Source organism: Sus scrofa, chromosome 4 (genome assembly GCF_054392235.1).
Source record: "Sus scrofa isolate SSC_HxYL_T2T_F1_AM1 chromosome 4, Sscrofa_HxYL_maternal_Yorkshire_Landrace_v2.0, whole genome shotgun sequence".
NCBI lineage: Eukaryota > Metazoa > Chordata > Mammalia > Artiodactyla > Suidae > Sus > Sus scrofa.
The window spans coordinates 120370614-121524046 of NC_139386.1; the positions used below are offsets into that span (position 1 = coordinate 120370614).

Genomic DNA, 1153433 nt, shown 5'->3' on the forward strand with positions numbered 1-1153433 from the left:
AAGATATATTCAAAGATCGAAAAGGGAAAAAAAATTGCTACCTAGAATACTCTACCGAGCAAGATTATCATTTAAAATTTTAAAAAGAAATGAAGAATTTCTTCGATAAACAAAAACTAAAAGAATATAGCAATACTGTTCTAAGAGAAGTACTGAAAGGTCTCCTCCAAGTAAGAAATAAGAAGATATAGGATAGAGGGAACCGCAATTGGAAAATAATCACTTAAACAAGCCAGTATATATATCTAAGAGAAAAAATATCCTATTTGTGAAAGTGATGATAAACACAAGGAATTGCAACAGGATAAATATAAAGAAGTAAAAAAGGACATCAGAACCATAAAATGTGGGGAAGGGGAGTAAGAAAATATAGGCTTTTTTTCCCCTTAGAGTGTGTTTGACCCTATAGGACTATCAGGCTAAAGTAAACAGATACAGGAAGGGGTTAACATACTTGAAAAATGAGCGACCACGAATCAAAACCAAACAATACATTTGCAAAAAACTAAAAAGAAGATGACACAGGATAAAATAAGAGGAAATTATCCAAACAAAAAAGAAAGGAACAAAGGAGAAACATAGAATCAAATAGAAAATAAGATTAAAATGGCAATAAATACATATTTATTGGTAATTACCTTAAGTGTCAATGGACTGAATACTCCAATAAAAAGACATAGAGTGGCAGATTAGATTAAAAAAAAAAAAAACAAAAAAAGACTCGACAATATGCTTCCTACAGAGACTCAATTTAGGGCAAAGGACACATATAATTTGAAAGTAAGGGGATTGAGAAAGATAGCTCATCTGAATGGAAATGATAGGAAAGTGGGAATTGCAATACTCGTACAAGACAAAATAGACTTTAAAACAAAGGCCATAAAAAAAGATAAAGAAGGAAGCTATTTAATGATAAAAGGGTTGTGTCAAGTAGAGGATATTATACTCGTCAAGATATATGCTCCTAAGATAAGAGCACCCAAATACATACAACAAATACTAACAGACATAAAAGGAAAAATTGATAGCAACACAATAACAGTAGGAGAATTTAACACCCCATTTATATCTATGGATAGATTCTCTAGACAGAAAATCAGTAAGGCAACAGAGATCCTAAATGACACAATAGAACAGTTAGACTTAATTGACATTCAGAACATTCCATCCAATAAATAAATAAATAAATAAATAAATAAATATCTGATAAATAAATGGAATATATGTTCTTTTCAAGTACACATGGAACAGTCCCTGGGATTGATAATTGACAACATACTGGGGAACAAAACTAACCTCAACCAATTTGAGTACAGAAGTTATTTCAGTCTTCTTCTGTGATCACGTGGCATGAAACTAGAAATCAACCACAGGAAATAAAATGAGAAAAAAACTGACTATATGGAAACTATGTTACCTAAAAACCAATGGGTCAATGAGTAAATCAAACAGGAAATTAAAGCATAACTTGAGACAAAAGACAATGGATTTAATTTGCTAATATTTTGTTCAGGGCTTTTGCATCTAAGTTCATGACAGACACTGGTCTGTAGTTTTCTATTCTTTAAATTATTTTCAGTTGTATATTATAACCCAGTATGTGGTCTATCTTGGTAAATGTTAACATGCGAGCTTGAGAAAAATATATATTCTGCTGTTGTTGGATAAATGATCTATAGATGCCAATTATATACAGTTGGCCAATGGTGGTGTTGAGTTCAACTATGAAATTATTTTGTACTTGTTGTAGCTATACACTTCTGATACAGGAATAGTAAAGACTCCAACTGTGTTAGAGGAATTCATGTATTACTCCTAGGAGTTCTATCAGTTTTCCTCACATAGTAGGAGCATTCTCTTTTTTTTTTCACTTAAGTGTGTTTTAATTTATTTTTTAAGCATTTTAATTGTGGCTGCTTTAAAATTTTTTCAGTTAATTCTAACATCTCTGTCATTTCATTGTTGACATCTATTGACATTCACAATTTAGCTCTTTCTCATATGGACTATGATGATTGATTTTCAACTGAAACCTGGACATTTTTGTATTATGTATGAGTCTCTGGGTTTTATTTAAATCTTCTGGTGTAACTGGACTTTGCTGACAACACTTTGATAGGAGAAGTGGGAGTTCTACATTGTTACTAATAGGTGGAAAGCATTTGAGCTGAAGCTCAGTGATAATATAGCAGGGTATATTGTACGATTTTTTCTATTTTTGTATATGCTTGGAAATTTTCATATAAAATTAAACAAAATGGAAGAGTATATAATAATTTTTTGAATTATTTGAATAATTTTTGAATAATTTTTGAAAAATTTGAATAATTTTTTTTCTCTTTTTATGGCCACACATGTAGCATATGGAAGTTCTCAGGCTAGGGGTCGAATTGGAGCTGCAGCTGCAGGCCTCTGCCACAGCCATGACAACACTGAATTCAAGCCACATTTTTTGACCTATGCCTTAGCTTGCTGGATCTTTAGCCCTCTGAATGAAGCCAGGGATGAAACTTGCATCCTCATGGACACTGTTGGGTTCTTAAGCTGCTGAGCTACATTGGGAATTCCTGAATAAATATTTTATTTATCAGAGGCTAACCTATTCACTGGACACTAAATGCATAATAAGTAAATAAAATAACATGAAATAAAATACCTATATCACCAAAATATTTATATTGGGATTTTAAGGTGAAACTCAATTCATTTTTAGGCTATGCTGAGCACATTAAGCCTATGTGATAAATCTGGGGCTTCAAAATATGAAATACCATCAATGAGTAACAAAATCTTTTTACATAAAAATTCTCATTCTTTAATTTACTTTTCCATAATTTTTATAAGTGAGGTATGTCAGTGGGATAACACAGTTAAGATATATTTAATGCAAAATGAAATTGTCTGCTTTTGGTTTCTTATTAAAATTTCATATTAATGGCTTGTCACTTTAGGATGTATGCTTTAAAATGACATACTATGGTTTTGAACTTTGGATAAACTCACATTGTGGAACATTTTATTTTTTATTTATAGTTACTTCTGCCCTTCCAAAGAAACAAACTTCCTTCAGGCATATTTAGGGACTTTGGAAGAGACATATATTAGAAACTAGAAGGTACTTTAGCAATCATGTAATTCAAATATTTCATTTTAACAGATAAAATCATTTAGTCCCCACAGAGGATATGAATGTGATTGTTTCTACAACATCCTTTCCTCCAGATTTCCTGAAAACTACATTTCACCTGTTTTATCTACAATGATTTTTTTACTTTCATCTTAATTTATTTCATTTACCCCTGACCACTGTTGATTATTTCAGAAGTTGGTACCTTCACAAAGATTGTTAGATTTTGATAAATTCTAAGTTATAAAATTGTTAGAAGCTGTGTTTTCCATCATTTGGGAAAAAAAACTTCTTGGCAACAAGAGAGAAGGCTGAAACCAACAGAATCAGAGATAAGAGACCCATAAGGACTCAAGTCTCTGACCACTGCATCCCTGAACCTCTGCTCAATGTTTTTTTATTCCACTAGATACCCCAATATCATTCAAATAAATTTCTTCTTCTGCTTTGAAGTATTTGTCATTGCAACACCAAGAACCTTAATCAGTGTTGCTAAGCGACTTATCCATGGCTTCAAAACAAGTTCAAAAGTTGTTTTGGAAGCCAGATATTCTCCCAGCCCAGTAACAGAAACCATTAAATTCTTGTTGAAATCAAATAGATTGCAATGTATCATGTTTTCTAGACATTTTTGATAATTTCATGTATATTTATGACTACTTAATTGCACTGTCTTTAGTAGAAATTTGTCTAAAGTAATGAAATGTGCTATATTTGTAACTTCTGACACAATTGGGAAGTTCTTATAATGGAAATAATGTTGTGTCTGGGATTTTCTTTAAAATACTATAGCACTGGATTTCCCTTCATGGCTCAGTGGTTAACGAATCCAACTAGGAAGCATGAGTTTGCAAGTTCCATCCCTGGCCTCGCTCAGCAGATCAAGGATCTGGTGTTGCTGTGAGCTGCGGTGTAGGTCACAGATACAGCTTGGATCCCATGTTGCTGTGGCTGTGACATAGGCTGGCGGCTACAGCTCCAATTAGATCCATAGACTGGGAAGCTCCATATGCCATGGGTGCGGCCCTAAAAGGATGAAAAGACAATAAAATAAAATAAAATAAAATAAAATAAAATAAAATAAAATAAAATAAAATAAAATAAAATAAAATAAAATAAAATAAAATAAAATACTATAGCACAAAAAATGGGAGGCAGCAATGTATAAAACAAGATTAACAAAATAACAATAATTGATAAAGTTGAGATATGAGTAAATGAAGTTCATTATAATACTTGCTCTTTTGCGTATATTGGAATATTTTCATTACACAAAATTATGAGAAAATTGTATTTGATAATACGGCATATTATAGTCCCTCACTAAATACTGGCTAACTTTAAATAACCCCAATGGCCCAATTTTGGGGAAAAATAGGAAGAAAAGAGAGAAACCAAGAAAGGCAGGGCCATACTTGCTAATGCTGGGTACCTCTGCTTCCTGAATTATGAGATAGAAGGACTTTTAAAGTTCAGATCTTAGTAGCTAGTTTCAAATTGTATCTACTTTTATGTTGTCTTTCACCATTTTCCATTTGACCATTTGACAATTTCTCTGATACTTTTTTTTTTCTTCTTTTTGCCTTTTCTGGGGCCACTCCCACGGCATATGGAGGTTCCCAGGCTAGGGGTCTAATTGGAGCTGTAGCTGCTGGCCAACGCCACAGCCACAGCAACGTGGGATCCAAGCCGTGTCTGCAACCTACACCACAGCTCACTGGCAACGCCAGATCCTTAACCCACTGAGCAAGGGCAGGGATCGAACCCGCAACCTCATGGTTCCTAGTCGGATTCGTTAACCACTGAGCCACGACGGGAATTCCCTCTGATACATTTTTGTGCAATTTCACTTTTTGATTCACAATTCTATAGGTGTAGGAAATGAAAACATTTTATTTGTTAAAGAGGGATTCTTATCACTTGTACTTTGGTACATTGCAAGTTATGCTTTTTTCTTCTCAGCTTTTCTGTTGAGGCTAAATTTAAATGAAACTGGAGAAATTCTCATACTTATTCATTGGAGAAAAAGATAGACAAATGCATATATACAATATATTTTCTTTCTTCCTCAGTGTTTTATTTTACTTTTTTAAAAATGGAAGTAAAATCTCTAATGCTAATGGATATATAGCACGAGGAAATTTTGTTCTATTTATCTATAAAACACAAGCATGCAAAAGGATGTCCCAGGCCATTTGTTATTTAGGTATTTAGGATAGAGACAAGATAAGAAGGTAAATAAAAGGAAAGAGTTGGTTGAAAAGGAAAGGGGGGACATAGAGAAAATAAGTACAAAATAAACATTTTTTATAAAACAACCTCTTTATATGACTACCTACACAAATTTGTGTATATGTTGAGGGAATCTTGCTGAAGAATTATCACTAAATCTTTTACAGTGGTGGTTGTACACCACTACCAAGAATAACATGTAAAGAAAATTGTACATTATTTTAAATTACAAAAAATAAAGTACATGGAGTCTGAAATTAGAATATCCGGATTTTTTTTTTTTTTTTTTTTTTTTTTTTTTTGTCTTGTTGTCTTTTCTAGGGCCACTTCCCACAGTATATGGAGGTTCCCAGGCTAGGGGTCGAATTGGAGCTGTAGCTGCTGGCCTACGCCAGAGCCACAGCAACGCGGGATCCGAGCCATGTCTGCGACCTACACCACAGCTCAAGACAACGCCAGATCCTTAACCCACTGAGCAAAGCCAAGGATTAAACCCGCAACCTCATGGTTCCTAGTTGGATTCGTTAACCACTGTGCCACGACGGGAACTCCTAGAATATCTGGATTCTTATACCAGCTCACTGTGTGGTATTAGACAAATTGCCATATCAGGATCAGTACTGAATCTAATTCTTCCAGTTATCTCTTATAAAGTGGAAATAGGAAAGAGTATCATCAACACAGGGTCAGTAAGACAACTGAATGATATAATCACATATATCTTAGTACTGCATGTTGAAATATCAATAAATATTAACTGTTATACATAATCAATAAACATTGGAGTTCCCCTCATGGCTCAGTGGAAACGAATCTCACCAGCATCCATGAGGACATAGGTTTGAACCTCTGGCCTTGCTGAGCGGGTTAAGGATCTGGCGTTGCAGTGAGCTGTGGTGTAGGTTGCAGATGCAGCTCGAATCTGGAGTTGCTGTGGCTGTGGCCCAGGCCAGCGGCTACAGCTCCGATTTGACCCCTAGCCTGGGAACCCCCAAGTGCAGCGGATTCAGACCTAAAAAGACAAAAAAAGAAATCAATAATATTAATGATTACCATTAGTGTTATTTCAAAAAGGAAAATAATTTTGGTTAGTGAGAGAAGCCCAAGAAAAGTGTCTGCATGTGGTGAGATGCTGGTACATGCCAGGAAGAAAGTGGAGGTTAGTTAGTTATTCAGACTTTTCTTCTTGATTGTTGTATTTTTCTGTTGCAGCATAATAACTTATCATCAATAGGGCTTAACACAATACCTATTTATTACCTCCCAACTAGGTAGATGAGAAATCCAAAATAATGAAGTTGGACTCTCTGCTTAGTGTTTCAAATCAAAACTAAAATCAAGGTTTCTGTTAGGCTTCATGCTCATTTGGAGCTTAAGTCCTCTTCTGAGCTTATGTGACTATGGAAGGATTTAGTCCCTTGGAATAGCAGGACTGAGGTCACTGTTTCCTTGCTGGGTCAGCAAAAGACCCCTCTAAGATACTAGGGGCTTCCTACCTTCCTTGCTTGTGCCCTCCTCCATCTTCAAAGCCAGCAATAGAGAATCTCCCTCACATTAAATTGTTCTTCTTAAGGGGCTCACCTGATAGGTCAGATCTATCTAAGATAACTTTGCTTTCTTAAGTCAACTGTGAAATATAAGATAACTTATTCAGGAGAATAACTATCCTATCATATCCACAGGTCCATATGCAGGGAGAGAGAATCTTGGGGAACCATGTTAGAATTTGACATACCAAAATGATGCTCCATTATCTTAGACTACTTTATTTATTTGAGTCAGATATTCAGATTTCCTATCCCATTAATTCTTTTGGTGGGATCTATACTGCTAACTGGTTTGGGACTTATTAAAGGTTTGATGTGGGGCTTATTAAGCTTATTATAGTCTCTAGAGTGTACACTTGGTCACACTGATTATATCAGTGTACCAGGAGAGGTGGGTGGGAGAAAAGGTAGTTACTTCCAAATAAGCTTAATTGCATGCCTTATATATTGGGTTACATTATCTTCATTGTTTAAGATTACATAATATGGTACCAAAGTATCAACACTAATCTCAAGAAATTGGAAGTTTTCCATATTTCAACATAATTTTACTTCGATTATGTTCTTCCTTTTCTTTCTTACTTCACCCACAAAGAAAAAGGCAGATGTAGAGGGGAAATTTTTCAAAGATAAACATAGATTAACAATGGCAAATATAAGCCTAGTATATAGAAGTGATAGTAAAGTGCTGCCAAAGGCTTGAAAATAAAATAATTTTACCCTTTGAAATTTAAGCACTGTATAATCAGAGGAGCGATACTCTCTGGTAAAATAAGGAAAGACAGGAAAACATTTTTTTCCTTCATTATTTGATACTCTTTAAACATTTTAACATTCTCAAATCTGGATCACCTTACAACTGATAGACACATGTAAAGTCCCTTCTGTCTCTTCAGAAAAAAAAAAAAAAAAAAAAGAACAGCTAATATATTGACAGAGTGCTTTGCAATCAATAGAGAAAATACTAAATAACTCCTAGCCAGCAAGACTGAAGTATTAACATCTCTAAAGAAAAAAGTACCATTTAACGAGATCAGTTTTGTGGGTTTTTGTTTGTTTGTTTGTTTTTTGGGGGGCTGCACTATTTGCATATGGAAGTTCCTGGGGCCAGGGATGGGATCCAAGCCACAGCTGCAACCTGTGCCACAGCTGCAACACAGGATCCTTAACCCACTGCACTGTGTGAGGGATCAAATCCCCACCTCCGCCGGCCGTCTGAGCCACAGAGGCCATCCCAGATCCTTAACCCACTGTACCACAGCATAAAATCCTAAGGTCAATTTTTAATTGAAAAGGAAAAAAATGGGGGAAACAAACTTCAGTTATGTTAAGTGTTTTCCAGGAATACTCTGGTTCAAACTCAATAATGGTAACAGGTCTACTTCTATATAAAGATGGATTTTGCAAATACATTAAATTTTTTCTTTATTCCCCTTCCATTCTCCTCTGTCTCTTCAGCTTGTTGAATCCTGCTCATCTAGGAAGCTTCTCCTAATAAAATTTCCACTAACTCAGGCTCAGATACATACTACTCTTTCAATTACCATACTAACCTATACCCACATCTATCATTGTGCAAGTACCACATTGCACTTATTTATTAGTTTGTCAATAAACTTATTTTTCTGATATTTTTCCCAAGGACATGGCAGAGTATTGGGCACATATGTGGCTGAAATACATAAACGGATGAACATTGGCTTAAATGACTTAAGCCAAGCTGTGTACTCTATTATGCTCTATGTCAGTGATATTTGAAGCCACAGGAGAAAACAGCAAACCAGAGCATCATCTTTTGACAGTAAGAGGGTCAGAACATTATTTTTATTTTAAAATAAATATGAATATATTAAGAAGTAAACTATAAAACATGTAAAGACAGAGTTCCCATTGTGGCTCAGTGGTAACGAACCCAACTAGTATCCATGAGGACATGGGTTCTATCCCCAGCCTTTCTCAGGGGGTTAAGGAACCAGCATTGCTACAAGCTGCAGTGTAGGTCCCAGATGCAGCTCAGATCCTGTGTTGCTATGGCTGTGGTATATGCTGGAAGCTACAGCTCCCATTCAACCCCTAGCCTGGGAACTTCCATATGCTGCTGGTATAGCCCTTAAAAAAAAAATGTGTAAAGATATTTAAGTTACATTCTTCAAATTCAATGGTTGGGAACTCTGCTTAGGCTTAGACTGAAGCTCTCTGTCTCATTTTACCTTTCTGCACTCACCCCCATGAGAGCACTTTGGCTATGGCATTTAGCCAGCTATTCCCAAGAGGCAAGCACACCCCAATTTGAGAAGTTGAGAGTGGACTAAATTATCATTTGGAAAATATTATCTCCAGTAAAAAAGACTGAATAAGGTTGAATGTTTGTATGTCTTAGACTAAAGCCAGACTTAAAAAATGATGAATTTACCAAAATAATGCCACTTGGTGAGTCCCATGGGTAGCCACATCCCAAATATTCTCATTCCTCAAACTTCTACATATTTCTTATTTTTTTCATGTTACATATTAATTAGAGGAAAACAATACTGGACATCCAAGTTTTAGTTGGTTAAAGACAGATTTCAGGCATTGTCTAGTAATAGCACCTAAAATTCATGTTTAATAATATCTACTACAGGTTGCTTATTATTAAGAAAAATGCAATTATATTTCTATTCTATGATGTATGAAAATACATTCATTTATTGAACAAATATTTATTAAGAAATCTATTATGGTGGATACACTGAGGATAAGGCAGTGAACAAAACATGAATCCTGCTATCATGGAGTTTGTAATCTGGTAAGGAAGACAGACAACACAAAAGTCTCTATCTGTCATGTCAGGGCACTGAAGGTAAGAGGTGTGAGTAGTCAAGGAAGGGGCTCTCTAACAAGGTGACGTTAGTGCAGAACTCTCTAACTGTAGGGTTTTGCTTTTTCATTTGGTCTTATTTTCTTCTCCTCTTCCTCTTCCTCTTACTCCTTCTCACTTCCCAGTAACTAACAATTATTCTGAACAATGATTTATTGCGTATTAACTGCAGAAGTTTTACCTACAAGAATAGCATCCTGCCATGTATGCTAGTGTGACCAATCACAAGCTAAATCCACAAACACAGAAGCTATTTATCTATGATGAGCAAGTTCATTCAGGCTTTGAAATATAACTTACCTAGTCCTTAACATATAGTTTGCAAAGCTTAAAAGCTATTGCACTATTCCTTCTAAAACTGTACTTTTAAACTACTTCTTCCCTGACTTCAGACTATGCTACAAAGCTATAGTCATCAAAACCATATGGCACTGGCACAAAGACAGAAATACAGATCAGTGGTACAGGATAGAAAACCCAGAATTCAACCCACGCACCTACAGCCAACTAATGTATGACAAAGGAGGCAAGAATATACAATGGAGAAAGGACAGCTTGTTCAATAAGTGGTGCTGGGAAAACTGGACAGCCACATCGAAAAGAATGAAATGAGAACACTCCCTAACACCATACAAAAAAAAAAAAACTCCAAATGGATTAAAGACCTAGATATAAGACCAGACACTATAAAACTCTTAGAGGAAAACATAGGCCAAACACTCTGACATAAATGACAGCAACATCTTCTCAGATCCACCTCTTATGGTATTAACAATAAAAACAAAAATAAAAAAATGGGACCTACTCAAACTTAAAAGTTTCTGCACAGCAAAGGAAACCCTAAACAGAACAAAAAGACAACCCACAGAATGGGAGAAAATCTTTGCAAGTGAATCAACTGACAAGGGATTAATCTCCAAAATTTATAAACACCTTCTGCAGCTCCATACCAAAAAAAAACAAATAACCCCATCAAAAAATGGGCAGAAGGTCTAAGCAGATGGTTCTCCAAAGATATACAGATGGCCAAAAAACACATGACAAGATGTTCAACATCACTCATTATTAGAGGAATGCAAATCAAAACCACTCTGAGGTACCACCATATACCAGCCAGAATGGCTATCATCCAAAAGTCTACAAACAATAAGTGCTAGAGAGGGTGTGGAGAAAAAGGAACCCTAGCACAGTTGGTGGGAATGTAAGTTGGTGAAACCACTGTGGAAAACAGTATGGGGATTCCTCAGAAAACTAAAAATAGAATTACCATTTGATCCAGCAATCCCACTCCTGGGCATCTATCCAGAGAAAACCGTGACTCGAAAAGACACATGTACTCCCATGTTCATTGCAGCACTACTTTCAATAGCCAAGACATGGAAACAACCTAAATGTCCATCAACAGAGGAGTGGATGAAAAAGATGTGGGAATGTTACTCAGCCATTAAAAGGAACAAAATAATGGCATTTTTAGCAACATGGATCTAGAAATTAGCAACATGGACCTAGAAATTATCATGCTCAGTGAAGACAGTCAGACAATGAGACACCAACATCAAATGCTATCACTTACGTGTAGAATCTAAAAAAAAGGACACAATGAACTTCTTTGCAGAACAGATAATAACTCACAGACTTTGAAAAATTTATGGTTTCCAAATGAGACATGTTGTGGAGTGGGGGGATGCACTGAGGGTTTTGGAATAGAAATGCTATAAAATTTGGTTGTAGCGATTGTTGTACACCTATAAATGTAATAAAATTCATTAAGATAAATAAATAAATAAATAAATAAATAAATAAATAAATAAATTACTTCTATCTCTCTTGGTAACTGCAGGCAGGAAGGTTATTTTTAGTATTATTCTTTTCTCTTTAGGCTTATAAAGGTGATTGCCAATGTTTATTCTTATTAGTCTTTCTAGCCCACTTAATGAGTAGAACCTCTCACTTTAAGGCTTCTGTTGCTCAGATACTTTATTCTGAGGGTATTGCTTTCATGTAAAAAATAAAACTCTGTAAGTAATACTATAGCTATTGAAACTGTGACTGTAGTCAGTGAAAATAAGCCTAAATGGATATTTCTTACAGAGAATATAAGTACTTGATGGTATTTTTCTCGGTTTTGATTTCAACTTTATATACGAGATGTACTTTGATAATAAGTTCTATGACACTGCCTTCTTTCCAAAATACTAATTCCAAGTCTTAAATATTTTCTCTTTCCCATAAATAATAGTAATTACTAACTTGATAGACAAAATTTACTGTCACAACCTAATAATGACATTTATGGAATTCTTTTCTTAACAAGGAACTAAAGAAATTAAGTAAAAAATAGAAGTATTAGGGCCTGAAATATGTCTGTCTGCTTATTTTTCCCCTAAGGGCATTAGATTAGATTAGCATGTCTAAATTCCAACAAGTTGGATGTTTGAGACTGGGAACTTCACAGACTCTGATTTAAAAAAAAAAAAAAAAGAAAAGGAAAGAAGAGAAGAGAAGAGGAAAGAAAAGAAAACTTGCATAAATTATACCCAATAGGTAACACTAATTGTGGATGGTACTTTCTAAAAGTTTATCTGAGAGTTGAGCTCCTTAAGATAGTATGAAATATTTTCAAAATATTTAAAATATTTTAAAAGATCACCCCCAAAAAGAGAAAGGATAGCCTCATATTTGAAACAGCAGTGCCACCTTGTGATGAGTTGTTTCAACATAATTCTGCTCCTTATTTCCTTATTCTTAACCAACTTTATTTACCTATAAACGTATAAAGATAGAATGAGGAAAATAGTACACTTTGATTTTTTTAGGACACTTTAAAATCATTTATTAAAGGGGATAAATGTCAATTTTCCTTTATTTATTAACCATCAGACTAACAATCATCAATGTTTTTAAAGCAGCAACTATATTAAAATATTTTCATAAGCTCAACACAAATTTGTAAACGAAATAGTCATTGGCTCTGACTGCGCTTGAGAAACACATAATAAAATAGAAAAATTTACAAAATTGCGCTCAAGAAACAAACATTTGGTAAGTAAATTAAATAACAGAGAGTGGTTTTGTTTTGTTTTGTTTTGTTTTTTCATAGTACTTCAAACTAGGAAGGCATCCTGGAGAAGAGAGAAAAATTTCTCTTCCCATACAATTCTTTGCTTAGAATGGAATAATTTTTTTTTTCTTTTTATGGCTGCACATGCAGTGTATGGAAGTTCGCAGGCTAAGTGTTGAAACATAGGCCTATGGCACAGCAACACTGTATCTGAGGTACATCTGTGACCTATACCACAGCTTGTGGCAACACCAGATCTTTAACCCACCGAGGCCAGGGATTGAACCCACATCCTCGAAGACACTGTATTGGGTTTTTAAACCCTGAGCCACAATAGGAACTCCTGAAACAAATATTTTAACAGAGCCTAATAAGGACATTCTCTTTATCTTGCCTGATGTTGTTGTTTGTTCTATATTCCTACTCTATTTTTCTAGATATAAAATATGTAAATTTTTAAAATTTAAATTAAAAGCAGGAAAAGGACCAATACAGTGAAATTTTTTTCTGTGCTGGAGGACTACACTAAATAGACACTATAAAAACTTTTTAATGTTTTGTAGCGTATTCTTTTCTTCGGGGTTAGAGGGTGCAAACTATTATATTTAGAATGGGTAAAAAATGAGGTCCTGCTACATAGCACAGGGAACTATATCCAGTCACTTGTGATATAACACGATGGAAGTTAATATGAGAAAACTTATTAAGAAAAAGTTCCTTTGAATACACAGGGGACAATATCCATGATTCTGTAAGAGACCATGATATAAAGTAGGATAAAAAATGTATATATGTGTATGACTTAGTCACTTTGCTGTACAGGAGAAATTACAAAATATTGTCAGTCAACTACACTTTAAATTTAAAAAATATGAAATATTCTTACTGAGATGAAGGAGTATGTATTTAGCTAGAAATAATGATTACCATATTACATACGATATTTCATTTAATACATCAGGCTAAAAAATTAGATATTATTTTCAATTTATGGCTGAGGAAACTGAGGTCAAAGAGGTGATTCAAAAATGTCCTTTATTTGAATTGATTATGAAAATATATAATCGTTTCATGACAAAAAATATTCTTAGTAGTTTCAAAAATCTGAATTGGATCTTGCAGAATTGCAGTTGCAGTTACAGGAAAATAACAGCTACCACCTTTTATTCGTGTGTGAGTGGTACTTTTTGTACCTTCACACTTCCAACGCACCCATTTCTACCCAAAACAGATTATGTTTTGGCTCTTAGCCACACGTTTTTTTGGTGGTTGTTTTTTTCCCCAGAGCTTATGTTCAAGGACAAAAAGAGCAAGCAGACTGTGTATTTGCCCATCTGTCCAATTTCCTGTGGAAGATCTTGAAAGGTCTTTTAATATGTCATTCCCCCCTCCCCTTTTTTTAAGCATTGTTTTTATTGGCACTCTTGAACAATTTCTTCTAAAATTTTATAATTCTCTGCAACAAGTGGTAAGGTGCATCTGATAAATCGACATTATTTTCCCCTTTATTTCTAAAGGAAAGAGACTTTAGAGGAAAGAAGACAGAAGGAAAATTCAGTTAAATAACTTAATTAAACTAACCCTGAATATAAAGACTGAAATTGTTTCCAGTCGATTTCAACTAGATGAAGGAATCTGTTTTTACATATTCATAAAAACAAAGTGCACGTTCTAAAAGTTTTAGTTTAAATAACTAAAGATTTTTTTCATCCTTTGTGAAAGATCACCACACTTAACTCTTCATACCACAAAAAGTAATCTCTTTAGGAATTTGGTTTATTAAACATATGTGTCTTTTCGGAAGCAATAATGACATATTGGCCCAGCATCTGGCTGCACTTTATTTGGAAGCTGAATGATAACCAACGAAGCTAATAATCAGACTATTAAGATGACTCTGCAAAGGCATGAGCTAATGCCCCAATCATTCTCTGTGATCCGTCATGTTCTACCACGATGTTTGCTGGTTCAGGTTTGAGTGATAAATGAGTCTAAGCATACGTCATAATTTTTCAACACAAATAGCTATTTTGCTTTCCGCAAGAAGAGACATAACTCAGTATTCACAGGCAGAATTACTTCTGCAGATAAAATGAAACACCTATATGAAGAAACTGGTAACATGTTATTGCATAGAAGAGTATTAGAAAGCACTATGAACAGAGTAAAAATAAGTTTCCAATTGATTATATCCAGACCAAGTGGCACCATTTCGGCTGTCTTAAGCATACTTGGTTGACATACCAGGGGTATAGTTCACCACAAAGTTGAATGATCTTATGATGTAAAAATCCTGAAAAGTGCTCACCGGGGTAAGAACCTGACTAGTATCCATGAGGATGTGGGTTTGGTTCCTGGCCTGGCTCAGTGGGTTAAACGGTTCAGCGGAGCTGTGAGCTGGGGCAGAGGTCGGAGACATGGCTCAGATCTGGCTTTGCTGTGGCGGTGGCACAGGCCAGCAGCTGCAGCTCCTATTGGATCCCTATCCCAGGAACTTCCATATACCACAGGTGTGACCCTGAAAAGAAGACAAAAATTAAAATTTCAGAAAACAAAACATCCTCAAAACATGATGGAGCTTTGCCAAGATACTTGACTTCCCCACGGCTCTGTTTTCTAGCTTTACTGAGGAATAAGTGACAGATAAAGTTGTGTATATTGAAAATGTACAATGGGATGCGTTGCTATACATAAACACTAGGAAATGCTTGCCACGATCAAGTTAGTTAACATCTTCGTCACCTTGCAGAGTTAACTTTCTTTGCTAACAATTACTAAGACCTTTTCTAAGCAAATTTCAAGTGTCACCCTACTGTGCAATAGATCCTCAGAGTCAACTTATAACTGAAGGTTTGTACCCTGTGTCCCATGACTCTCCGTTTCCTCAGCCCCGAGGCCCTGACAACTACAGATTCTACATGCTGTTTTTATCAGTTTGACTCATTTTTTAAGATATCACATGTAAGTACTACAACAGACTATGTGTTTCTCTTTTCTGGCTTATTTCACTCAGCACAATGCCCTCCAAGTCCCTATGTAACATTATCTTTATCCATTCACTATGGACAGACTTTAAGTTGCTTCCATGTCTTGGCCATTGTGTGTAATGTTGCCATGAACTTGGGGGTGAAGATATCAACTCAAAATATTGATTGCATTCCTTCAGGATATATACCCCGGAGTGGGATTGCTGGGTCCGATAGTCGTTTTACATTTAATTTTTGGAGGAACATCCATACTCTTTCCCACAATTGCTGTACCAATTTACATTCTTAACCACCGTGGACTTGGGTTTTCTATTCCACATCTTTGTCAACACTTGCTGTCTCCTGTCTTTTGGATAATGACATCATAACACACGTGAGGTGATATCTTGTGGTTTTGCTTTGCACTTCCCTGAAGATAAGTGATGCTGAGTATCTTTGCATGTATCTGTTGGCCATTTGTATGTCTTCTTTGAAAACTACTTTCAGGTCCTTTGCCATTTGAAAGTCAGATTCTTTGGGGTTTTTCTCCCGAGTTATAAGAGTTCCTTATATATTTTGAATAGTAGCCCCTTTATCAGAGAATGGTTTGCAAGCATTTCCTCCCATTCCATAAAGGTTGCCTTTTTAATTACATCGACTACTTTCTTGGCTGTGCGGGAGCTTTCAGTTTTTAGTGTGATGTCATCCACTTGTTTATTTGGGGGTTTCTTTGCCTGTGCTTTTGATGCATTATACATGGAAACATTGCGAAGACCAATGTCATAAATATTTTTCCTATTTTCTTCTAGGAGTTTTATGATGACACCTGAGAGGTTCTATATTTAAGTTTTAAATTCTTTTTTTTTTTTTTTTTCACTTTTTTGTCTTTTTAGGGCTGCACCGGCAGCATATGGAGGTAAGTAGGCTAGGGGTCGAATCGGAGCTGTAGCTGTGGGCCTACACAGCAACTGAGGATCTTAGCCCCATCTGTGACCTACACCACAGCTCAGGGCAACATCGGATCCTAACCCCACAGAGCGAGGCCAGGGATTGAACCTGCATCCTCCTGGAGGCTACTCAGATTCATCTCCACTGAGCCACAATGGGAACTCCCTAAATCCATTTCAAATAAATTTTAAAGTGCTATAAAACAGGGGTCCAACTGCATTCTTGTCATGAGGATATCCAGATTTCCCAGTACAATTTGTTGAAGAGACTATCCTTTTCCATTGTCTGAACTCCTTGGCAAAGATAATTTAACCATGTACATAAGGGTTTATTTCTAAGTTCTTTGTTCTGTTCCTTTGCTCTATGCTTTATTTTTATGCCAATACCATACTATTTTGATTACTGCAGTTTCAAACTTTAGTATGAAATAAGGAATTCTCATGTATCCATACTATTCCAATTCAAGAACATGGGACCTTTTTCTGCTTGTTTGTGTCTTCTTCAATTTCTTCCATCAATGTCTTCAGCATAAAGATCTTTCACCTCCTTGGTTAAATTTTTCCTAAGTATTCTTTTCTTTTTGGTGCTGTTGCAAATGGAATTTCTTTCATAGTTTCTCTGATAGTTTGTTGTTTGTGTATGGAAACAAATTTATTTTTTCAGGTTCGTCTTTTATCCTGTAACTTCAGTAATATGCCTTCTCGCCGATTTTTGGTGGCATCCTTAAGAGCTTCCATATATAAGAGCACATCATTTGAATGCAGGAAAAAAAATTCTTCATCTCTGACCTTGATGCCTTTTTATGTCTTTGTCTTGCTTAACTGTTATGGCTAGAGCCTCTTGAATAGAAATGAGGAAAATGGACATTCCTGTGTTTTCCTGAGTTTAAAGGAAAAACTTCCAGCTTTTCATCTTTGAGTAGGATGTTATCTGTGGGCTTGACATACATGACTTCTATAATGTTGAGGTATATTCCTTCTACACTTCATTTCCTGAGAGTTTCTCCCAAGAAGAGATGTGGAACGTTGTCAAATATAGGCATACCACACTCCTTGTTTTGTTGTGCTCTTTATAACCTGAAGGTCTGGGCAACTTTGAATTGAGCAAGTCTATAGGGCATCACCGTTCCAATGGTATGTGCTCATTTGGTCTCTCTGCTACATTTAGGCAATTCTTGCAATATTTCAAAAATTTCCCAAACTTTAGGGCAGTCTGTGATCACTGATCTTTGACGCCACTACTGGAAAAAGATTATGACTCACTGAAGGTTCAAATGAGAGCTTCTTTTCCCAATAAGGTCTTTTTTAGTAAGGTACGCCCATTAGAAAGATATAATGGCACTGCATGCTTAACAGACTATAGTGCATTGTAAATTTAACCTTTAGAGGCACTAGAACACTGAAAAAAAAAAAAAAAACCCACACAGCATGTAACTTGCTTTATTGATGTCTTCACATTATTACAGTGATCTGGAACTAAATCAGCAACATCTCTGAGATACGCTTGTACTTTTTATGCTTCAATGAGACTCCATGACATTTATGACCTGAGATATCAGGGTAATCAGAAGTTAATTAAACTGGGGAAGAATTGAAGAGAGAATGGGAGGAAGATCTCTATTGCTAGGCCTTCCTTTACAAATAAGTTTCCCCTCAAAAAAAATGTGTGTATATATATATATATCTATATATATATATAGATAGATAGATATATATTTCCTTTTCTTCTCTTTCATGATCTCAATTTGTTTAACAAAGAATTATTCAGTTCATAAATCATGTGTGCCAGAGCCTGTCCTGAGACAAAGGATTCAAAAAAGAGCAAAATAGACACAGTCCCACAGTATCATGGTGAGAGCTAAAGAGGCAAGTATTGAAAATCATGGCATAATAGGGAGACTTGACCTAATCCTGAGTAAGTGTCCATGTTGACGTGGCCTTTGAACTAAGATTGAATGATGAATAGGGGTTAATTAGGAAAAGAACCTTCAAAGTATAAGAAGCAGAATTTCCAGAGTTGAACTTGAGGAGATAAAGGGAACTTGGCCAGCTTGATTAACTAAAAAGTTAGCATGGGTAGAGGGGGAAAAAAAAAAAAAAGGTAAGAAGGGAGTTTTGGGAATCCTGTTGTGGCTCAGTGGTTAAGGAACCCAACCAGTAACCATGAGGTTGTGGGTTCGATCCCTGGCCTTGCTCAGTGGGTTAAGCATCTGGCGTTGGGCAAGCTGTGGTGTAGGTCGCAGATACGGCTTAGATGCCACGTTGCTATGGCTGTGGGGCAGACCAGCAGCTGTAGCTCCTGTCCAACCCCTAGCTTGGGAACCTCCATATGCCTTGAATGCAGCCCTAAAAATACAAAAGACAAAATAAATAAATAAATACATACATTAATAAATAAATAAGACAACTTGTGTTAAAAAAAAAAAAAGAAGGGAGTTTTGTGAGGTGACATTTCCGATACAGAAGGATCTTATATACCTGTTAATAATTTGTCCTTTTATTCTAAGGTGAGTGGTAATCCATTGATAGGATTTTGAAAAGGTGCTGGTGCAGGTGATGATGGCAGTGGCCTTCTGATTTGAAAAGATCACTCTGGTCGCACTGTAGAGAATGGAATGATTTAAGGAAGGACTAAAGTAAATGATGCTGCTACAGCCAGCCTCACCAGAATCAACAGAAGATGAAGTTCTTTAGTCAAGTAATTGAATAGCTAAAATTTCAATAGACATTCTTGATGTGTTATGTTCCTAGATAACCTCTTTTACCTTGAACATGCCCCTTGTACTATACAGTTCCATGAGAGCTGTAAATACACCCATATTAGGGGGTTAAGAGGCGGAACAAAGAGCCATGCAATAGCATTAGGTTATAGCCATTAGAAAGGGAAAGTAAAGGAGAAAATAATGTAAAGTAGACTAGTCCTGTGAGCTCCATAAAATTAAGAATTACGGATTGCATTATTTTAGTGTCTTTTATTGTTTTACCTAATAAACCATGAAAGGGCCTATATATTGTGAAAAACACCCAGACCTTATACCTTTGTATGGGACTCATCATAAAAGCAGCTACCCCTACCCAAGGGTTAGAAACACCTTACGGAAGAAATACAGGCACACATGAGAGAGACACAGCTCGGCAGATTGTGTTCATGGCCAAAAAAATACTTGTCAGCATGCTTCTCTGAGTTCGTGGAAACTTTTTTGACAAAGAGGTCAATGTGAGTCTTCTGCCACCTGACAAACTGTTGTTTGCGATCATCTTATAATCATATATGTCATTTTCATGCTTTTCTGAGCTTTCCAAGTTTATTGCTGATGATAGCTTTTACCAAAAACTAATGAATTGTAGGAAGTTATATGTCGCATACATAAAGAAAGGAAACAAACACTTCTTATTGCTCTTGGAAGATGTATTTAATTCAAATTTTACAATTTGGATTCAGCATGAATTGCAATAAATGGATCTTCAGCAGAGTTACTAATAGAAAACTGAGCTGTGCCATCACTGGAAACATAGACTTTAATTCCTGTACAACTGTTACCAACTTTATCTCCAGAGATAACATCACAGTATGTGCCACCAGGAAGACCAGTTTGCAAAGTTGAAGATAATTGCCTGTAAAATAAAAGCTAAGATGTAACTTGAGTTCAACACAATTAAAAGCAGGAACACGGGCCATCTCTAAAACAAGCAGCTTAACTCTGAGCCGTAGAACTCTAAGAACTCTAAGAAGTCGGGGTCTCCGTGCAAAGAAAATATAACACAAGGACCTCTCCAGTGGGTGTAAATCGTTTGCTCAGGGCCAAAACTATTCTTAGAGAAAACACAGCAATTTCCCAGTCAGTAGGGAACATTATTTTTAAAAAATTTAAGGTCGAAGAGTATCATTGCAAATTGGACTGGATCGCCTCGCTTAGAGAAAAGTGCTTCTCATGGTAAACGCAAGTATCTTAAATGTGTCCTCATCTGAGCACAAGAAAATACCGATTACTTCCAAGAATTTAAATTTGATTATTTCCTCAAAAATTTATTCTCTTCAAGAGGAGATAAAAAGTTGCTTGCATTTCTTTGAAGCAGTATATGGTTTTCAAAGGTAAAGCCTCTCATAAATCGATTTTGCTCTACTCATCTACAAACGATAGAAATTAAAGAACCAGCCGTGGATTCTTTGAGCAAGAAAGAGATGAATTTGATTTAGTTTTCATCAGTAAAATACAGTTTGGGCTAGAACGAGCTAAGCATGAGTGGCGGCAGACCCTGCACTGACACATGTCAACTGCTTGCAAAGAGGACTTCTGGGTATGTGAGGGAAGCACTATACCCGAGGTAGAGAATGCAGGTATCACAAATAAAAAGTCAGTAAGGAGAAGTCTCAGAACTAAAACTCAAAAGATCTCCTGAGGTCGATCTTTGAACATAACATACATATTCTTTATATATGTACTTTAAAAGACATTATTTGTCACAGAGAGATTGGAGAGTGAAAACAGAACTAGACAAACTCAAAAGCACTAGAGACCAGAATAGGCCAAAGAGAGAGAGAGAGAGAAAGGTGTTTTAGTCTTGAGGCATAATTTCTCTTGATTTCAACAAAGGCCTGTAAGGAATTCTTCAGGGATTTCACAACTTTTCTGTTAACTACTTTGTGTATTTTGTGTGAAGTGTGTATATGTAAGCATATACACGGGCATCCTATCTATCTGCATATGATACACAACAGTGCACGGAAAGTGGGCCCTTATCTCATCACTATGTTTTCTTAATCCACTGACTTGAGGGTTTTTCAGGTGAAAAATCTGAAAAAATCAGATTTTTTCACCTATGAAAAAATTAGGTGAGCAGAAAGAAAACAGCAATAAACCAAGAACATATAAAAGCATAAACATTATTTCAAATGGGTATCAACTTACCAATCATCATTGTTAAAGACAATGAATCCTCTGTTTCCTCTTCCAAAAGCTACCTGGTTGCTTCCGTTATCCCACCAGTTTGCAAAAGGTTGGCCGTCCACCACGTTACGGAACCAAACCATGTTCCTAAGAGAAAATGCCATGGGAAACGTTGAGGAGTAATTCCATGGCTTCAGATAAAGTCTTCAGAAGGTTTATTATTAGAGGATACCTCTAAACAAGTAGTCTTACCTTATCTGACGCCATCGATGCTCACAGACCCAGTCATTGCCACAGGTAGTATCTGCATTAATAGTAACTTCCTTAATGACCCCGTTATTATTTGGTGGCCCAATCCAATCATTAACATCCTTGATTGGCAAAAAGAAATCATTTTAAAAGACAGCATGTTTAACACAGCATGTTTCCCAAACTCAATCTGTTCTATTGGGGTCTTCATGGTGTCTTCATTTAGAATCCAACTCCTTCATTATTTTTACTTTTCTCCTTCCAAACTTCACCTTCTCTGGGCCCATATTTCAAACAAGGGTATGATTGGTTTTGGTTTTTTTACTCTTTCGTTTGCTTTCCAAGGAATTGCAATGATTTCTTAACATCACTTGTAGATAATGTAATTTCATGGAAACGGCAAGGACTTTTGCGTCAGAAACAGCAGGTTCTATGACAACTGGCCAAGAAAACTTAGATAATATTCATCATTTCTCTGCCTGATTTTGCTCTTCTTAAAATGAAGCTTTTGCTTTGTTGCTATAACATTGAAATAATTTATGTAAAAATGCTTCCAAAAATCTGCTAAATAAATATCACTTTCTTTCATTCCTCCTTGTTGAGTAAGTGCACTAATCAAAACACCACAATAATCTTTACACACCTGACCAAACTTTTAATATTGTGCATTTCTCTTTTAAATGTAGTTCTCTTTTTTCTTCAGTTTTTTAACGGCCACACCCACTGCATGTGGAACTTCTTAGGCAGGGATCAAACCTGAGCCACCGCAGTGACAATGCTGGATCTTTAACTTCTCAGGCATAAGGGAACTCCAATACTGTATTCTTCAGACTGGTATTTTTTAAGATAATCATTAAATAAACAACAGACTATGCCTAGGAAGGTTATCAGAGTGTGTCTTAAAATCATGCCGTATCATAAACAGTGGACAAATCAAAAGTTTCTAGCATGCAGAAGTCCTAAAATGTCTTGGAAATGTTATGGGAAGAGGGAGAATGGACTTATGCCATGACTCCTGCCATCAGAAATAGGGCCAGTTACTGAAAATTATAGGAAATAGGCTCAGGAGAAGGGGACATCTTCCAAATAGTAAAGCTCGCTAAAAACAAAACGAGGTCCTCCACAAAGGAATGAGCTTCCTAACTTGAAAGGGATCTAGGAGAAAGTAGATAAATACCTATCTTGGGTGCAATGAAGACGATTTTCTAATTCAGGTATGAAGTTGCTACTTGAAGCTGCATGTGAAATCCTCCGATTAAAGAGGAAGTTTACCTCTAACTTTCCAAATACTTCAACACTCTATGTCTCAGTTCCTTTTTAAAATTACTGCTCAGATTCATGTCTTTGCCACATTGTCAAAACTTCTCTGCTCTTTCTCCTTCCTAGAACAGACTGCAAACAGCTCTTCTTTAAGACACGCACTTTCCTTCTTCTTCTGTTTTCCCTACTGAACCTCCGTTCGACTAGGCAAATTCTCTGCACGCCAGTACAAAACATTTTAGAAACGGGTTTAACAAATATTTGTTATCCTCCCTGTGCTGAGGGCAGGTACTTTTTAAAGGGGTTGGCAAGTGTGGCTTTTTCATCCTCATATCAGTGCTATGAAGTAGGTCTTTATGAGAAGCATACTTACCTTACTCGCTGTATCCTTATTTTCAAGTGGGTTATTTGGGGGCAGGAAGTAGGCTCACCATATCTGGAAATAGCTGGCCCACTCTGGGTCAATAGAGACCTGTCGTTTTTATTTTTTAATATCCACCGTATTGCTAAAAGAGCCCTGCAACAGGCTGGCCTTCCCTAAATATTTGACAAAATACGTAGTGTATGTCACGGCATCATGTGCAAGTAAAACCTCTTCTCCTTGAGAAAAAGATATTTTTTGGACACCACCAAAACGTACTTGTCCATTCACAAAATTTCTTGCCCAACGGTAGCTTGACATCACTCGTGTGAATCCGTAAGGGTGGGCGAGCATAAATCCAACTGCCACTTTGTACAGTCTAAAAGGCACAGAATACCATCATCACAGAAGAAAACAATATTTTAATGTCATTCAAAGGGAGCTTCAAAATCGGGGAACTGTTTTTCCTACCTAGCGTCCCAGAATGTAAGAATAGATGCTCCCCCTGCTCCATGCCCTCGCTGGTTGTCATGGTTATCAACAAAGACAAGGGCTCTATCAGAGGGCATGAAACCCCAGCCTTCTCCCCAGTTCCTACAAACCAAACAAAAGAACGTTAAATTCAAATAAATGCATTCGTTCATAACAGTTGTAGAATAACCTAACATGTCTTTCCTTCAGTAGAGCACCCTCTAATGAAATTCTCTAACGAAATGATTATTCTGTAGGGCCTTTGAAACATAAATTACATAGATATGTAATCCTCAGACACATTCCATGTGTGTTTATATGTAGGAATACTTCAATTACATTCATGTTACAGGTAGAAGATGTGTGTTACAAAAATTAGTTTCCAATAGTTTGGGTACATTATGATGGAGGTGGATTTCCAAAGGGTGAACGAACATTGATATCACACTCTACAGAATGACAAGTGGGGATAAAAGAAGGCATACATACTGTATTTGTAGAAGATAAAGAGTTTATATTTGAAATTAATTTCTTAATATATCTAAATTCTACAGTACGACCACATTATAGCGACTTCATCCTTAATGAATCTTCTGAATAATAACCTAGCACTAACAGATTATATACCAATATTGGTCAAGGCTAGTAGAGTCCTCTAATACACAGATGCAAATCTCTACGTTTTGGCTTTCTAGACATACTTCCTTGTGACTGACATTCTAAATAAGAAATATAATCAACTGCAGTCTGGGGAATTATAACACAGTATTAGTCAATGAATCCGTGAAAGACATCTGCCTTGAGAAGGTAACCCGTGTTGGGGTATGGCACAAATATGTGTGAAGTAAATCCAAGTATAATTCACATTTCACTTACTTCAAGTAAGACATCTTCTCTCCACTCCACTTGCGCACAACGGTGCCCAGTTTTGCACCGTATTTAAATTCTGTCACGCGGCCATTTCCAAAGTACTCACTGCTTTGAATTGCCTCACCACCCAAATCAATCACCTAGTAGAAATGGAGACGAAACTCTCATGTTAAGGAAGAACTTTAACAAGGTAAACTAACACTACCCAGACAATAGCTTTATACTGTCTGTGTTGCACCAAATGCCCCTAACGGTTTGCCTTATACCAAGATTCCTGTTTCCTTGCTACACCTATGCTAAGAAAGTACAAGTGATGGGACAAAATGACCTGTAGTCCTGTGGAATTACTGGCCTCATGTAGTCTCACATGTCAATGATAAGAGTAGCTCGCGCGTATAGCAGCACTTCATATCTGCATGACGACATTTCTACGTGGTTGATAAATATTAACTCTTTAATCCTTCAAAGACATTACCATGACCCCTTTCGATTAATTTTGGAAAAAAAAAAAATTGCTACCCAGAGAAGTTAGTTAGCCTAAACCAACACAGCTGAGAGTGCTGGAGCCAAGAGTGAGTCACACAGACTAGCTCAGGACAACAACTGCATTACCACCCGTCATCTCAAATGCTCTCTGGGCAGCTGATAAATGCCACAAGCTGTCTGCAGGCTAAGGAGATTCTCCGCGTTTGTATCAAACACCTCTTGTCATACAGCTAGATGTGCTACCTCTGACTCGAAGGGGGTTAAAGAACACCCTGCTGTGTAAATGCTGTAGCCACTAATCTACACAGAAATGGTACTTTCAGTGAAACCCGCTACTGCTTTTCTAACGAATTACATTACAGGGTTTCCCATGCACGTATACACATTGAGGTACCTCCTGGAATATGAAAGGTCGACTTCCGGCAGGGAACCAGTTGGTGTTTAGGTTGTGAAGTTTATCCAAAACTGCTTTTATGTCTCCAGGCCACATGTGCTTAGAAGCATCAATTCGGAACCCTGCTACACCAATGTCAATGAGTTTGTTTAGATAATCAGCAATCATGGAGCGCACATAATCTTTTTCCAGTGCAAGATCAAGAAGACCAACCAGTTGACAATCTCTGACCTATTGAGGCAAAAATGGAGTGACTCATACAGAAAACATCATCTTTCCCTGAGCATTCACCTGACTATGCATTCATTTACTCATTAACAGACATTCCTTCACTGCATTCTAGGCCTTGGTCTCTGAGGAGACTGCCATCCTCATATGCGCATGCCTGGAACATATTTTCTAGTATGAAAATGGAGAAGGTAGGAAGTAAAGAGGATGAGCTTTTTCACTGGGAGAAATTCAATTTGGAAAACACTATTTTAAGCATTGCCCTGAAATTCCTTTTATTTCACTGTGTTTCTTTCCATGGCCCCATCTCTAGCCTTTGGAAGTGCCCAGGCCAGGAGTCCAATCAGAGCTGCAGCTGTGACTGATACCACAGCCTGGGGCGATGCCAGACCCTTACCCCACGAAGCAAGGCCAGGGATCATACCCACATCCTCATGGACACTCTGTCTGGTTACTAACATGCTAAGCCACAGAGGAACTCCAGGTTCTCATTTTAACAGTCAGACTTGGAACCCTGTTTTCCTAAGGAATCTGGACTAATAGCTTTTAAATGGAGAGCAATAAGCTACTTGCTGAGAAGCACAGATAGTTCTTGCTTTTTTAATTTTTTTACTTACTTGATAAGGATCATTATAGCTCTCGATTCCTCCACTTGCAGTTTTACATTTACCATCGTTAAAATCCCAAGCAGAGTATGGGACTGCTGGAAACTCCCTATTTCCAGGGTTGCAATAACTTCCACAAGTGGTGCCCGTTCCTGCAGCTGCACCACTTCCACACATATGATTAATGACAGCATCCACATATATACGCACCTGAAAGTCAAAGGTTCCATTTCAGTTTACCTTCTAAAGAGGCAGAAATTAGAAGACTCCTGATCAAGGTGTACTGCTTGTTAGCAACACTCTAAGATACCTCTTCCTTATCTTATACCTTAGCTTCCCAGAAGAGCAAAGGTCAAGTGTGAGAGGAAATCACTGGGAAGGCCCACAGGCGTTCTAGCCATTTGGCCAACTACCTGCGTGTGGGATACACTGAGAGAACCCCAAACTACCATAACCACGAAAAAAAGCACAGCCTTTTTATGGTGGTCAGTAAGAATCAGCTGAGGCCGGAGCGATTATTGACTTTTGACATGTCCATAGGTCGTCCTTAGAAATAAGCAGCCAGTCTCTACCACCTGTGTAGGGTCAGAAGAAGGAAGAGTAGATATTCTCGCTCATTACACTCCTCCTCAAAGAGAAAATAATTATGGCATTATTTACCATCAAAGGACCTACAGGAAGGAAGACCCCAAAATTATGGGTGGGGACACGAGCCACATTAAGGCAACAGCAAAACCTGTAACTAGAATTCCAATTTCTCACTCCAAAACAAGGTCCCCCAGAAAAAGTCATACGGGGTCAAAGTTGATATTCTGCTTCATCAGTAAGTTCATGGCCTTAAACTCTTACTTATATCTCCTGTAGTAGACAGAGGGCACATACTCAAATGTTTACCAAAGTCGAACATAAGACAACAATTACATTTGAGTTTAGAGCTAAAGCATGCAGTGGACCTGGAAAGTATAGGAAAACTGTTCTTCTCAAGAGGAAATTGAGACAGGAGAGAGAAATGAGTTCTCTACACAAGATTTTTAAAGGAAGCTTTAATTCACTTACGCCAACGTTGTTACATCTAGTCACCATGTCTCTGAATTCATTTTCATTTCCTGATCTGGTACATAACTTGTAACTCACTGGTTGGTATCTCTCCCACCAAGGTCTTGAAGGGTTAGTGACTACTATATTTTCATTGGGGGGGGAGACCTGCAAATAAAACAACCTTAATAAGTATCAATTATGGCTCACTCTGTATCACTGACCATCCTGGAAACTATTCAGTAACACACTATTTTTTTCTTTTCTGAATCTTTGTATATGCTGCCACCGTTCTTTACAACCAGGTAAGAATATCAATATCACAGCGGAAATGTCCTGCTTAAAAAATATGGTATTAGAAATAAAACAGTGAGTTGTCAACAATTTCACGTGTGTTTCTTCTTCAGAAAACTGTTTTACTTCGCCTACTTAACCTGTGAACTAACGTCCCAGCTTCACAGACACAGATCGCAATACCTTTTACTCTAAGCACGGCAAAATCTCCAATTTATACTGCGAACCATACCCACCTGTACCCCTCCAAATCCTTTGGGGCCCAAATACCGCTCACATTCAAGAGCAATGTCAACCCAGCGCCATTCAAACAGATGGACAATAGACGTTCGTCCAGACTGGGTTTGTGGGGCATACTGGGCCCAGCAGAACCCAAAGGCTGAAAGCAGCAGAAACAACTTCATTTTGCTCTGAGGTTGTCAACGGTCTTCCCGGCAAGTATTTATAATCCTGCAAGAAGCATATTTTACAAAGCAAATATTGACATGAATAAATACTTAGAGCACAAACCGTGAATGCATACTCCAAAAATAACTATTGATAATTACACTAAACAGGTGAGGAACATCCCGAAAATCTCCCAGGAATACTATCTAAATGACCTTTTCAGACAATGTTTTCCTTACTGAGGGAACAGCAAGTTTTGAAACATCTGGCATGTTATCTACAGAAAGGCCTTAATCATGTATTGTTTAGGTAGGATTAGATCTTATTTCTGAAGTCCTTCACTGACAGAGGCGGAATTAGAGCCAACTGAATTCACAGTCACAATGGTGCCCTAACTGTCTGTAAACATGTGCAATGTTTCCATTGTAAAAAGACACATGTTATTCAACTCAGTTCAGTTGGTACCTCCTACCCCAGTTGTTAGATACTTGAGATTCTCCACTAAGATTTAGGAAGTTATCTGGAAGTTAAATGACCACGACTTTAGGAGTCAGATTTTTTTTTCCCCACGCTTACATTAACGCATGTGAAAATGCACTGGCTGTAGCAGGAAAGAATGGACTTTTTTTTTCTCCTTCTATCAAAAAGTCTCTTATAATAGCCAGAACACTAAGTTAATGAATCCACATCTATTTTCCTTCGTAAGGTACATGAAATCCTAGTAAAGACATAACTGTACCGGTGGGAAAAACCTAATCCATTCATCCAACAGGTAGTGACCGAGTGCTTTTGCTAAATGCCGGCATGATACTCAGGATACAAGGATGAACAAGACAGACAAGACTCTTGTTCTCAGGCAGCTCACATTCTAGGGGAAGGTAAGGAAAATATAGCAGGAAGGAATGATAACAACAACGATACTAAGTTAAAGAGAGCAGTGAGAACTAGCATGAACCCACGGTGCAGTTAAAGGGAAAAGGACTGACCCATCCGGATATTTTAGACTGGAAATAGTCAGGAAAGCTGTTTCAGAGGGAGTGATTGTCAGCCAGAACCGGAAGGAGTAGAAGGACCCACTTATTTGAAGATCAGAGGAAAAGCAGTCTCCATAGAGGAAAGTGCAATAGCAAAAGCCCAAGGTAGGAACAACCGTGGGATACTCAACTGACACTGAACAAACTTTCAACATCAGTGCAGCTAAACATGTGTGAGTGATAAAGGGGAGAGTAAAATGAGATGAAATCAGAGAGGTAGGCCAGATCATGTAGAACCTTGTAGAACATAAGGAAAGAGAGGGCTTTTGAGGCTGAAAGAGATGAGTGAAGAGATTCTGATTTCCTTTCCAAGAAAACCATTCTTGCTCTGCTGTGAAAAACCGGATTATAGGAGGACACGACTGGGGGCCAAGAGATCAGGTAGGCTTTTGTAGTGGTCCACGAAAGAGGAAAGTGGCTGCTCTAGGGCCCTGATAGAATATATCTCAGAGGTGGAGAAGCAATCGGTTTATCGATAGATTAGCGCCGAAGACTGGGGGAAAGAGAAAAATTGAAGAAACAGGTATCTGATGACACCATTTACTAAGATGAGGAAAAGTGAGGAAGTACTAGCTTTGTGGAGGGGGTTCCGAGAGCACTCTGTGAATCCCAACACTCTCCTTCGGTCCCTCCTCCAGCCCACATCGTGAACATACTCCGTGTCCTATTTTTCTCATTCAGTTCCAGCTGCTGTAACAAGAATGCCATATAGGCTGGATGGCTTAGCACAAATATTTCTTTCTCACATTTCTAGAGGCTGGGAAACCCAAGACTACACTATCAGCAGCTCCAGTGTCTTGCGAAAGCCCCATTCCATGTTCACAGACAGCAAGCTTCTTGTATCCTCACGGAGTGTGGAGCTCAGAGATCTTGATTCTCCCTCTCTTCGTACAAGGACACTAACCCATCATGGGGCCTTCACTCTCATGACATCACTTTAACCTAAGTCCTTCCCAAAGACCCCCACAGCCTAATAGCATACCATTGGGAGTTAGGAGTTCAATATTTCAAATTGTTAGAGGGGCGGAACACAAGTGCAGAGTCTCCAATATCCATCTGCTGCAAAAAATAAAAGTTATCCATATTTGACAAGCAATATTATTCTTGCATGACTTTCCAGGGCTTTTCTTCTTTCTTGTATCACCCTTCAATAGCTAGTAACTACTCCTACTTTCATATGCAGTTGAAAAAATACCTTTATGAAACTTATATTGATATTCCCAGCCATAGTTATGTACTCCTCTGTATGGCAGGTTTTAACCTACGGGATGTTATTAAGTGATATTGGATTAATGTTATAAAAAGTAAGGATTTACATGACTGTCATCCTGGATAAGCCTTATTAAGAGCAGATTTCATATTTAATATTCCTAGAAAAACAAACAGCACGATGGCTCGTTTGACCAATAAATGGTTTTCATAAATAGACTCTAAGTTGCAGGTATCATGCAAGGTACTGGTTCAGCTTATGTCAGGCCTGCATTGATTTTTTTTTTTAAATAAATGAGCACTATGTCAGAAACTATATAATATGTTCAAATCCTTGAAATATCTTTGTATACAAAAAGAAACCAGGGCTCAGAGAGACTGAATGAATTGTCCAAGCTCATATAAGTGATAAAGCCAGAAGTTCACAATCAACCCACCACAAGTCAACCTTCTCTGTACTGTACTAGAATTCTCATAGAATTCTCATGACAGGTTGCCCAACATGGTAACTACAAGCAACACTTCACTATTAAACACTTAAAATGCCATTAGTCTGAACTGAAATGTGCTCTGTGTATAAAAGAACTCCAGTTTTTGAAGAGTGAGGGTGACAAAATGTAAAAAGTTAATTTGTATGATGTTTACACGTTGTGAGAAGTGAAATTTCTTGTTAACATTAAATTTTCCAGGTTTTTTCTTTGTGTGTGTGTGTGTGTTTCTTTTTAACTGGCTACAAATTCTTTTAAAAACATTTATGTGATTTTCATTATATTTCTATTGGACCCCTGATGTGGCACCTTTCCCATGTTAAATCACAGAAAGGACGCATCCACACACAAAGACAAATAACAATAATAAAATGAAGGATATGATCACTATCTTACAAGAGACATGAGGAACGTGCTTTAGTATTTCATTAACAGGAAAATCCCTGGTGATCCATGGTAATAGGTAAAAGTGACCTGAAGAGTGGGTTTGATTTTAACCAAAAGAGATAAGGTGATACGGCTTCTACCTAAGAAAATAATACATCCACTGGGCAAGGAGAACAGCAGGAAATCAATACGCCTTCGAAGAACATTAGTTAGACAGGGAGGACCCATCCTTTTACATAGGGCTTACAGTAGGAAAGCTATACCGGGGGTCTCTCAAAGTCAGGGAGAAGAAACCTTTCTTTTGAAAGCTATGTCCAGCTAGAGAAGGCTTCTATCCATTTGTTTGTTTTTCAGCAGGAAGGTAACATGATTAGAGCTTTTGGAGTAGAGCAAATGGATTGAAAGACGAAGATAAAGGAGACAGAAAAAAGGGAACACCTGTACGGGAGTAAAACAGAGTAGTGATGGAAATGGGAACTAGGGAGACTCGCTGTGGCTCAAGAGGATCAGCAGCATCTCTGTCCTGGCACAGTGGGTTAAGGATGTGGCATTGCCACAGCTGTGGCGTAACTCACAACTGCAGCTTGGATATGAGTCCTGGCCCAGGAACTGCATAGGCCTCTGGGCAGCCAAAAAAGAAAAAGGAAAGAAGAAAGAAAAGGGAAGAAAGTGAAGAAAGGGAAGAAAGGGAAGGAAGGAAGGAAGGAAGGAAGGAAGGAAGGAAGGAAGAAAGAAAAAGAAAGAAAGAAAGAAAGAAAGAAAGAAAGAAAGAAAGGAGGGAGGGAGGGAGGCAGGGAAGGAGGGAAGGAGGGAAGGAAGGAAGGAAGGGAAAAGGAAATCTGAACGAGAGTTCCAGCAATCACAATTAATACTAGGAGACTATATGGTAAAATGGTAACAAGAAGTGCCACCCTATGAATGACACTTGCCAGCATCCCTATGTTTGTGGAATCTCTTCCTACACAGCCTATGGAATTGGTTTATAACTTGTTTGGTCCAGAAGAATGTCAGCAAATAAGACACAATAAACGTCTGACTAGCATCTGCACAGTGGGTCTTGATCTCTTGAAAATCTGCGATGGGAACTGTGACGCTAACTGGGATGCAAGGCCACATGGGGAGCTCTAATTGTCCCAAGCCATCCCAACCATGTGAGCTGATCCTCCAGCTCACTGTGGCTGAATGATTACTCCAGAGGCAAACCAGCAGAAGAACCACCTAGTCAACTTACACACACACGAGACATCATAAATTACTGCTATTCAGCAAGAACTAATTGATACCGAGAGGAGAGAGGCAGTAGATGTAGCGGAGCTAATTCTACAGAAGTAGGGGAATAGAGAAAAGGAAGGGTCAAAAACAACGCTGCAATTTAAAGTTTACTGAGTGGAACAGTGACAACGCTCACAGTGCAATCTAGAGGCAGACTTGGTTTAGGGAAACGGAGGAGCTAATACAGGATATACTGAGCTTGACATATCAAAAAGCATTAGACAAGAAAAAAGACGACAGACAGATTTGGCAGTTTCCAGCAAGAAAATGATGGTTTCAGAAACGGCACACGAAATATTTAACAAACTGTTTTAGGACAGACAGCAGCCAGTCAGAACAGCTGCTATCCATAAGCAACTAGTATGCATGGCCCAAACCACTTGGTGGAATTATCGGGCCTGTAGAGCAGGGCCCTCAGGAGTCGACAAGGTACACACAGAGATGTTGAATCCACCATCACAATTTGGGGCAAAGCCCAGCAGTCCATAGATGGGGCAGGTAGGAGGCAGCATATAAAAAGGTGCCTTCAAAGCAGGGAGAGGAGTTTAATTCCCTCCCTCCCCGCCCCCCTCCCCAAAAAGCTTTTCACAAACAAATAGGAAGAGAAACATTGCAAGGAAGGCAAAAGACTAGCTGCATGTAGATGCGTATTAGAAAGACAATAGAAGACTGACTAGGTAGAGGATGATATTGGACTGATGGTGATAAGGAGTTGAGAATTAGAGAAGAGGGGCATCATTGGAACTTCACACTGACTCATGGTTACAAATGTTAAAATTGTAACGGTTAAGAACACGGCCTTAGGAGTTAACCTCTAAGGTACACCCTGACCCTGCCACTTATCAGCTGTGGGATCCTGGCAAGTACTATCTCTAAATCCACCTGTGAACTAAAACATGGATCGTGTACCTCACAGAGCCCTTATGAAGAGTAAATGGATTAACACAGGCAGAGCTGTTACCACAGTGCAGAGACACAGGAAAAGTTCGAGGCATTTGGTTGCTGTAACGCTGGTGTTATTAAAGTATGGTTATCTTTACCTCTGCTGCTATTCAAACTGCTGCAAACTCAGGTTCTCTTCCCACTTTCACTTATCATCACTTGGACATTCTGTCTTTTCATTCCACTCTTCCCAAATTCTAGTAACACTTTCTCTATCTCGGGAGTATTTTCAATATCCCCCAGAGGAACCTACGGGATATGAAAATGAGAAGGAACCAGGCATGTTTTCCGCCTTCAATTTTTTCCCACATTTTCTTTTCTTTTGCTTTCTTCCTTGCTTGCTCTCTCGCTCTCTTTTTAGAAAATCTTCAGCGCTTTTGGCAAAGTACATGTTAGTGTGAAGTAGCTTCTCAGCATTGCCTCATCAGTTACCTCTGCACTGTTCTTTAAATAACAAGTGTTTTCCACAAAGTGTTTTAAAACTGTGTTAAAGGATCACTTTCGGACAAAATCTGGCAAATTTTATTAGCATCCCAGCATAGATGGAGATATCTAATCATCTAAGCTCCTACCCAAGGATCAACCAAGGATCCACATCTAAAGTGTATTTAGAAGTGTGAAGTAAAATCTGCAAGCACATTCTGACATCTTTGGTATCACAAACAAAACAAAAAAATAAGAACTTGAAATAACTGTTATGTCTACTTCCCATTACAGTTTTCCTACAATGGTTCTCCTCAGAAAAGCTATTCACAGTTAATGATACTTGCATCACTACTCTGTTGCTCACACCACATAGTTCCTGGATTTCCATAAAAGAAACTTTTTTTAAAAATTCAAATATCTAGTGGTTACTATAATGTGCAAAATGAGATGTCTTGGGAATTCCAAAAAAAATTAAATAGGATATTTGATAATATCTCAGCACCAAACAATACTCCTGAGGGAGTGCTTATATTTGAAGTTTTAGCAAAACACCTGCAATGTGAAGAACGAAAAATTTTTTGTTAACTCGGAGCTATCAAAAAGTTTGTTAGTTACTGATATTCTCAAGTGTTTTTTGCTCAATCAGTATTATATAAGAGGCTTTTGTTATTTTATTCACTGTGCCCAATATAAGTGGCACTACAGGGGATAGGCTCTAAGATAAATTCATGATTTCTCTTAACATACTGAATGCCATAAATTTAGTGATTTAGCTTCAAGCCTGATTAAAGCGCACCAAAACTGTGACATAAATAAAATAAAGAAGATCTACTAAAATGTTAGAAAAAAACAGAAGCAGGCAACAAACTTGTATAATTCTATAGCTTCCTTTCTACTTATAGATATAGTAGTTACCTATTTTCAAAGCTCATATCCTCTATCCAAAGTGACTTCACATCTCAGATGTGATTGGGCAGATACAAATATCTTCTAACATGTAAATAAATTAAAGCCAACCAAGAAGAGACAAGTTATCCTCCCTCACCATTTATAGCTACTAGCCCGGATACCTCTTAAATATCTTCATAGCAAATAACATCATAAAATATTTTAATGGAAATACTTTCAATGTCACGGTTACACTCGATATTTTATCACATATTTATCTCCAAGTGTTTTTTTTTTCTTTCTTCCCATTTTGCCAGTTTTCAAGGTTCTAGAGGTTGAGGTAGTGTTATTACTATAGTACTTGGTCGAGTTAGTAGTTTCTTGTACCAAAAAACGCCATAATTTATCTTCTAAATTTGATACTGAATTACGTACAAAATTCTCAAAACAGTATCCTGTCATCCCTGAAAAAAAGGAAACAAAAAGGAAAATAAACTCAAGCTCAGCTTCACAAGTCACATGTGAAGATTAGAGAAGCAAAAGCAAAGATAATCAAGTTTGCATACCAGATTTATGACACATAAATACTTTGAGCCAAAGTCCAGATGCATTGCAAATACAAATAATACGTTTTGCGCTGCTGGAAATTGAAACCTGAGTTGTCAACAAGCCTAAAATAAACTGCCAACAGTTGAACAACAGCAAAGCATACGTCAGAAAACACTTATTTCAAGACACAAAGAGAGGGGGAAGCTATATGACATTCAAAAATACCTTTAAATAACTTACCACATCAACTTCCCTAAGTCAGCAATCTCCCAGACCCAGAGCTCAGTGTTTTCATTTATTAAAAAAGCAGAACCACACAGCTCTGATTTTGCTTTGTCTTCAATTAGGACAAATGCTGACCTTAGATCTTTAGAGATTTCCTAGAATAATTTTCATTTCAATAGGTGTTGTTATGGCCCTGCTTTAATTCTCCAAACCTAATCTGTACAGAGTCTAAACTCCACAACAGCACCAGATTGGCCATTATCACTCCTGCTTCCTAGCAAATCACCGACTTCCCTCTTCTAGCTCAGTTTGCTGCCCTGCCACTTCTTCAAATTACACTGTACCTTTTCAGTTGCTCGCTTTCTCTTTTTCTTCTTCTTTCGTTCTCAGTAGCCTCTCTCACTGCGGGGAGCCGAGAAGATACAAGAAGCTGAGGAAGGGAGCTCGCCTGAACGGTGCAGTTCCAAGGACAATCTCCTAATCAGGAAAAGGGGCCTGTCTGAAGGGTACCATTCCGAGGGCATGTTCCTAAACAAGGGGATGCCGGCCTGTAGGGCACAATTCCGAGGACAGGCCCCAGAAGACAATAAGGCTCGCCTGCTGACATAGGTGGAAAACTAAATTTCCCAGGAAATAATTCCCATTTTGTGTTGCTGCGTGGGGCTTGTCCCATGGATAATTTAGTCTTTTCTGTTATTCACCTGCTATTCAGTTTTCCTCAGTCTTTCCTGATTATTTACTGATTATTCTTATTTCCCATTCTTATCTTCCTGTGGTGATTTGTGATTTAACAAAGTTACAACAGTAATATAGTAAGAATTTCATCCTGAAGGATTTTCCCCTATTTTAATCCAACTTAGTTAAAACATAGTGTTTATCTATTAACTAGTTATGTAGTAAACTTTAGAGTCAGGATTTTATGAGACCCATAGAAGTTAGCCATATATTATCCAAAAAACCTAGCTGTGAGTTTTGTCTTTGATTTTAAAAGCTTTTAAGTGATAGCTAGTTTAGTTAAGTTGGCTTATATTTACTTACACTGTCTCCCTGCCATAACGCTTTGAATAAGCACCAGTCTACAAACAAGATTTGTGAATGCCAAATTCTTGTGTCTGTGAACTCTTCAGATTGTAAAGACTGGCTGGCCATGGGATGATTTGTACTGTCTCCTCCTTTCCACACGATGTATTGTACCTAATTGCCCCTAAATTGTACCCACTAAGTTTAGTTAAGACAGAGATCTTAAAACATGATGTATTGTACCTAACTGCCCCTAAATTGTAGCCACTAAGTTTAGTTAAAACAAAGATCTTAAAACACGATGCATAGCTGCTATACCATGTAATAGTTAACCAATGTACTTTTAACACTGTGATGTAATCTGCAGCAAAAAACTGTCTATATAATCAACCACTGTTGCCAATAAAATTTTGAGCAGTCCAGCGCCCTGAAAGAAGGGACAAAGAGGCTGTCTCCGTAATTGTACATTCGCCGACGCCTTGTCCCTCTCCGATCGGGATGTATACTCCCTGGCCGCCGGAGCTGGCCTCTGGCAACATCCCAGCCTCAACTAGTCTTTTTCCCCTGAACCATTAATACCAATCTATAAGAAAAAAGCTCTTTGCTAAAATAACCTTAAAGACACAGAATATGATGATGTTAAATTAAATAAGTATGACTGGAATGGAAACAGTCTCTAAGCCAAAAATTTAATTTTAAATCCACGTTTTGCCAAAAATTTAATTTTAAATCCAATTTGAACCTCAGAGAAAACATGACGTCTAGAGATTGCATTTAGGTCCTCATTTAGAAAATGGTAAGAGCAATAGTGCTGATGAATATGATAAAAATACATAAATAATTAACAGTAATTAACTCTATGCATTGGGTGTTACTATATGCCATTTCCACGTAGTATCACTTTGATTCCTCACACATATATAAATGCAGAACGGAATGATGATTATACTCAGTCTTCAGATAAGGAAACTCTTCATGCCCATCAACATATTTTAGTAAATGTTGGGGCTGAAATTCAAAACGAAGCAATCTAATTCTAGAGTGAGCTCATAGCTACTATTCTGTCTTTTTTATCTCCCTCACTGGGTTGTTATAAAAAAATAAAATAAAACATTGTATGTGAGGATACTTTGGAATCAGAAAATGCCTCTGTAGCTAATATTAGTATGTGCAGAAGACTGAAGAAATTGTAAGGGTTGTTCTCAAATTTCCTGTTTTTCTAATTTGCACTCTAAATGAAATTCGTTTTGTTGTTAGTTTTTACTCCTCATCTCATACGCACCCACAGAATATATTATTGTTTATAAAGATTTGGTTCTTCTCCCTGCAGGTGAAATATACGCCTCTGTCTTTTTGAATTCAGGAGTGCCCATGTGATTTGCTTTGGCAAGGAAATGCAAGCAGAAGTAATGTTTTACTTGGGGCTTCTCTGATTGTAAAACATGTATCAATATGATGTTTATGGGACAGATTGTAAAATGACTAATGAAAAGTATGCTTTTTGGTCAGAGAGGAACATGAGAAGTAAACTTGGCTACTGTAAGGCAATGAAACTTTTTAGCTCTTTTTCACTGCAGCATAACCTATTCTATCTCCACTGATACAACCAATAAGTTTCCTTACGCGCTCTGATTCACAAAGCAGTCTTTTATGACACTGTCTTTGTCTTACGATATAGGAGGTCAAGGGAACAATAAACCAGAAGATCAGAGGGCTAAGACGGAGAGATCCGATTGGAATAAACTAGTCCAATGGTTTCCAGACTTGAAGTAGAAAACAAAATTTCCAAAAAAGTGTAAAAACATTTTAATATAAAGTTATGGAATTTAGATTTATAAAAAAAAAATCTATCACTAATACATTGTCAGTGTCCCTTGTAATGATCACTTGAAACCACTTACCTAAAAATCTCATCTTAGGTTACTGATACAGAAAACAAGGCCTAAGAACAAGATAAGCCAGCATTTCCATCAGACCAGTCTAAAATGCAACCAAACTGCCATGACATCAGCAACAGGGTGGTATGAGTTGTTCTTTTCTTCCTCCCCCTTTGACTTACAACTAAATAGACATCTATAACCAAACAAAAGTCCTCTTCATTTTATACCAGATCCTCTAGGAGATTGCTACCCACTTGTGCATTCAAAACAGGTGGACAGGACCCCAGCAGGGGTTGCAGAACAACGGGAGTGGATGAGTCTGCCCTCTCCCACTTGCTCCAAATGGGAGAAGGGGAACCAGCAGAGCACACAACTGAGTGGACACACATACGAGATAAGGAAATTTGTGGAGGTGCAGGCAGCCTTGTGGGAGAAGCCAGCATGTCACTGGAGCAGGACACAGAGAAGTCTGGGGGCAGAGGAGGGAGGGAGGAATTTGCTAAGGCAACCTCCTTCCCCACCGTGGCAGCAGAGGTAGCTGCCTGTCTGTAACAAGAGGAGAGAACAAAAGTGGTGAGGGAAAGACTGCCCAGGTACACATGAGCTATATCTAGAAGGTCTCATTTCTCTCCAGCAGTATCTGGAGTTCTGAGGAGGGACCTCCTTGACTGGGGGGATGAGAAGGAAAAGAAAGTGGGCAGACAAGAGTATCAAAGGGCACTGAAGGAACATGTTCCCTGCTCTCTGCTTCAGGGCTCTGGGGTTCCCGACTCTAGGATCTCCCTACCAGGCTATGGTACCCCCCAAAAGTCTCCCTTGCTAAGCCCACTCCCTCCCTGGACTCTGAAGCAAGCTTTTTTTCACACGTGCCCAAGAACAACCCCAAGAACCAGTTTCTACAGACTCTCAAAAATCGAGATATAGCGCCACCTTTGGGAAAACAAAAGAATATTTTCTAATTGTCAGGCTTGAGCTGCACCAGCAAAAATAAACAAATACTTATTGAAGAAAAGCATGTGCTATTTCAAATGCAAAAGCAGAGGCACATATTCCCAAACACAAGAAAAACCAAAGAAATAGGGTATCAAAAAAGAAAATAATCCTCTAGCAACTGAATTCAAAGGTACAGAATATTGAGATCTGACAAAGAATTCAAAGTAGCTATTATTAGAAACGCAGGGAGACGCAGCTGGGATCCTGCGTTGCTGTGGCTCTGGCGTAGGCCGGTGGCTACAGCTCTGATTCAACCCCTAGCCTGGCAACCTCCATATGCCGTGGGAGCGGCCCAAGAAATAGCAACAACAACAACAAAAAAGACAAAAGACAAAAAAAAAAAAAAAAAAAAAAAATTTTTTAAAAAAAGGAAGGGGACAAGATGGCGGAGGAGTAGGAAGACACGCTCGCCCTCTCCCACAAACACAACAAAAAAAGCACATCTGCAGAATAAATGACTCGCACAGAACAGCAACCAATCGCTGGCAGAGGAACCTAAACTCCAATAACGGCAAGAAATTCGTGACATTATTGGGCAGAACAGGAGAAAAGAGGAGAGTGGGAGAAGGTGAATCCGAGTGGGACGGGGGCTCCCGAAAGGGAACTGCGGAGGAGAAAGGGATCCCGCACCCTGGAAAGTCACCTACCGGGCGAGGGATCGGACGAGCCGGGAGGGGGGGGCGGGTCTCCGGATGCAGAGAGGAGTGTGGCGGTGGGTTGGAGTGCGGGGGAGCCGATCGGGAACCCAGCGGACCGTCTGAACTGCGGGCGGAGTCACCGGAAGTTGGGACGCCTGGGTGGGGGCTGAACACCGAGACCTCGCCTCCAAAGATTAATCCCTGAGAAAGGGCCGGGGGACGCCTGGGTGGGGGCTGGGCACCGAGACCTCGGCTCCAGAGATTAGTCCCCGGGCTAGGGGGGCGGGGCAGAGCGGAAACTGCTTGGGAGGTCTAGAAACCAGTTGACGGGGCAGAGACTGCCTGGGAGACTAGAAAACAAAGCTGTCCCAGAGGAAGGGAGCAATACTCCAGGGGTGGGGAAGGGGAAAGCCACATCAGAGGGAACCTGGGAGAAGAGCCTGGTCTGCGCCCGTGCTGGGGAGGGGAGAGAAGAAGGGGTGGGTCCCCATAGAATACCCCCAAGCCACAGCAAGCTTACAGGCCCGCTAGCCAGCTGAAAACTCTGCTTCCCAGTGCATCCCCTCCCCCCACCCCCGCCACGCCCTACGCTCTCAGGGACCTGGGGCTGCCTGCCATCCAGGAGGGCTGGCCTCAACAAATGCCTGAAGCCTACCACCGCAGGGGCTGTCCCTACACAGGCCTGCTTGCCCTTTGGAGGGGCTACACTTCCGCAGAGCAGCACCAAACACCACCAGCCCCCGAGAAAAGGCCTGCAGCCTAGAAAAGCTAGAACAAGCTTAGCCAGGCTGTGAATAGATCGGCCTAATTCTCGGACGGTTTTTCTGAGTCGGGTTGCCCCGGGGAGGAGCCTCTTCGGTTTCCAACGGCCCTGCTACCCGCCCAAGCCCCCAGGGAACGCTCTAGTGGACCAGCTGCATAGGACTGCCAGCTCCAGGCAGGACCCCCTGCAGCCCAGAAAAGCTGCAACAAGCTCAGCCAGACTGTGAAAAGATCCGCCTACATTCTCAGGCTGTCCTTCTGAGTTGGGCTGCCCTAGGGAAGAGCCTATCAGGTTCTCAGTGCCCCAGATAGCTGCTCCAGCCGCCAGGGGGTGATGCACCCCTAAAGAGCAGCTGCCCAACACCGCCAACCCCCTGCAAGAACCCCACAACCTAAAAACACCAGAGCAAGCTCTGCATGACCAAGTGAAATCTGCTACCATCGCGGTGTGGACCTCTCAGTCCTGTCTGCCCTCAGGAAGTCCTCCTTTGCTTCAAAGAAACACTGTTAGCCCCATCAACACTCCAGAAAAGCCACACTGCCTCAAAAAAGATTGACCAACAACGCCAGCCCTCAGGAAATATTCCACGGCAGTGACAAGGCAAACACTGCCCGATCACGGAGAGCACAACTCCCTCAGGAGAAAGAAAACAACAAGCAAGATGAAGAAGCTGAGAAACCACCCCCAGTCAAACCAACAGGAGAACTCACCTAAAACAGTCAACAATGAAACAGATCTCGGCAGTCTGACAGACCTGGAGTTCAAAAGAGAACTAGTGAAAATACTGAAGGAATTAAGAGAAGATATGAACAGTAATGCAGATACCCTCAGAAAGGAACTAGAAAATATAAGGAGGAGCCAAGAAAAACTAGAACATTCATTTGCAGAGATGCAAACTGAACTAGGGGCAGTAAAAACCAGAATGAATAATGCAGAAGAACGAATCAGTGATATGGAAGATAGAATAATGGAAATCACTCAATCTGGTCAACAGACAGAAAACCGAATCAAAAAACTGGAAAGCAATATAAGAGACCTGTGGGATAATATAAAGCGGGCCAATCTACGCATAATAGGAATTCCAGAAGGAGTAGAAAAAGATAAGGGAATGGAAAATATATTTGAAGAAATTATTGCTGGAAACTTCCCAAATCTAAAGGATACTGGATTCAAGATACAAGAAGCACAGAGGGCCCCAAACAAACTGAACCCAAACAGACCCACACCAAGACACATCATAATAAAAATGGCAAAAGTTAGTGATAAAGAGAGGATCCTAAAGGCAGCAAGAGAAAAACAGAATGTTACCTACAAGGGAACCCCCATAAGAGTATCAGCTGATTTCTCTACAGAAACACTACAGGCCAGGAGGGAATGGCAAGAGATATTTAAAGTGCTCAAAGGAAAAAATATGCAACCTAGAATACTCTATCCAGCAAGAATATCATTTAAAATAGAAGGGGAAATAAAAATTTTTCCCAACAAACAAAAACTTAAAGAATACAGCAACACAAAACCCAGGTTAAAGGAAATATTGAAAGGGCTTCTCTAAACCAAAAAGAAAGGAAGGAAAGGGAAGAAAAAAGAAAAGAAAAAAAAAAAGAAGAAGAAGAAGAGGAAGAACTAGGACTGAGGAAACTGCAATCAGAGAGAAGTCACTCAAATAAGCCAGCATACAGATTTAATCATGAACATGCTTCAAACAAAATAAAATTAAAAAGAAAAAAATAAAAAAGAGTCATCAAAACCATAAAATGTGGGCAAGGGATGACAGGAGGTAAATAACCCTTTTTGTTTATATGTATGTCTCTCTTCTTAATTTTAATATAGTAATGAAGTGTTTGAACTTACAGGACCATCAGGCTAAAACACACATTTATGGGAAGGGGTTAGCATACTTAAAAAACAGGGCAATCACAAGCCAAAACCAAATATTGCATTTGCAAAAAATGAAAAAAAAAAACACTCAAGCAGATAATAACAGGAGACCATCCAACCAAAAAAAAAAAAAAAAAATGGAGAACCATAGAATCAACTGGAACACGAGGTTCAAATGGCAATAAATAATCATCTATCAATTATCACCTTAAATGTCAATGGACTGAATGCCCCAATCAAAAGACACAGGGTGGCTGAGTGGATAAAAAGGCAAAAACCTTCAATATGCTGCCTACAAGAAACTCACCTTAGGACAAAAGATACATATAGATTGAAAGTGAAAGGGTGGGGAAAAATATTTCACGCCAATAGACATGACAGAAAAGCAGGAGTCGCAACGCTCATATCAGACAAAATAGACTTTAAAACAAAAGGCATAAAGACAGACAAAGAAGGACACTATTTAATGATTAAGGGATCCATCCAAGGAGAGGATGTTACTATTGTCAACATATATGCTCCAAATACAGGAGCACCCAGATACATACAACAAATATTAACAGACATAAAGGGAGATATTGATGAGAATACAATCATAGTAGGAGACCTAAATACCCCCCTCACATCAATGGACAGATCCTCTAGACAGAAAACCAATAAAGCAACAGAGATCCTAAAGGAAACAATAGAAAAGTTAGACTTCATTGATATCTTCAGGACACTACATCCAAAAAAAGCAGAATACACATTCTTCTCAAATGCACATGGAACATTCTCAAGAATCAACCACATATTGGGACACAAAGCTAACCTCAACAAATTTAGGAACATAGAAATTATCTCAAGTATCTTCTCTGACCACAATGCCATGAAATTAGAAATCAACCATGGGAAAAGAAATGAGAAAAAACCTACTACATGGAGACTAAACAACATGCTACTAAAAAACCAATGGGTCAATGAGGAAATCAAGAAGGAAATTAAAAACTACCTTGAAACAAATGAGAATGAAGACACAACCTCTCAAAATCTATGGGATGCTGCGAAAGCAGTGCTCAGAGGGAAATTTATAGCAATCCAGGCCTTTCTCAAAAAAGAAGAAAGATCCCAAATTGACAACTTAACCCTCCACCTAAACGAATTAGAAAAAGAAGAACAAAAAAGTCCTAAAGTCAGCAGAAGGAAGGAAATTATAAAGATCAAAGAAGAAATCAATAAAATAGAGACTCAAAAAACAATAGAGAAAATTAATAAAACCAAGAGCTGGTTCTTTGAAAAGGTGAACAAAATTGACAAACCCCTGGCCAGACTCACCTAAAAGAGGAGAGAAAGAACCCAAATAACCAAAATTATAAATGAAAAAGGAGAAATCACAACGGATACAGCAGAAATACAAAAAACCATAAGAGAATACTATGAACAACTGTATGGCAACAAGTTTGACAATCTGGAAGAAATGGACAATTTTCTAGAATCTTACAGCCTGCCAAAACTGAATCAAGCAGAAACAGACCAACTGAACAGACCGATCACTAGAAATGAAATTGAAGAGGTCATAAAATCACTCCCTACAAATAAAAGTCCAGGACCAGATGGCTTCACAGGTGAATTTTATCAAACATATAAAGAGGAATTGGTGCCCATCCTCCTTAAACTCTTTCAAAAGGTTGAAGAAGAAGGAATACTCCCAAAGACATTCTATGAGGCCACCATCACCCTCATTCCAAAACCAGACAGAGGTACCACCAAAAAAGAAAACTATCGCCCAATATCATTGATGAATATAGATACAAAAATTCTCAACAAAATCTTAGCCAACCGAATCCAACAACATATCAAAAAAATTATACACCATGACCAGGTCGGGTTCATCCCAGGTTCACAAGGATGGTTCAACATATGCAAATCAATCAGCATCATACACCACATTAACAAAAAAAAGGTCAAAAATCATATGATCATCTCAATAGACGCAGAAAAAGCATTTGACAAAGTTCAACATCCATTCATGATCAAGACCCTCGCCAAAGTGGGTATAGAGGGAACATTCCTGAATATCATCAAAGCCATTTATGATACACCCACAGCAAATATAATCCTCAATGGGGAAAAACTGAAAGCCTTCTCACTCAAATCTGGAACAAGACAGGGATGCCCACTCTCACCACTGCTCTTCAACATAGTTTTGGAAGTCGTAGCCACAGCAATTAGACCAACAAAAGAAATAAAAGGCATCCATATAGGAAGAGAAGAGATCAAACTGTCACTGTATGCAGATGACATGATACTACACCTAGAAAACCCTAAGGACTCAACCCCAAAACTCCTTGAACTGATTAATAAATTCAGCAAAGTGGCAGGATATAAGATTAACATTCAGAAGTCAGTTGCATTTCTGTATACCAGCAATGAAACACTAGAAAAGGAATACAAAAAAAATGATACCTTTTAAAATTGTACCTCACAAAATCAAATACCTCGGAATACACCTGACCAAAGAGGTAAAGGACCTATATGCCGAGAACTATAAAACTTTAATCAAAGAAATCAAAAAAGATGTAAAGAAATGGAAAGATATTCCATGTTCCTGGATTGGAAAAATCAGTATTGTGAAAATGGCCATCCTACCCAAAGCAATCTACAGATTCAATGCAATCCCTATCAAATTACCCATGACATTGTTCACAGAACTAGAACAAACAATCCAAACATTTATATGGAACCACAAAAGACCCAGAATCGCCAAAGCAATCCTGAGAAACAAAAACCAAGCAGGAGGCATAACTCTCCCAGACTTCAAGAAATACTACAAAGCCACAGTCATCAAAACAGTGTGGTACTGGTATCAAAACAGACAGACAGACCAATGGAACAGAATAGAGAATCTGGAAATAATCCCTGACACCTACGGTCAATTAATCTTTGACAAGGGAGGCAAGAACATAAAATGGGAAAAAGAAAGTCTGTTCAGCAAGCATTGATGGGAAACCTGGACAGCTGCATGCAAAGCAATGAAATTAGAACACACCCTCACACCACGCACAAAAATAAACTTCAAATGGCTGAAAGACTTAAACGTAAGACAAGACACCATCAAACTCCTAGAAGAAAACATAGGCAAAACACTCTCTGACATCAACATCATGAATATTTTCTCAGGTCAGTCTCCCAAAGCAGTAGAAATTAGAGCAAAAATAAACCCATGGGACCTCATCAAACTGAAAAGCTTTTGCACAGCAAAGGAAACCCAAAAGAAAATGAAAAGACAACTTACAGAATGGGAGAAAATTGTATCAAATGATGCAACTGACAAGGGCTTAATCTCTAGAATATACAAGCAACTTATACAACTCAACAGCAAAAAACCAATCAACCAATGGAAAAATGGGCAAAAGACCTGAATAGACTGTTCTCCAAGGAAGATATATAGATGGCCAATGAGCACATGAAAAAATGCTCAACATCGCTGATTATAAGAGAAATGCAAATCAAAACTACCATGAGATACCACCTCACACCAGTCAGAATGGCCATCATTAATAAGTCCACAAATAACAAGTGCTGGAGGGGCTGTGGAGAAAAGGGAACCCTCCTGCACTGCTGGTGGGAATGTAAACTGGTACAGCCACTATGGAGAACAGTCTGGAGATACCTTAGAAATCTATACATAGAACTTCCATATGACCCTGCAATCCCACTCTTGGGCATCTATCTGGACAAAGCTCTACTTAAAAGAGACACATGCACCCGCATGTTCATTGCAGCCCTATTCACAATAGCCAGGACATGGAAACAATCCAAATGTCCATCGACAGATGATTGGATTCGGAAGATTTGGTATATATACACAATGGAATACTACTCAGCCATAAAAAAGGATGACATCATGCCATTTGCAGCAACATGGATGGAACTAGAGACTCTCATACTGAGTGAAATGAGCCAGAAAGACAAAGACAAATACCATATGATATCACTTATAACTGGAATCTAATATCCAGCACAAATGAACATCTCCTCAGAAAAGAAGATCATGGACTTGGAGAAGAGACTTGTGGTTGCCTGATGGGAGGGGGAGGGAGTGGGAGGGATCGGGAGCTTGGGCTTATCAGACACAACCTAGAATAGATTTATAAGGAGATCCTGCTGAATAGAATCGAGAACTATGTCTAGATACTCATGTCGCAACAGAAGAAAGGGTGGGGGAAAAAACTGTAACTGCAATGTATACATCTAAGGATGACCTGACCCCCTTGCTGTACAGTGGGAAAATTAAAAAAAAAAAAAAAAAGAAATGCAGGAAGTGACAAGAAAACTCAGAAAGGCCGGCCAATGAACTCAGGAATAAAATTAATGGCCATAAGAGATGCTCTACCAAAGAAAATGATTTTTTTTTTTTTTGTAGGAACCAAACAGAAATTCCGGAACTGAGGAAAACAGGGAATGAAATGAAGAACTCATTGGATATGAGGCTATGAGGTAGAAGAAAGACTAAGTGATTGCGGGGATAGGAATTCAGAAAGGATTCAGTTAGAAAAGGGTAGAAAACAGATATATTTTCTTAAATGAAAAAACCCTATGAACCTTAAGAATGTGAACAGAAAAGCAAATATAAGAGTAAATGTTATATTAGCTGGAGATGAGGAGGAAAAGGGGGCAAGGAATTTGTTTAAAAAATAATAGCTGAGGGAACTTTAAACCTGGGGAACAAATTGGACATACAAGTCCACCAAGCTTATAGAATTTCCTACTATCACAATGCAAAAAATAAGATCATTTCCAAGACACATTATAATGAAACCGTCACAAATTTAACGGCAAAGAAAGAAAACTAAAATTGTCCAAGGAAAAAAAGAAAGTTATCTACAAAGAAACTCTACTAGGTTATCAGTAGATTTCTCATCAAAAGCTTTACAGAACAGGAGAGCATGAAATGACATATTCAAAGTGATAAAAGCTTAAAAATTGCCAGCTGAGAATGCTTTATCCAGCTAAGTTATCCTTCATATATATGGGAGAAATAAAGGCTTTCCCATACAAACAAAACCTGAAGCAGTTCACCACCGTTAGACATGACTTGCAAGGGTGCCAAAAAAGTTCCTCAAGTAGAAAAGCAAAGAAGCTAATTAACAACATAAAAACATGGGAAAGGACACAATACCCTGGTAAAGGTTAAAAATAGACAATCGCAAATAGAAAATTGTTACTCTGTATTAGAGTGGTGTGTTAACCACTTAATGCTAGTATAAAGTTAAAGGAGGAACACATTAAACAAAATTTCAGCTATTACAATTTGGTGATGAATTCACAGCATAGCAATAGGAAAATTGTAACATCAAAAATATAAAAAGAATAAAAGAGTAAAACCACTATAGTTGCAAAAGAAAAGTCGTTATCATGGAAAAAAAAAGGACTATTTTATTCCTATGAGATGCTTTGTGTAGGCCTCATGGTAACCACAAGGCAAATATCTAGAACAGGATCAAAAACCATAAAAATGGGGTACTGAGACAATCGCTAGGGAAAAACCACTCATTTACAAAAATAGACAGAAAGAAACGGGGAAAAAATAAGATAAAAAATAAGAGGAAGGCAATAATTATGAGAGTGATAAGTCCTTATACAGCAACAATCACTCTAAATGTAAACAGATTGGATTCACCAATCAAGTGGCACAGAGTGAGTTTGGGGAAGGAAAAGGAGAAAAGAAAAAAAAAAAAAAACCCAAATATATGCTGCTGAGCAGAGACTTAGTTCAGGTCAAGAGGCATACGTATGCTCAAAGTGAAGGGACAGGAGATCGTCCAAGTGAGTGAAAACCAAAAAAAGCTGGGTTAGTCATACTTAGACAAAACAGACTTCGAGCCAAAAATGGCAGTAAGAGACAAAGACGGTTAGTATATAATGGCCAAGGGGTTAATAGATCAAGAAGATATAAGCAATGGTAAACAGACAAACGCCCAAAAGCAGAGCTCTGAAATATAGTAAGCAAATACTAAAAGACCTGAAGCAAGAAACAGACCACAATACAATAGTACAGGATGTCAGTACACGACTGTCACCAATGGACAGTTCACACAGAAAACGCAACCAGAAAACACTGGATTGGACCACACTTTAGAACAAATGGATCTAAACAATAAAACAGTCCCCATCCAAGGAGCAGATTATACATTCTTCCCAAGTGTACATGGAACAGTTTCCAGCATATATGATGTGACAGGAAATTGTAGCAAATTTAAGAAGATTAACATCATACAACTATCGTTTTTGACCACAATGGTAAGGAACTAGAAATCAACAAGAGGAAAGCTGTAAACTCTATGACTACATGGAAACTAACTAATACAGTTCTGAACAACCAATGGGCTGAAGAAGAAATCAAAATGGAAATAAAAAATTAAATCAAAACAAATGAAAATGTATCCAAACTTATGCTATATGTCAAAAGTAGTTCTGGGAGGAAAGTCTTCAGTGATAAATACAGGAAGTAAGAAGCACAAAAAATTAAAACTAAAAAAATCAAAATTTACCTCTCAAGTAACTAGAAAAAAAGAACAAATTAAACCCAAAGTTAGCAGAAGAAAGGAAATACTAAATATCAGAGAGAAAATGAATGAAATAGAGACAAGAAAACTAAGAGCTGGTTCCTCCAAAAGATGCCTTCTTTCCTTCCTTCTTTCTTTTCTTTTTGTTCCCTTCCTTCCTTCCTTCCTTCCTTCCTTCTTTCTTTCTTTCTAAGGCTGCGTATGTGGCATATGGAAATTTCTGTGGCTGGAGGTCACATAGGAGCTGCAGCTGCTGGCCTACACCACAGCTTCACTGGATCTGACAGCAACACTGGATCTGAGCCGCATCTGAGACCTATACTGCAGCTTATGGCAATGCCACATCCTTGAGCCACTGAGGGAGGCCAGGTATCAAATCCGCATCCTCATGGACACGTATGTTGGGTTTTTAACCGGCTGAGCCACAACAAGAACTCCAAACCAATTTTTGAAGTGACACACCTTTAGTTAGACTAATAAGAAGGCTCAAATAAATAAACTTAGAACATAAAAGACATTAAAATTGCCACTGTAGAAACATATAAACTCATTAACAACGAATTGTGAACAATTACATGACAACAAATTAGACAGAAATACAAACATCTCTAGAAACACACAACCTATCAAGACCGAATCAGGAAGAAATAGAAAATCAGAAAAGACCAATAACAATGTAAGAGATTGAATCAGAAATCAAAATCTCCCAACACAGAAAACCCCCGAACCAGACAGTGTCAGAGGTAAATTCAACCAGGAAAAATAATACCAATCCCTTCTTAAGCGCCTCCAGAAAACTGGAGAAGGGACTACTTCCAGACTCATTCCATGAGGCCTGCTTTACTCTGGTAACAAATCCAGATAAGGGCACCCGAAGAGAAGAAAACTACAGACCAATATCCCTGGTGAATGCAGATATAAAAATTCCCCAAACAATATTAGCCAACTGAATTCAAGAGCACATTAAAATATTTATACATCATGATCAGATGGGATTTATCCCTGGTATGCAAGAATGGTTCAACACACAAATCAATAAATACAATACAGCCCATTAGTAAAACGAAAGATAAATATCATAGAAACAGAAAACGCATTTGGCAAAAGACATCTTTTAGTAATAATAACAATAACAATAATAACAATAATAACAATAAAACCCTTCACAGACTGGGCATAAGGAACACACCTCAACATGATAAAGGCCGTATTCGACAAACACAAAGCTAACATTATACTCAATGGAGAAAAATTGAAAGCTTTTCCTCTGAGATCAGAAACAAGACAAAAATGTCCACTCTTATGCTCTTATTCGATACAGTTCTAGAAGTACTAGATAAGGCAATTAGGTAAGACAAAGAAATAAAAGGCATTCAACTCCAAGAAGCAAAATTGTAACTATCTGCACATGATGTGAGTGTGTATGATGAAAATCCCCACGACTCAACCAAACGTCCTGTGGGTACCAGCCAACAGTTTCACAGAAGTTGCAAAATACAAAATAAACATACAGAAATCAGTTGTATTTCTATACACCAATGGTGGACCATCTAAAAAAGAAAGAAAATGACCCTGCTAAAAATAACACTAAAAACAAAATATTTAGGGATAAATTTTAACCAAGAAAAGTACAGCTCTGTGCAAGAAAAACTATAAGACTGCAGAAAGAAATTGAAGACGACACAAACAAATGGAAAGACATTCTTCTAGGAGTTTTATGGTGATACCTGAGAGGTTCTACCTTTCAGTTATTAAATCCATCAAATAAATTGTTTGAGTGCTGTAAAACAGGGGTCCAATTGCATTCTTTTTCACGTGGGTATCCAGATTTCTCAGCACAATTTGTTGAAGAGACTACCCTTTCCCCATTGACTAGTATTGAACTCCTTATCAAAGATAACCATAAATATAAGGGTTTATTTCTAGGCTCTTTCTTCTGTTCCATTGGTCTATGCATATATTTTTATGCCAATACCATACTATTTTGATTACTGTAGTTTTAAGATTTAGTTTGAAATAAGGAATTCTGATGAAACCAACTTTGGCTTTCTCAAGATTGATTTTCATATTCAAGGGGTGTGTGTGAGTGTGATTCTACATGAATTTTAAGAATACATTTTTATCTCTGTAAAAAATGCCACAGGGAATTTGACAATGACTGCATTAAATGTGTAGATGACTTTGGGTGGCATGGACATTTTACACTATTGACTCTTCTACTCCAAGAATATAGGATATTATACTGCTTCTTTGTGTCTTCTTCAACTTCTCCCATCAATGTCCTCAGCTCCTTGGTTAAATTTATTCCGAAATACTGTTTTATTTTGATGCTGTGCAAATGGAATTTCTTTCTTAGTGTCTCTGATAGTTTCTTGTTAGTGTATGGAAACAAATTTATTTTTTCAGGTTCGTCTTTTATCCTGTAACTTTACTGATTGTTATGCCTTCTTGCCGATTTTTGGTGGCATCCCTAAAAGCTTCCATATATAAGAGCATGTCATTTGAATGCAGGAAAAAAAAATTCTTCATCTCTGACCTTGATGCCTTTTTATGTCTTTGTCTTGCTTAACTGTTATGGCTAGAGCCTCCGATATTATGCTGAATAGAAATGAGGAAAATGGACATTCCTGTGTTTTCCTGAGTTTAAAGGAAAAACTTCCAGCTTTTCATCTTTGAGTAGGATGTTATCTGTGGGCTTGACATACATGACTTCTATAATGTTGAGGTATATTCCTTCTACACTTCATTTCCTGAGAGTTTCTCCCAAGAAGAGATGTGGAACGTTGTCAAATATAGGCATACCTCACTCCTTGTTTTGTTGTGCTCTTTATAACCTGAAGGTCTGGGCAACTTTGAATTGAGCAAGTCTATAGGGCATCACCGTTCCAATGGTATGTGCTCACTTGGTCTCTCTGCTACATTTAGGCAATTCTTGCAATACTTCAAAAATTTCCCAAACTTTAGGGCAGTCTGTGATCACTGATCTTTGACGCCACTACTGGAAAAAGATTATGACTCACTGAGAGCTTCTTTTCCCAATAAGGTCTTTTTAGTAACATATGCACATTTGAAAGCTATAATGCCATTGCATGCTTAACAGACTACAGTGCATTGTAAATTTAACCTTTAGAGGCACTAGAACACTGAAAAAAAAAACACACACACACAACATGTAACTTGCTTTATTGATGTCTACACATTATTGCGGTGAACTGGAACTAAATCAGCAATATCTCTGAGATATGCTTGTACTTTTTATGCTTCAATGAGATTCCTTTTATGACCTGAGATATCAGAGTAATCAGAAATTAATTAAACTGGGGAAGAATTGAAGAGAGAATGGGGAGGAAGATCTCTATTGCTAGGCCTTCCTTTACAAATAAGTTTCCCCTCAAAAAAAAATTATATATATACACACATATTTCCTTTTCTTCTCTTTCATTATCTCAATTTATTCTACAAAGAATTTTTGACTTCATAAATAATATGTGCCAGATCCTGCCTGAGACAAAGGATTCAAAAAAGAGCAGTAGACAGACTCCGACTGTATCATGGTGAGCACTAAAGAGGCAAGTATTGAAGGTCATGGCAATAACAGGGAGACTTGACCTAATCCTAAGTGTCCTTGTCATCGTGGACTTTGAACTAAGATTGAATGATGAATAGGAGTTAATTAAGAAAAGAACCTTCAAAGTTAGAAGAAGCAGAATTTCCTAGAGTTGAACTTGAGGAGATAAAGGAAACTTGGGCAGCTTGAGTAAATAAAAGTTAGTATGTATAGGGAAAGAGAGGGAAAAAAAAGTAAGAATGGAGTTAAAAAAAAGGTAAGAAAATGGTAGGTGATAGGACAAACAGATTGATGTATAGGCAGAAAAGTGGAGATTTCCTAAGTTTTGGTTTCTATTCTCTTATTCAAACATGAAAAACTAAACTGAGAGTGATAAGACCTAGACGACCGTCTTCATAAATTCCACATTTTAAAGTCCAGGTGAAGGAGAATTAACAGTGAGAGTATCATGAGGAAAAAAAAAAAGTGAAGTATACACACCCATATTAGGGGGTTAAGAGGCGGGACAAAGAGCCATGCAATAGCATTAGGTTATAGCCATTAGAAAGGGAAAGTAAAGGAGAAAATAATGTAAAGTAGATGAGTCCTGTGAGCTCCATAAAATTAAGAATTACGGATTGCATTATTTTAGTGTCTTTTATTGTTTTACCTAATAAACCATGAAAGGGCCTATATATTGTGAAAAACACCCAGACCTTATACCTTTCTATGGGACTCATCATAAAAGCTGCTACCCCTACCCAAGGGTTAGAAACACCTTACGGAAGAAATACAGGCACACATGAGAGAGACACAGCTTGGCAGATTGTGTTCATGGCCAAAAAAATACTTGTCAGCATGCTTCTCTGAGTTTGTGGAAACTTTTTTGACAAAGAGGTCAATGTGAGTCTTCTGCCACCTGACAAACTGTTGTTTGCGATCATCTTATAATCATATATGTCATTTTCATGCTTTTCTGAGCTTTCCAAGTTTATTGCTGATGATAGCTTTTACCAAAAACTAATGAATTGTAGGAAGTTATATGTCGCATACATAAAGAAAGGAAACAAACACTTCTTATTGCTCTTGGAAGATGTATTTAATTCAAATTTTACAATTTGGATTCAGCATGAATTGCAATAAATGGATCTTCAGCAGAGTTACTAATAGAAAACTGAGCTGTGCCATCACTGGAAACATAGACTTTAATTCCTGTACAACTGTTACCAACTTTATCTCCAGAGATAACATCACAGTATGTGCCACCAGGAAGACCAGTTTGCAAAGTTGAAGATAATTGCCTGTAAAATAAAAGCTAAGATGTAACTTGAGTTCAACACAATTAAAAGCAGGAACACGGGCCATCTCTGAAACAAGCAGCTTAACTCTGAGCCGTAGAACTCTAAGAAGTCGGGGTCTCCGTGCAAAGAAAACACAACACAAGGACTTCTCCAGTGGGTGTAAATCTTTTTCTCAGGGCCAAAACTATTCTTAGAGAAAACACAGCAATTTCCCAGTCAGTAGGGAACATTATTTTGTAAAAATTTAAGGTCGAAGAGTATCATTGCAAATTGGACTGGATCGCCTCGCTTAGAGAAAAGTGCTTCTCGTGGTAAACGCAGGTATCTTAAATGTGTCCTCATCTGAGCACAAGAAAATACCGATTACTTCCAAGAATTTAAATTTGATTATTTCCTCAAAAATTTATTCTTTTCAAGAGGAGATAAAAAGTCGCTTGCATTTCTATGAAGAAGAATATGGTTTTCAAAGGTAGAGCCTCTCATAAATCGATTTTCCTCTTCTCATCTACAAACGATAGAAATTAAAGAACCAGCCGTGGATTCTTTGATCAAGAAAGAGATGAATTTGATTTAGTTTTCATCAGTAAAATACAGTTTGGGTTACAACGAGCTAAGCATGAGTGGCGGCAGACCCTGGACTGCTTGCAAAGAGGACTTCTGCTATGTGAGGGAATCAATACACCTGAAGCAGAGAATTCAGGGAACACAAATGAAAAGTCAGTAAGGAGAAGTCTCAGAACTAAAACTCAAAAGATCTCCTGAGATCGATCTTTGAATATAACATACATATTCTTTTTACATGTACTTTAAAAAACATTATTTGTCACAGAGAGATAGGACAGTGAAAACAGAACTAGACAAACTCAAAAGCACTAGAGACCAGAATAGGCGAAAAAGAGAGAGAGAGAGAGAAAAGTGTTTTGGTCCTGAGGCAGAATTTATCTTGGTTTCAACAAAGGCTGTAAGTCATTCTTCCAGGGATTTCGCAACTTTTCCATTAACTACTTTGTGTATTTTGTGTGAAGTGTGTATATGTAAGCATATACACGGGCATCCTATCCATCTGCATATGATACACAAAAGTGCACGGAAAGTAATTGCTCAGAACAGAAAGCCCTTAGGAGAGGGCTTATGGGGAGCAGATCAAAAGAATAAAGCTATCTTTTTCTTTGGGCCGTTTTCTCATCACTATGTTTTCTTAATCCACTGACTAGAGGATGTTTCAGGTGAAAAATCTGAAAAAATCAGATTTTTTCACCTATGAAAAAATTAGGTGAGCAGAAAGAAAACAGCAATAAACCAAGAACATATAAAAGCATAAGCATTATTTCAAATGGGTATCAACTTACCAATCATCATTGTTAAAGACAATGAATCCTCTGTTTCCTCTTCCAAAAGCTACCTGGTTGCTTCCGTTATCCCACCAGTTTGCAAAAGGTTGGCCGTCCACCACGTTACGGAACCAAACCATGTTCCTAAGAGAAAATGGCATGGGAAACGTTGAGGAGTAATTCCATGGCTTCAGATAAAGTCTTCAGAAGGTTTATTATTAGAGGATACCTCTAAACAAGTAGTCTTACCTTATCTGACGCCATCGATGCTCACAGACCCAGTCATTGCCACAGGTAGTATCTGCATTAATAGTAACTTCCTTAATGACCCCGTTATTATTTGGTGGCCCAATCCAATCATTAACATCCTTGATTGGCAAAAAGAAATCATTTTAAAAGACGGCATGTTTAACACAGCCTGTTCCCCAAACTCAATCTGTTCTATTGGGGTCTTCATGGTGTCTTCATTTAGAATCCAACTCCTTCATTATTTTTACTTTTCTCCTTCCAAACTTCACCTTCTCTGCGCCCATATTTCAAACAAGGGTATGATTGGTTTTGGTTTTTTTTAACTCTCTCGTTTGCTTTCCAAGGAATTGCAATGATTTCTTAACATCACTTGTAGATAATGTAATTTCGTGGAAACGGCAAGGACTTTTGCGTCAGAAACAGCAGGTTCTATGACAACTGGCCAAGAAAACTTAGATAATATTCATCATTTCTCTGCCTGATTTTGCTCTTCTTAAAATGAAGCTTTTGCTTTGTTGCTATAACATTGAAATAATTTATGTAAAAATGCTTCCAAAAATCTGCTAAATAAATATTACTTTCTTTCATTCCTCCTTGTTGAGTAAGTGCACTAATAAAACACCACAATAATCTTTACACACCTGACCAAACTTTTAATATTGTGCATTTCTTTTTGAAATGCAGTTCTCTTTTTTCTTCAGTTTTTTAACGGCCACACCCACTGCATGTGGAACTCCCTAGCCAGGGATCAAACCTGAGCCACCGCAGTGACAATGCTGGATCTTTAACTTCTCAGGCATAGGGAACTCCAATACTGTATTCTTCCGACTGGTACTTTTAATCATTAAATAAACAACAGACTATGCCTAGGAAGGTTATCAGAGTGTGTCTTAAAATCATGCCGTATCATAAACAGTGGACAAATCAAACGTTTCTAGCATGCAGAAGTCCTAAAAAGTCTTGGAAATGTTATGGGAAGAGGGAGAACGGACTTATGCCATGACTCCTGCCATCAGAAATAGGGCCAGTTACTGAAAATTATAGGAAATAGGCTCAGGAGAAGGGGACATCTTCCAAATAGTAAAGCTCGCTAAAAACAAAACGAGGTCCTCCACAAAGGAATGAGCTTCCTAACTTGGAAGGGATCGAGGAGAAAGTAGATAAATACCTATCTTGGGTGCAATGAAGACGATTTTCTAATTCAGGTGTGAAGTTGCTACTTGAAGCTGCATGTGAAATCCTCCGATTAAAGAGGAAGTTTACCTCTAACTTTCCAAATACTTCAACACTCTATGTCTCAGTTCCTTTTTAAAATTACTGCTCAGATTCATGTCTTTGCCACATTGTCAAAACTTCTCTGCTCTTTCTCCTTCCTAGAACAGACTGCAAACAGCTCTTCTTTAAGACACGCACTTTCCTTCTTCTTCTGTTTTCCCTACTGAACCTCCGTTCGACTAGGCAAATTCTCTGCACGCCAGTACAAACATTTTAGAAACGGATTTAACAAATATTTGTTATCCTCCCTGTGCTGTGGGCAGGTACTTTTTAAAGGGGTTGGCAAGTGTGGCTTTTTCATCCTCATATCAGTGCTATGAAGTAGGTCTTTATGAGAAGCATACTTACCTTACTCGCTGTATCCTTATTTTCAAGTGGGTTATTTGGGGGCAGGAAGTAGGCTCACCATATCTGGAAATAGCTGGCCCACTCTGGGTCAATAGAGACCAGTCGCTTTTATTTTTTAATATCCACCGTATTGCTAAAAGAGCCCTGCAACAGGCTGGCCTTCCCTAAATATTTGACAAAATACGTAGTGTATGTCACGGCATCATGTGCAAGTAAAACCTCTTCTCCTTGAGAAAAAGATATTTTTTGGACAACACCAAAACTTACTTGTCCATTCACAAAATTTCTTGCCCAACGGTAGCTTGACATCACTCGTGTGAATCCGTAAGGGTGGGCGAGCATAAATCCAACTGCCACTTTGTACAGTCTAAAAGGCACAGAATACCATCATCACAGAAGAAAACAATATTTTAATGTCATTCAAAGGGAGCTTCAAAATCGGGGAACTGTGTTTCCTACCTAGCGTCCCAGAATGTAAGAATAGATGCTCCCCCTGCTCCATGCCCTCGCTGGTTGTCATGGTTATCAACAAAGACAAGGGCTCTATCAGAGGGCATGAAACCCCAGCCTTCTCCCCAGTTCCTACAAACCAAACAAAAGAACGTTAAATTCAAATAAATGCATTCGTTCATAACAGTTGTAGAGTAACCTAATATGTCTTTCCTTCAGTAGAGGACCCTCCAATGAAATTCTCTAATGAAATGATTATTGTGTAGGGCCTTTGAAACATAAATTACATAGATATATAATCCTCAGACACATTCCATGTATGCTTATATTTAGGAATACTTCAATTACATTCACGTTACAGGTAGAAGATGTGTGTTACAAAAATTAGTTTCCAATAGTTTGGGTATATGATGATGGAGGTGGATTTCCAAAGGGTGAACGAACATTGATATCACACTCTACAGAATGACAAGTGGGGATGAAAGAAGGCTTACATACTGTATTCGTAGAAGATAAAGAGTTTATATTTGAAATTAATTTCTTAGTATATTTGAATTCTACAGCAGGACCACATTATAGCTACTAAATCTTCTGAATAAGAACCTAGCACTAACAGATTATATACCAATATTGGTCAAGGCTAGTAGAGTCCTCTAATACACAGATGCAAATCTCTACGTTTTGGCTTTCTAGACATACTTCCTTGTGACTGACATTCTAAATAAGAAATATAATCAATTGCAGTCTGGGGAATTATACCACAGTATTAGTCAATGAATCCGTGAAAGACATCTGCCTTGAGAAGGTAACCCGTGTTGGGGTATGGCACAAATATGTGTGAAGTAAATCAAAGTATAATTCACATTTCACTTACTTCAAGTAAGACATCTTCTCTCCACTCCACTTGCGCACAACGGTGCCCAGTTTTGCACCGTATTTAAATTCTGTCACGCGGCCATTTCCAAAGTACTCACTGCTTTTAATTGCCTCACCACCCAAATCAATCACCTAGTAGAAATGGAGACAAAACTTTCATGTTAAGGAAGAACTTTTACAAGGTAAACTAACACTACCCAGAGAATAGCTTTATACCGTCTGTGTTGCACCTAATGCCCCTAACGGTTTTCCTTATAGCAAGATTCCTGTTTCTTTGCTACACCTATGCTTCTATGGAGAACAGTTTGGAGATACCTTAGAAATCTATACATAGAACTTCCATATGACCCTGCAATCCCACTCTTGGGCATCTATCCGGACAAAGCTCTACTTAAAAGAGACACATGCACCCGCATGTTCATTGCAGCACTATTCACAACAGCCAGGACATGGAAACAACCCAAATGTCAATCGACAGATGACTGGATTCGGAAGATGTGGTATATATACACAATGGAATACTACTCAGCCATAAAAAAGGATGACATCATGCCATTTGCAGCAACATGGATGGAACTAGAGAATCTCATACTGAGGTAAATGAGCCAGAAAGACAAAGACAAATACCATATGATATCACTTATAACTGGAATCTAATATCCAGCACAAATGAACATCTCCTCAGAAAAGAAAATTATGGACTTGGAGAAGAGACTTGTGGTTGCCTGATGGGAGGGGGAGGGAGTGGGAGGGATCGGGAGCTTGGGCTTATCAGACACAACCTAGAATAGATTTACAAGGAGATCCTGCTGAATAGCATTGAGAACTATGTCTAGATACTCATGTCTAGAACAGATTTACAAGGAGATCCCGCTGAATAGCATTGAGAACTATGTCTAGATACTGCAATGTATACATCTAAGGATAACCTGACGCCCTTGCTGTACAGTGGGAAAATAAAAAAAAATAAAAAAAAAAGAAAGTACAAGTGATGGGACAAAATGACCTGTACTCCTGTGAAATACTGGCCTCATGTAGTCTCACATGTCAATGATAAGAGTAGCTCACACGTATAGCAGCACTTCATATCTGCATGACGATATTTCTACGTGGTTGATAAATATTAACTCTTTAATCCTTCAAAGACATTACCATGACCCCTTTCGATTAATTTTGGAAAAAAAAAAATTGCTACCCAGAGAAGTTAGTTAGCCTAAACCAACACAGCTGAGAGTGCTAGAGCCAAGAGTGAGTCACACAGACTAGCTCAGGACAACAACTGCATTACCACCCGTCATCTCGAATGCTCTCTGGGCAGCTGATAAATGCCACAAGCTGTCTGCAGGCTAAGGAGATTCTCCGCGTTTGTATCAAACACCCCTTGTGATACAGCTAGATGTGCTACCTCTGACTCGAAGGGGGTTAAAGAACACCCTACTGTGTAAATGCTGTAGCCACTAATCTACACAGAAATGGTACTTTCAGTGAAACCCGCTACTGCTTTTCTAACGAATTACATTACAGGGTTTCCCATGCACGTATACACATTGAGGTACCTCCTGGAATATGAAAGGTCGACTTCCGGCAGGGAACCAGTTGGTGTTTAGGTTGTGAAGTTTATCCAAAACTGCTTTTATGTCTCCAGGCCACATGTGCTTAGAAGCATCAATTCGGAACCCTGCTACACCAATGTCAATGAGTTTGTTTAGATAATCAGCAATCATGGAGCGCACATAATCTTTTTCCAGTGCAAGATCAAGAAGACCAACCAGTTGACAATCTCTGACCTATTGAGGCAAAAATGGAGTGACTCATACAGAAAACATCATCTTTCCCTGAGCATTCACCTGACTATGCATTCATTTACTCATTAACAGACATTCCTTTACTGCATTCTAGGCCTTGGTCTCTGAGGAGACTGCCATCCTCATATGCGCATGCCTGGAACATATTTTCTAGCATGAAAATGGAGAAGGTAGGAAGTAAAGAGGATGAGCTTTTTCACTGGGAGAAATTTAATTTGGAAAACACTATTTTAAGCATTGCCCTGAAATTCCTTTTATTTCACTGTGTTTCTTTTCATGGCCCCATCTCTAGCCTTTGGAAGTGCCCAGGCCAGGAGTCCAATCAGAGCTGCAGCTGTGACTGATACCACAGCCTGGGGCGATGCCAGACCCTTACCCCACGAAGCAAGGCCAGGGATCATACCCACATCCTCATGGACACTCTGTCTGGTTACTAACATGCTAAGCCACAGAGGAACTCCAGGTTCTCATTTTAACAGTCAGACTTGGAACCCTGTTTTCCTAAGGAATCTGGACTAATAGCTTTTAAATGGAGAGCAATAACCTACTTGCTGAGAAGCACAGATAGTTCTTGCTTTTTTAATTTTTTTACTTACTTGATAAGGATCATTATAGCTCTCGATTCCTCCACTTGCAGTTTTACATTTACCATCGTTAAAATCCCAAGCAGAGTATGGGACTGCTGGAAACTCCCTGTTTCCAGGGTTGCAATAACTTCCACAAGTGGTGCCCGTTCCTGCAGCTGCACCACTTCCACACATATGATTAATGACAGCATCCACATAAATACGCACCTGAAAGTCAAAGGTTCCATTTCAGGTTACCTTCTAAAGAGGCAGAAATTAGAAGACTCCTGATCAAGGTGTACCGCATGTTAGCAACACTCTAAGATACCTCTTCCTTATCTTATACCTTAGCTTCCCAGAAGAGCAAAGGTCAAGTGTGAGAGGAAATCACTGGGAAGGCCCACAGGCGTTCTAGCCATTTGGCCAACTACCTGCGTGTGGGATACACTGAGAGAACCCCAAACTACCATAACCACGAAAAAAAGCACAGCCTTTTTATGGTGGTCAGTAAGAATCAGCTGAGGCCGGAGCGATTATTGACTTTTGACATGTCCATAGGTCGTCCTTAGAAATAAGCAGCCAGTCTCTACCACCTGTGTAGGGTCAGAAGAAGGAAGAGTAGATATTCTCGCTCATTACACTCCTCCTCAAAGAGAAAATAATTATGGCATTATTTACCATCAAAGGACCTACAGGAAGGAAGACCCCAAAATTATGGGTGGGGACACGAGCCACATTAAGGCAACAGCAAAACCTGTAACTAGAATTCCAATTTCTCACTCCAAAACAAGGTCCCCCAGAAAAAGTCATACGGGGTCAAAGTTGATATTCTGCTTCATCAGTAAGTTCATGGCCTTAAACTCTTACTTATATCTCCTGTAGTAGACAGAGGGCACATACTCAAATGTTTACCAAAGTCGAACATAAGACAACAATTACATTTGAGTTTAGAGCTAAAGCATGCAGTGGACCTGGAAAGTATAGGAAAACTGTTCTTCTCAAGAGGAAATTGAGACAGGAGAGAGAAATGAGTTCTCTACACAAGATTTTTAAAGGAAGCTTTAATTCACTTACGCCAACGTTGTTACATCTAGTCACCATATCTCTGAATTCATTTTCATTTCCTGATCTGGTACATAACTTGTAACTCACTGGTTGGTATCTCTCCCACCAAGGTCTTGAAGGGTTAGTGACTACTATATTTTCATTGGGGGGGGAGACCTGCAAATAAAACAACCTTAATAAGTATCAATTATGGCTCACTCTGTATCGCTGACCATCCTGGAAACTATTCAGTAACACAGTATTTTTTTCTTTTCTGAATCTTTGTATATGCTGCCACCGTTCTTTACAACCAGGTAAGAATATCAATATCACAGCGGAAATGTCCTGCTTAAAAAATATGGTATTAGAAATAAAACAGTGAGTTGCCAACAATTTCACGTGTGTTTCTTCTTCAGAAAACTGTTTTACTTCGCCTGCTTAACCTGTGAACTAACGTCCCAGCTTCACAGACACAGATCGCAATGCCTTTTACTCTAGGCACGGCAAAATCTCCAATTTATACTGCGAACCATACCCACCTGTACCCCTCCAAATCCTTTGGGGCCCAAATACCGCTCACATTCAAGAGCAATGTCAACCCAGCGCCATTCAAACAGATGGACAATAGACGTTCGTCCAGACTGGGTTTGTGGGGCATACTGGGCCCAGCAGAACCCAAAGGCTGAAAGCAGCAGAAACAACTTCATTTTGCTCTGAGGTTGTCAACGGTCTTCCCGGCAAGTATTTATAATCCTGCAAGAAGCATATTTTACAAAGCAAATATTGACATGAATAAATACTTAGAGCACAAACCGTGAATGCATACTCCAAAAATAACTATTGATAATTACACTAAACAGGTGAGGAACATCCCGAAAATCTCCCAGGAATACTATCTAAATGACCTTTTCAGACAATGTTTTCCTTACTGAGGGAACAGCAAGTTTTGAAACATCTGGCATGTTATCTACAGAAAGGCCTTAATCATGTATTGTTTAGGTAGGATTAGATCTTATTTCTGAAGTCCTTCACTGACAGAGGCGGAATTAGAGCCAACTGAATTCACAGTCACAATGGTGCCCTAACTGTCTGTAAACACGTGCAATGTTTCCATTGTAAAAAGACACATGTTATTCAACTCAGTTCGGTTGGTACCTCCTACCCCAGTTGTTAGATACTTGAGATTCTCCACTAAGATTTAGGAAGTTATCTGGAAGTGAAATGACCACGACTTTAGGAGTCAGATTTTTTTTTCCCCACGCTTACATTAACGCATGTGAAAATGCACTGGCTGTAGCAGGAAAGAATGGACTTTTTTTTTTTTTCTCCTTCTAGCAAAAAGTCCCTTATATGTGCTAAAACACTAAGTTAATGAATCCACATCTATTTTCCTTCGTAAGGTACAAGAAATCCTAGTAAAGACATAACCGTACAGGTGGGAAAAACCTAATCCATTCATCCAACAGGTAGTGGCCGAGTGCTTTTGCTAAATGCCGGCATGATACTCAGGATACAAGGATAAACAAGACAGACAAGACTCTTGTTCTCAGGCAGTCTACATTCTAGGGGAAGGTAAGGAAAATATAGCAGGAAGGAATGATAACAACAAAGATACTAAGTTAAAGAGAGCAATGAGAACTAGCATGAACCCACGGTGCAGTAGAAGGGAAAAGGACTGACCCATCCGGATATTTTAGACTGGAAATAGTCAGGAAAGCTGTTTCAGAGGGAGTGATTGTCAACCAGAACTGGAAGGAGTAGAAGGACCCACTTATTTGAAGATCAGAGGAAAAGCAGTCTCCATAGAGGAAAGTGCAATAGCAAAAGCCCAAGGTAGGAACAACCATGGGATACTCAAGTGACACTGAACAAACTTTCAACATCAGTGCAGCTAAACATGTGTGAGTGACAAAGGGAAGAGTAAAATGAGATGAAATCAGAGAGGTAGGCCAGATCATGTAGAACCTTGTAGAACATAAGGAAAGAGAGGGCTTTTGAGGCTGAAAGAAGATGAGTGAAGAGATTCTGATTTCCTTTCCAAGAAAACCATTCTTGCTCTGCTGTGAAAAACCGGATTATAGGAGGACACGACTGGGGGCCAAGAGATCAGGTAGGCTTTTGTAGTGGTCCACGAAAGAGGAAAGTGGCTGCTCTAGGGCCCTGATAGAATATATCTCAGAGGTGGAGAAGCAATCGGTTTATCGATAGATTAGCACCGAAGACTGGGGGAAAGAGAAAAATTGAAGAAACAGGTATCTGATGACACCATTTACTAAGATGAGGAAAAGTGAGGAAGTACTAGCTTTGTGGAGGGGGTTCCGAGAGCACTCTGTGAATCCCAACACTCTCCTTCGGTCCCTCCTCCAGCCCACGTCGTGAACATACTCCGTGTCCTATTTTTCTCATTCAGTTCCAGCTGCTGTAACAAGAATGCCATATAGGCTGGATGGCTTAGCACAAATATTTCTTTCTCACATTTCTAGAGGCTGGGAAACCCAAGACTACACTATCAGCAGCTCCAGTGTCTTGCGAAAGCCCCATTCCATGTTCACAGACAGCAAGCTTCTTGTATCCTCACGGAGTGTGGAGCTCAGAGATCTTGATTCTCCTTCTCTTCGTACAAGGACACTAACCCATCATGGGGCCTCCACTCTCATGATGTCACTTTGACCTAAGTTGTTCCCAAAGACCCCACAGCCTAATACCATACCATTGGGAGTTGGGAGTTCAATATTTCAAATTGTTAGAGGGGCGGAACACAAGTGCAGAGTCCCCAGTATACATCTCCTGCAAAAAATAAATGTTATCCATATTTGACAAGCAATTTTATTCTTTCATGACTTTCCAGGGCTTTTCTTCTTTCTTGTATCACCCTTCAATAGCTAGTAACTACTCCTACTTTCATATGCAGTTGAAAAAATACCTTTATGAAACTTATATTGATATTCTCAGCCAGAGTTAAGCACTCCTCTGTATGGCAGGTTTTAACCTATGGGATGTTATTGATATTGGATTAATGTTATAAAAAGTAAGGATTTACATGACTGTCATCCTGGATAAGCCTTATTAAGAGCAGATTTCATATTTAATATTCCTAGAAAAACAAACAGCACGATGGTTCATGTGACCAATAAATGGTTTTAATACAATTATTCTGAACAGAAATGTGCTACGTGTGTCAAAGTTACTCTAGTTTTTGAAGAGTGATGGTGAAGAAATGTAAAAAGTTAATTTGTACATTGTTTACTTGTTGTGAGAAATGAAATTTATTATTAACATTAAATTTTCCAGGGGCTTTTTTTTTTTAGTTTATTCTAATCTGGCTACAAATTTTTTAAATAATATTTATGTGGGAGAAGGCAACTTGGCGGAAGAGTAGGGGGACATGCTCGCCCTCTCCCACAAACACACAATAAAAACCCATATCTGTGTGAGGTTAAGCAATTCACACAGAACAGCAATTTGTCGCTGGCAGAAGAACCTAAACTTCAACAACGGCAAGAATCTCATGACATAACTGGGCAAAACAAGAGAAAAGAGGAGAGTGAGAGAAAGGGAATCGGGGCTGGACATGCACTCCCGAAAGGGAACTGTGGAGGAGAAAGGGATCCTACGCCCTGGAAAGTCACCTACCCGATGGAAAGATCAACCAAATGGGAGGAATCTCCAGATGCAGAGAAGTGCACAGTAGTAAGTCTGAGATCTGAAGAGCAGAGTGAGAACTGAACAGATCATCCAAACTACTTGCACAGTCACCAAAAACCAAGAGGCTTCGATGGGGGCTGGACACGAGACCTTGGCTCTGGAGATTAGTCCCGGAAACGGGCTAGGGTGGGCGGTGCAGAGACTGCCTGGGGGACTAGGAACTGGTCAGTCAGACTGGCAGGGCAGAGACCACTCTGGGGGACTAGGAAGCGATCTGTCAGATTGGCGGGGCAGAGACTGCCTGGGAGTCTAGAAAGCTGAGCGTTGCGGGTGGAGGGAGCAATACGTTTAGGGTTGGGGAATGGAAAGCCACCTCAGAGGGAACCTGGGAGAAGAGCTGGATCTGCAGGAGAGACAAGGCACCAGTGTTGGGGAAGGGAGAGGAGGAGGGGTGGGCTGCCACAGCATACTTCCCATGCCACAGCGAGCTCACTTGCCCTCCAGTTATCAGAAAGCTCTGCTTCCCAGTGCATTCCCCTCCAACCCCTACCCCATGCACACGCACTGGACCTGAGACTGCCTGCCATCCTGGAGGGCTGGCCTCACCATTTGTGGGAAGCCGACCACTGCCCGGGCTTTCCCTGCCCTGGCCTGCCTGCCCTCTGAGGGCGGGAGCAGCTAACTGGGCCACTGAGAACCCAAGGGGCTCTTCCCCAGGGCAGCTGGAATTGGAAGGACCACCTCAGAATGGAGGCAGATTTTGCACGGCTGGGCCAAGCTTGTTCTAGCTTTTCTGGGCTGTGGGGGCTCTTGCAGGGGGGCTGGCAGGGCGGGGTAGCTGTTCCATGGGACTGCAGCACCCCCGGAGGGTGGGAGCTGCTAGCTGGGCCGGGGTTGCTGGGTGCTGCCTGGAAAAGGCCCGAGTAGCAATACTCATATCAGACAAAATAGACTTTAAAATAAAAGACATAAAGAAAGACAAAGAAGGACACTATTTAATGATTAAGGGGTCCATCCAAGAAGAGGATATTACTCTCATCAACATATATGCCCCAAACACAGGAGCACCCAGATACATACAACAAATAGTAACAGACATAAAGGGAGAAATTGATGGGAATACAATCATAGTAGGAGACTTTAATACCCCACTCATACCAATGGACAGATCCTCTAGACACAAAACCAATAAAGCAACAGAGATCCTAAAGGAAACAATAGAAAAGTTAGACTTAATTCACATCCTCAGGACACTACATCCAAAAAAACCAGAATACACATTCTTCTCAAGTGCGCATGGAACATTCTCAAGAATCGACCACATATTGGGACACAAAGCTAACCTCAACAAATTTAGGAGCACAGAAATTATTTCATCCATCTTCTCTGACCACAATGGCATGAAACTAGAAATCAACCACAGGAAAATAAATGAGAAAAAATGTACTACATGGAGACTAAACAACATGCTACTGAAAAACCAATGGGTCAATGAGGAAATTAAGAAGGAAATTGAAAAATACCTTGAGACAAATGATCATGAAGACACATCTCAAAAACTATGGGTTGCTGCAAAAGCAGTGCTCAGAGGGAAATTTATAGCAATACAGGCCTTTCTCAAAAAAGAAGAAAGATCCCAAATTGACAACTTAACCCTCCACCTAAACGAATTAGAAAAAGAAGAACAAAAAAGACCTAAAGTCAGCAGAAGGAAGGAAATTATAAAGATCAAAGAGGATATCAATAAACTAGAGATTCAAAAAACAATAGAGAAAATTAATAAAACCAAGAGCTGGTTCTTTGAAAAGGTAAACAAAATTGACAAACCCCTGGCCAGACTCACTAAGAAGAGGAGACAAAGAACCCAGATAAACAAAATTAGAAATGAAAAAGGAGAAATCACAATGGATATTGCCGCAGAAATACAAAAAAACCACAAGAGAATACTATGACCAACTATATGCCAACAAAGTTGACAATTTGGAAGAAATGGACAATTTTCTCGAATCTTACAGCCTGCCAAAACCGAATCAAGAAGAAACAGACCAACTGAACAGACCAATCGCTAGAAATGAAATTGAAGAGGTCATAAAAACACTCCCTGCAAATAAAAGTCCAGGGCCAGACGGCTTCACAGGCGAATTCTACCAAACATATAAAGAGGATCTGGTGCCCATTCTCCTCAAACTTTTTCAAAAGGCTGAAGAAGGAGGAACACGCCCAAAGACATTCTATGACGCCACCACCACCCTAATTCCAAAACCAGACAAAGATGCCACCAAAAAAGAAAACTATAGGCCAATATCTTTGATGAATATAGATGCAAAAATTCTCAACAAAATCTTAGCCAACTGAATCCAACAACATATCAAAAAGATCATACACCATGACCAGGTAGGGTTCATCCCAGGTTCACAAGGATGGTTCAACATATGCAAATCCATCAATGTCACACACAACATGAACAAAAGTCAAAAACCACATGATCATCTCCACAGATGCAGAAAAAGCATTTGACAAAGTCCAACATCCATTCATGATAAAAACTCTCGCCAAAGTGGGTATAGAGGGAACATTCCCGAACATAATCAAAGCCATTTATGACAAACCCACAGCAAATGCAATATTCAATGGAGAAAAATTGAAAGCCTTCTCACTCAAATCTGGAACAAGACAGGGATGCCCACTCTCACCATTGCTATTCAACATAGTTTTGGAAGTCCTAGCCACAGCAATTAGACCAACAAAAGAAATAAAAGGCATCCAAATAGGAAGAGAAGAGATAAAACTATCACTGCATGCAGCCAACATGACACTATACATAGAAAACCCTAAGGACTCAACCCAAAAACTACTTGAACTGATTAATAAATTCAGCAAAGTAGCAGGATATAAGATTAACATTCAGAAATCAGTCACATTTCTGTATACCAACAATGAAATACTAGAAAAGGAATATGAAAATATAATACCTTTTAAAATTGCACCTCACAAAATCAAATACCTCGGAATATACCTGACCAAGGAGGTAAAGGACTTATATGCTGAGAACTATAAAATTTTAATCAAAGAAATCAAAAAAGATGTAAAGAAATGGAAAGATATTCCATGTTCATGGAATGGAAAAATCAATGTTGTAAAAATGGCCATGCTACCCAACGCAATCTACAGATTCAATGCAATCCCTATCAAATTACCCAGGACATTTTTCACAGAACTAGAACAAACAATCCAAACGTTTATATGGAACCACAAAAGACCCAGAATCGCCAAAGCAATCCTGAGAAACAAAAACCAAGCAGGGGGCATAACTCTCCCAGACTTCAAGCAATATTACAAAGCCACGGTCATCAAAACAGTGTGGTACTGGTATCAAAACAGACAGGCAGACCAATGGAACAGAATAGAGAACCCAGAAATATACCCAGACACCTACGGTCAATTAATCTTTGACAAGGGAGGCAAGAACATAAAATGGGAAAAAGAAAGTCTGTTCAGCAAGCATTGATGGGAAACCTGGACAGCTGCATGCAAAGCAATGAAATTAGAACACACCCTCACACCATGCACAAAAATAAACTCCAAATGGCCGAAAGACTTAAATGTAAGACAAGACACCATCAAACTCCTAGAAAAGAACATAGGCAAAACACTCTCTGACATCAACCTCATCAGTATTTTCTCAGGTCAGTCTCCCACAGCAAAAATAAATCAATGGGACCTCATTAAACTGAAAAGCTTTTGCACAGCAAAGGAAACCCAAAAGAAAATGAAAAGACAACTTACAGAATGGGAGAAAATTGTTTCAAACGATGCAATGGACAAGGGCTTAATCTCTAGAATATATAAGCAACTTATACAACTCAACAGCAAAAAAGCCAATCACCTAATGGAAAAATGGGCAAAAGACCTGAATAGACTGTTCTCCAAGGAAGATATATAGATGGCCAATGAGCACATGAAAAAATGCTCAACATCGCTGATTATAAGAGAAATGCAAATCAAAACTACCATGAGATACCGCCTCACACCAGTTAGAATGGCCATCATTAATAAGTCCACAAATAACAAGTGCTGGAGGGGTTGTGGAGAAAAGGGAACCCTCCTACACTGCTGGTGGGAATGTAAACTGGTACAACCACTATGGAGAACAGTTCGAAGATACCTTAGAAATCTATACATAGAACTACCATATGACCCAGCAATCCCACTCTTGGGAAAATATCTGGACAAAACTCTACTTAAAAGAGACACAATCACCTGCAATTTCATAGCAGCACTATTCAAAATAGCCAGGACATGGAAACAAACCAAATGTCCATTGACAGATGATTGGATTCGGAAGATGTGATATATATACAAAATGGAATACTACTCAGCCATAAAAAATAATGACATAATGCCATTTGCAGCAACATGGATGGAAAAAGAGGCTCTCGCACTAGTGAAATGAGTCAGAAAGACAAAGACAAATACCATATGATAACTGGAATCTAATATCCAGCACAAATGAACATTTCCACAGAAAAGAAAATCATGGACTTGGAGAAGAGACTTGTGGCTGCCTGGGGGGAGAGGAAGGAAGTGGGAGGGATCGGGAGCTTGGGCTTTTCGGATACAACTTGGAATGGATTTACAAGGAGATCCTGCTGAGGAGCATCGAGAACTATGTATGGATACTTACATCGCAACTGAACAAAGGGTGGGGAAAAAAATGTATACATGTAAGACTAACTTGGTCCCCATGCTGTACAGCATAAAAAAAATTAAAATAATAATAAAGAAATATTTATGTGGTTTTCATTATATTTCTATTGGACCCCTGATGTGGCACCTTTCCCATGTTAAATCACAGAAAGGACGCATCCACACACAAAGACAAATAACAATAATAAAATGAAGGATATGATCACTATCTTAAAAGAGACATGAGGAACGTGCTTTAGTATTTCATTAACAGGAAAATCCTTGGTGATCCATGGTAATAGGTAAAAGTGACCTGAAGAGTGGGTTTGATTTTAACCAAAAGAGATAAGGTGATATGGCTTCTACCTAAGAAAACAATACATCCACTGGGCAAGGAGAACAGCAGGAAATCAATACACCTTCGAAGAACATTAGTTAGACAGGGAGGACCCATCCTTTTACATAGGGCTTACAGTAGGAAAGCTATACCGGGGGTCTCTCAAAGTCAGGGAGAAGAAAGCTTTCTTTTGAAAGCTATGTCCAGCTAGAGAAGGCTTCTATCCATTTGTTTGTTTTTCAGCAGGAAGGTAACATGATTAGAGCTTTTGGAGTAGACCAAATGGATTGAAAGATGAAGATAAAGGAGACAGAAAAAAAGGAACACCTGTACGGGAGTAAAACAGAGTAGTGATGGAAATGGGAACTAGGGAGACTCGCTGTGGCTCAAGAGGATCAGCAGCATCTCTGTCCTGGCACAGTGGGTTAAGGATGTGGCATTGCCACAGCTGTGGCGTAACTCACAACTGCAGCTTGGATATGAGTCCTGGCCCAGGAACTGCATAGGCCTCTGGGCAGCCAAAAAAGAAAAAGGAAAGAAGAAAGAAAAGGGAAGAAAGGGAAGAAAGGGAGGAAAGGAAGGAAGGAAGGAAGGAAGGAAGGAAGGGAGGGAAAAGGAAATCTGAACGAGAGTTCCAGCAATCACAATTAATACTAGGAGACTATGGTAAAATGGTAACAAGAAGTGCCACCCTAGGAATGACACTTGCCAGCATCCCTATGTTTGTGGAATCTCTTCCTACACAGCCTATGGAATTGGTTTATAACTTGTTTGGTCCAGAAGAATGTCAGCAAATAAGACACAATAAACGTCTGACTAGCATCTGCACAGTGGGTCTTGATCTCTTGAAAATCTGCGATGGGAACTGTGACGCTAACTGGGATGCAAGGCCACATGGGGAGCTCTAATTGTCCCAAGCCATCCCAACCATGTGAGCTGATCCTCCAGCTCACTGTGGCTGAATGATTACTCCAGAGGCAAACCAGCAGAAGAACCACCTAGTCAACTTACACACACGCAAGACATCATAAATTTCTGCTATTCAGCAAGAACTAATTGATACCGAGAGGAGAGAGGCAGTAGATGTAGCGGAGCTAATTCTACAGAAGTAGGGGAATAGAGAAAAGGAAGGGTCAAAAACAACGCTGCAATTTAAAGTTTACTGAGTGGAACAGTGACAACGCTCACAGTGCAATCTAGAGGCAGACTTGGTTTAGGGAAACGGAGGAGCTAATACAGGATATACTGAGCTTGACATATCAAAAAGCATTAGACAAGAAAAAAGACGACAGACAGATTTGGCAGTTTCCAGCAAGAAAATGATGGTTTCAGAAACGGCACACGAAATATTTAACAAACTGTTTTAGGACAGACAGCAGCCAGTCAGAACAGCTGCTATCCATAAGCAACTAGTATGCATGGCCCAAACCACTTGGTGGAATTATCGGGCCTGTAGAGCAGGGCCCTCAGGAGTCGACAAGGTACACACAGAGATGTTGAATCCACCATCACAATTTGGGGCAAAGCCCAGCAGCCAATAGATGGGGCAGGTAGGAGGCAGCATATAAAAAGGTGCCTTCAAAGCAGGGAGAGGAGTTTAATTCCCTCCCTCCCCGCCCCCCTCCCCAAAAAGCTTTTCACAAACAAATAGGAAGAGAAACATTGCAAGGAAGGCAAAAGACTAGCTGCATGTAGATGTGTATTAGAAAGACAATAGAAGACTGACTAGGTAGAGGATGATATTGGACTGATGGTGATAAGGAGTTGAGAATTAGAGAAGAGGGGCATCATTGGAACTTCACACTGACTCATGGTTACAAATGTTAAAATTGTAACGGTTAAGAACACGGCCTTAGGAGTTAACCTCTAAGGTACACCCTGACCCTGCCACTTATCAGCTGTGGGATCCTGGCAAGTACTATCTCTAAATCCACCTGTGAACTAAAACATGGATCGTGTACCTCACAGAGCCCTTATGAAGAGTAAATGGATTAACACAGGCAGAGCTGTTACCACAGTGCAGAGACACAGGAAAAGCTCGAGGCATTTGGTTGCTGTAACGCTGGTGTTATTAAAGTATGGTTATCTTTACCTCTGCTGCTATTCAAACTGCTGCAAACTCAGGTTCTCTTCCCACTTTCACTTATCATCACTTGGACATTCTGTCTTTTCATTCCACTCTTCCCAAATTCTAGTAATACTTTCTCTATCTCGGGGGGAGTATTTTCAATATCCCCCAGAGGAACCTACGGGATATGAAAATGAGAAGGAACCAGCCATGTTTTCCACCTTCAATTTTTTCCCACATTTTCTTTTCTTTTGATTTCTTCCTTGCTTGCTCTCTCGCTCTCTTTTTAGAAAATCTTCAGCGCTTTTGGCAAAGTACATGTTAGTGTGAAGTAGCTTCTCAGCATTGCCTCATCAGTTACCTCTGAACTGTTCTTTAAATAACAAGTGTTTTCCACAAAGTATTTTAAAACTGTGTTAAAGGATCACTTTCAGACAAAATCTGGCAAATTTTATTAGCATCCCAGCATAGATGGAGATATCTAATCATCTAAGCTCCTACCCAAGGATCAACCAAGGATCCACATCTAAAGTGTATTTAAAGGTGTGAAGTAAAATCTGCAAGCACATTCTGACATCTTTGGCATCACAAACAAAACAAAAAAATAAGAACTTGAAATAACTGTTATGTCTACTTCCCATTACAGTTTTCCTACAATGGTTCTCCTCAGAAAAGCTATTCACAGTTAATGATACTTGCATCACTACTCTGTTGCTCACACCACATAGTTCCTGGATTTCCATAAAAGAAACTTTTTTTAAAAATTCAAATATCTAGTGGTTACTATAATGTGCAAAATGAGATGTCTTGGGAATTCCAAAAAAAATTAAATAGGATATTTGATAATATCTCAGCACCAAAGCAATACTCCTGAGGGAGTGCTTCTATTTGAAGTTTTAGCAAAACACCTGCAATGTGAAGAACGAAAAATTTTTTGTTAACTCGGAGCTATCAAAAAGTTTGTTAGTTACTGATATTCTCAAGTGTTTTTTTCTCAATCAGTATTATATAAGAGGCTTTTGTTATTTTATTCACTGTGCCCAATATAAGTGGCACTACAGGGGATAGGCTCTAAGATAAATTCATGATTTCTCTTAACATACTGAATGCCATAAATTTAGTGACTTAGCTTCAAGCCTGATTAAAGTGCACCAAAACGGTGACATAAATAAAATAAAGAAGATCTACTAAAATGTTAGAAAAAAACAGAAGTAGGCAACAAACTTGTATAATTCTATAGCTTCCTTTCTACTTATAGATATAGTAGTTACCTATTTTCAAAGCTCATATCCTCTATCCAAAGTGACTTCACATCTCAGATGTGATTGGGCAGATACAAATATCTTCTAACATGTAAATAAAGTAATGCTAACCAAGAAGAGACAAGTTATCCTCCCTCACCATTTATAGCTACCAGCCCGGATACCTCTTAAATATCTTTATAGCAAATAACATCATAAAATATTTTAATGGAAATACTTTCAATGTCTCGGTTACACTTGGTATTTTATCACATATTTATCTCCAAGTGTTTTTTTTTTCTTTCTTCCCATTTTGCCAGTTTTCAAGGTTCTAGAGGTTGAGGTAGTGTTATTACTATAGTACTTGGTCGAGTTAGTAGTTTCTTGTACCAAAAAACGCCATAATTTATCTTCTAAATTTGATACTGAATTACGTACAAAATTCTCAAAACAGTATCCTGTCATCCCTGAAAAAAAGGAAACAAAAAGGAAAATAAACTCAAGCTCAGCTTCACAAGTCACATGTGAAGATTAGAGAAGCAAAAGCAAAGATAATCAAGTTTGCATACCAGATTTATGACACATAAATACTTTGAGCCAAAGTCCAGATGCATTGCAAATACAAATAATACGTTTTGCGCTGCTGGAAATTGAAACCTGAGTTGTCAACAAGCCTAAAATAAACTGCCAACAGTTGAACAATAGCAAAGCATACGTCAGAAAACACTTATTTCAAGACACAAAGAGAGGGGGGAGCTATATGACATTCAAAAATACCTTTAAATAACTTACCACATCAACTTCCCTAAGTCAGCAATCTCCCAGACCCAGAGCTCAGTGTTTTCATTTATTAAAAAAGCAGAACCACACAGCTCTGATTTTGCTTTGTCTTCAATTAGGACAAATGCTGACCTTAGATCTTTAGAGATTTCCTAGAATAATTTTCATTTCAATAGGTGTTGTTATGGCCCTGCTTTAATTCTCCAAACCTAATCCATACAGAGTCTAATCTAAACACCACAACAGCACCAGATTGGCCATTATCACTCCTGCTTCCTAGCAAATCACCGACTTCCCTCTTCTAGCTCAGTTTGCTGCCCTGCCACTTCTTCAAATTACACTGTACCTTTTCAGTTGCTCGCTTTCTCTTTTTCTTCTTCTTTCGTTCTCAGTAGCCTCTCTCAGTGCGGGGAGCCGAGAAGATACAAGAAGCCGAGGAAGGGAGCTCGCCTGAACGGTGCAGTTCCGAGGGCAGTCTCCTAATCAGGAAAAGCGGCCTGTCTGAATGGTACCATTCTGAGGGCAGGTTCCTAAACAAGGGGATGCCGGCCTGTAGGGCACAATTCCGAGGACAGGCCCCAGAAGACAATAAGGCTCGCCTGCTGACATAGGTGGAAAACTAAATTTCCCAGGATAAATTCCCATTTTGTGTTGCTGCGTGGGGCTTGTCCCATGGATAACTTAGTCTTTTCTGTTATTCACCTGCTATTCAGTTTTCCTCAGTCTTTCCTGATTATTTACTGATTATTCTTATTTCCCATTCTTATCTTCCTGTGGTGATTTGTGATTTAACAAAGTTACAACAGTAATATAGTAAGAATTTCATCCTGAAGGATTTTCCCCTATTTTAATCCAACTTAGTTAAAACATAGTGTTTATCTATTAACTAGTTATGTAGTAAACTTTAGAGTCAGGATTTTATGAGACCCATAGAAGTTAGCCATATATTATCCAAAAAACCTAGCTGTGAGTTTTGTCTTTGATTTTAAAAGCTTTTAAGTGATAGCTAGTTTAGTTAAGTTGGCTTATATTTACTTACACTGTCTCCCTGCCATAACGCTTTGAATAAGCACCAGTCTACAAACAAGATTTGTGAATGCCAAATTCTTGTGTCTGTGAACTCTTCAGATTGTAAAGACTGGCTGGTCATGGGATGATTTGTACTGTCTCCTCCTTTCCACACGATGTATTGTACCTAATTGCCCCTAAATTGTACTCACTAAGTTTAGTTAAGACAGAGATCTTAAAACATGATGTATTGTACCTAACTGCCCCTAAATTGTACCCACTAAGTTTAGTTAAAACAAAGATCTTAAAACACGATGCATAGCTGCTATACCATGTAATAGTTAACCAATGTACTTTTAACACTGTGATGTAATCTGCAGCAAAAAACTGTCTATATAATCAACCACTGTTGCCAATAAAATTTTGAGCAGTCCAGCGCCCTGAAAGAAGGGACAAAGAGGCTGTCTCCGTAATTGTACAATTGTACATTCGCCGACGCCTTGTCCCTCTCCAATCGGGATGTATACTCCCTGGCCGCCAGAGCTGGCCTCTGGCAACATCCCAGCCTCAACTAGTCTTTTTCCCCTGAACCATCAATATCAATCTATAAGAAAAAAGCTCTTTGCTAAAATAACCTTAAAGACACAGAATATGATGATGTCAAATTAAATAAGTATGACTGGAGTGGAAACAGTCTCTAAGCCAAAAATTTAATTTTAAATCCAAGTTTTGCCGTCTACTATGTGAACCTCAGAGAAAACATGAAGTCTAGAGATTGCATTTAGGTCCTCATTTAGAAAATGGTAAGAGCAATAGTGCTGATGAATATGATAAAAATACAAAAATAATTAACAGTAATTAACTCTATGCATTGGGTGTTACTATATGCCATTTCCACGTAGTATCACTTTGATTCCTCACACATATATAAATGCAGAACGGAATGATGATTATACTCAGTCTTCAGATAAGGAAACTCTTCATGCCCATCAACATATTTTAGTAAATGTTGGGGCTGAAATTCAAAACGAAGCAATCTAATTCTAGAGTGAGCTCATAGCTACTATTCTGTCTTTTTTATCTCCCTCACTGGGTTGTTATAAAAAAATAAAATAAAACATTGTATGTGAGGATACTTTGGAATCAGAAAATGCCTCTGTAGCTAATATTAGTATGTGCAGAAGACTGAAGAAATTGTAAGGGTTGTTCTCAAATTTCCTGTTTTTCTAATTTGCACTCTAAATGAAATTCGTTTTGTTGTTAGTTTTTACTCCTCATCTCATACGCACCCACAGAATATATTATTGTTTATAAAGATTTGGTTCTTCTCCCTGCAGGTGAAATATACGCCTCTGTCTTTTTGAATTCAGGAGTGCCCATGTGATTTGCTTTGGCAAGGAAATGCAAGCAGAAGTAATGTTTTACTTGGGGCTTCTCTGATTGTAAAACATGTATCAATATGATGTTTATGGGACAGATTGTAAAATGACTAATGAAAAGTATGCTTTTTGGTCAGAGAGGAACATGAGAAGTAAACTTGGCTACTGTAAGGCAATGAAACTTTTTAGCTCTTTTTCACTGCAGCATAACCTATTCTATCTCCACTGATACAACCAATAAGTTTCCTTACGCGCTCTGATTCACAAAGCAGTCTTTTATGACACTGTCTTTGTCTTACGATATAGGAGGTCAAGGGAACAATAAACCAGAAGATCAGAGGGCTAAGACGGAGAGATCCGATTGGAATAAACTAGTCCAATGGTTTCCAGACTTGAAGTAGAAAATAAAATTTCCAAAAAAGTGTAAAAACATTTTAATATAAAGTTATGGAATTTAGATTTATAAAAAAAAATCTATCACTAATACATTGTCAGTGTCCCTTGTAATGATCACTTGAAACCACTTACCTAAAAATCTCATCTTAGGTTACTGATACAGAAAACAAGGCCTAAGAACAAGATAAGCCAGCATTTCCATCAGACCACTCTAAAATGCAACCAAACTGCCATGACATCAGCAACAGGGTGGTATGAATTGTTCTTTTCTTCCTCCCCCTTTGACTTACAACTAAATAGACATCTATAACCAAACAAAAGTCCTCTTCATTTTATACCAGATCCTCTAGGAGATTGCTACCCACTTGTGCATTCAAAACAGGTGGACAGGACCCCAGCAGGGGTTGCAGAACAACGGGAGTGGATGAGTCTGCCCTCTCCCACTTGCTCCAAATGGGAGAAGGGGAACCAGCAGAGCACACAACTGAGTGGACACACATACGCGATAAGGAAATTTGTGGAGGTGCAGGCAGCCTTGTGGGAGAAGCCAGCATGTCACTGGAGCAGGACACAGAGAAGTCTGGGGGCAGAGGAGGGAGGGAGGAATTTGCTAAGGCAACCTCCTTCCCCACCGTGGCAGCAGAGGTAGCTGCCTGTCTGTAACAAGAGGAGAGAACAAAAGTGGTGAGGGAAAGACTGCCCAGGTACACATGAGCTATATCTAGAAGGTCTCATTTCTCTCCAGCAGTATCTGGAGTTCTGAGGAGGGACCTCCTTGACTGGGGGGATGAGAAGGAAAAGAAAGTGGGCAGACAAGAGTATCAAAGGGCACTGAAGGAACATGTTCCCTGCTCTCTGCTTCAGGGCTCTGGGGTTCCCGACTCTAGGATCTCCCTACCAGGCTATGGTACCCCCCAAAAGTCTCCCTTGCTAAGCCCACTCCCTCCCTGGACTCTGAAGCAAGCTTTTTTTCACACGTGCCCAAGAACAACCCCAAGAACCAGTTTCTACAGACTCTCAAAAATCGAGATATAGCGCCACCTTTGGGAAAACAAAAGAATATTTTCTAATTGTCAGGCTTGAGTTGCACCAGCAAAAATAAACAAATACTTATTGAAGAAAAGCATGTGCTATTTCAAATGCAAAAGCAGAGGCACATATTCCCAAACACAAGAAAAACCAAAGAAATAGGGTATCAAAAAAGAAAATAATCCTCTAGCAACTGAATTCAAAGGTACAGAATATTGAGATCTGACAAAGAATTCAAAGTAGCTATTATTAGAAATGCAGGAAGTGACAAGAAAACTCAGAAAGGCTGGCCAATGAACTCAGGAATAAAATTAATGGCCATAAGAGATTCTCTACCAAAGAAAATGATTTTTTTTTTGTAGAAACCAAACAGAAATTCTGGAACTGAGGAAAACAGGGAATGAAATGAAGAACTCATTGGATATGAGGCTATGAGGTAGAAGAAAGACTAAGTGATTGCGGGGATAGGAATTCAGAAAGGATTCAGTTAGAAAAGGGTAGAAAACAAATATATTTTCTTAAATGAAAAAACCCTATGAACCTTAAGAATGTGAACAGAAAAGCAAATATAAGAGTAAATGTTATATTAGCTGGAGATGAGGAGGAAAAGGGGGCAAGGAATTTATTTAAAAAATAATAGCTGAGGGAACTTTAAACCTGGGGAACAAATTGGACATACAAGTCCACCAAGCTTATAGAATTTCCTACTATCACAATGCAAAAAATAAGATCATTTCCAAGACACATTGTAATGAAACCGTCACAAATTTAATGGTAAAGAAAGAAAACTAAAATTGTCCAAGGAAAAAAAGAAAGTTATCTACAAAGAAACTCTACTAGGTTATCAGTAGATTTCTCATCAAAAGCTTTACAGAACAGGAGAGCATGAAATGACATATTCAAAGTGATAAAAGCTTAAAAATTGCCAGCTGAGAATGCTTTATCCAGCTAAGTTATCCTTCATATATATGGGAGAAATAAAGGCTTTCCCATACAAACAAAACCTGAAGCAGTTCACCACCGTTAGACATGACTTGCAAGGGTGCCAAAAAAGTTCCTCAAGTAGAAAAGCAAAGAAGCTAATTAACAACATAAAAACATGGGAAAGGACACAATACCCTGGTAAAGGTTAAAAATAGACAATCGCAAATAGAAAATTGTTACTCTGTATTAGAGTGGTGTGTTAACCACTTAATGCTAGTATAAAGTTAAAGGAGGAACACATTAAACAAAATTTCAGCTATTACGATTTGGTGATGAATTCACAGCATAGCAATAGGAAAATTGTAACATCAAAAATATAAAAGGAATAAAAGAGTAAAACCATTATAGTTGCAAAAGAAAAGTCGTTATCATGAAAAAAAAAGGACTATTTTATTCCTATGAGATGCTTTGTGTAGGCCTCATGGTAACCACAAGGCAAATATCTAGAACAGGATCAAAAACCATAAAAATGGGGTACTGAGACAATCGCTAGGGAAAAACCACTCATTTACAAAAATAGACAGAAAGAAACGGGGAAAAAATAAGATAAAAAATAAGAGGAAAGTAAATAATGAGAGTGATAAGTCCTTATACAGCAACAATCACTCTAAATGGAAAGAGATTGGATTCACCAATCAAGTGGCACAGAGTGAGTTTGGGGAAGGAAAAGAAAAAAGAAAAAAAAAAAAAAAAAACCCAAATATATGCTGCTGAGCAGAGACTTAGTTCAGGTCAAGAGGCATACGTATGCTCAAAGTGAAGGGACAGGAGATAGTCCAAGTGAGTGAAAACCAAAAAGAGCTGGGTTAGTCATACTTAGACAAAACAGACTTCGAGCCAAAAATGGCAGTAAGAGCCAAAGACGGTTAGTATATAATGGCCAAGGGGTTAATAGATCAAGAAGATATAAGCAATGGTAAATAGACAAACGCCCAAAAGCAGAGCTCTGAAATATAGTAAGCAAATACTAAAAGACCTGAAGCAAGAAATAGACCACAATACAATAGTACAGGATGTCAGTACACGACTGTCACCAATGGACAGTTCACACAGAAAACGCAACCAGAAAACACTGGATTGAACCACACTTTAGAACAAATGGATCTAAACAATAAAACAGTCCCCATCCAAGGAGCAGATTGTACATTCTTCCCAAGTAAGTGTACATGGAACAGTTTCCAGCATATATGATGTGACAGGAAATTGTAGCAAATTTAAGAAGATTAACATCATACAACTATCGTTTTTGACCACAATGGTAAGGAACTAGAAATCAACAAGAGGAAAGCTGTAAACTCTATGACTACATGGAAACTAATACAGTTCTGAACAACCAATGGGCTGAAGAAGAAATCAAAATGGAAATAAAAAATTAAATCAAAACAAATGAAAATGTATCCAAACTTATGCTATATGTCAAAAGTAGTTCTGGGAGGAAAGTCTTCAGTGATAAATACAGGAAGTAAGAAGCACAAAAAATTAAAACTAAAAAAATCAAAATTTACCTCTCAAGTAACTAGAAAAAAAGAACAAATTAAACCCAAAGTTAGCAGAAGAAAGGAAATACTAAATATCAGAGAGAAAATGAATGAAATAGAGACAAGAAAACTAAGAGCTGGTTCTTCCAAAAGATGCCTTCTTTCCTTCCTTCTTTCTTTTCTTTTTGTTCCCTTCCTTCCTTCCTTCCTTCCTTCCTTCCTTCTTTCTTTCTTTCTAAGGCTGCGTATGGGGCATATGGAAATTTCTGTGGCTGGAGGTCACATAGGAGCTGCAGCTGCTGGCCTACACCACAGCTTCACTGGATCTGACAGCAACACTGGATCTGAGCCGCATCTGAGACCTATACTGCAGCTTATGGCAATGCCACATCCTTGAGCCACTGAGGGAGGCCAGGTATCAAATCCGCATCCTCATGGACACGTATGTTGGGTTTTTAACCGGCTGAGCCACAACAAGAACTCCAAACCAATTTTTGAAGTGACACACCTTTAGTTAGACTAATAAGAAGGCTCAAATAAATAAACTTAGAACATAAAAGACATTAAAATTGCCACTATAGAAACATATAAACTCATTAACAAAGAATTATGAACAATTACATGACAACAAATTAGACAGAAATACAAACATCTCTAGAAACACACAACCTATCAAGACTGAATCAGGAAGAAATAGAAAATCAGAAAAGACCAATAACAATGTAAGAGATTGAATCAGAAATCAAAATCTCCCAACACAGAAAACCCCCGAACCAGACAGTGTCAGAGGTAAATTCAACCAAACATTTTCAGGAAAAATAATACCAATCCCTTCTTAAGCGCCTCCAGAAAACTGGAGAAGGGACTACTTCCAGACTCATTCCATGAGGCCTGCTTTACTCTGGTAACAAATCCAGATAAGGGCACCCGAAGAGAAGAAAACGACAGACCAATATCCCTGGTGAATGCAGATATAAAAATTCCCCAAACAATATTAGCCAACTGAATTCAAGAGCACATTAAAATATTTATACATCATGATCAGATGGGATTTATCCCTGGTATGCAAGAATGGTTCAACACACAAATCAATAAATACAATACAGCCCATTAGTAAAACGAAAGATAAATATCATAGAAACAGAAAACGCATTTGGCAAAAGACATCTTTTAGTAATAATAACAATAACAATAATAACAATAATAACAATAAAACCCTTCACAGACTGGGCATAAGGAACACACCTCAACATGAGAAAGGCCGTATTCGACAAACACAAAGCTAACATTATACTCAATGGAGAAAAATTGAACGCTTTTCCTCTGAGACCAGAAACAAGACAAAAATGTCCACTCTTATGCTCTTATTCGATACAGTTCTAGAAGTACTAGATAAGGCAATTAGGTAAGACAAAGAAATAAAAGGCATTCAACTCCAAGAAGCAAAATTGTAACTATCTGCACATGATGTGAGTGTGTATGATGAAAATCCCCACGACTCAACCAAACGTCCTGTGGGTACCAGCCAACAGTTTCACAGAAGTTGCAAAATACAAAATAAACATACAGAAATCAGTTGTATTTCTATACACCAATGGTGGACCATCTAAAAAAGAAAGAAACCTACCCTGCTAAAAATAACACCAAAAACAAAATATTTAGGGATAAATTTTAACCAAGAAAAGTACAGCTCTGTGCAAGAAAAACTATAAGACTGCAGAAAGAAATTGAAGACACAAACAAATGGAAAGACATTCTTCTAGGAGTTTTATGGTGATACCTGAGAGGTTCTACCTTTCAGTTATTAAATCCATCAAATAAATTGTTTGAGTGCTGTAAAACAGGGGTCCAATTGCATTCTTTTTCACGTGGGTATCCAGATTTCTCAGCACAATTTGTTGAAGAGACTACCCTTTCCCCATTGACTAGTATTGAACTCCTTATCAAAGATAACTTAACCATAAATATAAGGGTTTATTTCTAGGCTCTTTCTTCTGTTCCATTGGTCTATGCATACATTTTTATGCCAATACCATACTATTTTGATTACTGTAGTTTTAAGATTTAGTTTGAAATAAGGAATTCTGATGAAACCAACTTTGGCTTTCTCAAGATTGATTTTCATATTCAAGGTGTGTGTGTGAGTGTGATTCTACATGAATTTTAAGAATACATTTTTATCTCTGTGAAAAATGCCACTGGGAATTTGACAATGACTGCATTAAATGTGTAGATGACTTTGGGTGGCATGGACATTTTACACTATTGACTCTTCTACTTCAAGAATATAGGATATTATACTGCTTCTTTGTGTCTTCTTCAACTTCTCCCATCAATGTCCTCAGCTCCTTGGTTAAATTTATTCCGAAATACTGTTTTATTTTGATGCTGTGCAAATGGAATTTCTTTCTTAGTGTCTCTGATAGTTTGTTGTTAGTGTATGGAAACAAATTTATTTTTTCAGGTTCGTCTTTTATCCTGTAACTTTACTGATTTTTATGCCTCCTCACCGATTTTTGGTGGCATCCTTAAGATCTTCCATATATAAGAGCATGTCATTTGCAAGCAGGGAAAAAAAATCCTTCATCTCTGACCTTGATTCCTTTTTATGTCTTTGTCTTGCTTAACTGTTATGGCTAGAGCCTCCGATATTATGCTGAATAGAAATGAGGAAAATGGACATTCCTGTGTTTTCCTGAGTTTAGAGGAAAAACTTCCAGCTTTTCATCTTTGAGTAGGATGTTATCTGTGGGCTTGACATACATGACTTCTATAATGTTGAGGTATATTCCTTCTACACTTCATTTCCTGAGAGTTTCTCCCAAGAAGAGATGTGGAACGTTGTCAAATATAGGCATACCTCACTCCTTGTTTTGTTGTGCTCTTTATAACCTGAAGGTCTGGGCAACTTTGAATTGAGCAAGTCTATAGGGCATCACCGTTCCAATGGTATGTGCTCACTTGGTCTCTCTGCTACATTTAGGCAATTCTTGCAATACTTCAAAAATTTCCCAAACTTTAGGGCAGTCTGTGATCACTGATCTTTGACGCCACTACTGGAAAAAGATTATGACTCACTGAGAGCTTCTTTTCCCAATAAGGTCTTTTTAGTAACATATGCACATTTGAAAGCTATAATGCCATTGCATGCTTAACAGACTACAGTGCATTGTAAATTTAACCTTTAGAGGCACTAGAACACTGAAAAAAAAAAAAAACACACACACACAACATGTAACTTGCTTTATTGATGTCTACACATTTTTGCGGTGAACTGGAACTAAATCAGCAACATCTCTGAGATATGCTTGTACTTTTTATGCTTCAATAAGATTCCATTTATGACCTGAGATATCAGAGTAATCAGAAATTAATTAAACTGGGGAAGAATTGAAGAGAGAATGGGGAGGAAGGTCTCTATTGCTAGGCCTTCCTTTACAAATAAGTTTCCCCTCAAAAAAAAATTATATATATACACACATATTTCCTTTTCTTCTCTTTCATTATCTCAATTTATTTTACAAAGAATTTTTGACTTCATAAATAATATGTGCCAGACCCTGCCTGAGACAAAGGATTCAAAAAAGAGCAATAGAGAGAGTCCAACTGTATCATGGTGAGCACTAAAGATGCAAGTATTGAAGGTCATGGCAATAACAGGGAGACTTGACCTAATCCTAAGTGTCCTTGTCATCGTGGCCTTTGAACTAAGATTGAATGATGAATAGGAGTTAATTAAGAAAAGAACCTTCAAAGTTAGAAGAAGCAGAATTTCCTAGAGTTGAACTTGAGGAGATAAAGGAAACTTGGGCAGCTTGAGTAAATAAAAGTTAGTATGTATAGGGAAAGAGAGAAAAAAAAAAGTAAGAATGGAGTTAAAAAAAAGTAAGAAAATGATAGGTGATAGGACAAACAGATTGATGTATAGGCAGAAAAGTGGAGATTTTCTAAGTTTTGGTTTCTATTTTCTTAATCAAACATGAAAAACTAAACTGAGAGTGATAAGACCTAGACGAGCGTCTTCATAAATTCCACATTTTAAAGTCCAGGTGAAGGAGAATTAACAGTGAGAGTATCATGAGGAAAAAAAAAAAAAAAAGTGAAGTATACACACCGATATTACGGGGTTAAGAGGCGGAACAAAGAGCCATGCAATAGCATTAGGTTATAGCCATTAGAAAGGGAAAGTAAAGGAGAAAATAATGTAAAGTAGACGAGTCCTGTGAGCTCCATAAAATTAAGAATTACGGATTGCATTATTTTAGTGTCTTTTATTGTTTTACCTAATAAACCATGAAAGGGCCTATATATTGTGAAAAACACCCAGACCTTATACCTTTGTATGGGAATCATCATAAAAGCTGCTACCCCTACCCAAGGGTTAGAAACACCTTACGGAAGAAATACAGGCACACATGAGAGAGACACAGCTTGGCAGATTGTGTTCATGGCCAAAAAAATACTTGTCAGCATGCTTCTCTGAGTTCGTGGAAACTTTTTTGACAAAGAGGTCAATGTGAGTCTTCTGCCACCTGACAAACTGTTGTTTGCGATCATCTTATAATCATATATGTCATTTTCATGCTTTTCTGAGTTTTCCAAGTTTATTGCTGATGATAGCTTTTACCAAAAACTAATGAATTGTAGGAAGTTATATGTCGCATACATAAAGAAAGGAAACAAACACTTCTTATTGCTCTTGGAAGATGTATTTAATTCAAATTTTACAATTTGGATTCAGCATGAATTGCAATAAATGGATCTTCGGCAGAGTTACTAATAGAAAACTGAGCTGTGCCATCACTGGAAACATAGACTTTAATTCCTGTACAACTGTTACCAACTTTATCTCCAGAGATAACATCACAGTATGTGCCACCAGGAAGACCAGTTTGCAAAGTTGAAGATAATTGCCTGTAAAATAAAAGCTAAGATGTAACTTGAGTTCAACACAATTAAAAGCAGGAACACGGGCCATCTCTAAAACAAGCAGCTTAACTCTGAGCCGTAGAACTCTAAGAACTCTAAGAAGTCGGGGTCTCCGTGCAAAGAAAATATAACACAAGGACCTCTCCAGTGGGTGTAAATCGTTTGCTCAGGGCCAAAACTATTCTTAGAGAAAACACAGCAATTTCCCAGTCAGTAGGGAACATTATTTTTAAAAAATTTAAGGTCGAAGAGTATCATTGCAAATTGGACTGGATCGCCTCTCTTAGAGAAAAGTGCTTCTTGTGGTAAACGCAAGTATCTTAAATGTGTCCTCATCTGAGCACAAGAAAATACCGATTACTTCCAAGAATTTAAATTTGATTATTTCCTCAAAAATTTATTCTCTTCAAGAGAAGATAAAAAGTTGCTTGCATTTCTTTGAAGCAGTATATGGTTTTCAAAGGTAAAGCCTCTCATAAATCGATTTTGCTCTTCTCATCTACAAACGATAGAAATTAAAGAACCAGCCGTGGATTCTTTGATCAAGAAAGAGATGAATTTGATTTAGTTTTCATCAGTAAAATACAGTTTGGGCTAGAACGAGCTAAGCATGAGTGGCGGCAGACCCTGGACTGCTTGCAAAGAGGACTTCTGGGTATGTGAGGGAATCAACTGCTTGCAAAGAAGACTTCAGGTTATGTGAGGGAATCAATACACCTGAAGCAGAGAATGCAGGGAACACAAATGAAAAGTCAGTAAGGAGAAGTCTCAGAACTAAAACTCAAAAGATCTCCTGAGGTCGATCTTTGAATATAACATACATATTCTTTTTACATGTACTTTAAAAAACATTATTTGTCACAGAGAGATACGACAGTGAAAACAGAACTAGACAAACTCAAAAGCACTAGAGACCAGAATAGGCAAAAAAGAGAGAGAGAGAGAGAAAAGTGTTTTGGTCCTGAGGCAGAATTTATCTTGATTTCAACAAAGGCTGTAGTCATTCTTCCAGGGATTTCGCAACTTTTCTATTAACTACTTTGTGTATTTTGTGTGAAGTGTGTATATGTAAGCATATACACGGGCATCCTATCCATCTGCATATGATACACAAAAGTGCACGGAAAGTAATTGCTCAGAACAGAAAGCCCTTAGGAGAGGGCTTATGGGGAGCAGATCAAAAGAATAAAGCTATCTTTTTCTTTGGGCCCTTTTCTCATCACTATGTTTTCTTAATCCACTGACTAGAGGATGTTTCAGGTGAAAAATCTGAAAAAATCAGATTTTTTCACCTATGAAAAAATTAGGTGAGCAGAAAGAAAACAGCAATAAACCAAGAACATATAAAAGCATAAGCATTATTTCAAATGGGTATCAACTTACCAATCATCATTGTTAAAGACAATGAATCCTCTGTTTCCTCTTCCAAAAGCTACCTGGTTGCTTCCGTTATCCCACCAGTTTGCAAAAGGTTGGCCGTCCACCACGTTACGGAACCAAACCATGTTCCTAAGAGAAAATGGCATGGGAAACGTTGAGGAGTAATTCCATGGCTTCAGATAAAGTCTTCAGAAGGTTTATTATTAGAGGATACCTCTAAACAAGTAGTCTTACCTTATCTGACGCCATCGATGCTCACAGACCCAGTCATTGCCACAGGTAGTATCTGCATTAATAGTAACTTCCTTAATGACCCCGTTATTATTTGGTGGCCCAATCCAATCATTAACATCCTTGATTGGCAAAAAGAAATCATTTTAAAAGACGGCATGTTTAACACAGCCTGTTCCCCAAACTCAATCTGTTCTATTGGGGTCTTCATGGTGTCTTCATTTAGAATCCAACTCCTTCATTATTTTTACTTTTCTCCTTCCAAACTTCACCTCCTCTGGGCCCATATTTCAAACAAGGGTATGATTGGTTTTGGTTTTTTTTAACTCTCTCGTTTGCTTTCCAAGGAATTGCAATGATTTCTTAACATCACTTGTAGATAATGTAATTTCGTGGAAACGGCAAGGACTTTTGCGTCAGAAACAGCAGGTTCTATGACAACTGGCCAAGAAAACTTAGATAATATTCATCATTTCTCTGCCTGATTTTGCTCTTCTTAAAATGAAGCTTTTGCTTTGTTGCTATAACATTGAAATAATTTATGTAAAAATGCTTCAAAAAATCTGCTAAATAAATATTACTTTCTTTCATTCCTCCTTGTTGAGTAAGTGCACTAATCAAAACACCACAATAATCTTTACACACCTGACCAAACTTTTAATATTGTGCGTTTCTCTTTTAAATGTAGTTCTCTTTTTTCTTCAGTTTTTTGAAGCCCACACCCACTGCATGTGGAACTTCCTAGCCAGGGATCAAACCTGAGCCACCACAGTGACAATGCTGGATCTTTAACTTCTCAGGCATAGGGAACTCCAATACTGTATTCTTCCGACTGGTACTTTTAATCATTAAATAAACAACAGACTATGCCTAGGAAGGTTATCAGAGTGTGTCTTAAAATCATGCCGTATCATAAACAGTGGACAAATCAAACGTTTCTAGCATGCAGAAGTCCTAAAAAGTCTTGGAAATGTTATGGGAAGAGGGAGAATGGACTTATGCCATGACTCCTGCCATCAGAAATAGGGCCAGTTACTGAAAATTATAGGAAATAGGCTCAGGAGAAGGGGACATCTTCCAAATAGTAAAGCTCGCTAAAAACAAAACGAGGTCCTCCACAAAGGAATGAGCTTCCTAACTTGAAAGGGATCTAGAAGAAAGTAGATAAATACCTATCTTGGGTGCAATGAAGACGATTTTCTAATTCAGGTGTGAAGTTGCTACTTGAGGCTGCATGTGAAATCTTCCGATTAAAGAGGAAGTTTACCTCTAACTTTCCAAATACTTCAACACTCTATGTCTCAGTTCCTTTTTAAAATTACTGCTCAGATTCATGTCTTTGCCACATTGTCAAAACTTCTCTGCTCTTTCTCCTTCCTAGAACAGACTGCAAACAGCTCTTCTTTTAAGACACGCACTTTCCGTCTTCTTCTGTTTTCCCTACTGAACCTCCATTCGGCTAGGCAAATTCTCTGCACGCCAGTACAAAACATTTTAGAAACGGATTTAACAAATATTTGTTATCCTCCCTGTGCTGTGGGCAGGTACTTTTTAAAGGGGTTGGCAAGTGTGGCTTTTTCATCCTCATATCAATGCTATGAAGTAGGTCTTTATGAGAAGCATACTTATCTTACTCGCTGTATCCTTATTTTCAAGTGGGTTATTTGGGGGCAGGAAGTAGGCTCACCATATCTGGAAATAGCTGGCCCACTCTGGGTCAATAGAGACCTGTCGTTTTTATTTTTTAATATCCACCGTATTGCTAAAAGAGCCCTGCAACAGGCTGGCCTTCCCTAAATATTTGACAAAATACGTAGTGTATGTCACGGCATCATGTGCAAGTAAAACCTCTTCTCCTTGAGAAAAAGATATTTTTTGGACAACACCAAAACTTACTTGTCCATTCACAAAATTTCTTGCCCAACGGTAGCTTGACATCACTCGTGTGAATCCGTAAGGGTGGGCGAGCATAAATCCAACTGCCACTTTGTACAGTCTAAAAGGCACAGAATACCATCATCACAGAAGAAAACAATATTTTAATGTCATTCAAAGGGAGCTTCAAAATCGGGGAACTGTGTTTCCTACCTAGCGTCCCAGAATGTAAGAATAGATGCTCCCCCTGCTCCATGCCCTCGCTGGTTGTCATGGTTATCAACAAAGACAAGGGCTCTATCAGAGGGCATGAAACCCCAGCCTTCTCCCCAGTTCCTACAAAACAAACAAAAGAACGTTAAATTCAAATAAATGCATTCGTTCATAACAGTTGTAGAGTAACCTAACATGTCGTTCCTTCAGTAGAGCACCCTCCAATGAAATTCTCTAATGAAATGATTATTCTGTAGGGCCTTTGAAACATAAATTACATAGATATGTAATCCTCAGACACATTCCAGGTGTGTTTATATGTAGGAATACTTCAAGTACATTCATGTTACAGGTAGAAGATGTGTGTGACAAAAATTAGTTTCCAATAGTTTGGGTATATGATGATGGAGGTGGATTTCCAAAGGGTGAACGAACATTGATATCACACTCTACAGAATGACAAGTGGGGATGAAAGAAGGCTTACATACTGTATTCGTAGAAGATAAAGAGTTTATATATGAAATTAATTTCTTAATATATCTAAATTCTACAGTAGTACCACATTACAGCGACTTCATCCTTAATAGAATCTTCTGAATAAGAACCTAGCACTAACAGATTATATACCAATATTGGTCAAGGCTAGTAGAGTCCTCTAATACACAGATGCAAATCTCTACGTTTTGGCTTTCTAGACATACTTCCTTGTGACTGACATTCTAAATAAGAAATATAATCAATTGCAGTCTGGGGAATTATACCACAGTATTAGTCAATGAATCCGTGAAAGACATCTGCCTTGAGAAGGTAACCCGTGTTGGGGTATGGCACAAATATGTGTGAAGTAAATCAAAGTATAATTCACATTTCACTTACTTCAAGTAAGACATCTTCTCTCCACTCCACTTGCGCACAACGGTGCCCAGTTTTGCACCGTATTTAAATTCTGTCACGCGGCCATTTCCAAAGTACTCACTGCTTTTAATTGCCTCACCACCCAAATCAATCACCTAGTAGAAATGGAGACGAAACTCTCATGTTAAGGAAGAACTTTAACAAGGTAAACTAACACTACCCAGACAATAGCTTTATACTGTCTGTGTTGCACCAAATGCCCCTAACGGTTTTCCTTATAGCAAGATTCCTGTTTCTTTGCTACACCTATGCTTCTATGGAGAACAGTTTGGAGATACCTTAGAAATCTATACATAGAACTTCCATATGACCCTGCAATCCCACTCTTGGGCATCTATCCGGACAAAGCTCTACTTAAAAGAGACACATGCACCCGCATGTTCATTGCAGCACTATTCACAACAGCCAGGACATGGAAACAACCCAAATGTCAATCGACAGATGACTGGATTCGGAAGATGTGGTATATATACACAATGGAATACTACTCAGCCATAAAAAAGGATGACATCATGCCATTTGCAGCAACATGGATGGAACTAGAGAATCTCATACTGAGGTAAATGAGCCAGAAAGACAAAGACAAATACCATATGATATCACTTATAACTGGAATCTAATATCCAGCACAAATGAACATCTCCTCAGAAAAGAAAATTATGGACTTGGAGAAGAGACTTGTGGTTGCCTGATGGGAGGGGGAGGGAGTGGGAGGGATCGGGAGCTTGGGCTTATCAGACACAACCTAGAATAGATTTACAAGGAGATCCTGCTGAATAGCATTGAGAACTATGTCTAGATACTCATGTCTAGAACAGATTTACAAGGAGATCCCGCTGAATAGCATTGAGAACTATGTCTAGATACTGCAATGTATACATCTAAGGATAACCTGACGCCCTTGCTGTACAGTGGGAAAATAAAAAAAAATTAAAAAAAAAGAAAGTACAAGTGATGGGACAAAATGACCTGTACTCCTGTGAAATACTGGCCTCATGTAGTCTCACATGTCAATGATAAGAGTAGCTCACACGTATAGCAGCACTTCATATCTGCATGACGATATTTCTACGTGGTTGATAAATATTAACTCTTTAATCCTTCAAAGACATTACCATGACCCCTTTCGATTAATTTTGGAAAAAAAAAAATTGCTACCCAGAGAAGTTAGTTAGCCTAAACCAACACAGCTGAGAGTGCTAGAGCCAAGAGTGAGTCACACAGACTAGCTCAGGACAACAACTGCATTACCACCCGTCATCTCGAATGCTCTCTGGGCAGCTGATAAATGCCACAAGCTGTCTGCAGGCTAAGGAGATTCTCCGCGTTTGTATCAAACACCCCTTGTGATACAGCTAGATGTGCTACCTCTGACTCGAAGGGGGTTAAAGAACACCCTACTGTGTAAATGCTGTAGCCACTAATCTACACAGAAATGGTACTTTCAGTGAAACCCGCTACTGCTTTTCTAACGAATTACATTACAGGGTTTCCCATGCACGTATACACATTGAGGTACCTCCTGGAATATGAAAGGTCGACTTCCGGCAGGGAACCAGTTGGTGTTTAGGTTGTGAAGTTTATCCAAAACTGCTTTTATGTCTCCAGGCCACATGTGCTTAGAAGCATCAATTCGGAACCCTGCTACACCAATGTCAATGAGTTTGTTTAGATAATCAGCAATCATGGAGCGCACATAATCTTTTTCCAGTGCAAGATCAAGAAGACCAACCAGTTGACAATCTCTGACCTATTGAGGCAAAAATGGAGTGACTCATACAGAAAACATCATCTTTCCCTGAGCATTCACCTGACTATGCATTCATTTACTCATTAACAGACATTCCTTTACTGCATTCTAGGCCTTGGTCTCTGAGGAGACTGCCATCCTCATATGCGCATGCCTGGAACATATTTTCTAGCATGAAAATGGAGAAGGTAGGAAGTAAAGAGGATGAGCTTTTTCACTGGGAGAAATTTAATTTGGAAAACACTATTTTAAGCATTGCCCTGAAATTCCTTTTATTTCACTGTGTTTCTTTTCATGGCCCCATCTCTAGCCTTTGGAAGTGCCCAGGCCAGGAGTCCAATCAGAGCTGCAGCTGTGACTGATACCACAGCCTGGGGCGATGCCAGACCCTTACCCCACGAAGCAAGGCCAGGGATCATACCCACATCCTCATGGACACTCTGTCTGGTTACTAACATGCTAAGCCACAGAGGAACTCCAGGTTCTCATTTTAACAGTCAGACTTGGAACCCTGTTTTCCTAAGGAATCTGGACTAATAGCTTTTAAATGGAGAGCAATAAGCTACTTGCTGAGAAGCACAGATAGTTCTTGCTTTTTTAATTTTTTTACTTACTTGATAAGGATCATTATAGCTCTCGATTCCTCCACTTGCAGTTTTACATTTACCATCGTTAAAATCCCAAGCAGAGTATGGGACTGCTGGAAACTCCCTGTTTCCAGGGTTGCAATAACTTCCACAAGTGGTGCCCGTTCCTGCAGCTGCACCACTTCCACACATATGATTAATGACAGCATCCACATAAATACGCACCTGAAAGTCAAAGGTTCCATTTCAGGTTACCTTCTAAAGAGGCAGAAATTAGAAGACTCCTGATCAAGGTGTACCGCATGTTAGCAACACTCTAAGATACCTCTTCCTTATCTTATACCTTAGCTTCCCAGAAGAGCAAAGGTCAAGTGTGAGAGGAAATCACTGGGAAGGCCCACAGGCGTTCTAGCCATTTGGCCAACTACCTGCGTGTGGGATACACTGAGAGAACCCCAAACTACCATAACCACGAAAAAAAGCACAGCCTTTTTATGGTGGTCAGTAAGAATCAGCTGAGGCCGGAGCGATTATTGACTTTTGACATGTCCATAGGTCGTCCTTAGAAATAAGCAGCCAGTCTCTACCACCTGTGTAGGGTCAGAAGAAGGAAGAGTAGATATTCTCGCTCATTACACTCCTCCTCAAAGAGAAAATAATTATGGCATTATTTACCATCAAAGGACCTACAGGAAGGAAGACCCCAAAATTATGGGTGGGGACACGAGCCACATTAAGGCAACAGCAAAACCTGTAACTAGAATTCCAATTTCTCACTCCAAAACAAGGTCCCCCAGAAAAAGTCATACGGGGTCAAAGTTGATATTCTGCTTCATCAGTAAGTTCATGGCCTTAAACTCTTACTTATATCTCCTGTAGTAGACAGAGGGCACATACTCAAATGTTTACCAAAGTCGAACATAAGACAACAATTACATTTGAGTTTAGAGCTAAAGCATGCAGTGGACCTGGAAAGTATAGGAAAACTGTTCTTCTCAAGAGGAAATTGAGACAGGAGAGAGAAATGAGTTCTCTACACAAGATTTTTAAAGGAAGCTTTAATTCACTTACGCCAACGTTGTTACATCTAGTCACCATATCTCTGAATTCATTTTCATTTCCTGATCTGGTACATAACTTGTAACTCACTGGTTGGTATCTCTCCCACCAAGGTCTTGAAGGGTTAGTGACTACTATATTTTCATTGGGGGGGGAGACCTGCAAATAAAACAACCTTAATAAGTATCAATTATGGCTCACTCTGTATCGCTGACCATCCTGGAAACTATTCAGTAACACAGTATTTTTTTCTTTTCTGAATCTTTGTATATGCTGCCACCGTTCTTTACAACCAGGTAAGAATATCAATATCACAGCGGAAATGTCCTGCTTAAAAAATATGGTATTAGAAATAAAACAGTGAGTTGCCAACAATTTCACGTGTGTTTCTTCTTCAGAAAACTGTTTTACTTCGCCTGCTTAACCTGTGAACTAACGTCCCAGCTTCACAGACACAGATCGCAATGCCTTTTACTCTAGGCACGGCAAAATCTCCAATTTATACTGCGAACCATACCCACCTGTACCCCTCCAAATCCTTTGGGGCCCAAATACCGCTCACATTCAAGAGCAATGTCAACCCAGCGCCATTCAAACAGATGGACAATAGACGTTCGTCCAGACTGGGTTTGTGGGGCATACTGGGCCCAGCAGAACCCAAAGGCTGAAAGCAGCAGAAACAACTTCATTTTGCTCTGAGGTTGTCAACGGTCTTCCCGGCAAGTATTTATAATCCTGCAAGAAGCATATTTTACAAAGCAAATATTGACATGAATAAATACTTAGAGCACAAACCGTGAATGCATACTCCAAAAATAACTATTGATAATTACACTAAACAGGTGAGGAACATCCCGAAAATCTCCCAGGAATACTATCTAAATGACCTTTTCAGACAATGTTTTCCTTACTGAGGGAACAGCAAGTTTTGAAACATCTGGCATGTTATCTACAGAAAGGCCTTAATCATGTATTGTTTAGGTAGGATTAGATCTTATTTCTGAAGTCCTTCACTGACAGAGGCGGAATTAGAGCCAACTGAATTCACAGTCACAATGGTGCCCTAACTGTCTGTAAACACGTGCAATGTTTCCATTGTAAAAAGACACATGTTATTCAACTCAGTTCGGTTGGTACCTCCTACCCCAGTTGTTAGATACTTGAGATTCTCCACTAAGATTTAGGAAGTTATCTGGAAGTGAAATGACCACGACTTTAGGAGTCAGATTTTTTTTTCCCCACGCTTACATTAACGCATGTGAAAATGCACTGGCTGTAGCAGGAAAGAATGGACTTTTTTTTTTTTCTCCTTCTAGCAAAAAGTCCCTTATATGTGCTAAAACACTAAGTTAATGAATCCACATCTATTTTCCTTCGTAAGGTACAAGAAATCCTAGTAAAGACATAACCGTACAGGTGGGAAAAACCTAATCCATTCATCCAACAGGTAGTGGCCGAGTGCTTTTGCTAAATGCCGGCATGATACTCAGGATACAAGGATAAACAAGACAGACAAGACTCTTGTTCTCAGGCAGTCTACATTCTAGGGGAAGGTAAGGAAAATATAGCAGGAAGGAATGATAACAACAATGATACTAAGTTAAAGAGAGCAGTGAGAACTAGCATGAACCCACGGTGCAGTAGAAGGGAAAAGGACTGACCCATCCGGATATTTTAGACTGGAAATAGTCAGGAAAGCTGTTTCAGAGGGAGTGATTGTCAACCAGAACTGGAAGGAGTAGAAGGACCCACTTATTTGAAGATCAGAGGAAAAGCAGTCTCCATAGAGGAAAGTGCAATAGCAAAAGCCCAAGGTAGGAACAACCATGGGATACTCAAGTGACACTGAACAAACTTTCAACATCAGTGCAGCTAAACATGTGTGAGTGACAAAGGGAAGAGTAAAATGAGATGAAATCAGAGAGGTAGGCCAGATCATGTAGAACCTTGTAGAACATAAGGAAAGAGAGGGCTTTTGAGGCTGAAAGAAGATGAGTGAAGAGATTCTGATTTCCTTTCCAAGAAAACCATTCTTGCTCTGCTGTGAAAAACCGGATTATAGGAGGACACGACTGGGGGCCAAGAGATCAGGTAGGCTTTTGTAGTGGTCCACGAAAGAGGAAAGTGGCTGCTCTAGGGCCCTGATAGAATATATCTCAGAGGTGGAGAAGCAATCGGTTTATCGATAGATTAGCACCGAAGACTGGGGGAAAGAGAAAAATTGAAGAAACAGGTATCTGATGACACCATTTACTAAGATGAGGAAAAGTGAGGAAGTACTAGCTTTGTGGAGGGGGTTCCGAGAGCACTCTGTGAATCCCAACACTCTCCTTCGGTCCCTCCTCCAGCCCACATCGTGAACATACTCCGTGTCCTATTTTTCTCATTCAGTTCCAGCTGCTGTAACAAGAATGCCATATAGGCTGGATGGCTTAGCACAAATATTTCTTTCTCACATTTCTAGAGGCTGGGAAACCCAAGACTACACTATCAGCAGCTCCAGTGTCTTGCGAAAGCCCCATTCCATGTTCACAGACAGCAAGCTTCTTGTATCCTCACGGAGTGTGGAGCTCAGAGATCTTGATTCTCCTTCTCTTCGTACAAGGACACTAACCCATCATGGGGCCTCCACTCTCATGATGTCACTTTGACCTAAGTTGTTCCCAAAGACCCCACAGCCTAATACCATACCATTGGGAGTTGGGAGTTCAATATTTCAAATTGTTAGAGGGGCGGAACACAAGTGCAGAGTCCCCAGTATACATCTCCTGCAAAAAATAAATGTTATCCATATTTGACAAGCAATTTTATTCTTTCATGACTTTCCAGGGCTTTTCTTCTTTCTTGTATCACCCTTCAATAGCTAGTAACTACTCCTACTTTCATATGCAGTTGAAAAAATACCTTTATGAAACTTATATTGATATTCTCAGCCAGAGTTAAGCACTCCTCTGTATGGCAGGTTTTAACCTATGGGATGTTATTGATATTGGATTAATGTTATAAAAAGTAAGGATTTACATGACTGTCATCCTGGATAAGCCTTATTAAGAGCAGATTTCATATTTAATATTCCTAGAAAAACAAACAGCACGATGGTTCATGTGACCAATAAATGGTTTTAATACAATTATTCTGAACAGAAATGTGCTACGTGTGTCAAAGTTACTCTAGTTTTTGAAGAGTGATGGTGAAGAAATGTAAAAAGTTAATTTGTACATTGTTTACTTGTTGTGAGAAATGAAATTTATTATTAACATTAAATTTTCCAGGGGCTTTTTTTTTTTAGTTTATTCTAATCTGGCTACAAATTTTTTAAATAATATTTATGTGGGAGAAGGCAACTTGGCGGAAGAGTAGGGGGACATGCTCGCCCTCTCCCACAAACACACAATAAAAACCCATATCTGTGTGAGGTTAAGCAATTCACACAGAACAGCAATTTGTCGCTGGCAGAAGAACCTAAACTTCAACAACGGCAAGAATCTCATGACATAACTGGGCAAAACAAGAGAAAAGAGGAGAGTGAGAGAAAGGGAATCGGGGCTGGACATGCACTCCCGAAAGGGAACTGTGGAGGAGAAAGGGATCCTATGCCCTGGAAAGTCACCTACCCGATGGAAAGATCAACCAAATGGGAGGAATCTCCAGATGCAGAGAAGTGCACAGTAGTAAGTCTGAGATCTGAAGAGCAGAGTGAGAACTGAACAGATCATCCAAACTACTTGCACAGTCACCAAAAACCAAGAGGCTTCGATGGGGGCTGGACACGAGACCTTGGCTCTGGAGATTAGTCCCGGAAACGGGCTAGGGTGGGCGGTGCAGAGACTGCCTGGGGGACTAGGAACTGGTCAGTCAGACTGGCAGGGCAGAGACCACTCTGGGGGACTAGGAAGCGATCTGTCAGATTGGCGGGGCAGAGACTGCCTGGGAGTCTAGAAAGCTGAGCGTTGCGGGTGGAGGGAGCAATACGTTTAGGGTTGGGGAATGGAAAGCCACCTCAGAGGGAACCTGGGAGAAGAGCTGGATCTGCAGGAGAGACAAGGCACCAGTGTTGGGGAAGGGAGAGGAGGAGGGGTGGGCTGCCACAGCATACTTCCCATGCCACAGCGAGCTCACTTGCCCTCCAGTTATCAGAAAGCTCTGCTTCCCAGTGCATTCCCCTCCAACCCCTACCCCATGCACACGCACTGGACCTGAGACTGCCTGCCATCCTGGAGGGCTGGCCTCACCATTTGTGGGAAGCCGACCACTGCCCGGGCTTTCCCTGCCCTGGCCTGCCTGCCCTCTGAGGGCGGGAGCAGCTAACTGGGCCACTGAGAACCCAAGGGGCTCTTCCCCAGGGCAGCTGGAATTGGAAGGACCACCTCAGAATGGAGGCAGATTTTGCACGGCTGGGCCAAGCTTGTTCTAGCTTTTCTGGGCTGTGGGGGCTCTTGCAGGGGGGCTGGCAGGGCGGGGTAGCTGTTCCATGGGACTGCAGCACCCCCGGAGGGTGGGAGCTGCTAGCTGGGCCGGGGTTGCTGGGTGCTGCCTGGAAAAGGCCCGAGTAGCAATACTCATATCAGACAAAATAGACTTTAAAATAAAAGACATAAAGAAAGACAAAGAAGGACACTATTTAATGATTAAGGGGTCCATCCAAGAAGAGGATATTACTCTCATCAACATATATGCCCCAAACACAGGAGCACCCAGATACATACAACAAATAGTAACAGACATAAAGGGAGAAATTGATGGGAATACAATCATAGTAGGAGACTTTAATACCCCACTCATACCAATGGACAGATCCTCTAGACACAAAACCAATAAAGCAACAGAGATCCTAAAGGAAACAATAGAAAAGTTAGACTTAATTCACATCCTCAGGACACTACATCCAAAAAAACCAGAATACACATTCTTCTCAAGTGCGCATGGAACATTCTCAAGAATCGACCACATATTGGGACACAAAGCTAACCTCAACAAATTTAGGAGCACAGAAATTATTTCATCCATCTTCTCTGACCACAATGGCATGAAACTAGAAATCAACCACAGGAAAATAAATGAGAAAAAATGTACTACATGGAGACTAAACAACATGCTACTGAAAAACCAATGGGTCAATGAGGAAATTAAGAAGGAAATTGAAAAATACCTTGAGACAAATGATCATGAAGACACATCTCAAAAACTATGGGTTGCTGCAAAAGCAGTGCTCAGAGGGAAATTTATAGCAATACAGGCCTTTCTCAAAAAAGAAGAAAGATCCCAAATTGACAACTTAACCCTCCACCTAAACGAATTAGAAAAAGAAGAACAAAAAAGACCTAAAGTCAGCAGAAGGAAGGAAATTATAAAGATCAAAGAGGATATCAATAAACTAGAGATTCAAAAAACAATAGAGAAAATTAATAAAACCAAGAGCTGGTTCTTTGAAAAGGTAAACAAAATTGACAAACCCCTGGCCAGACTCACTAAGAAGAGGAGACAAAGAACCCAGATAAACAAAATTAGAAATGAAAAAGGAGAAATCACAATGGATATTGCCGCAGAAATACAAAAAAACCACAAGAGAATACTATGACCAACTATATGCCAACAAAGTTGACAATTTGGAAGAAATGGACAATTTTCTCAAATCTTACAGCCTGCCAAAACCGAATCAAGAAGAAACAGACCAACTGAACAGACCAATCGCTAGAAATGAAATTGAAGAGGTCATAAAAACACTCCCTGCAAATAAAAGTCCAGGGCCAGACGGCTTCACAGGCGAATTCTACCAAACATATAAAGAGGATCTGGTGCCCATTCTCCTCAAACTTTTTCAAAAGGCTGAAGAAGGAGGAACACGCCCAAAGACATTCTATGACGCCACCACCACCCTAATTCCAAAACCAGACAAAGATGCCACCAAAAAAGAAAACTATAGGCCAATATCTTTGATGAATATAGATGCAAAAATTCTCAACAAAATCTTAGCCAACTGAATCCAACAACATATCAAAAAGATCATACACCATGACCAGGTAGGGTTCATCCCAGGTTCACAAGGATGGTTCAACATATGCAAATCCATCAATGTCACACACAACATGAACAAAAGTCAAAAACCACATGATCATCTCCACAGATGCAGAAAAAGCATTTGACAAAGTCCAACATCCATTCATGATAAAAACTCTCGCCAAAGTGGGTATAGAGGGAACATTCCCGAACATAATCAAAGCCATTTATGACAAACCCACAGCAAATGCAATATTCAATGGAGAAAAATTGAAAGCCTTCTCACTCAAATCTGGAACAAGACAGGGATGCCCACTCTCACCATTGCTATTCAACATAGTTTTGGAAGTCCTAGCCACAGCAATTAGACCAACAAAAGAAATAAAAGGCATCCAAATAGGAAGAGAAGAGATAAAACTATCACTGCATGCAGCCAACATGACACTATACATAGAAAACCCTAAGGACTCAACCCAAAAACTACTTGAACTGATTAATAAATTCAGCAAAGTAGCAGGATATAAGATTAACATTCAGAAATCAGTCACATTTCTGTATACCAACAATGAAATACTAGAAAAGGAATATGAAAATATAATACCTTTTAAAATTGCACCTCACAAAATCAAATACCTCGGAATATACCTGACCAAGGAGGTAAAGGACTTATATGCTGAGAACTATAAAATTTTAATCAAAGAAATCAAAAAAGATGTAAAGAAATGGAAAGATATTCCATGTTCATGGAATGGAAAAATCAATGTTGTAAAAATGGCCATGCTACCCAACGCAATCTACAGATTCAATGCAATCCCTATCAAATTACCCAGGACATTTTTCACAGAACTAGAACAAACAATCCAAACGTTTATATGGAACCACAAAAGACCCAGAATCGCCAAAGCAATCCTGAGAAACAAAAACCAAGCAGGGGGCATAACTCTCCCAGACTTCAAGCAATATTACAAAGCCACGGTCATCAAAACAGTGTGGTACTGGTATCAAAACAGACAGGCAGACCAATGGAACAGAATAGAGAACCCAGAAATATACCCAGACACCTACGGTCAATTAATCTTTGACAAGGGAGGCAAGAACATAAAATGGGAAAAAGAAAGTCTGTTCAGCAAGCATTGATGGGAAACCTGGACAGCTGCATGCAAAGCAATGAAATTAGAACACACCCTCACACCATGCACAAAAATAAACTCCAAATGGCCGAAAGACTTAAATGTAAGACAAGACACCATCAAACTCCTAGAAAAGAACATAGGCAAAACACTCTCTGACATCAACCTCATCAGTATTTTCTCAGGTCAGTCTCCCACAGCAAAAATAAATCAATGGGACCTCATTAAACTGAAAAGCTTTTGCACAGCAAAGGAAACCCAAAAGAAAATGAAAAGACAACTTACAGAATGGGAGAAAATTGTTTCAAACGATGCAATGGACAAGGGCTTAATCTCTAGAATATATAAGCAACTTATACAACTCAACAGCAAAAAAGCCAATCACCTAATGGAAAAATGGGCAAAAGACCTGAATAGACTGTTCTCCAAGGAAGATATATAGATGGCCAATGAGCACATGAAAAAATGCTCAACATCGCTGATTATAAGAGAAATGCAAATCAAAACTACCATGAGATACCGCCTCACACCAGTTAGAATGGCCATCATTAATAAGTCCACAAATAACAAGTGCTGGAGGGGTTGTGGAGAAAAGGGAACCCTCCTACACTGCTGGTGGGAATGTAAACTGGTACAACCACTATGGAGAACAGTTCGAAGATACCTTAGAAATCTATACATAGAACTACCATATGACCCAGCAATCCCACTCTTGGGAAAATATCTGGACAAAACTCTACTTAAAAGAGACACAATCACCTGCAATTTCATAGCAGCACTATTCAAAATAGCCAGGACATGGAAACAAACCAAATGTCCATTGACAGATGATTGGATTCGGAAGATGTGATATATATACAAAATGGAATACTACTCAGCCATAAAAAATAATGACATAATGCCATTTGCAGCAACATGGATGGAAAAAGAGACTCTCGCACTAGTGAAATGAGTCAGAAAGACAAAGACAAATACCATATGATAACTGGAATCTAATATCCAGCACAAATGAACATTTCCACAGAAAAGAAAATCATGGACTTGGAGAAGAGACTTGTGGCTGCCTGGGGGGAGAGGAAGGAAGTGGGAGGGATCGGGAGCTTGGGCTTTTCGGATACAACTTGGAATGGATTTACAAGGAGATCCTGCTGAGGAGCATCGAGAACTATGTATGGATACTTACATCGCAACTGAACAAAGGGTGGGGAAAAAAATGTATACATGTAAGACTAACTTGGTCCCCATGCTGTACAGCATAAAAAAAATTAAAATAATAATAAAGAAATATTTATGTGGTTTTCATTATATTTCTATTGGACCCCTGATGTGGCACCTTTCCCATGTTAAATCACAGAAAGGACGCATCCACACACAAAGACAAATAACAATAATAAAATGAAGGATATGATCACTATCTTAAAAGAGACATGAGGAACGTGCTTTAGTATTTCATTAACAGGAAAATCCTTGGTGATCCATGGTAATAGGTAAAAGTGACCTGAAGAGTGGGTTTGATTTTAACCAAAAGAGATAAGGTGATATGGCTTCTACCTAAGAAAACAATACATCCACTGGGCAAGGAGAACAGCAGGAAATCAATACACCTTCGAAGAACATTAGTTAGACAGGGAGGACCCATCCTTTTACATAGGGCTTACAGTAGGAAAGCTATACCGGGGGTCTCTCAAAGTCAGGGAGAAGAAAGCTTTCTTTTGAAAGCTATGTCCAGCTAGAGAAGGCTTCTATCCATTTGTTTGTTTTTCAGCAGGAAGGTAACATGATTAGAGCTTTTGGAGTAGACCAAATGGATTGAAAGATGAAGATAAAGGAGACAGAAAAAAAGGAACACCTGTACGGGAGTAAAACAGAGTAGTGATGGAAATGGGAACTAGGGAGACTCGCTGTGGCTCAAGAGGATCAGCAGCATCTCTGTCCTGGCACAGTGGGTTAAGGATGTGGCATTGCCACAGCTGTGGCGTAACTCACAACTGCAGCTTGGATATGAGTCCTGGCCCAGGAACTGCATAGGCCTCTGGGCAGCCAAAAAAGAAAAAGGAAAGAAGAAAGAAAAGGGAAGAAAGGGAAGAAAGGGAGGAAAGGAAGGAAGGAAGGAAGGAAGGAAGGAAGGGAGGGAAAAGGAAATCTGAACGAGAGTTCCAGCAATCACAATTAATACTAGGAGACTATGGTAAAATGGTAACAAGAAGTGCCACCCTAGGAATGACACTTGCCAGCATCCCTATGTTTGTGGAATCTCTTCCTACACAGCCTATGGAATTGGTTTATAACTTGTTTGGTCCAGAAGAATGTCAGCAAATAAGACACAATAAACGTCTGACTAGCATCTGCACAGTGGGTCTTGATCTCTTGAAAATCTGCGATGGGAACTGTGACGCTAACTGGGATGCAAGGCCACATGGGGAGCTCTAATTGTCCCAAGCCATCCCAACCATGTGAGCTGATCCTCCAGCTGACTGTGGCTGAATGATTACTCCAGAGGCAAACCAGCAGAAGAACCACCTAGTCAACTTACACAAACGCAAGACATCATAAATTTCTGCTATTCAGCAAGAACTAATTGATACCGAGAGGAGAGAGGCAGTAGATGTAGCGGAGCTAATTCTACAGAAGTAGGGGAATAGAGAAAAGGAAGGGTCAAAAACAACGCTGCAATTTAAAGTTTACTGAGTGGAACAGTGACAACGCTCACAGTGCAATCTAGAGGCAGACTTGGTTTAGGGAAACGGAGGAGCTAATACAGGATATACTGAGCTTGACATATCAAAAAGCATTAGACAAGAAAAAAGACGACAGACAGATTTGGCAGTTTCCAGCAAGAAAATGATGGTTTCAGAAACGGCACACGAAATATTTAACAAACTGTTTTAGGACAGACAGCAGCCAGTCAGAACAGCTGCTATCCATAAGCAACTAGTATGCATGGCCCAAACCACTTGGTGGAATTATCGGGCCTGTAGAGCAGGGCCCTCAGGAGTCGACAAGGTACACACAGAGATGTTGAATCCACCATCACAATTTGGGGCAAAGCCCAGCAGCCAATAGATGGGGCAGGTAGGAGGCAGCATATAAAAAGGTGCCTTCAAAGCAGGGAGAGGAGTTTAATTCCCTCCCTCCCCGCCCCCCTCCCCAAAAAGCTTTTCACAAACAAATAGGAAGAGAAACATTGCAAGGAAGGCAAAAGACTAGCTGCATGTAGATGTGTATTAGAAAGACAATAGAAGACTGACTAGGTAGAGGATGATATTGGACTGATGGTGATAAGGAGTTGAGAATTAGAGAAGAGGGGCATCATTGGAACTTCACACTGACTCATGGTTACAAATGTTAAAATTGTAACGGTTAAGAACATGGCCTTAGGAGTTAACCTCTAAGGTACACCCTGACCCTGCCACTTATCAGCTGTGGGATCCTGGCAAGTACTATCTCTAAATCCACCTGTGAACTAAAACATGGATCGTGTACCTCACAGAGCCCTTATGAAGAGTAAATGGATTAACACAGGCAGAGCTGTTACCACAGTGCAGAGACACAGGAAAAGCTCGAGGCATTTGGTTGCTGTAACGCTGGTGTTATTAAAGTATGGTTATCTTTACCTCTGCTGCTATTCAAACTGCTGCAAACTCAGGTTCTCTTCCCACTTTCACTTATCATCACTTGGACATTCTGTCTTTTCATTCCACTCTTCCCAAATTCTAGTAACACTTTCTCTATCTCGGGAGTATTTTCAATATCCCCCAGAGGAACCTACGGGATATGAAAATGAGAAGGAACCAGCCATGTTTTCCACCTTCAATTTTTTCCCACATTTTCTTTTCTTTTGCTTTCTTCCTTGCTTGCTCTCTCGCTCTCTTTTTAGAAAATCTTCAGCGCTTTTGGCAAAGTACATGTTAGTGTGAAGTAGCTTCTCAGCATTGCCTCATCAGTTACCTCTGAACTGTTCTTTAAATAACAAGTGTTTTCCACAAAGTGTTTTAAAATTGTGTTAAAGGATCACTTTCGGACAATATCTGGCAAATTTTATTAGCATCCCAGCATAGATGGAGATATCTAATCATCTAAGCTCCTACCCAAGGATCAACCAAGGATCCACATCTAAAGTGTATTTAGAGGTGTGAAGTAAAATCTGCAAGCACATTCTGACATCTTTGGCATCACAAACAAAACAAAAAAATAAGAACTTGAAATAACTGTTATGTCTACTTCCCATTACAGTTTTCCTACAATGGTTCTCCTCAGAAAAGCTATTCACAGTTAATGATACTTGCATCACTACTCTGTTGCTCACACCACATAGTTCCTGGATTTCCATAAAAGAAACTTTTTTTAAAAATTCAAATATCTAGTGGTTACTATAATGTGCAAAATGAGATGTCTTGGGAATTCCAAAAAAAATTAAATAGGATATTTGATAATATCTCAGCACCAAAGCAATACTCCTGAGGGAGTGCTTCTATTTGAAGTTTTAGCAAAACACCTGCAATGTGAAGAACGAAAAATTTTTTGTTAACTCGGAGCTATCAAAAAGTTTGTTAGTTACTGATATTCTCAAGTGTTTTTTGCTCAATCAGTATTATATAAGAGGCTTTTGTTATTTTATTCACTGTGCCCAATATAAGTGGCACTACAGGGGATAGGCTCTAAGATAAATTCATGATTTCTCTTAACATACTGAATGCCATAAATTTAGTGACTTAGCTTCAAGCCTGATTAAAGTGCACCAAAACGGTGACATAAATAAAATAAAGAAGATCTACTAAAATGTTAGAAAAAAACAGAAGTAGGCAACAAACTTGTATAATTCTATAGCTTCCTTTCTACTTATAGATATAGTAGTTACCTATTTTCAAAGCTCATATCCTCTATCCAAAGTGACTTCACATCTCAGATGTGATTGGGCAGATACAAATATCTTCTAACATGTAAATAAATTAAAGCCAACCAAGAAGAGACAAGTTATCCTCCCTCACCATTTATAGCTACTAGCCCGGATACCTCTTAAATATCTTCATAGCAAATAACATCATAAAATATTTTAATGGAAATACTTTCAATGTCACGGTTACACTCGATATTTTATCACATATTTATCTCCAAGTGTTTTTTTTTTCTTTCTTCCCATTTTGCCAGTTTTCAAGGTTCTAGAGGTTGAGGTAGTGTTATTACTATAGTACTTGGTCGAGTTAGTAGTTTCTTGTACCAAAAAACGCCATAATTTATCTTCTAAATTTGATACTGAATTACGTACAAAATTCTCAAAACAGTATCCTGTCATCCCTGAAAAAAAGGAAACAAAAAGGAAAATAAACTCAAGCTCAGCTTCACAAGTCACATGTGAAGATTAGAGAAGCAAAAGCAAAGATAATCAAGTTTGCATACCAGATTTATGACACATAAATACTTTGAGCCAAAGTCCAGATGCATTGCAAATACAAATAATACGTTTTGCGCTGCTGGAAATTGAAACCTGAGTTGTCAACAAGCCTAAAATAAACTGCCAACAGTTGAACAATAGCAAAGCATACGTCAGAAAACACTTATTTCAAGACACAAAGAGAGGGGGGAGCTATATGACATTCAAAAATACCTTTAAATAACTTACCACATCAACTTCCCTAAGTCAGCAATCTCCCAGACCCAGAGCTCAGTGTTTTCATTTATTAAAAAAGCAGAACCACACAGCTCTGATTTTGCTTTGTCTTCAATTAGGACAAATGCTGACCTTAGATCTTTAGAGATTTCCTAGAATAATTTTCATTTCAATAGGTGTTGTTATGGCCCTGCTTTAATTCTCCAAACCTAATCCATACAGAGTCTAATCTAAACACCACAACAGCACCAGATTGGCCATTATCACTCCTGCTTCCTAGCAAATCACCGACTTCCCTCTTCTAGCTCAGTTTGCTGCCCTGCCACTTCTTCAAATTACACTGTACCTTTTCAGTTGCTCGCTTTCTCTTTTTCTTCTTCTTTCGTTCTCAGTAGCCTCTCTCAGTGCGGGGAGCCGAGAAGATACAAGAAGCCGAGGAAGGGAGCTCGCCTGAACGGTGCAGTTCCGAGGGCAGTCTCCTAATCAGGAAAAGCGGCCTGTCTGAATGGTACCATTCTGAGGGCAGGTTCCTAAACAAGGGGATGCCGGCCTGTAGGGCACAATTCCGAGGACAGGCCCCAGAAGACAATAAGGCTCGCCTGCTGACATAGGTGGAAAACTAAATTTCCCAGGATAAATTCCCATTTTGTGTTGCTGCGTGGGGCTTGTCCCATGGATAACTTAGTCTTTTCTGTTATTCACCTGCTATTCAGTTTTCCTCAGTCTTTCCTGATTATTTACTGATTATTCTTATTTCCCATTCTTATCTTCCTGTGGTGATTTGTGATTTAACAAAGTTACAACAGTAATATAGTAAGAATTTCATCCTGAAGGATTTTCCCCTATTTTAATCCAACTTAGTTAAAACATAGTGTTTATCTATTAACTAGTTATGTAGTAAACTTTAGAGTCAGGATTTTATGAGACCCATAGAAGTTAGCCATATATTATCCAAAAAACCTAGCTGTGAGTTTTGTCTTTGATTTTAAAAGCTTTTAAGTGATAGCTAGTTTAGTTAAGTTGGCTTATATTTACTTACACTGTCTCCCTGCCATAACGCTTTGAATAAGCACCAGTCTACAAACAAGGTTTGTGAATGCCAAATTCTTGTGTCTGTGAACTCTTCAGATTGTAAAGACTGGCTGGTCATGGGATGATTTGTACTGTCTCCTCCTTTCCACACGATGTATTGTACCTAATTGCCCCTAAATTGTACTCACTAAGTTTAGTTAAGACAGAGATCTTAAAACATGATGTATTGTACCTAACTGCCCCTAAATTGTACCCACTAAGTTTAGTTAAAACAAAGATCTTAAAACACGATGCATAGCTGCTATACCATGTAATAGTTAACCAATGTACTTTTAACACTGTGATGTAATCTGCAGCAAAAAACTGTCTATATAATCAACCACTGTTGCCAATAAAATTTTGAGCAGTCCAGCGCCCTGAAAGAAGGGACAAAGAGGCTGTCTCCGTAATTGTACAATTGTACATTCGCCGACACCTTGTCCCTCTCCAATCGGGATGTATACTCCCTGGCCGCCAGAGCTGGCCTCTGGCAACATCCCAGCCTCAACTAGTCTTTTTCCCCTGAACCATCAATATCAATCTATAAGAAAAAAGCTCTTTGCTAAAATAACCTTAAAGACACAGAATATGATGATGTCAAATTAAATAAGTATGACTGGAGTGGAAACAGTCTCTAAGCCAAAAATTTAATTTTAAATCCAAGTTTTGCCGTCTACTATGTGAACCTCAGAGAAAACATGAAGTCTAGAGATTGCATTTAGGTCCTCATTTAGAAAATGGTAAGAGCAATAGTGCTGATGAATATGATAAAAATACAAAAATAATTAACAGTAATTAACTCTATGCATTGGGTGTTACTATATGCCATTTCCACGTAGTATCACTTTGATTCCTCACACATATATAAATGCAGAACGGAATGATGATTATACTCAGTCTTCAGATAAGGAAACTCTTCATGCCCATCAACATATTTTAGTAAATGTTGGGGCTGAAATTCAAAACGAAGCAATCTAATTCTAGAGTGAGCTCATAGCTACTATTCTGTCTTTTTTATCTCCCTCACTGGGTTGTTATAAAAAAATAAAATAAAACATTGTATGTGAGGATACTTTGGAATCAGAAAATGCCTCTGTAGCTAATATTAGTATGTGCAGAAGACTGAAGAAATTGTAAGGGTTGTTCTCAAATTTCCTGTTTTTCTAATTTGCACTCTAAATGAAATTCGTTTTGTTGTTAGTTTTTACTCCTCATCTCATACGCACCCACAGAATATATTATTGTTTATAAAGATTTGGTTCTTCTCCCTGCAGGTGAAATATACGCCTCTGTCTTTTTGAATTCAGGAGTGCCCATGTGATTTGCTTTGGCAAGGAAATGCAAGCAGAAGTAATGTTTTACTTGGGGCTTCTCTGATTGTAAAACATGTATCAATATGATGTTTATGGGACAGATTGTAAAATGACTAATGAAAAGTATGCTTTTTGGTCAGAGAGGAACATGAGAAGTAAACTTGGCTACTGTAAGGCAATGAAACTTTTTAGCTCTTTTTCACTGCAGCATAACCTATTCTATCTCCACTGATACAACCAATAAGTTTCCTTACGCGCTCTGATTCACAAAGCAGTCTTTTATGACACTGTCTTTGTCTTACGATATAGGAGGTCAAGGGAACAATAAACCAGAAGATCAGAGGGCTAAGACGGAGAGATCCGATTGGAATAAACTAGTCCAATGGTTTCCAGACTTGAAGTAGAAAATAAAATTTCCAAAAAAGTGTAAAAACATTTTAATATAAAGTTATGGAATTTAGATTTATAAAAAAAAATCTATCACTAATACATTGTCAGTGTCCCTTGTAATGATCACTTGAAACCACTTACCTAAAAATCTCATCTTAGGTTACTGATACAGAAAACAAGGCCTAAGAACAAGATAAGCCAGCATTTCCATCAGACCAGTCTAAAATGCAACCAAACTGCCATGACATCAGCAACAGGGTGGTATGAATTGTTCTTTTCTTCCTCCCCCTTTGACTTACAACTAAATAGACATCTATAACCAAACAAAAGTCCTCTTCATTTTATACCAGATCCTCTAGGAGATTGCTACCCACTTGTGCATTCAAAACAGGTGGACAGGACCCCAGCAGGGGTTGCAGAACAACGGGAGTGGATGAGTCTGCCCTCTCCCACTTGCTCCAAATGGGAGAAGGGGAACCAGCAGAGCACACAACTGAGTGGACACACATACGCGATAAGGAAATTTGTGGAGGTGCAGGCAGCCTTGTGGGAGAAGCCAGCATGTCACTGGAGCAGGACACAGAGAAGTCTGGGGGCAGAGGAGGGAGGGAGGAATTTGCTAAGGCAACCTCCTTCCCCACCGTGGCAGCAGAGGTAGCTGCCTGTCTGTAACAAGAGGAGAGAACAAAAGTGGTGAGGGAAAGACTGCCCAGGTACACATGAGCTATATCTAGAAGGTCTCATTTCTCTCCAGCAGTATCTGGAGTTCTGAGGAGGGACCTCCTTGACTGGGGGGATGAGAAGGAAAAGAAAGTGGGCAGACAAGAGTATCAAAGGGCACTGAAGGAACATGTTCCCTGCTCTCTGCTTCAGGGCTCTGGGGTTCCCGACTCTAGGATCTCCCTACCAGGCTATGGTACCCCCCAAAAGTCTCCCTTGCTAAGCCCACTCCCTCCCTGGACTCTGAAGCAAGCTTTTTTTCACACGTGCCCAAGAACAACCCCAAGAACCAGTTTCTACAGACTCTCAAAAATCGAGATATAGCGCCACCTTTGGGAAAACAAAAGAATATTTTCTAATTGTCAGGCTTGAGCTGCACCAGCAAAAATAAACAAATACTTATTGAAGAAAAGCATGTGCTATTTCAAATGCAAAAGCAGAGGCACATATTCCCAAACACAAGAAAAACCAAAGAAATAGGGTATCAAAAAAGAAAATAATCCTCTAGCAACTGAATTCAAAGGTACAGAATATTGAGATCTGACAAAGAATTCAAAGTAGCTATTATTAGAAATGCAGGAAGTGACAAGAAAACTCAGAAAGGCTGGCCAATGAACTCAGGAATAAAATTAATGGCCATAAGAGATTCTCTACCAAAGAAAATGATTTTTTTTTTGTAGAAACCAAACAGAAATTCTGGAACTGAGGAAAACAGGGAATGAAATGAAGAACTCATTGGATATGAGGCTATGAGGTAGAAGAAAGACTAAGTGATTGCGGGGATAGGAATTCAGAAAGGATTCAGTTAGAAAAGGGTAGAAAACAAATATATTTTCTTAAATGAAAAAACCCTATGAACCTTAAGAATGTGAACAGAAAAGCAAATATAAGAGTAAATGTTATATTAGCTGGAGATGAGGAGGAAAAGGGGGCAAGGAATTTATTTAAAAAATAATAGCTGAGGGAACTTTAAACCTGGGGAACAAATTGGACATACAAGTCCACCAAGCTTATAGAATTTCCTACTATCACAATGCAAAAAATAAGATCATTTCCAAGACACATTGTAATGAAACCGTCACAAATTTAATGGTAAAGAAAGAAAACTAAAATTGTCCAAGGAAAAAAAGAAAGTTATCTACAAAGAAACTCTACTAGGTTATCAGTAGATTTCTCATCAAAAGCTTTACAGAACAGGAGAGCATGAAATGACATATTCAAAGTGATAAAAGCTTAAAAATTGCCAGCTGAGAATGCTTTATCCAGCTAAGTTATCCTTCATATATATGGGAGAAATAAAGGCTTTCCCATACAAACAAAACCTGAAGCAGTTCACCACCGTTAGACATGACTTGCAAGGGTGCCAAAAAAGTTCCTCTAGTAGAAAAGCAAAGAAGCTAATTAACAACATAAAAACATGGGAAAGGACACAATACCCTGGTAAAGGTTAAAAATAGACAATCGCAAATAGAAAATTGTTACTCTATATTAGAGTGGTGTGTTAACCACTTAATGCTAGTATAAAGTTAAAGGAGGAACACATTAAACAAAATTTCAGCTATTACAATTTGGTGATGAATTCACAGCATAGCAATAGGAAAATTGTAACATCAAAAATATAAAAGGAATAAAAGAGTAAAACCATTATAGTTGCAAAAGAAAAGTCGTTATCATGAAAAAAAAGGACTATTTTATTCCTATGAGATGCTTTGTGTAGGCCTCATGGTAACCACAAGGCAAATATCTAGAACAGGATCAAAAACCATAAAAATGGGGTACTGAGACAATCCTAGGGAAAAACCACTCATTTACAAAAATAGACAGAAAGAAACGGGGAAAAAATAAGATAAAAAATAAGAGGAAAGTAAATAATGAGAGTGATAAGTCCTTATACAGCAACAATCACTCTAAATGGAAAGAGATTGGATTCACCAATCAAGTGGCACAGAGTGAGTTTGGGGAAGGAAAAGAAAAAAAAAAAAAAAAAAACCCAAATATATGCTGCTGAGCAGAGACTTAGTTCAGGTCAAGAGGCATACGTATGCTCAAAGTGAAGGGACAGGAGATAGTCCAAGTGAGTGAAAACCAAAAAGAGCTGGGTTAGTCATACTTAGACAAAACAGACTTCGAGCCAAAAATGGCAGTAAGAGCCAAAGACGGTTAGTATATAATGGCCAAGGGGTTAATAGATCAAGAAGATATAAGCAATGGTAAATAGACAAACGCCCAAAAGCAGAGCTCTGAAATATAGTAAGCAAATACTAAAAGACCTGAAGCAAGAAATAGACCACAATACAATAGTACAGGATGTCAGTACACGACTGTCACCAATGGACAGTTCACACAGAAAACGCAACCAGAAAACACTGGATTGAACCACACTTTAGAACAAATGGATCTAAACAATAAAACAGTCCCCATCCAAGGAGCAGATTGTACATTCTTCCCAAGTAAGTGTACATGGAACAGTTTCCAGCATATATGATGTGACAGGAAATTGTAGCAAATTTAAGAAGATTAACATCATACAACTATCGTTTTTGACCACAATGGTAAGGAACTAGAAATCTACAAGAGGAAAGCTGTAAACTCTATGACTACATGGAAACTAACTAATACAGTTCTGAACAACCAATGGGCTGAAGAAGAAATCAAAATGGAAATAAAAAATTAAATCAAAACAAATGAAAATGTATCCAAACTTATGCTATATGTCAAAAGTAGTTCTGGGAGGAAAGTCTTCAGTGATAAATACAGGAAGTAAGAAGCACAAAAAATTAAAACTAAAAAAATCAAAATTTACCTCTCAAGTAACTAGAAAAAAAGAACAAATTAAACCCAAAGTTAGCAGAAGAAAGGAAATACTAAATATCAGAGAGAAAATGAATGAAATAGAGACAAGAAAACTAAGAGCTGGTTCTTCCAAAAGATGCCTTCTTTCCTTCCTTCTTTCTTTTCTTTTTGTTCCCTTCCTTCCTTCCTTCCTTCCTTCCTTCTTTCTTTCTTTCTAAGGCTGCGTATGGGGCATATGGAAATTTCTGTGGCTGGAGGTCACATAGGAGCTGCAGCTGCTGGCCTACACCACAGCTTCACTGGATCTGACAGCAACACTGGATCTGAGCCGCATCTGAGACCTATACTGCAGCTTATGGCAATGCCACATCCTTGAGCCACTGAGGGAGGCCAGGTATCAAATCCGCATCCTCATGGACACGTATGTTGGGTTTTTAACCGGCTGAGCCACAACAAGAACTCCAAACCAATTTTTGAAGTGACACACCTTTAGTTAGACTAATAAGAAGGCTCAAATAAATAAACTTAGAACATAAAAGACATTAAAATTGCCACTGTAGAAACATATAAACTCATTAACAACGAATTGTGAACAATTACATGACAACAAATTAGACAGAAATACAAACATCTCTAGAAACACACAACCTATCAAGACCGAATCAGGAAGAAATAGAAAATCAGAAAAGACCAATAACAATGTAAGAGATTGAATCAGAAATCAAAATCTCCCAACACAGAAAACCCCCGAACCAGACAGTGTCAGAGGTAAATTCAACCAAACATTTTCAGGAAAAATAATACCAATCCCTTCTTAAGCGCCTCCAGAAAACTGGAGAAGGGACTACTTCCAGACTCATTCCATGAGGCCTGCTTTACTCTGGTAACAAATCCAGATAAGGGCACCCGAAGAGAAGAAAACGACAGACCAATATCCCTGGTGAATGCAGATATAAAAATTCCCCAAACAATATTAGCCAACTGAATTCAAGAGCACATTAAAATATTTATACATCATGATCAGATGGGATTTATCCCTGGTATGCAAGAATGGTTCAACACACAAATCAATAAATACAATACAGCCCATTAGTAAAACGAAAGATAAATATCATAGAAACAGAAAACGCATTTGGCAAAAGACATCTTTTAGTAATAATAACAATAACAATAATAACAATAATAACAATAAAACCCTTCACAGACTGGGCATAAGGAACACACCTCAACATGATAAAGGCCGTATTCGACAAACACAAAGCTAACATTATACTCAATGGAGAAAAATTGAAAGCTTTTCCTCTGAGATCAGAAACAAGACAAAAATGTCCACTCTTATGCTCTTATTCGATACAGTTCTAGAAGTACTAGATAAGGCAATTAGGTAAGACAAAGAAATAAAAGGCATTCAACTCCAAGAAGCAAAATTGTAACTATCTGCACATGATGTGAGTGTGTATGATGAAAATCCCCACGACTCAACCAAACGTCCTGTGGGTACCAGCCAACAGTTTCACAGAAGTTGCAAAATACAAAATAAACATACAGAAATCAGTTGTATTTCTATACACCAATGGTGGACCATCTAAAAAAGAAAGAAAATGACCCTGCTAAAAATAACACTAAAAACAAAATATTTAGGGATAAATTTTAACCAAGAAAAGTACAGCTCTGTGCAAGAAAAACTATAAGACTGCAGAAAGAAATTGAAGACGACACAAACAAATGGAAAGACATTCTTCTAGGAGTTTTATGGTGATACCTGAGAGGTTCTACCTTTCAGTTATTAAATCCATCAAATAAATTGTTTGAGTGCTGTAAAACAGGGGTCCAATTGCATTCTTTTTCACGTGGGTATCCAGATTTCTCAGCACAATTTGTTGAAGAGACTACCCTTTCCCCATTGACTAGTATTGAACTCCTTATCAAAGATAACCATAAATATAAGGGTTTATTTCTAGGCTCTTTCTTCTGTTCCATTGGTCTATGCATATATTTTTATGCCAATACCATACTATTTTGATTACTGTAGTTTTAAGATTTAGTTTGAAATAAGGAATTCTGATGAAACCAACTTTGGCTTTCTCAAGATTGATTTTCATATTCAAGGTGTGTGTGTGAGTGTGATTCTACATGAATTTTAAGAATATTTTTTTACCTCTGTGAAAAATGTCACAAAATGGGAATTTGACAAGGATTGCATTAAATGTGTAGATGACTTTGGGTGGCATGGACATTTTACACTATTGACTCTTCTACTTCAAGAATATAGGATATTATACTGCTTCTTTGTGTCTTCTTCAACTTCTCCCATCAATGTCCTCAGCTCCTTGGTTAAATTTATTCCGAAATACTGTTTTATTTTGATGCTGTGCAAATGGAATTTCTTTCTTAGTGTCTCTGATAGTTTGTTGTTAGTGTATGGAAACAAATTTATTTTTTCAGGTTCGTCTTTTATCCTGTAACTTTACTGATTTTTATGCCTCCTCACCGATTTTTGGTGGCATCCTTAAGATCTTCCATATATAAGAGCATGTCATTTGCAAGCAGGGAAAAAAAATCCTTCATCTCTGACCTTGATTCCTTTTTATGTCTTTGTCTTGCTTAACTGTTATGGCTAGAGCCTCCGATATTATGCTGAATAGAAATGAGGAAAATGGACATTCCTGTGTTTTCCTGAGTTTAGAGGAAAAACTTCCAGCTTTTCATCTTTGAGTAGGATGTTATCTGTGGGCTTGACATACATGACTTCTATAATGTTGAGGTATATTCCTTCTACACTTCATTTCCTGAGAGTTTCTCCCAAGAAGAGATGTGGAACGTTGTCAAATATAGGCATACCTCACTCCTTGTTTTGTTGTGCTCTTTATAACCTGAAGGTCTGGGCAACTTTGAATTGAGCAAGTCTATAGGGCATCACCGTTCCAATGGTATGTGCTCACTTGGTCTCTCTGCTACATTTAGGCAATTCTTGCAATACTTCAAAAATTTCCCAAACTTTAGGGCAGTCTGTGATCACTGATCTTTGACGCCACTACTGGAAAAAGATTATGACTCACTGAGAGCTTCTTTTCCCAATAAGGTCTTTTTAGTAACATATGCACATTTGAAAGCTATAATGCCATTGCATGCTTAACAGACTACAGTGCATTGTAAATTTAACCTTTAGAGGCACTAGAACACTGAAAAAAAAAAAAACACACACACACAACATGTAACTTGCTTTATTGATGTCTACACATTTTTGCGGTGAACTGGAACTAAATCAGCAACATCTCTGAGATATGCTTGTACTTTTTATGCTTCAATAAGATTCCATTTATGACCTGAGATATCAGAGTAATCAGAAATTAATTAAACTGGGGAAGAATTGAAGAGAGAATGGGGAGGAAGGTCTCTATTGCTAGGCCTTCCTTTACAAATAAGTTTCCCCTCAAAAAAAAAATTATATATATACACACATATTTCCTTTTCTTCTCTTTCATTATCTCAATTTATTTTACAAAGAATTTTTGACTTCATAAATAATATGTGCCAGACCCTGCCTGAGACAAAGGATTCAAAAAAGAGCAATAGAGAGAGTCCAACTGTATCATGGTGAGCACTAAAGATGCAAGTATTGAAGGTCATGGCAATAACAGGGAGACTTGACCTAATCCTAAGTGTCCTTGTCATCGTGGCCTTTGAACTAAGATTGAATGATGAATAGGAGTTAATTAAGAAAAGAACCTTCAAAGTTAGAAGAAGCAGAATTTCCTAGAGTTGAACTTGAGGAGATAAAGGAAACTTGGGCAGCTTGAGTAAATAAAAGTTAGTATGTATAGGGAAAGAGAGAAAAAAAAAAGTAAGAATGGAGTTAAAAAAAAGTAAGAAAATGATAGGTGATAGGACAAACAGATTGATGTATAGGCAGAAAAGTGGAGATTTTCTAAGTTTTGGTTTCTATTTTCTTAATCAAACATGAAAAACTAAACTGAGAGTGATAAGACCTAGACGAGCGTCTTCATAAATTCCACATTTTAAAGTCCAGGTGAAGGAGAATTAACAGTGAGAGTATCATGAGGAAAAAAAAAAAAAAGTGAAGTATACACACCGATATTACGGGGTTAAGAGGCGGAACAAAGAGCCATGCAATAGCATTAGGTTATAGCCATTAGAAAGGGAAAGTAAAGGAGAAAATAATGTAAAGTAGACGAGTCCTGTGAGCTCCATAAAATTAAGAATTACGGATTGCATTATTTTAGTGTCTTTTATTGTTTTACCTAATAAACCATGAAAGGGCCTATATATTGTGAAAAACACCCAGACCTTATACCTTTGTATGGGAATCATCATAAAAGCTGCTACCCCTACCCAAGGGTTAGAAACACCTTACGGAAGAAATACAGGCACACATGAGAGAGACACAGCTTGGCAGATTGTGTTCATGGCCAAAAAAATACTTGTCAGCATGCTTCTCTGAGTTCGTGGAAACTTTTTTGACAAAGAGGTCAATGTGAGTCTTCTGCCACCTGACAAACTGTTGTTTGCGATCATCTTATAATCATATATGTCATTTTCATGCTTTTCTGAGCTTTCCAAGTTTATTGCTGATGATAGCTTTTACCAAAAACTAATGAATTGTAGGAAGTTATATGTCGCATACATAAAGAAAGGAAACAAACACTTCTTATTGCTCTTGGAAGATGTATTTAATTCAAATTTTACAATTTGGATTCAGCATGAATTGCAATAAATGGATCTTCGGCAGAGTTACTAATAGAAAACTGAGCTGTGCCATCACTGGAAACATAGACTTTAATTCCTGTACAACTGTTACCAACTTTATCTCCAGAGATAACATCACAGTATGTGCCACCAGGAAGACCAGTTTGCAAAGTTGAAGATAATTGCCTGTAAAATAAAAGTTAAGATGTAACTTGAGTTCAACACAATTAAAAGCAGGAACACGGGCCATCTCTAAAACAAGCAGCTTAACTCTGAGCCGTAGAACTCTAAGAACTCTAAGAAGTCGGGGTCTCCGTGCAAAGAAAATATAACACAAGGACCTCTCCAGTGGGTGTAAATCGTTTGCTCAGGGCCAAAACTATTCTTAGAGAAAACACAGCAATTTCCCAGTCAGTAGGGAACATTATTTTTAAAAAATTTAAGGTCGAAGAGTATCATTGCAAATTGGACTGGATCGCCTCTCTTAGAGAAAAGTGCTTCTCGTGGTAAACGCAAGTATCTTAAATGTGTCCTCATCTGAGCACAAGAAAATACCGATTACTTCCAAGAATTTAAATTTGATTATTTCCTCAAAAATTTATTCTCTTCAAGAGGAGATAAAAAGTTGCTTGCATTTCTGTGAAGCAGTATATGGTTTTCAAAGGTAAAGCCTCTCATAAATCGATTTTGCTCTTCTCATCTACAAACGATAGAAATTAAAGAACCAGCCGTGGATTCTTTGATCAAGAAAGAGATGAATTTGATTTAGTTTTCATCAGTAAAATACAGTTTGGGCTAGAACGAGCTAAGCATGAGTGGCGGCAGACCCTGGACTGCTTGCAAAGAGGACTTCTGGGTATGTGAGGGAATCAACTGCTTGCAAAGAAGACTTCAGGTTATGTGAGGGAATCAATACACCTGAAGCAGAGAATGCAGGGAACACAAATGAAAAGTCAGTAAGGAGAAGTCTCAGAACTAAAACTCAAAAGATCTCCTGAGGTCGGTCTTTGAATATAACATACATATTCTTTTTACATGTACTTTAAAAAACATTATTTGTCACAGAGAGATACGACAGTGAAAACAGAACTAGACAAACTCAAAAGCACTAGAGACCAGAATAGGCAAAAAAGAGAGAGAGAGAGAGAAAAGTGTTTTGGTCCTGAGGCAGAATTTGTCTTGATTTCAACAAAGGCTGTAGTCATTCTTCCAGGGATTTCGCAACTTTTCTATTAACTACTTTGTGTATTTTGTGTGAAGTGTGTATATGTAAGCATATACACGGGCATCCTATCCATCTGCATATGATACACAAAAGTGCACGGAAAGTAATTGCTCAGAACAGAAAGCCCTTAGGAGAGGGCTTATGGGGAGCAGATCAAAAGAATAAAGCTATCTTTTTCTTTGGGCCCTTTTCTCATCACTATGTTTTCTTAATCCACTGACTAGAGGATGTTTCAGGTGAAAAATCTGAAAAAATCAGATTTTTTCACCTATGAAAAAATTAGGTGAGCAGAAAGAAAACAGCAATAAACCAAGAGCATATAAAAGCATAAGCATTATTTCAAATGGGTATCAACTTACCAATCATCATTGTTAAAGACAATGAATCCTCTGTTTCCTCTTCCAAAAGCTACCTGGTTGCTTCCGTTATCCCACCAGTTTGCAAAAGGTTGGCCGTCCACCACGTTACGGAACCAAACCATGTTCCTAAGAGAAAATGGCATGGGAAACGTTGAGGAGTAATTCCATGGCTTCAGATAAAGTCTTCAGAAGGTTTATTATTAGAGGATACCTCTAAACAAGTAGTCTTACCTTATCTGACGCCATCGATGCTCACAGACCCAGTCATTGCCACAGGTAGTATCTGCATTAATAGTAACTTCCTTAATGACCCCGTTATTATTTGGTGGCCCAATCCAATCATTAACATCCTTGATTGGCAAAAAGAAATCATTTTAAAAGACGGCATGTTTAACACAGCCTGTTCCCCAAACTCAATCTGTTCTATTGGGGTCTTCATGGTGTCTTCATTTAGAATCCAACTCCTTCATTATTTTTACTTTTCTCCTTCCAAACTTCACCTTCTCTGGGCCCATATTTCAAACAAGGGTATGATTGGTTTTGGTTTTTTTTAACTCTCTCGTTTGCTTTCCAAGGAATTGCAATGATTTCTTAACATCACTTGTAGATAATGTAATTTCGTGGAAACGGCAAGGACTTTTGCGTCAGAAACAGCAGGTTCTATGACAACTGGCCAAGAAAACTTAGATAATATTCATCATTTCTCTGCCTGATTTTGCTCTTCTTAAAATGAAGCTTTTGCTTTGTTGCTATAACATTGAAATAATTTATGTAAAAATGCTTCAAAAAATCTGCTAAATAAATATTACTTTCTTTCATTCCTCCTTGTTGAGTAAGTGCACTAATCAAAACACCACAATAATCTTTACACACCTGACCAAACTTTTAATATTGTGCGTTTCTCTTTTAAATGTAGTTCTCTTTTTTCTTCAGTTTTTTGAAGCCCACACCCACTGCATGTGGAACTTCCTAGCCAGGGATCAAACCTGAGCCACCGCAGTGACAATGCTGGATCTTTAACTTCTCAGGCATAGGGAACTCCAATACTGTATTCTTCCGACTGGTACTTTTAATCATTAAATAAACAACAGACTATGCCTAGGAAGGTTATCAGAGTGTGTCTTAAAATCATGCCGTATCATAAACAGTGGACAAATCAAACGTTTCTAGCATGCAGAAGTCCTAAAAAGTCTTGGAAATGTTATGGGAAGAGGGAGAATGGACTTATGCCATGACTCCTGCCATCAGAAATAGGGCCAGTTACTGAAAATTATAGGAAATAGGCTCAGGAGAAGGGGACATCTTCCAAATAGTAAAGCTCGCTAAAAACAAAACGAGGTCCTCCACAAAGGAATGAGCTTCCTAACTTGAAAGGGATCTAGAAGAAAGTAGATAAATACCTATCTTGGGTGCAATGAAGACGATTTTCTAATTCAGGTGTGAAGTTGCTACTTGAGGCTGCATGTGAAATCTTCCGATTAAAGAGGAAGTTTACCTCTAACTTTCCAAATACTTCAACACTCTATGTCTCAGTTCCTTTTTAAAATTACTGCTCAGATTCATGTCTTTGCCACATTGTCAAAACTTCTCTGCTCTTTCTCCTTCCTAGAACAGACTGCAAACAGCTCTTCTTTTAAGACACGCACTTTCCGTCTTCTTCTGTTTTCCCTACTGAACCTCCATTCGGCTAGGCAAATTCTCTGCACGCCAGTACAAAACATTTTAGAAACGGATTTAACAAATATTTGTTATCCTCCCTGTGCTGTGGGCAGGTACTTTTTAAAGGGGTTGGCAAGTGTGGCTTTTTCATCCTCATATCAATGCTATGAAGTAGGTCTTTATGAGAAGCATACTTATCTTACTCGCTGTATCCTTATTTTCAAGTGGGTTATTTGGGGGCAGGAAGTAGGCTCACCATATCTGGAAATAGTTGGCCCACTCTGGGTCAATAGAGACCTGTCGTTTTTATTTTTTAATATCCACCGTATTGCTAAAAGAGCCCTGCAACAGGCTGGCCTTCCCTAAATATTTGACAAAATACGTAGTGTATGTCACGGCATCATGTGCAAGTAAAACCTCTTCTCCTTGAGAAAAAGATATTTTTTGGACAACACCAAAACTTACTTGTCCATTCACAAAATTTCTTGCCCAACGGTAGCTTGACATCACTCGTGTGAATCCGTAAGGGTGGGCGAGCATAAATCCAACTGCCACTTTGTACAGTCTAAAAGGCACAGAATACCATCATCACAGAAGAAAACAATATTTTAATGTCATTCAAAGGGAGCTTCAAAATCGGGGAACTGTGTTTCCTACCTAGCGTCCCAGAATGTAAGAATAGATGCTCCCCCTGCTCCATGCCCTCGCTGGTTGTCATGGTTATCAACAAAGACAAGGGCTCTATCAGAGGGCATGAAACCCCAGCCTTCTCCCCAGTTCCTACAAACCAAACAAAAGAACGTTAAATTCAAATAAATGCATTCGTTCATAACAGTTGTAGAGTAACCTAACATGTCGTTCCTTCAGTAGAGCACCCTCCAATGAAATTCTCTAATGAAATGATTATTCTGTAGGGCCTTTGAAACATAAATTACATAGATATGTAATCCTCAGACACATTCCAGGTGTGTTTATATGTAGGAATACTTCAAGTACATTCATGTTACAGGTAGAAGATGTGTGTGACAAAAATTAGTTTCCAATAGTTTGGGTATATGATGATGGAGGTGGATTTCCAAAGGGTGAACGAACATTGATATCACACTCTACAGAATGACAAGTGGGGATGAAAGAAGGCCTACATACTGTATTCGTAGAAGATAAAGAGTTTATATATGAAATTAATTTCTTAATATATCTAAATTCTACAGTACGACCACATTACAGCGACTTCATCCTTAATAGAATCTTCTGAATAAGAACCTAGCACTAACAGATTATATACCAATATTGGTCAAGGCTAGTAGAGTCCTCTAATACACAGATGCAAATCTCTACGTTTTGGCTTTCTAGACATACTTCCTTGTGACTGACATTCTAAATAAGAAATATAATCAATTGCAGTCTGGGGAATTATACCACAGTATTAGTCAATGAATCCGTGAAAGACATCTGCCTTGAGAAGGTAACCCGTGTTGGGGTATGGCACAAATATGTGTGAAGTAAATCAAAGTATAATTCACATTTCACTTACTTCAAGTAAGACATCTTCTCTCCACTCCACTTGCGCACAACGGTGCCCAGTTTTGCACCGTATTTAAATTCTGTCACGCGGCCATTTCCAAAGTACTCACTGCTTTTAATTGCCTCACCACCCAAATCAATCACCTAGTAGAAATGGAGACAAAACTTTCATGTTAAGGAAGAACTTTAACAAGGTAAACTAACACTACCCAGAGAATAGCTTTATACCGTCTGTGTTGCACCTAATGCCCCTAACGGTTTTCCTTATAGCAAGATTCCTGTTTCTTTGCTACACCTATGCTTCTATGGAGAACAGTTTGGAGATACCTTAGAAATCTATACATAGAACTTCCATATGACCCTGCAATCCCACTCTTGGGCATCTATCCGGACAAAGCTCTACTTAAAAGAGACACATGCACCCGCATGTTCATTGCAGCACTATTCACAACAGCCAGGACATGGAAACAACCCAAATGTCAATCGACAGATGACTGGATTCGGAAGATGTGGTATATATACACAATGGAATACTACTCAGCCATAAAAAAGGATGACATCATGCCATTTGCAGCAACATGGATGGAACTAGAGAATCTCATACTGAGGTAAATGAGCCAGAAAGACAAAGACAAATACCATATGATATCACTTATAACTGGAATCTAATATCCAGCACAAATGAACATCTCCTCAGAAAAGAAAATTATGGACTTGGAGAAGAGACTTGTGGTTGCCTGATGGGAGGGGGAGGGAGTGGGAGGGATCGGGAGCTTGGGCTTATCAGACACAACCTAGAATAGATTTACAAGGAGATCCTGCTGAATAGCATTGAGAACTATGTCTAGATACTCATGTCTAGAACAGATTTACAAGGAGATCCCGCTGAATAGCATTGAGAACTATGTCTAGATACTGCAATGTATACATCTAAGGATAACCTGACGCCCTTGCTGTACAGTGGGAAAATAAAAAAAAATAAAAAAAAAAGAAAGTACAAGTGATGGGACAAAATGACCTGTACTCCTGTGAAATACTGGCCTCATGTAGTCTCACATGTCAATGATAAGAGTAGCTCACACGTATAGCAGCACTTCATATCTGCATGACGATATTTCTACGTGGTTGATAAATAACTCATTAATCCTTCAAAGACATTACCATGACCCCTTTCGATTAATTTTGGAAAAAAAAAAATTGCTACCCAGAGAAGTTAGTTAGCCTAAACCAACACAGCTGAGAGTGCTAGAGCCAAGAGTGAGTCACACAGACTAGCTCAGGACAACAACTGCATTACCACCCGTCATCTCGAATGCTCTCTGGGCAGCTGATAAATGCCACAAGCTGTCTGCAGGCTAAGGAGATTCTCCGCGTTTGTATCAAACACCCCTTGTGATACAGCTAGATGTGCTACCTCTGACTCGAAGGGGGTTAAAGAACACCCTGCTGTGTAAATGCTGTAGCCACTAATCTACACAGAAATGGTACTTTCAATGAAACCCGCTACTGCTTTTCTAACGAATTACATTACAGGGTTTCCCATGCACGTATACACATTGAGGTACCTCCTGGAATATGAAAGGTCGACTTCCGGCAGGGAACCAGTTGGTGTTTAGGTTGTGAAGTTTATCCAAAACTGCTTTTATGTCTCCAGGCCACATGTGCTTAGAAGCATCAATTCGGAACCCTGCTACACCAATGTCAATGAGTTTGTTTAGATAATCAGCAATCATGGAGCGCACATAATCTTTTTCCAGTGCAAGATCAAGAAGACCAACCAGTTGACAATCTCTGACCTATTGAGGCAAAAATGGAGTGACTCATACAGAAAACATCATCTTTCCCTGAGCATTCACCTGACTATGCATTCATTTACTCATTAACAGACATTCCTTTACTGCATTCTAGGCCTTGGTCTCTGAGGAGACTGCCATCCTCATATGCGCATGCCTGGAACATATTTTCTAGCATGAAAATGGAGAAGGTAGGAAGTAAAGAGGATGAGCTTTTTCACTGGGAGAAATTCAATTTGGAAAACACTATTTTAAGCATTGCCCTGAAATTCCTTTTATTTCACTGTGTTTCTTTTCATGGCCCCATCTCTAGCCTTTGGAAGTGCCCAGGCCAGGAGTCCAATCAGAGCTGCAGCTGTGACTGATACCACAGCCTGGGGCGATGCCAGACCCTTACCCCACGAAGCAAGGCCAGGGATCATACCCACATCCTCATGGACACTCTGTCTGGTTACTAACATGCTAAGCCACAGAGGAACTCCAGGTTCTCATTTTAACAGTCAGACTTGGAACCCTGTTTTCCTAAGGAATCTGGACTAATAGCTTTTAAATGGAGAGCAATAACCTACTTGCTGAGAAGCACAGATAGTTCTTGCTTTTTTAATTTTTTTACTTACTTGATAAGGATCATTATAGCTCTCGATTCCTCCACTTGCAGTTTTACATTTACCATCGTTAAAATCCCAAGCAGAGTATGGGACTGCTGGAAACTCCCTGTTCCAGGGTTGCAATAACTTCCACAAGTGGTGCCCGTTCCTGCAGCTGCACCACTTCCACACATATGATTAATGACAGCATCCACATAAATACGCACCTGAAAGTCAAAGGTTCCATTTCAGTTTACCTTAAAAGAGGCAGAAATTAGAAGACTCCTGATCAAGGTGTACCGCATGTTAGCAACACTCTAAGATACCTCTTCCTTATCTTATACCTTAGCTTCCCAGAAGAGCAAAGGTCAAGTGTGAGAGGAAATCACTGGGAAGGCCCACAGGCGTTCTAGCCATTTGGCCAACGACCTGCGTGTGGGATACACTGAGAGAACCCCAAACTACCATAACCACGAAAAAAAGCACAGCCTTTTTATGGTGGTCAGTAAGAATCAGTTGAGGCCGGAGTGATTATTGACTTTTGACATGTCCATAGGTCGTCCTTAGAAATAAGCAGCCAGTCTCTACCACCTGTGTAGGGTCAGAAGAAGGAAAAGTAGATATTCTCACTCGTTACGCTCCTCCTCAAAGAGAAAATAATTATGGAATTATTTACCATCAAAGGACCTATAGGAAAGAAGACCCCCCAAAATTATGGGTGGGGACACAAGCCACATTAAGGCAACAGCAAAACCTTTAACCAGAATTCCAATTTCTCACTCTAAAACAATGTCCCCCAGAAAAAGTCATACGGGGTCAAAGTTGATATTCTGCTTCATCAGTAAGTTCATGGCCTTAAACTCTTACTTATATCTCCTGTAGTAGACAGAGGGCACATACACAAATGTTTACCAATGTCGAACATGAGACAACAATCACATTTGAGTTTAGAGCTAAAGCATGCAGTGGACCTCGAAAATATAGGAAAACTGTTCTTCTCAAGAGGAAATTGAGACAGGAGAGAGAAATGAGTTCTCTACACAAGATTTTTAAAGGAAGCTTTAATTCACTTACGCCAACGTTGTTACATCTAGTCACCATGTCTCTGAATTCATTTTCATTTCCTGATCTGGTACATAACTTGTAACTCACTGGTTGGTATCTCTCCCACCAAGGTCTTGAAGGGTTAGTGACTACTAAATTTTCATTGGGGGGGGAGACCTGCAAATAAAACAACCTTAATAAGTATCAAATTATGGCTCACTCTGTATCGCTGACCATCCTGGAAACTATTCAGTAACACACTATTTTTTTCTTTTCTGAATCTTTGTATATGCTGCCACCGTTCTTTACAACCAGGTAAGAATATCAATATCACAGTGGAAATGTCCTGCTTAAAAAATATGGTATTAGAAATAAAACAGTGAGTTGCCAACAATTTCACGTGTGTTTCTTCTTCAGAAAACTGTTTTACTTCGCCTACTTAACCTGTGAACTAACGTCCCAGCTTCACAGACACAGATCGCAATGCCTTTTACTCTAAGCACGGCAAAATCTCCAATTTATACTGCGAACCATACCCACCTGTACCCCTCCAAATCCTTTGGGGCCCAAATACCGCTCACATTCAAGAGCAATGTCAACCCAGCGCCATTCAAACAGATGGACAATAGACGTTCGTCCAGACTGGGTTTGTGGGGCATACTGGGCCCAGCAGAACCCAATGGCTGAAAGCAGCAGAAACAACTTCATTTTGCTCTGAGGTTGTCAACGGTCTTCCCGGCAAGTATTTATAATCCTGCAAGAAGCATATTTTACAAAGCAAATATTGACATGAATAAATACTTAGAGCACAAACCGTGAATGCATACTCCAAAAATAACTATTGATAATTACACTAAACAGGTGAGGAACATCCCGAAAATCTCCCAGGAATACTATCTAAATGACCTTTTCAGACAATGTTTTCCTTACTGAGGGAACAGCAAGTTTTGAAACATCTGGCATGTTATCTACAGAAAGGTCTTAATCATGTATTGTTTAGGTAGGATTAGATCTTATTTCTGAAGTCCTTCACTGACAGAGGCGGAATTAGAGCCAACTGAATTCACAGTCACAATGGTGCCCTAACTGTCTGTAAACACGTGCAATGTTTCCATTGTAAAAAGACACATGTTATTCAACTCAGTTCAGTTGGTACCTCCTACCCCAGTTGTTAGATACTTGAGATTCTCCACTAAGATTTAGGAAGTTATCTGGAAGTGAAATGACCACGACTTTAGGAGTCAGATTTTTTTTTCCCCACGCTTACATTAACGCATGTGAAAATGCACTGGCTGTAGCAGGAAAGAATGGACTTTTTTTTTTTTCTCCTTCTAGCAAAAAGTCCCTTATATGTGCTAAAACACTAAGTTAATGAATCCACATCTATTTTCCTTCGTAAGGTACAAGAAATCCTAGTAAAGACATAACCGTACAGGTGGGAAAAACCTAATCCATTCATCCAACAGGTAGTGGCCGAGTGCTTTTGCTAAATGCCGGCATGATACTCAGGATACAAGGATGAACAAGACAGACAAGACTCTTGTTCTCAGCCTACATTCTAGGGGAAGGTAAGGAAAATATAGCAAGATGGAATGATAACAACAACGATACTAAGTTAAAGAGAGCAGTGAGAACTAGCATGAACCCACGGTGCAGTTAAAGGGAAAAGGACTGAATTTTTCAGGATATTTTAGACTGGAAATAGTCAGGAAAGCTGTTTCAGAGGGAGTGATTGTCAGCCAGAACTGGAAGGAGTAGAAGGACCCACTTATTTGAAGATCAGAGGAAAAGCAGTCTCCATAGAGGAAAGTGCAATAGCAAAAGCCCAAGGTAGGAACAACCGTGGGATACTCAAGTGACACTGAACAAACTTTAAACATCAGTGCAGCTAAACATGTGTGAGTGACAAAGGGAAGAGTAAAATGAGATGAAATCAGAGAGGTAGGCCAGATCATGTAGAACCTTGTAGAACATAAGGAAAGAGAGGGCTTTTGAGGCTGAAAGAAGATGAGTGAAGAGATTCTGATTTCCTTTCCAAGAAAACCATTCTTGCTCTGCTGTGAAAAACCGGATTATAGGAGGACACGACTGGGGGCCAAGAGATCAGGTAGGCTTTTGTAGTGGTCCACGAAAGAGGAAAGTGGCTGCTCTAGGGCCCTGATAGAATATATCTCAGAGGTGGAGAAGCAATCGGTTTATCGATAGATTAGCACCGAAGACTGGGGGAAAGAGAAAAATTGAAGAAACAGGTATCTGATGACACCATTTACTAAGATGAGGAAAAGTGAGGAAGTACTAGCTTTGTGGAGGGGGTTCCGAGAGCACTCTGTGAATCCCAACACTCTCCTTCGGTCCCTCCTCCAGCCCACATCGTGAACATACTCCGTGTCCTATTTTTCTCATTCAGTTCCAGCTGCTGAATGGCTGGATGGCTTAGCACAAATATTTCTTTCTCACATTTCTAGAGGCTGGGAAACCCAAGACTACACTATCAGCAGCTCCAGTGTCTTGCGAAAGCCCCATTCCATGTTCACAGACAGCAAGCTTCTTGTATCCTCACGGAGTGTGGAGCTCAGAGATCTTGATTCTCTTTCTCTTCGTACAAGGACACTAACCCATCATGGGGCCTCCACTCTCATGATGTCACTTTGACCTAAGTTGTTCCCAAAGACCCCACAGCCTAATCGCATACCATTGGGAGTTAGGAGTTCAATATTTCAAATTGTTAGAGGGGCGGAACACAAGTGCAGAGTCCCCAATATCCATCTCCCGCAAAAAATAAACATTTTGCGTATTTGACAAGCAATTTTATTCTTTCATGACTTTCCAGGGCTTTTCTTCTTTCTTGTATCACCCTTCAATAGCTAGTAACTACTCCTACTTTCATATGCAGTTGGAAAAATACCTTTATGAAACTTATATTGATATTCCCAGCCATAGTTATGTACTCCTCTGTATGGCAGGTTTTAACCTCCGGGTTGTTATTAAGTGATATTGGATTAATGTTATAAAAAATAAGGATTTACATGACTGTCATTCTGGATAAACCTTATTAAGAGCAGATTTCATAGTTAATATTCCTAGCAAAAAAACAGCACGATGGCTCATGTGATCAATAAGTGGTTTTTACTTATAGACTCTAAATTGCAGGTATTATGCAAGGCATTGGTTCAGCTTATGTCAGGCCTGCATTGATTTTTTTTTTAAATAAATGAGCACTATGTCAGAAACTATATAATATGTTCAATTCTAATCCTTGTAATATCTTCGTATAACTAACAGAACTCAGGCTAAGAGAGGTTGAATAAATTTCCTAAGCTCATCTAAGTAACAAAGCCAGAATTTGACAATCAACCTACCTAACCATGTCTAATTACAATTTTAAAATAATCTGAAAGGACATTTCCCCCCTAAAGACTGTTACATATAATCCCTTCTCTAGATTCACTGATATTTTAACTCTGAAAATTAAAGTGTGTTTTTCCCTTAGGCTTGATTAAGTGGAAATGAGAGAGATTAAAGAGGAAATGTCTCCTTACATAAGTTGTTAGAAAATAGAAAAAAATTTTCCCCTGGAAATTTGTGCATTGATGAACCACTTCCCCTCTTGACAATAAAAGACATTTATGAGCTGGAATTAGAAAAAAAAAAATATATATATATATAAACTGGAAAGACAGAATGAATGTTCAGAGTCAGGAATTAGGGCTGTCCATAATCATTTCGGTTTGGATTACCCTGGAATTTATTTGTCTGTTTTTAAATTGGTTTTCACTTATATCAGAAAGTATATTTATTTAATATCTATCTCTATTTTGTCAATATAAAAATTAAAATGCAAAAGGACAATGTGTTAAATTTAAAAAAATTAAGGCTAGGATAATACTACAACTTATTCTTAATGTGTTTTAGGAAAGAAATTGGAGAAATACTTATTTTGCAGTTAAAAATTAACAAAGATTTTAGATTTCTATTTCAAAATTTAGCAAGGAGCAATTAGATGTGTCACATATAATCCTTACACATTTTTTCATGGTGAAAATTATAAGAAATGTAGCAACAGTAAGTAAGAGAAAAAATTGGACAAAAACAATATAACAATGTTCTTTTAGTCTTGAATATTCGTTGTGTGACCATTGTAAACATAAAAGAATGTCATGTAATATATATTACCTATCATTGGGTTATATAAATATATCCAATGTAAAGTTAAAGTAAATGAAATTAAAATGAATAATTCTGGGCATACTTGTAATACTAAATAACACTGGTATATAAAACAGTATGTAATCATAATTATAACATAAATAAAACCTTAATTATTAAATAATTATTTTTTTATGAAAAATGTTATTAATAAACATGGAATGGGATCAGTTGAAACTGGCAGAGTTAAATGATGAAACTGAGTCTCAAATGTATCTGAATTATACCCATGCTGGAATCTATCTGGTAAAATCAGTGCTCTGTTTACACATTGCTGATCATCTGCCAGGTCACCTAATGTGGTCCTATTATGAAACAGAATCCAAAGATATCTTATCTTCTACTCCTTGTCATTTCTGCATGTCAACATAACTTTAACCAGCTGAAAAAGGTGGATACTCACTACCAGCTTATCCTCTAGGATATGTCAATGAAATTATATTTTACATTCATGGCGGTATAGTAAACATCTTTTATAATTAAAAGCAGTTATTAACTTCCTATATTCTATCAGAAAAGGAAAGTCACTTTCTAAGTAACATAGTAAAGATGTTAAATAGTGATTAATAAGTTCACTTTAAAAGGCGAGAATTTGGTGGTAAAGTGTGTGAATGTGTGTATACACTTATATAAATATATGTATATTGACTATATATATTTATAAATTACAGGGAGAGATGGTGAGGGTAAACTATTCAGAGAAAATACTTTTTTGGGAAGGTAGTAATGACCTGTGGAGGAAGGCATGACAAACCAAAAGAAGAAAGTAAACCAACACTCTATGCAAGAATCAGTATTTTTCCATATGGGCAAAAAGTCTGCACATTTTCACCAGATTTGTCAATTTTAGGAATTAACACATTTTAACTAAAAATATTAGAAGTTAAGCAATAATTCTAATGTTAATTTTGACCACTGTTGTTAGTGCAAGTTTGGAGGCCCAACACAGAGTGAGGCCAAACAAACTAAAACATTGGAGTTCGGAGCAAAGAAAGGTTTGTTGCAGGCCATGAAATGAGATGGGCGGATTATACCTCCAAAAACCCCTGCACTCCCTGAACAAAATTGTAAACCACTTTTGAAAACCAGGTGAGGGAGTGGGGCGGCAGGACTCCATTTAGACCTACTTTCCCAGGCTCTTTGTTTCCCTTTTTCAAGCTTAAAACAGGCATTTGGAACTAAGATGTTAGACCACATATCTTCCTGCTCTAATCTCCTATGATTCTAGATTCTGCCCTCCCACTCTAGTCAATTTCTTACCAAAATTAAACAGGAAATCACCTAAAATTCGGTAGATAATTTGAGAGCTCTAATTGACCTCTCCGCTACTTAATAAAAATATCTGGCCCTGAAATAAAAAGTTCAACCCTGAAAACCCAGCTCTTTCCTTTTAAGTTTTATCTATAACAAACAGTTGCTAAAATTTTTCCTTTGTGATTTATGCAGAGAGTTTATTTGAATATATCAAATATTCTATTTATATTAGCACCCTATATCTAGCATTCCGTATCTAGGCTGCTAAGCATCCACTCCCTTCTCCACTAACCACTAACTTGTCCAGGTAATAACAGCAAAAAGTAATTTTGAAAGTCATATTTTGTATAATTGAATGTATTCATAGCACTGCTGCAAATCTCTTAAAGTTGTCATAAACCATTCAATTCTAATTCCTTGTGACACTTTATTGAGCATTTAAATGGAAATCAGAGACCCTAAGCTATCTATTTCCATTGAGATGGCTATTCTGCAAAGCCTAAAAATCTAAATGCCACAATACTGTGATAACACAAACTATCAACCATTAATTCAATTAAAATCTATAAAACCTACTTTGTTTTCAAACATTTGCTAATCTCCATGTAAACATACATTTCTTCTACAAAATCATGTACAGTCTACAATGCCCATATTACTCATATTGTCTTCAAATAACATTTATGTCCTGATTCAATTTAAACTTTAGATTTCCAAGCATGGTCATTTGAAATTTTTTTATCTTTCCAGTATGATTCTCAGAGAGGAGGCTTCCATTTGTACCACTCTATTGATATTACCAAGGTAACCAGTGGCAAGGTAATTAGTTGTCTAACATTTCTATCCCTATGTGCTTGCTATGACTCTTTTCCTTTAATTCTTTGGTTTTTGTTACACCAAGTCCTAGTTCTGAACTCTATAGCTATTTCTTATCCCCTTTAAAAGTCATTTTACAACCTTTCACTGTTTCCATCCCCATTTCTTTCTTCCCTTCCTTTCGTTTTTTCACTCTGTAAATATAAATAAAACTCCACATAAAGTGTCAACTACCACTTGTATAGTGAAAACTCCAAAATACATATATACAGCAAAGATTTGTCTTATAAAGCCTGAAGTTATATGTTCAGCTCCCCACTGAACATCACTGCCTGGCAACTGATGTGTTTAATCTGAATTAATTGTTATCTTTATCCCATCTCATTCACATCCAATTATTTATTCTTTTTCAGTTCTTTATTCAACTATTCTAGAGAATAGTTCTATTCTATTCTACTCCAATTCTTCTCCACTTATACTTCACCATGTTCTTTTAGTGATGGCACCACCTATCTACTAAACTAAATCAGAAATTTTAGAGAATATTCTTAAATCATTCTTCTTCACCGTCTATATTCCTTTAATCAGAAAACACTTTGAAAGAGTATCAGAAGAATAGGTATTCATTTTTCTTTTGCTGTATAACAGAATGAGTCAGTGAAGTCATCTGGTCCTGAGCTTATCTGTTTTGAGAGATTTTTGATTACTGATTCAATCTCCTTAACCTGTTATTTTTGGTCTGTTCAGATTTTCTATCTATCTATTTATTTATTTAGGGCTGCACTTGCAGCATAGGGAAGTTCCCAGGCCAGGAGCTGAATCAGAACTGCAGATGCAGCTACTTGCCTACGCCACAGCCACAGCGACACCCGATCCAAGCTGTGTCTGCGACCTACACCACAGCTCACATCAATGCCAGATCAAGCCAATAAGTAGGGCCAGGGATTGAACCCACATCCTCATGGATACTAATCTGATTCATTACCACTGAGCCACAATGGAAACTATGAGATTTTCTATTTTTGAGCCAGTCTTGGTAGGTTGTATGTTTCAAGAAATTTATTGCTTTCCTCTAAGTTATCTAATTTGTTGGCATATAATTGTTCATAGTTATCTCTATGATCCTTTGTATTTTGTGGTGTCAGTTGTAAAGTCCCCTCTTTCATTTTTGCTTTTATTTGGGTCTTAGTTATTCTAGCTAAAACTGTGTCAATTTTGTTTATATTTTCAAAAAAAAAAGTAGCTTAGTTCCATTGATCTTTCTATTGTTTTTCTAGTCTCTATGTCATTTATTTTGTTCTAAATTTTATTGTTTTCTTTCTTCTTTACTTTGGTTTAGTTCATTCCTCCTTTTCTAGTCTCTTGAGGTATGAAGTTAGATTGCTTATTTGAGGTCTTTTTTTTTTAAATAATTTTTTTTTTTATTTTCCCACTGTACAGCAAGGGGGTCAGGTTATTCTTACATGCATACATTACAATCATTACTATACTTCTCCCTGAGGATTGCTTTTGCAGCGTCCTATAAGTTTTGGAATGTTGTCTATCCATTCTCATTTTTACAATTTGTTATTGAGGTAACATTGACTTATAACTTTATATCAGTTTCACATATACAACATTATATTTCTACTTCTCTATACCCTATAATGTGCTCACCATCAAAAATTTATTTTCCATACATCACCATGTATTTGATTCCATCTACCCACTCCACCCTCCATTTTGACTCCCCATATCTACATGTTTGGTTTGGTTTGTTCATATATTTTGTTTTTGTGTTTTCATTTATTTTTTTATATTCCACATATGAATAAAATCCTACGGTATTCATCTTTCTATGTATGACTTATTTTACTTAGCATAATGCCTTAAAGGTGCATCCATATTTTTGCAAATAGCAAAATATCATTTTTTCCTATTTCTGGAAAAAAATTGTCCTTGGGATTTTTATTGGAATTGCATTGAATTTGTAGATTGTTTTAGATAGTAGGGATATTTTGACAATGTTAATTCTTTCAATCCATGAACATATAATATCTTTCCACTTATTTGTGTCTTTAATTTCTTCCAACCATATCTTATAGTTTTCAGTGTACAAATCTATCATTTTCTTGGTTAAATTGATTCCTGGGTATCTTTATTGTAATTATAAACTGGATCATTTCTAACTTTCTCTTTGTGATATATCATTGTTATTGTATAGAAATGAAACAGATTTTGTATATTGATTTTTTATCCTATTACTTTACCATATTTGTTTATTGTTTATAGTATTTTTTTGTGGAGTCTTCAGGGATTTCTATATCTTAAATCATTTCATCTGCAAATAGTGAGTTTTACTTCTTCTTTTCCAATCTGGATGTCTTTTATTTCTTCTTCTTGCCTAATTGCTCTGGCTGGGATTTTCAATTCTGTACTGAATAGGAGTGATGAGAGTGGCATCCTTGTTTTGTTCCTGATCTTAGAGGGATAGCTTTCCATTTTTCAACATTGTGTATGATGTTGGCTATGGGTTTCTTATATATGACTTTTATTATGTTGAAGTACATCCCTCTACGCCCACATTATTAAGCAGATTTATCCTAAATGGGTGTTGCATCTTGTCAAATGCTTTTTCTTCATCTATTGAGATTATCATATTATTTTCAATCTTCATTTTGTTAACATGGTGCATCACATTGATTAATTTATGAATGTCATACTATACTTGCATACCTGGAATGAATACCACTTTATCATGGAGTTTAATCCTTTTAATGCATTCTTGAATTAATTTTGCTGATATTTCATTGAGGAGTTTTGCATTCCTTTTCATCAGAGATCATGGCCTATAACTTTCTTTTTGTGTGTTGTTTTTGTCTGGTTTTGTTATTAAGGTGATGTTGGCCTCATAAAATGAGTTAGGAATAGCAGGGGACTTTAACACTCCACTTACATCAATGGATAGATCATCTAGACTGAAACTCAACAAAGAAAGAGCAGGCTTAAATGAAACATTAGACTAGATGGATTTGATAGAATTGTACATTTTTTTTGGATTGAAGTCTATCTTGTCTGATATGAGTATGGATACATCTCTCTTTTTTTTCTGGCTGATATATGCTTGGAATATTATCTTCCATCCCTTTATTTTTAGCCAATGTTTGTATTTAAAGTTAAGTTGTGCATCCTGGAGGCATCGTATAGTTAAGATAGTTAGGTCTTCCTTCCTTCCTTCCTTCCTTTTCCCCCTTCTCTCTCTCTCTCTCTCTCTCTCTCTCTCTCTCTCTCTCTCTCTCTCTCTCCTTCTCTCTTTTTACAGCCACACCTGTTATGGTATATGGAAGTTACTGGGCTAGGGGTTGAATTGGAGGCACAGCTGCCAGCCTACCCCACAGCCACAGCAACACCAGATCTGAGTTGCATCTGCAACCTATGCCGCAGCTGGCAATGCCAGATACTCAGCCCGCTGAGCGAGGCCAGGGATTGAACACACATCCTTAGGGACACTGTTTTGGGTTCTTAACATGCTGAGCTACAGTGGGAACTCTGGGTCATGTTTTTTTTAATCCACCAAGGCACTGTATATCTTTTGGTTGGTGAATTCAATCCATTTCCATTTAGGGCGATTATTGCTAGGCGAGGACTTTGTACTGACACTTTATCTTTTGTCTTCTGGTTGCTCTACATCGCCATTATTTCTTTTTCCTTATGTTTCTGTCTGCCATTGTGGCTTGGTGTTTTTCTATAATATTTTTCTCAGTTTCCTCTTTTTTGCCTTGTGTCTCTGTTCTATGTTTACTTTGTAGTTACCCTGAGGTTTTCTTAAAATTTCTCATAGATAAAATAGTCCCCTTTCTCCTGATAGCATCTTACCTTCATTTATATATAAAGTTCTATCCTTTTCCTCTTCCCATTTTACGTTTTTTGCCTCAAATTATCCTTTTTTTTTTTTTTCTTTTTGCCTTTTTGCCTTTTCTAGGGCCACTCCCACAGCATATGGAGGTTCCCAGGCTAGGGGTCTCATCGGAGCTGTAGCCGCCGGCCTACGCCAGAGCCACAGAAACGCAGGATCCAAACCACATCTGTGACCTACACCGCAGCTCACTGCAAGGCCAGGTCCTTAACCCACTGAGCAAGGGCAGAGATCAAACCCGCAACCTCATGGTTCCTATTCGGATTCGTTAACCACTGCGCCAAGACGGGAACTCCAAAATTTCTGGTTTTTTTTTTTTTTTTTTTTTTTTTTGTCTTTCTGCCATTGCTTGGGCTGCTCCCACAGCATATGGAGGTTCCCAGGTTAGGGACTGAAGTGAGCTGTAACCACAGGCCGGCCTATGCCAGAACCACAGCAATGCTCATGGCAACACCAGATTTTTTAACCCACTGAGCAAAACCAGGGATCAAACCCCACAACCTCATGGTTCCTAGTCAGATTCATTAAACACCTAGCCATGATGGAAAATCTCAAATTATCTTTTTTATGTTCTGAGTTTTCTAACAAACTTAGCTATAGTTATTTTTTCTGCTTTTTTTCTCCTTTCAAATTTTATACTATAATAAAGTATTTAAAAGCCTATTTAGATAAAGAGGTGCCATTTTCTAGTTCTGTATATTTATTACTTTGTTCAAAGTTTTGTGTATTTTTGTCATTTTGTTTCTGGAAGAATAACTCCTTTGAAAATCTCTCATAAGGCAAGCCTAGTGTTGATGAACTCCTTCCGCTTATGTCTGGGAAAATCTTTTTTCACCTTCATATCTGAATGATAACTTTGCTGGATAGCGTATTCTTGGGTGACAGCTTTTATCTTGCAGTATTTTGGGAATGCCATTTCATTCCCTCCTGGCCTGTAAGGATTCTACTGAGAAATCTGCTGATACTCTAGTCGGGGCTCTTTGTGAATTACCATCATTTTCCCTGGCTGCCCTTAAAATTTTTTTGTCATTGATTTTTGACAATTAATATTATGTATCTTGGATAAAGCTTTTTTTTGCATTAATGTAACTTAGATATTCTTTTAGGTTTATAAACTCATATATCCAGATGCTTCACAAAGTTAGAGAAGTCCTTGGCTATTACATTTCCAAATTATCTCCCTGTTCCCTTCCTTCTCTCTTCTTCCAAGATAACCATTTTTCCAATGTAACCCTTCCTAAAAAGGTTGAATAGCTATTGTTGAATTTCCTAATTTTTCATATCTTTTTTTCTTTCTTGTTCTACTTGTATAATTTCTAGATTTCTATCTTTGAGCTCCCTAATTTTCTCTTCCGTTTGCTTTATTTTCAATGATTTCTAATGCATTACTTACCTCGTTTATTGAGCTCTTTGGCTTCAGGATTTATGCTTAATTATTTCTTAGAATTTCAATCTATATCTTAAAGCATTGTTCTGTTTATTAATTTTAGTCCTGAGTGCATCAAACTGCCTGAGTTTCTTTGTATCTCATTGAGTTTCTTCATTAGAGTTATTTTTAATACTCTATCAGAGAGATAGCAATATTTCATGACTTTTAACTTTGGTTTCTGAAGAACCGTCATTTTGATTTTGTGGTATAGTGTTAGTATGATTGTTTATTTTACTTGATGAATTGCTCCTCTGTCAGTATATTTGAAGTTAAACATTAGAAGTTAGAGTCCTTTCTTTTGTTTTCCAGAAGGTGGCTCTATCATACAAGGTTTTGGTTGCTCTAACCTGAGCTGCCTCTGGTTATATTTGAAAGTTGTCACTCTTGAGCCACAAGCTTTTCTGTTAGAGGTGTGGTTCTGTGCCTTCATTGTTGCTTCTTATACCTCCAGTGTTGTTGCCACCTTTCTTTTGTCAGAGCTCTTATTGCCACTTATTGCTCTTTCCTTGTACCCCTATCCTTTGAGACACAGGCTCTGACCTGGTGGAGAGGATGAGAATTGGGGGAGAATGTAAGTCACATAGGCCCCTCTACTGTGTTCAGTTTTGTAGGGTTTGCAGACTGCACCACTCCTTATCATGAGGTTGTGGAGGGTAGGAGCTGTGGGCCCCTCAATGGCTGGAACTTGGGGTTGCAGGCCTCACTGCCATGTCTGCTCGGTTACCTGTGGACACAGGCACTGTAGTGATCAGGAGGTTGGAGTCCTGTGTACTGCTTCCCCTGCTTCCACTGTTTTCTGAAGTTGTGAGCCCTGGTTTCCTGGTCAGAGGGCTGGGATTGCAGGCACCACCTCCAATATTCCCTTGTTTTGCATCATCTGTGTGTCCAATCCTCTCAACTTAAAGATATACAGGTATGTGGAATTCTCCTGCATCCTGCTGTGTTGGATGGAGGCAGATTTATTGAGTTGTATTTTACTATCTGTAGATTGAAGTGGAGAGACAAAGATAGATTTTTCTCTCCACCATGTTTCTGGTATCACTCCTTGCTATTTTTGTTTGTTTCAAGTTTTTTGTTTGTGTGTGGTTTTTTTTGTTTTGTTTTTTTGTTTTGTTTTGTTTTGTTTGTCTTTTTAGGGCCACACCTGCGGCATATGGAGGTTCCCAGGCTAGGGGTTGAATTGGAGCTATAGCTGCAGGCCTACACAACAGCCACAGCAACGCCAGATCCCAGCTGCATCTGAAATCTATACCACAGCTCATGACAATGATGGATCCTTAACCCACTGAGCAAGTCCAGGGCTCGAACCTGTGTCCTCATGGATGCTAGTCAGATTCGTTTCTGCTGAGCCACAATAGGAATTCCTGTTTCAAGTTATTTTTGATAACCCTTTTGATTTCTTCTTTGACCCACTGTTATGGTATGGAAGCACAAACACCCTAAATAGCCATACCAATCTTGAGAAAGAAGAATAAAATTCACTTCTGAATTTAAAATTACATTACAAAGCTAGAGCAACTAAAACAGTATGGTATTGGCATAAAAATAGGCATACAGACCAATTCAACAGAATAGAAAACCCAGAGATAAACTCACACAAATATTGGCCAATCAACCTTTGACAAAGACTCCAAGAACACCCAGCAGGAAAGTCATAGTCTGTTCAAGAAACTGTGCTAAGAAAACTGGATGTCTATATGCAAAAGAATGAAACTGAACCCCTATCTTACAGCAATCACAAAAAATAATTCAAAATAAATTAAAGACTTGGATGTAGGCCCTGAAAGCATAAAACTCAAGATAAAAAGTGACACTGGTCTTGTTAATGACTTCATGGACATGTCTCCAAAAGCACAGGCCAAAAAAAGCAAAAATAAATGAGGCTTCTGCATAGCAAACAGAAAAAATGAAAAGGCAATCTACATAACAGAAGAAAATGTTTGCCAATTATATATCTGATGAGGGTTTCATATCCAAAAGTATATAAGGAACTACTATAACTCAATAGCAAAAAAAGTATACATGCCCCAATTAAAAAATGAGCAAAGGATGTGAACCAGACATTTTTCAAAAAAGGTGTATGAATGGTCCCTAAGTATGTGAGAAGGTACTGAACATCACTTGTCATTAGGGGAATGTAAATCAAAACTGTAATGAGATATCACTTCATATCTGTTAGAATGTCTATTTTAGACAGGAGATGACAAATATTTGTAAGGATGTGGAGAAAAGAGAACCCTTGTACACTGTTATTAAGAATGTGAATTGGTATAGTCATTATGAAAAACAGCATGGACTTCCTCCAAAGTTTAAAAATAGAACACCAGCAATCCCTCTAGGCATATACCTAAAAGCAATAAAGTCAATACATTGAATTGATATATGCACTCTTATGTTTATTGAAGCATTACTTACTTAGCCAAGATATAGAAATAATCTAAGCGGCCTTCAGTGTATGAAAGGATAAAGAAAACAAGTTGTATCTATGTGTGGAAGTTTAAAAAAAAAAAAAAAAAACGACAGAACTCACAGAAACAGAGAGTAGAATGAGAGTTGCAAAGGGCTGGGGTTGGTGGGGGAAATGAGAAGGCGTTGGTCCAAAGGTGCACACTTTCAGTCATAAGGAAAATAAATTCTGGAACTATAATGTACAGTATGGTGGCTATGGTTAATAATACCGTGTACTTGAAATTTGCTAAGACAGTGAATCTTAAGCATTTTCTCACACTCAAAAAAGAAAAAGGTTAATTAGGTGATAGTTGTGTTAATTAACTTTACCGTGGTAATTACTCCATTGTTTAAGGATCAACACATTCTGCTCTGTTCCATGTATTTCAAACTGCTGGCTCAGTTTGAGAATGGTGATTTAATTCAAGATGTAATGGAATCCAAAGCCTTAGTTCACATGATCCTAGAAGGGCCCCCAAAATGGGGTCAAGATGTCATTTAGGGCTTGCCTGACCTTTGAAAGCTAGATAAGACTTGATAAAACTGGAGTTCCCGTCGTGGTGCAGTGGTTAACGAATCCGACTAGGAACCATGAGGTTGTGGGTTCGGTCCCTGCCCTTGCTTAGTGGGTTAAGGATCCGGCATTGCCATGAGCTGTGGTGTAGGTTGCAGACGAGGCTCGGATCCTGTGTTGCTGTGGCTCTGGTGTAGGCTGGTGGCTACAGTTCCGATTGGACCCCTAGCCTGGGAACCTCCATATGCCGAGGGAGCGGCCCAAGAAATAGCAAAAAGATGAAAAAAAAAAAAAAAAAAAAAAAGACTTGATAAGAACTCCCATACCACTTATTCTGGAAACCCAAAGCCATCAAGATCTCTGTTGAAGGGAGTTCCCTTTATGGCTCAGCAGACCAACTAGGATCCATGAGAATGCAGGTTCAATCTTTGGCCTCACTCAGTGGGTTAATGATCGCAAATTGCTGTGGCTGTGGCGGAGGTCAGGAGCTGTAGCTCCAATATGACCCCTAGCCTAGGAACTTCCATATGCTCTGGGTACAGCCCTAAAAAGAGAAATTTAAGAAAAAAAAAAAAAAAGGATTTCTGTTGATGGATGGTAGGGAGGGAATGAGGGAATGAGTTTATCTTCTCATGGGCATCTTGCAATGTTTCACTGGATTTTCAAACTCTTTTTCCCTCTTTAGTCCCTAATTTTATGTCCTTCCATAGGGGGGAAAAATCCCTTTCTTTCTAGTACAGACCAAGAAAATCATGTTTATAGTCTTGTCTCAAAATCTCACTCTATCTGCCAATGGCTTTTCAAGATATCTTCTTAAAGAGGAGCATTTTATATATGAGAGAATTCAGAGGCCAGATACTAAAGTAATATATTTTTGCTTTCTGATAACTGTCTTATTGCTCAACTTCTATGATGTAGGAATGTATTTCTTATCTGTTAAATAAGATCCATAAAAAGCAGGCCCTTTCAAGTACCTTAGATAACATCTTGTCCAGTTCCTGAGACATGTCGAGGAAAAGTCTTTCCCAGGATCACACTACTAATTACTATCAGAGCCATGGTGCAAATAGAACCTCTGAATTCTCATTCCAGAGTCTTTTCTATCACTCACGCAGCACTGATATTCCAAATAAATGCAAGTATTATTTAGGCAACTTACTGAATTTGCCACAAAGCATTCTCAGACCATTTCAGAACAGGAAACATCTTACTCCTTTGAAGTCAAACAGCTTACCTACCTAAACTTTATTAGGCATAATGTTAAGTATTTTACCTAACAGTAACTATGTTTACTAATGTATCAGGCAGTGCTCTTTTGCTTTCCCAACTACACTCATACTCATGGCGTGAGTAACGTGTTCCAAAGCATCTAAAACAGTGCCATGCACTTAATAAATGTATAGGTTGGGTTGATTGATATGTGCTTTCACTGTAATAAACAGAATTCACTTAATCTTTATTTATGGCACTATAGCACACACAAGGTCATAAGACACAACACTAAGGCTGAGGTTTCTGGCAGAGGCCTTCCTACAGATCCTGTGACCGAGAACCGAATTGGAAATACTAAACTCAAGACAGATTATTTTCTGTCCACTTTTAGCTAATATACGCAGGCTGAACCCGCCAAGATTTCAAATTAGAGGTGAATGTTACTTTCTGCTTCAGTTCAAATGCTTTGTGATTTTCTTTCTTCTTTCAATTAGACTTTAGGAAAGTATCATGTTGCCAGACTTCAGCATTAAAAATATATACAAGAGAATACTACTCAGCTGTAAAAGAGAACAAAATAATGCTATTCACAGCAACGTGGATACAACTAGAGATTATCATAATGAGTGAAATAAGTAAAAAAAGAGAAAGACAATACCACATGATATCGCTTATATGTGGAACCTATAGTATGGCACAAATGAACCTATCTACAGGACAGAAAAGACACACAGATGTGGAGATCAGACTTGTGGTTGCCAAAGAGTACAGGGTAGAAAGTGGGATGGAACGGCAGTTCGGGGTTAGAGGGTGCAAGCTATTATATTTAGAATGGGTAAAAAATGAGGTTCTGCTACATAGCACAGGGAACTATATCCAGTCACTTGTGATATAACACAATGGAAGATAATGTGAGAAAACTGATTAAGAAAAAAGTTCCTATTGCATACACAGGGAACAATATCCATGATTCTGTAAGAGACCATGATACAAAGTAGGATAAAAAATGTATATATGTGTATGACTTAGTCACTTTGCTGTACAGGAGAAATTACAAAATATTGTCAGTCAACTACACTTTAAATTTAAAAAATATGAAATATTCTTACTGAGATGAAGGAGTATGTATTTAGCTAGAAACAATGATTACCATATTACATATGATATTTCATTTAATACATCAGGCTAAAAAATTAGGTATTATTTTCATTTTATGGCTGAGGAAACTGAGGTCAAAGAGGTGATTCAAAAATGTCCTTTATTCGAATTGATTATGAAAATATATAATCGTTTCATGACAAAAAATATTCTTAGTAGTTTCAAAAATCTGAATTGGATCTTGCAGAATTGCAATTGCAGTTACAGGAAAATAACAGCTACCACCTTTTATTCGTGTGTAAGTGTACTTTTTGTACCTTCACACTTCCAATGCACCCATTTCTACCCAAAACAGATTATGTTATGTTTTGGCTCTTAGCCACACGTTTTTTTGGTGGTGGTTGTTGTTGTTTTTTCCCCAGAGCTTATGTTCAAGGACAAAAAGAGCAAGCAGACTGTGTATTTGCCCATCTGTCCAACTTCCTGTGGAAGATCTTGAAAGGTCTTTTAACATGTCATTCCCCCCCCCCTTTTTAAGCATTGTTTTTATTGGCACTCTTGAACAATTTCTTCTAAAATTTTATAATTCTCTGCAACAAGTGGTAAGGTGCATCTGATAAATCGACATTATTTTCCCCTTTATTTCTAAAGGAAAGAGACTTTAGAGGAAAGAAGACAGAAGGAAAATTCAGTTAAATAACTTAATTAAACTAACCCTGAATATAAAGACTGAAATTGTTTCCAGTCGATTTCAACTAGATGAAGGAATCTGTTTTTACATATTCATAAAAACAAAGTGCACGTTCTAAAAGTTTTGGTTTAAATAACTAAAGATTTTTTTTCATCCTTTGTGAAAGATCACCACACTTAACTCTTCATACCACAAAAAGTAATCTCTTTAGGAATTTGGTTTATTAAACATATGTGTCTTTTCAGAAGCAATAATGACATATTGGCCCAGCATCTGGCTGCACTTTATTTGGAAGCTGAATGATAACCAACGAAGCTAATAATCAGACTATTAAGATGACTCTGCAAAGGCATGAGCTAATGCCCCAATCATTCTCTGTGATCCGTCATGTTCTACCACGATGTTTGCTGGTTCAGGTTTGAGTGATAAATGAGTCTAAGCATACGTCATAATTTTTCAACACAAATAGCTATTTTGCTTTCTGCAAGAAGAGACATAACTCAGTATTCACAGGCAGAATTACTTCTGCAGATAAAATGAAACACCTATATGAAGAAACTGGTAACATGTTATTGCATAGAAGAGTATTAGAAAGCACTATGAACAGAGTAAAAATAAGTTTCCAATTGATTATATCCAGACCAAGTGGCACCATTTCGGCTGTCTTAAGCATACTTGGTTGACATACCAGGGGTATAGCTCACCACAAAGTTGAATGATCTTATGATGTAAAAATCCTGAAAAGTGCTCACCGGGGTAAGAACCTGACTAGTATCCATGAGGATGTGGGTTTGGTTCCTGGCCTGGCTCAGTGGGTTAAACGGTTCAGCGGAGCTGTGAGCTGGGGCAGAGGTCGGAGACATGGCTCAGATCTGGCTTTGCTGTGGCGGTGGCACAGGCCAGCAGCTGCAGCTCCTATTGGATCCCTATCCCAGGAACTTCCATATACCACAGGTGTGACCCTGAAAAGAAGACAAAAATTAAAATTTCAGAAAACAAAACATCCTCAAAACATGATGGAGCTTTGCCAAGATACTTGACTTCCCCACAGCTCTGTTTTCTAGCTTTACTGAGGAATAAGTGACAGATAAAGTTGTGTATATTGAAAATGTACAATGGGATGCGTTGCTATACATAAACACTAGGAAATGCTTGCCACGATCAAGTTAGTTAACATCTTCGTCACCTTGCAGAGTTAACTTTCTTTGCTAACAATTACTAAGACCTTTTCTAAGCAAATTTCAAGTGTCACCCTACTGTGCAATAGATCCTCAGAGTCAACTTATAACTGAAGGTTTGTACCCTGTGTCCCATGACTCTCCGTTTCCTCAGCCCCGAGACCCTGACAACTACAGATTCTACGTGCTGTTTCTATCAGTTTGACTCATTTTTAAAGATACCACATGTAAGTACTACAAAAGACTATGTGTTTCTCTTTTCTGGCTTATTTCACTCAGCGCAATGCCCTCCAAGTCCCGCTCCAGCTGGACCAGGGTTTCCCAAAGGATGCGTGGCGTCAGCAAAAGAATGGACACAGAGCCAGCGTTTGTGTGACTGCTCGTTTATTGCTTGTACAGGCATAGCTTATACGCATTTTTTAGTTCCTGCTATTATGTGTCATACATCCTTTGATATTTTTTAACTTTCCAATCCATCAACTATGTCCTCATGATTTTATGTATCAAGGGGACATTCACAATGGTCCTTCTTCTTGTACTTTCCACTTGACTTCTCAGTATTGGATGTACCTATAACCATGACCTAATTCTTATGGAGCAGAAAAGGGCAAGCTTGTTAACTATAGAAATCTCTTTGTTCAGCTCCATTTTTCATTAGCAAAGGTAAGCTATATTATCAAAGGTTACTTAATTCTCATAGAAGTAGAAGCCCTAACATTTACACTCTTTGGGGTTGGGCCGATAGACCTGACATATCAGTTCACAATTGGTTGGCCTTCTGCAGCAGCCCCATATTTCCCAACTGTTTCTAGTTGCTAGGTATAAACTGTACCAGCTTTCCTTGTGTCAATGCCCAGTACCTATTGTATTTATCAATCATTCCCTGGCAGGGAAAACGACTTCCCACACAGAGGTTAAATGGCCTATGTCTTGGCCTATTGTCAAACCTAAAATATTGTTCTCAAAGTAGCACTGGTAATCAGAAAGCATCCTATTGGGGACTTTACTAGAGAGGGGCAGTCCCCAAAGCGGAAGGAGGATAGAGAAACGGGGAAATGTAGGGACTTTGGGGATTTCTGGCAGCTTATGAGTAAGCACTAATCCCCAACGTTTACCCTCTCCTGGGCCTTTTTGGGGGGAGTTTTGATTTGGCAGCAATTCCCCAGCTCCTGCAGTTATTATAAGCAACATAAGCAGACCGAGAAGAAAAAGAAGCAGGACCGTTGTTTTTCCAGACATGCTGTGCAGTCTGTGTCCTTTGGTCTCCTCGACTGTGTAATAAGGCAGACCTTTAGGAACGGCTCCCAGCACCTATATAACATTATCGTTATCCATTCACTATGGACAGACTTTAAGTTGCTTCCATGTCTTGGCTATTGTGTGTAATGTTGCCATGAACTTGGGGGTGAAGATATCAACTCAAAATATTGATTGCATTCCTTCAGGATATATACCCCGGAGTGGGATTGCTGGGTCCGATAGTCGTTCTACTTTTAATTTTTGGAGGAACATCCATACTCTTTCCCACAATTGCTGTACCAATTTACATTCTTAACCACTGTGGACTTGGGTTTTCTATTCCACATCTTTGTCAACACTTGCTATCTCCTGTCTTTTGGATAATGACATCCTAACACACGTGAGGTGATATCCTATGGTTTTGCTTTGCACTTCCCTGAAGATAAGTGATGTTGAGTATCTTTGCATGTATCTGTCAGCCATTTGTATGTCTTCTTTGAAAACTACTTTCAGGTCCTTTGCCATTTGAAAGTCAGATTCTTTGGGGTTTTTCTCCCGAGTTATAAGAGTTCCTTATATATTTTGAATAGTAGCCCTTTATCAGAGAATGGTTTGCAAGCATTTCCTCCCATTCCATAAAGGTTGCCTTTTTAATTACATCGACTACTTTCTTGGCTCTGCGGGAGCTTTCAGTTTTTAGTGTGATGTCATCCACTTGTTTATTTGGGGGTTTCTTTGCCTGTGCTTTTGATGCATTATACATGGAAACATTGCAAAGACCAATGTCATAAAGATTTTTCCTATTTTCTTCTAGGAGTTTTATGATGACACCTGAGAGGTTCTACATTTAAGTTCCTAAATTCTTTTTTTTTTTTTTCACTTTTTCACGCAGCTTATGGAGGTAAGTAGGCTAGGGGTCGAATCGGAGCTGTAGCTGTGGGCCTACACAGAAACTGAGGATCTTAGCCCCATCTGAAACCTACACCACAGCTCAGGGCAACACCGGATCCTTACCCCACAGAGCGAGGCCAGGGATTGAACCTGCATCCTCCTGGAGGCTACTCAGATTCATCTCCACTGAGCCACAATGGGAACTCCCTAAATCCATTTCAAATAAATTTTCAAGTGCTGTAAAACAGGGGTCCAACTGCATTCTTGTCATGAGGATATCCAGATTTCCCAGTACAATTTGTTGAAGAGACTATCCTTTTCCATTGTCTGGACTCCTTGGCAAAGATAATTTAACCATGTACATAAGGGTTTGTTTCTAAGTTCTTTGTTCTGTTCCTTTGCTCTATGCTTTATTTTTATGCCAATACCATACTATTTTGATTACTGCAGTTTCAAACTTTAGTTTGAAATAAGGAATTCTTATGCATGCAGATTATTCCAATTCAAGAACATGGGACCTGTTTCTGCTTGTTTGTGTCTTCTTCAATTTCTTCCACCAATGTCTTCAGCATAAAGATCTTTCACCTCCTTGGTGAAATTTTTCTTAAGTACTCTTTTCTTTTTGCTGCTGTTGCAAATGGAATTTATTTCATAGTTTCTCTGATAGTTTGTTGTTAGTGTATTGAAACAAGTTTATTTTTTCAGGTTGGTCTTTTATCTTGTAACTTTACTGATTTTTATGCCTTCTTGCCAATTTTTGGTGGCATCCTTAAGAGCTTCCATATATAAGAGCATGTCATTTGCAAGCAGGGAAAAAAATTGTTTCTTCATCTCTGACCTTGATGCCTTTTTATGTCTAGAGCCTCCGATATCATGCTGAACAGAAATGAGGAAAACGGACATTCCTGTGTTTTCCTGAGTTTAAAGGAAAAACTTCCAGCTTTTCATCTTTGAGTAGGATGTTATCTGTGGGCTTGACATACATGACTTCTATAATGTTGAGGTATATTCCTTCTACACTTCATTTCCTGAGAGTTTCTCCCAAGAAGAGATGTGGAACGTTGTCAAATATAGGCATACCACACTCCTTGTTTTGTTGTGCTCTTTATAACCTGAAGGTCTGGGCAACTTTGAATTGAGCAAGTCTATAGGGCATCACCGTTCCAATGGTATGTGCTCACTTGGTCTCTCTGCTACATTTAGGCAATTCTTGCAATATTTCAAAAATTTCCCAAACTTTAGGGCAGTCTGTGATCACTGATCTTTGACGCCACTACTGGAAAAAGATTATGACTCACTGAAGGTTCAAATGAGAGCTTCTTTTCCCAATAAGGTCTTTTTTAGTAAGGTACGCACATTAGAAAGATATAATGGCACTGCATGCTTAACAGACTATAGTGCATTGTAAATTTAACCTTTAGAGGCACTAGAACACTGAAAAAAAAAAAACCACAGAGCATGTAACTTGCTTTATTGATGTCTTCACATTATTGCAGTGATCTGGAACTAAATCAGCAACATCTCTGAGATACCCTTGTACTTTTTATGCTTCAATGAGACTCCATGACATTTATGACCTGAGATATCAGGGTAATCAGAAGTTAATTAAACTGGGGAAGAATTGAAGAGAGAATGGGAGGAAGATCTCTATTGCTAGGCCTTCCTTTACAAATAAGTTTCCCCTCAAAAAAAAATTACATATATACACACATATTTCCTTTTCTTCTCTTTCATGATCTCAATTTATTTTACAAAGAATTATTGAGATCATAAAGCATATGTGCCAGAGCCTGTCCTGAGACAAAGGATTCAAAAAAGAGCAAAATAGACACAGTCCCACAGTATCATGGTGAGAGCTAAAGAGGCAAGTATTGAAAGTCATGGCAATAATAGGGAGACTTGACCTAATCCTGAGTAAGTGTCCTTGTCGATGTGGCGTTTGACCTAAGACTGAATGATGAATAGGGGTTAATTAAGAAAAGAATCTTCAAAGTATAAGAAGCAGAATTTCCTAGAGTTGAACTTGAGGAGATAAAGGGATTTTGGCCATCTTGATTAACTAAAAAGTTAGCATGGCTAGAGGGGAAAGGAAAAAAAAAAAAAAGGTAAGAAGGGAATTTTGGGAATCCTGTTGTGGCTCAGTGGTTAAGGAACCCGACCAGTAACCATGAGGTTGTCGGTTTGATCCCTGGCCTTGCTCAGTGGGTTAAGGATCTGGCATTGGACAAGCTGTGGTGTAGGTCGCAGATGCGACTTAGATCCCACGTTGCTATGGCTGTGGGGCAGACCAGCAGCTGTAGCTCCTGTCCAACCCCTAGCCTGGGAATCTCCATATGCCATGAATGCGGCCCTAAAAATACAAAAGACAAATAAATAAATACATACAAAAATAAGAAGACAACTTGTCTTTAAAAAAAAAAAAAAAAGGAGTTTTGTGAGGTGAGGCTTTTGATACAGATGGGTCCAAGAGACCCATTAATAAGTTTGTCTTTTTATTCTAAGGTGAGTGGTAATCCATTGATAGGATTTTGAAAAAGTGCTGGTGCTGGTGACGATGGCAGTGGCCTTCTGATTTGAAAAGATCACTCTGGTCGCACTGTAGAGAATGGAATGATTTAAGGAAGGACTAAAGTAAATGATGCTGCTACAGCCAGCCTCACCAGAATCAACAGAAGATGAAGTTCTCTTAGTCAAGTAATCGAATAGTTAAAATTTCAATAGACATTCTTGATGTGTTACGCTCCTGGATAAGCTCTTTAACCTCAAATATGCTCCCTGTAGGAATACTGTTACGCCACTATAAAATCCCTTTTGAACATCCTTTCTGAAGTTTGCTGGCTTGTGTCTATAATATTCATCTCCTGCTCCTCTGCTGTACATGTGTCTCCATCACTTCCTGATTGGTGTGGATACCCTACTCCCCGGCTAAGCACCAGGATATCCTTAAAGGAGTTCTCTGGGTACAATCTTACATAAAAGAAAGCATGTAATTCTGAATTCTGATATGTTACAAAACAGCTACGGGGTGTTCCCAACCCCTGCCTTGTGATTAGTCTCTCTGCTTCCATTCTGCAGTGTATTTGTGATAAAGTCTGGCTTTACGTTATGAGGCTGTGGTCTTTTCCTCATGATAATGTAGGCAAAATAAGAGAAGTTAGTCTTTAAGAAAAGGATGACCAGATGGTAGGAGCGGACAGGGAAAGGAACACAGTCAAAAAATATTTAGAATGTAAAATAAGAATGTGATACTTGATTCCATCTGGGTCATATCAGAGGAGAGGGTTTCAAAGAGGAGACTAGACTTCTGCTTGCAGAACTGAATGATTGGTGAGGCCTGTCACTGAGTTATGGACCACTTACACAGAACAGGAGCCAGCCGGCGTAGAAACAGAGTTAAGAGCATGCCCCCAAAGGTGGGGAAAACACCCAAAAAAGTCTCCAAGATGAAAAATAACATGACACATTCAAGAAAATGAAGAAAGCCCAGCACGGCTGAAGGTATGGGATTGCCAAGGCAAAGAGCAAGGCTGAGGTTGACAAGCTAGGTTCATGCCTACAACTACAAAGTGTGTAGTTTTGTATGTTATTACTCTAAATGCAATAAAAATTTAGTAGTTTGGGGCATGAATGCTTGTAAATTGACTTAAAAGCTATGAATATTATTTTGTGGTATGTGGTAAAATTGACTGAGGAAGTAACACAGTACAAAAAGGAGACAAGTTGTTTTGGAATGTAGGCAAGAGATAAGGATGGCCTGGATGAAGAGGTGGAAGAAGATACAAAAGAAGAGCAAGGAAGACAGAGGTATTCCAAAGACAAAATTAACAGGCCATGCTAAGGCTTATGTGAGGAGACAGGGAAAGTTCTTAGGAGAAGGAGAAAAGTCAAAGAAATACCCTAGGTTTGTAAGGGAGTGGTGAAACAGAGCACCAGGAAGTACCAAAAGGCTTACTGAAGAACAATTTGAAGGTCACGTTTTAGATATGTGAAGCATGTCTGTGAAATACTAAATACTAAAGTGAGGTGCCAAGCATCTGTTGGAAATATAAGACTGAAGTCTAAGAAAATATCTACATTGGAGATAACAGTTCTCCAGGCCAAAGTATGTGTTTTAAACAAGTGGAAATGTTGCAATCACTTAAAGGTGAGAGCACAGAAAAAGAAGGTAATTCGATTCAAATGCGTTCTTAGGTCAAGCAGAAGGTAAGCCAATAAGAGAATCTGAAAAGGGGCAATTAGTGAGAGAGGAGAAAAATAAGGGAGAGTGGATTCAAAGAGGCCAAAGGAAGAGAGGAGATGAGAGTGTCTTACCTTACTGACTACGGTTGTGAGTTGAGTAAAATGAGGAGGAGCAGTACACTGTATCAGTAACATACATATTTTTAATTATGTTGACAAGAGCAGATCGAAGAGGTGATGATGGAAACTGGACAGTAAGGCAATGAAAAATGACTAGTGTTAAGGATGTGGAGACTGTGTGATGAAACCTCAGAAGGTGAACAAGGAAGGGAAAAACTGAGGGTCATGAATTTCTTAGCTGAAAGATTTGTATGACATGCATGTAATCTGAGGGGACTGATCCGGTAGAAAAAGAAACACTGATAAATCAGAAGAGAAAGGATGGATAATCTAAGAATAAAGTCTTCGAAAAGGAAAAATAGAAGGGTGTTCTTAACACAAACAGAGGAAATGGACTCGGGTAAAATGAAGTACACCTTCTTCATTATGATAGGAGGTAGAAGAAAATGATAGGACAAGTAGAGATTGATTGATAGGTGGAAAAGTGGAGACTTTCTAAGTTTCGGTTTCTATTTTTGTATTCAAACATGAAAAACTAAACTGAGAGTGATAAGACCTAGACGAGCGTCTTCATAAATTCCACATTTTAAAGTCCAGGTGAAGGAGAATTAACAGTGAGAGTATCATGAGGTAAAAAAAAAAAAAAAAGTGAACAATATAGTTCCATAAAAGCTGTAAACACACCCACATTAGGGGTTAAGAGGCAGAACAAAGAGCCATGCAATAGCATTAGGTTATAGCCATTAGAAAGGGAAAGTAAAGGAGAAAATAATGTAAAGTAGACGAGTCCTGTGAGCTACATAAAATTAAGAATTACGGATTGCATTATTTTAGTGTCTTTTATTGTTTTACCTAATAAACCATGAAAGGGCCTATATATTGTGAAAAACACCCAGACCTTATACCTTTGTATGGGAATCATCATAAAAGCAGCTACCCCTACCCAAGGGTTAGAAACACCTTATGGAAGAAATACAGGCACACACGAGAGAGACACAGCTTGGCAGATTGTGTTCATGGCCAAAAAAAATACTTGTCAGCATGCTTCTCTGAGTTTGTGGAAACTTTTTTGACAAAGAGGTTAATGTGAGTTTTCTGCCACGTGACAAACTGTTGTTTGCGATCATCTTATAATCATATATGTCATTTTCATGCTTTTCTGAGTTTTCCCAGTTTATTGCTGATGATAGCTTTTACCAAAAACTAATGAATTGTAGGAAGTTATATGTCGCATACATAAAGAAAGGAAACAAACACTTCTTATTGCTCTTGGAAGATGTATTTAATTCAAATTTTACAATTTGGATTCAGCATGAATTGCAATAAATGGATCTTCGGCAGAGTTACTAATAGAAAACTGAGCTGTGCCATCACTGGAAACATAGACTTTAATTCCTGTACAACTGTCACCAACTTTATCTCCAGAGATAACATCACAGTATGTGCCACCAGGAAGACCAGTTTGCAAAGTTGAAGATAATTGCCTGTAAAATAAAAGCTAAGATGTAACTTGAGTTCAACACAATTAAAAGCAGGAACACGGGCCATCTCTAAAACAAGCAGCTTAACTCTGAGCCATAGAACTCTAAGAAGTCGGGGTCTCCGTGCAAAGAAAATACAACACAAGGACTTCTCCAGTGGGTGTAAATCTTTTCCTCAGGGCCAAAACTATTCTTACATAAAGCACAGCAATTTCCCAGTCAGTAGGGAACATTATTTTGTAAAAATTTAAGGTCGAAGAGTATCATTGCAAATTGGACTGGATCGCCTCGCTTAGAGAAAAGTGCTTCTCATGGTAAACGCAAGTATCTTAAATGTGTCCTCATCTGAGCACAAGAAAATACCGATTACTTCCAAGAATTTAAATTTGATTATTTCCTCAAAAATTTATTCTTTTCAAGAGGAGATAAAAAGTTGCTTGCATTTCTGTGAAGCAGTATATGGTTTTCAAAGGTAAAGCCTCTCATAAATCTATTTTGCTCTTCCCATCTACAAAAGATAGAAATTAAAGAACCAGCCGTGGATTCTTTGATCAAGAAAGAGATGAATTTGTTTTAGTTTTCATCAGTAAAATACAGTTTGGGCTACAACGAGCTAAGCATGAGTAGCGGCAGACCCTGGACTGACACATGTCAACTGCTTGCAAAGAGGACTTCTGGGTATGTGAGGGAATCACTATACCCACGGTAGAGAATGCAGGGAACACAAATGAAAAGTCAGTAAGGAGAAGTCTCAGAACTAAAACTAAAAAGATCTCCTGAGGTCGATCTTTGAATATAACATACATATTCTTTTTACATGTACTTTAAAAAACATTATTTGTCACAGAGAGATAGGACAGTGAAAACAGAACTAGACAAACTCAAAAGCACTAGAGACCAGAATAGGCAAAAAAGAGAGAGAGAGAGAGAAAAGTGTTTTGGTCCTGAAGCAGAATTTGTCTTGATTTCAACAAAGGCTGTAAGTCATTCTTCCAGGGATTTCGCAACTTTTCTATTAACTACTTTGTGTATTTTGTGTGAAGTGTGTATATGTAAGCATATACACGGGCATCCTATCCATCTGCATATGATACACAAAAGTGCACGGAAAGTAATTGCTCAGAACAGAAAGCCCTTAGGAGAGGGCTTATGGGGAGCAGATCAAAAGAATAAAGCTATCTTTTTCTTTGGGCCGTTTTCTCATCACTATGTTTTCTTAATCCACTGACTAGAGGATGTTTCAGGTGAAAAATCTGAAAAAATCAGATTTTTTCACCTATGAAAAAATTAGGTGAGCAGAAAGAAAACAGCAATAAACCAAGAGCATATAAAAGCATAAGCATTATTTCAAATGGGTATCAACTTACCAATCATCATTGTTAAAGACAATGAATCCTCTGTTTCCTCTTCCAAAAGCTACCTGGTTGCTTCCGTTATCCCACCAGTTTGCAAAAGGTTGGCCGTCCACCACGTTACGGAACCAAACCATGTTCCTAAGAGAAAATGGCATGGGAAACGTTGATGAGTAATTCCATGGCTTCAGATAAAGTCTTCAGAAGGTTTATTATTAGAGGATACCTCTAAACAAGTAGTCTTACCTTATCTGACGCCATCGATGCTCACAGACCCAGTCATTGCCACAGGTAGTATCTGCATTAATAGTAACTTCCTTAATGACCCCGTTATTATTTGGTGGCCCAATCCAATCATTAACATCCTTGATTGGCAAAAAGAAATCATTTTAAAAGACGGCATGTTTAACACAGCCTGTTCCCCAAACTCAATCTGTTCTATTGGGGTCTTCATGGTGTCTTCATTTAGAATCCAACTCCTTCATTATTTTTACTTTTCTCCTTCCAAACTTCACCTCCTCTGGGCCCATATTTCAAACAAGGGTATGATTGGTTTTGGTTTTTTTTAACTCTCTCGTTTGCTTTCCAAGGAATTGCAATGATTTCTTAACATCACTTGTAGATAATGTAATTTCGTGGAAACAGCAAGGACATTTGCGAGAGAAACAGCAGGTTCTATGACAACTGGCCAAGAAAACTTAGATAATATTCATCATTTCTCTGCCTGATTTTGCTCTTCTTAAAATGAAGCTTTTGCTTTGCTGCTATAACATTGAAATAATTTATGTAAAAATGCTTCAAAAAATCTGCTAAATATTACTTTCTTTCATTCCTCCTTGTTGAGTAAGTGCACTAATCAAAACACCACAATAATCTTTACACACCTGACCAAACTTTTAATATTGTGCATTTCTTTTTGAAATGCAGTTCTCTTTTTTCTTCAGTTTTTTGAAGCCCACACCCACTGCATGTGGAACTTCCTAGCCAGGGATCAAACCTGAGCCACCGCAGTGACAATGCTGGATCTTTAACTTCTCAGGCATAGGGAACTCCAATACTGTATTCTTCCGACTGGTACTTTTAAGATAATCATTAAATAAACAACAGACTATGCCTAGGAAGGTTATCAGAGTGTGTCTTAGAATCATGCCGTATCATAAACAGTGGACAAATCAAACGTTTCCAGCATGCAGAAGTCCTAAAAAGTCTTGGAAATGTTATGGGAAGAGGGAGAATGGACTTATGCCATGACTCCTGCCATCAGAAATAGGGCCAGTTACTGAAAATTATAGGAAATAGGCTCAGGAGAAGGGGACATCTTCCAAATAGTAAAGCTCGCTAAAAACAAAACGAGGTCCTCCACAAAGGAATGAGCTTCCTAACTTGGAAGGGATCGAGGAGAAAGTAGATAAATACCTATCTTGGGTGCAATGAAGACGATTTTCTAATTCAGGTATGAAGTTGCTACTTGAGGCTGCATGTGAAATCTTCCGATTAAAGACAAAGTTTACCTCTAACTTTCCAAATACTTCAACACTCTATGTCTCAGTTCCTTTTTAAAATTACTGCTCAGATTCATGTCTTTGCCACATTGTCAAAACTTCTCTGCTCTTTCTCCTTCCTAGAACAGACTGCAAACAGCTCTTCTTTAAGACACGCACTTTCCTTCTTCTTCTGTTTTCCCTACTGAACCTCCGTTCAACTAGGCAAATTCTCTGCACGCCAGTACAAAACATTTTAGAAACGGATTTAACAAATATTTGTTATCCTCCCTGTGCTGAGGGCAGGTACTTTTTAAAGGGGTTGGCAAGTGTGGCTTTTTCATCCTCATATCAATGCTATGAAGTAGGTCTTTATGAGAAGCATACTTATCTTACTCGCTGTATCCTTATTTTCAAGTGGGTTATTTGGGGGCAGGAAGTAGGCTCACCATATCTGGAAATAGCTGGCCCACTCTGGGTCAATAGAGACCTGTCGTTTTTATTTTTTAATATCCACCGTATTGCTAAAAGAGCCCTGCAACAGGCTGGCCTTCCCTAAATATTTGACAAAATACGTAGTGTATGTCACGGCATCATGTGAAAGTAAAACCTCTTCTCCTTGAGAAAGAGATATTTTTTGGACACCACCAAAACTTACTTGTCCATTCACAAAATTTCTTGCCCAACGGTAGCTTGACATCACTCGTGTGAATCCGTAAGGGTGGGCGAGCATAAATCCAACTGCCACTTTGTACAGTCTAAAAGGCACAGAATACCATCATCACAGAAGAAAACAATATTTTAACGTCATTCAAAGGGAGCTTCAAAATCAGGGAACTGTGTTTCCTACCTAGCGTCCCAGAATGTAAGAATAGATGCTCCCCCTGCTCCATGCCCTCGCTGGTTGTCATGGTTATCAACAAAGACAAGGGCTCTATCAGAGGGCATGAAACCCCAGCCTTCTCCCCAGTTCCTACAAAACAAACAAAAGAACGTTAAATTCAAATAAATGCATTCGTTCATAACAGTTGTAGAGTAACCTAACATGTCGTTCCTTCAGTAGAGCACCCTCCAATGAAATTCTCTAATGAAATGATTATTCTGTAGGGCCTTTGAAACATAAATTACATAGATATATAATCCTCAGACACATTCCATGTATGTTTATATGTAGGAATACTTCAATTACATTCATGTTACAGGTAGAAGATGTGTGTGACAAAAATTAGTTTCCAATAGTTTGGGTATATGATGATGGAGGTGGATTTCCAAAGGGTGAACGAACATTGATATCACACTCTACAGAATGACAAGTGGGGATGAAAGAAGGCTTACATACTGTATTCGTAGAAGATAAAGAGTTTATATATGAAATTAATTTCTTAATATATCTAAATTCTACAGTAGGACCACATTACACCGACTTCATCCTTAATAGAATCTTCTGAATAATAACTAGCACTAATAGATTATTTACCAGTATTGGTCAAGTCTAGTACAGTCCTCTAATACACAGATGCAAATCTCTATGTTTTGGCTTTCTAGACATACTTCCTTGTGACTGACATTCTAAATAAGAAATATAATCAATTGCAGTCTGGGGAATTATACCACAGTATTAGTCAATGAATCCGTGAAAGACATCTGCCTTGAGAAGGTAACCTGTGTTGGAGTATGGCACAAATACGTGTGAAGTAAATCAAAGTATAATTCACATTTCACTCACTTCAAGTAAGACATCTTCTCTCCACTCCACTTGCGCACAACGGTGCCCAGTTGTGCACCGTATTTAAATTCTGTCACGCGGCCATTTCCAAAGTACTCACTGCTTTGAATTGCCTCACCACCCAAATCAATCACCTAGTAGAAATGGAGACGAAACTCTCATGTTAAGGAAGAACTTTAACAAGGTAAACTAACACTACCCAGAGAATAGCTTTATACCGTCTGTGTTGCACCTAATGCCCCTAACGGTTTTCCTTATAGCAAGATTCCTGTTTCTTTGCTACACCTATGCTAAGAAAGTACAAGTGATGGGACAAAAGGACCTGTAGTCCTGTGGAATTACTGGCCTCATGTAGTCTCACATGTCAATGATAAGAGTAGCTCGCGCGTATAGCAGCACTTAATATCTGCATGACGATATTTCTACGTGGTTGATAAATATTAACTCTTTAATCCTTCAAAGACATTACCATGACCCCTTTCGATTAATTTTGGAGAAAAAAAAAATTGCTACCCAGACAAGTTAGTTAGCCTAAACCAACACAGCTGAGAGTGCTAGAGCCAAGAGTGAGTCACACAGACTAGCTCAGGACAACAACTGCATTACCACCCGTCATCTCGAATGCTCTCTGGGCAGCTGATAAATGCCACAAGCTGTCTGCAAGCTAAGGAGATTCTCCGCGTTTGTATCAAACACCTCTTGTCATACAGCTAGATGTGCTACCTCTGACTCGAAGGGGGTTAAACAACACCCTGCTGTGTAAATGCTGTAGCCACTAATCTACACAGAAATGGTACTTTCAATGAAACCCGCTACTGCTTTTCTAACGAATTACATTACAGGGTTTTCCATGCACGTATACACATTGAGGTACCTCCTGGAATATGAAAGGTTGACTTCCGGCAGGGAACCAGGTGGTGTTTAGGTTGTGAAGTTTATCCAAAACTGCTTTTATGTCTTCAGGCCACATGTGCTTAGAAGCATCAATTCGGAACCCTGCTACACCAATGTCAATGAGTTTGTTTAGATAATCAGCAATCGTGGAGCGCACATAATCTTTTTCCAGTGCAAGATCAAGAAGACCAACCAGTTGACAATCTCTGATCTATTGAGGCAAAAATGGAGTGACTCATACAGAAAACATCATCTTTCCCTGAGCATTCACCTGACTATGCATTCATTTACTCATTAACAGACATTCCTTTACTGCATTCTAGGCCTTGGTCTCTGAGGAGACTGCCATCCTCATATGCGCATGCCTGGAACATATTTTCTAGCATGAAAATGGAGAAGGTAGGAAGTAAAGAGGATGAGCTTTTTCACTGGGAGAAATTTAATTTGGAAAACACTATTTTAAGCATTGCCCTGAAATTCCTTTTATTTCACTGTGTTTCTTTTCATGGCCCCATCTCTAGCCTTTGGAAGTGCCCAGGCCAGGAGTCCAATCAGAGCTGCAGCTGTGACTGATACCACAGCCTGGGGCGATGCCAGACCCTTACCCCACGAAGCAAGGCCAGGGATCATACCCACATCCTCATGGACACTCTGTCTGGTTACTAACATGCTAAGCCACAGAGGAACTCCAGGTTCTCATTTTAACAGTCAGACTTGGAACCCTGTTTTCCTAAGGAATCTAGACTAATAGCTTTTAAATGGAGAGCAATAAGCTACATGCTGAGAAGCACAGATAGTTCTTTTTATTATTATTTTTTTTTACTTACTTCATAAGTATCATTATAGCTCTCAATTTGTCCACTTGCAGTTTTACATTTACCATCGTTAAAATCCCAAGCAGAGTATGGGACTGCTGGAAAATCCCTATTTCCAGGGTTGCAATAACTTCCACAAGTGGTGCCCGTTCCTGCAGCTGCACCACTTCCACACATATGATTAATGACAGCATCCACATAAATACGCACCTGAAAGTCAAAGGTTCCATTTCAGGTTACCTTCTAAAGAGGCAGAAATTAAAAGACTCCTGATCAAGGTGTACCGCATGTTAGCAACACTCTAAGATACCTCTTCCTTATCTTATACCTTAGCTTCCCAGAAGAGCAAAGGTCAAGTGTGAGGGAAAATCACTGGGAAGGCCCACAGGCGTTCTAGCCATTTGGCCAACGACCTGCGTGTGGGATACACTGAGAGAACCCCAAACTACCATAACCACGAAAAAAAACACAGCCTTTTTATGGTGGTCAGTAAGAATCAGTTGAGGCCGGAGTGATTATTGACTTTTGACATGTCCATAGGTCGTCCTTAGAAATAAGCAGCCAGTCTCTACCACCTGTGTAGGGTCAGAAGAAGGAAAAGTAGATATTCTCACTCGTTACGCTCCTCCTCAAAGAGAAAATAATTATGGAATTATTTACCATCAAAGGACCTATAGGAAAGAAGACCCCCCAAAATTATGGGTGGGGACACAAGCCACATTAAGGCAACAGCAAAACCTTTAACCAGAATTCCAATTTCTCACTCTAAAACAATGTCCCCCAGAAAAAGTCATACGGGGTCAAAGTTGATATTCTGCTTCATCAGTAAGTTCATGGCCTTAAACTCTTACTTATATCTCCTGTAGTAGACAGAGGGCACATACACAAATGTTTACCAATGTCGAACATGAGACAACAATTACATTTGAGTTTAGAGCTAAAGCATGCAGTGGACCTCGAAAATATAGGAAAACTGTTCTTCTCAAGAGGAAATTGAGACAGGAGAGAGAAATGAGTTCTCTACACAAGATTTTTAAAGGAAGCTTTAATTCACTTACGCCAACGTTGTTACATCTAGTCACCATGTCTCTGAATTCACTTTCATTTCCTGATCTGGTACATAACTTGTAACTCACTGGTTGGTATCTCTCCCACCAAGGTCTTGAAGGGTTAGTGACTACTAAATTTTCATTGGGGGGGGAGACCTGCAAATAAAACAACCTTAATAAGTATCAAATTATGGCTCACTCTGTATCGCTGACCATCCTGGAAACTATTCAGTAACACAGTATTTTTTTCTTTTCTGAATCTTTGTATATGCTGCCACCGTTCTTTACAACCAGGTAAGAATATCAATATCACAGTGGAAATGTCCTGCTTAAAAAATATGGTATTAGAAATAAAACAGTGAGTTGCCAACAATTTCACGTGTGTTTCTTCTTCAGAAAACTGTTTTACTTCGCCTACTTAACCTGTGAACTAACGTCCCAGCTTCACAGACACAGATCGCAATGCCTTTTACTCTAGGCACGGCAAAATCTCCAATTTATACTGCGAACCATACCCACCTGTACCCCTCCAAATCCTTTGGGGCCCAAATACCGCTCACATTCAAGAGCAATGTCAACCCAGCGCCATTCAAACAGATGGACAATAGACGTTCGTCCAGACTGGGTTTGTGGGGCATACTGGGCCCAGCAGAACCCAAAGGCTGAAAGCAGCAGAAACAACTTCATTTTGCTCTGAGGTTGTCAACGGTCTTCCCGGCAAGTATTTATAATCCTGCAAGAAGCATATTTTACAAAGCAAATATTGACATGAATAAATACTTAGAGCACAAACGGTGATTGCATACTCAGAAAAGAACTATTGATAATTACACTAAACAAGTGAGGAGCATCCCGAAAATCTCCAGGAAATACTATCTAAATGACCTTTTCAGACAATGTTTTCCTTACTGAGGGAACAGCAAGTTTTTAAACATCTGGCATGTTATCTATAGAAAGGCCTTAATCATGTATTGTTTAGGTAGGATTAGATCTTATTTCTGAAGTCCTTCACTGACAGAGGCGGAATTAGAGCCAACTGAATTCACAGTCACAATGGTGCCCTGTCTGTAAACACGTGCAATGTTTCCATTGTAAAAAGACACATGTTATTCAACTCAGTTCAGTTGGTACCTCCTACCCCAGTTGTTAGATACTTGAGATTCTCCACTAAGATTTAGGAAGTTATCTGGAAGTGAAATGACCACGACTTTAGGTGTCAGATTTTTTTTTCCCCACGCTTACATTAACGCATGTGAAAATGCATTGGCTGTAGCAGGAAAGAATGGACTTTTTTTTTCCTCCTTCTAGTAAAAAGTCTCTTATATGTGCTAAAACACTAAGTTAATGAATCCACGTCTATTTTCCTTCGTAAGGTACATGAAATCCTAGTAAAGACATAACCGTACCGGTGGGTAAAACCTAATCCATTCATCCAACAGGTAGTGACTGAGTGCTTTTGCTAAATGCCGGCATGATACTCAGGATACAAGGATGAACAAGACAGACAAGACTCTTGTTCTCAGGCAGCCTACATTCTAGGGGAAGGTAAGGAAAACATAGCAGGAAGGAATGATAACAACAACGATACTAAATTAAAGAGAGCAATGAGAACTAGCATGAACCCACGGTGCAGTTAAAGGGAAAAGGACTGAATTTTTCAGGATATTTTAGACTGGAAATAGTCAGGAAAGCTGTTTCAGAGGGAGTGATTGTCAGCCAGAACTGGAAGGAGTAGAAGGACCCACTTATTTGAAGATCAGAGGAAAAGCAGTCTCCATAGAGGAAAGTGCAATAGCAAAAGCCCAAGGTAGGAACAACCATGGGATACTCAAGTGACACTGAACAAACTTTCAACATCAGTGCAGCTAAACATGTGTGAGTGACAAAGGGAAGAGTAAAATGAGATGAAATCAGAGAGGTAGGCCAGATCATGTAGAACCTTGTAGAACATAAGGAAAGAGAGGGCTTTTGAGGCTGAAAGAAGATGAGTGAAGAGATTCTGATTTCCTTTCCAAGAAAACCATTCTTGCTCTGCTGTGAAAAACCGGATTATAGGAGGACACGACTGGGGGCCAAGAGGCTTTTGTAGTGGTCCACGAAAGAGGAAAGTGGCTGCTCTAGGGCCCTGATAGAATATATCTCAGAGGTGGAGAAGCAATCGGTTTATCGATAGATTAGCACCGAAGACTGGGGGAAAGAGAAAAATTGAAGAAACAGGTATCTGATGACACCATTTACTAAGATGAGGAAAAGTGAGGAAGTACTAGCTTTGTGGAGGGGGTTCCGAGAGCACTCTGTGAATCCCAACACTCTCCTTCGGTCCCTCCTCCAGCCCACGTCGTGAACATACTCCGTGTCCTATTTTTCTCATTCAGTTCCAGCTGCTGTAACAAGAATGCCATATAGGCTGGATGGCTTAGCACAAATATTTCTTTCTCACATTTCTAGAGGCTGGGACACCCAAGACTACACTATCAGCAGCTCCAGTGTCTTGCGAAAGCCCCATTCCATGTTCACAGACAGCAAGCTTCTTGTATCCTCACGGAGTGTGGAGCTCAGAGATCTTGATTCTCCTTCTCTTCGTACAAGGACACTAACCCATCATGGGGCCTCCACTCTCATGACGTCACTTTAACCTAAGTTGTTCCCAAAGACCCCACAGCCTAATACCATACCATTGGGAGTTAGGAGTTCAATATTTCAAATTGTTAGAGGGGCGGAACACAAGTGCAGAGTCTCCAATATCCATCTCTAGCAAAATATAAATGTTATCCATATTTGACAAGCAATTTTATTGTTGCATGACTTTCCAGGGCTTTTCTTCTTTCTTGTATCACCCTTCAATAGCTAGTAACTACTCCTACTTTCATATGCAGTTGAAAAAACGCCTTTATGAAACTTATATTGATATTCCCAGCCATAGTTATGTACTCCTCTGTATGGCAGGTTTTAACCTACGGGATGTTATTAAGTGATATTGGATTAATGTTATAAAAAGTAAGGATTTACATGACTGTCATCCTGGATAAGCCTTATTAAGAGCAGATTTCATAGTTAATATTCCTAGCAAAAAAACAGCACGATGGCTCATGTGATCAATAAGTGGTTTTTACTTATAGACTCTAAATTGCAGGTATTATGCAAGGCATTGGTTCAGCTTATGTCAGGCCTGCATTGATTTTTTTTTTTAAATAAATGAGCACTATGTCAGAAACTATATAATATGTTCAATTCTAATCCTTGAAATATCTTTGTATACAAAAAGAAACCAGGGCTCAGAGAGACTGAATGAATTGTCCAAGCTCATATAAGTGATAAAGCCAGAAGTTCACAATCAACCCACCACAAGTCAACCTTCTCTGTACTATACTAATGTGTCTCATAGAATTCTCATGACGGGTTGCCCAACATGGTAACTACAAGCAACACTTCACTATTAAACACTTAAAATGCCATTAGTCTGAACTGAAATGTGCTCTGTGTATAAAAGATACTCCAGTTTTTGAAGAGTGAGGGTGACAAAATGTAAAAAGTTAATTTGCATGTTGTTTACACATTGTGAGAAGTGAAATTTCTCGTTAACATTAAATTTTCCAGGATTTTTCTTTGTGTGTGTGTGTGTTTCTTTTAAACTGCCTACAAATTTTTTTAAAAACATTTATGTGGTTTTCATTATATTTCTATTGGACGCCTGATGTGGCACCTTTCCCATGTTAAATCACAGAAAGGACGCATCCACACACAAAGACAAATAACAATAATAAAATGAAGGATATGATCACTATCTTACAAGAGACATGAGGAACGTGCTTTAGTATTTCATTAACAGGAAAATCCTTGGTGATCCATGGTAATAGGTAAAAGTGACCTGAAGAGTGGGTTTGGGAGTTCCCGTCGTGGCGCAGTGGTTAACGAATCCGACTGGGAACCATGAGGTTGCGGGTTCGATCCCTGCCCTTGCTCAGTGGGTTAACGATCCGGCGTTGCCGTGAGCTGTGGTGTAGGTCGCAGACGCGGCACGGATCCTGCGTTGCTGTGGCTCTGGCGTAGGTCGGTGGCTACAGCTCCGATTCAACCCCTAGCCTGGGAACCTCCATATGCCGCGGGAGCGGCCCAAGAAATAGCAACAACAACAACAACAAAAAGACAAAAGACAAAAAAAAAAAAAAAAAAAAAAAGAGTGGGTTTGATTTTAACCAAAAGAGATAAGGTGATATGGCTTCTACCTAAGAAAACAATACATCCACTGGGCAAGGAGAACAGCAGGAAATCAATACACCTTCGAAGAACATTAGTTAGACAGGGAGGACCCATCCTTTTACATAGGGCTTACAGTAGGAAAGCTATACCGGGGGTCTCTCAAAGTCAGGGAGAAGAAACCTTTCTTTTGAAAGCTATGTCCAGCTAGAGAAGGCTTCTATCCATTTGTTTGTTTTTCAGCAGGAAGGTAACATGATTAGAGCTTTTGGAGTAGAGCAAATGGATTGAAAGACGAAGATAAAGGAGACAGAAAAAAAGGAACACCTGTACGGGAGTAAAACAGAGTAGTGATGGAAATGGGAACTAGGGAGACTCGCTGTGGCTCAAGAGGATCAGCAGCATCTCTGTCCTGGCACAGTGGGTTAAGGATGTGGCATTGCCACAGCTGTGGCGTAACTCACAACTGCAGCTTGGATATGAGTCCTGGCCCAGGAACTGCATAGGCCTCTGGGCAGCCAAAAAAGAAAAAGGAAAGAAGAAAGAAAAGGGAAGAAAGGGAAGAAAGGGAAGGAAGGAAGGAAGGAAGGGAGAACGTGAAAGAAAGAAAGAACAAAGAAAGAAGAAAGAAAGAAAGAAAGAAAGAAAGAAAGAAAGAAAGAAAGAAAGAAAGAAAGAAAGAAAGAAAGAAAGAAGAAAGAAAGAAAGAAGGGAGGGAGGGAGGGAGGGAGGGAGGGAGGGAGGGAGGGAGGGAAAAGGAAATCTGAAGGAGAGTTCCAGCAATCACAATTAATACTAGGAGACTATGGTAAAATGGTAACAAGAAGTGCCACCCTATGAATGACACTTGCCAGCATCCCTATGTTTGTGGAATCTCTTCCTACACAGTCTATGGAATTGGTTTATAACTTGTCTGGTCCAGAAGAATGTCAGCAAATAAGACACAATAAACGTCTGACTAGCATCTGCACAGTGGGTCTTGATCTCTTGAAAATCTGCGATGGGAACTGTGACGCTAACTGGGATGCAAGGCCACATGGGGAGCTCTAATTGTCCCAAGCCATCCCAACCATGTCAGCCGATCCTCCAGCTGACTGTGGCTGAATGATTACTCCAGAGGCAAACCAGCAGAAGAACCACCTAGTCAACTTACACACACGCGAGACATCATAAATTACTGCTATTCAGCAAGAACTAATTGATACCGAGAGGAGAGAGGCAGTAGATGTAGCGGAGCTAATTCTACAGAAGTAGGGGAATAAAGAAAAGGAAGGGTCAAAAACAACGCTGCAATTTAAAGTTTACTGAGTGGAACAGTGACAATGCTCACAGTGCAATCTAGAGGCAGACTTCGTTTAGGGAAATGGAGGAGCTAATACAGGATATACTGAGCTTGACATATCAAAAAGCATTAGACAAGAAAAAAGACGACAGACAGATTTGGCAGTTTCCAGCAAGAAAATGATGGTTTCAGAAACGGCACACGAAATATTTAACAAACTGTTTTAGGACAGACACCAGCCAGTCAGAACAGCTGCTATCCATAAGCAACTAGTATGCATGGCCCAAACCACTTGGTGGAATTATCGGGCCTGTAGAGCGGGGCCCTCAGGAGTCAACAAGGTACACACAGAGATGTTGAATCCACCATCACAATTTGGGGCAAAGCCCAGCAGTCCATAGATGGGGCAGGTAGGAGGCAGCATATAAAAAGGTGCCTTCAAAGCAGGGAGAGGAGTTTAATTCCCTCCCTCCCCGCCCCCCTCCCCAAAAAGCTTTTCACAAACAAATAGGAAGAGAAACATTGCAAGGAAGGCAAAAGACTAGCTGCATGTAGATGTGTATTAGAAAGACAATAGAAGACTGACTAGGTAGAGGATGATATTGGACTGATGGTGATAAAGAGTTGAGAATTAGAGAAGAGGGGCATCATTGGAACTTCACACTGACTCATGGTTACAAATGTTAAAATTGTAACGGTTAAGAACACGGCCTTGGGAGTTAACCTCTAAGGTACACCCTGACCCTGCCACTTATCAGCTGTGGGATCCTGGCAAGTACTATCTCTAAATCCACCTGTGAACTAAAACATGGAACGTGTACCTCACAGAGCCCTTACGATGAGTAAATGGATTGACACAGGCGGAGCTGTTACCACAGTGCAGAGACACAGGAAAAGCTCGAGGCATTTGGTTGCTGTAACGCTGGTGTTATTAAAGTATGGTTATCTTTACCTCTGCTGCTATTCAAACTGCTGCAAACTCAGGTTCTCTTCCCACTTTCACTTATCATCACTTGGACATTCTGTCTTTTCATTCCACTCTTCCCAAATTCTACTAATACTTTCTCTATCTCTGGAGTATTTTCAATATCCCCCAGAGGAACAGATGGTGATGAGAAGGAACCAGCCATGTTTTCCACCTTCAATTTTTTCCCACATTTTCTTTTCTTTTGATTTCTTCCTTGCTTGCTCTCTCGCTCTCTTTTTAGAAAATCTTCAGCGCTTTTGGCAAAGTACATGTTAGTGTGAAGTAGCTTCTCATCATTGCCTCATCAGTTACCTCTGAACTGTTCTTTAAATAACAAGTGTTTTTCACAAAGTGTTTTAAAATTGTGTTAAAGGATCACTTTCGGACAAAATCTGGCAAATTTTATTAGCATCCCAGCATAGATGGAGATATCTAATCATCTAAGCTCCTACCCAAGGATCAACCAAGGATCCACATCTAAAGTGTATTTTAACGTGTGAAGTAAAATCTGCAAGCACATTCTGACATCTTTGGTATCACAAACAAAACAAAAAAATAAGAACTTGAAATAACTGTTATGTCTACTTCCCATTACAGTTTTCCTACAATGGTTCTCCTCAGAAAAGCTATTCACAGTTAATGATACTTGCATCACTACTCTGTTGCTCACACCACATAGTTCCTGGATTTCCATAAAAGAAACTTTTTTAAAAAATTCAAATATCTAGTGGTTACTATAATGTGCAAAATGAGATGTCTTGGGAATTCCAAAAAAAAATTAAGTAGGATATTTGATAATATCTCAGCACCAAAGCAATACTCCTGAGGGAGTGTTTGTATTTGAAGTTTTAGCAAAACACCTGCAATGCTAAGAACGAAAAATTTTTTGTTAACTCGGAGCTATCAAAAAGTTTGTTAGTTACTGATATTCTCAAGTGTTTTTTTCTCAATCAGTATTATATAAGAGGCTTTTGTTATTTTATTCACTGTGCCCAATATAAGTGGCACTACAGGGGAGAGGCTCTAAGATAAATTCATGATTTCTCTTAACATACTGAATGCCATAAATTTAGTGATTTAGCTTCAAGCCTGATTAAAGTGCACCAAAACTGTGACATAAATAAAAGAAAGGTGATCTACTAAAATGTTAGAAAAAAACAGAAGTAGGCAACAAACTTGTATAATTCTATAGCTTCCTTTCTACTTATAGATATAGTAGTTACCTATTTTCAAAGCTCATATCCTCTATCCAAAGTGACTTCACATCTCAGATGTGATTGGGCAGATACAAATATCTTCTAACATGTAAATAAAGTAATGCTAACCAAGAAGAGACAAGTTATCCTCCCTCACCATTTATAGCTACTAGCCCGGATACCTCTTAAATATCTTTATAGCAAATAACATCATAAAATATTTTAATGGAAATACTTTCAATGTCTCGGTTACACTTGGTATTTTATCACATATTTATCTCCAAGTGTTTTTTTTTTCTTTCTTCCCATTTTGCCAGTTTTCAAGGTTCTAGAGGTTGAGGTAGTGTTATTACTATAGTACTTGGTCGAGTTAGTAGTTTCTTGTACCAAAAAACGCCATAATTTATCTTCTAAATTTGATACTGAATTACGTACAAAATTCTCAAAACAGTATCCTGTCATCCCTGAAAAAAAGGAAACAAAAAGGAAAATAAACTCAAGCTCAGCTTCACAAGTCACATGTGAAGATTAGAGAAGCAAAAGCAAAGATAATCAAGTTTGCATACCAGATTTATGACACATAAATACTTTGAGCCAAAGTCCAGATGCATTGCAAATACAAATAATACGTTTTGCGCTGCTGGAAATTGAAACCTGAGTTGTCAACAAGCCTAAAATAAACTGCCAACAGTTGAACAATAGCAAAGCATACGTCAGAAAACACTTATTTCAAGACACAAAGAGAGGGGGGAGCTATATGACATTCAAAAATACCTTTAAATAACTTACCACATCAACTTCCCTAAGTCAGCAATCTCCCAGACCCAGAGCTCAGTGTTTTCATTTATTAAAAAAGCAAAACCACACAGCTCTGATTTTGCTTTGTCTTCAATTAGGACAAATGCTGACCTTAGATCTTTAGAGATTTCCTAGAATAATTTTCATTTCAATAGGTGTTGTTATGGCCCTGCTTTAATTCTCCAAACCTAATCCATACAGAGTCTAATCTAAACACCACAACAGCACCAGATTGGCCATTATCACTCCTGCTTCCTAGCAAATCACCGACTTCCCTCTTCTAGCTCAGTTTGCTGCCCTGCCACTTCTTCAAATTACACTGTACCTTTTCAGTTGCTCGCTTTCTCTTTTTCTTCTTCTTTCGTTCTCAGTAGCCTCTCTCACTGCGGGGAGCTGAGAAGATACAAGAAGCCAAGGAAGGGAGCTTGCCTGAAAGGGGCAGTTCCAAGGGCAGTCTCCTAAACAGAAAAAGGGGCCTGTCTGTACAGTGCAGTTCCAAGGACAAGCTCCTAATCAGGAAAAGGGGCCTGTCTGAAGGGTACCATTCGGAGGGCAGGTTCCTAAACAAGGGGATGCCGGCCTGTAGGGCACAATTCCGAGGACAGGCCCCAGAAGACAATAAGGCTCGCCTGCTGACATAGGTGGAAAACTAAATTTCCCAGGAAATAATTCCCATTTTGTGTTGCTGCGTGGGGCTTGTTCCATGGATAACTTAGTCTTTTCTGTTATTCACCTGCTATTCAGTTTTCCTCAGTCTTTCCTGATTATTTACTGATTATTCTTATTTCCCATTCTTATCTTCCTGTGGTGATTTGTGATTTAACAAAGTTACAACAATAATATAGTAAGAATTTCATCCTGAAGGACTTTCCCCTATTTTAATCCAACTTAGTTAAAACATAGTGTTTATCTATTAACTAGTTATGTAGTAAACTTTAGAGTCAGGATTTTAATGAGGCCCATAGAAGTTAGCCATATATTATCCAAAAAACCTAGCTGTGAGTTTTGTCTTTGATTTTAAAAGCTTTTAAGTGATAGCTAGTTTAGTTAAGTTGGTTTATATTTACTTACACTATCTCCCTGCCATAATGCTTTGAATAAGCACCAGTCTACAAACAAGGTTTGTGAATGCCAAATTCTTGTGTCTGTGAACTCTTCAGATTGTAAAGACTGGCTGGTCATGGGATGATTTGTACTGTCTCCTCCTTTCCACACGATGTATTGTACCTAATTGCCCTTAAATTGTACTCACTTAGTTTGGTTAAGACAGAGATCTTAAAACATGATGTATTGTACCTAACTGCCCCTAAATTGTACCCACTAAGTTTAGTTAAAACAAAGATCTTAAAACACGATGCATAGCTGCTATACCATGTAATAGTTAACCAATGTACTTTTAACACTGTGATGTAATCTGCAGCAAAAAACTGTCTATATAATCAACCACTGTTGCCAATAAAATTTTGAGCAGTCCAGCGCCCTGAAAGAAGGGACAAAGAGGCTGTCTCCGTAATTGTACATTCGGCGACGCCGTGTCCCTCTCCAATCGGGATGTATACTCCCTGGCCGCCGGAGCTGGCCTCTGGCAACATCCCAGCCTCAACTAGTCTTTTTCCCCTGAACCATCAATATCAATCTATAAGAAAAAAGCTCTTTGCTAAAATAACCTTAAAGACACAGAATACGATGATGTCAAATTAAATAAGTATGACTGGAATGGAAACAGTCTCTAAGCCAAAAATTTAATTTTAAATCCAAGTTTTGCTGTCTACTATGTGAACCTCAGAGAAAACATGAAGTCTAGAGATTGCATTTAGGTCCTCATTTAGAAAATGGTAAGAGCAATAGTGCTGATGAATATGATAAAAATACAAAAATAATTAACAGTAATTAACTCTATGCATTGGGTGTTACTATATGCCATTTCCACGTAGTATCACTTTGATTCCTCACACATATATAAATGCAGAACGGAATGATGATTATACTCAGTCTTCAGATAAGGAAACTCTTCATGCCCATCAACATATTTTAGTAAATGTTGGGGCTGAAATTCAAAACGAAGCAATCTAATTCTAGAGTGAGCTCATAGCTACTATTCTGTCTTTTTTATCTCCCTCACTGGGTTGTTATAAAAAAATAAAATAAAACATTGTATGTGAGGATACTTTGGAATCAGAAAATGCCTCTGTAGCTAATATTAGTATGTGCAGAAGACTGAAGAAATTGTAAGGGTTGTTCTCAAATTTCCTGTTTTTCTAATTTGCACTCTAAATGAAATTCGTTTTGTTGTTAGTTTTTATTCCTCATCTCATACGCACCCACAGAATATGTTATTGTTTATAAAGATTTGGTTCTTCTCCCTGCAGGTGAAATATACGCCTCTGTCTTTTTGAATTCAGGAGTGCCCAAGTGATTTGCTTTGGCAAGGAAATGCAAGCAGAAGTAATGTTTTACTTGGGGCTTCTCTGATTGTAAAACATGTATCAATATGATGTTTATGGGACAGATTGTAAAATGACTAATGAAAAGTATGCTTTTTGGTCAGAGAGGAACATGAGAAGTAAACTTGGCTACTGTAAGGCAATGAAACTTTTTAGCTCTTTTTCACTGCAGCATAACCTATTCTATCTCCACTGATACAACCAATAAGTTTCCTTACGCTCTCTGATTCACAAAGCAGTCTTTTATGACACTGTCTTTGTCTTACGATATAGGAGGTCAAGGGAACAATAAACCAGAAGATCAGAGGGCTAAGACGGAGAGATCCGATTGGAATAAACTAGTCCAATGGTTTCCAGACTTGAAGTAGAAAACAAAATTTCCAAAAAAGTGTAAAAACATTTTAATATAAAGTTATGGAATTTAGATTTATAAAAAAAAAATCTATCACTAATACATTGTCAGTGTCCCTTGTAATGATCACTTGAAACCACTTACCTAAAAATCTCATCTTAGGTTACTGATACAGAAAACAAGGCCTAAGAACAAGATAAGCCAGCATTTCCATCAGACCAGTCTAAAATGCAACCAAACTGCCATGACATCAGCAACAGGGTGGTATGAGTTGTTCTTTTCTTCCTCCCCCTTTGACTTACAACTAAATAGACATCTATAACCAAACAAAAGTCCTCTTCATTTTATACCAGATCCTCTAGGAGATTGCTACCCACTTGTGCATTCAAAACAGGTGGACAGGACCCCAGCAGGGGTTGCAGAACAACGGGAGTGGATGAGTCTGCCCTCTCCCACTTGCTCCAAATGGGAGAAGGGGAACCAGCAGAGCACACAGCTGAGTGGACACACATACGAGATAAGGAAATTTGTGGAGGTGCAGGCAGCCTTGTGGGAGAAGCCAGCATGTCACTGGAGCAGGACACAGAGAAGTCTGGGGGCAGAGGAGGGAGGGAGGAATTTGCTAAGGCAACCTCCTTCCCCACCGTGGCAGCAGAGGTAGCTGCCTGTCTGTAACAAGAGGAGAGAACAAAAGTGGTGAGGGAAAGACTGCCCAGGTACACATGAGCTATATCTAGAAGGTCTCATTTCTCTCCAGCAGTATCTGGAGTTCTGAGGAGGGACCTCCTTGACTGGGGGGATGAGAAGGAAAAGAAAGTGGGCAGACAAGAGTATCAAAGGGCACTGAAGGAACATGTTCCCTGCTCTCTGCTTCAGGGCTCTGGGGTTCCCGACACCAGGATCTCCCTACCAGGCTATGGTACCCCCAAAAAGTCTCCCTTGCTAAGCCCACTCCCTCCCTGGACTCTGAAGCAAGCTTTTTTTCACACATGCCCAAGAACAACCCCAAGAACCAGTTTCTACAGACTCTCAAAAATCGAGATATAGCGCCACCTTTGGGAAAACAAAAGAATATTTTCTAATTGTCAGGCTTGAGCTGCACCAGCAAAAATTAACAAATACTTATTGAAGAAAAGCATGTGCTATTTCAAATGCAAAAGCAGAGGCACATATTCCCAAACACTAAGAAAAACCAAAGAAATAGGGTATCACAAAAAGAAAATAATCCTCTAGCAACTGAATTCAAAGGTACAGAATATTGAGATCTGACAAAGAATTCAAAGTAGCTATTATTAGAAATGCAGGAAGTGACAAGAAAACTCAGAAAGGCCTGCCAATGAACTCAGGAATAAAATTAATGGCCATAAGAGATTCTCTACCAAAGAAAATGATTTTTTTTTTTTGTAGGAACCAAACAGAAATTCTGGAACTGAGGAAAACAGGGAATGAAATGAAGAACTCATTGGATATGAGGCTATGAGGTGGAAGAAAGACTAAGTAATTGCGGGGATAGGAATTCAGAAAGGATTCAGTTAGAAAAGGGTAGAAAACAAATATATTTTCTTAAATGAAAAAACCCTATGAACCTTAAGAATGTGAACAGAAAAGCAAATATAAGAGTAAATGTTATATTAGCTGGAGATGAGGAGGAAAAGGGGGCAAGGAATTTGTTTAAAAAATAATATCTGAGGGATCTTTAAACCTGGGGAACAAATTGGACATACACGTCCACCAAGCTTATAGAATTTCCTACTATCACAATGCAAAAAAAAAAGATCATTTCCGAGACACATTATAATGAAACCGTCACAAATTTAACGGCAAAGAAAGAAAACTAAAATTGTCCAAGGAAAAAAAGAAAGTTATCTACAAAGAAACTCTACTAGGTTATCAGTAGATTTCTCATCAAAAGCTTTACAGAACAGGAGAGCATGAAATGACATATTCAAAGTGATAAAAGCTTAAAAATTGCCAGCTGAGAATGCTTTATCCAGCTAAGTTATCCTTCATATATATGGGAGAAATAAAGGCTTTCCCATACAAACAAAACCTGAAGCAGTTCACCACCGTTAGACATGACTTGCAAGGGTGCCAAAAAAGTTCCTCAAGTAGAAAAGCAAAGAAGCTAATTAACAACATAAAAACATGGGAAAGGACACAATACCCTGGTAAAGGTTAAAAATAGACAATCGCAAATAGAAAATTGTTACTCTATATTAGAGTGGTGTGTTAACCACTTAATGCTAGTATAAAGTTAAAGGAGGAACACATTAAACAAAATTTCAGCTATTACAATTTGGTGATGAATTCACAGCATAGCAATAGGAAAATTGTAACATCAAAAATATAAAAGGAATAAAAGAGTAAAACCATTATAGTTGCAAGAGAAAAGTCGTTATCATGAAAAAAAAGGACTATTTTATTCCTATGAGATGCTTTGTGTAGGCCTCATGGTAACCACAAGGCAAATATCTAGAACAGGATCAAAAACCATAAAAATGGGGTACTGAGACAATCGCTAGGGAAAAACCACTCATTTACAAAAATAGACAGAAAGAAACGGGGGGAAAAAATAAGATAAAAAATAAGAGGAAGGCAAATAATGAGAGTGATAAGTCCTTATACAGCAACAATCACTCTAAATGTAAACAGATTGGATTCACCAATCAAGTGGCACAGAGTGAGTTTGGGGAAGGAAAAGGAGAAAAGAAAAAGAAAAAAAAAAGACCCAAATATATGCTGCTGAGCAGAGACTTATTTCAGGTCAAGAGGCATACGTATGCTCAAAGTGAAGGGACAGGAGATCGTCCAAGTGAGTGAAAACCAAAAAGAGCTGGGTTAGTCATACTTAGACAAAACAGACTTCGAGCCAAAAATGGCAGTAAGAGACAAAGACGGTTAGTATATAATGGCCAAGGGGTTAATAGATCAAGAAGATATAAGCAATGGTAAACAGACAAACGCCCAAAAGCAGAGCTCTGAAATATAGTAAGCAAATACTAAAAGACCTGAAGCAAGAAACAGACCACAATACAATAGTAAAGGATGTCAGTACACTACTGTCACCAATGGACAGTTCACACAGAAAACGCAACCAGAAAACACTGGATTGAACCACACTTTAGAACAAATGGATCTAAACAATAAAACAGTCCCCATCCAAGGAGCAGATTATACATTCTTCCCAAGTGTACATGGAACAGTTTCCAGCATATACGATGTGACAGGAAATTGTAGCAAATTTAAGAAGATTAACATCATACAACTATCGTTTTTGACCACAATGGTAAGGAACTAGAAATCTACAAGAGGAAAGCTGTAAACTCTATGACTACATGGAAACTAACTAATACAGTTCTGAACAACCAATGGGCTGAAGAAGAAATCAAAATGGAAATAAAAAATTAAATCAAAACAAATGAAAATGTATCCAAACTTATGCTATATGTCAAAAGTAGTTCTGGGAGGAAAGTCTTCAGTGATAAATACAGGAAGTAAGAAGCACAAAAAATTAAAACTAAAAAAATCAAAATTTACCTCTCAAGTAACTAGAAAAAAAGAACAAATTAAACCCAAAGTTAGCAGAAGAAAGGAAATACTAAATATCAGAGAGAAAATGAATGAAATAGAGACAAGAAAACTAAGAGCTGGTTCTTCCAAAAGATGCCTTCTTTCCTTCCTTCTTTCTTTTCTTTTTGTTCCCTTCCTTCCTTCCTTCCTTCCTTCCTTCTTTCTTTCTTTCTAAGGCTGCGTATGGGGCATATGGAAATTTCTGTGGCTGGAGGTCACATAGGAGCTGCAGCTGCTGGCCTACACCACAGCTTCACTGGATCTGACAGCAACACTGGATCTGAGCCGCATCTGAGACCTATACTGCAGCTTATGGCAATGCCACATCCTTGAGCCACTGAGGGAGGCCAGGTATCAAATCCGCATCCTCATGGACACGTATGTTGGGTTTTTAACCGGCTGAGCCACAACAAGAACTCCAAACCAATTTTTGAAGTGACACACCTTTAGTTAGACTAATAAGAAGGCTCAAATAAATAAACTTAGAACATAAAAGACATTAAAATTGCCACTATAGAAACATATAAACTCATTAACAACGAATTATGAACAATTACATGACAACAAATTAGACAGAAATACAAACATCTCTAGAAACACACAACCTATCAAGACTGAATCAGGAAGAAATAGAAAATCAGAAAAGACCAATAACAATGTAAGAGATTGAATCAGAAATCAAAATCTCCCAACACAGAAAACCCCCGAACCAGACAGTGTCAGAGGTAAATTCAACCAAACATTTTCAGGAAAAATAATACCAATCCCTTCTTAAGCGCCTCCAGAAAACTGGAGAAGGGACTACTTCCAGACTCATTCCATGAGGCCTGCTTTACTCTGGTAACAAATCCAGATAAGGGCACCCGAAGAGAAGAAAACGACAGACCAATATCCCTGGTGAATGCAGATATAAAAATTCCCCAAACAATATTAGCCAACTGAATTCAAGAGCACATTAAAATATTTATACATCATGATCAGATGGGATTTATCCCTGGTATGCAAGAATGGTTCAACACACAAATCAATAAATACAATACAGCCCATTAGTAAAACGAAAGATAAATATCATAGAAACAGAAAACGCATTTGGCAAAAGACATCTTTTAGTAATAATAACAATAACAATAATAACAATAATAACAATAAAACCCTTCACAGACTGGGCATAAGGAACACACCTCAACATGAGAAAGGCCGTATTCGACAAACACAAAGCTAACATTATACTCAATGGAGAAAAATTGAACGCTTTTCCTCTGAGACCAGAAACAAGACAAAAATGTCCACTCTTATGCTCTTATTCGATACAGTTCTAGAAGTACTAGATAAGGCAATTAGATAAGACAAAGAAATAAAAGGCATTCAACTCCAAGAAGCAAAATTGTAACTATCTGCACATGATGTGAGTGTGTATGATGAAAATCCCCACGACTCAACCAAACGTCCTGTGGGTACCAGCCAACAGTTTCACAGAAGTTGCAAAATACAAAATAAACATACAGAAATCAGTTGTATTTCTATACACCAATGGTGGACCATCTAAAAAAGAAAGAAAATGACCCTGCTAAAAATAACACTAAAAACAAAATATTTAGGGATAAATTTTAACCAAGAAAAGTACAGCTCTGTGCAAGAAAAACTATAAGACTGCAGAAAGAAATTGAAGACGACACAAACAAATGGAAAGACATTCTTCTAGGAGTTTTATGGTGATACCTGAGAGGTTCTACCTTTCAGTTATTAAATCCATCAAATAAATCTTTTGAGTGCTGTAAAACAGGGGTCCAATTGCATTCTTTTTCACGTGGGTATCCAGATTTCTCAGCACAATTTGTTGAAGAGACTACCCTTTCCCCATTGACTAGTATTGAACTCCTTATCAAAGATAACTTAACCATAAACATAAGGGTTTATTTCTAGGCTCTTTCTTCTGTTCCATTGGTCTATGCATACATTTTTATGCCAATACCATACTATTTTGATTACTGTAGTTTTAAGATTTAGTTTGAAATAAGGAATTCTGATGAAACCAACTTTGGCTTTCTCAAGATTGATTTTCATATTCAAGGTGTGTGTGTGAGTGTGATTCTACATGAATTTTAAGAATATTTTTTTATCTCTGTGAAAAATGCCACTGGGAATTTGACAAGGATTGCATTAAATGTGTAGATGACTTTGGGTGGCATGGACATTTTACACTATTGACTCTTCTACTCCAAGTATATAGGATATTATTGTGTCTTCTTCAACTTCTCCCATCAATGTCCTCAGCTCCTCGGTTAAATTTATTCCGAAATACTGTTTTATTTTGATGCTGTGCAAATGGAATTTGTTTCTTAGTGTCTCTGATAGTTTGTTGTTAGTGTATGGAAACAAATTTATTTTTTCAGGTTCGTCTTTTATCTTGTAACTTTACTGACTTTTATGCCTCCTCACCGATTTTTGGTGGCATCCTTAAGAGCTTCCATATATAAGAGCACGTCATGTGCAAGCAGGGAAAAAAATTGTTTCTTCATCTCTGACCTTGATGCCTTTTTATGTCTTTGTCTTGCTTAACTGTTATGGCTAGAGCCTCCGATATTATGCTGAATAGAAATGAGGAAATCGGACATTCCTGTGTTTTCCTGAGTTTAAAGGAAAAACTTCCAGCTTTTCATCTTTGAGTAGGATGTTATCTGTGGGCTTGACATACATGACTTCTATAATGTTGAGTATATTCCTTCTACACTTCATTTCCTGAGAGTTTCTCCCAAGAAGAGATGTGGAACGTTGTCAAATATAGGCATACCTCACTCCTTGTTTTGTTGTGCTCTTTATAACCTGAAGGTCTGGGCAACTTTGAATTGAGCAAGTCTATAGGGCATCACCGTTCCAATGGTATGTGCTCACTTGGTCTCTCTGCTACATTTAGGCAATTCTTGCAATATTTCAAAAATTTCCCAAACTTTAGGGCAGTCTGTGATCACTGATCTTTGACGCCACTACTGGAAAGTGATTATGACTCGCTGAAGGTTCAAATGAGAGCTTCTTTTCCCAATAAGGTCTTTTTTAGTAAGGTACGCACATTAGAAAGATATAATGGCACTGCATGCTTAACAGACTATAGTGCATTGTAAATTTAACCTTTAGAGGCACTAGAACACTGAAAACACACACACACACACATCATGTAACTTGCTTTATTGATGTCTTCACATTATTGTGGTGAACTGGAACTAAATCAGCAACATCTCTGAGATATGCTTGTACTTTTTATGCTTCAATGAGACTCCATGACATTTATGACCTGAGATATCAGGGTAATCAGAAGTTAATTAAACTGGGGAAGAATTGAAGAGAGAATGGGAGGAAGATCTCTATTGCTAGGCCTTCCTTTACAAATAAGTTTCCCCTCAAAAAAAAAATTATATATATACACACATATTTCCTTTTCTTCTCTTTCATGATCTCAATTTACTTTACAAAGAATTTTTGACTTCATAAATAATATATCCCAGACCCTGCCTGAGACAAAGGATTCAAAAAAGAGCAATAAATAGAGTCTGACTCTATCATGGTGAGCACTAAAGAGGCAAGTATTGAAGGTCATGGCAATAACAGGGAGACTTGACCTAATCCTGAGTAAGTGTCCTTGTCATCATGGCCTTTGAACTAAGATTGAATGATGAATAGGAGTTAATTAAGAAAAGAACCTTCAAAGTTAGAAGAAGCAGAATTTCCTAGAGTTGAACTTGAGGAGATAAAGGAAACTTGGGCAGCTTGAGTAAATAAAAAGTCAGTATGTCTAGAGAAAGAGAGAAAAAAAAAAAGAATGGAGTTAAAAAAAAGTAAGAAAATGATAGGTGATAGGACAAACAGATTGATGTATAGGCAGAAAAGTGGAGATTTCCTAAGTTTTGGTTTCTATTTTCTTAATCAAACATGAAAAACTAAACTGAGAGTGATAAGACCTAGACGAGCGTCTTCATAAATTCCACATTTTAAAGTCCAGGTGAAGGAGAATTAACAGTGAGAGTATCATGAGGAAAAAAAAAAAAAGTGAAGTATACACACCGATATTACGGGGTTAAGAGGCGGGACAAAGAGCCATGCAATAGCATTAGGTTATAGCCATTAGAAAGGGAAAGTAAAGGAGAAAATAATGAAAAGTAGACAAGTCCTGTGAGCTCCATAAAATTAAGAATTACGGATTGCATTATTTTAGTGTCTTTTATTGTTTTACCTAATAAACCATGAAAGGGCCTATATATTGTGAAAAACACCCAGACCTTATACCTTTGTATGGGAATCATCATAAAAGCTGCTACCCCTACCCAAGGGTTAGAAACACCTTATGGAAGAAATACAGGCACACATGAGAGAGACACAGCTTGGCAGATTGTGTTCATGGCCAAAAAAATACTTGTCAGCATGCTTCTCTGAGTTCGTGGAAACTTTTTTGACAAAGAGGTCAATGTGAGTCTTCTGCCACCTGACAAACTGTTGTTTGCGATCATCTTATAATCATATATGTCATTTTCATGCTTTTCTGAGTTTTCCCAGTTTATTGCTGATGATAGCTTTTACCAAAAACTAATGAATTGTAGGAAGTTATATGTCGCATACATAAAGAAAGGAAACAAACACTTCTTATTGCTCTTGGAAGATGTATTTAATTCAAATTTTACAATTTGGATTCAGCATGAATTGCAATAAATGGATCTTCGGCAGAGTTACTAATAGAAAACTGAGCTGTGCCATCACTGGAAACATAGACTTTAATTCCTGTACAACTGCTACCAACTTTATCTCCAGAGATAACATCACAGTATGTGCCACCAGGAAGACCAGTTTGCAAAGTTGAAGATAATTGCCTGTAAAATAAAAGCTAAGATGTAACTTGAGTTCAACACAATTAAAAGCAGGAACACGGGCCATCTCTAAAACAAGCAGCTTAACTCTGAGCCATAGAACTCTAAGGAGTCAGGGACTCCCTGCAAAGAAAATACAACACAAAGACTTCTCCAGTGGGTGTAAATCTTTTCCTCAGGGCCAAAACTATTCTTACATAAAGCACAGCAATTTCCCAGTCAGTAGGGAACATTATTTTGTAAAATTTAAGGTCGGAAGAGTATCATTGCAAATTGGACTGGATCGCCTCGCTTAGAGAAAAGTGCTTCTCATGGTAAACGCAAGTATCTTAAACGTGTCCTCATCTGAGCACAAGAAAATACCGATTACTTCCAAGAATTTAAATTTGATTATTTCCTCAAAAATTTATTCTTTTCAAGAGGAGATAAAAAGTTGCTTGCATTTCTGTGAAGCAGTATATGGTTTTCAAAGGTAAAGCCTCTCATAAATCTATTTTGCTCTTCTCATCTACAAACGATAGAAATTAAAGAATCAGCCGTGGATTCTTTGATCAAGAAAGAGATGAATTTGTTTTAGTTTTCATCAGTAAAATACAGTTTGGGCTACAACGAGCTAAGCATGAGTAGCGGCAGACCCTGGACTGACACATGTCAACTGCTTGCAAAGAGGACTTCTGGGTATGTGAGGGAATCAATACACCTGAAGCAGAGAATTCAGGGAACACAAATGAAAAGTCAGTAAGGAGAAGTCTCAGAACTAAAACTCAAAAGATCTCCTGAGATCGATCATTGAACATAACATACATATTCTTTATATACATACTTTAAAAGACATTATTTGTCACAGAGAGATACGACAGTGAAAACAGAACTAGACAAACTCAAAAGCACTAGAGACCAGAATAGGCAAAAAAGAGAGAGAGAGAGAGAAAAGTGTTTTGGTCCTGAGGCAGAATTTGTCTTGATTTCAACAAAGGCTGTAAGTCATTCTTCCAGGGATTTCGCAACTTTTCTATTAACTACTTTGTGTATTTTGTGTGAAGTGTGCATATGTAAGCATATACACGGGCATCCTATCCATCTGCATATGATACACAAAAGTGCACGGAAAGTAATTGCTCAGAACAGAAAGCCCTTAGGAGAGGGCTTATGGGGAGCAGATCAAAAGAATAAAGCTATCTTTTTCTTTGGGCCGTTTTCTCATCACTATGTTTTCTTAATCCACTGACTAGAGGATGTTTCAGGTGAAAAATCTGAAAAAATCAGATTTTTTCACCTATGAAAAAATTAGGTGAGCAGAAAGAAAACAGCAATAAACCAAGAACATATAAAAGCATAAGCATTATTTCAAATGGGTATCAACTTACCAATCATCATTGTTAAAGACAATGAATCCTCTGTTTCCTCTTCCAAAAGCTACCTGGTTGCTTCCGTTATCCCACCAGTTTGCAAAAGGTTGGCCGTCCACCACGTTACGGAACCAAACCATGTTCCTAAGACAAAATGGCATGGGAAACATTGATGAGTAATTCCATGGCTTCAGATAAAGTCTTCAGAAGGTTTATTATTAGAGGATACCTCTAAACAAGTAGTCTTACCTTATCTGACGCCATCGATGCTCACAGACCCAGTCATTGCCACAGGTAGTATCTGCATTAATAGTAACTTCCTTAATGACCCCGTTATTATTTGGTGGCCCAATCCAATCATTAACATCCTTGATTGGCAAAAAGAAATCATTTTAAAAGACGGCATGTTTAACACAGCCTGTTCCCCAAACTCAATCTGTTCTATTGGGGTCTTCATGGTGTCTTCATTTAGAATCCAACTCCTTCATTATTTTTACTTTTCTCCTTCCAAACTTCACCTTCTCTGGGCCCATATTTCAAACAAGGGTATGATTGGTTTTGGTTTTTTTTAACTCTCTCGTTTGCTTTCCAAGGAATTGCAATGATTTCTTAACATCACTTGTAGATAATGTAATTTCATGGAAACGGCAAGGACTTTTGCGTCAGAAACAGCAGGTTCTATGACAACTGGCCAAGAAAACTTAGATAATATTCATCATTTCTCTGCCTGATTTTGCTCTTCTTAAAATGAAGCTTTTGCTTTGTTGCTATAACATTGAAATAATTTATGTAAAAATGCTTCAAAAAATCTGCTAAATAAATATTACTTTCTTTCATTCCTCCTTGTTGAGTAAGTGCACTAATCAAAACACCACAATAATCTTTACACACCTGACCAAACTTTTAATATTGTGCGTTTCTCTTTTAAATGTAGTTCTCTTTTTTCTTCAGTTTTTTGAAGCCCACACCCACTGCATGTGGAACTTCCTAGCCAGGGATCAAACCTGAGCCACCGCAGTGACAATGCTGGATCTTTAACTTCTCAGGCATAGGGAACTCCAATACTGTATTCTTCCGACTGGTACTTTTAATCATTAAATAAACAACAGACTATGCCTAGGAAGGTTATCAGAGTGTGTCTTAGAATCATGCCGTATCATAAACAGTGGACAAATCAAACGTTTCTAGCATGCAGAAGTCCTAAAAAGTCTTGGAAATGTTATGGGAAGAGGGAGAATGGACTTATGCCATGACTCCTGCCATCAGAAATAGGGCCAGTTACTGAAAATTATAGGAAATAGGCTCAGGAGAAGGGGACATCTTCCAAATAGTAAAGCTCGCTAAAAACAAAACGAGGTCCTCCACAAAGGAATGAGCTTCCTAACTTGAAAGGGATCGAGGAGAAAGTAGATAAATACCTATCTTGGGTGCAATGAAGACGATTTTCTAATTCAGGTATGAAGTTGCTACTTGAGGCTGCATGTGAAATCTTCCGATTAAAGACAAAGTTTACCTCTAACTTTCCAAATACTTCAACACTCTATGTCTCAGTTCCTTTTTAAAATTACTGCTCAGATTCATGTCTTTGCCACATTGTCAAAACTTCTCTGCTCTTTCTCCTTCCTAGAACAGACTGCAAACAGCTCTTCTTTAAGACACGCACTTTCCTTCTTCTTCTGTTTTCCCTACTGAACCTCCGTTCAACTAGGCAAATTCTCTGCACGCCAGTACAAAACATTTTAGAAACGGATTTAACAAATATTTGTTATCCTCCCTGTGCTGAGGGCAGGTACTTTTTAAAGGGGTTGGCAAGTGTGGCTTTTTCATCCTCATATCAGTGCTATGAAGTAGGTCTTTATGAGAAGCATACTTATCTTACTCGCTGTATCCTTATTTTCAAGTGGGTTATTTGGGGGCAGGAAGTAGGCTCACCATATCTGGAAATAGCTGGCCCACTCTGGGTCAATAGAAACCTGTCGTTTTTATTTTTTAATATCCACCGTATTGCTAAAAGAGCCCTGCAACAGGCTGGCCTTCCCTAAATATTTGACAAAATACGTAGTGTATGTCACGGCATCATGTGCAAGTAAAACCTCTTCTCCTTGAGAAAGAGATATTTTTTGGACAACACCAAAACTTACTTGTCCATTCACAAAATTTCTTGCCCAACGGTAGCTTGACATCACTCGTGTGAATCCGTAAGGGTGGGCGAGCATAAATCCAACTGCCACTTTGTACAGTCTAAAAGGCACAGAATACCATCATCACAGAAGAAAACAATATTTTAACGTCATTCAAAGGTAGCTTCAAAATCGGGGAACTGTGTTTCCTACCTAGCGTCCCAGAATGTAAGAATAGATGCTCCCCCTGCTCCATGCCCTCGCTGGTTGTCATGGTTATCAACAAAGACAAGGGCTCTATCAGAGGGCATGAAACCCCAGCCTTCTCCCCAGTTCCTACAAAACAAACAATAGAACGTTAAATTCAAATAAATGCATTCGTTCATAACAGTTGTAGAGTAACCTAATATGTCTTTCCTTCAGTAGAGGACCCTCTAATGAAATGATTATTCTGTAGGGCCTTTGAAACATAAATTACATAGATATATAATCCTCAGACACATTCCATGTATGTTTATATGTAGGAATACTTCAATTACATTCATGTTACAGGTAGAAGATGTGTGTGACAAAAATTAGTTTCCAATAGTTTGGGTATATGATGATGGAGGTGGATTTCCAAAGGGTGAACGAACATTGATATCACACTCTACAGAATGACAAGTGGGTATAAAAGAAGGCTTACATACTGTATTCGTAGAAGATAAAGAGTTTATATATGAAATTAATTTCTTAATATATCTAAATTCTACAGTACGACCACATTATAGCGACTAAATCTTCTGAATAATAACTAGCACTAATAGATTATTTACCAGTATTGGTCAAGTCTAGTACAGTCCTCTAATACACAGATGCAAATCTCTATGTTTTGGCTTTCTAGACATACTTCCTTGTGACTGACATTCTAAATAAGAAATATAATCAATTGCAGTCTGGGGAATTATACCACAGTATTAGTCAATGAATCCGTGAAAGACATCTGCCTTGAGAAGGTAACCCGTGTTGGAGTATGGCACAAATATGTGTGAAGTAAATCCAAGTATAATTCACATTTCACTTACTTCAAGTAAGACATCTTCTCTCCACTCCACTTGCGCACAACGGTGCCCAGTTTTGCACCGTATTTAAATTCTGTCACGCGGCCATTTCCAAAGTACTCACTGCTTTGAATTGCCTCACCACCCAAATCAATCACCTAGTAGAAATGGAGACGAAACTCTCATGTTAAGGAAGAACTTTAACAAGGTAAACTAACACTACCCAGACAATAGCTTTATACTGTCTGTGTTGCACCAAATGCCCCTAACGGTTTGCCTTATAGCAAGATTCCTGTTTCTTTGCTACACCTATGCTAAGAAAGTACAAGTGATGGGACAAAAGGACCTGTAGTCCTGTGGAATTACTGGCCTCATGTAGTCTCACATGTCAATGATAAGAGTAGCTCGCGCGTATAGCAGCACTTAATATCTGCATGACGATATTTCTACGTGGTTGATAAATATTAACTCTTTAATCCTTCAAAGACATTACCATGACCCCTTTCGATTAATTTTGGAGAAAAAAAAAATTGCTACCCAGACAAGTTAGTTAGCCTAAACCAACACAGCTGAGAGTGCTAGAGCCAAGAGTGAGTCACACAGACTAGCTCAGGACAACAACTGCATTACCACCCGTCATCTCGAATGCTCTCTGGGCAGCTGATAAATGCTACAAGCTGTCTGCAAGCTAAGGAGATTCTCCGCGTTTGTATCAAACACCTCTTGTCATACAGCTAGATGTGCTACCTCTGACTCGAAGGGGGTTAAACAACACCCTGCTGTGTAAATGCTGTAGCCACTAATCTACACAGAAATGGTACTTTCAGTGAAACCCGCTACTGCTTTTCTAACGAATTACATTACAGGGTTTCCCATGCACGTATACACATTGAGGTACCTCCTGGAATATGAAAGGTCGACTTCCGGCAGGGAACCAGTTGGTGTTTAGGTTGTGAAGTTTATCCAAAACTGCTTTTATGTCTCCAGGCCACATGTGCTTAGAAGCATCAATTCGGAACCCTGCTACACCAATGTCAATGAGTTTGTTTAGATAATCAGCAATCGTGGAGCGCACATAATCTTTTTCCAGTGCAAGATCAAGAAGACCAACCAGTTGACAATCTCTGACCTACTGAGGCAAAAATGGTGTGACTCATACAGAAAACATCATCTTTCCCTGAGCATTCACCTGACTATGCATTCATTTACTCATTAACAGACATTCCTTTACTGCATTCTAGGCCTTGGTCTCTGAGGAGACTGCCATCCTCATATGCGCATGCCTGGACAATATTTTCTAGTACGAAAATGGAGAAGGTAGGAAGTAAAGAGGATGAGCTTTTTCACTGGGAGAAATTCAATTTGGAAAACACTATTTTAAGCATTGCCCTGAAATTCCTTTTATTTCACTGTGTTTCTTTCCATGGCCCCATCTCTAGCATATGGAAGTGCCCAGCCCAGGAGTCCAATCAGAGCTGCAGCTGTGACTGATACCACAGCCTGGGGCGATGCCAGATCCTTACCCCACGAAGCAAGGCCAGGGATCATACCCACATCCTCATGGACACTCTGTCTGGTTACTAACATGCTAAGCCACAGAGGAACTCCAGGTTCTCATTTTAACAGTCAGACTTGGAACCCTGTTTTCCTAAGGAATCTGGACTAATAGCTTTTAAATGGAGAGCAATAAGCTACTTGCTGAGAAGCACAGATAGTTCTTGCTTTTTTAATTTTTTTACTTACTTGATAAGGATCATTATAGCTCTCGATTCCTCCACTTGCAGTTTTACATTTACCATCGTTAAAATCCCAAGCAGAGTATGGGACTGCTGGAAACTCCCTGTTCCAGGGTTGCAATAACTTCCACAAGTGGTGCCCGTTCCTGCAGCTGCACCACTTCCACACATATGATTAATGACAGCATCCACATAAATACGCACCTGAAAGTCAAAGGTTCCATTTCAGGTTACCTTCTAAAGAGGCAGAAATTAGAAGACTCCTGATCAAGGTGTACCGCATGTTAGCAACACTCTAAGATACCTCTTCCTTATCTTATACCTTAGCTTCCCAGAAGAGCAAAGGTCAAGTGTGAGGGAAAATCACTGGGAAGGCCCACAGGCGTTCTAGCCATTTGGCCAACGACCTGCGTGTGGGATACACTGAGAGAACCCCAAACTACCATAACCACGAAAAAAAACACAGCCTTTTTATGGTGGTCAGTAAGAAGCAGTTGAGGCCGGAGCGATTATTGACTTTTGACATGCCCATAGGTCGTCCTTAGAAATAAGCAGCCAATTTCTACCACCTGTGTAGGGTCAGAAGAAGGAAAAGTAGATATTCTCGCTCATTACGCTCCTCCTCTAAGAGAAAATAATTATGGCATTATTTACCATCAAAGGACCTACAGGAAGGAAGACCCCAAAATTATGGGTGGGGACACAAGCCACATTAAGGCAACAGCAAAACCTGTAACCAGAATTCCAATTTCTAACTCCAAAACAATGTCCCCCAGAAAGGTGTAGGGTCATATGGGGTCAAAGTTGATATTCTGCTTCATCAGTAAGTTCATGGCCTTAAACTCTTACTTATATCTCCTGTAGTAGACAGAGGGCACATACACAAATGTTTACCAATGTCGAACATGAGACAACAATCACATTTGAGTTTAGAGCTAAAGCATGCAGTGGACCTCGAAAATATAGGAAAACTGTTCTTCTCAAGAGGAAATTGAGACAGGAGAGAGAAATGAGTTCTCTACACAAGATTTTTAAAGGAAGCTTTAATTCACTTACGCCAACGTTGTTACATCTAGTCACCATGTCTCTGAATTCATTTTCATTTCCTGATCTGGTACATAACTTGTAACTCACTGGTTGGTATCTCTCCCACCAAGGTCTTGAAGGGTTAGTGACTACTATATTTTCATTGGGAGGGGAGACCTGCAAATAAAACAACCTTAATAAGTATCAAATTATGGCTCACTCTGTATCACTGACCATCCTGGAAACTATTCAGTAACACAGTATTTTTTTCTTTTCTGAATCTTTGTATATGCTGCCACCGTTCTTTACAACCAGGTAAGAATATCAATATCATAGCGGAAATGTCCTGCTTAAAAAATATGGTATTAGAAATAAAACAGTGAGTTGCCAACAATTTCACGTGTGTTTCTTCTTCAGAAAACTGTTTTACTTCGCCTACTTAACCTGTGAACTAACGTCCCAGCTTCACAGACACAGATCGCAATACCTTTTACTCTAAGCACGGCAAAATCTCCAATTTATACTGCGAACCATACCCACCTGTACCCCTCCAAATCCTTTGGGGCCCAAATACCGCTCACATTCAAGAGCAATGTCAACCCAGCGCCATTCAAACAGATGGACAATAGACGTTCGTCCAGACTGGGTTTGTGGGGCATACTGAGCCCAGCAGAACCCAATGGCTGAAAGCAGCAGAAACAACTTCATTTTGCTCTGAGGTTGTCAACGGTCTTCCCGGCAAGTATTTATAATCCTGCAAGAAGCATATTTTACAAAGCAAATATTGACATGAATAAATACTTAGAGCACAAACCATGAATGCATACTCCAAAAATAACTATTGATAATTACACTAAACAGGTGAGGAACATCCTGAAAATCTCCCAGGAATACTATCTAAATGACCTTTTCAGACAATGTTTTCCTTACTGAGGGAACAGCAAGTTTTTAAACATCTGGCATGTTATCTATAGAAAGGCCTTAATCATGTATTGTTTAGGTAGGATTAGATCTTATTTCTGAAGTCCTTCACTGACAGAGGCGGAATTAGAGCCAACTGAATTCACAGTCACAATGTTGCCTAACTGTCTGTAAACACGTGCAATGTTTCCATTGTAAAAAGACACATGTTATTCAACTCAGTTCAGTTGGTACCTCCTATCCCAGTTGTTAGATACTTGAGATTCTCCACTAAGATTTAGGAAGTTATCTGGAAGTGAAATGACCACGACTTTAGGAGTCAGATTTTTTTTTTCCCCACGCTTACATTAACGCATGTGAAAATGCACTGGCTGTAGCAGGAAAGAATGGATTTTTTTTTTTTCTCCTTCTAGCAAAAAGTCCCTTATATGTGCTAAAACACTAAGTTAATGAATCCACGTCTATTTTCCTTCGTAAGGTACAAGAAATCCTAGTAAAGACATAACCGTACCGGTGGGAAAAACCTAATCCATTCATCCAACAGGTAGTGACCGAGTGCTTTTGCTAAATGCCGGCATGATACTCAGGATACAAGGATGAACAAGACAGACAAGACTCTTGTTCTCAGGCAGCCTACATTCTAGGGGAAGGTAAGGAAAACATAGCAGGAAGGAATGATAACAACAACGATACTAAGTTAAAGAGAGCAGTGAGAACTAGCATGAACCCACGGTGCAGTAGAAGGGAAAAGGACTGGCCCATCAGGATATTTTAGACTGGAAATAGTCAGGAAAGCTGTTTCAGAGGGAGTGATTGTCAGCCAGAACTGGAAGGAGTAGAAGGACCCACTTATTTGAAGATCAGAGGAACAGCAGTCTCCATAGAGGAAAGTGCAACAGCAAAAGCCCAAGGTAGGAACAACCATGGGATACTCAAGTGACACTGAACAAAATTTAAACATCTGTGCAGCTAAACAATGTGTGAGTGATAAAGGGAAGAGTAAAATGAGATGAAATCAGAGAGGTAGGCCAGATCATGTAGAACCTTGTAGAACATAAGGAAAGAGAGGGCTTTTGAAGCTGAAAGAAGATGAGTGAAGAGATTCTGATTTCCTTTCCAAGAAAACCATTCTTGCTCTGCTGTGAAAAACCGGATTATAGGAGGACACGACTGGGGGCCAAGAGGCTTTTGTAGTGGTCCACGAAAGAGGAAAGTGGCTGCTCTAGGGCCCTGATAGAATATATCTCAGAGGTGGAGAAGCAATCGGTTTATCGATAGATTAGCGCCGAAGACTGGGGGAAAGAGAAAAATTGAAGAAACAGGTATCTGATGACACCATTTACTAAGATGAGGAAAAGTGAGGAAGTACTAGCTTTGTGGAAGGGGTTCCGAGAGCACTCTGTGAATCCCAACACTCTCCTTCGGTCCCTCCTCCAGCCCACGTTGTGAACATACTCTGTGTCCTATTTTTCTCATTCAGTTCCAGCTGCTGTAACAAGAATGCCATATAGGCTGGATGGCTTAGCACAAATATTTCTTTCTCACATTTCTAGAGGCTGGGACACCCAAGACTACACTATCAGCAGCTCCAGTGTCTTGCGAAAGCCCCATTCCATGTTCACAGACAGCAAGCTTCTTGTATCCTCACGGAGTGTGGAGCTCAGAGATCTTGATTCTCCTTCTCTTCGTACAAGGACACTAACCCATCATGGAGCCTCCACTCTCATGACGTCACTTTAACCTAAGTTGTTCCCAAAGACCCCACAGCCTAATAGCATACCATTGGGAGTTAGGAGTTCAATATTTCAAATTGTTAGAGGGGCAGAACACAAGTGCAGAGTCCCCAATATCTATCTCCCGCAAAAAATAAACATTTTGCGTATTTGACAAGCAATTTTATTGTTGCATGACTTTCCAGGGCTTTTCTTCTTTCTTGTATCACCCTTCAATAGCTAGTAACTACTCCTACTTTCATATGCAGTTGAAAAAATACTTTTATGAAACTTATATTGATATTCTCAGCCATAGTTATGTACTCCTCTGTATGGCAGGTGTTAACCTATGGGATGTTATTGATATTGGATTTATGTTATAAAAAGTAAGGATTTACATGACTGTCATCCTGGATAAGCCTTATTAAGAGCAGATTTCATATTTAATATTCCTAGCAAAAAAACGGCACGATGGCTCATTTGACCTCTAAATGGTTTTTAATACCATTAGTCTGAACAGATATGTGCTACGTGTGTCAAAGGTACTCTAGTTTTTGAAGAGTGTTGGTGAAGAAATGTAAAAAGTTAATTTGTACATTGTTTACATGTTGTGACAAATGAAATTTATTATTAACATTAAATTTTCCAGGGGCTTTTTTTTTTTTAGTTTATTCTAATCTGGCTACAAATTTTTTAAAAAAATATTTATGTGGGAGAAGGCAACTTGGAGGAAGAGTAGGGGGAAACGCTTGCCGTCTCCCACAAACACACAATAAAAACCCATATCTGTGTGAGGTTAAACAATTCACACTGAACAGCAATTTGTCGCTGGCAGAAGAACCTAAACTTCAACAACGGCAAGAATCTCATGACATAACTGGGTAAAACAAGAGAAAAGAGGAGAGTGAGAGAAAGGGAACCGGGGCTGGACATGCACTCCCGAAAGGGAACTGTGGAGGAGAAAGGGATCCTACACCCTGGAAAGTCACCTACCCGATGGAAAGATCAACCAAATGGGAGGAATCTCCAGATGCAGAGAAGTGCACAGTAGTAAGTCTGAGATCTGAAGAGCAGAGTGAGAACTGAACAGATCATCCAAACTACTTGCACAGTCACCAAAAACCAAGAGGCTTCGATGGGGGCTGGACACGAGACCTTGGCTCTGGAGATTAGTCCCGGAAACGGGCTAGGGTGGGCGGTGCAGAGACTGCCTGGGGGACTAGGATCTGGTCAGTCAGACTGGCAGGGCAGAGACCATACTGGGGGACTAGGAAGCGGTCTGTCAGATTGGCGGGGCAGAGACTGTCTGGGAGTCTAGAAAGCTGAGCGTTGCGGGTGGAGGGAGCAATACGTTTAGGGCTGGGGAATGGAAAGCCACATCAGAGGGAACCTGGGAGAAGAGCTGGATCTGCAGGAGAGACAAGGCACCAGTGTTGGGGAAGGGAGAGGAGGAGGGGTGGGCTGCCACAGCATACTTCCCATGCCACAGCGAGCTCACTTGCCCTCCAGCTATCAGAAAGCTCTGCTTCCCAGTGCATTCCCCTCCAACCCCTACCCCATGCACACGCACTGGACCTGAGACTGCTTGCCATCCTGGAGGGCTGGCCTCACCATTTGTGGGAAGCTGACCACAGCAGGGGCTTTCCCTGCCCTGGCCTGCCTGCCCTCTGAGGGCGGGAGCAGCTAACTGGGCCACTGAGAACCCAAGGGGCTCTTCCCCAGGGCAGCTGGAATTGGAAGGACCACCTCAGAATGGAGGCAGATTTTGCACGGCTGGGCCAAGCTTGTTCTAGCTTTTCTGGGCTGTGGGGGCTCTTGCAGGGGGGCTGGCAGGGCGGGGTAGCTGTTCCATGGGACTGCAGCACCCCCGGAGGGTGGGAGCTGCTAGCTGGGCCGGGGTTGCTGGGTGCTGCCTGGAAAAGGCCCGAGTAGCAATACTCATATCAGACAAAATAGACTTTAAAATAAAAGACATAAAGAAAGACAAAGAAGGACACTATTTAATGATTAAGGGGTCCATCCAAGAAGAGGATATTACTCTCATCAACATATATGCCCCAAACACAGGAGCACCCAGATACATACAACAAATAGTAACAGACATAAAGGGAGAAATTGATGGGAATACAATCATAGTAGGAGACTTTAATACCCTACTCACACCAATGGACAGATCCTCTAGAAACAAAACCAATAAAGCAACAGAGATCCTAAAGGAAACAATAGAAAAGTTAGACTTAATTCACATCCTCAGGTCACTACATCCAAAAAACCCAGAATACACATTCTTCTCAAGTGCGCATGGAACATCCTCAAGAATCGACCACATATTGGGAAACAAAGCTAACCTCAACAAATTTAGGAGCACAGAAATTATTTCAACCATCTTCTCTGACCACAATGGCATGAAACTAGAAATCAACCACAGGAAAATAAATGGGAAAAAATGTACTACATGGAGACTAAACAACATGCTACTGAAAAACCAATGTGTCAATGAGGAAATTAAGAAGGAAATTGAAAAATACCTTGAGACAAATGATCATGAAGACACATCTCAAAAACTATGGGTTGCTGCAAAAGCAGTGCTCAGAGGGAAATTCACAGTGATACAGGCCTTCCTCAAAAAAGAAGAAAGATCTCAAATTGACAACTTAACACTCCATCTAAAGGAATTACAAAAAGAAGAACAAAAAAGACCTAAAGTCAGCAGAAGGAAGGAAATTATAAAGATCAAAGAGGATATCAATAAACTAGAGATTCAAAAAAACAATAGAGAAAATTAATAAAACCAAGAGCTGGTTCTTTGAAAAGGTAAACAAAATTGACAAACCCCTGGCCAGACTCACTAAGAAGAGGAGACAAAGAACCCAGATAAACAAAATTAGAAATGAAAAAGGAGAAATCACAATGGATATTGCCACAGAAATACAAAAAACCACAAGAGAATACTATGAACAACTATGTGCCAACAAAGTTGACAATTTGGAAGAAATGGACAATTTTCTCGAATCTTACAGCCTGCCAAAACCGAATCAAGAAGAAACGGACCAACTGAACAGACCAATCGCTAGAAATGAAATTGAAGAGGTCATAAAAACACTCCCTGCAAATAAAAGTCCAGGGCCAGACGGCTTCACAGGCGAATTCTACCAAACATATAAAGAGGATCTGGTGCCCATTCTCCTCAAACTTTTTCAAAAGGCTGAAGAAGGAGGAACACGCCCAAAGACATTCTATGACGCCACCACCACCCTAATTCCAAAACCAGACAAAGATGCCACCAAAAAAGAAAACTATAGGCCAATATCTTTGATGAATATAGATGCAAAAATTCTCAACAAAATCTTAGCCAACTGAATCCAACAACATATCAAAAAGATCATACACCATGACCAGGTAGGGTTCATCCCAGGTTCACAAGGATGGTTCAACATATGCAAATCCATCAATGTCACACACAACATGAACAAAAGTCAAAAACCACATGATCATCTCCACAGATGCAGAAAAAGCATTTGACAAAGTCCAACATCCATTCATGATAAAAACTCTCGCCAAAGTGGGTATAGAGGGAACATTCCCGAACATAATCAAAGCCATTTATGACAAACCCACAGCAAATGCAATATTCAATGGAGAAAAATTGAAAGCCTTCTCACTCAAATCTGGAACAAGACAGGGATGCCCACTCTCACCATTGCTATTCAACATAGTTTTAGAAGTCCTAGCCACAGCAATTAGACCAACAAAAGAAATAAAAGGCATCCAAATAGGAAGAGAAGAGATAAAACTATCACTGCATGCAGCCAACATGATACTATACATAGAAAACCCTAAGGATTCAACCCAAAAACTACTTGAACTGATTAATAAATTCAGCAAAGTAGCAGGATATAAGATTAACATTCAGAAATCAGTCACATTTCTGTATACCAACAATGAAATATTAGAAAAGGAATATGAAAATATAATACCTTTTAAAATTGCACCTCACAAAATCAAATACCTCGGAATACACCTGACTAAGGAGGTAAGGACTTAATGCTGAGAACTATAAAATTTTAATCAAAGAAATCAAAGAAGATGTAAAGAAATGGAAAGATACTCCATGTTCATGGAATGGAAAAATCAATGTTGTAAAAATGGCCATGCTACCCAACGCAATCTACAGATTGAATGCAATCCCTATCAAATTACCAAGGACATTTTTCACAGAACTAGAACAAACAATCCAAACGTTTATATGGAACCACAAAAGACCCAGAATTGCCAAAGCAATCCTGAGAAACAAAAACCAAGCAGGGGGCATAACTCTCCCAGACTTCAAGCAATATTACAAAGCCACAGTCATCAAAACAGTGTGGTACTGGTATCAAAACAGACAGGCAGACCAATGGAACAGAATAGAGAATCCGGAAATAAACCCTGACACCTACGGTCAATTAATCTTTGACAAGGGAGGCAAGAACATAAAATGGGAAAAAGAAAGTCTGTTCAGCAAGCATTGATGGGAAACCTGGACAGCTGCATGCAAAGCAATGAAATTAGAACACACCCTCACACCATGCACAAAAATAAACTCCAAATGGCTGAAAGACTTAAATGTAAGACAAGACACCATCAAACTCCTAGAAAAGAACATAAGCAAAACACTCTCTGACATCAACCTCATCAGTATTTTCTCAGGTCAGTCTCCCACAGCAAAAATAAATCAATGGGACCTAATTAAACTGAAAAGCTTTTGCACAGCAAAGGAAACCAAAAAGAAAATGAAAAGACAACTTACAGAATGGGAGAAAATTGTTTCAAATGATGCAACCGACAAGGGCTTAATCTCTAGAATATATAAGCAACTTATACAACTCAACAGCAAAAAAGCCAATCACCCAATGGAAAAATGGGCAAAAGACCTGAATAGACTGTTCTCCAAGGAAGATATATAGATGGCCAATGAGCACATGAAAAAATGCTCAACATCGCTGATTATAAGAGAAATGCAAATCAAAACTACCATGAGATACCGCCTCACACCAGTCAGAATGGCCATCATTCATAAGTCCACAAATAACAAGTGCTGGAGGGGTTGTGGAGAAAAGGGAACCCTCCTACACTGCTGGTGGGAATGTAAACTGGTACAACCACTATGGAGAACAGTTCGGAGATACCTTAGAAATCTATACATAGAACTACCATATGACCCAGCAATCCCACTCTTGGGAAAATATCTGGACAAAACTCTACTTAAAAGAGACACATGCACCCGCATGTTCACAGCAGCGCTATTCAAAATAGCCAGGACATGGAAACAACCCAAATGTCCATTGACAGATGATTGGATTCGGAAGAAGTGGTATATATACACAATGGAATACTACTCAGCCATAAAAAATAACGACATAATGTCATTTGCAGCAACATGGATGGAAAAAGAGACTCTCACACTGAGTGAAATGAGTCAGAAAGACAAAGACAAATACCATATGATAACTGGAATCTAATATCCAGCACAAATGAACATTTCCACAGAAAAGAAAATCATGGACTTGGAGAATAGACTTGTGGCTGCCTGGGGGGAGAGGGAGGAAGTGGGAGGGATCAGGAGCTTGGGGTTATCGGATACAACTTGGAATGGATTTACAAGAAGATCTTGCTGAGGAGCATGGAGAACTATGTCTAGATACTTATATTGCAACAGAACAAAGGGTGGGGAAAAAATGTATACATGTAAGACTAACTTGGTCCCCATGCTGTACAGCATAAAAAAAATTAAAATAATAATAAAGAAATATTTATGTGGTTTTCATTATATTTCTATTGGACACCTGATGTAGCACCTTTCCCATGTTAAATCACAGAAAGGACGCATCCACACACAAAGACAAATAACAATAATAAAATGAAGGATATGATCACTATCTTAAAAGAGACATGAGGAACGTGCTTTAGTATTTCATTAACAGGAAAATCCTTGGTGATCCATGGTAATAGGTAAAAGTGACCTGAAGAGTGGGTTTGATTTTAACCAAAAGAGATAAGGTGATATGGCTTCTACCTAAGAAAACAATACATCCACTGGGCAAGGAGAACAGCAGGAAATCAATACACCTTCGAAGAACATTAGTTAGACAGGGAGGACCCATCCTTTTACATAGGGCTTACAGTAGGAAAGCTATACCGGGGGTCTCTTAAAGTCAGGGAGAAGAAAGCTTTCTTTTGAAAGCTATGTCCAGCTAGAGAAGGCTTCTACCCATTTGTTTGTTTTTCAGCAGGAAGGTAACATGATTAGAGCTTTTGGAGTAGAGCAAATGGATTGAAAGACGAAGATAAAGGAGACAGAAAAAAAGGAACACCTGTACGGGAGTAAAACAGAGTAGTGATGGAAATGGGAAGTAGGGAGACTCGCTGTGGCTCAAGAGGATCAGCAGCATCTCTGTCCTGGCACAGTGGGTTAAGGATGTGGCATTGCCACAGCTGTGGCGTAACTCGCAACTGCAGCTTGGATATGAGTCCTGGCCCAGGAACTGCATAGGCCTCTGGGCAGCCAAAAAAGAAAAAGGAAAGAAGAAAGAAAAGGGAAGAAAGTGAAGAAAGGGAAGGAAGGGAAGGAAGGAAGGAAGGAAGGAAGGAAGGAAGGAAGGAAGGAAGAAAGAAAGAAAGAAAAAGAAAGAAAGAAAGAAAGAAAGAAAGAAAGAAAGAAAGAAAGAAAGAAAGAAAGAAAAGAAAGAAAGAAAGAAAGAAAGAAAAAGAAAGAAACAAAGAAGGGAGGGAGGGAGGGAGGGAGGGAAGGAGGGAAGGAAGGAAGGAAGGGAAAAGGAAATCTGAAGGAGAGTTCCAGCAATCACAATTAATACTAGGAGACTATATGGTAAAATGGTAACAAGAAGTGCCACCCTAGGAATGACACTTGCCAGCATCCCTATGTTTGTGGAATCTCTTCCTACACAGCCTATGGAATTGGTTTATAACTTGTTTGGTCCAGAAGAATGTCAGCAAATAAGACACAATAAACGTCTGACTAGCATCTGCACAGTGGGTCTTGATCTCTTGAAAATCTGCGATGGGAACTGTGACGCTAACTGGGATGCAAGGCCACATGGGGAGCTCTAATTGTCCCAAGCCATCCCAACCATGTGAGCTGATCCTCTAGCTGACTGTGGCTGAATGATTACTCCAGAGGCAAACCAGCAGAAGAACCACCTAGTCAACTTACACACACGCGAGACATCATAAATTACTCCTATTCAGCAAGAACTAATTGATACCGAGAGGAGAGAGGCAGTAGATGTAGCGGAGCTAATTCTACAGAAGTAGGGGAATAGAGAAAAGGAAGGGTCAAAAACAACGCTGCAATTTAAAGTTTACTGAGTGGAACAGTGACAAGGACAATGCTCACAGTGCAATCTAGAGGCAGACTTGGTTTAGGGAAACGGAGGGGCTAATACAGGATATACTGAGCTTGACATATCAAAAAGCATTAGACAAGAAAAAAGACGACAGACAGATTTGGCAGTTTCCAGCAAGAAAATGATGGTTTCAGAAACGGCACACGAAATATTTAACAAACTGTTTTAGGACAGACACCAGCCAGTCAGAACAGCTGCTATCCATAAGCAACTAGTATGCATGGCCCAAACCACTTGGTGGAATTATCGGGCCTGTAGAGCGGGGCCCTCAGGAGTCAACAAGGTACACACAGAGATGTTGAATCCACCATCACAATTTGGGGCAAAGCCCAGCAGTCCATAGATGGGGCAGGTAGGAGGCAGCATATAAAAAGGTGCCTTCAAAGCAGGGAGAGGAGTTTAATTCCCTCCCTCCCCGCCCCCCTCCCCAAAAAGCTTTTCACAAACAAATAGGAAGAGAAACATTGCAAGGAAGGCAAAAGACTAGCTGCATGTAGATGCGTATTAGAAAGACAATAGAAGACTGACTAGGTAGAGGATGATATTGGACTGATGGTGATAAAGAGTTGAGAATTAGAGAAGAGGGGCATCACTGGAACTTCACACTGACTCATGGTTACAAATGTTAAAATTGTAACGGTTAAGAACACGGCCTTGGGAGTTAACCTCTAAGGTACACCCTGACCCTGCCACTTATCAGCTGTGGGATCCTGGCAAGTACTATCTCTAAATCCACCTGTGAACTAAAACATGGAACGTGTACCTCACAGAGCCCTTACGATGAGTAAATGGATTGACACAGGCAGAGCTGTTACCACAGTGCAGAGACACAGGAAAAGCTCGAGGCATTTGGTTGCTGTAACGCTGGTGTTATTAAAGTATGGTTATCTTTACCTCTGCTGCTATTCAAACTGCTGCAAACTCAGGTTCTCTTCCCACTTTCACTTATCATCACTTGGACATTCTGTCTTTTCATTCCACTCTTCCCAAATTCTAGTAATACTTTCTCTATCTCGGGGGGAGTATTTTCAATATCCCCCAGAGGAACCTACGGGATATGAAAATGAGAAGGAACCAGCCATGTTTTCCACCTTCAATTTTTTCCCACATTTTCTTTTCTTTTGATTTCTTCCTTGCTTGCTCTCTCGCTCTCTTTTTAGAAAATCTTCAGCGCTTTTGGCAAAGTACATGTTAGTGTGAAGTAGCTTCTCATCATTGCCTCATCAGTTACCTCTGAACTGTTCTTTAAATAACAAGTGTTTTCCACAAAGTGTTTTAAAACTGTGTTAAAGGATCACTTTCAGACAAAATCTGGCAAATTTTATTAGCATCCCAGCATAGATGGAGATATCTAATCATCTAAGCTCCTACCCAAGGATCAACCAAGGATCCACATCTAAAGTGTATTTAAAGGTGTGAAGTAAAATCTGCAAGCACATTCTGACATCTTTGGCATCAAAAACAAAACAAAAAAATAAGAACTTGAAATAACTGTTATGTCTACTTCCCATTACAGTTTTCCTACAATGGTTCTCCTCAGAAAAGCTATTCACAGTTAATGATAGTTGTATCACTACTCTGTTGCTTACACCTCATATTTCTTTGATTTCTCTAATAAGAACATTTTTATAGAATTTTAAATTTCTAATGTTTAGTATAATGTGCCAAATGAGATGTTTCAGGCCCAAGAAAAACTGTAAGATTTTTCTGAAAGAAACAGAAGAAGACACAAACAAAAGGAAAGATATCCTGTGTTTATGCCTCAAAAGAACTAATATCGTTAAAAGATTCTTATTATCCAAAGCCAGTGATGGATTTGATACAATCTCCATGAAAAATAATGGCATTCTTTACAGAAATAAAAAATAATCCTGGAGTTCCCATTGTGACTCAGTGGGAACGAATCCAACTAGGAACCATGAGGTTGTGGGTTCGATCCCTGGCCTTGCTCAGTGGGTTAAGGATCCTGCGTTGCTGTGAGCTGTGCTGTAGGTCACAGACAGGTTCAGTTCTGGCTTTGCTGTGGCTGTGCCGTAGGCTGGCAGCTACAGCTCCAATTGAACTGTTAGCCTGAGAACTTCCATATGCTGTGGGTGTGGCCTTAAAAAAAAGAAAAAAGAATCCTAATTTTTTTTTTATGGAATCATAAAAGAACCCAAATAGTGAAAGCAATCCTGAGGAAAAAGAATAAAGTAGGAGATAGCAAATTTCCTGATTTTAAACTACACTATAAAGGTATACTAATAAAAATAGTTATGAGACTGGCACAAAAATAGATGTTTGGACCAATGGAACAGAATAGAGAGCCTAGAAGTAAATACCAGAAATATAAAATCAACTATTATTCCATGAGAGAGCAAAGAACACGCAGTAGGGAAAGGATAGCCTCTCCAACAACTGGTGTTTGGAATACTGGATAAACACATGCAGAACAATAAAACTGTCCTCATATGTTACACCCCCTGGGAGGTCCAAATATTTGATTTTAAAAAAGACTATAACGTACAGTATTTCCTTCATACCCCAAAATTCACTTTGTAATCAAATCTACCCTCTTGGCAATCATTCATCAGGTCGCTGTACTATCACTTTTCTTTAGTAATTTCATTAAAAATGTAGTCACATAGTATGTGACTGAGTCAGGCTTCTTTTACTGAATACGAATTATTTAGGATAAATCTATACTGTTCCAGATATCAATTATCAGCATTTTGTATAGATGCACTACAATAGTTGAAGAATGTTTGGGTTGTTTCCATTTTGGAGGATGATATATAAAGCCATTATAATTCTTCACATGCACATTTTTTGTCCAAATTTTTGTGTTGCAGTAAACATATATATCAAAATTTACCATCTTATTTTTTAAACATACAGTTTAGTGATACTAAATATATTCATAATATTGTACCAATATCACCACCGCTGATCTCCGTAGCTCTTTTCATCTTGTTAAATTGAAATTCTGCACCAATTAAACTCCCTATTCTTCCCTGACCTCAGCTCCTGGCAACCATTGCTCTATTTTATGTCCCTATAATTTTGACTACTCCAAGTAACTCATATAAATGAAATTATATTGTATTGGTCTTTTTGTGACTAACGTATTTCATTTAGCATAATGTTTACCCACAAAGTTTATCTCTGTTGTAGTATATTGCAGAATTTCCTTTCTTTTAAAGGCCAAATAATATTCCATTGTATGTATATACTACATGTTGCCTATCCATTCATCTAACAATGGACACATGTACTACTTCTATCTTTCGGCTATTGAGCATATTGCTGCTACAAACATGGGTGAAGTATCACTTTGAGCTCCTGCTTCCACTTCTTTTGTGTATACACCCATGAGTGGAACTGCTGGATCATATGGTTATTTTAAATTCTTTTCATATTATTTTCCAGAGCAGCTATACCATTTTAGATCTCCACCAACAGTTCACAGGCTTCAGTCTCTCTACGTCCTTACCAACACCTGCTGTTTTCTGGTTTTTTTTTTTTTTTTCTTTTTTTTTTTCTCCCCAGCTGCACCCATGGCATATGGAAGTTCCTGGGCCAGGGATCAAACCTGAGCCAAAACTGCAACACAACCCATGCCACGGGTGCAGCGATGCCAGATCCTTAACCCACTGCATTAAGCCAGGGATTGAACCTGTGCCTCAGCATTGAACTGAACCATTGCAGAGACAATGCCAGATCCTAAACCTGTTGCATCACAGTGGGAAACCCCTTCTAGGGTTTTTAGATAGTAGCCATCCTAATGAGTTATGTTGTATCATATTATAGTTTAGCTTTGCATTTTCCTTATGATTAGTGATCAATATCAATAGCATCACTTCATGTGCTTTTAATCTATCTTCTATGGAAAAAAGGCTATTTAAATTATTTGTCAGAGTTCCCGTCGTGGCTCAGTGGTTAACGAATCCAACTAGGAACCATGAGGTTGTGGGTTCGATCCCTGGCCTTGCTCAGTGGGTTGAGGATCTGGCATTGCTGTGAGCTGTGGTGTGAGTAGCAGATGGGGCTCGGATCCTGTGTTGCTGTGGCCGTGGTGTAGGCTGGTGGCTACAGCTCCAATTAGACCCCTAGCCTGGTAACCTCCATATGCCGAGGGAGCAGCCCAAGAAGTGGCAAAAAAAAAAAAAAAAAACTTCTTAAAAAAAAATAAAATTCTTTGTCCATTTTTCAAATGGGTTGTTTTGTTGTTGAGTTCTAGTAGTTCTCTATGTACTTTGGATATTAATTCTTTTTCAGATATATGACTTGCAAATATTTTCTCCCATTCCCATTGAATTTTCTTCTCTAATGATAGTATCTCTTGATGTAGAAATATAAAGTATTTTCTAAAAGTCCAATTTGTCTATTTTTAGTTGTGTTAACTGTGCTTCTGGTGTCATTATCCAAGAAGTCATTGCCAAATAAAATGCTGTGAAGATTTTGTCTTATATTTTCTTCTAAGATTTTATCGTTTTAGTTCTTAAATTTAGGTCTTTCATCTATTTTGAGATAATTTTTAAATTGAGTGTTAGGTATCCAAATTCATTATTACACAGTTATCCAGTTTTTCCAGCAACACTTATTAAAAAAGAATCTTTCCCCATTGAATGGTCTTTTCCATTTTACCTCAATAAATCTCATCAAAAACTATTTGACCATATACGTAAGGGTTTATTTCTGGGCTCTCTATTCTATTTCATTGGTTCATATGTCTTTTTATGACTTTATGTTTTTATGACATACTGTCTTGATTATTGTAGGTTTGTAGTAGAATTGAAATCAGGAAGTGTGCGTACTCCAGTTTTGTTCTTCTTTTGAAAGATTGCTAGGACTGTTTGAGCTCCCTTAGGATTCTATATGACTTTTAGGATGGATTTTTCCATTTCTCAAAAAAGTCATTGGGGTTTTGATAGGGGCTGCATTGAATCTGTAGATTACGTTCCACAGTTTTGACATTTTAATATCATTATGTCTTCCAATCCATGAATATGGGATGTTCCCATTTACTTATGTCTTCATTAATTTCTTTCAGCAAAGTTCTGCAGTTTTCATTGTACAGGTCTCTCATCTCCTTAGTTAATTCCTAAGTATTTTACTCTTTTCCACGCTATTGTAAATGAAATTGTTTTCATAATTTCCTTTTCAGATGTTCATTATTAGCATACAGAAGGCAAAAGATTTTTGTATATTGATTTTGTATCTTGTTACTTTGCTAAAATTTATGACCTCAAATAGTTGTGTGTGTGAAATCTTTAGGAAACTTCGTAAATAAGATCATAGCTACAATTCAAAAGAAAAAAAAGCTCAAATAAAACTAAAAACAGGCAAAGGACACCGTGGGGTGGCCAAAAAAAAAAAAAAATTGTGTGAATATACATTTTTCCAATGAAGACATACAAATGGGCAACAGATACAAGAAAAGCTGTTCAACATCACTAATCATCAGAAAAGTGCAAATCAAAACTACAATTAGATCACCTCACACCTATTAGAATGGCTATCATCAAAAAGACAAGAGATAACAAATGCCAGCAAGTGTGAAGACAATGCTTGAGCACTGTCAGGTGGAGGTAGTCACTATGAAGAACAATATGGAAGACCTTCAGAAAATTAAAACAGATCTACCATTTGGTCCACTAATCCAACTTCTGGATATATATTCAAAATAAAACAAAACCGCTATCTAAAAGAGGTAACTGTACTCTCAGATTCGTTGTAGCATTATTCATAACAGCCAAAGTATGGAAAGAAACTAAAGGGTCATCAACAGATCAATGAACCAAGAAAATGTAATATATGTGGATGTGTGTATACACACATAAACACACACACACACACACAATATTCCATTTGGGATATTGGGGGGGATGGAATAAACCAAAGAGAAAAAGACCAAATACTCATGGTTTCATTGTATTATTTACATGTGGAATCTTTTTTTTTAAAAAATAAATGGAGCTCATATTCAGAGAACAGAAAAGTGGTTGCCAGGGACTAGGTGGTGGGGGAAATAGAGAAAGGTTAGTAAAGGGATAAAAACTTTCAGTTATAAAATAAATAAGGTCTGAGAATCGAATGTATAACATGATGACTATAGCTCATAACAATGTATGGCATAATTTAAATTTTAAGATAGTAGTACTTAAATGTCCTCAAGCACAGAAAAAAGGAAATATGTGATATGATGGATATGTTAAAGGAAAATTAATAGTGTGTGTATATATATATTAAAAATTTTTAAATTTATAATTTTTAAATATATAAAAGAATTTAATATATATATATTATTAAAGGAATTTCCCCTTAACATATGTATACATAAAACGACTGTGTTGTACACTTTATATTAGATTTTTGTCCATTATACCTCAATAAAACTGAAAAAAATCATTGTCATCTAGGAACAGAGACTAATTTTTCTTCTCCCTTTTCTATTTGAATGTTTTTTATTTATTTTTCTTGCCTGATTGTTCTGGCTAGAACTTTCAGCACTATGTTGAACAAAAGTAGAAAAAGTGGGCATCCTTGACTTGTTTCTAATAGTAGAGGGAAATGCTTTGTCTTTCAGTATAGACCATGATGTTCACTGTGGGTTTTTCTTATATGAATTTTATTGTATTGAAGTAGTTTCCATCTGTTTCTAGCTTGTTGTATGTTTCTATTATGAAAGGATTTTATTTTGTCAAATGCTTTTCTGTATTAAAATGAACTTGTGGTTTTTGTCCTTCATGTTGTTAGGGTTTTTTTTATTTTTAAAATTTATTTTTATTTTTTTTTGGCTTTTTTAGGGCTGCACCTGTGGCATATGGAAATTTCCAGGCCAGTAGTTTGAATGGGAGCTGTGGCTGCTGGCCACAGCCAGAGCAACATGGGACCCAAGCTGCTTCTGTGACCTACACCACAGCTCAGCAATGCTGTATCCTTAACACACTGAGCAAGGCCAGGGATTGAACCCACCTCCTCATGTTTACTAGTCAGGTTCGTAACCACTGAGCCACAGTGGGAAGTTCATGATTTTCACATGCTGAACCATCCTTGCATTCCGGTAATAGATCTCTCATGGTCATGATATATGATCATTTTAATACATTGCTGAATTTTTTTTGCTAGTGTTTAATTGAGTTCTGCATTTGTGTTCATAAGGGATATTGGTCTGTATTTTTCTTGCAGTGTCTTTGGCTTTGATATCAGAGTAATGTTGGCCTCATAGAATCAATCAGGAAGTTTTTCTTCCTCTTCAATTTCTGTGAAAATATAAGAATTTATGTTAATTCTTCCTTAAATATTTTCTAGAAATCAAGAGTAAAGCCACTGGCCTCAGGGCTTGTCTTTGTTGGGAGATTTCTGATCACTGATTCAATCTCTCTAGTATTCAATCCAGAATTTCTGTTTCTTTGTAATTTACGCTTAGTAGGTTTGTATTTTTAGGAACTTGTCCATTTCATCCAGCTATCCAATTTGTTCGTGGAAAATTGTTAACAGTACTTTTTATCACTGTAGAATATCCCCATTTTCATTTCTCACTTTAGTAACTTGTCCTTTTTTCTTAGTCCATGGAGCTATAGACTTGTCAATTTTGTTGGTCTTTTTTGAGCAATCAACTTCCGGTTTTATTGTTTTCCCCATGATTTAATTCCCTATTTCATTTACCTCTAATCTTTAATATGCCCTTCCTCTCCTAGCTCTGTGTTTAGTTTGCTCTTTTTCTAGTTCTTTAAGCTGTAAAGCTAGCTGTTGATTTAAAAACTGTTTTTCAATGTTAGTGATTATAAATTCTCCCCTTAGCACCATTTACAATGCATCTGTAGTTTTGTTTTGTTGTTGTTGTTTGTTTCTAAGTATTTTCTAATTTCCCATGTGGTTTCTTCTTTGAACCAATTGTTGTTCAACAGTGTGTTGTTTAATTGCAACAATAGAGTTAATTTTCCAGTTTTCCTTGTTATTGATTTCTAATTTAATCCTATTGTGGTTAGAGAAGCCACTTTGTATATCCCTTTAACAAAATCTACTGAGGAATTCTCTGGTGATTCAGCAGTTAAGTACTCAAGGTGCCACTGCTATGGCTCAGGTCATTGCCGTGGTGTGGTCAGTCCCTGGCCTGGAAATTTCCAGATGTCATGAGTGTGGCCTAAATAGACAGATTAATCAATCAATCAGAAATCTCTTGAAACAATTTGTGGCCTGACATCTATGGTCTTTTTTGGAAAATACTCCATGTGCTCTTGAGATGAATATGTATGCTGTTATTGGCTGGAGCATTCTGTATATGTCTGCTAGATCAAATTGGTTATTGTGTTAAGTACTACATTTCCTCAATTATTTGATTACACTATCCACTATCATAATTACAGTTCTGAAGTCTCCAACTATTTTTTTAGTTATCTATTTATTTCTCCCTTCAACATTATAAGTTTTTGTTCATATATTTTGATGGTCATTCAGTGTATAAATGTTTATAATTGTTGTATCATTTTGCTCTATTGAAACTTTTGTGTTTTTTTTTTTAATCTCTTGTAACTTTTTTTTGACCTAAAGTCTAGTTTTTTGATATTAGTATAGCCACACCTGATCTTTTGGTTTCTATTTACATCAAATATCTTTTCTGACAGTTTCATATTTTATCTTTGAATCTAAAGTGACTCTTTTGTAGACAGCACATAGTTAGATCATGTACTTGAATCCATTCACCCAATCTTGATGTTTTGCTTTGACTGGAGACTTTATACTTAATTACTGAAAAGGAGGGACTTCTGTCATTTTGCTTGTTATCTATATGCCTTCCATCTTTTTTGGGGGGGGGGCTCATTCCATCCATTACTGTTTTCCTTCATATTTAATTTTTTGTACTGAAATGTTTAAATTACTTTCTCATTTCCTTTTGTGTATATTCTATAGCTCTTTTCCTTGTGCTTACATGGAGTTCACATTCAACATCTTATAATTATAACCTTAGAATTTATACTAGCTTAATTTCAAAACATACAAAATTGCTTTACAGCTCTGTCTCCAGTCATCTTGTTTGTTGAGGTCCCCAAATATACCTTTATACACTGCGTGCCCCTAAATAAATATTTTTAAAGCATTAACCCCTTAAATTATGTAGAAAATAACATATGGAATTACAAACCACAGTTACAATACCAGCTTATAGACTCATAATTGTCTTTCCAATGTATTAGTCTGTTAAATCATGCAAACAAGTATAGTAACAAACCACTGTTACAATACTAACTTATAACTGTTCATATATTTCCCTTTATTGAAATCTGTATTTCTCCATATGGCTTTGAGTTACTGCCATGTTTTTTCATTTTACACTTCAAAAATGCCTTTAGCATTTCCTGCAGGGCAGGTATAGTGGTAACAAATTCTTTGCACTTTAAGAAATGTCCTTACTTTTGAAAAATGGTTTTGCCAGATTCTGGAGATATCTGCTGATAATCTTATTGAGAATCCTTTGTCTGTGACAATTCACCTTTATTTTTCTTAAGTTTTATCATGTTTTATTTTTCCTTTTTGGATGGACCCATCACACGTGTAAGTTCCCAGGCTAGGGATCAAACCACCCCACAGCAGCAACCTGAGTTACAGCAGTACAGCTCTGGATCCTTAACCTGCTGGTGCACAAGGGAACTCCTGTTTTATTATGTTTGGATGTGGGTATTTTGAGTCCATCTTACTTGGAATTTGTTGAACTTCTTATATATTAATAGTCATAACTTTTATCAGATTCAGGAAGTTTTCAGCCATTATTTCTTCAAATATCAGCTGTCTTTTCCTTTTTCTCCTTGGACTCCCACAATGTGTATGTTGGTCTGCTTGACAGTTTCCCATAGGACTTTTAAATTGTGTTCACTTTTCTTCAATCTTTTGTCTGTTCCTCGGACTTCATAATTTCCATTGTTGAAAGTTTGCTGATTTTTCATTCTGCATAATCACATCTTCCTGGGAAAACCTCTAGTGAATTTTTCATTTCAGTTACTGTACTTTGCAGCTCCAGGAATTCTTTGGTTTTAGATATTTATAGATATTTCCATTTTATTCACACATTGTTTTGCTTTTACTTCCTCCTTCCACCACATTTCTCCACATTTTCTATTAGTTCCCTGAGCATCTTAAGAACAGTTATTTTAAAGTTTCTGTATAGTATATCTGTCATTAGGTCTTCTTCAGGGATAGTTTCAGTTCATTTTTATTTTCTTATTTATCTTTGAATCACCCACACTTTCTTGTTCCTCTGTATGCCTTGAGATTTTGTTTGTTGAAAACTGGACATTTGAATTTAACATTATGATAACTCTGAAATTCAGATTCTCCCTCTTCCACATGGTTTGCTGGCTTTTTTAAAAAGTATTAGTATTTTTATTGCTTTTTAAAAAAATTGTTTTATGCTGTTTCTGCACCAAGGATCACTAAAGTATAATATCTTAGCTCTTAGATTTTTGTGTCTTTTTCTGAAGTTAGTAGTCAATGTCTAATTTTCCCCATATGAGCAGTTGTTTTTGAATGTCCTAGTCTTTAAGCATGCCTGGCTCCCAAAAGGGGAAAAAGAGAAAAATAAAAAAGGGAAGAAAAATAGGGTGTCTGCCTTATTATTCACCTGGAAGTCCATTCATTAGTTTAGAGGCATGTCTTACAAAAATGGATGTACAACCATGGCTGCCAACCTCTTTGAACCTTTGTGATAGAAAGCAGTAATTAATGATTAGAACATAGATTCCCAATATTTAGAGCTCAGGGTCCTTTTTGCCTACCCTGACTCTAACCAGCTGTGTGAAAGGTGCTCCAGGATACATACATGGCTACCTGCCACATGGCAGAGTTTGATGGATGGGTAGTTGCTACTATGCTAAGAGCTGAAATTGACCTAAATTAACTACAATTTTATTGTCCAAGACTTTCCCTGGAAGTTGCAAGCCTTTACTAGACCCATAAGTTCCAAAACAGTGACATCAGACTGGTACTGCCAGTGCAGTTGTTTCTGTGGGGAGATTGATTCCTGAGACTTCCTACTCTGCCACCTTTCCAAAATTCTCTCATGTATAGTTTTAGAGTGAATGTAATTTTTTTGTTCTTCTTGGACACTTAGAAGTGTGATGGGTAGGTCACTTGTTAAGTGCATGTTTAATCTTTTAACAAACTTTCCAAAATTGTTTTGCACAGCAGATACATCATTTTGTACTTTCACTAGCAATGTATGGGAGCTTAGTTGGACAACTCTTGGTGCTATCAGAATTTATTTTAAGCCATTCTAATAAGTATGTGGTGCCATCTTATTCTGGCTGTATATTTTCCTAATGGTTGATGATGTCCATCTGCTTATTTGCCATCATAAACCTTTGAAGTGCCTTCATATTTACTGTCCATTTTTGGCTTTTTTTGTTGTTGTTGTTACTGAGATATAAGTTCCTTATATATTCTGGTTACTCTCCTTTGTCAAATACATGCTTTACAAAGATTTCTCCCATTCTATGGCTTGCCTCTTCTTTTCTAGCAGTGTCTTCTGAACAAGATTTTTATTTGAAGACCAATTTATCCTTTTTTATATATAAATGGATCAATCTTTTGATGTTATACATATATAAGAACTTAAATAAGTTATATATAAGCGTCTAGGTCCCACAGACATTTTTTTCTTATAATTTTCATAGTTTTAGATTTTATATTTGGGCCTAAAATTTATTTTGAAAATATTTTTGTGTGACAGAAATGTATTGATACCATTTTTTTTGGGGGGAATACATCTCATATTCAAATGACTATCCTTTTTCCACTGAGTTGGCTTATTAATTTACCATACTTGTGTGGGTCTATTTCTAGACTTTCTTGTTCCATTGATTTATGTGTCTATTCTCTGCCAAATATGACACTATTTATTATAACTTTATAGTAAGACTTAGAATTCTGTAGTCTAAGTCATATAATTTTGTCTTGATATTGTGTCAGCTATTCTAGCTCTGTTGCTTTTCCAAAGAAACTTGAAAGTCAACTTGATAATATCAACAAAATATCCTGCTAGAATTTTTTTATTTGAAATCAGTCTATTTGGGAAGAGATGGCATAATAATTGTCTTTTGAACCATGTATACAGTACCTCTCTCCCTTTACTTAAGCCTTCCTCACTTTTTATTATCAAAATTTGGTGGAAGGTTTGCAGCATACAGGTGTAGTACATATTTTGGTAGACTTTATTATTTCTGTTTTGGTACTACTGCAAATGTAATTGTAGACAAAAATTTCAATGTCTAGTTGCTCATTGCTAGTGCACAGATAGACAATTGTATTCTACATATTTATTTTAATCTTACAATCAGTTGTAGGAGTGTTTTAATCCTTTGGAATTTTCAACATAAACACGTCATCTCTGTCAAGGAATAATTTTACCTCATAATTTCCAATTTACAAAGATTTTCTTTTTCGTTTTATGCAATGGCTGTCAGCGAGAAGCTGAATACTAATAGTGAGTGTCTACTTCCTTGCCTAATTTCTCCTTTTCTTAGGAGGAAAACATTTAGCCTTTAATAATGAAGTATTAAGACACCAAGAGGTTTTGTAGACACTTTTAACTTAAGGACGCCCTTTTCTAGTGCTAGCTTGCTGAGCTATTAAGAATGGATGTTCAATTGTCAAATACTTTTTACATTAAGAAAATCATATGCTTTTCCTTCTTTAGTCTGTTGATAAATAACATTTATTCATTTTCAAAGGTTCAACAGCCTGCATTTTGCAGGATAAACTTCATTTGGCCATGATTTATAATCCTTTTTATATATTGCCCGATTCAACTTGCTCATATATTGTTGAGGATTTCTGCATATACACTAATAAGATACAGTGATATGTACTTTTCTCGTCCTTTGTCTTATTTACTATCAAGATAAATTCAGGCCTCTTAAAATGAATTCAGAAGTGTTCTGTTGTATAGAATTGTTGGTTCCTTCATTTAATGTTTGGTAGAATTCATCAGTGAAGTTATCCAGGGCTTCAGGAAGATTTTTTAACCACAAAGTAAACTTATTAGATATAGAATTGTTGAGATTACCTACTTCTCAAGTAAGTTTTACTTGCCACTTTCAAGAAGTTGGCCCATTTCACCAAGGTTAAATTTATGGAAATAACTTAAATATTAGTAAAGGAAACTAAACTTTACAATATCTACTAATATACAGTTGAAGTTCAGCAGGAAACTTCTCCATTCCTCACAAAAGGAAGTGTTCTTATAGGTTGGCAAATGTCAAATAATTACTATATCTAAACAATTAATGCAATGCCTTTTGAATTTTAGGTACTTAATAGGTAGTAATTCCTTTCCCTTACTTCCTTTAGAAGACTTAATCTCTCTTGACATTGATTTTGAAGGAGTGTCATTTGCATAATAAATATTTTTCAAATCATCTAAAATAGCTACTTGAATGGTACTGCTTTTGTTTGGTGATTTACTTAAACAGGATTATGCTGACTCTGTTTATGTTATTAATATAGTAGGAGGCAGCACCAAGACTAGACTGAGAGAAAGAGCTCTTGGATTACTCTGAGAGTTTATGCCTCCTTAAAGTCCACACCCTAGGAGATTCCTTCTCTTTACACTGGTCCCAGCCCTTATGAAAAGAATAAATGGATAACAACCACATGGCAGTAAGAGTTTTATTTATTGTATACTGTAGTAAAACATTTGCTTTTGGCTGCCTAATACCTAAGTTTCTCTTTTGATTTCACAATGCTATGCTTTTCCTTCAAAAAACAAGCCCATTCCTAACTGTCATTTCAAGTGGTTTATATGAAACTTCTCACCTCAGAGGTGACACATGTGATCTACACCTGGCCAGCGTGTCAAATCCCTCCAACAAAAGAAAAAGAAAAATATATTTATTGTTTAAATAGTAACTGAAAAATTTAATGACAGACTAGCTATTAGGGCTTTTGCTATGGGATCAAATTATAAGTACTTCTCCATCTCCACGATGACTTTTTTAAAAAACTCATGGATAATAAGCTATCATCAAGATAATGGTTAGCAGCCTCATCCAGAGCTCTATGAGGGAGGGAGGAGGGCACTGCTGTTTCTGTACAAGCCCTAGAAATCTTTCCGATTATACTTACTTGGGTCACATGCTCAGCTTATGAAGTAATCATTGGGACAGAACATACATTGTCCATAAAAAGGTTAATTCCTAGACACCAAAGATCCTAAACTTGTCAAATAGTCTTGTGCTCCCTAAGTGTGGCATAGAAGCATTCTGGGCATCTCAGTGATAATCAAAGTGGAAAAAAAATGGTTTTACCTAAGACCTCAGAATTTTTTATATTACCTTCACAATTAGAGTGAGCTGAGGAACCACCACAACCACCAAGAGAGCTAACGTTTATTGAAAACTTGAAATTTTATTGAAAACTTTATATATATGTATATATATATAAAACCAGGCTTGTTTTTTAAGTATTATATATTAATCTAATCATCTTTACAACAACCCTAAGGTAAGAACTTTATTATCCTCATGAAAATTGATTTAAAAAAGGTACAGAACTTGCCCAAAGCCATAAAGCAATTAAGCTATAGATACAAGCTTTGAATTTAGAACTTACACTTGTAAAACCACAGTTAACACACTATTTCTCAGTAGACTATTTAGGCTGATTTCCTGTCACTGTGGCAGGGGACAGCTAAGCTTTAAGTTGATTTTTAAAAATATTTTTTTTGTATACCTGACAGACTTAAGTGTTCTAAGTAATTTTACTTTGCTTTTGGCTCAATATGCCTTTTATAATTCTTGATAATTTCAAAATCCACTTAGATGATCCTTTCAACACGGTTTCTCAATTTCTTGAATTCATCTTTCCACGACCCTGCTTTCATTCAACTACCATGTTCACATCCTAAAACTTAGTCACTAATTACTGTACTCTAATATTGTCATTTTCAGTTGCTTACTCTTATTTCAACCTCCCAAATTTCTAGTTTCTACCTCTAGTAATTAACTACAATACAATCTTCAACCACACCACACTGCAATTTCAATGGATTTCATTTATCTACCTACCACCAGCATTTTCTCACTTTGCTCTTAAAAGGATTACTTTCCATGTCTCTCCCTTATAATTGTTTCCTTGATTACATCAACATCTTTCCCCTTCTCCCTCTTTGTTGTATTCACCTGGGAAAATTCCAACTTCAGTTAAATTAGACTCCCTGTGTCTATTAAAGGATAGCACCAAGGTTAAATATAACTGAGGAAAGAGATAAAAACACATTGACTGGTCTCACTTAACTTAACCATGGACCTCAAGCAGACACTTTAAGTACTATTTAACAATCCTTCTAAGAATCTGTTCATTCTCTCATTTTCCTAAATACATATTTTTTTCTTTCATCAATCCAACACATTTCTTCCCAACATATCTTCTTACTTTGTGACCTTGCTTCCTATTTCACTGAGAAAATATAACAAAACTTTTGTAAGTACCTACTATACATCCATACCAAACTAAAAATATCTAGACCTACTTATCTGCCCTTCCTTCCACTTTATTAAATGAGCTGTGTACAGACCCATCTTTAAAACTAATCCTTCTATTTGTACACAATGTCTATGGCTCTAACAATATTGCTCTCCTTCCTGAATCACTGTTTCTGTTTTTTTCTCTACTAGATTAGTCCTATTAACATAAAAAGCTGTTATTTCTTCAATCTTTATAAAACAACAACAAAAGCCTTCTTGATACTATACCCCTCTATATTAATAGGTCATTTCACTATTTCCCTGGAGAGCAAAACTCCTTAATTGTTCCCTTCAGAACTCTTCTTTTTTGCTTCATCCACAGATCTGACCTAACAAATAACCCCTTCCTAGTTGACATTCTTTATCTTGGCTCTATTTCTTGTCATTCTTTAATGTTTTCTTATCTCTTTGCTATCCAAACATTAGCATGTCCCAAGGTTCCTCTAATTCCTATCTTTAAATTTTTCATTCACCTTATTTGAAGAAAGCTATGAGTAAAAAAAGAAACTGTTTCATAGCATTATTCTAGCAAAGACCTAAGTGACTCTAAGGTGAAAACTGTTATTATTATATACTCACAAGGGAGTATCAGAACAAATTAAATGAAACATACCAAGTTTTGCTACTTAAATACAGCTAATTTCGCTAAGGAAACAGAAAAATTTTACATGGGAAACAGTTACACCACTAAGTGACATTCTGATCTGATACATAAAAAATGGAAGACTAAGTAGGCAAGAATATAAGCTTCCTAACCTGCAAAAAAATCCCACACTATTAAAAAAATCAAATTTAACAAAAAAAAAAAATCATTAAAACTCACAGCCAAACAAAATCACTCCTAAAATAATTACAAGATATAAGAAATAAAATTACCCTTAAAAAAGTGTGTTAAATATGTGCATTGATATGCAGGTAGGAATGAAAAAACGGTAATATGTGTAATCATAAAGTAAAATTTATATTTAGTACTGTAAAATTATCTTAGTAAAAAGATTATGTAATTATCAAGTTATGCTTTCCTTAATGCATAAAACAAAGAAAAATTAAGAACATTATTTTATTGGAAAGAAAATAATTTATTTTATGTGAGGAAGATGATTAAAATACATGTGATATATCTCTAATAGCCTGATTTAAATGAGTATAAATTTAATTTTTAAATACACTTTAAAAGCTGTTACGCACAGTTCCATCGTCCAGGTAGTCAATTTCATCTCTCCAAAGCTGGAAAGTACTTGAAAGATATGGAATTCAAAAGGAACCTAAAACACCATAAAAATTAATTAAAAGTAATGATTATAAAACAGTTCAATAGTTTTAAAATAACTAAAAGCTAAAACATTTATATTCAGAAAATTAGTGAATCATGTCAGAACAAAATTTTGTTTAAACAGTTTATACAGAAACTGACCTATAAAAAATATAATATTTTACTTGAGTCTATAGGAAAAAGCAACAGCAATTTCAATATCTATAACTTTTTATACTCAGGGTGATACTAACAGAATTTTGCGTTGTTTTCATGGTACTACTAATAGCAGGATTTGCAAGAAAGAGGTGTAGAGGCTCAAATGCTTTATTTTCCTACTGATAAAAATTTAGATGGCCAGGTTGGTATTCTTGAATCCACCTAACCATTTTAATCTAACTAATCAGTCCTTAGAACTACTAAGGGCCCTTTCAAATCAGATTCTTGGTCCTAATCCCAGATACTCTGATTTATAAGTTCTAGGATAGAGTCCAGGAAACTTGCTCAGAAGTTCTCAACCTTGACTGCATATTAGAATCAAAATTTTGAGATTTAAAAACGCTAATATCTATGTTGAAATCTAGACCAATTAAATCAAAACTCTGAGGAAGAAACACAGGCATAAGTATATTTTTTAGTTTACTACGTCATTTTATATAATCAGTATTTTTAAAAAACTTCCACAGATCATTCCAATATGTAGCCAAGACTGAGAACCACACTGTTTTGTGTGGTTCTTATTATCAAATAGTCTGTAAACCCCTGCACTTACATACCTACCAGATTTGTTTCTTTCCACTTAATGTGCTACCCTGAATCAATGTTATGTCTTCTCTCTGTTACTCTTACTCCTTTTGCTTAGTTTAGAAAAAGAAAGAGGAAAAAAGATACTTCTACTTGCTATCTCAAAGATTTCAATAGTAAAACCTCAGATGTAAGGTCTGCTACTCTTACTTGGAATTTACACTGAAATCCAGTTACTTCACTTTTCAACGTACGTACTTTTTAAAAGGAAAAAATAACAAAAAAACCTTTCCCTGAATTTTACAACACATTATATAGCACACCTAAAACCAGATACATCATGAAACAGAAAGCATTATGTTACTGAATTTTAGGCTTAGAAAATACATGGATTAAAGAAACAAGACTAAAATCTGTATTAAAGTAAATGTATACATTCTCCAAGTAAATAAGTTGACCTGATTCACTAACTTTCCCTGGAAAAATTACATAACCTAAAAGACAGCATAGAAAATTCAACAACAAATCTAAAAACCATGTAAAAGATTTGCTTAATTAACAGATAATTTTAGAAATACTTCATTTCAATGCACTGTAAAAGATTATTGCTTAAGGTGAATTAATGGGTGGAGGAAAGACAAAACATTTCTGGAAAAATCAAAAAACACTGCCCCAAAAAGGATACAACAAGAAAGGATACACTTTGTATGACAGTATTACAGCAGTATTTACGCAGGAATGCTTCTAAAGAAGAACAGCAGAATGCAGTTTAATTTTTTTCTATTTTTGATGTTAGGTTTACAAATAAATGATTTTTTAAAAACACACTGAAAATTGTTTTCATCTGTTCTTCTAAGGTATTTGTAAGCTCTGACTACACCCGTATAGATAATTTACAACAAATATATCCAAATATTCAAGGTACCTCCCAAAAGGAACACTGAAGAAAATTTTCCTTATATAATTTTTTTTCATCAGAAATTCTGGCCCATTTATTTCATGTCATTTCAGTATACTAGGGCAGAGAGATTTAAAATAAAATAAAAAACAAAAGGAATATATTTTCCATGTATCTTTCTTAACAGTATGACATAAACTTTTATGTTTAATGCTTAATTCTACCATTTTTAATCATTATATTAGATATGGATTAAAATTACTTATTTGAAGAAGACTTCATTCCCAAAAAATATGCATATATTTTTAAGAAGTGTACAATCAGTAATTAGGAATGCAAATTCTTAGGTCCCATCAAGGGTAACCAATTTGTCCTGACTCAGCAAACACTTTTTTAGAGTGAGCATTAAGGGCCAATGTCCTGGAAAACCTCTAATTATAGGAAAACTGGGGAGGACTGGCTATCCAAGGCCTAATGTCCCCTGCAGACCTACTGAATCACAAACTCTGAATGGGGCTGAGGCGAAGCCCAGTAATCTGTATATTACCAAATCCTCTATGATTATAATACACATTAAAATTTAAGAATTGGGAGATTTATGAATACTCTATCAAGCTTTTATCCATCCTTAATATCATCTAAATAAGGTCATGTCCTTTAATTATATTATGTCCACACTTACCTTTATTAACTTTTAGCACTTTCTTTTTCCTTCTTTAGAATCTTGTTTTGGTCTAGCAGATCGAGCAAATTGCTAATATTTAAAAATTAAGGTTTCCTTCATATGAAAGCAATCTTTTCTAAATTATTACGTACTTCCTAATGTAGGAGTACAGTTTTTAATCTATTCTTTAAGTTTGTCTTCCTACTCTCAGTCATTTGTGAAGTTTTTGTTGACTGCCTCCTAGCTTCAGGATCTGGAGGAAGAGGTAAAAAGTTTATATTTACCTTTTCTTTTACAACCATTTTTTACACCTGGACCTTTGCTCTTTCATTTATCCCAGTGATCTCTAGTTTGAGGTACATTAACTGCAGAAGGCAGCATGATTAAATGCTGCTGAAAGCAGGCTGGCTAATCAATGATATATTTTGGTTATTAAAATTCTCAAGCATAAATGGGAATTACAATAAAATAAAATATAAAATAATAAACTACAATGAATCTGACCTTTCTTTAATGATTCTAAATGTACTTCTTGACACTGTGGTCTCTTTAGCTTAGCACGAGTATGTATATACTTTTAAGCTGTATTAAGTAAAATGATTAGACTCGGTTAATTTTAATAACCTTATAATGCTTACTTTCTAAGAAAAATCTAAACACTTTCATCTGACTCAATTAAATATATCCATAACTGAGCTAGAATGCCAGCTGCTGAGATTTCTAAAGGGTTATATAAAAAACGGTTTCAATTATACCTTTACTCCTAAAAACCACACAGTCTTATAACAGACTGATTTGAAGGATACAACTACCATAGGTTTTCCAAAAAGAACATATCCATTAGCTTCCTTTAATGCTTTTGCTGCTGCTTTTTCATTTGGAAGTCCAATGAATGCTTGTCCTTTCATGCGACCTTCTTTCATCAAGCGTATATCAAACCTAGAAGTCAAGGAAGAAAGGATGGTTTGGCGTCAAAGAATGTCAAAGCAGGAGTTCCTGTCATGGTTTACGGTAACGAACACAACTAGTATTCATGAGGACAGGGGTTCGATCTCTGGCCTCATTCAGTGGGTTAAGGATCTGGTGGTGGTGTAAGCTGTGGTGTTGGCGGCAGACGTGGCTCTGATCTGGCGCTGCTGTAGCTACAGTGTAGGCTGGCAGCTATAGCTTCAATTCAACCCCTCGCCTGAAAGCTTCCATATGCCAGGTGTGCAGCCCTTAAAAAAAAAGAAAGAAAGAATGTCAAAGAATTCTGATGAATTCTGGGAATGTGTTGAGCAATTTAAAATTTTGTTATTTTGGAGTAAAAATGACTATAATATCTGACTAGTATGTTAATTACTCAGGCTTTCTAAAATTGATTCTATAATAGGTAATGTATGTTTGAATTGGGTTATCTTTTCTTAGGTATTATAAATGCATGTGACTTAAAAATTTTATTATTAGCAACTATAAAAGCAAACTGTTAAAGTTTTTATTTCATAGATTTACTTTTACGAAATGTCATGCACTCAATTCAAAACTACTTACTCGAGTGACAAAAACAAGTATACAAACGAGAATAGATGGGCTGTCATGACAGGAACTACAGAAAAGTAACATGGAATTTCAGATCAGGAAGAGACTTCACTGATCTAGTCAAAATCACCATTTTACAGAGACTGAGTGACTTCTTCATGGTCACACAGACAGCTAAAGTTAGAGGTAAAAACATGAACCAGATTTTTGTATTCCAAGTGTGGTCTTCTATAATCTAGTGTACTCATTCCTCAGCATTTTGAGGGAGAAAACCATACTAAAACTACTTAAAAAAAAGACTGTAATTTACAACTAAAGTACTACCTGCCATTTTGATAGTCTATAAGACTAGCAAAAGCATATAAAGAATTTTATAAGTATCCAAAATGCAGTGAAATTTTTTCCTAAAAAAAATCACATGACCAGTCCCACAGGAAACAATTATTTATTATTTTGATGTGTACAGATTTCTCAATATAGACTTGTTTCCCCCTAAAATTCAAATGGCAGGTAATACTAGAAATAGAAAGGATGCATATTCATACACATTTTTAATATACACACAATACATATAAGGTATATATTTACATGTGATACATATACACATACACACATTCATATTTTTTTTTCTTGTCTTTTTGCTATTTCTTTGGGCCGCTCCCGCGGCATATGGAGGTTCCAGGCTAGGGGTCTCATCGGAGCTGTAGCCACCAGCCTATGCCAGAGCCACAGCAACTCGGGATCTGAGCGGCGTCTGCAACCTACACCACAGCTCACGGCAACGCTGGATCCTTAACCCATTGAGCAAGGGCAGGGACCGAACCCCCAACCTCATGGTTCCTAGTCGGATTCGTTAACCACTGCACCATGACGGGAACTCCCACACATTCATATTTTTAAAGTTTTTATTTTTTCTCCTCATGATCAGGATCCAAAGTCAGCAAGAAGAAAAATGGCCAGTATTTTGCATTACCAGCAAAAGAAACTAAATATTCTTTTAGGAAGAGCTATCTGTCACTAATGAACATAAATGGACAATTTTAAGATATGGTGCTTCTTGTGCATGCCTGTATAAAAAGGTTAACATCCCAGATAAGACTTTAAAAATATTAGTTTCACATGAAGATTAAATCAAAATTACCTATTTAGAGTGACTTCTCTATTTTACCTCCATTCAAAAGCCTCTCTCCTTACATTTTCTAATTTTCTTTACTTCTAATTTATATGGTCATACGTACTCTGGAGTTAATTAATTATAAAATTTTAATCAAATTCTAACTCTAAACATAAATGTTTGTATCATTCACAAATCATATCCCTCCCTTTTGCTTTCATAAAATTAGAAGCCTTGCTTAACTGCAGCACAACCAAAAGAAATTTCTGCCAGATTAGAAATATAAAAAAAATCTGCCAGACTGTCATATATTCCTGGATGAATCATTAAAACACTAGTTTTCAAAATATCATCTTTGGAACGACAGCTTTGGCATCATCCATGAGCTTATTAGAAACACAAATTCATGGACCCTATACCTTAACCTAGAAAACCAGACTATCTAGGGACAGACCAAGGCAATGATTTTACTAAACTTTTATGTAAGTTAAAGTTTGAGAACCACTGATTGAAAGCTAGAGATTGAGGTCAGAATTAAACTTTATTTGTGGCTAAAGTTTTACTGGAATGCAGCTATTAATATTCATTTATGTATTGTTTATGGTTGCTTTCATAAGACAAAACTGAGTAGCTGCAACAGACAGTGTATCGACTGTGATAACATAAAAATATTAAATTTTTATTACCTGCTCATTTAAAGTTTTCTGACATTTGCTCTAAACATCTACAAGACTAATTGTGCAACAGGCAAGAACAATTTCTTCATATAATTTTCCAGAGGGAAAAGATGATAAAGAAAACAGATTAAAAACAAAATGTAATTTGAAAACATAAATTTCACTTACATTATCCGTTGTGTTTCTGACGAAAAGTCAACATATCTTCCAAAAATAAATTTAAGGTCCTAGAATTTCAAACAAGGAAAGACTAATAAGGAAGTCCAGGAAAAAAACACACACACACACACACACACACAAAATAATAAAACCAACTTATATAAATTCAACTTACCTTTTCTTGAACATGTTTAGCTAAATTCTTTACATAAATTCTACAGTTTGGTTCACCAGGTTCATAGCTTCTAAAAACTGAAAGTGTTTCCATTTCTTACATAAAAACAAAACAAAGATATAAAATTAAGACAGGCTCATTAATTTTTCAAAGAAAAACCATAACAAAATTCAAATGTAATTGTTAAATAGACAAAATATGCACAATGAAATTGTTAAAACCAAAAACTAATGGCAAAGTTACTAAGGATAAAAATACCCATTAAAAATCTAAAGTGACATTATGAAAATAAGTGTAAAATTTTCAGGCATGTAAAACAACTAAAATATATTCAATAAAATATTTAGTATTATAATTCTTAAAAGGTTACCTTCAAGATGAGTTATTTTTAAAAAAAATGAAGCAAATTAAGACGCTATAAATTGTGTAACTGTTTTGCTAAAGTCAGTTTCCTAAACTACCAAGCATTAATATATTCAAATATAAGAATGTAATACTCAAACGTAACAATCAGGTATTTCCGACAAACTGTGCATCCTGAATCTCTCTACAGCCACTCCTATATAATGTCCATAATCTGTTCCTGACAACTAGGTCAAAAATAATTCCAATCAAAATTGCTAGTTGGGGAAGTTCCAGTTGTGGCTCAGGGGTAACGAACCTGACAAGTATCCATGAAGATGGGGGTTCGATCCCTGGCTTCACTTAATGGGTTAAGGATCTGGAATTGCTGTGAGCTGTGGTGTAGGTCGCAGATGCAACTCTGATTCAACTCCTAGCCTGGGAACTTTCATATGCTGCAGGTGCAGCCCTAAAATGCAAGAAAAAAAAAAAAAAAAATGTGAGGTGGGGGTCTGGTTCCTATTATTATGGGAAAAAATACAATGTGTTAAATGTCAATCTAAAACCCCTAAATATTTTCCTAAAAAACACTACAACAGGAAAAATCTATGAGAAGTAAAAGAGTATCATGTCAGGATATAAAACTAATAAAGAAAGGCTTTTACTTTTTTGAGACAACTAATTGCTTTGCATACATCTCAGGCAGTATTGGGTGGTCTGTCAATTGTCAGAATATAGAATTCCAGGCTGTGGACCACACTGATTTAGGATGTCACATAAAAGTTTCAGGAATGAAAATAAAACATTTTTCAAATATATACTGGAAACATTTTATTGAGAGATACTTACCTACTTATGAAGTATGGGTAGTAAAAACCAAAAGTGGTGATTAAGAACATTAACTAGAGATGTTCTGAAGTATGTGTTTGAAATAAGGTAAATAACATGAAGAGATTTGTTCTGTTTCTTACAGGGCCAAAGAAATATAAAATGGAGTAAGCGCTGGTTCATTTCATTAAATTACCTTCTCTAGAAATTCTGCCCTTTTCCAACTCCCTTCTAGAAATACATTCTGATGGCATTTCATCAGAGTCTTCTTTAATCTCCTCTGCAATGCTCAAATTTGGTTTGGGGAAGATTTTTCCAAATCCTTTATTGGATGCATCAACTCCAGAAGCAGGTAAATCTAAGAATGAACATTGATACTATTATCCATTGAAAATTCCTACTTCCGGAATAGTTTTTGATTTCCATTTTTAAGATACCTTTTAACATTAAAACTCTTGGGTGTTTTTCTCAATACTTTGAAACAGGGGTAAGCAAACTTTTTCTATAAAGGTTCAAACAGTAAATATTTTAGGCTTTGCAAGACATATGGTTTTCGTCATGACTATTCAGCTCTGTCACTATACATGAAAACCATAACATAAGACACTTGCATTTGAGGATACTAAAAAAAAAAAAATCCATTATACCCCTCTTCATTAAAAAAAAAACACAAAAAACAAAACAAAAAAAACAAAAAGCAAATCAAACCTTGGTCCTATAAGCAGTTAAGGAAAAAAAAAAGTATTTGAACTTAATTATCTATTCATTTGATTAGAAAAATCAAAAACACTGATCTTTTCAAAAAATTTTGAATAGCAGAATAATGGATTTCATTCAGAAAACATGAATTTTAGCTTCAGCAAAAATAAAACTGGTTTAGGGGAGAAAGTTTAGAAGATGGGATTAAACATTCACTAGAAAAAATTTTAGTTATACTACTCAAAAAGCCAAACCAAATTCTAAAATGGCTGTGAAAATGATTCAAATAATATGCCACATTTAGGATTATAAAAGTCTCCTCATAATATAGAACAACTGTTGTACAATCCACAATTTGTATTGTATTGTGGCCTGAAGATATCAGTAAGAGAAAAAACTGTTTTACTTTTTAAACACTTTGAAGAAAAAAAACTTTAAAAATTTCTTTAAAAGATAAACTTTGAAAACATTACTTCAGCATTACATTGATATATTGATATTATACACTGACAGAGAATGGGATGACTTGAGTCAATTAAACTTAAAAAAAAAAAAGTTCATATCAAAGAATGACTAGCCATGAGATTAACAATGAGATCCTGCTGTGTAGCACTGACAACTATGTCTAGATACTTACAACGCAGCATGACAATGGGAGAAAAAATTATGTATACATATATGTATAACTAGGTCCTCATGCTGTACAGTGGAAAAAAAAGTGTTGGGGGAAATAAGAATAAAAAATAAAAAAAAGAAGGAAAACCATTCAAAAAGAAAAATATTAAATATGGAAATCAAAAAGGAGCTGTCTGAAAAGGCAATGCATTCTCACTAACCATCAAAGAGACAGGAATTAAAACCAATTAGTTTTGAACCCAGTACATTCTCAATACTTATTTGAAATCTATCCTATATTCACGTAAGTGCTCAGATATATGTACAAAAATGTGTATTCCAGTATTTTCTGTAAAAATAAAAAAAATGGAAACAACCTCAACTATGAATACAGTACGATTAGATAAAGATTGATGTAACTATTCCATGGAGTATTATGCAGCCATAAAAAGTAACCCATGATGGCCATTTAAAAAAAGAAGGGAAAATAAAATGTTTTTATATAAGAGTAAGATAAAATCTGGAAGGACGATCTTCATATCAAATTACTAAAAATGATTATCTCTAAGTAATGGAATAGGGAACAGTTGGATCTGAGGTGTTAACTTTTTAAAACTTTATGTGCTCCTGTTTCGATTACATTTTCTTTAAGCTGGTATTATTCTGAAATTTAAAAATTAAAGAAGAGATGCCATTATAAAATCATATTAATGTATTAACTATGCAGAAAAAAAACTCATAATTTCAATATATTATCTTTAAGCTAAAGAATAATATCTTGGTAAACAAACTTCCAAATCTTTTAGATAAAAACAAAATTACATAAAATCTACAACTCACAAGGTAATCACATTGCTGTTTTCCTAACATACAATTATGCTAATAAAACCATAAAACATCATATTTAACAAGCACTGAAAAATAAACCAATATAAGAAATTTGTATTTTTAGTGTAAAAATCAGCAAAAAACAGACTAAATTTCACCCTAGAGTTCATTACTAGTAAAAGGTAACAGTGACAATCTTACCATTAAGCACCAATTTTAGTTTTATAAAGAAGTTTGAAATGGGTAGTATTCCATGCCACTAAGGAAGACATAACTGTCTATTTTTTAAAACATAGTTCACAAATACTAAAATATAGAAACATAAACTTTAATTCTAACACAAAGAACTGACTGAGAAGAATTTTTACATAGCATATTAAAGAACTAAAATGTGCTTACCACAATTTTGTTCTTCAGAATTTTGCTCCTTTTCTAAATCATTCTTAAATGCAGCTGGCATGTCAGTAGATATATGGAATTCAATTTTTTTATTACCTACAGGTTGTGGCTGGTCAAATACATCCGAAGGTAACAGCACTGGATGTAAACTGCTGTTTATAAACAATCACAGCGTTACTTTGTAATTGCAAAGAAAATTCTGAGTAAAATATTACTTCATATTTACCTTTAATTTTAAAATCTAAAATACACTATAGGCAGTGTACAAAGTAACTTATATTTAATACTCCAATCAATTCTAGCAAATGCACTAATACGGTTATCATTAAATTCCTAGTTTAGATATATAGGAGTTTGAGGTTAACAGATGTTAAGACATTGCATAAAGTCACTCAGTAAATGATAGAAACAGGATTTTAGGGCTATTGGTTCCAAACTTCAGGATATTTACCCATTATAAAAAAAGTTCATTCTATGTTTAATAAAAGCTTTTATGCACTGTATGCTAGATTCTATATATTGGATAGCTATGCTATAAAGTGGCCAGCCACAAGTCACATGTGGCTAAAGAGGACTTGAAATGTTGCTGTAGTTATGCTCTAAGTAAAAAATATACACCAGAGTTTAACAAGTTTGTGTGAAAAAAGAAATGGAAAATATCTCAATAACTTTTTATATTAATTATATGCTGTAATAATACTTCAGATATAATTATTTAAAAATATATTATTAAACTTTTATCTTTTAATGTGGTTAATGGAAAATTTAATTTGGTTCACATGACAGTTGCTAGGGATCCCACAATGAAGTAGTCAAAAATCTCTATATAACTTTGTAGTCAGCTCTCCAGATCCATGGTTCCTCTGTATTCACAGTTCTATATTCAGGGATTCAAACAACCTCAGATCATGTAGCACTATAGAACTTACTGAAAAAAATCTCTGTGTAAGTGCCCACACAGTTCAAATCTGTGTTAAGGGTCAATTGTATTAATTTTTAATTGTTCAGTGCTGCTATTGAGATTAAAAGTATGGGACTGTGATATCAAGACACACACAGGTGGGAAATACACATATTAGACTTAACATGAAATAATAATGTAAAAAACCCAAAGATTAAAGACTCATTCCTTTAAAAAATGTAAAAAGATCATTTAAAAAAACTCCTTTCTCCACTTATAGTTATAAGCTCAAATTAAATTTACATTGTAGAAAAGTGGAATAAAATTAAAATCACAAATAATGGCAATTTTCACTGATCAAGATATGAATAAAATAAAAAGAATTCCATGGCAGACAGGCAAGTAAAATTTCTGCCACAATTTCAAAAAAAATTATGTTAATGCAAAATGTCAAGTAATCAGTCAAAAAGGAAAGAAAGGACAATATATTTCAAACAAAATACACATCAATGAATACTATTTCTTTGGCAATTTCTCTACTATAAACTAAAGGTTTAAAACATAGTGGGGAGTTCCTGCTGTGGTGTAGAGGGTTGAAGATCTGGCCTTGTCTCTGCAGTGGCACGGGTTTGATACCTGGCTCAGAACAGTGGGTTGCCACAGCTGTGGTACAGGTTGCAGCTGCAGCTTGGATTCCATCCCCAACCCAGGAACTTCCATATGCTGCAGGTGCAGCCAAAAAAAAAAAAAAAGATAAGACAGTGGGAAGTTAACTTGTATCTAATAAACCTATTTCATACCGATAACCCTGAACATCAGCCCAAATCTGCATATTTACTGCAGAATTTATTATAACAAAGTCTGAAACAAATTCTTTATTTTTTAAAAATGGCAATCATATTATAACGGCTCCTTCAATATATTCAAACACCATAATCTAACATTTAAGACAGGTATCTTCACATCCCTTTAGCTTTCCCTTTCATCATTTCTATTCCTACGCAACAAATTTTCCTACGTCTAGAAACATTCACTTTACCATTCACACTAGGTGTCTCTTCCCTTCTCTCATTTTTCAAGCCCAGTTCAAGTGACTCCTCCCTCTTAAAGTCTTTCCAGGTTTCTTAACTGACTGTGACCTCTCCTTTCTTGCAACCTTTCATTCTTAGTTATATCTTTTTCTATGTCGTTTATTTTAATTGCTAATGCAATAGTTGTACCTGCATATGGCTAATTTTCTCATAACACTATTAACTCACTTTTCGAAAAGATGGCATTAAGCTTTGGAAGTATGCTCCAAACTAAACGATATTTAACAGGCAACTTGTCATACATTCAATAAATATTTAAAGGTGGGTCCTGTTTGCTAAGTCATGTGAACTTTGACATGGTGTGGTACTTTGAAGTAAAAAAAATGTTTAACATCAAGTAGTAGATTTAGGAAAAACTAACAAAATTTCATACAAGCACATTGGTGATAGCATTATCAAAACCGTGAAAGCACATGAAGAGAGATAATGAAAGGAAAATAAATGACTTTTGTTTTGGATAATATCTTAAGTGCCTACAAGACACTCTGAGTATGCCACCTGGAAGCTGGAAATGAAGACTTCAGATCTCAGGGGGTTAAATCTAGAGAGGGAGATTTGGAATCTATTAGCTGCAATAGGTGAATGATAAAAATTAATGAGATTAACAATAAATTTAAAACTATGAACAGAAGATGGGGATATATGGGACCAAATCTTTAAAAGAAATAAAAAGCAAGGGAGTGAGTGAGTGAAAAGCACAAAAGAAAGAAAATAAAAAGAGAAATGGAAGAGAGGCAGTAAGCTGAGAAACAAACAAACAAAAAAAAGAAAATATAAAATTAATGGTGGACAATTTCAAAGCCCAGGGTAGCTAATAGTATCAAATGCTGGCAATATCAACTTGGACTGAATTATGAATACTTGTGAATTTGGCAAATAGGAAGTCACTGGTAAATGAAATAAAAGCAGGACTGAGGAATGATGTGAGTTAAGCAGGTAGACAAAGTACATACAGAAACCTTATTTTATAACCCAAAACAAAATTACCTGTGTGAAGCAAATGATGGTGTATTCAACATATCCTTTATTTTTCTCTTTTTTCTCGCATGGCGCTGCTTTATTGTTTTTGGTCTTTTGGGCTGAAGATTTGCTAGTTCCATTAGTTTAGTCATTCTACATTGGAGGAAGGGAAAGTAAAAACTATTCTGTTATGTAGAAACATAAGCTATTCATTACTGTTTCTATTAAGCTTAAATTTCTATTTGGGCTTAAATTATAAAATAATTTATATAACAAGTATAATTTCTAAGTCATTAATTAAGATACAATCAATTTGACAAAAATGCGAGTTATAAATCTCCCTTCTTAGTTTGAAGAAACTGGGAATTCACTACATTGCAATTTGTCAATTTTTAAATACATTATAATAAAATTATTAGTTGCCCCAATAAATGACTAAACATTGATGACAAAAAGTGGAACAGGATACACTAAATATAATCTGTGTAACTTTACTGTTCTTTTCTTGAATAAGCTTAGAGAGAAAATTACTTTGATTCATATTCTAATTATTAAAGAGAGCCCTGAACTTCAGTACTTTAAAAAATATACTGTGCATAATTTTTGGATAGCATCATTCATACAAATAACTTGGGAACAGAGTTTTCAAACACTATACTTTAAAGCAGCTTAATCAATCAATGTGTGACAACTGATACCTTGTACATGGCTTATTTCATTTTGATCATGAATAATATTTAGAATAGATCTTGTCTAGGCTTTCTTCTATCTTCCATAGGATAGGATACAGTGCTTCCAAAGAGCAGAAGTTCAAAAACCACTAATCACTGCTCTACTTCTCCCGGTTAAATTTGTGAAATTTGAAAGCAAAATAAACATGATAAAATGCAGTGAAGGAGGAGAGGGTAGTTAAAATAGGCTGCAAACCTTTTTCCTTGAGGAAAAATTAAAACGTAAGCTATAAATTTTTAAAACCTCTTAACAACCATGGTTTACCAATATTTTTATAAATCCAGTCATACAAAACATGTTATATTCACAAACTGCTCATCTAAAGTACATTAAGCCTTTACAACAGGGCAAGGCACAGTTAGGTAAGCAATCAATAAATATTTTCTGAATAAATAAATAGTAGCAATGTTTTATACTATTTCTGGAAGACAACAGAGAAGTATGAAACCAGAGACTGGTTCATGAAACGGCTTTGTTCTTATGACTCAAGATCAATTAATTGTAGAATTCCACACTGCATCCCTAAACGGAAACCTAAATAAAACAAAAAACAACAAAAGTTTTGGCTAGTCTATGTATTTATTATCATCATTATAAGAAAATGCAATTTAAAGAGGTTAAGTATTTAACTCATTACAATATTCTACACTCTTCTTTGTTTAGCAACAAGTTAAGAAGTTGTCTATCAAGAACTGTCAGTCTTCCTAAATGTCTCTATTCAAAACAGATATTCACTCCCACTGCTGTAGTTTCAGCCCTACCTATGCTTTGATTTCAATTCTTTCCTTAGAAAGAGAATACATATGGAACCACTATTTAAGTAGATGATGACTCAATAACAGCCATGTTGCTGCTGATTACTTGTATATGTTGCCTGGATTCTCTGCTTTGCTTTGACTCATGTCAACCATTCCTCTATCTGGCTATTTCTGTGCATTATATGCCTAAAACTCCCATCATTTGCCAACACAAGTCTTTTAGGGTAGAGGTTGACAAATTACAGCCAAAGGACCAGCTGTAGGTTTTTTTTTTTTTTTTTTAATTCAAAGTTGTGTTGAAAGATGGAAACACTCATTAAGTTGTCATCTATGGCTGTTGTCCCACTATAACAGAATTCTTTGGCCCTATACAGAAAACGTTTAGCAATTCCTGTTCTAGGCTATGCTGTGTATTATATACCTGAACACTACTAACAATTTACTTCTCTTTGTAAAAAACATGGTACCAAATAGACAGTGAAAAAGGCACTTGGTTACAGTATGAGTTGAAACAAGACAGAATTTCACCTTGTTCTACTTCATCTAGGAATAAGCATTGCCAATCAACTAAAATTTTACACGATTCTGCACATGCAGAAGACCAAAACAGCACAGTAATTATTGATTTTGAGGTTACACATAAATTGTAACAAGTAGGCAAATTTGAATATACAGAATTAATAATAAGGATCAATCATATACCATAATCATCAATCCAGAAAATTACTCAGAATAGAAAAAGTTTCCTTTAGGTCTTGTATCTAGTCTCAGGTTTTAATCTATAGCTATTATGTATGCCTCGAGGGGATGGACAAACTAAGGACCCCAAATTGTGAAGAGCTATATGCAAAATAAGAAGACCAAGAGAATCTTTTTCCCATATTTTATGTTTCTTAGAATCTAAACAAGTATTATTTGACATTACAAACCTTTGACGGTCTTCATCATCACTGCTTTCATATTCTGATTCTTTACTAGATAATTCCTCATCTGGCAAAGGGGGTTCCTCTGGTGGCTGAGGAGATGCGGGTGGAAGAGGTGCATGTAATGGCATATAGTCTTCATACTAATTAAAAGAAAAAAGCAAAAATACTGTGTCAATCTATAGTGTTCATAGAATAAAAAACCATTTTCATTCAGATACATGATTTTCACATCTACCTCATGATTTTCTTTTATATATTCAACACATATGATGGAACATGTCTTGGCAGACTGCTAGCTATGGACAAAACCTGTTTCTTATTCCTTTGCAACTAAATGGACTAAATTGCCAAACCTCCCTTGCAATTAGATTTTACCCAAGTTTTAGCCAATGCAATGTTCACAAAAGAAAACTCCCACACATCTTCTCTTTTTCCTTGATCCCAAGGCTCAATGGTAAATCCTCACCAACCTGGGATTGCACACAGTGAATAAAACTTATGTCCTCTGAATAACTCAGTGGAGGAAAACATCATTTTGCCCTGCTTTCCAAATTGATTTGACATGAGTAAAATGTAACTTATGTGACTAAGACTTGAGTTTTATTTGTTAACTACAGCTAGCATATTACATCTAATATAACACCCTTACAATGTGCCAGGCATTGAGGTGTTGTGGTTACAAAGAAAAATTATGAAGCTAATAGTATACACATTAGAAAAGCAGCCAATACACAACAGAAGCAAGTTTTCTATTTAAATGTTAGCCCTCATAATAATTTCTCACTGCTGTTATCTAAAGAAAATACTAAGAGTATTAAGCAAAACAATAACTAAAATTACTCAAGAGCAAACATAGCCTACCATCTAAATTACTGACAGATTTGCATAGTAAATTCTAATTTAAAAATTATCAACGTTTCTTATCTTCTGCTAATGCAGAATATTAACAATAAAATCAAAACAATGGAAATTTTAGGAAATTCAGTTTCTTTCTTTTTTTTTTTTTTTTTTTTTTTTTTTTGACTTTTCTAGGCCACTCCTGCAGCATATGGAGGTTCCCAGGCTAGGGGTCTAATCAGAGCTGTAGCCACCGGCCTACGCCAGAGCCACAGTAATGTGGGATCCGAGCTGCATCTGCAACCTACACCACAGCTCACGGCAACACCGGATCCTTAACCCACTGAGCAAGGCCAGGGGTCAAACCTGCAACTTCATGATTCCTACTTGGATTTGTTAACCACTGAGCCACAATGGGAACTCCGGAAATTCAGGTTCTTAAATGTAACTATCTTATAGAATAACATGATGTTCTAGGTGAAAGAACCGAACAACGCTGGCAGAAATGATGGCCTCTATTACCAAAAGCATTTCTTTAATGTTCTAGCTTTCTCCCACTTTCAGTTCTCCACTTGACTATTACTATGTTAACTTTATATGTGTTCTTTATTTTCAATACACATTAGAGGTCACTGGCATAACACTTGTAAAAATTTAGCCTCAATAATCTCACCTCAGAAAAAAAAATTTTGAATCTTGAAAATTCTAAGGATTTTAAATTTCTAAGAATTTCCAATTTCTTACCATTGGAGGTCGTGCAGTAATTGGTCCAAAAGGCGTGGGCAAATTCATTTTATTCATAAGATGAAGCACCTTAAATAAAGTGGTAAAGCATTTAAAATCAAATAGAAAAACGATGATTCAATTCACAGCTGATATTTTATGTACTTACAAACTTTGCAATAATACTATTGATTAATTTAGTGCAAAGGAAGGCCTATCTCTTGCCGTTATAATCCCAGGATACAACTAAACCAGTGCATCTCTGGCACTGGTACATTACAGAAGATTGGCCTTCCTAAAATGACTGTAAATTCTATAAATGCTATTATTCTCATTAATAAAAAGTCATGTTCTTCCAATGTAAAAACCTGAAATGCTATGTTTTTTCCCTAATTATTGTGAAATTATGAAATAGAGAGTACAATAAATAATCATCATCATCTATACGATGTACTTCAAAGAAGTATCTTTTCTTGTCAATAGTTTCAAGAATTTGCTGAGGGGTCCACTATACCTTTTCCTTTAAGAGAGAAAAGTAAAAAAGAATTACCATAAATTATATTTTCCAAATTAGCTTATATTTATAGTATTATTAATACCAACCATATTAGTACGTTCATGCTGTAGTTTATACAAAGCCTTTAGTTGAATGCAATAATTATTTCATTAGCTTTTGCAATGGACTGAGTGTGTGTGTCCCTCTCCAAAATTCGTTATGTTGAATCCTAACCCTCAATGTGATGGTTTGAGGAGGTGAGGCCTTTGGGAAGTGATTAGGTCAAAAGAGTAGAACCCTCATGAATGGGATTAGTGTCCCTTATAAAAAGCGTAGCAGAGAACTTCCTCACCCTCTTTCAGCTATGTGAGGATAAAAGAGGAAATAGCTATCTGCAACCCAGAAAGGGACCTTCAATGGAACCTAACCATGCTGGCACACTGAAACGATCTCCACTTAATCTCTAGACTATGAGAAATAAAATTTCTATTGTTTAAAAGTCACCTAGTCTATGGCAGTTACAGCAGCCTGAACTAAGACACTTTTAAAATACTGAAATATCATTGCCTATAGGAATGAGTCTAATTAATACTACTATAAAAAAAAGTATGAGAATTAGGATGAAAAATGACCTATCAAGTTATCCTGGTATTAACTCTGAGAGAATGTTTAGAAGACTTACCTGTACATAGAACTTAGGCACACTCGCCAAAGCATTTACTATGTTTGCTAGGATTGTGCTCGAAGGTGGTGGGTACATATACTTGAGGCATGAATTCAGTGGAAAAGTCAGCCTAAAAAATATATATTTAAAATGCTTATTTGGTTTAAAAAGTTTCATATCAATAACTCACTTAGGAAAAACATTAACATGCAAATTACTCAAATGACATGATAAATCTAAGAGTATTTTTTCCCTAATAGATCCAAATGAGTATATTTAAAAAGAAACTTGCCTTCTGATAGCATTATAGAAAAATATGGCATTTCTTATCAGAGCTTATAACTGAACATTTTAATGGGACCAAATTCAGTGACAAACTCTTATAACTCAAAATGTTTAACACGTTAACATTCATATGTAATAAAATAGCCTTTAAAAATTATCTTCTTTGCAATACACACGCCCCCCCCACCTCCAACCCACACTACCCACCCACTTATCCAGAAGAAGACCAAAAGAACAATGAAATAAAAACAAAAAGTGCTGACCCATGGTTTGGTGCAATTCCATTTTCTATGGTTAAACAATCAAGTTCTTTCTTTTCTTTATCATCTTCCACAGGATCATCAGACCTAAGAAATACAGAATCAAAGTTGACCTTATTTTTAGAAATAGAGTGAAAAATTACATACAAAAAGACATCTTTTCAAACATGGCATTATTAAAACAGTTCCATTTCCATAATACGTAAAACTTTCAACTATTTCTTAAGCAAACACCAATTAAGAAGAATATCTACTCCAGATATTATATAAGGCACATCACATTTTCACTTATTTTTCACAGCAACCCTATGAAGATGTTATGATAAATTTCACTGAACAAAGAAAAAAAATTGAAGTTTTCACATGGTATATAAAATTGTGTCACACAGATTTGTTTAATATGCATTCATGAGGGTTTATTAAAACTCAGACTGCTGGAGTCTCATCCTCCTCCCACCCTCAACACTCCAAATTTCTGACTCAGTAGGACTAAATTAAGGCCCAAGAATCTATATCTCAGTCAGGATCCTAGATGATGCAGCTGGAGCAGGGATTATACTTTGAGAACCACTGGTGTAAAGCAATTTTATAAAGGATACGTAACTACAAAAAATTTCAGCTAGGAACCAAATACCAGCCCATGCCTATTCATGACACCTTGCTATCTCTAAAAGAAAGACTTCATACTAGTTACCATCCTTCCACTTAGAGCTAAATACTTTTAGCCTACTCTCTTCCAACTTTACATTGATTAATTCCTAACATAAAATCAAAACAGATTCCTAATGCACAATTAGGAGCAAACAAATACATTGCTTTAATGTCCTAGACTCAGCAGAGATATATAATCATTTATTTTTCTAAATTATTTACTTGCTAGTCTGAAAACAATCTAAGACCAATAAAAATGATTGAAAAAAAATACTTTAAAATGTTAGGAAAATCTAACCATCTACATACCTTTTCTTTTTTTCAGTGCTTGAAGAGGGACATGGTGAATGAACTTGATCTTGCTCTTTCGCAAATTCAACAACTAGAGTATGACCTAAAAGTTTCAGCTGATGGAGTCTTGTCAATGCCTTTAGTTGGAAAAAATAAAAAAAAAATTGATAACTATTCCAAAAATTATTTGTTAGAGACTACATACAAAACAATTAATACATGCTTTTTGTTATTGCTGTTAACATTCCCTTTGTTATTTCTTATTCATTTCTAATCTCAGGCTGCCAAGCTTTCATTATCTGTTAAGGGATTGCTTCCTATCACTTAACAAAACTAAGATCTGGTTCAATCAAACAATGCCTACACTCAGGCAGCTAAAAATGGTTAGAAAAACAAACAATGAATTGGGTTGGTCTTGCGTTAAATTCATAATCACAACCACAAACTTGAGGGTGATTCTTACTGAAGCCATGCAGTTATACATTATATTCTTAGTTCATTTATTTTCTACCAATCTCTACGGAAAAAGTTTCTACTTTTCCTTCCCTCCTCAACTTCACAATAGTCCTATTCCATTCTTTTAGCCTAGGATACTGCTTCCTACTTTGAGAAAAGTGAAGCAAACAGATGAGAACTTTCCTATCCTAACACCTCATCCACCAACATTTGCAGCCACATATTCTACCTTCCATCTGTTATCACATATTAACTATCTATATTTGTATTTAAACCTAGTTGTTTTGGTATGTATACTAAATCCTAGCCTCTCTTCTACTCTCTGGACCTGTACATGGGGTGTTCTTGATTATACTGCTTATGTTCTGTCCTTTATTGGATTATCCACATCAGTATACAAACACACTTATTTTCCCCACCCTAAAAGTATTTTTTTCATCTAGAATCCCACTAATTAGTCCCACTCCCTTTAAATTACTCTTGCAGTAAAACTCCTTAAGAGTTATCAACCCCTCTATGTAAAACTCCTTTCCTCCCATCCATTCTCTAACTTACTCCAATCAGGCTTATGCCTTAATCAGTTCACTGACACTGCTTGCACAAATTCTGTATTGCCGCACCAATGATCAACTCTCAGTCTTCATTTCATTGCATTTAACACAATCACTTCCTCATTAATACACGTTCTTCACTTGAGATATAGACACTATAGTTTTCTACAGTTTTCTTTCTAGCTCATTGGTTTCTACTCCTCAATCACTTTGCCTATGTCATCTTTAACTCTTACAGTTGACATACTTACTCCAAAGGCCTATTACTGATCCTCTCTCTCTAATCCAGCATCTTGAATGCTGGTGCTGATGATTTACCAATTTATAACTTCAGCCCAAACTTCTCCCCTTAAGTCCAGGATGGCTCCCCTGAAGTGTGTCTAACAAACATTTTAAAAACAGCACTTCAGGGAGTTCCCGTCATGGCTCAGTGGAAACGAATCAGACCATCATCCATGAGGACAAAGGTTCAATCCCTGGCCTCTCTCAATGGGTTAAAGATCTGGCACTGCCATGAGCTGTGGTGTAGGTTGTTGCTGTGGCTGTGTCGTAGTCCGGCAGCTACAGCTCCAATTTGACCTCTAGCTTGGGAATCTCCATATGCCACCAGTGCAGCCCTAAAAAGACAAAAAAACAAACCAAAAAAAATTAAAAAAGAAAAAAGAAAAAAAATAAAATCAACACTTCAGAAACAGAGTCACTTCTTTCCCCACTCCCCCTCAAAGGGTCTCTATTTGAAACCTTCCCCATTTCAGTTGATGGGAACTACCTTCCCTCACTTACTTACATCAAAAATCTTGGAATCATCCTTAACACTTCTTTCCCACACTGCATACCCAAGCCAACAAGAAATTGTTTCCTTCCACCTTCAAAATATATCCAGAATCTAACTACTTCTTAGCATCTCCACTATGACTGTCATAATCCAAACCCTTATCTCTTGACTGAATTACCAGTACAAAACAGATTTCCCCGTTTCCACTATTCCCTGCCTTGCATCTGTTCTCAACACAAAGTGATACTTTTAAATTTAAATACCTTACAATACCTACACTTACAATAAATACTCCAGTGGCTCCCAATTTTACTCAGAGTACAGTCTAGGGCCCTTACAACACCTACACTTCTTACTCTTTCTTCTCTGACCTTGAACCCAATTACCGCTCCCATTTTTTCTGCTTTAGACACACTGGCTTCTTTGAACATGACAGGCATGCTCCCACAGAGCCTTCATTCGAGTTATTCCGAATCTTACTGGAATGCACTTCTCCCAGCTATTCCCTTAGCTAATTTCCTTCAACTCCTTCAAAGTATGACCCTAACTACCTTAACTATAGCTTAACTCTCCCAACTCAGCACTCCTGGTGCTACTGTTATTTTTCTTTTTTCCATAGCATTTGCCATTTTCTAAAATATTAAACAACTTATTAAGTTTATTATTTATGGTCTATCTCTGCTTTTGAGAATGTAAGCTTCGATAAGGGCATAAATCATTGTCTTATTCACTAATATATCCCAAGATCAACAGCAGGATCTAGCACACAGCAGGCACTTAATATTTTTTAAACAAATTGAATTTTAGGCCTTAAATGACACTACAATTTTATTCTGCCACTTTTATGCATCCTTATTTGACTCCATTATACAAAGCAAGTTTTTAAATGTTTCAATAATTTTCAAGTCCCTACATCAACTCTAGACCCTCTTCAGTATCAGTGGAGGTTATCTGAAACAGAGTTGAATTGCTTCACCTTTCTTCTTCTCCAAATGGATGTCACATTCTTTTCTTTTCAAAATCATGGCCTTTTATTTTTGAAGACAATGACTGGTCCCATGTCCTCTCCTACAAGTTAATCTCAATGCTAAAACAACATGGTTTTCTGTTAACTATAACTATGCTATATTTCAAAAAGTCTTTACTGAAAAAAAAAATTTCCTGTACCTAAAAAAATACATTAAATACGAGTCTTCTGTTAATCCCATCCTCAGAGGAAAAACATTTATAATTCAATTTGGTGTATAGCTCCACCACATACTGTGCTATGCATAAACTAATATACACAGTTTTCATGTCCCAAAACTCCAGGGTTACATAATAATGTTTTGTAACTTTATTCATGCACTCTATCTAGGCTATACTCCTTATTAACACATATTCTTTTGACTTATTCTCTGATAGTTGTAGTCCAATGTATGGATATACTACAATATAAAGTGTTCCTTCCCCTTACTGATGAAACTTTGGGTCACTTTTATTGTTTCACAATAAAAAGTACTGTGCTCATTCTACATTTTATGTCATCACAGGATCTTGCTTCTCTTTGCACCCATGAGAATTTATTTCCTCGTTCTACTTCCTTTTTAATGTCTCTCACCAGTTGTCTCTGCTGGCTCTTCTTCCCCTGGGCAATCATATTCATGAAGAAACTCTTTTTAAGCTTGCCTCAACACTTGATGTTTATTTTTAATTTTTTTTTACATTTCCATGGAAGTAGCCTAGCGAATCCACAAAGTTAAGAGATGACATGACAATTCATTACCTACTTTTGCCTTCTCTGAATTCTGTCCCTTTCACCTCATGTAATAACCCAGTAACTCAGGCCAAAATTATCCAAGTATTCCCTCTCTTTCAACGACTGAACATCTAAAGGGATCACAAGACAGACAAGCACAATCTCTACCACATGTATAGCTTCCTTTGTCTTCTTACTGCCCTATTCAGATCGTTTCTCTTGCCTTGGCCATTTGAACATTTCTAGTCTTGATTTTGCTTTTGGTCGTTCTACCTCTAATCTTTTCCCACATCCAATCCATTACATGATCTCTACCAGATAACTTTCACAGACCTGATTACAATTATTGGCCAGCTCAAATGTATCAAATGCCTTAGGAATAACTACTGAATAAAATTCAGTCCTGCTCTCACTTCCACCCAAATTTACTCAACCTATCTTCCAAGCCCTATTTCCACTCAACCCTTAGTTTTTGCTTCACTAAGAACTTTCCATGCACCTCAGTTTATTTAGTATTCTTCAAACCTGAAAGGCTCTGCTCTGTTTGTTTTCAAAATTCAACTAATCATTAAAGGTCTATCTTAAAGGCTACCTCCTTTATGAATGATTCCCTAGATTTTTATACATACATAAATGCTTCATATATATGTGTATGTAGACATTCCCTTCAATATTTAAAACACCTTGCCTTGCCACAGTTACACAGATAATTATCAATATTTGCATCCTTTAAGAACTTACTTATAATTACATGAGATTACAATTCAGTTTTAATTCAAATTCCAGTTAATCTACTAGTCATATGTCCAAATACCTAAACATTGGACAAAAACAACTAACAAACCAAGTGTAGACTTTGAGGCAAACTTTGGAAAAACAAAAGCTTTTGCTTTTAAAAACTACATTTTAACACTGTGTTTCATTTTTGAACTAAGATTAGATAAGAGAAAAATTGTAGAAAATTTTAATAGAGAAGAAAAAGCCATACCTTTATAGCTGCTTTTTCATTAGGGAAAGTGGCAAAAGCGGTATGTTTCTGAAAAAGATTTAAGGTACAAATTATTTCAAATATAATTTCAGGAGTTCCTGTTGTGGCTCAGCAGAAACAAATCTGACTAGGAACCATGAAGTTGCACATTCGATCCCTGGCCTTGCTCAGTGGGTTAAGGATCTGGTGTTGCTGTGGCTCTGGCGTAGGCCTGCAGCAACAGCTCCGATTAGACCCCTAGCCTGGGAACCTCCACATGCTACAGGTGTGGCCCTAAAAAGACTACATATATGTACATACATAATTTCAGTTTTTCTTAAGGAAGTCTGATACACCAGTTGACAGTGATTCCACACATTAATAAAATTACAGAAAAGGATGGGACACCATTTAACTACTAATTTCAGTACAATGCTTTTGAATTAGTTTTGGATGGACATCTTTGAGATGAAAGCCTTATAACTTTTTTCCATATAAAAGTGTGGACATACAGCACATTTGACATAGGCTTTCAAATAGTTCAACAGTCCATAAGTTAAAAAACTACTATACCACTCTTAAACCATCCAAAAATATAAAATAGCTTCCATTTATAAAACATCTAAAGCTCTAAACATTTCTCTATATAGCCAAATGCAATTTAAAAATGCTCACCAACAGAAAATTATTTCTGAAGCAAATGTTCCTTTTGTGAGTTTTCCTTAAAATGAAGGTTCAATGGGAGAAGTCTACTTTTAAATATAAACTATATTTAGGTATTTTTAAACTATAAGAGGAAAATAAGTACAAAGTAAATGAATCATTATGCTGAGTTTCTGTAAATGTTAATCAAGACTTTACAAGTTTATTGATTATATACCGCATACCTAATTTTGTCTACTCTATTCAAGATAACCCAATTAAGTGTATTTAAACTGAATCACACAGAATATTTATATTTGCTGGTATACATGACACTGTGCAAAACTGGTTCTTCTTCCAATTCAGTAATTCTCAACCCTGGCTGCATATTAGAATCACCTGGGGAGAGTTAACCACTGATGTTTTGCCCCATTCACAGGCCATCTTTCGGAAACATAACATCACCGTTATTATTTTCATGGCGAGAAATCCACCGGAAACATCTTTAAGTGTAAAAGAAAATAAAGCAACTGTGTATACTCCTGTGTTAGAACTTTTAATAGTCTTAAAATATCGTTTTCTAAAGGAGTCCGTCGGAAACTTTATGAGGAACATCTTCGTCAAAAATCTAGTCGAAACCCTGTAACAAGGTTTCTCCTAATTTACCCTATTTTCTCTTCTATTTTGATGAAAGTTTTAATGCTAGCTTACAAATAAACCAATATTTTAAAAAAAGTAGTGCTTTGTTACTTATTCCTCAGAGTACCCTTGAGTCTAAGAGAATTACTCCCAAATCCAAAGGAGTTTTGAGATTCTCAGCATGAGCGGATATAATGGAATATAACTGAGCTTATTTTCCCTCCTTCTGCTTTGCCCTTCTCACTCGCCCTTTCCCGCAGCGCGGGGAAGAACCCAGGCTCGGGCCAATTAAAACTTGCCTTGGGACGTAAGCTTTCTCGAAAGGAGAGAAAAAGGACTGGCTAGCCCCCACTACGCACGGGCATCTTCCTCGCTCTTTTCCGTCTTTTTTCTGTCAGAACTTCCTCTCCCGGGCCACCAGCCAAAGGCCTTCCCCCGAGGCTCGGGACCGGGCGCCCTTACCAGCCTCCCCTTATCGGACAGGACGCGCACTGACTGTGCCCCGAAATACTTCAGCAAGTCCTCTTTCTCCTCAGCGGTCAGCTCGGCTGGCAGATGCCTCACTAGAAGGGTTCGGTCGCCCCGCGGCGGAGAAAGCGAAGCAGAGCTCTGGCATCCTCTCGACATCGGGATCGGCTGTTCTGGGGCCGCCATTTCCGCTCGAGCACCAGCAACAGAGTAAAGGCGTGAACCCTGCAGTCATCAACCGAAGCTGAGAGAAATGCGTGTTTTTCCACTTCGCGCTAAGGATTATGGAAAACAAGAAAAAACGCGAGAGTTTGCCGTCTTCTCGCGAGACCTACGCCGCGGACCTGTGGTACTTCGAAGACGCTTTTCTCAGACTGCAGGGCGAGGTTCCACAACGATGGGGAAGTAAAATGATTCAAGTTCCAGGTAGCTGCTGAAGGTATTAAAAACAAAAATTCCCCGGAGGAAGGAGTGAGGATTAAAAAAATTGTCAAAGAAAGTAGGAGGGACTTCAGCTACCTTGACGAACGAGGAAATAACCCCAAGGGCAGAAGTCACTTCTGCGCCTGTGCGAGCGAGGAGCGAGTCTGGGCGTGGCGCCAGCGGGGACCCGAGCTGCGCATTATTGGGTTTCCAATCCTGGCGGACTGGAACTTGAGTATGATTGGCAGGTGGGGTCTTGAGGGTGTGCCTACCGTCCGGGGCTGGTAAAGCCTAGACACGGCAAGTTATTAGGCTTAGGGTCGTCCTCGTAGCCAAGCGAGCTCAGTTTAAGGAACAGAAGGTTGAGACATGTTTTGTTTTTTTTGAATCATCAGACTTATAGCAGTCTGATTCGTTCTGCGCACGGTACATTTCACAGAATTGGCGTCCTCTAGAGAAAGATACCCTAATTTAAGTCCCCACAAAAATTCTAAGGGGTAGGTACTCCTCCCCATTTTACAATTAAGGACGCTAATGTACGAGGAGATTTGAGTCACACAGCTAGTAAATGATAGATCAAACAGACTATAAATGATGATAAGAATTTAAAAATCATGGGGAAGCTCCTTCCCAACACACTCATAATGTCATGTGTGTAGAGCCAGGCCTTGGGGGCCCTGTAGGTTAGTTTGGAGTTTTGATTATCAGGAGAGCAATTGGACAGGATTTTTTTAGTAGGGCTTTGTGTGTGTGTATGTGTATATGTATGTAATGATTACATTTTAGATATGAAAATTTCTCTTTGGTTGCATTCTGAAAAAATGGAGTAAAAGCAAAAAGACCAGTTGGGCTACTGGGTAGCCCAGGCAAAAGGCACGGCTAGGGAGTTCCCTTTGTGGCTCAGTGGGTTAAGAACCATGCTAGTATCCACAAGGATGTGGGTTGGACTCCTGGCCTCACACAGTGGGTTAAGGATAAAGGATATGGCATTGGCACAAGCTGCGGCATAGGTCGCAGATGTGACTGTCTGGTGTCTGTGGTGTAGGCCAGCGGCTATGGCTCCAATTCATCCCCTCGCCTGGGAACCTCCATATGCCATGGGTGCAACCCTAAAGAAACAAAGAAAAAGACACTGTTAGAAATAGTTTGGTGACAGTACCTGAAGAAATAGGAATTGAGATGTATCTTGAAATTATAATTGATAAACTTGAAGAAGAGTAATTAAGGAGAAGTTTGGAGGATGATAATGTCATTCACTGAGCATGAGAAGAGTGAAGTATAGCTAGGTTAGGAACTGTAGGGGAGGGAGGAACACATAAAATTTAAAGTACCTCATCAGTATTCATGTTTCAGCTAGGCAGTTGGATGTGTAAGTATGGCGTTCTGGAGAAACATTAACACTGGATACACGTATAGCATCAACACATATGATATTAATATCCAAGGGAGACCAGTGTTGATCCATGGGGGCACCCATTGTTGAGAAATTGAGAGGTGGGAGAACAAGGTGATCCCCTCTTGGCATTTACAGTCTAGTAGTAAGACAGACTCAAACAGGTATGTAAGTAAATGAGTTCCTCTTGGAGAGTAAATAAGTACTTTGAGGGAAAGAAAAAAAGAGAGCCAGGGTAGAGTGATAAACTAGTTGGATAGGGCATGCTACTTTAAACACTGTCCTTTGCAGGCTTTTTCCTGTGTAATATATATATATGATTAGCATATACTAGACATAAAGTCAATGAATGAATGCATGCATGGATTAACTTTAATATTACCACTGCCTGCTATGGTCAAGTATTGCTACATGAATCATCAAGATAAGTTTAATGGTCTTTTCTATAATAGAGACATCACAACTCAATGAGAGGAACATGACAGAATTTCATTTTCTCTTAATGGCTTTTAATTGTACTCAATTAAATCCACCTTAGCCTTCCCTTGATAATAGTTCAGGCAGATTTCATAATATCTTGGTCACTTTCAGTTTACTAACAGTCCAAGTTGGTTTGAAATGTCAACTTCATACTCCATTAAGGTCACATTTCTTACCCACCCTTCATATCAGGCTTGACCTGAGGGATAAGAAGATAAAATTTGCTTTCATGTCTCCCATTTTCAGGTGGAACTGGGTGTGCTTTGCTCTGAGTTGCACCTTTCCCTGTGCTTGGTTTAGCTCGGAGGTTTCCTAACTTTCTCAGCTCATGGTGCCCTCATTGTCTAAGTAATTTTTTCACAACATCCCTAGTTGCCACCATGTTTCCTGTTTCATCTTGATTTTCAAAAGGCACTGCCACCTGAACAGACTGTAAGGTTCAGCAATTATTCCATGTATTCCTCTTCATTTCCCAACTCCCTCGTTAGTTAGAATCATGGGATTCAATCTGGTTAGTGGGCTGTTAAGGAAAGCAACACGTGCCAATTCCAGACTATAGTACAGAAGAGTGATTGTGAAAGAAGTGATCCTGGAGCCCACATATTGAGATCATAGAACTGTAAGGTAAGTACAGCGTAGAATACCAACCTAGTTACCGCATGGATGACAAATGTCCAACAAAGATGCTTGACTCCTTCCAAAATTTGCCTATGTTAGAAATAACTTTTATTAACTTTTTTAATGTAAATGTACTGACCGTTTAGGGTTAACTTATTTTTTTAATTAAAAAACGTTTTTACCATAGCAAAGTCCATTCTACCACCATAAAAAATATAGTTGAGATGGTTCAGTTTGTGTGTCTGGGTGTGTCTTTGAGGGTGCTTCTAGATGAGATTAGCCCTTGAATTGGTGAAGTCAGTAGACTTCCATTACCTGTATGGGTGGGCGTTATACAGTTCATTGAGGTCCAGGATACTACTAAAGTTGGAGAAGCGGAAGAATCACTCCTTTTTTTTCCTGCCTCCCTGATTAACCTGAGACAGCTCATCTTGAGCAATCAGGCTGGGTTTTACACCATCCCCTGGTTCTCAGACTTTCAAATTTGGGCTGGATTGCACCACCAGATTTCCTGGGGCTCAAGCCTGCCGATGACAGATCATGGGACTTACCATTCTATAATCACATGGGCCAATTCCTCAAATAAAAAATTACTTATATATTATATTTATATTTAGTAAAATATATAAACAGTATATAAATGTATAAATAAATATGTAATAGTTTCCATCTATAAATATGTAATACTTTGTTTTTAGAAAATATAAACATAAAATATAAAATATCTTTTTTGCATTTATTCATATATAAAATACATAAAGTACATATGTAATTTTTATTCATTTTTTATTTATAAATTTTAAATTTATTACACATGTAATATTATATTTAATATATTCTTCAATATATTTTTATCACAATAGAGTGAGTCTTTTAAATCTTAAAAACTCTCCGGTGTCTTTTCCTCCCATTTAGACTAAAAGCTTTTGATGTATAAGGGCTTATATGATCTGGTTCTCCCATTAGACTACTTTTCTGACTTCATCTGTTATCCCCCCCAACCTCACACTCTGCCATAGATATACTGGTAACCTTCTATCTATTCTTGAATACCTCAGACCCCATGACTCAGGTCTTTGCACTTGCTAAAACTTTCAAAAATGCTTTTACCACAGATATCAGCATGTTAACTCCCTAACTTCAGGTGCTCAAATGATACCTTTTCACTAAATTGTTCCTTGTGAGTCTACAACCATCTCTGCCTCTTCTATCCTATGTTGCAGCAACGAAAAAACAGGAAACCAGGTATTTCAGCAAAATTTATATATTAGGTATTTCAGCATTTTTGTTGTCTGTTGCTGTGTAGTAAACCACCTCAAAACTTAGTTTAAAACACTAACACTTTTCTTTTTCCCAAGGCAGTATTTATGTCTCCATCTCATTTATTTTTAAAGTAGAAATCATATATAGATTTTTTAATTGAGCGTGTACATAATTTACTTATTTCTGGTACGCTCCTTGAAGATAGGAATTGCTGTATTCATTTCCACGTTTTCCAAGCATTAACATGGTGCCTTACAAGTAGATTAATGGTCACTGAATGTTAAAACATATAAATTAATGTTACAAGAAACTAAAATACATCCTGATGGCAACTAGGGATTGTAAATTCACTGATTTGCACTAAAGAAGATGACTTTAAGAAGGTAGACTAAAGGTTTCATTGCAAAATTATCACGCTAATGGAAGACCAAATGCCAAAATTCTTTGTTGCTTATCGAGAGATGGTTATGTTTGGATCTCACAATAGTCATTTGTAGATTTACTCCCTATGTAAAAACATTTTACATAGACATGAAATCTTATGTTGGTGATATGAGGGCAAATTTTTGTCACAAGCTTTCAGAAAAATAATCCTTATATTGAAGTGAAATATAAACATGCCCTTTAACCCAGCAATTCTGTTTTCAGAATCTATGTTACGTTAGAAGCTTGGGCTGTCTAACAAAATACCATATATTGTGTGGGGAGATAGAGAAAGAATGAGTGTCTGGCTTATCTTTTATAAGAGCATTAATTCTGTCATGAGGGCCCCATCTTCATGAGCTCATCTAAACCTAAGTATCTCCCAAATGCCCCATCTACAGATACCATCAAACTGGGCATTAGATCTTTAACACATGAAATTTAAGGAAACATAATTCAGATCACAGCAGAATCTATCTTATAGAAATAAAAGCATCTGTGTGTAACCAGTTGGCTTGGTGGTTGAACTTACTTGAACCTCATGGACCTACCACCGCGCCCCCCTCTCCCAAAAAAAAAAAACCCTTTATTTTATAGCTTAAAAAATATTTCATTGGACCTCCCTTCCCTGACAGGGATTTGGATTTTAAAAATAAACCACCAGTCCAATTAAAATATTAATCTCACTTCTAAGTTTATACCCTTCTCTAAGGAAACCTGTAGTGGGGAAGCTGGCATTCTCTTTTCTTTCTGTGTTCCTTCACCTTCTGTTTCTGCTTTAAGCTCAGGGAAAAGAGGTCGTTCTCTCTTGGCTGTTCTTTTCCTCTTTCATGGCAATCACTGAAATATATGGGGCACTTTGGTGGTTTTTTAAAATGGCCCTGCAATATATGTACCATATAGTTTCCTGATATTGTTGATGTACTTTCCAGCTGGCTACTAATGATTCCCCTTCATGCTCCTAATCACTTGGAGCCATTCACTCAAGCAAATGATCCTCTTAGTTCGACCTTACCCACATAGAGTCCAGCTCTCTCCTTCAGTGATTTGCTAGCTTGGATTTCATTTACTTTCTGGGAAGGCTCGGAGCTGCTGTAACTATCTCACAAGTGGTCTGAGCAAATGGCAGTTTGTCTCCGCTCACCTCTAAGCTCCTCTGGTCTCCTCATTCATTTATTGCCATTACAGGCGTGCTCCTGCTGCGTAGCCTTCTTAGATTGAACTGTAGCATTTTAAGCAAAACTAGCATTTTAAAATTGTGCTCTAATCAAATCATGTTAAAAGCTATATAGTGTAAAACTGCAAGAAAAACCATTTTTTGTTAATTAACTCTAATGGCATACTTTGCTTTTTGAAGTCATATTAGTGAGATGGGAACATCCCCATATTTCCTGGGGAACTGAGTTATGTGTCCACTTTGAAGTAGCCTCAATTTCTTACTCAAGGTCAAAACTTCAGATAATGTGTTTTCAAACACAAGATTTCACATTCATTTTAACTTTACAGTTTACAAGGAAACAGGGCCCTACACCCACTTCTTAATCCAGCCCTGCTAACACTGCCTGCTTTCATCCTAACAAAGAACTGCTTATTTAAATTTTACTTCAACACCATCTTGCTCCCAAAGCAGTGAGAACACTGGCTCTTCCTTAGTTCGCTCCACAGTTATGCTTTTATAGAATCTCTTACTGTAGCAAATTCATAAACATAATTTTGTCACACTATGGATGTATCACATTTTGATGTTCTTTAAGCAGATTTATTATCATTCTTAACGTTTTTGGTGCCCAGAAATCTTTAAGGGCATTTAAAAAGACATACACCAATCACACTGACAGATGGAAACTGACATAAGTTGTTAGAAGACTACCTGGAAGCTGTGTAAGAAAGTGCAGAGAAGAAAATGAATAAATAGGTTAATACATAAATAAAACAATTTTTATTTCCCTAAATCTTTGAGTCCCTCCATTATTTGACTATAATTCATGTTTTCTTGATCCTCATTTAAAAGTGAACTTCCTTTAATGTCCTGTGTATTTTGTGACCTCTACTATGACACAGTTTCTTTTGTATTATAGTTATTTGTGAGTTCGATATGATTTATTGTTGGACTTTATCACCTCTTTATCATTCTCTCTTACCTGGTAGCCTCCTAAGCAGTTTTCTTATTTTCCACTCTATATACTTTACAGTATACTCCACTCACAGTTGCTAGGGTAAACTTTAGAAAATGTAAATTACTCTCCTATTTGAAACTTTGGCTTCCCAATCACACTTGGAATAAAATATGAAGTTCTTACCATGTCCTCTAAAGCTTTTCTGGATACCGCCGCAATTTCACATCCTACTGTTATGCTTCCTGCACTCCTCATTTTAGTCATTCTTGCTGCAGTGGTGGTTGGGGATGGTTGGTGGAGGCGCCAAAGAAAAATGTAGAATGCCTTCTAATGGCCTTTATGTTTGCTATCACTTTCTCCAGCATTCTTCCAGATGCTCACATCCCTCACATTTATTTAGTCTCTTCTCAAATGTCCTTTCCTCAGAGAGAACTCCACAACTGCTTTGGAAATAGCATGCCTTCCCACCTACCCATCACTAATTACTTATCCTGCCTTGTTACTTTCCTGACGTATAATAGCTAGAAATTATAAATTAATGCTTATGTGTGTATTTATGTGTTCATGCATATGGGTGTTTATGATATAAGCTGCTTGATATATGGTATAAGTTCCTTGATGTGACACAAGCTCCTGGTACACTGTAAGAGCTCAGTAAATATTTGTTGAATGAATGCATGTTGTCCAATAATATGTTTCTCTTTTTCACATATATCACAGTTTCAGTTTTACATTCAGATGCAATGAAAAGCACAGATTTGGGAGTGAAACTGCCTACTCTGCTGTGTGACCTAAGAGAAGTTACTTAACCTATCTATTTCAGTTTTCTGATCCATAAAATGAAAATAATGCCTATATAATAGGCTTGTTGTAAGTAGTAAATGAATTAATCTAGCACAGAGTTGGTGTTCTAGCAGTTGTTATATTCCTTATTTTTACATTTAATTGGTGATTATTTGAATAATGTCTTTTACGCTATACTGTTAGACCAAGTTAATTTTTTTCCAACCATTGTATATCTACATTCAAGCTCATAATAGGAACTCTGTAAATATTTGCAGGGAAAAAAAAAAAAAAAGAATGGTTTACATTTTGAGGTAATGCATGAATTTGTATGCACAGAACTCATGCCCTTATTCTGTAATTACCAGTATTTGTCACTAGATGGCAAGCTGGTCTTTGATAAGGCAAATGTTACCAGCACTAAGCCTGCATAAACTGAAGAATGACGGCTCAAGGTAGGGGAAAACATCATATATTTGTTTCCTAGGTTGATGGGATGATAGGAAGATGAAAGTGTAAGCATAAAATTAAAATTGCATATATTTTATTCGCCTTCATTCCATTGTGTGCTCTAACTAGCTCTTTTACATAGTGATGCACGGTCTTTTGCATAGTGATGCATTTTAGCATTTGCCATTCCACAGAGCCCTTTTCTAATATTTATAATTTCTGCTAAAAAAAAAACAGTGTATAAGAAGGTCTTTTCTAGTATTATTTTTTAACAAGTGTTTCCTAATTGTTTCAACTTCAAATCCTTTACCTGCTGTTTCCACAATGTTATGATTTTAGCAGGGACGTAAGTTTCTCCATATCTGTACCCTCTACTCCTCCCTCTTGCTGCACCTGAAGCATATGATGTTCCCAGGCTAAGGGTCAAATCAGAGCTACAGCTGCCGGCCTACTCCACAGCCACAGCAGTGTGGGATCCGAGCTGCATCTGTGACCTACATCACAGCTCATGGCAACCCTGGAGCCTTAACCCACTGAGCAAGGCCAGGGATCGAACCCACATCCTCACGAATACTGGTTGGATTCGTTACTGCTGAGCCATGATAGGAACTCCCTATTCCTCATTCTTTTTTTTTTTCATCATTATTAAATTATAGTTGATTTACAGTGTTTCTTCAATTTCTGTTGTACAGCAAGTGACCCTATCACATACAGTTCCCTGTGCTGTACAGTAGGGCCCCATTGCCCACCCACTCCAAATATAACTGTTTGCATTGAAAAACCCCAAACTGCCTATCCATCCCATTCCCCATTCCCCGGGAACCACAAGTCTGCTCTCCTTGGCCATGGTCTGTTTCTCTTTTATATATAGGATCATATGTGCCATGTTTAGATTTCCACAGATAAGTGATATCATATGGTATTTGTCTTTTTTTTTTTTTTTTTCTGGCTTACTTCACTTAGTGTGAGAATCTTTAGTTCCATCCATGTTGCTGCAAATGGGCATTAGTTTATTTCTTTATTTTTTATTTTTTTAATTTTTTGCTTTTTAGGGACACATCTGAGGCAAACGGGAGTTCCTGGGCTAGGGGTCAAATCAGAGCTGTAGCTGCCTGCACCACAGCCACAACAACGTGGGATTGAACTGTGTCTGTGACCTACACCGAAGCTCATGGCAATGCCAGATCCCTGACCCACTAAGCAAGGCCAGGAATTGAACCCACATTCTCATGGATACTAGTCAGATTTGTTTCTGTTGCGCCATAACAGGGCCTCCCTAGTTTATCTTTTTATGGCTGAGTAGTACTCCATTGTACATATGTACCACATCTTCTTAATGTACATTCATCTGTCAATGGACATCTAGGTTGTTTCCATGTCTTGGCTATTGTGAATAGTGCTCCAGTGAACATAGGAGTGCATATATCTTTTTGAAGGAAAGTTTTGTCTGGATATATGCCCAGTAGTGGGATAGCTAGATCATGTGGAAGTTTATATTTAGTTTTCTGAGGTACCTCCATACTTTCTTCCATAGTGGTTGTACCAATTTACATTCCCACCATCCGTGAAGGAGGGTACCCTTTTCTCCACACCCTCTCCAGCATTCGTTATTCGTTGACTTGTTAATGATGGCCATTCTGACTGGTGTGAAGGGGTACCTCATTGTATTTTGATTTGCATTTCTCTAATAATTAGTGATATTGAGCATTTTTTCATATGCCTGTTGACCATCTGTATGTCTTCTTTTGGAGAAATGTCTATTTATTGTTTTGCTGTTGATTTCTCCTTTTATGGCTGTCAGCAGTTGCCTTATATATACGTTTATAATTTTTTATTCCACTTTCATTTTTTCTTATTACTGATCACTCAACATTGATGTGAAATGTTTTTTAAAATATATACATTTATTATTTTTTATTCCAGTTTCATTGAAATAAAATTGACATACAGCACTGTATAGGTTTAAGATGTACAATATAATGACTTGACTTAGATACATCATGAAATGATTACCACAGTAAGTTTAGCGAACATCCATCATCTCATGTAGATATAAAATTAAAGAAAAAAAAGATGAAAACTCTTAGGACTTACTCTTTTAAATTTCAAATATAATATACGTTGGTATGAGGTACATCCTTAGTACTTACTTTTGTAACTGAGAGTTTGTACCTTTTGACCACCCATTCAATTCCCCTCCATACTCACCCACAGCAGCTGGTAACAAAAAATCTGATCCCCCTTTTTTTCCTTTTTAGGGCTGCCCTGTGGCATGTGGAAGTTCCCAGGCTAGGGGTTGAATTGTAGCTGCAGCTGCTGGCCTACACCACAGCCATAGCAGTGCCAGATCCAAGCCACATGTGCAACCTATGCTGCAGCTTGCAGTAGCACTCGATCCTTAATCCACTGAGTGAGGCCAGGGAATCAAACCTGCATCCTCATGGCTAGTAGTTAGGTTCTTAACCCACTGAGCCAAAATGGGAACTCCCTGATCCCTTTTTCACCTCCCACATTATGTTAGTTCCAGGTGCACAGCCTAGTGATTTGATAGTTCTGTACAATAAAAAGTGATCACAATTAGTTGCCACCTGTCACCATACAAAGATGTTTTATAACTATTGACTATATTCCCACAATGTTCCTTTCATCCCTCACTTGGTCTGCAACTGGAATTTTGTACATCTTAATTTCTCACCTATTTCACTCATCCCACTACCCTCTTCCTCTTTGGCAACCATGTATTTTTTTCTCTATATCTATGACTCTTTCTGTTCTTTTTTTGGTTCGTTTGTTTTGTTTTTGCTTTTTTTTTTTAGATTCCACCAATAAATGAAATTGTATGGTGTCTGTCTTTCTCTATGTTACTTATTTCACTTAGCATAATGCCCTCTAGGTCCATCCATGTTATTGCAAATGGCTAGATTTCATTCTTTTTTTTTTTTTTTTTTTTTTTTTTTTGGTCTTTTTAGGGCTGCACCCACGGCATATGGAAGTTTCCAGTCTAGGGGTCGAATTGGAGCTATAGCTGCTGGCCTACACCAGAGCCACAGCAATGAGATCTGAGTAATGTCTGCAAATTACACCAACACCACAGCTCATGGCAATGCTGGATCCTTAACTCACTGAGCGAGGCCAGGGATCAAACCTGCATCCTGCATCGAACCTGCATGGATACTAGTTGGGTTTGTTACTGCTGAGCCACAATGGAAACTCCTAGATTTAATTCTTTTTTCTCGATGAGTAGTATTCTAGTGTGTGTGTGTGTGTGTGTGTGTGTGTGTGAGTGATATTTTCTAGTTCAGTTTTGTTTCTAACCTGAGGACAGATCTGGCACTACGTTTTCTTCTTTACGTTAACTTTTTTAATGACATCCAACTTTGTTGCACGTCGTTTACAATCAAAAAAATCTAACCGATTGATTTAGTTTATTTATAGGTGATTTCTTCAGTTCTTTATTCAGATATATATCTTTAGGTTTAGGAACAATTCTAAAAATCTCTGTTTTGTGGTTTTCAAGCACATAACAGAGAATCCAAAATTTGAATGTGAAAGATGGGCAGGCCCACAGTCATGAGTCTGCCATTCAATCAGTCAGGACATATTTATTAAACTTTTCAGACTGAAAGCTTCATGAGAGTTACAGACCATATCATACTTTTAATATCTTTGTCCCCGGTTCCTGTGGTAATTTCTTGTACATTTTCACTGCTCAGTTAACATCTAATGAGTAAATGAATAAAGTAATTAAGGGCATTATTGTTTAGTAGGAAAAATCTGGATTATCATTGCTTGAAATATTTGGTAATTGAAGAAAAGCAGATTTATGTTTAAGATATTAAGCTACAGATAGGCATAAATAGATAAGGAAAAACTCATTATTTTGTGATAATGAGGAATTACTTTACTTCTCTGAACCTCATCTGTAAAATAATTCTAGTATCAAGCTCAAGAATTTCTGTTAGGATTTAATGAGCTAGTCTATATAAAGTGCCTGTCAGAGCTCAAGGAATGTTAGCTGTTAATGGTCACTGTATTTCACTTTATAAAGCCAGTCTACAAAATCAGATTCCATGTTATAGCTACCAAATATGGTCCTGATCATTTAATAAAGGTTTTAATTGATGTATTTATGAATTTATCTTACAAATTAATTCTGTGAAAATATGGAAAAATGACATAAAATTATAACTACATATTAAATACATGTGTTCATTATTATCATTATGGACTATGGAATCAGTGATCATTCCCAGTACTGTAGGAATTAGTGTGGTGTGTATTAATAATACATATTTATTAATGTCCAAACATAACCATACTGCCTGTATGATAAGGACTAAATCACATGAAATGGACTAAATACATATATTTATGTATTTTATATATTCATTTTTTATTTATTGATAGATATAGATTGATAGATCAGTATTTGTAGATAATTGGCTTTTTAGTGATTATTTTACTTGTATTTGTATGATAGGTTGAATTATTTACTTCAGTTCTTTCCCCCTCCATGTAGTCCTTTGCCCTGCAACCTCTCAATTTCTAGCCACACACAATAAAAGGCGTACACTTCCTTCTTAACCCCTTGCTGTTGAGCTCAGTCAGGTGAGTTGCCTTGGTCAGTGGAATCTTAGAAGACAGAACACTGTGCTTATGCTTTCAGGCTGTCCCTCTAGCTCTTTGCTAACCCTGTGAGAAGAATATACCATGGCTTCCTACTGGCTTCAAGTGGAGAAGGAAGAACTTGTGAAGCAGAACCTCCCCAGCAAAACCAAGGATGTGAGTAAAATTCCTCTGAGATTTTTTGGGCAGTTTTAATGCGTGAAAGAAAACTGATAAAATTTAATTCCCTTTCTCCCCATGGGACTTTTTTTTTCTTTCTTTCTTTTTTTTAAATAAGGAAGTTCCCAGGATAAGGGTCGAATCTGAGCTGTAGTCACTGGCCTATGCCACAGCCACAGCAACACCAGATCTGAGCCTCGTCTGTGACCTACACCACAGCTGAAGGCAGTGCTGGATCCTTAGCCCACTGAGCAAGGCCAGGGGTCAAACCTGCCTCCTTGTGGATACTAGTCAGATTCATTTCCACTGAGCCAGGATGGGAATTCCTCCCATGGGATTTTTTAAGACATCTATTCCAGGAAATCTTCTCAATACTCTTCCCATTTCTCTAGGCTGAAAGAGATTCCTCTCCTCATATATGTGTATTATGCTGTCCACATCTTTATCACTGAACTCACATTATACTATAATTGCTTTTAATTTTGTTGTAATCTTTCAGCAGACTAATTTTCTATTAGTCATGGGATCTGTCTTAATTTTTTGGAAAAATGTCTGTGCCTTGCACATAATTGTAGCCAAGTAAGTATTTAACAAATGAATTATATTATAGAAATAAGACTAATACACAAAGTGAAATTACAATCACTTTGGAATAGCACAATATCTTACACTAGACTGACATAGTGGTCTCAATTTTCACTTCCTTATAGTGGTAATATATATCAACACCCTTGCCATGCCTCAAGGTGTCCAGGAGGTAATTCATCAGCCCTTAATTTTGGGCTTGAATTCTTTGCTAGCAATGTCACAAGTGAAAGCCTGAAAAAATAATGCGGTAGTTGAGTCTGCCCACTTGTGCTTCTGTTTTTGTCAAGTGAAGAACATGTCCCAGATAACCCACTAGTCCCACTGATCCAACAGAGACATATGGAGCAGACTTGGGCCTGACATACAGCTTGGAGCCAAGTTCAGTTTAAACCAGGCTGGGAGTTCCCTAGTAGATCAGAGGTTAAGGACCTGGCATTATCACTGCTGTGGCTTAGGTCACTGCTGTGGTGCCGGTTTGAGCCCTGGCCCAGGAACTTCTGCGTGCCATGGGCATGCCTCTCCCCCAAAAAAGAAAATCAACCAACCTCCAGCCAGCACATAGATGGGTGAGCAAGAATAAAATGATTATTGTATATCTCAAAGTTCTGGAGTGGTTTGTTATAAGCACAATTGTGGCAATAGTTGATACTTATTTATAAAGAGATTTTTCCACGTGATTATTAACAAGTAAACCTCATGGTTTGTTTTATATAAATAGAGAAATTTACCAATGCTTACAGATTTTCAGAATCAATCAAAATGAATATAATATGCCTTAAGACATTCAGCAAATTCTTAGTGACAGTTATATCACCCTAATAGCAGATGTATGATTACAGTTTTAATTAATTTCAAGCTATGGATCACACTATCTACTTTTTCCTTTAAATATGTATGTGTGTATACAGGTGTAAATAGTGTACATGCGTACACTCTATCTATAATTATTAAACTCAAGTTTAGACGTGTTGTCGACACTGCTGGTTATTTATGCTCCACCGTCCGTTTCCCTCTTCTTGTAGTACTGATAAGGTCATCTAGACTAAAAAAGATTTCTCAGTTTCCCTTCAAGCTAGTGTGTTTATGTGCTGGACAATGGCATGTGAACATATGTAATTTCTGCCTCCTTTAAGTATAAATACCCTTAAAGGGAAATGCCTTTCCTTCCCTCCTTCCTTTTTCATTACCTAGAATTTGTAGAGGTAATAGTGAGTCATCTAGGAAGACAGAGGTTGACAAACCTCAAGATAGAAGAAGGCTTATCCTCTGATTAGCGTGTATAGCACAACTGCCATATCAGCATAGGCCTTTAACTTGTGTGAGAATAAAATTCTGTCTTAAACCATTGGTAATACTATATTTGAAATACATACCATAAAAATGCATAGTATATATCTTCTTCATCTGAGTTATTCTAATTACATGGCCTAATTTTTAACTACTCTCTGAAATTACAGAATGCGTGTGTGTTAATGCACTCGTACAGGGAGTAAGAAATCAGAAATTCTATCCTCTGACTATTAAGGAATAGTCATCTTAAGAGCTTGCTGGAGTTCCCATTGTAGCTCAGCGGTTAAGGGTCCAACATTGTCCCTGTGAGGATGTGGGTTCTATCTCTGGCCTTGCTCAGTGGATTAAGGATCCAGCATTGCCACAAACTGTGGTGTAAGGTGAAGATGTGGTTTGGATCCCATGTTGCTGCGGCTGTGGTGTAGGCCACAGCTGCAGCTCCTATTTGACCCCTAGCCTGGGAACTACTTGCAGGAGTGGCTGTAAAAAGAGGGGAAAAAAAAAAAAAAGAAAAGAAAAGAGTTTGGTGCTGTTATTGCCCTTGCATGACTGGGCCAGTTGTCATGTCTTTATTCCCTCTTGTGTAAGGTGTTAGATGCCAAACAAACCTCACCAGAGCCGGTGATCACAGGTCCTTGGGCTTGGAGATGGCCAAAGAGAAGAATTGAGAGGAGGGAAGCAGAAGAGAGAGGTGAGTGAGAGGAGGGGAGAAACAGGATAGGCTACTGCCTGCCTGCATTTTGGAATAAGGCTGATATAAGACTAATATTGGTGGCTTTTCTGAGTAGGGGTAGGGGGTAGGGAGTGGGATGGAGGACGAAGACAGGCAGAGTGGCATGCCTTGCATTACAGTTTATTTTTCCAGTGTATAAGTGATTGAAGCGAAGATGGACATCTGACAGTTTTCTCCCTGGTAGACTTTTTACACTCAACTCTATTTCTGACAAGTATCCTTCCAGCCCAATCTTAAAAGTTGCATTGTACTTGATTACAATTAAGAAAGGACATGATGACAATTTTTATGTGTCAATTTGACTGGACTGTGGTGCTCAAACACGTGGTCAAACATTTTAAATGTTTCTGTGAGGGTGTTTTTAGATGAAGTTAATATTTAAATTGGTGAACTTTGAGTAAAGTGGTTTATCCTTTGTAATGTGGATGGGCCTCATCCAATCACGTGGCCTGAATAGAACAAAAAACAGACCTCTCCTGAGTAGGAGGAAATTCTGTAACAGAAGACCTTCAACTTGAACTGCAGCATTGACTCTCCACTGGGTCTTTAGGCACCCAGCCCATCCTGCAGATTTTGGACCTGTCAACCTTCATAATCAGGTAAGCCAATTTCTTAAAACAAATCTTGTCTGTATGTATCCTGTTGATTCTATTTCACTGGAATACCCTGGTCAATACAAAGGCATGACCAAAATTGTTGCTAAATCCTTTCTAGGAGAAATTTCTACTCCACATGAAAATAAAATAATGATAGTGATGATAATGATAATTGCAATATAGCTATACAAATTATATTATCATTTACTTTATTTAAAACATTATGGTGTTATATTGTCCTTAACATATTACCAACCATCCGTCTTGGTCCCTATATGTTGTTTTTTAATTTTTCAAACAAAACTATTGTGTATAGCAAACTAGTTCAACTATAAATCAAATAATTTACTGTGACAAGTAAACAGGAGTGTTTACCCAGTAGGCTTTACCTTAGGTTTGGTCTGCAACCAGTGGAAAATGCCTCCTTGTACTAATGAATGGATTCAGTGAAGCTAGCCAAAGCACCTGCCAAAAATACCTTTAAAATGTTCCTTTTACAGAACCAAAAAAATTGAAAGTGTTCAAAATGTTAATTCAAGGTACTTGGGAACAAGCACATACCTTGTGTTAACCAGTGTTTATATGAAGTGGGAATTCAAATTACTGAGGCTTAATTGTATAAAGATATGTGGGACCTAGTGATAATTTGGAGGTAAGGTGTTTGGATAAGGCACTGCTCAGGCAAGTAAATATCTTTCATTTTTTTAATTCAGTAAAATACCTTTCTAAATTTCTCTTTTTGTGGGGGAAGGGATGCTTTTATAATACACCAAGAAAAACAAAAATATTATTATTATCATCATTATTTTTGTTGCTATCAAACTTGTGGATCAAAATTTAACAGTCTTCACGCTTCAGGTGGAGGCGCACTCAAGCTGGGACACACCAAAAAATATTTTCCTACAGATTTTGTCCTCCATATTGATGCCTTCCTTTACTTATTTATTTATTTTTGTTTTACATGAAAGATCACTGAGACAAATGCCTTCTCTATGCTTTAGAGCCCATCCACTGCCATTTCTTCAACAATATTATTTCACAAATTAACTGTAAGTTCTTTTTCCATAGCTTCATCACTCTTTACTGTTGCATTCTCTTCAGGAAAGAAATATATATATTTGATTTCTCCTATCTTGAAACACTCTTCCTTAGCTCTCTGTACCTTGATTATGCTTACTCCTTTATTTCACAGTCAAACTTCTTATAGAGGATGTTATAGGCTTGCTCTCTCCATTCCTTTACTCAGTAATTCAGAAATATTTCTAAGCCCAAGCTTAGAGCTTGAGCTTTGCACATATCAAATTCTTCACTCTCTGACAGAATATATGCAGATGTCCCCTATATTTGATTTACAGATGAGGAAACTGAGATTAAGAGAAGACAAAGGACCTGCTAAAGAAGCCAGTCTACCATGATAAGGATATTGCCATCCTTCCCTAGAATTATTATCTCATGTTTGTTGACTGAATGCTTATTCTATTAACATTGTATCAGACACTGCTCAAGCTCCTCACCCACTCCACTTTTTCTTGTGTAGTAATTAATGGCATCTCTGTGAAGTGGATGCTCCCATTAATTCCTCAACCTCTATTCATGTTCCAAATTCAAATGAAATGATTTTTAATTTTTTAAATATTTTATTTGTTTATTTTTTTCTTTTTAGGGCTGCACCTGTGGCATATGGAAATTCTCAGACTAGGTGTCGAATTGGAGCTGCAGCTGCTGGCCTTCACCATAGCTACAGCAACATCAGATTCATCCTGTGTCTGCGACTTGCACCACAGCTCACAGAAACACCAGATCCTCAACCCACTGAGCAAGGCCAGGGATCGAACTCACATCCTCATGGATTCTAGTTGGATTCTTAACCCCGTGAGCCCCAGTGGGAACTCCAAAATGATTTTGTAATTTGCGAATAATCTGTTGAATGCCAAATCAAGTGAACACTTCTTTTTCCTTGTTATTTATTTCTCTGTGGAGTTTTAGTACTTCTGCACACTCCTTGTAGATGTCTTCAATAATTTAAGGAGAAAAACAAAAACCCTTGGTTTACACATTTTTGTAGTAGGAAAATTAGAGAATACTAATACAATGGAGGAAAAAACTCAGTAGTAATCCTACCAATCAGAGATGATTATCATTTCACTGTACATACGTTCAAAGTTTTTCTGATGTACACACACACAAAACAACTTCCTGCCCCCTTCTTCATTACTGATTCGCTTGAACGATTCTTTCCTGGTCCTCTCCCTAGTCTTTTTCCTCAGACGCTACTTATCAATCTCCTTTACTGTAGCCTCTTTCTTTCTGAATCCCTTTAATGTTTTTGTTTCCCAAAGATCTGACTTTGCTTTTCTCACTATCTACACTCTTACTAAAATATATTATCTAGGCACATAGTTTCTATTTCTAGTTTCCTATCACAGTTTCATCACATTTTCAGCCTTTGTCAACAATTTCATCTCTGCTTTTCAAGGCTCCATCCTTCACGCAGTCTTTAGGCCAATGCCATTCATTTGCTTTAGATTTTTGATACACCAGACCTCGATTCTCAATACTTTTTTCTATGTCATTTATTTACTACCTAACAAATCATTTGAAAATTTGGTGGCTTAAAACATCACTTTTAAGCAGTTGGGCTGGGCTCACCTGTTATTTTTATGTGGCTATAGTCATCTGAATGCTCAACTGGGGATAGATAGTCCAAGATAGTATTTTAGTTTCTTTTTACTACCGTAATAAATTACTACATATTTAGTGGCTTAAAACACCCAAATTTATTATCTTACAATTTCACAGGTCAGAAGTCTACCTTAGCTCTCAGTTCACTCCTCTGCTCTAGATTTCACAGGGAACAAAAATCAATGTGTTGGTTAGCTGAGTTCTTAAGAGAAGCCTCTAGGGAGAACCACTTCCAAGCTCATTCAGGCTGTTGGTAGGGTCTAATTCCTTATGGTTTTTGGACAGAGATCTTCATTTCCTGTCAGTGGGGGTTTACTTAGTACCTAGAGGAATTTTTTCTTCTGCATATCAGAACCAGCATCAGCATATCCAGAATCCTCCTGTGCTTGGAATCTCTTGGATGTCCCCTTCTGCTAGTCTTTCTGACTCATTCTTCTGCTTTTAAATGAGACTTCAACTAGTCATACAAAAGAAAACATATTAGCTCTGAAGTACAAAATACAGTTGAATTTTATGCTCGCAGGGACACGTTCTCTTCTACCTAATATTCCTGTTCCTTTTTTCCATAGGAAAGGAAGTATATTAAGATGTTCTGCTACATTTTTTTTCATCTACTCTGTCAAATTCTTTTGATTTCAAGGTACAGAAACTAACTTAAACTAGGTCAAGTAAGATATTGTTTATTATAAAACCACTAATGTCTCAGGATCCCAAAGAATGAAAATGATTTATGTTGGACTTTATGGAATATGGGATTGGGGATGTCAGGAACTGAGATCACTCTGTTACTTTCAGAAGCCCTATGGACTCTAAAATCTGCTTTCTACTTTTCTGTCTGCTGCTGATCTACTTCATTTCTCTTTATCTTTTACCACCTTCTTATTCCTGTTGTACAATGCCCAATTATAGCTTTAGCCTTACTCTAGTCTCTCTTTCTTAACAAATAAGATTTATTGAGATACCCAATTAGAAAACTGTCCTGCTTTCTGATAGAACCAAATTCAGGGCATCCCCACTTGCACCCTCCCCCAAATCATCCAACCATATAGCTCTGATCTTATAAGTGTTTTCCAACATCCCCTTACTGCAAACTCCCGCAGTTCTCTGTCATATGCATTCTCTCTCCCAGCACCAAGCAATAAACTTAACTTGTTCAGCTATAGGTGTGTTCCTGGTGGTCTGTGACTAGAAGGCATTGACAGAACATAAAATTTGTCAGCCTACTCACATTTTCTTTACTTTTACCTATCACCAACTGTTATCCATTTTGTTGAACAGTAAGGCCATTTTATAAGTGGCTCACTGTTGGTTCATTAATATTAAAATTTGAAAAATTTTGTACAGTTTTTTTTTTTTTTTTTTTTTTGTCTTTTTGTCTTTTCTAGGGCTGCACCCGAGGCATGTGGAAGTTCCCAGGCCAGGGGTCTAATCAGAGCTGTAGTCACTGGCCTGTGCCACAGCCACAGCGATGCCAGATCGGAGCTGTGTCTGTGGCCTACACCGCAGCCCACGGCAACACCAGATCCTTAACACACTGAGTGAGGCCAGGGATTGAACCTGTGTCCTCATGGATGCTAGTTGGGTTCGCTAACCTCTGAGCCATGATGGGAACTCCTGTACAGCTTTTATAGCTTGAAAAAATTTAGTTCTGCAGGTTGGTGGTTACCAGAGGCAGAGGGTGAGGGTAGGAAAAATGGGTGAAGTTGGTCAAAAAATACAAACTTCTAGATGTAAAACATAAATCTTGGGGATGCAATGTACAGCATGGTCACTGCTGATAAAAATACCCTGATGTATGTTTGAAAGCTGCTAAGAGAACAGATCTTAAAAGTTCTCATCACAAGAAAAAATTATAAGGTGATACCTGTTAATTTAGACTTATTCTGGTGATCATTTTGCAATATATACATATATTGCATCATTATGTTGTACACCAGAAACTAATGTTATATGTTATGTCTCAATATAATTTTTTAAAAAATTCAGTTCTGTTTTTTCATTTACTGATTGCCATACATGTTCTCTTATATTTAATAATATCCCTCAAATACTGTGTTTACCAAACAAATACTCTTAAATACCATTCAGTTCCTTTAAAATAAGTTCATTTAAGAGCTAATTAGAGTCACATTCTGGCTTACAATGCACTATTTAGTAGCATGCTGAGAAAGTTAACGATTTGTGATTGCAGAATACAATGTGAAAACTTAATAATGCTGTACTTTTTAGTAGGATAAAATAAGGCACTAATTTTTATATTGAACTTCTGCCTAGAAGACTTGCTTAATTACTAGTTCTAAGAACAATACTACTTAACAAGATAAACATTTAAGTAAATGAAGCTTTCTAATATTCTGCTATCAATTGCTAATTCAATTTAATAGGGAAAACTTTCTCATGAATTCTTTTTCCACTATCTCATCTAAACCATTTGAACTAGTTTGGGCATTTTTTTTTTCCTAATTCTTATAAAATGTCAGGGGGTGGAAAATAATATTTTTATTTCTACTTCTTACAAATACAGTATTTTATCTAACAAAGATTATGCTTCACTCCTACTTTGTTATAAAACGTATATATAATAGCAATAGGAGATAATCTTTTCGATATTTGTAGTAAGTAATCATCTGGATGGACAATAATATGTTCAGTGGAAGTGCATAAATTTCAAAAAAAGCTAAATTTGTATTTAAGTCAACTAGATCCTTTAACTACTGTAGATCAGCAGTAATAGACCCTATTCAGGGGAAACATAGCAAATAGGATAAATATTCTTTTCTTTAAGATGCTTTTAATTAGACTTAATTTTCTTGAGTTAAAGCTCAAGGATTTATATGCAGGAAAAAAATTGAAAATAATAATAATGGACATTTATTGAGCACTTACCATGAATCTCTGATATGTAAAAATACTCAAAATAGTATTATTGCAAAGATAAAGCAAAATCACTAAAAAATTGTACTTAAAAATGTAATTATAGACCAAATTCCTGCAATACTTTTCCCATTTAGTCTGTTAAGAACTGAGAATGACTTAGTTTGTTAAGGAATATTGTTAAGATTTCAGTTTGATAAATAAATCTTAATCAAAAATTATTTTCTTGTTTCTTATTCTCTAAACTCTATTATCTGTGAGCTCTTGAGCTACTTTAAAAAATATATTGACTTTGGTTGTTTCTGTGTGGTTTATTCAGAGAAAAAGTAGTATTAAAATAGTATTTTAAAATTGGAGTAAAAAAATGTAAAGGTACAGACTTTAAAAGGGTACATGTTAAGATCTTAATGGTTACTTTACAAAAAAAGTATAGTTAATTCCTTTCACTCTGGAGATACAAGAGTCCAGTTGAACTCTAATTCCAAACTTTCCCTAAGTCTTTTCAGTAGCTTTTAGAGGAAAGAGCAAAGGGTTAATGATAAAATGATCACAGCTCTTGAATTTTGCAAAATATCCTTGACTCTCTACTATGAGTCTGACTTGCCATACAGATCCAGACAGAACTGGGCACATTCTTATAATACATTATAGCCTTCAAAATGTTGGATACTTAACTTCAGTGAGGTATGTAGGTCATTTTTTGCTATTAGTCTCTGTTTCTCCTGGTATCCCAGTGCTGGAAGCTTACTATCTTTATTCTAAACCATGAAGTTGGGGGAAATTAAAAATGTTCCTGTTGGGTAAGCAAAGAAAGGGAGGATGAGAAAGCTATGGATAGTGAAGATAGTGATAGTGAGGGTTAGACAGACATGTTTATGTCTTCAGATGAGCAATGTGGTAAGCTATCACATTTTATCCAACTGAAGATGCATTTTATCCCAAATACTAACATATTTCAAAATTAGGATGCACCTTACAACTCCTATCAACTAAATGTCAATTATGGTATGCCTGCACATATACATAGCTATTTCTGTTTTACTCATTTACTGAGTTCTGTATATTGTTGTAATTACAAGTATTGTTACTATGCATTAAAAAGTGCAACTGAAACAATAGAGATTACCAAGTCAATTGAAATATATAAATCAAATTATCTTTAAAGAGACTAGAATGACCAAATTCATAATCACACAAGATATTCTTAAAGCACTGAAACATCGTTTGTTACAAAAAACGAAACAAAACAACTTTGTATTGTTTTTGAACAGAAGCTGCTTAACTTTCAGCAAAATGTAATTCAGCTGAGGAAGAAATAATACTATGAGCTTTCAAATAGAAAAGCTCTAGCATCACAGTTTCCAGAATGGATATCAGAAGCTCAAAAGACAAATCTTAGAGACAACAAAGCAGGGGTCTTTTAAGAAATGCTGTATCACCAACAAAATTTGATGAAATAGAGAATGATATTGTGTTTAAAAACTTGGAAAACGATGACTCCAAGTTGAAAACATGATATACTAGAGTCAGACTTTATGATCAATTTTTTAGAAATAAACTAATTTCTTTTACTAACATTTTAATCATGTGATATATGTTAAAAATCTATAAATAAATATAAAATAATGTTTTAAATAAAAATTATAAGTGAAAAAGCATTTACCTTTATATAACTAGGAGCACTTGCTAATAATATTGTATCATAAAAGATAGTGGGACATTTAATTGATAGCATCTTAGATTAGATAAAATGTCATAATTTATTATAACTTCTCTGATCTGATAATGCAGTATTTTTAAGCACTTAAAAAAAAAAAAAACTTAAGCCCAACTTTAAGGATATGTAATGTTTCAGTGTTAAAATACCCATGTATTTGCTGATCTGTTTTGCTGATCTGGCATTACAAGAGTTTGCACTCTTCACTTCTGTTCTATGCATGGAGATTATATTGCATAGTGATTAAAGCATAGACACAGAAGACTGACTGATTGGGTTAAAATTCCACTCACCACCAACCAGTTTTGTGACTTTAGAAAAATGACCTAACCTCTCTGTTTCAATTGTCTCTGCTGCAAAATGGTGATGAAAATAGTAATAATAGTATTTTCCTCATTAGGATGTTTTAATGACAAGTTAATATATGTAAAACACCTAGAACAATGTCTGGTATGTGATTAGGATTGTCTAAATGTTAGCTAATATTTGTATAATCTCTTATATATTATGATTGGCCGGAAGGGAGATTGTCTGCCTTGAAAGAAAAAAACCTGGTGATCACAGAAAAAACCAATCGGGCTTTTTTTATGTCTCTGCTGCCTACTTTTATTTTTACCAGAATACCATGGAAGATCACTTGTTCAACTTTTATGAGTTTCTCTTTCTTAGCCAGTGTTAATTATATGTCTATTTTATAGGCCAGTTGTGAGGATTAAAAGAGGAATTAATATAAAATATCAAATATGGAGACTCAAAAACAACTTTTAACTCTCCTCTTCCTTTACACCCATCCTCCACGCCAGCCTTTTTCAAAAAGTAGGGCCACTGCTAGGATGTATGGGACACCAGAAGAATATTTCTGGTGTATCTCACTATAGAAATAAGTAAATTGACTTTAAAAACTACAAAATTCATGGGCCGATAGGAGACATAGTGGCTTATTCTGAAGATTTAGAATTGGAGTTAGAGAAGAAGCACATGCATATTTTTTTATTGCTAGCTAGTGCAAATAAAGATTCTTCATAGCATTCAGGCATCATCCCTTCCTGTTTAAGAACTATTTCTTTTCATTATTGTCAAAGGTGTGATTCCAGCTAATGTCATAGCTCCCACCAGAAGAAAAAGATAGCAACGCTTATTTTTAAAATATATTTTTACTGAAACAGTCTCAGTCTTTTTGCCTCTGCATTTCCAATATTATTTAATGTTGGTGTTAAAAGACGAAGTTCAACCAAGTAAAGATCTAATGGACTTTATTCAACGATCAAGAATCGGGCAGCACCCTATCTAGCAAATAGAAAGCTGAGCAAAATGAAAGACTTTATAAGCATAGAGGGTGGGAAAAGGAAGCTCTGGCAAAGGGTAGATTGTTTTAGGCAACATGATCTTTTTATGGGGGAGAGAAGGGGCCTAATGAGCAGATTACCTTATTAGTGCCGAACAAATGATTCCAGATTGACAAAGTTGTATTCCTGGGAGAGTTTAAAACTGCAATGAAGTTAGGTGTTCAGTTTTGGTTTACTGATGTGGAGATTAGTACAAGTGACTCCATTTTGAGCCTGTTGTCTCTTTTTTATTTATTTATTTTTTTCATTTCTTACAATGCTTTATTATCCATTGTGTTGCTGTGAATACTGCCTTACGATGCCTCTCTCAAAGTATATGCTTCATTGTGGTGACATTTATGCAAGTCTTACTCAAAAAATGCAGTAAGCATAATATTTTTCCAATCTTATTAAACTTATTGTTTGGAATTTTGTCGTATAAACATAGAGCAACCCCTTTTTCAACCATGTTGTCTCTTGAACTCTTTAGACCACAGTAACTGCATTCCTAAAAGGTGATCCCATTCAGTGCAGATTCTTGTACTCCTCCCTGTTCTTGGGTGGCTGTCAGGTGAGAATGCTGAACCCTAACCACCTGATGTAGGTCCCCAACTTTGTCCCTTCAGAGAAAGAATTTGGCAAAGAGACTCAGAGTAGTAAGGCAAATAAGTGTTTATTTTTAAAGAGAAGAGAGAGACGATAGGTGTGGAGGAAGCGCAGGCACAGGCAGGCTGGGAGGGGAGTGGGGGAGAGGGAGAGAGAAAGACAGAGACAGAAAGAGCCAGAGAGGAAGAGAGCAACACCTACTTGGAGGTAGTTTAAATCACTTGTGTGGAAGCAGCCCCCTTCCGGGTTTCTCTGGCCAGTCATTTTGCTTCATCTGGCTTTGGTTTGACTCAGGGCCCTCCCCATGTGCACTTGCATCTTTTAGCCACGATGGATTCTAGCACAAGAGGCTTGGGGAGGTTGACAGGACGTAGTATGGTCTGGTTCCCCTCCTTTCTCTGACCTCTGAGGCACCTTTCTGCCAGTGTGTAGTTCCGGAGGTCTCGACCTCAAGGATGAGAAATAGGTGGTCTCTTTCTTTTATCCAAAAGATTCAGCTCCTCCTTGCTCCTGCCATAATCTTTTATCTTGAAGTTATCTGTCCCCAGGGAACAGATTACAGTTGCTCAGCCTGGGACCCATCCATCTCCTGCTTCATATCTACATGCACTGGCATCAGTGGGGAGGAGAGATGAGGGACTTGTGAGCAGTATAAGAGTGGTCCTGTTACAGGCTTCAAGTCCCCTTCTAGGAGATTAAACCCCAAAGCCTCTGGCCATGTCTCATTGTAATGCCCCTTCCCCCACCTTGACCTGCCTGGGCTGCTCACTCCCTGCTAGGCAAGGAATGTCACCCATTCCTCACCTGGCCACCATATAAGCTGTTCCCCATGCAAATAAAACTAACCAGAAGATCAAATTAGGTCTTCATTCAGGTTGCATTGTGGAATATAAAGACTACTGCAGAGTGAGTCAGGCCCTCCTTTTAACCTGCTTGCCCGTGAGTCCTCTCTCTCTCTGAAAATGTACTTTAATAAATTTGTAAAATGTCCGCCATTTCAATGTTTTGTTGTGGTGAAATAGGAACCGAGGACACTGTGATGGTATCAGCCCCATTTGTGCAATGATCATCTGTACCTCACCTGGCAAGGCTTAAAACTTACCTGGAAAAGCATGAAATCACCACATCAATTAAAAGCAAGAGAGGACATTGATTGGAAGAACCCTTCAGCATTACAGAGCAGTTGTTTCAAAAACCCTCAAAGGATATAGGCATGATCACTTTGGGAAAATGGCTTAACATGTAGAACAGAGTCTGCAGAGAGAGTGGCAGGGATTTACAGAACAAAGTCTGCTGCCACCCCTACTTCCCTTGTTGCCCAAAGTTAGCACTCTGGTTACAATAACATGCAAATGATAGCCCATGCATAAGGTCATATATACAGCTGAAGACCAAAGTGTGGTGAGGGCCTAATGTAAGCCATAGCCTGAACGTGGCTTGTGATTGACATGAGTGTGTCATCAAAAATCATCAAATCAGCACCATTTTGGAGGCCAATCTCACAATAGCCTGTTAAAGAAATACTGTTTCAGCCAGCAGAAATTATGCATCTGCTAAACCACCTTCCAGGAACCAGGGCTCAGCCATGGTTTCTCTAGGTACAAATACCAGAACACTCATGCCATCTGGTCAAGAGGATGGAAAGTTGGAGAGTTCTCCAGATGGGAAAAACAGGAACAAAGTTCCTGTGGACAGTGGTCTGGACTGGAGAAACCCTGCTTAGATGGCCTTGACAAGGCAGTCACTCCAAAGTATGGGGCATCTCTCGTGTGGGTCCGGTAGACAAGGACCCTACTTGCCCATGTCTGGGAATTGTTCTGCAATTGTTACTGTTTCTCTGAGATCCTTGTGTTAGTTACTCTTATTTCCAATGTCTTCTGCAAGTTCATTGACATAAGCCATTCTTCAAGTTATCATCAAAGTAGTCATTAGGATTTCTCAAGCCAAGTTGCAACAAGTAAATTTTCTTAAAAGTTTAAATTCTATCTAATTCTGGCATCTTTCCCAGTTACTTCCAAGTTCAACTTCCTCCCATTAACCATAATGGTGTCAATGTTCTTAGAATAGCTGAAAGAATAGGTCAACAAGTGGCTCCTTTGACCAAGATATATTCTTGTCTCTTGACAAACACCTTGGCACCAGAGATATAGTCTCTTCAGTGTTTGGCAAACATAAATATTACACATTAATCCTTATCCCACTTGTAATATGTCACTGTAATCAATTCCAAATGAAAAGAGAGCTAAAAGAATTAAATATTTCTAAGCAGAATATACACTATGTAGTCTTCCAATTCCCACCTTTAAACCCAATTCAATCATCTTAGCTGATTTTCAAAATTCCACTTTAATTCTTCTCATAGCTTTTTAGTTATACCTCTTTATAATTTTTTAGTGCCTACTCTAGTGTTTACAATATGTATCCTTAATTTATCATAGAATATTTTAAGTTGTATTACTTCACATAAAATAAAATAATCCTACAACAAGAAGTAATCTTTATTATTCTGTTAGGTACTTGATGCTGATCTATTACATTTTCAGTAATTTTTTTTTCCAGCTGAAAAAATGGCTTTAATGTGGGTTTGTCCAAACCACTTTGTCCTCATGTTAAAGGAGGTTTGTGGAGTAAACCTATCTGATCACAAAATTTTATTATTTTAAATATATTGGAGGGTACATTTTGGATATATTTTGCTTTAAATTTTGGAATGCATGTTTATGAGTGCTATAAACCAGTCAATTATTTCTTGTACTATCCTTGCCATATTTTTTTAATCAAAATTTTGTCAGCTTCATAAAGGGAAATGTGAGTGCTTACTCTTTTCTTTATCCCTAGAATAGTATTTGTAGAGGATTGTAATTATTTGTTTCCTGAATGTTTGATAGAATTTGCTGACCTAATTTTCTGAGCTTGAAGTTTTCTTTATTGGAAGATTTACCAAGATCCAATTTCTTTCAATTTTTTTTTCTTTTCAGAGCCTCACCTGCAGCATATGGAAGTTCCCAGGCTAAGGGTTGAATCAAAGCTGTAGATGCACTACAGCCACTGGATCCCAGCCATGTCTGTGACCTACACTACAGCTCATGGCAACACCAGATCCTTAACCCACTGAGCAAAAACAGGGATCGAACTGTTGTCTTCATGGATACTAGTCAGGTTCATTACCACTGAACCACAATGGGAACTCTAAGATCCAATTTCTTTAATAGTCATGGAACTTTTCTATTTTTTTAAGTGAGATTCTTCAGATTAAGATGTTTCTAGAGATTTTGTCAATTCTACCTTTTTAAAAGTTATTGGCATAAAATTATTGTTATTTCTTTTATTATAACTTTAATACTAGCAGTGTGTGCAGTTCTATCCCCATTTCATTTCTAATTCTCTTTCAGTCTTCCCTCTTTTGACTCAACAAATATTATATGTTTTATTGATTTCATTAGTTTTTTTTTTTAATCCTTTTTCTATATTGGTCCTCTTTTCTATTGTTCTGTAATTTTTGTTTTTATCTGTATTACTTCTTTCCTTCTACTTTGTATCTAATTGGCTGTTTTACTTTTCTAAATTATTACAGCTATTGATTTTCCATTTTTCTACTATATGCATTTAAGGCTATAACTATTCTTCTATATATGACTTTGACTATACCACACAAGTTTTAATGTAATATTTTTAATCAGTTCAAAAATATTTTCTGATTATAACTGAGATTTCTGCCTTGTCCCATGAAACAACATGAAGTCTTTCTCTTGATTTGCAAACATATAATGATTTTTTAGTTATTTGCAGGTTATTTATTTGTTCAGTTTAATTCCACTGGGATCAGATAATGTGGTATGAATGTTGTCAATATTTTCATAATTTTTGAGACTAGTGTTAAGGCTCAGTATATGGTTACATTTCATCAGTGTGTGATAAAATCTCCCACTATGATAATAAATTTAATATTTTATGTAGTTCTATTGAAAGTACACACACACACACGTGCACGTGCACGCACACACACACACACACACATATAAAGCTATAAAAGTTTGGCTCATTTGTAATAAATTAGCTGACCATATATGCATGGGTTTATTTTGGGCTCTCTATTTAGTTCCATTAAGCTATATGCCTGATATTTGCCAAGGCCATACTGTTTTAATTACTATAATTTTGTAATATTTTTGAGATCAGGACATGTGATACCTCCAGCTTTGTTCTTTTTCCATATTTTTTTGGCTATTTGGATTCTATTTTGGTTACATATACATTTTAGGATTGTTTGTTCTACTTTTGTGAAAAATACCATTGAAATTTTGGGGGATTACATTGAATCTGTGGATTACTTTGAATAGGATGGACATTTTAACTATTAATTCTTCTAACCCATGAGGCGTGGAATGTCTTTCCATTTATTTGTATTTTCTTTGCTTTCTTACCTTAATGTCTTATAGTTTTCAGTGTATAAGTTGTTCATCTCCGTGGTTAAATTCATTCCTAGGTATTTATTCTTTTGATGAAATTGTAAATGGAATTGTTTTCTTAATTCCTCTTTTTTTATATAATGATTTTAACTTTTTTTCCATTATAGCTGGTTTACAGTGTTCTGTCAGTTTTCTACTGTGCAGCATTGTGACCCAGTTACACATACATGTATATCTCTAATTTCTCTGTTTGTACATTATTAATGTATATAAATACAGCTTATTTTTGTATATTGATTTTATATCCTGCACCTTAACTGAATTTGTTTATTAGTTCTAACAGTTTTTTGGTGAAGTCTTTAGGACTTTCTGCATGTGATATCATGTCATCTGAAAATAGTGATAGTTTTACTCCTTTCTTTCCAGCTTGGACACTTCACATTTATGTTTATTGCCTGATTTCTCTGGCTAGGAAAATATATCTACTTTTTTATAATTCTTTTTTATCCTATATTTCAAAGGCTTATTTTTCAAAGTAGTAGGGTTTCTTTTTTTTTAATCAACAAAGCGTATCTTATTATTTTCAAAGATGCTGCCTAGTTTTATTGAGGACTATTTATAGATCCTAAACATATTCTTAAACTATTAAACTCCTCCACTTTAGAGTAAGCCTACAGAAGGCAGACAGGTAGACGCTATTCAGGTTTAGAGTTATGTTTAGCAATGAAATGACATAGGGTCAGTGAGTATAGGATATTGACAAGAGAATGTTTGACGTGTTGGGCTGCGGATAGGGAAAATAAACAAATGTCAGTAAAACAGGGCCCGGTGAGGTAAAGGATAGTGGAAGTAGATGGAAGGATAAGAAGTTGGAGTCAGAAAGTTGCAATACAGTAAATTATAGTTTTTAAGCATTTACTAGAACATATCGTTTAACTAGAGAAAAATAACTAAAACTAGGAAGTCTAGTTATTAGATTAATTAAATTTTTGGCTACTTGAATCAGAAAGAGTTTTACCTTAAAAATTCAAAATGATAAATGTAACTTAAGCAATAATAGAATATTTCCCAATTTATTTATATAGAATTATCAAAATTGATACTGTAAATACACATATTTTCTCTTTTCATGGACTTTTATTATGGCGTCCACAGATACTTTGAGACAAGTTGATTTTTGTCAGGCTTAAAGATTTAAAATATAAATTGGCATTGTGGGTCTAATATAATTTAAATTTAATATTACGATTAAACAACTTCATTGAATAAACCTTTGACTCCAGAGCACCTACCTAGGGATGCTATGTTGTTGATGTAGTTGACCTGTAGAGGTCACTGTTAACAGACAAATTAAAAGCCTTTGGACTTGGAGGAAATATAGTTAAAATTTAAAATCTCTTTGTCCCAAATCACTAGAAAGACCATGGCACCACACCACATTAAGACATTATAGAAATGTAACACAATTTTAAAATCAGTATTTTTAGATAATTATATAATAAAAGTGGGTATTACTACTTGGATAGGTTAGCCAAGTCATATGATTTAAAATTTCCCATCTTTGCAATTACTTAAACTGAAAAAAGCGGGACCTCCCTAAATTGAGTTCTAATAATTTCCTATTACTTAATTATTTTCTCTAATATTTAATATAAGACTATATGGCAAAGAGACAGGAAAACTGGACTTTGAATTTAGTAAACATGAGCTGTATCTCAGGAAATGTAAACTTTACCTCATTAAAAAAAAAAAAAAACCTGAGAAGATAATTCTAGTAAAAAGTTATATGTTACCATTTTTAATGTTTATTTAGTTGGATAGTAATCAAGGGGATATATGTAGGGAAAGATAGCAGGACTAGTCAATAGAAAAACCACCCTTACCATGCGAATGCCAGTAAAACTCGCTTAAAATGAAGTGAATCTGTCATTTTGTATAAATTCTCTTCTGCTTCCATAAACACAGCCGTAATCAATTAAAGACCCACTTGTGAAGGAGCCATTGTTTGCAGTTCCATTCAGACATTGCTGAGTTGTCTTTTAGACTGCCCATGCAGAAACCCTGGTAAGGTGATGAGAAGGTTCAAAGCACATAACTTTTCAATGTAGGTTTTGTTATTGAGACTTCTCTGTATCTTTTTATTCATTTTAAACATTGGAGTGTAGAATGTGTTGATTGTTGGTTCTAGGAACGGGAGGGTACTTAAAAATTGTAACAAAAAATGAGAGTGATCTAATGATACAATTTTGTGTAACTTCCAGATTACAATACCTCATATATTTAAGAGGAATCAGTGTTGAGAATGTTCACTAAGACAAATTGTATTAATTTATCTATCTTTTAGTAGAAAGTAAGAATACTTTCTTCAACACTAGTAAATAATGCATTAATTTTTGTCATGATTGGCATTTTATTTTTGTTTTTAATCTTCCTCTTATACTCTTAATGTAAACTAGACAGTATTATTGGCTCTAAAACGGTCAATATTCAATTTTTGATTGCTGGGTTTGGGATGCTAGTGGAATTTCACTAAAGAGGCAGAGAGAATATTTCACTAAAATATTTCAGAGAGAATTTGGCTTAAATGCTTAAAAGAATTAAGATGATCAAAAATGACTCTGTATTAATTATTTAATGTTATTGATATGCACTAAACTAGAGGAGTAAACAAATTATCCAGCTCACACTTAAGAGTACAAGTTACTTAATAAATGAAAGTAAATCCACATAGAACAAGCCTTAGAAAAATGCGATAAGTTTGGTGTCAGAATGTCACCTTATCAGAATGGGAATCTGACTCTTGGGTCAACTTTGAGTCTTTGCTTTCTAGGCCGAAATGGGCCAAATTTCTTGCCTGACTACCTAAAGAATACTCTGGTCAAGAGGAAGTAACATTCACCCATATTTAGATATTTAAGCCAAATATAAAAGATTTTGGAATGAAACTTAAGGAATGAAACGATGTAAGAAGAACATGTTTCCTTTCCTAAGACTCCTTTGCTTTTCTAGATCAGATGTGGGCAACAAATTTCTCTGGGACTACAGTTTAGTAAAATGACCAAGCCTGTGTCGCTAATATGCCAGCACATAGGCCTCTCTCTTTTCCTTGAGTGATATGTCTCAAGGGGAGGTTATAAGGAAGAGCCTTGGTGCCCAGACCAGCCACTCTACAGATGACTCAGGACACTTTCACTAAATCCATTCATTACACTAGCCCTAGTGGGAGTTACAAGTGAAGCCTGCCAATTAGACGTTGGTAATGTGGACTCTACTTTAGGGAACTGGGCAAGACTGCCAGAATTCATTCCTGAACTTTAGCAGCCACAAAAGAGTATTTTTCTGTCGTCTGTAACTGATTCAAAACCAGGTCTCAAAAGGACAAGCTTCCTTTTGTGCACCATCTTTCCTGAAGTCCAGCGACTAATAATGTTACAACATCAGGTTTTTCACAAGATCACAGGAAACATCAGATGAAGGAGAAGTGAAGAAAAAAAAGTCATTTTTGATTTGATTAGCCTCTGTTTCACTGTTTTCTAATTTGAGAACATTCTTTTTGGAAAATTACTATGTAGTTATTCACCACCAATTATTGGTACCTTATTGTTAAATGAAAGATTAAATCTTTGATGTATCAAGAATCATTTTTAAAAGTTTCTAAAATTTTTAGATATTGAGTAAAGTAATTGATGTCAGTTCATATTCAAAAGTGCTTGCACTTGTCTTGAAAACATATTTCCAAAATCCTATCCTGAATCTGTACTGGCATCACTACTTCTTTCTCTTGCTAGTAATCACGCATAAAGTTAAATGCTTTGCTTTCAAGTTCATTGACATTATTACTGAAATTTTAAAAGATTTTTACATTTAGTCAATTTGAAATCTTGAGGTAATCTTTTGAAATGTTTGAAAGGCAGAGGTAGATTTTCTAATAAAAATTCTGAAGATCTTAAATGTCTTACTATTTGAATAAACAAATCTCAGAAAATTTACAGGTCATTTTGTAGAAACTATCAGAGGTCTAAACAGTAGGAACATTAGATAGCAAAACTCATATAGTCAGTCCCTGTAGACTTTAACAAGAAAGATTTGACTCTGTACCTTTGTTTCAAGTGTTGTTTTTTTGGTTTTTGGTTTTTGTTTCTTTTTTAAAGCAACACACTCTTTTGGCTTCTAGTACTAATTTTACTTTAGAAATTATTTTTAATGTGCTTCAGACAGGGGCCTTCTGTCCAGATCTTGAATACAAGTACTGTATCTTTGTTTTGTATTCTTGTACAAATATATTTTATTGGGAACCTATTTCAGAATGCTTGTTAAATATATGAGCTTATTCACATGAATGCACTCAAGTGCTGTAAACGTAGGAGCAGAAATTGAAACAGAGAAACCTATGTCTCATACTCAGGGCTACAACTCACTGTTTGAGGAGAGAGCTTTTCTTCACCAGCTTCTACTGCCTGTGCACATGCTGCACTACGTACATACTTCTTTCACCTGTGACGCACATGTGCAAACACACACATGCGTGCACACACACACCCGCACACGCCTTTTTAATTTAAGGAAAAAAAATTAGTCATAAAGCTCAGGAGTTGAAAGTAAGAGGGTAAGGCTGGGATAGTAACCATTCAGAACTTGAATGAATTGCCAGTTTTCACTGAGTAACTGGCTGGCCTTCTCAGGCAGGCTCCAAATTCCTGTTGAAATGAAGACTTTCTTTCCTGGACTAGGCCTGGCATTCCTGGGAAACAATGGCCCTTTTCAAATAGGCTCTGAAATTTCACAGGTGAAGGGAGAGGGGCAGTCATTTGATCCCACCCACTAGAAGCCTGTTAGTATTTTAAAAAGTGAAGACAGAGCCTATCATGGAAATGCAGGCAAAGCTGGCTAGTGGCTAAGAGCTGCAATCTAGACCCAGTGTTCTACAGATCTCTGTGAAATATGAATCAATTTCAACGTTCTGTCTTTGACTCACATTACAACACTTTTTCTAGATTTTCTTAAGAGCGGACTACAGAACCACTGAAACAGGTTTTTATTTTTTGTCTTGTGTTATGGAGGAGCAGTATTTAAGTGTTTCTTTAATTAGAAATTGACATTAGAACTATGAAATAAAGGATCCCGTTGCTGATGTGTTTGTGGCTGTGTATGTGTGTGATTTTGCAAGATATACAAAGTAAAAATATTCCATAGATACATAAACACATGTATGTATAGTTACATGTATAATTATATATATATATACATACATTACGTATATACAATACATGTATGTAATAATTTTATAATTCAATAATTTAAAAATTCAAAAATGTTAAGATCAGTTTAGGAGTCTTTTATGAAAGTATAGACCGTATCCAATTTGAAAAAATTTGGGCATATTGATCACCGTGCTTATATGTACAATTAATGTCAGGTCCATTTTGTAGATTTTCTGAAAACTTTTATTCAATAAGGACTTTCAATAATTGAATGAGATAAACTGAGGGTATTAATACTCAGTTTCATGAATGAGAAAAGTAAGGAAACTTCAAATTATGATATTTATCATTAATAAGTAGACAATCTTATTATTCACCCCTTCAACAAGAGACTGAATATTTTTTATTCTTTTTAACAATCGTGACAACTGCCCCAAGATTGATGATGCACCCAGTATGTAATCTAACTTGAAGGCTTATTTTAGATTACTAGAGACTGAGAAAACACTTGTTTTTGACTTAGAAATAAATAATAGAGCTTTTATGATACGGTTTCACTCTAAATTATATAGACTTTCTCTAAGAAACATGATTATCTAATCTTTATGTAGCAATCTGTTATTTTGAAATTTTTTTCTGCTGTTTTGGTTATTGCATGTATTCTTTCCCCTACCCTTACTGGCCCCAATTCCAGCAGCAACCAGGGTGTTCTGAGCTTATGGGTTCTAAGAGGGCTGAAATAGCAGAACAACAATAATAAAACCCAAAATATCAGTGTTCGAATTTCAAATGCAAAAATTAAAAACAAAATTTTTAAAGCACAAAAAAGTAGATAACAGGAGAACAAAATCCAAGGTGCAATAATACGCTAACATGTCATTGATCAAAACCAGTTTTTGCAACCTACAATGAAAAAGTTTTGGGGTGGCAAGGAGAACAAGAAACAGAAGGTAAAGGACATTTAGATATTGGTGCATCACTTGAGATCCTATGTAACTTGTTTCCCCAACTCCTCAGTTTAATAATGGAAAAAAACTCATAAACTTGGGATTCTAGGACTAAAAGACCTGATATATCCAAAATGGAGCTCGTAGAAGTATCTAGCTTTATGTCTGTCTTATTTCTCTACCCTCGCTCGTCCCATCTCCCCTGCATGTGGAGAGAAACAAGAGTGGAGATGAATGAAGTGTTCAAGATGTGGCATTAAGATGACCTCATAGAATCTCTTGCTCCATAAAGTGTAGCCTAAAGAGCAGAAGAATGCTTTTTAAATGAGCTAAGAGCAGCACAGTTATGGTGCAGAAAACCAATAGACTGGAGGAGGGCTTGTGTTGAGGAAGAAGAGGATGCACCTGACATGTGCATAAGCCAGTGATGGAAACCAAGACAAAATATGTACATCACAATAGAAGTCAGTGCGAAGTAACCATTAATAACTGCTTAAAATCTGCTAATTGTTTGGTACCTTCTAAGGTCCTTACAGCTTAGAAACAACTTCAGCGAAGGGTTTCTAGGGAGAAGAGTGAGTAATTGAAATAATTGAGATTACTCTAAATTTACCAAGATTATTTTTATTGCCCAGCAGAATGGACACAGGGAGAGCACAAAATAGAAATTAAGTTTATTAATATAAAAATAAGGTTAGTAATTTTGCACACCTGAATTACAGGTACCAGAAATCAGATCCATTATACTTATTATAAAGAACAAGATTCAAAGAAAACATCCAAAATCCCTGCCAGTTTACCAAAGCCAGTTTTATTGTATTATTTATTCCTCCTGTCTTATAACCTCATTGGAACTCACATTGTGATGTCCAGTTGTCTAGTGGTACCCCAACCCTTGGCAGTTTTCATAGTTTGCTGTAAGCTACTGACTTGATTCTACTTGCTCTAGTTTCTTAAAAGAGCACATATCAGAGTTTGTTGTGAACTTGGTCACTTAAAACACTTGTCTTTATTTTCTATAATTAGGATCTTATCTGTCCATACCTAAATCCCAGATATGTGTTGTGTTGTTGGGGTAAATATCCTTCAGTTCTGATCCAGCATGAATCAATGGAGAAAGAAAACAGAAGAATAAGAAATGGATATTCCAAGTATTTTGCAAGTACTTCTTATCAGTAAAACCATATCTTAGAATAAACCCATTGTACTTCTACTTATACTCATCCCTCTTGCACTTCTCATCCTCCATTACTACAAATATAATTAATTTTGATTCTTAGCTTCTTGGAAATCAGTAACCTATATATAATGAGCTCTGCTAACTTCAAATATCATTGTCAAGGCTATTTCTCAGCAGATTCCCTTTCAAGAAGTAGAAATCTCTAGCTTTATTATTATTATCTTTTATAACTTCTACTGTGTATTAATATTTTCTAATGCAAACTGACCGAACCCAATTTGTTAATACAGCTATTAGGTTCTTTGTGGTAAATATACTTGACTACCCATTTTTAGAGGCAAGTAAGATATATACAACCTTCTATAGTCTTGTTACTAGGTCACCAAAACAACAACAACAAGAACAACAACAAAAACCATATTCTGCTGTACATAGATATGTGTATAAACATACAAAACCATCCCAATCCTTTTCTGTAGGCCGTGAAGTCCCAGCTCTGTCCCATGTGTCTTTATGCAAGAGCATAAAGGTTTACAGGAAGCAAATGAGCAGAGTTTTAACTCTTTAGTCAGTCAGATGATCCACAGTCTTCCAGAATCACTGGCCAAATACAGGTCCATTTAAGAACAAAGCTACAACATCATTTATAAGGGTGAATGGTGCAAGATTTGCTAATTCTTACAACTGGTTGTACAAAGGTGGGGAGGGAATGGCTATTTTAGTTAATCTGCTTATTTAATGTCATCAGTGGAAATTCAATTTAAATTAACTAATTAACAGTAACTGATGTTGATTAGAAGTAAATATAGATGAATCCCATCTAGAGAGTTGCTTTTGAATTAAGTGGTCAGAAACTATCCTGGAGGACAAAAGCTAACTAACTGTTATAGATTATACCATATTGAAAGCAATACAGATTTTACCACATTTTCCATGATTAATAGTGTTAAAAGAAAGTATAAGCCACATAACTTTTTTCCGTTATGAAGATAGTTTACTAGTATTTTCAACCTGAAGGAACATAATAAAATCATTAAAAAATGTATTGACCATTAATATTCTTCATGCAATTCCTACCTTTCTTTCTCATTCCTTCATTTCCTTCTCCTCTCCCTTTCTTCCTTCCTTCGTTTCTCCTTCCCTTCCTCCCCTTCCTCCCTCCCTTCCTTCCTTCCATCTTTCTGTCTTTCTTCCCTTCCTTATCACAAGTATGTAAAGAATAAAGTAACTAACCTCATAATTCAGATAATGAAAGTAAAATTGCTTTTTAATGACTAAATCTTCCAGATAATTGCTTAGTTGTTTAATTATGAACTTATTTATAAAACAAATGTTAGTCTATTTCTATTTGGGGTGAGATTTATTATCGTTCTATAAATATGGGTAATGATTTAATAATTATTATAGTAATAACCAAGCTAACCAAGATTTTTACATAGCTTTTCACTTATTTCTCACTGAAAACTTATGAGAGTGGCTTTATTATCTACACTTTGCAAATGAAAAATCCAAGACTTCGAAAATGTGAACCACAAGTCCAAAGTTATACAACTAGCTGGCAAATGGTAGAGTGTGAATTTAAATCCATGTCTGATTCTCTTTCTTCATGGTTTGATTTTTTAATATTTTTTCATCTTAATTTAGATATTATTGGCAAATAAAAGGTGTATTTTTTTAGGCTACGTAACATAATGTCTGATTGTTAATTGCTTAACTCTTACGTTTTGTTGTATTTCATCAAACCCTAAGCCCTAGTCCTGGCCATCTTTCCCTACTGATCTGTATGAAGGCAACTCAACAGTTGATTACTTAGCAGATCCATATGTCCTAAGGATGATATAGATAAATAAATCACAGTATCTGCTTTTAGGAAGAATACAATTTAATAGGGGACATAAGACCATAATATTTACAAAAATATGTAAAATACAAAGCAGAATGTAATACATGTAGAATAGATTGTTGAAATGAGAATCTTTTTATGTTAGTTTGATTGAAGTAGCAAATGAAGAGATATGATATGAGTATGAGACAGACTTCACCCTTTGCCTGTTTTCTGAACATACAAAGGAAAATCCAGAAACTCAGTTTTCTATTTTTGTAAACCTCAGGGACCTAAAAATCTGTCAGTGGAGAAGGGTCAATGCTTTGAGGAGAATTTCTTTGAAGAAAATGGTGCAGGAAGCCTCACCTTCTCTTTTCAAAAGAGTAAAGTGACTTTTCACCTTGGAAAGAGTAGGCCTCATTTAGGCCCCTCAGACAGCTTTATATGTGTTTCCTGACAATAGGTGACCTTACAGCCTAGAAACAAATGCTCACTTATGCTGTCTAGAGAATGAAGAAAAAAATACTGATTAGCTACTTGGTGTGGAACCAGGAGAGTATTGCTGTTGCTTTGAGAACAGCCAGTTCTCCTAGAACCTTTGGTGAAGGATATGTGAATAGACCAGATATGGGCCATTGTGGGAAGGAGAGCTGGGTAAAAGCCATTTAAAGACTGCCTAAGAGGATCAACAGGCATTGTTGAGGGCACTTGAGATTACCTGAGGGAGCTTTCAGGGAAGTTAGAGGCTGAGTGCGGGGTGTCCAGGCACGAAAGTGAAACACCACAGCTATGAAAATCTCCAAAATCTAAAAAATCATCCCATAGGAGAATAAGCTTTGACCATATATCAGACACAGAGAATATGGCACAATCAGCCAAAGAAAAAACATCATTTTATGCTCTTACTTTTTCTGCTCACTTTGACCTTGGAGAAATATGAGAAAGCTGCTAATCAGTGACTGAGGAGTGAGGCATGTAAAGAAAAAGAGCAAAAGACAGCCAACCATTCTCATTGTGTTGAGGAAGACAACACAAAAGACCTCAGCCTTGGGAAGAAGAGAAGTCTTAACTTAAATGCCTATTGAAACATTGATCAATCACCAGGATTGTATATATTGTAATTATGGAATTGGCCCAATGTTTTGGAACTCAACAGGTCACAGGACTGCTTATTACTTAAGAGTAAGCTGGAAAGTCATGAGACCTAGCTAATACTCTATCCAAAGGAAGGAAAGATTACCCCCCAGTGAATACATTTTAAAGAAGCATTGGAGATAAAACAGAATTGTGATTTTAACTTATCCCGTAGGCCTTGTGTTCAGTATACTAATTGTATATCATATAAAATATACACAAAATGCTGTGCCATCACAGAATGGGTAGACTACTCCTGTGCCTGGATTAGGGAGCAATGTCCTATGGATAAAGATCACTGGATAAGGACTTGCTGGAGTGTTCTTTTATTCTTAGCTCTGTTTTTTGTTTTGTTTGTTTGTTTGTTTTTAATTGGGTCACCTTATGCAAAGTTTCACAATGTTTCTTAATTTCAGCTTCTTCCCACTTGAGAATGAGTAAAAATGTTATAATGCCATGTGAAATCAAATGCGATAGTGTAATGAATACATTTGAATATTAAGGGAAAAACATATGTAGTGTTGTATTGTTAAAAACATGGTAGATATCATGTGTGGAATCTAAAAAAAATGGTACAGGAGTTCCTGTTGTGGCTCAGCATATTAAGAACCCGACTAGTATCAGTAGGATTCTAGTTAGATCCCTAGCCTCGTTCAGTGGGTTCCATGGCATTGTCGTGAGCTAAGACATAAGTCACAGACACAGCTCAGGTCCTATGTTGCTGTGGCTGTGGCCTAGGGCAGCAGCTGCAGCTCCAATTCAACCCCTAGCCAGGGGACTTCCATATGCCTCCCATGCAGCCCCCCACCAAAAAATAAATAAATATTAAAATTAAAAAATGATACAAATGAACTTATTTACAAAACAGAATAGACTCACAGACATAGGAAACAAACTTATGGTTACCAAAGGGGATAGTGGGAGGTCGGAGGAGAGATTTTTAAAAAAAAAAAAATCTCTAAAAAAAAAAAAAAATAGTGGTCATTCTCATAGGGGAAATTATGAACTCAAACTATTTTGTTAAAGAAAAGATTTTAGTATTTTAATTTTTTTGAAAGTTTGTGTTCATTTCCGTTTCAGACTTTTTGAAACACACAACACACACATACTTATAATTTTTCATATTTTATTTATTCATGCTTTTTGATGGCATCTTAAAATGAGACTTTTTGTCTCATTTAAATTTTTAAAAGATTGAGAACAAAATAGATAACAAGTACATAGAGTGTTTGTAGATGTGAATACATACATAAACATAGAAACACTGGTGTGTGTGGGGGTGTGTGTGTGTACATAAGCATATACTGATATATAGTATATACTGATATATAATCTCTATATAGCATATATATGCTCAGCTCTGTGTGTATTTGTTTTTGTATGTATCTGTACTGCTGGATGTGTGCATAGAACTGTGTATAAGCACGTATTTATAGTTTATTTAATTCTCATAATAACCCTATGAAATATATGCCATTATGTACTGTATTTTTCAGGCAGAAGAACTGAGACACACAATGTTTAAATAACTAGGCCAAGGTCACACTTATGGTGAATGATAAAGCCAGGAGTTATACCCAAACAAAATAGCACCAGAATTTGTTCCCTTAAGTATACATTCTATTCCCACCATATAACCTCATATAGGAATAACAAGGCAAGTAATTAATAATTACCTTTTGAAAAGTCAGTGTTTATGTAAGTGAAGATTAATAATTCAACCAGAAAGTAGAAATTGAAAAGAATTGTCAGGGTACTTTTAGTCCCCCATAAATGGAGTAGATGGCTTCCCACCCACCTGATGTCAAGTGAGAGGAACATCAAGAAGAATACAAATCAAACTCAGTAAGAGCTCCTTGCAGCTTGGGATAGAGACATTCACAATGTCTGATTCACATCTAAGAAATCTAAACAGCAAAGTCTGGCTAGATCAGTTTATGGTGGTATATTAGAGGATGCAAGTGGAAATTAACTCTACTCCACCAAGAGTGAATTTAAGATGCATATTTCTTCTGCTTCAAATTTGTCCCATATAATAAAGAGCCTGTTGCAGCTGGCTTAGACCTACTCCAGGAGTCCTATCTAAAAGATAGTGACTGCAGGAGAAAGAGATAATAAGGAGAAGCATCATGATTAACCACGGAGTGGAGATGTATAACTGTCAGTGTTCATAGATTTCCAAAGAATCTACAAAGCACCTTCATGCAACTAACAGCTAAACCATGGACAGAGGAAACCAATACTAAATTACATTGGTACCATTCATGTTATAACTTTCCTGACATACATTTTCACTGCAAATGATCCCAGTTATACTACCTTTATTTCAGTTTCTCAAACGTATCAGGTTTATCTCTACCTCACAATTTTTTTTATTAGCCATCTTTGCCTGGCATATTCTTTCCTGTGATGGTCACAGGGCTTCCCCTCTAGTCAGTCATTTAAATATTAAATTGTATCCCTTCACATAGGGCCTTAAGGATTTTGTTTGGGAGTCTGGTTTTTAATCAAAGTGGAAAATGAAGCCAAAGGAGGGTAAGCCAAAATGATTTTATTTAAAAAATGATTTTTCCTCATGGTCTGTAAAATTTATACACAGAGGTGGGGATCCAGGCTGACCCCTACCTCCCCTATAAATGTAAAATTCTCTTTGTAAAATATAAGTAATATGCCCACCCCCACCAATAACAGGGAGGTAGAGGTGAAGGAGGATGCCAAGAGGAAGGTTAAGATCTACCTCTCTGGGGAGGAAGAGACAGGAGCAGGGCTGGGAGAAAACATGAAGGCACCATTAGCACAGAGAAGCGAAGCAGAAAGAGAGTGATTAAAGGACAGCACCAGAGTGGGTCCTCTTAGGTCAGTGTTTGGGAGTGGATGTGGGGGTGTTCCCAGTGTCTTTGGTAGGAGCTGAAGTCTCCACCTGTGGGGGATGAGGATTGCACAGGAGTCATAAATAGGTGAGAGGGGTGACGTTTTAAAAAGTCATTCTGCTTTATGTGGAAAAAGCACTATAGAGAGAATTAATAGAAAGAAGGTGGCATAAGCAGATTCAGGTTATGTTTTGGAAGTAGAGCTCACAGAATTTCAGGATGGCTTGATTATAGGTTGTGAGGGAGTGAGGTTTTTGGCTTGAACAATTTAGTAATGGGAAGACTCACAGAAAAGAAGTTTCAGTATATGTTGGTGTGGTGAGTAGAATACTAACATGGCCCCCCTATCCCGTTGTGTGCATGCCTTGTACACAATCTTATTGTGTGTCAACGGGGACAATACATAGAATGGGATATCAGCCCAATGATTATAAATCAGTTCACTTTACATTGATAAGAAGGGAAATTATCTTGCATGAGCCTAACCTAACTACGTGAGTCCTTTAAAGGAAGGTGAAGTATCAGAGAGATGCTCTCCTGGAGCCTCAAACAAGCCTCAAACCAAAATGCTGAGGGAGAAAGAGGCCACAAACCAAAGACCTGAGGGCAGCCTCTCTCTAGAAGCTGATAGTTGTCTGTGGTTGATAAGTCACCAAGAAAATGGGGGCCTCAGTAATGCATCCACAATGAACTGAAGTCTGTCGACAATTTGAACGAGTTTGGGTGAGTATGCCAAGCTCCAGATGAGACCACAGTCCCAGCCAGCACTTTGATTTGTGCCTTGTATGATCCTGTGCCTTGTATGGACAAAGAACTCAGCTACTCCATATTTAGGTTTCAGACCCATAGAAACTGTGAGCCAAAAAATGGGTGTTACTTTAAGCTCCTCAGTTTGTTGTGATTTGTTACACAACAATAGAAAACTAATGAAGTTGTCAAGCAAGGGTTCCAACTGCACATATTAGATTTAAAATGCCTACTAGACATTTAGTAGGAAGTGTCAAGTAAGGAGTTTGTTACATCAGTTTGGATTTTAGGGGAGAAATACATGGTGACTTCAATTCAGGATCCTATCTAGGATATAATGATACATTTAATTGTCATGTCTCCTTCGGCTCCTCTTGGTTATGACAGTTTCTCAGACTTTAGTTTTGATGACGTCGACAGTTTAAAGAATATGGTATTTTATAAAATATCCCTCAATTGGAATTGTTCTGATGTTTTTCTCATGTTTACACTCAGATAATTTTTTTTTTGGAGAAATCCATAAAGTGTTATTCTTATTACATCATATTAAAGCTACATATTATCAGTTTGATTTATCATTGTCAATGTTAACCTTGATCCTGGCTTAAGCTCTAGTGTTTGTCAGGTTTCTCCACTGTAAAGTTACTCTCTCCCCCTGCTTTCCACATTAAACTCTTTGGAAGGAGTCATTATGCATAACCCTTGCTTAAGGAGTGAGGAGTTATATGCCTCTTCTGTGAGGGTATATTATCTAAAAACAATTTTTCATTTTAGTAATATACATGTATATATACATGTTAGTGTATAGTTTGATATTTCTATATATTTATATAAATTACTATTCAGAATTATATACATCATATGTTGAAATACATAATAATTCGTCTGTGTAGGAGATTTATTTATTTATGTATTTATTTATTGGTCTTTTTGTCTTTTTGGGGCCACACCAGCGGCATATGGAAGTTCCCAGGCTAGGGGTCAATTCGGAGCTGTAGCCTCTGGCCTATGCCGGAGCCACAGTGCAACTTGGGATCCTTAATGTCTGCGACCTACACCACAGCTCACGGCTACGCTGGATCCTTAACCCACTGAGCGAGGCCAGGGATAGAACCTGCATCTTCATGGGTCCTAGTTGGGTTCGTTAACTGCTGAGCCATGACTGTACTCCTCCATTTATTTATTTTTTAATCATTTGTTTGTATCAGCATGAATTTATGGACTCTGTTTTTTCCTTGGATTGTAATCCAATACAGTTTAGTTTTACTGTTCAAATTGTTCCAAGATTTGGCCATTGGGATCTTTTCACTTGGCTCCTGTATCCTTTTTGTCATGCCACTCATCATTCTGAGGTTTTGTTTTTTATATTCTTTCTTACTTTATACACTACAAGAGGATGTGCACTAGGAGATATTCCAGGCTCATTTTATATATTTCTTGTCCCAGTTCTAGAATCAGCCATTTTTTTAAGAATCCCAGGTTCCTTTTAATGGAGAAGAGTATTAGAAGCCAAGGTTTAGGCATTAAGGGTGCTCTCTCTCTCAAATGACAGAGTGAGATATATATTTATATACATATGTTTGTGTGTGTGTATAATATGTATGTCTGTGTGTATATATCTATATTAGCCAAAACATGGATTTATACTATCTCCAACTCTGAACCATTATCACATGAATCGCTGTAGCCTCCTCTCCTTACTTATCTATAGTCTCTTCAACAAGTGAGAAACTTGACTCCCATCTTCCGCTATGTACTTATTAATTGAGGTATACATGTGTTGTGGTTTCGGAATTGTTCATTTGTACCCTTATTGGGAACAACTTCATCAGGTAGAATACAGTGCTTATGTACAGTTCTTTTTGCCTTTGAGACTAAGTTTCCATTCTTCGTAAAGTCTTAATTCAATACTTTTTTCTTTCACCCCCTTCAATTAGGTTCCTTTAGACATTTGTAATACATTAGGTTCTTTTATAACATTCTATATTCCATCCTGGGATTCTCAGGTCCTCTAAATTATTTTTAAAATTTATATACCTTAAGGTTTATTCTTTTTGCTGCAATATTCACCCAATTTATGTGTACAAGTCCATGGGTTTTAGTATATTTGCAGTTTTTCAATCATCAGGACTTTAATTCTCAATATGACAGCCGTGGGCAAAATGGAAGTTTCTCTGTGTTGTGAGAATGTTTGCTGCTTTAGCCTGATGTATATATATCTGATTTCTACTTAATGAATAAGGACATTTAGGCATGCTGAACTTTATGTTTTGGTGCCTCACAGGTTTTTCAGCTTTGATGGTCAGCTCAAATCACATAAGTACTCATTCCATTATCAGATTTTCAGTCTTGCCCATGTTCCAATAATAAACCAAGAACTGTTTCTTAAAGGAAGACTAGTTACTTGATAAAAAAGGAGGTTGTTTCAAAGGTCATGAGACTGAGCTGTGATTTTCTCAATGTGAATTGCCATAGGCTCCAATCAGCCAGAGACATTTTGTGAATCATTTAATCTGCCTCATCATAAGAGTCATGTTGTGGAGCAATTTTTTCTTCATCTTGAACAGCTGGAGAGAGCACATTTGATTTGGTATATAATACCTCCCCAAAAATGAAAACAAAGATATCCTGCAATGTATCTCACCTTTTTAATAATGTTAGGATGTCCATTACTCAGAGAGGCAAACTAGATTACTGGGTTGGGTTTGGAAATAATGATAGGTTCCGAATTATGGAAAGAAATGATAAATAAACAGCGGCATTAGCCAAGGTCACAGTGAAGTTAGAACGTAGCTTGATGAGGTCAAGAAGTATAGCAAGCAGTCTCTGGGAAGAGGCTGCTAGACATATATCTTAAGATAATGGGAAACTATCTTTATTGTTAAAATTGGACTAAGGTGATTTTTTTTCCCCCGTGGAGTTTCAGAAATTAACACTTAGCTTGAGATTAAAGAGCTAAAGATGTATAGAAACCTTGTCCTTTATTTCCAGGACTGCATAGAATATTTAAATAAATAAATAAATAATTTTAAAATGTTCCTACAACATTAGAGAAATCATCCTCAAAAAATCTCTCCTTCATGTTTAAGCTCTAATTGCAGATATTATTGTATACTAATTAATTTGGTCCCTCTCTATTTGCAATTTGTATCAGTTTCTTAGGTTAAAATCTGAACTTTGTGCTTTTTCTAAATTATAAAAACAAGGAACCACCAAATTCCACCAGTATTTACTATGAAAATGAGGAACTATCACTAATGCTTATTATGGGTTCTATTATGGGCAGCAAAAAGTGGCCACACAGAAATCTACAGAGAAGGTAGTAAGGAAATAGGTAATAAAGTCATAATAGCCAATAATGCATGATCTATCATATTTCAGGTAAAGAAGAAGGCTAATTTAGCCAGACTGAATTTGTCTGGTAAAAAAAAGAAAAAAAAAAATGCCAGAGCAAAGATGAGAGAGTAACTACTTTTTCCATCTTGAAAACTATTTTTGTTCATGTTCTAGTCAACCTGTTAAACCAATCCATGATATGCTAACACTTCTGTGCATTTTAAAACATCTTTCTGTTTTGTCTCTAATGATGAAAATTCCAGGAATGTCCCTAAGGGAAGATATATTTGGCAGGTGGGGCCTCTTGGTATTTCTCAGATCATACCACCTACTCATATGGCCAGTCTTGGGTGCTACTGAAATCTAACTTAGGTATTTTTCGTAGGTGTAACTCTGGAGTTAAGGGGGGGATAAATCACTTAAAGTTGAAGCCCTCTCTCTTAAAATGACTTTTCCCTGATGATTTGAGAGAGCTCTGTTTGTTTTCCTTCAAATCACAATACATGTCAACATATTTGGGGTGAAGCTAAGCTAAAGATAAGGGCCAGGAATACAACTCAGTAGTTATAATCCTACATATTTGTAGTTTAAATCCTATGTATTTACTTACATGGGATTTTTTTCAGTGTGGCTTGTTAAAAATGGTACTAATAATACTATGATGATTAACTTTGTTGGACTATGGTGTGCCCAGATATTTGGTCAAACATTATTTGGGGTGTTATATAGGGCAGTATATCTGTAAGAGTAATATTAGATGAGATCAACATTTAAATTGGTAGACTTTGAGTAAAGCAGATTGAACCCTATAAGTGAGTAGGCTTCATCCAATCAGTTAAAGTACTGAATGAAACAAAAAGACCACTCTCCCCTGAGAAAGAATTCCACGACAGATGGGCTTTGGACTTGAACTGAAACATCAGCTCTCCTGGGTCTCTAGCCTGCCTGCCCACTGTATAGAGGTTGAATTTGCCAGCCTCCGTAGTCTTGTACCAATATTATAATAAATATCTTTATATATTCACATATAAATTTCTTTATATATAATTTATAATATATAACATTTCTATATATAAATATATATATATAAAACATGTTTATGTATCACTTCACATTTAACTTGATAATAGTTTCTAGAGTGACTTTCTGTATAATATTTAATCTCCACAGAATTTCTATAAGAGAGATAGATGTATTATCAATATCCTATTGTTACAGTTAGGAAAAAAAGATTTGGAGAGGTCATCCAAGTTACTCAAAACTCTACAGTCCATAGACAAAAAAAGACTAGATTTGAACTCCGGACTTCAGACTTCAAGTGCAGTTTTGATTTCACTAGACAAGCTGTTTAACTGGAAAACTGTTATTAGTCCCAGTGCTCAGGTTCCACTTCATACAAATTAAATAAGTATGTGAGGGTGGGAGTCAGACATCTGTAATATTTAAATATTCCCAGGTGATTCTGATATTGAACAAAATTTAGCAACTGCTAGTCTTTTCAACCACAATTTGGTCCGAGAATTACTTATTCCTTTTTGGAATACGTTTCTAAGGCACCATTAATACATGGTTTTATTGGTTTCTTACTGTGGATTTTATTCACACAAGTGGTGAATATTATCCCTAAACATAGAAACATAAAATTGAATGTAACTGGTAGGTTTATATCAGTGAAATCACATATGCAAGAAAAATGTGAAAAATAAGTTGGCATTTATATGTCCTACAAGAGAACTGATTAAATTCTTAGCTTCCTAATTGTTTCAACTTAGTTATCAAGAAAAATAAAAATGAAAACAAAAATGCTATTCCTGAAAAACTTTATCTTTCTAAGCCAAAATTCCTGTTTATTTCTTTTGGGAACTGCTTTCAAAGTTAGCTACTTATCTCACTCTCTTATTATCATCTCTACTCCTTTTCTGTTTTTTTCAAAGGAAATTTTGCTAATAAGATCAGAGGAAAACAAGCAACTTTTGCTATCAGTGAATATGAAAGAAGGTCATGGATATCAAATACTCTACTCTGTGCTTTTTGTAAATCAGGAGTCCAGGAGTCCAGGTCTAACTTGGCAGGATTGTCTGTGCCCAGTAGGCCAAGAGAATCTAATTCAGAATACTCCAGGAAGTCTGCCCTTGGAATCAGAGACTAGTATGATAATGCTTTTGTGGTAGTCCAAGTGGAAAATTCAGTCAAATGTCCAGGTTGCCCATCAGGTACAGGTTTTCATCAACAACAAACTTCAGTGGTTCTGGCTCTAGTCAAAGGGATAAGTGTTTTTTAAAAAACAATAATAAAAATAAAAGAATCTTAATGCTTCTGGATAAGTAGGACCTCTGAAAGAGCCAGAAGTTGGTAGCAATGGGTGTAGAATTCTGTGAGTGGCACTATAGCAAGTTAGAATCTTACACATAGCCAACCAGAGAGTAATCCTTTAGAGCAAGAATATGACTGAGGGAGTTCCCTTCAGGGCTCAGCAGTTAACGAACCTGACTAGGATCTATGAAGAAGCTGGTTTGATCCCTGGCCTAGCTCAGTTGGTTAAGGATTCAGCAGTGAGCTATGGTGTAGGTCACAGATGTGGCTTGGATCTCATGTTGCTGCGACTGTGGCGTAGGCTGGCCGTTACAGCTCCAGTTCGACCCTAAAAAGCAAAAAAAAAAAAGAATGCAATTGAGTCTTTACTCATTTCTGATAGGTTCTTTGACTATATGGCCACCGAAGTTCTAAAAGGTAAGGAAATAGCAATAAGAACTCCCAGATGATTTGTGAAAAATGTTTCCCTGATTACTTTCAATGAGGTTTGAGGAGGGGAGGCATTTTTCCTCCTTTTTTGCTCAAGTGAATTTGGGCAGGTCAGTTTCATTATTTTAAGTACAACCAGTAACATTTCAGCATTAAGAAAAACACATCTGTGTCCACAGAAGGTTATCACCTAGCTAATTTGACATGTGAAAACTTACTATACTAGAAAACCTCAGAGAATATGTCGGGATGACCTATAAGGGGAAATCTTCCTTTTAATAAGTGTACAACAAAATTCTCTTGAATGTGATCCAAGATAAATTAGTTTTATAGAATATTCTATTCTAGGGTGACTGGGGATTAGAATTGGCATTTGATTCAGAGTCACAAAATAAATTCTCTTCTGGGCTCTACTGCTGACCAACTGTGCACTTTCAATACTCTGCGTCTCAATTTCCTAATCTGTTTATAAATGGACATGAATGTACTTTCTCTGCCAGACTGCCATAGGTTAATGTAAGGGTCAGATATGAAAGATCTTTGCCAAAAAATAAAGTTGGAGGCATTACTTTTCATCCAGTCTTTCTAAGCATGTACTCTCACCTCTGTGAAAGAATGTAGAAAAATTCACCTATTGCTTTTGCCACGCTTTTAAAACAATGATGTATATATTTTAGGAGATACATTGCAGCATGCTGTAACACCACAGGATAAGTGTAGCATACTTTCACACAGGTCACTGTCACAGGAATGTTTGGGCAAAATTTGATACTTTAAGTAATAAAAATGTCCTTTATTGATCATTAGCATACACATTACTTTTATTTATTTTTTAATGATTTTTATTTTTTCCATTATAGTTGGTTTACAGTGTTCTGTCAATTTCTACTGTAAAGCAAAGTGACCCCCACACACACACACACACACACACACACACACACACACACACACACATTTTTGTCACATTATCCTCCATCATGTTCCATCATAAGTAACTGGATATAGTTCCCTGTGCTATGCAACAGCAGGATCTCATTGCTAATCCACTCCAAAAGCAATAGTTTGCATCTGTTAACCCCAGACTCCCAGCCTATCCCACTCCCTCCCCCTCCCCCTTGGCAACCACAACACGTTACTTTAAAATTTTATTTATTTATTTATCTTTTTGCCTTTTCTAGGGCCACTACTGCAGCATATGGAGATTCCCAGGCTAGGGGTCTAATCGGAGCTATAGCTGCCAGTCTGCGTCAGAGCCACAGCAACACGGAATCCAAGCCACGTCTATAACCTACACCACAACTCACAGCAACACCAGATCCTTAACCTACTGAGCAAGGCCAGGGATCGAACCTTCAACCTCATGGTTTCTAGTCGGATTCGTTAACCACTGAGCCACAATGAGAACTCCTAAAATTTTAAATATAACAAATGAGATTTCAAAGTAATCTTAACTAGTGGCAGGAAGCTTCAAGATACTTCCAGAAGAGAGATCAAATCAAAATTCTAAGTATGGTTTCTACTGAATGTGTATCACTATCATACCATCTTAAAGTCTAAAACTTTTAAGGTGAACCAAATTGTAAATTGAAACATTGTTAAGTCTGGGACTGTCTGTATATAAATATGAAGGAGTAGAGAGAAATTTGTTCAGTTCCCTTCCCCTTCATCTATTCACTTGGACAGAGTTTGCTGCTCTCCCTGTAGTGGCTTAAACTTTCATTCTGTAGAGAAGAAGGATCCCAGGTGGGATTTTCTATTGTTCCACAGCTGGACTGTTCCCCTCCCCCAGATCTGCACCTCAGATTAGACTTTCTATGCATCCCTGCCCTGCACATATGATGAGGTGTGTAAAGAAGACATGAATGGAATGCAAACTCCCTTTGTGTTCCTGGCTCTAAGATACTCCATACTCTCATGCTTTCCTACACTCAGATTTCAGCAGTTTGTTACAAATTTGGCTAAATTATTCATACCCACTTTTGAATGCTAGCTCCGTCTCCTTGCTGTGCTCTGCCCTGGTAAGCAATGCTTTTATCCTTTCTTTGGAAGTGCTTGTCGTTCCTCAGGTAGCAGGCTATTTGATCACCTTGCAACTTCAATTCTCTTATAAGTTCAAGAAAAGTCATGATTTAATAGATCTTCTGGCTTTTTCTAGATGTTAGGTTGGGCACAATACTATTTTCCACTTACTACATACTATGAAGTATGCAAGTTCCAGTTCTTAATAGTGCTTAAAGCATTTAAAACTTGAAAATTTAGCAAATGTAAGAATTTTAGTAAACTCATTTATATCAGTGTTCAAATGTTTGGGAAATTTTAATTTGTTAAATTCGACATTTTTCAACTTTCAATTTGAAAGAATTACAGACTAACAGGAAGTTGCAGGATTAGTGAAGAGAGCCCCATGTACATTTTACTCAGCTTCCCCAATGCTTATATTCCACCTAATAGTTTAATCTCAAAATCAGTAAATTGACCTTGGTACGGTACCCTTATCTAGATTACAGACCTCATTTAGATTTTAGCAGTTTTTACCTATACTCATGTGTGTCTGTGTGTGTAGTCCTATATTATTTTAGTTTATGTGTAGATTCATGTAACTACACAGCAGTACAGAAATTTTTCATTACCACCGAGGAACTCCCTCATGCCAGCCATTACCATCATCCACCTCTACCATCACTATCTTCTGTCAACAGCTACTCTGTTTCCATCTTGAACAGTTTGTTGGAGTTTCCATCGTGGCTCAGCGGGTTAAGGACTCAACATTGTCTTTGTGAGGATGTGGGTTCAATCCCAGGTCTCACTCATTGGGTTAAGGATCCAGCAGCTCAAATTCGCTGTTGGCCTGGTTATGGCATAGGCCTCAGCTGCAGCTCTGATTCGACCTTTGGCCCAGGAACTTCCATATGCTGCAAGTGCAGCCACCAAAGAAAAAAAGAAAGAAAAGTTTGTCATTTTTAAGACCTTACTTTTGCCACTTCAAGAATGTTACACAAACAGGATAATATAGTAGTAAATCTTTTGATATTGGCTTCCTATTTAGTTTCATCCAAGTTGTTGGATGTGTAACTAGGTCTGTTTGTATGTCTGAATAGTATTACATTGTATGAATGCACTACAGTTTGTTTACCCCTTACCCATTGAACTTTTTTTTTTTTTCCCCCATGATATGGGGTTATTTTCAGTAAATCTGCTATAAGCATTTATGTATAGGACTGAATGTGAAAATAAGCTTCTATTTCCATGGGGTAAATGTGTAGGAGTATAGGAGTGCAATTATTTGATCATATGATGAGTTTATATAGTTTTATCAGAAACTACCAAACTAGTTTCCAGGGTAGCTGTACCATTTTACATTCTACCAACAGTGTATTACAAGTTTAGTTTCTTTGTATCTTTATCAGCATTTGATATTTATCACTATTTTTCAATTGTAACCATTTTAGAAAGTTTATAGTAATATTCATTATTGTTTTAATTTTTGTCTCTCTAATGGCTAATGATTTTGAACATCTTTTTGTGTGCTTTTTGCCATCTGTTTATTTTCTTTGGTGAAAGGTCTGTTTACGTCTTTTGCCCAATTTCTAATTGAATCTTTTGGATTTTTTTACTTTTTTAAAAGTATTTTATATAGTCTAAATATGTGGTTTGCAGATATTTTCTTCTGCTTTTTAACTTGCCTATCATACATTTGATAGAGTTTTTTGCATAGAAAAAAACTTTCATGAAGTCCAGTTTATTTCCAGGTTTTATATCAAGATTTATTTATTTATTTTGGCTATGGATTTCTAATTGAAGCAGAATTGTTTGAAACATACACATTTCAGCTGTAGGAATGTTAATTGTTTAATAATTAAACGAATGTTATTTGTTTATAAAATCTGAAAGGGAAAAAAGCTACCAAGTGATCATCTTTTAATTTGGAAAAAGAAATATTTACTTTTAATTGTACTCAAAGGAATACAAATTTAAACCATAGTAGCATACAGTCTTTTCCCACTTATTGATGCTCTTCCTTTCTTTATATAGATATGTTTCTTGTCTATATCAGTTTCCTTTTCTAAAGAACTCTTAATATTTCTTTAAAGGCAGACCTACTGCCAGCAATATTAATATGTTGGTATCTATGATGATACTATTATGAGGAAAAAAAATAATTTATTGAGGAAATATTGCTAAAGAATTATGGCTCTGAAGAAAAGTAGAATGTAAATGAAACAACAATTCTATTATAATTTTAAGGATCATTAATATTTGATTTATAAGATTTCCTTGTAGAACAACACGTATTTCTCAAACAATGCTATTAAAAGTGATTGTTGAATTTCGCTTCTGCTCTTCCTTTTTTTTTTTTTTTTGTCGGGTTCAGTATTTAAATCTTAAGTGGCTATTCTGTTCTTCTTATGCTCCCTCTGTATTAGCATCTTTTGTAACTCAAATATGTAAGGAGGGACTTTCTCACTACTTGGTGTGCTTAAAATATATAAATCACTGCAACAAATTTTTTTTATTATTTTGTGTAAAGTAAAACCTAGAAAGTTGAAATTTTATCCAGTGGAAATGAATTAAATATTAAATTAAATAATGTAAAATCTTCCAGAAATAATCCTAAAGTTTTATATTTTTCATCCAAAGAAATGATATACTATTTAATCAAAATGAAAACATTATTAAGTGAAGCTTTACAACTTAAGATAAATTTACAATTTTAAAAATATTGAATTATTTATATAAAGAGGAGAAAATTGACACCTATTTATTTCTGTTATATATATAAAATGTGTATATATAAATATATTATATATATATATTTTTTTTTGTCTTTTGTCTTTTTTTTTTAGGGCCACATCCGCGGCATATGGAGGTTCCCAGGCTAGGGGTCCAATCAGAGTTGTAGCCACCAGCCTAGCCACAGCCACAGCAACATGGGATCCGAGCCCAGTCCATGACCTACACCACAGCTCACGGCAACGCTGGATCCTTAACCCACTGAGTGAGGCCAGGGATCAAACCCGAATCCTCATGGATGCTAGTTGGGTTCGCTAACCGCTGAGCCAGGACAGGAACTCCTATTTCTGTTACATTTGATATTTAAGTTAAGACTTGCCTAAAAATTAGGTCACCTTAAAGGTATACCTATATTTAGATCTCTAAAAGTAACAGCATTAGAGTTTCCATTGTTGCACAGTGGAAACGAATCTGACTAGGAACCATGAGGTTGCAGGTTCAATCCCTGGCCTTGCTCAGTGTGTTAAGAACCTGGTATTGCCGTGAGCTGTGGTGTAGATTACAGATGCAGCTCAGATCTGGCATTGCTGTGGCCATGGCATAGGCTGGCAGCTGCAGCTCTGATTAGACCCCTAGCCTGGGAACCTCCACATGCCACCAGTGTGGCCCTGAAAAGCAAAATAAATAAATAAATAAATAAATAAAAGTAACAGCATTGAAAGGGAGTATAGTATTTTCACTAAGGTAGAATTAAGCCCTATTATATTAGTAAATGTAACAGATTCAAGAAAATAAGTTTTTGAGTTTTATTGCAGATAGTATGTCTGATATATTGAGGAGTACTTAGTCATTATGAATAAATAGTTTCCTGGGTTACCTACAAGCTGCATTGTGTTCAGAATTATTAAATTGCATTATTCTTAATTTTGAAATAAATCAAGATTTAGAGAGGACTCTAAATTGTCAAATAATAAAGTTTATTGTATTTTTAGAAAGGTTATAAAATAAAGCTATATTTTTAGGACTGATATAGATATATATGTTATTTAGAAAATATGCTTAAAGCTACTTCTCAAATATCCATATTAGAATAAGCAGGTGGTATATATAAATGAACACTTTTACTAACTCCATGACTTTTAACCTTCTTTCTGACAAACTTCTAACCTAAATACTACAAGATGATTTTGCATATTATTTTCTTTGTACCTTTATGTTGAGAGAACAAGGAGAAACAAATTAGCTTTGTCCATCCCTGTGAGCAAATGAGAAAATGAGAACAAATCCTGAGAAGGTGTAGTTCAGAGAAGTACCAATTTAGGAAAAAGAGAAAACCATAAGAGCATTTCTTTGGCAACTTGCCTGTAGCCTCCCTCAGCAATTCTGATCCTCATACACTTACTGCTTCGCTTCATCTATAAAGGAAACTGTCATTCTTCTTTCTTCCAAGCTTATATTTAGGTTTTACCCTTCCAAAAGTGAAAGGACTACTGACCCTGATTGTGCCCTAAAAGCCAAAAAGAAATGTCCACACTTTCTCAAGCAAAGATTGGTATAAACTTCATACCTAATTAGTTCCATGCCTGGAATGAAGTCAGCACTGGTAAAATTGATTTTTCTCTAGGTTTTTCTCCACTGAACCAGCTGGTGTTCAGTGCAGGTGATAAAGTAATCAATGTTACTGATGAAGACTGACCTACTACTCTCTGGTGTATCTAAGGGATATCTAACACTACCTCTTTGTATGTACAGAAGAGATATTTGAGCCCAGAGCCCCACTTACTCTAATGTCTGTGCCCTGGAGTATTTTCAGTGGATCCTCTTCAGCAAGTAGTAAAAAACAACTGGACTGAGAGTTATTCTCCTGCTATTTGTTACTCACTTATGCATGTACTATTGAAGACTTTATTCAACAAGTTATGACAACTTATGGCAAACAAACCACAGGGAAAATCTTCGGTTTAATTTTTTATTTTATTTATTTACTTCGATTTTTTTTAGGCCCACACATGTGTCATATGGAAGTTCCTAGGCTGGGGGTTTAGTTGGAGCTGCAGTTTCAGGCCTACACCACAGTCACAGCAATGCAGCATCTGAGCCATGTCTGCGACCTCCACTGCAGCTCATGACAATGCCAAATCCTTAACCCACTGAGTGAGGCCAGGGATTGAACCCCCATCCTCCTGGATACTAGTCGGGTTCATCACCCACTGAGCCATAATGGGAACTCCCATGTTTTTAAATACTATTTCTCTAAAACTTTGAATATAGACTTATCTTCTTTCTAAAATCAACTCTAGGTAGTCCTATTCTTAGTCACTGTAGAACACAGTAGAATTTGTAAGGAAAAAAATGTTGACAAGGACTTTGTGGTAGGTGCATTGTTATTTCTAATTGATTCCCCCTGTATGTTGAGAGAAAGAATGAATACATTATCGCTTATTGTCATGTGACCTGCAACATTCTTCCTTGAAAGAATGTTGTACTCCTGCATCAGGCCCCCATTACAGCATGGTGATTAAGCCATGTAAGTAGCTCTAACTAGTGGATTATGAGTAGAAATGATGTATAACACTCTTGACTGTAAGTTGTAAGAACATTGCATGGTTACAACATTGCTCTTCCTTTTCTGTCATAAGAGCAAGATAGGGCTATTCTTTTATCTTGGGTCCAGCAGTTAAGACAATATGAGGCAAAGCACAATGAACTCTGAAGAACAAGTAACAAGAACAAGAAATCAGCCTTTATTGTTACAGGCTACTAATATTTGCGGGTTGTTACTGCATAATAACTTTGCAAAGTTATTAGCAAAATTAATATAAATTCAAAATGAGCTAAAGCACTAGTATGAACATTTGGGCTTTTCCACACCAATTCAAACTCTAAGATAAACTTTTCCTTTTCTTCTTTTCTCCCTTTCATTCTGCCTACATTCATGCTGTCTGTGTGTTTGTACATACACATACATAAAAATTTTGTTGTCTGTAGTAAAAGCAAATACGTTTTTAATAATTTTAAGCTGATCATTTAAAACACTGGACACTCTTAAGATGAAACAGAAGCTTGGAAAAACCACTGCAAAGTTAACCTTGAAAAATGAAAGAAACCAATTGAAAAAATGTAGATGGAGTCAGACCACTGGAATTGCTATGGCAAGCAAAATAAAAGTTTTAGTGTCTTTAGTTTGCTAAGTGTTCAGTTTTATTTACTCTCTTCCTCTCTTTCTTTCTCTCTCTCTGTCAGTAAAAAATGAGAGAAACTTTATGTAATCATTATATTTCATTCTTATCACTATTATACATACAGAAATAAGAATAGTAACACAACTGATCAAAGTAGAACAATATATTCTATCTCTGTTCCATGTGTGAGAAGAAAATCAATAATTATCACTGGAGTTGGTGATCTGGTATATTCTATAATATATATGTTACCAGTGATATTTCATATTTCATCCTAGTCAAGGAAGTGTGAAAATCCTTTGCCTAATTAGTCCCATTTTTTGTTTGTTTCTTTTCTTTTTTTTTTTAAACCCACAGCATATGGAAGTTTCTGGGTCTAGATTGAATCCAAGCCTGGCTGTGGCAACGCCAGATCATTTAACCTGCTGATCTGGGCCAGGGATGGAATTCACACCTCTGCAAGGACCCGAACCCCTGCAAGTGGGCTCTTTAACCACTGTGCCACAGAGGGGACTCTCATTTGTTTATTTGCTTGTTTGTTTATCAGTTCTTTTGGTTGCTGAGGGTGAGTTTGTATTTCCTGGACATGATGAGAATACACAACTTATTTCCATCCTGTTTACTGTTGTGCTTGTTCTAATCTAGACTAGGTCCACTCATGAATTCTCACAAATGCAAAATTGATTAAATCCCAAATTATATGCTTCAAAAATGTAAACAATGTTCTCTTTCTGGATTAATACAAAACAATATTTTATAATTCTCTTGGTATTTATTTATATGTGCTAATATATTTTTAATCTCATATGTATTCAGTGGAGCAAATTTATAAATTAAGATCATAAATAATAATCTCTGATCTCATATTTATTCTAGTGAATCAAAGGAAAGTAAAATATTTGTAAAGAATTTGTGTAGCTTTTTTTCTATGTCGCCCTTTTAAACTTCCCTTAGTATTCAAAAGATGGTAGTCTTAGGTACTTAAAATGAATTTATAGCAAGAACTTCCATTTACCCCACACATCTTTCGTTCCCTCTCCCTCTTCCTCTTCCTTACCACACTGTCATTCTCTCCGCACCCCCACCCCACCCACCCACCTCAAATGATGTGGAAACTTATGAGGAAAAAATAAAGCATCTTCTTTCTCCACGTTCACCCCATTCCCTAAAAGTCAGAAATCCTCATTATATTTTTAAAGGTCTGAGTTTCCACAAGTAACACATTCAAGACAGAAATGAACAATATTTTTTTTAGGCTGAATTATCCCAGAGAGGTAGGCAATGAAAGTGAGTTTTCAGTGGGAGTGAAATATGTGGCTAGTCCGAGAGTATGAAGTTACATGAGGTTTACAAAAGGGGCTTTGGCATTTCCGCTTGCTGTGAAAACCTGTGTCCGGATGGCACATGTTACCCCATGTTGGGAATGGGATTGGAGATTGCTGTGTGCTGCCACGTGGGGGCCAGTGGAGAGGACTGGGGTGACATGAATCTCTGAGTTTGACTAAACTCAGAGAGAACCAGTGCCTGAGGGGCAGTCAGCCTCACTGCTCAGTTGCAGCAATGTTAAACTAAAGGAGTCATGGTAAGGTGGAAATAATGATGGGCTGTTTTTCAGACATCACACAAAGTCAGGATTTTTTTTTTTTTTCATGAAGAAGAGTTTTAATACTGACTGAATTGAATTTATTGCCAGCAAGTTATGTAGCACTGTGGAGGAAATTTGATTTAGAAAGATGAATCAACATGAAATTTCTTAGATTTGAATATTATGAGGTAAAAATAATACCAATTATTTATGGGACAAATTGTGGATTATTAAAAAGTTTTGTGCCTACATTTATAAGGAAGACATAATACTGAAAATTGAGGGAAGCTAATTTTGAGATAGTAGACATTGCTGTGTTGGAGAGTTAATGCATAGTGGGCGCTCTCATAAAGCCCTGTTGGTTGTGAGATGAGATTAAATGTGAAGGGAGACTATAGAATATTTTAAGAACTGTGAACAGATATGTAGTGATTGAGAGAATGGTCAGTTAGGGAAGACAGGTTAACCTTTTCAAATTAACTTCTCTATGATTTTTAAGAGATTACAGAGAAGAAGGTGCATAAAAAAGGATATTTAGAAGACAAGTTCCTTGTCTTCTAAATTTCAGAAATAAACATTACCATCTGAAAGAGGAACACAAAGCCAACGTCCTCAGTGTCCTAGAAAAGTGTTTTTTAAATTGCTTTTTTTGTATTCATTAGGGAATTATGAAATTAGTTTAGAGAATCACAACACTAATTGTTTAAAACATCAAATGAAATACAATAGAATAAAATGGAAATATTTGGTAACATCACATATAGTAAGAGTCTGTGTTTTATTTTTATTATATGTATTTAGTATACCTATAAATACATATAAATTTGTGTAATGGATCACAATGAAAACTATTTCTGACTAAAGTTCAGATCAAATGAGTTGGAGACTCCTGTCATATTTTATGGAAAGTTCCATATTCTCCAAACTCAAATATCATTTACACATGGACTGAAATGTTATGACTAGAAGTGGAGAAGACTACTCTTCCAACAAAGAAAGTGATAAACTCTCCCAAACTGAGGATTTTGAAGAGGAAAAAAATTCTGGATTAATTGAGAAAACATTGGAAAGAATTCACTGCTGGAGGAATGGAAATTATTTGAGATCATGGAACACTAACAATGATGAAATGGGACGAAAGTCTCAGAGTTGGAGACTATTTGATTCTCAAAAGTATCCAGTGCTGTGGCTGACTGAGTAGTTTAGAACAAGCTTCTGGTCAGGGCAGCTTTTAAAATGCCAACCAGAGGGCTGGTTAAAAGGTTTCTACTTGTTGATTCTGAGGCTAGACAGTTTGGAGACTTGGCCTTGGTCAGAGGAGACATAAACCCAGGGAATGTGGCTCAGGCCCAGAGTGAACAGGCATGGGGAGGGCCTGCTCTAAGTAAACTCTCCACTGTGAGCTCCACCTGGTAGAAACGGAACCCCTTCTTCCAACTGTTTTCAACTTTAAAAGTTCATTAAAGAAGGGAAGGAGGGGGAAGTGGTTGGTGGTTCATTCAGGAGATGTCGGTCATGAGAAAGGATTTTAGATCCAACTTTGTATTCTACCAGCTTGGACAAATGGGGATTTAATATAACCACTGAAAACTTGATTGTTTTGTCTTTCTTTAAGCCACCTGTGGGTATGCTTCCACAGGTCCCTTGAGATCCCAATTTAGTATCTGGACAACCTCTTTGTCTGCCATTTTGGGGGGGCCTGGGCCATGACACAGAATTGAAGACTCTGAAGAGTTAGATGAATCTGAGTCAAGACCACTGCTTAGCTATAGAGAAGAGAACATTTCTGACAGCAGTCTAAGATTTTAGGAAAACGTAACAGGCATTTACTTTGTCTTGCTGGTAGAGAAGTTGGACATTTCATGCAGACTGTTCCTGCAGTTGTGAATGCTAAAACCTGAACAGCAGTAGGAAAAACTTCTAGGGCTGAGCTTGAGATGAGTGAAGAGGTGTTTAAGAGCCATTTCTAAGTCAGTTCGCTCAAGTAAAACTTTACTTTCCAGATATATGGTAGTTTTCAGAATTCTAAACTAGTATCAACATGGCCAAAAGAGCAATAGTAAAGGTCCTAACGATCATGAAGTACGGACTGGGCACTTTTCCTGGTTCTGTCGCAGAAACCTAGAAATTTTGCATGATTCCATGGAGCTGTTGTGGCGAGGAGACCCCAAAATGACTGAATTTCTCACCAGCTAGGTGGGTAGAAGCACAAACAGATTAGATTTCATGCAAAACAATGATAGAATATGAAAGTTTCTAAGCCCTAGTGTTGTGATGTGAGATCTCACACACACACATACACACACAAATATGTAACAACATATAAGTTTAAAATAAATTTATTTTTTGAATGCATTTAGTTATCATTTCAGGTCAAGTATATTCATATACATGAGGTTCAGTGTAGATAGAGTTTATGTATGTGACTCTTAAGTCAAAGAGCTAGGGCTTTTAATCTCAGCTCTACCATTCATTACCTATGTGATCTTGGACAACTTGTTTACCTTTCTGAGTTTCAATTTCTCACTCATAAAATGGGGATGATAACATTGTCAATCTAACTGTTGTTTTTGAGCACTAAATTTATTAGCAAGTTCTCTGGAACATGACACTTAATAAATATTAGGTCTTTAAATTTCTAGTTATTAAAACTAGTTCTTTAAAAACTAGGTCTTTAAAATTCTAGTTATTCAAACTAGAGTTATTTTCTTTACTATAGCATACATTTGATTTATAATGTTACTTTTTATAAATATTTTAATTTTCTTTTATAAATATGATTTTCTCTCCAAATTGTACTTTGTTCCTGACGTTTCACAAATTAGTTTTCAACCTGTACGTCTGTAGACTTTATTCTTCTATCCATTCCTCTGCTCCCCAAATTCTATGTTCCAGACCTAACCCGGGGCGTGTCTAGTTTTCTCCTCTTCTGATCCCAGTTCTGTATTTCTTTTGAGGCATGGAAATTTGGGGACACAATCCTACTTCTTGCCTTATGGTTGAGACTAAGAATCAAGTTTATACCTTTTCTGCCACTATGTACCTGATTCCCATTCTTGACACTGAATCCAGGCTGCTTAATTTATGCATGCAAACAAATAATTAATCACCTTCTCTGTGCCAAGCTCTGCTGACAACCACCAAGGACCTTCACAGCAAGAGAATCCGTGATTTCCATTGACCCAGCTACAAATCTTGCATTTCCATGGTATTAGCCAAAAATGCCTACTGAACTGAACTGGTTTGAGTAGTATTTCTTTCACTTGTAAAAGAATGTTCTGACTAATATGGGCTTCATCATTTACTTAATCCTTGTATAAAATAGAGCTCTGTTCTCTATCAATATAGTCTACTCCATTGATTAATCCATCCATACCAGTGCTTAACTACATTGTTTTAATTACTGTACTTTCATAATATATTTTAATATGTTACTAAAAGAGTTTTCCCTCACCACACATTCAAACTAAATAATTTTTTTGGATGGTCTATATGCTGATTTTTCCAAGTGAATTTTATATTTAATTTTTAAAAAAGCATAAAAAGGAACAAGAAAAGTGAAATATATGTTGGTCTTTTATTGAGATTATATTAATTTATGTGTTACATTTGAAACAGTGAATCTTTACAATATTGAATTTGACTCTTACAAGAGAAAAATATTTCTTTTTTTTTTTTTTTTTTTGCAAGAGGTAATTTTTTTTTTTTTTTTTTTTTTGGTACCTCCCATGTGTTAGGCATGGCTCTTTTTTTTACAAGTCAATGAATTTTATTACATTTATAGCTGTACAGCTATAAAATTGGGTTGTGATGATCAAAAAATATTTCTTTTAATTTATCCAAACCATTGTTTGCAATACTTAAGTGAATTTTAATGTTTATTCCATATAGTTATATTGATTTCTAGACTAATTTGTAATTAAATATTAATATTTTCTGCTCTTACACATAAAACCTTTTTTTTTTTATATTTCCTAACTGGTTATTGTTTGTCTAAGTGAAAAGTTTTGATTTTTGTACTATTCCCTATTAAAGAATTCTCATTTAAATTTCATCTGTTTTTTTATTATTTGCAGTGCTACAAACTATCACTACTAATAATAAAAAGTTTTGTTCCCTTATTTTCTTGTCTAATTACATTGATGCACTTTTGAAATACTTTAAAATAGTGATGATAATTGTCTTACTCTTGACTTTAATATAAATGCTTATAATGCTATACCATTAAGCATACAATTTTTCTGCTCTTCACGAAAGTACAGTAGATGTATAATTTTTTAAATGCCTTTTTGTATTACATAGAGATCTTTATTTGACTTCTTACTACAAGAATAATTGATACAGCTTTTCTGTATTACCTTTTAATAATTTTTTATCTTTATTTCTGAATCTTCCCAGTAAAATGAATGAGGAAGAATGGCCTGGTTTTATGCTGGATAATATAATTTGGAAATAGTTTTTTTAATATATGATATAGAATAACTTAATTGCAGAAAATTATCTTTCTTCACATAAATATACTTTATGAAGATAGTAACAAGAACTTTTCCCTCATTATTTTAGAAAGAAAATATTATTCTATATTACATATAAACCCTAAGACTTGAACAAATTTCCCAAAATATAACTAAAATATGAACCTATATAGGAGTAACAAACTGTTTGGTTAGGACCTAGTATGTTTAAAACACTGATTTGTGATCTACATACATTTTTATGGTTATTAATAATTAGTTACTTCTTATACAGAAAAATCTTTTCTTCCATTTTAACCACTTTCTCACTTATATGTATAATTTTCTTCAACATTTTCTCAAAAATTTGTGTACTAATTGCACAGCATTAGCAAAAAGCATAGTCATGTTTCAAGCATGGTGGCGGACAAGATACAATGTCAAAGAAAGAGTAACTTGGAGTATGACACTGTCTTGCTGTCTCAGCACCACCCGTATTATATCTATGTGTGATTCTGACAGTCTACCAGTTGTATTTACATTGTAACTTGAGTCTTTTCCTACACTTCATTTTCATAAAAGTATTTTATAAGCATTTGGGGGATGAAAACATAAAATTTTTCCAAATAACTATTGACCAAAATCTTTTTAGGGATTGACAAGTGCATTCTCTGAAATTTGGATTAAAAACTAAGAGGCTTTATCTTGGGAACTATTAAATAAAAAGTTTTTGGGGTATTTATTACTTATTTATTTGTTTAGTTATTGATTATATATTACCTTTCCTAAAGAATTCCCATGTCTCCTGTTTTATATATTACTGTAGGATAAATTTCAGAATGTTTATTATTGACTAAGACATTTTATTCTATTTCATGTATGACAAACATAAAATCTTCAAAAACCATATGTGAAGTGTCAGAGCTTTTAATAACAAATTTCAATTTAATATTTAAATGTTATTAAGAAATCTTTGAATGTTAGGAGTAAAATGCCAATGATAGGATAAAATATTTACATTTAAGATGGTTTTAGTCAAAAATAACAGAAACCAAGAACAAAGTGGAATTTATTGAGACAGTATTGACAACTCATGGGATCTAAAGCCTTACGTAGAAAGGTTTGATACAAGGACACTCCAGAAACTTTAGTAGCAAAGATGTTTGGACATCTTTTAGAATCAAAATTTATCATGTCCCGTCTCAACAAGTTCTCTGTCTTCTACCTCTTAGTTCAAATTCTAAGTTCCATGTTGGAGAGTTTAGACTAACAGTATCAGTTTTCTGCTATTGCTTTGATATCTGATGGCCACTATGAGTTGGTCATCTGATAGCCACTATGAGTTGGTCATCTGATAGAATTGTGGCTGCCATGAACCTATTCCTGTTCTTGAGTGACAATAACCATGGTGAATGGGATTTTTAGCTGCATGCCATATTTCAATTCTGATCTTGCTAGAATTATTTGTTATGTCCACTGTTCCCAATGTTAAACAGAATGATTTTGAATATTTATATTTATTAAAGATTTAATTCTATCTTAGCCACAAGTTTTTCGTGACAAATATCCTTCTTGAGAATTTTTTATATCTTGAGAAAATGAATTAGAAGAGTGTAAAACCAGCCTCTGGAACTTTTTCACAAAGAGTTCCTTTAAAAATCTAATATTAATAACTCTAAGTGAAAAAATAAATTATAAATCTACATGTAAATATATTTTAAAAACATTTATTCAGGTTGTGTGCAAAGCTTTAGGTAGTATGATGCATTCTAAACCTGCATCATCACCTTTAACCAAAATATTCATTTCTAGGGGTTAAAGAACATATAATTCTTTTAACTAGTTACTATGTTAGAGATGAAGAAAAACTTGATGATTTGGTAATGTCCTTATGGAGCCAATGATCTTATTTTGCAAATTGAAAAGAGCAGCACATGAAACAGCGTAGAGTGCTTTTTATTTTATTTTATTTTTTCAATGATTTTTATTTTTTTCCGTTATAGTTGGTTTACAGTGTTCTGTCACTTTTCTACTGTACAGCAAAGTGACCCAGTCACACATATATACAATTCTTTTTCTCACATTATTCTCCATCATGCTCTATCATAAGTGACTAGATATAGTTCCCAGAGCTATACAGCAGGATCTCATTGCTTATCCATTCCAAATGCAATAGTTTGCATCTATTAACCCCAGATTCCTACTCCATCCCACTTCCTCCTCCTCTGCTTTGGCAATAGAGTGCTTTTTAGCTTGGCCTAAGAGTTACAGGGAACAGCAAGGACCATGAAAACTCACATATAGTTCTTCACTATTTATTCATTCTTGCAGTTTTCTGAAAATTACATTAGGTCCTGCTTTTCCTACTTATCTTAAGGAGTAAGTCCATTGGAATAATCCGGTGATTAAAAGAGTTCAATTTTTTTTTTCTGCAGGAAGTGACTCATTTATTAAATTATATCTTACATTTATTAAAGTTTGTTTATGACTTATTTTTTCTATGCCTTTAACTGAGCTACATCAATTTATCTTTAAATCTTATCAACACTTCAAATTTATCTATTTATTAATAATTTATTGTATACCTATTGTATAAGTCAGGATTGAATTTAATTGACAGAAAATTGAACTAAATTAAGCAGAGATATCATTTCCAGAGAAGGAGTCTTATTATCTTTATGTGGGCCACATGCCTGATGCTGAACCAGCTATTGTTGCCAGGTGTGTATGATACTATGATGAGTCCTGACTGGGCTATTTGCCAAATTCAGGAAAGAGGCAGTGAGGGAGAGATTGATGATTCAAATATGAGAAAAAGGTGAAAAGGCTTATCTAGCCTGGAATGTAATTTCCATAGGGACGAAACTTTGCTTTTGTTTTTTATTTACTGTTTTATATGCAGTTCTTGGCTCAAAATAGATGCTTAATAAAGACATCATTGAATGAATAAATGAGTAAATGAATGAATAGGCAATAATATTTCCTAACACAGTGCACTACACCTGTGAGGTACTCTTTTGTTTTCTTATAAATATTTGCTTTATCTGGGGTCAGAGAATGCCAAAAAATTATTAAGTACTATGACTCTGTTTTTCATACTTCTCACCAGTATAAATAAAGTTACTCCATAGTTCTTTAGTATATATTGATTTTCCTAACTGCATTGGAACCTCTTTTGAGAACAAATTTGATCACCTTTGGAGTCCCGGTATGACAAGTAAATGTTTCTTTAGTTGAATCATGTTTGAATACAAAGGTGATGAAGATGAAATCTTACTAATCAAATAAAGGCCTAATTTGGTGAAATAAGCTCTAGTCCTGGTAAAGCTATATTTTTGTTGAATCTGTATTTTTAAATTTGCTACATTCTTGTGTTTATTAATTTACCTTGTATATTATTTCTTCTGTAAGATCTAGAGGTATGATAGTGAATTTAAATGAAATTGCCAAAATCACAGAACACTTATCTAAAACTTCTATTTCATAGGTGATATATTTATATTTTTATTAATTTATTTAGATGATTACAGCAAGTACATTAAACATACAAATGTTAGAACTTATTGTCAGCATCTGTGTTCTTTGAGAGTGAACTGTAGTCTTTAAGAATGTGCTTCCTTGGAGTTCCCGTCGTGGTGCAGTGGTTAACGAATCCGACTGGGAACCATGAGGTTTCGGGTTCAATCCCTGGCCTTGCTCAGTAGGTTAAGGATCCGGCGTTGCCGTGAGCTGTGGTGTAGGTCGCAGGCATGGCTCAGATCCCGCCTTGCTGTGGCTGTTGTGTAGGCCGGTGGCTACAGCTCCGATTCGACCCCTACCCTGGGAACCTCCATATGCCGCGAGAGCGGCCCAAGAAATGGCAAAAAGACAAAAGACAAAAAAAAAAAAAAAAAGAATGTGCTTCCTTTTCTATACTTCTTCTAGTGTTCATCAAACCTCAAGTAGATGAGAATTCAAGTGACACCTGACTTCTATTTATGATGTAACCATGGATTAATTGCACATGTAGATATTAAGTTTGAATTTCTTCATTCGACATTTTTGTGCCTCCCTCCATAATTTTCTTTCTAATCACATTTTAATATTCTATTTTTTAGAATATTTTATAGCAGTCAGATATGATATAACATTATTACTAATTAATGGTTATATTGCATGGTACTAGGTATAAACTTACCTAGTAAGTTTACTAGGTATTCAAGTATTTTTACTTGAATTATACTGCTTTGATTAAAAATATTATCCTAATATTATGAATATTTTATTCTTGAAAAATCTGAATTGCCCGCTTATAAATGGAAACCAGAGTCTTTGGGAGGGAGGCCTTTGGCAAGGCAGTTATTTTACACAAACAACTGAATCCGTGGGAGGGGACCACACGAAGCCTGCATCCCCTTTTGAACCCCCAGTAGGATCCTCCAGGGAAAGTCACTGACTGAAGATTGTTTAAATGACAGCGGTAGGGTGCACAGTAACGCTGCTCCTCAAAGGAAGCATCACCTTATCTGACCTAGTCTTGGAGTAAATCAGGCGCCTGCCTCAGCCACTTGACGATAATGTCTCGAACCATTTCCATTTTTTAGCATTCAGAGCCATTTGAGGACATCTTTTTTTTTTTTTTATCAGATCTTCATAGGGTATATTTTGTTGAAAACTTAATATGAACATGGTCTTTGGTTGGACCTTAGCCTTTGACAATATATGACTCCAAGAATTTCTACTGTTCTGTGATGTATTGGTCCTTGAGGCATACATCAAATACCTCAGTGATGAGATCTCACCATGTGCTCTTATCTGCCTGAACTATTTGGTAGAGTAAAAATTATCTTTTGGTTTTACAATCAGTATTTAAGAGTTCCCTGTTCATTTAATATTTTGTGAGTCATTTTTTTATGTTTTGTTGTTGTTGTTGTTGCTGCTGTTGTTTTTGTAGCTTCTTAATTTAAGGAACTGTGAAGCCCCATTTGTGAAGAGAGCCGTCATGCAGGTCGAAATCTAGGCAATTACTTTGTTCAGTTTGTGCAAAATGATCCTCTTGGTGAAGTGTTGCAAATGTAAAGAGCTATGAAGAACATTGGTTATGATTATACAGCATGTTCAGTTGTGATTCTGTTCATCTCTTCACTGAAAGATCAGTGGTTAAGCGTTTGCTGTTAGCTGCCAGAGTCAACACTCATATTTTTCTTTCCATTCTGTGAGAAGTACTTCAAACATTATTATTCATAAATGCTTTTACTGCAGCCTGTTGGTCTGGACTAAAAACACATTATTCCATGTCCTATTAAGAATTCCAACCTTGAAAGGTCAACAGTTAGGTTTATCACAGTGTTTATGGAGGTGCTGATTATTTACTTAGCATTGTAAAGTAACTGAGATCCTTTTAATTCATAAATTAGAATATATTATTGTTACAGTAATTAGCAGTGTAAAATCATTATGGTTTATCCATTAGAGGATTTTTTTTCTTTTTTATGGTTTTTCATTCATTCTTCTGTATGTAAAAGCAAACTGATGGTCTGAAAAAGTCACAAACACACACAAGTTGGCGAATGATAGTATTCATTTCCCTCATTTGTTTTTGCTTTTATTTTAAAAGATTTGCTTACAGCACATTGAAAATAACTTTTAAGCCAATATATAAATAAATTTCAAAAAGAAAACTCCTGATTGACCATTAATCATGGAGTTCCTACAGTGTCTTATCTAGATTTATAGAAATAAGTAATATATAGAAGGACGTTTTTTCATAACATAAGCCACAATACTTTAGAAATACCTGTTTTTTAATTTTGATTTTATTCAATAATAAATTAATTTAACATGGATAGAGATACTGAACAGAGCAATATACTGTCATAGTATTCAGAGTTAGCTAAACTGCAGAGTGTGAGGATAAAAGACTCTTCACTTCTGACACCAACTAAAAGTTCAGGAGTTTTCCAGATTGCTCAGTTTTGGTAATTTGCTCGAAAGACTCACAGCACTCACTGAAAAGTATTTTATTCATGTTTCTATTTATAGCAGAGAAAGGATAAAGAAAATCAGTCAGAGAAAGAGATGCATAGGGCAAGTTTGGGATGGGTCCAAGCATGGAGCTTTGCTTTCTATGTTGAGTTATAAATGACATTATCATCTCCTGACCACAATATGTGAAAATATGCACAGAGTAATGTTAATCAGAGAAGCTCACCTGAGCCGTTAACATCCAGAGTTGTTACTGGGGTTTGATTACGTACTGCCCGCATGACTGACCTTTGGTTTCTAGCTCTCTTGGAGATCAAGGTAATATATTTAGTCCTCAGTTCTTCCAGAGGTTGGAACTTCTGAATGACCCAAAGTCCCCATTGTACATCAACTGTTAGACTGTCTTGTGGCCAAAGATCCTAGGTAAATAAAAAGCAGAATATTCTAGTAGCTTAGAGATCCCCTCCAATAGCTGAGGGCAAAGACTGGATCTCTGAGTAAGAGTAATTCTTCACTACACACATAGATACCATTTTAATTTTCATTTTGGTCTGAAACGAGGCAGGGCAAATGTAGAAAATACTTAGGTAAAAGAGCTAGAAAGCTAATAAATACCATCTGGTATTTTTTTTTTTTTAATGCCTTGGATTATATAAGGCAAAGGGGATTTAGTAATTAACTAATGGTCCAAGTTCTTTCATTCGCATATGAGAATATTTAGAGAAATAAAAAGGATATCATGGAGCTCCCATCATGTCACAGTGGAAATAAATCCAACTAGGAACCATGAGGTTGTGGGTTTGATCCCTGGCCTCGCTCAGTGGGTTAAGGATCTGGTGTTGCCATGAGCTTGTGGTATAGGTTGAAGACGTGATTCGGATCTGGTGTTGCTGTTGCTGTGGCATATGTCAGTGGCTATGGATCCAGTTTGACCCCTAGCCTTGGGACCTCCATATGCCGTGGGTACAGCCCCCCCCCCCCCAAAAAAAGCACACACACACACACAAAAGAATATCACAATGTTTTTGGTATGTCACAATGTTTACAGAACAGCAGTAGCACCTAGGAGTCAGGTTTTTTTCTTTGTTTATATCTTTATTTAGGGCTATCATTCTTTTTGGGGTAATTTTAACAGCATATGAGGGTATTCTGGATGATATTTTTCTTCTAGTAGCTCAAGTCACTGAGGAGTGCATTCATAAATGTTTATAGGGGAAGAATTCATCTTCACTATGTAACAAAGACTCTAGACAACTTGGAAATAACAATGACAACAACAAAACCCAAGAAGACACTAATGAAACATAAAGATTGTTAGCTCAAGGCTATTAGGATATAAGATAATGTCTTTATATGAAATTCTTTAAATGAATAAATGTTCAATGTATATCATTGGCTGAAATAATGCCTAGCATTCAAAAGACATTAGCTTCAGGAAACCTAAGTTGAAGAATATTTAAAAATCAAAAGGCCCTGGTACCTGTTTTATAAAAAAAATAGTTGTGTAATTGTTGTCAAGTACTTCTCTAAATCTAAGTGACATTAGGAAAAAAATGAGGGGGCTTAAGTATCAGTGGCTCTTACTTTTCTGGAGTTAGAGACTCGTAAGAATTCAGTGAAGTTTTGCATCCTGTAAGAAAATGCACAAGTACACTTATATACACAATTTTTATACACCCTCAGCAAATTCAAAATAATTGACCCACATCCTGAAATCCAGTTTAAGAAAATCTAGGATTTGGTGATCCAAAATATCTTTCAGGCTTAAAATTTGAGATTGTTTTATAACATATTACCTAAGAATCATATGTAAAATTCAGGTTTTTTTAGTCAGATTGATACATACAACAACAATATTCAGTTGTTCTCAGACCACCCAGAAGTATTGATTAAGAAACATTGGAGAGAATCCAGAAATCTAAGTTTTAATGAAGTCTCCAGATGATGCTGATGTGTGCTCAAGTTTGGGAGCCACTGGCTATAAGAATAAAATAAGTAGAATTGAAAATAAAATATATATCTTAGGCTAAACTTGATAGTATATGTAGAACGATAATGCCTTAATGGGGGGGGTACAAGGAAAATAAAGTCACCATCACATATGTTAAATAAATTCAGCTATTTTGTTGGCATAATAATGGTTTATAAATTGTAGTTCATTGGAGTTAACAAATTGCTTTCATATATATACCATATTGGCTTCTCATGTTAACCCTCTGAGTTAAATAATACAAAATTTGTTCCCAGTCTATAAGTGAGAAAACTCAAGATTTTGTCAAAGTTCACCCAATTGGTGATGGTATTTGAACTCCCCTCACCCCAGGGCTCCTTATGACATGCCACAGTATAAGACCCTTAAAAAGTAGACATTAAGGAGTTCCTGTCCTGCCTCAGTGGTTAATGAACCTGACTAGTATCCATGAGGAGGTGGGTTTGATCCCTGGCCTCACTAAGTGGGTTAAGGTTCTGGTATTGCCATGAACTGTGGCGTAGGTTGCAGATGGGGCTTGGATCTGGCGTTGCTGTGGCTGTGGAGTAGGTCAGCAGTTGTAGCTGCAATTTGACCCCTATCTGGGAACGTCCATATGCCATGGGTGTGGCCCTGAAAAGACAAAAAAAAAGACATTAAAATGTGACACATTTTATCATTCTACAACAACATTTCCAACTTTGATTATTACTCCTAATATTAAGTGCAATAGTAAAGCATACTAGAGGAAAGACCTTTACTTGTTAGAACTTTGATGATTTGCCTGGTATGATCTAAGAAAATTAATCTCCTAAAACCACTACATTTAAAATTTACTTATTGTATTGTTGAGGTATTGTTCTGTTGTAAAATTTATCATGAGGTATAGCTATTTCAAGAAAAAAATGCACAATTATTTTAGGGTGTCTAATGGAAAATAGTTGTTCCCTCATTCCTTCGATATTCTTCAGTTTTACAATCTGAGATGATTATTTTCATCTCCTTTGTCTCTTTCTCCTGATATTTATTTGTCCATGGAAAAATAAGATATTTATACTGCTTTTAAAAAATAAATTATTGGTTTTAGATGTTGTAAAGAAAAACTATGTTTTCATTTACATTAAACACAATATTCTCTGAATACTGCTTCACTTCTGACACAAGGTATGTGGGTTTTCTGTATATCAAATAATACTGTGATACCAGCTGGATGTCCTACAATTTAACTCAATTCTGACACTATCTACCTGGAGATAGCATCAGATCCTACAGGTTAATGGTTCAGTCCTATAAAACTCCCCCCCCCCCAGATGCCAGTTGCAAATTAAAATTGTCACCAGTGACTCTGACTGACTATGTAGATTGGTGGTTCCCACACCCCTCTTCTCCAATTCAATTAATTTGCTAGAATGGTTCTCAGGGAAGCACTTTCCTTACTAGATTACTAGTTTATTGTAAAAGGATAGCACTCAGGAACAGCAAGATGGAAGAGATGCCAAAAGCAGGGTATGTAGGAAAAGACAGAGTTTTCATGCCCTCTTTGGGTGAGCCTTCACCCAAACCTGGAAGCCCTTGCAGCCTACCTTTTGGGTGTTTAGTGGAGGCTTCATTACATGGGCGTGATGGATGAAACTTTTGGCTATTGATGATTGATTCAACTCCAGCACTTCACCCATCCTGAGCATGAGGGTGGAGCTAAAATTTCCAAACTTCTAATTTGATTGGTTGCCTGCGGCATATGGAGGTTCTCAGGCTAGGGTCTAATCGGAGCTACAGCTGCCTGCCTACACCAGAGCCTCAGCAAGGTCAGATCCGGGCAGCATCTGCGACCTATACCATAGCTCATGGCAATGCTGGATCCTTAAACCACTGAGCGAGGCCACAATTGCAGCTCAGATCTGATCCTTGGCCTCAGAACTCCATATGCCATGGGGTGGCCAAAAAAAAACAAAGTAAAAAAACAGTGTGTGTATATATATATATACACACACACACACACACACACACACTTATATACATATAAACAAGTACATATATATATATATACACACACATATATAAACAAGTATATATATATACTTATATATATATTTGTATATATAAAATTTGTGTGTGTGTGTGTGTGTGTGTGTGTGGTTGTACCAGTTTATATTCCCACCATCAGTGAAGGAAGGTACCCTTTTCTTCATACCCTTTCCAGCATTTGTTATTTGTTGACTTGTTAATGATGGCCGTTCTTACAGCTGTGAAATGGTACTTCATTGCAGTTCTTATTTGCATTTCTCTAATAATTAGTGATACTGAGCATTTTTTCATGTGCCTACTGCCTAACTGTATGTATTTGGAGAAATATGAATTTAGGTATACTGCCCTTTTTTCAGTTGGGGTGTTTATTTTTTTGTTGTTGAGTTTTATAGGCTGTTTGTATATTTTGGAGATTAGACTCTGTCTGTTACATCATTTGCAAAGATTTTCTCCCATTCTGTGGGTTGTCTTTTCATTTTTTTTTAGTGGTTTCCTTTGCTGCAAAAGCTTTAGAATTTAACTAGGTCCCATTTGTTTATTTTTGTTTTTATCGTCTTTATTCTAGGAAGTGGATCAGACAAGATGTTGCTGTGATATATGTCAGAGTGTTCCCCCTATGTTTTTCTCTAGGGGTTTAATAGTATCTGACCTTACATTTGGTTGGGTCTTTAATCCATTTTTTATAATGATTTTTATTTTTTCTATTTTAGTTGATTTACAGTGTTCTGTCAGTTTTCTACTATACAGCAAAGTGCTTTATGTATGATGCTACAAAGTGTTCTAATTTCGTTCTTTTACATATAGCTGTCCAGTTTTCCCAGCACCACTTTTTGAAGAGACTGCCTTTCCTTCACTGTGTGTTCTTGCCTCCTTTGTTATAGATTAGTTGTTCATAGTTGCTTGGGTTTATTTCTGGGATTTATATCTTGTTCCACTGATCTATGTGTCTATTTTTGTGTCAGTACCTGTCACTGACTTAATCAGTTTCTCCTTGTATTTCTGTCAAGTTTTGTCCTCATATATTTTGTGGATATGTTATCTGGTATATTCACGTTTGTAGTTTTTGCTTCATCCTGGTAGATTAAAATTTTTATCATAATAGATTTTTCCTTTATATTCATAACAGTTTTTTTTGCTCTGAAATGTGTTTGTCTGATAATAATAGATTAGCATGCTCTTCACTTTTACAAGTATGAACTTGGTATATATTTTATTAGTTCTTTACTTTCAAACTTTCTGTGACCTTATGTTTTGGATGTACCTTTCCTAAGTATCCTTTATATAGATTTAGTTTTTAAATATATTATGAGGAGTTCCCGTCATGGTGCATCAGAAACAAATTGAACTAAGAACCATGAGGTTGCTAGTTCGATTCCTGGCCTCGCTCAGTGGGTTGGGGATCCGGCATTGCCCTGAGCTGTGGTGTAGGTCACAGTTGCACCTTGGATCTGGTGTTGCTGTGGCTGTGGCATAAGCCAGAAGCTATAGCTCCAATTCAGCCCCTACCCTAGGAACTTCCATATGCTACAGGTGCAGCCCTAAAAAGACAGAGACAATATATATATATATATATATATATATATATATATATATATAGTGATAAAATTTGACTTAACTGTAACATATTGCCTATTTTACATTTGCTATAATTATCAATATTTTTGTTTCTATTTTTTTCTTTGTGTTTTTCCTAAATTTACTTTCTTTTACTGTCCTTTCTTGCTGTTTTTCAATTGATTTATTTTTTTATCTGTCCACAATGTTCAGTGTTCAATAAATCTCCATTGGTTTTCTTTGGGAAAAGGCAAGAAGAATCACTAGGACACACTTGCATGGTATTTGTGGGTCCTTCCTTATGGGTACCTGGCCTCGACTATATTCATTGGATTCTGAGTCTGAGAAATGGTTTATATTCAGAAACTGGGCAAGGATGAGAAGTTTCCCTTTTTTGGGGAGGGGGTGTTGTATAAACTAAGCCATACACTTTTTGTCCTCATCTATCTTATCTCTAGGAATATCTGGTTTCTACTCAGACCTTCCTGCTATTCATGATAAATAAGCTCATTTTGCTTCTGATAATTAGTATCACCTGGACTCTATTATTTTGAAATCCTATCATCTCTATTGATATTAGGATTCTAGATCTATAACAATCCAGGCTATAGATGACAACTACCACTGAGCTTCTCAACAATGGTTATACCTTCTCAATAAATGGAGCTCTTTCATGGAACAAGCAGATTAGTGAATTTCTTGTATCATGCATTTTATTCACTGTAGCATGCTCAATTTTCTTGAGTCTTTTGATCCCTTCTTCTATCATCTACTATAGTAGTAGCCACCTGGGTGACTTGCCCAAAATCCATTGGCCAAAAGAATAGAGCTTGGGATTGGATGCTTGTGAAGGTTGTGTGTTGTTTTAAGAGACAACATTTTCTGTATGTTCTTAATATGGAAGATACTAGCCTTTAATTGGGAGGAATGAGTTACTTCTGCAGGATGTTTCAGGGGAATCTGGAGATTCAGTGTATTCACTGCATCAATGCAGGGAGTTCAATCCAAATCAGTGCCCTACATCTCTCTAATTAGGAACCTGACCTTGGCATAACAGACTAGCTGAACTTGACAATGCAAACTTCTTTTGAACTCTGCTGCCCTTATAATTAAGTTCTAGGCCTCATCCACAGCATTTTTTCTGCATTCCCATGACAGGAAATTAGACTTTTTATGTGATGCCAAAAAGGCCCTCACTTCACACTTTGCCTTCAACTGATGTTTAATAACCCTTAGCCTTTTATTATCTTCCTCTAATGCATCAATATTGCCCAGAAATACTCTGATTCTGTAGTTCTTACACTTACTACTCCCACTGCATCTCTCATATACCTACTGAAACTGCTGGTGCACCCCTTCATTTGGTACTCTATCCAAGATCATCCACTGGTAAAAATGTTAAAAATAGCACTGATATGACATAACAGGAACCATTACTTGTCTACTTACCACTAGTGATGGTGACCTCATTGCCAGCCAGCCAGTGATGATCCAGCTATGAATCTCTTTTTGGGTCTGCTTCTTAGGATCACACCTCATATCAATTGCCTTACTTTTCTTTCTTAGGATGCAAGCTCTGAAAGGGAGACTGAGCATAAGATATTTATTTTGGAGTGTGGCTTGTGTTGTCTACTGCATAATAAAAAAACCTTAATGGGTTAAGAAAAAACCCATTTTATTGTATCTTATATCCATATTGGTCAGGATTAAGGGCAGAGCTTAACTAAGTGATTCTTTTCTTCTTGTGGTTTTGGTAGTCACTTGAGGGTATAGTCACTTGGCAACTGAACTGGTCTGCAGATCACTCACATGCCTTATGTCTTGGCAGTAAGGATTATAGAAGGCTGTTTAGTTGAGTTCTTATCTCTTTCAGGATAATCCCAGGACTTCTCAAATTTCCTAGTACCCTTAAAAGACTAGTCCTAAACTGGCAGTGTTCCTTCCATTACAGTCTGTTGGTCAAATTAGTCATAGATAGCTCAGGTTCAAGGGGAAGAAACGTAGATCTTACCTCTTGGTGATAAGAATGTCAAAGGATTTGTTGCCATCTTTAACCTGACACAAATACTCTCAGGGACAAGGCATATTTGGGAACAGTGGAAGCAGGATTGTGTAGAGAGAGAGGTTAAACTACAATGCATTTGCAACAAAGGCCTCAACTAGTCCCACTGGGAGTTCTGAAGCTAGAATGGCCATTTGAAGTTGCCCTGAATTATGGCAGGCAGGTCAAGTTTGTTGATGGCTACCTTGGGCCAGACATTTGATATAGACTCTCCCTGAGGAAGGAAGGCGTGTAACTTTTGGTTGAAGAAGCTCTCTTTGGCCTAGGACAATTCTTAGAAATTAAGTTGTAAGCCATTATCAGCCAGCACTCTTGACAATTCCTGACAACTCCTGACAACTCAGCACAGTTGTCATGAAGGGGCCATGTGGGTGGTGCATCACAGCATCCATTACATGTGTCAAGAAAAAATTGAAGATACAACATCAGCCTAAATACATGAAATAAAATAGCAATATTGAACATTAAAATACCGATATGAAGGAAAGGGTTAAGATAAATGCAAAGCATGCATTGTATAAAAGAGATAAAGATGTTAAAGAAGAGATGACTCAGTAAAGTATAATTAGTACTTCTGAAGGCAGAACCCAATCAGTGGAACAGAAAATGATTTATAAAATATATATCAAGATGAAATCAGGAAAGATATTGTTCTGAAGATGAAAAGAGCACATAGTATGCAAGGAATTTAGTCACAGCCTCCTGAACATAAACACGTGTTCATTTTATTTTATTTTATTGATTTATTTTATTTTGTTTTATGCTTTTTAGGGCCATAAAACATACCTGTGGCCAGTGAAAGTTCCCAGGTTGGGGGTCAAATCAGAGCTATAGCTGCTGGCCTGTACCACAGCCACAGCAATGTGGGATCTGAGCCATGTCTGTGACCTATACCACAGCTCACATCAATGCTGGATCCTTAAATCACTGCGTGAGGCCAGGGATGGAACCTACATCCTCATCGATAACAAGTCAGGTTTGTTACCACTGAGCCACCACAGGAACTCCTAAACACATGTTCTTTTTAAACTCTTGTATTTCAAAAGTAAAAATAAAATTCTTTACTTTTACTTCTAGTAAATGTGAGATTGAGTTCTTTCTCATTTTATTCCAAGGTATCTTATAAAAATAACAAGGCAGGAGTTCCCGTTGTGGCTCAGTGGTTAACGAATCCAACTAAGAACCATGAGGTTGCGGGTTTTATTCCCTGGCCTTGCTCAGTGGGTTAAGGATCCGGCTGTGGTGTAGATTGCAGATGAGGCTCGGATCCTGTGTTGCTGTGGCTCTGGTGTAGACCGGCAGCTGCAGCTCTGATTCGACCCCTAGCCTGGGAACCTCCATATGCCGCGGAAGCAGCCCAACCAATGGCAAAAGACAAAAATAAATAAATAAATAAATAAATAAATAAATAAATAAATAATAACAAGGCAAATTAAAAAATAAAAAAATCCTGCAATTTCCTTTTATATTGATGCTAGAAAACAGACATGCCCCATAGATTTTAAGTGTAAAATCTGCTAAATTTAGCTAAGATTGGCACAAAACTGAATGTATTTCAAGGTAGCACAAACCACATGGGAGAAGAGAAATAGGAAAGTCCTTCAGGAGCAACAGGTTTCTGGAAAGACCAACATGAAAAAAGCTCTGTGGAATCTGAAAAAAACAAAACAAATTAAAAAAAAAAAAAAAAAGTCAAGACAAATGAGTTAAAGTGCATGAAAAAATAACGGATCAGTGGTGAAATGTCTTAGATAATCCAGTAAAACCACTTTGTTGAGGAAACTCCTGCAATAGCTAGACAAAGAAAATCTAGTTTATTCCCACAGTAACCAGTAAAATTGGAGCTGGTTCAGCATTAACACAAAACTTACTAGAAAAAAAATTAGAAAAAGATTTTCTCAAAGTCCACCTCACAAAATGAGAAAGAACAGATGAAAATTCCAGCCAGCTATTTTATTATAAACTACAAAGAAAAATGAAATAATCACTTCTATAAAGGGAAACCTCAAAGTGAAAACTGAACATTTTAGGGAAATATAGTGAGAAAGCAGGAAATGTGGAAACGTACATTGGCAAACTAAGGGAAAAAGTAGGAGCAACAAGAACAGCAACAAGAAAGAAACACAGATATGAAGTCAAAATTGACAGCAGATTAAAGCAACATAATCATTAAGAATAATACAGAAAGGAATCTAGACTGTAGAATGATAAAATGACCAAAATAAAATAGAAATACAGTGGAGTTAAAAAGAATTAAAGGGAATGGTTAGATACACAAGAAAGGCAAAGAGATCAAATGCACATAATTGGAGTGCCCCAAGAAGAAAGCCAAAATAATGGAACAGAAGATAGAAACATATAATTCAAGGAAACATTCCTGAAATAAAAGAAGGCTTGGATGTACATTTTTGAAAAGACATGTCATATGCCAAAGCACTTTGAACCAGAATGGTCAATAATGAGATATGTTTTAAAAGCATTGGTCCTTAAAGACAAAGAATCTTTTGCCAAGATAAGGCAAAATATCAAGTTCCTTTGAGGAGGAAAAAAAAAATCAACCAGATTTCATTTTTTCCTTAGCAGTATTCAGCATCAGAAAACAGTAGAACAATATTTATATGATAGGTAAGGTAAAATGTATAAGCCAAGTTTTACATGTCCAGCCAAATTGTGCTTCAAGTGAAAATTCAACAAACTTGTTTTGAACACATCAAAGTACTTAACAATTATTGCTCCTAAAAGTTTTTATTGAGGAAACTACATGCAGGTGAATCTTAAACAAAGGGTAACTGGAAAGTAATGGCAAAGTCATGCATTTTGAATGTATTTTGTTTATTTATTTACTTTTCCTTTTTCTTTTTTTCTTTTTATGGCTGCACTTGTGGCACATGGAAGTTCCTAGGCTAGGGGTCCAATAATTGCTGCAGCTGCTGGCCTACCTCACTAACAGCCAAGGCAACAGCAGATCTGACCTATACTGCAGCTTGCAGCAATGCTGGATACTTAACCCACTGAGCCAGGCCAGGGATCAAATCTGCATCCTCACTGACACTATGTCAAGTTCTTAATCCACTGAGCAAAAACAGGAACTCTGAATATATTTTGTTTAGAACCAAGACTAAAGGAAATATGGAGCTGAGGGTGGCAAACCAAATATAAATTTTCTATGCTCTAAAAATGGAAAAATGTTGACTATTTACAAAGTGAGACAGAGAAAGAGAAGATGAAAAGTAGAGCAAGTCTGTTACTACTTTAGAAATATCTGGAAGTCAAAGAATATCATTTCAAATTTTAAAAATTAAGTAATAGATAAATAAGTATGTGGAATCATAAAAATGTGTATTGGATTATCTGTTGTCAAACTAGCATTACTTTTATTGCCTAAGTCTAAAAATTGTTTCCCAGCATCCTCTTCATTCTGTGATGGCTGAATGAAGAGTTGGTAGAGTTGATCAAATACAAGACCTCCTGGAAGATCTAGAGTACTAGAAGGAAGTAGAAGCCATTTGTTTTGGAAAGTCATGGTGGTCAGACATGATGATAACATGCACACACAGGTGGTAAATCTTAGCTTATTCTTATCATCTTCCTGCTCTTAGTCAAAGTTTTTTCTATACCCTCACTTCTTAACCACTGCTGGCTTAGGGCTCAGCACCAGGGCCATGGCTGTGCACATGCAGAGGTGGTGGTACTGCCGCGTCCAGCACTGCAGGGAAACGGGGAATCCTGGAAGAGGGATGACACGGTATAACAGAACACACGAGAACATTAAAGTGGGGGACCAGGAGGCTCTGTTCCACAGAACAAAGGCAAAGGTGCCTAGGCTTTAGCCCACATGATTTTTATTAAGGAAGGTGATGAGATTATTAAGGGGATTAAGGAAGGTGACAAGATCAGTGGGCAGGGACAAGCATAGGCAATAACCAGATTATCATCTTAGTAATATCAAAGAGGGGGTATCCTTAGGACATAGTGCAGCTGTTTATAGAATAATATGGTTAATGCATAAATCCTTCATCTTGTCTTTGAAGGAGACTCAAAGAACTCTAAGATATTTGCCTTCCGCAGAGTTCTGCTGTTTCCATGGTCTCCAACATGGTACCACAGAGGCAGGAGTTTCCTTTAACTTCCACAAACATCCCCATTGGAGACCACATTGTAGACAGATGTGCATGACTACTTGGTTTTTCTCACAAGTTCAGAATTTTTCCTCTATGCCAGGACTTCAGGCAGCTGTGAATGGTGACTATTTCTCTGATCCTCCAGTTCCCCCTTTCCAGACCTTTACTTCCATAGCTCCACTCACACTGGCATAAATTAATTTCTTTCTCTCTTTCTTTCTTTCTTTCTTTCTTTCTTTCTTTCTTTCTTTCTTTCTTTCTTTCTTTCTTTCTTTCTTTCTTTCCTTCCTTCCTTCCTTCCTTCCTTCCTTCCTTCCTTCCTTCCTTCCTTCCTTCTCTCTCTCTCTCTCTCTCTCTCTCTCTCTCTCTCTCTCTCTCTCTCTCTCTTTCTTTCTTTCGTCTTTTTAGTGCCACACATGAAATATGGAGGTTCCTAGGCTAGGGGTCCAATCTTTTTTTTTTTTTTTTTTTTTTTCCAGGGCTGCACCTGAGACATATGGAAGTTCCCAGGCCAGGGGTCAAATCGGAACTACAGCTGGGGCCTAGACCACAGCCACAGCAATGCAGGATCCAAGCCACCTGTGACCTACACCACAGCTCATCACAACACCTGATCCTTAATCCACTGAAAAGCCAGGGATAGAACCCATGTCCTCATGGATGTTAGTCAGGTTTGCTAACCACTGAGCCATGATGGGAACTCCAAATTCTGATTTCTAAATAAACCTCTTAATGACATAATACTTATAATGGCTTTGATTTATGGCTGATACAAAAAGTAAATGATAAGCAAGGTAACTTTATTAACAAAAATAAACTAGTAAAATACAAATTTAAGAGGAAATAGTAGGAATTTTAGTCTCAATACCATATATATAAGAGATTGTTTTACGTTGTTGGTCTCTTAATTGCAAGTGCAACTCCAGTGTCCTGCGTTTGTACCCTCCTCTTCTCATGATTTCTGATTTTGGTGGCATAATTGCGTGTGGATGATTTTGTATCTTTACTATATATATACCTTTACTGGTGAGTGTTGTCATTGGTAGTATTTTTGTTTCTGGTTGTGGCCTTTGTGTTTCTGCCTAGAGAAGTTCCTTTAGTATTTGTTGTAAGGCTGGTTTAGTGTTGCTAAATTCTCTTAGCTTTTGCTTATCTGTGAAGCTTTTGATTTTTTCTTCAAATCTGAATGAGAGCCTTGCTGGGTAAAGTAATCTTGGTTGGAGGTTTTTTCCTTTCATCACATTAAGTATATCATGCCACTGCCTTCTGGCCTGCAGAGTTTCTGCTGAAAAATCTGCCAATAAACTTTTTGGGGTTCCCTTGTATATTATTTGTTTCTTTTCCCTAGCTGCTTTCAAGATTTTCTCTTTGTCTTTAATTTTGATCATTTTGATTAATATGTGTCTCGGTGTATTCCTGGATTTGAGTGAGTGGTTCCTTTCCCATGTTAGAGAAGTTTTTGGCTATTATCTCTTGGAATATTTTTTCTGTCCCCTTCCCTCTCTCTTCTCCTTCTGGCACCTCTATAATATGGATGTTGGTGCATTTAATGTTGTTCCAGAGTTCTCTGAGACTCTCTTCATTTTTTTTCAATCTTTTTTTCTCTTTTCTGTTCTGCATCCGTGATTTCCACTAATCTGTCCTCCACCTCACTTTTTCGTTCCTCTGCCTCCTGTATTCTGCTGTTGGCTGCTTCTAATGAATTTTTTATTTCAGTTATTGTATTTTGCATCTCTTCTTGTTTAAGTTTGATATCTTGTATCTCTTTGGTCAGTGTTTCCTATAAATTATCCATCTTTGCCTCTGGCTTATCTCCAGTGTCTTGCATCATCTTCAGCATCAACAGTCTTTTTCCTGGAGGCTGAGAATCTCCTCATTGCTTAGCTGATTTTCTGGGGTTTTTCCTTTCTCCCTCATCTGAGTTATAGTTCTCTGTCTTTTCATTTTTATAGGTTTTTGGTGTGGTGACCTTTTTATAGATAATAGAGCTGTAGCCTCTCTTACTTCTGGTGTCTGCCCCCTTGTGGCTGAAGTCAGTATGGGGAGCTTGCTGTAGGCTTCCTGATGGGAGGGGCTGATGCCTGCCCACTTGTAGGTGTAGCTGATTCCTATCCCTCTGGTGGGTGGGGCTTTGTCTCTGGGTGTGATTAGAGGTGGCTGTGTGCCTGGGGTGGGGATGGGGTCTTTAGGCAGCCTGTTTACTGATAGGCAGGGCTGTGATCCCACCTGGATTGTTGTTTGGCCTGGGCCTTCTCAGTGCTGATGGGTGGGGCCAGATTTTCCCAAAATGGCCACCTCAAGGGAAAGGCATGGGCTGCTGAATATTCCCAAGAGTTTTGCTTCCAATGTCCTTCCCCCGCAGCAAGCCACATTCACCCCCATTTTCCCAGGAGGTCCTCCAAGAACTGTGGTCAGGTTTGACCCGGATTCTTATGGAGACTTTGCTTTGCCCTATGGGACCCAGTGCATGTGAAAGTCTGTGCCTTTTAAGAATGGGGTCTCAAAAAAAAAAAAAAAGAATGGGGTCTCAAAAAAAAAAAAAGAATGGGGTCTCCATTTTCCCCAGTCCTGTGGAGCTCCTGTGCACAAGCCTCCACTGGCCTTCAATGCCAGATGCTCTGGGGGCTCATTCTCCTGGTGCCAGATCCCTACATGTGGGAGTTTGATGTGGGGCTCAGAACTCTCACTCCTGTGAGTGAGTCTCTATGAAACAGTTACTTTCCAGTCTGTGGGGCTTCCCATCCGGGAGATATGGGGTTGCTTATATTGTGTAATCGTCCCTCCTACCTCTTGATGTGGCCTCCTCTTTGTCTTCTGGAGTAGGATATCTTTTTGAAAGTTTCCAGTCCATTTGATTGAGGATTGCTCAGCATTTGGTTGTAAATTTCGTTGTTTTTAGGAGAGAAGTTGAGCTTCAGTCCTTCTATTCCATCATCTTAATCCCATCTCCTCAATATCAAATAAATGGAATTCAGACACCAAAGTGTCAAACTAAATGAAGAAGGAAATTTTCTTATGCTAAAAGTTTTTATTTGAAATTAGAGAGTACAATAACAGCATTAACTAATGGTGCTGACATCTTAAATTGTTTTTTATTTCATCAGCAATGATTTCAGTATTTTCCCACTAAGCATAACCGTGGATTTGGATGAGAGTTACAGGTTTCATTTTAAGGAAGTACTAATCTATTACTAATTTATTGTGATTTTATTTTAAAACTCATAAGTGATTGCTGAATTTTGTCAAATGCCTCATTAGCATCTATGATTATATGAATTTTCTCCTTGAAGTTATCACATGATTAATACTGATCCTCCTGTGTATTCCTGAAATAAATCCACAGGGTCATAATTTTCTTAATGTTGTTCTGGCTTCTTATTGTATTTTAGTGTGGAATTTTGCAGCTGTATTCATGGCTATATTTAATCTGTATTTGTTGAAATTTCTGTTGTGTTGAGACCAATTTTGTACTTCTTTCATATACCTTTTTTAGGATTATGGAAATATCTTGAAATTTAAAATAATTGTGTTACCTACTCTTTAAATTTTGAAAATGACTGGATCTTTTGCTTTTTGGAAGGCTAAGAAAAGTCTTTTCTTCTATGGAAATTGATCATTTTATGTTACTTTCTCTTGGAATTTATTTTGTAAAATTTTTTTTTTTTTTAGTAAACCACCAATTTCATCCATACTTCCAAATTTATAATGGAAATATAAAAGATATATTGGAGTGAACAAGTTGAATTGGTTCTAGCTCAGGTTGAAAACCCTAAATTTTGAAGAAGTACAGTATTATGGATGTGTGATTTTTCTGTAGCTATATTGATTCACACAGATATAAGTTTAGAGGAAGAGAAATTGACATTGATGTAAAGTTTGGAGTTTTTAATTAAGACCCTTCCCTATGGAGGTTAAGAGAAATTAGTGCATTTCTATTGAATATTTCCTTAACACCAAGAAAGGCAACAGAAAAGAGAAAATTTAAAGTTTAGTTACTGCCCCGAAGGGACTTTCAATCCAATTGTAAGTTCTTTGAGGATTTAATACCTCAAAGGCTAAAATGTACTATTCAAGGTAATTACAGGTAATGCTAAAAGAATTTATTCATATGGTGACCTTTACAGCATTTCGGAGGCTGAAGAGATCTCTTAGGACTGGGGCAGTCAGAGGCTTAATGGGACAGGCAAATTCTACATGAAAATCAGGATTAAAATTGACAGAGGTTTAGGTCTGGGGATAAGAATAAATGTGCCTTTTGTGACAATATGTAGGTAGCATATAGTAACTGCTCCATTGATATTTGTTGAATGAATAAATATGTGGATTAATATGTGATACTACATAAGTCAAGAGAAAAAGAGAATTTTAAGGAAGAAATGGTTAAAAAGTCCACCACCACGCACAAATCATAAATATGACTGCAAAGCACCCACTGAATTCCCCAGTTAGGAAGGTTTGGAGGTTTGTTTGTTTGTTTTTTTGGTTTTTTTTTTGTCTTTTTGCCATTTCTTGGGCCGCTCCCACGGCATATGGAGATTCCCAGGCTAGGGGTCGAATTGGAGACGTAGCCACTGGCCTTCGCCAGAGCCACAGCAACGTAGGATCCAAGACGTGTCTGCAACCTATGTCACAGCTCACGGCAACGCCGGATCTTTAACCCACTGAGCAAAGCCAGGGATCGAACCCGAAACCTCATGGTTTCTAGTCGGATTTGTTAACCGCTGAGCCACAACTGGAACTCTGGTTTGGAGTTTTTAAATGAGTGTATAGATGTAGATTGAAGGACTGTTTAAAGCAGTAAAATTGGAGGAAAAGGCTTAAAGAAAATAAGAGATATAGAGAAAGAAGGTATGGTAAGAAATGAGCCTATTAATCTCAAAATTTCTGAGGGTGGAGTCTTGTAGATGATAAAAAAGTTTTTTGGAGGTGGTGATTGAAATGTAGTGGAAGTGAAAGTCACTGAAACTAAGGTCAATAAACTGAAGGTAAAGGCTATGGATTATAGAGGAAAAGGTTGCAGATGCTGACATATATCTCTTTATCTGCATGATCCTAAGAAAATTACTTAATTCTTGTGGCCCTCAGTTTCCTAATAAGTAAAATTAAAGTTAAAAAAAAAAAAAAAACAAAGCACACATAAAGAGCCTAGCAGAAAGCCTAGCTTGAAAGAATTGCGTGATTGCATTATTCTGTTGTCGTCATTTTTGCTATTATTGTTATTAAGTAGGTCAGGACATTGGGGTTATCAGATTATCAGTGCAGAAGTGTCAAGTCTGAAAGTTGTCAGTGAATATAAGGGATCGATAACAAGAAGAATGATAGAAAATAGAAATAAGGATTTCTAGAAGTGATGCCATTGGATATCTTGGAATAAAGAAAACTGATTTTTATGTTCTGATGAAATGAAATAAAATTTAAACAATAATTTGTAGCAAGAGAACTGTGACTTTTCTTTCTGCTTTTGTGCCTGGAGAAGCGTAAGATGAAATAACATTTCATGAAGGAGTTGGCAATCTATCGGAAAATACTCAGAGTAGACTGAAATTCCAGAAGGAAAAAATATAAAGGACTTAGGGAGCAGTGAGAGGATGGTTAAGAAGAGAGGAAAGATAGAGCAGTATATTTTCATATGTAAAAAGAGAAAATCAGAAGGGCTAACAACCTAGTTAACAGTGTGGACTGAAGTTTGGCACTTGCCCTCAGCAGCTACACAGAGTGAAACATGAGCCACTGCAGCTGCCAACCCGCAGCACCCCCTGAGGGGAGCTCAGGGTGGAGACCAGGGGTGAGCACTCTGTGCTCAGGGAAAACTGGAAGAACAGGTCTTTAGATAGTTATATATTTTTAGGAGAAGATTTTATGAGCCCAATTCTTGCATCTCCTCATATCTAGGAAAACCCTAAAATCTGTCAGTGATGACTAATGTTGACTAGTAGTAACTTTCACAATGCCAGCAGCAAACCTCTGTAAAATGTGTGCATAGCTGCATGCACCTCCCCCTTCACCTTTCTGACTTATCTTGATACTCCCCCTTTCCTTTTGGGGGCAGCATTTCAGATAGTTGTAGTTAGTGCACAAAACAAAAGATGTCATGGTCATCTGTGAAAACAGCCACTCCTAAGGGTGGGCCAGTGAGCTCTGAGGGAACTCAGGATAGCAAGAAGACTGGCCCACAGTAGAGGTGCCTATCAAAGGAGTGAATCCCGTAAGCCCAGACCTTCCCAAAACCTAGAAATGGTTTTTAGGTTTTCTGTAACTCTTCTTCTGTAAATCCCTTTATCTATAAGTCTTTTGTTCCTACTACTTTCTCTGTGTTGCAAAAACTCATATATCCTAGCTTCCCTCCTCACCTCCTTGGAGTGGTTTCTCAGGGTTACCTGAGATGCTGTCTCCTGGGCTTAAGTCCTAATTTCACCCCAAATAAAACTTAACTCTCAACTCTCAGGCTGTATTTTTTTTTAGTTGATAATAGCAAGGTTGATATGTATGAGATTAGAGTGTGGCACTATATATTCATTGGCCAGATACCAAGTGGACATGAAAGTAAAATTATTTACATGTTGGTGCTTGGTGGTGAAAAAATTGAGCATGCTAGAGACATGATGACACTACATATAAATGATTGAGACAGTGTATAGAATATATTAGATATTTTTAAAGCGTCTTAGGAATGTTAGTATGGCTAAATGTAAATAACTAAAATCACATTTTAAATGTAAGTATGAGATTCTCAATCCTAAGTTTTACTTAATTGCAGAGATTATGAAAGAAAATAATTAAAATAGTATTAGAAACTTGCATTTTTGTTAGAGTAAATTTTTTTTGAGATTTCCATTTGGCTGGCTAAATTTTCTTATAAACCTTCATTTATGTTTTAAAAAAATTAGGCATTCCAAAATCTTAGGCATATAAGTTGCATTTTAATTCTGGAATAATATTTGGAAAAGAATGACAATAATGCAAGCATTGAAACATGAGCTTTTTAGGTATTACTTAAAACTTTCATTAGAAATGTAACCCAGACGGAGGTATTTTCTTTGTCAGCCTTGGAACAACATGTAGGCAGCAGGTTTCATGTGGCTTATAAACACATATGGAGGCTTGCCTTTCACCTGCTTGCTGTGGGGAGTCTTGATGACTGGCAGGAAGCTCTATGCCATCAGAATGAAAATAATAAACCATCATCTGGATATGATAGTCAGTTATTAAAATCTCAGCTATTTGCATTTTCCTCAAAACACAATACTTAAGATATTTATTAGTAACTGGAACATAAATTGTTAAGACTTCTGGAGTGATATAAATAAACCATAATGATTAAATTGTTCATTTGGAACTTATTTTTTAACTAAATTAGTTAGAGGTATAAATTAAATAGATAAATAAGGTCGTTAAAGTAACTTATACATTACGGACTTGGTGTTCAAATTTTTAAATATGATGCTTACTGCTACTGATCAATATACATGCCCTCAAATGTGACAAATTAATGTTTATACCCTTCAAAATTGAGAAATGATTTTATTTCATTTTGTTTAGGGAAGCCAGCTGTTGGTTTAGGTTTTATGCAAATTATCATTTCTGGGCTTTCCTCTCATCCTGTAGACATTATTGTTCTTTACTGCTACAGTGGAGAACAAAGAGAACTGGAGCCAAGCAAGAGTGACTTGATATTTGGCTCAAACACTTAAAAATTTCCCTTAGGCATTATCAAAAGGTTTGAGAACATTTGGTCTGTACAATACATTTAGCCAACAAGAGATTGTTTTCTCCATTTTATAAAGACCCTAGAAAATTTTCCCAGTAACATACCCATCTCATAAAAGTCCACAAACAGTATGATTATCTTGTCAGACAAATGAGTACATCCAAAAGAGAAAAAACAAAACAAAACAAAACAGCACACTGTTGGAAGAAAGAATCATTTAGTGCAGCATTTCATACTTTTTTTTTTCCATTTCATGCCACATCTCTGCAACCATGAAGAACTATATTAAAATATTTTGGATTAAGAAAGAAAGAGAAGATTGTTCCCTGTTCTTTACCCTTTTTCTAATCAAACAACTTTCTATTGGTTTTTTCCTGGTTAAAAAATTACTCATACACCCATGTATACCACACTGCACTACAGATGCCAATCATCACATAAATTCCTTACTCTAACTTCATTTTCTGTATGTTGGTTCAAAAATTAACAAAGTCCATAATTGGAAGCTCCCGTCGTGGCGCAGTGGTTAATGAATCTGACTGAGAACCATGAGGTTGCGGAATATGGAGGTTCCCAGACTAGGGGTCAATACAGAGCTACAGCTGCTGGCCTATGCCACAGCCACAGTAGTGCAGGATCCGAGCCATGTCTGTGACCTGTCACCACAGCTCACAGCAATGCTGGATCCTTAACTCACTGAGCAGGGCCAGCGATTCAACCTGCAACCTCATGGTTACTCGTCGGATTCATTTCTGCTCTGCCACAACGGGAACTGCCTTTAAGAATTTCAAGTGCTAATTTCATTAGCATTGTACAGTACCATTTTCTCTCACTGGACTGTGGCAATAGCTTGATAATTTCTCTCCCTGCTCCCATTCTTCCTCTTCTATGATTTGAAGCATCCAGAGTGAGCTTTCAAAAATAAGTCAGATCATGTCTCATAATCCTCACAGGAACTCTCATCTAACTCAGGATAAAATCCCAAATCCTTACATGGCATGTGGAGTATGCAGAAGACTGGCCCTTACCCCCGACCTCTCACATTTCACTTGCCTTGCTCTGGACACAGTGGCATCCTTGTTTTTTTGAGCATTTAAAACACATTCCCAAATGAGAAAGGTGCTTGTTTTCTGTTCACTTCTGTATCTTCAGTGCCTAGAACAGTTCCCTGAATAAGAATTCTGTCCAATAAATGTTTGTATAAAGTTAGAACTCAGAGGCCCATTTTCAGGATGATAGTTATGGAGGTATCTTCTCACATATCAGAAAAAATTTTAAAGATGTAGTAAGCAGTTATTACTTGTTTACATTTTCATAATTTTTATTTAAATGAGATGATTTTAATAAGAGTCATAGGATTTAAGTTGGGCATGAAGGTATGCTTTTGTGTTTGCTTTAACCTTAAAAAATTAGCATGACACATCAATTTTACAGAATGGGGCAAAAATGTAATAAATGGTTGCAAGCTCAACATTAACTCTTATAAGATCCTGAAAATTTGCCATACTTGCTCCTTATAATTTATTAAAATATTACAGATACAATTAAAATGTCTTCAAATATCTACTGATCCTATTTCTCTAACATATCCCTAGACTGACTATTATCCTAAATTTAGTGTTTGAAATTCCCATGAATTTATATACCATATACATAAGAACATATGGATATTTCCACATAGATTATATATTGTTTTATATTATCTCACACTTTATTTTATGCCATAATTTGAGTTGTGTTCAACTAGCTCCTCCACTATAATACTGTTTATAGGATATTTATCTGCTAATACTGATAGCCCTACTTAATTTTAATTACTGTGTAATATTTAGTGCTATGATTATGCTAAAATGTACTTATTCATTCTCCTCTTGATAAACATTTAGGTTGTCTCTAATTTTTTCCTGTTATATAATGTTATAATTATTTTTTTGTACACCCATCTTTGCAAACATGTGTTAGAGTTTCTCTAATGTACTTAAAAATGTAATTTTTAAATCAAAGCTTTCACACATTTTCAGCTTCATTAGATACTACTGAACTATCCTCCAAAGTCATTATAGTGATGAGTACACATAAAAGCAAGGCTGAGGTTTTTTTCTCCCAATCCTTATTACTAGTTGCTATCGTCAGACTTAAATTTTTCCAATTTGACATGTGTGAAATGGTGTCTAGCAGTTATTTGCATGTCCCTAATTAGTCTTGTGGTTGAGAATCTTTTCATTGTTTGTTGACTCTATGAATTTTCTCTAAATGAATTATTTGTTCAATAGCCTTTAACCATTGTCATCTAGAATATTGGGCTTTTTATGGTAGATTTGTAAATGTTCTTCATAAATTTTGTATATAAAATTTTTGAAAGTTTTTCATAGGGTGACCAAACTAGACCATTTTTAAGAATGCAAGGGTATACCCTTAATAATTATGTCCAGATAATAGAAGAAAATCAGCACTATCCTGGGCAAACTGTGCTGCATACCTAGTTATAATCATTGACATATATAGTTTCTCTTTTAACTTTGTTAATAGGATATCTCAGTGAATAGATAATTTTACTTAGAAGGTAATGAAATTTCACAAATTTTAAGCTTGTCACAAAAAGATAAATGCTGTATGATTATCCTTACATGAGATGCATAGAATAAATTCATGAAAAAAGAAAGTAGGATGGTGGTTGCCAGGGGATGGAAGGAGATAGGAATAAGGAGTTATTGTATAATCAGATTTACAAGATTAAAGGGGTTTTGCAGTTCTCATTGTGGCTCAGTGAGTTAAGGACCTGACATATCTTCCTTGAGGATGCAAGTTCAATGCTTAGCCTCACTCAATGGTTAAGATCCAGTGTTGCTGCAAGCTGCGGTGTAGTAGGTCACAGAAGCAGCTCAGATTCAGTGTTGCCATGGCTGTGTCATAGACCTGCAGCTGCAGCTCCAATTTGACCCCTAGCCTGGGAACTTCGATGTGCCATGGGGTGCGGCCATAAGAAGAAAGAGTTTTGAAGATGGACAGTAGTGATGATTGCACAAAAATGTGAATGTACACACAACTGTATTTAAAAAAGATTAAATTGGTAAATTTAATTTTATGTATTTTTGTCATAATAAAAAGTATAAAATAAAAATCAATAAATCAGTATAAAGAAAAAAATCACTAGTCTTTTAGCAGTTGATTATATTTTCTATATCTCATACACCTTTTTTTTTTTTATGAGAATACCTGAGAGATTTAAAAGGCTGTGTTGTTTGTTTGTTTTAATGACTAAGAATCTTCATTTTGCCCTCACACTTGATGATAGTTTAGCCGGGTATAAAATGTTTAATGAAGGATATTTTTTCTTGGTGCTTTTCTTGTGTTCAGCCTAATGGATGGGTCTTTGTGAGAAATATCTTTTCTTTTTGATATTTTACATTTTCTCTTTTACCATAATATTATACAATTTTATTATAATATTTATTAGTTTAGATTAGTTTAATGGGCTATTAACTACATTTTACTTCAATATGAGGATTTGGGTCTTTTTGTAATCTTGAAAAGTATTCTGCCATTATTTCTTTAAAATAAAATTGATTCTTAGAGTTCCTGCCGTGACACAGTGGGTTAAGAATCTGACCACAGCAGTTCAGGTCACTGTGGAGGCATAGGTTCAATCTCCAGCCCAATGAAGTGGGTTAAAGAATCCATTGTTGGAGTTCCCGTTGTGGCACAGTGGTTAACGAATCCGACTAGGAACCATGAGGTTGCGGGTTCGGTCCCTGGCCTTGCTCAGTGGGTTAACGATCCGGCGTTGCCGTGAGCTGTGGTGTAGGTTGCAGACGCGGCTCGGATCCTGTGTTGCTGTGGCTCTGGCGTAGGCTGGTGGCTACAGCTCCGATTCGACCCCTAGCCTGGGAACCTCCATATGCCGTGGGAGCGGCCCAAGAAATAGCAACAACAACAACAATAACAAAAAAAAAAAAAAAAAAAAAAGAATCCATTGTTGCCACAGCTGAAGTGTAGCTCGGATTCAGTGCCTGTCCCAGGAACTTCCATATGCCAGGGGTATGGCCATGAAATTAAAAAAAAAATTTTCTTTATTAGTTTTTTTATGGAATTCCTATTAGATGATTTGAATCTTCTTAATTGACCCACACTTCTCGTAGTTGCTCCTTGTTTTTCTATTCATTTCTCTATTCAGATAACTGTTTTAATTTTTCAACTAAATTTGCTCTTGATTAGAGATTATAAATTGTGAAGTTTTTTTTTTCAGAGAATAAGCTTTTATTTCCAATATTTCCAGTTTGTTCTTTTACATATTTATGTTTTATTTTTTATGTTAGGTTTTTATTTTTATTTATTTATTTCTTTATTTATTTTTTGGTATTTCCCTGATCCACCTAGGAGTTCTTTTGAAACCTACTTCAGAGTGTTCCATAAGATTATTTTCATCTGGAATGAGTTCATATTTTGACTCTTAACTTTCTTAGTTACCTTTCTGTTCATTTAATTTTTTATTTTTTTACATCTGATGGAATTTTGCTATTTTGGTTTGTTCATCCATGAGGCATGAACAGCTTTTAGTTTTATTTTGTTTTAATCTTCCTTCTCTTTCCAATAAAAGATTTTTGGGGTTTGTGTTTTCCTGCGCTTAATCGATGCTTGGGGACCTTACTTGTGTAATGTTGTTTTGGATTTTCTGTTTTATTGTAACATGAAGGAATCTTAAGATCTGGTCTTATAAATAATGAATAATTGATTCAATTGATGGGTCTTGAGGCTATATATCTTTTTCTTCTCACCATCCTAGATACAAAGATTCCTTTGAAAATCTAGCTAAAAGTGGCGTATCAGCAGCTTTTTTTTTTTTTTTTTTTTTTTTTTTTTCCAAGCCCCTTTGCATGAATACGGCATCCCATACTGGTCCTGGCCTCTGCTAGAGACTTTGGCTTTTGTCTTCTATTTTGTACGGAGAATTTTAATCTTCAATATCATATAGTTATGAAACTATTGTGCAACACTGACTGTTTCCAGTCTTGAAACTCACTGGACCTATGATTTTCTTCTAGATCACAACTTTGTACTTTTATATTAGGTTCATGTTCCTTTGGATTTACCCCTTTGTGTTTTATTGCTATTTTTATGTGTTTTGAGTAAAAATAGTATATCTAACCATGTACTTAATATCTTGATCGGAATCATTCATTAAAACATAATTCAGGAGTTCCCGTCGTGGCGCAGTGGTTAATGAATCCGACTAGGAACCATGAGGTTGCGGGTTCGGTCCCTGGCCTTGCTCAGTGGGTTAACGATCCGGCGTTGCCGTGAGCTGTGGTGTGGGTTGCAGACATGGCTCGGATCCCGCGTTGCTGTGGCTCTGGTGTAGGCCGACAGCAACAGCTCCGATTGGACCCCTAGGTGGGAACCTCCATATGCCGTGGTAGCGGCCCAAGAAATGGCAAAAAGACAAACAAAACAAAACAAAAACTTATAATTCAAAATGGGCATAACACATTATAAAAGGAAATGGAAACAAAGACTGTGATCTTATTACCCAAGGGTTAAAACTATGATGTATGTTTAAGGGCTAACTAAACTTACAAGTGAAGGGATCCATTGACACCTTTTCTTGATTATGAATTCCATCACTGTAATCATTACAGGTTTTTTGACTGCTCCGTCTTCCTCTCTGAAGCCTTTAGTAAAGTGGATATTGGGAGTACTGGTAGATGAGATATAAAGTGAGCTATACCTGTCATTGAGGTGGACATTTTTAAAGAAATTTTTTTTCCATTTAATATATTGGAAATGCACATTAATATTGGGCATTAGACCGTATGTAAATCTTCACACTATGTTGTATCCTGTTTGTACTAAGGAGAATGAAATTGATTTTGAACAAAATATTTGGGCACTTCTCAGAGACATCTCAAAATTCCCACAAAGTTTAACTCTTAGGAAATCATATGACTGTGACAATGAGCCAGTCCATTGCTGCGCTAACTGACCCAGTTTTCCTGCAGTGACATTCATCAAATGGTGAAAATAGATTTTGCTGCTTGTTAATTAATATGAATTTTAGTGAAGTAAGGTGGTATATAAACTAGGAAACTGTTTAGTTAAACTTTAAAAGGTCACTTTTTAGCCTTTGGTGACTTAAACTTTTTTTGTTTGTATATTTTTTTAGTGAATAAAAAATATTCTTTGGGATAGAATGGCTGTGAAAAGTCTGGTATGAAAGATAGATGGCATAGGTTCATAAAGAAGAAAGAAGAGTATGTCTAAGTATGTCTTGCAATTTTCTACTGATCATGCTGTAGCTTACAGTGTTATTTACTTCTACAATAGCTAACGTTTACTGGGTGTTTTTTGTTTGTTTGTTTTTGTCTTTTTGCCATTTCTTGGGCGACTCCCGCGACATATGGAGGTTCTCAGGCTAGGGGTCGAATCGGAGCTGTAGCTGCCAGCCTACTCCAGAGCCACAGCAACGCGGGATCCGAGCTGCGTCTGCGACCTACACCACAGCTCACGGCAACGCCGGATCCTTAACCCACTGAGCAAGGGCAGGGATCGAACCCGCAACCTCATGGTTCCTAATCGGATTAGTTAACCACTGCGCCACGACAGGAACTCCCATTTACTGAGTGTTTAATATCAGGTAATGTGCTAATGCAATTTTTGTATTATCTTACTTAATCTTCAAAACAATCCTAGGATATTTATCTCCATTTTAGAAGAGAGAACACTGAGACTTAAGGAGGATGAATAACTTACCCATGAATGTACAGCTTGTAGATTATAGATCCAGAATTTAATTCAGGTTTGCTTGAGCTTGACCATTATTCTAAATTGTATCTCAATAACTTAATCAGATTGGATAAAAGAACAAATGTGGTTATAGGATTTTTTATTACTCAAGTATTAGGACCATATTAAAAAAATAAAACTTGAGAATAGGAAGTTCTTCAAAACTGATAGAAACATGTCAAAGAAAAGAAGAGTCAGCTTTAAGGAGCTCCCATTAACCAAATGTAGGATCATTTGAGTATCAAGAACTATAATTATAGCTAAAAATGTAGAAAAAGGGAAAGAAGGAAGGAAAGCTCTTCTTCATTGAAAGATGACAGCTAATAAATGCTGAAGGAATGATAGAAATAGAATCACATTTGCAAGCATCATAGTAATAATCTATTCAGGTAAGGGTTATCAATGAATATTAAAATAATTGGTGAAAGATGTTAGGAAGAAGATATTCATACAGGGTTAAAATATTACTCCAGAGATTACTTGTTAATCATAAAAAGAGAAAAGGATCATTTGCAATGGAAAAACTTAATATATAATACCTTAAGCAAATTGTTGAAAGGAATATCACCACTAGTGAGAAAATAGAACTATATATATATATATCTCATTATATATATATAATGATATGATACAGGGAAGTACACAGTATAAATTAAGAAATATTTTTGCCAAAATACTTAATGAGTAGTCAAATAATATAATCAAGATGAAACAATTAAATAAGTCTAGATTGCAAGATTATCTGCAAAATAACTTGGCCAGATTTTAAAAGGTCAGGATTGACAAAAAAAAAAAAAAAAGGAGGAAAAGGAGAAGGAGGAGAATGTGGGAAAGAAGAAAAAGAGTTGACAAGAGGTTCTAGGACAAGAGACATGATAACCTTAATTCAGGGTGATATTTGATAAGATTTCAGATTCAAGTTAAAATGACCACTAAGACATTATTGGGACAATGGAGAAGTTTAAATAGATAATACTTCTGAACCAATGCTGATATCTAGGGTGTGATAGTAGCATTATCAATATGTAGAAAAATATCCTCATTATTAACAGATACATGCTGAAATATGCTCAAATATTTAAGGGTGAAATATCATGATGTTTGTATCTTACTTTTAAATACATCAAAAAAGGTGCATCACGGTAAAGTGTATGTGTGTTCCTTGTACTGTTTCTTTCCCTCATGGGCTTGATTTTGCAAAACCAAAAACAAAAAATGGGAAAAATAACTTCATTTATTTTTAAGCAACTGATTTCATTAATTTATTTGCATTAATTATCAAATATAATAATGCCTGAGGATATGTGGGAAAAAACCCTCTACTTAATTAGTAAAAGCTCATCGGAGCTGCAGCTGCTGCCATAGCAATAGCAACTCAAGATCCAAGCCACACCTGTGACCTACTCCACAGCTCATGGCAACTCCCCATTCTTAACCCACTAAGTGAGGCTAGGGATTGAACTCACAACCTCATGGATGCTAGTCTGATTCATATTCTTAATTTTCTTTTTCTTTTTCATTTCTTTATTCTTTTTCTTTTTTTTTCTCTCTTTTATTCTTTTTTGGGGGAAGATATGTAGATATATTCACTGGCTCAAAGCGAAATAATTCCAGGCTATGTATCACCTTTTTTTCTGGTGACTGGAGAAAGCTTTTCTTTATCTCCCTAGTTAAACTTGGCTAATATCAGGCAATGCTAAAACTTTGACATTTAGACTTGGCAAATGCAGAATTCTCTTAAATATATACTTAGAAATAGCAAATGAAAACTCTATCATTTCTTAGGTTATTCAAAGAGCAGGCCATTTATCATTTAAGGTTTTTTTTTAATACTTTATTTTTTAAAATTAAGAAAAAAATTATTGAAATATAGTTGACTTATAAAGTTGTGTTCATTTCAAGGTTTAATTTTTTAAAAGCTATGGTAAGCCATAGAAACAGTTCCACTGAGGTAAGCACAAATTTTAGTTAGAAAATATTTGTGCTTCATTCTAGTTTAACTTTCCTATTTCCAGTTTAAGTCTTATGCTGAAACAATAATTGCTATCACTTACTGAACATCTATTATGTGTCAAACAGTTTTATAAACCTCATATATTATACTAAGTAAAAAATGGCTACCTAATGTAGGATTATTCCCTCACTTAAAAAATGAGCGGACTCAGGCATGTTAAGTGTCTTTCCCAGGGCTCTATAACTGGATTAGTGTTCAAGTTAGGCCTCAAACCAGGTATCTTTTGCCCCAAAAACCTTTCCCTCCATCACATCACACTGTCTCTTTGATGGAATGTGTCACATCCTATAATATAAAACATATAGTTGCCAAAAGTAAAGATTCTGTACCCATGTAGGTATACAGATATTCATGGCCTGCTATTTGGCGACATCAAGTAAATTAAAAAGTGACTGTATTGTTTATTTAAAACTTCCACATTTGCTTTATTCAAGATAAATAATTAGAGGGTAATGGAAAGATGAATAAAACATTGTGCCCTTCCTTTAATGAAACTTCCAGATAAGTAAGTTGAATTTTAAAGAGTAGAAAGCAGAGATGGCTTCCTGACCAACAGAACTTATTGTTCTCTTTTTGTTATGCAGAATTGCCATGGGGAAATGGTTCCTAGACAAAGACTACAGTTCCCAGTCCCTTTACATCAAGTGTGGCTGAGTTCTCAGCAATGGAAAACTAACAAAATCGATGTGTTTTACTTTTGGGGCATAGCTTTTAAATAATCTTTTTTTTTTTTTCCACACTCTTTTTCTTCTACTGAAATCTTGGTGGTAGAGCACAAAATGAAAAGAGCCTATGGGCCACTGTGCAGAGGAAAGTCACCACAGATCAAGAACACTTATCTCAATCTATTACATGAGAAACATAAACTTCTCTTGGATTAAGGTATTAACATTTTAGCATTTATTTGATACTGCAATTTGTATTGCCCCAGCACTAATAATACAGAAATTAGTAACTTAGAAGTCACCCTGTTGTAACAAAAACACAAAATGTGCATTCCACTTTTTAACATTTTATGTTAAGCAGGGAGAGAACAGATGTTGCAGGCTGAAAATATGAAGACCCCATTATTTGAAATCAAAAGCTTAGACAAATTATTTTCAATTCTGTCAAAACAAACTACCCACAGAACCTGTGACTCTAAGGGAGGAATTAGAGTAAGTTGAAAATTACTGTGTGTTGATTGTTACATGTAACAAGGTACTAGGAAAAGAAATGAGCTCAGATGGAGTAAATGCTTTAAAAAATGAAGACTAGTCAGTGTCTAGGTCAAGCAATAGATAAGGGAATTTATCCCAAGAAGCAGGATATTTGTGCGGATTTTGGAGAAGTCCCACAAAAAAAAGCCCTTAAAATGCCTGACCAGCAAGATCCCATCATGTTTATGAATCACTCGAAACTGAATGGGTCTCTTTTTTTTTCCCCTTAAAGATGGATTTTAATGCATATATTTAACCTTTGTGTCACCACTGTATTTTTGATGAAGATCAAGAGACAAATAATTTGTATTTTTAGTTTATAAATTTAGTGTCTCGTAAGTAATAATATTTGGGCAGCTAGATAGGAGGATAGATCTGTGCGTGAGATCTTGGAGTTTGAGCTGGATAGGTCATTCTCCCTTGAGGAGAAGTAAGTTTGTCTTGTATATGAGAGAAAGGTTCAGAGAGGCATAAGACTGAAAACTATGCTAAACACTCTCTAAATTTTCTGCTTTTCATAGGATAGAGTTTTCATTAGGAAGGATCATTTGTATACATGTATATCAACATTAGATATTATCATTCTTTTTAATACTTGTCAGTCCAATTTGATTATAAATGATATCTCATTGTTCTTTTATAATATGCTACTTTTGCTGATTACTAGTGAACTTGTATATATAACATATGTCCATTGGCCATTTCTAGTTATTTTCTATAAACTGCCTGGATATTATAGCAGATAACATTTATGTGCCACTTCTGAGCCACCTTATCTGATATCTCGTGAGATCTCAGACACTTGTTCTGTCCCAACTACTGCTGAGGTGAACAGCTCTTAGGGGCTCTCACTACTTCATGTAGAGCAGGCACAACATGGCAGTTCTTGACCTCATGGAATCTGTTTGGAACTCATGCCTGTACAACCCAGTATCCTGGGGAAGTTAAAATCCCCTTGGGTAAACCTTCACTAATGTGAGACAGAGTCATAAATAAAGTACTAGGTGTGACTCTATAACATAGAGCCTCAGAATGGGATTTTGGCACCAGATTACTCAGCATTCTGAAGGCAGCCAGAAGTGCACTGTAAGTGGCAAGTTGAATGACCATTATCCCTGGGATGCCCTGGCTTCACAATTGTTAAAGATTTCATCCGTGGTTAATTGGTAAGAGGTAACATTGAGATAGACAATATCTATTGAAATACAATAGACGAGAGGCAATAAAAATTATATATTGTGGCTTCTGTTAAAAAACTATGGGGGAGGGAAGAGAGGGTGAGCAAGAGGGAAAGAGAGAGATTTGGCCAAAAATAAGGCCTAATCTCTTAACTGTAAGGTTGTCAGAGCTGCAGATATATAATGTGCAGCTTCAAAGAGCTTTTTATGTAAAAGTCAGATATTGGTAAGATAGAGAAAGACCTTAAATCTGGGATGGGGATATTTGAAAGAATGAACCAGTGAATATTGAACATACAAATTCCTATGAAACTTCTAGGCTAGCAGAAGGATCTCCCTGCTGCTTATCAGAGAACTGCCTTTCCCTTGCCTGCAGGTTAAGAAATGATCTTACCTGAAAGCAAGTACTTGTAAGATGATGCTTATACCTTGTAGCCCTTAGGCTACAAGGCTTCTAGCCTAGGCTGATAACTAGGATTAAGTCTCAGCATGGTCTAAATAGGAATGTATAGTCCCTGCTCAAGCAGAAATATTCTTTGCCCAACAAGTTGAAGGCCTCATTTACATATGCCAGCAAGGACCAGGGGAGAACATCTGGGGAAAGACACTGAGGAAGTTGAACCAAGGGGGTAGATCTTTATACTGAAAAAAAGCAGGATTTATTTGGGGTTATTCACCTGTGATTCAGAATATGGTCTTTTGGCAAGAATATCTGGAGTTCATCATAGTACTGTATTGAGATGCTTCCTTGAAGCTTAGTATATAATACTAGCCACATACTTTTCACACCCAATTCCCTGCACTACCTAAAAAACTAGAGGCACATAAGGGTTTTTTTTAATGTCTTTTGCCTCAGGTTTCTGTGGAAACCAGGCTAAAATAAGTTATTTCATACTTTGTCATTGCCTGGTAAAAACCAAATTATATTATGAATTTATATTTTGTATTTTTATCACAGGTTGGATTATAATGTACATAAACATATATATTATATATTTTGTATGTTGTAATATATTTATTTAATATATCTATTTTCGCCTTTACTATTTATGTTGCAAATATTCTTTTAAAAAAATTTTTAACTTTGTGGTGTCATTCACCATATAGGCATTTTTAATGCCAATTTTTCTAAAAAAATTCTGATATGTTATATTACTTGAGGTCTTTTCTACTACGAGAAGGAGCTATAGGAGAGCTTGAACTCTGTTTGCTCTGTTCTTTCTCCTATTCATTCACTTGATGGCTGGTGATTTTCATGTAATGTAGTTTGAGATACTCTTTTTCTTTTTTTTTTCTTTTTCAGCCTCACCTGTGGCATATGAAAGTTCCTATCCACAAGCTCCAGAAACTCCAGATCCTTAACCCACTGCACTGGGCTGGGGATCAAACAGATGCCTCCACAGAGATAAGCTGGGTCATTAACACGCTGTGCCACAGCAGAAACCCCTGAGGCACTGTTTTTTGTATTTGTCTTATTAATGATCACATTAACTGATTTACTACTAGTAGTACTAATTTAAAACTTTTTATTCTTAGGGGGGAATAATCTTATTCATAAGGTGGAGAATAATTATATTACTACTGTACTAGATAGAAATTGTTTCCATATTATTTGGATTTTGTAAACATAAATATGATTGATCAGTGGGGGCATGGTAGAGGAGCTCTGCCTTAAGAGTGAGTGTGTTATGTGTGTGTTTATTGAAATATTTGTGAAGTAATGTTTAAGAAACAAGAAGCAGGAAGCTTCTGGAGCTAGACTATCTGGGTTCGAAATTTAAGTTCATTCCTAAGATTTACATGACATTTTTTTTTTTCTTTTTGGCTGTGCTTGCAGCATATAAAAATTCCCAGGCCAGAGATCAAACCCAAGCGACAGCAGCAACCAAACCACTGCAGTGACAATGCTGGATCCTTAACCTGCTGAGCCACAAGGGAAGTCCAAGGTTTAGATGATTTTACAGAAGTAACTTACAATTTCTCTCTCCATTTTGCCATCTGTAAAAATCAAGATAAAATAACAGCTTCTTCAAAGTATTATTATTAGCAATACTTATCAGTCAGAATATTAAAAAACATATTATTTAAAAGTTTTATATAGTGAGTTCTCAATAAATTTTATTGCTTTTCTTCCTATTATTATTACTGCTATTGTCATTATTATTTTCACTATTATTATGCAGGGGTTATACATTCTAGTTGTTCACAAGCTCCATCGTAATCTGCATGACATAATTCAAATATTTATGTATCTTTCTGGCCTTGATTAGGTATTTGTGTTTGAGGTCCTTGATCTCTTTTTTTCTACCATAATTTCGTAGTTGTTTATATGCATTACTAGCTTCATAAATTGAACTGTGTAGTTTTTGAAAACCTTTGTGTATATACTAACAAATTATGTATTTCCTAAAATATTAATAAAATAAACTGAAATGCCTTCCCTGAAGATTTTGGGTGTTTGGTAGATAATTATTTAGTAACTTTATCAGTTTCCTGGTCTTATGTGAATCAAGTTATTTACATATTACCTGACAATCAATATTTTTATAGGGATTATTAGCTTAAAGTAGTAACTATTATGCCTCTTTATTTAAATAGCTCATGTAAATATGTTATGAATTCTGAAAAAAGTTCAGTTTTCTGGAAGACAGAGTTTAGTGTTTCAGAATATTTATTAGGACTACGTTTGAGATAAGTAGCTATGGAAGAGAAGGGGGAGAAGGAGAAATCAAGCTCTGATACTGGCCTGAGAGCCTCAGCTGATGTAATTGAAGTGCATCCTTCATATCATCCCACATTGATAGTGGGACTACCTCCATCAGTCTTTGGAAGTGAGGGAAGGTCATGACCTTGAGGGAACAGTCTGAAGGAACTACCAGTTGAAGGCCATCCACTGGCAGCACTTCCAACAGCTAGCTGGATAGTTTCATTCCTCCAAGGGGGGTATGGATGGTACATCTTCAAGACCACTGCAGATTCTATTTATAATCATTTCTTTCTCTTTCATTTACTTTAAGCAAAATACCAAGATGTTCTCAGTGTTTGTCTATAGCACATTAAAAACCCTCTTAATTACACTTTACTTTTTTCTGATAATATGCTTAGGATATTTATATTTAAAAACTTTTCCATGTAAAGTGCCTCTAAGTTTAAAGCAACAGGTTTAATTTTTAATCTGAGAAAAGTACAAAAATACAATGCAGATTTCAAAAAGCTAGGTGACTCAGGGAGAAAAGTCAACTTTAGTTCAAATTATTTTGTGTAGGGAGACTTTAATATTGATTTCTGAGCTCAAGCAGGTAGATGGCTAAACTCTTATTTTAGATGGTTGTAGCTCAGCTTAGTGTTGATCATGCCCACTGCATATATAAATATGTTTTTGCTGGCTTTATCATTTAATTTTCTTCTTTAGGCAGATGATCTGCCTCTTGTTCAGTGGTTTTAGAATCCTTATCTGTATTTTCTGGGTCAGCAGTAAAGGCTTGAATTTGAATTTCGCAACGGTTTTTAATTAATTTGGTGTGCCAACTTTTGCTGCCGAGACAGATCACCTGGAATGCAAGGCAGATGTCCTCGTTGTTCTGTTACCTCAAAACCCCAAATTTTTAATTAAGTAATGAGGAAATTGATGTATTTTTGGCTTCAAACTTCTCACTACATAGAAGTGGAAGGTTTTGTTAACATCAATTTACAATTTCCCAAATTTAGTTGTTTTGATTGGTTATGCCTTTGATTTGCTTTTCAATGATTATATATTGTCGTTCTCTTCAACTCGATGTTCAGGTAAGCTACCCACCTAAGGAACTCTATGCCAGTTCATAGAGATAAGTGGGTCCTGTGTTTTTGCCTTTGAAGGAATATGACAAAATTGTAAATCTCCAAAATATATCAGAGGAGACCTTTCCAGTATTATTTTCAGGTCCTCAATGTCTATGACCTTATGGTCAAAAATATACATGAACTGCACTTGAATTCAACTGAATGTCCTTTAAATATATCCAAAAAGTTTGGTCTTGATGCGTAGAAGGAATTTGAAAAGAAGTCAGGAGAACACCAAACAGTAAATAGCAAACCTAGCTCAGCAGTGAAACAACCTGATGAAGAGCTTAGGAATTGAAGATTTAAATTGGATGGAAATGATGAATTCACAACTTGAATTTATGGTTATATGAGGTGAGAGATTAGCTTCTTTCTCAGTAAGGTATCAAGTTCTTGTAATATGTACTAGTTATAAAAAAAGGTCAGAAGAAGAATTGAAATCCTATTTATTTTCTGGTTGAATTTTCTCGGCCAAAGTTTCATTTCACCCCGCTAAGACTATACTCCAGAGCTCTTAGTGTAAAGTAATTAGCTCTTTAATATATAAGACCCATAGCCCATAAAAATTAGAAATGAGTGTAGAAGGGTTAAAGTAATGAAAACCTTTAGGATGGCTATTTTCTTGTGTTTGTAATGCTTTAGAAAACTTGGCAATTAAAATATCTAATTATTGGCCAAATAACTCCAATTTAAATATGTGTAATTGAGTACTTCATTTTAAAATTGTGATTATAAATTTAGCATTGTAAGATAAATTGGCAAAATTTTAACTGTATTCTAATCACTAACAATAAATTTTGACTGAATTCTAATAACTGACAAAATGTAATACTCATACTTTTGTTGGTCATGAATGATCTTTACTGGCAAGAATGTATTTGTTAGTGAAGTAATTTAAATAGTTAAAATACAATATTTTGGATTTATAAATGTGATTGCTCTTGTTTACATAGTTTTATTAACTAGGTTTTAAAATGGATGATTTCAAAGATTCCATTGGATTAGTCAAATATTCTCTTGAAAATTGTACTTAAATTTTCCAGATTAATAAGATTTTTAAGTTAGCCTTTGCATTAGTTTTCTGTTGCCAGTGTAACAAATTACCACTAATTCAGTGACTTAAAAGAACGGAGATGAATTATCTTTCAGTTCTCAAGATCAGAAGTCCAAAATGTGTTTTAGAGACCAAATCATAGTGTCAGCAAGGCTGTGCTCTTTCTGGAAGTTCTGGGGAGAATCTATTTCCTTGAGATTTCCAGCTCCTAAAAACCACCTGCATTCCTTGCCTCTTGGCCTCTATCTCCTATCTTCAAGCATCTTCAAATCTCTCTTGGACTACAGTCCATTTTCTGACTCTGACCCTCCCTCTCCCTCTTATTAAGATCATGAGATTACATTGGGCCCACCAGATAATACAGGATAATCTTTTCATTTTAAGATTTTTTTTTAATTTGATCACATTGGCAAAATCCCATTTGCTATGTAATATGACATACTCATAGGTTCCTAGGATTAGGTTGTGCATATTTTTGGGATTACCTAAACTATTACAACCTTAAACATGTCAGGAAAAAAAGGCTTTTGAATTTATAACTTCAATATATTCAATATTAACTTTAGTAACTCAGTTAACTGCAAATTTTCTTTTCGTGCACAAAAGCTATTTTCAAAATCACTAGAAAACTCACTTCAAATTGGGCCTTAGTTCATCAGACACTTGCCTTTCATTTGAATTTTTGATTATCTATATTATTTTCTTTTGCTGGTGCTATTTGTTTATGATATACTTTAGATCCCTTTTCTCTGAGTTCTGTGGTAACTGAAGGATAGGACCATAACATCCAGTAGCTCATCAGAGTGGACAATTACTCTGGATATTCACTGACCTTGCCAAAAACGTACACCTTGTGGTAGGATTCCAAGCCCCTGTCTGCACTGAACATTTTTTTTTTCACCTTGGTTTTTGGGGAATCTAATAGCAGCAAAATAATTGAATTCAATTACCTCATTTTTTTGAAAAGACTGAGGTATAAGTAAGTAAAAACAAAAATGTTAAACTTAGTGTGTGAGTTCTTTTAAGAATAATTAGAGATTTTAATCCTTTGCATATGTTAAAAATAGAAGAGTGTGTTAAGTTGAAGAGTAAAAGCTTAGTTCTATAACTTTATAAGATCCTTTTTTTGTGCTTCTTTGATGTCCTTGGTGTTTGCTAATTTTCATTATCTAGATTTTGCCACTGATAGCCAGCAAGTAGAATCTATTCCGTTTTAAAATTTATTAAAGAAAGTTAATGGGGGATTAGGTCTACATTATGCTTTATAGATTTAGAGATTTCACATTAAAAATTCATAGTTACATCTTCTCTTGATAAACAGTGAAACCTGGCAGCGTGTTGGGCAAAGGTGAGTAGTTTTTTGCTGCTTTGGAAGGACGGGGCACTTTCCAGTTGAACATAATCTGTACCCTTCCCCCTAACCAGCCTATAGTGGCCCGATTTAACCCATTTTGCAATTAGCTTAACTCCATAGGCACTTGAAGATAGGACTCATGTTTTGTCTACTTTTGACTTCAATAGTTACTTGGAATTCAGGCAGTCTGTTTCAAATTCTATTAGTACTTGTCTTTAAGTTTACTAAATGCTTATTTAAACACATATTTCCAAGTACAGTAAGTTTGCCTTCCTCAGGCATAATAGGGAATTTAAAATGTGTCTACTTCTCCTGCAAGACACTGCATTCTTTTCTGGGTTAATATGAGATCATAGAGACAATTACTGTGATGACCTTATAATTGGTCTTCCTGACATCGTAGAGTCTATTACCTATAAAACTGCAAAGTGATCCTTTTTTTCCCCAGCTTTATTGAGATATAATTGACATATAACATTGTATATGTTTAAGGTGTACAAAATAATGATGTGATATGCTTATATATTGTGAAATGATTACCACAGTAGAGTTAATGCTTCCTCACCTCACAATTTACTGTTTCCTTTTTGAGGTGAAAGCATTTACAATCTACTCTCTTAGCAACCTGCAGGTATATATTAACAATATAATGGTATTGTTAACAATAGTCACCATGCTGTGCATTCGATCCTTAGGAAAGAGTCTTCTTAGACGTGGAGGTTTGTGCCCTTTGCTTGACATCTCTCCATTTCTCCCACCCTCAGCCACTGGCAACCACCATTTTACTCCCTGTCCTTTTTAAAGGTAAGATCATAGGACTCCACTGCTTAAATCTCTGCATTGGTTTTCCACCTGCCATAGAATGAAATCTTAAGTCCTTACGTGTACATAAGAATGTCCCAATGCTATGTGGAGCCTGAGAATTTCACCACTGCGTATTTTAATAACTTGCCCTCTCACTGCTGTCTTCTCTCACAGTTGCCTTCCTGCTGATGCTAGAATATGGCAGACTCTCCCATCCCAGGACTTGGAACTTTGTAAAAACTCTTCTCTAAGACTTTTAAATGACTTCTCTCATTTCGGTCAGGGCTTGCTCCTTTAGAGAGGCTTTCTTGAACCCGCCTAAAATTATCTTATCTCCTGATCCTCTTCTGTTTTCTCAGAATGCTGCTCATATCTGAAACTTTTGTTGTTTGTTTCACACCTCCCTCATCTGTTAGAATGTAGCTCCAGCAAGGCAGGGTTCAGCCTATCTTGTTTACTCTTTCTTCCCTTACATTTAAAAGAGTTGTTACACATAGCATGTCCTTAGCACACTTTTGTTGATGTTGTTTGGGTTTGTATTAAATTGTATTAATCTGGAGTTCCCGTCATGGCGCAGTGGTTAACGAATCCGACTAGGAACCATGAGGTTGCAGGTTCGGTCCCTGGCCTTGCTCAGTGGGTTAACGATCTGGCGTTGCCTGAGCTGTGATGTGGGTTGCAGACGTGGCTCGGATCCCGCGTTGCTGTGGCTCTGGCGTAGGCGATTCGACCTCTACCCTGGGAACCTCCATATGCCGCAGGAGCAGCCCAAGAAATAGCAAAAAGACAAAAAAAAATAAAAAATTGTATTAATCTAATGTCTTTAAGTAATTTCAACAATCATCACTAGTATTTTCATTTTGATTTATATTTTTATCGCTTGAATTGTACCATTGATTTTTTTTCTTTTCCAAGAAGAGTACTTGGCTGTAATATTTTCCAAGTCTTTATAACCTAGGAATGTCTTCAGTTGCTTTCATGTTAGAACAATAAATTGGTTGATGTCTAATTCTCAGTTCCCCAAATTTTTCCATTAAAATTCTTTGTTATCCTCTGGCATTCAGTTATACAGAATAGAAATTTGAGGACAACCCAATTTTTCTTCTTTCATAGTCAACTTTTTTCTTTCTGCTTAAGTGCTAATACTTTATTTTGGATTTTTTTTTAATTGCTTCTCTTGATTTCAAAAAAGTTAGTCCTTCTGATTCATATACTTGAATAATATTTCAGTTCAAAAATTTTTTTCTTTTTTTTTCCTTTTTCTTAAGATGAAAACTCTTAAGATCTAATCTCTTGGCAGATTTCAAGCATATAACATAGAATTTTTAATTACAGTCACTATGCTGTACATTAGGTCCTCAGAACTTATTCATCTCATAACTGAAAGTTTGTACCCTTTCAACAATATCTTCCCATCTCCATTTCTCCCACCCCACAACCACTTCTACTCACTGCTTCTATGAATTTGACTTTTTTTTTTTAAGTGATCCACATATAAGATCCACACATCCACATATGTAATACCATACAGTATTCGTCTTTTTTCTCTCTGGCATTTTTCACTTAGCATACAGCCTTCCAAGTTCATCCATGGTGCAAATGATAGGATTTCCTTTGTTGTGACCCAGTAATATTTCATTATACATATACCACGTTTTCTTGATCCATTCATACACCAATGGGCACTAAGTTATTTCTGTATCTTGGTTGTTGTGAATAATGCTATGATTAATGTGAGGACGCAGATACTTCTTCATGATAGTGCCTTCATTTCCTTTGGATGAATACCAAAATGGCAATTGTTGGATCATATGGTAATTCTTTCTTCAGTGGTTTTTTTTGAGGAATCTTCATACTGTTTTCCATTGTGGCTGTAACAATTTATCTCTCCACCAGCACTGTGCAGATTCCCTTTTTGTCACATCCTTGCCAACATGTATTCTGTTTGTCTTTCTAATAATAGACACTATAAAATATGTGAGGTAAGAGTTCCTGTCGTGGCGCAGTGGTTGACAAATCTGACTAGGAACCATGAGGTTTTGGATTCGATCCCTAGCCTTGCTCAGCAGGTTAAGGATCTGGCTTGCCATGAGCTGTGGTGTAGGTCGCAGACATGGCTGGGATCCCGCATTGCTGTGGCTCCGGTGAAGGCCGGCAGTGACAGCTCCAATTCGACCCCTAGCCTGGGAACCTCCATATGCCACGGAAGTGGCCCTAGAAAAGACAAAAAAATAAAAAATAAAAAAAAATATGTGAGATAATATCTGACTGTGTTTTTAATTCACATTTCCCTGATGATTAGTGATGGAGAGAATCTTTTTATAAACATTTTGGTCACTTGTATGTATTCTTTGTGAAAACATTCGGAGTCTGACTCTTTTAAATCATGTTATCTTTTGCTGTTGAGTTATATGTACTCCTTATATATTTTGGATAGTAGCCTCTTATCAGATATATGGTTTGCAAATATTTTCTCCCATTCCATTAGTTGTCTTTTCATTTTGTTGATTGCTTCTCTTTAGGAGAAACCTTTTAGTTTGATGAACTTTTACTTGTTTATTTTTGCTTTTGTTGCCTGTGCTTTTGATGTTATATCTAAAAAGCCCAAGGTCAAGGAGCTTTTCAACTATGTTTTCTTCTAAGAGTTTTATGGTTTTAGGGCTAATATTTAATCCATTTTTAGTTGATTTTTGTGTGTGGTGCAAGATAAAAGTTCAATTCTATTCTTTTGCATGTGGATATCCAGTTTTCCCAGCTCCATTTATTGAAGAGAAAGTCCTTTCCCCATTGTATATTTTTGGTGTCTTTGTCAATAGTTGATTATAGGAGTTCCCTTCATGGCTCAGTGGTTAATGAACCCAACTAGTATCCATGCAGGTTTGATCCCTGGCCCTCTTCAGTGGGTTAAGGATCCAGCATTGCTGTGAGCTGTGGTGTAGGTTACAGATGCACCTCAGATCCAGCATTGCTGTGGCTGTGGTGTAGGCTGGCAGCTACAGCTCCAATTCAACCCCTAGCCTGGGAACCTCCATATGCCGTAGGTGCAGCCCTAAAAAGAACAAAAACACACCAAAAATCATTGATTGTATATGCATGGGTTTATTTCTGGGTTCTCTATTCAGTTCTATTGTTCTGGGTGTCTATTTGGATCAATACCATACTGTTTTGATTATTAAAACTTTATAATATAGTTTGAAATCAAGATGTATGCCTCCACCTTCATTATTTTTGCTCAAGATTTGGAGTCTTTTCTGGCTCCAAACAAATTTAGGATTTTTTTTCTATTTCTATGGGAAGTGTCATTGGAATTTTCATAATATACTGAATCTCTTTGGGTAACATGCACATTTTAACAGTATTAATTCATCTATTTTATGAGCATGAGACATCTATATCTCTATCATCTTCAATGTCTTTCATCAAAGTCTTACAGTTTTCAATGTATAGATTTTCCTCCTTGGTTAAAATTCTTGCCTAACAAAACTTTATTCTTTTTGATGCTATTGTAAGTGGGATAATTTTTTTATTTCTTTTCCAGATAGTTCATTATTAGTATATAGAATCACAACTAATTTTTGTATGTTGATTTTTCTATACTACCACTTTACGAATTTGTTTATTCTAACAATTTTTTGGTGGTGTCTTCAGGGTTTTCTGCAAACAATTTTACTTCTTTTCTGATTTGGATGCTTTTTGTTTCTTTTTCTTGCCTCATTGCTCTATCTAGGTTTCCAGTACTAAGTTAAATAGAAATGGCTTGAGTGGGCAATCTTGTCTTACTTTTAATTTTAGAGAAAAAGCTTTCAGCATTTCACTGTTGAGGATGATGTTAACTATGGATTTGTCATGTATGGCCTTTATTGTGTGGGGATACATTTCTTTCTTTCTTTCCTTTTTTTTTTTTTTGTCTTTTTAGGGCCACACCCATGGCATATGGAAGTTCCCAGACTAGGATTCAAATTGGAGCTGCAGCTGCCAGCTTAATTCACAGCCACAGCCACAGCAACCACAGCTCATGGCAACACCAGATCCCCAACTCACTGAATGGGGCCAGGAATCAAACCTGCATGCTTATGAATACTAGTCTGGTTTGTTATCACTGAGCCACAATGGGAACTCTGAGGTACATTTCTTTTATATCTAATTGGGAGTTTTTATCATGAAAGGATGTTGAATTTTATTAAATGCTCTTTTAACATCTATTGAGATGGTCATGTGATTTTTATTCTTCATTTTGTTACATGGTATATCACATTTATTGATTTGAGCTTGTTGAAGCATCCTTGCATCCCCAGAATAAATCCCATTTGCTTACAGTATATAATCATTAATGTGCCCCTGAATTCATTTCAGATTGCTAATATTTTGTTGAGGATTTTTGAATCTATATTAATCAGGGATATTGGTCTATAATTTTATATTTTTATAGTGTGCTTGCCAGGCTTTGGTATCAGGTTATAGCTGGCCTCTTCAAATGAGTTTAGAAGTATTCCCTGTTTTTCACTTTTTTGGAAGATTTTGAGAAGAATCGATACTAATTCTTTATTTAATGTTTGGAAAGTTTACCAGTGAAGCCATCTGGTCTTGGACCTTTTTTTTGTATTTATTTATTTTTATTTGGGAGATTTTTGATTATCAATTCAGTCTTGATCTTAATTATTGATCTGTTAAGATTTTCTGTTTTTCATTATTCAGTATTGGTAGATTGTGTGTTTCTAGGAATTTATCCATTTCTTCTAAGTTATACAATTCGTTGACATGTAATTGTTCATTACAGTTTGTTATGCTGTTGTATTTCTATGGTATCAGTTGAAACATTTAATTAGACTAAGGAAAAGAGAAGGCTAAGATAAAGTAAAAAAAGTTTTTCCTCTTTAATATTTGTTTTTTATTTACTCTCAGTTTTTCAGATTTCTTACTATGGCATACTCATAAGTCTCAGGCTTAGAAAATGATCTGTCTTCTATAGTACCTTTTTTTATATGATTTTATTCTTTTAAAAAATTACACTTAGAGGAAACCACTAATTCATTTTTCCACAGTGTCAATTCTGCTTCTCTTGTCTCCATATGGATGTTAATTTAGTTATTTAATTAAAATTTAATTTGCCATTAATTTTGTCAATTACACTTTAATTCATTGTCTAAATTAACTTTTTCCTATAAATCCCAGTATCTCTTTCATGGAGGCATATTCTTTGCATATTTTTCAATGGACTTAATAAATATTATCTAGAAAAATTTTTTTCCTATAGGTTATAATTTTCAGAAATATACATTTATTTAGAATGTTTAGAGTAATGTTCCTTTTCCATTATGCTATAAAAACTTGTATAAGGCCTTGCTTTTTTCTTTTTTTAATTCATACTTTTATAAAGAAAAATATGTCCAGAAAAATAGGCCCTACTATTCAATGTAAGTATGGCCTTTAGTCCCTCCAAGCATGTCTTTGTGTTAGATATTTGCTGTTGTTGTTGTTGTTACCATCTTTTTTTTTTTTTTTCTTTCTTTTAGAGACAGCTGGAGGACAAATTGATAGTTATCTGTCCCACTTCAGTAACTATCCCTGTCATGGATTTTTTTTAGGTGACTCTTCTACATTGAGGTTGAGTGATTTTCTTTGCTAAATATAGGGTTCCTTGCTTATAACATAACCAGATAGAATAGCAGTTCTTCATATGTGTTGTATATGAAGAATACAGCTGATGTAGATTTTATTTTTTTGACAATGTATTTCCCCCTAGCCCTACTCATTTGAGAAAATGACAGTTGCTTGAGCCAACAATCCGGGAGTTGTCACTGATTCTTTCCATTACCTCACATTCAATCTACTTTCCTCTTCATTCATTCTGCCAGAGCTTCCTTGGCATTCTTTCTTTATCTTGACCTGGCTAAGGCTATTCCTTAGAACTTTAGGGATGGAATGCTAATGTCTTGCCACAAAGACATTAAAGATTTTAAGAAAGAAGATTTTAAGAAATGTAGTTATATCACAAAGACAATCTGAAAGACAAGATGGAAAAAAAGGTCATATTTTTCTTATTTAATATCCATTAAATTATATAGTCAGACACAAGGGAAAGTAATTAGCAGGCTGATTTACTATTATCACATACAGTAATTTCCAAGCCAATGAAGGGATAAAACTATGAAACCATATGGTCTGTATATTATAAGGTAACCTGTTCCATTCTTCTGAGTTGCTGTTACTGCTTTTGACAGAGCTACAGGAAATAAAAAGGCTACTGGAATGCAGACCAGGAAAAAGTATTCCCACAAGGCTTTGCAAAATGAAAGTTGGAATCCCTGAGTGGAAACATATTTCTAAGAAATAAACTTTCTGTTCTCTGTAGCCAAGATAATTCTTTTAAAAATGAAATACATTTTATGCATTTGATTACATTTTTGTGTTAGTTTTTAAAATATGCTAGAGAAAAAGAATGTTAGCATGGAAATTATAATGCAGTACCTGCAGTCCAATGTGAAAAACAATACCATTATAACAACATAGTGTAGGTGGCCCTTGAGATTGAACTATTTAATTATGTTGCACTTGAGCTACACCATACTATTTTCCTTCTAATTATAAAGGTGAAAAAAAGTTCTGGTTATTCTGGTTATCTACTGATGGGTGACACACTTTCCCAAAAAACAATGTCTTAAAACAATAAAACAATAAATGTTTTATTTGTGCAAGGTTCTGTGAGTCATGAATTCAGACACGGTGGTGGCAGGGAAAGTGTGTCTGCCCCATGCGATATCTCCAGGAATTAGACGATCTAAGATGGCTTCTCTAGTCACGTCTTAACTTCAGCTCAGAAAGCTTAAAAAAGCTGGGCTGGCTAGAACAGTTCAACTAAAGGTTAAACGGCTAGGGTCTCTGTAGTGGCTGTCATTTGGGTTTCTTGGTTGACTTTTATGTAATTTCAAGGCCACTTCCTTTCCACATGACCTAATCTATGATCCTCATTATCTCTCCAGCAGGGTGACTGAACTTCTTCCATGTCACAGGGCGCAATGCTAGGGTTAAGCGTGAAACTGGCACAACATCACTTTTACTGTGGTTAAAGCAATAGGAAAGTCTGATTGGGTACAGATTTAAAGGTAGGGGGCTACATAAGGGTTTGATTCCTATAAGTATGATTTTTTTTTTTTTTTGCCTTTTTGCCATTTCTTGGGCCACTCCCGCGGCATATGGAGGTTCCCAGGCTAGGGGTCCAATCGGAGCTGTAGCCACCGGCCTACTCCAGAGCCACAGCAACGTGGGATCCGAGCCACGTCTGCAACCCACACCACAGCTCAGGGCAATGCCGGATCGTTAACCCACTAAGCAAGGGCAGGGACCGAACCCGCAACCTCATGGTTCCTAGTCGGATTCGTTAACCACTGCGCCACGGCGGGAACTCCTCCTAAGTATGATATTTTTTTGAGGGCATTCAAAGGAATAGTCTTCCACAATTCACCCTCATACTCCTAATAGCTCAGAGTCTACACTCAACCAAAATATACTCTAAGATGCTCAGAGACTCATCCAGTTGTGGCACTAAGCTCAGTCTCATAGTCCAAGATCTCGTCTTCTAAATCTGGTCCAGCTGTGAATAAAAGGCCTTTGGTATAACTTTCTCACTCTGAAGACCTGTGAATTGAAGAGACAAGTTATCTGTCCTCACTTTTGATATACAATGAGGATAGTAAGTTGCAGTATTCAAGTATTGAAGATGTGGTTAAATAAGTATTCAGTATTGAAGATATGGTTAAATAGAGTTAATTATAAGTAGAATTAAGACTGTAGTGGATGCTGAAAGTGCTCCTTCGAGATCTTTTTTACTGAGCTAGGGCCTCCATCTTTAACCTGCTGTGAGTATTCAACTACAGCTTTCCAACAATATTGGGCTAGCATCTCTGGATGGTACAGTATCTATCAGAACCAGTAGATTCATGGTTACGTTTTTGTTTGTTTTGCTTTGTTTTTTAATTTGTCCTTCCTGTCCCTGAAACTATAGGCTTTATGATTTTAGGCTCAGATTCTATAAGAGAAACAGTTTTACCAGGAGACACAGTAGAGTGATAGTGCACTTAAAACCATGACTTTTCCCAGTGACTTGGCTCCTGGTGCCAGTAGAATGAAAGAAACAAAAAGGAATTATTACTGTCAGTAGTAATTGAAACTGATTATCATAAGGGGAAGAGTAGGAATTCTGCAAAATAGGGCAGAGAGGAAGGCCTTTGACACTCAGATATTCCTTTTGGCATCTATTCCCCATTTTGGTTAATAATGGATGAACATAGCAACAAATATCTATAAGGACATGATCTAATAAGGGTATATATTATATGAATATAGTAATCAAGGGCTAAGATCCTTCTGAAAGGAGGGAATGTCTGTATCACTGTAGTAGATGCTATTATTGTCTCTCCCAGATCCTGCTTTCCTCATTTTCCCTTCTCAGGCACTATTTTTAAGGTAAATAAACCAAGAAGCAGGCAAGTCTTGATTTAAGCCCAGTTTTACTCATTAGTTGGATAATTTTGTATAATTCACCAGATTTATATAAGCCTGTTTTGTCATCAGTTTCAGAAGTAATTCTCTTAGAGTTTTTGTGAAGATTAGGGATTTGGTTAAAATAATTTGACTTGCAAAATGGTACAGTTAGAAAAATGGCAGACAGAATAGGTATTCAAAAGTTTTACGTAATATTGTCATTCCTTTTTTTTTCCTCGCCCAGCTATGATGGGCCATGCCTCTTTTGGGGTTACACACTCAAACATTAATTCCGTATAGAATTAGAATTCCTATTGTGGCTCAGCAGGTTAGGAACCCAACATAGTCTCTGTGAGGATGCAGGTTTTGATCCCTGGCCTCACTCAGTGAGTTAAAGATCAAGCATTGCTGCAAGCTGTGGCATAGGTCATTGATGCAGCTTAGATCCAGTGTTGCCTTGGCTGTGGGGTAGGCCAACTTCTACAACTCCAGTTCAACCCCTGGCCTAGGAGCTTCCATATGCCACAGGTGCAGCCTTAAAAATAAATAAATAAATAAATAATTTCACATAGAAGCATTTCTATAAGAAAATATGCTGACGTCGATTCTCTTTCTACATTCAGCCAAAATGCTAGTCTACAAATGAACGCTATATGAGTATTTATTCTTGAGAAATATGTTGTTGTTACTGATATATGCATCTATCTATTCATCAGACTCTAAGCTTCCTTTGTGAAGGAGCCTATGTTATTGACCATTTTAGCTCTAATGTGTGTGTTTGAAATAAAATGCTTCACATGTGTTATATTTGGTATTTATATTTTGGGTTTTGTTTGTCTCTCTAGGTATATATCTCTCTATGGTTGGATATTTGATAGATTAGCTTGCTTATTGAATTATATGATTACTTTTATGTTATTTTATCATAAATTTAGCTATTTGAGCTTGAATTAATCTGTCTCATGTATATGTCAAAGAAGACATACTTTTAAATCTCAATTGGCTCATTATTCTTGAAAAATTTTCCAGTAATGACTTGACATGTGTTCCATATAAAAATTACTACTTAGTAAGTAACTTTTGGGCATAGATAGTTTTGTAGATCACTCTGGAATCAAGTGAAATATTACAAACAGAAATCTTTAGCTAAATAATGGAAATATGGCATAACTATATTTAGCCCATACCCACCACAAGACAGAATTTGGACAAACTTTTATAGAAAGTAATTTAGCCTCTACTCTCACATTCCCGTTTAACCAAAATATTTTTTTAAAGAAATAGGTAAATCTTGCAATAATAATATGCTGAATGAATCATAAGCTATTAAAACTATCTACTAGAAATATGGTAGTTTTTATAGAATGGTCAGTTTTTCCTAGTGTCTAAGCCATTTCTTGGGAGTGTCACTAGATTCTTTTGGAAGCTATAGTGGACTTAATATTAAATCATCACTTTACTGTATCACATGGTATTTACTGTGGCAGTTTTAAAAAATTACATCATAAGGATCTCATCTCATTTATTTGTAAAGAAATAGTACATAAACCAGAAGAAATTGCTCAATGATTAATATTTATTGTAGTTAAATATAATGCACAGTGTTACTTACAATGTATGGTGTGTGCTGATAATTCATATGGTAAATAAATATATATGACTAAATTAAATAAAACTTTATGTAATATGAACAAAATATATATTTTAACGTTTGAAGTTAATGGGATATTCAAAATAAGAGTAGGTGAATAAAGCAGTTGGAATCTTGCAAATGGATAATAAAAAGGTAAACTCAGTAGAAAATTGGCAAAGTATATAAACAGGTAATAAGAGTATCCTAAAAGGGTACCGAACAAAAAGATGTTTCAGTTGTTAGTGAAATGTACGTTAGAATAAAATAATAACATGTTTGCATATTGATTTTGTAAAAAAAATTAAAAGGACAAATATTACTAGAGAATTTTTAGAAAAATGAACACTTTTATACATTGCTGATGGGAATATAAATTGCTTTATTTTAGAGGAAGGTAAAGACAGCATCCATAAAAATTAAAATTTCTGGGCTTCCACTCCCAACTGATACAGTAATTAGTACAGAACTAGACCCCACCATAAACTATAAACTGGGCCATATATATTGAGCAACAATTTATAGACAATGTGAAGCAGACAACTTAATACTTTGATCTCTGAAGACGAAAAGCACACACAGGCTATGCAGATATGATTTCTGCCTAGAAGTAGTTTTTTAGAGCACTATATGCAAAAATGGGGCCCATGTAAAACATAGACATTTTACTGGAGCAGACTTTGTATTGTAGAGCTTCTGGTCCATTGGAATTTATGGGATAGAAAGAAGAGATCTTTAAAGAACCTTAAAAAATCTGCTGTATAAGTGTTTGGCTGAAAGCTAAAACAGTCATTGTGATGACAGAGATGTTGAAATTAACAAACACGGAGTTTAAAACAGCTTTTAAAAGCACCATGTAAGGATTTAAAGGAAAGGTGGACATAATGAATGAAAAGATGAGAACTGCCGGTAAAGAAATGGAATGTAAAAAAAAGAAGGAAATTCTGGAACTGAAAATATAGCAATGTCTGTAATGAAAAAAAACCATGAGTTTTTCATGGGTTAAAAACATGTTGGAATTGGCAAAAAAAAAAAAAAAGTGACTTTAAATTAACGCTTCAGTGGCCTATGACAATATCTGGTAGTCTAAATGATGTATAGTTGGAGTTCCCCTAGAAGAGATTGAAATAATCTAGAGTAGGTATCACTTACTTACAACAAGAAATCTTATCTGAAAAAGTGATTGTATTGTATTTACATTCTAGAAAAATAGGCAGGTAAAATATCTCTAGTTTTGTGGAAAATAAAATAGTTTGTGAAACTGAATTTCACTTTTACATTACCAAAGACTCCAATCATACAGAATACTTGTGGTTTCAAAATTCCCATTTTTATTTCTTGTACCATTTCACATTTTTTCCTTGTCTTCTCAGAGAAACTTATTTGTGTTTCAAGATGCAGTTGTAAATACTGAGTACAAGTTAGGTTGACAAATAAACATGTTTTGATCAATTGCATTATTGAGATAAAGCTTATTAAACATATAACTTTCAATAAAAATCAAAAATTGGCATTTTTATAAATGAACCATTTGTAGGCGGTCATTAGCACAGGATCTTTGGAAGGTTAAAAAAAAAGTAGCTGTAGTGGGATGGGGAGAGCTATGGGTCCATTGGAAGTAATTAACTCTAAAATTTTAAACTCAGCATACCTGGATTATTTTATTTTATTTTACTTTATTTTATTTTATTTTATTTTATTTTATTTTATTTTATTTTATTTTACTGTTGCTTTGCTAAGGGTTAATTACTCACTTGATCAGAATGGGTAAAGAAAAACAGAAAATGAAAATGATAAATAAAATTAAATTTAGGGAAAAGAGCTTAGCCTAAATCTTTCATTTCTTTAAAAAAAAACCCTATAAACCTACTCAAGAAACATATATATATATATATATATATATATATATATTTAAGTAATACCCCCTTTAAAAAATGTTACTTCATGTCTTAAAATTATTTGATAACACATACTTAATTTATGCAGCCTTTTAGAAGAAAAATATTAGAATATTGTGGTATTATTACACTATTGCAGATGACATTCCTCCCCATTCTGCAAAAGTTCCAAAGTATTGACAACAAATTGATTTTCACAAGAAAGAAAATATGGCCCATATTTGAGTCTCAAACCATATATTCAAATGAATGAATTATGAATTCAACTGTCAGTTCAACTCTCTCAATTGCTGCTTTTAGTTTGTCTGGGAGTGTGCTAACTGCGGTATTTATTTTCATATGAAGGGCAAGCTAAATATTCAAACTACTATCATTTCCCAGAAAAAATGAATATGAAATGGTGAATAATGAATAAGAGTCTAAATGCAGCAAACCTTAGGACAGAAACATTTGCTCTCCACAAATAAAGACGGTAAATGTGGTAGAATATGTATATATGGAACAACAGTTCTTTCAAAGTTTGCACAGGTCCCTCTCTCTACTTCCATGAATAGTCCCATTCATTTCAGTGTGACCTGTTTGTATGTGTGCATGTGTGTGTGAGTTCTGGAAAGCAAGCTGTTTTACCCGAGTCCAGCTGCATGTAGCAAATGTTTGGAGATGTCTAAATTTGTATAATTCCATTCAGTACTTTGTAATAAAATAATTCAGCCCAATGTGTGAAAACAGGAATAGAGGGGAAAAAAAAGAGCAAATAAACCATGATAGGATTTCTATTCAAAGTAAAATATAAAATGGCAAGTTAGAGACACACTAAGAGTAGTGTTTTATTCTAATTTTAATTTTAAAAAGTATCACTCTTTAAAACTTCAGATAAGAAAGGTCTGTTGGGAAGTGATCAGATAAACCAGATAGTTCTCAACTCAGATATTCTATCATGAAACTAAAGCTCATGTTCAAACAACCTGATTTATTTCTTCTTTACACTGGATGCATTAGTCATCATACTAAGTTTTGAAATTACCTTTCAATTTTATGATTATATAAAAAGAGCAAACTCTATGGAGATGAACAGAAATATAGGTTAGATTAATTATGCAGTTTAATACAAATAAAATTTTAGCTATTTAAAATTTTACTATTTTATTATTTACATGAAAATAATATTAGAAACTAAAATTTTTAAGCAAGAGTTTTTTTAAAAAATTAAGCATCAGAATTTTGAAGCTTAAATGGGTAGAACTAAGAGTCAGGTCCCCAATTTCTAGTCATAACAGCTACTTATTAATGTAGTGGCCTTTGGTGAGACATTTCTCGTAGTTGGAACTAAGCTTATTTATAAATTGAAGTTATTGGCCCATGTTCCTTAAAGATCTTTTCTATTTTCTATTTCTAACAATTTTAAGGAGAATATGCAAAAATATAGTAGAAAATAAACTTTCAAAAGAAAAGGTCAAGTTTCCAAATATTTAATTCATTTAAATTATGTGTACAGTATTCTAATCAGATTTTTTCCCACAAAATCTGAAAGATAATTCTGTTCCTCTTGCTATTCCAAATTAGTTGAAAGAGGTTCTGTTCCATGATTATCTTGGATTATAATTTAAATTAACAGAAACGCAGTGTTGAATGGATAAGGCAAATTAGGAAATGCATGTATTAGGAGCATTAAAGTTTGTTGCCCTAAAAGATATTCTCTTTGAAATTTATTCACATCATATCTATGTAAGTGAGGCTAGATATGTAGGTGTCAAATTTTATGAGGAATAACTGGTATAAAACTGTTAGAACTCTTTGTAAGGAAAGAGGAACCAGGGGCAGAGGGGTATATCCTTCAGTCTTTTTGTACTTGAACTCACACTAAGAAATATATATATATATATATATATATGTGTGTGTGTGTATATATATGTGTGTGTGTGTGTGTATATATATATATATATGTGTGTGTGTGTGTGTGTGTGTGTGTGTGTGTGTATATATATATATATATATATATATAGTCTTTTTAGGGATGCACCTGCAGCAGATGGAGGTTCCCAGGCTGGGGGTCGAATTGGAGCTGCAGCTGCTGGCCTACACCACAGCCACAGCAGTGAAGGATCTGAGCTGTGTCTGTGACCTACACCACAGCTCAGGGCAATGCCCAGTTCTTAACCCACTGAGCAAGGCCAGGGATCAAACCTGTGTCCTTGTGGATACCAATTGAGTTTGTTAATCACTGAGCCACTGCAGGAACGCCAGAAATATGTTTTACATTATGAGATAGCTTACATATGTTGTATATTTATGCATCTGTTACAGGATAGACCATGCAGCAATTGTGACATTGTTGTCATTACCAAATGATGAGTGTCAAAACTTGCCAATTTTATATCAGTGTCGTGGAAGAGCATCTCTAGAGATAATAGTGGAAGGACCTTTACATAATATTGCATCGACAGTGGTCTTGAAGGCATAGAAGATGATGTGCATGTGGGGAAATAGAGACATCCATTACTCTCAGCTGAAAACTAATTCAAAACATTAGGAGTTTGCAATCAAATGCAGTAAACCTTAGAACATAAAGACAATACAATCAATTTTTCGATATGACTGTCTAATAAGAGTACCCAGTAGCCACATGTGACTATTGAGCTCTTAAAATGTGGATAACAGGAGTTAAGATGTGCTCTAAGTGTAATTTAAAAACTAGAGTTTTAATTTAATATTATGTTTTAGGGAGTTCCCATTGTGGTGCAGCAGAAATAAATCTCACTAGGAGCCATGAGGTTGCCGGTTCGATCCCTGGCCTTGCTCAGTGGGTTAAAGATCCGGTGTTGCCATGAGCTGTGGTGTAGGTCGCAGATGTGGCTAGGATCTGATGTTGCTATGGCCAGGGTGTAAACTTGCAGCTGTAGCTCTGATTCGACCCCTGGCCTGGGAACCTCCATATGTCGTGGCAGGTGCGGCCCTAAAAAGCAAAAAAATAAAATAAAATAAATTATATTTTAAAGTGTTAAACATGTCAATTAATTTAAAAGTTTAATTCATATTAAAATGACAATATATTTGCATTCCCCAATATATATTATTAAAATTAATTCCAGTTGCATTTAATTGTTTCAGTATGGCTACTATGATTTTTTTAAATTATATGTATAACTTAAATGTTTGGATTATAATAGTTAGAAGGGCTCATGAACTATATGTGCTTTTCAACACATCCGGTCCTTCCCTGAGACAACAACTGTAGGTGAGAATCTGCTTTTTGGGTGGAAAAGAACCAGAGAAATCAATAGATTAATTATCTCAAAGTCATTATTCTCTCTTATCGTTCACACATTGGTAGGTAGCCAGTGTTAATGTGACACTTGCTACACAAAAAGCAGAGAGGCTGCATGAAGATAGAATGAGCCTGGAATCTTGACCGGCATTGCTTACTTATATTTGAAAGCTGGTATTGGAAATTAATGATTAACTTGGGTAGGCAAATCAGCAAACAGTAAGGAAACAGATAAATTAAATTAGGCATGCTGTGTAGAGATCTACTTGGTACTATTTTATGCAGAAGTTTAGAAATAGTTTTAGAAATTAGTACTTTGTGAAGTAATTCTTATCCTAAAGAAGTATTGATAAGTGAGCAATTCCTGAAAATTTTTCTATCTGGTGCTCAAGTATTAAATTTCAGAACCTATTCTAGAACATAGAAATAGACTTCAGAAAAAAAAAAGTGATACATAAATTCCTTCAGAGAAAAACTACATTTTATGTTTTAGGAAAATGGTACCTTTGAAACTGATACCCTACAATTATTTCTGAAGGTCTTTGTATCTTGATATATGTCTAACCAATGACAAGAAACTCAGATTGTACAGTGCTGACCCATAGTTAAGATAAATATAGTGACTGAGTTGCAAATTTTTAGCTGCTAATCATGGAATTTAACAAAACTGTATAGAATGCACTAACAAAATATGAGAGAAACAACTCCACCATTTTACCACTCTCTTCTGCAAAGCAGTAGCCTATTCCATGACAATTTAAGTGTATTTGATTTTGATAATTATTTTAATTATTTTGACACAATTTTTTTCTAGTGTGCCTAGAAATCCTTAAAAACAAATCAACTTAGTGGAGCTGTTGCATTTACAAGTGGAATTATTTATACAACACTGCACTTCTCTATTTTACATCTAGTCCATAGAACTCTCTTTCACAGAAAGTGCAAAGCCTTCTCTTTTCCTTTCCATTGAAAGAGCAGTCTTCTTCTCTCCTTAGAAATGTCAACTTCCCTGAATCAGATAAGTACTTAACACATCCAGAGGAAAAGTGACTCATTTTTATTTCTAATAAAATTGGCATACGTTTCACTATCTTTAATTTCCTTGGAAAGTTATTTAAATATTTCTTTAAAAAGAAAGCATTTGGTTCTGTGACTACTGAATGTAGAATTATATTCACATTCTAGAGAAAGAAATGTACTTTTAAAAAGTTCAACAAGTCTAAAAAGTAATAGAAACACTTTGATATTTCCTACAGTGTACATACATTCCATTTTAATGGAATGATGATAAATCAAAGCACAATAATAATTTGCTGAAATAATTCATGCTTTTATGATATGAAAAGCTCCATAACTTATGGTAGAATCTAGAATTTATATATCACCTATAATTTGTTTATTATTTAATAAGATACTTATTCCTCATACTTGCCTTTTGCAAGACAGGATTCTCATTTTATACACAAAAAGCTGAAACCTGGATAAAAGCTCATCCCAAATTATACAGTGGCTTATGGAAAAAATCAGTAATATAATGAACTTCTCTTCTTTTGTGTTGAGATTTTTTTCAATGTATTCTGCAAAAGGTTGTTGTATGTATCTTTATACTGGATGACTATCAAAATAACACTCGGTGAAATAAAAAGTAAATAATCAGCTTTAATTAAATAATTGTTTTATGGAATGTGATAGGCTATTTAGCTTGCTTCCTGGGAATTAATTGGGGTACCTAACACTGAGAATACAAATATCCATAACTATTAGAAAATATAAAATTGCCGAATCTGCAGAAGATAGCTTTTTAACAGTGACATAAGTCTGTCACAATTTAACTGTTGTCTATCAGAATTACATGGCTTTCTAAACTACTGAAAATAAAATGGGTCATTTCTTGATTTTACAAACTGTTTAAAATTCTGAAGCCATTTTCCAGAAAATTGGAAAAAAAGTTTAATTTCAAGCAAGATAAGTGGTGAAACATTATTTTTACAGCTAATAACTATGAATTGCTTTTAAAAAATTCACCGAGGATGTTTATATAACTGTTGGTAAAGGCAATGCCAAGCCTTTCTTCAAAGATCTCAGTTCCTCAAAAATATACAGCGATGAAAGTAATCTCTTTAACTCCCATTTCATTTTTTCCACAAAAGAAAAAAAAAAGCAATTCTAGTTATTCTCTAATCAGAATTAGAATTATAAGCTATGCTAGGAAACCTGCATTTATGTCTTAGTTCATTTCTATCTCACAGCATAGCTGTACAACTTAAAGGGAAAACAAACCAAAAAAAAAAAAAAAAACAAACTAGGTCAAGGAGACCAACTCTCTGGTGCATAGTTTAATAAACATTTATTTCTCCCCTAGTTACTTCACTCAATACCTTAAAATGGTTAATAATAATTTATGATACCAGTCAGTGTGTTAGGCCTTAAGAATAAAAGATAGTATGGCATAAATTCCAATACATCAAAGATCTTTTTTTCTTCAATTACACTGTATTCTCAAAGCCTGGAAAAGTACCTGGTATATGATAAGAGCTCAATAGTAATTTATTAAATGAATAAGGGAAGAAATAAGTAAATGTATATGAGATATGGAAGAACTTTTCCAACATGGCTCTTATGTTAAGTGAGGTAATCTACTAGAAATGCTTAGAAGAGTGCCTGCAGCATAATGTGGATACTCTATAGTTGTTAATAGTTACGATTACTCTCACTTTTATTCTCCCATGTAAATGACCCTTCTTCCCATTTTCCTCTGACTGCCTTCTATTTACTGCTTAGTTTCTGTTTACTCACAATTTATTTCCTGGCCTATCATAATAACCTCATTTGCCTCCTAAACCCTATGTGGATCCTTGCAGCCCCAGATACAAAGCACTAATTCCTGTAGTGATTTATGTTTACCCATATATTTTCCAATTCAAATTCCTGAAAAGAGACTATTACTGCCTAGGCTGTTTGGCCAAACCTCTCCATTCCGGGCCATCTCAATGCTGAGTTTCCTTAAGACAGATGCCATCCTTATCTAATCAGCAAAATTTGGGAGTTGCATAGGTTATGTGATTCAGAATGTTCTGTTTCTATCCTTGGTTATAATTTCCTCTGTGTCAGTTACAGTCTGAGGAATGCATGTGATGACAGACGTAATCTCAGGAAACTCTGAGAAAACTCTTAAGTGTATATAATCCTCATAGCACCAAAGAAATCACAGCTAGCAGTACTTGTGAAAGGTCTTTTTTTCTCATACTTGCAGCTGAAATCTCAGAGAGTGTTTGATTGAACAGCCTTGAATCATTGCCCACTCCTGAATCAATGAGTAATTGAGACCTGGGTGGTGGAGGGGATGGAGTACCCTGATTAGAAAGACCCGGATCTTGTACTCAGAGCTTGAGTCAGAAGATTGGATCAGATCTACTTGAACTAGACACATGGAATAGAAGCTGTCCTTCAAAGAGCAACTGGCAAGATTAACACTTGACTAGTGAATTTCACGTAGAAAATCATATTCTTTTTAGAGAAACATTGTTTGTCACACTTTAAAACACAATCTTACTCACACTTGGTTTACTGCTCTTTCATATAGTTCACAAAAAAAATCTTCTCAATTATTTATCAGACCGAACAACCTTCCTGAGGTAATTTAAATTCAACAAACTTTCAGCAAAAAATCTACTAAATGACTTAAACCCTAATGCTTATGGGTAAAGGATATAAAAATGAGTAGGGTATAAGCCCAGACTTCAAGTCTTATACAGACTAAAAAGCAATGTCTGTTAGGTGCTAAGTGAGTGATAGAATGAACAATCTTCAGAAAGTCAGAGGATGAAAAAATCCCTGATACCTTGCACTCTAAGGGAAGACATCAAGAAGAGCTGACACTGGAAGTAATGTGATTTAAATCAGTGAATAAGTTGTCAAGGTTTGTGGGGTATTCTTTTGGAGGGAAGAGGGCAGATAATGCATGGAGCTGTTTGAATGGAGTGGGGTATTGTTTTAGGTGAGCAGACAGATGATTTTCCTCTCAGGATACTGAATATGGATTTACTCTCTGGATATTGGGAAGCAAGCAGGGACTCTGCACTATATAAATTGCAGATTTCAGAGGATGGATTTGTTAATGTGGTATAGGATATACTGAAGAGAAGGGAAACGTTGGGCAGGAAGACCTGTGAAAATATTGAACAAATCCTGAAGTGACGTAGAAGGAATCAACCAGGGACTTCGGTAGTCAACTGGAAGTTGGGAGAGATGAGGATAGAATCACAGAAGGAAGACCATCAAATTCCAGAAACTAGTTCCTTGGGAAATACTGCTACAATTAGTTTAAAAATAAAGAACAAAAAGGCTTTGAAATGCTGTGCTTTTGACCTCTGTTTGAAAACTTTTTTTTTTTAAGCCCCACACTGAGCAGCTTCCATAGTACGCTTTATGTATTTACAGACTGCTGCACACTGTTGTGACAATTCACTTTGAAGTTACTCTCAGTGGTATAAGGGTTGATGAAAGAAAGTCCTGTAATCTTTCTGAGCAGGTCTGGGATATGGTAGAGCAAAAAGGAATCATGGGGACTAGGCTTGACCAGGTCTTCAAAAGATCTTTTCTCTCCCTGTTAAAAAGTGTTCATTCTTAGTTGCCACCCTCTTAGAAAAAACTGTGACCCTCAGGAGTTTTATTTGGAACAACATGAATGGTTTTACTTTCAATAGTCACAAGGCAAATGACAGGTTATATTTAATTTTTTATATATCTTTATTTACATAGACTTTAGTGATATCCCTGCTTGCTGTATAATTTGATTTATTTTGGGACATCAGAAAGAATCCATTGAAGTTGCACATGGTAACTGCCTACTTGGGCAGCAAAACATGTAGCACAGAACAGAATAGTAAATAAAATTCAGTTAGAAAAATCACAGAGTACTTTAAAAGTGAATTGTGAGCATTTTTATAAAAGCATACTTTATTCAAAAACAAAACTATTAAGTGAAGAATAAGCAGGTCAGTGTTTGAAAATGTTATCCCTAATTTACATAAAAGACCTACAAAAGGTGCAATGGATTTAAATTCCTCAAATCTTCTACTAGATACAGAAATGTATGAACATGAGGTGAATCATACAAATTATTTTAAAGTGTAACTATAGAATTTAGAAATAATTAAGGCCTTTTGTTTTGCTAACTTTGTAAATTCAATATTTTAAAAATAATAATGTTTTCTTCTAATGTTAAGTCTGTGGTTATAAAATATAAAATATATTAAGTAGAATAGACTTGAGTTCAGATCCTAGTTCTACGACCTACATATCAGGTTGCTCATCTAAAGAATGAGGATAATAATAGCAATGAGGACTCCTGTTTAACATAGCACTTAAATCTTAGATTCTGAATCCTAAATGCTGATCCTGATATTATACTCTAGCTGTGAGACCATAAAGAAGTTACATAACCTGTCTGTGGTACAGTTTCCTCAACTATAGAATGAAAGTAATAATACTAACACCTACTTCATAGAGTTGTGAAGCTTAATGCCACCACTGTATATGTAAATAACTGCTAGATGAGGGTTTAACAAATAATAAGTGCTATGTGTATTACTATTATTTTCTATCTGCAGCCACTTCTGTGAGAATTATGTAATAGTTAAAAATGCCATTGACAGTGTCTGGAATATTCTAAGTACCTATAAATTAATTGTTGGTTTAATAAATAGAAGTAAATATATCTAATAATTTATTGAGAATTTATCATCATTACTAATTAGAACAAATCATCAATTATTTTACTTTTCATGACTTTTATTATTTCCATAGACAAATATTGCTCTTTATTGGTTTCCCAGGGAGATTCTAATGAAAAATGAACATGAAACTGATGATATATGATCAAATTTATGACTTATTATATGCCATCACCATGACTATTTTGTGCTTATACATGCATCTTTAAAAGAATATTGTTTTATCCTATATCTCTGATTGAAAAGAACTTTCAGATAATATATCCAAATGAAAATAATTAAATCCTCAATTTTATTTCATCTTTCTTAATCACGTTACATGTAGTATTAGTAGAAATAATTGAAGCCAATGATAATAGTAAAAATGGTAGAAATGTAATAATCGAATTGCCTATCAAATTTCAATCTAATACAAAACAGCTGTGATGTCACTAGGACATAATTAAATGCTTTTTAGTTAATACAAAGGATGGAAATAAGTTAGCTACACAGCCTCAAGATTTAAGCAGCTTTGAATGAGATGAATGTACGAAAGAATATGAGCTAAAGTAAAGGGAGTAAGAGAGTTTAGTGAGCATCACCAGAGAAAAAGATTCAATGTAATTGAGGATGGGAGGAAAAAATGAAACAGCATTGAAACAGGATTGAAGTATTGCTGGAATTTTGACAGTTGGAGATGAGAAATGATTTTATGGTAGTAACTGAGGGTATCTTTGGGTAGAGCAAAAATCTAATGTGCTTGGATAATAGGGTAGGTTTTTTTGAAGCTGTGGTAGATATGGTTTTAAATGTGGATTTAGGCTGTTTTAAAATTCTAATATCAAGATAGAGCATTTGCTCTCAATCTTATAGGTGTTTTCTTTTTCCTTCTTATTCTTTTAAACTCAATAGAACCCTAACTGTGATCCCCAAAGCTTTGAAATGTTCCTTCATTCTTTTTTTTTTTTCCTTTTTCTTTCTTTCTTTTTTTTTTTTGTTTTTTTTTTTTTTGTTTTTTTTGTTTTTTTTTTTTGGTCTTTTTAGGGCCCATGGCATATGGAGGTTCCCAGGCTAGGAGTTCAGTCAGAGCTGCAGCTGCTGATCTACACCACAGCTCACCTCAACGCCAGATCCTTAACCACACTGAGTGAGGCCAGGGATTGAACCCACAACCTCACGGTTCCTAGTCAGATTTGCATCTACTGCGCCACCACTGGAACTCCCCTTCACTCTTTTAAATTAAATTTTTGTTTTAATTAAAGTAATATACTTGAATAGTTAAATAAGTCAAATTGTAGCTAAAGGATTATAATAAAAATAGTAGTTTCTGCTGTATCTAGAGCCTAACCCCAGGTCCCACTTGACAAAAACTTTTAAGTTATTGAGACTAGACCTTCAGATTTTGAATATAAATATATATATATAAATTTACTGCTGTTTTTAATTTTAATTTTTTTACTTTACATACAGAGCTCCTATTATCAAGATGAATATTTAGCTGCCCAACACATGCTGATAGACTGCCCCAAAACTTCCTTTTTTCTCCCACCCCACTGTGTTTTTCCTTACCTCTCTTACAAGCACACATATGTAATTGCAAACACTTCGTCTCCACTGTCCTCTCAATATGATTTATTAAAATTTTTATTTGAAGAAAAAGCCAGTGTTTATATGCGTATGAATTTGCAGATATTATTTAAGTTGAACTACTTAGTGAACCACAGTGATATTTCTTTCTCTGAATAGCTCTTATTTTTCCTAGAATTTGTAATTACTTCATTGTTGATTTGCTTAGGTTTCAATGTATTAACTAGTTGTTTTCCTTTAACTCTGAGAGAATTGTAAAACATCACCAAAGGGTCAACATATTAAATATTCTTTGCGTCTATGTCTCTATCTACCTGTATTTCTTTCTTGCTGCCTGCCTATCTATCTATCTATCTATCTATCTATCTATCTATCTATCTATCTATCTATCTATCTCTATCCATCCATCTATCTGCTTTTCTTCAGTCTGCAATATCAATGCTCCCAGAGACCCCAACCCTCCTATTCTACTCAGATTGATTGTTCTCTGAAACTATGTGCTAATGTCCTAGGACTTTCCTTCATCCTCATTCTTAACATCCTATCTACTGGTCTCCTAAAATGAAGTTGTTTCCATGATCACTTTACTGCTTTTTTATTCTCTTTGCCCTTTTCATTAAAAACAACCTTTATTCCTCTAAAGGAATTTTAGTGGGCTTTTGTAAGGAAGAGGAATTAAACTCCTGGGTTCTATTAACCATGTTTTAGCTGAAAGTTTGTCTTAATTATAACAGGTGATCTTCTAGTTCATAGAGAAAAGACTTGATATTTGGCTTAAATTTTACCACCTAATTGCTTCAATGCCTTAAGACTCATTTGTATTGGCACCAAACCTTCTCTTTTTGTTTCAGATTTGAAAAATGACTAATTCCCATCTTTATTCTCTGCCATCTCAGAACTAGCTACTCCTCTGTTGTCCTTTCCTTGCAATGACGCTCACTGAAAATTTGCTACCTTTGCAGCTCTGTCTCCTAAACTTATTCCACAATTCATGGCAATCAGAGTTTTAGCCCTACCACCTCCATGAAATGGTTTGCATTTGATTTACTCATAGCCCCAAATGATACATTTTTCATCATTTTGTCTTCTTTTTTTCCATCCATAATATTTTTGGTACATTTAACATTTTTAATTTCTCCCTCTTACTTTCTCCTTGTGTTGCTTCAACAGCACTCTCAGATTGGGGGATTGTACATTAAAATTAGAAGTTTATTTAATGTCACTAAATCGAAAAGAGCAAAAGTAATTATTTACCTCTTTAGTTACCTAATGAGTGAGTGAGTGAATTTAAGGGTATCAGAGATAGCCTTAAGCATTCTGCTCCTCAACAGAAGATGACCAAAGACCATGGCAAAACTCTCCCCAAGATAATCCTTATCATTTACAAACTTTGCTTTCTAAGCTCTCATGATTGAGTCCTTACTACAACCACTCTTCTGATTAGTTTTTTCTTCAAGTATGTTATTAAAACTTTAGATATGTTATTAGACTTTCTTTATGTGGATGAACTATTCTGTTTAAAATGAATCTGCTTACCTCTGTTCTTAGGGATTATAGGATAATTTTAACATAACCTTATTTCCCTTATTCTGTAGGTATTTGGAAGGATGCCTCAATTTCATCTCTATGTGTTGATCACACTAAATATTTCTCTTTTTTAGGTGGAAATTTTTATTTTGTCTTTGGTCCTGTCCTCCCTCCCTCCTTCTTTAATCCTTTTCTTCCTTCCTTTTCTCCCTCCTGAACTCAGTGTGCTAGACCCTGTTATAGGAGCTAGGTTTTCGCATTTCCCTTTTTATAATTTTTGACCAGAATTATAAAAGATGTAACAGTCAGTAGGGAAATATTAGGAAAAGATTACACTTTGTTTTTCTTCTCTAAATTATCAATCTCATTTGTGAGTCCCTAGCAAATTTATAGGTCATATTATACCTGTAAAAAGGTGCAGAAAATGTCACCTTTATGCCTTAACTGATAGATCTCATATAAATTGCCAGAAATAGCTTTTACCCTTTCTGAGAGCTGATGTCAAAATTACCCTCTGACATTTTGAAGTGAGTTGAATTCTGGACTGTTACGTTTTGCTCAGTGATAAGCTGGTGTCAGAGAGTTCAAATAAACTACTCAAAACATAGGATGAAGTATTCCTAGTAAGTTACAAAAACAACTAAGTACTTTGGGAACTCTTGTTCAGTCACCTGCCTTGTAATCAACCCCAACAGCTCCAAAATTTTTACAGCAGAGGAAATATTTTTGTTGATATTTTTGTTTTGTTACTATTGTTGCTGTTTAAGAAGAGATTTCTTTTGGATGGTGAGAAAACAAGGGCAGTTGCCTTGATGCTCATTTTTCTCCAGAGCAAAAGTCAGAAAGTGAGGCAGAATAATAACTCAGGTAGTCAGTGTAGGAGCATGGGCTTCAGTGCATTCTTTGATATGGCTATTGATTAAGATTTGTGACTTAAGGGCTCCAGGGAGTAACATCCCCACAGGGCTTGTTGACTATAGGGAGTATGCCTAAGCCAAGATGGAGAGTAATCCCTAATCCTCTGTGACTCAGTTTATGGGAAGAAAAGGGCAAAGAAACCATGAGACTTATGGGACATTTCCACCCCTAAGACTCCTGTTGGACAAGGATTGGTATAGGTAATTGAGCAAGGCCAATGGGAGAAAACCACATCTTTCTGGATCCCACATTGGTACTCCCACCCCATCTTTAAGAGATAAAAACCCCTATAAGACAACAGAGGTGGGGGGGGGGGCTCTTCTCCCTCCTCCCAGCAGCCCAGGGAGCTATTTGCTTTCCTGTAATAAAGACTTTGCTTGCTTGCTGCCTGTATGTTCACGAAGTTCATTTTTTGGCTGTGTGAACAACAACCCAGATTCCAGTAACATCTTTCTGGCATCAAAAGGACTGATCATATTCTGTCATCACATTAATTGTGGTGGATAAAACTTGCAGTGGATTTAACTGCATTTTTTTTTTCTCCTTTTTGCTTTTTTAGGGCTGCACTCAGAGCACATGGAAGTTCCCAGGCTAGGGGTTGAATTGGAGCTGCAGCTGCAAGCCTGTGCCACAGCCACAGCAACGAGGGGTCCGAGCAGCATCTGCGACCTACACCACAGCTCTGGGCAATGCCGGGTCCTTAACCCACTGAGCGAGGCCAGGGATTGAACCCAAGTCTGCCTGGATACTAGTCGGGTTTGTTCCAGCTGAGTCACAATGGGAACTCCCTTAACTGCATTTTTTACAACAATAAATTTCCATTCCATATCTAGAGGACATGTGTGCATCATTTAAAGCATATGGCATTTGCTTTCATAAGATAAGTTTGTTGTCATTTATGATCCATTATTACCTTTCTGCATATCTGCATTGAGTTTACAGCATGTTTTATAAAGGTTATCTGAAAATTGCCCCACATTTTTCATTACTAAATATCACTTCTTTCTTCTATACAACCCACAGTCATTTTGCATCATTCATTATATTTTTTTCATGTGAAAAGCAGGACTTGTCTCTTCTAATTATTCTGCTTCTTAGGCTGGAGATTTGTACATTAAATTGTTAGTTACTAAGTATTAAGTCTGGAACAAGATATGACACTTCAGATATAGCAAAGGTAAATTATGGCATACAGCACTATTATAAGGTGTGCTACTATTTTTGTAGTAACTTTACCCACTCTATAACCACAAATAACTATTTGTCTAGTATGTGTGTCGTTTTAAGGAAATTATGTTGCAGCTTGTAATTACTTGCACTGACATCCATCTGCTCAAACTTAGACTTTGCACTGCCTCAAATACACTTGAGGCAGGGGGAGGAGGGGAGTGCCTGGTATGTTTTCTTAGAGCTGATTAAAGCCGTGATATTTACTTTGGTCCTTTAAGGATAAATTTGCTTTACTGTGGGATCAATGAGTCTAGTTGTGTTTCCTTGAAAAGTGAAATACTTATGATATGGCAATTTAGAGAGAGAAGAGAGAAAAAAATGTTAGCAACCTCTTGGGTTTCCCTCAGGGATGCGTCCATGTGTACAGTGTCTAGCAACTTTGTATGTCACACACACACACATACATACATACACACACACACTCACTCAAGGTGTTTGTAAAGTAGGATTAATTGCCTGAACTATTAAGAAGACTTTTCCCCCACTTATTTTTTTTCTCAGTGATTAATGGGAGTTACACACACCCTATTAAAACTGTCTTTTTATGCATATTCCTTTTTGCCCTTTGTACTCTGCTTGCATGTCTGCTTTTGAATCTTTTGTTCTTTGACAGAGCCATGCCCTCAGATTATTTCTCTGTTTGGAATACTTGTAAATTTGTCCCTATTACTCAAAATACTGATTATCTCTCATATTCATGTATTTCCACTTTGTAAAATATTCTCTTATGTCCCACTAAAAAGTGAATCTTTCCTTTCTCTTTGCTTCCAAACATTTTGTTGAGTCTCTTTTATAAGAATTTTCACCTTTGGTCATATATACTGATTAAGTGTCTCCTTGTCTTTCTTTCCATCTAGGCTGTAAAATCTTTAAACTCCTTTTCATGAGGAATCATACCTTACTTATATATTTGAAAGGCACGTAGCTGCAGGTGCCTGCCACCAAGTACTCAATGCATGTTTATTAACTTACGGAATCAATTCTGCCCATTCCTCTGGGAATACTTTCATCTTGTTTCTTTGCTTATAGAAATTTTCTGTTCTTCAGAAATCAGCTTTTTCTTATCATCATTTCTGTTGACCCTAGAGTAATGTCTCTTCTTCCTAGTTGGAAAGCCATTTGGAGGTTTCAGAGAGCTAATATACAAGGAGAGTGTCTGGCACAGAGTTAGCACTATGTGAACATTAGCTTTATGAGTTTCAATAATAGAAACTTATAATGTCTGTATTGCACAGAAAATTGCCATACTCAAGGGTACCTGGTGGATTAGTGGCAAAGTGAAATGGAGACTTGAGACCTCTAACCCTTGATGGGAGTTTGTAACAGAGTTTTCTAAACGATTGATCTGTTTCAAGGTCCCTGTGACCCTGGCTGCCTGGCTAAGGAAATGTGCATAAAGGACAGTCGAAAATAGACCATTTATTATTAGTTACAGCTTACTTCTGCCCTTTGGGAAAAAAAAATACATTCCAGCTTAAGTTCTAAATTAAAATTAGATAAACAAGTGTTTTGGTCCTTTACATTGATCCCCAGTCACATAACTATGTGTCTCTTCAGGGCAGAGATCCACTCTATAAGGACTGGACTTGCTTGAGACATCTCTTATTGTAACTGGCATGTGGGAAGGACTAGAATATTACTTTCATTTAATTTGCCTATTATTTACTAGGGAAAACATTACAAATACTTGCAATATTACAATTATTTACCAGCCAAATGATACAAATATTATCTCTGCCTCTTACCACAATAAGGTGTGGGAGGCATTTTAACTGATGAAAGAAAAGAAGCACATAGAGTGTAAATAAATGACTTGCCCAAAGGTACTCACTCAGTGAAAGAACTAGGGTAGAGCATTAAAAATCCCTGGTTCTGGCCTTGAATAACACAAGTTCAAATTCTAGGTTTATTTGTTACCAATTATGTAATCTTGCTAAATTTTCTTTAGTTTTCTCATGTGTAAATGGAATGATACTATTGTATACCATGTGTTGTTGCTGTAAAATGTTTTAAAAAATCAGATTTAAATTAGAGGTAAGATAATTTGATTCCAGATCTATGCTTTAAATTCTATAGGCATTATGTAATAGCCATTCATTCAGCTCAAAAATATTTCTTGAGTATCTGTTCTAAGTTCTTGGAATAAGTCGATGAAAAAAATCAGCAAGGATTCTTGCTCTTGTGGAGCTTATGCTAGAGCAAGGAGTGATAGTCAATAAACAAAATAAACAGGTAGATCACATAGCTTTTTTAAAGAGGGTGACAAGAGGTATTGGAGAATAAAGTGTAGGGAAAGGTGGGTTGAAAATATTTGGAGGTGCAATTTTAAGTGGATAATCAGAGAAGAGTTTACTAAATCAATCATAATTGGTTAAAAAAAAAGTTCTGAAGACATTAAGGGAGAGAAACTCTGCACAAATTTCCTAAGATTGGTTGTTATCTGACATGTTTGAGAAATAACAAAGTGGCCACCTTGGTCAGGGAGAAAGTGAAGGGCAGGTGAGGTCAGAGTAGAGCATCGTAAACCCTCTCGAGGACTTTGATTTTTAGTGTGCAGGGAAGTGAAATTATCTGACATGTGTTAAAGGATAACTCCAGTTACTACATTGAGAACAGACCATAAGGAGGTGGCTTCAAAAGCACATATGAAGAATATGGTAGCTCAGAACACAGTGGGAGCAAGAGTGAAGTGATCAAAGCCTGGAGATAATTTGAAGAATTTTCTTTCGGATTAGTTGTGGATGTGAGAGAAAGAATGAAATTGAAAAATCAAATAAATACATTTGATTGCAAGTAAATACTTAAGAAAAATTAACTAATTAAGTAAAAGAATATCAAAGTTTATTTAAACATGAAAAAAAAACAGTTTTTGCAAAGAACAAGAACCAATCATTTTAATTAAAAAAAAAAAGGAGACTTTGGTTTTACTTTTTAGAGAAATCATCAAATGAAGCATATCATGTGTACTAAGGATTTCAGTTACTCAAACATTCATCTTCTTTCTCTTAATTCTGGGGTTTAATTCTCTGGAATTCTAATGAGAAAGGGCACAAATGAAGACATGGCAGTCTTTGGAAATGCCAGAACTCCAAAGACAGAATATACTATTACCCTTCCAGTAGTAATTTGTGGGTTTATGAAGGAACACATGTCAAAGAAGGACTTGCTTATGGATTCAGAGGGAGATTACAATAAAAAATAAATGTAATGATATACTTTAGCACATGAATATGCCCACAGACTTATGACACATACTTAAAGAGATGAGAAAAAATTGAAAAAAAAAAAAAAAACTCAGCACATGTTCACCTTTTAAAAATGGGCAACTATGTATTTTTATCCACATAAAAGATAAGGTTTTAGAGTTCCAGGATACTCTTATTTTCTTTCTTTCTCTTTCTTCTTTCCTTCCTCTCTTTCTCTGTTTCCTTCCCTCTCCTCCTTTCTTTCCCTTTCTTTCTGTCTTTCTGCCTTTCTTTCTTTTCTTTTCTCTTTTTCTTTCTTTCTCTCTTTCTTTCTCTCTCTCTTCTTCCTTCCTTCCTTTCCGTTGTTCTTTCTTTCTCCTCTCTCCCTTCTGTTCTTCCTTGCTCCTTTCTTTCCTTCCTCTCTCTCTCCCTTTCTTTTTTCTTTTTCTTTCTCTTTCTTTCTTTCTTTCTTTCTTTCTTTCTTTCTTTCCTTCCTTCCTTCCTTCCTTCCTTCCTTCCTTCCTTCCTTCCTTCCTTTCTTTCTTTCTTTCTTTCTTTCTTTCTTTCTTTCTTTCTTTCTTTCTTTCTTTCTTTCTTTCTTCCTTTCTTTCTTTCTTTCTTTCTTTCTTTCTTTCTTTCTTTCTTCTCTTGCCCTTTTTCTTCCTCTCTTTCTGTCTTTCTCCTTGATTTGTTTTTAAGGTAAGGAGTTACTTTTTTTTTTTTTTTTTTGTCTTTTTGCCTTTTTCTAGGGCCGCTTCCCCCAACACATAGAGGTGCCCAAGCTAGGGGTCTAATCAGAGCTCTTGCCGCTGGCCTGCACCAGAGCCACAGCAATGCTGGATCTGAGCTGAGTCTGCAACCTACACCACAGCTCATGGCAACGCCGGATCTTTAACCCACTGAGTGAGGCCAGGGATCGAACCCGCAGCCTCATGGTTCCTAGTCGGATTCGTTAACCACTGAGCCACAACAGGAACTCCAGGAGTTATGTTTTTTTGTATAATGCGTTTATAGAAGAACAGCATGGCTTTTTAATCTGTCAGGCAAGAAGGATCTCTACCCAACTTATTTAAGGCTAAAGAGTATTTGTTTTCTCATGTACTGAAAATATAGGAGACATGAATTAAGAGTTTAAAGGATGGCATCAGGAACAAGGCTTGTTTCCTTTATAGCTTGACTTCATTCTCACTGGCCACACCATGCTAACTGTTGGGAAACCAGTGGAAAAAAACACTTGTTTCTCACCTGCTATAGCAAATTCTTATTTTGAATATTGCCTCCAACTGGGTCATGTGTGACCTTGAATTAATCACTGGGTCCAGGGAAATGCAGTGTTTTCATTTCTAAAGACTGGTGGCCCATCATATGGCTGGAGGAGGAGTCAGCTGAGAATGAAGTAGCAGTAGTTTGCCAAAGAAAAATATATACTGTTTCCAAATGATGGCAGAATGACAGATTCCCAGTTCAGGAATAGTTAATATGTTGAAATTGGAGCACACTTAATTCCTTCTCAGGAGGTTTCAACAAGTTTACTCCTCTTTTTTTTTTTTTTTTTTTTTTAATTTTCTTATTTTGGTTGTAGTATGTATCATTATTCTCCCAGAGCCATAACCTCAAAATAGTTTTTACATATCCCTTTCTCTTGGCTCAGTCATCAAATTCTACAAATTTATCTTTCATAATGTCTTTTGCATCAGTGCTTTTCTTTCCATTTTCACTGCCACAATTCAAATTTGGATCATTATTAATGCTTGCCTAGATAGTTGCTTTTGCATCCTAATTGATCTTACAGCCTTCATTTTCCCAATTTTTTACTTGTATGCACCAGATCTATTTCATTTTGTTTTTCACACTTTTCTATGATACCAATTTTTAAAATTTTTTTCCTCAGTGCTATGACATAAAAATCACTGCCTTCCCACAATTTCTATCTAGCACCCAGGAATTTATTTTTAAACTGTTTCATGCGGAGTTCCCATCACAGCAGAAATGAATCCAACTAGAAACCATGAGGTTCCATCCCTGGCCTTCCTCAGTGGGTTAAGGATCCGGTGTTGCCGTGAGCTGTGGTATAGGTCGCAGACGCAACTCAGATCTGGCATTGCTGTGGTTCTGGCGTAGGCCAGCGGCAACAGCTCCAATTAGACCCCTAGCTTGGGAACCTCCATATGCCGCTGGCGCAGCCCTGAAAAGACAAAAAGATGAAAAAAATTAAAATCAAAGAAAAAAAAACTCTTTCATGCTTATTAATTGTTAGCTTTATTTGTGAGTAAAAGTTACCCAAAATTTAATTAAATTCAGAGCAAACGCTAGGCCTCCCCATAAACTCTAAAATTCTATCAATGTTCTATTGAAATTTTGGAGCCATAGAGTATTCTTTATTAAGAAAAACAATATTCTTTATTTAGAAAAACACTGGAGGCACAAAAACAAACTAGAAACCTGCTGCTGTAATACAACCATGATGTGATAAGGTCTGGAGAAAGAAGTGGAACATAGAAATAAAAAGGAAGGCAAATTGAAAGGAAGAAATTTATATTTACCTCTCTGTTTAACTATAAACCTCATAAGGGCTAGGTTTGTATCTTTGAAAGGAATTATTAAGGAATTATTTATATGGCTTTCTGAAAGTGTTTTTTTTTTTTTTCAAGAAGGACACTATGCCTACTTATGAATTGATACTCTGATTATTTTTCTAACTGTTAAGATAATATGCCTAACACATTCTGTAAAAATAACGATGAGATTAGCCACTCCTTCCTGTTCTTACATTAAAGATTCACCTGTCTTAAAAAGAAGGCTGGATGCTGCCAAGATTTATATTTCTCAGTTTTTCAGGGAAGATAAACTTGGATTTTACATATGAAATCTAGGATGGAAGACTCTAGGGTCTTGCTTGCTTCTTAGTTCTCTTTCTCTTTCTTATACTTACTAGTAATATAAATGCACATTCTAGTTGAACAACTATAAGAGAAGATCCATCAATCATGTGACCAGCATGCAGTGCTCACTAACAAAACTTTATAGTTTGTAAAGCACTTGTGGTTATATGTAATAATTTAATGATGACATTAACCATTAATAATTTTCTGAAACAAATTTAACAGATATTTTGAACTGCATTTTGTTAACGAGGAAACTAAAGCCCAAGTGACATAAACATGAATTTTTGCTTTGCTCAGTTTACCTTATTTCTTCTGGAACTTGACCTTTATACTTCTGGGAAATTACTTTTTGCTGTAATACATTGTCCAAATCAGAGCAGCTGTAATCTTATAATCTCATCCAGCTGGCCACAAGGATCTCTCTAAGATGGTTGCATGTACCATGCTAGACAAATGTAATACCTCATTCTCCAGCTAAGATATTTCTAGAACAAGTTTCTATCAAACCTGGCTAATTAGAGTCCTTTCTGCCCTGTGATTTAAAGTTAGAACCATGGGAAAAGGAGGGTGAAGTTGTGAGGGGTGAAGTCAAGAGTCAACAGAGGTGTGCCATCTACGGTATGGAAGAAGGTGAATGTTGCATGCAAAGAACTTATTAATATGGAGCCTCTGGTTTGTAAGCTAAAATTCTCTCCTCAGCTAATACAGTGGTTTGCTGTATGAACTGATAAATTACCCTTTATATGGCTAATCCAGTTCATGCTATCTTTCTGTCTTAAAAGAATTCTAATATAACTGAAAATAAAGAAAATGTCCAATATTACTTAGTTAATTAGTAACAAATGCTGGAATAGCTCCTGATTTTCTAATAGTCCAAAGCATATTTTTAAATACTTGACAGTGATTGCTTGTATGAATTAGACACTGTCAATACTCCACCTGTGTCCCCTTGAATCCCTTTGCTACTTCCACGTGCCCAGGCTCCCAGTGGGCTTTCCCTCCCATAGCCAGCATCAGTATCTCTTTTCTGGAGAATTCTTCTCAGATTGTTAGAACGGCTCAGCCTATGCTGCTTGAAAACCACAAGTGCCTGGGAATTGCCATCCCCTGAGAGTGGCCCTTAAAGGGACTGCCAAGTAGCAGGTCTTAATTCTCCATCTTCTGGTAAGGATGGTTTTGAGATATGTTTGATTCATTCTGCTCGTGGAGTTTCCCTGAAATATTGAGTAAAAATGCCTTCCATAGGACTCGCTTGATACTGCATCTTTACAAACCTCCTTCCATTTTTATTCTTCTGGAAGGTTTTTGCCCGTCTTTTTCTTTTTTTAACTTCTGCCCCTCTCAGGGTATAAGTCTGGGGAAGCAGCCTAAGACAATGGACTACCTGGGCTAAATAGACAACCTAGGAGTTTAAGGATTACAAATGAAAGACCTTGGGTCAAAAACCTAGGTGTGGAGTTCCCGTCCTGGCGCAGTGGTTAACGAATCTGACTAGGAACCATGAGGTTGCGGGTTCGGTCCCTGACCTTGCTCAGTGGGTTAAGGATCCGGCGTTGCCGTGAGCTGTGGTGTAGGTTGCAGACGCGGCTCGGATCCCTCGTTGCTGTGGCTCTGGCGTAGGCCGGTGGCTCCAGCTCCGATTCGACCCCTAGCCTGGGAACCTCCATATGCCGCAGGAGCGGCCCAAGAAATAGCAACAACAACAACAACAAAAAAAAGACAAAAAGACAAAAATAAAATAAAATAAAATAAAAAAAAATTAAAAAAAAAAAACAAAAAAAACCTAGGTGTGAGATATCAAAGTAAGATAGAAGGGAATTGTTTGGGAGAGGGACTTGAAAAAGCAGGTGCTAAGATAAACCATGCTAGTTGTGTTATTCCTCATCTGGAAACGGTAATTGATCAGAAAATGACCTAAAAATGTGGGTCAGCTATATTTCCAATAAATTGAACAGGTACACTTTCTTTACAGGAGCCAAACATTACAGAGCAGAATTTTACACTGGTGTGTATTTTGGCTTACAATTAAGGTTTTGATTTGTTCGTCTTGGTTTATTTCCCAGTATTCACAGCAATGTCCAGCATACCTGACTAAAGAGTATTGTTGGCCAGAATCTTAGGAAGAAATCTTTACTGAAATTCTTACAAATTTTTTTTTATCCTTTCCAAAAGTTCAGGAGTAAAATTACCAAATAGCTGATTTGTTGTTCCTCTGAGAAGTGCTTAATCTCTTCTCCCCAAAACAAATACACAGACAAAAACCTTTTCTGCATTCACCAGCCAACTCCTACTCCTGTTGTCTGTTGGAGCCTTATTCAGCTGAATGGAGAATAAAAATATGGATAATTCAAATTTTCATGATGTAAAAGTTACCAGAATTCGAGATCTAAACCGGAAATACAGGGTTTAGGAAAGTAGGCTTTGATTCAATTATTTAGGCATTTCAGTCATCTATTTTATTTTCAAAATATTTCTGGAGCATTGGTCCAAAAATTTTCCAACAGATCTTCAAAATTTATTACAAAGAGAAATATTTGCTCAAAGCTATTTAATTATACCGGTTTATTTTATTTTCTTTTGTTTTCCATGAGTGACATGTTATAGAACAGATCTAAGCCATTGGGATGCCTTAAATAAAAATTTCATGAACATGAGCTTCAACCTCCTCAATGTATTTTCTTTTTGTTGCATTTACTGTCATACTCAGTGTAGGCTTAAGGGTGTTGTGCCTTTGCGTGTATGTGTATTACTAATTCTTACTCTTCTCTTCATAGCATTTCCATGCCCTTAGTTCTGGTCGATAGATATGCCTCTCTATCCCGACAGAGTTCCTAGAGCAGTGCTTTACTCAAAAGAGTATTCTAGACAGTAATCAAACAAAATATTCAAAAATAATAGATTTATAACTTTTTTTTTCTGTTAGACTGTGAGCTACTTGATGGCAGGAACCATGACTGATTCATCTTTCTATTCCTTGGCTAGAATGTGGGCATGGGCATATGGAAGATGCTTAACAAATACTTGTGAAATTAATGAATAAACAGTTTATGCGTGGAAAGTTCCAAGTGTTAGACTTTCCCCTCACAGTCCATCACACTCCCAGGAGAAAAGAAAATTTTGTCAGGATAGTGGGTTCTAAGACAACCACTTCTCGACGGGGGACTTGTCTCCTCCCTGAGGACATTAGCAATGTATCTTAGAAAGAAGCACACAGGAAAAAAAAAAGTGTAGATTTTTTTTTCTCTCTTTCTGTCTATGGAGCAGACTGTGTCCAATAAAAGATGTGGCATAGTAACTCTTCAAGATATGACCTACTCCAATTTTATTCCTTTTCATAACTCTTGGTAATTAAATTCATTGCTATTGTTTATATCTCATGTTATAGATGTTAGTTTATTTCTAATAGGCACTATGTAAAGATGATAAGCAATTAAACATAGTAAGTTATAAAGTTAATGTAAAACCACAATGAAGTGATTGTTCAAGGTTAAATAAAGCATTCTGTTTAAGTCTTAAACACAGAATTTCTCTCATTCCAGTGCTCTTTTCAGTAAACTACAGTCCTATTGGCTTCAAATTTCTTAGATAACTGTAGCAAAATATAAGACAACATTCTGCTCTATGCTGATTTTCATATTAAATTTGTAGGAAATTACAGTGAATAAATTTCAGAATTTTGGAGTTTCACTGCAGGTTCGACTCCTGGCTCAGTACAGCATGCTGTGGGTGTGGACATTAAAAAAAAGTTTCAGAATTTTATCGAAGTCTAAAAAATAGTCATGTAGGTCTCCTAAAGTAACAATAGCAGTACTAAATGATGTATAGGAAAAGTAACTTTAATGCCTACAACAATACTAATATCCATTAATTAAATGAAGGAGTGATTATTATGATGAAGCAACCTATTCTTCTGGTATAACACCACCACAAATATTCTTATAATGAATATATGGAATGTTTTTTAGATCAGGAAGAACATTCGATGCATAAGATGACTAATTCAGATAAATGAAAATCTATTCTAAATTGAGCCAATGAGGAAAATAGAAATGTATGCTGGCTTTTTCTTCTTTTAAAAATCCCCCAATTTAACAAGAAATTATACAACCATGTTTAAAAGTCTAACACCTAAAACATTGTATTAAGAGATTGCTCATCTCTCGGCCCATCACATCCTTCATGCATAGTCTTTTCTTTTCTTACTAATGCGTTCCCAACTCTCTGCATGTTATCTGACACATGACAGAAACTCAATGGGTATTACTTGAATGAATTAAACTTATAAACATGTCACTTTGTTGTACTCATTACTGCATTATATGTATCCATACCATGTTAACTGTGTTATCTGTACTAAATACCATGGCCTAAGTCATGATTTCAACCAATAACGGCAGAATCTGGAAACATGTAATATAGTATTTTTCCACTTGTATTAATTACTAAATCATCTAACAAAAATTACCTTAGTGCTCGCTATATGTACAACTCTGTTCTAAGTGTTGGATGGGCAATCTGGTGGATGACGCAAAACTAGAGAACAATCCAACCTGTTTTAAGGCAACTTGCCATTGTCCTTATACAATATTGTTTACTATTAAAATGATGTTTACTAAAGATATTTTTAAATTATTTAACTACATTAAAGAGAAATATCTCAAGTTTCTCAGATGTTTGGAGCAAATTATAAAGTCAATCCTAAAATGAATCTTAGAAAATTCTGTTTCTTTCATACAAGGTAATATACTTAGAATATGAATACAAAGTACTTTGATTAATGTAGAACAATATCACAAATTAGAAAATTTCAACACAATAAAATATTATTTACCATTTTGAGGATCTTGCAGATGCCCTGAAAACCACACATTCTTATACAAATATTAGTTCTTCTTCTGCTTAGGGATTTAGAGAATGTGTGTCCTTCTGGGTGGGAATATAGCCTATTTAGTTAATTCTTGTGCCCCCTGAATCAAGGAGCTTTTGATAGAGCATAAACAGATTTCAGAATCCTTTACCAGTTTTTAGAGCTTTGAACTTTCCCCAAACTCTCCTTATTAGCAGCAAATGAATCAAAAATCATTTTAGGAGTTCCCGTTGTGGCGCAGTGGTTAACAAATCCGACTAGGAACCATGAGGTTGCAGGTTCGATCCCTGGCCTTGCTCAGTGGGTTAACGATCCGGCGTTGCCGTGAGCTGTGGTGTAGGTTGCAGACGCAGCTCGGATTCCGCATTGCTGTGGCTCTGGCGTAGGCCGGCGGCTACAGCTCTGATTCAACCCCTAGCCTGGGAACCTCCATATGCCGCGGGAGCGGCCCAAGAAATAGCAACAACAACAACAACAACAACAACAAAAAAAAAATCATTTCAGGTTTAGTTTAATTCTAAAATATTTTCTCTTCCTAATAGAAAGATCATGCCGACTTAAGTCTTTTTTTTCCCCTAGAGGTATTGTTAGGTGTGTTGATGAAAGTAGGTATAGTGCATGTACTTCTTAAATCATAATAATGCCCAGCAACCCACACCAGGCTTCTTATATGCCACCACCCTACCTTTGATAATCGCTGAAATAATTGAATTAAACACTCATTAAATTTTCACTTTGTTCTTCCTTATTTATATTTCTACTTGAAAAAAAATCCTCATTATTACTGTACTACTCTTTTTTTTTTTTTTTGCTTTTTTAGGGCTTCACCCATGGCATATGGAAGTTCTCAGGCTAGAGGTTGTGAGCCACATGGGAAGTCCATCAGGCTAGAGGTTGAATTAGGGCATTACCTGCCTGTATACACCACAGCTCACAGCGACGCAGGATCCCCAACCCACTGAGAGAGGCCAGGGATCAAACCCTCATTCTCATAGATACTGGTCGGATTGCTTCCACTGAGCCACAATGGAAACTCCCTGTACCACTAAATTTCAGTTTAGGGTTTAGACCTAAAATTTTCAGAACCTATGCAAGTGCACATTTGGACAGTTTTCCTGGCTATGATCATTCTATGGTGTAAGAGACATATTGCTTCCACTCTTTTTTCGGACTATTACCATTAGTTCACTGCTTACTTTTTATTACCCATTTCTTTGGTCCAACTAAGGGAACTTCAGGCCAGGATCAAGGTAATCTCCTACTTTGATAAAGGCTATTACTTTAGAATTATGTTAGCCAGATATTCACTTGCACTATCTTTTGATCATCTCCTTTAAAGTGTGGCACGAGATAAGAGGACCTTATTTCTTGAAGTTGACAAGCATAGGTTGAACTAGAAATAAACTTTGTTTTATTATTGTTATTTATCACACAAAAATGCTAGTGATTAAAAAAATTACCTGCAGAATATCATAGTTTGAAACAGGTTTTAAGATTTTTTTTTCTAGAAAGGAAAAAGTCTGTGAAATAGTAATAATATTGAAACTAGATAATTGGCTTAGTGATGGAAGCCCTTAATACTGGATTTAGGGTGCAAGATGGTTCATACTTAGAAGCTTAGGCAACTTCAAATTCTATTCCAGTCATAAGGTTTTAGAGTATTGGTCCTCTGTTAATTGGACATCTGCCTCATCTCTGCTCTTTTTCTGTCAAAGTCCCTAACTTTATTTTGGTCTATTATCTCTCCTCCACTCTCTTCTCACATGTGTGGATTGAACCCCATCCTTGACTCACAGTTGAAGTTGTGAACTTGGCCAGAGTTAACTGGTGCATCACATTGCTTCAGATCCCAAAGCCTGGCTCAAGCATGGGCATGAGACATGATCAGGGCAAGAACAAAGCAGTGAGGCTTCTCTGAGTATTTCTAGAGCAGAGATGGTGCTCTCTCACCAGGCTTTACTTGGAGATCCCAGGCTAGGTGCTACTGCAGCTACACCATTTTCACCCATATCCTGAAACTGAAGTCCTCTCAGAGAAAGCATTGCAGAGAAAAGGTGTGAGAGTAAGTCCTGATGTCATTACTTGTGCCCTGTGTTCACCTGTATGAGTGTTAGGCACTATTTATAGAATTCTCAGTTATAGAAAGAAAAATATTCCTTTTGTTTTTTGCTTAAGCCATATTTGGCGTTAGTTTTTATGCTTATACCTGGCACTTGCACTAAATAATTTTCAATGACTCAGATTTTGATATCAGAATGCAGTAATATTAGAGAGATAGTTTCTCAAAGTTTGAAATTGAATGAGTAGAAATAGTGGTGGGTGCCCTGTATCCTCGCCTGAGAGACTGGCAATTTCACTTGGTAGTGAAACAGCTAATTAGACAGTTCCTTGTTGGAGCATAGGATTTAGACAATGAGCTTATTAAGAAAAAGAGATTTGCTGGAAAAAGTTTAGGATTCTGGAATGTGTTGGTTACATTTTGCACTTGGTGAGGACCAATAAGAAACCAAAAAGTTGGAGTTCCCTAGTAGCCTAACAGTTAAGGATCCAGTGTTGTCACTGCTGTGGCTTGAGTCATTGCTGTGCTGAGGGTTAGATCCCTGGCCAGGAAACTTCTGCATGCCATGGGTGTGGCCAACAAACAAACAAACAAACAAACACTCCTCCCCCAAATACCCAAAAAGCTTAGCTAAAACTGACTTATTGGGAACCAGGAAAAAAGAAAAGAAAAAAATTTTTCTGCGAAAGCCAATTTTGCTAAGGGCTTGCCATCTACATGTTCGAGAAACCAGAAATCTGAGTGAGGACTTGCATGACAGAAACACTACCCAAATTAACAATCAGAGGCAAGGTGGAAGGTAATAATCAAGAAGCTCATGTTATATACTTCCTGCATCACAAGAGGACAACTGCTTCTGTAGAGCTGCAGCAGAAAAAAGATTATACAGGGTTTTGTCTACCCAGGCTTTCAAATTATCCATTGAACTTGAAAAGAGAAATGTAAAGTCCAGAGCTAAGGCAGCGTCATGCTTCTCAATAAAGCCAGAGACAGAAGGTGAATTAGGGAAGCTTTTAGTTTTATTCATTTTCATTTGGGGCTTCTCATACTTGTGATTTAAAGTTTCCGTAGCTGTTTAGTCTCATAAATCCTTGTTCTTATATATAACATAGGAATGACAATAGCTCTCTTCCAGAATGATTTTAAGGACTAAAGCAGACTGCAAGCTGAAGTGTTCAAGCACCATTCCTGGTGCATAATTGAGACTTGATATGGCAACAAATATTAGTATAGGTAATTCAAAGCTCCATATTAGAAAGTTTAGAACATTTAGATAATTTAAAGTATAATAATTTATACAGTGAATATTATACTTGCGGATGGTAAATACATTTTTAAAAAATAACAGATCCGTAATGAATTATTAATGAAGCTAAGATTGGTAGTAATGGTTTGGAGCTAGTATCACTATCTTATTGCATTGCAAATATTTGTTTATATTTATTTGTCTCCCAGCTAGACTATCTTTGCATCATTTATGTTTAACATACTGCTTAGATCACAGTAGAATTTTTTGTTAGTAATTTGTTTGTTGATTTCATCTGTATATGAATTATTTAATTAATGAAAACCCTCTTCTCTTGCAGCCATCAAAACAGAGTCATATTTGAACCATAAATTTAATTAACATAATTTTCTGTTCAATATAAATGCCCACTTAAAATATTCAGTAAATTTTTTGGAGTTCCCGTCGTGGCTCAGTGGTTAACAAATCCGACTAGGAACCATGAGGTTGCGGGTTTGATCTCTGGCCTTGCTCAGTGGGTTAAGGATCCGACGCTGCCGTGAGCTGTGGTATAGGTTGTAGACACGGCTGGGATCCCGAGTTGCTATGGCTCTGGCATAGGCCGGAGGCTACAGCTCAAATTAGACCCCTAGCCTGGGAACCTCTGGGTGCGGCCCTAGAAAAGATAAATAAATAAATAAATAAATAAATAAATCTATAAAAGATGGCATAAATTCCTGATTTATGCTATAAAATTTTACCATGCTACAGAGTGTTACCTATTTGTCTTTCTAGGGCTCTTTTACACTGATTCTTCTTATATACTTTTCAGTCTATTGAATTATTGAATTATTTATTTATTTATTGTCTTTTTAGGGCCACACCTATAGCACATGGAGGTTCCCAGGCTAGGGGTCTATTTGGAGCTGTTGCCACTGGCCTACCCACAACCACAGCAATGTCAGATCCCAGCCTCGTCTGCAACCTACATCACAGCTCACAGCAACACTGAATCCTCAATCCACTTATCAAAGCCAGGGATTGAACCCTCAGCCTCTTGGGTCCTAGTTGGATTTGCTTCCGCTGAGCCACAACAGGAACTCCCAAGTCTATTGAATTATTTAGAGTGTGCCCAGCCTTGGGCCTAGGCCTAACTAGCTATACTAAGAATTATGAATTCTGGTGAAGGTACTGGATAAATAAGATGGCTGAACTGTAGATGCTAAAAGTGGAAGTAATTGTAAAAGGGATAAAAATTAAAATGAGATAGAGCCAAAAACATTAGTTAAACTTTGTGGGTTCAATTCAATTTCAGAATGAAAAAGTTAGAAATATGGTTGAAAATAGTTCAACATATTATAGTATAGCTACTTTGTTTTCATATTCCACACTTTCCTGAAAGAATCAATTTTATCATTTTCAATATAGTATACAAAAATGTCATTTACTTTTTCTGTTTTGTAAGATGTCTTATAAAAATAAGTATACATAAAAATGTCTTTATCAGACTATATTTCAGCTTTGCATTAAAAATTTGAATTTACACTTAGTGTACTCAAAAACTTTCACTGAGTATCCTTTATGCTCTGTGCAGTTTCTTGGTTCAGAGAATACAAAGCCCTTGCCTCAAAAAGCTCATGGCCAATAAACAAAAATAATTAAAAAGTATATAATGACAGTGCAAAATATGAAATGATATTATGGTGAAAACACAGAGAACAGGCACCTAGACTAAGGGAAAAATTGGAGAGGGCTTAGAGAGCCTTCAAAACTGAGTCTTGAAGGAGGAGTTAGCTAGGTCTAGTGGGACTAGGGTTGGGGTTGAGATCTGGGAAATCATTCTCTAAAAAGAAGCTGCAATTCATAAAGGAACATAGTTGAGAGTAAGTATGGTGCACTGGAAAGTTTCAGGTAATGTGCCATTGGAGCCACATTGGGAGAATGATGAGGCTGGAGACACTGGCCATGGCCAAATTATGAAGAGCCTCATATACCTGCTAAGGTTTGAAGTTAATTATAAGGTGGCCAGTATCCACTGAATGACTCTTGCAAATGGTTATGACATGATTCACCTTCCTGTAAAATAATTCCTTTGGGAGTTCCCACTGTGGCTCAATGGATTAAGAATCCAACATAGTGTCTGTGAGGATGCGGGTCCGATTCCTGGCCTGGCTCAGTGTGTTAAGGATCCAGTGTTGCCACAAGCTGTGGCATAGGTTGCAGATGTGGCTCGGATCTGGTATTGTTGTGGCTGTGGCATAGGCCAACACCTGCAGCTCTGATTCAACCCCTCACCTGGGAACTTCCATATGCCACAGGTGCAGCAATAGAAGAAAAAAAATTCCTCTGAGGGTGAGGAGAATGTCTAAGGAAGGGCAAGATTGTAAACGAAAGATCAGTTAAGCAAGATGTAGTAATCCAATCAAGATATGATACTTGCCCAAACAATATTAATGGTGATTAAAGGACTTTTAGGACTATTAAAGATGATTAATATTATTATTAATATTAAAGGTGATTAGAGGACTATTAAAGGTGGTTAATATTAATGGTGATTAAAGGATTAATGGTGATTAAAGGACTTTGGGACATTTAAGTCAAAGAACGTCAAGTAAACAACTAGTTTTACTAGAATGATTGAAATTATCTTATTCTATTAGGTGAATGGTTTAGAATATGTAACAAAACTCTTACCCATTATATTTAATAGTAGATGTGCTGAGGCCTTCTGGGAAATATCCCTTCCTTGATAAAGAGAAAGAAATTCCTATGGATAAGTCTTGTACCTTCTTTCCTGTTTGAACATTGATTTATAGGGACCTGATACTTGGAACTAGAGAAAGATTCTTTTGACTGTGAGAAAAAGCAAGGAAAATCACTAAGAAGTAGAACCAGAGCCCTCATACTGCTAAGCTACTGAATTTACTGATTCTGGAACCATCCAACTATTGACTTATTTTATTTTGCCTTTTTAGGGCCACACCCGCAGCATATGGAAGTTCCCTGGCTAGGGGTCAAATTGGAGCTGCAGCTGCTAGCCTACACTACAGCCACAGCAATGCAGGATCTGAGCCATATCTACAACCTACACCACAGCTCAGGGCAATGCTGGATCTCTAACCCACTGAGCAAGGCCAGGGATTGAGCCTGCATCCTTGTGGACGTTACCACTGAGCCACAATGGGAACTCCAGGATTTATTTTAGATGAGATAATAAAAGCACTTGTTGTTTGAACAACTTTTCTTTTTTTATTTGGTGTTTGTACCAGAAAGATTCCCAACTTGAGGATTAAGAAGTGATTTGAAAATTATTCAGTGGAGTGAGTACAGGCAACTCTTTAAAAAGCCGATTTTGCAGTAGAAAATTGACAGAACAGTGTAAACCATGTATAATGGGAAAAATTAAAAATCATTTTAAAAAAAAAGTTGATTGTGATTAAGAGGGGAGAGATGTATTGTTTAGATGGAGGTATGGTATCTTTTTATTTATTTATTTATTTGTCTTTTTGCCATTTATTGGGCCGCTCTCGCGGCATATGGACTTCCCAGACTAGGGGTCTAATCGGAGCTGTAGCCGCCGGCCTATGCCAGAGCCACAGCAACGCGGGATCTGAGCCGCGTCTGCAACCTACACCACAGCTCATGGCAATGCCGGATCGTTAACCCACTGAGCAAGGCCAGGGATGGAACCTGCAGCCTCATGGTTCCTAGTCGGATTCGTTAACCACTGTGCCACGACGGGAACTCCTCTTTTTCTTTTTAAATAAGAGTCTTAAGAATATATAAATACTAACATACCAGGAAAATTATAATTGAGAGGGAAATTTAAGGCAGTGCATAGTGTTGATTGATAGGAAGAGCCTTTGAGAAAGAAGATGCCTTTCTTTCTGATATCAGACAAGGTGGCACTGGTGGATGAACATAAAGTTTAAACTCGTAGGGAAATTTCATTACTTTTATTCAGTTTATTTCACAACTCTTTGTTTATTGCTTTTATTTTTTTCAACAACCAGAACAGAATTTTATGTTTTGGATCATCACTGATTGAGGTTACTAGATTTTTTTTTTTTCTTTCACTCATCAGAGAATGTCCTTGGCGGGGGGGGGAAGTGTCATCAATATGTAAATGCCAAGGTAAGGAGAGCCTATGTGTTTAAAATGAGACAGGCAGCAGCTGGTTGTGTCAGTAAATTGTCAAAATCAGATTTCTTGTGACCAGCTGGCTTATTGAAGCACATACTGTTCTGGAGAACCCAGGAGTCAAATTGGTACCAGCTGAGGAGATATATATTGAGCAGAAGGCCAAACTAAATAAAAAGATATAAGAAAAGACAAATTCTGAGTAGAAGAGAAAAATGCAGCATACCAAAGAGTTATTTGATAGTTGTTTTTAAAGATAGAACAGAAGAGGTTTGCATTTGCAGCCTCGAAGCCCAAAAAGGCTTCTCTCGTTACACTCAAGGGAGGAGTGGAAGCATTTCAACTGGCTACAGTAGGAACATACCGAGAAACCTCAGTCTGTTATGTACACGATTTCCATAAACTGACATTCTGCATTTCGCTCTTTCTTAACTGGATGGCATCAAGAAATGAAATCCAAGATCCATGACTGTAATTAACTTGAGTCTACAATGGCAGTATCTGCCTCTCCAAAAGTTATGACTGATGTTAAACAGTTACTGAACATTAAAAACTTAGAATTAATTCTTAAATGGAACCACAGTAGACTGAAGGTACGCTTTTTTATTTAGAAATGTACCTCTCCTGTAAGATTCTGTACATGGCAACCCATGCCTTTAACATTGTTTCCAGATGTATTTTTGGCAAACTTTTAATTTTTTATTCGGTTCGACCTTTTCTTAAACCATGTGAATGATTATGTATCACAGAATAAAACCTTTTTTTGAGACTTAAGGTTGAAACCGGAGATCCTAGTGATTACATATTTAAGTGATTTCCCATTCCCAAATGATATGGAGTGCGTGAATAATAATGACCCCACCCATAGCTTAATGTCTTTACATACATACATGCCAAAAAAATTCAAAAATCAAATCAATCGTTCCCTGATTTATGTGTTCTGAAAGCAAAGAGAAATCATTAATGAAGTGGCACATCTTTCAAAAAGTGATTAACCAGGTATAGAGGAATTGGCAAGTATTCAAAAAAATGTCTTATTTAAGTGTTTGGTCCAAAACTGTAAATTATTTTCAAATTATTTTCAGGGTACTTTCAATGTCCAGTGAACCAAGATTTCTATTTGTTCAGCTGGAAGATGTTCCTCTTGGCATAATACCAAATTTACAAAAGCAATGAGAGAAAGTGAAAACATTTTGAACATTTTGAGTGTAAGGAAGTAATATAAAACATAATACAAAGTATATTTTACAAGGAGTTAGATATTTCTTTTTGCATCTTTATCTTTCTGAGAATGTTATTCAAATTTGACAGTTAGCTGAATATTTGAAAATTACCTGACTTTGTTATGACTGAGGCATTAGTTCTTATACTAGTAATTGTAATTTGTAACTGTAATTGGAAATCCCTTTCCTATCACTTCTGTCTTTTGTCCCCTCCCCTTGTATTTCTATTTTTTTAACCTAAGTCACTGTAATGTTAAATAAATTGTCATTAATAAATCAGTGACACAAGGTTGCAAAATAAATAAGTGAATAAAAAGTTGTAGGGTACATGTTGGAATTAGAAAAAATGAAAAAAAATTAAAATTATTTCTTTATTTTTCACTTTATAAAAGTTACAGACATTAAAGAAAAATTGCAAAATGCAGGATAAAATAATCAAAAAGTAAAACAGGATCTTCCATCATTTTACTCCCTAAAAAAGATAGCCAATAATAATATAACTTTTTCCAGCTTTTAACTTTACAACTAGACTTTCAAAAATTAAAATGTTTTGTGTAATACTTTATATGTAATTTGTGTCATGGTATTCAGTAACAATTATATGAAAGTGGAGTTCCCGACGTGGCTCAGCAGTTACTGAACCCAACTAGCATCCATGAGGATGCACATTCGATCCCTGGCCTCGCTCAGTGGGTTAAGGATCCAGCATTGCCGTTGCCATGAGCTGTGGTGTAGGTCACAGACGCAGATCAGATTCCTTGTCGCTGTGGCTCTGGCATAGGCCCTAAAGACAAAAAGAACAAAAAAAAAAAAAAAAAATTACATGAAAGTATTTTGTATATTTATATATATCTGTGTAATAGTCTGCTTAGTGAACACTTAGAATGATTATAACCTTTTAGCATCATGAGTATTGTTGATGATGTTATATAATGGTGGTACATTATTTATAATAGTTCCCTCAAATTAGTTAAACAAATATTTATTGAACAGCTATTTGGTGCTAATCACAAGAGGTATTAAGACACAATCCTTACCTTGAAAAGAGCATAACAAAGCAAAAAAAAAAAAAAAAAAAAAAGACTACAAAACAAACAGAAAATTCATAGAAGATTTTGAAAGAATTATGATAGTGGGTAAGGTACTAATGCTGCCAAAAATCTCAGACTCCCATTCCATAAGTGCCACCTATTTATAGAGAAACTTGCACCAGGGCTGAGGTCCACACCTTGGAGTTCTTTTGTTATGGGCCAGATTATACATTTGTGTCAAACCTAAGTTTTCTTTGATACTAGAGTAAGCTGGGATAGTGTAAAGCAGGAAGAGGTTTTTGTCTTGGAAGTTTACTGCAAAGACTATATTTAGTTAAACCTTTTGAGGAGGTCCTTCAGAAACAAAGCAGTGTTGGAGATGAGAGGGTGAACTGCTACGCATTTACTCTATAGCTCTGGATGCCATTAATGATCCTGTTACAGTCTACTTTGGGAAGTTTTCCTAATTTTAACATCTACTCATAAAAATCTAAACTCCACAAGAGCAAGAATGTCTGTACAGAACCTTGAACAATTCCTTGCACAAAGATGTTTAACAAATACATGTTCACTCTCTATGGAAAAAATCAATACATAGTCCAATAACCCATTCCACACCTTCAACTTCTGGGCTTTTAACATATCTCTCATAGACTTGTCTCTAAGGCACATAGTGTAATGGCCTAAATGTAGCAATATTGTAAATTTGGGACCTTATATAAGTAAGGGAACATAAAATAAATAAAAGTGACATTTAAATAGACTATTCTCCTCCCCATCACCCAAACTTAAGAAATTATGTAGGATTCTACCCATGAGTCTTTAAAATTTCCCCCAGAATAGCAGGGCATCCAAATGAATGATTCCAGGGGTTCTGTCTGCTCACTTGGAAGGAAGGCTGCTACTTTTTGCCCAGAGGCTGTCCTTTTCTTTCCTGAGTGCCTTTCACGCTACTGTTAAAAGGACTACAAATCCTGGTTAGGATTTAGGCTAAGGAAGTAGATTTACAGTTAAAGGGAATGGGAGGTAGATAGAACATTTACTTGAAAGAGAAATGAAATCTATGGTTACTTCTAGAATTAGTTAGAGTGTACTTAGGGTCTAGATTTACTGGAGCCTTGAAGTTTTTGGTTCCAGTTTCCTGATGCTTGGAGTTGGTTCACCTCCAAAGGTTGAGATGGACAATACATATACAAGGACGTATTTTATATATTATGATTCAGTTCTTGTTTGGGGGATGTAAATATCTTATTGTTGTCACATGAGTCAAACTGAAATCTTAGTTTATTTAGTGGATATGTCTCAATAGGTGCTATTAAAAAGGTGATGGCAGGTCCTATCAAGCTCTACAATAATCAAAACCCTCCATTTTTGTTACCTAGAGTATAACACAGTTATAAATAATAAGGTGGTCTTCCCCAATGCACCTTATACTCCAGTGAGTCTCTGAAAAAGCCATGTTTCTCACTCTTCTGTATGTGTAGTAATGCTACATCCTCACTCACCATTTCAAGGCTGATAGATATCTTTTTATCTTTTAAGACTCATCTAAGTGGCACATTTTGAAAATCCATATGCTAAAAGACATCTCTATCAAAACATTTATGTTATTTGGTCATAACTAGTGTCTGTTACCCTAATTAGAGCATAGGTTCCTCAACAACAAATCTCAGTAGGAGGTTGCTGAATAAGAGCATTTAGCCTGAAAATCTAAAATATGATGTTTTGAATATATGTTGATATATTAACTAGATTTCAATTGGACCATGTACATTTCAACTTTAATAGCTCATGTAGATATGATCATTCATCAGACATATCAACCATTAATCTGAAATAGCAGAAATCATGCCACCAGTTAATCTCTGTTAAACCTTTACTTTACATTATATTTGAAATAGGAAATTATTTTTATTTACTTTGAAGTTGATTCTACTTGTAAGGCTTGCTTTTCATTGTATTCTGCTCAGCTTAACATTTTGATTTTGTTATTTAAAAAAATTCTTAATGTATCTAAACATGATTAGCTATTTCCATTTACCATCTTTAGTTAGCCCACGTCCCCTAGTCTTCTTTGAATAGATATCTAATTATATTATTTAATACTTGAAAATGTGGTTATTATTCTCAGAGCTCTATTTTCCTTCCTTAATTCCAAACCATTCTTTCCCAATTTCTCATAGACCTTTGTGTAGCCGTAAGTGCTTATCTTTAGGGGGTCTTGTTTGGCCTGTTACTTTAAATGTTTCTGAAAACTCATCTTCCTAACTTGACCTGAAGTTCTGCAAGTCTGAACCATAAAGCAAATGCAGCAAATAAATAACTGTATTTGCACAAACATTGAGCTATTTAAGATGCTAACCTATTGGGGCATGTATAAATGCCACAGCAGTTGGCAGTGCTTAATTAAAGCATTAATAGTAAATGGAAGCATTGAGATTTATTTATCGTTTGAGGAAATTAGTAACTCAGTAATCATTGAATAAAATTCATAAAGAAGAGCTTAATTACATTTTCTTCAGCAACAAAATAGAATAGCTTATTTAAATTTTAAAATCCCATTGAGATTTCAGCAGGGAGCCTATGAAACTGATGAATTTATTTTACACTACATATAAGAGGAATTCATTCAAAGTAATTCTGCCAAGATATGTTGATAGCATTACTAACAGATAAAACTAATTTGAAAAATAAGTTAGAATACAAGTAATATTGAATAAATTATCTATTGCAAAAAAATGACATTCCATTTTTCTTTAAAGAACAAAAAAAGAGACAACTTTGAAAATATTAAGTACACTAAAATTATTTCTCTAGGCTTTTATCTGCAGCATTGCTGTGTATTCATTATACTAAGAAACATTTTAAAATTAATTTTAAATTCAATCGTAATTGCCTAGAAGGGCTTTAAATAGCACAACCTTTTGGATTATAGTTTTGTTTGGATATATGCCCAGGAGTGGGATTGCTGGATCATATGGAAATTCTAGTATTAGTTTTTGAAAAAGCCCCATACCGTTTTCCATAGTGGTTGTAGCAATTTACAGTCCCATCAGCAATGTAGGAGAGTTTCCTTTTCTCCACACCCCCTCTAGCATTTATTCATAAACTTTTTAAGATGGCCATTCTGACTGGTGTGAGTGATACTTCACTGTAGTTTTGATTTGCATTATCTAATATTAGCAATGTTGAGCATCTCCAGAAACATATTTTTAATCTTTTATATACATGGGCTTTTGGAGGTTTTTTTTGTGTTTTTTGCTTTATTTTGTTTTAATAAGAGAACTCTATGTTCTAGATGATATGCATTATTTAGTCTTGTTGAAACTTTCTTTCTGCTCCAGTAAATGATTCATATTTGTAAATTTTCTATGTGTTCTCGAAAAAGTAAATAATCTATAAATTATAAATTTCCAATTGGCATATATGTGATATGAGTTTGTGTATATATATTTGGTTATATACAAAACTATAATTCAAAAAGATATATACACCCCAACGTTTATAGCAGCACTATCCACAATAGCCAATACATGGAAACAACCTAAATATCCATAGACAGATGAATAGATAAAGAAGATGTGGTACACACACACACACACACACACACACACACACAAAATAGAATACTACCCAGCCATAAAAAAGAATGAAATACTGCCAATTTGCAGCGATATGGATGGACGTAGAGATTATCATACTAAGTGAGGTAATTCAGAAAGAGAAAGGCAAGCAAATATATCACTTATATGTGGAATCTAAAATATGACACAAATGAACTTATCTGTGACACAGAAACAGACTCACAGACCTAGAGAACAGATTTGTGGTTATTAAGGGGTAGTGGGTTTGGAGGAAGGGTGGATTAGGAGTTTGGGATTAGCACATGGAAGCTTTTATACATAATAAATAGATAAACAACAAGGTCCCACTGTATAGCACAGGGAACTATATTCAATATCCTGTGATAAACATAGTGGAAAAGAATACGAAAAAGAATGTGTGTGTATATATATGTATATATGTATAACTGAATCAGTTTGCTATATAGCAGAAATTAACGTGACAATGTAAATCAACTGTACTTCATAAAATAATTTTTGTAAAAAATAGCACAACCTTTTCCTGCTTCCTAGAATGTTTTTTCTTCTGTGTGTGCCTTAAACAATTATTCTTTAAGAGTTACCTTGAAAATACAGCCTCTGAAAATAATTTTTTGACTTCTTCAAGAATAATTAAATATGGTCTTAATTTCTAAATTTAATTGAGCCCAAAATGTCATAAGCTAGGGATTGATTTATAGTAGCCATCTCATCTGAAAGTGGAACAAAGTTGGAAATGAGGTAAGAACATTCAGTATGATTTTTTAATCTAGAATCTTTTAACACTGATTTGCTATATGACTAGAACCAAGTTAATTAATCTCTCTGAATTTCTATTTCTTCATCTTGATTTAGAAAAAGATAATTATAATTACTCCCTAGAGTTTTTTTTTTTTTTTTTTTTGCTTTTTAGGGCCACACTTGGGGCATATGGAGGTTCCCAGGCTAGAGGTCAAATCAAAGCTACAACTGCTGGCCTACACCACAGGCACAGGAACACAGGATCTAAGCCGTGTCTGTGGCCTACACCAAAGCTCATGGCAATGCCGGATCCTTAACCCATTGAGCAAGGCCAGGGATCGAACTTGCAACCTCATGATTCCTAGTGGAATTCGTTTCTGCTGCGCTAAGATGGAACTCCCGTCCCTAAAGTTCTTGTGATGATTACATGAGTTAATGCCATCTCTTGACCAGAAAAAATGGATGAGATTAACTCAATCATCTGATCTGATCTGAGGTTGCAGTTATAGTCTATACTTTATCATGGGTGGAATCCTGTAAGTCCCCTCCCCTTATCAATGAGCTGGGCTTTACCGTGGGGAAGTTCTGAACTCAGCTGTATTTCCTAATTTGGTGCGCAGCAGTTTCTATTACAAGGTCCTCTCGTCCCTCCCTGTGGCCGGTCCCTGGTGAGCCAGCTTTTCAGCTTTCAGATATTTCTGTGCTTTACAGTGTGGTTCATGGGGAGTTCTGGATTGCTCCCATGTCATGCATAATCACTGAGGATCTAGGACTTGGAAGGTCTCCTTTCTTACATCTACAAAAAAAGTTCTAATTTTCCATGAGAAACACAACTTTAAAAATAATTAAAATTGACCTGATATGTAATCAAAATAGATTAAGATAAAAAAAATCACTGGACATTTCAATCTACATTTCCTGTAACATTCTTTTTGTAGTTATTCGCCAAAATAGTGTTTAAAATGCTAATAATTTTGAGAGATATAAAAATAAAAGTCTCCTTGTCATTTTTCTCCATAACTGAGAGACCAAGAGACTTGATGACATTAAACATCTGTTAAATGCTAATAATTTTAATATTCATATTAGCAATAATTCTTATTTACTTAACACTAAAATGCAATGTTTAATACTTATTATTCAATAAACATTAGCTATCCCTAGCTCTTGCCCAGTACTTATATAGTGTTATAAACACAATGTCTTTTTTCCTCCAAAATTCGTATTTTGAAGTCCTAACCTACAGTGTAATGATATTTGGATATAGGACCTTTATGGAAGTAACTAAGGTTTAACAAGGTCATAAGAGTGTATGGTCCTTTTAAGTGTCACCAGACACCAGACAAGATGTTCTCCCTCTCTCTCTCTCTCTCTCTCTCTCTCACACACACACACACACACACACATACACACACAGATACACACACACATACAGAAAAGGGCATGTGAGGAAGTGGCAAGAAGGCAGTGGTGTGCAAGCCAGGGAAGTGTTTTCACCTCAGGAGCAGGATCGATCAAGACCATGATCTTGGATTTCTAGCCTCCAGAACAGTGAAAAATATATTTCTGTTGATACACCATCTGTGGTGTGTTATTATGGCAGCCTGAAGAGACAAAGACCATACTAATGACAATTTATTGTAAAACTCATACCAAGACTGATTATAAGTTAGCCACTCTATTGTTTACAGTATTTTATTCGTCATATTGTATACCACTGGAAATAAGCAAAAAGGGTTTTTTAAAAAATAAGTACATAATTTGGATTCCTATGTACCTAAATACTATTATACAAATATTATTTGGCTCAAAGTAGCTTTTCCCTTAAAGAAAGTTGCAGCTTTGTTAGGCACAAAGGATGTACAGAAGATAAAATTACAGACCAGTGTAAGAAACTAAAATTAGCGTGTGTAAAATTTTGTTGTGGGTGGTTTACATAAATTGATTTCTGTATTCTTATACATTAGCTCAAAGTTTTTCCTTTCTATTATTAACACTAAATATTCCCAGGCTAGCAAATACCTTAAAGTCGTGTGGTTCCTCAGTTGCTATTATTGTTACTGAAGAAGGCAATCTGATTAAACAGTGGCAGGAGGTTGTGAAAGATTTGACGTCTGAGGTATCTGCATTTAACTGAACTGACTGGAGAAAATAATATTTATTCCAATGGAATAGATTTATATTGGCGGAATTTCAGCATTGTGTAACTAGTACCTACTGCCCCTCATAGGTGCAAGTGCTATTCTGATAGCATATTAAAAAAGGACAAATTAATCACCTTAATCACAAGCCCTGAAATGTTTAAGAAAAATAAATAAATAAATAAAAGTAACCCAACTGGTCTAGGAGAGCTTCATGCAAGATATAAAATTTGCCCTAGTTTTTGAAGGTGAGGTAAAATGTAGCTAATCAAAGAAAATTTGAAGAAAGAAAAGGTACCAAAGGATAAATGATAAAGACAAATCTGGGGATAGTCTTCAAGAATAATTTTTATAAGAATTCATATTAACAAATATTTTTTTATTTGTCTTAGATGCTTCCGCCATGTCTTCACCCTTCACCCCCAATGGTCATTAGTTTTCAGACACAAAGGAGAAAGTTAGTTTACAATAGATTTGTTAAAATCTACTCAGTGCTCAAAAGTGATGTTTTTTCACTGTCACTTTTGTTTCCAAATACAATTATTTGATTCACTGGAATAAAACTAAGAACTTGGCTTTTAAATGTGGAAAACTCATTCCTAATCGTGGTTCAAATTGAGTGTATTACTGACGGGTGCCTGAAAACCTTCCAGCTCAACAGGAAGAAAAAGCAATGTCTGATACTCTGAGCTGCTTTTGAAGCTCATTCCCTATGTTTTTGGCTCAGTTCAGTCCATTCTGATTAGCTTCGGGGAATCCTTCACTAGTTCTACTTCATTACAAAGGATATTTGTAGTTTTATAGATACTAGAGTTATAGGTTTAAAAGTTAAAAGCAATATTTTAACATTTTCATTTCTAAGATTTCCATCTTGCTCCTTTTAAAATAGTTGTCTCTTACTATTTCATGGCTATCTTAGCATCTCAATTTAAATTTAAAACTTTAAGAATTCATCCCCCTCCCCCTGCCACATTCCTTATACAACCCCTTTATCCATCAGGGTTTAGAGGCTCATTCGTCCTGGCCCTTTTATTTCATGATTTTGGTTTTGTTAAAGGCTCTCTTAATCCTTAGCTAATTATTCAAAATATATATAAGGAATGATGTTAATCAGAATAGGAAGTTTTTTGTTTGTTTGTTTGTTGCTTTTTAGGGCTGCACCCGAGGTGTATGGAATTTCCCAGGTGAGGGGTTGAGTTGGAGCTACAGTTGCTGGCATACACCACAGCCACAGCAATGTGGGATCCTAGCCGCCATCTGTGACCTACACCCCACAGCTCACAGCAATGCCAGATCCTTAACCCACTGAGCGAGGCCAGGGATGGAACCTGCATCTTCATGGGTCCTAGTTGGGTTCGTTACCACTGAGCCACAATGGGGACTGCCAGAATAGGAATTTTTTGTGATTTTTTTGAGTTTCCAGTACAGCCGTGCGTGTCACTCACTGCTTGCACACTGGCCTTCTTGCTGATCCTTGTACACATTGATTCCACTCTTGCTTCAGAGCTTTTGCACTAATAGCTTTTCTTTGACTAGAATGTTCTTCCTCTGCATGGCTCTCCCCTTCTCTTCTTTCAGGTTTCTGTTCAGTATCACCTCCTCAGAAGGCACTTCCTGGTCACACTCCCTATCGTCACAGGACCGTGTTATTGGTAGGATCCTTCTCCTACTTTAATTTTTTCTCTTTCACTTAGTAATATGTAGTTAGAGTATATAATTGGATTTATTCGTTTCATGCATGTTTCCCTACTAAGAATGTAAAATGTAAGGTCCATGGGGGCAGGATGCATTTTTTTTTTTCTCTGCATGATTCACTGTCATATTCCCATGATTAGAATACTCTCTGATACATACTAGGCATTTGGTAAAGATTTATTAAGTTACAAATACAGTGCCCCCCCCCCCCCCGAATGATAAAGCTGAACTCTCAGTTCTGTAAGTGCATGGATCTTGTAAAGAGGTAAGCTTTGCTTTTCAGACCTTGGCTTGGGAGAAGACAGACTGGCCCAGACTCTCATTTATTGTGAAAGTAAGGGGGGCATGTTTGAAGCTCCCCTGCCCATTTCTTCCTTTCTGTTCCTTTTATGATAGTACAGAAAAATACAGGTCGTAACCTCAAAACCCTACTCTCCTTAAATCTACCCTTCTTCCACAAGTCAGGAAAATTTCTCCTGTTGTTTAGAAAGGAATTCTCAAGGCTATGCTGGGAGCAGAGGCTCCAACCAGCTTCCTGATACACATCAAATAGGGAAAGACTTTAGCCCATTTGTTTTATAAACAGTCCTTCAGTTAATTACCATAGCAATGTGATCCCACACTCCTTTCTTTTATCCCTGCCAGCTAGGTCTGTGCACAGGTCTCTGGGTCTCTACCAAGGAGATATTCCAGTGTAGCCTCTGGGAATGCTTTGAGAAGTAATAAATAAAATGAATAATCCCATGATAATTGTTGTTTCAATATAGATTTATTAGCCTTTTAAAGCGCTTTGGTGGGGACAGGAAGATAGGTATGCGCAGGCTACCATCTTTTTCTTGAAATAATATTTCAATCAGGAGACTTTTAAGAGCTTATGTTTTTACCTAATTTCCTCCCTCTATGAATACTCAGAAACTATTTCAGAGTACTAAATTAATAGAATTTACTATTGAAGTTTCTTGACTTCCTGTATTAGTTTTACAGATTCTTCCTGGATTAGGTTAAGAAGACACAGACTATAAGAAGAATTCTAGTTAACCTCTAAAAAGAAATTGCAACTTCTATAAACAAACAAAAACAAAAAGCAAAAATTAAGCCAGAAGAAGAATGAAAGCAAACAGTACTCAAACTTAACATCCTCACAGTTCCTCTTCTCAGAATCCAGAGACCCAACACACGCATTTCAGAGGCACAAAGACCTCATAAAGCTCTTTATGGGCCATATCTACAAAACCTAGGAAACTTCTCTGCAGGCATAAAGACAATCAAATTTACAAGCTAGAAAGAGGAAGGAAAAATGCATTCTCTCAGAGTTCTTGTCATGGGGCAGCAGAGATGAATCCAGATAGGAACCATGGGGTCACGGGTTCCATCCCTGGCCTTGCTCAGTGGGTTAAGGATCTGGCATTGCCATGAGCTGTGGTGTAGGTCATAGATGCAGCTCGGATGTGATGTTGCTGTGGCTGTGGTGTAGGTGTAGGCTGGCAGCTGTAGCTCTTATTGGACCCCTAGCCTGGGAACCTCCACATACCCTAAAAAAAAAAAAAAAAAAAATTCATTCTCTCATCTACCCCAGGTTGAAATATACTGTTATTCTTCCTTTAATGACCTCATTAATCCTCTAAAGTTAACAGTTCAACAGTAAGCTCAGTGGGTTCAATTATTCAGGCTGCCTTTCTCCTTTCCCTTCTTCTGCAGCTGCTGCTGCTACTACAACTGCAGTTACTGAGAAAGTCAGGGTAGATATGCTGCCAACAACATTCTTCACATTCTCACATTCTAGTAATTGCTCTAGACAAAGAAATACCACACATTAGGGCCTTCCTTTGGAGAAGGGATAGTAGAAAATGCTACCACATTTCAGGTCCGCTCCCATACTGACTCACTCTCCTACCATTGGGCTACAAAGAGCCTAACCCCTGTGTGTGAGCAGTGAGGAATGTGGCATTTACCTAATTTGGGAGCTTCTGCTCAAATGGAGGTGTTGTTTAGTTGATGTGATAGATAGGCTCTCTTTTATATCTCTAAAAAAAGGTCTCTTTTCTGCCTCATGTTCCCCTCCCCCGGGAAAAAAATAAAGCTGAAAAAACGTCAAAATTTAAGAGGTCAGGAGGCTCAGCCACACAATTCTTATAGCAAGGAGTAACCAAAGGTCTGTCTTCGGGTTTATTTTCTTAGTTAAATACTATTTTCATAATTAAATAGAAAAAAGATTAAAAATACCATAGAGAATTAAAGGTCATAAAAATTAGCATATGTGTCTTTGTCACATCACTAGAACTTAAGAGCCTGCAACCCAAAAATCAAGTCAGTCATAAGCTAGACCTGATAGATTAGAGATAAACATAGGGTAATAAACTGTAATTAATCAATGTAGCAAAATATGAAGTAAATAGGATAGATGGCTCCAACCTTAGAACCAAATGACCAGATCATCCAGACACATCCCCAACTGGAATTGGAAAGAGCTGGTTGGATTATGAAATCAATCACTTAGTTGTGTCATCTCTGGGTATTAATTTTATCATTAAAAAATGTGATTATAAAAGTTACCTTAGAGAGTATTATCAGAATTAAATATGTTCATCATACAGTAGTAGCTAAAGCACCTATTTTACAGTGTCAAAGGTCACAAACTAATTTCCAAAGACCTAAGTTTGTGTATCAACTGAGGCAGTTACTAACTGCGTGTTTTTTCACTTACTCTGAGCTTTAGTATTTTTTGCTTCATAAAATTAAAGCTTAAGTCTGTAGTTATTTTTATGAGGATTAGTTAATGAAGTTAATTCATTTTTTTAAACAATTTTTATTTGGGATAAAACAGTGGACCCAGAAAGAAACCTATCTACATTAAACTGAGATTCTAGTAGTTTTACCAAAATTTTACATACAGCAGTAATTTAACATAAATAAAGATCAGTCCTATCCAAAATAGAATTATAGCCCTTCTAATTTACTCTCTGAGTATTATTAAAGAGGAAGGAAGAAATCACCAAAAGGCTCCCTCTTCTAGTTCCATGTCTTATCTGTAGAAAAAAACAGGTTCGCACATTTTAGGAAAGATTTTTTGAAGAAGCAATAGGAAGAGAAAAAGAAATTATATAATTAAGAAAAAAAAATGTAGAAGAAATTTAACTCCTTGGCACTAATTTTGTAGTTTGTGCATGCCTATTGCTTTCAAAATTACTCCTGGAAAGCATGACTCCAAGCCCCAAAAGGATGAATTATTTTTATTCATTTTAATGTTGTGCAGCAGGTTGGGAAAGTTTGTTTAAGACAGTCTCTCCTTAGTTTTCTCCTTTCTCATAGTCTGCTTGCAGAGTCTGAGAATACTATAGAAAAAGTATATAATGTTTTCATTTGTTATCTTCTTACAATCAAATGAACACATCTTGACAGTAGATACAATTATTCAGTATGCATACTAATTAACAAACCAGATTAAAATTCCAAGGATTGCAGTTGACTGCAGTTTGTTTTTCATATTTACAATCAGAGTTTTAGAAATAACTGGTTTGTCGAGTTACTTTTATTTCTCACCTCATTTTGAAACTTTCATATGCATATTTTTTACATTAAGAAGAAATCCAAATTATTTTGAATTCACTGTTGTGTTGTAGGTTGGTGAATGCACTATTTATTAGCAAAACCACAGTATAAACAAGGCTAAAGGAAAGTATGAAAAAGTCTATGGGACTTTAGCCAAAGAAGTTTTATCAGGGGAAAAAAAAAAATGAAGTGAAGCTAAGGAGACATTTTGCTTTAAGAGTGCATGTGGTTGAAAAAATGCTCAACATCGCTGATTATAAGAGAAATGCAAATCAAAACTACCATGAGATATCACCTCACACCAGTCAGAATGGCCATCATTAATAAATCCACAAATAACAAGTGCTGGAGGGGCTGTGGAGAAAAGGGAACCCTCCTGCACTGTTGGTGGGAATGTAAACTGGTACAGCCACTATGGAGAACAGTTTGGAGATACCTTAGAAATCTATACATAGAACTTCCATATGACCCCACAATCCCACTCTTGGGCATCTATCCGGACAAAACTCTACTTAAAAGATGACACGTGCACCCGCATGTTCATTGCAGCACTATTCACAATAGCCAGGACATGGAAACAACCCAAATGTCCATCCAGAGATGATTGGCTTTGGAAGAAGTGGTATATATACACAATGGAATACTACTCAGCCATAAAAAAGAATGACATCATGCCATTTGCAGCAACATGGATGGAGCTAGAGAATCTCATACTGAGTGAAATGAGCCGGAGAGACAAAGACAAATACCATATGCTATCACTTATAACTGGAATCTAAAATCCAGCACAAATAAACATCTCCTCAGAAAAGAAAATCATGGACTTGGAGAAGAGACTTGTGGCTGCCTGATGGGAGGGGGAGGGAGTGGGAGGGATCAGGAGCTTGGGCTTATCAGACACAACTTAGAATAGATTTACAAGGAGATCCTGCTGAATAGCATTGAGAACTTTGTCTAGATACTCATGTTGCAGCAGAAGAAAGGGTGGGGAAAAAAATGTAATTGTAATGTATACATGTAAGGATAACTTGATCCCCTTGTGGTACAGTGGGAAAATAAAAATAAATAAATAAAAAATAAATAAAAATAAATAAATAAATAAAAATTAAAAAAAAGAGCTTTTGAAAAAAAGAGTGCATGTGGTTACAATGACTAGCAAGAACGTGGGGAAAAGGGATATTAAAATGTATAGCAATAATTATACTATCTTTACTTTTTCCCTAGATAAATCATTGATCTGAAAATAAAGTATATTACCTCTGAATGGATGGGTGAGTTTTTTAGGGGAGGGATTTATTCTGAGTTTGGTTTCCTAAAAACCAATTAGTAATGTTCCTACCCCATCCCATCTTTTCAGGGCTGCTGTGATAGATACAACAAGCATTTCATACAGATTAATTCTGACAGAAAGTTTGTTTCTCTCTCTTTGAATGTACAAAAATTGCGCTTTGAATTTAGCCTCATGTGTATTTTGTAAAAAGAATTCATTTTCCCTAAACTTAATTTCAGGGTGCATGTGTCTTTTTTAAGGAAAGTTTTGTCTGCATATATGCCCAAGAATGGGACTGCTGGATAATGTGGTAGTTCTATGTATAGTTTTCTAAGGTACCTCCATACTGTTTTCCATTGTGGTTGTACCAGCTTATATTCCCACCAACATTGCAGGAGGGTTCCCTTTTCTCCACACCCCCTTCAGCAGTTGTTATTTGTGGACTTATTAATGATGGCCAATCTGACTGGTGTGAGGTGATATCTCATAGTAGTTTTGATTTGCGTTTCTCTAATAATCATGGATGTTGAGCATTGTTTCAAGTGCTTGTTGGCTATCTGTATATCTTCCTTGGAGAAATGTCTATTCAGGTCTTTTGCCCATTTTTCCATTGGGTTGTTGGCTTTTTTGCTGTTGAGTTGTATAAGTTGCTTGTATATTTTAGAGATTAAGCCCTTGTCAGTTACATCATTTGAAACTATTTTCTCCCATTCTGTAAGTTGTCTTTTTGTTTTCCTTTTGGTTTCCTTTGCTGTGCAAAAGCTTGTCAGTTTGATTAGGTCCCATTGGTTTATTTTTGCTTTTATTTCTGTTGCTTTGGGAGACTGACCTGAGAAAACATTTGTAAGGTTGATGTCAGAGAATGTTTTGCCTATGTTCTCTTCTAGGAGTTTGATGGTGTCTTGTCTTATATTTAAGTCTTTCAACCATTTTGAGTTTATTTTCATGCATGGTGTGAGTGTGTGTTCTCATTTCATTGATTTGCAGGCAGCTGTCCAGGTTTCCCAGGAATACTTGCTGAAAAGACTGTCTTTTTCCCGTTTTATGTTCTTGCCTCCTTTGTCAAAGATTAATTGACCATAGGTGTCTGGGTTTATTTCTGGGTTCTCTATTCTATTCCATTGGTCTGTCTGTCTCTTTTGGTACCAGTACCACACTGTCTTGATTATTGTGGCTTTGTAATATTGCCTGAAGTCTAGGAGAGTTATGCCTTCTGCTTGGTTTTTGTTCTTCAGAATTGCTGTGGAAGAATACTATTTAATTGTTAAAGGATCCATTCAAGAAGAGGATATTACAATCATCAATATATGCCCCTAATATAGGAGCACCCAGATACCTACAACAAATACTAACAGACATAAAAGGAGAGATTGATGGGAATACAATCATAGTAGGAGACTTTAACACCCCACTCACATCAATGGACAGATCCTCAAGACAGAAAATCAATAAAGCAACAGAAATCCTGAAGGAAATAATAGAAAATTTAGACTTAATCAACATTTTCAGGACATTACATCCAAAAAAATCAGAATATACCTTCTTCTCAAGTGCACATGGAACATTCTCAAGAATTGATCACATAGTGGGGCACAAAGCTAACCTCAGCAAATTTAAGAGTATAAAAATTATTTCAAGTATCTTCTGACTTTTATTACTAATGCATACAAATGAATTGTAAATGATATTTTTAAATATCATTTTATTTTACTTCACAATGGCATGAAAATAGAAATCAACCACAGGAAAAGAAATGAGAAAAAACTTCTCCATGGAGGCTAAACAACATGCTACTGAAAAAACAGTGGGTCAATGAGGCAATCAAGAAGGACATTAAAAAATACCTCAAGACAAATGATAATGAACATACAACCACTCAAAATCTATGGGATGCTGCAAAAGCAGTGCTCAGAAGGAAGTTCATAGCAATACAGGCCTTCCTCCAAAAAGAAAAATCTCAAATCAACAGCTTAACCCACCACCTAAATGAATTAGAAAAAGAAGAACAAGCAAAACCTAAAGTCAACAAAAGGAGGGAAATTATAAAGATCAAAGAGGAATCAATAAAATAGAGATTCAAAAAACAATAGACAAAATCAATCAAACCAAGAGCTGCTTCTTTGAAAAGGTAAACAAAATTGACAAACCTCTGGCTAGACTCACCAAGAAAGGAGAGAAAAAAAACCAAATAAACAAAATCAGAAATGAAAAATGAGAAGTCGCAATGGATACTACAAAAAATAAATAAATAAATAAATAAGAGAATACTATCAACAATTATATGCTAACAAATTCAACAACCTAGAAGAAATGAACAACTTTCTAGAGACTTACAGCCTGCCAAAACTGAATCAAGAAGAAATAGATCAACTGAACAGACCAATCACTGGAAGTGAAATTGAATATGTCATAAAAACACTCCATACAAATAAAAGTCCAGGACCAGATGGCTTCACAGGAGAATTCTATCACCCTCCTTAAACTTTTCCAAAAGGTCGAAAAAGAAGGAACACTCCCAAAGACATTCTATAACACCACCATCACCCTAATTCCAAAACCAGACAAAGATGTCACCAAGAAAGAAAACTATAGGCCAATATCTTTGATGAATATAGACACAAAAATTTTCAACAAAATTTTAGCCCACCAAATCCACAACGTATATTCATCAATTCTTATTGTATTAGAACCAAATCCAAAAAGCATGATTTGCAAATTCTTTCATTATCTAGACCTTGATTACATTACTGACCTCATATTTTGCCACTTGTTACTTACACGTAAATGGCTGGACATAGAGACATAGGCATTCAGTACTAGCCATATTAAAGTACCATATGATATCTTCACTTCCATTTTAACCTGGCTATCATCTACTAAAAGACTTTCAATAAAGTGGCTTCTACATCCTAAAAATAGTCCCTAATTTCCTTCTCTTTGGGTTGGAGTTTTGTTTTATGTTTCTGGACCCTTAATATCACCTTTCAGACTAAACTGTAGTTGCTTGTCTTTATTGCCCGTATTCTCCTTCTATAATGTAAGCTCTAAAACTTACTTATTCACTACTCTGTCCATGAACCAAGCATAAATCCTGGGATTCAGCACTTCTCAAAATATATTGATTGAGTGGATATGTAATATCTAATTAATCACGCAAATGGACTTTTACTACTAATGCATACAAATGAATTGTAAATGATATTTTTAAAATATCATTTTATTTTATTTCAAAGGCAATATGTGTGCATTGTGGAAAATTTGGTAAATCCAAATATAATGCTTATATTTATCCCTAATCACATCATATAGCAACCACAGCAGGTTTTGAAATTCCATTATCTACTTTATTTTTGTACAATTTGAAAAATTATCTATTGTTCTCTGAACTGCTTTTTAAAAATATCTATATTATTGTATTCATAATTATTTTATAATATTCATAAATATGATTTACCTTGTTTTAGAATAATACTAACATGTTTATTTCTGATATAGACTCATGAGTAATAAACAAATTCAGTGAGACATTTGTTTTAAAATGTATCTAATATGTTCAAGATGTGTTTTAGATATTCTTTTTTTTTTTTTTTTTTTTTTTTTGCCATTTCTTGGGCTGCTCTCGCGGCATATGGAGGTTCCCAGGCTAGGGGTCCAATCGGAGCTGTAGCCACCGGCCTACGCCACAGCCACAGCCACATGCGATCCAAGCCACGTCTACAATCTACACCACAGCTCACGGCAACGCTGGATCCTTAACCCACTGAGCAAGGCCAGGGATCGAATCCGCAACCTCATGGCTCCTAGTTGGATTCGTTAACCACTGAGCCACAACGGGAACTCCTGTTTTAGATATTCTTAAGCAAAGAAAGCAAAATGGCTCTTCTAAAATAATTTTTCCAAAAAGCATGATTAAATTCTAAGAAATTTCCCATTGGTAGCAATAGGGAATCATTGTTGTATACTTAAAACACTTTGGTCATGGTACTTAATGATTGCTGTGATGTAGGTATGGTGTTCAAGTGACATTATAAGAATCTCTCTAGTCTCAGTGATTTTCTCTCCCAAATGGCCTTCCCTAGTATGGAAAATATGTTCAAATAATCATGTGGGGAAGATAAAGCAGGCGTCTTAAATTTAGAGTCTTAAATTTAGAGGCTATAAGACTTAACTGGATTAACTGTTAAAAATACAGATCTCTGGACCCCATTCTCAGATATTCTAAATTGGTAGGCTCAATAATATTCATTATAGCAAGGGCTGTCAGTGATTCTGGTAGGAGGCCCAGGAGCCACACTTCAAGAAACATTGGTTTGGGATTTGGGTCTAAACATCTATAGGCTTTTCATGAGCTTTTTATAATTTCTTTGGTGTTTTTGCCTTTTAGGGCTGCACCCACGGCATATTGAAGTTCCTAGGCTAGGGGTTGAATCGGAGCTACAGCTGCCAGCCTACCACGGCCACAGCAACAGGGGATCCGAGCCACATCTGCGACCCCCACACCACAGCTCAAGGCAATGCTAGATCCTTAACCACTGAGCAAGGCCAGAGATCAAACCCGCATCCTCATGGATACCAGTCAGATTGGTTTCCACTGCACCACAATGGAAACTCCAGCTTTTCATAATTTTTAACCCTTGAACAATAATATATCATCCTCTTTTTTAAAAAATAACAAATATGAGAGTGAAAAATACAATTATTTAATTTGTATTGAAAATGCATTTTTTAAATTGAAAATGAATTTTACCTTTAGAACTATATATATATATATATATATATATATGTATGTATTTTTTTTAATGGCCACACCCATGACATATGGAAGTTCCTGGGCCAGAGATTGAAATCAAGCCACAGCTGTGATCTATGCTGCGGCTGAGGCAACTCCAGATCCTTTAACCCACTCTGTCAGGCTGGGGATCAAACCCGTGCCTCTGCAGTGACCAGAGCCACTGCAATTGGATTCATAACTCATTGAACCACAGCAGGAACTCCTAGATGACAATATTTGTATTTTTTTTTTTTTTTTTTTTTTGTCTGAGAAAAGGTTAGTTTTTGAGTCCATACTGCTTTTGTACCCTGAAGCCTTCCTGTAATGAAACCCTTTTGTTTTCTGTTATAGAGCTATTGTCAGGATTGGAGGGTCATGTAAAATGGAAGGAGATTTTGGCACATTAAAAAAATATAGGTAGTGTCTTTATCTGTCATTTTACTTTTACATATTATTTTGCTACTTATAGGAAGTTTCAATTGAAATATATCATTTAGGTAAATTCAGTTATCTTATTCATAAAGATACTTATGTAAAACAACCCTAATTTTCTAGTACCAGAATATAAAATTACTTAAACTTTGCACTAACATTGCACTTTAATCCATTATGAATTGTGATTAGAGATTACTCTTAGTCTTCGGAATAGGAAAAGGGGATAAAGTAGAAAAGTGGTGAAAGCACATCTTTGAAAACATAGGCTTCATTTCTGGCTTCACCCTTCATATAACTTTATTAGGTCCTCCTTCTCCTAGACTCCTTTACATATCATAAATATAGCAAGCATTTATTGATTATTTTTTTATTGCCAAGAACAGCTGATTTAAAAACAAAAGCACAGAGACCTCTTGCTCTGTCTTACTTTCCTCTCAGTGTTTGCCTCCAGGTCAAACGAAGGCCTCTATAAATTCTAGTCCCAAAACAATATGAAATTTTATTTTAATTTGCTAGAATTGCATTGATTAGGTACACAAAAATGGCTTTCTTAGAAGTTGCTTTTATAAACTTCCTAAAGATCACATAATGACCAAATTTGCTGAAGATAAGTCTTTTCTAAGCTTTGAAAAGTCCCACATATAATAAAAACCGTCTCTGTCACTGCTCTACCTCTATTCATTTTTGTTAAAAGTTGTGCTTACAACTAAATTTTACTCAAGTTCAAACTAGAATCCTTTATCTTGTCAATGTATCTAGCTCTCTTCTGAGAATATGTCATTGTTAATAACTTCTTTATTCTCATTAAAATCTTCTGCTTGTTTCCATTCAATAATACCTGGATTATTTTCCTGCAATACTTAATAGCCATTCCCTTTAAGTTTCTTATCATCATATCAAAACTACTGAAAGTGATGAATAAATTTTAAAGCCTATTCACACTATCCAGGCATGTGTGTGTATTTGAACAGATTTATGCAGTTAAGCAGTAACTTGTATATGGAAATCTCATTTTTGAGTAAGTGCAATTAATTTTTCCTCTACTCACCTAACATTAGATAGCTACCATCTCTTGCCTTTTGCACCTGAAATTGCCCTTACCATATGCCTCTGCTGATGGGATGTCTATGGTTTTTGTTGTTGTTGTTGTTCTGTTGGCCTATGCTGTGAACTATGCTGTAATAAACCCGACCTTAGGGGTTTGGAATAGGAAAGGCTACATGACACTATTGTGTCTATTGAATCTAATCTGTGCGCTCGCACATCTGGATACATGATTCTGTGCTGTCAGTCAAAAACTATGGTGATCACTCAATTTATGGAATTCAAAATAGAGACCCAGGGTGGGGTGGGGGAAGACTCATCAGATTGATCAAGAGAGCAGAATGGAAACATACCTTTCAAAAATCAGAAAAAGGGAGGGAGAATTTGTGTGACCAGAATGGCGGAATATAAAACCAACTCTTGTTTTGAAGGTTTCAAGAGGCTGTGCTCACCACGACTGTCATGAATCTTGAACAGGAACCACTCCCTGTTTTCCTTTTTGACGGGCCTGACTATACTATAGTTACTACACATGGTTACTGTACTACAGTTACTTTTCTCAAGAGGCATAATTGTTGAACTTTTCCTTGGTTCTGTGAAGCCTCAACTCATGGCTGAAATACTTTTCTCATTTCAATGTATATCTTAATAATAGAACTCCAATTATTTGCATTATGTGAAGCACTTCAATCTTCCCTGGAACCAGAAAAGCCTGCCTGACATAGATTCCTAACTCTAATGAGGAAAGAAGTGGGGTCCAATCTTAGTTGGAAACTATTTCTCTTGCTTTTCAGATTCATGGGGAAAAAAGGAATCTCAAAACAAATGTCATATAAAATAAAGGATTTATAATTGTATGACTTCTACTTGCTCCGGTGCAGAAGTGATATTCCATTAACATTACTCATGACTGTCAGTTGGATCTTGCTTGGTTCTCTAAATCTAAATCTGGACTGTCTTGGATAACCTGCCTATCTGAAGAAGGATGTTTTAGTAGATTGACTATACACACATTTACACACATGCATATGCCCACTCATTATTATCTTCATGGCCACACAGTAGCTTTTTTTCAGCACAATCTAACTTGATTGACTAAAGACCAAAATAAACCATACTTTATGATTTATTATTCTGCAGTTGATTATTGGATACTCTGAATGGACTGATACTTTTCCCAGACTCCTTCCTCAAGACCATCCCCCAGCTGCTGAGAATCATAGTGGCTGACTACATACAGCTTAGTGTTTCAGTAGGAATTGTCCTCAGCTATAAGGAACTGCCTTGCCAAAGATGACTAGGGGCAGCCCGTGACTAGTGACTGGCTGATGAAGGAATACAAAGACACAGCTTGAGTTTGCCTCAAGTTGGGACAAGTTTAAAGGCCTGTCGCAACTTTAGAGCTCCCATACAATTACCTGAGGCCTGAGATGCAACTGGATTGCAGTTCAGCTTCTCCACCTGCCTAGCCCCAACTCATCACTAATTTAATGTGTGTATTCTAAGAGGAAGACTTATACATGAAATTCTCTGTTGCATTATAGGGAGCTCAAACTAATACAGAGAAAACTTAGTCCTGCAGGTTACAACAATATAAAGTAAAGGAATTTTTCTTCTTAGTTTTGGAAGATAGGATCTGGAAGAGCTCAAGAGAACAACCAATAAAAAGTTCATTAGGTTTATAAAAACTCATCATTCCAATACAGTAAGTATTACAAGATGGAAGCGACCTTGTCCTCACAATATCCAAGACAGATTTATTTGGACTTCCCCGGATGGAGTTGGCTGGGATTACAGGTAATTGATAAATGCTAAATCTGCGAGGTTTAATCTTTAAGGCATTTAAAGTCAAGACTGTATATAACTCTGTGTAAAAGAGAAGTATACCTTTTGTATTTTTTATTATACACGTAGAGACACACATCCTGGAGGGATGTTCATGACACATTGTTAAGTGAGAACGAGTGGCATATATATGTAAAATAAATTTTTTATAAATAAAATGGTACCAAAATCCTTTAGATATGTGTGTACTTATTTGTTTATATTTGAGGGTGAAGAAGGATATACAACAGGTATTAACATTATTATAGGATGAGACTAATAGGGAAAGTCTAGCAGGAGTGTGAATATAGTGGGTTTAAAAAAACTTATTTTTCCATATTAGTCTAGTATTTTTTTTTCTGATTCAAGTTCTTTTGGAAGAGATTCTTAGATTTAAAATGAAATAGAACAATGTCTTTAATCTAAAAACCAGACTACGGAAAACTAGTCTAAATAAAAATGCTGTCCTTTTCAATGTGATACCAGCTAATGTAAATGTTACTGAAAGGATGATTCCAATATTGCAGTGAAATCTACTATAAACAAATACAATGGTTTCAAAGAACTGCAGTAAGAATAAACAAGACCTAATTACAACTGATGACAGAATTTTTTGAATTTTCTTTGCTCAAAAATACATTAGCAATAACTAAGCAACTCTTTATTTTTATTTGATTCTACTCAAAACTGTTTTTAAAAAGTAGCATAGATAGAGCATGTTATGTTTAAAAACAGCTAAAAATTCCCCATAAACTTTCAAGAGAAAATTCAAGCTCATTAAAATGGAATGTAGGTCTCATATATCCTTTCTGCTTCCATCCTTAACTTCATTTTCCCCATCTTTATCCCTTTGTATGCTTTACCTCAGTCTTCAGGTTATGGCAGCCCTTCAAACTCATCTGCTTCTGTTTCTTCATACATTTTCCTTCCTCGGGCTCCCCACCAAGTTCCACATTTCCAGATAAGTTTTATTCCTCCTTCACTGCTAAATCAAGATATCTTCTCTAGGTAATACTTTTGTGCCTCCAATCATGAGCCTGGATTAGGCACTTTCCCAGAACATCCCCAAATATCTCAAGGTTTGCTTTCTCATGGCATTCATCCCAGTGAATTCCTTTTTTTAGCTTTATTGAAGTTTAATTGATATACAATAAACAGCACATTTTAAAATGTATAATTTAATGAGATTTGACATATGTATACAGCTATGAAACCATCACTACAAATCAAGATAATGAACTTTTTCCATCACCCACAAAAATTTCTTCATGTCTCTTTGTATTTCCTCCTATCCCTCTCCACCCTCCCTGCGTATCCCCAGGATACCACTGATGTGTTTTATATCATAATAGATTAGTTTGGATTGTCTAGAATTTTATATAAATGGAACCATATAATATGTATTCTTTTATTTTTGGCTTTTTTTTTTCGCTCAGCATAATTATTTTTAATTCTTGTCCATGTTGCATGTATTAATAGTTTTATTTCTGCGTAGGATTCCATTGTATGGTTACACCATGATTTGTTTATCCATTCACCCATTGACAGACATTTTTTTGTTTCCAGGTTTGGGATATTACAAATAAAGCTGTTGTACACATTCGTATACAAATGTTTGTGTGAACATATACATTAATTTCTTCCATGTAAATACTTAAAAGTATGTGCTAGTTTCTAGGGCCACTATAACAAAGTACCACAAACCGGGTGCAATAAAACAGCAGAAATTGATTCTCCCAGTTTTGGAGTCTAGAACTTCAAAATCAATGTGTTGCCAGAGTCTATGAGGCTATGAGGAAGAGCCTACAGAGGCTATGAGGAAAAATTCTTCTTTGCTTCTTCTACATTCTGGCATTTTTGACATGCTTTGAAATTTTTGATATTCCTTTGCTCTCAGGGTAGATCACTCCATTCTCTGCCTGTGTTTTCTTTTTTTTTTCTTTTTTTTTGTCATTCTTGTCTTTTTAGGGCTGCACCAGCGGCATATAGAGGTTCCCAGGCTAGGGGTCTAAGCTGAGCTGTAGCTGCCATCCTACACCACAAGGATGTGGTGTAGGCTAGATCTGAGCCATGTCTGTGACCTACACGACAGCTCACAGCAACACTGGATCCTTAAGCCACTGAGCAAGGCCAGGGATCGAACCTGCAACCTCGTGGTTTCTAGTCAGATTCGTTTCCACTGCGCCATGACAGGAACTCCCTCTGCCTGTGTTTTCATATGGTCTTCTTTCCTGTGTGTTTGTGGTTCCTATATCTAAATTTCCCTCTTCTTCTAATAATACCAGTTACATTAGATTTAGGCCAAATTTAATCAAATATAATCTCCTCTTCACTAGGTTATATCTGCAAAGACCCTGTTTCCAAACACGGTAACATTTACGGGTTTTGAGTGCATGTGAATTTGAGGAGGGGGTTGTCAACCTAGTACAGAGCTTGACATTTTGAGGGGACAAGATTAATCTTTTACTGCACAATGGTGTTTTCCAAATATATTCTCCTAGGAAGGTCTTGCCTTTTCTTGCCTTTTCCTGCCAGTGTCTTTTTTTTTTTTTTTTTTTTCTTTTCTTTTCTTTTTTTTACTACTCAAATGAATTTATCACATCTGTAGTTGTATAATGAGCATAACACTCTAAATTCACAGGATTTCCATTCTATAACCCAAGCACATCCCCTCACCCCCCAAACTGTCTCCTCTGGAGAACATAAGTTTTTCAATGTCTGTGAGTCAGCATCTGTTCTGCAAAGAAGTTCATCTGTCCTTTTTTCAGATTCCACATGTCAGTGAAAGCATTTGATGTTGATGTCTCATTGTATGGCTGACTTCACTTAGCATGATAATTTCTAGGTCCATCCATGTTGCTAAAAATGCTGGTATTTCATTCTTTTTAATGGCTGAGTAGTATTCCATTATGTATATGTACCACATCTTCTTGGTCCACTCCTCTGTCAATGGACATTTAGGTCGTTTCCATGTTTCGGCTATTGTAAATAGTGCTGCAATGAACATTGGAGTACATGTGTCTTTGTGAGTCGTGGTTTTCTCTGGATATATGCCCAGGAGTGGGATTTCTGGATCAGCCAGTGTCTTTTGAAAAGCAAAATTTTCACTTTTGATAAAGTCCAACTTAGTGATTTATTTCTTTTATAGTTTGTCCTTTTCATGTTGTGTTTAAGAAATACATGCTAGGGAGTTCCCATTGTGGCTCAGTGGTTAATGAATCTGACTAGGAACCATGAGGTGGCGGGTTCGGTCCCTGCCCTTGCTCAGTGGGTTAAGGATCTGGTGTTGCCATGAGCTGTGGTATAGGTTGCAGACACGGCTCGAATCCCGTGTTGCTGTGGCTGTGGTGTAGGCCAGCAGCAACAGCTCCGATTAGACCCCTAGCCTGGGGAACCTCCATATGCCGCAGGAGCAGCCCCAGAAAAGGCAAAAAGACAAACAAAAAAACAAAAAAGCAAATACATGCTAAACTCAAGATCACTGAGTATTTTCCTATGATTTCTTCTAGAAGTTTTCCACATTTAGGTCTATAAACCTTTTCAAATTAGTTTTCCCATATAGTGTGAGGTAAACATAAAGACTTGTTTTTGTTTTGTATATAGTTGTTCAGTTGTTCTAGTATCATTTGTTGAAAATATTTTGCTTTTCTCATTCAATTGTCTTGGTAATTTTATCAAAAATAAATTGAATATATGTTTAGGTCTAATTCTAGACTCGATTCTGTTCTATGCCAAAACCATACTGCCTTGATTATTATAATTTTATAAAGAGTCTTAAAATTAGTTCATCTTCTAACTTTGTTCTTTGTGAAAATTTCTTTGTTAACTCTAAGCCCCTTGCAAGTCTTTAAATATGTTAGATTTACTTGTCAATTCCTTCAAAGATATCTGCTGGAATTTTGAGATTGCTTTAAATCTAGAGAACAAATTAGGGGAGAATCGATATCTTAGCACTATTGAATCTTCCAAAATAGGAATTAATCTGTCACTCCATTCACCTGGGTATTTAATTTCTCAGCAATATTTTTTTAGTTTTCAGTTTATGAAAAGTACATCTATTTTGTCAGCTATATCCCTATTTCATATTTTTATGCTATTTTATATAGCACTGTTTTTAATTATGTTTTTAATCTTTGGATATGTTTTTGCTAGTATATAGAAAAACAGTTGATTAACCTATATTGATCTAGTATTATTCAACATAAACTCATTTGTTAGGTTTAATCCATTTTTTTATAGCTCCCACAAATTTTTTTACATAGATTATACTATTATTTTTAAATATTGAGTTTTTCATCTTCTTTTATAATTTCAATGCCTACCTCCCCTGCCACTTTTTCTGTTGCCTTATTGCAATTGTTACAACTTCAAGTATGATAATAAATGGATGAATGAGAGGAGACATCCTTGCTTTGTTATTGATCTGCAGGAAAAGTGTGTTCGTTTGTTTGTCTGTTTAAACTGTTAAGTCTGATGTTAGCTGCAGATTTTTCATAGATGCCCTTACCCAGGCCCCTCCATAGATTTATGGAGCTCTTTCTCTGTGCATCTCTCTTCTTTTTTTTTTTTTTTCTTTTTTGTCTTTTGTCTTTTTGTTGTTGTTGTTGCTATTTCTTGGGCCGCTCCCGCGGCATATGGAGGTTCCCAGGCTAGGGGTTGAATCTGAGCTGTAGCCACTGGCCTACACCAGAGCCACAGCAATGCAGGATCCGAGGCACGTGTGCAACCTACACCACAGCTCACGGCAACGCCGGATGGTTAACCTACTGAGCAAGGGCAGGGACCGAACCCGCCACCTCATGGTTCCTAGTCGGATTCGTTAACCACTGCGCCACGACGGGAACTCCAATCTCTCTTCTTTTGTACTCTGCGCCCTTGACATCTGGCTGTACTTGCTTCCTCAGGTTACCAATTCCTTCTTCTCCAGTCATGGAGACTAAGTGTGTCCACCTGAGTTTCTTCCTGTGCTCCAGCCTGGAAACTCTCGAGATTCTCTAAGCTCACCTCCTTTGTTTCACCTCTCTCAGGGATTATTTTCTTGTGCTGCCTGATTTCCAATAAATGAAACCTATTATTCTATGTATTTTGTCTTATGTTTTAATTGTTTTTAGCAGAAGGGTAAATTCTGTACTTGTTATTAATCTTGACCTGAGTTCTAGTACCTTCACAATTGTGAATAAATGTATCTTTTATTAAATTATATGCTCCTTAAGGACAGGTACAAGACTTATGATTTTATCTTTAGCATCTGGCACAATTCACTGCATGCAGTAAGCAGCACTTAATGTTTGCTTAATGAATGAGTATATGATAATTACACAAATGCATTATCTTGGTCTATGTCAATACAGTGATAATGCTGAGAAATGTATCTATGTATGAGTAGGTAGCAGGTCTATTAGTATGCTATCATTTTTAAAAATTATGGTTGTTAATTCTAACCACCACTAGAGTATAGCAAGTGTAGTCAGCTTGGGTATTTTAGTATTTTGGGGCATTTCTGTGTTAGTGCATCTGTCTCACTAAATGCTGCCTAGTAATATGATCCAAAGCATATAACAGTCAGAATTGGGGAATCTTTATTATGTTGGCAATTTTTACATTCATGAAGACTTTCACACAAAATAACAAAAGCCAATTAGAAGGAGGTACAGTTTCCAATACAAAACTCCCAAAAGGGGGATATCAAGAAGTCCATGTAATTTAATCATAACCCTGAAGTTCTTAAAATAGAAATGCCTGGGAAAAAACAGCATTCTTTCTGGATATACATTTTTTTTTCAGTGCATGTGTTTTTTTCAGACCAATTATTAGATACTTACAAAAAGTAGTAAATAAAATAAAAGAGGTTAAGGATCAATCAGAATAGTTTTACTGTTGTATTTTTTACTCCCGTTTCCATGACTTTGACTATTTGAGATACCTCACATAGAGGAAACAAGTAAATGAGAAATTGCTGGTTAGCAGGCATAACGTTTCAGCTGTGCAAGATGAACGTGTCCTAGAGATCTGTACAGCACTGTGCTTAGAGTTAACAGTACTGTATTGTGCAATTAAAAAGGGTAAATTTCGTGTTGTGAGGTGTTTTACCACAATAAAAAAAGATTTAAATGAATTAATTTAGCTACTTAATTAATATAAATATAGAGACCATGCTTAATATCCAAAACATGTGTTATATACCCAGGAGATGCTTACACTATTGGAATGTTCAATAAATACCAGCTGATTGATTAATTATACTTCTTTGCAAATGTATTTGTTAATGTTCTGTAGAAAAGACCCTCCCAGATTACCGTTAGTGACTGGAATTTATTGCAATACAAATGTCACTTTGGTTCCCAGTGTGTACCAAGTTGAATACGGTCCCCTCCAAATTCAGGTCCACCTAGAATCCAGAATGTGACTTTATTTAGAAATAGCGTCTTTGCACATGTTCTTGGGTTAGTATCAGGGCACACTCTAATTGTGAGTGTCCTAATACAATGACTGCTATCATTTTAAGAAGAGGGAGATTTGGCACTGAGATACGCAGAGAAGAGAATTGAGAACAGAGGTTGGAATGATAAATCTACAAGCCAAGGAATAATAAGAAACACTAAGGAATGCCAGCAAACTTGAGAAACAGAGAGGAATGGAACAGACTCCCCCTCAAAGCCTCTAAAGAGTTAATTTCAGAATTCTAGCTTCCAGAACTCTGAGAAAATACCTTTCTGCCTGTCCAGTTTGTGGTCCTATGTTATAATAGGCCTAAGAAACTAATGCAAGATGTTACAGATTCAAATTATTAGTTTCATTTCCTGCCTTTGGGTTTTCCTACTAGGTAACTTGCACTCTCCCACCCACAAGCTTTGTGAATTAAGTTAACAGGAGTGAGTTCCTGTTTCTCGGCCAAAAGAGCTTTAATCAAGGAAAGTTGACATATAAACTAGAAAAATCCATTTGTAGCTGCTTTTGACAGAATGTAACTGTGGCCCTGAGTTAAATGGACACCTCATTAGTACATGAATGTATTAGTCGGGAAATGCTGACCACACTGCGTATGTGTATCATTCAGGGTCCATTCGGGAAGCAGAAAAACAAAGACATCATTCAAAGTTTTAAAAATAGAGGGAATTCAATGCAGGATATTTGTTACATGGCTAATGGAAGTGGCTAAGAACCCAACCAGGGAAAAGTGAGGGAACCTAGAGATTAGGAACAGCAGGAAGTTGCTTTTACCTAAAATCTGTGGGGACCAAAAGGAGAAGGCAGAGTTTTTACAGCCAAGACTAAGTCCTTGGGCAGAAGCTCGCATCTCAACAGGCCTGTCCAAAGACGATGGAACCACAGATGATAAGGAGCTCCTCTCAGAGGCAGAAACCAGTGAAAAAGTGAAGATGCTCAAGGATGCTCACTCTTTTTTTGGCCTAACCCGATAGAAGTCCAGTGACAAAGGAGCCTGAGAAATGGATCCTGCAAGGGGCAGTTCCCTGCTTTATAGAGCTGAGCAGGGGAGCTAAAAGGAATGGAGGTGGAGGCGAGTAGCTATTTCACATCCATTGCTTTCTGTTTATCTCTTCCACATCACCCAGGTCAGTCCCTAATTATCATTCATCTTGTATGTAATAAACTTCTAACAATATTCTCTGACTCTAGTTGGAGCTGCTTCTTAGTCACTGTGGATGTAGTAGGCCATTTATTTAATTCAACTGGAGAAAGGTACCTCTTTAGTGCAGTCGGTAGTATGTCAGTCTCTTAATTTAACTGAAGAAGAAATTTCCTTATTTGCTAGAGGGTAAAGGCTAAACTTAGCAAACTGATGATTTAGGTCCCAAATCGGGTTCAAAATATCTTAAATTGTCTCAAATTTTTCCCTACTTAATTGTTATGTTCTTAATAGATATTGCTAGAATGGTGGTGTTGGAGAGGAAAAATATATATATATCACTACATACATATATATATACACACACACATATATGTACATATATATATAACTATAAAAATATGAAAATATTTTGAGGTTTTATAGGGTTTTTTCATTCAAAGGTACAACATTGCATTCTCTAGTTTATTGCATATATTCAATAAACTTACTTTCCTAAATTTCATAAAGATACTAAAAATAATTTAAAATATATAGTACACCTTAACGATATAATTACAAATAGCTATATATATACACACACATACATAACTTGAAATTTAAAAAAATAATAATGTTTTTTATTACAGAGAAGATACTCAATAAACTTGTTTTGAATATATTAGTTGTGAATCACAAACTAAGAATTTATCGATTTTATAGTAGTCATATATTCATCTTTCCTCTATATTGGGTTTCTTTGGATATCAGTTGTTCAAATTTAGTTTTTTGATGTTCTAAAAAAACATTTATAGCTATATCATTGTCTATCTATCTCGTGTGGGCATGGGGCATTAAATTTTTTCATATTCGGGACTGATGTGTAAAAGCTAGGAATAATGTGGTTTGTTCAAAGGTACATGTTATCGAGTTTGAAACAGATTTCCCCTTCTTTTGTCATGTAGAAAAATGTGAGGAAACTATATATATGGACTTTCTGAAAGGAGTATATTGGAGTAATTTGGCACATGTCAAGAGACATGTTGGTGCTATGTTGACTTTTGGCAATACCCCTATGTCAAGAGTATTTGGAAAAAAAATAAAAGAAAGAAAGAAAAAGGCGTTCTCATTGTGGCTCAGTGGGCTAAGGACCCGGCACTGTCTCTGTGAGGATGTGGGTTCGATCCTTGGCCTTGCTCAGGAGGTTAAGTCTCTGCCACTGTCACAAGCTACAGCATAGGTCACGGATGTGGCTTGGATCTGCTGTTGCCATGGCTGTGGCATAAGCTTCAGCTGCAGCTCCAATTTGACCCCTAGACCATGCACTTCCATATGCTGCAGTTGTGGCCTTAAATAAAAAAGAAAAAAAGAAAAAAAGAAAAAGAGTGTTTAAAGCCAAAATTTTACCTAAGAGGCAAGGAGCCTTCCAATTATAAGAAAAGTGGAGCTGTGTACTCATTCTCCTTGAGATTGAGAATTATTAAAATATCTCAAATTTTAGGGTGGTAACCATTGAGGTTTGCTATAAGGGAAGGTCCCATGTGCAAAAGACAATATGCAGGGTGGAAGAAACATTCTGGACTGGTGACTTGCACTTGTTATTAACTTAAGAAAGATTTGATTTGAGCACAACCTTCTGGAATCTACTCAGACCTACAATTGTGGATGTACTTGGGAAATAAAAAGGCTAATGAACTAAAATAATTTTTCTTAAGAGATGTAATAGTAAACTGATCTCTGACAAAGGATCAAAGGTGATAGAATGGAGCAAAGACAGTCTCTTCCACAAATGGTGCTGGAACAACTAGACATCCATATGCAAAAAAGTGAGTCTAGACACAGACTTTATACCTTACATAAAAATTAACTCGAAATAGACTGTAACCAGGCCAGACCCTATGGGGCCTTCCATGGGGCAGACTTCTCCTCCATAGCCTCTGCTGTATGTCCTTTCTGAAGTATTGCATGCATAATTCCTGAGGCTTTCAGATGCTAAATACCACTGCCAAATGGAAGAAATTAACTATTTGATGATCATGAGCACTTAGCACCTAGACCTTCTGGATCCTAAGGATTGAATGTTGACCATCCTGTTACCTCAAAATCAACCAGAGAATTGTGTACGTGCTGATTCACCTACCTTGTGATTGTCCCTCCCTCACCTTGCCTTTAAAAATGCTTTGCTGAAACCCTCCAGAGAGTTTGGGGTTTGGGGGGCAAGAGTCATCTGTTTTCCCTCTATGGCCCTGCAATAAACCTTATCTGCTCCAAACTCCAACGTTTTAGTATTTTTTAGTCTCACTGTGTGTCAAGCACACAAACCTAACATTCTGTAACAGATCTAAATGTAAAATGCAAAACTATAAAATTCCTGGAGGATAACTTAAAAGAAAATCTAGATGACCTTGGATATGGCAATGACTTTTTAGACAAAACATCAAAGGTGTGACTTATGAAAAAAAAATAATAAACTGGATTGCATTAAAATTAAAAACTTCTGTTCTGCAAATGATAATATCAAGAGTATGAGAAGACAAACCACATGCTGGGAGAAAATATTTTCAAAAGACACATCCGATAAAGGACTATTGTCCAAAATATACAAAGAATACTTAAAAGTCAACAATGAGAAAACAAACAACTCCACTAAAAATTAGGCCAGAACCTTAACAGACACTTTGCCAAAGAAGATATGCAGATGGCAATTAATGAATGACAAAATTTTCCACATCATGTGTTATCAGAGAAATGCAAATTAAAACAACAACATATTTATTAGAGTAGTCAAAATTCAGAACAATGACAATACCAAATGCTGATGAAGTTATTGGAGCAGCTGGGACTCGCATTCATTGCTGGTGGAACTGCAGATGGTACAGCCCCTTTGGAAGACAATTTGGCAGTTTCTTATAAAACTAAACACATTCTTACCAAACGAGCCAGTAGTCACACTTTTTGCTATTTACCAAAAGAAGCTGAAAATTTATGCCCACACAAAAACCTGTATACAGATGTTCATAGCAGCTTTATTCATAGTTAGCAAAACTTGGAGGCAACCAAAATGTCCTTCAGTAGGTAAATGGATAAATAAACGGGTACATCAAGAAATCAGCTATAAGCAATGTAAAGACAAAGAAGCCAATCAGAAAAGTCCACATCTTGTATGGTTTCAACTATCCAAGACTATGTCAAAGGCAAAACTATGAAGACAGAAGAAAAAAAAAAAAAAAAGCACTGGTTGCCAGGGGTTAGGGGTGAGAGAAATAAATGGGCAGAGCACAGAGGATTGGTAAGACAGTGAAAATACTGCCGTAATGTGGATACATGACATTATACATTTATCCAAACCCCAAAAAATGTGCAGCACCAAGAATGAACCCTAAGGTAATACAAAAATATAATACCTTTTAAAATTGCACCTCACAAAATCAAATACCTCGGAATACACCTGACCAAGGAGGTAAAGGACCTATATACCGAGAACTATAAAACTTTAATCAAAGAAATCAAAGAAGATGTAAAGAAATGGAAAGATATTCCATGTTCCTGGATTGGAAAAATCAATATTATGAAAATGGCCATACTGCCCAAAGCAATCTACAGATTCAATGCAATCCCTATCAAATTACCCAGGACATTTTTCACAGAACTAGAACAAACAATCCAAACATTTATATGGAACCACAAAAGACCCAGAATCGCCAAAGCAATCCTGAGAAACAAAAACCAAGCAGGAGGCATAACTCTCCCAGACTTCAAGAAATACTACAAAGCCACAGTCATCAAAACAGTGTGGTACTGGTATCAAAACAGACAGACAGACCAATGGAACAGAATAGAGAACCCGGAAATAAACCCTGACACCTATGGTCAATTAATCTTTGACAAGGGAGGCAGGAACATAAAATGGGAAAAAGAAAGTCTATTCAGCAAGCATTGCTGGGAAACCTAGACAGCTGCATGCAAAGCAAAGAAACTAGAACACACCCTCATACCATGCACAAAAATAAACTCCAAATGGCTGAAAGACTTAACTATATGACAGGACACCATCAAACTCCTAGAAGAGAACATAGGCAAAACACTCTCTGACATCAACATCATGAATATTTTCTCAGGTCAGTCTCCTAAAGCAATAGAAATTAGAGCAAAAATAAACCCATGGGACCTCATCAAACTGAAAAGCGTTTGTACAGCAAAGGAAACCCAAAAGAAAACAAAAAGACAACTTACAGAATGGGAGAAACTATTTTCAAATGATGCAACTGACAAGGGCTTAATCTCTAGAATATATAAACAACTTATACAACCCAACAGCAAAAAAGCCAATGAATCAATGGAAAAATGGGCAAAAGACCTGAATAGACATTTCTCCAAAGAAGACATACAGATGGCCAACAAACACATGAAAAAATGCTCAACATCGCTGATTATAAGAGAAATGCAAATCAAAACTACCATGAGATACCACCTCACACTAGTCAGAATGGCCATCATTAATAAATCCACAAATAACAAGTGCTGGAGGGGCTGCGGAGAAAAGGGAACCCTCCTGCACTGTTGGTGGGAATGTAGACTGGTACAGCCACTATGGAGAACAGTTTGGAGATACCTTAGAAATCTATACATAGAACTTCCATATGATCCCACAGTCCCACTCTTGGGCATCTATCCGGACAAAACTCTACTTAAAAGAGACACATGCACCCGCATGTTCATTGCAGCACTATTCACAATAGCCAGGACATGGAAACAACCCAAATGTCCATCCACAGATAATTGGATTCGGAAGAGGTGGTATATATACACAATGGAATACTACTCAGCCATAAAAAAGAATGACATCATGCCATTTGCAGCAACATGGATGGAGCTAGAGAATCTCATACTGAGTGAAATGAGCCAGAAAGACAAATACCATATGATATCACTTATAACTGGAATCTAATATCCAGCACAAGTGAACATCTCCTCAGAAAAGAAAATCATGGACTTGGAGAAGAGACTTGTGGCTGCCTGATGGGAGGGGGAGGGAGTGGGAGGGATCGGAAGCATGGGCTTATCAGACACAACTTAGAATAGATTTACAAGGAGATCCTGCTAAATAGCATTGAGAACTTTGTCTAGATACTCATGTAGCAATAGAAGAAAGGCTGGGGGAAAAATGTAATTGTAATGTATACATGTAAGGATAACCTGACCCCCTTGCTGTACAGTGGGAAAAAAAAAATAATAATAATAATATACAACAAAAATTAAAAAAAGAGGGAAATAAATATAGTCATTTCATAAAAGGCGAGATAAAAATGACCTACAAAAAAAGGAAATAATGCCCATTCTTACTAAATAATAAACAGGGAAAATGCAAAAAAAAAAAAAAAAAAAAAGAAAGAATGAACCCTAAGGTAATCTGTGGATTTTGAGTGATAATAATGTGTCAACCAAGATTCATTAAATGTACCTATTGTACTGCTGTGGTGAGTGATGTTGATAATGGGAGAGGCTATGATTTTTGGATGGTTGACAGTAGATATATAGTAAATCTCTGTATTTTCCACTTAATTTAACTGCAAATCTTAAATTGCTTTTAAAGAGAAGTCCTAAAAAAATTAAAACGCTGTCATAATTAAGGCTCAAGATAATTATTTTTACTGTAGGGCTTCCTTAATAAAACTGACACTGGGAGGAATCCTTCCCCAAAGAATGAGCAGCTGCATTGAAAAAGCCCTGACTTCAGAGCCAGATTGACTTCTGGGCTTCTTTAATTTCTGCTAACACAGAACCTCAGCTCTGTGGCAATTTTTATTGCTTGTGACCTTGCACCAAAGAGGTGAATGTTTCTGAACTTTAGCCAGGAGAGCAGTTTGGTATTGGAGACATTTTAACCACAAAGAAAGGCTATTGAGAAAGCCAACCCTGATATCTCAGTCTCTGGCCATGTTAACAGCCGGCAGGAGGAAAAATTCAACAAGCCAGGGCAAGAAAGTCTGGGGTCCTTGGAAATAGTTTGAGATATTGGGGGAAAGCTGAGTTTCTTGCCATGAGGGGGAGATGGGAATCCAGAGTTGTCCTAATGTGAAAAATATTTTAATTATGGCATTATTTTGTACTCAAAACAAAAATGTATTGTTTATATTTCAAGTATGTTATTGAATTTCTGATTTTGTTTTTCAATTTAAACCCCATACCCTCTAATTTTGAAGATGAATTTCTTCATATACATCAGTCCTTATTTGATAACTTACTATCAAAATTATTTCTTTTTATAGTCAATGTATGTATTAGTATTTTTATCTCATTTAAACAGAAACAACAAAAAATTGACCAAATAGGAGTTCCCATGGTGACGCAGCACAGATGAATCTGATTAGGAACCAAGAAGTTGGGGATTCGATCCCTGGCCTTGTTCAGTGGCATAAGGATCCGGCATTGCCATGAGCTGTGGTGTAGGTCGCAGAAGCAGCTTGGATCTGGCGTTGCTGTGGCTGTGGTGCAGGCCGGCAGCAACAGCTCTGATTAGACCTCTAGCCTGGGAACCTCTATATGCCTTGGGTATTGCCCTAAAAGGATAAAATACAAAAAAGAAAGGAAGGAAGGAAGGAAGGGAGGGAGGGAGGGAGGGAGGGAGGGAGAGAGGGAGGGAGGGAGGGAGGGAGGGAGGGAGAGAGAGAGAGAGAGAGAGAGAGAGAGAGAGAGAGAGAGAAAGAAAGAAAGAAAGAAAGAAAGAAAGAAAGAAAGAAAGAAAGAAAGAAAGAAAAAGAAAGAAAGAAAGAAATTGACCAAATAAATAATTCTTGGGTGGACCCTTTTTTTTAATTTAGATTAAAATATTTATTTTTTTATTACTCAAATGAATTTTTTTAAAAAATTAAAATTTTATTTTATTTTTTATTACTCAAATGAATTTATCACATCTGTAGTTGTATAATGATCATAACAATCCAATTTCACAGGATTTCTATCCCACAACCCAAGCACATCCCCTCACCCCCCAAACTGTCTCCTCTGGAGAACATAAGTTTTTCAATGTCTGTGAGTCAGCATCTGTTCTACAAAGAAGTTCATCTGTCCTTTTTTGAGATTCCACATGTCAGTGAAAGCATTTGATGTTGGTGTCTCGTTGTATGGCTGACTTCACTTAGCATGATAATTTCTAGGTCCATCCATGTTGCTAAAAATGCTGGTATTTTGTTCTTTTTAATGGATGAGTAGTATTCCATTGTGTATATGTACCACATCTTCTTGGTCCACTCCTCTGTCAATGGACATTTAGGTCGTTTCCATGTTTCGGCTATTGTAAATAGTGCTGCAATGAACATCGGAGTACATGTGTCTTTGTGAGTCGTGGTTTTCTCTGGGTAGATGCCCAGAAGTGGGATTGCTGGATCAAATGGTAGTTCTATCTTTAGTTTTCTTAGGACTCTCCATACTGTTTTCCACAGTGGTTGCACCAATTTACAATCCCAACAGTGTACTAGTGTTCCTTTTTCTCCATACCCTCTCCAGCACTTATTGTTTGTAGACTTTTGGATGATGGCCATTCTGGCTGGTGTAAGGTGGTACCTCATAGTGGTTTTGATTTGCATTTCTCTAATAATGAGTGATGTTGAACATCTTTTCATGTGTTTTTTGACCATCCGTATCTCTTCTTTGGAGAACTGTCTGTTTAGATCTTCTGCCCATGTTTTGATGGGGTTATTTGTTTTTTGGGTATGGAGCTGCAGAAGGTGTTTATAAATTTTGGAGATTAATCCCTCGTCAGTTGATTCACTTGCAAAAATTTTCTCCCATTCTGTGGGTTGTCTTTTTGTTTTGTTTAGGGTTTCCTTTGCTGTGAAGGAACTTTTAAGTTTGATTAGGTCCCATGTGTTTATTTTTGTTTTTATTGTCAATATTCTAAGAGGTGGATCTGAGAAGATGTTGCTGTCGTTTATGTCAGAGAGTGTTTGGCCTATGTTTTCCTCTAAGAGTTTTATAGTGTCTGGTCTTATATCTAGGTCTTTAATCCATTTGGAGTTTATTTTTGTGTATGGTGTTAGGGAGTGTTCTAATTTCATTCTTTTCCATGTGACTGTCCAGTTTTCCCAGCACCACTTATTGAACAAGCTGTCCTTTCTCCATTATATATTCTTGCCTCCTTTGTCACAGATTAGTTGGCTGTAGGTGCATAGGTTTAATTCTGGGCTTTCTATCCTGTTCCACTGATCTCTATTTCTGTCTTTGTGCCAGTACCATATGGTTTTGATGATTGTTGCTTTGTAGTGTAGTCTAAAGTCAGGGCGCTGGATGCCTCCAGCTCCCTTTTTCTTTTTCAGGATGTCTTTGGCTATTCTGGGTCTTTTGTGCTTCCAAAGTTTAAAATATTTTGTTCGAGTTCTGTAAAAAAATGTCCTTGGTAATTTGATAGGGATTGCATTGAATTTGTATATTGCCTTGGGTAATATAGTCATTTTGATAATATTAACTCTTCCAATCCATGAGCATGGTATATCTTTCCATCTGTTTGTGTCGTCTTTGATTTCTTTCATCAGTGTCTTATAGTTTTCAGAGTACAGGTCTTTTGTCTCTTTAGGTAGGTTTACTCCTAGGTACTTTATTCTTTTGGATGCGATGATAAACGGGATTGCTTCCCTAATTTCTCTTTCAGCTCTTTCATTGTTAGTGTATAGAAAAGCCATCAATTTCTGTGTATTAATTTTGTAACTTGTGACTGCCAAATTCATGGATGAGCTCTAGCAGTTTTCTGGTAGTCTTTAGGATTCTCTATATATAGTATCATGTCATCTGCAAATAGTGATAGCTTTACTTCTTCCTTTCCAATTTGGATTCCTTTTATTTCTTTTACTTCTCTGATTGCCATGTCTAGGACTTCCAAAACTATGTTGAAGAGTAGTAGCGAGGGTGGATATCCTTGTCTTATTCCTGATCTCAGTGAGAATTCCTTCATCTTTTCACCATTGAGACTGATGTTTTCTGTGGGTTTGTCGTATATGGCCTTTATTATATTGAGGTAGGTTCCTGCTATGCCACTTCCTGAAGGTTTTTTTTATCAGAAATGGGTGTTGGATTTTGTCATATTCTCTAAGATTGATCACATCCTGGGCTACAAATCCAACCTCAGTAACTTTAAGAAAATTGAAATCATATCAAGCATCTTTTCCAACCACAACACTATATGACTGGAAATCAACAACAAGAAAAAATCTGCAAAAAACACAAACACGTGGAGACTAAATAACATGCTACTAAACAACCAATGGATCACTGAAGAAATCAAAGAGGAAATTAAAAAATACCTGGAAGCAAATGACGACAAAGATACGACACTCTAAAACCTATGGGATGCAGCAAAAGCCGTTCTAAAAGGAATGTTTATAGCAATACAAGCCCACCTCAGGAAAGAAGAAAAAGCTCAAATAAACCAGCTAACTTTATATCTAAAGGGTGGACCCTTTTTTTGGCTACACACATTTATCATTATATCATTATTATTTTCTGAGTTTGGAAAAATTGAAATCAGATAAACAAGCCAAATATTCAAAGTATTATAAAAAATATAAAACAAAACAACAAAACCTCTTAGACATCAAAAACTTTTGGCTAGTTCTGCCACTAACTAGGGACCTTGGGTAAGTCACCTAGGTTCATTTCCTTGGACCATTGATTTTTTTCTTTTTTTAAAAAGGAATTGTACTAGGTGATTCCCGAAGACTTTTGCAGCTCTAAAAGCTCCAAAATTTCTTGCATACGTATTTACTACAAACATTCAAATATTTTATACACATAGCAATATCCTCAAGAGGTGGCCCAAACAGGTATGCAATGTCTACCAGGAATTAAATCAGAGAGTAAAAATAAGTTTCATTCACCCTAAAAGAATGTGAAAAATAATCGCACATTCTTAATGCATTAAGATGCAGATTTCAAATATTTTGACAACTTAGTAATATAAAAATCCTGATTTTATTATTTTTCCTTATGAAAAAGAATAGACTGTACACCATTAAAAATAAGTGTCTCTTTGCAAACTCTTTGAGTAATCACATATATATTTTTTAATGTATCCGAAAGATGTGGCTATCAAGTGAAAAAAAAATTTTTTTTTTTGGCTTTTTGCCATTTCTTGGGCCACTCCTGCGGCATATGGAGGGTCCCAGGCTAGGGGTCTAATTGGAGCTGTAGCCATCGGCCTACGCCAGAGCCACAGCAATGCAGGATCCAAGCCGCGTCTGCGACCTACACCACAGCTCACGGCAAAGCCGGATCGTTAACCCACTGAGCAAGGGCAGGGATCGAACCTGCTACCTCATGGTTCCTAGTCAGATTCGTTTATCACTGCGCCACGATGGGAACTCCTCAAGTGAAAATTGAGCAAAATCATGGCTTCAACATAATATGGGCCATTTTTCAGTGAATCCATACATTTCCCTTAGCAATACTAGTCTGATGAAATTCTTCTGACTTTTTTCCATGGTAATTTTCATGCCTCAGAAAACTTTATCCGTTATTTAATTCTTTCTAATCATAAGTCTTTACTTGGGGTAGAATTGAGATGGTGGTTAATACTCACAGCTTTTCTTCTGAAAGACTGTCCAGAGCTGGCAGTTATGAGAGGACTTAGTTATACAGAAGATTTTCTTGTTGATTTTGGTAAAAAACATTTTCAGGTTTAGGGTAAATCACCTAGATGTATATTAACTACATTTTCATTCCATTTTGAAAGTGACGTTATAATTGTCTGTTCACATCTGAAGTAAAAATTGTCCATTTCCATGGAATTGAAAGAGGTTTTAACTGTAAATCAATTGTTTCAAAGTATTTTATGCTTGGATACCAATCATTAAAGATTCATAGAGATTGCATGACTACATCTAAAGGACAGCTGTTGGCTCAAAATGTGCTGAATATAAAGTTTAAAAAGTATAGTATATAATTTTCCTACATCTATTTTCACTTCTGGTTGCTTCCCTCTTCCAAAGATATTTATGCTTTGGATAGAAAATCCTGTGATGTCATTCGAGGGAAAATTACGGTGTGAGTTTTGTTTATAACAATGTAGTGGTCAGAAGAACCCACTTCACCTTGGCTCTAGATTATAGTTCAGAAAATGTTCTTGTTCATCTGTAATGTGTCCAGAGGACAGTGAAAGGGAGAGATTTGAAGCTGGCATGAGTTCATACAAATCAAAGTGGATGTTTCCTAAAAGAAACTATAATATGATATATGATATGATATATGATACAGCTTAAATAATGCAATATAATAAAACTCTTGTAGAAAAGGGCTGAACCCAAAAGATAAAATTAAGAAAATGAAGGTCGTAAGTAGAAGTTTCCTCTTCCTCACCCTCCTACTTAACTCTTCCAAAAAAGGAAGGTGAAATTACAAATGATAGTACAAAAGGTCATTCGCCTAATGCATAAATGGGCAATACTTGCTGTCTGTACAACACTCTGTTACATACTGCACTGGTGCCTTGAAAAAGGGAAGAAAGTAATGGTTTGTAGACCACTATAAAATACTAATTGAACTGCAGGAGTTGTAGAGTAGGGCCAATGTAAGGAAAATTATGGAAAAATTGTAACGTAAATTTAAATCACTTTTAAAAGTGTGTAATGGAGAAATGAGAAGAAAGTGAAAATATCATGATTAAAGAATATAATAGGAAAAGGATAAGAATGGTAGATTGAAGAGTGTGGAGAGGCCATTGAAATGAAGAAGGAAAAGGAGACACATAGACAAGTGACTAATATTTACTAGTAGTGGAAGAAATTTAGGGATAGGGAAACCTGAAATTTGTAGGGAGAGGTAGAAGAATTGTCAAGAGTCCTTTAACAGTGAGGTGTCCACTCCAGGTCCTTTCCAGTTAGTCTGGAGAATGCAGATTAATAACAATAAAAATAACTAATATTTATTTGTTGCTTTTATAGCTAGGCACTATTCTAAGCACTTTACACACATTAACTCATTCCATGTTCATACAGACTCTATGGATGAAAAAATTAAAGCAGAGAATGGTTAAATATTTAATTTTTAAATTTTAAATCTTATATGGTCAAATATTGAACTGGTCCAGAGTGTCACAGCTAGTTAGTGGCAGAATTAGAGCTTAACTTCAAATGTCTGACTTCAGAATTTTTGTTATTAACTGCCATGCTATTAAGAATCCAAGGGTGTAATAGTCATCTCCTTTCTAAAAGATATTATATTTCTATAATGAAACCTATAATGTTTTTCTTTTTTAAGAAGGGGTTTGAGTCTCACCACAAACTGTGAGCTGGTTCTGGAAAGCTGTGTAAGAAAGCTAGAAGACCTGGGTTTTTTATTAAGACAGATCAAAATTCAAATCCTGCTCTACCGCTTACTACTTCTCACATCTTTGGTAAATTATTAATCCTTATTGATCTCATTGTTTCATCTGTAAGTATCTGTCTCCCATGTTTGATGTGAGATTAATAAGATTTAAATTATGGTACCATGTTTGACAAGGTAGACACTCAAATATGATAATTATTATTATTATTTCTGAAATTACTGTTATTTTTACTGTTATTCTCAAGTCCTATAGACCAACTGTTGTTAGTCAGTCTTCTACGTTTTCTCCTTAAAATATGAAATCTGAGGTATCTCCAGCCTAATGCATTGTCTGGCACAGAATAGCTATTCAATAATCGTAAATGGATGACTGCTAAAAAAATAAGAACACCACTGCAGTCGATAATAAATTAGCATCGTATTTTCAAAGAAATTAATTTTATACTTGTACTTATTTTAAATGACTTTAAAACATAGGCTTAAACTTAAAAATGAAGGATAATTTGGGAAATTAAATTTTTCTAACTTTTAATGCAAATAAATTATTTTCTATGATTTTTTTAAGTAGGAAAGTGCTAAAGCAATGATTTCACAGTAATGAAAATTCCATTTATTGTAGTACTTGTATCTTGGCTCTATATTTACAATCGACTCTCCTCATCCCACCGCAAGAATAGTGCTTAATAAAATGGAATTTCCAGACAGAACTTAGCTTTTACTGCTTGATATATATCAGAGACACTTTCTCTTTTTTGCATTCATTGGTAACTATGTAGTATTCCTTCGAAATATATCTTCATTTGAGTTTCTATTTTTATATTTTCCTTTAAGCTGTTTGTAGATGAAGTCACTTGATAGTATGGTGCTTTATTTCTTTTCCTGTGGTACAGTCAGCATAAAGACTTTACAGTCTGGCAAAAGGGAAAAGTATGCAATGAATTGTTCTAATGAGCTTCTGAAAGATAGGAGTTTGAATATATTGTAAAATCAGAGCTTTCATGTAATGAAAGAATAATTTGATTGTGAGAGTCAAATCTAAGAATGTCTGTACTCCTTTTCTCAATTTATCTAAATTTCTCTTATATTTGTGGCCTGTTAATGAGCTCAGTGGAGATTCTGATACCTACTATGTTCAGGGCACTGCACTGGTAACTGTGGACTCCAAGGCATGTATTTTTCCTTTAAGGCCTCTCTTTTAGGCAGCCTCGGGTCCAACTGCCATGAGATGTGCTCATGATAGGGGCTTTGTTGGAAACAAGTAGTAACTTTGGATTTCATCCTGTTTCTATCATAACTAATTGTGTCACTTTGGACAATGTCACTTATTGTTTTATTCAATACATATTTAATAATGGTTTTCTATTTTCCTGCAACTGTTCTAGGTTCTAGGGTTAGAGTAGGGAGCATAGTAGATGAAGAATATGCCTTCACTCAGTAACTTTTTTTCAGTGAGACTGCCTTATAGTCCCACCCGTCAGGTCTATTTCCCCCCCCTCTGAATGTGTCCAACTATGGATCTCTTAGCGTGTGTGAGGAACGAACAAGAGAATAAATATGAGGCCCTAGAGTGGTAAATGCATGATGGAACATAAATGCTGGAGAAATGTTACCTTGTGTCCCTCCAAGTTCTATTCCTAAGAAACATGTAGGTAAGATATGTTAAAAAAAAAATCAATGAGAAGCATTATAGTCATAGAATATTGTGAATTTGTGGCATCGTAATAAGTATTTTGAGACTCAAAATGTTGAGATAATATGAAAAATAATGTCAAAGCATTGTTGAAATGATTAATAATTTGACTCTGATGGAAAAAAAATTGGTATAAATACCAAAAATATTTTAACTTTAAATTCTTTGGGCATTTACTATAACATTAAGATTCTATTAAAAACTTCAAAGTAGGTTTCCTCCAGTAATAATCAGAATGGTATTCAAGATATTCTGTTGTGAATTAGGTATTTTCTTGAATTTAAAAATCCTTGAACAGTGTAAAGTTCAATTATCAATTTAATTTTAAAAATGTTTAAACTTTTTTGTTAATATAATCTTAGATTTATATAAAGGTGGCTAAGAGAATTCACATTTACCCATACCTTGTTTCCCCTTTAAAAAATGTTCAAGTAAATATTTTTGTTAATGTAATCTTAGATTTATATAAAGGTGGCTAAGAGAGTTCACATTTACCCATACCTTGTTTCCTCTATAATTCATCTTAACTTTAGTAAAATCCATATGTCACAATTAATGAATCAATATTTCTACATTATTATTACTAACTAAGTCTATACTTCCTGATATTTCCTTAGATTTTACCTAATATCTTTTTTCTATTCTAAGATCCCATCAGGATACCATATTGCATTTATTTTTGCCTTCTTAAGCTCCTCTTGGCTGTGAAAGTTTCTTAGATGTTCCTCCTACTTGATGATTTTGACAGCTTGGAGGAGTCAGATATTTTGTATAATATTAATCAGGATTTACTTGATGTTTTTCTCCTGAGACTGGAGTTAATGGGCTTTTGGAGAGGAAGACTACAGAAACTAAGTGTTATCCTCATCATAGCATACATATCAAGCTATCAGGTGACACCATTGCTGGTGTTAAACTTGGCTGAGAGAGTGTTTGCCAGGTTTCTTCACTATAAACTTATTTTACACTCTTTTTCCATACAGTGCTCTTTGGAAAGAAGTCAGCATGAGTAGCTTCCACTTCAAGGTGAGAACTGTATACTCTGTCTCCTTAAGGACAGAGTATCTACATAAAATATTTGAAATTTTTCTGCAGGGGAGATTGGTCTGTTCTCTCTCATTTACTTGTTTATTCTTTATATCAGTATGGATTCACAGATATTTGTTTGGATTATAATCCCAAACTACTTCATATATGTTGTTGTTTAGATTATTACTTTGTCTATTTGGCATTTTTATTTGGCTCATATGCTGCTTTGACATATCTCATTATTGCTGTTGTTGTTGCTGTTTTCCTTTTTGCACTACTAAACACTACAGGCACATCTCGTCCTCAGTCCTGGAATCAGCCATTTCCTCAAGAAGTCCAGATTCCTTTTGAGAGAATGGTATTAGAAACTAAGATCTGAGGACCAAGTGTGTTTGTTGTTACTGGGGTGTCATTCCATCTATGATCTCTTAGCTAATAGAACAAGGAAATAAATGTATGTATACTAACCTGAGAATATACACATATGTCTGTAAATAATTTTATATATGTATACATACACACACATATATACACATCTGTCTATATTACTAAATTTGACTTTAAGCATGCTATACATTTAGCAAAATCAATAAATGGGCATTCAGTTTGCATATTGCTAATATAAGGTATGTCATAAATTACATATTACAATTGCATCAACATCTGATGGTACTGTATTCTAGCCAAGACTTATCAGTAGTTGGAAGTGTGTCTTACTTTGTGCTCTAAAGGTGAGATATATATCCAATTTTTCCATAATGCTTTGGTGTTGAGATTGTTAAAGATTGATTTTGGCAGGCCTGTTTAGTGGGGAATTGGATGAGTTGACAGTTTAACCAAAGTAGGAAATTTATTCTAGAAGCAGAACCAGACGTAAAGATCCAGGTGCAGCTAATACACTAGACCCAGTAAGGAGAGCTGGCAAGGGCACCATAGTGCCCTCTACAAGCCAGGAGAAATAGTACCATTAGATAAGGATTACATAATTTCAGAATTATAACATTGTACTAATGATCAGAATTATACCGAATATAAAGCAGCCAGATTAAAGACTACTATTAGCATGTTACAGAATAGAAAACTATTAGAGGTTAAAGAAACACTTAAATGTTGAGAATTCACAGATTAGGACTAGCTCCCAGTCATCTACAGCCTCAAAATGACAGCTGAGATGAAAACCAGAAGAAAGAAGAATTTTCACAATTATAAATAACAATAATACATCATGGAAAAATTATTCATTCGAGTACCTATTTTGTGCCAAGCACTATTCTGGATGAAACAGTGAAGGAAATCAATTCTATTCTCTATTAAAGCTTACATTCTAGTGAGAAGAGCCAGAAAATAGACAAATGAGATATAGTTCAATGAGTAATAAGTGTTAAATGCAAAATTAAGCACTACATGAGGATAGAGAATGATAGTAAAAAAAAAGGATGTTTTGGATTGGGTGATAAGAGAATAATTAGTCTTCAAAGGTGAAGGAAACAAGCTATTCAAGGATTAGGAGTAAGTGTTCTAGGTCAAGGACACAGCCTGTGCAAAGGTACTGAGGAGAGAATGTGCTTAGCAGATGAGCAGGGATATCAGAGTACAGAGAGGCCCATGAGGAGAGGGAACAGGATAGAGTGAATGAAATCTCAGAGGCAGAGTGTAGCTCGTATAGAGCAGGGGTTGTAGTCCATGTCTGACCCACCAGCCATTTATATATGTCTTATGAACCATTATAAATGGCTATTCTAATTGTAAATGTTTGAAATAAAATATCAAAAGTAAAACAATATTGTATGATGCTTAGAAATTGCATAAAATTCAAATATTAGTGTCCATAAAGTTTTGTTGGAAAGCAGTCATACTCTTGTTTTTGCATTATTTATGACTATTTTCATGCTACAGTGCTGAAGTTTGGTAGCTACTACAGAAAATATTTAATGTGTAGGCTTGTACAGAAAAAGTTCGCCAAGTCCTAATATAAAACTTTATAGGCAATGGTAAGAATTTTAGATTTTATACTGAGGGGAGATAGGAAGCTGCTGCAGCTTTTATAAGAAGGGATTTGCTTGATCCAATTTATTTTCCAATATCTAATAAGTTAATGGAATCAATAATTTTCAGGTGTGATATGTATAAAGAGTAATACATATTTGGTCTTCGTCCCATTTCTGTCACAGAGCTCCTGAAACCCTTGGAATTTCCTAAGGGCTAAGAACAATAAACAAAAAGATAAAATCTTTTATCCTGTTGATGTTAAAAATTAATAAGCCCCAAATAGAGTCATTCCCCCACCCCCCGCCAGTGCAGCAAACCAAGACTGGACTGCAGTTTTGACCTCTCCTAGAAATTGACCTTTAAAACTGTCAATGTGAAATTTCCTAATCAATACCAATAAACGCCCCCTCAGAAAAGGTCTGGCCTAAGCTAATCCTTTTTTTTCTTTCTCTAGTACCTTCATCCTCACCCTCCTTTTATCTATAAAATCTTTCCATTTTATAGATAAAATGGAAACCTTCAGAGAACCCTTCTGTTTACCAGATGGAGTGCTCCCTGATTCATGAATTAGGTAATAATTAGATCTCCAAATTTGTTCAGATGAATTTTGTTTTTTTAACATTAATGAAGTGACTTTTGAACTGCACTTAAATAAGGATGGGGGCTGGTTGCCAGGAGAACCAACTTTAAAAAAGTGTTGGAACTTTTAGTCCACCCTCTGATTTCCTGGGAGGGGAGAAGGGCAGGAGGTTGAATCAATACCAAGAGGCCAGTGATTTAATTAATCATGCCTGCAAATAAAGCCTCCATGAAAAGCCAAAGAAACAGTTTGGAGAACCTCACAGTTGGTGACCATGTGGAAATTCAGGGCGCATTATACTCTGGGCAGAGCAGGAAGCCCTGTGCCCTTGTCCTATGCATCTTTTGCATCTGGCTATTTCTGAGTTAAACCCTTTTATAATCAATTAGTAATCTAGTAGTTAAAAGGTTTCTGTGGGTTCTGGGAACTCCTCTAGGAAATTAATTGAATTTCTTGAGGGAATCATTGGAACCTCCAGTTAATAGCCTGTTAATAAGGAGCACAGGTGACAACCCGGCCTTGCTGTCTTCTGAAGTAGTGGGGAGACAGTCTTACAGGACTGAGCCCTTAATCTGTGACATCTGATGCTATCTCTTGTGTAGATAATGTCAGGATTGAGTTGAATTGTAAAACAGCTGGTATCCAAACTGCTTAGTGGTTTGGGGGAAATCTCCCCTCCACCAAACACATCAAAATCGGTAACCAGAAAAATAGCAGGTGAGATTTTTGTCCAAAAAGTGACTTGTATCATCTAGGATCTTGTGTTAAAGAAGCGTCCCTCTAAGTTCCATATTTTTTTATTTCTATATATTTCTACAACTATGTTCCTACACATATTGCTGTAAATTTAAGGTATATAAATATAAATACAAAAATTAGGGAGTTCCCTTCATGGCTCAGTGGTTAATGAAACTGACTAGGATGCATGAGGATGCAGGTTTGATCTCTGGATCCCTGGCCTCACTCAGTGGGTTAAGGATCCAGCATTGCGGTGAGCTGTGGTGTAGGTCACAGACTCAGCTCAAATCTGCCTTGCTGTGGCTGTGGTGTAGGCTGGCAGCTATAGCTCTGATTTAACCCCTAGCCTGGGAACTTCCATATGCCATGGAAGCAAATGGCATATGAAAAAAAGAAAAAAAAATTAAAAAAGAAACCTAAATAAAATAATGTAATTGTTATGCTGTGATTGAAAAAAGAAAGGAAAAGAACCATGAGAATCCAATCCATTTATTTATAAAATTATAATAAAAGCAAAAAATTAAAATAATGTGAAAAATAAAATAAAAAAAGAAACCTAAATAAAATAATGTAATTGTTGTGCTGTGATTGAAAAAAGAAAGCAAAAGAACCGTGAGAATCCAATCCATTTATTTATAAAATTATAAACTCTAGCTTTGAGCTTACAGAACATACAGGGTCTTTGTAGAAACTTCTGAAGAGGCTGCAGAAGGACTCAGGTTTGGGAACAATAGAGAGAGAATAATTAGAACATTGCTAACTGAGAAACAAACATAGGATCTAAGTATTCACTTTGCACACCTAGAGACCACAGGGAGGAGACCCTCTAGGAAAGCAGAAAAGATGCCTTTAGGATCCAGGCAAACAATCCTTGATTCATTCTCAGCTCGCCAACCAAAATAGATTTTTATTGTATGTGCTACTTTTTGCTGGACTCAACATGAAAGGGTTTGTGTTGTAAAATAAACATTTTCTATGAATCACGGCCCATCCAAGCTTTCAGCACCAGACAGCTCAGTTGGCCTAGGCACTTTGGTTCCTTCTCCATTATGCCTTAGGGCCGAGAAGTTGTGTAAAAACTTGAGTTTTTCCTAGAAATTCTAGAGAAAAAGTGGAATTAAGGTCGCTGGATATGGAGAAGTCTTACTGCAATTAAGAGACAGTTAGCTCTTTCAAAATGTGCATTCAGGTGTCCCTCTAAGATATTTTTCTCAGGTAACACTCTGAGATAATATTTTCTGTTACTTCTCTCAATCTTAAGTACTGATGAAAAGATATCTTAAGATACAGATTAGAATAAGAATATATTAAATTTTTAAATATAGCCACCATGGATAGTAGCTATAGTTGATTTCTTGTATAGGTGAGAGATTCTTTTACTATTTACATATATCAAATGGAACCACATGTTTAGATGGAACTCATATATCTTTTCAAATTTCACCTTTAGTAGTAAAATAGGAAGTCAGTTAAAATTAATACTATGGAGCAATTTTGGGTACACATTAATGTGAGCACCTATCAAGTACTCTGTAGAGGTAGGTAAAATTTTGAAATGCAAATTCTGAACACTATTCTTGAATTAAATTACAGTAATCAGAGATAGGAAAATCTAAACATAAGCTGTAATACTCTAAGGTTCTAATGGCTGTGATGTTAGGGAGAGAAGAAGGGTTTCAGTTGAAAGAAATCACACAGCAGTAAAAGGTTTTAATGCCAGAAGCTATACAGGAAATGCACAATAAATATGGACCAGAAGAAAATTTCAGGATAAGAATCAATGAAGTTTAGAAAATTTTGAAGTTATTTCTGTGGAAATTTCTGAGAAATCTGATATGTAGTTGTTCAAGTAGATCTTTTACTTTGGAACACAGGTTTAAACAAAGGCTGTATACTTTTTAAACAGCTGTGGTAGGTGCTGGTTATATTACATGTACTCTGCTATATTCATTTCATCTGGAAGCTAATGAACTTAAGTGTGGATTCTGAAAAGATTGAATTTTAATCTTGTTTTCCAGCATTATTATCTCAAGTAGTATTTATTATGAGTTTTTAAAAGACGTATTCTGAATGATTTCATGCAGAAACTTTCTATTTTAGAAAAATAGAGATATCTATGTATATATAGATAGATAGAGATGGTAGATATAATTTTACTGTCAGTGTCCTTTTAAACATTTATAGAATGAGAGGCCAATTAAACTGAGAGAGAAAGTGCTAGTAAAAATTATAGTGTATACAATTTGATGAGTAATTTTTTATAATACTCTTGTAAGACATATAAAGTGGGTCACTAGGTTGTAATCAAGGACTATCTTATTTGCTTGATTTATAAATTTCCTTTGTTCCTGTTGTAGAACAAAAACCAAAAAATAAATAAATAACTCTAGTTTTGTTGGAAAGTTCAAAAGCCTGTAAATAGGAATTAAAATTATTTCTTTCAATTTAAAAGGATGCAGAATCCTACAGGTATATTTAAAAAACCTATCAAAGTCCACATCAAGTAAGTCCTGTGATAGAGTCCACATCAAGTAAGAAAAGAGGGAGAAGACAAGTTCCAGTCCTGTTTTGCTGTGATGCCTTCAGTAAATGACTTCTTTTGGCAGTTCTCTATCTACTTATCCACACATTGACTGGATGCTCTCCAAGTATTTTCTAGTTCTAGAATAAAATTATCTTATTCAAACTTTATTTCCAGTTGGAAATGAAAATGTCCTGTGGAGATGAGAAAGTCTGGAAATGGCATAAAGTAGGATAAGTCTTATTTTAAATTAATCACTATAAAAGTAGTTAGCTTCAAAAAGGAATAAAGTATCAATACAGCCTATACTATGTATGAACCTTGAAAACATTAAGCCAAAGAAGCCAATCACAAGTGACTACATATTGTGTGATTTCATTTATAGGAAATAAACTGGCCAGAATTGGCAGATCTATCTAGACATAAATTATATTACCAGTTGCCTTGAGCTAGGGGGATGATGGAGAGGGAAGGGGAGTGTCTGCTAGTAGGTATTAGGTCTCTTTGGAGAGGCAGGTGATAAAATGTTCTAAAATTAGATGGTGCTGATGTTTGGACAAGTCTGCAAATACACTGAAAACTACTGAGTTGCCCATTTTACATGGGTGAATCATATGGCATGTGAAATATATCTCAGTAAAGTTTAAAAACACACATAATCAGATAGCTTTAGCCTTGTATAAAACAGACCTAAAGCAAGGCAAGTTCAACAGAATATAAGCACCATGAATGCAGGGATTTGTCTCTCTCTCTCTCTCTTTTTTTTTTTTTTTTTTTTTAATTTTTTATTGTTATTTCCCCAACACACACTTTTTTCCCCCACTGTACAGCATGGGAACCCAGTTACACATACACGTATACATAATTTTTTTCTCCCATTGTTGTTCTACGTTGTGAGTATCTAGACCTAGTTCTCAGTGCTACACAGCAGGATCTCATTGTTAGTCTATTCCGAAAGCAATAGTTTGCATCCATTAACCTCAAGCTCCCAATCCCTCCCTCTCCCTCCCGCTTCCCCTGGGCAACCACAAGTCTCTTCTCCAAGTCTCTGGTTTTCTTTTCTGTGGAAAGGTTCATTTGTGCTGTATATTAGATACCAGATATAAGTGATATCATATGGTTATTGCTGAATTCTCACATCTAAACACTGGGCCTAGCACAAGTTGTACACTCAACAAATATTTGTTGACAAAGTCTTGCCTTAAATTAAGAACAGAAAAACAGATACCTTCGTGTTTGAAGTAATTTTCGGACTTCTATGTTTTTACTAAACTTTTTCTTCTTCCTCTGTTGGCAATGCAAAATAAATCATCTTTATTTCCAAGTCTTATTATACCAAAGCTTTTGGCTTTGGTAATCCAAACTTATGGCTGTATTGGCATTCAAGGTAGGTGAGATGCTATTTGAAAGAAGGCGGGTCCCTTAGACATCAAAAGCAATTCTGTACTAGCTGGTGTATGCGGTTGTGAAGAGCCCCCAGTCTGGGGAATCTCACTGGGGAATGTCTTAGAGGCTTATACTAAGACTGGAGAGCAAGTTGTGCATGTCTATTTCCTCTTTTTAGTTCTGTTTTGTTTGTTTGTTTGTTTGTTTCTGCCAGATATGAACAATGTACTTGTTTCCTGTCTGAGGTGTATGCCTCAAGTTCCAGCATGAGGGCTTTGTCTCACTGGTTTAAGCTCAAAGGAGCTTAATCCTATAGTTAGTGTCTTAAGAAATTCTTTCATCAAAAAATTCCATTCCTACTATTGCAGATACTAATTTGCTAGTAAGTTTTGGTTATTTTAGTGGGACATGGGGTTTTTATTTACTTTTTTTTTTTCCTGAGTCCCCTTTGGTTTGTTTTATTTTTTGTTTTTCTCTTATGTTTATTTAATAGACTATGCTACCAGAGATTTCCAAAGACAGGCTCTTATTTGGCTCAGCAATGGATCTTTATGCTCATCCTGTCTCAGAAGGCTTCCCAATTCCAATAAAATGGAATCTTTGCTAATTTCCATTTCCCCTAATCAAAATTAGCATGACTATCCAAAGTTGACTCAGACATAGAGCTGACCAATTATTACTTTTTATCAATAATCAAAAGCTAGATTTCTTCTGATAGATGATGGGTCTAGACTGTATTTAGCAAAATTTTGAAAACAGATTCAGAAACAAAAATCTATGTTAATAGAACAATGATAAATTAATCCATTAACACTTCAACAATCCAGAGTTTTATACTGCTAGCACTATGGAATACTATAAAATAACTGAAGTTTAAAACTATTAAAGTAATTAAGTAGGTAAATGTTGGATACTGCTTTTGAAAACGAAAGTAAAACTTATGGTTTGACAATATACATTTATAATACAAGAATATATTCTGTTTTTAACTGAATAAAATGTTATTAATTTTGCTTCTATAAATGAATGTTCTTAAATTACATTGAATGAAGAAATACATAAGATAGCTTAGAGAAAAAATAATACAATGAAAAACTTTTCCAAATATAGACTTTTTTTTTCCCCTTGTAAACCCAAGTGAATGATAAATCTGCTAGTGAGATTTACTATTCTCACTATGGAGTACAGTTTCAATGGCTAACTTGATGACAACAGAAACTTACAAAGAAATTTCTGGGATGTTCCTTCTAAGATTACTTTTCATGAATTTTTTTTTAATGTCTGGTTGAAAGCATTTTATGTGTATATGTGTCATATCCTGTTTTCTATTGCCCCAGTTGCAGTTTTGTGGCAGAATTTGCACTGTCATCAAAGTATTGAGCCATCAATGACTACGTCTCATGTTTCTGGTTAACTACATCACAATGATCACATTGATTGAAAATTTAAAACATAACCCTGCTATTTAAATATTCTGGTAGCAGTTGACTATGTTATAGCAGAAACAAATCAGCATGTTCAGGCAGTGACTAATGACAATGAATTAATATGGAAAAACAAGTTTTATACATCTGTAATGAATTTAAGAACCTCATATTCTAAGTTCCCTTTTAAGCATCAGAATTTAAGTGCTTGAGTTGATAATCTAATCTTCATTTTATGGAAATGTGGCAAAAATAAGAGATGTATCACTTTTAGGTTAAGAGAAACCTGGGTTTGAATTCTGATACTGCTACATTTTGGATTAGTTTTCTGACTATAAGAATAAAATGTAAATATCCACTAATTTTAATGAGATAACTCAGCAAAATAATATATGTAAGAAAAATGTGATCTATGTTCTAGATACACAATGTCAGACATCATTATAGAGATGGTTATTATGGTCATTCGATATGATCGGATCTATAAACCACTGTTATGAAGATCAAAAGTAAGCCCTGTAGGTTATTGATTCCAAAGTCTATTTTCCTAAATGTTAAATGCCACTATACCGCTCTTTGTATTTTAAAATAAGTAGATTAAATGATGCCACATTTCTAAATTTGAGAATTCCCTTATATTTTTGTAACACAAAAATGTTTATTAAATGCTAGGATACCTGCTTAAATTGCCATTTGCTTTGTAAAAAATTTCTCCACGAAGATTATTACCATTCCGAAGCATAGAAATTTTAGTCCATTTTCAATTACCTCTGTGTGTTGGCTAGGATCTCAGGTGAAATATGAATATTCATAAACTCATCATCAACAGAAAGTGTACTTTCGGAACCAAAGTAAGGGTGAAATGCAGGTTTTAGTTTATCCCATTTGTGAATCACTGAAATTTAAAGTCTTTCCTATTGAATATAACTAAACCCCCACTTTAATAGCTTTTCCAGCTAATCTAAGAAATACAATATAAAATAGAAAGGACCTTAGTGTTTTTGAGCCTTAGCTTTAAGGGAGAGAGAGGAGAGGTCCTGGGAGGAGGGATGGAGATCTGCTGGGCTCAAGTTTCCATAAAGAAGACTCGCTCTGTCCTTTCACAAGTTTATGGGGGAAAACTGTGCTCTAAAAATAAATTATTAATAAAATTGATCTCTTATGTGCCAAAATAAATCTATGATATGGTCAGCATTGGTTCCCCTAAACAATTGTTTTAAGCTAATTTCATTTAGCATCCTGGCTGGAAGCAAGGGAGAAGGGGAAAGAGGCAGTACTATCACCTCACCTAGGAGTAATGAAAAATAATACTCTATCCATTATTGTTTAGAAACAGTACATGGGTGACACATCTGTGAATGTCCATGCCGCCTTGGATGTATTGCCATAAAACCTAATGTGCCAAATATCTAGAAGAAAATACTATGTCACTATTAGTTGAAATAAACTTAAATTAAAAAATCAATTATACCATTTAGTAGGTAGGAAAAATAGCTCACAAACTACTTCATTTTTCACCCAGATAATCTTGTGTATCATGTGGGGATATAAGCAGTGTGGTCCATTGACTAGCAGCATCAACTGCGACTTTCTTAGAAATGCAGAATCTTGAGTTGCACCTCAGAGCAACAGACCTTGTGTGCCTAGTTCATACTTCATACTAGAGTTATCAGTGGTGAAAACTCCCTTCCTGGAAAAAGTCTGCCAATTACATTCTTTTAGGCAGTAAGGAGGAAGGTAAATGTTTCTCTGTTAGTCTTTGGGGTCTTGATTGATTTTAGCTCAAAGTAATCCACATGTCAAAGAGGCATTTTGGGGTTGGCAAGTTTTGCTCCCCTATAGCATCTATAAAAGTATTACACAGATACCATATTTAATGTTTAGATATTTCATCATATCTCTGAAATCAAAAAGTAGATAGGAATACTGGTCACCACCAATTTTATTCAATTTTGCATTGAAGATCTTAACTAGTGCAATTAGACACGAAAGAGAAAGGTATAAGAATGGGGGGTGGGGGGGAATGGAGTTCCTGCCGTGGCTGGAACCTGACTAGTATCCACGAGGATGAGGGTTCAATTCCTGGCCCCGCTTAAGGATCTGGCATTGTGGTAAGCTGTGGTGTAGGCTACAGATGCAGCTTGGATCCTACGTTGCTGTGGCTGTGATGTAGGCTGGCAGCTATATCTCCAATCTGACCCCTAGCCTAGGAACTTCCATGTGCTGTGGGTGTGGCCCTAAAAAGCAAGAAAAAAAAAAAAAATAGGAGAAAAAAATAAACTTTTTTTTTTAACATATAACTTAATTTGTATTTATAGAAAACTTAGAAATCTACAGATAAACTGTTAGAATTAATATCTGAATCTTAGAAGATCACTGGATTGCAGAACTCTACCAAAAATCAATTGTATTTCTCTACATTTAAAACAACCATTTAGAAAACATTTTGAAAATATTTAATTTACAATAGCCTCAGCAAATGACAAATACACAGAAATAATTCTAACTTTTATATTGAAAATTATGTAAACATATGAGATAAAAAGACCCAAATCAATCAAAATTTAACATGCTAATTATTGGGAAGACTCAATATTATGAAGATAGGTATTCTACCAAAATTGATCTACAGATTCTTTAAAAAAAATCAAAATTCTTACAGGTGATTTTGTCAGTAATTGAGAAGGTGATTCTAAAATGTATATACAAATGCAAAGACAACCTTACAGAAAAAAAATAGAGTACTTACAGTAATAGATAAAAAGTTCCTATTACTTTGCAACACTCCAAAGATTAAGGCATTGTGAAATTTGTACAAATATAATAACAGAACAACAAAAAACATATTAAACAATACTTAAAGATAACACTGAGGAGCAGCATCAACATGTCAATTTTATTCAAAATTGGTCCTGGGTCAATGGGATATATCTGTGGAAAAAAATGAATCTTTACTTCTCCACGATGGCCTACAAAAAATCAGTTGTTAGATAGTAAAAGATCTTCAAGATTTTAGAGATAAACAAAGATTTCTTAAATAAGAACACAAAACCTCTAGGCTTAAAAGCTATGCTAAGGAGTTCCCTTTGTGGCACAACAGAAATAAATCTAACTAGGAACTATTAGGTTGCGAGTTCGACCCCTGGCCTTGCTCAGTGGGTTAAAGATCTGGCATTGCCATGAGCTGTGGTGTAGGTCGCAGACGCAGCTCAGATCTGGCATTGCTGTGGCTGTGGCGTAGGCCAGCGGCTACAGCTCCTATTTGACCCCTAGCCTGGGAACCTCCATATTGCTGCAGGTACAGACCTAGAATGACAAAAATAAAATAAAATAAAATAAAATAAAATAAAATAAAATAAAATAAAATAAAATAAAATAAAATAAAATAAAATAAAATAAAATAAAATAAAATAAAATAAAAGCTATGAGAAACAATTTACTAAAAAATAATTTTGTTGATCAAATTCAGGCCACACATCATTTTTCCAATAGCACGCAGAGCACTTTGTGTTTCTGTGTCACATTTTGGTAATATATGCAATATATCAGACTTTTTCATTGTTATCCAATTTGTTATGGTCATTTGTGGTCACTGATATTTGAAGTTACTATTGCAGAAAGATTTTGACTTGCTTAAGGTTCAGATATGGTTAGCATTCATTAACAACAAAGTATTTTTAATTTAAAAAGCCACAAAATATTGGAAATTTTACACAGTACATATAATCAACAGAAAACATGTATCCAGTGTACATAAAGAGCTCCCCCTAAATCGGTAAAAAAATACTAATATCCCAATTTAAAATAGGCAAAGGAAATGAATAAGCACTTTATAAATGAAGTTATCCAAAGACCAATAAACATATTAAGGGTGCGCAACCTCATCTGGGAAATGTAAATTATAATCCTCAGAATAGCTAAAATGACAAAATCTGAAAAGTCTAAATATTGATGAAGATGTGATATGCCTGGGATACCATAGATTGCTTGGAGTGAAAATTGGTACAACCATTTTGGAAAGCTTTTGCATTGACACTTTATGACCCAGCAATTCCATCCATAAGCAAATATCCTCAATAAATTCTTACATATGTTCCCAAAAGATAAATACTAAAAGAGTGTTTCTCAAAAAAAAAAAAAGGTTGAAATTTGAATTTATACTTTCTCAATCACAATCCATGTCCAAATACCTTCAATTAGAGTTTACATTTGCTTCCATTTGAAAAGTGGCACTGAAGGAAAAAAAACCTTGTTACGTGTAGCAAATACAGAAAAGACTTCAGCTAGGCATCAAATGTCATTAAAAATCAGAAAGTGCATATTGGAAACTGTAGTTCCCCCTTGCCTAGTATTTTTTTTATTCGCACCTCTGAATACTATTAAACAAGCCTAATTCTAGACCTTTAATAATGTTCACCAACTAGCACCACATGTGCCAAAAAGACATGCTAATGGCTCTTTAAATACAAGCCTATTTAAGGCACTATTTAATAGAGTAGTCAAATTGATTCTCGGCAGTTCCCAGAGTGTTATGACCAAGGTTGTGCCTGTGAAAAGGCTGTGTTGTAACCTCTCAGAGGAACACATCCTTTACCCTGGCCCCAAATTATTCCCACAAAGATTCAAGGAATGTGAGCTCCCAACTGAAAAATAAATCAAAAAACCTTCTGCACAAGGAACTTGGCCTTGCAAAATCTGCTACCACAGTCATGAGAGAGAGAGAGACTGAGATTGAGAGAGGGAGATACATAGTCCAAGTTCAAGCCTAGATTGGGTGGTTGTGGAGCTGGGTCTCACTAGGGCTTCACCCTAGTTGAGAAAGCCAGAATGTACAGCTTTTCTGAGGAGAGATGATCTTTGACTCCCACCAAGGCTTATAAGGTAAATAATTACCAAAATATTTCAAAGGGCTAATAAAAAAAATGTGATATCCCTCCTGAATCTCAATTCTGCTTCTTGTTTACTGCTTTACCACCTACATGGGCCCTGACACATTATTGCCAAAACTTCTTTCAATATATATGGATAAATTTAACACTTGTCCATAAAGATGCTGGAACTGTAACATACTCTTGTTTCTCTCTCTTTTGGTCTCTATTTCTTTGTTAAAAATCTTCTCTTGTTTACCATTTCCCCAGTGGATGTGAGAATGAGGCATAGTATTTTATTTTATTGAATAGTAGCTATGTAACTTTGAAAACTTCACTTGGCATGAATCTTATATATTTAATTGACTGCTATATAATTAGTGAAGATAAATCTGAAGGAAATGAGCTGGCTAAGTCAAACATACAAAAAATAAAACCAACCAGGAGAACTTTTTAAGCTATGTGCTTAGGGAATTTTTCATCCTTTATAACAAAAAAATAAAAAATTAGAAATTGTTTTAAATACTGATTTATTCAGAATGTATTTATTCAGTTTGACTACAGCTAATATGCTGTATGAATGTCTGAAATCTCAAAAGCTATGAAGGGTGTGAACTAAAATTGCAGTATGTACCCAATCCAAGTGTCCTTGTCCACTAACCATTCATGGAGGGCTTTAAGTTCATGTCACATTAGCCCTCTAAATTTCCTATGAAATTCATGCTGAAGTTTTTTGTTTGTTCTTGGTTTGAATTTATTTTCTGATAAATAACTTGAGCTCTGCCAGGGTTGATTTAAAGAATCCTGTTGCAGGAGCCTATAATGTGGTTGAGCTGATGTTTGGAGCATTTTGACTTCTACATTTGGTCTTATGTGTCAGAATGCAAAATCATTTCCTTTATAACTTGCTTATTTATTGTTTTTAAACCTCAGGAACATTCATAGTCTCTACATAATTTCCATCTTCATAACAGAAGATAAATGCAAACAAAGTCCTGGAAATATCAGAAACCATAAATCGTGCTGCTCTAAAATGCAATGCCATGTCCATATCCAAGACCAGTTTTTATCTGGTATTTCTGACCTCTTTTCTCTGTGCCCATTTAGTTACCAGAGGTGCTATAAGTGGCATAATTTGACAATAGCCTTTTACACTGATTAAAGAAAAGAAGTACAATTATACACGTTGAAAGTGGGAATTAATTTCTTCTAGTGTCATTAATTGCATGGAAAATATTCACTCAATTTTGGTAAACATAAGCAAATCCAAACGCTGTCTTATATTTTTCTTAAAATGAAGCTGTAGTCATCTATTTTACCTAGATTTTCATGAGACATTTATTCAGATGGCATTTTCAACCTATTTTGGAATGTTGTTAATACCAGATCTGCTTGTATGGAATGCAAGATTAACAACATTCCTGAAAGAACAGAAGTAATTTTCATTCATATGTTATTGTTTTAAGAGAGCAGATGTTACAAAATTTCAGGGGTTGCCGTCCACCTAATCTCGTATAACTTCCTCATTCAAAAATTGATTTATTAGTATTTTTAATTTTTTAGAGCAACAAATTTTGCTACAGTCTGAAAAGACATTATATGAGGTCATTTGTAAAAATATGACTGCTATTATCTGATTATACCAGGCAAAAATTGAGGGACCTTCTACTTTTATCCCACCCTGAGAACAGAGTTAATGTTTTATTGTGATATAATAGAAGAAAACAAAGTTCATGGGTTTTCAAGGCTCATCTTTTATTTAATCTGTCAAAACACCTCTTAGTTGGAACAGAAATCAAGTAGTAGCTGTTGAAAAAAAGCATTGCATCAGGGTGGAGGAACCATGGTATTCTGCTGCTCCTCTGGCTAAGGATTATTTTTTGATCCAGTTGGAGACTCTGGAAAGCAAGCTATGGTAGACTCATTAAGGAAGATTATACCAATCCAACTTGGAAAATAGAGTAGAGCTTTATTGCCAGCTGGAGATGAAAGATATTTCTAGTTCTTACAGCAATCAAAGTTCAGAAACAGTAAAACAAACAAAAAATGTAGAACTGGTAGACTATTTTACTGCTGGAAACTCGTAGACAAAGTTTCCTTTTACTGGAGAGGCTGCATTTTCTCGATAGTTCAGCAAATGATTTTCCCCTAACAATTGTTAACACATCACTGCAGCCCAGGAAAATCTTGATCCAGCTGAAGTCCATCCATATTTCTACACCCACTTGGCATGTGTCCAGTAAGGACTTCCATCACCAAAATGGCAGATACTCTGCTTAAACACCCCCTTCTCTGTAATCTTACACAATCCATCCTGGGCATTGTTTCTATGTTTATGATAGAACTTTTTGTTTCAAGCTTCCATGTAATTATTTGCTTTTTTTGTCTTATCTGAGTTATTTGCCCCAATATAAGACCCCCAGTATTTAAACTACTTGAATGTGAGGTGATCCTATTCATATATTTTAAAAAAATCATTGAAGATATTGCTTTTACATAGAAAATAGTCAGTAAAATTTTATTGAATAAAAGAAAGTAAGCATATATTCATGAATAATTGAATAGGTGAATCTACTCATATGTGTCCTTTTTGTGCTAAGAGAGTTCAAAGAGACTGCTAATATGGATATCAGAATGTCCACCATGATAGGGTTACTGCTTAAATGTACTTATTCTTTGTTTGATTTAAATAAAATTATTAACAGGAATGTTCTAGGAGAGTCACTGTTTAGGATCCTCACATAAGTTACCAGGAAAAAGAAATTTAAATGCTAGGTCCTAAGATTTCACAAGTTAACATGGGTTAATCACTTAAAAAAAGGGCTTGAAGCATAGCGAGTACTAGACAAGGGTTTATTAAATAAAATAAATCACTGAGTGATTTCTGTTTTCAATGAAGAAATAGTGTGTATATACTCTTATGCATGTAATTAAGAATGATAAAAAAAAGATACAAACACAACACTTGGCAGAGTAGAGTCCCTATCATGCAAAAATAATAAATATAATTTCACTTTATGTGCAATAAATGTATGTTGAACTGAACTAAATTTGTAAAATTAGGGTTTTTTTTTTTAATTGGTGTGGAGTTGATGTACAATATTGTATAATTTTCAGGTATACAACAAAGTGATTCACAATTTTTAAAGGTTATACTCCAGGAGTTCCCGTCATGGTACAGTGGAAATGAATCTGACTAGGAACCATGAGGTTGAGGGTTCTATCCCTGGCCTCGCTCAGTGGGTTAGGATCTGGCGTTGCCGTGAGCTGTAGTGTAGATTACGGATGCAGCTTGGATCTGAGATTGCTGTGGCTGTGGTGTAAGCTGGCAGCTGTAGTTCCAATTCGACCTCTAGCCTGGGACTCTCCATATGCCCCAGGTGCAGCGCAAAAAAGCAACAAATAAAAATTTTTAAAAAAGGTTATACCCCATTTATAGTTTTTATAAAAATTGGCTATATTCCCTGTGTTGTACAATATATCTTTGTAACTTATTTATATTTTATATAGTAGTTTGTACTTCTAAATACCCTACCCTCCTCTCTTCCGTGTCCCTACTGGTAATCCCTAGTTTGTTCTCTATGTTTGTGAGTCTGTTTCTTCTTTGTTATATTCATTATTTGTTTTGTTTTATTTTTTTCATTTTAAAAATTTTATTGAAGTATAATTGATTTACAATGTTGTGATAAATTCTGCTGTACAACAAATTGATTCAGTTACACATACACACATATTCATTCTTTTTCAGAGTCTTTGGGTTTGGCATATGCACACTGTGCTAAGTGGAATGACTGGCCAATGGGGACCTGTTGTATAGGTTCCAATATTTTACCCAATATTCTGTGATATTCTATGTGAAGAAATAATGTTTTTTTTAAGATTCCATATATAAGTGATGTCATACTGAACTAATTTTGCAAAATTAGCTTTAAAAGGTCGAAATCTAGATCTGAAGTTTCTGCATTGATCTGTAATTTTACTTCCTTATTGAACCATTGAACCTATTTTTTTTTTTCTCCTCATGGCAGCTATGGATTATAGTGGTTGTTCAATAAATGTTCAAAAGAAGTATCATTCTTATACAAGATTACTTATCTTTTGACGTATCTCAACTTCCTATCCAACTTTATGTATCTCTTGACTCCTTTACCTTCTAGATTTCTCCTGCATCAGAGTAGGTAATTTCTGACCTTGAATAGACACATGGTTTATGTTTTCTTCCCTGCTCATTTTTTAGCTTTGTTGTCCAACCCAGGGTTCATCCACTAGAAGGGCTAACTAAGCAGGTTTTCTTCTCCTGCACTGAGCTCCTGACTGTACACAGAATCACATGAGGCAGGAAAGGAAGAACAAGATGCCCAACAAGGACGGAATTGCACTCAAGGATAATTGCAAAGGATCAGTAAAGAAGAAGCTGGAGTTATGGTCAAATTGGGAGACAATGGTAAGCCCAAAAAAGAAACTAATAAGATGTAAAAAGTAAGATAGATGAGGGAGAAACATGTGAGGAAATGTAAGACAGAATGAGGGGAGAAGGTTCATTAATTTGCTTATAACAAAATTGTCTTTGCTAGAGTTGAAATGGATGCTTCAAATTGCATCAAAGCTACAAAATTAGTGTAGACTCTTGTCAAATATACATTATGTCCAGAAAATAAAATACATTTTTTTAAAAACAAAAATATTCATTTTGGTTTATGTGCCATTTTTGAATATGTGTATATGAATGAACAAAAGGAACCCTTAAAAAGTTTGCACTCTAGTCAGAAAGTTGGACATACAGCAAATATAATTATATAAATTTGCAGGGCACAATGAGAGCACACAGCAGGGATAATTAAACATATTCTGGGAGCCTGATCAATAAGGGTTTACCTAGGGATATGATATTTAAGATGAAATCTAATTATCCCCTTTAGCCCAACTAGATCCCCTTAGCTGCATAAAAATATTTATATTAATCTCAAATTAGATTCTTGTTGCAGTTTCTGTACCAGTTAGTCAAAAATGCTTTTCACTTACCCCAAAATTTCCATCTTTCTCCTCACTATCTAGTCTTGTGAAAATCTCTCCTACAGTAGCTGAGGGTGAAGGAGATCCTCCAGCATAGGCCTCCTAATTCTTTTTAATTTGATCACACTTGGCTATTCTCATCTGTTTCTCCTTATAGCCCCCAGCTTAAGAGGATTTGAGCTCTTCTTTGTAGTCCAAGGTGAAACTTTCTATATAGTCTCATTCTCCTACACTAATCAGGGTATGGTTCTAGCAATTATTTACTCCTCCTTCTCTAACAATTTCAATCTTTTCCCCTTCATTGACTACTTACTCTGTACCATATGCTATGCTCAGGCCATTTCTGTCAAATCTGATAAACTTTCAATCTCCTTTCTTTTATGAACTCACTTTTGAGAAAAGTTATCCAATTCACTGCCTTTGTTCAAGATCAACCTCGACAGAAAATGGCTTGATGTCTGGCATCTGCATCTGTCCTCTCCAGAACACCAGTGATCTGCTTGCTGATTACCAATCTCCATCCAGATATCTATTCTTGGTCTTAGCCCCTGACCCCCAAGTAGCATCTGTTTCTGTGAGCTATATCTTTTTAAAACTCATGTCCTCATTAACCCTAGGTGTTTTTTTTGTTTGTTTGTTTTTGTTTTCTGTCTGTCTATTTCACTGGCTTAGAAGACCTTTAAAATAGAGGCAAGCTATAGCTAATTTCATAGCTCAATTTGCTAGGGAGTGAGCCTGACCATATTTATTTATTTAATAAATACTTTGTATATAGTGATTAATATGTACCAGGCCATCCTCCAAACACTAATACATTTAACCCTCACAATAACATTTTGAGGATTAAAAAATAGGCAGACTGAGATACAGAGGCTTAAGTGACTTACTTGGAGTCCTACAGATAGTGTTTTGACTACCATTCTGCCTTTGACATTGCTGCCCATTAACACAAACATGCCCTTTGCTGGGAAGTTTCCCCAGTCAAATATATTCTACTATGTCTCAAACCAGCTCTAGAAATCTATGTCACTCTATATGCCCTATAGATGGATCTGCTCTAAAGAAGCTCTTAATCATGGATCATCATGGAATCACTGGATACAATTCAGGGAGTCTATGTGTTTGCATGATAATAAAGGACATCTAACTAACTTTAAACATAAGTTTATTATTGCCATAAAGTCTTTATGTGATTACAGAGAATAGTGGTATTAGCAGTGCCATGACACTGGCATTGCTGGAAAACATAGACAGTATATATCACATTAAAGTTTTTCAGATCTCCTTAAATATCATTTAGAAACATCATTATATTTAAACTATGACAGTTATTAGACCCCACTAAATCTAATATATTAATATAATATCTAACATATTAGTAAATACTGTTTGTTATGTCATATTTTCAAATTTTTGATAGCTCTATTTCAAACTAATTTGTATCGCTATTAATTTATATATTTTATTTTATGTATGTAAAGCCATTATTCTGAGATGAGGTCCATAGTCTTCACTAGAAAAGCCAAAGGGCTCCAAGGGGCAAAATAACTTAGAAACCTCTACTCCAACTCTTCTCTGTCCTTTCTACCCAGTAAAATTGTGCCTGTAATGATGACACTTAAATGTATCTGGAATTCTACCCTTTCCTAAACCCAGAATTATGTTTTTAGCATTCTGTCAGACCTTGCCTGATTATGCTACCAACAATCTCAAATAAGAGAATCCTTCACCTCCCTGTGCTAATTGTCTTCTTTTTCTAGTGCCCACATATCCAAAATCTCCATATTTCCTGCTGTTTAGACCAAAAACCTTGTAAACACTCTTGATTCTTTTTTTTTTTTTTTTTTTTTTTTTGTCTTTTTAGGGCCGTACCCACAGCATACAGGGGTTCCCAGGCTAGGGGTAGAATCCAAGCTGCTGCAGCTGCTGACCTACTTCATAGCCATAGCAACATCAGATCTGAGCCATGTCTCAGGTCAGCCCCGGATTCTTAACCCACTGAGCAAGGCCACGGATCAAACCTGCGTCCTCAGGAATACTAGTCAGATTTGTTTCCGCTGAACCATGACAGGAACTCCTTTTTTTTTTTTTTTTTTTTTTTTTTTGATTCTTTACTGTTCACGTTCAGTTTCAATTAAATATTTTTGTTGTCTTTTTCTTCCATTGTATCCCCAATATTTTATGTTTGTCCTTTGTTTTCATTCCAGATTTTTCTACCCTCATTTTTCTCTCACTTGGACAAATGCAATAGTCTTTACCTGCTTTCCATTTTTCCCTCCAAATCTGGTTCACACGAGCTCCAGGACTGTATATAGAGTTTCATAGAAATAAATAAAGCCCGTCTACAGATCCCTTTATAGATATATGCTTTTTCTTTTAAAAACTTACAAGGTACAACTCAAAAATTCATTAATGTATTTAAAAGAAAATAAAATTTTGTATGATCCTAACTTCAGATGTATTTTAATCAAGTCTTTTTAAAGGAATATGTATCTTTTATACATGTAATATTATAATTACCTACAATCTTTAGTAAACATACTATATCTTTGAAGATTTCTTGGGTCATTAACTTAGTATTTAATTACAATATGATATACAATAATGTACAATGATTACTCTATTTTTTAAATGTAGATTGTTTCCAGTTAGTGTTATTACAAATAATCATACCATGGACATTGTTTAAGATTGTCTTCCCATGATCCTTGTCTGTGAAAATCCAGCAGTTTTTGAAATCCAGCTCAAATGTCACTCTCTCTCTGCTCTTGCCCCTCCTCCACATACCCTAACTATATATTAAACTTCTTGGATTACGTCAGACCTTATTTGGTTTTGTCTGTCCATGAATAGTAGGTGGCACAAGGAACATTAAGTTTCTGGAGCAAAGGTTAGAAGTCTGTCAGGGTCCACTGGGCATCCTATTTATCAAATTCGCACATATCGTGAATGAGGTTAGTAAGAAATGCCTGAGAGAAAGTCGAAAGGCAAAGCTAGTGTTCCCAGTTGAAATACTTACATGATAAACTCAAAGTTAATGTACTTAGGATGCCATAGCAGAAAAACGAAAGTTCAAAGTAGACTCAACACAGAATAACAATGTTAAACAAGAAAAAAGATAAAATATGGGTTTTTGCCATCATCCAAGATGTTTGATATTTATCACACACACACCCACACACAACTTAATGATTTCACATAAACAAGAAATTTCTTGAAAAGTTATTGATCTGATAGTGATTCTTTTCCTTGTAAATGATCAACAACATTAAATTCCTTGTAAAGCTCCAGAAAGAGAGAGAGAAAGAGAGACAAATGCTGGGAAGATGTAGAAACAAGTGGTGTTTAGGAAGAACAGAGAACAGTAAGGTCAGAATTTCGCAGAGAATGAAAATGAGAAGTGAGGGAATCTCTTCAGTTTTTTATATTTCCTACATCTCTAGACAAGTTACAGGTTCACAGATCATAGAATTTATAAATAAATCTGAAAAATACTTTTCAGTAGTAAAATACTGTTTAAATACTTTTTAACCATAGTCAAAGAAATGGAGAATTTAGCTGTTCTATCTACATAGGTTTTATTTCATAATTCATTTTAATCATTTGATTTCTAGAGAAATACAAAGCAAAAAATCCTTTTACATCTTTTTATAGATAGGAGCATTAGAAACCACTTAAATTTCTGATATTCAATGTATGTCGAAGAGGCAAGCAATACCAAATGTTGCTCTATTAAGGTTTATTCCTATTTGAATGTATAACACATTTACAGATGTATTAGGAAGTATATTCCACCATGTATTTAATACTAATTTCTGTTAACACTCCTCTGTATAAATATGGATGAGGGCAATGACACTAACATATATTTTGATATCTTCACTCTCTATAATAAATTATTACATTTAATTTTTAAAACTTCTAAAAGTATTTCATTATAATGTAATAAAACATTACTGGATTAACAAGAAGTAGTTGAGGAGTTCCTGTTGTGGCTCAGCGGTAACGAATCTGAATAGTATCCATGAGGATGCGGATTCGATCCCTGGCCTGCTCAGTGGGTTAAGGATCCCGTGTTGCCATGAGCTGTGATGTATATTAATAGTAGGTCACAGACACAGCTCGAATCCCGCATTGGTGTGGCTGTAGAGTAGGCTGGCAACTGCAGCTCCAATGCAACCCCTAGCCTGGGAATCTCCATCTACTGTTGGTGCGGTCCTAAAAAGCAAAAAAAAAAAAAAAAAAAAGGAAAGAAAGAAAAGAAAAGAAAAAGAAATAGTCAAATGTGGCCAAATATTTTCTTGAAAGTTCCAAAGCCTGAAAGAGAAAAGCTCAACTTCAAAGTCAGCTAGTAGATGCTAGATTAAAGAAGGAATGTAGGCCCAGATTAAAATCTTTGAGAAGGAATGAAAGGTTCTGAGGAGGGAGAATTCAGAAGTATGAAGTATGTGGGGTGTAAGGGTAATGAGGGAAGGGCAAAATGATAGCATTGCATTGCAGGTGGTGTGTAATTGAGACAAAACATCAGAGAGAAATGCTCTCAAAATCCACTTCCTAAAAGACACCTATGCCTTTACTAAGAATCTGCTAACATTTAGTTTGGACCAACTAAGAGAGATTTCACTGCACAGGTTCTGGTATGTGTCTTGGGTTTTTGGTGTTTTGTTGTTTGTTTTGTTTTAGGTTTTTGGTCATTGCATTGCTGTGCCAACAGATTGCCTTCTTAAAACATGTAATACTAATAGTCTTCACTGATACGCACTGATTACTATTTGTATCCAGGAGAATGTATTAGCTTAAATAATTCTCAATTTTTCACTAAAGATAGTTATTATACAAGCAATGTGGAATTTCCTATGATATGAAAACATTTTGAGAATCAGGACTTCCCTTGGACCTATAAATTGCAAAAGAAATTCAAAAAATCGTGGTCACTGTAGGTATATTAGTGGAGACACAGAGCATATCAGGCACATCACTTCCTCTCATACCTACAAGTGGAGACTCCTAACAATGCCACCTTCCTGATGGAGGTGACGGGGAGAAAGGCTGTTCACATGTCTTGGGAACCCCAAAGGATCATCTTCATTTTTTTTTTCTTCGTATGAAATTATACTTTTCTCCAAGGTGTAGCCAACTGAGAAGGATTTTTTTTTTTTTTTTCTTTTTAGGGCCGCCTCCAGGGCATATGGAAATTTCCAGGCTAGGGGTTAAATTGGAGCTACAGCTGCAGGCCTATGCCACAGCCATAGCACTATGGGATCCGAGCCATGTCTGTGACCTACACCACAGCTCACAGCAAAGCTGGATCCTTAATCCACTGAACAAGGACCAGGATCGAACCCAAGTCCTTATGGATACTAGTCAGGTTTGTTTCCACTGCGGCATAATGTGAACTCTCAGAATGATTTTTAAATGATGGCAGTGTCATTAAACTACACCAGTGAACAGTAAGTATATGAAGGCTGAATTCTTACACTGATAGATAAGTTCATTTAGAAATCTAATTTATAATATTCATATGAATTTCTGAAAGTATATTAATCTGTTTCATTAATGTTAAAATCTTTCACTCCGTTAAAAAAGTGTGCTAAAAAATTCTTAGAATTCTTACCATGAGAAATGTCAGCATGTGTCACCTATTATGTGTTTGTTTAACACAAAGCCTAGTATCTCTAAAATAATTTTGTTTGCTTTGAATCTGTTACAAGAACAGACTTGGACAAAATCTGCTTCAGTGAAACTTTCATTTAAACCTTGATAAACAACACATTGATTTCTCAAGAGTTTGGTCTTTGAGAAGAAGCAATTGTATGTATAATGAAGTAAGATAATAAATGAAAAAATAATGTTTTAATAATATCTATTCAGAACTCTCAGAGTACAGACATTATGTGGGGCACATCTAGTTAGAGTCGATTACCTTTAGTTTATTCCTCATGTGTCCTTTTATTTTAAAAAATTATAAATATATAAACTGTAGAAGAAAAAGGAGACATAGTGAGACAAATAATGCCAATATCTGACTAGATACAATTTCTCCTTGACCTGAGGGATACAGACAGGAAGGAACTCATGTAGAGAAGGTGAAAAGGGAGGATTGAGATCATGAAAGAAAAACTTTCAATTCACTATTTTGCTTGGATCCGGACCTAAGGAACCTTCATACTGAAATCCTTCAATGGAGGGGACTATACCCTTTGCTAAATCTTTTCTAGTAATAGAAATTCAAAAAGTTCTTAACTGCCAATCTAATGTTTTCCAAAAATCAAAGTAACATTAGGAAACAGAAGTACATGACAATAGGTATTATAACATTTTGTTGTTCTCATGAATGATTTTCCAAAGATCTAAGCAAAACCAATGATTCCAATCTGATTCGCTGTTTAGTCTACAGCTCATCTTTGGGGCAAGCATTTCAAGAACATATGTCAGTTGTTAACTGAAAAACTACAGTATGTCAGAGTCTAGAGACATTAAAAATATGATGAAACTCATCCCTAGTTACTGTAACCGGTATAACAAGAACACAAAAAAGAAAGAAAATTTTACTCTAGTATTTCCAAAAAGAAAACTAATGGTTATAAATCACCCATTTTCTTTCTTTCTTTTTTTGGGGGGTGGGGGTGGGGCGTACCCATAGCACATGGAAGTTCCCAGTCTAGGGGTTGAAATGGAGCGATGGCTGCCAGCCTATGCCACAGCCACAGCAATGCAGGATCTGAGCTGCATCTGTGACCTATACCACAGCTCAGGGCAATACTGGATTCTTAACCCACTGAGTGGGGCCAGGCATCAAACCTGCATCCTCATAGATACTAGTCGGGTTTGTTACCGCTGAGCCACAGTAGGAGACAAGCCACAACGGAGACTCCCTATAAAGCACCCATTTTCTACCTTTTATATTTGCCATTTTTACTTTAGAAGAATTGGAAATAAAATAGGCTTAACTGGCCATTGTCATCTTGATTCACAAGGCCTTCAGTACAGTTACCACATTGAATTTTTGCCAGAAATATAGACTTCTCTTATACTATAATATTTTGGGCGAGGCATGGAGGGTTTGTCCACATTGGTGTCAAGTTCAAAGTTCAGTGCCCTAAGTATGTAGCAAGATCATTTCTAGCTCATCACCAGCATTCTGGACAAAATGGCAACATGAGGGACGTTTTTTCTAGGTGCTTTCTACTTTCTTCTCAGGTGCTGTTTATGAGAACCCACCTGTTCTCATCCTTTCTTTCAAAACCACCCACAGGAGTATAGATTCTCTAAAATGTCCTCTTGATTTCCACAGCCACCCCACATCCTTCAGTGATACACATCCAGTCACCTTCTCTAATGTAGCTATACTACAAAAATCATTGACTCCCACATCACAGAACATCTGTTTTTGCTTTTTTAAATATAACAGTGAAGTTGATTAAAATCAATATAGATTTTACTTCCTAATCTGGATCTTAATATACTTCCTTTAACCTTCCAAGCTGGACTTTGTTCTCTACGTATCTCCTAATCATTAATGGGCAATCATGGATATTACCAATGGTGTTTTAATTGCTAATGATAATTTAGAGTGGTTACACTTGGGGCATCGAAATTATAACTGACAATGATAACTTAGTGACTAACATATTTTGAGCACTTACTCTATTTCAGATCATATAGGTAGTAAATGTTATAAACCCAGACCATGTGGCTCCAGAGTATATGCTTTAATTCTACCAAGTTTGAAAACCACTCATCATAAGCTCTGATATATTTCCAAGTTCTCATCCTGCTATTGTAAATGATGAGATGCCATCAACAATCTCATAATTTAGTTCTCTCCTGAAATCATCTCTCCTTGCTGCTCTTCTTCCAGTAATGACAATACCATTCATTCATTCACTCAGCCAAAGAAGCAAAGTGTGTTTCAGTTTAACACTGTGTTCAGCCCAAACCAGTCGCTGACAACTTCACAGTCATCTTTAACTTCTTTTTTCATCCTTCCACATACAGTTTCTTTTATCAGTTTTTCTTTGGAAGACATTAAAGTCAGAAATAAATTGAATGGCTATAATCCAACAATGGAAAATTGCAAGTGCTGACAAGGATATGGAGAAATGGAACTTTTATGTGTTGTTGGTCAGAATGTAACATGGTGTAGCCCCTTTAAGAAAATTATTGGCAGTTCCTTGAAAAGTTAAATGTAGCGTTTCCCTATAACCCAGGACTCCTACTCCTTGGTACACACCCAAGACAATTGAAACACATATCCAAACAAAAGCTTGTACCCCGGTATTCACAGGAGCATTATTCATAATAGCTAAAAGGCAGAAACAACCCAAATAGGTGTCAGTTAATGAATGGATAAACAAAATGCTATGCATCCATTATTTGACTGTTCAAGGGAATGAAGTAATGATTCATTATACTAAATGAAAGAAGCCATACACAAAATCCCAAATACTATGTGATTCCATTAGCATGAAATGTCCAGAATAGGCAAATTTATCGAGACAGAAATAGATTGGTGATGGCCAAAAGTTAGGGGTGGGAGAGATGGAGAATGATTAAGTTTGTTATAAGGTATCTTTTTAAACTGATGAAAATATTCTAAAATTATATAGTGATGATGGTTGCATAATACTCTGAATATATTAAAGCCACTAAATTGAGCACTTTAAAATGGTAAATTTTATGGTATATAAAATATTAATTATGTAAAATGTATAACAAAATGAAACTTTAACTTTCTTTTGTGATTTTTAATAGAATTTTTTTTTTTTTCAGTGCCGCACCTACCACATATGGAAGTTCCCAGGTTAAGAGTTGAATCAGAGCTGCAGCTGCCAGCCACAGCAATTTGGGATCTGGGCTGTGTCTGTAAACTGCACTGCAGCTCACACCAATGCTGGATCCTTAACCCACTAAAAGCAAGGCCAGGAATCAAACCCTTACCCTCATAGATACTAGTCGAGTTCGTTACCACTGAGCCACAATGGGAACTCCTAAACATGTTTATTTAAATTGTTGAGGGAAATAACTCATCATGTTTTTAAAAACTACTTTTTCTAAGTAATCCAATATTATTTGAATTGCGTCGCCATCTATTGAACTAATTAGCTTTTAAAAATAGTTTTATTTCTACTTAGTCTTGACCAATAATTGCCATTAATGTAAAGAAGCACCCATGAAAACTAGACTAGTTAAAATCTGAGATACATCATAGTAAAGTCAAAATATTAGTCTTAAAGCTACATTTAAATAAAGTGTTTTAATTTCTAAATTAGTTAACATTTTTATTTAATAACATGAAAATATAACTTCTTTTTAATATCCTATAATTATATTAACTTTGGAGAAAATTCACACTATCATTAATATCCCTGCCATAATCTCATCTTACTTGCAGTAGGAGAATGAAATCATTTTACAAAGTTATGGTGACTCTGTAAGGGCCTTTAAAAACTATATTTTTATTTCCAAAAACTTAGCCAAAATGTCGAAGGAGATAGAAGTATAAGCTTGCTGCTGAGTGATTTAAAAGAAAGAAAGAAAGAAAGAAAGAGATCAGCTATTGAAAATTAAAGCTTCACTTGATTTAGAAAGGGGCTTTAAGGTTTTTTGGTGCTTATTATTTCATTATTTTTTAGATATTGTAAACTCAATATGATGCCTAATAGACTTAATGGGTAGGTATTTAAAATGAACACTTTAAATTTAATATAAAGGTCCTATTAAGAACAATCTAAAGAACAGTATTAAATGGTGTGACTTTGCTTTGCTTTTGACATGTAGACTTTTTCTTGGGTCTAACAGCTAATTTTTGTGGTTCCAGAAGTATCCTGCCAACTCCTGAGGTATAGGCACAGACAAAGGCTTGTCAGAGCAGAAAGCTTTCTCTTGGGTTTTCATATGGTGCTTACCTTGCACTCAGCCAAGGTAAGCAAAAATGTGTTTCAGTTCAACTCTGTGTGTTCAGCCTGAACTGGCTGTGCCGCTCTGGCTCCCCTGTTTGTGGTCGGCCAGCTCTCTAGCTGCAGCTGAGTCTACTACTCCCAGCTAATAATAGGAGTCAGGTCAACTTTCAATTTTGCTAGTCATAATGGAATCAGCTTTTGCTTACTCAGGGAATTATTTATAAATAATTTTCTTTTCAAACCAGCTGTGATGAGGCTTTAGTGTCAGCTAACATCGAAGGTGTATGCCCTGGAGATGCCTGTATCAGGGTTCTTCCTTAGACCACAGGGTAAGCATTGATAAGAAGAGCATTTCAGTGTTTGTTTGTCTTCTCGGAGGGAAAGGCGGGGAAATTCAGGGATGCCAAATATAGACATAACAAACATTTCTTGAAGCTAAATTGGTGCTTCCCTCTTCCTAAAAAATACATGCTCCCTTTTAAAATATATATATATTTTTTTTCTTTTTAAATATATGCATACATATGTATGTATTTACTCTTCTCTTCAGTCACCTAATTGTGTAGCAAACCACTTAATCACTTCCTAGACCAACAAGATAATCTTTAAGGGACATCAGTTGAAAGTCCTTAGTAGAAAGTGCAGTCTAGCAGTCCTGAATGATTGTTCTGTCTTCCATCTTCTGTGCATCTGGTGCAATGGATTTTTTTTTTTTTTTAGAATAGACACAAAAAGTGACTTTTGTCTTAGAATTACTGGATGTAGACTTAAGCAAGTATCAATTATAGGGGCTTAGGCAGTAGACATATGGTAAATTCTTTCTGGTCCCTCCCTGCGGAGTTACCGAGAGACAATCACAATTTCTCCCCAACTTTGAAACACTTCAATGTCTGGAAAGATTGAATTGCTCTGGAAAGAGGGTTATGTGCCTCTTTTTGTCTTCGAGATGGTCACTTTTTGTGTCTATTCTAAGCATAGGTAAAATATTTATGGAAATAAGAAAATCCCAATAGCAAAGACTATAGATAGTAACTAAGTTTTGTCTGTTTTAAACAATATGTATTTGAAACAATGATATCAGATTCTATCTGGTAGAGAAAAGAGAACTGAGCTTGAAGTTTAAAAATAATTTTGATTTTTAGTCTAAATCATGCCACTTACAATTCAGTGATGCTTACAGTTGTGGTCACTTAACTTCTCTGAGCCTTAATGTCCTCAAATAATATAGAAAAAATATGTAACTTGTTATAAAAAATAAGATAATATGGGTTAAAATAATCTAAAATTTGGTCTAAATATAAATATATTATTATCATTTGATCCTCTTCCTTGCCTTACGTCATCTAGACTCATTTCCTTCCGCTGTTCATCTTTTATACTATTCCCATAACTAGTAAAAGATGAAACTCAAATTTTATGCTCCGTTATAGTAACTACATAACTATAAATTTTTTGCTTTCTTGGCCTCTTTTTACAAATGATCTTTTAATATTTTTGTTATGTGGATCTTAGTGCATGTTACCTCTTACTGTTTATATGTCACTGAGGTCTGAATTAAAGCAATGCTATTCAGAGTAATTGCAGAATGATAATCTATTGTATAAATTTTATAATTCCAAATTACTTGGGATTTTATAATTCCTGGGATCGTTTTAGTTTAATTTACAAATAATTACTTATTCATTTTATGATTTCTGTCGAAATATCTAAAAGTAGCCTAGTACTTGCACTGAGGAAGTGCTAAACAAAATTTATTAAATGAATATTGATTTTTTTCATACCCAATTTGTTCCAAAATATTTAAAGCATTTTATAAAGACATAAAGAAAAAATGTTTAAACTGTAATGGTCTAATGAGAAAAATGAAGAAACTTGTTGAAACAATAAAAGAATAGGCAAATTACAGTGAATTTATACTTGTCTTGAACGCTTTAGAGATTGTTCAGCATGAGGAATGTATTTCAATCTATTAAGGCATTTTAAAGCAGAACATCAGGCGTTCAGTTGCTATGCAAGCTTTAACTACCTAAATGGCACTCAACTGCTATGCAAGCCTCATTAACACTAAGTAACTTATTGATAGTAAAGCAGAGGCCAAGTCCAAATCAGATTTGAAGAAATTCCTGACTCTTTCCCAAGGCAACCTAAAATTATTTTATTAGCTGTCTGTGACTACAGCAAATAAATGAAAGTGGAGAAAGTCTCCCTTTAATTTCAACTATTTGATTCTCAGAGTTTCCTGAGAAAGTTGTCTGCTTTTATGTGGAAATTTGCTGTCATATCTATAGAATTTATTACCAAGAAAATAAAGTTATTTTAATTTCTATAATATCTCATATTTCTCTATCTGGAAAGGTTTGTACCTGCCTTAGCTGGAACGGAGTATGTCATTAGTATAAATTATGTAGACTTATATTTACATATTTATTGCATATAGAGAATCAGCCCAAAATTATTTATTGATCACCCCTAATATGCCAGTACTCTTCCAGGTGCTTAGGGTACAGCAGTGAATGAATATTACACTCCTCTAAATAAATTGTTTGCAAAGATAAACTGGAATACTGCATAGTAGAATGCTTTTGTTTGTGTGCCATCTTACTCATAACTAATTTCTCACTATAGTCAGTTGTAGACTACTAAAGTCATTTACTGCTTGATTGTTTTCTCTCATATCATTTGAGACTTTGTTAGAGTTTGTCATATTTTTAATGTCCTAGGAGTCTAACTCCCTCATCTCAAGTTCATTCTCTTTTAAGGACAGCCTCTAGTTTGCTTAAGTACTATTGGGTTGACCCATCTGAATCTTTTATAGACTCTTTCATGATTATAAAAATGTAGTGACCACAGAATGTATTTTGGGCCATTTCTTGTGTTTTTGTGGTGGTCCATGTCACTTTAGAAAAACAAAATTTCTATGTCATTATATTATTTTGAGGTATCATGCAGTCATTCCATTTTTTAAATTTCATGACAACATAATTATAGGATTTCTTAATGTAACCTTATTTTAATTAAATTAGTGGCATATTTGTCATAATGAAAAAGTGGAAATAGTTGGGATCATTGAGAAATAATTTAAAATATGTTCACATGCTACACTGGATATTTTGAAGCCATTAAAAAGATATTTAAAATATTCAAATATTTATTAAAACTTTTGAAATATGTGTCACTCATAACATAAATATTGATTTAAAAAGCAGAACACATAACTATATAAAGTAATTGCATAACATTAGAATAAAATACACCAAAATATGAATGACATATTTAATATATGTCCTTATATTTTCAAAATTTTTACAAGCATATATTAATATTAATGCATTAAACTAGATTATTTGCTTAATAAATAATAATCCAAAGATTACATTATTGAAAATAGATATTTTTGTAATTAATGGCACTTGCAAATAGGAAAGGGTCCCATTTAGGAGTCAATATATAACTACTATTACTACAAATTTGATCTCATACAAATACTCATTCATTCAACAGATATTTAAGTTCCTACAATGTGACAGGCACTATTCTAGTTACTAAAAATACACCAATAAGCAAAAAAAATTAAAATATCTGCCTTCATAGAACCTATGTTTTAGTAAGAAAAAATAAATATAAAAACAACTTTAAAATACATAGTACTATGGAGAAGAGGGTGATGGAGATGACTACTGTAAGGGAAATTTTTGAAAATTTAACTAGGGTACTCAGAGAAAGGCTTAAACAAAAGGTAACCTATGATCTAGGACTTGACATAGTTGAGAGTGCAAGCTGTACAGATACATGGGGGAAGTATTCCAGGAGGGAACAAGAGCATAGATCCTGTGGCTGGAGCATTTTTAGCTGGTCAATTGTGGCTGGAGCAGAATGAGGGCAAGTGATGGGAGCAGATGGAGTAAGAGACATAACAAAAATCAGATAAATTAGGGCAATATAGCCATTATATGGACTTTCATTTTCACTGTTACTTGGGGTGAGGTCATTGGAAGGTTTAGAGAAGTAATATGATCTAGCTGACTTGTAAAAAATCACTCTGGCTGCTCCATTGAAAGTAGACTGAACTTTAACCAACTTCACAGAAAATAAGGGAAACTGAAGATAGGTTGATTGAATGCCCATAGTACTCAGCAACTCGTCTCTATTCTTCCAGGACAAGCTTTTCAATATCTCCCAGCCCTGTATGATCTTGTGAATCACCTTCTAATTCATAGCCCCATATCAGGTCTCTGCTAATCACGTCTTCACCCTGTGCATAAGTATTCTTGTCCTAAATCATCCATCACGGTGAATCCCAGTATAGACTTCTGGGGTCATTGTTCCACTGATTTCTCTCTTTCTGTTATTTTACACTGCAAATTAGTGGCACACATAGTTGGTGAAAGAGTTATCCAGAAAACAGGATTAATTGTTCTACTTTATTACGGTCTTAATAATTCTGCTTCTGGCATCTGTGAGATTAATAGATAATTTAGTGCATAAATAGAAAATGACTCATACTTCCAAATTTATAATCCACTTTTAGTAATGAATTCATAAAAGATGCTATCATAGTTATTTCTGGTTATCAAGAAGAAACTTGGCACCAGCTAACCAACTACTCCTTCTATAGAATCGTTATTAATATCACTGTTATGAGTATGGTTTTAGCCTTCTATTTACTACATTTTTTACTAAAGTAGTCACAAGATCTTTGCTTTCTATATAATTTTTGTTATTTAAAAACCTGCAATACAATGAAATCCATTCCCTAAAACTCTTTTTAAGTATATTGACCCTATAATAAATTAGAAAAGTTTTTTTTTTTAATGTCTTACTGTGTAATTTCTTATCGGTATCCTTGAAAATTTTTTTCTACAGAATTAATTTTCTCAATATCATGGTTTCCTCATCTAGTATTAGGACTAATAGAATAATTTTTTTTTCTTTTCTCAATATGAAGAAAATAATTATTCCCTCCTCCATGTTTACTGCACTTTTAAAACTCTAGGAGATTAATTACACTCATTCCCTCACAGCCTTTGTTGGAGCCCATTCTGGTTTTTAATCTTTTCTTATAAATCCATCAACCTCAAGTCATTAATCATTTTTATTACTTTTCTTTGAACTCGATCCAGTTTTTCTACATACTTCTAATAATGATGACCTGAGAAATGAGTCCCATAATCCAGGTGTGAGCTCAACATACTTCTGCAGACAGAAGCTGTCATTTCCATATTTGATGATGTAAGTTTTCTGCCAAATGAAGATTGTTCCTTTCCTTCTAGAAATCTTTAAATTTTGGAGCTCTGCATGGCTTTGAATTGGGCCTACTTTCTCTCCTCATTCGCCATTAAGTCTCTGTTATATTATCCTCTGTAACTTCAAGCATATGATGAATGCTTTCAAATTTATATCTTCATTGCAGATCTCTTCCTGTGTTTTAGTAGCAATAAGAAAACTAAAAGAAGAAAAGCAGAAGGTGAAAAAATTCTTAAAAATTTCTGAGTTTTTACTATCCTTTGTCCACCTTTATAGACAATTTATGTGTATTAAATTAACCTCAAAACAACCAAGACAGAGGTACTGTTATTTTTATTTTATAGACTGAGCAATTGACATATAAGTAATATTGTCTGAATTGGTTTCTCCACACGCATTCATATTAAGATCAGTTTATCCAAAGTTTAACAGTTCTCTTAAAAATACAATTTGTTATTTTCTTGCCAATATTAATTGAACAATTTCCTTTTGCTTTAGGCCAAACTCTAATATCCTTAACATAAAGATCCCTGTAAGCACCATGAGATAGAGACTTTGTGTCTCTCTTTTATTCTCATGTCCCCAGAGCCTAAAATAAGGTCTGGCATTCTGAATAGTCTGACCCCTTCCTGATTCTTTATCCTCCCCTTTTGAATTTCTGTCCCCTTAGCCTTTAAGCTCCCCCCACATTCTTTAAGTTCTTCAAAGAAGCTCTTCCAGATTCAGAACCTCTGATAAATTGACTGCTCTCTAGATCATTCTTTATTCCCATCATTGTTTGTTGAGTCAGACTCATTCTTCAGCACTCAGTTTAACTGTTGTTTTTTTAGGGTACCCCAGTGGTGTATGGGGTCCTGCTTGTACCGGGTTGCATAAATTTACTGTGTCTATTTCTTTTCAGCCCCATCTTCAGTGCTCTGATATTTGCATCTTATAATTTATGATGATGCGGTTATTTATAGCATAGAAATAGGCAAATGCTGTACTTCAAGATTCATTCTCTTCCAGTTGCTAAGGGCCTGTTTGTAACTGTCTACTAGCACATCATGGAGGTGGTTTTGCCTAGTTCTCATGAGCACCGTTGACCATTTGTTGTTCACTTAACACAACTGTAATTATATAATTATTCTATAACTTTTAACTATCATTAAAATGTCCTCCTTTACAGCATATGAATTGTATCTTTGTTTATCGCCATTTCCCTAGTAACCGGAAGAGTAACTGGCAGTAGCAATACTTGTTGAATGCAAAAACAAATTACTGCCTTATCTATAGAAATTGCTATACTTGCTTAGACTTCAAGAGTTGCAGAATATTGTATTCATTATCTATCACTGCATATCAGATTGCCACACACTTAGCTGCTTAAAAAAAACCCCACACATTTATTATCTCAAAATGTCTGTGAATCACTAGTCCAGGCACAGCAGAGTCCTCTGCTTAGGAATTTTCACAGAATTTCATTTGTAAGCTTCATTGGAAGAACACACTTCCAAGCTCATTTGGGTGGCTTTTATAATTAATTTCCCATGGATGTTATGTCTGACCCCATCTTCTTCCTAGTTGTCAGCTGGAAACACTTTCTAGCAACTGGAGGCCTCCTGCAGTTTCTAGAGACCATCTACATACAGTTCCTTGCCACATGAATATTGCCGTCATGCTCCCTTATTTCATCAAGAAAGCAAAGTGAGTCTCTAGAGTGTCTCTAGAGTCTCTAGAATGTCTGCTATCAAGGCAATCTTCCGCATTGTAATGGAATCGCAGGAGTGACATCCTGTCAGCTTTACTGGTTCATTTGGATAAAAGCGGCCCCAAGTTCTGCCCACATTAGTGGGAATGGAATCACACAAATGTGTGAACACCAGATCATGGGTTGGAAGAAGAGAAGGCATTTATCATCTGCTCTACCTGCCTCTGGGGGGAGAATAATAAAGAACTCATTAATTTAGGAAATATAAAAAAGCTCATTGTGGTTTGCATTTAATTACATATTGCCATAAAATTAGAAGCAAACATATAAAAATGCCATAAGTACCAATTATAACAGGACTACTTGATTACCAGTTCTTAAAAAATCAATAATGTACCCCATTAGTACCTCATTAGTTGGTTTGGTTTCTGTTCAATGAATGGAAATATACTTCTAGAAATTTAACTTAAATATGTTTTTTTTTTTGTAAAAGATATTGTGTTTTTGAAATAGAATTACTATGGGAGTTCCCATTGTGGCACAGCAGAAACGAATCCAGCTAGGAACCATGAGGTTGCGGGTCCGATCCTTGGCCTTGCTCAGGGGGTTAAGGATCTGGCATTGCCGTGAGCTGTGGTGTAGGTCACAGACTCGCCTCGGATCTGGTGTTGCTGTGGTTCTGGTGTAGACCTGCGGCTACAGCTCTGATTACACCCCTAGCTTGGGAACGTCCATATGCTGCAGGTGTGGCCCTAAAAAGACAAAAGACAAGAATAGGAATAGAACAGAATAGAATAGAATAGAATAGAACAGAATAGAATTACTATTAGATTTAAGTACCCAACATTACCAACTTAGTTTTAGTTTGTAATCCTTTGTATAGGATTGCTAGTATAAATTATAGAAATATTTTATCCCTATGAAGATTCATTGTCTCCTTGATCTTAATTGTAGTAGTCTAGGAGAGATAATATGAGAATCTTAATTAAGAATTTTGACAGAAGATGTATGTCTTCTTCAATTTACACTGTAAATGATGAAGTCAATTAAAGCTGTGTCCCCTGTACTGGAGCCTCATTAGAAGCTGAGTGTTTCTTATATGACTATCAGAATGTATTTAAACCCTGGTTCCTTAACTCCATCCTCAACCCCTCCACCTGTCTGTCCCAAACAAAGATGGTGCAAATATTTTAAAAATCAAAAGAAAAAAGCAATGTAATGTAGAAAACAATACACTTTCTTGTCTTGATTAGACTTAACATTTCTCTTGCATGTTTGCTTTAATATGACAAAGATAATACTCTTTCTTACAGTAGGATCTCAGTAATAAATAGGTTGCCTATTAAAATTCAACATAGGACACCTTTAGGATATTATTCTAAATTCATTTTTGACCTGATTTAATAAGTCCATTTCTAGACAGAAATAGCATAAAAATGCTTATTCTGCTCCATTTCACCTATGCCCCAAAAATATTGTCACCTTAAAATTGGCAAGGACTGAAAGAAATGAACTCTTTTGCAGTGAATCCTGATCTGAACAACAAAAAGCATGACAATTCCTGCAGTTCATATCAGTAAAGTGAAAACAGTTTGTAATAAGAAATGAGAAACTTGTACATAATATGTTTGAAATCTCTCTGCCAACCTCTGTTAACATCTACCATGACTTCTAGGTATGCATGAAATTTTCATTTGCTTGGTAAGTTGATAACCATGTGGTAATGAGTCTGTCTGTCACTCACCGATAATGCTATGTCAGTCAGTTGGGTAAAAGAGCCTCTCTTTTCCAAAACTCAATTTCTGTATTTGAGTTAGCAGGGAAGATGTTTCATTTGTGGTTTTTCTCCAGCCAAACTTCGTAACTTGTGATACAACTGTGAAGCAAGGGCTATATTGAAGGTATAGTCCTTCAGCATTTGAGACGAAGAGTCTCACGTCTGTGACTCGTGAATGTGGAATGGAGGTAGTTTCTGCTCCACTATGGATATTTCAATCCATTTGTCGAACTTAATGAGTCCTTACTATGTACGGGATATTGTGGTAGGCGTCAGGGTATCGAAAGTAGATAAAGTAGGGTCTTCTTCAAAGGAACTTCCCTTGTGGAAGGTGAGGTAAGTCATTTCTTTTAGAGAGGCAGAACTTTTTTCTGCATAAGCACCTGCTGCTTCTCAAAGAATCAGTAATTTCTGTAAAATTATTTCAATCCAAACCTCCACTGAAAACAAAATTGAATTCTTACCAAATTGGCATTCAAGGCTATTTTCCAATCTGTGAAAAGGAAGTATTATTGGGAGATAATTAATATAATAGCCTTTCCAGGGACTGTCATGCTATCCAAAATGTTCACCTGTACCATTTTGTTAAATGTAGCAGCCCTGTTCCAGTTTCACAGGTGAAATTCAAATTCAATATTTGGGTTAGTGACCTAGTTTTCCTTCTCTACCTTAGAAAACCCACAGTATCCACTTGGTAGTTTTGGATTTTTGTATAAACATCAAGTGAGACACTTTGATAAAAAATGGCATTTGCCATTTTTGTTCACTAGTCTATGCCTTTTTTTTCCATCACATTAATGCACTTTTCCATCACATTAATAGCAACTTCCCCACCTCTGAAACTTGCTCTGTAACTACTGAAACCCCCTTTCAAAAACCGTAATAGAAGAGCTCTGTCTAGAAAGTCATTTGAAAAATGTCAGGAACAACCCTTTGCCCTGTCTCCTTGGCATTCTGAAAGTTGCCAGTCCCCCTCCCTGCGGTTCTCTACCTAGACCACAGCTTCAAGAACTGAACTGTGAATGCTTGTTCAGTGTCCCCTGCTAAAAATCAGAGTAAACAGTTTGGATCAAAATGGGCTTTCTGAACTTACATTTTAGCATGTTGAGCCACCACTATGGAATGTTTGGGATTCTATTAATACAGCTTTATGGCTTTAAAAGAAAGTATTCTTTCAGTACTGAAAAGGTAGCTGCTTTATTTTCAAGAGGCAAAAATGGCAGAAAAATTTGATCCAGGATATAGCCAGATGGAGTATCATAATTTTGTCTTAAATAAGTAAAGGGTTATTTTACAAGCTGTAATTTGAAAATATATATACTTAGGTCAAAAATTGTAGACTGGTAAATGTGAAATACTAAGGTATATTGGAGAATACATATTTGGAGGCATATGAAATTGACACTATCTAATGATTTCTGACATTCATTATTCAGTGCTTCCTAAAAGCTCCAACAACAAAAAAATACATTTTATGGTGACCCTTAAAATTTCATAATTATTGTAGTTAAAAAATAGCAATTGTATTCTGCTTTCTGTGGCACTGCCTAAAATTCTGTCTAAAAATATTTCAATAATGGGTTTCAGCAATGAAGAGAAATGTTCCTATTTTGAGCTCTAACATGCCTGTCCTGGTAGCCACTGCTGGAAGCCATAACATGGCATCTTACTTGTATAGCTTTTATTACATTTAATATATAGTTTGTGTTATTCTTACCTCTCCTGCTATACTATCAGATTCTTAAATGGCAACTCCACAGCTCATGAGCCCTCAAACTCTTATAGTGCCTATCATTGTGCCTTGCTTCCATCTCTCACTTACTGAAGAAGTGTTGACCCTGAATCCAAGAATTATCCAAGGTTTTAGGCAAGTTATCAACAGAGAAGGGACTACAGTCCAAGTCTCCACTACCCACCTCTTTCATTGCAGTGAGCCACTGCCCAGTTCTCAAGCTGGTATATATCCTCAGATGTGTAAAACTAGAAATGGTGGAAAGATGAATGAGGAGAATGTAGGTAATATTATTATGGGATGAACATGACAGTAATAATGTACAATAATTAGGTTTCTGCCAAGCTGAGAAGGATAGTTCAAAAAAAGGGGAACAAAAATTCTCTAAAGTTCAGTTTTGGAATTCTTAACAATGGTTCCCTCAAGATCAGTGGGTTAAGAATCTGGCATTGTCACTGCTGTGGCTCTGCTTACAGCTGCGGTGTGGGTTTGATCCCTGGCCTGGGAATTTCTGCATGCCACGGGTGCGGCCCAAAACAAAACAAAACAAAACAAAAAAGAATGAATACAGATAGCTGTTGAGGGATAGTCTTGGCTATTTATTAAATACATGCATATACTATTTTAGAGCAATATGTTGATAGTTTTTTGTTTTATGTGTTTTTGTTGTTTATTTACTTTTTTTTTTTTTTTTTTTTTTTTTGATTTTTAAGTCTGCACCTGTGGCATATGGAAGTTCCCAGGCTAGGGGTCAAATCGGAGCCATTGCTGCCGGCCTACACCACAGCCACAGCAACACCAGATCCAAGCTGCATCTGTGACCTACACCACATTTCACGGCAATTCCTGATCCTTAACTCACTGAGCGAGGCCAGGGAGCAAACCTGCATTCTCATGGATACTAGCTGGGCTCGTTACCACTGAGCCACAACGGGAACTCCAATAGGTTGTTTTATTTACTATCACGTAATTCAGTTAAAATAGTGCAAATATTTAAATGTTATTCAAAATTTCCCAATTAAACAAATTATATAGGCATTATTTCATAGAATAGTAATAATGTAATTAAAAATACTGTGTGGATCACTTTGTAAAGAACTGGATATGTGCTAACACAGGGATGTGCCATACCTGCTAAATTTTCACGCTCTCCTCTTCTGTGGTGGAAGAAAGGGACAAGGAAGTGTGCATCTTGGCCCTGCCTTCATCTCTGCACGTTCTCCTGTGCTCTTTGCAGTGGCTTTCACTAGCTCTTCCTTTTCTGACTCATTAAATATTTGTTTTAGTAGTTTTATTTAGAGTTTGATCTGCCTTTTCCAAAAAAAGAAACGATTTCTATATTAATGTAGTTAATCATAGTTGCTCATTGTATCGTCTGTCTCTGCAGTGGTCTGTGAATTCTTTAAAGGAAGGCACAATGGCTTGTTCACTTTGATTTTATGGTCCATAGTAGATTTAATTGGTTTAATTATAGAAATAAGTTAATTCACAGAATTTAAAACTGGACTTCAGCCTGCCAATATATCAGCATAGGGCTTTTGAAACCAATCATCAGTAAGATCAATAATACAACCTATACTCTGTCTAGTGAGAACTGGGAGATTAGTTGGGGAGCCCTAACGGCTTTGTGATTTATTTTAGTATGGTCAGTGGTTTGAATTGGGACTGGATCATAACTTTAGGGCTATGTGAGATGGGAGAAAGGACACAGAGTTTGTAGTGAAAATCCCGGATTCTCATGTAGGTCTTCACATTTCTGGCTGTGTGATCCTGAGCATGTTATCTGATCTCCCTGGGTCAAGAACAGAGATGATCTGAGATAGGACAGTCTACTTTTCCTTACCTTAAGGATCTAATTTTAGTCAGACCATCCTCTGTGGCAGAATAAATGAAGCAGCACATAATTTGAAGTGTAGAGTGATTCATTAGCCAAACATTTTACAGTAAACCATTTTGTTTCTCTGACCTGGAATAACATAGGCCTCAGTGCCCCACATTTGCTGTATATCACTGTATTTTACTCTCTTGGGTGTTTCTGGTTTAAATTGATTTGCGAAGCGTCACTTGAGCATGTAATTATAGATATGCTATTTATTTTATGCCTCCTAGGAGTTAGTTGTCCTTTGCAACAGTGGAAGAAGTGGCTTTTAGAGGAAGACCTTTTCCACGTCATAGCTCATTCATTTCTTTCAATCATTTATGCTTGCCTTTGCTACTGTTTGGGATTTTTCACATATGCTACTGAATATGCTTCATTAATTTATTATTACCACAACATGTCAGTTTTGTTATTTGACCTTTTTTTCCCCCCCTAAAAAACAGAAACAGATCTGTGAAAAGTGTCTCTTTTGTTGTTCCACCCAAATCATGGGGGTGGCCAATCGAATCAATCTGTCACCTGAAACTTCCACCATATTGAAAGCATGTGGAAGCCATTCTCCTGTCAATGCCCCTCACTTCTGCCTGCAGGGTTACTGGTAGGAGACATTCCAGCGAGGCTGTTCAGATAGGAATGTGAGTTAGTCTGGGCAGGAATTGTAAACCTAGGGGTGCTCTGCTGTTATGAACCACAGCATGTACATCCTGTTTCAGTCTCCTTATTTGAATAAACGTGTGTGTTCACTCACTCTAATTTCCTATTTCCTTCCCAACTATACTAAGGTGGCCAGCAAAAGAGACTGACAGCTGGACAAGGACAGAGGAAGTTGAACCACATTTCCTTCTGCATCACTTACTTTTGGTTTATCTGACCTTATGTCCCACACCGAACTCGTTTGTGCTTGGGTACGTTTAATACGAGACCCTTCAAGTCCAATCTTCTCCTAACACAACCTTTCATATAACTGACGTAAATCTCTAAATTCAAGATTCACACCCATTGCCTCTTACTTCTAAATTACTCCGGTTTATCATTCCCACCCAGACTAACTCACATTCCTGGCTGCAAAGGCCTGGTTGGAATGTCTAGCCTCAGAAATTCACATTTTCTACAGTTATTTCTAGTTCATATATTTAACCCACAAACTGAATATAGTTGAAAACAGCAGCAAGTCTGTTTCAAATTAGGTGATGCACTTAGGGTATTAACAAAGACTGTAGAAAAAGGCAGGAGCAGAATATAAAGACTTGGAAATACAAAATCAGAATCAATTAAAAAAAAAAAAAACACCTTAAATGTCCAATTACCATTAATACAAATCTGCAGAAATTCATGAATCTCCAGGGGTTTTTTTTAAACTCACTCAAAAGTGAGTTTAAACTCGAAGTAACAAATTTAATTTATGAGAAGTATTCTGAAATAGTAAAGATAAAGCTTTTCTTAGGATTTCTAAGGAGCCAATTTATAATTTACCTAATGGAGCATGTAAAATGTAGCCTGTGAGTACAGGCATTACAGTAAAAGACCTGTTTTATTCAACTGAGTGTAAGATTAAAGTAAACTAGTTTGAAGAAAAGATAAGAAGATAGGAAGTTTAAGAATTCAATGATATAATTCCTGTGATAGAGCATGCCAGTGGATTTAACAACAAAGTGGCTAAAATTGATATGAATTGCTGTTTTTTTTCTTGGGGAAAACACCAGGGAGTTTTCCATGAATTAGAACTAATGAATCAAGACCAAAGGAAACTAAACCACACCTGTCTTAGTTAATAGAGGAATGGGAGCTGGAACCAGAGCTCAAACTACCAAAATCACACTGATGGACATACCACTAGTGATTTCCCATAACCTTGCAACTATCTGCAGGTGGTTCCCTGTACCAGTGAAATTAGAGCTGGCAAAGCTCGGCAAGCCTCCTCCTTTGTGCACCCACAGTGCTCTAGGAACCGAGCCCAGGGGACACGCATTTGCGTAATGGAATGTGGCTTTTCTCTCTCCTTGTCTGTGGCTTCTTTGTGTATGTTTTGGCTACCACTGCTCATAAGTGGTTTATGCGAAATGGAATACCATTAAAGACATACAAATAAGTCACATTTTTGTCTGAACCAATGCAGTAAATTTCTAGTCAGAAGAATCTCTTTGGCAATTTGGAAATAAGCACAGGCCTCTGCTATTCATGCAGGACTTTCTACATTTAGCTTCTTAACTCTCTCTCTCTTTTTTTTGTTTTTGTTTTTTTTTTAGCATTGAAATCTTTCATCTCATCATTTTATATTCTTCATCATAGATCAGGATAATTCTTTCGTTGAGTTCCACATGTTTCATGTAGATGACTTGGTGAGTAATTAAATGAAGGTGATAGATAACAAAATTAACAGGTTTATTGCCTTCTATCTGTAAAGCTCTCCTGGGAGAATTCTTCAGGTTAAAAACAGAGTCTTTTAACACTCAAAAGCAGATAATCTAGTAATTCAAATAAATGGTAGTATGTTTTGTGAAGTTATTAATTCATGTATTATTAACAGCATATGTACACATTGCCTTAAAGGATAAAGTGGCATCTTAAAGGAATACACATAGTAGATTGAATTATCTATTTCTCAAAAAAAAATCCTGGGTTTTTTTGTTTAGTCTCTAAACATGGGCAGAATTATTTTGATTAATATTATCCCAGCTGGCTACATGCAGTGATCAAATGCACTCTATTCTAAAACTATTTTTTAAGTTGAGAAGTTAAAAAAAGGATATTAATGTGCATATTTGCAGACTTATAGAATAGAGAAAATCATACTTAATATTGTTTTGGGCAACTATGTGGAAATTGCAGTGCCAAATAGACCACACAAGAATAACCATTTGATTTCAATACACATTACAGTTGTCTCTTTCGCTAAGAATCTTCATGAAATTTCAGTTAATGTCATTTTTATATTTTTCTCTTTATTTCTACTAAGAAGTATTGTAACTATTTATATAAGAATGTGAAAACAATCAAACCAAAAAAATAAAATAAAAATACTGGGCCCTTATTTTAAGTCCATAATGAGATCCTTAAGAAACCATAACAGTAAACTTATATTGAAGTCAGCTGTTCTGTACCTTATATAAATATCTGCCAAAGCAAATACTTCATTGGATTGTTCCTTCTCTCTTATAAATCCTAAAAATATACTTAAACTATTAGCTCAAGAGGAAGGTGATAAATGCATAAGATGGCAATGCCAGAAAGCAGTGATTTTGCTGCTGTCTTAAAGTCGGGGAAAGATTTGATAAAAGAAGAAGCATCTAGAAGAAAAATGTGACATAATGAATGGTAGTAGTCATAAACTTGGGAATAGATTTTCCTAATATCATATGTGAAGATTACATTAATCTACATCCTAGCAATGAGTTAAATTGATGTAAGGACAAAGTTGGAATTTGACCACTAATTCTGATTATTTTGTGCTGATTGATCCATAATTGTTCTAGAAATTGATGATATCTTATCATTCATTCATGGTGACATTTATGAATTTATTCATTCATAAGCATTCATGAAAAGATTGTGTGTGTTCAGTTCCCTCAGGTTACTCAGAAACTAGGGAAGGAAATTGAGAAAGGAAATAAATTGTATTTAATATAATACAATGTGACTGGATACATGTTATAATCCTGGAAGTAGGGCTAAGTAGGAGAGTCAGGAAGGTATTCATGGAGAAAGTTGCTTTGAGCTTCATCTTGAAGGATGTCCAGAAATATTCCTGGCTGGAAAGAGAATTTTATGTAAAGAGAATAACATAAAGAAGCATTTCTTAAGATGTTTTCTGAGAAGAAGATGTCAGATAAAAAAAGATGTCCATACCTAAACATGCTTGACAAAGATTGGTAGGAAAAGCCAAATTTAAGAAATAATTTTGAAATTAAATTTAGTTTTTAGTAATTGATTTGATGTTGCAGAATTAAAAAAAAAATGTAATGGGTGTTGAAGGTAACTCAGGGCTTCTAATTGAAGGTGTCCACTATTTTAAAAGGTGAGGACCAGAGTTCCAATTATGGATAGGCAGATTAAGAACTCAGTTAGTATCTATGATAATGCAGATTCAACCCTGGCCACGCTCAGTGGGTTAAGGATCCAGCATTGTCATGAGCTGCAGTGTAGGTTGCAGATGTGGCTGGATCTGTCATTGTTGTGGCTGTGGTGTAGGCTGGCAGCTGAAACGGTGATTCATCCCCTAAACTGGGAACTTCCATATACTACAGGTGTAGCCCTAAAAAACAAAACAAAACAAAACAAACAAACAAACAAAAAACAACAACAAAAAAAGATGAGGATTGTAAAATGAGGACTAACCTGAGGAAGACGTGCTTGTTGGTGAAAGATAAATTCAGTTTGGGATGGCTTGAAATTTCAGTAGACTGTTGGAAATATATTTTGTAGAATTCAGAAAAGAGAATGTAGTCCAGTGATTTTCAACTAACAGTCCATGACCTTTTCTAAGAGGTCAATAATATGAGAATTTTTCTTCTTTTCTTAATAATAGTATAAAAGTGTAATAAAAAGATATCAGAAAGTAAAGATAAGTATTCTAAATATACCAGAATATATAAGTGTGAGAAAAGTTGTCAATAAATATAATCAAGACTACTTTAAAAAAAATTTTTTTATTCCAAAAAGAATGGAAAACACCTAATTTTAAAACTAGGAGAAAACATTTAACCCAAATATTCTGATTAATGCTATCCATATTTTCTAATAAAAAAAATCAGGAGCAGGATTTTAATAGATTTTCTGTTTACTAAGTTGTATTATCAGAATCAAGGGGCAAGCAAAGCTATGGTTCATAAACAACAGAGAAAACAAGCAACCAACCAACCAGTACTTTATTGTGAGAAAATACAGAGATGAAAACAAAAACCATATTTTTATTTTTCAATATTTATTTTTCTCTAACCAGCCTCAAGACCATAAGAGTATATCAGCAATTTATTTAAATTATTCTGAGTTTGTTAAATTAATAAATACCAAGGAAAGAACCATTTACAAGTCTTTTACAGAGATTATCTTTACCTATATAAAACCTCATTGGGACAGGCTGCAACATGACTATTTAGGAACACTTTAGGGACTATGTATAACTGTTAGATCGTAGAGAAAGGAGGAAATAACACACACACACACACACACACACACACACACACACACGCGCGCGCGCACACACACACACACACACATATATTTACACATACATGTATTTGTGGCCCGAGGCTCCATGGGGCACTCCCAAGTGAATCACGTCTTGAAATAAACCTGTCACTTACTTTAATTTCAATCTGGGGACTTGAGCTGTCCTTCCCTGGGCTATGGATGAAATGGGACCAAGGAGATGCTGAGCTGGTTTTGCTTAGATGTCACTAAAATGGGCGATTCAAGGGGCAATATTCAGCAGTAAAACAGAAATGAAAACTAAAATATGAGTAGCATATCCAAGTCATTTATCAATTTTAAGGCAAAGAAAGAGAAAAATTCATATATGAGGACCCTGGATCAGGTTGGAAGAAGGGGTTTTGAACCAGATGAAACATAATGATTCTCTTGGGCTCTAAAAATGTGGCTACCTCTGCTTTTCGCAAAACACTTGTGACCTTGAAGGATAGGGAGAGGAACTGTGCAAGTAATTCTCAATTCATTGGTTGAAAATGAACATCAGTGATTGCTCAGCAAAACTCAGCAAATCAGCTATTTGCTAACACAGGTTCTAAAGCACTCCAAGTTTAATTTGTTCTATATCATCCCAAGATTATTTATTGTTCACAAACTGCCAGGAGCTGAAAATAAAGCAATGCATGGGCCCACTCTCTGTACTCCTGGAATATTTTAGAGGTGTCAGACTCCAAAAAGCAATAATAACAAAATTAATTTGAATTCACATTATAAGCATACGATCTTGAATCATTTGGGAAAGGATAAAAAGAATGTGGTAAACCTACTATATTGTAGCAGCAATTTGTAGCTCTGAAAAGCATGAGGTTATTGAAGCTGGGCTCAAATGCTACTCCTACTCCCATGCTTTTCCAAATTAAGCAAGCTTCATCTCTGGAAAGTTCTTCAGATGCAAGTATTCATTCAGACAATGAGTGTGGTCTCATTTAACGGACTCATTATCTCTCCGTTTTAGAAATCTGTCTTCAAAGCAGTTGGCAGATTTGATTCCTGGCCAACATACCAAATACTCTTCATGGGAGCTCATAATGTTTAAAACAAAAAAACTTTGGAAGTGTAGTAGATCACGTAGGTACTCTGCTCTTAACTCCTACTCTCCTGGTCTGGACCACACAGTTGAGCAGTGGGTTAGCTGCTTATTAGCCACTCTATAAATACTTGTTGACTCAACGAGTGTGTGTGAGGTTTCATGGTTTGCTAATTGTTTGCCCTCTATAAGTCATATTTCCCCAAATGGAATGTAAACAATGTGATATTCAAAGCAATGATGTTCATTCTCTTTACATATCATCCCTTAGTCTTTTCTTCTAAAATATTCAGAAAAGGAGGGGGAAAACCATCTTTTTATCTTTCAACGTGATTTTTCTACACAAACTGTAGCGAGATGTTGAGTTACTATCAGTAGGCTGCCTGAGAGCCAAACTGTAATAAGTTCAGGAAATGAAGCTCATTCCAACTTACATTTGTAATCATTTTTATGTCTCTTTAGAAGAAGAAAGAAGCTTTGAAAAAAAGAAAGGATGATGGTGATGAAATAAACACAGGAAAGATTTAGTGGAGTTCAGTGAGGACCATATAAATCAGAAAAAAATATTGCTGTCTGCTTGAGGTAGAGAAAGAGAAAGGGAAGACTTTGCAATAAATTCTGCTTGAAATGACAGATGACTACAAAACAGCTTTGTATACATGAGATGGGATTTGACTTGCATTATAAACAAATGCCTTTTATACTTGCATGCTATTAGTCATTGCCCAAATTGGTAGCAGAACCAGCAGAACTGGTGGTTGAATTCAGGTATTCTATCATTCACCCAATGCACACTTGGGATTTGCTTTTAGACAAAGAATTGCTTTTCTTCATGTTGAACTTTACTAAGATAAAACAGACAGTTGTGCTCAGCACTTAAACTGGGTGTGGGGCTCTCTGACATATTTCAACCTTTTGAAGCATAACCTCCCAAGAAGCAGTAGACCAAAACCCACCCTAATATTTTTCTGTATTTTTCTATGATAGGAGCACTATCAAGAGATTTTTGAGAGTAATAAACTCTTTTTTAAAACATTCACCCATATTTGTAAAATTAAAATCCCCCCCAATAGATACTTTTGAATACTGAATATATTAAAAACAAAGTAATGCAGAACCAAGGGTAGAAAGGAGGCTGGGCCTTGCTTTTTAATACTCTCTAAAGCAGAAAGCAGCCTACATCTCGAAACATTCAAAAAGTTAAAATGCAAGTATGAGTATCATAAAATATTTAAATTAATCCAATTTAATATTTTTAATCCTTAAAACTGTGGTGACCACTTGATGTAAATCCTCCAAATTCTCAGTCTCTGCCTACTTGCAGACTTTGCCTTTTCTACTACTTTCTATGTTTTGGGGAGGGTTTAGTCTAATTATATGGTAGCAATATTAACTCAAAAGTAAAAAAAAAACAAAAAAAAACCAAAAAACCCCCAAAAAACCCAATAAAACCCATTCCTCCTCTTGAAGTAAGGAAACACTATAAAATAGCAGTTAAAGTTTTTTTTTTTTCTTTTTTCAATATCCACCCAATTACATTTTCCCCTTATTGGCTTAATAGATCTAATACTAAGTGAAATTCATATAGTGCACCCTAGCTTACTATTCCAGCTTTTTGAACACGCACTGCCTCATTTAGTCTCCACCTTAAGCCTTTGGGGTGGGTATTATCGTCACCATTCTGCAGACAATGAAACTAAGATTCAAAGGGACTAAGCAACTTTTAAATAGTTTTCAAAATTCATTGGATTCATTATAGAGCCATTAAAAATGAGGATTTTGTTGACAATTTAATGACATGGGATAATGCTCATGAAAAAAAAAAAAAAACAGCAGGCCATAAACTATAGTAAGTAGAATCCAATTTTCTCCTTTCTACACTTCAAATTTTCCAGAAAAACATGCACTGATTTTCATAATATGATTAGGCCCATAATAATTTTTACTGTCTCACAAAAACGTTAACCCCATACTATATGCAGTTCCACTACCAGCCAACTTGCTTATTAAAAAACCATTATTAGTACCATAGCTGTGTAAATGTACACAAGTATTTTGGAAAGAATGTACTCAACTTTGCACATGAACAGGTTAACATCTTATTAAAATCATCGGTGTTTTGTTCTTAATTATTTTTTGCCAAAAGGCACTGAATTAGGTGTCCGTCAATAGAAGTGGACTAACTAGAGGGCGTTCATTGTCTTCAGGGAGTCTTACATTTTTCCATACTCTGGGGGAGCATGCAGGAGTCAAAATACCTAAGATTTATTGAATGATTATTTTGTACTGTATTTTATAAAACACTGCAATAGATTAAGCCAGTTAAATATGACAGCAACTCTATGAAATGGGGCTTATTTATTATGCACTTTTACAGCTCGGGAAACTGAGACTTAAGAGATGTAAGATGAATTATCCTTCCTAATCAGGGCAAGTGAATGACAGAGGAACAATCCAAACCCAGATATTTCTTTTTCTAAAGCCTCTGTTCTCAAGATACTAATCCTGCGTGCCTTAAATTGAAGAATGTGTGAGTGACCTTAACCCCTGTGACCTAAACCTCTGCTAGTAATCTTAATTTATTAGCTCTACTTGCAAACTTCATTATTTATTTTAAATTTTAGAGTCGTGTTTAACTCTTGGTTCTGTTGTTGATTAGCTAGCTACTTATCCTAAAGATAGATACAATTTTTCTTTCTTTTGCTGGCTTCCATGAACTAGTCATTTGGAGAACAGTGGAAAGAACTGAGGGGTAAACAAACAATAAATTTGCTCTGTGACAAATTCACAATTCTCTGGGTTTTAATAAATTTTGAAATGTTAAGAGCCATTGGATTAAAAAAAAAAAAGCCATTGGATTTTTACAGTCCAATTAAATTCCTGCTGTGGAATTTATAAGTAGAAAAAAAAATGTTTCAGACAAAAGAATTCTTTTACTCATCAAATACCAGTCATAGACAGTCTTCCTTTTATACCATGGAAGTGGAACTTTCTGAAGATGCTCTCAATTTGAGATTTTGGTTTGGTGATAGGTTGTCTCAGCATTTATCCAAACTGTATTTGAAAAACTAAATTATCCCCTCATCTTTGTGGCAATGAATTCTGACTAAACTTTCTGGAAGGTCATAGATTTTAAGGCTGTAATGTGTTAAGGTAAAAAATGCCACATGTCATGTGGGAACTGAAATGACAACCAAGGGGAAGTAACCAATCTGAGGAGCATTTTCTTGGTCACTGTAACTTTTTTGGTTGTTTTCGAAGTAAAAACACATCTCATGACTTTATTTTATTCAGTCTTTTAGTGAGTATATAATTGCCTTCATATAATAATATATCCTGTCCTTCACATTCGGTTTAGTAAGACACATGATAAAAATCATCTTAGAATTGACAAAGTTAATTTTTTTTTTTTTTTTTTTTTTTTAGGGCCAGACCCACAGCACATGGAAATTCCCAGGCTAGGGGTCAATTGGAGCTATAGCTGCCCTCCTATGCCACAACCAAGCAATGCCAGATCTGATCCGCCTCTGTGACCTATACCACAGCTCACAGCAATGCCAGATTCTTAACCCACTGAGTGAGGCCAGGAATTGAACCCACATCCTCATTGATGCTAGTCTGGTTCTTAACCTGCTGCCCTACAACGGGAACTCCAGCAAAGTTTTTTTTAAATATTTCACTTATATATTTATTTGCCTTGGAGAGGCTGGCCATCATTGCTTCTGTCCGCTCCTGTTGCTCCTTTTTGATACTTTCACTCAAGTAGAATAACGTAAGTTGCCCCATCTTTATGTTTTATATGAATTGTATTCCTATTGTGTACAATAAAATGTTATGCTAGATTCTGTGACTTTGGGATCCCAAACTGCAAATGCAATGTGCCAGGATTCTCAAATATGAGCATGTTTTGGTTACAAAGTAATTCACCCCAAGTTTCCTTAAAGATTATGCTTTTTAATGCATTCATAGTCTTAAAAATTAAACTTTACAAATTCCGAAGAATGTATAAATATAGAAATACTTGTAAATAACTGAAAATGATTCATTGTGAATATTCATTGTAAATATATTACTAGGATTTTTATAGGAATTGCATTAAAACTATAGATTAATCAGGCAAGCGTCAACATTTTTACCATGTTCAGGTTTCCAAATCATTAAAATGATTATATCTTTTCATTTATTTATATTATCTTTGTTTCCTTGTGTCAGTGCTTTGTAATTTTTAGTTTACAAATACTGTAAATTTTTTGTTAGATTTACACTTGATTTTTGAGTGATTATCAATGCTATTGGTTTTAACTTTGGTTTCCATGTTTTTATTGCTATATATAGAAATACAATTGATTGGTAGATTCCTGGAACTTTCTGTGTAGATGATTTGCAGCATAATCTGCAAATAGAGAAAGTTTTATATCTTCCATTCCCATTTAAGTGTGTTTTATTTTCTTTCTTTTCCTCATTAACTGTCTAGAAGTTGCAGTATTATGTTGAATGAGTGGTGAGAACTGACACCCTTGCCTGATCATCGTTTTATGAGGAATGCAGTCAGTCTCTCATTATGAAGCACGGCATTAGCTGTAGATTATTGGTTTTCTTTTTTAAACTTAGTTTTGAATTATTATAACCTTAGAGTTAGCAACTTTACATTAATTTTATAATAAGTAAATGCTAAGAATTTTTGTTCCCAGATTTCAGACATTAGGATAATAAACATGCACCTGCCTCCTGGCAAGACTTGTAGTTTCATTCCCATCTCCAAACTTGGTGGTGTCTTAATTTCAAGTGAGATGCAGTAAAGTAGAAGCGGTAAGAGTGTTGAACACAGAATCAATCTCACAAATCATATCGCCCAGCTTTAACTCTCAAGAGGGATGAAGAATTAGTTTCTGATCCTGTTAAAGTTTGTGACAGTTAACCTTGCCAGAGTGATATTGTATGACAAGATTTGGAATGTAATGTATTAATTCCAAGTTGGGTCAGTTATCTAAGTTTGAAGGGTAGAAGAATGGAAAAAATAACTCTTTCCTGTTAAAAAGAAATTCTATTCTGAATTTCTTCTAGTAGTATGCATGAAAATCATCATGCCTAAAAAAAAAATCTTCCAAGTACTATATATACATTTATTGCTTATATATTATTAGTTGCAATTTCTTAAAATTCATGGAACCTATAATTTTATTGAAGAATCACCAGACATGTATTTTAGTATTTTTAAATTTACATAATTCACCCTAAGTTTATAGAGATAACATATATTTTAGGTAAGTGGTAAGCAAACCTTCACATTTAGATAAGTATCAGATATAGTTACGATTGTAAAATCCCTTTTTTTCAGCAAAAGCTAATGTAGTTCCTTGTTGCTAAACAAAATGCCTTGAAAAGCTATATTAACTTCCTTTCTGAGGTAGATATCGAGTGTTTTTTTGAAAGTTTAATGTACAAACTTCCAGTTATAAAGTAAATAAGTTTTGAGGATGTAATATATAGCATAGTAACTATAATAAAGAAACAAATAAATAGACTTAAGTCAATTACTTGTGTGATAAAATGTGTTCACTTAGAAGTGGGCTATAATATCTAATTTATAATACAAACCTGTATTCTAAATACCTTGTAGGTAATATGTAATTATCTCTTTTTGTATTAGTTATTCATCTATATTTGGAGGTCAAGAAAACATAAAATCTTTTTCAAGACTCACTTTTTCATACATAGTTACAAATTTTTTTTCTCATTTTGATCTCTTTCTAGACAATTACTTGCTGATGTAAACCCATAATTTTTGTTTATGATAAATACTCATTGACTGCAAATTGAATTAAACTGTTTTTCATAGTCATGCAGATGTTTGGAAATGTAATAGTAAGTTTTTTTCACTCATTATAGGAATTTTAATGCTATACATACTATTCTGTGAGGAATGATCTGGAAAACACTAGACTTTTGGAAATCAGAGCATGTTTGTAGTTGTACTATTTGTTCTACTAACAACAGGGTGAAGAGATATGAAGGAGACCATCCCCCAATGCCTGCCAGCAAATAAAATAAATAAAACTAATTTTCTAGGTCTAGTTACCTCAAAAACAATTTAAAGGGTTGAACCATAAAATTTGTTTGATTCTCTTCATTTGAATTATAAATCAAAATTTTGCTTTATGCAAAAATTTTCCTGTCGTATCTAATAAATTTAGAAAAGACTCAAAGAGTATCTGGAAAGATAAGTCCTCTGATTTTAGGAGTAAACTTCTAGTTTTAATATTAGCTGGATAATGGTAATGATGATAATGCCATTTGAAATATTTTACACTAAAAAAAATCTTTTGTATATTTAAAAAATACATTCACCAAAGAAACTTAACATAAGACAGACTATAAAGTATAAACAAATTCTAGAGTTCTCCTTGTGACACAGAGGAAATGAATCCAACTTAATACCCATGAGGATGCAGGTTCAATCCCTGGCCTCGTTCAGTGGGCCAGGGATCTGGCACCGTGAGCTGTGGTGTAGGTCACAGACATGGTTCGGATCCTGTGTTGCTGTGGCATAGGCTGGCAGCTGTAGCTGTAGCTCAATTCAACCCCTAGCCTGGGAACTTCCATATGCTGCAGGTGCATCCCTAAAAAGCAAAAATAAATAAATAAATAAACAAAAAAGCAAATTCTACTCATAGATGATGTCATTTTAACCTTTCTTCCTAATGTCAGTATTGATTGCACAGTAACAACCCTTAGTGAAGAGTGCTTCCAGATATCTAATATTGTATTTAATAAACACTATCCTGGAAAATCTATGCAGATTACTAATAAATTCTTAACAACCCTGTGGTAATCTTTCATGCTGCATCTAGTATTTCTGGGTCTTTGCTTTGCAGGCACATGGTAAGAATGTCCTTTCAGACTCCACCACAGTTGGGTGGGGCCCTACAGTCAGGGCTCACTGATACATTGTGAGTGGAAGTAACATGTGTCACTTCTGGACTGAACTATTTATTTGTGGGAGCTCTCTCCCTCAGCTTTAGCTAATCACAACTTTTTAGATAGTGGTTTCTCTATGAGGCTGTGTCACAGAATGAGCAGATATGATTTGGGAGCAGATATGATGAAGTCTGTCAATTCATAACAGTTACGTAGCCTGAGTAAGAAACAACCATTTAAAAAAAATACTAAGGTTTTTTTTTTTTGTTTGTTTGTTTGTTGTTGTTGTTCCTATAGCCTAACCTAGACTAGCGATAACTGTCCTGTTTTACAGATTAAAATAAAGAACGCAGGTAGCAAGAGGGAGAATTAAGATACAAACTCAAGTCTATTTCCAAAATGCACACTCTTCCATACAGCCTACGGTGGCAGTAGACATCCTATGTCTTATGTATCATTTGGATTTGCAGTCACTCAGTTTTACAGCCCTTGTGAATACTTCAGGTGATTTGGTATGGCTGTATAACACTAAGGTCATTTCTCTCTGAATGCATTAAAACATATTATTTTTCAGGGACTTAAATTCATAACTCTGCTCCTGTTATGATTTTGCATAAGGAGAGCATTGGGAATTATGTAGAATAACATTTCATGGTTTTGATGTTGCATAACTCCCAGCTGCTGACCATATGAAGAAGCCACATAAACAATTTCAAATACACAATAGAGGGTTTTATTAAAAATATGTGAGCTCTGAGAATGACCAAACACTGGTACAAATTCTTAAACTTTTTGGTTTGATTTAAAGTATGTAATAAACTTCAGCATAAGGGCTTAGTTATAATGTTCCATGTCTTTGTTTAAAATAATATTTTCATTAATAAAAAATGTTTCATTGTTCTTTTAATCTATTTTCTATTAATAATTCATAAGTTTTGGGTAAAAGTGGACATTCTTTGTGCTACATGAGTCAAATTAGCTTATACACAGTCTTTATTCATTTTGCACAGAAGTACTACAACAAATAATGACTTATTAGATGGTAGTTAGAATAAATGATTACCCAATTTTTATGGTATGTCCATTTTTAAATAATTAAAATTGGATTTAATCTCCACAGATCTGACACAAATCAAGTGACTATTTATGACATTTTAGTATTGTATTATACCTGTAACTACAGACTTTACTGATTTAATGTTTTGACTATAAGCAAAATTATTGATTTTACTCATTTGACTGTCAATAGGAAGTAACCAAGGACATCTTAATCCAAAGTCTAGAGTCAAGAGATTCAATTAAAATGTAAAATATTCCAAGAAGTTAAAAAAAAAATGCCATTTGGATCCAACCTTCATAAGAGAAAGTGTTTTTCCTAAAGGGAAGTACTCTAAAAATTATGTGTTCTGAAGCATGACCAAAAGGCTGGCCTAAGAACATAATTTGGATTTAAAAAAAAAAAAAAATCCTGATCTTGAAAGTATCTTTTATCCTCTAAGTGGATTTCTTTTTTTTTTTTTTTTTTTTTGTCTTTTATGTCTTTTTTGTCTTTTCTAGGCCCACACCCACATATAGAGGTTCCCAGGCTAGGGATCTAATCAGAGCTGTTGCTGTCAGCCTACACCACAGCTCACAACAACGCCGGATCCTTAACCCACTGAGCAAGGCCAGGGATCGAACCCGCAACCTCATGGTTCCTAGTTGGATTCGTTAACCACTGAGCCATGATGGAAACTCCAATTTCTTCTTCCTTAAAAAATGTCATAAAATAGTATAATAAAATCCTTCTAGTATTACTATATCCAACATAAATATCCTTGGAGAACATGTAATTATACATTTTGAGTTTTTTAAAAACATTAAGAGTAAAAGGTAAGACATAATCTAGGAGCTATCAATTCCAAACAGTGTAACCAAAAATGGACTAGTACTCAAGAGTATATAAAGGAACAAATTTCAGGAAAAAAGTCAATATGATAAAATAGAAGCAACTCCTCAACATAAAATATGAAAAACATGTGTCTAATAAACATGACCATGGAATTTCAAATTAAACCATAATTGATATCATCTTATACTTTACAGTATAACGAAGAATGGAAAATGGAAAGGCCCTCTAAGAGTATACATTCATAAACATGCAAATAACAAGAATTCATGTACAATGCTGGTGAAGTGTAATCAATGCCTCTACACTGAGAAACAATTTGGCATTATTTTGTGAAGTTGAATAGGTAGATGTCTTACATTCAAACAATTTCAGTTCTAGAAAAATACCATGATATCCTCTAGCATTATGTTCCAAGAGGCATATACAAGAACATTTACAGAATTGTTTATAATACCAAAACATTGAAATAACTCAAAATATCTGTCAACTTAAGAAGGGATTATTATATGATACAAAACAGCTGTGAAAATAAATAAACCTCGTCTACATAATATCTCAACAGAGCTGTAGCTTATAAACATAAAATGTCATATAAGAGAAAGTTATAGCAGAATACATACTTTCTGATATGATTAAAATAAAGTTAATAAACTAAGTTCTGTATTGTTATGGAACACCTATATGTGCTAAATGCATAAGGAAAATAACCCGTCACTATCGTTAAATCAGTACAAAGAATCAGAAATGTACAGCAATATGACACACCTTTCACTGAAAGACCTCTTGCTAATGTGCATTTTCAATGACCTTTTTAGTTGTATAATGCAAGGCCATGAACTAAACTTCCAAGTAATTGTTAATTTAAAAAATTTAATCAATGTGCAGTTTCTACATCTAAATCAACCAATATTTCTTATTTAATTTAAAGGGATGCCTTACACTGTTTTTATTATGGGCCCTTGAACCCTCTAGTGGAGATTGTATTTGTTTCAACTCTGTGCTTGTTTTACAAGTGGTTTTACAACTAATCACTTACCTATCCCACTTGGCTATCTCTGAAATGACAATTGTATGTTCGCGAAGAGAAAGTGTATAATGCAACCACTTTCAAGGAATAGTATGTCATGGATTTTGATGCCCTCCTGGACCAAGCCAGCCTCTTCTCCCACCACAGCTATTCAGCTCCTCTGAACCATTCTCTCTGCTTCTTCTACCCTTCCTGCCCTTCAGTGTTTTCTCAACACAGAGGTCAGAGTAACTAGCTTAACACAGACATCAGATTATGTCACACTTCCTTATTTAAAAATCCTTTAGTGGCCTCTGGCTGTAGCCAAATGCTTTACAAGGGCCTCCCAGACCCAACATGATTTAGGCCCTATTCTCTAAGTCATCTGCTCTTTTTCATGCCCATTTCTGTTTGCCCTCGCCGCCTTTCTATTCTGCTAGACATGCTCCTACAGCAGGGCCTTAATACTTGCTGTTTATTCTGCTCAAAATGCTCTTCCTATGAGAACTCTGCAAGACTTGCTGCCTCACATCCTTTGGTCACTTAGTTATCACTTTCTCAGCAAGACCTTCTGCTGACCAATCAATTAAAACCTTCAACTTATTATTATCCATGTGTGTATGTGTGTGTGTGTATGTGTAGGATTTTAAAAACTTATTCCATTTATTTATTTGTCATTTCCTTTGACTTCTAGAATCAAGTTTAAAGGCAAGAACATCTTATTTTCTCCCTTCCCCTCGCCCTTCTTTTCTTTCTGTATTAACAATGCTAATGTCCATGCTGCTGCACACGTAGTAGCCCTTATTTTGAATGAATTATTCCTGGAATTTCTGGTATTAGGTTTGAGGCACTCACTTCATAAAACCCATTGTAAAAAAAAAAAAAAAAAAGAGGAAATATATATTAAGAAGGTAACTTATAAAACATTTAAACCTCCTTGATACTTGTGATTCCAGGAGGAGGGAAGCCCTATGGAATGGTGGCAGTGCATCAAAGACACCCAATAAATGTGAATTGATTGAAAGGATCCTGGCGCACAGGAGAGGTAAATGTCCTTGGGAAAAGGGAAAATTCTAGAATAAGTTTCAAATGACCTCGTACTCTAAGACATTGCATAAGACGTAATAAAAATTTCATTCAGACTAGTGGTTTTATTTGTAATTTAGGTTTACATAAAGGGTTTCTGCACAGTTCAAGCTTCTTTCTCTTTTTCTTTTTCCAAATAATTTTCATTGCAAGATGAATTAATTTGTTTAAAACAGCAACATTTTTGTTTGCCATTTCTGCTTCAAGTGGAATTATGAACAGTACAAGGAAATCAAAAGTATAAATTTTGTCAAGCTTGTACACGTATTGTTTTTGTTTCCTGCAACTTTGAAAAGACCAACCAACAGAAAGTTTAAAAAAAAAAACTAACTAAAAAAAAATAGGAATAAACACTTAATTTGTCATATTTGACTACCTACTGGTCAGATGTTATTTTCTTGGATATACTAAGTACATGTAGACTGTAACCTCTCTGAGAGTAGGAATATTGTTTACTTTGTTCATTGGTTCTTTTAGTAAATTTCTGTTGCAATAAATGTTGCATAGCATTTCTTGCACAATTCTCAGTGACATCTATAAAAACATTTATTTTTTTTTGTCCAGGTTATATGAGGGCTATGGTCATCCAAGGCTCAGCTGGATCTTGCTGGGCTCTGCTAAGCTGTGTATAGCTTCTCAGGCCAGATCAAAGAGATACAGGAAAGGTGGAACCATTCTCTGGGATGTGCTTATTGTAGAAAGCAGACCACATGGCCAGGACATTTAGCACAACTTTTGAAGATTCTGCTTGGATGAAGCACATAATTGACTCACTCACTATATTTGCCAGGATAAGTCACATGGACAAGATTCACAATGGAATGAGGAATCACAGTACAACTGCAGGTTTCATGGTAAGTCTGAGCATGGACAGTTCACTTTACAGGAGGAATGAATGCCTGGAAACAATAATAGTGTCTATCACAATGATAAAACCCAAGCAACTAAAACAATGTCTTTTCCATTAGTGTATACTGAGTGTGTATTTTTAAGACATAACAACTGATTTTTTTTTCGATTTCACACCAAAACTTAGATACTAATAATAAATAATTTAACAATCAGTTAAGATTAGGAAACATACATTTAAATATGTGTATATATATATATATATTTTTTTTTTTTTTAATTAGGAAAATCAAAGGCCATTGATCTACTGTACTGGTCTACAAAGTTGAATATACACATACCCCAGGATATGTGAAAGCTTTTCAGTGGGTATGGTGGGGATCAGTTGATATCAAATCCCCAACTTTCATGTTCTTTTTTCCTCATACTGTTCTTCCTAAGAAAGCACTTCTTGTCTGCCAGTTCCCTTATCTCCTATCCCATTTTACAATTGCCATTCTATCATATTAAAAAAAAAAAAAAAAAGGCATATTCCCTTCCCATGGAGAATCTTTTCAGCCCAGGGTCCAAAAATCTCCAGGGCATCAAACAAAGGAATGTGTTTATCAGTAAAAGCAAAGCAAAGAGAGCTTCATGGGGGTCTACATCCAATTTTATCCCTGTGACCCACTACAGGCAAGGTTCCATGCCATTACTCACTTTCTCTCTTAACTAGCTATCTTAGGACTGAAATGCAAAAGTGGGGAGGTTTATAGATCGGTATGATAATGTTAAAAATAAAGTCTGATTCTTCTTGACAGGAAACAAAATTGATTTGTTAATTGATTTGACAATGAGGACTGACTTTTTGTCAAGTGGATTATTACGGTGACATTTCCTGTAAATTGAATGAGCTAAATTTGCTGCTCTAAGGTTATAATATATTCAGGAAAACATATCCTTCATTACTATTTAAGTTATAGTAATTTTTATATCAAATTTAAAGCGAACAAGAGGGTACACGGTATTTCAGAATTTTTTTTTAATATGATGTATAATGAAAAATATTTCGTCTGGACTGTGGAGACAGGAGGAAAATGAACTCCAGTGTAGTATGAATACACTGAAGATGTATATTGTCTAATTAACAATTATACGTGAGGCTGGCCCTAGATATTGCAAAAAGCTAAGGATTTCTAATAAACCTCTAAAATTTCCACACACAAAACGAAATATGGGTTTTGTGATTGATACCTTGGAAGGTTTTATGTTGATAAGCTGTTATAAGAGTAGGTCTCCCAGCTACTATGAAATAAGCACAGGAAATGCAACATGATAATAAGGATCTAAATGTTATAATGGTTATTCTTTTGCACCTAAATTATGTAGTCACTCGTCATTCACAGAGTCTGCATTCACACATGGTAAACCACAATTGCGGAGGTGGAAGGGTGTGTTTTGAGGGTGTAAAATAAATCATTTCAGGGCTGCAATGACTGAATTGCTGCTCAGCACCACTTACTTCAGTTACCAGAGCTGAAGTGAAGGTGTGGTCGAACAATCAACCTCCTGAAAATTAAGAATATACGAAAGAATTACTGTCTGTAAAGCAGTCTGAACTGTATGTGTTATAAAGTTGACTGGCTTAGACTACTAGTACTACTTTTTTAGCCATACAGCAGTTCTTTTGTTGCAAAAGATGTACTTTACATCAATCATTGTCCAGCAAAATATTGAGGTTCTGAACTAAATTTTAAAATACATTCTTGGGCGTTCCCATTGTCCTCAGCAGGTTAAGAACCTTACTAGGATCCATGAGGATGTGGGTTCAATCCCTGGCCTCACTCAGTGGGTTAAGGATCTGGTGTTGTCACAAGCTGCTCAGATCTCTTGTTGCTGTGGCCGCTGTGGTGTAGGCCAGCAGCTGCAGCTCCAGTTTGACCCCTAGCCTCTGGAAAGTCCCTATGCCATAGGTGTGGCCCTGAAAAGAAAAAAAAAAAAATTAATCAATTATTTAATAGTCATTCTTGGAAATTATGTTACTTCCTTATATGCTATTTAAAACTCTGATTCTGATGACATTTAGTCACACAATGACTGTATACACATGATTCTAAACATCTACAAATAAAGGGAAGCTCTTGATGCATATTGCCGTATGCCCTATATCCAGATGTAGCCCAGGTATTTGCTCTAAAAAAGTGAAGGTAATATTTTAATTTTATTTTAGTATCACTTGGACACAACATAGAAAATTTTTAAAAACCTTATAACAAAGACCATCCTTTAATTTTGATTTAAGCAGTTGTGAAGAAATGACTCAGGGACCATGTTGGTAATGAAAGACAGAAGGTAAAGGCCCTCTTCCAGTACTGCTGTAAGTCACTTTCATTTGGTTTGGAAACCTGACTTCACTTTTCTATATTTTTTTCCCCCTCTACATTTAACAGGTATGTTATTTGAAGGGAAAATATAAGGTCCACAGTTATTCCTCAATGTAAAATTAAATTCAAATTAAATATATTAAATGTATTTTCTAAGTCGAGATGATTCAGTAAGCTGTTGACCCATTTTCTTAATTATATTTTTTTAGTTTTTTCTACTTACTCTATCCTGACTACAGTGTTAAGGCTTTTGGGGTTTTAAAGATAAATCAATTAATTCTCCTTTAAAATTGACATGTTAAATTAAAGGATATTGCAACAAATGGCTTATTATATTGATTAGCAAAGTTTTTAAATATTTTATTATATTTTTATCCAGTTACCATCAAACTAGCTGAGTATATTGGAAGCAAATACATAGAGAAAAATTTATTAATTTATTTGTTCATTGTTGTCTGTGTGATAGCTCTCTACTCCCAGATGCCCTCTCTGCCTTTCTTTGCCCTACTTTGTGTCCCAAAAGTCTGAAGCCAATGGGCTATATTACTCAGCCCTCTTACACTTTGGCTTCCAATTATGTTTGGTTATTTCAAAGGAGTTTCTCAAGCTGGGCGCCAGTGATATTTTGGGCTGAATAATTTTTTCGTTGTTGTAGGGGGTCTCTCCTGGGCATTGTAAGATGTTTAGCAGTACCATTGGCCTCTACCATTTAGATGTTAATGACATCTCTTTCAGCAGTGGCATCAGAAATGCCTCCAGATATCGCCAAACATCCTGTGGGAGTAAAATTTCCCCTGTTGAGCACCACTGGTTTAATAAGAAGCAACAATAGAGGATGGAAGAGGGGGAGAAAGAGAAGTGATCAGTGTACCTAAAGGCACCCCAGCCCGGGGCAGGTAATGGCTTTGCCAGTAGTTTCATTTTTCTGTTGTGATTTTCATCTGGAAGCCCTCTTCTAAGGCTGTATTTCTCACGGGATTCTCATAAGAGTAACAGCATTCTCTGTCCTTGACATATTAGTTCCGGGGGTGGTAACGCCTCTCCACTGCCTCTCCATTGTTGCTAGTACCTGGGTGAATCACCAGCCCTTGTTTATTCTTTAAACTCTCACACTCCCTTAGACAATTCCTTTATTAAACTCTCTTCAGGCTATTTCCTGCTTAAATCTTGACTAATAAAATACATCTTTTTGAAGATGCATTTTGTATCCAGTAAGCATAGTGTTTTTGCTAATCAGTGTATAGATGTACACATACATTCTTTTTTAGATTCTTTTCCATTATCGGTTATTACAAGATATTGCATATAGTTCCCTGTGCTGTACAAGTAGGTCCTTGTCATTTATCTATTTTATATATAGTAGTGTGGCCTCTGTAATCCCAAACTTCTAATTTATCCCTCCTGTCCCTTTCCCCTTTATTAACCATAAGTTTGTTTTCTATGCCATAGGACAGATTTACGATCCTCGAAGACATCTATTCATATAGGCATGACTTACCCAGTGGAGGTTAAAAATAGAAATATACTGCTTAGCTGGGTCAGTGTGGCTTAAAAGCAAGACACGCGCTCATGGTGCACCTATTAAGGCCACAATATTAATTCTAGACTTTACCCACTAATAAAGATGGAGTTTATTTTTTAAAAAATGGAATTTCTAATACACTTCCAGGTCTGATCTGGATTTGTCCATAACTTTGATGAGAATGAGTACATAGAATTATCTGAGGTTGAACTTGAATACGAAAAATGATTGTCGCTCTTTCATTTATTCACATATTTAACTTTTAGCTATTGATAATTTACTAGATGATTAATATCAGGTACTGATGATATACCAGTGAATAACATAAATACCTTGATCTCATAATACTGACATACTAATGGACATCGACAGGCATAATTCTTCATTCGTTTGCACAGTGCTTTTCCTATGAGAAAAAAAATTAATGGAAGAAGATCCCAGTGAAAATGCCATATCGAAGTCTTTGCTTGGCCATAATTTGGTCATAAATAATCTGTGGCTTCTATTTACATTTTATTATTCTTTTGAGTTTTGAGACTACATCAGATTGTGGAAAATTCCAAAATGAGGTAAATTTGGGTTTTGGTGGTGTTTATTACATTTTAGTGTTCTTCATCTTCATTCCCCCTGAAGGCATTTTCCAGTGGGAAAACAGCATAAAGAATTAGACATATTGGAGTTCTCTGGTAGCCTAGCAGTTCAGGATTTGGCGTTGTCACTGCTGTGGCTTGATTCGGTCTGTGGCCCAGGAACTTATTTATTGCAACAAGCACAGCACAAAAAAAAAAAAAAAAAAAAAAAGAAATTGGATTATTACAGTTTTGGGGGTTGGGGCCTGTTATATTTGGATCTGGAGTCTGTCACTTATTGATTGTATATTTTGATACTCAAAGGTCTAGAGCTTCTGTTTCCATGTCTGTAAAACGGTGTCAAGAGCTGAGACTATGGCTGAGAAGAGACCAGCAGGACAGTGTCTATCACTGTTCTCTTCCTCCCAACCTCCCGCAGCTGCTGGACTCCCTCAAGTGCTCTGAGAAGCTATAAGAGATTGGTTGAATATGCACTTCCAAGGTAATATTTGGATTTTTAATGACAGTTTTTTTGGGGGGATAGCTAAACTTTCTCTAGCACTACGTTAAGAGCTTAAAATATGAACAACTGAAAAAATAATACTCTGCTTTTCTATATTTTCTAGGAAATATTATGTATTTCTTCTCTTTTTCACCCACTATACAACCTCACTGAGTTCTACTAAGTTGATGTCTCAGGAAAAAATTAGAATATATTAGCAAAAAGTGAAAGTCTCCTTCTGAAAGTGAGGTTTTCCAGACCGACTCATTTATTTTGTGGCAGAGATTACCATCACACGTCCAGGGCTTTGTTTGCCTGGAGTCAATTCCTGTGGTTCCCATAGTTGGAAGGGAATCAGAAGAAGTGGGAAAGACAGATGTTGACCAAGGCTAACCATTGGTTGGCAGCAGCAGCTTCACATGTTTGAAATCACATTGTGGTTTTTTCAGTTTGATTCTAATTGTCTGTTCAGCCTAAACACTTGCCACTCTTGTGAAGCTAAGGATCAGAAAGGCCGGTGTTCATGAATGTCATTTTGCTTTAACACCTCACTGTTATAACTAATGCCTTGCAAAAATATCCCAAAAGAAGGAGCATGTTGTCATGGTACTTAGGAAATGTTTACAGTTCAGGGGACCATTGCAAATTTTAGAGATCAGTCTTAGGGTTTCACTTGCTTTACCTAAGGGAAGGTAAATCTTACTCTTCCGGAAAATGTGTGGGTAATTCTTACCAGCCATGCCACTGAAAGCCAAATATATTTCTCTTGAAAGTTACCCATAGATTAATCCGCTGCCCCTCAATCCCTATTTCCGGGAGGTTTCCCTTCTTCAGAAGCATGAACTCAAATAGAATATGGATTCTTAAAGTGCAGTCAGAAGGGCAGTTCATATCTAAGCTTGGCTCTCTATTTGCTGTGTGGCCTTGAGCAAATCCCCTCACCCCTCTGAGCCTTGTTTTCTGATTTGTAACTGACCATTGCCAAGAACTGTGAAGAGGCTGATATTTTACCCCAAGTTTAAGCAATGCATTAGCTTGTCCATTTTCATGGACTCTGGCAGAAGACACGAAACTACTGGATTAAAGGGGAAGAAAAAGTTTATTACTCACAGCAATAACAGTTGCCAGATAATCATTTTCCTGTGCCTTTTCTCCAAGCCTCAGTTCCCATAAGGCAACACAAGGAGGGCTTTTGAGAATCCCGCAGAAGGGACTTTTATATTAACATTTACTTAATAATTAAGTTTTTTTTAAAGAGTATTTTCATGCTCCCTCTCAGTTTTTGCTTTTATCACTGAATATAGAGATTGCCTAGGTTTTCTCTTCTTTTGCCAGGTTTAGTCAGGGAACTTACCTGGTTCTTCAAATAGGAGCAAGACTGAGAGGGTGTAAATATTCCTTATAAACTTCCAAACTGACCAACATTTTTGCTTTAGTCGTACCTGATGCCTCCGAGTCCTAAGCCTTACTGGATTCGGTGGCATGAGAGCCTTACTTACTGGCTTCTTGCTTGTAGACCTAAGTTTTATTTTTCCCCAGTCTTCTAGACCAAACACTACTTTCAGTCCATTTTCTAGCTTCTAGAATTTTATTGACATAACACTTTGGGTTGTTAATGCTATTCCCTTTTCCTTTGTCCTTGTAGGTTTATACTTTTTTGTTCCTTCACTCTCATTTAAATGAATTTTCAGGGAGAAGTGTAACTTATTAAAAAATTCCTACAACCGTGGTTTTAGAAGTCTATGTTCCGAGATGTTGCAAGTGTTTTCATTCTCGTTCGAGTCCTAGGTTATTAGCTTGTACAAACAAACTTAATATAAATGGTTCTATGGTATTTAATTATTTTTTCCCTAACCTTTTTTCTCCCCAAGAGGTAAAAACTTACTTATTTTGCTGTGGAGACTTATGACACACTTTTTCTGAATTCTTAAAAGGATCATAATTATTTAATCTTCAAGGTGAAGCTAATATCATGTGATCTTGTGTAAAATTCTTGTCCTCTTTCCCCTAATTGGCTGCACTGTTGTTTGATTTCATTTCTCTGATACATAATAAATGTCAGGACTTTTGTAAATATTCAATGTGACACTACACATATCAAATAATTTGGAAATAGCAAAATATTATATAAATGTTAAAGATTAAGGAAAACAACTATGCATAATTTAAACTTTTTAAAAGGTGCTATTTTCATCATTTTGGTTTGTGTCTTTGTATACTATCCAATTTCCTGATATTCTTCTTGAAATATAAAGTTCCAACCTAGATGTAGTACCTTTAGATGAGACTTACCAATGCCAAATACACTGCTCTCTTTTTTTAATTCATTCCATTAACATGTTTCATTCCAGTATTTTGTCAGCTTTTGAAGTGTATGTGGAATTCCATTTTAACAAGTATCATTTTAATGCCAGTTCTCCAAAGGGGAATATTTCTAGGTTCCAAAACACATGAAAAGGGAGTATGACAGTTCCAATACTATTTCACTGACTTGGATACAGTAATCTGTATTAAATTAAAAATTTTGTTTACAAGATATATTCAGAAATTCTTGTCTACCTAGTAATATTTTAAATGTAGACCTTGTTCTCTATAAAGTATTAGGTATAACAGATAATTGAAAAGAATAGAAATTGTTGTTTAATATTGTAACATATAGAACACATCTAGGCTATTTACTATCCTAACAATAGAAATATCTGGTGATCTGAAACATTTTGTGTTGCAAACCTACCACACCTCAAAAGTGGTTGAGGAGAGCCTCAAAAGGATTCGGGGCTGTGGCAGTTTTAAAATTTGGTGACAAATTATTTGATGTGATGCTTATCTCATCATGATGTAGGGTCTATATCACCTCTCCTTGAACCTGGGCAATCTTATGACTTCTTCAACCAATATAATATAGTGCATGAGCTCATGAAAGACCATACAGCTTCATCTTGTTATCTGGAACATGCCTTCTTGGAGCACTGAGTCATCATGTAAGATGACCTACTACCCTGAGGTTGCCATAAGGAAGCCCATGTTACATGGAAAAGCCACATAAAGACATTCTGGTTGACAGCTCCAGCTAAAACCAAATCTGAGCCATCCTAGCCTGGCACACGATAAATAAGTGAAATTGCATCCAGATGACGCCAGTCTCCAGCCAGTCAAGTTACTTCAACCATTGCAGTCTTCTCATCTCTGACCTCAGACATCAAGGAGACAAGTCATCCAACTTGTGCACGTCTGAATGTCCAACCCATAAAGTTGTAAGCATAATAAAGTGATAACTGTTTTATGTTACTAAACTTTGGGATTTGTTTTTCAGCCAAAGATCTCCAACTAAACTTAAATCAGAAAGGTCCTTGAAGAATTTCATTCTTTGCTACATAATTTTTTTAAGAATTTATCTTTGGATAAACCATTTTGCAAAAGTCAAGAGAAACATAACAAATTACCTTCTGAAATCAGAAGATGCACTCTAATGCTGTCAGTCATGTTTAATAGTGAATGTGTTGACTATCCTTTCTTTCTGTTTTTTGCTTTATGTGAGCATATTTTGCACTTTAAAAAATTTAGAGCCTGTTTTAAATATATTTACTTTTCTTATGTATAAGAGACATTATTATTTTAATAATATTATTTCACAGATAGTAGAATGAAAATGTATCAGAATGGTAATGGATCACAAAATAAGTTTCAAAGAGAATTCAGTCAGGGTTAGAGACGGCAAGTTGGAGCTGGGACATATTCTCAAGAATATATCTTTATTGGCATTGTTTGGTCTCTCATGTGCAATTTTTAATTTACAAAGTACTCCTTACCTGAAACTTTTTCCCCTTCATCTTTCCTTATGTCCAACTTATCATTTCTTGAATACTCAGAAGTACAATATTCTTTACATTCAGAATGCTTCTCTGAAATTATGCATACCTTTTTTAGCACATTAAAAAAACTTTAATATCTGTGTCAAAAATGATAGGAAAAAACCCCACTAGATGTCATTTATGTCCTTTGCAGTGGCTTATGGCAATTAATGATGTAGCTAGAGAATTTCACATAAGTTTATGTTCAATAAACTTGAGTTAGACATTGTCATTTAGAAATAAATGCTTTAGATATGCCTAGGGTAGATATGCTCATTCAAAAATAAAAAAATTCAACTTGGATTATTCAGCTATTTTTGAAATGAGAGAAATTCAGTTAAAGGAATTCCCAAATAACCTTTATGCTTCCAGAGTGATAAAAGATGATTAACTCTTAAGAGTCCTCCTGACTGAAAGTAAGCAAACCATTTATAAAAACTTGGGCTTCGTAGTAAGTTACAGTTTGAATATTAGTAATAATACCTGCAGGAATTCTTACACATGGCAGGTCACTCTTAATATGTAGCTTAGGCCATCATCATTAACATCCTTTCTAAGGATATACATTCTAAGAATGCCTATTTTAGAAGAAATAAAGTTATATCCTTATCAAGGAATTCTTGGCCCCTCAGAGAATGTAAACACATAACATTATTTAAGCCTCACCATACCCAGGAATGGGTATACTACATCAAGTTTAAAGGTATGGAAAACCAAGAATAATAATAGTTGAGTCCTATATACATAAGCAATAGTTTAAGTGCTTTATATCTATTAGCTTATTTAATTCTTAGAACAACCATATGAGGTAGTGTTATTTTCTTCAATTTATAGATGAGTCAAATGAGTCCAAAAGAGTTCAAGTATATTTTACAAAGTCATCTAGTCAAGTAGTAAATATGGAATTTAAAGCAAATCAGACTTGTTTCTCAATCTGTATTCTTAATATTATGCTCTAAAATTACTAAGGTCTGTACTTAATTAGATCAGTTAAATCTTTCCTAAGAAAGATGAGTTTGCACTCAATTGTTCATCTGTCTTAAAATTAGGTAGATTACATAGATAACTTTCTGAAACCCATACAATCTTCTCATCATTTTTTACAGTGAATAGCTTTGAAGAAGAATTTTCCCTTGGCATTCAACTAGTTAAACATTACTGGGGAAAAAAATTGAACCCAGGCTCACTGACTTCACATCTTGAATCTCTATCACACAGTACCACTGTATTAAGAATCAAGTGTTAAGTGACCTGTCCCTGACTTAAGAGCCATGAAGTAGTAGCTGATAGAACTTAATTCTGAGTCCTTTGGATTTAAATGCTCTTTTAAATTTATTTTTAAAACTACCCCACAAAAATCTTCTTTCCCCATTTTCCAATCTACTTCCTTCCATGCATATTTTGGTATGTCTTCCTAAATCATATGTGGCTTTAGTCTGGGATAAACTCCTTACTGGTTCCAAATTTTATACCTAAAATCCCCATTCCCCATGAAGTGCTGAACACAAGATGTTCTGGGAAATATATATTTCCTCAAAGATTCATTCCATAGAGATTAGATTATATGTGCAGCTCTTCTGTTAACAGCCTCACTGACTTTCAAATACAAAATAAGTTAAAACTGTTGATTTTGCCTTCAGAAAGTCTCTGGAGTCTATTCTAGTCATTTTCACCACCACTCATCAAAGTTTCTGAGATGTAAACATGATATTTTTAATATCCTATCTAAAATTTTGTACTGGCTTCCCATTGCTCTTAAAATAACCTGACCAGGAGGCTTTCATATAGCGCAAGCCCAAGGTATCAACAAAACCTTTTTCATTATTTGTAAGGATCCCTAATGCCTTCTTTTTCTTTCTGCTTGAGATATACCAGTTGTCCTTCAGTCCTCTATACTATCTTTACTCTTTCCAGCCGCTTAATCCTCTTGTTAATTTTGCTAGGCAACTCCTACTCAGATTTCATTCCCAGTTTCTCTTCCAGTGGAAACCTATACTGGTCAATTTAAAGGTCTCTAGTTCCAGCTTACATCATGATAGCTGTATCACCTTCTTCACGAACAGAGTGTAAGCTCCATAAGGGCAACAACAGTGTCCCTTTTGCACATTGATAGACACCTAGACCCTGGCTGAGTGTATACCTCTGTATAATCAGGTCACTCAAGATGGTCCTTCTTTTGCTCTCTGTACATCCCCTGTTGGACCAGTCGCTGCCTTACCTACTCTCTACTCACCTGACTGACCTTCCCTCTTAACCATTGAGCCTAATTAGTAAATACCTACTTACTTGTGTTCCCCACTCCCCACAGCCCCAGTGATTTTTCTTATCTTTAGATCAGAATGCTACACTTGATAGTATATCAAAGGAAAGACAAAGACGTCTGCCCCATGAAGGTCACTGGCCCGAGGGGTTATGAGGGATTTGCCCTCCAACTGGTTTCCCTGTAGCCTCTGAGCCAACCTGACCCTAAAACTGATAACCCCTCCCACCGTCCCTCCCAGCAAAGATTGCTGCATGTTCTGCTTGCCATCCGCTGCACACTATGGGGTGTGTAGTTCTAGGAATTTGCTTAAGACATGTAAGGTTCCCCTCCGTATTAATTATAAATTGATGTCTCTGTCACTGACTCCAGGCTTTTTCTTAAATCTTGAGGATGGGCTTGCAGGCCTGTGGGGTGCAGCCCAGAAACCTCAGAGTATGAACTCTGATTTTTGACAAAGATCAATATTCCTTGTTGGTACACTGATTCCAGCCACCTGGAAGTGACACTCATCATCTATCTGTGGCTTCAGAATGCTTGATAGGTCCTAATTCTACACAGTGCAAGCTTTTTATTTTTGTCACTTAACAAGTTATTTCTGAAATCTTTGGAGTTGCAGAAAAGGCAGTGTAGATAATTGTTCCCAGAAGTAGCTTCTTTTAGAGTCCCTGACTAAAACCCTCAGAGCTGTTTATGATACTAGACAGTAGTGTAATGCTACAATGCCCAACATCTAATGTACTCAGAGCATGGAAAACCTACAGTTTATTCCAAGAGTCATTACACCAAGCCTAGGCCTATCATGTTCAGGCAATAATTTACTTTGAGGAAAGTAGAAGATGAAGATGTCTATCCCAACTATTAAAGCTATTCTACATCCCCCTTCTCTAATCACATGCTAGAAAAGTGGCTACCAATAACAGCAACAAATAAAAATTCAACAGTTTTAAGATGCTGGAAAAATATTAATTCAGATTTTGGAAGGTAAACAAAGCCCTTTTCCCCATCTGTGCAGGTCATAATTTTGGCAAAATAATATATCCAATTTGCACTTAAAAACAGAACACTATATGGCTTCTAAATGTGGGACTTTCAGGACTTCCAAAGAATAGGTATTTGCCACATGTTTGCATAATAAGAAGCGGTAAGAGAATTCATTCTCCCATACCCACTCTTACAAAGGCATTAATTCTCAAGGTTATGTATTTACATGTCCCTAAGAATAAAAGCCTTATTAAATTTTTCACTCTAGGTGCTCCACTTGCCTTGCCTTAATCCTGATCCTGCCTAAATAGCATCATCCAATGCTAACTTGAGCAGCTTATACACGTTATCTAATGGAATGAATACAAATAGAAATATTTCAGTTTGACATCTTTGAAATTATTTTTGAGTATAGGATCTTACTGTGTTTTACGATGATTGATAATATGAATAAGCTTTTTAAAAAGCATATTAAAAAGCAATAGAGGGAGTTCCCGTCGTGGCGCAGTGGTTAACGAATCCGACTAGGAACCATGAGGTTGCGGGGTTCGGTCCCTGCCCTTGCTCAGTGGGTTAACCATCCGGTGTTGCCGTGAGCTGTGGTGTAGGTTGCAGACGCGGCTCAGATCCCGCGTTGCTGTGGCTCTGGCGTAGGCCGGTGGCTACAGCTCCGATTCAACCCCTAGCCTGGGAACCTCCATATGCCGCAGGAGCGGCCCAAGAAATAGCAACAACAGCAACAACAACAGCAACAACAACAACAAAAAAAAAAAGAAAAAAAAAAAAAAGAAAAGCAATAGAGTGATTTCTGCTTCCAAACCAAGATAGTGTAATAAGGATCCTATTTACCCTCCTACCTGAAACAATTAAAAACTAGAAAAAAATATGAAGCAAGAGTTTTCAAGACTTAGAACATCAGACAACAAAGGTAATGATCCCTGAAAAATGGGAAACAAATGAGTTATGGATTATGACTGCCTTTATAATTACTTGGAGAGTATTTGTTACAGAAGAATAAAGCCAAGCAGAACAAGGAAGAATCATTATATGGAGGAGAAAAGGCTTAGAGTACACAGACACCATGACACTAGAGTTCACAAGACATTCAGGGAGAAAGTGCTTGTTCCCACTAGCTAAAGAGGAAAACATATCCATGGAATATTGGGTGGATTACTGAAGGGTATCTTATCTTGGTAGTAATACAGTGACCAACCATCTAGATTGTGAAGAGAGGATTCTCTCAGGTTCTGACAGTGAAGATATAAGAAATAACCTCTGGTGGCCCTAGCTTGGTGGGTGGGGTCAGGGGGGTGGTAAGCATTCCCAAGCACAGTCACTGATTTCTCCAAAACAAAGACCTATTTTCAAGGGGAAAAGATTTCCACTGAAGACAAATTTGAAACTTTATATAGGCTGTAGGAAGGGAATTCCTCCTCACTCCAGCTCCTACAGTCTTCCAGTCTTTCCTAAGAAAAATATAATAAACAGGAAATTAGGCTCAAAGAACATAGAATAGGAACACTATAGAAGGAGAAAAGAGTAGGATCAAGATAAAAAAAAAAAAATGAAAATAAAAGCTCATTCACTAGAGGCCAGACGGAAAACCATGCAAAATGCACAGCCTGAGTGGAAAGCCCACTAAGCAATTTAACTGAAGTAGATTACCCAGCACACCCTCTCTCTCACAATGTGACACATAGGCCATATCAACAAGACTCTAGTAGAATAACAATGGATTACATCTAAAAGAACTACAAGGCAAAGAAGAATCTCTTTAAGGTACTTTACAAAGAAAAAGCCCCCAAACCAAAACAACTTGTACAATTCAACAGTGAAAAAGCCAACAACCCAATTGAAAAATGGGCAAAAAACCTGAATAGACATTTTTCCAAAGATATACAGATGGCCAATAAGCACACAAAAAAGTGCTTAACATCACTGATTATTAGAGAAATGCAAATTATAACTACCATGAGGTACCACCTCACACCTGTCAGAATGGCCATCATTAACAAATCCACAAATAACAGATGTTGGAGAGGGTGCGGAGAAAAGGGAACCCTTCTACACTATTTGTGGGGATGTAAATTGATTCAACCACTAATGGAGAAACAGTATGGAGGTACCTCAGAAAACTAAATATAGAGCTACCATATGATCCAGCAAACACACTTTTGGTCATTTATCTGGACAAAACTTTCCTTGAAAAAGACACATGCACCTGTATGTTCATTGCAGTACTATTCACAGTGGCCAAGACATGGAAACAACCCCATTGTCCCTCAACAGATGATTGAATTAAGAAGAAGTGGTATGTATACACAACAGAATACTACTCAGCCATAAAAAAGAACAAAACAATGCCATTTGCAGCAATATGGATGCAACTAGAGATTATCATATTAAGTGAAGTCAGAGAGAGAAAGACAAATACCATATGATATCACTTATATCTGGAATCTAATATATGGCACAAATGAATCTTTCCACAGAAAAGAAATTCATGGACTTGGAGAACAGACTTCTGGTTGCCAAGGGGGAGGGAGTGGGATGGACTGGGAATCTGGGCTTAACAGATGCAAACTATTGCCTTTGGAATGGATGAGCAATGAGATCCTGCTGTATAGCACTGGGAACTCTATCTCAACACTTATGATGGAGCATGATGGAAGATAATGTGAGAAAAAGAATGTAAATATGTATGTGTGACTAGGTCACTTTGCTGTACAGTAGAAAATTGATAGAACACTGTAAACCAAGTATAATGGAAAAAATAAACATCATTAAAAAAAGAGAGAGAGACTAGGAGTGTTTGAAGCCTCAGGTATCTATAATTACAACAAATATTAAACACAACCTGACTCCAGCCAGATAAACATAAATCCTCACACTAAAGGCCTATTTACCTCAGTTCCAAATACGAAATACAACATTTCTGATTTTCAACAAACACAAAATATATCAAAAGGCAAGATAAGCACAGGCTAAAGAGACAAATCATTCATCAGAATCAGACTCAGATATGATACAGATTTTTGAATTATTAGACAGGAAATGTGAAATAACAAATTAATCTGTTAATGGATCTAATAAAATGTATATCACATGCAAGGAGAGATGGACAATATAATTAGAAAGACAGATGCTCTCAAAGAAAAGCTGGAAATCAAAAATGAAGAATACCCTTTGATGCCTCCTCAGTAGACCATCCCTAGCTGAGAAAAGAATCAGTGCATTTGAAGTACGTCAGTAGAAACTTCGCAAATGAAAATTCACAGAGGAGAAAAAAGAGTGAAAGCAATAACAGGAACTATAGAAATGGACAAATTAAAAGTTGTAGCAACACATAATTTAAATAACTAAAGGGGGAGAAATAGAAAAAGAAACAGAATATTTGAAGTAATAATGGCTGAGAAGTTTCCAAAACTAGCAATAAACATCAAACCACAGACCACAAAGCTCAAACAATACCAAGGAGGATATATACTACAAATACCCACATCTAGACATATTATAGTAGATGGGAGTTGAATTCTATCCCTGAAAAAGAATGTTCAGGTCCTAATTCCAGTACATGTGAATGTGGTCTTACTCACAAATAGCATCTTTGTCGATGTGATCAAGTTAAGACAAAATCATATTGAATTAGGTTAAACACTAATGAAATAAATGGTGTTCTTATAAGACAAGGGAAGTTTGGGCATGCAGTCATAGAGGGAATAGTACCCTATGGAGACAGAGGAAGCACAAAAGGAGAATGGCCTGTGACTTTAGAGACAGAGATTAGAGTGATGCACTTGTAAATCAAGAGACACCAAGGGTTTCCAGTAACTACCAGATGCTAGGAAAAGGTAAGGAAAGATTGTTCCCTAGAACCTTCAGTGGAGCATGGCCATGTGCCAGTGATTTTAGAATTCTAGGCTCTAGAACTATGATGTAATAAATTTCTTTTGTTTAAAGGCATATTTTATGGTACTTTGTTATGGCAGATCTAAAAACTAATACATTAGCCAAACTTCTTTAAAACAACCACTAAAATTTTCTTCAAAGAAGTACAAATGGTAAAGTAAAAGAGGAGATAAAATGCAGCCATAAAAAAGCTAAATTAAAATCAGAGATAGCAAAAATGTGTGGCAGTAGAGAGAGGAAAAAAACTAATAAAATGAATAGAATAAAGTTATAAAATTACAAAGATGATAAATATTAATTCAACTATTTCAATAATGACTTTAAATATGAACAATTTAAACATTTGAATACTAGTAACTTTTTACTAATTAAAAACAGATTGCCAAAGTAGTTTTAAAAAAAAACCCAAATATTTTCTACAAGAAATCCACTTTAAATATAAAGACTCTGATAGGTCTTACAGGAGTACCATGCAAACTTTAATTAATGAAAGCTGGGGTAGCTATATTAATGTCAGAGAAGGCAGACCTTAGAAGAAAAAAATCATGGACAAAGAGGGGAATTCTATAATGATAGGTCAATTATCCAAGAAGACATGAAATCCTAAATGTTTATGCACCAAACAACAAAGAGAAAAAACAAATGAGGAAAAACTGATAGAACTGAAGAAAGAATTGTTACAGTTGGAAACTTCAATATTCCTCTGTCATGAATGCTGGATCAAACAGGCAGAAAATCAATAAGAATGACTATAATATCACTAAGTAGATCAACATGATAAATTGACATTTATAAAAGACAGAATAACATTCTTCTCAAGTTTGCAAGAAAAAGTAACAAGGTAGACCACATTCTAGGACAAAACACACATCTTAACAAAATTAAGAGAATGTGGATCATATCAAATATATTCTCAGTCTATAATGGAATCAAATAAGAAAATCAACTACATAAAGATAGCAAGAAAAAATCCCCAAATATTTGGAAAGCAAACAACAATCTTCTAAATAATACAAGGGTCAAAGAAGTCCCAAGAAGAATTTTAAAAAGTGTTTTGTATTAAATGATAATGAAAATACAATTTATCAAAATTTGTGGGGTACAGCAGAATCCCATAATCTTTAAGGATGTGGTGCTTAGAGGAAAATTTATAGCATTAAGTATATATTTTAGAAAATAAGAAATATATCAAATTAGTAAGCTAAGTTCCTATTTGAGGAATCTAGAAAAACAAGAGAAAATTAAACCTAAAGCTAACAAGGAAAAGGCAATAAATAAAGAACAATTTCAATTTTGATGAAATTGATAGAAGAAAAATAGAGAAAATCAACAAAAACAAAGGACATTTTTTGGAAAAAATAATAAAATTGATAAATTTCTAATGACTGACCAAGAAAAAAAGAAAGTACATAAATTACCAGCATTAAAAATTAAAATGGGTAGAGTTCTCTGGTGGTGTAACAGGTTAAGGATCTGGCAGTTTTGACTGCTGTGACTCAAGTTGCAGCTATGGTAGGGGTAGGATTCCTGGCCCAGAACTTCTGCATGCTGTGGGAGCAGCCAAAAAAAGAAAAGGAGAAAAAAATTAAAAGGAGTCATTCTTATACTGACCCCATGGCATTAAAATATCATAAATGGAATTCTTCAAAAAATTCAATGCCCACAAATCTGATAACTTAGATGAAATAGACCAATTTCCTGTAAGTTAAGTAATCTCTTAAGGAGGAATAGATAAGGTGAATAGCCTTAAAGATTTGAGTGAATAATATAAAATCTTTAAAAAAAAAATAGATCACTAGGCTCAGATGGTTTAACTTGTGAATTCAACCAAATATTTAAAATAAAAATAATATTAATTTCCCACATTATCTTCCGGAAAAGAGAAGGTCTGTGATACTTCCTGACTAATGCTTTGAGGTTAACATTATCCTAATATCCAAACCAGATAAAAACAGTATAAGAAAACTACAGACCAATATTCCTCAGGAACACAAGCAAAAAATGCTTAGCAAGATAGTATCAATTTAATCCAGCCAAAATGAAAAGGATAATAACTTATGGCCAGCAGGGTCACCCAGAATGCAAAGCTGATCCAATATTTATACATCAATCAATATAATCTATGATACTAATAAAGCTAATAAAAACTAGTAGTTAATAAAATTCAACACCCAATTATAAAAAACAAAACTGTCACCAAAAAAAAACCCACTATGAATTAAAAGGGGGTTCTTTAATCTAATAAAGGGTATATTTTAACAACCTACATCTAATGCGATACTTATTGGTTAGGCCTAAACACTTTTTTCCCCTAAGATCAAGCACAAAGCAACATATCTGATCTTTCCATTGCTGTTCAACATTATAATGGTCCTTCTAGCTGGTGCAACAAAGAAATAAAAGATAAATAAATAAAAGAAGGCAAACATGAAAATATGTAGCTTGTAAAGAAAAATAAAATTGCTCTCTTCATACACAGATGAGATAATTGCCTTTGTAGAAAATCTACAAAAATAATCCTGGAATTAATAGTGAAAAGGCATTCAAGATTGCAGGATACAAGTTTATCATTTAAAAAAGGCAATTGTTTTCTGTATACCAGCAATAAAAATTTTTACTTTAAAGTTAAAATAATACAATTTACTATAGTACCTTGTCATGAAACAGGTTTTTCCAATCTTCTTGCTTGATCAGCCACTGTTGCAAGACATGTTTTTCCAATCTTCTTGCTTGATTATCCACCCATAGCCCCTCCTCATGTGATCTCATCAAAAGAGTAAAATAAAAGCGGTGTGGTTTCTTGAGGCGGGGCTCTTGGTCCTAGAGACCTTGAGTCCCCCAGGTTCCCACCTTTACTGTCTCTGTCTCTGTGTTTTGCTTTGTGTTGGCATTTTGTTTGGGGTTGGTTTTTTTCCTTAAGTTCCACAGCACCCGTTCTTCAGCCCCATCCTGTTGACCTGGTCTCTCGGCAAGTGGCTCCCAAAGTGGGGCGGGCAAACAAGCAGCTATGAAGAATGAAGGACCATGACTACAGTGGGAAATTTTATTCATTGTAAGTGCTGTGGAGTCCTGAGAAGAAGGGAGGAATTTTGTGTGGCCACACTGAAGAAATCCTGCAGATACGTTCACTCTCTCAGGTATTTACGGGGTAACATGGGAAATAAGATAATTGCAGGAAACTATAATCCTTACATCTATTTGTTAGGACAACTCCTTAAAAAAGGGGGTGCAAAAATAAGTGAAAGTAAGCTTTGGGAACTTTTTCAGACTATTGAGAAACATTGTGATTGACTTCTTACATTAGAAACATTAGATTTAAAGATATGGGAAATGGTAGGTATGGAACTTAGGATATTGCATGATGAAGGTGTTTCAATTCCTGTGTCTATTTGGAGTACTTGGAGCTTAATTAAATCAGTTTTAGAACCTCTACAGACCACAGAGGACTTAGAGGAGGAAGAAGAATGGGAGTTTACACCTTTGTTGGAAGAACCTAAATATGCAGTCCCTGAACAAAATTATCAGAGAATATTTGGCTCCTGAGCCTTTGGCTCCAATTGTTGATTCTGATATTCCTCAATTGCCTCCTATTAGGAGTAAGGTGATGAGGACTCATCAAGTCTCTACTTCTAGGGTTGCAAAGAAAATGAGCGTTATTCCTGAACACCATCTATCATCCATTCAACAGGGGATATTACAGGCTTGAAGGGAAGGTGATTTGGATGCCATACATTTAGCCTTTCCAGTAACTGTCAGGGAGACAGTGGCTCCAGACATTGATCTCACCAACAATAATGGAGTTTATGAGTTCATTCATGAGCACTTTCCTTTCAAAATTCTTAAAGAATTAAAACAGGCTGTTCGAAACTATGGTGTTACTTCTCCCTTTACAAAAGGAATCATGCAGGGAGTAGCTGAAGGAAATCATATGATTCCTGCTGATTGGCATAACTTAACCCGTGCTGTGCTATCACCTGGCGAATATTTACAATTCTTGGTGGCAAGATCATGCCCAAATTACTGCTAATCATAATCAGGCTCAAAATCTTCTGATTAACAATGGAACAATTGTTAGGGATTGGTCCTTGGAATAATCCTCAAGATCAAATGAGAATGAATGATTTGGCTATTGAACAGATTAGACAGTGTTACTTAATGGCATGGGATAAAATTGAATCTAAGGGTCAAATAAGTACTTCTATTCAAAAGATCCTACAAGGCCCTAAGGAACCATATACTGAATTTCTAGCTCATTTACAAGAGGCATTAAAATGACAAATTACTAACTCTAAGGTGTTTGATACTATTTTTCAATTGTTAGCATATGAGAATGCAAATACTGATTGCAAAAAGGCCATAGGATTTTTTTTTTTTGTCTTTTTGTCATTTCTTGGGCCACTCCTGTGGCATATGGGGGTTCCCAGGCTAGGGGCCTAATCAGAGCTGTAGCTGCCAGCCTACACCAGAGCCACAGCAACGCAGGATCTGAGCCAGGTCTGCGGCCTATACCACAGCTCACGGCAACGCTGAATCATTAACCCGCTGAGCAAGGGCAGGGATTGAACCCCCAACCTCATGGTTCCTAGTCAGATTCGTTAACCACTGCGCCACGATGGGAACTCCAAGGACATAGGATTTTTAAAAGGAAAAGCTAACATTGCTGAATATATTAAAGCCTGTCAGGGAGTGGGGACAGAGTCTGCGCCACGATGGGAACTCCAAGGACATAGGATTTTTAAAAGGAAAAGCTAAAATTGCTGAATATATTAAAGCCTGTCAGGGAGTGGGGACAGAGTCCTTTAAGGCCTCAATGCTAGCCCAAGCAATGGCCAATTTAAAGGTTAAAGACAAATTTTCAGAAAAGTGTTTTAATTGTGGCAAGACAGGACATACTAAAAAACAATGTCGTGCTCTTCTACAAGCCCGAACTTTCTTTCACAGAGCTTTGGCACCTTCTAGTAACAATATAAACAGCCCAAACTATGTCCAAGATATACTAAAGGAAATCACTGGGCTAACAAGTGCCAGTCCATCTTTCATAAAGATGGAACCCCCTTGTCGGAAGCCACCCTTGGGGCAAGCTTCCAGCCCTGTCAACCAAGGAAGTTTTCCCCATTCAGAATAGGAGCCAAACTCTCAACTGATGCAAGAGTCCCTGGGACTATGCTCTGCACGAGCATTCACCATCCCAGTAGATCTCCCTAGTTTACAGGATTTAATTCTCTTTCCTAGTGAAACTCCTACTTCTATTACAACTAAATTGGAAAATCTATTACCAACAGATATGGTAGGATTGATAATAGGAAGGGCAGGGCTAACAGAACAAGGAGTTTGAGTTCATACCGGGATACTGGATAATAATAGGGCATGATAAAGTACAAGTGATGGTTTCCACTGTGATTCCTTGGAAAATTAAAAAAGGGGATTGGATTGCTCAAATCTTAATTTTACCTAGAGTACAGAAGAATAAAGAGAGGAATAATTTTAGACAGAAGGGATTCAATACCACAGGAGGAGCGGAAGTGTTTTTATCAGAAAGGGTCCTAGAGGAATGACCCACTTGTCAAGTTATCATAAATGGGAAGTCTTTTAGAGGAATGATTGATACTGGGGATGATGTTTCAATCATTAGCCATTTACATTGGCCAGACACCTGGCCTCTTCACCCAGCCAATATTGAAGTCACTGGGTTAGGAAAAGCAGAGAGCCTCAAAAAGAGTGCCCAATGGCTTAATTGTGATGGACCAGGTGGGCAGCCAGCTAGATTGAAACCTTACATTGCTCAACTTCCTATCAATCTATGGGGAAGAGATTTATTACAACAGTGGCATGCAGAAATATACTTACTACCAGTGGATCAATATAGTCGTCAAAGCCAAAAAATGTTACAGAAACAGGGTTACATTCCTGGACTGGGGTTAGGGCGATATCATCAGGGGAGAGTGGACCTGTTGAATCTGAGATTAAAATGGACAAATCTGGTTTGGGATATCGGCCTTTTCATTAGTGGCCACTGCTTATAAAAATAATTATGCTTCTCCTGAACCTATTCAATTAAATTGAACTACAGAAAAGCCGGTTTGGGTTGATCAGTGGCCTCTTTCTTCAGAAAAATTAAAGGTTTTAAATAATCTTGTCCAAGAACAATTAGAGAAGGGCCATATAGAAGAATCCTTTATTCCTTGGAATTTTCTGCTATACAGAAAAAAATCAGGAAAATGGAGATTGTTAACATATTTAAGAGGAGTAAATGCTGTAATTCAGCCTATGGGTGCCCTTCAACCAGGCCTCCCATCTCCTAGTATGATACCAGCTGACTGGTTGTTAATTATCCTGGACTTAAAAGACTGCTTTTTCACAATTCCTTTACACCCAGAAGATAAGGAAAAATTTGCTTTTCAGTGCCAGTGGTAAATAATATAGCCCCTAGAAAGCGTTATCAATGGAAGGTCCTGCCTCAAGGTATGTTAAACAGCCCTACCTTGTGTCAGTATTATGTGGCTTCAGTTGTTGACCCAGTCCAAAGACAATTTCCTATATGCTATATTGTTCATTATATGGATGATATACTTTGTGCTGCACCCTCTCAGGAGCAGCTCACTGAAGTTTTTCAATGCTTGCAATTCTGTCTAAAAGGAGGAGGATTGATTATTGCTCCTGAAAAGATTCAAATGAAAAGTCCATATCAATATCTGGGAACTGTGGTTGAATGTACCACTGTTCACCCTCAAAAGGTAGAATTGAGAAGAGATCAAATTTCTACATTAAATGATTTACAAAAACTGTTAGGAGATATTAATTGGCTCTGACTTTAATTGGCTCTGACCTTATTTGGGGATTCCTACATATGAATTGTCAAATCTTTTCTCCTTACTTAGGGGAGATTCTAAATTAAACAGCCCCCGCTCTCTAACTGCAGAAGTGGAAGAGGAACTAGAAAAGATTGAAAGTAAAATACAAAATTCCCAACTAAGTCAGGTCAATCTAAAACAGCCCATTCAGTTAGTAATTATACCCTCTCCTCATTCTCCCACAGGAATATTGATACAATTAGAAAATAGTCTCGAGTGGCTTTGTCTTCCCAATAATGTCACAAAATCTTTGTCTCCGTACCTGGACCTGATGGCACAATTTATTCTAAAAGGTCGTACTCGTTGTGTAAAAATGTCCAGAAAAGATTTGAATCATGCAATTGTTAGTTTAACTGTTAAGGAAATCCAACATTGTTTTCAAAACCTATATATACAGGTTGGCAAATTGCCTTTGCATATTATGTAGGATCAATAGATAATCATTATCCAAAAAATCCTATTTTACAATTTATAAAGCGAACTCAATGGTTTCTGCCAAAAAAGGTGAAGGATTCACCCATCATTGAAGCCCCTGTGATCTTTACTGACGGGACTAGTAAAGGGAAGGCTGGATATGTGGCTAATCAATCTAAAATTATAGAAACACCTGGCCTTTCTGCCCAACAGGCTGAACTAACTGCTGTAATCCATGTCTTAAGGGACTATCCTGAGCCTATCAATATTCTTTCTGATTCGGCATATGTAGTTCATGCTGCCAAAATGATTGAAACTGCTACCATTAAACAAAATTTACCTATCTTGCTATTTGACTGTTTACAGAATTACAAACTGTTGTAAGGGAAAGAAGATATCCATTTTATATTACTCATATCAGAACACATACTAACTTACCTGGGCCTCTAGTTGCAGGAAATAAAGAAATTGATTGCTTGGTAACACCTGTGTTACAAGAAGCTCAACATTTTCATGATTTAACACATGTAAATATTTGAGGCCTTAAAAAGAGATTTGGAATAACATGGGCTAAAGCTAAAACAATTGTCCATCAATGTCCTGCATGTCAAATTATTAACAATCCTTCCCAATCTGAGCCTGGAGTTAACCCTAGGGGACTTGTCCCAAATGCTCTCTGGCAAATGGATGTTACTCATTACTCATCTTTTGGAAAATTGTCATTTATTCATGTATTGACACTTATTCTAAATTTATTTGGGCTACTGCTCAATCTGGTGAATCTGCTAAACATGTATTTGTGATTTATATGCTTGTTTTGCAGTTATGGGCCTGCCCACAAGCAATTAAAACTGATAATGGTCCAGCTTATATCAGTTCTCAACTTAAAATATTCCTAGATACATGGCATATTGCTCACTCTACTGGTCTCCCTTACAACCCCCAAGGACAGGCTATTGTGGAATGAGCCAATTTATATGTAAAACAGGCTCTTCAAAAACAAAAAGGGAGAGACACAGAAATAGTTAAGTCATAACAAACACTTTTAAACAAAACCTTATTCACTTTAAATTTTTTAAATTTGGCCTCTGACCAAAAAAAACGGCTGCAGAGAGACATTTTGATACAGATCAAAATAAGATTAATTTTCCTCAGGTTGAACAGCCCTTGATTTGGTGGCAGGATCCATTAACAAACTTCTGGTCTCTGGGAAAACTTATTACATGGGGTAGGGGATATGCTTGTATTTCACCAGGTCATGGATTACAACCTGTTAGGATCTAACCCGAGAAGCTGAAAATCTACTAAGAGGAGAAGGAAAGCCTCTCACTCCAAATAATTTGGTCCTAGCTATCTTTACTTTGGTTTCTATCGCAGTGAGTATTCTCACAATTGGCATAGAAATCATTTTATTACTTGTATAGTAGAGGGATTAAAAGCCTCATGAGTAAAGCCCATTAAAAACTATCAGAGGTTTACTAGAAGAACAAGAGAGCCCATCAACTTTCTTAGAAAGACTCAGAAAGGCATTGAGAAAACATATACCAAGGAACCCAGAAACAATGGAGGGCCAAATAATTCTTAAGGATAAATTCATAGCTCAATTGGTGCCAGATATATGGAGAAAGCTCCCAAAATTGGCTTTTGGCCCTGATCAGGACCTGGAGCACCTCTTCAGAGTAGCAACTCAAATATGTTATAATCAGGGCCAGGAAGAATGAAAGGAGAGCAAGAAGAGAGACAGAGAAAAGGCTGAGGCTCTAGTTATGGTGCAACAGGGAGTCAACCTGGGAGTTTCCAAGATGAGAGGACCAGGTCAGAGACCTATGCCTGGAGCCTGTTTCCTCTGTGGAAAAGAGGGATCCTTTAAATGGGAATGCCCTTTGACTCAGCTGTGCCCCATATGGTGGAGAGATCACTGGAGGAGGGACTGCTCCTGAAGATGAAGGTCTCTGGGGTTGACCCCTCAGGCCCAGAATCAGGACTGACGGAACATTTCCATAATGGCTCCTGTCCTTATCACCACTCAGGAGCCCTCGGTGACTCTAAATATAGGAAGACAGCCTATTGACTTCCTCCTGAATACGGAGCCACTTTTCAGTCCTCTTCTCCAATCCTGGGCCCCTCCCTCATTAATCTGCCACATTTATATTTCTAGCAAGCCGGTTACAAAATTTCTTACACAACCTTTGAGTTGTGACTGGGAATCCATTTTCTTTTCTCAATGCCTTTCCGATTGTTCCAGACTCCAACTCTTTTAGAAAGAGATATTTTGTAAGAAGTTAAAGCCTCAATTCACATGGCAATGGAGGACTTCCCATGTGGCTCACAACATAACTACTCAGCAATCCCTCACATTTTAGCAAAATGATAGTGTATGTCAGTCAAATGTAAAGCTTTTATTAGTATTAAAACCTGGTGATTAATGAAGCTCATGGAAAATAGGTTAATCTGAACAATATATTATTTCCTTTCAGTTCACAATCTTGTTATTTCACAGACCATGGTTAATAGAACGCCCCAAAAAATAAAATTAGAAAAAAAAAAAAGGCCAATGGAGCCTAATGAAGGTTTCTGCATTTCCTTAACTAAGGCCTTGTTATTATAAAATCTAAATGTTGTATTGCCATAATTGTTCATAGAACGTGTCTCATTCCCTGTTAGATCTTCAACAGTAGATTCATGAGCTGTCCTGTCCAGCTCCAGCTTTTGGAGCTGCTTTGTGGAACTAGCTGACCTCCTCTTCCTGGTGAAAATGTTTCTTTTGCCGTGTTCATTGTGATCTTTATCCTTTTATTCAGACCTTCTATAATTAATTGTATTTCTTGCTTCATTACATCTTGATTAAGAGCTATTAATGTTCAAATGTTGATAGAAGGGGTATCCAAAGCAATGTATCAAGGCCCACTTGACTGTTCCATGAGTGGAGACCTGTTTTCCCTAACGACATCCCTTTTCAGCAGGAAGAAGTTAGAGTGGTCATCGCCCCTTTTCCCACAGTTAGAGTCTCCAACTCGGGGGTGGGGATTGAGAATGTGGGCTTTGATACATTCTTTGATGTGGCTATTGATTAACATTTGTAAATTAAGGGTCGCATAGAACCCCAACTGATATAAAGTTTACAGTTATTACCCTCTGGAACCATCCTCTGCTACCACATTATACTCAAGAGGTCTGCATCCGTGGCTGACATGGACACCTGGGAGGCTGTGCAGCACCTTGAGAATCCCCTTATGGTCAAGTTCCAGAGACTCCCTTCACCATGGTCAGAGAATGCTAAGCCCTGCTCTGGCCACCCCTGGAAGCTGGTCAGTCTACACATGGCAGAAGCCCAAGGAGTTCTATGTGAGACTTAACTTGGACTCTGAGACTTAACTTGGACTCACATTCTGTCTATAGATGTGGGAAGCAAGCGATTTGGGAAGTAGTGAAGAAAGGAAGTTAGCGGGATCTGTTTTTGTCCTCCTGTAAAAACAAAAAGGGGGAGATGTCACAAAACATGTTTTTCCAATCTTCTTGCTTGATTATCCACCCATAGCCCCTCCTCATGTGATCTCATCAAAAGAGTAAAATAAAAGCGGTGTGGTTTCTTGAGGCGGGGCTCTTGGTCCTAGAGACCTTGAGTCCCCCAGGTTCCCAACTTTACTGTCTCTGTCTCTGTATTTTGCTTTGTGTTGGTGTTTTATTTGGGGTTGGTTTTTTCCTTAAGTTCCACAGCACCCATTCTTCAGCCCCATCCTGCTGAGCTGGTCTCGGTTGTACCTCCTCCAGCCTGTAAAAGTACTTTCCTAACAAAATCAACTGCATATTGAAAGCAATAATATTCTCATGAAAATAATCAAATATCTAAATAAATGTAAAATATTTCATGTACATGAATTAGAAAAATCAATATTATCTCTTTGTTGCCAACGTCTTCCAAAGTTTAAGGTCCTGTTAGCCCTAATAGGATGTTCTACAATAGATTTTGAAAACAAGTTGTTACTAGAAAGTAGAGCTTGATTTTAATTCTATCAAAGCAGCATTTAATGTCTTGAGTTGCAGTTAACTTTATTCTGCCTCTTATTCCTTTTTAAAATGTTGGGGATCTTAAGATTGAAGCTAGAATTACTTTTTATTATCCTCTATCATCACCTAGCAAATATGGCTCTACTAGGGAATATTAATATCAACAAATGTGTTTTTCAATTTGGGAAGGATTGAGAAGAGTTACCCTAATTAATTTTTCTTTAATAGTCTCATTTTGTAAATGTCTCTGGATCAGTGTGAAAGTCATCCTGAGGTTGGCTTAAAACAATTCTAGCTACCTCCTAACAAAGCCTCCAATTGCTGGCCCTGGATCCAAATATGCTAGAAGCCAATATTTCTTCTTAAGGATTTTATTTTCTATAAAATCACCATAATACTTCTTAAAATACTGCCCTATTTTAAAAGGCCATTCAATTTTATAATATAATTTGTGAGCTTATGGGGTCATCCTAAATGTATGTTCCAAACAAAGTTTGCCAGGAATGACAATCTAACTTAAGAAAATTTTGCCCTTAGGCAGGTTGCTTTCTACTAAAGGATACCTATTTAACTGATTGATGGAAACCGATTCTCCAGAAGAAAATGAGTCATTTTGTTGCTGGGTTAAGCATGCTTTGGATTTCCTGAAGTGCTCTTGGGATGGCTGGTTTTAACTCCTATCAGAAAAGGTAAGCCCAGAAGTTTTGCCCAGTCTTTTACTAATGAAGGAATTGTGAACAATACCTTAGCATAGAACTCTTTTTGAAAGGAAGCTAGAGTGGAAAAAGTAATAATTTGATTTCCTTGTACTTTGTTCATCAGTGTAAGTGGCCATTTTCACCTGTGATTGTTCCTCCAGGTGTGCCCAGCACAGAGCAGTCACACAGGAAGTACTCAATATTATACACATATACAAGTTTGTATGTATAATATATTGTACATATAATACATATATATGTATCATATGTAACATATCAAATATATGTGTTATATATATTATGTCTGTCTAGCTAGCTGTATAAAAGAAGGAAAACTGCACATAGAAGTAGAAAACTCTCAGGATAAAGTATTAGAAGTCATTTGAGGGCATGGTGACAACTAATGACAAGACTTTTTTTGATAGGAAGAGATGGTAAAGATAGAATTTGTATATATTTAAAAAAAAACCTTTTTATTCACATAGTAACATTCACAATTATATGGAGAACCACACCTAACAAAAAGGCAGATTAACCAATTGAGAGAAAAATTTACTTGCAATCAACAAAATTAACTTGACCCAATCTATTTGATATCCACCTGGGGCAGATCATGACAAATGAAAGAATAATAGTTAGAAGTTTATGGTTCATACAAAGAGTGCCTAAATTAATAATAAGGAAAAATTATGCTTTACATGTGCATTTAAAATACTTTACACTACTGGGACTTTCATACACTGCTGCTGGAAGTGTAAAGTGCTGCTATAGCTATGGAAGTATATGGTATCTACAAAATCGAACATTCACATTACCTGTAACCCAGCACTTTTACTACTGAGTATCTATTCAGCAGAACTTTGAGTTATGATCACTGAAGTATGTGGACCTATAGATAATAGCCCCAAATGGAAACAACCCAAATCTCTGTCAATGGCAGAATGGATAAATTGTGATAGATTTATAATGGAATACCATATCCAACAATGAGAATAAACAAACTACAATTATATAAATAACAATGGTGAATGTCACAAATACATTGTTGGGTGAAAGAAGTATATATGAATAATAACATATACTGTATGATGCCACTTCTGTAAAGTTAAAAAAAAAATGGGAGAAACTAATTTATGTTAGAAATCAGAATAGTGGTTTACTGTTGAGGGAGGGTGATGATCAGAAGGGTTACCAGAAGGCATTCTTACAATCAGTTTTCCTATTTTACAATTTTTTGTCTGAGTTTTGGCTACATGGATAAGCTCATTTTGTAAAAATTATTGGAGCTGTTTTTTTTTTTTTTTTTGGTTTGTAGTATAAATACACTATATTTTATTTTTTTTAAAAAAGATTACCAAAAAAATTCCACTGCTTTTAAATCTACTGGTATCATTTGCTAAATGTATAATTGTAAATTTCTAAATGCTTTTATTGGCATTTTGCCACTGAGAAAATTAAGATGACTGTCAGATTTTTCACATTTCCTGTTTTAGTTTTACTCCAGCAATTACAAATATACACAAGAAACTTGACAAATGGGAGAATTATTCAGAACACTGACTTAGGTTATACATTTATTGATAGTGAAACTTTGGAGGAAAATGACATGAATTAACTTAATACAACTGCAGATTTAGTGTGATTTTCTTTTACTGTTTTGTAAAAATACAAAAACACATGAAAATGTTCTCTAAGTATTGTCTCCATTTGAAAACTGGTAGCTCATTTATTTAAAAAATAAACTGGTGTTTATTCCTCAAACCTAATTTAAAAAACCAACGAGGAGTTCCTATTGTGGCTCAGTGGAAATGAGTCAACTAGTGTCCATGAGGATGTGAGTTCAATCCCTGGCCCTGCTTGGAGGGTTAAGAATCTTGCATTGCCATGAGCTGCAGTGTAGTCACAGATGCTGCTCGGATCCAGCGTGGGTGTGGCTGTGGCTGTGGCATAGGCCAGCAGCTGTAGCTCTGATTCAACCCTTAGCCTGGAAACTTCCATATGCTGCACTTGCAACCCTATAAAGCAAAACTGACAGAACACTGTAAATCAACTATAATGGAAAAAATAAAAATCATAAAACAAATAAAATTTTGAAAAAGTATGCAATAAAAAATGCAAAACAGAAAAAAAGCAAACCAAAAAACCCCCAAAAAACCCAAACTAAAAACCAAAAAGCAATGAATCTGTTATACCTAAGTATTATAATAATCAAAAAGAGAAATAGAATACTATTGTTTTAGTATGTGTGTAAAATGGGGTTTCAAATAAACTATTTCAAATCACACTGAAATTAATCACATTAGAGTAATGTATTAAAGTAACACTCCCTTGTATCATATTATAGTAATTTTGGAATTTTTGATCCTAGGAAGCCTTTCTGCCTTCAGAATATTTCTGCAACATCTCCCATTCCATTGCTGCCACTGTAGTCCAAGTTTCCATAATCTTTCACCTAGATTTTTGCAATAGCCTCCTAATAGTCTTCCCTATTTCTGTCCAAAGATGCCTGGCATTCTATTCCCACCAAAGCAGTCAGAGTGATTTTGTTAAAACATAACAATGGCACTCTTTTGCTTAGAATTCTCCATGGCATTCCATCTTGCCCAGATAAAAAATCAGAGTACTTAATTGTTACAGCCTTCAGGGTCTCATGGGTCTCTCCGTACTAGTCACACTGTCTCTCTAAACTGTAATACATATTCTTGCCTCAGGGACTTTGCACTTGTCCTCACATTATTTGCAGGCTCTCTCACTTACTCCTTGTTTTAAATACCCTTTCTCAGTGAGACTGTCCCTTATTGTGCCATCTGAAATTTCATAAACACATTTCATAACCCCCTTTCCAGATTTATTTTTCCTCTATGGCTCTTGCATTATTTAATATAATGCATAGCGTATGTACCTTCTTTATTTTCTGTCTCCTAGAAAGAAAACTCCAGATAGAACGGGGCTTTTTGTCAGGTTTTTTTTTTTTTTACCCCTTTTTTTTAAAAAATTTTTTCTTGAAGTACAGATGATTTACAATGTTGTGCCAATTTCTGCTGTACAGCAAAGTGACTCGTCATATATATATATGACTGAGTGACACATATATATTCTTTTTTAAATATTATTTTCCATCATGGTCTATCCCAGGAGATTGGATATAGTTCCCTGTACTATACAGTAGGCCTTTGTTGTTTACTTATTCTAAATGTAATAGTTTGCATCTACTAATCCCAAACTCCCAGTCTATCCCACTCCCTCCTTCTTTCCCCTTGGCAACCACAATTCTGTCTCTACTTTGTAGATCGGTTCATTTGCGCCATATTTTAGATTCCACATATAAGTGGCATCATATGGTGTTTGTCTTTGTCTTTCTCTGTCTGACTTATTTCTCTTAGTATGATAATCTCTTGTTGCATCCCTGTTGCTGCAAATGGCATTATTTTATTTTTTATGGCTGAGTAGTATTCCACTGTGTGTGTGTGTGTGTGTGTGTGTGTGTGTGTCACATCTTCTTAATCCATTCATCTGTTAATGGACATTTAGGTTGTTTCCATGACTTGGCTTTTGTGAATAGTGCTGTCATGAATATAGGGGTGAATGTATCTTTTTGAATGAAAGTTTTGTCTGGATATATGCCCAGGATTGTTGTTGGTGGATCATATATCAGTTTTCATTACAACAATATCACCAGTGCCTAAGTCTTTGTTCTTTGTAGATATTAAACAAAATTTGGAGAACATTGAAAGAATGTCTAGGAGTATTTTGTTAAATATAAGGACTTTTAGTCCTTTTTAACTTTTGGAAAATTATACCCAGAAATTCCAACTACTCAGTGTAAGAAAAAATAAAAAGAGAACACTTCAGGAAAATACTGGAATTTGATCTATGAAGATAGATTTCCACCATGAGATAGGTCACCAAAAATTAAAGTTACAGACTTCCAGTTTCCATATGTGAGGGGCTTGAAAATTCTTCCTAACAACAAATAAGAAGTTGAACAAACTGAAAAATCAACAACTCTTAAATTCGTCAGGGAAACGAAGTCACAAAGCAAACTTCTAGACCCCAAATTAGAGAGACAGGCAGATACAGAGAATCATAACTTGAGCAGAAACCAGCAAGTAGAAACCCCAGCAGGAACCAGTACTAGCATAGGAAAACCTAAACTGTAACTGATGAATTGCTGGAGGCTTAGTGTGGAAAATTCTGAGAGTCAAAAACTCCAGGGGGACCCAGTCATAAAACCCACACTTTGCGATTTTTAGCTCCAGGCATTCTACCAGGTTCTCACGGTGAATATTGGAGACAAATCTACTCATGCTTCTGGCAGGGAAAGGGGAAAAGGAGCCATGCTGAAGCACACATGTTTTTCTTAATAAGGTTTTCTCCCAGGAGAAACTGTTTTACCAGTGCCTAACCTATTGGGGTTTTAGCAGAGCCTAACTGGGCCACCCACCTGGGCAAAGAGCAATGTGTTGCACTGGTTATCCAATTGGGTTTTATAATCCTTCTGGGACAATGGCAGAAGTTAAAATGGAGAAGAAAATCCTAAAGCAATGGCAAAATCTTTGATAATCAAAGTACATAGCAGCATCGTTTTGCATGAATTTTTATGTAGTGATGGAGAACTAATGATGCCAATCAGCAGCTGAGAAACAAAGAGGAAAAGTCTGATACTCAATTTCAGTCAAAGAGAAGTGTACATTCTGTGAAGAGCTTGAGATGAAGGAGTACTCCCTTGTCATGAGACAGGAGAGTTGAGAGAGACTGTGAAGACTGTGATGGAGAGGAGCTCTTGGAGGTCATGCAAAGGCATGCAGCATGTTTATAGGTGGCGGTGAATACAGATTGGAAAATGAGAGGGGAACACAGGAGAGGAAGTCAAACTGCCTGCGATGTTTTTGAAGAAACAATCTCTCATGGTCCCTCGGGTGTGAGGATATCAAGGTCTTTAAAGGTTTGAGGGAAAGCAAATGCTCACTTTTAAAAATCCTCCTTTACATCTGTAGTTGATCCCATAACCATGAGAAGTAAACACATATCAGCTGGGGTGTTTGAAGAAAGTTTTGTTTTGTTTTGTTTTCTTCATAAAACAGACCTTGCTGACTTTCAGGCTGAGTTCCAACAGCTTAATATGGCCATGAGGGAAAGACCTTGACATCACTCACTGAACTGTTGACCTAATATCAAAAGCCATATACCTTCAGAATTATTGCTCTGTAATTCAAAACAAAACAAAACAAACAAGAAAACAAAAAAACCTACCTTTCTTAGAGTGGTCGTAGCTTGGTTTTCTGTTATTTGCAATCTGAGGCAATTCTATCTGATATAACTTCCATGCTCTTTTCAGGGAAATTAGTTGTTCTCCTCTTTATCCTTTCTCACTACATGTAATTTCTTTTCACAACCGTCTTGTAGTAGTTAACAGTGTATGGTTTTTTTTGTCTTCCTTCCACATAGGTCAGATATTCTTTGAAGGCAAAGATGCCATTCTATTTGCATTTGTGTTCTAAGCCTGTACCACAGTATCTGGTACGTGATGAGAAGTCAATAGATATGTTGAATGATGGATGAATGGTGGATATACTGGAGACCTATAGTTTTATCTGCCCAAGAATCATTTCTGGGAATTGCCTTTTCTCTTGTACATACATGACCACTGTGAAAGTCATTCTGCTAAATAAAAAAATCTTGAGCTCTGGCTACAGAGAACTGATTTAGAATTCATGCCTTCCATGTTACCATTCCAATCAGTCTTTCTCTAGGTATTTGGAATATAGAATTGAGAGAAAAGAATGTGTGGAATCATGGAAGCAGAACCATACTATTGACAATATCTCAGTGGAAAAAATGCATAATTTTTTTTCCCTAAATACCAGAATCTACTCTAATTTGCTTGTCCTCTAGTGCTTGGTTAATCAGTTTCTCTTTAGCTTTAGTGAGATGCTGATGAACACTTTCAAAAAATTTTCTTTGTGGCCTAACCTAATCAGGGCGGGATTCCTGTTTCTCATAGCCAAATGGACTTTAGTAATTAGGATGCAATGAGATGTAGCCTGGATATGGATGATGGGCATAACTTCAACATCTGGTGGATATTAGACGTGGTAGGTGCAAGAGAACATTATGAAGATAAACCTGGAATAAAACATTTTAAGGATTATATCACAAGAGGTGGGGGTCAGGTGACAAGTTTAAAATACTAGTTCACATTGTGTAGAGAATTGAATACAAATCTCTAATATTACCCCTTAGGCCAGAGCGCTTGCAACATCCAGTTCTTAGATAGGCAAACCCCTCTATGACCATATAAGTAACTATCACAAAACCACAGGGTTTGCCAGGGATAAGCCAGAAATAGAATTCAAAAAATGGAACTACAAGTCCCACTCTCTGACCACTACCACCACTCCCTTCCTACAGTACATTGAGTGTGAAATAGTTTTTTGGTTTCTTTGCATGCTTGCAGTCAACTGAAGTAGGGTGGAAAGAATTAAAAACAGGCCATGCACTAAAAATGCATTTTTTCCTTCCATTTAAGGACCTTGAAATTAAAAAAATAATAATTTAAGAAATTTCATGGAAATTAGAAAACCAAAACATAGTTTTCTATTAACAGTTCTAATTTCCCCCCACACTGGAGCCCTTAAAAATGTGTAAAAATCTTTCATCTGTACATGAAATTAGGCTATTTTTCACCTCTTTGAGAAATGACATCTTTCAGAGAGAAATTGTAAATAGGGAGCTATTTTCTTTAGATTCTCTCTCCAGACGAACTTTGACAAGGCAGGATTATCAAGATGAAACTGATAATTATATCCGATTATTAATTTATACATTTTTCATTTTTCCAGACCAAAGATAAAATAGATTTTTTACAAGCAGAGAATTCAAAGGTGAAGGCAGTTTGGTGTCTAAAGATTCAGTAATTCATGAAAGAGCCTCTTTTTTCCCCTTTCATTTCCTGTTTTTGAACTCCTTCCACTAGCACCATTCAAGCAAAGAGCAATACTGTGCTTCAGCACAAATGGCTAAAAGTGACATTAATTATTTTATTTATTTACTTTTTGTTTGTTTGGGCCGTCTGCCTGTAGAATGTGGGACTTGGTGAACTACATTGCCTTGCAGATGTGCTAACTTTAATTTTTTTCTGACAGAGATGATCGCTTTAATGACGCTGATTTAAATTAGGAGATTTGACTCCTGGAGTACTAATTGAAAATATTTGTCTGACTCAAAGCTAAGCATTCAAAATATATTTATCACATTTTGATAAATATTAAGGACATAGTTAATATTTGACAAATATTAAGGACATGCTTTAACATTTCAACAAAATACTAACATAGCAACAGATTTCATTTTGGTGTCTCAAAAGACCATCCTAGTTTAAAACATTCGTTATATATGGCTACCTTTATTCTTAAAATGCATATCATGTTTCCATAAATGTGTTTATGCTAATACTAAATAAAATGAAGAGTTTTGTTAATAGGAAACTAATGAATTCACTTTGGGGAAAATAATGAAGTCATTTCAAACTAATTATTTTCATCCAAAAAGGATTTAGTATAGAACAAAAAAACTTTTGACTAAATAATAAAGGGTATGAAATTTAAATTCAATAATCATAAATAGTAATATTCAGTAAATCCTAAACCATAAAAGGGTCGTCCTAGGGTATGGTCCTTGATTTCCCAGAGTTTATGCCTAGAGTAATTTATTTTGGTGTTTCAAACCCCACATTCTTTTCCTCACCTCAGACCAGCTGAGCTTTCAAACCTTTGAATTCCTCTTTCATAATTTCAGCTCTTCATGGTGCTTTGAAATGCATATTTTCCAGAAATAGAGTATTAGTCACAAAGAAAGGAGTCAGTTTGGTTTCATGATCAAATTTTTTTCCCCCATATTTAGGTTGTCCCATAATAACAGATCTTTGAAGTAATGGAACTGGATTTCTAGACTCACTTCATCCTGGGTGGAATTTTCCATAACCCTCTACCTGCTTAGATTCTATAGTTTTAGACGACAACTTCTACATTGTTAATTTTAAGATTTACCCATTCTTAAGGTTACATTTAATTTTCAGATTATTTTTTCCATTGCAGTTTGTTATTTTATAATATATTCCCTAGTGACCTATTTTGACAAGCATTTTCTGAAAATAGTAAAATTAATTTGTCAGGTGGACTATCAAGAAACTGTGAGCTTGTTAATGGCAGATACTTGTTTTTCCCAATCTTTATATTGAGGTGGTAATTCAATGTATATTGCAAGTCTGCAAATAAAATATGCCAAATACATGAATAAATAATACACTTTCTTAAAGTTCATATAATTGTTTTAAATTAACATTTTGGAGAATGTAGCATTTAACCATCACTGCCCTGGTTGCTATTAAAAACACAAAAGAACATAAATTTCCACAGTATATGAAATTTCAACAATATCCACATACCAACAAAATTAATTTTGGTGTTGAAAAAGACTGTGATATTTTATTTTTTATAAAATATTAGGATCATTAGTACATTATATATTGTACATATTCAAATTTCTCCCAATTATCTCAATATTATTTGGCCAAACTTGTGTCATGGGGAAAATCCTGGCCGGGGATTGAACTTGCAGTGCAGCAGTGACCCAAGCCACTGCTGTGGCAACACCAGACTCTTAGCACACTGAACCACATGAGAACTCCTATCTCAAAAATTCCAAGACTTATTTTTAAATCTAAGATAGAAAGATCACACTGCTTTTCTTGTCAAATCTCATTAAGACTGTGATATTTTTAAATGCTCTTTGTTGCATACTGTTTCCAGAATATCAAATCTAAAACGAATATTGAAAAATTTTTAAATTCAATCAACTTATAAATGAGGGACTGAGGATAGGTTAGTTAACAGTGTTGCTTCAGTTCACTTACATAACTACACACTGGTGAACTTAGTTAAAACCCAAATCTTTTTTTAAAACCACATTAATATACCATCTAGAATGGGAAAAATTCTTCTCTTTTATACAATCTAGAAAAGCAAATATAAAATCATTTCAGACACACACACATACACATACTTGCTTATAAGAAAATAAATTTCTCTTAAATTATAATTTCCCAGTGACTATAGGAGAACAAAAACTTTAAAGAAATATAGTTACTTTTAGTTAAATCATAATTTCCCCATGTCTGTAAACCAGTATTTCTCAATCTTTTCAGTCCAAGACACACCTATGAACATGCCAAGGCAAATATGAGAGAGAGAGCACTTTATTCTTTCATCTTATTGAAAGATAATTATGATATTGGTCACTCCAGCTATAAATATGTTGTACATATGTGAGCACATGTCATGTTTCTCGTACCAGTCTCCAGCAGAGTACACAGCTTGTTTTCCATTTCTCCATCAAATATTAGCCAAGGGGATAAGAGGAATCCATAATGTCACTGTACACAGGTTAAGATTTTCCTTAAATGTAGTTAGGAAGTACTGACATCAGTTATTAACCTTGAGATGTATTCTGACCAGAAGGAAAAAAGTGACCTCAAGTTACACCGTAAGAATACAGTAAATCTTTTAAAATATACTTATGTAAAGAAGTTGTACTTTTTCTGGAAAGTGTGATTAAATTCTCCAGATTTGCTACTATTATTCAAGAAACTGTAGCTCCCTTAGCCTGAATCTACAGGGAAAGAGATGACTTCGAATGAGTGCTTTGAGAATCTTGTAAACATAATTTCATGCCGCTTTGTGTTTAAAGGATCAGATGGGATTCAGTCATTCCAAGTATTAGCTTACTAATGAAATTTTAAGCTTTTTGGATAAACTTTGCTATTTATTGAATATATATTTGCCTATGTGTTTTAAAATCATAGTTAGCGTTTTAAAAGATGTTTACAGAGTTTATCCAGAGTCAGAATTCTTTCACATGCACTCATGTTGTTAGCACCTTTTTAAGTGCAACCAATATATTCTGCCACAAAGTAATTAAGATTAATTGTTATGGAAGGAAAAAAAGGTTTTTTGGTTTTTTTTTTAGATTTCAGAATTTGGGAGGTACATATTGATCTTGTTTTCTTATATTTTAAGCTTAATGTATTCAAGATAATTTGATAATCCAAAGTTCTCTTCCAGTAGTGACCTTATATTTAAATATTCAAAACCAAAAACAAGTACTGCTATTCTTCTTGCAAGTATAATGGATGGGTGAGACCACTCTCTAGTATGTTTGGAATGGATGCGGATAGAGTGTGGGAGATTCCTTTATGGAGTCAGTCCTCCTAACTTCCTATTTGTTCCACACCCGACACAAACTGCTTGCCTGCTATGCTTAGCAATTTTATATGGAGAATTGGGTTTGCAAATCAAATGTGAGTAATATATATCCCGGAATTTTAAAGTTCGGTAACCATTCTCTGCCTGCCATTATGTTGCTGAGGTCCCCACACTTCTTTCTTTCAAATGTCAGCCACATCCCCAGTTCGATACCCAACAGACAGCCATGGAAGACTTCCTACCTCATCTCTGTGGATTTATTAAGTAGACCAAATTAACTGTTTCTGAACTTCTTTGATCTAAATTACATACAGGGGGTCTTGCCTTTCAAAACTAAACTTGATCTTTATTGTTTTATCCTTAAGAAAGGAAATTTAATTTTATCAACAAACCTGTAAACTTATTAACTCAAACTTTTCTTTTTAAATTATAAATATGGTTAGTTTAATTGGAGGTAAAAAGTCATGGTGTTTTTAATAGTCAGCAACTACTAATTTGAGATAATGGCAAAAATTAAAAGAAAATACACATTGAAAGTAACCAAGATTACAGTTTAGGTACGTTGAAAGAAACTATAGTCCATTAATTTGCATCCTTTCCATACAATGTCCAAATAAATTCAGATATATTTGTTAAACCAGTGGTTAATGTTCCCTAGCAAACATTTTATATCTTTTTGATGCATTCTAGTGCTTCAAAAAAATTATGTAGAATTTCCTCTAAATTGAAATCTCTTGTTTTATCTTATAGTTTGTGAAAGTGCAAAACAATTGATCACCAACATTGATAAAATTGTTCTATAAACTACTTAATGCTTTAGAAGGTTATATTTTACTGAGTAGAAGTAGGTTTCTGTTAACACTTTTTTTTTCACATACATACTTATCGTTTAACCAATTACTTTGTGTTTATAGACTATTCACCGGATTTGTAAATCCTATAGGTAATAATACAATAATGTACATATTTGCTTATATTATTACCAATAGGTGGAAAATTAGAATGCTACAGTATATGCTATCAATATAATTGAGATAAACACTAACATATATTCTAGTGTGTTATAAAGCTGGAATGGAATTTCCCTGATGACCAAAAAAATGTTGCTTTTTGCTCACTGATATATTTCAAGCTCCTAGAATAGTGCCTATGACAGGTATAAAGTTACCTTTATATACTATAAAGTGTGATAGACTTCAATTTATAAAAACTACTTATATCAAGACATTGAATCAAGCAAGAGAAAGATCCAGTGACTCAGAGAAAACTGGGCAGTAGATGCAAACAAGAACCATTTCCAAATTCAAAATATGATGATAAATATGTCAACACCACAGTTCGTCAAATTTACTTCTAGGCAAAGTTTTAAAATGAAAACAATAGAGTGTTACTTTTTATACCACCAATATGGTAAAGAGTCTTAATAGAAGCATAGCCATAGGCCATAGCCACTTTTGCTATATAATGAACTTGGCTTTCTTTTACAATTGCTAGTAATTACTTTTTTTTCATATCTGGAGGATTCGCTGGTAATAATATAACAAAAGATGTTTAATGATCTTGCTTTTTGACCTTGGGCTTACAGTTTTAGAAGTACAGTTTTAGAAGTATTTTATAAAACTGGAAAAAAATCATCACTCAATATATGGGTTAAATAAATCCTGACTCATTGGAATGGTGGAATAATATGTAGTAATTAAAACCTTATTGAAGAAAAATATTCTATGTCATGAGAAAACAATATTTCAATAAGTTTAAAAGTAGGTTAAAACAGTATGTACATCTTTCAAAATTTATCTAAAACTAAGTTATAGCTTGATGTATAAACATGAGTAGAAACAGAATACTCTAAAAAATTAATAGTATACCATGTAGAATTGTAGGTGATTTTTATTTTATTATGTGCAGTTTTTTTCTGTGATAAATAAGTATTGATTTTTTTGATCAGTAAAAATGTTATTTTAAGTGAGTTTTAGGATAAGATGCAGGGGCAGTGGGATAAAAATACTATCGAAAGTGAGTAGAATCTAACTGGGTGAAGAGTATAAAAGCAAAGATCATGAACAGTCAAATTATTTGCCTTGACTATGAAGTAATAAGGACTCTTGAATGTTCTGCCCAGGACAAAAGTGAGTTACTTTTGTGGGATTAGTTTTACCACAAGGAAAAAAAAAAATTGCTGTTCCCAAAGAAATTGAACCTTAGTGGTTGTTAGTGAAAAAAACCCTAAGATCCTCAGGTTATTGGAGCACTTTATTAGAGTTTATGGAGATGAAATGTTTTCATTTTAAACCTGCATTTTAAATATTTGCATTCGTTTGAGTAAATGGTAGAGTAATAGACAACCATTTATTCAGGTTCCTATCTGTCTAAAAGAAGTATTTTACTAAACTTGGTTTTGTTCAATACACCAAAATATCTTGACCAAATTTGGTTATCGTTTCTTTGGAATCCTCCAATTCCCTTTCTAGAGAAAATAGTTCACCTGAAATAACATAGCTGAGATACACAGACAGTATCCCTCCTACCCCATTTTTCAAAGAAACAAGCTAATCACAGCTACTACTTCTTTTTGTTTTGTTTTGTTTTTTTGTCTTTTTGCCTTTTCTAGGGCTGCTCCCGTTGCATATGGAGGTTCCCAGGCTAGGGGTCTAATCAGAGTTGTAGTCGCTAGCCTGCACCAGAGCCACAGCAATGTGGGATCTGAGCTGCATCTGTGATCTACACCACAGCTCACAGCAACGCCAGATCCTTAACCCACTGAGCAAGGCCAGGGATTGAACTCTCAACCTCATGGTTCCTAGTCAGATTTGTTAACCGCTGAGCCACGACAGGAACTCCCACAGCTACTTCTTAAATACAGTCATCTGAAAATCCTAAGTTAGCTTTGTCTTCTGAAGAATTACTGTCACATCAACAGAGAGTTAATGATCTCATCTACGGTGTAGAGTGCTTAGTAATTTATATTGTTTGGCTTTATTCAACTCCTATAGTTAACATTCATTTTAGGAGTTCCCATCGTGGCGCAGTGGTTAATGAATCCGACTAGGAACCATGAGGTTGCGGGTTTGGTCCCTGCCCTTGCTCAGTGGGTTAACGATCCGGCGTTGCCGTGAGCTGTGGTGTAGGTTGCAGACGCGGCTCGGATCCCGCGTTGCTGTGGCTCTGGCATAGGCCGGTGGCTACAGCTCCGATTAGACCCCCAGCCTGGGAACCTCCATATGCCGCGGGAGCGGCCCAAGAAATAGCAAAAAGACAAAAAACAAAACAAAACAAAAAAAACCATTCATTTTAGTGGGGAGACATGAACGTAGATGTAGGTTTACATATTATATGCATATACTAAGTTAATCACCATAGGTATATTCTGAGCTATTACATTTGAATGCTAATATGAATGCATGGAAAGCATGAACACATATTGGAATCCATTTTAGCGGGAAGGTCTTTTGAGTACCATGGATTCTGTTCCATTATAGAAGTCTCTAGAGGAGCTTTTACAAATTTGGAATGGGAGTTCCTTGATGGCTTAGTGGGTTAAGGATCCAGCATTGTCACTGCTGTGGCTCAGGTCAGTGCTGTGCACGGGTTTGATCCCTGGCCTGGGATCTTTCTGGTCTGTGGAAGTCCGACGTGCCACAGGTGTGGTCAAAAAAATTTTTTTTGAAAGTCAGTACCTAGCCATTCAGGTGGAAAGGTCATTTCCCTTTCTAAGGAATGCAGCACAAATTTTTTTTTCTATATGCTATAATATTAATTATTGTGAAACCTGAAGACATTCTGTGGAAAGATTTAAAAAACACCAACAGTTTTGCTGAAATTATCCCAAATGTAGTTGTCTTTAAGAAAGCTTAATCATCTGTATAATTTCTAAATATTAATCTTGTATGAAACAATCTTTTTTTTTAATTTGTACTTTTCAGGATGAGAAACTTACATTTTATTCTTTGTGGGTGTATGTGTGTCTATAAGATAAAGAGATTTTTTGTTGTTGATTTTTTTCTAAAATATAGATAGGTATAATAACATTTTTACTCTGAACGTGTAAGCTAAATATAACCTTCCTGTTTTATTTTTTTTGTGAAGACTAAGTATTCATTTTTGAAATAAGCAGAATTTCATTATGGAAATATGTAAAGATAAAGTAGGTGTGAAATAATAAAATGTAATATTCTAAAAAATGGAACTTATAAATACAAAATTTTAAGCTAAAATCCAAAACCTCTGCTTACATAGACTTTCAACTTTTTTAGATTCATTCTTTTTTATTTTTATTATCTTTATAAAATATTACAGTTACATTGATATTACATATTTAAATAACATCTCCATTCTAACTTCATTCATTTAGATGTACAATTTACATGATCTTGTTAAGTATTTTCCAGAAGTCCTTTCTCTATCCATTCAAAGTCCTTCTCTCAATTCTCCTTATTTATTCCTTATAACTCTCTAAATTTTTTTTGTTTGTTTGTTTGTTTTTTTGGTTTTTTTTTTTTTGTCTTTTTGCTATTTCTTGGGCTGCTCCCGCGGCATATGGAGGTTCCCAGGCTAGGGGTCGAATCGGAGCTGTAGCCACCGGCCTACGCCAGAGCCACAGCAACGCGGGATCCGAGCCGCGTCTGCAACCTACACCACAGCTCACGGCAACGCGGGATCGTTAACCCACTGAGCAAGGGCAGGGACCGAACCCGCCACCTCATGGTTCCTAGTCGGATTCATTAACCACTGCGTCACGACGGGAACTCCTAAATTGGCTTTAATATTTGTGGATTTATTATACCAAAAATCTATCCATTTTTTTCTATAGTGTGAAACTTTCTCCAGGTTTGCAAGGTCTGCATTTCACAATTCTAACTTCAAGAAATCACTGTGACAATTGCTAACATTGTCTTTGCTCCAGGGAAATAAACTTGGAGTCAAATATTACTCTGTACACAAGAAATATCCCCAGATTTTGTGGAAATACAATTACTGACAAGCCAATTATAACATATTTATTTGGTGTATAAGGCTGTAAGGAAAAAGTATTATTTTTCCTTGTGTTTTTAAAATTTATCTTCATTTAGTTCATTATTAGAATATTTCACTTGCTTTTATGTTTTTAAATTTTGTTTTTTATTGGAAATTTTAGGCTTCTTTTTGGATGAGAGGCACAAACTTGTGTGCAGTTTTTCCCCAAGATGTACCTCCTGGGGTGTTTCCTGCCTGCTTTGCAGACTTGTCTAAACTCATGATAATTATGCTATACTATTATTTGTCTAACGTTGCTGGTGGTTTTGGCATCTTATAGATAAGAATAAGCTGTGGATTTCATATCTTCAGAAAACCTAAGATATTAGCTTAAAAAACATTAGAATTCATAAAGCAGTTTTGTATTGACAAAAGTTAAAACTTCTATTAACCAGTACTAATTAGAAAATAGGAATTGGGTGGAGATCCACATGGCAACAATTCCTACCACTCCTGCACTAATTCAACTCTTAGGATTCTTATTCCTACTCCTACTTCTCTTAACATTGCCATGAAAAGACTACTACTGGTAATACTCTTACTATTAGACCATGGCAGTAACAAATACTAAGGGGTAGACATGTTGCTAAATGAGAGAAGGCTCTATGAAGAAAACAAAACATCTGAAATCCAAGAAAAATAAAACTTGCATTTATAAATCTAAGTTTATAGACTTAGTTTTTTTTAAAAAAATGAACTTTTGCAAAAGAAATCCATACATGCTAAATTAATTTAAAGATTTACTACAAATTTATTCAGACTTGAACAAAATGATCCTGCAGTTTATTTGGAAGAATATAAGTTGTTATAGTTGAGGAAATATGATGGAAATATTTCATATCCTATTACAATGGAGTGTTTATTCATTCATTTGTGAAATATTTAAGGAGCTCCTCAATGATAGGCATTCATGACAAACAGCAGCAGACAGGGAAAGTTTCTTCCTTCATGAAGCTTGCAATCTGATTGACAATATAGAAAACAGACAAGTAAACACATAAATAGATGATAATTACTGACTATGATAATTTTGGTATAGTTGACTGTGGGGCCCCCAATAGAATGACCAGGAAATGTCTTTTTGAGGAATTGCCATTTGAGCAGAGACTCTAAGATGAGAGTCACTCAGCCTTTCACACAGATGAGGGAACAATATTCCCAGTTCAGGCTGCATGATCTCAGGTAAGTCCTTTAATTTCTCTGTCCTGTTCTTCATCTGAAAAATGGAGTTATTACAGTATCTACCTTAGAGAAATGTTAGGAAAATGAATTATTCTGTGTCAAATATATAAACCAGTGCCAGAAACATAGTAAGTATTCAATGAATGTTGAAAGCTTTTGATAATATCTGAAATTTCACTAAAAATGAATAGAGATGAACAGAAAATGTAGCCAAAAAAGAATAAAAAGGATAACAATATTATATTAGTAAAAAATAATTTATCTTTTATTAATTTAATTTTTATTAATAATAATAATCTTTTATTTAATAAAGTAAATTTATTCTCATTAGCAATCCAGAAATGAATGGGAGTCATTTGATTTTGTTCATTACACACATTTAAAACCATTCCATTTAAAACCATATGAAAGAGTAGACACACAGAACTAAAACCCAGTGACTTTAGTTTCAAGTATTGTCAGAATGATTGAATGTGTTTATTTTAAATCTTGGAGTAATTTGTATTTTTAACTGAATTTAATGCTTATAAAGACATAGTGGAAACAGTTATTGGAACATTAGGCAGGAAGTAGAAAATCTCGGTTCCATTATGAACCTTCCCACTCAGTTGCTCTGCCACCACTTTGAAGGTCACTGAGGTTTTCATTTTCTTATGTGTAGAAAAAACCAACAGAGAAAAGAACATTAGAAACTTATAGCATTTCTCAGTATGAAATGTTTTTGCATTCCCCAAATATGAATTTGCATCTGAGTTAACAATAAATTATTTTTATGGTTCTCCAAAAAGAAAGATGTTATGTACATTTGGGAAAACCCTAATAGGCTAATGTTTTCTGGGAGCTGGACAAATAAATGCCAACATGTTACAAGGCATGGTGATATCATTGGAGACCTGATTTTCACATTTTTGCCTTTGAAATTTCTGAAATAATGAAAATAATTGGGATATAATAATAATAATAATTAATTTCCTTCTCTGGAAATGCAGATATCAAAAATACCAAAAGGAAGATACCTACAACCTCTATATCATCTGGGATTTCCAAGACCCTAAGCATCCAGAATGAGGCTTTACTGTATACCCTGTGAAAATCACATGCCCTTTGCAAGATTTCTGCAGTTCCTGAGAGTCGTCACTCTTGGGAACTCTCTAACACCAAGAAAAGAGCGCCTTCTTCCCAGTGGCAACGTGTATCCAACAATGCAGTGGAAGTGTAAAGAACACTCTCCCAGTTCCAGAGCTCCCTGGATTGCAGTTTAACATCTCTGTCGTCCCAGTCTTTCTTCCTTCGCTGTTCCATAGGTCTTTATCTTGAAGGCAGTCTTCTATGAACATTATACAAGTAAATCTCTGTTTAAGTCTGTTTCCTGGAAACCTTGCCTAAAAGGGCTGATGTCAGGGTGTTCAAGGAAGCAGGAACTATAATTGGATCTGGACCATGAGTTGGTCATTTGGCAGGAGGACCCCGCTACTGGTGGTAGATAAAGCACAATTGACCCCCGGCATCACTCATGTAAGTGTACAATTTTAAAACTTTCAGCTGTGATTAAACTGGGATAGGATACTGATGGCAGCAAATATACTACCAGATGCAGTATCTCAGGCACACCAGAAGTTCAAGGGAAATAAGAATTATGAAATTGGGTGGCTGCTACTGGAGGTAATTGATACATAAGAGATATCAAAGGAAATTTTAAGTATGAGATGATTAGTCACCAACTAAAGACTAAGTACAGAGAGTCACTTTGGTCATCAATAACATTCTTTCATTTTTTGCAAGTGTTTTGCAGAAAAACAAAGCATCAGGTCCAATACATAATTATAACAGAATTCTGGAGGAGGATGAATCCTCAACCTAGGAAAGTCTGGTACACCAGCCAGAACACTTATTGAAAAAAATGGGAGGTCTTGTGACATGGGATGAATATCTCTGACTCAATGTTTCAGAAAATCTTGAATCCTCAGATTCCTCTGAACCTTTTGGGTGTGTAGAATTATCTCACTCTACTGTGTTCTACTCTCGTGTACCTCTTTTCTTAAAGATGATGCAGAGATCTCCTCCTTCAAGAAAAATGCACACTGCCATGACCACAACATAAATCTCATGACCCAGTCAGGAAGTGCTTTCCCTACTAAAAGAGAAAGAGGTGATACCCTCTTTGAAGTGACTGAGAGACCTTGTATGATCAGGAGCACTCATAGTGGAAGGGTACAGTGTACTCAAGTTGTCACCAGATGGCTGGTTAATTTCCTTGAAAGGTAATTTTATATTACAAGCTCATCATTGACCATGGTTTTGATTGCATATCATCAGTAGTAGGAATTTTACATGTATTTTTAATGGAGTAAGGGAAAGGTCAAGTTTCAGTATTTGGACCCTCAGGGCCCAGGGCTATCCAGCTCTTGGCCATTCTCTGCAGACCTGCCACTCACTGGTAGTGGCCAGTAGGCTTCCTCCAGACCTTCTGCAGTGGCTGCCTCATCGTCCTCAGGCATCAGTTCCATGTCCAGCTCCAGCTGGCCCATGTTAGTAGGAGACCACACTATCGGACCTCTGCATGGCTTCTATTTCTGTCATCATAGCACTTCCATTATTGTGCTCCTTGTGCCAATACTGGTAAGCCAATCATAGATGTTAGTTTTTGCCAACTGGCCAAGTTATTTTTTCTAATTAATTTGGTGTTTCTTTTGTTGTGGATGCTCTCTTGTGCACAATAACATGTGATACAAAGATGTTAAACTTCATTCCTACCCCAGTAGTTCCAAACTCTTCAATTGGAGCTTACCATTATGCACTACACATTTATATAGCCACTTGAGAGTCTAAAACCATAAAGACTTCTGGGTACTTGTGCTGTTTTCTCCACAACCTAGATCTACCATAGATGCCTTTCCTATTCTAACCCCTATCCAAAGCTGGCAGTCTTTTGTATCACCCAGTAGAAGAACATTCATAGGTGTGAATATACTACCCCTGAAACTTTAAGAGGTCTACCAAATATTATCCTTCCTTTTTAGTGATGGGGGACATTTCTGTACATGGAACAGACAACTAGATCCCTAAAATCCTCACTAAAAAGACAAGGTCCTGAATCTTCATATGTTTTATCTCCCATCTTCTGTAGCACATGTGACTTATCATGGCCCCTAACATGGCTAACACATTGTGATCACTCAGTTAAACATGATGCCATCAATATGGAGGAACAGTGTGATATTCTGCAGAATGGTCAGATGGGACAGGGTTCCCTGGCTATTTTATGACAGAAGGCAGAAGAGTTAATATAGCCCTGGGGCTGGACCATAAATATACACTGTGTCTGTCTCAAATGAATTTGAATTGTTCCTAATATTCTTTTCTGATAAGGATGGAAAGAATGGAGTCACCAGATCATGACCTCATACCCTGTGGCTGGGACCATGTTAATTTGCTGTCATAAAACTGTCACTTCTGAAATAGGAGCTCCAAGAGTGGATGAACTTATGTTCTCCTCCAAGATCTGATTACATCCTTTATGTCTTTAAGAGTGGCTTGAATATCTGCTACCACCTCACCCTCACTGCTGAGGTAGAATGTTTTTGTTTTTGTTTTTTGGCTTTTTAGGGCCACACCTGCTGCATATATAAGTTCTCAGGCTAAGGGTCCTATCAGAGCTGTAGCTGCTGACCTACGCGACAACAAAAGCAACACTCACAGCCACAGCAACACTGGATCTGAGCTGCATCAGCAGCCTACACCTCAGCTTATAGCAGCCCTGGATCCCTAACTCAGGAGCAAGGCCAAGGATTGAACACGCATCCTCATGGATACTAGTCAGGTTTGTAACCCACTGAGCTACAGCGGGAACTCCCTATAATGTTTTTGTTTTATAATCTTGACTGTGAGAGTATAATTTCTAGAGCCTTTGATCTAGCTTTTCCTTCTGTAATAGCTCTTAAACTACGAATACTTCCGCTGATGATATCCTGTCAAAAGCATGGTCAATGCTGAGCGGGTAATAGAAAATTATCTTTCAAGGAAATCAACCAGCCACTTGGTGACAAGTTGATTACATTGTACTCTTTCCATTGTAGGAGTGGCAGTGATTCATCCTGACTGTGTTAAATCACATCTATTGGTATGAGTTCGTCTTTCCTGCCTACATGGCCTCAGCCAGATTACGGAGTATTTGATCTGCCAACAAATTATATGTAACGTTATATCAGACAACAAAACTCACTTTACAGTAGCAAAGGAAGGTTAGCAGTGAATCCACTAGCTCTCTCATGTTGTATTACTCAGAAGTTGTGAGAGTTATGGAATAGTCTTTTGAAGATAAAAACTGAGGCACCAACATGGAAATGCTACTCTTCATAGCCTGAACATCATGATACAGAATACATTATACACACTAAGTCAACAACTAGTATATAAGTCTACATCATCAGTAGGTAGAATACTTGAGTATGGAATAGAAACTATGGACAAAAGTAGAAGAGGCTCCACTTAGTATTACCACCCCAATTACCACTCACCATATAGGAACCCACCTGGGAAATTTGTGCCTTCCAGCCCAATAAATCTGAACTCTAGGCTGAAACATCTAGTTTCCAGATAGGCACAGCTTCCAACAAGGGGCACAGCAAAAGTCCCATAAACTAAACTGCAGCTGCTGTCCTGTCACTTCTGGCTCCTGCTTCCAAGAGATCAGAAGGCACAAAAAAGGTTACATTTTGTCAGAGGTAAATTGATTCTGCTTATTAAGAGAAGGTAGTATTGCTGCTATGCAATAGGGAAAGGAAGAATATATTTGACATCAGGTGATCCACTTGGAAGTCCTTTGGCAACACTCTGCTCTATCTTGATAGTCAAGCATGTAGACCACGACTTAAGAAGGACATGGTGCATAGGGGTCAGAACCCACAGAGATTAGTGTCTGGATTATGACATCAGGTAAGCTACCTAGTCCTGCAAAATGGGTAATAAAGAAAGAAAATGATTTCCATTCTGAGATGTGCTGTAGCACAGTAGTTTTCCCTAATAAAACACACTGGTTAAAATCCTGGAGGACTTCTTTCTGGAACTTATAAAAAGAAAGTACATTCAAGGTGCTCTAGAGATGGGTTATAGAAGATGCTATAGTGTATGACATAGGTAACTACTTTAGGTGTGAGACACTATTCTCTAAATTGTGGGCCATGTCCTCAGCTGAGTGATTGTCTTGGAAATTGAACTTTGCTGACCCATACCAGTATGTATACACATATGTAAACATTTTATCTATCTGTCTATATCTTAGTGTATATTTATGTATTTTATATTAAATATATTAAAATATTTAAAACTTTAAAAATGTTAAAATAGACTCTATGTAGATTAAATCTTGTTTTATTATTTCCAAGTGAGAAATTCCCTTCTTGTATTTTTTCAGCTTTATTGGAAACATACTTTATACAAAAATTGCCCATGTTTAATATGTCCATAACCTCCAAAATAGTTATCTTATCTTTTTTGGAGGGAGGATAAGACCGCAACATGAGATCTACCCTCTCAGTAAATTTTTAGACGCATAAAACATGATATTAACTAAAGGAGATCTCTAGCACTTATTAATCTTACATAGTGTAAAGCTATACCTATTGAACAACTTCCCATTGTCACCTCCTTCTAACCCCTGTCAACCACCATTCTACAAGTTGATCATTTCAGATTACATACTGAGATTTGTCATATATTTTGAAACCAGGATGTGTATTACCTCCAAATTTTTTCTTCTTTTTCAAGATCACTTTTGTTATTCTGGGTCTTTTGTTGTTCCATATGAATTTTAGGTTTATTTTTTTCTGTTTCTGTAAAAGTGCTGTTGGAATTCTGATGAAAATATTAAATCTGTAGATTGCTTTGGATAATATTGACATCTTAGCAATCATGAATGTGGATGTCTTTCTATTGTTTGTGTCTTCTTTAATTTCTTTTATCAATGTACTGTAGTTTTCAGTGTATGAATATTTCATCTTGGTTAAGTTTATTCTTAAGTATTTAATTGTTTTTGATGCTGTTACAAATAGGATTTTTTTCTTAATTTCCTTTGTGATAGTTCATTGTTAGTGTATAGAAACACATGTGATTTTGTGTGTTAATTTTGCCCTGCAACTTTACTGAATTAATTTATTAGTTCTAATAGGCTTCTGTGGAGTTGTCTATAGCTTTAATTTTTCCTTTCCAATTTGGATGCCATTTTTATTTTTCTTGCCAAATTACTCTGGCTGTGATAACACCCAATATTATGCTAAATAGAAGTGGCAGTAATGGCATTCTTGTCTTGTTCTTGATCTTAGAAGAAAAAAAATTAGCTTTTCACTGTTGAATAGGATGTTAACCATGAACTTGTAATATATGTTCTTTATTATATTGAGGTACATTCCCTCTATCATATTCTGAGACTTTTTATAAATGAATGTTGAATTTTGTCAAGTGGTTCTTCTACATCTGTTGAAATGTTTATTGAATTTATATCCTTCATTCTATTAATGTGATGTATCACGTTTGTTCATTTGCATATGTTGAACCAGCTTTTCATCCCAGGGATAAATTCCACTTGATTCATGGTGTATCATCCTTTTTAATGTGCTTTCGAATTTGGTTTGCTGGAATTTTGTTGAGAATTTTTTCATATGTATTCCTCGGGGATATTAACCTTTAATTTTCTTGCAGTGTTACCATCTGACTTTAGTAGCAAGGTAAGAATAATTTTGTGAAATGAGTATGAAAATGTTCCCTCCTTTTCAATCTTATGACATTAATTCTTCCTTAGAGATTTGGTAGAATTCTCCAGTGAAGCTCTCTGGTCCTGAGTTTTCTTCATTTGAAGGTATTTATTTATCTATTTATTTATTTATTTATTCATTTATTGTTATTTCTCCAATACAGTTTTTTTCCTACTGTACAGCATGGTGACCCAGTTCCACATACATGTATACATTCTATTTTCTCACATTACTATGCTCCATCATAAGTGACTGGAAGGTTTTTGATCACTAGTTCAATCTCCTTTTTACTGATCTGTTTATAATTTCTTTTTCTTCATGCTTCAGTCATAGTAGGTTATATGTTTCTAGGAATTTATCAATTCATTCTAGGTTATTCCGTCTTTTGCATATAATTATTCATAGTGCTCTCATGATTCCATATATTTTTGTAGCATCAGTTGTAATGTCTCCAATTTTATTTATAGTTTTATCTATTTGAATCTTTTTTCTTAGTTTCATTTATTTTTTCAAACATCTTTCTAGTCTTTATTTCATTTACTTCTGCTTTAATCTTTATTATTCCCTTACTTTTACTGACTTTGGGCTTAGTATATCCTTCTTCTTTTAGTTACTTGTAAAGTTACATTGTTTAAGATATTTTTTCTTTCTTAATGTGTACACTTGAGGAGAACACATAGTATGCTGTTGTTAGGTGGAATGACCTGTATATGTGTTAGGTCCATTTGGTCTATCATGTTGTTCAAGTCTGCTGTTTCCTTATTGATTTTTTTTTCCTGGCTGATACATTGTTATGTGTGAAATATTGAAGTCTCTTTCAATTATATATATACAATTCTATTACATTACAATAGTACACTAATAATACAACAAAAGTTGTTAGTTTCTTCCTTGAGTTCTGTTAATATTGGCTTTATATATTTAGGTGCTATGATGTTAGGTGCATAGATATTTATAATTGTTATATTTTCCTAAAGAATTGTCTATATTACCATTATATAATGATCTTCTTTGTCTCTTGTGACAGTTTTTTTTCTTAAAATCTGCTTTTTGGATATTAAGTATTGCCTCTTAATACTTTAAGTAAATTCTGTTCTCTTTAGATTACCACTTGCATGGAGCATCTTTTTTCATACCTTCACTTTCAGCCTACATGTGTCCTTAAATCTAAAGTAAGTTTTTTATAGAGAGTGTTTGGTTGAATCTTATTTTTCATCCATGCTGCTACTCTATGTCTTTTGATTGGGGGGCTTAATCAATTTATATTTGAAGTAATTATTGATAGCTAAGGACTAACTATTGACATTTTGTTTATTGTTTTATCTCTGCTTTGTTGTCCTTTTGTTCCTTTCTTCCTCTCTTGATGTCTTCATTTGTGATTCAGTGATGCTTTTGTAGTGACATGCTTTGATTTTCTTTCTCTTTATTTGTGTACCTACTGTAATTTTTTTTTTGTAATTACCATATAAAGGCTTTCTAGACCCAACTCCAATGTGCCTTTGCATGTATGGGTTGGGTGGGTGTTTATACATCCACAAGCAATTATATGAAAACACCAAAAAATCTATAATTCAACTCAATTCTGACACTATCTACTGCAAGATTGCATCAAATTTCGTAGGTTATGCACTTAGTCCTATAAGAGTTCCCCCTCTCCCATTCCAATTGAGGTGCTGGTCACAAGTCCAGGTTATCACCTATGCTTTGACAGCAGGCTATAGATTGAATGTGCCAATGACCCCTTTCCTTAGGTTTGGTTAATTTGCTAGAGAGGACACAGAACTTATAAGAAACATTTTTTTTTTACTTGATCATTTGTTTATTATATAGTGATATAACTGAGAAATGGAGATAGAGGAGATGCACAAGATATGGGGAAAGAACAAGGAACTTCTACGCACTATCCAGGTGTGTCACTCTCCCAGGTCCTCCACATGTTCACCAACCTGGAAACCCTCAAATCTTGTCCTTCCAAGTTCTTATGAAGCCTTCGTTACATAGACATCATTGATTAAATTTTTGGCCATTGGTAATTGAACTCAACCTTCAGCCTCTCTCCTCCAGAGGTTGGGGGTAAGACAGAAAGGCCCAACCCTCAAATCACTTGATTGGCTCCACTAGCAACCAGTCCCCATATGTAGGTGAGTTCCAAAAATGGCTTCATGAACAAACAAAAGACACTGGTTAGATGCTCACCCCTTAGGAAATTCCAAGGGATTTAGGAGCACTGTGTCAAAAATGGGAACGAAAACCAAATATACATATATTATTATAAATCACAATTATTAAGACTAAATAACATATATATTGTTATAAATCACAATATCAGGAGTTTCTGTCATGGCACAATGGAAACGAATCTGACTAGGAACCATGAGGTTGCATGTTTGATCCCTGGCCTCACTCAGTGGGTTAAGGCTGTGGCGTTGCCATGAGCTGTGGTGTAGGTTGCAGATTGGACTTGGATCCCATGTTGCTGTGACTGTGGTGTAGGCTGGCAGCTATAGCTCTGATTGGACTCCTAGCCTGGGAACCTTCATATGCTGTGGGTCTGGCCCTAAAAAGACAAAATAAATAAATAAATAAATCACAATATCACACATTTTAAATTTAGAACAGCCTTTTATAAGCCAATAGCAACTTAACTTTATTTGCATATGTAACTCCACAATTTTATTCCCCAAATATACTTTATGTTATTGATGTCACTGTTTACAAAGTTTTATATTGTGTATCCCTTAACTAGTTGTTGTTGTTATTCTTAATAATTTTGTCTTTTAAATTTTATAATAGGTTGAAAAGTGATTTAAGTGACACTATTAAAATATTAGAGGATTACAAATGAATTATACACTTGCCTTTACCAGTGAGCTTATTCTTTCATGTGATTTCATGTCAATAATTAGTATCTTTTGTTTGAATTTGAAGAGCTCCCTTTGATATGTTATGTAAAGCAGGTCTAATGGTGTTTAAGTTCCTCAGCTTTTGTTCATCCAGGAAAGTATTTTTCATTTCTGAAGAGCAGGTATAGTAACTTTGGTTGGCAGTTTTTCTTTTAGCACTTTGAATATATCATTCCATTTTTTTTTTTTTTCCTGACCTATGATATTTGGGTTGAGAAATATGCTGATGGGCTTGGTGTGGGTTCCTTTGTATATAACGTCACTTTTATCTTGTCTCAAAATTCCTTTTCTTTGATTTTTGACAGTTTCATGTGTTTTGAGTAGACTTTTTAAAATTTAGTCTATTTGAATGAATCTGTATATTTATTTCCCTTCCCAAGTTTGGGAAGTTTTCATGAATTATTTCATTAAAAAGACTATGCCTGTCTTTCTCTCTTTTACTTTTGGAAGTCTTGTAATGTGTGTATTAGTTCCTTGTTTAATCCCATAAATCCTTTAGGTTTTTAAACTTTTTTTTTCCTTTTCCTCTTCCAACTAGATAATTTCAAATAACCTGTCTTCATGCTTAGTGATTCTTTCTTCTGCTATTCCAGGCTGATTTTGAACTCCTGTAGTAAATTTTTCAGTTCAATTATTGTATTTCTTTTGGTTCTTTATTATATTTTATGTCCGTTGATATTCTCATTTTGTCCATGTATCATTTTCCTGATTTAGCTTAATAAGCTGTTGTGTTCTCTTGTAACTCCCTGGGCTACTTTTAGGTGACTAATTTGAATTATTTATCATGTAATTCATAAATCTTCACTTATGTGAGGTCTGTTATTAGAGATTTTTAGGAGATCAGTTACTGGAGATGCATTTTTTTTCTTTTGATTATGGCATATTTTCTTGATTTTTCATGTTCCATTTATAGCTGCATTGATGCCTGATGATTTGAAGAAATAGCACCATTTCCCAATCCCAGAGAGAAATTCCAGTTTTGTTCCAAATGTCCAGGCTTTGCCAAGCCTTCAGAATTTTCCATGAGGTGAGATCAAAACTAGTCCCTCACAAAGCCCAGTGAAAGCCTGGGACAAGGCTCACTTTGCTTTCCCCTTCCTCTAAAAAGAAAAGCCTCAAATCTACAGCTTTTCCCAGTCTCACAGAGCAGTATTTTGCTGTATGGGGAAATCTACCCATTTCCTTTTGTTCATGGCTATCCCAGGCATTTAGTCCTGCTGGCCTTTCAGTGCTTAGCATTAGGTGAGATAGAAATCAACCTTTTGGAGAACACCGCAAAGCCAGGAGGACAGGCAACCAAGCACAGCATCCTCCCTTTTTCTCCCTGTGGGGAGGTCCCAGAACAAAGCAATCTTTTTGGCACTGAGCTAACTGGTTTGAGGAGGGTTGATTCAGCCTTATGTCTTCTGGGATTGCTGCAACTTTTTAATTGTATTCTGGATTTCATCTAAAGATTCTTTGCTCCAAATATGATTGTTATATCAATGCTTCTGTGGAGGAATGAAAAATAGGTCTTCTTATTCTTCCATCTCTTCCTATTTTATTGATATTTGATCTCTCTAAAATATGAAATATTAACAATATTTTCAGTGAGAGACATGATAGATTCATAATTTTTAAAAAATGTTGACTTTACAAGTTGTTATAAAAATAAAAAATATATATATAATTCTACATTTATCTTGATACTTCATTTCAGTTGCTGTACATGGAAAGAATCTTTTAGTAGTAAATGCTAATATTCAGCCTTCTGTTGTAGACTTCAAGTCCGCCTCAAGGTTATTAAACCCAAAAGCCTCTGGCCATGTCTCACTATAATGCCCCTTCCCCCACCTTGATCAGCCTGGGCTGCCCACTTCCTGCTAGAGAAGGAATGCCTCACATTCCTCTGCCCACCACTCTATAACCTGTTCGCCATGCAAATAAGGTATCCTGCCCAAGACCAACCAGAAGATCAAATTGGGTCTCTACTCATGTCCACATTGTGGAGTATAAAGACTATTGCAGAGTGAGTCTTTTTAACCCATGCATATCTGAGTCCTTTTTCCCCCTCTCTGAAAGTGTACTTTTGCTTTGATAAATTTGTAAAACATCTGCCATCACAATGCTTTGCTATAGTGAGATGGGGACCTGAGAAAACTGACTGTATCACGTCAGTCCTATCCATGATTTTGGTAAATTTTTTTTTTTTTTTTTTTTTTTTTTTTGCTTTTTGCTTTTTAGGGCCACACATGCAGCATATGTAAATTCCCAGGCTAGGGGTCGAATCCGAGCTGTAACCACCAGCCTATGCCACAGCCAGAGCAATGCAGGATCCAAGCAGTGTCTGTGACCTACAGCACAGCTCATGCCAACACCTGATTCTTAACCCACTGAGTGAGGCCAGAGATTTGACCCTGCAACCTCAGGGTTACTAGTTAGATTCATTTCTGCTGCACCACAATGGGAACTCTTAAATGTTTATCTTCAACTCAACATTTTTCATGCAAATTTCAGCAAATGTTCTGTATCTATATTTTTAATGGCTTTAAATTTACCGAACATTTTTATCTTAAAGGTATCTTCCCATTTCTAATGAATGCAGATATCAAAGTCTTGTAGGTAAGATAAGTGGGTTTTGGCATTGGTCACATAATGACAGTAACATTTCCCTATGCATATTTTCAAAACACTATCCATAGCATAATTTTCCACTTTAAAACAATTGCTTTCTTAATCATTGCTAAAGGTAATCCTTACCTCAAAGGGATATTTCCATGTGCAAAACTGATTAAATTATTTATTAAGTTGAACAATACTGATGGCTTCTCAAGAAAAAAGTTTAGTAAATTTATGAGATTAGGGGGATATCAGAAAGATGTATAATTTTAATTGTGTTCACTACTATATTAAATATTTGGTCATCAGATAGTTTCATGGCAAATCCCCTTTGCATTATGAACTATTATAATGAATCAACTATATTTTTGTGTATTCTAATAAAATTTTATAAATGGGTGAGCCATTGTTTTCTTGCCCCTCTGTGTTTCAATGAATCAAAACATTTACTTTGCATACACGAAAAGCAAAAGAGAAGAAGAGATGCCATATTCTGTGGGCCACTGTATTAAAGTCCTTTTTAAATGAAGTTATCCGTATTAATGACATCCGTGTGCCTTTTTAGCTACAACCTTTTACTGCAGTAGTTTGTCTATGAATAACTTTGAGAATGAATATTTCATGTAGTAATATCATTGACCATAACTTCAAAATTCTTTCTTTATTGCTTTCAAAGGAGGCACACTAAAATGATCATACTTACACTGTTTTTCCAAGAAACATCATTTTTATTAAGAATTCTTTTAAAACAACTCCAGTATCTTTCCTTGACTGACCACACACACACAAAAAAATAGCCCTATTTTATTATTGAGACAGATTCTACCAAAATCATAATCTGAGAAATGTTAGAAACATCTGTTCTTTCCTTCAGAAAAAATCCTCCGATGCTATGATGTTGGCTTGAATTTTTTTCCTCCAAATCTTTGACAATATTTTCTGTTTCTTCTAAAGAACTTGCTATTAAATAAATACATTTTTAGTTTTTTTTGCCATATTGTTTTATTACTATAATTTGAGCCATTTTTACTATAACAAGAAGGAAAAAATATCCAAACTTATGAACTTGTTTTAAGTATTGGTGAAGTTTATATAACACAGAATTAAGCATTTTAAGCTAAACAATTCATTGGCATTTAGTATAATCACAATGTTATGCAACCATTACTTCTGTATAGCTCCAAACTATTTTCTTTATGCCCAAAGGACATCCCATACTCATTAAGCAGTTTTCTTCATTCTCCTCTCTCCCCAACCTATGGTAACCACAAATATGCTTTATTTCTCTATAAATTTAACTATTCTAGGTATTTCATATGAATCATATGAGACTTTTTATATCAGTTTCTTTCATCTTGCATAATTATTATTATTTTTTTTTTGTCTTTTGTCTTTTTGTCTGTTGTTGTTGTTGATGTTGTTGTTGCTGTTGTTGCTATTTCTTGGGCCGCTCCCACGGCATATGGAGGTTCCCAGGCTAGGGGTCGAGTCGGAGCTGTAGCCGCCGGCCTACGCCAGAGCCACAGCAACGCGGGATCCGAGCCGCGTCTGCAACCTACACCACAGCTCACGGCAACGCCGGAACGTTAACCCACTGAGCAAGGGCAGGGACCGAACCCGCAACCTCATGGTTCCTAGTCGGATTCGTTAACCACTGCGCCACGACGGGAACTCCCCATCTTGCATAATTATTTAAGGTTCATATAAATTGCAGTATGTATCAGTATTTCATTTCTTTTTAAGCGGCTGAATAATATTTCATTTTATGTATATATCACAATTTGTCCAGTCATCTGATAGATGTTTGGGTTGTTTCCACCTTTGGCTATTGTGAATAGCATTGATATGAACATGTGTGTAGAGGTATTTATTGCAGTACCTGTTTCAATTCTTTTAGGTGTGTACTTAGGCATGGGATTGTGAGGTCATGTGGGAATTCTGTGTTTAACTTTTTGAAGAAGAACCAAACTATTTTCCATAGCAGCTAAAAAAATTAACATTTTTCACTGGCCAATATGAGGGTTGGTTCCAATTGCCCTACCTTGTCACCAACATGTGTTTTCATTTTTTAAAATTATCATATTCATTCTACTGGTTGGGAAGTAATTTCTTATTGTACTTTTGATTTACATTTCCCTTGACTGATAATGTTAAGCAGTTTTCCATTGCATTTTTGCCATTTGTATATATTCTTGGAAGGAATGTCTACTAAAGTCATTTTTCCATTTTTACATTGGGTTGCTTGTCTTTGTTCTTGCGGTATAAGAGTTCTTTATGTATTTGATACTCAGTCTTCATCAGATACATAGGTTTCAGATATTTTTCATTCTATAGGTTGTCTTTGCATTTTCTTTGTAATGTGTCTTTTGAGGCACAAAAGTGTTTTGATGAGGTCTAATTTATTTATTTTTCCTTTTGTTGCACATGCTTTTAATGTCACATCTAAAATTCCATTGGCAAATTGTGAAGATTTTCCCCCATGTTTTCATCTATGAGCTTTAACTCTCATATTTAGGCAATCCATTTTGGGTTAATGTTTGTGCATGGTGTGAAGTAGGGGTCCAACCTCATTTTTCATGTGTGGATATCTGTCATTCCAGCACCATTTGTTGAAGACTATTTTTTCTGCATTGAAGGATCTTGCAAGATTTGTTGGAATCCATGGATCTAAAGTGAATATCTTTGAAAAAGAATTTTGATGCTGACTATACAATTCCTGGTTGAAACTTTTCTTTCAGCATTTTAATATTTTATCCCACTTTCATTTGTCCTCTGATTTCAGTTGAGAAATATGTGGTTAACATTGCCTTTTCTTAGTTCAGTGTGTTTTCATTATTGTAATATTTTTCCAGAGTTTTAACAAACTTGATTCTGACCATTTTTGCTTGATTTTTCAATATTTCTGTAGAAATAAATTTGCTTGAATCTTCCTCCTCTGTCATTTTTGCTGACATTTTCAGATCCTTCTATGAACTTTTGTCTTTATTACATTTGAAATGTCAAAAGTAGTTTCTAAGCATAAGCTCTATTGAACTTTTGATAATTATATAATTCATAGGAATTTAAACATCCCTGATAAAACAAGATCTCTTTTCCAATTATGGGAGAGTTAATTTACTGTGTCTTGGGAACTGAAATAAGCTTGCCGTTAGTGAGAGTCACCATTTAAAAGCGGTAAATACAGACATTAATGGATTTCCTTAATACACATCTTACAGGATATTTTGCACAAAAACCAAGAGATGACTAGTTTCTATTGCTATCTGATGAGTACAATGAATGACATTTATTACATAGAGAATATTGTATTCCCATCAGAATTCATATATTAAAATAATTGTGATAGTATTTGAAGGTGGGGCCTTTGTGAGGTGATTATGTCATGAGAGTGGAGTCTTCATAATGAAATTAGTGGCCTTATAAATGAGGTCTCAAAGAGCTACCTTGCCTCTTCTGCCATGTGAGGTTACAGTGAAAAGACAGTCACCATCCATGAGCCAGAAAGTGGGTCCTTACCAGGTGCTGAATCTGCTGGCCACTTAATCTTGGATTACCTAGCCTCCTGAGCTGTGAGAAGTACATTTCTGCTGTTTATAAGCCACCCAGTGTATGGTGTTCTTGTCGTAACAGCCCAAACAGACTAAGACAGCAATTTTTCTTCTGAAATTACTTTAATTCCTTATCAATAAAACTAACACAGATTATGGCTGTCCTACTGGCCTACAAATCCCTTGCTTCTTGCGCCAATGTAGTTAAATTTTTTCTGTATTCTACAGTCATTATGTTTTATTTATACATGGAGGAGTAATAATTTAATGATTCTAACACTTGTTATTCAAATATTGATTTCTCTACACATATTCTTTAATTCATTTTTTATATCATTTAACAAATGTTGTTTATATTTAATTGTCTTTTTAAAGACAAATATTTTGGATAGTACGGAGAAAGGAATACCATTAAATCCCTCTGAAAGAACTTCTAGAGCCATTGAGCAGTCCATGGAATATGTCAAACTTTGTCTTGATTGTAGTTTCATAAGTTGTGCTGGTGTTTAATCTTCCTTCAAGGTCAGTCAGAGGTCTATAGTATTGCCAGTAGCTTCCAGGGAGTCCAATCTCAGCTTGGGTCTCAAGAATATAGTGACTCATATCTAAAGTTCTAGTGCTTTAGAATAATGGACAAAATCACATACACTGACTCTTGTGTATAAAAGCAGAATTAAAATACCAATTAAGGTAAATGTCAACAAAAGCATTCAAAGCTCAGTAAGAAGGAGGAACCAAGATACTGAAGATACAGTATAGAATGAGGGTTTCTTCCCCCGAGGAATTTATGGTCTAGAAGGAAATATTTATCTAAGGCTTGATATATATTCTGCCTCAAAGTTTGTCTTATATAGTAGATGATTTGTCTTGTTTATCTTGAATTAGTAGATTTTGTACGGTACTCAACAATCTTTAAGATGGTCCACGCACTTATGAACTATTGATATGATTATGAATATTGTTCTTCTCTTTAACGTATCAGATGCCTTTTCTTTTTTTTCTTTTTGTGAAGTGTGAAATGACCTGAGGTTCGCTTTAGTAGTGTTTTCTGTTTGCAGAAGCAGGTAAAGTTATAATATGATTTTATAATCCTAGAAGAGAACGAAATCTAAGGGTTGGTATTGGAATAAAAATAACTTGTCTTTATCTCTAACACGAGGCTTTTTATTTTTCAGAAATATATTCAAAGATGTGACTTTTTAACTATATTTATAGATTTTTAAGGCTAGGATCACTGACATTACCTTTCCTTAAGATTTGTATTATTGAGGATCTCATTCATTTTAATAGTTAATCTATAAGGAAATAATGTGCTCACTATGATTCAAAAAATGCTCTAAAATGGATTACCTATGAAGGAAGAATTAATAATAAGAGAAGTGTGAAAATAAAATGTTTTTTTCCCACATATTCAATCTTTTTCTGTATCCTTAGTTTGAACTTTAAGTGTCCCTGACTTCCTTAAAATGAAACTATTAAAATTGTCACATTCCCACCTCATGCAGATGTTATAAAGACTAACAATAACAACAAAACTCATTAAGTATTTTGAATAAAAAAGTTTGTACTTTAATGACAAAGGTATTTTGCTTTCAAAAGTATACTTAATAGCACATATTGCTTGTTTTGGGGCCCTTTCAATCCATATGCGATTTTCCAGCCTTACAGATTAGATTGGGAAAACTTTTGAAATAAGATCTATTGTTTGTCCAGCATTTTGATGTGTAATAATTTGACCAAACCAGTACTGGCAGAAAATATAATATTGGGAGACTTATTAAACACTGAGAATCTGCAAAACAAATTAAATTGGAGTTATTCATCACAGATGTTTTAAAAATCAGATCTATTTCAATATTTAGCCATATTCACCAACCTTAAATCTTATATTTGGCATTTGTTTTGGCATCAAGAGAATGTATAAGGCAGTCATAAAAATAACAGAAATGTTTATAATTCAGAAATCTGTTTTGTGTGAATCTTCAGATTTCTGAAACACATGCATTTAATTTCAGAATTAAACGAATTGGTACAAATGGTGGAGCACAAAACAGATTACACATGGTTGTCTGGAAATAATATTCATTTTAAATTAAAAATACTGACAGATGCCATTGGGATGTATGAATCCTTGAAGACATAACTGAGGTGAAAGAGAGGATTCACTTTAGAAAGTACACTGATATATTTGGTCATTTTTATTATTTATATTAGGAAATAATGTGTCAAAGGAAAACTTTGCATATTCCTATTTTACTACCAAAATTAAATTTAAAAATTCATGAAATTGCTATCCCTATAAAGAAGCTAAAATCCTTACCTTAGGCAACCTTATTTTATTAGGAACAGCCAATGGGAATCAAGAGAACTATTACTCAAATGGTAGTTTGGACACCATATACAACAAAACATCATGGAGATAGATTATTAGTGTGGTACTTCTTTTGGCCATGGCATGTAGTTTCACTATAATGTTTAAAATCCTGTCTTTTCCTTCCACTGATAGAGATGCTGATGCTATCCTATACTACTTTGTAGAAAGTCTTGTTATATTTTTGCAGACATACAGGAGCTCAGTAAATGCCAAATCCATTCAATTAAAAAGAAAAAAAGATACAGAGAGTAAAAAATATTTTGACAAAGGTCCAAAAAAATATTTAAGATTTTACCCTTACTCATCTTGTTCTCTCTTTCTCACTTCTAGCTTTGGACAATTATGAAAATGAATGATGACCGTTGCCTGTGAGTATAGCTAACTAAAGGATATTTTTAAGAGTGATGGGCATGAATGTACAAGACAATATTCCTTGCTCGTTTGGGGCTCAATTAGATTTGATTTTACTTTAAGTCCTTTTAAACAGCATGGGTATGTCATCACTAAGTTGACTCCTTCAACACTCAGAGACCAAACTTCATTTGAAGAATGTTTTATCATGAAAATTGTGCTAACTTTAGATTCCTCTCAAATTCTATATGCTGTTTCACAGTACAGGTGCAGAAAAATATCCAATCATCATGTGGTATACTTGTGAGCTAGGCCCACTGTGGAAATAAACTTCTTTATCCTTTCTCCGCCCCCCCCTTTCTACAATACAATGGCCCATCTGTGAGGTAAGAGGACTGACTCCACTTTTAAACAGAGACTAATTTTTAGCCACTCATGAATTAGAAAAAAATTGTAAAATAAATATCAAACTACTTAGTCATTTCTTTCTTAAAATAATTGACCTAAAGTTCAAAAAAGGGCAAGAAAGACAAACCATTAGGGACAGTGAGAGAGTGATTATATTCAACAGTAATTCTCTTTTAAACACTTGAAGTACATCTGATGTGTGCAGCAGTTTCCCACCCCCATAATAATTTCTCATTCAATGTCAAATTTGATGAAACAGTTTTAGTTATAGCACAGTGTTTAGAGAAAATGTCCATATATATATATATCTTCTCTCTCTTATAAATGCCAAATCATTTCAAAGATACTGCATCTTTTCAAAAATCTACTTCTTTCACCTAATTTCAGACTCACCATAGAGTTATCTCTGTCTTTAATACTTTATGGCTTTTTTATTAGGGGCATTCAGCTATGGATAAGGTTTCTTTAGTTTCAGTTTGTTTATTGAGGCCTCAGTATTTAAAACATTGATTCTGAATCTGTATCCCTTCATTTCTAGGGATTTGTGACAGTATTAAGGGAGATTTAAGAGTTTTACAGAATGTTTAATAAAGCTCCGTGAACTCTGAAGATCATCTAGAACATGTAAGTTCCCCTAATATGACCCTCCTAATCAATTATTAAATTATTATTTTAGCTTTCCAGACAAGCCAGTATGAACAAGTGGTCAATCTAAAATATTGCTACAAAAAATGTGACTTTTTTTTCTCTAAATTGTTTTCATCATGTTTTTAAAAGACTTGCAGTCAGAGTAAATTTTACAAAGCTGAACAAATATCTTTAAAGACCATTTTTTAATGTGACAAAAAAGGAAATGTCCTACAGCTAATTGTGCTCCAAATAAAAGGCCTATGTCAGGAAAACTGTCATATTCTATTGCATTTTGAATCTATCTATAAACAGCAAGGACTGGGCGAAACGATGTAAGAAACAATATCCCTGGAAGTCGTCCCCTGTGACATTGAAGATTGTGAGGCGGGTCTTTTCTATCTTCCCTCTGCCCTCTTTGTTATTCAGCATTATCATTAATCCTGCTGAATCCACCTCCCGAGAATCCATGGGCAGGTTCCTAGGAGGCTCTAGATCTGGCAGCTAGCTGCTGGCTCAAGATGTTGAGTGTAGTTAACTATTCCTTACTATGAATCCACTATGTTTCCTTCCAGAGCATTAATTCAGACCCAGGTTATGCCTCTCTGGGAAGTGGCCAGAGGAATTCAGACCACAGAGTACAGAGAGCATAAGGTAGTAATAACGCTATTCACCCAAACCCACTTTGCCTGAAAGGACCCTTTCACCGCAGTGAGAAGGCCTGAGATGTGACCGGAAGGTGGGGCTTGCTAGACTGACTGCATCATTTCTCACCTCCTAGAACAGTATCAGGCCATGGAATTCTCTATAAATCAGGAGAGCTATTGAGAAACATTTTGGAACACCATTTCTGCATGTCTCTGCAAGGCCTGTAACTCTCTAGCTCTTGAGTTGATTTAGGATTCTGGTACTTTCACAAATGTGTTTCTAAACTTTGTATTCATGTCACTATTTTGCATTTAAGAGAAGACCTAGAAAAACACATTTTAAAAAAACACAAAAAATTGGACAAAAAATTCAGGTTTCAAAAAATTTGTTAACTGAAAATTCACACAAATTTTTCGTTTTGAAAAGATGAAGGATAATGAAGATGATACATTTAGGTATAATTTCACCTTAAGGTTCTTAATTTTTAATTGTATACTTCATACTCAAACATGGTATGATATTTAATTATTAAAGTATATTAAACATTTAAGGTTACAATCTGAAAAATTTGTTGGTGATATTTCTGTGCAGCTGATATAAGGCATCTGTAATATTCTCCCAGCAACATTATTAATACAAAGTTGTTTTTTTTTTTTTAACCTACTATCTAAGAGGTAATTTTTTTTTTCTTTTTAGGGCTGCACTCGCAGCATATGGAGGTTCCCAGGCTAGGGATGGAATCAGAGCTACAGCTGCCGGCCTACACCACAGCCACAGCATCGCCAGAACCGAGCCACGTCTGCGACCTACACTGCAGTTCATGGCAGTGCTGGATCCTTAACCCCCTGAGGCTAGGGATCAAACCCATGTTCTCACGGATGCTAGCCGGGTTAGTTAACTGCTGAGCCACAACGGAAACTCCCTAAGAGGTAAATTTATTGATGTGGGAATGGTTCTTCCTCACAGAGAGTGACAGTCATATTGAAAATATTATTTAGTCACTTTCCTCATTTTATATGCCTCTTATACATGTCCTTATACAATTCCATCTTGGTCCGCAGCATGTTCTCTCAACACCTTTCTTCAAAATCTTAAGCCACATAACTAGAATATCTGATTAATTAACATGGGTCATGAGGTACATTTTGATAACTAGTGGAAAATTAGGTTCCTAAAAAATCAGTGGACATATGTGCCTCATAAACTTAGTTGAGAACCCTTAAACCTTTAAATATCTTTAATATTCAGCATCAGTCCTGGCCCAAGCTTCTAGTCTTTGTCAACAGGAAAACGTATTCATTCACTCAACACATCTGTGTTGAATACCTAATATATGCTGGCACCTTGTTGGGCTCTGTCCCAGAAAATTTTTGAAAGACATCTTAAAAAATATTAAGCCACAAGAAGAAGCCAATAGGAGGGAATACTTTAAACACGGAAAAAATGACCAGGGAAGCTATAGTCTGGGTTTAACTGGGTTACTTTGAGGAGGGGTAAGTAGAAGGAATTTAGAAACCTGCCCCTTCTCATTATTTTCACTGTAGAGTGATATTTTCAGCTCCTGAGGCCCTTCAAGAGGAGCCCTGGGCCCAGACGCTTGGAGATCTCCAGGAGTTGCTTTCCTTGCTTTTCTCCTCCCCCTGCCCCTCATCCGGGTTCAGGACAGAATCAGCTGGAAAATTAAATTACTCACCCCCTTAATGTCAGCTCCCATATATTTCTTTCTCCTCCTGCCTCATAGCACAGTTCAGCTCTTTAAGAGAAGAGCCTCTGAATGAAGCTAGTGCGGTATTTAACCACCAAGAGAGAAACCTGTCAGTTTCAGATCTCCAAGGAGGGCTTCCCTATAAGAAGGGGAATGGGTTTTGACCCCGTGGGCCCCTCCATCTCACCTCCATCCCTTTCTTCTAATTCTCCGTTTAAGAAAATAATAAAAATACTTTTCGGAGCAGGCAGAGCAATGAGTCCGTTGGTTCCACGACTGCTATAAGAAGCAGATTTCTGCACAGGGATAAGATTACGGCTGGCAGCCCAGAACTCCAGTGGTGTGGCGGATCAGACGCTGGGCTCCTCCCCTCCCCCGCTGACGAACGGGAGGCTAACAGACGGGTGCAAGTAGACAAGTAGCTGTTTTTATTGAATACAGAAGCTCCTTGAAAACTCTGTGGACTCCGGGTCTCTCCTGCAATTCCTTTCATTCCCAAAGTGCTGGAGCCAAGCACGCGTCCCCCATAACGCCCTCCCATTTCTTCTCGGGGATTTGGGTAGGAGAGGAGGGAGGAGTGGAATGGGGAGATGGGGGGTGGTTGGTGGGCTGGGCTAGCCAGGAGACCTGATTCTTGGGCAAAGGAGAGGGGGGCGGGCTCGGGGCCGCCCGCGAGGCGTGTGATTGGGTCTGACCTTCAGCAGGCTTGTCAGTTTCTCCTGGGGTAAGGGGGGCGCAGGAGCGGAGTGGGCGGGGGAGGGGGCTGCCCAGAGCTTCTCGTCCTGCCCACTGACGGCATGAAGCCTTTAGGGGCACGCAGGCCTCTCAGATTTTTGGTTGAAGCCCCTCATCTGCCGTCAGTCTGAAGGCAGGGCCCCGCAGAGGACGGATCGGAGGGTCCCGGCCAGCGGGGCCAATCGAGAGGGAGAGGAGGGGGCGAGAGACAGGAAGGAAGCAAACCATCAAATTTAAAGAAAAAGCCCTTTGACTTTTTCCCCCTCTCCCTCCTCAATGGCTGTGTAGCAAACATCCCCGACGATACCTTGGAAGGGACGAAGTTGGTCTGCAATCGCAATTTCGTGGGTTGAGTTCTCAGTTGTGAGAGCGGGGCTCGGAGATGGAGCGGTGGTCCTCTAGGTGGAAAACGAAACGGTGGCTCTGGGATTTCACCATAACAACTCTGGCACTGACTTTCCTCTTCCAGGCTAGAGAGGTCAGAGGAGGTAAGAAAAAATGGTTTGGGGGAGGTGGGAGAGTGCCGTCGGTCTTTCTCATTCTGCGCCCCTCCCCCCTTCTTTCCTCCAGCCCCCTCCCCCCCTCAAAAAAACAAAAAACAACAACAAAAAAAGCCCTCAACAGTTCTCTTAAATGAAATCCAGATTGTAGCTGCCATCAGGTTGGAAGTGAAGACTGGAGAGAGAGATGCATGTAGGCGGGACAGTAATGGGAGAAGAGGTAGCAGAAAAAAAGATCTGTCAGGCGCAGAGCCTGCTGAAATGCCCTTCACTACTTTCCAGGGGCTTTGAAAAGAGGAAGAATATTACCTTGAACACAAGGGAAGTTTTACAAAGCTTTTGTTTGAGGAACAGTCCTTAGACTGACCTTTGAACACACCTTCTGGTTTCTTCAGGGTCTAACACATGGAAGTGCTTTTTTAAAGGTGAGCTAAGGAGAAAATATAGAGAAAGGGTATAAAATGAACCTCGGTAAAGTTCTTTGTCTGGAACAAAGTGAGAAGCAAGATGTTGTACTTTTAGGGATACGAGAGAAAGCAGAAGGGCATGAATCTTGAAGCCTGAGAAGTGTGTGTGAGAGTGTGCGTGTGTGGCATTTTGAAGAGATTTTAAGTGGGAAAAAATGGCAGATAAGAAATGGGTAAAGACAAGGAGAACCCTTCTTCCCTGGATTTCAGTCCCCTCTTCCCCTCTATGACCCCCCACCTCCACCCCCACCTTCTTCTTGCAGGTTGGACGTGCAGTTCTCTAGGAGAATGATGAAACTCGCCACAAGCAAATGGGGTGGGGGTGGAGGAATAGGGATTGGAGGGAAGGGGAGGGGGCGCGGGGTGGGATGGGAGGAGAGAGGTAAGGAAAAGTTCCTACGTGGCACCACCAAATATTCAATGACCAGACCTGCTCGGAAGACTGCAGCCCTGTCAGTACCCGAGGAGGGAGAGCGACTTCACTCCTCCCCTCCGCCTCCTCCCTCCCCTTCCCCCGCCCTTGCCCGCAAAGGCATCTGGCCGGAGCGGTCCGTTAGGTGCCGTAGACACGGCCGGCGGGAGAACGCCTTTGGAGTTCAGGGAGCTCAAACAGCTTAGAGTGGAAAAGCAAGCTTTGTCAGGAGTGCGTTGAGACGTAGGGGGTAGGAAGGAGGGTGGCAACGATTGGCTGAGGGAGAAAGAAATTGTGAAGCCCAAATGCGCAGGCTTTAGTGGAAACCTGAGTCTGACCCTGGTGGGTGCCAAGATCTGAGTTCTCCCTAATGGGAATTAGCGCTCCCGGAGGCCGAACTCGGCGAAACCAGGTCTGTGCTTCTTCCCCGCACTGAGAGATGTTCATTCACCTTCCTAAGTAGCATGCAGTGGTGGATTATTCCTCTGTGACTTCCTCGTGAATAGTCAGAGCCTCATTAGAACTACCTTTGAATTTTGAAATAGGTTATGCAAATTCCATGGATTCATTCATTTCTACATTTTAAAAGATAAATAGTGGAGTCTTTGAAAGTGGAATCCATCAGAAGTTTGCGTTTTACCTTTGGTACCTGGTCGCCAGCTGCATTGGTCGGTTCTGTCAGCAGGTCTGCCCTCTGCTGGTTTTATTTATTATTCCAGCATCTGCCTTAGTAAATGAGGCCTCTTAAAATCCTTACAACTAGAGTGATGCTGGGAAAGGATGCTTGATTAAGGAGGAATAGATAGGCTGTTGCTTTTTCAGTGTTTTCAGCTATATCTTTTTTTTTCAAGCTTGTGGAAAAAAGTATCACAATGGCAGCTTTTTTTTTAAGTATGGAAACTAAGACTTTCTTCAAGGAAGACAGATGTAATATAAACTTGACTTTGTTAGCATTCAGGGGTAATTTCACTAACGATATTTATGTTTCATTTCCACACTGGGCCTTCCTGAAAGCTCTAAGGATGTCAGAAAGATCAAATTTCTACACTGTGATGCATCATTTTCTCATTTAAATGTAGCTGCATACCTAAAGCCTTTTTAAACAAACATCTCAGTACCACAAATAAATGCTGTAAAAAGAAACTTCTCTATTATTATAAAGCCATCCAGTATGAGAAATAACAAATTTTAAGGATTGTATGTTGTTTCTATTTGTCATTTTTGATGAAATGTCTTGAAAGTTATATGGTCATTTGGATGTTCATATTCTAAGAACTGGTATTCATTTCGCCAGGTTGTTAGGTACTTATTGCTCAGTGGGAAGCTACATGTTTACTTAAATCTACTTTTGTAGGCATTCTTGCCACTTAATGAACTTCAAAAGGAAAATAGGATATTAATGCTTAAAACACTAGCCTGAATCATCACACGAGGGAAATAAACTCTGTCCAGTTCTCATACTAGCCTTTAGATTTGCAATTGCTGTAACGATGAGTAAGTTTCTAAATGAGGTAGTGTACACTAGTATTATGCGATAATTTATTGATTTCATTAAGATGGTGTGATTTGGTTGTTAAACCAAAAGATAAAACAGCTGTTTTCACCTAAAATTTGTATTTCCTGGATTAAAAACACTGAAGTCTTAAAACATTCTGGGTTCATAATAAATTAGGCTCTGAAATTTTGTAGTTAGGATCTTGAAGCATCTAAGCTTACAGAGACAAGTGCTTGGAGTAAATGAATTAAGACAAATTTATGAACCTGCATAGTTGTATTATTTTACTTTGCAAATCCAAACTCTGTAACTTGATCTTCTTTAACATATTCAAATTTTTATTATTTATTGTGATAGTACGAAAGAGTAAGCATTACTTTTTATAATATATTCATTTGCATTAACTTAAGTGTCTTGTTTTATATATTCGCTTATGGTTAATAGCAATGTTTTATTTCAGGAACTTACAAATTTCATTTAATTTCATTTCATTTAGTTTGTTACTCATAGATAGATTTACCTAAAAGTTATAGTGGCTATAGTCTGTGATTGTGTTACTATAGATTTAAGCAGTTTTAAAAGGAGTACAAAGAAAAAATAATATGTAATTGAACCATTTTTCACTAATTAAAATGGTATTCAACCTTTGGTAGTTACATCAGTACTGTGCCTTGCCAAAAGCTGATAAATTTTATGAGGAACTTTCAAAGTTTGTCAGCAATTGGTAGTGAGTCCTGCTGGAGTGTTTTGAGTGCCTGGGATCAGCAGGTGAAATGGTGCTGGCTTCCAGGGCATGTGCCAATCCAGCTTTGCAAAGAGATCAAGTTTGTCCCTGTGGTTATTTAATCAGAAATCAGTTAAAAGATTAGACATGCTTCTGATAACAGATGCAAGACTGTTAACATGGTCTTTCTAAGTCAAAAATTGATAAGGTCCGTGAGAGATAAACAATAAAGAAAATTAGGCATCTTAACGAGAAGCATCTTCATGCATGTTTTATACAGATAATCTTAGTTTAGGTGGCACATATATATTCAGGTAATTGTAGGCACTTTCACAAAATTGTCCATTAGTTTTGAAATTAAGTTTATCAGTATCTTAATATAACCATTCAATTCACAATTAATACTTAACTAGAATCTACTTTATAAAAAAACTCTCTAAGAGGTATTCTCAGAGTTTTAAGTAAAATTATGGAGCTGCAGAATGAGATATAACTAGTTAGTATGATTGCTTACAGTTTAATTAATTTTTAGGTTCTACGTCTGCCTCAATTTGTGACTAAAATTGAAGGAGCTCATTATTCACGTTACCATTAAAATGTAGCAAGGCAAATATGGACCCCTTTTCAGATTTGTGGGCAGGGATATCTTTTTTTTTAAAAAAAAAAAAATCTAAGTGATTGCCTTTCATTTCTAAAAATTTGTTCTTTTCTGAGTCAAATTTCTCTTCACTCTGGTTAATTTCTTGAAGCACTATCTATGTAATGGTAATGATGGACTTGAATCAAGCTTGGGTGAGAGTGTGTAATAAAAAGCTGACTTTTTCAAAGGAAGAAAAAGGTGTTTAGGTTAAATTTTTTAAGAGAATGCAAGAGATGGAAGCATCTCTATACTACCTTCTCACTTTACTAGCGAGAAACCTAAGGCACAGAAAAGTTGTTAGCTGAATCCTTTTTCTCAAAAACATATTGTTACAATAGTCAAGATTTTTTTTAAATGAGTAGGGTGAAGGTGTGCAGTACTGATAAACTATCTTTAAATAATAGTAGTCTGAGACCTTATGGAATAAATAATTATTATTTAAATGTATATGTATTTACAGAATATGGAATGACCAAATATTAGTTAAATGTATGTACTAGAGTTTAGGTTAGTGCAAAGATGAAGTGAAAAAAAATGCCTAATTTAAAGAAAAAGAGAGGAAATTATAGAATGCATTTAAAAATCCCTCCATTTCCTAGATGAGATAGATAATTTTTGATAATTTGTAATGTTAATATCCCTAATTATGTGATTCTATAAGATTATCTATATCAAGGTAGAAAGCACGACAGTTTGTAAAGCATTTTTTGTATACATTTGTTGCTGGATTAAGAATGTAGTTTTTATTCTCTCTGAAGTTGCTAATGGAGGACCAGGCACAACTTTGAGGTTATATGTCTGTTTCCAAAAAAGCAAATGATATCAAATTTCTATGCTTTTCATTTTGAGCCTGATTGGATCATATATAATATTTGTAATTATATAATATGTACATTATTAAGAAGTCAGATAGTGAATTGCTTTTTTACATGCTATAGGTTGTTTGTTTAATAATCTTTTTTCAAATAAGTGGTCAACTTTGGAAAAAAATAAGAAAGCACTTAGTAATGCATAAATTAATTAAAGTTTTTCTTTGGATTGTCAAAGTGTAAGAAATTACCTAGACACCTTTTACCTTAGGAATAAATGGACAGTTAATTTATCAGAAAGAACTCAGTCTTACTGAGCTACCATCATATGCTGTGCTAGCAACACAACACATTGGTGGAGCTAGCATTGTAACCAAATTAAGTTTTTTCCTGTCTTTTGGAAAATGCAGGACTGTCCTTAGGGTTCTGAAGAAGAAACTATGGAAGCTAATGTGTATACTCATGATTAACAATTTATATAAAAACAGGGATTTATAAACATTGAGCCATCCCTATCATTTTTATGTCATCTTTAATAGTGATTTTTAGGTATTTAAACGCCAGAATCCTATTGTATCCCAAATATACTTTTCTTTCCTGTGTCTCCCTTTGGAGAAATAATTAAGGGCAGTTGGCATAATCATTAGGAATTCAAGGCAACTGCAGAGTAGGGGCTAAGAAACGAGCTGCATTTCTGCTTTTACTCCTCCACTTCCCACATTTAATGCTGAGGAAATGTGACCTGAGTTGGGAGTGGTGAGAGGAAACCAAACTTTGTTCTGACCATTGCAGTTTTGTTCCTTTGCAAAGAAGAGAGGTACACACAGATGCTATAAAAAAAAAAAAAAAAAAAAAAAAAAAAAAAAAAAAAAAAAAAAGTTGCCAGTTCCCTGAAGAGTCCATTTTTAAAAGCAATTTTCAGTGTATGCTGAAATATACTATAATGACTTTCCTAAATTTGGACTTTTCTTCTAATTTTTTTTTTTTTGCAATTTAATTCCGAACCTAAAAGGCTTTGTGTTTCATATTAACTGCCTTCTACATTAGAATGTGCCTCATTTACCTCCTGTCAAAATCCTAGTATGATTTTATTTTTATAGATAAGTTTTTTTTTTCCCCCTACTTTCAGTTGTGTCAGAACTCAACACGGATAATACTGTCTGGTAGAGAAGATGAAAGTCAATTTTAAAGTGATTTAGTGAGAAGTATCTATTTATCAGTTGCAGTCTTTGGCCTACTACTAACTTGGCTTGTGGCTCTTTAGACATTGGCTGATCACCAGACCTACTGTTATCTGGTAAAATAAACTCTGCTTGCTGCGCATGGAATTAGAGACAGTGCTATTAATTTAGCAGAAAGAACTCAGAGAAAAGAAAGGTTATCATATTTCAGAGTAAGAGACCAGCTTAAATACAACTTGACAATTGAGAACTAAAACAAACCTGTGTAAAAGTGCTTTAGCACAATCAACTTTTGCAATCCCCTCAAACCTTTTTTTTTTTTCCTTTAAAAAGCATTTCTTTCTTATTTTAACCAAATTTAATTGCTTTTGAATGGCCCTGTACTGTACAGGTAGATGAAGGTCCCTATTCATAGAACTTGAGCGCATAGGATGTCAGTGGAAGCTTCCTTCCTCTGTCTGACTGGTAAACTGACATCCGGGCTTAAAAGAGTGAACCTTAGACTGGATGAGGTCGTTGGCTTTCCTTCCTTACTCAGATTTTCACAAACAACTTCCCGAAAGGGTGACTGCCAGAAAGAGCAGTAGTTGCGATTGCTGACAAAACTAGTAAGAAGCTCTAGCACTTTTTTTTTTTTTTTTTTTTTTTTTTTTTTTTTGTATTTTGTGCTCTCAGATAGCTCTGCAGAGAAAGAGCCATAGCTATTAGATTGGTGTTTTTTCCTTCACTCTTTAGACTAACAGTGGAGCACTCCCTACTACTTGCCATCACCCTTCTTTTTGAACACTGATGAGTCTTCAAAATACTTGACTAGTTTTGAGGACAAATGTATTGTCCAAATGGCCTAGCACGATGTAGGGTGCACTTCAGAATGTGGCTCCTCTGTATGTCCAGGATCCTGATCAACCTTTTTCCACCTGCTGCAACCCCACTGTCCCATTCACCTGCACTGCAGGCATGTTAAACCTCATGCCTGTATTCACCCCTGTCTTTGAATACACTATTCTTTTTTTTTTTTTAATATATTTTTTTTTTTATTTTCCCACTGTACAGCAAGGGGGTCAGGTTTGAACACACTATTCTTTTGCCTGTAATATCTGTTCCCTTCTCATCCAACTAGCAGATGTCTTCTCATACTTCAAGATTTAGCTCAAGCTTCATATAATACAAGATCTAACACTGAATATATAGATATAATAACAAGCTCTAACATTGACTGCATGCTTATTATGTACTTGGTCCTTTTGTAAGCCCTTTTCATATAGACTCTCATTTCATTCTGACAGTTGCCCTGGAAGCAAACTAAAAGGGAAACCTCCATTTTACCCATTAGGAGATCAGAAAACAGAAAGGTTAATTGTCTTGATTAAGGCCATGCAGCTACTATGTGATACCCAGGATTTGAACCAAGGCAATTTCACTCCTGAGCCCTTGCTTTAGATCACTTGGCCATGTTTACTTTATTGTGTGTGCTTTTTCTTTGGCCACTTCCTGGGCCTGGGATCAAACCCATGCCACAGCAGTGAAGCCACGGCAGTGACCTGAGCTGCTGCAGTGACAATGCCGGATCCTTAACCTACTGCAACACAGTGGGAACTACTAACCGCGCATTCTTCATGCTTCTACACAGCCTCCCTGACTTTGCCTTATGATTATGGTGCCCTGGGGTCTGATTGACAAATCATGCAGCTGCACCACAGTAAATACCATGTTAATAGTATGAATAATGTGACTGATAAATAATATATAGCTTTATATATATATAAAGACTGGTAAAAGGTGATGTTATAATTCAGGTAGCTCTTGAGACTAAAGCTCAGTGGTGGAGGGAGGACATGTGCCTCTTCCCATTTTAGGCACAAACCTAAGCTCTAATGATGGCAGAGAATCCAGTGGAGAGTGGATGGAAGCTAGCAAATGTTACTTTATTTCCTTTGACAAATTTAAGAAGTTGACAGCTGTATCTGTTGCATTCAAGGTTCAGATTGAGGTTGACCTGGTTTCATTTGGTAACAAGGACACTTACAAATTGCTGCCTGTTTTAATCAGGATCTATTACAGGGAAGGACAGGTCTATTCCACTTTGGGGGATTGATGTATGGGACTATGCTTATTACCTTCAGTATAAAAGTGTCAGAGTGTCAGATCCGATTATCTAAAAGCTGTTTGGAATGTAATCAACTGGGAGATTGTAACTGAAAGATACATGGTTTGCAAAAAAAAGAAAAAGAAAAACACACATTATAATTTTTAAAACAATTTCTCACTCATGTATTAGTCTTCCACTAGGAGTTGCTAGAGGGTAATGACTGTGGCTTAGTTTTATTTCTTTCCCTAGTGTCTACCAAGATGCTAGAATGCACAGTATATGATATAGTTAATATTTAGATTATTAATTATCTTCTTACTTTGCTCAGCATACTGGAACAAGGTTAAAATCTAGTTAACTCCAAGTGGTCTGAAGTGACCTTTTGTCATGTTGTTAGCAGTAATTAGATCCCCTTCTCCCTTTGTCTTTACTCATACTCTGGAAGTGAATGAATTGGGACTTTCACCTGGAAATAGGTTTGCACGTTCTTTCCAAAGATATCTTTAAATATTTGAAGCTATTGATTGATTATGTTGCTTCTAAAACTGTAGTCTGTTTACCACAGTAATCTGACGGAGAAAAACACCATATTAAGTCGTAGTTTGCTTTGACAGCAACATAAATCATCATTTCATCATTTGTCTGCTGGCAAACAAGAAAGTTTAATCCAAGAGTGATTTCCATTTGTCAAAGTAATAATTGGGAAAATTCCTGTAATATATTCATTTTTGAAACTTTTATTCTGGTTTTATATACTATTATGGATTGTCTGATTCTGCTTAATTTAATGACTATTATAGAAAGAGTAATCTCCCTGTATCGCTTTATGATTATTTTAGTAAATTACTTCTTCAGGTTAGAAAATAATCAGCAAATTACATATATAATTATTATATTATGAAGTACCAGCTCTAAGTAAGGAGTATATAATATTTCAAGTGATTATTACTAAGATTAACAGTAGCTGTAGAACTCTTTGGATGAAAATTATGTTTTTTGTATTCATTCCTATCCGTTGTATTTTTTAGTTCCACTTAAATCATTAGGATAGGTATCTTTATCTGCTTTATTTAGTGTGTCTTAAGCATGTAGATCAGAGCCTGTCACATAAAAAGTGTTCGGTAAATTTTTGTTGAATGGGGTAAAAGGTATTGGTTGCAGTTTGAATGGGTTGTTCTTAAATAACCTAACTGGTGACCTGAAATGGGGATATAAGGTTATAGATCACTTATTCCCAGACACTACGAAGTATATTGAACAGATTCTTGCTGATATTATTGAGATTTCCTGAAAATGGCAGTTTTTCTTTTGCTCCCAAGCAAGCTATGATTTTCACCCTAAACACTCTCCCATCCTATTATCATTGCTTTTTGCCCAGAATTTAGATATTATCTCCTCTAGGAGTACCTCTCCTTCACCATGAAGTTTAGGGTAGTTAACCTTGTTTAATATCCTGCAGCACACTGTACTTACTCCAAATTTGAATACTTATCACAGAATTTTTTTGATGCTAAAATGAAAGCAGGGAATGCATCTTTTTCATCTATGTAAGAATTTCTAGCATCTGGCACTATACCTGAAGCATAATAGATGGCCGGTAGATACTCATTGAATGAATTGATGAATTCATAAACAAGAAACTGTCACTAAAGTCAAGAAGACAAGGGTCATCCGTCCTGGCTTGATATTACAATCATATTCAGTCCCATCCCTGTGGGTATTGATTGAGTAGATTTTTGAACAGAATTCAAGCGTAGGTGTTTTATAAGTCTCTCCAGATAATTCTGATGCATAACCAAGGATTTATGAACCTCCTGTAATAGGAAATAAATATATACGAAAATGAGGATGTGCCTGACTTGAATAACAGGGTTTTGAAAGTCAAGTGAAAGGCTATTTATCTGCTATGTGCAAATAACTTGATATCTACCTATTGCCAAACAACAGTGGCTCTGCAAAAACTGATTTAAGCAGATCAACTGATTATGATGTTGATTTAAAAAAAAAAATCCTCTCCATAGCATGTAATAAACTAAATGCTGGTGAGTATTGTTCTCCTCAACACTAAAGTCATATGATAGTATTGAAAATATAATTTTAGTTTTCCAATAAATAATTTTAATAGCTCTGACCACTTACATATTAGAAATGCTATAATACTTTTCAGATAGAACACTCTCAGTGTTCATTTCTTCCTTCGCCATTCTCAACGTTGTGATATTATTTCTATTTTCAACTTTCAGTTCATATATGCTTCTTAGGATATGAGAAAGTTTAGGGTCGAGTTTGTTCAATAATAAAAACTAAACGACTCTCTTCTATGTGCGGTCAGTATGTTAAGAGCCAGGACTTCAACGGTGGTATGCCAGTCTGTATTCTCATGGAGTATGTGTGTTCCTAGGAGAGTGCTGGGGTTGGGGGGTTGTCAGACCACATAATACAAGACCATATGGATACCTTTTTTCTGCATGTAATGGAATCATGTGAGTGATTAAAAAGTATAGGGAGGCTGGTAAGTTAGCAGGGTCAGTGCATACTTTGTTATCTATCCATTCTAGGTGGTTCCAAGTGATTACAACCATTGGATCCTCTGACAAATAATCAGAGAAGTAGGGCCAAGCTGCTTTTTCTGTAATGGCCAGCCCATTGTAAAGTGACCTGGAGTTCTCGATGATAGCTTGCTAGTTATCATTACTTACTAGTTATGATTACTCAGTTAAGTCACACTTGATGTGGAGCAATGGCCATTATAGAGTTGAAAAATAAATGAATGAATTATCTTCCTGTTTAATAAAGGAACATATTTTATAAACAAACATGCACACATTTATTAAATCTATTATAAGACAAAGTAGCCTAATATTTTAAACCTTAAAATGTGGTTTGTTATTCTTGTTATTAACCAAACCATAGCATATTTTAGAACAAAAAGTATAAATAGTGACTTTTGTTTCTGAGGATTAATATGTCAGACTAAGTTTCTCTATTTTGACTTGAGAGAACAAAATATTTATTGTAACCATTTAAGTCGTAATGATTTCTTTCAGGGAAAGTTGTATCAAAGAGAGTTTAAAAATAACCATGTCACTAGTTAATTATAGTTTAGAACAACATCTATAGGCTGTCAACTCCTAAAGTTTTATTTTTACCCCAGACCTTGCCCCTGAACTTCAGATTCATATATTCACTTAACTGCCTGTTCAGCTATTTCCAAGGGCATTTATTAAGTCCTCTCAAAATTAGCATGTCAAAAACTGAGTTTCAGAAATCCCCCCTGAAGTCTGTTCCTCTCAGTCCTCCCCATCTCAGTGAAAGTAACACAGTCATCACGTTTGAGCTAAAAACTTGGAGTCAGCGTTGACTCATTTCTCCCATTCTCCACATCCACTTATTGGCAACTCCAGCCTGCTCTGGTCTTCAGAATATATCCAGAATCTGATGAGGTACTTCATCTCTCAGTCCAAGAAAACAAAATTAACAAAATTTTTCATCTAAAAGATCACAATTGCTTCTTCTCTGCTCTCTGATTCCATTCTAGTGCCCCAACAGTCTGTTCTCCACACAGCAGCCACAACTGTCTGAAAAATTAGCTGGTTGATGTTACTCCTGTCCCCTTAACTTCCAGTGGTTTTCCATCTCACTTGCAGTAAAATCCAAACTCCTTGAAGATCTCACAGGACACATACAGGCTGCCTTCAGCATGCCCTCTGCCTTACTTCTCTGACCTCATCTCTTTTATGCCTTTTATGTCCTTTGCTGGAAGACACATTTTTTTTCCTTGCATTTCCTCCAGTGTCTTTGGCCAACTCCAATATTGGGTTGGTTGCACTTGATATTCCCTTTGCTTACAATGCCATTCTGTAAAAATATCAGGATAGAGGAACAGCTTATGCCTTTCTAGAGTTTACTCAAACATCAGCTATTTTTATTGAGGCTTTTCCTGTCTTTCTTACTTTGTACTAAAATCCACGGCTCCTCAATCCTCCCTATACTCATTCACTGATTTATTTTTCTCCTAAATACTACTCAAGTATTTGCCATTTATAAAAAGTAATGACATTTAAAAGTTGAGATTTTAAGACTGTATATAAAATGTAGAATTAGATAATTTTGGAGTACAAATAGTGCCTTTAATGATTTAGGCAGCTTGTAGGACATGTTTATCCAGATAATTCCCATAGCTTTTCATTTTGTATATTTAGATAGAGTCAAAATATGATAATCAAATTCCACACAGTAAAGCATTTTGCTTACTTGATAGATACCATGGACATTGATCTAGTTGTCTTAAGAGGTTATAGTTGTGTAGAAATGGTAATGGGAGTTTGTACTTTGTTTCACTGGTTTAATAGAACAATGATATAGGACTTGTAGTTACCTAGAAAATGGAAGATGTTCCCAGCTGAAGACCTAGAAAGCAATTACAGATTACACATTATCAGAAAATGTAAACACATTTTAATCAAAGCAAATTTATTTATTGTTCCTAATCAACCCTAAGTCTGGGATTCTGTGTTTTATGGATTTCTCTTAACTGGTAGATAGGTCAGAATTAGAATAAATTGTCAACAGTGGGGCATGAATACAACTGATTTTGATGGAAATCATATTTTTCCATTAGCTCCTCTTCAGAATATTTTACTATGAATTTTTCCCGACCTTTCCAGTTTTGAATTTCACTGTATAATTGATTTAGTTAAAAACTGCTATTTCGTGGAGTTGTGAGGAAATAAATACATTTATATATGATCATTTTTTTGACTTATTCCCATGGCATGCACAAGTACCTGGGCCAGGGATCAAACCCCTGCCACACTAGTGACGAGGTTAGATCTAAACTGCTGAGCCATCAGGGAACTCCTGATCATCGACTTTTTATTTTCTAAAATGGTAGTACCAATAGATTTGTTGGGTGTTTGGTTAGATAAAATTATCTGTACAATTTCTAAAACTCTGGGCTCCTGTTTTATATTGTTTTCATCCATTTCATTCTCGGCTTGATCCTGCTTTGTTTTAATATCAAATTCTCATTTTTTCCAAGAAGCATAAGATACTGCTTCTCAAAAACTTAAGCCTCAAGATGCTTATACATATTTTAATCATGGTTTTTTTTGGTAGAGAAATATATTCTCTAAGCATAGGCTTTTCATGCCCAGGAATATTTAATGCAAACTGTACAACTATAGTCTTATATACTTAAAATTTACTAGTGTATTTAAACAGTCATTTCTCTCATTTTGCACTGTTTTGACTACAATTATTAGATTGCAGAATACAAACAAAAAAGTCTGATAATTTAAGTCAAAAAAAGTTGAGTAGAGACTTAGGACACTTGTGTGATTTATATTGACATTATTTGGGCCATATAGGCATTTAAAGATGAACCTTCATACCTTTTTAAATATGGGAGAATTTAGGATGATATGTTTTATTTTCTAATATTATTAGTTTATGATATTGGATTGGCATGTGGCATGTGTGGGTATGACATAAATGAAGGAATAGTATCAGAAGAAAGACATGAAAATACTAGTTTTTTTAAAGCCTTATAATAAACAACATATCAGGGTTAATCTATAGTTTTATCAATGCCCATGTGATGCAAAGATAAAGTTACTGAAAAGGAGAAGAATTCAATGATATCAGTGTATTAATATCAAGTTGTGCTACAGGGTGGCGATGGAACAGTGAACAGGAAAATAGAGGTTTGAGATTCATTTAGCAGCTTAAGCTAAGTCCCAAGAAGCCCCCTGGGGTTTCATGTCACTAGGATAACATATGATCAGGCTGGAGAGACTGCTAAGCATTGCATTCTTTTCATGGATGTTACCTAATGGACCTTTAGAAATAGAAAACTCTTCAGTCTTCTAGTCAACTGTAATGAGATTACCCAAAGTAGTGGGAGGAAATGGATAACAGGAATCAAGTGAATTGCTGCTCTGGGGAAACATTAGTGGCAGTCACTGAAACTATTAGAGATGTTCAAAAAGGTAAAAATTTTGAGGAAACAGTGCTTTTAGGTGTTATTTGTAGGAGTGCTTAGACATTATCCTCAGAGATTTAAATGCCTTATCTCATTCGATTCTCAAACTTTGGCTTAGTTGAAGAAACTAAGTCTTAGACAGGTAAGTAGCTTACCCAAAATTATGCAGCTAATAAGTGCCAAACTTGGGTTAGAAGTTGGGCTGTTCCAACTGCAGAAACTGAGTTATTAAGTATTATCTGTTCATTGTCATATGCTATGTTTTAGGTTCTTTATTAACGGCTTTTATAATTTCGAAATATAGTGGGTTCTTGTTAGTAGTTAAATTGCAATGAATAGTAATGTCTCTCTCATTTTTTCTTTTGCCAGTCCTGCATCCCACTACCACGTAAACACAGCAGCATTCCTGTTTTTTTTTTTTTTTTTTTAATGCTTATCTATAGCAGCAAAACACCTCATGACTCGGTGGGAGATGGTTTACAACTCGTTTTGTGTTTTATTTTACTTTATTTCTCTCTATAATGGTATGCTTCATATGTGGCCTGCAATGGGAGGTACAAGGCGAGGATAAGAGACTCCCTAGTAGTGAGGAAGGCATCAAGCATACTTTAGAAAGGTCATGTCAGACCTGTGTTCTTGCCATCCTGTAATCAAATGGAAACAACTCCGACTCTTCAAGGTGCTATTTGTAAAGGGCACTTTCATCCCTCTTCATGTTCCTTCTGAGACTGATGTGAATAGAAGCTTCAGCGCTGAGGCGAGATGTGGCTGCCTGTTTACTCATTCATTCATTCACTCATTAACCATGTTTCTATGGATGATTTACTGTGTGTCAGCTGCTGTCATTTATGACTACTGCAGTGAACGTTAATAGTGCTGATGTTTGCTGTCAGAGGGTTTACAGGCTAGTAGGAGGCAGATATCAACCAATAAATTACAAGTTTAGCAAAAGAGAAATAGATTGGGTGGCATGAGGATGTTACAGGGAAATCAAAGCCATAATTTAGATATACAGTGTGCCTGAGAGCACATAGCCTCATGTGAAAATAAGGTAATTAAACAAATAAAATGAGTGTGGAGTTATCCAAGGGGGACTTGGGATCATATGAAAGGGTCACATAACCCAGGCTGGGAGGAATGAGCAGTGATTTCCTGAAGAAAAGCATGCCTAGATTGATATCAATATGTTGATTAGGTCTGATTTCCCCAGGTTTCAACCCCAGCGACCCATTAGATTCATCTGGGAAACTTTTAAAACATATGAATGTCTGGACTCCACCCCAGTCATTCTAGTTATTAGTTCTGGAATAGGACCCAGATATCTATATGTTTTAAAAGCTCTCCAGGAGATTCTAATGACAGTGAAGTTTGAAAAAAAAAAAAATTCAATTAATCTTAATCAATTGAAGAAGGATTGGGAAAAAAACCCTCTAATAAAGGGAATACAGTAAATTTTAGAAACTAGAAGGAGTTTTACTTTTTGGCTGGAGCATAAAAATTGGGGTTGAAGGAGTAGATAGGAGTCAGTGTTGATGTCTTACTTGGAGTTTGTGGCTGTGAATATTCATGGCAGAGATGCGATTTTTCTCAAGAAGTCCTCAGTGACCATGATGGCTCCAGGGAGAATTTGAACATCTAAATTTATCCAGTGTTGATGTCTTGTCAGGATATGGCTAGTTCCATTTTCTTGAACTCTGTGCTGTCTTGTATCTGAGCTGTCATATTTGACATTTCTATCACCTTCCTCTTCATTGAGGAATCTATCCTTTAAGACTTAGCTTAAAAGGACCACATGGTAGATATTTTAGGCTTCGTGGGCCACAAAGCTCTCTCCTTGTAGTGCAAAAGCAGTGGTGGACAACATATGAATGAATGGCTGTAGCTGTATTCTAATATAAACCTTATCTGTGGACACCGAAATTTAAACTTCATATAATTTTCATGTGTCATAAGATAATATGCTTAAAATTTTTTCTCAACCATGTAAAAATGTAAAAACATTCTTATGTGCTGTACAAAAATAGGCAGCAAGGAAGTCTTAACTCATAAGCATAGTTTTTCCAGCCACTGTTCTAAGGCATTGTTACAAATATCAACTCAGTTCTCACAAAACCTCTTTCGGGTAAATATTCTTATTATTCTCATTTTACACATATGGAAACTGAGGCACAAAGCAATAAAGTAATGTTTCCAAATCACACAGATGCTAAGTGTCAGAGGTGGGTTTCAGACCAGTCTGACTTTCCCAACACTGCATTGCTGCTCTGTACTACTTGCTGGTCAGGGGAGTATGTGAAGACATTTAAAGGAGGAATTAATTAAAGACTAAACAGTCAAAGCATTGTGTGACATTAGAACAGTAATCCAAGTAGACCCTGGGAGGTCCAAGGAGAATGGATTAAAGAGCTGGGGTAGACTAATCAATAAATGAGTGGGGATCTAAAGGAAATCAGCAGAACACAATGGGAAACATATTAGGCCCTCACAAATTTTTGTTTCAAGACAAGAAAGCCCTGTGCACTTCAGAGGAAGTTGCTTTTGTAAGTTTCACATTATTGTGTTTCACATTTAGCCAGTATTCTATGTAGTCGGTGTGTGTGTGTGTGTGTGTGTGTATTTGTTCTCTTCTAGTTTTGGAAAAAAGTCAAGTGTAGTCAAATAATTAAAACTAAGTGTGAAAAGTGCTATGATAGAGGTGAGTATATATATCTAAGCCAGCTTTGGGAGATAGGAATGCTTCTGGGAAGGGCTTGCACATCAGTTATATCCTATTTATTCTGCAGGGTAGGATTTATAAAAGCTCAGAGACAGGAGAAGGAATGCAGGGGGTAGTCTGGATGTCTGAGTACAGTATGCTAGAGCACTGAATGATGAAGGAATTAAGGGGTAATGGGATAATAGGATGGATTTGCAGTAGAGGGGGAACTGGGAGACTTAAGCGGGTGTGTCTGGATCATCAAGATTTGAGATGCAAGGTATGTGTATACCATCTGGAAGTTAGTGGGGTTTTCCAAAGGGATTTAAGTAAAGTGACTTGAGGCATGGAGGTTTGGAAGCTCATCCAAGCTGTGGTATGCAGATTGATGAGAAAAAGCACTGAAACCAGTTAAAAGGCTCTTAGTAATGCGCTGGGTCTACCATTCTGTTCTTGCATTTAATAGTCCAAAAAAGTGTACAGTAAAAGACAGGAAAGATGTTAACAAAATATTGTGCTGATCAGATACATCTGAAATGCTAATTATAATCTGTGCCATCAACGTTGGCAACATAGAAACAATTAAAATGTTAGGGACATTTAAATATTGCTTTGAATATGGAAATAACACTTTTTTTAGATCTTTCTAGTTAAGCTATAATAAAGTACTGCTGTTAATCTTTAAACAGTCGAATTTCAGTTAATAAAACATGAATAGTTTAAATCTCCCCATGTGTCTATAAAACAATAGAACCCATATTAAAATTTATTAAATACTATATTTATGAGATCACATAACAGGCAGATTTCAAAGTGGCTTATTTATTATTTAGTTTATTTGAAAGGAAAAAATCTTTAAGGGTTGATGAATGGAGTTTTATATTTTTGTAACTTTATATAAATTTTTAGGAAAGAAAACTATTTGAAATCTTTATTATATAACCCTATTTTGACTATTTTCTGTAGAGTGAATTATTATTTCATGCCATGTATCTCTACATAGAATTTTGTTTAAGCTTTAAAAATAGAGCCCTTATTTTGAATCCTGTAGAGAGAGAGTGTTTTTAATCATATTGTTTTCAAAGTAGGAACTAACAAATGTGAGAAAACCAATGCTCCTGGAAAAGGTCATCCTGTTAAAAGATAGTTTTGAGAGAAGGAAAGTCGTGATCCATTTTATGTATTATTTACTCTTGTGCAGTTGAGATCATGACCATGGGGCTGCATCCTTTTCTTCCCAGAAGAATTACAGCCTTCATAGCTGTGTTCCTGTTGATCCTAGACTCTTTACCCTATTCAGCTGTGCTTTTTCTAATGGCTTCAGAGCAGGAAGACAAGATAAAATAAGCAGATAAGGCTCTGTACTTTTAGAAACAGTCTCCTTCTAAGTAATTTATACCCCAAAGCGTGAATTGAGTTTAATTTAAAGCAAATATAAACATCAGAAATCAATGAAGAGGCTCAAGATAATCTTAATATATTATGTTTATTTTTTAAGTTCCTTTTTGCAGCGTTTTTATTTATGGGCTCTAGCAATGAGGGTGATGATGTGGAAAGAGCCTGGATGTGAAATATTTGCACAGACTTTAGGAGTATCCTTAGTTTGCTTTCTGGTTCTCAATTCTTTTATTTGCATAGTGGGCATAAGAACACATGGCCTGCAAGGTTTGTGAGCTTAATGTTATGAAGAAATTAGCCTTAGTGACTGTCACGTGTTAGGCTCTCTGGGCGTGCAGCTAATCTAGTTATTATTTTATTAGCTTTATGATGAGAGAAAAGACGAATAAGAATAATCAGGTATCCTACTGGCCTAAAAAATATTGGCCATTGAATGCAGGAATACTGCAAAAATATTCTTGAGTTATTATTCTTTTAAATATTTCAGGACTGAATTAAAAGGGATCATTTTTGATAGGGTTAATTATCTCTTCAAAATGTCTGATTTCCACAAAGATAAAAATTTTTTTCTAGTCACTTATGATGGAACATGATAATGTGAGAAAAAAGAATGTATACATGTATATGTAATTGGGTCACCATGCTGTAGTGTAGAAAAAAAAGTTAAAAAAGTTTTAATAATTTGGAATGATGTATACTGGATACTATGTTGGTTTTCATTTGGGAGCTTGATGAGATAGGTAGACAGTCATGATTTATTGAAGGAAAATACATTTGTTGTCAGGTAAGAGGCAAATTACATAAATCTTTATTCACATTTGTTTGTGCATATAAAAGTCAATATCCCTAAAATTTAGTTAACTAAGGAAATAGCTAGATATACATTTCTCATGCATTCATTAACTCATACATTTTACCATTGACTCTAGTTATTATGAAAAGTATTAATGGAAAGTGTAATTTTCAGGGACCTCCACTCAGTTGCAAGTCATGCTGTACTTTATGGAGTGTGATAAATTGTGGTGGTGGTATTTTCTGATTCTACAAACAATCCCACTTTCATTCTAAGTCCTCCCAGAAATGGTGTATTTATAAAACCTAACATATTTTGAAATTTGGTGGCAATTCTCTTCCTTTTAACTAACAATTTAAACTTTTCAAATTAATAATATTTGTCTCACTTTCAGCCAGAAGTGATCTCTTTTCCTTCTGAACAAAAGAGTACTGTGTGCATCTCTATGAAACTATAGATACTGCCTCATAAGTGGTTGTTGGAGCATATGTAGTGTCTCCTTAATTAGAATCTAAATACTTGCAGTCAGGACTATGTCTCAGACATGCTCAGTGATACACTGGCTAAAACATGGCCTTCTCTGAATATTTCTATTTTTGAATAAAGATAGAAAGCCAATAGAAATATACAGAATATAAGTATATTAAGTAGTATGTATCCTAAAGTCTGTTTTTATAACAATGCTTACACCACATGATTCATGTTTTGACCTGCTTAGTGAATTAAGTAGGTATTTAGTGTGGACCAGGGAATTTGAGGGTCTAAAAAAAATCACTTCTCCTTTTACATCTGCTTTATTTCATGTAGTGTGTTTTGAAGGTTCCATGTTGTAGCATGAATCAAAACTTCATTTCTTTTTTGGCTGAGTCATATTCTGTTGTATGTATATATCACATTTTGTTAATCTATTCAGATATTGACTGAAAGTTGGGTTGTTTTCACCTTTTGGCTATTGTGAATAATGTTACAATGAACATTCGCATAAAATAGAACTTTTTAAAGTCCTGGCTTCCAATTCATTTAGGTACATACCTAGGAGTGGAATTGCTTGGTTATATGGTGTTCTATGTTTAGAATTTTGAAGAACATTATATGATTCCACTTACATGAAATTTCTAGAAGAGGCACCCTTAAAGAGATAGAGAGTAGATTATCAGTTACCAGGGCCTGGATAGAGAAGAGGAATAGGGAGTTATTGCTTAATGGTTAAACAGTTTCTATTTGGGGTAATGAAAATCTTTGGTAATAGACAGTGGTAATGCTTGCACAGCATGGTGAATATAATTATGCTACTAAACTGTACATCTTAAAATGTTTAAAATGGCAAATCTTATGTTGTATATATTTTACCATGCTTTAAAAAAGGAGTACTTAGAAGTAAAATATGCCAAAACCAATAAGTTGTACACTTTAAATGGGTGAATTGCATGGATGTGAATTATATTCCAGTAAAGCTATTTGAAACATCAAGTTTATCCAAACGGATTGCACTTACAAAGGGAAAGTTTAAATTTCCAAACTTATTTTATGTTGACCACTTCATGGAATGAATTGGTTTTGGGAAATTTATGCTTCTGCCTACAGACACCCTAAGGCTATATAAAAGAGGGACATTCAGTCTAAATCATAAAGCATGAAGCAATATCCATGAACTTACTCTGGCAGATTTACAGGGTTAAAATCAACAAATTATGCAAAGACACATATATGCATGCACACTCACACAGGTACCCACATCCACACAAATATACACACATTCACACACCCATATACTTCTTTATAAATAGGCAAGCATTCAAAACAACAGCATTGTACTTCGTGACTTATTCTTTTAAACATTTTTAAACTTATTTTGGGTATGCAGTATGGCTTAATAATAGCACATTTTACAATATTTACATATAACATTCATTGCAAATTTAAATCTTCAAAATCACCTTTGTTTAAATTATTACTAGTTGAACAGTAAATCTATGAGAAATTAATGGAATTAATACAGATGCTGGCTTTCTCAGCATCTGTTTTGCTTTTCCGTATTTTGATTTCTGATTTGAGATATTTTGTGTTTGAGAATGTTACAGTTTATATGTTACCTGCTCTTTCACTTCTCAGCACCCCACCTAAATAAATGTTAGGGAAGCATGGTGAGTGAGAAATAGTTTTGAGAAGTAAGACTACAAACTATTTCCTCTGTTAAAAAAAAATACTCCTTTGTATATTAGGTTATTTGTTCAATTATGTTTTCTTATTTTCACTTATTTTTCAGCTGCTCCAGTTGATGTACTAAAAGCTCTAGATTTTCACAATTCTCCAGAGGGGATATCAAAAACAACAGGCTTTTGCACAAACAGAAAGAATTCGAAAGGTTCAGATACTGCTTACAGAGTTTCAAAGCAAGCACAACTCAGTGCCCCAACGAAACAGTTATTTTCAGGTATGTTCTCTTTATTACTGTGACTACTGCTGTTCTACTAATTGTTATTATTACTTCTTATCATGCTATATAATGCACAGTTATGGGGGAGATTTTTCAAAATGGTTTGAAAAATACTTGGTGAATATTTTCTTTCTGTCCATGAAAGCACTAATATTTAGAAATCATGGTAACAGAGAAAGGGAGTTTAGTAGTGAAATAACAATTACGACTTTCTTTCTTTCTTTCTTTCTTTCTTTCTTTCTTTCTTTCTTTCTTTCTTTCCTTCCTTCCTTCCTTCCTTCCTACCTTCCTACCTTTCCCTTTCCTTTTCCTTTTCCTTTTCCTTCTTTTCTTTCTTTGTCTTTTTAGGGCCGCCCCCATGGCATATGGAAGTTCCCAGGCTAGGGGTTGAATTGGAACTGCAGCTGCTGGCCTACACCACAGCCACAGCAATGCCAGATCCAAGCCGCATCAGCCACCTACGCCACAGCTCACGGCAACACCAGATACTTAATCCACTGAGCAAGGCCAGGGATGGAACCGGCCTCCTCATGGGTATTAGTTGGGTTCTTTACCACTGAGCCACGATGGGAACTCCCTTAAATGACAATTTCTGAGTATCACATTTACTAAGCAGGTGTCTTGTTACAAGTCCTTGCCTGGCAATTGGATACATGCCAAATATTTTTTCTTCTAATTTTTCTGAGTGTCCTTGTTCTTATTTAACAGAAGAAGAAATTGAGTTTCACTGATATTCTCTGACTTGTCCAACTACAGAGGGTTAATCTTTAGTTGATGCATGTCTTGTCTGTTGCTGAGGACAATATTGTCTGTATTATCAAGTATTCTTTTGGTGCTTGGGATCTTTTCAGGAGCAATTCATCATTTAAATTATTCATATTATCTTTTACTGTCTCCACCTGAAGGAATCTGAGTTCCCTATTTTTACATAAAACAATTTTCTCCGTAGTAGAAAAACTATAAATCAAGGGACTACAAATCGAAAATAAGATAGTATATTTTTCAGGGAATAATATTTTTAAGTATTTTTGAAAACACATTTATTTTAATAAATCATTAGTTCTTCCAAAGTATTTCCTGTTTTGCAATAATTTGTGATGGGCAAAGTAACAAACTGCAAATGAAAAAGCTGTTAATCCACAATTTTTCTGACTTCAAAAATAAAAGTTATTTAATCCATGAGATATTTTTCAAATCAAATGTGAAAGTTTTAAATAGTGAAAATTAAGTTCCTTTTCTATTTACTTGTGCTGTAATGCAGAAATAGGAAAAGGATGGGAATTTTCAAGAGAGAAAAAGAGAAAATAGATTAATGGAAAGGTTTTGGAAATACTCAATAAGTTAGTTTATAATTTTTTATATTTGGCTCATCATCTCAGGGTCAGTTTTTCTGCCTTCCAGTGTAGTAGTTATTTTGATTAATTAATTTGATTACTCTATTGTTTTATTCATGGAAAAATAATGCAAGTTATGCCCTTAGGATCTCTTTCCATCTCTGTTAACAGAATACATCAACATTTTTTTCTCCCTTCTTGCAACATTGGGTCCTAAGCATATGATTCTAATAACAGTTCAGATAGGAAGAGATATCTATGATAGAGACTTCATTTTTTTCTCTATATAAATGATTGTAGGCTTGCTTTCCTAGCGGGTAGAGCTTCCTGTCAAATAATGCAAAAGGACATTTAATAAAAATTGCCAATGACACATTCACCATTAAAACAATCTAAACAGTGAGTCTGTAAATAGTAGCCTTTATAAAACAATTTAAAAAATATCTTTGAAAAATTATTTGAAATAATTTTTCTTCCATTATGACAAGACATAATAGCAACTTCTTTTCTAATGCATAAACTAAGCAGTAGTATTGGAAACTTCAACACTGGGGTGGTGGTGAGGGTTTTCTGTGCAAGAAACTTTGTGTGTATTAATCTTTACCTTCATAACCATCTGGAAAGGGGAGTATTTAAACCCAAGTTATGGGTTAGGAGTTAGAAAGGTGAAGTAGCTGAATATAATCCTGGAAGCTGTGAATGATATGGAGCTGAGAGACAGTTTGTGGTTTTTTAACTACAGTGGGCTTTTCTGACTGTGCAAAATGACCCTAACTCATCTAAAAAATCCTTCCAACCACTAAGCTACATCAGAGAGAAATTTTATTTAAAAGACATATTCTACATGGAAATGTATTGACCACAAGTTAAAACATTAAGATCAAATAATAAAGTTGTGCTTTTTTCATATCAAATTTATTAATGGATGCAGTATCTTTTGATGTTAAAAGCCTATTTTAAGACACTATTGAATCTGGCATATTCAGAATCAATTATAATTATTATTATCATATTGAGTCTGGTATACTCAAAGTGAATTGTGATTATTATTATGAAAATGATGATTTATATATATGCAATTATTAAAGATGGTAATAGAAATTTTTCTTTAACAGTGGTCATTTAGTAGAGAGGATGCTTTATTCTTACTTCATATTTATACATTTCAAAACATATATTATTTAAGTTGAGAAATTCCGCATGTTATCTGTATCATATATACTGATCATACTATTTTAGATAAATGTTCACATCTTAAGTGGTTGCATTTCTGTGGTTAAACTTATTTGGTGGTGAATTCTTTCTGATAAATTTAGTCAGTTATGAAAAACTTTTCTTTGCCTCTTACAGGTAGGAAACTAAGGTAGATGTCTAGTTTACACTATGAACATTTTGACATCATCATGACGTTAGACAACTAAAGGTCATAGTTTGAAGATTATAATTAAAATCTTGTTGCTTAATTTTAAATTGGGAAGTATTTCCATAATTGAAAGATTTTACTCATTAGTATAGTCAGAAGTTGACAGTTTTAAAAAGTTGTGCTAAATAAATTAAATTGTTAATTAACATGTGTTAAAATTTATTTAGTCTTATATGAATATATTTCCTTAAATTCCTCTTTTTCTAAATGTCTCTCTGTAGATATTACTTCATAATGTTTTTGCAAAAATGATAAAAATGTCCCTGGGCTCATACTATTTTAGCATCATTTTTTTTTTTAATGTATGAGATATTTGAGAGTTGAGGTACATTTAGAGAAGGAGGTCCTCTGATTCTCCACATTCTGAACTACTCAGTTGAAGAAAAAAATTGTTTGCTATGGAGCTTCCTCAATAAGCTGAATTACCTAGATTTTTGTTTGTAGTGTAAGTAGGTAGAACATGTTTTTGTTAATTGGTGTGCTTTATTACCTTCCATTTTATATACATCATTATTTTTATTCTGTTGATTTTCATAAATATGAAATTGGATGTCTCTGTGACACAGATCAAAAGAAACTTTACTCTCTTTATATATATATATATATATATTTAATGTATATATTGCCATGAAAGCAATAAATGAAATGTCTAAACTATCATTTGTCATATGTGAATAAATTTTATCCTGGGAATTCAGAAGTCATGTGAAAAGACAACATAAAATAATTACTAAGATAATTTGCAAAATTATTCAGTTTCTTTTCAGTATCCTTTGGGAGTTTGTTCATGTCTATTATAATGCTTACCAGATTATATTACACTGTATCTATTTATACTAATTTCTCACCTAAGGGTGCATGAGTTTTACAAAGTCAGAACACACCTACAGCCAACTATCTATGACAAAGGCAAGAACATACAATGGAGAAAAGACAATAAGTGGTGCTGGGAAAACTGTACAGCCACATGTGAAATAATGAAATTAGAACACTTCCTAACACCGTACACAAAAATAAACTCAAAATGGATTAAAGACCTAAATGTAAGACCAGACACTATAAAACTCTTAGAGGAAAACGAAAGCCAAACACTCTAACATAAACCACAGCAGTATCTTCTCAGATCCACTCCCTAAAGTAATGACAATAAAAACAAAAATAAACAAGTGGGACTTAATTAAACTTAAAAGTTTCTGCACAGCAAAGGAAACCCTAAACAAAATGAAAAGACAACCCACAGAATGGGAGAATATATTTGCAAATGAATTGCCTGACAAGGGATCAGTCTCCAAAATTTATGAACACCTTCTACAACTCAATACCAAAAAATCATTGTATTTTAAATGAGTGGTGGTAAAGTTTGAATACTTCAATACTTATTACAGACAAAAAATAATTCTATTTTTGTTACAGTACAGTTGATTTACAATGGTGTGTTAATTTCTGCTGTATAGCATAGTGACCCAGTCATACATATATATACATTCTTTTTCTCATACTATCTCCCATCATGTTCTAACCCAAGAGACTGGACATAGTTCCCTGTTCTATACTGTTGGACCTCATTTCTTATCCATTCTAAATGAAATAGTTTGCATCTACCAACCCCAAATTCCCTATCCATCCCACTTCCTCCCCCGTTCCCCTTGGCACCCACAAGTCTGTTCTCCATGTCCAGGAGTCTATTTATGTTTTGTAGATCAGTTCATTTGTGCCACATTTTAGATTCCACATGTAAGTGATATAATATGGTATTTGTCTTTCTCTTTCTGACTTACTTCACTTAGTTTGAGAATCTCTAGTTGCATCCATGTTGCTGCAAATGGCATTATTTTGTCCTTTTTATGGATGAGTAATATTCCATTGTATATATGTACCACATCTTCTTAATCCATTCATCTCTCTGTGGACTTTTGTATTGTTTCCTTAACTTGGTTATTGTGCCTAGTGGTGCAGTGAACATAGGGGTGCATGCATCTTTTTGAATTGTAGTTTTGTCTGGATATATGTCCAAGAGTGGGATTGTTGGATCATATGGTAGCTATATTAGTTTTCTGAGGAACCTCCATACTGTTTCCCACAGTGGTTGTACCAAGTCACATTTCCACCAACAGTGAGGGATGGTTCCCTTTTCTCCATCCCCTCTCCAGCATTTGCTATTTGTATACTTGTTAATGGTGGCCGTTTTGAGGTGGTACCACATTGTAGTTTTGATGTGCATTCCTCTAATAATTAGTGATGTCAAATAGGTTGAGCTTTGATGACTTTCTAAGTCTCCTTAATAAACTCGAAAGTAATAGGATGATCCAGGAACCATTTGGAAATTTGGACTTTCTGACTCTTTGGCCTTCTCTTATCAGGAGGAACATTTCCAGAAGATTTTTCAATATTATTTACAGTAAAACCCAAAAAGGGAATTCAGTCTTTCCTTTTATCTATATATAATGAGCATGGTATTCAGCAAGTCGGTATTGAGGTTGGGCGATCACCTGTTTTCCTGTATGAGGACCACATGGGAAAACCTGCCCCAGAAGACTACCCCCTCTTCAGAACTGTTAACATCGCTGATGGAAAGTAAGTAGCAGAATAATTTAATGTTATAGCTATGTTGAAAGCCGTTCTTTCATTTGATCATTCAGCAGATCTTTATAAAGCGTGATGCAGTTTTTCTAGGCAATGGTGAACAAGAAATGAACAAAACAATAAAATACCTAATCTTACATAGTTTACAATCTGGATCGACAAATAATGAATGATAGAACGATTACTAATAAATAGCATATCAGCTGGGGATAAGTGAGAGAGATAAATATAACACTGAAGAGGATAGGGGATGCTGGTGGGGCGGACAGTTTGAAGGAGTGAGGTCAGGGATAAATCTCACTAAAAAGGTGACATGGGAAGGAGGTGGGTTGCTACCATGCTGATAATTAAAAGCATGCCATTCCATTGGAGGAAGAGAAAATACATAACCTTTGATTCTGAGTGTGGCTGATTTGGTGTAAGCAACATCAAGGCTGCCAGCGTGACAGAAGCAGAGTGGGATGATGAGGAGGGTGAGGCAGTGGGAGGCCAGATGGTGTGACACAGCTTAGATGGTTTTAAGCACCTTGGGCTTTATTCTGAGTGAAATGGAAAGTCAGTGTAGACTTTTTTTTTTTTTTTTTTTTTGGCACATCCAGGGCATGCAGAAGTTCCTGGGCCAGGCATCCAAACCACACCACAGCAGTGACCGGAGCCACTGGCATACAGAATGAATGTCAGATCCTTAACCTGCTTAGCCACCCTCTGTAGATGTTTTGAGCAGAGGAAGGATATAATTTGGTTTTCCTTTACCAATCATGTTAATTTTGAAAATCACAGGAAGCTTTATGTAACACTTAATATGTGCTATGTACTGTTCTGAATACTTTATACATAGTTAACTCATTTAATTTTATACATAGTTAACTCATTTAATTTTTTACCACTCTTTGAATAAAATGCTGTTATTGTACCCATTTTACATATAAGGGAAGTGAGGCACTGGGAATTTAAGTAACATATTTGAAAACTGGCAGAGATAGGGTTTGAACTCAGATAGGTCGTCGGAGTCTCTGGTAAAAACCACACTCTTCTGAAAATCGTGCCGAGTTCTGAATTCTGGGTTGTGAACATTGGCTATCACTTAGGGAGCAGCTAAATACAAATAAATGTTTATTAAACTTCTTGGTATTTTATTGCTGAATTTAGGCTTCTAAAAGTAACTTTGTCTAAAATATGACATTTGGTTATAGACTTAAGAAAGAGCTGTTTAGATGGAAAACAAAATTCACTCTCAGATTATCATTGTCAGGACCATGGAGGAAACTTTGTCTCAGTGCCAGGGAAAACTATGCTTTCAGAAGTCATTTATATCATTATCCTTAATAATGAATATGAAAAGTGATGATAGTTCTGTGGATGAAAATACATCGGGGTGAGGAATGTAGGGTGTGCTATTCTAGATAGAGTCCTCTTTGGTATGGCTGCATTGAGCAAAGACATGTTGGAGGCTAGGGAGTGAGCATGTGGGGATATAGAGGAAGAGCATTCCTGGCAGAGTGGAGAATTTGTGCAAGGAACAAGGAGGAAGCAGCAACAGTGTGGCTAGAGTGCTGGGAATCGGAAAGCCAAAAGTTGGACAGGAGGTTGGAGGGGGCAGGGCAAAGCAGAATAAGGACTTCAGCTTTTACTGGGAGTGTTAGAATGGCTTTTCCCTGGACAGAAACTTGATCTGGCTTATATTTTATTTTCTTAATTTTTTAAAATAATTTTTTTTTTTTTTTTTTTTTTTTTTTTTTTTTTTTTTTTTTTTTTGCTTTTTAGGGCTGCACCTGTGGCACGTGGAGGTTCCCAGGCTAGGGGTCGAATCGGAGCTGCATATGCCAGTCTGCACCACAGCCACAGAAATGCAGGATCTGAGCTGCGTCTGTGACCTACACCACAGCTCACGGCAATGCTGATCCTTAACCCACTGAGTGAGGCCAGGGATCAAACCTACGTCCTCATGATACTAGTCAGGTTCATTACGGGAACATTCTGCTTAGATTTTAAAATGGTCACTCTGGTTGCATCAGAGTGGAAGCAGGGACTGGTTAGGATTCTGGAGGAGAGACATCAGTGCTTGGGCAAAGTTGACAGACTTTTGAATTTTGTGTATACTTTGAATGTAAGGATTCACAGATTTTCTTATGATATGAACAGGTAGTATGAGAGAAAGAATAATTAAGAATGACTCCAAAAGGAAGGGCGAATTTAACATTTGGAATATTATATGTGGCACCATGATTATGGTATGTCATTATTACTAGAGCTAAAATTAATTCAACAAAAATATCAAGTTTAGAGTCCTAATCCATTTTCAACAATTGAAATCATTTAAAAAAATACTTTCTGTTAATGAAAAGCACATACCCACAGTAGTGGAGATAGTTTAATTTAAGACACAGGCTTCTTGGCAGAAACATGTGTAAATTTTACTCTCACAGTATTAAGTGCCTCCTAATATAAATCTTTTCTCAATTCAAACCAGGCAGACGCCTATGCTAGTTGAAAGTGCTATGGAAAGACCAAAGATTAAGTGTATTTGGAAATATACTTGGTCCTCATCAGCAGCCATGCCAAGTCACATGAAATAGACATTTTAGAAAGGCTCCTGCAACTTTTTGCGTACTTTGTTTTATGGACCTAGTCCTAGAAACTTCTGGAATATTAATTTAGCACTTTTCATTTGGAAAAAAAAAAAAAAAAAGAATGGCTTGCAAAATCCAAGTGAGCTTCACTTAGGTGTTTATGTTAACATCAGATACTGCGAAGACAACCCACCACTTTACAGTATGATTAGGGTATGTACGTTTCCAGAGGGCTGGCCATGTCTCCCCTCAAGCCTGTCATCGCTGCCCTGAATTAGCTGGAGCAGTAGCTTCAGAGCGAATTGAGACTCTCACTCCACACACGCGGTGACTATGCTTTCTTTCAGTGTTCCCACTTCCTGCCAGCCCTGGAAAGAAGGAGAGATATTGTGTCTCAGTCTTGGACCCTGCCCATCGTAGTGATCTATAACTGTCTTGAAATTAAAGTGGAAAAAGAAAACGAAAGCACTTGAAATAAATGTGAATAAAGACAGAGAAGCACATTGTGTTTTACAATCAGAACCTTTGGTTGTTCCAGATGGAGCATTCATTCAATTAGCAGGCATACCCTTTTACAGTCAATCTCAGGGGATCTCTTCAGCAGAATTTTTTTCAAAGTGGAATTCCACTTTGGAAGAAAGCATTTACGTACATAGAAACTATTAACTTACCCCATATCCCAGCCCTAATCTCTATCAAATGCCCTCATCCAGGATGTGGTGAGATTAAGCTTTTGTCACAACACAAAGTAAAGCAGAGGATGGGCACTTGCTCATCAGCACAGACAGCCAATCTGTGGTGCATCTTGCACAGCCGTGTCCTTTCCAGTACTTAGCACTGTTCTGGGAAAAGTAAGTCGTCACCTGTTAACTGATTGATTAATAAGCGAGCCTACATTTTGTATCATTTCAGACCACTCGTATAATTTAAAATTATTGTTCTTTAACGTGAATAATGGTTTGGCAACAACATCTTTGGAACTCATCAAAGGATTATTTGGCTTTTTAAGGTGGCACCGGGTAGCAATCAGTGTGGAGAAGAAAACTGTGACAATGATTGTCGATTGTAAGAAGAAAACCACAAAACCACTTGACAGAAGTGAGAGAGCAATCGTTGACACCAATGGAATTACGGTTTTTGGAACAAGAATTTTGGATGAAGAAGTTTTTGAGGTAAAATAAATCAAACTTTCTTTTAAGCTGAATATTGTTAAATCAGATGAACAGAGTTAATAACAGTGATAATTAATATAGGTTATAAAACAAAGTTGTAAACTCTAAAGGGTGAGCTACTTTCTTCCCCTGCAGTGATGCTTTCTGTTCAGTAAGAGAATGAGTAGACAATACTGACTATAACGCCTGGGAAACTTACAGAGATTGGCAGATTTAAACACTGGCATGCTGTTCTCCTGGGAAGGGCAAATGACCTTCCTCTTAGTACCTTGTCTTATTTTCCTTGGAGAAAAGAACATTTTCCTCACTTGCTTCTCTCAGAGATTAATTTACTGAAATGTTCAAGTCAGATATTTTGCCGTTCTCTGTTCTTTGGGAATGTTTCCAAGGTAAAATAGAGATCATGCTGCAAAAAATGAAGTGTAGGCTTTTAAAAATCACCTTTTTAACAATGTGAAGGTCATGTAAAAAAAAAATTCCCATCTAATTATAACTTGTCAATTATGATAATCACATTCTTCCTTTTAATCCTTCAATCATTGGACCTAGTAACTCTTGCTGTAATTTTCATTTAGTCAATTAATAACAGAGTATACTTGACCTCATAAATATCCTGAGATATTAGTCATTACACTGAAGATGGTTATTATACAATTTTGGTATAACTTATTTTTCAAAGTGTAACAGTGTACACAAGTAAAGCTATTATGGATCAATAGACAAGTTTTACATGGAAGATTTGCTGTATTCTGAGATATGACACACAGGCAGTATGAATTTTTTTTAAAAAAAGCATAATGTAAATTCAGAGGGTCAGTAGGGTATTGCATTTGTGTACTTAATTATATAATCTATGACAATTTTAAATATAATTAACATTTGTAACATTTTCAGATTATTTGGGTTTCTATTTGTTTCTGAATTTCTGTACTAGTAGGTACTCAAGACTTTGGCTCTAAAAGAAATGTTTTAACTCACTATATCATCTGAAATTAATGACAAACTGATTCAGGCAATTTATAATTATATAGCCTCAGATCTTCCAAGATCATGCATTGATTGCACAAAAATGATGAATGAATATTTCTTTATTTGATGAATGAATACTATAAACAAATTAATTTCTAGGTTTACAAAATTCTGTTTTAAAATTAAGCTACTTATAAACATCAGTTTCATAGGCTAAATTTACAAAATACACAACACCTTTTTTTTACTGGGACATAAATGAGTAATATGCAAGAACTATGTAAGTGGATGGTTTCGTTTCATATGTTAATCTATTGCTGTACATATTCACAAAGCCTGTGGAAGTCAAACTATAAAAATTAAGAGTAGATTTTTATATAAATGAATAGATGTATAAAGAGGACATATAGAAGAAAAATATGAAAATTATTAATTCATTCTCAAAATTTACCAGCCCCGAAAGATAATATTTGATAATGTACATATGGACTAGATTTCTTTTTCATACACTTTCTTAGCATTGAGACTTTCTATTTTTACATGAGTTTGCTTCTAGGTGAATGTCATTTAATTTTTATTTTTTACTCCCTCCCCCTCAACATACAGGCAAAACCAGACTATATTCCACCTTCTCCCCCATTTACTACACTCATGCTCACTGGGGTCTAGTTTAGTTTTCATTTTTTTGCTTTTTTATTTTTTTAAGGCCGTACGCATGGCATATGGAGATTCCCAGGCTAAGGGGTCAAGTCAGAGCTACAGCTGCCAGCCTACACCACAGCCACAGCAATGCAGGATCTGAGCCACATCTGCTACCTACACCAGAGCTCATGGCAACCCCAGATCCTTAAACCACTGAATGAGGCCAGAGATCAAATCCACAACCTCATGGTTTCTAGTCAGATTTGTTTCCACTGTGCCATGGCAGGAACTCCTAGTTTAGAGTTTTTAAAGTATAGTTGCAGACTCTCACAGTAAATTCTTTTTTTCAAAATAATAATTGAACCTGATGTTACATATTAAAAAATAGGTCTTTTGAAGTGTGTGAATACTTTTTGTTTCGATAAAGTTGTTTATTAACTTTGTTAATGTTTTACACCTTTTGTGTTCTAACAAACCTTTACTTACACCCAAGTCACAAGATTGCCTGCCATAAGACATGTTGAAGTTTTAGGTTTTCACATAGGTCATGCCCCATATCGAGTTGATATTTGTGTATGGCATGATATCCAGTTCATCCAGCTCACTTTATTAAAGACTTTCCTTTTATTCATGGAATCATCTTGGCTTCTACGTCAGAAATCAATCGACTGCGTATGAGTGGATCTATTGCAGAACTGTTACCCTATTCCATTGAGTTTTGTTGTCTGTCCATGGTAACAAATCATCTTGGTTACTGTAGTTTTATAGGATATTTGGAATTCAGATGGGGTAACTGCACCAACTTTTATTCTTTGTAAACATCACTTTATTTATTTTAGGTTACTCTCACTCTGTATACATTTTGGACTAAGCTGATAAATTTCTAAAATGAAATTCAGATTCTAATTGGGATTATATTTAAGCAATAGACCAAAATGAAGAGACTTGATATTTTAACAATCGTTGAGTTTGTTAGCATTGAACATGGTATAGCTTTTCATTTATTTTGCTCTTTTTAAATTCCTCTCACGAAGTTTCCTAGTTTTCAGTGAAGATATTGTGGACATCATTTATTCATTTTGTTCTTAGAGGTTTTTTTGGTATTATAGTAAATGAAATTGTTTTTAATTTCATCTTTCAATATTTTGTTGCTTTTATATAAAATGCAATCAGTTTTTGGAAGTATTAATGTTGTATCCTCCAACCTTTTTAAATTCATTTATTAGTTCAGTTATTTTTTAAAATACAGATAATCATGCAATCTACAAATAGAGAACTTTCACTACCTTCTATTTTTATACCTTTCATTTATTTTTCTTAGGACAATGGATAGGACCTCTACCAAAATGTTGAATAGAAGTGGTGAAATGGGCATTGTTCTTTCTGTTCTCATGTAAAAGAAATATTCAGCCTTCAGCCATTAAGTCTGATGTTGGTTAATGTGTTCACTGTAAATTTATCTGTTTGAAAAGTTTACTACTAGTCTTAGTTCCCTAAAAGTTATCAAGAATGTTTATTGAATTTTGTCAAATACTTTTATGTTTTTATTGAAATGATAATTTTCTGTTAGTGTGTTGAATTACACTGATTGATTTTTCATGTTTAAAATCAACTTTTCATTCCTTAGATAGACTACTTGGACATGATATATTATTTTTATATAGTGTTGGATTTGATTTGCTCAAAAACTTTTAGAATTTTGAGCCTTTACTAATGAAAGATATTGGTCCATGATTCTCTGTATTTGCAATGTCTTTGTCAAGTTTTGGTATTAGGATAATACTAGCATCATAAAGTGATTCAAAAGTGATCTCATATCTTTTTTGGAATTTTTTTTTTTTGTACGATTCGTGTAATTTTTTTCTTGAATGCTGCATAGAATTCACCAGTGAAAATTTCAGGTGCCAGAGTTTTGTTTTTAGAATGTTTTAAAATATGTTTAATTTCATTCCTAGATATAGGTTAATTCATTTTTTCCATTTGTTTAAAATATCAACCTCAGTAAATTTTACATTGTAAGAAATTTTTCTAATTCAGCTAAGTTTTTGAATTTGTTAGCATAAGGTTGCTTGTAGTATTTTCTTGTCTACTTTTTAATGTCTGTAAGATTACTGGTGGTAATTACATTCTTTCCTGATAATAAACATTTGTATTCTCTTTCTTTTTTCCTAAAATAATAATTTTAAGTAGGCTCTTAAAAATTGTAGTGATATTTTTAACAAATCATATTTGCCTCTGTTTATTATCTCTCTTAACTGATCTCTCTTCTATTATATTTTTATTGTCTTTCTATTCTAAATTTGATAGAGTAAAATCTTTTTTTAGCCTCTCAAAGCAGAAGGTCATTATTTTCAGATACATTACTTGCTGGTGTAAAATTTAAAGTTATATATTTCTCTATAAACATAGTTTTAGCTGCACCCCATAAACTTGCTGTGTATTTTTTATGACTATTCAGTTAAAATAGTTTCTGATTTCCTTCATTTCGTCTTTGATCCATTAATTATGGAGAGGTTTGTAGTGTAATGTTCACATACCTAAGGTTTTTTTAGATTGCTTATTATTATTGGTGTCTAATTTTATTTTATTTTTGTCTGAAAGTAAACAATATGATCTCATCCCATTTAGATTTATTCACGATTGTTTTATGGCCCAGCATGTAGTCAGTTTTTCTTGGTGAATGTGGCACAGTCTCTTAAAACAAGTGGGTTGTGAAATTGCTGGATCAAGTGTTTTATAATTTTAGTAGCTGTTTTAAAGTCTCTTTTGAGAGTTTGCACATCTGGGTAGTCTCAGAGTTGGCATTTGCTTATTGTCTTTTAAAAATTATTTATTAATGTATTTTGTAAAGAGTATTTTAGGGTCACAGAAAAACTGAGTGAAAAACATAGTTTTCCTATACCCTTGTGCACACACACAGCTATCAACATGCTCTTCATGTTGCACATTTGTTGCAATGGATGAACCTACACTGACACACATTATCAACCAAAATCCATAGTTGACACATTTTGTACATTCTGTGGGTTTTGGAAGTTGTATAATGATATGTATTCACCAACACATGTATACAGTGGCATCTCATGAAATAGTTTCATGCCCTACAAATTTGCTGTTCTCCACCTATTCATTGTCCCCTCTCCTCTAACCTCTGGCAACCACTAAGTGATTAACTCTCTTTAATTTTGTCTTTCCAGGATGTCATATAGTTGGAATCATACATGTTTTAGTCTTTTCAAGTTGACTTAGTAAAATACGTTTAAATTTCCTCCGTATTGTTCATAGCTTGCTAGCTCATTTCTTAGTGTTGAATAATATTCCATTGTCTGAATGTATCACAGTTTATTTATCCATTCTTTTACTGAAGGATATATTGATTGCTTCAAAGTTTTACTAACTATGAATAAAGCTGCTGTAAACAACTGTGTGCAGGTTTTCGTGTGGACATATTTTCATCCCCTTTGGATAAATACCAAGGAGTATAATTGCTGGATCACATGGTATGAATATGCTTAGTTGTGTAAGAAGTTACCAAAGTGTCTTACAAAGGGACTTACTGTCTTGTATTATCACCAGCAATGAATGAAAGTTCTTGTTGCTTCACAATTTTGGCATTATTTGGATTTTGGCCATTCTAATTGATGTGTAGTAGTATCTCATTTTAGTTTGAAGTTCCCGAATGACAAGTTGAACATCTTTTCCTATACTTACTTGCCATTTGTATGTCTTTGGTTAGGTATCTGTTAGGTCTTTTGCCCATTTTTCATCAGGTTATTCTTAAGTTTTAAATGTTCTTTGTATATTTTGGAGTACAGGTCTATAGCAGAAGTGTTTTTTGCCAATACTTTCTTCCATTCAGCTTGTCTTCTCATTCCCTCATCATTGTCTTTCATAGAGCAAAAGTTTTTAATTTTAATGAAGTCCAGCTTACTGCTCATTTCTTTCATGAATCATGCCCTCGATGTAGCTAAAATGTTATCACCATATCCCAGATCATCTAGGCTTTCTTATATATTATCTTCTAGTAGTTTTATAATTTTTCATTTTACTTTTGATAAATTTTGAGTTAATTTTGGGGATGGGTGTAAGGTTTGTGTTTAGATTCACTTTTTGCAAGTGAATTTTCAATTTTTCTAGTACCATTTGTTAAAAATAACTGTCCTTACTTCATTTGTCTTTATTTGCTACTTGGTCTAAGATCTTTTGACTATACTTATATGGCCCTACTTCAGAGCTCTCTATACTGTTCCTTTCATCTATTCATTTTTTATTTTCTCATGAATACCACGTTGTCTTGATTGTTTTAGCTTTATAGTAAGTCTTGAAATCATGTGGTGTCATTTGCACAATTTTGTTTTACTCATTTAATATTAAGTTGGCTATTTTGTGTTTTTTGTCTGTGTTATAAATTTTAGAATCAGTTTGACAATATCCACAAAATAATTTTATGGGATTTTTTAACTGGAGAGTTGAATCTATAGATCAAGTTGGGACAATTTTCATCTTGGCAATATTGAGTCTTCGTATTGTAAAAATAAAATATTTCCCAATTATTTAATTCTTGATATTTTATCAAAATTTTGTAGTTTTCCCCATATAGACATTGTTCATATTTTGTTAGATTTAACCTAGGTATTTTATTTTTAAACTAATAGAAATAGTTTTGTGTTTTTAATTTCAAAATCATTTTTCATTGTTAGTATATAGGAAAGCCTCGGCTTTTGTGTATTAACCTTGCATCTTGCAACCTTGCTAAATTGCTGATTGGTTTCAGGAGGGTTTTGTGTGTGTGTGTGTGTGTGTCTGTCTGTCTGTCTGTCTGTCTGTCTGTCTATTCTTTTGGATTTTCTATATAAACAAATATATAATCTGTGAACAAAGAAAGTTTTATTTCTTCCTCCCTATCTGTATCTTTTATTTCATTTTCTTGTCCTATTGCATTAGCTAGGACTTTCAGTACAATGTTGAAAAACAGTGGTGAGAAGGGACATTCTTGACTTGTTCCTAATGTTAGTGGGAAAGCTGCAAGTCTCACCAGTAAGTATGATGTTAGCTGTAGGTTTTTGTATATGTTATTTATCAAGTTGAGGAAGTTTCCCTCTTATTACGAGCTTGTGAGAATTTTTATAATGAGTGGATATTTGATTTAGTTAAATCTTTTTTTGCTTTTATTGTTATGATCATGTGATTTTTCTTTTTTTAAAATATTGATGTAAGTTACATTAAGGCTGGTTTAATATTTGAAGATCAATAATATACCCGAGATGAATTCCACCTGGTCACGATGTATACTTTTTAAAAAAATATATTGTTGGATTTGATTTGCTAATATTTTGTTGAGGACTTTTGCGTCTGTGTTCCGAAGAGATATTGCTCTGTAGTTGTTTGGTAATGTCTTTATCTGATTTGCATATTTGGAAAATTTGGTCCTGTAGAAGGGATTAGGAAGCATTCTTTCTGCTTCTATTTTTAGAAAGAGAATGTAGCAGATTGTCATAATTTCTTCCATAAACATTTGGTTGAATTCACCAGAGATTAAATCTGTGCCTGGTGCTTTCTGTTTTGGAAAGTTATTTGTTATTGATTCAATTTATTTAATATATATAGGCCTATTCAAATTATTTATTTCACATATAGGTTTTTGCAGACCATGTCTTTTAGGAAATTGGTTCATTTTATCTAGTTTAATCAAATTTGTGAGCACAGTTGTTGATAATATCCCTTTATTATTTTTTTAATATCCATGGGATCTGCAGTGAAGTCATCTCTTTCATTTATGATATTAGTAATTTGCATCTTTCTTTTTTTTTTTTTAATTCTCCTTTTTATTTTGGCCACACTTCCAGCATGTGGAAGTTACCAGGCTAGGGATTCAACCTGTGCCACCACAGAAACCCAAGCCACAGCATCAACAGTGCCTTATCACTTAACCCACTGTGCCACCAGAGAACTCCTATGTCTTTTTTAATTAGCCTGGCTTTTGATTATATTGATTTTTTTTCCAAAGAGTCAGCTTTTGATTTCGTTGATTGTGTGTGTGTGTGTGTGTGTGTGTGTGTGTATACACATATTTATATATTTATTTGCTGCTTTCAACTTCAGTGATTTCTGCTCTAATTTTAATTTTTTTTCTTCTGCTTATTTTGGAATTGACTGGCTCTTCCTTTTCTAGTTTTCTAAGGTAGATGTTTAGATGATTGATTTTAGATTTTTATTCTTGCCTGGTTTTTGCATTCAGTGCTATAAATTTCTCTATGAGAACTGCTTTTTCTACATTCTACACATTTTGATAAGTTGTGTTTTTATTTTCATTCAGTTCAAAAACATTTTACAATTTTCTTTAAGATAGCACCATTTGACTCATGTGTCATTTGGAAGTGCGTAGTTTATCCTTTAAGTTTTTTTAGCCTTTCCAGACATCTTTCTTTTATTAATTTCTAGTTTAATTTTACTGTGTTCTAAGGATGGATATTGTATTATTCTATTCTTTTAAATTTGTTAAGATGTGTTTCATGGCCAGATTGTGGTCTGTTTTTGTGAATTTTCCAAGCAAACCTGAGAAAAATGTGTAATCTGATGTTGTTGGATAAAATAGTGTATAGATGTTACTTATATCCTCTTGATTGATAGTGCTGTTGAGTTCAACTATGTTCTTACTAATTTCCTGCAGGTGGATCTGTTGATTTCTGGTGGAAGAGTGTTAAACTTTCCAACTATAATACTAGATTACTTTATTTCTTCTTGCAGTTGTGTCAGTTTCTGCCTTATGTAGTTTTAATATTCTGTTGTTTGGCACATAAACATTAAAGACTATTATTTCTTCTTGGACTGTTGACTCTTTTATCAGTATGTAATATTTCTCTTTACCTCTGATAACATTGTTTTCTTTGAAGTCTGCTGTGTCTGAAATTAATATAGCTACTCTTGCATTCTTTTGACTAGTGACAGTATGGTATATCTTTTGCATCCCTATATTTTAAATCTATATGTCTCTTTATATCAAAAGTAGGTTTCTTGGAGTTCCCATCGTGGCGCAGTGGTTAATGAATCCGACTAGGAACCATGAGGTTGCGGGTTCGATCTCTGCCCTTGCTCAGTGGGTTAATGATCCGGCGTTGCCGTGAGCTGTGGTGTAGGTTGCAGACGCGGCTCGGACCCTGCGTTGCTGTGGCTCTGGCATAGGCTGGTGGCTGCAGCTCCGATTCAACCCCTAGCCTGGGAACCTCCACATGCCGCGGGAGCGGCCCAAGAAATAGCAAAAAAAAAAAAAAAAAAAAAAAAAGACAAAAAAAAAGTAGGTTTCTTATAAACAAAATATAGTTGGACCTTATTTTTTGATCTACTCTAACAATTTTTAGTGAGTATATTTGGGCCATTGATATTTAAAATGATCAGATACAGCTGAATTTATATCTATTGTATTTGCTACTGTTTTCTATTTGCTGCTTTTAATTTTTTCATACTAATTTTATTCAAATTTTCTGCCTTTTTCGGTTTAAATTGAGCATTTTTTATGATTCCATTTTCACAGCATAGAAATTTTACTTTATTATTTATTTTACTAGTTACCCTATTGTTTGCAATATGCTTTTACAGCTAATCCAAGTCCACTTTGAAATAATACTCACAGGTACTGCAAGTACCTTTAAAATAAAATATTCCTAATTCCTCCCTCCTGTCTTCCTGTATACTTTGTCTTCTCTAAATTGTGCATAATACCTAATACAATGTAAATTTTTATATAAATAGTTGTAAATACAGTGAAAATGTTTTGTAAATATTTTCCAGTATGCAGCAAATTCAAGTTTTATTTTTTGAAATTTTCTTTAATTTTTTTTTTCTGAGTGTTCTTAATCCACAATTGGTTGGATTCATGGGTATTGAACCCAGGGATATAGAGGGCTAGCTCTGTGTGTGTGTGTGTTGTGTGTGTGTGAATTATTATTTTGAACAAATTGAAACAGAGCAATTAAGAATAAGAAAAATAAAAATTTCTATTTCACCTTTACTTATTCTTTCTCCAATTATTTTTTTTCATTATCTGGTGTCTCTAAACTGTATCATTTTTCTTCTCCCCAAAGAACTTCTTTTAAAAATTGCTTGCTTGCAAGACAGTTCTACTGCTGGCAAATTCCCTCAGTGTTTGTTTGTCTGAGAAAGTTTTTATTGCTCTTTCACTTTTGATGGATAATTTCACAGCATACAGAATTCTAGTTTTTTTTCTTCTCTCAAATATTCTATTCCACTCTCTTTTACTTAATGTGTTTTCTGAAGAGAAACCATATGTAATTACTGTCTTCATGCTATAGGTAAGGGTTTTTTTTGTTTTGTTTTGTTTTTTTGTTTTTTGATTCATTCTTTTCTGGATTCTTTTCCCACATAGGTTATTATAGAATACTGAGTAGACATCCCTGTGCTAGACAGTAGGTATATGTCAATCCCAAACTCCCAATCTACCCCCCACCCCCCATTTCCCCTTTTTAACTGTAAATTTGATTTTGAAATCTCTGAGTCTGTTTCTATTTGTTAATAAGTTCTGTTATATCTTTTTTTTTTTTTGCTTTTTAGGTCCACACCTGCAGCATATGGAAGTTCTCAGGCTAGGGGTCTAATTGGAGCTACAGCTACCGGCCTCCACCACAGCCACAGCAATGCAGGATCCAAGCCACATCTGCAGCCTACACCATAGCTCATGGCAATGCTGGATCCTTATCCACTGAGTGAGGCCAGGGATCGAACCTGCATCCTCCTGTATACTAGTCAGATTACTTTCCATGGAATCATGACAGGAATTCCCTTTTTATCATTTTAAATTCAACGTATAATTGACATCATGTATTTGTCTTTCTCTGTCTGACTTACTTCAATTAGTATGATGATCTCTAGGTCCATCCATATGCTACAAATGGCATTATTTCATTCTTTTTTATGGCTGAGTAATATTCTACTGCATTTATGTACCACATCTTCTTTATTCATTTTTCTGTCTGTGAACACCTACGTTGCTTTCATGTCTTGGCTATTGTTAGTAGTGCTGCATTGAACACTGGGGCGCAGGTATCTTTTAAAATTGTGGTGTTCTCTGAATATATGTCCAGGAGCAGGATTGGTGGATCATATTGTAGTTCTATATTTAGTTTTTTTAAGGAACCTCCATGCTGTTCTCCATAGTGGTTGTAACAATTTATGTTTCCGCTAACAGCGTAGGAGGGTTCCTTTTTCTCCACACCTTCTCCAGCAGTGTTTGTAGATTTTTAAATGATGGTCATTCTAACTGGTGTGAGGTGATAGCTCACTGTAGTTTTGAATTGCATTTCTCTAATAATTAGTGACATCGAGCATCTTTTCATGTGATTTTTGGCCATCTGTTTTTCTTCTTTGGAGAAATATTTATTTAGATCTTCTGCCCTTTTTACTTTTTTTTATATAGAGCTTCATAAAATGTTTATATATTTTGGAGTTTACTCCCTTGTCAGTCACTTAATTTTAAAAGATTTTATCTCATTCCATGGGTTGTCTTTTCATTTTGTATGGTTTCCTCTGCTGTGTAAAACCTTTTGACTAGGTCCCATTTGTTTGTTTTTAATTCATTAGTCTAGGAGGTAGATCAAAAATTATATTGCTGTGGTTTATGTCAAAGAGTGTGCTGCCTATATTTTCTTCTAATAGTATCGGACCTTAATTTCAGTCTTTAATCCATTTTGAGTTTATTTTTGTGTATGGTGTTAGACAATGTTCTAATTTCATTATTTTACCTGCAGCTTACCAGTTTTCCCAGCACTATTGTTGTGGAGACTGTCTTTTCGCCATTGCATATTCTTACCTCCTTTGTCATAGATTAGTTGACCACAGGTGCGTGGGTTTATCCCTGGGCTTTCTATCCTGCTCCACTGATCTATATTTTTGTTTTTGTGCTAGTACCTTACTGTTTCAGTGACTATAGCTTTGTAGTATAGTGTGACGTCTTGGAGCCTGATTCCTCCAGTTCCAGCCTATAAGAACAGATAGATCATATAAACAGAAAAGTAGAATTTCAAAGAATAAAAAGAAATGTATCTCTAGCATTTCTTTTTCATTCTTTGAAATTCTAATAAGGAAGAAATGTATTTCTAGCATTTCTTTTAATTCTTTGAAATTCTACCTTTCTGTTTACATGATCCATCTCTTATAGGTTTCCTATTAACATTCTTAGAATATTAATATTGGTTTTAAAAATATTTCTAGTCTGATAATTCCAGTGTCTTGCCATACATATCTGATTCTGATTCTGATTCTGAAGCTTGTTCTGTATCTTCAGACTTTGTTTCTAGTCTTTTCACATGCTTATAACTTTTTCTTGGAAAACAGATGTTATATACTAGGCAAAAGATGCAGTGGGAAAGGAAATATTCTATAGTCCTATGATTAGGTGTCAGTCTTTTGGTTAGCCCATGCCCCTGAATTGTGCAATTGATCAGCACTTTTCTGTATTTTTCCTCCTCTAGGTAGGACAGGAGGTGGATGAATATCTAATTTTCTTCTTCCACATGGAAGGGAAGTTGGAGTTATTATTTCCCTTTCTCCAGTAAGGTTAGGCCCTAATAAAATCCCAGAAGGTTAAGATCTGGAAAATTATTTCTCCTGAGAGCAGGTCTTGTTAAGAACAGAATGCCCTCTCGTATTTCAGAATTTTTTTTTTCCCTCTTCTGGAAGCTTTAGGGGATTTTTATCCAATATTTACTGTGAAGGCTGGTAGTGTTCCTGGTGGTGAAACTCAAAAAGGGAGAGCCTCCTTTATGACTGATTCCCCCTAGAATTTTGTTTGAACTCTCAGAGTTTTATTTTGTTTGTGTGTATTTAGGAACTATCCTGAGATTGGAATTGGCAGTTTTAATCTTAGATATGTTCGTTTGTTCGTTCTTTCTTTTTTTTTTTTTTTTTTTACTAAATTGGTGTGCGTCCACTATACATGCTTAATTTTGGAGATGATTTGACTTTCTTATGGTTTATTCACAAAATTAATTGATTTCCTATTTCTATGTCTTCACTTCACATTCCCTCTGTCTTCAAGCCTGCGTTTTTTCCCCATGTCCCTTTGTCCAGAGACACAGGGTTTCTGTCAGAGTTCTAGCCACAGCACTATTGTGGTACTCAAGTACTGGCTTCCACTGTAGGGAAATATCTTTGAGGAAAGACACACACACACACACACACACACACACACACACACACACACGTAACATCACAGCATGTGAGTTTGGGTTTACTTCTTCAAGGTTTAACCTTCCTTCATGACTTACCCGCCTCAGGTTTCTCAGGTAGTGGTTCACGATTTTTGTTCAGTGTTTGCAGTCATCATCAGCATGAGTATCGGGCTGTAATGTATTTACACTGTCCTAAGAGTACTGAAAATCTCAAGACATAAACATTTAACAGTGTTAATTCCTTATAAAAAATTTATACTGCTGTGAAGGCTTATGTGCATACCTGGTTGGAGTCCCATTGTGAAAATCTCTAAAATTAGCAAAATTCTAGTATCACAACATCTATCTTTAAAACATTCTTGCTGTGGTTTCTCTGTGGATTTTCTTTAATTAAGGAAATAATCAAGCTATTGGTGTATTTAAGAATTATGAACTTTCAGTCTAGTTTCTAAACTGAGAACACTAATCAGTAATTATTGCTTTAAATATTTCTTCTTTATAAATATTTAAGATCTTCTATAAAATATGAAGTTTAGGAACAGAAAAGTGGAAGTGAATGAACACAGATGATAAAGTCATTTCCATTATTTCTCTTGGGAGATGAAAGATGAAGACAAAGACATCATTCGGTCTAACAAATAAACAGTTAAATGAAAAAATGTTATGGTTATTATTAAGCTTTTTAAAATTAAGCTTTAGCCTTTTTAAATCACATGCATAGTAGTTAGCAATATCAACTCTGGAGTCAAGAGCTCTGGTTTGATTTTTGGACTTGGAACTTTCTCAGATTGAAGATCATAGGCAAGATACTTAACCTTTCTACATCTTTTTCCTCATCTGTAAAATGGGATGCCTGTGGTAGTTACCTCATAGAGCCCTTTGAAGATTAAATGAATTAATATTTATAAAGTATTTATGTCTCTTGCAGTACTGAGTGTTTGATAAATGTGTGCTTGAAAAAGAAACTTTCTTCTGTTGGTTATTTCTCAAATTAGGTTAAAACAACAGATATGGCTAACATAGGAGCCACATTTGGATTTATAAAAGACTCTACTTGGAGTTCCCGTTGTGGTACAGTGGAAACAAATCTGACTAGGAACCATGGGGTTGCAGGTTCGATCCGTATCCCTGCTCAGTGGGTTAAGGATCCGGTGTTGCCGTGAGCTGTGGTGTAGGTTGCAGACGCAGCACAGATCTGGGTTGCTGTGGTTGTGGCGTAGGCCAGTGGCTACAACTCCAATTGGGCCTCCATATGCCGCTGGTGCAGCCCTAAAAAAAAAAAACCTCTACAGTTTATTTTAAAGACGGCTAAAAGAATAAATAAAATGCCATTCTGGAATGGGATTTTGTTATTTATTCTGTCAAAGCATCATAGAGACTGCAAAACAGAAAAAACAGGAAAGCTTTAAGTTTTCTCTGGCCATTTAGTTTTGTTCTTGTCCTGTCAATCTTTGGTTAATCTGTGCCTTTGGGGAGTTCCTGTTATGGCTCAGCAGGTTAAGAACTTGACATAGTGTCTGTGAGGATGAGAGTTCAATCTGTGACCTCGCTCAGTGGGTTAAGGATCTGGTGTTGCTGCAAGATGCCTTGCTGTGGCTGTGGTGTAGGCTGGCAGCTGCAGCTTCGATTCAACCCCTAGCCTGGGAACTTCCATATGCCACAGGTGAGGCCCTAAAAAAGAAAAAAAAAAAAAAAAAGAAAGATGTGCATTTGAGAATGTAGCTGCGGTTCTTTTGTAATTCTTGAAATGTCATCTGGAATCAGTTTTGTGAGTCATGTTTTATGTAACGTAGTAAGACATCAAAATTATTTATTTTCTAAATTTCAGGAAATGTATAATTTTAAGGGAAGTAATGTGTGTGGATATCAAATGTGAGGTACAAATTTAATAGACTTGATCAAGCATAGTCCAAATACACATCGATTATGACAAACACAAGTTCAATGCAAATTAGTTAGAATCTCAAGGCATTCTACACACCTCTGTAATGTTAGGGTTCTGTAACAACAGTGCTTTACAGACTCACTGGATTCGAGGACATGCTGAATTTCTCCAAAATATAGAACAATGATACATATCTCTAAAAAGGGATCTTATGGCTTTTATGAGAAATAGTCCAATGTATTCAAATGCCAGTATCTTGTAGTAGGAGTTTTATAAAACAATTTTTTCCCTAGAGTAACAAATTTAGAAGTTGTAAGATTTTATTTAGACTTGGTATTAATAATCAATTATGTACAAAGTTGTAATGGCAAATATGATTTTTCCCCCTTTGGATTTTTCAGTTTGAGGAGACGTGTACTGTATGAGTACATCAAAATATTACATTAGTTTAATCCTTTTTTTGAGAGTTATTCTTAACCAAGTCTGAAAGGAGCATCTGCTTTTGCCTTTTGGATGTGTAACTACATTCCTTATTATTACACACTGTATTGGTATGACAAGTATGGTGATGGCAGCACACAAAAATGGGCCACATTATTTATGACCAAGATTCAGTGGTGCTGTAGGACACTTCCTCAGTTCTCCTTTCTAGACATCACTGTACTATATTGTATAATAACCACTTAGCATTCTGTTGCCATTCAGAGTATAATCAGATCTTCACTATTGTAGTGTCATATGCAAATAACAGCTTTTGTTTGGGGAGTCTAATGATAGTAGAATTTCTTATTTAGTGGGGTCTACGGTTGGAACTGTTTCAAGAAACGCAGCATAACGTTTGTGGTGGATTCAGATTTCAGGACCCTACAGAAGATCCAAAGTACCACTTGTATGCATATTGCTTTTCCTCTAATAGGAGCATTACTTTGTGTGGTTTAGTTATCTGCGTTTTGATTAGTACATCACTAGATTATCTACTGCCAGCAGTGCACAACAAAGTGTCACACATTTGGTTTTGTCCCTTTTATAAGTTTTATCTGTGATTAGTTGTCATAATTTTTCCCTTTATGGTTTATTATTATTCTGTGGCATCGTATTACTTTTTCAAAAAGATAAGCCATCTTGCATCGCAGTCTTATTATCATTGTCTATTACCATGTTGTTTTATAATTATCTGTTGATGTATAGCTTTCTCATTAGACCATATATATATTGAGAGCAGGATTAATATCCTGTTTATTTGGATGGTCCAGCATCAGTATCATACACAAAGTTTGCACAGTGTTTATAGCCAATGAAGATTAGAAATACATGAATGAGGAGTTCCCGTCGTGGCGCAGTGGTTAACGAATCCGACTAGGAACCATGAGGTTGCGGGTTCGGTCCCTGCCCTTGCTCAGTGGGTTAACGATCCGGCGTTGCTGTAAGCTGTGGTGTAGGTTGCAGACGTGGCTTGGATCCCGCGTTGCTGTGGCTCTGGTGTAGGCCGGTGGCTATAGCTCCGATTCGACCCCTAGCCTGGGAACCTCCATATGCCGTGGGAGCGGCCCAAGAAATAGCAAAAAGACAAAAAAAAAAAAAAAAAAAAAAAAAAAAAAAAGAAAAGAAATACATGAATGAGTGCTGTACCTGCAGGTGGTTAAGGCTTTGTTAGAAGTGTCTGGGAGGAGAAGGGGCAGGAGAAGTATAAGACAGCGTGTCATTTGAAAGTTGGGTATTTATTAAGTAGTTGCCTGTTCTCTGTTGAAGCAGAATAATTATAATGCAACAAACACTGTGTTTAAGTAATTGATATAGAGATACAAATAGTTGTAATAAGACATGCTTCTGTCCATGATAAAGACATAGAAATGCTCAAGGGAGAAAATAACAATTATATCCAAAATTATGAAAAATAAAAATATATTTAAAGATGAAGGCACTTGTGCAAAAGAAGAATGTTTGGAATGATCTCAGCATATCTGAAAATGCAATTTGCTTTGAGAGCCTTTGAGAGATGGCCTAATTGTATGCATTAGAGCCCATCTGTGGACTGCATTTTACATCATGCTGAGGGGCTTAAACTGTAAACCATAAATCCTAAGAAGTTTCTTTAAGCAGAATTAAACATTGGATTTTGCTTTTTAAAAGTTCTTTTTGTGGCAATGAAGGAGTTATTCTAGAATTGGAAGAACCTGGTTGAAAAAAAAAAAATGACATGTCGCAACAGTTGAAAAGATGGACTGGGGGTTCGGGATTGGCATATGCACAATATTGTAAAGGGAATGCATGGCCAGTGGATCCTACTATATAGCCCGGGGAACTCTACTCAATATTGTATGATAATCTATATGGGAAAAGAATCTTTAAAATAATGGATGTGTGTATACGTATAACAGAATCACTTTATTGTGTAGCAGAAATGATCACAACATTGTAAATCAACTCTACATCAATAAAACTTTAAAAATGGGGAAAAATGGTACTTAGCATAGAGACAAGGCTATGAGAGAAGAAATGGAGAGAAGGGTTTTGCTTCAGGATGTTAATGGGAGGGTAGAATTGACAGGTCCTAGGAACTGATTGGGTATGTGGGATTAAGGGAGAAAGGAACTTAATATTTTAGGCTTTGCATAGGGTAGTATGTAGTCAGTGTATCCTTCTTAAGAAAACATGAACTGTTTGGAATTTTAGCTAAATTCAGAGGTCTTTAATTTTCCTTTTTATGATTTATAAACTATGTACTTTTAATAAAGATTTAAAAGGCTATAAGATTATCCTGGACAAAATATTATTTCACCATCTTTCTTTATACTTCCTGAGCTTTATAGAAAAAGTATGAAATTCTTATTAGCTCAAGGATATAGAATAAGAATGTAATAAATTATTTAAATTATTTTTTGTACTTTGAGGGTAACTAGTTTTTTAAGGTGTTCATTTCTATTTACAGTAGGATTATATAAAGTTCTTAGATGAGTGGCGGGCATACAGTAAGTTCCAATTAAGTATTATTATTATTATAACTATTTCTTGGATAACTACAAGAGTCTTTTAAGTGATCTTTTTCTGTCTGCCCATCTGTTAGTCTGTTCTCTAAGCAGCAAGCCTAGACTTGCAAGCCTATTCTTGTCAAATAGCCCCTGGCTGAAAGAGTGTATGAGTCGGTAAAGAATATCACTTCTTTGTTTATAATAGTCCAGTGGCTTTTCATATCATTTAGAGTATAAGTTAAAGGTCTTTCAATATTCTATAGGCTCCCAAGTTATCCAGCCACACCTTCTGTCCATTTTCTCTGACTTCATCAATGGCTCCTCTCCCCTTTGCTCCCTCTGGTTCACATCGGAACATACCTTTTTGAACATATATATCATTTTCCAGCTTTGTGATGTGAGCACCCCCAGGTCCTTCTGCCTGGAAGACTCTCTGCAAGATAACTTTATGAATTTCTTTCTTCCTTAGTTCCACAGGTGCCTTTGTCTCAGCATTCTTTTATCAGAAAAAATTTTCATGATCACATTTTGGAATATAACATCCTGCCTTCTAAAACGTCTCCTATCCTGCTTTATTTTATTTACAACAGCTTTTACTTTCTGATACCGCATTTTGTTTATTCTCAAGAATGTAAGCTCTAAAAAAGCTGAGGCTTTGTACTGTAGCTGCAGAGTCTAGAACAGTGCCTGAAGTTATTTTTTGATGGATGAAATAGATATACTTTCTAGTACTTACTCATTCAAGGGCTATCATCTTGCCAAACAAGGACGAAGGAGGCAAGATCTGTTGCCATTTTTTTAAAAATCATGTTTTCTTTTCTTCTTTTATTTTTCTTGTGTAATAGAACTACATTGATACTTATCTTTCAGTAGGAATGTATGTTAGAGGAGTTCCCATCGTGGCGCAGTGGTTAACGAATCCGACTAGGAACCATGAGGTTGCGGGTTCGGTCCCTGCCCTTGCTCAGTGGGTTAACAATCCGGCGTTGCTGTGAGCTGTGGTGTAGGTTGCAGACGCGGGCTCGGATCCCGCGTTGGTGTGGCTCTGGCGTAGGCCGGTGGCTATGGCTCCGATTCGACCCCTAGCCTGGGAACCTCCATATGCTGTGGGAGTGGCCCAAGAAGTAGCAAAAAGACAAAAAAAAAAAAAAAAAAAAAGGAATGTATGTTAGAAAGGACAAGATAAATATGTGCCCTTCGTGGTAGTGTCTTATACACCTTTAAGCATTTTCTGTAACATTTGGTAAGTAGTTGTTGAATTATTAGTACATTCAAGTGATATAGGAACACCTCTCATCTACTTAAAACTACTTTCTTAAGCTGATTTTGGGACACAGTGAAATATAAAGACTGTGTGGGTAGCAGTTCTGTCTGTGATTATGTGGTTTTTCTCATCTGTTTCATTTTTCAATTAAACTAAAATTCTAAGCATTTTGGCAGCTTTCCCTTTCCACAAAAAAATAGTTCAGAAAGAATCATTAACTGTACAGTATGTTTGAAAAAAACTGTGATGTGAGTTAATGCCTTGGCAAATTCAGAAGTCTGAGTAGATAGGAAGCATAGTTTTGTTGTTGTTGTTGTTGTTTTTCCAACTAATCCTCTGATAATCTCTACTTTCTGAGGATGTTATGCCATGTTTAAAATTTAATGTCAGTCTTGTTCCTGGATATACAATCAAAAACTTCTACCAAGACCCACCATGCTTTTCAACAAAGCTCTGATATCAACTTGAACAGAAGTGTTAGTGTCCAGGTTATATCTTACGGATACATTATATACTTTTGTTAAACTGTTACTTTTACAGTGGCACATTCTGGAAATTGCTTAGCTAAATATATTTTTCTTTCCCTTCTATTTTTTCCTCATGGGCTTTACTTATAGAATAATGATTTAAAGTCTCCTGAAACTCAACTTTTTTGGAATTTATTTGTGGAATGATTACAAATGGATTATCCAGCAGCATTTCTTAAATTTACAGTGTCTGTAGATATATGTAGAAGTTTGCAGCTCAAAGTTGTGTTCTTCTTTAATTGGCCTCAAGTACTATAACAATTATACCTTATATTTGTGTACACATTACACTCCAAAAGTTGCTTAAGTAGCTATTAATTTTTAAAGAATCTTTAGGAAATACAAGAAGAATAATAGTGTTCTTAATTTACAGTTGTTGAAATCGTCTTATTAGTACTGAATAAATTAATTGCCTAGATATCTATTTATTGAACAAATATTTATTACATGCCTACTATGTGCAGGCCTATTCAAGGAACCGTGGAAACACTGGAGAACAGAACAGACATGTCTTTCCAAATGAAGTTTTACATTCCAGTGGGAATGACTAAACAGTATAGATTGGCTTATTAAGTAGAGGAGCACAGACTGTACACTGTGTGTCATCTAGTAGAGAAAGTTTACCTTCCTGAACAGTGATATGTTTGAATCCTTAAACTTAATATAGACAAAAAAGGAACATGCCAGTTGCTGTTTGAGGGCCCTCTGGTATGGTCTTTCTCTAACTTTTCCTGTGAGTTCACTGTAGTTTCCATCAGGAAACTGGATTTCTACTTAGGTGATTTAGGAGGTGTGAACAAGGAGGCAGAGTTACCTGGTGAGGAGCATGTCCTTTCCAAGGGCTAAAGGGGCGAGAGGCAGAAATAGAGGTACAGTGAAAGCTGGAGCCCTGCCAAAGTGCTTCCTGACAGTGGCAGAAGTGGGTAGGATCTCAGACTGCTGTGACAGACAGGACAGTGTTAGAGAAACTAACCAACCTCCTTCTCTTCCCACCTCTCAAACTCCTGGTGGTCACTTCCACTGTCCGTGCTGGAAACCAACCTGCAAGGCAGTCTGATGATGTGGGTTTTGGAGCCAGATTCTTTAGGCATGGGGTAAGAGAGAGCAGTATAAATGATTATGATTCGGGAAGCCAATAAAAATACCAATAAATAATTATTTATATATTTGGTCATGTCCACAGCATACAGAAATTCCTGGGCTAGGGATGGAACCTGCGCCACAGTAGCGACCTGAGTCACTGCAGTGACAATGCTAATCCTTAACCATTGGCCCACCAGGGAGCCCCAAGTATCTTTATATTAAACAGAAAAACTAGACACTTTCTCAATAATTTTCTTATTTATGCCAGGTCTTTCTAGATCATTCCTTTGATTTTCCCAGATGAAAACTGTCTAATCCCCCCACCCCTGCCACCTCAGTTTATTTATTTATTTTTCTTTATTGGAATACAGCAAGTACTAAGGAAATATGTTTCTTATATATTACATCTGTGTATAATTAATCTCCCTTACTGGGTTATACACTATCTGAAAGTAGGATCTGGATCCCTCTTAATTTCTCTTTGCTTATCTATAGAATCAGCATGTTACTTTGCCTAAATAAACATGTGCTGATGTATAGATGACTGATTAGTAGACAGTCAGGGAAAAGAATTATGAAAGTTATGTGGCTGTCAAACTTCTGTGTAAGTTACCATTAAATGTTATAGGAGAAATACATTTATTATCTGACTTATAATATATATATCTGTACCTATTAATAAAATTATGTATCACTTGTGCTGTTTTATTTTTAAGAAACTATTTAGTTGGGGGAAAAATGTAGCTTGTCTTAAAATTTTAAGGCATGAAGTACCTCCTGAAATAGGAATGCTGTGTAACAGGTTTGCTTTTTTTTTTTTTTTTTTTCCCCTTTGACAGAAAGTATAGTTCTTTCCAAATACTCTCATTTCAATAGGGAATTCTTTCAACTCTGAGAGCATAACCCGCTAACCTGCACCTTTCACTGTTCAATAGACATATGTGCAAGCTGTCTGTATTCTGAAGTGACCAAAGAAGTTTTCATGTTGACACTAAAAAAAACCCATTTTTTTTTCAAAATTAAAAATGAGTAAAAGGTGTATCAATTACTTTACAATATAAATGCATCTTAAAAAATCTTCTTAGACTTGTATATTTCATAAAATGGCCAATTTTGTTTTAATAAAACTTCAAATCATTAAAGAAATATATCATTTATTATAGTAGAGGAGTTCAACAGAGTAGACATCAAGAAGTATTTTAAAATATTATTTCTGGGCAGTATCACTGCATATAAAACTAGAATGATGAATGTATAAAAGTGCTACTTCCAATGATTTATTTTCATCCCTTGGTAGACATTTTCTCTAGGCTTAAATTAAAAAGAGGTAATAAAAATTGTGATGCTAAACTGATATTTAAAAAAATGATACCCAAATATCTGGTTTAATTGTTTGGATTAAAGGAGCAAATGTGACAGTTCAACTGTTAAACTCGTTGTGAAATGATGAAAAGAGTCTGTCATTTCTTTTCATGGTCAAAAGATGATAATTACTTTAAAAATAGATTCAAAATTTACTGCCAAGTCAAAGGCCATGAAATATAAGTAAATGTCAAATTCTGTTATTAGCTTTGTATGATAGGCATTAAAAGTCATACCTGCTTGCAAAGACCATATTTGACCTTTATACTGATATTACTTATGTGAATTTGTTCTTTGAGTCTGTGTTAAAATACAGGTTCAAAATATTCAATGATGCATAATGTTTCCTTTCATACAAATACTGTTTCTTCTAAAGTTAAAGATAAAATCTCAAAATGATTTTCATTTTATTTTAAAATTCTCTTTATAGATTCTAAATGTTACCTTCAGTTGTATTATTTTGAACAACAGATGTTTGTAAAAAGTATCAGATGACTTTATTGTTGGGAGGGATCAAATTTTGGTTATACGTTTTTCTTTTTCATTTTATGGCTGCATTCACAGCATATGGAAAGTTCAAGGCCAGGGATTGAATTTGAGCCATAGCTGTGACCTGTACTGCAGGTGTGGCATGTCACAGCTTGGCAACAAAGGATCCTTTAACACATTGCACCAGGCAGGGGATCCAACCTACACCTCTGCAGTGAACCAAGCCACTGCTCTTGAATTTTTAACCCACTGTGCCAAGGTGTAGGAACTCCTATACATATTTTAAATGTTAATCATTTAATGGAAATTCGAAATGAAAAATCCTTTTGTAATATGAGAATCATCTCAGTGTTTTTTTAAGATTTGTAATTTAAATGTTTGCATGTGATTTCTTTTTTTTTTTTTTTTTTTGTCTTTTTGCTATTTCTTGGGCCGCTCCCACAGCATATGGAGGTTCCCAGGCTAGGGGTCTAATCGGAGCTGTAGCCACCAGCCTACGCCAGAGCCACAGCAACGCAGGATCCGAGCTGCGTCTGCAACCTACACCACAGCTCACGGCAACGCCGGATTGTTAACCCACTGAGCAAGGGCTGGGACCGAACCTGCAACCTCATGGTTCCTAGTCGGATTCGTTAACCACTGCGCCACGACGGGAACTCCTGATTTCTTAAATTAAGAAAGAACTAAGAGTGTTGTTTTACTTTTGACTTATATTATTATGAACAGATACAGTGAAGTACAGATTACAAAATATATATCATTCTGACTTTATATATCTATGTTTCTGATATGATAAAACATTTTTTTCTGTTCTTTTTTCTTTTTATTGTTGACATGAAATAGAATATAATTTCATTATTAAGGAGTTAATGGTACAACCAGAAATTGTTTTAACTTTTTTACTACCATAATGAAAGTCCATTGTAAATAATCAAATAAATGGATATTTAAACTCAGTATGAACTCTAGTATAGTGAATTTGATAAAGCTCTTTAAAAACTTCTTCCCTTCAAATTCCATATTTATACTTGAGTCAAATCCTTTTTTTTTTAAATCATTCTTACTTCCTATTACTTCCTGTGCCTGAAGTGTATTTACACATGGTAATACTGTTAGGTATTATACCCTAATGATTACCCTGAATTCTAGCTATTTCCCAAATTAAATCTGCCAGTATTTCCACAGCATCCCTTTAGTACCCATCCCTGGACATAGTGAGAAATCACTCATGTTACAAACAAACCAAAGTACTTGTCTTGCCCTTTTTTGTTCTGTTATAAAGATAATACTTGCAAGATATAAATAAAAACAAACTAATATTAACCAGTCTGTATTAGTTTTCTAGGACTGCCATAACCAAATACCACAATGTCTAATGCAACAGAAATTAATTTTTTCACAGTTCTGGATGCTTGAAGTCTGAGATCAAGATGTCAGCAAGGTTGATTTTCTTCTGACATCCTTCACCTTGGCTTGTAGGTGGTCATCTTCTCCGTGGGTCTCCACATGATCTTCCCTTTGTGGTGTCTGTGTATTGATCTTCTCTTCTTATAAAAAAGACCAATAACACTAGATTAGGGCCCACCATAATGACTTCACGCAATCTTGTTTTTGTCTTCATAGGTTCTATCTCTAAATACAGTCAGATTCTGAGGCTAGAACTTAAACATGTGAATTTGGGGAGACACAAGTCAGCCCATAACACTAAGTCTAGGCAAGTTTATTTTGTCTCAATGGGAAAAAAAATGAGTATAAATTGCTACAGAAAGAAGTATGGGCTGTCAGGCTGCAGGGAAAATTTCTGCTGATTCTTACTGATGCTTATGACTTGGCTTGGCTTCAGTGATATAATCTGACAGGTGGCATGTAGAGGAGTACAATTCAAAAGTGGGTAAAGGCAAGTTTCTTGAAAGAAAAACTGAATGTATTCTGGAAATAATCATTAATTATCATTTCACTTCATAGACTTAAGAGTTCGATCCACACTGTTTTCCTTTTATTATGTTTTTCAACTGAGTCAATGTTTTTGCCATCCTACCCTTGCTCATACCAGAAGCTGCAGAAATACCTTCCACTCTTCTCTAAAGCACTTCTTTCCTCTCTTCTTGCCATTCCCATCCCACTCCATCATCAGCATCGAGTCTATTCCCAACTCTCACAGATATTTTACACTAATAAACCCCATATGTATCCTTGACTCCATTCCATTAAGTTTATTTTCTCAAGGCTTAACCACAATGGATTCTCCTAACTGATTCCTGTGCTTCCACACTGACTGCTTTCAAATCATCCTCCCCTAACTTGTCATAGTGATCTTGGTAAAATACAGTATTGGTCAGTTTACACCATGGTTCCAAGTCCTCGAACTACACTCTGTAACTTGAAGGGTTCAGTTCACACACAATGCTTTTCTTAAATTGGTTCCTTGCTCTGATCTCTCTTCCACTTTCAACCCTAATGATCACCATATAGAGCCTTACTTCCAACTACATAGTACTATATATAATTTTCCAACATTGTCAATTTCACACATCCGGAGTTTTGTTTAAGATGTTTTTTCTGTTTAATGCTATTTTTCTGTCTTCTTGATCAACCTAATTCCCGTTTGCTTACAACATATAATTAATATTTTTCCAAGAAGCATTTGTGAAAGCATTTGTTCCCATTGAGATACCTGCGTGTTGAAGTTAATGGAGTTAAGCATGTGCTCTGGGAAATTTGGAGGCTAGATGATTTTATTGAATACAGTTGCAGCATGTGATTTTTCTCTAGGTGTAGAGGAGTTGAAATTTCTAATTCTAAAAACTTTGGAAACTTAGTGAGATACATAGTCAGTAAATATTTGGATTCTTTTCCAGATATTACCAGAAGTAACTTATTCTCTTAGAATATAATGAACATCCAAGCTTTAATATTAAAAATTTAAGTCTTCTAAGATTCAAAGTGGAATTAAAAGCCTTGAGGGATTGAACATGGCAGCTGGTCCAAACCTGGTTTTTTGTTGCTCATTCTCAGGAATCAGCTGCTATGCTATACAATTCAGTGGATGCTCTGGCCGGGAACTGACTTCACCCAAGCATTGGTTGACGCCACACAGGATGAGGAGTTGAATCTTAAAGTGCAGATATTTAATATTGACACATTGACATGTGACCCGAGACATTAGATCAATTTCTTGTAACATTGTTTGCAATAAATGTTATTTCTTACGTATGCAAAAAGCCACATTTTTTGCATATGTAAGATTTAATGTGTACTAAATACATTAAGTACACACTAAATACACACTAAATACTAATGTGTATTAAATTTTATATTTCATGTAACTACATTCAGAACACAGAAAATGGACATAGCTATGCCTCAAAGTCAGTTACTATAGATATGTATATACAAACAGAAATTGTTAAGTATGTGCATTATATTTTACTTTTGAAAGGATATGGTACTACTTATAAAATTGGTCTTGGTAAAAATGTGGCAGGATCTTTTGAAATGCATGTGACATTTGGAAGAACCTCATCTTTATAGATACTTTCTATTCAGTTTTCTTTACATTTGATCACTTCCCTCCTCTAGATTTATACAAGTACTATAGTTAACATGGCTATAGATTGCAAGGCTCTACTTTAAATTTGCCTTTGTAGATCAATAGAGGAGGAGGATGTCTTTTTCATACATTGTATGCAGCAGATGTCAATTTTACTTGGCAACTTCATCCTCTTACAGCTGTGGAAATTTTTATGACTCTTGAATCTAAATATTTATAGTTCACTCAGGCTGTCAGGATGCTTTTGTTTATCTACAGACTGTCTCATAATATGTCATATGATTAACATAAAACACTATAACATTCCTGGTGGGAAAAATAGTACTTTAGGTTTTTAACTGAATTTTCCAGTTTCTCTCCAGTAGTATATTTTATGGTTGAATATCTAACACCTGAAAGAAGAATTTATAGTGGAAAAGTTGGCATGATTTCATTTAATGAAGTGAAGTACCTTAACTAGATGAGTAAGTACCCAGGAAACCAGTATTCTTCTGAAAAATATACTACTAAAAATACCATATGCAGTATGATAGGCAGCTTTTTTATGTTTCAGCAAAAGCTTCATTTAGTTTATTATGTTTTCTAAAAGTTATGTGTGGTATTCTAGAATTTTTTGTTCAGGAGAAGACCTTAGATATCTCTAAATGCATTTATTTTACAAATGATGAATTAGGGTGAGTGATTTGCAAAACTCCAAGTAATTAATGGCAAAACTGGGATTCAGGAATCAACATTTCTGATTGAAACCCTCAATGATGCAAGGTATACTCAACGGTCTTTTTTAAATGGCATAATGAATTAGTTATTGTTCAATTATAAAAATTCAATTGTGGCTACTCAGTGTTCTAAACTCATCAGTTAGTGTTTGAAAAATGTTATCAGTAAATTTTAATTTATATTCATTAACTCTGAGCATGTTTAAAATCAGTAGGCATAAAAGAAATATTATAGTCTATTCTAACTATTACAAAAAAGAGCCTTGAAAAAATTTCAGAAAAAAATCTGATTTGGGGAGTTCCCTTCGTGGTACAGTGGTTAACAAATCTGACTAGGAACCATGAGGTTGTGGGTTCAATCCCTGCCCTTGCTCAGTGGGTTAACGATCCGGCATTGCCATGAGCTGTGGTGTAGGTCGCAGACACGGCTTGGATCCTGTGTTGCTATGGCTCTGGTGTAGGTTGGTGGCTACAGCTCCAATTAGACCCCTAACCTGGGAACCTCCCATATTCCACAGGAGCGGCCCAAGAAATGGCAAAAAGACAAAAAAGGAAAAGGAAAAAAATCTGATTTGTTTGATTTTCTGTGCTATCTCATAACATAAACATAAATCATTTTGAGGTTGGAAATATTAGTAACAGTATGACCATTGTAAACCATATTGTTTTGGCAAGGGTTTTTGCTGATTCTGCTTTATTTCATGTTTTACTGGGAAATATAGTAGATGTTTCCTTATTTGTGTACATTCTGAACATATTAACCTGTTATGTACCCTTTTAAAGCACTTTTTGAATGAATGATTGAATGAAATGACTAAATAACTGAAAGAAATATAGCCAAATCTGGTAGTGGAGAAATTTCTGAATTCAACAAAATCTATCTCAAGGATGACTTAACATTGCAGTCTTTCATATCATATCATTCATATCCACCAATGAAATTTTTATTGGTGGATATGTGTTTTTGACATTTCAGTTTTGGTCATTTTTATGTTTCTAGTGTGACATTCCAGATCTTTAGCAAGTAGTTGGTAGTGTTCATTTAAATAATAGGATGTTAAGCAAACAAGGGTCAGACAAAGACACTAAAGATAAAAAGTTTGGAAATAATATGTCTATACAAGGCACTGAAAAGCTTCGATATATTCTTGGGGAACTAGCAGGCCTGTGTGCATGTCCAGGAAAGACCTGAAGAGACTCCAATATCTCAAATATCACTGACCTTGAGGATCTGTACAGCAGGAAATGAGAGCTAAGGCAGAGTTGTAAAATGTTGGAATATTGAAGGCATGTTCACACTAAAATACACATGCAAAGCCTCTTGGCAAACAGATATTTACCAGTTCAAGATATTTAAAAAATTGTCAGGCACTTACTTATCACTAACCTAACTTATCAGAGACTTCAGTGGACACAGGTGGCAAAGGACCTTGACTTATATAATTACTTCAAAAGTTCATTAAACAAACAAAAAGTAAAAACAACTCAAAACAAACAAACAAACAATAAAGAAAAGGCCCCAAGGAGACAAGTAGGTGGAATCTAATTTTCAGAGGTGAGATTTAAAATGTTTGACTTTCAACAAAAACCTATGAGGCAGGCAAAGAATCAGAAAAGTATGTCCCATACAAAAGAAAAACAACTCTATAGAAACTGTTCTTGAAGTGCCCATCTTGGACTTATCAAAGACTTAAATCAACAATTATGACTATGTTAAATAAATCATCAACTAAAGGAAACCATGACTTGAGAACTAAATGAAAGTATGAGAATGATGCCTTATCAAATAGAGAATATAAATATAGATAAAATTTCTAAAATGAGAAATCAGTTGAGATTACTCACTTTAAAGAGAAAAAAGAATAAACTTGAAAAAAGTTTACAGGCCGCTAAAAACCAGGGGGATAACATCAAGCATAGAAACACATAAAAAAAAAAAAAAAGAAGTCCCAGAATACGTGGAGAGAAAGGAGATAGAAAGCATATAAATCTGAGAATCTCAACAAATTGCAAGTAAGGTAAACTTGTACAAATCCACACCCAAAGTGTTATAATCAGACAAAAGACTAGGAGAGAATCTTCAAAGCAGCAAGAGAAAAGTGACTCACAACAAAAAAAAGAGATTCTCATTACAATTAACAGCTAATTTCTGGTCCAATACCACAGAGTGCAGAAAACAGTGGTGTGACATAGTCCAAGTTCTGGAAGAAAAGACTGTCAACTAAAAATTTTATATTACGCAAAACTATCCTTCAAACATAAAGAAATTAAAACATCAGATTTATCAGAAACAAATAATGCATCATAAGTAGAGTTGCCTTACCAGAAGTAAAAAAAGGAGTCCTTTAGATTGAAGTGAAAGGACATTAGACAGTAACTCAAATCCAGACAGAAATAAACACTGGCAAAAGTACCAACATAGTAAATATAAAAACAGTACAAATTTTGACTGTTATTGTTTGTAGCACTTTCCTTCTCTTACCTGTTTTAAAATACAGTTTCATAAAGTAAAATTTATAAAATTATGTTGATGACATATTTTTAAAGATACAATTTGTATAGCAATAATATTACAAAGCAGAGGAAGAGGGAATAGAAATGTTTGTATAATGCAAAACTGATGCTAAGTTGATATTGATCTGAAAAATGTTGTTATGAATTGAGATGATAATTGTAACCCTCAGGGTAATTACTAAAAATAAAGCCCTCTAAAATAGAGTAAAAGAAAGAAAAGTTAAAATTATCCACTAGAAAATAGCTATTTAACACAAAAGAAGGTAGTAATAGAGACATACTATAACAAAAAAAGGCATAAGACATATACAAAACAAATAGCCAAATGGCTAGTAAGTGGAGAAGTAGAGACAGTTCAAATCTCCAGTAACTGATGAGTAGATACACAAAATATAGTATGTCTATACAGTGGATTGTTATTTCAAAAAAAGAATGAAGTACTGATACATGTTAAAACTTGGGTGAACTTTGAAAACATGATAAATGAAAAAAGCTAATCACAAAAGGCCTCATGACATATGAATCCACTTATATGAAATGTCCAGGTACCAGGGCCTGGGGAGAGGGACAGATAAGAAGCGACTACCAATGATTGTGGTCTTTCCTTTAGGGATGATGATAGTTTTCTGAAATTAGATATTGTTAATAGATGGAAAACTCTGTGAGTCAACTAAAAAACACTAAATTGTATACTTTCAAGGAATAAATTCCATGCGTGAATTGTATCTTAAAAAAGTGGTAGAAATGAAAATACAGATTCGTGACTCAGAATATATGATAATTTTAAGATTAAGAATATACAATCCTTTTTAGACAGAAGAAAGAGCAATGCAGAAAAAATAACTACCACACCACAGATAGTAACCACAGTATTTAATAAAGAATTGGCAGCTGGAGTTAAATAATTTATACTCTTTTCTTGGCATTTTTTTCACAAGAGTTTGCTTATATCTTGTCAAGTTATAAATTGAATTCTCCATTTTATTAGTTTTAAATCTTAACTAGATTGCACTCTCCAAAGGACAAGGATTACATCAAATTTACATTTCCACCTCCAATGGTACCATGTTCAACGTCTTGCGTACTATACTTTCTCAATCTGCATTTATTGATGAATAAATGAATGTTGTGATATACAAGTGCTATGGATTCTTTCCTAGTACTCAGTGTTAGAGATTTTTTGATAATGATAATTTTTCATCCGAGTCTAAATAGCTTCTATTCATCAGATATAGAGAAAGCTGAAATATGAAATTATTCAAAATGGAATCAGGAGTTCTGTGAGTCAGACCCATTGCTCAAACTTACAGGGATTTGAATCATAAATTCAAATCAATATTAACCCAATATTCTTCCTACCTGAGTATAATTCTTAGTGGGTATTGTCATGACCCATAGATTTATATCAAATTAGTTTCATGTCAAATTAGACCCACGTGGAAATATTTGAATGGCTTCAAGAGCAAATTATTTGATTTTCCTTGTTTACACAGTTTCTAGAACTTCCTGAAACTAAAACTCTTTAGATAACCCTACTATTAATTATTTCTAATGTTTATTTTGATGAAGTTTGTTCAGACTTCTAAATGAGTTTTAATATATGCTTAGGTGCTCCATTTATTAATAAAAATATGCCAAACTCATGGTTTTTAATTTATAATTTGGAATTTTCCAGTCTCTCTCTGCTTCTCTCATTCATATTTGTAAGTAGGAATTTCTTTTGACATTGATTCCTCTAATAGAACTCAATAGTTGGATCTATATTTTCATTTATAAATTTGCATAAAAATAATTTAATCAAACTCTTTAGTTTTTTAATATTGGAAATATGTGACTGCTTTTATGTATTTACTGTTTTTAAATCTTATTTACTTTTTGAAATCAATTTATGTATTTATTTATTTATTTATTTATTTTTTTTTGTCTTTTTGCCATTTCTTGGGCTGCTCCCTCAGCATATGGAGATTCCCAGGCTAGGGGTCTAATCGGAGCTGTAGCCACTGGCCTACACCACAGCCACAGAAAGGCAGGATCTGAGCCGCGTCTATGACCTACACCACAGCTCACAGCAATGCCAGATCCTTAACCCACTGAGCAAGGCCAGGGATCTAACTCGCAACCTCATGGTTCCTAGTCAGATTCATTAACCACTGAGCCACGGTGGGAACTCCTTGAAATCAATTTATTACTCTAATTTTATTTATCTTATTCCATACATAGTAAGATGTGAATGCAGTATAATCAAGTTTTAATAAACAGATACATATGATATAGATTCTCTGAACCACAATATAACAGAATAACAGCTTAATATTAACATCTGGTATTTGTAAAACATGTGAATTTCTTTCACAGTCTTATAGGATTGTTTTTAAAATTGAAATATAAGTGATTTTCTGTCTCAGATATTTAAAAATGAACTACACAGTATCTTGGATAAATCTTGCTCTGGATATGTGTGTATTCAGATATGCTGACTACATCCACATCTGTTTCCTTGGCAGGGGGACATCCAGCAGTTGTTGATCATAGGTGACCCCAAAGCGGCATATGACTACTGCGAGCATTACAGTCCAGACTGTGACTCCTCAGCGCCCAAGGCTGCTCAGGCTCAGGAACCTCAGATCGATGAGGTGAGGACCCTAATATTGGGGCACATTTTCTCATTTCAATAGTTGGGATGTAAGTTTGAAGGTTTTTTTTCTTTCAGGGCCGCGTCCATGGCATATGGAAGTTCCCAGGCTAGGGGTTAAATCAGAACTACAGATGCCAGCCCACACCACAGCCACAGCAACGCTGGATCTGAGCCGTGTCTGCAACCTACACTGCAGCTCAGGCAATGACCAGATCCTTAACCCAATGAGCAAGGCCAGGGATCGAACCTGCGTCCTCATGGAAACTAGTTGGGTTTGTTACCACTGAGCCACAGTGGGAACTCCAGGTTTGAAGTTTTGAGGCTGATTTCTCTTTATTCACTTTTATTTGAACTATATTTTGTATTTAATACTGTTTTGATATTTCTAAGACAATATAAAGATTTTTAGTGTTTGTTTCCATCTTAAGTATTTTGTTAATTTCCTAAAAATAGAGATACCTCACTTCTATAATGTATATAGGAGCATGTTTTATTTGGGGGGAGATGAGAAACAAGATAATTTCTCAGTGATATATTTTTGACCTTTGCATTTGGATAATTAAAACAGTCTCAAGACAAGGGTGACTATTTTCTGGTGTATTTGCCATGTCTCCAGGCTTTGGCAATTCATGCAGATGAGAAAGGGGCATTAGTGGTATCTTAAAGTTTTCAGACCATGTTGAATACTGAGAGGAATTTTTTTTTTTCCATTTCTTATAAGGCTAGGCTACATTGAAATATGTTTTCTTTTTCTTGCACAGAATTTGATACAAAGAGCAATGGAATGAAAAGCAGTATAATCTGATTGCATAACTAAAACTATTCATACACTTTGATTAATATTATGTCAGTTTATTTGAAACCCAGGTGTGAAACCATTCTTCCAGGCTATTTTTGAAAGAAAATTCACCATAATAAAATTTTTCTCTGTTCTCTCTCACACCAAAAATACACATATCTAAGTTAGTCATAGCAATTTTATCAAGCTTGAATATCCCAAAGTACAAAAAATATAATACAGTGTACCCTTTACACAGATTTTTACATAAGATTCTTTAATGTGGATTTTATGAAAATTAAAACACAAACACTGGGAGGAATTGAGTTTTTAGTTGGCAGCAAATATATGTAGAGTTTTAAATTTTAGAAGGTGGGGGTGGAAGTTTAAAAACATCAAGACTGTCCTCAGGTTTGAAAATAACACAAATAGCTTACTTCTTGACTTTTAATATACTATCAGGTGCCAATAAGTGCTTGAAATATTTCTTTGACATTACTTTTCTTTTTAAGGTATGATAGTGAACACTTTTGCACTAATCTTTTCCATGACTTAATATTAATGTCTTTTTTTTTTAAATCAGGATTAAAGTCTTAAGCTGACAGGAAAGCTAATATGAGAGAAAAAAGATTACTTGGATATTTGTGTTTGCTCATTTCACAGTTCTCAAGTGCTTTATTCTTTTTGTTCCCTTATGATTGATTAAAACAGAGTCTGAATTCCAAGAGGATAGGTAAAATATCCATCAGGTTTAGTGTTTTTATATTTGAGATTATGTGATGATTCAGTATTAAAATTTGTAGCATTTAGTATGACTGATGAGATTTATTTTGCTCCTGTTTCAAGAAAGATAAGGCTTGTTCTTTTAGGTGACAGATATGGCTCTGATTTTTGGAAGAATGAAGGTATGCATTCTTATTATATCACCTTAAGGTGTTTTATTCCTGTATTTTAATGCTATTATATCAGGTAAGCTGAGTTATTTAAAAGCAAAATAATATTTTAACCATTTTTATCTTAAATTAATTTAAAAGCAAACTTGCCATTTTTGAAGAATTAGCTGTCACTTTTTTTCCCACCATTAAATTACATTGATACTTCAATAATAAGATAACCATTCTAAACTAGTGTGAAAAAAACCTGGTTAATGGAATTAGTGAGCTCTTCTTATATTACTTTTGTACTAGCTTTTAATATATCATTATATCATAATATTAATATATTATAAATACACATTTTAATAATTGTTCTACAGATGTTCTACCTATACGAAATGGAAATGTAATATTATGTACCAGTAGTTAAAGGACTCAAAGCAAAGTGTAATATAGAGCATCAAACATACACATCGTACCTCATATTACTTAATTTTCCATTAATAAATTTGTGACAATCGCATATTTATTATTCTAATTTGTATTAATAAATATGTCAATTTATTTTATAAATTAACTCAGTTGTGCTTTCTTCAACTTGTGATTTTGTGTTATTCATGTCCTGCAAAAAACATATTTTAAATCAATCTTAAGATTCAATTTTTTTTGTGTTTGGCACAATATTGCATCATCATCATAGATTGAAATATATAACAAAGATATATTTTAACATATTAAACTATAATTCTACCTGAACCTCCACAATGCCATTTATATAGAAGAGTAACTAGTATTAAAGGTACAATGGTTTTGAGATTTTCCCGTCGAGTTAAATTATCCTCATATCATAAGAAATTAGATGTTAAATCTACATGTGGTTCTTTCTTAATGTATTACACAAACTATAATGCCCTATATATAGTAGACATTGACATTTTAAAAATAAAGTATGGAAAAGGAAAAAAGAAGCAAAGGAAAAGCAATATTTTATAAAGAAATGTGTTATCTTAAACTTTTTTGCACTCAATATTTATCATATATTCTAGTTCTCATAAATGCACAGATTTAAATGATGCCTTCCTTCTACCTAACAAATTAGATAAAAATATACTTCACATTTCTAGAAGAAGTTTTTTTCTTCTCGCATACACTAACTTTTGCTTGGCAACTCACAGATCATAGTGGAAATAATTCCATCTTTGCATGTCTCTTTGCATATATTCATCTGATTGATTATAACTATTTCTCTCTTCTTTACTTGTCTTTGAAGCACCTCCAAATTCCATAGTAAGAAGGGAGAATTATCTCATAAAATATGGTCTAAAGCACCATGTAGAGCAGCAAAGTTCTAAGCAGGTTAATAATCACCGAAAGGGGGGTGTTGTTTAGATAAAGAAATAAGGAGAATGGAAGCAGTGATACTTCTCACTGACTCCAGAATGACTCTAAGAAAAAGATGTTCTTTAATGCCTATGGAGGTAAGCATGTTATTTCCTTCACTATTCCACAGCTACAGCTACTCTGATTGCTCTACATGTGGAAAACAGTTTAAACAGGAGGAAATAATGGAGGTGAAAAGATATTTCCTCCCATAAGAAAAAGAAAACATGATATAAAGATAGCGAAGTTAATCAGCTGCTTTGAATGCCAGGCTATATTTAAGATACATTTAAATTGTCCATTTTTACAACCAGTCCTTTATGCCTTTATATATTGTCTTATGATCTTACAATTCACTATAGATGCACGTGATTCTGAAAAGTCTGCTTAATTTTAAAATTCCAAAGCGTAAATTGGAATGGCTAATATTTTCTTTCATGTTTTACTTCAAGCTGCCAGCTGAGAATTATATAATTCCACTATTTCTTATTCCAACAAGGGTGACCATAACTACATAAAAATTATTCATTACACACTGTTCAGTTTCCAGTAATGTATTTTAACATGTATCTGATTTCAGTGTTTGTTTTGTTTATTTAATGATGCCTTTGATTAATATTTACATTAACTTTTCTAGAAATAGGTGACATTATATCTTACTTGCAGAGGCATGAAGAAACACAAATATTCAGTGTCTTATATATGAGCATTCTTCTAATTTACCAAATTCTAATTAGAATAAAGCTTTGTTGAAGTTCTTCACATGTATATTCAATGATAATGAAACTAATACCAAACAGATAAAATTATGAATTGGTTTAAATTAATTTAATCAAAGTGAAGTTTTGACGAACATAAAGAACATTAAAGACATGCTTGTATGTTTCAACATGACCTTCAACTGAACCATCCAGAGAAGTTTGCTCTAGTGAGGGTATTTCATTAAGGGCCAGATTACAGTATTGTCGGGAGATCAGTTTTGAATCTGTCTCATATGTCTTTGTAAAATTTGTGCTCATTTTCCTTGCTATGTTAATAAAGTTTGTTGGAAGGCACAGTGATCACAGTTCTCAAAGACGTGGTGAAGAGTTATTTTTCTGGCAGATTAAAAGGAATGTTCTGGCAATTTTGAAATGCCAAAAGAGATCCAATTGAGATATAAATAAAATTTTACCAAATACAATACTTAGGGAATTCCAAATAGGATTCTGTTAGCATATATATATAATAAAAATATATATGCTAAATATACATGCATTTTTATGCATGTATAATACACAAATATATATTATAATATGAATATATGTATACATATATATAGCTATGTATTACACACAATAAACGTATGTATACATAATACATATATATTATACACATATAGGCATATATAATAGACTTTTAGCTTGTGGAGTTTGTTGCTTAATGCTTAATATTTTTTACGGGTTACATATGACCTTAATGGATTTTCAGTTATTTTGATTAAAACCAATGATTAGGGAGTTCCTGTTGTGGCTCAGCAGGTTACGAACCCAAATACTATCCATGAGGATGCAGGTTCAATCCCTGGCCTCGCTCAGTGGGTTAAGAATCTAGCGTTGCTGTGAGCTATGGTGTAGGTCACAGATGAGGCTTGGATCTGGAGTTCTATGGCTCTGGTGTAGGATGACAGCTGCAGCTCTGATTCGACCCCTAGCCTGGGAACTTCCATTTGTTAGCTTATAATCGAGTTACAAGTCTTCTAAAAGTTAAAATTGTGATAGAGATATGTGGCTTTGAAAATGAGCATATTATTTTCCTCATCATCCAGGATTAATGACTGTATTGAACATTCCTCTGTTGAGAAACATACTTCTCTATCCAACTAAATTTTCTTTAATACAGACTAATCTGGTATTCCATTTTCCAATTTGACTTAAGTTTATGTAGTTTAAGATATCTATGTATTATACTCTTTTGATAGAAAAAAGCAGTATTTGTAAAAAGTGAAATAACGTATTAATTATGAACACCTATTTTGAATCCTTTAATGGGTCACAAGTATTCTGTGCTCATTTTGATCTTAAGTCTGTAGCAAATTAATTATTTGAAAAAAATTTATATTGTACTTTTCCCTGGTCCCAGTATTTAGAAGGGAATATAGACTCATTTCAGATTCCTTCTGTTCCCTTTCCTTCCTTTCCTTTCCACCTCCCAATAGAAATGAAAATTATTTCATACTTGGGAAGACTATTCTCCACATTTTTATTTTTAAACATGTAATTTAATGAAAAAAGTACCTATTAAAGTTACTGTAAAATAAAAGAGGCTTGTGTAGCATTTTTTTAACAAATCAAAATTAACTGAATAGTTAACAATTATGCCAGAATATGCAATTGTCATGTTCAAATTAATATTCAACAATTAAAAGTTTGAATTAATATTCCACACTTTCAGTTTCCTCACAATCCCAACCACTATTCCGCTCTTAGAATACCTGCTTTGTCACTGTTAATATACTCTGTGTAAGACAGTACTGCATCTTGTAATGCAAAGTAACATTTAAATAACAGCATTTCCTTGTCTCTTAACTTTTACTAGTAAAGTTAAGAACATAATTCCCACTTTGTTAGTAGTGTTACCTGCAACTAACAAAATTGCCTGATATTTTTTCCTTTGCAATGTAGTATGCACCTGAGGATATAATGGAATATGACTATGAGTATGGGGAAGCAGAATATAAAGAGGCTGAAAGTGTAACAGAGACACCTACTGTAACTGAAGAGACAATAGCACAAACTGAGGTAAAAGCAAAGCAGTGCCTTTGTGTATGGTGTCCTGCTGTTTGTCATCCTGTGGTTCCCTGTGTCCACTCTTCCTAAACTTATCATAAACCTTTCATTCGTCATTTTTCTATGACCCCGTAACTGTGATTTTTATTTGGCAGTAGCTGTCCTGAAGGAATGATGCTCGTTTTGTTTGGTTATCTTTCCTTTCACCTATGCTCTTTATTTTCCTTTTCATTTTATTTATGTTTTCCATTCCATCTTCCACCACATTTTACAGAAAAAGAAATTCAATTTCAAAATGAAGACGAAGACAGTGACCACTAACTCAAAGGAAAAGTCCAAAAACTTTACACCCCCCAAATCTGAAAAAAATGCATCCAAGAAGAAGAAAAGTTATCAAGCAGCAGCAAAAGCCAAGCTAGGGGTAAAGGTAGCAAAGAAAAAGCAATCAAGATCTCTCCTAGATAAGCTGGAAGATCTCTGATCATGAGCCATTGTCCTAACCCAACTAGATAAATACTCATCTGGCTAATATGATACCCCAGTTTAATCATGATTTCTGTCGATTTGGGATTACCTTAATTTTTGCTAATTGCTCTACTTTTGAATTTACCTTTAGGCAAATATTATTGATGATTTTCAAGAATACAACTATGGAACAGTGGAAAGTTACCAGACAGAGGCTCCTCAGCATGTATCTGGATCAAATGAGGTAATGGTCATAGACAACACTGAATCACAGTTCGAGTTTTTTAAAGGTGTAATAGTTCTTGACAAATCTCACTCTGAAGAATTTGTAACCTCTGAAAAGTCTGATGTTTTTATTCTTTAACTGAGGTAAGAGAAACAATAGCATTGGCTCACTATTAGTAAAAACAGTTCATGTAAAGTTAATGTCAATTCAGGTTTTGCATGAATCTGCTTCATGCAAATGCTAAATCGATCAGACTGAATTGGCTGCTATCATTTTCTTGATTGTTGCTGGGACTGAGCAAGCTTCTCAACATGTTGTGATGAAGGTTATTCACAACATGATTCTGTGAGGAGGAAAATCCTCTATGTGAAAATTGTATCATCAAGTGATACAATTAGAATTTACTCCATCTCACCAATAATCATGCATTTTTACGACACAAACGTTTTGAGAAAATATAGTCTTAATGGATTTTTATGGCTATTTACATTTGCAAACTTAATTATGATTAAAGTAATATATCTTAACTTTTTTTCAATCCTTTTTATGAAAGTGTTTTAGTACATACAGTTTACAAATAGAAAAATCATCCTGAATTTCTCATCATGCATATGTTCTAGCCATGAAAAAATGAGAGTATCATTTAGTTTAATTCTGTTAAATTCCTGTCGCATCTGGTATGAGGAATACTTGAGTCAGTTAGCATTAGAAAATTTATGTAACATGAGTCCCAATGAAGCAAATAAACTCAGTGGGACTTTACATGCAAACACATAATTTAGAATAATCACCCTTTAGGGTAAGAACAGATTTTATTTCATCTAGTCCAAATTAATCATTTCTCAGAAATGGATATCATGATTCTAGATGTTTATTTATTTACCTCATTTCACTTGAACATAGTAATAGTCTGCTTTTGGATAATATATATGCCCTATAGATATTATATCTTCATTGTCTAAAACAAACATGTTATGGTTATTGAACATTTTATTTAACAATTGCTAAATTAATCATTTAATCACATTTTATTCACATGATTTTATGCAATACTACTTATTCAGTATTGTTCTGTGATCTAGGCTCACTGTCTCATAGAAAACAAATTATTTAAAAATGAAGTTCAAAAAGTTTTAGGATAAATGTTTAATATGAACCTTATCAAAATCATAATATGACCAAAATTACATAATAAATATGATTCAGACTTATACTATTAATGAGGAATTATTTATGAAAAAAGAATATTATACCGTTTATTTTTCTCTTTGAATCAAGTAATAGTTTACATACTTTTTACTTGAGTATTCTCCACTCTTTATGAGACTGTACAGTGATCTATTATATTGTCTTAATTTCTGAGGACTATAATTTATATTTTAGTTACCTTAAAGAACTCTTTGGTCATATAACACTTACCTGCACACTAGATACTCTGCGTAAATATTGCAATGATAGATCTCAATATTGGCATTAGTATTTTATTTTTGGGGTTGAGAGTCTAACTTACATGGCTTTTCCTTAGCATTTGTATTTCATTATGATGTTCTGGGAGATCTGAAAATTAAACAGCTTTAACTGTATATTTTATTTATATATTTTTATTATTCAAATCTTAAACTGTAAAGTTAATATCAAGTTACCTAACAAGTTTTTCCAATGGAACAAGCAAATACACATGTTGAATCTATGTGAATATTTGCAGTTTGTTGGGAAAGTGTGCTTTGAAAGCAATATTTCCCTGTACATACAAATGTACAAAAATATTTCTTTCAATTATTCTGAAAGGCTATTTTTCCCAGCCTTCAGACTTGCTTGAGTAGCATTTAAACCACTTCCTGACACATTCTATCAAACTGTAATTGCAAATGCTTACTTTGCTTTACTAACAGTAAACTTCATGTTCTCCAATTCCTTGCAACTTAAATGAATAGCCAAATCCAGTTGAAGAAGTATTTACTGAAGAATATCTAACTGGAGAGGATTATGATTCCCAGAGGAAAAATTCGGAGGATACACTATATGAAAACAAAGAAATAGACGGCAGGGACTCTGATCTTCTGGTAGATGGAGATTTAGGAGAATATGATTTTTATGAATATAAAGAATATGAAGATAAACCAACAAGCCCCACTATTGAAGAATTTGGTCCAGGTGTTCCAGCAGAAACAGATATTACAGAAACAAGCGTAAGTCAGTATTACGCTCTGTGTCATTGTATGCCTTATTTTTGGAGTATTATCATGTCCATTTTGATGTCTTTTCAGATTTAAAATATAGATTGTGTTCCTATACAAATGATGAATATTTATCACTACTAGGACACCTTGATAGATTCTTCCTCATGAGGATCTGCAGCAGGTGTAACTCAGACCACACTACTGGAATCGTCATTTGAAAGAATAATCTTCAATAGAGTTTTATCCAGATTTTCTTGTCATTGATAAGATTAAATCATAGTCATTGTCATTCTGGGTACTATGACTGTTTTCTAATTTTTAGACAATTTTATTTTTATTTTCATCTTCTGGTAATGCTCAGTAATACACCATATTAATTATTATCGTTATTGCTATTATTTAACCTTTTGTCCCCCTTCACACATTTTTCCCCTACCTCTATTTTATTGAATTTAATTTGATGACATTTTTTGCCTAATGTTTGGAATAATAATTAGGGTCTACAGATGCCTTTATCTTTCTATAATATGTCTTTAAGATACAATTGTTCATTCTCATTCAAGATTTAGCATTAATGTTCATTATGCTTTCCTTCATAAATTTTTAGTATTTAAAACTTTAATAGATTTCTCTTTTGACAAGGACATTTCAATAGGCTGTTTTAAGTGCACTTAGATGTTTAAATCACCTTCAAAAAATACTTAAATGGCCTTATTTACTTAAAGATGGGCTACTCGAATTTTTCGCTCAACAGATAAATGGCCATGGTGCGTATGGAGAAAAAGGACAGAAAGGAGAACCAGCAGTAGTTGAACCTGTAAGTACTGGTGTGAATACATCAGTTGGTACAATTATTCAATTTATATTATGCTTCATTACCACTGTAAATCATATGCATGTTTATGTAGTACCGTTGAAAATTTTACTGTCCAAAATTTATAATTTGCAACAAGCGAGTTAGGGAGGCCATTTCTGACAAGCAGAATTTCAATAAACCAAAAAATACAGATACGTGATTTTGGAATTTGAAAGTAGCTGTCAATGATTTAGTCTAATTTTCTTGTTTTATGACTAAGGAACTTGAGATTTAAAGGGTTGAAGTCACTTTCAAATGTTTAGTGGTTGACACATGACCAGACTTTACATCCTCTAATTTCTATTCCAGTGATTTTCCCGCTAATTGCTGTGACTTGATGTTATTAGAAATACGCTATTTGTCATAGTACTTATTTGTTTCATATCCAAATCACATCATGTAGTAAATTGAAAAAATTATTTTAAAAAATTCATTTCCTTTTCTTTCACTGGGAAAAATCTTCAATTCACTCCAAAAGTGATTTTTAAAATTTACATTGTTATTACTACTTGAGATATTGGTAAGAAGCAAATTCTTACTTGAAAGCAATTTTGCTGTTGTTCTCTCTACTTAGCAATTTGGGAAAAATATTGCATTAGAACTAAAGGAAGTATTTTTAACTGTTTGCCTCAAGATCATGAAGATCATTTCAGAAACTGCAAGGACATACATTTTTTTAAAAAAAGGGAGGGGGAGATAAAGATTAAAAAGCTATATCTCTAAGAACATTGTCATCTGTTCACTCCATTACCCCTAAATCTGAGAAAGCACGTCATATGCTCACCAAAGTCTTTGAAAATATATTTTCAGAATAAATTTATCCCTGTTATGCAAATTTACAACCAACTTTTTAAATGACAAAGCAATTTTTAGAAGTAGAATCATAAACTTTCTAGAATTGGGTTCTTATCCTGAAACTGTATTCCGTTTTCTTGTCTATTTAAGAACTTAGCTCATATTTATGCCCAGTTCTTTAACCTGGATTGTTCTCTCCTTCGTCTGAATTAAAGTGCCAAGGTGTCACTTCCTTTCATTCTTTCACTAACACAATGAATATTCAAGTTATTATTTTGTGCCAGGCATTATTCTGGGTGCTAAGGAAAATTTGTTAAAAGTCTTTGTTTTGTTCTTTTGGGGGGAGCACTTAGCATATTTGCTAATATTACTTAATTGAATATTTATTTTCTTGCTAATTAGTTTACAGATTTTGGATTTCCTCCCTTCGGGAACCATGCAAAAATTCTGTTTTACCTGTAGAAACAGAGATTCAGCCTTTAAAATGCAATGATGTGGTGCTTTCTTAAATCCGCTTAGATCAGAGGTTAGGGATTACATTTCTGTGGTAATGACTCTGTCTTTTTTTAACTATAGGGCATGCTTATTGAAGGACCACCAGGGCCAGCAGGACCTGCGGTACGTAAATCTTTTAAGATTACTTTTGTCTTGATATTTTTAGAAATCAGATAAAATATTTCTATTATATATATTTATATATTTTAGGCTAATTTGAGTAGTGAATTATAGAGGTAAATGCTTGGTCAGAGGACCTGGTGGCCTTGAAATACTTTCTGACTTGGTTATCTAAATGATAGTCTTTTGAGAGCTATGAAATTAATTTTTTTTAAAATACTTTTGTGGTTTAAATATCTCTGACTCTTCTAACTTAATCTGCAACTTTGTACATGAAAGTTATATGGGTAAAAACCCAAGCCATCCTTGTTTTTTAAGGAGTTAAATCTCAAAGAACAGAGTTGAGAATTTAAAGTAGACTATAACCTTATCAGTACTTCTGAATGGAGTGATTACCAGCTTCTATTGTCATCTACAGCTAAGGCTGATGTTACTCATCAGTGTGTATTTATTGTCAAGTAGTTGTACTGATTGGATTTTGTAAGAAATCCACTTTCTTTTGGGGAATTAATTAGATTATTTTCATCTGAAATAAGTATGTTATACCGATGCCTTTAAAGACTTCCCCTCATAAAAGAATATAAATGATTCTACATTTCAATTTCCCTATAACCTTTTTTTTTGCAATCTAATGGAAATGAATAACATTTGTTTAGTAAGAACTGGGTACGGTCTTCCACCTCAGGGGCTGTACCTTGGCATGTTCTCCTTTCCTGTCCTTCCTTGGAATGTCTGCCTCCACCCTGAGAGCAGCGTCTTAGAGGAAGAGTGGTGCTAGCTGCAGATTGGTTCCTTTGTGGTCTCTTTTTATAGGAAGATAAATAGAACAATTGTTTGGGAGAAAGGTGCCGATTTATGAAATATAAATGAATTCTTCTTTGATTTTGGTAGGATGAATTTGTCTGAATACTAACGAAATCAGAAATCTGATTCGTCATGTGTTGTTTCTTCCTAGGGTCTTATGGGTCCTCCAGGTCTACAAGGCCCCACGGGACCCCCTGGTGACCCTGGCGAGAGGGTAAGTAAAGGGACTCATAACAAAGGAATGAAACATAGATGAAAAGAATTAAAGTATATTCTATAAGTTTAGCATATTATCCTTCTTACCTGCTCATGTTATCCATATTATCCTGGATAACGTATGAGTTCAAAGTGCCAAATTTTAACTTTTCTAACTTTGATTTATTAAGAGTGAGAAGAAAATGTGCATTTATCCATGTTATAATTAGAAGGAAAACATTTATTTTTAAGTAATTTCTATTTTGACATGAACCTAATACATTAGATTTAGTTCTTCAGTTTGAATTCAGGCATATTTTTCAGGAATGCCCATGGGTATTTATTTGGATGCTGATAGAATGAGTTGATAAGCTTGCATCTTAATTCGAAGATCACTTCCTGGGTCACACAGTGAAAGAGACCATTTGTGTTAAGTCTGTCGAAACTCTTCTTGTAAAATCCCCTTTCCCTTTTCTTTTTCTCCTTCCTTGAGGAGCCAGTAACTTTGTGCATTATTTAAATTATGTAAAACTAGCGCAATGAAATTCATCCACTCTAGGTATACTTACTAAAAGGAGATTAACCAAGGAGTAAAGGAAAATGCAAAGTTGATAATGTAGACATGTGTCATTAAAAGTAATTCTACTTCTAATAAATTTAATTGTTTTATTTATTACTTTTGATAATTTCATTTACTTCCCTAGGGTCCCCCAGGACGTCCTGGTTTACCAGGGGCTGATGGTTTGCCTGGTCCTCCTGGTACCATGTTAATGTTACCGGTATGTATTTTTGGTTTTTTTAACTGTTATAAAATTGATGTAGTATTTTGTCATCTTACTGCTGAGAAATATAGTGGAAGCATACTACAGATCAATTAAAAAAAACATTTTTTCAGTAGAGATATTTGAAACGAAGCAGATTTCAGAAATTGTGGTAAATTTTACTAAAACAAAATTCTGGTAAATATTAATCTCTTCAGTAGCACTAAAGCTTCATTATTTTATTACTTTCTTTTTTTTTTTTTTTTTTTTTTTTTTGTCTTTTTGCCATTTCTTGGGCTGCTCTCGCGGCATATGGAAGTTCCCAGGCTAGGGGTCTAATTGCCAGCCTACGCAAGAGCCACAGCAACATGGGGTCCAAGCCGCCTCTGCAACCTATACCACAGCTCATGGCAATGCTGGATCCTTAACCCACTGAGTGAGGCCAGGGATCGAACCTGCAACCTCATGGTTCCTAGTCGGATTCGTTAACCACTGTGCCAAGATGGGAACTCCTATTTTATTACTTTTTGTTAACAAAGCTTAGAGGATTCCTTAACATTTTTGATAATGTGCATTTTCCTGAGTCATATGATTAATATGAATTTCATGTATTACTTAAGATAAAACTAATACACTGTTTACATACAATATAGACAATAATTGATGTTTTTAAAATAAGATTTATCTATAGTGTTATTATTCATTGCTCAAAAATAATTCGTTTTTACCTTCAGATTGCTTTTAAATGCTACTCAAAAGAATTAATATTGTTAAAAGGCCATGCTACCCAAAGCAATCTACAGATTTAATACACACCCTATCAAATACCCATGATATTTTTTACAGAACTAGAACAAATAACAAACTATATGGAAACATAAAAAAACAGAATTTCCAAAGCAATCCTGAGAAAAAAGAACATAGCTGGAGGCATAACCCTCCCAGACTTCAAACAGTACTGCAGAACTATATTAATCAAAGCAGCATGGAGTTGGCACAAAAACAGATATATGGATCAGTGGAACACATGAGAGAGCCCACAAGTGAACCCACACATCTATAGTTAATAAATCTTTAATGATAGAGGCAAAAATATACAATGGAGAAAAGACGGTCTCTTTGGAAGTGGTTTGGGAAAGCTGGACAGCCACATATAAATCGATGAAATTAGAACACTCCCACATGCCATACATAAAAGTACACTTGAAATGACTTAAAGACTTAAATATAAGGCATGACACATAAAACTCCTAGAAGAGAACATAAGCAAAACATTTTTTGACATAAATCATACCAATGTTTTCTTAGGTCAATCTCCCAAGTAAAAAGAAGTAAAGACAAAAATAAATAAATGGAACCTAATCAAACTTAGAAGCACTGCTGTACTTTTGTACAGCCAAGGGAACCATAAAAATAAAAACCCAAAAAGACAGCTAATGGACTGGGAGAAAATATTTGCAAATACTGCAACCTACAACCTAGTATAATTATTTAAGAAAAGGTAAACCTACAAAGGTTTAATTTCCAAATATACAAACAGTTCATACAGTTCACTAACAACAACAAAAATCAAACAACCCAATCAAAAAATGGATGGAAGACCTAAACAGACATCTTTCTAAAGAAGAGAGACCCATGGCCAACAGGCACATGAAATGCTGCTCAATGTTGCTAATTGATAGAGAACTGCAAATCAAAACTGCAATGAGGTATCACTTCACAATAGTCAGAATAGCCATCATTGAAAAGACTACAAATAATAAATTTTGGAGCAGGTGTGGAGAAAAGGGAAAACAAAATGATGGGAGTGTAAATTGGTGCAGCAACTGCGTAAAACCGTATGGAGATTCCAAAACAAACAAACAAACAAACAAACCCTAGATGTAGAACTACCGTATGATCCAGCAATCCCATTCCTGGGCATGTATCTGCAGAAAACTCAAATCTGAAAAGATATAGGTACCCCAGTGTTCACTACAGCCCTATTTACAATAACCAAGACATGGAAGCAACCTAAATGTCCATTGACAGAGGGATGGATTAAGATGTGGTACATATGTATAATCAGCGATAGAAAGAATGCAATAATTCCATTTGCTGTAAGATGAATGGACCTAGATATTATCATGCTGAGTGAAGTAAGTCAGACAATACAGATACCAAATGATATCACTTTTATGTGGAATCTAAAATATGACACAAATGAACTTATTTAAAAAACAGAGACAAATTTATAGACATAGAGAACACACAGTCACCAACGGGGAAAGGGGTGGGAAGGGATAAATTAGGAGTTTGGTATAAGCAATACTAACTACTGTATATAAAATGGATAAACAAGATCCTACTCTATAGCACAGGGAACTATATTCAATATCTTGAAATAAACCATAATGGAAAAGACTATGAAAAGTCTATGAAAAGACTATGAATGGAAAGACTATATATATATATATATATATACACACACACTATATATATATATAACATATGTATGTATATTGTATATATATAAAAGACTATAAAGAATATATACATATATAGATATAACTGAATCACTTTGCTGTACACCAGAAGCAAACACAACATTGTAACTCAAGAATACTTTGATTTAAAAAAAAATTTAAAAAATAAATTTCCCAAAGTCTGAGGGAAAAAAACATGTTCATCCATTTAAATGTAATTAAGTTTCAAGTAATAATAATGTAGAGTGAGGAATTTATTCATACTGCATTTTGAGTTAAAATTAAAAAGGATCCTTAGCATTTTATAGAAGGATGCAGGAAGGATCAGTTTCCTAGTACAATTATTTAAGAAAGGGTAAATGACATGAATCTATCTCAAGATTTCCTCTGTGTTATAGAGATTCCAAAAGTTTTGCTAAACAAAATAGCCAATGATCTATAACCACTATCGTCCTTCATGCATTTAGAATTTTTACAAATGAGTAAATAGAATGGGTAGTATTTGTGCAGGTAAAGGAATGGATAATGGCTTATTCTAGAGTTTTCAAAACTTGCGGAATTTAGCATTGTAAGTCTCTAGTCTCTTCTAAAAGTGGTAAAGCATGATCTAGAAAACTTCCATGGTGGACAGAAGGAAAATTTTTTCAAAACATCTAGATCTCATGATTCATGACAAGTTATCTTGGACTTTTATAAATCCTACCATTTTAAGTCAGCATTTTTTAATCTAATAATAAGGCTCCTACTTGACAGAGTCTGATTTTGACCTTTTGTATGTTATTATCTTTTTTTTAGTTTCGTTATGGTGGCGATGGTTCCAAAGGACCAACCATCTCTGCTCAGGAAGCTCAAGCCCAGGCGATTCTTCAGCAGGCTAGGGTAAGAAAGGATAATTGTGTATTCTCATAACCTGACTGTGTGTCAAATGTGTGTGTGTCTGTGTGTGTGTGAGAGAGAGAGAGAAAGAGACGGAGTATTTGTGTGTGATTGAGAGAATGTGTGTGTGTGTCTGGAGGATGCACTATTATGAGATGGAGAAAATGCTAAGATAATTATTTTTCCAGTAGCAATATTTTCTTTAATTGAATATTAAAGTTACATGACTAACTCTTGCAATATTTCTGTATGTAAGTCTGGCAAAAACACATAAACCATAACACAAAAATTTTCTAATTTTTTTTTCAAAGAGTACTGAGGGCTTTATATGTAGCACTCATTATCTTTCACGTCTAGTTTTTCCTGCTAAGGCGTACATCAGTTGTCAGTGAATAGAGTTAGAGGATAAAGTTTAAAATAATTTTCCCGCCTAATCCTCTAGATTATTCAGATATCCAAAATAATCCAGAAAATTAAATTTCTTAGGTATTCTTCTATAGGAAAGACACCTTCAAATATGTATTCTAAGCCCTAGTCACTGTAATCTATCATAGCTTTACAAAAATCCATTTAGTTTATAATTCTTTGTTAGTTAAAAGCTTATATTATCTGTATACTTATAAAACATATAATTACATTTATTTTAAAGATTGGCTCCAATGCAATTAAAATATACATAAGGAAATTTAAAAAAATGGACCAGGAAAGAGTTGAAAGTCATGTAAAACTTTTATTCATAGTATAGTATTTTTTTTTTTGTTTTCACAAGGAAGAAGAAAATAAAGGGCTTACAGTTGGTGTGGGCACGGGTACCGGCTTCCTAAGTAATATAAATCATTTCAGTGGTAACTTTTTATTTATCATCATAAAAGGATTAGGAGTGCATAAATTATCTGAAAACATAAGTTTCTTAATCTGAAAGATGACATTGTTGGTTATATAATTTATAAAGACAATGAAAAATTTAAATATTTGTTTATTAGACCTTGGCATAATACAAATCTAAAAATATTTAAGTTGATTTACTAGTGATGAATACAGCTTCTCTTATAAATTATATTACTTCAAACAAATTTTAGGTAATTATTTGAGCTTAAATAGTTTATGAGGCCCCTGAATTCCTAATTTTATTAGTCCTTTTAACCTACTTGGAAATAGGTAGCAAGCATTATAATTCCAATTTTTCAGATATTTAATCTCAAGGATTAAGAAGTGTATTGTCAAAACTCATGGTGAGTCAGTAGTGAAATTTTGGCGATCTACTGTTTTCATCTCACACACTTTCCTAATTGATTTTACATATCATTCCTATTACAATATTATTTTTTATGTCTGTTTCGATAATCTAAGAATTCATCTTTTGGAATCACTAATATTCAAAAACAGCACTCCATACTAATTTAACATGTATTAAATATTTATCCTCTAGTTGTTCCAGCTTCTTAAGTATGCTAATTTCACATTTCTAATATTCAGTGTCAATAGTGCATGTAATCCGTCTATCATGCCTATGATTCTACAAAATAAATGTATTTTTCTATAAAGCACTAAATTTGAGATTTATTAAAATAAGTATATTATCATAACACTTTCGATCAGTTTTGCTCTTTTGCTGTCTTGAATTGTCATCATGTTTCCTAAAATATTACTAGAAAACTTTGAATTAAAGCACCTCAAATTTTTACATCTTAAAGTATTTTCAGTAAGAACTGCACCTACATATTTCAGAGAAGTCTATGCATTATTCTGAATGTACTTTGGAGTAGAAAAATTATTAGGTATAAATTTCTTCTAAATTTATGTTAACTTTTGTCATTGAATAGATCACAATATATGGTACAAGTCTGTATATAAATTATAATAGTTTAAAAAAGGCCCGATATTTATTAGGTCTTTGTAATTTCTAGAAACTTGTGATTCTCCAGTAATCAAGCAGTCATTCTACTATGCAGCTATTGTGCCTGTGTTGATTATCTGTTACTTAGGGGTAACTCCTACAAGCGAATATTGTGGTTTATTTAATATGTTCATCCAGGAGGGCATTCCTGAGTTTGCTGTATTTTATTTTCTAGATTGCTCTGAGAGGTCCACCTGGTCCCATGGGTCTCACTGGAAGACCCGGTCCTGTGGTAGGTTGCCCAATGAGATAACATAAGTTTAAATTCCCATATCAGTATTTCCTGGTGCAACTTTGGTCTGGTGTTGTTTGGTCTGGCTGGTGAAATAGGGTAAATATATCTGCTTTGATTTTATTTCCATTAAAAAAAAATCTATTTGAATTCAGTCCTCAGTAAATTTTTTTTTGTTGTTCTTTTTAGGGCTGCACCCATGGCTTATGAAGGTTCCCAGGCTACAGTTTGAATTGGAGCTGCAGCTGCAAGCCCATGTCACAGTCACAGCAATGCCAGATCCTAGCCATGTCTGCAACCCACACCACACCTCATGGCAACAGCTCACGGCAACGCTGATCCTTAACCCACTGAGCAAGTCCAGGGATTGAACCTGCATCCTCATGAATACTAGTCAGATTGGTTTCTGCTGAGACACAGTGGGGACTCCAAGTCCTCAGTAAATTTTAATGAAAAGGTGGCAATGAAAAGTTTCCAAATCAAATAAATACAATGAAAAATATAAATGAATCATATTCCAACTATTAATTTTTCAAACTATAAATATAATTTATTTGCATAATACTTAGAGTTCTGAAATTAAATTTTATAGTAAATTCTTCTTAATTTTATGTTAAGCAGAATTCTTATTAAAAAGAAAATAATATTTGAGGCCATTGAAAATTATCCCATAATCTTAGGAGAAAGCAGGTGACTTGGCTTAAACTTTAAGTTGCCTCCAATATTCCATGAAGTGCTTCAGATAGTAGAGAAATTATTTTGTCTTTTAGAGACTCTTGGAAAATAAGTGTTTGATTTTCCTTGTAAGCTTACTAAGTTAATATATTCTATATATATATTTTAAATATTTTCAAATGTTTTGAAAATTACCAATTCTAAGCAGTATAACAATTCAAAAAAAAGATTCTTTTTAAGTCATATTTTGTTTTCTTAAGAGAAAAGAACATTGTAGGATTTCAACCCGAAATCTCATTGATTTTGAAATTAATGGAATAATTTCTATCTTAAGTATGTTTTTTAATATAAAACCTGTAACATGCTTTCATATAATCTTAGAGCCTCCATATGCTTTATTAAAATAATGATTATTTATAGAAATTTATTACTCTGAACATTAAAATGTTATCTTTGATTTAGTAAACACATCAAAACTATTTTATTTAATTTTGAATCAATTAAATAGTCTTCTAATTATTTAATCTGTTTTACCGATCTTATTAGGATTTAGTTTATTCAAGAGTTTGTTATGTACTTCTACATAAACTTATAGTTCTCTTAGTTCAATCTTGCAATTTTATAACTTTTCATATATTTTGAAGGACTTTACACTCCGCCATGAGCTCACGTGGAATATGTATTCTGACCATATGGTCCATCGATTTAAATTATACAGGTTTCTAAATGCATTATTATGTATTTATTATGTAGTTTTCCTGTTCTACCTTTCAAAATATAATAGGGAACATGGAAGATTCTATTTCACTTAACAAAGGAAGAAATACAGTTATTATTTCTTTTCTTCTTAGTAATCACAAATTATATGACTGAGGAAAGTCATAAGTATGCTAGTGTTTTACAAATTTGGGGGCAGAAGAATTACCAGTATATTTTAACAGAGAAAGTTCCTGGGGCCTTGAACTTGAGACTCTGATGAGGCAGATTCAGAGTTGGAAATGGAAAACTATTTTTAATGAGTGCAGCAGTCTGATTCTCACGGTTAAGCATGTTTGTGAAACACTGCCTGTTGTTTAATTTAAAATATCTGTAAAGAATGTCTAAAATTGTATTTTCCTTTTCTTTTCTTTCTTTCTTTTTTTTTTTTTTTTTGTCTTTTGTTCTTTTAGGGCCGCACCCACAGCATATGGAGGTTCCCGGGCTAGAGGTCCAATTGGAGCCACAGCTGCCAGCCTATGCCACAGCCACAGCAATGCCGGATCCTAGCCGTGTCCGCAACCCATACCACAGCCCACGGCAACTACCAGATCCTCAACCCACTGAGTGAGGCCAGGGACTGAACCCACAACCCCATGGTTCCTAGTTGGATTCGTTTCCACTGAGCCACAATGGGAACTCCTAAAATTGTATTTTCCAAAGGAATTTTTCTACTTAAGTGTCCTGACAAACACAAGCCTAGTGGATCTGTAAAGGTTAAGGGTGGTGATGAGCAGAACCAATGAAGACTTGAAAGCAGTTACTGTTTTCACCAGCCATTAAGGGTCAGCCATGAACAGCATGTTGATAAGAAGAAAATATTGACAACATGTACAGATTCTCAGTGTAAGAGCCAAGATTAATTGATTTTACTACCTAAATTTATGTTATAGAAAGTTTTAGCTTTTTAAAATATAAAAGGTAGGCATTGCAAGAAAAAAATCTTGTTTCTTTTCACCATTTTCTCTTTTGTTATCCTTTGTCCCAAAACATCAAATTATTACAGACTTTTAAAAATCTTAATTCTAGTGTCTAAGAATATTTTAAATATTAAGATTATAAAAAGAAACAATATATTAAGACATAAATATGTACATTCATCCAATGAGAAATTCCTTTATTCAGTTATTTCCCAATTGCTTTTATAGACAAAAGATCTATAAATAAAATATTCAAGAAATGTGAAAATGTTCTCTTTCCCTGTTCTATTACTGTCGAGTATTGAATAGCAATTTAAAAAATAAGTGCTCAAGTAATTATAAAATGTTGAGTAGGTAGTGCTTATGTACAGAAGATATAATATAGTAAACTAATTAAAAATAAATTGACTGTTCTTTAATTGCATTCACTTCTGTGATTAATTGTATGATTTAATGTAAAACCACAGTTTTTCTCTTGAAGAAATGTAGTAGAGAAAATTCTTAATTAGAAGTTTGAAAGTCATCATTCTTGTAATTTTCAAGGTTAGAATATTCATGTTATTTCACTTGCCATAGCTTTGGCAGTCGTATTGATAGTTATTTTACTTTAGAGCCACTAGGAGTCTCTATATACCTAACATTTTCAGGCTTAGCATAATTTTAACCTTTTTGTACTTCAAGTCAATGTAGTATTTAATTGACTCTGTATTGATTTAAATAAATCAGAAACTTCTTAAACACACAAAGTATACTTTGGCATGAAGCAACTGTTATCACCATGTTCAATTTAAATGTTCTAAAGCTTTTTAGGAGGGTAAATGGCCTAGTATTTATTTTTTGAAATGCACAACACTTTTACAAAGTGATTTTATATTTTTTCAAGTTAATGTGCCAGGTTTTGTTGCACTTTTTGAATTACATAAATATTTGTAAGAGGCATTTGTCATAAGGACTTATTCTCCGAAGGAAAGATAACTCAGACCAATCTAGGAAAAAATGCTTTGACATTATTTCGGGAAAATTATAGTGACATAATTTTAATTATAGTGACATCTGTTTTTGACATTTTATTGCTATAGAATTCAGTGTCTGAGAAATTTCTGAGTATAAAAGTATGAACATTATGCCAAGTTGTATAAATGGATTCAATATGTACCCAATTCTGTAAAAATGTGTTTCCTCTAGCACTCTATTGCAGCATAATGATAAATAATTCTTTGTATATCATCACAAGTGCTTTGATGGCACACACTTTAAAGAACATTTCAACACGATTTCATGAGACTGGCTCCTGCGTAATTATCAGTAAAATATAGACTTTCAAATATAGCTCACTGGAATATAGTCAAAGTCTGAAATGTATTTCAATCAGAGGACTTGGAAATTTTATTGTATTAATTAATAAAATCATACTATTTGATGAAATGGATTTTGCATAATGTTTAACTATTTCACGTGAAAATGGCAGGACAAAAGTAGTTGGGGAATTGATTATACCTTCACTTTTTCTCTACAGGGGGGTCCTGGTTCATCTGGGGCCAAAGGCGAGAGTGGTGAACCAGGTCCTCAGGTAAAAATTAATCTATTTCATTTGTTTTATTTTTATTTATTTATTTATTTTTATAATGCAGCTCTGGCTTGTATTTAATTTAATCTTTTTTTTTTTTTTTTTTTTTTGGTCTTTTTAGGGCCGTCCCCATGGCATATGGAGGTTCCCAGGCTAGGGGTCGAATCGGAGCTGTGGCGGCCGGCCTACACCACAGCCACAACAATGCGCAATCCAAGCCACTTCTGCAGCCTACACTACAGCTCACGGCAACGCCGGATCCTTAACCCAGGGTGCAAGGCCGGGAATTGAACGTGCATCCTCATGGATACTAGTCAGATTCGTTTCCGCTGAGCCATGATGGGAACTCCCCATTTGTTTTATTTTTGACTTCATATTAATTATTAGGGTAATTGAAGTATCTACCATCTGCTGTACTGGCAAAGAAATTGCTTACATTACCTTTAAGCTCACTTCACCTTCTTTAATTGAAAAATCTCTAATTGTCAGTTGACTCCCAATAACTTGACTAATTTAAACAATATTAAAAGAAGATAATAAGCTAGGATGGGAAAGTCCTAATAGTAAAAGGTCTTCAGAATGTTAAATTGCCTTGAGATTATACAGAGCAGAGCAGAACTATTACAATTGTACTTAAATAGTAGCCCTGCCCCAAGCCCAAGATATTTTCTGGTGAGAATAAACCTAGTAAATTCTCTCAGGAAGGATATTTGATATACTAAAAGAAGCTGACTTTGAGCCCCTTGTAGAGTTGAGGAAATTAGGAGAAATTGAGAACATCTGAGCTGGAATTCTTAAAATGATCTTAGATTATATTTATATGGTGCTAAATTTAAAAGTATTATTTTTCTTTTAATGGTAATAAGTAGAGACATTTATTAAGAAGCCATTATGAAATATACTTATTCTAGAAAACAGAAAAACAAAATGTGATGTATTTTTTAAGATATTCCTTTTTAATGGAAATGCTTTCTGATATACTCAAACATATAAATTCATTTTGGGCTGCAGCAGCTCTTAAGTGGATATCCAACTTTTGGAAAACTTTAAAAAGATAGTTTTATTTTAACAATATTATAATATAAAATTGAATTTGAACACCCATACAAATTCTTTATATCACCACTGCAATCATTAGGATAGAGAAAAATTCTATAACCCCAAAGAGTTTCTTGGTGCCACTTTCAATCACATCTTCCTCCCACTCCAATACCATATCTGATTTTCATCACCACAGTTTTGTATTTCCGAAAATACTGTACAAATGAAATTTTGTGTTATTTAATATTTGATACTGGCTTCTTTCACTCAACATAATGCCTTTAGGATTTGTTGCAGCTGATGAGTGCATCAGTAGTTTATTCCTTTTTGTTGTTGGGTAGCATTCCTTTGTATGGAATGGATGCACCACAGTTTATTTTGAAATGAGAAAATTTCCCTCCAAATTGAGAAAGATATTTAGGTGACACAGAATGTGGCAGCCTTCCTGTTCATGCTTGTTTAATGTTGCCATAAAGGGATGGAAAGCAATTGTACCTTAACTTAGAATTGCGTAAAATTTTGATAGGTCCCTACTTGAAAAGTTAGAAAGTTTAATCTTTTGCAAAGTTTATGAACTTCTGGATCAAACTCACCTCTTTACAAAATAGGTGAATCTGAAAGCATACTGAAGTTGTTTTCATGGACTTTGCAGTTTTCCTTAATTTCTTAAGTCCAGAGAGATGCAATATCAAATGAAGGATTATTTTCATTAAAAACTAAGATTTGTCCTATTATTATTGTCCCTTGCCTTCCAGCTATGGTGTAAGGCAGAGTTTTCTTGTTAAAATATTTTTTAAAAGCTATATTCTTTTAACCTCTTATTATTAGACAACCTTAATTTCATATATCTGTAATCAATATTTCACAGTGACCATAAGAATTATCTGTAATTTCAAGTGTGTATTACATTTTCTATTACACTCATTACATGCATACTATTTAAATTAACTTAAAAGGGGTATAATTAATTAAATACAAAGACTATACAATATTTATACTGGAACTGCATTTGATCTATTATTAGCTGAGTCATTTTATTTAAAAATATGTATATCAAGTCACACGTAAGACTTTATATATTAATATAACTACATTGTACTGCTTCAAGAAAGATATCGAGACCCTTTAAACTGTAATCTGACATGGCATGGTTCCAGTCATTAATTTGCATTAGGGATGGCCAGCTCATCCTCCAGCATTTTGTAGTTAACTGAAAAGAATGTGTACCAGGCACTGTGCTAAATTGTAGGAGTATAATGGAGAAGAAGATTTAGTCCAAAACCATATCAGTTAATAGTTTAATGAGAGGTTCAACTATGAAAAAAGTCAATTATAATCCAATGTGATACCTGCAATAAAAGAATAAATATCTAGAAGACACTTATTATTAGATTTCCAAAAAATGAAGGGAAAGGTTAAGGCAAAAGAGGTGAGGAAAGAAATGGATGATTAAAAGCATTTTCGGTCAAGGCAAGTGTAAAATCCTTAAGGTTCTGAGAACAGGAGTAGTTGAAGATTTTTTTAATGTTTAAAATATCACTTTATATTGCTTCTGTTTAAATGTAATCACATGTCTCTATGACAATAAAATGTATGACTTTCTTGGCAAGAAGTCCTTTAGAAAAATTGATTCTCTTTTCTGCTTTATCTGGACTTTTACAAAAGAAATAATTTTCTTGTGTTTAAAATGATTAAGGTAAGGCCAAGAAGATATAAATTCATAAAACCATTTCTCTCAATGCGATTGAGTTATTGATCAAGAATTCCATAGAATTAATTAACTGTGATGTTTCCATGTAGGGCCCTCGTGGTGTCCAAGGTCCTCCTGGTCCGACAGGAAAACCTGGAAAAAGGGTATGATCGGTTTTCACTGTGCATTTGAGGGCCTCTGAAGTCATGTTTTTCTGTTGTCTTACTCTGTGGGTGCCAGAATCCCATTTGCTTAGTCATGTTCTCGATGTTATCAGGGCCGTCCTGGTGCTGATGGAGGAAGAGGAATGCCAGGAGAACCTGGGGCGAAGGTCAGGAGTTCATCTCATATGTTTGTGTATTCAGATCTTGTAACTCAGGTCACCCCTGACAGTTTTGTATTTTCAAATCAAGTTTCTTGATAATGAAATAATATTTTACATTCAAATAACAGTACAGTATTAGGCTGGGAATATGATGATGATGATGATTTTACAGGGGGATCGAGGATTTGATGGACTTCCAGGTCTGCCAGGTGACAAGGGTCACAGGGTAAGATATACCATTCTATTATTTTTTTTATGCAGAGGTGTTACAGGAATACTATGAAATACTTAGGAATTTATATACTTTAAGAAATAAGAAAGTTAAATATTTGTCAACTCATAAATTATTGCATCTACTAGATACTGGAAGAAAATGTAGAATTACAAATATATTCATATAGATTTAGACATTAGACATTAAAATATTCACTTTATGCAAACATAAGTTGAGGCAGAATCTGTATGCACATATATATGGAAAATATACTATTTATAGAACAAGTGTGAAAATTTAATTTTGCCTCTACTTTTTAGGTAATTGCCTTAAATTCCTTCTTACATTTTCTCTGTGGAAATATATTCAATGAAGGACCTCTACAGTCAGTCTGTCATGAATAGAACAATATACTGGACACTGTATTTTATTATACTGATTAAGTGGTTTCAGTAGAGATAGATGGCACAGGCTACTTCTTTGTAATAATTTGAGTTTGCAATCCAAGAGCTTCATAAGCAATGCAAGTGCATATAATTTACTAAGGCTTAACAAAACACAGTGTTGAAAGGCAATCCAGTCAGTGTTTTTGGTGGGAAATTAAGCAGAGATGTAGTGTCTCAAAAGTTCAGCTTTGGATCATCACATTTTTCTTCTCCAAAAGTTAAGAATGAAGTAAGGACAACTTTTAGAAAAACTGGAGAACATGACAAAATAGAAAGATAAAAGAGAACCCTGTGAAAGTCTAGCAAGATTTTTAGTGTGTGCCTATCACATGTTGAGAAAAATATATATTTTTTTAAAAGTACAAAATTTCTTTAGTTTTCTAGAGTTGTGCTGATTTAATAAGAATTATTTTTAAAGTGGAAAAAATAGTTAAATAAAACTTACCAAAGTGTATCTATGTTTAAGACAAGCCTCAGCAAAACAATAGTTTTCTAAATGGTTCAGTTGGTAGTAATTAAATGTCTGAAGTTATTTTGGGTATTTTTTTAAACCGTTTTGTTTTTAAAATTGAGGGAACATTTCTTCCTAGCATACTGATATATAATGGTAAATAATGTAAAATTATGGTTTATCTTTAGAGTGTCCTAAAGAGGGAAAATAAACCATAGTTTTTTTCTGGCAAATGTTCTATTATATTTGGTGGGATAGTTGTAGGGTATACTTTTAAATGTTCTGCTTTATTTTATATTCTCATTATATTTGGATTTATTTAATAGGGTGAACGAGGTCCCCAAGGTCCTCCTGGTCCTCCTGGTGAAGATGGAATGAGGGTATGTCAAACTTCATTTCCTTTAAGGCATATTTAAAATTAACAGAACAAAATCATGTTGAACTTTCCATTGTCTGATTGTATCGCCTTCCCCTTCATTTTATCTGTCACAGGGAGAAGATGGAGAAATAGGACCAAGGGGTCTTCCAGGTGAAGCTGTAAGCAACTTTCTCATTTTCTTTTCAAATAACACCCTGTGTTGGAGGAATAGTGACTGGTGTTGCATATGTAGACTCAATAATAAACTCAGGTGACTATTGCAGTTTATCTAAGCTAACCAGATGATGCTTATGTGAAAAAACTTTTAATACCTAGAATTCCAGAAAAAGGCTTAGACAAATTGAGAGAAAAAAATGTGGGATATAACAACTTGTTAACCAAGGAATCTTACTTTGTTTTTGTTGCTGCTTCTTTGTTTTGTTTGTGTTTATATATATATATATATATATATATATATATATATATATTCAATAGTTCTGGAATCTATTTATATACAAATTAATCTTATTATCAGAAGAAACAAGAAAGGTGCTTAGTATATACCTGATATACCGATAATATATCATTTTTCCCAGAGTTCCCGTCGTGGCTTAGTGGTTAACGAATCCAACTAGGAACCATGAGGTTGCGAGTTCGATCCCTGCCCTTGCTCAGTGGGTTAAGGATCCAGCGTTGCCATGAGCTGTGGTGTAGGTTGCGGATGTGGCTCGGATCCCACGTTGCTGTGGCTCTGGCCTAGGCCGGTGGCTGCAGCTCCGATTGGACCCCTAGCCTGGGAACCTCCATATGCTTCGGGAGTGGCCCAAGAAATGGCAAAAAGACAAAAAAAAAAAAAAAAAAAAAAAAAAATCGTTTTTCCCACTGAAATTTACAAATGAGGAAACTGAATTGGGGAGATTTATCCAAAGCTAGTTAATCAAAAAACCAGGCTAGTGGCAGGCCTCCTAATTTTAGTCTTAATTTGCCACATTTTAGAGCCTATCAACAAAAGGTATAGTAGCTCAAGTGAATATGAGGGACAGTAAATCATTGTATTGATTTTTCTAAAGAAGGAGGAAAAATGGAGGATGGGGAAGAAGAAGAGAAAAAGTAGATTGTTTAAATAGTAACTTAAAAATCAAGAGAATGGTTTCTATAATTCTGCTAATAGAGTTATCCAGCTTTTTGTTTCTTTCTCCCCGTAAAATATTCTCTCAAGATAGCATTTACCTAAATGTAAAATAAATGAGAATCGGGTCTGTTCTATTTATGTAGTCTATCTGATTGAATAATAAGATTTAATAAGATTCAGTGCTGCTACTCAAATTGGAAAATGACGCAAAGTGACTTATTGGAAGCACCGAAATGTTTCCTATTTTTAAAATTTCCCAAGTGATTCATATGTAAATTTATAGAATCAAAGATAGAGTTCCTGTACTAGAGACTCACTTATTTATTTTGGCTTTCGGGTAAGTATAAACACTACATATTTTCGTCATATAAACACAGTGTTTTAAACTTTGCTCTTGGTGTATTATAAGAAGATGAACAAATACTTTTAGTCTGAACATGACATTAAAATTTGTTTAAAATAAGAGGTGTGTTTTGAGCCCATTTCTTCTGAAAAAATGTGTTTTTCTTTTCCTTTTAGGGTCCACGAGGTTTGCTGGGACCAAGGGGAACACCAGGACCTACAGGACAGCCTGTATGTATTGTTGAAAACAGTCAAGATTTTCTAGGGAAAGCTTGTTCTTTAAACCCCAGAAGCTGTGAAAGCTTTCAGTAGACAGCCAAGGGTTTACAGCCCTGTTACACCCTAAGACCTCATGATCCTGCCTGTCATTTTAACTGATCACTCCTCACTCCATCCGCTTCTTTCTTTACTCTTTTAGTACATCTGTTTTATTGTTTCATGTTTAGTTTATCTAATGTATTATTTTATTGTGTGTTTCTCACCACACAACAGAAAATGCTGCTGGGTTGGCTCATGGACATGTGGAGGAACAGTATAGACCTTGCTTTTTCCCTCTTTTCCATTGAGTCTACAATGATTTTTAGCCACCCTAGTCTAGTGGTCGGCATGCTGATGGATTAGTCTTTTAAATTTTCTGTTGTAATTTCTAAACTAGTAAATACTCATACATATTTATTTTTTTTTTAATTTAAGGGCATTGCAGGTGTAGATGGCCCCCCAGGACCAAAAGGGAACATGGTAGGTAAAAACAGCCTTAACATAACTCCTTTCTGCAGTCTAACTACCAACAAACCATGTTTGTTATTAAATCTAAAATTAGGGTTCCTTACAATATTTTGCAAGATTTTCCAGATTTTCTGTAGGGAAACCTGATGCAGGGACTATTTTTCAATTGAGAAGGAAAAACCTATGATGTGAAATAGTTCCATTAAAGACTCTTTATGTTTTCCTATGGCAGGGTCCGCAGGGGGAGCCTGGACCTCCAGGTCAGCAAGGAAATCCAGGACCTCAAGTAAGTCTCATCCATCAGAGCTTTTTGAGATAATGGGGCAAGATGGTACCTTTTTATAGGAAAATTGACAGCCTCAGATTTTTCTATGTAGGCCTAAGTGTTTATATTGTGAGTATAGGAACATCATTCTTTTTTTTTTTTTCCTTTTAAAAAAATTGAGCTAATCTGCAGACCCTCTTTCTTCCAAGAGAAAAATGAGTCACTCAGTGTTCATGGAATACCAGGTTGAATAACCACACCTGCAGTGGCATTCTGAAAAGGATCACATTACAGTCCTGCTGACAAAAGAGTAGCTTGTGTAAAACTCCTCATAGCATTGAAAAACTTTCTGGAGAATGTGGGGGGAATATATGTACACATACACACACACACACACACACACGCACACACACACTTATAACTCATTTCATGTAAAATAGAAAGCCGTCATTACTTTTAAGAAATTGCATTCTTGTGATGTGATTCCTGACCTATGGAAATGAATTCTTTTAAAACAGGGTCTTCCTGGTCCACAAGGTCCAATTGGTCCTCCTGGTGAAAAAGTAAGTTAATCTGTTGTTCGAGTAATATCTGGTAAACAAGCTTGAGTTGTCAGCCTTAGGCAGGTATAAGGCTTTTGTTCTATTTTTGATAAGATATCTAGATGGCTCAGCACATAAAGAACTAATCTGGAGTTAAATCATGAAAGTAGAACGTGAACAGAAGTCATTCATATGTCTCTGAACTGTAAGTGATAACATTTCACAGAATTTCTATTTGGATAGCTTCCAAATGTGACATTCTCAGCTATATTATTAATTTCAGAAATGTGCTGATATGAGTGAATGTTTTCTCTCTTCTTTCTGTCCTCCTTTTATTTCTCATTATTTAAAAAATGCAATTAGCTTTGCTTGTGACAAAGGGTTTCTAGCAAGATCTAATTAAGAGAAAATTGTGACTTTATCATTGCCACCATTTCTCATGTATAAATGGCAAATGATGTTCTTGCTAATAACTCAATGTCTAGATCAAAACAAGAATAAATCTTTAATTAAAGAGATGTTTTTTTCCCCTATCTCTGCCAGATTTCCTAAGTAATATTTCCTGACCCCTATGGTTACAGAACATTGTTAACTAGTTTTTATTAATGTACTTATCCTCCTTATTTTTGTTGGTTTCCATGAATCTGTGATTTTTAAAAAAATTAATAGTTTTATTGGTGTTAATTTCACATCATAAGAATTTACTTATGTTAAGTGTAATGATTTTTACTAAATTTACAGAGTTGTGCCACAATCAGTATATATTTCAACTGTCACACATTAACTTTGGTTAATTTAACCATAATCCTAGATGGTATTTCATGGAATTGCTTGAGACTAAATATGAATACTATATATATAAATACATATTATATATTTTATATTGCTTAACATAGTGCCTAGAAACACAATAAATTTTAAGTATTTCATTAAAAACTTAAAAATATGACATTCATTCATTTAACTTAATTCCTGTTCCTATAGGGAAATTGTTTATTGGTATGCAAAAAATGAACCTAATTCGAAGTTAAATGACACATTTCAGACTACTAAACAGGATGAAAACTAGAATGTTTTACATGTGCTAACTTTGGTTTTATTTATCTTTAGATACCATTTCTTCTATATAATATTTTAAGAAGTATTTAGATGTTTATTGCTTATAGATAAAAGCCAGCGACTCAAGAATTTTATTAGCAGTATATTCCTATGTGCCAAGTCCAACTTTTTATTGTTTTCAATTTTTAACCTGAAATATTCTTTTCCTCTATTTGATTAGGGACCACAAGGAAAACCAGGGCTTGCGGGACTTCCTGGTGCTGATGGGCCTCCTGTAAGTAATCGTTACCTGATCATTAAAATTTCTACATATTATTTTGAAAAATATATTTCACATGTATTTTAGGAGTGATTGTATTAATTCAGTAATAAAAGCAAATTGAGCTCGTAATTCAACATTGATCTCTCTAAAGATGCCTTATCATCCTGTCACTTCCATATTGCAGAATATTTAAGGAGCTCCCAATGGTCTTTGGACCACTCTAGGCCAGAAGCTCATTTTTTCATACCACTCACTTTTCTCTTTGCATGCTCTACATTTTCCATCACTATACTTTTTATGTCTTTTTCTTTTCATAGAAAACACTTTTCCATTCTCCCTTTTCAAAGAATATATTTCTTGAGAGTCGTGAAATTTCATAAATTTTTTCAGACATCCTACTTGAAAATTCCTCTGCCTTAGGGATTTCCTACTTTTCTAGAAATACAGCAGTGCTTATTATATCTTATTGCGTAGTAATAAATAATGAAATTATGTAATCTCCACAGTTATTTTAAAACATTTGTTATTTATATTTCTTTTTTTCTCTTCAAACTTTTTACTCAGATCTAGGATATAAAAATTTTCATTCTGTCTCTACTTATTTTCATTGAATATAGTTGTATTGGAGCAATACATTTTTATTTACTGATTCTTGATGGCCTGATTGGTATTTATGATGTTGCTGTATTTTAAACTATCCCATTCACATGTCTTAATTGTCTTTTGAAGTTGCATGTATGATTATTTGATCAATATGCAAAATAGAAGTTAGAGTGAAACATCTTTATGTAAGACTAATTGTGACTAGGGTTGCATTGTTGGTAAAAAACATGTATGTTCTCCATGCTTTTCCCAATCTCTTTAAATACACTATGTAGTTGAAACATATCTATCTAATATAAGCTTATGTTTCCTTCCAAATGCCACAGTTTCTATTTAAAACCATACAAACTGATACAGAATGTTTTGAAATATTGAGTAAAACCTCAACAGACTGAAAACAGGAGAACAATTTCCTAATATAAACTACTGTTAATATTGCACCTCAATACTTTATATTTTTGATGAATGTAGGGTCACCCTGGAAAAGAAGGCCAGTCTGGAGAAAAGGGTTCTCTGGTATGTTACAAAGTATCCATTTAAATGTTCTGTCATCTTATCTCCTAGAGAAAATGCCTTATTTTGATAATTTCTGTGATATATATGTATATATTCTTCTACAGTCATTAAGATATTTGATTATTAGAAAATAAGTACCTGAGAGTAGTTGTACTCTACCTGTACTATGGCTTTACTTTCAAAAGAATTTTTGCTAAGATTTAGATATAAATCATGTTTCTATAATTACTTTTTATTTAGGGTATAAAAAAGGTTTTAGATAACTTTGAATTTTGTACTAGCAATTTGATAAATTAGACTAGCATTTAATTTCATTTTTTAAAAAATATTCTCATGATCAGGAATAAATCAGCATTCTGCATATATAGTATATGTGGAATAAATGATCACAAATAATAATAAAGATCTTGGATAAGAACTACTGAATACCATTAAAGTGTTTGTCATTTGAATTCCATCTGTGCATATTACTTTATGATAACTTTTATATAAGGGAAGATTAATTTGTAAGAACAGTATTATCAAAATATCTAAATAAAATATCAAAATAAAAATGTATTCAATGCTAATACTATTTTGGATTACAGTAGCAGGGGTAAGATCATGTTTATTTAGAGGTGCTACTTTTGGATTCTTTAAAATAGTCATCATTACTAACTATTATCTACTATACGATATTGTACATTATGAAATTAAATACTATATATTATTTACTCTAGGTATATGAATGAAATGGAGCTCCCTGTGGAAAATATATAATTTGATCACATTTTTAATGATATGAATGCTACATTTTATACCAGTTTTTGGTTAGAAATTATCATTTTGGTTAATCTACAATTGTTATAGACATTGAGGCTATTTATTAGATGGTTTCAGGCTTAGAAAATCAGTTATTAATTATATAATTATATTGTTTCACATAGTCATAATACTTTTCTTATTTTTAGCTTGAATACATAATGTAATAAATTTGGAATAGGTAGGGTTCTTCACATGATTTGATCATTAAATCTGATTTTAGAAACAAATGATAAACTGCCCAAGAAATCTTTACCAAAAGTGTGGAGTTCCCATCTGCACAGAAGAAACAAATCCGACTAGGAACCATGAGTTGCAGGTTCAATCCCTGGCCTCACTCAGTGGGTTAAGGATCCGGCGTTGCTGTGAACTGTGTTGTAGGTTCCAGACACAGCTTGGATCTGGCATTGCTGTGGCTGTATCTCCGATTGTACCCCTAGCCTGGGACCCTCCATATGCCATGGGTGCAGCCCTAAAAAGAAAAAAAAAGAAAAGAAAAAAGAAATCTTTACCAAAAGAAGAAAAATATTATAGCATCATATATTATTTGGTAAAATTATAAGGTGTGAATGAGGGATACTTCTAGTGCATTATGTATTATGCATTATGTATTTAAATTGCAGTGGGTCTTTTTCAGGGTCCTCCTGGCCCACAAGGTCCTATTGGCTACCCTGGTCCCCGAGGAGTAAAGGTAAATGTTAGTTTGTTTTTTCCTACATTATTTAATTTCAATGTAAAAAGACATAGTCATTTAATTCTTCTACTTTATTCCATAGGGAGCAGATGGTGTCAGAGGTCTCAAGGGCTCTAAAGGTGAAAAGGTAAAATATAATTTATTTAGGTGATTTTAATTGTATGTATTTATTACATAAAACATTTTAAATGTATTCAACAGGTATTCTGTTTCCCAAAAATATTGTGATTACTTTTATACTGGACAATGAAAGTCTGATTTTGTACTCTGTATCCTGGAAACTTATAAAAAGTCGTATCTGGGAGTAAGAACTAAATTATAGAAAAAAAGCAAAGTTATGTTATAGTTACAATCAATCCTGTATCCCTATTTTTTTTTCTTACGTGTTTAACTTTTGTAAATTATTAGGTTGGCCTTATGATTGGAGGTGTTATGATTGAATTGGATCCAATTATATATATTGATGACAGAGGAATGTTTATACCATTTTTTTCTCTACTGAAATACCCAAATATAAATTGAAATGAAGGGCCAAAAATGAAACTTAGAGGTACCGTGATTCAGTTGTGGGAAGAGGAAGTCTTCACATGTGCCACTGAATACGCAGCAAAGGTTTTCATGAGAAGGAAATAAACCAGATATGGAGTTTCCATTGTGGCTCCATGGTAACGAACTGACTGGTATCCATGAGGATTTGGGTTTGATCCCTGGCCTTGCTCAGTGGGTAAGGAACTGGCGTTGCTATGAGCTGTGGTGTAGGTCTCAGATGTAAGATGTGGCTTGGATCTGTCACTGATGTGGCTGCGGCTGCGGTGTAGGCTGGCAACTGCAGCTCCGATTCTACCCCAACTCTGGGAACTTCCATGTGCGGCAATTGCGTCCTCCCAAAAAAAGCAAAAACAAACAAACAAACAAAAACACAGGTAAAGGTGAGTGAAAGAATGTAGACTGTAAAATAAAGAGCATTTATAGTTGAATTTTATGAAGAAAACAAAATGGATATTTTTTTTCATGTAAATGTTTTATGTAAATGTAGAGTTCCCAAATCCTTCCATGATCATCATGTTGAAATGACGTTACTCAGAATTAGTTACTCAGAATCAGTATTGGATTAATTCTCACTGTATGAAATTAAAAATAAAAACAAGGTTAAGTATAAAATGTTAGTAGGTAAGGTGAGAAATATATGAAATACAAATCTTGATTTCAAGGATAACTCTTTATTCCTTTAGTCATAATATCAAATGCATCTTGAGTGGATTTGCTATTAGTGAGAAATAGATAATAAGAGATAGACTTATTATTTACATTTTATTTTATTTTTTGAACAAATAAAATAGATAACATACTGAGGCATTGTGAAAGTATAGTCAGTTCTATTGTGTGAAAAATGTCATTCATTTTAAATTAACAGCTACTTTGTTTCAAATCCCAGTTCATCTTGATCATCACTAATGAACAAGGTGTATTGTCTCCCTGAGCTGGCAATGGAGCATAGTGATGGTTTAGACAGTGTTGAACTTGTAATTCTTTGCAAGATGTTTATGCAAAAAAATATTGTTTCATTTTGGAATTTGAAATCTCAGTTTTTATTGGTGATACATTTAAGTATCAATTCAAGTTGGTTCTGTGGAATTAATGCCAACCTAGTATTTGTAGAGAAGGCAGTGTTTAAAGGAAAGACATTTAATTGAGATGGGAGATTTGTAAACTTTTTGGAAAGAAGGGTAGTGGCAATAGATGATTAATTAAGTGAGGAGAAACCCACTTCAGAGAAAAATAAATGTGTATTATTTATATGCAGGAAAGTGATTTGAGATTATTGCTTGAGTGTCATATGGTCTCAGAAGAAATAAGTAAATATGTAGAGAAAGAATTAAATTTTAAATTGAGAGTTATAAGTTCTTAGTTCTGATTTTAGTGCTCATACTATAACTAGACATGTAAATTTAGATCATTTACTTTCCGTAAGCCTTAGTTTAAGTCTGTAAAATGGGAATATTATCCTAAAAAACCTCTAAGGTATTTTTCAACTATACCTTTAATTGCATACCATATATTAATCTATTAAGAGATAACCTAGATTTAGAGAAATGTTATATAAATTTTAATAGAAGCTTTTTATAATAAGAATTTTTCCTATTTTCAAACTCTGTAAAGAACCATTAAATTATAATTAGTTTCAATGTACATTATTTATTTTGTTTTTCTGAATATATAACTTAATTGACGATTTATCTCATAAGAGATGAAGAGGGAGTTGAAACTGTTTTCTATTTACAAATAACAATATTAACTCAAGGTGAAATAGTGCATAGTGCCCTAACTAGAATAAAGTTCGCCATTGTTGAGACCCAGATTTGTTCCTTAGTATGTAAGAAACCTAGCCTAATTAACCAGGTGGCGCAGGTAAATTCCTTTTTTACACATAACCTGAAATCTGTTTCCTTTTTAAAAATTATTAATTCGGACCCGATAATGTAGGACTCCAAAATCTAATAGCTTAAAAGTGTTTTTTGTTTAAAATATGCCACTTCTTATTAGGATTTACTTAATAGCTTGAGTCATCTAGTTTATTTTTTTTAATTGTGAATGTATTGAAAACCAAGTTTTGACAGAAACAGAATCTAGACCAATATGTACTCTCTTAAAAAAAAAAAATCTTTCCCTGAAAAAAGTCATAGAAACTGTTACTGATTTTAGACATAGGGTGATGTATTTTTTAAAGTAAACTTGGCAACTGTGTAATTACCCTTCTCTTTAGGGGAGTCAATAGGAAGTTAAGCGATCATTTTCAGCTCTTAAGCCTCTGCTGTTGCCCAGATGCATTCAGTGCAGAGAGTATCCTAATTCCACAAGGCTACTTTATGACCAGAAAGTTAAAATGTTATACTTTTGTCTTAAAAGAAACTTTTGGACCTGTCAGAATTCTTAGGTTTAGGTAGGATGTAAGATTGGATTCCTTTTCCAGGTCAAGATCTCATATATCCGTAACGACCTGCTATTTTCTGAAGTTTAGCATACTTTACCAAACTCACAATGAGGCGTGGATGCTTCTAAATGCACATTTAGTAAATGTTTATTACATATCTTGATCATCGAGCGTCAAAATGCCATAGGCACTAGAGAGCCAGAGGTTAATTAGACATGATTCTTGACTTTGACCCTTTAGTAGAAAGAGACCCATGATCTCTTTCTACTAAGGGCAGGATGTTATAATAATAAATGTTCAGTGGGGGCACACAAAACAAAGAGGTTAACTTTAAGGAGGGAATATTGAGGTCATGGAAAACTTCATAGCAAAGTCACGAACCAAGTTCTGAAAGAAGAGTAAAATACCACAAGACAGTGAATGTAAAGGATTTGCAGTTGTGTGTGTATGTGTAAAGGATTTGCAGTTGTGTGTGTATGTGTAAATGGTTAACCGATGCAAGAATTAAAAATGGAAGTATATCCCAGTGCTTTGGATGGGAGTAGAGGGAAGGTTTAAGACCAAAGGTAAGACTACAGAGGTGAACAAGGGCTAGATCACTGTGAGGAGAGAAGGGAAATTGGCAGCTTATATTCAGCATTAGCACATTGGAACCATTGAGGCATTTTAAAGGAATATTGATGTGATCAGTTTTGTGTTTTGTGGAGGTCATTTTGGCAGTAGGATGTGGGTGTATAGTGCCAGTCTTCCTAGCACTGTGCTCATATTTGACCTGACATGTCTTTTTTTTTCAAACTCTGCAAGTCCAATCAATAATTAAGATACCGACTGCGCCCTCACATCTTCTGCAAATTCACTTCTTGCTTCTCCGCAGCCATGACCAGCATCAGCACAGTACATCGTCATCATCCTCATGCTCATGTTTTTCTTTTCTAAACACCTTTCCTACTCCACCTGTACTAAAATCAATGCAAATGTTCTACCTTCAGTAGAATATTTATTGGTAAAACAGCATCTTCAAAGTGCTCCACAGTCCTCTGAACAGAGTAATTCTCAGTTAATGCTGCTGAACACATGAATGATTATTCCTTAGGAATTTAAAATTTTTCTTAAAATTAAGAGATAGTAAAGTTGTTCATGAAGCTTAGTTTTTAAAAGTCTAGTTATAGTGAGAATGACAGGAAATGTTGCCATAGTCAAAATTTCTCCTCTCTTTGCTAAAGGATGTGCAGTTTTCAGCATCACTGGTTGGTGTCTGTGATGTGACATTGAGCAATCTCTCTTTTTACATAAAGGCTATCAATTTGCTTATGCTTCACATGAAGAGAGACTGTAACATAGAAAACAAGTTGAGCCAGAAGACATTTACCTAAAGCACATGAGACAAAAATGCATGATATAAAAATTTTAGGTATATATTGGTAAATTAAGGATAAAGACATTTTTTTTGGTAGCCCAGAGTTCTTGAAATCCAAAGGTAATTTAATTACTTAAATTTTTACTTTTTGTTTGTTCAAAGTAGGATACATGTTGTTATAAGAACGTGGTTATTTCCCTCATAAGATAGAGAAGATTTAATGGACACATTTGTGAAAAGTCTTCTAGTAGCTTAGAGGCATTAAGTATGGGAAATTGGGAGAATACTGGAGATGAAGGGTTAAAATAGGAAAGAGGAGGTTTCACAATTAAGATTCACATTTCTCAGGACGATTTTCCCTAATTATCAGTATTCATATTTCATATAACCATAATTTAGATTCATCCAAACAATTGATTAAAATTTATTTTTTACATTTTTTAGGGTGAAGATGGTTTTCCAGGATTCAAAGGCGACATGGGTCTCAAAGGTGACAGAGTAAGTAAAATGAAAATTTGTACTCGTACATATATTAACATATGTGTGTGTGTTTATTCTTATAATTAAGTGTTGTGATCAGGATAAATAAAAATGTTTGTACTGTCTGAGGCATTTTTCATGTCCATTTTCATATGATTAGGATTTTAATTTTTGTGGAGATAATATAGTATCAGTTTTTTAGATATTATTTTAACCTCTATGTGTCCCATAGCATATTTATACATACATAGTTACATATATATTATATATATTTATATGTATAGTGCTTTTGTTTATAGACATTTTCTAAAACAATCAAATGCTGAATATAATTAATTCAATAGGTTTTTTTCTGCGTATTGTCCACATACAGTGAACTTTGCTGCCTAGAAACTATATTTGCAACTGTCATGAATTTTAATTACATAGTTTTGAATTTTTTAGTGTAAAAATAGTACACTGTTTTTCTGTTAACAAGTATCTTGAAAACAAAATTGTGTCACCTAAAGTAAATTAAATGTTTTTAGTTGGGAAGATTTATTTTATAACTAGCATAATAGTATCTAATAAATTTAAGCAAAAATGCATGTTATAGAATATTTATTTTCCTAAAAGGCATATAAAGCCTGTGTCTGGGATGGGGGCAATAACTTAATAATTCCAGCATTTAATATCTTAAGTGTGAAATACAAGTCTAAAATTTTTCTTGTGTTCCAAACATTGATTTCCAAAGGTGCTATGATGTGGGAGGAGAAATTCTTTTTCCTCCTATCTTGATAAGTTCTCAGGCTGAAGTCCTGTAAAATTAGACTGATGCAAGACAAATGAACAAAAGAAAAGCAAACAGACGCTTGCTGGCATATGCGTCATGAACACATATGGAAGCACTCAGTGATGAGTTACTCAATGGAGTGGTTAGAACTTGGTCAGAGGAACAAATACATTTTGAGCAGGATAAGAACGTCAAGTTTTCAGTGCTGTAAATTGTGGGAAGGCAGATGTATGGGAAAGTAATAGTAGATAAAGGTTAGTTGTAAAGTTTGTTGTATAGATTCCTTTGGTGCCTGCTTCTGGCTCTGGACTATTAGGAGTCTAGTTTCTCTGGTGATTAATTTTTGTCCTTTCTGGTAGAGAGGGGGAGAAAAGACACCTTTGTAAATATGTGTCCTGCTTTTAAGCAAGTATGGGATGGGTAGAGAAATTTTTTTTTTTTTCTATCTGCTTCTATTCAGTTGCCTTCAGTTCCAAACACTTCTTATGCCAAAGTGGCATATTTGGGGATAACATATTCTACCACCTTACACTATCTGGTCTTGATTCTTACTTTTTCTCTCTTTCTGCAAGAGAGTGTATTAAAATTAATTTAATGTGCTATACAGTATCATTTGGTTTCTGTAGGTTTTCAAATGTCAGACTATATTTAATTGTTTATTTATTAATGGAAAGATTGATGAAGTCACAACATTTTCAGGCCTCTGTGTCATATATAATACATGAGTAAACAAACCAAGGGTTGAATACAACTTTTTGATGAACTATAATCTCTGACCTTCAATCTCTAAGACACTTTAAATTACAACGGTGCTGTTACTCTGTGTTACAGGGGGAAGTTGGTCAAGTAGGTCCAAGAGGAGAAGATGGCCCTGAAGGGCCCAAAGGTCGAGCAGGTCCAACTGGAGACCCGGGTCCTTCTGGTCAAGCAGGAGAAAAGGTTAGTGAACAACTTTAGATTCGCAGGTTCTCTTGCACATAATGCTTCATTATCATTTTAGAGTGTTTTTAATTACTCAAGATATAAATCTAGAGGCTTTTATTAAATTTTAAGCATATACTATTTAGAGTATAATTATGAGATGGTCACTTTTTTTTTTTTTTTTCTTGTTTGGCCTCGGCTGCACCATATGGAGGTTCCCAAGCCAGGGTAGAATCTCAGCTGCATCTGTGACCTACACCACAGCCATGGCAATGCTAGATCCTTAACCCATGTGTTAGGTTGGAGAACCAATGCTGTCAGGAGATAAACCAGATCCTTAACCTGCTGCACCACAGCAGGAACTCTGAGACAGGCACATTTATCCTCTTTTACTCTTCCTTATTTTATAGTTTCTTCTGCTCCTCTTGCCTATGCAGAATCAGCCACTGTTAAAGTTGTTCTATATTAGAAGTTGAGCATTTGAGGGAGTTCCTTGGTGGCCTCGCAGTTAAGTACTCGGCATTGTCAACTACTGTGCCTCAGGTTTAATCCCCGCCCCGGGAATTTCCACATGCCATGGGCATAGCCAAAAACTTAAAACAAAATTTTTAACCCAAAAAATAAAAAAATAAAAAAAAAATAGGGAGTTCTCATCATGACTCCGTGGTAACAAACCTGACTAGTACCGATGAGGACGTACGTGGGTTTGATCCCTGGCCTCACTCAGTGGGTTAAAGATCTGGCGTTGCCATGAGCTGTGGTGTAGGTCACAGATGTGGCTCGGATTCTGTGTTGCTGTGTCTGTGGTGTAGGCTAGCAGCTGCACTCCGATTTGACCCCTAGCCTGGGAACTTCCATATGCTGCATGTGTAGCCCTAAAAAAGCAAAAAATAAATAAATGAATAAAAATAAAAAAATAAAGGAGCAGACAATTCATTTAAAAGGTTGAGAGTTTGAGTGTGATTAATGAAGGATGAAAGAATCAATGAAGACTGTCTACTTACTGTTTTGGAACAAGTAGTATCATCTTTGACTGTCAAACCAAAACACCCATTTTTCACTCTCTCCACTTAAATATATACTTTTACAGGATGAGTGTTTTAAAAAAATACTAATGCTTAGTAGAACTTCAAGAAGTTTTACATTTAATCTGAGGTGAACTCAGGCATCACTATGCTTTTAAATATCCCCTGATACTATTACTATTCATTGTTTAACAGCTGCCTGGCTATATGCATTATGTCAGAAAATATTTGTAATTGTTACATTTACATGCAAATTGTAATATTAAGCAACATTAAAATTATGCCTTCATAGAATATTTAGTGTATTGTGAACATTTTATAATGAGTCTGAAGTTAAATTAAGAAAAAACTAGAGGAGCTCCCATTGTGGCACAGTGGAAATGAATCTGACTAGGAACCATGAGATTGTGGGTTCGATCCCTGGCCGTGCTCAGTGGGTTGAGAATCTGGTGTTGCCATGAGCTATGGTGTAGGTCGAAGACGTGCCTCGGATCTTGTGTTGCTGTGGCTGTGGTGTAGGCTGGCAGCTACAGCTCTGATTAGCCCCCTAGCCTGGGAACTTCCATACCTCTATATGCTGCAGGTAGGGCCCTAAAAAGACAAAAGACAGAAAAATAAAAGTTAAAAAAAGGAGTTCCCATCATGGCGCAGTGGTTAACGAATCCGACTAGGAACCATGAGGTTGCAGGTTGGATCCCTGGCCTTGCTCAGTGGGTTAAGGATCCGGTGTTGCTTGCCGTGAGCTGTGGTGTAGGTTGCAGACATGGCTCGGATCCTGTGTTGCTATGGCTCTGGTGTAGGCTGGCAGCTACAGCACCGATTCGACCCCTGGCCTGGGAACCTCCATATGCCATGGGAGTGGCCCTACAAAAGGCAAAAAGACAAAAAAATAAAGTAAAAAAAAAAAGCAGAAAAAACTAGAAATAGCTATGACAAGTGTTATCTGATTAGGTACACTAAAGGAAAATATAAATAATAATTATCTCTTGGTGCTGTAAATCAATTTCCTTTTTTATATGTGTGTCTATTCTCCAATTTTTTATATTGAGCATACTACCATTCTATAAAATATTGAAATTCTGTGCTATTTAAGAAAATTATCATCTCTGCCCCTTATCATCCTGTCCCAGAAGGAAAATATATAAAGATTATATAAGGGATCATGACCAGAGAAATAAGAAAGCATTTTCTCAGGAGTTCCTTTTGTGGTTCAGTGGTTATGAACCTGACTAGTATCCATGAGGATGCAGGTTCTATACAGACCTCACTCAATGAGTTAAGGATCCAGCATTGCATAAACTGTGGTCTAGGTCCCAGAAGGATCCTGTGTTGCTGTGGCTGTGGCTGTGGTGTAGGCCGGCAGCTGTAACTCCGATTTGACCCCTAGTCTGGGACCTTCTATATGCCCCTGGTGTGGCACTAAAAAACAAACAAAAAAGAAAACAAACAAAAAAGAAAACAAACAGAAAGGAATCATTTTCTCATGTCATTATGACTTACGAAATGTAGCCATTCTTCTACTGTTTCACACTCCTAGTTGCTGTTTGTGAACTGATGAGTGTGCCTTTGGTCAGGGGAAGGACAGGATAGGGTTGGAGGGACAAGGGCTGTGACCCTTCCACTTAAAGTGCTCACTTCCCAGTGGCTTAAGGCTGTTCTAGGACCTTCTCCTTTTCTCAACCCTACTGTATTTTTTGTAAATGATTCACAAACTATGCTGAGGCACTTTACCCTGCAATTCTTAATTTTTAATATTTCACCACTGTTTTTCCTTTCATTGAGCTGCCTATCACCATACTGAAAATACAAACAAATTTTCTCTCTGGATTTATTTTTAAAGGACTCTAAAATGAATGAATTTACATGCTAATGTAGTAATTAACATAGACTACAAAAGTTTTGTGATGATAATTAGGGAATTTCATTAACCTTGAAATCAGTGGCATAAAACAAGGTATGATAAATTAATGTATCCAAGGGGACATTATTATAAGTATGCTTCTTAAGGCTTGTTTGAATATGTTACATCTAAAGACTGCTTACCTATGCAGTGTTGATCTTGAATCAGACAACTGTTTAGTTCAGTCAATAATAACAAGGTTATAAACTATATTCCTGATTTCTCCCCTTGCTTCGTCCAGTAAAATATTAATTTTTGTACATAAAGTCCTGACACCTTTTAACTTTATATATCACAATTTTGGATTTGCTTTTGGTTCTATTCTTATTTTGTTTAAGTGTACAGAGGAAATGCTACTACTTGTTTGCTAATGTTTAAGACTTTGATAAATAACATTTTAGATGTGAAATGAGCATTCATATGTTCTTAAGGGAAATGAAATCACAGTAAAATTCCACAAACATATTTTATTCATTTATTTTAATTTTCTTTCTACTAATATTTTTAAATTAATGTTTTTTTAGGGGGCCAATTTTGGAAGTGATGCATTTTAAACCTCTTAGTATTTGTTATAAATCTTTGGACTTTGTTAGAATTTACCATTTGTTGTAGCACTTTCAGATTGAGAGGTAATCTAATTGCACAGGAACAAAATAGTTGCACATCCAAATTTTCATCTGTAGAAATGAACACTGCACAAAAATCATCATTATTTAGTTATATCTCTCAACATTTGGTATTAGTTATGCTAGATTTATTCAGATGTTTGAATTAAAAAAAAACTTTCCTCAAATTACTTTTGAATTTCTTAATATGGTTATTTAAACTTTCCCCATAAAGTTTGCTTTACATTTACAGTGAGAAATTAAATAATTTATCAAAAAAGATTAACTTTATTTGGAATGATAAGATCTACATATAGTGCTACCTCCACTAACTTTAAATAGTATTTAATGTTGATAAAACCTAGCTGATTTCTTAGCTGATTTCTTTAGTTCACAAAGAATCCTAGCATTCTCTTTACTTTCTTGTCCCCAAAGAAAGCCCTATCCCTTAGACAACAGGTTAAGTTAGTGAACATTAAAGCATTAGCAACATTTTTTTTTCTCTATTAAAGTTAAGAAATATAATGAAAGTATGGTAAGAACTTATATATCTTCAAGTGTGCAAATATGTGGTTCTAACTTGTAGGAAAATGACTCAAGTCATCATTTAAACTTAATTCTACCTAGAATTGACAATGATTTTTTGTTTGTTTGTTTAACTTTAGGGGAAACTTGGTGTTCCAGGATTACCAGGATATCCGGGAAGACAAGGTCCAAAGGTAAAATGATTAGCTTGATTTTTATTGTTTATGAATCAGCATTTTGTAGCTATACTTAAAATAATCACCTACCACCTACGTTTACCTTTTGGTTTGTAATATAGAGATGATGAATCCTTAAAATGTAATCTTACAAGGGGAAGGCAGAGGTTATGAGGGCACCTGGAGGTCAGGGTGTCAGAGAGCCTAGGTGATTATGGATTGGAATGTTTTAGAGAATAGGCATGAAAGGAAGGCATGGTCAGCCACTTCCTTGGAACTGAAATAAGACTATTCTAAGGCAGCATATTAATATATCTAGACATGTTAAATAGATGACAGGTGATGGATAATAGTTTTTTATTTCATTTCTAATACCCTAAAGGTTTGAATTACCACTTGATTTTTCTTTCATCCTCTTCTCCACAGAATTTGTTTCCTAGGGCTACTGTAACAAATCGTCACAAACCTGGTGACATAAACAATGGAAATTTACTTTCTTACAGTTCTGGAAGCTAGAAGTCTAAAACCAAAGGGTCAGCAGGCCCATGCTCCCTCCAAAAGAAGAGAATGTGTCCTTGCCTCTTTTAGCTTCTGGTGGCCCCAGGGACTCTCTGGCTTGTGTGCTATCTCTCTTCACCTGGCCTTTTTTTCCATGTCTGTATCTTTTCTTCTTCTTAAAAGATACTTGTCATTGCATTTAAAGACCACCTGGATAATTCAGGATGATCTCTTTTCAAGAACCTTGATTTAATTACATCTACAAAGACCTCTATTTCCAAATAAACTAACAGTCACAGATTTCAGAACATTTGAATATTGGATGTATTTTTGGGGGGAAGCATTCAACCCACCACATTCAATGCACTCAAATTCTTTTTTTGACTATTAGAAATATACCTGTTTTTAAAAATACACGTTTACCTAGGTGTACTAATTTTCCTTGAGCTAATTATAAAAATTTGTTAAGGTTTCATTTGATGCATTGACGAGTTACGTTAAGTGGTTAAATGATTTAATATATAAATTTTGGTTATTCATATTAAGGTAGTTTGCACATGAGATTATCTATCTACCATCTCTCTCTCTATTATCTACCTATATATTTATCATCTGTTTTTCCCTGTTTGATCCATATCCATTCAGACTTAACAGGTTTAGTATATAAGGATAAATCCTGATTGTAGAATAATCTGCAAACATATATTTATTAAAAAGTTTCACAGATAATCAGCAGAAAACAAAAATATCCTTCCTCCTGACAAATGTGAACTGTACTTACTTGTGACTCATCATGTGATAACTGGCCATGTCCTATAATTTCTCATTAAATTTGTCCTATAATTTCTCATTAAATTTATAAAATACATTTCCTTGTGTAGTAGGAGGTAATTGAGCCCTTTTAAAATAAGATTCATTTAGTCTCTAATTTAAAAATAATGCAAACATCATATATCTGTTTCTGGCTACAGTTAAATTACACTGATGAGTAATTTTTACCTTTTAAATATTGTCTCTAATACACTGTCCTGTTACCTAATTACCTTCCTTTCCAATGTCAAGCATTTTCACAAGTACTTTGAGTAAAAAGAGATAGTCACTGCCTAATGCACAACTTTACACTGTTCCTAGATTAGTTGGTAAATTTTGCATCTGATCACTAAATTGAATTTCAATTGTGGTGATGTTTTGACTTAAAAACAGAAAACTTTTACATGTTACATGAATGAGTGTGTTTTTTATTATGAGTTTATTTGATGTTCTTATCTTTTTCTGTTTTTCCTAAGCCAGTTCTCTGTTCAATATTCCTTGAGGGTTTTTTTTTTTTTTTTATTAACAAAATGGAACAGAATGACTAGAGAGAAATATTTCTTCCTAGAGGAATCAAACATCTTATTTTTACCCTTCAACCTAATTGTCTGAAATTTTGGTCTTTATTTTTTTATATGACTTTTCTTCATGGCTTTTCCTTTATGATCAAAACCATTTACATTTCTCAGTTCTAAAACAAAAAATGATGGGCACATCAAAGATCAAAGATAGCTTCACATTTTTTTCCTATATCGAAGCCAATGAATTTTGAATAGATTTAAGTCTTCATTGTACTAGAAAATAAATTTGGTTGCTAGCCCCTTTCAAGCAATTTAAGGACTATAGTTAGACAATATAATTTATCCAATATCTACTAGCAATATAAACCATAATGAGTATTTAAAAGATGTGCTGATGTGTGTACTTTACAGGAATAGCTTTTTCAAAAAGTAAAATCTATTTTAAAGTAGGATTAATTTATATTAAAAACAGTATTTGAAACAATTTTTAACATTTCAATTCACCAAAAGAACCAACTTCACCATTAGCATTTGACTTTTTTGCCTTTTGTTGGCTACTTATTTTTTCTGTTTAAAAGCAGATAATATATTTTCATGGAAATTATACATTTTGGTGACAATCTTCATGTGAGAAAAAAAGAATAGGCCCATATATCACAAACTGTTTCATAGGTGGATTGGATGTTTTTGTCTGTTTGCTATAAATTTCTTAGAGTAGAAACTATGTAAGAAAATAAATTTATTAAGCATGAAATTGATGCATAAGAGCAATTTGTTTGAATAGAGTCTAAAAATGTTTTTCTGTTCTATTGAAGACAGATGAATATTTGTCCCAAATTAAATTTGATGGAAGTGAATTACTTCCATACTAGATTATACTCACTTGTCAGGTTCCTAGAGTGGTCACGGAGTAATACTCTACCTGATAGAACTATCTGATTCTCTGTAAAGAAAGAGAAAAAGACTTTGAAAGCCCTTCAAAAAAATGTAGTTTGCAGACATTTTTTCCTCCCTTATGTGAGTATTACAATCCTAACAATTGTCCTCAGGTTGATCACACAGTGGTCTCTATAGGCATGGATTAGAAGATACTGCTAAGTAGATCATAAAAAGAAGCTTAGCAGCACTTACTCAGTTTGTCCATCAGTTCCTATGAGGCTTCTCATGCAATTTTCCTGACTTATGAAAAAAATATAAATTGATGACCATTCATTCTGCGTGTATCACCCAGATAAATTGTTTAAAATGCAGATTCTTGTCACCTGTTTCCAAAGAGTCTGTCTCAGTATGTTATGGGATTTGGTAGTCCATATTTTTAGTGGTCACTGCAGGTTATTCTGATATAAGGGAGCCATTTCTCACTTGGAGAAGCATTACTTTAGGGATAGTGCAGTCCAAATGAGTGTATTCAGAAAAAGACTCACAGACCTAGAAAACAAATTTATGGTTACCAAAGGGAAAGGAGAGAGGAAGAAATTAGGAGTTTGGGATTAATGGATACACACTATTTTATATATATAATAGATTAACAACAAAGACCTACTGTATGGCACAAGGAACTACATTCAATATCTTATGATAACCTATATTTGAAAAGGATATGAAAAAAAGTACAATACTTTGTATATGTACGTATAACTGATTCACTTTGCTGTACACCTAAACAATTACGACCTTGTAAAAAAAAAGAGCAAGAAATATATTCAAGTCAAAGAAGGCTTTGTTACATCTTCCTCAGTGCACAGGGAAGTGTGTAAAATCTTCATGACTGTAACTCTTCATTAGACATGTTACACGTTATTGCATTTAATCCATACACTGGTCCTAAGAGGAAAAGTGAGTCTTTGGAAGCTCCCCCAACATCTCCTGGGGTCTTGTAGTTAGTGGAGCAAGGATTGAATCCTAATCTGTCCTATTTCATCATATAATGATGAAGGAAATCAATCACAGTCATATTCAGAGAAATCTCTCAGTAAATGAAAATCTGGATATATGAGCAAGGGGGAATTATATTCTATTTGTAAAATGTAGCTGTTTGTGGACTCAATTATGTAATGCTTTTACTATACTTATTACATCTTTAATCATTATTTATTTTTATCTATCATTGTCATTTTTTATACCTTGCCTTCCTTTACTCCAATTAACTACAAATTTCAAAGTACCTATAAGATGCAGATAACTATTCTTATTTTGCAGAAGAAAAAACCATGCTCAGAGGGGATAAGTAATGAACTAATCCAGCTTACTTAGGTGAATGCATGAAAAACATGTCTTGAATTTATGTCTTTGGAATTCCAAAAAGAGATGGACTGTCTGGCTTAGACTCTCAGCTAAATCTAACTAGCTTACAGAGAAGCTGGAAAATTTTTAATCTTTATGATTTGATCCATTTCTAAAGTATAAAAATAAGCAACTAAGAAGTGATACATTTAAGAATACAATAATGTTAATTAGGGAAAAACATATTAAGAATATAATAATGTTAATTAAGGAAGATTCATATTAAGTATTCATATTAACATGAAATTCATATTTAATATTTTATAATTCATGCTTATGGAAAATAAAACTCTTCTTCAGAGTTGAAGCAAATATGTAGAATTATAAGTCAAAATTTATTTTATATGAAATGTCTTTAATTGCTGTTTTCCAATGTGAGAAATGGTAACATTTGATGATTTTCTTAAAGTTAAAAACTAAAATATTTTATCAATTCATGCCTTCAATGCTTCCAGGATTTCAGATGTCACTGTAAGTTCATTTTAAAACACATGCATGGAGGTTGTATGGTAGCTCAAAATTATATATATATTTATTTTATTTTATTTTATTTTGTTTCTTTTTGCCTTTTTTTTTTATAATTTATTTTTTTCCCACTGTACAGCAAGGGGATCAAGTTATCCTTACATGTATACATTTTTTCCCCCACCCTTTGTTCTGTTGCAACATGAGTATCTAGACATAGTTCTCAATGCTACCCAGCAGGATCTCCTTGTAAATCTATTCTAAGTTGTGTCTGATAAGCAGATTTGAATACCACCAGCTTGTGAGAACCACTGTGTTCCAAAAGACTTTCAGCTTGTGGCTAAAAATGTTAGTTACTAGAGTCATCACTTATTATTTTTATTTTTGTAGGGTTCCACCGGATTTCCCGGGTTTCCAGGTGCCAATGGAGAGAAAGGTGCACGGGTATGGTATAAAAGCATATTGTTCAGGACTGTCTAATCTAAATGTTCTGCACCCACACTTTACTGTGATACAGTGAGTACTGAAACTGGGTGACCTGTCTTTGGCAGGGTGTGGCTGGCAAACCAGGCCCCCGGGGTCAGCGTGGTCCAACGGTGAGTGCCTTGCTTTCAAACAATGCTTTTCATTTTGTATTTTCATTTTTCAAAATAATTTTCTTCAGAAATAAAAACCGATGCTCTACCTGTGGACCTGCTTGGAACTAGACCAATTTCATCTTTGCTCTCATATACAGGGTCCTCGAGGTTCAAGAGGTGCGAGAGGTCCCACTGGGAAACCTGGTCCAAAGGTACCATCAGCACTTGTTCCATTCGGGCTTCGCTGTAAGTTCCTCTTCCGGAGGATGGATGCTACTGGAAGGAGTCAAAACTGATTTTTCTTTTCTGTTTTTTTGTTGTTGTTGTTGTTGTCGTCGCCAGGGCACTTCAGGTGGTGATGGCCCTCCTGGCCCTCCTGGTGAAAGAGTAAGTATGATACAGTCACATCACATAAAGTAAGGGTTAGTGTTTTGCAAGTGCCTTGATTTCTGGGAAAAGTTGCATGTGTCTAGAGTCATCCACAAAATCTAGTCAAGAGTTTAAAAATTCCTGTTCTTTAATTTTCTTCTCTGAAAAAGACCTAATTGGTTATGTGCTACTAATTTTATTATGAAATGAGAGAAATAATATATGTAATTGGCCTGTAATGTTAGTTCTTAAGCCAAAATACTTTTTTTTTTTTTTTCATTTAAATACACATATAATACCTAAGCCTTCTCCTCCACTCCTCTTGTTTTCCATACTGATAACTCACTTCATCCATGCAGATGGTGGCAGCATTATGCTGGTAAAATGCAAGCTACTGGTAGCCATTAAGTCATAATCGATCTACATTCAAATCAAGATAAAACATCTATTCCAGTAAATAGAAAAACTATTTAGTAAATTGATTTTCAATTGATATAAACTAAAGCTAAATACACATGCATAAGCATGCCCTTTGTTTGATTTTTTTTTTTTTTTGGCAAAATATAGCATTTTTGTAGCCAGATTTTTTTGAAAGCTGTCCTCTGAAAGAATTTTAAGTATTAATTCTGTGTTACTATCAAGGACATTACATATTACTTAATATTCTATAATTTTAATATTATGTAGACATATTAGACTATTTTGTATATTATTTTTTGAAATTTGTAATATATATTTCACCAAAAGGAAAACAGGTTTTTTGGGGGTTTTTTTGTTGTTGTTTTAGGGCTGCACCTGCAGCATATGGATGTTCCCAAGCTAGAGGTCTAATCAGAGCTGTAGCTGCCAGCCTACGCTACAGCCACAGCAATGCAGGATCCGAGCCCAGCTGAGTCTGAGACCTACACCACAACTCATGGCATCGCTGGATCCTTAATCCACTGAGTGAGCGAGGCCAGGGATTGAACTTGAACCCTCATGGTTCCTAGTCGGATTCATTTCCCCTGTGCCACGATGGGAACTCCCAGAAAAGAGATAAACATATAACTTAAAACTGAGAATAAGTAAATTTTTTTTGGAATAAATTTTCTATTTGTGACAAATGTCAGCAGATAAAACTCAAGAATAAACATTTAATTACAGTGGTTTCAAGGCTTTGGTTCAAATTTAATTAACTTAAACTTTCTAATAAATGTTTCTCACTGTTGATGAGTTATTCCCAAATTAAGCTCATCCTATACATTTTGATTTTGTAAATAATACACACTTTTGAAATATTTTATGACCAAAGTCATCTTAATAAGAAGATACAGCTAAGTTAATTAAAATGAATCATTAAAGGGAATAGAACCATTTAACAAATCATAGTGCAACTAGGAGTTTTGTCTTTAAAGCACAAACTATTCTCTTTTACATGTTTGCTTATATATTCCAAAATTTCTTGATCAACTGTAAATCATGTAGAGTATGTCTACATGATTAATACAAAGAAAATGTGTCTACATGTCACATTATTTTCTCTGGAGAAGTGATTTCTAAATATTTCTTTTTCTTAAGGAAATTTAAATTCAAAATCAAATTTTATATGAAAGAAGCAAAACTTTAGAAAACAAATGACATTTTTAAGAAATTAGTATACCACAGCTTTCTATATAGCCTAAAGAAATACTATTTTTATAGTTTTATAATTCTGGATTTAAAATGTTTTGTTTATAATTTTCTTATTATTATGATAGAAATTTAAAAATGATAGTTTTATATTTTAATGAGAGTACCTAAATTTTTAAGTCCCAAAGATTTGCCAAGCTAATGAGATATGGATCTTTTAATGATATATCTAAATTTGAAGTTCCTTTTTAATTTTAAGATAAGAAGCTGGTAATAGCATAATTCATGCTGATTTCTGAATGAGCATTCGCTAAAGAATAGTAATGAGATTTCCTGTGGGAAGGCTAAATTGATAAATTGCAAAGAGTAAATTCTATTCAAGATCAAATTTAGTAAACTTTATTTTTTATTTAACTATAAATAAATCCTACTCTAATTTTATTAAGAAATTTTATTTATATTATCTTCCATTTTATATATATTCCTTTTAGAAATCTAATTCCCATGCTCTGGTCATATAAAGGATTATCATTTACAATGTTTTTCTCCCATTAATGTAGTTGTAAAAGAGTCTATGCATTTTTAAAATATGACTGCTAAATAATATGGTTAAATAAGCATCAAGTAAAGAGCAATATTATAAATGTATGTTTGAATTGAATGTTAATGAGAATAATTATATAATAAAGTTCTTTTCACCTTATCTTCAAAAGGAGTGTATACTTAAGTAAAATGAGCTAGTGACAGCCTCAAAAATAAATGCATTTTAAATACAGAGATTAGTTAGAAGTATCCTCTGTGGCCTATTTGAAATAGTCACTTATTTTTTTCTTTAAATTTTGTATGACAAGGGTCAGAACATTTATAGAATAGAATTTAAAAATAATTTTTCTTTTTGGCGGCTCTGGAATTGAAATATCCTTCATTTATGGACGTTGGTCAGTGTTAACACTGGATATAATTAGTGTTAAAAACAGACTGTCTGGAGTTCTCTTCATGGAGCAGCAGTTAACAAACCCGACTAGGATCCATGAGGACGTGTGTTCAATCCCTGGTTTTGATCAGTGGCTTTAGGATCCAGTGTTGCAGTGAGCTGTGGTGTAGGTTGTAAATGCAAAAATGTGTAGGTTGTAAATGTCCTAGAGATAGAAAAAAGGCTATCTCTAGGACATCTTGATACATCTAGGCACTATTCACTTTTAAGATGAATACTCAATATTTGCAGTGTTCTTGAGCTAAGACCTTTGAGGTAATGCTCAAGTTTGAGTGCCGAATTGTGTAGAAATCCATCATTTTGCTTCCAGATTAGCACAGATTATCCTTTTGTATTGCCATCCTGGTATTATGGTAAACAAGCTGTGCTCTATGTTGAGTTTTATCTGTAGAAATAAACTGCAGAGTATGAAGATATACCTTTTAAGGTATATTCTTAAATTCTCCCACTGCTTTTGCTTCTCAGGGTCCTCAAGGACCTCAGGGACCAGTTGGATTCCCTGGACCAAAAGGCCCTCCTGTAAGTGACATAGTTTTCCTTTCTCCTTCTTCTATTTATAATGTTTCCAAATATTTCAGTCACAGTTTATATATCAAATAATTTTATAATTAGGAATCTATTGTATGTGTTAAAATGTATATAGAATAATTTTAGATACAAATATTGATAATTCGTATAAAAACAAAATTGTGCTTTCTAACACCAAAAATATGTTTTCAACTTCTGAAATTTATCAAGTTTTCTGAATATAATTTAAATATATCTGATTAAATATACTTTCAAAATACATCAAAACTAGAACAATGTGAATATTATTCTCAACTCCTACTGTAATAAATGTTATTGATGGTATTAAAAATCATTACTGAATCTTAAATATTTGGTGTACCAATTTCTTTTTCATATTCCATTATCCAATGTATCCTTCTTCAAAATGTCACTTCCTAAATACCCTCCAACATTCTGATATACTTATGTCTCATTAAGATCTATTTATTTGTATTCACTATTTTTGCCTCTATAATATGCTCTTCTAAGAAAATGTAATGATAATCCTTCCTGAATCATATCTCTTTTATAAAATTTGTTTAGAACAATGCTCTTGAATATCTTCATCATATGTTTTCACAAAGTTAATTGTAATCTTTTAATTTCATACTTAAATATTCATGGGAATATAGGACATGCTCAGTGCTCACTTTTCTTTCTCTATTTTGGCAACACATTCAGTTGTGTATAAGAGCTAGAATCACCTTTGTCTTGTTCCAGTTTGGCTGCTATAACAAAAATACACAGATTATGTAGGTTATAAACAGTAGAATTTGTTTCTTAGGGTTCTGAAAGCTGGAAGTCCCTGATTAGGTAGGGTTAGGATTTCAACATACAAATTTTGAAAGGACACAAACTTTCAAACCCTAACACCCACTTATCCAAGGAAGCTGTTGTCAAAGTGTGGTCCCTGGACCAGAACAGCAGCAGTACGTGTTGCTAGAAATGCAACGTCTTGTCTCCGCCTCAGTCACCCAATCAGAACCCTAGGAGACGGGCCCAGTCTGTGTCTTAACAAACTCTCCAGGTCATTTTTATGCATCCTAATGTTTGCTAACAACTGCTGTAGTTCTGAGTAGGCAGTGCTATTCAAACTTTAATGACATGCAAATCATGTTGGTATCATGTTAATATAGTAGATTTTGATTCAGTAGGTCTGGGGTGGATCTTGTCCTGGCAAAAGTCTAGATGAGGCTAACGCTGCTGCTCAGTGGGCCATACTTTAAATAGCAAAGTTAAAAAATACTTTGGCTGAGAATAATATCAACATAGTTTGAGTATGATTTACTCTGTAGGAAACTAAATTTTCAGTCCATGATTTGAGAACCAAATGTTTTTTCAATGTAATATACAAATAACTAATTCCTAGTAAATGATAACTCGCAGTTTTGCTCATATCCTGGATATTTTTGTTTATAGCACACTGATAAAGATTTTGGCTGAATATTTTAAACTGATTTTGAACTGAATCTTTTTGACAAAACCACAACCACATGCACTTGTATAAGTGAGGTTTATTTTTCATATGCTGATATTTCAAAAATTGTACATCCCAAATTTCTAATTTCTAATAATTATATATAAAAATACTTATAGTTAACCAAATACAGTCCAATAACGATCTTGCATAAAGGAAATTCAGAAGATTCTAAATTAAGATTTTACAAGTTTAAAACATATTGAAGGGAATTCCTGATGTGGCTCAGTGGGTTACAAACCTGACTGGTATCCATGAGAATGCAGCTTCAATCCCTGACATTGCTCAGTGGGTTAAGGCTCTGGCATTGCCATGAGCTGCGGTGTAGGTCGCAGACCCAGCCCGGATCCTGCGTGGCTGTGCTGTGGCATAGGCCGCAGCTCTGATTCAATCCCAAGCCTGGGAACTTTGATATATGTTGCAGGTGTGGCCCTTAAAAAAAGGCAGAAAAGAAAAAAGAAAAGAAAACTTGTTGAAAATCATATATAAATAAATAAACATGTCCTCCAATATTATTTACTGAGTTTGAATAAACCCCTGTTTTTCAGATTACATTCTTTTCTTGGCTTTTTTTTTTTTTTTTTTGGTCTTTTTAGGGCCGCGCGCATGGCATATAAAAGTTCCCAGGCTAGGGCTCAAATCAGAGCTATAGCCTCTGGCTTATACCACAGTCACAGCAATGTGGGATCTGAGCCACATCTGTGTCCTACACCACAGCTCATGGCAACACTGGATTTTTAACCAACTGAGCGAGACCACGGATTGGGCCTACATCCTCATGGGTACTAGTCAGGGGTGTTTCTGCTGAGCCTTGATGGGAACTCCTTGGATTACATTCAAATGTGACTTTAGCTCACATATTTGAAAAATGAATTATTTATTATGAAATACTTAAATGTTGAAAGAATCGCTTTTTGCAATAATTTTAGACACTGTGTTTAATATTTTATCACTAACGGTCTTGCTTTATTGCTGCAAACATATCAAGAAAGGTTGCTATCTGTATTATAGTGTTATAAAAAGATTAATACAAATAACTAGTATTAAACAGAGGATAATATGGATACTACTTGCATGTGATGTTTTTCACCCATTATTTCTGTTTTGTTCCAAATGTAGTATTAAGTCATGCAAAGTTGCATATACAGAGAAATGAACATACTGTTGCAAAAAAATGATTGTGCACATAAGATTCTTTCAGTATTTTATATTTTGAAACTATGTGCATAGATCATTATTTGGCAACATAAAATCCATTGATACGTATAACTTGAACAATATCATCATTTATATTTGTACAAATTGTTAAGAAGTTTCCCTCATGTAGTATAATTTTATTGTCAAAGAAAGCCATTTTTCCTGAGACTCTTTCAGTCCATTCCCTCATGTATCTTTCAACAAGTTGTGAGCCATTGATCATGCATGCATTTTGTCTCTAAGTATTAGAAGTGTAATAAATGCTTACATTTGAGAAGCATGCAGTATGGTTGGAGAGACAAGACACTGTTAAGGAACATTGCTTTCACTGCTAAACAAAATGATTTTTATACTCTATTTCTCTGACAAGTGAAACATTACAGCGTGAAATAAAAGTATCTATCGTTTTTCTGGCATGTAGTTTTATAACATACAGGAAAGAACTCTCTTCATTTTTTTGACATATTTTTTTTTTGACTTTTAGAAAGGGGGATTCAGGCAGATAGAACCAAGCTCCTTTTCCTGCAAATTAACTGATCCATTTTTATTATAACCTGGGAATGTATAATCATAAGTATACATACATAGATATATACACACATGTGAAAGTAAGTGAAAAATATATATATACATATTCACAAACACATGTGAAGTATGGATTAAGCACTTGGAATGTTCACATTTCGAGTCTATTAATCTCATGATAGTGTCAGCATATAGTTACCCAATTTAAGAAAAATTAACTTAGGTGGTTAAGATTTATAACATGCCTACTATCAGATACATTCTATTTATAGAGAAGTCAAATCTAGTGCCAATGTAAAGTGGAAAAAAATGTAAACGTTTATTTGTGTCTTTGCACAAATTACTTTGCTGTATATTCACACCCCCATTTAGATGAATTTGTTGTCACTGCCCTTCACTAACAACATCAAAGGAGCTGTCTATTTTATTAATAAAACCATTACTTTTAAATTAATGGCATGAAATTATTTGGTAATTTTTATGTTTTATTTTATTGGATAGTAGTGTGGGACTATTAAAATTGCTTAGGATTAATCACTTAGAATTACAAATACACACATAAAACAAGAAAAATGATGATATGAATTCTTTATAGAGTCTATCAACACTGCTCCCACAGGATAACAAGGAAAGGCATTAAAAATCATGTTACATTCATCCCAGATGATGTTATTTAGATCAAAGATCACTGTTTTAAAAAGTTGTAATACTTTGCAATAAAAGTACAATCTATACTTCTCACACCAGCAGTTATAAAGAGATAGTTAACTTTTATATTTACGCATTTGTTAGAGAACATGTAAATGGCTTATGCTGATTGCAAAACTCATCATTTGAGACGTATTTTAGTATGGTGGGGAAAAAAATGCCTAACTCATATTTATTATCCTTTAACTGTCAACCTCTATAATTTTAGTTAAAACTTTTTATCACTACTGCCCCCAATTGATGGCATATTTATTCCCATGTATATCAAAATGGTGACAGAGGACAAGATTTGTTTTTATTTATTGTTTTAAAATACTGAACCTAGGTGAAGTCCACCAGCAATCAACTACTTATTTATGTGTTTCGCCTCTAAACTGAGAACCGTATCTCATATTACCATACACAAACTGCCTAATATATAGACATGTAATGTATATTTTTGAAAGAAGGAATGCTTAAATGAGGTCCAAGAGCGTTTGGGGGACTTGGTTAAAAGTATTCCAGTTTTGGTCTTTTGGGCAGATGGCAATAGAATCGCTGAGATGATCCTGGGAAATGTGAGCAAATCACTGAGCAAGCAATTATCTTGTGAAATATTACAACAGCTTCAATTAGAGCTAATAATTTAACCAGTGTATCAGTGAAGATGAGATCAGGGAGCAGAGCCGGTACTAGTCACCGTCAGGACGTCTTTCTCCTGACATGTTGTAACTAACCTAGAAAAAGTCTTATTCCAGGGGCTGTCTATGAACATGATCTTACTTTGAAAACAAGACTTTTTCCAAACTCAACATACAAAGAATTCACATTCTTTTTAATGTGAAATTGATTTTATTTAATATTTAGCATGTCACCAATTTGTGACACATTTCTTATGGTCAAATAAGAATTTGACCGAGGTTGAAATATATACTCATTTAAATAAACTTTCAATGAATGGGCAGCATAGCTTAGATGTTCAGTTTGTGTAGATTTATCTACTCTTGAAGCAAAAGCTTTCTGTAAATGCTGAACTTTTTCCTGTTCTTCCTGATGTTTGGAAATGAGTTCATCCTTCTCTTTCACCTATAGCTTCAACATAACAGTGGAACAGCAAATAATGAACAGTTTAAGTAAATAAGTAGGCTTATTTAAATAATTAACATATTGTGAGAAGTACACCTGTTATTAAAATGTTGTTATTAAAGTGGTCATTTCTCTTCATGTATCCAGATTTTCTCACCCAAGAATATCTCTGTACCTATTTTAAAATTTGAACTTGATATTTAAATGGTTTCCAAGTAGGATGAATAATCCACCATGCAGTCCAAAAAAGCAATATATTTCTACTAAGTATCTAAAACATAGGAACCTCATAGAGTTGTTTACTTTAAGTACTTAGTTATGGCTTCATTAACTTTTTCAATCATGACAAAGACGGCACTGTTTACAGAAAGTGGTTTGCTCTCTAGTGTTTAATAAACATTATGCTTCAAAGAGGGTATTTAGGAAAACTTCCTGAGAAAAAATGGTCTCGATGACTTCTAAAACTGAGTATTGTACCTTCTTTCCTTTACTTGAAGCAATTGAGAAGTAAAATGCCATTGTTTATCAAGTTTGTGTTTCTTTCACATTCTTGTCAGTTAGAAGCTAAGGCCACCACTAGAGGGCACTACCTCTCTATTATCCAGGTGTCTATGCACAGGAAATTGAATTAAGAACCCAGCACCACAAAGAGGGGAAAATACTCATTTGTCAAGTATCGAAGAACTAACATTTTTACAAAATAAAAATACAAACATGTATGAATATGCCCTTTCAAAAGACAGATGCTAATGAAATAAGTTAAATGTAAAATGTTCAGATTACAGTTGTATAGTTTTCTCTTGGTTTCAGTTATAACTATAGAAGTATACTAAATAGATATGCACACATACTGTCATATATAGAATCAATAGTAAATCAAGATAGGATGTCTAATGAAGATATAATAAGACTGTCTAAAATATTACATTTAGGTTATAAAATAATTTAAGAAATATTTGGTGTTTAATTTTTGTGATTCCAGGGACCACCTGGGAAGGATGGCCTGCCAGGACACCCTGGGCAACGTGGAGAGACTGTAAGTGACCCCAGGCTTCTGATTCTCTGGCACCTCATCCTTTTACAGAAGGATAACTTTATTATTATATGGCAACTACTAGGTTAAGGACAATAGCAAAATTAGTTCCATTTAATCCTTTAAAAATATATTTAAAAATGCATAAATAGACCTATGTTTGTATCTAAACCCCTAAAGGAATGTGCTTGAGGAAATGGGATGTGACTTGATTTGATTTTCCTTCTTTTCAATAACAGTACTTTAGGGATGAATTGACAGAAAAGACCTCATGATCTTTTCAATAACTTCATAATGTTGTCAGCCTTGACCCTTTCACTGAAGTCTTTGTTTACAGATATGGTCCACCCAACCCTTTCACTCTTCCACTCTCTAAAGGAGACACATTACAATAAGCCATGCAGACAATACATTCTTCTATCCAGAATTAAGGAGGAAATATTTACTGATGTCAGAACCATAACGCTGTAATTAGCCTAGAGCTATGTCAAATGCGTTCTCTCTTCTCAAGTAGGAAAACGGAAGTGGAAAAAAACATAACTTAAAGTACAAGGACTATAACATCAAATAAAGTATCTGAACACGTATGTGTCTAAGTGATGTGGGCAGGGGGGAAACTAACAGCTCAACTACAGTTTAAGAATCCTGCTGGTTTTGTTTATTTTTTCTACCACTGTTACCAAATTGTGTATCTGGCTATCACAGTGGGATGGTAGTCTAATCAGAAATCATCATGGATTAGCATGTTTTCTTGGAATCAATTTTTGGCTCTTAACATTGATTAATTTTATCCAAATTTCTTAAGGAAACCACAACACAGACTGTCTTTGACTATGTGGCTCAAAATTATCTAAGGGTATTCTGCCATCATGAACACACATTTGGAGTTCATTTGAAATATATGATAACAAATCTGAAAACATGAGGGATTTTCTGCATAGGAGAAACAGTCTCTCAGGGGCAGTCAATTCCTGTTTTGCCTACCAAGTGACAATTCTTAGTGTAGCAACTTCTTAGTTTTATAGATTATAAACTTCAAAGTCTTGAACTATAAAAGCAAAATCAAGAATGATTTAGTGAGACCAAAGAGTAAAATTGTTTGGTTCTCCTCTTGGGAATGACATATGCATGAAGAGCATAAAATAAGCTCTCTACAGGATAAGCCACACTCAAATTTGCAAATACGTTCTCATTCAAATATTGCAGTCAATCATTTTTAACTAAGTCATGCTGTTACTTTTGGGGAATAACTCTGAATATTTCCAAAATGTCTTTTGAGGAAGGCGTACCTAGAGAATTATCATTATAAAATCCCCTTTGTCTTCAAGAGTTTCTGCTTCCATCCAAAGTTACCATATTACATATAACATATAAAGTGGAAAACTGGCATATCAGCTAATGATTCTAGAATGGATATTCTCATCTAGTAGTTTCTTATAAACAAAGCTAGAATTATTTCTGGAAAATTGTATTTCTGATTTCAAATCCACTTTAAGAGCACTGGTGAGTCACTCTATAGCCAGGAACCTTCTCTCTCACTTTGTTCAACTGGTATTCAAATGATTGCCTTGGACAAGAGTCAGAATCTAGGGCAGCTATATTTTGGCATATATGTCTTTCCTTATTTTAAAGAAGAAATTATTCTGTTACATTTGATATTGGTACCCATTCCAAAATCCTTGGGTTGAAGGTTCATTCTGACCTCTTATGACTTAAAGTTTTTTAAGGCTCCTAGGAATAATTAGAGATATAGCTTTCATTATACTGAAATAGCCAACGTTTGTCTCAGAAACACAAGTCCAAACCAGCATTGATCGTAGAAGTGATCAGAATAAGAGTTGTTTTTTTACCTCCCATGTATAAAATCCATTTCTGTTTTCCGGGATTTTGAAACATAATTTAACTTGTTATTCTAAAATTAAATAGCAAGTACAGTCTTATTGTATGACAATATTAAACAATCACACTCCATTCTGATCTATAAACATTTTCTTATACATAGTTTATTTGTAAGAGCCCTAGTGTCAGATTTATTAGATACTTGCAGACACTCTAAATGTTTTGAATGAGCAGGCATATGGTCAATGCTGTTTTCCAGATCCTTGCAAATCTGTCTCCTACTCACATATGCTAGCACACTCTTAGAATGTCTGAGTACAAGTCCGGGTAGCAGATTTCTCACAGGATTTCATCAGTTAACCATTTACTTTTAATAAACTGATTTTCATAATTAATTACTATGAAATAATAATTCAACTCACAGTTACTAAGGAAAAAACTTTATAAGACCAACTTATTTAAGTTCTGAATTGGGTTTACATCTTGATGTCAAACTTTGTGACTATAAATTGGGTAAAAAATAATCTAGACATAGAGAATAGGCCATGTTAACATGTGGTGCATGACTATTCAGGAAAAGTTGAGAAAATAAGCCTGACGTGTCTTCAAAAAAAAGAGGTGACCAAAGTGACAGACTGGGCTTAGATTTTATAGACATGATAATGGATATTTCATTATATATGTTTAGCAGAGAGTTGAATAGATTTGCCTCTGCAGAATGGTAGCAAGTAGGCAAGTGAGTGAACCTGTCTTGAAAAACTGCAGTGGTCAAGGGAAGTGTTGAATATAGTTTGAATAAGACAGGTCTACTGGACAAGAGAGAAGAAGCTGGGTTTCAGAGAGGTTCTGAGATGATGTGGTAGGATTAGATGACTGAGCCTGACCACTGAAGGACAGTCTGAGATCTGAGGTCACTCAGGTTAATAAAGGCAGAAAGCAGAAGCAGAAAATGAAGGGAAAGGATTCATCTAGTGGGAACAATTTTCAGAATGTTAAGTTGAGAAGAAAACAAGGGAAGGCATTGGGAATGTCAGTAGGCACTTACTGAGAGAATTTTAGAGGTTAGAGGTTGAGAAAGGGTTTGTGGCAGAGGAGTTGATCAGCATATAGACAACAACTGTGGTCATGGAAGTTATTGAGATCATCTAAGGAGTAGGTAGGATGTGGGACTAAACTCTGTAAGCAAATCATGAGTAAGAGGGTGCTGTTAGCTCTTAGGGAAAAGAAAAAAATATATATATAATATGAAATTACACATATATAATTTATAAATATATATGTTTAATGTATACATAAATTTATAAATATATATATATTTACCTGAGTGTGTGCAAATTTCCAAATCAGAAAGTTTCTGAAGAGTTAAAATAAAGCAGTCAAGCCACTACCTTGTTTATAAAATGTTAAATAAATTCTGTGATATATTTCCCTTGAATTGATCTATTTTGCTGTCCTGAGTGATAGTTCAAGTAGAAATCTGATGGTCTTAAGAATTAATCTATTTTAAGAGTAGGAGAAATTTGTTTTCTTCCCCTATAATGTCAATGAAGATAATTACAAATACAGATTCTTTTCCTTTATCCTTCTTTTAAGTTTTATTTTTATAAGTAATTTAATCACAATTATCTGGAAGGTTGTGATACAAGCCTGGGGCCAGTTTCTGCCATTTGCTTTCTAACTTACTTCTTTCTAATTCGACGTTATGGTGAATAAAACTTTTGCAAATACTGTTGCTTTAATTCAGTTCTTTGGCAGGTTTTCCTCTCAGTATTTGGAATCTTTTTCCAACTGTTAATGTAAAGTACCTCACAAGAGAACGAAACTTGCCAGTCATAATACAGTCACGCAAAATGAATAACTCACGAGTCTAGAGAAATATAGATACCAGAATATATGCCCAAAGGCCCTGTTTAGTGAGTACATGCACTCAAATCTACTGGATTTTATTTTAATGATTTCATTATGTGCCAGGTACTTTTGTAAGAATATTCTTTGGGGTTTTAAGAAAGTACACTGATAAAATGTTGAAATGATTATAAATCATGTGAAGTATTCTTTCTATAAATATATTTCTATATCTTGTTTATTATGTGAGATTGTGGAATGCAGAAAAGAGAAATGCATTAATATCACAGACTGTAGATTTACGTCTGTATAAAGAACCAGTGGACTGTCTAAATGTCTTTCTTAAATGTCTAAGTCATCATTTATGTCATCCATAAATGTTTCTAGGTTAAAATGTCTATGTTGTCTGACACAGTGAAGGAGGGCCAAGAACACATTTTTGTTCTAGCTTCATCCCATTTTCTTATTTTCCTTTTTAAGCTTAATGAAAGTAATCATAGAACTACAGCTGAAATAGCAAAGGTGATAAATGTTAATTTTAAAGAGAACTGAAATATAATAACTCATTGGCATTTAAAAATAAGTATTTTTAGCCTTAAGATGACTTTATTTTAATGTGAATTATTCAGCTATCTCAGATAATTTTAATTTATGCTTTGTGTCCTATATAGCTTTTACAGATGTTGGGGTTTTTTTGTTTGTTTTTGTTTTTTTCTTTAGGGATTTCAAGGCAAGACTGGCCCTCCTGGACCAGGAGGTGTTGTTGGACCACAGGTAAGATCCATTATTTTATTTCCCTAAGAAGATTTATTTTTCTGTTTGCATTTTCACCTTGTCTAAGTTGTACAAAATTTGCTCATTTTATAATGAAAAATTTTAAATTAAAAACTGTGTGTTTTTATATTTTGGATAGCATTTAAATATAAGCAACTTGCTTACATCAAATGAACTTCAGCCAACTGTTAGCTAAAGCGATTATTCAATTGCCTGAATGCATAAAAGAGATGAATAAACTAAATAATGAAAATAATCCAGAAAGTTCACAATGAAGGCCTAATCATGGAATCATCTGCTAAAAATGCCAAAATACTTTAAACTCTCTTTTGGTGATTTCAAATTATACAATGACTTCAATTTTCTGAGGATAAATTAGATTTAAAGGTTTAATATGTTAGAAATGTAAAACTTTTAATAAAATTTCTTCTAAAATTTTAATATTTGTAATATGTTACATTTCTTAAAATTTTTATCTTCATAACAGTGATTTCTATCAGTAAAAAAATGTTAGTTTATGATCTTTGAGTATTTTGAAATAATGGCAAAGACAAGTAGCTTTTTCAAAATAGGTGGCAGAAAGAATCTCATATATATTGATGCAATATCCTGAATTATAGTATTAAATACTTTTAGCATATCATTCACTGGGATGGAAAACAATGTTTTTATACTGCCATAACGTGTCGAATGAACAAAACACATTTAGTTTACTCATTTGGAAGGTTAATAACAATTTAAAGCAAAAAAGCAAGAGCAGTTGAATGTGTTTTAATTATTTAATTGCTTTAAATAGTCTTTTCTCAACCTATACTTAGTTCTTAATGCATTGTAATCAAGCACACACACACGAAAACAAAAACCACATCTTCTTTCTAGGGATATGTGTGATAGAACCAAAAAGAAGAATTATTGGATTGGTTGATCCCTTTTATTTCAGATATCAGTCCTGAACCAAGGGAATTGCCTTTTCTATTTTATAAAGAAAAAACAGTATACAGGATACTCATTTTGCATACTTCTCTGTAGTGTGTGTCTCTGTGTGTGCTCAGCTTTCCTTTTGTTATCGGTTTTTGTTAAAAAAACAAAAGACAAAAAAAAACTCCCTTCAAACTTTCTTTGTCTTTGTTCCAAACAACTTAACAATTTTTCTGTGAAAAAAAGCTAACTGAAAGAATGATTCCTATTATGTTACATATCCATGTACAGAAATCGGTTTAGTCACAACTAGAATGTAAACATCTTGACGTGTAACTGGATGTTTCAGGACCACACATTTTTGAAAATTCATCTCTGCCCAATGCAGACATCTGGTTTCTGAGAACTGTGTCCTTTTTTGTCTCCCTACTTTAAGGCATGAAAGTAGCAGATGTTTTACTTAGTATGCATATTCATTCAATTATTATTCTTTATTGGTCCTTTTAAGAAAGATAATTTGGAGTTCCCGTTTTGACTCAGCAGGTTAAGAACCTGACATGGTCTCTTTGAGGATGCAGGTTTGCTTCCTGGCCTTGCTTATTGGGTTAAGGATAGGACATTGCCGTGCGCTGTGCTGTAGGTCACAGATGTGGCTCCGATCTGGCATTGCTGTGACTGTGCATAGGCCGACAGCTGTAGCTCCAAATTGACCCCTAGCCTGGGACCTTCCATATGCCCCAGGTGCAGCTAAAAAAGAAAAAAATTCAATAGCCTATTTCAAATGTAACCATATCTTCAGGTTAGGACAAAGGAAGTGATTTAATAGAAGCAATGTTGATTGTAATACTTGATACTCTGTTTTTTGGGGGTTTTTTTGTTTTCTTTTTGTGCAGTCATGTGAATCACTGCTCATTTTTGTCTCAGTGGTGATAACCATTAAATTAGGGTCAGTTTTGCATTCCTTACTATTAAAATTCTGATCATATATTTAAGGAAAAATTCCTCAGGGGAAACTGTTTATGCATTAATGATAAATTGGAAACTTTCAGCAATATAAAATTAAAGGAATTTAAACCTAGAAATGTACGCTCAAATGTGTTCCTTATCCAAGATCAAAAGGTAAGAATCTGTTGCATTTTTAGAAAAATAACAGAGAATGGTATTCCATAAGCAACTTCAGTAATACATTCCACTGTTTAATGACCTTAGCTTCTGGAAACTTTCCCTTTATATATCTTTAACTTAAATCCTTCATTTTGCTTTATTCTAAGCGGAGATAAAGAGCAACTGGTCACCATTCTCTATTTACACTTGAAAGCTCATTAAACTCTAGCACCACAAAACAGCACCACTCAGGGGACACATAAATGACCTGACATTTTTCACTTTGGCATTTGCAGCAATTTAAGGCAGTGGGCTATTTGTTTTAGTCTTTGGCTGGGAGGAACTGCCAACCCAAACTCCTGGTCTTTAGGATCCCCCTGCCACATTCTCTGGACTTGTCAAGTGAACATAGATTAACAACAGGGAGGGCTCCAATCACAGAAATTCCAAAGAGAATCACTTTGATTATTTGGGTTCCAGGGGACCTGAACTTACTATCAACCAGTGATTCATCGAACAGCTACCAGTGTGGTACCACTGCCTCTTTTACTTCTAAACTTATTTGACACCATATATAAAAAGAGGGAAGAGGATAAAATCATAGTGAAAAAACAGTTTTAACAATACTTGGTCTGGGGAGTTCCCATCGTGGCTCAGTAGTTAACGAATCCTACTAGGAACCGTGAGGTTGAGGGTTGGATCCCTGGCCTCGCTCAGTGGGTTAAGGACCCGGCGTTGCCTTGAGCTGTGGTGTAGGTTGTAGATGCGGCTTGGATCCCACATTGCGGTGGCTCTGGTGTAGGCCGGCGGCTGCAGCTCCAATTAGACCCCTAGTTTGGGAAACTCCATATGCTGTGAGTGCAGCTCTGGAAAAGACAAAAAGGCAAACAAACAAACAAAAACAATACTTGGTCTGGCCTCACTCTGAAACAATCCCAGTAGTAAACAAAAAGCAGCTTTTTGAATTTATCTATATATTTCCCTTATATTCTCAGGTTTTAGTCAAGATTACACATAATCTTTCAGACTTCTTTAGTGTTTTATATGAAGTGTTTCTTAGGACATCATAAAAGTAATTGAAAATGATAAACTTTTGTGAAAAGGAGTGATATTTGTTTTGGATTTGTATTATCTTTGCCAAAATCATGAGAATAATCTAATGAAGTTTATCCAATTTAGGGACCAACTGGTGAGACTGGTCCAATAGGTGAACGGGGGCATCCTGGCCCTCCTGGCCCTCCTGGTGAGCAAGGTCTTCCTGGTGCTGCAGGAAAAGAAGGTGCAAAGGTACACTATGCTCAAGGAATTTTCTTGGCTGAAAACATCCATTTGCTTTTCATTGCAGCTCCTCATTACTTGTTCATAGATTGTCTAAATGTTGGCATAGTATTTACATGAAAGTCAGAAAGATGTATCAGTAAAACATTCAGTTTATTGTACTTCAAGGCTTGACTGAACAATATAGGAAAACATTCCATTGACCATAAAACCATCCATTTATATGTACTCTGAACTGTAGATAGTAGTCAGTTCATTTTAATATCTGACATTCCACACAGCACTCTCTTTATTAAATGGTATTCAGGCTTTACACACAGCGAGTAATCCCAGTTTTGTCTGTGGGAACATGTAGAAATTTCTCCTTATGATGGATGTGTGTTATATTCTTTAGGGTGACCCAGGTCCTCAAGGTGTCTCAGGGAAAGATGGACCAGCAGGACTACGTGGCTTTCCAGGTGAACGAGGACTTCCTGGAGCTCAGGTATGATTAACATATTCATAAAACATGTGAATGAAATTGCTTATTAGAAGCATTTTTTAGATCTAAATTAAATGAAGATTCATGAGTAATTAAGGGGAAGTATGTAAGCATATGCATTGATTGTCATAAGTCAAACAGCAATATATATTTGTGTCTGCAAACATTTCCTAACATTCTCGTTTTGTCAGTCATGCATCGCCTTCTATTAATATTCACTTCACATAGATTCGTTTTCTTTGCTTTCCCCCTTTTCCCAGGGTGCACCTGGACTGAAAGGAGGAGAAGGTCCCCAGGGCCCACCAGGTCCAGTTGTAAGTATGATTATAATAAATAGCCAGCTATCCATGCTTGCAAATTGAAGCTCTTCTTTCATTACTCTCATGCTGTGATCCCACAGTGTGCGGTTGAGAAAATAAACACATGTCAATCAAATCAGTCAATGCCTGGTTTCTACTAATTGCATGCTCTAATGAGTGCAGAAACAGAAGAGTTTAGATGATTGAAAATATTTACCACTGCTGTCAGGAGGTAGAAGGAGCTACGTTGCCTCTTACAATACCTGCGGTAATAAATTATATTTTGTCTGATTCTGACTGCTTGGTGAGACTTGAATGTTATCAAAGCTTATTAAAAAATCCCATAAATATGAAAGGCATATATCCATTTTGTATATTACCTAGAGTGCTTTTCTTAGTCAGTGTAACCTCATAAAATAATTGGCAAGTGAGTAAATATCAGATTTTGACCTCAGGTTTTTTTTTTCTTGAGAATACATATCAATTCCTCAGAAAGCAATAGATACAGCCTTATTTTTCCATAAATTTACCGTCGTTTTTATCTTGTCTTTATGAAGTTACCAATAACAGCCAGAATGCCAATTTTTGAGGTATCTTCTCATCCCCCATTTTTATTTCACCAATCCGAAAAGCTGAAAGTTGCCTTAACTAATCTCTCAACTTCCATAATATAACAAGTTGAAGTCAAATGAGTTCCACCTCCAAAATATTTCTGCGTGTCCCCTTTTCTTCATTTCCACTACTACCACCTTTGTTCAGTCCCTTTCCTTTCTCTCCTTGCTTAATACTGTCCTAACTTATCTCCTTGATGCCATTTCTTAGCCTCTTCAGTTAGTTTTGCCCACTGATTCTGGAGTTAAAGCTTAATACACATCCTTACCTATGCCATTCCTCTGCTTATACATATCTCGTGGTCCCATGCTGCCTTTGGAAACCAAATTTTTTGTTATGACCAACAAGTTATCTTCAAAACTTGATTCCAATCACTATCATCTATTTTATTTTCCTTAAAGCTTATGCTCTAATTCTACCAAATTTTTAACATATATTTTTATTATAGTTGATTTTCAATGTTGTGCCAATTTCTGCTATGCAGCAAAGTGACTCAATCATACATATATTTACATTCTTCTTTATCTTACTTTCCACTATGGTTTCCCAGGAAATTGGATAGTTTCCTGTGCTATACAGTAGGACCTTATTGTTTATCCATTCCAGATGTAATAGTTTCTACCCAATTTCTTAATTCATTGAACTTCTTGCTTCTCATACTCCCATGATTTTTTATGCTTTACGGAGAATATACTGTATACTTCTTCCAGGACACCCCATTTTTCTTTTCTCTGTCGGAAAAATTATTCTATCAATCTTTAGAGATCAGGCTTAAATGTTAAATCTCTCTAAAGTCATCTTTGGACAGTTTGCTCCCATTTCAGTTATTAGTGAAACTTCTTCACCCTCTGTGCTCTTCGTTATGACTTGTATTTTAAAAATTGCATTAGAGTATGATTGTTTCTCTCTCTCTTTAGACTGTGAGTTCCTTGTATTGAATCAAGAGGCTTTTTTATTTTGCTAATAGAAATGCTCCACAGTTGCTCACTGTGAGTTTATTTGAATGTAAAACCTATTCTTATCATAAATTAACATATCCAATTCTGCAGGCACCAACCAATTAAAATTGCTTCTCAGAGTTGCTGGGAAAGGAACCACACCGAAAGGAAAGACATGCTCCACAGTTATTAGTTCTTTATGCTTTTACTGTAATGGCTGTAAACTGTAGTGAGGAGGTTCATGATGATGACTCCTAATCCATAGCAAGTGCTAAACAAGCCTCAGTTCACTCCATGTAAAGCAGTTATGTACATGTGAAATTTGATTTTGAAATTTTTTTATTCCAAATTACCAAGATTAAAACAACATTTTTGATTTTTATGTTTGTAAACTATAATTTATTCAGAAAAACTTGTTCATGTTAATTCTTATTTTTTGAAGTTCAAGACTTGTTATGGATTTCCCTTTCAATTGATAGTAAAAAAAAAAAAAAAAGAAAGAAAGAAGGAGTGGTGACTTCTTTGGCAATAAAGAAGTTCTATTTTGATATTTGACACTGACATTGAAATATCAGAGGGAACTATCCAGTCAGTTGGCGAGAGACAATGAAATTGTAAATCATAAAGGATGAAGGCATGACTATCCTGCAGAACTCCATGGCTCTGTAAGAGATAGGACTGAATTTATATCAGTCTCATGTTAACTTTACCTGAGGGATATTGACCGAGTAATGGCAAATGCAGAACTAAAATTCATAGGAACATAGAGGGATGGAGATTCAACAGTTATTCATACTAACGGAAAAATATTTAAGTGGTTAAGTTCTCTGAGGAAAAAAAGATGTGAATAAAGAATGTAGATGGTAAAGGAAATAGAAAGGGGAAATGAAATTATTAAGAATATTATTCTTTCAACTCTTATGCTAAGTACTTGATGATTGTTATCTTGATTCTTGCAACCTGACCTAGCAGATATTATCTTTCCATTTTTAAAAGCAAGAGATCTGAGACTTAGTGAAGGTAAACACCTTGCCCAAGTGCATAGGCCTTTGCAAACAAAAATCCATAACACATGACATAGACTCATTTCCAGATATGTGATATGTGTATCTCTTACTTTGTAACCGTCTGCATAATAAAGTTCTCTCTCTCTCTGCAACTCTCTCTGTCTGTCTCTCAGTTTCAGTTTATCAAGTCCTCTTCGCCCTTCTCTATTTCGGTGAAAAATTCATCAGAAGGAAAAGAGTTATAGGAATGAACATTATAGCTTACTAGGCTTTAATATTCCTGTATGTGCTTTTTTAACCACTGCTTAATTTGAATAAATCAGAGATTAAACTGCTTAAACAGATGTACAGGTATTTATTAACCATAAATGTTTCTTGGTATACTATTGAATCCTTAACATTTTTTTATCCTGGAATACAATTCTCTCTCCCCCCTCTCCCTTTTTTTTGGTCTTTTTAGGCCTCATCCATGGCATATGGAGGTTCCCAGGCTAGGGGTCGAATCTGAGCTATAGCTGCCAGCCTGCACAGCAACACAACACAAGATCCGAGCCACATCTTAGACCTACACCACAGCTCATGGCAATGTCAGATCCTAACCCACTGAGTGAGGCCAGGGATAGAACCTATATCCTCATGGATACTAGTCGGGTTCGTTAACCAATGAGCCACAACAGGAACTCCTAGAATATAATTCTTAAGGAGAATGTTTGTGCTGTGTATTTCTAGAATACTGGAGTAATAATAAATTCTCACAAGACATCAGTGAACTAAAAAAAAACTAAAAGCCCTAATCAAGATTTTTATCAGCAGTTCTTGTTCATAGTAAGATTTTTGTGAAGTTTGTGCATGTCACAATTATGCACCTTAAACACTATACCCTTTCAATACTCTGACCCATACAATGCAAAATATGTTTAACAGTCATGCTTGTGTGTATTTATTTATTTATAGGTATATTTTGCATCCACTCTTTTTATTTATAATCCATTCAGTTGGAAACACAGGCCAGGTTATGTGCATCACATTGTTATAACAGCTTGCAGTAGTGGATTTAGTGAACTCTGACAGGTCTAACTGTGATGCCATTGGGTTGTATTTAGAGCAACTCTTATGTGTACAGTTGTATCAACAAAAAGGATCTTTTTGAGGATATGCAAAATTTTTATGCAGGCTCTTATTATGAATATCCTCAGAAAAAAAATCTCTTACTAATTGTAGCCTTAAAAGTATTTGTAGTTTCTTGAGCATTTAGCTGGCTTTAGTTTTTCTCATAACTGTTATGAAAATTAAATTTGTCTTTTTGCTATGGCTATGGAAATCATGGAGTCAAATTTGGGGCGCAATAGAGATGATGACTCCTTGCTTTATGGCTTTTTTTTATGACTTTTTGAAATTCAACTCTATACAAAAGCACATATGATGTATTTCAGTATTATCTATTATACTTTATCATAGTTACTTCCTTAAAATGCTGGGCAAGACCCATTATTTTGACTTCATAAACCATAGATGGATCCAATTGGGAATCCAAACCATAGACATCCAATTTGGAAAAGCCTTAGTCTCTAGGATTAAATTACCAGTATTGTTGGTCCTATTTTTTTGCCAGTAAAAAATTACTTCTATTTATTTTTCTTACCTAACATTTCTTATTTATATTCTTTTACTTATGTCTTCTATATAAGCCTCTAAAAGTCTTTTCTTATGAAAAACTATAATTAAATAAATATTTGACTAGGCCAATCTATTAAGCTGAAGTTTTCATGTTGTTTCATGTTTAATGGTTAATGAAGTTTTAGGTGGACATTTCCCACATACAGTTTATAGTTTACTGAGGAAAAATGGATATGAAATAGATAAAACGACATAGTAAATAATGAGCAATATATTAAAAGATAGAACAAAGGCGGCAAGGTGAAAACAATGATTTTTTCCCCAAAGGAATTATGTTGGAGTTAGAGCTATAAATGAAAATCAGCGTTATCTATGAGAAGCCAGGTTTTTTTTGTTTTGTTTTTTTGTTTTGTTTTGTTTTTGTCTTTTTGCCATTTTCTTGGGCCGCTCCCACAGCATATGGAGGTTCCCAGGCTAGGGGTCGAATCTGAGCTGTAGCCACTGGCCTACGCCAGAGCCACAACAACGCGGGATCCAAGCCGCGTCTGCAACCTACACCACAGCTCACGGCAACGCGGGATCGTTAACCCACTGAGCAAGGGCAGGGACCAAACCCGCAACCTCATGGTTCCTAGTCAGATTCGTTAACCACTGCGCCACGATGGGAACTCCAAGAAGCCAGTTTTTTATGTGCTAGGTATAGTCGAAGTGTTCATCACTGTTTGTCCTCTTAGCAAAGAACTGGTCTTTCAAGGTCACAGTTCTCTGAAGGTTTGGCTACTGGTATTGAATGTGTACTGAGAAGTTTTTAGTGCCCCTGCTAGAGACAAACAAAAGTATCCCAACAGGGTACTGTGACTTCGGGCTTCTAAAGTCTGGCAAAAACCAAGTGGTCACTGTATGCACGATGATGTACACAAGAGCTGGTAATAGGCGCCCATCAAAGCAGGGCATGTTTCCTGATCTCGGGGGGTTTACTCACTAAGTGAATGTCTTGATGCACACACACATAAGGCAGGAAGAAGCAAGGGGCTGAACAGCAAGAGAGGAAGGCAGTGCGACGTTTTTCTCTTATGTTGAACACAAACAGAGTTAACATTCTATATTTATGCTCATGCACAATATATACAAATATATTATGCAAACAAATTTTCCGATTGCACCTACCACCTATATTTTCAGAAAACAAAATCAAGGAAAATGTATTCCCTTCGTGATCCCTCCTCCATGCGTTCTTTTCTCATATGGAATCTTCATGTTGCCAACAGATATTTCTCTAAAAATGAGGCGGTGAAAAGAAATATCACAGTGTGCTAGTAAAAGCCCTCTGTCCTTAACAACCACATTTCATTTTTTTCCCCTGGGAGGAGTGGGAGTTCACATGGAGAATGTATATGAGAGGGGCCAGATACATAGCTGCTAAAATGTAAATGTCAAAGATTTCACAGCTGTGCAATATATCAGTCTTTATCCATTTCCAACGACTCTTATATCCTGACTCTCCCGTGATGATTCCCTTTTACTCTTTATGTGCTATTACTTCCTGTTGCCTCTACCCTTAGGATTTTAAATGCCCTTCCTACCATAGCTCCTATTTCTTCTAATTTTTTTTTTTCTACATCCTAGTGCAGAGAACCTTCTCTTCACTGGCTTTTACAAATTCCTCCAACAAGGGGCTAGACATGTTTTTAGAAGAATTACATGTATTGAATAAATGATCATGTGCTATTCTTTTTAAAATTAAAGCACATTTTCCCCATCGAGACTCAGGTAGACCTAAGGGGGCTAATTTGACATCCAATCAGGATAGGCAAATAGAGAAATGGTGAGGGAATCAATGACCAAAGACTGAGATATTGTAGGACTTTGACTCAATCATTCAGAATTTATGCTTTAAATTCTGGTAATCCTTGATATTTTTAATCTGAATTTTTAGCTTATCTAATCTAAAATATATATAATCCAGAGAATGAAAAATATCTTATACTAGTATTACCTTGAAGGTCAACTTGGCTTTAAAAAGAGTAGGGCAGACTTTTTTCTTTTTTGCTTTCTACTTGCGCAGCTCTGGTTCATAGAACTTGTGTTTATGTTTGTTCTCTCTAGTGGGCTGCTTTTTATCTGAATGCTGATGAGATGATTTCTCTGTTTACCTCTTTTACTTTACAAATGCGCCTCAGAATATGAAACAGGCAGTGAAAATCAGAGAAAGTCTTTACCTGGTGTTCTTCTGTGTGTGAAGAATTAGAGAAATAACCACTATTTTCATTGCTTCAAGCAAATTAACTGGTGCCATTGACTTTTGTTTCATTACCATTGGGAAGTTTAGGGAAAAGGGCTGCAGAAGAGGATAAAGCTAAGATAAATTTGAAGGTCACTGATTAGAGAAATGTAAATTCCTCCCTTTTAAAAATAGATAGGCATTCCTGTTGTGGCTCAGCAGATTAAGAACGAGACTTTCCTCTGTGAGGATGCAGGTTCAAGCCCTGGCCTCGTTTAGTGGGTTAAGGATCCCATGTTACCGCAAGCTATGGTATAGGTCACAGATGCAACTTGGATCCTGTGTTGCCATAGCTGTGTTGTAGCCTGCACCTGCAGCTCTGATTCCACTCCTGGCCCAAGAACTTCCATATGCTGCAGGTGTGGCTGTTAAAAGAAAAATAAATAAATTAATAAAGTAATTAATTATAAAAATAGATATTTTATACTCCTAAGTTGAAGAAAACAAATGACCTGTATGTAGTGGTTAATGTTGAATATTAAAATAACAATACTTCATGATATTATAGTGCTTATAATTCATGTAATTCCTACATACCTTTGAAAAGTTTTTAATTTTGCTATGTTCCCATTGCTATTTAAAATCACAAATTGGGGACATATTTCTATAGTTTTTAGCTTCTTTTTCTGTGAGTTCTTTCCAGTTAAGCACTTCTGGTGGATAAAAACATTTATGAGTGCTATAGAGAGATGAGTATACAGTTTAAATTAGGGTTAAAAATGTTACATTGTGGGAAAAATTCTACTTTTAACAGTATGGCCTTAGATATGCCATATACACTTTCACATCTTAGTTTTCTCTTCTATAAAGTTTCACCTCTGCAGTCATTTGAGATGGCATATCCAGTTTTGAAATATATAGCTGTTCATGTAGAGCTCTCTAACGTTGGTTGCATTAATGCTTTAAAGACAGATATTGTTCAAAAAACTTTAGATGTATCTATACATTAATGTCAAAAAGCAGGGGGTAAATTATTTCCGTCCCCATTTTATTGGCGAGAAAAGTGAGTGAAATGAAAGTTAGTTTGTTCCAGTGCAGGAAAGGAAAAGATCACACGTAGAGTTGATACATTTACCTAGGGCTTGCTGGGTGCCAGTAACTACTTGAAGTGCTGAAGATCAATTAAAAAAAAAAAATCTTACCCTTAAGAGTCTATCGTTACTCGTTTAACTTATGTTTAAACCCAAACATATTCATCTTAGATGTGATTGTTTATTTATCTGACAGTTAGAAAGCTCTCTGTTCTTCACTATAGTCAGTTATAAAGTAATTTAATAATTTTATATAACTATAAATGTCTACCCTTTGTGTGAAAAATGCAATTTTGCAATGTGAATTTCTCACAGGCTGATACTTGCCGCAATACGTTTTCTATTCCCAGTCAGTGTCACAAGAGAGTAAACTCTCACTGCACTTCTGTTGAATGTGTAAATAGGTTCTCTTTTTAATATCAGGTTTAACTTTTCATTTTTTTAAATGGAATTTCTTCAGTCATCAGTCGGGATTAAAGGATTCATAAGGCTCATTCTTTTAAAATTTGGCCTTGGGATATTTAAATAGGATTTGTAAGTTTGTAATATCATGTACTTAATCAATAGGTATCATCAGAGATTTTCGGCTTTCATTTATAGATGTATAAAATAAAATCATTCCAGAGCATGCTGTTATTAAAAATATCTAGTCATACAGAATGTTTGAAATAACTAATGGAAAATGGGATTGCAGTCGTACTGTAGGGCACAAATATACATTGGAAAAGTTTTGTTTTCATCTACAAAAACTGTTACATAGTTTTACATAACAGTTATATAGTTACATTTGTAGCATACATATGTACACTAGCTGTTATATAGTTAATGAGCTGTGACATGATCATGAGCAATATTTTAACTTCAAGAAGTCAAATTTGTTACTGTTAATTTTAATGCAGTTTTCACAAGCAAGTTGGCAATCTGAAATTTAATCTTAGGAATGCTTCCAGGGAGTATTTTAAATAGATAAACTTTGTAATAAATGCTGTATAAAATAGCTACAAAAATACATATTATCATTGGTTCAAATAAGTATTCTTTTTCTGCTTGATATACATGAAAATATGTGATTATTTTAAAATGTTAAATATATTTCACTATGAAATTAATAAGCATTCTTTTCATAAAACCACAAGTTATTTTCATGTAACTTAGTCATAATGCATCCAGTTAAGATAATATATATTTCTCTTAATTTTATACCACATCTTTCTATGGAAAATCTGCTTTCAGTTGATATTCTCCTACAAATTTGGGAAATTTCTATTGACTACACATGAGTACATTTAGGTATTAAATTTTTTAGCATATCCATTGTATTCACATGCTTTATAAAAAGACCAGAGCATCTATCTAATTGTATTGTGTTCATTATTCTTAATGATTACGGCATTCATACAGTAAATATTTATACTTTGGAAGTATTTATGGTGAAGCCAGGGAGGTATTTATAGGACAAAATTCAGTGCCAAATGCCACAATAATTCTTTCAGAAAATAATGGTAGAAAACCTCAAGTACAATCATAGACCGTGTAAGGGATATTTAAAAGAAAGCCTCATGCTTTACATTCTCAGAATAATCCATCTTTTGGGAGAGGAGGTTGTTGATCCTGAGCTAAAGAGTGGCTGGAGTTTTAACAGTGCAGGAAAAGACCAAAGAGCGACCAAGGTAGAAGACAAGTGTGACCAAGTCCTTAGAGGTAAAAATAGACATATTGTCGTGGACAGTAAGAGCGTATTTTAGGAGACAGTAATTTTCACATTGCAATTTGAAATATAAAGTACAACCAGATTTCTTGTGCATGTTTATAGGAATATTTTCCTGAGAAGATCAAAGATAAACATATTCTCAAAAAAATAATGAACTCAAACAATTTCAAATTCTGCATAAAAGAAAGGGATATTTAACTTTTAAAATTAGGGTTGGAAATAATGAAAAAGTCCCATAACATCATGTGTATTGAATAGGTCTCAGAATTAAAAATAATTCTTTGGTTTAAAATTAAACTGATAGGAGTTCCCCTTGTGGCTCAGAGGTTGTGACTCAATGGTAACAGACCCAACTAGTATCCATGAGGATGCGGGTTCAATCCCTGGCTTCATTCAGTAGGTTAAGGGTCCATCCTTGCTCTGATTAGGTCACAGATCCCGTGTTGCTATAGCTATGTGTGTAGACTGGCAGCTGCAGCTCCGATTCGACCCCTAAAAAGGCAAAAAACAAACAAACAAACAAGAAAACAAACAAAAACAAAAAAACCAGTAGTGACAAAGGGCAAATATTCAAATGAATTGTATAACATACTTCAAATGAACTATATGCCTGTCACAGAACAACTATTTGGACAAGAGATAAGCATCATCATTAATTCCTTTAAGTTTTCTCATTTAGAAAGTGTTCAACCAATATGAACTTGTTCTGGTAGAAGTGGTCTTGAAGGGCTTCTATCTTTTCCTAATTATTAAAATTTAGCATAATATTGGTGAACTCTGGTGATACAAATGATCAGGGAATTTTTTCTTTACCATTTATGAAGTACTCAGGAGGATGCTATGTGTGCATCAGAGCACATCAGCTAGACCCTATGTCTTATGACCTTTACCTGAAAAGTAAGCAAGTTGTACAGGAATTCTATGTACTGCACAATAATTGTTTAGTAGAGTCAATAACTGTAAAATAAGAAATTCTCTTAATAGACAGTTCTGTTTTCCAGTGAGTCTCCCCTTTCATCATTCTGGTCTCATAGCTGTCAACCTCAATACAGTCTAATGTGATACCTTCTGTGGGTAGTCTTTGAAAAGGTGGGGTTTAAATTTAAAACAGTATTAAAAGAGAAAGATTTCATGGTCTGACATACCAAAATTGCATCTCTTTTTGTAGAGTCAGTTACATATAAAATATTTCCACTATCAAATGCCCACTTCAGATTTCATAATGATAATGAGTAGTAATATTTTGTGAGATTTTACAAGTAAAATGTTAAAACAAAAATGTGTTAGTTACCTTGTATGCACATTGATCCTCGAAAAATCAGATTTTCAGGTAAACTGTTTACCTTTAGGTATGATAGTGATTCCTGAATAAAACAGAATCATCCCAGTCACAATGTATGTTGTCTTCTGCTTATATTTTAACCAAAAAAAAAAAAAAAAAAAAAAAAAAAAAAAAAAAAGGAGTGCTTTCATTACTGAACTTTTTCTCCCTCTCTCTCTTTTTGGTAATCCCAGGCATATCTTTGCATCCCTCTCAATTTCAGGGTCCTTGCTCTTGCTCTCTTTTTCCTCCTTCTCTCCCTCCTTTCTCTCACATTGCCTAGCCTCATCCCTCCCCTGCCCTCCTCCTCAACCTCCAGCCTTCCATTCTGACTTTGCTCTCTCTTATACGAAGAGAGAGATCTTTGCATTCCCTCCCCTTTTAGGGCTATGCTTCTTGAATGTAGAACACTTGGAGGAGTCTCTTCTTACTTTCATCTTCTGCACTGACCTGGGAATATTCATCTAAAATCACCACCTGGTTAACAGACATGCCACTCGTGGCTGACTCTTTTTCATAAAATATTGTTAAATTAAAAATAATATTTGGACAGAGATTCAATGTTTATTTTCTAAGATACTAACTGAAGCTGTCCTTTGAATCCTTTCTTTTTTCATATTTGAAGTATGTGATTGGTAAATACTTAGTTTTCACACAACTCTTGATTAGTTATTAGTACCAATTCCTGAGTTTGTTTTAAAAATCTAAACTTATTATAGTGTAGAAATGCCACTTTTTATTTATACCAAGTTCAAATTTCCTGATTTCTTTAACCATATTTTTGGTAAAGCTTCTTCAAATTCTTTTTATCTCCTAAGTTTAAGCTACCCTATAATTAAAACAACCGTAACAGTGGGTTATTTAGTCCTAAAACAAAGAAAATGAGAGGCCAAATCACTTATTCTGGTGTTTCTCTGAAGTTGTTCCCAGTAATCTCAAATCTGTATCCTCTTCATTCATTTTAATTGCTTTAATATTCAGATACCTCACAAAACAAAACAAAACAAAAGTACTCTATGTAGCTTGTGAATTTAGCCATAAAAATAATTGATTCAGGAAATTAAATAGTAAATATTGCCATAATCCTTTGTCATCAAGGAATTGTTCCATAAAATTGAATAGGTTCTGAATTTAAAGAAGTTCTGATTAAATAGTCCCTGGGCATCACTGATGTCTTCATTAGAGAGAAGCAATGGGTGGTGTTGTGAAGAAAGCAGGAGTCCAAGGTCAGGGTTGCTCTTGACTGGTTCCCTGTTTATGAGAATGATAGTTTATCTCTGTGAGCCACAGACTCCTCATCTTGCAAATGGGCATGCTACAACTGTACCATCAACCCCACACAAGTTCTGTGAGAGTAAAATGACCAAATAAATGTGAAACAGATTTTTAAATTGTAAAGCACTACCTCAATACAAATTGTTGTCATTAGTCATTATCATTGTTCTTATGTTCATAATAAGTTCTCTAATAATAATAAATAGTTCTCTAGCTAAAAAATATGAATGAGAACAAAGTCAACAATTCATATTTGTTTAATACAATAATATCTAATTACATAGGAAGAATAATATTAGAAAATAGATGTGAAAGTAGTGTATTTTCTGGCTTTTATACATCATTTCTTTTGAGTTTTAAAAGTATGATGTTATTTATCTAGACTTCTTAATTATTAAAGAAAACTGCTAAAAATCATATTTTCTAGTATTTTACATCCTGAAAGGTAATTATATGTTATCACTTAGCCATCCATCTCAGAATCTAACCCAAAGACAATATTCCTCTTATCTTTCATTAAATGAAATTGGAAATGCTAAACAGATTTCACTTGAGCTTCACATGACTTAGTACACCTATGTTTGCATTTCTTTTATTCCTACTTTATTTAATGTTTTCTTAGATTTTTGATAGAGGTAATTAATAGGAAGGCAGTATCCACTCTTTTTTTATTTTACATATTATATATTTAAAGCAAATTAGTTGAAAATATATGGCATCTATTTTGAAACTCAGTTGGACATACCTGATCAAATGTGAATTATCTGGTTAGTGTTCATAATAAAACCCAATGGTCCTTACAGAACTCTAAAATAAATTTAAGGACTTATTTTCTGGGAAAAAAGCCAAACTGTGGGGTAGTTATTATAGAACTTTATTATGTAAAAGTTATATTTGTACTTCAATTCAGTGACAATTTCTGAACTCATTTTTAGGACTTGAAATTGTGATTCAGCAAGTTTGAGGGGGAGTCCAGAAATCAATTTTAAAAATGCTAGTCTAGAAAGTGTATTCTGCCAATCCGTAAGAATATAGGGAGAAAGAACAATTATGAACACTTAAATGAAAAAAGATAACATCCGTGAAATATTAAAGATATATAATGTTGAAATATTTTTCATCTTATCATTATTTGCTAACTTTAGTATCTGTGCTTAATATTGGGGTTAGAATTTAATATTTAAAGTTGTGAGAACTCTTTCTGTCTAAGATCTTAAGATTGTCTAAAAGTGATTTCCATGCAAACTATAATATTCCACAATTATATAGGTGATTCTTAAGCCAGTATCACTTTTTCATCATTGATAACAAAACATCTTTATTTCCCCTGTACTAGGGCTCACCAGGAGAACGTGGATCAGCAGGAACAGCTGGCCCAATTGGTTTGCCAGGGCGGCCGGGACCTCAGGGCCCTCCTGGACCAGCTGGAGAGAAAGGTGCTCCTGTAAGTAATTTCAAGGAGGAAATATATTATACTGCCACTGTGCACAAGTTATTACTTTTTATTCAAGGATATTAGCTCTTCATACTCCACTGCATTCTTTCTGCATATCTGCCTGGCATATAAACACACTTTTTGTATTTATAATACAAAAAATTTCAAATTCAATTAAATGAGATGACATTTTTCCACACTCTATGAAACCCTAATATCTGTGAGGGAGTTGGATATTATTAATGTAAAAGACTTCTGATTTTGTTCCTTAAAAGATAAAATTGGACTTTTGATTAAAACTGTACTTTGCTGCTTTATATTAGAAGGATGTGCACTTTTCACTCCTCTTGTAATACAACTTCATTTCCAAACACTTTCCTAGTCTGTGAGTGAAACCCATAAAAGGTGGTTGCCCTTCTCATGTAATTTAAGTTCTTATCTATAGTGAACGAGATGGAAAACATCTAGTGAATTATTTTATATTTATTGTTTTTAAATTTTTATATTAAAATAATATGGACTATATTCTATTCCTTGGGTTTACGTATCATTGTCAATATTTCTTCCCGTATTTTGTTCCTGTTTCTGACGTAATCATATTAGTTTACTAAAAAAAAAAAAAAAAAAAAAGCAGTCTCTCATTCTCCAAAGTTAAAATGCAAACTCATTCAGTAACGTATATAAAAATTGCTGTAAATGTATATAAAAAATACTCAGAGTAAATGTATGAGTATTCAGTAAATGTATATAAAAATACTCTTAGTATGCAAAAAAATGAGTTCCATACTTTTCTGTATATATAAGTCTTGACACATGCAATCTAGTGTAAGCCTATAATCTTAAAAATACTTTTTTATCACTAAGGCCTTAATTTTAGCAAGTTGAGTCAGATTCGCAAATTGCTTTCATTGTCCGTTGACATTACTGTTTGTGATTTTTTTAAGTATTTCCAAATTAAAATAACTTTTTCTGTAATCCATTATGTTTTAGAAACATTTAGAATATTAGAATAGCACCATGCTACCTGTGTATAGAATTTTTAGGGTGACAGAAAAAGCTCTTTTAACTGGTGAGGCCTTTTTTAAGCAATATATTCCCAGCTTAGTAAATTTGTTGGAAATTTATACATAACTTTCTGTGATGTTAAGAGACAACTGTGAAAACATTTTTCTTTTTCTGTCTTTTACAATTTCTGTAATTTCCAACCAACCTCAAAAACTAAAGATTTATCTGTAAAATTTTTATAGTGTACCATGCGCTGGGAGGGGATAGAAAAGACATAGATTCAGGCCCTTTCATGCAGGTTCATTAAAAAATCCAGAGCGCCCATTCTTGGCACAATACAATGAAGAATGTACAGAGAAAAAGAATATGCACTGCACTGTATACAAATTGAGAACATGCTAATTAGAGAAGACAAGAATTCTGTGCTGTTAATCAAATGTTGGGTTTTCCAGTGGTTAAATACCTTGACCAAATGAAGACAGTAAAATACTGAAACAAAGACAAGAATATGGTAAAGTACTGAAAATGATAGTAAGTTGCTTTGGTGAGATAGAAAGTTATTGACAGAAGCCCTTGAAGAGCTAAGTTAAGGGTTTTGTTGGTGATTGATGGAGTTATGAGTAGGAAGGGAAAGAGGAATCCTCTGCTCATCTTCCTGTCCTCTCTCCACTGTTCCCATCACCAACAAAAACTCCAAAATGTTCTTTTATTTAACGAATTGTTATTGAGAGTGACCAAGTGCTGGACACTGTGTTAGGTAGTATTTTCGAAGAAGGGATCTACTGAGGGGTTGTAGCATAAAATGGTTATGGGAGTGCTGGGTGAAAGTGCCCATAGACCTCTGTGCAGAGGTTTGGTAAAAACCAGTGGACACATGGGTTACTTTTTTCCAAACCCAAATGTAAGTTTTGGATTTTGACTCCTCTGAGCAACTTGGATTATAAAGTGTTATGTAACTATCAGTAGATCAAGGCTCACATAAAGAAAGAGAAGACAAGATGGGGTCTGTGAAAGACAAGTTCTTGGTCCACTTACCTACCAACCCACTTTCTTGGAAGGGAGAAAATGGAAAACAAGACCCATGAATGTTCACATGACTTATGGCAATACGTGCAGCCTAATATGTATCCCCAAAATAATTAATCAGATAAGAACCTCAGGGGGATGGGGATACTGGAAAGCAGATAAGGGAAAGAAACCTAAAACATCTCTAACTACTTGCATTGATAGAAATATTTTGATGGAAAGAATGATTCTTGAGGAAAACTATTAATTCTTGAGGAAAACTAATAATTGTATTGGATTCAAGGACACAGGTACATAGCTGTATTATCAACACAGCTGTGTCAATAATGTATCTATTTGAAAGAAGGGTGTAGAAATGGAAAGAAAAATGCTGAGTCTAAAATGCAATGAAGGCAACATATTAACTATAAAATGGATTAGGCAATAGTAGGTGGAGATTAGAGAAAAAATTATTTATAGTTTTGAGCATGTGTAAATATAATTGGAGAGAGAATGATCTTTGTCAGGATTGCAAATCTTGACACTATTTAGAAGAAGAGTTATGTAGGAACCATGTCATTGAATCCTCATTTGATGCAATCTTGAAAGAGGAGAATAAAGATCTGGACTCACCCTTGAGGGAGAATCATAATGGTGGGGATTTTGAAAGGATACAGTGAGAGAGAGAGTACAAGAGTCTATGCGTGATACAAAATATATCCAGGGCCACACCTCTATGTACAGCAAGAGATGAAAGAGTCTCCTTTGTTGAATATTGTAAAAGATCAAAAATACTGAAAGTTGAGAACAAACAGTAAGAGAGATCAGGGTTTGGCCAGCTGGGTGTTCATGACTTTAGGGTAATCAAAGTTCGGTTCAAAAAGAAGGTACATGATAAGGTGTGGAACAGGTATATTCCACTTGGGCTTGGGGCTAAAAGAATTAATTAAGCCTTGGAGCTAAAAGAATAGTGGGTCAGGGGTGGAAGTCCTAGCAGAACTGAATGTATTTCCTCTGATTATTATTGTGATGCACATACATTTACCTACTTCACAGATAATAAGGAAAGAATCAGTAAAAAATGAGAAAGTTAGGGAGCTAGAGTAGACCAAGACTGCTGGCTTTGAGCTGATCAAAATTGGATTGGGAGCTCAGTTCTCTTATTAGTTCATGATTTTGGATAAGTTGTTTAACACCTCTAAACTACTGTTTCCTTATCTCTTAAAAGAAGATAACCACAATATCTTGTGGTAATTAGACGAAATTGTAGTTCTGTATCACTTTGTAGGATCATAACAATGATTGTTCAGTGAATAATTATTGTCCTCCTCCTCATCGTCATTGTGTGTGTCAGCCAGAGTGTTGTCATTATGATGATTAATTAATAGCTAGAAAATAAATGCATAAATTAGCTTTTGAGAAAGGGGGGGTGGATTCTATGAGCTATAAAAAGTTGAGGGCATGGAGGCAGGGTAAATATGAGGTCATGCCAACTCGAACATAGGATAAGGGAATGGGTGGCTAATCCTATCAATTTTAAGATTCAGCTATTACTATTAATGAAGAGGTAGAAGTGATGAAATAAAAGCCGCTTAAGGAGAGATGGATTGTATTTCTGGTAGTCCTTGGGTCCTGGGCCAAGACATACATAGTGGAGGAAGAGTTTATCATCTTTCAGAATGGTGCATACAGAATCTAAATGTACAGTGGTATAGATAGGTTGAAAATTTTTTCCTGACTCCACACAGACCAGAATCAGAAGAAATAAACAAACAGCAAGTGACTCCTAACTAGTGATTATGTGTACTGTGATGCGGGCAGATAAGAATTAGTCTGTTTTATTAACGGATAGTCTCATATAAAAGAATCAATATTTAGAGTTCAGGTTCTCAAGGGCTCATGCATTAAGGAGAAAGATCTGAATCAGCTGATGTATTCAAAAATGATAAACTTCAGTGTGAATAGCATAGCATATTTTATGAGTAGGATAGGTTTGAGAAGTTGCAATATTTAATTTGAAGGAAATAAAAGGTCTCCAGGGTGACATTGGTGGTATGTGTTAAATGATAATTATGGCACAGTTTTGAAAAATAAGTTTGTATGGAACCCGATAAAGTGATAAATCACAGTTAACAAGTTAACTTTGGTTTATCGATATTTATTTTGATTTTCATTAAACAATTAACTAATTTGACAAATATCCCTTAAAAGGCTACCCTGAGCTACACACCAGGGAGATACAATGTGATACAAAAACAGACAAGAGTTTCTGCCCTCACACAATGTATTGTCTGATAGGGCTTATATATAAGCAATATCACAAGGTACATGTATGAAACAAATTCTGGCTAATGATATAAAGAAATGTGCTGGTGTGTGTCAGTGCGGAAGCTGGAATCAGAGCTTTTCCTTAGATAGGGCATTGATGAGGGAATGTAAGAGATGAGGAGGAATTTAGGTGACGGGTCCTCCTAGGGGCCTTCCAGGCCAGGTGAACAACATGTGCTCAGGCCAAGTGGCAGGAAGAGTATCAGGTTTAACTGCAAGTAAGGTCTAAGGGGGTTGAAGTGCAGAGAGAAAGAAGAGGCTGGGTGCTGCTGTACAGGTCATAGGAGCCAGGTAACGGTAGACCATGTTAACAGCTTAGTCATTAGCTTAGGATTGGTAGACAAGTAGATTGTCCAAAGAATGTTGGTAAGCTGATCTGATTGTCTCTCTGGTTACAGCACAGGGAATATTTTGGAAATAAGAATAGATGTGAAAAAGGAAGGGGGTTATTTCCATAGTTCAAAAGAAGGCTACTAGTATTTTGGGAATAAGCTGATAGGTGGTGGAGATAAAGTGAAGTCAGTATATTCAAGAGATAAAACTCGGTCATTGTAAAGAGACAGGAGGCGATGGAGGGAAGGAAGTGGGTTGAGGAGCAGGATAGTGCAAAGATGGGAGCTAGTAACATGGATTCCCAGCTTGTATAACAGAAGAAAACCACTGGTGCAACTAGGAATGTGCCTTGTGTGAAACTGATGAAACCTTGACTATCAGGAAATGATTTATTTAAGCCCTTAAAGGATTTTTTTTTTTTTTTGCAACTTCATTATCAAAGCACTGTTTTTTTGTTTGTTTTTGGTTTTTTTGCCATTTCTTGGGCCACTATCAAAGCATATGGAGGTTCCCAGGCTAGGTGTCGAATAGGAGCTGTAACCACCAGCCTAAGCCAGAGCCATAGCAACTTGGGATCCGAGCCACATCTGCAACCTACACCACAGCTCATGGCAACGCTGGATCCTTAACCCACTGGGTGAGGCCAGGAATTGAACCCGCAACCTCATGGTTCCTAGCCGGATTCGCTAACCACTGAGCCACGACGGGAACTCCCAAAACACTGTGTTTTAAACTACACAAAATAGCGAGATTTTAAAAGAAGAAAATAATGCCCTTGTCAAAAAATAAACAAAAAATTTAAAAAAGCTAACAGCCTTATCATTTTGAATCAGTGAAAGCCACAATGAATCAAAATATCAAAATTTGGAAGAATTCATGAAACATTTGTTAAAAATAGAGATTACACATAAAGCATATTGTAAAGTTGGGCATATGAGCAAATGCATTTTGTGTTTTTTTATGCTAATAGTCAATGCCCAGCTATTTCAGAGGCAACACAGAAGAAAAGTAAAGGCTTGATGAGTTTTGACAAGTGTCAGGCACCTATTTATCAATAGATATACTTGATTTGAAAATGAGTGATTGAAGGAAAAATTCTAAGTTGAGTCTTAATTACTTTTTGTAAGCCATAACTTGGGATTCATAAATTGTTGATGATGATATTATTCTTAATCACAAAGGAATGTAGGGACCTTTTGTGTTACCATTTGCTACTGGAAAATATATTTGGGGGGGGGGAGACTTTAAAGCAATTTCCTTGTCAAATTTGGAAGCCAGAGTATGACTGTTGTAGCTGCACTTAAAAATTGTAACAAATAGCTAACTAACCTACAGGTTTCTTACGGTAAAATAATGACCTGTTGGATTTCAGGGAGAAAAAGGTCCCCAAGGTCCCGCGGGGAGAGATGGCGTCCAAGGCCCTGTGGGTCTCCCAGGGCCTGCAGGGCCTGCTGGGTCCCCTGGAGAAGATGGAGACAAGGTGAGTGTTCTGTATGCATGTTGGTACATCTTGTGAAAAAGAACTTTTTTCTCAAAATCCTAGATTGAAGCTTTTCTAAGATTAGCTGCTGAATCTAAAGATATCTTTTCCAAAGCTTCATACGGCTTCCTTGTGCTCAAGTTTTATTTTAGAGGTGGAGAATTAGCATAATTCCATGAAATAGGATGTGGGATGTAAACAAGGTGAGAACAATGGTAGTGAGAAAAAATAGATGCTAAAATTGCTGACCTGTTTTTAAATATATGTTTCTGAATTAAATGTGAAATTAATTTGATTACTGGGATACATTTCGTCATAATGGCTTTGATATGGCAGAGATAAAATTTAAGAATCAGCTCAATTCGTATTTGATAATATGATAATTCTCTATTTTTTTTTTTTTTTTTTTGTCCTTTTTGCCCTTTCTAGGGCTGCTTCCCATGGCATATGGAGGTTCCCAGGCTAGGGGTCTAATCAGAGCTGTAGCCACTGGCCTACACCAGAGCCACAGCAACGCAGGATCCAAGCCACATCTGCGGCCTACACCACAGCTCATGGCAACACCAGATCCTTAACCCACTGAGCAAGGCCAGGGATCGAACCTGCAGCCTCATGGTTCCTAGTCGGATTCATTAACCACTGCACCACAACGGGAACTCCATTCTCTATTTTTTTTTACTAACATATAAGTAAAGATTCTAAGCTCTTGATTTTGAATGTATAGCTTTGAATGTTTTTGTGTTTGAATTTAATGTTATCTTCTAATATTATTGTGAAGTGATATAACAAAATTTGTTCACCAGTGCTCTGATAATACATAGCATTTTAACAGTTGGAAAACTAGGAGAAAAAGCAATTTTTGATTAATGTGCAATTATATTTTTATGTAAATCAATGTATTTCCATTATGCATGTAGAATGATGATATTTCAGACAGAATTGATTTTGTGAATTAAAAATCTAGCTGCAGTATTCCTTAAAGTTCAGTTGACTTTTGTTTGTCTATATTTTAATCAATACTAAAAGCAGTGTTAGTCAATACTAAAAAGTGATAAGCAGACTTTTCCAGTTTAAACAGTAACATGAAATTCTAGCAAGTAGTGACATTCAAGTAAAATTTAATAAAATGATAGTGATGACAATGCAAAGGCAGCAATGGCATATTCAAGATAAAATTTAACTCAAATCTTTCAAATGCAGGGTGAAATTGGTGAACCAGGACAAAAAGGCAGCAAAGGTGACAAAGGAGAAAACGTGAGTTTCCTACTTTTTATTGAGGAGCTGTTATTCATTTAACTCCATTTGCTATTAACCATGGAAATTTTTTCATAGTACTACTTACCTATCTGAAGAGGATATAATGTTAATACTATATTACCTCTGTGGTAACTATTCAGTTTGAGGCTCTGTCAATTTTAATGAAACCTCTTTTCAAAGCTATGTGTTAAGAAATTCAATAATTCCAAAACCTAAGAGCTGCAAAATGAAACTAAAGCATCAGCAATTTTACCCTCCATCATGTTTGCATCATTAGTTCAATTACCATATGGTTTAAAGGCAAATGATGTCTTAATGTTGTTATGAAAAGGATTTTGTTCTAGTGGAAACCTAAAAGGGCCTCAGGCATCCCAGTGGTCCCTGAACCACACCTTCAGAGTCTATGCTTTAAGCACTCTTCCCAGTGTGTGGCAGTTTTCAGAAAAATAGCAGTATAACCCAATAGCTCGTTTTAGTGTCTGGATCTTTTATAGGCCTGCTCAGTTATTTGTATAGAAAAAAGGACAGTGAAGAAGAAATATTTATGCATGTAAGACTCAGAAAACTACTGAAATATGTTGCTCAAAATAAAGAGTTCTCATGTACTTAATATATAACACTGAGATGGTATGTGTTTACATATGAAGAAGAATTTTGCATTTTCATATATCACTACATTCTGTCTGTATAGAATACCTCACATCCTGTTTTTCATTTGGAAGGAGGCATGTAGATCAATTTTTCATGTGCTCTTTCTGACCCACACATATCTCATTAAAGAAATCTGGTAGTTTGAAGATTTTCAAATATGAAACTTCAAGATGATTTATATTAGCATAGAAATCCATTTTTCAACATCTGCAACATTACAGAGGAGAATGCTTTCAATAACTGCCAATTTAAAATTGATTGCAAGTTTGCAAGTCTGAGTCTCAAGGAGTAAAATAAATAATGGTTGACTGCACTAAATGCAAGAAACTTTTTTTTACAAAGTGTAGAGATGCTTAATAGATTTTGATCGACCAAATGTTCCGCCCTACATAGGTGAGGCTCTTTGGGCTTCAGTTTCAAAATTACCGATTTTTACCTCACTGCAGGGTCCTCCCGGTCCCCCAGGTCTTCAAGGCCCAGTTGGTGCCCCTGGAATTGCTGTAAGTATTTGTCTTTGTTCAGCAAATCTAAATCCTCACCATCCTCTCATTAAATTTATGAACTGCCACATAACCAGTCGATTTCATGTGGTCATAAGTTTGTTTGGATGCTTAACATTGATTCAAGTTTAAATTATCTAATATCCAAGCTGATCTTTATAAACAAAAAACACTGTGACTTCAGTGAAAATATATAATAAGCCATTGAGAAGTGCTTAATTTGTAGGAGATTCTGAACATTGTTTTTCCCTTATTTGATAGCTTTACCTCACTTGATATACATGAGAAAATCAAAATTAGTCATATTCCGGAATCAAATAATGTAAGCTGAACAAAAAATGGTGTGTTTGCAGCAGATAATGGAATTTTTTTTTTTTTTTTTTTTTTTTTTTTTTGTCTTTTTGCCTTTTCCAGGGCCGCTCCTATGGCATATGGAGGTTCCCAGGCTAGGGGTCAAATTAGAGCTGTAGCTGCCAGCCTACACCAGAGCCACAGCAACGCGGGATCTGAGCCAAGTCTGAGACCTACACCACAACTCACGGCAACGCCAGATCCTTAACCCACTGAGCGAGGCCAGGGAGCAAATCCACAACCTCATGGTTCCTCGTTGGATACGTTAACCACTGAGCCACGACGGGAGCTCCAGACAATGGAAATTTAACCTACTTTTTACTGGGTTATTTGTAAATAGACCATCTTTGATTAAATTAGAAATGGCTGTATTTTTGTGACGACTTAGAGCAGAATGCTGATGTTTCCCGTTTGTGATCATTTTCATTGCTCTTCTCCAGGGAGGTGATGGTGAGCCAGGTCCCAGAGGCCAGCAAGGGATGTTTGGACAAAAAGGTGATGAGGGTGCCAGAGGTTTCCCAGGACCTCCTGGTCCCATAGGCCTTCAGGTAAGAGGTTCTCGGGATCGTGTACTCTGCTCTTTCCACGCACATGGCACACCAGGTTTTCCGGTGCATGTAAAACGAGCAGCTTTGCTTTTTTCAGTGTAGGAATTGGGGTACAATGTTTAAATATAATAACTGTTTTCCTTAAACATATATCTGAACTTTAACTGCTTTTTATCAACTATTCTTAATTTTTCTGAAGCTGCATCAGCCCTGGTTTCTGTTTCTGAGTTTCTTTGAGCCCCACCTTGGGGGCACTACCTCCTTCCTTCACTCTCATTGTTTTTAGAAAATGAGCTACAACCTTCTTTGAGTGTGGTAGTTACAAGTCAGATATTAGAAGGGTTCTTTCACATCTCTCATAGAAGGAAATTAGTGCTCCAGGTACCTAGCAAAAATTAAAAGCCTTGTGAAAAATAGAATACTATCGATAGCGACAACCAATAGAAACTGCCAACAGTAAATGTTAAAAAAAATAGGTAAATTAACAGTAAATTGGTCATTCAAAATAACATTAAATTTAGAATTATAATTTGTATTTTATGAAACATTCAGGAAAGGAAGTATCAAGATGTAGGCTATTGAAGGCAAGAAATTTTCATTCAAATATGGTTAACAGCTGGATTTTTAGGCAAAGCATTGCACAGTAGGCATCTCCTGTTCTGAGTTGTTTTTCCACCCCTCCATGTGATGTCAACTGCTTCCTACAAATTTTGGAAATATCTGGCTTTCTTCTTTCACTTGCCTATTCAATAACCTAGGGACCCTCTCAAAGATTATAAAATTTGTTTTAAATGATATCTGGGTGCCATATGGATATTAGTTATGCCACATTAGTAAATTTAGAAATGACTAAATTAAATCATCTGGCTCATTGTACTTAATATTTTGTGATGTTATAGACACGTAAATAAAAGTTGTATTTGTACAAATTTTATTTTTGTTTTTATTTTCCTAAGTCATGGAATATTGGTTTTTAATATTAAATATTATGTATATAATTATACAAGTTCACTACAGAAATATAATTATATTGTCATAACACTCAATGTTTGTCTTGAGTGACATCAAGTGAACATGGTATTATAATTTTCTACTTTTATTTTAATGCCAAAATAATCCCTTTTCACCTTGGAAAATGTAAAAGCTTCACTTTCACATTTATGTTTAACTCTTTTTGTACTTACTACATAATAATAAATAAGCAATCTTGGGTAGTATATATCAGTATGTATGGCACATATTTGACAATAAGGCATTAACAATTAGATTGCCCATGGATATATTATCATTCATTTTCTGCTTGTTCAGTGATTACTCTGAATTCAATAAGGTTGTAATTTAGAAATTTAGTTCACATGATTAAAAAAGATGCTTGGTAGCTTATATTTACAAAATATTAAATTAAAATATTTCCACAGAATGAGAAATGTGCTCTTTGATGAGGGTGACTCAAGAAATCTTTTCACTAAAAAATTGATTATATTTTCCCATAGCTACCTCTTTAAATCAGAAATGTGTAAAGATGCTAATGTAATTAACACATTCACAATCACATTGGCAGCCTTTAATTGAGTCTTCATGGCAGAATAGATGTTAGCAATTATAATAGACATAAATAATAATAGTCCAATACTCTGGTTAAATGACTTGATTTTTCAATTTGATGTTTTCTATTTGCATATGAAGGAGACATATAGAATGAGAACTCATTTTTTTTTTATTTCATCACTTAACAGACAGACCCTAGAACAGAATCTCTCCATGAATAGATTACTCCCTAGGAAAAAGCCAGGACATATGAAAACTGAAACACTGGAGTGCCATTTTGCACATTCAGTTCCTAGAACAAGATAATTTGACTTTCTATTAATTTTAATAAGAAGAACATTCTGTCTTAACTAGAACTATAAGCAAACTTCATAAAAAAGGAATATTTCAATCCTTTACTATTGGGAGGTTTCTTTCTTTTTTTCATTTTTTTTTTTTTCTGTCTTTTTGCCATTTCTTAGGCTGCTTCTGCGGCACATGGAGGTTCCCAGGCTAGGGGTCGAATCAGAGCTGTAGCCGCCGGTCTACGCCAGAGCCACAGCAACACAGGATCCGAGCCGCGTCTGCGACTTACACCATAGCTCACAGCATCACCAGATCCTTAACCCACTGAGCAAGGCCAGGGATCGAACCCGCAACCTCATGGTTCCTAGTCGGATTTGTTAACCACTGAGCCATGACGGGAACTCCTGGGAGTTTTCTATTGAACTAATATTAGGAATAATCATATGCATAAATAAAATAGATGGCAGTGTAGAACTGGGCTTGTTACAGAAATAAAAGACAAGTATGAACTAATATTTATATACATTCAGTTGGGGGATCCCAAATTAGATGCATTCTATACTGAAAATAGTGGAAACCTGAACAAAAGATAAGGAATGTGGTTGTTAATTATTTGATATTTCTAAGAACTTAATTATGTTAATTTGTAATGCATACTACTTATGAAGTGAACTTAAAATGAAATACTTATTTCATCTGTGTTAAAATCTACTTGCTATTTAAGAATTTAAGTTCATGTAGTCCATCAGTGAGCTTGACTCTCTTAGATTGTGAATCTTGGAATCTAAAATTTTAGCTATCTCTTCCAGGTAATTTTTAGGCAGGCTAAAATCTGAAACACTACCTGCATATTTCCTCTTAGGAACTTCAGTAGTAATTCTAGAAGCTAGTGATTACTATTTGGGAAGTACATATAACAGGCTATTTTCCTAGACATCTAACTGACATATGAGAAAAAAAATAAATGAAATTCTGGTATATGTTGTCCATTATAAATCAGTAATTTCTCTTTCCTCATAAAAAAATGGATATATGGAACATTAAAAAAGTTTACAAATATACTTGGTAAAGTACCCTGTCTCCAAACTGAGAGTCAGTCATATGGAGTTGGTAGATCACAAAAACAATGTAGTGGATTATTACTAGCCTTTAAAAAATGAAGTATAGGGAGAAGGGAAAATAGAACAAGAATGTCAAAGATCGTCCTCTATTCATTAAACATAAGTATTACTTTTTCAAACTCATGTTTAGCTATTTTGCATGTGCACGTTTACTAGGTAATAAGCAAAATATATTGATTGCTTTGGGTCTTGGTCAAATAATTTGCAGCCGTAATGTGTAGGACCAAGTCAATTATTTTTCTAAAATTCCAGTACAAATGTAGAGCTTTTGTATTGTGTACTTATTATTTCTCAGATTGTATCTGAAATATTATTATAAATACTAAAATATTTTAAAGTATATGATTTATATACATAACGATAAACTGAAAACATTTTAAAAATTAAAACAATCCATAATTCTACCATTGTAAAACTTACTACCACTTTTACTGGCTCTGTTCAATAGTTATCATACCTATTTTAATACATATTTTAAAGTTAAACTTATAGTATGCACATTTATTTATATTATATTTTATTACTTAACACAAGCTATTCATATTTACAGTATTAGTATCATAATTATCATCCTATAATATTCCATTAATTTATATAATAAAATGTATTTAGCTGTGTTTTCTTAAACATCTGGAAAAATTGAGCCTTTTAACTATCAAAGCTAGTGTTGTAAGATGCATCTTATGGCATGTAGCTTTTCCTGTTGATTTATTTTCTTAGAATTCATCCTTTCATCATTCATTCAGCATTTTGTTAAAACTTCAATTTTTACTTGGCCCTTTACTTGTTAGAGATTAAAAAATTGACACCCAGAAGACCACTGTCCAGAGGATAAGTGTATAAACAAGTGGCATAATTGTGTTTTTAAGTGTGCAATTCAAGTATGTACAAAGGAAAGAGATAATTTAAACTCTGCGCAGGTGAACTAGTTAGGAAGATCAAGAGGAAGTAAAATAATTTTTCCCTTAAAGACAGGGCCAGGTAATTTGAGTGCAGCTGCTCTGAGTTTATTTAGTAGCACAGACTTCTAAAGCAATTACAGTGCAATTGAATTGAAAATGGATTTGAGAGAAGAACGGCAGTGTACTGTGTCAGGTCTTATGGCCTTGCAGGTTTTTAATATTCAGAAGTGGGATTAACAGTTCAGAAGTTCAGAAGATAGTAGTTTCCACTGTGGCACAGTGGGTTAAGAACCCAACTGCAGTAGCTCAGGTCGCTGAGGAGGTGTGGATTCCATCCCTGGCTGGCACAGTGGGTTAAAGGATCCAGTGTTGTAGCAGCTGCAGTGTAGGTCGCAGCTGTGGCTGAGATTCAGTGCCTGGCCTGGGAACGTCCATATGCCATAGGTATGGGCACAAAAATAAATAAATAATTTTTTTTCAAAGTTCAGAAGATATTTGTAACCTTGGACATATATTGGATGGACTATTTATTTTCAAAAAAATTTTGTCAAGCTGTACCTAATTATAAAATCTTCATTTGGATAAGTGCTCTAAAATAATTTGGGATGAGATTTTTCAAAAAAAAATTTATATTGGTTGTACCATATACTACTCAGAAGATATGGAGAAGATTAAGTATCCATAAATTCCTCGACCAAAGTATGTACTTAGTTCTTATAACTGACATCAAACAGTGTAATATTATGCAGAGCATAAATTTTACTTGTGATTGTAGCTTTAAGAGTCCATCATATGTAGTCAGTATGTGTTGTAAGCATTTTGACAAATTATAGTTTGAGTCTTAATTTCCATGTTCTTATTTAAGTTTATATTTACTTTTTAATTCTATGTTAGAAATTGACCAAATGTTTATTATAAAATACATGAATGACTTTTATTGTTTTTCTATTATATTTTCTTAGGGTCTGCCAGGCCCACCTGGTGAAAAAGGTGAAAATGGAGATGTTGGTCCCATGGTAAATTTTTATTTTTTAAATCGATATATATTGTGAATTTCCACATTACTAGTATCTTTCTTAACATTTATTAATATGAGTAAATAGTCATAAAGGCTGTGGCTTTTCAGATTGATGCCTCTCTGTTCTTTTCCCAAACTATTGAAGTCTCTCTCACTGTCTTGACTATTTCTCCCTCTTTTCTCTTTCTCACTTTGGAGTAATGCTATATAATATATGACATTCTTTGGTTGACATATTGCTATATATATTTTACTCTGATGCATATGTATTGTTGAGGTGATATAAACTACCACACTTCAGTTATTTATTAGTCTTTAGCTCTGGACTTTGATCTGAAACAAGAGTTAATAGTTACCCAGGATTTAAATAACTATCAGATATTAACAAAGTATTAAAAATTAATTATACTTTGAAACAAACTCTTAATTTAAAATTAATTATACCTTGAAACAAATCCTTAAGTTAATAAGTACTTCTGTCTTAATCAGAATGCTATGACAGTAATTTGCGTTTGTTGATTCAGGCTTTCTGCTCTAAGTTTAATATTTCAAATGAAATTTTGAAATACATGTGTTTGTTGATTAAGCACAGCATTAGATCAGGAAACAATTAGTCAAGGTCATTGAAATCTCTAATGAAATGTGATGAATAGATTTCCTAATTTCTCTTTACCATCAAATAAACATTGCCCCTAATTTTTATTTCTTTCAGAATACACATTTTGATATTTTTATCTTTACCTGTGAATTTTTATTTTCTTCAAAGAAGAATGTGTTCTTACTATGACCATAAACTTAAAACCAGGGAACATAAACATTGCTGACTGGAATAACTAATTAATAGCCCAAACAGTATATCAGTTACATAGCAAGTTCCTCTCCAGATATGACTACTATGGTTCTCTGAATCATTCATACATTCTTCCTGACCTATGGTGATAAGTAATAGTAGAGAGCTTGTCAACCATGACATTAGAATAAACTGTGACCTTTAAAAAAAGTGCTAATGCCTTGGCATTCACTACGGACTAATTTAATCACGATTCTCAAAGTAAAGGATTCTGGCCATCAGTATTTTATAAAAAGTGCCCCCAGGTAATTTTAATGTACAGCCAAGTGAGGGAACCTTTGTTTTAGGAAGACAACTAAATCTTTAATCTTAGTCCAAGTCCAGGACATGTAACTTAAGGGCTGGCATAAAACCCCCAAAATATAGAAATAAAAAATAGAGAAGTAATGATTTAAGTCTCCTCAAGCACCATTTCTTTTTCCAACATTATGTTCCTTTTATACTCTAGCATTCCAGCATATTTTAGCATGAAATATTTCTAATCGTATTATTAATTCATTGTACTAGGTAGAAAAAGTAAACTTTCTTAGTTTTTTTTTTTCTTTCTTTTGTTAAAGTATAATTGATTTACAGTGTTGTGCCAATTTCTGCTGTATAGGACTTTTCTAATGTTTCATTAAATTGTTCTTCCTGCAGTTCTTATTTCCCCATAGCTATGTAAAGAATCATTTGCTAACATGCTACTGTATCCATCACAAATGACCTATAACCCTGATATGCTTCATTGACTGTGACTTTACAAGCTGAAACTTTTTTTTTTTAGTTTTCTTAATCTCACAATGTAAGCATCAGAAATGCATTCGAGTTTTGGTCTTCATAAACCTCAATATTCTTCTCTTACAGGGTCCACCTGGTCCTCCAGGCCCAAGAGGCCCTCAAGGTCCCAATGGAGCTGATGTAAGACTGTCAAATATGTTAATTATTTTGAAGTTATTAGATATTATTTAAAGGCAGGTAGTGTCTAAGACATAATGACACTAATTATACTACTGTTAAATGTTTAGCAAGAGCTCAAGGATCATTTATTCACTCCATTTTACAGGAAAAGAAACAGGTTTTGTAGGGAGCTAGTCCCCACGAATATAATATAGGCACAGAATACATTCAGTGTACATTTATTGATGAGTAAGAAATATTGGCTCTATTATAAGAACCACATTTGTTCAGCTCGGTGTACAGTGTCTTGCATGTAATAACTGTTCAATGTTGCTACATTGTTTCAATTTTAACCTTTATCTCTTACAATTGCTTGAGGAGATGGTTTGTAATTGACTTGGATTGTCCTGGTCTCCGTCAGTACTCCAAACATCCTTTATGTATGCATTTATTATCTGAAAGTTTTGTTTGTATTTCCTTCTATAAACTATGTCAGAATAATATGTGCATGATAATATATGCACCTCTTACCATGTAAAAAAATGTTTCCTCTCAACTGTATAAAGATGGTTGTATAAAGTTAATTATTGACTCACTGTTCCAATATTACAGAAATGTAATGACATATTTATCTTATTTTTACTGTTAACAAATTCATAGGCTTTGATATTCTCTTTCCATTTGACTTTTGCTTTTCACAAAGAACAAGTCATTTATTCTTGTTTTTATTGCTCTTCTGTTATTCCTGCTTTTAATTCTGGCAGGCCAGCACTGGGTAAAATAGATTGAGAGCAGATGTATTAAAAATGCTATTAGGTTTTAATTCCCTTTAAGTAATTTAAAGGCTAATAGATGGTTTATATTGCTTTCTGCATGGATTACATAATTCTTAACTAGAGTCGTATTTTGATCCACTAAAAAATCTACAAAATCATCATCTGATTGTGATCTATTCAGTGGGCAGAGAGGTTGAAATTTTGTTCCAGTTACCAATTGACATGACTAGAGTTAGAAAGTCTCCTACCTTATCTCCAAAATTCTGGTAAATTTGAAAATCGGTGTAATAAAATTATTTGCTATCCAGTAAATCTGACAACTCAAGAAGGTTTATTATTTCATCCCATCTTTCAAATGACTTGGTATATTCTTGCTTACGTTTCTCTCTCTTTAAGAACATGGATATATCTTTATAAATTTATATTTTATTAAAAGAGTAAGGATAATTGTTCTTTTTTCTACACTGCAGGGCCCACAAGGCCCCCCAGGATCCATTGGTTCAGTTGGTGGTGTTGGAGAAAAGGTAAGGATTTCAGTGATAGTTTGAAACAGCGAGAACTGAGGACTTTGAAAATATTAGCTAATATTTTAAGTGCTTCTGATTATTCTAAGTGTTTTACATATAGTTACATGAATCACAGCTCATCTACTCAAATAGTTAAATAATTAAAGGTAAAATGATTTAGAGATATCACTTTTTTTTTTTTTTTTTGTCGTTTGTCTTTTTTGTTGTTGTTGTTGTTGTTATTGTTGCTATTTCTTGGGCCGCTCCCGCGGCATATGGAGGTTCCCAGGCTAGGGGTTGAATCGGAGCTGTAGCCACCGGCCTACGCCAGAGCCACAGCAACGCGGGATCCGAGCCGCGTCTGCAACCTACACCACAGCTCACGGCAACGCCGGATGGTTAACCCACTGAGCAAGGGCAGGGACCGAACCCGCAACCTCATGGTTCCTAGTCGGATTCGTTAACCACTGTGCCACGACGGGAACTCCCGATATCACATTTTTAATTGCCAGATATGATTCTGAGTGGCATACATGGATTATTTCCTTTAATCAACGCAACTCCTCCATGATGATGATCTTCTTCTTATTATTATTCATATTTTTAAGCTAAGTCAGCTTAATCTTAGAACATTTTAGTAACTTCATCAAGGTTTTGTCATTAGAAGTGACTAAATCAGGATCCACTCTAACTCAGGTATGTTTGACTAGACTGTATCTCTAGCAAATTCATTACTGAAAATAGAAGATACTGGTCGATTTAGCTGACTTAAAAGGGAAAAGAGAATCCTTCACATTACAAAAGAATTAAACATTCATTTTGTCATATTTGGAATTACACTTTCATTAGTAATACTTGACCTGTCTCTGGCACTTTTCAAAATAGTTGGCATGTGCCATAATATCTGGGCTCAAAATAGCTTCCTTTTTTCATGAACATGATTTTATTTAAAATATCTGCTCTTCCTTTTTATGACAATGTCGAAATGATTCTCCATTTTGTTATTTGGGCATTCATTCTCATTTCTTAAAAGAATTTTCAAGAAAATTAACATTGATATTTGCTTTATTTACAAAAATTATTTATCACTTTTGAGAGATGGAAATAAAATTTCATACCATAAAATATTATGCAGTGAAAAAAATTTAGAAATTTCTTGGGTTTGCTTCAGTTTTGTTAATAAATATCAGAGGTATAGACTTGTTCTAATTGTGAAAATAATTTCTGTTGTTTAGTTTCAGAAATTTTGACATATCTTTTACTCATTCATTTATCTTAAAGGATTTAGCTTTCAGAAAAAGAAATGTAATAGGTTGAGTATATATTTTGATGTTTATTTCTTCTCAACACCAATATTCTAGTATTTTGATTATAATTCAAAATATTGGAACACATACAGTTTTATGTGATTATTTTAATAGTTTCTAAATTGCCAAATATAAATATGTAAAAGTTATTATCTAATTCTTACTGCATAAACAGTCTAGTTGTTTTCATTGATCAACTTTTTGTTTATATTCTTCTATTTAAAGTTTTGTGTTGAAAAATGCAGATTAAGTCGAGAGTAGAATTGAAAGAATTTTTTTGTTGAGTTCAGTTATAATAGGAAGAGTAGCAGAAGAGACAGTTGCTCTCTGATGGTCACACAGCAGTAGACAGATGAAGATTGGTTGTTGTAACTGACTAAAAAGGGAAAATATAACCCATACTTTTCCTCTTTCTTCACCATTGCAGCCTCCTTTTTTGACTCTAATGCTGACCAGATAGACCAGAGACCAAATTAGTCTCTAATTTTAATTTTCTGTCGAGACAGCAAATTCTAAAATCCATTTAATAGGCCTTTTTGGCTGATTTTATTTGTTTCCTAAAGCTTTGGGGTGCAGTGGGAACAGTTTTAAGTACTTGAGTTGCTTTTTTTATGGTTTTATCCTTTGTGTTACTCTTGAAGATAAACATGGATGCCAGATGGTTGGAGTTTTCGGAAACTCCCCTTCCATACCGTTTCCATTTGTTTAAAGCCTATTTGGTAAATCCCTTGCCAATTTTGAATCTTAATAGAATAATTCAGTCAATCAGGATGGTGTTCGACTTCTTACAATAAAACTTACCTGATTCTAAATTTTTATACCAAAAAAAAAATAGTTTTGTTTTTTCTTTATTTAAAAAAACTTCTATGTGACAGTAGGATAGAAATAAAATCCTAATTTCATTTTTTCCTTCAGAATCTAGGAAAATAAACTTCGGTATGGATTACAGACTTCTGACATCAGCTCTGATTCTGTCTGAATGCTTCCCCATTTCTATTTTGGAAAATTTATTCCCAGTCATTAATTCAATGAAAAAAGAAAAGAAAAGCTAAAATACTTTAGTCATGCTGCACTTTGCTTGAATAAGTTTAACTTGTTTTCCATATAACATAGATTTGCTATTGATGGATTTTGTACTTTCATGTTTTCATTAAAACAAGAAAACATATCAGAACATTACCTTAAAAATTAATGCATATTTTATGACTTCAGGCATACAGAGTGATTTGCTGTCCCTTCTGAAGGGAGCTTTAACGTGAATAAGTGCGTTATAGCATGGGATAAAATGGTTACATAAGTAACAACAAATTTATAATCTAGCACTTCCTTTTTATGTCAGTGCTCTTCATAGAATTTATATTGTTGTAGATCAATTATTATTATTTAGAATAAACACACTTTGTTGATACTAGACATAAAGATTTGATAGAATGTTGTCTTGTTGCAGTGTTTTATTTCTTTATTGTGATTTTGTTTCATCCCCTTTAAAAAGATTTAAAATAGGACCTTTTTAGTTAATGTTAATTTCATCTTAAATAATTGCTATGGTGCACATTTGTTTCTAATATACAAAAAGGTAATTTTTCTTTGTATTCTAGAGACAAAAGACTTAATGAATTGCTCTCAAAATGAGGGGATTTTTTGTTAAAATTTGTCTTTGAAGTTTGACAATTGTCAAAGTTTGACAATTGTCTTTGAAGTTTTGACAATTATTTACTCCTATCTCTTCTCCATTAAAAGAAAAACCAAACAAATGGAAATACATCTTTCAGAATCTACTTAACTTTATGATGAGCAGGGATTAGAAAGGAAAAAAAATGAAATCCCACAGATCAATACAAAATATAAAGTATGCAGTTATTTCCCCTCTAGTTTCACCTTCCATGATATCACTGAGAGTTAAGGTGGAACATAAGAAAACATTTTGTACTTAGTAGATTTCCTGTATTTCCTTTTCCCTAGCTTTATTGAGATATAATTCACCAAAATTGTGTATTTTTATAATTGATATTTAATATATATATTGAAATGACCCCCACACTAAAGGTAATTAACATAATCACATCAAATAGTTATTTTTTTTTTGATTGTGCGATAACTCTTAAGATCTGCCCTGTTAACAAAGTTCAAAAACACAATACAATATTGTTAGGTATAGTCACATTGCTGTATATTACATCTCCAGAACTTACTTGAGTATCTGAAATTTGGTACCCCTTTGTCCAACTTCTCCCTGTGGCCCCCACTCTCCAACACCTGGTGACCACCATTCTACTCTCTGTGTGAATTTGGCTATTTTAAATTCTACATCGAAGTGAGGGTATGCAGTATAATGTGTATATTCCATGTGTAAAGAATTTAATATGGACATTTTACAGTTGATTTGAATGGCATACTGCTTAAGTTTTTTCAAAGATGAGAATAATGGCTTATAAAATATCACTTATGTATTATTCCATCATACTGGGATAGATGAATGATTCATTGCTTTGAAAATAAGGCAAATGCAGTATTTTACTTGTAAAGTTTATTCAAGGTTATTGGAAATATTTCCTACTCATGTTGAGAGAGAAAATAATTTACACATAATAACGATACTAATACATTTCTAGAAAGTACTCGTTATCTTCCCTCATTTGCAGATAAAAAAGAAGTTATGTACCTATTCTCAAAGAGTAAGAAATTATGGATACAACATAGTCTTTCCTCTGAAATTTGTTTGTATACATTTCAAACCAATTCATTACCAGTGGATTTATGCCAGGAATCTTGGAAATAGCTGAGTTAACAATTCAAGGAAATTAGGCATGCCTCACATTTTTAAAAATTTTAGAACAATTTTCACTTCACAGTTTCTAGTACTAGTTTTGTGTAGAAACATGGTACATGGATGTACTGTTATTTCACTTGGATGATTACTTGAATAGAAGATTATGTTTGTATGCATCTCTAAGTGTGAAGAGTTAGTAGTGGACTTTCATAATGAAAACCTACTAGTCTAGGAAGTTTATTCATTATTCCTCTAAGGCAGAAAATATCCATCCACATCTACACAAGGAGGTCATAAAGAGTATCAAATTCGTAATATACATATCCTTCAAAAGAGCAGTTCTAATTAGTACCCAAATACTTATATGTATCTTATAAATAGTCTTTTTTATTTGTTTATATCTTTGCTGTAGACCTCTTTAGACCTCTACTAAATATATTTTAGAGGATTATCAGAAGACTATCAAATTATTTGGTTGTTATAATAAAGATAAATTCATATTTTAGTAAAAAACTTGACATTGTTTAATCCATAAACTGAACTATAATATGCATATTGATGCAGCACTCACAATTTTTAGGAAGCTTGCAAATGCCTGTTTTGTGTGTGTGGTAGGAACTTGGATTAATGATCTGGTTGTTAACTAACTGATGAGAATTATAGCAACCAGCTTACATTGTTCTGTTTCCTCACTTGAGAAATAAAAATACTAAGGTCCAGGGAGTTCCCATTGTGGCTCAGCTGAAACAAATCTGACTAGCATCCATGAGGATGCAGGTTCTATCCCTGGCCTCGCTCAGTGGGTTAAGGATCTGGCGTTGCCGTGACCTGTGGTGTAGGTCGCAGAGACGGTTCGGATCCCACATTGCTGTGGCTGTGGTTGGAGGCTGGCAGCTGTAGCTCTGATTCAATGCCTAGCCTGGAAAATTCCATATACTATAGGTGTGGTCCTAAAAGGTCAAAAAAAAAAAAAAAAATGAGGTCCATAATAGAAAAAGATCCTTCTTTTTCTCAAAGTTGTCCACTGCCTTTCAAGCAATGTAATGAGTTAAGGGCTAGTTTAAAACGGTATGGTGGTCACCAGCGGCAGTTTTACAAGAGTGTAAAGCATTGTTTCTGTGTTTTGATACTCATTTGATCCCTTCTTTATAGGGTGAACCTGGAGAAGCAGGAAATCCAGGGCCTCCTGGGGAAGCAGGCACAGGTGTAAGTACTGCCTTGTTGTCAATGCACCGTGTTATGGCTCAGGTTATTTCTTTCAGAGTATTTTAAACATGTAACTTAATTCCTAACTGTGATTTGGTTGTTTGCTTCTCCTTTCCAACCCATTAAAAATCATCACAAATGCAGTACCTTTTTGTGTAATAATTTTATCTATCTCCTGCATATTCTTATTCATGCAGAGATTGAAAAAAAATCAAGTTGGAATATTCAAATTATAAGGTCTTTATTGTATGTATTTTTTTTCACAGTGGACTGTCCACAAAAGAAACCAATAAACCCTGCTACCTCAAATAAACATTTATGAATTGTATGAGGATTATATTAGTCTAACTTCAGTGGGTTTAGACAGACTGATTTTGACTCCCAGGAAAGATGTTACATATCAGGAGACATTTTTGGTTGTTACACTTGGAGAAATGGTATCTGCTGGCATCTAAGAAGTGGAGATCTGGGTGTGTTAAGCATCTTGCAATGCACAAGACAGTCTCCTATAGCGGAGAAGTGTGTGACCTAACATGCCAAGGTTAAGAAACTCTGGCTTAAAGCTTGTAAGATAATCCTTCCTTTGCTTACATTGTGCAGGGTCCCAAAGGAGAAAGAGGAGAGAAAGGAGAAGCTGGTCCACCTGGCGCTGCTGGACCTCCAGGTGCTAAGGGACCACCCGGTGACGACGGCCCTAAGGGTAACCCGGTAAGTGACCTCAGTCCTCTATAAAGTGGCGTCTATGTCCAGGCCACTTTGGAGCTTTTCTTAGACCAGAAATCGTGAGCCATTACCCCATAGCTGGTGAAGCTGACTTTTCATCGTTTGATATGTTGATAAGCATTCTCCATTCATTTAATTTTTAAAAATTTTCCTAGCAGGAGAAAGGAGATATTCTCTTATGGTTTTACCATGAGCTTATTGCTTAGACTTCAGGATATCATGACTTTATAAAAATATTTTTCACTTATTTTCCTTTTCCTTTAAAAATATTGTTTTAGGGTCCTGTTGGGTTTCCTGGAGATCCTGGTCCTCCTGGGGAACCTGGCCCTGCAGTAAGTATCGTGGGAAACAAAGGAATTATTTTGGTAGGGAGGTTCCTAGGATCTCTATTGTTGATAATGAAAGAAAATTCTAATTACTTAAGCGGATCCCCACAAATGAGAAGAAAAGGAAAATATAAATTTAGTCACAACTACCACTATAAAACTCCATGCATCTGGAAACTATTAAACTGTGTTGCATTATTATTCTCTCTTCATTGGGTTAGTTTTCCAGACCTTGTTGGGTTGTACATGCTAATCATTCAAGTAACAGTATACAATTTTTTTAAAATTATAGGACTTTTGCTCTTACCTATCTCTTCTAAAATGCAAATCCTCTCTCAAATGGCACCAAAAAAAAAAAAAACACACAAAAACAAACAAACAAACAAAAATAACAAAACTGCACCATATTTGTTCATGGTGAAAGGATACACTGTACTTGTATACTAATTACACCCTTTCTTTCCCGTATATTAAGAACAATCTATATTTTAAGCTTGTTGTGGTAACAATTTCATAGATTTTATAGAAAGACTGGGATACTATAATCCTTAAAAACTGAAAGAATATAGTAATACTTTTTTTATTTGTCTCGCTGGTAATAATGTATCTCAAGGACTAAGACCGTACATTGTATCTTTTTTTTTTTTTTTCCTGGTAAAAGTAAATCAGTAATGAGAAATTCCTGGGTTCATTTTCTGTTGTCCATCATAGGGTCAAGATGGTGTTGGTGGTGACAAGGGTGAGGATGGAGATCCTGGTCAACCAGTAAGTAAGCTCACTTTTTAAATTTAATCTGTGCATCGTCGCAAGACACTTTAAAAGAAATAATCAGAAATAGTCAGACTTTCAAAAGTATAGCTATACATGTACACATTTTTTTCTGGATGAATTATCTGTTATATTTGAATTCCAGTTTAAAGCCAATCTTACATGGAATGTTTCCTACTTTATGTGATTTAAGAAATATTAGCAGGAAGTTCCCGTCATGGTGTGGCAGAAACTAATCTGACTGGGAACCATGAGTTTGTAGGTTCAATCCCTGGCATCGCTCAGTGGGTTAAGGATCCAACATTGCCCTGAGCTGTAGTGTAGGTCAAAGACGCGGCTCAGATCCGACGTGGCTGTGGCTGTGGCATAGGCCAGCAGCTGTAGCTCTGATTGGACCCCTAGACTGGGAACCTCCATATGCTGTAGGTGCAGCCCTAAAAAAACAAAAGCAAAAAGAAAAAAATGTAAGCAAAGTCTTTATAATAAAAACTGCACTCATATCGTGCTAATGATTTTGTCATAGTACATCAGGTACATCTAGCTCTCCATTTGTGTTACATGAAAAGTCATTTTAAAAACACAAGTAAGGCTTAGGAGTTCCTACTGTGGCTCAGTGGGTTAAGAATCTGACATAGCGTCCCCCACCATGCAGGGTCCATTCTTGGCCTCGCTCAGTAGCTGAAGGATCCTGCATTGCCACAAACTATAGAGTAGGTTGCAGATGTGGTTTGGATCCTGCATTGCTGTGACTGTGGTGTAGGCTGGCAGCTGCAGCTCCAATTCAACCTAGACTAGGAACTTCTATGTGCCATAGGTGTAGCCCTAAAAAGAAAAAAAACAAGCAAAAAACAAGTACAACTTCAATGAAGAAAACCAGGTTATCAACCTGGGGTTACCATGAATTATTTCAAGTACTAACCTGAATGAACTCAGCATTACTGGGCTATTCTTTATTTTTAATTTGGGAAATATCGTAGGGGGCTTTGGCCACATGTGGTTATTTAGGGAACAAGTGAAGGAAGGCACTAACTTAAGTAGGAGCCAAAGACAAACTGCACTACTAACATAACTTTGTCCCTAGAGCCATACCTACTGGGTGTGTGCAAAGAGATACAGGCTTATTCTGTGTAGCTAAGGCTCATGCAGTCATATCTCAGCATGTCACATACCCCTGGGCTTAAAATGCTAATGTCGCACAAGAGGGAATTAGAAGTAATAGGTTTTTGGTTTCACAAATGTCTGTGATAGGAATAGAGTTATTAACCATATGATTCCATTAATTAGTTTAGCTATTGGATGCTTGTCAGATATGAAGTAGCACTTTAAAAAGTTTTAAGGAGACGGAATTCAATTCACTCTTTTCCAGCTATGAAGAAGTTTTCCAGATGAATTTACCAGCTCTAATTATAGATATGTGGAGGAAGTTTAGGTATCTGAAACAGGGCTGAGATTTTCCAGGGAAGATAGATGCAGAGAAATGAAGAAAGAAAGTTGGTTTCAGTCCAGATTTTGAGCAGTGCTGGGGGCTCTAAAATAATACTCAATTGCTTAAAAGCTGTTCACATTTTATAGGGTCCTCCTGGTCCATCTGGTGAGGCTGGCCCACCAGGTCCTCCTGGAAAAAGGGTAAGTTTTAAAAATTCTTTATTTGAAACATCTACTCATTATCCATTATGCGTATACATTTATGTAATGTATGTAAGATGTAGGCAAACCATTAAATGGTGCTGAAACGTATAAGGCCTAGAGATTGACTTCTTACATTTGTCAAAATTCTTATTAAATTAGAACACACTTTAATTGACAGATTTAATCTGTCACAATGAAAATTAGTTTCCCACTTCTCTGTGTTTCGATCTCCTTCACTGTATGAAGGCTGTAGGCTCTTGTAAAACCCTCTGCTGATATCCTGAACGTCAGGTCATGGTGTACCACAGGGAGATGGGTTGTTCAAAGTCCACCACTTGTTGAAAACATTATAAAAATCTGAATGCAGTATCAACAGGGTGAGTTCAGGAATTGGCAATAATGTTAGATTGCTTTCTGATTTGGAAACAATGGCAAGATTTTAACAAAGAACTATAGTAAAATATACATAAAAAGATCTTGTTTAAAATGTTGGCTACAGTGGACACTAGGAGATTTATTGTATTGCCTTTTTGCTATTATCGTACTGTTTTTATAATAAAACAATCCTGTTGACCCGCTTCTTTCTGAACTTCCACCAAAATACAGTGTTCTCTTGAACCTCCTTTAGTCTATTTTCCAGCATATCCATGAACAAAATATCTGCTAAACATCAAAGCATATTTCATAGACTCATTTCCAGGTCAGTAATCCAAAGGCACAGAGCAGTTGGGGCCATTCCTGTTTTCTGATGGTAGCTTTATCTTAGGAAGATTTCCACACTACATATCCTCATATACACAGAGTGAACAGGTTTTAATTCTGTCTCTCAGGATGCAAATTTGAGTCAATATTTAAAGCGTTTCTCTTGACCAGAAATAAACTTAGTTTATACTAAATATTTTCTCTGAACACAGTTTTCTTTTCAGTGACCAAGTGCCTTTTTTTACCTCTCTCCTCCTCTTCCTCTTTCTCATTATTATTATTACTATTATTATTTTGTTTATTTGTTTCAATTTGTTAGCAGCCCCGAAGCACAATCATGGTATTTAAAAAAAAAAAAAGTCCCAAAAATGTATCTAAGAATAATTGGGCTGTTACTCTTAGAAAGTAATTACAAAGTGTAACATGATTCTGGAGATCTGTTTATTTTCACCTGAAGTCTGACTACCTTTAAAACTTTCCAGATGGATCAGTGTCTATTCTATTATTTCAGATCTTTCAGAAGAATAATTATATAAAATATCTTTGAAAATGGGTTGAAATCTTTCCTGAGAAAACATGAAATCATTTTTTTTCTTTCTCCCAGTTAAGTGATGGAAGACTATTCATTGTAGTGGTTAATAAGACAAGTCATACTACCTAACTTTTAATCCAGCTTTATCATTTTTTACCTGTATTATCTCAGGCAAGCTACTCATCCTGTTTCTCAGAGAGATTTTACTATAGCTAGGGTTTTTAACTCATATAGCACAATAATAATAATAATATATATTCACATATTAGTGTGTTATCCTTAGTTATGAAATAGTTATTGCATATTTATGATCATAAAAATTATCACCTTATATAGGTATAAATTATTATGTTTTTGATACAGATGGAATTTAACCTTCCTTCAAAGCATACTAACTACTAGAAAAGGAGGAACTATATAAAAATATTTTTTGAATATTTTATTAATATCTGTGGCAGCTTTTCAGCTCATTCCATTATCTAAAGCAAACTCTCAACAAGTGCTATACAGTTCAGTTTTATTTTAAAATATGTCAAACAAATCATTTATTTGCAATCTTTGGTAACTTTGAGTAAGTACCACTTTCCATTTGGAATGTGTCATCTTCATATGGTGATAGAGTTATGAAATGAATTACTTTCTTTAGCTAGGCAGTGGTGGATCATGTGGCTTACTCACTTTGAAAACAACCAAGTGATTTTGAAATTTTAAAAAAATGAATAAGAAAAACAATTTACTAGAGAGTATGAATAGAAACGTGCAAAAAGGGAGGAAACTTAGGTATGAGCCAGTATATCACATGCCTCTTTGGATTAGATATGATACAAATCTAAAACAAAGCTACTAAAGATATGATATAATCTATTAAGCTACCTACGAAACTGACCATTTCAGCGCGGTAGTTACTATTGACACGACCAATATGGTTACAAACCTTCAAAATATTTCCATTCACATTTACTAATTTTAAACCTTGCTAATGTAATATGACAAACTTTTTGTCTATATTATAGCAGTGAGTTTTGAAAATATTTGTGTTGAGTACTTTGGAAAGTGTAATTATCAACAATTATACTTTTAATGAGTAAAGCAAACTTCTAGAAAGACCTCCATCCAGTGTCATAGACAATTAGCACTAATATACAGAGATTTAGATCATATTCTGTTCTACAACAAAGAGGCAGTGTTGGGTAGTAGAAAGTCCATGTATTTGTGTTTCTTTCCTTTTCCACCTGAATTGGACCTCTGCATTTTCTGCTTAGATGAAGTAAGAACAGAAATCTCTTATTTTTAATCTCTTTATCTTTATAATAACAGTAAGGTTATATCTTTCACAGATTAGAAATGATTATAATAATAATAAATAATACATAGTATGTAGTATAATGTATAAAATACTAATAGTATATTAATAAGAATATTGTATACACTCAACAAATTTTAATTATTTGTTGCTTTAACAACATGAAGAATAACCAATGATTTTTTCAATCCAAATTTAAGGTTACATATTAGTAAATTGCAAATTTAATTGGTAAATTTCTTCTTTAATTTAAATAGCTAAAAATTAGAGAGTAGAAAAATCATATTATTCTTTTATGCTAGTATTTCTGGCTAGACAACCTCTCTTGATAAACTGTGAATAGAAAACTTGGAAATATTTGAGCAAAAATTATTGGAGAATAAATTTAGGACCATTGGTTATACATTCTGGTTAGATAGGTGTGATCTAGGATGGAACAGATCAATGTATCAACTATATTACAATGAAAGGTTTCTGTTTATCTAAAATACTGAAAGGACATTGACTAGAAAAGCTCCAATCAGGAGAAAACACCTTTAACATATATAAAACTGCCAGAGAAAAATTTTCCAGAGTATCTAAGTATATCCTACAAATTAAGAATAATATCAAACAACTCAGCACAGACATGGAAAGAAACGTATTTGACACAAACATCCCACAAACAAATGAAAAGATACATAGAAGTTTGTGAAATTGTACTAAAAAATGAAATGGAGATACCACTCACACCTATCAATTGACAAAAAATTTTTCTGACAAGCCAAATGTTTGAAATGACGTTTTCAAAAAATAAGAATAATGAGTATTATTACACACAGCTGTTGAGTTAATTGGCACAACCACTTTAGGAAAATTGTTCATTTTACCTAGTAGAATTTTACAATGAACTTTTCCTACTTTCTTGTAATTCCATTCCTAGGTAAATGCCCTGGATAAAATCTTATACATCTTTACCAAGAGACATAGGTATAAATATGTGTATTGAGATATATTCATAAACTGAAATATTATATGGCAATGAAAATTAATGTATTGCAGATGTGTGACTTCATAAGATGAATCTCAAACACCTGATGTTAAGAAGAAACTATGTATAGTGTTGAGCTGGAGAAAATATATAATTTTGTTTATATGATAGGCAAAAAATTTGAAAGCATTGTTTAGTATTCAAACATAAGTGGCAAAGTGATTTAAAAAATGAAGGCAGTGATTAATTAAATTTAGAGTGGTAGTCATTTCTCTGGGGAAAAGAAAATTGCAATAGTTGCAAATGATATGTAGGAAGTTATACATTTGTATTTTGAGAGACTAAGATATTAAAGTCCTTAACTGATTCATTCCCTGTATCATCTTTTTCTTTAGTATAACTCAAAATTCTTTAGTGGAGTTCTCCCTTTTTGAATTTCGATAAATTATTTTAAAATTATCTCATCAAAAATTTTAGAGAAGTTCTAGCCTCCCATTTTTAAAAAGACATTGTTTTACAAATATGATAAGCTATTTTTATTCCACTCTAGTCAGTTTGTAAACAAAATTAGAATACTTTGTGTCCATGAATTATTAATGATTTGAGAATGGTGATGACTACTATGCATTGCTTACAAAGCTCTTTACATCCATTTTGATTTAGAAGAAAAATCAACCTTAGGTCAGCCCAATTGAGTAATATGATGCAGATTATCCTCTTTTAAAATGTGGCATCATTAAATCTAACCTAAGCGATATGTAATACAATGTGTTAAATTGTGTTCTGTATTAGGATTGGATAGATTAGCAGGTTTAATTGGCTTGCTTTGTTTTACACAATAATCTTTTTCCTTTGTCAGAGTAAAATACAGCTTAACAGTATAAAAGATTACTCTAGTTTCAACAGTCCTTATTATTAAAACTATAATTTACTCTGATTTAACACTAGCAATTAATGCTTGCATTCTTCTGAAATGCAACCAGCCAAACCAGTTAATTTAGTCAAGAGCTCTACCTTAACCTAAAATAAAATATTTGGTGGCTTAGCTGGAAAGATAGAAATACAGCTTATTTACTTAGGTCTTTTCAGCCTATAAGCTGCCATTCCTCATAGCTTACTGTCAGCACAAAGTAGTCCCAAATGCTGTTGCATTAGAATCAGACAGACCTGAGTTCAAATCCATGTTTTGCTACCTAGAAGTATGACTTAGAACAAGTTAATTGCTTAGCATCTCAGTTTTCTCATTTATAAAGTGGACACCATAACTATTTTCCAAGATGGAGTGAAGACTAAACTAATAAAATGTATATCCATACCACAACATCTAATATCTGGATTTATCAAGAGTGCAGACAGTAGATGCTCTTCTTCGGGGATTAAATGCGGGTTTTGAATTATGACGTCATTTATAAATGAAATAAACATACTAAATAAAATATACAGGTAAGACAGAGAGATATTCTAGTAATTTCTGAGTTATATAAATTGAAATGAAAGTTTATTAGCCATAAATTTATAGTTATCTTCATAAAATTACATTTTAGAAGTACAAAAAACTGTGCTTCTGTTGAAATTGATATGTATTTGTATTATTTATTTATTGGTGTATATTCATGTAAAATCATGTAACATGAACTCTAGGGGAATTTCCTATGAAAACTATTGCCAAAAATTAGAGCATTAAATTCATGATGACTGCATATAAATTTAATGAAACAGCTTTGCCAAGCAACAGCGATTTACAACCAGTTTGAGAAATAATAATGTGATTAAAATTTATGAAAAATAACTACTTAGGAACTTTATTTTACAACTGTAAGGTCGCTCTGTTTATGCTCTAGGTGAACACAGAGCACCTAAGCCTAAAGGGATATGGTGCAGAGTGAATTGTGAGAATTGTTGCTGATTCTGTCTTCACCACCCTTTGCATTCAGCCATCGTGTAGCAATGTCTTTGATGCAGGAATCAATGTAATACCACCCTTGCAGAAATAGCAAAAACACTCCTATACAATAATTGTAATATCTGATCTACACATTTAATTCAATACAGAATTGCCTTACCATTTATTTCCCTTTAGTTCATGTAGAAACTAGAATCTTAAGTAAGCTTTCTATATCGCTTATGGAAATTAACATTTCTCTTATTCTTTGTTTCCCTACATTGGAGACAAGACAAAAGTAGACCAATAACAATTTTACTATCACATCTCATAGCAGAAGTAGCAATGAATAGAAATGTGTTGAAAAGTATTATCATGTTTTTCTTCGAGTGAATCTTACAAATAAATGATAATAAACCTTCCTAATAGAATATTGATCAGAATGTTGCAAGTGGCAGTGATACTGAGAAACAACATTCTAATGGTTATTGAATAAGTAGGGAAATAAAATTATCATTTGTAGTACATGTGCATTCTGTCGTGCATTTTAATACTTGAGAATAAATGTGTATTTCCTTAAGGCACCAGAAAATTGTACAGTTTGTTTCAATAGCCATGGAATTTTAAAACTCAAGTTATCATTATGATTGTTTGAAACCAAGTTCCATGTCTTTTTTTCTGAAAAAAAAAAATCTAAAGATGACTAAAATAACTTAAACATAATAACCTGAATAATATTGTAAAATGTAAATAGTGGAGAAGGATTACGTTGTGTATTTCATATAAAGTATATTTCTCATAGCAAGGAAAATCTCAGGAAGCAGTGATTACTGGTGGAAAATTAACCAGGGCCTGTTTTATTGTGTCATGTTTTATGAGGCATTTTCCAATCAGAATACTCATTACTTCATGATAGTATAGCAAGTAATTCACCGTATTAAGTCGTTTTCGCTCTGTTTATGCAGAAATAGGAAAAAGAAATGACTAAAACAAAAATTTGTCTGGAGTTCTCATGGTGCAGCATGTTGGATCCGTTGTTGTCACTGAAGTGATTTGACTTGGGTCACTGCTATGGCATGGGTTCAATCTCTGGCCCAGAAACTTGCACATGTCACGGGCACAGCTAAAAAAAAAAAAATTTGTTCATAGGCATTAATAATATTTTTCAAAGGAAACTTCCTCTTCTTTTAGAAAAAAAAAAAGTCATCTGTTTTCATCCTAGTTTTTCTCTAAAAAAAAATCTGCACCATCTGGAAAAAATATAAAGAATAAATGAAAATTGGAAAAATGACATAAAAGAATAGAGTAGAACCATTTAATGTGGATTTCCACTATGATGGACCTCAGACATTCATTCAAACAGGAAAGAAATCCTTTTGGGATGACGAAACTTTCAATCGAATCACAATTTTGTGGCTGTGTGGTAGTTTGTATTTAAATTCTTTAGGCTTTTCAAACTCAGATTTTCTTTTCTCCCTTGCAATAAAAGCAATATTTTTTGTTACTTTTTAAAACAATTGATGACTTGCTTCTTGTAAAGTCAAATATTTATCAATCTTCTGTTCTGTAAAGCTAATATGTAAATGCAGTCATGAGATTAATACCCCATACCTTTTTTGGGGTATTAAATAAGGAAAAACTTTCACAGAATAAGAAAAAGTTTTTTATTCAGTTGAATCTCATAATTTCCATTCCCCAAATAGTAGGCATTATGGCTGTTTTACCTTCTTTGAATAGGTTAATATTTTAAACATCACACCAAAATATTTTTAATTGAAGTATAATTGACTTATTGCATTGGTTTCACTGTACAACACAATGATTTGATATTTTATACATTACAAAATAATCACCACAATAAATCTAGTTACCATCTTCATACCAAAATATGACTCAACTCTTTAACATTAAGAAATATTTGAAGCTTATGCTTCTATACAGAAATTGTCTCGCATAAATAGTACGAAATTCAAAAGATACACTTGTTTTAATGCCTATATTATTGTTACCTAATTGCTGCTGCCTCAAGGGACTGTACAGAATTTATACATTTCATATCTTTGGGTTGAGGCACAATGAACGCCTCATAATAAATGAAGTTAGGGTGAAGATATTGAGAAAATAATTATTAATGGTGCATTTATTGACTCAGAGATAAATGAGTCCACAGAACTTTCTGAGTTTGCTAAGGTGCTTGATACTCGTTTTAAATGTATTTAAAAGACTATATGGAAAACTAGCGTGTATCTACCATTTGAATATTAATAGAGCATCTGAAAGAAAGTCATCCTCCTGCCTCTCCTTATTTTCCTCAATTAATACCATCTCTATTACTCTCCCCAACCTGCACCCTCAATCTCAGTTCACGATTCTGAGGACAATTCACAACAAAAATTGAAGTAAACACATGGAAAACAAGGGAGTCTGGAGAAACATGAACTACAGTTGCTTAGAGATCAAGTTTCTTTTTAAAATTTCTGTCTTTATTCTGAATCTGTGCAGAAATTTTCACCACAATTAAGATTCAGATTGAATTTTAATATTTGTTAAGTAATAATAAAAATCAGCTAAATACTGGAAATTAAATACAAATTGTACAATACAATTGTAACTTTCATATGTTTTAGAGTAAATTTATTATGAATATATATATTGTGTAGCCCATTATAATGAGGCCAAAAGCACTCTTACTATATTGAGCTATCAAACCAAATGCCTTGTTTGCGCTGATGTGAAAGATTTCTATGAAATAACAAGTAAAAATAGCAAAGACTCAGTGTAATGGGTAAGAGCAAATTTTAGATACAGTAGGAATGGTAGTATATTTCTAGGTTGAAAAAATGTGTTCTTTGAAACTTTGAACATTGTGTGTTATGTAACACAAGTGATTATTTTCTAAATGCTTGTTACAAGGCTAAAAATGTCAAGTGTCATGTTTCACAGATGACTATGTAAATGTAAGAAGGAAATCTGAATGTTAAATTTCAAGAGCTGATACATTACAGGATCATATCACACAATACATTTTTAGCTGATTTTCACTTTTCCAGTTAAAACAAGTAGTTTCAAACATAGAGTTCATATTTTGTAGATACTATAAACAGTATACACGGAAAAAGTAATTTGTTGACATGGTGTCTATAAGTGTATTTTAAAAGTCAGTTCTGTTTGACCTGACTCTTGAGTTGCCACCAAGGTGAAAATACTTCAATAGAATTTATATAGGGAGTTCCCGTCGTGGCGCAGTGGTTAACGAATCCGACTAGGAACCATGAGGTTGCGGGTTCGGTCCCTGCCCTTGCTCAGTGGGTTAACCATCCGGCGTTGCCATGAGCTGTGGTGTAGGTTGCAGACGCGGCTCGGATCCCGCGTTGCTGTGGCTCTGGCGTAGGCCGGTGGCTACAGCTCCGATTCAACCCCTAGCCTGGGAACCTCCATATGCCGCGGGAGCGGCCCAAGAAATAGCAACAACAACAACAGCAAAAAAAAAAAAAAAAAAAAAAAAAAAAAAAAAAAAAAAAAAAAAAAAAGAATTTATATAGAATAACAATATCTAAGAATTTTGGCAATAGCGATAAAAAGAACTATTTACCTTGTTTTTATGTCTCAGGTACTGTTATACACCATTTATATTTATCAGCTTATTGAATTCTTATGATGATGCTGAGAGATACCTACTATTATAATCCACATTTTGTGGAGAAATAAACTGAATCTGTCAAGGGTATGTAATTTGCCAAAGAGCACAAAGCCAGTTGATGACAGAGCCAGGATTTAAAGCCAGGACGTCTGAGCCCAGGCTTTAGGCTCTTCACCAACAGGTTCCCCAGCTGTATTTGATACTGCTATATCGGGAAGTGCACAAAATACTTTTACATGTGTTACATCATTTAAATTTAATAACAATTCTATAGCAAGAGAATTCTTTTTTTTTAATTTTTAAAATTTTTTTTAAATTTTTTTTTAATTTTTTTTTTCCCACTGTACAGCAAGGGGATCAAGTTATCCTTACATGTGTACATTTTTTCCCCCACCCTTTGTTCTGTTGCAACATGAGTATCTAGACAAAGTCCTCAATGCTACTCAGCAGGATCTCCTTGTAAATCTATTCCAAGTTGTGTCTGATAAGCTTAAGCTCCTAATCCCTCCCACTCCCTCCCTCTCCTGTCGGGCAGCCACAAGTCTATTTTCCAAGTCCATGATTTTCTTTTCTGAGGAGATGTTCATTTGTGCTGGATATTAGATTCCAGTTATAAGTGATATCATATGGTATTTGTCTTTGTCTTTCTGGCTCATTTCACTCAGTATGAGAGTCTCTAGTTCCATCCATGTTGCTGCAAATGGCATGATGTCATTCTTTTTTATGGCTGAGTAGTATTCCATTGTGTATATATACCACATCTTCCAAATCCAATCATCTGTTGATGGACATTTGGGTTGTTTCCATGTCCTGGCTATTGTGAATAGTGCTGCAATGAACATGCAGGTGCACGTGTCTCTTTTAAGTAGAGTTTTGTCCAGATAGATGCCCAAGAGTAGGATTGTGGGGTCATATGGAATTTCTATGTATAGATTTCTAAGGTATCTCCAAACTGTTCTCCATAGTGGCTGTACCAGTTTACATTCCCACCAACAGTGCAGGAGGGGTTCCCTTTTCTCCACAGCCCCTCCAGCACTTTTTATTTGTGGACTTATTAATGATGGCCATTCAGACTGGTGTGAGGTGGTATCTCATGGTAGTTTTGATTTGCATTTCTCTTATAATCAGCGATGTTGAGCATTTTTTCATGTGTTTGCTGGCCATCTGTATATCTTCTTTGGAGAAATGTCTATTTAGGTCTTTGGCCCATTTTTCCATTGGTTGATTGGCTTTTTTGCTGTTGAGTTGTATAAGTTGCTTATATATTCTAGAGATTAAGCCCTTGTCCATTGCATCATTTGAAACTATTTTATCCCATTCTGTAAGTTGTCTTTTTGTTTTCTTTTGGATTTCCTTTGCTGTGCAAAAGCTTTTCAGTTTGATGAGGTCCCATGGGTTTATTTTTGCTCTAATTTCTATTGCTTTGGGAGACTGACCTGAGAAAATATTCATGATGTTGATGTCAGAGAGTGTTTTGCCTATGTTTTCTTCTAGGAGTTTGATGGTGTCCTGTCGTATATTTAAGTCTTTCATCCATTTGGAGTTTATTTTTGTGCATGGTGTGAGGGTGTGTTCTAATTTCATTGCTTTGCATGCAGCTGTCCAGGTTTCCCAGCAATGCTTGCTGAACAGACTTTCTTTTTCCCATTTTATATTCTTGCCTCCTTTGTCAAAGATTAATTGACCATAGGTGTCAAGGTTTATTTCTGGGTTCTCTATTCTGTTCCATTGATCTGTCTGTCTGTTTTGATACCAGTACCACACTGTTTTGATGACTGTGGCTTTGTAGTATTTCTTGAAGTCTGGGAGAGTTATGCCTCCTGCTTGGTTTTTGTTTCTCAGGATTGCTTTGGAGATTCTGGGTCTTTTGTGGTTCCATATAAATGTTTGGATTGTTTGTTCTAGTTCTGTGAAAACTGTCCTGGGTAATTTGATAGGGATTGCATTGAATCTGTAGATTGCTTTAGGTAGTATGGCCATTTTTACAATATTGATTTTTCCAATCCATGAACATGGAATATCTTTCCATTTCTTTACATCTTCTTTGATTTCTTTGATTAAAGTTTTATAGTTCTCAGCATATAAGTCCTTTACCTCTTTGGTCAGGTGTATTCCGAGGTATTTGATCTTGTGAGGTGCAATTTTAAAAGGTGGTGTATTTTTGTATTCCTTTTCTAATATTTCATTGCTGGTATACTGAAATGTGACTGACTTCTGAATGTTAATCTTATATCCTGCTACTTTGCTGAATTTATTAATCAGTTCAAGTAGTTTTTGGGTTGAATCCTTAGGGTTTTCTATGTATAGTATCATGTCATCTCACCAAAGTGGGTATAGAGGGAACATTCCTGAACATAATATAATCAAAGCTATTTATGATAAACCCACAGCAAATTTAATACTCAATGGGAAAAAACTGAAAGCCTTCTCACTCAAATCTGGAACAAGACAGGAATGCCCACTCTCAGCACTGCTATTCAACATAGTTTTGGAACTCCTAGCCACAGCAATTAGACAAACAAAAGAAATAAAAGGTATCCATATAGGAAGAGAAGAGATAAAACTGTCACTGTATGCAGAGAATTCTTATTAACAACATTTTATGGATGAAAGAACAGAAGTTCAAAAATACTAATAATTTGTTAAAAGTCACACAGCTAATAAAAAAAGGACTAAAGAGAATTAGGTAAACAGGTACTCACAAAGATAGAAAAACGTATATATATAAGAAGCAGCATTATGAAATCTTTAAATATATATAATAGCATTTCTCCATAGCAATCCATGCAACTATACAAAAGTTATGCAAATACCAGAATATCTTCTTAAGCTTTTGGATGACATATGGAGTGTGAAGATATTTTTTCTGCTTTTCCTATAATACTAAGTTTGAAAAAGTCATACCATTTTTTTTGCCACTTAATTATGTGAATTACATAGTTCCAGAGAATAGAAATATCTAATAAGATTATAAACTTTGTACTGTTCTAGTTTGAATATGATCTTATGGGTACGTATAACATTTGGATCATCTAAGATACGTGTTTAAAGGAGCCAGTCTTAAAACACATATAATGATGGATGTGAAATAGTAAATCTTCAATTAATTCCTAATTATACAAGGTAGTAAATGATATCTGAGTATTTAAAACGCTAAGGGTGACTGAGTCATTAGCATTTCTTTAAAAATTTTTATCTTTACTGTTCTCTTACATTGATATGATGTGATTTTCTGTATTCTACTCAGTCTGTGCTTTGTATAATTCTAACTAAAATTTATATGTAGAAAGGGTTTTGAATTTTGTCAATGCTTTAAACTAAATAGCAGTAGAAAGCCACAACTTACTAGACTCTGTTACAAATTAAACTGGAGTTTTTGGAAGTAAGTCCTCAGTTACATTACTTTCATATGTGATATATATTTTAAATGCAATTTTATGTTTCTAGGGTCCTCCTGGAGCTGCAGGGGCAGAGGGAAGGCAAGGTGAAAAAGGTGCTAAGGTAAAATATTTTATAGATATTATGTTTGGAAATCTGATGTGTACATTGAACAACATCTATTTCAGTACTTTTAATAAAATAATAAAATGTCTTTCTTCATCATTAATGTGTTCACATATTTTATTTTCTAATAGGGAGAAGCAGGTGCTGAAGGTCCTCCAGGAAAAACTGGCCCAGTTGGTCCTCAGGGACCTGCCGGAAAGCCTGGTCCAGAGGGTCTTCGGGGCATCCCTGGCCCTGTGGTGAGCATTTGTGCTGCAAGATGTCATTTTGAAAATAACTTCTCATTTCTTAAAAAAATTGTGAATGAAAATATTTATGTCGGCATTATCTTACAACTTATCATCTGGATGTTTTATGAGAATGCAGGAATATTATGTGATTAAAGTCAGAGACTTAAAATATTTGAGTATGGCATTTATTAATAAAAATAAAATTCTAACTTATAAAGGTCGCATAGAAATCTAAACCCTGAGATCTCGAAGATGTAAGCCTTTTTGCGCACATCCATCCACCCATGTATGTGAGTGGGCATTTCTTTTTACAAAGAAAGTAAAAGACTCAAAAATTGCTTACAGTATTTGTAGATGTTCTCCATGTGATGGCATTCATAGGTGATGTTTGCTTTCTTTCTTTTTTGTATTGCCGAAATTAAACTAAAGAAACAATTATATCTGCATTTGTTAATTTTAAAACATTTTAAATTTATTTTTCCACAGGGAGAACAAGGTCTCCCTGGAGCTGCAGGCCAAGATGGGCCACCTGGTCCTATGGTGAGTAGCACCTCTTGTGTTATTTGGAATTCCAGAAATGAAACTGTTTATAAGCTAGAATTCTTGAAATTTTGTCTTATAAATAAGTTTATATTTTGTACAATATTCAAGGAAGTGCATTACTCAGCTCTGAAAAGAGGAAAGTAATCCTAACTGATAAGTTATTTGGGAAATATGCCCTTGCTCAGCAGATTCTTTCCTTTCTTATGTCCATTGCATGAAAAAAAAAATTTCCACTCTGAGTAAAATGCCACTAATGGCCCAGCCAGTTCTTTTCCAAATGTGGACAGTTCCTCCTAATGCATGCAATTACACTTAGTTTCCTGGCACTTCATTTAAAAGAATAGCAGGCATACGGTGATTCTTTCACGAAATAAATTGTTCTTTTCATGAGTCATACGGGCTGAAAGATAAAACATTAACCCCCATGAGTGGAGAGAGGTATAATTATTATAACGCTGAAGTTTGGATACTCTCATAAACTTTATATGCAAACAACACACTTGAGGAATGCAATAAAGCATTTAGTTGACCAGCATATGGTTCATAGACAGAGCTTATTGTCAGAGCCAAGGCTATCCTTGTAGAAATTTGGGCAGAAAGTGAGAATCCAAGTCTTGCTTACTAGGAGACATTCTATTTCATCTTAGAAATATTTGAACTTTATGTTCTAAAAACAATGATATATAAAGAGATTAATTAAAACAGCAAGCAATACATATAGCACTCTGCAAGTGTAATGTAATTGATTTAAATAGTCAGATTCCTATGTATAGAAATTTAAATTTTAAAGAACTACCTCTTCTATCAGTTACCGCAGATAAATGTACTGCTCAGAAAGCCATCAAAATGGGGATTAGCAATCTTAATTATTCAGGAGAATTTGCCCATTCCTTCTAGTAAAAGTATCACAAAAATTTCCTCTGACATTTCACATATTTCATAAGTGTTATTATTTAACTTTCACTGAAAAGTCAAAGATTTTTAATAACTGGATAAAAGTTGTCACATTTTGAGGAGGTTGTCAAATCTGCACATGGCATCATTGGCATAGGAGCAGGGTCTTGGCTAAAGCAAGATTCTTACTTCCCCAAGTCTGCACCACCGTTTAGGGAATATTCTTCTTAGATTTGCTAAATTCCTAACTACAGAGAGTCAGATCCTAGGGAAAAAAAAATACTTTGTCGTAATATCACCTTAAAATTTGCCAAAGATTTTTTTCTTGTTATTTCAGGTTTTCCAGTAAGTATACTGACCTTTCTCCAGATGAAATAAAACACATCATGCTGGAGATTTCCTTCAGCTAATATTAAAAATAAAAGCATAAGACATACCACCCGATTCTGGCTTGCAAAAGTTTATGCTTCTGAATCTGAAATAAATGTGGGTTTACAGAGGAAGGCGCTAACAAGTCATACCCTTTTTGGCAGTGAAATGAAAAACATCAGAACTGAGTAGCATGGCTGCCATTGTTTTTTCTGGCTGCTGGTTTTATTAGAGGGTACTTAGAATGTGCATATACTGGAGCTTTTTCATAACATCAAATAGTTTGACTGTGATATCTAATTTTAATGAAAATGCTACTTGGTCTTCATGAGATAAGGGTGGCCAGAAAAATCACCTTCAGGAAGCCTTTTATAAGCAATTTAATGAGCTTTTCAATTCAGCTAAGACGTATGTGTTTTAGTAGGCAATTTTGGATTAGAGTGAGAAGTAGCATATCATGATTACAGGACAAGATCATTGACTATCTACCCAAGAGCCCTGGTTTCGAAAATGAGCAGTACTACTTGATTGCTGGATAATTTTTAGAAAAGTTATTCATCTCTTTAAGCTTTAGGTTCCTCATCTGCAAAATGAGATATTATGAAGTTAAGATGAATTAAATGGGAATATTGACCCATGGGGTTCTTATGTTAATTAAATGAGTTATTTGAATAAAACTTAGACCATTTGTTATATAAGCAACAATTTAACAACTTTATTTATATTAACCCTTAGCCTGGATTGGGCTAGAGTGAAACAAACATCTCTTAAAATGATTTTTGGTGTCTGGCCACTGTATATAATCAGCTCTACTAGAGTTTAGATATAGTACAATACTTTTTACTTTAAAATTTAGATGTTTTTAATAGTAACTACTAAACATCTATATAAGCAGGAATTTTATATACAGATGTATCGACTTATAATATGGAACTGAGAATAGATAAATAGTACATGTGAAAGCTAAAAGAAAGTGAAGGACAATGATAAGGTTGTATAAAGATTTCTATTTGAGGATTTCTTTAAGTTGAACTTTTTTTTTTTTAGTAAATAGTCAACAAAAATCAAATGGTATTGAATTGAGTATTTTAAAGAGAACAGATGCATTGTTCTGCATTCTTTCCTCTGCTGCAGAGTCAAAATTAGCATGACAGTAATTTTAAACTAATTTTTATTTTATTTTTTGAAAGCATGATTAGCATCTATTTTAATCTTAAGCATTTATTTCTTTTTTGTTTCATAATCTTTCATTTTTAAGAAGCTGTTTTTTTCAATGTAGCTGAAATGTTGGTTAGTATTTATTTTGGAGACATTTATTATTATTATACATTAATTCTTTTCACATACTGGTAAATAAAATATGACAATATTTTTTTTTAAACCATAAGTATGTGAATAAATGGTAGGATGGGTTACTACATTATATTCTGGTTTTTTAAATGTTGCATTTAACTTATCTCTAAACAGATTTGAGATATGTAACATTCTGTAATGATTTACCTTTCACCAAATTAAAGACTATTTCACAATACTGCATTTTAAATGAGATGTAAGGTCTGCAGTTGCTTTAAACTTCAGTGAACTAGAATTTTGAGATGCATATCAAAGCAAATATTCTTACAGCATAATCCTACAGGGGAAAATATTTGATTGTGTATTCTAGACACTTAAGATGTATCATCCCTGTTTTCCTTTTTCACTTTATTACTTATGAATTATGTATTTCTCTAGGGTTTTTCCATTTACGATATCCTAAAGAGGAAACAGAAAATATGTATAGCTGAAATAACATTTTTATATACAGAGTTGATATTTTTGATATGTCCCAGGTTCAGAGGGTTATTTAGAACTGCTATCAACATCATAACTTTAACAATTTCTACTTCCAGCTGATGAAAATAAGAAGCTGATTTTACTTGGAAAATTCCTTCTTAGATATAGGTCACAATTGCATAAGAGATTATTAGTTTAGAGGAATTAACACTCATTTCCTCTCACTCCTTCATATATAGTACTTATATAAATGATTTAAAAGGCATCATAAACACAAATCATGTTTAGTATGTTGCTCACCAAGCCTGAGCAATTTGAATCCCCGATGTTTTCTTCTTTTTCTTCTATTCTGGCTTTTACTATTAGAATGTGATGAGAAAGCTGATTGATAACTGTCTGTAGAATACACAAAACAAATAATAATTAACATTTACATTATAATTTACTATATGGAGTGCTTTTTTTCCCTTTTTTTATCACAATTCTTCAAACCACTATTACTAGAATACTTTTAGAAATAAAGCTCTGAGATAAGAAGGAAGAGACCCAAGATCACCCAACTAATGAGTGGTAAGCCTGAGTCACTGAATGAAGTAGTGATTGCAATACAGATGCCCAGCAAGCCACATCCCTAGTAGTTCTCCCACTTACAGCTGAATTTTGTAGCATGTGCATGCTGGAAAGAGTTTTAATGGAAAATGAGAAGTAAAGAAAGAAAAAAAAAATCTGGCCTTTTTGAAAATTTTGTATTTTTATTCTAAAGAATGTATCTACTTTTAAGTGACATATGTCAGTTTTAACCACTGTTTTTAAATAGTTTCTGCTCCTGGCCCAAGTATATAGTTCTTTCATGAAACTGCATTTTTATTAGGACTATTTTTTTATGCTTTTTTATATCACCTTGTTCTAACATATAGAATGTTTGGGATCTATCCTGATGGTCACATGACCTCAATAATTTTTTTTATTATTTCTATTACTCATTTCAATTATTCCTCTAAAAATGATGAGGCATCATTATTTTCCTAACAAATAATTCAGCAGGTCTTTCTGATGAAATCAGAGTAAAGTAGATGCAAAATATACTTCCTTAATTTAAAAATTTTTAAACTAATAGACTTGAATATGTAATGTTTTATTTTAACATAAATGACATACTTTATGCTGTTCTGATTTGCACATTGATTTAATGGATTTGGCACCTAATGCCATATAGCCATGTTTCTCAAACCTTAATGAGTAACAAATCTATGAAACAGATTGCTGATTTCTTTTTTTTTCTTTTTTTTTTTTTTTTTTTTTTTTTTTTTTGTCTTTTTAGGGCTGTACCCATGGAATATGGAAATTCCCAAGCTCTAGGGGTCGAATCTGAGCCACAGCTGCTGGCCTACACCACAGCTCACGGCAATGCAGGATCCTTAACCCACTGAGCAAGGCCAGGGATCAAACCCATGTCCTCCTGGATCCTAGTCGGGTTCGTTAACCACTGAGCCACAACAGGAACTCCAGATTGCTGATTTCTAATTCCAGAATTTCAGAGTCAGTCTGGATCAAGCCTACAAATTTGCTTTTCTAGTTTATTCACAAATGGTACTCATGCTGCTGGTCCGAGGATCACACTTAGAGATCATCTACTCTAATAGATACTAGCAAACAAGATGGAAGTCCAGGGTTAAAACCTAGCCTTCAAATATTCTTGAGAGTGAATTTGGTAATTTCTTTGTAGACTCCTTTTTGCCTATCAGAGATTTAACAGTGGCATGATTATTTTTGTACCAAAGAGAATCTAAATTGAATTGACCCAAATTTACATCTGAGAATGAATAATTTTCTTATTTGAGGATTATTAGGCATATTTACATTTAAAATTATACATATTGTCTATGAAAATAAGTTTAATCTCTTAATAGAATGATATAGGGAAATTGTTCACTTTTATATCAATACTTACAGAATTTCAAATCATTCATAAATAAAAACAAACATAAATACTTCTAATAGTCCAAAATATTATTGTTACACAGGACTAATTTTACTAAAATTATTCTTACTCTCCTCCAATATTCAGGATTTCAGTGTGAAGAGTAGACTTGTAAAATTAAAAAATGGAAAGGGCTCATCTACTCAATTTCACAGTAGCCTCTTGAGATAGGAATTATAGTCTTGAGTTTATAGATGAGAAAATTCAAGCTCTCTTTGGTTAGCTAATTTAAACGACTAATAAGGCTGGCTTCTACCTCAAGTCTATCCTCTTCTGAACCCATACTTTTCATATCATATCATACTTCTTGGGTTAGATCCAAGGTTCTTAATACTTTAAATTCCCCAAAATGAGGGGCTGGAACTTAATTTGCTCTTTCACACTGAAGACTCTTAAGTGTCTAGGTAGAGGGGGGAAATTACTCATAGTAGCATTATAGAATATACCATAGTGAAGACTGATCGTATAGCTTAGTAAAAGTAAAATAGTTTAATTTTGAAGTGCCGTGTTAAAATAATTTTTAAAATTAATTCAAATAGTTCAGTCTCTATAATTCAAATTCATAGATAAAACTCCTATTTTGCCTTTGTTTCTTGATGTGGTGCTTGCTCCAGGCAGTAGTGACTCACGTCCTGATTTCATCTATCACATACAAACCAGCTGGCAGTGACATTTCCTCTGACAGAATCTGTTGCCTGCACAGTTCAACTTGTTGCAATTTGAGAACAAGGATCTTATTTTGCATTCTTTCTGATTTGGAGTACACTATTTTTATATTTAAAAGTTTGCTAAAAAGTCATAATTATAAATATTTCTAAGCATAGTGCCCAGGACTAAGAGTTAGTTGCTAAAGCCATGCCATAATTCATTAAAATACAGCTAAGCCTAAAAGGATGAGTGCCTTATCATTGAACTATAAAAAAAGATTTAAGCTATTAAAATAGAGATCTGATAATATGATAAAAGTAAATTATCTTATTTATACTATTTATATAGTATAAATAAGAGATAAGAGATTCAATTGAGATAAGAGATTGAGATAAGAGATTCAATTCAGGAATTACAGCTAAAAATACTATCTTGGGAGTTTATTTGGGAAAAATTATTAACAATGGTCAGTTAACTGTCAAAAGTTTGTTGAGGTTTTTGCCTTTAAATTTTACTGGAAATAATGTAACCTTTAAATTTGAGTTTCACACCAATATCTTTGATTAAGTGAAGGTATAAGTTGGAGACCTAAAATTAGTGTAATTAAAAACATCCTTTCTTAAATGAGAAACCATGTAACTCATGTCTTATTTTTAGCTTTATATTTATTCGAACATCAATATTATTTTTATTATAATGATTAATTATCATTCCATGGAGTTTCAAACACATGAAATTATTTAGAATCCTGAAAAATAAACACTGATTTTTATTATTTCTGAACTCTATCATATTATGAAACTGAATCATCCTGTGGATAATGATATATTCTCTGATTTGTACCTACTCCATTTTTGTTTATTATGTATTTCTCTTTTAGGGACCTCCTGGCTTACCTGGTCTCAAAGGTGACCCTGGCTCCAAGGGTGAGAAGGTAAAAATAAAAGAATGTGTTATTTCAATTTTGATAGCCTAATAGCAGGGACAGTAATTTTGAAGATTAAAATAACTCAGAAGGAAATTTGTCATTCTAACCAAGGAAAATGTTGTCAATCCTTAGCTTCCAAGATGAATTTAGAAAAGAGAAAATATACAAAATAATAGTGAAAATTTGTGCCAGAACTCAGTGTTATATTTCTCAGTGTTCCTTTGTAGGAGCCATATGGAGAAAGCATATGGTTACACTAAAATAACTATTCAGAAAATAAACAGAATTCCAAAATGCCATTTTTTATGTTTTTAAAAATGAAAACAAAAAATTTCAACTAGACTATCTTTCAGATAGTTATTTGAAAGATATATAAGCTCTATTGCATTAAATAAAATAAACCTTTTTAGAATGGCATTGATTTTTTTTGAATTATTTCTAAATCTCTAGGTCATTCTTAGATCCTGAAAAATCTCCAAAGAATAGAACTCATTTCATATGAAAAATATGCTTATTAAAATAATGAATTTTCAGTGTTTGTTTCACCAATATTGTATATAGTCATTCTTTGTCTTTTTGTTGAAGGAGTTCCCTTTAAGTAAATGAAATACTGAAGGTGATATTTGTAGAAAGCATTTTGTTCAATAATATTCCCAACCCTTAATAAAGGTCTCAATGTAATCAGTAAATGATCCTGTTAGGGGAGGGGAAAGAGGTTCTTAATCCTGTATTTTATTCAGAAAGGGTTCAAGTTTTTATCTGTTTTTTTACTCTTATGTTTTATAAATGTAATGTGCAATTTGTTTATGACTATAATTTAATATACGATTATAATTTATATATTGTTAAAATTTCTTTGCCTTTCAAAGGGACATCCTGGTTTAATTGGCCTGATTGGTCCTCCAGGAGAACAAGGTGAAAAGGGTGACAGAGGACTTCCTGGAGCTCAAGGATCTACAGGAGCAAAAGGGGATGGAGTGAGTAAAGACATAAATTATTTTCCTACTCCTTTCCAATCACACACATTCCTTTAAACTTGACCAAGGAAGTGATTTAGAGCATCTTAATCTCATTAAGTCAATGATGTTTTCAAAAAGAAATTTCTTTTACCTTAGAGTAAATAAATAACAAATATGACTTAAGTTTGAAACCATAAAAATTACAGTTCAGCAGGTAATTACGCAAATGTTTATTGAATCCCTACATACGAATTATTATTCTGAAAGCTGCAGGAATGTAGATATATATATGTAGAAAGAGAGACATTGCAGAAAAATGCAAAAAGAATACAGATTATCTTACAGAAGTTGTTTCTTAGATTCACAATGGAAATTTTAAGCTCTTCTTACATATTTTTGCATTGTCTAAATTTTGCAATGTGTTGTTATGTGAAATGTGAGAGTGGAACAGCTGAGAAAAAACTTTAATTTGGATGATTCTCTCCATAGGGAATTCCAGGTCCTGCTGGCCCCATAGGTCCACCTGGTCCTCCAGGCTTACCAGTAAGTAGAAGACAGAAGAATTTCATAAAGTAAACATATATATATATACCTAAGAGACACAAATTCTCCAGATTTTTATCTGTACTCTTGCCTTTGCATTTTCTAGGGTCCTCAAGGTCCAAAGGGTACCAAAGGCTCTACTGTAAGTATCTTTCCCTTTGTCGTTTAATTTTTCAGTGAAACCTACTCAAATGCCTTGTTCTTTATTTATCTTGTTCCTTATTCTTTCCAACAGGGACCCGCCGGCCAGAAGGGTGACAGTGGTCTTCCAGGGCCTCCTGGGCCTCCAGTAAGTGCACGATAACAAGAGCGATATTTTGGCAGTTAGCATCCTAAGATTGCCAGTGACTTCCCTGAATTTATAAGAAGGATGAAAAAGCACATTCTGTCAAAGTGCTGATTTTCTAGGAAATAGCAACTACCTTATTTAAGTACTCAAGTCTACATGCCAACACTTGTCTTTTAATTTTCACTCTTTGAATATAAAGATATCGTAACTACATGTTACAATAATTTTGTTTTTAAATAGTTTTTCAGGAATGCCATATATTTTTATGTCACATTTTCCCAAAAGCAATTGATCATATGCCACAAAGATACATTAATACCCAACTAGGAATAAAAATAAAAGTTTAGATGCTTGGCATTTTTCCTGCTGTGTATAATGATAATAATAAAGGCAATAATAATAGCCACCATTTAATAGCACTGACCTCTTCCAGGCTTCACACTATTGTGTTAGAACCAAGTGACCAAATTTGAATCTTCCTTCTTGTACTTGTTTCCAAGCTATATGTGTATTAGTTTGCTAGGACAGCAATAACAAAGTACCTCAAACTAGATGGCTCAAGCAACAGAAATTTACTGTCTAATGGTTCTAGAAGCCGGAAGTCTTAGATCAAAGTGTTAGCGGCACTGGCTCCTTCTGAGGGCCGTGGCAGAAAGTTCCATTTGAGACTTCCCTCCGTGGCTTGGAGATAGCTGTCTTCTTGTGTCTCTTCACATAGTCTTCTGTCTATATGTGTCTTTGTGCCCAAATTTCCCCATTTTAGAAGGATACCATTTATATTGAAATAGGACTCACCCTTATGCCTTCATGTTCACTATATTAATTATATCTACAGCTGCCCCAATTCTAAATAAGATCTTCCTCTGAGTTACTGGGGACTTCTACATGTGAGTTTTTGTGGGATACAATTCGGTCCATAAAAATACGGATTAACTATTTGGTGTCCTTCTACTCCTACACATATGTTAAGTCAGGTCTGATTTTGTACTTCTTTTAAGTTTGTGGATTTATAAAGTTATAAATGTTTGGAACCAGCTAATGTGTAATTTTATTTTATTTTATTTTTTCTTTTTGTCTTTTTAGGGCCGCACCCACGGCATATGGAGGTTCCCAGGCTAGGGGTCTAATAGGAGCTGTAGCCTCCAGCCTACGCCAGAACCACAGCAACGCCAGATCCGAGCCACGTCTGCGACCTACACCACAGCTCATGGCAATGCCAGATCCTCAACCCACTGAGCGAGGCCAGGGATTGAACCCGCAACCTCATGGTTCCTAGTCGGATTTGTTCCTGCGCCACGACAGGAACTCCTTATGTGTAATTTTAAACATGACATAAATTATTTTCAAGCACAAGAGACAATTATACAGCACAAGAACCTTAAAATCCTGTTTTAATATTCAGAGACTAAACTCTAGTTTCAAAGGTAGGGCTTGTGAATGAGGATTAATTAATAAATAAGAAATTAATATGCATAATATATGTCCACACAAATCTGTGCTATGTTATTGTATAGAAATAGGTCCAGAAATCATCTGATTTTTGTGCCTACCTCAGTGTTTCCACTAGATTCTTTTTAAAAGAATTTATAAAGATTAAAGATACATATATAAAACACATAAATGTTAGCAAATAGAGAAAACATTGTAAAAGGGAAAACATTGAAAAGTTAAACAAATTCTAATTTCTTGTGACAATAACATAATCAGTCATAACTAATATCTGCAGAAAAGTTTACCTTAGGGAACAGTTACATGCACCTGTCTCTTTCACAGGGTCCACCTGGTGAAGTCATTCAGCCTTTACCAATCTTGTCACCCAAAAAAACAAGAAGACATACAGAAAGCATGCAAGCAGATGCAGGTGATACTATTCTCGATTACACTGATGGAATGGAGGAAATATTTGGTTCCCTCAATTCCTTAAAACAAGACATCGAGCATATGAAGTTTCCAATGGGTACGCAGACCAACCCAGCCCGAACTTGCAAAGATCTGCAACTCAGCCATCCTGACTTCCCAGATGGTATGTTAATAATACATGGCAAAGTGAATGTACTGAGCCTCTAAGTTACAGAAGAGCATTGTCAGCTCATTAACTCTCATTAAATGTTTAATATAGTCTCTAAATAAAACTAAAGTGAATGATTATTATTTCCAATCTTGTAGACAGAAAAAGTCATTTACATTGTGTAAATCAAGATCTGCCTTAGAAAATCTTTGTCTTATTACATAAGGTTTCATTAAATTATGACAAAAATCATTCAGGGATGATTATAGGTAGCACAAGTGCATTTTATAATTATCACAAAAAATTGATTTTATGTGTGCACACATATGTGCATGTTACTTTATAATTATTTGTGTCCTATATCCTAACTTAATTTACATAAATACAAGTAAAATTAATATGATTAAAGAGCATAACTGAATTATATGTGACCTATCAGTTTAGCAGTTTGGTAAACAGAATATTTAAGAATTAGAGTAGTTTGAAGAATTTATTTCATTGATCCATGAATAACCAGAACCACTGTGAGCAATTTATTTGTAATAATATTCAGGATAATTTATTATACCTATTATTTCACAAAGTTTTTATACACCCCTTCTGAAAAAGAAACAGTTCCAAGTAGCCTAAGTTAATTGACTGCTTCTCACAATACTAACAAGGGGCAGATCTGTATCTGATTTTAAATCTCTCACTTTATGTGGAAATACTTTGCCACTTTTTTTACTTATGGTATAGTATTATTTTGCACTATGGATCATATAACGAATGCTATAACTGAGGTCTCAATAACTTAGTACAGATAGAAAAGTTCCATGTAATTCAGGAACGGATATGCATTATGGCAAGAACATCATAAAATCCTATTTTAATCAAGCACAGCCTGTTAAAAGGAAAACAGATCATTTATTAAAGGTTCTTTATAGGCTACTATCAAAAGTCTTCAAATTTATCATATATTTATTTGAAAAAAGATACGTTTAGTTTCATATTAATTTAGTGATTTATAAGGAGAATGAACCAGACTCTGGAGCTAGTTGAAGTAATCGTACTTAGTACCTGAAATCAGATGTAAAAATGGTAGCATTTACTGACAGCATAAAATGACATGTGATTAATTAGAACCTGAGCAGTCAAGAAAACTTTTTGAAAATTGTGTGGATGGAAAGCTTACTGTGGACTGTAGTCCCCTGTGATTTCCATGTATTAACTAGCTTTACTAATTCTTTAATGTGTTCATTAATTACAATTATATATTTGTTTGTTTACTTATCCATCAGTGCCAGGCTCTGTTCTTCATGCAGAGATTCACAGATAAACAGAAACAATAATGGCCCCAGGCTACTATTGTCTAATGAGAGAGATGGATAAACTCTAAGTACTAATCCTAGCATATTATGGCAGATACAGATTTCCCCCTGCTATCATAAATTAGAGGGTCCCTATGAAAACTTTTGCCAGCCAAAATGGTGTAACGCAAAGAAAAAATTACCTTAGGATCCATCTTGCTAAGAGATGCACAAAATAAATAGAAATAAAGCACAGATGCTCACAGATGGTCAAAGCTAAGGGGCTTGATGCTGAGATATTGAGTGTCGTTCCCAGGAAAGGAGCTTGCCAGTGTCATTCTCACTGCTGGGGTGCACGCTGCCTCTGTAACTGCTTGTTGCAAAACAAATGCTGAATTCTCTGGTCATTTTTTACCTTTTCTGTAAGAAGGAAAATCATCTCCCAGTTTTCTTCGGCTAGTGAAAGCGGACCTATTGATGTAGCTGTTCGGTAAAAGCAAAGTGGCATAAAGCAACTTTTGAAAAGAGGGAGATAACCTGTATTATGAAAAACAGTAGGTATTTAGATAATTTAGGAATGATTTCATTTTGGATAAATAGGATTTTAATATTTGAGGAGGTGTCATTTAAGCTGAAACCTTAAAGAGAGAGCTAGTCACACAAAGAATCAAAAAAAGGTATTCCAGGCAGAGGATAGAGGACATTCACAAAGCTTTGAAGCAAAGATCTTGGTGTCTTAAAGGAACTGAAAGAAGATCTCTATGGCTGAACAATAGTGAGCAAAGTGGAAAATGATCTGAAAAGAAGCAAAATGGAATCAAAGGACTGGTTAAGAGGCTGTTGGACTAATCTAGGCAAGACATAATAGTGGCCTGGTTTATAGATGTGTCAGTAGAAATAGGAGGTGAATCAACTAGAAATAAACTGAACATAGTATATATGTTATAATAGTATATAATAGTATATATGTTATAGTATACTGAATTCATTTAATAAACATTTCTTAGTAATTAAGTATATGTTATTTGAAGGAATATTTAATAACTATGTTTTAACTGAATAAGATAAAAATAATGCTTACCATACAATTCAAAGTTTAAACCATAAGAAATATCAAAGATTAAGAATGTTTATTCTTATTGGTAAAATCTTGGATGATTTTTATCTTCTTGTATATTTTTTCCTGAGAATTTTAATTTGTTATAGAGGTGAATTTAGGAATAGTACAATCAGAAATAGTGAAATTTTTTTTGTTAAAGAATTTATTTCAAAAAACAAACTGGCATTGGGTTTTCAGGAGTTCTGGTGCTAAGTTAAGACGTTTGGGCTTTTAAGTTGTTCAGAGTTCATTATCAGTGGATTGACCTCACTCAAATTAATATTTGAAATGAAGTGGCAGCATGAAAAATGATAGGAGGAAACAAAGTCACCATCACATGTGTATCAAGTCTGTCTCCCAATAATTCTTTTTTTGTCTTTTTAGGGCCACATCTGTGGCATATGGAAGTTCCCAGGCCAGAGGTTGAATTGGAGCTGCAGCTGCTGGCCTATTCCACGGCTCATAGCAGATCTGACCCTTGTCTGTGGCCTACACTGCAGCTCACGACAACGGCAGATCCTTAACCCATTGAGCAAAGCCAGGGATCAAACCCGCGTCCTTATGGATACTAGTTGGGTTTGTTACCGCTAATCTACAATGGGAACTCCCTCTCAATAATTCTTAACAAAAACCCCATTGGCAATTATTTAAGAAATAACTTTGTCAGTCTCACTATTTACCATCTTTAGTCACCTAACAGCAGATTAATGGTCATGAGCACTCACACGATAAGATTTTTTCCATAACATTTAGATAACAGAATTAATAGCAAACTGAATTTAAATATAAAAAAATAACCCTCCTTCTTAGGATCCCATTCAAAGGGGAGTACATTTACTTCAAAAGTTTTTGCTAAAAAGTAATGCAAAAATATGATCCTTGAGGCTAAGTACATACTCTCACTTCCATCACTAAAAAAAAAAAAAAAAAAACTCAAGAAAAAATATATTGATTGTTATACTCAGGTTACTTAAAAAGTAAATAATACATATGGGATTTAGGGTCAAGTATATCTCATTTCAGTGTACTTGCAATTTATCACACATGAATGATAGAATGTTAATTTTTTTCATTTAAGCTAAACTTAACAGTAATAGAAATGCTATTTAAAAAAAAAAAAAAAGATGTTCCAGGCAGAGTGTATGGAGGCATTTGCAAAGTTTTGAGACAGACAAGACAAAGGGTCACTCTTGAACTATTCAGATATACACCCCAGTGTAACCAAAAGCCTAGATTCTTTTTTCCTTATTTTTCTAATAAAATTTGGTAAATAAGGTATTCAATTTTGATATATATGTGTTTGTATATGACATATTTTTCCTACTTCCAGGTGAATATTGGATCGATCCTAACCAAGGTTGCTCAGGAGATTCCTTCAAAGTTTACTGTAATTTCACATCTGGTGGTGAGACGTGCATTTATCCCGACAAAAAATCAGAGGGGGTAAGTACCAGTCTGTTTCGGTGGTGACTGTTGACAGCTCCTGCCATGTTTTTGCAATATTGAACTAAACAGGAAAATTATACTGTCATATTTTCATTTATCTGCTTTTCTTACAGGATAATTAGAGCACTTCATTTGCATAAACATGAATAAGGCACCAAAGTGACACACAGAGTTAACAAATACTTTTTTCCTTAATTTTTACCCAGATGTAGTCTTTATGCACCTGCTTACTCTCTAAAATTCTATGGCTTTCCATGACACAGCACAGCTGATTCTCAGATTTTAGTGCATGCATGGTATTCTTCTTTCCAATTACCATGTGCTAGAAATCACAGCTGTATATTATGCTCAAAATACATGATTTTATGAAGAATGAATCTTTCACATAAAATAAGAGTCTTCTCTGCACTTGTGTGCTTTTTGAGTGTTTAGTCTCTTCAAACATATTCCTTGATTTTTCACCTAGCAATATCAGTATATTTGAGTTCTGTCTTTAAAGCTACAGGCAAATCATTAACATAAGAAAAGACTTTTCACTAGCATAATTACATTCTCCAGACATTTTACAGATGGGAAATTTTGACTTTATTTGCATTCTTTTAATAAATCACATTTTTCTTCGTAAGTGGTGTAGGTATACAGAGACACAAAAACTCCATAAGAAAAACAAGTAGCTTTAAATGTGACCAGTATCATTAGGAGAGATATTAAGCTTGTAAGTAGGAATACCCATGTGACTCAGCAGATTGGGGATCCACCTTTGTCCCTGCAGTGGCTTGGGTTGCTGCTGTGGCGCAGGTTTGATCCATGGCCTTGGAACTTCCACATGCTACAGGCATAGCCTGTCCCCAAATTTTTCTTAAAAAAAAGTTTATAAGTAAACAATGAGTGGAAGGAGCAGGAGACAAAGCAATTTCTGTTTTCCAACCACACTTGGCAGGTGCAGAAACATAAAAAAGCTCTGCTAGGCCACAAAGAAATGTGGGAAAATAGAAATATCTCCCCTTTAAAGGATTAGTCAAATTCCCCATAGTGAAGCCATATATGTCTTTATATTTTGCTGATTTTTGCAAAGCAAAACAACAAATGCAGATTTATAAAAGATTCTAAACCTTTTCCCCAGCAGGGAATGATTGGGTTTGCTTCCTGTCAATGACTTTTCCATAGCATCTGGCCTTTAGTTACTAGCTGGATGCTTCAGGATGCCTCCCTGACTGTAAAATCCTAATGCTACCTGCCTTGATAGCAAATGCCAACTGGCATTGTGAGGGTTTCCTTTGTAAGGGCAAACCAAGAGTTCCATCTATCTATGTCCCTTACAGCCAACTCTTAGGGTGCCTTTACTAGGTTATTTTCCCTCCTTCGTTTTGTGGAATTAAAGCAAACAGGAAAAAATAAAGAAAAAAAAGACTCAGTCTTCACTAAACAGGAATTCACTAGACCTACCTCAAATTTTGCTCTTTATCTCATTTTGTATAATCTAGAGTAGTCCATTTTAAAAACTCTTTAGCATCTTAGTCGTATTGAAAATTACATATATATTTTTATCTGGAAAGTTATATATACATGAAAATATATATACTAAAATTTTTATGGATGTATAAAACACAGCTCATAATTTAACCTAATTTCTAATAGTCCGGTTTCTTTGCAACAGGTAAGAATTTCATCATGGCCAAAGGAGAAACCCGGAAGCTGGTTTAGCGAATTTAAGAGAGGAAAACTGGTATGTTATTACCTCAATATGAAATAGTTTATCTTGGGAGTTCCCGTTGTGGCGCAGCAGAAACGAATCTGACTAGGAACCATGAGGTTGCAGGTTCGATCCCTGGCCTTGCTCAGTGGGTTAAGGATCCAGTATTGCTGTGAGCTGTGGTGTAGGTCACAGATGCGGCTCAGATCTGGCGTTGCTGTGGCTCTGGTGTAGGCTGGCAGCAACAGCTCCAATTGGACCCCTAGCCTGGGAACCTCCATGTGCCATGGGTGCGGCCTGAAAAAAAAGAAAAAGAAAAAAATAGTTTATCTTGAACCTCATAAATGAAGCTCAAATTATATATCTCTAGACCCTTACTATGAAACTCTAAATTGCACAAAGCAGGATTCCATGTATTCTCTAGTTTGCTCTACCTAAATAAATCTCTTAGATCACTTTGGTATTTTAGAGAGAAGTCTAAAATTTTTGTATCAAAATAAATACAAATATATTAAATTTACTAAAATAAAAATATCAAAGTATGCATTTCAGTAAGTACTCAAGCTAGTCAAAAAATGGATTATGTTAGAAATATCAGATATAGAGAATATAATATCTATTTAGTATCTCTGACTCTATTTCCTTTATACTTGAAACCTAATTTATTCTTTGTTTTCAATTTCAGTAAGAACTTCTGGAATGCGAAATATTTTTTTCCAGTAGTTACGTCTGGAAATAAAGTGAATTGACCTGACCTTTTACTTGTATTATAGCACACGTATACTTAGATATTTCATACAATTACCAGTTCATGATTAATTTTCTATAGATATTCTAAGATTCGATATCAAAACTAAATTTGTATTTAAAGGCAGCTTAAAATTTATTTGTTTTTAAGATATTAATTAGATGTATTCAAGTGAAAGTTTCCCACTTATTCAGGTGATTTTTCAATAGTTTAATATTCTTTAAAAAGCTATTATTTTCCTTTCACAGCTATTTACATAGTTATCCTATAAGAACCTACACATATTAATTAACAACTTGTAGTGAACTTCACCACTTGACATAACTCCTAGTTGTCTTCAAGTTACATATATCCATGTTACATTTGTATCTGTGTATGAGATAAAAATACATACATAGAACTCTGTGTGAAGTTTTATTTTTTGCTGTTTAGTTTTGTTTCCTTAGAGTGAATTTCCCAGTTTTTTTTTTCCTCCAGCTTCTCAAGGATCCTTACCATCTGAGCTGTTAATCAGTAAGAATTAAGTGAAATCAATAAAAAGAAAGTCATAGATAATTGCCTTTGTATTGACCTAACCTTTAGTCTGAGTGAATCTTAATATTTTTTTAAATCTAGGTTATATTTTCAGCTGACCCCAGATAATTTGGTTATACCCAATAAAACAATATATGAACTTTATAAAAGAGACAATTTCTAATTGCTTAATTAGCAATTAAGACCGTTGTCCTGCTCTAAATAAAAAACAAGTATTTCCTAACAAAAAATATTCACTTGCATGTCTCAGGCAATATGCTTGGTGCTGGTGATACAATAATAATAAAAATATATCACCTAGGAACAAACAGGCTGGAAACTGGAAAACCCAAAACTCCTTGGAGGATGTGGCCCCCAAATGAAAAAGGCAGGAATATTTCGAAAAATTTTAATTAAGTAGATATACTAGGAAAATAGGCGAAATTAAACAACATATAAATAGTTAATCTTTGCATTGCACAGAGATTCAGTTTTCATTTTCACTCTTTTACCACTCTATTTAAAAAAATATAGACCAATATAATGAAAAATTTCCTAGAAACAAAAATATTCTTGAGGTATTTACTAATTAGGAAACTATAGAAATAAAGTGGGGCTTTTTTTCCAGGTATTGCTGACAGTAACTCAGGTGGGAATACAGTCCTGATTTCATAAAATCCTCTCTCTGGGTCTTTTGACCCTCAGTGCACACTTTCTTTCATTAAGTGAAAATGAGTCTATTGATTCATTCTAATGCTTCTGAGATTCCAGTTCACTGTTGACAGTGAGTTTCTTCTTTTATGACAGAAAAGAAGATAAAAATCTTTGTGTCTTTCTCTTCTCTTATTTCCAGCTTTCATATTTAGATGTTGAAGGCAATTCCATTAATATGGTACAAATGACATTCCTGAAACTTCTAACTGCCTCTGCTCGGCAAAATTTTACCTACCACTGTCATCAGTCAGCAGCCTGGTATGATGTGTCATCAGGAAGCTATGACAAAGCACTGCGGTTCCTGGGATCAAATGATGAGGAGATGTCCTATGACAACAACCCTTACATCAAAGCCCTGTATGATGGCTGTGCGGTGAGTATGATCTCGGCTTGCCTGCCTTCATGGACGGACGAGGCAGCACGTAACCATCCCGGTCTGGCCCTAAGTCAGCTTTCGCTCATGAAATGGATGTCAGTTGTTATGAAGATTTGATGCTTAACACTGACATATCAAAAGTACAGTCTATGAGAAACCACAGTTCTTCATACAGACACGCAGATGCAGAAACTCTGAAACGTATAGATACATTTTTAAAGCCATAACAGAAGGTAATCTCAGAGCATATGTTATTTGTATGGAATTATGCCTGATATTTGAATACTATTACAGCTAGTTATTCCTGAAGTGAAAAAAAAAAAAATCAAGAGCATTATTTCATTCGCTTCCTTAATCCATGACTAAAATAACAGAAAAAGGAACCACCATTATAGCATTTATACCATAGATAACTCTTACCCCTGTATTTTGCTTATAAGGAGCTTACTGGTTGGTATTGTGTTACAACACTTTAGACAGCTACTATCGTTGTTACTTTTATCCTCTGGAACTATTTTTCTCACACATATGGGGATTTCCCAAGAGAAAATTACCCAGAGAGCACCCTAAAAAGCTCCTTATCTTGGCTGATGACTGAAGGGTAGTCACAATTACAAATAAATGAAGTCAGTAGACTACACAAAATCAAAGAAGAGAATATAATGTATATTAAAAGAACAAGTGTTTTGGATTTCCCAATAGTAATGTATTGATAATTATTCACAAAAGTAATACATAGTAGCAGTAAAGCTTTGACTTGGGACTTATTTCATTATAGTTCCTATACTGTATTCAAATTTTTCTTCTAAAATTTATTTTACTCTGTGTGTGTGTGTGTGTGTACATGTGTATATTATAATGGTAAGGACACATTATTTACGTAAGGGTCTGTCCCAGTACTAACATCAGTATTCATATTAAAATGTATTTATCAATTCAGTAGGATTCTCTGCAACCATGCAGTATATGAGAGTATTATCTTGGGTAACTATAGCTAAATATTAAACGTAGTCAACATTCAAAATTTAAAACTATATATGACTTAAATGATAACAAAGAAGAATAAGAATAAAGAGAATAGCAAATTTGTTTTTTCACTTTCTTCTTTCTCACCTTCACTCAAAGGCTTAAGAGAGAGAGTGGATGGACTGGGAGTTTGGGGTGAATAGATGCAAACTATTCCTTTTGGAGTAGATAAGCAATGAGGTCCTGCTGTATAGCACAGGGAACTATATCTAGTCACTTGTGATGAAACATGATGGAGGATAATGTGAGAAAAAGAATATATATATATATATGAATGGGTCACTTTGCTGAACAGTAGAAATTGACAGAACACTATAATCAACTATAATTGAAAAAATAAAAATCATTATATATATATATATATATAAAATTATTGTATAACTTTTTATTTCTGCTTAACTTTACAGTCCAGAAAAGGCTATGAAAAGACTGTGATTGAAATCAATACACCGAAAATTGATCAAGTACCTGTTGTTGATGTAATGATCAATGACTTTGGTGATCAGAATCAGAAGTTTGGATTTGAAGTTGGTCCTGTTTGTTTTCTGGGCTAAGATTAGGACAAAGAACATATGAAATCAACAGAAAATATACCTTGGTGCCACCAACCCATTTTATGCCACATGCAAGTTTTGAATAAGGATGGTATAGAAAACAACTTGCTACATACGTGTACCAGTTAGGAAGTATGCCTTTGTGGGGGCAGAATCACATGACAAAAGCTTTGAAAATCATAAAAATATAAGATAGTGTGGCTGAGATGGAAACAGGCCTTCTTCTTGATTCCCGATTTTCATCTCTCCTTTCCCTATTTGGATTTCTTTGGTGCTGTAGAAAAAAAGAGAAAAATATATATTCATAAAAGATATGGTGCTCATTCCCATCCATCAAGGATGTGCTAAAACAGTGTGTTTAATAAATTGTAATTATTTTATGTACAGTTCTATACTGTTATCTATGTGTCCATTTCCAAAACTTGCACGTGTCTCTGAATTCCATCTGACTCTAATTTTATGACAATTGCAGAACTATGATGGCAATAAATATATGTATTATGAAAAAATAAAGTTGTAATTTCTGATGACTCTAATTCCCTTTCTTTGATGAATAATAAAATGCCTTTGTATATATTGATGTTGAAGAGTTCAGTTATTTGATATCGCCAACAAATTTCTCAGAGGGCAAAAACCTGGAAGATTTTTGGAAGCACACGCCGATCAACTCTTCTCTACTGACCATTAATTTTGCTGAATTTCAGCCAAAAACATCACGCATATTGATGCTTTTAATCAATGCTATACCTCAGTCTTTTTTTAGATTCCAGGATTTCACAGGATACTTGTATATATGGATAATAAGCAAGTTTATATTTTTGGACAGGAAAATATGTATGAGAAGCTATTTTAACAAATTGATGCCTCTGTCAAGCAAGCAATCAGATGTACAATTTTTATACTACCTTATCTCAATTCATCGTTTTCAGTGTGCTTCAACCATTCAGGTTAATAATTAAAAGATGGAGACTAAGCAATTATTTATGGATTTGTTCATGTTTTTAATCAATCAACTTGAATTTGATTCTAAATTGCATATTATAATAGTCTCCAAATATTATTTTACCTGCACCAGCCCAATAAATATTATTTCTTTTCTTTCAAGATAATATCAGACTTATTTGACCTACCTAATTGCTAAATAACATATGGGTGGACTGTTACTAACAAGTGCTTGTTTTAAAAGTCATACTTACTAAAAACAAAACATTTTTTTCACTAAGGCATTTTCTTTCAGGTAGCTTGAAATAGCAGTAAATTTTTAAAATTACAAATTGTATCTATTTTAAGTAATATATGTAAGACTTGAAAATAAATGTTTTATTATTTCTTATATAAAGTGTTAAATTAATTGATGCCAGATTTCACTGGAACATTTTCAACTGATAATTTATCACAAAAGAGCATACCTGTAATATTGAAATTAAAACGTGAACATTTGTCATTCAGAAGTTCTTTTATTTTTGAAATCAAACTTGTAAATGTCCTTTCAAGAAGGGAGATAATGAATCGTATAAATAAACTCAAGTCTTGTCTACCTGGATTGGTCATTCTCTTTCTTAAATAAGTTTTAAATTACTCTCTATTGCAGAAAATACTTTCAATTCTATTTCGTGACCATCCAGATTAGATTAGTTTACACTTGATGAAAAAGAATATTATCTTTCAGGGATTAGTTGTTTAAATTCTTTACTTGTCTAAAATAAAAACATCACATGGTAATACTCTACTGACAAAATAAAGATAGGTTATATTTTAAATGTCAAATGAATATTTTTCATAATTAAACATTTTACAAACATATGTTCATAATTTCAGTGTTAGAAATATTCCCACAATTTTTATTTGAAATACAGTCTCTAAATCATAGATAAAAAAACAATTTTTTTGGAAGAAGAGTTCCATATCTTAGACCATTTGCTGTAATGAATGCATGGCAAGGAGGAGATATCTTGCATTTTGACCTGCACTGGGGAGGCTGCATTATTTTCATCCCTTTAGACAAAATGGCTTCAAATTTGGCACTCAATAGAATTAATGAATATATAACTAAACCACCTACCCTTGTCCATTCCTTTCATGTACAGCTATGGTTTTCTGCATAGTATCAAAAATTTTTCTCTCATAATTGATTTAATCTGGACCAAAGGAAGCTCAGCAGAATGGAAAAAACATATTACATTCTGGTCCTAGCCCAGCACATATAAATTATTCATGTGTAAATTATGGAGAATAATATTGACCTTGCAGGTATGGGTAAGTCCCAGACCTGATGCACATAAAATTTGGTATAATTATCTTTTAGAAAGAAATACAAAATTACAAATAAAAAATTAAAAAGATACTATTTAGAATAAGTAAAGATATTACAACAAATCCTTAATTTTAAAAAAAAGGACCCATGCCAAAAGTATCAGAACATCCAGGAAAATATCAATGTTTTAACTAATTCTCTAAAGTACTTCTAAAACATTTTTATCCTATGTGTTTATACACTTATATTTTTGGCTGCAACTCTGAGTGCCTCTTCAAAAGAGAATTTTATAATTTAAATTTCTTGTTGAAAGAATAAATTTCTCTAACATGTTAGATTTAAAAACGTGTTTCCTAGTATCGATAGCTTAGAGATGCTTTAGTTTTATATCTGTTATTGGTAAGTATTTTTAAATTGGGGGGTTATTTTAAATTCAGGAAAAGCTCTTTTACATTTCCTTTGTATATGCCTTATAAGTTTGTGAGACTTTTCCACAGAATAACCTCTGATTCTGTACATTTTATATCTCGCATCTCCTCCACTACCAATAGATTTCAGGTTCTGGGCACCATAAGACCCATGCATGCTATGGTGTAAATTCTGTCCTACCATTTTCATTATCATAACACAGTGGGTATAGGGTTATTCCAGGAAGAAGTTTCTATACTGGGATTACTGACATTAATTATACATAAGTATTAACTGCAATTCATGTAATTATATCCCACCACGTAAACATATTCCACAGACCCCACATAAATGAATCTGATTAAATTTCCTCCTTCCTGACTCCTTCTACACCACCCAACACAGACATAGAGAAGTTGGAATGGAAAGACAATGTTTTCCACTGACCATAGTTAAAGAATCTTTGGCAAATTTTACCAATCATATGACCATATGAATATGTTTCTAGGAGATTTCTAAGGTATTATATGGTGCCTTGGAAAAAAGAATTATGAAGCTTAAGCTTTATTAGTTTCAAGTAAATATCTTCTGCAAGCTGGATAATGGCAAAATAAATGAGTTAAGAGCCTAGCGCACTAATATACTCTAAGACCTAAATAAATAGTTGCTGCTGCTCTAGATCTCCTACTTGTCATATCTTTGCCTTAACCTGAGTTCCTTTTCTAAAACACAGCTAATAACGCATTACCTACCCCACAGAACTCTTATGAATATTTATTTTTTAAAGAGTAAAACAACAAATTGCATCATAGAGTCCAAATCAACAAAACAGACTCACACAAAATAGAAGATTTACAGAGATTCACAAAGGATAGCAAAAAAGGGCAGTGGCTTATATGCCAGATCCACATTCATTAGACAGAGCTTCTGAGGTCGCTTTTCACCAGAATGTCTTTTGAACTCGAGAAGGATGAGTTTAGCAGGTTTTAGGGTCTCTGAAATTCTATATTTTTTTAGTCTCATGTCTTCTTATTGGTCATTTAACAAATGATTCCTCAACACAGTTGCAACCCAGAGGCCCAGAGTTTGCAAAATCATACACAGTTTAAAATCTTTCAGAATATATCCTGCTAAAAGCATTGCAAGTTCAGTTATCACTACATAGGGAACCCCTGAAGTATCCTCATTTATTTTCTATCTAGTAAGTACATCACTCAATATTTAAAAGGAGATTGGTCAGGGTCAAAACAGAGGGAGAAAAGAGTTACAGACCCACTGTTAATTCTTCCCTTCAAAGAATACAAATTGAAATAATTTCAGAAATATATCATGTTATAGTAAGTAGAACTTACAATAACCTTACAATGGCTTTTCTCCCTATAATCCTATTTATATGAAGCCACACAAATACACTGATTTCTATTTTTAAATTACTTCTGTTTCTATGGCTAGATAAAGTAGGCCTTTTTTCTATAATGGAAATATTTGTCTTTTTGTCAAAACTGAAGAGCCAACCCCACGTCCCCAGAGTAAAACTTATTCTATCGACAACATGGGGCACAAAGTAAGTTAATGAGTCTATTGGCTTAATCACCATCACACTGGGGTCTCTGGTATAAATAAAATGTTTTTCTGCTATTTTTTAATCTCACTGAGGGAAATGAATATTTCTAAGGCACAGAGAAACTTTCACCTGAAATGAGATGCATTTTTGTGCCCAACCCTGAGATGGCCAGACTGAATTAAATGGAACAAAAAGTCTTCCAAGAAAGGAAGTGATTTGCGCATCACTCAGATCAATATGGTGGAAAGTACTGTGTAACCAGTTCCTTAATAAGATGGGTTTTGGCATCTTATCTATTTCAAGAAAATAAAATGAATGAAAATTGTTATCATAGCTACCTATCTATTAAGTAAAATATATTTTAAAATCTCTGAATTATATTTTTGCATAGTTTATTAACTATAGAGAAACAAAGTTCACATATTAAATACCATTATTAGTTATAGCTACATCATTACAAATATGTTTTACATCAATCCTGAGAGAAGTAAGAGTGGAAAAAGAAAAACAGTGATAGTAACAACAACATTAGAAAAACACTAACAGTATTAACTAATGAGAAGTGGGAAAGTGATATCACTAGGTGAATACTTTTTCTTATTTTAGATTTTTGACGAAATAGTGAAAGTCCCAACAGAATTATTTTCCCATTATGTGGGAGATCGCTCCGACCCCTGGACCCACCACCTCCCTCCATCCTCCTGCCCTCCCCTCAAAGGACAATTTGAATGAAGAAATGACAATATTTTATAATACGGGCAGCACACTCTTAGAAATTGTAGCCATATCTTTTTAGATCCACTTCCCAAAGTAATGAAAATAAAAATAAACAAATGAGACCTAATTAAACTTAAAAGCTTTTGCACAGCAAAGGAAACCAAAAAAAAAAAAAAAAAAAAAAGACAACATATGGAATGGGAGAAAATCTTTGCAAAACAAGCGACCAACAACAAGAGATTAATCTCCAAAATTTACAAACATCTCATACAGCTTTATATATTAAAAAAAAAAACCCACAACCCTATCAAAAAAGGGTCAGAAGATCTAAATAAACATTTCTTCATAGAAGACCTACAGATGGCCAAAAAGCACACATGGCAAGATGCTCAGTATCTCTAATTATTAGAAAAATGCGAATCAAAATTACAATGAGGTATCACCTCACGTCAGTCAGAATGGCCATCATCAAAAAGTCTACGAACAATAAATGCTGGATAGGGTATGGAGAAAAGGGAAACTTCTTACACTGCTGGTGAAAACATAGGTTGGTATAACTACTGTGAATTGTAGTGTGGAGGTCTCTTAAAAAACTAAAAACAGAACTACCATATGAACCAGCAATCCCACTCCTGGGTTTCTATCCAGAGAAAACCATAATTTGAAAGGATACATGCACTTCAGTATTAATTGCAGCATATTTACAATAGCCAAGACGACTTAAATGACCTCCTAAATTTAAAAAGCAACCTAAATATCTATCAACAGAGGATTGGATAAAGACGATGTGGTATCTAGATAACGTGGAATATTTCTTAGCTATAAAAAAAAGAACAAAATAATGCCATTTGCAGTGACATGGATGGACCTAGAGGTTATTATACTGAGTGACGTAAGTCAGAAAGACAAATGCCATATGAGATTGCTAATATGCAGAATCAAATAAAAATGATAAAAAGAACTTATTCACAAAACAGAAACAGACTCAGATTTTGAAACCAAATTAATAGTTACCAAAGAGGAAACGTTAAGGGGAGGGATGGATTGGGAGGATGGGATTGGCATATATGCACTACTGTATACTAAATCCATCAGTAACAAGGACCTCGTTTATACCTTGGGGAAATCTATTCAATACTCTGATAGCCTATATGGGGAAGAATCTGAAAAAGAAGGGACATATGTGTATTGTATATATGGCTGATTCACTTTCCTGTACACCTGAAGCTGATACAATATTGTAAGTCACCTATGCTCTAATAAAATTTATTTTAAAAATATTCCAGCCTTTAAGAATATATATCATAGAATAATAGAAAAGAAACTTCATTTCTACTGAAATCTGAAGAGCCAACAGTTCTCAGCACAATAAGTGACACCTGGCACAACACTATCAACCAAATGGTGTAACTATGAAAAAAGTATCTGGCTACAAAAGATCAGAACATTGCAGGCACTCAATATATACTTAAATGTGCAAACAATGGAATGAAGAAATCATCCCTAAATGTCCTCTTTGTTCTGCCCATCAAAGTCAAACTTCCAATCGATGGATTGTAAACACTGCTTCTACTTTATGACCCACCACTTACTCTCCAAGCCAGTACAACGGAATTCATTCCCTGACTGTACTGAAACTTTTCAATATAACAAAACTGGAAATTCATCAAATCCAATGTGCTTTGTCTCAGAGATGACAACTCCTTGTATCAAACTGCGCTCCAAATCTCAGTTAATGACGCCTCTTATCCAAAAGTCACCTGGGCCAAAATAGTCATTACAAATTGCTCGCTGTTCTTTAAAACCAGTACTCTATTTCTGCCAATTCTCCTTCCTAAATATTTTTCACCCTTCTTGCTTCCCCTCATCTTCTTTACCACGGCTTACATTTGGGTAGAGATGACTTTTCACCACAAAATTTTAACAGCTTCCTTTATGATTTCCTAGCAGATATTTTTTTTATTCCCAAACCTAATCACCTTACTGAAGAAAAAGCTCTATGAGAAATGCAAATGCAAACTTCCGCTTATAAAAAGGCTCAGTGGCTTCCCGTCACCAACAACACTCTCTTTTCCATTGCTGTTTGTTTTACTCCATACAAACAGTATCTCTTCGTGATCTCCTCTTCTCTCTCGCTTTCTGTTCAGCACAGGCACATCACACAAAATGGAAATAAGACCGCGATCGCATATTCATTGTGAACAAACGCCCTGATGTATAATATTCCATTCTGTGGTATCACATTTCATTTTGGAAAGTAAGTTGCATGGTATCCATTAAACTGATAAATAATTTACTCTTGAAGACACTACTCAATAAAATAAAGATCCAGGGCCTTAAACTGCTGAGCAAGAACCTCTGAGATGCTCCCCTGACTATTTTTCTACACTCAGCCTTGAATGAATTTTAATTAAAGAGCAGGCTTCTTGGGAGTTCCCATAGCGACTCAGTGAAAACAAATCTGACTGGTATCCATGAGGAAGAAGGTTCGATCCCTGGCCTTGCTCTGTGGTTTAAGGATGCAGCTTTGCCCTGAGCTGCGGTGTAGGTCGAAGATGCGCCTCAGATCTAGGGTTGCTGTGGCTGTGGTGTAGGCCAGCGACTACAGCTCGGTTTTGACCCCTGGCCTGGGAATATCCATATGCCGTGGGTGCAGCTCTAAAAAGACAAAAAAAAAAAAAGTTCGCTCTGTTCTCACAGGTCTGAATGTGCTGACTTGACATGGCACTATGAGTTCAATATTAAGACCCTAAAATCATTCCATTGCAATACTCTATCCAATTTAAATCTAAACAATGGAAACGATCTAAAGAAACACTATTAGAAAATTGGCTTTTTTTTAAAGGTATAGTATATTTGTAGATTGAATGATAAGGTTGGTAAAATCAGAGTTAGAAGTTTTAATGACATGTTGTTCCTGACATATTTCTAAACAAGAAAAAAATCTTAAAATCTAGGAAACATCGACTTTTTTTTTTGGCCGCGCCCATGGCATGTGGAAGTTCCTGGGCCAGGGATTGAACCAGCACTGCAGCTGCTGCTTAACCTGCTGTGTCACAAAGGAACTTCATAGGAAACATCAACTTTTTTTTTTTTTTTTTTGGTCTTTTCTAGGGCCGCCCCCATGGCATATGGAAGTTCCCAGGCTAGAGGTCTAATCAGAGCTGTAGCTGCCAGTCTATGCCAGAGCCACAGCAATGAAGGATCCGAGCCACTTCTGTGACCTACACCACAGCTCACGGCAACGCCAGATCCTTAACCCACTAAGCGAGGCCAGGGATCGAACCCGCAACCTCATGGTTCCTAGTCGGATTTGTCAACCACTGAGCCACGACGGGAACTCCTAAAACATCAACTTTTAAGGTGACTTTTCCTATAGTTAAGATAAATGTAGCTTGAGCTCTGAGTGTGTGTGCATATCATTCATTAGGAATAAGCTTTACAAATATATCCATCCTGTATTTAGCAAAAGGCATGACAATTAGTCATGTCCATATAAATTCTCATCTGTAACAAAAAATGATGAATCATAAAATAAACACCCTAAGTTAAAAACAAAAGCTCATCAAGCTAATTCTTGTAACATTAATTCAAATAAAGCATGTGAAGGCCAGCTCAGTGATAGTTTAATATACTGGTGTCAGTTATTAATTATATAATATTTCTCATTAAGAAATGTTCACAATGGTGCAAGTTACATGCATTGGTTTTTTTTTTTTTTTTTTTTTTTTTGGTTGTTTGGTTGCTTTTTGTTTGCTTGTTTGTTTTTTCTGCTTTTTGGGCCACACCTTTGGCATTTGGAGGTTCCCTGGCTAGGGGTCTAATCGGAGCTACAGCTGCCAGCCTATGCCACAGCCACAGCAATGCAGGATCCGAGCCATATCTGCGAGCTACACCACAGCTCACAGCAACACCAGATCCTTAATCGACTGAGTGAGGCCAGGGATGGAACCTGCAGCCTCAAGTTTCCCTAGTCAGATTCGTTTCTGCTCACCACACCGGGAACTCCGTTACATGCATTGTTATCTGAAGAATTAGGACTTCTCATGTCTCCACACTGTTGTCGTTTGTTGAAGACAACAAAAAAAAAAAGCTTATGTATACACGTAGATCTTTGGAGAATGACAAGCTCTAAAGATCCGAAGGGAGACAAAGAAGACATCATTTCTGCTTTATCCATTCCTTTTAACACACTATTTTTGCCTAAATTTAATGGTTTTTGTTTTATTTTTAATTTTTTTCCAGTTTTATTGAGATATGACATAAAAAGCACTGTCTAAGTTGAATGTGTACAGCCTAATGTTTTGACTTTATCATCATGAAATGATTACCACAAGTTTGGTGAACATCCATCATCTCATACAGATAAAAAATTAAAGAAATAGAAAAATATTTCCTTGTGATGAGAACTCTTAGTGTTTACTCTAAATAACTTCCATAGATAGTATACTGCAATAGTAATTATATTTATTACATTGTACGTCATATCCCCAGCATTTATCTGATAAAGTTTGCACATTTTGACCGCTTTTCATCCAATTTTTCCTCCACCACCCCCACTTCTGGTAACCACAAATCTGATCTCTTTTTCTACCGGTTTCTTTCTTTCTTTGCTTTTTAAGTATAATTGACCTCCAACACCAAGAGAGTTGTAGCACACAGCATAGTGAGTCAGTATTTCTATGCTGTACAAAATGATCAGCAGGATATATTTAGTTACATCTGTCACCATTCGAAGACAGTTTCAATGTTATTGAATATATGCCCCGGGCTGCACATTACATCTCCATGACTCATTTATTTTGTAACTGCAAGCTTGTACCTCTTGGGAATTCCCGTCATGGCACAGTGGAAATGGATCCGACTAGGAACCATGAGGCTGTGGGTTCGATCCCTGGCCTCGCTCAGTGGGATCTGGCGTTGCTGTGAGCTGCGGTGTAGGTCACAGACTCGGTTCGGATCTGGTGTTGCTGTGGCTGTGGTGTAGGCCGGCAGCTGCAGCTGTGATTGGATCCCTAGCCTGGGAACCTCAACATGCCGTAAATGCGGCCCTAAAAAAAAAAGTTTGTACCTCTTAAATCCCCTCACCTATTTTATCCATCCCCTCCTTCTCTCTCTTCTGGAGCCACTTACTGATTCTCTGTTTTAACGAATGCTGTGTCTGAGAGGAGCTCTTAATGAACAAGACAATTTTTCTAAGAAAGTTGAGTGAAAGGAAGGGACATTGTATGTATTAACATAGACCTAAAAATGGGAAAATTTCCTAATTACCTGACGAGAGATGTTTTAAAATAACCTAAGACTGCAATCCTTCTATCCTGGACACACTACTCATGAACATTAAGATCTTCAAATATTTAAGATGTTATCTTCATTTCTTGTTACTCTTGACCATTAAAGGATAAAAGATAATTCCTGTTTCCACTGTTGTTTATATGTGAGTATGCTTCCTAGTCTTGTTTGATAAGATCCCTCCCTCTTAGAAGGGCACATTCTTTTAAAACATTTGTAGGAATAATTTAGCTTAGAATGGAAGACAGGTATAAGGAAGAACTATGAATTTGGTGGAAACCCAAGGAGCTTGACAGAAAAATATTTAATCTCCCTTTATCTTTGACATACTCTGGAACTAGAGCATGTGTGAAACTTAACTAACCAAAAGACCAAGATTTTCTTATGTAACCTCTTAGCTCTTTCCATAACAAAGAGCCAGCTGCTTTCCTTGGCAGTGAGGTATCTTTGGTTTTATGCTTTAAACCAATCATCTCAAGCAAAGACTTTTTATTTTTGTGAAATATTTTACTGTGCTCACATAATTTAGAGAATGTAATTTAACTTTCCTTTCTTAGAATCCCAATAACACCAGATATATTTTGACGAATTGATGAAAGAAAGTACTTAAGGAAAGTTTTCATTTGAGCCATTAAAAAATCACTTTAAAGGGATTTCCTGTTGTGGCTCAGCGGTAACAAACCCGAACAGTATCCATGAGGACACAGGTTTGATCCCTAGCCTCGCTCAGTGGGTTAAGGATCCAGCGTTGCCATGACCTGTGGTGTAGGTCACAGACATGGCTTGGATCCCGAGTTGCTGCGGCTGTGGATTAGGCCAGCAGCTATAGTTTCCATTCTATCCCTAGCCTGGGAACTTATAGGCCGCAGGTGCAGCCCCTAAAAAGAAAAAAGAAAAAAAAAAGAGAAAAAAGAAAAAAAAAAAAGAAAAAAATCACTTTAGAAGTATCTCTGAATGTGAATTCCTGCTGTGGCTCAGTGGGTTAGGGATCTGGCATTGCCACAGCTTCAGCTGGGATTTGATCCCTGGCCCAGGAATTTCCAGATGCCATGGGTGTGGCCAAAAAAAGAAAAAAAAAAAAAAACTCTGAAGGAAATAGCAAAAGTTTATCTAAATGCTTCTCAAAAAGAAAAATAAAGTTGGATTCTTCCCTACCTCTTTTTTTCTTTTTTCTTTTTTAGGGCCGCACCTGCGGCATATGAAAGTTCCCAGGCTAGGGGTCAAATCTGAGCTACAGTTGCTGACCTACACCACAGCCACAGAGACACAGGATCCAAGCCGTGTCTGCAACCTACACCACAGCTCACAGCAACACCAAATCCTTAATCCACTGAGCAAGGCCAGAGATGGAATCCACATCCTCGTGGATACAAGTAGGATTCGTAACCCACTGAGCCACGACGGTTGTGGATTTTAAATCATTCCTACTTCTGTGCTCTCACCCATATCTCCTACCTTCTATACCTTTTCCCATCTTTTATACTCAAATGATGTTTTTTATTACAATCCAGCTTTCCTTTTACCAAGCTTTTATTTTTATTAGAGCCTCTGATTACTCCAGTGCACAAAGCACTTTATTAAAATTTTTAGATTCCTACAATATAAACATATATTCTACACAATTTCATCTCTTTGAGGTATGGTTCTTCGTATCATATACTTCTCTTTAATGAATGTTAGCTTGGTCTATCCAATGAGCATGTCAAGCATGAATTCCACAGAGCCTAAACATTAGTCTAATCATATAGTAGGTATGTTATGGATTGAAGCGTGTCCTCCAAAGACTCATATGTTGGACTCCTCACTCCAATCCATCTCAATATGATCTTATTTGGAGATTAGGTCTTTAGAGAAGTCATTAAGGTAAAATGGAGCTACGAGGGCTGGGCCTCACCGAATAATACTGATGTCTTAATTAAAGAAAAAAGAAATGTGAACACAGAGACAAATATGCATAGAAGAAAGACAACCAACTGCAAGCCTAGAGAGAGTGGCCTGGAACACATCTTCTCTTCAAACTCTCAGAAGAAAGAAACCACCTCCACTTCGAACTTCTGTCCTTAAACCACTCGGTGTGTGGCACTCTGTTAGAAAAGCCTTCGCAAACTGAGAGTAAGTGTCAAATAAGTATTTGTATTTGGTGAATTGAAGAGATGAAAGACTCAGAGCAAACTCATCATTCTATGTTCTTAGAGAAGAGAAATTTTGACTGAATTGCTGGAAACAACATTTCTGGATCACACACAATATTTAAAACAAGCTTCTAGTGTTTACCAATATTAAACTATTTACCAATAAACTAATTAAATTATATACCTTATATTTTAGATCTGAGGGAAGGAAACAGATAAGATGACCGGAGTAACGCAGGCTGTTTTGCTCTGGGCAATGATAAAATAGTGGTCGGCAAACAGGAGCTAAATGTAAACGAACTGTGTGAAATTAAAAATCAGATATATGTATGATGTATAAAAGTGTAATCAGCTGGAGTTCCCCTCGTGGCGCAGTGGAAATGAATCCAAATTGGAACTATGAGGTGGTGGGTTTGATCCCTGGCCTCGCTCAGTGGGTTAAAGATCCAGCGTTGCCGTGAGCTGTAGTGTAGGTTGAAGATGTGGCTCGGATCCCATGTTGCTGTGGCTGTGGTGTAGACTGGCAGCTACAGCTCCGATTCAGCCCCTAGCCTGGGAACCTCCATATGCGGTGGGTACAGCCCTAAAAAGACAAAAGCCAAAAAAAAAAAAAAAAAAAAAAAAAAGAGGGAGAATCAGGGAGACAGACATTACTTATTATTCCTCTGGGAATACAGTGGTGCCTGAGAGAGACATACCTTCCTCACCTACGAACCTTTAAAGGTAAGTATATTTATTTAAAATGAGGGGGTTCCCTTGTGGCACAGCAGGTTAGGATCCAGCCATTTTCCCTGCAATGGCTTGGGTCTCTGCTGTGGTGTAGGTTAAATCCCTGGCCCAGAAACCTCCACATGCTGTGGACATGGTCCAAAAAAAATGGATAATAATAAAAATAAGAAGCAGTTAATTTTGTGATAGGCAAAATATAGGAAGCCGAGGCGATCTATGGCAAGCTGCTCGCCTTGATGAGGAAGGTGCCTGAGTAAATAGCATTTACCATGAGACCCAAAGCATGGATAGAAATTTTCTATCAACAGTGAAAGAGATAAAGTTTGTTAAGGAAAGATAATGATTACATCATGAATCTAGGCAAAAAAAAAAAAAAATCTTGAAAGACAAACAAGAGTACTATACTTCTTCTTTTAGAGTGTGATTAAAAATGTGTTGGGTTCTTTAAAATTTTTCTTCTTTCTTTGACCATATCAACCTGTTTTCTGGCATCGTTCTGAAACTTTCTGTGAAACAAGCTGGAGTGCCCACAGCTGCTGCCCAACCTGGCCTGACACATAAGAAACAAGGAAAAAGATAGCAAGACATGCCTCAGAGACTCACTTGAACTTCTGTAGCGACGAGCAACACAGTCTGACGGCCAAAATTGAAAACCCAAAGCAGGACCTCGGAGATAAAATGATACCAGAAATAGAAACAAGCAATCATCAAGAGAACGATTTAAAGCACCTGCTGATGATTCAGTCTCACAGCTGAAGTCAGGCAGAAGAAAATTCAATATTGCTCAACGAAGTAAATAAAGTATTGGGGACAATAAAATCCCAGGGCCTAAGATAACAATAGTATGGACGTCTGCAGATGCTGCATGACAGATGCACTCGGCTGCCACAGCAGAGGTGGCTGCAGAGCTATACACCAGCTTGGAGCATCGTAAACCATTCAATTTAGGCAGACTCATTCCCAGGACAGGGTGATTTGGGCAGTTATCCCTACCTTCTGTTCTTTGGGGGAGCCCTTCTCTGCTGCCAGCAGTCGCCTGGGCAGTGAGTCTTTGAGCCGGGGGAGCGGTTTGCCAGACAGAGCTGAAAAAAGCCAGGAGATGTGATTCCACCATAAGCAGGCCTTAAATTGGCCTGATCTCCAAAGCCATCTAAGGGATATCAAGATGAGCCACCTGCAGAACTATTTGCATAATAACACCTAGCACTCCTGGGAGAAATCATTAAAGAGATTAGAGGAGAAATCCGAAATTGGGCCCCAAAGAGCCAAATCTGGCCTTCCTCCCTACGTTGTTATGCTGCCTTGTGTACATCCTTTTGAAAGCTTTTTAAATTAGTTGCTAACCTTTAAAAACTCAAATTTCTGGCTTCTCTCGACCACTTGGAGGTTCTTTCCAAATGTGAATAAGTGCCTCTGCACCCTTGTGATGGGGGCTCGTATCCTGTGACTGGCTGGGCCCTCCAGGACTCCCTGTTGGTTGGTATCCTTATACCTTATTTGCTTCACGTGGGTTGGGGCATTCAGGTGTTGAAGTCCTCAACCCAGGACTAATATCTTGAACGAAAAGAGGCAAAGGAGGATGGAGATTAGAAAATATTGAGAGAGAGGGAATTCATTGTCCAGGAAAAAAAAGCAAAGGCCTAAAACAGTTATATTAATAAATTCAGACGTAATTGGGAGGATCACTCACATATCAAGGAGAGTCAGATCTCGTGAGACAGATGTAAGAGACAAAGCACAGCGATGAAACAGGTGATGTCATGGGGTGGTTTATCCTCTTTTACTCAGAACAGGGAAGGCAGCGAAGAACCCAGGGAGATTCAATCAAAGTAAAAGTCTCTATTACTTCACTCTGGCTGCCATAAGAAAATACCATTGACTTTGTGCCTGAAACTTATTTTCTTGGGAGTTTCTGCCATGGCTCAGCAGTTAACGAACCCCACTAGTATCTATGAGGACTTGGGTTCAATCCCTGGCCTTGCACAGTGGGGTAAAGATCCAGGGTTGCCATGAGGTGTAGGTCATAGACATGGCTCAGCTCAGATCTGGCGTTGCTGTGGCTGTGGTGTAGGCCAGCGGCTACAGCTTCTATTCAACCCCTAGCCTGGGAACCTCCATATGCCATGAATGCAGCCCTAAAAAGACCACAATATATATATATATATATTTTCTCACAGTCCTGGGAGGAAGGATGCCACCTTGATTGGTGTCTATGAGGGACCTCTTTCTGCCTTGCTACCTTCTCTCTATGTCCTCACACAGTGGAAAGAGAAAGAGCAAGCTTTCTGGTGTCTATTCTTGCAAGGTCACTATCCCATCACAAGGGTCCTACTTTTGTGACCTAAACTGTCCTTATTTACCTACAAAATGCACCATCTTCCAATGCACATTGGGAGCTAAGATTTCAGGATAGGAATGAATTTAGAGCAGGGGAATAAACAGTCTCCATTGAAGCTACCCTGTACAAAGCTACCCTCTCCCACTTGACCCCACATGAGGCATCATAATGAAAGTTAGAGTAGTCAGGTTTCTATAGAAAAATAGAACCAATAGTGAGAGAACTGAGAGAAACAATGGCATGAGTTCTCATCCAAGTCCAAAGCTTGAGATGCAGGAGTTTGGATGGTCTAAGTTCTAGTCCAAGGCCAGGAGAAGACTGATACTTCAGTCCGTGCAAAGTGAAAGTCAGCAAAAGATTCATTTCCCCTGAGCCCTGATGGGAACTCCCCAGTTTCTTTTCCCAAAAATATCACAGAATATTGAGTAGAGTTCTCTGTGCCGGACAGCAGGTCCCCTTTGGCCAATTTGTTCAGTTGGAAATGGAAATTCAGGCCTCCCATGGGCTTCCATGCACAGCACAGAGGAAGCAGGAGGGCAGTGAATGGAAGGGCTCAGTAGAGACAGAAGTTCTGCTTCCTATTTGAACTTCTCTGACACCTTTTCAGTAGGAATTTGGAGGAGCCTTGTTACAGCCCCATTAAGGCAAAAGTTTATGTCCCTTATTTGGGTTTTCTTGGTGTCAATGGAGAGAGAGCCACAAGGGTTTGGTTGGAGTAACACAGTTATCATCCCACAGTTTTCTATCTTAGTGGACTTCCACTTTTATTATTTTTTGGTTAGAGAAAGTAGACTTTTTTGGTGGGAAGGGGGTATTAAGTCTGTGTCGAATTCCAACTTAAGCTTCAAGTCTAGTATGCATGCGGCTAAAAGAAAACCCAGGTATACTGAGTTGAATATTATCCCATAAAAATCCCTTCCAGTGTAGGACCTCAGAATATGCCCTTATTTGGTAATAAGGTATTCATAGATGGAGTCGAGTTAAGATGAATTCTTACTGGATTAAGATGGACTTTAATCCAATATGACAGGTGTCTTATAAGCAGAGGAGAGCACATATGGATACAGGGAGACACAGATTAGAAAGGAAGAAATATAACTGTCCCTCTTTAAAGTTGATTGTCCATGTAGAAACTCCAAAAGAATCTACAAAGCTGGAATTAATAAACGAGTTCAGCAAAGTTGAAGAACACAAGATTAACATACAAAAATCAACAATATTATGTATACTAGCAATGAACACATGGACACTGAAATTAAAAATACGATACCATTTAACATTGCTTTTAAACATGAAATACTTAGATGTGTAATTCTAACAAACCATGTACAGGCTTTGTAAACCAAAACTACATAACACTGAAGAAAGAAATAAAGGAAAATCTAAACAAAGAGAGACATACTGTGTTTATGGATTGAAGCATCAATATAGCAAAGTTGCCAAATGTCCCCAAGTTGATATATAGGTTTAATTCAATTCCTATCATAAAGCAAGAATACATGTTCCAGTTATGTGCAAGATAATCCTAAAATTTATATTGAAAATTAAGGCAACTAGAACAGTTAAAACAATTTTGAAAAAGGAGAATAAAGTGGGAGAATTGATTTACCTGGTTGCAAGGCTTATTATGTAGCTATAGTAATCAACACTCTATGTTCTTGGCAGAAGAATAGATAAATAGATCAATGGAAAAGAATAGAGAACACAAAAATAGACACAAATATGTCCAACTGATTTTTGACAAAAGTGCAAAAGTAATTCAATGGAGGAAAGATAGTCTTTCAACATACAATGACAAAGCAATTGGACAGTCATAGGCAAAAAAATAAATCTCACATTTATATAAAAATAATTCAACATGGATCGTGGATTGAAATATAAAATATGAAACTTCTAGGGAAAAAATTTGGAGGAAATCTTTGAGGTCCAGAGCTAATTAGTTCTTAGACATGACACCAAAAGCAATATATCCATTAAAAAAAGGAAAAATTGAACAATTGAACTTCATAAAAATTACATTTTTTTTTCTGTGAAAGATATTGTTAAGGGATGAATAGACAAGTAACAGAGTGGGAGAAGAAAATTCCAATTCGTATGTTCAACAAAGGACCATTACTTAGAATACATAAAGTATGCTCAAAACTCAACAAAAATAAACAGTCCAATTGGATAAACTGAACAATCCAATTAGAAAATGGGCAAAAAAAGGGGGGCAAAAGACAACTCACTAGAGAGAATATATAGCTGCAAACATGTACTTGAGAATATGCTCAAATATCATTAGCCATTGGTGAAATGCAAATTAAAACCACGGCGAGATAGTCCTACATACTTTCCACCGCCCCAAAAAGGACAGCACCAAATGCTGTCAAGGATTCAGATTAATTTGTTACATATTCCTGATGTGAATGTAAAATGTTACATTTTAGAAAACAGTTTGGTAGTTTCTTTAAAAAAAAAAAAAAAAGTAGGCAATTATATGCAACCCAGCAATTGCACTCCTAGGCATTTATACCAGAGAAATTAAGACTTAAGTTCACACAAAAACATGTAAATAAATGCTTACAGCAGCTTGCGTGCGCGCGCGCGCGCGCACACACACACACACACACACACACACAGGAAACAACCCAGATTTCCAGTGGGTGAATGTTTCAATAAACCGTCAAATGATCCCATCATCTATCCCTATCATAAAATACCATTGGCCACAAAAGAAACAAAATACCGACATGTAAACAGTACTCTGAATCCTCAAAAAGCTAATCCAAAGGTATACACTGTATAGGTTTTTTTGTTTAATAGCCTTGAAATGGCAAAATCACAAAAGCAGGGGAAAATTTAGTAATTGCCAGGAGTTAGGAGGGAGTGGGCATACATGGGAGAAAAGCGGAGGCGGCTTTCAAAGGGCCACATGAGGGAGCCTGGTGGCGATGGAAATGCGCTGTATTTGGTTTGTTTGAAGGTCCACAGCCTGCTGGTGATGTCGTAATACATTTTGTTGTGACAATACTATTGACAAAAACTACGTAAAGGGTACAAAGATATTTATGGCATGTGAATTTGCAATGATCTCCAGTTAAACAGTTAAATTCAAATTTGAAATACACAACACAGAATAATACAGAAGACAAGACACTTACGGACCCACATGTAGATTAGATGCACGGGATCACTTTATAAAACAGAAGAAAAAGCTACAGATACTGCAAAAGGCACCTCCCCTCCTCCCATCCCTCACCCTTCCTAAGTTGGTAACATCTTTCCCGTACTTGTAAGTATACATTTATCTATAAATAAAGGTTACCACAAACCGTATGTAGTGCTGTTTATTTGATCAACTTTAAGGACGTGTAATATACATACATAAAATATGAAGTATGATGGGCAAATAAGCCATGAAACCACCAACCCAGCCAAGACCTGAAACATAACCTATCACCACCCTAGAATTCCTCCACCCTCTCTCCAGTCCATCCCTCTAATCCTGGACCCAGAAAAATACGTGTAATATTATTTTAAGAATTATATTTACATAAGTTTACCCCACAATATATTAGTATATCTTTTTGCAACTGAGTTGAAAAACCCCCTTCCTCTTATCAGATGTTGCTCCTTCTCTTTCTCTTTCTCATTTTCTAATTCAAACTCTCTGTGTACCTTTGAATTCCTGCAAAGCTCACTGACATTGGAGGAAGGAACTTTTCTTTTCCTGAAGAAGTTTGAATAAAAGTATTTTCTTTCCCTTTCTTTCTTTCTTTCTTTCTTTCTTTCTTTCTTTCTTTCTTTCTTTCTTTCTTTTCTTTCTTTCCTTCCTTCCATCCTTCCATCCTTCCTTCCTTCCTTCCTTCCTTCCTTTCTTTCTTTTGTCTTTTGTCTTTTTAGGGCCGCACCACCCACAGCATATGGAGGTTCCCAGTCTAGGGGTAAAATCAGAGCTGCAGCTGCCAGTCTACACCACAGCTACAGCAACACAGGATTCAGGCCTCCTCTGCAACCTACACCACAGCTCACAGCAATGCTGATTCTTGACCCACTGAGTGAGGCCTGAGATCAAACCCGAGTCCTCATGGATACTAGTTGAGTTTGTTACCACTGAGCCACAGTGGGAACTCCCGCAAATATATTTTTTAAACTCATCCTAGATATGACCAATCCAAGACGAAATGATGGAAGTATTTGAAAAGTGTGGTGTGGTGGCTTCATGAGCTGTACCTCCTGCTGCTAAACCTGAATAATCTCATCTCTTTGAGTGTGGGCAGGATTTCTGTTTTGCTGGTAGAAGGTGGAATATGGCAAAAGTAACAGGCTATCACACAATTGATTAGGTTACTTTATATAGCAAAGTGATGTCTCCTATGTTTACACTATGTGATATGAAAATCTATCTTAGCAGACTGGTAAACATGAAACTTTGGAGTTCTCAATGTGGTGGAGTGGATTAGGGATCCAGCATTGTCTCTGTAGCAGCTCAGGTTGCTGCTGAGGTGCAGGTTCAAGCTCTGGCCAGGCTCAGAGGGTTAAGGTTATGGAATTTCTTTGGCTCAGATTTGATCCTTGGCCCAGAACTTCCATATGCAATGAGTGCATCCGAAAAAAAGAAAAGAGAAGAGAAAAGAAAAGAGATTCTCCTGCTGGGCTTAAGAAGCAAACAGAGTTTCCATAGTGGCTCAGCAGTCAATGAACCTGACTAGCATCCATGAGGATGCCGGTTCAGTCCCTGGACTAGCTCAGTGGGTTAAGGATCTGGCGTTGCCATGATCTGTAGTGTAGGTTGCAGATGCAGCTTGGATCCCGTGTTGCTGTGACTCTGGTGTAGACCAGCGGCTACAGCTCCAATTCAACTCCTAGCCCAGGAACCTCCATATGCCACAGGTGCTGCCCTAAAAAGACACACACACACAAAAGCAATCATTTGTGAACTGCCTGTGAAGGGGGCCACAGGACAGTAAACTGATTTGGCCTCTGAGATCCAAGAGTAGATGCCTGACAATAGCCAATAAGAAGCTGGGGTCTACTTTAGAATTAGCCATAATTGCTGAGAATCCAGAATGGTATCAGTCTAGATAAAGTTGCATTAAATTGTTCTTGTAAAAAAACTTATTTTAATCACTACTTTTTTTTGGCGAAAAATTGATTAGTGGGAGTTTTTTTTTTTTTTTTTTTTCTAGACTGTATAGAGATTGGTTAAAGTGGAGTAGGACGAAATGTATAACATGAAAAAAATTACCATGTAGTTCTTCCCCAATGTTAAAAGTTTGAAGGTTTTTTTCATTAGAATTATTGTCAGAAGACTACAAATCCTGTGACTTTTGAATGGCTAACAGGCTGCCTTCCACTTTTTCTAACAGAAGAGTATTTTTGCAGAGTTACCATTGAAATTAGCTATATTTTTTGTTTAAGAAACTAAATATATTTAAATGTTTTAGTAAAAGATGATGGAGATATATTACATAACTGAGAAAATTATAAGATATAAAATGCCTCAAAATGAATAAAAACAATTTTGGTGACCTAGGTTGTTTTCTGACTGATAACTTTAATCTTTTATGAGGGAATAGAGGTTTTCATCTATATGGTGATCATTCAATTACAGCAAATGCAAAATTGAAGATACCAGCTGGCCATATTTTTCTTTATCTGAATATTTAAAAATTTGCACTAAATCCTGCTTTGGCTATAATTTTATGAATTTTCTGTGTTTGTTTTTTGTGAAAATGTGATAATGTGATTTAAAAGAAAAATTATATATTTGCTTATTCAGATAACCTGAATATATTTTTCATATATATTTGGAATTTGCTCAAATATTGGATCTTTATCCTGTTTCTCAGTTCCCCAAACACTTGGAATTTCCTAAGTGTGGAGAGTGTCAAGGCATCTCCTTTTATGTTAATGAGGTGACTTTTGAAAATCACCTAAGGATAGGGTGTGGTTGCCAATGGAACCTACCTTCTGATTAGAGGGTTGGAACTCTCAGTCCCACCCCTGCCCTCCAGGGAGGGGGGAGGGACTGGAGCTTGAAAATTCACCATTGGTCAATTATTTAATCCACCACACCAATGTAATAAAGTCTCAGTAAAAACCCAGAGCTGGGTTCAAAGAGCTTTCAGGTTGGTGAACAGGAGCAGGGGCTGTGTGAGTGCAGGCCTGGAAAAGGCATGGAAGTTCTGTGCCTTCTTCTGTACCATGCCTTGTGCATCTCTTCAATCTGGCTGTTCCTGAGTCACATCCTTTTACAACAAATCAGTACCTAGTGTATAAACAGGGTTTCCTGAGTTTCGTGAGCTATTCTAGCAAATTAATTGAATGCAAGGAGGGAGTGGTAGGAACTTCTGATTTGTAGCCAGTTGGTCAGAATTAACAACCTGGATTTAGGATTGGCTTCCCAAGTGGAACAGGATCATTGTCACCTCTGGTTTGTATCCAGATGGGCAGAAGCACCAGTAAGAGCCTGGGTGTATATAAGGACTGAGGGACTGTCTTGTGGGACTGAGCCCTCAATCTGTGGAATCTGATGCTATTTTCAGGTAGAGTGTCCGAATTGTGTTGAATTATGAGACACCCAACTGGTGTCAAAGCGTGCTTGTTGGAGCTGTGGGGAACCTCCCTCTGTTCCCCCTTCAACACACAGACATGCGCGCGCACGCACACACACACACACACACACACACACACACTTTGGAATTGGATCCAGGAATCTAATTTAGAAAAGCATCTCTAAGACCTGCTAAAAATATGGGGAGAATATCTGAAAGTTAAGTGCTTGCAGAATTGTAACACGTAGGTGCTAACTTGATTGGGTTTACTCTGCGTGAATCTGCTCTTAAGGAACAGGGCCACAGGCAGTGTAAATTACACATATGTTGTTGAGGGAATTAATAATCATAATACATGACATTTTTGATGATTCTGAATATTTTTTCTGCTTTCTGATACTTTTGATAGATTAGGAGTAATTAGCTTGTGAAAAACTGAAGAAACACACACACATTATAATTCACAATAAAACTGCTAGTAACAAAGCAATAAACAATGGTCCTAGTTAAGCAAAAAAAAAAAAAAAAAAAATGTAATGGGGAAAACAGGAATGAATTAAATGAGTGTGGTTCAAAGAGAGGAAGGCATGGAGTTCCTGACGTGGCTCAGCAGAAATGAATCTGACGAGTATCCATGAGGATGCCGGTTCAATCCCTGGCCTCACTCAGTGGGTTAAGGATTTGGTGTTGCTGTGAAATGTGGTATAAGTCACAGATGAGGCTGGGATCTGGTGCTGCATAGGCTGGAGGCTATAGCTTGTGGCTACAGTTCTGATTCATTCGACCCCCAGCCTGGGAACCTGCATATGCTACGGGTGCAGCCCTAAAAAAAAAGCTAAGCGGGTCCATCTATTAAGACATTAACATTTGAAAACTAGAAAATTGACATGTGATAAATGCTCCCTTGTAAAGCAGGATTTATTAATTTGTTATGGTATAAAATATTTTATAAGGTATTTATTTGAAAAGTAAGGAAGCTATAAATTGTCAAATAAAACCTCTTTTGATCTATTAACTGGTTCATCTTCATCACTTTCAAGTCAAGTTTTATATAGACTATGATTCCAACTTCATGACTAATATATTTTAATGACAGATTATTTTGTTCAAGTGGGTTTGGTGAGAAAACTAAATTTTCCGTCTTAATGGTTCATTCATTTATTTGAAAGGATAATTTTTATCTAGTTTTACAATATTAATATACATTACTACTAACATGGGCTTAAGGATGTTGCATTTACTCTTCAGAATGTAACAATATCCTAGTCACATAGATTATGATTTAATGATTTAAGTCACCTCTCCCCACATCTAATATGATTATGTCACAGCTTGAAACCTACTGTAATGTCATTACATACAAAAGAAATCAATACAGGCTTCTTAGCATGGACCTCATGGTCTTTCATAATCATATTCTAAACCTTTTCCGGCCTAATCTCTTAAAACGCCCCTCATTAGCCTGTGCAATTACCACACTGAGCTTCTCACCACTCTCTCTACATGTGTTTGACTCTTCACAAAAGGAATCCATTTGCTTTTATCCACATCCACTTCTACTTACCTGGTTCAAGCACCCATTTCGTTCTACCTGATCTTCTTCAGTAGTTTCTAATTGGTCTACCTACATGCTTTCAAATGAGTTCTCCAGGGTGAATCTAAGGAACAATTTCAAAATAAAATGCCGAAATACCTAATAATGTAGGTAGACAACATTAATGTAACGTAACACATACTATTACATAATACCTAAGGGTCTGCACCTTAGGAAAAATCATGCATTTTTCAAAAGTTGTAAATAATACCACCATAGAGACACATTAAGATTGTAAAACTTGCTCAAGTAATGTAGGAGAAGGCATTCATTCTCTCTTGTATACACTTATTTTGCTTTATACACTTCAGTTACAGGAACACTTTTTTTCCCAGTGATGTATTAACTGAGTACCTTTTTAAAATAAATTGCTAGCTCCATGGGAGCTGGGGTTACATATGTTTTTGCATGAGATTGCATCTCAACAGCCTGGCATGTATTATAGGCTCAATAAACATTAAATAAATGAATAAATCTTGCCTTCGCAAACAAATTTCTCAATCTTGAATGCCCTTGGTACATTTCTCTGCCTAGAAGAGTTTCGAGTCTTTCAAGACATGATTCACTAACTCCTTTTGTTTCCTTAATTCCTCTTTTGTACAGTCTTCTTATTTGGTACTGTCTGTACTTAACACAGCAACGAGTGGGAGTCCAATTACGAGCAAAATTTGGTCCCTACCTTAAAGGAGTGCGGTGTAGTTTATTGACATGATAATTAGGCAACGAATATCTGAGATGCAATGAAAATGGTGTAACTATAGCTAAGGGCTTTGGGGGACATCCATAGTGTGAGAGGATACAGAAAACAATTACTGCGAAAAGCCACCTCATACCATTTTTCTAATAATTAAGCAATCACAAGTAGAGATTCCACTCATTTCAAGTGTATCACTTGATAGTTTTATTTCCCTGATATTTTTTAGAAACAGAAATTACCTAGTTAAAAAAATGATTAAATGGCATTTGTATAATTAATTATATAATACGTTTTTCATGTGCTCATTTGGTATGTTTAGTACGATGTGTAATTACAGGGTACTCTTGTAGAAGCAGCCGAGATCTCGTGTAGTTACACATTAACTCTAATTATTATGTTAAAATTAGCTGCAAAGAGGAATAGAGGAGTTAGACTCTTCCTTGAAATTATAAGCTAAAGATTTAAGTGGATGTATGGAAAACTAGTGTTATGATGCAATTCATAATACTTTATAAGTTGATAACCCCTTTAATGTTGGGAAGAGAAACTATACCCACTTCTGGACTATGATAGAGCAGGACTTATAACTTGGCCTCTCCTCATTTTCTAAAGTACATGAACAACGATATATGGAACTTTTATCTTGCTAGTGCATCCTAGGTCCCAGGTGTAGACAGGACTAGAAATGCCTTTCAACTGAGCAAGTCAAAGACCTAAAGATGACTCAGGGAAACACAAAACCAAATGCGCTCCTTCTTACCTCTAGTCTTTTTCTCACATAACATGGAGGTTTCAATTATTCCTTTATATACTCCAAAATTTCAACTCTACTGGCCTGTCACTTGCCATTTTCTCTTAATTCACTCCTATTTAACAAGCATACATCTATATTTATATATATGTGTTCATTTATAAAAGAAATATATTGAAATTATAAAGGACTCTAACAAATAAAAATTGTTATTGCCCTGGTGAATTTAAATTTTTGTCTTTGTCAAGCAATTCCTTTTATCTCTAGAATGCTCTCAGTCCAAATCAAGAAATATCTTGAGCAAATTACAATGGAATAACAACATGACAAAACATATGAGATGCAGCAAAACAGTTCCAAAAGGGAAATTAACAGTGATAAGCATGTACCTTAACAAAACAAAAAGTTCTCAAGCAACTACTTTTACTAGAAAAAGAACTTAAACCCAAAGTTAGCAAAAGAAAGTATACAGCAAAAATCAAAGCAGAAATAAATGAGACTAGAAATCCAATAGAAAATCTCAATAAAACTAATAATTTTTTTTTTTTTTTTTGTCTTTTCTAGGGCCACACCCATGGCAGTTGGAGGTTCCCAAGCTAGGGGTCTAATCGGAGCTGTAGCCACTGGCCTACACCAGAGTCACAGCAACACCAGATCCGAGTCATGTCTGTGACCTACACCGCAGCTCACGGCAACGCCAGATCCTTAACCCACTGAGCAAGGCCAGAGATCGAACCCGCAACCTCATGGTTCCTAGTTGGATTCGTTAACCACTGAGCCACGACGGGAACTCCAGCACTATTTTTTGAATAACCAAAATAGATAAAACTTTAGCCAGATTTACCAGAAAAAAAGAAAAAAGGAGAGAAGACTAAAAAGGAAAAATAGAAATGAAAGAGGAGACATTAAAACTGATACCACACAAATACAAAGGATTATAAGATACTAAGATGAACAAGTATACGTCACGAATTGGACAACTTAGAAAAATGGATAAGTTCCTAGACACACAACAACCTACCAGAACAGAATCATAAAGAAATAGAAAGTTTGAACAGACCATTTACTAGTAAGAGATTAATTCAGTAATCAAAAGCCTACCAACAAACAAAAACTCAGGAACAGATGATTTCATTGGTAAATTCTACTAAATATTTAAAAAAGAATTTTTGCCAATACTCCTCATGCTCCAAAAATTAGAAGAAAAAGGGACATTTTCAAATTCACTTACAAGACCAGATACCAACATCAGACAAGGATACAAGGACAGAAAATTTCAGGCCAACATCTCTGATGAATATAGATGCAAAAAAATTCTCAACAACATATTAGAAAACCAAAATTAACAGTATACGACTGTATAACAGAATTTTTCTAAGAGAGTAGAACTGAAATGTTCAATCTGATTTGATAATATTTTAGAATGGCTCACAGAATTTAGGGAAATACCTACTTAGAGTCATTGATTTACTATAAAGAATGAATACTAATGAAGAGCCAGATGAGAAAAAACACTGGGTGAGAAGGGTGCTAGGCTCAAGAACTTCTGTCTTTGTGGAGTTAGGATGATCTACCCTCATGGCACATGGATATGTTCACCAGTGTGGAAGTTGTCAGGACCCCATACTTTAGGGGAAGTTATTGCAGCTTCACCACACAGAAATGATGGATAATTAACTTAGTTTCCAGCCATTCTCCCCTCTGCAGAAAACTGAGGTGGGTCTGAAAGTTTCACGATTCTAATCATGGATTTTTTTTTTTTTTTTTCTGATGTCTAGTGCTCATCCAGGAGCTCAACTAGTGTTGCCCCATTAGAACAAAAGGCACACCTATCAGTCAGGAATGCCAAGGGATTTAGGAGCTCTGTGTCAGGAATTGGGGGCGGAGACCGACACATACAAATAATCACTCACGCAATCAAAGCCAGATTCCTTTCTTTAAAATGACAAATAAAATCTAGCATTTGCTAAGAATGGAATGGCTGGTGCGTTCTTAACCTGTCAAAGAATATATGCAATACAATGTATTCTTGTACTGGAATTCCTCGGCAGACCAGCAAAGACAAATTAAAGAAATAACTAACTGAATGAACAAATGGACAAACAACGCTATGCAAGCTGTAAATTTCACTATCTCAAGTGATATAATTTTATGTTTAGATAATCAATTGAATCCATAGTTTAATTATGTTAATAGGTTACTGAATCTCATGAAATAATCTGCAAAAGTAATGAATTTCATATATTGGTGACAATTAAAAATAAAATATAAACTATTTTGTTCAGAAAAACGTAACAATGATAAATGCAACAACAGAAGTGGAAGATATCTATAGAAAATGTACAATTTGTGGAGAATTAAATTAAGCCTAAATAAATTGAAAGCTATTTATTGCTAATAGATGAGTCATGCTGTGTCTTCTTAAATTCTCTCAATCTGCATAAAATTGAAGAGAAGTGGGTTGTTGCTCGGATTAGGCTTTGGCTTAAGGAAATGTGGCTGGTTGGATCTTCTAACCAGACCACTAAAACTTCCTAAGTATCCACAATAACGCTATTTCATTCTGTTGTTATTCATTTGTCCTCTGGAGTTCTTTTAATTTCCTTCAATAACTTTTCCTTTGCACCCACAATTTGGCTAACTGTGCAAGAGGTCTTGTTTTCAGTCCATTTTGACTTTTGGCATGTCTTTCTCACTAAGCTTAATTATTTCCTCCTTTTGATTTAAAATGAGAGAAGTGCAACATTTCCTTTCACTTGGACTTTTAGAGGCTATTGTAAAGTTATTTATTGGCCTAATTTCATACTGTTGTATCTCAGGGAATAGGGAAGCCTGGGGAAAGGGAGAAAGAGAGGGAGCAATCAGAACATACACATTTATTGATTAACTTTACTGCCTTATGGAGGCATGTTTCAGGAACCCCAAAACAATGACAAGAGTAACAGCAAGGATCACTAATCATAGGTCATCATAACAAACATAAGCATAAGTTTTAAAGGTTTGCAATATCACAGGAATTTCCAAAATGTGACACAGAGATACAGAATGAGCAAACACTGCTTGGAAAAGTGGCACCTGTAGATTTGCTCAGTGCGGGATTGCCACACACCTTCAATTTGTTAAAAAAAAGAAATGCAATATCTTTGAAACATAATAAAGCAAAGCACAATGAAATTATGCATGCCTGTAACTTGATTAAAAAATAGGCAAAGCACTTGTGTAAATATTTCTCTGAAGAAGACATAGAGATGGCCAACAGATATACGAAAAGACACTCAGTATTATTCACTAATTATCAGGGAAATGCAAAGCAAAAGAACAATGAGCTATTTCAACCGACGAGGTTGGCTGGTATCTAAAAAAACAGAAACTAGAAAGTGTTGGTTTGAATGAAGAGAAATGTGAACCCTAGTATGAGGCTTTCTCAGGAAACTAAAAATAGAACTAGCATATGATCTAGCAATTCTACTCTGGGTAGTTGTGCAAAAGAAGTGAAATCAGGATCTCAAAGAGATACCTGCCCTCCTGTGTTCACTGCAACATTATTCACAGTAGCCAAGACGTGGAAACAACCCAAGCGTACATCAATGAATGGGTGAATAGAGAAAGTAAATGCGTTGTGCATTTTCCTTGTCAGCATCAAATCTGATGTGTCTTTTAAAAGAGTAGCACTGTTTTAATGTTCACTTAGGATCAGGAGATAGAGCCTTGGGTCTGCATGAGTTTGGGATTTCGAATTGAGATCATCACAAAAGTCAGGGCTCTTGAATGTTACAGTTTCTGTGAAAATCAGACTATTAAAAAAGTGTCCCAGGGCAGAAGAATGACACAAGAAAGAATGTCTCCCTTGGCTTGGTTGAACTTATTTAAAAAAAAAAAAAAATCTAATGAGCCTTTTCAGCCATGGACCTTCCCTCCTACAAATTTATTAACATCAGTTTCCTTCACACCAACAATTCACCTGTCCTGGAAGCAGCAAAAGTAAAAACAAATACAGTAGTTAGCTTAAGAGGCACATTCTCAATTTTTTTTTTTTTTACTTTTCTGTCTTTTTAGGGTCTCACCCATGGCATATAGAGGTTCCCAGGTTAGGGGTCTAATCAGAGCTACAGCTGCCAGCCCATGCCACAGCCACAGCAATGCCAGATCCAAGCTGTGCCTGAGACCTACACCACAGGTCATGGCAGCACTGGATGCTTAACCCACTGAGCAAGGCCAGAGACCAAATCCACAACCTCATGGTTCCTAGTCGGATTCGTTTCCGCTGTACCATGATGGGAACTCCCACATACTCAATTTGACACGCAGGATTCCCATAAGCAAGTCCTGTTATGGATGACTTATCAGTTCAAAGTTAGAAAAATGCCCTAAAAGAAATCAAGATGAGTGAGACAGCAGCAAAAGAAAAGAGAAGAATTAGTGTCACAAAACTAAAGATGATGGGACTATTTTTAAAAAGTAAAATTTAAAAAAAAAGGAAGAAAGAACAATATAGAACAAAAATAATTTGGAAAAAAATCCTTCCAAAACTAGAAACACATGGAGCCATTGGAATTAAATGTATCATTTAATAAAATTATATAATTACATACATTTATATAGTGATAGGTAATCAGATATATACAACTGAGAAAGAAGAATTAATAAATCGGAAAGCAGTTCTGGTAATCTTACGCTGAATAAAAAAAGAGACATAAAATGATAAAAAATACAAAGAAAATTATAATAGATATGAAGAATGAGAAAATTTCACATATGTCTAAGAGGAAATTTAGAAGAGGAGGCTAGAAAGAAAGGCAAAACAATAATGTACAAAGAGGAATTTCCATCATGGCTCAGCGGTTACCAAACCCGACTAGTAACCATGAGGACGCAGGTTCGATCCCTGGCCTCTCTCAGTGGGCTAAGGCTCTGGTGTTGCCGTGAGCTGTGGTGAAGGTTGCAGATGAGGCTCGAGTTCCTTGTTGCTGTGGCTGTGGTGTAGGCCGGCAGCTATAGCTCTGATTCGACCCCTAGCCTGGGAACCTCCATATGCCGTAGGCGAGCCCTAAAAAAGACACACACACACACACACACAAAAGTACAGAAATGCTGATCAAGTGGACAATTTGTTATTATTATGCAAAGAAAAATTAGAAAGATACCTTACATTATGCATAATATCAACCCTCAGTGCATGAAAAAAGGTAACAAGTAAAAGCAAACTTTCAAACGTTTAAACATAAATATACATGACTAGATGTAAGGCCTCTGATCTGGAGAAAACTTTTAAAGCACAACTTACAAAGAAAAGTTTAATAAAACTTAAAATGCCAGAAGTTTAAAATATCTATTCAACAAGGACTGCTGTTAAACAAGTGTAAAACAAATAGTAGCCTGTAAGAAGTTATTTGTAGCACATAAAATGAACAAAGGACTTGTATCCAAACTGCATAAAAAAGTCTACAAATCATTTCTTACTAAAGCAGTAGAAAAATGAGCAAGACATAGAAAAAAAATCAGAAGGAAAGATGAATAAGCAAGAAACATGTAATTAAATGGAACCCTGACAATTTTCAGAAGTCACTGTATAATCTCTCAGCTATTTAATTCTAGACTTCTTTTACTCTGTAAAGATACTTCATTGTTATTCTGTGTTTTTTAGAATTTATGCAGTAAGTTTTACTTCAATTAAATTCCCACAGAAAAGAAAATCATGGACATGGAGAACAGACTTGAAGTTGTCAAGGCAGAGAGGGAGGGAGTGGGATGGATTGGGAATTTGGGGTTAATAGATGCAAACTATTGCCTTTGGAATGGACAAGCAATGAGATCCTGCTGTATAGCACTGGGAACTATGTCTAGTCACTTATGATGGAGCATGATAATGTGAGAAAAAAAATGTATACATGTATGTGTAACTGGATCACCATGCTGTACAGTAGAAAACTGACAGAACACTGTAAACCAGCTATAATGGAAAAAACAAAAATCATTATAAATGAAAAAAAAATGATAGCATACATTACTACACACGAAATAATTTAAAGGATATACGGAGTTGATTAGACTCTTATCTCTCCCATTTATTCAGAGGAAGAGTCAATGGAATCTGCAAAGTTCTAGTTCTTTAAAAAATTTTCCAGTAAATAGAGCGCAATACAAGATTTGATAAAGTAGGCAGGAAGGGTGGTAGATACCCTTTTGTTTGCTTTATCGCGCTATAGTTTTCTACATTCTTGAAACAAATCATAATGAATTAATAACCTCTAAAAATGAAGAAATTGAAAAAATAAGCCTCGAGGAAGATAAATGTGCTGTTGCAAACTTGCCATTGCAAATTCTGACTAAAGAAACTATGCATGTAAGTTCAACTGTTTCAGAAGGTAAAGTTGTAATTAGTATTCATATCTGTTCTTCAGAACTCTTTAGCAGAGTCTGCTTATTTTAACAGTTGTATTTGTAATGCAGTCTGTGCCTTGACAGATACAAGCAAAAGTAAATCAGTAAAATTATTCTCTCTCTTCTTCTTTCACCCTCAGGCTCTGGGCAATCACGGAAACTATGAACATCTGCTTGAATTCTGATTGCCATGTTCACTGATTCAGTGCACCCAAATAAGCAACAATTAGTCTGTTCAGCATGTGTCAAAAGATCCATCAAGTTAATTTAAATTAAGACAGGATAAATTGAATCCAGTTGGCACTGTGCATATTTGTATGCAAAGTTTAAACAAGCATCAACTGTTCTATGTTATCTTTTACTTACAAACAAAACAAGACTATATTGTTACCTAATTTCAGAAATAACTCTTCTTCGTATTTTTACTTAGATCATCGCCTGGATGTATCTTCTCAGGGTGGAAAATTTTTCTGATAGATTTGAGTGGACTTCTGTATAACATTAGATTAAAATAGAGTCTTTTTTTTTTTTTCTGGGGCTCATCTATCTTATTGCCATTAATTAGTTCCTAGGTACACAAATGGGTTTCAAAGCTGGAGATGCATGAATTTCCATAACTTATACTTCCAAAGGTGAGCCCTTTTTAGATATGAACCTGACATTTATGTCTTAAATTTTAAACATTTTACAAAATGTTAATATCTTTAAGCGATCAGGTGTTAGATTTCCAACTCATTTATTTGATAGCAATCTGTGGTATCAAATAACTGTGCACTTGAGTGGATAGAGAATCTGACCATTCTGGGAATTAGCAACAACTCTTGGGAATCTGACAGTGTCTTAATAGAAGCTGGAATGATTGCAGGGGCATTAATTATAATCTATCCCATTTTGCAACTGTCACAACTAGACAATGCTCCAAGTTCCATCTCTATTGATGTTCTGCTGGAGTTAGGAAGATAGTCAGCAAAAGCTGTACACTATTGATCTTCAAAAGAATAAACCCCATCTTGCTGCTGCATCTCTAACAAATACACCCAGATGAAACATGAGTTTGGGGAAAAAAATAGAAAATTGCTTTACCAAGTTCTTAAGTGTTTACTTTTAGTGAGTCATATTCTCCCACTTTTGACACTTCACTAGGGAGAGAGGAAGAAGGAGGCTAAAAGCATCTGTGGTTCTGATTAAAGGTAGAAGTACCGCTGAAAAAAAAGAAGAGGAAGATTACATCTTTAGGAAAAGCAAAACAATGGTGTCCTAGGATTTAGCAGAGGAGAAGTTCAAAATGACAGTCAGCAAACACCAAGATGCCTACAGATCTAGGCACTGGTGACTATTTGCCAGGATATTAGATCAGGACAGACTTTAATAGGTCTCTATTTGGATAAAATGGAAATAATTTAGTCCTGTATGGGCTAGGAAGTTAGAGATATTTCTCCCCTTCTTTTTATCTAATATGAATATCAAATAAACACAAGTTTGACAAATGGCATTGCCTGATATAATATCATGTACAAATTTTAATACAAGTTTCAGCTGCCAGAATTGGCATTGCAGAAGGAAGAAAAGAATAGGAGCTAATAAATAACATATTTCCCAAATAGTTGAATTATGTCGACAGTGACTTGCTGCTAAAAGCTGATAATGGTGGGAGTCTTGGGACTATTCCCAACAGCTATACCTTGAAACGGTTTTTTTTTTTTTTTTTTGGTTTTAAAGAGGCCTGGTGTAGCAGGTAAGCTGTCTGGTCTTAGTGAGATAGAGCGAAGGTATCCTTTGTACAGAGTTCTCTAGTGCTAACTCCATGATGTGTGTGCGTACACATAATCAAATGCATATGTAAAGACCTAAACAGAGAAATGTTGAAATCTGGTTGCGTTGAGCTATACTGAACATCAGTTTCAGAACAAAAGTTTTGCAGTTATTGTCTATCCTAGCAACGGGGTCCTTTATTTTCCCCCTCTTTGATATTTAAAAACTTACAGGGAGTCGTGCTTAGCTTGAACTCTCCCACAAAGTCACGATGTTTTCTTCTGGATGAAAAATACGTAATCCAAGAGTTTGTGTTCGAATTAGGTAAGGAGCTCTCTGGTGGCCTAGCGGTTAAGAATTTGAGACTTTGACGTTGTCTCTGCTGTGGCTCCTGTCCCTGCTATGGCTCAGGTTGACCCCTGGCCTGTGAATTTCCACATGCTGTGGACATAGCCAAAAAAACCAAAAAGTCTTCTGTAAATTTGAGCAACATGAGTGTTTGATGGTTATTAGGATGAGCATACTAGATCTAATCAATCTGTGGTCAGATTTAGTCAGATACTGCATAGACATGACAGAGTTGAAAGAAGTTACAAACTATCCTAGTGTGAATTGCTTACTCCAGTTCTGAGTTCAAAAATCAGCATCCACAACATAAAGTGTTTGTGCCAAACCAGCTATTGGTCCAAGCTAATGGGGGAGAGAGCTGTGTTCTTTGATATTCCCAGTGTTCCTGCTGAGAGTTGAGTCTATTCATTGAGAATTACGCCAAGCAATACTCTGGAGGGTCCTTATTCTGACATTTACTTCACATTCACCCACCTTGCCTTGAAAATACAAGATTTGTAGATACCTGGGCTAAGGCCAAGAAACGGGAAGAAGAAAAATTAAATAACCTGTTTCCTATTTTTTTTTTTTTTTTGTATTTTGCCTTTTCCAGGGCCGCACGTGCAGCATATGGAGGTTCTCAGGCTAGGGGTCTCATTGCAGCTGCAGCCTCCGGCCTACGCCAGAGCCACAGCAACGTGGGATCCGAGCCACGTCTTCGACCTACACCACAGCTCACAGAAACGCCAGATCCTTAACCACTGAGCAAGGCCAGGAATCGAACCTGCAACCTCATGGTTCCTAGGTGGATTCGTTAATCACTGAGCCACGACGGAACTCCTGTTTCCTATTTTGTATGTTTCTAGCATGTAAAGATGGAGGATGCAATTCCCGTTGTGTGAAAATCTTTTTTCCTGGGGTTTTAAATAGACTCCTGCTTTGACAGCGGACAAAAGCTTGTAAATGAACAATCTCATGGAAGGGGAAAGAAAATAAAACTGCGGGGCTCCTGTTGTGGCTTAGCAGTTAACAAACCTGACGAGCTTCCATGAGGACGAGGGTTTGATCCCTGGCCTTGCTCAGTGGGTTAAGGATCTAGCATTGCCAGGAGCTGTGGCGTAGGTCACAGACGCAGCTCAGATCCTGCGTTGCTGTGGCTGTGGGGAGGCCAGCAGTTACTGCTCCAATTCTACCCCTAGCCTGAGAACCTCCATACATCATGGGTGCGGCCCTAAAAAAAGACAAAAATAATAATAATAAAAATAAAATAAAATAAAATAAAAATAGAACTGAGAGTTAAAAGTTTGTGCCATCTGGAATTCCTAATGTGGTGCAGTGGGTTATGGATCTGACGTTGCCGCAGCCTGTAGCCTAGGTCATAGCCGTGGCTTGGATTTGATCCCTGGCGTGGGAACTCCAAGATGCCTTGGGTGCAGCCAAAAAAGAAAAAAATAATAATGATATTAAAATGTGTGGATTTCTTTACTCAGATTTGCCAGGGGAATTATACTTATTTTATCATCCACTCTCTATCTCTTAGTAGATATTGGTTATGGTTGTATGCATTTTAAGTTCATATTGTTATATCTAATTCACATTCAACTGAACAATGTTTATTCTAGCCCTTTTTTCCTTTTCAAACTTGTAATTCTATTTCCTAACATTGAGAATACTAGCTCTTATATCCACAAGGTGTTTTGTTTATTTTCTTAACCCTAGATTGGACATAAAGTAACTCCAAAATTTTTAGCTCATTCCCAAAAGAGCTGTACATAATTCAGGCTAGATCTAGTTAACCAACACTTAGAAACTATATTCTGAAAAATGATCTCAAAAAATTGTGTAAAATTTAGTTCCATTCACCCTCCTCAATAAGATCTTCTCACCTCAGAATTTTTTTAATTGAAGTATAATTGATATATATAACTTTTAGTTTCAGGTGTACAATATAATTCAATATTTGGATATATTGCAAAATGAGCAACACAGTAAGTATAATTAACATTTGTCACCATTTTTTATTGATTTTTCTTTTCTTTTCTTTTTTTTAGGGCTACAACTGTGGCATATGAAAGTTCCCTGGCTAGGGTAGAATCAAAAGGGCAGCTGCCAGCCTACACCACAGCCGCAGCAATGTGGGGTTGAGCCCCATCTGCAACTCATGCCACAGCTTGTGGCAATGCTGGATTCATAACCCACTGAACAAGGCCAGTGATGGAAGTGGTATCCTCATGGATACTAGTCATGTTCTTAACCCACTGAGCCACTACAGAAACTCCTGGATTTTTTTTTTTTTTAAGAACATTTAAATAGTATTATCTGACTTCCTTATATTTTAAAAATTCTTTTTTTTTTAATCTTAACTTATGTTTATTTTCTTTTAATTTCTTTTTTTTTTTTTTTATTTTCCCACTGTACAGCAAGGGGGTCAGGTTATCCTTACATGTATACATTACAATTACAGTTTTTCCCCTTATAGCATCTTCCATATCTTAGCAGCATGACGACACCTTCCCTTTCTACCTTTACAGAAAACTGGTTAATCTCCTAAACTTTTTCTCCCCTAAGAAACTTAATTAACTATTGATAAGTTTCTTCATAGCTTGAAGAACAGTCATATCCAACAAATGAAATGAGATATACAATAGTATCTATGGGTAACCAAGTCATTTTAAAAATGAACTTTGAAAGAAGTTCATTTTTAAATGTCTGTAGAATTGAATCTCCGCATCTTCCCAGGATCTAATGGCATCTCTCTTAGGAGGGGTGTCCCATGTGACTGGCTATGTGCCTCCAGGACTCTGGTCAGACTTGCAGTCTGGAAGGCTGATCTGTCCTCCAATTGTGGGCTGCTTTGGAGACCAGTTAAACAGTCATTTGTCATGGGATGTTTCTTCGCAGCTTCCCTCTACCCCCTACCCAAAACCATTATCCACATTCCTAAGGAAATTGCCTCCTGCTAACCCTTGAGTACTGACTTAGCCCAAGAACAAACCTGTGCTAGAAACAGATGCTGCCTCTTTTCCTTTGTGACTAACTGTTCCCTGAGCAGCAGAGAGCCTGAGTTCTCTCTCAGGGCTCCTGGCCAGTCTTTTTGTCAATAAAACTTGCTTGAGGTCGCATTGCTCCAGCCTCCCACCTTTTCTTCGATTTTCTGCTCTAACAATCTCTCCAACAAAATACTTTAAAAGGTTAACCATTGGCCATTATGATAGTGTGTCATCTTACATATTTCCAAAACACTTAGTGTATATGATCAATTGCTCTACCTTTGAATTGGAAGTTTTAGTCATAGCAAAGGTTACTACCAAAGGAAGCAATGCATCAATATTTTTACTGCTAGAATTTTCCTTTCTCTTTATAGAAACATTCTATTTCAGATGTTTGTTAAGACGGTCATTTCCACAGCAACCTCATCTTAATCCTGTATCCAGACACCAGCTAAATAGTAGCCAAGGGCTTTACTGTTAACTTCCTACCCTGTAGGTCAACAGGGCCATGGCCTCTAGGGATTCCGTTTTGCTATAGATCTACAAAATGGGTTTTTTTTTTTTTTAATTAATATAAACCAAGGTCATTTTTTAAATTTTTCACGCTTTTTTCTTGGAGGGTTTGTTGTCGAAATTCAGCCTCTGTCTGCTGGTACTGAATTGAAACACAGAGACAAAAGTTTTGGGTAAAGGAGAAAAAAATAGCCTTATTGCTTTGCCAGGTAAAGGGGGGGCCATAGCAGGTTAATGCCTTGAAGACTGTGTCCCCCATTGGAAAGAACTATGAGGAGTTTCATAGTAAGACGGAGAAAAACAGGTTTTCAGGTAGGATTCAGGATTGGGACAAACATGCATTCTTCTTTCTTTGGGGGAATCTTATCCTCAAAGCTGGAATCAGGATGATCACGATAGGCGTCTTCCGGGTTATTGCCCAGAATAAGAGTACTTGAGAGGAGAGCATATTGATCAGAGAGCAAACCAGGAAAGTTCCTGAAAAACATCATGTGCTAATACTCTTTAACCCACAGGCAACTGCGCTCAAGGTGCCTAATCTTTAGCTTATGGGGCGATTGTGTTTAGGGTGCAATTAAGCCAGGGAGAAGGACAAGGAAAGACTCTAAGCTGTCCTTGACTGTACCTCCCTGGTCTTTGCATCCCCTTCCTTCCCTGATCAGCAACTATCTGAACCTGTACCTAGGAATTCGGGGAAGGTCCTGGTGGCTGAAAGAGGCCCATTTCCTAAGAATGAGAAACGGGGGACACAGAAATGCTTTTATGCCCAGGAGCCCTACAGGGCTGTGCTTGATTTCAGGTTGAATTTAAAACAGATGAATATGACCGTTAAACTTCTATTTTGAATGAATGAATTTATTGAAATATTAGATCATCTTGAAAATAATTGTGTGAACTCTTTACCATCTGACTGAAATGTTTTTAGAGTAATTTTGAGAAATCCAATTTGATTCAAAAGTACTTATAAACGAAATGTGTATTATATGTATTGTGTTTACTGACCATATGCTACAGGAAATAAATTAAACTTAATATAAAGAGATAAAATTATGTTTTATGAGTGTGAGGGCTATTCAGGGATATTGAATGCAGGCGGCCTTTAAGAATATCATCTTAATCGAATGATAATAATATGGTACCATAAGCAAACTCAAAGATGAGTCAGCCAGTTCTACGTGGGCTGGATTTCAGAGAAATTATCTCAGCTTTTTCTCATTTCAATTTGAAACATTAGGACAGTCTTTTGCTTTGCAGATTATATAGACATTGCATTTGCTGCAGGTGATCCATCTTCATTTAAAGCTGCGCTCAAGTGCCTTTAGCACTTATTGCTATTAACAAGAATGTGGGTTAGCTTAATCCACTGTCAGAAGAGATCAAGAAGAGCTGGCATAGAAGACAAGGAGAGAAAATACATAAACATGAAAGATGTTTTCATGGAAACAAAAATGAAAATAAATGATAAAATTTAGTCTAAATGAAACGTACCATTTTATATAGAACATCTCAGGAATCCAGCCACACAAGATTCATCACAGAAAGATCCATAATTTCTAAATTTTGTTATTTCTTTATCTATAATATCAGTTATTGACTAAAAGATCTGACTTTTCAAACATCAAGAAAATTGAGTGTCTTAGTCTAAACAGTTGGGCTCACTTGAATTGGTATTATTATCTCCTGAATTTGATATTTATAAGATATTGTATGACAAGCTGGCTTCATTACCAGATCATTTTTTAAAACAGAGATAGAAAATTTTGGCAAACATAATATTCCTGGTCACTTCAGAGCTCATTTTAAGTCTTACTCATTTATACTGGCTTTGACCTTCAATCTAAAATTCTATGAGTCTTTCTCTTCATAATGTAACACAAAACGGACCCTGTACTTTATCCTCGGTGAAATAGATCACTGTGCCCCGTGAAATAAAATTACGTTCACCTTATGACTATGGTGATGACATTCCTGATTCTAGTGAACTGTGAATTCCAGAGCCCAGACATACGGGATGGGGTGGAGAGAGGTGATGAGCAACCGTATTGATTGTTTAAGAAATTAGCAGAAATATTTAAGAAGAAGAAAAACATCCATTTATCTCTACCATACTATCACATAGATGTATTTCATTTGTAAAACCGTATTGATTGTTTAAGAAATTAGTAGAAATATTTAAGAAGAAGAAAAACATCCATTTATCTCTACCATACTATCACATTTTAAAATAAATAATTTTACTAATGTATTCACCAAACAGGAAGAATAAATTCATTGGAGACAATGAATGACATGGTGATATATGTGGAATCTAAAATATGACATGGTGAAAGTGTCAACCTACCCCCAATTTTTATCACTGTTCTAATGTCAAATAAGTCCTGAAAATGTTTTATGCCTCAAAGTCCAAAGCAGTAAGTTCCAGAGTACTTTCTTGCCAGACTTTCATCTTTGGTGAGTATTTCCCAGTTGTTTCTGAAATGACTCCCTCTGAGGATCCTGTTGAAATGTTGTGTGCACGGCTGCTTGTTGAAGCCAAGAAATGATGCAGAGCTGCTCACATGAGCTCTTCTAATTGTTCTTGTACTAGCAACTGAGGAATTCTCACAGATGGGTTTATCATAACACTTTGTTAGCATTTTTGTATAACAACTGCCTTTTCATCTGAAGGAAACCCTGGAGGAAAATACAACATTCAGGAATAGGGTTTGAATATTAATTAATTGATGCCTCAAGTAGGAAGTTTTCTTTTTTAATGTGCAAAATGTACATAGTTAAATGTATAAAATTCAGTTTAAATTTCTTCAAGGTATATGCAGAAGTCATGGTTTCTAGATCTATGACAAATTATTTCTTTTCTACTTAATTGTTTTATCTTAGAATCTTTCCCTTTGATATCTGTTATTCTACAGATAATTAATTAAGAATTTTTTGCAGGAGTTCCCTTCATGGCTCAGCAGTTAACGATCCTGACTCGGACCCACGAGGATGCAGTTTTTCTCCCCGGCCTCCATCAGTGGGTTAAGGACCCAGCATTGCTCTGAGCAAGGTGTAGGTCACAGATGTGGTTCAGATCCCGCATTGCTGTGGCTGTGGCATAGACTGGCAGCTGCAGCTCCGAGTCGACCCCTAGCCTGGGAACTTCCATATGCTGAGGGTTGGGCCCTGAAACATCCCCCCCCCCAAAAAAAAAGAATTTTTTTGCATGTTTGCTATTGTCATTAATATTTCTAATCAATGTCCTTGGGTGAGTATTGATTGATTAATTGCAGATATTTCAATAAAGGGCTTACAAGTTCCCATATGGTATATTTTTAATTAGAACATGGTCCACTGACTAGAATTTTGTTTTGCTTGTCTCTGTTGGCTGGAAGTGTAGTGATTTTTTTTTTTTAACAATGAATATTCTGATTAATGTATTTACAGAAAGAAATATTAAAGTTACTAAAGTCCTAAAAGAATGGTTTTTGAACATGGGGGTGTTTTTATAACTTCATTTAGCAACATTGATGCATTTTTCATTGTTATAAATCTAAAGCAAAAAAGAAATATAAAGAATGTATTATTTTGTTTGGGCACTTATTTTCAGAAAGAAATGTTTCAAATGTCAAGCCAATCTCCCTGAGACAGTTATCCACAGTCCACTTTTGCTCACTATTTACTGCATTCGGTCTTTTAAGCTTATTCTGGTTTGGGTGTGTGTTTGTCTGTATGGGTGAGTGTGAAAATAGTGAGAATAGTTTGAATTTAAGGTTACATGAAAGCTTTGTTCTTTCTCAGTTTTTCTAAAGGCTACTAACATTATCTTTCTCTTATCCTTTGTATTGAGATGTTAAGAAATGAGCAGTATTTCATTTAAGGTAAAAAATGAACACAATAATCTATTTGATATCTTTCTTCTCTGTTATTCTCTCTTAATGAAAAATATGATTAATTCACTAACATTTTCAAATAATCTTTATCATTAACCCTATTAATTTAAATCCTGTCAATTAACATTTATTTGTGTTAATGGTCTGCTTTTTATTTGCTTGATTTATGGAAGGCATTATTTTATTATTTTCTTTTGGCAATACAACTACTTAATGCACAACCTTTAAAAGTGATAAATTTTCTCATATCATCAGTCCCTATTTGTAGTATTTATCTTTCTTGTGTTCTAGGAATACAGAAAGGTATTTAAAGTAAAATAAGAAATGAATTATTTCGAAAGGTATCTGTGCTTTAATTGTCCAAAATCTACAATAATTCATATTAATCAATATGGAAATTATAAGGAATTAAAGCCAACTATCTCAAATGCAGTAAATACAAAATGGGTGACAGTAGAAATTCAATGAACCAGCAGTTGCTTGCTCTGGTATAATGTTACAGTGATTACAGTAACATTATAGGAGTTCCCAGCTATAAGTTATAGTGTTACTATTGTCAGCTTTTAAAACATAATGCAGATGGGTTCACTCCAATGCAACATGCTTGAGTTAAGGGCGCTTCTCCGATATGCAGGGGTCAGAGCATTTCATAGAGTGATACCAGAGAAAGACTCAAAACTTCCTTTGGAGGCTGGTCGGAAGTGGTGGATGAAATAGCAACCAGGGGGCACTGCAGCTTTATGAAACTATCTCAAAGAAGATGATAAGACTGCTGAGGTCTCTTAAGAGTTTAAATATGATTTCCAACTTCTTGTGATATGATTTTGAATGACCTTGAAAGAAAATTTCTGTTAGGAATTTATTCTTAAAAGTTAAGTCAGATTTTCCTAAATTGTCCCATTTTAAAATATTATTTTTTAAAGACTTACATATATATTTTTTAAAAGGGTAGATTTTTTCCTTGTTATTAAAAAGCTTATTCTCCAGAACCTTAGGGAATTGGCAAATGAGGATAGAATTTTAATGTTCTATTCCATTTAATCTATTTTTAGAAACATTAATTTTAAGAGAGAAAAACCTGAGATTTAGAGTTAAACTTCTTTTTTGGAACACATGGTATTTTGGGCATTTGATATTTCCAACTCAATTTAAATATCATTATTATATTCGATTTTATGGAAGAAAATTTAACACATTTTACTTCATTAGTAACTATTACAAGACACTGAATATAGACCAAAGCAGTCTTCTTTCTCAATATAAAGTCAATAATGAAGGTTTTTCTTTAAAATATTTTCCTAGAACAAGTATAAGTCACAACTTCCAGACGGCAGTTTGGTCAATACTATTTGCTAATTTTAGGCTTCATTAAATTATCACATTTATGTTTGTGTGTAGTATGTAGTAATAATCATATTAATTTAATATCCTGCATGAAGAAAAAGTAGTCTGAGCTGTTGATTTCTGTAGGTAATACAAATCAAAGATCTGATTCTGTAAATTCAACTGCGTAGACAGATAGTTATGAACCAACTATCCCAGTAGAAATACCAAGGTAACTTATTCACCTCTGTTCTTGAACTCTGGGCAAAGCCAAATATCACTGATTGGCCAGAGATCAACCAACCTACCATTTTCTCTCTGATAGCTTAGTTTTACTAGAAACCTGCAAAGCAGCCTAAGCAGCCATAGCATTCATCTTGCCCTCCTTAGGCACTTGTTAAGTAATACAAGATCTGTAGTTTGTATATCTACTACTGTTGGAATCTTGTTTCTATAATGGTCCACATTCCCTCTTACTTTCATCTTTTAGGAGAAACCAGGCATCATATTTGGAGAGCATATTAATGTTATATTTTACTACTGCATTTTGCAATTTGTCTTATATAGATAAGAACATCCAATTTCTCTTTCATCAGCTTAACATCTCTAAAGTTTCTTTAGTTAGAAAACATGAGTTCCATTTTTATATATACCAACATGAAGTTCATGTTTCTTAACTATTACATGTATATGTAATTTTGGAATACACACACACACACACACACACATATACACACACATATACATATAATACACAGACCAAAATTATATAAATATGTAACATAAATATATATTATACATATATATGGCATATTGGTATACTCTATATTTATCAGATCTTGTTGCTGCTAGATTCACTCAGATTCCTTTATTGCTTCCATAAGCAATATCCTTGCTTCTGTGTGTTTTCGTTCTAGGCTTGCACCTGAACCTTTCTTCAGAGGAATACTTTTTTACTATAGAGAGCAGAAAGTGTTTTTGAGTTTGAAGTTTATGTCCCTCTGGATAGCCTTTAATCAGTAACTGACTGGTGAGTGAATTTGAAAGTCCATCTCTCCTGCTTTGGGCAAGTCAAACAATGTAGTATAATTTATGCTCTGGAGTTCACCATGGGATCAGGCTGAATCTGAGATTTTCACCTGAAATCTCAAAGTTGCTTGTTGTCTGGCTTTTTTCTTTCTTTCTTTTTTTTTGGCTTTTCCAACTTCTTTACCAATTTCTTATGTTAAATTGCTTACACAAATAACCTGTCTCAAGATCTGATACAGCGAGGAGATTTTCTATAGCTATTGAAAATTTAAATCATTGATATTTTATATATATAGATAATCCATAATGTGTGTGTGTATATATTCTTGCATAGAAAATAGGCTAGGAGGGAATATCTTATACTTTCAGTTTGAGAAACATAGTGGACTGGAATAATTCAGGAACTTTGGCTCTAATTATGCAAATATAGCCTAAAATATAACTAAAATAAATTAAATACAAAGTTGTACATGAAAGAGCAAATAAAAAATTCCCAAACATCATAAATGTGCATGCTGAAGCCCATGAATGACAGCAAATATTAGTCGCTTTCATTAATTTCTATTAATTTCATATTGAAAACACACAGCTCTCGAATGTTACTATGACAGAAAGGTGAGTATTTATACTACCAACATATACTATATATGTATATACTATAGAATTTATACCAACAATATAGTCCAAGAATCATCCAGGAGTTTATAAAATGTAAAAAAAAACAATAATAGATATATTTAGGAAACTAGAAATAAAAAGAAAAGAAATAACCTGATAAAGAATATTGTCGCAGTTTGTTTTTCCATAGGAAGCCAACTCTGGGACAGAAATTAGCACATAGTTGGTTCATGGTGAAGATTCTTGGAGTTAACTGTTGTAGATGGAAGGAAAGAAAGAGGATAGAGCAAAGGAAAAAGTGAAGTTGTGATGTAATCCTAAAGGGAGCTTCAGCTGATTGTATGGAGAGCTGAAGCCAGGCTCTCTCTTCAGAGTTGTTCTGACTCAGGTGAGCAAGCCAGGCATCTACACCCTCCAACAGTTAGTCACTTGGTCAAGATGCCCCAGGAAAAAAATATTTCGGGATTTGGGCCAGCCGGCTGTCTTTATCCAGGACAATCCAGATAGATATTTGGCAGCTTAGAACTATCTGCCAGCAGCACTCTCCGCAGCTACGGAGATGAGCCCTTCATTTTTAAAGGGGCATCTGAACAGGGTATCATAGATCAGCAAAGAGTTCTCTCAAAAACTCAAAGAAAAATTCAAGCAAAATGATGAAAATCTAGAAGTATTTCTTTCAAATTAAAGATTAAGTCAAAATTTTATTAGTATTATCCTGCAAGCGCTGAAACCAAAACACCCCTCTCTCGAACACAGCCTAAACCCAGCCTGGGACTTGAACCCATGTTTTTGTTTTTGTTTTTAATTAGAATTACTCTCCTGGTGTCTGGATATCCTGAGGCAAAGTAATAGGCAATAAATAGATTCATTACGATAGGATGCTTTCGAAGAATACAAGCGGGCAGGCAAAAGGGCTCTGCCTCAAGGATTAGGTGGGCTACATTTTTATAATCCAAGGAAAGTGGGGAGGGGTGAAAAGCCACCTTGTACCTCATTCTTTGAGTAGATGTCAGGCTTACATCACTAGCCTCATCATCCTTTGTATTGAGCAAGAGAGTATTTGACCCTATGAGGCCAATCTAGGAGTGTCATGATGCTTGTTCAAATCCACCGAAGGGTGGGAACAGATGCTAAGATATGTTGAATCATCTCAGGTTCCTTAAAATGAGGGTCTCCTACTTTGGAATGCCATTTTTCCCTTAAATTCCTATCTTTGATCCTAAGGATCATTATCTTGCTGAACTTGAATGCAGGCCTCATTTTTATATTTCATTTAATGACCTGAGGCATATCTTGTGCTTTTATTTATGGTTTTATCATTAAGCAAGCCTGCTACAATCTATGACATTCTGATAGCTTTCTCGAGCAATCATTAACTTAGAGTAGGCTCCTGAATTTCCCTAGGTTTCCCTCTCTATCTACGGTACCTACTGGGACTTCTACAACTACCTGCATAGCTATCTATTCTGTCCCTATCAACATCAGTCTGTAGAAAATTAAGAAATATGAATTATAAGAATTAGAAATAGAGAAGAAAAATTGATATTACTCATAGGTGACAGGATCAATGACTTATCTCTACTTTCTTGGCATGCCTTTATCTTTGACCCTCTCTGATCTTCATCTTTCCTCAAACACGCCGTTTCCCCCATAACTTCAATTGTCTTGAGTCCAATAGAGTTTGCTGAACCTTGTACTAGCAGACTTTCCTGGTGTGTTTAACACAGAGGGCGAATTCTGGAAGGATTCTGCCCTTTTGCCTTGCGTGGCTCAACTGTCCTTGTTCCCTCCTGCCCTGATTTTGCTTTATGGACATTCCTCAGCTGCAGATCTCAGGATGCCATTCCTGGACCACTGCTCTTTCCACTTTAGAGTTGGCGTGGAGAGCCCTTCCATTCTCATCTATATGCTAATGACTCTCAAATCTCTGTGATGGTCTTTGTCCTCACTCAAGGCTTCAGGCCTTTTAATCAAGGGTCTCCCCGTCACCTTCAGTGTCCCGCAGTCACCTTGAAGTCAGAAAATTAAACTCACCATTTTTCTTCATCAAACCGTCTTTTTTCTATACTGCAAATTAATGACTGAACTTTAAATCTGAACCAAACTATGAGAGAAACTATCCACTTAGCCACGTATACCTCAATGTCTTTGTAATTCTTTCATTTTGAAGGAAATTAAATTTAATGTAAAAGCTCTATTTCAGGAGTTCCTGTCGTGGTGCAGCAGAAATGAATCCGAATAGTATCCATAAGGATTTGGGTTCAACCCCTGGCCTTGCTTTGTGGGTTGGGGATCAGGCCTTGCCCTGAGCTGTGGTGTAGGTTGCAGATGCTGCTGGGATCCCCCATTGCTGAGGCTGTGTGGTGTAGGCTGGCAGCTGTAGCTCTGATTTGACCCCTAGTTTGGAAACTTCCACATGCCACACGTGCAGCCCTTGAAAGCAAAAAAAAAAAAAAAAAAGGTCTATCTGTATCCATTTGAAATCTAACCCTGACTCACATATAAAGAAGTTAAATTAATAAATTAACAAAAGACCCTTCAGCTGCCTTACATATTCAAATAAGATAACATATGCTTTGTATAAACAGTTTTTTTTAAATAGGTTTTGATGATCAATGTTTCCTGGTGACTTTTGTATCACGTGTAAATAAAGGAGACTATTGGGTCTTTTTATTCATTTTTTTACATGTTATGTAATACAGATAGATTTATGCCATTAAACAATGCATATATTTGGAAATCTTTGAATCAAAGGTTACACAAATTACAGTTCAATGTTCTTAAAAATCTCAGCTGGCTTCCTTACCTTCCCAGTTAACTATGCTTTCTTGACTACATAATCAGTGAAAATGAATTAAGGCTTATGCCAATAGCTAATAACACTGTAAGGCACATTTATTTTTTCTAATAAATATGTTAAATAGTAAATATTACTGGAAGCGATCAGTTCAGTTCTGACAGGCATCACAGAGCTGTATCAACAGTAGCTTTCAAAAAAAAAAAGTCACTTCCACCATTTTACACTGTTGGTGGGAATGTAAATTGGTACAACCCACTATAGAAAACTAAATATAGAACCACCATATAATCTAGCAACCCCACTCTTGGGCATATATCTGGACAAAACTATGATTCAAAAAGACACAAGCTCCTGTATGTTCATAGTGGCATTAGTCACAATATCCAAAACATGGAAACAACCTAAATATCCATTGACAGATGAATGGATTAAGGAGATTAGGTGCATCTACACAATAGAATACTACTCAGCCATAAAAAATAATGAAATAATCCCATTTTCAGCAACATGGATGCAACTAGAGATTCTGATACTAAGTAAAATGTCAGAAATAGAAAGACAAATACGATATGATATATGTGGAATCTAAAATATGGCACAAATGAACATATCTACAGACTCACAGACATGGAGAAGAGACCTGCAGTTGCCAAGTGGGAAGGGGAGGGAGTGGGATGGACTGGGAGTTTGGCGTTAGTAGATGCAAACTACTACATTTAGAATGGATAAGCAATGAGGTCCTACTGTACAGCACAGGAAACTATATCCTATCACTTGTGATAGAACATTATGGAAGATAATATGACACCTTTTTTTGGGGAGGGGGGGCTTTTTAGACCCCATGGCATATGGAAGGTCCCAGTCTAGGTGTCAAATCGGAGCTACAGCTGCTGGCCTACACCACAGCAACAGCAACACAGTATCTGAGCCATGTCCGCAACCTATACCACAGCTCATAGTAACACCGGATCCTTAACTCACTGAGCCATGCCAGGGATCAAACCCACATCCCTGCATCCTCATGGATTCCAGTCAGGTTTGTTAACCACTGAGCCATGAAGGGAACTCTCTCTCTCTCTCTTTATATATATATATATATATATATACACACATATATACATGACTGGTCACTTTGCTGTACAGCAGAAATTAACAGAAAATTGTAAATCAACTATACTTTAATTAGAAAAATCACTTCCATGCACAATGTATTAACAATGGCTATACATATACAGTTTTACCCTTCTGCTTAAAAGAATTCTGACTGTAAGTGTTCTCTGGTTACTTGACATGGCTACTCAAGGAAGTCATCAGATATCCTCAGGATAAACTTACAGTCCAGGAGGGCTGCAAGGACTTCAGGATTCCATTAACCAGTTTTCATGAAGGCCTGTCCAACACTCATGTGCATGAGTTAGTGGAATCCCTAATTGCAAGAAATTCTGAAAAATGCAGTCTATGTTGAATGTTTTGCTTCCGCAAATGAACTATTTTCTGAGGCAAGAAGAGGAAAAGGATTTGAGTGACAGCTAGTGTTCTAATTCTTGACTGAGTAATTACATTATTTAGGCTTGTTTGAATTAAGCCATACATTTCAATTTCTTCTGTAGCAAAGTGTTCAGCATCACCTTTGAATTTTGTTAAACCATTACATTTAGCTAGGAGTGGTATGTGGGAAAGGAAATAATTTGACAGTCTTAAAAGGCCTCAGAATTTAATTTAGGCACTTTCTAGTAGATAATTTACAGAAAAGGTAATACATAGCAATTCAGTTAGAAGTCATGTTACTTAGAAGATATTAAAAAAAAAACATTAAAAGTAGTTTACTGCAGAGTTCTCTGTTGGTCTAGAGGTTAAGGATTCAGCATTGTCACTGCTCTGACTTGGGTTTGATCCCTTGCCAGGGGACTTTCACATGCCTCGTGTGTAGACAAAAAAAAAAAAAAAAAAAAAAGGTTTACTGCAGAAGCTTCAAAAAAATATTTCAAAGTTATAAAAAAATTCAACAACACCAGATTAGGAAAGACATGTCAAACTATCTTCACATCAAGAGAAATAAGGTGGGTATTCATACTAGAATTCTCATTTTTGTTATTTTTATTTTTGTGTTTCTGTAAGATTTAACCAAAACCATCTGATCCAGCAATTCTACTTTGCGATATTATTCATAGGAAAAGCAAATACTACCTCAAAAAGATATCTGCAGCCCCAGTGTTCATTGAAGCATTATTTACAACAGCCATGATATGGAATATAGAAATAACCTAAGTGTCCAGTGATGGATGAAAGGATAAAGAAATTATATATAATAGTATATGTGTATGTGTGTATAACTATATATATTATAATTATATATGTGTGTATAATTAGAAATTATACACACACACACACACACACACTTGAGTCTTGCATTTGTGTCAGCATGAATGGACCACGAGGGCATTATGATAGGTGATATAAGTCAAAGACAAATATTGAATGATCTCTCTTATATGTGGAAACTTGAAAAAAATATACAATCATAATTATAGGTACAGTCTGGTGGTTATCAAAGGCGGGGAGTGGAGGGTGGGAAAAATGAATGAAAGAGGTCAAAAGGTAAAAAGAAAAAATTAAAAATAAAATTTAAAAAGTATGGGGCAAGTATTAGTTACTATAGCATGATTTTCTTCTTACAATGAGGAAAATATTAGCAGATTTACAAAATGAGACAATATCAGAGTTTATTAACAAATTATTTTTAGGTTAATGTATCAAAGTTATCCACATAGAAAATATGACTTGGTATGAATTAAACTACAAGGCTAGAAAACTAAACTGAGATTTAATTATAAGCCTACTATGGGCCCTATAGCCCTCAGTAAATTAATTCCTTTTTTTTTTTTTAAGTACATGAATCCTTTAAGAAATAAACAAAAATAAAAATAGGATAGGAAATGGTCCCCAAGAGAAGTAACAATTATGCTAAAAACAAACATTAGGATTACTTTCAGTTTTAACTCCATTTGTTCTCATTATATATTTAAAGATTCTTACAAGCCACTGATGAAAGAAATCAAAGATGACACAAATAGATGGAAAGATATACCATGCTCGTGGATTTGAAGAGTTAATATTATCAAAATGACTATACTACCCAAGGCAGTCTACAGATTCAATGCAATCCCTATCAAATTACCAAGGAAATTTTTCACAGAACTTGAACAAAATATTTTGAAGTTTGTTTAGAAGTAAAAAAGACCCAGAATAGCCAAAGACATCCTGAAAAAGAAAAATGGAGCTGGAGGAATCAGGCTCCCGGACTTCAGACTATACTACAAAGCAACAGTCGTCAAAACTGCATGGTACTGGCACAAAGACAGACATATAGATCAGTGGAACAGGATAGAAAGTACAGAATTAAACCCATGCACCTACAGCCAACTAAACTATCACAAAGGAGGCAAGAATATACAATGGAGAAAGGACAGCTTGTTCAATAAGTGGTGCTGGGAAAACTGGACAGCCACATGGAAAAGAATGAAATTGGAACACTCCCTAACATCATACACAAAAATCAACTCCAAATGGATTAAAGACCTAGATATAAGACTAGTCACTATCAAACTCCTAGAGGAAAACATAGGCCAAACACTCTCTGACATAAACGACAGTAACATCTTCTCAGATCCACTTCTTAGAGTAATGACAGTAAAAACAAAAATAAACAAATGGGACCTAATCAAACTGAAAAGTTTCTGCACAGCAAAGGAAACCCTAAACAACACAAAAAGACAACCCACAGAATGGGAGAAAGTCTTTGCAAGTGAATCAACTGACAAGGGATTAATCTCCAAAATTTATAAACACCTTCTGCAGCTCCATACCAAAAAAACAAACAACCCCATCTAAACATGGGCAGAAGATCTAAACAGACAATTCTCCAAAGACATACAGATGGCAAGAAACACATGAAAAGATGGTCAACATCACTCATGATTAGAGAGATGCAAATCAAAACCACTCTGAGGTACCACCTTACACTAGCCAGAATGGCCATCATCCAAAAGTCTACAAACAATAAGTGCTGGAGAGGGTGTGGAGAAAAAGGAACCCTATGACACTGTTGGTGGGATTGTAAATTTGTGCAACCACTGTGGAAAGCAGTATGGAGAGTCCTAAGAAAACTAAACATAGAACTACCATTTGATCCAGCAATCCCACTTCTGGGCATCTATCCAGAGAAAACCACGACTCGCAAAGACACATGTACTCCAATGTTCACTGCAGCACTATTTGCAACAGCCGAGACATGGGAACAACCTAAATGTCCATTGACAGAGGAGTGGATCCAGAAGATGCTGTACATATACACAATGAAATATTACTCAGCCATTAAAAAGAACGAAATACCAGCATTTTTTGCAACATGGATGGACCTAGAAATTATCATAAGTGAAGTCAGCCATACAATGAGACACCAACATGAAATGCTATCACTGACATGTGGAATCTGAAAAAAGGACAGACTGAACTTCTTTGCAGAACAGATACTGACTCACAGACTTTGAAAAACTTATGGTCTCCAGAGGAGACAGTTTGGGGGGTGGGGGGATGTGCCTGGGCTGTGGGATGGAAATCCTGTGAAATCAGATTGTTATGATCATTATACAACTACAGATGTGATAAATTCATTTGAGTAATAAAAAAAATGAAAAAAAAGAAAAATATTCATGTTGGAGGTATAATTATGTAACATTTTGCAAATAAAACAAAACATATTTTTATACAAATGCTTAGTGAGTCTTCCAGGTTAGATAGTGGTTATTTCTTGCATGATACTTAATAATGTCAATTATAACCTAGCCCGTGCAAGAATCAGTCACATGAAGATTCAGTACCAAGATGGATCATTTCATGTCATTTTACATCTGAGCATATAAGCACTTCTTCTCATCTGCTCCCATCTGCCTGCTTCTTTCTCTGCCACTCATTGACTTCTCGCTAATTTCCTGAAATAGGAATTTTTTATTACTTTGATCTCTTTTTTTTTTCTGAATATGCTATTCTTCTGATGAATATCCAACAAGAAATAATTTGGGAAAAACCACAAGTCCAGACTTTTGTTCCTGAATTTTATATTCCCTCTCTCATGTAAAGAATAAACAATTCTGAGACTTTAAATAATGATTCACATTCTACTCTCATTATCCTGCCTATGAATCTGTAAGAAAAATGAATGTCTATTAGTAAAACATCTAAACTCCTTCCCCACCAACAATAGAAAAGCCCTGGGAAAGTTGATTACATTTATTTATTTATTTAATGGTGAATAAGTTAAATACAAAGACCATGTAGATTTCTTTTTTGATAAATAAATTTTATTCCATTTTCATATTCACTTGACTCCATTTGTGACTGTTCTTAATTGGATACATTTGACTAAGTGACTCAAGACAAGAATTATTTTAAGTTGTTCTTCTTATCACCTGTTCCATAAGTTAATATTCTTCTATAGATTTACAATGCTGGGAGAAATAAAGACAAAATAATCTTGCAATTCTCTGTACAAAAGAATAATATGATTTTTTTTGGCTATACCTATGGCATACAAAAAAAGTCCCTGGCCCAGGAATCAAACCTGTGCCATAGCAGTGACTCAAGCTGCTGCAGTGACGACTCTGGACCCTTACTTAACTTACTGCGCCAAAAGAGAACTCCAGATAATGTGATTTTTGTGGAGATATTTATACAAAATGATCTGCTCTATTAGGTTCTGATATTAAATTATTGTGCTAAATCTACAATTTATAGAAATTGTTTATAAACATCCTGTACTGAAGGAACCTATAAGAAATAAAAAATTTCAGTTTTAAAGTTCAGAATGACCTTGAAAAATCATTGAACATAATTATTTTGGGGAGTTCAATTCGTGGCTTAGCAGTTAATGAACCCAACCAGGGTCCATGGGGATGGGGGTTCGATCCCTGGCCTCGCTCAGAGGGTTAAGGATCCGGCATTGCCATGAGCTGTGATGTAGTTTGCAGATGTGATTTGGATTCTGTGTGGCTGTGGCTGTGGCTGTGGCTGTGTTCAGAAGCCACACTTCCTATTAAACCCCTGGCTTGGGAACCTTCATATGCCATGGGTGTGGCCCTAAAAAGACCAAAAAAAATTATTTTGTATGATATAAGCTATACATGTGCCACACTGATTACAAAAACCATATTCATAGAAAAAAGATAAAACCAACTAAAGTTTTCACACAAAATCTATTTGTTTCATTCTTTTTTTATCTGCCCCTAACTTGCTGTGTGATTTCAGTTTTTCCATTAGGTTAATAAGGGTGAATTGGGACTGTATAATTTTAATGACGATTTCTAATCCTAAAAACTTATAGTACTTACTATTTATGTTATACAGCTATTGATTCTGTGCTATTCAAACATATAATGCAGGTTTAGGAAGGTGGCTAGGAGGTGGAATTTTATTGCAAACCTAGATGATATTTAAACTGCAATCATCACTGAAATGTCAATAACAACAAAACCAATAAAAGAGCTAAGTCTTGGAGTTCCTGCCGTGGCACAATGGGTTAAGAATCTAACTGCAGCAGCTGGGGTTGCTGCAGAGGTGCGGGTTCAGTCCCGGCTGGTTCAGTGAGTTAAAGGATCCAGCATTTGCTCAGGTCACAACTGCAGCTGGGATTCAATCTCCAGCCTGGGAAGTTACATATGCTAGGGTGCTGTATAAAAAAAAAAAAAAAAAAAAAAAAGAGCTATTTTTTTTTGACATATAAGTTGGTAAAATAAAATAAAATAAAATAAAATAAAATAAAAATAAAAACTAGGGGCTGAACAGGTTGCAAATGTATCCTGATCCTGAATGTCACACTGAAAGTGTTCATTTTATAGAAATGGAAAAGAGTGGAATTCCTGCCATGGCTCAGCGGTTAACAGATCTGACTAGGATTCATGAGGATGTGGGTTCCATCCCTGGCCTCGCTCAGTGGGTTAAGGATCCGGCGTTGCCGTGAGCTGTGGGGTAGGTCGCAGACACAGCTCGGGTTCGAGTTGCTGTGGCTGTGGCCTATGCCAGCAGCTATAGCTCTGATTGGACCCCAGCCTGGGAACCTCCATATGCCACAGGTGCGGTCCTAAAAAGAAAAACAAACAAACAAAAAACCCAAAATGGAAAAGATTGTTAGTTTTACTTTGATCACTATTTAAAAAACATTATTTTAATAAATATTTATTTGTTAAATACACGTTTCTACTTTGTGCCAGAAGGGTCCTTAAGTACTAGAGATACATTAATTTCCAATCATGGGCACATGAACATGCATACATCACTACCTTCAAGTAATCTTCATTCTGATAGGGAGAAACAAACCAGAAACAACAAAAATAAAATAAGTAAATTGTGTTAACTATTAGGAAATAACACATGCGATAAGAAAAAGAACTATTCGAGCAGGATGGGGCTTAAGAGCTCCAGGAAGGGAAAGATTAGATGCTAAGTGAAGCTTCCAACTCAATTAAGTAAGAAAAAGATCAAAATTCAAAATTATAAGATAATGAAATTTGAGGACAGTGGCAATTTAAAAGACTACATCCATTTCCATGTAATGTATTGACTCATATCTAGGGGAAATTACAGAAACGTATTTATTAAAACAAACATTTCACTTGCTTTCATGCCCCATATCCTTCAAATCAAGTTCAGTTTCAAAGTTGTTCCACGGCTATTGAAACTATCTTTGAATCAACATTCTCTGGATGATCTGCCCAAATGTTTAAAATTGAGGACTGAGTTGACAATTTTCTCCTTGTCTTATAACAAATTCTAGTTTGATATATGATTCCACTAAATATATTTCATATAACTGAATAGCTCTGGAAATATTAGTCAGTTTCCTGGCTTTTAATTCTATTTTTAAAACAGCGTCTTAAATTGTTTCATCTTGGCAACTTCTAGGTATCCTTAGAGAAAAGTAGCTTTGAAAAGAACATTCTTGGAATTTTAACTAATGAAAAACAATTACAACTGCGAGGAGAAATGGCAATTTTTAAGACTTTTTTTTACAGAAAATTTAGGTTTGCAACAAAATTTGGAGGAAGGTACAGAGGCCTTTTCTTGACCCCCTGTCCTCACACATGCATAGCTTCCCTGATTATTAACGTTATTCATCAGAGTGGCATGGTTTTCTTGTTGTTGTTTGTTTGTTTTTTACCAAAGATGAGACTATATTGACACATTGCAATTACCCAAAGTCCATAATTTATCTTAGGGTACACTCTTAGTGTCCTGCCATTTTTGCGAAACTATACTTATGTAATTTATGCAATTTATCAAACAAATTCTCAAGTTAAATATATTTATTTTAAGATATATAGGCATTTCCAAAATTATAAATATTTTATGATCATAATTTTATAAAGACCCATAGAATAGAAACTTAAAAATCAACTTGGCAAGCAGAAAAATAAAATGCAATTCCCAAAGAACTTTATTGCTTGTATTCTTTAATCCCCCTGAATTACAGTAAACACTTTTACTCTGATTTATTTCTTTGTAAGATTGTTCCTGACTTAAAATTCATTTCAGTGTTTTTCTTTCAACAGTCCACATGGCCTTGCCTCTGATGATCCTATCGGTTGATGATAATCTTGCCTTACATGTTTTTTATGTAATTCCTTATCTTCCAGCATCTCTATCATTTTCTTTGGACTGCTATTTGATGATGCTAATTATGAATATTTTAATGCTTATTTATTTCTGTGATTGATAATATTCATGTATTTGCTTGCTTATCCTGACAACTTTATTCTGCAAATTATTCTTTTCATTTTTGTCTACCACTAGCCTTTTTTTATCCAGCTAAACTAATCTATATCTCATTGTTTGCTCTACATCATTACTCAGCAGTTCACTGAGTCTGTCTTTCATGCTTCTGAGAAGTCTTATTCAGTTCATGATTTTTTCATTCTATTTCATGCTATATAGTCATTTAAACACTTCATTGCTGGTTCTAAATCTTTGTAGAACTGAATTTATTAAGTAAAATAAGTGACGCTTTTATTTGCTTATTAACTTGGGTGGATCTTAGAGAAAACCTGAAATTTCCAAGGTTTCAAAGATTCTGGTTGCCTATTATGAAGCAGGTTTTCATCACATAAGAAAGATGAAAAAATCATCCATTGTGTGAAAACTCCTTAAGAAAGGAACTCAACAGGATAGAGTGGCTTTTCTGCTTTTTCATGTCTCCAGGAAAATGTGGTTTTCTAAGTTCACTCTGGGCTCTAGTTAATCAATGTACCAAATAATGATGTCTGCTGTCCCTGGGAATCATTGCCTCTATTGGAAAAAAAAAAAAAAAAAAAAAAAGGCTGTAACTTCACTTTTGCTGGCTACTTCATATCAGGTACATGAGAACTGCCTTTTCAATTACAATATCAAAACCAAATATATGTCCTTTTCCAAGCATATTAACCTTGTATTTTGTTATTTTGTTTGAATTTTCAATTAAACTGTTAAAAAGTTAAATATAAAATTAGAATTTCCAATAATTTCCTATATCACTTTCAGGCTGAAATTATCTTAGATGGTAAGAAATATCCATGACATAAATAATATTGCTAAAAAGTGTTAAAAGCAGGAGTTCCTGCTGTGGCTCAGCAGATTACGAACCCAAGAAATATCCATGAGGATGTGGGTTCGATTTCTGGCCTTGCCCAGTAGGTTAAGGATCTGGCATTGCCATGAGCTGTGGTATAGGTCCCAGATGTGGCTTGGATCCCACATTGCTGTGGCTATGGTGTAGGCCAGCAGCTGCAGCGCTGCAGCTCTGATTTGAACCCTAGCCTGGGAACTTTCAAATGCTGCAAATGCGGCCCTAAAAAGAAAAAAAAAAAAAGAAAGAAAAAAAAAGTTAAAAGCTTATAGAACATCTTGTTTCCTCTGGAAAGTTATTTTTCTAATTTAATGAAGGTCTAATGTTATTCATGCCTATTCAAAGAGGCAAATTGTCAGAGCTGAAAAGAAAATTAGTAGATAATTGAATATTTGATTCTCCAGTTTCCTGTCAAGGTTATCATCCACATTTACTACATTTTTGAAGCCAAATAGGAATTATAACTCTAAGAATGGATGAATGTGAAATAACAACTTTATTATCTTTTTTATGACAGTGCTTAGAAAAGTAGTATATACTGAAATGCACCGAGTTAATGTGATTTAGACGTCATGATGACAAAGACTTTGGAAGATTATCATGATTATTGTAACAAAGACAATAACAAAGATAAAATTTTCTCTCTTGATTTGTCTTTTTTGTCAGATATAGCATCAATAGTCAATAAAGGCTCGTTTTGACTATATGATCTATCTGCTATACAAAGCCCTTGACCCATAATAAAAAAGCTTAAAGAATGTCATTTTGCTAGGTATTGAAAATCACTATTTCAGACAGGAAAGCTAATGTTTCTTTCTTTATCTTCAGGTAGCTTTCCTACAACAACAGGTTGATAAAAAATAATCCTAAAGTATTAACTTACAAGATTTGACATATCAGATCAACTACCTTACACTCAAGTCAGATCTACATAAGTCTGAGTTTGCTGATAATACTGAAAAAATTTAAAGGAATAGATTCTTTCCTAAAACAGTATTATATGTCAGATGCACTTCCTTTTTTTTTTTTTTTTTTTTTTTAGGGTCACACCTAAGGCATACAGAACTTCCCAGGCTAGGAGTCAAATTAGAGCTACAGCTGCTGGCCTACACCACAGATACAGCAACACGGGATCCAAGCCACATCTGTGACCTACACCACAGCTCACAGCAATGCTGGATCCTTAACCCACCGAGCAAGGCTGGGGATCGAACCTGAGTTCTCATGGATCCTAGTCAGTTTTTTACCGCTGGGCCATGACAGGAACTCTGATGCACTTTCATTTTTAAGGTGCCACAATCTTTACCTATTTCAATTGAATGCAAGCAACTAAATTAATCACTTTTCTACAGGCATTTTGGTTGGGCATTTAATTTGTGTAACATAGTCAAACTATCACTCTGCTGAATGTCATTTTTCATCTTGTCCATGTTTTACAGAGATGATTATTATTTTTGCCCCTCTTGTTTTTCAATTTGAACAAATTACAGGCCAGTCAATTAAATTAGGCATTTTTTCATGACCATACTGGTCAGTTCTTACTACATTTTTCACTAGTATTTTGAAATTGTAGGAGTTCCAGTGTGGCTCATGGTGTTAAGGATCTGGCATTGTTATTACAGTGGCTTGGTTGCTGCTGTGCCCCAGGTTTGATCCCTGCCTGGGAACTTCTGCATGCCACAAACAAACTAAACAAACAAACAAACAAACAAAAAAAAAAAAAAGGAAAAAATTCAATTGCACAACAAAATATAATTTCTTAATTCCCCTTAAAAAGACAATGAGTTTTTCAAGGACAGTCTGTGATTATTTTAATTAAAAACCCTTTTCTTTGAGAGTTAAAACAACTTTAGCCTAACACCATCATTTCTTTAAGCACATTAACTCATTAGAGCAAAAATGCAATAGTTGCCCTGAGCCTGCATTACAAATTACAAATTTAATGTGCCTTTAATCATTCACAATGGATTCTCTGATTAACTAACATTGCTAAATACTTGGCATTGCATATGTACATCATTAACAAGATTGAAAAATTGAGGCCTAATTCCATTTAATAGATACATCAACTGTTGCCAGCCCTCTTGTGCCAATCCATCTTGACCTAAAGTTAGAATTCCTGTTAGTTGTCATGAGAAAAAAGGACATTCAAATTTCAAGGAAGTGCATTTAGATGAGTCTAGATTAAAATAACTTTGATCAATGTACAATGGACTCCCCAAATTAATTTTATAGTAGGTGGAGATTTTTTCTTTGAAACGAAACAGTCTGATTAATCAATCAACATGATGACTGTATTCTCTGCCACGTGATATGGCTTTATTTGGCTTTGTGTTTGCCACTGTACTATCCTGGTTGCATAAAGCAAATGACTTTCTTAAGTCTTAGAGGCAAACAAATATTGGATAAATTCAATTTAATTGCTTTCTCTTGTCCTTTTGAAATTGATTATTTTATCAGAATAGTGAGTAGTCAGAGCTGGCCTCATGGTTCATTTATTTATGATTTATTTACTCTACAAATACGTATAGAATATTCAATGGTTTTCAGGTACTGAAATAGATTTGAGAGATGCAAAAAAGAATGACAATGTATCTTCTCTCAGCAGTTGAAATTCGACTAGAGGATCAGACTTTTAAATATACAAAATACATTATCTAACTTCCGACTTCAAGAATCTTCCATGACGCAAAGAGAAAGGTCTTGTTTTGGTTATTCAGACATTAAAATGTATCTACTTTAATAGTAAACTTTAGAATATGAGATCATGACTTTGGCATGACTTTGGCACAGAGAGGGGGACTTTTTCAGGTTGTGAAAGCAGAATGAGTCTATCAACTTTTAGGTTCTGGATTCCATAAACATGAAAAAGGAAAAAACCTTCCATGAGGCTGATGTATATTCATACGCAACTTGTGAACCAAGAAATATCAATTAAGGAATTTAGTGGTCAATATTATATAGGTCTACAAAACTAGAAAAAGTAATTGACCAACTTAATATGAATAATTACATGTAGTAAAATAGTAGACTGAGTGTGTAAAACAGAGGCATACACCGTAAAGCTGAAAAAGGATTACCATTTTATTACTACATCTTAAGTAATTTCTTTCTTATGATAGGTGGCCTGCCATAGGCTTCCACTACAGTGACAAGGTGGTGTCTCTGTACATGACAGGCTCTCCGTAAAGACGTGTTGACTGATGGAGATATGATTCTGCTCATTTTATGTCTGTATTCCTATTTCATGCTTTTTCCCGTATAGCCCAAATGGACTCCAAATTTTCAGGATTATATCCTACAATCTGATAATGGCCGTGACTTGAAAATTGGATTCTGCTCCTGAGGCAGTACATACTTTAAAATATAAATTCTAGAGCAGTCAGGATCTTACCTCCAAATCAATACCATAGGGGTACTGGTGTCTCGTACCTTTTCACGTATTGACCTTACCTGAGTGTTCTTCCTTGGAAATTGCTTCATCTCTTTTGGCCTGACATTTACCTACTTGCTTTGGTGATTGCTCCAACCTCATGACTATTTGTCTAATTGAAATCCATTGAATTGTTTATTTCTGGTATCCAGATATAAACTTTTTTGTCAATCGCTTACTCGGAAGCTAAAAAGCACCGCTCTCTTATTTTGCATCTCTTCACCTTCTTGTCTCTAGCCTTGGCTCATGAATCCACTATTACCTGATGCTGTCCACAGTCACAGGCTCTCAGAAATTCTTAGAGTGATGTCGCAAACTCTAACCACCATCAAATTCAAATTGTATACTCTCATTGGATGCCTTGTACAGTAAGTTTAAAGTTTATCTTTTTTTTAAATTGTATATACTTATATAGAATTTAACAAATGTCAAGGGGAAAGAATAAGCATGTCTCAAATTCATGGCAAATAGAAATATATCTTTTCCTGACACATATTTGTGTTTTGAACAATATACAATATATATTGTATACAGTATACAATACACAGTATAATATATATGGATTATATATTACTTGTGTTTCAAGAATAGTTTACACATACAAATGTGCCCTAAGAGTCCTTGCTAAACATTCATCAATATAAAATGTTTCTCAGGCTTTCATGGAGACCTGTGTAAAACAGAAAAAGTCAGTCCCCTAAATGTTCTATATCAGGTTTCTCTGTCTTACCAAGAGCCCTGTGAAAATACACTTAATGTCTTTGTGTGAAACTATGATGTAAGTTTCTGGTGCTTTACTCAACAATATGGGTATTAAGAAATTTTATATTGCTTAAGGAAGAGAAACAAATTGCTCATTTTTTGTCTCAAAGATCTAGGTAGAATGTTATAACATCTTCCTCTTGAATGTGCTAGATGGCTTTCAAATACCCCTTATTTTTTCATGACCACTGTCAAAAGTGTATTTTATGTCACAAAATACTTGCTTTGAAGAAAGCAATGTACCAGAGTCAATTGGTAAGCTGAAAAATGAGTCACTAAGAACATCAACAAAGAAATCCAGCTGCTAAGAGTAAAATCCTTTTGATATGCCATTTAAACAACGGATAAATGTTGAAAATATAAGCACTCAATTTTATAACATCTGGGTCTGTGATATTTTCAGTAAATAAAGAATCATATTGGTTAGAGAAATGTAAATAAGATCTTGTGTCTGAAGGAACTTGAACTCAGGAGGCTTCATATCTGCCTATATTTCTTTTTCTTTTTTTCTTTTTTAATTTTTTTTTAGGTCCACAGGAAGCATTTGGAGGTTCCCAGGCTAGGGGTCAAATTGGAGCTGTAGCTGTCAGCTATGCCACAGCCACAGCAACGCAGGATCTGAGTCGGGTCTGAGAACTACACCACAGCTCACAGCAATGCTGGATCTTTAACCCACTGAGTGGGACCAGGGATTGAACCAGCATCCTCATGGACACTAGTTAGGTTTGTTACTGCTGAGCCACAATGAGAACTCCCTGCCTATTTTTCATATAACTTTTAATTAACAAGTTTGGTTTACTTTTGCTGTATAACACATCCCCAAAACTTCATAGTTTAAAATAATCTTTTGTTTACCTCATGATTCTGTGGATCAGAAATCTGGGCTGGATTCAGTTGGTCAGTTCTTTTGATAAATTTGGCCTGACTCATGTGTCCTGAGCTGATAGGTTGGGGCAGGTGGTTCTGGGGGTGGAAGAGAGTCTACACTGGAACAACTCAGTTCTTTCTGTGGGCTCTCATATCTCAGCACTTGTCTGAAAATTTCCATGTGGTGCACAAAAGGTTCTAAGAGCTTCCAAAGAGGAAAGGCCCTAGTCACACATATTTTTCAAACTTCTCGTACTAAACAACACTCTCATCATTCAAAGCAGAAAGCATGGCCAATCCAAGAACGTGCATGAATAAATGTGGAAGACCCCACAAAGTTACTCAGAGAGGGGATGTGATCATGAGAGGATAAGAATTTGGGGGCATTTTTGCATTTTACCATGACTACATGAAGACTGCTTACTTTGGAAGTAAACTAAAATAGTAAGTCAGCTGTAGCTTGCCAGTTTTTTCTCTAGGTTAGTCATTAATTCAGATCTGGATCTGATAGGCTTTACTAAGCCCAAAGGACCATGACTTGCCCATACTATCAACTAACTGTGTGGCACTGGGCAAGCAAACTCATGTTCATACATCACTTTCCAAAATAAGGAGACTAAATTAAATGACCCCTACAGACCCTTAAGCTGCTGATATTTTTGATTCCAGAAAATATTTCAAAAATATTTCCCATAAACAAAAACTTTTTTGTACAAAATAGGGACACTACAAAAAAGCTGAAAAACTAGAGGTTGATATGAAAAAACTTACAATCTAATTTCAGTCATAATAGCTTCATATTAAAAAGCTCTTTTACACATATATATGCATATTTTCATTCAATATTCATGAAAATCTTGTCAACTAATACTTGTTTTCATTTTTGATACCAGGAAAGAGAAAAATACAAAAATAAGTAGTATGCTTGAAATCACCTATCAAGTGATCTTAGCTAGCATGTGGGACCATGATTTTTTTTTTTTTTTTTTTTTTTTTTTGTCTTTTTGCTATTTCTTGGGCCACTCCCGTGGCATATGGAGGTTCCCAGGCTAGGAGTCGAATCGGAGCTGTAGCCACCGGCCTACGCCAGAGCCACAGCAACGCGGGATCCAAGCCGCGTCTGCCACCTACACCGCAGCTCAGGGCAACGCCGTATCGTTAACCCACTGAGCAAGGGCAGGGACCGAACCCGCAACCTCATGGTTCCTAGTCGGATTCGTTAACCACTGCGCCACGACGGGAACTCCGGTTTTTATGTATCATATTTTCTCTGGGCTCATTGAATTAAATAAAACATTTTAAAGACAGGGTAAGTCCGAGTGCATGGCATTTAATGAGTCTCAGAGCACAGACAAGGGAGTGTGAGTTTAGAAAGATCTGATATATAACTTTATGAGATAGACTTTGAGGAAACTGAGACTTAGAGAATTGAGATTACTTGTCCTGTGCAGGCGTAATGAGAGAGCACATTTGACTTTAGCAAAAATTTTGTTTTAGGAAATAGTGGACATTTTCACCTAAAAATAGCTCGAGTGAATATTGTACTTGTGTACTTTGAAGTTATTTTTGTCCAAGAGGCAGTGGGGATGCATAAAATGTTTTTAATAGGGAGGTTATATCATAAAATGTGTTGATTAATTTGGCATGACTACCTTTGAGGACAGGAATGACTTAGAGAGTCATTAAAATATTTGGGGAAAGCATTTCTCAAAGTATGTTTCACAGAACACTAGTTCTTAGAGGTTATAAGAGCTATTATTAGAAAAAGTTGCTGTGTTGAAATAAGACTGGGGATTTTGAATTGAACAAATCAAAGACATTTATTGGAAGACATCTCTGCTAATGAGCATTTTAAATCTTTACAATGGGGTAAAGCATGTGGCATTTCTGAAATATATTTAATCACAGAAAGTCCTCTCTTTTTAAAGAGACTCTCAAAGGGCCAGTTTTCTCAGAATGCTGTCAAAAATGCTGGTTTGGTTGTAAATGATGGACAGCGGTAGCTCATGTCAGCACCAGAGAAGCCCAGCCCTCCCTGGAATCGAGCAATCACCTTGCAAAAAGTAGGTATCCAAGGCCCATTTATATATATTTAAAGATGATATAATGGGAGTTCCTATTTATAGATGATATAATGGGAGTTCCTGTTATGGCGCAGCGGAGACGAATCCGACTAGGAACCATGAGGTTGCAGGTTCATTCCCTGGCCTCATTCAGTGGGTTAAGAATCTAGCGTTGCCGTGAGCTGTGGTGTAGGTCACAGATGAGGCTTGGATCTGGTGTTGCTGTGGTTGTGGCGTGGGCCGTCAGCTACAGCTCCAATTAGACTCCTAGCCTGGGAACCACCATAGGCCGATATGCTGTGGGTGTGGCCCCAAAAGACAAAAGACAAAAAAATAAAAAATTAAAAATAATAAAGATGATATAATGGACAATGGATCCATTGAAGATGGATGATGATGAAGGCAATATTGGAACAAAAAAATAAAAAAAATGCATGGAATCATGAATAATATTTTTTACTCTGATATGATCCTTTAAATGAGACCCCATGGGTCTAATCAAGAAAACTGTTTCATACTAAGACCTGAAAAGATGATGTGTGTTTTATATTTCTCTTCCTGCCGGTCAGTGTTTCAGACTCCCTTAGGCTCTCAAGCCCAGGGTGATAAGGTGAAATAACAGTGTTAAAGAATTTGCATCATGGTTCTAGCTTTAATCATAGAAAAAGAAATGGTAAATATGGCATTTTACAAGCTGTCATATCAATTTGCCATTCTCCATCTCAATAAACATTCAGCCCCCCCCAAAAGCCAATATTTAGAAGGAAAAAAATTCTCTGCCTTATTGCTTTAATATAAGAATTAGAGGATAAAATGAAACTACACTGTCTTGTACCTGGGAATAATTAAAATATTACCTAGTTGAATAATAATTAAAAAATTACCTAGTTGAATAAGTCAAAGGCATTGGGATCTAGACATTTACCATGAGTAATTTAACATGAGTATCATGAATTCAGGGCAAGGTCAATTAATTTTTGTCCCATGGAAAACACCTTAGGAATAAATATCAAGAGATTTAATATCAAGGGAGGAAAAATGTGATAATTCAGGTATCTTTTGTGATAAACCAATCAGACATGCCCCTGAATTTATGATCTGTTCAGGTTTTCAGCCCTGTAAATCTTGCCCTAAATTGTATTTCAGATAACTTTGTGCAATTTGTTGGATCTAACAAATTCAGGCATTGACATATCCAAGAGTGATCTTTTTCCTTTTCCATAGGTCGCATTAATGGCAACAGACAAGTTGTCATAAAAGATTTTCTTGCTGTCTTTTGGTGCATCTAATATAGAGACATATGCACTAATCAGTGTCATAGTTTGAACTCCCTCCAGCCTCAATTTTAATGTCTAAAGCCTCAGGCTGACCATATGGCTCAAAAATAAGTCTTTTCACCATCTAAAAGGTCACAGTCTATCTTTAGTTACATTTTAAAAACTGCTTTGAGCCTATAATTTAAGTACCTGGGTGACTTTCAGAAATGATAAATCTTTGCTGAGAAAAAAATGTGCCTGTTTACTGAGGAACAAAACAAAGCCAAATTCAAATACATTTCAATAGGTTGGAAAAACATATCTTAACATTGATAGAATCTAATAATTTGTAGACACGATTTTAACTATTTTCACAAGCAATGAGGAAGAATGATAATTATCAAATAGCTACTTTTTATCACCAATCATCAATTAGGAAAAACTAATATCCTCTATGTATTTAAAACTCAATTTCTGGATTGGAGCTACTAAAACTGTGGATTGTTTAGAATTTTATGAATATATGCACATAATGTAAATTTGTGGCATGTTAGAAAACAGAAACCTCCCTTTTTATATTCTGATCACCATTTAACCAAAGAAATCTTGAAAGTAATAAAAAAAGACAATCTATTTTCAGTCTCAAATTATTTTGTTTCAGGAATTTTAAAAAATGAAATGAAATAAAACATTTTTCTAAAAATCAATCTGTTCAAGGTCTAAAATGCAAAGTCTAGATTAATACTTCATCAAATGCCAACTTGTGTTCAGGACCTGAGGGCCTTTCACTTGTTATTTGAGCTACTTCCAGTCTTTGAGTCACTCTGGACTAAAGACAACAATCAGGAGATATACCACCTCAAATCTGCAGATGGATATAATGGACACAAAATTTTACCTTGATCCAATCATCTGTAGATGGACATTTGGGTTGTTTCCACGTCTTGGCTATTGTGAATAGTGCTGCAATGAACATGCGGGTGCATGTGCTTTTTTAAGGAAAGTTTTGTCCTGATATATGCCCAAGAGTGGGATTGCTGGGTCATATGGTAGTTCTATGTATAGATTTCTAAGGTACCTCCATACTGTTCTCCATAGTGGTTGTACCAGCTTACATTCCCACCAACAGTGAACAGTGGAATACTACTCAGCCATAAAAAAGAACAAAATAATCCTATTTGCAGCAACATGGATGGAACTAGAGATCGCATCCTGAGTGAAGTAATTCAGAAAGAGAAAGACAAATACCATATGTTATCACTTATATTTTGAATCTAATATACAGCACAAATGAACCTTTCCACAGAGAAGAAAATCATGGACTTGGAGAATACACTCATGGTTGCCAAGGGGGAAGGGGAGGGAGCAGGGTGGATTGGGAGCTTGGGGTTAATAGATGCAAACTATTGCCTTTGGAATGGATTAGCAATGAGATCCTGCTGGTGCAGCACTGGGAACTATGTCTAGTCACTTATGATGGAGCATGATAATGTGAGAAAATAGAATGTATACATGTATGTGTAACTGGGTCACCATGCTGTACAGTAGAAAAAAAAATTGTATTGGGGAAATAACAATTAAAAAATAAATAATATCAGGTGAAAAGATAAATTATAAGATAAAAAAACAAAAACAAAAAAATAAAAACTTTATCTTGAATGCTGACAAATCTGCTGCTTAACTCCTATGGCACTTTTTTTTTTATTATTATTACTTTTCTTGATTTTTTGACTTAACATTCAGTTCTTGTAAAAGCCTTGACCTCATCCACATCCAGGATGAAGGTTCTGATCATTTATCTAGCTCTTGCCACTCATTTATTTATTTATTTATTTATTTATCTTTGCCTTTTTAGGGCAACACCTACAGGATATGAAAGTTCCCAGGCTAGGGGGTCAAATCAGAGCTATAGCTGCTGGCCTACTCCACAGCCTCAGCAACCTGGGTTCCGAGCTGAGTCTGTGACCTGCACCACAGCTTGTAGCAATGCTGAATCCTTAACCCACTGAGCGAGGCCAGGGATGGAACCAGCATCCTCATGGATACTCTTGTCCCGCTCGTTAGGAGTCGGGCCCCTTACCTCTGAGCCACAACAGGAACTTCCGCCACTCTTATTTTGATGTGAGCTGATTCTCATACACCTGAGACTGTTCCAGTAAATTCTACATTTAAGTTAGCTCCCTGAAAGCTCCTTTTTCTCCCTGTACCACTCACACTTCTTGGTTGTCTTACTTTTCTCCCAGTTAGTTGCTGTACTCCTACCACGCATACTGGCCAAGTCTGCAATCAGACCAAACTCCAATACAAAGATGGTTTCAAGAATACAGATGCAAATGGAGTTCCTGTCGTGGCTCAGTGGTTAAGGAGTCCGACTAGGAACTATGAGGTTGAGGGTTCGATCCCTGGCCTTGCTCAGTGGGTTAAGGATCCGGCGTTGCCCATGAGCTGTGGTGTAGGTCGCAGGTGCGGCTCGAAAAAGGTAAAAAGACAAAAAAAAAAAAAAAAAAAAAGAATACAGATGCAAACTATTACATTTACAATGGATAAGCGATGAGGTTCTACTGTGCAGCACAGTGAACTGTAGCCAGCCTCTTGGGATAGAAAATGATGGAAGATAATATAAGAAAAAGAATGGATATATGTATGACAGGTCACTCGGCTGTACAGCCGAAATTGGCACAAAATTATTACCTGTTGAGAAGATATTTTTTTCCTTATCATGAAGGTATTCTTTTCTATCATCTTTTGGAAGCTGTGTTGTGATCATTTGAGTAGATGTGAGATAGAAGTTGGGATGCATTTTCCCATATTAGCTGCTTTATCTTCCTTTTTTTTTTTTTTTTTTTTTTTTGGCTGTCTTCCTTTTTTAAACAATACCTTCCTTTTTAAAACAATATCCTTTCCACTGTGGGAGTTGCATCCTGTCATAAACTGAGTATCATACATAATATATACACGGATTTCTTCGAACCCCCTACTCTGTCACATTCTCCATTCTTTGCAACAATGTTGTGCTCCATTAATGACTCTATTGCGGTCATTTTACCATCGGGTCAAGCAAATCTTCCTCATCTGCCCTTCTCCAGGATTACTTTGACTATTTTTGGCATTTTTAATAGATTTATGATTAACTTGTCACTCTCTCTGAAAAAAAAAGTTGGAATGTTGAGTAATACTGGAAAATCTCTTGGTCGATTTAGGGAGAATTACTATCTTTAAAACATCAGTCCTTTTAACTTATTAATATTGTATCTTTCTTGTTTAATTAGGTTTTTTTTAATTGTCTTCCTTATGTTATCCACTTTCTTTGTCTCTCTTCCTGACTTGTTTTACTGGCTATAACAGCCACTATAGTGATGGATAGCAGTATGAAAATGGTCATTTTTATCTTACTTCCCAATGATGGGAAAGCTTTCAAATTTTACATTAATTATGATGATTTTGTAAAGTGTTTTTTTGGGAACCTCTTTAAAAAACAGGTTTTCTTCCTTATTATTAATTTTACTCTCTGTTACTTTTTATTTTCAAAAGTTTCACAATAAATATTCTCTTAAAACATAATTTAAAGTGATTCCCTTCATCCTAGTACATAAGCATTCCATTTCCTATTTAACTATTTAACTGAAATTTAGATTGACTCATATTTAACAACACAAAAAAACTATTATTTGCATCAAGTGATATATAATTTTGTGCACCTTACTGTTTTCCTTAAACTTTCTTGACGTGGACATATTCAGTCAAAATGTATATACTCTTAATTCTTTAGATAAATATTGACAAACTTTTCTCAATAATAATTATATCAACATATCCTTCAGCCCAAAGTGTTTGAATCTATTCCTTTTCCCTAGACTAGTTATTACATTCTTTTCAAAATGCTGTGTGCAACTGGTATCTCATTTTAATTTTTATTTCACAATAAGCTTTTAAATTGGAATAAAAGATAAATTATAACACTATGATTTCCAGATGTATTAATCTTAAAACTTGGTTTATGAAAAAGATAAATTGGTAAAATAGGAGACAGAATAGCTTATTGCTTTAACCTAAAGAGGTGATGACCTTCATATAAAAAAGTTCTAAGTATCAAACACTTTCAACATGGTTCCAGATCAAAATTTGTTTGAGTTTCATAAATGGTCATATAATATGTGAGCTACATGAGCAAAAATTTTTCTTATTTTCCTTAACTAATCTGCAAATACAATCATAGCATTACATTTGATGTACAGAATATGTCTACTTTTCAGTCCAAAAACACTCAAGGTAAACTATCATTTGCCATAAAGAACATTTTAAGATTTTAAACATTTTAAAGACATAAAGGCATATGAGTGATACATCATTCTTTACACTTCTGTTAATAATAAATTATTTAAATCATTCATAATACTCATTCTAGTCCATGTACTGTGAAATGCTTTGATTTAGTCCTTTTTAGAATAGCATTTATTTCTCAATTCTCTGGTCACTTTTGCCATTACTTCATAGATGATTTCACAACCGAAATGCTGAGTAAGCAAATTTCCCTGAACTCTACATGAACTACAAACAATATCCATGAATTATTTCACATTCTGTGTTAACTGTAAATCTCCAGGTGCAACTGTAATCCTTCAACCAAGATGTAGAAGGATAAAGTTGATAATTTATAACTCCTTCTCCTATAGAAGAATATTATAGTTTTCTAAGCCATGTAAAATGATAGGGATGGTCCCTGGGTGCTAAAATCACAGTGATTTATAATTTGTATAATGTCGATCCTTGCCTTTTATTGCAGTGGATTTTAACAGGAAGAGGTTGATTTTGCTACTATTGTATTTAATCAAGGTTTTTAAAAAGTGAAAATCAGCTGTCAGTTGCTACATGCATGGTGCAATGCATAATGAGTGAAACCATTATCATTTTTAGATACTCAGTTCAAAGAATTTTTTCCTTCTGTGAGATGCAATGGCTTGACTATATGATCTCATTTTGTAATGGATACACTTTCTAAAAGCAAGCCAATAAAAGCTTAGAAAATCAAATACATATTTTTCTCAGAAGGAGAGTGAAGGTCATTGTGATGATAGCGAAGGTCACGTGGTCATAGTTTTGATTATGGCCGTCTTGACTGGAATTGGCTCTAATCAAATTTTTGGTTTACTCTTGAAGTCTATCCCTCAGGATTAAAGAATCAAATCATTTAACATACAATGTTTTGAACCTCGTAAGAGTAAAATAATAACTAGTCTCTAGACGTGCTTGGAGAATACATTACACAGACATACAGAACACACGGACTTTTGGCCACGGGCTAGTAAAACCTCCGTGTGATTCACAAACTGTTGAGATGACTCCTTGTTTCCTGGATAGATGAATAACATGTCATTTTTAACTCGGCAGTGTCAGCCAATGTATTTTAAGTGATTCCCAGAGGAACCCCTGGCAGTACAATTTTCTTAGGTTTTCGTTTGGCTATGTGACTGAAGACGTTAAAAGTAAACTTCTGGGAAAGAGTAAGTTATTCAGAAATGAATAAGCTCGATGTCAATGTTTATTTTTACTGAGTCTCTGCACACTACGCTTCTTAGGTTTTTTTGGTCAAAGCAGCATGTACTGCATACCTTCCAGATTTACTTTGGATTAGTCTTATGAATCATTTTTATTTATAGTAAGATAGATGTTTTGGGCACATAAATGAATAGCGACATTAAAGAGTTGGGATTTTTCCCGCTATTTGGAATAGAGTTGTCCCATTTTTTACGTCTCTTAATGGTTTATCGATCTCAACAAGAGGCACAAATTGCGCGCAGCATTTTACCCTTCCACCAGCAAGTTATGAGAATTCCGGTTGCTGCACAGCATTCGGAGCGCTTGCTACCGTATGTTGGTGTAAAACAATAAAACAGCCCCTTATTTTACCAGGAAGATGGGTTTATTTGGGAATATCGAAGAATTATAACTCGGGACACGCAATCCATGGTGAACCACAGGCAAGTCCAGAGAACAGAGGAGATAAAGGTTCTTTTCTAAAGAAGAAGGAAGAGTTGGGAGGGGCTGCATTAATCCAAGAGTCCCCCTGGTCCTGGGAATTGGAAGTCTAGTGGCTTTTTTGGCTGAGCTGTGACAGTCTCTCATTGGCAAGGCTGCTTAACTGCAAGGAGAAATTCTTCCTACCTTCTGCTGAGGTAGTAAAGCAGTAACTTCTTCCTACTAGAGACTCAAGGTATGTCTCTTCCTGTTGCATTTGCAGTTGACCACTAATCATACGGTATGGGACCCCCTCCTTCTGGTCTACCAACTCCGTCCCCCCCTTTATTTTTTTTCTAGGGCCACACCCGCAGCATGTGGAAGTTCCCGGGCTAGGGGTCGAATCAGATCCTCAGCTGCTGGCCTACACTACAGCCACAGCAATGCCAGGCACCCAGCTACCACCCACACCATAGCCTGAAGCGACATCAGATCCTCAATTCACTGAGCAGGGCCAGGGATCAAACCCCATATTCTCACTGACACCAATCGGGCTCGTTACTGCTGAGCCACAAGGGGAACTCCTCAATTCCTTTTAAATGAGGGTTCTGTTTATTAATTTTCTTAAGTGCTTTAACTTAATCCATGTTGTCACTTTTAGGTTATAATTTGCACTTTGTACATGATTAATAATGTTGAGCAACATTTTGTGTTATTTTTGGAATTAATTTAGATCCTACACTGTCAGTTGTTTTGTTTTCTTTTTACAGCCTCACCCATGGCATACTGAAGTTCCCATGCTAGGGGTCAAATCAGAGCTGTAGCGGCCTGTTACACCGCAGCCACGAGATGCTGGATCCAAGCTCACATTTGCGATCTATACCACAGCTTGCGGCAACACCAGATCCTTAACTCACTGAGTGAGGCCAGGGATGGAACCTGCATCCTCATGGATACTGGTCAGGTTCTTAACCTGCTGAGCCACATGAGCTTATTGATTTATAGGTAGACTCCATGCAAGTTTTTTTTTTTTTTTTTTGTAACAGTATATCTATAGTGAAAATACCTTCTTGCAATCTGTGACTTACCTTCTTACTCTCTTAATGTTGTCTTTTAATAAATACACATTTATAGATTTTGTGCTAATTTGCTAACATATACTTTATTATTTGTACTTACTGTGTCATATTGAAGAAATATCTGCATAGACATATATGAAATTATCTTCCTGTATTTATATGAAAGTTCCATGTTTTACCTTTCACATTTGGGTCTATGAACTACTACTGGAATTTTTTTTTAATAGTATGAGGTAATGGTCAAAATGTACTTTTCCTACATATGTTTATACCTATTGATCCAGTATTATTTGTCAAAAAGACCATCATTTCCCCAATACATAGCATTTACATCTATTCTGAGGTCAAGTGGCAGTAAACATGTGGGTTTTTTCTTGATTCTCAATACTATACAAGTTAGTTGATCTATTATTGAATGAATTCCATACTGTTTTAATTAATGTAGCTTTATAATGATTATTAATGGCTTGAAGTGAAAGTTCCTCAGTGTTGTTTTTCATTGTCTTCAGAATTTACTAAGCTTTTAAAGTTTCCTGTTTTCTTATACATTCTAGAATCATTTGTCATTCCCACCACCTCATTCCCATACACACAGGAAAAACAAAAAACTTCCTAATATTTTGATGGAGATTGCATTGAATCTAAAGATCCAAAAGAATTAGCAATTTAATATATATATATATATATTTTTTGTCTTTTTTGCTATTTGGGCTGCACCCGCGGCATATGGAGGTTCCCGGCTAGGGGTCTAATCAGAGCTGTAGCCGCTGGCCTACACCAGAGCCACAGCAACGCGGGATCCGAGCCGCGTCTGCAACCTACACCACAGCTCACGGCAACGCCGGATCGTTAACCCACTGAGCAAGGGCAGGGACCGAACCCGCAACCTTACGGTTCCCAGTCAGATTCGTTAACCACTGCGCCACGATGGGAACTCCGCAATTTAATAATTTTAAACAACCTAAAATATTAGTTAATGACTTCCTCAATTTATTTCCTGGCATGTATTTTATTATATATATTCATAGGTATTTGATCTTTTTGTGATGACTTTGCTAATGATGGTTTTAAGTCTTGTTTCTTGAGGTATAATTTGCAGTTTGAAAAATTTGCTCTTTTTATATATACACTTTGATAAGTTTAGGCAGATGTATAAAGTTGTATAATAACTACCTGAATCCAAGATATAGAATATTTCCATCACACCATAAACTTTATTTGCACCATTTAATGCTTAACTCCATTCTTTATCCCCAGTCCCTGATAACCACAGACTTGACTTCTCTATAATTTTGCCTTTCTCAGAAGGCTGTATAAGTGAACTCATACCATATAGTCTTTTGTGTCTGATTTATGATGCGTGTATCTGAAATCTTTTCCTTTTCATTGCTGAGGAGTATTCTGCCACTTGAAAATACAGCAATTTATATGTCCATTCATCATTTAGTGAATATTTGATTTGCTTGCAGTTTTTTGACTATTATGTAGAAAGCTCTATAAACATTCATATAAACATGTGCTCTCTCTTTTTTTTTTGTGATAAACAGGATGTATGGTAAACATATGTTTAACTTCATAAGAAACTTCCAAGAAGTTTTTCTGGAGTGGCTGTACCATTTTGCATTGCCATCAGTACTTATTAGTTGGGTGCTTCAGATGCTCTGCTTCCTTTCAAGAAATTTGTAATCTTTTGTTATTGGTGGTGGTGTTTTGAATTTTTAACCACTGTTATAAATGTCTGGTGTATCCAGCTATGATTTAGATTTGCTTTGCCCAAAGGCTAATGATTTTGAACACCTTTGCTTGTATTTATTTGCATCCATCTGTCTTCTTTAATAAAGTTTCTGTGTAAATCACTTGACCCCCCCCTCCTTTTTTATTAGGTCATTTTTCTCCTTATTTTGACATTGTAAATGTTCTTTACAGACATACTTCAGAGCTTGGTTAACAGAGTGCAGGATGGATTTTACCCTCCACTCACCTCATAAACCAGATGCAACTGTACAGTGAACAATTCAGAAACTGTATGTAGCAGCTAACGGGTATTTTTAGAAAGATAACTGTACCAAGTTTATGATGCTATAAAGTAATTTCCTCTTTAATATACTTGGCTTTGAAATGCATGGAGGAAGACTTTTTTGGGGGGGAGTTTGTTTTCATTTTAACTACTCTTGAAGGGATGGAGTTTTATAAATGAAAGTGCAGGATTCTGTGACAGGAAAGTACACATAGTACCAGGAATGAAGAAAACAGATTAAGAAAATAAATGCACAGATATCTTTGGGTTTTTAAAGTGACAGGTAGTAGATCTGGGCGATTTATAGCCATTGGGATTGTTCCTGCTTTTATCATGAAAATATTGTATAGCATTGCATAAATCCATTCTATATGAGACATGTGCTAATAATCTGCTGATAATCAAATGTTCAATTTAGTGGCCTTAGTTATTTTAAATTAAAAATGTGAAGCTTTAAATATACTGTGTCGTTTTTACATAGTATAAAATCATTTTAAAATCATGCCCTCTTATTATTACTTTTACATCTCATAAAATCTTTTAAGTTATTACCATAATTTAGCCCAGAAGAAATTTTAAAATAAATTTTTATTGCTTATTTTCTTTAACATTATAAATAAAGCCAGGTAGAAGTTTTGTGTGTGCCACCAAGCTTGGGATACTTGCTAAAAATGTCTTTTTTTTTTTTTTTTCCCACTTAGGACCCATTAGCTATTTCAGAAACATAAACTTGGAAGAGCATCTTACAGAAGTATTAAAATCATAATTTAGGAGTTACTGACTTTAAATCAAGCTAATAAAAAGTTGTATATTTTTATTTCTGTATGTACTCAGATACTCTATGCTATATTTAATAATGTAGTATGAAAGATAAAGTATTTATTTAAATATAAGGAGGTACTTCCATATTCTGGCTAATTTTTTTTTTTTTTTTGTCTTTTGTCTTTTGTTGTTGTTGTTGCTATTTCTTGGGCCGCTCCCGCGGCATATGGAGGTTCCCAGGCTAGGGGTTGAATCGGAGCTGTAGCCACCAGCCTACGCCAGAGCCACAGCAACGCGGGATCCAAGCCGCGTCTGCAACCTACACGACAGCTCAGGGCAATGCCGGATCGTCAACCCACTGAGCAAGGGCAGGGACCGAACCCTCAACCTCATGGTTCCTAGTCGGATTCGTTAACCACTGCGCCACGACGGGAACTCCTCTGGCTAATATTTTAACCCCACCCTTGTTACTCTTCTGACCTAGGGTCGATACATACACTGAATTTTAATTAAAGTTGGATATATTTTAATAAACACGTGTGTCTATGAAAATGTTTGGAGCATACAAGTAACATAAGCTCTACTCCAAGCTCCACTCTCCTCCACACGCTGGGTGACAGGCTGTTCCCTGAGTATTGCCAGCACTTTCACTTTATCACTAGCTATTTTCTATGCATTGAATATTCTTTACCACAATTCTCTCTTGAACCTCTCTCTTACTTCCAGTCTCTGCTCCATCACCTTCTAAGAGTGAGCTCTGTTCTGACCAAACTGTTTCAAATTACCTCATCTTTTACCCTGCTCTATTTTTTTTCTGTTTTTACACAGCACATAACAAAAAAGCTTTATATATACATAATTATTTATTTTACTTATTGTTTATTGACTACCTCTCCTTGCTGGAATATAAGATCCATGGAGGGAGGGATTATCTGCTTTGTCCATACCTATATTCCAAGCACGTAGAACAGTGCCTTGCACATAGTATAGATTCATAAGCATTTACTAAATGCATCAATGAAGGAATGGATGGATGCACAAATTCTGATCTAAACATTTAGATAGAAAAATGTTGGCCTTTTGGTGGGAGATAGGTGGATTTACACAACGCATAGTAAAATTAATATTACTAAGCTATTATAAGAAAAGCAAGACTATTTTCCTGTGCATTTATTTAAGAGTGCCATTCCAATATTTTTATTATTCAGCCTGGATCTTAACTCAGTTTGTTTTTCCACAGCTTTTTTAAATTAGTTCAAAAATATAGGGACAAAGCACATTTCCCATTTTAGTGACTACTCATATATGAATAAACTTAGTAATGGCTGGGGCATATTTTCTAAAATATGTGCTACTGAATTGCTATCAACTGTTTTATATGGTGCTCTCTCAAACACCAATACCAGACCATATATGAAGCAATTCGCAATATGCCATTTTGCCTTTATGCATCATCTTAACTCCATTTTATCGAAATTGTAAGGATTTTAGGAATCTTCATTACATTTCAGAGTGTCTTTCACATATGAGAAATACATATATAAGTACTTGTGTTAGGAATTACTTTGCTGCTTATAATAAATTGGTTTTAAAAATATCATGACAATGTTAAATCATATTAGTAAACATGATCTCTTCTGCACTGCTTGCAAAAAACCCAGAGACAAATTTATGCTATTATGTTGACACTGGGCTCAACCTCTCTGATCCTGACTTTATAAATCTTTTTTGAAAATATTCTTATTTTCTCTTGATTTTTCTTTTGTTTTAAAAATACGGAAGAGGCAAATATATGCTTTTAAACTCTTTTAAGTATTTTCTGGGTAAAAAAAAGACTGTTACTAGAAAAACAAATGACATAAATAAGAGTTTCATTTCATCTAACATTTTTTTTCAATAGCTACCTGTATACCTGATTGTGTGCAAAATGTCATCACTGGCAGACCCTTTCTGGTACCATTTACTCTCCAGTGTTGCCCCACAGCCTCACTCAAGAACTAGTGTAAACCCATGAGATGTAACAGTTACTATATATCAGTCTACCTAATTTTAAAAATGGTCAGAAAATTTGAGAGATCTACAAGTGTGGCTATTAGTTCTATAATTTATACAATTTCAAATCCATTGCTGTCTCTTGCTGGCTACTGTTCCAACACAGTGGTTGAGTTAAACTTACATTCGATAATCATGGTGCCTTGAGAGGCATGACTCTTCAACTAGTCTCATTTCCCACCTAAGACTTCTTATACTGTATGATGGATATTTATGTATTCAAGAAGTAGCTACTTTCAGTTACTATTAAACACGCCTCTATCATGCCAAGCCATTTTAGACCAGAAATGGTCAAATCTTTAGTTCTCCTCTATTATTTTCACTTGTTTGAATTTTTTTTTTTTTTTTTTTTTTGCAGATAATGTCTTATTTTTTTAATTCACTCTCCTTTTGTTGGTGAGAACTGGTGAAATTGAACATCTGAAAATTAGTGATGTTAAAGATTTTGTAAGACAGATTTTCATCCTGAGATTTAAATGGGATGACATATAAAAAAATACCTTCTCTATTTTTAATAAACAAATTTGTGACCCCAAATAATAAATCATACTTATGAGGCTTAATTGACAAAGCCATCATCATCTTTCCTTAACTTTTATATTTGACAAATAGGCTGAGACATTATAGCTTAACACGGATTTATTAAAAATGTGTGTGTATTCAACTCTGAATAATAGGTATATACTAAATTTTTTCAAAGCCTAAAGTTTAAAAAATGTCAAATCACAGGTAAAATTGTTAATTTTCTACTCAGCCCACTGTTAAATAATAACTATAATGTTTTATTCTAAGTATCTCCACTCAATTTTCTCTCGCTCACAACCTGTTACATCAAAAGCTGAATGTCATCAGCTCTCAGAAACGACAAGGTTATCTAGAGATAACATTTAGTTATGAATCAGCTTACTACCTGGCTAAGACTCTCCTTATCCTTTATATATTTCTCTCTATATATATTTCAGAACTATATTGAATTGTATACCTTGGGGTTCATTTGCTTTTGCAATTTAGGACACACCTGTGCCCCAAACCCAGTGTTGCATTATTTCCCCATGTCTGACATTATAGTTTTACACTTCTCTTCATCTCTCAATTCAAATGTGAAAACAACCCTGAAACCCTCAGGCAGTTCATTGGTTCTTCTTCAGTGCTCCAACAATGCTGAAGATGTACTTGTATTTCAGCACTCATGACACTGTATTTTTATTATATTTTTCATTAATATTTTTATGGAATACTAATGAGATACAGAGCATTTTTGTGAGTAAGCTAAATAAGGACAAATAAGTCTAAGGCCCAGATCACTGAGATATCCACAATGACCCAAAATTCTTTTTTTTTTTTTTTTTTTGCTTTTTAGGGCCACACCTGTGGCCTATGGAGGTTCCCAGGCTAGGGGTCACATCGGAACTGCATCGGTCAGCCTACGCCAGAGCCACAGCAACATCAGATCTGAACCATGTCTGCAACCTACACCACAGCTCACAGCAACGCCAGATCCTTAACCCACTGAGCGAGGCCAGGGATGGAACCCACAACATCATGGTTCCTAGTTGGATCCGTTTCCTCTGTGCCACAACAAGAACTCCTCTTTTTATGTTTATTTGTATCGTTAAATTCTGAATCTATTGTGGTCAGCTATTATGACTTATTTTATACTTGTGACATTAGCAGGTTACTAAACATATAAAATAAAGATATTCAATAAATAAAGATGAGTATGTTTGGTAAAATATGCTCGATGGAATTTATTTTTACCTTTATGTGAAATAAGAAAGATACTAGGCTTTCTTACTCCTATAATCTTCATCCTCTGGGATAAACATATCACTAGTGAAACACAGGGTTTATTAAATTCTGCCTTTGGGTCTAGAACTATCAGTGATGAGCATGCCTTTGTAGGTAGGGTGTGTGTGTGTGTGTGTGTGTGTATCTGTGTGATTGAGGGAGAGGGTGAGAGGTAGGGCTGGTCTCATTATTTGTCAGAACTTGCTTTAAAATAGATTTTTAAATCTTTTTATGGCTTCTACACAAAAACTCTAGTATTCTGCAGAATTATATAACTTTGCCTTGATCAATACTGTGAATGTTTCCTAAAATCTCTTTCAAAAACCACCAGGAGTTCCCACTGCAGCCCAATGGGTTAAAGATACAGTGTTGCCCCAGCTGTGTCATAAAAGCTGGGACTCAATCCCTGGCCCAGGAACTTCCCTATGCTGTGGGTGTGGCTGAAAAAGAAAAAAAAAAAAACACCCACCATTTTTAAAGTAGCTATTTTATTCAGCTTCCTTTGAGTGGATTTCAGTCCTTCAGGCCAGCTACATCTGCATATCTCTGTCCAGCAGTAACGGGGATGTTACTTCAAGGAAGATAGGAACATCAAAGAGTCCCAGGAGAAAAGTGATTATTAGGTCTCTGAATAGCACTAGCTTCCTTCCTGAACCAGATTCCACTGTTGGCATCCCTAGAGTCTTATCCAACTTGAAAATTATACCTACTTTAGGAAGAAAAAAAATGATTGCTGACTTTATCAGTGTGGTCTTTTTTAAATCTTGGAATCCCTCAAAATAATTTTTCTCATATGTTAAAGGAAAAAAAATGTAGAGTAAAAGCAAATGGAAGTAACTCCAGTATTCTACTCAGTCTTCTTGTTTAGAACTTGGACAAGCTGTAGAGTTGCACTTGAAAATGATGGTGAAACAACTTTAATTTGGTATGTTATGATATTTTATTTTATTTTATTTTATTTCATTTCATTTCATTTCATTTCATTTCATTTTTGTCTTTTTGCCATTTCTAGGGCTACTCCTGTGGCATATGGAGGTTCCCAGGCAAGGGGTCTAATCGGAGCTACAGCTGCCGACCTACACCAGAGCCACAGCAATCCGGGGATCCGAGCCGCGTCTTCGACCTATACCACAGCTCACGGCAATGCTGGATCCTTAACCCAGTGAGCAAGGCCAGGTATCAAACCAGCAACCTCATGGTTCCTAGTTGGATTTATTAACCACTGTGCCACAATGGGAACTCCTGATATTTTTATTTTTAAAATTTTTAAATATTAACTTATTTATTTATTAAAGTGTATTTGATTTACAATGTTGTGCCAATTTCTACTGTACAGCATAGTGACCCAGTGATACATATATACATATGTATAATTCTTTTCTTATATTATCTTCCTTCATGGTATGATATATTTTTATTAATTTGCATTTATAATAAATTATTACTGTTTCCTCCCAAACTGAAAGTTATTATATAATTGTACTTCTGTCAAATTACTTTCTATTTGCTTTTCTTGATATTTTACTTCCAACATAAATTTTTCTTTCTGATTTTCAACTGTTGTACATTATTAAAATCTAAATGAAATTCTTGAATATTTTATAGTTCTAAGTGATACAAGTAAGTACAGAATTTACAGTTGCCGGTGATGCACATAATTAAAATATAATAAAATTTTATTTTTCTCATATTAGAAAAAAGATTCTTTATGAAAGGATTCCTATGGAATCCTTTACATAGTTCCCCCAGAATGTTCAAAACAAGATTTAATTTATAATAATTCAATTTATAACAACTCTTTAAGGAATACACTTGTAACATAAAAGGTTTATCAGCATTTATAAAAGCAATGGTAATTTCTGAGACAGGTGGAATGATTGGCCAATGGGGACTTGCTGTATAGCACAGAGAGCTCCATCCAATATTCTGTGAAAATCTATATGGGCAAAAATCTGAAAAAGAATGGATGTGTATATATACATAATTGGATGATTTTGTTGTACAGCAGAAATTATCTCATCATTGTAAACTGACTATACTTCAATAAACCTTAAAAAGAAAAACCTATCTAAATTTGCTACATCCAGAAAGAGAATCCAGGTGCTCTGGATTTCCTATGGGGTGTCTAGACCACATGACCTTGACACCTGTCTCTAAAATACAATAGAATTTTACATCGACCTAAATTGTTTGATGCGTGTGAAAATCATGATGTAATGAATGAAAATGTTTATAGATTAGACAACAGACATAATTCCACAACACCGTTCTTCCACACACCACGTGGGAAACTTTGTATGAACGACCATCTCTCAGCAACTTCTTTCCTTAGTCAAGTCCCTGTCTCTCCCTTTCCCTCTTGGATTTTTTTTCCTTCAGAGGCAAGTGGTTAACACATGACTCTGGGCCCTTACTAACTTGGCTTTAAATGAAGTATTGTCACTTGCCAGCTACATACGTGTGGACATCCTTAAGCTTCATTTTTCTCTCATAAGTAAGATAAGAAGGACAGCCTGAGGAGTTCCTGTTGTCATTCAGAAATGAATGTGACTAGGATCCATAAGGACAGAGGTTGGATCCCTGGCCTTGCTCAGTGGGTTAAAGATCCAGTGTTGCCATGAGCTGTGGTGTAGGTTGCAGATGCATCTGTGATCTGGTGTTACTGTGGCTGTGGTGTAGGCCAGTGGCTATAGCTCCAAGTGTGGCCCTAAAAAGCTAAAAAAAAAAAAAAAAAAAAAAAAAAAAAAGGATAATGGCCTCCTCATTGCTATGAGGATTAAATTAGGTATTTTAGACATGGGGTGTAGCATCTAGTCCCTAAAATGTGCTCAACAAATGAGCTGGTCCTCCAATGAATCAAGGAATGTTACAGTCCACTCATCATTACTTCCTAAGTGATGCTTTGTCTCCATCTCTATTAAACCAAATTTCTTCAGGCCCTTACTACTCTCCTATATTACTCTTCTAGTCTGTAGACTAGTCTCCTTTTCCCTCTCCATAAGTTTTCTCAAGCATTTTTCCAAAGTAAATACCTGATTTTATCATCTTCCTATTTTGCATGATTCTCTACTTTCCGCTACCATTCTCTTCACTTCCCTTCAAGATATGGGTATTTACTTATTTATAAATTATATGCATGAACTACTACATTGCAGAAATTATAAAATCTACACCAACAGAAAATAAGATGAGATCAATATAATTAGAAAACGATATTTTTCTTCAGACTTTCTAATGAATTATCTTCCACAGTGTATTAGGGAGACACATTCAAATTTAGAGACTTGGAAGCTTGCTAATGATTCAAAGCTTCCATGCAAGCCTTTATATGTTTTATCATACTTGGCCTTTCACCACCTTTCCCTTAAAGGTTATGCTCCGGCAACACAGGATAATTTAGTTACACAAACTCTGCTGTTTCTGGTCTGGGTGACTTTCCTACTTATTCTCTGGGAACACCCCTCCTGAACTACTGGAGAGATTTACAGGCTTCCTTCAATGAACTTCTCCTACCCCTGCCACATGTAGATTTTATTATTCTGTCTTCAATATTTCTTTTTAAAATTATGCCTAGTTCTGGGTTGTAATGTTTCTTATTATTTTTAATTATTTGGTTACTTTGATTAACCTTTCAGATTGAAAATTCTTAAAGGCAAAATCCTTTCACTTTGTATTCCTTGATAATAAAATTTAATACATATTTATAGACAAATCATTCAATATATATTTGTTGAGATAAATCAAATAATATGTGAGATTTCTTGGCATTCTTTGCATGCTGTATGCTAAGGCTATATGTTCAACTCCTATTCATATTATGATTCTCAGATCAAGTATTGCCTCTGTAATATCTCCTTTGATATTTGAAGGCAGAATTGATTTTTCTTTCTTTGAATTTTTCCTTTACCTAGTACTTAAGTATATTGATACTTAGCTCCCTAGATTGAAATTTTGCTTCACATGTCTGATTTTCCCTCCAAGAAAATTTGACTTTATTCAAGCCAAAGGCAACATGTCTAGTTTCAGCTTGTTGCAATAATTGTTTCTTATTGAATCAATAAACAAAGGAATGAATGAGAAAGTTATTAAATGTTAACTAAATAATTCAAGACTCACTGTTTGAAGTGGTCTTTTTCTATTCTAAATCTTGCGTGTTTGAAATGTTCTACAAAATATATTTAGAAAAGGAAACTATTTCATTTCTCCCAGTTCTTCAACCCTGATATTGTATTTGTACATATCAAACTTTCAATATTTATTTTAGTAATATTTATTAACAGACCTCAGAATTATGTATTTAGGCAGAAAAATTGAGCTATAACGATAAATCATATTATGCAAATTGTTTCTGCCCTTATATTTGCTTCAAATAAAATCATCATAATCATTAACACTGTTATCTTGATTACCATTACTGATATCATATTATTATTCCCTTAATCTAAATATGTTTGTTGTGCATGCATGCAGCCTATAGCTCATTATAATTTAAAAAGCATATGCAATGACAAAATCTATAACTGAGTGAGAGATATATTATGACATAACGTTTTACTTTTTTTTTCTTGAGTAGCTATAAAAGTGGACATAGTGGCTAAATGCCATGTTTCTTAACATGCTATTGGACATGTCTCATATAATATTATTGTTCCTAGTGGGCCCTTTACACTTAATTAAAAAGTGCAGTTTTTGTACAACTTGGAAAATAAATCTGACATGCTATAATTCAAATGTAAGTACTCTCCTGGTGGCCGTCAATAATTGGTAAAGCAGAGAGAAGTTCCTTTTTTTTTTTTTTTTTTCAAATTGCACCTAGTGAAGGACTGTTATGTGTAAAAACCCATATTTTACTAAATTCAGCTGCCTTATGATTTTATCCGAAGCATATAAGTATTCATAACTGAAACTCTAATATCAGAGTATTAGTTTATATATCAAGCTATTGTCATAGGATGCATCAACTTTTAATCCATTTTTTTTCTGAATAATGGGTAATTTATCACATATCACTGATGAATAGATCAGTATTTGAGTGGTTTCAAAATAACACAAGTGACTTAATAGGTGGACAACTCTAAGCAACTTCCTGAACATCTCAACTTTGCTTATCTGTAAAAGGGGATGACAACAAAACCTTTCTCACAGATTGTTATAAGAATTAAACATGCATTGGTAGAAAAGGACATATTTATTCATGGCTACGTATTGACGACATTGGATTCAATTCACCATGCTTGCCTTGCATTAAGTAGACAGTGGGTAGAAGACAATGTAATTTTAAGTTGCTCACATCAGCTAAAGATTTCACTGTATTTGCCCACTAATGATCAGTCACAGAACTTGAAACTCAGACTCGGATTAATAGCTTTTGAACATTGCAATTACCATAGGCAAAACTGTTGATGGATAGGTCTACATTCATTTTCCTCCAGATTCATTTATTGTTAAATGCTTGAGGGTATTGGCTTCCAGGGGTTTCATTATCTAGGGTGATATGTGAACTGTGTTAAACAGAGGACTCCTCGTTCTGGCAGGAAGATCAGAGGGGCTCAAGAGAAAAGGCATTCAGTTCAGGCTTTTTGTTTCTGTAGCAGGAAGGGTCAGAAGTTGAAACAGAAGGCAGGAAAGCAGAGGGGAAAAGAGTGGCTGAGAACTGGAGCAGAAAGTTTGACTGGCAATGGATTCCAACCAAATTTGGTAGATAGCTCATACTTTTCTTGAAAACCAGTCAAAACAACCTTGAATATATAAATATGGATTGTGAGTATGGCCGGGGGTGTTGGGTCATTTGATTATCATACAAAATATGGCCATAACGTCTCTGATGTCAGAGGTAAGGTGTACAGTCCCCTTTAACCTCCTATTGGGAGTCAAGTCATTCCTCAAAGCAGGGCTGTTGCCAAAGGAATTAGCAGGGATGTCTAGAGGGAAGATGCCACTCTCTGAGTTATTTTCCCACTACTAAGTCTATACCGTGCATACGTTAGCACCCATTCATTTCACCTGTTATCAATGAAGGAGTGCTTTGACCTGAATTTTTGTGTACCCCCCAAATTCATACCTTGAAATTCTAACCCTCAAAGGTGATGGTATTACTAACAGAGGCCTTTGGGCAGTGCTTAGATCATGAGGATGGAACCCTCATAAATAAGATTAGTATTTTACAAAAGACTCTCCAGAGAAATCCCGAGCCTCTTCCACCATTTGAGGATGCAAGAACTCTGTGACCTAGAAGAGAGACACCACTGACCATGCTTGCTCCTTGATCGTGGATTTCCAGCCTCTAGAACTGTGAGAAATAAATTCATTTTTGATAAACAACCTAGTCTGGTGTTTTTTACAGCAGCCTCAAAGAACCAAAACATATGATCTCTCATTAAAGTCTCCTAAAGATTAATCCCTCCACTGGTAGGCTTAATTCCATCTTCTCCCACTTTTTCAAGAAAGAACAAGGAACTCTATCAAAAATGCTGAGAACTTTAGGAAAATAAGTGATACAAAGAGCCTTTTTCTATGATATCATGCTTTCCCACTTTTCATCATGATTCTTAGATTATTCCATAAAATCGTTCACTGTTTCTCCCTTATCCAAGACATTCTTACAGGGACTTTCTCTGCATTCAGTCAAGAGTCTTGTTTCTGTACATCATCAGTTTACTAACTCCCACAGTTCTCCAAATTCTGTGACCAATGCTGCAGCTTGCAGCAATGCCGGATCCTTACCCACTAAGCGAGATCAGGGATCAAACTTGCATCCTCACAGAGCTCACATCATGTTCTCAAACCACTGAGCCACAGTGGGAACTCCCTTATTGATTGATTTTATCTCACTCTAAATGTTACCATTTAAGTTACTTAAATTTCATAAAATATTTTTGTATACAATTATTTTATATAACAGATTTTTTTTTTTTTACAAATAAGGACAAATCATTTATTCCTCAATTCCAAGCTGCTGACTTAGTGCCTGTTATAAAAGAATCACTCAAAAAAGGTTGATGGAATATATGAACAGGACAATTTCAAACAGTTACGTAGAGAGATTTCCTTATTTCCACAGAATCACTTTTAGTTTCAAGTACATTTTTTACGGTAAAAGTTGTCTCATTCTTCTGTCTTGTTATTACTCATGTATTGTTTCCTATATAATTTCTGGTGAGATATCCATTGCAATGTTAAGTTGCTTAAGAAAAATGACTTCAGTTTAGTTTTCTCAAAGTTAATGCATTTGACAAACTCTTTCCCCACCCCTGCCTTTTTTTCATTTCAGCTACCTATCCAAAGTACATCCAGTCCAAACTAGTATTTTGGATTCATAGGTTGAATAAAATCCATGTGCTTTTTACACTTTACATTTATATTGACAAACTTTTTAGAATATGGCATATATATTAAAAATATATTTCCCAAATTAACAATTTTATTAAAAAAATATTTCATTTTTGCCACTTAGAAAACTTTTGGTGGTATAAGGGCTGTGGAAGACCTGACAACTCTATTAAGAGATGTGGTTTACCTTAAAATGGAAATCTGCGTGTGTATATGACACTGCTTACCCTGTGTCGTAACTGCAAGCTCTACTGAACGAAACATTTCTTTTCATCTTCTGCTCTTCCTTCCCTATGGAGAGAATTCAATTAAGGTAACATGACTGGCTTCCTGCTTCCCTTTTTCTCTCTCTGCTCTAGGAGAGATTGAGTAACTTATTCGACAGGTGAATTTGAAGAGAATGTGGAGAAGCCGGCCTCTCGGTTCCATTCTCTTTTCCCTTGAGAACAAATGTGTTCATTTATTCCAGAGAAGAGGAAATTGTGGAGAAATGAACCTCAGCTTGTGTGTTCCATTTCCCTGCATGTCAATGGCTGGCTCCTAACTTAGGTGGGAAGACAAGATTCCAATAAATCCAACAGACCACAGAGCTGGGAATCCAGAAGAGCTGAGAACCATTTTGGAGTGAGGATGCAGACGTTAAGAGTTCAGACTCAGGCAAGTTTGATGAACTTTAGTAAATACACTGGGCTTACATTTGAAATCTCCTAATAGTTGTACACTTGCCTAAAGAGTGGTGGCTCAGAAGGTTACGAACCCAACATAGTCCCTGTGAGGATGCAGGTTCAATCCCTGGCCTCACTGTGCCCCCCCCCCACCTATTTTATTGTTAGACAAACAGCTACTTTCAGTGGTGAGCTCTCCTAAGTATGCATAATACAATGATCTATATAGATTATACACCATGTCTTTGGGGAAATGAATATACTTGTTTCAAGAACAACAGTGCATTAGAATGTTATGTTGTTGTTGAAATATGTGCTGTACTGTTTAAATACGCATAGAGAAGTACACCTTCTCAAGCCATGTAATGCTAATTGGGAGAAAAGCTCATATATTCCGTCGGTTGATCGTTTTAGGCATTTCAAAGAGAGAATTATGTCCATTATTCATAAATTAACGCACAATATACTAGAACTGCCACGATTCTAGTGAATATTTTATCCAAACTCTGCATATTGTATCATGATCTACAAAGGTAAATATATTTTTATGATTTTGTAGGCTTGGCTTTGCCTGTTATTAAATACATATGAATATATATTATTTATATCTTCAAACAATTTATTTTACAAGTGGACGAGCGTGTTTATGAAGATTTGGGAGTGCCAACAATTCAAGGGCATCTTGGCATCAAGATGGAATATGCGAAGATGACTACTACTTTGAGGTACATTATGATTATAAGAAACACATACTGCTAATTGATCAGTTCTAATGAATAGCTTTTTGTACAGGGTAAATGGAGTTGACTTACTGAACAATAAATCTCAAGTAAATCTTATAAAAGTAAATTTTCTTTGTTGGACTTTGCTATTTCTCTGTGATTTTTGTTAGGCATATCTGCTATTCTGATGAAATATAAGTCACTGTACACAATTCTTTGGGGTATTTGAATCACAGAAAGCGGAAAAGTGTATGGAAATGAATATCTGAATTATTAAAGGTGCAGTAATAGGTTTTGTACTTTGCCAAGTTTATTCCTGCTTTTATTCACAATGATAGATTCTTGGTCACTATCCCAAATGTCAATAATCACTGTTATTTGAATAAAACATTAATTTGAGAATTGAACTAGATGTCTGCCTTTTTGAAAGTGAAGGATTCTGTCAGTGTCAACATAGTATAAAGTGTTCTCTGTATTTGTTTTTGTTCAGCCCCCAGCTAAGGAAATCCTATTTTCTTAATATAAAAATTGTTCTATACATTAAGATGGTACATGATCCAGAAGAAAATTTCCTTACGAAAAACTGGAAAACTTCACATCAAACACATCAGTGCATATCAGGGGAATGAAAACATGAAAAGAGCTTTTCACTGTATAATTGATAGACCTTGAATCTGGTTGCAGTGAAACAAGTTTGGCTTTTCTAAGATACTGTATCAATTATAATCCATAGTGGCAAAGCATTCAAGTTAATGATATAGAAATTCTTTGAAACAAATTTTTATAATACGTATAGTATTTGTCAATCTCTTTTTTGTCAACATTCTGAAGGGTGCAAATTTTTTTTTCATTACACGACTTGGAAACAGATATGGAAAAACTGAAACCAATACTTTTGATATACGTTGACAAAAGATGTGTTGATCATGGAGCAGTTTAAAGAGGGTGAAGTATAGAACAGAAGCATTGCGATCAACCTGGAGAAGAATGGACTCACTGACAGCTGGGAAATTATTCAACTTGACAGTTTTTCACAGATAAAACAGAAAAAAACTCTTAGCGAATCTTATTGGGTAGGCACTCAATATCTATCAATCTAGAAAAAAAAAGAGTTACAAAAATTATAATAAAGGCAAATAAATAAATAACAGAGGCAGAAACACTTCTTAATTCATACTTATGAGGCCAGCCTTACTTAATGCTAAAAATCTCATATTATTAAAATAAAAATAACTCTCCTACCTTGTTGGTGGGAATGTAAATTGGCACAGCTACTATGGAGAATATTATGAAGGTTCCTTAAAAAAAGCTAAAAACAAGGGTCACCATACGATCCTGCAATATCACTTCTGGGCATATATCCAGAGAAAATTCTAATTTGAAAAGATTCATGCACCCCAATGTTCATAACAGCAATATTTACAATAGCCAGGACATGGAAGTAACCTAAATGTCCACTGACAGATAAATGGGTAAAGAAGATGTGGTATGTACACACAATGGACTATTACTCAGACATAAAAAAGATGAAATAATGCCATTTGCATCAACACAGATGGGTCTACCAATAGACCCATCAGGAAAGAAACATGGACATGAGTATACAATTCTGCAAATGATACCAGTCTTTCTGTGATTTCACTGTGTGAAAGAACTGGCAGACGATTCTATTTCACCACTTTTCCAAGAAAAGAGCTGTATGAGCATTCAAGTAGAAAAATACAGTTGAAATCGGGTTATCCCTGACTGTGGGAAAATCAGCTCTTAATATAACAAAATAGTCGAAATATTGTGTACTGATGTGACAAGGTAGGTATTCTCTAATAAATCACTCACTTGTCATAAATATTTAATATCCCTCATATTTCTGTTATATCAGAATATTTCAGATGAATTTAATCAAAGCAAATAGGACTAAAATAAGAAAATCAGATATATTGCACAGAGAGTCTAGTGTTAATGTAATTTCGACTGATTTTATACATACACAGGAAAGTTTAGAATTCAAGAAAAAATCTAAGCATATATATTCTAAAGTTTGGAATCCGTTCTCCTTTTTTTGCCTTTTTAGGACCACACCTACGGCATATAGAGGTTCCCAGGCTAAGGGTCGAATCAGAGCTGTAGCTGCTGGCCTACGCCACAGCCACACCAACACCAGGGTTGCGCCTACAGCATGTGGAAGCTCCCAGGCTAGGGGTCGAATTGGAGCTACAGTTGCTGGCCTACGCCATAGCCATAGCAACCCGGGATCCGAGCTGCATGTGTGACCTACACCACAGCTTGTGGCAATCCTGGATCCTTAACCCACTGAGCAAATCCAGGCATCAAACCTGCATCCTCCTGGATGCTAGTCAGATTCGTTTTTGCTGAGCCACAACGGGAACTACTGGAATCCTTTCCTATGTGAATTATTAATTAATTGAAATAGCTGCCAAACATCAACTTAATTCTTCTTTGGTCGGGTCTCTTAGCAAAGCAAAGTCTCATTCCCCAGACTACTGACCAGTTTGAAAATATACTTCTGTAGTATTAAAACCACATCTTTTTAGTTGGCTTTAAGTCAGAATATAAAATATCATTCTCAATAGTTAAATAAAGTCCAACACATTTTTTTGTTTCTTAGGAATTCAAGTATTACAATGACTTTTGCTGAAATAAACTTTCTTCGCTATAGTGTATCTAAATGCGTTCACACTAGATTTCCTATGTAAATATGTCTTCTCTGTCTCAAATTTTTTTTTTTTTTTCTTTTTAGGGCAGCACATATGGAAGTTCCAGATTAGGGGCTGAATTAGAGCTGCAGCTGCCAGCCACAGCCATGGCCACAGCAACGTGGTATCCGAGCCACACCTGCAACCTACAACACAATTCAGGGCAATGTTGGATCCCCAACTCATGGAGCAAGGCCAGGGATTGAACCCATATCGTCAAGAATACTAGTCGGGTTCACTTCCATGGCACCACAATGGAAACTCCTGTCTCAATCTTTTAACATTGAAATTATAGCCTAAATTGAAGTTTCCATTGTGGCTCAGTGGTTAACGAACCTGACTAGTATCCATGAGGACATGGGTTTGATCCCTGGCCTTGCTCAGTGGGTTAAGGATCCAAAGTTGCCATGGGCTGTGGTGTAGGTTGTAGATGCCACAGACTGTGGCTATGATGTAGGCCAGCAGCTACAGCTCCAATTAGACCCCTAGCCTGGGAACCTCCATATGAAGCGGGTGCAGCCCTAAAAAAGACACACACACAAAATTATAGCCTAAATTACTTTAGTTTTCTTTCTCATTATTATCAATAAAAAATGCAGCACATTAAAATTCATTCCTCTTTTACCAGTGAAATGTTTTCAGATTTAATTTTTTAAGACTCAAGATCATCATTTGGAAACTGGCTTCTTTACACACCTAATCATGGGTGTTATCCCTTCTTTTCCACTTTGCAATAAAGCGAGTTTCTTCATATGCCTGTGATTAGAATCACATAACATTTTGATTTCAAGATTAAGGTCGATCTAGATTGTAGACCATGATTAAATTAGTTCTGTGCGCTTAAATGATCCCACACATTAAAGAGTTGCTAACATTTGGAATGAGAGAAATAGACAAAGGAAACAATAGTTAAAATCTTTAAATCTTTATGATAATATTAGCAATTTTTACTTTCTCAAGTTCCAATAAATTCTCTGCTAACATAGATGATGCTTTCTAATGTCATGCCTCATGGTTAAACCTTCATTATCAGTGGTCTTATAAGAGAGAGTCAGGGAAATTATAAAATAAACATAGTTCTAAAAAAATTAATTCTAATGCAATAATTTAGATACACCAGAAAACAATAAATATGCATTCATGATTCCTGGGGTAGAAGTATAAAGTTATTTTAATATTACATTTCGCAGTTTCCCAAGGATACACTTCTGTTTAGACTGGCAAAGTGCAAGGAGGTTAGAAGGAACTAACCTCCTCCATTGCCAGCAAGTTCCAAGGTCAAGATTCTAAACATGTCTCCCAGTCCAGCTCTTGACTCATCCTACAGCAGCATAGGGATATTCCTTAGATCTAGCACATTGAGACATCTTTACAAGATTAAATTGGAGCCAGCAAATTACGACTTTAAAACAGTTTCTGAATTTTTAACAAATAAAGTCCTTTTATTTTAGGCTATCATTTATTCAAGTAAGAAAATAGGAGAAATTCTATGACCTTGGGGATGTCAATGCCATTGAGATTCAGTGTCCTCATTTTAAAAGTGGAAATTATAGGAGTTCTCGTCATGGCTCAGTGGTTAATGAATCCAACTAGGAACTACAGGGTTGTGGGTTCGATCCCTGGCCTTGCTCTGTGTGTTAAGGATCCGGCATTGCCATGAGCTGTGGTGTAGGTCACAGATGAGGCTCGGATCCCAAGTTGCTGTGGCTGTGGTGTAGGCCAGCGGCTACAGTTCTGATTCAACCCCTAGCCTGGGAACCTCCATATGCTGCGAATATGGCCCTAAAAAGAAAAAAATAGTAATAAAAATAATAAAAATAAAAATGGAAATTATAAAATGCTGTGTTTGTAATACAAAAATCAAAATTCAGCTGCAAGCTACTTATGCACAGGCTGGGAAGCAGTGGACTCTGAAATTGAATTACCTGAATTTGAAGCCAGGTTTTGACCTTTTAATCATTGTGTGAATTTGTGAATGTTACTTAATCTTTCTGTGCTTCAATTTACTTATGTAGTAACTTTAAGCTTAAATCTGGTAAAATACAAAACCATGAGAAATCTTCTACTGTATCACTTTATAGAATTTCATAGATTGTATCTGAATCATTTATATAATTATCAGGTCTCTTACTGTTTCTTTCACATAATAGAGTCAATAAAAATTTCAAAATAAAAATTAAAATGAGACCTTCAATAAATGTTTTCTAAACTTTAAAATAATTAGAGGAATTGTACGTCTTTCTTTAGAGGAATACAAGTAAAAATTTTTAAATAATTCAAATGAAAGCAATAGTGTACAATCAACTGACTAAAATCCTTCTAGTTCTTATAGGCTGAACTGAAGTTTAGAATAATATTGAGATACACACATACCCATATAAATATAAATATACACAAATATGTGTGTATATAAAATACAAATATAATTATTTACTTAATCCTCAGAAAAATTCCTCAAATCAATTTTATTTTGTTGATGAGGCCACATTGAGCCTTTCAAATATTAAATAATTGCCCCGTTGTTTCACAGCTGGTTAGTGAATGAACCAGAATTTCAAGGCATGGGACTGCACCTGATTCTTTTTTTTTTTTTTTTTTTTTGGTTTAGGGCTGCATCAATGGCATATGGACGTTCCCAGGCTAGGGTTTGAATCGGAGCTACAGCAACCAGCCTACACCACAGCCACAGCAACACCAGATCCAAGCCATGTGTTTAACCTACATCTCACTTTGAAGCAACGCTGGATCCTTAAACCCTTAAGCAAGGCCAGGGATCAAATCCCCATCTTCGTGGATACTAGTCCTGTTATTTACTGCTGAGCCACGATAGTAACTACAAGAACCAGAATTTTAAATCAGTACACTCTAAAATATCTGCTGTTACATAATTTTTAACACTGTACTAGTCTGCCTCCTGGAAAATTTACACAAATGTGGATTTTGATCCAAGAAGCTGGCACAGATTTTGACTAAAATAAGTCTGCAAAGGGAGGAAAAAAGAAATCTTATCCAAAGAAATCAAGATTACTATAGGTTGGAGGAAGAGAGAGACAGAATGCAAACTCTAACTCCATGTTCTTCTACTCAATCTTCATGCTTTATTTACCTCAACTATAAAAGGGAGGTGTTACTCGTACTTTTCTCACAAGGTAATGCTAAAATCTATAAGAGAAGATGTCTGTATAAATGCTTGTATATATGCATTGTGTGTATATATTGTAAAACTGTGCCTGCCACATCATGCATATTCAATAAATGTTGATACTGAATTGTGTTTATAATTTTTACAATAGCCTAATTTATACATTGACTTTGCTATTAAAATAGCTTTTTAAATTCAGAATCTTTCTGAAAGGTGGCATTTTTATGTGGAAATTCAGTTTAGAATTGAGTTTCACATTCAGACTGAAGTGTGTGTGATACCCTACCACAGAAGATGTCTTTGCAATGAGTGTTTTGCAAAGACACTTTTTAGCCAGCGCACCCTGTGGCATTTAGCAGCATCAGCAACAAAAATTAAAACTATTTAAAGGAAAATAGCTGCATTTCAGAGTCCCCAAACAGGCTCTGAAATGCCCAGGAGAGTCCAGAGAATCATGCTTTTGGGGGAAGAGAGGGGAGGCATGCTGGAATGGAAAGGACAAGGGGAACTTCGTTATAATATTTTTAAAGCACACTAAAAACAAAGTGGTGGAGAAATGAGACTCAAGTGAAGACAGTTGTGGAGTTGTCAAATAGATCTAAGAGCTACTGAAGGGGTGGAGGTTGCTGGAAATGCAGGCAGGACCAAACTGTAGGGCCTTGGAGGAATACTGGTATCTGTGAAAGCAGAAGCTGACACAAGGTAGTTGAATGGAACCAGAGTCTGAAATGACTCAGTTCTCAACTTAAGGTAGGAGCATTGGCTACCATTGTCGTACCATATTGAAGGGCTTCATACTCACTTGAATCAAGAACTGATAGTTTCCAGAGTCAGTATTGGCAAGGAGTAAGGATAGGTGGCAAGACAGTGGCTTAGAAAAAAAAAAAAAAATCAACACCAACTATAAACCATGCAGAAAAAAACTTATTTATATATTTGTTGGTCTTTTTGTGTTTTTGTCTTTGTAGGGCCACACCCGCGGCACAAGGATGTTACCAGGCTAAGGGTCTAATCAGAGCTGTTGCTGCTGGCCTACTCCACAGCAACAGTATGCAACCTACACCACAGCTCAAGGCAACGCTGGATCATTAAACCGCTGAGCAAGGCCAGGGATTGAAACCGCAACCTCATGGTTCCTAGTCGGATTTGTTTCTGCTGTGCCATGATGGGAACTCCAGAAAAAAATTTAAACTGGAGAAGGAGTCCTACAATCAGGAATAGGAAATTAAGTATAATCATGTACAATTTGTGGAATGATCTCAGACAGGTCATCCCGAACCAGGGCTAAGAGTGGAAAATATCCAGTTTAAGTGGTTAAAGCTAACCAGATGTCCCAGGCTGCCTAGAACTTTAATGGTTTTAGCACTGAAAACTCCAACTCCAGAAAAACAAGGATCTTTAACAATGGTGACTAAAAGACAATGCATAAAAATATCTGGTAGCATAAAGGAGGAGTAACTTGGCTAAAACCAGAGAACATATAGCACAGTGGTGGCAGTGACAGAAATTTTTCTTCTATAAAAGTAGATGTAGCAGGAGTTCCCTGGTGGTTCAGCACTGGTTAAGGATCCAGTGGCGTCACTGCCGTGGCTCATGTCTCTGTGCAGCATGGGTTCAAACCCTGATCTGGGAACTTTCACATGTCATGGGTTCTGCCAAAAACAAACCAAAAAATAAACAAAAAAAGTAGGTCATGGCAGAATGTTCTCTCATTCACGGGTCTGGTGGTTAATGGTGGTGTTGGCTGGAATTAGACTGCTTGTTTTAGAAAGAGGTGTGTCAAAAATTTTGTAGACGTATTTTAACAATCACAGGACTTTTAGTTTTGGTTTCTCTTGCTCAGTATGACATTTCAGAGATTCATCAGTGCTTTTCAGTGTGTAAGTAGTTTGCTCCATTTTTATTGCTGGGTGGTGTTCTATAGTGTGGATGTGTCACAATCTGTTTATCCATTCCTTTGTTGATGAACGTGCTAATTGTCCCCAGTTTTGAGGTGTTTATGAATAGTACTTCTGTAAACACATAACAGGATGGGGTGACATTTTTACTTCTCTCAGGTAAATACAGTATTGTATACAGTAAATGTCTCTTGGATCATTTAACAAGTTTTAATCTTATAAGGAGCTTCCAAATAATTTTCCCAAATAGTTGGAAAATATGCCATTTATATTCCTATCAGTTTCAGTTGCCTCACATCCTCACCAATGCTTGGCATTGCAGATGTATAATAGCATCTCATTGTGAGCTCAATTTCATTTCCTTGCAAACATGCTGTTGAGCAGCTTTCCCTGAGCTGATCCACCATCTTTTGTCAGGTGTCTGTTCAAATAGTGTGTCCATTTTTTAATGAATGATTCATGTTAATATTGAGTTTTAAAATATCATTACATATTTTGGATGCAAACCATCAAATATAAACATTGAAAGGCATTTTTCTCCCACTCTGTGGATCGTTTATTCATTTTAATTAGTGTCTTCGAATAGCAGCAGTTTTTAATAACTGATTTATAATTGGTCACTTAAGAAAAATCTTATGTTTAGCCCTGGTCTGAGAAATCTCTGTTTAAACCAATATGGCAATTATTTCCTTTTTCATTTTATCAGTTGACATACAGTTGGAGCTTTTCACCTAGGTCTACCATCTTTTCTTCTGGGGTCTCCTGGGCTAACAGCATTATTCCTCCCAAAGTCCATTTTCCCTTTCGATGCTGGTAACCTAGACTTTCCATTGCCACTTCTGGTCTGAGGATAAATGCGGCCCTTTTTCTCTCCTTATTGGGCCTCATGTTGCACTCTTTTTCTTGGTTTTACTATGAATAGCCCATATAGAGAGAATCCTTTCAGTAAACTCTCCTCAGATTACTCATTGTGTGTGTATTAAGTATTTTCTGCTGTGGTCCTGATGGATATAAAGAGGAGTGACGATGTTACTGTACTGGAACGTCAAACCCTCTCAATTCACTGCTGGTTAAATAAACCTCACTGAAAAATAGACATTTGGGTTTCAAGGATGGTCTTAGATTCAAAAGCAGACAAAGAAAACTGTCTAAAAGAGAAGGACCAGGTAAGTGTGAGTCCCAGGAGGCTTGACTTCCCAATGGCACTCATGACAGATCATTGACCTTAGATTTATGGACTTAATGACATTTTTGCTTAAAATTATTTTACAGCTGCAACCCCTATATATCAAATTGTATCATCTCTTCTGGAACAGGACTGCAGATTAGAAGTAAGGAGATGAGGAGGTTAAGCTTGCTCAGAATGATGATAATAGTTTACTAAGTCACATCTGTTTTCTTCTGCACCCTTACATTAATTGTATTTCTAAAGATACAGACAAGGTTAATGGTAACTTTGGAAGTAGCTGTGCCCTTGCATTTTTCTTGCTCTTACTAATAACTCTTATTTCTATTTAAACGGTTAAATTATTCTCCCATACCAGTACCTTATTACTTCATTTTATTGGTTCAGGTCTCATTTTATTTTCCATCTAATCAACGTTCTAAAAAATGAAGCAAACTAGGAGCTCAGTATCTGTGGTTAGCTTATCAAATATGCTTTTTTAAAAAAGTATTTTCTCTTTCTTACTCATATCTCTTACCAATAAATAAGAATTGTTTTTTGCCACCAAACGCTTTGAAACAGCTTTTCCCAAACTTTGTATTGTAGGACAAATTCACAAAATTTATACTAAACTATATTTTCATTATATAAAGACAAATGAGGAAAGCACAAACACTGAAACCTTCAATACTACATTATAGATGACAAATTGGTTGATAAACCTTAGAATTACTTGAATGTATAGATGCAAATAAGGTGAACAACATCTCACAGCAAAAACTATGGCATCTCTGGCCATCTGGGAAGGGTCTATGATCTACTCCAAAGTGGTAGATAAGAACCTTGTTTCAGAGAAGAAAGGAATAAGAGCTATCAAAATGCTATAAGTTTCAGGGTTTATTTAATAAGGATAACCTCACACAAAGGCTCTTCATAGAAGTTGATATTCCCACTATGACAGTTTCTCCTTTGGCTTAACACATGATTTATAAATGACATTAATACAGGTAATTAGTGTAAGTGTACATTAACACTAATAAACTAGAAACTGGAAGTGAGAGTTGTGGGTAAGAATCATCAAAACAACAAAAATAAGTCAAGACAAGAAATAAAAAAAACAGGGAGTTCCTGTCCTGGCTCAGTGGTAAAGAACCTGACTATTATCCGTGAGGACTCAAGTTCGATTCCTGGCCTAGCTCAGTGGGTTAAGAATCCAATGTTGCCCTGAGCTGTGGTGTAGGTCACAGACATGGCTCAGGTCCCGCGTTGTTGAGTTTGTGGTGTAGGCCAACATCTGCAGCTCTGATTCGCCCCCTAGCGGGGGAACTTCCATATGTTACAGGTGTGGCCCTAAAAAAATTAAAATAAAGACAAAAAAAAGAAAGAAAGAAAGAAAAGAAAAAGCAAGCTTAAAGGGGCCATCCTAGAAAAATACAGCCTAATAGAGCTAAATTTAGTATTATTTAGTACTGGTTTTGATACTGCTGATTTCAATCAAAGGCCATTTCATATATAGAGAATTTGCCATGCCACCTAGTTATATATATCTGGTCATTTTATTCATATTACTTTTATTGTACCACTGATTTCAATCAAAGGCCATTTCATATATGGAGAATTTGCCATGCCATCTAGTTATATATATCTGGTCATTTTATTCATATTACTTTTATTGTACCACTGATTTCAAACAAAGGCCATTTCATATATGGAGAATTTGCCATGCCATCTAGTTATATACATCTGGTCATTTTATTCATATTACTTTTAAAAACACATTTGTCCACTATACTCCTCTGTTTTCTGGTTGTGTTGATCTCCATTGTCTTTTTTTTATTTTATTTTATTTTATTTTTTGTCTTTTTGTTATTTCTTGGGCCGCTCCCATGGCATATAGAGGTTCCCAGGCTAGGGGTTGAATTGGAGCTGCATTTGCCAGACTACATCACAGCCACAGTAACATGGGATCTGAGCCATGTCTGCAACCTACACCACAGCTCAGGACAACGCCGGATCGTTAACCCACTGAGCAAGGACAGGGACCGAACCCGCAACCTCATGGTTCCTGGCCGAATTCGTTAACCACTGCGCCACGACGGGAACTGATCTCCATTGTCATACAGAAAAAAAGAGTCCAGAAAATATTGCCTCAAGAATTTCAAACTGCAGTATGTCAGAAATACTCTTTATTTATAGAAAACTTAAACATTTATTTTTGCAGGGGTTTTTAGATAAATTATAATAAATGAGGTTCTCAGCATAATGATTGTCTCGATGGGATATATATTTCAATAATGGTGTCATTTAGCCACCAACCGCCATAATGTCATCATTCATTAAATGTTGTAGTGTAAATGTTACTGACAGAAAAAATCCAGTTGAAATCTTTGAAATGCAATTCAATATCTTGTTTATTTGAAAAGCACTTGTTCAGTTTTCTAATCTAGTGCCCTTTGCATTTCCTCATGAGGAATATTAAGTGTGTGAAAAGAAATAGGTAGAAATATCATTGTCAATTATTTCACTGAGGATTATAACTGAAAACTCATATCCATTATATAAGCTCTGCTGAGATGTCTTACTGAAAACAAGATGAGGCAGTTAATAGCAATAATAATAATGATAATACATTTTATTTTAAATATTTTAAAGTATTAATATGCCAACAAATTTGCACGTGTTACTTCCTCTAATTCTCACAACAAACTCCTGAAGCATGACTTGGAAATTAATTAGATTATGCAGGAAACAAAATTCAAACTCTGGTTGTTTTACTTGAGTGCTTTTCAATCACTAAGCTGTATTTCAGGTACTGATATACTCTTGGCCACCTCCTCAAAGAGTAAGGCTTACATCGTATCCCTCAGCTTTTTTTCATCCAATTTTCTTTAGGCTTTGGACTTTTATTTTCTTTTTTTCTTCATCCTGTTAATTAACACCCCTCTACGTCTCAGAGTTTCATATAGTACTCATTTTATGTGCTCAGAATTCTGACTCCTAGATAGTCCTTATAGCTACAAATCTTTCACAGATACCTTCTATTCTCCTGACTCTATGATAGAGTTTAAACTTCTGTACAGTTGAAAATTCAGCTCAGTAGGTTCATCTGAAGGAGTTTCTGCTCCAACAGATCCATAACAGTCCTTGGGCCCATCAGCAAACCACCCATCAGTGTCAACAGTTCACTGAACATCATGATACAGCTTCTACAGATGTAACCATTTCTGCGCTGAAAGCTTCAAAATTAGCTTTTATTTCTACTTTTCTCATTATGATGCAAGCTTATTGTATATATTTACACAAATAGAAAGACTGATAAATATACAGAGATATACATAAATATTTCTTTTTTTTTTTTTTTTTTTTGTCTCTTGTCCTTTTTTTTAGGGCTGCACCAGTGGCATATGGAGGTTCCCAAGCTAGGGGTCTAATTGGAGCTGTAGCCACTGGCTTGTGCCACAGCCACAGTAACTCGGGATCTGAGCCTCGTCTGCTACCTACACCACAGCTCACGGCGACAGCGGATCCTTAACCCACTGAGCAACACCAGGGATTGAACCCACAACCTCATGGTTCCTAGTTAGGTTCTTTTCTGCTGTGCCACAATGGGAACTCCAGTAAATGGATTTTAAAAACTGATGATAATAAATTTTCACAATCTTTCCAAGTAATGTGCAAAAGAAAACACAGAGGCTGAATCAGATACTGTTAAAACATAGTAGGGAATAAGGTATTCATAAACCCTTAATAAATGCTAGTTCTTCTCTATATGAACCTCTACATAACATTCTGGTTCATTCTGATTGTTTACATATCAATTCCCTTGCTAAAAGAACTGATAATGTATAAATTTAATTAGCAATAATGATTACTTATTTTTCCAAGTGTTCTGCTTCAATGGACACTAGTATTCCACTTGTGCTCTGGATCCCAAGGACAGACCAAATCTGCATGAATTATATTAAGATTTCACAAAATGCCAATAATCTTAAAAGCAACTCCAGACTGGTTGCTACTTATCGTGAGTCCTTTCTTAAATCGCTTATATAAAATGATTCATAATAATTTTTACTGGTCATTTTAACAGTATAAATCTGTAGCTTTGTCACCCAGGCAATGTGGGACTTTGGGCAAGTCTCTTCGTATTTTGTTCTTAGATAGCTTCAAACGTATATGTGATTACAAGTTACAGTTCTTTTGGCTGCAAATAACAAACATCCACTAGCTTCATACGTCAGTGTTCACAGACTTTCTCTTCAAGTATTATCTTTAACTTTTTCAGGTCTACATGTTACTGAATCTTTGTTTTCCGTGATTAAAGTCAAGTTCCCAAGAGGTCGTCCTGTACCTCTTGAGTCAGGGATCTCTGGCCCTAGATCAATCAGTGATGCCCACTGGGACAGGAAATTTGCACAGGCTGGCCTCTGGGAAAATCTTAGGTGCAGGAGGGCCAATTCAATTTGTATGTATGGCAGACTATGTGATATTTAAGGTAACTTTCAGCTCTGATATAATATTCTATTCACTAAAATAGGTTAAAAGGATAGTTGCCTACAGACATTTCTAACTTCTATAACTTGATAAATAATGCTGTACCATTAATCTCTCGGCCTCTTTCATCTTTAACTTCAACTCTAAATTCAGTCCAATTTAGACAGTAACAGTGGAATAACACACGAGACCCAACATTCATCTGAATCTGTTCCACATCCAACATACCAAATCAAGACATTATTTCGGTTTCCAAAATTTTTTCAAAGAAGTACTCCTGCCTCTTACCTCTTTTCTATGGGCCTATCACTTATTTTGTTGTCACTTGATTACTTATTCCTTCATTTCAATAAAGCACACCCAATGCTATTAAAACTTCTTCTATTCCTTTCACATAAAAGAAAGAAAAATTCCTTCTACCTATTAAAGAGTCTCAGTCTTTTACCTCCACAAATATCTGCTCCTGTATCCTCTAAGACCTGATTATTTCATTTGTTTAGCTTTTTAACTGACATCTTTAGTCTCTTCATGAACTGCAGCTTCTTCCATTCATTAGCCGTATATTTTATTTTATTTTATTTATTTATTTATTTATTTTGTATTTTCTAGGGCTACACCTGTGGCATATGGAGGTTCTCAGGATAGTGGTCTAATCGGAGCCGTAGCTGCTGGCCTTCACCAGAGCCACCGCAACATGGGATCCAAGCCGCGCCTTCGACCTACACCACAGCTCATGGCAACACTAGATCCTTAACCCACTGAGCGAGGCCAGGGATCAAACCGGCAACTTCATGGTTCCGAGTCAGATTTGTTAACCACTGAGCCACAACGGGAACTCCTATACATCTATTTTATAACTCCTGGGATATAAACAAAAGAGATAATCCCTTTCCCTCTTCTGAGAGTGTTTACATTCTTCCTGAAAATACAATTACATGATCAAATTTATCAATAGAACACTAGTAAATAAAAACATTATCTTCCTAGCCAACTTCTCTAGAGGATGGGTAATTATTACCTTTATTTCTTCTTATAGAAGGCACTCTTTTTGAATTTTCCAATGTTTTCTTAATTACTATGCATGAGTCAAGTGATGAAACATCATTCTAATATTAATTAAAAATACTTCCAATCGATCTAGATATAAGACCAGACACTATAAAATTCTTAGAGGAAAATACAGGCCAAACACTGTCTGACATAAACAACAGCAACATCTTCTCAGATCCACTTCTTAGAGTAATGACAGTAAAAACAAAAATAAACAAATGGGACCTAATCAAACTGAAAAGTTTCTGCATAGCAAAGGAAACCCTAAACAACACAAAAAGATAACCCACAAAATGGGAGAAAGTCTTTGCAAATGAATCAACTGACAAGGGATTAATCTCCAAAATTTATAAACACCTTCTGCAGCTCCATACCAAAAAAACAAACAAGCCTATCAAAACATGGGCAGAAGATCTAAACAGACAATTCTCCAAAGAAGACCTATGGATGGCCAGAAAACACATGAAAAGATGTTCAACATCACTCATGATTAGAGAAATGCAAATCAAAACCACTCTGAGGTACCACCTTACACCAGCCAGAATGGCCATCATCCAAAAGTCTACAAACAATAAGTGCTGGAGAGGGTGTGGAGAAAAAGGAACACTAGTACACTGTTGGTGGGATTGTAAATTGTTGGTGGTTACTATGGAAAGCAGTATGGAGATTCCTCAGAAAACTAAACATAGAACTACCATTTGATCCAGCAATCCCATTTCTGGGCATCTATCCAGAGAAAACCATGACTCACAAAGACACATGTACTCCAATGTTCACTGCAGCACTATTTGCAATAGCTGAGACATGGGAACAACCTAAATGTCCGTTGACAGAGGAGTGGATCCAGAAGATGTGGTACATATACACAATGGAATATTACTCAGCCATTAAAAGGAAAGAAAAACCAGCATTTTTAGCAACATGGATGGATCTAGAAATTATCATGATAAGTGAAGTCAGCCATACAATGAGACACCAACATGAAATGCTATCACTGACATGTGGAATCTGAAAAAAGGACAGACTGAACTTCTTTGCAGAACAGATACTGACTCACAGACTTTGAAAAACTTACGGTCTCCAAAGGAGACAGGTTGGGGATGGGGGGAATGTGCTGGGGTTGTGGGATGGAAATTGTATAAAATTGGATTGTGGTAATCATTATACAAGTACAAATGTAATAAATTCATTGAGTAATAATAAAAAAAGTACTTCCAATCACTCCAGATTCTTTTCATGAAGTTTCTTTAAGCTCCCAAATTGATAGTAATTTTTCTTCTTTTAATCCTTTAAAAGTTGGTAGTATTTTGTTTGAAGTGCATATAAAGGGGGTAAGGCATTGTAACATAATTTTGTAGCCATTTTCTGAGTGCTATCTTATTAATATAAGGTGATGAGTAATTTTCAAACAAAAACTCACTACCCTAAAATTTTAAAAAATATTTTATTTCTGTCACCGATTTAGCTCTTTAAAATATGTCTATATTTTGTACATGTAAAATTTGCAAAGGCATATTTTTTACATATAAGTGTATATATAAAATAAATAACACTCAAGTTGATGACATCAGTATTCTGCCATTTTCTTATTCTTGAGTGTTGTGGGACAGTTTCTAACATTTCTTCAGTGTTCAATTATCTCATACTATCACACCATATTATGCTACAATAGATATTTTTTACAAAATACTGTTTTCAGTCTATTATCTTCTCTTTAATAAATAGTTTCTTCCTGCATCAAGTGAAAATTCTTCAAGCTTACATTCAAAGCTCTTCCTAATTTCACTTAACAGTGCCTATCATCCCAAGCATATTTTCCATTATTCTCTTAATATATATTTTCTAATGCAATGTAATGGTTTTTGCTTATAATATAACCTATATATTTTTCTTGTCACCATTTGTGCACTGTTTCATATTCTGTAATCCTCAAATTTATCTCTTGTTTTTCCATTCTTTGCACATTTATATTTATAGAAGTTCATTCTGTCTTTCAACAAGTATATTTTGTTTCATGTACTGGGTTTGCTATATTTCAAATATTCATAAATTAATATAATTACTTCTTCCCTCACATACCTCACAGCCTACAAAGTAAACCATGAACAAATAATTGCGATACAATTGACACTGCATAAATAAAGAAAGCTGTATAAACAAATAATAGCACTACAATTGACATTACATACCTAGAAAGCAGGGGAAACTCAGAGGAAAGAAGTGGTAAGTATCCACAGGAGTGTAGAAAAGGCAGGGGCATTTGTTGAAACTGAAGAGTCTTGGGCCATCCTGAGGTATTCAAAAGTAATAGTTCTAGGTTGGGGACTATTTTCTTGCAAGAAACCCAGAAAAAGTTTTCTCTTTTATTAAATAGGCAATTGATTGTGGCATATTTTGGACATAACGTTCACTGTCTTAAATTCATCCTGTAATGGGATTATAAATGTTTCATATGTAATAGATATGAGATTTGTGTTATCAGTGGATAATGATAATTTTGCTAGGAATAGGGTGATAAATTGGGAGTGAACCGCAGTAGAAAAGGGACTAAAGAAGACTGCTCTTGATATCAGTTTGTTAACTAGTCAGAGAAATTAACAAAGTTCTTACAATCTGAAAAATGGGCTTGGAATCTTTGCTCTTCACTTTGATAGTATACGTTCAGAATGTTACTCTGTATCTTACAGGGGATCATAGCATTACATTTTAGGATGGCTTCCAAGCAGGGAGAAAACCTAATGACTAAATCGAAAAATGACAAGAGATTTTAGATAAAAAAATTTCTAATTAAATCTCTAGTATAAGCATAATTTATTGCAAGTTTTCTCATATTCCCTACAGATTTCTTCTTCCCTTGGAAATACTATCTGGATTATAAATTGATTCAATAATTTTCACATCAATCCATAACAATCTATCCATTGTTACAGATTCCCAAGATTTTCTACTTTTCATTCCTCTATTGATATTATATTTGTAATCTATTAGCCATATATTGGTTTTACTCTTTTTTCTCTCTCCAAATATACTATCTATATGGGGCAAAGGATATCTGGAAATATTTTGGAAAACTAGCAATGCAAGTGCATTCAAAGAAATACTGAACTCTATACTACTGTCTCTGCTATGCCAATCAAATGGCTACCCCTGTTATAAGATTTGTTTGTTTTTTAATTTTTTTGTGTGTTTTTTTGGGGAGGTTGCTTTATTTTTCCTTTGGGGAATGTTTGGTTTTTCTATTTTTGTTTGTTTTGCTTTGCTTTAGGGCTGCATCCACAACATATGGAAGTTCCCAGGCGAGGGGTCGATCTGGAGCTACAGCTGCAGGCCTACATCACAGCCACAGCAACATGGGATCTGAGCCAACATGCGAACTATACCACAGCTCAAGGCAACACCAGATCCCCAACCCACTGAATGAGGCCAGGGATCGAACCCGCATCCTCATGGATACTAGTTCGATTTGTTTCTACTGAGCTACAATAGTAACTCCCTGTTACAAGAATATTATTTTTATTTTTTTCATAATCTCAAAAACATATAATTCCTTGAGGTTCTCTATCTAAGGAGATGGTTAAATAATTTTGTAAGGATAGGATAAGGATAATAACTTGGTTAAATGTGTGACGTTAACGTGTATCATTCTTTAAAACATTGTTTAAAAATTATATTAACATACTATTTTGTTGGATTTGTACATCAATCTTGCCAATAATTTATTCTGGCCATGCCCACAGCATGTGACAGTACCCAGGTATTGAACCTGCACCACAGCAGTGACACAGGCTGCTGCAGTGACAACACTGGACACTGGCTCTTTAACCCATGGCACCACAAGGGAATTCTAACAATAACTTTTTTTTTTTTTAGAGCTGTACCTATGGCATATGGAAGTTCCCAGGCCAGGGGTTGAATCAGAGCTGTGGCCATTAGCCTATGCCATGGCCACAGCCATGAGAAATCCAAACCATATCTGTGACCTATACCACATCTAGCAGCAATGCCATATCCTTAACCCACTGAGCAAGGCCAGGGCTAGAACCTGCATACTCATGGATACTTGTTGGGTTCTTAACTCACCAAGCCTCAATGGGAGCTCCTATCAATATTTTTTAATTCATTTTTTAAAATTAAATTCACCCACCCAGAGGCTCAGGGTCACAAACTTAGATGCATATGACTAGTGACAGGTGCAGAAGCTCAGCTCATTGCCCAGCTACTAAAAGTAAAAAAAAAAAGATACCTGGCCTCATGTGCTTACATGCATATGTTGCAATGCGGACACTTCAGGGGGGAGATCCATAACAGAGTAAGGTTCCTCTTCCCTACCTGTGCAGGAGGCCCATTTCTGTGTACCTTCTTGGAAATAGAGGCATCATATAAATTAATGCAGCCAGGCAGTTGTTTATTCCTGTGTTTCAGAGTTTGCTTTTCTCAGTGCTGTTCACTGATATGCCCTATAGGGCAGAAAAATCTTTTACACTCCTAGGTTCTATTGCTGGGCCTAAGAATTAAACTGACCTAAGACAGGTTAACAGGAACAAAATACAAATTTTGTTTAACATTTTTCCATGCACATAGCATAATTCAAGATAAAAATGAAGGAGTTCCCTTTGTGGCTCAGTGTGTTAAGAACCCAACATTAGCGTCCTTGAGCATGAGGGTTGGATCCCTGGCCCAACTCAGTGGGTTAAATATCCCATGAGCTTGCGGCATAGGTCACATAGTGGCTCGGGATCTGGTGATGCGGTGGCTTTGGCATAGGCCTCAGCTGCAGCTCCGATTAGACTCTTATCTTGAGAACTTCCATATGCCTCAGGTGCAGACATGAAAGAAAAAAAAAAAAAAAAAAAAAAAAAAAAAGAGGAAAATGAAGACCTGAAGAAGTCATAGGCTCAAAAGCTTATATACTTTCAAAATAAAGAATGATGAATTGTGAGGGTGTGACAATAAGAAGGAGCTTGGACTAGGGGTAGTGAATTTTGGGATAGGGACTAGGAAATATATGGTGGAAACTAATGAACTAATGGAAGATAAAGATTATCTGAGTAAGCTTACACAAATTCAAATATTAACTTCTGGTCTGGTAATAATGTTACTTCTCTTTCTGCTAAAAGGAAGCCACCTATTTAGGGGGAGTTTTATGACATGCTTTTAGGAAGAAAGAAGGAGGTCAGAAAGCACCTTTTTGTGTCTGCTATTTTTCAAGTGCCTTTAGCTGAAAATAACCAATATGCCAAGTAACCAATATGCCAAGTGGCATATTTTGGAGTGGCATGTTCTGGACACTTTCCTATCATTTTGTACATCGAGTTTGCTTGCTTATTATGGGATTTTTTTTCCTTTTTTATGTTCTTTGTTCAAAACGAAAATAAGATCAGAATTTATACATAATCTTAACCAGTTTCTATTCTTTCATTTCACTATTTTATTGCCTATGTGATATACATTCCTAAATAGATATCACCTCCACATTTTTCCTTACATAATTATTCTAGAAAATATTTCTTCCATAAAAACTTATGTAATATTTTCAAATTAGCTATTTCAAATACTTACAGACTTGTTGAAATTTGATAATTGTTCATACTGCTAATTACCTAAAGATGAGCTTTAAAAGATAAAGAGAGGCTAAAATGTAAATCTTTGTCTAGCTTGCTTAGAAGATTGAAGTTCATCCTATGAACACTGCAGCTCATTGAATAGTTTCAATAAAAAGAGCAGAATATATGATCAGGCTAATGATTGATCAAATTGGATCACATTTCTATGTCATGATTTGGCTAACAACGCTGATTTGGAGAGAGCAAGAATGAATAGCAGAAAAGAAAAAAATATGCATTAGTTGGTTTTAGAGATAAGGATAACTTGACCTGAGACAATGGACAGTGTGAGTGCAGAGGGAAATATAGTTTCCTGAGATATTACAAATGATGTATGCAATACTGGAAATGAGAGTTGAAGAATGTACTGTCCAGCAGAGCACACAGTTTGAAGTTTGATGGTGCTGGTTTTGTGTGTTGAGTTGGGAATGCCAGTTAAATGCCTAATGGAAATACTAATAAAGAGATAAAGAGCTGGTTTAAGCTCAGAGGTTAAGGTTAAAATTATTGAATGACCAATCATTACCATATGGATTCTAGCTTTTATTGAGGTCAAAGAATTGCTATTTGCTGACATAGCAAATTTGAGCAGTAAAAATTCTAAACACATTAGAAGCATACTTAAAATTATCATTTGTTTTAGGCAATTCAATTACTTTAATTATATAGTCCCATAACTGTAAACCCAAAGTACAAAAATAAGTACCTACTTATAAATAAAATTTGATTGGCCAAGTTATCCATTTAATTGATAATTTTGTTTGACATAGAAGGTTTATTTGGTGCCTCTGGAATCATATGGATATTTCATGGTGTGGTATTTATTTATAGATCCATGTATTTGCTTCATTCATTTAATACTGTAATTATAAATCTCTTTTTAAAGAGCTTACACATGGTTTTTATTTTTTCCAGGATTGAATGGTGTAGGTAAAAGTTTAATCAGTTTGTATCAAGTTGGACTCAAACTCATCCTTTCTTTCTAACAAGAATTACTTCTCCTTGAAGGTTATACTCCTCATCATTCTCTTAGACTAAAATGAGTTTCCTTCAACAACATTACTCAGTTGCTCCTGCTTAGTAGGGCAGAATCAGGTTTTCCTGAGCAATTCTCAATGCTTTTGTGTAGACAAGAGCAGCTAGCTGTCTATCAATGATTTATTCTCTCCTTCATGGAATAGAGTTGTTACTTGGCAATGGCTTCCCAGGATGTGACTACATTTCCCATCCATCTTTGTTTCTTTTTTTCTTTTTTTTTTTTTTTTTTGTCTTTTTAGGGCTGTACTTGTGGCATATGCAAGTTTCCCAGGCTAGGGGTCAAATTGGAGCTGTGCTTGCCTGCCTATGCCAAGCCACAGCAATGCCAGATTAACCCACTGAGTGAGGCCAGGAATCAACCCTGTGTCCTCATGGATGCTAGTAAGGTTCATTACCACTGAGCCACATTGTGAATTTCCACTTTTGTTTCTTGGTGTGGCTGGTGGTTAATGGGAAGAAGTTATGATTACCACTTCCAGACTTAATAAACTTTCGAGTCTGTCATTCACTCACTTTATCTTTCCCACTGTGGGTTGATTTTGATCCCAAGGGTGAACCTAGAAGTCACAGACTGAATATGCCAGAGCTTCCATTAGCCTGAGTCATGAATGGTTGCACAGAGCAGAGCCCCCCATTATTCTTGTTGACTTTACCTGGGTAAGAAACACATTTCCATTTTCTTTAACTACTGAGATTTCATTGTTGATTTGTTACAGCAGCTCTCTAGTGTTACCTGAAGTTAAAGCATGCAACAGGAAATTCTGAAACAAAAGCTGTCAATAGTTGGCTCCCTTAGATTGAGTCTACTGTTAAAAACATCCTTAGAGCCAACCATTGAGAAACCTTCAGTCTAACTGTGTTTGCAAATCATGTTTATTTAGAATCAGGGCCCACAGATTCCTTTAAAGAAAAATGGAGAGAGAGACTTAACATTGTTGGGAACACATCATGTAGTTCTGAAAAGTTCACCTCACTTATTTCTCATAGAAAGTCTGAAATATCCCTACATGAATAAAATAAAATGAGTCATTTTAAAGATAAAGAAACTGAAGATCAGAGAGATTAAGTGATTTGCTAGAGGTCACAGAGCATTGTCAAATCTGGGGTTTGTATCCAGAATTATATGACCCATGCACATTCTTTCAACTGCACTGCATCGTTTTCCAACAGATAGAACTCTGCACATGTCTGTTTCACTGGACAATTCTACTACTTCTCAAAGAGACAAATAAAACTAATTTCAGAAATTTGTTCTTCAGAAATATAAGCTCTGAGCAAACATTTCAAATGTAGAAATGATGACTATTCAGGGAGATTATAACCCACAACAACCACCATATACAGCAGCGTCATTTATTTAAAAGATGTGTGTTTCAGTAAGATGTAGCCATGCCTGCGATTTTGCTATTATGTATATTCATTGGCTACAACTTTCAAAGGTTTAGGAAAGAGCAATCCCATTTCTAATACCGTACACGTACATATCAATAAAAAGATTCCCCGAAGGTAATATAAACGCAGTGAAGATTGAAAAACCCTCTCAGAAATACAGATAGAGTCATACGAGGTCACTTGCTTTGTCAGGGAGAATATAAATTTATTTGAATGCCCTGAATTTGAGAACACTTATAAAATAAATAGTAGGAATGTAACTTCAGGGGCAAATAGCTGTTGTACCACTGAAATAGATAAGCCAGATCTGTTTTTGATTGTTGACCCTTCTGTGGTTTTCTGTTGGTTAAGGATAATTGGAAGGTGGCCTTATTTTTGTATGGAGGTTAATTAATGAAGCACATTTTACGCTGCAACCAAAGTAGACATAAAGCCTCAAATATTCACATATCTTCAACTCAGTTATTCAACAACCATACTGGTGCAAACCAGAAGAGGGATGAAGAAAGTGAGGATGGGAGGAGGAGGAGGAGGACAGAGAGGACAAGGAAAAGGGCAGAACTAAGACATATAGGCATACCTCAGAGATTTTGCAGATTCAGTTCCACACCACCGCAATAAAGTGAATGCTGCAATAAAGGGAGTCACAAAATTATTTTTGTTTTCCCAGTGCATATAAAAGTTATGTTCACAATACACAGTAGTCTATTAAATGTGCAATAGCACTATGTAAAAAAAAGTATATACTTTAATTAAAAACGACCTTATTGCTAAAAATTGCTAACCATCATCTGAGTCTCCAGTAAGTCATAAAAGTAATATCAAAGATCACTGATCACAGATCACCATAGCAATTATAAATAATGAAAAAGTTTGAAATATTGCAAGAATTATCTAGATGCAACATAGAGACACAAAATGAGCAAATCCTGTTAGAAAAAAAAAAAATGGTGTCAATAGACCTGCTTGTCACTTCGTTGCCACAAACCTTCCTTCAATTTGTAAAAAACAAAACAATGCAATATCTATGGATCACAATAATGGGAAACGCAATAAAATGAGGGAATGCTTGTATATTTTTTAAAAGAAGTCTTCACGACAACTGCCTTATGGCTCTCAAAGTCATTTTACCACCATCATTCTGTCCAATATTAGACAGAATTCCTAAAGTCCTAACTTCTCTAAGATCACTCACAGTTTTGTTTTCTGTCATCCAAATCCATAGCATATTAGAAATAAATTTGAGAACTGACTGAAGCTGCAATATGTAGGTGCACTGATGTCCATGAGATGTGCCAGCATGACAGCAAGAGAAAAAGAAAAAGAAAAAAACCATAGAAACAACATTTGCATCTCCAAAATTGGAGATATTTGGTACCATTTAAGGAAGGCATGAGTGGATTTCATACATCTGAAAGTATTATTATATTATGAAATAAAATCATTATTGTTCCTACTGATGAAACTTGGTCTTCAAGGAAAGTTAAAATGTTTAAATGTTCATTTGAGAAAAGGTAGAAATACATACACACTTAAAAAGATCTGTATTCATTCATTAATTCATCCAACCGATATAAACTTAGTGCCTTATATTATACACACTGTCCTAAATGTTGGGATTCTGATATCACTAAGACACAAAGATTCTGCCCTCAACTCTAATGGGACTTGGATAATGGGAGGCAGAAAATTACAATTCTATTTTATAAATGTCGTTGTAATGATGCATATAAAGTAGGGACATCAATATCCTGTGGCATTTTCATGCAAATTAGAAAAAGATGGCTCTTCTTCCTTGAACACAATGCAACTCCGCGGAGCAGAGCTTAATGAGCGGATCACTGGTTGCATTTCAGTTCCTCTCTACTGTGTGCTTTTGTGTGGGGATAACCTGCTCTAACATGTGATGACAGGATGCAGGACATGATGAGGGCATTTAATCAAGTCTGGAAGTTAAAGAGGAGGATTTGACCAGTGATAACAACTGAGGAAAAGAAGAATCAAGAATGGGAATGATCAGACTTACTGTCATGGTGAAGTGGAAACAAATCTGACTAGGAACCATGAGGTTGCAGGTTCGATCCCTGGCCTCACTCAGTGGGTTAATGATCTGGCATTGCTGTGAGCTGTGGTGTAGGTCGCAGACATGGCTCAGATCTGATGTTGCTGTGGCTGTGGCATAGACCAGCAGCTGTAGTTCTGATTGGACTCCTAGCCTGGGAAGCTCCATATGCTGCGGGTGCGGCCCTAAAAAGCAAAAAAAAAAAAAAAAAAAAAAAGTGACTGATCATAATACAGGGATTAAAGTGTTATGATCGAACTGTATATAGAGGGTATGTACATTAGGAAATATCTATCTCGTATTGAGTAGGTTTCACTTTGAGATACCTGTGATGAGCCTAGAAACACAACACACAGCCAAGTAAATAAAGGATCAAAGTACTTTTTACAGAGAGAAAAAAAAATTCTCTTTAAAATTTTGTGCTCTAAAGAGTAACATAATCAGTTTTTTGTTGTTGCTTTGGTTTCTTTCTTTCTTTTTTTTTTTTTTTTTGGTCTTTTCAGGGCTGCACCCACAGCATATGGAGGTTCCCAGGCTAGGGGTTTATGCCACCACCAGAGCAATGCCAGATCTGAGCTGTGTCTGTGACCTACAATACAGCTCATCGCAATGCCAGATCCTTAACCCACTGAGCAAGGCCAGGGATCGAACCCGCAACCTCATGGTTCCTAGTGGGATTCATTTCCACTACACCATGACAGGAAGTCCATAATCAGTTTTTAAATAGTGTAGTTTTCCATAACACTTGTAAATATTATAAATATGACTGACTATACCAACACTGTCAAAATCTATTCCAAAGGCTGAGTATAATTATTACAATAATATTTAACTCTGAATGTAGTTGGAAATAAGGAAGTCTAGTTTTATATTTGGGTGTTTTGGCTTATCTGTTACAGGCAAAAGAAGAAGGGCTGATTCTGTGTGGCATCTTTTTCAAATCCTTTTTTTATTTTAGAATATTTAAGGGATTCTTGCCAAAACAGGTTGTGTCGGGTAAAGTTAAATGCTCAAGGAAGACTTTACACTAGAAAGAGAGACCACAGTATAGTGTGAACTCAACTCCACTGAAATAAAAGAGGGGAGGAGGTTAAATGCCAGAATGAGGTGATGAAAAAACATTGGGGTACATTTTTGAGAAGGGATAATCAGTGGGGTGTGTGGCACACACTGAGTTATTTCTGAATTTGTAAATATTTTTGTCTATAATTAAACGATTTGTGTTTGCTAATTGGTACCTATGGAAGTGAGGCGCCCACTTCTCACAGAGACTAAGAGATAAAGGATCTCTCTTGATGTTTACATTTCAAATGGATGCTCCTATTTTCTTGGAGAAGACATATCTTGGTTTTAATTCTGGCAAAAAAGCTTTTTTTAAAAAATATATATATATATATGAAAGGAATAGGCAAATAATTTACAACCACTGACTATCTAAAGAAACTGGTCTGTGAAAAGGGAAGTTTAATGAAGCTGATGGAAATACTAAGACTGTCTTGGTAAACCTAATTTATCTTAGATTCTAAGCTTAGATCAAGTTATCTTGTTCAGGAAGGGTCCTATAAGTAGGATTTTCAAAAGAAAAAAAAATTATTTCTTTGAATGTAGAAGCCATACTTCCTAGCTTTATCTATTAGGTAAAAACTTCATTTGGTTTGAATATCTAGTGAAATGGCCAAAAGACCTTTTATTTGTTAAGTAGAAAACAAATATGAACTTATATAAGGAGATATTTTATTCCAAAAGATAATTGTAATAGGGCAAGGTGAACTGTTACAATAGGGAGAATGCTCCTATGATCTGTAAGCATCTCAAAGATCAGGCAGAAAATGGCATTATTTTGTTCTTTTTATGGCTGAGTAGTATTTCATGATGTATATGTACCACATCTTCTCAATTCATTCATCCATTGATGAATGATTTCTCACATGATTTATCTTAAGTATTATTTTGCTCTATATACTCATGTGCAAGTTAAGTGAGAAGTTGGGATAACTATTTAAACTCAGATTTTAAGTGTTCAAATAACTCAGTTCAAAGTGTCAAAGTATCTGGAAAAATTGCCTTAATTCTTTAATTTATAACTATAATCTACCTTTGATGAGCATTGTTGCATAATAAATATTTCTACCCAGACCAGAGTGCTTTACAATTATAAGACATGAATGACTGGTTGCAAGATTGAGCCCTTCAGGCCACAGATAACCCATTGCAATCTCAGTCACAGGAGATGCCAGACAAATGCCTCTGCATCAGTAGGAGTCAGGAATAATTTGAAAACCCATGCAAACAAAGTATAGTGTATTTCCTTCCAGAGGAACACAGAGACATAATTAGATATATGCATGTAATATTTAATCCTTAAGTGTGCTTTTCAGCTAATTATTTAAAATTATTAAACTGATATTCCATCACGGATTAAAAATAAATGCAGGCGTATGTATTAAAGAAATAATTCTTTGGAATAAGGAGTTAGAAAAACAGAAAAGGTGTAATTCACAGACTGAAAAAAAACCCACAAGGTTAACCTGAAATTTGCAAAATTTTATATTACTTTGCCTCTTGTCAACATGAAATCATCTGAGAAATACATTATGGTCAATCAGAATATATGTAATATGTCTAGAATAGCATATAACATAGAAGAGAACATCAATTTAATAATGATATTTTAATCTTGACTATATATATATATGCATACTGCATAAGAGTCCTAGAAAAATCCTATTCTCAAAGGGAATCACAGGAGGTAGCCCTTTTATTCTCACAAGTTTAAAACTATAATTCAATCTTTGCTTCCTCAGAATCATGTCACATCTTCTGATAATTTAGTGGCCTATGAAAGGAATAGCAATTATAAGTAAGAGAAATAGGTTTTCTTTGAATACTGCCAACCAGGTGGGGATATACTAGAAGCCCATTTCTGAATAGCTTATTTAATATGGATTTAACATCACATTATATTCACTCTTCTTTAAGGTAGCTAGATTCTATATGGATATTAAAGTTCACAGATTAGATGTAAACCTACGTCACACTCTTTAAGGAATAAAAATAATTTCATATAGTGGCCAAGTGCTCCTTGGTAAAATCTGGGAGGGGTTTAAATTATTTTTTTGGACTTAAATTATGATAGAGAACACTGTCAACCAAAAAGAATGATACTCAGGCTCAGGTAGTTGAGGAGCTAGGACTAGATCATCCAATTCTGCTTCTTAATTGAGACTCTTGTCTCATTTTCTTCTTCGTGTTGTGAACTGGAGACTGGCATTAGCCATCTACAAGGGCTGACTCATGAGCCACAACAGCTGCTGACCCTCACACCTCCTGAAGGGAGCTCAGGGTGAACATGAGCGTGAGGCACTCTGTGCTCCGGGAAAACTGGTAGAACAGATCTCAGGTATTCGATTTTCTCAGGAGACTTAAGAGCCCAACCCTTGCATCTCCTCCTACTTATGACAGCGCTAATATCCTTCATGGTGATGTCTGCTTCTCATTACTAAGAGTAACCATCAAGGGACTAGCAGCAAACGTCTGCAAAACGTATGCTTGGTTGCATGTACCTCCCTCTCATCAAAGTCCAGTATAGAATGACCTTCTCCCCTACCTCTTGGAGCAGTAGTTCAGAGCTATCTGAAATGCTGCGTCCCAGGCTATAGTGCTCATTTTGCACTACGGTGCTCATTATGCATTTTTACTTATCAAGTATTTTAATATTTTCAGAATAATAAGTGTACCAAGGATATTAGTATTAAGCAAATGTTACAGGTAGGAAATATGAGGCAAAAACAATTCTGTGACTTTATTGGGCCCACACAGAAGGTCGAGGAGATAGTTCTGCCTCAGGAAGTCTTTTAAGATATTCTTTGATTCTTAAAAAATGAATATTTTTTAAAAAATGCATTATTTTGTGAAGCTTCTAGAATAGTCTGACCTTACTTTTACCTTTGTATCAGTTTGAATTAGGTCCAGATTTACATGGTCAGGAGAAAAAGCTTTTCCTCTACTATATTTGATTCAGTGACAGAGCCTATGAATTAAACTAATAACGGTCAGATTAAGAGGGGAAAAGATACAATTTTTTATTAATATTAAATGCATAAGCGTTCATGGAAAGGAAATGATAAAGAAAGATACTTGGGAACGTATGTATCTTCTTAGTAAAATAAAGAGGATTTAGGCTTTAGAAGATGATATATTGTGGGAAAGTAACTGGAAAACATGGGAGAAATAATGGAAGATATGTGTTACTTTAGTAAGGGTTGTTTTTGCAGACTTATGCTGCTATCAGCTCCTTAGCTGAGATGCTGAGTCTTTCTTCCCTCTGGCACAGGATTTCCTCAAAGGGAAATTCATGCCCAGCTTTTGGGCAGATAGGGAAGGCAGAGAACTCTTCTTGCACTGTTGACCCTCTGTTACATTCAGATCAAAATAATTCTTATATCAGAATGGTATATTTTTGGGGGTCATATACTGAACAACATCAAAATATCTCAAACAATACAAAACAAAAATATCAGTAGCTTAAACACATAAAACTTATTATATAGTTGCATCAGGAATTTTGAGGGGCTCACAGTTATCAGAGGCCTGTGTCCCTTCCATATATCTGTTCTTAGCCCTGACTTCCAACTATGAGTTCACTCCATGGTCCAGCAGGACCGTAAGAGCACATGGTCAGATGCATTACAGGCTTCAGAAAGAAGGGGGAAAGAGCAAAAGATCCATCCCAGCTAGCTGCATGCCTTGAAGGAGCATTCCTTGAATATGCATAAATAGATGCAAGGGACATTAAAAAAATAAGTCTTTTAGCTGGATGTATCACTACTCTGAAATGGGGGATTGGTTACTAAAAAGGAAGGAATGATAAGCAACTCGGCTCCATAATTTCCATTTGTCCTTCCAATCTACTTCCCAGCATTGCCTACTTTTGCTTCCCTCCAGGGGCTGACTTACAAACACCATTATCAAAAACACTCTTACCCTCTGGCTGCCAATTAGATTTAGTCAACAGGAGGAATAAGAACATTGAAGAATAGAAGTAATAAGTGGTCTTGGAGTAAGTGGCATTTGTTCCTCATGCTCATTTCCTGCCAGCTTGCAATTCTTTGGCAGCTGCATTCAACTTCTTAAGACCATAGCTTCTACAAGGGCACTTCTCCAACAGTTACAGCTACCTTTGGACCTAAAAGCAGCAATAGTTCTCTGCCTTGTATGTCCCGAAGCATTCTACCACCCTCATTTCTGTTCACACATTCATGCATAGACTCTTACGAGTGCGCTTGGGCTGCCAATGCAAAAACCATGGACTGAGTGGCTCAAACAATAGAAATCTGTTTTCTCACAATTCTGAAGCCTAGAAGTCTCACACCAAGTCGTTGGCAAGGTTGCTTTATTCTGATGCTTCCCTCCATGATTTGTACATGGTCAACTTCTCTCTGTATGTTTATATCTTTTTCTGTCTTTAACCATTTGTGTCTAATTTCTCTTCTTATAAGGACACTGGCCATATTGGATTAGGGCCAGTTCTGACGAACTCATTTTAACTTACCATCTTTTAAAAAACTCCATTGCCAAATACAGACATATTTTGGGGTTAGGGCTTCAACATATAAATGCCAGAGTGAAAGGAAGGGCACAATAACAGCCCATAAGAAGTCACTTCAGTGGCTTTTTTTTCCAATTTCTTCTGTGAATGTTTCACCTGTCCTTGGTGGGAGGCTGACTACCAGTCTTTGCCTTAGTCTTCATAGCGTCTATCACAGTGTTTCTTGAACTTTAGTGTGCATGCGGATTATTTGGGGATCCTGATAAAAATGCATCTTGATTCAGTAGGGAAGAGGAGTGTTCATATTTCTCCTGCTTCCTGATGATGTCATTAGGATGCACCACCACTGGAATTGCAAGCTCTACATTATCTTTTAAAAATTTCCAGCTGCTTTCATGAATAATCATTTCATTCAGCTGGTCCTGAATTACCTTGGACTTATTGAGGCTAATTAAAAAATTTTGTTAAATTTCTCTGAGTTCCCTCTAAATATCTTGACATAAAGATTCAGTGGTATTCCCATAAGAGGACAGTGTGCCCTAACTTCCTGAAAGTGTGGGTTCTGGTGATCAGTGCAGTTCAGTATAACAAAGACACTACTTAGTTACACTAGTGTGTCCCCGGAGTAATATTTTAATGAACTTTCAGTTCAGTTCTTCAAAGTTGTTTGAATTAAAAGGCATTCTAAGTGGCAACATTATAAAATCTTTATAAATTAAATACACTGGCATTTCCTGGGCTCTTCTTTCATCCTAGCTCACTAGCATAAAAATAAAGTTAATTTAATTTGGACCTGGGATTACCATCCATGTGTCCTCTGGGAGTCAGGCATGACTGATTTTCTCAGAAGTTAACCATTTTTAAATCCTATGTAGAAGAGGGAAGCTGCTTCCAACATTACATGTACATACACAGTGGCGGGTTCTTAAACAATTGAACATACTAAAAGATGTTAACTGAATAAATGGATAAATAAATAGATGACGGGATTGGTAGAGCAAATGAGCATGTAACATCTATAAGGTTGCTAAAAATATAGGTGAACAAGAATTGATGAAAACATCTAGCTGCATTACCAAAGGTGCTAAGAATTTTCTGGGGAGTTTTGGTAGTGCAGGAAATGAGGTCGTGAAAGTTTTAGATATTTCTTCCCTGAGGGGGGGTCTCTTTCCCAGGTACTAAAACACGAACAGGAAAATAGAAAAAAAATGTGGCGGATCTAGCGTCAGCTACACCAGCAGAATGCAGCAGTGGCACCCCTATCTAGTTTAGTTTTAGGTAGCTCATGTGGTTGTGCACGGATACGAGAGTCTGCCCCACAGTGTTTGCCAGTCCTCTCTGCTCTATGTTTACTTTAGACTCCTGGTAGCAACTGCTGCTACTTGTCTCAAGCTTGATACACTCCCCATGGATATCATCTCAATTTTTTACTGTCATTATTTTGAACTGACAGAATATCGCTATTACCAGGCAATTTAGAGCTGCCTTAGGCTCTGACTAAATGAAGATACTTGTGATGTAAGAAAAACAAGAGTTAAAAAACCATAAATAAATATACACATGTATCCATCCATCCATCCATCCATCCATCCATCCAATAAAGCCAGGGGGTAAGATCACTATACAAACACCTCCTGTCCCATTCTTCACACTAGCCAGAGGTAAGTCACAAATCACATCATCAAAAAGAATGAAAGAAAATCAGCGATATGAATCAGATCATATTCAGCCATGAAACTCATTGTTTATGCTATATAGCAATTATTTTCAGGCCTTAAAAACTACTGAGAAAAATCAATCTCCCTGGAGTTTCCCAGAATATAGAAAGTGTATGTGGTGAATAGCTCTGTTGTCTGTTCCCAAGTTATTCTGTGAACTGGTATTGATTTACATAACTGATTTGCTAAAATATCTAGAGTAAACATAACAACATACTTGTTTTGGCTCCTCTGTGTAGGCCAAATGGATATTGTCATAGTTCTATACAACCAATTTAACAAAGGAAAAAAGTCTAGATTTAAAATTTTTAGTTTAAAATTAACTGAAGTTTACATTTTAGAAGACCTGGATGAATAAACGTGTTACATTTCTTTCAGGTTTACTATGTCTTTCCTTGGGCTAAGGATATGGTTCCACAACTGCTGATATTTTCCCTGATGAGAAAACCAGCTATTTTGATGATACCAATTGGGAAAAAAAAAAATACTTACTTCAAATACGGGAGGAAGGATCAATTCTGTCTAGGTGTATTCAGGGTTCATTTATTGTGAAAGACAAAGTTTTAGCTACTGAGAAGGATATGGCTATGTAGAGGGCATATCTACAGCTCATAATAAGGTAAAAATTCAATATGCGTGATGAACTAAATCCAACAGTTTATTTCAAATTAGGTTGCATAGAGTCTATAAAATTATTGTACACACAGTGAAAATTGTACTTACTCCCCTGACCAATTGGGTTATGCTCAAAAGGAGAAAGTGAGCTCAGCCACTACACAAAACAGTATTTTAATAACAGCAATGACCCTAAAGGAAATAGTTTATGTACCAGACAATAGACGGCCATTCACTCTGCAAAATTAAGTTTAGACAACCTGTGGAAAATACCTGAAATCTTGTACATTTCAATACAATTAGGAAGGGATATATCCTTCGATCCACTTTTACTTACAAAGTCCTGATATTTGCCCATACATTGTAACTTTTAAGAAAAGTGAGATGTTGTATGCTCTGCTAGAAGTTCAGAGAGCCCTAGACTAAGTAATGAGTGAAAACATTTGGAGTAGGAGTGTTGAAGTCGTTTTAAGAAGACGTAAACATTATCTACTAACAATTTTCCTTAAGAAATGCAGACTTTTATGAGCTAATATTATTAGTGAGGAAAACAGACAATGTCTATGAGACACAGGCGCTAAAGCAATCCTATTGATGTCACCTTTATTAACTTGGGTATTCAAACACAAAGCTGATAACTTACCCACTTCATATCCGTAAGTAAATCCTGGTGGAAGTTTTTACTAAAGTTTAGACCATTAAGCACAGTTACTTCTAGTACTTAATGGAAAAGGAGTAAATCATACTGGAAGAATTATAACAGAGGGGGAATGTAAGTAACGTAGTCATATGGCAAATTAAAAAAAAACTGTATACAAATGAATAAGAAATGACTAAAATTAGTGACATGTTGAGAAAGTTTATGAGCAAAATTAAGGTCCTTTTTCTTTGCTTTTAGATGGGTGCTATTTTTATTTTTAAAACGTTTTATAATTTATTTATTTATTTATTTATTTATTGTCTTTTTGCTATTTCTTGGGCCGCTCCTGCTGCATATGGAGGTTCCCAGGCTAGGGATTGAATCAGAGCTGTAGCCACCAGCCTATGCCAGAGCCACAGCAGCTCAGGATCCGAGCCGCGTCTGCGACCTACATCACAGCTCACGGCAACGCCGGATCGTTAACCCACTGAGCAAGGGCAGGGATGGAACCCACAACCTCATGGTTCCTAGTCGGATTCGTTAACCACTGCACCACGACAGGAACTCCTATAATTTATTTTTTTTAACGTGTAGTTGCTGCACCAATTTCTGCTGCACAGCATAGTGACCTAGTCATACATTCTTTTTCTCATACTCCTTTGCATGTATGAGGCCCTGGGTTCAATCCCTAGCACTTTTAGGTGTTGATCTATTTCTCAAAGTCATTCTTTTATTGAAAAATGATTACACTGAAATAGAATTGTGCAAAAAAGAACTGAACAGTAGTTGAGAACTCCATTTTAAATGGTTGCCTTCAATGAATGACACTGCCTTAGTTAGACACCAAGCCCCCCTGTACAGAAAATAAAAAGATAAGTATACTCCTAGAAACTAATTGCACAATTTTAGTGATTTTGTCACAGAAAACTCTGTAATTGGAATTTATCCCTTGTTAAGAAAAAAACAGATCAATAACCTTTATGAAAAAAATAAAAGTAGTTGTTTTTAGGGGGTATATTTTAATATTTAAGAAGTCTTTGTTGAATAACCCCATGTAGCAAGTTAATGTGATTTGTTAGCTTGCATTTCTAAAAAGCTTTTTAAAGCATCATTGACATAAAATGAATTGCACATATTTGAATTTCTAGGAGTCCTTTTAATTTTTATTTATTTATGTTTTCACTCCCTACATCCCCTCTACCCCTGCATATGGAACTTCCTGAGCCAGGGATCGAACTTGCACCACAGCAGTGACCCAAGCCACTGCAGTGACAGCTCTGGATCCTTAACCTGATGCACTACAGAAGAACTCCCTGGAATCCTTGGACTCCTTTTTAGATTGTTATGATTATCTGTATAGAAATTGATGTCTTCCGCAAATAGATGCAGTCTTAATCTCTTTTCTAAACTAATGCCTTTTTAAAAATTTTTTTAAAATTACTTTATAAATTTTATTACATTTATAGGTGTACAAAAATCATCACAAGCAAATTTTACAGCATTTCCTGCTGTAATGCCCTTTTTTATGGGCATTAACATTTTTAATGTTAGCCGTATTGTAAATCTGTCTTACTTACTAGCATATCCAATATGATGTTGAATAGGGATTAGCTTTAGATGGAAGACCACTAAATTAGGATTAAGAGAAGGAGAAAAAAAGAAAGAGAAGAGAAGGAAAGGAAATAGTCCTTAACTGATGACCATGATTTTTCCTGTGAAGTAGAAGCCAAGGTCATCTAATGAGAGTCAAAACAATGTAGAGAGGAAGCTAACAGATGAGTTTGGTCAAAGAGAACAAGAAGAAGAAGAAGAAGACATAGAGGAAAAAATTGATCTGTCCTATGTAGGAAGGTATATATATATGCAGTACTGAAGGACTTGTGAAAAGATTGGCAACTGTTAAGTTGTAAGCATTATGCAATTTTTGAAAATTAAAGTGTTCAGTAATAGTGTGCAGAAACTAAGAACTCGGGTTATTGGTTTGAACCAAGCTGGATTCAACCGGCTTGATTCAGAAGAGAAGGACAATGATAGTAAAGGCAATAATGAGGGAGTAGAGGCAAAAGAACAGTCCCAACTAAAAGGCAAAAACTGTGTTGATGATTCTAAAACACAAAAATAAAAAGGCTAGTATTCTAATTATCAACTGCTGTGTAACTAACCACCTAAAATCTAGTGGTACAAAATAACAACGTTATTATGCTTGTAAATTCTGAGAGTCAAGAATTTTGGCAGGGCAAGGTGGAGGATGAATGATTATCCATTGGTTCATGATATCTGGGACCTCAGTGGGGAGGAATTGAACAACAAAGGGATTGTTGAGCATAATTTTCTTGCTCTTTGTAGTTATTGACAAGGCATCTTTCTTTCCTTTGGACTTCTCCAGCAGGGCATCCTCAACCTGGACAGCTTTTACAAGGGTCCAAGAGGAAGTGTTCTCGTAAAGAAAGCGAAGGCTACATGGCCCCATTTAGGACATCACATAGTGTCACTTCAACCATAATCTGTCGATTGAAGGAGTCACAAGCCCACCTAGATACAAGGGGCGTGGAACTGGACCATGCCACTCAACGAGGGTCACCAAACAATATAGAGTCATGTTTTAAAACTGCCACAGCGAGGAAAAACTGCTAATACTTATACTCCCATGTTGTGTTTAAAGCAGAGGACCAGTAGATTATACCATAAACACAAATAAATCATTTAAAAAGAAATCCTCATACTCTCATATATTTCAATAGAACAGATAATCTTTCCTTGCTCCAAATATCTCTTAATCACATGATTTTCTCAGAAGTGCCTGACCGTTCTCTACAAGCAATTCTTGTTCAACAAATTACTAGGCAGAAACTACAGCTCCATGATCTATGTCGAATTACAGGATAACTAATAAGACAATAGCATTTCTAAATGAAATATTAATGTAAGCCAAGCTTTATATTTGTCTAGCTAAAACTTTTATATCAATTCATACTTGCAACTAAATGTGGAAGTCTTGGGGGAAACCATCTGAATGGGAAAGAGCAAACTGAGAACAATGTGGTTGAAAACTAGAGCATCCAGGGAAAACCTGTGAGGGTCAAAGAAAAAGACCACAAATCTGGGGATGGAACAGGTCTGCCTGAGTTTAAATTCTGACTCAGACATTTAACAAACCGTGTGATTTGGGCTTAATTTTTTTACCTGTAAAGCCCAGCTTCTGCATCTACAAAACGAGAGTATACTTATCCAACTGTGTATTTTTAAGCATTAACGTAGAGTAAATATAAAAATTCCAGCCAATAAACACTTAACTTCATGCATTAGACTTCAAATAAGCTATAGTAACAAGATTTTCAAAGGTTGCCAGGGAGTTTATCCAGAGAGACAGAAACATTATGATATAAATCAACAAACAATATCAGATCAATACAATAGGACAAGGCAAATTGATTCAAACTGAGTTAACAAAATATTGCAATACCTTGGGATGGGCCAGGACAAAAAGTCTTGGGAAACTCTAGACAGTATTCCTGGTTAATTTTTGTGAGAAAGAGAACGGCAATTGAAACCATAGTTTCATGTGTATCGAGATAAATATAGGTAAAATAAAAACTTTTAACTTTGCATATTTATTTAGTAAGAATAATACTTAATGACTATGCATTGTTTACCATATCTCAGGCACTTTTTAAGGATTTTACTTACATTAACTCATTTAAACTCCTTCCTCCTAAATACAAACCAAAGAGGTAAATACAAACACAATTCCCATGTTATAGCCAAACAAATTGAAGCACAGAGCAGTGAATTGCTTGAGGTGAACTACTAATCAATAATTGACCTAGTAGTTGGAACCAGGGACTAGAACTTTAGTCTCACGTTCCTAATCACATCACCATGTCACTTCATAACAATATTTCAGGTCAATATCAAATTTATTCTCAGGCAACTGCAATTCATCCAATTAATGGCCAACTTCTTTCCTTAGCATAGTGGAAACAGCCAATAAGTCAAATCTATCCTCCCTTCCTTTTCCAGTCATTCTTAGCAGTGAGCAAAAACCTCCCTCATCACATCAACCATCGTGGACTCCCCTTAAAAGAGTCAGTCACTCTCCCTAACATGCAGTAGTTCATTTTTTAAGATTTAATTTAATTTAATTATTTATTTGTTTTTAGAGCTGCTGGTATGGCACATGGAAGTTCCCCAGGGTTGAAGTGGAGCTACAGCTGCTGGCCTACACCACGGTGACAGCAACACCAGATCTGAGCCACACCTGCAACCTATAGCACAGCTTGTGGCAACACCAGATCCTTAACACACTAAGCAGGGCCAGGGGTCGAACCTGCATCCTCATGGATACTAGTCAGGATCATTTCCACTGAGCCACAATGGGAAATCTTAGTTCCTTTTTAAAATGTGTTCTCCCTAATAACTGTTAGCATGGCATCATACATACAACTCCACTTTTATGGTATAATGACTATGAAAAAACTTCCAAAAAGGGATTGATCCCATTTATTTGTCTGAATTTTTAATTTTTTTAATGGGAATGTCACTTTCTATACTTTCGTTTGCATTCACAGTCCATCCATTTCATGAATAAATAGTAATCCTATCAGTTTAATGAATTGAATACTATTTATTTGGCCTTGGATCCTATAGTACATTTTGACTTTTCTAGTACTGCTATCATGTAATTTATATGGTTATTTGAAATTTTCTTATTATTCTACAAAGGCTCTGTACTCTTTAAGGAAAAGTTCTATGCATTTTAACAAATTTTATTTTTCACAGTGCTATTCATGAAACAGGCAATCAAAATGGTTTTAAGTAAAGTAGTATAATGGTTTGAAAATACCTACAGTGACAAGCACAGATTCCTTTATTATGTTACCGGAGTTATCAACTTACTGCTTATGATATTCCCCTTAAATAGTCTCACCTTGTATTCATCCTGCAATCTTCTCTGCTGCTTGTGTTAATAATGGGAGTAGAACAGAGAGCTCCCACTAAAATCATCCTTATGTGGAAATACCTAAGGAATATTGTGTATCTCACCAGAGTTAAAGTATTGGTATTTGAGTGTGTGATTCAGATTTTATTTACCCATTTATGCCTTGGGTATGTTAATTAATTAATTTATTTATTTATTTATTTTTGTCTTTTCAGGGCGGCACCCACGGCATATGGAAGTTCCCAGGCCAGGGGTCCAGTTGGAGCTGTAGCTGCCGGCCTACACCACAACCACAGCAACGCGGGATCCGAGCCACATCTGCGACCTACACCACAGCTCAAGGCAACGCCGGATCCCCAACCCACTGAGCAAGGCCAGGGATCCAACCCGCAACCTCATGGTTCCTAGTCGGATTCGTTAACCACTGAGCCATGACGGGAACTCTCACGTATGTTATTTAAAAGCAAATTTGTTAATTAGAAAGGTAGCACATATTCAATCATTTTCAACCATTTCGTGCTTTATTATGAATTGGGATATGTAATTAGCAGGCCCCATAACTAATGAGACTGAAAATATAAACGTATTAGTAGTGAAATTCAACCATGTAAAATCAGCAGATCCTTCCAAATGGAGAGGATTTAGGCTTCAGTGACAGATAATGGAAAATTGATGGGGGGAAACTGAGGAAGTTTCTGTTTGCCTTTGGTTAGGAGTTCTCTAACTGGTCTGCGTTAGAACTACCTGGGGAACTTCTAAACAGTGCCTAGGTGGGCGCCTCTCCTGGACCAGATGTTGACTGAATCTGTCTCAGGTGAGTGAAGCAGGCTTATGTGCTAAAGTCTTTACCAGTAGATTCTAATGTGCAGCCAGACCTGGGAATCCCTCCCTTAGCAGGAGATATACAGTAAGAGGTCACAAAGAGGTTTAAGTAAAAAAAAAAAAAAAAAAAAAAACTTTAGCTACTTTACAATTTTCATGTAGAATCTGCCCCAGGTAGGGAAGGTCACTACAACGTCTTCCCCTCAAAACGTGCTATTTCTATTGTTTCTTCTTGGCTAGGACAAAATAGTGATTGTGTGTTACAAGGCTAACATATGATGTGTTCCAGTAGGTAACACTGGTTAATTTGATAAGTTCTGTAGAGGTCAAATAATTATTTTGTAAATGTTGTAATTTATAATTTGTATACAAACAGTCTTTCTACTAATAACAATCCCATTCTTAATGATTGAAAAATAATGAGTGCACAGTTCATGACGTTTAGTGAGTATTTACACACATTATGTTAGGTTAGATATGGTATTATGCTCATTCAGATAAAAAATAATAAATGCTTTAAGGAGAATTTTTAGAATTCTGTATTAGGTAGAATTTTTTTTTAAATTTTTAAATAAAAAAATCAAAGTACATGAAAGGCAGTGTATTAAAATAGCAATCTGGAATTATCACAATGAATTAATATGACTAATTCCATTCTGCCACAAGTAACAAAACAATGCAATATGCAATATATGTCTTAAGTCTGCATATGAAAATATATGGTGTATATATACATGGCTTGCAAATTAGAAACAGAAAACTCAGTATGTCATAAATTCTCATTACAACCACATCTATAAACTGATATCGGAAAATAGGCTGGAAATAAGGAATGTGTGAAAAGCAGTGATAACAGAGCTCACTGTTCATCTGTTCTTCGTCTGTATCTTATTTCCTGGCATCCTTTAAAAGTAGAATACTAATGAATTCTAGAATCAATTTATCAAGATAATTTGACCATAAAGAGGGCTTATTTATCTTAGAAGCTCAGCTTTCCAAATAAGTTTTAGGCTCGTGTAAACATTAGCTGTATTTCAGCACAAGGAGAATTCCATAGACTGGAAGTGGGGCTTTATGTGAACTCTAAAGTCACAGGGGAAATGTGGCCACCACTTTTATTTTCTCACCAACAATAGTGTCAGAACAGCCCCCTTAAGTCTAATCTTAAGGAAGATTTTACACATTTAGAAGACATAGAATAAAATTAATATGTTTTCTACTAATTCTCCTCTACTTCTCTTTGAAATTAACCTGATCGTAGTTACATGAACTTCAAAGATTCTAAGCCAACACTTTTCAATACACACGTCATTTGACGTGCAGACTTTTTAATTTTCTAGGAGTCCAGTTAAAATAATTAAAAAGAAACAGGTAAAATTTACTTTTAGTGATAGATTTATTTTCACTACTTAGCCACAATATTATAATTTCAGTGTGGAATCAATGTAAAATTATTAATGACATACTTTCCTTTCTATTTTTCATCCTAGGTCTACAAAATCCAGGGTACATTTATACTTAAATCATATCAAAAATTATACTAGCCAATTTCAAATACTCAATAGCCACCTGTAGCTACTACTTTCCACCTTGTTCATGCTGTTTTAACCCCTTTAGTAGTCCATAATGTAAATGGACACAGAGCATCAAAGTGAGTTTGTAAATCTTATTACTTAAGACAATAATGATTTCATCCTATTTTTTTCAGGGCATTTGATTAAAATTCTTTTACATGTGAGGCCTTTGTTGTCTCAAAATACCTGGGCATAGACTGCTTAATAAAAAAATAGTAGATAGATGAATATATAGGTAAATAGATAACCATTGGCTAGTTATTAACCATTGGCTGGTTATTGCTATTTGCACATAACATGTAAGTTACCTTTCAACCTAATTCATACAATGCCCAGAAGGGTAAAATGGGATATATGTACTTTAAAGACGTCTAAGGTGATGGATTATAATTTTGTAAAGAATAAATGAATGTGTCCTCTATCCTCATGGAATATAGAGAGGCTATCCTGGCGCTCCTCCTCCACTCTCCAGTGATATGTAAGTTATCTTCTGTTATCTAGACAAATGGCAGAGTAGGCGAACTGAAATCACAGACTTAAAACTATTTCCTGGATCATTATGTTCTGATTCTCCACATTTCATAGTACGTAGTTGGGGCCAACACATTTCAACATCAAGTCAAATACTGGTGAATACTGGCATGTATTGTAGCCATTTCAAAGTGTAATGGTTATACCACTCAAAGGAACATCTCTCATTTTCATGTTGTCCCTCAACTATGAGAGGCTATTCACACCGAAAGGACTGGAACAGTGTCTTTCGTGGTCCTGTAACTGGAGTACATTGAACAGCTATATACCTATACTATAACTTTTCCCTAAGTGTATTTCATTATATCCTCTTTCTGCCTTAGTTTAAAAAATAAATCATCGACAAAATGGTGAGATTATTTCATAGGAGAACAAAGTAACTTACAGTTCAGCTGCAGGCCTACAGAATAAAAACATATATCCTAGGTAAAAGATGTAACCAAGGGCAGTGCAGGAACAATCATTTCTAAATGTTTTGTTCTAGTAGTTATGGAGAATCTCTAAACATATTTTGTCAAACGAGAATTTGGTGAGGTCCCAAAATATAATAATATAATTTTTGTAGGCATACCTAGGAGAAAAATGACAAATTCCTGAGATAATTCATCATATTCCATTCTGAAATGGAAACTTTTCCTTCATTTTGTGAATTCTTGCATTCTAAAATATGTTAATATAACTTATAAGGATATAAAATTCATATGTTTATCCATGACATAAAACTTTCAGAATTTTGGTTCTCTTAGTTGTAATAGTAATTATAGTATTAAACCATATCACTCAATGTTTTTAAATTACTATGAGAAAGTATGATTTTATTGATCTTATTGATAATAAATGTGACTAGCATTTTAACTCTAAATGGTAGTTCTAGCAAGTGTGATATTTATTGAATGTAGATTTATAGTGTCTCCTACTAAATGCCAAGTGATGTACTTGGAATTATGATAAAATAAATAGCAGAAATACAGTTTATGCTCATAGGAGGTTAGGAGAAAAATATATACAGAGATAATTTTAAACTAATTCCTGAAAACAAACATCATTTTTGAGTCTTTACTACCTGATAGACACTATCTTTGCTGGTTATGTACATTATCTTATTTAATCTTAAAAATAATCTTTTAGATAGATACTATCTTGTATTGTATTGGAGGAAACTGAAATTTTCCTAAACAGTTTTCCAATGGGCAAGTACCTTACAAAGCTGTTATTTAAGCTCAGATTTGTTGATCTTGAAGTTCATGTTTTAATAGCTATATTGAAAATAATGTTTACTTTTGAAAATAATTGTGAAAAGCATCATATATGTTAAATCCTCTAAGAATGCCAAGAAGTAAGTAATTTTCCTCTCCTTTTTAGGAAATTCTCCACTTATATTAAAAATGAGCTGAGGAGTGCCTGTTGTGACACAGCAAAAACCAATCCAACTAGTAACCATGAGGTTGCAGGTTCAATCCTTGGCCTCGCTCAGTGGGTTAAGGACCCGGCATTGCTATGAGCTGTGGTGTAGGTTGCAGATGCAGCTCGGATTTGGTGCTGTTGAGACTGTGGTGTAGGCTGGCAGCTATAGCTCCAATTTGGCCCCTAGCCTGGGAACATCCATATGCCATGGGTATGGACCTAAAAAGCAAAAAATAAAAAATAAAAAAAATCAGAATCTTAAATGATAATTAGATATTTCCTGGAAAGAAGGAGAGACTGGGCATTCCAAAGATTTATGCTAAAAGACACAGAGGCTTGTTTAGGATTGAGAATTATTCCACTACGGCTAAAAGATGTGTTTTACAAAAACGTAGCTCTAATGGTAATAATGGATGGACTAGGACAGTAAGAGAAAGAGCTATTGCTGTCACTCAGATGGGAAGAAATTACTACATCATAGACCAAGTGTTGGTGGCATTGGAGAGAAAGATAATACGGAAGAGAAGAGCAAGAAGAGGTGAGTGGATGATAAAATGAGGTGAATATTGGACATGCTGTTTGTGGGATTGCTTCAAGATATTCCAATGAAGATGTATAGGAGAATTCTAGACATAAAGACCTGCATGTTGAGGTGGAAGTGGGGGGAATGAAACTTGGAGATCTGATTTGAATGTCATCAGTATGTAGGACGGATTAAAATGGCTCAGAAACATCATGGAGAGTGAACCAAGATGCCTAAATTATTATTTCTAAGTTTATACCTAGGCTATTTAAAAACTCTCTAAAATGTTTTTAACTTCAAAGGCTGAAGCCCCATTTTAAGATGAGTGATATCAGCAAGATAACTTCCCCTAGCTTCTAGAGAGTCAAGTTCAGAATGCCTGAGAATTTTAATAATAGTAAAGTGGCATGTACAAGCATTACATTCAATAATTCCTGACCATAGAGTCCATTTTTAATTTTCTTTCACTGAAAGTAAGGAAACCAAGTGGATTCCACAATATTCCAAAATCATAAGCTACTTCAGAAGCATTTCTGCTATCAGTATAAATCCTTGCAGTTTTGTCCTTGGCTAAAGTACAAGCCCATGTAGGAGCAGGATCTCTAGAGAACCTTACGTCATCCAGATCAACCTTCAGGATTTATGAGAAATAAGAAGAACTCTCAGTATTACCCTGAGGCATCACAGTCAGGTGAATTATTTTTCTTCCCAAATTAAGGTAAAAATGTATTGGCTAGTTTCATCAAGTAGAATACCAAAGAATGCACTGCATAAATCGATTACAGTGAAGAAGTTACTTTCAGTGGGCATGGATGTTAGGAACATCTGAGGGTTAAAATAACAGGGTGCCAAAGGGTAGCAATGTTGTCTATTACTCAGGGAGCCTCGATAAATTTCCACCCTCAGTCATTAGGTTTTCTCCCTGGTGTAATGCGAGGGTCACAGGGCCTCAAACAAAGGATAAGGAGACCCTGAGTTTTGCAATCTTCTATTATCAGCTTTATGCCTTGAAGGCCTTCTTTACTTATAGGGTATTGATTAATTCTTGGACAAGGTTTTGAGGGGTTCATTTGAATTTTGATGGAAAGTATGCTACAAATTTTGCCCACATCCGTTGGAGATCTTGCCATAAGGAACGTGGTAGGTGATTCAATTGGGATAAATGATCAGTGTTTCCAGAATCAACTCTAGTACCATCAGAGCTGATTAAACGATGTCCCAGGCTTCTTTCGGGAGGCTTCAGCTCCTGGAATTGCAGATGGTCCTCCTTGGAGGTGGCTCATTCACAGTATGAGGGAGCTGCTTTTCCAGATTAACTCAATCTGGTGTGGACATAGTTTCCCATTTCTGATCCTTTGTACTAAAAAGAAAAGGTTCTGGCCCAGCCCATTCATAACATACAGATTAAAATCTACTTGGGTAGAATCAATACCTGAAGGAAGACCAGCATTGTACTCAAAAATCTGAAGTCAATGGTAATAGTTACGAACAGATTCCTCAGATTCTTGTGTGCAAGCCTGAATTTTGTTCCAATCAAAACTCTTTGGAAAAACCCTAGGAATTGTTCTATAAAGTTGCCTGGGGTTTGCCCAAGCCTGGTCATGTAATAAGCGAGGGGGCTCCTGGTTGTAGTTCTAGTAAATTTTCAGGACTTGCAAGTTAACAATTTTCATCCATTGCCTGGGCTGGCCTTCATCAACAAGCAGATAACCTCTAAGTCAGAGAAACTAGTTAGGTTTGAATGATTACATGACATTCATCAGCAAATCTAAGGGGATCTTTGGTTACTCTGGAAAAAATTTTAACTATGGTTCACAGTTCAGCTTTAGTCAAGGGAATATAAGAAATTAAGAGTTTAGTCTCTGAATCCTCAGAAATCTTAATTTAAAAGGATTGGTTCTGCAAAGTTCAAAGGAAAAGGGCTTGGGAAAAGTTTCAGAGAAAAGGGGAAGTTTGGTGAGAGGATTAATTTGGAGGATTTGAGAGTGTAGTAGAGGCATAGGCACATAGGAGGGAAGAAAAAGATGGCATCAGAGGTAAATCTGGCCTTGAGTGGCCAGGGACAGAGACAAGATGTCACAGGAGGTGGAGTCTGAGATGGGGAAAAAAGAGCCACAGTCTTCTGGAGTCATTTTATCCATCTTTAATCATTTGTTTCCCCAGTTAATCTTAAAATCTTATTTTGCACAGGGGAATTTTAGATTCCTGATAACTTTTGTTAGCTTCAATATACCAATTGGAATAAGTATTCTACTCAGTGGAAATTTTTGAGCTACTGTGATCCAATTCAGTTTTAAGGAAATTGAATTTGGAGACTTCCAAATTTCCCCATAATGGCCAATGATAGTCTAAATTGACTTTGGTCAGGTCAGTCCATTTAGTTAGAACTGCACAAGAGGAAGGGCCATGCTTTTTAACTCTAATGTCAGAGGGAGAACCTGTAAGGGTGGGGCATGTCCTCAAAATACTTAGATAACTAAGATCCCATTTCCTAGAGGTGTTTCCTCTAGAGTAAAGAACAATTTTCAAGAAGCTTAAATACGTTATAGCACTAATGGCTCAATTCAAATAGCTTGCAAGCCAAACCCAGCCAGTCTTTAAAATGCAGCTCAGGTCCCATAGGAACTAAGCCAACTTTTTTTTTTTTTTTTTTCCCAGCCAGGCTTTAGAAGAGAGTTGACACTGTTTCAGAGGAACAACCCTATTCCTGAAGGAAGGGGTTGAAGGCTAGCCAGCTTCAGGAGAAGCAGGCCTGTTCCAAAAGGAATAGGCCAAAGGCTAGCCAGTTTCAGTGAAATAGTCTGATGGCAATTCAGACAGAAGTGTCCAATGAGGATTTACATATAGAACAAGGCCTAAGTCAGAAAGAGAAACCTTTAAATAGATCCCAAATAAAGCCTGGAGAGCTTCAAATGGAAAGAGGTTGTGAGCTCAGATCCAGGAGAAAGACACACTTTCAAACTCAGTCACCTTGGAATTGATGCCAGAACTTATTTAAATGTCCTTCTGCATTTTAATATATTTTTCAGAAATTCCTCTTAAATGTGATAAATATGCACCTGAATATGTATCTAATGGAAATTGAGCAATCAGAAATCACGATTTCATAAACTACATATAAATAGAAAATTGAAAGCAGATCTAAAGATAAGAGTTTGGGGTGGGAAGTAACGTACCGAATGAGCAGTTCTATAATTTACTCCATTTGTATTTAATTACTTTGACTTTGGCTCATTACAACTGACATTCTAAATATTTTAGTACACACAGAAATTCTGAGGCTTATGAATTTTCCTCAATTTTTCTTGACTTTTTATACACTTTATATGTATGAAATAAAATTTAAGAAATGTCTGCAAAAGCAAAGGCAGTATATTAATGAAAAAATTTCCTACTATATTTTCAACATGAAGAAGCAAATACTTCTAATCTTGAAAATATTATTTTAAAACGAAATTTCAGGAGTCCCAGTTGTGGCTCAATGGATTAAGAACCTGACATAATGTTGAAGATGTGGGTTCAGTCTCTGGCCTGGCTCAGCATTTAAGGATCTGGCATTACCACAGATGTGGCATAGGTTGCAGATGTGGCTTGGATCAGGTGTTGCCATGGCTGTGGCTATGGTATAGGCCTGCAGCCACAGCTCTGATTTGACCACTAGCCTGGGAACTTCCATATGCCACAGGTGTAGCTGTAAAAAGAAAAACAAACAAAAACAAAGCAAAACAAAATTTTCAATGCTAAATTTATGCTAAATAATAAATATTAATTTTCTTTTTTGAAAATCATGTGCAAACACAAAATTTTGAATAAAAACTCTACTTTTTGATATTTATTTCTCACTACTTGTATCTATGACTATACTTGGGGCACAGATGACACAATTTAATGTAAATTATCTTCTTGTAAAGAGATGCAGAAACTCATCACAAAATGTGGGAAATACCTCTACTGTATAATGTTTTGGTTCATTTTTCTTCCTCCGTGTTCTTTTGCCTTGACTGTGCCCTCCAAGGAAATTCAGAGTTATTTTGAAATTGAAGTCTACATATTTGAGCCCTTCCCAAGGGTCTAAATGTATTAAAAACAAACCAAACCAAATACAAATAAAAAACCTAACACACACAAAAAAACACAAAGTTTTTTTGGGGGGTGTTGGGGGGGGTCTTTTAACCCTATGGGAATACTAGGTTACATCACTCACTACTACTTTTGAAATGATGGAGAAAGATCAAGAATTCAATTATAATTAACTCAAATTAATGCAAACTTTTATTAATGGATCAGTTAACTGCTCTCTTTCCAAGTACAAAATAAATTATTCCCAAGGATGCCTTCAAAAGTACTATACCACCACACAGCACAGAGCTCAGATCTTCTCAACCAAAACAAGTTGCACTTATGATAATCATAATTGTGTAGGTCAGAAATTTGGAGAGAGCTTCGCTTGAACTGAAGTCACTTGGTGAAATTCTACATTTAGATGGGCTGAACTGGAGGGTCCAAAACAGCTTTAATGACATGTCAGAATCTTGGTAGTAATAGAAGGAAGTCTGGGATCAGGTGGAACCGTTGAATAGTATACCCTCTCATGACCTATTTGACATGATGGTCTCACAGTATTTGGAATTTTTGTATGTCAGTCCTTAACTTGCAAAGAAGTTTCCAAAAGATAGAAACTGGTATAGCATTGCTTCTTTCATGTTCTCTTGGCCAAAATAGAGTACACTCAAGTTCAAAATGATGGCCAAATAATATTATGAGCACTTTTAATCAGCCAGAATATTAACATAGTAAAGATAGAGTTTCAGTAGCTTATTTAAAAGAATCTTCACTATTGTAAATAGGAAAACGATGGCTGCATGTCCTTGAAGGCTTGAGAATTAAAAAGACAGATTACCTGAAGAAGGTAAAGTTTGATGAGGCTATTAAGCTTTTCTTTGGCACTAGATAGATCTGGGTTGATATCCTGGTGTTGGGGAAGAAGAAATATTCTTCTACCATTCTAAGTTTTTATAACTGGTCTAAGAATTAAATTGACATTAGACAGAATAACTGGAGAAAATCAAACAAACATTAATAACATATATACGTGGGAAAGATGCAGGAAAACTGAGTAACTTGCCAAAATAGCTGAAACCCTCATTTTATTTTTATTTTTATTTATTTATTTATTTATTTTATTTTATTTATTTTTGTTTCTGTTTTTTAGGTCCGCACCCTTGGCATATGGAAGTTCCCAGCCTAGGGGTTGAATCAGAGCCTATACCACAGCCATAGCAATGCGGGATCCCAGCCACATCTGTGACCCCCACCACAGCTCATGGCAATGGAGGATCCTTAACCCACTGATCGAGGTCAGGGATCAAACCTCCATCCTTATGAATCTTTTAGTTGGGTTCATTATCGCTGAGCCGAGAGGAGAACTCCTGAAACCCTCACTTTAAATATCATCTTCATCTAAAGACAAAAGAGGATATTGGGGGTAGTGGTTTGGGATGAAGGCCAATGACATGGAGATGGAAAAACAGATGGTTGGTAAACATATATTTGCTTGCCTAGGCAGGGACATTGGGACATAGAGAGGAACTGTAATAAACAGTCTTTTCTAGTTTCCTCCTGGTCGACACATCTGGTTCCTCTGTTACCTATGGTGATGGCTATCTTACTTGAGCAGGTCATCTATCTACTTTCTTCAGGCAGTTAGGGGAAAGGTCAAAGATTCTTCCTGAGTTCTTCCTGAGCCTTGATTGTTTTCAGCTCAAAATAATCCACATGTCAAAAAGACATTTTGGGGTGGCAAATTTTGCTCCCTATACTGGCTCTGCCATTTGCTAGGTCTTTGAATTAGAAAAGTTACTTAACATTTCACTCAGTTTTCTCATCTGCAAAATGATGATGGTAAAACCTATTTATGAGATTAAATATAAGTTATAGTCATCTTTGTTAAGACATAGCACTATACATTAGCAATCATTCAATATCTTGTATGGTTATTATAGTTGAAATTTTGGTAGGTTGGTAGTAAAATTCCAGCCAATTCAGTGCAGAAGTGTAGCAATAAAATGAAAGCATCATCAAGAACAACAAAATAAGTTTTATCTTTTAACTGATTTGATAAATGTCAACAATCAAATCTACCATTCTACTTAATTGTAAACAATGGATTGTGTCATTCAGTGTAAAATTCTATATGATTAATGAGTTTAAGAGCTAGTAATATAAATTTTTGAGGATGTTAAAAATTAAACTATAGGATTTCCTGCCATGGCCCAGAGGAAGCCAATCTGACTAGGAACCATGAGGTTGCGGGTTCAATCCCCGGCCTCGCTCAGTGGGTTAAGGATCTGGCATTGCCCTGAGCTGTGGTGTGTGTCACAGATGCTGCTCGGATCTGGCATTGCTGTGGCTATGGTGTAGGCCGGCAGCAACAGCTCTGATTAGACTCCTAGCCTGGGAACCTCCATATGCTGAGGTGTGGTCCTAAATAGACAAAAAAAAAAAAAAAAAAAAAAAAAAAAAGACCACGAAAATTAAACTATCTATTATAGAAGCTACTATTTGGTAATGAAATAATACTTTAAAATTATATTGAATAGAATAGGTCATAAGATTTATTTGTAAAAGTGGAACTGTTTTGAAGGTATCATTTTCTATGAGGCAGATACTGAAGAAGAGGCTAAGCCGTTCCTTAATACCAAGATAAAAAATCTTTAGGAATCTTCCAGGATGCATTAATAGCATTCTTTAAATAATATACATAAGAAAACAGATCAATATAATCCTTTCAAGCATTAAGATTCTAGTGATAAACTTTTTCAGAAGTTTTAAAAACTACTTTCCAAACTTAATTTACATAGAAACATTTTAAAATCCCACTTAACCCTAACCTAATGTTAATTCATTCCCTCAAGAGTAAACTTGGTGCAACCCAAAGTAGTTGTTATGAGGAAGCACTTACTCTGATTAAACTCTCTTAAATGTTTTCATAGAATCTACTTTATTGGAAAACAATATTCCAAGAAATGGCCTAAATGTTCCTTTTGCTAATGCCACTTGAACACTGTTGGTCCTGAAGGAAAAACTTAGAGATATAAAAGTTAATTAGATATGGCACATGCAAATGATTACGATTACTTAATTAGCAGTATTCCTTAAATTGGCACAATATGTAACCAAATATCTGTCCTAATGTCTTTGTTATTAATCAATTCTTAATGTAAACAATTCAAAGCTCTTGTTTTGTAATGTTCATTATAAATAGTCCCTGGGGGAATCACAACTTTATTTCATTAAAACTCCTGCCTGCTGCTAATTGCTGCTAGGAAAACATGCACAAATTAATTGTGTTTTAGGAGCCAGTGATGTAAATTTATAAGCTTCTGCATTGATTGGGGAACTGATATATTGTAGATCATTCCTTCCCACGGTGATAGATGGAATACAGTAGTTGGCAACACTGACCTGTTTTAAATCAATAACACCGGGTTAGTAAGTCTTACTACTACAGGGGTTAAAATAAAATTGTTTGAAAATGCTGTGTTTATCATGCCAGCTGGGACAAAATACAAATTTAGGTTTTGGGAGATTAATTTGTAAGTTTTAATGACTTTTCTCGTCTGAAACAATCATTAGTCTTTAGCAAGGATGATTGATGAACATTAATTTGGTTAGTATTTTTTAAAGAGATACTGAAATTTAAAAATAAAAATTCACAAATAAATACATCCTGCTTGCTGTCCATTCCTTCCTAATCTTGTTACAAATCACCTGTCCAACATGTCCTACAAGAGATGAATTTAAAACCCAAAATATTATGATGCTGGACTAAAGGGAACAAACCACATTGACTTTCAAGTGCCAACTCATACCAATGAGAAGAAACCTGTTTATGTTCTCAGCTGATTGCTGATGTCTTAGCTTATGGTTTCCACAATATTTCAAAATAATAAGACCAGCTGTCAACAGGGGAAATGAACAGTAACAACATAGGCAGATATATCATCATACTTTGATGAAATTGGATTTGTTTAACATGTTTTTATTGGTCTTGGATGGTACTGTATCTCTGACTTTTTTTTTCACTACTATTTTATTTTTTCAATTGTTTGATAATTAAAGTTATACCTTTCACTAAGCTTTTCCTTGTACTAATCCATACAATAATGGGGTGAAACTGGTTACATACATTTCCTGAAATCTATGCTAAAAATTCTCTTGCAGTCTATGAAAAACCAAAGCACACAAAAATTGGATTCATACATATCCTACCTCAATCAAAATTGGGGAGATGGGCAAATCTTTAAAGGCTATCAAACACATTATATAAATATTTTACCGAAGTAAGATGTGAGATAAAATACAACTGTTTTTGTCTATCTGTAGAAATATTTCAGATAGAAAAAAATAGCCATTTTGACAATTAATTTAATACACTTAATTTTTAAAATTCTTGAACACATACATAGCTCAAAAAAATCAAAAGCATAAGAAAGTTATGTGAACAGTATTCCTCTATATCTCATCTTCCCAGGGTTTTCTTTCCATCTGACTAGGACAGAGATGCTAAATGTACTATAATATAGCTTTCTTTTCGTCCTGCCAGTATATGTTTCCAAATCAATGTAGTATGAGGGTTTCCTGATTTTCTTTGGATACTTTATAGATAAACCAAAACTTATATAAACAGTGCTCTATTGATTAGCCTTAATGTCCTATATTTATGCCTTATGTTATTATGGTGAATGTTAATAATGATTTTGTACATATTATTTATTTTGCATGTATATGAATATTTCTCTAAGAAAAACCCCCTAAATTGGAAACTCCAGTTTAAAAGATATCTATATTTTTCTTCCTGGTAGATATTTTCACATCATTACAAAAGTAGCATACCAATTAGCATTGTATGAGATTATCTACTTTCTCCACATTTTCCCTAGACCAAGTGTCTCCTAACTTGGAGTTGTGACAATTTGATAAATACTGTTATCTCTGGAGAGTTTAAGCATACATTTTTCTAGTTATTAATCATAATGAATAATTTTTAAATGTTTAAAAGCCATGTTTAATCCTACTTATCCCCAACAACACACTTTTTTTGTGTGTGAATTATTCATTCATTTTCTTTGCCCATTTCTTTTGATCTCCTTCTTGGATTTTTTTCTTTATAATTTCTACTGGGACTTTATACATTAAAAAAGATGAGTCTTTTTCATATGAGGTCCAAACATTTTTCCGATTTGTATATATTTATTATTCTTATGTTTGCCTTGCTATTTTGAAGGGTTAGGTTTTTTAAAATCAATTACCGAGGGAGTTCCTGTCATGGCTCAGCGGAAACAAATCTGACTGTGTCCATGAGGATGAGGGTTCGATCCCTGGCCCTGCTCAGAGGGTTAAGGATTCGGTGATGCCATGAGCTATGGTGTAGGTTACAGATGCGGCTTGGATCCCACGTTGCTGTGGCTGTGTAGGCAAGTGTCTAAAGCTCCAATTCGAACCCTAGCCTCAGAAATTCCATATGCCTCAGGTGCGGCCCTAAAAAGCAAATGAATCAATTTTTGATGTACAGTTAAATAAATTTTTTTATCAAACATATAATCACCATAAAAATCAAGGTATAAAACATTTCAGTTACTCTATAAAGTTCTTTTTTGCCCATTTTAGAAATATGCTTATCTCTGACTCTAAACAAAGGTTTTTCTATCACTATAGATTAGTTTTGCCTGTTTCAGAATATCACAGAAATGGAATCATACCGTAGGCCTTCTTTTATTTTTGGCTTCATTTGATTAACATAATGTTTTTATTATTCACTCATCTTGTTATATATATATCAGTAAGCTTTTATTTGATTTTTTTGTTTTTTATTCACTTCTTGTTTCTGAGCAGTATTTCATTATATGGAAAGGCCAAAATTTGCTTATCCAGTCACCTGTTTGTGGACTTTTAGGTTCTTTCCAGGTCCTAAGTATTCTCAGTAATCTTCTCTAGATATTTATGCAAAAAAATTTAGGATATAAATATTTTATTTCAAGTAAATATCTAAGAGTGCAATATTTATTAAATATTTATAAATATTTTATTTATTTCAAGTAAATATCTAGGAGTGCAATTCTTGTGTCAAATAGTAAGTGTATTTTAACTTTCTAAGGAAATATCAGCAGTGTCCAAAGTGACAGAATCACCAGTAATGTATGAAAGTCCCACACATTGGTATGGTATAGTATGGTATGTTCCACAGAAACAGGCTCACAGACTTTGAAAACAAACTTATGTTTGCCAAAGGGGATAGATGTGGGTGAGTGGTGGACTAAAGTTTTGGGACTGGCAGTTTAAAAAAAAATTAGCCATTATCTTGCAAATCCAAATAACCATGAGGTACCCCCTTACACCAACCAGGATGGCCATCATCAAAAAATCTACAGACAATAAATGCTGGAGAGCATGTGCAGAAAAAGAAACTTCTACATTGTTGGTGGGTAGGCAAATTGGTGCAAATGCTATTGAAGACAGTATGGAATTTCTTTAAAATATTAAATCTAGAACTACCATATATTCCAGCAATCATACTCCTGGGCATATATCTGGAAAAACCCACAATTTGAGAAGATACATATATTCCAATGTTCACTTCAGCTCTATTCACAATAGCCAAGACATTGAAGCAACCTAAATGTTCATTGATAGAGGAATGGATAAAGAAGATTTGGTACATATATACAATGGAATATTACTCAGCCATAAAAAGAATGAAATAAAGCCATTTATGGCAACATAGATGGACCTAGAGATTATCATACTAAGTGAAGTTAGTCAGATGGTGAAAGACAAATATCATATGATATAACTTATATGTGGAATCTAAAAAAAGCATACAATGAACTTATTTGCAGAATAGAAACAGGCTCACAGCCTTTGAAAACAAACTTATGGTTTCCAGTGGGGACAGGTGCAGGGAATGGGTGGACAAAGTGTTTGAGATTGGCATGTGCACACTGTGAGACCTGCTATATAGCACAGGGCACTCTACCCAGTGTTCTGTGATAATCTATATGGGAAAAGAACCTGAAAAAGAATGGATGTGTATATTCATATAAATGAATCATTCTGTTGTACACAGAAATTACCACAACCTTGTAAATCAAATATACCTCAGTAAAACTTAAAAAAATGAAAAAAAATTGCCACTTACATGGGTAGGTAGTGATACGTTATTTTTTTAAATTTATGTTATCAGATGATTTTGATGTTGGCCTCTTTCATGTACTTATTAGCTATTCCTATATCTTCCTTGTAACATCTCTATTCATCTTTTGTGATTTTTATTAATTACTTGTTTTCTTATTTAGATATAATAGCTCTTTACTTTTCTGAAAGTAAGTCCCATGTCATTGATGTATATATCCAATAAATTGACTTTTTCATTTTCTTATCAACATTTTTTTGAAAAGTAGAGATGTCAATTTTTATGAAGCTTAATTTATCATTCTCTTTTGCGTATCATGCTTTTCCATGTGTCATTTCTAAGAGCTCTGCTTGAAAAAAAATTACTCTGTTCATTTTTCTACATTGTGTTTTTACTTTCTAGAAATGGTGTATTCGAATGTTTAATTTCACTTCTTACTATTTTCACTAAATATTCTAATTCTAGTACCTACTATTGTTACTCTGCATATGCTGAATCTGTGACTTTTAGCTGTGTAACATTTTATGTGGTGCCTCCACGGCAAACTCCCTACTGATGAGAGGGTTGCCTTGTACTCATGCTGGACCTTCATTTCCCAGACCTCAAACCTCTGTCTATAGCAGACTAGTTAGAACTCTACATATGCTAAATCCCATTAGTATTCATGCCGCCCTTAAATTGGAACTGAAGGCCCACATACCTATCTGACTCTACCTCTAACTCTCAGAGCTGTGCTGATACTTCCTACCTTGAAATTAACACAATATTTCATCATCTCCTTTACTGCTAATTGTGTCACTCCCCAGAAGAAGCCACACATTCCTAGGATTCGCATCCTAGATTATAAATCCTAGCATTCATATCATGAATTCTAATTTCCTTCTGGCTCTTTTCACCCTTTATTTTGTCCCCACATTTCATAACATTTCTAGAAGCCCTTTCTTGCCTTTCAAGCAAATAGTCCAACAACAGCAGAAAACCTTATATCTTCATCACCTTCTCTGAAAGTTTTTTTACTTCCTTAACCTGGAATCTCTGATCTCTTTTAAGGACACTAATTACCCTGTAGCCTTTTAAAATTGCAGTGAATTTTTTTTTTTTCCCTCCATAGCCATGAGCCTTGAAGTGAGCTAGGAGTCTTTCTTGCTTCATATTCTCACTTCCAAACTACTCTTCCTCCTTCTCCTACAAATACTCCCAGTACTGACTCTGTGTTGGTACAATGATTCAACTACTGCTTTTCTTTGAGTCATTCACACTCACAAAGTCATCTCTCTCATTCTTCAAGGCTTTAACTCCTGTCTTACTAGCCGACTCCTCACCACTACTCACGTCTTAATTCCTGACCATTTCTGTAACTGGAGTTAGGATCACACCGATACCTTGGCCTGTATTTCCTTGAACTTCTTTCCTTATTCTTGTCTTCACCCCGACCTCAGCCAGTAGGTCACTGAATATGCTCCATTACTAACATCTGCAAGCCCCCACCCCTGCCCCATGCACTCAATTTCATTTACTGATGAGCAAGTCCTTTCTTATCAAGCGAACTAACCCCTCTGGCACAAGATTCTGGTTATCTTTCAACCCCACAGAGACTGCCAATCCATTAATTCTACCAACCTTTCCTGCTCCCTCAGCCTCCTCCTGTATTTAACTCCCTCCACAAGAAATCATACACATTGTAACCCCTCCCCATACATGCCTTCAATTCCTTTGCACCTCTCCCACTTTCTTGTGGCTCCAACCTGGTTAAATTGAATGTTCCTTTCTCTTTACAATTATCTGCTCCAGTGTGATCTACTTGAGACCTTTTGAACTGAAACACTTTCCCCAGGTATCTATAAAGGTTGCCCCTTTTCCTTCTGACTAGACAAAAGTGTTACCTCCTTAAGGCCTGCCCTTTGCCATTTTAAAATATGGCATCACTCCTTCTTCACCCTTGGGTTTCCTGTTCTCGGCTTCCTAGTCTGCTGTATTTCCCTTCACAAGAGTTGCACTTTCTAAGACACTCTTCATTTCTTTATACTGTTCTCTTTTCCCTACCGTCTTAGACATGGAATAAAATGTGAGCTCTAACCACCATAGTCTAGAATTTTGTTTTGTTTTGTTTTGTTTTTCATGGAGGCATTCTCACTTCCTAGAACAATATTTGGTTCATAGAATTGACTTAATAAATATGAAGCCATATGTTCAATAAATGAATGAACAAATGCAAACTGCCCCCCAGTAACTGGTTTTTGTAGCACAGATAGGCCTGACTTGGGCACAAATGTCTCTTTATCCTTCTAGGTATTTGTGAGAATTTTCACGTGTTTTCATAAAGCTGAAAGAACTCCTAAATGGAGAGATCAGTACTAAAACCTCATATATAGATTAGTTTTTTCCATTGCCCTATCTAGCCTCAGAGCAAATTTACTTTCATCTGATGATTAGCGGTGAAAATATCTGCCCTCCAGAATTTGTGATATGTTGTACTTCTATTAAAATGATGTTCACATATATATTTATTATAAATATAGTAGAGACCGAATAAGAAAAAAAAAAAAACCTTATGATTCCGTATCTTAAATTTTCTATAATGGAGAATGGATAATAATACAAAATGATTCAATTCATTCCTAAGCAACATTTTAAAAGGAGAGATAACTTTGTGAAATAAAGAAAGAAAGATGATTTGCTATAATCACCCTATTGGAATTTTAATAAGCTCTTGGAAGCAAAGGGAATTTCTTTTTAAATTAAAAAGAATATTGTTTGTCTATCTTCTATAGCAAGGTGCTGTGTTGCAGCAAGTTACTTTGTTACACAATGTTCAAAATAATACAACCAACCACTATTACAGATATAATATCTAGATTACACAAGGTTCTATACTCCAGAAAATTTACATTCTTGAACCTATGTGTGTAGATTTCTTTTTTACATATTTACATGTTATATAGCCTATTTGAGGGTGATTTCATAGCCGTTTGATTTATGTTTAACATAACTTCATATTCATTTTGTACATTTCTCTCCACATTACTAATTAAGACATGTGAATGGCTACCCTAATAGGCATTAAATTAGCAAGAAGTATTCAAACATCTTAATAGAAACTCAAAAATATTCGGAGTTCCCCTTGTGGCTTAGTGGGTTAAAGACATGATGATGTCTCTGTGAGAATTTGAGTTCCATCCTTAGCCTCGCTCAGTGGGTTAAGGATCCAGTGTTGCTGCAAGCTGTGGTGTATGTCACAGATGAGGCTCAGGTCTGGCGTTGCTGTGGCTGTGGCATAAACTAGCAGGTACAGCTCTAATTCTACCCCTCACCTGGGAACCTCCATATGCCACAGGTGCAGCAGTTAAAAAAAAAAAGAGAGAGAGAGAGAGAGAAGAAACTCAACATATTCAACTATGTTAACTTCAGTGATTCAAGTAGCACTATATTTTTTTTCCTTATGAGTCTTAAAAAATTTTGATAGAATATTCAGAAAACCACATGTATTTCCTAAAACCTTTGCAGATGTTCATCTTCCTGGCAGCATTTCCTCTTGCACAAATTGAAAAGGATATTTAATTTTAAAATACAAAATAAGAATCTCACAATAACATCCTCTTAATAACAAAGGAGAGAAAACTGGTAATATTTTCTCCAGTATTTTTTTGTTTACTGCCTGATTAATGAATGCAACCATGATGCCTAACTGCTTCCTAGAATGTAGAAAAAATAACAAACCTTTTTTTTTTCTTTCATAAAGATGGATCAGTTCAAGTTACCAGCTTAAGATATCAACTGCAGGATATATAAGTAAGGGGTAGTTGAAGTAAATAAATAGACCTTGAAAAATAGATAAATCATATTTATGATCATTAAGATTTAGGAAATATGTTAATTTTGATAATCTCAGACTAATTGGATTGGCACTATATGAGAACTGGAGGAGTGACACAAACTTAACTTACTATTGGGTTAAACATTGGCTAATAATTCTTAAAGTATCTTGAAGTGTGAGAAATTGAATAATCCCCCCAATATATTGAGATCCTCATCCCTACAACCTGTAAATAAGACCACGTGACCAAAGTAGATGAAAACAGAGGGCAGCAGAGTCAGATAGAGATGGGCTTCTCTGCTTGCCTCGATGTTGAAAGCATGGGCCATGCTCTTCACTTCCCTCACATGCCTGTGTCACAGCATCTAGTCACTGTCATTTGGGAAGTCATACCTTATTGTTTGCTACTATGGCAGGGAGAAATTTGGAGGACTAACCTCACTTGTTGAAAGCCTGATTTTACTACAGAAAACATCTAGAATGATTTTAATTCCAGTTTGAAGACTTCTCTGGGATTTTTTTTTTCCATTTCTGAATACTTGAGAATGATGTGGTTCAGGATATGCTACCCCAAAATAAGGCACATTGGTGTGTTGAATCTTTTAAGCTGAAAGAGTTTGAGAAAACAGCAGAAGCAGCAAGGTAACTGACCTCCTCTTTCTTCTCCCTTCTTTCCTGAAAGAGGTCATAAAACTGTCATGTGAGAGGTGTCCTCTCTGTGCTCAGAGGAAAGTGGCACCAGAATCTCTGAAGACAAAGTGATGCCCAAAAGAATCCTTACAGATCATCTTGCTTAGTTTCCCTGGATTGCAGTAATTCCCCATACTACTTAACCTATCTTATTCCTCTACCATTGCCCATGCCTCATCAACCTAGTGTAAAAATACCTAGGTCTGTTTCTTTGGGTCTTTATGTTGTTAAGTCTCCATGTCACATGAAATTTATATTAAACTTGAATGATTTTCTCCTGTTAGTCTGTCTTAGTCAGTTTAATATTCAGAGCCAGCCAGGGACACTAAGAGGGTCCAGGGGGAGTTCCCTTTGTGGCTCAGTAGTTAACGAACCCGACTAAGATCCATGACATTGCAGGTTCGATCCCTGGCCTTGCTCAGTGGGTTAACAATCTGGCATTGCCATGATCTGTGGTGTAGGTCACAGATGCAGCTTGTATCTGGCATTGCTGTGGTTGTGGTGTAGGCCGGCAGCTGTAGCTCCAATTCAACCCCCAGCCAGGGAACTTCTATGTGCCATGAATGCGGCCCTAAAAAACAGGGGAAAAAAAGGAAAGAGAGAGAGAGAGAGAGAGAGAGAGAGAGAGAGAGAGAGAAAGCAATCCAGGAACTTTTTTTCTCCTATAAGAATAAAAAGTAGGAAGTACCTGTAGACCCCTCATGCTGGGTAAAGAGCTATACTCTTGTTATACATGCTTATTCATAAGAAATAAAAATGACAGTGTACTTCAGAATTAAGAACAATTTTATCATTCACCTTCTGTTTCCTAAGAAGATTTTAATAGAACTTTAATGTCACTAATTATTTCCACTTCCATCTTCATAATTTCATTGTGAAAGTTTCAGTACCTGAGCCTCATTAAATATCAAAATATGAAAATAATAAGTCATTTATGACCATTTCTCAGCAGAAGGGAAAAATATCCAAAGTTGCTATCCTCAGGATGCTTCTACTTTAGTCAGGGTAGACGAACAAGAAGGAAACAAATAGAGCACAGTGTGGGAGGAGCTAGTAAATACTATAAGGAAAAATAAGGTACAGCATAATAGAAGCTTCTAATTTTTCACCCAAACTGGAATTGCATTCTTTTACCTGAGAAAGTGGCTACACTGTATCAGCCAGCCTCCAGCTGAGGTTGACCTGTCCTCATATGATGGAGTTTCATTCCCTGATATGTGAGCAGAAGTTAGATGTGCAGATTTCATGTTTGTCGCATTAAAAACAAAAACAAAATCACTGTTCACCCTTTGTTTGCATGTTTTTCATCTTCTGTCCAGCAGTGACAGAGATGATCCAAGAAAGCTTTTTATTAATTTTATTTTTGAATATTCACACAGATTTGGTAAAAAAAAAAAAAAAGCTATAACATTTTTAATTTATAGGAAAAAGAGAAGGGAAGCAGACACCAGAAATAAGAGAGGCTACAACTCTATTATCTGTAAAAAGGTCATCACACCAAAAACCTATAAAAATGAAAAGACAGAGAGCTATAACTCAGATGAGGGAGAATGGAAAAACCCCAGAAAATCAGTTAAGTGATGAGGAGACTCTCAGCCTCTGGGAAAAAGACTTTAGACTGTTGATGCTGAAGATGATGTAAGACATTGGAAATAAACTGGAGGCAAAGATGGATAACTTGCAGGAAACACTGAGCAAAGAGATACAAGATATAAAACTTAAACAAGAAGAGATGCAAAATACAATAACTGAAATAAAAAATTCACTAGAGGCAGCTAACAGCAGATACAGGAGGGAGAAGAACAAATAAGCAAGGTGGAGGACAGATTAGAAGAAATTACGAATGTGGAACAGAAAAGAGAAAAAAGACTGAAAACAAATGAAGAGAGTCTCAGAGAACTCTGGGACAATGTTAAATGCACCAATATCCATATTATAGGGGTGCCAGAAGGAGAAGAGAGAGAGAAGGGGACAGAAAAAATATTCCAAGAAATAATAGCTGAAAACTTCCCTAACATGGGAAAGGAACCACTCACTCAAATCCAGGAAGCACAACGAGTACCATACAAAATAAACCCAAGGAGGAATACCCTGAGACACATATTAATCAAACTGACCAAAATTAAATACAAAGAGAAAATCTTGAAAGCAGCTAGGGAAAAGAAACAAATAACATACAAGGGAACCCCAATAAGGTTATCAGCAGATTTTTCAGCAGAACTCTGCAGGCCAGAAGGGAGTGGCATGATATGCTTAATGTAATGAAAGGAAAAAATCTCCAACCAAGATTACTCTACCCAGCAAGGGTCTCATTCAGATTTGAAGAAGAAATCAAAACCTTCACAGATAAGCAAAAGCTGAGAGAATATAGCAACACTAAACCAGCCTTACAACAAATACTAAAGGAACTTCTCTAGGCAGAAAAGGAAAAAGAATCCTGTCTATTGTATTGATAATTGAAGATCTAATGTGGAAGATTAATTATATTATTCTACTATAAGCATTTAATATTATATTTTTCCTGCTAAACACTGCTTTAGCTGCATCCCATAAATTTTTATATGTATTTCTTATTCAATACAAATATATACATTTTTAATTCCCTTTGAGTGTTCCTCTCATACAAATCTGTTAATTGCTAAATATTTGATGGGGTTTCCAGATATTATTCTGCTATTGATTTTAGTTTTATCCACTATTATCTGAGATAATCCTTTGTATGATTTCCATTTCTAAAAGTCTGTTGTTTTATGACCCAGGATGTGGTCTACTTTGGTGTGTGTTTCACAGGCACTTGATAGGAATGTTTAATTTGTTGTTGCTGAGGGGAGTATTGTATAATTTTGATCAAGTTTTACAGAGAGGTTTTTCAGGTCTCCTATATCTCACTGATTTCCGGTCTACTCTTTTGATCAATTAGTGAAAGAAGAATATTGAAGTCTCTAATTATGATTGTGTATATTTCATTTTTTTCTTTTCTTTTATCAGATTTGCTTCTCATATTTTGAAGCTCTGCTTTTGCATGAACATGCATTGAGGATTTTTAAATCATATTTGGTAACTGACTACTTATAGTGTAATGTCCCTCTTTATCCTTGATAATATTCCTTGTTCTGAAGTCTGCTTCATCTTATAATAACAGAGGTATTTCAGCTTACTTTTCATTAACATGTACACAGCATATGTATAAGGGGTTTGAGGGATGTGGGAACTGATCAAGAAGAAAGATATGGCCATGTGGTGGCAGTTTTACTGGGTGACACTTTGATAGGTTTGTGTTATGTGGGGCCAGGGAAGCCCTTCACAGCAAGAATCTGTCCAGAGGCTCCTGTGGAGTTGTTACTCAGAAGGGGAGGAAAGCAGAAGAACTCTCAGGAGAGAAGGAGCTTACCTGTCAATATGACAACATGTCAGAGAGCTTCAGAAGGGCAGCAGTGGCTTGGAGTCTTGTCCTGTCTGTTGCTAGAGGTGAGGTTTTATGAGTATGCAAAGAGGGCAGATTCCAAATGACTAAAAATCTGCTGGTTTGGGCTATTTTTAAAGTAATTGGATGTGTAAATATTTCAGTTTGGCACCAGATGGCTTTTGAGCAAATGGATCACAGCCTGCAGTGAAGAAATAAATAACCTAGGAGCCAATATCCAGAAGCCATTTTTTTGTATCATTTATATATCTGTACATCCCCAGATTATAGTTGTTTTATAATCTAAAGTGTATATTGCTTTTTAGTATTTGATTCTAGATCCAGGGATAAAGCATTTCCAAAATCCAGAATCCTTCAAGAGCAAAAACTTGGATTTCAAAACTCAGTCACATCTAGCTTGCCTTTTTAGTTAGAAAAGCCAGGAGGATAGGTCATAAAAGGAAAGGACTTGGATTTGCTCCATCTGTTCAGTCAGCAGAGTGACAAGGTGGTGCCTTTGGTTCATGGCCCTTACCACCTGTAAAACTTGGTGATTCTTTTCTGCCCACATGTACCAAGAAGTGTCAAAGGTGCACAGACCCATTTCTCATCTAGTTCTTGAACTAGATCCCTAAGGACTTCCTGGATCTCAGGGTGAGAGGGAGGACATGTGCTTTCTCTTCAAGGAAAGAATTGGCCTTTCCTTCTGGGCCCTTTTGCCTTTCCTGTTTTTATTAATTTTTGTGTGGTCACCAGCAATGAAGGTAAGTGATGCCAGCTCCCCTGTGATGGCACCAAGTTGCTTATTTCTCTACGGGGCACCAGGGCTCTTCCTCAAGGTCCCTCTTCTGTATCCTCTCACTGGATGCTCCCTCTATCGCATCTCCCCCAAGAGTTAGGACTCCATCCTCCTCATTCTCATGAGAAGCTGCTATAAGCAGGGTCACCACAAGGCTCGTGGGTAGCAGAACTCTTTCAGGGCAATAGCCATCTCCTGTGGAGTCTGGAAAGAGGAGGGATATAAGCATCTTTGCCTCTAGTTGCTTTAAATAATGCTTTACCTGGCTTAGCCCAAGGATGACGGTCTTGATGTTCACCTGGAAAGGGCTTAGCATGACTCTTTCTAACAGCACATACAAGAACGACAGCAGCAAAGCCATGCTCACTGTTTACAAAGGCGCCTCTGCTAGCTGTGCTTGGGTGATGACCTCAGCCCTGCCATCTATGCCTTAGGGTTCCTTTAACTGCCATTATGGCTCCTAGGGAGGCGACATCCTCGTCTCAGAGAACCTCAATTTGCCAACCAGGCCAAAAGGAGCTCATCCAACTATAGCCTATTATGAGATCAGGAACAGTTCATCCTTGGTCCAGAAGCATGCACTCTTCCCCTTTCTCTATTTAGGCCCATAGGTTTTATAATATCCAGGAGCTGCCTAGTGCAGATCTATAAAACAAAGTCCACTGTGGGTAGTTTGAAGTTGTTTCAAAAGGCCAAGATAAAAGTCTGGGAAAGTTAAATGTTGATGAAATCTGGATCCATGTTTGAAATATTCTAATAACAATAGGAGTTCCCGTCGTGGCGCAGTGGTTAACGAATCCGACTAGGAACCATGAGGTCGCGGGTTCGATCCCTGCCCTTGCTCAGTGGGTTAACGATCCGGCGTTGCCGTGAGCTGTGGTGTAGGTTGCAGACGTGGCTCGGATCCAGCGTTGCTGTGGCTCTGGCGTAGGCCGGTAGCTACAGCTCCGATTCAACCCCTAGCCTGGGAACCTCCATATGCCGCGGGAGCGGCCCAAGAAATAGCAACAACAACAACAACAAAAAAAAAAAAAAAAAAAAAAAAAAAAAAGAAATATTCTAATAACAATAATGACTAAAATATGTGATGAGTTTCATTTCTAGGAAGTTTGTCAGGAAGTTGCAGAGAGGTTCATTATCTTGATTGCTTAATCAAATTTACCTGAAAAAAAGTTCTTTACAATACCAGTTCTACTAATGTGCACATAATTTATATCAGACTTCAAATTATATTATAATGTAACAGCTATAAAGACAGTAATTGTAAATAACACATTCATGCTGGAAAAAAATATACATTTTTCCCCCAATATTATTTTTCTTTAATGTTGGCTTTACAGTGTTTTCCTTTTGCTGTTGTCTTGTATTTTTACTACCTAATTATTTTATAAGAAACAAAAACTCCTTTTATAATTAGAAAGTCTAGACAGATACAAAATGTGAAGTTATCCTGTCTTACTAACTAAAAGGTTATATATAATGTACTATGCATATAAAAGATATTATTCTATTTGCTTTGAGTATTATGACAAAAGAATATACTTATTTTAAAAGGGTTTTGTGAAACATTGTGCATGTTAGAAATTCTCTTGAAATTAATAAAGTTTGCAAATCTGAAATGCAACCAAAGTAACGAATACGTGTATCACACTTACTAAGGACTAGGTCAAGTCTATGTACTTCATTTTCTCAGCAACCCTGTGATGGGGGTACTACTTTTTTCCCCCCTTTTACATTATTGAGAAACTGAGGCACAGAGAATTAGAATAACTTGCTCAAGGTCATACAGCAATAGAAGAATGGATCTGTTTTCGGAGTCAGTCTGTTTTTGAGTAGTTATGATTTTAGTTATTCCCCCAAATTAACTCTCCATAACAAACATAATGATTATGAACATTTGTATTGTGACTAATACATTTACATAACAATTGCATATAAACCATCTCTTGATTCTTAGAACTATTGAATGACTTTACTTTAAAATCAAAATGTAGGAGTTCCCATTGTGGCTCAGCAGTAATGAACCCGACTAGGATCCATGAGGACGCAGGTTCGATCCCTGGCCTCCCTCAGTGAGTTAAGAATCTGGGGTGGCCATGAGCTTTTGCAGATGTGGCTCAGTTCTGGTGTTGCTGTGGCTGTGGTGTAGGCTAGCAGATGCAGCTCCAATTCAAACCCTAGCTTGGGAAATTCCATATGCCCCACGTGCGGCCCTGAAAATTTTTTAAAAATTAAAAAAATTAAAAAATAAAATAATGTCTGGAATCTAACATATGGCACAAATGAACCTTTTCACAGAAAAGAAAATCACGGAAATGGAGAACTGACTTGTGGTTGCCAAGGGGGAGGGGGAGGGAGTGGGATGGACAGGGAGTCTGGGGTTAATAGATGCAAACTATTGCCTTTGGAATGGATAAGCACTGAGATCCTGCTGTATAGTACTGGGAACTATATCTAGTCACTTATGGTGGAGCATGACAACGTGAGGAAAAGGAATATGTATATATGTATGTGTTACTGGGTCACCTTGGTGTACAGTAGAAAATTGACAGAACACTATAAACCAGTTATAATGGAAAAAATCATTATAAAAAAGAAAATAAAAAATGAAAACAAAATAAAAATGTATTTTTTGGTTACCTTTATTGCTATGCCATGTACTGTTACTTGAAAGTATTAAAACTTACTATTGATAACAACCTATTTTTTGCAAATCTTTGAGGTGTTTATAACTGTGGGGGAGAAGTGATTTTCCTCTATCTTTCTAGGTTCCTCTGACTGGTCTAAGAATCAACTCGACTCGACACAAGACAGATTGACAGGGAAAAAAATCAAACAAAAGTTTACTAGCACGTACACATTGGGAGACCCAGGAGAACTGAGTAATTCACCATGGCTGAAACCTTCACCTTAAACACCAGCTTCAGCTAGAAACAAAGAGGATGCTGGGGGTAGTGGTTTGGCACTGTGAAGGGAAGGACAGCAATTGACAAGGAAATGGAAAAGCGTTTGGTAAAAGAATGTTTGCTGGGTGAGGCAGAGATAATGGGACACAGAGAGGAATTTTAATATACAGCCTTTGTGAATTCCTTCCTCTAGTTCAGAAGATAGCTAGCTATAGTGATGGTTGTCTTCCTGGAACCGACCCTCTCGCTACATTCTTCAGGCAGTTAGGGGAGAGGTCAGAGGTTCTTTTTGAGTCTTTGGGTCCCTGATTGTTTTCAACTCAAAATAATTTGCATGCCAAAGAAACATTTTGGGGTGGCAAGTTTTGTTCCCCTGCACAATATTGTAAATCATATTCACAACATTCTGAAAGTCAAAACAGCACTGTCCTTGCTTTCCAGATAAGATGTCTGAGTTTCAGCACATTTAGGAAACTTTGCTAAAAGCACACAGCTGCTGAGTGGGCTCGTGGAGACATGAACTCGATATTTATGAATCTGGCTTCAGTCCTTCCATGCTGTCTCAAAATAATCCAGGTTTTTATCCTTTGAGAACAATACTCAATTTAAATTGTCTTTTGGGCATCAGAGCTCTCTCTCTGAATTTGCTCAGGGGAAAACATAACTGTCGTCATCAAAGGTAAACTTGAAAAGTCATTATCTCCTTCACCATCCTCTCCCTACCTTCCACCATGAAGCTGTAGTCCAGAAAATATGGCATAAATAATACCCCCCATTTTTTTTAATATCTTTACATTCTCTCATTCTTATTCCAATTGCCTTTCAAAGTAATAGTGGAATACTCTCTGAGTACAAGTATCATATTATGTATTTCTTCTGACATTGAACACCAATCTTGTAGCCAAAACTCAACCTCCACCCACCAGTGCTGAACAGAAACACACAGGGAGAGTTTTGGTAAAGGGGGGAAAAAATCTTTTGTTGCTTTGCCAGGCAAAAGAGGCCACAGCAGGGCAATGCCTTAAGGACTGTGTCCTCCATTGGGAATAACGGTCAGGAGTTTAATAGTAAAAAGGAGAACAACAGGTTTTGAGACAGGAATCTGGATTGGGGCAGACATACATTCTTCTTTCTTTAGGGGAATCTTAAAAGTCATCAAAACTGAGTCAGGAGATCTCAGCATGATCATGATGGTGAACTTCTGGGTTATTGCCTAGAATAACAGTACTTGCAAAAAGGGCACACTGATCAAAGATTAGAACAAACTAGGCAATTTCCTGAAAAAACATTGTGTACTAACGATCTTTAACCCACAGGCAATTGTGCTCAGGGTGCCCAATCTTTAGTTTATCGGTTTTTGTGTTTAGGGTGCAAATAAGCCAAAGAGAAGGACAAGGAAGGACTCCAAACTCTTCAATTTTATCTATCTATCTATCTATCTATCTATCTATCTATCTATCTATCTATCTATCATCTATCTTTGTCCTTTTAGGGCCACACCCATGGCATATGGAAGTTCCCAGGCTAGGGGATGAATCAGAGTTTCAGCTGCCAGCCCTCACCACAGCCACAGTACTGCCGCATCTGAGCCACATCTGCAACCTACGCCATAGCTCACGGCAATGCCAGATCCTTAACCCATTGAGTGGGATCAGGGACCAAACCCGCATTCTCATGGATACCAGTCCGATTCATTGCCACTGAGCCACAACAGGAACTCTAGCCACAACAGGAACTTCACAAGCTGTTCAATTTTAAAGTATTCATTTCTAAAAGAAGCATAAGGAATATAATTTTTCTCTTAGGTGTATAAGATGCCTATGTCATTATGTGTATCCCTTGAGAGGGAAGCAGGATCCTGCCCCAAGGCTGTACTATTGCTGCTTGACTGCTCCTTCCTTGTCTTTGCATCCCCTTCCTTCCCTGATCAGCAACTGTCTGAACCTGCCCTTTGGAACTCAGGGAAGATCATGGAGGCTGAATGAGGCCCATTTCCTAAAACAAAAAATGTGGGGGCACAGAAGGCTTTTGTGCCCAGGAGCCCCACAGGGCCATGCTAGTTTACAATCTCTACTACAGCTAAGTCCTTGAGAAGTTGTCGGTAGTCTGGTTTTTTAAATATTATCATGTTTATATTAAGTAATTGAATTGTGAACATTTTAGAATGCACTTTGAACTTGTTTTCATTTATTATTATTTTTTTCATTGTATGCCGTTCTCATGTGAAAGAATGATTAAACACCAATTGGAGCCAGTTTCAGCAAGAGGTTTATTCTCCCATTACAGTGTGCAGCCACCTGCGACCATGACTTTTGGGTTAGAGCTCCTGAGGAACACTTGATAATTGAATTTGTGCTTATCAAATTGAAGTTTGAAAAATTTAGTGCTATTAGATTGATTTTTTTTTTTAAAGGAGTAAATGTAGATATATTAGAGTCCCAGTTGGAACCAAGCACTTTAAAAAATAGCCCCCGTGTCAAAACTTACTGTTCATGGGTAGGAAAATTCTGGTTTTGAAAAATCCAAATTATATAATTGTATTAATATATACATATATATTTTTACCAGTAGAGTATGTATATATGTGCTGACTTTTTAAAAATACAAAAATCTCTGTGTTATTTCACTTTGCTAATGAAAAATTTTTAAAAAAAGGAAAATCATAGCTAAGTGGCTACCAAATAAAGTCAAGGAACATCTTCATAATTTGGATCTTTGTAAATAAGTAAGAAATGGATTCTAGTTTACCTTCTAATACAGTGTAACAGTTTTAAGAATATGGATTCAAGAAATGAACTACCCAACTATTAAGCCCTGCTTAGCCACTTATTATCTATGTGATTTGGATAATACTTGTCATATTCTCTATGCTATGTGTTTCCTTTTTCTATAAAATAGGACTAATAAAAGTATCTTCTTGCATTTTTTAAGAAGATTAATAAAAAATATGCAAAACATGTGGAACACTTCCTGGCATATAATTAAGACTGTATAATTATTTGTTTTCTTAACTCTTTTGCTACCTGGTTTGAAGCCATAAATTCTACCCTAAATTACCATAACAAATTGGTTCACAATTATATTAGTGACAAAGGGAAACCTGTGCCTTTCTCTAAAATCAGGAATAAGTCTACAATATATACCACCATTGTTTTCATTCAGCATTACACAATAGGTACTACTCATTAGAGTAAGAAAAATTTTAATTAAAAAAATTAAAATGTGTATGGAGTTCCTGTCATGGCTCAGTTGTTTAACGAATCCGACTAGGAACCATGAGGTTGTGAGTTCGATTCCTGGCCTCACTCAGTGGGTTAAGGAGGCAGCGTTGCCGTGAGCTATGGTTTAGGTTGCAGACACGGCTTGGATCCCGCATTGCTGTGGCTCTGGCATAGGCCAGCAGTTACAGCTCCAATTGGACCCCTAGCCTGGGAACCTCCATATGCCATGGGTATGGCTCTAGAAAAATACAGAAAGGCCAATAAATAAAAAAGAAACATGTATAAGGATTGGAAAGAAATAAACTGTAGTTACTCACAGGTGATACGGATTTAAAGTCAATATTGCATATTCAATTCCATTTATGTGTAGGTATATAGTATAAAGAGAAATTTAAATATTTTTAAAAACATCATTTTTAATGAATAAGAAAAGTTAAGATAACCAGGAATAAATCTAACGTATTTTCAAGACCTAGAGGTGCACAATTACAAAAATTCTTTTTTTTTTTTTTTGTCTTTTTAGGGCTGCACTGGCAGCATATGGAAGTTTCCACACTAGGGGTTGAATCAGAGCTGCAGCTGCTGGCCCATGCTACAGCCACAGCAATGCCAGATCTGAGTCCTGACTGTGACCTACGCCACAGCTCACAGCAACACCGAATCCTTAACCCACTGAGCAGAAGCCAGGGATCGAATCCACATCCTCATGGATACTAGTCAGGTTCATTACCACCGAGCAATGACGGGAACTCCAGAAACAATCCTGACATTTATGAAAACCTAAATATTAATGGGCATGAAGATGAAATATTAATAAGATGTCAATTCTCTTCAAATGTAGTATAGGATGAAGCCATTTTCAATTAAAATCCCAAAGAATTTTGTGAAGAACTTTTCAACTTGGTTTTAATGATTATGTATTACTGTAGAAAAGGCCTCAAAATAGTTAATGCATTCCTGAAGGGGAAAGATTACATAGCAGTATTGTTAAAATATTTATTTTAAAATTTCACTAATCATGAAAGAGCTTACCAATATTTTGCTGTTATTGTAAAGAACAGTAGTAGGAGTGGGCATTCACTTTCTTGCCCAGCAGCCTTATCTGGTTCTCACAGAGCTCCAAATGACACTAGCCAGCATGTTGATTGGATGGGTGAACATCAAGTGGTCATACCTTATATGCCTATAAGTGCCAAAGAGTGGATTGTACGAAGTCTTTAGGGGCCTATGGTCAGGGGCATGGGGTGAAAATAAAGAGCGGCCATGAATTGCACTCCCTCTCATCAAGAAAATTCTTAGAGAATTTCTTTAGATTTTGGAAGCAGCAGAGGGCAAACTAGGGGATATGTGTTCAACCTACTTATCATGTGACTAAGAAGTCTGACAGTTTCAAATCACAGAGGTAAAGAGAATGTTGTAGCAGGTACAGGTTGCAATGCAAAATGTCTTCTATTTGTGCTTTAAGTCCCAGGAAACCAATATTGTTAGGATGCTGTGTGTGTTTCTGGTGGACCCAACAGCAGATTTCTTGGGAGGTTTATGGAGAAAGGTAATGCCATTTGTGACAAAAAGCATAACAAAACAACAAAATCAAGCTGTTCTCTTTTTGTAGAAAAACTCCTGGCATGCTCTGGGTTTCTGACCATGGGCTCTGCCTTTTCCATTTGGGGCTGGGTTTTATCAGATCTACTGAATGTAACCCAGAGGAACAAATAAGCAAGCAGTTTTACAGTGGAAATGGTGGAGTGAGAGTTGAACTGGACCAGATCCAGAAGGCATGAGTAAAATGACACGATTTTGCAGCCCAGAATTCCCTAATACTTATCCACATTAAACTGACATCTCTCTTTCAACTCACAACCTATGGCTTAATGGTGCTTTTCCGCACAAGATAGATCAGCACGCTCTGATGACACTAGCTGAAAAGAGACTGCTGCCAAACACCAATCAGGAGTGCCTCTAAAGGACAGTGGTAAAAAAGAAGTCCTCCCAGCACAGCGGTGAGTAATATGCTTTGCATTACATTTTCATGGGTTGAGAAGTGGTCTGGAGTATGGCTAATGTTGACGGACTTGAATAGATTTTCAGGGGCCTGGAAAAATTAGAAGAATGGAGGTAAGGGAATCAGAGGAAGAGGCATCTGGATTGATCTACAGGTGTTGCACAATTTATACCCATCAAATTGCATCCATCACAGAGAGAGCATTCAACAATCAGATGGAAAGAAAAAAAATTCTTGTTCATAAGCCTCCTTAGGTTTTATTTCATTTTATTTATTTATTTTGCTTTTCTTGTTTGTTTGTTTTTGTTTTTGCTTTTTAGGGTCTCACCAGCAACATGTGGATGTTCCCAGGCTGGATCCGAGCTGTGTCTGTGATCTATACCACAGCTCACAGCAACACCAGATCCTTAACCCACTGAGCAGGGCCAGGAAATGAACCCGAATCATCATGGATACCAGTTGGGTTTGTTAAAACTGAGCCACAGTGGGAACTTTCAAGTTTTACTCTTATAGATGTGGCAACAACCTAAGAAGATAACATTTGCCAAGCCACTAGTTGAACAGAAAGAGAAAAACCCCAGCAATTTATTTTTCTAGTTTCTAGAGCTTAACATTTACTTGGTCATTCACAAAATTATTTATTAATCAAGAGTATGTATGTGTGTAAATATTTATATTATACGTATGTGTGTGTAAATATGAAATTATTATAATTTCTTTATGTGCTTTAAGTATACTATGTTTATATTCCTTAGATGTGGATTTCACCTGGTTTATCAACTACTTATTAACTAATTTCAAAAATACTAGCATAGGGAGGAGGAGGCAAGATGGCAGAAGAGTAGGGGGACACGCTTACCCTCTCCCACAAACACAACAGAAAAAACCACATCTACAGGTTAAACAACTCACACAGAACCGCAGTCAATCACTGGCAGAAGAACCTAAACTCCAATAATGGCAAGAATCTCGTGACATTACTAGGTAAAACAAGAGAAAAGAGGAGAGTGAGAGAAGGTGAATCCAAACTGGATGGGCACTCCTGAAAGGGAACTGCAGAGGAGAAAGGGATCCCACACCCTGGAAAGTCACCTACTCGATGGAAAGATCAACCAAACCAGAGGAATCTCCAGATGCAGAGAAGAGTGTAGCAGTAAGTTGGAGTTCTGAAAAGCAGAGCAAGAACCGGACAGATCATCTGAACTACTGGCACAGTCACCAAAAATTGAGACGCTTGGGTGGGGGCTGGGCACCAAGACCTCGGCTCTGGAGGTTAATCCCTGGGAAAGGGCTGGGGTGGGTGGAGCGGAGACTGCTTGAGGGGTCTAGGAACCGGTCTGTCAAGTTTGACGGGGCAGAGACTGCCTGGGAGACTAGAAAACAGAGCGTCATGGGGGGAGGGAGCAATACGCTAAGGGCGAGGAAGTGGAAAGCCACATCAGAGGGAACTTGGGTGAAGAGCTGGGTCTGTGCCAGTGTTGGGGAGGGAAGAGAAGAAGGAGTGGGCCCCCATAGAATACTCCCCATGCCACAGCGAACTTACTGGCCTGCCAGCTATCAGAAAGCTGTGCTTTCCAGTTCATCCCCACTCCCAACCCCTCACGCATGCGTGGACCTGGGGCTGCCTGCCATCCGGGAGGGCTGGCCTCAACAATTGCCAGAAGCCTACCACCACAGGGGCTGTCCCTGCCCTGGTCTGCTTGCCCTTTGGAGGGGCTACAACCCCGCAGAGCAGCATACCACCAGCCCCCAGGAAAAGGCCTGCAGCCTAGAAAAGCTAAAACAAGCTTGACCGGGCCCTGAAAAGATCTGTCTACATTCTCAGGAAGTCCTTCTGAGTCAGGCTGCCCTGGGGAAGAGCCTCTTGGGTTTGCAGTGGCCCAGCTAGCTGCTCCAGCCCTCAGGGGGTGGTGCACTCCTGAGGAACAGATGCCCAGCACTGCCAGCTGCCTGCAAGAGCCCCACAGCCCAAAAACACCACAGCAAGCTCTGCCTGGCCAAGTGAAATCTGCTTCCATCATGGTGCAGACCTCCCAGTCCTGTCTGCCCTCGGGAAGTCCTCCTTTGCTTCAGAGAGACCCTGTGAGCCCTGCCCACCCTCCAGAAAAGCCACACTGCCTCAAAAAAGATTTACCAAGAATGACAGCCCTCAGGAAGCAACAAGGCAAACATTGCCCAGCCACGGAGAGTACAACTCCACCAAGAAAAAGAAAACAACAAGCAAGACAAAGAAGCTGAGAAACCACCCCCAGTTAAACCAACAGGAGAACTCACCTAAAGCAGTCAACAATGAAACAGATCTCTGCAGTCTGACAGACCTGGAGTTCAAAAGAGAAATAGTGAAAATAGTGAACGAATTAAGAGAAGATATGAACAGTAATGCAGACACCCTCAGAAAGGAACTAGAAAATATAAGGAGGAGCCAAGAAAAACTAGAAAATTCATTTGCAGAGATACAAACTGAACTAAGGGCAGTAAAAACCAGAAGAGTAATGCAGAAGAACGAATTAGTGATGTGGAAGATAGAATAATAGAAATCACCCAGTCAGGTCAGCAGACAGAAAACCAAATTAAAAAACATGAAAGCAATATAAGAGACCTATGGGATAATATAAAGCGGGCCAATCTATGCATAATAGGAATTCCAGAAGGAGTAGAAAAAGATAAGGGGATGGAAAAAATATTTGAATAAATTATCACTGGAAACTTCCCAAATCTAAAGGATACTGAGTTCAAGATACAGGAAGCACAGAGGGCCCCAAACAAGTTGAACCCAAATAGACCCATACCAAGACACATTATAATAAAAATGGCAAAAGTTAGTGATAATGAGAGGATCCTAAAGGCAGCCAGAGAAAAGCAGAATGTAACCTACAAGGGAACCTCCATAAGATTATCAACTGATTTCTCTACCAAAACACTACAGGCCAGGAGGGAATGGCAAGAGATATTTAAAGTGCTAAAAGGAAAAAATATGCAACCTAGAATACTCTATCCAGCAAGAATATCATTTAAAATAGAAGGAGAAATAAAAATTTTTTCCAACAAACAAAAGCTAAAAGAATACAGCAATACAAAACGCAGGCTAAAAGAAATACTGAAAGGGCTTCTCTAAACCAAAAAGAAAGGAAAGAAATGGAGGAAAAAGAAAAAAAAAAAAAGAAGAGGAAGAACTAGGATTGAGGAAACCACAATCAGAGAGCAGTCACTCAAATAAGCCAGCATACAGATTTAATCATGAACATGTTTCAAACAAAATAAAATTAAAAGAAAAGAGTCATCAAAATCATAAAATGTGGGCAAGGGATGTTAGGAAATAAATAGACCCTTTTTGTTTGTTTGTTTCTCTTCTTAATTTTAATATAGTAATGAAGTATTGGAACCTAGAGAACCATCAGGCTAAAACATACAATTATAGGAAGGGGTTAGCTTACTTAAAAAACAGGGCAACCACAAGCCAATACCAAACACTGCATTCACAAAAAAATTAAAAAAAAACAAAAAACAAAAAACACTCAAGCAGATAATAACCAGAGACCATCCAACCAAAAAAAGAAGGGAAGAATGGAGAACCATAGAATCAACTGGAACATGAAGTTCAAAATGGCAATAAATAATCATCTATCAATTATCACCTTAAATGTCAATGGACTGAATGCCCCCATCAAAAGACACAGAGTGGCTGAGTGGATACAAAGGCAAAAACCTTCAATATGCTGCCTACAAGAAACTCACCTTAGGACAAAGGATACATATAGATTGAAAGTGAAGGGGTGGTAAAAAATATTTCATGCCAATAGACATGACAGGAAAGCAGGAGTTGCAATACTCCTATCAGACAAAATAGACTTTAACACAAAAGACATAAAGAAAGACAAAGAAGGACACTATTTAATGATTAAGGGATCCATCCAAGGAGAGGATGTTACTATCATCAACATATATGCCCCATATACCACCCAGATACATACAACAAATATTAACAGACATAAAGGGAGAAACTGATGGGAATACAATCATAGTAGGAGACCTTAATACCCCACTCACACCAATGGACAGATCCTCTAGACAGAAAACCAATAAAGCAACAGAGATCCTAAAGGAAACAATAGAAAAGTTAGACTTCATTGATATCTTCAGGACACTACATCCAAAAATATCAGAATACACATTCTTCTCAAATGCACATGGAACATTCTCAAGAATCAACCACATATTGGGACACAAAGCTAATCTCAACAAATTTAGGAACATAGAAATTATTTCAAGTATCTTGACCACAACACCATGAAACTAGAAATCAACCATGGGAAAAGAAATGAGAAAAAACCTACTACATGGAGACTAAACAACATGCTACTAAAAAACCAATGGGTCAATGAGGAAATCAAGAAGGAAATTAAAAAATACCTTGAAACAAATGATAATGAAGACACAACCTCTCAAAATCTATGGGATGCTGCAAAAGCAGTGCTCAGATGGAAATTTATAGCGATCCAGGCCTTTCTCAAAAAAGAAAAAAGATCCCAAATTGACAACTTAACCCTCCACCTAAACGGATTAGAAAAAGAAGAACAAATAAGACGTAAAGTCAGCAGAAGGAAGGAAGTTATAAAGATCAAAAAAGAAATCAATAACATAGAGATTAAAAAAACAACAGAGAAAATTAATGAAACTAAGAGCTGGTTCTTTGAAAAGGTAAACAAAATTGACAAACCCCTGGCTAAGATAATACTATGAACAACTATATGCCAACAAATTTGACAATCTGGAAGAAATGGACAATTTTCTAGAATCTTACAGCCTGCCAAAACTGAATCAAGAAGAAACAGACCAACTGAACAGACCGATCACTAGAAATGAAATTGAAGAAGTCATAAAAACACTCCGTACAAATAAAAGTCCAGGACCAGATGGTTTCACAGGTGAATTCTATCAAACATATAAAGAGGATCTGGTGTCCATCCTCCTTAAACTCTTTCAAAAGGTTGAAGAAGAAGGAATACTCCCAAAGACATTCTATGATGCCATCATCACCCTAATTCCAAAAACAAACAAAGATAACACCAAAAAAGAAAACTATCGGCCAATATCATTGATGAATATAGATGCAAAAATCCTCAACAAAATCTTAGCCAACCGAATCCAACAACATATCAAAAAAAATTATACACCATGACCAGGTAGGGTTCATCCCAGGTTCACAAGGATGGTTCAACATATGCAAATCAATCAATGTCATACACCACTTTATCAAAAGAAAAGTCAAAAACCACATGATCATCTCCATAGATACAGAAAAAGCATTTGACAAAGTCCAACATCCATTCATGATCAAGACCAACGCCAAAGCGGGTATGGCAGGAACATTCATGAACATAATCAAAGCCATTTATGACAAAGCCACAGCAAATATAATATCAATGGAGAAAAACTGAAAGCCTTCTCACTCAAATCTGGAACAAGACAGGGATGCCCACTCTCACCACTGCTCTTCAACATAGTTTTGGAAGTCCTAGCCACAGCAATCAGACAAACAAAAGAAATAAAAGGCATCCATATAGGAAGAGAAGAGATCAAACTGTCACTGTATGCAGACAACATGGTACTATACATAGAAAACCCTAAGGATTCAACCCAAAAACTACTTGAACTGATTAATAAATTCAGCAAAGTAGCAGGATATAAGATTAACATTCAGAAGTCAGTCGCATTTCTGAATAACAGCAATGAAATATTAGAAAAGGAATACAAAAATACAATACCTTTTAAAATTGCACCTCACAAAATCAAATACCTTGGAATACACCTGACCAAGGAGGTAAAGGACTTATATGCCAAAAACTATAAAACTTTAATCAAAGAAATCAAAGAAGATGTAAAGAAATGGAAAGATATTCCATGTTCATGGATTGGAAAAATCAATATTGTAAAAATGGCCATACTACCCAAAGCAATCTACAGATTCAATGCAATCCCTATCAAATGACCCATGACATTTTTCACAGAACTAGAACAAACAATCCAAACATTTATATGGAACCACAAAAGACCCAGAATCCCCAAAGCAATCCTGAGAAACAAAAACCAAGCAGGAGGCATAACTCTCCCAGACTTCAAGAAATATTACAAAGCCACAGTCATCAAAACAGTGTGGTACTGGTATCAAAACAGACAGACAGACCAATGGAACAGAATAGAGAACCCGGAAATAAACCCTGACACCTATGGTCAATTAATCTTTGACAAGGGAGGCAAGAACATAAAATGGGAAAAGGAAAGTCTATTCAGCAAGCATTGCTGGGAAACCTGGACAGCAACATGCAAAGCAATGAAACTAGAACACACCCTCACACCATGCACAAAAATAAACTCCAAATGCCTGAAAGACTTAAATATACGACAGGACACCATCAAACTCCTAGAAGAAAACATAGGCAAAACACTCTCTGACATCAACATCATGAATATTTTCTCAGGTCAGTCTCCCAAAGCAATAGAAATTAGAGCAAAAATAAACCCATGGGACCTCATCAAACTGAAAAGCTTTTGCACAGCAAAGGAAACCCAAAAGAAAACAAAGAGACAACTTACAGAATGGGATAAAATAGTTTCAAATGATGTAACCAACAAGGGCTTAATCTCTAGAATATATAAACAACTTATACAACCCAACAGCAAAAAAGCCAATCAATCAATGGAAAAATGGGCCAAAGACCTGAATAGACATTTCTCCAAAGAAGATATACAGATGGCCAGCAAACACATGAAAAAATGCTCAACATCACTGATTATAAGAGAAATGCAAATCAAAACCGCCATGAGATACCACCTCACACCAGTCAGAATGGCCATCATTAATAAGTCCACAAATAACAAATGCTGGAGGGGGTGTGGAGAAAGGGAATCCTCCTGCACTGTTGGTGGGAATGTAAACTGGTACAGCCACTATGGAGAACAGTTTGGAGATACCTTAGAAATCTATACATAGAACTTCCATATGATCCCACAATCCCACTCTTGGGCATCTATCCAGACAAGGCTCTACTTAAAAGAGACACATGCACCCACATGTTCATTGTAGCACCATTCACAGTAGCCAGGACATGGAAACAACCCAAATGTCCATCCACAGATGATTGGATTCGGAAGAAGTGGTATATATACACAATGGAATACTACTCAGCCATAAAAAAGAATGACATAATGCCATTTGCAGCAACATGGATGGAACTAGAGACTCTCATACTGAGTGAAATGAGCCAGAAAGACAAAGACAAATACCATATGATATCACTTATAACTGGAATCTAATATCCAGCACAAATGAACATCTCCACAGAAAAGAAAATCATGTCCAAAATGACAAAAATAAAACCAAATTTAGACACAAACAAAAAACACACTTAGTATCCAAAACTTATATTGTAACATGCAAATAGAGCTAATATTATGTTTTATCATTTGAAAGTTAAAATGATTAAATATTCATTCTGAAGAGATAAGTAAATGTAGATACAAATTTTTGTTCCTAGATTACACAGGAGAAATAAACATGCTTCCAAAGCATAACTTTGTAATGTCCAATTTGAGAGTTTAATACATGAGAAAATGGAAAGGAATCTTAGTATCACGGGAGATTTATACATTTTACACAATTTTTTTCAGAAATATGATTTATTCATTTGTCTGAAATCATCTTAATATAACATTTTAAGTATTACTTGAAATTATAGTCCTCATGTTTCAGTATTTATTGAAGAGGTTAACATAGCTTAAGCTTCTCCACCTTTTTTTAGATGCCTTATTTTTTCATCACCTTAATTCTCATTGCTATTATTTACTTCGGACCCTAAATGACTAACTGCAACATCATTTACAGTTTTCTTGGTTCATTTCTCTGTGTTCACCTTCGTTAATATTTCCCATCCTCAGAGCCATATAGAATAGCAGAATTTTTTATATTTAACTGAATGATATCTAGTATACTTACAATATTTTATGTACACTAATTCTGACTCTCCAATATACAACTATATCATAAACTCCTAAAAGCAAAGGTGATAGCTCTATTTTATTAGTACTATATTTTTTAATCCTAGAAAAATATTGAACATATGCCTTCTGAAAAAAGTAACTATTTTGGTGTTTAAATTCAATTATAGTTATTTGAAAAATGATGTATTTGTTCCTGGGAAGGGTTTCAAACTTTTTAAAGTCACAAAACCCTTTGATAGAACGAAACTTAGCTTAAACAAAAAAAGTATAAGCCTAACTGCTATAGCTGAAATGGACTAGAGGTATCAGAGCCACACAAATTTTCCTCACTTCCTATCAGATGATCTTTGATGTATGTGAGTTTTAAAATGTCTTTTTGATAATATTTTGTCTCGTTAAATTCTTGTTTTGACTGATCAGTTATTGTCAGTACAATAAATTCTTGTATTGACTGACCAGTTATTTCATAACATAAAAATTTCAAAAACATAAACATATTTCCCTATGATTAGTATTTTAACAATTTACCACTTATATAAGCCCTGTGTTTCAACTATATTTAAAATGTGTTTTGAATACTTTAGGGCATCAGAAATGACATTGTTATCCATTTGGCAAATGTTTATTAAGCACCTTCTATGTGCACTGAAAATAACATAATAAAAAGAGCAAAACTTGCAGAGTCCCCATTCTCCAGCATCTTGAATTTTGGTGGGGAAAACAAATACGAATCCACACAATGTCAAGTGTTGTTAGGACTATGAAGAAAAAAATGAAGTGAATCAAGACTGAGAGAGAGACAGCGAAGATTCAGCACTTGCTATATTTAGAAGTGTGGTTGTGTGCAATTCCTCTGTAAGGGTGAACTTGAACAGAAACTGCAAAGTGGAGAGGTGAAAGGTAGTCTGCTCATCTCTGAAGCTGGTTTATTTCTTTGCTGTTGAACACCAGCGTCTGCTATGTGATAGATCAGTGGAGGCCATTTTATTATATGCAGGCCTTGGATGCTTTTAAGATTCTCCCCGATTCCAGTCTGATGTCCAAGTTCAAGTGGAAATGTACTCAGGATTCCTGAGTATCCACTTATCTTGCTTGAGAAAGATATGACCAAGCTATTTTTATCTAAAACATCATGGTGGAAGTTCCTGTTGTGACTCAGCAGTAACGAGCTAGACTAGTATCCATGAGGATGCAGGTTTGATCCCTGGCTTTGCTCAGTGAGTTAAGGATCCAGCATAGCTGTGGCTGTGGTGTAGGCCAGCATTGTAACTCCAATTCAACGCCTAGCCTGGGAACTTCCATATGCCACAGTGTGGCCCTAAAAAGCAAAAAAGCAAAACAAACATACAAACAAAAAACTAATATAACACCATGGTTCTTTTTTTTAAACTCCACACCTGCGGCATAAGGAAGTTCCCAGGCTAGGGGTTGAATTGGAGCTGCAGCTGCCATCCTCCTCCACAGCCATAGGAACACTGGATCCAAGTGGCATCTGCGACCTATGCTGCAGGTTGTGGCAATGCCAGATCCTTAACCCACTGAGCAAAGCCAGGGAACCCACATCCTTACAGGGACTATACTGGGTTTTTAACCCACTGAGCCACAATGGGAATTCCTAAAGTGCCATGGTTCTTACAGAAAAGTGACTATGTGAAGCTCGAGGAGTGAAATGTAGCATATTTATTTGTTCAGAGAAAGGCAAAATCAAATAATAAAATAATATTAACCATGTGTGATGAGTACACATAAAACCCCTTTCATTTGTTGTTAAATTAGAGTTAGAATTTAAATGTTTATATGTAGTTTTCATCTTCCTCTCAATGGTGCCATAATGGTTCATTGTCATCATGGGATACAGCTGTGAATAAATTGAGCATTAAGAGTTTGAAGTCTGGCTCAAACATAATAACAGTAGCTTACATTTATAAATAATCATTCCATAAGCAACACAAGGCTTTTTATGGCTCTTTCTCATTAATCTATACAACTTTAAAGAAAATTTAAAAGATGACAACCACTATCTTTCTTCAGGTAAGGCATTGCCCCAGGTCAGTCAACCTCACAGCAGATCTGAAATAGAATGGAGCCTACTGACTTTTTCCAAGGAGCTAGTTTCAAAACCTTGCTTCGCTGGAAGAAGAGTGTGCTTTTTGTCGTTACCAGAGGCAGAAAAGTGAAAATAAAAAATGGCCCATGTCAAAATATTACCACCTTTAGAAAGGTTAGCTTTCTCATGGTTCACAAAGTAGGCTTTAGTTTTGTTCTGTTTTTTTTTTCCTAAAGGAATCCAGAAACTGTAAGAAAGCTTTGGGAAACCAGAGCTTTCTTTGGTTCTTCTTTTTATTGCTAATATATCAATGTCAGTATTTTCTATAGAATAGACATGGCATTATACTGGATGTTGTTTATAAATATGTTTTTCTAATTCATTCTATAAAGTGGCCATTAGTTTAACAAATGTTATTGAAATCTACTTAGTAGGCGTAGAATATGTATCAAGACTGCTAATGATATTTATCAAAGATTTTTCCTCTTGTTCTACTTGAAAGGAACTTTCAGCATAGTCAGGGTAATAACTACATCTACACAGCACGCTGTTAATGCCGTATTAATATTACATAGAAAGCGTCATGCTACTTCAGTAGAGCGAAAATCACTATCAGTTGGGTTTAACACAGGTTTCATGAAATGCTAATCGAAATTGGATTTTGATAGGCAGCTATAAGGGACAGTGGGGACTACTAAAGTAAAAGCATATTGTGTGGGCACCCCGCAGAGAGGGGCTGAACCCTAACAATTTGTGCTGTGAGCAGGATGTCTAGGTGATGACCATTGTTGCTAGAGGTCTTTCTTCTCTAGCTTTGGTCTGTTAACCAGCCCTGCTTGCTGCCTTCTAGAGAACATGTGCTTTGAGCTGCTGCTTGCTGGCTGCAGTGCACACTAAGCTGTGTTGCTGCCTGCTGGCAAGCTTGCACTTTGACCTGTGCTCCTTCGTGTTGCTTTGTGCTACATTTGCCACACTTACCAAACCCCTGCTACAGAGTTAACCGATCAAAGTCAGAAATTCCAATCACTGGTGTTTAGGAATGAGAATATATGCTTGCGGCTCTTCCTAAAGTGGCCCCTATTTGCTTATCTCTACCTGTGCCCATCTGTGTGTCTCAGATTAAGCCGTGTGCCTCAACTCCAGCATGGGGAACAACTGACACTAGGCGTAAAGGAATGACTCTTCTTCTCCTGTGACTGCTGGTTGTATGTCTCATCCAGACAATGAGTCCTGTTCTGCAAAGATTCAGGAGAAAGACTAAGTCACTATACAGTATATGCACACAGCGGGTATAAAGTAAAAGTAAGTAGTTAATTACCATGTGGTGTGAGAGCCACACCGTTAAAAGCAGATGGCTCACTGGGACTCTACAAGATGTCTTTGCTGCTCATGTTGCCTATACCTCTGTTGCTGAAACACAACACAGTGTACAAGGTTCTTGAGATTTTTCCAGAAATACACATGTCCATGGGATGGTTGGAACACAGGAGTGTATATGAATGTGAAACTGGACATGAGAGTAATAATGACGACAGTGACAGCAGTAGAAATAACTACCAATGGTGAACAGTGTGCCAAGCACCAAAAACTAATGCAAAATCATCATCAGTGGTCCTTCAAGTCCAAACTCAGGGTTTTCGGTATTACTAGATAACATTAAACTATTGACATTTCTGAGCAGAGCTGAGTTTTAGAAACATGAATCTGGTTGTGTTGTAATACTGTCAGTAACTTCCTCCATGGAAGTCTTGAACCCCTCAAAGTCATCCATGTGAGTTAGAATCAGCTTCTCCCAAACTCCTGTTAATGTTGATATTTTTACCTCTTCTCATAAACCATAAATGTTTTTAATGGTATCTAGCATGGTCGATCCTTTCCAGAAGGCTTTCATTTTACTTTGGCCAAGCCATTGGATAAATCACTATCTACGGCAGCTATAGCCTTATGAAATGTGTTTCTTCAGTTATAAAACTTGAAAGTCAAAATTACTCCTTGATTCATGGGCTAGAAAATGGAGACTATGTTAGCAGGTGTGAAACCAATATTAATTTCATTGTACATCTGCATTAGAGCGCTTAGGGGATCAGGTACATAGTCAATGATCAGTAATATTTTAAAACAAATCTCTTTTTTTCCTGAGCAGTAGGTCTTAAAATATCCACTAAACCATGTTGCCTACAGAAGTGTTGTCACTCAGGCTTTGTTGTTCCACTCATAGAGCATAAGTAAAGTAGATTTAGCGGAATTCTTAAGGGCCCTAGTATTTTCAAGATGGTAAGTGAGCATTGGTTTCAACTTATATTCACCAGCTGTATGAGCCCCTAATAGAAAGTCAGTCTATCCTCTGAAGTCAAGCATTGACTTCTCCTCTCTAGCTACGAAAGTTCTTGATAGTATCTTCTTCCAATATAGGGCTGTTTTATTTACACTGAAAATTTGTTGTTAATGTAGCTACCTTTATTAATGATCTGTGGGAGAGTTATGGATAACTTTCTGCAACATTTACATCAGCACTTGCTACTTCACCTTGCACTTTTATGTTACAGAAACAATTTTCCTTAACCCCCACAAACCAGTTTCTGCAGCTTTTTCATCTCTCTCAGCCTTCAAAGAATTGGAGAGAGTTAGGGCTTTGCTCTGGATTAGCCTTGGGTTTAAGGGAATGTTTGGCTGGTTGGATCTTCTATCCAGTCAACCAAAACTTTCTCCATAGTAGCAATAAGGCTATGTTGCTTTCTTATCATTCGTGTGTTTAGTAGAGCTGCACTTTCAGTATCCTTCAAGAAATATTCCTTTTCCTTTACAACTTGGATGTTTGACACAAGAGGCCTAGCTTTCAGCCCCTCTTGCCTTTCAATATGCTTTTTTCACTAAGCTTAATCATGTTATCTTTTGCGTTGAAGTGAGAATCTTGAGATTCTTCCTTTCACTTGAACACTTAGAGGCCACTGTAGGTTTACTAATTGGCTTAATTTCAATAGTGTTGGGTCTCAGGGAGTAGGGAGGTCAAAGAAGAGACAGAGAGATGGGGGAACAGATGGTCGGTGGAGCAGTCAGAGCACACACAACATACACTGATTTAAGTTTGCCATCTTATATGGGCACAGTTCCTGGCACCCCAACAATTAGACTGTAACATCAATGACTGCTGATCAGGGAGTTCCCGTCATGGCGCAGTGGTTAACGAATCCGACTAGGAACCATGAGGTTGAGGGTTCGGTCCCTGCCCTTGCTCAGTGGGTTAACGATCCGGCGTTGCCGTGAGCTGTGGTGTAGGTTGCAGACGCGGCTCGGATCCCACGTTGCTGTGGCTCTGGCGTAGGCTGGCGGCTACAGCTCCGATTCGACCCCTGGCCTGGGAACCTCCATATGCCGCAGGAGCGGCCCAAAGAAATAGCAAAAAGACCAAAAACAAAACAAAAAAAAAACAATGACTGCTGATCACAGATCAACATGTGAACAAACATAAAATGAAAAAGTTTGAAATATTGTAAGAATTACCAAAATGTGACATAGAGATATAACGTGAGAAAAATGTCTTGGGAAAAACAGCACTAATAGATTTGCTCAAGGCAGGGTTGCCACAAACCTCCAATTTGTAAAAGATACAGTAACTGCAAAGCACAATAAAGCAAAGTATTAAAAAATGAAGTATACCTGTAATCTAAATTGAATTGGCCAAGTGCAGACGTGATTTGAAAACCTATACATGTAGTTCTAATGATACGTGAAGAAAGCCTCACCTCACACTTCTCCATCTAAGTCTCTCCTATTTGTATATTATTTACATGAATCTACCTGAACTCTTCATTTGGGGATATTTAGCAGATGATTCTACTTCACCTGCAGATGAACAGACCTTGGATTTGTTAAATACATTCACCATTTGGAAAAAGGTCATTGCTAAATAAAGACAAAATTCTTAACATTAGTCATACGTATTATTCCAGAATATTTAGGACTCCTGACAAGCAGTTTTATTGAGTCTTTCCCAAAAGATACGTAACTTCGTCTTATAAGAAAACAGTTTTCCACAGAATAGAAAAGAGGAGAGAATATCGCAGGTTTTTTTTTTTTTTTTCCTTCTGAGAACCTTATTTTTATACCTTCCATAACATTTTAGCTGAAGAGATGTAGGTGTACTCATTGTAAGAAGTTGTTTCCTTTGGTTTATAATTTCCTCAGGTGGCATTTTTTCACTGATGCCTCTCCCCAGAGCATTTCTATTTTTATAAAATTGCATCTAGCTATTGGCTGCTCCATTGAATTCTTGTGGTACCACTGAAAAAATTTTGTTACCAAGTCTGTCTAAAATTTACTGGGATTGCATCTCAGGGGTCATGTGGTTAGACGAAGTAATTTCAATGAGAGAACATTTTAGCTTTCTTCAGCCTACAGTTAAATGGCAGAAGCTGTGAAAATGGAAGTGAATTAATGGCCCAATGTAAATATGAAGAATAGGGGTTAGAGCCCCTGATTTCTTTTTATACTTCAAATTGTTTTAGAAACACTACCTCTCTGCTTTTTCAACTGGAAGAGAAAACAATACTCATATTTCTCTTCAGCATAACATGGAACTCGGGTTGCTGAGAAGGAAAATTAAATACCCTTACTGCCAATATTAACTACTCACATGCAGGAAAAATATTTTAAACTTTGATACAATCTCAGGATTCCAGTGTTTCTTCAGAAAGGAATAAACAGGCATTAAAAACATACCTATACTCTTACTGCATAGGTTTTCTTTCTCCAGTATAGTTTATGATGGTATATACTGTTAGTGAATAGTAAAAAATCTTAAAATTTTTTTAAAAACGGCTTTTGGAAAATAATGATTCATGAATTAAATAAATATCTGTATCTTCCACATGCAGATGATAAACTTATCTTTTAATGGGAAGGAAAAAAAATGCAAGTAGTAGCAAAAGGGCACAGAGCAGAGGGAAAAAACTAGTATCAGATGTGATCACGTGGCTAATGGCAGCAGCACAGGAATTTCATAAATCAAGGGAAAAGCATGGTCTGTCTGGTGTGACACAGAACTTCAAAGCAAATTTACCTCAGTGTTCTAAAGACCTTGGGACCCAAGCTGTCACTTGGATAATATGTTAATAGAAACAGATGCACCTTTTAAAGGGAAAATCAATATACCACTTTCATTAACAGACATTTCTTGGTTAATTATTAACTTTCTCTAAAGGGTCAATTATTTTTAAAAATGTATGAATAGTGATATGATAGAAGAGGGGAAAAATCATCTAGGTACATCTTAAATAGGTCACCATTATTTATGATAGAATTAGACCCCTATAGCCCAGAGACATAGTTAGGGTCAAGATTTGAAACGGTAAGTAACGACTAGAGATTTCTGTTAAGTCCACAATGTCTATCTGGAGTATTCCAATATCTTTTGATTTGCAAATACACTCTAAAAGTTTCTAGATTTTTCTCACAGAGCTTGGGGAATGAAGGCCTTGTAAGTGCTAGAGGTTTTAGCAGAATAAGACTTGGGGATGGATTTTTTTTTTTTTTTTTACATGTTTGGAATCATGAATTTGTAAGAGGATGCTGTCTATTAAAACAAAAACATTTCTTCCTGCTCACAAATCCAATGCTAGAAGCGTGTGGATGGTTGTTCAAAACAAAGTCTTCAATTAGGTGCCTATTTTAACCTATTCTTACTTCTCTTTTCTACATCGAAAAGTTTCTGGGGATATTTGGGTACCTGAAGATTTTAAAAGTGTTTGTCTCTACCTGGCTGTTTACACAGCCACCACAATTTTTCTTCCCTCTGGCCTCAGTGGCTCTAAATTTGCCTGCAAGAAGAAGGGCACACAGTTCTACAAGCAAAAATGTCTCAATAAATATCTACTTAATGACTAATAATTTGCACGCAGGACATTAATTTTTAATAAGTTTTAGAATAGTTTTAGAATTATAGGAAGACTGCAGACAGTGCAAAGATTCCCATAGACTTGGAATTCAGTTTCCTCTGTGATACATTTGTCACAATCAATGAATAATAGCAATCTATTATTATTAAAGTCCATACTGCATTCAAATTTCCTTAATTTTTTCTTAATGTCCTTTTTCTATTCCAGGATCTCATTAATTTTAGTTGTAATGTCCCTTCAGACTCCCCTTGACTGAGGACAGTTTCTCAGATTTCCCTCGCTTTTGATAACCTTGACAGTTTTAAAAAGGACTGATGAGCTCTCTTTTGGAACACCCAACTGGGATTTGTCTGATGTTCTTCCTCCTGGTAAGACTGGAGTTATGTGTTTTTGGCAGGAAGACCCCAGAGGTGAAGTGGCACTTTGATCATATCATATCAAGGTTGCATTCACATTCTTACACCCTCTCATCATTACTTAGTCCTGTTGATTTGAATTTGGATCACCAGGCTGAAACAGTGTTTCTCAGGCTTGTCTGCTGTGAAGTTAGTCTTTTCTGTGTTCCTGTATTTTACTCTTTGGAAGGAAGTTCACTATGTGCAGCCCTCACTTAAGGAGTGGAGTTATGATCTACTGTTTTTTTGTTTGTTTGTTTTTTGGCTTTTTAGGGTTGCGCCTGCAGTATATAGATGGAAGTTCCCAGGCTCGGGGTTGAATTGGAACTGCAGCTGGAGCCTATGCCACAGCCACAGCAACTTGGGATCCAAACCACCTCTGCAACCTACACCACAGCTCACAGCAATGCTGGATCCTTAATCCACGGAGTGAGACCAGGGATCGAACGTGCGTCCTCATGGAGACTAGTCAGATTTATTACCGCTGAGCCACGATGGGAATTCCTGATCTACTGCTTTGAGGGCAGGATATTTACATAAATTATTTGGAATTCTTAACAGAATATTTGTCTATTCTCCCTCATTTATTTGTTTATTCAATAATGTATTTGTGTTAGTATTGCATCATTAATATTTATCTTTTGGGCTATATTATTCAATATCACTTTATTTTATTGCTCATATTTTTACAGTTCTGGCCATTAGGAGCTCTTTGTATTGGTTCCTGTGAACCTTTTAGATACTCCAATCAAGGCATTGTGGTTTTTGTTTGTTTTATTCTGTTTTGTCTTTGAGCAATTCCTTGCTTTCCATTACTAAAAAAAGCTCTAGGCTCATCTCCTGTATTTACTGCACCAGTCCTAGAATTGTAAGTGAGCAATTGTTAGCAAGCAGCTATTATTGGTTCTGCTCAGCCATTGGATAGCATCACAATGGGCCCCTTTCCCTCCCCTTCCTCTGTATAAAAGGAGCCTGAATTTGGACTGAGGGATGATGGTTCTTTGAGACAACAGTCTGCCATCTCAGTCTGCTAGCTTTCCAATTAAAGTCAATATCCCTTGCCCCAACAATGCATCTCTGGATTTGTTGGCCTGTTCTGCAGTGAGCAGAGTGACTTGGGTTTGGTATCAGAATCACCCATTTCTCTGCAGAACCCTAGTTCCTCTTATGGGAGAATGGTATCAGAAATCAAGATGAGGGCCCAACTGTGCTTCTTGCTGCTTGTAGGCCATCTCAGATGACAGAATTAGTAAATATATGTATGTATGCTAACTCATGGATGGACACACATCTGTAAATATTTCTATATGCAAACATCTGTACCATATTAGGCTAAACATGAATTCATACCAGTGTCACCAACTCTAATTCATTATAACACAGGTCATTGTAGACGCCTCTCCTTGCTTGTCTGTGACCTTGTGTATCACACACAATTCCCTGTGCTGTACAGGAGCATGATTCTTGTACCCTATGGTGAAGCTATGCTTAACTTTTTAAAAACTACCAATCCATGCTCCAGAATGGTTGTTCACTTTGCATTTACACCAGCAATGAATGACTTCCTTTTGCTCCTTCTCTTCATCAACAACATTACCAACTAGAAGAAAAAGTTATTTTAGATATTCTAAAATGTGCATAGCGGCATCTCATTGTTTTAATTTACATAGAACTTTTGATTGAGCCTGTTCCTGGCCTGACTTTTTGTTAGCCAGAATTTTATTTAATATTTTATTACTTTTCCTTGTTCTAGTCCATTCGATCATTGTTTAACTTAAAAAGAACAATTTTTTTTTTTTTTTACCTCATATTAGTGTTTAAAACACAAATGTAGAAGTTCCCATCATGGCTCAGCCGTTAATGAGCCTTACTAGGATCCATGAAGACCCGGGTTTGATCCCTGGCCTCACTCATTGGGTTAAGGATCTGGTGTTGCTGTGAGCTGTAGTGTAGATCCCAGATGCAGCTCAGATCCTGCATTGCTATGGCTCTGGCAGAGGCTGGTGGCTACAGCTCAGATTGGATCCCTAGCCTGGGAACCTCCATATGCCATGGGTGGACCCTAAAAAGACAAAACATAAAATAAAGCATAATTGTACATACAATGCCACACCAACAACACTTAAGTATACTGAAATACATTATACATGCAAAGGAAGCAGCTGCCCCAAGAACAGTTGCACACTAGAGATTAAAAAGGAAAATACAAATAATTATGAGGTATTACTATGCTATGTGTTCTATTAAGATTGTCTAGATGATTAGATTGATTAGATGGGATGTCATCCAAATCGAAAATTAACTCGGAATTTTTTGTTTCCTTTTTCAGCTGCACCCATGGCATATGGAAGTTCCTGGGCCAGGGATTGAATCAGATCCATACCTGTGACCTACACCACAGTGGTGGCAATGATGGATCCTTAACCCGCTGTGACAGGCAGGGAATCGAACTGGAAACATCACAGAAATAAGCCGGATCATTGCTCTACTGTGCCACAGTCGGAACTCTGAATTCAGAATTTTTGATGACTTTTAGTATTCCATTTGGTTAATTTATGTCACTGAGGCAGTGTCCAGTGGGGGGAAAATAATGCGAATTGAGGTTGTCAGTTTTGGCCTTATTTGTAAAGAAAATAAATGGGAAAATAAGCAAATGATATAAGTGATATTTGGCATTGCTTTTGACACAGCTTTCAGAAAGGATGTCTTCAGCTCTTGCCAAACCATATCTGTACAATATGCCTCAAATGAGCAGTTTTGCACAAAGCTCCGGTGACTTAGCTATGAACACTTTATAAAAGCATTTTTCCTATCTTGTTGCTTAGTTTATAGAATTATACCATGTGGGAGATTAGAAGTGATGTAATCTCTTTATTTTACAGATAAGAAAATTGAGGCTTTGAAAAACTTTTAAAAATCACACAGAATCTAATAGATAAGGAGTAAGAAGCCCAATCTCTTGACTCTTTTTTTCCCCCCTAATGGAAATGCAAAGGAGTTAGCAAAATAAATGCACAGAATATATAATTTAGAGAGAGGGGTTGACTCTTGAAGATGGTCCAGGAAACTGGATGCTCAGGGAGATGCATGGTCTAGACTTGGCATCTCTGGTCCCCATTTGTTTGTTTAAGTAACAGGCATTTCTGATTATTTGAATAAGCAAAACTAGTCTTATGACACTGGATTCTCAGTTCAAACTGAAATACTGACTGTTCTGCATCTGGTATAAGTTTTTTCAACTTGGTTATATATTGAGCACCTAGTCATCAGTCACAGTTACCAGAAATGACACATCCTTGCGTCAGTTATTGTCCTATCTCTGCCTTACTTTACTAACCCTCATTCTTGTGCCTGAGATCATACACACAAATAAAGTACTCACGTGTAAGGCTTTTTCTCAGGCTCCGCTATTAGGGGAAGCAAGCTAAGGCAAATAACAAAATCATGCATACACACATTTTTAAGCGCACAATTTTCAGTCCTGCTCTTCGAAAGTAAAAGATTGAGCTTTTTTTAAAAAATCTTTTTCTGATGATTATTTCCATATTTTTAATAAAATTCTTATGATTTATTTCTTTGTTTACTTATCAGAAACGAAAATTTGGCTCACTTGTGTAATCAACCCTAATTCCCTTTTCTCCATCTTAAAATATCAACTTCACTCCTTTTAGTTAAATTACAGACCACTATTTTTAGTTTTATGACACTGTAAATACTCCAAAATTGTTATTCCATATTTACATCCTTGAAAAAGCTGTTTTGCTTTTTTCACGTGCATAATTTTGTACGTACCCATCCATAATTCTTTCTGCATGTTCTCTAATTTCACTTCGCAGTATCTTTTCTAATATGTCATTCTTTTCTGACGGTCACCATGGGATTCTCTGGACTCCTGCTGTCATTTGGATGGATGCTTAGGGGTAGTAAAGGCTCCTCTTTGATTCTCTCTTTTTGGAGACACTTCCTCAATATCATGCTTTGGGAAGCATGCCCTTTAGTGGATTACTAAGAAAGAGTACATGGGAAGTAAAAAATTTGTCTTTCCATGTCAAAAATGTATGTTTAAACTAAGTTTATCATTATTTCTTATTTATTAATAGTTTGGCTGGGTATAGGATTCTTGGTTAAAAATATTTTCTCTTGGAGTCATAGCTTAGTATTTACTTGCTAGGCATTAATATAATCATATTTATCAATACAGTCTATATTCACATTTTCCGTAATACTTTTTTTTTTTTTTTTTTTTTTTGCTTTTTACGGCTGCACCCACAGCCTGTGGAGGTTCCCAGGCTAGGGGTGGAATCAGAGCGCTGTACTGCCAGCCTACACAACCGCCACAGCAACGTGGGATCCAAGTCTCATCTGTGACCTACACCAGAGCTCACGCCAACACTGGATCCTTAACCCACTGAGTGAGGTCAGGGATCGAACCCAAAATCACATAGTTCCTAGTGGGATTTGTTTCTGCTGCACCACAACGGGAACTCCATCCCCTAATACTTCAATGTGGGACATTTTGGGGGGAGAAAAGTGAAAGATAGAAAGTTTATCAGTCCCTTTCTTTCTTTCTTTTTTTATTTCTTTTTTTCCTTTTGTGGCATTTTTTGTTTCTTTTAATCTAGAAAAGTTTTCAGGTTCTTATTTTAAGATTATTTTTGAAGGCTAGATGCCACTGTTTTACAGAGCATCAATTTTTATATGTGACTCTCCATAATTAAATTGAGACTACACAGTTTTGGCAGATGATACTGAATCTCTCTCTTTTTTTTTTTTTTTGTCTTTTGTCTTTTTTGTTGTTGTTGTTGTTGTTATTGTTGCTATTTCTTGGGCCGCTCCCGTGGCATATGGAGGTTCCCAGGCTAGGGGTTGAATCGGAGCTGTAGCCACCGGCCTACGCCAGAGCCACAGCAACGTGGGATCCGAGCCGCGTCTGCAACCTACACCACAGCTCACGGCAACGCCGGATCGTTAACCCACTGAGCAAGGGCAGGGACCGAACCCGCAACCTCATGGTTCCTAGTCGGATTCGTTAACCACTGCGCCACGACGGGAACTCCCTGAATCTCTTTTAATGCATCGCAACAGGAAGCACAACTTGTCAGATTATCTTATTAGCAAATTTGAGTTGGATTATTTAAAGAATATACAAATATTTCAAATATATAATCATATATATTACAAATAAATATATATATTTCAAATATGCATGTTTGTATATGTGTACATTTATATTCCTATAAAAGTTTTATTTTATTTTTTTATTTTTTTATTTTCCCACTGTACAGCAAGGGATCAAGTTATCCTTACATGTATACATTACAATTACATTTTTTTTCCCCACCCTTTGTTCTGTTGCAACATGAGTATCTAGACAAAGTTCTCAATGCTACTCAGCAGGATCTCCTTGTAAATCTATTCTAGGTTGTGTCTGATAAGCCCAAGCTCCCGATCCCTCCCACTCCCTTCCTCACCCATCAGGCAGCCACAAGTCTTTTCTCCAAGTCCATGATTTTCTCTTCTGAGGAGATGTTTATTTGTGCTGGATATTAGATTCCAGTTATAAGTGATATCATATGGTATTTGTCTTTGTCTTTCTGGCTCATTTCACTCTGTATGAGAGTCTCTAGTTCCACCCATGTTGCTGCAAATGGCATTATGTCATTCTTTTTTATGGCTGAATAGTATTCCATTGTGTATATATACCACTTCTTCCAAAGCCAATCATCTGTGGATGGACATTTGGGTTGTTTCCATGTCCTGGCTATTGTGAATGGTGCTGCAATGAACATGTGGGTGCATGTGTCTCTTTTAAGCAGAGTTTTGTCCGGATATATGCCTAAGAGTGGGATTGTGGGGTCATATGGAAGTTCTATGTATAGATTTCTAAGGTATCTCCAAACTGTTCTCCATAGTGGCTGTACCAGTTGACATTCCCACCAACAGTGCAGGAGGGTTCCCTTTTCTCCACACCCCCTCCAGCATTTGTTATTTGTGGACTTATTAATGATGGCCATTCTGACTGGTGTGAGGTGGTATCTCATGGTAGTTTTGATTTGCATTTCTCTTATAATCAGTGATGTTGAGCATTTTTTCATGTGTTTGCTGGCCATCTGTATATCTTCTTTGGAGAACTGTCTCTTCAGGTCTTTGGCCCATTTTTCCATTGATTGATTGGCTTTTTTGCTCTTGGGTTGTATAAGTTGTTTATATATTCTAGAGATTAAGCCCTTGTTGGTTGCATCATTTGAAACTATTTTCTCCCATTCTGAAAGTTGTCTTTTTGTTTTCTTTTTGGTTTCCTTTGCTGTGCAAAAGCTTTTCAGTTTGATGAGGTCCCATGGGTTTATTTTTGCTCTAATTTCTATTGCTTTGGGAGACTGACCTGAGAAAATATTCATGATTTGATGTCAGAGAGTGTTTTGCCTATGTTTTCTTCTAGGAGTTTGATGGTGTCCTGTCGTATATTTAAGTCTTTCAGCCATTTTGAGTTTATTTCTGTGCATGGTGTGAGGGTGTGTTCTAGTTTCATTGCTTTGCATGCAGCTGTCCAGGTTTCCCAGCAATGCTTGCTGAATAGACTTTCTTTTTCCCATTTTATGTTCTTGCCTCCCTTGTCAAAGATTAATTGACCATAGGTGTCAGGGTTAATTTCCGGATTCTCTATTCTGTTCCATTGGTCTGTCTGTCTGTTTTGATACCAGTACCACACTGTTTTGATGACTGTGGCTTTATAATATTTCTTGAAGTCTGGGAGAGTTATGCCTCCTGCTTGGTTTATTTTTAATAGCACCCTCTCTTGTTAAATGATTGCTATACCTTCTTACATCTCTGAGCATGCAAACCTTTTTATCTGGTTTCCTTGTGCTCCCTCTATGATTTCTATTTCCTCTGAAACTATTTTTTTTTCTGTTTTCCATTCCAGTGTCTTTCCCTCTGCGCTCTCCTTTCACCTTTCTCCTGTTCCCTTTTTTTATGTTGGGGAATTTATTCCTATGTCTGGGAATCTTTGCTTGTCCATTTATATTTAAGAATGTATTATTTTAAAAAACCCTACTTATTAGAAGTTTCTTAAGGATATCTTTGTTGGATTATAGACTTCATTTTAGGATGCTTGGGAGAGAATCATTTAAAGTTTAGGTATGGATATAAAGTATATATTTAAAGGAACTCCTAACACCTGTTTTGGAATAGAGTTCTTTTTGCGGCACTGTCTATTTTCTCAAGAGATGAAGCATTCTGTTCTCTTACTTAGCTCATGGGGTTCAGCATCTGAAGCAGAGGAGAAGCTTTGCTAATCTGCGGGCATTTTTAGAAGTGAAAAAAAATTAAATCTCCTTTTCTCCACCCCCCAAAATCATATCTTCTATCTTTAGTTTTCAAGGTATTCTGTTCAATTCTCCCGAGAATAAACCTCCCCTTTTCTGTCTTAGAGGCATGCATGAGGCCGATGTCATTTTTGAGAGCAGAGATGTTCTGGTTTGATGGTTACAGTCTTTCAAATGACTCCCCTGTTTTGAGCCCTGTACTTGACATATGCCTTTATCAACTCATTAAACACTTTTCTCAGCCAAATCAGTTACCAGTTGTCAACATACTTTGCAAAAATTTGTTGAAATCTGTAGTCAAGTAATGAACCTTAACCCTTTCTCTTCGTACCTGCAACTTTATTACATTTATATTTCTTATAGTAATTTTAATTGGAACCTGAATATGAGAAGAAATAAATATAAAATTTAAGCTGCCATTTTCAGCTCGAAGATTCTTCTCTTCTTTATTGAACACCTAGCATGGCACTTTAGTTGTACTAAAGAAGAATACACAAATATTTCAGATAATCATATATATTGCAAATAACCAACCTATATTTATCAAATATGGATATACGTGTTTGTGTGTATGTATATATTTCTCTAAAAGGCTTTTTTTTCCTATTTTCTTAGTTTGAGCACTTCAGCTGTGTATAAACATCACAAGTCTAGTAAATAGGTGCCTGTTTTATAGTCCTCATAACTGATATAAGCAGAAAACAAAGGGCAACACACTGATGGTTACAGTTTGCTTTCTCCACACACATCTGTCCTCTACGTTTTTTACCCCATTCTGTGCCTCAAGAAGTCAACCCCTGTGGAATACATCTTTGTTACCAGTTCTGTTGGTTGGGTTTCATCAACAGAGGCCCCTGGTAGATTAGAGTATAGGATGGAAGCATGTTCTAGATGTTTCTTTCCTACTCCTGACTGAGACTTCAGAGGGGGCTGCCTCTCTTCATGACCATGGTTATTGCCAGTTGTTCTTTCCTCCAACTCCTCCTTCTCCAGCTCCTCTTCTTCCTCCTCTATTCCAGTTCCCAAGGAAATTAATATGGCTTACTGCCAATGCTAGTCTAGGATGCTTCAACGTCCCTTGCTCTCCTCTTTAACCTGGCCTGTACTTTATAAGTAACCTCTTCCCTAACTTCCCTTTATTTGAAGCATCTAAGTTGAATTTTGTTTGAATGAAGTTTACCTCTTAAAGAGGTAGAGTAGTAGCTCCCTTGTGGCACAGAGGGTTAAGGATCTGTCATTTTCACTGCAGCAGCTCAGGTGGCTGCTGCTGTGGTGTGGGTTTGATCCCTGGCCCAGGAACTTCCACATGCCATGAACATGGCCAAAAAGAAAAAAAGATGATTAAAAAAAATTAAGTGGTAGAGTATGACACATGCTTTGTTCGTTCTTATTCCAGAATCCAAATACTTATACACAGAACTATATGAATTATACCCTACACTAGAGGCACACAAAGTTCACACAAAGACTGTCATATATGAAGAAATTGAAGATATGTGTTTGGGTAGTGAAAAATCATAATGCCTTTAGTAAAAAAAAAAAAAGTGTAGAATGCATCTTCCTTCACTAAATATTCAAGGCTCAAATGACAAAATGATATCCAATAAAGTAAGTATACATATACAAAGTAACTACAAAATTCACTGAAGCTGATTAAGAAAACACACACACACACACAACTACAGGCACTGATTTAGAGGACCTGAAATTACAGCATTGGTAGATCGTACAACTTCTGCGTAGGGACTTGGCATGATATGAAGGCCCAGAAGAAGGACAAGGTAGAAATGATATCTCTGCTAAGCCAAATTTTCCATTTTACACCTTCCTGCTCTGGCTGCAGTCACAGCTATTTGGGAAGGAACAGAATAGATAGTTTGGCTGGAGAAACTGCTGTCATCATCATGAAAACCCTGGATTTCTCTCTCCCTGTTCTCTTAAAACCCCATGAGGAGTTTATGGAAAGGGCAGGTCATTGTAAAACTACTAGTATTTAGAGCAAAGTCATTTTCTCCCCATCAATTCCCACCCTCCCTAGTACACTTGAAATGATCGAATTCTCCATCTGGTAAAACAATAAGGCCTGTTTTTTATTAAGATACACCATTAAGCTCAGACTAAATTAGTCTCTGTGGAATATTTTATTCCTCAATAAGAGTAAAAACATTTATCTGTGAAAAAAGGCTTGTGATAGAGTTGCCAGGTTCAGACTCTGCCTTCTCAGAGCTTCTAGTTAAGTTACAAAACGTCTGCATTTTTCTATTTTACTGAAGTTGTTTCAGCCCCAATTTGTTGTGCTTTGTTTGTTTACCCTAGTCTATTACAAAAATATATTGTTATTCTCCTAAGCTGCAGCTCTTGATCTATCTCATTTTCACAGGGAGAGGGAATTTGCTCCTCTAGCAGACACACCACATAATTGCAAGTTCTGATGTATCGGAGTGGTTTATAGTGCTTACTTAAACAATCTGAGGTTGGGTGGGAAGGTATGTGAACACTGATCATCAAAGCCTGTCAAGAGTAGCCCTGCAGAAAGTACAGCATTCTAACTATCCACTTTCCATTCTTACCCATGGAGCTGATAGTGCTACATACAGTTCCAACTTAGGGAGGTGGAAGGGCATCATGGTTAAGAATATAGATTTTGAGCCAGTCTTCCTGTTGGTTCACAACTTTGGGAATTCCTGGGGTGAAATTCAAAACTGGCCCCCGTGTATGGAGGGGAAGGAGAGACGCCAGACAGAGGCAGACCACTCCTGTCTGGCAGGTTTCATAAATAGGGAAGCTTACACACGAGGCTTGTCTTAGATGGCCACAGGACATGAGCATGTCCACAGCTGCCTAACAGAATCTTAGAAGTTTATATAGAGGCCTTAATGGGGTTCAGCCACAAAAATCCATCCAGATGGTCTCATCAACACCTTACTCTTTCAAGGTTCCATCACTGAAAGCGGTCTGGCTATGAGAACAACAGGCAGAAGACACATTTCAAGGGCAAAGGAGAGAATAAGGAGCCCCCGACTGCCCAAGTCCAGCTCACATCAATTGGAGATCATGCCTTCTTGGGGGCCTCCTCTAACACTTCCTGAGTCCAAAATCTGGCTCCATCACCTATGAGTTGTGTTGACTTGAGGTCTATATATTATTTAATATCTCTGCCATCTGAAAAATGACAGTAACAGCAGTATCAATTCTCATAAGGATTAAATTAGTTAATGAGTATAAAGCCTATGGAATGTAGTAAGTGCTTTTTAAGTGTTTGCTGTTATTTCTTGCAATTTCCTGTTTTTCTTGTTGAAACTACCAGGAATGATTCCTCCCCACCAATTTTGCTACTCAGCAAAGCTTTGCCTATGTTTTAAGACCCATCTTCAAAGCTAACTTCCCACATCACACAGCCACAATCAAACATCTATTCTTTGGGTATCCGGGAGAGGGTTTTTTTTTTTTTTTTCTTAATTTATTTTTATTTTTTTATACAGTCCCGTTTAAAGCAGCTATTATATTCTCTTTTCTACTTTTAAGGTACTGCTTGCTCAGAGGCCTTTTCCTCCTCCCACTGTCCCTTCAGTTTTAATTATGTTGCAACACTCCATGATGTGATCATTGCATTTTCTTAACAATTGTGTTACTTCCTACCTTCTCTGTGGTATGAGACTGTTGCTCATTTCTTTGGTTATCATTAAGTCATAATCTTAATCAACATGAAGGTGATAGTCAGGAATATGTTTCAAAGGGAGATGTGTGCCTCTTCCTTACAATTTTATGCAAAACTATGTGTGCATAATCACACATGTATTTTTTGCTCAGAAAGAGCATGTATCTATCTGAAACTCAAATGCTGTTTGTGCTCAGGTAAAGAATTGTTAATCTTTACACTGAGTGAAATCAAAATATTATTAAGCTTGGCTCTTATCTTTCTGAACATATATATACATATATATTTATACAATCACACATATATATGTGCATGTAGACACATGTGTATATGCCATTTTAAATGAATCGACTCAGCTGAACTGATTTTGAAATTTATTCAAAGGAAAAAAGTGTAGCTTCACCTTATTAATAAATTAAGAACAAAGAGATGATAGAGACAGACATTTCAAAGAAAATAGAGAAATAAAGAATACTATGCTAAAGGAATAATTATATTGTGATGGACTGTTCAGCTAAATCTAAGGAATAATTATATTGTGATGGACTGTTCAGCTAAATCTAAGCTGCATGTATAAGTTAAGAAAATTTTATTTAACTTATGCAGCAAAGAAACAAAGACCTGAGCATTTACAAGAAGAGATGAACAGATACCATCAATAGTCGGAAAAGTATGGAATGTTGTAAATGGAAGTTTTCAAGGAAACACTGAAAGAAATGCACTGCAGTAAAGCAAGTTTAGATATTAAATTGAAAATAAATATATGGTTTGCTTTGTTAGATATATATCTACTTGAAAAAATACAGCACTCGATATATTAAAAAAAAAAAGTTAGTAACCAAAGAATTTTGAGAAGAAAAAACAATGGAGAGAAATAAAAAGAGAGAGAATAAATGAAGTAAATGCCATTCAGTCACAAATGGATGTACTGAGAACCTTTTTCCAAATCACTGTCTCATTTAGCAATAACAATGTAAATCAAAATTCCAAGTTTTGGTTTTCTTTCATAGCAATTTCTTCCAAAATGAATTTGAGATTCAACATGCTGTTCCATGAATCAATAGCTTATTCCTTTATATCACAGAACAGTCTTCTACGCTATCAATGGACAGATGAAGAAAGAGTATTTGAATTGTTACCAGGTTTTAGCAATCATGAATAGGTTGCTGTAAAGATTCCTGTACAGGTTTTCGTGTGAACATAAGCATGCAGTCCACTTGAATAAACTACCAGAGTGCTTTTGCGGGGCCATGGGATAAGTCTATGTTTAACGTGTAACAAACTCCCAAACTGCCTTTTAAGGTGGTACCACCGACATTCTCACCAGTAACGAATAAGAGTTTCTGTTGTTTCCCATCATTGTCAGCATTTGTTACTGTCGGTTTAACATTTTTTTGACATTTTTAATAATTTTATAGAGCAAGCTGATTGCAGTTTTAATTTGTTTTCCCTAATGACAAATGATGTTAAGTATCATTTCATGAGTTTATTTGCCATCCATGTATCTCCTGTGGTGAACTGTCTGTTCAGATCTGTAATTTATTTTAAATTTTTTAATCTGTTTTCTTATGTTTGAGTTTTATAAGATGATTCTACAGAATTCTTTTATCTGGTCTGTGATTTGCAAATATTTTCTCTGAGTCTGTGGCTTTTTTTAAAGAGCAAAACACTTTAATTTTGACAAAGTCCAGTTGATCAACTTTTCTTTTGTTCATGGATTATGCTTTAGGTTTGTAACTAAAAATACCACCAGACCCAATGTTATGTATATATTCTATATTTTTTCTTAAATTTTTATGGCTTTATATTAAAGCCTATAATCCATTCTGAATTAGTTCTATCCAAGATGTGAGATTTTTTTTAGGTTCTATTTTTTTTTTTTTGTCTTTTTTTTTTTTTTTTGCCATTTCTAAGGCCGCTCCCTTGGCGTATGGAGGTTCCCAGACCAGGGGTCCAATCGGAGCTGTAGCCACTGGCCTACGCCAGAGTCACAGCAACGTGGGATCCGAGCCGGGTCAGCGACCTACACCATAGCTCATGGCAACGCCGGATCGTTAACCCACTGAGCAAGGGCAGGGACCGAACCCGCAACCTCATGGTTCCTAGTCGGATTCGTTAACCACTGAGCCACGACGGGAACTCCTGCTTCTATTATTTTTTAACATATGTTTGTTCAATGCTTCAGCACCATTTGTGAAAAGACAATCATTTCTTAATTGATTTACTAAAGTTAAATGTTTAATAAATTATAAAGGATCTTAGAAGCAGAAAAAAATATGTTTGATGACATATGCATTAGTTTTCTAGGGCTTCCAGAGTAAATTACTACAAATGAGGTGGCTTAGAACAAATGTGTTATTATCTCGGTTCCATAGGCCAAGTAAAAAATCAACAGGGTTGATTCCTTCTAGAGCCTCTGGAGGAGAATTTGTTCCATGCCCCTCTCCCAGCTTCTGGTGGTTGCCAATAACCCTTGGCATTTCTTGTCTTATTTAGCTGCATCACTCCAGTCTCTTGTCTTCATGTCATCTTCTCTTTGTGATTGTCCCTTTGCTTCTCTTATAGGGACACTTGCTGTTGGATTTAGGGCTCAATCTAAAGCAGGATGATCTCATTTTGAGATTCTTAATTACATCTGTAAAGACCCTTCACCCAAATAGTCACATTAACAGGTTCCTAGAGGACATACTTTCTTTTTTTTTTTTCTTTTTTTTAGGGCCACACCTGTGCCATATGGAAGTTCCCAGGCTAGGGGTTGAATTGGAGCTGCAGCTATTGGCTACACCACAGCCACAACAACACCAGATCCTTAACCCACTGGGCAAGGCCAGGGATCGAACCCACATCCTCATGGATACTAGTTGAGTTTGTTACTGCTGAGCCACAATGGGAACTCCCAGACATCCTTTTTTTTTTTTTTTTTTTTTTTTTTGTCAAGGTTGGGGAAGGGGGCAGGAGGCACTATCCAACATACTGCAGCTCATATCGAATACTGATGATAGAGTCAAAATTGTCTTGCATAATTAGAATATAATTAGAGTAGTCAGATAGACTGATTTATTCTAGTTCACAGTAAACTGGAAATAATTTTTATGCTATTTAAAATTTTTTCTTACCTTTAGCCCGATAACAACTGCATTCCTTTCTAATTATTCAAACACACAAAAACAAGTGCCTTGAATATCAGAGGAAAATATTCTATATTTTGTGACCATAAATTAAAAGGAATCAGTATTAAAAAGATATTTAAGAGAAAATAGTAAATGTTTTAGGAAGATAACAGAGCAGTGGATAGGTTTTATGATATCCCCAATTTATACACAGAATCAAACAGACTAAGCATAATAGAACTTTAAAAGTCACTGACAACACAAAGTAAATGACAAGCAATTTTATGATCTCCAAAATATGAACAATAAACTATCCTCTTCTACCAGATCAAAAAGAATCAAACCTGTATGAAGTAAAGGCAATAGGGCTTCTTTTGTTTTTAAGAATGAGAGAAACCTCCAGCTTCTCAACAGGGACTCATCAGAAAGAGCAGCAAGGCCCTTTTGATAATAGCAAATAAATTGAGAATAAATTTGGAGAATAATTTGGAGAAGAGCAAAAAGCACATGGTTAGAGACCTACATCAACACATCATTATCACCCAAAATCTATAGTTTACTTTAGAGTTCACTGTTGAATCCCCATTGTGGCTCAGTGAGTTAAGAACTCAACTAGTATCCATGACAATGTGGGTTGGATCCTTGGCCTCACTTAGTGGGTTCAAGATCCACAGATGCCCTGAACTGTGGTGTAGGTCACAGATGTGGCTCAGATCCCACGTGTTGCTGTGGCTATGGGTGGTGTAGGCTGGCAGCTGTAGCTCTGATTCAACCCCTCACCTGGGAACTTCCACATGCCACAGGTACAATCCTAAAAAGACCTCCCCCCCCAAAAAAAAGAAAAAAGTAACATTATATTGACAGTAATCTTCATTTAATCAAAGTAATGCATGTATATAATTAAAACATAGATAACATACAAGATATATAAAATGACTTTCAACTTGATTTCCAACATGGACACACCTGTCAAGGAATTTGTTCCCCACCCCTTTGCAGACTTCGTTCAGTGTCTGTTCTCCTCTAATCTGGAATCCAGACATACTATTGTCTAGGCTGCTGCAGGGCTCTCACTCCAGAATTCTTTTTCACTATTATCCTGGGGTGCTTTTTGATTTCTGTCCTTTGTTGAATGATGTTTCCCCAATTCTATATCCTCTTCTGTTGGTCTACTCCATTCTTTTCTTCTGGGACCCATGTTCCAATATATTTCCAAGAAAAATTTACATGGGAGGTAAATTTGAGATATTGCTGTGAAATATTGTTTTATATTCGTACTTGTTTGAAAATTTGACTGGCTGAAGAATAAGCTATCATATATCATTTTTTTCTCAGAAAATTTTATGACATTAATTTTTTAGCTTCTAATACTCCTTTTGTCAGATTTAGTTCCATTTTTTTCCTGATCTTATTTAATCCATTGTTTTCTCTCTTGGAAATCTCTTAATAGCATCTCTTTACTTCTAGTATTTTAAAATTACCCCATAGTGTACCTCAATGGGATTTTTAGACTGTTTGGGATTTGGGCTGTTTTATACTCTTCTACAATAAAGTTTTTCTTTAATTGTTACTATTATTTTGTGATTTATTTTCTCCCCTTTGTTTTCTCTTTCTTGATTTCATACTGTGAAGATGCAAATCCTCCTAATTTTTGGTTTATTCCTGAAGAATCTTGGAAAGTCACTGGACTTGGAGTGACAGTGAAGGATAGGGAACAACCAATAGCAGAATTCGTTGAATGTCTGTAAAAAGAACTATTTGACCCCTCAGGTTCCAACCTCCCTCTGATGTATACTGGTAATTGCTCCTTTCTCACTCTTAGAAAATGGAGGTTTTATTCTCGGGAGAAATGGAGCCAGAGTGATTCTGGATTTTTTTAATATAATTTCTGTTGAACAGTGGGAGTAAAAAGAAATTTTACAGTCTCGAGAATGGGACTTGTTGCTCATTGGATCCTAGAATGCCAGATAGGACGCTGCAACCATTATGGCTTTCTTCTCAGCATCTTCAGCTGCATGGGATTATAGCTTCCTCTGTACCTTTTGCTTTTGTTGTGCTTTGCATCGTGTAATTGTATACAATTTTTAAAACATACCCTCAATTACAATGAGATTTCAGGAGATGTGTTCAAAAGTTTAGATTTACACTAGACAACTGTATATTTTAAGTCAACAAAAGTCAAACACAGAGTTTACATCAGAGGTATAACATTTATCTATCTTACACTATAGATAAGTTTAAAGAAAAGTGAAAAACTGAGAAATAGAGGTTTTAGGTGTAGGTAATACACCTAAAAAAAGCAGACTGTCTTAAACACCCTTGTCCTATTTTTCCTACTGCTGTACCTTTTGGAATATTCTTCTCTCTGGCTTTTGTTGTTCACCCCCCCACACACACTTTCTTTAGTTCTTCTTCATCAAATGTTTCTTTAATTTTACTAAACATATTTCTGAGCCTACATGAGAATATTCCAGGTGTAGACAGAGCCCCCTCTGATATTAATACTGAACAATTTCCAGAAGCACAGATTTTACTGAAATTGACTAGGAAAAGAACACTACCTTATAAGACAAACATATATTATATAACAAAATTAAAATTTTACTTATATTTTCTGATAAAACATAATGCCTTCAAAGGATTTTTATGACTGTCCATGTTTCTAGAATCTCCCGGCATATGAATTCTCACTTCTCTGCCCTCAGGCACTTGAAGAGAGAGTTTTGAGAAACTGCTAGGGGAGCTAAAATGGTTGTTGGAATTGGGCCTTCCCAGGAGTCGCAAAATCTTTCCTCACAAATAATAATCTCTGAGGAAATTCATCTTTCAGGAAATTCATTGTGTACATGAGAATAAGCAGAGTTCAACACTAGTCCCAATACAACCTTTCTCTGAAATATATTACAAAGAATCTCTAGGGTTGTCTCTGAGGCAGACAGTTATTCCTCAGAGTTTCAACTAGTCAATCAATTAGATCAGTCAGAGTTCCATGAATAAGAACCATTATGCTCCATGAAAATTTCTCAAAACATATATATTTATATCTTTGCAGTCCTCACGCAAAATCAATGGTCTATATATTAACAATTGCAGGGTATTTATATGCCCAACTTTCCATCTGAATCAAACGCTCTCCTTTACTTTCTGTAGAATGTCATAAAATAACAAATCTAATACATTAGTTATAGGCAATGTTATTAGAATGTATGTTATCTTGTACAGCAGCCAATGACACAATAAAAATGATCACATTAGAAAAGCAAACTGCCTTATTTTGTAATTTGAATCTCTACTGTTTTCTTTGTACTCACTGCCTCTTAGTTTCTGTTGAAGTTTAAATGCACGCAGGACAAAAATAGGACAATTGCAATATAAATAAAAATCGTTGATGTGAACAACAGAAAAGCTTGAGTGGACGAGGATAGGAGACAGAAAATTAAATTAAGTGAGTGTTTTGGTAAAACCAGAAAGGGCCCCTGAATTATTAGTATGGCTTGATTGAGAATGTAGACTACAGCTGATTGGGCGAGAAAAAACAGTATTTCCAAGCAAAGAGTGACAAACAGGTAATGAAAAAGCCATAAGGTATTTAGCAGGGTCTTATGTGATGTCATCTCTGAGTCTCAGAATAAAAAAGGAGTGGAAAAGTTAGTGATACTATGCTTTTAAAAACTCTCAAGATCCATAACAGCATGTTTCTCCCCACATCTTTAGCAGCTGCCTTTTCCCCAATATCTTTGCTGGTAATTCCGTATCTTTTTGGCATCTTGAGTTTTTAAGCTTTCATCTCATCTCATCTCTTTCTTCATTGTCTTGGCTTTAGGAATTATCTATATATCATGAACTCACAAATTTTTATCTCTAGAAGAAAATTTTACTTCTGGGCTCTTGACTTGATGACTCAGCTGCTTTCTTCATATCTTCACTTAGATGCTTTATAGGTATCTCGAAGTTAAGACATCCAAAGTTAAAATGAATTTTCCACATAATATTTGTCCATATTTCAGTCTTCCAACAATCAGCGAATCATATCATCATCAATCCAATTTCCCAAGCCATAAATGTGGGATACCTTCTGGAGGAATCTCCATCTTCCTTACTCTATATATAATCATTTTTGTTATACCTCTAGGATATTAAATTTTTCTACTTGTCTCAATTTATTCTTTTTCAATTGAAACCCATAACTTCCACTTGGACCACTCTAACAATTTTCCAACTTATCTTCTTGATTCAGTCATAACCTCCAGCAATCCATAGTTACCCAGTAACCACATAAATTCAATCCACAACAGTCATATTCCAAGCTTCCACGTGGGCATGACCTTCAGGGAGAATGTTCAACCCACCACAGTCCACTGTCTGATCTCCAATAATTCACATCTATGTAAAAAATGTTTCTCTCATCCCAAGGTTTCCAAAGGTCTTAGCCCATTTTAGCATCAAACATCACATCCCAAATCTAAATGTCAACTCAGAACAGTCCATCCTGGGGCAAAATTCTTCTCCATCCACAGACTTTTGAAATTAAAAAAAAAAAAAAAATCCTTTTCCAAAATACAATGGTAGAGCAAATATAGGGCACATATTTCCATTCTGAAAGGAAGAAAATGGAAGAAATAAAGGAGATACTAGTCTAAAGCAAGTTTGCAAATAATCAGGGCAATGCCATGAGGTTTCAAGACCTGAGAGTAACCCTCTGTGGCTCAACGTTCTGCCCTTTCTACCCCCCCAGAGCCATGACCCTAGCTTCTCTGACCTCTGCCTTTGCAGCTCTGCTCTTAGCCCCACTCTTTCTTTGTTTCCTCCTTATTTCTATGTCAACTCCCATGGCCTGTAAGAAGGGAATGGGAAAAATTTGCAATGATGCCTGGTGTACAGATCCCTGGAAACAGGAACAAATTGCAGCAGTCAGCAGGTTTGGCTGGTGATCACTCATGAGCCCTGGCTGTTAAAGTTTTGCACTGGCAGTTGGGCTATTCTAAAGGGATTAACCTTATGGTTTGTACAATAGGAAAGTGAGGGCTGGATCATCATGAGTAAACCCTTGTAGGGTCAGGATATGTGAAAAAAATATCTGGGTTTGCCTTCAAGAGCCTGAGGCATTTCCTCGCTATTTTCCATATTTGGCTCTCTCGGTGTTGGCAATTAGGAAGCTGATGCCCTAGACCAGGTATAAACCTTAACAACTGGCCCTTCAGTAGCTACAGCAGACTGGATGCAGCTCCTGGGCAGCATGACATATTGCCAAGGAACCAGACTGTCCTTAAAAAGCAGTGACATTGTTAATGCAGCAACAGCATATCCCATGTATTCTAAACAACACCCAAGGCAACTACTGAAGGAGTCTGGGGCTCTCCACCAGATTTCTAATTAGATTGGAAGAACTGATTGTTTCAGCTCCCCCCCTCTCCAAGTAAGGGCCCTAAATATGCCCTGGTTTGTGTGCACACTGCATCTGGTCTAATCCAAGCTATTCCCTGTTACCACACAAACCAGGCTGCCACCATTAGGGGATTAGAGAAGCTAAATACCATGTACCCTATCCAACTGGACAGTGATCCAGGGTTAGACTACAAAGTTCTTGATATACAAAATTGGGAAAAGACCATGACGCTGAAGGAGTTTCCATCTTCCCTATAACTCACAGCAGCAGGGTGAATGGAAAGGAAACATGGATAGTTAAAGGAGCAGATTAAATTATTAATATGTAAATCCATCTTGGCCAGGTGGACTACAGTACTATCCTAGATTTTAACACTTGTGAACGATCAACCAGTAGGGCCTATTACCCCCACACCAGACTGAAGACTGCTGCCAAACATCTAATGTCATAAAACTATGAAAGTCATGGAAAATAGCCACTGCCCAACTCTCACTGTGGATCAATGTACTATGCTACTGAGAGCACCAAGCTCCATTATGTCTGGGAAAGGAGTTTTCTACTAGAAATTGCAATGAGACATCCACTGGGATGGATGAGTTAGTTTGCACCAGTGGGTGAAGGGGACTCAGTCTCCACTGAGATCCCCTCATCCTGCTACAAACCGGACCTATTGAAATATACTACACCCGGAATGGAACAATACCAAGAAAGAGGAAAAAGTGAGAAGCTTCACTTGACACATCCTGGCCCAGTCCATCTCCTCACCCTTGACAGTGTTGCCTCTTCTGGCCAACATGTGCAGTGTGCATGACCAGGTCAAGGTCTTAAAGCTGCCATCCTCCCTCTTCTCAAGGCCAGATGGACGTGCTCTGTTTTCCACTACCATGATCATTTGGCCACTGTCTTTGTCCCCTCCATTGGCCTGAAGGATGTTATATCTCACACAGAAGCCCTTACTAAATTCACCCAGCAAGCCTTAAATGATAGCCAACAAAGCCTGTTCTTACCGAGCACCAAAATGTCTCTAATGAGAAAAGCTGTTCTCCACAATAGGATGGTTTTGGACACTGTTACTGCCTCACAAGGGCTGCACCTGTTCCACTTTGCAAACGGAATGTTCTGTGCTCATGCCTGATGAGTCTGCTAAAGTATCCTTTTTGTTAAATCATGTGAGGATGCAAGTGAACACCCTGTGTGATCCAAACCCCCACCTGGAAGACTTAGTAGTTCAAATCATGGGGCTCTTGATGGGAAAAAAAATGTTACTTATTTTTGGAACTATTATTTTACTCTGTGTTTTCTCTTGCATGTGCCTATACTGTTGCTATGGTGTCTGCTTCCAATGCAGTCAGACAGCCACCAAACGATCCACCTCCATGCTAGTGAAACCTCTTGCTGACAGTCCAGGGCACACTGAGGAAGAGAGGGCACATGGGATAGTAAGAGCTCCTCATGAAGGAAGGAGCATTGGAGGAGGTGATCAAGAAAAGCGTGACCACTGATTGACCCTCAAGCTGAAACCAGGCCATTTGAGGCTCCTTACTGGCTCCCCTGTCCTTGGAATGTAAGCACTGCTCGCCCTATTCCCACTGCCAGAGCCATTACTTGATGGAGCCTTGAGTTGCACTCACAGGTTTCACTGATTAGGTTCAACATAATTTTTGTGGGGCGCACAACTGAACTCACAACCATATGATGTCACATGTAGCAGTTTCATCTTTACCACATATTTGTATTGCTGAAGTATGAAAAATGGTTAAAGTCTCTGACTTCCTGCAGTTGGTAGCATAAGAGAATTTATAGACAGAAAATAAACATAGCATATATGCCTGATTGCAAGGTATTTTTTCTTCCAGAAAGATTATTTCATAAAGCCAGTCAATGATAACATTTTTAAAAACACTAACTGGCTTTACAGAATGATCTTTAAGGAAGATCTGATAAGATTCTAAATATGGGCCACATGTGAATAGCAGGGCCAATTTCCAAATGAGAGAGGGTAGGAGAGAGGAAGGTTTGGTCAAAAAAGCAGGATACAGGGTGAGCAAGTTAAATCTGAGATACCCACTAGGCATTGACATTGAATGGGTGGTTATATATAGGAGAATTGAGTTCAGAGTGAAGGTCCAGGCTGGAGATGTGAACATGAAGTCATCAGCACATAACTAATATTTATAAACATGAGTGATACAAGAAGAAATATATACTAAATCTTTACCCCAGTCCCTGGTACAGAACTCCTAAAACCTTTGGAATTTCCTAAGTAATAATAGGGAGAGGGGCATTTTTTGTTATTTATATATAATATGTCCCTTCCAACCATACTTGAGCTTATGGTAATGAGGTGACTCAGAGAACCGGGACTGGTTGCCAGAGGAACAACCAATCATGTAACTGCGGGTTGGAAATTTTATCCCCACACAGTGTCTTCTGGGAAGGGGGAGGGGGCTGAATGTTGACTTAATCACCAATGCCTAATAATTTCATCAACCACCCTTATGTAATGAAGCCTACATAAAATGCCAAAACAATGAGTTTTGAAGAGCTTCTGCATTGGTGAACATATTGGGGTGCTGGGAGGATGACATACTCAGCAGGAGTGTGGAAGCTCTGTACCCATTCCCTATAGCTTGTGCTAGCCACCTCATTTGATTATTTATCTGTCTTTTATTATATAATAAACCAGTAAATGTAATGCAGCATTACTTTGAGTTCTGAGAGCTGTTCTAGGAAATTATCAAATCTGAGGAAGAGGCCATGGGAAACCCCAATTTACAGCTGGTTCTCAAAAGTAGAGAAAGTACAGATTAGCAATTGACATATGAAGTCAGAGTGGTCTTGTGGGGCTGAGCCCTTAACCTGTGAGTTCTGTACTAATGCTGGATGTTTAGTGCCAGAACGAATGAAGTTGCAGGACAACAAATTGGTATCCACAGAGAATTGGAGAGAATTGCTTGGTGTGGAAAACCCAAACACTTGGTGTCAAAAGTGTCCTGTGAGTAGAGGGGATCAAGTTTATCTTTTAATGAGACTGAGAGTGAGCACCAAGGTGGGGGGGGGTCGTAGACCAGAAAAGACTGGTGTAAAGAGGGATAAAGAGAAAATCCTGAAAACTTTGAAGTTGGGGAAGTGATAAAAAAACCAAGAAAAGCCCCATCATCTTTAGTTCTTCTCAAGTCAATTTAGTTACAGAAGGTTTTGTCTATATATGATTGTGTTACTCAAAAGTTTTTCTCAAATCCCAAATATGCATTTATAAAAGATTCAAAATATTGTGGAATTTCTTTGTCTGTAGATTTTATGTCCATCTTCACCATTAAACTGCCTGTCCAGGAAGTCAGACTTTAGCTGTTTTCTTTCACATAACAAAATAAATATGGAACAGTGGCCTGGCATGTGTGGCTATGGGATCCCAATCACTGTGTATAAGCTATCTTTACATTGTTAGGTACTGCAAATGTCCACTTTTTCTCTAGTAGTGAATAAATAGAAAATACTGGACAAAAATTACAAATAAACCACAGTTGACCCTTGAACAATGCAGGGATTAGGGGCCCACCCCTCCTCCCTACAGTTTAAAATCCTTTCCCCACACTTAACTTCCAGTAGCCTATTGTTGACTGGAGGCCTCACAGATAACATAAGCAGTCAACACATACTTTGTATGTTACATGTATTATATGCTGTATTCTTACAATAAAGTAAGGTAGAGAAAAGAAATGTTATTAAGACAATCATAAGGAAGAGAAAATACATTTCTAGTACTCTACTGTATTTATCCATACTATAAATTTACATGGTCTGTTTACAAGATGAATGATCTGTCAATATATATGTACATCAATAGTGTCTTCTACAAACCACTGTAGGTGTTCTTTGTATTACTAACCTGACTCATTAAAAATAAGACAATGTAACTCAACAGCAAGAAAGCCAACAACCCAATTGAAAAATGGGCAAAAGACCTGAAGAGACATTTCTCCAAGGAAAACATACATATGGCCAACAAACACATGAAAAAATGCTCAGCATCACTGATTACTAGAGAAATGCAAATCAAAACTACTATGAGGTACCATCTCACACCAGTCAGAATGGCCATCATTAATAAGTCCACAAATAACAAATGCTGGAGGGGGTGTGGAGAAAAGGGAACCTGCCTGCACTGTTGGTGGGAATGTAAATTGGTACAACCACTATGGAAAACAGTATGGAGGCACCTCAGAAAACTAAATATAGAACTACCATATGATCCAGAAATCCCACTCTTGGGCATATATCCAGACAAAACTTTCCTTGAAAAAGACACATGAACTGTATGTTCACTGAAGCACTATTCACAATAGCCAAGACATGGAAAAAACCTAAATGTCCATTGACAGATAATGGATCAAGAAGATGTGGTATATATGCACAATGGAATACTACTTAGCCATAAAAAAGAACAAAACAATGCCATCTGCAGCAACATAGATGTGACTAGAGACTCTCAGACTAAGTGAAGTAAGTCAGAAAGAGAAACACAAATACTGTATGAAATCACTTATATCTGGAATCTAATATATGGCACAAGTGAAACTTTCCACAGAAGAGAAGCTCATGTACTTGGAGAAGAGACTTGTGGTTGCCAAGGGGGAGGGGGAGGGAGTTGGATGGACTGGGAATCTGAGGTTAACAGTTGCAAACTATTGTCTTTGGAAAGGATAAGCAATAAGATCCTACTGTATAGTACTGGGAACTATATCTAGTCACTTATGATGGAGCATGATGGAGGGTAATGTGAGAAAAAGAATGTATATATGTATGTGTGACTGGGACACTTTGCTGTACAGTAGAAAATTGACAGAACACTGTAAACCAAGTATAATGTAAAAAATAAAAACCATTTAAAAAAAACAAAAATAAGACAATGTGAAAAAAATTCTTGTACTCAAGTATAACAATTAATACATTGATAACAAAGCAGCAGCAGCAATATGATTGCTTTATGGTGGCCTACTATGATCAATATGATTGCTTCAAGTAGCTGAGCCTACGTATTAATAAATAACTTGTTATAAATTGCTTATGGCATACAATGTTCCAATCATATTCATAAAACAATATTAGAAACATTGTTACATAAAAAAAGAAAACAGTTACCTATGTGATAGGCTGATACCCTGTTTGTCCAATTATGAGAGAGGCATACCATACAATAATGTAATTCCTTGAAAGCAAAGTTACAAAACAGTAAGAAGACCAACACGTTATTAATTTTACATTAAATATTACTCACCTTATGCCTATCTAAGTATAGGCTTCCACTTCAATACGAGTCTTGCCCATGATTTTCTACATGATGAGCACGTAGGCAATGACGGTGAAGAGGACACAAATGTTTTGTACAGTTATGAGATTTTCACACAGAGACACTGACACACATACACAAGACACAAGTTTATTAACTGTGCAGCATGATGATTATTCACTATTCGTTCAGTGGAAGTGGATTATCTCACATCAAGGTCTTCATCCTCCTCGTCTTCTCGTTGAATGGGCTGAGGAGGAGGAGGAAGAACACAGTTTGTTCTTGCTGCCTCAGCGATGGCAGAGGTGGAGGAGGTGATGGAGGGGACAGGAGAAGTAGGGTAACTTTATGGAAATATATCATAATTTCTGTCTTTTTTGCTTTCTCGTTCTCCAAAAAATATTTCTATGAGACACCATTCCTTTTCCTATGGTTTGCTTTCATTTTAGTGTCTATATCATAGACGTATCCATCTCATAAAATAAGTGAAAAGCAATCTTGCCAGACTGTCTAATGTTAATGGTTTTCCAGCACTACTTCTTCTGCATCTTCTTCCGTATTGCCTGGCACTGGTTTGAAAGCACTTAGCTCCACTGTCATCTGGTAATTTCTCTGGTGTGGTGTCTATTAGCTCCTGAATTTCTCCAAGATCAGTATCAATGAAAACCTCTCCCCCTACCTTTTCTGCCCTATCCAAAGTCTCTTTCATGATTCCTCATTTGGCTTTGTCATAATCTTGTGAAGTCATGCGTGACATCTGAACACAGTTTTCTTGAGCAGAAATGTATTCCTGCTTGATGGCTCTCACAGATCTTTCTATAATTATGATGCCATCTTCAATGGCATCATCCTTCCAGACTTGCACGATGTTCCATGAAGGGTCTCTTCCACAGCATTGGCAATCCTTTCCATAGAGCACCATGTGGAATGAGCCCTGAAGATTCTTATGACCCCCTGATCTAGAGGTTGTCTTAGCCATGATGTGTTTGGGGGCAAGAAGGTCATTTTGACACTTTTGGTGTTTAATTTAGGAGATTCTGGATGGCAAGGGGCATTGTCCAATATAAAGGAATTTTAAAAGACAGTTCCTTACTGGCAAGGAGATTCCTGACTTTAGGGACAAAGCATTGACAGGAAAATCTAGGCCTTCTTGTACAACCAAAAGACTGGTGGCAGGTGTTTATCTTTCTCTTCAGGGGTCTGGGATTAGGAGCTTTACAGATAAGGGAAATACTGATAGTCAACCTGACAGCATTTTTACAAAACAGTAGAGTTTGCCTATTCCTTCCTGTCTTAAATACTGGTGTTTGACTCTCTTCCTTACTAATACATTTCTTTGGTATTTCTTTTTTTTCCCCCAGAATAGGGCACCTTCATCTGCTTTCACCTGTTCTGGTAGCTATCCTTTCTCCTCAGTGAGAAAAAGAACTTTTCTGCTTCTTCTTGGTCAACAGAAGCTGCTTCTCTTGTTATCTTGACATTTTTGAAGACAAACCTCTTTATAAAATGATCAAACCATCCTTTGCTGGCATTAAATTCTCCAGTTTTAGATCTTTCACTTTCTTTTTGCTTTAAGTTGTCATATAACGACTTCATTTTTTTTTCTCTAGTTATATTAAGGTCTATAGGTAGGCCTTTCTTATAGTAATCCTGAAGATTGCATTTTCAATACAAGATAAAGGGGTAATTGCAAAAAGTACAAGGGTTTTGCACCTATACCTGTTGGTTTAGCTGCAGCAACAGCTTCTTGAATTTCCTTTCCTTTACTTATTTTTTTAACAATGTTTCTTAGGCTGGATTCATTTCTCTTACAGTGGTGGGCAACTGAAGCCCCAGACCTCAATCTACAGTGCATCTCAAACAATTCAGTTTTTTGTGTAACATCAGGACTTTTCTCTTCTTGGAAGCATTTCCAGAATCACTAGTGGTAATTTGCATAAGGTCCAAGGTATTATTCAAGGTTCATGTCGTAGTGGGTCTTACACTATACACAATGAAAAACACACAGGGATGGCAGGAGATCTATTTTACCATGATATGCAATTTACCCAAGAGAAAAAATGCTCACATGGAGATGATTAGTGCCACAGGGTAATTTAAGTAAATAGTTGCAACACCTGACCTCACTGGAATAGCAACAGGAGGTGACTACAAAATTATTACAGTAGCACAGTTATGTACTACAATTAATTTTGTGAAGTTACATTTAATAGTGTCTTTATCTTTGTATTTCTCTTGACCAAGAATGACACAAGAATGATACCATGTAAGTGCATGCGTAATTTTGATAAATTTTACCTTTTTATACCAGCTGTATATTATACATAAATTACGTATATTTACTACCATATATCTTATGGTAATAAATACTAAGATAGTACCTACATATAGTTTATGCATTCATGACACACCTAGCTTTTTCTAATTTTTAAAAGTATTTCTAGACTACGTGGTTTTTCTGCAAATTTTTTTCAACTTTCCAAATTTGTAACAAATTTCCAAAAGAATTTTCAACTTATTTATTTATTTTTTATTTTTTTGTCTTTTTGCCTTTTCTAAGGCCACGGAGGTTCCCAGGCTAGGGGTCTAATCAGAGCTGCAGCCACTGGTCTACACCAGAACCACAGCAACTCGGGATCCAAGCTGCATCTGCAACCTACATCAAAGCTCATGGCAACGCCGGATCCTTAACCCACTGAGCAAGGCCAGGGATCGAACCTGCAACCTTATGGTTCCTAGTCGGATTTGTTAACCACTGAGCCACAGTGGAAACTCCTCAACATATTTATTGAAAAAAAAATCCATGTATAAGTGAACCCACACAGTTAAAACCCATGTTGTTCAAGGTCAACTGTACATTTTAAAAAATATTTTTCCTTCAAAATATTATTTTGATAGACAATAGGGATCAGAGGCTCTAAATCTCTTGTGCCTATAATCTTTTAAAAATGAATCCTAAATATTTCTGACTTTTTAACTTTATCTAAAAGTCTGTGGTAAGATATTTTAGATCATTCAAGTGTACAGGGCTACATCATTATAAAAAAAACTTGCTGAAGCATGAAGCCTATTAAATCAAACATCTCATTTGGATCTCATTCAAGGTAATATATGATTGAACACTATGAGCAAGGTCTGAAGACAACATGTTTATAGTGAATGGATTTATACAGACATCCCATGTATAGTAATATAACAATATTTCAATTTAGTCAATAAAAATCTAAATGTCTTTTATTTGGCTTGAAAGTACTATCACAACTTAAGCTTCTGAAATGATACAAACATATCCACACTGGAAAAAGCAGTAGTAGTATATGACTACTATTTTTGTTTACCTTTAGATTTGGTTCACACAATCTGTAAACTAAAAATTAAAGGTTAAGTGTGCATATCAGAGATCAAATAGTTCTACCATTTGAATAAAAAAAAAAAAACTACTGGCTTAGAATCTAATGATAGAACCATTTCTGCAATGCTTCAAATTATGACTACAGCACGATAAGAAAAGTAGTTTTAGCTTTCTTGATAATGGATTTGAATGATCTAGCAAATAAAATATTCTACCTAATTTTTATGATTGAATTGTATTGACCCCAAATTCATATGTCTCAGAATCTGACTGTATTTGAAGATAGGGTCTTTAAAGTGGTAAAGTAAAAATGAGGCCTTTGAGGGTGGGACATAACCCCATGTGACTGGTGTCCTGATAAGAAGAGGAGATTACAACCCATGAAATGACACTAGGGAAGTGCAGGCCCAGAGGAAAGAACAAGTGAAGTTACAGAGAAAACTGTAAGTAGACATGTGGCTACCTGAAAGTCAAGGAGAGAGACCTCAAAATGAAATCTCCAACATTTAACCTCCAGAATTGTGAGAAATAAACTTCTGATTTTTAAGTCACCGAGTCCATGGTATTTTGTTATGGCAGCCCTAGAAAAGTAATACACTAATAAAGATTGTTTTCAGCATGTAATCACAAGTTCTCAAGAATTACAAAGGAAGAAAAAGGGCTTAACACTAAAACCATACCAAATATAATTCTTTCTGTGATGGTTTAGAAGAAAATTTAGACACTGAAAAATCTGAACATATTATCAGGATGAATTTTTACTCTCTTTCAGAAGTAATGCTATCCAAGAGCATTCCCCCGACAGAATATAAAATACAACAGATTTTAGACTTGTTACTTTATCTTAAAATACTGAGTCTGAAAAAAGAAATTAAAATAATCACCTTGAATAATTTAGCACTAAATTCTGATGGTAAATTTCATTTATGATTAAAGAAGACAAACATAGTACAAACTGTTGACAATTTTGATGAACTATATTAATTAAAACACTTTACTTTTCCTTATTATTTTAGAGATAAAGAAGTTTACATTTGATGGCATTATGGAAGACATATGATATGATCATTATTTTCCTAATTTCATCTGTGGGTAATAGCAGAGACTTATAAATGCAAATATTAATTTTTATATTCTTATTAATTTTGTACAAAACTTTGTGAACAATCATTGGAATATTAAAAAACTATTATAGCTTGTCCTTCTCCCCACCTCTCTTCTTCTCCTTATTTTTTCTCTTTTTCTTGGTACTTCCTTGGGAAGTGCCTCAAGGAATTTCTTACTTTGTTTTAGGAGTTAACTTAATGTGTTACGTTTTCTAAAAATTTTTAAAGTAAAACTTACCTTTTTTCAAGAATTTTATTTGATTGCTTTTGTAGGTGCCCAAGGAGAGTCTATTATTTTTATCTTTTCTGTGAATACCTTATATAATATTTTATAGCACTTATCACATTCTGAAAACTAGCATTTACATTGTTGACTTTCTTTTTCAATGTAATTGTGGCACTTCTCAGCTTTGTGCCTGGTTGCTATAGTAAGACCTTACTGAGTTAAAGAAATGTTCAAAGAGAAAAGAAAGAATGGATTTTAATAAGATAAATACACATGTTTCTGATACTGTGCTATATTTTGATTAATATTTACTGACTATAAAATACACATAGATCTATAACCATGTAGATGAATACAGAGACTGGCAAACTAGGATGGGGTAGAAGTGATAGAAGCAAGAGCTCTAAAGAATGTCTTCTGTGATCAGACCGTAGATAAAAGCACCATAAAAATGAAATAAAAATTAATTGTCTCTTACTATCTAATCACACGCCAACATCATCTGTCATATGCATGTAAAATACACCTGCAACATGTAAGTATAGTATATTTACATGTATATCCACATGCGCATTTCCATAAGTAATATACATATATACAATTTCTAGACAAATGCCCAGTTTTTGAACAACAATTTGTTAGAGAAGAATTGAGGAGATGATTAATATTCCAGAACAAAAAATCTTGTAAAGGCACAAAGGTTGCATGTGGCTCATACTATGGCTGTTCCTTTCTTTAGCTTCAGAGAGAAAGGTAATGTCAGAGATGTTGCAAAGTCTTAATTTGCAGTGATTATCAGAATCACAGAGACAATGAGTCAACTTAATAAAACTCCTTTAGAGAGTATTCATGTGAGAATTTGAGAATGTAAAGGCTAATTTACTGAAAAGAAAATATAACCGTTAAACAAATGAAAGTAAGTGCACAATGAGTGGTGTATCTTGAATCCCAGATGAACATATTGTACTGTTAACCTCAGGAGACTTTTTAAAAAAACTTACCAAGCTAAGGGTGGTTATACCTACCAAGTAAAGTCTGTTTAGTTAGATCTGAAGACAAAATTCTTTATCTAGCTGATTTCAACTCACTGGTATAGGCCCTAGGGCAGAATAATATTCACACTAGGCAGGTATTACAGTTAAAGATGGGAAGGGCTGGGCTAAAAAGTGCATTCTGTGAACTAGAACAAACAATCCAAAAATTTATATGGAACCATAAAAGACCCAGAATTGCCAAAGCAATACTGAGGAACGAAAACCAAAAAGGAGACATAACTCTTCCAGACTTCAGGAAATATTACAAAGCCACAGTAATCAAGACAGTGTGGTACTGGTACCAAAACAGACGTACAAACCAATGGAACAAAATAGAGAACTCAGAAATAAACCCAGACATCTAGAGTCAATTAATCTTTGACAAAGTAGAATACAAAATGGGAAAAAGTGGAGTTCCCGTCGTGGCGCAGTGGTTAACGAATCCGACTAGGAACCATGAGGTTGCGGGTTCGATCCCTGGCCTTGCTCAGTGGGTTGGGGACCCGGCGTTGCCGTGAGTTGTGGTGTAGGTTGCAGATGCGGCTCGGATCCCGAGTTGCTGTGGCTCTGGTGTAGGTTGGTGGCTATAGCTCCGATTCGACCCCTAGCCTGGGAACCTCCATGTGCCGCAGAAGTGGCCCTAGAAAAGGCAAAAAGACAAAAAAAAAAAAAAAAAAAAAAAAAGGGAAAAAGTCTTTTCAGCAAGTGGTCCTGGGAAAACTGGACAGCCACATGTAAATCAATGAAACTGGAACACACCTTCACACCATGCACAAAAATAAACTCAAAATGGCTTAAAGACTTAAACGTTAAGACAAAACACCATAAAACTCCTAGAAGAGAACATAGGCAAAACATTCTCTGACAACAATCTTACAAACGTTTTCTTAGGTCAATCTCCAAAAGCAACAGAAATGAAAGCAAAAACAAACCAATGGGAACAAATCAAGCTGACAAGCTTTTGCACAGTAAAAGAAACCTTAAAAAAAAAAATAAAAATAAAAACCTAAAAGACAACTTACAGAATGGGAGAAAATATTTTCAAATGATGCAACTGACAAGGGCTTAATCTCTAAAATATACAAAAAACTTACACAACTCAACAGCAAAAAAACCAACAACCCTATGGGCAAAAGACATGAATAGACGTGTCTCCAAAGAAGATATACAGCACATGAAAAATAAGTACATGAAAAAATGCTCAACATCACTGAGTATTAAAGAAATACAAATCAAAACTACTATGAGTAGTTGTATGAGTTGATTATATCACCAAACACCAGTCAGAATGGCCATCATTAATTAGTCCACAAATAACAAATGCTGGAGAGGGTGTGGAGAAAAGAGAACCCTCCTACACTGTTGGTGGGAATGTAATTGGTACAACCACCATGGAAAACATTATGGAGGTGCCTCAGAAAACTAAATATAGAACTACCATATGACCCAGAAATCCCATTCTTGGGCATATATCTGGACAAAACTTTCCTTGAAAAAGACATATACATCCCTATGGTCACAGCAGCACTATTCACAATAGCCAAGACATGGAAAAAACCTAAATGTCCATCAGCAGATGAATAGATTAAGAAGATGTGGTATATATACACACATTGGAATACTACTCAGCCATAAAAAAGAACAAAGTAATGCCATTTCCAGCAACATCAATGGAACTAGAGACTCTCATAATAAGTGAAGTAAGTTAGAAAGAGAAAGACAAATACCATATGAAATCACTTATATCTAGAATCTAATATATGGCACAAAAGAACCTTTCCACATAAAAGAAATTCACAGACTTGGAGAAGAGACTTGTGGTTTCCAAGGGGGAGGGAGAGGAATGGACTGGGAGTTTGAGGTCAACAGATGAAAACTATTGCATTTTGAGTGGATAAGCAATGAGAAACTGCTGTACAGCACAGGGAACTTTATCTAGTCCCTTGAGATGGAACATGATGGAGGATAATGGGAGAAAAAGAATATATATCATATATATCAATATATGTCATATCTAAGAAATCATTGTCCACTCCAATGTTGTGAAGATTTTGTCCTATGTTTCCTTCTAACAGCTTTATAGATTTAGCTCTTACATTTAGGTCTTGAATCCATTTGGGGTTACTTTTTGTATACTGTGTTAAGTAACGGTCTAGACTGTGGATATACAGTTTCTGAGCATCATTTCTTGAAAAGGCTGTTCTCTCACTGAATAGTTTTGACACATTTGTTGAAAATCATTTGACTATACTATATAGAGACTCTTTAGATAGTTTAAATTTGATTATAGAATAAGGTGACCTAAGCATGGGTCACCTTTAAACAAAGAGATTTTCTTTCATGAGAACTATAACGGATTTTTTAAAATTTTGATAACTTAAAAAGTAATTTTAAATAATAAGCTTTGGTCTCTGGTTATAGACATTTTATAACCCAATGTAAATTATTTTTGTATGTTCATGTCTTCTTTTTCTCATATTTCTTCTTGTCTTTTTAGGGCCACACCCATGGCATATGGAAGGTCCCAGGCTAGGGGTCTAATCAGAGTTGTAGTCACTGGCCACAGCCATAGCCACAGCAACACCAGATCCCAGCTGCATCTGCAACGCACACCACAGCTTACGGCAATGCTGGATCCTTAACCCACTGAGTGAGGCCAGTGATTAAACCTGCATCTTCATGGATACTAGTCAGATTCCTTTCTGCTGAGCCACAATGAGAAATCTCTTTCACATATTTCTATGTATTTAAGCATAAGTGGTACAAGAATTTACTTCACTAGACATATATGTACATACAAAATATAAAACTATTCAAACACTACGTACTTATCAATTTATTCATTCTTTATGTACTGATATGCTCAAGTATCTATTATTTATGACCCAGCAAATGACAAAGCATTGTGAGGGGTTCTGAGGTCACAGTGGTAAAGAGCCCAGGCCTTGGTTCTTAAAGCCACTCTACATAAAAATAGGTAAAGATCCCACAAGGTCATAAGAGCTATTATTAACAGACACATGATAGTAGAAGAAACATCCTTAGCCTTGGAAAAGAATAGCAGGCAAGTATGAGAAGAATATGACTTCGGCTGTATACAGTATACTGGCGTATACACATATAATACATACATACAACATTGTGTATGTATAATGTATGTATGGTAATACAATATGTATGACATAATTATATATGCAGTAGTGTATTATATATAATGCCATATATGTGTATAAATATCTGAGATATATATTAAATAATTATCTCTATTAAATACACTTCTAATATTTATATGAGAATAGACAAGGCACACAAAACTATCCCGCCATAATGAATATCCACTAAACTGACTAAAATAATTCATGGAATTAGTTTTCAGAAATCTCCAAAATTTCTTAGCTATAAAGCAAAATCTCTTAGAATATAGTAGTGAGCTTCATTCATTCAATTTGAACTTTACACTACAGATCATTGTTCTCCTTATAAGACTGAAAAAAGCTCTGCACTGAGAAATGGGTCTAGCATTCCCATTTCAGATAAATCTCCCTCTGGAATTACATCAAAGGACACGGATTCTAAATAAGAATGTTCATGTCTCACAAAACACCTACACTGTACTCCTCACAGGTATCTTTTGCTAAAGCTATCATCTTAGAAACTTTAAAAGCAGTAGACAAAAAAGAAGAACTTTATGAACTATATTCTATTAGATGAGCTGCTGAAACAGGAACTTTAGCCTTTTGGGGTCTGATATAAACCAAAATACAGGTATTAGTTTCTTCCAGCAAATTAAAGCTGACTGCTTTTTTCTCAACCATTTGATAAATCCATGTTGGACTTCCTTAGAATAAGCACAGCAAACCTCACTCTGTGATCCAAATATCGCCCCCTAAAGCTCCTCAGTCCTAAATGCTCTTCTATTTGAATTCCTTTCTTAATACAGATCTAAGTGAATCCTGTCAGTGTGATGCGCTGTGACAACTGAGGATACTCTGGGGCCACTCGATGGCGAATGTAGATACCCAGACTTTGCCCCTTCTCTTTTCAGAGGCTTTCAGTTTTAGTATAGAGAACAGTTAAGAGAAATGTCCGCCTGAAGTCAAGGAAGGCTTTGCATTTTCCTAGCAGTGAGAATTAGCCAGAATAGAAAGATCATAATGACACTATTTAGCTTTATTTCAATTCGACCTAACCAGCTCCCATAAGAAAATTTGCCTTACTTTACTATACAACAAATACATCCTAAAGAAAGAATTGAAATAGATGATTACGTTTTGCAATTATTATTACAAAAGGATTTAAAATTTGAAATGCTGCAGTAGAATAAAACTTTTTAATAAGATTCACGGGCATTGATAAGCAAATGCTTTCAAAATCTATTGGATTAAGCTTACTCCTCAAAAATTACTGAGTTTAAGCAGACGATCGAATGGAGTCATTTACAAAAGTATAGCTTATAATGATTATGAGAAAGTGAAGTAGATAGAAAGTGTACTCTCTTTAGCAATTATTTTTCATTACAAGCGACCAATATGTCTAAATTACAATCTCCACTTGTCTCTTCTCTCCCATCAGTTCCTTCTTTCTTTTTTCCTGCCCTCCCTCTTTCTTTTCCTTTCTGAGTTTCTCACTCTCTCCCCTTTCCTTTTCTAGTGGGAACCTTACTGAAAAGAATCTGCTTGCCCAGCAGAGCCCTTAGCTAGAAAATGTAAAGTTTCTTCCATTCCAGAGATTGAGAGCTTCTATTAATACAGTGTGACCCCTGAAGCACATTCAGCTGTCCTTAAAAATAAAAAAAAAAAACACTTTTTTAAAACAAACATATATTGTTCTTTACTCTCCAATAAATGCTTAACAGGACTTGACAAATGCTGTTCTTATTTAGCATATGCATAACTGTAATGACAGGGCTTACTGAAAAACAGAGAGGAATCATTATATTAGTGAACTAAAGCTACAGCTATAATTTGATTATAAAAATAAAATAATATTCTTGCTTAAATAGCACATTTTAATCTTCATTATGTCAGTATGTGAAAACCTTCATCGGGGTTCTGACTTTCCCTTCTTTTGGCTGGGCATGCAGGGGCTTGATGCAGGCTCGCAGTTTCTGGACAGGATACTGAACCCAGGCTGCAGCAGTGAAAAGTCTCAACCATTACACCCACCAGGGAACCCCTTCTTCTTTCCATTTTTTGATTCCAGACAATGGCATCTATCCATAATAGCAAAACCCAAAATTTTAGGTTATATTAAATCGTGAACCCCCCCAACTTCTCAGCAGTGCATCGAATTAGTTCCTAAACTTGGGTTTGTAAAATGCCTCCCTAATCAATCTTCTCTACAGCCCCTGAGACTAGCATCTCTCACCTATGATTATTGACAACACCTTTTTTTTTTTTTTGTCTTTTTAGGGCTGTACCCACACCATGGGGAGGTTCCCAGGCTAGGGGTCAAATCAGAGCTGTAGCTGCCAGCCTATGCCACAGCCACAGCAATGCCAGATCCGAGCCATGTCTGCGACCTACACCACAGCTCACGGCTATGCTGGGTCCTTAACCCACTGAGAGAGGCCAGGGATTGAACCTGCGTCTTCATGCAGATTCGTTTCCACTGAGCCATGGTGGGAACGCCAACCAAACTTTTTAATTGGCCCCATCACTCTCTATTCTCTTCTTTAGTTAGTCTATCTTCCATGCTGCCAGAGTTTTATTTCTAAAGTAAAGATTAAATTATGTAGCAATTTAGCTTACAAACATCCAGCTTTCAGATGTCTGGATCTAGTTCAAATTCCTTAGTGTGAGAGCTGAGGCCCTTCATATTCTCATCCCACCCACGTTTACCACCTGGGTGTCTATGTATTGATTATTTTAAATATGGCCACAATAACAGTGTCCTTAAGTACCATGCTCTTGGATGCCACTGCATCTTTGGGTATCTCCATGCCCTTGGTTTGGAATAGCCTTCTTTATACTTCCTAGTAGAGAAGACTAGATAATATCATGCCTTGAGATTCAGCCCAAATATCAACCCTGTGGTGACAATTTCTTCCTGCCAGCACACTTCTTATCCTCTACAGCCCTTAGAGCTCTTACAGCTTTGTACTTCTAGTGTCTGTTTCTGTGTGTGTGTTCAACAAAAGATGTTTAGCGATGTCATATCACTACCCTCACTTTTATTCTCTGGACAAACTTTTTCAAGGTCTTGTATTTCTTAACTCAAAACCCATCAATTAAAAAATAAAATATGGAGTTCCCATTGTGGCTCAGTGGTAATGAACCTGACTAGTATGCATGAGGATGAGGTTCTGATCTCTTGCCTCACTCAGTGAGTTAAGGATCAGGTGTTGTCATTGCCATGACCTTTGGTATAGGTCGCAGACACCCACTGGATCCCATGCTGCTGTGGCTGTGGTGTAGGCCAGCAGCTGCAGCTCTGATTTGACCCCTAGCCTGGGAACATCCATATGCTGTGGGCACAGCCCTAAAAAGCAAAAAGTAAAAAAATAAAAAATAAAATACTCTTGTCCCAGGAGGAATATGATAGCAATGTATTTTGTTGGAAGCTGCTGTTTATCATTAATAAATAAATAATTAATTAAAGAACAAATTAAATCTAGATTCAGCCTCAATGACAAGTGAGTTCTTACAGTGGAAATGGAATCTCTTCAGGTAAGTTAACAAACAAGGTAGTCAATACATCAAAACTTAAAATACAGAAAATTTCAAAGATTATGTAGTGAGAACTGATGTTTGTTTCTCAGAATCTGAGAATATTACTGCTAGAAGCGACTTTAACCATAAGTCAAGTGCTACATCTTCATTTTACAAAGAAGATATTAGGAAAATGTGTTCTGGAACAAATGTACATATATTTAAAGTCACAGAGTCAGTTAGTTGTGGATCCAGTTCTTGAATCTAGATCCCCTTTATTAACCTGCTCGGATGTTACTGAACTGGTCCATTTTCACTAGATAAGTGATGAATTATTCTCCCTTAAATTCTTGTAAAACTTTTTTCCAACCCCCCTTCCCCTTTTCTTCCAAGAGCGGTCTAGGATTTGGTTCCTTGACCAACAGGATTTCCTTCTAATATTCTCTTGTAGTACTCTCTGCAGTGCTTTATAAAGAACCTTGGGAAGGTCTATGCTCTAGAACCTGAGTCCTGATGACTTAAGTCACACAGACAGACTTTTTTTTTTTTTTGCCTTCTGCGGCATTTGGAGGTTCTCAGGTTGAGGGTCCTATCAGAGCTATAGCTGCGGGCTTACACCACAGTCACAGCAACTGCATGATCTGAGCTGTGTCTGTGACCTACACCATAGCTCACGGCAACACCAGATCCTTAACCCACTGAGTGAGGCCAGGGATCAAACCTGCAACCTCATGATTCCTAGTTGGATTTGTTTCTGCTGTGCCAGGATGGGAACTCCTACATAGACAGACTTTAAAAGCAACTTAGGTAGTATTAATATTTTTAGGCAAGTTGCAAATATTCCCTTTCAAGAGGAAATAGCTCCATATTTTCAAACGTACTAGTCGTTAGACTGTTGTTTTTAATCATAATTATTGCTTTTCAGTTTCAAAAATTCAAGCCTTGACCTTTTATCTGCAGTGAGATGGAAACCTTGGCTGACAAAGATCGTTCATAAATTCTCAATTAGTCTCTCTCCAAAGGATGGCTGCATATTTGGCCAGGCTTTTAGAAGTTATAAAAATGGTGAAAAGATTTACTCTCAAAACATATTATCTCTGTGTGTACAGATTAATACACTAATTATCCTATTGGAACTTACTTGATACTCTTCCATAAAAAGATTATCCTTGATAGAACAAATTTAAACTTACTTTAAATCAATTACAATTAGTGATATTTCATTTCAGAAGGCCAAAAAGTATATATACATCAATTTAAATATCAACTTAAATATATAAGCAATTCACATTTTCAATTATAATTTGCCAAATACATACATTTAGACTATCATTAGATGTGCAATTCAGATATTGAATGACAGGGATGATTTACCTAATCTTTATTAAAGTAGGGTTAGAAAGTGCTTCTATTCACTTTGGTTTTGTTTTATTTTAGAGATGGAGAAAACAAGACTTAATGTGTTACACATTATTAAATACTTCTTCATTGGCCGAAACAAAATGCTGATGCCACACGAAAACACTGCTTGCAGAAACAACATGCTTGTATAAACTAAAGCAAACGTGAAGATTTAAATGCAAAATATTCAATAACAGCACTTAATTCAAGTGAGGAGACCGTAAATCTTCAAAGATTATACACCAAATAACCACTGAAAACACACATTCTGTGTAAATGGCAGATTGGCTTTTGATTTCGTAAGAAAAGTATTCTCAAGTTTCATTCCTCAAAGAATATAAGATTTTATAACTCAGCAGTTAAGTAAAAAAGAATATGTGAATTATGGATAAAATGATATTTGACAGTGAACTTTTATTAAATGTTTATAGAATTGCAATTTACAGTGCCATGTATTTATGAGATTCGTATTAACATTGCCCTTCAACCAGCTTGATGTCTTGTCCGTATCTCACCCCTAGAGAGTGAATGAATATTTATCCCTAAAGTAACTGATGCCAATGTATTTATTTGAATTATCTTTTCTGGAGAATTTTACACTCTCAGAATTTATAACAGGGTATATTAAAAATAGATTTTGAGGAATAAATCAATCAGTTTTACATTTTAAACCATTCCCTCTATTTTACCAATACTGTTGTCAGGAACTGATATTTTAAAATGTTTTAACCCTCATGTACCATAAACATACAGAAAAATGTGCCTGGAGAAGCCCTAGCATAGAGCTGTTTTTCTCCCGGCATATCTTCTAGCTTACTTTTTATTCCAGTATTATAATTTATTATTATCTGTAGGAATAGTAGTAATAGCAGAAGAAGGAGAATAAGCCAAAAAGGGTTTGTTTTTACTGTTTCTGTTTTTTTTTGGGGGGGGGGTGTCAGAAGAAATTAATAAGGTGGGGTTAAGGCAAGTGTTGGGTTAGAGGAGGCAGACACCTGCTGGGGAGGGTGAGCCTCGAAGTATGGCTCCAGCATGGCCTCCATCACCTCCCTCTTTGCAGTCCCACACCTGGAACCACCAGCCATACACTGTTCCCTGGATCATGGCTGAAAGCCATCTGCCAGACTGCAGGTGGAACAGGCACAGGATTTGTTTACTGAGGGGCTATAGCCTGGCCCAGCTCACAGCCTACACCCAAGGATGGCTGCCATGATCCCGTCTTCCTGCTGCAGCCAGGCCAGGTCCTGCTCGCAAATGAGTCTGTCACCCCTACATCCTCCTAGGTTTCTAATTAGTGCTTTTAGCTTTTACCATGGTCTCATCTAATGGTGTGTGTGACTGACAAATGTACAGAAAATATAATTCTCGATCTAACGTGTGGCTGGATAGCAATCAATCAATGGTTTGTCTTTTCTCCAGCCTTCCAAATTCAAGGTAACTTTCACCATCCTTTGGAGGACAACATGTAGGTCCTTGACGAAGTTTGCTGGGACTCAGCTAGCAAGGGAGCCATGTCTTCTAGGGCTCTGGTACAATAGAGTAGCCAAAGTTGTTGTTCTCACCAGCTTCTTGGTATATTAAGTGATTTTTACCTCAAGATGCTTTGACCCATGAGATTCATACTAGGCCACTAGTCAGCAGGTTTGTGGGAAATAGTAGTGAACTTGCATGTGAAACGTGTAGAGCAAATAGAAGCTGAGCAGTCCTGCCTTGTAGCATATAGAGAACTCCTTGAATATTCATTCTACATGTAGCATCATGTAAAACTCCCATACTTCCTGAATTGTAGCAGTAGTTCAGTAAGTATAAGTATATTCCTCATTTTCTGTAAGTATTCACATCTTGGATTACAGATTATCAAATTCCATAATAGTCATTTAACAAATATTTATCATAACTCACTTTGTGCCAGGAACAACAACAACAAAAATGAATAAATATGGCCCCTGTCCTTAAGGAGCAACATCTAGTTGGAGAGTCCAATCCCTAAAAAATAATTATTATATAATGCATGGTGTTAACATGGAAATAGACCAACGTGATCTGTAAGAGCATATCCTCTGACTTCATGTTTCAAGGAAGGCATTCTGAGTGAAACGACAAGGAGTCTAAAGAATGTGTAACATTCAGCTACTGAAAGGTGGAAGAGAGTTTAAAGGAAATAGCATAAGGTACAAATATCTTGCTATATTATAAGCCCTATGATATTACTTGGAAATAAAGTAAGCATCAAGCAATAGAGGGCAATGGAGGTAAAGAAAAAAAAATCAGAAGCAAATAATAAGTAGTTTTCATTTAACATTAAAGAACTTAGATATTTTCACTGTGTAAGTTGTATGTTTATTGGCATAATGTCATCTATTGGGCAAAACAAGTCTCAGTGACAGGAAAACCATGACCCTGGGAGTACACAGGGGGATCCATGTCTTGAGGAGAGGGCTGAAAAGATTTGTGGCCATCAATAAAATCAGTCACAAGCAGTGAGTGAAGCGATCAGAATCATATTTTAGTTCGTGACTGATAGCCTCAGGTGCATGTTAGAATGCTGTCTCGCTCCTCACCTACTAAATCCGAATCTCTAAAGACAGAAGCAAGGAATATGTGTTTTGAAAAGTTATCCAAACATATCTGAAGTGTAATCTTGGTTGAGAAATACTCTCTTCAATAAATTATTCTGATGGCAGCATTAGGAGAATATTAATTTCATTTTTAAAATAAAAAAAAATCAACTCCTCTTAGGTCAAGCAAAATGACACATTGACCAAGTTTTGAGGTGTCTTCTGTAACTTAAGGATGAGCTAAGAAGCCAAGCCTTGTGAAGTATATAAATTAAGGTATTTGTGAGAACTTAATGTGAGAGCTGATGGATAGGGCTTTCTAATAAATGGTTATTAAAATGATTTAGGTACTAAGTCTCTACAGTTCAGCATTCAAAACGCTGGAGAAAGAATCTCATAGGACAATTTTGTCTCAAGTGTCTATGGTTGGGCCAATCACAGACAGGGCCATTAAGCAGAGGTGTGGCTCCTTAAAGTCCAGCCCCACTGGTGACAGAGATAGTTTTCAGAATAAAATATCTGGTCAAGCAACCATAATGTTGTCCATTGCACCATGGTTCAAAGAATGAGATAAGGGGATATTTTAGGGGACTAATGCAATAATTCAGATATAAGATGATAAAGTACTAACTGGTGATATGGTGAAGAGGCACGCAATCTCGAAACCAAACGTAACCTTTAACAGGGTTTTATAAACTATTCTGATATACAGAATCATAACGGAGGAAGTCAGACATCTTTAGGGATGGCTTTAGGGATTGTCATCATTTCAAGGTCATTTTGTACTTCATTTTTCCAATTCTTTAACTGGTTCCATAGTAGGCACATATTTGTATCTAGTAAGTATCAAATAAGTGAGCAAAATGGTATTATGCATTTAAATGTAGAATGAGCAAAGTAAGTACAAACTTTCTTGAAATGCTAAATTGTATTAAGTAGATTTCTGAGGGAGGTAGGAAGTCTGAAACAATCCAGATTTAGGAAAAGAGTTTGTGTATATGTGTGTGTGTATATATTTTATATACACACACACATATATCTATATATTTGCTAACATATAATACAAGTATTTTGAATTGTAGTGGATGTTGAAACAAATCAGAGTGAGAACTCCAGGACATTGCTAGCTGTGAATATATTTTAAAGCTTTGAAATTGCAGTTTAATAATCCCCCATTGGTCCACAGGGAGGCACTAAATTTGGAAATTCCTTGGAAAGGTTGTAAAGCTTAAGATAAGAATATTTTACTTTGACGACTTTTGTATTTGCATATTTGATGGCTATACAGGAGTAGAGAGAAAAAAGCAGTCACTTTTGGTCTTTCAGAGCTATCCAGAACCAAATATAAAGAGGTCCATAAAAAGAAAAAGAACTATATCTCCTTGATGTACTGACTTTCATTTTGAAAGATCACATAGCTTTTTACAGATTTAACAACCTGACATACAGAGATCACTTCAACCTCTGCTGAAATACAATCAGCCTAGGGGTGAAACTCACCTGTTATTAAACTGCCTCTGGCAGCACTACAAAATAATTTAGTACATAAAATAAAAGAGAAGGTCAAACCTCATTAAAAGTTCTTGGAGAAATTACCACTGAACTAGTGAATCTTGGGGAAGAACTGGTTCTAACGAAAGTGAAACTGCATTATTTGAGATAGGAGACAGTATTGAAAAATAGCATTCCCTTCTCTTAGTAACAAGGAAGTAGATATACAGGAACCAGCCCAGTAAAATGCAAACGTCCATACCTTGAGTTAATATATCTGAACCTCCCTCCTTCCCACTGCAAGTGTTAGCTATTTGGAATGGAGGGAAAGTTGATAAAAGGGAATATTCTATCAGAAAAATAAAATATTACACACAAAATAATTTTGCTCTTGCTCGAATGTGATTCTGAAAGAGTTTATGGTCACCAGATTTAGCCGCAAGTAAGAAGTCATTGCAGATGGTTTTACATGATAAAAATCTTGATATAAGACATAAGTTCCATAAGAAATGGTCATTTTTAAGCACTTAAAAAAAATCCTACTTGTCAGACTGAATGGGACTTCAGCATCACATATGGGATTGAAAAAAAAAATCTAAACACTACTAATTGACTAAGAGGAGGTGAGACATACATCTTTCCAATTTCTTAGTTCATATGCATCACATGACTTTTTTCTAACATCCCCAAACGCAGAACTAATCTGTGAAGAGAATGCTCTTGAGTGATTATTTTGCTGATACAAACAGTGCATATTAAACTTATTAGCCTAGAAAAAAATTGTTCTTTTTAGGAAATACCAACATATTACACATCCAAATTACAGTAATCCACAGGAAGAGAGGAAACATAAATTAGTTGAGAGTAACCCATGACTAGATTGCTTATAAATGGTCAGATTGAAAATTCAGATCACCTCACTTTTAGGAGAGACTGAGTGAGACGCTCTAATGAGGAGTTCGGAATGGCTGCTTGCCAAGAAATCAGTGGACTGGTCTTTTTCATAGTCTATCACTCACCTCATTAGGCCATTGACAAATGAAGCCAAGACTCTCAACTTCATTTCCCACAGCCATATGATCCATTGAAGGGCTAATAGTGAAGAACACTGACTGATTTAATGGTAACACAATTCAGACTAGGTATAATCAACGGTGGAAGAGTCTGAAGGCTTGAGTTTGGTTTTTCTTTATATCCAAAAAAAGCAAAAAAAAAAAAAATACAACATACAAAATTATTGAGTCGAATATTTTCTGGAAAAATTTCCAGAAAGATATTTTTTGGTTTTTTGCAGGCCATCTTTTTTCTGATCAGAATTTAGTTCCTGATATCTTGATGGATCTGAAAATAGTTACTGCTTGCAGTGGAATTACTGGTTCAAATGGTAGTTCTATTTTCAGGTTTTTGAGAAACTTCCATACTGTTTTCCACAGTGGCCACACCAATTTACATTCCCACCAACAGTGTGTGAGGGATCGCTTTTCTCCACATCCTTGCCAACATTTGTTATTTGAATTCTTTTTGATCATAGTCATTCTGACAGACATGAGGCACTAATTCAAAAAGAAATACACAATTCATTGCTCATAGCAGCATTATTTACAATTGTCAAGATATGGAAGCAAACTAAGTGTCCATCAACAGATGAATGGATAAAAAAATATTGTGTGTGTGTGTGTGTATATATATAAATATACACATATACACATTTGTGTGTGTGTATATGTATATATATACACACAAATAAATATACATATATATTTTTTCCTGAATGTCATATATTTTTCTTGGTTACTTTCTTTTTATAAAAATTGCTAGTATATATGTTCAAATGACTTTAAAGAAGGACATAGAGAAGCTAAAATTTTAGAGTTTAGATTATCTGAAATATATTTATTTGATTCTCGTACAATATTGATTTAATTTTCCAGCTTGGCTGGGAGTAAAACAAAGCAGCAATGTTCCCCATGTCTTTAGGTGGACTTCCCCAGTTCCCACCAGTTATTATTAATAAGTATGATGGTGATTTAATTATTGTTTATAGTTGCTCTGTTTCTTTTCTCCTCTGGAAGTTTTTTGGATGGTACTAAAAGTAGTTACTTAGTCTTTGATATTTTGAACATTTTCTATAACGCATCTAGATGTGTGGTGTTAACCAAGTGAAATCCTGTTCACCAAATGAAAATTTTGTGAGCTTTCTCATTTCTGGAACTTTTTCTTGTTAAATTCCATGTGGTATTTACTTGGGGAATTGACGCCCTCTCTTTTATTTCTTTCTTATCACATTTTCATATCCTTGGGTTCTGTTTAATTTTCCCAAAACATGTCTTTTTCTTCTAAACAATTTATTGATTTTTCTACTACTTTGTTGAGTATATATATGATATAAATTATGTATTGTTTATATAAATTATATACAAACATATATGATATGCTTGTATGTATAAATATAATTTATAAGAGCTCTTTATTATAATTTATTGTCCCCTAAAGGTATTTTATTCTATTTCATAGATATAATATATTCTTACTTATTCAAGTTATTAATTACAGTGTTTTATATATTTACCTTAGTTCCTTACAGTATATACATATTTACCTTAGTTCCTTATGGTCTTGCTTTTTCAGATTTATATTTATACTGTTTTTGTGTTTCAACTAGACCTAAGGAACCACAGTTCCAAATTGAAAGGGGCAGGGCAAAGGGAGGCAATGGGAAGAAGGTCTCCAGGAAAACTTAAAAGAGAATTGCCAAATTCAGTTTGGATATTTAGAAAAATGTAGGTCCTTATTGAAAGATCTATTGCATCAAGTAAAATATTAGCAATAAATATATAAAGGTATATAAATCAGGTAATATTTCCATGATAGTAACATGTGAATTCAGTCTGGGAAGTTTGTGATAAAATCATTTTCCTTTTCCTTTATTTCCCCCAAATTGTGTAGATATATTTTATTCTATGGGGCTTCCTCTTTATTTTCCCCAGAATAGTTTTAAAACGTAATACTTTTGCTACCATTTGAAAGTGGACTCAGGAGACTGAGTAAATACTTTCATGTGGCCGGCTGGCCATCTTGTACCAAAAGTCTAACATTGCCTTTTAATTATCTATTCCTTTCTCTCCTTCTAGACTGGGTTCTGAAAGAAAGCAAATTTATCTTCATTTTAACTGACTGTTCAATGCGTACAACTTTATTAAATTTTGATTATTTTTTAATGTGCTAGGTACTAAACATTTTTCAATCCATTTGCACATTTAAAATATGTGGCTTCTTCAACTTAGTCTTGTATCTTGTGTAGCCTCTTATCTGTGTTTCATTAAAAACCTATCATTATCAAATCCTTATGTAACTTCATGAATAATATTTTTAAATTCTCTTGAGCCACACTGCCTTCTGCAATAGTTTATTTCTATAGTAATAATGTGTAGCAAAACAAACATAATTAAAGGTCTAATATAGAAGCAACGGTATTAAGATTATCTTTCAAATATGTTCAACAAATTTGTGAAATAAGTTTATGATGATAAATCATTTACAATGATCTATCACTTCACGTATTTGGTATGATTTTAGAGATCTTCCCCCAAATATACATCTAGTTCTAAGGTTTTATGATTCTGTAACGTTATTGAACAAACATTTTTTATATACTTCATCTGATTTAATCTGAAATTATGTGGTTATAGACTGGTGTTGATAGTTATGGTATTATCGTAAAGTTATTTCTATGTTGATACAATAGATACATTTTATTTGGGAGTTTATCATATGTAGTTGATTATCATGCAGTCATTTGAGTCTATATAAGAAAACAACTAAAATAACTTTGAGTAATAAATAATCTGACCAGACGTTTATCAGATCGTAATAAAAAGTAAGGATTTTCCAAGGGGAAAGATGGGGTGGGGAGAGATAAATTAGGAAGTTTGGGGTTAACATGTATACATCACTATATGCAAAATAGATAACCAACAAGGACCTGCTGTATAGCACAAGGAGCTATGCTCAATATTTTTCAATAACCTATAAAGGAAAAGAATCTGAAAAAGGATAGACATATATGTGAATAACTGAATCACTCTGCTATACACTTGAAACTAATACAACACTGTAAATCAATTATACTTGAATTAAAAAAAAGATTAAATGGAATACCTCAAAAGAAAGAAAAGCAAGGATTTTCCAGAAGGTACTTCATAACCCTACTTAGTCTGACATGTGACATGCATGTCCAGACCACAAAGTTTTATTAGTTTGAAAGGCTGAGTTTTCATTTAGGCATGATCAGTAATAGGCCAGACGTAATCTAAAGATCTTATTTTATATTGGCAAGCAAAGCCAGCGATGAGAGTCCTGCGAGTCTTCTCAAATTAATGCCAGTGTAAATGACACTGTGTAAACTCTATTTCATTCTATGTGCTCGAATCCATTAAGTTCAAGTGGACAATAAAAACCCTCTGTCAAACTCATCTATCCCTATGAGTAATGACTGTAAAAGACTATCTCTTTTTTCTGAAACAAATGCATCCAAGAGCAATAAACAAGGTAAAATTTAGAAATAATGTTTTCTTCTTGAAAGGAAAGGAAATCTATGAATTCTAGCAGATTCGTATCATCTAATACTTCTGCTTTAAGAAAAAAATAAGCTACAAATGTATCCCAGGTATTAGCTCAATTATATCACAGCACATTTGAAAGATAGCAATTTTACAAGTTATACAAAATATTTTTAGAAGAATCATGTAGTAAGCTTAACTTCTCACTGACTGTATGCAGTGCAATGAGTATGTATGTATATAAAAAGAATACTTCAGATAATTCAGATTGCAACTGGATTTCTGGTGGTAGTTCATATTTCTGCAAACATAAAAAAATTAAATATATAAACAACATGATGGCATTTATCATTTGCTAAATTAGCCACAATTTTTTAAAATAAAAGTGAAAAATTATGTCAAGGATGTGATGAAATGGCACACCCATTCACGTGGGCTGAAGTGAACATTTTTTCAGACATTTTTATTCTTTAATTCTTAATTCATTCTTACCTGTTCTATTTGCCACATACAGAGAAAATTCAAATTGATAGGACTTTTGCTAATCAAGGACTAACATCTTGTTAGGAGGAGTATGTAAGAAAAAAAGATTAAAAAATTGTAAGTAAATAAATACCCCCCCCAATTTTTGATCACTAAATGATTCAAATAAGAGAAAACAAAGTGACATGAAAAAAAGTGTGTGTGTGTGTGTGTGTGTGAACACATACTTGTAAGACGGGGAAATGAGTGGAGAAAACTTCAGGTTGGATGGTCAGAGAAAAATTGTCAGTGATTTTCTTTTGAGTTAGTCATTTAAAGATGTGGATACAAGTGCTCCAAGTTGGAGCACAAGTACGGTCAAGGCCATATGAGAGCAAAGAATGAAGTATATTCAAGAAAAAAACTGAAACAATGCATTGGCCAATATGGCTGAAGCACAGTAAGTCAGTGGGAGGAGGGATGGTATGTGAGGAGGTTGAAACAGCGAGTAGGACGGATGGAAGCTTTGGGCTATTGCTCAGATAGCAAAGGATGGTGCCCTCTTCTGTAATCTCTGTTTCAAATACCACACTTTCCCACCACATTCCAATCTTCTCAGCTTTTCTCTCTTAAGGCCTGAATCCAACAACGACCCAACTGGGATGTAAAATTCATTGACCTCAGCTTTTTCACCCTTTCTTTCTTTCTTGTCTTTTTCTAGGGCCGCACCCATGACATATGGAGGTTCCCAGGCTAGGGGTCTAATCGGAGCTGCAGCTGCCGGCCTACACCAGAGCCACAGCAATGTGGGATCTGAGTCGTGTCTTCAACCTACACCACAAGCTCATGGCAACACCGGATCCTTAACCCACTGAGCGAGGCCAGGGATTGAACCCACAACCTCATCGTTCCTAGTCAGATTCGTTAATCAATGAGCCACGACGGGAACTCCTTTTTCACTCTTTCTGACCACTCCTGTACTCAGTTTCCTCCTTACCCAACTTAAACTCCATGATTAACCTTTCATATGGTTACCTCCTGGATTATCATATCAAGTTCCTTGTCTCTCACTTTTTATCAAAACCCAAATCCTAGCTCATCTATCTCTCTGCCAATACTATACATGATATCTGTAAGTAAAGAATAATATGCTATTATTCTAATTGGTTTCACTTTAAACATGTAACACTGAGCCTCATAGGCCCTAATGATTTCAGATAATTGCACTATTCCATTATATTGACTCAGAATTTAAGATTCCATTTCACACTCTATACCCTAAACCTATGAACCTTCATCTCACATCCTTTTTTTCCAGCTGATGACATTACTCTTGCCTAGCTAAAAAAAAAAAAAAAAAAAAAAATCAAGCATACACTGACTTTAAAATGGTAGGAAAGCTTTGTGGCATTTATGCATGTGATTTCTCCACGCCTTCCTAATAGCAGTGGTGGTCTTGAGGCGGGCAGCGGATGTTCTCAGTGTGGGACCCTGGTCCTTGCTCTGGAGGGAGAAAAGACTTTTCTGCAAAGAGGTATGACCCGTCTGTGGTCTACCTAATGGACTGACACAGTGCCTCTCTTTGTTTCAACTAAGTCAGAATCATTCATGGCAGAAATGCAAAGGACATTCTTTGAAAATGCTACAAGGTGGACAAAAAGCACCCAGGGAAGAGGGACAACCATTGTGACTGAAGCATACAACAGACCACAGAAAACCTGGGAGGAAAGGCTTGAGAGAGAATTTCTTTGGGAAATTAGGGCATTCCAAAGTAGCCATGAATAGTGGATACTGAGGACTTTAGAAAGCTACACAGGATACTGAGGAGTTTAGAAAGCTCCATCATGGCTCAGTGTTAACAAGTCCGACTAGTATCCATGAGAATGCAGGTTCAATCCCAGGCCTCGCTCAGCAGGTTAAGGATCCGGCATTGCCGGATCACAGGTCACAGAGGCAGCTCAGATCTGCTGTTGCTGTGGCTGTGGTGTAGACAGGCAGCTGCAGCTCCAATTTGACCCCTAGCCTGGGAACTTGCATATGCTGTGGGTGCGGCCCTAAAAAAGACAAAAAAGGAGTTCCTGTCGTGGCTCAGTGGTTAACGAATCCGACTAGGAACCATGACGTTGCAGGTATAATCCCTGGCCTCGATCAGAGGGTTAAGGAGCCAGCGATGCCGTGAGCTGTGGTGCAGGTTGCAGACGCAGCTCAGATCCCAAGTTGCTGTGGCTGTGGCTGTGGCATAGGCCAGTGGCTACAACTCTGATTAGACCCCTAGCCTAGGAACCTCCACATACTGAGGGTGTGGCCCTAGAAAAGACAAAAGAAAAAGAAAAAGAAAGAAAGCCATACACATGGTCAGAACAGGATGAATGCATAGCAAAGATCTAAGAATACCCTAAGCTTTCACTTCTCGCTGATCTCTAGGCTATAAGTAGAAAGAGAAGGTTAAAGCAAAGGTATAAACAGCAAAGCTTCATCTTCATATTCACAAACTGTCCATAACCTTGAATTTGGCAGTAGGTTTCTAGAAATGACACCAAAAGCATGAGCAATAAAACAAAATGACAAGTGAACTGGCCTTCACCAAGATTAAAAACTTTGGGGCATAAAAGCCATTAACAAGAAAGTCAAAAGACAACTCACACAGTGGGAAAAAATATTTGTGATTCATATATCTAAAAAGGATCATTCAAAATATGAAAAAAACTTTTACAACTCAAAAGCAAAGAGATAAACAACTCAATTGAAAAATGGGCAAAGAACCTGAATAGACATTTCTCCAAAGAAGATATATAGGAGTTCCCTTCGTGGCTCAGTGGTTAATGAATCCGACTAAGAACATGAGGTTGTGGGTTCGATCTCTGGCCTTCCTCAGTGGGTTAAGGATCCAGCGTTGCCGTGAGCTGTGGTGTGGGTTGCAGACAAGGATCGGATCCCGGGTTGCTGTGGCTCTGGCGTAGGCCGATGGCTAAAGCTCCGATTAGACCCCCTAGCCTGGGAACCTCCATATGCCGCAGGTGCGGCCCAAGAAAATACAAAAAAATTTAAAAAACAAAACAAAAACAAAGAGAAGATTTATAAATGGCCAACAGGCACATCAAAAGATGCTTGATATCATTAGTCATTAGGAAAATGCAAATCAAAACCACAATGGGGTGCTACTTCACATCCAGGAATATAGCTGTAATTAAAAATAGATGATAACAAATGTTGGTAAATATGTGGAAAAATTGGAACTCTTGTACATGGCTGTAACATGGTTCAGCTCCTATGGAAAATAATTTTTTTTTTGGTTTTTGAAAAGTCAAATAGACAATTATATGACCCAGCATTTCTATTCCATACATACTAAAAAGAACAGAAAACAAGTATTCAAACAGATGCATATACATCCATATTCATAGCAGCACTATTAAAAATAGATAACGTGGAGTTCCCGTCGCGGCGCAGTGGTTAACGAATCCGACTAGGAACCATGAGGTTGCGGGTTCGATCCCTGACCTTGCTCAGTGGGTTAAGGATCCGGCGTTGCCGTGAGCTGCGGTGTAGGCTGCCGACACGGCTCGGATTCCGCGTTGCTGTGGCTCTGGCGTAGGCCGGTGGCTACAGCTCCAATTGGACCCCTAGCCTGGGAACCTCCATATGCCGCGGGAGCGGCCCAAGAAATAGCAAAAAAGACAAAAAGAAGAAAAAAATAGATAACGTGTAGACAGCACAAATATCCACCAATAGATGCACAGATACACAAATTGAGGCCCATGTATACAATGAAATATTATTATTCATCAATAAAAAAATGAATTTTTTACTGATCTGTGCTGCAACTAGTATGAACCTAAAAAAATATTATGTTAAGTGAAAGAAGCCAGAAACCAAAGGTTACATATTGTATAAATCCAATTAATTATATGAAGTATACAGAATAGACATACCCATAGATAGGCTCAGAACACAAATTGTTAGTTTTCAGGGACTGAGCTGTGTGGAGAATGGGAAGCAATTGGTTAATGAAATTGCAGTTTCCATTCAGAGTAATGAAAATGTTTGGGAACTAGAAAGGAGTGGTGGTTGTACAAAATTGTGAAGGAACTAAATGCTACTGGATTGCTCACTTTAAAATGGTTAATTTTAGGTTATGTGAATTCCACCTAAAAAAAAAATAGAAGCAATCAGAAGAAAATCTCTATTTGCTGTATCATCTCACCTACCAACATTTGTATCCTCCTAAATTTATCTGTCAGCAAAGATGAGCTGTTCTTGTGGTTGTCAAAGGCCAGGCTCCTTGTGCACCAAGTGACTTCTTATTTATTCAAAGTCAATCCACCTAGTGATTTTCACCTACTCTCCTGGATCATCATTTTTCCCTCTTTACTGGATCATTTCCATGAGTACATAAGAAGATAATATTTCTCCTACTCAAAAGTTTTACCAAAAAAAAAAAAAAAATACAAACAAACAAAAAAGACCTTGACTCAAATATTCCAGTAGCATCCTCTCCATTCCTTCCCAACAAAACCTGTACTAATCAAAGAAAATATCTCCATCTGCCACCTGGGTGGGCCACTGGGCTCAATCCCTGGGCTCAGTCCTTCCTCTATTTGTGCTACTTTCTTGGGAGAATTCTGCCCATCTCATCAAGGCTGAAAACTCCCACATTTTGATTTGAAGCCTTGGACTTCTTCCTTACCTTCCAATTGATATATTCATCTGCATATATAAATATATGTATGAATACCTAATAGGAAACATATTAATTGAGGATCTGATCTTTTCCCAAAATCTGCTTCTTTTCTAACCTTCCCTAATTTAATTGAAGCAATTTCATCTTTCCGGCTCCTTGGGACAAAATCTTAGGCTGATCTTTGACGCTTCTCATTTTATTGTTCTCTCTCTCTCTCTCTCTCTCTCTCTACATATATATATATATATATATATATATATATATGTATATATATATTTTTTTGCCATGCCCATGGCATGTGCAAGTTCCTGGCCAAAGGACTGAATCCATGCCACGGCAGCAATCTGAGCTTCTGCAGTAATAATGCCGGAACTTTAACCTGCTGTGCCACAAGGAAATGCCCTCACATTCTATTTTTAATATCAATAAAAATACCGGCTATATTTTCACCATACATACAGAATTTAATTAGCTCTCCCTACTGTCACTGCTTCCCCTCTGGCTTAAACCAACATAATTTCTCACTTGGATTATTTTGATAGCCTCCTACCTTGTCTCTGTGCTCTCACCCTTGTCTTACTTTATTCTATTTTGAAAAAAATCTTCCAAGTTCCCAAGTTAACCAGACTAACTTCTGTTTTGTTTCTTCACAATTATTCTTCTACTTCTATTATTTCTCTGGGACTCATTCTATCACTTCCTTCAAGGTTGTTTTCTAAGGTAGCCTTCTCAATTGTGCCTTCTGTGACCCACCATATTTAAAACTCAAACTCCTTCCCTAATTCCTTATGCTTTCTCTGTGCTTTAGTTTTTCCTATGGCATTTTCTAGCTCACTACATAATTTACTTATCTATTTCTATTTATTTTTGTAGGCCCAGAGATTTATCTGCATGTGGACAATAATGTTTCCTATCTTGTTCACTGATATATCTCAAGTACCCAGAAGAATTTCTTGCACATAGCAGGTGCTGGAAAATATTTGTTGAAGGAATGAATGAATGATTTTGAGAAAATATCTGCTTTGTAATGTAGTGAATTGTGTTATGACTTAAACCTTGTAAAATTTTACAAAGACAAGAGAGTGAAAGGAGAATTACCAGGTTGGCCAGTGAGTATCTTTTTCTCATGACACTATAAAGGCACTTTTTTCTTCTTTTTTTTTTTTGACTTCTCAGTGTTTTCCAGGGCAAGTGTGTATAATCTTTGTAATGGTAAAAAATAAATAAATAAATGGTATTTTAATTTACTTATTGGGCCATGTACAGGTATCTATAAATATCAAATAGTTTACATAAGATAATGCATAAAAAGAATTATTATTATCACTCTTAGTCATTTATTTCCTGTTATATTTGTAGCTATCCAGAGGCCAAGTATTAGGACATCCTTTAGATTTAGAAGACTAAATGTGATGCTGAAATGACTATAATGATGAAAATTATTAATCCAGCATTAAAATTTACTCATAATACCATATGACTTAGAGGGACAGCACATTAAAATTAATTTTTAAAATGACCACAGTTCATTTTTTTTGTGTTGTATCATATCCTGTAGTGAGGGTTTTGTGCTAAAAAAAAAATAAAAAAACCCCAAAAAACTGAAGTGTTCAATAATAAGATGGGAATAAAATAATGACATCACATTCCTAGATGAATGAGATTAATAAAATACTTTTTTTGGAAGATTACAATATTCTAGTCAACTGAATTTTATTAGTTTAGATTTGTCTAAATGTTTTTATTTTTCATTCTTTCATGCATGCATTCAGCAAATTCATGAACTTTTATTATCTAGCATTATGCTAGCCATTGTAGATGAAAAAAACCTGCCGTATTACTGTCTTTGCTTCAAGGAGCTTTTGGGCAAGAGGAAAATGAGTAAATGAATGCACAATTGAATACAAAGGACTGGAGAAAATAGTTTCAAACAATGCAGCTGACAAGGGCCTAATCTCTAATGTATACAAACAACTTACACAACTCAAGAGCAAAAAAAACCCAGCCCAATTAAAAAGTGGGCAAAAGAGCTGAATAGACATTTCTCCAAAGAAGATATACAGCACATGAAAGACAAGCACATGAAAAAAGGCTCAACATCACTGACTGTTAAAGAAATGCAAATCAAAAGTACTGTGAGGTGCCACCTCGCCCCCATCAAAATTGCTATTATTAATTAACAAGTCACCTTGGAGAGGGTGTGGAGAAAAGGTTACCCTCCTTCATTGTTGGTGGGAATGTAAATTGCTACAACCACTATGGAAAACAGTATGGAGATACCTCAGAAAACTAATATAGAACTACCATATGACCCAGAAATCCCACTCTTGGGCATATATCTGGACAAAACTTTCCTTGAAAAAGACATATGCATCCCTATGTTCACAGCAGCACTATTCACAATTGCCACGACATGGAAACAACCAAAATGTTCATCAACGGATGAATGGATTAAGAAGATGTGGTATATATACACAATGGAATACTACCCAGCCATAAAAAAGAACAAAATAATGCCATTTGCAGCAACATCGATGGAACTAGAGACTCACATACTAAGTGCAGTAAGTCAGAAAGAGAAAGGCAAGTATCATATGCTATCACATATCTGGAATCTGATATATGGCACAAATAGAACTTTCCACAGAAAAGAAATGCATGGACTTGGAGAACAGACTTGTGGTTGCCAAGGGGAGGGGGAGGGATTGGGATGGACTGGGAATCTGGGGTTAATAAATGCGAACTATTGCATTTGGAATGGATAAGCAATGAGATCCTGTTCTTTAGCACTGGGAACTATATTTAGTTACTTGTGATGGAGCATGATGGAGGATAATGTGAGAAAAAGAATGCATACGTGTGTGTGTGTGTGTGTGTGTGTGTGTGTGGGAGAGAGACTTGGTCAATTTGCTGGACAGTAGAAATTGACAGAAGACTGTAAACCAACTATAATGGAAAAAATAAAAATCATTATTAAAAAAAAAAGTGGGCACTATGGTAGAAAAGTTTGCAAGTTTCTTCAGTGTGAGGTTTAGAAGAGGTCCTCAAGCCGGTTAGGCTCAGGAGTTGCTTCCTACTGGAAACCGAAGTCGTCTTCCTATGTACAGGGCACTCAAGAGCAATAAATGTTGACTGACAAGTCTTGGTTACTTCGTGTTATCATTCATAGCATAAATATTCATTACAATAGGATGTTGTGTGAGAAATTAGGCTGAGTTTTTACCATACCCTGAGTATTTTCTGAAAATCTGTTTTCTATAAAATTCTATCATCAGTTTTTTGTCTTTTACGTGGATTGTGAAATATAAAAACCCTAGGCAACTTAAAGTTGTAGTTATCTGTGTTATTAAGTAATATGAAGTGAAAACACTTAAAAATATTCCTTAAAACATCCCCCTCTATAATGTATCTAGAATTTTTTTGGTGGGGTGTCATATCCAAATTTTATTTGGGTTATGCCTTCATTACACACTAAGTTAATCTTACAGAAAATTAAAAAAAAAATCTTTCAGAAACTGATCTGAAAGAGACAACATAATAATTAGTAGAACAGAAATAAGCAAGTCCTAAAGGAAACAACTATAACAACTCTTGATTTTGAAACATTTTTAATTAATGTTTATGATTTGTGAACTGTTCCATAATTTTTTGCTACATTTTTGTATCATGCATTTTGTAACAAGCAGAAAATTTCCTAGCTTCAGCTGTGTGCGGCCAGGGTTTTTTAATAAATGTTTCTGGAGTCAGAGTTTTCTTTGTTTTTCCTGAAAGCTTTTAGATTTGAAACTTCTAATTATGTATTAAAATATTTAAAAATATATTAAATTTTCTTTTAAAAAGCCAAATACCTGCTATTTAAAGAAATTGTAACTTTCGTTTTGCATAATCAAGTATTTACAAGGAAAAAAAAATCACCTTTTCAGGTAGTTCAACGATTTATACTGATCTAGAAATATTATGGAATCATCAAGATACCCATTTGAAGGTTGTTTAAATCCCAATTTTTACAGAACTGTCGGTTTATGTATTACTTTGTGATATATGTGATTATTTGTGGTTTTTCATTTGTGTGTCTACCTGAGTGCTGACAGATAAAGAGAGCATTTCAAAAGATTTAGATTACTTCCTCTCAGATATAAGCTCTATGCCTTAAAATAAACACAGATGGAGGGCCAGTTGGCTCAGGAAAACAAATTGGAATCTGCCATTTCTGTGAGCCTGGACTTGTCTGAGGATTGCATTGAAATGAGTATCTGTAAAAGAGATTATAATATCCAATGAGGAGGGAAAACGTGAATTAGAAGTGGTTATCACTGTCATGCTATTGATGTATGCTTTCTTCTTTGGAATTATGTAGAGTTTGGCATTAAGTGATAGAAAAGCGAAACAATAAATACATTGAAAGAGTAGTTCTAGATATATATTTCTGAAACTTTTGGAAGTTAAAGGAAAAATGGCAGTTTCATTGGAAAATGTATTTCATAATAGCTTTCTTTCTTTAAAAATGGAAAATATCTAATTTCTCTACATGTCAAAAATATTTGACCATAGGCAAATGTTTGCTTGTTCAAATGCATCCCTATGCTGTATCTACCACTCTGGGTTGGATAGGCAGACCAGCAAGGAATAAATAAATACAGACTACACCCTCAGAAGGCCTGCAGTCTGGGGCAGAAGGTACCGTCAAGCAAAGTATCACCGCACAAGATGAAAGTGAAGAGCGTTACTAACAAGTTTTAGATACATTTCCTTGTGTGAGCGTACAGTCTTTTGAGCTGCTCACATGAGCTTCAGGTTAAACGCCACCTCCTTAACCTCTCCTCTCTTACTATGTACTGAGCTATGTCTTTGTTTAATTACTGAATTTCTCAATGCACTATATATCATTTTAGGCTGGTATATTGAGACAAAAATAAATTATATATTATGCAATGCTAGGAAGTTCCTCACATGCAAAATAATCTATTACCTCAGCCTTCCTAAACATAAATATTCTTTCTTTTCAGAAGTTTACCCACGTGATAAACCCTCCCGGCTCACAAGCCCAAATCCACATAATCCTTCTGGATCTGGTTATACTTATTTTGCAGAACTCAAGTGTAGACATTGCATCTTCTGGGAGGTCTATAAACTCATTCTTCAAGACTGGTTTGAATTCCCAATTATGCTCACATAACACCCCATATATTTTCATTTAAAAATGCTCTTACCATTGCTGCTTCTTTGTCTGTGAAATACCAGTAGATAGGCAGGACTGTTTTCTGTTCATTAAAAAATATTTAATGCATAGTACCATTCTTAGTACATAATAAGCATTCAAAAAAATAAGTGTTGAATGATAAAGGACTTTTTCCAATTGTTTGTAAGGACATATGTTCATTATACACAAACAAATAACTATTCCAATATTTGCATACACTATATTATATGATATGAATTATATGTATATTAAAATAAGAATAACACCCATGTTCAGAGTGTCAGAGTATAAACAAAAGAGATGTGCTCATGATTTTCAATTTAACAAAGTCTTTGGTATTTTGAGATGGTTTAATATAGGGATTTATTTTTCTTACAAGTTTAAGGAACTAAAAATTTATTTCAAGTATTTTACATGACAGTTTTACTATAGAAAAATTTATTTTGAAACCACACAATTTCCTTTTTTTCCTTTTTGCCTTTTCTAGGGCTGCTCCCATAGCATATGGAGGTTCCCAGACTAGGGTTCTAATTAGAGCTGTAGCTGCCAGCCTACACCAGAGCCACAGCAATGTGGGATCTGAGTCTCATCTGCAACCTACACCACAGCTCACGGCAACACCGGATCCTTAACCCACTGAGCAAGGCCAGGGATTGAACCTGAAACCCCATGGTTTCTAGTCGGATTCGTTAACCACTGAGCCACGACGGAAACTCCAAAAATTTATTTTGAAAGTACACAATTTCTTTACAGGTGATGTACATAGGTGGTTTTTATCTGAGCCACTTAACGTACATCAGAAAAAGAGCAATGTAGCAGCAAGTGACAAAAACACCAATAACTGAAGGACCTATTATGTAAATGTGCTGGGAAATCTAGATTTTCCAGACAAATAGTATCTGTAAGGATGTAGGTTCAATCCCTGGCCTTGCCTGGTGGGTTAAGGATCGGGTGTTGCTGTGAGCTGTGCTGTAGGTTGCAGACATGGCTGGGATCCTGCATTGCTGTGGCTGTGGTGCTTAGGCCAACAGCTGCAGCTGCAGCTCTGATTTGCCCCTAGCCTGGGAACTTCTATATGCTACAGGTGTGGCCCTAAAAATAAAAAAAAATAAATAAAAAAGGAAAGAAAGAAAGAGAGAAACAGTCTTTATAAACATTTCACTAATGCCTTGGAGCTCTCACTAATAAGATTTTTCTGAAAAAAAAAAAAAAAAGGGAAGAAAGTCAAGATTTTGACTAGGGGGGATTTTGAATTCAGAAAGATGTTGAATTATTAATGAACCAAACTGGTCTTTTTCATTTGCTGTCCTAATCCCAGAAATCTTCAGGGTAGCTGTTTGAAGGATATTTTTTTCCATCTCCTGCTTTAGGCATTTATAAATACACTTGAAAGCACTATCCTAGATACAGCCCAATCAAATGATCAAGGTCACTTAGGAGACTAAATTAAACTTCTAATACACTTTCACTGTTGTCATTTCAGCACATTTTTGATGAGGCTGTGGAAATGCCTGCTTTGAATGTCATTCCTTCTTGCTCTCTAATGGTTTGTCTGCCAGTTTATTGCACATCAGATTTCAGAGATTTACAGAATGAAATGAAGCCATCTTCCTCAAAGTGATTTTTCTTCATACTTTATTAATTCTTTAAGATAGTGCACTAAAGATTTATTTTAAACTACAGTGTAATTAGTTAAGCTCTTGGGTTATACAATCACCTGAAATAAACCCCATCCTACTGTTCCATTTACAGGAGGGAAAGCTCTGGCAGGGATTGCACCAAAGCACGCTTGTTGACAGCATATGCAAATTAGGAAGACAGAGTTTGGTTTAAATGTCTTTAAAAGCAGGAATCAACATCTGTGGGAATAATCTTCAGAACTGCAGTGGCATGGAAATTATCGCAAGTGGTTATTTAGTTACAAATAAAGTTACAAAGTCGAGAAAGAGAATTTGTCTTTTGCCTCTTTCTAGATGAGAAAATAGTCTAAATCACTTTCTGGTTTGGAATTAGGCATTACTGATAAAGTCACTGTCAATTTTAAAATCTTATTAAAAAATAAATTCTAGGTTTTGCCTTCCTTGCCTTCTTCCCCACATTCTCCTGAAAATAGTTATATAGAGCAATGAAATAAGAGAACAGGAACACTACAGGATATGAGAGGTAGAATGACTATGTAATCTCTAACCTAGATTAATTGAAGATTGTTGTATGTTTTCTCAGTCGTGAAATGCTACCTTTTCAAAAATAAAATTCTCTTGAACTGAACCAGTTTTCCAAATAAATATAAGAAAACGTTTCCTTTGTAATACATTCCAGATTACATTAAAGGTGCTTAAGTAATAAATACAGTATTTCATCAAATGAATCACAGTTACAGGTCAAGAACTAATAGGACTTTTTGTCTACCATAATTTTTTTAAAAAAATTTGTTCGATCTGAGTGAAACCATGCCATTGATTTCATGGCCAATTCCATGCTATTTCTTGCTGGGGTTTTTTTCTTGTTTTAATGGGATATTTATATATTATAAAATAAGTATTTTATTAGGTTAAATACATTAGGTTAAACACTAATGTATAGATTAGTGTACATTACACATCACCCATTTTAAGAGTTTGAATATTGACCATAGACTTGAAAACCCTGTTTGTCTTCTTTTTATACTCTTTATTCCAAACTTATGTAGCCACTATCCTAAAATTGTACTTATTTCCTCTATAGGTTTACCTCATATTATTATACACTCCAAACATTGTTAAAAATTGTAAGTTAATATATTTTTCTAATATTAGCTTTTTCTCCTCCATATGTGTTTATATCTATATTTATAGTTCATTAATTTTCATTGTTGTGTAATATCACAATTGTATAAATGTGCTTCAGTTTATTCATCATTCATTTGGATTGTTTTCAGTTTTTTGCTTTCTTGTAATAACAAATAAATCCAAAGCATAAAGGCATCAAAACTCAGCCTAGAAATGATGTTTTTCTCTCATCATTCCTTTAAACTTTATTCAGAGTGGGTCACTCCCCCCACCCTTTGCCCTCCAGGTCCCTGGATAAACTCTACTAGGAAAATGACTTTTTAATCCACTTTTGAGTGCTCACTTGAATTTGCAAATACAGTCTTGCATCAGTAAGATGCAAATTTTTGACTTTGCATCAAGTCAAAAATTTTAATCAAATTTTGACTTGTGTTAATGCTAAATCATTTCCCATTTCTCAACTTGGAAACAAGAAACTTGTGAGGAAGAATATTTCCCTCTTTCAATTCTCACCTTTATTGGAAAAATCTATTGCAGTGGGGCAAGGGGACTATTATGGTAGAGAGAATGCTCCACCCATAAGACCTATAAGGGCTCCAAAGAATACTTAATTCTCCTAGCAATAATGTGTTACATTTGCAAAAATGCTGCCAAATAGGAAAGCTGGTCACATAAATTCTAAAAATTAGGATATATTTATCTAGTCAAACCGGTCAAACTTGGGCCTGGCCCCAGCACCTCAAGCATACAAAAGTAGGCAGAATATTCCAAGGGTTCAGAGAGTATATCCCAGGAGGCAGCCAAGAGCTGAAGACAGACTTTTCTTAGGAATGCATAGGATTTGAGCAATCTTGGCCTCCTGAGTTAACCCTTTCCTGCCCAGACCACACCCCTGACCTCGGCCTAGGCTCTGCCAGAAAATCTTTTTCTGAGCATATAATTTAGTTTAGTATTTATATAACAGGTACAGCATCAATATCTGCATAAATACGCCAAATACTGGGAATCAGCACAAGGGACAGGTAGATTTAGAGACAGAACTAATGGGTAAACTCAAAAGGCACTATATATACTTTCATATTTTCATACTCATTTGACTACTCATTTCCTCACTTGATGTAGTGTTATTTTTACCTTGTGATAAATTTGGCAGAACCATTTAGTGTAGAATTCAGCTGACAGCCAGCTAAATCCAGGTCCTCCTCAGGCCAGTCCTTTTCAATTGGTAATATACCCTGAGGAGGCTTTAACTCAATCTCCCCAGGGGAATTCAGATGCACTGAATGGGCCTGTGATGCCTACTGCTTTATTCCCTTAAGAAACCCATTGTCTTTGTTATTTTTCTAATCTCGTGAAGAGCTTTTTATCTGCAAAAGCAAGGGCAGTATGTGTTTGTACACAGCATATTGGGGCATAGAGGGGGTGCCAGTCCTATATTTCATCTTTTATAACCAGTGATCTAAGCATTTGATGATGACGGTTCATGGGTGCACAGTCATCGGTCATCTGGGAGCCGAACACTGCATGGTCAAACAGTCTAGTAGAGTCTAGTTTGCAGAAACTCTTCTGAAATGATATCCTTTGCAGTAAATATAATTTGGAAAATCAGAAACAAGTGACACCAGCTCATTACCAGAGTTTCGCTCAGTTATTAATAGGACCTTGTCTGTTTCCAAAAGCAAGGTTGTTCTTGGCAAACATATGTCTTTACCCTTTTGAGCATATGGCATAAGGCGTGAGGAGATAATGTTATTTTCTTTCTCTGAGTCTCTCCTAAGATATCCACATAACAATTTTCTTTGTGGTATAACTCATTTATTCCTTGATGCTTAGCTGTTATTTCTCCTTCTTACCGTTTGTTATTGATTTCAAACCCAAATTTTCCATTGGTTTAGATGCTGCACTGGTTCAGGTGGCTGGCAGCAATACTAGTCTAGCAAGCGCTTTCTATTCATCCCATTTCCATTCATGCAGGGAATAGTTGTACAGGTACAGAGCAAGGGGCTCTCTCTCTCTATCACTGGGCAACATGGCTGCATTCACTATTCACTGTCAAACTGAACTTTGCCAGTGGGTGAAAGGTTCTCAGTAAATCTGTTACAGAGGTTTAAAGAAATACTTAGTTGCTCACTTAGGTATCATCCCTGCTTCTGGCACCCACAAGTAAAGGACTGGTCCTAGGACCAGTGCATCAAATTGAAAAAAAGATAATTAGGGTGATGTGGGGAAGAACAGTACAGTTGTGCCACCCTCTTCCCTTACTATTTTTGTACTAGTCGAGGTTCTCCAGAAAAACAGAATCTATAAATAAACACATGTGGTATACCCACATATGGTGTATGTATGTAAAGAGAGAGTCAGAGAGACAGCAAGAGAGATTTTTTTTTAAGGCATCAATTCATTTAATGGCAGAGGTTGTTAAGTCCAAAATCTGCCCTGTAGACTAGCAGGGTGGAGACTCAGAGAAGAGACAAAATTTGAGTCTAAAAGTAGAATTCTCTATGCTGGTAGAATTCCCTTTTCTTTACAGGGAGGTCAGTTGTTTTTTAATCGAGGCCTTCAACTGATTTGATTAGGCCCACTCATACTACGGAGAGTAATCTACTGTAGGTCTTCTGAATTAAATGTTAATCCCATCTAGAAAATTACCTTCACAAAAATATCTGGAATAAATTTTGACCAAATGTATGGGCATTGCGACCTAGCCAAGATGATACATAAAATAAACCATCACACCTTTTTACCAGATCCCCCCTCCACTAACCTGAAAAGCAGAAGAATCTGTCCAGTGGACACTCTCTGTAGGTCCTTCTGAATTGAGTGTCACCATAGACTCCAGGGGGTGTGTGAGTCAGCTCTTCATGTTTTTATCTCCCTCCACTTCACCTGAAAAAGTGCTTCATTGCTCATTCTAATTCTCCATCACACCACTACTGTGAGGATGGTGTGCATCATGATATGTGCATTTGATGCGATAACGCTTTGCTCAATGTTAGAAACCACCCTCTGTAAAACGTGTTCCTCGAGCGGAAGAACGGTAACCCAGGCTCCAAAATGGCACAGGAGCTTCTGTTCCAAGACTCTGGGCATAGAAAAACACTCTTCTTGGGTAGAATAGTACAAAGAGTCAGATACTTTATTCCAGAGGGCATCCAAGCGCCAGTCGTGAAGACAGACATTTCTTTGGAACCTGCAGGGTTTGCGCAACCCAGGCTGGCCAAGTTAAGACTTTCTGGCCTGGGATCTTAATAAATAATACAAAATGATCTATTTTTTTTTTAATATGGCCCGTTTTCTCGGTAGGAAATTATGAAATAAGGCGTGTGAACAAAGAAACAGAGGCAATCACCGGATTATTGGAAGGAGTATTTTTGCCTTAATGGGCTTCACAGTTCAGTATATTGTTCATCTTTTCCCCAGAAAGGAACAATAAAACTTGAGATAAAAAGTTGCTCTAACTGAGAAAATGCAAGTCTATTTGAAACAATTGTGATTTGATGTCTCCGGAGATCACATTTCATCTCCCTTCACTCCTCCTCAGCAAGAGATACAATCCATTTTCTAATCATGCAAATAAAGGTAAAATAAGACTGAGATAAGTTCCTAAACAAGAGTCCATGGGGGCATGATAAGAGAATTTGAAACTATTCTGGTGGTCAAGAAGCTAAGATCTGAAACTTTGGAAGACGTACTGGACAAAGGCACAGCCCGTGTGCATATACTTGTAATGCTGGAACAGAGTTAGTTATTGACTGTCTCCTGCCTCCATCCCTGACCTTGGCCCCTGTGATCTAATCTACCAGATCCTGGAACTTCCGGGGTAAACAAATGATCCAGTGTGGGATCTTGAGGGCATTGTTAGGAGAGGTAGTGACTGTCAGTACATTACAGGATGTTAAAGATCCCCTGTGTTCCTGTTGCTGTGCAGCAGAAGTGAATCCCACTAGTATCCATGAGGACTTGGGTTCGATCCCTGGCCTCACTCAGTGGGTTATGGACCTGGTGTTTCTGTGAGCTGTGGTGCAGGTCGCAGACATGGCTCGGATCCTGTGGCTGTGGTGTAGGCCAGCAGCTATAGTTTGGATTCGACCCCTCGCCCGAAAACTTCCATGTGCTGCAAGTGCAGCCCCTTCCCCCACAAAAAAATCCCAGACCTCATCCCTGAGAAAAGATAACAGTTATACGTTTTTGCTCTGTTTGTTCTCTTTTTGAGGAATGCCATTAATGTTGCTCATCTACTGAATCTTTGCTTTTGGTCTTCCATAAATATCACTTCCCTCTAATCACTTTTATATTGTGAATTATTCCACTTAATGTAGTGTGATTTTTCTGAATCTCAAACTTACACATCCCTTGCTATTTTCAGTGATGTTTATTCAACTTTTATTTTAAATTATGTGGGCTTTATTGGGTGGCATGCTGGGAAGAGTTTAACAACCAGCTCTGTAAGTGTACTTCTGACATGTTGGATGATATTTTAGTTTTGCTAATAAGAAAAACAAAGGTGAAAAACAAAAATGTACTTCGGAACTTCATTTGTTTGTCAATGACATGAGCAGTTCTTTGCTGAATCGGATAATAATATTCAAATACTGGGATAATTTTTTTGGTTCTATTCATAATATAATGGCTATGGACATAATACACTTAAGTTTAATTGCATTATGAATATTTTCTCTAACACTTTTGTAAATTTAGACAAGACAATGAACAAGATAATAAATTAAACTGTGATTTATTGTATCTTCTAATTCTGTGATGTAAATACATGCACCATGGCCCGTTTCAGGTCATTTACTTGATGTCATTGAAAATAGAACTTGGAAGAGACAAGTGGTATAATCATTGTATGACATTTCCATGCAAATATAATAGATGTAAATAACCTTAAGATCACAGAAATAAGTACATGTAGTAAAATAATTAGAAAATGATACATTTTAGGTACTTCTATTTGTTCTTATAGAATTTTAACATAATTCATCTAATTTTTAATAATGTCTGTTTAGAAGCTGGCTTACATTATTGCTAAAAATCTAAACATCTGCTCTTAGTAGTCACCTGCACAACAGTGCAGCTTTTAGTTTTTGCAGTTATTTCATTTTTCTGTATCACCCGAGTACTGAAAAGACATTCTTACTTCTAATCTTTTTGACATTTTCATATTTTTGGTGAGATCAGTTTTCACAAAGAACTTTCACTTGATTTTCAAATTCCTTTATTTATTTATTTATTTTTCGCTTTTTAGGGCCGCACCTGCGGCATACAGAAGTTACAGGCGAGAGGTCAAATTGCCGGCCTGCACCACAGCCACAGCAACACAGGATCCAAGCCACATTTGCAACCTACACCACAGTTCACAGGAACACCAGACCCTTAATCCAGTCCAGGGATTGAACCCAAGTCTTCATGGATACTAGTCAGGTTGGTTACTGCTGAGCCACCACGGGAACTCTTGATTTTCAAACTCTTAAGTTTCCATCAGATTCATTCCTTTCTGCTATATGTTCTTAATATGTTTTTTATAGTTTCAATTTTTACATTCAAAATGTAAAATATGGTAAATTTGGCATTTTATTTACAGTACAGGGAAACTTCATATGATACTTCTTTGTACTTTAAAAATTTTAAATTTTATGAACATGCTAACTCATCAAAAATAAGTTAAATTTAGAAAAAAATGTATTTCACTGTCTTACTTGCATAACCATCTGTCTATAACTGTCTCTAAATGTTTTTGTTTGATAAATATTTATTAAGTGCCTATTATTGCCAAGTCCTATTATAAGGGATCAGAATTAAACATGAACAAAAGTTTTAAAACTCGATGTCCTCACATTGAGACAAACAATGAACAAAAAATAAGGAAAATATATAACATGTTTGGTTGAGATACTTGCTATGGAGAGAAACAAAATAGAGGAATAGGATAGGAAATGATAGTAAATTGATCCTCATTATTTACGGATTCCATATTTGCAAATTTGCCAACTTGCTAAAATTTATTTGTGACTCCATAATCAATATTCACAGTGATTTCAAGGTCATTTACTGGTACCTGCACAGCAGGAAAACCTGTAGCCACCTTACAGGTACATTCCAAGTTTAAAGTCAAATAAGGTAGTATGCTGCTTTCTTGTTCCAGCTTTCATACTTGGGAACAAGAGTTCTTTCATAGTTTATTTAGTGACATATTTTTCATATGTTTGTGCTTTTTTTTGTGATTTCACTGATTAAGATGGTTTGCAAGTGTGGTGTTTTTGAAGTACTGCATAGGGTTCCTAAGCACAGGAAGGCTGTGATGTAACTGAGAGAGAAAATGCTTCATTCAGACATGTCTTATTATGCCGCTGTTAATGAATTATGTTCAGTGTTAATGAATCAATAATACATCTTAAATGAAGTGTCTTTAAACAGAAGAGCACATAAAATGACTGTATTGCTCAATTGATGAATACATTCTTACAAGAGGTTCTAAGGGACCTAACCCTGTATTTCCCCCATGAGCAATGGGTCAGTGTTCTTTGAGTCACTGTTCAGGGTGACTTTATGGAACATAACTGCAGGGAATTTCCACTGTGGCTCAGCAGAAATGAATCTGACTAGTATCCATGAGGATGTGGGTTCAATCCCTGGCCTTGCTCAGTGGGTTAAGGATCCAGCATTGCTGTGAACTGTGGTGTAGGTTGCAGGTGCAGCTTGGATTTGGCGCTGTTGTGGCTGTGGCATAGGCTGACAGCTGTAGCTCTGATTTGACTCCTAGGCTGGGAACCCCCATATACCATAGGTGAGCACCCCCCCTCCAAAAAAAAAAGAGAGAAAAGAAAGGAAAAAAAACCATAACTATAGAAAATAATAAGAATCAATGCTGGTTCAGTCATGATAAGTAATCAGACTCTGAATATATTTTAATGGTAGTATCAACATGTGTGTAAAGCTAGAATCAAAGTGTGAAAGAGAAAGAATAATAAATTCTTTAGCTCTGAGAAACTGGAAGGATGGGACTGCTCTTGAGGTGACTTCTTGGAAGAAGAAGGCTTCCAAGAAGTCATCAGTTACTATTGAGACAGTTACATTCAGGAGGCCTGCTAACCATCCAAGTGTAGATGTTGCAGAGACACTAAAATACATAGGAATCTAGAGTTCATTGTACAGATAATATTTAAGATCATGAGATGACATAAACTGACCAAGGATGTGAGTTGGAGAATTCCAGGGGCAGAATCCTAAAGCCCTCTTATATTTAGAAGTCAAAGAAATGAGAAAGAGTCAATAAAGGATAAATTAATAAAGTAAGTCTCTTTTGCTGGCTCCTGTTCTTCCGAACCTTACATGTCCTTGTGCAACCAATTCACTCCTCAGCCTCTTCACTTCTCCAAACACTTGGATAATCTGTTATCTCACGACTGTGAACGCCAGTTAACACCGATGACTCCTCAGAGTATATCCATAGCAATCACTTATTTCTGCATTTTAGTCTTAATAGATATGAATAGTCTCCTGTTGATGTGAAATAAGTAGACTACCAGATATTTCTTCGCACAAATGGATTTACTTGGTATTAGCTGAAACTGCAGTTCTGGATCTGCAACCATGGTGAGCTACATGCAATTTTCCTCAAGGCAAGAGAGGAAAAGAGAGATGGAAGGACTATAAAAAAAAAAAAAAAAAAAAAAAAAAAAAAAAAATCCATGGCTTTCCATTGGCTGAATCTTTGGCAGGAAAGAAAAGGAGTCTTTTTTCTTTCTATGGAACTTTGCTATCATCACAGGGCATAAATGAGGTTTATTAATTTTTCACTGGCTTCACATATTCTACTTGAATGCTAAATAGGTACCACAAAGAATACCTAACCTCATTTGGATTTCTAACTTCTCTCCCACACGATGCTCTTAACTCTAGTGTTTTTCAACCCAGTAAGTTATATTGCCATTTACAGATTTAGAGCAAAAGCCTTCGGAATTATCCTTGGCTTTTCTCTCATTCTGCACAATTAGACAGGGAGAAAGGAGGATAGTTACACAGGTAGTTGTACAAGTCCCGGTGGGTGACCACAGATAGAGAGGGAAACCAAGGGAAGTGTAAGCTAACGATTGCTCAAGAATGGCATCAGAACCTCAGGGAGGGAGGCAGGCTTGCTTAACGATAAAAACCATAAACAAAAGCATGAGATATGCCTCAGGTCATTAAGTGAAAAAGAAAATGAGGGCTGCATTCAAGTTCAGCAAGATAATGATCCTTAGGACCAAGGACAGGAATTTAAAGGGAAGTTGACACTCCAAAGTAGGAAACACTCACTTTAAGGAAACCTGAGATGATTCAACATATTTTAGCATCTGTTACCACCTTTCTGCCGATTTGCATAAGCACCATGACAATCCTAGTTTGACCTCACAGGGTCAAATATTCTCTTACTGGATACGAAGGAGGAGCTAGTGATGGAAATCTGACAACTACTTGAAAAATGAGGAAGAAGGCAGTCTTTTCTTCTCCCTACATTTCTGGGATTATAAAAATGTAGCCCATCTAATCCTCAAGGCAGAGCATCCTCACCTGCCCACCTGTATCCCTTGAAAACATCTTAGGAGTTCCCATCGTGGCTCAGCAGAAAAGAATCTGAGGACACAGGTTCAATCCCTGGCCTCTCTCAGTGGGTTAAGGATCTGGGGTTGCCGTGATCTGTGGTGTAGATCACAGAGGCACTTGGATCTGGGTGTTGCTGTCGCTGTGGTATAGGTCTGCAGCTACAGGACTGATTCGACCCTTAGTCTGGGAACCTCCATGTACCGCGGGTGTGGGCCTAAATAAGACCAAAAAAAAAGAAAAAGTATCTTATTTGTTCATTTATTTATGTATTTATTATTTAATTTTTGTTATAGTTGATTTATAATGTTCTGTCAAACTCTCCTATACAGCAAAGTGACCCAGTTTTACATACATATATTCTTTTTCCCATACTATATCCAATCACTTGTGATAGAACATGAGAACATGATAGAAGATAACAAGCATCTTATCTTAATAAATCTATTTTTTACCTATCACTTTACCTCTCACTGAATTCCGTCTTCACTGAGGCACAAAGAACCTGAGCCTCAGTAAGTTTAGACACCAGGTGAGTGATTCTAATTAAAACACCACAGGTTAAAGTCCCAATCTCGGTTTAGACTGGATTTGAATCACAGGCGTTTGGTTTCAAATTCAAGAGCAAATACTACAGATTCTGCTTTCAAAATAAATCCAGAAGCTGACCACTTTTCGCCTCCATTTTATCAGCCTAGTTAAAGTCACTATCTTCTTTCTTCTGAACCACGGAAGTGGTTCACCAGTAGGTTCTTTTGTTTCCAAACTTGCCCCTCTTCACGACATCAAACTTTTACAAAGAATAGCTATTAACTAACTAAATTAATTAATTAATATACACCTCTGCTTACATGTTAAGTGTTCCCTAATTAAGTGGCGTTTAAGAATACAATCCGAAGTTTGTAACCAAAGCCTATCAGGCTCCGTGTGATCTGGCTTCTGCCACGTTCAGTTTTCCTTTGCCCACCATGCTCTAGCCAGACTGGCCTCCTTCCAAATACCGGAAAATGCCAGTCATGACACGGATTCAAATAAGTCGCCACTATGTTACCTCTGCCTAAAATGTTCCTTCTCCAAGTATTTGTGAGACTTATCTCTCTATTTTATTCAAGATTCGGGTCCAATGTCACTTTTCAAAGACTCTCCCCCCAGCCTCACTAGGTATTTTTATATTGCCTATCTCATCCAATTGAACGTAAACCCTGAAATGGCAGAGATCTCTTGTTTACACTTATCTTCTGCGTTTAGAAGAGTGGTTGACATAAGCAACTGTTAATACTTTTTTAAGCCACTTGATTATCCAGTTTTTCTACTTTGTACACTATTTGCTTTATATTTTCATATTTTAATATTAAATTTCACTTGCTTTTCTTATATATCTGGGTATATTTCTGATAATTATTATTTCTCCATTCGCCTGTTGAATATATTCAAAGTTCTTATCAGTAATAACATCTACCTCATATTTTCATTTATTCGGCAAAGCTCATGAGCTTTTACAGATTTTGTTCTTTAATGTACCTGACTCAAGAGAGGACAGTCAGGAAGCAGTATTATAATGGCTACTTCTGGTCAAAATAAAATATTTTTAAAGGAAGTGTGGATGTTATAACAAATTTTCAATATTTTCCAGATCATGCCTTCTCTAGCACTAGCAGCAATCTGAACCATATGTGGCTTAATAGGAGAGAAGAAACAAGAAATATGAGCAAATTTTATGAAAGTATGATCCACTTTTGTTTTCTCTGTGATCATAAGTATTCCATCAGAATTATCAAAAAATGAGGAGTCTGGGTCTGTGACTTCTGAGTAGTTCAGAAAAGTGAGTCAGGCTTTCTTTAGCATTGGTTAATATATTCTGATGCTTTGCTGGACCAGCTGGGTCAAATACTGTACACAGTAAAATAGCATAATGGAGAATTGCTCCAGCTTGGAAAGTTACAGAGTGGGAGTTTCTTAACTCCCTTGGTACACACAAATTATCTTCTAATTTAATATAACGTGATTTATGCATGCAGATGATTTTGGTGTCTTATTTGGCACTATCTTGTGTCTGCTAATTTGAAGAGACCATTTAATGATTTTCTTATTAGTTTTCATCTAGAATTAGATTAGAAGCTAGCTTTGCAGGCTACTTCCTTATGTCATTGTTTTGAACAAGTTGCTTTCTATACTCTATCCAAATACTTTAATCAACTCAGAATGAAAGAAATGGTTTGGTCTATTCTCATGAAGAGTTAACTAAATTTGGGAGTTCCTATCATGGCACAGTGGGAACAAATTCAACTAGAAACCATGAAGTTGTGGGTTCGATCCCTGGCCTCGCTCAGTGGGTTAAGGATCTGGTGTTGCCGTGAGTGGTGGTGTAGGTTACAGGCACAGCTTGGATTCCGCTGTGCTGTGGCTGTGGTGTAGGCCCACAGCTGTAGCTCTGATTTGACCCCTAGCTTGGGAACCTCCATATGCCACAGGTGCGGCCCTTAAAAAAAGGCAAAACAAACAAACGAGGTAACTAAATTCATAGTAGAGACCATTGCTTCCCCTATATCATATATTGTAATGACAATCAAGCAATTACTTTGAGAACATAAAATTCCTCATCCACCAAAAAAAAAAAAAAAAAAAAAAAAAGAAAGAAAAAGAAAAAAGAAAGCCAAAGTTTGTGTAATTTGTACTGTCCACTACTTCTGGCCATTTTGCACAATTATTTCATAATAACTCCCAGGTATTTTATGGCTTCAAAATGATCTGTCTATCTACTCATCTATCTACCCCTTGTTCTTTATCCATTCATCTGTTAGTGGACATTTAGGTTGTTTCCATGGCTTGGTTATTGTGAAGATTGTCTCATGTTGTTTTGATTAGTTTACTTTAAGTCCTTCCCAATCAAAAGACCTTTCTTTATCTATACATATTATCTTGTCTCTTCAGATATGAATTTAATTGCAATTTTTATGGTTTAATTTTCCCAGCGTCTGTCCCCTGACACTGTAGCTTATTCATAGTCATTTAAAAATATATGTCTTTTATGTCTTCCGTAATCTAGTTTATTCCTCCTTTCTTCCTTTTCTTGCCACTTTACCTGTGAAGAACTTAGTCTGAGTTTGGCTGAGAGTAGACTCACTGTGCAGTTAAACACATTCAAACATCCTTTGTGTCCCCTGCAAATGGGCAGCTGGATTTAGCAAATGTTTTTATATTGATACATAATACTATTTTGTTTTTTAGGGTTTTTTTTTTTGGTTTGTTAAAAAATTTTATTCAATTTTAAAGGTTACTTTCAATTTCCAGTTTATTAAAAAATATTGGCTATATTCTGTGTGTTATACAATGCATCCTTGAGGCTGTCTTACTCCCAATAGTTTGTAATTCTCACCCCACTACTCCTATATTGTCCTTCCTTCCCTTCTCCCCACTAGTAACCAGTAGTTTATTCTCTAAATCTGTGTCTTCTTCCTTTTTGTTACATTCACTAATTTGTTGTATTTTCAGATTTCACATTAAAACTTTGCCATACAGGATTTGTCTTCTCTGTTTGACTTAATTCATTTAGCATACTGCATTCCAAGTTCATCCATGTAGCTTTAAATGGAAAAATTTTATTTTTTTATGGATGTGTGTATATGTATATATCTCCATACTACCTAAAGCAATCTAGATGCAATGCAATCCCTAGCAAATTGCCCATGCCATTTGTCGCAGAACTAGAACAAACAACTCAGCAATTTATACGGAACAACAAAAGACCCAGGATTGCCACAGCAATCCTGAAAAACAAAAGCCAAGCAGGAGGCATAACTCTCCCAGTCTTCGGACAATATTACAATGTCACAATAATCAAGCCAGTGTGGTACTGGTACAAAAACAGACATACAGACCAATGGAACAGAAGAGATAACCCAGAAATAAACCCAGACACCTACGGTTAACTAATCGTTGACAAAGGAGGCAATAATATAAAATGGGAAAAAGACAGTCTCTTCAACAATTAGTGCTGGGAAAACTGGACAGCTGCATGTAAATCAATGAAACTAGAACATACCCTCAAACCATGCACAAAAAAAAAAAACTCAAATGAATTAAATATTGAAACATAAGACAAGACACCACAAAACTCTTAGAAGAGAACATAGGCAAAATATTCTCTGACAGCAACTGTACAAATGTTTTCTTAGTTCAGTCTCCCATAGCAACAGAAATAAAAGCAAAAGCAAACCAGTGGAGTATAATCAAACTTACAAGGTTTTGCACAGCAAAGGAAACCATTAAAAAAAAAAAAGACAACCTATGGATAGGAGAAAATATTCTCAAAAGATGCAACTAACAAGGGCTTAATCTCTAAAATTTATGAACAGTTTATAAAACTCAACAGCAAAAAAGCCAACAACCCAAGTGACAAATGGGCAAAAGACATGAATAGACATTTCTCCAAAGAACATGTACAGATGGTCAAGAGGCACATGAAAAAATGCTCAACATCACTAATTATTAGAGAAATGCAAATCAAAACTACTACGAGGTACCACAACACACCTGTCAGAATGGCCATCATTAATAAGTCCACAAATAACAAATGCTGGGGGGGGTGTGGAGAAAAGGGAACCCTCCCGCACTGTTGGTGGGAATGTAAACTGGTACAACCACTATGGAAAACAGTATGGAGATACCTTAGAAAACTAAATATAGAACTACCACATGACCCAGCAATCCCACTCTTGGGCATATATCCAGACAAAACTTTCACTGAAAAAGATACATGCACCTGTATGTTCATTGCAGCACTCTTCACAAGAGCAAAGACATGGAAACAACCAAAATGTCCATCAACAGATGAATGGATTAAGAAGATGTGGTATATATGCACAATGGAATACTACTCAGCCATAAAAAAGAACAAAATAATGCCATTTGCAGCAACTTGGATGGAACTAGAGACTCTCATATTAACTGAAGTAAGTTAGAAACACTATTTTGAAGACTTATTATTTTGAGGATTTCCTTTTCTCAGGCCCAACACACATTACCACATGACTTCTCTCATCCCTCCCACCCAAGACAGAGAATATCATGTAATTTGTGTTTGTTGAAAGTCTATTTCTATCTGCTTATATCTATGGTGTATATGGGGACACCTTGTTACTTAGTTTTATTTTAAATGTTTTCCATGGGCTTTTAGTTTTTCTTTCTAGTTAGTCTTTCCACCTTTATTTGGGGATTTTGAGACATTGGTAAACAATGATGTCCCCACAGCTATCCCTCCAGATTACTTTCATTTTTTTTTTTTTAACTTCTGTATAACATAAGTACTTTCATTCTCCTCTTCGGAATGGAAAAGTTCATGAAGTAAAAACATATAACTATTGTTTTGTCATTATAAAATTACTGTACTTTAAAACATAATATTGACCCCCTCTTCTGTTTTTCAAATTATGTCTGGAAAATCCCAAATTTGGAGGTGATATTAAGTTCAGGGTGCCTAGATTACCATGAATCATACATTCTTACACAGGACATTTTGAGAATGAAATATCCTCTCAAATTGGATATCCTAGTATATGGTATTTCCTCACAAACAGCAGCAAAAGTGTCAGACCACGTGATTAGTATAAGTACACTAACACCTACTTTAGTATTTATTACTGAATTTGAACATATATTTGGGAGAATACACATACCAGAGGTACCCAAAAATTCAAGGTTATTCTTTTATGCATGTCATATTCCTCCTTGTTCAGTCTGTCTGTGGATAAACCTCTCTTAAATACTTCAATAGACACTTTCACAAGTAGACCTAATTAGACTACATAATTGTTAGCCTTTATTTACATACAGTTTTTTTTATCATAATGTTACTTCCGTAAGAAAGTATCACTGCTGAGTCAGTCGGAGTGAAAGATTTAGCATGTGGTTTTGACATTCTGTGCTCTTGACCACCATCACTCTTGAGGTTCACCTAATCCAAAAAAACTCCACAAACTCCACAGGTAGGCTTACTTTTTTTTATTTCGTTTCTTCCCAGCCAAAGAACACTTTCTCTTAGTCCTTCACAGTTTCTTCTAAATGTATGAATTGGATTTTCCTATTTCTGTTAGATTTCAGTCATATATCATTTCTCTAAACTATGTATTTTCTCTTCGATCAATACAATTCAGTCAATCCATACTATGCCTAAATCATAATAACATCACTTTGGAGTAAGATCTGGCATTAGTATGGATTTGTTTCTTGGTTCCTCAGATTAGTAGAGGATTTCTCTGGAGGAAAGACGTCAGTTCCTTCAGAAGAAGGTCAAAGACATTTTAAATAATTTTCTAGTCTCAGAGCAATTTCTGGCCTCTAGAGTTTTACCTAAATTCCAATGATTGTAGAATAAAGAGTTTCAAAATTAGGAAAAAGATTTTCCCCCTTCCCAAAGGGATAATAATAGCAAGTTTTAGGAATTGGTTACAGTAGATTTCCCTTCTAATATGAAGACATCACACTGTGGCCTCATACGTAACACATGTGGCTCACAAATACTATGAGGGTGTAAGACGTAATTTCCCTAGAAATCTGGTGTTTTGGTATGCTCAGTCCACATTCACTCATCTATATTTCATTCAAAAATACATGAATCAAAGAAGATTTATAAGGCTTTATAGTATGTATTAATGGATATTAAACTCTATTTGTTTTGGATTTCACAAAGCATTAGCCTAAGTCTTCAAGGTTCAAAAAGTAAAATTTTCTTTTCTTTTCGCCTTGGAGTGCAGCAGCTTGATGTGGCATCTGGGTTCCCAGGCTACAGTGGTGAAAGTGTCAAGACCTAACACTCCCCCTCAAATGTAATTTTCTTTTTGAAGTAGAAAATAGCTTTCAACCCACTTAAGTCAATAAGTGTATTAACTTTCAATTTCTTTAGATTTACAGTCTGTTTATTCCTATAAGAATTTTATGAAGCTTTAATCAGTTTAACATCTCTGAAAACCTGGATTTCCATTGCACCTCTGTGGGAAATTACTTAAGGATTGTTTGAAATTGCCTTAAAAGTCTCATCACACTGCTGGTTTACTCTTTCCTGCTATTCATAGCCATATGCTTAAAAAAAAAATTAGCTATGGAACCCCTGCAGGACTTCTCATTTCTAAACAAGTCTTCAAGGAGCAATAACCTATTATATGTTAGATATCAAATCCATTACTAGGTGTGCTGTAGAGAAATACATTTCTGCATCTTCCACTGAACAAGTTTAAGCAAGACAATGCCCTAAAATAGGTATAGGCAAAATTTCACTATAAAAACCCTTTTTTTCCTATGTGTATTTCTGTTAACTATTGCTGGATATCAAAGCATTCCAAGATTGGTGGCTTAAATCGGGACTGGTTTCTTATTTCTTACACTGCTGATGGTTGACTAGGCTCAGGGAGGCAGTTCTCATAGCCCACTTATCCTAGGTGAGGTCACTGATGCAGCTGTCTGCGTATGGGAGCTCAGGAAGTGCCGGCTCATCCACGATGACCACTATTCCTAAGAACTCATTCCACATGGTCTTCTACACCCAGCAATGGCATCTGTACTTCCTCTAGCATGGCTCCCGGCTCCGAGAGAGAGCTTTTCAAGGGGGTAAACTTCTGTGTGTAAGTGTTTATTTGATATACAGTAGGTGTTTATTTGCTGCTTTCATCACACATGCTGATGTCTTACAAGCCAAACTAGTGTCTTGGCTGAGCCCAGCATCAGGATGGTAGACGACCACACGGAGGAGGGAATGTCCGGGTTATTCCTCTTTGTGGGTCACAATATAAGTCTACACTGTGCATGTATGTGTGTGGGTACCTATGTGTGTGTTTAAAAAAAAAATCCCCAAATATGCATTAGGATAGTTAAATAAAATACATGTACTTAGCAATATTAATTTTTCTGAAACTTACATCCACTAAAAAATTATGATATTGTTTTTTTTCCTGTCTCACTTTGATTGCTAAGGCACTAATCTTTTTTTTTTTTAATATCCTTTTTCTCACATTATCCTCCATCTTGTTCCAGAAAAAGTGACTAGATGACTATGTACAGTTCCCTCTGCTATACAGCAGGATCTCATTGCTTACCAACTCCAAGTACAAGAGTTTGCATCTATTAACCCCCAAATCCAAGGCCTTCCCACACCCTCCCCCTCCAATCTGGCAACCACAAGTCTGTCCAAGATTTTCTTTTCTGTAGACAGGTTCATTTGTGCCATTTGTTAGATTCAAGATCCAAGGGGTATCCTTTGGTATTGTCTTTCGTTTTTGGAATTATTTCACTTAGCTTGAGAGTTTCAAGTTCCATCTACGTGGCTGCAAATGTCATTTTGGAGTTTTTTTATGGCTGGATAGTATTCCATTGTGTATATGTACAAATCCTTTCTTTATTTTATAATGATTTTTATTTTTTCCATTATAGCTGGTTTACAGTGTTCTGTCAATTTTCTACTGAACAGCAAGGTGATGCAGTCACACATACATGTATACATGTAATCTTTTTTTTTTGTATCGAAAGACCTTTAAACCTGTTTCTTATTAAATCTGAGTTGTGGGAAATACCTACCCTCTTTATGCCTCTATTTCAAATTAAATGGATTTTAGTGATGATGAAATAATATGCATAAGTATAATAAATAATATAAAAAGGATACTTTGTATGATTGTTCAGACTGTACTGGAAGGAGTGCTGTATCAAAGAGGGAACATTCTCATTGTACAGGTTTCTATTGTCAAATTAAAAGAATCTTATGTCAATGTAAAATTATATATATGAGCACTTTGTAAATTTATAACAAGAGCTTTTCAGCACATGGGAATAAATTGTTTTCTGTTAATAAAATGGATGCATTGAAATAATTTTCTGAAACAAGAAGGTGTTAGAGTATTGAAAACATGAATTTAATAATCAAAATTCTTGTATTGATTACTTGCATCTAAAATAAAATAAGCAAGGAGATACTTTTCTAAGTGTGCACATCACTGAGTATATCAGTGTACTGACTTATTCTGTCAGATCATATTTGTAATTTATTTTGTTTTGATGTTTAACAAAATAATAAAGTTTACTTCCTGTTTTAAATGTGCCTTGATAAATAAAATATAGTAGCTAGTAGACATTTATCATAAATTAAAAAAACAGAAACTTAGATTTCCGTGTTATTATCTGCTAATTATATCACATCAATTGTTTAATTTTTTGCTGGTTTTGTAATTTAATACATTCATTTTTTATGATTTAAATTACATATTAAGTTAAATGTTACAAATTATAGTACAATATGCTACGATATTTTTTTTGTTTAAAAAAAGATTACCGGTATCAGAAGACAGAAAATGGGAAAATAATTAGAGAAAGAAAAAGAGAGAAAATACTGGGTTGCTGGGTTTTTTTTGTTTTTGTTTTTGATAAAATCAAAGAAACCCCAAGGAAAAAACATAAAAAACAAAATGCCTCAGTTCTATTTGTTTCAGCAAAAGTACTTTTGGAGCAGAATATGAATTTTACACTGCAGAATTTCCCAAGCAATTGTCCTTTTGCCTTAACTTACTGCAATTTCTCCACTGAACTAGCTTCTTAAATTTTTGCCCTTTAAATTTTAGTTATATAGCTCCCAACTGAACTCTGAAATTAAAGCTAGATAAAAACACTAGTCAGTGGGATGAGTCATATATTACTTAGAATTATCCATACCTTTTGATGATTTTTATGTTTTCAAACTCAACATAGTTTATTATCTTAATATTGTCACGTAGAAGAGACTGTCCTCCCCACCCCTTTCCCCATAAACAGAAAAAGGTTTTTTCACGATCCACTCTATTGGTTTTCCAGATGTGCCCAGACATAAATAACATAAACTGCTGCCTGTTTCTGTTTCTGCACAGCCATACCCTCTTTTTTTTTTCCTTTGGTCTTTTTAGGACTGCACTGATGCATATGAACGTTCTCAGGGTAGGGGTCGAATCAGAGCTTCAGCTGCTGGCCAATGCCACAGCCACAACCATGCCAGATCTGAGCCATGTCAGATCTGAGCCATGTCTGTGACCTACGCCACATCTCACGGCAATGCTGGGTCCTTAACCCACTGAACGAGGCCAGGGATGGAACCTGCATCCTCATGGATACTAGTGGGATTCATTACTGCTGAGCCACAATGGGAACTCCTTAGCCATATCCTATTTAATGGAGTCTAAAGCTCAGCCTCAGTAGAAATTCCTCTTCTAAGTTCTTTTTTTTTCTTTAATTTTATTGGAGTATAGTTGACGTACAATATTGTATTAGTTTCAGGTGGTGTTGGGAGAGAATTGGGAGGGTGGGAATAACTTATACACACCACTGTATGAAATAGATGATGAATGAGAACCTACTGTACAGCACAGAGAAATCAAATCAATAGTTTGCAATAACCTATATGGGAAAAAGAATGGATATATCTATGACTAATCCTCTTTTAAGTTCTCAATTTTTTATTCACTTCTCTGTGGCCTGATTTCTGCATTCACTATTGCTGTATGTCTTAGAGTTTCCTTTTACCCCTTTTAGTAGTAACCACCTGTACTGGTATGAACTACATTGGCTTATAATTCTTAAAATAATTTTTTTCAGTTCAAATAACTAGTGTGATTTCTCTCTCTGACTGACCCGACTGCTAGAAATTTTTTTTCCATTCTAATACCCGTAAAGTATATAAAGTACCATATATATATATATATAATATATATATACACACACACACATATATATATTTACATTAAAAAATCTTTATATCATGGACATGACCATTTAGGATGAATCTTAGTCAAACTTACATCAGTTAAAGTTGATATGCAGAAAATATTAAGCATATTGGTAGAAGCAGTATGTAACTGTGACAAATTCATAAAGGTTGTTTTGAAATGAGTGAACTTTAGAAAGCCCTGATCTCAATATATCCAGATTTTACAAGAGTGTCATGCAAACTTCCTTAACATTAATTCTCAGTTTGCCAATAAATCAATTTCTACAAAAAGCTACCTATATGCCGACTATGTTGCTGATGGCAAATTACCCTCAAAATATTGTGGCTACTACTATTAACTGAAAATAAATTTCTGTGTTTAAGTACTCCAGTCTATGGTATTTTGTTATGGAAGACCCAATAGATTAGACAACCATTTACAATATGCTTCCTCATAATTTTTTTTTTTTTTTTTAGTGGCCACACCTATGGCACATGGCGGTTTCCTGGGCCAGGGATTGAATCGGAGCTGCAGCTATTGCAACATCAGAATCTTTAAACCACTGAGCCAGGTTAAGGATCAAACCCATGCCTCGCTCTACAGTGACCTGAGCCACTACAGCTGGATTATTAATGCACTGTGCTACAGTGGGAACTCCTCATAAATACTTTTTTTTGGTAACTTTTTTACAACAGTTTTGAGAAATCAAGTTCATGTGTTACATAGAAGGAAATGGAGGTTCTCATAAATATAAACCTACCTGTATAATGGTAAAACTTGACCTTCTCATCACACTGGGAAGAGAAACAAAGGAGATTCCCTAAAGCAAAAAAGAATAGGCAGTAGTGCCAAGTTTGTGGAGGGCATATTTTGAACAAAATTGGCTCATCATGAGAGCAAGATGTCAATTCATTCTTACATGTTTAAAAGTGGATTTTCAAGCTCACTGGTAGCTTGGTAATGGTGATGAGTAAAACTGGGGAATTGAGGGCCAGGGCAGTAAGTTACCTCACTGCTCCAGAATCATGGGAGCTCAGACCATGCATTCCAGTTTTTGGTTTGGGCAGCATATTAGCAAATAAAAATAAAAAGACATCATGAAAGAGAAAAATATGGATATTATCAATGCCATTTAATTAAAGAAATGTTTACATATTTAAATCAGTTTACATCATGATTTCGGTAGTGTATTCTTGGATTGCATCTAATTTTTAAAAGTTATGATCTACTAAGTCTGTGTTTTTGTGAATTTGTCAAATTAACATTTGTTAAGCAGAGCCCTAGGGTATTAGATGGTGAGCTCTGCGTCCACAAAAGACCTTGAGGGAATTGAAATAGAGAAATTTATGACTCAAAGATCCAAGAGCAGTTACAGCAGACCTCAAGGGATAAAGCAGGTAGGTCCAGGCAGGGTGTGAGCAGAGAGCATGGCAGGCCCTGGGGCACTGGCCTTTATTGGGGTCCATGGGTAGAGTGCTTTGGGGTTCCCTGGCAAAGGCAGGATTAATCTAGTTAAAGCAAAAGAGTGGGGCTTTGGTTTGAGCTTCATGAGGGGTCTTATCCAAAGGGCTCACAAGGGGAAGGTCCTGGGATGTGGGGGAGAATGCTTATTGTAAGGGCCACTGGGAGCTCAGGAACTTATATTTACTTGTGACTCTACAGGTGTTATCTATGAGAGGGAGGGGCAAGTGTCAGTTTGAGGACCCAACAAGCCACTTGACCACACAAAATGATGAAGAGGCATCAACAGTATGGAGGAGTTCAGCTAAACTCTCAACATGTGTGTATGAATATTATATATTCCATTGGACCATAATATTGAAAAATAATTATATTTGGAATTTAAAATTGAAAAAGAGGACTTCAATATTATCCTAAAAGAAATTAGTGATAGAATACACAGGAGCTAAAACCAGTTGTGAAAGTGACCAATGAGAAAGAAGGTGAAAAAAAGTGTTAATTTCATAAGTTTAACATTATTTTGTGAATTGAATCCTAGAATCATACTTTAAAAATCATTACAGTGTATAATTTTTATAGTAAATTTCAAATATGTAATATGTATCTATATAAATCTTAAAAAGTTGAAAATGGAAACAACTTAGCTTTTGAAATGATATAAAATCAATTTTATGCAATATTTTTAAGCTGTTTTTTCATTGTCTATAGGAATACCATAATATATTAACTGATATTTTGGATGATAAAGTTCTTGGAGTTCTAAACACCCCTAGAGAGGCAAATATGAGGAAGATATTGTTATATACAAAAAATTTAATTGTTGATATAAAAGAAATTCTAGACTTGTCTCCATAGAGTTCATCTAAAAATAAAGTGAGAAGAGGCAGGTATCTTATTCTAGAACACCTGTTTCACAGAGGAATCTATTCCATCAAGCTCTGTGACCCTTGTAGGACAATGCACGTACAAATGCCACAGGAAAAGTTCATTCCTTTGGCTGTTTCTACTAAGCTGCACTTCATCCTAAGAATGGAGACCCCATTCTTAAAAGGAACACATGGACTTTCACATGCACTGGGTCCCAGGGCAAAGCAAGGTCTCCATAGGAATCTGGGTCAAACCTGACTGCAGTTCTTGGAGGACACTGTGGGAAAACAGGGGTGAATGTGGCTTGTTGTGAGAGTGGGACATTGAAGGCAAAGCTCTTGGGAATGTTCAGCAGCTGCCTTTCTCCAGAGGTGGCCATTTTGGGAAGATCTCCCCCATCCATCAGTCAGCTGCTGAGAAGCCCCAGGCCAAACAACAATCCAGGTGGGATCACAGACCCACCCCTCAGTTAACAGGCTGCCTAAAGACCCCTCAGGCACACAGATGCCTCTAATCCCATCCAGAGACTAAGCCTCGCCCACCAGAGGGAGTAGAATCAGCTCCACCTACCAGTGGGCAGGCATCAGCCCCTCTCATCCGGAAGCCTACAGCAAGCCCCCATACTGACTTCAGCCACAAGGGAGGCAGACACCAGAGGTAAGAGAGGCTACAACTCTATTATCTGTAAAAAGGTCATCACACCAAAAACCTATAAAAATGAAAAGACAGAGAGCTCTAACTCAGATAAGGGAGAAAGAAAAAACCCCAGAAAAACAGCTAAGCGAGGAGGAGACTCTCAGCCTCCAGGAAAAAGACTTTAGAGTGTTGATGCTGAAGATGATGCAAGACATTGGAAATAAACTGGAGGCAAAGATGGATAACTTATAGGAAACACTGAGCAAAGAGATACAAGATATAAAACTTAAACAAGAAGAGATGCAAAATACAATAACTGAAATAAAAAATTCACTGGAAGCAGCTAACAGCAGCATACAGGAGGCAGAAGAACAAATAAGAGAGGTGGAGGACACATTAGTGAAAATTACGAATGCAGAACAGAAAAGAGAAAAAAGATTGAAAACAAATGAAGAGAGTCTCAGAGAACTCTGGGACAACATGAAACACACCAACATCCATATTATAGGGGTGCCAGAAGGAGAAGAGAGTTAGAAGGGGACAGAAAAAAATATTCCAAGAGATAATAGCCAAAAACTTCCCTAATATGGGAAAGGAACCACTCACTCAAATCCAGGAAGCACAAGTACCATATAAAATAAACCCAAGGAGGAACACCCCAGACACATATTAATCAAACTGACCAAAATTAAAGAGAAAATCCTGAAAGCAGCTAGGGAAAAGAAACAAATAACATGCAAGGGAACCCCGATAAGGTTATCAGCAGATTTTTCAACAGAAACTCTACAGTCCAGAAGGGAGTGGCATGGTACACTTAACGTGATGGTGATGAAAGGAAAAAACCTCCAACCAAGATTACTCTACCCAGCAAGGCTCTTATTCAGATTTGAAGGAGAAATCAAAACCTTCACAGATAAGCACAAGTTGAGAGAATTCAAAACACTAAACCAGCCTTACAACAAATGCTAAAGGAACTTCTCTAGGCAGAAAAGAAAACACAGCAACAGGAAACAAAAATTCCACAAATGACAAGGCTCACCGGTAAAGGTATATATACAGTAAAGATATGAAATCATCCATGCACGATTATACCACCAAAATCGGAAATCATGAGAAGAGGTGGGTACAAATGCAGGACACTGGAGATGAACTTGCAATTAAGAGAACAACAACTTAAAACAATCTCACATACATATAGACTCATATCAAACCAAAAATCTACAATTGATACATAAGCAAGGAAACCCTGGAGAAGACATATACCTCATAGTAAATAAGTGCATAATCCACCATAAAGGGGGGTCATTTGACATATTTATATAGCTACACTGTTTTTTAACCAATTTATGCATTTTATATTTTACTTCTTTTCAGAGGGTGTATTATTTTTGTTATTCTTACCAGTTAAGTTATTCTATTTTATTATGCTATATAAAATATTTAATGGTATATAAGGCTTTCTTCTTTATAAATTTTAGTTGCATAATATACACAATTTTAATACAATGCTAATTTTTAAAGAAAAATTGAAATGTAATAGATAATACTAAATAATAAAGATGAAAGCCATACAAAATGGGATAAAGCATAGAATAAATTTCGTATTTGTCTCAGCGTATTTTCCATTCCACTTCTACAGAGGGAGACACTTAATCTGTTTCTTAAGATCCATGATATAAGAATCTGTCTGAATGTAATTGTGTTTAAATATACGTATTTTATTCTGTAAAAAAAAATATCCTGTGATAATCTATGTGGGAAAAGAATGTGAAAGGGAATGGATGTATGTACATGTATAACTGAATCTCTTTGTTGTACAGCAGAAATTATCACAACCTTGTAAATCAACTATACTTCAATAAATTTTTTTAAAAAAATGAAAAAAGAAAAAGAACTAGCCTGGTGCTGGAGACAGTGACACCTTGGCTGGTCCCTCTGAGCCAAATTTCTGTGACATCGGAAGGCTCAGGGAGACAAAAAGGCCAATCAAGCATCCAGACGTGCCCCAGGCACAGGGGAACTGTCCCTGCTCCTCAGCCACAGGCAGGCTTCGGGAACAGTGTGGTGCAGTGGCTGAGGTCCCAAGGTGGTCAGGCAAAACCCTGCAGGGCTGAGATCCTCTTGGGAGCCTAAGGAAGAGGTCCTGAGGCATCAGCCCCTTAAGGAGACAGGGCTGCTCCTCCCAGAGCTGGCTGCTCCTGGTATGCCCTGACACCAGATGAAACAGTCACTTGTGGCTGATGGTGTAACTGAGCAGGACCCTGTGAGTTCTTCCCAGAGTGGACCCCCACTCATGTCCTCTGCCTGCCTTCTTGTCTATAGAAAAAAACTTTCGTCAAAGAATCGATTCATTCGGAGAGGTGAGAAAATATAGAGAAAGGAAAACCGTCAAGCAAGACGAATAATGATAGTTTAGCCATTCGACAAAGTCAAGGACCTTTAGTTAGTTCTTCTTCAAAGACTATGGATAATATTCTTTGCCATGTCCTTGGAGCTGTTTTGCAGGTACTGACGCCCCACTGGGTGGAAGAAGTCAACCGTGTGCTGCCCACATGCACGTAGACCCCAGACTGGTTGGAATCAGGAGGCTGATGACGCTGACTCCCAATTATCTCGCCACCAACCCAATCAGGAAAGTGTCCATGAACTGACCACGCCCTGTTCCTCAAACATGGTAAGACTCCTCACTGCCCCCTCCAAGGGGGGCACAGTCCTTGAGGTACTAGTGGGCTGTGTTCCCTTCTTTACCTGGCAATGAAAGCTACGTTTTCTGTTTCCTCAAAAAAAAAAAAAAAAAAAAAAAAAAAGAAAAAAAAAAGTAGATAAACAACAAAATCCTATTGTATAGCACAGGAAAGTATATCCAGTATTCTGTAATAAACCATAATGGAAAAGAATATGAAACTGATATACCCCAGAAACTTTGATATACACCAGAAACTAGCACAACATTATAAATCAACTATATATAGTTCAATAACAAAAAAAAATTGAAAAAAGAATCTGTGTCTTGTCTTGCCACCTGCTTCCACTTTCCTCTAGGTTTGTTCTCTGCAAGGCAGCGATTCAGGCTCTTTCCATACATTCTATCGTTAAACTCACAAACAATTCTATTACATAGATGTTATTATATTCCCAGTCTTACAGAGATGGACACAAAGGCTTCAGTTACTCAATTTGAGGTCACAAGGAAAGTAAATGGCAAAAATGGAATTCAGAATGAACTTCCAAACCTACTCTCTATCTTTTATAAATGAGCAGCTAAGGATATGCTAGTTAATCTCCACAATGCCAACAAACAAACAAACAAACAAACCCACAATAGTTTCTGTGTCTTCTCCATTTAAAAATCTGTGAGGCTGTTTCAGAGGTTCATAGGAGTCATCCTTAGAGTCTTACACTGGGCAAGCTGAGTAAAATCATTAAAGAAAAGAAGTTTAATGTTTTCTCTAGCTACTTATTTACTTTCCTCTGCAATCCATTAGTAACACCTGCTTTATCCCTAAGCAGCCTGCATTGTGGTTTAGGTCTTGTCCTTCTCTTCTTTTCGTCCAACTATATTTTCAATTCAAGAACTAAAAATCAATATCAGACAATACACAAGGCCGATATAAGCTTACAGTCTTAACTTTGCAAGCAATATTTACATTTCAAAGCTTTAAAACCTCAAGACTAACAGTGAATTTGTAGCAGAACCATTCAGTAAGCTTTGAATAAAAAAGATATTTCGGGATGGGTAACAGCAGTCCCCACAGAGAGATCAGAATGGACGCAATTCAATATATCAGTCAACTTTTTGCCAACATTAAATCAATTAAAACTGAGTTACCCTTTTGGGTACCTCAACATTCTGATGGAAGCCTGTCAGCCAGTCTGAAAGTATTGCAAATCCAAAATATGCAACTGACTCAAAAATCAATGTGAAATAATACCGCCAAAATAATAACTAAACTTGAGTACCCCAGGAATATGTTAATTGGTTTTCTTCACACTTATGTCCATGAAAAAAATGCAATTCTAGTGTTTACTTCAAGCTAGAGCATAGAATAGTCTTTGTATTAAAAATATAACCCTGTTGGATTTACATACATGAGCATAACAGAAGGAAAAAAAACATGTAAGTGAAGTAGACAGTTTCAAACATGAAATGCAAACAAAACTTTGAGTGCTCAACATCTTCTAAATTATTCTGTCAATCCAATGATGTGAGAGGTTAAGACTACAAGCATGGATGATACAAAACAACATGCTGGTGTGATTCTACATACAAGTTCAAGTGGCCTTGGGTAATGCAAAAGAATCTTCAGTATCTGAATCAGAAGAATAATTAGATTCAAACATTGAATGGCACTAAAATGATGCCTCATATTGTAAGGATACATGAAGGTAATTACTAATTAAAAAGCAGCACATAGAAATATGTTAAATTGTTTTTCCTGCAATTCATTATTGCAAGAAATAGAACCGTGTGATGATGGCTTAGACTCAAGGAAATGAGTTAGTTTTTGCTAACAATTCTTAATTCTTGGGCTGTATCCCTAAAGTTCAACAGTTTCCATTCATGGGAGTAGAAGGGCTCCTGTGCTATAATTTAGTGGTGCCTAATGCTGTAAGAAGCAGCGCCAAAGGGTTATTAGGCGACATTTTACCCCACCCCACCCCCGCCAAACTAGCATTCCTTTGACCACAATAGCTAATTCTATTCTGACCAGCAAAGTCTTATTTCAACAGCTCACCAGACACTTTATCTGATAAAAAACTTAAAATATTCCATTGCTTTTATTTACTCTATATTTACCTTGTCTTTTATTTCAAAAGTCAATGTTGGGTGCCCCAAAGGATACTTGTGACTTTCTTAGATGTCAAACGGCAGCAGGACGCAGAGTAGACTTTGCACTATGCCAGCTTTCCCAATAGTTTTTCTGATGACATATTAATGAGGCTGTTATCCCTGCTAACTTCCAGTTTTCTGATACCATATACAGAATACTTCACAGTCTGATCCTTCACACCAATGACTGCGAAGAGAAGATTATAGGAATACTGCTATCTGCTGTCTAACCAGTGATTAAATCTCTCTTAAAAATGAAGAGTGCATTTTTAATAGTTTCTCCAGAGGTTTCATGAACAACATATGTTCTTTTAAGCAAGAACTCATCTTTCATCAACACCTAAATTCACACCATGGCTCAGTAGCTTTTTTCAGTTGGACGCCTGCACATTATATCATCCATCATTCTGGCACAGCCACACCGTGGAACAGAGGCATTAACCTGTCACAGTATGATTCAGGAAGGAATGTAGTTTTCAAAGGAGCTCCAGCTTGGTTCCCAGATCAGAGCTATAAAGTGTGTGGGGTATGCGTATGTATGTATACAAATATGTGCCGCCAGGGTCTTAAAATTCACACTGACAAAAAAATCTTGGACTGTCTGAAAAACAGCATGAATGTTTAAACATAGATGAATGTTTAATTTAAAGTTTTACTGACAAAGCTCATTCCGTGTTCTGTATTCTATCCTTCTCTTGTTTATTAGCACAATTCTATGCACACAGGAGCCCCGGGCTAATTTCTATGGTTTACATGCAGACAGGAGAAATGGTTTCATAGACAAGTAATAATTGTTTTATAAAGGCAGCCTAAGGTGTACATTCTACCTGGGACATGCAATAACAATAACTATTGCTATTTCAGCCCAGATCATAGGGCATTTTTGTTTTGTAACAATCAGAATACAGTAAACTGAAAAAGGGGTGTCAAGTGAATCCAGTTTTGATGCACTTGTTAAGTAGCCTGATTTTTAATAGAGACTTCTGAGAATTATTATTCTCTGGGTCCTAGAAATTGATTCATGAACCAACTTTGGGTTTTGGTTAGAATCCTGGCCCTACCACTCCCTAACTGTGGGCTTGGACTATCCACTTCAGGTCTCTAGGCCTGAATTTCCCCCACTTTAAATCTGGAATAATAGCCGGGTCTGCTAGGAAGTACAACTGCCTTCTTTGGAATCTTTCCGAGTACCCTCTAAAGTACTCTTCTTCAGACATAGTATGTTGTGCGGCAAGACATCTATTCATCACTGGCATCAGAGAAAATGTAGGAAGAAGTATGCTAATTCATAAGCCACCCTCCCTTTTTTGGATGTGAAACTGGGCATGTGCCTCGGTGAACAAAATTTCAGTTAACACATAATTGCCTGAATTACAGCCAACAGCAGGAGGGCAAAGCAGGAACACAACACACTTATGTTTCTACGTGGTGCTTTCAAGTTGTGAAATATTTTCTTTCATTTCAAGGCATAAGAGTGCATGTGGAATAATGATAGGTGGCTATTGCTATTAGTTACTAAATGCTGGAAAGCTCATTTGCGTGGTATAAAACATTCAGAGTTTTGCTAGGGTAACTAGTACAGTTCTGCATTTACTAACTTGCAGTAGCCTATCAAGTCTATCTCTATCATGCAATGCTGCACGGTTAACATAAGCCACAGTTTCACATTGAAAAAAAAGGAAAGGAAAATTTAGGTCATCCATGGCTATGCTCTCTGTGTCAGTTTGTCTACTATAGTGTTATTTTCTTAAAACAGACATGATTGAATGTACATTACGTATAATTACATTATCCATGTGTGGAAGACAGACCCTAAAGTAACCCACAAGGATTTCTTTTCTTTCTTTTTTTTTTTTTGTCTTTTTGTAGGGCCGCACCTGCGGCATGTGGAGGTTCCCAGGCTAGAGGTCAAATCGGAGCTACAGCTTTTGGCCTACGCCACAGCCACAGCAATGCCAGATCCAAGCAACCTACACCACAGCTCACAGCAATGCCAGATCCTTAACCCACTGAACGAGGCCAGGGATCAAACCCACAACCTAGTGGGACTCGTTTCCGCTGTGCCACGATGGGAACTCCACACAAGGATTTCTGATTTTGTGTAAGTGCCTCCCTTTGTCTGCAGGCTGGACCTTTGATTTTTTTCCCAAGCACAGAGTATGGGAAAGACAGCAGGATGAAACCCCTATGGCTATATCACTGTATATGTAATCCATCTTCCTAGCCAACACATACTTTCTTCTTTTATCCTCTGCTGGCTTTAAAGAAGTAGAATCTCATGAAGTAAGAAGCTGTCATGTTTAGATTCCAGGCGGCAAGAAACTGCAGGCAGACACCAGGTCCTGAGAGTGACCTCCAGAACGAAACTAAGACCCTCAGTCCTAAACCATAATGGATTGGATTCTGGCAGGAACCAAAAGACCTTGGAAGCATATCTTTCCTCTGTTGAGTCTCTACAGTCCCAGATGGCAATTGGGTTGCTACAGTTCTCCATCATCTGCTCATTTTTGTCTGTTTGTCTAGCTCCTGAACATGCCAATCAATTATTTTATTTTATTTTTCTGGTTTCTTTTTTTTTTAATAGTTATTTCCCCAATACATTTTTTTTTTCTACTGCACAGCATGGTGACCCAGTTACACATACAGGTACGCATTCTATTTTCGCACATTATCATGCTCCATCATAAGTGACTAGACATAGTTCCCAGTAATCAATTACTTTAAAGTTACAGGATAAATCTAATATTTGGATTGTTTATAGTTGTTTTTATAGGTTGTTTCTCGGGTTTTATGTCCTATGATCTTGTATCTTAGCATGTGCAGTAACTTTTATGTGTAGAGAATCCAGAGGATGTTACTCTCTCCCAGAGAGAATCGAACACTTTTCCCATCAGAAAGAGATGGGGGAACTCCCGTTGTGGTGCAGCAGAAATGAATCTGAATAGTATCCATGAGGATGCGGGTTCCATCCCTGGCCTCAACGCTCAGCGGATTAAGGACCTGGCATACCCATGAGCTGTGGTGTAGGTCACAGATGCGGCTCAGATCCAGCATTGCTGTGGCTGTGGTGTAAGCCAGCAGGTGAATCTCGAATTCAACCTCTAGCCTGGGAGCTTCCACATGCCACGGGTGTGGCCTTAAAAAGACCAAAAAAAAAAAAAAAAAGGAAAAAGAAAAAAGAAAGCCATGGGGCCTGATGACTTTAATCCAAACACAGACTGAACTGAGTCAAGCGTCAGTTAGACTATCAGTGAATTCATTCTGCCTCTTGTTAGATTCTTCTAGGATGTGTTTCTACGGCTTTTGGAAAGAACCATGGTCTCCGTGGTCACCAAGAATCCTTCTCCTGTGAAAATTCTAACATCAGTTTTTGTTTTCTTAGTCTTCTACGAATGCTATTTTGCTTCAGACTGCTTTCTGCTCCATTTCAGGTGCCTACTGCATTTAGTTTCAAATTAGAAAACAGATTGATGGTAAAAACAGGCATAGATTTGGAGAAAGTCAAGTATCCAACTTTGTACATCCAGCTTCTCCTAGGGAATACTAACAGCTCTGCTGGTTTCTCTGTTATCCTGGGAATTACTTTTGTTTGGATAAATTCTGAATTTGAGCATCCTGGGTTCTCAGCAGCCTGTCCTGTGCCAGAAATAGAAAATTTTCTGAAGAAAAGTGGCTACACAAAGGCAGCTTACCTCTTCATTTTCTTTGCTCTCTAGAATCTTTACTTTTCTTTATGTTTTAGGATCTCTCTGATGCCTGTAAACAGTTAAATAGTATTTTCTGATCTTTTTCTAGTTATTCTCAGTGGATGCATTGGTTTGTCACAAGCTAAGCTACTCAAACCTGCCTAGAAGCAAAAGCCCTTTCACATTTATTTTCATTTCCTAACATTTATAGATGGAGACAGACAGAGAGAGAGCGAGCGATTGATTTTTTTCTTGCAAACATGAACTAAGATAATTTCTCTTAATGTTTTGGCACTGGTACTTCAAATGATTTTTACTCGCAAATTCTTCAAATAAATGTATGGCATGCTTATAAATCATTTTCCAAACACAGGTATATTTTCAACTTTGTTTACTTCTATTTTACTCCTGAGAAAAATTTACATAGCCCTTCATCCTATAGATGTTCCATATTTTCTTGCTAGGTTTCTTAAGGTATATTTTATTGTTCTCATTTGCCTCCTTGTTTTTTCTTGTGATTTGACGCTTTTATATACTTTTTCATTCTACTAGTTCATATCTATATCTATATGTATATATAGATATAGATATGAAAGCAAATGTTTCTCCCAGTGTCTAGTAATATAATAGTAATATAAAATAGTTTGTCACATTTTTATCCTTAATTCTATACACATTTTTTGAAAACCTTGGGGGTTTTAGATGCAGATTAGCAAAGTCAGTTTTTTTTTATTATATATCTTGCATTAAATAAATTATATCTTAACATATGCATTCGTTATTATCAGACTACAAAAATAAATTTTAACTCAAGTTTCATTGGCTTTGTTGTTAATATCATTTCCTTTATACTTCACATTCCTCATTCCTGAGTTCTTTATGTGATTTATTTCTCAAAATACTAGAATATTTATGTGTCTGTTCATTTGTAAGAGTTTAATGCTCTCTAGCTGTTTGTATCAATTTCTTTTACAAATGTGTATTAGCCTGGGCACATATATAACATTTTTCACAGTATTTATTTGGGGAAGAACTGCTATAGATATATGCTTCTGAAGTGCTCCCTAGCCACCACCCACCATCCCAACTCCCAGCACATTTGAAGGAGAGATTTACCCTGCATTAATAGCAGTGGTTCTCAGCAGCAATGATTTTCTGATGCTAAATTTCTACATAAAGTGAATTCATTAGATATAACATAAGATAAGCTTTGAGATTAGTAAAATTTCCCAAGAGTTTCATCTATGTTCTCTTTTGATGTTTGATGAAGGGAAAAGAAATTGTCACAAGTTATTTATCCTGGTGTTTTTGCCGACAAAGAAGAAAATCAGGATGTGTCAGGGCATGGGGGGGTTACATATTATGTTTGGTGGGTGGGGGTAGGGGCCTGCATATTATTTTCTGCTTGATCCTTATAGGAGTTTCCCTTTCATTCTGAAGAAAAAAATTCATTATAATATATCTGGGATTTATAAATGTTGGTTGATAATTTGTGGACCTTTTGGAAATTTTTTTTCAGATAAGAAAAATTTCCAGTTCTAGTTTTTAAAAAGAATTGCTTCTCTTATGTTTTTTTTTTTTTTTTGTCTTTTTTTGTTGTTGTTGTTGTTGTTATTGTTGCTATTTCTTGGGCCGCTCCCACGGCATATGGAGGTTCCCAGGCTAGGGGTTGAATCGGAGCTGTAGCCACCGGCCTACGCCAGAGCCACAGCAACGCGGGATCCGAGCCGCGTCTGCAACCTACACCACAGCTCACGGCAACGCTGGATCGTTAACCCACTGAGCAAGGGCAGGGATCGAACCCGCAACCTCATGGTTCCTAGTCGGATTCGTTAACCACTGCGCCACGACGGGAACTCCTCTTATGTTTTTATATTTTCTTATCATATAATCATGTTTCAAAAAGCTGAGTTTGGAGTTCCCATTGTGGCTCAGTGGTTAATGAATCCGACTAGGAACCATGAGGTTGTGGGTTCGATCCCTGTCCTCGCTCAGTGGGTTGAGGATCTGCGTCGCCATGAGCTGTGGTGTAGGTCGCAGACACGGCTTGGATCCTGCGTTGCTGTGGCTGTGGCGTAGGCCGGTGGCTACAGCTCCGATTAGACCCCTAGTCTGGGAACCTCCATATGCCGTGGGAGCAGCCCTAGAAAAGACAAAAAATAAAAAGCTGAGTTTTTCCATCTCTCTTCATATATTTTATCCCTTTTCATATTTTTGTTCGTCTTTATATTTGTCACTAACCCATTTTATAAATTACTGTTTTTTTCTGCATGATAGCTACCTGATTTATTTCATATTACTTATCAGAATAGACCTCTTAAAGACTACATGATCTTCTTTAAAAAGAGCCTTGCCCAAGTTTGGACTCTTTAGTGACACATCCTGGCCACTCCTATGATGCTGTGTAAGTGAAGTGCAGAAGGAAAGGGAGGATATCAGTAGGAGCTGCAGAGGGTGCAAGTCCTGGCACAAATACTAATGGCATTTGCTTCACCTTCCATAAAACAGCCTCGTTTTGACACTGGCCTCATCCACTGTTCCTCTTAGCCTGTGGTTGTGGTAGTGGTGGCGGTGCTAGAAGAATCATTCTTTTGCAGGGAATCCATCTTCTCAATTCCCAGGCCAATTTTCCTTCAGCAAGTAATTCTGGTCAATAATTCATACTAAGTTCCACTGGACATGCATAAGAATATCTCAAAGTTTCTGGCACATTTTGTCATCTTTCAGTGACTCTAGATTCAGCTTGTAGTGTTGGAGCTAAATATGTAGATTCAAATTGCAATCATAAACTCGAATCAGATACCTTGAAAATAACTAGATAGTAATAAAATTTCCCTACTTATGGTTAGGTTTCTTTTGGCTGCTTTGTTTGTTAATTTGTTGCTTAGATTTGATGTTGAAATACATGGCAGCATCTCATTGTAATAATAAAGAAGAATGGACATGTTCTTTCCACTTACATTTATAAAAAGGTAGAAAGTAGATGCATAGCTTTCCAAGGAGTAAAGTAAATAATACAGTGGTCTTTCCGACAGGGGAGATTGCTGCAAAGATTACACAGTATAGAAGTTTGATTGCTTAACTAATTCCACCAACATTTATTGCATATGTGATGTATGAAGCACAGTACAAAATTCTGAAAATACAGAGATAATACCTGATTAACTTTGGCACTGTTATTCAACACAGACAGTATCATTCATTGTCCTTTAACTGATTCTTTCATGTATTGTAAGACCTTAAGATTTTGATATTAGAAAATTACAATTATACTAACATTATTTGGTTAAATATTTTTCATTATTTAAACAGCTTCATTTTTTTCCAAAATAAGATGGTTTATTTTTAATATTAACCAGTTAACACTTCAGTGGTATTCTGTGTAACTTTACTTTGAATGCTACTTGCTACATCAAAGGCAATGAAATCCTTTCAGAAGATATCAATGTTTTATCTCATCATTTTCAAGTGGAGTAGGATACATTTTTCTTTCCAAGAATATTTGTCTTTATTGGAATTTCAGGTGTAAAATAATTAAAGCAAAGTAATTTTTATAAAATGGCTTCAATGTTCATCAGCTCCTGAGACATACTCAGAACGAAAAACCCGCCTACTTCAGCAGGGAATTAACAAAGTTTGAGATGTTCACCTGAAGAATCAGAGTAATTTGATTCTCTAATGTAATGAATAACTGATTAATGTAGAACTTTACATAGTGCCATTATAAAGAGGCAATATGATTGATTAGATCAGAATAGCTACATTTCGCCAGTGTACCGTTTTATGGAGTAGTGGGCGTATGGATGAATGTTGAATGAAAGCAATTAATGTCGCAGGTAAATAAATTTTATCTGGAAGCCGACATTGATAAAGCATCATACGGAATGTGATATATGTGATGAAATTTGAATTAAAAGACATTTTTTAATGCCAAACCACGAAAATGGATTACTGAAAATTGTTGGAACCTTTAAACAGATATGAACATATCCCTAATGCTTGGAAAATAATTTGGAAAAAATGGCAGAATTTATGAAAATTATTTGAAAGGTAGTCCCACATTTGTATCATGAAAAATCACATGTAGATACTTAAGTACTTGCCTATGTTACTTCAATTTAAATTTCCAAGGACATTAGCATTCCGAGCCAACTGACAAGGATTCTATGACAAAATGGATCAACAAATCATTTATTAGAGAAATTCAGTAGGAAGGTCTAACCAACTCCCACCCTAATAAACCTTGGAAAATAAGATATTCTGATATGTGCATTCAACAGCCCCTCTCAAAATTACTACTCTACTTTCATCCTTTCAAAAGGTTATGAAAAATAGCAATTTTAAATTGGGATACCACCACTACAGTGCTTCTCTTCCCAGCAATTTTAGTCTTTACAATGTCTAATAATGTCAGGGAGCAGTCACAAGATGATCCCAAAATAAATCATAAGATTAAACTTTTCCCAGGACTTCTAGATTATTCCATTATGCTACATACAGTATTTTCTCTATTTTATCACCCAAATGATCACAAATCTTTAAGGGATAAACTAATTATAAGATAAACAGAAGAAAGCTATCTCAAGTCCTTTCCTTCCTTCGTTTATGGAATGGAATGCATATTCCATTCCAGGCTTTTCTATTAGTATGAGGAATTTATTAATAATAATTTAAAAAATTAAAAAAAAACCCTGTCCTCATGGAACTCACCCAGATAGAAGGTAAATGAGAAAACTAGTAATATTTGTATTGTGTTAAATATTGATAAGTAGTGAGAAGAAAAAGAATAAATTAGGAAAGAAGTGTGTATGAGGTTGAAAGGTTAGAATGGGCAGGAATAGTTTCTTTAAAAAGTGAAATCTGAGCAAATCCTACTACAAGCTTCCTCCACAAGCCTAGCATGTTCGGTGAACATGTCACTGTACACCGCTCTGCAGAGAGTGAAGCAGAACAGAGGAAATGAGATGAGAGACATAAGGGAGTGAAGGAAAAATTACAGGAACCTTAGAGATTGTGGCAAGGACTTTGGCTTTTACTCTGAGCAAAAGGGAGAACTTTCATTAGCAGATTTCAAGCAAGGAGTGACACAATCTGATAGTCAACATTCTTTCTGTCCAAGTTTCTTTCTTCTTTGAGTGTATGAGACCATCTGTTTATACAGTTACATTTCCAGATACACGTAGGAGTTTCCAAATTCTTGAACCCAACGTATCTTGAACTTATATAATCCATCCACAGTTTCTAGAATGTGCATGTCTTAGCTATATGACCAATATGACCAGCGGTATTATAGAATTACTATACAAAACAAAAGATAAAGGTTAAAGCATGTATTCTACAAAAACAAATTAATCAGATTTATTTTTATTGCTGCAGGGCAAAAGTTAACTAGAACGTTAGAAAACCATAAGTTGTAGAAGTTTTTAAATACAAAAGAAAAAACTTAAGAAATCAAGCTAACATCTATAAATAAATCCTTATATTGTATACAAGCTGCCAATAAAACTTTTTGTTTCATTTTTACTTTTATAGTTAGTGCTTTTTATGCATTAAGAAATCTTTGCCTGCCCCCAAATGGTAAATTTTTATCCTATGCCTTTTACCTATAACTTTTATAGTTTTAGCTTGCTCCATTTGTTGCAAATCCATTCTTTTCTCATTAAATTACTTTGGTACTTTGGTTGCAAACGAATTGGCCATGAATATGGTCATTCATTCGTGGACTCTCTATTCTGTTCAATTTAACTATTTATCTACTCATGACAATATTATATCTTTTCTTGCCTTTAATGTTTTATTGTTTTTATAGAGTATAGACCAAAGTAAAGTTCTTAAATAAAACAATATAATCAGAAGGTATCGATACATTGTAACTATTGTTATTATTTAACTTTAGTTTTAAAGGTATTTAAGAACTGAATGACAAGTTAAGAAGCTAATTTTCCTCCACACATTTTACAGACACTTTTAAACTCAATCTATCCAAAATATTATAGAAATCTGGCATTTCCAAAGCTACCTTGCTGGATACTTGGAGTACTAAAAACACAACTCATAGGAAAGAACTTCCGCTAAAGGAACAGGAAATTATCATGAGTCGGCCTTCTCACTGAGCAAGATAGTAAAGCGTGTTTAATAAAACAAAATAAAAAAAAAAGTCTGGTAGAGAGAAGGACTTATATTGGGGAAAAATTAAAATATACTTGCCAAAAAAATTATTTTTGATGACTTGAATACAAAATTTAGAGATCCAAAAGATATACACATAAAGAAACACTAGTTGGTATAAAAGGATGATGCTTTTTCTTTTCTTATATTCCTATAACATACTTTATATGTTCATGATACTACAATATCTTGATCACTGAAGGTATACAGCATTTCTTAAAAATCAGTTACATGAATCCTCTGTTTTTTCCTAGTTATTTCCTTATCATTTGTTTCTTTAGGATTTTCACAGTTCTATAAAAATTTTAGAATAAACTTGCTATGTTAGGTTTTGGAAAGTGTAGTAAGTTTATGTCTGAATTGGGTAGGGTTGGAGGATTTGTATTTGGCATAAGTAGGGGATATCTTGTGGAGTTATCTGATGGTATTCAAGGAGCAGATGACCTTGAAGAAGGTGAGCAGATGACCTTGAAGAAGAAGGAGGGATGTTTTTTATGTATCTGTATGAGTATGTAATACAGTCTCATGTTTTAGATGTCTTTAAAAAATTATTTTTATTTTTTATTTTATGGCCACACCTGTGGCGTATAGAAGTTCCCAGGCCAGGGACTGAATCTAAGCCACAGCTGCAACCTATGCCCCAGCTACGGCTCCACTGGATCCTTTAAACAGCTGCGTCTCCAGAGACCCAAGCTGCTGCAGCCAGATTCTTAACACACTGTACCACAGCAGGAACTCCTGTTTATATTTTTATTGTTTGTTTTTCTTAGATTTACCTCTAAGTATTTGATGTCGTTTTATCTGTTGTACATGTACCTTTACATAAAAGGCACATTCTAGATCCTCTTGTTCTAAACCTAAACTGATACAAATTGATATGAACAAATTGATTTTAACTGACTTCAGAGCCAGAGAGCTTACTGCTTTCACTTATGAATTCTAGTAAGTTAACTATAGATACATTTCTTTATACAAAACCATATCTGTAATTAGTTAAATTTTACCTCTTGGTATTTATATATTAACTTATTTTTCTTATTAATTATACCAGCCATATTCACCAAAGAAGAATAAAAGTTTTTTTTTTTTTTTTTTTTTTTTTTTTGCTTTATAGGGCTTCATCTGCAGCATATGGAAGTTCCCAGGCTAGGAGTCAAATCAGGGCTACAGCTGCTGGCCTACACCACAACCACTGCAACACCAGATTCAAGCCTCAACTGCAACCTGCACTGCAGCTCAAAGCAATGCTGGATCCTTAACCCACTGAGCGAAGCCAGGGATGGATCTTGCATCCTCATGGATAGTACCCTGATTCATTACCACTGAGCCACACAGGAACTCCTTTTTTTAAATCTGTTTTTAAAATTCACTAAATGAAATTTAGAAAATATTTTCCATTTCAATATATTAGAGGATCTTTTTCAATAATTAATGTTAATTTATTCTGAATAAAATATTCATAAAATTACTTGTTAAGCCTCATGATTGTTTCTGTTAATGAGTCATAAATGTTTTAAAGCATCCATCAATTTCATTACCCATTTACTCAAAACATATGAATAAACACTTCTAAAATGGCAGTCCAAGACAGGATTTGTGATTCTAGCCAAATGTACAAAAATAATTATGCTAATAATTAGAAAAGCAAAAGGCTGGCACATATATTTCAAAAAGAAGCTAGTTATCTTCCTATTTGGAAGCTTACAAAATATAATTTTCCAGTTAATTATGGAATTCAATATTTTTGTATACATTATATATATTATTTCAGCATGATGAAATAGCACATCATTTTCATAAACCAAAAATTAGATGTAAACAAGATGTCAAGAAATTTTAATTGAACCATATTGATTTTGATTGGCATAGATGGAAATATAAATTAATTTTCATCACATATTCTAATTCAAATATCTGAATATATCCTTTTGCATTTCATACTTAGTAACTAAGTTTAAATATAATTAAAACCAATCAAAATTTGAAGGCTTTAGTAAGGCATTCTTTTAAAAACATAAGTTCAGGGAAGTGGCTAAGATGATGGAGTAGGAAGACCCTGAGTTCACCTCCTCCTATGAGCACACCAAAATTACAACTACTCATAAAGTATCTGTGAGAATGACCTGAAGACTAGTAGGAAAGGTTTTCTACAACTAAATACACAAAGCAACCACAAAATGGGCAGGAAGGGCAGAGAAACAAAATAGTCAGGACCCATATCCTTTGGTAGGGAACCCACAAATGGAAAGACAATCATGTTTCAGATGCACAGATTTTCCCCAAAGAGTTCAGGATCTAAGCCTCACATCATCAGCTACCCAGCCCAGGATTCCTTAACAGGGAAGACAAGCCCCCAGAACATGCAGCTTTGAAAATCACTGGGGCTTATACTGAGGAGTACCAGAGAGCTATAGGAAACAGTACCAGAGAATATAGGAAACAGACTCCACTCTTAAAGGGCACATGCCAAAGCTCACAGGATCCAAGTACCAGCATAGAGGCAGTGGTCTGAAAGGAGCCTGAGTCAAACTCACTTGGATCTTGGAGAGCCTCCTTGAGAGGCAGCAGAAATAAGAGACCCCCCTGCCACCGCCCAGGGATGGAGAAGCTGGTGACAGCCATTATTTCTCCTCCTTAGCCTAGTTTGTTCTATCCTTTAAACACAGCTCAGATTTGAAAAAGAGATAAAAGAGTTTCACAGACCAACAAAAGCTAAGAGTTCAGCACCACCAAGCTGGCTTTACAAGAAATATTAAAATCACTTCTCTAAGCAGAAAGAAAAGGACACAACCAGAAATATAAAAATCATGAAAGGAAAATCTCATTGGTAGGGTCAGACATACAGTACAGGCCAATTACTTATAAAGCTAGAAGGAAGTTTAAAAAAAAAAAAAAAGCTAGCGAAAGTACCTATATCTACAATAAGTACTTAAGAGATACACAAATAAAAACATGTAAATTTTGTCAAAGACATTAAATATGGTAGGGGAAGTAAAAATATAGAGTTGTTGAAATGTGTGTGAATTTAAGAGATCATCAACTTGAAATAATCACATGTATACTCTATAGAGGTTATTATATATGAACCTCATGACAAATCAAAAACCCGTAATAGATACACACACAAAAAAGAGCAAGAAATCCAAATGTTACATAAAGGTAGTCACTGAAGCACAAGGAAGAGAGAAAAGAAGAAGAAAGGAACAAAAAAAAAAAAAAAAAAAAAGAACTACAAAAACAAACAAAAATACTCCAAATGAAAACAGATTTAGATGCAGAGAACGAATAAGTGTTTGCCAAGAGGAAGTGGGGTGGGAGAGCCAAATAGGGAAGGGGACTAGGATTAAGAGATATAAATTTGTAGTTAAAAAATAAATTAGCCATGGAGATGTAATGTACAGTATAAGGGATATTTTCAATAATACTGTAACAACGTTGTATGGGGACAGTTACTAGACCTCTTGTGGTGAGCATTTCGTAATGTATAATACCAATGTCAAATCACTATGTAGTGTACTTGAAACTAATATCATGTAGTACACAGCTTATTTCTAAATGAATAAATAAAATAAACCAGCAAAAATGTATCATGAAGAAATAATGGACTCAATTTGGAAGATCAAATTTTCGTTTTCTACTACTCAATACTGTTGTATTTCCCTCAATATTAATTAATTAGAAAAGATTAGTTTTGTTATAATTTGTTAAAACACTTGAAGAAACTATTTATTAGGTGATTTTTGAAAGAAATATATTTATTTTCATGCAGATTACCACTAATTTGTCAGAACACTTGGGAAATTAAATATGCTTCTGTGTTGCTTCATCATAACTACAAGTACATCCACTGAAACCACTTAAAATTAACTAGTTATTTGGATATTTTTTGATCAATTACCTATGGCCTTTAAAGACTTGATATTCAAAGAAATACAATATCAAACACATAAATAAATATATTAGGAGTTCCCCTGTGCCACAGTGGGTTAAGGATCTGGCATTGGCACTGTAGCTCCTGGGGCTGCTGCTGTGGCTTGGGTTTGATCCCTTGCCTGGGAACTTCCATATTCTGCAGGCACAGCCAAAAAAAACATACAGGATTTTCTATTTCTTTCACAGTGGCAAAACAATATTTATATTGGTAGTGTTATGCCAATTAGACTTCAAACATGACGTGGTATTGTTCTAATTATGACGGCATGTTTAAATAACTGCTGAATAAAAACTGGTACACAGATCAAATCACTGGAATATTTATTTTCCAAATACATATCATAGATATTCTTCTTAACCATAGGTAGATCCTACACTTTGGAGACATTTTAGAGTCAAGGTTCAAATGATCTGATATTGCTTTTTAATAGACCCAGCTCAAGGATCATTTGTAAGGCTCCTTCGTTCTAAGCACTATCAACATTCTGAGAGTACAGCTGTGAAAACAAAGTGCCTTCAAAATATTGGGGGTAGGTACATAACAAGCAAGCAAATAGATAAAGTAAACTTCAAATGGAATAAAAGCCACAGAGAACCACAGGATGATACGGTAAAAAGAAGCATGGAATGAGGTGAGGTTACCTTAGGTGGGCAGTCAAGAAAGGTCCTTCTGAAGAGACAACACTGAGCAAAGAGTAGAATAGCAGAAACTGTCCACAAACAATTAGGAGAAGCTCAGCGAAGCTGGGGTTCATAGAGGAGGACACTGTGAAGCATAGCGTTCAAGGGGAGGGAGACACGGGGTGAGGGGGACACACAGATGGGAGATGCACATGTTTTCATGCACAATGGGGATTTATTATGATTGTTAGACACAACGGTGCAGCTGTCAGGGGTAACTGATTCACAAGACTGTAGCCACTGGCATAAGCAAGTGTAAATCCATGAGGCTGACTGAGGTTCTCAAAGGACACTATACACATAGAGGGGGAAGTGGGTCCAGATAACATTATTTGAGATAGTACATTAAGAGCTGTATAAGCACTATGAATTCTAAGTGGTCTCTGAAATTAATCAAATTGCCAGTGATCTAACATTGGCGATCCTGTTTCTCACCCCAAAATAATTACCAAAAAATACCAGGCGATTTTTATGTGCCCAGCATCATTGTAACTGTTTTATGTGTTTGAACTAAGAAAAGAATTCTGTGATATATGCTAAAATTAGCTACATTTAAAGGATGGAGCAAACCAGGCAAAAGAGGATAAATAACTTTCAAATATGCTCAGCTAGTAAGTGGTGAACCAGGACTGGAATCAAGGCAGTTTGACACCAGAGATCACTACCTTTTTCTACTTCAGAAGTCATTCTTTTACTTAGTATGTATATTAGGCTTATCCTTCCAGAGGCCTAGCATTAAATTTCCTGAAGACAACACGATTTGGGATGAAATGGGTAGAAATCTGGCCCCAATTTCCTTACCTATTTATACCCATGTCTGTTGAACTGTGACTTTAGTTCCTCACATCGAGAGTTTATTTGCCCTCCTTGAAAGTGTGAGATCCATAAGATTGATTTTGGTCAGCAAAATATAAATAGAATAGTGTCCATTCTGACTCTAAGCTCTTAATAAAGAACTGTGACTTAAAGACATTCTTTTCTTGTTGTTTTTATATTTTCTCATCTGTGGTTGGTGCTGGCAGAAGTGACCTGCCAACAGACAAGACCTTAGGAATCCACGAATGTGTTTGCTCTTTCTTTGAGAACTTTGCCACCACCAAATATCAAGTCTGTGCTAGCCACGTGGAGGAGAAGAAAAGAGATGGAGGCAGACTCAACTGTCCACTCTGAGGTCATTCTACGCCAACCTACGGGTAATAGAAAATGCAAGGTTAACACTGAAAATACAAAATATTTTTCTATAGTATCAGCATCGGGGAAGAAAATCATACCATTATCTCAGAGGCAGAAACATTCTTTTTTTCTTTTTTTTCTTTTTGTCTTTTTGCCATTTCTTGGGCCGCTCCCGCTGCATATGGAGGTTCCCAGTCTAGGGGTCCAATCGGAGCTGTAGCCACCGGCCTACGCCAGAGCCACAGCAACGCTGGATCCGAGCCGCGTCTGCAGCCTATACCACAGCTCCCGGCAACGCCGGATCGTTAACCCACTGAGCAAGCTCAGGGACTGAACCCGCAAACCTCATGGTTCCTAGTCGGATTCGTTAACCACTGCGCCACGACAGGAGCGCTGAGAAATCTTCTTGATAAGACCTTTTAACAGGTCTATGGAAAGAGAAATTTCTTAATTTTATAAAGTGTATGTATAAAAAATAAACCCATAATTGAACAACATATTTTATCCCTAAATTTTTAAAGCTTGGCAAAAATAAATTAAAAAAAATAAATTTAAAAATGAGACAAGCAAGACTTCACCAATTCTTCCACATTTAGATAGAAGCCTTGGCCAACACAGTAGGGTACAATAAATGGATAAAATCATATGAACTGAACAAAAATAAATAAAACTGCCATTATTTTCAGCTGACAATACGGTATGTGTTGGAAATCCAAAAGTATCCAAAAGACAAATTAAAGGAGAAGTAGGCGAATACAGCAAGAGTACTGGTCATAATCCTGGCAGGAAAGAGTTGGCAGTCTCCAAAGAGATAACTGAAAAGCTTAATGACGAGACTATCTTCATAGCTGCAAGCAATTTTAAGAGAAACCAACAAGATACGGTGAAGCTTATAGTAAGAGGCAAGAGTAGGAAGCCTGACCTGAAAAGGGCAAAGAATGGGAGATGTTACCAGTCTGAGAACTGTCACACGACCTGTTTCCTGAAGTGAAGGGACACAGCTGCAGCTAAACAATTGCCTGGCAGAGGGACAGCCTGGAAGCTAAATTCCCATGCCTGTGTCTCCTCCTGCTCTCTTCTCTCTTGATAGCGCCTCCCATAGGTGAGCCCCCCAAAAGGTAAGGGAATTAAGAAAACAGTTCATGCAATTCATGAACATCAGACTCTAGAAGCAAAGACCTGGGAATTTGGGATGTAAATTAGATCCGAAGGGCAGAATTTACTTGAGAATATGCAATAACAGCAATCATATCAACAACAAAACACTTCCACTTTCTGTGAAAGGTCAATCTAAAAATATACTATGTTTCTGTATCCCACTGTGGTGGGCTAAAAAGTGTCCCTCTAAAATTCATGTCCACTTAGAAATTGAGAGTGCCACTTTATTTGGAAAGATCTTTGCCAGGTGTAATTATTTAACCATCTTAATATGACATTATACTAGATTTGTGGTGAGCCCTAAATCCAACAACTGGCACCCTTTTAAGAAGAGGGAAGGACACAGAGAGACACAGGGAAGAAGGCCACTGAAGACAGATGCTGAAATTTAAGTTACGCTTCCGCAAGCCAAATAATACCAGGAGTCACCATACACTGGAAAAGTCAAGGAAGGGACTATTTCTTGAATCTCCCATTCACCCTGTCAACTTTTTGATTTTGTCCTTCTGATCTCCAGAATTCTGAGAGAATAAATTGCTCTTGTTTTAAGCAACCCGGTCTGTGGTAATTTGGTTTGTCATCCCTGGAAATTAATACACCTAAAAAGAGTAATAGTTGAAATTGAAAATTAGGAACTTAATTTAAAGATTGAACGTCCAGCGAGACCTCTCCTCAGAAAGCTATAAAGCTAAATTTAAGATTAAAGTAACAAATTAAGTAAATAAAGAGATATACAGTGAAAAATGAATTGGAAAGTCTTAACTATTGTAAAGATGTCAATTCCCCTCAAATTCATCTCCATATTAAATTTATGACCAAGAAGAGAGTTCCTATTGTGGCTCAGTGGTAACAAATCTGACTTGTATCCATGAGGATGTGGGTTCCATCCCTGGCCTCGCTCAGTGGGTTAAAGATCTGGCATTTCCATGAGACATGGTGTAGTTCACAGAAACGGCTCAGATTTGGCATTGCTGTGGCTGGGGCATAGGCTGGCAGCTGCCAATTCACCCCCTAGTCTGGGAACTTCTATATGCTACAGACACGACCCCCAAAAATGAAAATGAATGAATAAATAAATAAATAAATATTTTACCTACCAAAATCTCAATAGGTATTTTTACTGAACTTGATAAGCTCTTAACAAGTCTGCAAGAAAATGTAAATGATCAAGAATAGCTAAGACACTCTTGAAAAAAGGGTAGAACAAGTAGGAGCAATTTCTCTGCTGAATTTCAATAATTATACAACTGCTAATTAAGTCATGTGTTATTAATATAAATTAAGTTTAGACAAGAATAAAAAACAAAGCAACGAAAAAGAATTGAAGATTTAAAAATAGATTTATGTGCAAATGGATTCTTGATTTATAGTCAATGTAGTTTGTATCACCAAGTAGTGAGATAATAATTATTATTTTCAATAAACTCTGCTGGCTACATTGATATCCTTTTGGGCACAAAAAATGACTGGCTCTAATCTCCCAACATTCACAAAATCAATTCCAGTTTGATTGGATCCTTAAGTGTGAAAGGCAAAACAATGTCTCTTTCAGGAGATGATATCAGAAAAATAACAACACCATCTTGAGCTACAGAAAGAGTAAGACATAAAAAAAAAAGCAAATATGAAGATAAAGCTTGATAAAATAAACTATACTAAAATTAAGAACTTTTGGCAATCAAAATATGCCCTATTGTGCTGTATGCTAGCCCAAAGCCACATATGGTTATTAAATTTTAAGTTAGTTAAACTTAAATAAAATTACAAATTCATTTTCTCAGTTGCACGAACCACATTTCAAGTGTTCAACAGCCACATGTAGAGAATAGCTATTGTATAGGAGAGTGCAGAGAGCATTTCTACCTGCACAAAAATGCTGTCGCATAACTACTGCTCTGAAGGGAAATAACGTGAGACACGGAGTTGAGGAAGATCTTTAAAATACATAAATGTCAGCGGTCTTGTCACCAGAGCATACAAAACTGTCTACAAGTCAGCAAAAGATAACACAATACTGAACAAAAGACTTAGGCTCTGAGCCTGGAGAATATCTTGCATGTGGAGAGGAGTAAGAGACAAAGAGAGCTATAGCAAATGAGGTCAGAGAGAGAACTGGTGGAAAACAATGGCAGGGCAAGTGTGAGGAGACAACACTCTCAGAGGATTCTCAACTGAGAAGTGGCACAGCTTGTTCTCATTTTGAAGGACTCTTCTGGCTGCTGTGCGGAGAACAGGCTGCAGTTGCAAAAGTGGAAACCCAGTGAGATTAGTGAGGAGACAATACTCCTGTGAGAGATAACAGAGGGTTGGACTAGGCAGGCAAAGATGAGCTTAGAACTGATTAGAATCAGGACATACTTGGAGAACAGTCTTGACAGTATCAGTTGTCTGACGTAAGCAGATGAGTGGATGCTTTGGATTAACTAACATAGAAAATATAGAAGAATGAATGTTCTTGGTTTTTCTGTTTGTTTTTTGCTTTTTAGGGCTGCACCCGAGGCATATGGAAGTTCCCAGTCTAGGGGTCAAATCGGAGCTACAGCTGCTGGCCTACGCCACAGTCCTAGCAATGCAGGATCCAAGCTGCATCTGTGACCTACACCACAGCTCATGGCCACACCAGATCCTTAACCCACTGAGCAAGGCCAGGAATTAAACCTGCATCCTCATGGATCCTAGTTGGGTTTGTTAATCACTGAGCCATTAAGGGAACTCCCAAGAATGAAGGACTTGAAAGGTATGACTCTATCAATCCAAGTTCTGCTTTGGCTTTTTTGGAATATACAGAATCAGTTTTTCTGGAAGACATTTGGATACCTGAGCCTAAAAATTAACAGAGGGCCACAGCTAAAGAAAATGATTTAGGAGCCATCTTGCTTTTGCCTAATATGCAGATAGGTGGATAGAATAATCAGAACATAAATCAGGATAATGCAATATCTTAATTTTTATATCATAAGCAGAGGAGAAAAACAAATCACTACTGATACTAAAACAGAACTTTCTGAGAAGTGAGAGAACATGTAGGTAAGGTGCATCCTAACAGAGAGACACTCTATGAAAAACTAGATTTGACAGTTAAGAGCTGGTTTTGGCCTGTGCCGGAAATGTATTAGGAAAAGGGTTGGAGTGGACACTGAATTGGATGGTAGTGCTGGATTGGGGAGTGGATTGGAAACCAAAAAAACTGAGATGGAAAATATTAAAATAACGAGAATGAAGAACTTGAGATGCTTGTGTACACACATATATGTGTTATGATGTATATTTAACAATCTTAAATTCTACATTTTTCTTATTTTTACATTTATTCTCTGAGTGTGCATATGCATGAGCACTACTTTGCTTATTTTTTCTTTCTTTCTTTTTTGTCTTTTGTCTTTTTAGGGGCACACCCATGGCATATGGAGGTTCCCAGGCTAGGGGTTGAATGGGAGCTGTAGCTGCCGGCCTACACCACAGCCACAGCAATGCAGGATCTGAGCTGCATCTTCAACCTACACCACAGCTCACAGCAACGCTGGATCCTTAACCCATTGAGGGAGGCCAGGGATGGAACCCGTGTCCTCATGGATGCTAGTAGGGTTAGTTAACCACTGATCCATGACGGGAACTCCCACTACTTTGTTTCTTAAATGTAGACTGAGAAGAGGAAAAAGGGAAGCTGGAGGGGAATACAGGGTTGTAATAATTATTTTTCAAATGGAAATGTCATGGATTTATTTATAGACTGATTTAAAAGCAATGTTAGTAAGGGCAAATTGTTAAAAATGAAAGAGAGGTCTGACCGACCAAATGCTTGAAGAAGATGGGTATAGGCGGATTGAAAATCACAGACTGAAGGGAGCATTTGTTGCAATCAATACTGAATATGCGTCAAGTAATTTTCAAGGAATTTTTTAATTACTTTATTTGATGCTCACAAAATCATGACACCATCCTTGGATTATGGACTTTTTAAAAAAAACTGAGTTTGATTGTGGTTAAGTAGTACATTGAAGATCACAGAGATATTTAGTAATTAAAAACTAAGTCTAATTGATATTTTTAAGATCTTCTTCTCTATGTACTAGTTTTTATCATTAAATAGTTTTTAATCCAATCCAGAAATCTGGTGAAGAGTAAAGTACTACCAAAATGATTTCTAATTCACCTTGGTCCATCTATAAGTGCTTATTTCCCAGTAGCCTAAGAACAAAAAGATCTGCAAAAGAACAAAAAGTACAACATTCCAAAAGCTGTAGAGATGTTGTCCTAAAATGGTATTTTTCTTATTTCTTCCGTTTCACACCTCGATCCTTCTGCTTTATTGAGCTTACTGTTTTGTCCAGGAAAAGGAGACATTTTAGGAAAAAAGATAAAACTTGAAAAAGGAAAACAATAGGGCTCATTTTCCAAGGAAAAGGTTTTAACTGTAAATGTAACAAAAATGGTAATTAAGATGTTATATGAAATTCAAAAAGTAAGTTAAAAATGGACTATGCATTAAACACAAAGCATTTTAAATAAAGTTTTCCTGCTCTTGTTAGATAGGAAAGTAACAAAGTTGCTATTGTAGGAATTCTACTGACATTGGTAGAAATTAGCTTTTAGATCTATTAATACAATTTCCTTACATCTTTCCACCTATTTTGGTCCTTATGAATATAATCCCTAGTGATTATTGTAGGCTCCATGGTAGAGAGTGAGTTTCTCATAATTTGGGCCTATTTACATCATCAAAAGTAACAGCAAAATGGCCCAAAGAAGGAATGGACTGGTCAGGAATCATCATCAAGTTTCAAGAGTTTAAGGCCACTTCCCACGTTTTTTGCAGGACAATGACTAATTTTCTCCTTCAGCTCAGCAAACCTGAAAGAAATGTGAGCTGTGTGACTCATGCTGGACTGCATTAGATAATTATTTGTGAAAGAAGGAAAATTGTATTTTATCAGCCACATGTAAAGCGATTTCCCAAAAAGATGTAATTTCACATAAATGTGTTGAAACTGCACATTAAAAGCATGCGGAATTCCAGTTGTGGCTCAGCAGGTTAAGAACCCGACTAGTATCCATGAGGATATGGGTTTGGTCCCTGGCCCCGCTCAGTGGGTCAAGGATCTGGCATTTCCATGAGCTGTGGTGTAGGCCACAGATGCAGCTCAGATCCCGTGTTGCTGTGGTTGTGGTGTAGGCCACAGATATGGCTCAGATCTTGCATTGCTGTGGCTGTGGTGTAGGCCTGCAGCTCTAGCTCTGATTTGACCCCTAGCCTGGGAACCTCTATATGCCGGGGGTGCAGCCCTAAAGAGCAATAAAATAAAATACAATTTAAAAAATAATAAAATTAAGAACATAATGAAATAAAATTTCTATTCCTGCTAGTTTCCAAATAGTCATATTTTTCTTCAAAATTTTTTAAAGAATGAGCCTGGTGTTAGAAGGAGCAACAATGTCAAGTGCTTTCCCAATCAGTGTACTTCTGGTCATTTCAACAGAGGAATCACTCTTCTTACAGTTACTAGTATGCAAAGCTGCCACAAAATGATTATATCAATTACTAATCATTCATAAAGGGTCATATCATGGTATAAAGTGGATCTACAATTACTCTTCACACTTCGGCACTATACATATTATAACATGTACATACAGGCTTATACGAATCACTCAAATCTCACTATAAAATTCTTAATATTAACAGTTCTTTTTTTTCTTGAAGTTTTTAGGTCTCCACACTGTGAAAATTTTACCAAAAAAAAAAAGCTTTATTGCTTATAAAAGAAAACACAAAATGACAAATAAATTGTAGACTCAATGGAAAGAATCAGAACTACATGTGCTTGAAAGACATTAACTGTGGCCTAAATTACAGATTTCCTGATAGACAATGAAAACATAAGTTTAACTAGTTTGCAGTGTATGCTTGATAAGTATAAAATGCTCAACATCAATTGATTATTAGAGAAATGCAAATCACAACCACTATGAGGTACCACCACACACCTGTCAGAATGGCCATCATCAATAAGTTCACAAATAACAAATGCTGCAGAGGGTGTAGAGAAAAGGGAACCCTCCGGCACTGTTTGTGGGAATGTAAATTGGTACAACCACTATGGAAAACAGTATGGAGATACTTTAGAAAACTAAATATAGAACTACCACATAACCTAGCAATCCCACTCTTGGGCATATAACCAGACAAAACTTTCCTTGAAAAAGACACATTCACCCACATGTTCACTGCATCACTATTCACAATAGCCAAAACATGGAAACAACCTAAATGTCCATCAACAGACGAATGGATTAAGAAGTGGTATATATACACAATGGAATAATATACACAATGGAATAATACTCAGCCATAAAGAAGAACAAAATAATGCCATTTGCAGCAACGTGGATGGAACTAGGGACTCTCATACTAAGTAAAGTAAGTATAGATATTTTTGATGGTATTAAGTTCAAGGAGTTAGCCTTAAGTATTTTAATAATGAAATTATGGTGACCAAGGGGTTTCATAAGTTACGTTTATCCAGAAAGAATTGTCAAATAATAATAATAATAATAAAAAGCCAGACTTAGTACAGAGAGACTTTGCTCAAAAGGGTACTTGCAAGGGAAAAAGAAACCTATTGCAATGGGGGGGGGGGGGACACTAAGAACCACAAGAGCTGCAAGTCTCTCCAGAGCTAGAAATAAAGAATGTTTTTCCTTCACAGAGAGGACTAAAAAAAGTTAGAAAGAAAAATGTGTAGGGAGGAAAGATGAAAAAGTGATTGGATAGTAGATCAGATAATACTTTACCCAAAGGCCAGCCTGTTTTCAGGAGCGGCTGGATGCTGGCTTAAATTTAGGAATTTACGAAAGAAGAGAAGTATAAACAAAACTGAACACACAAGCATTTTGTTTCCACTGACAGTGGAGACAATCAACTCAACTAATCATTTACGTGGCAAAGACTGAGAATTTGGAGGCTCTTCGGTTTGCCACAAGTAAACAAAAAGGGCACATGGAGAAGGAGAGGTCTTGGCAGTAAACTGTTTCCCAGGACACAGAGACTAGGGAGTGTCTTAAACTTTGTTGTCTTCTAGGATCAGGGGGCTTTGGTTAAATTTCAACATTGTCACATTGTGACATTCTTCAAGTGACATTTCTTTTATTGATACTGGAAAAGTTGAAGACAATGTTCATTTTAATTTAAATAAAATGTTTCTGATGAAAAGTCTGTGCACTATAATTTAAGTACTTTTTTTTTTAACCTAATAAAGAGATGTTGGATAATCTAGAGTAATAATTAGTTAACAGCTTGCAATGGTCTGAATATTGGTGTCTCCTAATGCCCAAGGTGATAGTATTAGAAGGCAAGGGCCTTTGGGAGGTGCCGAGGTCAGGAGGGTGGAGCCCTCGTGAATGACGTTCGTGCTCCTATAAAAGAACCCACAGAGAACCCTTCTATTATGGAGGACATGGTGAGAAGGCACTGGTTGTGAACCAGGCAGAGGGCACTCACCAGAATGTGGCCATACCAGTGCCCTGACCTCGGATTTTCCAGACTCCAGAACTGTGAGAAATATATCTGTTGTTTATGAGTTACTTAGTCTGTGGTATTTTATTACAGCAGCCCCAAAAGGCAAAGACATATGTCTACCATGATCTCTCAAGTATCAAATTAACCCGAATAAGCATTTGGCAAACTTGAGGTTTATTAAATTAATGGTTGAGATATCTCAAAAACATTTGAAATGCTGATGGTCTGTGTTTTGGGTTGGCCAGGGTTTGATGTGTTTTATCTTCCAGATTAAGAGAGATGAGTTGTCCTTGATCAAGAGTGTTTAAATGTTTGATACAATCTATAAAATATGGTGGGAAAACGCTATTTTATACACATACATTTTCTAAGTATGAGAATAGTATTATTTGTTCAGTTGTATTTTTCATTAAAAAACCTCAGCCTATCAGCAGCATAGAGGTTATATTGCAACAAAAACATGTGCATGACACAGATTCACATAGGAATACTCTTACTTAAAAACAATGGCCAATGAAAACACCTTCCTACACATTCAATTAAACAGATCTGATTTTTCTCACAGTCCCATACACATATTTAGCTGAAATTCTTTAATTTGGTGTCTTACAATATGGGATTTTTTCTTAGCTAGAAAAATGTTAATTAATCTTTAAGAACCTTCAAATAATTTAAGTGCCAATGCAATGGCATTCCTCATTTTTTTCAGGACCAGGATATTAATGGGCCTTAAATAATCTACCCTACAGCCCTTTATTGAACATGTATATGTCACTCACTAGAGATGTTAGCTAGTGATTTACTTTCAAAAAATTGGCCACATAAATCCGACAGGGAAGGAATGGTAGACAAGATAATTGGGATGAGAGGGTTTTCTGTTTAGAGTCAGCAGGATATATACCCAACTGGATGGGATAACGAAAGCCCTGCTGGAGGACTGATGTCAGGGACATGGCTAAGACAACCTTGCGTGCATTCTCTCTTTGACAACAACAATTTGGTATCCATCCAAGGACAAAAGAACCTTTATGGGAGCTCGGAGATCCACGGAGGAGACTGAAACCCTGGTGCAGTTCAAAACCAAGGATGGCCATTTTGAGAGCACAGGCTCCCACCCAGGCAGCTGACTCGCTGACCATCTTCCAGGCTACAGAAGAGGACACTGCTCCATCTCCACCCCCCCCCCAAGGACTCTGTTACAACCCTGTTTGGCTTGATCTGGCCACCAGCACCTGGGTATGCCCAGGGACCTGGGAAGTCATACTCGCTGTGCATCAAGTGATAGGCATGCAGAACTCAGGCCTGGCTGTGGACACTGAAACGGCTCTTGAACTGGCTGCAGCCCCTCTTGGCCAACATCTGGGAGTCCCTGGAAGTAAGCTTGCCAAACTCAGTCAGACTGTAAATTCTGAAAGGGCCCCCGCAACTGGGCTCCTGTTGCAGACATGGTCCGTAAACAGTCTTGCTGGCCCAGGGACCCAGAAGACAGTACCATCTGCTCCCTCTACCCTGAGATCCTGAAAAGGCCCTATTTGTGGCTCTAGCTTCCTGACAGATACAGTCTATACATTCTATAAATTCTAAATATACACCAGAAAGTTTCATCATTTCTGGCATAAAGTTCCCCCCAAAAGCTCTCTTTAAAGTATAAAGGGTTTAGACTATTTGACAAGTAGAGGTTGTTTACATTGATAATCTCATTTGATGTACAGAAAACATCACAAGTTCATAGCTTTATCTTTCGTGTCTTTATGAGGTCATATTGCAGAAACAAGCAGTATTTACAACAAGGAAGAGGGACACCAGCAAATTTCACTGGTTTCTTTACATTTTGGGTTGTTCAAAGAGTTCAAAACTGTTCAAAATTTTAAGTCAGGAAAGAATTTTTAATTTGGATTCAATTATAGTAAAATATGCAGTTCAAATGTCACATAAATCCCATAAATTTTACTAAACATATATTTAAAAACCACTAAGTTTTATAATGAGTAGCAATTAGACCACTCAGCAATGAAACAATCTTGTAGCCGATGGTATTTGTCCTATTGCATCACTTATTTTATCTCCAAAGACAGCACAGCTGAGCATGTGTATTCTATCACAATGCCTTTCAAATTTATTCAGTGAATACATACATAGGAAATGAAAAATGTCATAGGATGCTAGCTATAATTCGAATCAAAATGCTGAGGAAAACAAAAGTACTTGATTCATATAATCTTAAACTAAATAAAATTATCAATAAAGTACCCAAAAATCCATAGCCAATTTTTTTTTTTGGTCTTTTTAGGTCCACACCCATGGCATATGGAGGTTCCCAGGCTAGGGGTCTAATCAGAGCCACAGCTGCCAGCCTACACCTGAGCCACAGCAATGCCAGATCCGAGCCTCGTCTGCAACCTACAGCACAGCTCATGGCAACGCCAGATCCTTAACCCACTGAGCGAGGCCAGGGATCAAACCCGCAACCTCATGGTTCCTAGTTGGATTAGTTTCTGCTGAGCCAAGATGGGAACTCCATAGTCAAATATTTTTGTAAATTCTGCAAAGTTGTTTGTAGGAAAATGAGCTTTTATAGATAAATATATTAAGATATTTTGGCATAGAATCAGTCTACTATTTTTCCTGAGAAAAACTGTTAATAAGCACTTAAATATGTTAATGGTTTCTATATTTCAATACATTGATTTTAGATTTCAGTTTAGGGTATAAGCACTCTTCCAGAACATGATTGTCTTGATATCAAGATTTACTAAAGTTTGGTTAATTTTAAAGACTGGTTAACTTGAGTATATTTGTTTCAAGCATTCAAGATGATGAGTAAGGAGTGTCCGTCATGGCTCAGTGGTTAACGAACCTGACTAGTATCCATGAGGATGAAGGTTCCATCCCTGACAAATCCTTTGTTTCAGCAATATCAACTGCATATTCCCTTATTACTGCATGTGCTTTATAGACTGTTCCTCAGCCCAGAATGCTTTTCTCTTTCTCCCTTGCTTTTGGACCAATTAACCCTTAAAGACCTGGGTTTAAAGCAATACTATTTATATCTATTAATAGACATAAAATTTACGAGAAAACTAACAGAAAATGAAATAAATTAAAACATTAGAGTGTAATGTTGGACCTATGAGTCAATATTCACTCTTCTTAACATACAAAATATTTTATGGCTCTTGCGAACCAGAGCTTCATTTTAAATGTTTTCATCTAGTTTGTTTATTCAGCCTGGGTTTAATAATTAGAAGTGTAGTTGAGTTTACTTGGTCATATTAGCTACTACTACAGAACAAAAGTTGACAAACTTTTTTCTTTCTTTTTCCTTTTTAGGGCAGTGCCTCTGGCATATGAAAGTTCCTAGGCTAGAGGTTGAATTGGAGCTGCAGCTGCTGGCCTGTGCCACAGCCACAGCAACAGCAGATCCCAGCCTCATCTTCAACCTACACCACAGCTTGAGGGAATGGCAATCTTTAACCCACAGAGTGAGGCCGGGAATCAAACCTGCATCCCCCATGGAGACTATGCCTGGTCCTCAACCTGCTGAGCCACAAGGGGAACTCATGACAAACTTTTTTTAAAGGGCCAGATAGTGAAGGTTTTCTTCATTGCAGGGCATACATTCTGCTCCTGTATTAGTAATATGTAAATGAACAAATATAACTGTGTTTAAATAAAACTTTGGCTGCAAAAACAGTTTATAAGCCAAATGAGGCCCATAGACCACAGGAAGATCCCGCTGCTGTGGAATAACTTCACATTTGTATTGAAAAAGATATTCCAATCAGATAATGTAGATTAAAGGACAAGGTGGGGGAAAAAACACAGTAGAAAGGAGAAGCAAATAATATTATTCAGGGCATTTAGGATTTTCTCTGTTTTTTTTTTTCCCTGAGAAAAACAAAACAAAGCACAATAGAACCCATCAGCAATTTTTTAATTTTCTCTTTTTAATTTCTATAAAAAAGTAATGTGAAATAGTATATTGGAATGGACATTTGATACTGAGTTATAATATCTAGTTTTAAAATATGATTTCTATCCACTAATATCAAAGAGAATGTTGGAAATTTACCTTATCTCTTTGAGTTTTTTCCCTTCTGTCCTGCTAAATACTGAGTAGTTGTGTCTCAAATGAGACAGTACAAGTCTTCTGTATAGTATAACTTTATGTATGAAAGAAATTACATTAATAAAATAGTTCCAGGAGTTCCCATTGTGGCTCAAAGGAAACAAATCTGACTAGCATCCATGAGGAAACAGGTTCTATTCCTGGCCGGCCTCTGTGGGTTAAGGATCTGGCATTGCTGTGAGCTGTGGTGTAGGTTGCAGATGCACCTTGGATCCCGTGTTGCTGTGGCTGTGGTTAGGCCACTGGCTACAGCTCTGATTCGACTCCTGGCCTGGGAATCTTCATAGGCCACAGGTGTGGCCCTAAAAATACCAAAAAAAAAAAAAAACAAAAAAACAAAAAAAACCAAAAACAAAAAAAATTGTTCCAAAGACATTTTTAGTATATTTAGTTTGATTATTCTGGAAACAATAATGTCAACTGAAAACTAATAGGCAACTTGTGAAAAAAAATAATTGATATAAAGGTATAATATATAAAGTTTAAAAAGATTAATTGGACCTGAGAATATTTCTGCACTTGTGCAAAAATGCATGAAAAAAAATAGCTTAACCTAATGAAACCATTGGTAATTTTTTGTCCCACATATAACCTTTGCTTGTTCCTCCCCTAATTAAAGAAGAAAGAAATAGAGAAAAGCAGTGCAGTAATATAACAATTTTTTTCTTGTTTTTCTTCATTTCTGATTTCACTATCTGTGACTTCATATAGTTTTTTTAAAACTACTGTAATTATTATCCTATAAAAATCAAACACTCAGAAATTTGATAACAAGCTATTAAAATAAATTTCAATCATTAAATTTTATAGAGATAATCAAAATGGTTAAAGGTTACTTGTTAGAGCTGTGTAACATGAAAAAGTAGGAAGAACTACTAATTACAATAATTAAAGTAGGAAATTGAGAGAAAACAGTGAGATGTACTGGGCTTATAGCTGTTTTATTTAAAGATACACTTCAGATGATCTATTAAAGGTTATTCAATTAAGAGGAATGAAACTTCATGATCACAAATTTGAGTCATTTTGAGGAGAGAAATAGCCATGTTGAAATTGCTGTTCAGTTAATGAAACCAAGGCTTATCCAAACACAATATGAAAAGGAGATATTCATGCTCCTAGGCTTATTATTTACATGTTTAATTATAGAATTCATACATTTTCCCAACCCAACCAATTACAACTCCTCTTTACTGAAACTATAATTCCAGAAGTTCTTTTTTTTTTTTTTTTTTTTTTTTTTGTCTTTTGTCTTTTGTTGTTGTTGTTGCTATTTCTTGGGCCGCTCCCGCGGCATATGGAGGTTCCAGGCTAGGGGTCGAATCGGAGCTGTAGCCACCCGTCTACGCCAGAGCCACAGCAACGCAGGATCCGAGCCGCGTCTGCAACCTACACCACAGCTCACGGCAACGCCGGATCGTTAACCCACTGAGCTAGGGCAGGGACCGAACCCGCAACCTCATGGTTCCTAGTCGGATTCGTTAACCACTGCGCCACGATGGGAACTCCAATTCCAGAAGTTCTTAAACTTTCTCTGTCTGTAATGCCCTTATGGTCTCAATTTTTTTCATGACAAATGTTGATCAAAAGAAATAATCATTATGCGTATTTAATAGGTTAAAGAAAAAACCTTAAAAGTGCTTATATCCGAAAAACATAGTAGCTATTTGAAAAACACATGTGCATAAATTGAAAACTTGTAATTTTATTCCTAAAATAATCACCAACTTATTATGGGATGTGTTTGCCTACTCGGTCCTACACTACTTTGCAACCTTTGAATTCAAATGGATGTTGCTACCCTCCTTTCCTTTCCCAAATTGATTTTAGTGGCAATTACTTTTTTAAAAATCTTAGTATCATTGACTTATTTTTAGAGCAGTTTTATATTCACAGAAAATTTGAGGGGAAAGAATCAGAGATTTCCCATATGTTTCCTGACCCCACGTGTGTATATAGCATTCTTACTGTCAACATTCCCCAGGGCAACATTTGTCTTACATCGTGAACCTGTGTTGACACACCATAATCACCCAAAGTCCGTATTTATGTTAAGGTTTTCTCTCGCTCTTGTATGTCTATGGGTTTGGACAAATGTTTAATGACATATGTCCATCATTATGTTATCATACAGAGAATTTTCACTGCTCTAACAACACTGCATGGGCTACCTATTCATCCCCCTCCCCTCTCCCAACCCTTGGCAACCACTAAATTCTTACTGTCTCTATAATTTGCCTAATCCAGAATTTCATATAGTTAAAAATCATATAATATATAAACTTTGAAAATTAACTTCTTTCACTTAGTAATATGTATTTATGTTTCTTCCATGTCTTTTCATGATTTGATAGTTTATTCCTTTTTAGGGCTTAATAATATTCCATTGCCTTGATGTATCAACCAAGGATATCTTGGATGTTTCCAAGTTTTAGCAATTATGAATAAAACTCCTGTATACATCCATTTGCAGGTTTTTGTGTTGAGAGAAGTTCTTAATTCTTGGGGAAATACCAAGGAGCATCACTTCCATGTCATGTGGTAAGAGTAAGTTTAATTTTATAAGAAACTGCCAAATTGAGGCAGTAACATCTTGCATTCCTATTAGCAATAAATAAGAGTTTCTGTTACTCCACATTTTGGCCAGCATTTGGGATTGTCAGTGCCAAGACTCTGGGTATTCTAATTAGTTTGTGGTGGTATTCCGTTGTTGTTTTAATTTGCATTTACCTGATGATTTATGACATGTAACTTTTTTTTTTTTCTGTCTTTTTGCTATTTCTTGGGCCGCTCCCGCAGCATATGGAGGTTCCCAGGCTAGGGGTCCAATTGGAGCTGTAGCCGCCGGCCTACGCCAGAGCCACAGCAACGCGGGATCCGAGCCGCGTCTGCAACCTACACCACAGCTCACAGCAACACCGGATCGCTAACCCACTGAGCAAGCGCAGGGACCGAACCCGCAACCTCATGGTTCCTAGTCGGATTCGTTAACCACTGCGCCACGACGGGAAGTCCGACATGTAACATTTTTTTTGTGCACTTATTCGCCACCTGCAAATCTTCTTTTGTGAGGAGTCTGCTAAGATATTTGGGCTATTTTTAATCAGTATATTTTCTTATTGCTGATCTTTAAGAGTTTTTCATGTATTTTGGATAGTAATTCTTTATCAGATTTCTTTTGCAAATATTTTCTCCCAAAGTGTGCCTTGGCTTCTAATTCTCTTGATATTATCTTTCACAGAGTTCAAGTTTTAATTTTATTGAAGTCCAGCTTTCTCTCAGAGATCTTGCCTTTGGTATTATATGGAAAAAGTTATCTCCATTTATAAGGCCATCTAGGTTTTTTCTGTTTATCTTCTAGGAGTTTTAGAGTTTTGAGTTTTCATTTATACTAGTGATCAATTTTGAGTTAATTTTTGCGAAGGGTATAAGGTCTGTGTCTAGGTTGGTAATTGCTTTTAATCACATACACACACAAAACCACTAGAAACATAGCTTTGCAAAAATACATCATCTTTCAAAATGATGTAGCACAATATAATGTTGAAACTATTAACTTCTTCAAGCTAGTATTTTACACATTGTTCAACAGATGTTCAGCATTGCTGAATTTCCTTTGAATATTTTAACTTTTTTTCTTACAGCATCCTTGTGAGTCCAGTGTAGTATCCTAAAGTGCCTCTGGACAGTTTGGGAATTAGGGGTGTCTGCCATTGATACAAAAAGCAAGGAATGCAAATGTATGAAAACTAAATCTATGGACATCATTAGAAGCAAAGGTGCTAAGCAGCAGAAGATATTTGTGGTCCAAAACACAAACACAAGATTAATATCTAGAATATATAAATTCTACAAAGCAATGATAAAAGAGAAACAATCCAATAGAAAAGATTAATAAAAATCTTAAATAATTTGCAAAAAAAAAAATTTCCCAGAAGATTTTTTTTTTTTTTTTCTTTTTTGGCTGCCCCATGGCATATGGAGTTCCAGGCCAGGGATCAGATTCGAACCACATTTACAACCTAGGCCACAGCAACACTGGATCCTTAACCCACTGTACAAGGCCAGGAATCAAACCTGTGTCCCAGTGATCCAGAAATACCACTGATGCTGTTGTGCTACAGTGGGAACTCTTTCCCAAAGGATTTTATAGGGAAAATATACGAAAATGCAATTGATCTCAATAGCAATTGGATAAATTCCAAATAAAACTAGAATAGATACCATCACATACTCACTGTAATAATTTGGCAAACATTAAAATCATCAACAATTTCTATTTTTTCAAAAGTATAGAACACTGGAATTTTTATATATTGCTGGTAGGAGTGTAAGCTGGTACACTGACTTTGGAAACAAGTTTGGTCCTTTCAAATGTGATCCCACACTGACATATACACTCTAGACAACTGCATGCCCAGTTACCCTAGGATACAGATGTTGATCATATCGAGAAAAACCAGATACAACCAAAATCTGTCAATGATAAAATAAATAATTAAATTGTATATTCATGACCCAGAAAGGAAATGGACAAACTTTTTTTAAGTCTAAGAAATATAATGTCAAGTGAAAGCCAGACATATAAAACATACAATGTGTGATGCCATTGATGAATTTCAGAATTGGACAAAACTAAACTATACTATTTATAATGCATGGATGGAGGCTAAATTCAGGAAAACAAGGTATTGATCCAGAGCCACAGTATTTTATAAGGGAGTAAGATGTTGTGAGGAAAAGAAAATTAGGAACAATTTCGGAGATTCTAACAATGGTGAATATTTTGATCTGGCAGATAGTTACACAGTGTTTACTTTGTATTAACTCAGTTGAATGCTTTGTTTTATACCCTTTTCTCTGTATGCAGTATGTATCCCAACTTAAGAAATAAATGATTAAAAAACTAGGAAATTCAAATGAAAATGATAACTGCCTTTGAGAGCTAATTAAAAATGGAATTCAGTATATCTGTGTGTGTTTTTTTTTTTAAGAATTAATCTCTCTCCTGGAAAGAAGCTAAAAAAAAAAAAAGAATAAAATAATTCCATTTGCAGCAACATAGATGAACCTAGAGATTATCATACTAAATGACATTAGACGGTGAAAGACAAACATCTTATGACATCACTTATATGTCAGATCTGAAAAAGGAATACAAATGAACTTAGGTGCACAACAGAAACAGGCTCACGGACTTTGCAAATAAATTGATGGCTACCAAAGGGACAGGTGGGGGGCCAGAGGGAGGGACTGGGGTTTTGGGATTGGCATATGCACAGTGAGGTATACGGAATGATGGCCAACAGGGACCTGCTGTATAGCACAGGGAACTCTAACTGGTATTCTGTGATAATCTAAATGGTAAACTATTCTGATAAAGAATGAATGTGTGTATAAATTGTATATTCATGAATATGTATAACTGATCACTTTTTGTATAGCAGAAATTATTACAACATTGTAAATCAACTATACTTAATAAAACTTTAAAAATGAAAAAAAGAATTAAACTAAAAGTTTAAATAGCAAAAATAGCATTTACAATTTTGGAAGGAAAAAGATGAGCATTAGCTGTATTTTCTACATTCCTGCTGTTTCTCTCTGAGAAGCATCAACAATAAGCAAAACAGGCCATGTATACCAACAGTGCACCTCTCTCTCCACTTCTCTAGTTGTCCCTACTGCATAGTATAAGAATGTTTTTACAGCTTGTTTTTACAGATTTGTAGGTTGTAGAGTCACATGAGACAAAGGCAAGGGGATTTTCTGTGGATCAATGGCTCAAATGACTATCTAGATTGGAATGCATAATAGAAAAGGGATGAGTGGCAGGTCTAATTGGTAAAAGTGTACTGGATTTGGGAAGATGGTTGTGGAAATAAATTACATAGTGAGATCAGGTTGTTCCATCAATACAGAAAAGTTCGAAGAAAAATCTAATTTCATTTAAAATTTGCTTGTTAAGCTACTTTTAGGGAAGTTTTGAGAGTGAATGTGATATAAGTTTTATAAGTATTCATAATCCAACAAAACAATCATAATCATTTGTGATTATCTAGAGTTTCTATTGATCATACAATTTTGACTAAGAAGTACTAAAATGAGTACAAATTGATATATTTTTTAAACAATTTCTGGAATGGAAAATTGGTTCTACTGTACTCTGGGACACACCAAAAACACTTGTACTTAAAAAATTTTTTTTTTTCTTTTTAGGGCCGCACCTGCAGCATAGGGAAACTCCTGGCCTACACCACAGCCACAGCAACGCCAGATCTGAGCTGTGTCTGAGACCTACACCATAGCTCACAGCAACACGGGATACTTAACCCACTGACCAAGGCCAGGGATTGAACCCACATCCTCATGGATACTAATCCGGTTCTTAACCCACTGAGCCACAGTGGGAACTCCAAAAAATGCTTTTTCAATTAAGGTTTTTTTTCCTTAAAAATATATCTATATACCCTAAAGAAAAATTTTAAAATAGTTTATACTACTGATAATATAAATACTCATTAAAAACTACAAGCCTTTTTTGAATTTTTAAATCTATCCTAAGACCTTTTCTGCAAAACTGGTCATGCAAAGAGTAATGTCTTTCCACGCAATCCTATTGTTTCTGGAAGTAGGCTGCACAAGATCAAGGGCAGAAGAGCATATGAACTAGTCAAAAGAAGTTGTACAAAGGTTCTCTTAGCCTGTAGGTAGTTCTTTTTGCTGCTTTTGCAAATTTAAATGAAATCACTCCTTTTCATCGAAGGGGATTTTGGCTTCATCCCACCCCCATCACCACAGCCTCCCACTTCCCCTACACTGAGTGCTTTGTGCAATGTACAGTAGGCAAAACCACGCTTGGTCACTCTGGAGATGAGAGACTCTAGGTTTAAGACCCATTTTAAGACAATACGGTTTAAGCAACTGTTAATTTGATGTTATGCTAAATATCATATATATGTATATTATACACACATACATACATATGAAATTGTTTAAAAACACACAAACAAAAAAACCTTCATGCTATTTAATTTAATTAATGTTTAGATTTTTTGTGTGTGAAATGTTTTCAACAATTTTTATTTAGACTAATGAATCAGACTGTTTTACTTCTGTTTTAATGAGTCAAGTATTATGACTATGTTGCAATATAACTTATTTTGTTAAGGTCTCCCTTGAATGTCATGAATCCTATTGTTTGTGATCTCAGACAAATTTGTTAAAAGTGTTGAGTATTTTTGTACGTAGATGAAATAACGTACATTAATACATACAGCCAGTCTGTTCTGTATAAAAGCAGTATTACTTCACAATCCTGTTACAGGTTTTTATATCCTACTTTAAAAGCAAAAGAAAAAAAAAGATTTATGTCACCATAAACAGCATGTAATAAATACTTTGCAAGGTGATTATGTGACTACTGGTCCCAGTAAATATATTATTGTCCCAAGATTCACAGCTCATTAGAGATACGCTGCCAGTTTATGAACAAATAGTCAAGCCATCAAGCTCTAAGGCCAACCAAGAGCAGTAAAAGAATTTTAATCAGAAATGGTTCAAAACTCAAATCATAGACATGAAAAAAAAAATAAGAATTGGAATATTTGGAATAGAGGAAAATTTTTCTCTCCTTTCTTTCTGTTTATTTTCTTTTCTTTTCTTTTTATGGCCACACCTGCAGCATACAGAAGTTCCTAGGCTAAGGGTGGAATTGGAGCAGCAGCTACAGATCTACACTACAGCTTTGGCAACTGGATTCAAACCACATCTGTGGCCTAGGCATCAAGTTGTGGCAATGTCAGATACTTAATCCACCCAGTGAGACCAGGGATTGAACCTGCATCTTCATGGACACTATGTCAGCTTCTTAACTCCCTGAGCCACAACAGAAGCTCCTCATTGATTTCTTAAAAAGAAAAAAAATCAACATGAAAAATTTTAAAGAGATTATAACAATTGAATTTGGAGTTCCCATCATGGCTCAGCAGTCAACGAATCTGACTAGTATCCATAAGGACGCAGGTTCGATCCCTGCCCTAAGGATCTGGAGTTGTCATGAGCTGTGGTGTAGGGCACAGAGGTGGCTCAGATCCTGCATTGCTGTGGCTGTGGCATAGGCCAGCAGCTACAGCTCCAATTTGACGCCCAGCCTGGAAACCTCCATATGCCATGGGTATGGCTCTAAAAAGCAAAAAAAATATATATATATAAAATAACAATCAAATTTATTTTATGCTATTCTATCTATGATAACTTGTCCTTGGCTTTTTGGAAGGAGGCTAAAAGGCGGCAATGGAATTGCTCGTTAGGGCTGCTTCTGTTAGAAACAATCTTCTACTTCGGATTCTGACAGAGCAGCTTATTTCTGGCCAGCCAGTCCATCACGAACAATTAAGAAAGCTGAAAAGGAATTAAGAATTTTAAGAAATGTATTGAAAGGCAGTGAGAGTGACCAGGACTGCCAGGCCTTGAGGCACCAACATCACAAAGAGGAAAAAAATACATTGAAAGAAGTCTGGATTTCCATGCTGTCTCTTCCACTTGGGACCTTGACTGATTCTTCTTACACTCATCATAATTGTTCTGAGATTAATCTGTTTTATTGTCTGTGGTTGTTACTTCCTTTTCATTGCTTAGCAGTATTCTGTTTTCTGGATAATACCAGTTTGTTTATCCATTCACCTTTTTTTTTTTTTTTTGTCTTTTTGCCTTTCCTTGGGCCGCTCCCGCAGCATATGGAGATTCCCAGGCTAGGGGTCAAATCGGAGCTGTAGCCACCAGCCTACGCCAGAGCCACAGCAACACGGGATCCGAGGCGCGTCTGCGACCTACCCCACAGCTCACGGCAGTGCCGGATCCTTAACTCACTGAGCAAGGCCAGGGATCAAACCCGCAACCTCATGGTTCCTAGTCGGATTCGTTAACCACTGCGCCAGGACCGGAACTCCCCATTCACCTTTTGATGGACATTTGGTTTTTGTCCAGAATTTGGCTATTATAAATAAAGCTGCTTAAAAAATCTCAGCAAAATCTTTCTTTTAAGGAATTTTTTCATTTCATCTGGGTTGTTGAATTATGGACATAAAGTTTTCATAATCATAGTAGACAGACTTTAGGATGGCATCTTTAATTCCTACCTCCTGGTGTTCCTGCCCTGTATAATCCCTATTCCTCGTCCCCTTGCTGTGTGGACAGGGCCTGGGACTGGCTTTGAGGCAGCAGAACAAGGTAAAGTTGAAAGAACTGTGCAGACATAGGATTCCCCTCACAACTCTGAGGCAGGGAACTTCTTTTAGGCAGGAAGATGGGGGCAGTTGTAGGTTCACTTCATTTGTTTCCCATCTCCCAAGGATCACTTTCTTGCTTAGTGGCCATTGTCATGAAAACAATTTTTCTCCCTATATTTTGCATGAGTTTTTTGTTTTCTCTTACGGAAGGGTGAATTTGGTCCCTGTTACTCCATCTTGTTCGGAGGCAGAGCCCTTTTAAATGTTTTGAAATATGAAATTTTGAGAGAATAATACACTCCTCTGAATCTTGCTTATAGAATTGTTACTATAGTTTGTTGAAGTAAATCCATAAAGTAGTGTTATGTCATAAGTGTTTATAATTATGTAATAAGTCATTTTCATTTTCATATTAGTTAAACATTTAAACTTCGACTAACCAGTAGTGAATGTATAAAACCGCAAAATTTTTTTTGCCATTTCTACCTCCTTTTATCTGTCTACCTCCTTTATTTATTTTCTCAGCTACTTCTATTTTAATATCCTCTTAAATTCTATAATAGGTATTGGCTGTCTCTACTTTTTGCCTTCACTCCTCTGTTGGTGATGTTGAATCAGCCCACAGGGGCCACAGAGAAAAGATTTCTCATTATACGGTCCACATCTCAAAGACTGAAGACACTACCAAATTTAATGACTGCTTCGTGAATGTTATTCACTGGTTTTGGACCCTGAAAATAAACAAACAAACACTAGTGCAATTCTATAGGCAGAGATCAAATTTTCTCCAAATAACCTGACCCCTGGTAGAATAAATCTCCTAGAATACTCTTTTTTATTGCCTCCTCTATTAAAGACAGAAGACCACTCGGGGACTGTGACTGTGGCACAGAAGGACACAATGCCACAAATATTGTTTCCACTCTTAGCACTGCAGTTTATTCAGCTGTACTAAATCAGTGGATGTAGTTTAATACCGGAAAAGCTCCATAAGCTATAGTAATTAAGTTTCTAACTATACTATTTTCTTAAGTGTATGTGAACATTATATTATACTATAGAACCGAGCAGAATCAAGCCCCCTCCCCCAGCCCCTCAGGTGCAAAGACCCCTCGCTGTCTCCTACCTTTGTTTACGGAAAAGATGAAGTCTCCCCGGCCTCCCTGAGTCACAAAAGAACAGGCTCAGGCAGTTAATGATTAGGACAACAGAGTCACAGACTCAGTGTCTGATGCACATTCCTGAGTTGTTTTACAGATACAGTAACTACCTCCAGAGGGGAAAAGGCTAACTTCACGATGAGCAGGCTACAGACATAAAACTGCTCCATTTGAGCAGGTCTGAATCTATGGTCAGCACAATTCCAAGTACTGGTCTTAAGAGACTGGGATTAACACTGTTGCTCATAATTATATCTTTGTGGGCATCAAAATAATTGTAGCTTGCTCTACCCATTTATGTAAGTGGGCAACTAAAACTGTCAGCAAAAAAAAAAAAAAAAAAAAAAAAAAATACTTCAAACCATATCTTTTGCTCTAAGACCTCAATGCCCTTTCTCGACATGAGGCATTTACAGAAAATGACCTTCATCTCTAATCCCACAGAAATGGAATGATGTTATCTGATGGGGAAGGGGGGTGTTATAATTAGCTCTCTGCAGGAAACTGCTCTCAGCAGGAAATCCCTTTGCCTTGTTACTTTACTCCTCACCCCCGCCCCTGCCATGCTCTGTTCATCTCTGGCCCAAGAATATTTTTCATATTTTTTGACCACCTAACACCTTGCCTAACTTGTTGGTTCTTTCTGTAGATCAAAGTAGAAAGAAAGAAATAATTAACAGATGACCAGATCTCTTTCCTAGTTCGCCCTCAGTGATCTTGCAAACAAACTATGTGAACAGATAGCTCTAAAGAAAGATCACAAGAAGTCAACAAGCCTGCATACAGTGGAGCATGGCAATGACTCTGACCCCTTATCTTAATGATTAATGAGATTACTCCCCCTTTTCCCTTTAAAGCTGTCATGGCTGAGCAGAATCTTTGGAGATGGCTTTGGGGGGACACTGAGTCCACCATCTCCCGAGATTGCAGGTATTCTGATCAAAACCAACTTTCTTTCCCCCCATTAACTCCCTCTCAGGTATTGATTTTCAAGCTGTGAGCAGCCAGATCTGAGTACAGTATGAGCTATAAACTTATAACCATTCTATAATTATTATTTAATTTTATTCCAGAGAGACCTAAGGTTTTCCATTAGCTAGCATTTATAAAATCAACTAATAAATTATAGTTAATTACTTGCTGAAATAATTAGTTAACTAATTAACTCACTATTAAGTTATCAATTAATTTTTTATCATAGAGCAAATAGAACTACTTGTGAAAATATCAAATAAAATTAAACATCATGAGGTTAAAAATGAAGGCACATAAGGTGTGTTCTTAACAGAACAGAAATGGCATATTCATGCTTGAAAAGAAAAAAAAATTACTCTCACAAGAATTCTTTTCCCTTCGTCTTTCCCTAAACTTTTTAGACAAAAACTAAGGTTTTTTTTTTTGTTTTTGTTTTTTTGTTTGTTTGTTTGTTTTTAAGACATAGGAAGGTTTCTTCCAGGGGGTAAAAATAAGAAGTGTTGGAGAAAAGAATTAGTGAAAAATTTGTAAGGTCTGAAAATTTTTACTTTTAGTAACACTTGACAATATTAAATTCTAATTAGTGTTTGAATGTTTAAAAAGTAATTTTAAAACAACATGCATATGTCATTTACCATTATGCTAAATACCTGCATATACATAGATCTTTCTTTTTAAAAAACAGTGTTCAATTACTGTTATTCCTGTAAGCAGTGTGCCCTGTTGGTTAAATTTCAAAACAGGTAGGGAAGCCTAGTAGTTTATCAAGCCAGAAAGAACATGACAAAATTACCAAGAAGTTCAAGAATTCATCTGTTAAGTTTTTATCATCATGTAAGGAACAAAAGGAAATGGCCAACTTTATAAACACATTAAATATCACTCATATATTTATATCTCTGAAAGTCTTATGCTCTTAAAAATAATAAGCATTATTATGTAAAAAGTATTATTAGGTAATAAAAATCCATAGGTATTATACAATTATTTATAATTATTACTCAGTTATTTTGTTCATTTGTTATTTTTCAAAGGTATTATAAGAAGATGTTAGAGATACATATCGCAGCCTAAAAAAACTAAGAAAAAATATGCAGCAAATATGAAGGCAAAATCAAAACATCCTCTATTTGATTCTCCAATTCACTTCCGTTTTCTTTTTCTCTTGTAGTGTTGCGGAAACCGCAAAAACCGTGGCAATGGGAGACAAACAGCACTCGGAGATATGGAAAAGCAAGGTTTATTTAGCACCGGTGCGGGCTCAGAGGAGTCACCTCCAGAGTCTGAGCACCAGGTCTTTGTTCTCAGTAACTTTTATACACTACAAGGTCTTGATTTTCCCATGTAAGCATCCCGGACCTCCCCCCATCCCCAAGCAGACAGTGTTCCTCCCTAAGAAACTGAGCAAGCAAGGTTACAGAAGCAGAACTGATAAGCAATGCTGGGTACCTGATTAGCAGGGCTGCTGGCTTGGACAGAGCACACAGTTGTTACATTATTACAAGAAGGGTGGCATAGTGATGAGCACAGCTGGAAAGGCTTGCAGCTGCCTTCTTAGCCAAGGGGGTGGGGGGTTGTTCTTTAGTTAAAACTCCATTTCAGTAGGTTTTGGGAGTGTGGCATAATATAGGAAAATGCTAAAAATCTTACCTGTACACATCAACAAATTTTCACAAAATCACCACGTAATCAGAACCCAGATGGGAAAGCCCACAATTACCAGTATCCCAGCATACCAGTGTCTCTCCCAGTTAGTACTTCCGCCAGCACTAACTACTGCCCTTCCGGAAGTGCAATTGTGATAACTCATCGTGATTGGTATTTGCTTGCATATGTTGCAAATTTTTTCCATTTGCTTATTGGCCATTCTCTCTTGTGAAAACATGGTCAAATATTTTGCCCCTTACTAGAACTGCCTTGGCCTGCCTAAGTGTACATTATGTCTTTTACTATCTGTGACTTCATTCTTAACTCCCTTAATGCTCTCTTTTGATGAGAAGGTTTTTAATTTCAATGAAGTTCAGTTTGCAGATAATGATCTTCATGTATTTTTAAAGAAATACATTATTACTTCAAAGTGATGAAGATTTACTACCATTCAATTGGTCACAACAGTCAATTTTAATCACTTTGATATCTTGAGTAATGTCATTTTTTTATTCATGATATTCATAACTTGTCTTTTCTCCCTTTTTCTTGATGAATTTTCTAAGGGTAAGTCAAATGTATTAATTGCTTAAAGAACCAATTTTCAGTTTAATTCATTTTCTCATGTATATTTTCTATTCTACTTCATTGATTTCTATTATCTTACTATATCATTACTTCCTCTTTCTTTGTGCTTAATTTGTTCTTCTTTCTCCAGTTTCATGAGGTAGAGACCTCCATATTTTTATTCAGGCTTTCATGATTTTTTAATTTTAATCATTTAGTAATATGAATTTTTCTCTAACTGGTTTAGTTGCATCTCACAAATGTTGAGGTATCATAAATCCATTATCATTGAATTCAAAATAGTTTCTAACTTGGCTTGCGATTTTTTTTCTTTGTCCAATGAGTATATAAAAATGTGTTTGAAGTTATCTTTCTATTAGTGAGTTTGTATTAATTCAATATTCACTAATACTTAGCGAATGAATGCTATAATTCTTGGTAGTGTACCATTTTGATTTCTTTTTCATTTCCTTTTGTGTATATTTTAAAGGCATTTTTGCAGTGGTTAGCATGAAAATTACAATTAACATCCTAAATTTATAACAACTGAGATTGAGTTGATATTAAATTAGCTTCAACAGCATTCAAAAACCGTTCCTATCTTTGTTTTCTCCCCTTTTATATTATCATTGTCATAACATACATCTACATACACAGGGTATGTGTTTTATGCATTTGCCCTTTAAATCATGTAGGAAATAAATAGAAGCGTTACAAACTAAAAGTAAATAATACTGGATTTTATTTTTACCTGTATTGTTATTTTTACCAGAGTTCTTTATTTATTCATATGTCTTTGACTTACTGTTTTTATCTTTTGTTTTAGTCTGGAGGATTCCTTATAGAATTTCTTTTAGGGCAGGTCTATTAGGTTTTGTTTGTTTGGGACTGATTGAATTTCTCCTTCATTTTTAAAGAATAGTTCTGTAAGATACAGGCATACCTAATTTTATTGCACTTTGTTCTCTTGTGCTTCACAAATGTTGCATTTTTTTTTTCACAATGAAAGATTTGTGGCAATCCTGCATTGAAAAAGTTCTATCAGTGCCAGTTTTCCAACAATATTATTGTTAAAGTATGTATGTAGACATAATGCTATTGTGCACTTAATAGACTAAACCATAGTGTGAACATAACTTTTATATATACAGGAAAACCAAAAAAAAAAAAAAAATTGTATGACTTGCTTATTGTGATAGTCACCTAATTGTGATAGTCTGAAATCAAACATGCAGTATCTCTGAAGTTTGCCTATACAAGACTGTTGGTTGAAAGATTGTTGTGTTGTGTTTTGTTTTTTCCTTCAGCACTTTAAAAATGTCACCCCACTCACTTCTAGCCTCTGTGGTTTTTATAAGAAATATGCTGTTAATATTGAGGATCCTTTATAAATCATTGCTCTCTTGACTCTGGAAAGACTGTAATTTTGTTCTCAATTTTTGAATATCTGATTATAATGTGCCTTGGTGTGGATCTCTTTGCGTTTACTCTCTTGGAGTTCATTTAACTTCACAAATATGTAGATTTGTATATATGTGTGTATGTGTTTAATTAAATTCAGGGAGTTTTTTGCCACTATTTTTTCCAATATTCTTTCTGTCCTTTTTCTCTCTTGGTCTTCTAGGATTCCTGATATGTATATGTTAGTATTTTTAATGGTATCTTCTCATGTCTCTTAAGCTCTGTTCATTTTTTCTTCAATCCTTTTCCTTTTTCCTTCTCAGACTAGATAATAAGTGCTCTGTCTTCAAGTTCTCTTATATATTATACTGTCTGCTCAAATCTGTTCTTGAACACCTTTAGTAAACTCAGCTCAGGTATGTCTGTTTGTTTGCTTGTTTTTAAATAACTTCTGTTGATATTTTCCTTTAGTCATACATTATTCCCTTGGTTTCCTTTAGGTCTTTGAACATATTTAGGATAGTTGATTTAAACTTCTTTGGCTAGTAAGAATGGCTGTGCTTCCTTAAAAATAATTTCTGTTAATTTTTATGTAAAGTGTTATACTTTATTTCTTTGTAAAAAACTTGCTACTTTCAATATTATAATGTGGTAGCTCTGGAAATAAGAATATTTGCCTTCATTAGTTTCCTTGTATTGCTCTCTAGGGCCTGTAGATTTTTGTGTGTTTAGTCACTTTTCTAAAGTATCTTTTTGTAAAGATGTGTTCTTTGTCATGTTTGATCTCTCAAGCCTCTTCCTATTACTGTTTGATAGAATTTCCTTGAATGCCAGGAGTTCCCTCCTACCCTCTCCCCCACACACATAAATTCAAAAAGAAAGAAAGAAGAAAAAGGAAACAAGAAAGGGTGGAGCTCCTGCCATGACTCAACTGTAATGAGCCCGACTAGGATTCATGAGGACATGGGTTGGATTCCTGGTCTTACTCAATGGGACGGGGATCCAGCATTGCTGTAGGCTGTGATGTAGGTCACAGGTTCAGTTCAGATCATGCATTGGTATGGCTGTGGTGTAGGCCTGCAGCTACAGGTCCAATTTGATGCCTAGCCTGAGAACTTCCATATGCCACAGACACAGCTATAAGAAGACAAATTAATTAAGTAATTAAGAGGAAAAAATCTTTCATATCTTTGCAAACTTATTCCGTGCTGGGGCCACTCCTTCAATTCTTAGCAAGGCTGTTTACACATCTGCCTTATCTTCACTTGCTCCATGCACTAAGCCTAGAGATAAGCCAGAGATGAAAACTTAGGGCCTTCACAGGTCTTTTCTAAGCATGCAGTATGCTCTGGGCATGAATGTGACTTTCTACATTCCCCAGAATGCACAGATACTTTGGCATGCCCTAATTTCCCAAAGCAACTCTCTAGCTTTTCCTTCCAGGCTTTCAATGCTCTATAGTTTGTTTGAACTTTAATCTTTTGCCCTAGGCAGCTGCAGGTTGTTCTTCACTTTAGGATGTTTTTGAGAAATGCCTGCCACTTTCCCACCCTGAATGAGTTCTGAGTTAGGCAAAATGAAGACAAATGCCTTACCTTACAAATACAATTCTTTGATAACAAACTCGTTTCTGCTCCCTATAGATACAAGAAACTGCTTCCCAGCCTGGGAATCTAGGCTGCTATCTTCCAGAGTATGCAAAATCAGGGAGGCTGGGAGAACAATGGCAAGTAAAAACACTATAACACTTTACCCATTGTTTTTAAGTTGCTTTTTGATTGATTATCATTTGCTTAATTGCTGTAAACCTTTGACTGTTTTCTAGAGTCTTTTAAGGTTTATTCTGATTGTTTTGCTTGTTTTTTGTGGAGAGATGGGTCCTGGATGCTACCTATTCTGCCATTTTCACCGAAATCACGCATAGCACTTATCTTTTAAATTATACCCTATGCGGGATCCTGATATATTAAAATGCTGTTTCTTCAAACTGAAACAATTCAGAATATGAAGGAGGAAACAGAATTCACAATCCCCTTACATAGCCATCCCTTTCTAGGATTTGTCTTTCAAAGTGTTTCTTTAAAAATCTAGGTATTATTGATAAACTGCTTGAAAATCAGTGATATAAATCCATTTTGCAAAAAAGAAAATTGAGGTCCCAAGATGTGAGGTAACATCTTCTAACACTACAGTCAGGAAAAGATAAACCTGAGACACAAATTTAGGTATTTTTATTTCTTCTATATTATTCTTATGCTTCCCTTCCAACCCTTAATGAAGAACTATTACACTGATAGATTTCCATTTAATTCTGAAAATAAGAACATCCAAGAAATTTAAAAAATGGATAAAATCAGTGAAATATTATTAAGGGAATTCAGGAAAGTAATAGATCAATAAAATATTAATCAAGTTGATAAGAATTAGGGGTTAGCAATTCCAAATTAAAAACTAAAATTTGGTTGGGAAGATTGGACTAGTTTGTACATTCATGCTCTCCAACTTCTAATCTAGTGTACTTTCTACTGCCAAATTAATACGAATATTGAACTAATAGTGAAATACTAATATTAAATTAAGGCTAATGTTAAATATTGAGTTTGTCTTAAAAGGATGAAACAATGATACATTTGCCTAAAAAGGCTGAAATAATGAAATTTTTGTGGCATATAATACCCACAACTTGACTTTATATGAATTTTCTGGAATAGTTAAAAGGGTTCTACTTCTTCCTCCAATTAATGACATGGATTTCCAATTCTCTGTTTGGACCCATGAGGTTTCTTGTGCCTATAAAAACCGTATATGTGCACGTGCACACACACATACACACACACGTACGCACATATTGTTAGTTCTTTGAATTATATTTAATATATATTTCTCTCAAGGAACTTCCTAATGCAGAGAAGTTTTCCAAGCCCATAGTTATTTTGGCTTACTCCAAACTTTAGTTATATTACTGAATTTTGTGTCATTTGTTATTCTATGCAGTCTATACAAAGCTCTTGCTCCATTATTTTACTTAGCTAATTTGACTATACCGGGTATTTTGTAAGCATTACTTGTTGCCATGCTACTATTTCTATTTTGATGCTAATCTTTTTTTCCAGGTAAGCATCCATAAATTCACACAGCAAACTTATAACCAAATTACACAAAAGTAAAAAACTAAAAAAAGTAATTAAAAAAACCCTAAAATCACACTTTCAAAAATTCAATTAAAAATAGATACTACACCACAATACTGTAAATCAACTATACTTCAATTTGAAAAAAATAGGCAATATATACTTACACATTATTTTATACATTTTCCTATAGCATTAGTTATAAAAAAATAGCACAGATGAAAGTGTATATATACAAGATCTGTTTTCATATACACATTTAATTGTATTCATGTAGGTTTTTTAAAAAGCAAACTTGTTTGTGGGCCCATATCTTTATTACATAGGCATTGAATTGGAATGTTTTAAAATGATTTCACTTCATAAATCTCATTGGAGATAATAATTTAAGATACAAATACACATATAATTGAGTTTTAAATTAAGACAGAGAATTTTTAAGTGACTTTGACATATATTCCAAAAGCAATGGACTTCTCTTCAATATGCCAAATAATCTTTATATTCTCCTCTAACTTTTCTGCTGTATAATCATTTCTCACATCACCTCAGGTCTCCACAAGTAACATGACATTAAAAAGATGGTCTAAATACATGTAAATGTGGAAGATATTCACATTTCAATTCATTCTGAGATTGTAATCATGCATTTTTCTAGGGATCTCATTGTCTGCTTGAAACCAGAATGCCCTCAAAATAGCTGTGCAATTGCTATTCAATATTCATTCAGTGGAAATGGTACAATGAGAACACCACATGATGAAATGTTGTGCAGAAGGAACCAAATGTTCTATAACTCAGGAAAAAAGTGAAACTTAAAAGATATGCACTAAATGAATGAGAGCATAAATTTGCAAAGATTTCTTTCAGTATTTTGTACTGTAGAGTCTCATATGACTACTTTAACTAGAAATAATTCATAAAGTGCTCATTTTTATGCAATGTGAAAAAACAGGTGTTCTTTATGAAAACTGGTCTTTATTGCTCTTATGTTTGTTATAGAAATAAAGCCCAGCTGCATTCATACTCATGTTTTATATATATATTTTAGATAATTTTCAGCATTTGTATAGTATAAAGTGCTTACATGAAATAAGGACCTTTTATTGCCTTGGAATTTGCATTTTGTTTGACTTATAAATAATAAGGTCCTTTTTAAAAATATTTTTTTTAAGTACATAGGAGTCCATTGTCAATGCTGAATGGAAATTAGTTGGGTATTTTTTAAAGTAAATACCACCTAAAATTCAATTATATTTTAGAAAAAAATTTGGATTGTATCACTTAGCTTAATGGATTAATTCTTCTAATAATTAATAATGCTAGTGGGACAAGACATTTAGTTTCAAGAGTCAATTTTTTTTTTTTTTTTTGCTTTTGCTTTTTAGGGCTGCACCCAAGACACATGGAGGTTCCCAGGCTAGGGGTCTCATTGGAACTACAGCTGCTGGCCTACACCACAGCCACAGTAATACCAGATCTGAGCCTCATCTTCAACCTACACCACAGCTCACAGCGACACCAGATCCTTTACCCAGTGATGGAGGCCAGGGATTGAGCCCGCAACCTCATGGTTCCTAGTTGGATTCGTTTCTGCTGTGCCATGACAGGAACTCCTCAAGAGTCAAATTTTTGATAGGCAATTGTGACCAGCTTCTTTTATTCTGATGAAAGCCCTTCATCTTATACAACCTAATTCAGTCTATTGCTCTAATAGGAATTCGACTTTTCAATACTTTGTAATAAAAATAGGGCAATTAAAAATTTATTCAGCAATGATTTGAATGTCTGATGTATTTTAAAAAGCAACTAACACAAGAAAAAAATTGTGATGGTGACTTGGCTACTACTAAAGCCGATTCCTAAATCCTTTAGGTATGATGCTTTCAGATCACAGCTTCTCCTTTCATAAAATCATTACTTTAATGATCAGAGGGTAAGGAGCCTAAAAAGTCCCTAATATTCATAGTTAGTAGAACCTCTCATAGTATATTGAAGCATCTTTTTCCATGTGCTCAATAGCAACACTTTTGCTATTCAAACCTGTTATTGTTGTTATGTTACCATACCAAGGGAGATTGAATATAGTTTTTTACAGTATTCCAGGCACAAAAGAAGTCTTTTATAAGATCCAGTCTGTTTTTTACATTGCAGGGAAAGGTGATTATCTGGCACATGTGGTTTGTCATTTCACTTTTGGAGAAATTTGGTTTATAGAATACATGAAGATAACAAAGATGTACAGCAGCATTACACATTTTAGGGAAAATTTGAAATATAAGAATATAATTTACTTTGGTTAGTAATAACGAAAAAATCTTTAACTGTCAGTTTAAAACCCTGATGACCATAATTTATAATTCCATTATAGTTCACGAAATTATAAATGAAATGTAAACACACTGATCTTCATGTCTAATTGGAAAAGAATGGGGTGAAATAAGGATAGCCTTAGCTTAAAAATAGATCCAAGTTTAATCCCTTTTTAAAAAAACTCCCTTACTGTGTTTAATGTAAGTAAGTAACTTCTATGAACCTCAGATTCATTCTTTTTTTTTTTTTTTTTTTTTGGTCTTTTTGTCTTTTTAGGGTCGCACCTGCGGCATATGGAAGTTCCCAGGCTAGGCGTCTAATTGGAGCTGTTGCTGCCAGCCTACACCACAGCCACAGCAACGCCAGATCCGAGCCGCATCTGCAACCTATACCACAGCTCACGGCAACTCTGGATCCTTAACTCTCTGAGCGAGGCCAGGGATCGAACCCGCAACCTCACGGTCCCTAGTCGGATTTGTTAACCACTGAGCCACGACAGGAACTCCAGAGTCATTATTTCTAAGATGATTATAATAATACCTAATAAATGATCATGATGACATCTTTTTTTTTTTTTTTTTTTGTCTTTTTGCCTTTTCTTGTGCCGCTTCTGTGGCATATGGAGGTTCCCAGGCTAGGGGTCTAATCAGAGCTGTAGCCACCGGCCTATGCCAGAGCCACAGCAACACAGGATCTGAGCTGCATCTGTGACCTACACCACACCTCATGGCAATGCCAGATCCTTAACCCACTGAGCAAGACCAGGGATCAAACCGGAAACCTCATGGTTCCTAGTCAGATTCGTTAACCACTGTGCCACGACGGGAACTCCTCAAGATGACATTTAAAGAACCACTATACCAATAGTTTTGTTCACACAGCAAGGATTAGATTAAAAACATTGAAAGGTTTAATTTTACTTGCTGTGTATAATATATTTATTCAACTATCATTTTAAATACCAATATTTCAAAGGGTTTTGGAAATTCTACTAAAAATAATATAGCTATATTTAGTGATTATTTACTAAGTATTAGAAATTGTAAAAACACCAGAGCAAGCTCTGCATGACCAAGTGAAATCTGCTACCATCGTGGGGTGGACCTCCCAGTCCTGTCTGCCCTCAGGAAGTCCTCCTTTGCTTCAAAGAAACACTGTTAGCCCCATCAACACTCCAGAAAAGCCACACTGCCTCAAAAAAGATTGACCAACAACGCCAGCCCTCAGGAAATATTCCACGGCAGTGACAAGGCAAACACTGCCCGATAACGGAGAGTACAACTCCCTCAGGAGAAAGAAAACAACAAGCAAGATGAAGAAGCTGAGAAACCACCCCCAGTCAAACCAACAGGAGAACTCACCTAAAACAGTCAACAATGAAACAGATCTCTGCAGTCAGACAGACCTGGAGTTCAAAAGAGAAATAGTGAAAATACTGAAGGAATTAAGAGAAGATATGAACAGTAATGCAGATACCCTCAGAAAGGAACTAGAAAATATAAGGAGGAGCCAAGAAAAACTAGAACATTCATTTGCAGAGATGCAAACTGAACTAGAGGCAGTAAAAACCAGAATGAATGATGCAGAAGAACGAATCAGTGATATGAAAGATAGAAGAATGGAAATCACTCAAACTGGTCAACAGACAGAAAACCGAATCAAAAAACTGGAAAGCAATATAAGAGACCTATGGGATAATATAAAGCAGGCCAATCTACGCATAATAGGAATTCCAGAAGGAGTAGAAAAAGATAAGGGAATGGAAAATATATTTGAAGAAATTATCGCTGGAAACTTCCCAAATCTAAAGGATACTGAGTTCAAGATACAGGAAGCACAAAGGGCCCCAAACAATCTGAACCCAAATAGACCCACACCAAGACACATCATAATAAAAATGGCAAAAGTTAGTGATAAAGAGAGGATCCTAAAGGCAGCAAGAGAAAAACAGAATGTTACCTACAAGGGAACCCCCATAAGAATATCAGCTGATTTCTCTGCAGAAACACTACAGGCCAGGAGGGAATGGCAAGAGATATTTAAAGTGCTCAAAGGAAAAAATATGCAACCTAGAATACTCTATCCAGCAAGAATATCATTTAAAACAGAAGGGGAAATAAAAATTTTTCCCAACAAACAAAAACTTAAAGAATACAGCAACACAAAACCCAGGTTAAAGGAAATATTGAAAGGGCTTCTCTAAACCAAAAAGAAAGGAAGGAAAGGGAAGAAAAAAGAAAAGAAAAAAAAAAGAAGAAGAAGAGGAAGAACTAGGACTGAGGAAACCACAATCAGAGAGCAGTCACTCAAATAAGCCAGCATACAGATTTAATCATGAACACGCTACAAACAAAATAAAATTAAAAAGAAAAAAAAAAAGAGTCATCAAAACCATAAAATGTGGGCAAGGGATGTCAGGAGGTAAATAACCCTTTTTGTTTGTATGTATGTCTCTCTTCTTAATTTTAATATAGTAATGAAGTGTTTGAACTTACAGGACCATCAGGCTAAAACACACAATTATGGGAAGGGGTTAGCATACTTAAAAAACAGGGCAACCACAAGCCAAAACCAAATATTGCATTTGCAAAAAATGAAAAAAAAAATAAATACATTCAAGCAGATAATAACAGGAGACCATGCAACCAAAAAAAAAAAAAAAAAAAAAAAGAAAGGAAGAATGGAGAACCATAGAATCAACTGGAACACGAGGTTCAAATGGCAATAAATAATCATCTATCAATTATCACCTTAAATGTCAATGAACTGAATGCCCCCATCAAAAGACACAGAGTGGCTGAGTGGATAAAAAGGCAAAAACCTTCAATATGCTGCCTACAAGAAACTTACCTTAGGACAAAAGATACATATAGATTGAAAGTGAAAGGGTGGGGAAAAATATTTCATGCCAATAGACATGACAGAAAAGCAGGAGTCGCAACACTCATATCAGACAAAATAGACTTTAAAACAAAAGACATAAAGAAAGACAAAGAAGGACACTATTTAATGATTAAGGGATCCATCCAAGGAGAGGATGTTACTATCATCAAAATATATGCCCCAAATATAGGAGCACCCAGATACATACAACAAATATTAACAGACATAAAGGGAGATATTGATGAGAATACAATCATAGTAGGAGACCTAAATACCCCCCTCACATCAATGGACAGATCCTCTAGACAGAAAACCAATAAAGCAACAGAGATCCTAAAGGAAACAATAGAAAAGTTAGACTTAATTGATATCTTCAGGACACTACATCCAAAAAAAGCAGAATACACATTCTTCTCAAATGCTCATGGAACATTCTCAAGAATCGACCACATATTGGGACACAAAGCGAATCTCAATAAATTTAGGAGCGTAGAAATTATCTCAAGTATCTTCTCTGACCACAATGCCATGAAATTAGAAATCAACCACGGGAAAAGCAAAGAGAAAAAACCTACTCCATGGAGACTAAACAACATGCTACTAAAAAACCAATGGGTCAATGAGGAAATCAAGAAGGAAATTAAAAACTACCTTGAAACAAATGAGAATGAAGACACAACCTCTCAAAATCTATGGGATGCTGCGAAAGCAGTGCTCAGAGGGAAATTTATAGCAATAGAGGCCTTTCTCAAAAAAGAAGAAAGATCCCAAATTGACAACTTAACCCTCCACCTAAACGAATTAGAAAAAGAAGAACAAAAAAGTCCTAAAGTCAGCAGAAGGAAGGAAATTATAAAGATCAAAGAAGAAATCAATAAAATAGAGACTCAAAAAACAATAGAGAAAATTAATCAAACCAAGAGCTGGTTCTTTGAAAAGGTGAACAAAATTGACAAACCCCTGGCCAGACTCACTAAAAAGAGGAGAGAAAGAACCCAAATCACCAAAATTATAAATGAAAAAGGAGAAATCACAACGGATACAGCAGAAATACAAAAAACCATAAGAGAATACTATGAACAACTGTATGGCAACAAGTTTGACAATCTGGAAGAAATGGACAATTTTCTAGAATCTTACAGCCTGCCAAAACTGAATCAAGCAGAAACAGACCAACTGAACAGACCGATCACTAGAAATGAAATTGAAGAGGTCATAAAATCACTCCCTACAAATAAAAGTCCAGGACCAGATGGCTTCACAGGTGAATTTTATCAAACATATAAAGAGGAATTGGTGCCCATCCTCCTGAAACTCTTTCAAAAGGTTGAAGAAGAAGGAATACTCCCAAAGACATTCTATGAGGCCACCATCACCCTCATTCCAAAACCAGACAAAGAATACCACCAAAAAAGAAAACTATCGGCCAATATCATTGATGAATATAGATGCAAAAATTCTCAACAAAATCTTAGCCAACCGAATCCAACAACATACCAAAAAAATTATACACCATGACCAGGTTGGGTTCATCCCAGGTTCACAAGGATGGTTCAACATACGCAAATCAATCAGCATCATACACCACATTAACAAAAAAAAGGTCAAAAATCATATGATCATCTCAATAGATGCAGAAAAAGCATTTGACGAAGTTCAACATCCATTCATGATCAAGACCCTCGCCAAAGTGGGTATAGAGGGAACATTCCTGAATATAATCAAAGCCATTTATGACAAACCCACAGCAAATATAATCCTCAATGGGGAAAAACTGAAAGCCTTCTCACTCAAATCTGGAACAAGACAGGGATGCCCACTCTCACCACTGCTCTTCAACATAGTTTTGGAAGTCTTAGCCACAGCAATTAGACAAACAAAAGAAGTAAAAGGCATCTAGGAAGAGAAGAGATCAAACTGTCACTGTATGCAGATGACATGATACTATACCTAGAAAACCCTAAGGACTCAACCCCAAAACTCCTTGAACTGATTAATAAATTCAGCAAAGTAGCAGGATATAAGATTAACATTCAGAAGTCAGTCACATTTCAGTATACCAGCAATGAAATATTAGAAAAGGAATACAAAAATAAACCACCTTTTAAAATTGCACCTCACAAGATCAAATACCTCGGAATACACCTGACCAAAGAGGCAAAGGACTTATATGCTGAGAACTATAAAACTTAAAGAAATCAAAGAAGATGTAAAGAAATGGAAAGATATTCCATGTTCATGGATTGGAAAAATCAATATTGTAAAAATGGCCATACCACCCAAAGCAATCTACAGAGTCAATGCAATCCCTATCAAATGACCCATGACATTGTTCACAGAACTAGAACAAACAATCCAAACATTTATATGGAACAACAAAAGACCCAGAATCGCCAAAGCAATCCTGAGAAACAAAAACCAAGCAGGAGGCATAACTCTCCCAGACTTCAAGAAATACTACAAAGCCACAGTCATCAAAACAGTGTGGTACTGGTATCAAAACAGACAGACAGACCAATGGAACAGAATAGAGAACCCAGAAATAAACCTTGATACCTATGGTCAATTAATCTTTGACAAAGGAGGCAAGAATATAAAATGGGAAAAAGAAAGTCTGTTCAGCAAGCATTGCTGGGAAACCTGGACAGCTGCATGCAAAGCAATGAAATTAGAACACACCCTCACACCATGCACAAAAATAAACTCAAAATGACTGAAAGACTTAAATATAAGACAGGACACCATCAAACTTCTAGAAGAAAACATAGGCAAAACACTCTCTGACATCAAATCATGAATACTTTCTCAGGTCAGTCTCCCAAAGCAATAGAAATAAGAGCAAAAATAAACCCATGGGACCTAATCAACCTGAAAAGCTTTTGCACAGCAAAGGAAATCCAAAAGAAAACAAAAAGACAACTTACAGAATGGGATAAAATAGTTTCAAATGATGCAATGGACAAGGGCTTAATCTCTAGAATATATAAGCAACTTATACAACTCAACAGCAAAAAAACCAATCAATCAATGGAAAAATGGGCCAAAGACCTGAATAGACAGTTCTCCAAAGAAGACATACAGATGGCCAACAAACACATGAAAAAATGCTCAACATCGCTGATTATAAGAGAAATGCAAATCAAAACTACCATGAGATACCACCTCACACCAGTCAGAATGGCCATCATTAATAAATCCACAAATAACAAGTGCTGGAGGGGCTGTGGAGAAAAGGGAACCCTCCTGCACTGTTGGTGGGAATGTCAACTGGTACAGCCACTATGGAGAACAGTTTGGAGATACCTTAGAAATCTATACATAGAACTTCCATATGACCCTGCAATCCCACTCTTGGGCATCTATCTGGACAAAGCTCTACTTAAAAGAGACACATGCACCCGCATGTTCATTGCAGCACTATTCACAATAGCCAGGACATGGAAACAATCCAAATGTCAATCGACAGATGATTGGATTCGGAAGAGGTGGTATATATACACAATGGAATACTACTCAGCCATAAAAAAGGATGACATAATGCCATTTGCAGCAACATGGATGGAACTAGAGAATCTCATCCTGAGTGAAATGAGCCAGAAAGACAAAGACAAATACCATATGATATCACTTATAACTGGAATCTAATATCCAGCACAAATGAACATCTCCTCAGAAAAGAAAATCATGGATTTGGAGAAGAGACTTGTGGCTGCCTGATGGGAGGGGGAGGGAGTGGGAGGGATCGGGAGCTTGGGCTTATCAGACACAACCTAGAATAGATTTACAAGGAGATCCTGCTGAATAGCATTAAGAACTATGTCTAGATACTCATGTTGCAACAGAAGAAAGGGTGGGGGAAAAAACTGTAACTGCAATGTATACATCTAAGGATAACCTGACCCTCTTGCTGTACAGTGTGGGAAAAAAAAAATACTATTCTCTTCCTCCATAAAAAAAAAAAAGAAAAAAAGAAATTGTGCTAAAATAAACCTTGGAGCAAAGAGATCAGGTAGTTTTCCTTAATTGCATATATAAACAAGTTTAGCAAAGCTTAATTCACTTGGTGAAAGTCCCAGAGCAATTGAGAGGCAGAGCCAAGATTTATGCTAAATTTGGTTCAACATAAAATCAAGGAGTTTAAGAAACAAACTATGCAGGATCCCAATAACTTTCTCTGGTGTTTGGGCAGAAAATCCTCATCCACAACATTTAGTTGGGAAAAAAGTTCTTATAAACAAAATTATAATCATATTGTTTTTCTTATGTTTATTCAGATTAGCCTGTTATTATGGTGACATAGTGATTGATTTTTCAAGTGTTGACCAAACATTAGATTTCTAGGATAAACCCTACTTAGTAATTTTGATATTGCATTATAATAAGAAATACAGATTTTTGTCTTTGTCCATAGTGCCTAGCATATAGCTGCTAAAACCCTTGCAATTTCCAGAGTGATAAGAGCTATAGGGACAAATTTTGTTACAATCTTAAGTGTTTGTTCTTGGCTCTTGAAAGATTTCCAAAGCCATAAAAGTGAAATGAGTATTTTTTCTTATTCATAACAAGCCCCTTTCAATCATCTGAGTCTATGTTAATGAATTAGTTTCTAGAAAGCCTCCAGATAAGAACAGGATGGGAGCTCTTTGCCAAGGGAGCCAGTCATGTGATTAGAAGGTTAGAACTTTTTTTTTTGGTCTTTTTAGGGCCACACCTGGGGCATATGGAGGTTCCCAGGCTCAGGGTCTAATCCAGAGCCACAGCACCACCAGATCCTTAACCCACTGAGCGAGGCCAGAGATCAAACCCACAACCTCATGGTTCCTAGTTGGGTTCTTTTCCCCTGTGCTACGATGGGAACTCCTAGAAGGATAGGACTTTAAACCCCATTTCCTGATCTCTGGGGAGGTGAGGGGGCTGGAGGTTGAATTAATTCCTAATGGTCAATGACTTAATTAATCATGCCTATACAATGAAACATCTGTAAAAATCCCAAACTCCAGAGTGTGGGGAGCTCCTGGGTTGGTGAACACATGGAGATTCTGGGAAAGCATGCACTTGGAACAGGCTTCCAAGCTCTGTGCCCTCTTCCATACCTTGACCTAAGCATCTTTTCCATCTGGCTGCTCCTCTGTTGTATTATTTTATAATCAAGTGGCACTCTGGTAAGGTAAGCTGTTTTCCTGAGTTCTGTGAGCCACTCTGGCAAATTACTGAACCTGAGCAGAGGAACATGGGAATCTCCAATTCACAGCAAGTTGTCAGAAGCACAGGTGACAACTTGAACTTGTGATTTGTAGCTAAAGTGAGGTGGGCTGGTAACTCAAGTGGATTACCCGAAAACATGTCATAATGACTTATTGATTATACTGAGTTAAAGTTACTTAAGATGGAGAGGGACAGACACCCTGACCCTCTTCTCTGTCTCCTGAAAACTGGAAATAAACCTCTAATGTGAAAGGTGCACTCCCTGCAACTGAAGGTATAGAGACACCCTTATGGCCAAAGACAGGGAATCTGGGGAAGTCTGCATACAAAGACCTTGTTACTTCTTTAATTTACCCCCCAAAGCCCAAATTCTGTTTAGATTCTTCACCAAACTGAGCACCCAAAACCTCAATTCCTTTGTCCTGTCAATTCTTTACAAAGTTATTATTTCTTTGTCTAAGAAATGTAAAAGCTACCTGCTTTGGCCACTTCTTCATTACCGTTTCTAAGAGACCTCTGCACATACGAAATAAGATGTGTTTCTTTTTCCCCTGTTAATCTGTCTTGTGCCAATTCTATTATCAGGCCAGCACAAGAACTGGAGAGGAAGAGAGAGGTAAATTTTTCCCTCCCGACACTGGTGACATCTGATGCTATCTCCAGTTAGATAGCGTCAGAATATAGTGAGATTGCAGGATACCCGACTGGTGGCAGAGAATTGCTTCATCTCAGAAGCAGATCATGTGTCAGCTCCTGAAGTCTGTCAGATGGCCCACACATCTTATCAGAAGTGAAGTGGTGAGCATAGCAGTAGTGTAAAGAAAACCAAAGCTTTTTTTCTTTCTATCACTCATAGCATGTTTTTCCTTTATTGATAAATTCAATTTGCTACAACTGTTAAAGGTTTTTACATTTATATTCCTAAGAGACAGAGATATGCAGTTTTCTTTTCTTGTAATCACTATCTGATTTGGGTTTGGGGGTTAAGCTAGCCTCATACAATGCACTCTTTCTACTTCTCTTTTCTGAATGATTATAGAAAGAATATTATTTCTTCCTTAAATGTTGGGCAATGTATTTGTTCTTGGAGTTTTCCTAGCTGGGAAATTTTTAACTGTGAATTTAATATCTTTGGTAGATACTCAGCTCTTCCAGTTATTTCCCTCTTCATAAGCGAGCTTTAGTATTAATATTTATAGAATCTGTTGCGATCTTTCCTCATCTCTTTCTAACATTGTTAGTTTATATCATTATTTTTTTCTTAATAAGTCTTATCATTTCATCAATATTTTTTCATCATTTCCAAGGCCCCAAATTAAGTTTCATTGATTTTGTCCTTCGCTTTTTGCTTTTCACTTCTCGATTTTATTGCTTTCTAATCTTATCTTTATTACTTTCTTCATTGTACCTCCTTTGGAAATATCTTCTATACCACTAGTAATATTCCTTGCTCTAAAATACACTTTGTATGATGTCAAAATAGCCTGACATAATCTTTTTTGGTTAATGTTTTCATGACTTGATTTTAATGCCTTTATTCTCAAATGATCTGTGACTTCAAAATACACAATTTTAATCATTAATTTACAACCAGGCATCATATACTTTTTCTTCCTCATATTTTATTTTTATGTCACCATACATAATACAGTCTTTTCTACCAATTATTAGCACTTTTGTCACAATTTTCCATAGATACATGGACATTTTAAAGATCTATTTGTCAACGAGTCTGTATTGTGTCTGCTTTTCTATTGCCTTATAGAGATTTTTTTTTTGGCTGCACCTGTGGCATGTGCAGGCCAGGGATCGAACTCATGCCACAGCAGCAACTGGAGCCACTGCAGTGGCAAGGCCAGATCCTTAATTTGCTGTGCCACAGGGGAACTCTACCTTAAAATGATTTTTGATGTCAGAAGGAAATAATTGACATTTTTATAATACTGAGTCTTCCCATCTACGAAGATAATGTAGTTTTCCATTTACATATCTAAACTTTATTTATTTATGTCACTGAATATTTCTATACTTTTTTCTATAAAGTCTAATTTTAGTCAGATTTATTCTTATGTAGTTCATAATTTTTGTACCATTATAAATCCTATCCTTTTCATTTACATAGTTTGTTTGCTGCTCTTTTAAAATCGTTATTGGTTGTAACATTAATTCCATCTCTTGCAAACTTATTAAAATTTCTTATAAGTTCACAGAATTTATCCATACATTTTCTTGGATTTTTCTATGTAAAAATGGCAACGATTTATTTTATTGTTTTGTTTACTATGCCCTTCATTTTTTTTTCTTTTCTTAAGCTCTATCTAGAACTTACATTACAATGTTAAATAGAAATTCTGTTAGGGGGCATCTTTTCTTATTCTTGGCATTAAACTGCATTCATTGTTCTAACATTTCAGGGTTTTTTGGTAGGTATATTTTGTCCAGATAAGAAAGCTTTCGGAGGTCCTGTCGTGGCTCAGTTGTAATGAACCCGACTGGTATATCCATGAGGATGTGGATTCTATCCCTGGCCTTGCTCACTGGGTTAAGGATCTGGTGTTGCTGTGAGCTGTGGTATAGGTCGCAGGTTTGGATCCTGCATTGCTTTAACTGTGGCACAGGCCAGCAGCTACAGCTCTGATTGGACCCCTAGCCTGGGAACTTCCAGATGCCAAGGGTGTGGCCCTAAAAAAAAAAGAAGAAAGCTTCCATGTTTGTCTTAGTTAAAAATGATTTTTTTTTCCATTTTGAAGGGTTGTTGAATTTATTTAATTCTATTTTTGCATCTATTAATGTGATGTGGGCTTATTTTTTTTAATTTATCCGGTCCGGTGAGATTTTCCAGTGTTAAGCACCTGAGTTACTGAGATAAATTCTAGGTCATAATGTAAACCTTTTTGTTAGACTGTATTGTTTATTGTTGTTATTATTATCCAGACATTTAGCATCTAAGTTAATGGTGAGATTAGCCTTTAATTTTTCTTTCTTCGCAATTTGTCAGGATTGCCGACAAATCCTAACATTAATTGATGTCTTTTTATACTCCTTGCTTACAGTATAGAGAACACATTATATTTATTTCTGAGGGTAAACTCTTTTGTTTCCTTTATTCTTGTTTTCAAGAGTTTCAATTCTCCCCAAACTAATCATAATCACTATTTAGGTCTTTTACAGTAGTTCTAATTTGTAATTTCTTACATATTTATCAAGTTATTAGCCTAAATTTAGTTCTGGGGAGAAAGATACCATGATGGACAATTTTATAAAGAATCATATAAAATCACATCAAATTTTATAAAGAATCATTTTGGATGAGGAGTGAAAGCAGCTCTCCTCTCAAACAGGTCATATGTCCTAGACGAATGAATAAAAAGGACAGAGTGAGCCAAATAATTGTTATTCCTTACAAACAAGTTAGCTTCATTAACAGTTGCATAGCACAACCTGGAAAATAGGCTGTGATAAATTTATCATTGATTTGCGCTCATATTAGCATCATCTTGTACCCAGTGTTTTCCTTTATGGTCTATTTGTCTATTTTCTTTTAGAATATAAAATGTCCTGAAATTTTCTCCCATTTTCCTTATTTTAAATTAATAATACCCCCAAAAATTAATAAAAAAGAAACATTAGTAAAGACTGACTCATAGCTTTTGCCAAAGGCAGAGGCGGAATTTAGAGTTATCAAATTAGGACAATAGGAGGAAATTTTGCTTATTTATTGAATGCATTTATGCTGAGTTTTATCTACCTATTAGTTGCCTGTTAGCCTAAACCATTGGCTATTCCTACCTACATAAAAATATGCATAACATCCTGGATATCTATTAGAGTATTATTTTTTCTTTGAATGTAGTATGTTGATATAGAGATGTTGAACAATAAACACAAAAGTGGATGTTAAAAGCCTCCTCAGTTTACTCCAAATCCTATCCTGACTCCTCACCTTAAGGAGAACAATGGAAATAGTGGGGCAACAACATTCTGTGATTTTCATGGGTTTAAATTGTTTTCAAATTTATTTAGGAATATTTTTTGCTTCCCAATGACAGTTGAATTTGGAAACAAAATTTCTTTTTTAGTTTTCATATCAAGAATTATTAAAATATATTAAATTATGTAAATTTATATAATATAGCTTAAATAACCATTTATTCATAATGTGAAATCACCCAGATGCCAACAGGATGCTAAATTAAGAGAACTAAAAATCTGTTCAATTTTCCAAGGTTTTAATTATTCAATTGGATGACTCAATCTGAACTATGTAAAGTTTTAATCTTTTAGCAAATACTTAATTTACCACTACCTATGAAATAAGATCCAATTCATGGATCTAATATGAACACCCTCTAAAAACTCTTCTTTTTGCTATGAGGTTACTAAGCCATAGATATAAGCTGGCACCTCTGCAGATCATCAGGCAGAGAAAGAAGCCAACAAGTGAAAACTGAACTAAGAATAAACCCCAAAGAATAAAAAACAGAGAAAGTGAACAAAAGACAGAATCAAAATAAAGGGAAAAAAAGAGAGAATCATGTTCAACATCACTCATCATTAGAGAAATGCAAATCAAAACCACGATGAGGTACCACCTTACACCACCCAGAATGGCCATCATCCAAAAGTCTACAAACAATAAGTGCTGGAGAGGGTGTGGAGAAAAAGGAACACTAGTACACTGTTGGTGGGATTGTAAATTGGTGCAACCACTGTGGAAAGCAGTATGGAGGTTCCTCAGAAAACTAAACATAGAACTACCATTTGATCCAGCAATCCCACCCCTGGGCATCTATCCAGAGAAAACTATGACTCACAAAGACACATGTACTCCGATGTTCATTGCAGCACTATTTGCAATAGTCAAGACATGGAAACAACCTAAATGACAGAGGAGTGGATCCAGAAGATGTGGTACATATACACAACGGAATATTACTCAGCCATTAAAATGAACGAAATACCAGCATTTTTAGCAACATGGATGGACTGAGAAATTATCATGCTAAGTGAGGTCAGCCATACCATGAAACACCAACATCAAATGCTTTCACTGACATGTGGAATCTGAAAAAAGGACAGAATGAACTTCTTTGCAGAATAGATGCTGACTCACAGACACTGAAAAATTTATGGTCTCCGGAGGAGACAGTTTGGGGGTGGGGGGATGTGCTTGGGCTGTGGGATGGAAATCCTGTGAAATTGGATTGTGAAGATCATTATACACCTGCAGATGTTTAAAATTCATTTGAGTAATTCAAAAAATTAAATAAAAAAAAGGGAAAAAAGAGACAATCAGAGAATGACTGACTATGCAAATGAAACAATACATTATATATGTATCTCAACTTTATATCCTCACAGACAGTGTTAAAAGAAAGAGGCCCCAAGTGAAATAAATCACTTGTGCTAAGTCCCATGTCTGCAAACCAAGACTTAACATCTAATCTAATGGAAATTTTGACTCCTAGGAATGTAATCTTAACTGGTCAGTCTGGAAGTTCCTGATCAGCAGCAGTGAGGTGCCGGCCTCTACAGAAAGACCCCTTTCATTCTCTAAAGAAAGATGAGGTAACCTGCTCTCTCTGTGTCCCTGGCCCCTTGGGCCTATAAGAACCTTCCATTTTGTACAGCTGCTCAGAGTCCTTGCTGCTTGCTAAATGGGATGCTGGGCAAGTCATGAATCATTTAATGAAGCCAATTAGATTTTCAAATTTACTTAGTTTTTTTTTTTTAACAGCATAGTCTGCTTCTCTCTCCTTCCCAGGCAAAGCCCTTCTGGTTCCCTCCTCTTCTAGCAGCAGCATACCTCCCGGGATGCAGAACAAGACACAGCTCACTACCGGCCCCTCCCCCTGGAGCAGATATCTTTTGCCTCTATGGCTTTCCCATCATTGCTTGGACTTTGAGTCCTGGGATGAGGTTGTTTGCCTACCCCTCTGTTATAAATTTGTCAAATTAATGACTGTCGGAGAAGCACAGACCACAAGAGAAATTGAAGTGGAGAAGTTTATTACTTTTAGTTTCTGGAGGACGTCCTGGCACATGATTTTGCTAAAAGGTCCACGGGTGCAGTGCTCTGGGGTTCCTGAGCTAAGGCCACGTTGGTCAATACAAACACTAAAAGTGGGTTTTGATATGCCCCACAAGGGTCTTATGTGAGTGTTCACAAGGCGGAGGCACTGAGAGGCAGAGATCACAAGGGGTACCAGGTAAGTCCTATCAGGAACTTACAGTCACTTGTGATTAGGCAGGCTGCTATTTAGGGCACGTGCTTACATGAAGAGCCAGTGTTGGGTTAAGGTCACTTCAGGTTGCTTGGTCAAATAAAGTAGATGCAGAGGGAGCAATACAATGCAGAGGCTTAGCTCTAACCTCACCATCTTCTTTCAATTGTCTGTCTTTCAGTTCTATACCAGAAAGATCTTGTGTATAACCTAAGATGGTTCTGAAAAGGAGCAAGATATTCTACCCCAAATATACCTCTTTGGCATATGAATTATTTTAGGCTGATTACTTTTAAAAAACAGCGGACATAGGAAAAGTTCAGAAAACTGAGAAGTTACCCTTTTGTAAGAGACACTCACATTTATAAGCGAAATTTTCATTTCTAAGGGTGTCTCCCTCTTTGTACCAGAAAAAGAAGAGTGACTCTAATTTCTAGAAATTCCTGTCGAGGGAGAAGTGACTAAAATCTGCATAATAGCCATATTCTCATTTACTGCGCTTTTCCTGGTAATCCCCCTAATTGGCCCTCCCTCCCCCAAATCTTCTTTTATCTTTAGCTGGGGATGGTATGTAACGTGATGGCTTGGGTCACTTTAGGGGTTACTCAGTTTTCTTAGGTCTCTCCTATGCAAAAAAGAAGTATACATGTGACTAAATCCTGTTTGACTTTTTTCCTGTTAATCTATCTTTTATTACCAGGGAGTTTCAGCCAAGAGCCTGGAAGGGTAAAGGAAAAATTATTTTCTTTCCTCCTCCACAAAACTTTCTGTTATCTTATGTTAGACATTCTAATATTGCCCCACAGGCCCCGAAGGCTCAGTTTACTTATTTTTTAATCTACTTCCTCTCTCTTCCTCAAATTGGATAATTTTTATTGATCTAAACTCAAGTTCACTGACTCTTTTCCTGATTCTCCTCTACTATTACATAGGAAGATAGGTTGAGCAGCATAATATATACTATCTTTTTAAAGAGATGACTATTTTGCTGATACCAAATATTTTCCTTGATATTTATTAATGGCTGCTGCTTTTTCAAAATGTAGAATGTTTATATCCAAGGCAAGGTTATCATTCTGGTATCATATGTTTTTTGTCATATATTACCTTTAACATAACCTCTTGCATATATGAGTCCCTTCCTTAACAACCCTTTTCTTCACTTTTTATTGACTGACTTCAGCATTTTTTCATATTTTTAAAGCTACTTCAAGGAATTTTTCAGACGTTCCCATTGTGACTCAGCGGGTTATGAGCCCGACTAGTATCCAAGAGGATGCAAGTTTGACCCCTGACCCCGCTCAATGGATGGGGGATCCGGCATTGCTGTGAGCTGTGGTGTAGGTCACAGATGTGGCTCATATTCCATGTTGCTGTGGCTGTGGTGCAGGCTGGCAGCTCCAGCTCCTATTTAACCCCAGACAGGAGCTTCCATAAGCCGCAGGTGTGGCCCTAAAAAGCAAAAAAGAAAAAAAAAAATCAAAACCCTTGTGTCAGTTATATATACATATATATATATATATTTTCTTTTATATTATCAGGGAGACTAGATTATATACTAGGTTTACATAATTTTCAGGTAAGAAAATCGTGGCATTTATACTCTAGAACACTAGCTCAGTCTTGTTCATAATTCCTGGGTCTAAAGAGGATGTCTCAAAAAATAAATAAATTAATTAGTTAAATAAAGATGATCTCTCTTCTCTCTTCTCTCTTCTGCCTACGATGTGCGGTAGTGAATTAAATGTTTGGCATTACCTTCCTAACAGACTATCATAGAGTATTGAATAGATTTTCCCAAGCTATATAGTAGGTCCTTGCTATTTTTTAAGCTTGCTTTTTAGATCCCTCTCTCAGATGCTAACCTTATATATTAAAGATGTGTTCCAGTACTTTCCCCAAGTTCCCGGGGCATAACCTCCAAATCTTTGGAATTTTTGGGGTGATAGGAGAACATTGTTTAAGGTGGTCTCTTCCATCAGGCCTGAGTTTATGCTAATGAGATAGCTCAGAGTAGAGGTTGCTCAGGCCAAGAAAACCAATCAGGTGTGAGCCAAATGCTCAAGACTGAGCCAAATGAACTCAAGACTGAGTTCATTCACATGGCCCATGATTCAACTAATCATAACAACAAAATAAAATCCTAAAAAAACCTCTAGACACTGAAGTTTGGGTGAAGTACCTGCTTAGTGACTCATCAATGTGCTGGGAGGATGACATGTCCTGATTCTACAAGGAGAAAGTATGAAACTATCGGTTTCCAGATGCTCCCAGGCCTTGCTCATTGTCTCTTCATTTGGATAGTTCTGATTTGTATCTTTTAAGATATATCTGTAATCATGAACATAGAGCACCTTTCTTCTGTGTGTGATTCTAGCAAATTATCAAACCTGAAGGGGCTGTAGGAACTCCTGAATTGGTAGCTAGCTGGTTTGTCAGAAATATGCAGCCTGGGAACCCTCAAACTTCTGAATGGCATCTGAAGTGAGTTGTGGAGTCAGCACTATGTCTGAGTGATTCGTATCAGAACTGCATGGCGGCCTTGTAGTCTATTAGGCATTTTAACAGTTATTAATTTTTTCTGAGCAGCTATGTTGCTTAGTCCACATTCCACTCCTTCTTTATGTGTAAGCCTTGTTTTTCACCTAAAAGTTGTTACTTATGAACATTAAATGAAAAAATATATATATATGTTTAAGGCATGTGCAATGTTTGACATAGAATACACATTCAACGAATGGGGAACATTTTTATTTTTATAAGTGATTAGCAAAAATTAGGGCTTTAAGATCTCAATCCCCACCTCCCTTGGAAACATGGAAGATTGACAGTATTGACAACAACACGGCCGATTATTTCACTCACCTATTTGCAGAAGGTTGAGCTGATCTGAATTTCGAGTTTAGAATTCATTTGAGTTTTATACTCTAATCACTTGCATGCATTATAAATTTAAATGAGAAATTATGTCAGTGAATATAATGAGGTCTTTCTGATGTGGTAAAGCTGATGAAATTGAAATATATGTTATTCTCAATAAAACTCTGAGTGCAGGAAAAGAATGAGGAAAAGAGAAAGTCACCATTAACACAGGCAATAATGATTGCCATGAGGCAGATCTGATGGTTGCTAAAATTAGTGTGCAGAAACTTAGGCAGAAGCAGAATGCTTGCATGTTCTCAAAGATCTGTCCCATGATGCATATTACTAGATACAAAGTGGGATGGGGGACTGCATCCTGGAATAGGGGCGGGTAGAAAAACTGGTGAAGTTGCAATAAATTCTGTTATTTACTTAATATATTATACCAAAGTGAATCTTCTAGTTTTATCATTGTTCTACGATTATGTAAGATGTTAACATGATGACAGGAAGATAAATGAGAGCAATGTGAGAGCTTTATATTATGTTTGCAACATCATTAAATTGTAAAATATAAGCATTTTTTTAAAACCATAACTTATTACTGGTTGCCAGGTTTTGTGCTGGGGGAAGAGGATTGACTCCAAAGGGAACAAGGGAATTTGGGGAATGATGAGACTGTATATATAATTATATGTATGTGTACATACATCAATGTGTATATATGTATGTGTACATATATATATATATATATATATCAATTGTGATGTAGTTGCAGGCCTATGTTCATTATTTTTTAAAGTCCATCACACTATACTTTTATTTAGGTTGAATTTTTGTTTGTAAATTATAACAATAAAAAAACATACTAGTTTTCTATTGGATTATGGATTAAAAGGTAATATTAGAAGACTTTTTATGTTACTACAATAAACTTGTAGTTTATTGCAATAAGTTATTCTATTTCTAGACTGTTTAATTTTTGAAATGTTATTTTAATCTACTCAATATAACAATTCTCCTATGACTCTAGTACAAATATACACTGACTAATATAGGTTAATTAAATATGGATTCAGAGAAAATGTCAACAAAGGCTCTATTTTTCACATTCTGTGACAGGATAGTGTCTAAGATCCACAAACTAGTTTTATTTAATTCTAATATAGTAAGAACAAAAATAGCTTTCATTTATAGCATTCTCACTAGGAGTCAGGCCTTGTACTTATTAACCAGTTAATATGGAATATTTTATTTAAATGTCAGAACAATTATCAAAGATGATACTATCACTTCTCCTAATTTAGAGATTAGCAAACTAAAGTTTACAGAAGTTGAGTAAATTAACAAATTCACCCAACTAGTATGTACTGGAGCATGGATACATACCAGAATCTACAACTTCACTCCTAAGCAGTATTACAATGGTCAAACTATATGTTTCCTTCTGTCCTGTAGTTTAAAATATGTGACAATCCTTGGTTCTGTTTCTATCAAACTTATTTATACACTAGGGCTAGTCCCACAAGAACAATGTTTCAAAGTATTTTCTAAAAGAATAGGACCCAAAATCTTTCTTTGTTCCTAAGTATCTATTAAATCTAAAAACTGTAACTGAAGAGAGAAGCAATCAGTTAAAGTTTAATTGATCTTGTTTTCTAGCAAACTTATCTCTAATCACAAAAACATAACTAGCTTATTAAACCTGTTATCATTTGATTAGAAAATAACATTTGGGATTTAGGGAGATCTCAGAATGTAAGCAGCATGTTCAAACAGCCACAAGATTTGAGCTTCTGTTTTTCTTTCTTGTAACTCTGGCTTTGTAAGGTCTGACCTCATAAATAATATTTATATCCCAGTCTTTATGAAAAGGAATATATTTAACACTGGGGAAATAAATACATTTATGAGGAAAAAATATGTCGCTAAAGTCACAACTTTTGAGGGTTTCAAAACCAAGATTATTAAAAAAATTAACCGAACTCATCACGTTAACAAATTTAAGTTTATCCATTGTCCTGCTTTACCTTTCCCATTTAGAAAAAGCTTTTCTCTCTCCCTTTTGTTAAATCCAGTTAGGCCTTTATCGTGTGGCTTTTTTTTTAGCATTTATTGAATGCTAGAAACCCATAAGAGTAGTGTTAAGCCCAGACTTTCCGAATATCTTAAGATAGTAATGGACTATTTTTGCAAATCCATATTTATTTAGAACTTAAATATGAATAAGATCCAAAAACCAGATTAGGTTAAATAAAACTTCAGTATTGATACTGTTCATCTAAGCATCATGAGGGAAATTAGAGCAGTTAGACCCATTTCTAAACATTATTCAAGACATTTTTTCCCAAGCATTATTTTTGTTGCTATGCAAATGAGCAGTATTCAAAAATATATTTTAGTATATTATAGATTCTCATTATTTATTTTGAACAATATATGCTGCTCTACTTTGCATACATATATGAGAATATTGTGTCATTACAAAATAATAAGTATTAGCATGTGAGTTAAGAACTTGAGTTCTAGCCACTTGTACCCTAAATTATAATGTTATTTCTCTTTTTCAGCTAAGATTCCATGGTTCAGATGTGTAATCGCTCACTTGCAAACACCTCGACCCTGTTATCTCTTTGTCTGCCACACTCATTTAACAAAATTCCAACTCAGGTTATACCCAAGTATCCTGCCTATTTCATTCCCTAAACTTAAAGCAGCTGATTGCGGCTGGAGCAAATCTCTTAACTGATGAACATGTCTCATGCTTCATGGTGAAAATGGACCAGCAGATATTCCTGCCGGTGCAAAGCTAATCTGTCCGCTGTACTCTAGGTCTAATCCCCTTTTATTTTCTCTGGAATGCTGGTTAAACTTGTTTCTCTGCTTCTCTGTGGAGCCAACGCCCTGTTTCACCCTGCCCATTTAGAAAAACTTTTCAATGTCCCTCTCGTGAAATTCAACAGTCACTTCTAAGGTCCCTGTCTCTGTCTCTCAACAACATCTGATTTCTTCATTCACGCTTTTTTGAACATTTTATAGACCTTTTTCAAATCTTTTCTTCCACTATATCTGTGTCATTGTGCAGCAGGAAATCAAAAGTGTAAGAAATATGATTTTTGGTTTCCCTTTTTAAAAAATCCAGCTTGAAAATACCTCCCTTCTAGGAAAGGGCTAATCTATTTATACGAAATGTGATTTCTGATGTATTAAGTAAAAATTGATCGTCTTAAACTTTTTTTCTATCTGTTCATCTGTTCTTTGACCTTTTATCCTTTTTTGATTTCATTTGAAATTGTTCAATATTTTTATTATTTTAATTTATCCTTTATTATAATTTTATTTACACTATTTCTATTTTATTTTTAGTGGTAATCATGGCCTCACTACAGTCTATCTCAATTTGATCACTTATTAACCAGTGCTAGAAACTCTCTTACATAATTGTGCCACCTCTTGCACTATTGGTGTTGTAAATTATACTGATACATATTAATAAACCTCACAGGACATAGTTAACTTTTAGTTGCTTAAGTCAATATTCACTTATTATTATTCTAATTTTTACTTCTATTAAGGATTTTCATTTCATAATTAAAAAAATGAAAAACAGGTAGTAAGTCGACACACCTATTCTGAATCTTGGAATTCACACACAATTTTCTGGATACAGACAAATCTGATAAACACCTGTTTAAAAATGTTCTTGGGGTTGTTTTTTCAGGCATGGTGAGATACATGACATAGAAATCACTCTCCTGAAGGAAGACATTCTTACTCATAGTTCCTTAGAGACAGGAGGCATGGCACACTGTGGAGGGCCCCATGAGGAAGAACCAGGGTTGGTCATGATGCAGAAGGAATAGGACCAGAAACTTCACTGTGGTTTGCAGAAATGGGTCAGGCAAAGTTAGCACGCTAAGTGGGTTTAGGATTGGTTAGTTTAAATAATTTCAGCAGGCTCTTGAGAGTAGGGCCTCTCTGCCCAGGTGATTAGGGCAAAGAATATTGGCAGGAAGTGTAGAGCCCAATAAAGAGGGTAATTGGGGAATATGGGCTTTGGATGCTTTTTTTGCATACAAAGACACGCTTAGGGGAGTAGTTTGCTAGCTCTGGAAGGGGCAGTCTCTCCTGGGTCAGCAAGACCCCAAGAAGTCAAAAATAAAGAACAGAAACCACAACCATCATTTATGCCATGCACAATACCTTGTTACTCCTGACACAGAGGTCTGATTATCTATAAACCAATGTAAGCAATATACACAGCTCTATGTAAAGCTTCAAAATACCAATCAAGGTCTTAAATCACAACTCTGTGGTTTGAGGAAGAATATTCCTAAGATACAACTGACAGCATCAAAGGAGATTCAATGAAGCACAGAGCTAGAAGATAATTTGGATACCTGACTTGAGTCACCCTATTGTGAGAAAACAAAGAAATATAGAAAACATACCTTCTCCAGAAGAGAGAGGTTCTTGAGCCTCTTGCTTTTGATCTACAGGGGAAAAGACCAGAAAAGACATGTGAATTCACTTCTCCATGAACAGTTATTAAAAACTATTAAATGGAACATATTCTTTCTCCAGTGCTTTTTTATTATTCTTTACGCAGAAGCATAAGGACAGGCTGTATTGTGGGGGAGGACCATACAAAGGTCTTAACCCCTTTTCCTAAAGTCACTGGAGCAGTTTTTAACAGATTTCATTTACTCTCTACCCCAATTCTATGCACTTAAACATTCCTGACAGTAGGAGAGACCCAAAAAGGCTCCCACTGCTCCACCGGTTGAGAAGCCAGATGAGTGCTTCTGCCATCCCTATAGAGCCCTTCTTGCTCAGGAATCACCAACTATGGCATCGTTCGGTAACACCCAGGGTATTGGGCAGAAACAATATTCTTAGGTGTAGAGTAAGTCTCCTCCAGAACACGAAGAGGTCCACAAAGCATTGTGCTTCCTTCTTCATGGCAGAAAGAAGCAGTCACTTGTTTTGTACTTCAGATTGGGATTTACCAGCCCACCCCGGACAACTGAACCTTTGAAAACATTACTGACGTGGGAAGTTTTTGAACCTTGTGGGAATTATGGCCTCGCCCTTTGGTGTGTGTTGCGCACCATGCCCTCCAGCATACTCGGCACTCTTGCTCACCCTCCTGAGTCATCGTGATCTCATTAATATAACGGGTCAATGTGACGTTGTGCAGTATGACTAGATGGTGCCAATCTTTTCGTACATTATTTTGGTAGAGGATGGGAGACAGTAGGCATGCCAGAGGAGGCTGGTACCCTGCAGGCTTTTTTAATTGACTCTAGCAGTGGTATAGTTACCTGATGGGGGGAAATTAAAGCCACTATTTAGTTGACCCTGTGATAGTCTATAGTCATTCTTCAAGATCTATTCCATTTTTATAGGGACAAAACTAGTGAATTAAAGGGGTAGATGAAGAATGATGCATCCTTTAGACATTTAAGAGTGGCCTAATCTTTATAGCTCCCTAGTATTAAAAAGTAGTCCAGATTTACCATCCTAGCTAGGAGTAGAGGATTGGCAATTTCAGATGCTTAAACAGGAAGAGATATTTAACAGTATAGGCCAATTGTATGTAAGGGTTCCTCCAACAGTGAATTATGTCACTCCCATTGTATATTCATACAACAGGCCTAAATTAATTTAAGCAGTTTCCTAGTTCTCGTCTCCTTTTCAATGTTCCTTCTCTAATTCCTTACCTAGTTGCCTAAGGAGAAAGATATACCAAATGGTCTCTACAATTCTTGAAATCATTCATTCCCCAACTGCCTATTGGTCACCCATATGATCTGTGAGCTCTGCGTGTAAGCTTTGGAAAACATTGTTATCTGTTAAATGAGGATAGTAAGATCTCCTTAAATGTAATACATGACAAGTGTTGACCATATATCATATTTGATTGACTTTAGGACATGCGATTTTTACATTTTAAACAATAGAAATTGGAATTAATTTTACAGAGTGTGACATCTTAAAATTGCTGTTAGCCAACTAATATTTGTCATTGATTTTATGAAAAAATACATTGTCACCCTCTAGTAAAATGTTTCTATTTATATGTATATATATGTATACATAAGTAAATATGTGTATACATGTTTATACATATATGTTTGATTCAACGACATGCAAGATACTTATAACAGTTAAGATGTTTTTGTTTCTCAAGATACTTAAGGCAAATGCAAATAACTTAGAGCAAGAAAGGTAAAATCTCAGATGTAGTATCATTAGACACAGTTTTCCCTGGTAGTTCAAGAGATATAACAAGGGCCAAACTTCTCTCCATCTTTTACTTCTGTTTTCCTAGAACAGGCTTACTGTTCAGAATACATATGGTATCTCCTTGTCTTCCTACCTCATATACACACGACACCCGAGCTGCATGGTATGTTCGGGATGTTCTCTGATTGCACAAAAACTGTTACAGTCCTCAACTCTTCACAGCACAACACTGAGAGTAAGAGACTCAGACGCCTCTTCACAGAAATTGGAATACATGTCTCCTGCTTGTCTTTTCCCTTGAATAGCTTTCTCACGCTACCTGGAACAATTTACTATGGCTGAGGAAGTGGAATACATTGATTCCATTAAGGCGAGCAGGGGCTACTAGAATGAACATAGTGGTACATGCCACACAAAATTTAATAACTGTATTAATTCTCTTTTGAAAACATTTTAATCAAGGTTACCTAGTACTGCTGTATAGCCAAATGATAGCTACTTTTTAGGTCTCATGTTATTTGAATATTCAGCCTTATTCCTAAGTTTATTACTTAACCTTCTAAAAATACATGTTTATGAATTTTCAAGACAAAACATTCTCCTAGTTTTCCTCCTTTCCAACTATTTTCTTCTTATGCTCAATGAATTTGTTTTGCTTTGTTTTGCTTTTTTTTTTTTCCACAAAAAAAGTGACAATCACAGCTTTTGCGCTTTTTCTAACCATTTGGCAAACCTTAAGCCTAGGTCTGTGATCCTCTCTGCCCTCTTATTTATACTTAATCTTTGGTGGCTATGTGTACTATCACGGCTTTAAATACTATCTCAGCACTAATGAATCCCAGGTATATATAACCAACCCTGACGTCGCTCTTTAACTGCAGGTTGATATATCCAATAGCTGATGTGACAGATCCACTTGGAAAATAATTGTATTTTGAACACAATATAACAAAAATTTAACTGTGTCTTTACAACCTAAAATCACCTCTTTTCCCCAGTGAGACCCTTATTAATAAGGGATATCAACATTCACTTGTTGCTCAAAGGCAGAAACCCACATCTAACCAACTTGCAAATCCTATTGATGGCACAAATCCAATTACAAGTCACTGCTTGCCCAGAAGCCACTCTACTCAAATCATCATTTGGATATCAATTGGATAGCAACTGACTACTCCCTGAACAACTTCTTCAAGAAGAAGTCAGAATAACCGTCTTAGAATATATGTTGCATTATGTCACTTTTCTGTTCAAAATCATCCAGTGGCTTTATAATTAGAATCAATCCCAAGTAATTACTATAGGATACAAGGAATCATATGCTCTGTATGCTTTTCTAGAATTATTCCTTATTATCTACGCTCATCTTACTGAAATTCCTTGCTGTTTCTTCTTTTTGGAAAATGTGTACACCCCCAGACATTTTTATGATTTATTTCTTCACAACATTCAATTTTTGCACCACCTCAGAAAAGATCTTCCTCACATTTCTAAATAATATGCTGTTTTATTAGTCTTCATCACACCTACCATGACCCATATTACATTGTAGAGATGTTATTCATTTCTTTATAAAACCATTGAGTAAACCTTAGGATATGAGGAAAGCAACTTTTTTCCTTATGTGTACTCAGCACATAGATAAATGTATGTCACATAATAGGCACCAAATAAATATTTGTTGATTTGTCAGTTGAATATATGCTATTTATTACCATATTCCAGGTTAATTAAGATACTATTTTAATTAATTCTCATTGCAAACTGTAGGTAGGATACCTATTTATCTTGTATATTTGGAATATCATTAGAGCTCAAGCAGTTTTTATCCGTGTCATTGCTAAAGAACCAGGTGTTATTCTCTCCACCATTTACAGATACACCAATACAGTAATCTGAAAGGACAGGGAGAGCGAAGTTGCATTTTTTGACTGACATGTAAAACCATGAGGCACCAGAACCATAAGAAGCTGGTATAGTCATCCATAGCTAATAAAAAAACTGAAATCCTGAATTAGTTACAGATCTCTTTGTAATTAATGATTCTGCTTCTTCTATCATTCCACGAGTCTTTGTAACGGAACCATTTTTACTACAGCATATTGTCTCCTTTGAAATAGTCTTTGTAACATCCATTAAAATAAAATAAAATGTCAGTTTTGTGGAAGTATATATTTAACCCCCTAACTCCCAATTCTTTTTTCTTTTTTCTTTTTCTTTTTGCTCTTTAGGGCCACACCTGGTAGCCTATGGAAGCCCTCAGGCTAGGGGTTGAATTGGAGCTACAGCTGCCAGCCACAGCAACGCAGGATCCAAGCTGTTTCTGCAACCTACACCACAACTCATAGCAATGCTGGATCCCTGACCAACTGAGTGAGACCAGGGATCGACCCACATCCTCATAGATACTAGTTGGATTCGTTTCTGCTGAGCCACACTGGGAACTCCCTCCACCCCCTCAATTCTTAATATTGGGAAGAAAGAATATGGAAGCTCTCTGGAAAGTCCATCACTCTCACCAAAGCAGGTCATTCAGAAGCTATGAAATGTTTTGTCTGGCTAGTTCAAGAATGTCATTAAAACTATATTGTTTAAATTCAATTTATGAGGACATATTAGATCTTTTAGTAATATTCTGTTTATTTTATGCTTGCCTCTGATTTGACAGGATTATTTCCGATGTACAACTTGAGGTGTGCATTATATTAAGGCTCTTCTTAGGCTGACTACTGCAAGAATTTCATTAGTGGAAAAAATAAAGCTGTAAATTTCCTCGATTAGACCATCTGGGGATATGAATTTTTAACACAACAGGCTTGTTTAACAGAACGTTCATAGGCTCTTCATCGCAGGTCACATACAGTCCCACCAGGCAAACTGTACAGCTACGCAGTGATTTATTGTTCCTATGCTGGTCTGTGAGAGAGAAGGGTGAAGGTGGAAGATAACTGATGAAGTGAGATCTGATTTCCTACATAGTGGAAGTAACTCATTAAAAAGACTAGTCAAATAGTGTAAGTGTAATATATAATAAACATATGTTAATTTAGAGTTCAAAATATTTTGTAACTTCTTTTACCTAATGAAACTTTATGTGTGCCATTAAATTTCCAGGTATTTGAGCATTTGTTGGTTATCTTAATTTTTAGATTTCCAATTAAATTCTACTGTGGTTGGAGAGCATATTCTGTATGACTTCAATATTTAAAAATTGGCTCAGGCTCTTTTAAAGTGTAGATTATAGACTATCTTTGTAAATAAACCATGAGCACTTGTAAAGCATGTGTATTCTGCCATTTTTGAGGTAGGGCTCTACAAATATCAATTAAGTCAAGGTACTTCATGGTGTTCTTAAGATCTGTGTCTTTGCTCATTGTTCACCCAACTGTCTTATCGATTGCTGTGAAAGGTGTTAAAATCTCTAATCAGAAGTGTTGTCTAATTTTTCTTTTGGTTTCTGTCAACTATAGCTTTAGAATTCTGAAACTCTAGTTTTTCCACACCTGTTTTTCACTCTTACTGTTTCTGTCATTTTGCTCTGTTTGAGTATATTTAGAACTTTGAATTTTTCTGTTGGTGTTATAATTTTTGTCCTAGAGATTGACATCTTTAGCTTTTCACTGCTATTTCAAGAAGTAATTCTTCACATAAAATAGAGATATCTAGTAAACTTATAGTTTCACATACACATTCATCCTATACTTATAATGTTATATTTATATACATTATACCTAAATACATCATAGACCCCATAGGAAAATGTTATGATTTTAGGGTTTTTTTGTTTTGTTTTGTTTTTGTCTTTTTGTCTTCTCTAGGGCCACACCCGCGGCATATGGAGGTTCCCAGGCTAGGGGTCCAGTCGGAGCTATAGCTGCTGGCCTACGCCAGAGCCATAGCAACACCAGATCTGAGCCACGTCTGCAACCTACACCACAGCTCATGGCAACGCCAGACCCTTAACTCACTGAGCAAGGCCAGGGATTGAATCCACAACCCCATGGTTCCTAGTCGGATATGTTAACCACTGAACCACGACAGGAACTCCTACGATTTTAGTTTTAAATAGTTTTATAAATGAATTAAGAGGGAAAAGGCCAAAAAACGTAATCATTAGTCATCCAAATTCCATTTCCAGTGTTTTAAAATTTCTTCAGAGATTTGTTTCTTCATTTGCTATAACTTCCCTTTAGCCCAGAAAAATTCCTTTGGAATTTTTTTTTTTTTTTTAAGCATGAATCTTAGGGCACAAATTCTCTTACTTCCCTTTTTCTAAAAATGCTGTATTTCGTCTTTCATCCTGAATTATAGTTTTGCTAGAGAAGGAATTCTGAGTTAAGCATTTCTTCTTGCTGTTTGTTTCTTTCATTTTCAAAATGACAGAAATACTCTCCTCTAGCTTCCTTAATACATGATGAGAGGCCAGTCTTTGATCTTGGCCTTATATTTTTGTAGATAGTGTGTCATTTGTCTTTTTCTGCTTCCAGTGCTTCCAGGTTTTTTTCTTTACCTTTGATAGACATGAACTGGTGTAGTTATCCAGATTACTAACAGTAAAGAGTCACCCATATTTATAGATGATTCTGTTTCAAATTTAGTTAAATCACTGATGAACATTTAACCATTGTCATTATTTACTCAGCTCAAGCTATGGCCTAAAGAGGTGTTCTTGGCAGAGAACCGACAATCTCCCTTAAAACGCAACACATCAAACCACACAAGGTTGCAATCTCATTTTGCAAAGCTTGAGAAAACCTTGGCTTAGTCATGGCTCTGCCAGAAAATCTTAAAAGACATCTAGTTTAATATTCATCTTACTGAGAGAAAATGTATGCCTTGGTAAGGATGTTCTTATGGAATTCAGAGGTATTTTTGTTGTTGTTTTGTTGTTTTTTGCTTTTTAGGGTGACACCTGCAGCATATGGTAGTTCCCAGGCTAGGGTTGCATCAGAGCTATAGCTGTCAGCCTACACCACAGCCACAGAAACGCAGGAGCTGAGCCATGTCTGAGACCTACATCACAGCTCACAGCAACACCAGATCCTTAACCCACTGAGTGGGGCCAAGGATCAAACCTGCGTCCTCATGATACTAGTTGGGTTCATCATCACAGAACCACAACAGGAACCCTTGGAATTCATAGTTTAAACATCCTTTCCACTAATGACTTTATTCCCTACTACTTTTTCATTTTTCATCAGCTAATTTTTCATTTCCTTTGAGTTCTCAGATGAAATGCCATTTCCTCAGTCAATATTCAAACCGTGCTTAAATAAAGATAGCAAGTCAGCATGTCCCCCTCTCAGCATCTATTCCTTTGTCATTCTGCATAACTGTCTTTCCTTTCTTTCTCTCTTTTTTTTTTTTTTTTTTTTTGCTTTTTGTCTTTTTTGTCTTTTTTTGCCTTTTCTATGGAGGTTCCCAGGCTAGGAGTCTAATAGAAGCCATAGCTGCCGCCCTACACCAGAGCCACAGCAACGTGGGATCCGAGCTAAGTCTGTGACCTACACCACAGCTCATGGCAACGCCGGATCCTTAACCCACTGGGTGAGGCCAGGGTTTGAACCTGCAACCTCATGGTTCCTAGTCGGATTTGTTAACCACTGCGCCACGACAGGAACTCCAACTGTCTTTCTTAATTAGTGGCCTTCCCATGGCTGCTTTATATTTTAGATAGTAAAATAGAGACATAGTCTAGAGAAATGGTCATTTCAGGCAAGGGGTACCTACTCTAAAGAGGTGGTTTGAATGCCTCCACATCCTCCTTCAGTTTGTTCCCACATGTCACTAACCTGGCAAAGCTGTTTCTCATAACTTGAGTTTTAGAATTGTACCAGTAATTCAGTTTGATTGCAATTTTCCTCTTTTGTTTTACATTTTGATACTTGAGAATCAGAGAGAAAAACAGCATTTCAGTTAATTTCATTTGATATCATTTTGACAGTTCATACATTTTCCTACTGGATTTTGGTGCCTTTTCATTCCAACCAATGGCACTTGTATAGAGCTGTTTGTTTATAAATATTCAATAAATACTCATTTAATATTTTAGAATATATAGTAAAAGAAACACCACATAAACCCCATGTGCTAATTTTATATTCGGTGGAAAGTAAATTTATAACTTACATGTTTTCATGATAATATTTCTTGCTCTCAATTGAAAATGGTCGCGTTATTAAATATGTCGCTATTTTGAATAACAGTTTTCTACTTTTACACTTAAGAATATAAGTGTTTCTATGCCTTTGAAGTAATGGAGTTCAAGAGAGTGACCTTATAAAACCCCACTTAACACTTACCAAAGAATGTGGTCATAAACCACTTTGAAAGTAATCTCCATTATCTATTTTAGCTAGTTGAAGTGTTTTGGATAAAATGCCTAGAGTTTCCGAAGCTTTCAGCTTATTCATCATCCTGTCATGTAGAACTTTATCAAAGGTTTCTTCCAAGGAAGTCAAAAAGACTTATTCCATGTGCACCCTGATAATACATTTCATTTCTCATCTCAATGAGAAAAACTTGAAAAGTCAGTCAGTTAGAAGAAATGACATATTAGTTTATGATAACTATTTTATACCAGTTATTAAATGGGTATTTTTCTCTATTTATTTGTAAGACATGTTGTAAATGTATTATGTTATATATATTTATAAAAACAATCAAAATGATTCAATGGCTTATTTCTAGTTCAAATTCTTAACACATACTTTACCTAAATGTTTATGGTAAATTCTCATCTCAAAAATATTGGAAAATCTTCCACCTTTTGTTATATTCATCTAAAAATATTTTAAATGTTTTCTGAAGAAAAGGTACATGGTATTCACATAGCAACTAAATTATATCAGAGTTGATGCTGGATATACAAAACATTCAAGTAAGGGTTTTTGTGTGTGTGTGTTTGTTTGTTTTCTTTCTTTTTTAGGGCTGCACCCACGGCATATGGAGGTTCCCAGGCAAGGGGTTGAATTGGAGCTGTAGCTGCTGGCCTACACCACATCCACAGCAATGGCAGATCTGAGCCATATCTGTGACCTACACCACAGCTCATGGCAATGCTGGATCCTTAACCCACTGAGCAAGGCCTAGTATCTTTATGGATACTAGTCATATTCATTTACACTGAGTCACGACGCTACTCCTAAAGGTGTTTTTTTTTTTTTTAATAAAAGAATTTGGGTCGTACGTTATATTTTTATGTGCTTTAGATTTGTATTATTATCCTGCTATATGTATATAAAGATTTTTTATGGTATAGAAAAATTGGCTATTTAGAATGGAATCTTTCTGTATGGTTGATTTCTCATATTAAACCCATGATTAGGATCTCAGTAAAATATTTCCATTAAAGACTGAATATAAAAGACACAGAGAAATCTGCTACAATTTCATAAATAATTTGAAAGACCTGATACCAAGTTCCTTTATCAAGTCCTGTGTGAGCCATAATTTCCATGCAGACATCACTCCCCAGAACGGCTATATACTTGGACCCTGCAGGCAAGCAGCCTAGATTCAATCCCAGATCTGCCATTTAAGGAATGTACAACCTCTACCCAGTCATCAGCCTCTCAGAATCTGACTTCCCATCTATGAATGGAAATGATAATAACTATTTTCTCATAAAGGTGTTGCAGTTTTTTTAAGCTACAGTGAATTTTCACAACTGAATGTACTCATGTAATTGCACCTTAATCATGCCACAGAACATTCCCTGGCTCCAAATGTTCTCCTTGTGTTCCTTTCCGATCACAAAGTTCTAAAGTAACGACCATGCCTCTGGCTAAAAGCATGGATTAGCTTTGTCTACTTTGCACTTTTTGTCAATAGAATTGTGTAGGATGAAACTATTTTGTATCTGCCATCATATCCTTAATATTATTACCTTCTGAGCTTCATCTTTTCCATGAATATTTCATGAAGAAATTCTAGAAAATGCAGAAATTGGGAGTTCAGAACCAAGAATATGTCAGTATCAGCCTGACATCTTAAGTAGTAGGTATGCGAGTTAAGAATACAGACACTGAAGATTAGACTTTAGGTTGAGGAATTTTTTTTTTTTTTTCTTTTTAGGGCCACACTTGCAGCATATGGAAGTTCCCAGGCTAGGAGTCTAGTTGGAGCTGCAGGTGCCAGCCTATGCCACAGCTGTAGCAATGTGGGATCTGGGGCACACCTGTGATACCAGTTCCTTAAACCACTGAGAGAGGCCAGGGATCGAACTCACATCCTCATGGATTCTAGTCAGGTTTGTAACCTGCTGAGCCACAGTGGGAACTCCAAGGGTTGACGAATTTTTGATAGGTACTACAGTAGGATTTTGGAGGTAAGAGCAAGAAAAAGAAATTAGGAAATTTTTTCCGAGAAAAATAAAATAACAGAGAGGTCAATAACCTTGTAGTTTTGAGTCATTATCAGTTGCCATTATCGGATCTTCCCCCATGGTAAACAGCAATGATTATAAAAGGGTAAAAACTATTGGCTGTTTGATAAATCTTGCTAATTTTACATATGTGTCGTTCAGTATTATCTGATGAGGGCATAAATTGTATTTAATAGTGCTATTAAACCTGATCTGCTCACTAACGATAAAGATGCCTTGAATAGGGAAATTAATTAGCATATAAAGAAACCATTATCGTTATAATCTGTATTTTGCTAAAATATCTTCCCTGCAGTCCAAATCTCTCTTCCATTCTGTATATGAATAAACATAAGCACTACTGTTAGTCTTTACTGTGAAATGAAAGTGGCCATAACTATAAAGAGCTGAGGTCAGCTAAGGAAAAGATAGAAGCATTCATTTAGAATCTTTGCTTTTATCCAGGAAACAAAAAAACGGTCAGATTTTTACTGAGTGTACAGAAGCATGGTCTTCTACACAGATGAATTTTCTAGTGTTGTGGTTAGGTGCCAAGAAGTATTAAAAGAATAAAGTTTTATGATAATATATGAAGTTAGTTCAATTATGCTTTTGCATAAGCATTTATAAGATACTCACTATGTTTTCAGTGCATGAGGCTGTGAACTGAAGTTTAGCATTTGTCATCAGCCTCTACCTGGAGTAAAACCTGAGCCACTGCAGCTGCCGACCTGACCTGCAGCACCCAGTGAGCAGAGCTTAGGTGGAGACCAGGGGTGAGGCACTCTATGCTCTGGGAAAAGTGGAAGAACAGGGCTTCAGATAGCTAGCTATTTTTAGGAGAAGATTTTATGAGCCCAATTCTTGCATCTTATATCTAGGAAAACACTAAAATCCATCAGTGGTGACTAATGTCTGTGACTAGCAGTAACCTTCACGAGACCAGCAGCAAACCTCTGTAAAATGTGTGCCTGGCTGGATGCACACCCCCCACTTCACCTTTGTGACTTAGATCTTGATAGTCCCCCCTTGCCACTTTGGGACAGTAATTCAGAGCTATCTGAAATACTGCCTCCTGGGCTGAAGTTAAGTGAACAAAGATGTCACAGTCATCTGTGAGAATAGTGACTCCCAAGGGTGGGCCAATGAGCCCTGAGGGAACTCAGGATGGAGAGAAGACTGGTCCACAGCTGAGGCTCGTGTCAAAGGAGTGATTCTAGTAAGCCCAGATCTTTACATCTTCCCAAAGAAACTGGTTTCCTGTAAATCCTTTTCCGTAATTCTGGTTTTCTGTACATTGTTTGTTCCTAGTACCTTCCCTGTGTTGCAAAAACTCATAAATCCTAACTCCCCCCTCACCTCCTCAGAGAAGTTTCTAAGGCTACCTGAGATGCTGTCTCTTGGGCTTCACTCATAATTTTGTCGCAAATGAAACTTAACTGTCAACTTTCAGGTTGTGCATTATTTTTAGCTAAGGCACTAGAGATACAAAAGTAAAAGGCAGATACTGAAAACCTGATTTTTCTTGGGGATGTAAGTAAAGATAAATGATTACGGACAATTAAGTGGTAAGACAGAGGTTTTCACAACTGTAACCAAGCAGGGCCCTTGTCAGGCTCCTGGGCACACAAGACTTTCTGTGTCCTCCATTTCTTATTTTTAGGGAATTAGCTTCAGCCTCTATGATCTTCCCTGAGATCCAAAGGGCAGGTGCTAATCAGGGAAGGAAGAGGATGCAGAGACCAGGGAGGAGAAGTCAAGAGACAATAGGGCAGCCTTGGGGCATGGTCCTGGTTCCTCCTTAAGGAATATACATTAACAATATCTTTGAGCCTTACTGCAGAACAAATGGAAGGACTACTTGATGAAGCACTCTTCATTCCAGGAAGAAGGAGGAGGACCACCAGAACCAGTCCTGGGGCCACTAAATACCTGCTTTGAGAAACAATGCAAGCTTGCCTCTACCCTGATCCTTACCTATGGCTCTGTTTTCCAGTCTCCAAACTATAAAAACACCTCCTAATCCCTTTGGGGGTGGGGGTGGGGGCATAGTCTTTAAGGCATTAGCCTGCTGTGGCTTCCTTTGCCTAGCAAAGCAATAAAGCTGTCTTTTTTCTCATTCACCCAAAACTCTGCCTCAACATTTCTATTCAGCAACTGTAGACAGAGGCCAAGTTTCAGCAACAGAACCACAGGAGTGGTGCCTCATCTTGAATAGGAAGAAGAGAGCCATCAGCCAGGGCATTTGCTAGAGGAGGGGGAATTTGGAAGTTTGGAGACAAGAGAAAGAGACATCAGAATATTTCAGTTATAGTGACATATTATAGGTATATGATGCATGAGCAAAGAATAGTGAGAAAAGAGGATGGAGTGACTGATCATGGTCAGGTCACAGGGGAGCTCTATGCCATGGTGATAAATTGGTCTACTTTTCCTAAGGCAGTGAGGAGCCTTGGGAAGATCTTTAAAGGAGAATGACAGAATAAGGGTTTAGAAATACAGTCAGGACAATGTGTGAAAAAAAGATTAGGAGAGAACCAAGTTAAAATGATAAAGATAAATGTATAGCTTATTTCAGTGGTCCACATGAAGGGTTAGAAGGCCCAGCCTACTCCATTGGTGAAAGATTCAGAACCAAGACAAGAATGAAGTTAAAGAGGCCATTTCAATGGAACTATATTCTGTTAAAAAACAAAAGTTCAACTGAGGGAATAAAGATCTAATTGACTTTATTAGGTGATTCATGAACCAAGCAGCACCTAATCTAACCACTAGAAGGGCCTCTGAGGGGCTGCACAAAATGGAAAGTTTTTGTAAGAAGAAGGGTAGGGAAGGGAACTATTAGCAGAAGAAAAGAAAGGATTATTTTTGCACAGGATATCTTCTTTGAGGGGAAAAGGAAGGACAGGATTGGCAAGGGTTTTATCTTCTATGTGGTAAATTACGTGATTGGTGCCCACCGAAAATTCCACTCTGTTTGATTAAGGTTACATTCCTGGTGAAGGTTGAAACTGCAATTATGTTAGATATGAAGTCTAGGTATGGTATCATGGGCATTAGCACAAGGGATGCCATTTGGGGCTGTAATTTTTCTCTTTAGTAATTATCAGTGAGGACTGAAGAGCAACATGCAGGACAAGTGCATCCATGGAAATCTAAATTATAGTTTAGAGTACTGGGAATGGTATACCTGCAATAAATAGATATATAAATCCAAATGTTCCCTTTATTTCTCCCCTAAAGTCATTAATAAGAGAATTTGTTGAAGGCATGCCATACAAGGCACTATTCTGTTATATGCATGCTAAATGCTTAATCCTCCCAACAATAATATCAATACGGAATTGCTTTAATTTAAACTTGGACAAAGAAAACTGACAGAGATGAGTTAATTTCTATAATCACTCACGGTAGTAAATGGAGAAGCTTGGAACTAAACTCAAGCATTTTGGATATTGAGCCATTCTCTTATCCACTGCAGTATACTCCCTGCTCGTACAATTTTTCTTTTTCTTTTTTTGGCATATGGGAGTTCCCAGCCTAAGGGTCAGATTGGCACTATAGCTGCCTGCCTACGCCACAGCCACAGCAACTTGGGATCTGAGCAGCATCTTTGACCTACACTGCAAGTCACGGTAATGCTGGATCCCTGGCTCACTGAGCAAGGCCAGGGATAGAACCTGCATACTCAGAGATACTAGTTGGATTCATTGCTGCTGCACCACAATGGGAACTCCCCAATTTTTGATAACTATATTAAATATATTTCAGGGAAAATTTTGAGGAGGAAAAACATGATACTTGTGTCATCAGCACACAGGTAGTAATTCAAACCATAGAAAAGGAATGAGATTATATAAGAAGACTATAGCACAAAAAGTAAAAAGGCAGAAGAGGAAGACTTTGTAGAATACAAATGTTTATGAGATGAACAGAAGATGGAGAACCTGGAAAGAAGTTGGATAAAGAGAGATCCAATAAGAAAGTGTCAAAAAAAAAGAGTAAGTCTAGAAGCTAACTACATTAATGCTAGAGTTGAGTAGGATAAAATAAGGTTTCTGGTAATGGGGAACAATTAATGGCTTTTGTGATGGCAGTTTCAATAAAGAAATGAAAAACAACAACAATAAAATGTAATGGCATAAGCTGAAAAAGGAGAAGAAGAATTTGGAGAAAATAAAATAGTCTATTTTTTGAAGTGTGGTGGGATTGGAAAGAAGAACAATAGAAAATTTAAAACGATGTCTAAGGGGTTCCCTAGTGGCTCAGTGGGTTAAGGATCCAGCATTGTCACTGCTGTAGTGTGGGTTGGATCCCTGGTCTTAGGAACTTCCTTACGCTGTGGATGTGGCCAAAAAAGAAAAAAAAAAAAAGTAAACACCTACCAAGGAACTTAACATAACATGCAGAGAGAATGATTTTGGAAGATATTCTGAAAGGGAACAAAGAGAAGTAGAAGATATGAAAAGGGGAGAAGTCAAAATGATGGATTGACATTTCAGAGGTGATGAGAGCAAATACAAACCAAAGCACACATAGACATATCTCTCTTTAATGGAGCAGGGAGGAATCAAATCTCCTACTGAAATTGGAAGGAATAAGATAAGAACAATTTGGTCACAGACTAGACTAATGAGGAAAATGGTAGATCAGGGGGCTAGAAAATGTTAGCAAGGCTCTGATGGAGCTGTTTTAGGAATGAGAGAAGCTGACCTGTGACACATACAAACACCTTCAATTAGTAACAAGATCTTGTTGAACCTACAGGCCACATTTGTGAAAGAAGAAAATTGCTATTTTGGATGATTTCTACCCAAAGAGTGACAAGGGGCAGAGTTGGTGATGGTATTAGCTGGTGAAAGGAGTAAAAGATAGATCATGAGAATTAAACTTGCACATAAGACACTGGATATACTAATAAGGTAGGAGGGCAAATCTGAAAGCTAGAACGTGGTCGAGCTTGGATGATGATGATAATGAGGGTGCAGTGACGGAAATTAGTGTTAAAAGACTAGAGATAAAGAGCTATAATATGAAAACGGAAAAAATGATTGTGTTAAGTTTGCACATGGACCATTTGTACACATGGTGAAATCATGTGAGAGGAGCCCAGAGATTGGAATCATCAGAGTTAAAAGGGGATAAGCTGGAAGACTGGGAGATGAAGAGGGTGAAAAGTGATACTGGATAGGCTGGCCAGGTACCTGGAACTTTCAAAGATGGAAGACGTGATACAGGATGAAAGCAGGAGAGGAAAGGTATGGAAAAGTCAATCCCCAGTTATTTCTGCACTAAGTAGAGAGTGGTAGATGAACATTCCACAAGAATGAAGGAACAGATGAATATTAGAAGAAATTTAGATTTTAGTTAAAGACAAGAGATTACTGGAGAATGTTATTGAGGATGTTTGTGGGTTATGTCCATGGAATGGAGATTCTGTAAAAAATTAGTGGGGAATTTGAGCCTAGGAAGAGAAAGAAAACGCTGAAACACTTGGAAGTCAGACATAGCCAGATATCAATTACCCCGGATCTGGTTTCTACTTTGAGCAGTCACCAAGAAACTAATGAGACGCAAACATCTAGTACATGGTGGGGTTTTTCAGTCTAATGTTCTCATTAATATTTTTCAAGTACCGGGGGGACTTCAGCCTGGAGTTTTTAGGTAGCTGGCACAATATACACTCTGCAAACTTTACCGAGAACAGCAAAAGAAATATTATTAGCAAATTGTTATGATCTCTCCAAAGAAGATCCTGGTCCTTGAGGGCAAAGTTAGCTATTTGTTTAGTAGTTCATCTGAATGAGAAATAACTCCTTCAGGGCTTCAGTGGAATATCAGTTTCTCTATAGAGAGTTCGCTAGAGCAAGGTTTGATTCTGCTGTGAAAGAGGTCTAATCATTCCACTATGAAGACCAGCAGCCTCCAATAGAGAAGAGAAATCAATCCTGTAGCCCCTCAGCCCTTATTTACATGGCCTTAAGCTTCTGGAAAAGCTATTCAGAGTCAGAAAAACCAATTTTTACATAAAAGCAAAAAGATGGGTGTTGGTTAAAGGAAAATTTGTTGGAAAATCTGACCTAGAGATGGATACCCAACTTTTTCTAGAAATGGCTGTAAATGTCATATTTAGGCACCTGTACATGACATACTTATGGAATCTAACAGAGAAAATAGTCTGTGGTTTACTGTATTGGACATAATAGAGGCTCTACAGGAAAGCAAAGCTGGATGAACCCTCACAAGTGTGACCTATTTGCTCACTGATACAAGAACATTTATATAGCATCTTGAATTTTTTGGTAACATGTAAAATGGGGGTAATAAAATTATGCTGAGAAAGATGTCTATCAGTCTGCTTGAAATATTATAGGACTCAGTGCATTTTAAATATCCTCTAAAACTGGATTGCAGGAGTTCTCTGGTGGCCTAGCAGTTAAGCAGCATTGTCACTGTTGTGGTATGGGTTCAATCCCTGGCCCAGGAGCTTCCACTGCTGCAGGTGTGGCAAAAAAATTAAAAACCCAAAAGAACTCCTCCAAACCAAAAAGAAAATAACGTTGTATTGCAAAATAACCAATAATATATAGTTTAACATGAAGTAATATCATGATGCACTAATAAAACATACCACATTTTTTATAGTGTCTCCTTTTTATGTGTGTGATAAACTAAAAATTTGAATACTCACTTTCATTGTTAGCTTATTCTTTAGAAGGACTTCTTCAGGAAGATTTTGACAAAGTTCTTTGATGACATTTTTGAGGAATTGATCAATTAGGGATGCTGATGTTTTTCTCCTACTTAAATAATAACTTGGAAATAATTATAGGTTCACAGGAACTTGCAAAGGTAGTATAGTGAAGTTCTGTGTAACTTTTATCCAGGTTCCTCCAGTGGTTCCATCTTACATAATTATAGTACAGTATCAAAACGGAGAAAACGACGTTGGTACAACAGGTGTATATAGATCTATCCCATTTTATCCTAAGTGTAGATTCATGCAACCACCACAGTAATCAAGATATACATCCACTGCATCAGCACAAAGATCACCTTGTGTAACCTCTTTATTTGTCAAATCCCACCCTTACTATCCTCACATCCTGAGAACCACTAATATGTTTTCCATCTCCACATTGTTATCATTTTGAGAATGTTACATCAATGGAAAAATATAGTTTGGGCCTTCTGAGACTGATTCTTTTGCTGAGCATAATGGCCTTGAGATACATCCAAGTAGTTGCACATACCAGTAATTCACTGTTTTTTTTTTTTTTTTTGTGCTGAGTAATATCCTATGGTATAAATGTACCACCATTTATTAAACCATTTATTAAGGGACATTTTGGTTGTTTCCAGTTTCTGGCTATTACAAATAAAGCTGCTATAAACAATTGTATAAAGGTTTTGTGGGGATATACGTTTCTACTTTCTGGACAAATACCCAAGAGTGCAATCAGTGCGTTGTAAGGCAAGTGTGTTCTGTGAGTGCGTATTCATGTGTTTCAAGAAATTGACAAACTATTTTCCAGAGTAGTTATATCACTTTATATCCTCACAAGAAATGTATAAAAAATTTGGTTTTCCTGCATCCTTGCCAGCATTTGACATTGTAACTATTTTTTATTTTTAGTCATCCTGAGAGGTATATAGTAATATCTCTTCATAGTTTTATTTGCACTTCCCTGATGACTAATGCTATTTAATACCTTTTCATCTGCTTGACTATTTTGTAATTGGATTGTTTGTTATTTTCTATTTTTGAGTTTTGAATGCTCTTTATATATTTTCATAAAAGAGGTTTTCATCAGATATGGGGTTGACAAATACTTCTCTTAGCTTTTTTTATTATTATTTTATTCTTTCAGTAACTCTAATTTTTTTTATTTAAATAAGATCTTTTGCAGAGCAAAGTATTTTAATTCTGATGATGTACAAATTAATGATATTCTTTTTATAGATTGTGGATTTAGATACCATGCACTTCCTATGTTTCTTTAATGAATTGAGAACAAGGTATTCATTTTTTGATACAGGACAACTTCCATAAAATCTGCTAAGCAATGTGTATTTTATCATCATTTGTAAAAGTGCAACATCCTCTCAGTATTGGGAAATTGGTTCTAGAACCTTCTGTGGATACCCAAATCTGAGGATGCTCAAATCCCACAGTTGGCCATCAGTGTCTTTGGATTCTGCATCAGCAGATTCAACCAGCTGTGGATCATAAGCGTAGAACATGATCTACAGTCAGCTGAATCTGAGGATGCAGAACCACAGACAAGAATAACTGACTATATATTATTTTTTTTTTTGTCTTTTTGTCTTTTTAGGGCCACGCCCACAGCATATGGAAGTTCCCAGGCTAGGGGTCTAATCAGAGCTATAGCTGCTGGCCTACACCACACCCACACCAACACCAGATCTGAGCCATGTCTGCAACCTACACCACAGCTTATGGCAACGCCAGATCCTTAACCCACTGATCGAGGCCAGGGATTGAACCTGCAACTCATGGTTCCTAGTCAGATTAGTTTCCGCTGTGCCATGATGGGAACTCCCAATGTTAATTTTTTAAAATTCAAATTGCCATACTAACAGCAATAAAGATGCTAGCTCCTATTTTTGACCATCAACCACATAGGAGGCCAGTGATTTAGAATAATCCATGGAGTATTACATTTGATATTTGCAGCAATTCTATAGATTATGTACTATTATTTATTCCCAATGTCAATAACTAAAGCTTAGAAGGTTTAAATACATTAAATACTTTAACCACAATGCTAAGTGTCACATCTAGTTTTGCCTTGATTTGTACATACATAGTCTATGACAAAGCACAGCTCTGCCTATTGCCCTTGCTGCTCTTCTATTTTATTTGTAAGCCTAAATGCCCTGAAAACCCTTTTGGTTTGGTAACAACCTAGAATTTCAGAGATTTTTGTCCTACAAATTTATTTGATTCCACTGGTATGTTATTTAAAACAAATGGATTTTTTTTTTTTTTTAGTTTGTATAATGATTTTTTTTCCATTATAGCTGGTTTACTGTGTCTATCAATTTTCCACTGTACAACATGGTGACACAGTTATACATACATGTATACATTCTTTTTTCTCACATTATTATGCTCCATCATAAGTGACTAGACATAGTTCCCAGTGCTGCACAGCAGGATCTCATTGCTAATCCATTCCAAAGGCAATAGTCTGCATCTGTTAATCCCAAGCTCCTCATCCATCCCACTCCCTCCCCCTCCCCCCCCCTTGGCAACCACAAGTCTATTCTCCAAGTTCATGATTTTCTTTTCTGTGGAAAGGTTCATTTGTGCCATATACTAGATTCCAGACATAAGTGATATCAAGAAAATAAAAAGACAACTTACAGAATGGGAGAAAATAGTTTCAAATGATGCAACTGACAAGGGCTTAATCTCTAAAATATACAAACAATTTACGCAAATCAACAGCAAAAAAGCGAACAACCCAATTGAAAAATGGGCAAAAGACCTGAATAGACATTTCTCCAAGGAAGATATACAGAGCACAAGCACAGGAAAAAATGCTCAGCATCACTGGTTATTAGAGAAATGCAAAACAAATGGATTGTCAAAATAAATAATTGGATATAGCGAATTTATGACTGCATTAGGATTCACTCTTTGAAGAAATAAATGTAATGGTCTGGCATACAGTTGCAGAGACATGGTTAAAAACAATCACATGAACTAAAAACCATGAATTCCCTTCCCATTATGTTCTTAAGGCTAGACTTTTGTTTAATTTTTCAAAAAATGCTTTCTAATTTTTTTTTCCCATGAGAGGAATAAGCTATCAATAAGAGTATTCATAATAATTACTGGAATCATTAATTTCTTATATTTTCGTTCAAAAAAACTTTCAACACAATTCATTCTACTTAATTTGTTGAGTTTTAACACGAAAAGGAAATTGAAAAAAATATTATAATTCTTATTTGTTATTTTTCTAGCTGACCTGTTCCAGCAAAACAGAAATAACAAAATCCTATTTACAGAAAAGTAAAAAGGAAATAAAGTAAAACAAATCGTCTTCCTCATGACATAGTTTTCCTAAAACTGGATAGAAATAATGACTAAGTATTCCCTTTTTTTTTAATGCCTTTTTTTTATACCTCAGATTCTACTGTATATTAATTACTCAATTATATGTTAATTTTATGTCAGAATTTTCTTACAGCTTTTCTTCTACCCCATTGGATTTTCCACCACCCAGTCACCTAGAACCAAATTCTGGGTCCCGAGTGATTTCTGCAACATTGAGGAGGTCTAATTGAATGCAGCCTTAATCACTGGCAAGAATCCATATCTGATTTGTGAGTGTATTTGACAAAGTGAAATGAAACCTTTATATATTCGTTATTACACGCCTTGAAAATAACGGAAGCTCTAAGTAGCCATCAATACTTTCCTTGGGCCTCCTCCTGGGAAATGTGCAATTGGTGAAGATCAATGTAAAAGACATCTTTTTACTTTCCCAAATTTTATCTTTTGAGATGGTTTTCAATGTGATTTTTTTACTAACATTTCTTCCCCATCTGCCCTCTAATGATTGGCCCTTTCTCATGTGGTCTGTAATTGCTCATCTTTATTAGATAAATTACCAAGATACATATGTATTTATTTGGGGTACCCTAAAATTTTCTCTTTGCACTTTGACATTTATTGAAAACCTACTACACTCAGTAATTTACTTCAAAAACAAACACACCATTTATAGAGCTCCTAAGGCAAGGGATTTAATCTACTAAATGACATAGAAAGGTAACCACAATTCTTGTCATTTTATCGATTAGAAAGTTACACTTCTAAGAGATTAAGTATCTTACCATAAGGAAGTAAAGAAGAACATGGAATTTCAGCTGGATCTGACTTAAAGCCTCGTGTCCTTTCACTTCACCATGCTGCTTGGGCTTGATAAATCACTTTTAATTAGATAAATCAGAGCACTCTTTGTGGTACTGTGGCCGCTTAATGAATTTCCCCTTCTGAAGGGTGGGTTGAACTTTATGATTCTTTTTTTCTTTTTTTTTTTAAGTAAAACATGGAAGAAGTGATGGGCTGTCACTTCTAATACCTGTTTAAAAAAGAGACTGTGGCTCTTGTTTTGGATATTCTCTCTCACTGTCTCTTGAATTACATGCTTCTGGAAGAAACCAGTTCCTTACCATGAGGCAGCCCGATGGAGACACAAGAGTAAACTTAGAAGGGAGATATTTTGAGACTTGTCAACAAACAACTGAGTGAGCTCAGAAGCAGGACTTCTTGAATTGATGGCAGTACCAGCTGTATCTTTACTGGGGCCTCTTGAGAGACCCTAAATCAGAACCATCCAGGTGAACTAGTCACAGTTCCTGACCACTGACACTGAGATAATAAATACATTATTTTCAGTTTTTAAGTTTGAGATAATTTTTGTGTGGTATTAACTATAACACTTGACTCAAAAATACATATTGAGTAAATGAATGAAGGAAGAAAGGAAGGAATGCCAATTTATTTGAGTACTGTATCTCTCATTCTGACAGCTATTACATGAGAAAAAGAAGTGATTCATCAAAGAGAATTGCAATTAGGAAGTAGTATTATCTAACCTTATACAAGTATAACAAAAGTAATTGCCCAGAGAATAGGATTAGATTTAAAATCAAGAAAAGGTTTTAAGCAGAAATGATTTTAGATAGGTTTTTCAAGGAAGGGTTTCACACTCAGCCTCTCATCTATCCAAGATGGCTTAAGCCTGCTGCCTGAGGGCTGAATTAGATGAGGTGCCTTTCACCCTTTGATATTATGATAATTAGCACTTATTGAGCCCCCCCCCCATGGGGTATATGTCCCATCCTAGGTGCTACTCGAAACCTAGTTTAAACATGATCCTTTTGATTTGAGATAGAGAATGCTCCACACATATGAATTAAAAAAAAAAAATCTTTCCAACTCATTTAATTTGTGACCTCTTTGCTTTTCTTAAATTATACCACAAACTGTCGGTACAACACATTTGGCAATCACTCATGTACTGGCTTGTGACATTTCTAAAACTGTTGTTTCATTGATATTTAATTCTTCATGTAAAGATACCTTCCAGACTCATTATTTCTTAATGTACCTCTCTGCATTTTTAACCATGCCAAGCTATGCAGTCAAATTTGCAGGCAGTTAATTCTAAATATTTGATACAGTGACCTCACAAAATATCACCTTGCTATCATACTCTAGCCATGATATGTGTCTGCACAATATATCTTTGAAGCCCAGGTCTCCCGTTCATACTCTTCACTACTCTTTCTGTTGCACTCACCTACAGACTTCTAGGTCACTCTTCCTAGAAGATTCTGACTCATGGTTCATTGTCATGGTTCTCCATGATTTTAATACCATGCTGTTGAGGAAATATAATAAAAAAAAAAAACTTTTCTCAATGTAGGAAACCTCTTTACAAAGGTAGCAGAAAGAAACAACATGTTTTATTACTGAATAAGTATTAAACCAGAATGTGCTGTGCATCACAGGCCATCTGCTAAGAGATTGCAAGACAGAAAGACACGTCACTCTTTCAATAGCCAAACAGGTACAACCCATTACATACGTGTTTGCAAGATCAACAATAACTAGTCTTCAGGTGAGAGGACTTAAAGGCACTATTTATTTTCACACATGGTTCACCCCGAATTCACCTGGTAGTTGGGGTGACCAGCAGTATTAGCTAATGGACTTTATCCAGAGGAAAAACAAGCTTCTCCTATCTTTATGAAAGGAGATAATTTTATAACACAAAGTGAATGCCCATTAAAGCTAGGCTGCTAACTCCCACAGATATTTACGTTTCAAAGAGATGGCTCCTGGGTCTTTGAGAAAGGCATTCCTGAATCATTAAACTGCCAAGAGGCTTGTGCATTTTCTGAAAAGATTTAGATACATTTCCAAGAGACAGAGAAAGAACGTACAGTTATAAATATCCTAAAGTATCTACTCTAAGAAAAGGCAGAGGGGAGACATCTCTTATTTTCAACATGGAGACTTAAGTCTTTCTAATTTTCATTGGCACTCACAGTGCATTTAATTTTTTCAAAACCCAGAATTCTCTCAGCATGTCCAATTACCTCAGCTATCTACTCCTGGAGTTATTGCTTAAATCTCCCACTTACCTAACTGTAAACCTTACGTGACTTTAATATCAAGCATTCCTTCCCCCCACACCACACTCCATTTTCGAACTCATGGTCTGAGAGTACTCCAGTTGCAAAGCATCTTTGTGTCCAGCTGGACTTAGGATCCACTGGTCTTACACTAGTTCACCATCCTCCATCCCTGTTACACCCCCACCTTCCTGACTATCAAGCTTTGGTTCCACGGCTTTTCATTAGGACCATTCCAATGCACACATTCTTTTGGTATTTAGTTTTTATCAAAGTGTAATTGATTTACAATGTTGTGCCAATTTCTGCTGTACAGCAGAGTGAGCCAGTCCTTATATTCCTTATATCCCTTTCTTAATATATATAACATATATATTATATATATTATATATGTAAGTATATATTTCCTTTAATATATATAAACATATATTTCCTTTAATGTATATATTAAACATACATATATTTCCTTTCTTATATTATCTTCCATCATGGTCTATCCCAAGAGACTGGATATAATTCCCTGTGCTATATAATAGGACCTCACTGCTTATTCATTTTAAATATAATAGTTTGTATCTACTAACCCCAAATACCCAGTCCATCTCAGAATGCATATATTCTTAAATTTTTCATTCTCCCTCTTCTATAAAGACAAGGGTCAGTACTGTAGAAGTTCAACCTTCTGCTCTTCTCTTCACGTGAATTCAAGGCAGCTGAACGTGGTAGGAGAGAAACATAACCATGCCGACTGGTCTCACTTTAACTACATGCATCTAATCCAGTCAATCTCCTTCTTTCTGAGGCAAGCATTTCACCCTTTCTTTTCCCTCCTTCAAGCACTTTCCCCATCTTCCATCCATCTTTTCCTGTTTCAATAAGGAAATGGAAGTGATAAGAAAAGGGCCGTATGTTCTCATATCTGCTTACCCACCTCCATCTGTACAAATGTTTCAAGGTTCCTTAGAGATCGATGGTCATGAAATTAAAGTGAGACCAGCAAGCATGACTATGTCTTTCTCTCCTGCCTCGTTCTGGTTCTGTGAAAGAGCTCTCAGTGTTCTTTTTAAAGGACATGCTCTTGATTTGTCCAGTAAACCGATTTCCTCTTGCCTGGTCAATAACATCAATCTAGTAACTTTCTCTTTTTTATATTTATGTCAGCATTTAAGCTCGCTGCAATAAATGTCTATCTTTAAAAATTAGGGCAGGAGTTCCCGTCGTGGTGCAGTGGTTAACGAATCCGACTGGTAACCATGAGGTTGAGGGTTCGATCCCTGCCCTTGTGCAGTGGGTTGACGATCCGGTGTTGCCGTGAGCTGTGGCGTAGGTTGCAGACGCAGCTCGGATCCCGCGTTGCTGTGGCTCTGGTGTAGGCTGGCAGCTGCAGCTCCGATTCGACCCCTAGCCTGGGAACCTCCATATGCCGCGGGAGCGGCCCTAGAAATGGCAAAAAGACAAAAAAAAAAAAAAAAAATTAGGGCAATATATCCCCCTGAAGCCACAAACCCCTATACATCTCTCTTTAACCAACATACTCTTGAGTTCTCTCCAATTTTTGATTTCCAGTAAGTTAAACATTTTGAGTTATCTATTTTTGTTGTCTGCCATTCCTCGCATCTTTTTTCTTCCCCAAGTAAATCTCCAATATTTTTTCCTTTTCACCATTCTAAACAATACTTGTCAAGGTTATCAATGACCTCACTTTTAGCAATTAGTTTCTGGAATGATGTACCTGTAGGTCTTTCTGTGATTAAAATCTACCAAGGTCTTGCCATCTTATTCAAAACTAAAGCAAAAAACTTAATGACCTACAAGGCCCTGCATAGTAAAAATTGTCTCAGATTCCTCACTTATATACACACTGACCAGAATCCTGACTTTTTTTTTTTTCTGCCTCCACCCTCTGCTACTCTCTCACTCTCTTCATTCTGGCCACAATGACTTCTGCCATCATCTACCCACATTAGAATGGAAATACTACAGAGAAGAAATGTTAGCTGATTGTGGCCAGAATGGAGTGTGTATACACACACACACACACACACACACACTCACACACATTTTTCCTTACACATATTGATTAAGCTCCTGTATTAGGACTTCTGCCTTTGCTATCCTTTCTGTCTAGAATATTCTTCTACATATCTATATTATCATAGCATATTTCCCAAAGGCTTCTGCTTAAATTTTATCTTAACAGCTCTTAAATATTCTAAATAAAAACAATTATTTTCCATTTCCCCTCCCTGGTACTCCTGCTCCCCTTTTCCTGAATTATCACCCCCTGATACTTCCTTACATGTCTCCTGCCATCAACTACCCACATTAGAATGGAAATACTACAGAGAAGAAATGTTGGCTTTTTTCTTTTTCTCCTGTTCTGTCTTCCTCTAAAACACTTCCTGGCGTCGAGTGGGTTACTCATCAATTGTTCAATGAGTTGATGAAAAACCATTCTTGTTACTATCTTGTACTCTACATTATATTAATTATTTTTCTTTCTCAATCAAATACACAATGATTGTTTTTAGGAATCTCTAGGCTTCTTTCCATTAATAGGGAAATATTTGCTTATCAACCCTTCAGAATCTGTAAGCTGTATTGAGGGCAGTCATTACTTTATATTTTTCATTATGTCTCACATTATCTGTCACTAGCTTTTCATTTAATGTATACTCACATATTAAGTAAAATAGAACATAGTAACTGTGATTTTAATTGCCTTTTTAGTGAAAATATGCCTAGAAAATCAGCAGATCATTCCTTAAAACATCACTTTTCTGTATTTCCCAAAGTCAAGCACAATAGTGGCTCTATTAACACATTTTTATGCTGATTAAAATCTTCCTTGATTAAACCCACTCTTTCCTCTTCAAAATTATACTGCCCCTTATTTTTCAAAATTCTTATTGGAATCTAATCAAGCTACTTTCCTCTATGTCCATGTGCCATGCCAGCCAACGCCACGGCTCTGTGTATTCCCACAACTCAAGAATTAATCCTCTCTTATACTAGCTCATGTTTCTCTGTATTTTCAAAGTCTAGGCTAACTTCAAATATTTCTGTGACTATACTAGACTACACCCATCCCACTCTTCTTCAACTACCAATTACCCAGTATTCCTGCAGCAATAATACTTGACTTTGTTTTTTTTTTTTCCTGCAATTGTAGAATATTACAGAAAAAAACAAATCTTAATTCTACAAATGGAACATCACCATGTTGTACCTTTCCACTGGACCTTAATAGTATCATGCTAAATAATTTGACTAAGTTATCATGAAAGTGCTCTAGCTAAATTATGATAATTGGTTATACGGTAATTCAAAATGAAGTGTATTCCATTAACATATAAACTAATTTTGATTGAGAATTTTCATGATTCAAAAATTTAGCTAAGAGCAACAAATAGGGAAAAAATGGGAACTAAATCCGCCCCTCCCCTTTGCCCCCAAATTAAGCCAGAGATTTCTCCTAGGAGAACCGACAAACTTGTTATGTGACATTTACTTGATCATTCATTTCCTTCTGCAAGCAGATTAGACATTTGTAAACAAGTTAAGTAAGGGTTATGGGATTTTTGGTTTTATGGGGCATACTGAAGAATTTCCCCATTTTCCTCATGGAGGATAAGAAGAATGATCCTTTCCAAACCCAGCTGTTGAGGGATAGAAGGAATGCATAAAATGGAGAGACAAGTATTTCATCTCAAATCTCATAAGACCAGACGTGCTGTGGCAGTGAGAATGTAAGGATATTTGAAGAAGCTTAATATTGAATTCTGGAACTTGGGTAGTATGTTTTTGCCTAGAGGATTCTCAACTTGAGAGGTACAGAACTTCTACTGATGGCTGGTTGAGGACAAAGGGTAATGGACTCCCCCCTTTTAGCACAGCAAGGATAGGTGTGTTCCCTTTGGCCAGGTGGACAAAGCAGGCATTACCTAGGGTTGGGTCCAAAAGAGGTGAGAGGAGTCAGGCTTAAGGAGAATTATAGGAAGCCAGATAAAAGCAGGGCACTCTTAAAGGGGTCTTTTGTATTGCAGAAGCCCTCATGGGGACTTTTGAAAAAACCAATACCTGAATTTCATGAAAAAGACACATTTAAATGAACACTACAAAAGGAACAATGGCAGTCAGCTGTTGATACCTAAGTGACAACTTCACAAGGGAAGGAACTAAGAAAATATTATTTTGAGTGAGTAGTTTGATTTACTGAACCTGTTTTGATAGTTTTAATATATCTACAAATTTGCCCAGTGCAAAGTGATTTTTAGCACAGCATGAAAGTAGTTAAAGCCACCACTTTATTTTCACATTAGAAAAGGTTGATGCAAGACTAACACACATAAGAAGAAAATATTCTGTAAGTATTAGAAACTAGAAAAATGACTTTCTATAATATATAAAACTCAAATAATGCTTGTATATTTTATATATTTGTATTTTTATTTATAAGATTAAAAGGTATATACTAAATTTAAAAGGAAGAAAAAAACACAAAAAACTGATTACCAAAATAACAGCTCTTTAGTAATCATACAATTGTATAGTACATATAATCCTAGAGTAATAACATAAAGTGATTTTGTAATAAACTATAATAACATACAAAAGGTTGATGGTATCTAAACTGAATCATAAATGATCCTTAATTTAATAATTGGCTTGCTATTCTCTCAAATATAAATTGCCTATGTAGGTTTGATTAAAGTTTGATTACTTTCAGATGGTTATTCTTGACACTGATCTAAATTGGGATAGACTCTAGCCAAGATTTTACCAAGAAAGGGGAAAAATAAGTTCAAAAGAGAAAATGAGTAGAAGCAATCCATTTTCCCCATCATCACGTACTGACTCATATGAAAACCGGTCCTTAGAAAGTAACTCATCTTGACAATGAGTAGTGAATTCCAGAATTTACATTCTTACTTATTCCGGAATGTTTTCACTTTGATCATCTCACTTTATTTGCTGAAATTAAAATTTGAGGCCCAAGGAAACTAAAGAATAACATTTTCTGGTGGCTGCCATTCTTTCCAGACTGATTAAATCTATAGCTAACTATTTCAGGATGAGTTTCACTACTACCTTTAAGCAATTAATTGGATTCTTGATGCCCACTCTTCTCTGAGAGAACAAAGATTTCACTTTTTGTCACATCCTCCTACTAAAGAAGTAATGCATCTCTCAGAGATGTTTTGTCTGCAGGAGGATGTACCGTCTCCTGGCTATTTTCCCGGTCTCAAACCATACATAAACATGAAATACTTAGACCCACAATGGTCCAGACTTCCTTATATGCTAGAAAGTCAGCCAAAGACTGTGCTAATATTCCTATCATGGTCTGTCACTGCCTTGTTTAATATTGGATCAAAGGCTGCTGAAGTACCTAGAATAGATTAACTATTTTGTCTTCTGCCATCACAAATACCACTTGGCTCTAAGCACAGTTTTTTTGGAATGTAGTAATTTAAATCTCTCTCTCTGTCATCTTTCATTACAGCTTTTAACTGCCAAGATTCTATACATTTTTTTAGGTTATTGGTATCTTCCTACATGGTCTCCGCTGGGGCTCAAACATGGAATTTTCTTAGAAAAACCTTACCGCTTTGATCCTACATTTTCATCAGGCATGTGGGCATTGGGCACACATCACCAATTCCATGTTATAATTTTTTTTTTTTTTTTTTTTTTTACCAAAAGTAAGCAACAAGCAACAGTTCAAGCTTAAGATACACTGTTATCTGATTTTTTGAAAAGATTTAAAATACCTCCTCTCTCTATATATATATTGAAACATCTCCGCCTGGATTAAAAAAATATGACAGCATGCAAGGATGACTGCACAAGACTGAATGGGGCAATAGCAGAATGGTCAGATTGAATCAGAAAATGGTCCTGACAAATTTCCATCAATACTAACTTAATCAGGCGGACCCTGGAGGTCTCTGAACAAGCACACTGATGTCAAAAGTGCTTAGCCATTTCAAAAGCACAGGAGGAACTCTTTATGATGGCTTCTCCCTATTCAGGCTTAGTGTTCAGCTTCTCCAATGAAAACTTCTTTATATGTCCATAGACTTAAATATCTTTCTCAAAAGCACCAGGAAGTAGAAGTTTATCATTTGGAAAATAGATGAAGAACTTGAAGCCTATGGTTTAATTTTGAATGCAGCCTCTTAGAGGGATGGGAGGACTTACAACAGGCCTTCAGGAGAATAATTTTAGAACCGTTATTCCTGGGAGTTCCTGTCGTGGCTCAATGGTTAAGGAACCAGACTAGTATCCATGAGGACATGGGTTCGATCCCTGGCCTCGCTCAGTGGGTTACAGGATCCCGTGTTGCCACGAGCTGTGGTGTAGGTCGCAGACGCAGCTTGGATCCTGCGTTGTTGTGGCTGTGGTGTAGGCCGGCAGCTACAGCTCCAATTTAACCCCTAGCCTGGGAACCTCCATATACTGTGGGTGTGGTTCTAAAAAGACAAAAAAAAAAAAAAAAAAAAAGGCAAAAAAGCCCCATTATTCTCAAGCATACAAGCTCTAGATAGGAAGCCCAGAAGCTTGATTAAATTAGATATTGTTAGGGAAGATGGAAAGGATGGCATTCCTACCTTTCGAGCTGAAGTTAATAATAGCAGGCTAGGACTCAAGGACCCAGCAGTAAACAAGGAGACAAATAGGTAAGTGGCCTGGCCTTTGATCTTTCTGAATAAGCGCTTTGGGGCTGCCTCAGTTTACGCTGTGCACACTCACCTGTCTTGCCCTCCTAGATCCTAGAGAAGATATAATCTTTCAAGTATTTGAAAGGGTGGTCTGGGGTAGGGATGACAGGAAACCACATTTTGCCTTCTTCTGCATTCTGGTGCCCAGAACAAAGGAGATACTCAGAAAATGGCTCACAGAAGAAAAAGAACTATTTCCAGCTTCAGTTTTCAAGTATATTAACAGCTCAGTAAGAACAGATTTTCTGTATCATGTAAACTGAAAATACTAATGGTCATATTTTATGGGTCATTTCAAGAACTAAAAGGAATAATGCATATTAGTGCATTTTAATTCTAAAGCTTAAAAGATACATAAATGGTAATATATTTGAAAGATATCTTCAGGTAACAATATTTTAAAAATTACTATGGATTTTTCTAAAGTGCCCTTTCTCTCAAATGGTCTCTTAAAATTGTTTGAAATGTAACATTTGTTTGGTTGTTTTCTTTTTAACAGATTTACAGATGAAGAAAATACTTATAAGAACCTCAAATTGAAATCAAGGTCTCTCACTTTGTAACTGAAAGTTTAATAATTTTGTTATATTTTGGTATTTATTAATAATTAAAATCTACATCTTCATCATCATGCATTTTTTTTTTTCTACGCAAAGACAATCAAGTATTAGGATCATTGAACATCGACTTCTTAGCAACTGTAAGATACCCTTCAATGGTGAGTCAGGGCGATCAATCATTTATCATGTACCATTGAAGAAACCTATAAATGAATTTAAGGAAAAAAGTTAGGTCAATCAATCTTGGAGGGAGATGGGTTTTATAATGAAATAGTTCTTCACAGTAATGTCTACAATTTGGATACAAAGTTAATGATCACAATTAATTCCACAAAATCCATCTTAAGATCCTTAAGATTTGCTTGGGGATGAGGGGCATAAAGCAGGAACATATTTCATTGGTGACATAACAGCATTTAAGCTTGTACTGCTTGTTCCTCAAAAGCACCTCTCTCCTCTCAAGCTTGGAGGGATTCTTTTCTTGCCTAAATACGAGTGGGGGCAAAGAGAAGAGGGCAGCAGCTTAAATTTGTCTTTTTTTATTAATTTTTTTTTGGGGGGGGACCATACCCACAGGTATGCAGAAGTTCCTGAGCCAGGGATCAAACCCACACTACAGCTGCAACCTGAGCCAGAGTGGTGACAATGCGGGATCCTTAACCTGCTGAGCCACCAGGAAGCTCCCCTAATTTTCTTTTCAAATATACTGTCTATGTCATGATTCTTTTCTTCTTATTCAAGAAGAAGCTCTCTCAAATCAAAAGTTGGTGGGGGAAAAGCATTTTTTTTTTTCTGCTTTCTGCCACTAAATCCTCTTTTTAAGATGTCAAATAGCCTAGTTCCTTCATGAACAGAAAGAAGGCCAACTTAAGAGACATGAAAAAAAAAGTCGTATTTTTAAAATATTATTTATCTATACCTGAAATTGAAACTGGGGGAAAAAATCTGATGAAGTTTTATTCTCAAGAAATGCTCACTGAGTTGAATTACAACATACATGATATACATTTTAGAATAAAATCTATTTTAAAAGATCCTTTGTGGTTGATATCACAAGGCATCGATATGTTCCTTCTTCTAAATTTATTAAATAAGAGTGAATATAAAGGTTCCTATAACAAGTATGGATTTTGTTCACCAAATTATAAAGTCAGTAAGGAACTCATAAATTTCAGAGCATAAATTACTACTGCTGAAGGCTACCTTTGCCTAATATTTTTCCTTTAAGGAAGATTTAATTCCACTTACTGAGTGTAAGTATTTCATGCACAAGAACTTGGAATGTCTTTTTTTGTATATTCTGAATGCCAATTACTTACAACTATTCTCCTGTGTGAAAAATAAAAATAAATAAGCCGAGATTAAAGTATAAAAAATGTTTTGGATTAATTATTATCACAAAAATGTGAGCATATACATATTTCAGAGCAAGTACATATTTCTTTCTGACTTTTATTTAGATTTTAAAGTTATTTTTAAAATCAGCATATCCATATGCAAAATGCCTGAATGTACATATTTGTGTATTGTAGTAAATTTATCATTTCACCTTGAAACTATTATATGACTTAATATATGACTTTCCCAGTAACAAAGTGCCACAGAATGCATGGCTTAGAACAGCAGGAGTTTACTATCTCACCATTCTGGAGGCTAGATGTTCAAAACTGAGTTGGTTGGGTTGGGATTTGTTTCACATCTCTGTCCTTGTCTGTGGTTAGCATCTCCCTCTGTGTCTATTCACATGTCTTCCCTCTAGGATGTCTGTCTCTATGTCCAATTTTTCCTTTTTAGATGGATACCAGTAACATTGGATTATGGCTTATCCTAATGACTTCATTTTAACTAACTTTATCTTCGATTACCTTAATTCCAAATAAGGTCACATTCTGAGGTACTAGGGGTTAAGATACTGACCAATGAATTTTGGGGGTACACCATTCAACCCATAACGCTCACATAGCTTTTGGCCAGTAGCCTCAATTCCTCACTGCTTGTTGGCAGGAGGCAGTAATTCTTTACCACATGGACCTCTCCACAGAGCTAATTAACAACTCATTATAATTTTGTAACATTTTAAAAACAGCATTGACAGTTGCAGAGTCTATAGCCAAATAACATGCTATCCTGAGCACATCACTAAAAACTGCATACAATGTTTCTAGAATTTATAAACAACTTTCATGGAACTGATTTAACTTAAGTGATGTTAGTAGGCATTATATATACTCTTTATATATAATAGCACAAGTCTAAAAAATAATTTATGTAGGCATGATGATTAATATTATCCAGATTCCAATGTGTGAAACAAGAAAAAAGATTTAAGTAAAATTCAAGAATATCTGAGAGCAATGCCTCACATTTAAAAACATGTTTTAAGTAATCCTAATTTTTCTCTACATAAAAATAACCATCTTAGAAGAGCAAAAAACAGATACCATAAGATTTTCTCAACATAGTAACTAATTATGTAGTCTCAGAATTTTGCTTTTAGTTACACATTTCCATAATTATTTTGAGTTTAGAACAGAATTCCACTCCAAGTAACTATCGTAGATTTGATAAACTTAAGAATATTCTAGAACTTGAATGTCATGTATAAATGAATTATTTATAAATAAACAAACAAAAGAGAGGTCTCATAAGGGAAAACTCCATCTGCTAGCTTCTCTAATGATGAGGAAGTTAAACACCTCTCACAGCGTCCCTTACCACAGAGCCCAATCCTTCTTTATCTCGACAACTGAAATATGGGAACACAACAGAGTTTTAAGGGCTTGGTAAAAAAATACTATGGAGTATGCGTTTATGCCTCTATTATTGCTTCATTATGCATTTTGCGATGAGAAGCTTTAACTTGATATCCTTCTCCAAGAAATAGAGATATTTGCAAACAGAAAAGTATCATTTACACCCATTTTATATCCAATCAAACAAATCAAGTAGCCGACAAATTACTTTTAAAATTTTTCCAATAAAATAGAACAGTACTCTTATAAAGAATTTGTAAGCATATATATATATATATATATATATATGCTTATATATAGGTATATATATACACACACTCTGAACTGCAAAAAAAGGCAATTTGAAAATTTAATGTCACACTGCAAGTCAATCGATCTTTTTAATTTACAATAGTGTAAAATAGTAAAACTTTGCAAATATACATTAAACATATGTATGATCTTCTGTTACCTAATAATTTTCTAATATTAATACAGTTGACATTATCTCCTTATCATCTCAAGAGAATTGAACTTTCTGTGAGCATTAATGCAGCATTCACTTCACTGCACATTAATGTTTAAGACATTATTACTTGGAGCTCCAGAAATTCCCAGTGGCAAAGGGCATTAAATCATAATATCCACACACTGCCTTTTTAGTTTTCCTGACATCATAGCTTTATAGATTCCCTAAATTCAGCAGTGACATTATGATGTGACTTTATGTCCAAAATGTAATTTTAATAGCAGTGTATTTGTATTTGAAGAAAAATGTATCATAACCACACCAAAATTATTACAATTTTATTATTTTTAATATTTCATTATAAGATTTCCATGGAAAGAGCTGTTTCGTTTCAAAAGTCATGAAAAAACACACTGAACTTTACATTTGCTATTTTTGTGTTATCTTTAATATCCTAAAATCCCTTTTTTTTTTTTTCTTGTTAGGGCTGCACACATGGCATATGGATGTGCCCAGCCTAGGGGTGGAATCCGAGCTACAGCTGCCGGCCTGCTCCACAGACACAGCTACACGGGATCCGAGCCGTGTCTGTGACCTACACCACAGCTCACAGCAAAGCCATACCCTTAACCCACTGAGTGAGGTCAGGGATGGAACCTGCATCCTCATGAATCCTAGCAGGGTTCATTACTGCTGAGCTACAACAGGAACTCCCCTTCGGTCACTTTTGTTTATTCCTACCTTGGAGAATTTGATAACAATTTATATGCTAATCTGTTCTTAACTTAAAAAGATGTTTAATATTTATCGGTTAGTAGTAACTAGACAATTCTTAGTAGTTCATCAAATTCATATGAGTAAAAATGTATATAGTTTATACAGACCTTATATTTTTAATTCGAGTAATTCTTGCACTGCTATCTCATCATAACCTTGGGCTCTACTTTAACTGACAACACTGCTAAACAAACCAAGGAAAAGTTCCCCTACGGAGATGCCAGCTGTTTATTCTACTAAATCTGTATGTGCTGGTTTGTGTTTTTTTCTTTTTTCTTTTTCTTTTCTTTAGTGTTCTAGAGTAGAAAACAGGGAGTAGGGGTGAAGAACAGAGAAGGGTCTGAGAGTTTCATGCCACAGAGAAAAAGCCTCAATTCATCATATGTTCAGATGTTGGCGAGAACTTTCAAACACAGGAAAATTTAGGGTATGATTTTAAGTTTATAATTATTTATCCCATGTATTTTTTAGCTTTTTGGTTTACAACAAACCTTTTCATGATCCTTAACTACATAGAAATAGGTATGCTACTTAAGAGTACCAAAAGTGTAGGAAAAAATGGGAAAAAATTTAAACGGAAAAAATTTAAAATGGACCAAAAAGATCATAGATTTCCTATGTAGGTTCCCCTATGGCTTATCACGGTCTCTCATTGTTTTTGAGATATTTTATAACTCTGGAAATGTAGAAACTGAGAACAAAGCAAATGATTCTTTGACATAAAAATTAATTTTATCAGAAAAATTTGATTCTTGCCATAAACTCATTTTGCATTTATTTATAAATACATTTCAGCAGAACTGCATTGCCTATACATATGTGTGTTTCTTTTAATTTTCCTTTGAACCATTTGTAACGTCTTACTGGTCTCTTTTATTATTTTATAAACTACGTAAAATCTTGGACACATTTATTTTGAAAACATAATTGCATATTATTTCTGGAAATCATCCATCAAGAAGCTCAATGAATTCATTTGATAGAAACAGGTAAATGTGTTGTGTTGCCAGAGAAGGGTTTCTCAGGAGCAGTTTGAACTCGGGTATATATTTTTGTGGCTCTCAGGGGTGAAATCCAAGTGATGAAAGTACCTTAACTGATACTTCTCTAGTTTTTGTTTTTCATGCCCTTTTTCCTTTTCTGCTGAAATTGTGTTTTCTTTTAGATTTCGGTTTGCTCACATATCTGATGTTTGTACTCTACTGGTGAGAATGATGATTGGGAATTCGGTTTTATGGCCTGAATATTTAACAATCAACAATTGATGTACTCCGACTTAACAATGTTCAACATTACGATTTTTCATCTTTATGATGATGTGAAAACGATATGCATTCCGTAAAAAACCGTATTTCAAATTTTCCTAGGCCAGCAATATGCAGGATACTTACATTGCTGGACAGTGCTGCAGCTACCGGTCAGACATGCAAACATAAGGACGAACAACCAATACAAATATTCTGTAGCCACACAGCCATTCTGTATTTTGCTTTCAGTAGAGTACTCAATAAATTACATGAGACATTCAATACTATATTATAAAATAGGCTTTGTATTAGGTGATTTGGCCCAACTGTAGGCTAATGTGAGGGTTCTGAGCACATTTAAAAGGTTAGGCTCAGCTATAATGTGTAGTCATTTAGATATGTTAAATGTATATTGAATTTAATATTTCTGATTTATTATGGGTTTATCGGGACATAACCCCATCAAAAACAGGAAGATCTGCAATGGAATTTAGAGATTTATGAGCTATTGGGAGAGAGTCAAAAGAGAAATTTGGCTTGTTAGTCTGTTGTTGTTTGTATGTCTGATTGATTTGAGGTCACACCAATTAAGAATTTCATGCATACCAAGAAGGAATAGAGCTTTTCAATATTTTGACTGGTGAATTTTTGTCTTCTTATGTCTTTTTTAATGCATTTTCCTTTATTTTAATTGTTACATATAATTCCATCTTATGGTACAACATAATTCCTTTAACCAATCCATTTTTTCCTTGAAATTTGTTTTAGTGCTAATATCATGCCTTACACACAAGATCACAATGAACATTGCTTACAGACTTCTTTACTTATTTCTTTTCGAGAAATCTAAGTCATTACCCACGTGTTTCTTGAACCTCAGAATTAAAATTATGACTCTCTATGTATCTATAGGTCTATGTGTCTACAAATTCACTACAGCCTTTAGCTCTTGTATGTAAATACAAAATACTTTCACTATCTAGAGATAGCACTATCTCTAGAAAGTACTAATAATTTAGACTGATAAAGTCTTAAACTAAAGGAAGTAGTTTTGATTGGTTTATAGGAATAAGTGCTTATGTAAATTGAATATTACTAAAATTTCTTGAAAATAAGAAATATTATATTTCTCATACTTTAAATGTACTTGACTAAGAAAAAATATTCTTACAGAAGTTAACTCGGAAATATTTTAAGAATCCAAGTTTACATAATTAATTGAAAACTTGACAAATGAGAATAACAATAATTGTAGTTTAGAAGATAGCTATGTCTTTCTGCTACCAGTTTTAAATATAATAGTCATATTTTTTATTTGACTTGGATGTGTGTTTTATGATCACACTGGATTTAATAATCAAATAAGTTAGTGGTCCTCCACAATAATTATTATTTAAGAAAATTATAAATTTCGTAATTTATAATTTATAAACTAAGTTATTGTTCTTAAAACTTTCCATATTTAAGAAATTATAAATTACCTAGTTTATAAACTGTTATTGTTCTTAAAACTTTCCATTGTTTTATTTTCAATTTTATTCTGCATTTATTGAGCTTCATGTATTGCATTGTTCTTCAAAATCATATAATGACTTTTTACCATTCTATCATTTGCATTTGCCAATATTCTTAACTACTGGGTATTTATTTTTCAGTTTATTACCATTATAAATAATAATGCAACAAAGTTTCTGCATCTCTGATTTTTGTTAACTTGAGTAGTTTCTAGCCCCAATTTGTGCAAGGATCTTGTCAAATTCATTGATATTCTACATTCTCAAGACTAGATTCCTTGTTATCTCATGACAAGATTGCACATTACTTATATTTTACATAAAGGACAGGGAAAACAGGCTCTCGTCATAGCCCCCATCTCTTTTCTTCACCTTCCTCGCCTACATCCTTGATTGTTTTGTTTTGTTCTGGCCACACCCACAGCATGTGGAAGTTCCAGGGCCAGGGATGGAACCCCAGCCACAGTAGAGACAATGCTAAGTCTTCAACCACTAGGCTACCAGAGAAATCCTCATATATCCTTGAAAACTTTTCATTTCAATAGTAACGACTTCAGTTTCAAGAGGCTTTTTAGGTCTTTATGTGACTTAGAGTCATATTCTGAAATGAAATTTTGTTGGAATAAGTTGAGTAATTAATTGATAATTATTGGATATGTAGATAATTTCTCAGACAAAATACCAAAGCACTGATTACTAAGCATATTTTTAAGTTTATATAATTTTGCCTTTTGAATATGCTACAGAGAAGCTATTGCTTTGGGCCGTCATAATAATTTATGTCTTCAATCTGTCATTCTGAGAAGTTGTATAAGGGATGTGTGTGATTGTGGGAAGTGCATTATGTATACGAATGAACAGTTCTCAATTATCTACCTCTCATTTTCTTATCTGTGAAACAGAAGATATTACTTTGACTGAAATTATTATTAACATAAGAGGTTGAGACTATAGTAAGAACAATAATGACAGAGATGCAGAGTTTCATGTGTGCGTGTGGTTTTTTTTTCAAGTTAAAGAGCACTTCTGTCCTAAAGCAGTGGTTCTTATTTTTTTTGTGTCTTTTTAGGGCCACACACCCACAGTACATGGAGGTTCCCAGGCTAGGGGTCCAGTCAAATTGGAGCTGTAACCACTGGCCTACACCACAGCCATAGCAACACAGTATCTGAGCTGTGTCTGCGAACTACACCACAGCTCACAGCAACACTGGATTCTGAACCCACAGAGCAAGGCCAGGGACCGAACCTGGGTCCTCATGGATGCTAGTCAGAGTTGTTTTCACTGAGCCACAATGAAAACTCCAAGCAGTGGTTCCAGACTATTTTACACTCTCAGGACTTATTGATGACACTGAGAGCTTTCTTATGTGTGGGCTATAACTTTTTATATTTACAATGTTGAAAACTGAAACTTTAAAATAGTTATTATTAAATTTTAAGATAGCAATAATGAGTGCACACACGATTGCAGAAATAACATCTTAATATGAATATGAAATTAGTTTTGACCACAAAGATCCACTGGGATCTGTGCTAAAGAGAAAAGGGCAGTTTTTCCACTGATGAAAGAACACTATGAAAGACAAAATATGGAGAGTATATTCATCTGCATAAGTTTACAATTCAAGGGTCTGATAAGAAGTCATGAAATGTGTTAAAATCTTATTAAAGTTTTTGAATTTTGATAAGCTTTTTACTTGGTTTACTGATTAATGAATGCTGTTGACTAGAACATGAAATATTATTTTTAAAAAAGCCTGTCTAGATAACAGATTTTGTGTTCTACTAGAGTACTTTTTGTGCTTTATATTAACTTCATTATATCCTTGATTATTTAAGAGTAAAAACTAAGTAAATGATCTTCCCTTATGAAGGAAATGATTTTTTAAATCTGTTGTAATCATCTGCTCATTTTTACATTTTTTCCCATTTGCTTTATCAGGTAATCAATCATTTTCTCTTAGGCACCTATGATCCTATTTTAATCAAATGTCCAAATCTCCTCTGACAACTGTTTGATATGTTTGCCTTTCTAAATTAAACTCTGAAATATAGAGTAAAAGAAAACTTGCAATATCATTAAGATAAAACTACCTTTGAGATTTCCCCACATAAGACCCTGGAAAATCAGAATGATTTATTTTGTTATCTTTTTAAAAAACTAAAAAGGAAGGGGGGGAATGTTCTCTAACAGAGCATACTTGGTGAGAAGTCTTTCAAAGCTGTTAAGGTCTCATCTCCATCATGCTTTAACCTAATCAAAAATTTTATGAAGTATTTCTCTTGAGTTTTCTTACATTTATTAGAATCCCAGGGGTCCTTTTCCTGGTGCTATTTGACAAAAGCAAGGGTTATCGATTATAATTTGCTGTTATTTAAAATGTTTAATTTATCAAAAGCTTAATGATTTTTTTTTTTTGTCTTTTGTCTTTTTTTGTTGTTGTTGTTTTTATTGTTGCTATTTCTTGGGCCGCTCCGCGGCATATGGAGGTTCCCAGGCTAGGGGTTGAATCGGAGCTGTAGCCACCGGCCTACGCCAGAGCCACAGCAACGCGGGATCCGAGCCACGTCTGCAACCTACACCACAGCTCACGGCAACGCCGGATCGTTTAACCCACTGAGCAAGGGCAGGGACCGAACCCGCAACCTCATGGTTCCTAGTCGGATCCGTTAACCACTGCGCCACGACGGGAACTCCCCTTTTTTTTTTTTTTTTTTTTTTTTTTTTAATCTAGTAGCACCCAGGCTATTAGCTCCTTTCTGTGGATTCACATTAGACTTGTCCATGGAGTTTTATAACAATATAAATGCCTAGCCCCTGCTCTAGACTTCCTGAATCTCTTTACTTGATATTTAGAGTATATGTATCATATATCTTCAAATAACTTTATATCTCAATATTTTTCCTCTATAAAAATAATGCCTTCTGAGTTGACATTGTATGAAAAATATTCAGGCTGTACCAGTGGATTGAGTCTAGACCACCAGGATTCTTGTTAATTAAAAAGCAGAAAGCTTCACAAGACTGCTTACCCCAAATCCAACAGTACAGGAATTGATTACATAGAACTGAAAGAATTGATGTGGAAAATTCATTGCAGGGTTATGTTTGTAATAAATTTGCTTTGTGTTAATTTTATATTTCATGGCTATACAGGGAAACTCTTTTCCTCAAGCTATAGAACCCATAATAATTTACTAAACTTTACATTTGTAAAATGAAATGAAGTATTTCACAATGAAGTAAGATTCTCAGGTCTTTGCTGGAATTCTATCTTTGAGGATAATGTATATTGCAGCGTGTATGACCAGCCACTCTTAAGGATCTATGACTACTTTATTTATTCAGTTAGTGTTTAAAAGTCCTGCCAGGAAAGTGAGGCTAACATCAGACCTAAAAGGCCCCAGGCTATTAGGTAGTCAAGAAGGGCATTTGGAGTTCTCATCATGGCTCAGTGGTTAACGAATCTGACTAGGAACACTGAGGTTGCAGGTTCAATCCCTGGCCTCGCTCAGTGGGTTAAGGAGCCAGCGTTGCAGTGAACTGTGGTGTAGGTTGCTGATGTGGCTCAGATCCTGTGTTGCTGTGCCACTAGTGTAGGCTGCTGGTTACAGCTCCGATTAGACCCCTAGCCTGGGAACCTCCATGTGCCGCGGGTGCGGCCCTAGAAAAGACAAAAAGACAACAACAACGACAAAAAAAAAGAAGAAGGGCATTTGTGACAAACATGGAAACTTGGCAAGTCTGGGGGGCCTCAGGAAGAGAAAAGTGAACTCAAATTTATATGTACTACAGAGTTATTACTTCAACATGATTTTCTATACTTGCGATACTGAATAATGGAGGTTTTTTTAAAGAGTCCAATTGTACATTCCTTAGGAAAACTGCAAGACAAAAGTTAATGTTGTAGGCATAGCAATTGTTCAATACTATAAGGCTCTAGATTTCTAAAGAAATTCCTAAAGTAGCCTATTTGGTTAAATTGCACTCTTGTTGAATATATATATAAATAATCAGATCAAATCTACTGAGAGGAGGCATTTTGTAATAAAAAAAATTTATGGAAGTAGAGTTGATTTACAATGTTGTGCCAATTTCTGCTATACAGCAAAGTGACCCGGTCACACACACACACACACACACACACTTACATGCATTCATTTTCTCATATTATCTTCCAACTTGTTTTATCCCAAGAGATGGGATATAGTTCCCTGTGCTTTAGAGTCAGATTTTATATCATCTACTAATCCCCCAGACTCCCAGTCCATCCCACTCTCTCCCTACTACAGATGAATGGATTAAGAAGATGTACATATTCACAGTGGAATACTACTCAGCCATAAAACGAAGGAATTAATGCCATTCTCAGCAACATGGATGCAACTAGAGATTCTCCTACTAAGTAGAGCAAGTCAGGAGTTCCCGTCGTGGCGCAGTGGTTAACGAATCCGACTAGGAACCATGAGGTTGAGGGTTCGGTCCCTGCCCTTGCTCAGTGGGTTAACGGTCCGGCGTTGCCGGGAGCTGTGGTGTAGGTTGCAGACCCGGCTCGGATCCTGCGTTGCTGTGGCTCTGGCGTAGGCCGGTGGCTACAGCTCCGATTTGACCCCTAGCCTGGGAACCTCCATATGCCGCGGGAGCGGCCCAAAGAAATAGCAAAAAGACAAAAAAAAAAAAAAAGTCTAAGTAGAGCAAGTCAGAAAGAGAGAGACAAATATCACATGATATCATTTATATGTGGAATCTACAATATGGCACAAGTAAACCTATCAAAAAACCAAAAAATAATGTTTGAGAATATTAAGATCCAAGTATACGAGGGTAGATACTGGAAGGAAAAATTATGAAAAACTTTGAAATAAGTAAAAGTCTTTTATTATATTTGAGCATTTTAAAACACTTTAAGTACAGGAAATTGAGAAAAAATTAAGAATGTAAATTATTGTTTCATACAAATGCTGATTAATTATATCCCACAAAATGCAAGTGGATTTTGTCTGTGTATACACCTGTTTTATATCTTTTTTAAACTCCTTTAATTGTCTATATATAGTTCTTCAAATTTACTTTTGAACCTGTTGTAATAACTTTCTGGTTCTTTCCTTAACTATCAAATGAAATAAAATATTTGACATTTATTTTATATTTGTATGGGAATATGAGTGATTAGTTTACCTTTTAAAAATATTTTTTCTTGGAGTAGGTTTTATACTATTGTGTTTTGCTTGCCTGTTTTCTGTGTATATGTGTGTGTTTTGCTGGGAAGCATTGACAAATGATGGAACATCTATATAATACAAAATGCAAGTTAAATGAAAACTGCATTCCTGTTTCAGACACTTTTACTGAACACTTTAATTTTAGGTCCTACAAACCTTAAACAGCCTAAAATGTAACCTGAAGTCAAGTAGGCTTAAAGTTATAAATATATAAATTAGGAAAACACAAACATAATACATCTAATGTATTTTAATATCTAGTTTGGTAACTAACTGACATAAACAACAATACTACAATATAAAATAATGCATGAAAACAAGAGGATTTAAAATTTTACTAGTATAAAAACATAGATAAACCATGGCTTTCATAAAAGCAACTTGAACCAACAAGAAAAGAAAAAGCAAATCTTGGGAACAAATTAACATCATTCCTTAATGTCAGATAATAAGCAAAAGAGCAAAAATAACAGCTTAAAATTTAAAAATATAGGATGAAAAGTGGTAATAACTTTATTTCTGTGAAAATTGCCATTGTGATTTTGATAAGGATAAGGACTGCACTGAAGCAGTAATAGCATAACAGTAATATTCTTTCAATATATTAACATGTAATGTTTTCCACTGGCTTAACAGTAGCATAACAGTAATATTCTTTCAATATATTAGCATGTAATGTTTTCCACTGGCTTGTGTCCCTAATTTCTTTCATTAATGTATAGTTTTCAGAATATAGATTTTTCACTTTGTTGGTTAAATTTATTCCTAGGCATTTTGGGTATTTTTTACGCAATTTTAAATAGGATTGTTTTCTTAAATTTTTTTCTTTAAATTTTTCTTATCTTTTTGATAGTTTGTTATAGAAACACAACAGATTTTTGTATATTGGTTTTGTTATGCTTCACATTTACTGAATTTGTTAATTCTAATAGTTTTTCATGGAGTCTTTAGGGGTTTCTATTTATAACATTATTTCATCTGAGGATAGTCACAGTTTTAATTCTCCCTGTCTAATCTGGATGCTTTTTTGTTCTTTTTTCTTGACTATTGCTCTGGCTAGGATTCCTGATATTACATTGAATAAAGAAGTGGAGATAATGGGCCTCTATGTCTTTTTCCCGATCCTAGAGGAAAAGTCTTCAGTTTTTCACTGTTGAGTATTATATTAGCTATGGACTTGTCATATATAGCCTTTATTATGTTGGGGTATGTTACCACCGTAACCACTTTGTTGAGAGTTTGTATCATAAGTTGATGTTGAATTCTGTCAGAAGCTTTTCTTGCCTTCTTACGAGATGATCATAGGATTTTTATTCTTCATTTTGTAAATGTGTATATCACATGGATTTATTTGTGGATGTTGAAATGTCTTTATTTATTTATTTACTTATTTTTGTCTTTTGTCTTTTTAGGGCCACACCCATGGCATATGGAGGTTCCCAGGCTAGGGATCTAACTGAAGCTGTTGCTGCTGGCCTATGCTAGAGCCATAGCAATGCCAGATCCGAGCCACATCTGAGACCTAAATCACAGCTTATGGCAATGCCCAATCCTTAACCCACAGAGTAAGGCCAGGGATTGAACCTGCAACCTCATGGTTCCCAGTTGGATTCATTTCTGCTGCGCCATGATGGGAACTCCTGAAATATCTTTATATCTCTGGAATAAATACCACTTGATCATGATAATTGATAATTCCTAAATTTTGTACAGAACCACGAAAAATCCAGCATAAAGAAAACAATCTTGAGAAGGAAGAACAAAGCTATAGGCATCATAATCCCTCACTTAAAGCTATATTTAAAAGTTTTAATAATCAAAACAGTATGACATTTGTAAAATATAGACACGTAGATCAGTGGAATAGATGAGAAAGCCCAGGATTAAACTCAAGTGTATATGGTCAATTAACTTATGACAAAGGAGCCAAGAATATACATGGGGAAAGGGAATGCTCTTCAATAAATGGTGTTGGAAAGACTGGACAGCCACATGTAAAAGAATGAACTGGATCAGTTTCTTACTCTATACGTTGAGGACTTATATGCTAGTTAAAATCTAATTTAGATTTTAGTTTTGATTATTTTTACTAAAATATTTACAAGTGAAGAAACTGAGGTGAAATTATGTAACTTATCCAAAGTTTCTCAGGTAATTAGAAGCTGAGCTGGTGGTTTATCTGAGTAAGCTATCTATTCATTCAATTTTATTCAGAAAGTACTATGCATCTGCAAAGTAAGCATAAACAACATTGTTACTGAATAGAAAAAAAACATATACCCCCCCAAAATATATAGATATAAATTGTTAGAGGCACCAGCTGACAGACACTATATTTCTCAGTTGAACTTCCTCTCCCCATGACCATTATAACACACACACACACTGTTACTCGGTTCCTGACCCTGATATAGTACAAAGAGCATGACAGCCTGGTAAGTATTGTTGCATGGATAGTATTAATGCACAAAAAGGTTAAGAGTGCTAAAATGTCATAGGGATTGTCCAGTCATTCACTGCAGACCAAAGCATTGATTATAAACAGAAAGAAAAATAAATCAGTAATTTATTCTTTGCTTTGAATACATAGTAAGAACCAAACATATCCATATCTACAGAAATGTTTACATTAACATGGCTTTACTATCAATTGCTTTCACAAATTAACTTACTATTCCTGGACACTCTTGCTGAGAAGGACAAAAGCTCTTTCTAGGAATTTTCTAAAAGATTCATCAACTATACAACATATCAAAGGACAAAAGTCTTTGAATCCCTCTCTTTAAAATCTTGTTGTTACTGTAAATCAACTGTAATGGAAAAAATAAAAATCATAAAATGAAAAAAATGTATTTTTGCTGTATTCGCCAATCCTAAGTTATTGTATTATAACTCTAAACTGTTACTACGTCTGTTGAGGGGGTGCTGCACTAACCAGGATAAGACTAAGCTCAGCTTTGATTTATGAACAGGTTGTTTTGGTAATATTTGGGGGAACCAGAATTTAATAATAGGTTTACTAAATTCACTGAAAAATAACCAAATCTGTATATCATTTTGTGCTTTTAAGTTATATATGGAATATATGATCTCTATGATCAATTTTTCTTGGAAAAAATCAGGGTAAGACATACTTAGGAGAAGACCACCCCATGGGTAACACAAGGCAATAGTTGTCTTATGAAAACCACTCTCCAGTGATGAAAATTCATTCAAGTAAAATTAATATCAAAGAAAGAAGGCCCTTGATTATCACTATCCTTTTTGTTTCAGTTAAAATGAACCACAAGTCTTTTTGTAACATATCTCTAAATCTTCAGTTTTTAAGGTTTGTTCTTGACATTTTTTCCTCCATCTTTTTTTTTTTTAAGGTAAAGAGAGAACAATGTATATAGACAAGAGCAAATACTGGGAAAGCATTTCTGCAGTGTGCTAAGGAAGAGGTGGGAATGAAAAGGTGACTATTCCAGGACACTAAAAAGATAGAGCAAAAGGGTATGAAAGAGTCAACCACAGATACAGAGAGAAGGGTATGTTATATGTAGCTTTTGGAAGTGCAAGAGTCCTGGAATCAAGGGCCAATATGCCACTAGTGTGGGAACTATCAAGTAAAGACAACTAATAAATAGTAGAATCGTGCAGCACTTTGCAGGGGAACCAGAATACGATCAGGAATCAGAACCCTGTATTTGGGGCTAGCTTTGCCCCTCTGTGGATGTACTCTAAGCCAAAACTCTGAGCTGTATTTGTCATCTGATGTCAGATTTCAATAAAATTATATTTCAAAAAGACACTTGTGAATATTTAAAAAACACTTTAAAATTTTAAATAATTCACCTGTCATTTGCTATCTCCCAGTATTTTCATGCCTTAAGTGCAAAATATAAAGAAGGGCTATCTATTTCAAAGTTGGCCTATAATTTTTTTGTTCACTTTTTAATTTATATTAGAAATATAGAACTACTACTTTTATTTTTACTCAAGTAGCATTAAAATATAAATCACATTATCCTGCTTATTCAAAGATACAATGTATGTTCACCATCTCTGACTTTTAATCTTGTTCTTTTATCTTAAAAAATGCCTGCTTAATTTTTATACAATGAATTGTATAGTTGATTTAATTCATAACTAATAATTTTTCCTTTCATTTTGAAGGGAACCCTTGTGGTGCAGAAGGTAAAGGATCCAGTGTTGTTACTGCAGCAGTTAAGTCACTGCTGTGGTAGGGGTTTGATCCCTGGCCCCAGGAACTTCTACATGCTGTGGGTGCAGCCAAGAAAAAAGATATATGACTTATAATATCTGGAACACACTGGGAAAGAATAAATTATTTATATGCCATTTCACAACAAAGACTTAAAATAGGTTTTGTGGCATATAAGATTTATGCAGTTTCTTTTTGTTTTATTAGAAGATACATATTTTTTCTTCATTATGTTGTATTATTTCTCAAATATTATTGTGCTGCTGAGGCAAAATATGGATACAAATGCCTAGACTAACACAATCTTATGTTTCTGCTAGAATAAGTGAAATTACTCAGTGATAAAATACCGCTATGCACAAAGATAAATTTCTTTTTTGTGTATGTCACACATAAATGTTAAAGCAGTTAGTCTTCTGAATTTAGCTATAAGTATGAAAAAAAAACCTATATGGATGTCCACTTATAGTTTTTAAAACACTTTCATACTCTCTTATCTAATACAGACTTCATGGTTGTTGTTGTTCAATTGATTTTGGTGCTTTGGCCTAATTTAAGATTTGGACTTTCACAGGCCAATGAATATTAAAAATTGAATATATTTAAGATACTTTCAAAAGGTTGAAGGCAATCTTTTTTCCTTGACAAATCTAATGAATTCTACCCTTCTCCATGGCGATACCAGGAGAGCCAGAACCTGAAAAGTCATTCTTCAAACCTCTTTTTTATTTTTTTTCAAACTATTTCCAATTGAATAGGTCATGTGGCCATATACATTTCACCACATTAATATCTTTCCAAGATGGCCTTTTATATATAAAAAAAATTCCACTGACATTTTGCTAACTTTAGTTTCCCATTACCTCTTTTATGCATCATTGCTATAGTCTTGTGAAAGATCCTCCTTCACCAAAGTTGACTACCTCCAATATATTCTCGATACCACTACCAGGAAGGTTTTTTTTTTTTCCCCTTTTATTTCAATGATCATAAGAACATTTTCCTTCCCTAATTAAGACCATTTGATGACTATCTCTTAAAGAATAAGTCTCCAGATCATGTATAGGAGAATATGATTCAGCTGGATCCTGGTGAATCCATTTACAGGTGGAGCTGTCCACTACAGTATCATCACTGTAGTCTGTAAATGCTTTCATGGTGAAGATTACAAGATTTTCTATAGCACATATTAATCCCATGATTGTGGCCTCTCCTAGAATAGAGTACACTTTTCATAATACTGGCATAGTCAAAAATGAATGATGTATTAATCAAACAAATTAACTGAAGTATTTTCTGGGACCTTTTTCTTTTTCATTCAATCTGGGAAATTGTTCCAACTTTATAATTACTCAGTTGGTACCAAACTCATGATCGAGGCTGAGATGGTAGACTGACTATGGGCCATACCTGTGCCTTCAAACTGCTGGCAGCAATACTTTTCTGAACCTCACAGCACTAGGATACAATTTGACTATTTGTTGGAAAAGAAAGTAAAAGAGACTTAACTTTCAGAAAATTTTAGAGAATGTTCTTGAAGATATACCATATATATGTATGTGTGTATATATTAGTGTCCTTTTCTGTATAATAAATCCATCTTAACCTATTTTTTACATAGGGAAATCTGTCAATGTTTAAAATTTAGAGTGGAATGGGGTGGGCCACAAGAAGCAATGAAAATATTCCAACAAAATAACCTATGCATATAAAATTTCTCGACTAAAACAACTTATACAACTCTACAGCAAAAAACCCAACAACCCAACAGAAAAATGGGCAAAAGACCTGAATATACATTTCTCCAAAGAAGATATACAGATGGCCAACAAGCACATGAAAAAATGCTCAACATCACTGATTATTAGAGAAATGCAAATCAAAAGTACTATGAGATACCACCTCACACCCATCAGAATGGCCATCATTAATAAGTCCACAAGCAACAAATGCTGGAGAGGATATGGAGAAAAGGAACCCTCCTACACTGTTGGTGGGAATGTAAATAAGAACCACCACTATGGAAAACAGTATGGAGGTACCTCAGAAATCTAAATAGAGAACTACCATATGACCCAGCAATCTTGGGCATATAGCCAGACAAAACTTTCCTTGAAAAAGACACATGAACCTGCGTGTTCATTATAGCACTATTCACAACAGCCAAGACATGGAAACAACCTAAATCTACATTGACAGATGAATGGATTAAGAAGATGTGGCAAATATACACAAGGAAATACTAGTCAGCCATAAAAAAGGACAAAAATAATGCCATTTGTAGCAACATAGATGGAACTAGAGACTCTCATACTAAGTGAAGTAAGGCAGAAAGACAAATACTATATGGTATCACACATCAGGAATCTAATATACAGCATAAATAAACCTTTCCACAGAAAAGAAACTCATGGACTTGGAGGACAGACTTGTCATTGCCAAGCAGGAGGGGGAGGGAGTGGGATGGATGGGGTGCTTGGGGTTAATAGATACAAACTATTGCCTTTGGAATGGATAAGCAATGAGATCTTGCTGTATGGCACTGGGAACTATATCTGGTCACTTATAATGGAGCATGATGGAGGATAATGTGAGAAAAAGAATGTATATATGTATGTATGACTGGGTCAATTTGCTGTACAGTAGAAAATTGATAGAACACTGTAAACCAACTATAATGGAAAAAATAAAAATCATTTAAAATAAAAAAATAAAATTTCTTGGAGATTTGGTTGAATAATTTACATTTGTTTTTACTGGTTTACAGTCTCCCTTTTTTTCCCCCACAAACTTAGGCTCTTCTGCAAAATAAGTGGTTTTTAAAATATATACTTGATATTAGTGTCTGAAATTCTACATATATGCCTTATCCTTAAAGCAGCATAGGTGAAATAGATGGATAGATTATAGATTAGCAATAAAAATGGGTATAGAGATATTATCTTATACAACAAATATTTAGGGGAATGAGCACTTAAGATAAAAATAGAATACTCTCCCTCAACCCATAGCTACCACACATACCACTTATAAATTAGCATTCTGAAGACCTATTAAAACCTGTAACAGGGAGTTCCCGTCATGGTGCAGTGGTTAACGAATCTGACTAGGAACCATGAGGTTGCGGGTTCGATCCCTGCCCTTGCTCAGTGGGTTAACGATCCGGCGTTGCCGTGAGCTGTGGTGTAGGTTGCAGACCCGGCTCGGATCCTGCGTGGCTGTGGCTCTGGCGTAGGCTGGCGGCTACAGCTCCGATTCGACCCCTAGCCTGGAAACCTCCATATGCCACGGGAGTGGCCCAAGAAATGGCAAAAAGACAAAAAACAAACAAAACAAAAAAAAAACAAAAAACAAAAAACAAACCTGTAAGAAATTTTTAAAACTTATATTTACTACCCCACCACCACTTCATCTTGAACACAATCTCTTATATAAGCTATATGCTTAAAATAATTGTTTACATAAAAGGGCTTCAAAATGTTAAGGTATATAACACTACAGGATTCACACTCGTTTTATTTCTCAAAAGTTAAAAATGTGCCCAATGTTAACATTCTACATCATAAAGAAGGATATTGTATTACAATATTTAAGAGAGAGTTATATGATAGACTTGTACAGTTATTATGATTTAGAATCAGTGTATTAGAAGTGAAAGAGTACTTAGATATAATTTAGTCTTATTTTCTTTCTTTCATGTATGGGAGGAGTGAGACCCACAGAAATTAAATATACTGTCCAAAAATCATACTGTTGAGTAAAAATATGGCAGATTGTGAGCCCACAACAAACATATTGTTGAGTAAAAATACGGCAGGTTGTGAGCCTGAACTTTGGTTTCCCAGAATTGAAAACATTTCCTTTTACCCTCTGATCTTTCATGTATTTTTACTAGGCAGACAGCTGTCATAAGTGTGTTTGTGGCCCCACAATTTAGCAAGTTTAAAATATAGTGGGAGTGGATTTGCCAGGTCCAGTTAGGAGAAAGACATCACACAATTTTCCTGAACAGGGAAATTTTAATCTAAGGAATTATTAAGTATTATTTAGTGTCAATAATTATTAACAGAGGAGTGGAGTAATAGGAAATTGGCTAATGCAAATTAAAGAAAATGATCAAGAATACTGGAATAGTTATTATAGGGCGCACTCTCTTCCTCTAAAGCTGAGGTAGAGCACAAGATCCAGACCTCACTGGGTCCAAAGGCCCTGGCTGGAGAGATTTTCTAGGATGCCAGCGAAGATTATCCACCAGAAGACGCTGTGACTCAGAACTTGGGAGGTGCTAGGAAGCTGCTGGACATTCTCTGGGTGCTGCTGGCATTGTTTAAGGGGCTGCATTGTGTAAGAATCCAGTGCACCTGTGTGCACAGCTCCAGCCTGGGAGGCCTGGACAGGTTGCCCAGCAGAAGGGCAGAACTAGGGCTTACTGCACTGCCAGGCCTTATAGGGCCTCTTGTGGGTGCACACATCTTAGACTAAAAGACAGGGTGCTAGAAGCAGTGGCCTGGGCTGGGACACACACCCATGCCGCCTTGGGTTTATGGCTTGTGGCTTGTGGCTGGAGTGGAGAGCTGGAGAGAGCACAGGGGTTGGGGAAGGAGGGTAGCAAACACTGGAGAAAGCTGTACCCTGCAGGAACGTGTTATTGGAGAAACTGTGTGAAACTGAGCAGTGTGGAAAAAGCACATGGCAGGAACCACACCAGAACCCAGAAGAGAAAAATCTTTCCTCTTTCAGTGTCCCACCAGCACCCTCTAATGATAAGGTTAATCACTACTGGCTGGAGGCTGGAAAAGGATAAATGCTTATCAGGCCTGGCTCCTTTATTAAGGAGCGGACACAAGGTATGAATTTTGTGTTGAGAGGGACCTGTGCTGATGTTCTTCTCTTGTAATTAATATTTATAATTGCTCTCTTTGTTCCCTCTTCTTTTGGCCAGACTTATTATTTATCCAGAAGTTGGTTTTATAATTTTTTCTCTTTTTAAAAGTAGAATTCACTGATTTATGTTCTTAATTTTATTATATTCTTTATTCTGTCTCCTTTGGCTTTAACGTGCTTTACTTTTTCTAATTTTTAAGGTACTTCAAGGTTTTAAGTGTTTTTTTTTACTTACATGTGTTAAAACGTTAATTATGTTTTAGATACTATTTAGCTATTATTATACGAGTTTTGGTACCTTCATTAACATTTTCATTTCAACGTTTTGTTTTCATTTTCTAATTTCTCTCATGGCTACTTTTCTGAAGCATGGGTTATCTATAAGTATGAGATTTAATTTCCAAATATTTAGGAATTTTCCAGATATTTTTCTGTAACTGATTTATAATTCCTTTGTAATCCTTTGTGATGTTGTTGCCATGTACTTTCTTTGTACAAATTATAAATTGCACAACAGTTATTATTTTCACCTTAAACATTCAATTATCTTTAAAGTGGTTTTAAAATTGAAGAAAATGTCTGTTGCATTAATCCATATAATCACCATTTCCATCGCTTTCCTTTTTTGTATAAATCCAAATTTCCATCTTTTAACATGTAATTTATAACTTCTAATATATCCTGAAATACTTTTATGGTTTTTTTTTTAAACTGATTCATCTGGCAAAAAATTCTCTCAATTTTTTTTGGGGGGAGGGGGAGTATTTTTAAATCTCTTTACTTATTTTCACTATGTAATACAATTTTTCTGGACACAGATTTCCAGCTTGATGTTTTTGCTTGTTTCAGCATTTAAAGATGTCATTATCTCTTCACTGCAGAGGTTTTGACAAGAATTCTTCTCTTATTCTCATCTTTGTTCTTCGGTGTGCAGTATATCCTTTTTCTCTGTCTACTTTTAGGACTTTCTCTTTGTTACTCTTTTTCAACAATTGGATTACCGTGCACCACGGTGAGTTTGGTTTATTTGCTTTTTTTTTCTGCTTCCCCTTCATTGAGCTTTTTGAATTTGGTTTTATATATTTTATTACCACTTCGACCATTATTTCTTTATATAATTTTTTTTCCTATTCATCCCATCTCCCTTTCTGGAACTCCAGTCATATGTATGTTGAACATTTGATCATCTCCCACTGTTCTTGGAGGCACTGACTAGTTTCTTTCAGGCGTTTCTCTTCATGCTTAATCTCAGTTTCCTTGCAATGGATTCAAGGTTATTGATATTTATTTCTATTTTTAGTCTTCTTTGAATCCCATCCAATGTAACTTTTATGTTAAATTGCATATTTTTATCAATAAAAGTCCATTGGAGTCTTTTTAAAAAGTTTCCTTTTATTCCTTCCTTATGTTCATGTTTTTCTTTACACACTTGAAAAATAGTTATAATATGTTTAAACCTATTCATTTATTATTTTTGTCCTCATTATGGCCCACCTATACTGAGTTCTTTTTCTGCTCAGTCACTTTTGAGTAGATAAATGAAAGTCTGATTCTATATTTTTGAATGGTACATGTTTTTGCATGAGAGTAAAAAGTTCCAAGGTTTTGTTTTTGTGAATTTTTGCTTGCAGATTGGCTTCATCTTTTTAAAACTTACTTTTAAGTTTTAGAGCAATGACTCCAGAGCAGATTTTACTCTGAGGTTACATTTACTCCATTACTAAGGCATGACGTTCATGAGGATTCTTCCCAACAGCCCATGTTACCAAGTGTCTCCCTTCTCCCTGCTGGAAACATACTATGAAGGAACACTTGCTATTGTACAGCCCATTGCTATCTGTGTGCTTTCTCCTAGTCGTGGGCAACTTCAATCTATGCACAAGTCAGCACTCAGTCAAAAGACTTGAAGGATTCCTTCTACAGATTTCCAAAATACTCTCTCTCTCAAGTGCAGCTCCTTCCTTTCTGGTATTCTGCTCCACAAAATAGAGCCATCTGTTTCTAGTATCTTTACTTAATAGGACACTTTTTGTTTGTTTGTTCGTTTGTTTGTTTTTGGCCATGCCCTTGGCATGTGGGAGTTCCCATGCCAGGGATCAAACCTGGGCCTCATCAGGGACAGTGTCAGATCCTTAACGGCTAGGCCACCAGGGAATTTCTCTTTATTTGTTTCTAGTGGGAGCTGGGAACTACATTTAGGCCACAAGTCGGGGTAATTATTAAAGCTGACCTCATTTGGTACCCTTATTTTAGGGATCACAGCCTCATGCTTCCTGTTACCTGTGCCATAAAAATCATTGTTTCTCATATTTTGTTTCATTTAGTAGTATTTATACAAGGAAGGAGATTCCTTTAAGGTGGATAGAAGTTTTCTTCATTCTTTTAAATATATAATAGGTCATACTTTCTCTTTAATTTTGAAAACAACATGACAGTGGTTCTTGTGGCAATCACACACACATGCAAAAACACACACATATTTCAATTGTTTACTTTCTTTTTGGAAACTTTATTGTTTGTTAAGCCCATGAAATATTGCACTTTTGCTTTTGTTTCTCCAATCTAATTTAGTTACTTGATAAATTTAGATATTCAATTCTCAATTTATGCAACTCATTGTGTATGTTCTGGATAATTTATGCTGCAAACTTTGCATTTTGAGCCTAATTCCCATGGATTTAATATCCAAAAGAATAAATAAATACAGAATAAATGTCTAAATGATGTTTGTATACACAGCAATTTGGACTGACTGGAGGTGTGGTATTGTAGCTGTAAGAAATTAAAATAAAAGAGGAAAAATGTTTCCGTAATGTTTAAGTCAAGATGATGAAAGAATCAACTCTTTCAAATATTATTCTTCAATAGAAAATAGTATGAAATCAAATAAAAATATGACATAAGAAAACACACTGTAATTTCTTTTTAAAGGTTAAAAACAAAAGGGAAAGACATGATCACTGTGTTAATACTTTTAACTGACACCACATAATATCAGGTTTAATTAACCTTTGTCCTCAATAGATATATTTATTTTAAAAGATTAGAAGTAAGGCCTATAAACAGTTTTTTCAGTCTAAGCTTTTGTAAATTCTACTAGACTTTGCCTCATATTTTTCAGATTTAAATCCTTCTGTAATATCTTATGAAGTTATAAAATCTTCTATCTTACCTATCATTTGTTAAACTATCCTAGATGTTGATGAGGATAAAGTAAAATATATGACATGTAAATGGTAAAACAGAAGATACAGCATATGTAAAATATAAATGACCTTGGCTCCTTAAAAACGGCATATACCGGTATATAAGGAAATCTGTTGAATTAAAGTTGGATTTGGAGAATAAATAGCAACAATAAAAATAATATAAATGGAGGGAAAGGAGAGAGGTGTTTAGTTGGGAAATACATGAATAAAGAAAAAACCACAGACTTAGCAATCAATGAAAGAACAGATATAAATAGAAAAGTCTTATTCTGGTGTATTCGAAGAAAGAATTAAAAGAGTAATTTGGATATATATGCCTATTTTCAAAGTTACATCATTCAAATAACAGCAAAAAGGTAGAAATGACCCAAATGTCTATCAACAGTTGACTGGATAAACAAAATGTGGTATATACACACACAATGGACTATTATTCAATCTTAAGAAAAGACTGAAATTCTAATCAATGCTACAATATGGATGCATCTTGAAAGCATTATGATAAGTAAAATAAACCAGATGAAAAAGGATAAATATAAAATTCCACTCATGTCAGGTATATAAAGTAGTCAATTTCATAGAGACAGAAAGTAGTATAGTGGTCACCAGGGGCTGGAGGAAAGACATAATGGGAAATTACTGTTTCATGTGTACAAAGTTTCAGTTCTGGATGATGGTACGGCCCTCAAGAAGGAGTGGGATGGTTGCACAAGCATATGGATATACTTCATGTTAGTGAATTGTAGACTTAAAATGTTTCAAATGTAGTTATTCGTATGTTATGATAATGAAACCACTTTCAAAAGTAATTTGAGATTAGATGATAGAAGTAATAGAATATATTTGTTAAAGAATTTGAGTTTTTCTCATATATCAATGGTATTCAAATTGAGATACAGTACCACTGGGTACATGAAAACTTTCCCAGAGGTATGCAGAGAACTAATTTTCATTATTTTAGCTTCCTATAGGACCTTCATTTTTACTTGGCTTCACTATTGCCTTTCTACCCCTTTACAAAAGATAGGCATCCTCTCAGCTCTCCAGAATTTAGTTTTATGTATTGTTCTTTAGCATAAGAAAAATTCTAAGTATCAGGTAAAGAGATAATTCTGAAAGTCAACAAATAGCAGTAAATTTACATTACATCTTGATCTTAGAATTAAAATTCAGATATGTTGTTTCTTATAGAGTATATGTGTATATTTTTTGAACTGAAAATTTAGCTATAATTTATACTCCACAAACACATGCACTGATTAAAAAGCAAAGGAAACAAGCAATCCCAGCCATCTCATTATGAAAACACTTCAGATAAACTTTGCTTTTCTATGTTTAATGACTGTCAAATTATGCTGTATTTACACTTTATTGAATTATGCACTAATAATA

General features: G+C 35.9%; 6 protein-coding genes, 2 long non-coding RNA genes and 3 pseudogenes across 49 annotated transcripts; 2 read left to right on the top strand and 9 right to left on the bottom strand.

Annotated features, from left to right (window-relative positions):
- Nucleotides 1-20134: 20134 nt before the first annotated feature.
- AMY2 (amylase, alpha 2B (pancreatic)) lies at nt 20135-41769 on the bottom strand. Of its 8 annotated transcripts, none has more exons than XM_085020905.1 (12): nt 40230-40341; nt 33700-33850; nt 28119-28332; nt 27610-27756; nt 26566-26763; nt 25721-25951; nt 24847-24980; nt 23971-24093; nt 23779-23878; nt 21882-22000; nt 21651-21776; nt 20135-20355 (listed from the first exon to the last, which is right to left on the bottom strand). In XM_085020905.1, the coding sequence occupies exons 3-12, from the start codon at nt 28284-28286 to the stop codon at nt 20166-20168; spliced, it is 1536 nt and encodes a 511-aa protein (XP_084877031.1). In that variant the 5' UTR covers nt 28287-28332; nt 33700-33850; nt 40230-40341; the 3' UTR covers nt 20135-20165.
- Nucleotides 41770-54036: 12267 nt separating this feature from the next.
- Nucleotides 54037-75461, bottom strand: LOC100521789 (pancreatic alpha-amylase). 4 transcript variants are annotated; one of them, NM_001444991.1, is given in 12 exon segments: nt 54037-54257; nt 55607-55732; nt 55838-55956; nt 57728-57827; nt 57920-58042; nt 58785-58918; nt 60343-60573; nt 61188-61385; nt 62232-62378; nt 62741-62954; nt 72962-73115; nt 75305-75461. In NM_001444991.1, coding segments are annotated over 10 exon segments (1536 nt in total). In that variant the 5' UTR covers nt 62909-62954; nt 72962-73115; nt 75305-75461; the 3' UTR covers nt 54037-54067.
- A 10464-nt stretch (nt 75462-85925) lies between these two features.
- LOC110260364 (pancreatic alpha-amylase-like) lies at nt 85926-107333 on the bottom strand. 3 transcript variants are annotated; one of them, XM_085023841.1, is made up of 12 exons: nt 107254-107333; nt 104914-105064; nt 94694-94907; nt 94185-94331; nt 93141-93338; nt 92296-92526; nt 90738-90871; nt 89861-89983; nt 89669-89768; nt 87776-87894; nt 87545-87670; nt 85926-86146 (listed from the first exon to the last, which is right to left on the bottom strand). In XM_085023841.1, the coding sequence occupies exons 3-12, from the start codon at nt 94859-94861 to the stop codon at nt 85957-85959; spliced, it is 1536 nt and encodes a 511-aa protein (XP_084879967.1). In that variant the 5' UTR covers nt 94862-94907; nt 104914-105064; nt 107254-107333; the 3' UTR covers nt 85926-85956. The 3 variants fall into 3 exon arrangements, with proteins under 3 accessions (XP_084879967.1, XP_084879965.1, XP_084879966.1); XM_085023839.1 differs by lacking the exon at nt 104914-105064; XM_085023840.1 differs by lacking the exons at nt 104914-105064; nt 107254-107333 and adding an exon at nt 106920-107178.
- Nucleotides 107334-117866: 10533 nt separating this feature from the next.
- Nucleotides 117867-126841, bottom strand: LOC100153446 (pancreatic alpha-amylase-like; annotated as a pseudogene). The gene is made up of 10 exons (XR_130570.5): nt 126633-126841; nt 126123-126269; nt 125079-125275; nt 124234-124464; nt 122679-122812; nt 121802-121924; nt 121610-121709; nt 119717-119835; nt 119486-119611; nt 117867-118087 (listed from the first exon to the last, which is right to left on the bottom strand). The product of XR_130570.5 is annotated as a pancreatic alpha-amylase-like (transcript).
- A 25684-nt stretch (nt 126842-152525) lies between these two features.
- Nucleotides 152526-168905, bottom strand: LOC100153854 (pancreatic alpha-amylase). 2 transcript variants are annotated; one of them, XM_085023843.1, is made up of 11 exons: nt 168826-168905; nt 160580-160793; nt 160070-160216; nt 159024-159221; nt 158177-158407; nt 157303-157436; nt 156427-156549; nt 156235-156334; nt 154342-154460; nt 154111-154236; nt 152526-152746 (listed from the first exon to the last, which is right to left on the bottom strand). In XM_085023843.1, the coding sequence occupies exons 2-11, from the start codon at nt 160745-160747 to the stop codon at nt 152557-152559; spliced, it is 1536 nt and encodes a 511-aa protein (XP_084879969.1). In that variant the 5' UTR covers nt 160748-160793; nt 168826-168905; the 3' UTR covers nt 152526-152556. The 2 variants fall into 2 exon arrangements, with proteins under 2 accessions (XP_084879969.1, XP_084879970.1); XM_085023844.1 differs by lacking the exon at nt 168826-168905 and adding an exon at nt 168492-168750.
- A 10596-nt stretch (nt 168906-179501) lies between these two features.
- Nucleotides 179502-213855, bottom strand: LOC100522672 (pancreatic alpha-amylase-like; annotated as a pseudogene). Its single transcript, XR_002343548.2, has 11 exons — nt 213718-213855; nt 187531-187744; nt 187021-187167; nt 185972-186168; nt 185127-185357; nt 184253-184386; nt 183402-183524; nt 183210-183309; nt 181318-181436; nt 181087-181212; nt 179502-179722 (listed from the first exon to the last, which is right to left on the bottom strand). The product of XR_002343548.2 is annotated as a pancreatic alpha-amylase-like (transcript).
- On the bottom strand, nt 213588-239545 carry RNPC3 (RNA binding region (RNP1, RRM) containing 3). Of its 21 annotated transcripts, none has more exons than XR_014844639.1 (17): nt 239247-239545; nt 237525-237572; nt 233035-233153; nt 232078-232161; nt 231548-231659; nt 230391-230459; nt 228813-228949; nt 226421-226546; nt 223442-223590; nt 221097-221258; nt 219731-219825; nt 219565-219623; nt 216894-217026; nt 216106-216177; nt 215226-215269; nt 214562-214632; nt 213588-213794 (listed from the first exon to the last, which is right to left on the bottom strand). XR_014844639.1 is itself a non-coding variant. In XM_085023834.1 (15 exons), the coding sequence occupies exons 1-14, from the start codon at nt 239436-239438 to the stop codon at nt 216118-216120; spliced, it is 1545 nt and encodes a 514-aa protein (XP_084879960.1). In that variant the 5' UTR covers nt 239439-239545; the 3' UTR covers nt 213588-213794; nt 216106-216117. The 21 variants fall into 21 exon arrangements, 8 of the variants coding, with proteins under 8 accessions (XP_084879960.1, XP_005663688.2, XP_005663686.2 ...); XR_014844638.1 differs by having other exon boundaries at nt 215211-215269; XR_014844633.1 differs by having other exon boundaries at nt 223442-223593.
- A 23-nt stretch (nt 239546-239568) lies between these two features.
- Nucleotides 239569-765629, top strand: COL11A1 (collagen type XI alpha 1 chain). 6 transcript variants are annotated; one of them, XM_085023830.1, is made up of 76 exons: nt 514379-514706; nt 523380-523531; nt 540987-541512; nt 546794-546850; nt 552207-552250; nt 558500-558537; nt 558788-558906; nt 559467-559552; nt 562156-562467; nt 562932-563131; nt 584096-584263; nt 589384-589597; nt 593186-593348; nt 625006-625134; nt 630833-630949; nt 631554-631646; nt 633563-633817; nt 634563-634625; nt 636036-636077; nt 637030-637092; nt 637778-637852; nt 641095-641178; nt 643248-643304; nt 647172-647225; nt 650064-650117; nt 650231-650284; nt 650451-650504; nt 651716-651769; nt 651882-651926; nt 653399-653452; nt 653915-653959; nt 654180-654233; nt 654731-654775; nt 656034-656087; nt 657150-657194; nt 658633-658686; nt 658772-658816; nt 663423-663476; nt 665062-665169; nt 669347-669400; nt 674350-674403; nt 674511-674555; nt 674696-674749; nt 674880-674924; nt 677974-678027; nt 684012-684065; nt 688467-688520; nt 691722-691829; nt 692215-692304; nt 692562-692615; nt 705730-705837; nt 711872-711979; nt 713180-713233; nt 714334-714387; nt 715179-715286; nt 720105-720158; nt 721854-721907; nt 723133-723186; nt 728398-728451; nt 729052-729159; nt 729453-729506; nt 730212-730265; nt 731841-731894; nt 744374-744427; nt 744562-744669; nt 745147-745200; nt 751749-751802; nt 752666-752773; nt 753245-753298; nt 753405-753440; nt 753534-753587; nt 755361-755610; nt 759314-759426; nt 761087-761155; nt 763237-763470; nt 764907-765629. In XM_085023830.1, the coding sequence occupies exons 10-76, from the start codon at nt 563026-563028 to the stop codon at nt 765051-765053; spliced, it is 5421 nt and encodes a 1806-aa protein (XP_084879956.1). In that variant the 5' UTR covers nt 514379-514706; nt 523380-523531; nt 540987-541512; nt 546794-546850; nt 552207-552250; nt 558500-558537; nt 558788-558906; nt 559467-559552; nt 562156-562467; nt 562932-563025; the 3' UTR covers nt 765054-765629. The 6 variants fall into 6 exon arrangements, 5 of the variants coding, with proteins under 5 accessions (XP_084879955.1, XP_084879956.1, XP_084879954.1 ...); XM_085023829.1 differs by lacking the exons at nt 514379-514706; nt 523380-523531; nt 540987-541512; nt 546794-546850; nt 552207-552250 and adding exons at nt 239569-239678; nt 251869-251984; nt 254454-254556; nt 255149-255197 and having other exon boundaries at nt 558783-558906; XM_085023828.1 differs by lacking the exons at nt 514379-514706; nt 523380-523531; nt 540987-541512; ... (4 more) ...; nt 559467-559552; nt 562156-562467 and adding an exon at nt 562549-562632.
- LOC110260369 (uncharacterized) lies at nt 555900-562210 on the bottom strand. The gene is made up of 2 exons (XR_002343562.2): nt 561897-562210; nt 555900-556886 (listed from the first exon to the last, which is right to left on the bottom strand). It is a non-coding gene; the product is annotated as an uncharacterized LOC110260369 (long non-coding RNA).
- Nucleotides 562603-564239, bottom strand: LOC110260368 (uncharacterized). 2 transcript variants are annotated; one of them, XR_014844645.1, is made up of 4 exons: nt 564041-564239; nt 563511-563573; nt 562951-563113; nt 562603-562770 (listed from the first exon to the last, which is right to left on the bottom strand). It is a non-coding gene; the product is annotated as an uncharacterized LOC110260368 (long non-coding RNA). The 2 variants fall into 2 exon arrangements; XR_002343559.2 differs by lacking the exon at nt 563511-563573 and having other exon boundaries at nt 562627-562770.
- On the top strand, nt 570346-571244 carry LOC146404219 (superoxide dismutase [Mn], mitochondrial pseudogene; annotated as a pseudogene).
- Nucleotides 765630-1153433: the final 387804 nt, after the last annotated feature.

Coding starts and splice junctions, on each gene's coding strand:
- COL11A1 (XM_085023829.1), top strand. CDS start 563,026: ATGGAGCGGTGGTCCTCTAGGTGGAAAACGAAACGGTGGCTCTGGGAT. Junction 650,505..651,715: donor CAGGTGACAAGGGTCACAGG/GTAAGATATACC, acceptor TTTATTTAATAG/GGTGAACGAGGTCCCCAAGG. Junction 730,266..731,840: donor ATGGAGATCCTGGTCAACCA/GTAAGTAAGCTC, acceptor CACATTTTATAG/GGTCCTCCTGGTCCATCTGG.
- LOC100153854 (XM_085023843.1), bottom strand. CDS start 160,747: ATGAAGTTGTTTCTGCTGCTTTCAGCCTTTGGGTTCTGCTGGGCCCAG. Junction 156,550..157,302: donor GAGAAGATGTCTTACTTGAA/GTGAGTGAAATG, acceptor TTTGTTTTGTAG/GAACTGGGGAGAAGGCTGGG. Junction 154,237..154,341: donor CATCGATGGCGTCAGATAAG/GTAAGACTACTT, acceptor ATTTTCTCTTAG/GAACATGGTTTGGTTCCGTA.
- RNPC3 (XM_005663629.4), bottom strand. CDS start 239,438: ATGGCGGCCCCAGAACAGCCGATCCCGATGTCGAGAGGATGCCAGAGC. Junction 228,950..230,390: donor TTACTGCACGACCTCCAATG/GTAAGAAATTGG, acceptor TCTTTTAATTAG/TATGAAGACTATATGCCATT. Junction 216,178..216,893: donor TTGGAAAACCTATGGTAGTT/GTATCCTTCAAA, acceptor TTTAAATATTAG/CAATTTGCTCGATCTGCTAG.
- LOC110260364 (XM_085023839.1), bottom strand. CDS start 94,861: ATGAAGTTGTTTCTGCTGCTTTCAGCCTTTGGGTTCTGCTGGGCCCAG. Junction 94,332..94,693: donor AAGGATTTGGAGGGGTACAG/GTGGGTATGGTT, acceptor TTTTATTTGCAG/GTCTCCCCCCCCAATGAAAA. Junction 87,895..89,668: donor GAAATTTTGTGAATGGACAA/GTAAGTTTTGGT, acceptor TTGCCAATCAAG/GATGTTAATGATTGGATTGG.
- AMY2 (NM_001444990.1), bottom strand. CDS start 28,286: ATGAAGTTGTTTCTGCTGCTTTCAGCCTTTGGGTTCTGCTGGGCCCAG. Junction 24,094..24,846: donor GAGAAGATGTCTTACTTGAA/GTAAGTGAAATG, acceptor TTTGGTTTGTAG/GAACTGGGGAGAAGGCTGGG. Junction 21,777..21,881: donor CATCGATGGCGTCAGATAAG/GTAAGACTACTT, acceptor ATTTTCTCTTAG/GAACATGGTTTGGTTCCGTA.